At 39.5% G+C, this 967,725-nt stretch overlaps 12 protein-coding genes and 3 long non-coding RNA genes across 56 annotated transcripts; 6 read left to right on the top strand and 9 right to left on the bottom strand.

Annotated features, from left to right (window-relative positions):
• Positions 1-37,021: 37,021 nt before the first annotated feature.
• SPZ1 (spermatogenic leucine zipper 1) lies at positions 37,022-38,297 on the bottom strand. The gene has a single exon (XM_010949247.3). It carries the CDS (start codon positions 38,274-38,276, stop codon positions 37,152-37,154), a length of 1,125 nt encoding a protein of 374 aa, XP_010947549.2. The 5' UTR covers positions 38,277-38,297; the 3' UTR covers positions 37,022-37,151.
• A 19,714-nt stretch (positions 38,298-58,011) lies between these two features.
• On the top strand, positions 58,012-145,721 carry SERINC5 (serine incorporator 5). Of its 3 annotated transcripts, none has more exons than XM_010949248.3 (12): positions 58,012-58,210; positions 98,669-98,836; positions 116,737-116,915; positions 117,396-117,478; positions 118,930-119,023; positions 124,300-124,511; positions 126,537-126,632; positions 128,918-129,044; positions 135,022-135,088; positions 138,238-138,277; positions 138,952-139,096; positions 141,159-145,721. In XM_010949248.3, the coding sequence occupies exons 1-12, from the start codon at positions 58,184-58,186 to the stop codon at positions 141,304-141,306; spliced, it is 1,386 nt and encodes a 461-aa protein (XP_010947550.1). In that variant the 5' UTR covers positions 58,012-58,183; the 3' UTR covers positions 141,307-145,721. The 3 variants fall into 3 exon arrangements, with proteins under 3 accessions (XP_010947550.1, XP_045368277.1, XP_074216413.1); XM_045512321.2 differs by lacking the exon at positions 58,012-58,210 and adding an exon at positions 58,214-58,328; XM_074360312.1 differs by lacking the exon at positions 58,012-58,210 and adding an exon at positions 81,795-81,942.
• An 18,163-nt stretch (positions 145,722-163,884) lies between these two features.
• Positions 163,885-180,451, top strand: LOC123615105 (uncharacterized). Its single transcript, XR_006722641.2, has 3 exons — positions 163,885-176,735; positions 179,019-179,162; positions 180,195-180,451. It is a non-coding gene; the product is annotated as an uncharacterized LOC123615105 (long non-coding RNA).
• Positions 180,452-180,458: 7 nt separating this feature from the next.
• THBS4 (thrombospondin 4) lies at positions 180,459-222,060 on the bottom strand. Its single transcript, XM_010949250.2, has 22 exons — positions 221,778-222,060; positions 216,038-216,241; positions 204,925-205,172; positions 202,639-202,747; positions 202,167-202,249; positions 201,769-201,820; positions 201,348-201,550; positions 199,784-199,921; positions 197,391-197,459; positions 195,404-195,556; positions 192,273-192,377; positions 191,481-191,588; positions 191,008-191,167; positions 189,595-189,713; positions 188,662-188,714; positions 186,121-186,314; positions 185,055-185,233; positions 184,362-184,410; positions 184,067-184,263; positions 183,285-183,457; positions 181,217-181,356; positions 180,459-180,680 (listed from the first exon to the last, which is right to left on the bottom strand). Exons 1-22 carry the CDS (start codon positions 221,863-221,865, stop codon positions 180,619-180,621), a joined length of 2,886 nt encoding a protein of 961 aa, XP_010947552.2. The 5' UTR covers positions 221,866-222,060; the 3' UTR covers positions 180,459-180,618.
• Positions 181,266-191,686, top strand: LOC105064343 (uncharacterized). Of its 5 annotated transcripts, none has more exons than XR_006722639.2 (6): positions 181,266-181,403; positions 181,565-181,670; positions 189,316-189,474; positions 189,718-189,829; positions 190,380-190,721; positions 191,417-191,686. It is a non-coding gene; the product is annotated as an uncharacterized LOC105064343 (long non-coding RNA). The 5 variants fall into 5 exon arrangements; XR_012505493.1 differs by having other exon boundaries at positions 181,269-181,403; positions 181,501-181,670; XR_012505492.1 differs by having other exon boundaries at positions 181,346-181,670; positions 189,319-189,474.
• Positions 222,061-256,061: 34,001 nt separating the features above from the next.
• Positions 256,062-271,077, top strand: MTX3 (metaxin 3). 5 transcript variants are annotated; one of them, XM_074360249.1, is made up of 9 exons: positions 256,062-256,167; positions 256,683-256,752; positions 257,123-257,199; positions 258,193-258,285; positions 258,694-258,876; positions 259,023-259,099; positions 259,761-259,918; positions 261,202-261,290; positions 264,040-271,077. In XM_074360249.1, exons 1-9 carry the CDS (start codon positions 256,087-256,089, stop codon positions 264,148-264,150), a joined length of 939 nt encoding a protein of 312 aa, XP_074216350.1. In that variant the 5' UTR covers positions 256,062-256,086; the 3' UTR covers positions 264,151-271,077. The 5 variants fall into 5 exon arrangements, with proteins under 5 accessions (XP_074216350.1, XP_074216380.1, XP_074216371.1 ...); XM_074360279.1 differs by lacking the exon at positions 261,202-261,290 and adding an exon at positions 260,294-260,390; XM_074360270.1 differs by lacking the exon at positions 264,040-271,077 and adding an exon at positions 260,294-260,390.
• An 18,914-nt stretch (positions 271,078-289,991) lies between these two features.
• CMYA5 (cardiomyopathy associated 5) lies at positions 289,992-487,832 on the bottom strand. 2 transcript variants are annotated; one of them, XM_074360286.1, is made up of 17 exons: positions 487,515-487,810; positions 446,319-456,789; positions 440,239-440,334; positions 438,640-438,873; positions 436,989-437,011; positions 432,595-432,713; positions 427,852-428,001; positions 425,224-425,370; positions 423,962-424,109; positions 410,595-410,728; positions 409,259-409,358; positions 406,704-406,877; positions 400,378-402,419; positions 388,737-388,778; positions 386,790-386,947; positions 313,095-313,181; positions 289,992-291,195 (listed from the first exon to the last, which is right to left on the bottom strand). In XM_074360286.1, the coding sequence occupies exons 1-13, from the start codon at positions 487,661-487,663 to the stop codon at positions 402,173-402,175; spliced, it is 12,192 nt and encodes a 4,063-aa protein (XP_074216387.1). In that variant the 5' UTR covers positions 487,664-487,810; the 3' UTR covers positions 289,992-291,195; positions 313,095-313,181; positions 386,790-386,947; positions 388,737-388,778; positions 400,378-402,172. The 2 variants fall into 2 exon arrangements, with proteins under 2 accessions (XP_074216387.1, XP_074216397.1); XM_074360296.1 differs by lacking the exons at positions 289,992-291,195; positions 313,095-313,181; positions 386,790-386,947; ... (6 more) ...; positions 425,224-425,370; positions 436,989-437,011 and having other exon boundaries at positions 427,862-428,001; positions 487,515-487,832.
• A 2,658-nt stretch (positions 487,833-490,490) lies between these two features.
• On the bottom strand, positions 490,491-545,858 carry TENT2 (terminal nucleotidyltransferase 2). Of its 4 annotated transcripts, XM_010949251.3 has the most exons (16): positions 545,518-545,858; positions 545,229-545,297; positions 540,301-540,474; positions 539,995-540,084; positions 537,817-538,054; positions 521,158-521,272; positions 520,974-521,065; positions 519,476-519,554; positions 517,629-517,698; positions 516,061-516,137; positions 515,551-515,679; positions 510,668-510,711; positions 503,789-503,925; positions 495,643-495,734; positions 493,528-493,607; positions 490,491-491,943 (listed from the first exon to the last, which is right to left on the bottom strand). In XM_010949251.3, exons 3-16 carry the CDS (start codon positions 540,435-540,437, stop codon positions 491,869-491,871), a joined length of 1,455 nt encoding a protein of 484 aa, XP_010947553.1. In that variant the 5' UTR covers positions 540,438-540,474; positions 545,229-545,297; positions 545,518-545,858; the 3' UTR covers positions 490,491-491,868. The 4 variants fall into 4 exon arrangements, with proteins under 4 accessions (XP_010947553.1, XP_045368279.1, XP_074216292.1 ...); XM_045512323.2 differs by having other exon boundaries at positions 545,229-545,858; XM_074360191.1 differs by having other exon boundaries at positions 519,476-519,542; positions 545,229-545,858.
• A 107-nt stretch (positions 545,859-545,965) lies between these two features.
• HOMER1 (homer scaffold protein 1) lies at positions 545,966-733,029 on the top strand. 14 transcript variants are annotated; one of them, XR_012505306.1, is made up of 15 exons: positions 545,966-546,215; positions 548,456-548,557; positions 578,096-578,234; positions 646,726-646,882; positions 651,089-651,220; positions 654,791-654,883; positions 663,462-663,601; positions 692,581-692,737; positions 696,463-696,573; positions 697,166-697,246; positions 722,002-722,186; positions 723,106-724,502; positions 727,667-730,141; positions 731,319-731,404; positions 732,900-733,029. XR_012505306.1 is itself a non-coding variant. In XM_045512325.2 (10 exons), the coding sequence occupies exons 1-10, from the start codon at positions 600,310-600,312 to the stop codon at positions 723,146-723,148; spliced, it is 1,104 nt and encodes a 367-aa protein (XP_045368281.1). In that variant the 5' UTR covers positions 599,764-600,309; the 3' UTR covers positions 723,149-725,653. The 14 variants fall into 14 exon arrangements, 4 of the variants coding, with proteins under 4 accessions (XP_045368281.1, XP_010947557.1, XP_045368283.1 ...); XR_012505296.1 differs by having other exon boundaries at positions 577,164-578,234; XR_012505302.1 differs by lacking the exon at positions 578,096-578,234.
• Positions 733,030-734,949: 1,920 nt separating this feature from the next.
• Positions 734,950-735,470, bottom strand: LOC105064443 (transmembrane protein 88-like). Its single transcript, XM_045512330.2, has one exon. The coding sequence runs from the start codon at positions 735,461-735,463 to the stop codon at positions 735,047-735,049; it is 417 nt and encodes a 138-aa protein (XP_045368286.2). The 5' UTR covers positions 735,464-735,470; the 3' UTR covers positions 734,950-735,046.
• A 1,118-nt stretch (positions 735,471-736,588) lies between these two features.
• JMY (junction mediating and regulatory protein, p53 cofactor) lies at positions 736,589-798,619 on the bottom strand. Of its 2 annotated transcripts, none has more exons than XM_074360173.1 (11): positions 796,988-798,619; positions 775,841-776,014; positions 763,847-763,997; positions 760,436-760,605; positions 757,922-758,087; positions 757,213-757,400; positions 755,210-755,296; positions 749,254-749,358; positions 747,452-748,037; positions 746,075-746,385; positions 736,589-741,867 (listed from the first exon to the last, which is right to left on the bottom strand). In XM_074360173.1, exons 1-10 carry the CDS (start codon positions 798,026-798,028, stop codon positions 746,078-746,080), a joined length of 2,976 nt encoding a protein of 991 aa, XP_074216274.1. In that variant the 5' UTR covers positions 798,029-798,619; the 3' UTR covers positions 736,589-741,867; positions 746,075-746,077. The 2 variants fall into 2 exon arrangements, with proteins under 2 accessions (XP_074216274.1, XP_010947558.2); XM_010949256.3 differs by having other exon boundaries at positions 749,263-749,358; positions 796,988-798,618.
• A 65,600-nt stretch (positions 798,620-864,219) lies between these two features.
• On the bottom strand, positions 864,220-881,029 carry BHMT (betaine--homocysteine S-methyltransferase). Of its 2 annotated transcripts, XM_010949257.3 has the most exons (8): positions 880,827-881,029; positions 876,814-876,946; positions 872,952-873,070; positions 872,194-872,385; positions 871,464-871,611; positions 868,292-868,474; positions 866,404-866,632; positions 864,220-864,907 (listed from the first exon to the last, which is right to left on the bottom strand). In XM_010949257.3, the coding sequence occupies exons 1-8, from the start codon at positions 880,857-880,859 to the stop codon at positions 864,721-864,723; spliced, it is 1,224 nt and encodes a 407-aa protein (XP_010947559.1). In that variant the 5' UTR covers positions 880,860-881,029; the 3' UTR covers positions 864,220-864,720. The 2 variants fall into 2 exon arrangements, with proteins under 2 accessions (XP_010947559.1, XP_045368287.1); XM_045512331.2 differs by lacking the exon at positions 876,814-876,946 and having other exon boundaries at positions 880,827-880,984.
• A 6,872-nt stretch (positions 881,030-887,901) lies between these two features.
• BHMT2 (betaine--homocysteine S-methyltransferase 2) lies at positions 887,902-907,001 on the bottom strand. The gene is given in 9 exon segments (XM_010949389.3): positions 887,902-899,316; positions 902,480-902,708; positions 902,969-903,031; positions 903,034-903,150; positions 903,402-903,551; positions 905,744-905,805; positions 905,807-905,859; positions 905,861-905,938; positions 906,910-907,001. Coding segments are annotated over 9 exon segments (912 nt in total). The 5' UTR covers positions 906,988-907,001; the 3' UTR covers positions 887,902-899,234.
• A 6-nt stretch (positions 907,002-907,007) lies between these two features.
• Positions 907,008-911,382, bottom strand: LOC141573314 (uncharacterized). The gene is made up of 3 exons (XR_012505196.1): positions 911,245-911,382; positions 908,626-908,757; positions 907,008-907,024 (listed from the first exon to the last, which is right to left on the bottom strand). It is a non-coding gene; the product is annotated as an uncharacterized LOC141573314 (long non-coding RNA).
• Positions 911,383-911,394: 12 nt separating this feature from the next.
• DMGDH (dimethylglycine dehydrogenase) lies at positions 911,395-964,904 on the top strand. 13 transcript variants are annotated; one of them, XR_012505136.1, is made up of 17 exons: positions 911,395-911,528; positions 911,695-911,826; positions 912,427-912,623; positions 914,589-914,683; positions 916,505-916,669; positions 919,395-919,599; positions 925,590-925,838; positions 927,759-927,957; positions 933,747-933,916; positions 934,718-934,871; positions 936,566-936,731; positions 937,196-937,326; positions 938,592-938,809; positions 940,133-940,290; positions 942,567-942,626; positions 944,142-944,317; positions 958,259-958,396. XR_012505136.1 is itself a non-coding variant. In XM_074360123.1 (17 exons), exons 1-17 carry the CDS (start codon positions 911,428-911,430, stop codon positions 963,966-963,968), a joined length of 2,718 nt encoding a protein of 905 aa, XP_074216224.1. In that variant the 5' UTR covers positions 911,395-911,427; the 3' UTR covers positions 963,969-964,904. The 13 variants fall into 13 exon arrangements, 11 of the variants coding, with proteins under 11 accessions (XP_074216224.1, XP_074216241.1, XP_074216220.1 ...); XR_012505131.1 differs by lacking the exon at positions 944,142-944,317 and adding an exon at positions 940,516-940,682 and having other exon boundaries at positions 958,259-958,335; XM_074360123.1 differs by lacking the exon at positions 944,142-944,317 and adding an exon at positions 963,753-964,904 and having other exon boundaries at positions 911,695-911,815; positions 912,427-912,601; positions 958,259-958,393.
• The last annotated feature ends 2,821 nt before the right edge of the window (positions 964,905-967,725 follow it).

The following is a 967,725-nucleotide window of genomic DNA, read 5'->3' as shown; positions in this document are numbered from 1 at the left end:
TTTTTTATGGATATTTCCTCTTTAGAGTGCATTAATACTAGGAGTTGTAAGGACTATAAAGATGGTTAAATTATGATTTTTTTTTCTGAAGAAGTTCACAACCCATTGTGTCATTCTTTTGCTTATTAACATAAATAGTTGAGAGATTGCTGCAGTATAATAAAATTACAGGACCTTTGTGTAGAATCTTGGTCAATTAAATTTTCTGTGATTTTCTTTGTTGATTGAAATGAATAAGAAAGCTACACATCAAATGCAATGTCAGATAAATATTAAGGAAAAAGAGTCTTTGGCATAATTCAAGTAATAATGAAGGAAATGTCCCATGCATCATCTTTGAACTAAAGATCCTAGTAAATGATTTCTTGACTTGAGGAAATCATCCTAGTTATAACATATTTGGCCAGTTTATCCTTAGACTAACTAGTCATTACTTGGATCATCAGTTTTTATTATTCTGAAAGGTAACTAGAATCTTGATAATTTTAAGAGGCTTAAATTCTTTTGTAATATGAACTTATGAAGGTGTCCCCTTTTCAAAAGTAAACTGGGTGGAGAAAATACCAGAAGTACATGAAAATAACTATTACAATTATTTATCTGTTTCATGGCTAGTCTTAGACCTACAGGCAATTTTAGAACTAGGGATTCATTGCTCCAGAATACAGAATGTGGCCTGGAACTGTTAGTTAACCATTAGTATTGAAGTGCTACATAACCATGTTCAAACACCCATGTCATAAGGAAAAGAGCCAAACCTCTTTTTAAAAAATTGTCTGCTGGTCCAGGGTCAGTTAGTTCAGCTATTTGGAACAATGTCACTAATGAAGAAATGGTTTTAATTTTGGTCACCATGAGAGCTAGTTTTTTAAAAAGCATAGAAAAAGTTTGGAAGGAAATCCACTAAAATATTAACTATGACTACCTTTGGAATGTGAAATTATGAGTGATTTCTCCCCCTTCTTTCTAGTGTTCCATATTTACCAGTGAGAACATATTATGTTAACAGTACAAGAGGAAAGGGGGTGGGGGGGTTGCCAAGAAAAAAAATCCAAAAGGAAAAATGGAATAATTCCTTTAAAAAATATTGCTGAATTTGTAATTGAGCCAACCAATTATCTTACATTCATTATGCAACCTCTATGTACAAAATATTGTATGACTGGGAGTCATAAGAGAGAAATAACCCAAAAGGTTGTATGAACACTTGTGTCTGGATACTGTCTTAGAAGTGTGCAAGGTACAGTCATTCCCAGAGCTCAACTTTAATACAATTTCAACATCATGACACAGGTTCTCCTGTTGAGGGAGTCAGAATTCTTTGTCAATTATTTCTAGTTATCTTTTCTGGGCGTGTGATGGCAATGTACCTCCTGGCCCCCTTTTGGTTGACTAGGGCCATGTGACTGATTTAGGGAAATGAACTGTGAGAAGTGACATGTGTCTTTCTAGACTGGACATTTTACTTATGAGTGTGAGGCATTCTAGAGCCTCCTTTCCCTCTGGCGCAGCAATAGGCGAGACTTGGTACTGTGACCACTTCATTAGTCTGAGTTCTTGAGGGATTCCAGAGCACTTCTAGAACAAGAAATAAACCTTGTTGTTGTATGCCACTGAGATGTTGGGGGTGATTTGTTACTGCAACATAGTTCAGCCTGTCAATGGCAGATAAACTTTGATCTAAGCCTCTGAGATTTGGGTGTGGCTATTCTGAATGACACAGAGAAAGTGTCTCAATGAGTCTATGTGCGGCAGCATTGTTTCCTAATGTTTTTCCTTTACAAGTGAATTATTCTGTACTTAATTATCATGACTTACCAGGTAAGTGTATTTTGTTGTAAATGCATGCTTAACCTCTGCTACAACTCAGAGTGACAGTGATTTTTTTTTTTTGATGAAAACTTTCAATCACATGTGAAAGTAGAGAGACTAGTGCAGTAGAACTCTCAGCTTCATCATCAATTCACAGTCACAGATCTTATTTTATCTATAAAATCACCCACTCTGCCCCTCCCCCCACACCTCAATTATTTTGAGGCAAATCTCATTTATCATACCTTTTCATCTATAAATTTTTCTACACAAAGATTTAAAGGATAAGCACGGTTACAAAGTAGGAATAATAATGCAATGAAATCCTTTTCTATTCAATATCTAACTTCCTTGCCAGAGAATAGGTTCTTGCCTTGCGCAGGAAAGAATTCAAGAGCAAGGCAAAGTGAAAGCAAGTTTATTTAGAGAGATACACACTCCATAGACAGAGTGTGGTCTGTCTCACTCAGAAGAGAAAGTGGCTTGGGAGATACACACTCCATAGGCAGGATGTGGGCCATCTAAAAAGGGTGAGAGGGAGAGAGGCTAAGAGGTGCAGAGTTGTTCTTTTTTATGGGCTTGGTAATTTCATATGCTAATGAGTAGGAGGATTATTTCAACTATGTTGGGGAAAGGATGAAGATTTCCAGGAAACGTGTCCCACTACTTTTTGACCTTTTATGGTTAGCCTAGGAACTGTCATGGCACCTGTGGGTGTGCTGTGGGGCTCAAAGTCTGCTGGAAGTTGAATCTTCGCCGTCTTGGTTGTAAACAGTCTGTCCTGTCCTCAGCTACTGTATCATTCCTTCAGTAGTTGTGCCCTGTCTCCTTCACTCCTGTCTCAACTTCAATATAGATAACCTTGTTTTATCTATACCCTATATCCACCCTTATTATTTTGAAGCAAATCTCACATGGCACATCATTTCATCCATAAATATTTCAGTATGTATTTCTAAAAAATAGCTTTTCACAAAAATGTATTAACAGTACCATTATCACACCTGAAAAATTTAACAGTAATTCTTCAGTAATGCCAAATATTTAAGCAAGGTCTATATTTTCAATTGTTTCATAAATGTCATCATTTTTAAATAGTTTGTGTGAATCAAAATCCAAATTAAGGTCAACATATTTAGATTGATTGATGTCTAATGAAGTTCCCTCGTTATTTTTTGTTCCTTGCAATTTGTTTTTTTGAAAAAGCCATGTCTTTTGACCTGTAAAATTTTAAGTATCTGGATTTTTCTGCACCTCCTTAACCATAATATCTTTTAATTCTCTTGCGTCTGTGTTTCCTATACACTTATAGCTAGGTCTAGAGGCTTGGTTTGATAGAGGTTCAGTTTTTTGGCAAGGCTATTCATGAGTGGTTTTGTGTACTTCCATTAGGAGACATATATCTTGCTGGCTCTCTTTCAGTGATCTTAGCAACCATTGATAAGCACTACTTGGATTCATCCTTTGATTTGGGGTTTGCAAAATGGTGACATTATAATCTATTATATCTTTTTTATTTGTTGGCTAGAATTCTTCTAGAGAAAAAAAATTTCCTCAACAGCAATTTAGTTTTCTTGAAATATAGTTTATGCAGGAAAGAGAAGTTAAATATTTGATCTTTTACTTTACTGACAGTTTTCAGAAGAATGAGTTGGTTCCCTTGTATCCTCTAAAGGAAACCAATGGTGTATGTGTGGGGGAGGGTGTTAAGATATATAGGTTGAATATATGTATATGTATGTATGATACTAAACCAATTCTCTAGGGTTTTTTTGGTAAAGAAATTTAAGCCTTTTCACCATTGTACATCCCAGTGTTTAATACTATAATAAACATATGTCATAGCCATTGCTAAAATCATGATACTAAAAAATTATGAAAGTGGTCAAAAGAATTATAATTAAATTTAAATCAGATTAGGATATACTTATAACTCTGTTAGATTTCTACTTTTTTCTAGCAAGTTATAAAACAGGTCAATAAGAAAAGGTTATCAAAATTATTCATTGCTCTTATAGTGTATCTAAGGTTAGTCACAAATGAAGTCATCTACAAAAATTTCAAAGATACAGTTGTATCATATCAGTACAGAGTTATACTAATTTTATGTTTAGGAAGCTGACATAGAGAAACTCAACCAAAGCTTAAATATGTTAAGATGGAATTGGTAATATCAGGCAATTTATAGAGAGCAGAAACAACTGTTAGTGATCTAATTCCACAGACAGCATATAAACCGGAGCCGGAAAGAGAAATGAAATTCAAATCAGAGAAGTAAAATTAATTATTCTACTTCTTAGTCCTTTGAATAATTATAATTCTTGAGGACAAGCTCAAAACAAAGGTTAATGTCCTTTCTGAGTCACATAAGCTTAACATTGTGCATAATTAAGAGAAAAGATGAACTGCATAATTAAGAAAAAAAATTATCATCTCCTTTCCTTATGTATATTCAAGAAAAGAGATCACGTTTCCAAACATTAGGAGAATTTTAGCTTTCTTCAGGTAAAGAGAAGACAAGGCACCTAGCACTGGGTGACAGAGACCAAGACCTGCAGGCATGCAGTGACCTTCTCAGGAACTTCACAGTGAGAGGCACAGTCTGAAGTCAATGGGAAGATCCCCTGTGAGATGCATCTCTGAGCCTACCTGATCTTCAGTGCCCAAGAGGCAGGCTCCAGGGCTTTATAGCAGCATCCTTCAGTCAGAGCAATGGCAAAGATGGCAACCATGGAGAATAAAGGACATCCCAGCTTCCTGATTTTGACATTACTAGGATTGTTGCAGGACCCCATCAAGAAAGAGAAGGGAGTCCCCAAAATGATTGACTGAATTTTCCCTCCAACCTTAGAATAGATTAAACCTGATTTAGGAAATAAGGAAATGTGATATATCTTATATCCGGACGTTGTGGAATAAAATCCATGCCTATTATATGTAGTTTTATAATGGTGATCTCTCAGTAAAAATAGAATGGAAATCCTGACCTTTATAATGAGAAATGATGATGTTTTTATTAGCTGGGTGTTTTATTTATTTTTTTATTTGTAACAGATATGATAGTTCAAAGGTGAATGTTCTCATATAAAATTTCTTAGACATACTCCTTCAAATCAAGAAAGGAAGATAACCAGAAGAACCTTTTCTGCACACCTTGCAATTTTCCTTAATATTAAAAAAGACAGTAGAAAAGCTAAATTAATCAGGTGTTTTTCTGTCATCTTCCTTGGCTTCTTAGCATCTGGCAAAGCTGACACTTCCTCTTTCTTGAAACTCCCTCTTCCGCTGGCTTTCATGACACATCCCTCTTCCCGAAACTCCACGTAAATCTCCTTCGTGAGCTTCTCCTCTAGCAGAACACAAAATGGTGGATCTTCTAAGAGCTCAGTTCTAAGTGCTCTTCTTCTCCATCAGTACTGCAGGCTTCAGTTATCACCATCTGCTGAGGAGTCCCAAAACTACGTCTATAATTTGATTTTCTGTTTTTCAGTATCTTCTTTTTCTTTCAGTGTCTGAGCAAGCAAGTAACTTGTCTTTGATTAGCTAAAGCTTCTTCTTTATTATCCATCTGAATGCACAAAAATTTTTTAAAATGTGTGAACTTGTCAGTAAACCATAAACTGTATAGCCATATTAAGAGAAAAAAAAACTTATCATTATACTGTTCAGTCTTTTGTTCCTTAAACTGTCAGTATAAATAATTATCTACTACTTCTCAGACACATTCCCTACATATTATTGAGGATTTAAGAATAGAAACTATAGACAGTGGGGAGGGTAATAGGTCAGTGGTAGAGTTCCTGCTTAGCGTGCACACGGTCCTGGGTTCAGTCCCCCATACCTCCGTCAAAATAAATGAGTAAACCTAATTACCTCCTCCTCAAAATAAGAAAAAAAATTAGAAAAAGAAACTAAAGACAATGTCTCTTTTATTGGGAATTTTAAAATATATTTCAGAACAAATATATGCATTATATATGAACATATACCTTCAGTATTAGCTAAATAGGTAGATATATTCAATTGTGGGTTTTATCAACATTATCAATATTATTTCTTTCTGGGGAATTCTCTTTAAATCATCTACCTCTTTTCTTAATGTTTTCCACTAAAGCTGGTATTGTTTACATGAGACAACAGAATATAAAGCAGTGATTCTGCTGTTAATTTGAAAAGATGATTTCATTATTACAATAGGTCATTGGCAGCTGTGACCTCCAATGTTATTCTCCTTTGTTACTCTATTCGTAGATGCTGCATTATTAAATGGATCACAAGTGTAAGTGAAACATAATTATAGCATTGCTTAAACTGAGCATGACTAAATATATTTATGTTTAATAATAAAAATATAAAAGTTATACTTGATCACTGTTATTAGAATGGTATTTTAACATTGCTTTAATTTATCTGTTCTGATTTTCTTTCTATACCTTTTGTCCATTTATGCCAATTTTAGTGTCTGGTTCTTTTTCCTGATCAAAAGGCAGTTTGGAGGACATCTGCCATTATAGCAGCTCCTCTTTACACTTTAAAATTTCCAAGCATTTTCTTTTTCAAAACTTTTTTTTGCATTCTTAGCCATTTTTAAGTTTACAGTTCCATGGTATTAAATACTACATTGTTGTGCAACCATCACCACCATCCATCCCCATAACACTTTCTTGTAAAACTGAAACTCTGTACCTACTAAGCCCTAATTCCCATTCTCCCCTACTTCTAGCCCTCAGCAACCACCATTATACTATCTGTCTTTATGATTTTGACTAATCTAAGTACCTTGTCTAAATGGAATCATACAATATTTGTCTTTTTGTGACTGGTTTATTTCACTTAACATAATATCTTCAAGGTTCATTCTTATTGTAGCGTATGTCAGCATATCCTTCTTCTTTAAGGCTGAATAATATTCCATTGTATGCATGTACCACATTTTGCTTATCCATTCACCCATCGATGGATACTGGGTTGCTTCCATGTTTTAGCTATTGTGAATAATGCTGCTGTGAGCATGGTTATACTGTAAGTGTTTTTGAAAGAATGTTTACCAGGTACTAGAGACAAACCTAGAATAATTCTTGCCTGAATTCTGAGACGATGAGCAGGTGATGAGCAGGGGTGGCCAACCGGCCTTGAGTCTCTCCCAGGGCCTAACGTTGTTCCTAGAGTAAGTCTGCTGACTTTGACTGTCCATTCATGTATAATGTGTTGAATTAACAACATGATGGAAGTGTGCATGGTCAGAACTTGAGGATTTGTGAGGAGTTGCTTTGGAATGATTGTGGACTCAGATATTCCTGTGGGAAATCCCTTATTATTGGTATCTGTAGGGATTTTCTCTTCAGCTAGCCAATTACCCCAAAGAGTATTATACCATACTCTTGGGGTTGGGGGACAAGGAGTGGGTAAATCTTGACTGGCAGCTTTCTCAGAATCAAAGGAGGAAGAATGATGGGGTTTCTTTTTTTTTTTTTTTTTAACATTTTTTATTGATTTATAATCATTTTACAATGTTGTGTCAAATTCCAGTGTTCAGCACAATTTTTCAGTTATTCATGGACATATACACACTCATTGTCACATTTTTTTCTCTGTGAGTTATCATAACATTTTGTGTATATTTCCCTGTGCTATACAGTGTAGTCTATTCTACAATTTTGAAATCCCAGTCTATCCCTTCCCACCCTCCACCCCCTGATGGGGTTTCATCATTAGATATATGACTTCCACTTAGTAATTTCCCTGGATTCAGTACAAAGACTCTTGTATTACGTAAAAAATTAGAAAAAGGGCAGTTTTAAAAAGGACTTTTTGAAAACAAAAAGTTCTGAAATTCAGCATATCAAAAACCAAACTCTTGCTATATTCCCCAAACCTTCTCTTCTCATAGTTTGTTTACCTTGCTAAATGGCAATTTTATCCTCCTGGTGACTCAGAATAAACTTGGGCACTCCCTTCACTCTTTTTTTTTTCCCCTCACACATTCATCAATCAACGAATCCTCTTGGCTCCACCCTCAAAATATATCCACTTCTCACCATCTGGTATGAGCCACCATGATCTCTAGTCTATTGCTTCACAGTTGCATCTATCTCCAGGCTTCCTCAGCTCTGGTTCTTCCTTACCTCGTCCATTTGTCCCACTGGCCATGGGAGAAATAACAATTTCCTGCCGTTGGTAAATTCAATGTTGCTTCACTGACCTCTGGATGACTTCTCAGTTCTCCCAACACTTTTGTGACTAGTTCCCCACATTAAATTTTCTATATTGGAATATCTTAATTCCGTTTTCCTACTTAGAACCTGACTGATAACTGCCCCTTTCAAAGTCCTGCCATGTGCTGCTAATACCTGCTCTAGTTTTATGTTTATAACCAGACTTCTCCTTTAGTGCATTGCTAATACTTGTTTGCTTTCACATCTATTCTGAAAGTTTAGAATAAAATAGTCCACCTTCTATAAAAGTAAAATATTTTTAGAATCATAGTATAAGTGTTTATTTCTCAAGACCAGAGAGAGCAGCTTCCAATTTGGCAAATCCCTATTAAGTTTTGGATACTGAGTGAGCTAGACATTTCGAAAATATTTTCTTGAATCCTCACAATAATGTGCAAGGTAGTTACCACTCTCTACTTAACAGAGGAGAAAACTGAGGCACAGAGAATTGAAGTGACTTGACCAGGATTACGTAGCTCATAGGTGGTAAGGCTTAACTTCACATGTATCTGTCTGATACGAGCGTTTTCCAGCGCCCCTTTCCACTTTCCTAATATGCCTATCTTCACGTTATTCAGTGTTTGCTCATCCTTGTGGTTTTAATAAGCACCAATAGGTTTTATTATATACTTTCATAATAATTTTAGGGCCACATGAAAAATATATGAATTTAGGAAATGTTAAGTGCCAGCATAAGAAACCGATTATGTCTTGATTAGGTCAACAATTGTACATGGCTTCAAATGTCATTCCAACTACTATTTGTACACTCAAACCATGGAAACAAAATCGAATTAATGAGTTTATTCTATTATATAAAACAAATAATATGTTTCAATACCATTGAGATCCACAATGAAGTTAACCCAGAACAGATTCTTCCATTTATTCTACAAAAAAGGGAGGAAAAAAACCAAAGCAGTTCTTTACCTAATTACTGAAACTGTTTTGAATGGAGAAAGCTGCCCCTTTTAGAAAGAAACAGGGCCCATAATAGAGGCAGTTCTCAAGCACCACAAGATTTCAGTCTGAAAAGCATCCTAGTACCTTATTCGCTCACAAACATGAGTGTGCACACACAAGTTTATATATTATTTTTCAAGCAACATGTCCACAGAGCTAGAAAAGAAAGTATGAACCAAAGTGTTGAGGCTAGGATTTCAAGTGGGAATTAACAACAAATGGGGAAAGAACAGAGTTCATTTGACATAGAAAGTGAAACATGATCCCTTTGTCTTTTTGCTGTAAACCCTTGAGCCCTGGAATTTGCCTTCATTAGTTACAAATCCTTAGAAGGAATTTGGCCTAATTTCACAGATAGCACTTGGGTATATCCACATGTAGATTTGTACTTTGTGGATGTTCCTGTGACAAAGCAACATTCCATACTGGTTTCTCAGGGCTGCCTGGCATTCACTGTTGCCAGTTCCTTCCAATATTGGCTGCTATATGTTGAGAAATGAAAAATGAATTATAATATATAGTTGAGTAAAACACAAGCACCCTACAATTCCAATCTCCTGGGGAAAAAAAAAAAAACTTCAGAATCTACAATCTCATCATACATTTTTAAGACAAATAAAAAAGATTTCTTGATTGATCTACTGCTCTGGAAATACCTGTACCCCTGATCACTTATATTAGCACAGATGATCAGGAGTTAATTCTGTATCATTATGTATCCCAGTGCAAGGTAAAAGTACATAGAGTTTAGTTCTGATTAACTCACCAAAGTGTGATAAAAATAAAAAATCCTTCATTTGATACTGATTTTAACAACAAATAATATATTTTTATTTTTCAAGAAAAATCTGATTTCTGCCATATTAATGGGAGCATTATGTTCACCATTTTAGGCTATGTCTTTATAGTTTCAAATGCTTTCATGTGGAACTTATTATAAAATTATTTTTCTAGACTTACACTGGCTATAAAATATGTTCATTACAAAACATATGGACTTATTTTATATCTTATTTTTAGAGACTTGTAGGGAAGACTTTTGTATAACCTCTCATGATTGAGTGCTGCCTCCAAGAGAATAGCTAATCCTGTTCTGTTTACTCAGGGACAGGTTTTGCTGAGATTTATTTTTATTTTCAAAAATACCATAATGCTAAGGTGTTTAGCATTCCAGGCAGGAGTTAACAATGCATCCTCTAAAGATCTAGCATTTAGTCATCAGTCAGCAGATCTGGGTTTAAGACCTATCTCTACCACTAACTAATCCACGTCACCTTAGGAAAGTGCTTCAACTTCTCTGAGTCTAAGTTTCATATCAATACAATGGGATAATAATTACAGCTACCTGTCATTCACAGGGTTCAGGTGAAATAATCAAAAGTATATGAGAGTAAGTAGGGAATTTGTCCATTCTCTAAAGCTTGAGAACTTTATGCATGGCCGACATGGTGCCAGCAAAGTGGGAAGTACTCACCTATTTTCTCAGTCCCAAATTTGTGAAGTTTCCTACACTTCAACAATTTGACAAAAGAGTCGAAAGAGGAAGAACAAGAAAATTAAAAAAAAATTTTTTTTTATCTAACTTTTGGATACTTCAAGATCCATTACCTCTGCAAAGGCAATCTTACAAACATCTATGTGTCTCCTGAGCATTCTCTTCCTCTTCCTTCTCTCCCTCCTTTTTAAATCAACCATTTAAAAATGAAACTCCAAATGCTTCTGATTCAAAACCAAGAAAGGGAAGATTAGAAAGAATTTGTTAAGAAGTTCTAACTGATGTTACCTAGCCTATTTGCTCTAACAAGAATAATTTCTTATAAGCAATGTATACAACATTCATCATCAACGAGACCTGATTCCCCAGAATTCCATCTTAAAAGTTGTATCAAATGAAATAAGTGCAATTCTGGACAATGTAATTATTTTGTCTTGCTGTATGAAAATATCCTAACTACCCCTAGTCCTGTTACTTTTTTCCTTATTGACAATTTAGAGAACTTAAAAAGTAAAAGTGGGACTACTCAAAGGCAAATTATCTAGAGAATTTCAGGATGGTGAAAACTAGTAACTAGAAATTTTATAGAGGTTCTTTAACCCAAGCATTTAGTTCTTGAGGTAAGTTTCTATCTTTTGGATAGTAAAAATAATAATAAAAAAAAAACAGTCCTCTCCACCCCCTTTTTACACAGAATAAGAAAGTAGACAAAGAGAGAGAGGATTGATGCTCAAAGCTTCTGAAATGCAGTATGAGGGACCAGATTTACTCTCCCATCAGAAACTACTAAAATATCATGCAGAAATATATGACAAATAGTTTTCAAAACATCGGACATCAAAAGCTGATGATGCTGGATAGATGTGAAATGACAAAGTGAGCCTTTTGTTTTTCCAGCTTACTGCCTCGAGAGTTTCCTGGCCATGGTGTAGAGAGAAAGCACCCAGGGGAAAGCCTCGTGGACTCCCCAAGTTGAAGAGACAGAGCTGGGTGCAGGGAGCACAAGGCAGCCAGAGTTTATAGATCAGAGTACCAGAGAGGAAACAGCTGCACAAAAAGAGACCCCCAGAGTTGGGCAGAGGGTCACCCTCAAAGATTCGGCTAAGTACTGATAAGAGCACATTCATGATGGAACTACCCATGACTGGTTAGGATTAGACAGAATAGAAGCCAGAGCAGACACAGGGCCAGGACTAGAAAGCCTCACAGTTTACTGGGCATTGGAAAGAGTGCTTGCCTCAGTAGTGGGGACTAATTAGCCCTTGACTAATGCTGATTTGGTCCATATTTTTCTCAAATATTAATTTCTGCGCCATTTAGCTTTACATTTTATATAAAATTAAATGATACATTTTCATCTTCTATTATTTTACTTTACTACAAAATTCTAGCACTTTCTTTGTTGGTACAAGTTCTCAACATCTAAAAGATGTATCTATTTCATTGTAACACTACATATAAAACCAATTTTTAAAATACTATTATTTTTTAAGTGATTCTATATATTCTTTCTGCTTACTTGCGTTTTCAGAATTTAGCACTTTAGAATTTCAAGTTGCTTTAAAGATAATTCATTCATAGTACATTATTTTTTAAAGATTTTTGCATATAAATACATGTATATGGTTCAAAACAAAACAACAAAAAAGTTATACCATGAAAAATTCCACTCCCACCGATCCTCATCTCCCAGGGTTTCCACCTGTCACATACAAATAACCACTTTTAGGAGTCTTGTGTATTCTTCTGTTGCTTATTTATACACATATAAGCAATCACACTTTTCAATTCTCATACTAAAGTTAGCATACCGTATACACATTGTATCATGCTCTTTTTACTTTATAATTGATTTTGAAGATCTTTCTATCTCAATATACAAAGAGATTCTTTATTCTTTTCTACATTTGAATAATATTCCTTTCTATAGATTTGAAACCCGTATTTAATCAATCCCTACTATTGGATTTTTTAATTGTTCGCAGTGCTTTCTCTTAAATATTTCCACAATGAAAAACTTCATACGTACTTCATTTCTTATATGTATATATATGTAGTATAAATTCTCAGAAATGAAGTCACTGGGTCAAAGGGTAAAATGCATTGATAATTTTGGCTTTCATGAGGATCACACTGACTTTTACTTCTGCCAGTAATATATGAGAGAGCCTGTTTTTCCACAGACTTGCCAATAGAGTGTGTCCACTCTATATTTTTTAAATAGAAAATTCTCTTTTTCACTAATCCTCTGATACATTCTGATTGAATAAGAATATTTTCTTCTCTATCATTAAAATACAAGGTGTAACTTTTCATATTTTTAAGTATTCTTAGAAGGAGTGGGATACTAAAATTTAAAAAATAGTATCTAAATACACTTTTATACCATCATATATGCTTATTTACTTTCTTTGAGAAAAAACTAGTATCAGAAATGAGGTCTGTGAATATGTTATGTGCCTATTCTTTTCATTGATGTTTTAATTAAATTTAATGATTATTGATATGTACTGGTCCAAAACCAAAAAACTTGCTTAAAAAGTCATATTTTAAAAATTTAGCCCTGTTTTTAGAAACATTCGTTTGAATAAAAATTAGTATGAATCTCAAAACTTCTCAAGTTGTCTAGTATAAATGGCTTAAAAAATGTAAAAATAAAAACATAAGAAACCAGCAATCACTAGCTCATTACTTAAATGTATAGTTTAAAATGTAAATGCCTAAGTAATTTTATGGTGCATACTTGTGGAAAGTGTTACATTCACCAGTCTGGATTAGTCTTGGACCCTCTAAACAGTGGCTGATATCTACCATCATTCATTAACTTGAGACTTTTCAATTCAAGGTGTTATATAAGTATAAGTCATTGATTTTTTACTAAAAAACATACCACAATCAGACATGAGACAGACCTTGTGTGTGAAACCTGAGACCCAAGTGACAAATACAGATTTTTTGCCCAGTGGTTTGAGTATTCTAGGTCTCTGCTTCTCAAATTGGGTTCTGTAGAATCCCGAGACTCTAAAGACATTCTTTAGGGGCTTACAAATATTTGATTATAATTTCACATTGAAATGATGACTGTGATTTAAAAAAACCAACCTGAAATACTGTGGCTGCTATATAAAACAGTATAGCAGTTCCTTAAAAAATTAAAAATAGAATTACCATATGATCCAGTAATTACACTTCTAGGTGTATACCCAAAAGAATTGAAAGCAGGGTAAGAGATATTTTTATATCCATGTTTGTAACAGCATTGTTCACAGTAGCCAAGAGGTGGGATCAACTGACGTATCCATCAAGGGATAAATGGATAAACAAAATGTGGTATATACACACACAGTGGAATATTATTCATCCTTTTTAAAAAGGAGGAAAATTCTAACAAATACTACATCATGGGTCAACCTTGAAGGTGTTATGCTAAGTGAGATAAGTCAGTCACAACAAGACAAATACTGCATGATTCCATTTTTATGAGATAGTGGAGTAGTCAAATTCATAGGTACTGAGAACAGAAGGGTGGTCATCAGGTACTTGTGGGAGAGGGAGATGGAGAGTTGTTGTTTAATGTGTACAGAGTTTCAGTTTTGCAAGATGAAAAGAGTTCTGGAGATTGGTTGCACAACATTATGCATACACTTAGCACTCCTAAGCGGTATGCTTAAAAATGGTTAGGTTTTATGTTATATGTATTTTACCACAATTTTTTAAAAATCCGAACTTTCAAATGTGTTATATTGGAATATCTGGAGGTCATAAACAAACTGATACTTGCACTGCCAAATAATTCATTTTTGCTCAGACTTCAGAATAAATCTTCCTTTGCCCTTTGTTTAGTTTAAAAGTATCCAGAAAGTCAGGCTATTAAATATCTGTCAGAATGTGGATGAATCAGAATATTCTCCACACTTTACAGCCAAAACAAATATAGATATAAATCATATGCTAAGGTGATCTACAAACCCTGATTTCATATTTGGGCTGATTGAAACAAACTTCTTGTTCTTGCTGATTGATTTGCTAAAAGTAAATGCTATAATTTGACGTCATTAGTTAAATTCACAGTATAAAACAGCTAATTGTGAGATATTGTTTGGGAACACAGTGAATAGAGTCATGGCTAAAAGTGAATGGAGAGTGCTTCTCTTAGATGAACTGTAGAGGTGTGTTTAAAATTGAAAGACAGGGAGGTCTGATCTATAGGTAGAGATTTTTTCATAGAGAGAAAAAAAAAAGCTTGAAAATAAGTACTAACAGGAAAACATGAGTTGATAAAATGGAGAAAAATAACAAGTTAATAAAATTTACAGTTAGGTGATGTTAAGACAAATGTCTACAGGTATAGCTGAATATATATCTGTGTGTGTGTATATGAAATAGATCTACAGTGGGTAGGGTATAGCTCAGTGTTAGTGCACATACCTAGCAAGCACAAGGTCCTGGGTTCAATCCCTAGAACCTCCATTAAAAATAGATAAATAAGCCGGAATACCTCCCCACACCAAAAGGAAGGAAGGAAGGAAGGAAGGAAGGAAGGAAGGAAGGAAGGAAGGAAGGAAGAAAAAGAAAGAAAGAAAGAAAGAAAGAAAGAAAGAAAGAAAGAAAGAAAGAAAGAAAGAAAGAAAGAAAGAAAGAGAGGGAGGAAGGAAGGAAGGAAGGAAGGAAGGAAGGAAGGAAGGAAGGAAGGAAGGAAGATCTACAAATAAAACAGCGTGGAATGGTATGATATACTTACTCCTCACTCCTATAATATCTTTTTTTGAAGTCTATTGACTAGATGAACAATTTAGTGGCATGAAAAATTAAACATTTAAGATTATTCTTTACATATTTGGGATCTTGGTGAGGTATTAACCTCAGACATAAGGATTTTTCTTAAAAGCTAGACAAGCAGAGGGGACAGGGAAATGATCCAGAATTCCTGGGCCATGAAACAAGACAGCTTTATGATGTGGTTTTAGCACACTAGGACCTCTCTGTTTTACTTAATCTAAGAACAGAAATGGACTGCAGAGTCAGAACAATAATAGAGGAAGCATGTACCTTCAAATATGAATTGTACCTTCTTTTGCTTATCTACAGAGAAGAAATTTATTTGTACCTCTTGATTTTAAGTAAAACATCAAACACAACCATCAGAAAAAGTCAGCATTCTATAACTTTCCACCCACATATATAAAAATATCCTGTTCTTTGAGGAAAATTCTGCAATGGATTGAAATCAAGTCATACACTACCATCCTTTGTATATCCTTTAAGTCACAAATAACTAGATACATATGATAAAACCAGAAACCAAGTGTTATACTGAAAAGTGCCTGGAAGAAAGGCCTGCATAACAGGATTAATTAACACTAAAAAGGAGATTTTAGAAGAAATAATGTTTAAAGCTTAATTGCATTAAACAAGACTACATACAAAAATCTGCTTAAAATATGAAAATGCATATATGTATATATATGCATGACTGGGACATGCTGTACACCAGAAACTGACACATTGTTGACTATACTTTAATTTAAAAAAAAAATCTGCTTTAAAACCTATATGCACAGAGTTATATATACTACTATAGAAAGATATCTGAAATATATTGCCCATAATAAGGGCAGGATACAAAGTGGATTGTGTTCCTTTATAAAATACACAAATAAAATAATACTTAGCCCTCAATTAATGACTTTTATTTATTCCTGAAGATCCTGCCGTTAAATGAAAAGATATTTTCATTAATTTTGATGGGGGCAGTTGATGATACAGTCTATCCCATCTCAAAACACCCAAACAATTTTCACAAATAGAAAAAATCTATCAACAGAACAATGAAAACAAGATGATATAAGTAATATAAGTAATAAAAATTATTTAAAAGTAAAATAATACAGCATTGTAATAAATGAAATTGTATTATATCATCAAAGGAGAAAGATCCCTATTTTTATGGAAGAAGGATGCGTGGAAATTTTTCTTTGGAGGATGGTGGAGAACAGATGGTTGATTTTCAGGCAGACAACTCTCTTCCCTATCAAATTGGAAAATATATATTTTAAATGTGTTAACATCTAATGTTTAATTGGTTGTTAAAATGGGTATCTCTTACACTCCTAGTGAGGTTCTAAACTGAAATAATCAATCTGGAAAACAATTTGATGCTATGTATCAGGAAGTATCAAAAATTATTATACCCTTTGAATAAGTAGTTCTCCTTTTGGAAATTTAAGAGAATAACAAAATAAATACAAAAGTCTATGGATAAAGAAGATACTTTCAACAGAGCAGTGGAAGTGCAACATTAAAACCATACAGTAGATTTTTATTTAAGCTTTAACAATGTCTATTATAATTAAATAATTTTCTTATCTTATAACCCAGAAATTCCATTTCTACTTTTTTTTACCCTGAGAGAACATTAATCAAAGATATGTCAAAGAATGTTCATTGTTCAATGTTTGAATAGGAAAATAATGGAAATAACTCAGGACGATGACTAAATACACTGGTTTTGTCATATGAGGAATACTCTAATCAATACTGGTATTCAAAATTCAGTTGAAGAATTAAAAATTTCTGCTCTACAAAAGACAATGTCAAGAGAATGAGAAGACAGGCCACAGACCGGAAGAAAATATTTGCAAAAGACACATCTGATAAAGGACTATTAGCCAAAATGTACAAAGAACGCTTAAAATTCAACAATAAGAAAACAAACAACCCAATTAAAAAATGGGCCAAAGACCTTAACAGACACCTCTCCAAAGAAGGTATACGGATGGCAAATAAGCATATAAAAAGACACTCCACTTTATGTGTCATCGGGTAAATGCAAATTAAAACGAGATACACCCATATTAGAATGGCTAAAACTGGAACACTGACAACACCAAATGCTGACAAGGTTTTGGAGTGACAGGAACACCTATTCGTTGCTAGTGGAATGCAAAATGGTACAGCCACTTTGGAAGAAAGTTTGGTGGTTTATTACAAAGCTAAATGTACTCTTACCATCTGATCCAGCAATCTTACTCCTTGACGTTTACCCAAAGAAGCGGAAAACTTATGTTCACACAAAACCCACACACAGATGTTTACAGCAGTTTTATTCATAATTGCCAAAACTTGGAAGCAACCAAGATGTTCTTCAGTAGGTGAATAGATAAATAAACTGTGATACATCCAGATGATGGAATATTATTCAGCATCAAAAAGATATGAGCTATCAAGCCATCAAAAGACATGGAGGAATCTTAAATTCACATTACTAAGTGAAAAAAGGCAATCTGGAAAGACTATATGATTGAAACTATATGACATTCTGGAAAAGACAACTATGGAAACAATAAAAAGGTCAGTGGTTGTCAGGAGTTGAGAGGGCAGGAGAGGGAGGGGAGAAGAATGACGAGGCAGTACAGATAGAATTTTTAGGGTAGTGAAAGTACTCTGTGTGATACTATGATGGTGGATACATGCCATTATACATAAATCCAGACCAACAGAATGTACAACACCATGAGTGAACCCTAACATAAACTATGGACTTTGGGCGATTATGACGTTTCAATATTAACTTCACCAATTACAAATATACCACTCTGGTGGGGGATGTTGGTAACAGGGAAACTATGCATGTGTAAAGGCAGGGTGTATATAGGAACTCTCTGTATTTTACTTTCAATTTTGTCATAAACTTAAAACTGCTCTAAGAAAAAAATCTTTAAAAAATTAAATTGATACATATTCTTACACCTAAATATTTTATTTGAAAAAGGAGATAGTTTATTCATGTGTTACATGCACATTTAAATTGAATCATTATGTTTACATTTTTTAAAGATGGAAATGCTTGTAGTGTGATGTTGTGTGGGAAAAAAGCAGAGAACTCAACTGTAGGTACATTACAATGCCAAATGTGTAGAAAAACACCTAGAAGGACTCAACCCAAAATGTTAGTAACTGATTATCTGTAGATGGGAGGATTATGGCTTATTTTTCTTCTTTGTACTTTGTACCTTGCTTACTTTGTACTTTTCAATTTTTTAAACCTAAACATATATTGTAACAGAAACAAAAATGCATCTTCTCTTACCACCCCCGCAAAAAACTCCAGGCTACAATATGTATGAATCTTCTAGATCAGATCTTTAAACCCGATCTTGATGCATTAGCAATGCATGATTGAGCAAAAGGATGAAACACATTAAGCTAATAAGTGTTATTTTTAATAAAAAGAGATTATCGTAGGATTATTACATTGATGAGTCTAGTTTCAAGGCAGAATAACATAAAACACTAACACATTTCTAATCTGTCTTAACTGTAGAATTCACAGTTCTAGAAATAAAAATAAGTAAATAATATAAAATTCTGATCATCTTTCAGATTTTTTTTTCTAGGAAAAAGAGGTGGGAAAGGACCCCTCAGTTTTTAGCACATTACATCATTTGGTCTAAATGATGAGAAAAATACCAGTAGGGAAATGGGTACTGCATCAGCATGGAAGATGATAGTAGCACAAATCTAACAACTCTTGGGAATGAGAGTTGGGGGCAGGAGAGAGAGAGAGAGAGATGTCAGGAAATTAGGAGGCTCCTGAAGGAAGATGAGGGGCCGACAGAGTCTGGCTAGTCCAGTGTTTTCCAAATGACCAGTGACTACCACATAAGGCTATTGTGAAGGTTTCATGAATTAATTCATGTCATATACTTACCATAGTAGGCAGTCAATAAGAATTAACTACTATCACTATTGATGGTTATATCTTTCATTGTAAATTAATGCATTAGCATGGTTGTAGATATGTCAGTCTTCTGTAATTTTGGTTATATGCACATATGTGCCCTAGAGCCCAACCTAACCTGCATATCCTAATACACTGAATTTCCAAGTCTATAAAACTAAAGACAAGACACTGGACGCACTGATGTTCCACTGGATTACCACCTTATGCAGATCAAAACTTTTTAAAGTGAGAAATAAAAAAATTAGCAAATATGAAATGTATATTCCTTGATTCTTAAGTTTAGTGCCAAAAAATTTAATGATAAGGATTTAACTCTGAAATTGACCAAATAATTGTAACAGTTTTGTAGATCTTTAGAGGTATAGTGATGTCTGTGTCATATTTGGAGTGGGTAGTATATTTGAATTTCATTAACCATGTGTAATATTGGAAAACAACCTTTGAAGTCAGTGATTATTACGTTAGCCAACTAATGACCTAAGAGTTGAGAAAGAGAGAAGCAGCCCCCAACATCTGGGAGATGGCCTGGCACTCACCATTAGGCCATGGTAATATATCACAGAATATTAATATTATATAAGACCATGATAGATCAAGACAAAGTAAGACCTCCCCGTAATCATGTCTGAATACAGACAATATGTGAAACAGTCCAAGCTTCAAAAATACCAAATATCTTCCTGTCCTGGCTAATGTGAGTGCTGCCTCTATTAATTAAAGCTTTAGTGTGGGTCTGGTCTTCCCTTTTTCTAAATAAGATATATTAAGATATCTAATCATAGAATTGTTCCCACTTCCTAACAGTCTTCAATCCAGAGCAAATTCCTGCTTCCTTAACTCCCATCCTCCCAAAATCACCTAACAGAAGTCTAAATCCAATAAGTTTTTTTCTAACATCCCTTTCCTGCAGCCTCTCATAGTTCCCTGTGGCGTTGCCTCTCCCTTCCTGCAATGAGTAATCAGCCCAACTCTAAGTGTATTTCTGATGGTTTTTGGCTGAAGGGCACTGATATAATTATATATGAAATATATTTACCGATTTCTAATAAGCAGTTCACTCTGGCCTTGACAAAACAGGCAAAAAATTTTATGTTCGTGAACTCAGTTTTCAACTTTTAGTCCCTGCGTAGGAATAAAACAATAATCTTATGTGAACTCAAATAGGCCTTTCTTCCAAGTTATTTCACATAAACTTTAACCACAAAATGTTAATCTCTGATGGCAAGTTCTTAAAGCAGCAATATTCCAAAAGAGAACTAAAGCAGTTACTATGCATTGATTATTGTCATCAACTTTATATGCAAAATTGCTCATAGCAGTAGCCAAGTCATTGCCCCTTTTTACAAAGCCCTGATTGTGAATAATTTTGATCTTTAGCTCTGAGCCAGACTTACATATCAGTAGTTCTTCCTGGTGTTAAGATAATTGTTGATTAAATAAGAAAACTCAAGAACACATAATTGATGGCCTACCATCCTTTCGTGCCAAACAGTATTATTTAGTATTGGTTCTTATAAGAGCTTTTTCAGTGCTCTAAGGATAGTCACATTTGTAATGTCCACATTGCAATCACTGAAGGTACTTTGAAAGAGTGACAGAGTGTGTACCATTCCAAATATCAAAAAGTGCAAATGAGTAGGTTTTGGGGGGTTGGAGGAGTTGGGATCAGTAAACAAGATAACATAAGACAAGCTAATTATTTTATTGGCTTCCTGGTAGTCATAGCTCTAGACGAATTAATGCAAAACGTTTATACTTTCTACATCTTTAGTGAAATGTGGACATGCCTGTTATTCAAGTCAACAAATATCTGTTGTTCAATTGTTCCTGTTGATAATCTTGGTGCACTCATTGCAAAGTCCTGAAGTGCCTTGTAAATCAAAAAAAAAAAAAAACCACAAAGAAATAGATTTATGAAGGTATGTGTAATTTTAAGGACAAAGGTATTTTATTACTTTTTTGGGAATTAATAATCCATACAAATTACACAGTGTGACTCACTCCTCAGCTGTTGCGGATAAATGGAAACTTTCTCTAAATCCATGAGAGTATTCAGTTACAATGTTCTACCCAAACTCTGAGTTTTCCTTAGTTTATTGAAACTGAAACAGAAGCCTGTTACTAATCTATAGTCAGAAAGGCATGCATGTTGAACTGTTTTCCAAACGTAAATGATTAAAGTGTGGGCTGTGCATAGTGGCTTCCTTCCAAAGAGTACAGACTGGAAAGGTGGGGGTGGGGGGAAATGGGGAGCAGAGGAAAGTTACTTTCCAGAGGAGAAACCTGAGAAATGCTACTTCAGCCAGGTGATCAAGGTCAACAGCTACAGAATTATGCTGATGATATATACCCTTGATATGATGTGATGAAAATAGCACTTTACCTCTGTGGTCTTCCTCTCATAAACCCATAATTCAGTCTAATCATGAGAAAAATAGCAGATGAAGTTCAATAGTGGGGCATCCTGCAGCATAACAGACCACTCAGTACTCCTCGAGACTGTCAAGGTCATCAAAAATGTGGAGGAGTGGAGGGTATAGCTTAGTGGTAGAGCACGTGCTTAGCACACACAGGGTCCTGGGTTCATTTCCAAGTACCTCCATTAAAATATATATGTGTGTATATTTTTTGAAAGACTGAGAAACTGTCATATCAAGATGAGCCCAAGGAGACCTGAGAACTAAAAATAATGTGGGATCCTGGAACAGAAAAAAGATAGGTTAAAAACTAAGAAAATCTGAATAAAGTATGGACTTTAGTTAATGATAAGATAGATAGACAGTGGTTTTCAATCATCTTGTATCTGTAAAATACTTGTTTCAGAAAATGTATTAGAGTTAACAGTCTGTGGCTGTGGGACTGAGTAAAGGTAACTAAATTTCTTCTAGTCCTCAGAACAATGGCTATTTTTTCTGCATATCACTGTTTTAACCAATAGAACTAGCCCAGGATGAGACAATTATTTGTAACAAGGGTGCTTTCTTCTGAGAAAATGATTTTAGCTGTTTTTCCAGAAATACAATTGTTTTAAAAGAAACACATGCTGCTCACAAAAAACACTATCAACTCCAATGGCCAACTACAAATCTAAGAATTACAGATCACATTCTATTTTTGAGAGCATTGAGTTCCTTGTTTTAAAATGTTTATTATAGTAAGGCCAATTAAGAAACAATAAACATTGAGGGAAAAACTACAAATAGTTCAATGTTACACGCTCCTGGTATTTTCTCCATCCAGGTTATACACAAATGGGAAATAGCTTGTTTACAAATAATATGGTTTTCAGCGTAAAACATTTGGAAATTTGGAAGAATTTACTACTATGCTATGTGCTACTATGTAATTTAAGCTTCCTAGAATCATCAACAAGATTTGAACCATCAAAGACCTAGAATTGCCAAAGCATTACTGAAGAGAAAGAAAGAGGCTGGAGGAATAACTCTCCCAGACTTCAGACAATACTACAGAGCTACAGTCATCAAGACAGCATGGTATTGGTACCAAAACAGACATATAGACCAATGGAACAGAATAGAGAGCCCAGAAACGAACCCACAAACTTTTGGTCAACTCATCTTCGACAAAGGAGGCAAGAATATACATTGGAATAAAGACAGTCTCTTCAGCAAATGGTGTTGGGAAAACTGGACAGCAGCATGTAAAACAATGAAGCTAGAACACTCCCTTACACCATATACAAAAATCAACTCAAAATGGATTAAAGACTTAAACATAAGACAAGATACAATAAACCTCCTAGAGGAAAACATAGGCAAAACATTATCTGACATACATTTTAAAAATTTTCTCCTAGAAGAAATAAAAGCAAGAATAAACAAATGGGACCTAATGAAACTTACAAGCTTCTGCACAGCAAAGGAAACCAGAAATAAAACAAGAAGAAAACCTACGGAATGGGAGAAAATTTTTGCAAGTGAAACCGACAAAGGCTTGATCTCCAGAATATATAAGCAGCTCATACGACTCAATAAGAAAAAAATAAACAACCCAATCCAAAAATGGGCAGAAGACCTAAACAAGCAATTCTCCAAGGAAGACATACAAATGATCAAAAGGCACATGAAAAAATGCTCAATATCACTAATTATCAGAGAAATGCAAATCAAAACTACAATGAGGTATCACCTCACACCAGTCAGAATGGCCGTCATTCAAAAATCCACAAATGACAAATGCTGGAGAGGCTGTGGAGAAAGGGGAACCCTCCTACACTGCTGGTGGGAATGCAGTTTGGTGCAGCTACTATGGAAAACAGTGTGGAGATTCCTCAAAAGACTAGGAATAGACTTACCATATGACCCAGGAATCCCACTCCTGGGCTTGTATCCAGAAGGAAATCTACTTCAGTATGACACCTGTACCCCAATGTTCATAGCAGCACTATTTACAATAGCCAAAACATGGAAACAGCCTAAATGTCCATCAACAGGTGACTGGATAAAGAAGAGGTGGTATATTTATACAATGGAATACTACTCAGCCATAAAAACTGACAACATAATGCCATTTGCAGCAACATGGATGCTCCTGGAGAATGTCATTCTAAGTGAAGTAAGCCAGAAAGAGAAAGAAAAATACCATATGAGATCACTCATATGTGGAATCTAAAAAACAAAACCAAAAACAAACAAACAAACAAAAACAAAGCGTAAATAAAGGACAGAAATAGACTCACAGACAGAGAATACAGACTTGTGGTTACCAGGGGGGTGGAGGGTGGGAAGGGATAGACTGGGATTTCAAAATTGTAGAATAGACTACACTGTATAGCACAGGGAAATATACACAAAATGTTATGATAACTCACAGAGGAAAAATTGTGACAATGAGTGTGTATATGTCCATGAATAACTGAAAAATTGTGCTGAACACTGGAATTTGACACAACATTGTAAAATGATTATAAATCAATAAAAAAATGTTAAAAAAACAAAAAACCAAAAAAACAAGATTTGATTACCATTCAAAATAATGAAGCTGTTGATGATTAAAGTGATGACTAGTTTTGAGAGGGAATAATTTGGCCAAATACTTCAAAATTGGCATGAATTCCTCAAGTGCTCCAAATGCTCAGTCAAAATAATGAGATCTTCCCTAGAGTGAATCTTAGCAGTTATTTCTCAAATTACACTAAGGAATTCTTTTTCATTAATATTTGATTTAGTACTACACCTGAAGTACAATTTTCTTCATTTCAATCATCATATGAAATAATAGAATATTTAATTGGTCAAATCTGAAAACAATCTGCAATAATTTCCCAATCTATGCATGTTGGTGAGAAAAATAATCATTAACTCCAAATAGTTGTCACAATGTTATAATTCACTGAATCCTTCACGCCTCTAGGACAAAGACATCTGTTACATTTCTGATTCTCAGTGACTGTAGCACAGTGCCTTTCTTATAGTACGTACTCATGAAATAGTGATATAATAAATCAATAATTTAATGAACAATTTGATTTGTTTGTGAAAGATACTTGAATTTTTGGCAGCCCGGTTACATTCTTCATATTAAATATTTCTATCTTTTGACAAACACTAATTAATGGTAGAAGCTAAGACCTTGGGTTGTTATGAAAGAAAAACTAAACTGTGATAAAAAATTTTCTGTATGTAATCCATAAAATATATAAATCATGCATAGGTAATCAAAAGTTGAATATATAGTGCGACCATACCATGTAAAATAAAATTAATAGCCAAAAGGTAGGGATGAAATATATTAAATTATTAACTATGGCTATCTTTGTTTTTTTGTTTATTTTTTTATTGAAGTATAGTTGATTTGCAATGTTGTGTTAGTTTCAGTGATTTAGTTTTATATATATATGTATATATTCTTTTCATATTCTTTTTCATTATAGGTTATTAGAAGCTGTACAGAGTAGGACCTTGTTGTTTATCTATTCTGTATATAGTAATTTGTATCTGCTAACCTCAAACTCCCAATTTATCCCTCCCCTCATTCCCTTTTGGTAACCATAAGTTTGTTTTCTATGGCTGTGAGTCTGTTTCTGTTTTGCATATACATGCATTTGTATTATTTTTAGATTCCACATATAAATGATATTGTATCATATTTGTGTTTCTCTGTCTGACTTCACATGCTATGATAATCTGATAATCTCCAGGTCCATCCATGTGGCTGCAAATGGCATTATTTCATTCTTTTTATGGCTAAGTAGTATTCCACTATATTATTTTTACACACACACACACACACACACCCCACAACTTCTTTATCTGGCCATCTGTTGATGGATAGTTAGGTTGTTTCCATGTCTTGACTATTGTAAATAGTGCTGCTATGAACATTAGGGTGCATGTATCTTTTCAAATTGGAGTATTTTCCAGATATATGCCCAGGTGTGGGATTGCAGGATCATATAGTAAGGCTAGTTTTAGTTTTTAAAAAAAAAATCTCCATACTATTTTCCATGGTAGCTGCACCAAATTACATTCTCACCAACAGTGTAAAAGGGTTCCCTTTTCTCCACACTCTCTAGCATTTATCATCTGTAGACTTTTTAATGATGGCCATTCTTACTGGCGTGAGGTGATAGATATCTCACTGTAGTTTTGATTTGCATTTCTTTGATGATTAGCGATGGTGAAAATTTTTTCATGTACCTATTAGCCATCTGTATGTCTTCAATGTAGAATCGTTTGTTTAGGTCTTCTGCCCATTTTTGTATTAGGTTTTTTGGTTTTTTGTTATTGAGTTATATGAGCTGTTTTTATATTCTTACCAGTTGCATCATTTGCAAATATCTCAGTCCATTGGTTTTTTTCCCTTTCGTTTTTGGTTTCCTTTGTTGTGCAAAAGCTTATAAATTTAATTAGTTCCCATTTGTTTATTTTTACTTTTATTTCTATTATAACTATGGCTGTCTTTGAATGATGGATTTGTTGGGCTTATGTTCATAATATCTAGAATGAGGGATAACTATATATTTAGTAGATTTTTAGTACATACTACTTCAACATCATTACATAAGATCTCTGAATCACCCAAAATATATTTCAAGTGACATGATGCAATAGGGTTTCCCCCTCATTTTCTTTCTCTAAGGCATGTTTTGCCTTCATAAGCAAATTATCCTATATTTACACCTGTTACAGTTTTTTAGGTAAGTATATTTTACATAAATTTCCCCTCATAGTACCATTTTTTTAGGGTCATATTGAATTCTAATTCAGTTCCCCAGGGTATCAGACATCCCACCTAATTTTGTACCTTTAATACATCCAAGCATTTTCACAATTCTTCATCCAAATATCTAATGCATATAATAATCACAAGTAGTATCCATTATCATAATCCCAATTCAAAACCATAATTACCATAAGTAGGTAATGCAGTCAGTAAAATTTAGATCTGAATAGGGTCTAGTTATGAATCTGTCAGATTTCTATTTTTTCCATTCACTTACACGAAGTGCTCAATATAAAAACTTTTTTCAAAAATGTAATCTTGTTTTCACGTCTAAGCTTAGGTGCAAAACATACACATCTTCAAAGCTATGTACATATACATTTTCATATCCAAATACATATATTTAATACATATACTATACTTAATACATGTACAAATACATATACAAGTGTATATGTATTTCCTTTATATTTAATGTCATGTATATATGTATTATGTATTATACTTAGTATGTCATATTTGTTAAAAATAATATATATAAATACATACACTATCAAGCAAATATGTACTATTTTATAGAGCATCTGAATTGAATGCTTGAACACTGAGCACCAAGAAATTCATACTAGGGCTTAAAATGACACAGCACAGGCTTAGAACAAATCTATAGAGAGAACAGCCAGCTGCTGGTGAACTCATTCTCCTGCCAGTCACTTCTTAACACTGAAGCCAGGAAAAGTAGTGAAATTCTAATCAGTTGTTTTTTTCTTCAATAAAGAAATTTTGTGAGAGAGAAGGATGAAACAAATGACTAAGATAATCTTTGAGTTATATGAATTAAACTAGATAAGTTATTTTAAAAAGTCAAGGGGAGTTAGACTATTGTTAACTCATCCCCACCACTACAAAGATGGATCAGGTTTCTCAAGACTGAGAAAGAGTTTTTAGTGTCTTTCAGGCCTTGGACAGCAACAGAAACTAAAGGGACCACCCAGTGGTGGAGAAACAGAGAACAAGGGCATGTTCTGAAGTCAGTTGGAAAAGTCAGGTGAGACTCATACCTGAAGCCACCTGGGCTCAAAAGACTGCAGCCGGGACCAGGCTCCGCAGCAACACTAGGGGAGGGTCTTCAAACAATGACAACCATGCAACCACTGAGGACAAAAGGCCAGCTCCAACCTGTTTTCTGAGCCAGGAGCCCAGAATTCTTGTGTAATCCCAGGGAGGGAAAGAGGGAGTTCTCAAATCACTGAGGTTGACTTTCTCCCTTCTCAAAGCAGATTACATTTGTCTTAGGGAAATAAGGGTCTGTGACTTTTTGTACCCTATCATTTAGTGCTCATTAAGTATGGTTTTTAATCTCTCAATAGAGAAGTTTGGAATAGCATAGGAATAATTCCCTCTTTAAGAGCATTCCCAATGACCTTTATTAATATTTTCTACTCCTGGGATGTGGTAGCCAGTCACCTTTAATTTATTCCTTCAGATTAAGAATAGACTCTAAGGGAAACTAGCTGTATTTTTTCTCCATATGGTATAATTATTTTAATACTGATTTCATCCTACCTTCCTCAGATAAATAAATCTCAATATAAACACATAGATTTTCAGGCCCTTATAATATATATTAAACAAAAATATCCGATAAACATCTATTTTGTGCGTTTTTTCGGATTATGACACTTTAAAAAGTTTTCCTAGAATTCTATCTGCAATACGGTGTAAGAAGACTTAGTAGCTTTCATGTGAGGATTATTCTTGCTATATTCTTGTATTCACACAATCCTGCCCTACAGATATTTTTTACTGAATCATGTTGATAAAAATAGGTAATAGGATAATAATCTCAAGTAGAATATTAAATATAATAAAATTATTATGTAATAACATTTCCTAATATTCTTTAAATACTAGAAAATCATTCTGAAAAATAATGTTAACACTTAAAGAGAAAAGTTTACCAATTGCTATATAGCAGTCATGTATTTTGGCTATGATTCTGGTATTACAGGCAATTTTCAAATCAATAATTTAAGCTCCCACCTCAAAAAGCTAGAAAAGAGAGAGAAAGAATAAACCCAAAGCAAGCAGAAGGAAGGAAATAATGTGGAGCAGAAATCAAAGAAATTGAAAAGAGAAAAAATAGTCAATGAAACAAAAAACTAGTTCTTTGAAAATATCAATAAAATTGACAAACCTCTACCAAGACCAACAGGGACAAAAACAGAGAAGACACAAATTTTCAATATCAGGGATGATACAAATGATATCACTACAAACCTCAGAGATATCAAAAGGATAATAAAAGGGATACTACAGACAACTCTATGCATGTAAGTTTGACAGCTTAGATGAGATAGATAAATTCCTTGAAAAACACGAACTACAACAACTCACCCAATATGAAACAGATCATATGAATAGCATTATAACAATTAAGGAAATTGAGTTCATAGTTTTAAATCTCCAAAAACAGACAAACAAGCAAAACCCCCCAAAAACCTCTAGACCCAAATAATTTTGCTGGAGAATTCTACCAAATGTTTAAAGCAGAATTAACATCAATTGTACACAATCTCTTCTAGAAATTTGAAGAGAAAGGAACACTTCCCAATTCATTTTATAAAGCTAGTATTACCTTAATACTGAAACCAGACAAAGACAGTACAAAAAAACAAACTACAGACCAGTATCCCTTATGAATATAGACATAAAAATTCTTATCAAAATATTAGCAAATATAATTCAGCAATATAAAATAATGCTGTGACCAAGTGAGTTTACTTCAGGGATGCAAGGCTGATTCAGTATTCAAAAATCAGTCTATGTAATCCACCATATTAACAGACTAATTTTTTTTTAAATCACATAATTATTTCTATTGATACAGAAAAAAGCCTTTAACAAAATTTAACATTTGTTCTGGTAAAAACTCTCAAAAACCTGGGAACAGAGGGAAACTTCCCTTCTTGATAAAGAATACCTACAAAATCTACAGCTGACCTCATATTCAAGGGCAAAAGGCGGAATGCTTTCCCACTACTTTTGTGTCTTCCAAGACACAGTTGCCCAAGTGGAAACCTTTAAGGAGGAGCCAAACTCAGCTTGCCAACACAATAAAGGTTTTTAAAAAGCCTTATAACATAGCAGAACTCCTATGTTGATAATAAGTGTATGAACTCAGAGGACTTCTAGGCTGAAGCAGAACTAATGACTGGAAGTCAGAGAAGATCATTGTCTACCAGTTGCTTTTCATAATTAAGAATTGCACTAAGGAAGGAGAAGATGCCAGCCTAGGTATAATGCTTCCCTTGAAAACATCCTCACCCTAATTTTAAAAGGTTATAGGCGTATTTGAGTTTGTGATTTTAGAGGTGCTAAATGTCCTCTTTTTAAAAATAATTTTTAAAAATATTTAAAAAATAATAAACGTGGTGTTTAAAAGACATTACTGGAAAATCTAAATATGGCCATGAGTGACAACAGTATATTTGGAAATACAATAACTGGTTAAAGTTGCCATTCTCTTTTCTTCCTCAGAGGATTGTCCCTTTTTAAAAACTAGCTTTAAAATGTTAGAACACTAGATAGTATTTTACTGTTGACAGAAATATATAGTAAGAAAAACACTGAAAAATGATAATGTTATAAAGATGATTGTATAAACACTAAGATATGTAAAACTTTAGATGATTAGTTTCAATAAAGTCCTTAAAGTTCTTAATAAAAAATATGCTTCTTTTGATTAGGTGTCATAATTGGTATCAGCCCAGAGTTTTGATCAGAGATGTCAAAAAACATCTCTCCATGCTGATATGTGTAAATTTGGTTCATTTTAGTTTCTGTATTATTATTTTTTATAATATTTTTTATATATCCCAATTTAGCTGTTCTTTATTGATAAATAAGGGTTTATTTCCCACAGTATTGCAATGTTGCAAAGAATATTATTATACAGTCTACTTTTGCAAGAGTTTCTTTAGAGTTTATAAGTAGAAGTAAAATTGCTGGGCTGTAAGATAAGTGTATTTTCTTTCTTTCCTTGTAATTATTTTCCTATGTAATACATTAAACACAAACACTTAAAGGATATCATATAATGTCTATATATAATTTAAAATACAATACTTAAAGTCATACCAGTGTATCTACTAGATTGCTTAGTAATGTTTGGGTTATAAAGGAAACAACAGAAAGATATTTCTAAAAACTTAAAAATAATAATAATGAAAATATTTCCTATGAACATTTGTGATTCACATTCACAGTATATACAGGGAAATTTATAGCTCTTAATAAGTTTTTGAGGAAACAAGAAAAACTAAAAATGCACACAATAAACATTCATCTCAAGAAATTGAAAAAGAACAACAAAACACTAAAAAAAAATTAAAATAAGGACAGAAATAATTGAAATGGAATAATAAAAATAATAAAGAAAGTTAACAAACCCAAATCCATTTTTTGGAAAAGATTAATGTGGTAGACCAAGAGAAAAAGTAAAGATACAAGTAAGCAAAATAGGATATTTCTCCCAGAAAAGTGTGACTTGCTAAATGGTACTTTTCTCTTAAATTAAAAAAAAAAAAAACCCTTAAGATCAAAACAGAATATAAATATCAGTGCCTACTTCCTCGTAAAATGAAGCTTACAACAGACGAGTGCCAACCAAACTGACAAACAATATGCTTCCCTGTGAGAGAAGATTTAATTAAACATGGATTAGTGGTTTCCTTGAAAAGTGTAATTGTCAGAAAAGAAAAACATTCAGCTGACTGTGACACTCCTATGATGAATCTTTGTCTGAGGCCTTTGCCTGTGTTAAGAAATATTTAAAAAATTACTTTCTACATCAATCAGGTTTGTGGGAGAACATTTTAAAAATAGTGACATAATTATATGATAATGATAAATCCACTTCTCTACTTCACTTTGATCTGGTATACCTTTCTCCTTTATGTAACACTATCTTTCTTTTTCACTTTCAAAATATCAAGGAACCCAACTTCAGGACATCTTGTATACCTGTATTATTTGCTATTGTTCCCTTCCTTTTTGGCCGTGCTTGCTTCTGGTTAGTTTCTAATTCTCTCGTCCAATCTATTCTTACTCCACAGAGAGCAATAAGATCTTAGCTGAGAGAGAGCCAGAGAATCTTTGACCACTGGTCCTTGGTCCAAAAGAAAATTATGATCTCCCCTTTGTAAAAGGAACAATTAGGACCTACACAAGTTATGACTCAGAATCTTCCCTTCTTGGTGCAGTGCTTCTTTTCATTATACATCCTTATGTTCTTTAATATAAAGCTTCTTATGGTTTTCTTATTGAAAAGATTAAAAAGTGCTCCCAAAGCATGGACATGCTAAAAGAACATGAAAATATCCATAATTGCAGTACCCTTAGACAACCAACCTAAGTACCTTGATGAGTCCCTCTGGATCCAATCCAGGGAGATTAAAGAAATAAATGTGAAAGATAAGAAATTAAAAGACTTTAGAAAACTTTTATCCATGATATAGGTAAGGGTTTCTTAAACAAAACAATGAAAATTAAAAGGGAGAAGTTTAATAAATTGCACTACATTGAAGTTAAGAACTTCTGTTCATCAAAAGAAACCACAAAAAAAGTAAAAAAGCCAAACCACAGTGGGAGAGAATGTTTACTACTCAACTGTCACAGGACTAGTGTTCAGAATACATAAAGAACTCCTATAAATCAATAATTTGAAGCAAAAATACAAGCACTTCATGAAAAACAAAACTCAAATGGTCAACAAACATAAAAAGTTGACTAAACTTAGTAACTGAAGAAGTGCAAATTAAAACTACCATGAGGTACTATTACATAACCATTGAATTAAAAAGTCTGGTAATACTAAATTTTACTGAGACTGTGGAGCAATGGAAGCACTTTTACAGTGATGGATGGCACATCAATTGGTACAATCACTTTAGAAAACAGTATGACAAAACCCAAGGGGTGGTTAAATAGATTTTTAATTTTTAATCATTTTTTAAATTGTGTATGTATATATATATATATATATATAAATTTCATGCATTTTTCTGTGCATTTGTCATGTTGCATATTTTTTAAACAGTTAAAAGGTAGTAAATAAACCCTTACTTTGATCTGAATGGAAACCAAATTTTAAAAATGAAATTTTGGCTCATGGAATATATTTAAAGGGAAACAAAGTGCTTATTCTTACTAAAATATTACTATTACCAAGAATTTTTTTTCCCTGTGGAACTGCTATGGCTTGATGGGGAAAAGTTTATAGGGATCCAAGTACTTTGAAATAAAAAATCTAATACATTACTATGAAGAATTTACTAGGAAAAATGTCACAAGTGTGTATGGATTTTTCCTTCTTCCTAAGAGGATTATCCAAAAATATATATCTTAAAAGTTACTCTTGCTATTGGACAAAGTATACTGATGATAGGACTGGACATCCACAAGTTTCAAAAACACTGATTTTTATTGGTATTTGACCCTTAGGTGTGAGAATATACAGTGTTAAAGAACTCTGGACTAGGTCAATACTGATTCTTGTTCCAGATTTTCACTGATTTCACACCTTGGCTTTTCACTGTCAACAAGTGATGGCCTAAAGATCCTTCCACATATAAAATGCCATGATACTTCTCCAATAAATTTTACATTAATTGAAGGAACATAATAGATTATTATCCACTGAAACCCACATGAAAAACCTTTAAAAATGTCTTGTTTCAGAAATTTTCATTTACATGTTTAGGAATTATATGTGTGTGTGTATATATATATCCTTATGGTAGAAGAACAATTTTATAACACATATAAAATGGTAAAGTCAATACCAAATCCAGACAGTCTGATATAGCAGAGATTTCTTGCTGTACTTGATGCTTAATTAAAAAGCTGTAATTTATTTTAGCAATAATTTTTTTTCCTGGTAACATGCACCACATATACAGTAAAGTATAGAATGAATTGCACAATGTTTTGTTCACCAGTAGCATAGATGGTAGTTTCCATTAGAGGGAAAGGCAAATGGAAAAATATGATTCTTTTAGTACCCCCAGTACTGTTTAATTGGAAGTCTTTTTCCTTTACTAAGGACTGTAATAGGAAAATTTTGTCTCTTAGATTATTTATAAAATGATACATATTCCAGACATGAAAAAGAAATGTTTATGGTGTAGGGAGCAATACTTCAAATTGTATGTTCCGTACTTGCAGCATAGTAAAATTTCTTATGCTCTATGTTTCATTCATAACAGAACCTGTGGTGGAGATTGTGATCAACTTTGTTGGGTTTTTTTAATTCACCTTTATTTTATCCTGAACTCACACATGAGATTTTTGGATCAGAGACAGATTATTATTACTTACATAATAGTAATTGTGCTAGTTAGTTCCCTTTGCTCCAGTTCTTATCTCAGGAGAGGTATGATGAGAACCAGATGTCACCCTACATGCAATGGAGCCTGTAACATAAGGGAGGAAAGCTGAGAAAAGGAATCTAGGCATTTATGTAGAAAAGAAAGGCAGCTGTCCTTCTCCCCCTTCAAAAGGAGGGAGAAAAAAAAACCCTCTGCTCCCTGAAGACAAAAAGGATCTGGGGTTCTCACTCTAACACTTTTATAATGTAAATAAATCTCTCAGGGGTTAGATAAGTCCAGTTCTGCAGCTTTACAACCCAGAGATACCTTGATATCCCAGGCCTTACCCCAATTTAAAATGTAAACACCCATCTCTAAATTTAGGTAACTCTTTTGAGTTCCTATTATCTATACAGTTGTAAAATATCTTTCAGAGCTTACTTTTCATCCAGTATCTCAAGTTTCCATAAAATTTGCTTAGAAAGCCCTAACTCTGGGGGAAGACAAAAATATTTTCTCTCCACTTCACAGTGTTCCAGGATTAATTTTTCCTCTGCCTGGACAACATGGTTACCGAGCCCTCATTTCCCAGTTGCTTCCAGATAGATGTGGCCTTGTGACTGAGTTCTCACCAATGGAAATTTCACTTTTGGGTATGGTGCTACATACAGTCTAAGGTTCAAACTGTGACTACCTCGAGTTTGTGTTGTGTGCAACAGATGTTAAATATCGTGGTGCTTCTCTCAAAAATTTGAAAATCCTGCAGTTCTCTTGTGAGTTGGTTGTGGTACCAATGGAGCTTCAGTGCACAGATTAGAAACTGGAGAGTTGGCCCCTTAACATTTGGCAGATAAATGACACTGACAGAATTCGTTCAGGTAATGCATATGAACAAGGGAAATGCAAGAAGTGATTCTTTGGTTCCGTGATAATGTAGTTTCTCATTTCGTTCATTTAGCACCTCCTATGTGAAATCCCTGTTTGGAAATGGAATAAGACAAAGTCTGAGGCTAAAAGGATCACTCATTTTCTTGAATGTGAAGAAATGAAGATTAGGTGTTTAAACAAATGGGTTCTCCCAACAAATAGTGACAAATACAGTTTTCTTCTGAGGGTATATTGACTTCACCTCCATTCCCAAAGGGTATTTTCACTGGGTAAATAATCCTGGGTTGATATTTCTTTCAGTTCTTGAAAAACATTTGTTTCTTCCTAGCTGCCGAGGTTTCTGATGAGAAAGTCGCTGTCATTTGGATCATTGTTCCCCTACATCGAATGAGTCTTTTTTCTGTAAATGATTTTTACTTTGTCTTTAGTTTTCAGAAATTTGATTGAGTGCCTTGAACTTCTTTGAGTTTATACTATTTGGAGTTCACTCAGTTTCTTGAATCTATAGGTTTATGCCTTTCACTAAATTTGGAGAATTTTCAGCCATTTTTTCGTTGAATACTTTTCCAGCCCACATTCTGCCTTTTTTTGTTGTTGGGGGAGTCTGATGACACCCATGTTAGATTTTTTCCATTCCGAGGTTCTTGGTATCATTTTTTCCAGCCTATTTTATCTGGAATCTTTCCTCTGATACCAACATTCTACTACTGAGTGCTTTCAGTGAGTTTATTTTACTTAATATATTTTTCATTTCTACAATTTCCATTTGTCTCTTCTTTATATTTTGTATCTTTGCTGAGACTTTCTGTTATTTTCATTTTTTCGAGTGTTTGTAATTGTTCAATGAAACTTTTTTTTAATGACTTCTTTAAAATTCTTTTCAGATAATTCCAACATCTGTGTCATCCCCCTGTTGGCATTTGTTAATTGTCTATCCTCATTCAAATTGAGATTTTTCTATTTCTTGATATGGTGAGTGATTTTTCTATGTATTTTGGACATTTGGGGCATTGTGTGTTGAGACCCTGGATCTTGTTTTAAATCTTCTGTTTTAGCAGGCTTCTTCTTATGCTCTGCCAGCAGGGTAAGGGTGTAGAAATCTAGGCTCCCCATGTGGCCTCCACTGACGGTTTACTATGCTGGGAGAAGGAGATCAGGGAGGAGCACCTTGTTACCATCAGGTGGAAGTAGAACTTCAGGGTCCCTCCTCTGCCACCTCTGTGCCAACCCAGAAGAAAGAAAGAGTGCCTCATTACTGCCAGACAAGGGTAAAAGTCTAGAGTCTATGCTCAGTATTTGCTGATGGGGGTGAGGGTGAAGGCATGGCATCTTTTTTTACAGTTTGGCCAGAGTAGGGCAGTTTTTGACAAAATGTTTCATTTTGCCAGACTGTTTCCTCATCCCTTGGCAAGAGAAAGCAGGCTTGGGGGTGCAGAGTGCACTTTTTGTCTAAATGCATTGGCATTTCTGGGTTATTGGCTCCTTAGTTCAGCATACATAATGGACAAAAAGAAAACCAAGGGAACTCAACACTATGCTGTTTCTTAAGTCTCAGGGTCCCTGGCCAGTACATCTCCTTCTGTCCACCTTTCAGAGTCTTCTTACATTCATTTTATACATAATGCCCAGGATTTTTAGCTTACTTAATAGGAGGAATAGGGAGAAATAATTCCGCTCCACTTTTCTGGAACCAAAAGTTCAACTCTCTTAACAGAAAATAATTGCTTTTCCCCTGAGTTCTGCCTCTACTTGGAGTAATGAGAGGAATTTTTTCAGCACAGAACTAAAATCTAGATACACATCTGTTCTAAACAAGCCAAGGTGTCCTTCCCCAAGGGTCTCTACTGCCTCGTATGCCCACCATTTACTAGTTGAAGAGCAAGGGAGAACTATTAGTGACAGCAGATCCAGAGGCTAGGGAGATTTATAAGAGAAAAATTGTTTAGAACATGGTTTATCAGCATTTTTTAAATTCCACTACTGCCCACACTTCAGTGGATAATAAATCGGAAAAAGAATACGCATTTGGAAAAATGAGCTTTAAAAGTTCACAGTTAAAGTGTTATATACTTTTTTCCCCAGAGCTTTCCCCCCAAGGGTAGTAAATAAATAAGAAAAAATATTTTCCTTTGTTTGTTCTGTTTTTTTATTTAGATCTTTATCTAGAGAATTTAAATTCTCACTTTTGTTTAAAGTGTCATAGAATCTCAATCTAATAACTACAAAAACAAATCATAAAGATGACAAATGTGACCAAAAGTTGACATTAATGGTCATTAAAGACCAAACTTACGTAACTACTCAGGTAATGAATAAAGTTAAGTGTTAATCTTCCTACTCTATAGCTCGTTCTTGGTTGAACCAACAGGTCTAACCTAGGTTTGATGATTGATTGTGCCTGGAGCTGGATGTACTATAGTTTTGTTTTATTTTATTTTTTATTTTTGAAGAATTGCCTTTTCTTCTACTTTTGGTATTTTCTAACTTAGGCTGCTGGCTGGCCTCTTTTTTCCTATAAGAGCTCTTCTTGCAACATGAGTATTGAACTGGTTATTACGAGCTTTCTTTTTATGACAAGCATCCAGGCTTCTATAGAATTGATCTCCTTCTTGAAATGTACCTTCCATTTCTTGCATGTTTTGCTGTTGTATTCTGACCTTCTCTGCCTCTGATAACTTCTGTTCTTTCTTTTTCTGCTTGTGGTTTGTCTGGATTGGCTTCTCCTGTAGAGGTCTCTCTTTCTGATTATGGAGTTCCTTGAGAAGCTCTACTCTCTGCTCCAAGATTTGGCATTCATTCTCCAGCAAAGCTGCAATCAAATGCATTGAATATGTGTCTTGTTTCAGTTTCCTCACTTGTTCTTCCAGCTCATGCTTAGCTGACATCTCGTTATTTGGTTGAGTTTGGGAATGGGCTCCATTATGTTCAAGAGTTTTCATGTCTTTCTGAGACTTCTGATAGGATTTTATTAGTTCACTAAGCTCAGTCTGTTGCACACTCCAGTGTTCTGCTTCCTGTAGTAACTGCTCCATGTTGTTCCTCAGTTTGGTATTTTCTTCTTGAACGTGAAGGAATCCATAATTTGCTTTTTCCTTACTTAGCTGAGTTTCATGAAGGGCTGTTTTTACTTCTGAACAATTTACCAAATCCCTTGCAAAACCTTGTATTGTGTCGTTGGAGTTCTGGTTTTCCAACATCATCTCCTGTTTCTTTGTATTCTGTTCTTTTTCTAGGTCCAAACTACCAACCAGTTTTTTCAAGAGTACTTCATTTATTTTATCAAGTCCTCTGATTTTTTCTTTAAGTTCTGACACATCCTCAGAGATGTTGTTTTCCTCAAAAGATTCTTTTGTTTCTGTGGTCTTCTCTTCATAACTTGTCATATTTTTAATAATATCTTTAAGTTCTTTTAAGAGATTTTCAAACTTCTTTGCAATCCGTTGTTCAGTTGCTTCATGGTCACTAGTTTTTAGGGGAGGAGGAGAATCACAGGAGGCAGGGGGAAGGGATCCAGTTTTAAATAAGGCAATGATAATCCTAGGGTCCAAAGACTCTTCATTGACATCAGGAGGCTTAAGCGTTTTGGAGGGGGTGGGCCCTTCCATCTCAGCTGACTTGGTAGGACTGGTGACCAGGGCACAAGCAAAGCAGAAACTTAGAGATTCCAGGAAGGGAAGGTAGTGGTCCTCTGTGCAAATGGGTAGAGAATGTGGAACTAAGCAGACATCAGAGACCAGAGTTAAGGTCTGAAACCAGGAAGATGATGTTTATGTGGAAGGTAACATCTCAGACAACCTAGGGGGAAGGAGGGTGGGAAAGGGGACCGGGAGCTAGGGCTCCATCTCTCCTCCTTCAGGGTTCTGATGTTTACTTCCCTGACCCTGGCAACTGGGTCTTTATTCTGTCACTGCACCAGTGTGGCCTGACCCCAGATTCTTTTTCCTTTGGGTCACAATAGAAGCCTCTTAAACTCCCACCCAGGGACTCAAAATCAACCTAGAGCTACTCCTAATCTCTGCTCCAGAAAGATCTCTATGCCAATCCTTCCTTTCTTTACTTTTCTAGGTTTTTATTCATCTCATTCAGTGACTTTCCTCTCATCCCCACCATACACAACCCATTCTCAGCTGTGACGTGTCTTCCTGCCCCGTAAGTGTGTGGCTGAGAGCACTTCTTTCATCGCATCTGGAGCACTTGTTGCTGTCATTCTAGGAGAGATGCTATTTCAAAATAAAGTTATCCTTACAAAATAGAACCCCAAGAGTGCTGGGATCTTTCTGTGCTTTTAGGAAAATAATGTCAGAAATCACTCCATTAAAAAATATTCTACTGCGGTAAGGAGAGAATATCTGAATAGTTTCTTAACAACCTAATTACAGATTGAGACTTTTCTTGGCTTGGAATGCAGGCACCCTTTAGGATAGGCTTAGTAAGCTTGCTCCTGAATCATTTACATCAGGGGATATAAAACTTTCATTACTTTTCCCAAGAACTTGTTCAAAATGGCATAATTTATCTAAAATATTTAAAACAGTTAAATCCTATAGTGGCTTACAGAAAGGTAACTGAAGGCTATTAAACCTAGTGCACTCTTGTCTCTGTCCTTAGGTGTCAGGACCTTGAGAATATTACATTCAATGAAAGAAAACGTGAGTGGGACTTTTTTTTTTTAAGTGAGGCTTTTTCTTGGCCTTCAAAATCTTGCTAGCAAGCACTTTACTGACCAGAAATATGCTTGCAGTCTTAAGGGAAAACTCATTATCTAGCAGGTTTGGGGTTTTTTTGGTTGTTGTTAGAGAAATTTATGGGTTCTTTTTCTTTCACAGCTCCCAACTCACTTGACTTTAGTTTCCCTGTTATGCTCATCTTCCAGCCAACTGGGCTCAGAGCCGTTGCCTCATGACCAGCCACAGATGCAGTGGTGTTGGTCTCTTTTTTACTTGAAGAAGGAGCACTTTTCTAACCCACACAATGATACTGCAGAGGCTAGAGGTTGCCCTTATGCTTTTAATCTGTCTCATAAGGTCCAACTTTGGTTGGTATTTTCCCTTGGACTCAAGCTCTCATTTAAGATACTTTTATAATCTCCAGGACAAGAAGACATTTTTTCCCTCTGATTTGGTAATTAACTCCTAGCTTTAGTGTATTGTAATCAAAACATATAATATTTCTACTTTTGAAATTTTCTCTTTGCCCTAATAGATTATCAATGTTCATGTATATTTTACGGATGCTTGAAAGAAACTGTAGTCTCTATTTTCTTCTTGTGGCTTGCAGCTTTTTTATGCTTTTGGACATAAACCTGATATTACCCTCGTCTTTGATTTTTCTAGAAACTGGTTTGAAGGTAGCTTGGTCAAGATACCAAGAGAACTCTCCTTTTATAAAAAGGGGACTTAAGTATTTCCTTCCTCCCTACAAATATAATGAATTTCAAATAACATTTCTGTTAATTTTACTGAAATTTGAGTTGCTGTAGATGCTGAAAGATATCCAGAGTGGTCTTTTTTCTTTATTGACCCGCAATCCCAGTGGATTGCCTTACAATTGCTATCTACTAAGTTTCCTATAGCGTAATGACTTTTCAAAAAAGAAACACAAAAAGAAGAGTAAAAAGCTATTAGAGAAAAAACTTGCATAGAATTATCTCTCTCTTTAAAACCAGTTTGCCTTAACAAAAACATAAACCATATCAAAGCGTAGATGATGTCAACATGTCTTATTTCCAGTGATGTTAACCTTGGTCACATCATTAAGTGATATCTGCTGAACTAATCTAATATAAAGTTATAATCTTTACCTTTGTAAGTAACAAATGTCCTGGGGAGGATGTTTGAGATTAGGAAGTTATCCTATTTCTCCTCAAACTTTTGCCTCTACAATGTAATTTTAGTATACAGAGGTGAATCTTGCCTGCAACAATTTTTACAGTGGTGATCTAATGATGATTTTCTATTTCTTTTATTCCTTTTATATTTGTTGATTGGAATTATTTTGTAAAGAAAAGCTGTCTCTTTTCCTGTATTTATTTAACCATTTTTTTTTTAAACAATTTCTTTTATTTGTCAATAGTAAAAATAGTAACTGTTTTCTTTTCTTTAAAAAAAAAATACCTTTATTGTGGTATGATTCCTGTACAATAAACTGCACATATTTCAGATGTATAATTGGAAGAATTTTGATAGATATATACACCAATGAAACCAGTACCACAATTTCTGTCACTCCCCAAGAGGTGCAAATTTTGAATTCCAAATGTATCCCTTTCCACACCCTTTACTGCCTGGTAACCATAGTTTGTCCTCTATGTCTGTGAGTCTTTCTGTTTTGTAGATAAGTTCAATTGTGTCCTTTTTTAAGATTCCACAGATAAGCAATATCATAGGGTATTTTTCTTTCTCTTTCTGGCTTATTTCACTTAGAATGACAATCTCCATCCATGTTGCTGCAAATGGCATTATTTTATTCTTTTTTATGACTGAATATTATTCCTTTGTGTGTGTATGTATGTATGTATGTATGTATGTATGTATGTATGTATATACACCACAACTTCTTTATCCAGTCATCTGTTGATAGACATTTGGGCTGTTTCTATGTCTTGGCTATTGTAAATAGTGCTGCTATAAACATTGGGGTGCATGTGTCTTTTTGTATTATATTTGCCTCCAGATATATGCTCAGGAGTGGGATTGCTGGATCATATGGTAAGTTTATTTTTAGTTTTTTCAGGAACCTCCTTACTGTCTTCCACAGTGGCTGTGCCAATTTACATTCCCACCAGCAGTGTAGGAGGGTTCCATTTTCTCCACACCTTCTCCAGCATTTATCATTTGTGGACTTTTTAATGATGGTCATTCTGACTGGTGTGAGGTGATACCTCATTGTAGTCTTGATTTGCATTTCTCTAACAAGTAGTCATGTCAAGCATCTTTTCATGCGCTTGTTGGACATTTTCCTTAACCATTTTATCCATTCATTCATTTACCTATGTGTTTATATAAGTATGGACTCAGATATTTATTTCATTTGGGATGATTATAATTGAATATGATCACTTTCCTACTCAAATACAAGTGAATAATTTAGTAGGATGAAATTTTTGGTATAATGAAGTATATTTTTATTTTGTGTAATTGTTCTACTTGCTCAATAGTAGTAGTAGTAGTAGTAGTAGTAGTAGTAGTAGTAGTAGTAGTAGTAGTAGTAGTAGTAGTAGTAGTAGTAGTTGTTGTTGTTGTTGTTGTTGTTACTGCTGTTTTTTAACCGAAGTGTAATAGCTGAGTAATGATGGCTATTCAAGGGTTAGAGTCTTTATATTTACAAGGCATGCTATGCATGGTGTGATTTTAAACATAATGACCTATAGGATTGCTTTTATAGGTAGTAGCACACTTGCATGTAGCCATTTTGGAGGAGAAATTGTCTGAAATGTGAAATTTTATTCAAACAAGCAAAATACAGATGTGGCTGGACATGTGTATTAACCCTTTTCCTCAGCCATCCTCTCCCCTTTGACCACCAGGTGGTGCTGTGGGCTCTTAAAATTTCTAAACAACCACACCCTCCCCCTGACTTTTTTTTTTTTTTTTTTTTTAATTATGGAACTCTAGAATGAGTGGAACTGTGGGGATATTCTCATCCACGGCCTAATTTTTTTTAGAGTTTGAGAGTGGGGATTCTACTTGACTTCCCCAAAGTTACAGCTGGTTATGATGAGGGCTGGAATTAGAGTATAAGCCTTAACCTCACTTGCCTGGGCCAGAGGGTTGGCTATGGAAGAATTTTAAAATTTCTCCTCAGTGTTATATAGGAAAAAGGTTATGTGGAAGAGCAGGTTTTCAAAGCTGCCGAGATTGGCTTGTTTTACAAGGACACTGGCAAACAAACCTATACACGCAAATGGCATTTTGACTGACATAACTATGACCAGAGACTCGCAAGAATCTAACCTTGTCCACATTTCCCTTAGAAGCAGGATTTCAGTATTGGCTAAGTCAATATTTGCAGCAACTTTATAGGACACAACTGCTATAAATAACGAGAGTGGCTGTATGGAGGGAAAAATTGAATAAAAAAAATTGCAAAACTTACACTCTGCAAACTACAAAGTACTGTTGAAAGAAATTAAATAACTAAATCAGTGAAAAAGCAACTCATGTTTATGGATTTGAAGACTTGATACTGTTAAGATAGAAATACTCCCCAAATTGATCTACAGACTCGACACAATTTCTATCAAAATCCCAGCTGACTCTTTTGCAGAAATCAATAAGCTGATCTTAAAATTCACACAAAAATTCAAGGAATCCAGAATAGGCAGAAAAGGAATTTTTCTTTTTCTTGAAAAAGAAAAACAAAGTGGGAAGACTCACATGACCTGATATCAAGACTTACTCTAAAGATATATGGATCAGAACAGTGTGGTATTGGTGAAAGGATAGATCAATGGAACAAAATGGAAAGCTCAGACATAAACCCACACAATTATAGTCAACTGACTTTTTTCAAAGACACAAAGGCAATTCAACAAATGGTGCTGGACAAATTGGACATTCATATGCCAGAAAACCAATAAATCTCGACATATACTCACACCTTCACTCTGCTTAGTTGTTCCTTATAGCCTGTATCCCTGTCTGGCATTATATTATCAATTTCTTTATTAACCACCTGTTTTCTGTGTTAGAATGTAAGCACTACAAGGACAAGATTTTTGTCTTGTTCTCTGTTGTATTTCTAACATTTATAAAATCCCTGACTCATGAAAGACATTTAATAAATGTTTGTGGAATGAATGAATACATGTGAGATCTTGGCGAGTTTCCCTGGTAAGATTTACTGATGAGGCTATACCAAGATGCAGATAATAAAAAGATACTATTTCAGATACCTGAAGTGGCCTCCTAGGATCAACGGTAGGACCACTGACAGACACAGGTTCACTTTAACAGATCTATCCATTAAGACAAGCATAAGAAATTCCAGGTGGGTGTAGTATCAATAAAATAGAGGCTTTCACTGGTTTCAGAAAGGGGACCAGAAGACTGATCTTGGATTAGTGAATCTCCCTTTGAAAGTTTCTGTTTTTATGGTCTTCCTGAAGTTGGCTGGACGTTCACTGGCTTTGAAAAATTATTCTCCTTTGATACACACATACTAATATCTGTTTTGGGCTAGCAACTTGCCTTTTCTCGCTAGACCTCCTTCTGCAGTACGTGCAGTCAGCCAGCTGTTGTGACCTTTCTTATCATGAAGGGAAATCTGGGTTTCACAAGATCTTTGTTTTCTGTACTTCATTTTCCACTTCTTGAATTTTCCACTAATGAAATTTCACTGACTCTCAGCTGATATTTCTGCTCTTCTCTTCTTATTCTTATTCTTCCTGAAACAGCTTCTTTGGAAAAATACTGCCTTTCTGCCCAAGAGTTTATTAAGAATATCAGCTTTCTGATGCAAAGGTTTGTGTTCATTTTCCAGTAGCGCTTTGGCTTAAATAAGTGAGCAAGATTTGTGTTCCAACTATTCTGTTTTCCAGCCCTTGCTGAGCTAGCAACTCAGCATTTAGTTTAGATTGGAAATGGCCTTTGTCTTTTTCAACTATTGTTAACAAAGATTCCTTTTTTGAGCCATCTATCATCTTTTTTAACTTCTTAGCTTGGTCACCTGCCAGCTTTCAGCTGCACAATGTCATTACTCAAAACCTGAATTTCTTTGTGTGTGTGTGTGTGAGCAAAAGCACTTGCTCTGTCTTTTGGAAATTTCTGAGCATGTTTTATTAGATCACTGAGCTTATTTCAGTTTTCTGCTTCCAGTTGTAAGTGTCCAAATTTCCTAAGTCCAGGATATTCTTTTTTAACCCTCAGGAATCCAGGTTTTGTCTCTTTACTAAAATTAACTTCATTAAATGCTCTTTTCAACTCAAAGTTTGCTAAAGTCCTTGTAAAAACTAGTAACATTTCCACTGAGTTCTTGCAATCTAATACTTTCTCCTGGTTCTTTACATTCCTGTTCTTGGGGCCTAAAATAACAAGTGGATTTACCACTGGCATTTGATTTGTTCCTTCAAGCCCTTTGATTACATCTTTAAGACCATTTTTTCGAAGAGATTCTTATTCTTATTTGTATCTTGAATTCCTCCAAAAACTTCTTTGTAGCTTTGATCTGTTTATAATCTGACAACTCTTTAAGAATTTCTTTTTTCCCCCAAGAAGCTTTTAAATTTCTGCACAGCATGCTGCCAGTCATGTCATATCTTTTTTTCTTATGGACAGAAGCATTCCCCCTGGAAAATGCCAAAGTAATTACTTCCTAGTAAGGCAGTTATGCTTATAGATTCCAAAGGCACTTAGTGAAAATCAGGCTGTGGAGACTGCAGTTGGGGGCGGTGATGTGGCAGAGAAGAGAGAAGGCTGAGGCCAGCAGGCACCAGAGATAGAAGCCTGGATGCAGAACAGACGGTGGGTGTCCAGCTGACTCCTGGCAGAGCTGATTGAAAAGAAAAGTCCAGGAAGAGCTGGAGCTCAGGATCCACTGGCCCCTCAGGACTTCCTGCTATACAGCATCTGCCCTGGCACCCAGATCTCAATTCCAGAATCAGGCAAGGCTGGTCCATCTCCAGATCTTATTCTAGCCCTGCTACAGTCGGACCCTTTCCTCAGCAGTACAGGTAGCCCAGTGGCCCCTATGTAAGAATTGGAAACAGACACAATTTCCAGAATACTGTCCTGCCATCTGCCTGAGGATGGCTGTAATGAATGCACAAACCCACAGTGAGTATGGTGGGACTGGTGCCATCTACACCCGCACAGTCAGACACAGTGGGCACAGTGGGCTGTCCCTCTTGCCCCCTGTGGTGGGATCTCCTTCTCCAGAGCCCACTCGGGCTTCTCTAACTCTCTATGCTAGAATGATCCTAAAGGTAGGCATTGCTTTCCTCCTGGGAATGTCCCCAGTTCATTTAATCCCATCTGCCATCCACCCTTCTTTCAGTCCCTGACACTATTGCTACTTGAGCTAGAAGGTAAATCACACATGAATGTCCATAGGGGCCCAAAATATTTAAAGGAGAGAGTTAAACTGCATAAGAAAGTAAGAAAAATTTGTTTTTGCTCTTAAGAGGCAAGTTAAAGAGCACGGGACTGAGTGTCACAAGGCCTAGGTCCCAGTTCCAGGTATGCCATTTTAGCTGAGCCAGGTGATCACTGACATTTTACTTTGGGCATTTTACTCTGGATCTGTGAGGTGTCACTGTAAGATCAGTGAATTGAACTAGATGATCATGAGGGCTGCTCTTACATTTGCCAATCTTTGGCTGTCCAGTGGTGATGGTTAGTGACCAGACTGAAGGAACAGTGAGAAACCTGGGAAAAGGCTCCCTGCTTTTCTGGGATGACGTGACTTGGGAGAAATTGCTTCCTTGGGAGGAATAAATATGTCATACCACCTAGACCTGGACAAGCAGCCTGACACTTTCCTGGTGTTTCTTTCATATCAAAGGCAGGGCCACTTCTAGCTTCTAATTGTGCAGATTTTGACCACAGTGCAAATGAGTGTTAAGGGTCTTAGGTAGAGTGCATCAGTTAAGGAAGTTTCTCTTCTAATTCTAGTCTGTCAAGAATAAGGGTTGACATTTATCAATTGTGTTTTCTGCATGAGCTGAAAGGATCACGTGGTTTTCTCCTTAAATCTGTTAATCTGGTGAATCACACTGATAGATTTTCTAACATTGAATCATCCTTCAATTATTTTGGAATAATTTTCTTTTAAAATACACTATTGGACTGGATTTGCTTATATTTTATTTAGGACTTTTCCATCTATGTTTATAAACAATGTTTTAAGCACAAAAGAGAGTTTATGGGCTCATTTAACTGAAAATTCCAGTGGTAATTCCATGTGTTTCTAAGTGAGAGTGATTTTTAAATTTCTCTTTCTGTGCTGACTTTGTCTGGCTTTGGTGTCACGAATAAACAAGTCTTGTAAAATAAGTTGTGTGTAACTTTCCTTCTTTTCTGTTCTCTTAAATAGTTTGTATAAGATGAAGATCAGCTTTCCTTTGAAGTTTTATTAAACAAACCTCTAAAAATATCAGCGTGAACTTGCACTTGGGCAGGATGGTGTCTGGATACCCTGGATGAACTTCCCAGTAAAACAACTATGACTGCTGGAGTAAATATTTTTAAAATTATATAACTGTATTACTGAGATGGTCAAACAAATATCAAAAGAGAAAGGAAAGTAGGAATTTAGAAGCAACAGACCATAGTCTTCCCTTGGGGCATCCCCAAATCCTCATAAACTTAAACTTCAGTTTTGACAGTTGAGTCTAATACAGGAGGATAGGTGACAAAACCCATCTCAGAGTCTACTAGAAGACTTCTCTATAAAGCTGGGTCTGCAAAATGCTAGGCCCTTTGTGTAAGGATAAAGTAGAAATGAAGGCACATCACAGAAGGGACCAGTAAGAAAATTGCTTATCTTGATCTTGTTGCTGAGTGGAGAGAGGGGGAAGTGACTGTCTTGAGAATTTAAAACCAATGATTATTTGGGCACAAGGCTGCCTGGAGTAAAGAGTATATTTTCCAGTCTTCTTGGCAACTAGATGTAGTCTTTCGACTGTTGTTCCTGCCCATGGAATGTAAGTGGAAGTGATGCTTGTGTTTCATTCAGGACTTTTCCAGGTATGTTCATAAATGAGACTGATTTTTAATGTTCTTTTCTGATGCTGACCTTGTCTGGTTTGAGAGTTCTCAGAAAGGGAGAAAGGCACTGGAGCAGACAACTAGCAGTCTGCCTCCGTGGTGTAAGAGGTGAATGAGGCATGGAAAGGGGGGCCACGGAAACAGAATTTTCACATCAGCCAAGGAAGATCCCAGCCCTGGGATCCTCTAAGCTTCAGCTACAATAGCTGCCGTAAAAAAGAAAAACTGCTATAATTACTTATGGAATGTGGAGGGGATGAAATGAATTATTTTCATCTTCATTCCAAAGTAATCTGGGGCATTTCATGGGCTAGAAGTGGGAGGAGTTTTGAGTTGAGTTACTCAAAAGGGAGAAAAAAAGGTATGTGTTTGTGTGTGTGTTTAGGAGAGAGGTCCAATATAGTTTAAATATTTCTTGAATGATCCTTTTCCTGGATGTGCTTGTCAGAGCTTTTATTTTAAACAGACCTGAATTCAACCTAAACCCAGCCTTCTGCCTTCCTCAGTTCCTCTTCTCATCTGTCCTAACCTGCCTTTCTGTGGCCCTCAAAGGAGTTTCATAGTAACTGCAAATCAATGCCTTGTCCTTGAGCAAGCTGGGCCTCCCCTGTTCCCGCTCACAGAGCCCTGGACTTAAAGCCACAGTGCTGGTCTGAACCAGGGTGGGACACGTTAAGGAGTTCTTTCATCTGGGATGAACTGCCGACTTAAGGACTCTATTCCAGTCTCAGCAAAAAGTAAAAGATAAAATACATGTAACCCCATCTTCCAATCCCACTGAATTCCAACTGGTCCAGATCTACACCTTATTTCCCTATCACTAGATTGAATCCTGTGAGCACCTGTGTGTCTGTCAGTGCTCTACATTAGCAGTTCTCAATCGTTTTACTAGTATACTCCACGTAAAAGTTTTTAAAGTATGTACTTCCTCACACATTTCTAAATTGACAACTAAAATTTCTCATCACGTTTCATGTAGGTACATAGGATATAACTCCTGCATATTAAAATATTGACACAGATTTAACTGTTAATCATTCTTTCAAATATATTGAATAGAATCTAAATGCTATAGTGATTCTGATATGCACCACCATTCATATTAAAAATACACAGACAAGCTTCTCTTTGGCAATAGGAAATTCTATCTCACTCCTCCTTCTTGAATTTGTATTTCCAATACAGATCCCATCTCCAAATTTTATCCTAATGTAGCATATATTTATGCTTGCAAGTTTTTTATATCAACTCTGATAGTTATTTGCAATGAAAAAATATGTATATAAGTTGAAATTTTCTTTTTGTTTAATTTCTTGTGACCATAAGGCTTTAAGTCTTACAGGTTACAATTATTAGTGATATAAAATTGAAATATTATACTAATTGAAAGAACTTTAAAAATTATTGATAATCTTTTTTTTAATCTTGTAAAATAAATAACCATGTCAGGGTGGCTGTTCCACTCAGAGTCAATGTCCTTTTTGTCCCATACGACAGGTCTCAGGAGCATCAGGAGCATTGGTAAAGCAGCATTTCCTAAAAAACGATTCCTCTCTGGTCACAGGGTTTTCTTTTAAGTTGTTGACATCTATTCTTTGGGTATTGAGGCTGGCATTTTTTGTTTTGACCAGAAGGTGTCAGGCAAAGACAACTATGGCAACACTGTCACTTGTGAAGGGGGAGGTAGGAAAGGAGGATTATATGAAGCTAGAACAGAGCACAGGTGGATGTTAGGGATCTGGAAATAGACTCTTTAAACTATGTACCTTGTGTACACCTCGAATATTGCACCCAAATTGAAGACCATGCCCTGCAAGAACAGTTCTCGAATTCAGGACCCTTTTGCACTCTTAAAGACTGTGGAGGACATCAAATAGCATTTATTTATTTGGGTTCTAGCTATTTACTTTATCAATAATTAAAATAGAAGAATTTTAAATATTTATGTAATTTACTTTTAAAAATAATAAACCCATTGCATGTTAGCAAAAATAACAAACTTTTCTGTAAAAAAACCATATTCTACAAAACAATTACTATTTACATTTTTATGAAATAAATCTGACAGAAAAAGACAAATTCTGTGTGATCTCATTTATATGTGGCATCTAATAAAACTGAGCTTGCAGAAAAGTTAAAGGTAGATATTGAGAAAGAGAGATGAATGCAGTCACTAAATCTGCCATTCTGAACCCCAAACCTCTTCTTCTTTATTTTAGAATGATTTGCCGGTACAAAAATATAAGACAAGCTTCACTGTATGAGCTGTCCTCATCCTAAGGTGCCCTTATGACCCCTTGTCCTGATTTGGACAAAAAAGCTGAAATAAGACAAGATATTTAAGTTTGGAAATCAATGGGACATGATGGGGCCCTTTTGCTCCCAGCTCCCATCACATAAGAGCTGGTAGTTCTTGGCTCAGGCTCTTCCCTGAAAGCCAGGAGCCCCAGTGTCAACTACGGTAAAATCGAAAACCAGGAGTTCATATTCTAATATTTTGATCCCATCTGAACTAACAGCTGTTCCAAGACCTGTTTGCCCTCAAGCACTTCCTGAGTAACTGACTCCCAGAGTTAACTGGGATTAGGTTAAGGTACTGCTCTCTTGGGGACCCCCACGGAGCAGGGCCTGAGGGATGATGGAGACAGACATCACCTATTGACCAGGGCCCAGGTTGTTCGCCACTCCGAATCTGGTTGCAGTGGACATTTACGTAGAGTCAGCACTTGACATTCTTAAAGACCAAAAACCCAACAAGGCTTTACATCTACTGGTGTTTCTTCCTCCCAAGTGCTGAACCTCACACTTATTCTTAGTGTAGAAACTATAACATTCTACTCTGTCTCCTACTTTTCCAAAAGCCTCTGTGTTCCAAAGGAATGTAAAAATAACAGCAGCAGGAAATCTAGTACTTCTCAAAGGGAAATCTCAGGAGCTTAGCTCAGGAGGAGGGTGTAAAGTCATCACCATTAACCTTTCAGGGGCTAGAAGGTACCTTTGGAGACTGACGACCTACAGCACAGGCCTTTCACAAATTGGTGTCTAAGGCTTTCCTTGGGGGAGATTTTAGTCGAGACTTTTCTCTGCTAAATGGTTCGTCTTCTGTTTCCTCCTTCCCTTGTCTCTACCCCTTCACCCTCAAGTCTATAATGTGGTCTTAACTCTGCATTTTCCACTAATTGGTCTTATGTCCCAGCAAAAAAATTTTGGTGCTTGTTCCTTGCCTCAGTTTCCTGTGGCTCAAGTCACACGCCTCCATTTTGGGTTTCCTACTTTGAGGGGTGGGTCAGAAACAAATGTGCCTCCGACTCCATTTGCTTCTTCAGGAGAATGTAGTCCAGTTATGGAATAGAAGCCCACTGTTTTTAAGTAAAACAGAGGAAAAAGAGTGTTTAATCTTGCTTTCAACCTGCTAGAATCAGCATGGGAAAAGACATAGAAAAGTATCAAAAATTATTGATTGATGTCAGTTCAATAAATGCAGCCTTTTTTTTTTCCCTTAAAGCAGCTGTTTCTGTTTAACTTTTCATTTGGATTTCAGACTTATTAACTTCCTTGTGTGTGTATCCCACTTCCTTTTGTGTTAAAGAGAGAAACAAAAATGAAATGGTCTTTGAAATTTTTCTTATGATCTTTCTCAGCCATTGAAAGTTCTCCTACTGTTGAATCTAAAATGCTCTTCCCTTGCTGAAATCCTATTTTGAATAAATAAGCTGGATTGTCTTTCTGTGAAACCTCAGGAAGCTCCTTCCACTTTTCCAGTCTTCATCGAACAATGTAAACACCTTTCAAGTGAAACCCTCAATGAAAGCCTTTTATTGATTTTCATGAAACTATGGTTTCACAGGCAGTTAACTGACTGTGGGTCTTTTAACACCTATCACCTCCAAAGGGTGCTTACTTCAAAGGATGCATCATGTAAAGTGAATTTAAAACAAACCAGCAGGAGTAGTCTCTTTAAATACGCATAAAAAAGATAAGACGACACAAAGTGCTCTTGTTTGAAGAAATGGGCTCACCTCTTGTTCGTCCTCTTAGGAAATTAATTAGAACTGACCAACCAGGAAAACTGAAGAGGACCCCTGCTCTCTTTTTTGTCCCCCTGCCTCCTACCCTCCCAGCCCAACCTCAAGCCTTTTCTCAATGTGTTTCAGGGAGTTTTTTTGAATTGAGTTTTAAAACCAAAGAAGTAAGACTAATTTTCCTTAGTATCCAGAAGAACATAAATGAGTTGTTTTCAGGAATATTTTCTTAAAGTTCATAATGAAGTTGAATAATGATTGTACTGATTATTTGCCTGATTTGCCCAAATATTTATTTCTGTGAGAAGTAATTGGAAACTTTCAAAGATCTACTTAAAGGCTACTACGTATTTTAATTAAATTAGAGCGGCCAAGCCTATCTAAACATTCCCACTGAGTTTTCTTAACAGAAAGATTAACTCAAAATCTGAGTGTACATGATACATCTCAGAGATGATGGTGAAGAATATGTACATATTATATAATAAGAATATATATATAAAATAAGAAAATATAAATATTTTATATTTATATATTATATATAATTTCCATTGATATGAAGACTATGCCCTTAACCCTAGAGGACTTAAAAAAAATTAATTTGTTCCCAGAAGTGTTGAGCAATTCTGAAAAACCTGTTGAACAACCCTCAGCCCACTTGATTAACTTGGAATTTGGGTTCCCTGGGGTGTTATATAGGAGTATTTTCCTTTGTATTATTTATACCCAAAGGGCTTGCCAAGCAAATTAATAATGTGAAATGGATTAAGGGGAGAATCTTTTGAATACTGAGGTGAAAGTTTTCAAAAGCACCCATTTGAGTGCTGAAGAATCATTAGTTTTCTCTACATGCAAGATAACAGGATAACTACAAAAGATTTCTCTGGTTGCCCCAAAGCATCTCCCCTAAAAATCCTGACCAGGCAACATAGTGTTAGCTTATTTGTTGTCACTACTTGAATTTGGAAAAATAAAAGCACATTTCTTTAAAAAAAAAAAAATTCCTCTAAGTGGGATTGGCAGAATTATATTCAATTTTCTTTCTACCTTTGGATAAAGAGATATGAAGAAAATTATCTTAAGGAGAAGTTATTTCTCTTGTCCCAAGCAAGCAGGAGGCTGGGCGGGAGGTGGGGGGGGGAGCAGGGGGCTGTGGGGAACAATGACCTTAGAAGCTGCAGAGTGGGTTCAGGAGAGTGGAGCACCAAACTTTGTTTTCTAGAAGCTTTAAGACAGAGAAAAGAGTAAAGGGTGGTCGTTGAGTCAAAATGAGATTTTTGTTTGTTGTTTAATTTGGAAGAAATCTGACCATGTTTGCAGCTTGAGAATGATTCAATAGAAAGGAAAGACTGAAAATGCTTGGATGAGAGAAATCGAGGAGACAGGAGGTAATGGAATTAAGGTAGGATGAAGGTACAATGGAACCACTGGTGTTTAAAAGGAAGATGAATAACTTTTAAGTTGGGCAGCTCACGGAAGGTCAATACAGGGTTAAAAGCAATGGATTGGAGTCCCAAAGCTGCTGAGGTGCTCACCAGAACAAGGGAGTAAATCAAGAAAGAGGACTCCAGAAAGCCAGACATTCAACAGAAGACAGGAGGAAGGGGGTGGGCCAGGGTGGCAGTGATGCAATGGCAGCCTTGAGGGCTGCAGATTGCAGTAATCTGGAGAGCTCTGAGAGAAAGAAAACGCTCTTGGGAAAAATGGAATTGATACATTGTCCGACTTGGTGGATTATCTGGGAAAAATCAATTCTGGCAGATCAGATGGACAAATGGAGAAAAAATCAAGCGAGTCAAACGTAACACCAGATACTTGGTTCATGCTAGGTACTGCTTAAGTGCTTTAATGTGTATACATTTATGAATTTTTCTGATTTATTTTTTAAGTATTTTATTTATTATTGGATTTTTAAATTTTATTTTATTTTGTTTTGTTTAATTTGAGGGGAGGAGGTAATTAGGTTTATTTATTTTTTTAGAAGAGGTGCTGGGGATTGAACCCAGGGTCTTGTGCCATGCTAAGTAAGCATGCATTCTACCACTTGAACTATACCCTCCCCCTGAATCTTCCTCATTTAAAGAGGAAGAAACTGAAGTGCAGAGAGATGAAATCACTTCTTCAGAATCACAGACCTAGTAAGTAGCAAATTGATCCCAGGGTCTGGCTCCAAAGTTTCTACTCCTAACTACTAGAATATCCTGCCTCTCCAGGAAAGGGGGATTCAATTGAAAAATTCAAGTGACAAGAAAGAAATGCTATTATTATACACTATGTGGCTATGCAATGAATAATTTTTACTAGGCACAATTACATAATTGTTGATTAATTTTATGAAAACTGTGATATCATTAGATTGGCAAGATAGGAGATGGAAGTGCTCAGTGGGTTAAGCTTTCAGATCACATGGAACATAAAAGATAATACACAATATAGTCAACAGATCAGGAAATTACGGCATAAGAATATTATTTTAAAATATGGAGGTAATAAGGAAAAACTGCAAAAATAGTTGAAAGTGGTTGTCTCTGGGGAGGGGACTGAAAGGTAGGATGTGGAGAAGGAGATGCTACTTTTCATTTTATGTTTTGAAATACTTGTGACATTTAAAAAACATTGTACGTATATTAATTTCACAGAAATAAAGGAGAATGCAATTATTATAAGATGGGGGGGCACTACAGTGCTCCAGTTGTTTTTTTGTTGGTTTTTTTTTTTTTTTTTTTTGGCCTGGGCCCCAAATTTTTAGGTTTTTGTTTCTAAATGAATACTTTGTTGTTTACTTGTCATTGAAATTAATTGAACTTTCACTACTAGATTGAGGTTCCTAGAGACTTTGTAAGTGACAACTAGAGAAATTTATTCTTTTATATTTAAAAACCTACAGAACACATCACTCAGTTTTTTTTCCAAAGTTGGGAAAGTTTTGTGGAATTAGAATAATAAATTTTTGTTTTTAAGCCATTCTTGAGCTGGAAATTAAATTTGCAATGAAGTTTTCCAAATTCAAAGACTAAAAAAAGCAAGTGTGTGGTTATGCTTTTGTTCTTTATACGTACTTAATTTTTTTCTATTTATTTATTTATTTTTAATGTAGGTACAGGAGATTGAACCCAAAACCTCATGCATTCTAAGCTTGTGCTCTACCACTGAGCTATACCCCACCTACTATGCTTTTTTCTTTACTAACATACATATATCACTATAGTTTTCAGTTCAGGGAGTGGTGTTTTTAAACTCAGCATTGGCTTCTCCTTCCTAAAAAGGGAAAACCAGAAAACTCTTCGAATTCAAGAGGGGAAAAAAGCAAATTATAAGCTGACTATTTATAATATGTCGTATATATAAACATGTATGATTAAATTGTATACAAGGAGTGAATTTAGTTAATTTTAGAACATTTTTGTGGGGGAAATATTTCACACAGTCTGCCAAGAGCTACAGTCTTTTTGAAGCAGGTCTGTTACTGCTTGTTCCTAAAAAATCCACATCAAAAGAAATGGTCTGTAAAATTACCTACATGTTAGGAATACCTTGTACAACTATCTTTCTTGAAAAGGCCTGCAGAGTACTTAAAATAAAATTAAGGTGCCACTGTTTTATGTTATGTCTGCTGACATGAACTCTATTCTTGTTAATGACCACAGATGCAAGGGATGCTACTTACCAGACCTTAAACAGTAACCTCAGAGCCAGGAAAGGAGTAAACCTTCAGACCTGGTGTAAAGAAAAGAGTGTTGCCAACTATTTTAGTTCTACAGGGAACAAGCCATCAGCCACTGATGCAGCCCAGTGACAGTGCGCCCTGAAAGGACATCAGGCTGGAAGAAAACAGGAAGCATTCTTCTTTTTGTCCCTGGATAGTTAAGATGCATATCTAAGGAATAATTTCATGATTCTTCCATCTTCCCATTCACAGAAAAGTCTTAAAACAATTAACTTGAGATGTCTGTTCTTTGTGATTAGCAGTAATCTTTTTATGTTTGACTACATGTTTGTTTTTTTTTTCCAGTAAAAATTTCATATATATCCTGGCTCTTCCCTAATCTCTTTGCAGAAGTTCCTCAGAGCTCCCTGAGAGGCTGTCTCCTGGGATATGCTTCACAGTAATGTCCCCTAATAAAACTTAGTTCACAACTTTTACGTTGTGCGTTTTTCTTTCAGTTGACAATCCCCACATTCCTTTGAGTTATTCCAGCAGGGAGAAGGAATCAGCCTGTATAGATTATTTCTTAACATCTTTTTAATCCGTTTATTAATACTCCTCAGGGCAACTATTTAGTCAGTGCTTATGAAGGCCAGTCCCTGTACTGCATGGTCTGTAGGAGTGAGTTTAACGCACCATTGGTCCTAGTTTTGCAGATGATAAAACTGAGGCCCAGAGGTCACCCAGCCAGTTCTTGGTGGAGTTAAAATTTACAACTTTATGGCTCTAGAAGCTCAGGCTTTTTGGGTACTGTGGGCAAAGTCTACAAATCTTCCGGTTATTAAGTCATGTTCTCTCTTTTCAAGGCTAATGTTAATATAGTCACTGAGTCCTCCCACACTGACAGTGATTTGGCAAAAAGAGCACAGGTTTCAGGAGACGTGGATCCTACTACCAGCCTGTAATCCAGTGGCACCTGGTGAGGGTTCTCATCTTCCTAAGCCTCAATTTCCCTAAAAGATGAGGAGACCTCATGGTCCCACCTGGCTCAAACTTGTGTAGGAGTCACATCTTCCCTTTCCCCAGAAGCTGCCTGGCTCTTCCCAGCGGGTTGAAAACTCTTGGCACCCAAGTAGTCTCCCACGGCGAGAAGTGAGGCCAGAGTGACCACTTGAATGAACCTCACTAGACAGTCTTTGTGAGATCCTCGGCTTCTGATGAGTCACAGGCCGCCACCGAGCAGGTGGCTGTAGTGGTCTGGCACTGTTTATGCTGGGGTTTTTTTATTATTATTATTTTATTACTATTTTAAAAATTTTAGTTAGCACCAACTATCATTACTTTCCATGGCTTGAGTAGGGCCTGCTCCATTATTTCTCTTCCTCTAAATGCTTGCACCTGAGATTCTAGGAGATTTTTTTTTTGTTACCGACCTGGCCCTTGGACTCTTTAATCAATAGAAATTGATAACAGGCAAGGTGAGAATTCAGACAAGGCTTAATTGGGGCTTAGCTGCAGCACCAGGGAGCAAAGGCGAGAAATAGGTATCCTTGCTTGCTTTGGAGGGAAGTTGTCTGGGTCCTTAAATGGGGTAACAATGAGGGTGGATCTGTGGGTTTGGCAGGAATTTCTTAGGTGGTCTCTCCACCCCCTTGGTGTACAGGGATCATGTGCAGTACCCTGCTTTTGCTCAGGGCATTTCAAACACTTGTAGTTTGTTTGTGGCCTTTTTGTATCCTGTTGCTCAAAATTGCCCCAACTGTTTGTGCATGCTTCCAGTTACTTTTAGTCACTTAGGATTTCTTTGTATCCTGTTGCTCAAGGAGCCATTTGTCCACGTGCAAGCACTGTGGTAAGGGATCCCAGGGGCCAGCCTGTCTCGATTATAGGAGATTCTGTGCAGCTCATAACCCAAGGACTGGTTCCCACGTGACTTTCCTCTTAGTGTCCACCTCCTAAACTGCTCCCAAAGACACTGCTTTGCCAAAAGCTCAAGGTCAAGTCAACCCCAGTATTGCTTCTTCAGCTTTGCTGTTAAGCTTTGGGCAAGTTATTTAACGTGTCTTGGCTTCATATGCCTCATTTCTAAAATATGTACAGGAATGTTTACTTTAAGGAGTAAAAGGATCTGGAGCAACGTCTGCGCTTGCGTAAATTCCGCTTACTGGGGAAGTGGCCGTGATGAGAGCAGATTTGGGTAGGGAGAAAAACTATGGGCGCCCTCTGCCTTCCGCATGGAACAAATATTGGGGACCCTTTTGTAGCGGAGTCGGATGAGGGGAAACAGAAATGCAAACTGAGTCCTTGGGCCGGAATCCGTCTTCAGGGTTGGAGAGGAGAGGTTGGAACATAGACCAATATCCAGGAAAGTACAGAAAGGGCTTCCCCGGGACCTCCCAAAATGCTGGGGTAACGTCAGGCAGAACATGTCTGGCAGAATATCCCAAGTGCCCAGGAATTCGAAGAAGTGTGGGCAGAGGGAATTTTTCCAAAAGTTAAGTTTATTTTGGCAAATGAGGGAGATTAAGGGATTTCGGAAAACAGGGATCCCGTGGATACCACAGTTTGGCGAGAGGCAGAGCGCAGAGCACAGACTAGCACCCGGAGGTCCCCACTGCGCCGGTTCAGTGCAGGGCACTCGGAACAGCTCACTAATGACTCCAAGCTTCTCTGGAGTCGGTAACCAGCTCTTTCGCCAGAGCCGGGGATGAGGGGCGCCGCGCCCTCCTCGGCCTGGGACCTCCGGCTAAGGAATCCGGCACTGCCGGGCCAAGCCGGGCCGGGCCGGGCCGGCCCATCGACGGGCGGACTTCGCAGTCCAGCGCAGCACCGGGAAGTTATCACCACCGCCAGCCGCCTGACGCCAGCGGAAGTGAGAGCCCAGGAGGAGCCTGCTCCCCGGCGCGGCGCCCGGGAAGGGGCGGGCGCGGCTCGAGGGGGCGGGCGGGGCGGGGCCGCGGCGGGGCGGGGTTTGGCCGCGGTTGTTTTCACCCAGGCCGCGGTGCCTCGCGCTCAGCTGGGGCTACGCAGTGTGGAGGCGTGAGTGAGTTCGGAGAGGGACGCTCGAGGCCGGAGGGAGCCAGGAGGGCCGGAGGGAAGCTGGGAGCAGGCGAACGCGCCCGTGGTGGTCGGCTGTCGTGATGTCGGCGCAGTGCTGTGCGGGCCAGGTGAGCGAGGGGGAGACAGATAGGAGAGCCGGCCAGGAGCCTAGGCACCGCAGGCTGCCCGGGGTGCGCTCCACAGCGCCGCCGCCGAAACTGGGGCGAGTGACTACGGGCCGCCCGGGTGAGTGACTCAGGCCCCAGCGCAGCGCTCAGCCGTCGGGGAAACCCTGTGCCGCGGGCAGGCGGAGGGACACGGGGAAGCCCTAGAGGCGTTAGGTCTTAGGAACGTCACTTAGGGAGAGGCATGCAGGGCTTGAGCAGAGGATCTCGACTGCTTTCTGGAGCGTGTCGGCTCCTCCGGAGTATGAGTGTGCGTTGCTGAGCTCCGTAGCCCCCCGGCTTTGCCATCCCGATGTACCCAGGAAAAGACGTGGGTTTGGGCAATGTCTCCTCTTCCTGAACGAAACTCGGGTCGTATGGCCCAGGCAGGTTGCGCTTGACATCTCGCAAGGCTCTAGAGCATTGGCTCTGTTCCTTCGAAAACGTCTAGAAGCCTGTTTTCCAAATCACAGTGCTCAGGTCTGGGCGCGGGGAAATCTCAGCTCCGCTTCCTGAGTTTCCCGACCCAACCCTGGCTGGACAGATACTTGGCTGCCTGGGTAGAGCGTGAGCCTTCCTGTCCCTCCTTTCACCTAAACTTGCCTGAACCTGTTTTGTAACTCTCGCCTGTTAAACTCTTGATATTTGAAAGCACACGTCCGCTTGCGATAGGCGGCGTCTACTGGTTAGTAGTGCATCAGGGCAGAATTAGTAGGTTTTAACCCTTTAATGCTGATTTCACTCCTTCCTGGACAGTTAGAAAAAAAGTAGGTAAAACCTTGCGGACGTCGCGCTCCCTCTTTCCTAGCCATATTAATGATCAGCATTTCTGTACTGAGTTTCAGTGGTGCGTTTTCGCAAATGAGTCTAACTCCGGAGGGCGTTCAGGTACCGGGCTGTTCTTGCTTCCTAATACATTTCAGCTTTGCTACAATCGAGGCCAGTCTGTAAGTGATGCAGGGGTTAAGCTGTGGGTTTCTGTAACCCGCCAATTATACTAGAAGATAATCTGTCCTCTTTTGAGTGGCCATGTGAAGTTATTACTTGGTTTTTGAGGTCTAATACTGTACTTGGCATACATTCAAGCTGGCCTTTTCAGAGATGAGGAAATTGAGGTTTTTAACTTTGAGGTAGAATGACTTGCCCAGAGTTAAGCAGGGCGATAGAGAGGGCGCTTAACACTTTCTCAAGGCTTTGGAGACCAGGGTGGACCTGAAAAGGCTATTTTCAGAATGTTAGGAATCTCAAGAAAGCTTTGCAAATCCTTTATTGTTGTTTTGAGAGAGTTCCAATTTGATGTGACGCTTCATTGTATAGTGATAACATTACGGATAGTTCGGGGCACCTGTCCTCCAGTCCCTTGAAAGCCCCTGGAGGGTTTTTGTGGCTCCTAGCAGCTAATTTAGAGCTCTGAAAATATTGCCAGTACTCAAGTGGGTCTTGTAAAAGAATTATTGGTATGGTTGATATCTTGGCAGGATTTAATGACTTGTTTCTAAAATCCCCTTCTCAGGACTTTGGAAAGAACCAAATCCTGGCTGTTCATCACAGGAAAGTTAACTTCTGCTTTCTTCTGGACTGCTTGAGGCTTCACTGTGGTGGGTCTCAACCCAGGGAGGGGGTGATGACCATATGCTTTCAAGTGGATGGGGCTGTTAAGAAATTTACATTTTAAAAAACACAGCACTGTCAGAAGCTATCTGAGTCTAGGAAACCTTAAGAAAAAATTTTTTTCAGCACCTGTGAATTTTTACTTACAGCACTTCTGACATAAATGTATGGGGGTTTGATTTTTTTGTTTTTTGGGTTTTTTTTTCCCCTCCCACCAATCAATTTCCCAACTCTCCAGATACTAATTGGATATACAGCAATTTGATTTAATTCTCACACTACTTGGAGTTAGTATCCCACAGGTTGAGTGTATAATCCCACAAAACTGCCCCGGCCCCCCACTCCCCAGTCTTCAGCTGCCAATCACCAGACTCCTGGGCCTCCTATACCTGGGACAAAGACCAAGTATATATTTCTGATTATATTGCAATATCACAGCACCTACTTACTATGTGCCAAGAGCTGGAGATGTGGCAGTGAACTGGACAAGCATCTCCTCTGCCCTCAGTGGTCAGTTTAGTTGTTGGGCTGGTGGAGGAGGGCAGCATTTCATAGCATGTAAACAGTGAAACAGTGAGTACTGGTACTGTAACAGGTCCTGGTGGCACAGCTGCTTTGGATAGGGTTGTTGGGGAAGTCTGGGAAGATGCTTGTGGAACTGAGACTGATCTAGGAGGAGAGGTGCCCCTGTCAGGGGTAGGATAAGGAGCTTTCCAGGGTGTTTGAGGAATAGAAGTGAGTCCAGGGTGGCTAGAGTGTCATAGATGAGGTAAGAGAAGTGGGAAATTTGACCAGGGACTGTCAGTCACCGTGGGAGTTAGGGTTTTTATTCCTGTTTCATTGAGAGGCTGTTGGAGGATTTTAAGCTGGTGAAAACTGTGGTTTGACTTACAGGCAGCAGATCACTTTGGGTGCTCTGACTTGACTGTATCAGGGACTAGAGTGGAGGCAGGGAGAACAGTCAGAGCTGTCCATTCAGTGAACTTTTTTTCAATTAAAAAATTTTATTAATTTTTTTGGAGGGGAAGTAATTAAATTTACTTACTTATTTTTAGAGGGAGGCACTGAGGATTGAACCCAAGACCTTGTGTATGTTAAGCATGCTCTCTACCACTTGAGCCAAACACCATCCCCCACCCCGATCAGTGAATATTTCTGACTGCCTCCTCCTGGGCTAGAGCAGTGTTGCAGGCTTCAGCAGTGAACCAAAGTCCTTTCTGATGGTGCTGGAATCCTGGCAGTCTGCTGTTGCCGTCAGCCAGGAAGGAGTGTGGTACCTTAATTTAGGCCGTGGTAGTGCTTACAGTGGGATGTTGTTGGCTTCTGGGCATATTTTAGAGGTAGAGCTGGACTTGTGCATGGGTTAGTAGTGGGGTGTGAGAATGAGGGAGATTCTGTTTATGGCCTGAGCAACTGGATACATGGTGGTGCCATTTACTGAGGTGAGGTGGGGGGCTTGACGGGAGGAGGACATTTGGCAAGGGAAACCCATAGTTTTCTTTTGGCTTTGTTACATATGAGATGCCTATTATAAATTAAATGGAGATGGCAAATAACTGGTTGGATATTTAAGCCGGGAGAAGTTTAATGTTGGAGATAGAAATTTTGGAGACTTTAACTGAGAACATTAGAAGCAATGTGTAACCGAGAAAAGAGCCTGGGCTCAGGTCTGGGTTCAAATTGGGAAATCGGGACACTGAGGGCTGGTGTGACTGTGCACATGTTACTTAGCCTCTGTCAACCTCAGTTTTTCCTCATCTGTTGAATGGGTGTTGATAATGTTGATAATCCTTCCTGGAGTTATTATGAGGATTACATGTGATAACAGACAAAAAGTCTCTAGTACAGGGTTTGGCACAGAATAAGGAACCCCCAAAATCTTAGAGGCTATTACCTACCTGCACTTGGATAGTTTCCAGGTCATTTTATCTTTGCAGTGACTGTGATATACACTTAGACTTTGCTTGGGCTGTTGGCTAATGGATGCCAATGGAAGCAGAGATTACAGGAGAGTGGTCACTGAACACCTGGGAACCCAGCACTGTTCCCAGGCCCCTGGGCACGGGGTGATAAACACAGAGCCTCCTTGCTCTCCTGCAACTTAAAGGCTAGTTGGGTCTGGAAGTGTGGGGAAAGCTACAGAAAATGACAGGACACCCTGTATAGGTGAAATGAGATGTGTGATTAGAAAATCTAGACACCCCTTTCAAGGCAGCTTGAGAATAAGGCTTGTCAGGGTTTATTCCGGGCAAGTGTAAGCATTAATGATAATAATGACAATAGTTGAAGTTTATTTCATGCCCACAAGTGTGCTGTTTTTAACATACATTGTATCATGCATTCTTCACAACAACCCTATGGGGTAGGTAATGTCCTAATTGGCCTCCTTTCACAGGTGAGGCCACTGATGTGCAGAGAAGTAAATTAACTTGATTAATGTTACATGGTGGTGGAGCCGGGCCTTCAACTTTTGTCCTCCTGACTCGAGTTGGAGCTCTGAGAGACTGCGATTCCTTATTATTCTTGTTACAGTATAAATACAGGATGCAGGACTGTTGCTCATTGTTGTTGCAATGGCCCTAAGGCAGTTTTGGGATACACAGCTGTGAGGCTGTCTTGGTAGATGTTGGTGGTTGCCAGGACTTATGGGTGGGTGAGGCTTAGCTTCTTCCCCACAGCCTGGTCCAGGTTATAAAGACAGCATGTCTCAGGCCAGATTCAGCCACTTGTGTGGCCACTCATCTGCAGGCGGGCAGTCAGGCACGGAAGAGTCCTGCAGCCTGATTTATGGCTTCACAAATTTGCCCTCGGTGCTCCGACACACAGCTGGAATGTTCACGTGAGGCAGCTGTGACAACCTTCTAGAAGGCAGAACTTGACCAAGACTGCAGGAACAGCAGGACCTAGGGGATGGATCAAGCCCACTTCACCTCTCTCAGGCAGACGACCCACTCTGTCCTTGTAGCCAGTTCATGAAATGGCAGGAATGCCCAGCCCAGGGTGTTTCCAGCCAGATTGTATTACTTGATCCCTGAGTTTTTCCCCAGTGGAAGCCCATTTCTAACATTTGTTCAATGACAAAGCCACAGAATGCCACCAGGGACAATCCGTTGTCGAAGATAATAAAGCCAGACATTAGTTAAAGCAATGAAAACAGATTTTATTCCATAACCACTCACTAACAATAGAAAAGAGCCAAGCTTCGTTCTGATGTGCACAGGTCACTGGGAGTTTTAAAGGGTAGAGGAGGGAGGGAGCCCAAGTAGAGTGAGGGAAATGAGGTGTAATGGTACAGAGGGGTGTTCGGCTCGGGTGTATGTGATGAAGCCAGCTGGGTCTGCTAGCTAGAGAGTTAGACTCTGTCCTGATGATTACATTGCAAAGAAATGGCATTTCCATCCTTGAGAAAGGCACTCCAGAGTTGTAGGAAACCTGTATATCTGTCCCTCTTCTCAGGGGCAGAAGGAGTCACAGTTGTAAGCCTTAGTAAATGCTCTTAAGAAAGGATGGTCTGGGCCCATCTTAGGTCTTGGCTCCAACAAACACATTTCTTTTTACAGCCTGGAGCTTTTCCAGAAAACTCAAAAGGCAGAAGGCAGTGGGGTCATCCAGGCATGCAGCCTTAGGCTGCTTAGAAGCCATGATAAAGTTTGGTCAGATCTCCTCACATGGGCGTTTGGGCAGAATTGCTACGTGCTGAGAGTTCTTGGAGTTTTCACCATTTCTCGTCATTATGCTGATTAACAAAACCTGGGGTCATCAGTGTCAGAGGTAACCAAAGCCTAAGCAGGATGCTTTTAGAGTGTAGCCTCTGTTAAGTAGTGTTGGTTGGAATGGGACTTCGTCATCAGGGCATCTGATCATCTCTAGATGGTAGCTTAAAACAGACACACAGACAGACACACACTGTCCACAAAGACTTCTTTAGAAAGTAAATTACACACCACATAAAGGTACTGATTTCCCTGAGATGTCCTTCCTTTTTCTTTATACAACTCAATTTTCTGCTTTCAAGTCCAAGCTCAAGAAGTATTTTCCTCAGTAATGACCTTCCCTTTACTTTGAGAGTTCACGTAGATCTTGCACCCAGACCTGTCTGCACCACCTAGTACTTGGTCATATGATGTACTAGAATCGTCTCCTGGTTGCTGCATGAATGCGTCTTCTCTCTCCTCCTAGACAGAGTACATAGTATGACCTAGCTGAACCCCCTGTTGAGTGTTTTTTGGTTACAAAACTCTCCCTCCCCACCCCCAGCAGCTCTTTGTTTATAGTGATTAGGAATGTTAAGTCCTTATTACATCACTTGTTGCTTCCACCCTTGGAAGGGATCCAGGCACAAAGGTTCATTCTTTCCATGACTGATGCTTTTTTGGACAGTTTGGGGGTATTTGTGAAATACATGTCATCACCCAGAGAGAACCATATATTGATATTTTATAACAGTCACTCACACTTAATATATGTGATTTTACTTTGCAGAGTTGGGATTATGTTGTAAGTGCTATGTTTGATTCTACTCTTTTTGCTGAATTATGGGGTGGCCAAGCGGGTTTTTCAAGGGCATCAGCCACTCATTTGCAGCTGTGTTTTCTGGGCTTACACTCAGATGTAGGTAGTCCTCTCCCTTTAAACATGGCAGTTTTTCCAGAGGTGTTAAGTAAAAGTAAATATGTGAAAGTCAGTTAATAGGCTTATGTGTTAATAGTGTGTGTGTGTGTGTGTGTGTGTTTCAATTCCCAAAAGACTGAAAATAATGAAGGAAATCCTAACTTCACTCCCTTTAGATGCCATTGACAATATAGTTCAACCATTTTCAGCATCTTTAACTTGGGCCTTTTTTTTTTTTTTACAGTCACTTACACGAATGGATGGTATCTGAGTCACCATTTTCCTGCTGTATGAAGGTGCTCGTCTGTGTTTCAGTTGCATTAAGTTTGAGTCCTGTGCTTGTCACTAGTATTGGCGGTTTTATTTTTCTATTCATTTTACAAAATGCTGGCAAGATGCAGTCAAATGGCTACATCATTGCTCTGCCTACTGACAAAGGTGGTGATTCGGCTGATGTTGAATTGTTGGCTCATGAGGCTCCCTGGGGAGCTGCAAGAGAGAGAGTGGTTTGGAGTATCTCTGTGTAGTTAGCCAAGTTCAGGTTGTTGGAAAGATGTCTGTCAGTGATCTTGAACAGTAAAGAGAGTGAAGGTTGCCACTGTAGGTAGAGAATCAACTTGAAGTTTGCTTAGGCAGATTTGTTTTCTTGGGCAGCTTTATAGCTGACCTGGGCGAGCTGACAAATAGCTTTGGGCTGTGGCAAGTCTGAATGGGATTTGCTCTGCTGGGAGGGCTGCGTGCGGGAGGGCCTGTCTGTAGGGAGTAGAAGGCAACCTCTGACTCATCTCTCTGCTGATGAGATAAAAGGTAACACCTCCTTCCCCAGTGCTTGCTTCCCACCCCTGTTTTCTGTATGAACATTGCCTCTAGATTTCCCAGAGATATTGAATATCTGGGAGTGAGTCAGCTGTGAGACTTGGAAGCTTACTTTTCAGTTTCCCAGGTGTTTTAATGTCGAGTGCCATTTAGAAGCCCTAGAAAGGATAGAGCAGTAATGATGGCATCGGCTGTTTGTATTTCACAGCAGAATGTGGCCAGTTCATCTATGATAATTTGACGTTAAAAAGGAAGTCCTCATATAACACGGTATGTCTGCAGAACTAGCCATTGGACACAACTGCATTTTATCCTTTGACTAAGCTTCTTTCCGTGTCTTTCATCGTAATTGTTCTCTCAGTGTCCTAAGTTAAGCAGCATTGCTAGCGAATTGTCATTCTGTATTGCTCTTGTTAGTTGAATTTAGGATTGAGATTGGATGCTGGGGGCAGTATCGATCAAGTTACTCACCTAAACCACCTTGATTGTCCCTAATGATCAGGTTTTCCAAAGTACATCAGCTTTTGCAACCCTTGTTAAAATGCATTTTAAAACCTTTCCACTGGGGATGTCTTCTTTTCTCACTTGTGTATTAATGATATTTTAAAAGATTTTAGAACATAATCTGGGGGTCAGTGTAGCGTGTGGGTAGGAAATTCAAATAGTGGGTTGGTTTGATTACATCAAACATCTGTTTGAATTTTAAAGGAAACAGGATTTTACTTTTGGCTTTTCTTCTGTAGTTTGCCTTGGGAGATTAAAGTTGAGCTGATGTGTAAGGAAAACAGCTGTTATGGAAAAACTTATTTAGGGTGAGTTTTTATCACAGAATAAATTCTGAAACAATTTGTGGGTCTGAAGTAAGGTTAAAGTATATAGTGATTAGACAGCATTTTCCCCCTCATGAAAACTGTCTAGTCAAAACAAAAGTAGGAAAAACACATAACACAACCCCTTAAATCTTATTTATGCAAAGATAACTGGGAGAGATGGAAAACCAGATTAATGTTTGTTTAAGTATAGTTTTTTTATAAACTGGCCAACTGTACTTTGAAACAAAGCCCACGAGGTCCTTTTGGGATTTATTTTCCAGTTTCTGTTCTCAGTAATTTAACGGAGGGCTGAGTCACCTAATGCTCTGATCCTTAGCATGTGCAGTTCACCAAAACTGGGGAAGAGTTCAGTCTTTTGTTCGTGACTCCCTGCTTATTGAACTCCTCCGGTGGTGATCTCAAACGACAGTATTTTGTAACCATAGTAATGAAACTGTTCTCTGTAATAAGACTCTATGTCATCATGAATTTTTTTCGGCTTTGGTAGCATTATTCCTAAGGACCCTAGGGTGTTGTTGACTTATTTCATTTGCTATTTTAAAAAAAAAAGCTAACAACCCTTAAAGCAATATGTCAATTGATAGATCTTCACTGAGTACCTAGTGTAATATAGACCAAAGGCAGCAACTAGGCTTGACATTAAAGCTTGGGAACAACTGGAGGATTGATGTTGGATGTCGTTGAGTATAAGATTTCTGCGGGGGGCTGATGGAGGTTGGTGTACCTCAGCTTCAGACCTTTCATGCCTGAGAAAGGGAAGGAAGCGGGGGGGGGGGGCGGGGGGGGTTGGTGGGGGATGGGCCTACCCAGGGGAGCATGTGGAGAGCTGGGTCCCCGGGAATGGGCTCTAGGGGTTCCAGGCAGCCCTGCAGTCATACACTTGTCCGTGTGTATTCTGAATGCTTTTCCTAGAAGAGGGTCCTTACCATTTCTCAGCTTCTCAAAGGAATCTTCTGATCTGGGAAAAAGCCCAGATGTAGCCTCAGAAGGGAAAGACCAACAGTGGAGACATCTACATTTAAAAGGCAGACATTTCCTGTAGCAAACAGGAAAGAAAGAAAATTAACTGAGGATTAAGTGAGGGTACCTCCTGCCTGGAGGAGAAAGAGCCTAGGGGTGGGAGGGCCTAGGAGCTGGGGGAAACTGCTGGCTTGGTCAAGTTCTTCTTACTAAAGTTAGTGAGAGGGAAACTAAGAATTCTAGGGTGAGGGGTTTGACAGCCTTGGTTTCCAGGGAGCAGAAGCTCCAGCACTGTGAGTTGGGGAGTAGAGGGGAGCTGACAAAGTGAAACCAGGAAGGGTTGGTTATTAGGTTTGAAGAACCGTGGCAATGGAAGGGGAGGTCCAGTAACTAGTGGGGGATCTGGGGATTTCAGTGCAATGTGGTTTGGAGTTAATTTTAGGGAGGTATCTGAACAGGTTACCAAGGTGAAGGAGGAGCAGGTTATACCTGAGCAGATTTGAAGCTGGCCTGTGATGGGTGGTGAAGTTTGGACACTTCCTGTCTCCAAACTGCAGGATGCTAAAGTTCTTTCACTCTAAGTTGCTGTGACCTACCAAAATTTATTGCAGAGGTAACCCCCATACCCTTGATGTTTCTCTTCCTTCTCCTTCAACCCCACCTCCCCTCTTTTTTCTGTTTCAGTTTGTTGAATCTAATCTGTGATTTTATTCTTTGGAAGATTCTGGAGAGGCAGGTCTAGTTCTGGAGAGATCCAGATTTTGCTGTTTATGTGGTGATTTATGAGACAAATTGTGGAATCAGAGAAACTTTTGGAAGAGACTTTAAAAGGCGTCCCTTGTACTCCCCCATTTGAACCTTACGTGTCTTTTTAAAATGCCCCTCTTAATTGTACATCTGATATGTTTGAGCCTCTCCACTGTTGGGAAGTTCACTAGTTTTTAAGTTCCCAGTTTTTAAGTTTTCTGAGCCTTGGTTTCTTTGTTCATCAAATGGGGGAAGTCTGTGTCTTGCCTCCTTATGATTGTTGAGAGGGATGATGACAGACAATATTAAGACTCTGTTATCTGTAAATTGGTGATGCAGGTGTGTCAGGGTTCAGTGCAGGAAACTGAGACCACACTAGGTATTTTTAAGCTGAACGGCGTTTTTTGTTGTTGTTTTTTATACATTTTTAAATTGATTTATAATCATTTTACAATGTTGTGTCAAATTCCATTGTAGAGCACAATTTTTCAGTTATACATGAACATATATATATTCATTGTCACATTTTTTTCTCTGTGAGCTACCATAAGATCTTGTGTATATTTCCCTGTGCTATACAGTATAATCTTGTTTATCTATTTTACAATTTTGAAATCCCGGTCTATCCCTTCCCACCCTGAACGGGGTTTAATGTAGGGAATTAGTTGTTTAAGAAATGAAAGAACTAGAAGAGCAAGAATCAGGGGGCCACCTTTTGAACTCTTGGATTTAAGAACACACCACTGAAGCAGTAATCTAAAAATCTGGAAGCTCAGGCTGCTGCCACCACCATGACTGCCTCTTGACAGCCACACAGCTGGTGGCTTAACACTGAGATTCCAAGTCTGGCCACTGCAATTGCCAGTCCTGTCCTAGGACCTTGCTTGGCAGACACTGCAGCCGGAGGCTGGCCCCTACCTTGTTTTCATCTTCCAAATATTGTGAGTGTTGCTAAATTGTCAGCTCCCCAACAGTAAAGGACTCTGAGAAATGTGGTTTCATTTTCCAGATTCTTCAGTGCTGGAAGGCCCATAGAAAAAGATGGGAATGAAAGCTGAATGAGATCATTGTCCACGTGGGGCACAAGCTATGAGGAACTAGTATAATAAACTCTACTAGTGAGCGCTGTACTTCCTGCCCATCGTGGCTTGATCAAACAGCAGCCTCAGAAGTAAAGCCAGAGTGTTGAGGGGTTGACTTAGAGATAGGAAGATGGAAGTGCCTTACAAACTGATTTCCCTTCCCTAGTCTCTTCACCACTTGCTCATTTTTCCATACTACCAGCAGGTTGATCCTTCTACTAAACGGTAGTCCTAATAATGTCATCCACAGCCTGATTTTTCAACCCTATTGGGGTTAATGTAATGGATTTTCCAAGTACAGGTCTTTCGTAGAAATCTGTTAGTGGTTTGTATCAAGGTAACTTACATTCTGAATTATAGTGTGCTTAATACGTGTCTCCTCAGTCATTCCTCATATTGGTAATTTGTGTTCTTTTTTCCATGACTCTAGCTAAGAATTTATCAATTTGATTACTCTTGGGAAAGGTACAATTTTTTGTCAGTTATTTGTTTTCTGTTACATTGATTTCTGCTCTTTATTTTCCTCTGAATTTAATCTACCTTTTCATTGATTTTTTTTCTTAAGGCAAAAACTTAGACTATAATTTTAAATCTTTTTGTTTCTCTAAAGTAAATATTTAAAGTCATATTTTATGTTGCACATTTTGATATACTGTTTTCGTTATCATTAACTTCAAAATATTTTCTTATTTCTCTTGTCATTTCTTCTGTGACCTATGGGTTACTTAGAAGTGTGTTCTAAACATTTTCCAAATATTTGAGGATTTCCAGGAGTATTTTTGGTATTTATTCAGAAATACCATCTTGTGATGATCAGAAAACACATTCTGTATATATTCATTCCTTTTTAACTTACTGTTTTATGGCCCAGAATGTGATATATCTTGATGACTGTTCCGTGTTCTCTTGAGAAGAACATATATTCCACATTTATTGGGTATGGTGTTCAGGTTGGTTGCTAGTGTGCAAATCTTCCCTATCTTTACTGATTTTTGCAGGGAGAGGAGGGGTCTAATTCATTTACTGGGAGAAGGGTGTTAAATTTTCCAAAAATGATTGTGTTTTTGTCTTTCCCCCCTTTAGTTCTGTCAATTTTTGTTTAATATATTTTTAAACTCTATTAGGTGTGTACACATTTGGGATTGTTATGTCTCCTTAATGAATTGATCCTTTTATAAAATGATCCTCTTTATCTCTGGTAACACTCTGTCTTCAAGTCTTTGGATATACTACCCTTTTAACTTTCAACCCATTTGTGTCTTATATTTACAGATGTGTCTCATAAACAGCATATCATTGAGACCTGCTTTTTCATTTAACCTAACAATCTCTGTCTTTTAATTGGTAGTTTAAATCATTTACATTTAATGTGATTATTCATGTTTGAATTTCAGGCTATATATTGTTGGTCATTTCCATTTCCCCATCTATTCTTTGTTCTTTCTTACCTTTTTTTTTGTGTGGGGGGGGCATTAATTGAATATTTTCCAGTTTTCTAACTTCTTGATTGTCTTTTTATTCCTTAAAATGTTGTAAAGATTTTAAGATATAGCACCTTGAAGAAGGATAAGAATCAGAATTGCACTATTAGTAATGGAAACTCTTATGGGTAGATCATCTACTAGACGCTGATTCAGTCTTTATCGCAAATGATGAAATAAATAACATTATATGAAAGCCAATTTTATAACAGTATTTACTGCTTTATAAAAATAATATAGTTATTATGGAAAATTTAGGAAATACAGAAAAGTATAAAGAAGAAAATAAATATCATTTGTAATCCCAGATAGAACAAACCCTGTTAGTATTTTGTTTTATTTCATTCTAATATTAAAATGAAATAGATCATGCTTTATGTTTTATATCCTAAGTTATTTTCACATAACATGAGAATTTTCACATAAGAATGAGAACATTTTAATGGCAATATTGCATTTAATTGATTGTATCAACATTTATTTCACTATTTTCTTTTTATTAGATGTTTAACATATTTCTTAAAACACACACACACACACACACAAAAGTATTGTAAGTAACTCTTATATAATTGTTTTTATGCCTATGCCTCTTACTTTAGGCTAGAGTCCTAGAAATAGTCCTATAACACAACGTGAATACGTATTTTTAAAAATCACACTGTGCAAGATGACACAGTAAAAAATGAGGTTGGGGCACAGCATTCAAAAGGTTTGACCAGGACACATTGAAAAAGCAGGGGGAACCCAGTAAAAATAGTATTACAGTTTTACAGATGTTAAATAGTTAAGAGATGCATAATTATTATGAAAAATTTAGCACTTGACCTTTAAAAAGACCTGAAATTTACTTGTAGAAGCAGGTGTTGGAATAGTTGCAGCTTGTGAGTTGTTGTGAAGTGGTGGACGGAGGGTTATCTGAAACTGGGTAGGAAGTTGTAACATCAGATGCGCTTTAGGAGTGACTCATACTGCACGTGGATCAGGGGAGTGTGCATTTCATGTGTTCCGCTGCGGCTCAGTTCTTGGGCACAGTGTTCTGCCTTCAGTTAATGTTTCTCACAAACAAAATTGCACGTCCTGTTATGCTCATATTGTTCCCTAACTTGGTAGGTGGGGAGAAAGTTTTCCTTGACCCTCTTAGGGTTTCTGGCTGGGTCTGAAAATTAAACTGACAAAGACAGATTAACAGCATACAAATATGAGTTTTATGTGACTTGGGAGTCTTCATAAGGAAATGAAGACCCAAGAAATGGTGAAAACTACTTGCTTTTATATTAGATTGAACAGAGAGAGGTAGTTGTGGAAAAGTCACTAAACTATGTGGGGAAGGGGAAAGGAAGATAAGAATTATTTTCACAAGGTCTGTTTGTATAGAAATCTCTCAATCTCAGCTTCTTGTCCTTGATAAAATTGTTTTCCTCCTGCCTCAGGGAAGGCACTCTCCTTTGGGAGTTTTATCTCCTGCTTTCAGAAAGAAAACTGAAGGTCAGAGTGTTCTTGCACCTGTTGTTTCTCAAGTGCACATAACTCAAAAAAATAATCCATAGGCCAAAGTGGGATATTTTGGGGGTGAGATGCTTTGAACTCCTTCAGTATCAATCCTGTTGGAACAAATTTGTATTTTCAGAGCAAGTATAGCGGAACCAACTGTCAAATGCATAACTCAGAAGCCGTAGACGGGGCAGACCTCCTTCAGAAAGGCTGACCGATTCGCGTGCCTGTTAGCTGTGTGAAGGAGGAGCTGCCCCACCGCCCCCCACTGCCCCACCTCTCTTTGGACCAGCTCCCAGCGAGTGGCCGGAAGTGGCCAGAAGGGTCTTCTGCTCTCCTACCCAATTGTGCTCAGATTTATTGTCCTGTGTAGTAAGCGAACAACGCCACAGACAGCAACTTCCTATCTTCGAAAACAGCTCTCCTTCATTAGGGAGCTGTGGTTTAAAGTTGTCTTCCTGTCAGCCTCCCAAAGCTGAAATGACTTACTGGCCTGGATCTTAGAGAGGAATACGGTCATTTTGTACAGTGGAAGAGGCAGCGTAGAAGGTGGAAGTGGGTTCTGGCTCTGGGGCATAGAGGACCACAGTTGGGTTGATGCAGCTGCTCCTGGTTGTGAGAATCCTCAGTGTCTACCCAAACCGTAAACTGAAAATTGGGACATGCTGACAAAGGGGAATTGTACCTCTGGGTATGAGAAGTTTCAGTTGGAAGCCAAATTATTGAAACTTCTAGCACATCCAAATAGTTTTTAAGGCTAATAGTCAGACAGTTTGAAATTAGACCCATTTTGGGAAGTCTCAGGTTGGCAGCAAGCTAGAGAAAGTCTCGCTGCTGGCCGTGAGGTTTCTGATGGGAGTGATGCCTGTCGCTGCTGGTGGTGGGTTACCATTCTCAGATACTTTATGGGCTGGGAGAATCTGGTTAGTCACATGGTCATCTTCGGGAGCTAAATGAATTCTTAAGGGAGTGGCATGTCCACCCTCTCATGTTATTGAGGAAGAGGCAGATTCCCAGAGCTCAGCCCCCCTTCCAGGTTCACACAGCTAATCAGTGTGCAGCAAGGCTGCCACCCTGGCCTTTGCTACGCCCCCGTGCCCAGTACACGGGAGACGTTTGGTAACTGACAAGAGAGAGAATGGCTGAATATTGGGCACTTTCTGAAGGCAACTGCTGTCTTTGCAGAGCAGTTCAACAAAGAGTTCAACAAAGGGCTATAGATTTTAAACATAAAACTTATGATTGAAATCTCACTTTGGTTTTTTTCACACTGTATTTTGCTGTAATAAAATCAGTTTAAATCTTTTGTCCTCTCTCTTCTCTTAAACTCCTAGGCAGTTGTTTGAATTTTTTTACAGGAAGCTCTGCTCTATCTATGGGTCACAGGATTTAATAGGAAGCAGTTTTTAAGAATGTGCTTTCTTATTTCTCACCAAGCGATGTAGTTTGTGAAAGTTGCAGGTTGCTGAGTGAGGGGTATTAGGCCATTTAGATACAGAAGCCTAACCAATGAGGTGCTCTATGCAAATTGCTATGCCCAGCAGTGGCTCCTGGCTGCGTGCAGGCTTTGAAAAGCATGAAGCAGTAAATTATTTCCTTATGATGCGGGGGAGGGTTGTTGTGGAATTATATTTACTTGGAAGTAAGAGGTTTAGCAGAGCTGAGTCTCTGACTTCATCTTCCTGCTGTGGCGTGGCAGAGAGAAAGCAGGGCGCAGGCAGAGTGTGGAAGAGGCTGAGGCTTATTCCGTTTGCCCTCCTTGTGAGTCTGACTGTATCCCAGATTTCAGGGAGACGCCCCCTCCTCCCTTCAACTCAGCACTGTCCTTTCATTCCCCCTTCTGATCTAAGACTTTGAGAATAATAAAAATCAGGTACCATAAGCAAAGTAGGGAGCTCCTAATCAAAAAATAAAGGATCTATTCTCTAAGGCTGTTATTGGAAGAGATAAAGACAAAGCTGTAACTAGCTAAGTGAGTTACAGCATTTAGGAGCAATGGTCTTAACTAGTGTATGTGTCCCAGGGGCAATGCTGTTTGTATTTGAGCAGTTCTTTTCTCTTGAGTCCTATGCTGAGCTGGTACTTAGTATGCTTGATAACATTAAGATTTAGTGTCTAAGCTAAGCTAGTCAGATGTCAGTAGCACTCAGCAGTCTTTGTGAAAACACTGCCCTCACCTTAATAAGCAAGGCCACCGGGGATGGGATGGTGCTGCCTAGATAAGAACCACCGAGTGCTTGGGGCTTGATAATTTTTTCATACAGTTTCGAACTGCTACAAAACAGATTGAATCCTACTTGCAGAAGTGCACAGCTGTAGAGATGAAAAAGGACACAAATTAGAAAGGTAGATGATTCTACCACAGCACCGCCTTGACTGATGTGCACTCAAAACTTGACAGAAAGGTGGCAGGTGGTATTTTAGATGTAGTTTAAGTGCTGCTCAGAAGTATCACATTAAGTGCTTAAGCTAATCTAGTTAGATGAAGTTATGTGTTTGATGGGAGACGGAAAAGCATATTTTGTGGTGAGAGAATTCATTTAGACATACTCCTGGTGTGTATTTTTAGGCTTTTTTTTTTGTCCTTAGCCCAGAGGCGGTACAGTTGAATAGTTAAGAGCCGATTCTGGGGACAGGCAGCCTGAGTTGAGATGTAGTCTCTGCTCCTTGCCAGTGGTGTGCCCTTGCTCTGTCCTTTAGTTTTCTTATGTGTAAAATGTGGTAATCACTAGCATCTTCTTAGGATCTTCCATATGGGGCAGTAACTGGCCCAGAATGTGGTGGTTCATAAATGTTCTTTGCAATAGGGAGGGCAGGGGCTCTTCCTTGGAACAGCAGGACTCAGAGTGTAAGCAGTGAATACCTTCTTTTGAGGTTTGATCCATGCTCTTTATTAACATCAGAATAAGTAATATGTAGCTCTAATGTTTAATCATATTAAACTGGGTAAAAAAAATTGCATCCATAAAAAGTACTGGAACAGAAAGAAGAGATGAATAAAATTTTAAAATAATAATCTTGGAATGGTCAAGGCTTTTCTAATTGTGGCAGAAGATACATAAGCCAAATTGATGAATTTGATACATGAAAATTAAAAACTTGTCCATAGCAGAATATAAACAAAGTCAAAACAAATAACACAGTGATTCATAGGACAGAGCTCTGTTTTCCTTTATTTATAAAAAGTGTTATTATGAAACAACAGAAAAGACACGCAATAGAAAAATGGACAAAAGTTAGAGATAGTTTATGAAAAAGATGCAAATGGCTAATAACCCTGTGAGAAAGATACTCAGTCTTTCCCTTAATTTAAAAATATAATTCATGATGAAGGTATTTTTTACTAATCAGACTGGCAAAGTTAAATAATATAACAAGGATGACAAGGTGAAAGAAAAACATACCATCATAGGTTCATATTCATTCACCTTTGTAGGAATATTTAAATTAGCATAATCTCTTTGAATCATAATTAAATATGCCCATGTTTTTGGATCTAGCAATTCTACTATTTTTCCTACTATTTTTGTATTAGAAGTAAACATAGAACATCTTAATCATTGATACTGTAGACAAATTTAAAATAAAAATTGCTAGCCTTCTGTATGATGGAATACTATGTTGCCGTTAAAAAGAATGAGGTGAATTTGTGTGTGCAGGCAGGGGAGATGTCCAAGGCAAAAGTGTTCAGTAGGGGTTAAAGAACAGTATGTGTATGATGAACCCATGTATATGGTTTTCAGAAGGAAAAGGCACATATGTATTGATGTCTGTAGATGCTTGTATATACATAGGGATTTCTGGGAGTTTTTAAGATATACTAGAAACAGTCAACAGTGGTTACTGCACTGGAGTAGGAACAGGAGGTTGGGGATATTTCTTTTTCATTTGACACCTTGCTCTGTGCTGTTTGAACTTATGAGCGTGTGTTAGTTGCTTTAAAATTTTTCAAGCTTGTTTTAGCAAGCTTTAGGTTTTAACAAACTTAAATGTGTGAAGTTCAACATGTATGCATTTCCTGGCACTGGTTTCATTTTGATATTACTCTTGGGTGTGTGTGTGTGTGTGTGTGTGTGTGTGTGTGTGTGATGTATATTTAGAAAGTGGGTTTAGAGATAGCAAATTTAACTCATTTTTGCGTTAAGACGGAAACTGAAATTAGCAGCTGGGTTGCACAGTTGGTAAGGATATGTTATGTAATTTATTTTTATCTGCGCTCCTTACAGTTTACATATGTAAATGTAGACTCTTCTTGACTAAAGTGTACTGAGGTGAATAGAACTAGGGAAAAAAAAGTGTGCCACCCATAAAGGTGGGTGCCAAGGTTATAGTTAGGCTGTCAAGTCAGTCTTTGTCAGAGTGCTGCAGCTGGCTGTGGCTTACTAGGAAGTATTGAAAGGGCTGTTTTTGGTACAAGACAAGAAAACTGTTAGTGAAATGGCAGCACCAGGACTAAGAAACAGCCATTTCCAATGTGCAGTCTGTTAAGAAAACTCAACGTTGAAAGATCGTGAAATACTTGATGTAAACTTTACAAAGCATTTTACAGCTGACCAGTAATTTAAGCATCACATGGAACAGTTTCAGCTCATAAGTGCTGGGAATTTGCCCTTGGGGACGCTTTATTCCTGTTGAAATTAACAGGTGTTCAATAAACTTCGTATTTTTATTTTTATTCTTAAAGTGGAGTTGGAGAAATGCCGAAGAGTTTACTTCTCTGTTGAGCAGAAATGTCCAACCTTTGAAAATTGCTATTTGAGGTTTCCTGATTTGTTGGGTACTTCTTAATTTGTCTAAAAATGACTATATTAGATTATTTTTTAATGAAAGAAATTATGAAATTTTAAAAAATCGTTTTGAGAGACAGTTCGCATACCATGTAGGGTACCCATTTAAAGTGTACAGTTAAATGGTTTTTAGTGTATTCAGAGTTGTGTGACCATCACTGCGATCTAATATTAGGACATTTTTGTCACCTCTGGCCGTTAACAGTTGTTCCTCATCTCGCCCCAAACTTCCTCAGAGCCCTGACAACTACTAATTTACTTACTCTATGGGTTTGTCTATTCTGGACATTTTATATGAATGTATGAACCATACAATATGTGATCTTTTACGACTGGTTTCCGTCACTGGGCACGTTTTCATCGTTCATCTGTAGTCTAGTATGTGTCAGTACTTCATTCTTTTTCTGTACAGTACCACATTTTACTCACCCACTTGTCAGTTGATGGTTGTTTGTGTTGTTTCCACTTTATGGCTGTTTTAAGTAATGCTGTCATCAACATTTGTGTATGAGTTTTTTACTCCTATATCTAGGAGTAAAAATGTTTGATCATAGGGTAAGTATTTTTAACTTTTTGAGGAACTGCCACATAATTTTCCAAAAAGGCTGCTGCATCTTATTTTCCCACCAGGAGTGTATGAAGGTTCTAATTTCTCCACATCCTCACCGACTCTTACTGTCTTCTTTTTTTTTTTTTTTTCTTTAATTTTAAATTAAAGCTATCCTAGTGTGTGAAGTGGTATTTCATTTTGGTTTTGATTTGCATTTTCCTAATAACTAATGACATGGAACATCTTTTCAGGTGCTGATTGTCCATTTCTTCTTTGGAGAAATCTCTTCAGATCCTTTGCTCATTTCTAAATTGTTTTTTTTTTTTTTTTCAAATTGAATTTTAACAGGTCTTTATCTATTCTAGGTATCAGCTCTTTATAAGATGTGATTTGCAAATATTTTCTCTCATTCTGTGAGTTGTCTTTTCACTTTCTTGATGGTATCATTTGCAGCATAAAAATTTTTAATTTTGATATAGTCCAATGTATCTATTTTTTCTTTTGTTGCTTATATCTAAAAATACTCATGAAGATTTAGTCCTGTGTTTAAGGGTTTCATAGTCTTAGCTCATGTTTTAATTTTTCTGTATGGTGTAAGGAAGGGTCCAGCTTTATTATTTTGATTTGGATATCCAGTTCCAGCACCATTTACTGTTTTTTTCCTCCAATGAATTATCTTGGCCCACTTATCAGAAATTAATTGACCCTAAATGTTAGGGTTTATTTCTGGGCTCTCAATTCTGTTAATTTTTTAAAAAAGTAACTCTGCATTGGAGCAGTTTTTCATCTTGGGGTTTAAATCCAGTAGGACTATGGGTCAGTGGACTGGAGATTACAGTTTGGGGACTGGTGTCTAGTCATTCTTAGACGGTTGACTCATTTCTTTGTGTGATCATGAGATTAAATATTTACAGAGGTCTAATTGTAAGTTACACAGGACCTTAGTGTAGATGTTGTTGAAGGCATGAGACATTATTTTGTTTATACAAATCACAAAATATAAATACTGTGGCAGTAGAAACTGGAGTCATCCATGTATCAGTTAAGCTGGGCTCCTGAGTAATGATCTTGTCAGGACTAAAATACACTTCCTCGCTATTTGGAGGACTAGCCAGTTCTTTTTGCAGTATTTTCATTCATTAAGCAATGACTTAATTGGGAAATGAATTTTGATTGGATATTCTAAAACAATTACTGTTTTTTAAAAGTGCCGATACCATTTTTTTTTTTTTCTTTTCCACATTTAGTTTGGTGAGGCAGTTAAGAATGCTGACTTTAAATCACGCCTGGATTTGGGCCCTCTCCTCACCCTTAATGAGCTGTGACCTTGAGCAATTTATTTCCTTGAACCCCAGTCTCTAGTTGCTTACAATGCCAATAATAGCAGAAGTAAGTATCTCACAGGTTACAGAGAAGTTGTCCACACCTTATGAGTCCATCATAGTATTTTTAAGTGAGTGCTGCATACATGGGGGAGTGGTTGTCTTTGTTACTATTATTTTATTTAGGTAATTATAAGTCACCCTCCCCCAGTAACTTTTTGGATAAATGTAATGTTTGGGTGATGGAGCTTGTGCGTGAAAAAATATTGCCTACCATACCAGTAAACAAAGGATGCTGCGGCCATCAAGTCATCAGCCACTACTGCTGCCCATCCCCCCACCCCTCTAGGTGGGGAGGATCCGGAGGGAACTCAAGGTGGAGATAAGTAGGAGCACGGCCTCTGCCACCACCCGCAATGGTGTATCCCGAGGGGACTCAGGTGGGAAAGAACAGGACGCTGGCTCTAGATAGCTAGGTTCATGTCAAAGGAGTGATTTCAGTGAGCCCCAGATTTTTGTACCTTCCCACACATAGAAAAGTGCTAAATTCCTTAACTTGAGATATCTGATTTTCTTTAATTAACAGTAATCTTTTGATATAAAACTCCTATATATCCTGGATCCTCCCCTACCTCTCCAGAGCAGTCTCTCAAGAGTGATCTGAGAGGTGCCTCCTGGATTTGAGTTCTCAAAAAGTCCACCGAATAAAACATAATTCTCAACTTTTAGGTTGTGCTTTTTTTTTTTCCTTTTTTTTTCCCCTCAGTCGACAGGTTGAGGATGCTAAAGCTGCAAGTTCCTGGAGCAGGTTGAGCCTCCAAGAAGGGAGTCCTTAGGTTCCTTGTCCTCTGGGAGAAGGTTCATTGGTTCCTTGTGCAATGGGAAGAGAGCTGGCAGCCACATAAATCTCCCTAAGCATCAGGTTTGAGTTTGAGAAAATGAGATGCTGGTTGCTTTGGAGCAACTGGGTTCAGATCCCAGCCCTGTAAGCCTCCGAGTTTCCTTTTTGTGGGCACTGAGAATAATATTGGTAACCAGCGTTGTTGTTCTAAGTGCTTTACTACGTTTTTCATCCTGATAATCCTACGATGTAGAAACTACTGTTTGTAGATGAAGTGACAGAGGCGCAGAGCTGTAAGTAACTTTGTATTGAGTGGAATGAACATTTGATACAAGCTAATGTTGAACATGGCACAGGTGTCAGGTTGACATGGCTGATCTCAGGTGCTCTTTACCCATGTTATTATCGCCTTGATACAGGGAACAAGTCTGTTTGAACTGCTTCAGTGGCCAAGGGATTCCTTCCTAGGGAGCAAGTTTCTGTTATTTGTTTGTTTTTACCCTTGCCTGGTGTTGACTTGAACTATAAATGTTTAATGTAGGAGAGTTCACATTCTTGTTTCTTAATATTGATCACTTTTTAGTTATTTGGTAACTTCAAAGGTTGGTTGAAAAACTTTTGTTTTATGCAGACTGTGAAGAGATGATCCCAAGAAGTTAAATTAGCAAAAAAAAAAAAAGAAAAAAGAAAAAAGAAAGCTTCTATGTGTGTTAAGTATTGAGGTGATACTCAGGGAAAGGGAGTTTTCTGAACTTACCACTAAATTTGCTTTAAGCCTAAGTATAATTTTGGTTTTCTCGCTTTGGCTTTGGTATCTTGTTATATAATTCACTTGAAGGAGTTTGGAATGATCTTTTTATTTATATTAGAGAGAGTGGGAGGTATTCTAATGTTAGCCATAGGAAAAAAGCAAGTCATGGGACATTTTAGAAATAGACATTCTGTGCAGAATCATAATGAATGAGAATGTAGGCAACTTAAGAGTTTTTTTACCTAATATACTAGTTGAAAGAAGGCGGCTAATGATAAAAGGAGATTTGGATTGTAGTTCAGATTTCATGCTTGCTATGAGGGCCAAACTCATTTTCACTCTTGGTGTCTATTTTTAAAACTAGAGTCCAGAATAATTGCTGGAAGCTTTTAAACACCATCCCCCTCCGTAGGACATAATTTTACCTCAGTGTGTGTCAGCAACTCTTGATGGCTGCTCCATCCTGGAGATGAACTGGGGAGGTGTGGGCGGGAGTGTTAGATCTGGCTGGCTGAGTTCACATCTCACGACCTTAGGAAGGTCGCCTCATCTCCATCCACCTCATTTTTCTCCTTTGTGAAAAGATGGAATCGACGTTCTTCCTCCCGTTTTCTCTTCTCTACTTTTTCTCTTGTCTTTCCATCACTCTTTCAAAGTCTCTGTAGCTTATAAACATTTTTCTTCTGATTCTAAAAGTAGTGCATTTTCATGCCAAAAAGTTAAGTAATATTTTCTCATTTGTGGAGAGATGGCAAAAATATCAGTTAAAAAAAATCGTCAGTGAGTATCGTCTGCCTCTCAGGGTTGTGAGGATGAAAGGAATCTTTGTCAAGAATTTAGGATCGTACCTGGCACCTAGAAAATACACAATACAACTTTCTGTTATTCAGAAACTCATTATTTCTACCACTGCTATGACTTGCAAGGAGAATGAAGACTGCCGAGTGCCTTTCAGAATGATACTTGGATGTTGAAGGCTGTGGCTGTTTACTTATAGCTGCCTTTGGAACAGTGTTTGGTGAGGGTTGGTGAGGACGATGAGGATCTAATTTGCTCTTCTGATGGCCTCAGGTCTTATGTGCACATACCTGCTTTAGGGGCTCTCGATTTTGTTTTTTGTAAGGGGTGTGGGGCAGGTAGAGGAGGCTTCCAAACAGTGTGCCCTAGGTCTCCTGGAGATGTGGTGATGTAAAAACAGTTTCTGGACTCCTGATGGGCTTTGCAGTCAGAGACTCTGGTTTCCTCATCTGTAAAATGGGGATTGTGATCATAGGGCTCATTTGAAGATGGGAAAAGGATGTCTTGTTTGGAAAAAAAAAAAAAAAGGATGTCTTAGAAGCAGTTTTGGTGTACTGCCTGGATACAGAGGAAGTGTTTAAGGAATGGCAGGTAACTAGTATTTATAATGAGTACTGAGCAGAAGGATCTCCCTGGTTACCTGAGACACTCTCTGCTTTAATTTTTGGTGTTTTGATGGCAGCACAGCTTGTAATTTTGTCTTAAGCTGTGGAACTTGCTGCAGTTTGACACTTTGAAGTGGGTCTGGGGCTCTGGGGCTTTTTTCTGACTCTGGAGTATTGTTTGCTTTTGTTGGTGCACATGTGCGAGCACACACACGTGCAGGTGCATATCACACATGCGCACGGAATCGCCCTGTGCTTTCAAGGCAGTGTTGAGGTAGCAAAGCTGCTGCCTTTGTTTTCCCTGTGTTACAAGTCTCCTGTCCTTGCACATTCAAGGTCGTGATGCTCACGACTCTCAACCTTGCGCGGTTCTGCTAGAAAGAACGAGAATGAGCTCCAAAAGTAAGGTAACTTCTGTAGATCTTACGTTCATCTCTGTAGTGGGAATAAAGCTACTCTCCCTGCCTGTCACATAGGGTGGTTATCAGGATAGAATGAGAAGTTTCTGAAGGCGTGAATATATTAAATAGTAGAAAGAAATGGAGCTGGGAGGCCCCCAACTAAGACAGAATTCCCAGTTTTTCCACTTATTATGTGTGCCTTTGTTATTTGATCTCAAGTTTCCCATTTATAATAAAGGTTCATGTCAGCAGACCTATGAAGAACTTTAAATTCTATGATGTATATAAAGAATCTAGTAAGGTATATGTTGCTCATAATAGGTGCTCAATAAATTGTGTTTGTACACACTTGTCAGTAGCTGTTGCTTCTGTTAATTTTGTTTCTGCTGCCTGTTTTACCCTATTTTCTCACTTTTCCCCAGTTTCTCCCTTGCCTTCTTTGGGAAAACCAAACATTGGCTAAAATTCCTGTCAGTGAAGCCCTTAATTTCCAGTTGGTAAGTGGGAGGTTGTATCATCAAAGGTTAACTCTTTGAGTTTCTGTTCATTCCTAATAGCTCTTTTTAGGGGGTTTTGTTTTTCGTGCTCTGGAATGCTTCATTTCAAGTTATTCTGAATGCCAAAGGGTACCAGGAATTTAGTCTGTAAAATGAGTTTTAATCTTGATGAGAACATTGACTCTCAAACTTGTTCTTGGGTGAGATACTGTTTGTAAAGCATGGTGTTCCTTACTGGGTACCATGAGAAAGTTAGTGATATGAAATCAATATGATTTTATAGCAGAATATGATTATTATATATGTCCTATAAAATCCCAGGCATATTTGTCTGTGAAAAAGCAAGCTAAGTATCATCTTCTGATTCCTAGTTTTTAATTAATATTTATGATGTATTCTTTCTGTTTGCCATCTGCCCGTACATAATTGGGAACATGTGGTGAAGGCTTAAGGAAAATATATGAGATTAAGAAATGAAACTTGAGAAAATGAAGCTATTTTGGGGGTGTCTTTTAAAATGTAGGTTTTATTATTATTCAGGTGTGGTGAAGCCAACAGATCAAGAGACAGCTGCCTGGAAAAGATAGTTTGTTAAAGGGATACCCATGCCATGCAGGGCTACACAGAGAAGCACCAGGAGCTTGCAGAAGGAGTGAGGGGAAGGCACAGATAGGGGCCTTTTTTGTGGCTTCCTTGAAAAAGTCAAGGCAAGGCAGGGTAAGCAGGTTTAGGATTGGCTGATTTGAATAATTTCAGTGGACTCTAGGGCATAGATGTGGTTTGCAGTTGTCTGGTTCCTGACTCTGGGATGGTCAGGGCATCCTGGTCAGAGAACTGTTACTTCCTTGAGTCTAAGAGCCCGATTGAAGGGGTGGTCCAGAATGTAGCCCTGGGTTGGTTGTGTATAGGAGAGCCTTACTCACAGCGGGAAATTTGCTATCCCTTGGAATTTACTAGCCCTGGGAGGGGCAATCCTTCCTGGGTCAATAAGGCCCCAGAAGCCAGAGCATCAAGAATGCAGAAAATAAGGGAAAATTGCTGCATTATATTTTGTTCCTGCAAGTTGGGAAAAAAACTGTGATTTAATTTCAGTGACAGACCCTTTGGTCCAGCATGTGGCACAGGAGTGGGAAAAGGAACAGGGTGTAAGAAAGAACTCTGGGGTTGGAGCAGAGGAGGCCACAGTTTGGGATCTGGTCCCCATGTGGCCCAGCTGTGTTCTTACAGAGTAAATTTCTATTCAGGGACCACTGTATCACAGATTCTCATTGTCTTGTATATACTGAACTGCTGGTGTTGGTGGGAGGTAATGGCTGGAGACAGTGGGTCAGCAACACTTTTCCCTGCCACTGAGAAATCACCTCGAAGCTGTGGTCCCTCTGTGGTTGCTTGGTGGGGTGATTCTTCTTCAGGGAGGACAGTAGGATGTTCCCCACGTCAAAGCAGAGTCATAGGGGGGCTTATATCAGAGCATGAAGTTGGACTATTTTTATTAAAGCTATCCTTGAAACTTTTTTTATGGTATTTCTTCTCTTCTGGTATTCTTTGATTTTTGCCAAGATTGTCTTGTTCTTTAATGTACCCCCAAGAGAATGAATTTTATAAATAAAATAGACAGTAAGTCATAGCATATGTGGAAGGTAGTAAATCAATGGACTTTTTACTTTTTTCCAAGTCAGAAGACTTCTGCTGTTTGATTCTTCACCTTTTAATATTTGCATAATTTTCCTTTAATGAAAAAAAAACTTACTATGAAATTCATGCTAATGTTGAAAACCTGGAAAACGCAGGATAAGGTAAAGAAAACAAAGATCATTTAACATCACAGCTCTGGTTAATATTTTAGTGTGTTTACTCTGTCTTTTCCCAGTGATGTGTCCATGACCATTTCTCCGTATTAAATTATTTAAGGACATCTTTTTCAGGACTGCTTATTTGTCTGTCATAAGTCCCTCATCTTGTTGTATTGAAGCAGTGTTGATCCCATTGGAAACTTTTGTCGCCTGTTTGCCATCCATGGAGAGTCCTCCCGAGTGGAGAGCTAGGGGACTTGCTGTCAGGGTGTGGTGCGGCTGCCTTAAACACACATCTGTGCCTGCCCTTGGGCATGTTCCAGATCTGCACATTGGGATGCCCTGTCACTGCAGAAGGAAAGCTCTCATCTTTGTTCCCTGAGCCTGAGTAGGACTTTGAAGGAGCCACAGATCACCTGGGGAGCTTATTAAAAACGCAGGTTCCAAATCTGAGCGACTAAGTGTGGGGTGGGACCAGACAGGCTCCCCACGATGCCCCTGCTGCTGGCCTCATGGCCACACTCAGCACCACTGAGCAAAGGCACTTAAGAATTTTCTGGGCACACTGCACCCTCCTTTTGCTGGGAAGCAGTCTGCCCTGGGCTGGTCTTTTTGGTCTGCATTTCCTTTGTCCCCCTTGTCCAAGCTGCTCAAGACTCCAGCTCTTGTCCATGGTCCTGTGCTCACAGCTGCATCCCCACCAGACCTGCTGTCCTCACTCCAGCACTCTCTGCAGTTTCCCAGGCCCCCACCCCCTACTGCCACCAAGTTAGGGTCCAGGAAAGTTTTTCAGTTACTTCCAACTTTATTGCTGCCCCCTCCCCCACCCAGCTTCCTGTCCAGGGATTCAGGCCTAGTGCTGTCTGATTCTTCTCTCTCCTGGAGGGTGGGGGCTCCCACTTCAGAGGCTCCTCTGTCAGCCCTGGCCCAGCTCCCAGCCTGGCACCTCACTGCCTTGGGGCTTCCTAATCCCCAGGCTGTGGATTTCCCTGGGGGAAGGAAGGAGGGGCGAGACAGATCCAGAGTCTTCCCAGAAGCCATCTTCTCAATCCAACATCCAAACGACTCCACCCAGCTAGCTTGAGAAATGCTAGGTTTGATGGAACAAACAGCAATAATTAAGGTCCATTTCCTGAACTGCCTACCCCTTGGGCCTGTTGGCCTTGCAGCCCAATAGCAGTCCACTTGGTATGTGCATCAGCCTAGCTTTGTGGTCCGTGGTGTTTGGTTTTGATGCCGGGGTGCTGGATAGAAGTGCTCCATCTTGGTAGTTTTACATGTCAGAGGCAGCACCACTCCCAAAACACGTGAATGACGTCTTTCATTAAAGAGTGACCCCGGGGAAACCTCCCTCAGAGTCCCCTCTGCCCCACTTGCTCAAAAAGCCAGTGCTCTGTGAATTCAAATGAATTAAAAACACGAAGGTGAAGGTCGGGGCAAGGGACCCCCTGTATAAGAATATTTTCATTTCTTTTGATAAACGTTGATGGAAAAAATGTGATTCATGGACTCCGTCATGTGGCCCTGGTTCCTCTGGCAAATGTACTTTAATAACAGTGACAGGGAGCTTCCCAGGTCGGGGGCGAGTTGCCCGTGTGTGAGAGTTCACTGCCAACTGGTGCCATCGAGGCAGTCTGTCCCTGAATACAAGCGTTTTCACAAGTGCCACCTGGGGTTTGGGGCCAGCTGGCCTTGTCATAAGCCCCCAATTCAGAAGAGGGTCGAAGCTGCTGATAAAAACCAGGCCTCTTGGCAGCACTTCAACTGAAAAAGGCAGTTAACTGCAGGTATTTGCCTGCAGGAAAGACACACACCTAATCATTCCTCATCTTCGAGCTAGAAGTGGGAGGAGGAGATAAACTTTTGGGGATGAAAGGAGAGAAGAACCGGGAAGAAGGCTTCCTGAGGCTTTGAGGGACTGAGGGATGGTGAAATTAACTGTGAGAAAGTGTTTTCTCAGCTGTAGGAAAAACACAGCTGTGAACTTCAGCTCTGAGAAAAGGCTGTTAAACCCAGCCCTTTCATGTGGCCCCAGGCTTTCGTCTAGAGAGCTGGGTGAGAGCGACCCTGTAGAAGGGCCCCCATGAGAATCAAGACATTGCTGTTTCCAGTTTTTCTACTCATTTATGTGAAAATAGATTTGAAATGTCACCTTTTACCAGGAGTTTTGTGAATCATCAAGAGTTAGGATTATATGAAGTCCTGACTGCTAGAAAATCTAGGGTGGGTGGAGGTGGTGTGTGCAGGTTTGTCTTTGCACAGAGCCAGTGCAGCTAGACTCGCCTTCAGAGAGAGGCATCTTGTCACCTGCCATGGGTCCGAGGTGTCTTGAGTAGTGGCCCCTTTTTGTGGTGGGGAGGAAGAGTGGCCAACAGTTGACCCTACATGTGGGTTGTGTGTGAGATGCAGGGAGGGACTTTTCCAGCTGTGTGCTTCTCAGAAGTGGGCAGGAAGGTACATCAGGGGCTTAGGCACTTAGCAGCCATAGCCTGTAGCTTAAAGAGCATTCAGTTTTGTGGCCATCCCAGGGTTAACTCATCCTGTGCCATAAAGTGCCGTCACTTAAACTTTGTTGTGATGGAAACCTTTCAAATTGTACTGGACACTTTAACACTTACTGCCTTCTTGCTAGGGTCAACAGCATCATTTAAACCATTTAAACTATTTATGGTCTTTTAGTGATTTCCCATGTCTGAGTTGATTGCACTATAGATAAAAAAGCGAGGGCTCAAAGGCTAATAGCTCATCCTGCCTCCAGTCCGCTGAGTTGTCTCAGCTGGTGTGTGTTTTGCTGGTCCACTGATGTCTATCACTAGATTTGTCCTTGAGTCAAATCGCCTAATCTTTCTGGGCCTCAGATTTCACATCAGGAAAATGAGAGGACTGGACTGGATCAGAGACTTGCAGCCTAGGTGCTGCGACATGTCCCAGGTTGAGTAGAATTTTGGGGGTGCTGAGTTTGGTGTAAATCCACTAGAATGTAAGCTCCATGAGGGTGGGGGCTATACTTCTAGCTCCTAGAACAGTGCCCAGTCAGTAGTAAGCATTTGATAAATACGTGTTTATGAATATGTAAGAATGTTTGTAGTGTCACAGTGCACCCATGTTTTTTATACATCAGAGTTGCACATAGGATCTCACTTGGTGAGGAAAGATGTGTACCGTCAACCCCTTGAAACTGCTGTCCCGCCTGAGCTCTGAGGTCATGCCCGCTGGAACCGTCTGTGAAGCGAGCTCATTTCTGTTCTCTATCCCAGAGTATGCTTGGATTTAGTTGGCTCTGTGGCCCCCATCACCAGCAGTCTGTGGCTTGGCAGGGTCTGGGGACTGGGCTGGCGTAAAGCACCTCTTAGAAAGGGCTTAGCAGATTTCTTCATTGCAGTATAATCTCCATGACACAATCAGGCAAATTTGGGGTTTTGTGTTCCATTAACTGCTTGTTGATAAGCTATTATGAAGTAGAACAAGCAGGATTTTTCCCCCTCTTTCTTTGATGAGAAGACTTTAAAATGGTTTAAACCTAAAAAGGACTCTTCTTCCCATCATCCTACACTTTTCCATTTTGAATTTCAAAGTTTCGTTTTTTTACACTTTCTCCCCACTAGAACTTACTTTTAACTCATCTTTCTCAGCTCTGTTCTGCTGCAGGTGTTTGTGGCTTCAGTGGGTACGAATGACCATTCTGATTGCCGTGCTTGTTCCTTAGGGGAAATAAAGAGGGCCCGTGGGAGGTGCTTCGGCGCACGTGGAGCAGCTTCTTCCAAGTTGCCAGGATGCTCTCCTGGGTTCAAATCTGAGGAGTTTCATTTCTAAAAGTGTTTTCTTTCAACAGATGAGCAGGAAATGACAATACTGTTTTTAATCATCAGTCCCCCTGCCTTCCGTATCGACCTGATGGGCTAAGGATAGTGGGCATCTCTGGGAGGAGGGACATGACTGTGATGATATAGATGGTGAGAACAGGTGGCTTTGGGGTGGGGGGTGGGGTGCTCTGTGCCAGGCTCTGTGCTAAGAACTTCTCCTGAACTGTCTCATTTAACCCTCATGACAACCTTGTGAAGTAGATATTTTTATTCCCATTTTACAGTGAGGTAACTGAGACCTGAGAAGTAAGAACTGATCCGAGTCCTCATGACCAGGCTGCATTCGAGCTTGGGTGTGAGCCCAGACAGCCTGGCTCCGGCACTCTTGCTCTTAATCCAGAAATCAGGGATTCTCAACGGGAGGGGGAGGGCAGTTGTCTGAGACATTTCTGATTGTCTCCACTTATGAGGGAGAAGGAGGGGTGCTGCTGCCATGTAGTGGGTAGAGGCCAAAGATGCTGCTAAACACCCACAGTGCACAGAACAGCCCCCCAGCCGAGAGTGATGCAGCCCCCAGTGGGGCTGAGTTTGACAGTTTGCTGTAAATGATGTCTCCCCAGGAGTGTTTGTTTGCTGTTGAACTGCTGGAAAGTGGAGTCAGCTTACCTTTTAACCTTAAACCTTATAGGTTCTTTCCACCAACCTAGTAAAATATATTAAGTGGTATTTTTTAGAACATATGTAAGCAGAGGGTGGTGTGATGGAATGATTTAAAGAATCCAACTGCTGTCTGAGAACAGAGAACTTGATCTACATCCTTTTGGTGCTGAAAGTAACCCTAACCCTGTGAGAAAGAGACTCCCAACAAGGGAGCAATTTTGTCCAGGATCCAGCGTGACCCCAAAGCCAGTGCTTCACCGGTGTTCACAGCCTGTCCTTGCCCGTTTCAGATTCGCCCCTAGTGGCAGTGGGTACTGAGTGCCAGCTAAGGAGGGACTCGGACCCTTGACAGTGCTTTTCATGGAAGTGCTCTTGAAACCAGCATGTGCTCGTATGTTGAAACTCGCGTGAGAAACCACCCACCCCCAACTCCTTTCTGACAGACCTCCGGAGTAGTGTAGTAGGAGTCTTCTAGTTTTATGCCTCAATTCCAGTGATTGGCAGAAAACAGCCAGAGTGAACACATAGCTGAAGTAGATCTCATTTACTCACTGGCTGATTCATTTTTCAGATATTTTGAGTGTGTACCTCATAGGTAGTCATTTTGTTTTCTTCCAAAATAGAAACTTGTAATGTTTATCTAATTATAAGATGTGTGCTTGTGCAAAGTGTTCGGAAAATACAGAAAAGCATAGTCACTCACAATCTTACAACTTTCTTAACTGCTGTTGGCATACTGGTATGTACTTCAAGACTGTTTGTTGTTATTGCAGATCTGTGTCTTTGTTACAATTTTACCCCAAATATTATCACACCCTATACCATTCTTTTGTTAACTATTTTCGGTTAATACAGTGTGGGCATCTTTCCATGGTGGTAGCTTTTTCTGTATAATCTGTATAATCTTCTCAGTGGGTGCATTGGGTTCAACAATACGAACCTGCCAGGTGGAGATGGTATAGCTCAGTGGCAGAGCGCATGCTCAGCATGCATGAGGTCCTGGGTCCAATCCCCAGAACCTTCTCTAAATATAAGTAAATAAACCTAATTGCCTCCCTCTAAAAATAAAAATAAATTGTATAAAATTTTTTTAAAAAATTTAAAAATGAATGTACTGTAATTTCAGTGATCAGTACTCTTTCTGATGCAGAAAGGAACATCTAGGTTTCCTTTCTTCTAAACAACACATAGGTGGTCATGCTTGTGTATATGTCTTTGTATTCGTGCTTAGTGAGGGTAGAAACAAGGGCCCTTGTTTATTGTTGCCTTCCCAGGAGCTAACATTGCACAAGCAGGAATGTAGTATAAGAACTATTGAGTGAATGAATGGCCTGGTTATTTTCATAGGACTAGGAATAGGGCTTTTTAAGTGGGGTAGGACTTGTAGGTGAGGTGGGGAGCTTGGTGATGGGAGGGGGTGAGCTGCTCAGGGCCGAGTTTTACTAGAGGTCATCCAGGTCCACTGAGGCCAGAGGTTGCCTGGGAGAGAGGAGGGAGCTCACCAAGGGAGATGCCCCCTTCAGATACTTGTTGAATGCTTTCTGTACCCCTGAGGGCAGGAGAGAAGAGCTGCTTCTTTGCTTGCCTCCTTCTTCCCACAGTTTCCCTGCTGTCGGAAACCAAGGTTTCAGGCCGGTGTTGTCTTTCTGTCTGGGACACCCTCTTTATATGCCAGCAGTAGGCAGAGCAGAGTAGCAGAGAGCCTACCAGATGCAAATCCTGGCTCTACCCGCTCTCTCACCAGCTCTGTAGGGCTGGGGTGATACAGTAGCTCATGGTAATAGTTGTTGGTTTGCTCTGTATTCTTCTGTGTGGGAGAAATCCACTGTCAGCCCCAAACAAACCAGCTTACTAACACATGGTAATATGTGCTGAATTTCCTAAAACACATTCATTTTGTGAATTAGCAACTACCTGCCAGCTCTTATTTTTTGTGCAGTAAGATACTCCTTCACTGAGCAGAGGAATTGCGTGTTCTTGTCCTCCTAGCTTTCAGGTCACGTCATTTCCTTGCAAGCTACCGGGAAAAGGCAGCACCTGGCACCGTGGTGGCAAGAATTGTTATTTACGACTCCCTCCATCTTCTGGTTGTGGTGGACAAAAGGTCTGTCTAAGCTCAGTGGGCAGCTATTTTCTGAGAATAGAGTGGGGAGAATAAGCTGCAAAATGTTGGTTAAGTTTTTCTCTTGTGAGTTCAGAGAAATCCCTTAAAGCTCCAAACACTGCTATCAAAGTAGAATCAGTTGTTCATTCCCTCTCTGCTGACCACCGGTGAGTCACAGCTAATCCTAAAACCTCAAAAGAAAGGGAAGAAAACTGGGCTATGACATCACCTGAGTAGTATCATGTGCTACCCCAAAAGGTGGAAATCTAAATATCGTTCAAGGATAGAGAGCACTATTTACTTTAATAAAATATTTTGAACCCAGTTTTATCTTTCCTGGTTTTTTTTTTTTTTTTCTGTTTTCCTTGGTATTATAACTCCCCGCATGCACAGAAACATCTGGGTTCTGCTTCTAACAGATTCAACAACTTCATTTTTTTAGGAACTTCCCTGCTGCTGCCCCACCTCCTCACCATTTATGAAGGGACAGTATTATAATTATTATAGTTAACAGAAATCTCTTAAGTCTTTCCTCTGTTCTGCTAGAGCTTCTGGGTTTCCAAGTCGGGAAAAGGGACTGAATGTAGGGTGGTGTCAGATTTGAAGCTTTCTTTCCTGTTGCATTTTGGACTTAGTTTAGACGCACTAAGCCAACGGGGCTGTCCAGAACTCTCAAGGAATAAGTCTGAATGAATGAATGAATGTTTTCCATGTCATTGGGGGATTTACACGCCCCAGAGCTAAAGCAGTGAAACTGAAGAATGTGGCCCACGTTTGGGGTGATTCTTGTGTCCTTACACACTTGCTTGCCTTCCTAAGTGGAAGGAAGGGAACACGAGTTACGGTGATGAACATGAGTCACTGCCCCACCGCAGCTGTACCTCGGAGAGCATAGACGGGGAAGCATCGAGCCATGCTCATAGAACCCGTCGGCTGCCTGAAGAGCTTTTGACTGCTCCACTTTTTAGTTCTTCTCTATTTTTGATTGATTTTTCTCTCTTCCCTCTTGCTTTGGGTTTAACACAACGTGCTTGCTGTTGTGGGCCCAGCAGGTAGCCGGTCGGTGAGCCAGTGACACATGGGTTGGTAAAAGAATTTACCAGAGATTAAGTATAAGAATAGAAAAGAGTTTATCAGGGTACACTGTCATAGAAAACAGCAGGCCACACAGAAAGAGGTGTCTGTGTTAGCCCCGAGGTGAAGAACAGGGGAAAGTTTAATAGTTACGCTGCCGTAAGCACTAGCAGGCCACACCGGCGAGGGGTGCCTGCATGAGCACCGAGGCCTGGCTACTGAGGTCTTTTCTAAGGGAGGGTCACGAGGTGCCTGATTGGCTTGTGCACAAGTCTCTGGTTGCAGGTGAGGTAAGAGATGTAGGGTCCATGAAGGGCGGTGGGGGTTTGTGACAGATAAGTTGGGCTGAAACAAGCCAGCCTGAGCATTACCTAGGGCTGTTGGTTTGTTAGGGGAAACACACCCAGTAAAGAATATACTTTATCTGTTGAGGGATCACAGGCAGAAATGGGGGTCGTTGGACATTGAAGGACATCATTTGGCCCAGCACTTGTCTCTTGCAGGTCATTTTTCAACACTAAGAGTTTATGGATGGTAGGGACCAGATCACTGCTTGTGGGGATGACCAGACCATAGCATGGATGCCACCACGCCTCTGGTCCTTGCGTTTTCACTGCTGAAACATTCAGCCTTGGAGCCACCCTCCACACGGTGTTCTAGACCGCCACCGATGAGCTGAACGGGAGATGAAACCTGTTTACCTCCCATCCACAGCCTACCTAGGCCCCTTCAATGTACAAGTGAGGAAGACGAAGACCCGGAGGCTCAGAGTTAGATCCTGGCCCCCTGCTTCTCCGACGTGTGCTGTTACACCAGTTGTCCTTCCTGTGCGCTTAAGCGAGCCTGTTGGAACTGTGAAAATAGGACTTGAGGGAGGGAGAGAGGAACTGTATAAGATCCATGTTGTATGTGTTTTTACGCCAATTCTATGACATCTCTTTTGCTTTCTTCCTGATTCTTTGCTATTTCCAATTGGTGCTGTTGTCAGCTGTGAATTCTAGGTAATAAAGGAATTGTGCTTTTTAATTTAACAAAAAAAGAATCTGGAAGTTACTGCCAGCCCTAGCTCATGTTCTGCTTCTGTGGTCACTTTCTCAAGTGCCTGGCATCAGTCCTTAGAAGAACTGTCCTTAGAAGAGCTGGCCCAGGGGGCCAGCCCAAGGCCAGCGGGGGAGGACGGAGAGGGAGACTGGTATTTATTTATTGTGTTGTGTTGGGGGTATGTGTGTACAGCTAAGATTGGAGAAGAAAACTAACACTGAGGGGAGGCCCAACTCCAGGTAGCCGCAAGCAGCCTGCTGATCCTTTCTTTCATCTGGATTCTGCCCTGGGAAGCACAAAGCACCTTCTGTTTAGCAAAGCCTTTGCTATTCATGCTGCTGCTATTTCCAAGGAAGTTGGAGAGGGTGTGGACGGCTCTTTGAAATTTTTCTTTTTCAGTATGTTTGGGGGAGGGGAGGGTTCTTCAGAAAGAAAAAAAATCACAAAAGTCAGTGCCACAGTTGCAAATACTTTTTACATCCATATCTTCAAACTTCCCTTAAACTTTCTTTTTTTTAGTCATGAGAGTAATACACGCACACGGTGAGAACCTAGGCAGGAGAGCAGAGCAGCGAGATGTAGCTGTCTCATTCTCCTCCCCACTCTACAGATAATCTTTGCATCTACACCCCCACCCCCCACCCCAGACATGGCAACTGAAATGAAAGCACACGACACAAGAGTTGTGAGTTAAGTTTTAGTTGGGGCAAACTGAAGACAATAGCCCAGGCGATAGCGTCTCAGATAGCTCTGAGGAACTACTCTGAAGAGGTAGGCAGAAGGTCAGTATTACAGATGATTTTAGTGAAAGGGAAATACGTACAGTCAGGCACACGTATTGGCAGAGGCTGCTGCTAGTCATGAGGAGCAGATGTCACCATTAATGATCTTGTGTCTAGATATGAGCAGCTGCAAGATTCTGGGCTTGTAAAATCTCCTAAAATTAACTATCTAAAGGCCTATTCTGCCAGTTTTCCCAGAGCCCAGAGCACCTCGTTCCTGATGGCCACCCTGAACGCCTTTCAGGGTGTGTTGAAGGTCAGCGGCTGCAGCGGCTCATGGTTCAATCCATGTACAGGCAGGTGGGAAGGGCCAGTTTTTAATTAGTGCACAGATACGCATGCATATGAAACATCAGGACTTACTGACTGTGTCAGTTTGCTGAGCTCTCATAACAGAGTACCACAGACCGAGTGGTTTAGACCACAGAAATTTAATTGTCATAGATCAGGGCGGCTAGAAATCTGAGATCAAGCAGTTGGAAGGGTTGGTCTCTTTTGAAGCTTCTTTCCTGAGCTTGTAGCTGGCTGTCTTCTCCCTCTGTCTTCATGTGGTCTTCTTTCTGTGTGTGTCTGTGTCCTGGCTCTTCTTACAAGGGCACCAGTCATGTTGGATTAGGGCCCGCCCCAATGACCTTATTTAACCTTAACTACCCCTTTAATGGCCTCCTGTTCAAATTTAATCACATTCTGAGGTACAGGGGGGTTAGGACTTCAACATATGAATGACGGAGGTGGGGGTGGGGGTGGGTAGGGATATAATTTAGCCCCTAAGGCTGACTTCTTTTAAACTATATCCTATTGTATAGATCATCCATAATTCATTTATCCAGCCCCTTTGTAGCTGGAGAATAAGATTGTTTTTATGCTTTTAACAAACAACCATATATCTAAATCTCTGTGCCCTTGTGCAAGTGTATCTGCAGAAGGAACTTATAGAATTGCAAACATCACCCTCCAAAGAGATTGTCTTGGGTTCCTCTTGAATGTGTGATAATTTCTTATGGAAAAAGAGCGTGTGCGGTATCTACCAGTTAAAGTCCCTAATAATGAGCTCTCTGTGATACAATGCTGGTGGCAGAAAGTCAGAGTGCAGCACATGACTTGTGCCCTTGGCCCTGTGGAGTGGGCTGGCCAGCCCTTTGGCTTGAGGAGTGTTGCTCTTATGACTTTCCCGTATATCATTCACACAGCATCCATTTAGTCCTTTCAGCCATTGATGGGCACTGTTTTGTTCATGTTACTGTTTATTTTTCGGTAGACTTTATTTTTAAGAGATGTTTTAATTGCTTCTTGGCCTTTTGGCTAGGATCAAGTGAAGAGATACTTTCAATTTGCAGCAAAACTGAGAGGAAGGTACAGAGATTTCCCTTAGACCCTCTGCCCGCACACATGCACAGCTTCCCCTGTTATCCACACCCCCCGCCAGACTGGTACATTCAACTTCACCAAATTTCACCTCAACTCATAAATACAATTCAAATGTTAAAATTGTATTCGTAACAGTGGTCATAGTGTGAATGAAAAATATTGCCTGTCATATCAGTAAACAAAGGATGTTGCAGCCACTGTAGCCGCCCCCCCCCACCCCCCGCAGTGGTGCACCCTGAGGGGCTAAGGATGAGAAAGAACAGGACACTGGCTGAGGATAGCTAACGTGTGTATCAAAGGGATGATTTCAGTGAGCCCAGATTCTTGCATCTTCCCATACATAGAAAAGCACTAAATTCCTTAACTTGAGATACCTGGTTTTCTTTAACACTCATCTTTTGATGTTTGGACTACCTGGTCTTTGTTGCAAAACCCCTATGTATCCTGGGTTCCTCCCTTACCTCTTTGGAGCAGTCCCGGGCTTGAAGTCCTCAGAATGTCCGTCAAGTAAAACATAATTCTCAACTTTTAGGTTGTACTTTTTTTTTCAGTTGACAATTACAACCAATGAACCTGCACTGACACATCATTATCATCCCAAGTCCATAGTTTACGCTTGGTGTTGTATATTCTACATTTGTTTTTTTATACCTTGACTTGTTCAGTAAAAGGTTTAGGGTTGTCTGGAGCCAGAGGTAACAGGACACAGGCACTTCTCTCCAAGCTTGGGACAGCCCCAGAGGTTAGGCTGGCCAGGAGTTGATTTTTCCAGTTTTGAAGGAAGATTAGGGGAGTAACATGCTCAGAGTAATAAAGCTGTAAGTGGCAGGGAATCGAATGTAAACCCATTTTATTCTAAATTATGCTCCTCCAGAAAGAAGTGGTAGGTCAGCAGGCCTGAGATGTTCTCGCTGCGAACATAACATTTCTTTTATGGATGCTGCTTTGAATTTCCACTTCTCATATCAATGTTTAGCTTAAGAAACACACTTGTACCCTTGGTTACTGGCATCATTTGCTTTGATAAATAACTCTTAGGCTAGTAGAGAACTGCTGTTTGATGCTAACATTAGGCATGTGTGTATATATGTGCACACGCCTGTATATACATAAACATACATGAATACCATAGTACTATGTAGAATGAAAGTGAAAAATAAGGAGAGTTTAAAAAATTAGATCCACACAGTGATACATGACTTTAATGACAGAATAGGATTAAATCAGTTTGATTTTTCTCTTCACATTTTCCGTAATCACATTACTGTGTCACTGTTTGTCTTTTAATGACTGATTAGGCTCACATTATGTATATATCTGTTCATTGTTCCCCTCTGCAGAAATAGTAAGTGTAAAGGTTGCTTCTGCTGTGGGTAAATCCTATCATGGGATGATACCATCAACTGCTTCTGAATTTTTCTTTTTCCAAGTCGGATAAATGTTTTGTTTATCACACTTGAATTTGAAATACAGTAAAACTCTTTATCTACGATCCTAGAGCTTAAGGAGTTAGCAACCAGTGAATGAGGCAGTTGTAAAGAATTTGGGAGGCAGAGGAGGAGGGAGGCAGGGCTGGGGAGAAGCCAGCTAAGCCAGTGGGTGGGGAGAAGGGGGAGCAGGGGAGGGAGAGAGAAGAAGATTCGGGGCATAGGAGTGAAAGGGATCAGCAGAATCAGGGACAGAGAATATGAATGTGTGCATGGAAAGGAAGGTGCCTGTGACAGCACCACACAGGCAGCAGTGTCAGGATCCCACTCGTGTGATCTGTTAGCTCAGCCCAATAGAATAGCTTATCTTACAGAGCAGTGGCCAAGCCTTAAGAGGTAAGAAAAGTCGTGAGGAAAATGGCTTAGAAGACTGAACTTAAGATGGAGAGATTACATCAACAGAATTTTTAGGTTATGAGATGGTACACAATGACAAAGGGCTCGAACAACGGTAGCTTCATGAAGTAAATGAAATAACTTGGGAAATGTGTAGGTTTTCAAGATCCGTTGTAACGTCATTATGATCACAGCCTGTGGTCTTACACCTCTGATCTCTTCTCTTCGTAAGTGATGTTTATAGTCTAGCCTCCTAATTGATGTTTGTTTTGAAGCCGTGCAAAGCTCTGGGCTTCCTGCTAAGTCATTACTGAGAGACTAAATTGTTAGGTTTTAGGTTTTATATATATATTGTGTTAATACATGTAGGCTTGGTTGTCTTTGTAGTTCATGGGAATCTCTTGTAGAATTCCCTGTTTGCTAAACAACAACAACAACAACAACAACAACAACAAAATCCCTCCCTAACCCCAGGTGTGTCTGATTAGGTTGTGCAAGAGACCACTGCGTATGCCAAGTACTGTTGCCACCATCACTGTAATAAACAAGGGGTTCTGAGTCTTCAAAAATAATTTGCTCCTGGTTCACAGCAAGTAGGTGGGCAGAGCCAGGCCCTAAACCCAGGCAGGCTGAACACACTGAGCTTTTAACAGCACTGTGTTCTGTTGCCCTGTGCTTTATTAAAGATCCAGTTTCTTTTTAGGGCTGTGAAAACACCTGATACTCTGTTGATGAGTATATGTCACCGTACATTTACTTAAACCCATTGAATATGCTACATTAAGACCAAACCCTTAGGTGAACCGTGGACTTGGGGTGATTATGATGTGCCAGTGCAGGTTCATCCTTGGGAAAAAATGTACCATTCTGATGACTGATGTTGATGATGGGAAGGCTATACGTGTGTGGGAGTCGGGGGCATAAGGGGAATCTCCATGCCTTCTTCTCATTTTTGTTGTAAAACCTAAAACTTCTAAAAACAAAAAACAAACTTTTTTTTTAACTGAAGTACAGTCAATTACAATGTGTCAGTTTCTGATGTTCAGCACAGAGTCCCAGTCATGCATATACATACATATATTCATAAAAAAAACCCAACTCTTAAAGAAGAAAAAATAGGTTAACACCAGACCCAAACCTGAAAACTCAATTCCTATTTTATTTAATATTCCCAAATTATGTCCAGTTGTGTTGACTGGTAAAGCCCAGTCATGCTCCACTCCTGAGCCTAAAGCCTACCATGAGGAGCTTGAAGCCCAGTTTAAGGATGCTCGGAAGAGGCACCTATGTTTTTTGTGCTTCAAGTTACTGCCCCTCCTCTCCCCACCCTCCCATTACTTCCTGCAAAGGAGGATGGATGCAAGGGCACCTAACCTTTCCCTCCCGACATGTCCCCAGGTGTTCATGCAGTTCATTCTTTGGCTCATGAGTTTTGCAGGTCCATTTCTTAGGCCCAGCTTCTTGGTTTTCACATCCTTCTCGCTTCACTTAGTCCTTTTGCTAGTTCTTGGCTTCTTCTCTTGCTCTTGGCTGGCTTCTTTGAGAGTGATTGCAGTGCTTTGGGTGAAGGTTGCCTTTTCTGTGTAATGGTTGGACGTCTCCCAGGCCCTCACGTTTGTTGAAGACGATGTTAGACCTTCTGGTGAAGGCCCTGTTCACACACTCAACAGTTCGCTCACCCTCTGTGGGCCAGGTGCCTCAGAAGGGTGGTCTCCCCACCGACAGCTGTCTAGGGCAATAGGTTTGTAAAGTCGTGGCTCTGAGACTTTTTTGTGTTCTTTTCCTAGTTGGCCTGCTGCTGTGGAAGTGCTGGCTGCTCCTTCTGCTGCGGCTGCTGCCCCAAGATTCGCCAGTCCCGGAGCACCCGCTTCATGTACGCGCTCTACTTCATCCTGGTCGTTGTCCTCTGCTACGTCATGATGTCCAACACCGTGGCCAACGAGATGAGAGAGCACGTGAGTCAGCTGCCTCAGCTCTCCCCATTTCTGACAGCTGAGGAGGGTGCTTGGGAAACACTCAGTTTAGAGGGTGGTGCCCGCCCACCCCAGTGTGGTTTGGGGTTGTACCTGCTCTCCCGCACCTTCCTGAAGCCTCCAGTGCTTCCCTGCCAAGCGGGCAAGCCCTCGCCGTCTTGGTCTTTGATAGTAGGACCGATGCCGTCTGATGCTTTTGGTGGAGAGGATTGTGCGTGTTGGCTTAGCCTTGTTGACAGCTGTTCCTGATGAGATGTGTGGTCTTTTCTTACAGACTTCGGTACTTTTCCCTTGTCCTAAGGATGGCTGCCAGTATCTCAAGCAGCAGCTGTCACGTACTTAACGTGGCCTGTATGGGAAGTGTGGTAAAGCCTAGATAGTCCCACCAATAACGAGGAGTGGGCTCTAGGGCGACTTGTACTTTTCAGGACATGTCACTTGTAGGGTGGTTGTCTCCAGGGATGGGGGTGGATTTCCATCCATTTCTGGGGCAAAGGTAGGCCAGGTATATGTGATGCTAAGAGACACATATGGGACCTTTTTCTGGAATTTCCCCACAGTAGGCCTGATTACGAGAGGATGTGTTGGGGGTTCTAAGGGAGCCAAATACATAACACCATACTTCCCCTCCCAGGTTCTGAACAAAAGGGCAGAAAAGACTCCAGTGTCAGCTAGTAGATGCCAGATATCCCCCATAAAGCTCATGTAAGACAGTGTGACTTGTATCTGTAAGGAGGTGGGCTTCCTGCTGGTGAACCCCAAAATGAGTCAAACTTAACCCACCTGGGGAGCCCATCTGGGCCAGGGAACAACTGCCTCTGAGGGGGCACAGTTTACAGGGAAGAGCTGCAGGTGTGTTCTCTGGGGGCCGCGCCTGCTTGGAGGGAGCGGGGGAGAAGAAAGGCTCACCAGCCAAGCCCCACTTACCCTGCAGACCTATTGCTCGGCGCTGAATCTTCCCGGGGTCCAGCAGAGCGAGGACGGGAGAGGCTGGGCCAGTGCCTGTCTGGAACCATGGAGGTGGCATCACAGGGAGCAGCTCCCGAGGAAGTGTTTATTCTCCCCAACCTTATGCCAAAACTGCAGATAATTTTAATTACATTCAAGGGCTTCAGAACAACCCTTTTCTTAGAAGCATTTGTTATATTCTTATCCCTAGTTAAAGTAGGTCCTTTGACGCTTTCTGCTGGATAATGCTTTTATAACTGCAGTTGTATCGTCTGGAATGTACTGGAACTACTGTCAAAAGTTGTGAAAATTAGATTCTCCTCTGATTGCTTTAAATAGTGGGTCTCTGCTCAGTAAGGCCCTGCAGTGGGAGCTTTGGGGCTTTCAAACTTGTGAGAAAAGGAGCTTATAACCTCAGGAGTCAGTTGTAAAATCTTCCAAGGCATAAAACCAGGTGGAAATTCAGTGCCACGTGAGAGGACACATGAAGTGCTGTGGAAATAGAGTCAGGGAGAGCAAGAGTGGAGGCTGCCTCATTCATCTGCACCAGGCTCTAGTCCCTCTCTGTGGCGTTTCCCACCCGTTCTCTTCCTCTTGCAATGGTTTAATCTCGAGTGTTTGTGACATACAAGTGCCATACAATCTTGGGACATACAGTCTTGTATGTTTGTCACAAGAAGTTTGAGAGGAGAGATACTGAAAGGGTAGATTTTAACTCTTATTCTGAAGGTCTGCTTAATCTCCCATTTACTATCTTAGCTTTTCAGGCAACTTTATGTTCTCTTTTTAAATTCAGGAGGCATTGGCATAAGGACCCAGTGTGTCCTTGTGATAGGAACTGCCAGTGTGTCCAGGTGTCTGTGGTGCTCTTGAGAAACTGTCAGTCTCCGTAGAATTAGGCCTTGGATCCCAGAAACGCAGTCTAAACTACAAATAGATAGTATCTTTTAGAGGTGAATATATTAGAAACATTACTGGCGTAAAGATAATTTGGGAATTGCAGGACATATTTTAGGATATGACTTTTAGGAAAAGTAATAATTTTTGTAACTATTAGTAATAATAATAATTTTAACATTTGAATACCATCCAAGTAACCTGCCTCATGAAATAGTCCCTTACAACTCCAGCCAGTGTCTATGATTTCTGATTGTTCATAGAATATTTAAGAAACAAAATATGTTTAAAAATACAAAGAAAGAAAAACAGAAGGTGTTGACTGGTATTGGTAGAGAAGGCTTCATGGAAGAAGTGACTTGTGTGATAATAATGAGTATTTCAGTTGCTAAGATCTGTTGAATGATACCCTGTGCCAGGTTTTATGCTGAGCATTTTACCTGTATCATCTCAGTTCATCACTGCTGTGCTCACCTGAGCAAAAGTTACTGCCATTATCTCTGCTCTACAGATGAGGAAACCAAGACACTGTCATTTAAGTCATTCAGACCCTTGCCCAGGTCTCCAGCTGTAAGTGGTGGAGCTGGGATTTGAATCCAGGCTGATTGTGTTCTTTGTGGCTAGGCTCTGTAGGTAGAGAAAAGGGAGAAGAACCAGGACAATGCAGGTGTAGGACAGAGAGGACACGCGGGTAACTAAAGTGCTCGTATCTTGCAGGAGTTGCAGTGCTAAGATGAAGTGTATGGCCATGGTTGATGGCAAACGGGGAGCCTTGATAGAGTCTTGAGTAGGAGGAGGAGGCTGTTGTCACAGAAACAGGCAGAGATGTGTAGGGAGCTGAGCCCAGCAGTGGTGCGTGTGCAGTGTGATTTGGGGTCAGAGCAGAGGGAGGGAGGAGTGGGGAGGGGCAACCTTGATGCCTCACAGAGGCTCTTCTGAGTGTTTCTATGCCTGTCTCCTGAACGTACTTATTTGAAAATGGTTTGGCTGGACTTCCTGCATAGGGAACAAGGCCCCTGTGGGTGAAACCAATCCTTTTCCATCTCTGGGACCTCTGAGGGGGCCAGCCAGCTGGTCACAAAGTCAGCTTGTTTCACAGCCTATAGAATAGAGGCTGACATCACCCTCAGGCCATGCTGGAGGGTGGGCGCTGAAAGGTCCCCTTGTGGGGAGCACACTGGGCTTCTGCTGTGGTCCCCTCCTCTTTCTTGGCCTGTGGAAATGTCTGAGGCTGTGATGGGGAGAGGAGGAAGCAGGCCTCGTTGTAATGACCGGGAAGGGAGTGTGTGATTGCCTGCCCGCCGCATTCTCGCCTTCGGCGCAGCGGGCTGGGCTCTGTGCAGAGCACGCGGGCTTTGGTGTGTGGCCGAGAACACAAGGGCAGCCCCTTTCAGTTATTTTCGGTTTTGGCCTTGGCCTCAGAGTGTGGCCTGTGTTTAAGTTTGAGCGAGAGGGAACCGCAAAGAGCTGCCGGGCCAGGCTTCGTCCTGCCTCTCTCACTGGGGAGACCGCTCTCCCGGGGGGACTTGGGCTCTGCTGTGCTGGCTGAATGGGGTGTGCTTTCTGTCTTCTCCCCCGGAGCATTTTCCCGTTCCAGCCATTTTGTTACAGGTCATTCTCTGTCAGTCACTGTGTAATTCATGCAGGAACAGTCTTGAGATGTTTAATGCCTGCGGAGATTAAAAATCCATTTTAGAATGTATAACAACAACTAAAAAATTGGGGGAGAGAGTTAAGCTTCCTGCTGGCACCTCTGAATCAAGATGTAACGTCTGTTTGGAGGCTGATTACGACACTTGGGGTTTGTGCACCTTGGGAAGCTGCATGGGCATTTTGGGAGAGAGGAGAAAGGAAGGTTCTTGTCCCTGTGGAATAGGGGGGTCCCCTTAGACTAATCGTTCATTGGAAAAGGGAGGACCCGTGACCTACGTGACCCTCAGGCCTTCCCTGCCAGCCGTGTGCCAAACCAAGGGAGGATGAGCCCTAAAGGTTCCTAAGCTGGAGTATCTTAGATCCATTTTCCTCACCCCGTGTTCCACTTGGTCCCCAGGCTGCTCTGATTCATTGACACGAGAGGTAGGTAGTGCCGGAGATGACTGGATCTTTGCATTTTACTTTCTTTCCGAATTAAAACATATCTTCCACATTGTAGAAGACTAATGTTTGTGGTGGTGTTGTAGTGTGTTTATTTGTTTGAAATTTAAATTTTGAAGAATTATGTCTTGTATGGAGATGAGAATCTACTACGGTTTTTATTCCTTCGTTTGTTTTGCTTTATACGTTATTTTCTGCTGATGGGTTTGGGTCATTTTTCCTTTGAGTTAGTAGTAATGCGGAAATGGCACTGCTCCTATGATTGGATGAAAAGAGCTTTTCGGTTCTTTTCAGCACAGGGTGATACTATCGCAGGGCAGAGCAGGCTTCAAAGGAACGTTGGCTGAGATCTGACATGACCCAGACATCAGCAGGGCTCAGGACTGTAGTTTTCTCAGTGTCTTAAAAGCAGCTCCTGATTTCACTTCATTCTCTGCCTCTATGTGATGAAAGCCAGCGCTTGATGGTTAGAACCCCTGACCGTGCCTCCCACCCCACCCATTAGCCAGTGCCACACCCAGAGATTTCAGGTGTGCCTGGAAATCTCCTAGCCCAGGAATTGTTATGTTGGCTTATAGGCTCTTGTTTGGCCAGCAGATTTTTGTTTGTTTGTTTAGTGTGGATCTGGCTGCCTTTAGAAGGGGCTAGCATGCTGCACCTCTCCACAGGCCCCATCACTGGACATTTACTTACATCACGTCTCATACATGCACCCTTCTTGTCCCCAGGAAAGGCATTTGGATTTGCAACTCCTGAAGTAGCCTAAACTCTTTGAGTTCACGAGTTTCTGAAAAGGCTGTAAATGTTGAAATGGACGCCAGGCTTCTCTGCCTGCAGCCATTACGGTGGGCAGTGTGGAGGTGACCCTGTGTGCTAGATTGATCTCCATGCAAATCTACATGCACAGTGCCAGGCAGGGACCCAAGAAGCCCTTCCCTGCCATAACTAGTCTACCCTTTGCATGCTGGAATCTGGCATCTTTATCCAAGTAACTGTTTAGAAATTGTCCTGATGAGGTTGATCCGCTGAGCTCAGTGCATGACCACTCAGTTTCAGGACTAATGTGGGGTGGAGGTAGGACACTGAATGGGACCTTCGTCCGGCCCCTCCAGTTACAGTCCCAAGTTACAGTCATCACCTCCCCATTTTAAAAAAATCATAAGTATGTATTCAAATCATGATTTCTACAGTTATGGTGAAGTCCGGAATTTGCCAGGGAAGGGGAGTGGGGTTGGATGCTGAGGCTGCCAACTGGATTTAAGCCCTTGGAACAGAAGTAGCAGGATAGACTTAAAGGATTTTCTCTATTGATTCAGAAAATCCAGTCTCTCTCAACACATTCCCTAGAGGTGATACATATTGTCTTTGGTCTGTACTTCTCAGCCATTTTCACTGTTCATTAGAAGGAGAAGGAGATGTGGTAAAGGGAAATTCACGTATATTAGTGGTATTAACATAAGATTACATGGAAGTAGATGGATGAACATGAAATAAAGGAAGGACTATTTATAGCCGGCTCACTGGGAGACCACATCCACATCTCGTTATCCTTCCCAGGAATGAGGTGGTCGTCTCTTGACCTGAGCCCTCCTTCGCCAGCTTTCCCCCGGCAGAGCATTCATTTCTGGCCTTGGTTGTTCCTAAATGTGTGTCTGCTGGTTGGGGGACACTTTTCTCAGGACAGCACCAGGGACCCAGACAGATCCATTCTCCCACTTTTTTCTAGACCCAGTGCTGACCACATAATTTCCGCAGGCAGGTCATAAAAGGATTGGGTTTCCACTCTGCATTCCAGGCAGTCCTGATTCAACCCCACCAGGCTCCCTGATGTCATGTTCCAGTTGTCATGTTTGGACTTAGATGGTCCCAGTGTCACCAGCTTCATATGTTCACTTCCCTCGGACTTCTTTCTCCAGGTAACTAATCCCACGGGTGACTTGAGGATGCTGTTTGCTACTTGTATTTCTCCCAGACGATACTCCATTTTCAAATTCTGGAGTCACCAAAGTGCAGCACTATAGATAAACACAGAAGATAACTTTCCTTAGAAACAACTTAGATTTCAAAACGCTCTCCTGAGTACACCCTGCAGTCAGTTCACAGTGATGTTTAACCGTGCTTCAGTAGTTCCTGGAGTTGCCAGAGCTTTGATCCAGTATGTTAAGAGGTGCTGAAATTTGGTAGATGAGCTACTTTACTTTTTGTTTTTAACCTTCAGTGTTAGGAATTTGAAAGCATTAGAGTAAGTTTTGTTTTGGGGAAAGCTGTCCCATTCCTGTGCTAGTCATGGGGGATTAAAAAAAAAAAGAAGAAACGGTTACTAGTTAAAGGATCTGGTTAAACAGATAAGAAATGGAAAAAAGGATGCAGACCCCGTTGATGATAAGTGTTCCGCCCAGTGAAGAGACGGTAGATACCGTGAGGTGTGAAGTGTTAGGCAGAGAAAATATTGCTCTTTTTAGAGTATAATTTGAATAAAATGATTTTAAGGGGAAGAATCTTAAGTCTAATTCTAACCAACCCACTCATTTGACAGATGAGAGGATGTGGCCCAGGGCAGTGAGGTGGCTTGTCCAAGGCCGTGACACCAGGTGGAGCTGGGACTAGGACCTAGGACTGCTGGCGCCCTGGCCAGTGGGTGCCTCTCCTGCCTGTCCGCTGGGTTTGGTTGTTGCTCAGATGTTTATGGAAGTAACAGGAGAAGCCTTAGCAAAACCCTCCCTCTTGATTCCTGCTCTTTGCCTGGACTAGGTGGTGAGGGAGAAGTAGTCCTTCTGGAAACAGTACCGCCTCGGGCCCTCAGAGGCTGTCTTAGCTTATCTTCCTCACCTGCCTCCTTCCTGCTGTGAAAGCCAGAAGCTGGGCCCCAGGGATGGCGGTTAGTCTGAGGTAGAAAATAGGGGCAACCGCAAATTTCGTCTTAATTTATTTGGTGGTTTTGCATGTGGAATAGAACCCACCCTTCAAGTTGTGTTTGGTGTGACCATCTTTTCAAAGTAAACAAATAGCAGCAACAAAAAATATTCCACTTTGATCCCAAACACCATGTAGTTCGTCCCAGCATAGATGGCAGGTATTCCTGCTGAAGCTGGAAAGTCTGGCTCTGGTTTGGATTTAGGTTTTTGCTGCTTGAATGTTAGGAGAACTGTGGACCTGAGACCTGCCTCAGGTGTTGCTACAGGGCACTGAAGTTCTGTAGAGTAGAACTCCCCATCCTTAGCTGGCGTTGTATGTTTTTGTGTTAGAACAAGTGTCGAATTATAAAAATTCCTGACCCAGTTCTTTGATTCTGGAGTGTTGTTTTTAATCCAGCTGAGACAGAATGCTTTTCAAAAGTTCTCTTTCTGAGCAGCAGATGGTTTGTATTGTTGTTGTACATTTTATGTGTCAGTGTATCAGTGAGCACCTCTCTGAGGTTAAAGGTGGGTCTGGGCCATTGAACTTCAAGTTCTCTGTAGAACACAGAGGGAAAAGTCTCACTGTGGCCTAATCAGAGTTTCCCTGGGGGGAGCCGGCAGTGAGATTTTACCTCTTAAATCTTCTGGGTCCCCTCCTCTCCAAGTTGGGATGACTCTGGGGCCACAGGTTTCCAAACAGTTCTATCTTAGATCTAAATTTCATCCTATACTCCAGACGTAATACCATGTGGGAAAAACACAGTCCCTGCAGCTGTCCCTTGTCCCATGGCTTCTCTTCTCGCTCAGGCCTCCGCTTCCTACACACAGTGAATGCGGGGGAAAATGACAGTGGGAAATACTTTTGTTCTGCAGGCAGTGATTTGAACTAATGTAAACCCTGCTGAGAGCCTTTCTGAGTCTGAACCAGAGACAAAGAGGTTTGATCCTCGTCCAGTAGTAATGAGCTTGCCAGGAGCCAGAAAACAAGAAACAATAGTTATTGTCCTGGGTCTGGAGGATCTGCGACCCAGAAGCTTTTGTGGGGCGTCAGATGTTAATGGGATCTCCGTTTCAGAATCCCTCCGACTGTAGGAGGGGGACAGTGATAAGATGCGAGAACTGAAGTTCTCCTAACCCTTTTTTCTGTCATCATCGAAAGCGTCTGTTAAGCAACTATCCGTAGACGGGGCCTTGGAGCACTCCGCAGATAAAAGGGACAGTTGGAAACAGTTCTGTCGCTGTAAAAACGGGGCAGGAGGGCACAGACAAGTGGCACAACAACAGTAGCCTCCAGTTGCTGGGAGCAGGAAACATAAATACCGTGAATAGTTGAGTCTTGATACTTGATAATAGAGTTTAAAAGGGTGATCGTGATACTTGGTTAGACTGTAGTCATGTAACTTACCCCTCCCTCCTTTCCTGCCTGTGCAAGGGCCCAGCACTGTGCGAGGTGCAGGGGATGTGGATGTGAGTAACATGTGGTTGTCCTTAGAGACCCGGGCCCCAGGCAGTGAGTGGATACAGAAGGAGCCGCCAGCATTAGGCTGCTGTGCTTGTGGTTGTGTTTGAAAGTTAAAAATATGTGAAGTCCATTAGCAACTCTCAGACAGTGGTGTCCGCGTAGCTTTGCCTTCTGTTAACCTTTGGGGTCACACTGGAGCTCAGGAATGCCTTCTCCCCTCCCTTATCAGAGGCCTGGGAGCTGAGGTGAGGTAGGAGGTTTGTAAGAGGGAATGAGTGCCTTGCCCTCTACAGCAGCGTTGAGCTTAATCACAAAGGGGCTTGGGTATTTTAGGGGTGTGGTTTTTAATTTTCAGTGTGACTGTTTCTACAGCCTTAAAATTAAGTCTAAAATTATCCCTTGACATGCTGACTTTCATCTGTGTGGGCTTTATTTTTGGCTCTGGGGACTGTGTTTGCATAACAGATGTGAAGACTTTTCTATGATGAGGGCTTCTGACCCACAGAGAAAAGCATTGAACTCACAGACACGTCCTTCTCCAGCCCTCTGCCACCTCCTCCGCAAAGCTTTTTTTTTTCCTTGCAGGCAGATAAATTAAAATACTTAATCTGCAGCTCTAACACTGACATATGGGAGATGGGCGATTTAATTCACTTAAAGCACAAGTTCCATTTTGGGACAGTGCACTGGAGAAGGCAGGAAACTCAGAAGAGTCCAAATGAGCTGGTTGGGTCTCCATTGTCCTTTGGCTTTTGATCTGTAGAGTAGGTCATCACCAGCTGAGGCGGTTCTGCACAGCCCCCTCGGCTCTCCTTCCTGGTAGTCCTGGAGCAGGCGAACTGTCCCTGTGAAGCGCCAGCTAGTAAACACTTTGCACTTTGAGGGCCGTGTTGGTCTGTAGCAGCTACTCATCTCTGCGGCCAAAACAACATGCCGACAAAAGAGTATGGCTATGTCACAATAAAACTTTATTTACACAAACAGGAGCTAGCTGGATTTGACCCACAGGCTGTCGTTTGCTCTGCTGGCACTTGTTAGACCTTGGTGGCCCAATGCATGTCGTAGGCAGTTACTGTCCCCTTATCTCTACAGGGGAAACTTCAGTGGCCTAAACTTTGTGCTGAGGGTGTCGGAGCTCCTGATGGAGCTGCAGATAGCTGGACTGTGGGAGCCACATACTGGATTGACCAAGCAAGAACAATGGAGCAGTAAATTTAGTGTGACACCTTTAGCACTATTATGTCTTACTCTTTCTGGCCTTTTGAAATGCGTCATAAATCATCACAGGTAAAAATAATTTGCATTTGCATATAATATGTCACCTCTATATTCCAGGTTCACACATTCAAGAAGTTGGCTGATTGAGGGCTCACTTAGGCCATAAACACATTTTCCCACTGTTAAGTGGTCTGACTAGAAAGCTCTGCCTGTTTAGACATTTAGTCCACTTTATAGAATCTCCAGCATCTCTGTGTTCCAGAGAGAACTTTCAGTGGCCCCTGTTCCTCTCAGGGCAGCATGGACTCCTCCATCGGACCTGTGTTCTGGGGAAGTGGGGTGTGTTGGGGGGTTGTGGGGCAACAACCATATTTCCCATTTGAAACAAAGTCCAGATCTCCAGAGCTGCGGTTTTTCTCTCTGGGGTTAGACATGGATTTGTTTTCTGGACTCAGAGGGCCCCCTCCCCACTCCACCCCCCTCGATTATGGGGGCCAGTATTTACCGTTTAAGACCCTCAGAAGCGGGGATGCTCACCCTGGAGGCGGGGCAGCAGAGACTTCCTGGCCTGGGTGGGTGTGTGGCAGCTCTGTCGGTACCGCTCTTCCTCTTTTCTCTCCCTGTTAACCCCAACCCTAGAGTTTTCAGAAGCTCTCCCTGGGGAGAGTCAGGCATGATATGTCTATTAAAATTGAAAACGTATCAATTTTTATGACCCAATACTGCACCTTCTGGGTATCTATTCTCCTTAATGCTCTGCATGTGGATAGATGCACAATTTGGACGCCATCCATTGCACATTGTTTATAATAGTGAAAACTCAGAAACAATGTAATTGTCACTAGTGTCACAGAAACTAAGTTATGATTGGTCTGGGTTGTGGATTTCTGTCTAGTAGTTAAAAAGGATGCAAACAGATTTATGTGTTGAACATACAATAATCTGTACAACATAATGAGTGGGGAGTAACACAGCAAAGGGTCAGGAAGGTTACACAAGAAACTGCAATGGTGGTTCCCTCTGGGAAGCAGCCAGGTTAGGGCTGAAGTAATGATGGTCAAGGGGATTCAGTTATCTGCATCTTTTTTTTTCTTAAGTGAAGTGTAGTTGATTTACAATGTCATGTTAGTTTCTGGTGTACAGCAAAGTGTGTGTGTCTGTATATGTATATACACATATACATAATACTTTTTCATATTCTTTTCTGTTATAGTTTATTACAAAATTCAAGATATTGAATATAGTTCACTGTGCTATACAGTAGGACCTTGTTGTTTATCTATTTTATATATAGTAGTTAGTATCTACTAATCCCAAACTCCTCTAATTTATCCCTCCCAATCCCCATTTCTCCTTTGGTAATAACTAAGTTTGTTTTCAACATCTGTGTGTTTGTTTCTTTGTTGTAATTTACATTTTCTTGGGTAAGAAGAATATAATTATATATTGCTTGTATAACTGTAAGTAAATACATTTTGGAATGATCCTTGGACTCTTCTGTTTGCAGTTAGATTTCTTGCAAATGGAGGCAAAAGGCCTGCTGGGTTCACTTCCTGCCCCATACCCAGCCCCCCTGACTGTCTCCTCTCCTCGCCTGCCTACAGCCATCTGTTTGGCTTCTGCCCCTAACCCTGCTCCAGAGAATATTCTGATCTCTGCCTCCAATGACTCTTTATTGCCAAATCCAATGTTATTTCTGAATCCTCATCACTTTGGTGGTATTTGACACTGCTGACCACACTCTGCTTCTTGAAAGCCCTCCTCAGCTCTTCTCTGGTTCTGTACCTTTTCAGTGTCTTCCTCCCCTTCCCCCTTCTTCCCAGCCCCTGGGAAGTGTCCTGGGCACCTCTGTCTCCTTCTCCCTCCTTCACCCACATTCCTCTCCACATGAGTTTATTTACTCTACTGAAAGCCTCCTTCCATCTCTGCTGGTCACTTACCTTATCTCTAGACCTGCTGTCTTTCTGGAGCACCGCACCCTTGCCTGGCCATCTGCCCACACTTCCCTGTGATAATGGCAACCTAGCATTAAGTGAATTACTCCCCACCCTGAAACTGCTCTCCTGTGATCCCTACCCACTGCTGGGCCGCCATCTTACCAGCTGCCAAGCTGGAAACTGGGAATCTTAGTCCTGGGTTCCTCTGCCTTTACTCATAGGCCACATCAGCACACAGGTCCTGCCTGCTCCCTGGCCCCCAAGCCCCACTGCTTTTGCCTCTTTGAAGAGTTCTATGAGTTTTTGCTGGAATTCTTATTTCTCCTTCAAGATCAGTAACTCTTGTGGTTCTTGTTTGTACATTCTGCCTCTGTTATTACCTAATTCTCTAAGCAGATTGACGTTAGCTGGTCCTGTTGCCTCAAAACCATCCTCTGTACCCAGAAAACAGATTGAGGCTCGGAGGCAGAGTTTGGGGAAGAGTAGAAAAGAACAGCTTCATTGCTATGCCAGACGAAGGGGAGTCACAGCAGACTCGTGCCTTAGAGACTGTGAGTCTGTCTTGGGGTTGAGGTCTTGAGGTTTATAGAAAGACTGGAAGGAACAGAAAAGGTGACCACAATCAGGGCCTTCTACAGGGCGCTGCTACATTCCTCTGAACCTCGATGACTCATGGAGAAACTGTCCATGGAGGGTCTGTCTGCTCTTCTGAGATTATTGGCCCATTACCTCCTTCCTGGTTAAAGCTGTTGGATGTAAGGGGAAAGTTTGGCGGGGGGGGGGGGTGTTTAGCACAAAAGCAGTAAGAGAGAGAAAACAAACTGCAGGATTTCTTAGAAAGAATCAGCAGTTCTAGCCTCAGGGAAGGTAGTTCCATTCCTGCTCCTTCCGTCCCTGTTCCCTTCTGTGGAACAGCCCTTCAAACCATCATTAGTCAGTTCTCTGACAGTATCTTGTTCTCAGATTGAAAGGTTATTACTTAAAGTTTGACTGGAGTTCTTTTCTAACTGTCTAATCATATTTGTGGCGGTTTGATCCTGATGAAATGCTCGTGGTGGAGGAGGAGCTGTGAGCACTAGTGTCCAAGATTCTGAGGAGTTACTATTTGGGGACGTTTAGTTCCTGATTGCAGAGGTGGCGGGGTCAAATGAAACCAGGCTCGGTGGAATTTTTGTCCCCCTTAAGGCTTTTAATAATGACACAATACAGACTTTTCTCTTAAAAATCCTTAGAAACTTGGACAAAAAGAAAGTGAGTACTGATTGATACTGTTTTTTAAAATAGCCCCCACATCCCAAAAAGGGCCTCAAAGGTTACAATTGACTGAAAATGAGCCTTGGTTGCCTGGAGACTGATTCTAGGGGAGGATGGAACTGATTTTAGCTTTCCTTCTCCATTTCTCAGCTCCTGTCCATTGGTGGGTAACATAGACATCCCTGCCGTGGACACTGGAATTATTCCACAGAGGAAAATAATTGTCTTAGAAAGCTTGAAAATAATTGGAATATTAGAAAAGGGAGAGGCTCTCAATTCTGAAACTGGAATTTGTTTCAAGTAAGAGGTATTAAACAGAACCTGCAGATCTGGTTCTTCTAGTTTGATATTACTCATGCTGAGCTGCCCAAAGCCTTCTTGGCTGCTGGGTTTCATTCAGTGCCCTCAAAATTTGATGCAATGAAATGTAAGATTCATTATCTTTGCTAATATGCCATTTTCTCATTTCTCCCAAATAATACTTTAATATTATAGGGGCACGACTCTCCTTTTCCTCTTCTGCATTTATTTCTGTAAGAACCACACCCGAAAGTCTGTACTTTATTTCTAAGTTTACAGCATCTGGGCCCCAGGCCATCTAGACCTGTTGACTTTTCATTAACTCTTCTGTTGTTTCTTTACATTTATTTGCCTGGGAATGAAATTATTTTGGTGGGTGGTATAGCTAGCATCTCTCTTTTATAGGGAAAATTGTATGGATTTTCTAGCTTCCACCTCTTTGAGCTTAATACTGGTGTTGATAGTTTGAAATGTCTTCCCTGGTTTGGAAGTTCAGATGTATTTTCTCTCAGGTGGTGACTAGGTCTCTGAAAGACAGGTAGTGGGTACTGTTTTTTTAGAACTCAGTTCTTAAACAGGCATACCTGGTTTTATTGCACTTTGCAGATACTACATTTTTTACAAATTGAAGGTTTGTGATAGCCCTGCACTGACCAAGTCTATCCGTACCATTTTCTGAACAGTATTTGCTTACTTCACGTCTCTGTCACATTTTGGTAATTCTTGCAATATTTCACCCTTTTTCATTCATACTATAGTTGTTATGTCATTTGTGATCAGTGATCTTTGATGTTATTAACGTGACTCACTGAAGGCTCAGATGATGGTTAGACTTTTTGAGCAATACAGTATTTTTAAATTAAGGTATTTACAGTGTTTCCTACACATAATGCTGATGCACCCTTAATAGACTGCAGTATAGTGTGAACATGAGTTTTATGTGCACCGGGAAACCAAAAAATTGGTGTGACTTGCTATATTGTTATACTTGCTTTATTGTGGTGGTCTGGAACCAAACCTGCGATATCTCTGAAGTCTGCCTATATGATGTGCCAGGTAAGGATTCACCTTATTGAAAGTTACCTGGTACAGTTGTCCCTTGGTATCCATGGGAGATTGGTTCCAGGACCCTCTCAGATACCAAAATCCACCAGCACTCAATTCCCATATATAAAATGGTGTTGTGTATAATTTACACACCTACTCTTACATGCTTTAAATCATCTCTAGATTACTTATACCTAATACAGTATAAATGCTATGTAAATACTTGCTGGTGCGTGGCAAGTTCAGGTTTCACTTTTTGGAACTAAATGAAAAAAATTTTTAAAATATTTTCCATCTGTGGTTGGTTAAATCTGGGAATGTGAAACTGGCAGATATGGAGGTCTGACTGTATCTTTCAATATGAATCCTTTGGTAAAGTGAATAGAGCATCTACTGAATTCTAAGATGTTCATCTCTCCTCATGTTTAAACCAGAATGTATCAGCCAGTCAAGGGTTCATGAAATGTGCCTGGCTTCTCCCCCAAGAGTTCTTTTTATAAACTAGGTAGTACCTTAGAACTAAGGAAGCTTAATGGCTACTTTGGATTTAGGAGCTCTGATGAGCACTTTGTACAAGGAGTAACTGATGTAATTCTCAGGACAACTTCATGAGGTGGAAGGCAGTATTATTTCGTTGTACAGATAGGGAAATCGAGGCTCAGGAAGGGTGTATAATTTGCCCAAGTTGTTAGTGGAGTTAAGATTGGAAGTCCAATGAGCTGTTTCTTCTTCCTGATAACTTGTGGCTTTGAGTTTGGTTGCTTGAGGAATGGGAGGAAACCCTTTGCCCTCAGGTCTGTACAGAACCAACACAGATGCTGTGTCCTTGGATGCCCAGAGCCAGACTTAGAGGCAACACCCTTAGCAAGCCCGTCCCCTTCACCCCACAGTGTGGAATCTGTGTGTGATGTCTGTTTTCTTTTTCCAAAGCTGGGATGGAGCTTGGAACAGCAAATATTTAATCAGAGCAAATTCCACTTGCTAAATCCTGCCAGCTTGTTCAACTCAGAGGCTCTTTGCCTAAAAATATTCACCACTTACTGAAGGTTTTAAATGAGTAAGTCACCCACAGAGCATAAAGCAGGTCTTAGTATTTGAAGCAGGAGTTGTTTGCCTACTTTTATTTTGAATTAAAGATGCAATGCCACCTACTCACCTTTCCATGAGCCTAAGGGCCTCTGGCAGTAGACAGGTTGGAGGGGATTTGTGGGGGTGTCGGGGGAGGGGTGCAGGCCTGCTGGCATCAGCATTCTCCCTGAGCTGGATTTGAGAAGAAGGCGGGGAGAGAAGTGGGTGTGGGGTAGGGAGGCAGAAAAGAGCCTGACCTTGAAAGATGGGCCAGTGTAGATGAAAAGGTGCTGATGTGCATGTGTTATAGTAGGGTGTTGGGGACGTTGGGGGCAATGTGCGTCGTGAATTAGCTTTGCTGATAGAATGGAAGAGAGAAGAGAGGGAAGAAAAGAGTTGAATGAGTTTTATAGAGCAATAAACCCCAGGTGAACAGAACAGAGTAAGTGAGGTGGCCTGGTGCCTCCATGAATATGGCTTGGACAGTAAAGCAATATTACCTCCTTGTTACTGATACCACTCATACAGGTGCAGCTTTTGTTTCCCACTAGAGGCTCTGAAATGTTCACTTTGTGTGGGGTCCCTCTTTACTTCAGTATATGAAGATTTTAACCATGTGAGTTTGCTCACTCACTGTGAAACACAGCGAAAAATTCAGACTCCTTCAGAAAGAAAGCCCTTGCTGGCTTCTCTCATTACCTGTGGCGTGGGGGTGGGGGAAGGGCGCTTCCTGTATCCTGTATCCTAATTGCTGTTCTGAAGCAATTTCCAGACCAGACATTCTCACTGGGATGCTCCGGTGCTTCCAGTCCTGTATGTTAAAAACAAGCTCCTGATCTGTTCTTTCACTTCCACCCTTTGTCCTCTGCTAGCTCTACTCCCCCTCCACCCCAAACAGCTTTTTAAAAAGCAGTTAAGTGCAGAAGAGAACAACCCCCGCCTCCCCAGTCCTTCACTTTCTCATCATCCCTGCAGTCCTACCAATTATGATCTCTACCCACAGAATTTCTGTTTTTCTCTGCCACTGCTTTACCTTCTTCATCTATAATCTGGACTAATAATCCAGTAGCCTTCTAATTTATCCTCCTGCCTCAAACCTGTCCCCTTTCTGGTATGGCCTCCACTTCGCAGCCAGAGGCATTCCAACTTAAAGAGTGGTTTCCCCTTGCTTACAGGATGGGAGCCAGACTTTAGCATGCCATATACCTGGCCCTTCCCAACAAGACCCTGCCTTTTAAGCTTCATCTCTTGCCAAGGAATACTTTTTTAGCATAAGTATGTCCCATGCAATATTAGTGCAAGTATGTCCCAAACATTGTATGGGACATAGTTATATTAAAAAATTAGTTATTATTTATACAAAATTAAATTTTAAGAAGACACTCTGTGCTTTATCTGGCTTGGTATTTTATCTACTTGGTCAAAAAGATAGCAGTATGTCTCTTTATGCAACTACATCTTGTTCTAATGTGAAAAAATGGCAGTTGCACAAACTTGCTGAATGCAAAATGTATGGTGTTTCTTTATGAAATCTTTTATACCTGTTCTTGAAAATGGAGGCGTTGTAATACAGTCTCAGTATTAATGCATTTTTGCCTGAGACGCTAATTTGGAAAAACGTGTTTGAGATTCAGGTGCAGTAATCATTGCGGATCTTTTCTGAGGGAAGGAAATCCTCATCGAGGAAGATGGACTCCAATTAAATTTAGTCTTCTATGTATGGAAATCTTAACCTCAGTTATTATTGTTTCTTTAGAATCTTTTCTGGAGAAGAAACTAAATGCTTCAATTTTAACTCTAGCTTTGTGTCATTTTTCTCTAAGTGTTTTTTGTTTTTGTCTTGTAAATAATGGCTATAATACGATTTTAAACTTATTTTCTGTTCTGAAGAGTGTTCAACTTTGATATTGATAAGCAGCAAGTTTTATTTTTTTAACCACTGACTAAATCTTTATTTTTCTGACATTAATAGAAATGTGCTGTTTATTCTCATTCTGTAAGATTTTAATTATTCTGATGATGTAAATAGGTTTTGCATTGAAACCTTCTAATTGGACTAGAATAAACCGTTATCAACATTTATCAGAAAATTAAGATGCATAAATAAAGAGCTCCAGTGGATCAAGAAAAAATCCAATTAACAACTAGTTTACAGAGAAAAATAAAATGGCTGTAACTTTAAGAAAAGATATGGACCTTACTAGTAGTTAGGAAGATGGGCATTGAAACAAGATAGGTTTTTTTATCTTTAAATCTTGGGTGGTTCAGGTTGGAAATGTGAGCTGTCTCAGATGTTACTGGTGGGATATAAACACAGCCTTTAAGAGTATAATTTAACTTTATCTCTTGAAATTTTAAAATGTAGATACTACTTTGACCCATTGATTTCATTTCTAAGGTCAGGAGTTTTTCGTATTTAAATAATAGCTTATGTGCAACTATTCTATATATTTATGCATTTCAAGAAAAATATACTTGTGTATTATAAGTATACTTTTAAAAAATTCTGATGCTGGATTTCAGAATTCATTAGGGGTAAGTGAAAGTGGAGTGTGGTATATTATGAGCGCTGCATCTTTTAAAAAGATTCAGAAAAAATTAAGAGAAAGGTCTTTGGAAGGGAGACTTTTTTCTCAGTCTTTGTTGGCCTCTGCATGTGGTGTATTTCGCATTGGGTTTTGACTTGTGGGCTGAAAGAACACTCCATGGCAGCCGCTCTTTATCCAGTTTTAACAGATGACTTTGTCTCTTTTTCCTCAGATCCCTTTCTTCGAAGACATTTGTAAAGGCATTAAAGCTGGCGACACCTGTGAGAAGCTGGTGGGGTATTCGGCAGTGTATAGAGTCTGTTTTGGGATGGCCTGTTTCTTCTTTCTCTTCTGCCTCCTGACCTTAAAAGTCAACAACAGTAAAAGTTGTAGGGCCTACATTCACAACGGGTAAGTCTTCGTGGGGACTGTTGCTCCTTTCCTTATGTTCAGAGCAGCATTCAAGGACCCTTCCTACTCGTCAGACCCTCTGACTGCTTCCTCTCTTTGAAAGTGTTGACCCTGATTTTAGGGAAGGTGGAACTTACACTTGTCACTGCACAGTGGCCTGAGAACTGGACTCCTATTTTAGCACCTGGTGCCATCGTGAGAAATGCAGGGGAGATAAGAGCTTTCGTGTACCAAGACCTTTTACCAGGTCACTTCCACCCCTGCAATGAAATGAAATAGTTTTGCACAATCAGAGGCCAGGCTGAGTCTGTCTAATTATGGGAAAAGGCAGCCTCCAGTCAGTTAATTACTTCCCCTCCATTTGGAGAGAACAGAATCGCAGATTGGCACGCTTACCTTCTAAGAGGTCTTTTGTCCTTCTTTGAATATCATTTAAATACATTTCCTCTTTTTTTTTTTTTTTTTTTTGTCTTTCTCCAGCTTTTGGTTCTTTAAACTTCTGCTGTTGGGGGCCATGTGCTCAGGAGCCTTCTTCATTCCAGATCAGGAGACCTTTCTGAATGGTACAAATTGGGTATTTGGGGGTATATCTATTTGGTTTTTACCCACTTTGTAAAATTGTTCAAAAGTGTAGTCCAAGGTACTTTTGATATTTAGAATTGCTGATCTTCTTGTGGCTTAAAAAAAATATGCCTCACCTGCCCTCACTTCACCCACCCCCTCTCCTCCCTGTCCCCCTCTCCCGCCTCTAACTCCTTCCCTCCCTGGCAAGGGGTGAGAAGACCTTTAGTTACTCTGCTGGCTGAACAGTTGAAATGATAAAGTTAAGGTTATTGGTTTAAAGGGGAAATGAGGCACTTAAAACTTGTTTGAAAACCAGTTTAGCACGTCAGCATCACCCAGGGAGACTTTATTCTTTCCGAGCTCCACATACAAACCCAGCGACACGGAACGCAGGGCTTCTTAGCAGCTTTAAATCTGCTGCAGCTCCAATGGGATCAGAAAGGCATGCTTCAGGCTATTTCTAAACTTACCTCACATCACATTTTGTAACACTGAATTATATGCCTTATTGATAGAACCTACCAGAATTATTGGATATGAAGCATTCCATCATAGCTGAAACAAGGGGCCCTTCTTCATATGAGCTAGAGAGGAAGAAAAAGCCTGAGTTTCACAGGTTTAAAACCCTGTTCAAACCCAAATGGATTCACTTTCCTAATTAAGATAGTGAAAATACTCACATTGTGAGTAAGGAGCAGCCCTAGTCCTCAAACATTCACATATCAGGGTCCAGCTAGTCTCTTAGGGTCATACTGGTTTTATATACTCCTTAAGAAAGTTGTATGCAAGTTGTCTTTTTACCTAAAATACTGTTAACTAGCCTTCTATTCCCCTCAGAGGTCCTTTTATGCATTAGAATCATATATTTAGAATGGGGCAGGACCTAGCAGTCAGCCCGCCAGCACAGCCCAGGCATTTTATAGACAGGCTGTAATCCAGAGAAGCAACGTGCTCATCCAAGGTTAGAGCATCTTTGTGGCTGAGCCAGAAGTAGAACCTGAGTCATTGGCCCCCAGTTTGAACCTCGTTTCCTCACTGGTGGGTCTCTACCCAATAAAATTTGAATCCTTGGTTTTTCTGGCAGTGTGTGTTTTTGCTTTAAAATTGTAGGTTGCTGTTGATTTTATGAATTACTGCATCTATTAAGATATCTGGCATTTATTTACAGCATGGAGGTGAAGCTTGGATGCTGTGGCATCAGACTGCTTGTGTTCACATCCTAGCCACACCCCTTTACTGTCTCTGGGACCTTGTCAACTTTTGTAGACTCTGTTTTTCTCATCTGTAAAGTGGGTATGATAGTAGCGCCACTTTGTCTGGTTGTGTGGGGATGAAATGTGTTACCAGTACCGTGAGCATGCGGTAATAATTACCTGTAGTCATTGCTCTTTTTTGAATTAAACACTGGGAATGATCACCTCATCTCCTTTTGAATGGTCTTCTTTTGCAGCCTGGCGCTATGTGGGAGCCGTCGGAGGCTTCCTCTTTCTAGGCATCCAGCTCCTCTTGCTTGTGGAGTTTGCGCATAAATGGAACAAGAACTGGTATGTGCCTTTATGGAAAGCTTCCCTGTGAACTCGCTCTCTGACTCAGAGAAAGTGCCTGCCTCGCAGACAGAGGCTCTGCTCCGAGTTGTACTGACAGGGGTTAGCAGCCTGCTTACACCAAAAACAATTTTGATGGCTCTCTCCCGTAATGCCTGCTCTTTGGGCCTCTGTGTTGACTCCTCTCTCATACTGTTTTTCTCTCCTTTCTGCCTTTGCTTCTTCCACTTGATTTCTTTTCACTTTTTGGCTCTTTTCCCCCCACACTCTCTCACTAGGGCTCTTTGTCAACCGGGGGTGTGACTTAACCACACTCAGCCCCCTCGCTGGCACCTTGCAGCCCCGGCTCTGTGCTTGTGTTAGTGGCTGAAAACTTGGTTAGACTTTCTCCTAAGCGCCCATCCTTAGGAGACTGAAAAAAGTGCTTTGAAGCTGAAGGTTCTCTTTCTGCAGAGAATGTGTGATGGAATAGTTCTCTCCTCTTTTCAAAAAATTTTTTATTCTTTTTCAACTGCCTAAGAGGGGAAGGACCCCTTCATTAGGAAGACCTGTTGTATTACCTTAGAAAGCCATCCAGACTTTTAGAAAAAATGTAGACTCGTTCTGAGTCTTTGAAAATAGAATTCATATCCCAGGATAAGTGGGAAATGCCAAACTATTAGTGGCTTGTCTTATTTCTTGCTGAGCCACCTTAAGGAAATGACGACTAGACAAGGGTCCAGTCACTTCAGTGCTAAGGCCAAATTGACTCTCTTTGTAATTCTGGGCAAAGCACTTAGCTGCTCTGTCTTACTATACTTATAAAATAGAAATGAAAATAACTGCCTGCTGTACCCAGTAAGGCTTTTGTTATTTTGTAGACCTTGTAGACATCATGTTTTTTTATACTGTCTGGGGGGGTAAATCAGAAAGTTCTATATGAATATGACTCATTTATTTTGGACAAAACAAAATATATTGTCCGCATTCTCTCAAAACACTTCTCATTCTGACTACATTCCTCAGCTTGGTAGTAGTAGTTGTCTTGGTTTGGTTTTTTTAAAGATCAAAGTATAAGATACATGAGTGAAAAGATAGCATCACTCATTTTATTATTTGGTAAATATTGGAGTAAGCACCCCAATGCTTACAGCCAGTTTTTAAAATATTTACAGTACATTGAATAGTCATACAGATAGCACTACAGGAGTGTTTTGATGTTTTTTTTTTCAAGTCTTAATCTCTACAATAATACAGATTTCTAAATCTGAGTTGTGCTCATGTATAAGCTATGGCATGCTGTCCTGCTTTTTGAGTCATCCTTGAAACCTAGTGATTTGTTTGGAGTTTCTACTAGATCTTGTTTTGAGGCAGCAAAGTTTTCCTAAAGATAAGCAAGATGGGTGACTGTAGTTTTATGTGACCATGTTTTCTCAGTCGTGCAGAAGAAATATGCACAGTAAGTTGGAGGTGCATTTTAATTAGATATCACTTTCCATTGGCAATTCTTAATGTTCTTGCACTCTGAAATTTTTACTAGACAAAAGAAATACGTCACCCTAAATCTTTTTCTAAAATTTTCACAAATCAACTTCGCATAAGGAACTTCATGGTAAAATATTAATATCTTTGATACTGCGTGCCTGATTTCCCATCAAATACTGTGTTCTCTTGAGAATTCTTGTGCTTCTTTATTCTGACCCTAATGTTTTGATTGATTCTGAAGCCATTTTCTGGGACTAATTATTGATGCCAACTTTTAACGGGCATTTTGGAAGAGTTTGGTTGCTTTAAAGACTTTCAGAAACCACCCACTAGGAATGACTCAAGAGCTTTGCAACAGTTGATTTTGCTGCTGTCTTGGCTTTGAGGCCAGTATCCCAACAAAATCCCTTTTGTCCACATACTCACAGTTGGTTGGTCTGCCTAAAATTAGGACTAAGCTAGGAAATGTACTAATATTGTTATTTTCATGTAAGTTCATCTGATTTAGTTTTTTTTGGTGTGCTTTGTGACAGAGATTATTACTTACAAGGTTAGTTTGAAAATGCAATATTCATCTCACTCTGCACGAAGCAACCAAAGTCTTCCTTCTCTTTTCCTTTCTTTTTTCTCTTTTTGTAAAGATCTTGAAAAGGAGGAGATCTCAAAGGCAGTAGGATAGAAAGGCCGTGAGCCTGGACACCAGGAGGCTGAAAGTTTTAATGCCTCTCACTGGCTGGCTGCTGTTTTACTTTAGGCATATGATTTGGCCGGTTGGAGCAAAAATTGATTCAAATTGGGTACCTTCCAATCTAGCAGATAGAAAGGAGCTCCAGGGAGCTGTGCAAAATAAAAAGACTTACAGGCAGAAGGGAGTGGGAGCAAGGAAGTTACACCATGCAAAAAGGTGGGCTGGATATTGTAAGATTACTTTCTTTTTCTTTAGTGGGTGGCAGAGGTCCATCAGTCAGATTACCTGACTAGTGCTGATCAGGAGATTCCTGAATGACTGGTTTAAGATTCAATTTCTGGGAGAGGTGAAGCTCTGAGTTGTGTTGGTTTAGTGACATGGGGCATAAGTGACTCCGTTTTGAACCTGTTGTCTGTTTTTTAACACTTTCTAGGTCAAATTTTGTGATTTGAAGTGTCAATTCTATATCAAAACTGAAATAACAAAAAGTAGATAGTATATTCAGGTGTTTCTAATGAAGACCCATTTTCTAGATTTTCTGGATTTTTACATTCACATTGTCGTTGGGCTTTGTTTACTCCTAACCCTCACCCCAAACCTGAGCCCAGCCACCTCTCCTAACCTGATAACCTGGTTGCTCCTGTGTCCATACACTCCACCCTGCTGCCTGGTCGTTTTCTAATCGTTCTAATCTCCATCCAAGTGATTCTCATTGAGCATCGATTCAGAATTTTTGGACTATTAACTGTGTGCCAGGCACGGAGAGTAGAAGGGTGAATAGTTCACAGCACTTATTTGGGATGTCTGTACAAGAAAGATGTCATCAGGAGGACCAGCTGAGTCTGGAGCAGCAGGAATAGCAGCCACTCTGCTAACACTGCTGCATCAGGTTACTTTCTTACACAGTTGACAGTTCTCCTCTAGTGTTCATTAAGCACCTGTTTTTTGCCAGGCACTCAGCAGTAGGAGAGCAGCAGTGAATGCAGCAATGTCCTGCCCTGTGGAGCTTACATTCTCCTGGGGAAGCGGGAGTGGGGTGGGGGATCAACTTATAATCAGGCAAGTAAGTTATAGGTTCAGTGGTGGAAAATGCTCTGGAGAAAAAGGAAGTGGGGTGTGGGAGCTGGGGAGAGCAGGGCAGGAAAAGGCTTTCATGGTAAGGTGTGAGGGAAACGAAGGAAGCTGGGCAGAGCCCGAGGCAGGACTGTGCTGGGCTTGTTTAAGGAGCAGAGGGACATCCACTACGGCTTGACCCCAGTGGTGAGAGAAGGGCACAGAGACAAAATCAGAGATGGCCCTGGGGCCATTGTGTGGGATGGAGGGGTGCTAAAGGGACAGAACCTGATGTGTATTTTAAGTTGCACAAGAGATTAGAAGGGGTCAGAGGTGCAAGTAGGGAGACCAGCGGGAGATGATCCAGTTGAGGGACGAGGTAGCTTGGAGCCAGATGGTCACAGCGGTAAGATTCTGATACAATCTGAAGTTGGAACCAGTGGAATCCTCTGCTGGTGATAGCATGGCGGTGAGGGATGTGAGCAGGGACAGAAACGTGGCAATCTCTGCAGTTCTTTTCTTATTTCCCCCCTCTCCCCAAACCCACTCCCAGTGAGAAGAGTAGAACTGCCATTTTCTGAGGTTGGGAAGATCATGGAAGAGCAGGTTTGGGGAGTGGAGGACTGACTTGGGAAGCTCATCTGGACCTGCACAGTTTGACATGCCAATTAAACCTCCAAGTGGGGATGTTAACAGCTGGATAATATGAGCCTGGAGTTGAGGGGAGAGATTAGGGTTGAAGATTTAACTTTGGCAATCTAAGCATAAATTGAATGGAAGAAAGACCTTCTCATACTAACAATTTGACCCAAAAGACGAGTGAAGAAACAGCTGGACCCCACCTACACACCGCTCAGCAGTGTTCACCTCTTTCTACTTAATTCATCCTCTCTCCCTGTCATCGATTACTGTCTGGCTCTTTCCTTTCTCTGTTCTCATTTTCTCTTTGTTTGTTTTCTGTACCTTCTTTGTTAGAATAACTCTGGTCATTGGAGCATCTGGCTTGGTTTCAGGAATATGATGGTCATTATCATTTTGGCCTTTCCTCCCTGTTTTGTTTGTCTCTGGCTACAGTAGCTTTTTCATCATTGAAACATTTTAGCTGGGTTGCTTGAACACTTTCCAGCTTTGTAAAGACATTAAGCAAGTTGCTGTCTCTGTGAAAGTTTGTGAGAATGTGGTTACAAAGGACAATTTAATCCTAAGGCAGATGGTGGTGATTCAGTCCACTCACCCTGTTGTTGTTCTGTCCTCTTCATTTAGCGTCGACAAGAACTCTTTTCTTTGTTCTGAACAGTTTCTATAGATTGTTAAACCACCACTTGCTTCTGCCATCCCTTTATTAATATTTATGTAAAGCACATTAACCTCATCTTTTAGATTCTTTATTGTAAATCCCATTAAAATTTTTACTCTTTTCCTGGCTGATTTTATTCTCCACTTCTTTTTAATGTCACATTCTCCTTAATCATACTCAGCATTGTTTGGGAGACAGATTCTCCTTTTCAGTGCAGGGATAAAAGAGCTGAGGTCAGCCAGCCTTTCTCTCAGTGAAGTTCATTGGCTTCTCTCTCCCTAAAGAGAAGATGGGCATCAGCAAAAGCTGCTGGTGGTACTTGGAGAAAGAGACTGGCACCTCCAGGCCTTGTGTTTATGGGGACACTCCTTATATAGAGAACTCCAGCAAAGAGCCACTTTCTGATCCTGCCAAAGCCTGTCCCGGGGTAACTGACATTCAGAAAGGGGAAGCTGGAATAGTCCATGGATATTCGTTTTAGTTGATGAGTACACTTAAGTCAAAAATGGAATTCTTTCAGTGTTTAGAGACAATTCCAAGCTTGAGCCAAGAAGTTTTTGTTTTTGTTTTTGTGTGTTTTTTTTTTGTTTGGTTTTGGCATATTTGTCTATATCTCCTAGTTGGTAAAATAGTGGCTCTTCTAGATAACTCAGTCATGATGGCGTGGGGCCTGATAGCATTAGCTAGTAATGGCTGAGGGATGATAAATGTCGCCGGAGAATCAACTGACCTGTCTTCTCTCCCCTTCCTCTCGTCCACTTCCTGGAGAAACAGGACTGCAGGCACAGCTATCAACAAGCTGTGGTATGCCTCTCTGTCCCTGGTGACCCTCATCACGTACTCCATCGCCACGGGAGGCTTGATTTTGATGGCAGTGTTTTATACACAGAAAGATGGCTGCATGGATAACAAAATTCTCCTGGGGGTAAACGGAGGCCTGTGTCTGCTTATTTCAGTGGTAGCCATCTCACCCCCTGTCCAAGATCGTAAGCACAGTGTTGTTTTGTTTTGTTTTGTTTTGTTTTTTCTCCTATGCTTATTTATAAGTGTCTTTGAGCAAACCCACTTTTTTCCCTCATTTTAATTGTGGTCATTCCTTAATTTATCACGGGTGGGTCAGCAATAGGAAAGGTGGGACTCCAGTGTCCTCTTCATATCACATGCCTTATGTCAAGAAAAATTTGAATGTGATAGAGTCAGTAAATAAGGAGATAGATGCTGCCATTATTAAATAATGTACTAAATTAAATAAAGGATCCTTTAAGTGGAAAATGCTCCTTAGTGGATATTTAGCTCTTCCCTAAAATCTCTGTGTAAAACTTGAATGAATGAGAAGGCTCTGGAAGGAGCTGTTTGTGGGCTCATCTTTCACTCGAGATCCCTGTGGACCAGAAATCGGGGACAGCACGGTCCCAGAGTCAGGAAGCAGGAAATCCGATCCCTGCTTGGCCAGCAGCTGGCCCCGGGAGCTAACCTTCCTCACCCCAAGTCCTTCCTCAGCAAAGCCAACAGAAACGTGCGAGCCCAACCGTGCTCACGGTTGTTTCAAAGCCAAGAGGAAGAGACGATGGGATTTGAAAGTGCTTTAGAAAATATAGGTGTGATTTGTCTTTTATATACAATTTCTGATATCTTAAGACAGTATGCTGTCTTTGATTATAGAAAGAAGCGTCCCTGGTCTAATGTCTCTTGTATGTTTCTTACATACCAGTGATGAAAGTGCACTGGACATTCAGGTCTCTAGACAGGAAAAGCACAATAAGGGCAACAAATGAATAGCTCTTGAATCCTTTCTAAAGTGGTGATTTAAAAAGGCAGCTAGTATAGGATAAAGGTTTTCTGTACTAAAAATTTCAAGTTCATTACTGAAAATGATATTTTTATTCCCCCAGTTCCTTTAACTGCTCAGTTAAGAATTTCCTAAAACATTATTAGTATTCAGATTAAAATTGCCTTTGGATTAAATCCTACCTTTTGAAATAGTTACAATATTTTGAAATATTTGGTTTAATGCCATTAGTTGTTAAGGTTCAGTCTTACTCCCATGCCAAAGAGCAACATTATAAAAGGGTCTATTTCTGTACCTATATTGGTCATTAGAATTTAATAATTATAATTCTGGAAATAAATTTAATCGTGGGTTGAGGAGGATATAGCCCAGTGGTAGAGCTAGTGCCTAGCATGCTCAAGGTCCTGGGTTCAATCCCTATTACCTCCACTATAAGAAAATAAATAAATCTAATTACCTCCCACTCCAAAAAAAAAAAAAAAAAACCCACTTAAAAATGTTTTAAAATTTAATCAGAGTGGAGACCAGGTAAAATTAAATTTTTTCATGTCAGCAGGTGATTGAAAATTTCACCAAAAAAAAAGGATAGATCCCTTTTATCACATCTTGGTTACTCTCAACCATCCAAGCAGTTTAATTTAAATATTGTAACATTAAAGCCCTTCTCCCCATGAATGATGAGTCCCCCATAGCTTTCCTCTTTGGCTTGGACCAGCTCTAGTATTCCCAAAAGTTTTTGTCCATTGACAGATAAGAGCTTTTTCCCACTGTCATGGACTGTGGGTGTCTGATGGCCTTGTAGAATGTGGAATCCAGACCCTACAGAATCCATTACTTACCCACTAAGCTATGTGATCTCACAAATAATGATGGTAAGTTTTCTTTGGAAAGCTTGTGATTTAAGAACTAACGTTATGAACCTTAGGGAGCCCAGGCAGTATGTTTAAGTACAGTTGTAGTTATTATCAAAATAAGGTGTTGGAGAGAGCTCGGCAGAACATGGTATCTCTACAGTGGCAGTTAGGCTCAGTAGGTCACTCCCTTCCCCCCAGATCTTTTCCAAGAAATCTGAGAAACACATCCTGTACCTCTTCTTTCCTGTAAGAGTAGGGCTCCAAGTTGGAGGAATATCATTTGAGGGAGACCTTTTTTGGGGGGCACGTATGCATTCTTATCATTGACATTAAAAACAACGTCTTCAAATCTGCCCCTCGTTCTCCAGGACAGCCGCACTCCGGGTTACTGCAGTCGGGCCTCATAAGCTGCTACGTCACATACCTCACGTTCTCAGCTCTGTCCAGCAAACCTGTAGAAGTAGGTAAGCCGGCTTGCGCTTGCAGGATGAATATTTTCATTTGTGGAGTCAGGACTGTTGTCTCCATGAGCTATTGTTTAAATATCAGGGATGTGATATATTAAAACAGGGAGAAGGTCCAGACTTTCTTATTAAACAAAGTCCTTAACATGAGATAGGAACATGGAAATTCCTTCTCTCAAGTTTTCCTGCTGTGCAGGAAAGACCTGGACTGAGGATGGCTGTTGAGTTTGCTTTTATGCCAAATCTGCATTTTCCTACTCAGAAATACTCAAATATTTAAGAAATATTTTTAAATATTCAAGAAATATTTTTGTTTTGCTCCATTTATTTTTTTATTTCTATGATTTTTAGATGGTTATTAATTTACTTTTCTCTGGGTGGTCATTTCTCTGTAACAGAGTGTGGAAAGAGTAGGCAGCAGGAGACAGGATTGGAGCCCAGCTCAGCCCTTTCCTGGCTGTGTGACTGAATCGTTCATCTTAAATAGCATTTATTTATAGAGACAACAGAACCTGCCTGAGCTTTGGAGCTGGACTCCCTGGTTCTGCCACTTAAGTAACTCATGTTAAAGTTACTGACTTTTCTCTGCCTAGACACCGTGCCTTTAAAATAAGAATTTTAATTCTTTAATTTTAATTCTTATTTTAACAAGATAATTAAATAAGATTCCTCTCTTCCAGAGTGGTTTTTAAGAATTTAGTGAGTATGTGTGTATATGTAGGTATACGAACAGTTCCTGGCACATAGTAGGTGCTTAGAAAGGGTAGCTGTTATTCTTGTAGAGTAGTTGCAATGATTGTTTGAGAACTATAAAACCACTATTGTAAGTTGTTATATATGAGCCTCTGAACTTTGTCAGTAAAGGACTAGATTTTCTTATTTTGATTTCCAAACTTGTTATATTTCATCACCTTTATCACTTTTGTGATATATAAATGTGTATGTAAAGGTATACATCTACACCTAAGTGTATATAGACGTGTGTATGTTTGGGTACATTTGATCTCATATAAATCAGGTTAAATACATATACTCCCTTTCTCTAGAATAGAAAATTGAAGTTGTTTTCCGTTTTCAAATTTAAAAAGCAAATGCAAAGATGATTGGAAAGTTTTAGCATATACGTGTACTATGTATGGGTCTTGCCTTTACAGCTATTTATAGTACAATGTGGATATAATTGTAGGTCTTACGTTAAGTATAGTCTATCCTGGATATAGTTTTGTTTTTTTTTTTTTAAACTCTATCTTGACTCTAAGTTATTTAAATCTGGTCTCTTTAAGACTTTCTTTTATGGCTGTTTTGACTTTTTATGTATTAATCTCTGATTTTAACTTAATGGGGTTTTTGGTTACAACATTTTTCATTTTAATGGTAGGTATCACTTAAATACAGAAAAAAAAACTTTTATTTTTAATTTCGGGTGGTACTACTTAAATAGCAAAGTTCATATTTTGGTCAATTAAAAATTTTTGTTCATTGGCCTAAGAATAAAGATTCCTCAAACCACAGCATAAACAGTTAAGTTTACTGTTTCAAGTGTGAATACCAGTAATAATTTTAGTCCAACTTCAAACTCTTAGAATGTGTATGTTTGTAAAGTGGTTTCTAGCCTGTTATTTTATGTTTATGTTCCTTATTTTTGGGCAGAGTTGGCAAACAGACCCAGCTTGGGTGTTCAAAATTGAAGACTCTGTGTTAGATTAAAAAGTAAACTACTTACTACTGATGGCATTGTGATAGAAATCTTTGGTATGTAGCCTCTCAAAATTTTTTAGAACTCTAGACCACTTGAAGAGGTTCCCAGGTTACAGCCTGAAAGATGTCACAACCATCCTGTTACCAATAGTAAAGTGGTTCCTATTTGGTTGTTGAATAGTCTGGACACTTCTCCAAAGAGGATGGACACAGGGGACCCGCTCAGTTACTTGCACGCTGCCTCTGTTCAGAGGCTGCCCAGTCAACTGAAAAATGGGTCTAAGCGTACTTTTTACTATTGCTTCAATAGTACTGAAAAGAGCAAGACTCTTAGAGGCTCCTGGAACTGAGGAACCCTTTAGCACTGAGTTGGAACCCAAGGGTCGTGCTCTGAGAAGCTGCCTAGGTGGCAGGGGGCGCTTTGCAGTAGCAGCCGTCTAGTCTGAGTCGGACGGTGGAGTAGAAGTTCCCGGTGATGAGGCTTCATTATTCTGAGCTACCTGAATTTTCCCAGAGTGAGTGCTTCCGTGAGGTACAGCAGGCTTTTCTAATTTGGCTGTTTCTTTTCTCTCTTCTCTCTTCACAAGTTCTAGACGAACACGGGAAGAATGTCACCATCTGTGTGCCTGACTTCGGTCAGGACCTGTACAGAGACAAAAACTTGGTGGCCAGACTGGGTACTGCTCTCTCGTGTGGGTGCATCTTATATTCGTGGTAAGTTTTAGGAGCTATTTGAGGCCATCTTTAAAAGGCAGACTTTAAAAGTACAAGAGGAGAATTTAAATAAGTTTTAGCAGTGTGGGGCAGCCAAACAAGTACCATCTGAGGACAAGGGAAAATAGAGCCCAAAGGAAAAAGGAAGTATTACAGCACGAAATCTAGGTAGACTTCGTTTGCCTGACTTGTATTTATATGCGGTAAATAAAAGGACTCTATGGTGTGTTGCAACCCTTTAAAAGACAGTTGAATATTACTTGCTGAAGCATTTTTGGCGGACACGGGAGCACAAAGTGAGGAAGAGATGGTATGTGCCAGAATGTTTTGGCAACTTTCTAATCCAAGGGAAATACCATTTGTTCTCCTGTTGATGGAAAGAGTACAAAGCACTACATACACAGTCATTTTGTGCCTGGTCCAGGAAAGACAAGTAACGTCCCTTTTCTTTCATGCTAAAACCCAGGGTGCTGTTAAGGAGGTGAGGTCGCTCCTCACAAATGTGATAAGTAAGAAGGCTGTGTTTCAGATGGCGGGGGTGGGGTTTAGCCCACCTTTAAAATGTGTAAAAGATGCCAGAGGGAGAAAAGCAAGGGACAGATATGATAAGTTTCTTACTCTGGGTACATATTTCACTGATGATTAAGCTTCCCTTTGACAGTAACCCTTTCATGTTTAGGTTTTACCTCCGTGTTTTACGTTATGTTTGTTATGTTTCAGCGGATAAAAATTTCAACCAATCACAGGCACATGATAGTCTTCCTCTGGCTGAAACTGAACAGCCCACGGTGGTGATAGCTTGTATAAATAGAACATCTTTCTGAGCAGGTTGGCTTTTTCTCTTACAGCTTCTAACTGTAATGCTTGAAAGGGACAACAGACATAGACGGGAGAGCTGAGTTTTGTAAAGCACACGCTCACAGTCGTGCATGAAGTCATCACGTGCATGCCTGTGCTGCAGGTGGTCCCACCAGTGAAGGCTGTGTCACAGCGACTCTCAGCCTGTCCCTGACGTAGCGACAGCCTCTCCTTACAGCAGAAGGGACCACGGTGACCACTTTCTGGCCTTTTGTTTTTATTAATTCCATAACTGTTCACTGACTCAGACCCACTTCAATGAATGTTTTCAGGAGGACCGTGAAGCACCCACATTTTACTCCTGATTCTCAGCCCTTCCTCTTAAGTAAGTTTTTCCTTCCTGAGCCCGTTATTTTATTGTTGGGCTTTGAGGAGAAATGGCAGCGACACAACTAATTTTATGCTTTGTCACTCACTTTTTTTCTGTATTGGCATGTAAAAAATACTGGTAGGAGAGCGAGGAGAAAGTAAGTTACTAGGCTGTAAACAATAGAATATTCCATTTTTTACTTTTTAAAAAATTGGGGGGGTGGATAATTAGGTTATTTATTTATTTTTTAATGGAGGTACCAGAGATTGAACCCGAGACCTGGTGCATGCTAAGCATGTGCTCTGCCACTGGGCTATACCCTCCCCCACCATTTTTAAAATAAAATATAGTTGTGTTTACATAGGCAGAAAAAGCCCTGGAAGGAGATTTGCCAAGCTTGTAATAGTGGTGGTATTAGGGATAACATTTTTTTTCTCTTGCTTTCCTGTTTTTTCTAAAAAAAAGTTTTACAGTGAGCTAGTGTTTCTTCTGTTTGTATTATCAGTAAAAAAAAAAAACTATGAAGATATTTAACAGAGTAAAATTGTAAGTTTTTTTGAGTGGCAGAATGCCTAATCCCACATGGAAAGAAAAAGGTTTGCCCTTTAGATAAAATAGAGTTTAGATTTGCTGTCACCCCATCAATGGAAAAGATGGCAAAAATGCTATTTAGTGTGCTGATGTAACTGCCACCAACGGTGTTAGTTTGTAGGATGCAACATCCACCCTATCACATTTCTACTGCCGCCCTTGGGTGAGAGATGATCATTAAAACGTTGCCCCCATTGAAATTTAGAGGCACCTTAGTGGAGGTTATAAGTTCTGGTCTGATATTCCCAAAAGATGACAACTTTCAAAGCTGTCAGCTGCTACTTCAAGTCTGTCTACATGCCAGTAACAGACGTTATTGGATGCTAGTGATCGGACTGCAAAACTGCAGTGCCCAGTGGAACAAGGATGCAGAAAACACAGCTGCATCGAGTGGAGATGAGGAGTAACCAGGCAGCTCCGGGCTGGGGGCGTAATGGACAGGCTTCCTGGTGACGGCAGCTGATTCCTCCCAGGAGCCAGTGAAGCTGAGCACCCTGGGTCAGGGTGACTGGTATTTGCTCTAATTACCTACTGCAGCTCTAGGCAGAGTCAGCTTCGAGAACTTGATAACCAAGTGTCTTGGAGCTCATGAGGGAGTGAGTTCAGGCCTGGGAAAGCCTTGAAAAAGGGAATGCTGCGAGGTGTGGGAGGCACCCGATTAGGAGGGTTTCAAATCTTGACTTCCTAGACTCAGGAATGAAAGCTTGGAAGATGTTACAAATGGAGACTGCATTGCCTGGGTGAAAACCGTCCTTTGAAGTTGATTGCAGGAATATCTAGAATTCTTGATAGAAATTGTAGGAAGCCAGAAGACAGAGTGATGTATAATGAAAGGGAGAAGAAATCACCCATTTTCAGTGAAAGGCCAGGGTTGCCTGGGATTGGGGTTAACTTTTTTGGTAAGTTCTTAGAGGCTCACTGTGCTATGGTCTCACTCATCTGGAGTCTCCTCACCCCCAGCACACACCAACACCACACACACACAAATACACAAATACTCACATACTCACACACATCTTTAGGGGACTCTCACAATGACCTTCAATCTCAAGCCCTGCAGAAGCAGGGGCACTCACTGTGAGCATGTTTTACTCTTGGCTGTCTTAGCTTGGAAGAAGGGCTCAGTCAAAACCCATTCCCTGGCTTTCCAACTGAGGCCATCTTTACTCCTGAAGCCCCTTTTCTTGTACCTAGGCATTGTTGCTGTGAAGAAGTGTCACAGCTTGCACCCCGTCAGGAGTTCCCTGGTGACTCTTTCTATAGGTCAATGCCCCTACTGCCTCTCAGGTCTGGATCCTTGCTGTGATAGACCCTGGCCTCCCCCAGCTATTCCTTAAGTCCCTCCTTTGTCTCTTCATTTTGACTGAAATTGTTATTCTGTTGGCCTAAGTTAACAAACTGTCAGATTGGACAGGATCATGAAGTCAGTCAAGTTCAATTCCCTTGTTGTACATAAAAGGCAACGGAAGCATGAATCCTGCTCCTGCAAATTCTCCCCCCAGTTTCAGGAAACTTACTTGAGTCTCCTTTGCCGGGAGTGTTGAGAGAGACGAGTTCATAGTCATTTTTCAGCCCCCTGGGTGGCGTGGAGTGAAGTCTTCACGGAGGTAGAATGAGCCGCTGGATGGCTTACATAACTGCATTATTAGGAGGCATTTGTGCTGTAAAATGTTCCCTGGCTGTTTCAGTTTTAGCTATGCGTAAGAAACAAAAGTGTGTATTTTTTCAGCTGTCCACGAATTTGAATACAAAATAGGAAAAACTAAGACTCTTTATTAGGGTCAAACAACTTGCTAGTTCAAAATGGGACATTCACAGCAGTACGGCAGACCATGTGAGACGGCAAATCGACGAGGGATATCTATTCTTTTGGTGTGTTCTGGACCTGCTACTTTTATTTAAGAAGGAGAGTATCTTTATTTTGGGAATCCTGCCACTTCCGAATCTGCCAGCTAGAGATCTTCATGTCTCTGCATCAAGGGGCACGTTGAGGGCCCCTTCCCACCAGCTCCAGTCTCCTTTGAGAACTGTGAGTCACCAGTTGTATGGTACAGTGGGAACATCATTGAACCTTGATTATACTAAGGCTGGGGAAAGTCGTGGGATCTCTCAAGGGCCCTGTAAGTTTGTTGGGGGCAGAATCTGTGGTCTCCAATAGGAAAGTCTGGACAAGTTCTTTGGAGATTCTCTGTGACCCTGGGAAGTTTGGCCAGTTCCAAAATCACACTGAAGCAGGTGTGTAGGGGCATCTGCATAGCAAATCATTCTTCTAGTATGAAAGAGGTTCTGGGCACCGCAGTGATTGAGGGTAAAAGGAGGCATTTTTTTGGTTGTCACAATGACTGCAAGGTATTGCTGGCTTTTTGTGAGCGAAGGTTCGAGACAAGTAAGGTGATTAGACATTCTCTGTCCAGTGAAGCATTGTCCCAACCAAGTGCTGTTGGTCTCCTCCCACCCCCACAGGAAGGCCTGAGTTAAAATCACTCAGGCCTTAGCCCTGGAAGGGAAGAGGTTATGGATAATCCGGGAATTGTTTTGTGCAGACCAGATGGGTCTTAGTAATAGCCAGAGTATAGACAATAAGAATTTCCTAGGCTCTTAAAGAGTTTGTAAAAACAGCATTTTCTTGATAATTCCAAAAAGAGTGTTTTGTGCTTGAAGGCCATGACTGAATAAGGGCCTTATTTCACAGCAATATCTACTTGTAGAAGTCACACGTCACTAACGATGAGCTGATTACAGGTATTTCTAGAAGTGAGAACCACAGCTTCCCCATTTAGTGCTGTCTGCTGATGGAAGTGAAGTGGCAAAGATGCTAGGATCAAAAGCTTTGCTTTTCTGAAACACATTTTGTGCCCCAGAATTTTTATTCGAACTCTTTTAAAGAAGAACCATCATCTTTCAGATGAAAATTCCAGATATTGATCTCTTCCTAAAGTTTAGTCTCATTTTCCTCCATGGAAACAATACACTGTATTAAAGCATAATCCATATGCACAAAATGTGACACGCCCTTGAATGCAGGAGCAAGGTCTATGTTTTCTTGGGTGCACAGCCGTTGGGAAATGTTTCTGTCATTCCCTTGGCCAGGCTCAGGGTCAGAAAGTGGGGGTGGAGTGGGCCTCCATTAGTATCCATCTGTTCGAAGCAGAAATGAAAGTGATGCTGCTGGACTTGCGTGGACCACAAAAGAAGCAATAGTCTTGGATCCCAGAGGACTTTTCTATGAGGAAAGCTTTTTATTATTTATTTGCATCTCATTGATCTTTCTCTCCTTGCAAAAGAGGATGAGAATGAGCAGAGAAGGCAGCATTGCCTCTTGAGGTCTGTTTGGCTGAAATGAGCCTGCTGGGTCCTGCCTTTTCACCAACCCCTCCCAGCCCCCCACCCCCACCCCCTTGCCCCCACCCTGCTAGTGCAGGGGCTGCAGGACGGCAGGGATTGCTGTGTGTTTCGCTGAGACCCCAGTGCGTAGAACGGGGCCTGGCATGTGGCACACCTTCAGTAAATATTTGCTGAATAACTCTATACAGTTAGCTGGAACTCTAAGTATTGTATATTTTTCTATTTGCTTAAAATGGTCCTTTCTCCCCCCCAGGAAAATTAAATACCTTTTTAACCCCTGTAAGCCAGATTTTGTAGTATTTTACCTCTATGTGGAAAGTGGCAGGAGGAATTTTTTTTCTAATCACATTGATAGTTACTCTATGCTGAATTTCTAAATAAGAAAACCTTGTGTGGCAAAAGGTGTGATTATCACAGAAAATAGTGATGACCTTTGCTTTTCATGCCCTTGCGTTTCATTGCCATTTCTGGCTTCTTTCATTGGTTTTGATCTTTTCTAAGTGGGACTAATCAAAGGGAGAAGAAAGATAAAAGTGCAATCTGAAAATTATGTTGGCATTTGAGGGAAGAAGAGGCCAGAGCCAACAGTGAAAACCAAGATAATAGGACCAAAAAAGTTTTTTTTTTTTTTCACCTATAAGCTTGTCTTTGCATAAAATAATCTAATGCAATCCATGTGAAAAGACACCAGCTCTCGAATCGGTCAGCCAGTTTGGGAACGAAGTGGGATGTTAGAATAGACAGCTTCCATTTAAGCAGAACGGTGGGTTAGAGTGAGCCTTGTTGGCGCCTGGCTCTGCCAGGCGTCTCTGCCCTCCTTCACTGTGATGTAACACGTTAACATGCTCTGCTGACCTTTTGCTTGTCTCTTAGTCTGACCTCGACGACAAGGTGGAGTTCTGATGCTCTGCAGGGGCGATACGGGGCTCCTGAACTGGAAGTAAGTTCGTTTCCTTTTCTTGCCCTGCTTTGTCTCAGAAGACCCTTCTTTCAGCAACGTTTTTTCTGTGTTCACTTGCATCTTTATTGGTCTGCAGTCCATGATCCCATTTTTCTCCTGAGGAAGGAACTCAGTTTTTGTACAGAAGAAATGTCCTGAATATACTATGGGATTGAAAAGAAATCCTCGATTTTCCTCCCACACATTTGGCCTCTGGTGTGGCATCTGGCTGCCCAGCTTCCACCAGCGGCCTGGGCGGCTTGTCAGGCTTTGTCAGGCTTCTCTCTGCTCTTTTCCTGTCGGAACAGAAGGGAGGAGGGTGGTTTCTTAATTTCCAGTCCATTCCCCTAGTCTATACCTGTCTTTGCTCTCCATCCACTGCATGACCACGAGGTTACATGGTAGCTTTCGAAGGAGGAGAGAAAGGTGGAGAAGGGGAGGAGCGAGCCTCTGTTCTGGGCCGCACTGGGTCTGTGCGGGAGCTTGCTGACTGCATCAGCTCCAGCCGGTGGGCATTTCACTGGGTGAAGAACTGTGAACAGTAGGCATCCAAAGAGCCAGGGCGGCAACAGATGCCTTTCAGTCAGCAAAACATCCGTTATTTTCTTTCTTGTGCAAAAGTTTTTCGGGGGGCCCTCAATGAAAGTCCACCAAGGTCAAAAAATAGACTCAGAGACATAGAAATAAGCTATGGTTACCAAAGGGGAAAGAGTGGGGGAAGATAAATTGGGAGTTTGGGATTAACATACACACAAACAACAAGGACCTACTGTATAGCACAGGGAACTATGGTCAATGTCTTTTAATGACCTATAATGGAAAAGAATCTGAAAAAGTTTATATATATATATAATGTATGTATAACTGAATCACTTTACTGTACACCGGAAACTAACACAACATGGTAAATCAACTATACTTCAGTTAAAAAAAAAGGTCTAATCACATGGAAGCAGCCAGGAGACCCAGCCCTGACCCCAAGAATGGAAAGAACAAGAGGTCCCGGGGGTGGCCGAGACTTTGAGCCCTTGATGTGTGCCAGGCACGGTTCTGAGTGCTACAGCTGTGATTTCATTTAATCCTCAAAAAAAAAAAAAAAACCCCAAAAAACAAAAAACCCAAGGGAGGGTTTTAATCTCCATTTTACAGAGGTAGAAAAACAGAAAAGTTAAGTCATTTAAACTTTTGATTTGCCAGCATGTGAGAATCTGTGTTCCTAACCACCGCTGCCCAAGAGCTCATTCTCCTGTCTGGCCCTGAGTGGAGGGAGAGCCCTGGTGTCTGTCCAGTTACGGGCACTTTGTTCTGCAGCTGGGTCTCAGGGGATGGTCCTTCCTGCACCTGACCTGGAGATAGTGGGCCATTATGAGGGGCTGTCAATCTGCCAGTATCAATCACCAGCTCTTTCTGTCACTTAAAGAAGGAGAAAACTGTGCCGAGTTTGAATAGATTACTGCCTGCTACACAGAAGAGAATGGTCTCTAGAAGGCAGGCGTTTGTTCTCCCCACTGACTGGGTGACCCCCTGCTGAGGTTGTACTGCCGTGGTTTCAATATCCCTATTGTGTACAGAGTTAAAGTGCAGAGAACAGCAAGTCTCCAAGTTAGGTTTAAGAGAGATGTTTTTCTTCTCATTCCAACGAAAGAGCCCCAGTGTTTCCCTCTGAACTGGAGAACACGCAGGCTGGAAGTTGGTTTGCTAACTCCTTGCACCACGTTTCACAGGATGCACCTTTGAAAGAGAGCTAGTCATGCCTTGTGGTAACTTAAGCTTCAGAAGAACTGGGACCCCAGCACACTGTGTCTTGGGCCCACTGAATGAATTAGTGAATCTTAGACTATGTCACTTGATCCAAGATTCTGTCAAGGCCAGTCCCTCTAGGACAGGTTTTCTTGATACAGAAAGGAAGCAAGGGCTGGGCTTTGAGGAGTGTAAGTGGGACGAAGCCTCCAGCTCCCCAGCCCCTCCCCATGGCTCTCTGGAGTAAAAATACCGTCTGCCGGAAGGTGCCAAGGACCCAGCGCTTCCCAGACTGTAATGTTTCTTATTCTGTTTACCAGAGTCCTTCTGTGGTAATTTTTCATAACCTGATTTTTTTAAATTAAGTTGATTGTTTTGAGTAGGTAAGAAAGGGTACAAAATTTGGAAGGTACCAAAGGGTCTTCAGAGAAAAGCATCCCATTCATCACTGTCCCCAGCACCGCTGCCTCCATAGGCAGCCAGTTCAGAGCCTGATTTTAAGAGGAAGTGTGGGTAGGCCTCCTGGCCCCAAATCCCTTAGTTTTACCCTTGCTAATTCTGTTGGCTCCATCATCTCTTAGATGCCGCATGCTACTTACTGCCTCTTGTGAATCACGGACTTTGGAGTCCCCATCCTGCGTACCTGTCCCAGCTCTGTTACTAAGCTAGTTTTGTGGCTTCAGGCTGGTTACTTAACCTGCCTGACCCCTATTTCCTCAACTATAAACAGGATAATGACCCCAGCCACAGAGTTGGAAGAGGAGTTAATGAATAGCAAGGAGAATGAAGCACCAGGAGTGAGCTCCATGAGCGCAGGGACCTTGTCTGGTTCACTGTGTTTCAGGTCGAGTTTCCCAGAAGCAGCTACTGAGGCAGAGCTGATGTGCAGGATATTTATTAGGGATCAACACATGTGGAAGGAGGGGAAGGGGGCAGAATTGGGCAGAGGGTGAAGTCCAGGGCACTGCAGGCTGGACAAAGCTGCTGCTCATCTCATGGGTGCTTGGAGCAGATATGGCTGATCAGAGCTGTCCCCCAGGGTCAGCGGCTGCACCTTTACACCAGGGCAGAGCAACTCTGCAGCTGGGGCAAAGCCTGGGAGCTGCCGTCCAGAGACTGTCCACTCAGGGCACTCGCAGGAGCTGAGCGAGCACTAAGGGAGCGCCTTTGAAGGAGGTCTGGGTGTCTTACCCCCAAGTCTTTGTATTTCCTGTCACCAGTGCCCCGAGCATCTGGGAAGGACAGATACTTTGTCAGAACCTTTCGAAGGACAAAATATGCAGTCTGGGGCTTGGGATGTAGTTCGGATGGGGAGGGGCTGGCATGTAGGTGGCCTTTAGTGCTTCATTGATGTGGAGATGGAAAAGCAGGAAGCCCGCCTCCTGACTTTGTTGGTTTTGCCCTCCCAGGTAGCTCGGTGTTGCTTCTGCTTCGGCCCTGGTGGAGAGGGTAAGTAAGTAGGCAGCTTTCCTCCTGTGCCTCCATGCTGCCCTGTAGACGTGCAGCTCTGGTCTGCATCTGTAGGCATTTGGGATACAGACACAAGGAACTTGAATGGTGAGGGGAAATTTTGACTCCAAAGCTTGTTTATTGTTTATATACTTTATACATTCTTCTCGGAGGGTTGCTGGGTTTTGTTTGTTTGTACTGGTATTCTGGCAGGTGAGGGCCAGTCTGTATCTTGGCTCATGTTTATACAAATTAAGTTACACAGTGAGATACACAGGAGCAGGAAGTACATTTTTTTAAAGGAATGAAAATTCAGAAAATTTCTTCTGTTCAGTTTACTTTTCTTCTTGGATTGGAGGTCCTGGGGCTTGAGAACTCTTGGTCTGCTCTCTCACTTCCTTCTGAGCTTAAAAGAAATATTATGTTTTTAAGGGCTCTCTCCTGTTTAAAAAAGAAATGTGATGTTGGGTAACTCATCCTGTTGCAGAAGGTTCTGGGGTGAGTTGGGGGTTTGGGGCTTATGGCATAGATGACATTGCCTGAAGATACAAATGGTTGTGACATCTTTTCCACACACCAGTGCCTGGGATTAAAACAAGCAAGGGTGGCTTTGTGAAAACGGTAAGTGTGCATGTGTTCACTCACTGAGCTTTTGCTCATCTTGTGGTTCACAGACGCTGAAGGGCAGCAGAACGTCAAAGAGGGCTCACGGGTCATTTATGATGAGAAGAAAAGCACCGTCTATAACTACGCCTACTTCCATTTCGTGTTCTTCTTGGCCTCCCTCTATGTGATGATGACCCTCACCGACTGGTTCAAGTGAGTGGTCCGTTGACTTAGATGTTTTATAAGTTGTTTAAAAAAAAAGTCCTATTCTTTACATCCTGGAGATCAAATCTCTTGGAGTCAACGTAACTCTTCTCCAAGTCCTGCTTTACTCATCTTCAGAGAAACATTCTGAGTTCTTGGCAGTCTGTCGGCATGCTTTTAACATTGGAAACTGGTATGGTTACTGCAGCTTTAAGAAAATGGGAGGTTAACAGCATATGGGCAATCTTGAGAACGTTGTAATAGTAATAGGGGAAGAACTTAAGCAATCATCTGCTTTTAAGGAAGAGAAAATACCTCTTTTTCTACTTTGTCCTTTTTTATTTTTTTTAACACTTTCACTGCAAAAGTTTGAAACATCTTTTTATTTTGTTTTTATATATGTATATATATTTTTTTTTGTGGGGGGAGGTAATTAGGCTTACTTATTTATTTTTAGAGGAGGTACTGGGGATTGAACCCAGGACCTTGTGTATGCTAAGCATGCACTCTACCACTTGAGCTATGCTGCACCCCCAACCCCGCCTCTGAAACATTTAAAAAAAAAAAACTAATGTGGAAGTATGAAAAGTAATAGTGACTCCCCCCCCGCCCCCAACACCACCCTGTCCGGTAACCACTGTTGACGATATGGTGTGTATCCTTTCATTCCTTTTCTATGCATTTCTAAGGCTATATAATTTTTTAAAACATGAATGTGATTATACATATTTTTCTCCTTGAGGTTTTTTGGTTTTTGGTTTGTTTTTTTTAAAACTTGGCAATAAGTGATGGGCCTGACTTTCCCTGTTACTGCATGGAGATTCTTTTTGGATGTCCTTTGACTGATCTAAAGTTTCTATTGGATCATAATTTGTTATAACATAGGATATACCTACGATAGACATTTAGGCATTAGAATAACCTAGGATAGACATTTAGGCTCATTGTGCAACAGACATGTGGAGGGTGACTCCTGCCACACTGCTGTAGATGGCCTGTATTCTGGGGGAGACAGACCATGATCCAAGTCAAATACAGTGTGTCAGATAGAGATGACTTTTGGGGATGAAAATAACAAGGAGGAAGAGGAATGAGAAGTACTTGGCAGGGCTGGGAATGGTGGGGGCAGCAATTTCAAATGGGGTTATCGGGAAGGCTGCTCCGAGGAGATTCTTCTCAAACATCCTGAGGGAGAAGAGGGGTGGGAGCTTCTAATGCTTCCTAGTGATGCTTTGAGAATTCCTGGAAAATTCTGCCTTGGGAAGCTTAAGAACGGATGGAGGCAGCTATAAATCAATGCAGAAAATAACATATTGTCAAGGATGTGGAGAAATTGGAACTCTCTCACACTCCTAGTAGGTAAAATGGTACAGCCACTTTGGAAAACGGTTTGGCAGTTCCTCAGAATGTTAAACATAGAGTTATTATACCATCCCGCAGTTCCACTCCTAATTATATACCCAAGAAAAAAAATAAAAGACATATGTCCACGCAAAAACTTGTACACAGATGTTCATAGCAGCATCACTCTTAATAGCCAAAAAGTGGAAAGAACCAAATGTCCATCAACTGACAAATGGATAAACAAAAGTGTGGTATCCACACAATGAAATATTACTCAGCACCAAAGGAAATACTGTTACATGCTGCAGCATGGGTACTCCCTTAGAAACAATATGCTGAGTGAAAAAAAACAGTCACAAGCGGCCCCATGATTCTATGCATGGTGATGTGCTCAGAATAGGCAAAGCTGTATGGACAGAAAGTAGGTAAGTGAATGCCAGGGGCTGGGAGGAGGGGGGAAATGGGAGGGCTGCTAAAAGGTGCAGGGTTTCTATATGGGGTGAAGAGAATGTTCTAAAATTGATTGTGGCTGTGGTTACACAACTCTCTGAACATAATAAAAGCCATTGAATTGTATACTTTAAATGGGTGTGATTAGATCTGAATTGAGTTACAAGGGAAAGTAGAAAGGCTGGAGGGGGTGGAAGCAGGGAGAGATGCTCACTGCCTCCCCCCTCCCCACCCGCCCTTCCTGCTCTGACCACAGCCTGGTCTCTTGTTTCCCCAGCTATGAAAGTGCCAACATTGAAACCTTATTCAGCGGGAGCTGGTCCATCTTCTGGGTCAAGATGGCTTCCTGCTGGATCTGTGTGCTGTTGTATCTGGGTACGCTGGTCGCGCCCCTCTGTCGTCCCTCTCCGCACTTCTCCGTGTGAGGAGCTGAGCAGTCCCCTTGGTCCTGCAGGCTGGAAGTGACGTCCTTTGAACAAATGTCCCAGGAGTCTGAGCAGTGACTGGTACTTTGTGAAAAGCTGGTAGCCCCTAGCTGTCTTGAGTGGGTCTAACAAAAACTTTGAGGGGAAAAAAAAAAATCATCCGATTAGCTTTTTCATTCTAAAATTCAAAAAGAAACTACCATTTTGTCCCAAAAGAATTGAAATTTTCACCCAAGCTGATGCTGAGTGATGATCTATTTTGTATGTGTCTTACCCCTAAAATCTGGGATAGTAGTTAGGCTACTGTTTTCCTTCTGCATGTTTTTTTTTTTTTTTAACCAAAACAGAGTTTGGGGCGCAACATCTTATCACAGGGATAAAAGCTTACCTTGTGTGGCCTGTTATTCCCATCCTTGAAATAGAAAAAAAAATATGCCAAAATCTTGAGCCCTTAGCCCCCGCCAGAGTGCAGACTCCTCTCCACACCTCGGCCTGCAGGACCCCTGCTCGCTATTCCCTGGTCTTTATCAGGTACAAGAAGGAAGCCCCTGCTTTTAACTCCACCCTTGTGCTGTTTCCCTTTGAAGTTGTGATGCTGGGAATCACAGACTTCGCTCTGCCCTTGTCCTCCCCAGAGGTCCCCTCATCCCTTCTGGGTTCAGCATTTTTTGTTATAATGTGAAAAAGCACAATTTGCCACCACCCCCCATGTCATCCCCCCACCAGATTCTCACTACCTGATCCGAGTTACTGCAATAACATGACTCGTGCTCGTGGTGTTATTCACATAACTATAGAAAAATACCGTGTTGTTTTCTTCACCTGAACGGTGGAGGGCTGTGCTTCTTCTTGTCTGTGTCAGTAACAGCACTCTAGGACCTCACCTGGGAAGCTGCTTCTTGACCGAAGCCCACTGCACCCCTCTTCCGGTGACTAAAGTCAGCCAGTTTCTCTTCCACTTGAGGCCTTTGAAACTGTAAAAGCAAAAGGACTTTTCTCCCCCCAGATCTGTAATGTGACTATGCCATTTAATGTCTCTTATTATTTTGGGGGGTAGATTTGCTAAGGTAAGAATCACACGCAACACCTCAAACAGAGCTGACCAGGTAAGGCCTCCTATTATACGGGGTGCAGAAGTGACCAAATATACTTAGAAGAAATGCTGGGTGGGTGGGGGCAGTATTAAGCCATAAGCAAAAGCCACAGAAATTTCCGCAATACATACATCTAAGGTGATACTGAAGGGAAATTTGACTCTAGGCAGTGGCCCAAGAAGACGTCCATTTTCAGTGTTGATGCACTCAGCCAGGGAAGAATTTACTCAGCAGAAAGTCCATTAGAAACTCCACTGGAGAGGCGGTGGGGATCCTCCTCTTAGTATTTTCATGCAGGATGGAAGGAATCCTCTCAGCACCTTGGCAGACAGGGGCTGAGAATGAGAAGACTTGACGTTCTTTTTGTGCCCCGCGGTGTGCATTGGGCAGAATTGGGTCCCGCCTTGGCTGGGCTCCTGTGGGCCAAATGCTGGCCTGGGATGTGAGTCCAGTTCTTTATTTCCACTCACTCCTTTGCCCTCCACCCAGGAAAACCAGGGTTGGGAGTGTGGGAGACATACAACAGATGAACTCCTCCAGGAACTTGCCTTTTTCACAGTCCTGGAGGTTCAGTTTTTAAAGCCACTCACGTGTGTGTGTGAGAGAGAGAGCCTTGATTTGTAAACTTGATGAAATTTTGTTCAGACCAGGTGTTCTTTGAGCCCGGTGGTCCAAAAGTCTTCTGGAGGCGCCCAGTGAGTGGCTGCCACGTGCAGCCCATGGTTAAGCCAGCGGGAGTGGGAGCTGTGTGGGTCGGACAGGTGGAGGGAGTGGTGTGTGTCACAGCTGCAGCAGTGACACGGGCTCCGGGTGAGCCAGGATCAGCTTTAGCAAAGACCGAGAGGAGAGGCAGATCAAGAGCCAGCGTGCTCCCAGTAACTGGTTTCCTTGTGTTTCCTTCCTGCTTGGGTCTAGTGGGGTCTGGTGGCCAGCTGTGTGACTGCAGAACTGGCCCCTGTGGCAGGTCAAGGTCAGGCTGACCAGGCCCTGAGTTCCTTGTCTGGCCTGGAGAAGGAAGCTCAGGGACACACAAAGGAAGGGACATTGTCAGTAGCCCGGCCCTCGGAGCTTCCTTCTTTAGCCCCCTTCCCCCCCGACAACCAACCCACATTTTACAGGTGCTTAAGACTTGGTTTGTGGCTGAATAATGTTTCTTTCTGAAGGTTGGTCTGACATAAGAGGAAGAGTTACAGTCACTGATTTTTATTCTCCACTAAAAATTTAAGCAAGTTTATCTGAATGATTGAGAGAGACGTGGATGTACTCTGAGGACTGAGGGCATGTAAAAAGTTGACTTCAATGATTCTTAATTGTGATAAACAGTACTCAGGTGATAAGTCAACATTCATGGGTTTAAAGAACCTACATTTTTGTGCTATTGTATTTTAAGAAACTGGAAAAATTATGCCAGTCTCTCTGAGTTGCTGTAAGAATGATGTTCATTTGATAAACTCACTGATAATCTTTTTAAAATGATAGACTTTTGCTTCCTAGAACTTTTTGTACGTGATTTTAAAAGTGCATTCCCAGAAGCTGCTGGTCAGACTCCTTCAAGCGATGAGAGCCGAAGATTTTTTAAAACTGCGTGTGATTTCTCTGTGCTGTTCTCCATGTGGGAATTCCCCCCTCCTGATTTTGTGAGTAAGAACACTTGAGTAGGGCAGGGGCTCTTCTGGGAGTGTGGCTTTGTGTATCTAGACATGTCACCTGACTGATGACCAAATGCTTTTGGAAACCCTACTTTGTCCTTCCTGGTTTGAATTTTTTAATACTGGTTAGTTGGTTTTGCCTTTGTCCTCACAGTTTCCTGGGAAATAGCTTGAAAGAATTGTTCACCAGAGGTGTTTGGAGCCCCTTGTAGAGTCAATGGGCTGTGTGCCTGTGGGGTTACTGGGGACTTGAGGTTCTGATGTTCATCAGGAGTGGCCTGCAGGGGGGTTCCCGTGCCCTGTTGTTCATTTCCAAGTGCTCAAAGGCGCCTTCATTAGGGATGACCTACATGCAGTGCTAATTCCCCACCCCCCCACCCCCCAACTGTCACCTTCTGCCTTTTTAAAAATATGTGCTTATTTAATTTCGGCCAGAAGTTTACTTACCATTGGTGCTTCCTGCTCCCCTGCAGGGGGAGTTTCAGGGCCTGTGTGCATTTAAGCTGCCCAGGCCTTTTTCTCCCTTGACTGCCTTTCTAAAGAGTATGTTATTTTGATATATACTCGTGTCCCCAACCCCTCTTGTCAATGAAAGAGGGTTTGAGCTATAACTAAGAAGCGTGTGACCTTGGACCGAGGCCCCGCATGTCCAGACAGAAGGCTGGACCCTCCTTAACTAAGAACGGTGCCATAGCCCCTGGGTTCATGGAATTCTGTGTGGTATTCTCCTTAATTTGCTAAATCCCTATGGCTTTGTTCTTAGCCATGTTTCCTGCCGTCTTTAATATATTTGTAGAGCCTCAGACATTTTAATCTAGTGCTGCATTTCAGGCAGAGATGGACTCTAATGTTGGACCCATTTCACAGGAGTGAAGAGACGTTTACACTAATCTTTTGAACTAATGCTAGCCAGTCTAAAGTTCTAAAGATCTTTCTCTCTTTCTTTCTTCCTCAGTAAATCATTAGCAGATGCATTCATTTTGAAAGGGGGAAATATTTGGCTTTTACCAAAGAGGTTTTTTTTTTTTTTTTTTTTTTAAGGCAAAATCCTTTCAACAGAAACTTAATTGGGGAAGGGTAAATTAAGAATGCCTATGTCCAAATCCACTTCTATAGGTGATTAATCGTATTTATGTGAGTAAAATGTTGAAAGAATCCTTTGTGGTGAAGGATCCTGGGAAATTCAGGTAAAGAAAGCTTGCAGTAGATGGGTAATATATGTCTTGAGAGCTATTTATAAGAAATTTAAGGATTGTTTTGTTTTCCTTTATTAAAGAGCTAAGTTTTTTGTGTTCTTTTTTTTTTTTTTACTTGGTGAAAAAAAACTACGGAAGTTTTATAGTCATAACTTGGTTAATTTTTAAAATTTTTCTGAAACAGTTAACTGTAGCCAAGTTACATGGATGTTTTGCAGTATTAGAATTTGAAAATGTAATATGTATGGTAAATCTACTGTCTGAAATTTATAATGGTCTCAGATATGGTTGGAGTTTTTGTAACTTTTAAAATAGTTATTTTTTCCTTTTAGTCACAAAGGCAACTATGGATTTATATTTGTTTTTTTGAATGCTAATTTTTCTATGAAGAGTCTGAAGTTGACCAGTCTTTTCCTATGTAGAAAACTCAAAACTTGTTAACGCTGTACTTTAATAAAATTGAAAACTGAAAATCATGTTGGTGTTTTTTTCTCCCTTCCTTTGAATAAAGTTCTCCAGGTAATGTTTTCTAAAGATGTTGCCTTCAAATGTTAATCAGGTCTCTCTCAAGCTTCGTAGAGTCTGTTCTGAGTCTAGAGAATGAAGATACAAACAGGAAAACCTAAGCTTTTTGCCTTCTTTGCTGAACGCCCCTGCAGCCTGCTTCCTTTTTCTTATTCTTATGATAATGACACACTGTCTTAAATATGAAAATTAGAGTAGGTCTTTAAAGAAGGTAGTGTAAGTTCTCCAGCATGGTTCTTATTTTTCAAGATTTGGCTATCCTGGGTCTTGTGCGTTTCCCTTTGAAGTTTAGAATTAACTTGCCATTTCCCTCGATTTGGATGGTATGGAGTCCATTAGATCAGTTTAGGAAGAACTGACATCATAATGACATTGTCATCTGACCTATGATTGTATCTTTCATTTATATAGGTCTTTCAAATGTCTTTAGTAGTATTGAATAATACTTTTGTTTTTAATAAAATATCTTTGTGTGGGATTTAATCTTGATACTTCTGATTCTCATTTGTATGTGAGATTAGTATCCTGAATTTTTTATGTGTCACATAATATAAAATTTACCATTGTATTTGTTTTTAAGTGTACAGTCAGCTGTGTTGAGTACATCTACGCTGTTGTGCAGCCAGTCTCCAGAATTGTTTTCGGCTTGGAAAGGTGTCACTCTCTACCTTGAACAGCAGCTCCCCCACCAGACCCTGGCAACCACCATTCTACTTTCCATCTCTATGAATTTGTCATTTGTGCCATTTCCCCTCCCTCTGCTCTTTCCCACATAAATGCTGATACCGTTCAGGTCTTCTGACTTCTGTGCTTTGACATTCACCACTCCTGTTGTAAATGTTGCCCGTAGCTATGCTGTCTTATTGCTCTGTTTTTGTGTGGAAATTCAGGAAGATCCAAAAACTATGCTTTGACCATTGCTATCATTTCTTCTATTCGGTCTAAAATTGAACCCTCTGCAATAAAGCTTTCCACACACACCTTTCCTGGGAACCTGCTTTTCAAAGTTGTTGGTAACCTTCCTGTTGTTGAATCCATTGTCCTCATCTTACTTGACCTACCAGCACTTTACGCTCTTAACTGTCAACTAAATTACAAACCTTGTTTAGATTTCATTGGTCTTTATATACACTCATTCCTACCTTTTGAAAGGGATTATGTATTGTAATTATCCTGTCCCTGTTATCATTGCCCTTAAGATCATGGGAGGCAAATAACTTGTCTTTATGATTCTCGAGTCTGTGCACAGGATGACCTCCAAGGAACCACCCCCGGAAGAATCATCGCTACAGGACCTGACTTAGTTCTTAGCTCCACCTTCTGGGTCATCTTTTGTTTTCCTTGAGAAAAGGCCTGATTTGCAGCTGAATAGTTTACTCAGCCTGCGGCCTGCCTGGAAGTGGTCCGGAGGCCAGTGGCTTCGGTTTGAGCTGTCTCTGTTCCAGTCCCTTTTAGTACAAGCTGGTAGTGCTTTTGTTAGTTCAATTCTCTTAAAAACATTGTGTGACTGTTACTGGGATTCACTGCATTAGATAAAAACCATCCCCACCAATCCTTTCCAGAAACATCCCTGTCTTCTTTGGGCTACAGATCAGAGTGCTATGTGACAGTACCCTGATTCTTGCAGAAGCCCTTTTATCCCACTGAGATTAGGACACACTTAGGCATAGAAACCTGTTGTCTAGGTCAGAGGATTTAAGTACTTCCTTAAATATTTCTGAGATCTTAACAAGGGGCTTTATCTTAACCCTGAGGCCACATTTTACTTGCATCTTAGACATGGTAAGTAGCTAATAAAATAGTGTTGATAAGTATTTCATTGAATTTATGTTGATGCATGGTTAAATGAGAAATAATTTAGAAAACCACATAAACAGTATGATCCAAATCCTGTGTGTGTGAACTCTTAAAAAATTATTCTGAGACTTGTTAAAAAAGAGAGATTTTATTCAAGACAATTCAGTAGGGGTTTTGCAATAGAGCAGAGAGATCAGTTTCGACTCCATGTAAGGACAAATGGGGACTGATAGCCGACGAGCATAGCAAGGGGGTCCCGTGGGTGGAAAATGACTAGAGGAGACATCGAGGGAAGAGCGATTCTTGCTAAAGGTGGGCCGAGTATAAGCAGATAGGGTAGGAGGTCCTCGGAGGAAGAGAACCAGACAGAACTTTCTTAACATGAGAGAAGCCATTTTTGCCCTAGCCATTCTGTGATCTAAGCACAGCAGAATAGGTCTCAGGAGTTAATGATATTAAGGGAACAAAAGAAGACGAAAACAGTTATTAATGGGACAAGGAGATACCCCTGTCAGAGATAATATATCAGTTGTAAAGACTCCCAGTTCTGTTTTAAAGGTAAAGATTAGCCTGAAGCACAATCTTGAGTTGTTTTGCAGAATTCAGAGCCTGCCTTCTGATTTGGCTTGGTTGTGTCTTTTGGCTTGACACCCACCAAGAGATGAACTCAGTGTTGGGTAACATGATGCCTTATATGTTGAAGGTAGGAGGTGAAGAACTTGGATCAGATATCAAGGGTGGGGAGAGTTTTGCTAAGACTGGGTTGTGCAGCCCTGGCAGGGACAGGATGGATGTGGAAGGCTAAGGTTGAGACCTAGTCAAGAAGAGTGCTCAGGAGGCGCCTGACAAATGTTTGGTCATGGCTGCTGTACCCCGATTGCTGAACTGAGAGTAGGAGGCAGTTTTGGGGAGAATTAGGAAAAAAAAAAAAAAAAAACCCAGCTTTATTGCTTTGCCAGGCAAAGGGAGTCACAGCAGGCTAATGCCTTAAAGACTGAGAGCCTCCCTTGGGGTAAGGGTCCTGGGGTTTTATAGGAAAATGGGAACAGAAGAGTGATGACAGTCAGGGTGTGAGCAGGGGATACTTACCTTTCATCTTGATAAGAACTTGCTGCTGTTATGGGGGAATTTAGGAGAGTCTGCCCATTTTCTTGAGCTTCAGTCCATGACCTTTGAAGACCTCTAGGGTAAAAGGGTAAGTTATTGTAAGAAAAGTGTGCACAGGGAGGGGAGCGTGTCAGTCATAAGGTCAGCTTAGCAAGAAGCACAGGCCTGAACAACTCAGAAGCCATCTTGTTAGTTCTCTGCTCTTTCAGTCAAGAAGAGGCGTGGTCAGGACACGCAAGCATGCTTGCGCACTCGGAGAAAATACACCCAACATGTTCACCAAATGTTCTGTCTTCGCAGCCACACCCCCTGCTTTTCCCTCTCCATATTTTGGGAACTGTTCTCATGCTTGTAGCAGGAACAGCCATTTTCTTTCCATGCACTTGTCATACCTACAGTTAATTGACCCAGGAGTGGACTTTCCATCTAAGCTGGGCAATCAGCCTCTCTGGAAATTTGGACTGGGAACTGAAAGTTCAGCTTTAGACTGGGTGCTGTCCTGAACCGAGGAGTTGGGAAACTTAAAAGATGTTGTTGGTGACTGGTTGAGATGTTATGGACACAGGGAGAAGCCAATTTGCAGGAAGATCTAGGATTAAAGCGGATGTGCAGAGGAGCAGTTGTGAACAAGGGGGGGGGTGCCAGAGAGAGAAAGAATGGACTCCTGGGTTTCTTAGGGTGTCCCTAATGTTCCCCACTTCCATTCCATTCTGGATCTCCAGCTGGAAATAACAATGATGGCTGACGTTCACTGAGCACTTGATATATTGGCACATCACCTGGCACAATTCTCACAATGATCCTGAGGAGGTGACTGTTTCAATCTTCATTTTACGCATGGGGGGAAAAGGTGAATTTGTCTTAAAATCCTTACTAAATGCAGTTGTTTTTACAGAGGTTGCCAAATCTCACCTCTCCCCACCCCTCTTTCCCATCTCCTTTTCCTTACCACCCCCCACCCCCAAGATTTTCCCCTTTAGGTCAATTCTTCCTTTTCATATTTAGAGCTTTCTCTTAGTTTCTCTGTTGGTATAAGAATTGTATCAGTAAGGAATTGCATTTGAGTAACAGAGACTGAACCTCAGTGGCTTAAACATCTGGGATTTTGGTTTAGCCTCTCAAGGATGTCAGGTCAAATGTTACTGTGAATTCAGAAATTCGTTTGTGGACTCTAGGGGCTGCTTTGCAGGTTCGTCTTATCTGTATTCCAGGTAGAAGACTAAAGGGCACCGGGCTTCCTGAAGAGGAGCACGTTGTGTTTTAGGGCAGGAAACATGAAGGTCTGGGATATCTTGTTATTGCTAGAAAACAAGAATGCTTTCAAAGACCCTCTGATGACAAGCTAAGTTATGTCTAGCAAGGAATATTATCTAGAAATAAGTTTTGTTATAGTATGTTGTGTATGTTTTTCTGCCTTTTAATGTGAGAAGTTGAGTGAAGAGATTGATGAATTGGACTTACAGTATTAATAAAATTCACAAGAAGATACAGATAGTTAAGTTTGAAGCCAATGTTTAAATGTTTAATTATTATAATATATTAGGTTTATAAGGTTAATCTTTTTAGATTTAGTGAGTTTTAAAAGTTGAGAAAGCTTCATCTATACTAATGTGAGTCATCTTTGTTGGGTTTTTGAAGGGCTTGAGAAAGTGAAATGTATCAAAATTAGATTGTACTTTGAAATTTCTAAAACTTAATTTTTTTAATGTGATAAACATTTGGGTATAGTTATTAAATTTACAAGTCAATGAGACATTAATCAAAAACAAAATTGGCTAATATTAACAAAATTAATCAATTTATAAAAATGATATGAAGTTAAAAGCTTAAACATTGTTTTAAATATATATAATTTAAATATATAAAATGTAAGTTGAAACTCAGCTAATTTATTTCAGTGCATAAAAACACTCTTCAGACAAGGAAAACTCAATTGACACTTTGGGTGTATCAGTCAGTATAGGCTAAGGTATGCTGTGGTAACAAGCAACTCTGAAAGTCTCATTGGTTTACTGTGACTAAATTCAGTTCTTGCTCAAATGACATGTCAATTACAGGCTGTCAGCAGCTCTGCTCCAAGTTCTTGTCATTCTGAGAGCCAGACTGATAGAGCAGCCTCTATTTTGGGACATTGCTGATAAAGGGTGACCAAATATGCCACTCCAAAATATGCCACTTTGGAAAAAGGATTCTTTTGAGCTGAAAGCAATTGAGAAGAAGATACAAGAAAAGTTTTTTGCCCTCTCCCTGTTTGCCTAAAAGCAGAACGTAAATTTAGAAAAGTGTTTCTTCTCCCCTGTCTACCAGGAAAGACAAACATTAATCCCTGGAGACAACTTTGGACCCTTATCAATGGAAAAGGCATTGACTTAAATCTGCATAATGAACCTTACTCTGGTTCATCATGCCTTTCCTGGTCACCTCTTCATACTTAGCCTCCTCCACACCTTTCTTTTGTCTTTAGCTAAAGATTGTATTTAAGCCTGAGTTCTAAGCCACTTCTGAGAGTTACTCATTTTCCCCTGTATATCTCCATGTATACATGAGGTATAGAATGAAGGATAGCAAAATATGCCATTTTGGCATATTGATTATTTTGAGCTACAGCAAGGAGGGAGCAATGCAAGAGAGAGGCTTTCTCTGAACACCCTTTATCTGTCTGCAATTAGGGCCTCTAGAAGGAACTCAATTGTCATAGATCCCCCTCCCTGGGAATTTTATCAACCAAGGAAGAGTGACTCATCACAGGAGAGGAGATTAGAAGTTGACACCACACCCAGACAAACTTCAGCATAAACTCTATCTGTTCCTCTAAGTGTCCATTCATCTTTCTTAAAAATCACTTACTCTCCCTTAAGAGGCCTACATCCCCCTTCTCCTTTCCCTATTAAGATGGTATTTAAGTGAATTCTAAGCCATTTTGGAGACTTAATGATTTTTCCCCTGGGTATCTCTCATGTATACATGAGTTACACATGTTAATAAATTTCTTTGTTTTTCTTTTGTTAATCTGTCTTTTATTACAGCTAAGAACTTAGAAGAGGGGAAGGAAAATTATTTTTCCTCCCCTACACTAGTCTCATGGAAGAAAGGAAAAACATGGTAGAATCACATGATAACTCCAAAAACTTCTGCCTGACGGTGATGCATATCACTTCTGTTATCACTGCATTGATCAGAGCAAGCCCTGTGGCCACTCTTGAGGTCAACAGAGCTGTGCAGATAGAGAATCTTCCCACAAGGAGGGCTACCTCACGTCGCATGCCCAAGGCAATGGGCAATGATGCAGGGAAGTGTCACCCTCCCCCAGGGTGGGGCTGCTAATATTTTGAGCAATAATACTGTCTTCTATAATGAGACATAAGATTTTTAAAAATTCTTACAATTTACTTTTTCCCCTGTCACACATGTAGTCAATGTGTCCTGACTTACAGAAGTGATTGTTACAATGTGTCCTGACTCACAGAAGTGATTGGGTATTGGAATTATGATTTTAATTTTCTTCTCTGAAAATTTCTGTAATGAACGTATATTTCTTTTGAGACAGAATTCAAATTTTAATTTAAACATTTCAATTAATTTCTTTTGTAGACAGATTAAAATTTATTAATTTTATTTGGACAAAAATGACAGTGGGTAACTAATTTGTCTTTATCACAAAAAGGATGATGTGTTTAAAGCAGGGTTTTAATACCTCACAACATAGAAGGAAAAAATGTATTTTGGAGAGGTATGTAGGTATCTCTCTATCCACCCTGTCTGCTTAGAAAGAGTGTGGCTATGAAATGGAATGTGTTTGTTAAATACATCAGTAAATAATGAATGTTGGTTAGTTGGGTGGGGGGAACATAGTCTCATGAGGGCTCAGAGGCATTTTGTATTACAAGACACATTCTTTTGTGGTTATCTGCCTGATGTCATGAAATTCTGACTTTGCCACCAGGGAAGATGATATTTCTCCTTGGCAGGAAACTTATACTTAGTACAGTTTGGATCTCATTGCATATGATCACAGTGAAACTTCCGTGCTTAATTGACTCTTCATTTGCTTCTGCTTTTACAGTCAGTACCGAGCCTACTGATGAACTGGTTTTTTGGAATCCAAATTGGATCTCTGCCTAATTGGTTGTTTCTGTCCCAATTCTGCTTGGTTGAGAGACTCAATCAGATTTTCAGTTCTCCCTCCACACCCACCATTTTGGCTTTTCCATCTATTTCATTGAATTTTCATAATGATAACCCCAATATGTGCTTCTCGTCCTCTTTGTCTCTTGGAGACAAGAAAGCCCACAAGATCACACTGACAGGTGACTCCTAAGCTCCTCCTTGTTCAGATAGAATCTCTGAACTGAACAAACGAGATTAGGCTTGCAGAAAGGTTCATGATTTAGCCTGTGATCCTACTGAATAAACGGTGATAGAATCAATCTCACTCTCAATCTTTCTTCCTTTATTTCAAGTACTAACTTTATTTATGTATCTTCCTTCCACCATCCCATCCACTGCATGGCCTTTTCTTGACCCATGTGATGACATCTCTTGACATACCCAAGCCTGCCATCTTAGTTCACTTGAGAACCCCAGGGTTACTGTAACAACTTACCTGACTGGGTCCCTCCATTTTCAGATACCCTCAATCCTTTACCAGCATGGTGACCTTTCAAGAATGTAAATCTAGTCACCTAGGTCACTCCTGTGTAGGGAGCCCACTACCTTTATCATGTATTTATGGTTTTTCAAGCTGCCTGGGTCGCCTGTCCAGCCATTCACCCTGTCTTCACTGAGGGTGGACTGCTTGCAGACTTATGGTAGAAGGACCCTTGAAGGAAGCACAGTAAGATGCTGCCTGCTCTTGAGAGCTTGCAGCCTAGAAGGGTAGACCTGCCGTTTGTGAGAGCTACCATTTACACAGGGAGTGTACGTATTCGCTTATTTATTTCTCGGAAACAACCCTGAGGGATTGGCATTGTCGGCAGTTCCCCCAAATGGAGGCTCAAAGATGTTAAGTAATTTAATCAAGATGACCCAACTAACTAGCAGTGGTGGAGCTGGTTTTTGAAGCCAGGTCAGTCTGATTCTAAAACTTATATTCTTCTCTGCCCTGAGCAGTGGGCTGAAAGGATATGTCCACATGCTAATCCCCCAAAACCTGTGAATATCACTTTGGCAAAAGTAATAAAGGTATAGATCCTGAGATGAGGAGACCATCCTGGACTATCCAGGTGAGTAACAAGTGTCCTTAGACACACAGAGGAGAAAACAGACACAGAGGAGGAGATGGGATGACTAGGCAGAGATTGGAGTGATGCAGCTGCAAGCCAAGGACTGCTGATAGTCACCAGAAGCTGGAAGATGCAAGGAATGGGTTATTCCTGAGAGTCTGGAGGGCCCTGACCGTATCTTGATTTCAGACTTCTGGCTTTCAGAACCGCAGGAAAATATGTTTCTGTGTTGAAAGTCACCAGTCTGTGGTTTTTTGTTTTTGTATTTTTAAACAGCAGTCACAGGAAAATAATACGGACTATTTGCTTTTAGTAAAAGCATCAGGGAGCATATAATTCAAGGCTAAATCATGTTGTGTATTGACAGGTTGAAAAAAACCTTGAAAATCAGAGATCACTGAAACTGGGGATCAGTTGGCCCCATGTAATTATCTGTTAGTGCCTGTCCCTTCCTCTGTGTCAGACTTACATCATCATCACCATCACCTTCATCATTTCTAATAGTGGGGTTTTTTGTGTGTATATATATATTTTTATTGAAGTATAGTCAGTTTACAATGTGTCAATTTCTGGTGTACAGCATAATGCTTCAGTCATACATGAACATATATTTTCATATTTTTTTCACCTTAAGTTACTACAAGATACTGAATATAGTTCCCTGTGCTACACGGTATTAACTTGTTGTTTATTCTAATAGTGGTGAGTGCTTGAATCTGCTAGGTACCAGACTAAGTGCTTTACCTGCATCCCCTCAGCTAAAACTCCCACCGGTTCTATGAGGTAGGTACTAGTATTAGCCTGTTTTACAAATGAGAAAACTGAGGCTCAGAGAGGTGGTTTCCTACCTCTGGTTGTACAGTGAGTATGTGACAGTGGGAGGACTGGAACTCAGGTCTGTCTTACTCCTGAGTCTTGGCTTAAGCAGATCCTGACACCATCTTCCTTGCTAGTAAATTCTTACACACATGCTTAGTCACTGTAGTTAAGGGCACCACCATTTAGGGTGGCCATGGCCAGAGCAGGGGAGCGAGCGATGGTCTCCATGAACCCGAGTCCTCTGGTCAACAGCACGCCTCCCAGGCCAGACCAGGCCTGGCTCCACAGATGGGTGTCACTGAGTGAGTGACTGATGGGACGGGATGCCAGCTGAGCTCTGACTGTTTCAGGGCCATTGGAAGACTGTGTGACATTGTCCTGGAGGTAAGCCACCAGTTTCTGAAATTCTGTTCCTGGGCTGCTGTCTCCAGTAGGGGAAAAAGCAGGTGAGCACTGCCTCTCCCTGCCTCAGCCACAGGGCGTGGAGACATGGCACGCAAATCCCAGCGAAGGAAAGGGGGAATATGGACTGAAGTTCCCTGTGAGGTTCGTAGTTATCTGGACGGATGGGCCTGTGCCACCCTCTGTGTGGCTGGAGGAGCGGGACACAAGGCTGGATTTTCATTTCTGTTCCCTTCCCAGAAATTATCAATATTGTGGAACTAAGACCCAGGCCAGATATCCTCAGTGCAAGAAGAATGGAAAGTCTCTGGCCCTGATTCTGACAGGAAAGCCTGGTTTTAGAATTTGAAAAGGTGATTGAATACAGTTTGCTTTTCTCTAAGTAGGGGAGAAACAAGACGGAGTGCTGGCGTGCTGGAGGGGCCGAAGGTAAGGGGCCTGGTTTTGCATTTTGCTGCAGCCAAGAGGAGGCATTCCACTCTGAACCACATCCTCACCCATTGCTCCCCACTTCCCCCACGGCCTTCCCCAGCATGTTTCCATGAGGCCAGATTGTTGATTTTTTTTACGCTTCTGTGGAATTAATACCTTCTATCCTTTCTAACTTTATGACCAATCTGTTAGGTACCCCAATCAAGGATTTCCCTCCTTTCTAGAATTTTCCCCGTTTAATTAGCACAGGTAGGAATCCTACCGAAGATTTGTTAAAAGAGCCGGGGAAGATTTCTAGCTGGCCCTGCTTGCAGAGGGTAAGTGCCTTGACCTCTGTTGTTTTCGTAATACTTGTACCTAGCCTTCAGATTTCAAAAGGGGTGGAAGTTACGTTTACCAAATTTCTGCAGACTGATACCTTAAAAGAAGTAAGTGTAATACAGCAAAAAGTGTACAGACTTTTATGCAATAAATGGTAAACTCAGGAAAGTTTTATTTATTCAACAAAATTGTGTTGCACACCTACTGTTTACCAAATTCTAGGGAAATGAAAAGGAACAAGTCTGCCTTCAACTTGCTGAAAGTCTATTTGGGGAAACCATTCTGCAGCTATTGAAAATCATGTTTTCTGGGGCTCTGGAGAAGCCCCAGAATTTCATAACATAAGCATGTATTGAAAAGAATTCAGGAAGCCCTCCATGGAACTGGGCTGATGACACTTAAGCACATACAAGATTGGAAGGACATTTTTCAAAATGTGAAAATGGATTATTTCAGAGTCGTAAAATTGTAGGATTATTTCCTTTATATTTTGCAACATTTCTGAGTTTTCTAAAGTGAGTTGCACGATTTTGATAATTAAAGGGAAAAAGATATCATTAAAAAATGGTTGCACCTGATTAGCTGCAGCCACGCTGTCTGTTGCCAGCTGATCCTCTGCCTTTGGCAAGAGATGAATTTCATGAGCCTGGAAGCCTGGCCAGGAAAAGTGCAATTACCCAGAACGAATCCACCCTGGGGCCCGGCCAGCCCCCGCTGGAGCGGGGGATGTTGTGGAGAAGCCCATCTGGAGAGGGGCTGTGTTGTTTCTCAGGGACACCCCCAAACTGAGCTGTGCCCGCCTATGGATTCCCTGGGCCCTCACTTAAAAATGAATTGCTGGTGCCGGACTGGCAGCCAGCTAAATGCTGCCTTGACTCAGGGACTGGTGCCTGCCTTGAAGTGCAAGGAAAACGTGTCTGGGCAGAAGCTCAGGTGGAACTGCATCCTCCACTGAGCTCCAGGGAGAGCATCACACTTCCCTCCAGTCTTCACGCTGCTTTACTGGGAGTCCAGGCTTCTGCCACAAGGCGTCTGAGCCTATGGTTCCCTCCTACTGTACCATCTAGCACTGCTCCACTGTGACCGGTGACATCTGCATCACCAGGGGGAAAGGCAGAAGCTCAGGGCCTCCAGGCAGATTTGCTGAATCTGCATTCTAACAAATCCCCAGATGACTCAAGAGCACAGCTGACTTTGCATAGCTCTGCCAAACTGCCGCCTCAGGGGGCTGAACCTCAGACAGGCTGCAGGGGAAGCGGGGCGGGCAGGAGGAGGACTGCCTGGAGGAGCAGGAGCCCATGGGAAGCTGAGCCTTCAATCTGGTGGGCTGGGGAGGCCAGGCCAGGGCAGCTGGAGAGCACAGTGATCAGCATCTTACTTCTGCTATTGAGGGCAATGGAAGCTGGACAGTAGCCCATTCCAGGGCAACCTTCTCTAGGAACGTGGGGGTGCTTAGTGGCTAATCTCTCTCCTTGTTCGTCACAGGGTCCCTGGAGCCTGATGGGAAGCAGAGGCATTATCTTCATTTTCCAGATGGTTTTAGAGGGGCTGGGAGGAGGGAGGCTGGGATGTTGCCAGCCTAGTGAGAAAGCTCAGAGCTCCCGCCTCAGCCTAATGATGCCAGCTGGCTCTCAGGCCAGATAGGAAGGCTGTGTCCAGACACACCATCATTCCAGATCTCCGGAGAGTTGCCATTTGGGCTGTTGGATTCTCTCACTCAGCTGAGGCCCTGCATGGGGGCTCCTCGGAGGTACAGACTCCTGGGCCACTTTCATTTTTTGAGGTGGGGGTGGCGGTGGCGGTGGCAGTGGCAGTGGTTTCTGATACATTAAAAATGCAGAAATGCCAAAACAGGTTAAATGTTACAGCATTTAAACATTTTTTAATTAAAAAAATTAATGTTTAAAAACACATACAATGTGAAATACAGATTTTAAATTGTATTAGTTTTTTAGGGCTGCCCTAACAAAGTCCCACAGACTTGGTGGCTGACATCAGAAATGGTTTCCTAGCTTTAGAGGCCGGAAGTCTGAGTTCAAGGTGTCTGCACGGTTGCCGCCTCTGAGGCCTCTCTCTCTGGCTCGACAGTGGCTGTCTGCTCCCCAGGTTGTTACGTGGTCCTCTCTCTCTGTGTCTGTGTCCAGTCGTGCTCTTATAAGAACACCAGTCATATTGGATTAGGTCCCAGCCTAATGGCCTCATTTTAACGCAGCTACCACTTTAAAGACCTAGTGCAGTGCCCGCTGGCTAGGGCCCAGCCAGCCCCACTCCTGGGCTCTCAAATGTCTGCCTCCAGCCCCTCAAGAAGAACAGAGTACACCCTTTTCCTTGACTTGTGCCTGCCCTGGGAGAAATAACTGCCCTAAGAAATGGCTAATCTCAGAATACTCGAGGCGTACAGGCCTCACTACACATCCTGCCCTTATCAGAGTCAGAAATCCTTTTACTCAGAATAACCTGACAAGTCTCACCTCACTGGTAACCACTCAGGTACCTGTTCACGAGCTGATCACACAGCCCCCTGTCCCTTGGGTGCACAAACCCTTCCCCAATAAAAGACCCTGCACGTTCACCCTCGGGGCTCACACAGGCACCTCTCGTCAGTGTGGCCTGCCATTGTCTATGACAGAGTGCCTGGTAACCTCCTATCCTATTTTCACCCTTTGTCTTTGATAAATTCTTTTACTGCCCACGACACCAGCCCCCAACACCTGTCTCCAAATACAGTTGCATTCTGAAGTCCTGGGGGTTAGGAATATTTGGAGGACACAACTCAGCCCATTACAAGCATCATTTGGAGAGAACATCAAAAGCCTAAAATAAAACCTCCTCATGAATGTGAGACCCAGGCCCAGTGGCCATCTTCCTTCACCCTGTCTGTGTCCTGGACCCACAAGCCATCCAAGTGGGCAGCAGGAGGTGTCTGAGTTTTCCTGTGTTTGTACATGGGGGTGGAAACAGGGAGAAGAAAATCTCCCTCCCCCCAGCCTGCTCTGGCCTCTTGCTGTCCACTAAACCAGTCTCCACTGTGGTCCTCATGTGGAGGCCAGATTCCTCCTTTAGGGGGAAAATCTAAAGGCTTGGCTTCAGTCAGTGCCTGCGGTTGGTCACAGCCTCCCCAGGGGCCAGGACTCTGTTACCCCCATGCTTGGGGCATGCATGAAGAAAGTCTGCCCAACATTGGTGTCTTCTGGCCCTGAAGATGATCCTACAGTTCCAAATCCTGAAAGTACTTTCCTGGGGAATTATTCAGTAATCCTAAAATGCCTCTCTGTGCCTGAGGACCTGCCCCTTCAAATGGGCAAATTTCAATCTTTCAAGTCTTCCTTTCTCCCTGAAGCCACCTGTTAGGTGTTGAATTGTGTCCTCTAAAAAAATACATTGGAGACCTAACCTCCACTACATCAGAATGGGACCCTCTTAGGGATGGAGTCTTTACAGAGGTAATCATGTTAAAATTGTTGCTGGAGGTTCTTGCCTCCCACAGGAAAGAATTCAAGAGTGAGGCATAGTAAAGTGAAAGCACGTTTATTTAGAGATACACACTCCATAGACAAGAGTGCGTGCGGTCTGGCTCACTCAGAAGGGAGAGCGGCTTAGGAGATACACACGCCATAGGCAGAATGTGGGCCTCAAAAGGTGACAGGGAGAGAGGCCGCGAGGTGTGGGTGTTAAAAGTAAGTACACGCTCCATAGAGTGCGAGTGGTCTCAGAAGGCAAGAGAGAGATGACCACGAGGTGCGGGGTGGTTAGTTTTTGTGGGCCCGGTAATTTCCTGTGTTAACAAGTAGGGGGATTAATCCAGCTATGTTGGGGAAAGGGCAAGGATTTCCAGGAATTGGGCCCTGCCTACTTTTGGGCCTTTCATGGTCAGCCTAGGACCTGTCATGGCGCCTGTGGGTGTGCATGAGGCTCAAGGTCTACTGGAAGTCGAATCTTCCCCCATCTTGGCTGTAACCGGTTTATCCCGTCCTCAACTGCTGTGTCAGTCCTTCACTGGTCGTGCCCCGCCCCCTTCCCTCTGGTCTCAAAATGAAGTTATTACAGTGGGTCCTAATCCAATATGACTGGCATCCTTATAAGAAGTGGAAATTTGGATATAGATATGCATAAAGGGAAGATGATGTGAGGAGACACAGGAAGAAGGTGGCCATCAACAAGCCAAGGAGAGAGGTCTGGAATAGGTCCTTCCCTCACAGCCCTTGTGATTTCCCAGACTGATTCTCCAGAACTGGGAGGCATTATATTGCTGTTGTTTAAGCCACGCAGTTTACAGTACTTTGTTACAGGAGTCCCAGCAAACTGACGCATCACCTGTGGTAACTCCTACCCCCCATCCCCCCTCTCTCCTTGTTTGCCTGGCTCACTTTCCATTACACACAGACTTGACTTGTGCAAGGCTTGCTTGGCTCTCTTCAATGATCATAAGCCTCCTGAGGGCAAGGACCAGGATTACATTTCTTTAAAAAATTCCACTGGCCCTTGTCCAGTGCCTACCAGGAGGTCAATGAAATCATGTTGATCTGAAGGATTTTCCTCCCTTCCTGTTGCACTTCTGCCCAGAGACTTTCTGGAGTGGTTAGGATGGGAGGCTGAGTCTAATGTGGTCCTTCTGGGTGGGCCTGTACACAGCAGTGCGTTCATCCAGGCCACAGGTTCTCGTGACTTGGTGTCTCCCTTTCCAGTCTGATCCTGAGAATGAGCCCTCTCAAGTGGTGAAGTTGTCACCATGACCTTGAAAGGACATTCAAGAAGCCCTGGGCTCTGGAGGAGGGCTCTGTTGGTGTTGGGTGTGGTAGGGGAAAAGGGTGGCCTTGTTGGATTCAAGGGTCTTCTGCCTGTTCCCTCCTGGAAACCTTCTCTGGGTCTTCGAGCCTGAGCTGTCACAGAAGCCCACCTGTTCTCCAGGGTCCGTGGGCACCCTTGGCCTCCCTGCAGGCCCTTCTCAGAGTATGTCTGATTTGAACTTTGATGGTGGCATTGTCGAAGTCTGGAGTGCCAGCCTCTGCTCGATCCTAGCAGGCAGCCCTTGCCGCTGTGCGTGTGTTGGTGGGAGCTGAGTGGGACAGCCAGGAGCCTGGGGAGGACAGGGGACCAGAGCGAGGATGAGAAGCTCGAAGAGGGAGCGGTGGTGGTGCTTCTGAGGCAGGGAGGGGCTGAGCGCTGTAATCCCAGCCTAGGGAGTCAGCTCCGAGGTGGTGGTTAGTTTTGATTTAATCCGGGCCCAGCCCTCTGGCTTGTGATCAGTGCAATAAGGAGAGGAAGAGCTCTGGGAGCCCAGAGGGAGTGATTTCAGTTACCTGAAGGGCAGGAGAGGCTGCACAAGAGAGGTGACCTCTGAATCGGGCTCTGAAGAGGGAACAAAAAAGACTGACAAGGAGGTGCAGGCCTCAGGGCTGCCCACAGCCCCTCCTTGCCCGACCCTTGAAGGCAACCCTTGGGGCCAGGGTGTTTCCAACTTAATCACCAAGGCTGGACTCCTGGGATGGGCTGACTGCTGAGGGCATTTTAAAGAGCAGACCAGGTCAGGAGAGTGTCAGGAAAATATGTTTGAAATATTAACTCAAGTATTTCCCCACCTTGCCGCCCCCACTCCCCCTGCACCTGTCTTGAACTTTCTAGCAGCTGTCTTCCCGGTCCTTTGCCTCAGGTGAGGAACGTGACAGAGAGGAAAGCAGACCTCAGGTTCTAAAAGCCTAAAGACACTCCAGAATGGGCAGGACCCTGGAGCTAGCCCAAGTGCTTGGGACTTGGCGGGGTTTGATGAGAGGGTGATTTCACCTGGACATGAAAAAAGAGTCCTCCCGGGTGGAAGAAGGAAAGCAAGGACGGAACAGAGGAAATGGAGGTTCCTACAGTGAGGGGATGTCCTGTGCCCTGGGGACTAGAAAGCTCCCCGGGAGACCCCAGAGAGGAAGTGGCTTGTGTGGTGTGTTCAGGCAGAGGTGACATCTTGGTCCCCAGAGGGTCCTATCCCAGTGTGGTTCACAGCAGAGCGAGTTCCTTCGCAAGATAGCCGTAGCTGCAGTGGCAAAGCTTCAGCTTTGAGGACCGTGACCTTGGTCGACTAAAAAAATTGCACAACATAAAAAAGTTGAGATGTTTTATTCAGTGGACTTTCTGAGGACTTGAACCCAGGAGGCGGCCTCTCAGATCTAAGAGACTGCTCCAAAGAGGCAGGGGAGGAGCCAGGATATAAAGGAGTTTTTGCAACAAATACCAGGCAGTCAGAACATTAAAGGATTACTGTGGAAAAAACAAACAAACAAACAAACAAAAAACCCCTCAAGTTAAGGAATTTAGCTCTTTTCTGTGTATGGGAAGGTGAAAAATCTGGGCTCATTGAAATCATTCCCTTGATGCGCACCTAGCTACCTAGGGCCAGCGTCCTGTTCTTTCCCATCCTGAGTCCCCTCAGGGGGCATCGCTGTGGGCAGCAGCAGAGGCCAGGCTCCTGCTTGTCTGCATCCTGAGTTTCCTTTGCTCACTGTCTGGGGTTAGGGGGTGGGTGGTAGCGACCGATGACTTGACATCACAGCATCCTTTGTGTACTGACGTGGCAGGCAATATTTTTCACTCACACCTTGAAAGGAGGTCTCGTGTTTCAGTGACTGTGGGCTGAGGGAGCGATGATGTCTCAGTGGGCACGCAGGGCACCCGGGCTGCACCCCTCCTGGGGGTGCCTTCTCACCTTGGTCTATGTGGTAGTTGGAATTTCAAAGTTTCCCCCCCCACCTCCCTGAGCCATCCTTCCATCCTCTCGTTATTCAATCAAACACCAATTTAGCACAGCTGGGAAGGGACTTTGCAGCTAGAATTAAGGTAACCAATCAGCGGACCTAAAATAGTGACGTCAGCCTGGATCACCCAGGTGGGCCCAATGGAATCAAGCAGAAGAGGAAGGCAGAAGGTGAGTCAGACATCTTCCAAGCGTGAGGAGGATTTGCTGCCTCCTTGCTGGTGCTGAGGGGCCCTTGTGCAAGGCCCAGATAGAGAGACTTCTAGGAGCTAGGGGTGACTCCGGCTGACAGCCAGCGAGGGAATGGGGACCTCAGTCTCTTGACTACAAAGAGCTGAACTGGGCCAAAACCTGGATGCACTCAGAAGACAATTCATCCCTAAGGTCTCTGATAGAAACCCCGCTTGGCCAAGACCTGATTTTAGCCATGTGAAGCCGGTGTTGGACTTCCGACCTACAGAAACTGTGAGTGGCTGTTTTTGTGTTGTTTTAAGGCACTAAGTTTGATAAGTTGTAGCAGCTATAGCAAATGTTTGGATGGTGCACCTGTAGTTGTGCAGAGCACAAAGTGACAACATGTGACAACATACAGACACACAGACAACCAGAAGACATTGAAGATCTCCACCTTTGAAGCTTGGGGGGAGCTTTGACAAGATCCTGGGTTCAGGGGGTGGGTAACTTTCAAACGGAGATCACGTTTCTGCTGTGCTGGTGGGATGAGGATTCAAAACAAATTCAGTGATATTCGGCACTGTGTGTGTGTATTCGGCACACCTGAGTTTGTGGCCTGAGCTCGGGACCCAGTTCTGGAACTTTTATAGAGATCTCACATTTGATGGAGTTAGAATTAATGTTTCCTAAATGCTAAGAGTTTCTCTGTCCAGGTCAGCACTTTAAAGGCAAGGAAGAGATAGAGGCAAGTGTCCCAAGGCGGGTCTCTACCCGGCCCCCAGCCTGTGCCCATGGGACCTTCCCGGGCTAGGGCTTGGGCTAGGACTCGGGCAGGAACGGCATTGTTCTCTTCTCTCACCCTGCTCTCCAGCTCCGGAAGCACTGGGGCCTTGCGTGTTGCTGCTGGGGAGGAAGTGTCAGCTGCTTGGGGGCTCTCAAAACCGCCCAAGCTTCTGCTTTGTCTGGCTTCCCAGCTGGGAAGGAGCTGGCGCTCCTGTAACATGCGGGAGCAAACCTGAGGGCAGCCCCTGAGCGAGCTGTGAGAAGAGAAGGGGGGTGGATTTGGTGGTTTCCAGGGCGGAGGAGGGGTGGGCGAATTGGTGAAGGGGGTCAAAAGGCACAAACTTCCAGTTAGAAAATAAATAATTTAAGGGGATGTGAAGTACAGCATCTTGACTAGAGTTCTTTTTCTTCCTGTTTTATGGAGATGTAGTTGACATACAGCACTGTGTAAGTTTAAGGTGTACAGTGTAATGATTTGATTTACGTACACCATGAAGTGATTATCACAGTAAGTTTAGGGAACCATCTGTCATCTCACACAGATGCAAAACTAAAGAAATAGAAAAAAAATTTTTTGTTACTGTGATTGAAAACGCTTAGGGATTGACTCTTAACAACTTTCATATATAATATACAGCAGTGTTAATTATATTTATCATGCTGTACATTACATCCCTAGTACTGTTGCCGGTGGATGCAACTGGTGTTCCAGGTTCTTGTCCCACCCCAGAAAGAATTCAGAGATAAGAGGTGGTGGTTAAAAAAAGTAAAGTGAGAATTTATTAAAGGATGGTTAGTACACTCTCAAGGGGAGAACGGTCAGACTCAGGTGAGCAGCTGCCCTGTGTTTCTTTGGCAAGTTAGTTACGTAGGGTGTAAAAATGAATGGGCGGAATATTCACTGGGAAAGGAAGGGTTGGGTTCATATTCCCTGATTATTATTCCAACTCCACCTTCCCAAAGGGAGGAGGGATTTTTGTCCTTATTTAGTCTGGATCAGGAGTGTCATGGCGTCGTTGCATGATGGGTACTTGTAATCTGCAAGGCTAATGTTATTGAAATGAGGGCAGAATGAGCAAAAGGTTACATTCGGACACTGGAAATTCCTGCCTTTTCTCACCTTTCTTTGTCTGTCTCCAGGCCACTCATCACCCCAAAAGTTGTGGTCCCTTATCAGCCCAAAGGTTCCTGCTTTTCTTTCTCTGCCCAGGGATCCGTGGTGCTTACGTGATGTATGGTTTCCTGCATTTGGCTTGTGCCCCTCCTTTCTGCCCAATTCCTGCCATTTGGTCTGTGTCCCCCTTTCTCTGCTCATATCTAGCTATCTGCCTGCTCTAAAACTTTAAAACTGGGAGTTTGTACATTTGACTGCCTTCATCCAATTCTCCCTACCTCCACCCCACCCCACGAATCTGATTTCTTTTTCCTGTGAGTTCATTTGTTTGTTTTGAAGTATAATTGACCTGCAACACTGTTAGTTCCTGTTACACAACACAGTGATTTGATATTTCTATACATTTCAAACTGATCACCATGCTAAGTTTAGTTATGCTGTGTTGTTGTACAGAGATATTACACAGTTGTTGACTGTATTCCCTGGAGGCTGCCAAGCCCAAGATCAAGGTGCCATTCTGGTTGCCTTCTGGCGAGGACCCTCTTCCTGGCTCACAGCCGGCACCTTCTCGCTGGGTCCTCATGTAGTGATAGAGGCTGGGCTCTCCCTGGAGCCCTTTCTTAGGCACTAATCGTGTTGATGAGAGCCCACTCTCAGGACACAAACACTTTCCAAGCCCTGCCTCCTGATACTATCACCTTTGGGGGTGAGAATTTCAACATATGCATTTAGAGGCAGGGAAAGAAATATTTATTTTATTTTATTTTATTTTCCTTTTAAGTGTTCCTCTGATCCCTTTATGGCCTCTCTCACCTCTCTGAACTGCTTTTATTCTCCCAGTTTGGTATCTCACCTTTTAGAGTGGGGCGCTAAAAAGCTAATGGAGACCTCCCTGGGCATTCCTGCCCCATCACTCCATAATTAACAACAATCATGATGATCTTTGTTGCACTTTTTTCTCTGAATATTATTATAACACTTCCCATTGTTCGATATGCACCGTTATGTTCATGACTGTACTTCTAATTTCCCCGTTGTTTTGTTGGGCATTACGTTTTTCCTTTTTTCTCTTAGAGATGAGTTTGCTCTAAATATCTTTCCACATAGGGCTTTTATTGCCACCTAAATCATTGTCTTCGAATAGATCCTGGGATTGGAATTGTCAGGTCAAAAGCTTGTGGGCATTTTCATCACTCTTTCCTGTGTGTTGCCAAATTTCTTTCTAAAGGTAGTGGATACAGGTCCGATGTTAGCAGCAGCAAATGAGTAAAACCCTCAAGTGCATGATTTTCAAGTCTTTCTTGACTGCTGTTTGTCTTAAAAGTACGTAATAGGACTCATTATTGTTTAAACGTCATTATTGTTTAATTTTGTCTTTGGTTACTAGGGAGGTTGAACATTCTTTCCTAGGGAACTGGGCTAATTTAGGAGAAACATGAGGAATACCAATGGATATAGAAAAGCTCCTCAGAGGACTTTCAAATAGTTGCAAAAGCAAAATATTCTGTGTTGAAGTGTTGGCAGTGGTTCTTAACCTGCAGGCCACGGGCTGGGGTGGGTTGCGTCTCTGAAATTGTATGCAGAATTTTGTGTCTTTACGCATGTTAGCAGGTGGGGAGGGCCCTTGGCTTTCATCACAATTTCACAAGGGTCTAGACCTAAAATGCTAGGTTAATTGGTGGGAGATTTCTACCCCAAATAAGAAAAAGGCAATACAGGAAGACACTGCGGTGAGGCTTCCCTTGGTTTAAAATCTCCTTCTGCTAAATTGCCAGCTCTGTGACTTTGGGCAAATGATTAACTTCTCTGTGCTATGAAGTGGGGATGATAACAACAGCAGCTATTTCATGGGGTCGTGGTGGTGATTACATGAGTTCATGTAGGTAAAGCACTTTTAATAGTGCCTGGAAAATAGTGAGTGTTTAACAAATGTCGATTGTTCAAAACTGTTATAATTAGAACCTTCCAACAATAGGGTAAAGACTGCCTCATGTGCCTAACAGGTCAAAAGCTTGGAGGAGCTAGTGAGTTCCCTGTCGCTTGATGGATTCATGACATAGATGGCGACTGTCAGGGAGACTGTTGAGAGGATTCCTGAATTGGGAGGAACTCTAAGTTTCTGTGAATTAAATTTTCCCTCTGGGCAGGTGGCAAGGGTGAGACCAGCAGCCCTCCAGCAGGAGCGACAGCTGCGCTTGCTAAAATGGAAATGTACTTATGAACAAGCAGGCTGTTTCGAGAGTGTGTTCCTGGCACAGGCTCCTGAGGATGTAGAAGAATAGTTGGAAAAAAACAAGTGCCATTTCTCCACCATTAGAGAAGAGAGACTCAGCCCTGGTGCCCAGGAAGATGATGTAGTAGCAACTGGGGGCGGGTGCTGTGGAGCAGGGGCTGCCTGCTTCTAATTACTTCTCTGATGAACAGATACTTAATGAGCATTCACCAAGGTCTGTGGGCTGGGTGTGATGGTGGAATATGGGTGGGGTTAAAAAGATGAATAATAATAATGAAAAAATAAGGTGCTATGGTACAAACTTCTGGAGCTCAGGGTACAAAAACATTTATTGAGCCCTTGCTGTATTCATAGCACAGACTCCGTAACTCTGGACTTGTATTCAAATTTAATAAGAGAATATTTATTCCATAAGAAAAAAAGAAGATGAATGAGATCCAGTACCACTATTCCTTCATCATTCTAGTTTGCATTTTAATTATTGGACCTCTGGGCTATTCATGGAGGGGCCGTGAAGCCCAGCTAAGAGGCTGAGGCGTATGGATGTCTTTGGGATGAGTGATGCAGAGAGAAGTTGGACATTTCTGCATAAGTATGTATGTGGGTTTTCATGAGCACAGGGTATCCATTCAAGCTTCAGATTCCGTAGCTCTGGATCAAGTGAAATCTGAGTGGGCTGGTTTGGAGGGAGGTCTGCTTCTGGTTGGTTTATCCAGAAGCAGACACTGAGTTAAGGATTTAGTAAAACTTGTTGACTTGGGAGGTGAAGAAACCCCAGGCAGGGATGGAAAGGTGATTACCACTGAGGCAACTGGAGCTTCATCTTGTTAGGGGTGACACAGAACACATGCCTCCAGGGCATGCCCCCCCAAGGTGAGGGGCTGGTTGGAGTCTGTTCCTGGGGGCTCTTAATCCGCCTGCACATCTAGCCTGCTACATAAATAGACAAAGTGGTCTCAGCCCCAGAGGACGCTCTGAAACAAAGAGCTGCAGGTGCTGGCAGCCTGACTTCAGTGAGTGAGGAGTGTTAAGGCAGATGGACGCCAAAAGCATCAGCCACAGTTTTTTTCAGTAGGAGTAAAAAGTTCCCTTGATGTCAGCAAGGCCAAGTGTGCTTTGGGAAGCAAGATGGATCCCAGTGAGCTTTTTGTCAAGCCTGAGGTTGACCAGGGCCTCTGTACCTTTGACCCTTGAACAGCACAGGAATTAGGGGTGCTCACCCTCTCTCACAGTGGAAAATCCAGCGTAACATTATAGTTGTCCCTGCATATCGTGTGGTTCTTCATCTGTGGATTCAACCAACCGCAGATCATGTAGTCCTGTGGGACATATTTATTGAAAACATCCACATACAAGTGGACCTGCACAGTTTAATCCTGTTTTTTTCTTTTAAAAATATTTTATTTATTTATATTTTTACTGTATTATTTTATTTTTTTGGCAGGGGGGAGGGCAATTAGGTTTATTTATTTCTTTTAATGGAGGTACTGGAGATTGAACCCAGGACCCTGTGCATGCTAAGCATGTGCTCTACCACTTGAGCTATATCCTCTGGTATAGATTGCTGGGTCTTCATCAAAACAGGAAGTGGGGATGGCATCCAGGAGACCGCAGGAATTTTGTCACATACTTTCTACGAGCACTTCCTGTTTGAGTGCTTTCAGACTTCCCATCTGGCCTGGCCTGGCCTGGCCTAACTGGGGTGGTTCTCAGCAGGAGAAGGAGAAGCCTGATCTGCAGGTCCCCAAACCTGAGATCTCGTCCAAGCTCTGCCCCTAACAGACAAATCCCAGGGGTGACTGGACCTCAGCTTCTCCAACTGTAAAATGAGGAGGTTGAAAAAGGTGGTCTCTAATGATCATTCAGGTATAAAATCTGGTGATCCTATGGTTTTGGATACATAACTTCATAAACACTTGCTAATCCTGAATATCTTCTGTATTAGGGAGAATTAAATTCAACTGGAAGTAACAGAAAAGCCCCAAATAAACTGATAAAATTGTCTCTTATTTTCAAAAAGTCCGGATGTAGAAGTTTTAGGGCCAGTGTGCTGTCGGTCCCATCCTGTTCTCTGCTGTGACACTTCCATTCCCAGAGTTTTCTCCTCAGTTGAGGATGGCTTCTGGAGCTCTGGCTGTTACATCCACATTCCAGACTAGGAGAGAGAATAAAGAGGAAATATCAGCTGTCTTTAAAAGAAGGTTCCCAGGGCTACCATGATTTTTTTGTTTTTGCTTACATGCCATTTGCCAGAACTTAGTCATATGACCACACCCAACTATAAGGAAATCTGGGAGATGTAGTTTTATCCTGGGCATCTATGTTCCAGATAAAATTGTGGGCTCTATGCCTGTGAAAGTAGGATAGAGCAGACATTGGGAGTCTTAGCCTCGACCTTTAGTTTCTCCAGGTACAGGACTAGCCAAATAAACCACCCATTTAGTCTCTGCCCCTCGCCCCTATGTGTCCAATCTCAGTGGGCTCCACTTTGAGTTGGCTTCTCTGGCTCTACAGGCAATTTGTGGTTATTAGCCTCAGCTTTTACTGTTGGGGCCCTCTTTCCTGTTATTTCCTCACTAATGGTGCAAAAATAGCGCTTCCTTTAGTATTTGTATTTTACAAGCTCCATGGCCTCACTCAGCTGCTGGTGAGAGGTGCCTGATGTTGCAGAGGTGCCCAAGACCACACCCCATTTAGTGACCTGCTGGGGGACTCACAGGACTCAGCATACAGTTGAGCTACAGTGGTGATTTATTATAGCCACAGATACAAAGCAGAATCAGCAAAGGAAAAATGTGCACGGGGCAAAATCTTGGGGAAACCGGCATAAGCTTCCAAGATTCCTCCCCATGAATTGTCACCCAGGCTGTTTAATTCCCTCCGCAAGAACTTGCCACAACACACGTGGAATGTCCACCAGGGAAGCTCATTAGAGGTTCAGCACCCAGGTTTTTACTGGGGGCTGGGCCTGTAAGCACTCTGCCTAGCATGTACCAAAGTTCCAGACGCCCAGAAGAAAAGCAGCTGTTCAGTATAAGCCACATTGTACAATATGTACCACATTTATCAGTTCCGAGAATGGAGGCAGCCTTCCCCAAACCCAGGCTCTCAGGTGCCAGCCACTGGCCAACTTGGTAAACAGGCTTTTTTTTTAAGGTATAATTTAATATTAAGAGATACCTAAAAATATAATTCACCATATAAACAGAATAAAACAATAAACAAATAGTCCTTGTAGGAGATGCAGACAAAACAATTTTATCATTTAGCATAGATAGTCATCAAAACTACAAGCAGGCTTTTAGGACAGTAATCTCAGGCCTGCTATGTTAACTCTTTTCTGCACAATTGAGGATTATTTTCTATAACTATATAATCATTTCAGGTTATGGACCCAATGACACCGGATTTGGTTCTTGCCTCTGCCATTTATAAAGTAGGTGTCCTTTGGCAAGTCCTTGTGCCATTCTGTGCCTCGGTTTCCTCAGTTACAGAAAGAATCCTCCCTCGCGTCCCCCTCCTCCCTCTCTCCCCACCCCCCTTGCAGGGTTGTTGTCAGGATCAGAGTTAATGTGTACGAGGAGTCTGGGATGCTCTCAAATCAACCTATTACTGTTATTGTTAGTCTTTTTCCTCCCTGTCTTTGTTGGTGGTATGTTGTTTTGGTCCGATGCCTGGGGCAGAAGGCTGTGTGGTGGAGCTTAAAGTCGGGTAGGAGTGTACTGGGGTCTTCTCTTTGTCCTGGGGCAAAAGTGGGCCCTATTCCCCACCTGCCAACAGCAGTGTGTATCTGGAGGGACTGGCATGAGCATTCTGTTCTGCATCAGCGGACCCCCTGGCACAGCAGCTCTGGCTGAGTTTGAGTAATCAGTCAGGGAGATTGTTTCCTTGGCCCTCCTGCGGGGTTTTGCAGGGCTGTGCCCCTCTACCCCAGGCCGCAGCTCCTGCGGGCCACCGGCCCTCACTGCACCCCTGCCCTCCTTGGGAATGGTGACTGTTCTTTCCTCTTGTTCAGCCAACGGTGGTGGCAGGGAAGAACAGCTCCCCTCTTTTGGAGATGGGGCAGGGAACATAGGAAGGGATACTGTATCTCTTGATTTCCCCAAACCTGCCCCCACCTTCTTAAATAGCCCCTTTGTTAAACTCTTCTCAATTGTGAATTTGGGCGCCTTCTGTTTCTTGCGGGGCCCTGGTTGGGCAAGTTGCTAGGACACCTGGATTAGAGTCCAGGCTGTGTTGTTCACTGGCTGTGGGACTGTTGACAAGTTCCCTAACAGGTTGTCAGCCTGAGGGGTGGAGTCTGACCCTTCCCTACTCCCGCAGGCCTCGCAGAGTGCCTCGGACGTGGCAAGTCCAGGGTCTCAGGCTGTCACCTGTAGGGCCGGGCAGGAGCCTACTGAATAAGAGAGGGCTGAGCAGCACCTGGGGCGCATGGAGGACGTGGCCATCTCTGAGGTTCCTGTGCAGGAATGCAGATGGTGCGTCCAGAGCTTTTGACTTTCTTTTTTTAAGCAACACTGTAAATCCAGATTTTTATGTGAGCTTTTCCAAGTTTTAAATGTTTTTTCAAGTTAACAAAACACCAAGCAAAAAATCCAACAATGACAATAACGTGCAAGCCCAGTTTTGACTCAGTCAACTTCTGTCAAGCCCTTGTTGTGGCCTGGGACATACTGCCCTCTGCTCCCTGGAAAATCATTCTTCCTGGTGGGATCTTTAGGACAAGGCTCTTTTGGACCCAGCTAGGAAGTCTCAGGGTTAAGTGAGTAGGGGGTTCTTCCAATAGACCAATGCTTTATAAATAGAGTCCAAGGGCAAGGGAATCTGGAGATTAGCTTTAAGGTTCATCCAATTCTAAACTAAATTTCACTTTTGCAATTATGATCAGTATTCAAATGAAAATGGCTTTCACTCATACAGAGGCCTGGATTGAAGCCAGCTGGATTTGTATACTTTTTTGTATCCCTGACAGTGCTTAGCACAGTGCCTGATACATGGTAATTGCTCATTGGGTGTTTGATTAATGAATGAGCGAGTGAATGATGAATGAATAATGAACAGACGGATGAATGGCTCTTTGCTTGGCTCACGGAGAAGACTATCATGTGAATTTAGGTTGAGGGATGTAGAAAAAAGTCTTTTCTACGCATTTCCTGAAAAAAAAAAAAAAACCCAAAGAAAATGAGGCATCAGTATTCATTCAGAGCCTAATTTGCAATAATTCAAATTTCGGTTGTTTGAAATATGGTGCTTGTTTTTTGTTTAGTTGTATGTTTTGGTAAATAAGAATTCTTAAGCACTGAACTATTAGTAGCATAGTTCTAGGAGTATAATAAATTTTCAATAAGTTGTAGTAGTTGTAATTTTCCTTTTAATGAACTTTGGGAGTCTTAATCAAAGAGCAGCTTGTTCAGAATAGGGGTATTTTTAGAGGATTGCTGCCGCCTAATGGATTCTATGGAGAAAGACAGAAATTTGAAGCTAACTGCTATTAGGCTTGATGTGGTGAGTTTTTCCAATTCAGCCCTTCTTGGAGGGCCCCCTAGTAGGGTGTGGAGATGAATAGTGCACAGTCCTCATATTCTAGGAGCTCATCATAGAAACCACAGGGCTGGAAGGGACTTACGAGACATTCGTTCTTAAACCCTGATCCTCAGAATTCTGGTGGGAGAGGGGTGGGAACATGATGGACTTGGGAAGATAAATCATTAAAAATAAACTAATGAACATTTTCCACGAAAACTTTCCTTCTGTAAGTTTTCCTTAGACATTAGATGTCTGCTACTGTTTATTCTAGCAGCTGCTATATAAAACAAGCAATTAATGAAAAACTATTTAGACAGAAACACGAAACGTGGCAACAGATGTGCACACTCAGTTGGACATGTCTTTTTTTGTGGGCACATGTGGTCCCAGCAGTGATTCCTGTTGTGCTTTATAGTGTATAAATCTGATAGTACTCAGCAAGTTAAACTTTGTGGAGGGGAAACCATGTGTGCTAGTTCACAGCTTGGATAAAAGATTGAAATGAATCCCTTTTTCAGAGTACTTTGAGCTGGCGCTGTGACTTCCAAGGGCTACCCTCCAGGGCAGGGTTGGCACCAGGCTCCACCACCCAGCCACCCATCTGGAGCCCTCTGCTCAGCGGGCTATTAGTGGAATTTCTAGCATGAAGGATGTGGCCTGGTCTGAACACAGGCATCTTTTAATTTTAAGAACCAGTTGAAACCGTAGGAGCTGACTAATCCAAGTCCAATCTGTAGTGGCTCAAGAAACTGAGTTGAGGCCCAGACTTGGTGGTGTGAGTTGGGAGTTAAAATCAAGGCTGTTTGTTTTGTTTCTATTTCAGTTGCTCCTATTTATATTGTTTAATCATCCATACTTCTCTTAGCCAATATTCTCAGAATGCATTTAAATTGCTCATTGGCTTGCTTGACGCTTCCGTAACTTCTATTCTTTTTCTTCTTGTAGAAACAACAAACATGCAGGAGTTTTAGGTTAGAATGGTATCTGCGCTTTGCGGACTCCCCATTTCTGCACATGGGTCTGGGGCTGCCTGCTTCTGCCTCTGGTGAATGGAGTGGGATGGACAGTGTCACCAGAAATACCTTCTGGAGTTGGGACTGCAGGTCCTGGAGGTGGTCCTGCTCTCCCTGTGACCCAGTTCTCTCTGAGTGTAGATCCCTCTGGCCCTGCCCCTCATGTCCGTCCGTCCTTCCTTCCTTCCTTCCTTCCTTCCTTCCTTCCTTCCTTGACTTTTCTTCTGTCTGCTCCCCTTTGTTGGGGCTTAGCAGATGCCCCTGCTCTCACTCTGTCCCCCTGCCCTCTCACTCGGCCGACCTCCACTGTCAGTTCTGATTGGGGCTCCTTCCTCACCTCCATCCCCTCCATTCAGGGCCCCGGGGGTTATATGGCTTCAGAACAGCAGGTCGGTAGCCTTATCTTTGGTGGTCATCCTCTCTGTTTCTCTTCAGCCACTGGTGGCGATCTGGTCCTCCACCACGTGGGGGCGCTATTTTCAGGGTGGCTGCAGTGATGCTCCTTATGGGTCTCTGCGCCAGCGTAGGCTCGGCTACCCAGAGCCCGCCCCTCTGCCCCTCTGAACACAGTCACCAACGGGTGCCCCTCCACCTTCTCGTGCTGTGTGGGCGTGGGGCAGACGCAGCCACTCTGGACCCACCAACCCTCGGGAATCCCCTTCTCTCTTCCTCTGCACCCCTCCTCCAGCTTCCTCTCTATCCCCCGCCTGCCGCCAGCAACTCAAGCTTCATTCCTTGACTAAGTCAGACTTTTCCAGTGTCCCTGGTGGCTATTTGTTTTTTTCAGGTAGCCCCAGAAACCCAAAGATGAACCTACACTAGGGGTCACCAGCAGACGAGGTCATGCAGAACGGGGCGGGGGAGCTCCCCGAGACGCTGGCCGCCCCCTGCTCGTGCGCCCCTCCCCACGGCCCTTCATTCAGGCAGAGCGTGGACTCCGGCTTCTCACCTCAGAGGGGTTGTCAGGGCTGGCCTGCACCTGAGCTCTTAGAGGAAGTTTGGGGTTTGGGGGAGCAAGTAAAGGAAGACAGGAAACAGACAAGATTTCTTGGTCAGAAGAAGGGGGCTGGGGGGAGGATGAGGGAGCGGGAAGAGGGGAGGGGCGGTAGGGCTTCCTGCGGCCCCACAGGTGGGCGCCTGGGAGGAGGCGGCTGCCCAGTTCAAACAGACCTGGGGTCCCCTTCGTGGTCTTGTAGCCTCGGGGAGTGGGGGTGGGTGCTGAGCACGGTCAGGTCAGGAGGGGTTTGTGCGGACAGATGCCCCACCCCCCGCACTTTGGGCCTGAGTCGGTCCTGAGAGATGAGTGGGAACCGCAGGAAAGACTGAAGCTATGTTTCTTCCGAGTTTGGCAGAAAGAGCTCTCAGAGTACAAGCGCACTGAAATGTGGGAATTAAAGTTGTTTTCCTCACAAACCTGAGTTCAGCGTGTGAGTCATGACTACTCTGTAGCTGAGGAGGTGGGCGACGTGAGGAAAGGGCTTTTCGTTCTTTCTTGATAAGCTAAGGAAGAGGCCGCAGTTACTTCTCAGTCCGGTGTCTCCCCTCAGAGAGGGGAGCTCTCATTCGTGCATCCCCAGCGTCCCTGAAGCAGACATGCTTAGTCATCCTTATAAGGTTTAATGTTGAGGGATGGTAAGGAGAGAGGGGTGCTCCAGGCCACATCCCCACACGGGGTCCCAAGTTGGGGCTAGTGCATCCCCCTCCATCCAGTGACAGTCCCCTCCGTCCGATGACAGTCTCCTCTGTAGCGTGACAGTACCCCATCCGATGACAGTCCCCTCTGTACATTGACAGTCCTCTCCATACACTGACAGTCCCATCCCGTGACAGTCCTTTCTGTCTGGTGACAGTCCCCTCCATATGGTGACAGTCCCCATTGTAGAAGTGGGCTGTGCTCTAGAACAATTGTGAGCCACTTATTTGTAATTGAGGATGCATTTCCCCAGACTCCTCCAAAATAAAAAAAAAATCCTGTTAGTGTTGTCACTGGGCTGTTTTTTGTTGGTTTTGTTTTTTACCTATGAGGGCAGCTTTTGTACACAGAAAACACAATTTATGGCTACCTTGGATTCTTGCACCAAAAAATCTGGTCTAGAGGTGAAGAAACTTGAGAACTGGGTCGTACATGAACTAGGGGAGTGGGATATGAGGCACCCTGTTTGGAGGGTGTACACTTGGGGTCCCTAATAACACTGGGACTGTAGATGGGCTCAACCCTCCCTCCTGAGTCAGGAGAAAAATCCCTTTCCATGTCCGCAGCTCCAGATCTTACATCCTCGCCCAAATCTTTGGCTAATAAACAACCTCAGTTCACCCCAAATTTCTTGAACAGTGTAGTTTCCTTAGTGGGTAAGGGTCTTTTATTCCTGAGAAAACTTCAAATTAAGTATAGAGATGCTGAACCCATTGTCCTAATATTTCTGTGTGGTGTTTCGGAATTATCTTTGACTATGTGATATTTAAAGTACTTGATATATTTAAGAGAATTTGGCATTTTAGAGAATGGAATTAACTTGTGATTTGAATGACAAATGTAAAGTTGAGTGTTTGATTTTAGACCTGTAATTTTAAGTTAAAAGGTATGGGAATCTTTGGTTGAATATATAAATAACAGTGAAGTGGTTAAGATAACTTATAATTCACAGTATTTGTAAGTTTGTTACATTTATAAGAGTTACTGAAGTATGTAGGTAGGTTTTTCAGTGAGATGAGAGAAAAATTTATATGTAGAACTTAAACATACTCAATTTATAATACATTACAAATTAATGTAGTATTTTATTATGTTACAGATTAATGTATTAAATTTATAAATTCAATTTTAAATGCTTAAGTAAATTTAATTAAGTTTGCCAATGAGATTAGATAATCAAAAACTTAGACGTGGTTATAAATTGTGCTGTAGAGTAATGAGTAGATATTTCTAGAGTATAGTAGGGTAATAAGATTTTTAAGTTGAATTTATAAACTTAAGATTTTGCAGTTTGTATCTTTAATTCATTCTGAGTTACAGGAGTAATAACCTGGGAGGGGAGAGGGAAGAGCTTCATGTTCCCTTTTTGGGGAGGTGAAATGAGTCTGACCTCCCTTTCTGCACCTGCTCCTGTGCCCCAGGGCTGTCTCCTGATGCTCTCAGAGCCCTCCTCCTGCGCCAAGAGCTCTCCGCTCATCCGGTGGGATTCTACTCAGGCACGGTCTTTTTCCCACAGTGACATGCCTCTTCTCTTTCCCGCTCACACCTCTGATGCCCTCAAGACCCTTGATCTCAGTGCGAAGTAAGGAGGTGAGTAGGCTCCTAGTTGGTGGGATCAATTTATCCTAGTTGGTGAGTGAGTGATGTTTGCTCAGACTCCTAGGATCAATTTATCCTAGTTGGTGAGTGAGTGATGTTTGCTCAGACTCCTAAAGGTGTTAATAAAATTCAAGTAAGGACTCTACTAACCTGAATGAAACTCTAATAGGAATTCAAGTCACTGTGCTAAAGTTGAGTATAAACATTCAAAAATCCCACGTTGCAACTTGGGGAAGAGGGTACCATTCCCACAGTGTACATCTAGCACTTGGCCAGCCTCTCTCAAGGGCTTCCTGATTTTCACAACTTTCCCTACTTCTCCACTTTTAAAAAATTGAATCTATTTGACATATAATGTGTGAATTTAAGGTGTGCAGTGTGTTAATTTGACACACTTGCATGTTGTGATTGCCGTTGCAGAGATATTTGGTACTTCTGTCACATTACATAATTATTTCTTTTTAGTGGTTGGGATAATTTTTAGTCTCTTGGCAAGTTTGATGATGGTAGTGCAATATTGTGTATATTCACTGTACTGTGCATTAGATCTCTATGATTTATTTACTACTCATTGAAAGTTTGTACCCTTAAACCATAATAATCTTATCTCCTCACTCCCCATCCTCTGGTAACTTTTTTCAAAAGTTTAACTTTTTAGATTCCACATATAAGTGATACTGTACAGTATTTGTCTTTCTCTGTCTGACTTTATCTCAGCATAATATGCTCAAGGTCCACTCATGTTATTGCAAAAGGCAGGATGTCCTTTCTCATGCTGCAATAATATTCTATTGTGTATGTGTGCCACATCTTTTTTTTCTTTTAATTTTTTTATTGAATTATAGTCTATGCCACATCTTTTTTATCCACTCATCTGTTGGGCATTTAGGTTGTTTGTGTATCTTAGCTATTGTGAATATAATGCTGCAATAAACATAGGAGTGCATATATTGCTTTGAAATCCTCTTTTCATTTCCTTTGAATATATACTTTGAGGTGAATTGCTGGGTCTTGTGGTAGTTCTATTTTTAATTTTTTGAGGAAATGCCATGTTTTCCATAGTGGCTGCGTAAATTTACATTCCTACAGGGTATAATGGTTCCCTTTTCATCACATCCTTGTCAGCACCTCTTGTCTCTTGTCTTCTTGATTATAGTCATTCTAATCAGCAAGGTGAATCTCATTGTGGTTTTGATTTGTGTTTCCCTGATGCTTAGTAACGTTGAGCATCTTTTCACATGCCTGTTGGCCACTGTGATGTGTCCTCTTTGGAAAAATGTCTGTTTAGTTCTCTGCCCATCTAAAAATTGGATTGTTTTTGGTTATTGAGTTGTATGGAGTTTTAAAAATATATTTTGGATATTGATCCTTTATCTAATGTATGGTTTGCAAAAATTTTCTTTCATTCCGCAGGTTGTCTTTTCCACTTTGTTAATTGTTTCTTTTGCTGTGAAGAAGCTTTTGAGCTTGATATAGTCCCCCCATTTGTTGATTTTTTTGCTTCTGTTGTTTGTGCTTTTGGTATATCCAAAAAATCATTGCCCAGATCAATATCAAAGAGCGTCTTTCCTAAGCTTTCTTCTAGGGGTACTTCTCTACTTTTTAAAAGTTTTCTGAAAGTTGCAAGCTTTCTACACTCGCTTCCAAGATACTGATGAGGGATGACTAGGAATAAGATAAGTACACCCAGTTGTGTGTTGGTAGATGTTTGACAATCAGTTCTCTAGAGCTCTGATGTATAGTATTTGTCAATCTCTGTGGTATAAATACTCCCACCATGGCCAATTTCATATTTTCAACAGTGTAACAACTGGCTCACAACTTTCCTAAACATTTAATGGTTGGCTGGCATGAACTGGCATGCGCTGGTTTAAGTACATCACTGGTTCTATCTACCCTCTTATTGCCAGGAAGATGAGTTTATTATATATAATGTAACAAGCTCTCTAAGGTGTGGAATTATGTCCTAGAGCTCCCGTGGGCCCATGGTACTAGCATGGTCATGGACATGAAAGTATTGATTATCTCCTGCTTTGGGGGGAGCAACTGCACAGCTAATAGCAGATCATAGCAGAGGGAATTGTGTGGGTTGGGGGTGGCGCAGGGAGGTTGCCTCCTCTTTCCACCAGCCTCAGGGAGGCAGTGTCGGGGAGAATCTAGGAGCATAGAATAGTTTTGTTAAGTATACCAGACTCACTGAAAGTCAGATCAAGATACTGTAAGACTTTAGTTGATCAGATCTGGATGTGAATCTAACACACTTTCCCTTTATAGCTTAGTGTACTTCATGTATGGATTTGCTGCATACTTCAGTGATTAGAATGAACTTCCTCAAGAAGAGGATCTGTAGCCTTCATGACGGACTGCCTCGTAAAGTGCCAAGGACTCCAGAGAAGGGACACCAAAATAGCTATAAAGGTAAAACCTCACTGTGCCGTAGAACGGGAGGGGGCCCAGGAGGGCCGGAGTTCCTGGAGGCCCTAAGGGCTCAGGAAATGACCTTTCGGGGGATATAAAAAGCAAGGGAGGTGGGAGAGGAGAGATGACAGCCTCCAACCAAATGGGTTTACTTCTCCTCCCTGGGCTTTCTAGAATTGGAGATTTGCAGTTGTGGAACCGCAGGTCCCATGACACCAATATGACCCATAACTCCTAGGAGGGCAGCTCCTGTAGCAGGATTCTCCTGGGAGACTAGATAGTAGCAGTAGAGGGAACAACTGGTAGACAAGCTCGAGTTCTGGCTGCTCACTAAAGACCTTCATTGAAGAGCTAATGTCCTGAATTAGAGGCAACATACACCTGCAGGCTTTACATGTGGCCTGAAATCCTACACCTCTCATGCTGGTCATGCGTATGCCATTGTATTTTCTGACTACTGAAATCATAGTAAAACACTGGTGACAGTGTTTATTCTTTATGATTTAAGATATTTCCAGGAATTCTGGAACAGGAAAATGTATTACTACCCAGCAGTATTCCTTGAAACAAAATCCTTAGGGAATTTATAAACATTTGCCTAGAATCTTTGCCTGACCAATAGAATGGGAGACAGGCTAGTGCAAAAATCAGGCAAGTTTCTGTCCTGTACGGACAGTGATGCTACTGATACCACTGTAGGTTGAGTCTAGGTTGTAAGCAGCTTCTTGAGTTGTAGGAGGGCTTTATGATCCATCTACACTATTGTCCCCGTCACTTAAGAGGCACTCAGCCAGCCAGCAAATATTTACTGGAAACCTACTACATGCCAGGTGCTATGTTAGGCCATTAGGGATACTGACTAGTGAGACATGGTCTTTTGCTCGCAATAAGCAGACATTCCACTAGGGGGAGCCAAATATATAAATAAGCTTAATAATTGTACTGAAGGTGCTGGGATAGTTGTCTGTGGGGAGGAGATCAGAAGGAATTGGACAAATCTGCCACAGGATTGATTAGGAAATGTCTTCACAGGGAAGGCGTCCTCAGGGCAGCGTTTCTGAGGCTCCTTACCCAGAACAAGGAGGCTGCTGAAGCGAGCGTGGGGCTGTTGGGCTTCTGTGTGAAGCGAGCTGGAGAGATGGAAGATGAGACCTTGTGACTGATGCACACACTCAGCCTCAATGACCCGGTCTGAGGATAAAAGATCCCTGAGCAAGTGGAACATGGACATTGCAGGGAACAGCAAACACACCATCAAAGTCTGAGCCCCGTGGAAGCGATGTCTGAGTAACACGGTATTTAGAAATTATCTCCTCTTTATTGCCACATTCATACAAAAAGTCTGATATATCTGGGTGGGCAAAAGAAAGCCACAGTGTATACAAAGAAAGTTGGAGGAGGTTAAAAAATATATGGCTTTACTGTTTGAAGAGCAGTGACGGATCGTTTCCTCGGTTTAACTATCCAGGCGATCGAAATTCTGGGTTTGAAACTCTTGGAAGTCCTCTGGGATGGTATCTGTAAACAAGAACAGGGGTGGGGGTGCGATTAGGAAGGCTCCCTCCTTCCTGCATCCTGGTGCAGCTCGTTCTGCGAGGCCGCCTGCAGGGGGCGCCGTCAGCCTGCGCAGCAGCCTCCAAAAGACCCTGCAGCCATTTTCTACCTCAGACTGCTTTGTGAATTGCTGGCTTAAAGCCCAGGAGAACTCATTCACAGGCCTAAAGCAAATTAGCCGGCAGAGTGGATTTTGAGCTTGTGATGATGTTGGAACTGTATGAAAATAAAGGCTGCCTGTAAATTAAGCCTGACTCGATCTGTCAGTGAAACCCCCAATCAAAAGCCAAGCAGTTTAATTCCACAAGTCTGAATTTCCTCATCTACCAAATAGGAAAAATGAGATCTAACTTTTACTGGATTACACTGGGACTATCAGGTCTCAGTGAGTAAGTGGCATGAGCTTTGGGCTTCTGGGAGGGAAAGGTGCTATAAAGTAAGCTGGCATTATTTGAGTTTTCCTGGCAGTAATATTGTGCAGTGACAAGAATGTATGTTACCATTGCAGCGATACTTGAGGTTAGACCAAATGATGTTTTCCTGGGAGAAGCAGAACACGCCAAGCCTGCCTCCACGCATGGTGGTGTCTATGGTGACCCCGGAGTCAGCCACCAGCTCGGAGCCTTCATAGAATCGCACCCTGCAAACAACACAGCCGGAGGGGGTCTCCGTGAAACTCAAACCAAGGTCAGGGTGAAGTGCCCATTGTGAGACCCCGGGGCCCCACTTCTTACACACCTGTGTACTCCTGAACTGTGCTCTCCTGTTCCCCCTTCCCTACTAGACTGGAAACTCCATGAGGTCAGGGACCATGTGTCCATGTCCTCCCATTTTCTGTCTCTCCAAAGACCTTGCACGATGTTGGGCACTGAGTCCAACTTGATGGATACTCACTGAGTTAGAGAGAAATCAAGTACGACCCAGGACCAGGAGGCTTTGTGACTTCACTGTCCGGTGAGTTATCTTGTCTAGACATTTTATCTAGTTATCTTGCTTTAAAATTGTGGCTTTTCCTTAGGTCTGATTGGTATCATTTGGTAGAATCCCAGAGCAATGATTCTCATCAGGAGTGACAGCACTCCCTAAGCGGGGTTTTAAAAATGTGTGGGGGCATTTTTGACTGTCACCGTGGCATTTAGTAATGACAGAAGCCAGGGATGCTGGGTGGCTCACAAGGCCCTGGAGTGAACAATCAAAACTTGTCCTGCACCCACTTTTGAGGTGCACCTCTACGCCCTTGGGCAGGTGACAAGCCTGCTTATAATTATCTGGGCCTAGAACCTAACTTTCTTACTTGTGAACATCAGGCATTTTTTTTGCACTAATATAAAGTGATTTACCAGGGTAAACTGAGAAACTGTTGGGTACAGTTGACCCCAAAACAACACAGGTTTGAACCGCATGGGTCCACCTATATGCAGACTTTTTCCCATAAATACTACCCTACTACAAGATTTGTGGGTGAGGCCACAGATAAGGAGGCCGAATATGGGACTTGTGCATCTGCAGATCAGGGCGGGTCCTGGGACCAAGCCCCTGTGTTGTTCAAAGGGCAACTGTACTTCGTTTTGTTTGAAAATGAAGAGCTGTTCACCATGTTAGGAATTCACATCACTGCTGGCAACCCCACTGCTGTAGGTTAAGTCCCCAGCACAGTGCTCTGTGGTAGAACATCACCTTCACAGTGGTTCTAGGGGGTGCAAATGTCTATTTCATTTCGTGTTTTGGTGTGGTTGTGTCCCAGCCATGATTTTGGTGTAATTTTAGACAATCAATCTGATCCCTCATTAAGAAGTAAGAATAATTTATGTGTGAGTAGGTTATATTTTCTATGGTTTCATTTCAAAATATTTGTTATTTAAAAGGGGCAGTAAAATTAACAGGGCTGAGAACATGATCATCTTACTGTGAGACAGATTACATTTGATATAATGTCTCAAAGAGGAACAAAATATAAATTAATCCTCAGGGTTTCCTTTTTTCCTACTAGGCAGTTTTCCTGCCCTGGTCAAGAGAATGCACTCAGTACCCATTCCTAAAAGCACTACATAAAGCTGGAGTGGGTACTGATCTGCAATTCTGAGAAGTGAGAAAGTATACTGACGAAATGTCACAGATGTAGCCCTAAGGAATCCTAGCTTCTGAGAACAGCCTTTTAAAGTCGTCCTGCAGGGAAATAAGGCAGGTGACACTGGCTCACAGGAGGATGGGTTCATGCCGAAGGTGGCACGCTGTCAGGCACTGGGGAGCGCTGCCCTCGTGGAGATTATCAGACTGTAAGGGGCTCAGTGCAGCTGAAATATTCTCAGATAACTGATCACACAGGGCCCGGGGGCCCACACGGGAGCGCTGATGGGAGGCTCAGTGCACGTCTCACCTCACACAGGTCAGCGTGGTTCAAGAGCCCCAGTCTGGCCCTCATGTCCAGGCGGTCAGTCTGAGCTGGGGTGTCATCCTCCCACCTCTTTTCTGGGAACCTGGGGTCCCGGTGCGCCTTCGGGGACCATCTGCTCTGGGATGCAGAAGGAGGGTGGGCTTTGCTTCAAGTGCGGGGGGTGCGCCGCCTACCTGATGTAGCCCACCTGGGGCCTGTGCTGCAGGAACCAGCGGTAGGACACCTTGTCTTTCCAGCCCACGTTCCTGGAATCCTTCCACAGCAGCCTGACCTGGTCGCTGGTGTCCCCAGTGTGCCACAGGGAGTTGCGGAGATGCTCCCCAGGACCTGTCTTAGACTTAACAGCCTGGACAACAACACAAGCGAGGTCTTAGCACAGAACACACAGACCCTCTTCCTGCACCCCTCATCCCTGGGATGATGAAGGGGTGGGAGGTCATGGTTACCACCTGGCTGCCTTGGATCCAGACATAAAGCATAAATACTTCAGTGCCATTTCTACTGAGGTGACCCCCAACCTTGTAGTAATCAGCACTGGCTAGTAATCCACAAACCCCTCCCATGTTTTTCCGGCCATAAATCCATTGCTCCCACATTTGTCCAATGAGGACTCTGAATTGCTGCCTTTCCTCCCAGCAGAAGTGACAGAGGTAGCCTCTCAGTCCTCCTGTACGATGTCGGCCCCATTGAGGAAACTGATTAGCCAGTTTCCAAAAGAGTGGCCTGAAGGTGTCCCCCCAAGTCTCCCCCACCTCTTGGGCGCTATTCCTGCTGCTGTCCTCACCGTCAGCTGCCCAGAGGTGAGCATGTAGCTCGTGTGCAGGAAAGAAGGCCGGGCCCCAGACGGGCTCCAGTGTTCCTCGACTTGAATGCTGGCACAGAGGCATCAATTTCTTAGGTGAATCACAGAATTTAACAGGAGAATAAAGGGCCCGGAAGCAAAGGAGACAAATACCTTGAGCTGAATGCCAGGTTCTGCAACAGCTCGGAACGGGGTGGCCTGCCAGTACGTCTGCTCTGTCTGTTTCCACATGACCACATAGAAACTGGAGCTGTCTTGGTAACCAAAGATAAAGCCGGCGTAGTCATCATCCGTCTGCGTGTTGACGTGGAAGGTCCCTTCGAAGTCAACTCCATTAAAAGCCGTGTACCCTGCAGAGATGAGAGTAAGATTTGAAAGCCAGACAAGCCACATGAGTAGCTGGAAAAAGCGGATTCTACACAAGTGGTGACAGAGGCCCTGGACATACCCACTGCCAGGCCGGGATCGCTGTTCATGGTCTGCACGATCTCCATGCCCTGTGGAGAGAGTGGAAGGAGTTAGAGGGATGGAATAAGCTCAAGGAGGCCTGGAACCTCAGGCATCACCAGTAAGTGGACAGTGACGTCTGAGCTCTGTGTAAAGATTTCATTCTCTGAGGAACTACTCTAGCTTGTCATGTACTCAAAGACAGCACACACTTGCCAAAAAAAAAAAAAAAAAAAAAAAGCTCAATAGAAATAATTTTGCTAAAACTGTCACTTAAGCTGATTCAATAAGCCCTTAATTGGAGAATAAACACTTCAAATGAATGTGACCTGCTGGGTGACACTGGAAAATTTACTTTTAGTTACATGATGAAGAAGACACATGGGAGGCAGGCTGCTGCAGAGATTAAGAGCATGGCTCTTGGGTCAGACTGCTTTGGTCCCAAATCCAGCAATCTTAGCCGCTTACCTGCGGTGCTACCATGAGTAATCATTGCAGCTCTATGAGATGAGATCCCACCATCGGTAAAACAAGGCTCATGAAAGTGCTCTGTCACAGGGTGACTGTGAGGAGTAAATGTGATGTGGAACAGTGCCTGACTTGCAGTCAGCACCGTCTAAATGTTGCCTACTCCCCTCAGGAGGGCCTGGGCTGAGAGACAAAGCTGAACCGCCACCAGCCCTGGGACACTCACCTGGTTCAGGACCACCCAGTTGGGATCGATCTGGGCATCCCCTTCAGGGTCCAGGACCACGGTCTGATAGGCCCTGAAGTCGGTCAGGGTGACCTCCGCGTTCTCCGGGCACACGTCGATCCGATCGATGACCTGGTCCTGGTCAAAGTCCGCCTCACAGATGTCTCCCACGCCATCGCCTGAGGGGGTGGAGGAGGAAGAGGGGGGCTCGATAACCGATAACCGTACTAGCCCCAACCCCCTGCCCCGGCTCCACGACGGGGAGGAGGCTGGGTAAGGGGCAGAGAGCGCCCAAGCCCTGCTCCAAGCGAGGCTTTCAACCCGTGTCAGGAGAGGCATCTTGGAGTTGGCTGTGTCCAGGCCCCACCCTGGAGCCTGAGAGGTGGGCGGCTGAAGCCCACTGTATGTGAGCAAAAGGACTTTCTGGGGACAGAGGGGAGGCCAACTGTTCCAAATCGACCTGACAAGAAACCCTAGGTGTCCTCTGAGGATGCGGGTTTCACCAGCTGGTGGATCTTAAACCTGACCTTATGTAAGCAAATGACTATTGTACTTTCTAGACTGTAACATATAAAAAGCCGGGAAATTACGGTCACCAGATTCTAATAATAATTTACGGTGCTCCTTAGGCTGAACCTAGCTCAGAGTGTTTTATCCAGCAGACCTGATGGTATTAAAACTTGAATTTGCATAGCTGGGGCTGGGCGTGCCCTCGCCGGATCACCACCGTCCTCACCACGCTGCTGGTGCAGCCCTGGCTCTGTGCACAAGGTTATCAGCTTGGCCCCTGTGGACCTCAGAATTTGCGAATCCACCTATGCTGGGGCTGCTGTGCCCGTGTCTATCTGGCTCCTGCCCTGGGACTCCTGGTGAAAGGCACGAGCAAGGTGGCAGAGCAGCTCTCCAAGCCCCTGGCGGGAGCATGTGGCTGCTTCCCTGCCCCGCTGTGATCTCATCCTAGGGCTGCTCAGAAGCAGCTCTTCCCTGACCTGGCGTCTCCTAGTCATCTACTGTCCCCACAAGCTGTGGCTGCTCAGAGGTGGCGCCCCGGGCTGAGCCCACTCACTGTTGCTGTCCTCCTGGGCGGGGTTGGGGACCAGCCGGCAGTTGTCTGGTCCAGGGGGCACCAGGTCTGGGATGCCGTCATTGTCATCGTCATCATCACACTCATCACCAATTCCATCCTTATCAGTGTCCAGCTGGGCACTGTTAATGACCGTGGGGCAGTTGTCTGTGCTGTCCTGGTGCCCATCTCCATCACTGTGGGAGGAAGGAGAGGTGTTTGCGTCACAGTTCAGCAGAGGACACGGAGAGTCCAGGTTTCTGGAGAGAGGGTTTGAGGTCTTAACCAGGCTTAGTCTTTTATCTTAGATGAGGCTGTCTTATGGGCCTCAGAGACTATTTCCCACTTCCTCAAACTAATTTCTGTAATTACGTGATCAGATGCTCCTATAAGTCCCTGGGCACAACTCTGACCCCTGACAGAGAGAATGTGTGAGGGGCGGGGGCCAAGGTGCTCCCAGGGAGTCCCAGCTCAGCCGCTCATCAGCAGGTGGCCCTTCGGGCTCAGCATCCTCATCTGTTCAATGGGAGTAACAGCCTATCTCACAGGGTGGTTAGGAAGATTAAATGATTAGAATGTTGTGTATTACATTTTAATACATGCAAATACCCTCCTGATTACCTGGCTCTTAGGAAGCCCTCCGGTGTTTCCTTTTCTGTGACTTGTCACCATTTCTGGCCGTAGACCAGGAGGATCAGATGTGGATGCCACAGGGAGGGGGTCAGGGACAGCAGGGCCTTCCTTCCCTACAACACTTCTCAGAACCCTCGTTCTCCACCCATCTGGTGTTTCTTTCCAGGCCATGCAGTCCCCTGAGGGTGAGTCTGCCCTGCCCCAGGTTTCCCTGAGTTGATGGAGACCTCCCCTGGCTACTCAGGACTAGAGCAGATACTCCTTTCACCGGCTCCACCCCCGGCCCTTCCTGGCTCAGCACCTGCCCCCACACACGAGATTCAGGAGGGAAGCCAGGGGCCAGTCCATGCCCTTCAGGCCACGCTTCCCAGGGGTCCCAGAGCCCAGAGAAAGTGAGGTCTCCCTGGACCAGCAGATGACGACAGGGCTCCAACAGTGGGATTCCTGGGCATGTGGCAGGGCTGCTTTCTAAGTCATAAGATGGAGCTATTTCCATGAGCAGCCATTCCATATAGCCCTGTATACTTTTATGCAAAAACAAGCAGTTTCTGTCCTCAAGTTTGTGGGAATTAAAATGTAGCGGAATGACTCATTTTAGGCAAATATCTAGAGGCCGGTGGGACAGGATATTTTAGAAATCACTTGGAGGGCAATCAGTGCAAGATGACCTGCACCAGGGAACATTCTTGACATACACCATTGAGGGAAGTTGTCAGCGTGCTATTCCCACCTTCCACTCAAAAACAGACATCCTATGTCACACTGGCACTGACCTGCCTCCCCGCCTTGCTGTGATAACAGTAATACCACAGCTGCCATTTTCTGCAGGTCACCTGAGGGCGAGCACTATGCTGGGATTACCTATATTATCTTTCATTTTTACCATCACTCGTGAGATGTGAATTATCTCTAATTATCTCTACTTCGCAGATGAAGAAATTGGCACTCAGAGACTGAAGTATGTTTAAGTTCACGTAGCTAACATGTACTTTGCAGCAAGGACACAGCACAAGGACAGAGGTGGGACTTTACAGGAGCTGTCCTTGAGCAAAGTTGGGCTGGAAAGCTGCTGTCTGGAGGGCAACCTCTGAGAAGAGGTTGAGAAGGGAAGCTACATTGCCCCCTGCTTTGCCTTGTAGGGTCCTTTCCCTGTCTCATCCCTGTCCCGCTGCCCCTATGATTCCCTACGGAGATGAAAGGGTTTAGAGGCTTGGACAGCAGGTGCCTCTAGGGAGAACTGTCCGTGCCTCTGTTCTTGGTGATGTTCCTATAGCATGTGGTCCAGCCCTGTGTCTTAACGTGGGACTCCATCCATATGAGGCTAGAAGGGTTGACACAATTCATCAACATAGAACAATTTCACTCAAATAAGGGGAAATGAATGAAAAAAACATTCCAAGGACAATGAAATAACAGTGATCCTTCCACAAACTGTCAGCTTTCCATTTTGGGACAATGGTGAAGCTTTCCTGAGCTGAAAGAATCTAACAGCAAAGGAGTTAATATCTACTGAGTGCTCTCTATGGTACAGAAACTAGTTCTAAGAGCTCCATTCCACTGTCACCCCCATTTTACAGATGAGAAAATGGAGGCACAGAGATTCGGTCACTTGCCTCAGGTTAGCTGATTTGTAAGGGAAGCTGCGTCACTCCAGAGCCCATCTCTAAAGCGTTATGCTACACGGCCTCTCCTGTAATAGAATCTCAGTGGCTCAAGTGCCTAGTGACCCCTCCTGATACTGTCACCTCCCCCATGCACAGAGGTGCAGTGACCCTGACCAGAGGGCAGGGCTGTAGTCCCGCTAGCACCTCCATCTACCCAGAGAGATGTCAAAGCAGCAAAAAGCTCCGAAAGAGAAACCTTCCTTTGGGGTTTTCACCTGGCCCTGCGTAGCTGCGAGCGGTGCCGTACCTGTCCTGATTGGTGTCACAGGAGTCCCCAACCAGATCGTTATCCACGTCAGACTGCAAAGAGAACAGAATGTGTTATCCATCCCTGGGCCTGTGTGCACAACAGAATGTTCCAGAGAAGGCAGACCTGGCCCATCATCACGGGATCTCAGGAATCACTTCTCTGGAATTGGGGTGGTGTAGACTGTAAAAGGACAACACCATATTGGTGTAGGCACGAGGCTGCATTTTCAAAAAAGCCTTCCAAAATGCCACGCTCCGTGGCTGGGCTGCCTACACACCAGATGAGCCGACTGGAGAAGGGCGCCGGGGCAGCACGCGGCAGGGGGAGATGGGGAGCTCGGGCACGGGTCGGAAGGGAGCCAGCCACGGGCAGGGGACGAGGCAAGCAGATTCTGCTTTGCCTCTGCTTTTGGGAATCGAGCCCGAATGGCAGTGAGTCAGAGGGCAACAATGACTCCCCGCTCCCAGGGCTTTAAAAATACGTGACACATCATACCCAGTTATCCACAGGAAGGAGGAGAGAGAAGGGCAACCACTCATCACTGACTGAACCTAATCTGAAATGTCCATACACAGGCTGTGCTGGGGTTTCGGGGACAAAAGGGACACACAGTGCCCAGTGGTGAATTTCCATGTTACATTTTCCTTTCAGCAGAAAAAACTTGTTTTGGGCATCGTTAAACTCCTATTACTAACCTCAGAGGGACTTCGCAGCATGTGAGATTAATCCAGAGGCCCTCAGATCTCCTGCAAGGTGCTTCCCATCACCTCCAAGCCCAAGCCTGCAACCTCCCCTCCTCTGCTGTCAGGGGTAAGGAACAGCAAACAACTGAGCCGGTGGGCTCTGCGGGTTCTTCTAGACACTGGTCTCAACCAGTCTTTGCAGAGGGGAGTTCAGCCTCGAGTTTGAATCCCCTTGGATCCTACTAACCTGGTTAGGGTTGCTGACATCAGGACAGCTGTCACAGGCGTCCCCCACACCATCTCCATCTCTGTCCCGCTGGTCACGATTGGAAACTTTTGGGCAGTTGTCTAGGATATTCTTTATTCCTAGGAGAAAAGGAACGCTTCCCTGAGTCAGGCGAACATCACAGACTGGTGTGGAACACAGACTTCTAGATGCTGCAGACATCAGGGCTACCACCTTTGTCAGCAGTTACCTGGAGGTAATGTCAAAGGTTGGACTCTGGGAGAATTAAAAATGCACAGTGACCTCAGGCACTTAACCCCCGAGTTAGAATTTGTCCAAGGTAACCAGGGCTATCACTGCAACCAGATGAAGGGGGTCATGAGGGCCAGGTGGCTGACCCTGCAGAAGGAGGACCTTGTGGGTGTGTGAACTGTAACCGGGGCCTCGGGGCAAGGGGGCGCTGTGCTGGAGCCAGGCCCAGCGTGCCCATCTCTTCCCAGCTTTCTGTTCAATCGTGTCATCTGGTACTGGTAGCCTAAAATCAGTGGTGGCTGGCGGAGCATTTATAGCCTGGAAATTGTCAAATGCTACAACTTGGGGCAGTTTTTGTTTTGTTGAGCTGATTTACCAGCACACCGCTGGATCGGGGTCATCAGTCAGGCTTGTAGAAGGTGAGGCTGTGTTTTAGAGAAGTGTGGATATTCTAGAGTGGTGTGTGTGTGTGTTGGTTGGTGGGGCGGCGGCGGGGGGAGTGTTTTTCTAAAAGGATCTTCCTCTAAGGCCCTGTGATGTGATATGTTTTGCAGAAATCATGGGATGCAACCTGTACTTTGATGACAGTCGTGTATGTATCATGGAAGCTATACAGGAACACGTGTCTTTCCTCAAGTCCTGGGAGGCTCCAGAGTTGTGCTCCAGGGGTGCCACTCACACAGATCACAAGACGAGGCCCTGCAGTGGACCCTCAAGCTGGGCAATACAGCTGCCCCGCCCAACAGCTCTTCCCAGAATGGGAGGGGCTGTCCGGTCTCCTGGGAAATGCCCGATTCTCTGCAGGAGGAGCCTAACCGGGGGCTGCAGACTGTGACCCTGCTCAGTCCCTGTCGCTCAGTCCTCCCCTTCCAGGACTCTCACACTTGAGAAGGATGGTAAGGAGAGGGGCAGGTGCAGTCTGGGAAGAGAGCTGCCCTACAAAGACACACCCCTGACAAGGCACTGCTTGACAGGATTCCTCCAGTTTCTGGCAATGGTGTTCCAGAAACACCAGGGTTATTAAATAGGAGAGGGGGCCGTGGAGTCTCCTTCCACAGGAACAAGTGGAGCCATCCAGAGCGGGAAGGCCCTGAGTCAGTAATTCTATTCCTGCCCCTAAGAGAGAACAAGGGGAAAAGGACAAATGGGTCCCAAGTAAAAGACAAAGCAAGACAAACCCACCATCTCCATCCATGTCATCATCGCAGGCATCTCCTTTTCCATCCCCATCAGTGTCCTTCTGGTCATTATTTAGGACATTCCGGCAGTTATCACAGGCATCCCCAAAGATGTCCTTGTCACTGTTCCTCTGGTCCACATTGTGGGTCAGGACACAGTTATCCTAAGGGACCAGGAAATCAACATTAACCCTGTCTTTTACTGAATCCCTGCTGTGTGCCTGGTCCTGCCGTGGATGCCAGCCACCCTCCACCCCCAACTGTCATGAGATGACAGAACTCAGGAGGCCCAAGTTTATCAACTTTACATTTTAAACATATGAGAATCTTAGAATAAAGTGTTGTAGTGCTCTGGGAGCGCAGGCATGGAAACTAACATTCGGGCTGACTCATAGAAATGGTTGACTTCACAGGCTCTCTTCCGCCAGCCCTGGTATGTGGCAGTTCACAGGCGCTCCCAGCAAAGCAGGAACCTACCTGCTCGTTCAGGATCCCATCTCCATCAGCATCGTCATCACAGGCGTCTCCAATGCCATCTCCATCGGCATCCTCTTGGCCAGAATTTGGCACGTACTTGCAGTTGTCCTAAGTCGGAGGAACACAGCTCAGAGAGACACCTACATCTGTCTTGTCTTTCAGCTTACTGAGGTATAACTGACAAATAAAATTGTAAGATATTTAAAGTGCATAATGTGATGATTTGATATACATATATAATGTGAAAGGACTCAACCATCGAATTAATTGACACACCCATCACCTCACGTATTTATTCTCCCCCCCCTTTTTTTTTGCTGAGAACATTTAAGTTCTACTCTCTTAGCAAATTTCCATTATACAGTACAGTGTTATCAGCTAGTCACCACGTTCTACATTAGATACTCAGATCTTACTCATCTTATAACTGAAGGTTTGTACCCTTTTACCAACTTCTCCCCATTTCCCCCCACCCCATCTGTCTTAAGTCAAAAACTATTTCTGAACTTGAGACTGACTGTGGCCGCCTGGCGTTATTGTGATGGCTGTTTTGCTACATTTGAGCAAAGCTACAGAGTACGTGTGTGTGTATGTGTGTTTATATGGGTATGTGTGTATGTGTGTCTGTATCTGTGAGTTATGTGTTGTCTGTATCTCTATGTGTGTGTGTTGTGTTTATATGTATGTGTATGTATGTATATCTGTGAGTGTATGTGTGTATACGTATCTGTGAGTCTATGTGTGCCTGTGTGCGTGTGTGCGTGCGTGTCTTCCCCTTCTTGTTCCCCGTACCTTTTTGCAGTTCCTGGCAGAGCATGGCAGTTCTTCGTCAGGGTAACTGTCAATGTCCACGTCCTTTCCGCAGATGAAGCCGTCACCAGCCCAGCCGACTCCACACTGTGAAGGTAAAGCCCATCAGAGGCCCAGGAGCTGGCGCTGGTGGCTGACAAGGGGCCCTGGGCCTGTGTGCGCATGCCCAGAGGGAGGGCCCAGAGCCAGAAAGCTTTGTTGGGTAGGATTTTAAAACTATTAAGTTGTACTCTGAATAGGCCAATGGTTCAAAACTCAAAAGGTACAAAGGAAGATAGAGTGAAAACTTTCCCTGTCCTGGTTGTTGGCTCAGCAGTCCAGGCAGTCAGCTGTCAGAGACATGCTGGGCAGAGACCAGCACACACACATACGTTCTTTTTCTCTCTCTGTCCTTCAGCACCATTGGTAGTACACATATATCCACTGCTAGGCAACTTGATTTAAAAAAATTAACATTGTATCTTGGAGCTCCTTCCACCTCACTGCCTGTAGATCGTGTCATTCCTTTTAAGGCGCACAGATGCATCAAACAGAAGGTGGTGTGCATGCACCTCAGCTAATTCAACCCATCCTCTACTGGTGGGTGTCGAGTCATTAAAACCCTTTTCTCCTGCAGATAGTGCTGCCACAAATAATTCTATACATTTGTCATTCTGCACATGTACTGGTTTCTTAGTGTGAAATTCCTGGTTCAGAGGGTATTTGTAATTTTGAGTTATTGTCAAAATGTTCCCCATGTGATTATCCAGCTGCTTCTCCCAGTGGGAATTAACGCACACGTGGGTGGTGGGTGGGGTGGCCGCTGTGGCACTCTCCTTACCATTCCTGAATCTAATGGTCTTCTAGGTCAGCTTCCACCACAGGGAGAACCTTCCAAGGTGCTTCACCTCTATTCATAGCTTAAGGTTCCTGCAAGTGCACTGCTGGGTCTGCGTGTTCTCTAATTTCTTAGAAAAGTCTACCCAAGCTCCCTGCTACCACCAGCTGCCGACAGCAAGCCTTCGCTGTCGGCAGACTAGGCGTTAAGACAACAGTTATTCTATCCCAGACTCTGTAGCCATTTTCTCCAGTCTTTACGGTGCTGCTGCAAGGTCCTTATTATCTCCTTTTACAAAAGTGTCAGCTCAGCTCAGAGTGCCAAGTCTCTTGGCTCAAGGTCTTAGAGCTGGGACTTGAACTAAAGACTGTCCCAGTTCAGTATTTTTTGCCATTAATATTTGGTTAACGCACACTTAGAGTTCTCCCTCTGATATTCCATATCCTAGCTGGCCTAGGATGAATGACAAACCCAAGAGAAAGGAAATCCTTCCATAAGTGGCATCCTGGGTGGGAGCTCGTACCTGGGAGCTCAGCCCAGGAGCAGGATGGGTGCCTGCAGGAGGGGCAAGCAGAACAGCAGGGGGAACACAGGGAGGGGGCCCTGGAAAATGATAGGGAACCAGCAAGGGGCAGGGGAGGGAAGAGTCTGGGGAACAGGGTCAAGGCCAAGGGAAGAGAAACTTGACACGAGTAAATGTTAGATTTCCTGCCCTCGACGATCAAAATAAAGTGATTTAAGACCAGTGACTTTGTAAGTCTGTTTCCAATCGTCTGCACTCTCCCGCAACCAGAGATTTAGAAGGCAGGATTCCAAAGCGATCCTTCCCATAACTACCCCCATTTCCGCTCAATTGCTTCAGCAGGGCCTTGAGAAGGCCTGGAAAGCGCAGCCATGGGGTACAGTCCTTGACTCATTTGAATGAAGAAAAAATTTCCTTTAGGAACAAATACGTTTTTAATGAGCCATTTTCTGGCAGATTAAATTATTTTAGTACTCACACCAAGTGTATTCATCCTTTACCATCTGTCCTTGTACCTTATTACAAATTCAAAAACATATCAAGAGCCCCATCACCCACCATCCCAGGGGCGCTGTTAATTTGTTCACAGAAAATGAGGATTTAAACGTAGATATACACCTGCCTCTCGAGGGTAATCAACATGTCCAGTCAATAGGAATTAAGAGAATTGGTTGATTTTTTTCTCCCCCTTTGACCCAGATTGTTCCTTCATCAGCACCTCGGTTACAGATTATCCGTATTGTTGGAGAGAGCTGACATCATTACAGTTAATTCTTTAGCTGAGTTTTGATTCTTCTCATTTTCCTATTTCAAAGTGATATGCTCACTGTAGGAAATTTTGCGAACAGAAAGGTAAAGAAGTCTGAATTTGAGGACTAAAGAAGAGGGAGAAAGTCTCCCAGCATCCATCCAGCCGCTCAGGGTGATCACTGTGAACCCGTGAATACCAGACCCCAAAGGGCCTGGCTCCCTGGGGAGGAAGGAGGCGGTGAGGCAGTGAGGCAGTGAAGATGGCTGATTTAGCAGTGTATCTAGAATCCCCGAGGACTCTGGAGCCTGGGATTTGTGGATGGATGGCAAGACCGAGCCTCCTTCCTTACCAAGGGCCCACTACACACCTGCCTGGCAAGAGACCCATGAGAGGCTGCAACTGACCCGCCCTCTTCCCGGCCTCCTCCTCCCCAGGCTGGATCCTGGCTGAGAACCTGGGAACCAAACAGGAAGGAGCGTGGGCACCCACGGAGCTAGTCCTGAACCTGGCGCAGGTGGACGAGCACTGCAAGAAACAGGAGGTTTTTCTGCCAGGATTTATGACAGCAGCCCACCACCCATCACTGTGGCTCACCTCTGGGAGTATTAAGCCAGACTGTGAAACTGGACATCTTCAGGGTGAGGACAGTTAGAAACGGCAGCAGTGTGCTGATACCAACAATGAGCTAGGGCAGCGGCAGGAAGGGAGGGGAGGAGGCTCTTTCCCCTCCGACCGCTCACAGAGGGTGCTTGGGAGCTGGGGCTCCATGGGGGACTCCACCCTGAGGCCCCCAAGGGGATGGTGTCAACCCTCAGCCAAGAGGGAGAGAAAAGGCAGCCGATGGTTAGGGGGCCTTCAGATTGCTCCCTACAAACTCAGTTGACTTCCACTACATCCTTTGTTTATTTTGATGGAAATGTTTTCATTGTTGGGTATTTTTACTCTGATGCAAGCAGAAACTGGAGAGGGTTGGTGTTTCAAACGGAGAGAGAAAATGACAAAGCAAGTAACAAGTGACTCACCACGCAGGTCACATCCCCCTGCCTCTCCTCGATGCACTGTGCGTTCACACTGCAAGGGTTCAGTTCTGGGTTTCTGCAGTTTCTTTCCATTTTGCATCCCCTCATCTGATCCCCGATGTACCCTGGTTTACAAGGCCCACAGCGATAAGATCCCTGCAGGGAGCAAAGCGAGACAGTGAGCCAGGAGCTCAGACCTGTGAGCAAAGGTACTGTGACTGTATGTATTTTTATATGTAGTTGATGAGGCCAGGATGAAGTGAGCCCCCTGCCTGCCTGTGCTTCCCTACGTCTTATGAGATCGTTTGAATACTGGGGAAGACACCACCAGGCTGGAAGCTGCAGCAGTCCACAGAGGCATGCAGGAATAGAACCGAAGGCAGAAGAAGGCTGCTGGGCGAGCCAGCATCACTTTGACTTGCCCGCTGCACTGTGGAGGGCTGAAGGCTCCAATGAAGTCCTGGGAGGTGGCGTGAGAGAATTCACTTTGGGCACAAGGGACAGTGGTTTGATTAAAGAGCAAGTTAGAAAGTTTTGGGTTTTTTTTTAAAGTGACAAAGGTACAGAGAAATGTCAGTGGCCTTGCCCTGAAATTCTGCTGAGGCAGAAACCTGGCAAATGAGCTATCAGCTTCATTGCGATGGCACTTTCAGCACAAGCCTGACTTTTTTTAAAGTTAGTTTTACTGAGAATTTACATATCATGAAAGAAACCCACGTAAAGCATACAATCCAATGATTTCAGTTACTAACTACCCCTTTATCCCCAAGTCCAAAGGATGCCCCCTCAGTGATCTTTCTGGATCTGTCAGCCTCACTGGGCCACCCACTCTGGTCAGTCCTCTCCTTTCCTTTGTTCCTGTGATCTTTTTCCTTTGCCTGCTTCTTCACTTTTGAGGTTGTCTGGAGTTCTACTTTCTAGACAGTTTCACTGTCGACATTTCTCCTCCCTATGGGGGCTTTAGTTATTCCCTTCATATCAGTGTCTTGCAAATCTATTTCTGCAGACTAGCTTTGTCCCGGTAAAAATCTAAAAAGCAGTAAGTCCCGGTGTATTCCTCGGCAGTACAGCGTTGCGGACACAAAAAAGGGATCTGCAGCCAGACTGGACATCTTATGAGATGTGTGGCTTTAGCCTAATTACTGAACTCTCCTGTGCCTCAGTTTCTTCAGCTGTAAAATGGGGATAATAATCGTGCCTATTGACAAGGTTGTTGTGAGGATGAAAATTAAAAACCTTTCCCAGGAACATATAGCAAGTGAGAAGCAGTCCTATAGAGAATCAGAGCATCTTCCACAGACTGTCGACTGGGCTACACCTACCATCTGGGAAACAGTCAACAGGAATGTGCAGAAATAAAACCCATATCTGAATGGTTAAATTTTAGACCTCATCCCACCCAAGTGCTAAGCATTTTAATTTAATACGAATGACTTTGAAAACTTCTATGAAAATGATAAATACCATTTGGGAATTATGTTGTTACCAATAAAATGCATATTGTGGAATACTGAACTATTAATACATACTAAGAAGCTCTTCAATATTTTTTTTCAGGGTTGGAAGTAGTTAGGTTTATTTATTTATTTTTAGTGGAGGTACTGGGGATTGGACCCGGGACCTTGTGCATGCTAACACACTAACATACGCTCTACCACTTGAGCTATATCCTCCCCCAAGAAGCTCTTCAAATTAAAAAATACAAGAATGATAATATTTTATTCACTAAATATTCATCTAAAAGCCCAATACTGCCACTTTGGTGGAAGATAAAGAACAAATTTGGCATTTATAAAATTATTCTTATATTAAAAATTACTTAAGAAATTACTCATGTTAAAAATTGTTTTCAGCACAAACTTTTATCCTCATTTGCTAATCAAATATATTATGTCCATGTGTTCTCTGTGTATTTGGGGGTTATGATTTACAAACATGCACTTCTTTTAGCAACTGGTCTTTGAAAACAAGAGCCATGAAAAATACTTACCAAAGTGTTGATACAGATAGAATTGAGAACACACGCTCCATTTCGACACTCATCAATATCAGTGCAGACCTAGTGCAGAAACATTTAAAAAGACACCCTGTTTAAGTAGAAACGCAAAGAAGTTTTGCTTTGTTTTGCTATCTTGGTGCGAAGTGATGACACGGAATTTCAGGTAGGGTGGGAACCAGAGCATCACTTTCACCATCTCCCTGTGTTTGTACCAGTCTGTACGCAACCTACTTTCAAGTGATAGTTGATGACCTGGTGTTTAAAGTTGTTCAGAAAAGACAACTTACATGATTAATCTTTTCCACAACCTTTTAGTGAGGAAGGTTCTTCTTTATCTTGCTTGGGACTTGACGCACTTCTGTCTGACGGTTCCCATCTTTCTTCAATTCTGAAAAATCCTTAGCTTCCCTCTGCTATTTTTTTTTTTTTTAATGAAGGTCCTGGGGATTGAATGCAGGACCTTGTGCATGCTAAGCACACGCTCTACCACTGAGCTGTACCCTCCCCCCCCCCATTCTTTCCATTCTTTCTTTGTAACTATAACTTTAAAATATTTTATTTTCTCAATCTTTTTTTTTGACTCAACCTCTCGTCCCTATTTTCCATATCTTTATTTCTCTGTACTGCATTCTGGATGATTTCTTAGATCCACCTTCCAATTTATAAATTCTCTGCTAGCTGTCTTGCCCATCTATTAAATTTTTAATGTCAATGGTTATATTTTTCATTGAATAAACTTTACTTGGCTGTTTTTCAAACCTGCCTGTTTTTTTTTCCCCACATTGCCCTATTACTTTATATTGTCATGTTTCCTCATGGTAGCTTCTTCATAGAAGTTGCTTTTTTTTTTTTTTAATGAGCACATCCTTGGTGGCCCCACTTTTGCTGTGGGCATCCCACTGGCCTGAACTGCGGAGTCTCTTTACAAAGTGATTTGGCTTTGACATTAGCTGGGGCCCTGGGGATCTGGGGATTTTACTGCTCCAGGGCTGGTTTTTACATCAATTTTTTGGCTTGTGCATGGAATACACTGTGCATTCTATATGGAAGATAGATTTGGAGCTCCTGACTGTATTTTGTACAAGCTTGGAGCTTTGCTTTGTTGTGGGCAATTTTCTTTTTCATCAAACCATGCCCAAAGCTGGTATCAAGCTTCCTGTTGATTTGGGGGCTAGAAAAGTTTTCTCATCTCCTTGTAATAAGTGGTAGCTCTTTGAGGCTCCTGGCTTTTCTTCAGGGGTGTTAGGTCTTTCTAAAGGTTCAAGACTACACCTGCTATTCCCACTAGTGCTGGAACCCCAGTTCCCCAACTTGGAGGATTTACAACTAGCTCCCACCTCCCATGAGCTGCCGTGGCATCAGCTTCCATCCACAGCTCTGACTCTGAGCTCCCTCTTGGTTTCCAGAACCTGCACATTTCCTTTTACTTCTTTTGATACTGGTGATGCACTAACACTTGTTAAATTTCTGCAAGTTGGCTCCCTTCTACTTGAGTTCTGTCTACCACATCGCTAGAAACCCACTAAAGCACCTTCTATTTCGTTCTGTCTAGTTTCCTTGGTTTAGTCTTGGAGATTTTGTCTTTAGAGAAGGGGAAGAAAAACTTGAGGTCATTACTCTAATGGCTTCTTGCCACTCCCATGTGTCTAGCTTGCTTCCTTTATCTAGTCTAAAAAAGGGTGCCCCCTAGAATCTTGTGATAGGCAGCTAGGAGATAATGAACCCTGCCCTTCTTCAAAGCTAGTAATTTCCCTAAGGTAGTAAAATATATTTATAGACCAACCATTTTTGAGGGCTGAAAACATCAAAAAGAATTTCACAGTCAGGCAGTTAAATAAGGACCAAGATCTAGTAGAACATTTGGAAATAAATGGAGACTGTCACGAAGTGCGTAAGTGCTTTATGGCAATTTACAGCTTATGTAAGAAGAAAGGGGGTTTTCCTCGGGGGATTATTTCTACTCTTGAAATCCTCTCATCTCTGAAACAGCTTCTGATCAGCAACACTGACTCTATAAAAATGACCTAATTTTTCAAAGCTTGTATTTGTTTCGCCTGTTCTCAAGTCGTTCTGTGGGACAAAATGTTCAAATGGCTACCAAGGAAATAAGCCTGAAATCACACCATGTGTTCAGTATCTGCACCCCATTCACTGTTATTCTAAGGATACTGAATTATCCCAACTTACTAGCTTCCTCCCACCAGCCACGATGAACATAAATATTCAGAAATGAGCTAGAAAACTTCCTAATGTGCCCACCTGCACATGACACTCCAGATGGCATTGGTGGCTCAAGGAGCAAAGGGTCATATGGAAAGAGGTAGGAACCAACCAAAGGTTTTCAGTTGAGAATTAAAGATTAAAAGACTCTAACTTCAGCTCACCTGCTTGTTTGTCTTGGCAAAACTGATCCCCACCCCCTGCACCGTGGGTCCTGTGAAGCCCACCGGGCAGGAGTCACATCTGAAGCCGGGAGCCAGGTTCACGCAGCGCACGCCTGGGTAGCAGGGATGGTATTTGCACTAGAGAGAAACAAAAATCTTGTCTTTGGCCACATGGAGAAATACTCTCAAACTTTCATTCATCTCTTTGCACATGCTTGTTTACTCTTTTAACTATCCACTTTTTGGTGGTCGAAGTGATAAAAGGAAATAAAGGCTTCCAATTTCATAGTTCCCTGTGGACTCCCTGACCCTCACTGTCCGGGGGTTGCCTTGTCGTGAGCTTTGCTGTATTACAGAGTAACGCACAGCCAAGTGCAAAGGGTCCGTCATGTCAACCAGTCTACTCCCAGTGTAAATTCCTTGGGAGTAAAAAATCTCTGTAAGAGGACGGTGCTCCTGGACCACTTGTCAGCTGGCTCTTACCTGAGTCCAAGGGCATCATCAAACCAACTACTCAAACAAAAAGACCTTGACAAGACAAAGCCAGGGCAACTGTTTCTTCAGTAGGATGGGCTTGGCCAGGGTCTGTGTCCGCCTTCACACCCTATCAAGTCCACGGCCATTCCAAGGCTCTCAGAGTCCCAGAGATTCATTCTGATTTTTTTTTTCCTTACCACTTCAACTAATGTAAAAAACATGACCACTTCCTGCCCTTTCAAATGGAGGAAAATTCCAGCTCACAGATAAAAACCAGATGCAGTTCTGAGAAACATGTGCAGATGTTTCTCCAATCGAGGGCGTACTGGAGGCCCCTGGGACTGCTCACTACCTGCCGAGCTAATGAGCCACCTCAAGCCTGCAGGTTCAATGCATGTGATGAGCTAAGCTCCTCCAGCCCTCCTCTGGCCTGATGGGAGGAGAAAGGCACATTCTGGGGGCAACCTTGCCACCTACTGTGAACACTGCTTTGGGGCTGGAGCAGTGACTGGCTAACCGTGGTCCTGAAACAGTCTCCTTCCGAGGCTTGGCCAGCCGGCCAAACAGCCTGTATTTGCTGTGTGTGTCTTTCTGGCTCCATCTCTGGGCACCTTTGGTTACCATAGGCCACAGGGCCACCTCAAAAGGTCCTGATGGTTTGAAATTCCTCTCTGCTCCCCTATTTAAGGAAGCCTGGAGAAATCAGTTGCAAGCCCTGAAATACACCCTTACACGGATCTTTCCCCTCCCATTATTTGCAACTGTGTGGCAAAATCACAATGGTAACAGAGCCTGCTTAAGAGAAATAATCGTTAGCGTTGAAGGCTGAAATATCAGCACCGTAGCAACAGGAACCAAAAGAGTGGGAAACGCAGAGAGGCGGTATCATGAACATGGCCACGACCAAGTGTCCTGCCCCCTCCTTCGCACTATGCACCGTATCTCTTAGGCTTCCTGAGGGAGCAGTTCTTATGTAGCCTGGAGGACAGCCCAGATCATCCTTTGGTCACAGACCTGGCTCCTTTTTCCGTAAGCGGTAGGGTGTGCAAGGCACCGAGGGAGCCCACCCCACCTAGCTCAACTGTACCTCATCAACATCAGAACAGGTGACTCCATTCCCTGCGTAGCCCTCGGGGCAGGGCCCACACTGAAAGCCATCTCTGGTGTCAGTACAGCGGACGCCGCGGAAACACGGGTTGGAATCACACCGGCGCACCGGGGGTGTCGGGGATGCCGGGGGTGCGGGGGGCACCAAGGTGTTTGGCGTTGGAGACTGAAAGCTGAGAGGACCTAGAGAAAAACAACCACCCACAGGTTTATTCACCGTCAGAAAAAGAGCTGATACAGAATGAAGTTTAGTTTCCCAATGAACTTCTTTTCCCTTCCCTCCATCTCTGTGCCAAACCTCCAGAAACCACAGCCAACGGAGCCTCACCCACCCAGGCCCTTCATCAGTTGGCATGTGCTGGTCCAACTCAGAATGCTCCAGTTACTAGAAAAGTACTTACCACAAGCCTGGCATTCAGCTATGGTGTTTCGCAAAAATGATGTTTCCTTGACCTTTAGAAATGGGAAGGGGGAAAAAAAAGCTGGAGAAGGAGTATCTGATGTATAATCCAGGGATGGAAGAATCCATGTGTAGCAAGCTATTAAACATTTCTCAAAGGAGTGCTGAAGTAGCCCTCGGTGGCTCCCACTCCGCTTGGAGCCCTGGTGCGTGTATTACATGCCAGTCCCCCCTTTGCAGAGCCCTTCTGGCAGAGCCCCGGGGCAGCGGGCTGCGTGGGGCCACCTGAGGTCTGGCCCCAGGTCCGCCTCCCTGCCTCTGCGGGCCTGCAGTCCACTAGCTCCAACAGAGAGCTTCTCTAAGACTGGGGCTTTCTGGACTGTGTGTCTTGCTTGTTACCTGCTGTCTCAGAAGATCCTTCACTTCTCCCAGTAGCTGGTTTAGTTGTGACATTTGCCCCAAGAACTGCCGATTAAAGTCTCCTGTAGGAATAGCAGAAGGTAAGGAGCGTTCAGCCAGTCACAACCACTTCTATGGCGACTCAAAAACAAATGATTTCCCAGAGAATCAGCATGACAAAAACCTCGGGTATAGGAATTTACCTTGAGGTCATTCATCTAATTCAACCCCCAAAATAATGATGATCATGCCCCTGACGAGTTAGTCCAAATTCCTATGAGTTACAAAAATAAAAGTGCAGGGAAAATATTTCTTGCCCTCGACTTTGGCACAAGAGCCTGGTTTCTGTAGGTAAGTCCTGTGGGACTGCTCTGCTAACAGCCCCCCTTGCAATGAGGGGACCCAGCTCATCCAGGGGCCTGGGGGTTTGTCTGTGTTGACGGAGGGGTGCAAACAGCCCAAGAGCCCACACCTGTGCCTGTGGTGGCCAGTGGCTCACTCTGCTGCAGGAAGCAGTCCTGCAGGCTGGCCACCTGGAACAGCGAGCCTCTCACCACCAGCTTCAGCTCTTCCAGGGAGTCCTGGAAGAAATGAGATTCATACCACACATTGCTGATGCCATTCAAAAGCCAATGAGCGTGCAGACTCACACAATCTTCATAACCAAGGAGGCCTGTATACTTGGACTCTGACGTCTTACATAATTTTGTGGGTTTGCATTTTTCCCGAAGACTGCCAGCCCTATCCTTTTGACTGAAGCAAATACAGAAGTAGCCAGGAGCCTAGAAAAATGCTGGCATCGAACGAGGCCTGAGAGTTCAAGGTGACTAAGAGAAAAGGCTGTTTTCCTTCATGGTAAATAAGTTATTTTGTGGCCGGGGCCTCTTAAGAATTGTCTGTTTATGGAGTTCTGACTGTAATGAATAAGATATTGATCTCAATTTTAAACACTTATTGTTTTTAGGGCGTCTTGGCTCCAGGTTTTCAGAAAGTCCCTGGTTTCCTTGGATTATGAGAATGCATAAACAGTGGACTCTAGGATATAAATTTCATGTATTTTCACATTACTGATTGATATCAATCGTTCATTGTTAGCCAGGAGGTCAATTTCCTCACCTTTATTTTGTAGTTTTTACTTGTACCCATTATTTTATACATATATGATGGAAAAAGTTTATGTTAACTGTTGACATAAAGTTATCATCCTTAGTTTAGAAATGAGCATGCTAAGGAATTTCAGAGGAACTTTTTTTCTGATTTTCAATTTCGCTAAATTAAGATGCACGCAGCCCCTGCTACATCACAGAGACCGTGTTGGAAGCAGACCGTAAACTCTTTGGAGGCTGGGCCATAACGGTTTTGCCCACTGTGGTGACCCTAATGCCTAGAATGGCCTGTTAATTGACTGACTGACTGACTGAGAAGGTGAATAGAAGACAGGGCACTGTGGTCTTGTTGATAGTCAAAGAAGGTAGAAATTTTGAAGAAAATTGCAAAAAGTTCCATCCATTTCCGATAATCTTGTCACGGCTGACTCCTGGCTCTGACTTACTGGATGGTGGATACTAATTTCTGAAATGGCCAGTGACACGATTTCTGTCATTCTGATTACTCGGGCTACTTTGGGGATTCAGAAATGAAGTTCAGCATCTCTCTCCATCATTTTTTCTCTATATGTAAGTCCACACTAAATACATATACATCTCTTTCTCCCTCTCTCCAAACTTGGATTTTACCTATCTTGAAATTTCTGCTTGAAAATGCTCCCTATTTTTCAGGCACAAAGTCTAGTATCAGATTCATAGTTTTTATATTAGTATCTAAAACTTCTCAGCATTCCTGGTTGTCATGGAAATTACCATTTACACTCTGCTTCTTTGTACAAAGGGGTCAGAACAACTTGGTAAAAGCACATATAATTTAGTTAAAACACATACAATAATGAAACAGAAATGGAAAATGCTGACTGAGATACAGAAGACAACAGTATGAGGCAGAAAAGATGAATATAGTGACTGATTTTGGCACTCACTTCCACATCAGATGAAATTCAGGAACTATAACCAGTTAGAGTAATGATTAATAGAGAAGAAAGAATGCTATTTATTTCTTAGAAACAAAGTATTTCCTATCACAAAATTCTAAAAGAAGTATGTGTGGCAATTTCTACAGTAGGGGCAATGATGTAATGAAAAAAATACCATCAACATGGCATAAACAGAAAACAGAGGTGATGAGACTTTTAAGGCCTCATGGAACTCAGCTGGCCGTAAGGTCCTTTTTGTCAGCAGGGATGTTCTAGAGGGACCTGTGAAAAATATGGTTCCTGGTGCTGGCCAATTTCCAGTCATTCTTTTTCACTTTCATTAAAAAATAATAAATAGCAACATTAGAGAAAGATTAAAAATAGATCATCCTATTGCCCTAAGATAGTTGAAAAATCTTTGCTATTCCTTTCCAGCTTTACCATTATATCCCCAAACGATCCACTTATCATCTAAAGCAGCAGTGCTCGATTTTGACTTCACGTTAGAATCAGTATTTTGAAGAACACTAATGCCTAGGCATCATCCCTGTAGATTCTGGTTTAATCCGTCTTGAGGGTGGGCCCTCTACTATCAGTTTTTCAAGTCCCATAGTGATTGATTCTAATATGCAGCCAGAATTAGACCCACTCTCGACCTCAGCCCATCCTCTGCCTTCCCTGGGCCTCAGCAAGCCAGCTTTCCACTGCGGAGGATGGCTTGTGGGTTCCTACCTGTGCCCTCCTCTGGAAAGTCCTCAGTTCAACAGACCCCGGACTCTGGGAGAGGCCAGAAAAGGCCCTGGGGAGATTCTGAATGGCGTCCACCTGCGAGCAGTCCACGTAGAGCTCTACAGAGCCAGCCCCTCGGTGCAGGTTGGTCAGTCTCAGGAGGACCCTGTGCCGCCTGCCGTCAGCCAGCTGCAGGTTGTTGAAAACCACCAAATGGATCTTCCCATCATTCTTCAGGTAACGGAGGATGGCTGGAACCAAGCACATAGACCAGTGAATGATGGGCTAAGGGAAACGGGGGTGATGCTGTGCTGAACAGCCTCCAGGTGACAATGACAAGGCTGGGTCAGTGGGAAAGAAAATGCAAGCAAGTCTGGATCAGAAACGTCTTGTGTGCCAGGCATTGCTCTGGGCACTGCCAACCCACTCGGTCACTGAGGATGTTTTGTCCTCATGAAAAGACAGACAATAAGTACTAAATGTGAAAATAAAATGATATAATTCCAGACAGTGATAAGTACAATGACCGAGCAGAACCCGTCAAAAGTCAACTAACATCCAAGCAAGCTCCCGATGACACAAATTCATTAGTTCACCGAACATCTACCGAGCACTCCTACCGAGCGCTGCCCTCACTCACTGCAACGACAGGTGAGGAACGTGAAGCTCAGGGAAGCGAAGGAACTTGCTCAAGGATGTAGCAAGTGACAAGACTAGACTGAAACAGTGCGGTTTATTCTACAATTAAAAGCATGGTAGGCACGCCGAGGCCTTTGTAAGCATATGGTGAGTCGAGTGTCATCTGTCATATCGGCCCTCAGCAACTCACTGTCAGACTTTGTTATAACAAAGCTCAGTCAGAAAACCAGAGGTACGCATGGTTGCAAAGGAGGGATTCGGTGGGAGATCCACTGTCTAAAACAAAAAAGAGCTCCCAGTATTTGGTTGAATGGAAAAAAGGTTATGAATCAGTATAGTTCCATTCTGAAAAAAAGAATTCGTAAGACCTGGAAGACAGACTGGCTAGACGGCCCTTCTATGACTATAGTACAACACGACGCTTCCAGGAGGAAAGGATTGGTTAGACTTAAATAAATGTGGTATGAAGAGAAAGAAAGCAGATGTGAGTAGAAATTCTTGAGGTATTTTAAGTATGGGATACAACAGGAGTTTTACCCCTTTATTGAATATTGTTGAGAATTTATAATAGTAATTGCACGGCTGGAAATTGGAGGCATGGGGTAACCAACAGGGGGGGAAAGTTGAGCCCAAACATATGTGCTAATTCAAGTTTTTAAAACGTCTATTTCTTTCCTTTTTAAAAAGAGTTTTGCAAGTCTCTGGAGTTTTTAGAGGCCAATGAAAACAGCGCCTGGTCCACCAGACTTCAATCAGGTCACAGACACACATACGCAGGACCTTACTTTCACTACGGCCATAACCTCTGTTCCTCAGTAACAGTTTAAGAGGATACACACAGTAGCTTCAAACAAATACCCTTGGTTTTTCTCCCCAGACTGAGATTTCTGTGGAATTCAAAGGAAACCTATTTTCATGGGCTTCTTGCCTGCTTTTAGCAGGCCTTCCAGGGCCTGTGGGCCATGATTTATTTTCATAAGTGAATCGCTAAGTTTAATTTTATAAATAGTACCTAGTGGAGTGCTTTACACCCAACAGGTGCACCTTAAAGGCTGCGAACATGAACTTCCAACGAATAATTAAACGATTGCAGTGAAACCTTTTCACATATAAATTAGAAAGTTTAGAGAGTGTTTAGAGCAATTCAACATCTACCGCAGGCAGCAAAACCTACTCTTGTGTTCAGCTGTTATTTAAGGGCATTCTATACTTCTGCCTTGCTTTGTGTTCAGTGCAACACTGAAATGACAGAGTCCTCACGCTCTTAGATCTTGTGACAATAGCAGGAGGAAAAAAAGGAAAAGAATTATGGAAACTTCCATCTTCCCAACGTCTGTTACAGAACAATTATCAGGTGCTTTGACATTTACTATTCTTCACACCTGATCCAGTAATTCTCATTTCTCTTATGGCTTCCATTTTTCATCTGTATTGTGAATTCCTTACTTCAGTGCTTCTGTATTTATTTTATCTTCAGAGCAGTAAGACTATCCCAGAGGGTAGACAGGCACCTGCTCAGAAAACTCAACACCTTCACATCAGTCACACTGAGTCTAGGAAAACAGCCTAAAGCTCTGATCCCAGGAGCCTGCAGCCAGGGAGTTTCGCTGACTTTCTCCAGAAGCAGCATCATCAGAGGGAAAAGAACAGACATGGTTCCCTTGCTTTCTCCGATCCCCCTTTCCCAACTCACCTCACCCAGTCTTAGCCCAACACACACACATAGCAGAGGGGAGCAAGACAGAGGGGAAAATACTAGCCAGTAGGACTGTCACTTCCCCCTCCAGGAAGAGTGAAAAGCCCGGCTGGAAGCTGGAAGGAGCGGTCTTCTGGTCCACCCCACCTCTGCCCCTCACTGCCCAGGGAGCACCGCACACAGGACAACAAGGCTGCGTACAGCTCTGCGTCTTCAGCTGAGGCACATTCAGTTCTCTTGCTCACATCTCACTGAAACAAGCTGGCTTGGTGATTTCCACCTGGTTCTCTCGCAGTGTGAGTACCAAGAACGCATCTGATGAGATCTGAAGGTTGCAGGTCTTCAAATGGCATTTCTGCCTCTACTCTGTTGCATCTCTGGGTTCCTCTGCCAGATTCCTGACTCACCTTCCTGCTGGGGGTCTCTTTCTGTGCAATCTTTCCAGATTGACAGCTTGAGCTTCTTATAGGACTGCTCTGACCAAGTTATTGCCTTCTCAATGCAACACACAACGAACCAATGAAATCCTTCACTAGCTCCCAAGTGCTTCCTCATTAATGTCTATCCCAGGGCTGGCTCAGCCTTCCCGCCACCTTCCACGCTGCTGACAACCAGCCAAGCTGAACAACCTGTTCTAACAGCCCGCTGTCACTCCTCTCTAGCATTTCCCAGCCTCCCTCATCCTTTTCTTTCTGTGCAGAATGTTCTCTTCTCCATTGCTCTCCCTCCTGCTCCACCACTGTTAGAAACCTGAAGCCAAATCTAGCTCAAACGCACCGAACTCCCTCTAGCCTTCCTTCTTCTTCCGCACGGCTGGAAGTCACCTGCCTCACTCCCTTTCTCGGGGCTTTTCTAGGTGTACTTCTGCGGGACTTGATTCCAGGCATGGCTCGGATACTTACTACCCATGTGACTCTGGGCCCGACATGTCCATTTCTGAAACTATCAAAAGGAGTTAATAAAAGCTGCCCTTCTTACTTCATTTTGTTTTCAGTGGTTGTCAAATAAAAACATGCAAAACTATGAACTGCTGTACAAATGTGGGAATTGGTATGTTTATTTGCATTTATTTCTTATCTTCTCTACTAGAACATAAATCTTTGGGACCAGGAATCTATTTCTTCCTAGTTTTCCCATATGCCAGAGCCTCTGAGAACAGCAAATACAACTATTTATTGAATGAAAAAAATGGATAAAATATTCATGTGTCCACTCTGATTTTTTACTTTTTAAAATATTTTTAAACTCTTGTTATTTAAAAAAAATGTATTTAAAAACTTTTTGGTGGGGGTAATTAGGTTTGTTTATTTATTTATTCAATAGAGGTACTAGGGATTGAACCCAGGACCTTGTGCATGCTAAGCAGGCACTCTACCACTGAGCTATATTCTGCCCCTCAACATTCTGATTTTTTAAAATCCACAATCTTTTAAAAATGTGGGGAGCAGTTTCACTTGGTTTCTTTATATAAATCCTTTCCTTCCAAATTACCATCTTTGTGTACTTGAGAATTTGGAGCCTGTTTTTATGGCTACATTTCCATGCCTGGGGACCAGCCTGACAGGAAGCACGTAGCCTTGCCTGACTAAATGCCATCTCCATGACTGGTAGGAGATGAGGCAGCAAACCCAAGCAGTGAAGATATGAAATATTGCTATCTTGGGAAAGAATTTTCAAAAGGTGCTTTTTGAAAAGTGGACTGGGTAGTCAGAAATATGATGATGTGTTGAATGTCAAAGCAATGAAGCAGGGTGCCAGCTTTAAAGAACTGGAAATGATAATATTTTGTCTGCTTGGGCAAAGGAGTTCAGAGTAACCCGGCCTGCAAGCAGCAAACTCGGAAACATCATCCGGGGCTTTCTGCTTTGCTTGGCAAATGGCTTTGCTCTTTGGCACTTTTAACTATATGATGAAAGCCACTGCTGTCAACCTTTCCTCCCCTTCGTAAATAACTGTACATTAAAAAAAAAGCCTTCTTGCCAGTAATGTCCCCTGTGAGGGACATTCTTCTTTGTCTTCACTCATCTTCATGCTCTATACACTCGGTCTTTGTAACTTTAGTGCTTTGGAAATACACATAAAAGGTAAATCATCAAACTGCTTTTCCTGTAAGTACTCTAGGTGACTCCCAGGTGTGGCAAATGCAGTCTGTGTGTTTTGAAATTTTCTTACAGTCGTTTAAACCAATGTAAAATTTACAGAAAACACACACGCACAAACACATGCATACATGGAGCAAAGAAAACACCCAGTGAAAGGAAGCGCAGCAATTACACTGAACACCTGCAAAGGGCTTCATGTTTTGATAAGTTATGAGACATCACTGTACACAACTATCTGGTAGGCGACAGAGCTGTAAGTACACACAGAATCCCAAGGTCATGGCACAGGAGAGAGTTGCAAAGAAATTTAAACGTCCATGGAACGCTCTCTAGCCTTAGTAGAGCCACAGAATACCAGCATTATATAAGTCATCCAGCTTAATATCTCCCCTCACAAATCCCTTCAATAAAAGTGCAGCCTCTACCAGCCCATTTCCAGTAACAAAGAACTCATTACTTTGCAGAAAAACCCATTTCACTTTTGGATTGCTCCCCAAGATTTTCCTAATTCAGGGCCAGTATCTATTTCCTCTGACTTCTACCAGTGTGTCCTAATTTTACTCTTCAGAACTATAGACAGAAATAATCTTATCCTCAATCAAAATGATATTCTTCAAATATTTTAAGGCAACTTTCATCTCTCTATGTCTTCTGACTCCTTTATTTCTCCAGTTCCTTTTAACTTTTCGACTTTTGAGGTGGTTAAAAAAAAAAAAAAAAAGGGAACCAGAGGCGTGCTGGTTTGGTGACTCCCAAGGTAATCTCTGACTTGACAGGGTCCCTGTGAAACATGTCCACAACCAGACACAGTACTCTAAGATGTGGCGGGACAATTAAGAGTACATTGGGACTGTTAGCTCCCTTAATCTGCCCACATGCACATGTTAATGAAGCCTAAAATGTATGAAGCTTAAAGTTTATGAAGCTTTTTTAAAAAGTTGCATCCGTATATCTGTTCATTCATTCATTCAACAAACATTTTTGAGCAACTAAGTGTCAGGCACTGAGCTCAACACTGGCTGGTTCTTCATGTTGTTGACTAGAGCACTTAGGATAGGGTCTCCCACGTCCTCTATGTCTGCAATTTACTTTCCACTCCTAGAGGATGGGTTGACATTTATTGTTGTTCAATTTCATCTGATTGTGACATACTGTGTCAGCCTGGTAGGATCTTGTAAATCTTGATGATGGCATCTGACATATTCAACTGTCTTTTCCAGCTTTGTGCCAATTGCAAATATAATAAAATATTGTCTATGTTTTCACCTAAGTCACGTATGTATTGAAAAGTTCAATGCCTGGGGTAGAGCCTTGTAGGAAACCACCAGATATTTTGCTCTAAGGCAATTTACCAACCCCTAACAGTACTATTTATCTAGCTCACTTTTTAAAAAAAATACTCAGAAAGGTATAATGGGTGACTTCATTAAAGTCATTAAAAAGTGCGTCATGATTTATTTTTAGTAAACCCATTTGTCTTCAAATAATCCTAGCTTTCTTTTCCAGGCAATTCCAAAATGTGTGAATAATAATACAACCCTCTGGGGGCTTGTCCGAAAGTTTACTAAAATTCTTTCCACTTTCTGCATATGACCACTTTATAACTGAGCTCGTTCAAGGGTACCTCTTAAGAATACTGTGAAAGTTTGAAAGGAAAATGAGTGTTAAGCCTTTAGCACAGCCCTGGTTCCTTGTAAGGGCTCCATAAACATATATATTATTATTAGTGTTTGAGGCATCTCATTTTTTCCCCTTCATTATTTGGTTCAGAATTCTAGTCTTTAAGCTCCTTCATCCCTCTCAAGCTGTATCTCTCTTTAACCTGCAGGCTTCAGAACAACTACTCTGAACTATTTGACATCTCCTATCATAGGCTTGACTGGTTCTATTCTATTCTCCAGAATTCCAGCTAATTCTTGGGGTTCCCTTCATTTCCACAGCACCAAGTTCCTTCCACGTGGCTATCAAATCAAGACTAAAGATGCAAGGTAGGTGGGTATAGCTCAGTGGTAAAGTGCATGCCACACATGCATGAGGTCCTGTGTTCAATCCGAGGTACCTCCATTAAAAATAAATAAATAAACCTAATCCCACCCCCCAGAGTTTTTTTTTTTAAAAGACTAAAGAAGCAGTCTTCTTATGCTTTTTCTGAAAGATGAAGCTTCGTTAAGGTAAGCCAAGAATTCACCAAATCATCACTTTTGGAAGACAGTTGCCTAAATAGTAGAGGTGTCTGTCTCTCATCCAGCCATCCATCCATCTATCCATCTATCCATCTAGTACAAGAACCTGAGATTTTACTGAGCTTCACAATCTAAGCAATGTTATACTTCATATAAGTCAGTTCTTGCAATCAACGTGGGAAGTAGCTATTATCATTCCCACTTTAATGATAGTAAATCGAGGCTAAGAGTGATTCAGAGCTGTATTCATGGTGACATAGTTGTTAAGATTTTTAACTGTAACAAACTCGGGATACTAACTGGAAAGTTGCCTCTATGCCAGATTCAAGAAAATCATCAACTATATCTTCTACCAAGCCAGGTGGTTTTTGTAGAAAGCTTATTTCTACCAAGATCGCACCACCTGCTTTACTAGTAGTCTGATAGAGCATGTCTATCAGAAATACTACCTGTATTTCTTTTACAACCTCATTTAAATGATCTTCACCATGCATCCATTCAAAAAATGATTCTGAGCCAGAACTACTATGTGACAGATATCGTGCACCTCTAGAGTTGCCACAATAATGTATGTCTTTTTTTTTTGTTCGTTTTAAACAAAGCTACTCTTCTCAGCCTTCATCTATCCTATCCTATCTGTTCACGAATCACTTCTTTGTACAGGGCACAAAGGAGCTACAGGCTGCAGTAAACACACAGATGAGTTAAGAGATGCTCAGTTCCTGCCTTAAGGGAGCTTATACCTCCTGGAGTAAAGATCTGTAAGTCATTCACACAAGGCAAACTAAGAGCAGCGCCTCCTCTAGAGGTACAAAGTCATAGAAGGGAAGGTGTCACAAGGAGTGTGATTTCAGTATCTGGAGATGGTGCAGGGCATGTCCTGTGGGGAGCAAAGGGCAAGAGGAAAAGAACAGACAAGGAGAGACAGCATGAGTGGGCCCGGGGAACGGCAGTTAGTCCACCCAGCTGAAGCACAGGCGGCACAGTGGCTGGAAGGATGGACAAGTTGTCAAGGCTGGCTGGGAGTCAGGCAGCGGAAAGCCCTGAATGCCCAGCAGGGGCGTATGCACTTTATTCTGTTTGGGATGGGAAGCCACTACATGTCTCTGGGGTCAGGCCTACCTTGACCAAGTGACGAGGTGGCCATGGTAGGCTGACTTGGCAGAGCGTGAGAGTAGAAAGAGATCAGTGGCAAACTCATTCCTTGTGGTCGTTATGAGACACACTTTAGTTTCTTGTAGGAGCTCATCTAGGGCCCAGACAACCAAATCCTGCTCTTTGAAACTGTACAGTCATCGTCTCCCAAATTATGGCCTTTAATAGACGGAAAGTTCTGTCCTATTTCCTACTCTGGGATTTTAAGTCGCTAGAGATACATCTTGATTTTCTCTGTTTCAGTCTTTTCTATGCAAAGCAACAGCAGAGGAGGTCAGCTGAGCCTTGCCAGTTGAATGATGGGGGCTCAAATTCCAGGCAGATGATTCTCCCACCACCGTCCACAATCACGGCAGGGGTGCACGGCCACATGTATGGGCAGGCCACTCAAGAGGGCTGCTCTCTTGCTCTTCGTCCATCCCCTGCTGGACCAGTCCCTGCTTCACCTGCACCCCACTCACACAAACGTGCTCACTCCCTGCCGCAGCCAGTGTGTCCTAACCCTTAGGCCAGAACGGCTCCGCCTGCTAGTTTATTAAAAGGAGACATCTGCTCTCATGATGGTCATTCACCTGAGGGACTGTGAAGGCTGTGCCCCAGCTGCTGGTTTCCCTGGTAACTGATGAGCCAACCTGACATCAATTTCCCCATAAAAGATAGCCTCCTCCTCCCTAGCATAGGAAAGACCACTGCCTTGTCCTGCCTGCCGGGGTGGGGTGTCCCTCCAGGACTTTTTGTTTCAGACATGTAAGATCCCCTACCCAATAAACCGCTGATGTCTCTGTTGCTGTTTCTGGGCTCCTTCTTCAGATTCAAGGCTGGGCAACCACAAGGCATGTAGGCCTGTGGGGTGCAGCTCCAGACCACCACTGAACACGTCAATGGGGAGGCACAACCACATGCCACGCCTTTTCCTTGGACCTGGCGGACCCAGCGACCACCCTTTCTTGTTCCAGTCAGAATGGGCTGCTGATCCTTTTTTTTTTTTTTTTTTTAGAACTTTCAGACTCACCAGTGATGGCAAATCTGTACTTTTTCCTATTGCTCCAGTGAAATTTCTGTGTCAAATTCTTCAACTCTCCGAACTCTAATACAAGTATAAATTCCTCTTTGTTGTCTGAGAATTGTTATTTCTGGATTCTCTAAGACTCCCTTTAAGAAATATTTTTCCTAAGGCTACTTATGTTTCCTAGTAGGTTGGCGGGTGGAGAGGTGTTCACAATCCTTTCCCCGTCCTTCCCCTTTGACGTGGAGATCAGCTGGTATTCACAGCTGACTCCAATGACTGGTGAGTCTTCAAAAGAAATGCACCAACAACCCCCTTACCCACCCATCTACCTGCCCACATGGCCGGCACTACCCCAGCCTATCCAGAGTGAGCACAAAGAATCAGCTCAAGGGGTAGGGGAGAGTGGAGTGGTAGAGCACATGCTTAGCATGCACAAGGTCCCGGGTTCAATCCCCATCACCTCCATTAAAAAAAATAAACCTAATTATCTCCCCTCACCCCCCCCCCAAAAAAGGAACTAGGCTAGACTCAAAGACCAACAACAAAAAAACCCAAAAAAACCCCAAACCCCGCAAGAATCAGCTCAGGGGAAGTTGCTTTTTTTTTTTTCCAGGCAACAGATTTTCCACAATGGCCAACTTAGAAATAGAGGGTGAGATCTGGTGAGAGTGAATGGCTAGAAGCAGAGTTTTTCACTCTACAGAGGGCCTTTCGGCTACTAAGCTGAGTGAGCTAAAAGGAAAGGCTTTCAGTGCATCTAAAATAGACAGCTGAATGAGAAGCTACTGCTCTTGAGATAAAGCAGGATGGCTTTTATAGATCACAAGCTGAGTAGCTGGCTTGTTGGAGGATAAGCCATTCCTTCAGTAGATGGGAGGAAAGATGGGGCTGTCTGAACCAAGGCCAAGAGACGGGCGAGGTTATGCCCCATCAGGGCTGAAAGTGGGGCGCAGGGAGCAGGAGTGGCTGGACCACCTGCTGAATCACAAAGCAGGTCCCTGACTCCTTCTATAATTTGAAACCTCACCACAGCCCCGGAGAGCCCGTGAGGAACAGACAGAGAAAGCAGACTCACGCGTGAGATGGGAGGAGGGAAGGAGGATACTGGAACTTGACATCAAAGCGCCCCTTTCCTTTTTGCTTTTAACTCTGTAGTCCTATGACAGCTAAGAAGTAGGAACTTCTTTGAGCTTCTAACACTTGCAGATTTGAGTGTTCAATCACAATTAGACTCAGAGTCGGAAGCACTCGAAGTGTCTACTTTAAACAAGTAAAGCAAACTGAAGAAAATGGAATATCTAGCCAGTCCTTTTTTTCTTTTTTATTAAAAGCATGAGGCAGCACGAACGTGTATCTGTCACATTCCTCAGTAAGCAGGAACAGGTGTTGTCCCCAGGGCACGGGTGGAAGAGGAGATGAAAAAACAGCGACCTTTCTCTTTGGAAGGCATTTCTTAGCACATGTAGGAACTCACTTTGACAGTCAAACATCTGACAGCAGAAGGTCCAAACAGGTGACAGTCCTGTGTCTACTGGCACAAAACGGGCAGAAAAGTGAGCAGCTCAATATAGTTCTACTGCTGAGATGTACTGTCTCCACCAATCCAGGAAGGTGCTTACAGAGCCAGGAGTTAGGTCTGCTAAGCCACATGCTTCCAAGGGAGCACAGGAATGGTGTGGGTGGCTGTTCTGGGCTGAATGTTTGTGCACCTCCTAAATTCATGTATCAAAGCCCTAGCATCCAACATGATGGTATTAGGAGTGGGACTTTGGGAGGGAATTAGGTTTAGATGGGGTCATGAGGGTGGGACCCCCATGATGGCATTAGTGTCCTTATAAGAATAGGAAGACGGAGCTCCCTCTTTCTCTCCACAGGCACACACTGAACAAAGGCTATGTGAGGACACAGTGAGAAGGTGGCTGTCTACAAGCCAGGACCTGGGCTCTTACCAAGAACCAAATATGCTGGCACCTTCATCCTGGACTTACCCATCCCCAGGACTATGAGAAGTAAATGTCTGCTGCTTTAGTCACCTAGCCTATGGTATTTATTACAGCAGATCAAGCTGACTATGACAGTGGCCTAATGTTCCTAGGTCCGGAAGGACACGAGGAAGGGAGGATGTCAAAGGTTATTTTGGGTACAAGCAATTCTTTATTTTTTCCCCCAGTATCAACTCACCCTCACTATATAAGTAAAAGAACAATCAGAAGAATTTGGTGTTGAAAACAGAAATGAATGGTGGATGGAACCATCTTAAGGAGAGGAGACCCCAAATCTTGGAATAGGAGGAGAGGATTTTTAAGAAAATGATTTCTGTAAATTTGCTCACCTTTGTTTAAGCGTCCCATCACAGTAAATTCAAAATATTTGCTGTTGTCAGTTGAAGAGTAAAGGCCAAAGATGGTGGCTGTGCTTTTAGTTTGCAGCTTGAAGGTGGAGATCACATAGAGCTCGTTCAAGGTGGGGTCTGCCAGGATCGGCTGCAGAACACTTGGGTTCAGTCTCTGGCTGGCGGATGGGAGAAGGTCAAAGACTGGGGAGAAGGAGGAGAAAGGGATCATTAGTGGAAGATTTAACTTTGGGGCATATTTTTTGGAGGGGGACAATTTGACAGTAAGCTATGAAGTAAATGAATATTGTCATCGTTTTTCCACATTGCCAAACTTGCCAGGTCTTCTTTATCACTCTTACAGTGGCTGGACATTTGAACCAGAGAAACAGCACAATATTCATCACTAGGTTACAGCCCCCAAGAGAAGAGGAAATCTGTAAACCCAGAATTGCATTTGGCTGAAGAAGTGGCTCTGAAAATGCCCACTAGGACAAGCAGATGAGAGCATCCAAGTCATTGTTTCTCTCTCTCCCTTTTTTTTTTAAATTGAAGTACAGTCAGTTACAGTATGTCAATTTCTGGTATACATATATATACATATATTCGTTTTCATTATAGGGTTCTACAAGACATTGAATTTAGTTTCCTACGCTATACAGAAGAAATTTGTTCTTTTAATCCATTTTACATATAGTAGTTAATATTTGCAAATCTCGAACTCCCAGTTTATCCCTTCTGTCCCCTGGTAGTGAATTTCCGCCTTGGGGTCCCTCATGTGCCTCCTGGACCAGAGCCAACTGTCTTTTCCTCGTCAGGGATAAATGACACGGGGAACACAGCAGAAAGCATCGATGTGGTGGGATACAGTGTCAGCAAAACAATCTGCCACCTTTGTGAGACTGAAGTGTTCCCTCTGTGCATTTACAGTTCCCCAATATTTCTCTGTTAAGGAATCCCGATGTAGAAACAAAAACAAAACAAAACAAAAAAAGTGGCTTCAATTTCCTGACTGTACCCTGACTGACAGAGTTGGTCTACAAAAACTAGATGTTGCATTTGTGTTTGTCTAAGTTACTTTTGATGATGCCAGCAGCACTTTCTCTCAAACTTTATGAAAGCTATGAGAGTATGTCCAGTTAATTTAAAAGGCAAAGGCCAAATTTGGGTAGTACTCACTAGAAGTTACTTAGTATTTCTCTTGATTTATGTAAATATTGTTTAAACAACTCCACAGTCTGTGGGAACCTCAGCCTCCAGAGCTGTCTCCTGGATACAATAATCTGGTTACTGAAAAGGGTCATAGTATCCATAATTAATAAAGAGCTCTTACAAATCAATAAAATAAGCATCCCAATAGAAAAATGGGCAAAGAACATGAGAAAACAATTTGCAGAAAAGGACAAAGATAAACAAGCATATATATAAGTGTTCATATGCTGAACTAATGATGAAGGAATTGCTAACTTAAACAATAAGATATTATTTTTACCATCAAATTGGAAAAACAATAAATACAATGATACCCCACTGTTGGTGAGGATTCAGGGAAACGGATACCTATATACTGGTGGGTAAGATATAGACTAGTATAAACATTTTGAAGCCAGTTTAAACAACAGTATCAAAGGCCTAAGACATTCATGCTCTTTCATTTACTGATTCTACTACAGGAATTCATCTTTAAGGAATAATGGATTACATGATGATTTATTTAGGTACAAGGAGAGTCAGCACCAGTGGTAATTCTAGAATTTCTATTTAGGAAGGAATTAGGCAAAAACCTAATTGGGAGAGGTGGGAGACCTGAAGCTGCGCCGGCTTCGCACTTTGTTGCAAAAACATAAACTGTCCTTGGCAGAGACAGGAGGACTTGGGAGCAATTATGGGGATTTCAGCCATCCCAACCATCCTGGGGCACTGCAAATGTTCAAAAAGTTCTTCAGAATATCAAAACCCTGGAAACTGAGTGTCCTATATTAGAGCAGGATAAATGAATTTTGGTCCACCCGAAAAGAGGAATACTATCCATTAAAAAGGGTAAGGCAGCTGAATAAAACTGAGATATGGAAAGATGTTCATGAGCTATTAAATGGAAAAAGATTATAACACTGTATATATATACATATATATATAAAACATGATTCCATTTGAAATACAGATTTGCATAGAAATAGAGATGAAAGATAATACAATAAAAGGCTAACATGAATAGTAGTTATCTCTGGGTTGTATAATTATACATTTTTAATTTCCTTTTCTTTTGCTTATTCAATTTTCTATTTTTTAAAAACAATAAATGGGTACAGCTTTTGCAAGAAAAAAATAAAAGTTATAAAATAAACAGGGAAAAACCTAGTTACTAAAGAGTGTCTACTCTTTCTAAAGAAAATCTATCTTCAGATGGGGTCTGTGCTGTTCCTTTCATGTGTACCAAGGACCTTATACAATAACAAATTTAATACTAGGAGTGTTATAAAGCAGAATTATGATCTTTCTAGCATCCCACATTCTCTAAACATGAAGACTGCTGCCTACTGTACTTCAAAAGGCGCACAGAATTTTTAAGTTTCCAAAGAACTGGAAACTTGACATTCCCACTAGTGAGGGCAAAGAGAAATAAAGCAGTATGTTTAAAAGTTCTATTCATGACAAGGCATCTTCAGAAGAGAAATATGTGTTTAAGGAATGGGAGCTGCACGCAGAGCTAAACTCTTGGTATTCCTGATTCTTGCTCTGACCACGATTACTTCATAATTCAGCTCAGACTAAATTTACCACATTCAATCTGGATGGCTTGTCTAATTCACTGGCTTCTCTCTCAAGAGGCAGAGTTGGGATTAGTTAGTAATGAGTTGGGAGAGTATTTTGAGAAGGAAATGAGACACCACAGTTTTCTATTAATGTCATTACACTTGAGTAATAGTGCCAGGATCGAAGCACAAAGTTCTAGTGTGAGAGGTGAATCACTGCTGCCAATACCGTACTACTGTATGGAAGTCAAACTCATGGTACTAAGAGCAGCAACACAGCTCAGAGGAAAAAGGAGATAAGCAAATTACTCAGCTGAGTTGATAAACACAAGACTAATTAACTCAATAAAAGAATCTATCAGAAACTTGACTTAATCAGATTACCTATGGCAACTAAATTAGCTGAGTAATTTGGATGGTATAGCCTTATTTCATATTTCCATAAAACAGGCATCTCTAAGAAGCAAAATCCACACCTGCAACACACCATGAAACTGCGTTCAAATGTCAGGAACTTATATAACACAAAAATACTATACCCATGAGGTCAAACCTGTCTAATAATGTCTGCAATAAGAAAACTTATCAATTGTGTTTAAAAAGCTTCCCTTCTGACACCAAAAGCAAAGGCAACAAAGGCTAAAACCAACAAGTGGGACTAATATCAAATGAAAGCACTTCTGCACAGCAAAGGAAGCCGTCAACAAAATGAAAAGGCAACATACGGAATGGAAGAAGATGCTTGCAAATCAAATATCTGATAATAGGCCAATATCCAGAATACATAAAGAATTCATACAACTCAATAGCAAAAAACCCAAACAATTAGACTTAAAAGTGACAGGAAATCTGAATCAACATTTGCCCAAAGATATACAGATGACCAACAAGTATATGAAAATATGCCAATACCACTAATCATGAGGGAAAATGCACATCAAAACCACAAGATATCACCTCACACCTGTTAGAATGGCTATTACCAAAAGGACAAGAAACAGCAAGTGTTGGTGAGGATGTGGAGAAAAGGGAAGCTTTGTACATTTTTAGTGGGAATGTAAGTTGATGTATGGAAAATACTATGAAGGTTCCTCAAAAAATTAAAACTAGAACTACCATATAATCCAGCAATTCCCCTTCTGGGTATTTACCTGAAGAAAACAAAACCATTAACCTGAAACAATCTATGTACCCCCATATTCCTCTAAGCACTATTTACAGTAGCCAAGACATGGAAACAACCTAACTGTCCATCAATAGATGAATGCATAAAGAAAATGTGGTGTATGTATATGTATATATGTGTGTGATATACACACACACAGTATTATTCAGTCATAAAAAATAATGAAACTTTGTCATTTACGACAATATGGCTGGACTTTGAGGCATTATGCCAGGTGTAATTAAATCAGACAGAAAGACAAATACTGTAAAATCTCACTTATATGTGGCATCTTAAAAACAGAAGCAAAAACAAACAAAAAAGAACAATCTCATAGACACAGAAAATGGATTGGTGGTTGCTGGATGCGGGGCATGGGGGAATGAGGGGGTGTGAAATGGGTGAACAAGGTCAAAAGATACAAACTTCCAGTTATAAAATAAACAGGTAATCAGGATGTCAGGTACAGGATGGTGACTATAGTTAATAATACTGTACTGCATATTTGAAAGTTGCTAAGAGAGTAAATCTTAAAAGTTCTCATCACAGGGAAAAAACTTGTGGCTCTGCACAGTGGTGGATGTTAACTAGATTTAATATGGTGATAATCTGCAACGAATACAATTATCAAACAATTACGTTGTACACCTGAAACTGATATAACATTATCTGTCAATTATGCTTCAGTTCTTTAAAAAGGCATTGCATACTTTCTTATCTCTCTAGAAGCAAAGTCACAATGAATAAATACTGTAAGGTACAACATTTAAAACATTTCAACCCAAACTAAAAGCAGTACAGTATGCTCTGAAATTACAATTCTGGTTGCCTGGTCTGGCATCAAAATCAGTTATTTGGTAAAATGCAAAGTTTAAGGGCAATTACTGCAACGGGTGGGGAAGGGACCTGAGAATACCCCGCACAGGCATTCTTCATTCTGGCCTCCTAGAAATAACAGTTTTCACCTTAAGTGGTGCGTCTCGTCCAGCTTTCCTTAGTCAGTAATTAATCAATCTCGGGCATCAATTTCAATCAGATAAAGGTCGTCACTGGATAGCCAGTTAGAGCCTTAAAATCTTTTCTTGCTAAGAAAAGCTTCCCTTTTGTCTTTCCAAAGTTCTGTTTAAGCTTAAGTGCTTTCTGTCCAACGGTTATTTTCACCCCATTTCACAAAGGGGGGTTGAAAATTGATTATCCAGGGTTATTTATTGAATTTTTACCTCTTTATAGACAAAGACTCATATCTCAGTCTTTCCGGTTCAATTTACCTCAAGAATCAAGAAATCAAGCCAACTCCCAAAGGAGGCTTTGGGGTCCGAGCAAAGTTGGAGCAGAAAAAGGCGAGCGGCAGGGACGGTAGAGTAATATCGCACCTTTCTTGGGGATGTGAGCCTCAGACTGAGCGAACATCTCTCCCGCCTCATCGAAGGATTAAGGTTGCAAGGGCTGAGGAGAGGGCCTGCCAGAGAGAGCCTCAGAGGACAGAATCCGCATTTCACCCTTCTCCTGACAGGACGCGTTCGAGGTCTAGGGCCTCCCCTAGGCTTGGAAGAAAACCCCAAGCCTTTGCATAAACTGAAAATAAGGTTTTCATCCCCCAAATTATTTATCTCCGAAAACTCTAATCTCTAATTACTCCAATCACAATATGCTTTGACTCGGGCCCCAGACGGACAGAATGGTGCACAGCGAGGCCCCAAGAGCCAAAGGCCGAGCAGGGCGCAGAGCTGGTCTCTCCGTTCGCCCAAGGGGACGGCGGGCTCCGCGACCGTGACCGAGGGACCAGAGCTCGTGGCCCCCGCCCCGGCTCGCGCCCACTTACCCTGCGGGGTGGCCTGAGCGCCGGCCCCCAGCCACGGCTGCAGGGCCAGGTGCAGCAGGAGCAAGGCGGCTCCTCGCGGAGCCAGCATGTTGGCTTTTCCTGCTCCCCGCGGGCGCCCGCGAGTCACACAGCAGCGGGGGTCCCGCCTGGGTGTGCGGGCGGCGCGCGGCCTCTGGGTCGGGCTCCCGCGCGCGGCGCAGGTGAGCGGAGCGCGGCGTGCGGGCTGCCGTCGGGGGCGGCTCTCGCGTCCTGGCGCCGCAGGGATGGGTGCGCCGGCGGCTGGGCTGGGCTCTTTATGGTCTGGCCGGCCCGGGGAGGGGGAGGGCCCAGGCGGGGGCGGCCCCCTTGGCTGTGATCTCCTCCCACCGGGAAGCGTGGGGGCGGCCGGAGCTGGGAGCGCGGGCGGCGGACAGAAAGGCGTGAGCGTTGGGACTGGGGACTCGAAAGATACCCCGGCAAGCCGGTCTCGGGGTGGGTGGGCGTAGTCGCCGGCCCGGGACCGGCGGGGGGGTTTAGGAGGATGGGAAGAGCGAGGGTGGGCAGCAGGGGGCTGGTGGGAAAGTGAGGACGCGCAGGACAGGGTAGAGATGAAGAAGAAAGGGGCAAAGGAGGAAGGAAGTAACACTGACCCGCTAGCGCTAGGCACCATCAGTCTCCTACCTCTGGTACTCCTTTTGTTTTCCAAACAGAAGAACGTCCTTTGGACAGGCTTTTAAGGCCCATCTTGGGTTCTTTTCCCCAAGGAACCCTGAAGGATCTCCAGGAACGTCGCCCCCTAAGATGGTCCAGAGAACAATTGGATTCTTTTATTTCTTCAAGCTTGTCTTGAATACTTCAGATGTTGACTTTTTCCCATCAAGTTTTGAGACATGAACAGTGAATGTTTCAAAGTTTTTGAGTTTTTAGCAGAAGTAAAACACATCTTTAAAGAATCCATCCAGACAGAACCATTTACAGGATGGTAGCGTTTTATGGAGAATTTATTTTCAGTCCAGTTTCCGAACACTCTGCCCACTTCTGTTTCGCCTTCCCAAAAGGTTCCATGTGACAGTTTAAAGCTATGGTAGTAGGACCTAAAAGAGACAGAAGAAGCATAAGGAATTAGTCTTCCTCCTAGGCAAAGCTCCCTAAAAATAATGTGGATTAACGAGAGGAAAAAATATTTCAGAACAATGGCAAACTTTTCCCTCTTAAACAATCTTGACTAATGGAGAAAATCCAGCAAAGTATTTATATCCCTATTTTTATGTCTCAGAGAATCCCACTTCAAAGTTTAAGAAGCTGTCTGCCACAAGCTGGAAGATTAACTCATTTTACTCCCAAACTCTGCTGGAATGACCCTTCGCTAATTATGATTCCATTTACAGCTAATGACCTGGAAATTTGTGAGCTAAATTCAGAGCTCATTTCTATTTGAGGTCTAAGCTAAATTCAGAGCTCATTTCTATTTGAGGTCTAACATAGTTCTAATCCAGGCTTCATTTAATGCCACATTACACTAAAGTCACTGTATGGTGTGGACTGCCATATGCCTATGTTGTGAGAGAGCCCCGAAGAGACAAAGGGTGCATGTTTCCAGCAATGTGACTACACTAATGAGATGGATTAGACTAGAGACTCTTCACATCTCCAAACAGTGTCCTCCGGAGTGGCCTGGGTTGGAGGGGGCTCCAGGCTCCCAACTTCTACTTTAAGCACAATAGCTTTCCTTGTATAAGTTTTATACAATGGATTTTAGAGTAAGTTATTGGAAGGCAGATGCCATTTTTTAAGTCATCTTTGTTTAGTCATCTTTGCCAGGCATCCTCTAATCTAGAAAATTCCCATCAAAATGGCTTAAACAAGTAGGCACATAACGAATTTTGGTTGAAACTGGATGACTACTAAGTGTAATTGAGCAACAGAAGGATCAGATGACTTTCTGCTAGCCTAAGGGAACTTACAATTTAGTTTTGCTTCTAAAAGAGACTGCATTTTTAATGAAGCCATTCTTTGGGGATTCTCAATCAGCTTTTTCTTCCTATCCTCAGAATCAGGAGGAATTTTGAATACAATAAAATGCATTAAATTGGCCGTGAAATATGTGGTAAAGGAAGAGAAAGGGTTAATCAGTTTATTTTCTGTGCCACCTCATTAAAATATCTGATGTTAACACTTAACAGACTGAATTTTAATTTAAGAATGTATTAATTTACTTAACTTCTCCCCAGTATCAGACTGTGAGCTCTTTGGCACGCTCTCATTTATTTTTGTAGTCCTAATTCTGAGTACAATGCTGGCACCTGATAATGAGTAGCTCATTGAACTGGCTTTCCTTCTCTGAGTACTGTAAAGCAGGATAAGAGGCTGTGATATGTTGCCATCCATTTGTACCGTGGATTGCAAAAGCAGTCACAGCGCTTCTATACAGATCCTTTGCTTTCCTGTTGTAAGCCTAGGCTTAGCCATGTAGCTTTCTTGGTCAACAGGAATTTAGCAAAAGTCCTACAAGCAGAAGCTTTAAACGTACTTGTGTGATGGGACTTGCTTACTCTTTCACACTTGGCTTTGCTGTGATAGCGTGGCCGTGCTAGCCCGCTGGAGGATGAGACACGGTGCAGAGCTAATTCGCCACAGTCATCATAGGCAAAGCCACCTGAGAGCAGGCGACAGCTGCTGACTCACACAGGTGGGTAGATTCAGGCAAGATCAGCAGAGCCCTGTTGTTGACTCCAGACATGAGAGCAACAAATGTTTATTTCTGTATGCCATTAAGATTTGGGGGTTGTTTGTTATGTAACATAATTATAGCAGTATGATGTTACTGTAGCAAATGATAGACTAGGTTTCATTCATTTTTAACTGTTGTAACACAGAGTATTACCCCATTTTTGATGATTGCTGACAGCTCTCAAGCTTCACCATTCCCTTTCCTCTTGGTCCATGTCTGAGCAAGTTGATAAGAAAGCCTGGGGGCTCCTTCCTTTGGTGCTGGTAGGGAGTTCAAACTGTGCAAGCCCTAGACCCTGCACGGGAACTCCCTCCCCAGCCCCACCCCCCTGCCATCCTGAAAACCCCAAAGCCAGTCTCCTTTCCCTGCTCTCTCAAGCCATCCTCAGACCAGCTGGGGAATCCATCCTGCTCTCACCAGAAAGCCTCTCTGTGGGAGTAATATACCTTTTGAAACCATTTTGCTGCTGGGAGTAGGGCTATCTCCTCGTGCTCCTGTTCTTCAGGAGTGGGAGTAGGTCCTCCTATTACAGACTGCTATTTGGCACAGCTGAGTAGAAGCTTTATACATATTTGTTAATTGATATTTGAATAAAGTTAGTTATCATTAGTTATGTCAAGTTTTCCAGTTGAATTCTTGAAGGGAATCGACATGGAGGATAATTCTTACCATTTAAAGATGGTTTAAAGGGAATATGGTTTACACTCTAGTGTGTGAGGACATTTACCCCACAGCACTGGAGAATGTGGACTTCGGGCTACTATTTAGTTTAGTGTTGATAACAAAGGAAGGTTCTTGACTAAGTGACAGGAAAATAGCTTCTCTAGAAACTAGTTAACACACAGAAGGGCCTAGTAAATGAAGCAGGGGGTTTTTGATTAGTGTGCAATTAAAATTAAAAACTTTTGTTCAGAACTCAAAAAAAGATACTTTAGCAATTAGGCACTGAAGATCAGTGAAGCAAGAAAAGAAGTATGTAAAATCACTCATTTTCAATCTCACTAAGGGTCTAAGTAGACTATTAAAAAATTCTCATTAAGCCTCTTTAATATACTTTACTAAATACTGTGTAAAAATTCCTTAGGAAAATAGCCAAAAATGCAACGGTGAGGACATTAATTACAGATAACTGTGTCTACCCAACTTGAAGGCCAGAGAGAGTTTTGACAACTGGCATTTCTTAAAGTAACTGCTCTGCTTCATTAAAAAATACATTAATCCATCCAAATGGTGGTTTCTGCAATGTCTAGTGGTAACAGTGACTACTGTGCCAGGAGAAACCCAAACTTAGTGTCGGATGTCTAAATGTATTCGCCAAGAGAGTATGAAGCAAAGTGCAATGAAATAATAGGGCATGATGCAAACTTGCAAACTATGCTAAAATTCTATTCATTTGTGTATGAGGAGTTTAGAATTGGAGATAATTTGATGGGAATTGGATTGAAATTCATCTATGGGAAACAAACAGTTGTAGGCAAATGAATAGTATTACTTAAATTCCTGAGGGCATATTTAACTTTACTAAAAGAAATAACACATGAAGGATTTTAGTAGTTAACTGTCCTCAGTTAATTATAAATGGGCCCTAACAAGTTCGTAGAGGAGCTGGAGAGTATATATATATATATTTTTTCCAACTTTAATTCTAAAATTATGTGCGTACTGCCATCAAGTCATTGACAGAAGTGTTGAGTTAGAAAGAGTATTTGCTGACCAATCATAAAATCTTAGAGTTTCTTCTCATTAATATAATCAGTTATCCAACAAATAATTATCATGTGTCTGTTCATTAATTCACTCAACAAACATTTCTGGACAGTTTTCTAGAATGCGCCGCGCACTGTGTTAAACAGTGGCCCTACAACAAGGAATGAAACACAGTTCTTGTTCTCCAGCTCAGAGTCTGCTCCAAAAAACAGAGAGATAAATAATATGATAAAGGCTCTAACAGACATATGTCCTAAGAAATAAGGAAATGCTGAGGAGAGAGCAACTTGTAGTTAAAGAGAATTAGGAGTTACTTGCTAGAAGAGCTGGCTTTTCATTGGGGTTATGAAGGATGAGGAGGCATTCTCCACGCAGCAAAGGGAAGAACACTGCAAGCAGAGGGGATGCTTGCTATGTGCAAGACTGTGGAGGGAGATGTTAAGATTATGTCTGGGGTCCTGACCTGGGCTGCCTGGCAGATCATAGTGCCATTCACTGAGACTTGATGATTTGGCTCAGCTATGTTGAAGGTGAGGCACCTTCAGGACATTCAAGTGGAGCTGTCCATGAGGTGTGTAGTTACGTGGGTCTGTAACTCAGGAGAGAGGCTTAGCGGTGTGGGTATCATTCATTTACAGGTAGCAACTAAAGCTGCAGGTGTAGATGAGGCCGCCTAAGAAGCATGTGTAAGATGAGGAAAGAACACTGAGGGACACTAATGTTCAGAGCTGGTAGAGAAGGAGGAGGCAGCAGAAAGATGTAAACGAAAATTGGCAAAGCGTGGTATCTGGGAGGCATGGTGAACAGTAGCAATACTGTGGAAAAGTCAAGCAAGATAAGAACTAAAAACTGTGCTTGGGCTTATCAACACGGAAGTCATTGGTGACTCTGTTGAAAGCAGCTGGATGGAGTAGTGTGGGTGAAAGAAAACCAGAGTACTGCCATTTGAAGCGTGGGAATGACACACTACGAAGTGGAGATAATAAGGGTAATAATAAAAGTAAGATAACTTTCAGGAAGCTTGCCTGTGGTCTGAAAAGTGGAGATAGGGCAGTAACTATTGGGGGAGATAGGGACATATTTTGATGTAGACAGAATAGAGCTGCCAGGGAGGGAGTTGCTGATGCGTGAGTTTTCTTAATCTAGGGGCATTGAAAGTTTAACTAGCATCATGTAGTGGTCTATTAAATTTGATATTTTGTTTTCTTATAATAGTTTTTGTTTTCTGCGTCACATCAATCCTCTAAGAGCATGACCTTCACAAGAATGAAGGCTGTCTTACTATGGATAACACTAAGGAAATTCCTTAAAAAAACTAAAAATAGATATACTGTATGACACGGCAATCCCACTCCTGGGCATATATCTGGAGGAAACACTGATTTGAAACAATACAAGCACTTCAATGTTCACAGTAGCACTATTTACAACAGCCAAGCCATGAAAGCAGCCTAAGTGTCCATCAAGAGATGACTGGATAAAGAAGTTTGGTGTGTGTGTGTGTGTGTGTATATATATATATATATATATATATATATATATATATATATATATATATATATATATATATATAATGGAATACTACTCAGCCATAAAAAGAACGAAATAATGCCATTTGCAGCAACATGGATGGACCTAAAGATTATCATATTAAGTGAAGTAAGTCAGACAGAGAAAGACAAATATTTTATGATATCACTTATATGTAGAATCTAAAAAGAATGACACAAATGAACTTATTTACAAAACAGAAAGAGACTCACAGACATAGAAAACAAACTATGGTTACTATAGGGGAAGAGGGGAAAGAGAGAAAGTGGGAGTCTGGGATTTGCAGATACTACTATATATAAAACAGATTAACAAAAAGGTCCTATTGTCCAGCACAGGTAACTATAATAAATATCTTATAGTAACACCTAATGATAAAGAATATGTATGTATAACTGAATCACTATGCTGCACACCAGAAACTAACACACATTGTAAATTAACTACACTTCAATTAAAAAAAATGAAGACTGTCTGTGTTAAGACAGTAACAAATTTCCCATCCCCGGGGTTCATTATCTCCTATAATGTGAAGTCCAGAGGAAGAGAGTTGCAGGGGTAGTGGTGGTTCCGTGAAGTAACACTGTGGTGCCTCTGGATCAGCTCTTGGACCTCTCTCATGGTTGCTGCAGCTCCAAACATCCTATCTTTACATGACATCGTACAATGGTAGGAAGCAAGGAGAGGGTGAGGTTTCTGCTTTTGTATCTCTCAACCGCCAAAGCCCTCTTCCCCCTTTTTTCCAGTGAGGAAAACCTTTCCCAGAAGCAGTCACACAGACATCTTTCTCCTCAGGTCTTATTGTCCAGGAGGGGGTCATAGACATACCCATGTCTCGTCTGCCAGCAAAGGTGGGAAAGTGATGTTTCCAGCTTCTACTGTGGGAGTGGGCTGGACCAGGAAGGACTTGGAAAAGGAAGGTGGCTAACTGACCCCTCCACTGTGGTCACCACAGGCTCTGTGCCTGCCACTCTGAGAGCGCCCCCTGCAGGGCTGGGTGTTTACAAGGGAGTCTTTGGCAAATAGTCCTTAGTCTCCTTTGAGGATCATGGCGCGAAAAAGACAAGTAGGTGAAGTGAGAAGCGAAGTGATAAACTGGTAAATCAGAATAGGAGGCAGAGCATGGGGGAAAAAGAATAGACTTAAGGAAAAAAGTAGATGGGCAAAAAGAGATGAAATAAATTCCATTTCAGTGGGTTTAATATGAAGAATATTTTTCATATAAAAAAAGTTCTTGACCAGGGATTTAGCAAACTGTGACCCACAGGCCAAATCTGGCCCACCACCTGTTTTTATAGGGTCAACAAGCTGAGGGAAATTTTGATGTTTTTAAGTGGTTGAGGAAAAAAATTTTAAAAAAAGAAGAGTATTATTTATGACATGGAAAAATTATGTAAAATTCAAATTTCAAGGTCTATAAATAAAACTTTACTGGAACATATCCATGTTCACTTGTCCACAGCTGCTTCTGTGGCACAGTCACAAAGTAGAGGAGTTGCAACCAAGTCTGTATTGCCTTTACTCTCTGGCCCTTTATGGGAAGTTACTGTCCGCTGTTCTAGGCCATACATTTTCTGAAATCCTATCCATTATGTTAGACTTAATTACTAAGCAGAAGAAAGGATGGGAAGGCAGAGAAAGCAAGTGTGAGTGGATTCCTGTGGCTGGTTCCATCCCTTACTCTCCTACTTTCTATTGAGACCTGTGAGTTGAGGGGCTCAGGGCATGACAGTCACCTCGTGTTTCCTAGTAGCACCAGCTAATAAATATTAAATCTACTGTTCCTCTCCTTCCTCTCTCTAGGTACAGTTTCCTGCCAGTGGTATTAAAATGGTCCAGCTTTTTATCAGTCTCAGGAGAAACGGGAGAGAGTTGGTCATTGACTTGAAAAATCTGTCTAATGAAAATGTGCTTCCTCTTCTAGGGAAATGTGGACTGCAAAGGTATTTTATTAGGCCATTTGAGCATTGCATTTCGTTGGTATATAGCATGTGTTTCATCATGCATGCCAGTTAAAAATGGGATTCCGCCTTACAAAACTCTCAGAAAGAGATTTCCGTATGGTGTTCTGGCATGTCCTTTCACAGAAACAATGCTGAGGATGGGCGTGATTGCTCGGGATGTTGATGATCTTGGCTGCTGTGTTTGAAAATTGACCAGAGGAAAGGAACACAGACATGACAAATCCAATAAAGTAAAAGTTTCAGCAGAGAAACCAGAGGTGAGCAAAGGTGGCAGAAGAATTGGGAACAAGGAGAGAGAAGGTGGAAGGAAAGGTGAGAAGGCAGCCACGGGTCCCTCTGGGACGAGCTTCTTATGTCCAGGGGTGTTGAGTGCTGATTCCTTTTAAAGTATCCATCAGAGTCCCATGCCCCATCTGATACCTTCATTTTTCTTTATTGCATGCACGCACACGCACGCATGCACACACTCTCCCCAGAATGTAAGCCCCTTTCTCAGTGCCCTCTGGGTGGGGCCAGGATGTTCCAATGCAGCATCTTGAAGTCACCAGTGGGGACATGGACTTTGGTGCCAGTCCTTTGAGGACTACTGTCCCTCTTATCTTGGTCATGACAGCAATCTTTCAACATTATCTGCACACCAGATAGTTAATCAGCTAAAATCAAGGCCTGCGGGCTTGCCCCAGCACACTTTAACAGGACTTTTCCTGTGACATTATGACTTGTTTTTTTAATCTTCATTTGCCTATACAACTTATGTATGTACTTGCATGCATATTCATGCATGCATATATATGCATGTGTATGTATAAGTACACACCCCCCCCATCTTTTCCTCTTTTCTGTGGCAGAGTCTTAGTAACCCACATAATCAATCAACTTTATCTCATTTAGATATGAGATATTTGATCTCATTTAACCTCCACCACACTGAGGTAAGATAGATGGGATGGTTATAATTCCCATTGTACAGACTAGAAAACTAGGGAGGTGGAACAGCCTTCCCAAGGGAATGCTGGAGCCTGGACTCAAACTCAGGTCTCTGACCCTGGGCCCAGCGCCTTTTCTACTCTGCTGCACTGCCTTGGGGAAAAAATCAATGTCTGATCAATGCAGAAAACTCTGCTTCCTGGGAAGGCTAAGTGAAGTGAAGGCTTTAGAAGGAATTTCTTGTTGTTAATTTATTTCTTTCTAATATATTATGTGAAATCCAGAACTCAGTTTTCCAGTATTTGCTTTTTCTTTCTCTACACTTTTTAAAGACCATTGCCAAAATGGTGGTGGCCACTGACACAGTGTGTCATGACCTAGCCCTGTCTGTGAACAAATGAGCAGGACATGTGGCAAGTGGAGCCGCACCTGGGTGTACGGCCTTGGGGAAGTCCCTTCAACCCTGGCTGGCTGAGGGGGTGCCTCTGTTGCCTCAATGGGATATGGGCATGACGCCTACCTTGAGAATTGAATGGGAACTAGCTCCAGGATGGTGCCTGATATATTATGGCTTTCAATGAACAGGGGTTGCTTATTCGTGTGTTGAGGCTCTGAGTTCAGAAACCTGGAGCCAACTCCCAGGATGTGTGAAACATTTCTGAGAAGGGCCAGTGAAAACAAGCAGGGATGGAAGCCTGGTTAGGATTGCAGCCATACTGGCTTTGATCCCGGCTCCGTACTGTGTGCCCTCGGGGAGGCATTTAATGGCTCTGTTCCTTACACTGGAGTGTCATTCATAAGGTGGAGATGCTAATGGTACTCACTGTAAGCTGAGTGGAGATGCCGACAGCACGTTTTAGGTGAGAGAATAAGTATGAACATTTAACCCGGTGCCTGGACGAAGGTGCTTCATTGTTAGTATCATTTTTTCATGGGGTTCAGGTATTTCCATTTTAACTGAGTTTGTTAATCTGTTATTGTCCAGTGCCTAATGCGAGGAAATGGGGAGGCAGTAGGTTGCCTTGACCATCTTTAAACAAGTAGAATATATTCTCTTCGAAAAAGGGCACCCAACCCTCTGGTAAAACAAGGGAGGGACAGCAGGACTTAGAGGAAATTTTAATTACCTGGACTACAAGCAGAATTAATGCTTTTGCTGCCTTGGTAACCTAGGGCAAAAACTGAGCTCCCAAATCAAGGGGGAGGCTGTGCTATTACATATAGAAGCACTGTAATCTCACTCCTGGATAACTGTGTGTGTGCAGGTATAGCTAGATACACGGGCCAACTTATAGATCAGAAAACAGAGAGTTTGGGGCACTGGTAAAGGCTAAGGAAAGTCCCAGGATAGAAATATCCTCCATGTACCACCGTAATTGACACTGGGGAGTAATTACCTATAATCAGGGACTGTGGGACATCATGGAATTTTATGATTCTGAGATTTGCTTGTTGCAGAATAGATAATGTTTGTTTATTTTTCTTTTATTTCTTTTTTAAGATGAAAAAGATTTAAGAGATTTTAAGAGAATTCTTTTTTTTTTTTTTTTTTTTGATGGAGATACTGGGGCTTGAACCCAGGACTGTGCATGTTAAGTACATGACGTACCACTGAGCGATTACCCCGTCCTCCTTTTTTCCTTTGATACATACTCCTGTTCATCATTTGAGGCTGATGTTCATCCAGCTGAGGAAACTGATGGTAACCTACTCAGCTATGTAAGGGAAAGGTTTGCCCTGTTCTTAAATGGAGGCTTGTGTTAAGAGAATTGTGACATCCTCACAGAGTGGTTTGGTCCAGAGTATCCCAAATCCGTTATGATAAAAAAGAAAATGTGAGAGATGTGGGCTTTGTAGTTTGATCCTTATATAAGTGAATAAATAAAGCATGAAAAAAGGATGTATCTTACTTGTGGCTGTGAAATGTATTCATGACTTACTGAGAAGGTGTTCTTTCATGATCTAGCCTCTCTTTATGTATGTTTTTGGTACATAATGTAGAATTATGACTTTACAATGATTTGAAGCTCATTAGTAAATGAGCTTCATAAATCAGGAGAAAAGTTGGCTTGATAGAGTACTTTTTTCGTGTTGAGACAACTATATTTTCACCTGGGTAGCTGAAATGTAAATATACTGGATTTATGCATTAAGGCCAGGGGCTTTTTAATAATGATATGATAAGGAATATTTTTTTTTGAAACCTGCTTGTGGTTATAACTGTTATTTAAATCTCTATGGGAATTGGGAGAAAAATAATTGTAACTGAACTTGTATTTGAAATGTCGTTGCATGAAGACTTCTGTTTTCAGGAATGTAATAGAACAAGATGCCCTGAATGAAATTAAAATTTGGGGGTAGAAAATATTTTAAAAGTTAGATGAATTACTGAGCTGTATGAAAGCAAGAAGTTCACAGAGGCCAAATATAAAGTTAAAGCATGAATCTTGGGAGGCAGATGGGCACCAAAGTCAGCTTTTACACTGACAGCATCTGCCAAACCCTGGGACACTCAACTTCTGTTTTAGCAGCTTCATAGGTTGAAGGGACAAAAAAAAGCCCAAGGGCCTCCTAGAGTGAAGGGACTGATGGGAGGACCCCCTTCCCCATATAAAGCTGAGAGCAGAAGGAGTCACATCCTCAGTGTAAGAGTAGATTAGAAATAAACCTCCTGTTCAGGTGGGCTAAGAAGGAAACTCGACTGTCTGGATCTTGGCTCTGGTACAGGGGAGAAAAATCTACCCCCTATGAATTTATAATTATAGCTATCCCTCATGTGTTTTTGTTTTGTTTGTTTGTTTTTGCCTTTTCCCTCAAAATTAAAAACTTTGAATGTTTTAGAACCTACAAAGAAATCAAGAGAAAAGTACGATGAACAGTTCTAGGGTCACTAATTTCTCTGTGCATATATTTTACATGTGTCTGTCTGTTCATATAGATAAATATCTGGGGTTTTTTGTTTGAACCAGTGGAAATTAACTTATATTCCCTGGACACTTTACCCTTAAATACTTCAGCAGGCATCTCCTAGAAAATGACATCATTCCATGTAATCGCAGTATGATTACCTCACCTCAGAAAAGTAATGGTAATTCCATAGTATCGTTTAATATATGTTCTGGATTCAATTATTCTTGATGGTCCTGCAAATATATTTTATGACTTAAAAAGAAAAACAGAAGCTGCTCAAGTGCATTGCATTTGATCATTCTGTTTCTTTTCATTAAGAAGACTATCCTGCTTTTCGTGAGTATGGCAATGATTGTTCTGAAGAATTCAGGCCAACTGTCATGTAGAATGTCCTATCACGTGGATTTGACCAATTGTTTCTCATGTTTAGATTCAAGTTAAATATTTTTGTCAAGAATACTTCATAGTTGGTTTTACTTCTTGTGGTTTTCTAATCCCAAATTCATGCTACTGGACTGTGTGAAAAAATACCAGATAGTGGTAGTGCCTCCTGGCAACTGAAGCTGAAGAAAATCCCCTTGGAGGACAGCACCTTGAACTCAATTCTCAAATAGTTCCTACAGATAATGTTCCAAAAAATATAAGCCACAAAAAATGACAAAACAGTCAAGGAAAGAAGGCACCAGAGGTGAGAGCCAATACAAACAACAGATGCAGAATCACACTTTCACAGACTTTCAAACTTTACGGTAAATATACTTAATACGCTTCAAGAAATAAAAGAGAAGTCTGAAAAAAAAAGGACAAGAAACAAACAAAAAAATTATTAAAAAGCAATTATATTTGAAATAGAACCTCTAGAAATGGAAAATTGAATTGAAGTTAAAAACAATGTATGAATTAAACAGCAGATTGGATGAAATTAAGAGAGAATTGGTGAAGTGGATGATGCATCTAAAGAACTTACACATAACATGGCTGAGAAACAAGGTTAAAAAGAGATATGAGGAGTAAAAAATAAAGGAGGAGAGAGTGAGAAAGGCCATATGTCAAACTGGAGTTCCAGAAGGAGATAATAGAAAGAATGGAAAAGAGACAGTATTTAAAGAGATAATGGCTGAGAATTTTCCAGAATTGTAGAAAGACAGAATCCCTCTCAACACCCAAACAGGATAAATAATAATTAATGGAAGCCAGAAGATATGGAATATTATTTTTAATGTGCTGAGAAAAAATAACTATCAATCCTGGAGTCTACAATTAATGAAAAGAATAATAGTAAAATAAAGACATTTAAATACAAATAAAACTGAGTATAGATCCTCACAAAATGAAATGCTAAGGAATATACTTTAGACTCAGAGAAAATGAACTCAAATTAGAAGTCTGAAATGTAAGAAGAAATGGTGAGCAAAGCTTTCATAAATAAAGAAATTTAAATACTATATAAAATAATAAAAATAATGTTTAATTTATAGAATTAAAAGGCAAGATATAACTAAAGTACCATAAACTATAAAGTTGGGAAGGAAACAATTCGATTTGTTCTTAGAAATGTCCCTGTATTTTTCAGGAGCAGGTAAAAAGACTAAGCTTATATTTTATTAAATATTAAATATCTATGCTAACCTCTAGAAGAATAGGAGATGTATTGCTCAGAAACTAGTAGAAGGAAGAAACTGAACAAGGAAAAAAAATACCCCCAAACACAAAATTCTTTTGATTTTCATGATGCTAAACTATATCATGGGATTCTGTCATCCACATCACTGAGTTTTTCTTATATAAAGATATAAATAAGAAATTTCTTTCTGCTCCAAGTATCAAAAAAAGCTTGTTTATTTTAGGAGGTTTCTTTATGGGTAATAGGTAATTTTGTAACTATCATGTTTTCATTTTTGCTTTTGTCACCTGGAAGCCCAGCCCTAACGTTGACCTTCACTTTAATAATTACATAGAAACTACTATCTTATCTATCTTTTAATTCTCCCTCCCGTGTTGATTATCTAACATGTATTCTTTTTCTGATCCTGATTTTCATCTCACGTTCTTGTCCGAAATGCTCTGTAGAACAAATTAGGTAGGAATAAATAAATATACAGTTGAGTGGATCAATAAGTAAAAATAAAATTATTAAAGCAAATGAAAGATTGAAATCTGGAAAGTGGTAACTATTGCTCTTTAGTCTTCTTCACTAGTGACAGCACAGGCAGAGTGAGATGGATTAATCTACCCTGTTTGAATGAGCGCATCCAACGTTGGAATTCCAAGCAGTCTGCCTATGCTTGGGGTCTTTAGCAGCTGCTAGTGGTGCAAACCACCACCAAGATGAGCAAAATCTACTATGAGAAAGAGAAATGAAAACTTACTACTGGCCAACTTTTAGAACCAGTAGTGTTCTAAACATGATAATATACGTATACATGTTTCATCATAGATGAACAGTTTTGACTCTCAAGTAGAAAGGTGATGGAGAAAGAACCTGCCCTCCTTTGATATAATGAAGCTGATTATGGCAGTTGAGTTTGTTAGAAGGTTTCTTCTCACTTGATTCAATTTATGCTAAAAATATCCTTTCTCTGAGCAATCCCACTCAGAAAATCAGTGGAGACATTCAAAAGAACACAGAAAATAAAAATGAAATGAAATAAAACAAAATGACATTTTAAGACTGCAGTGTAGGTGTTATATGGGAGGAGGGCAACCGTGGGGTCACCTCAAGAATTAGGCTATGCAAAGAAATAGCCTTTTGTCAGCTGAGCACGCATAATGGGTAAATCCAGTATGCAGCCCCAACTTGTAGAATAGAGACTTGACTTTAACCTGTCCTCATGAAAGATTTTAACACATTTAAGGAAAGACTGGGACAGTCAGAAAGGAAACTGGTCAGCACTGAAGTTTGGGGATGGGTGGCATGGGAAGAGTCAGTGAGGCAAAAGTTGGCAGTGGACTCATACGTTGTCCTGGCCCCAGACACAACGCTTCTGGTCCAAGGGGCAGACAGGCCACATGGTGGAAAGGGATGCGTCAGGTAATCATAGGCTGACCCCATTCAACCTCATCCTCATTGCTTGCCAAGCAACTTTTTTGTTAAATTGGCTGCCTCGCAGTTTGTCTAAGAACGTACTTGCCAGGCTGAAGCTAACGTCAACCTTATAAAAGACACCTTGCCATTTAATGACAATACAGGCAGTCTTCAGCCTCCCTGCCACAATGACAAGAGATGGTGGCTTTTATGTTAGGTTCCAACCCCTGGGCCAGTCAGTAGCAGGAACTGGTCAGGCTACTTTGTTCAGGTTGAGGGGGAGCAGGCGGAGTTTTCTTAGTCTCTTTCCTCTCCACACACTGTTATTATGTAAGAAGTCCAATTACCTCTCATAGAAAGTGATACATTTGTATAAGTGCTATCTGCTTTGTGCCTGATTTGGGTGAATATAATTACTGTTTTTTGTTTTTTTTTTGTAGGAACAATCATATTTCAGTATTTTTATCCTCTACATTAAGCGACTTGTTCTGAAATGTAACAGGTCTTAGACAAGCATCTAATCCCAGAGGTGGACACAGACAGAGCTCAAAGTAGGGCCCTTCATGGAGATGCTGCTTTATTCGGTTCCTCTAGTGGCTTGGGGTTTTGGGCAGCAGATTGGAAGTGTGCTCCTGGGAACTTCTTCCTGCAGAGCTCTGGGAAGCCAGTCCTGGGCTCATTCTGAAATCTAACTAAATTTGGTGTCATCATCACTACTCAAGGGACATCACTGGATGTGAGCAAACTCTCTGCTGTTCTTGCCCCACTTTTACCTCTCTTCTTAGCTCTGTGCTTTGTGGGTAGCTTCCTTGATGTAATAGTTTTTGATCTCAAATAGTCAACAAGCTTCACAAATGCAAGCAATGATTTTCCTTCCCTCTTGTAATTGTTCCCCAATTTCCATCCACCTTTCTTCCCTTTAGGCAAGGATATGGATATGGCCTCTTAGCCAAAGACTGTATTTTCCGGCCTCTTTTGCAGCCATGGTGGCCATTGTAGACATTCTTGATAAGGAGATACAAGGACAAGGGGCTCGTGCAATTTCTGGGTCACATATTGTCATGGGTGCTGTGTTGAGCTGCCATCTAGCCATCTGGGGGTTGTTGGCGGATGGCCCTCTGAGAATTGCCTGAGCTGGAAAAAGCCATCTCATCCAAGGTCATGCCCCCTTTCCTGGAGCAGCTAACTCACAGCCACTAATTGGTCAAGGGATACAGAGGCCAACTTCCCGTTTCAACTCTGAAGGGCTAACTACAGGGTCATTTGAGGCCTGATTGTGACTGTCCTGCAGCCTACTTCTCCCTCTGCCCAATTCTGCTTCCTTCCATCCCCCACACAGAGGCTGATCCCAGGAGCACTCCCTAACGAACCTCCTACATGCTAATCCCCATCTCAGATTTCCCAGGAAACCCACATCTTTAAAAGAAAGCTATTTGCCTGCATCTCTGCCTACCTTCCTACAGGTTGGAACACAGAGGGGTGGTGGTGAGCAAGTTTTGACCGTATGAATGAGGAAAATGCCTTACAGGGTGGAGAAGCAACAAGATAGAAAGTACATGGGCCCCTGATGACGTCATGGGTCAAATTCCCAGTGAACATCGGACCACTGACCACCTACATGACTCTGGTCTGTTATGTGAGAAAATGATCAACTTTAATCTTATTTGATCCACTCTATTGTGGAGTCTCTATGTTAGAGCAGCTTAGCCTGTATCCTAGGAATTGGAGAAAGTGTGATCAATTCTAGTCACATAATTTAAGACCTTATAGACCTCAGTGAGGACTCCGGACTTAATCTTAAGGGCATCAGGTCTTTGCTGCATCCTTAGGCATTGCGTATATTGTTTGTCTAAGACAAAACTGTGGACCAGAACTGAGTTGCTTTGCCCTTACAGCAGAATTGGCTTGACATACGTTTTTTGAAAAGTAACTTTAGTGGAGTATTTGCCTAAATTTAGTTAGAATGACACAGTTATTAGGACTGTTTTGCATTATCCTCACAAAATACAAATTTGTAGATTTCAAATTAATAAAGGCAGAAGAAGAAGTTCATGTGTTCTTTTTGGCATTTTGTTTGAACCACTGTTCTTTTGAGTCTCTTTTTACTGGAAGTAGATTTGATTTTTTCACTCCCTGGTCTGGCAGCCCTGTAGAACTTGAGTGGAAAATAGGATTATGCTGAAAATTCCTTGGAGGAAGGAATGATTAGTGACTCTATACGATTAAAGAACAGTAATTAGAGCCACCAAGACTTGAAAGGTCAAGTCTTTAAAAACGTCTCCATAATATGTGTAACCACATTACTTTCTTGGGTTAAGACAGCAAACTAAAGTCATATGTTTTCCTGGGGAAAACAGAAGCAACAACAATGGTAGCAAAATTCCCCATCAAATTGTTTTCTGAAAATCAAATAGTAAACAGTTTCCCCACTCTGGTTTGTAACACAACTCTTGGCAATTTGTTTGTTTTGGACACACACACACATGATTATTCATCTAGGTGGTCTAGGTTGGAATTTCAGTTATTGCTATCCAAATAAAACACTCCTTTTCCAGAAATCAGCAGCCTCTGGACTAACTGTTCCCTCAGAGCCCAGAGGAAGGCTATGCTGGGAACCTGAGCCTCCTCACAAGTACATTCTACCATCCTTTTCTCTCGAAGAGGAAACAGAAGCTTCTCTACGAGACCCTCAGAGTGCAAAACAACCCCACGTCCACCAGCTCTTCAACTCCTCAACCATTTCCCATCAGTTCTCCATTCGTATCTCTCCCAAGATGCTATAAAATGAAAACTGCATAAAATATGGCTTCTCCTTCTTTCTTCAAGACCCAGACAGGCCAGTTTTCTCCCAAGATACCACATACCCTACTTGCTTATAAATAAGCTTCTTTCCTCATAAGAGTGGTCCTCAACCAGGGACAATTTTGCCCACACCCCAGGGGACATTTGGCAATGTCTAGAAACATTTCTGGTTGTTACAACTAGGAGATGTTACTTGAATCTACTGAGTAGAGGCCAGGACTGCTGCCAGCCTCTCACAACGCACAGGACAGTCCCACAACAAAGAACTGTCCAGTCCAAGGTGTCGGTAATGCCGATGTGGAGAGACCTTGCCTTGGTACGGTTTGAAATTTTATTTCATCATTTTCCGAATTAATCAGCAATCACATACTCTGGATTTTTTTCAGGAGCAGTACTTGGAAACAAAATTTGCCCCGTAGATTATAGTTACCATATTTAGCAAATAAAAAATACAGGAAGCTGAGTTAAATTTGATGTTTTTACTTATATGAAAAACCTATCCATTATTCATATGAAATTCAAATTTAACTGGGCATCTGGTATTTTATCTGGCAACTTTACCTTCGATGGAGATATTTGCCTTAGTTTTCACTGGTAGAACCACTTTCATATCTTAATTTAAACTACTGATTTTAGCTAGAAGATGCTCACTGTTTAAAAAAAATTTTTTTTATGTTAATGTGGTACATAAACAAACTAATTATTTTTCAGAAAGACCACATTACTATGAACACAGCTTGAAAGTATCTTTAGTTTCTTCTCTGAAAATTATATCAATCTGATTTCTGTTAAATTGCCGAGATGTGATAATAAACTTTCTACTGTCTGTATGCTCTGCTAGGAATGTCCACGTTTATTCTGGACCTGGACCTTGTTTTTCCTAAGATCTTACCCCAAATATACAAATCAGGGTCTTTCATTTTCTTTTCTCACAGGAGCATCTATTGCCTTCTTCACCCTCAAAATAAAACTAAGTGATTACAATTTAAGAAGAATATGAATAATTAATATTGATAATCTCAGACAAAATCCAACATGCCATCCACATCACCAGAAAAAAAGTGACTATAAGATCCAAACCAGTAATATTTCTCTTTCATAAAAATGTGCAGTATGTGTGTGAGCCCAACGCTGGGGTCAGAAGACTAAAATGCTGGTTGAGGTTCTGCTGCTGGCTCACTTTAGGCCTCTCCCACATTCTCTGGGCTTCAGTTTCATTCACAGACAAGTTGGGTCTCTGGAGAGAGTGTGGAGAAAAGGGACCCCTCCTACACTGTTGGTGGAATGTAGTTTGGTACTGCTAGTATGGAAAACAGTATGGAGATTCCTTAGAAAATGAAAAATAGACTTACCCAATGATCTAGCAATCCTACTCCTGAGCATGTATCCAGAGGGAACTCTAATTCGAAAAGATACATGAACCCCAATGTTCATAGAAACACTAAATACAATAGCCAAGACATGGAAACAACTAAATGGCCATTTTCAGATGACTGGACAAATAAGTTGACTACAATGGTATATTTGTACAATGGAATACTACTCAGCAGTAAAGTGGTATTTGCTGCAACATGGATGGGACCTAGAGATCATCATTCTAAGTGAAGTAAGCCAGAAGGAGAAAGAAAAATACCAATTGATACCACTTACATGTGGAATCTAAAAAAATGACACAAATGAACTTATTTATAAAATAGAAACAGACTTACAGACATAGAGAACAAACTTATGGTTACCAGAGGGAAAAGGGGGTGGGAAGGAATAAATTGGGAGTTCAAGATTTGCAGATACAAACTACTATATATACAATAGATAAACAACAAGTTTCTTCCGTGTAGCACAGGGAACTATATCCAATATCTTGTAGTATCCTATCATGAAAAATAATATGAAAACAAATATACGTATGTATATGTATCCCTGAACTATTATGCTGTACACCAGAAATTGATACAACATTGTAAACTGACTATACTTCAATTAAAAAAAAAAAAAGAATACCGAGAGATGTCCGTCACCAGTACCTGAAAGCACCTGCCCAGAAGGCATAGTCCTGACTTCCCCAGGCCTGTCGAATGCCATGCTGATCTCACTTGCAGAATTTGAACAGAATCATTTACACATCTTAGTCATCACGCTAAAATGGATAATCTAAAACCTTTCCATTTTCTCCATTTGGGGCAAAAAGTAAAACCTTAAGGCAACCCTGAATGACACTTCAAAAAACCTAGCTTCTAATTTCAGCTCAGCCACTGTGGCTAGGCTTCCTGTGACAGCTACCTGCCGTGTGTAGAGTATCAGGATGCTGAACTGGGAGGGTTTTAAAGTCCTTTCAGCTGTAAAAATTTAGTCCCCTTTATGTTCACCTCTCTGGCCCTGATTCATTTACTCCACATTAGGAGAGTCCCAAGTATGAATGACTCGTCCCCCTACTTTCTATCTGCCTTGTGCTCAGCTGCACTTTTTAACTTTGAAAGACACAGACTTGTAGAGGAGTAAAGGAATGTTTAAACCCCACAATATATGAAGAGCTTCTCCAGAATCTCTCACCAATCTGTTTCTGATGATAAATACCAGATGCTATAGAGGAAGATTAACTATGCAGACAACTTGAATGTAAATTATACAGTAATGGCAAGAAGGGGGGCTAGGGGAATATGGGATTTCATTTTGAACTTGGCTAAGGCATCTGCTTCTGCCCCCAAAGAGGAGTAATTTTCAGTTGCTGTAGGTTCATTCATACATACATGTTCATCGTTTTTTCTTTTCTTCTTGAGGGAATTGCATTTGCCCTACCCCCCCCCCCACCCCCCGCCTTTTTCCTTTGGAAGAACTGCTTTTATGTCTGGGTTGCAGAGGTCAGAATGCTGCAGGCAGTTGCTTGAGCCTTGTGTGTGGTGAGAAGTGGTTAGAGAGCTTACTCACCCAGGGCAACAGTCCACAGGACAGCTCGCTAGTAAACAGCATGGTGTGAACACTCTTCTTTTTGCTCTCTCTCTACTCATTTCTCCTCTTTGTCTCATCCCCTTCCCCTCTGATCTCTTTTTTGCCCCCTCAATTCTTTCTCTAAATGTTTCCTGCATCTCCAATTTGCTTTTTAAAAGTGTATGAAATACTTCAGGTATCTATAAAGGAATAAGGAATCCTACAACAGACATTCATTCATTCCTGCTACTCAGCTAAGTTTGCTGTTGCAAATTATTGAAACCCATTCTATACCCCTTGCCTGATGTATCCACCCTCCATTCTCCATCCCAGGAGTTAAACACAAGGCTTAACTTGCTACTCAATCACCTGTAACAGGTGTAATATGGAGCTCAAAAAAAAATCTTGTTCTAACTGAAAAAAAAATGCATTATTTCTTATGATGAAAATCAGGGTATTAATTAAATTTAAAAAAAGAAAGATAAAACAAGGTTTTTCAGATGAACTTTCACTGGAATAAAGGTTCCTCCAGCTGCCTCCTGCTGCACAGGCCTGCACTAGTTAAAGTGTCCCAGCACCATCAATGCAATTGTGTTCAGAAGTCTTTTTTCTGAATCTGTGTAATTCTAATGCTTGTTCCTTTAGTTCTCAGTCTTTCCTTTTTTTTTTTTTTTTTTTTTTTTTTTATCCCTCTGGAGTTTCCTCAACTTCCAATGTTTCTCTCCTGTCTTGTGACAGGATTCACTCCGATGAGATTTACTGCTTGGACAATTTATTCTTGAACATAAAATGTTCTCTCTCTGCTCTGCACCAAGTGAATATAGTTGACTTTCTCTGCACCTTTTCTATTTAAATGATTTGGTGAAAAAGGATGAAGACCATTCACATTAGGATGGAGCATGAGGTCACTGAGAGGGATGCTTGCAGCCCTTCTGAGGCTGGGTGACTGTTACACATGGCAGAGGGCATGGTCTTTGGGCCTCTGTTCCCCTTTGGGAAATGCTAATGGTTTGGGAGCAGCAGAGTCACCCTTAGCAACCAGGCCTTCCTGACATCCATTGAGAGGATGTCAGTCCCCGATGCCAGGACTATGAGGGACTTCTGCTCCCATTAGGCCCAGCAGGTATGCCTTGGTAGAGGTGCCCTTGATGTGAAGGTCTGGTGTCAGATCCACATCCATGACAGGCAGCTGTCGAAGGCAGGGGCTGGATACCCAAAGAGCAGAGGGCTTGCTGTGGAGTACCCACCAAGTGCAAGCCCAGAATTAGATGCTGGTCAGTTTGCTCTTTTAGTATTGATGACAGTTAACAAAAACAGAGTGCACGGTATGGTATAAAATATGAAAGTAATAGATGTCTAATCAATATACCCAAAGTACAAAGGATACTGGAAGAAAGGTCATATAATACTGACTTTTTCCAAATAATGCTATTTAAATGTTTTCAAAATTGTTTTTCCCATTCTTGCAATATGATTTATTTCCATCTTTGGTAAATAGTTAATGGCAAGAATGTCTATGAAGTAAATATGACTTAGTGTAAAAAGCTCGGGCTTTGGAGATCAGCAGAACTGGGTAAAAATCTTCATGTAATCACTTTTCGGGACAAGATTATTTACCCATGGTGTCCAAATTCCATAGCGGGACTTCATAGGCTTCTGAGGGTACCTGTAGTCTTATTTCTCATCATTATCTACTGCTCACTTTATCCTCATGAAATGTGGAATTACATGTAGTTGCCAGACCACAGAATATTATTTTTCTACTCCTTGTCTTTACCGGAGTTGTTGTCTCTGCTGGGAACTCCTCCTTGGTCAACTGCCTAAGGGGTGCTTGCCTGACACTGCCTCATCTCCAAGCCCTCTGCAGATGGGTGAATTATCCCTCCCGTGTAACTTCATGATCCCTTAAACTTATCCCCATTAGCACGAACCACACAGAATGGATATTATATGTTTATCTCCTCCAGTGCAAGACATTCAGAAACAAGAACCACATCTTATTCGTCCTGGTGTCAGCATTTAGTAAACGCAATAAATGTTTGCTGGACTGAGAGGGATATATCTGTGAAATGAGTATAATACTATCCTAGGATTGGTGTGAAGAGGAATTCTAAAATGCTGCTGCTCATTCTGCCACCCAAACTTCTAATATATTCCTAAAACACAGAAACAGATATATTGCACGTGCAAAGAAAATATATATTGACAGTCACCTCTAGATGTCGTTTTTGTACTCATAACATTTTCCATAGAAAAATATGTTCATCTGAAATGCAACTGTATTTGCCAATTTTAAGATACCACTTGGCTTATGAAATCCAAATAACAGGAATAGATTTATGGACCAGAAGAGCAGTTTGAGAGTCAACTGGTCTCTCTTAGTTTTTATAAACTGTTGGCCATATCTGCAAGTAGAAATTATCTTGAAGAAGAATAAATGTAAAAATACACTGGTTTTCAAATAGGTCAACATACAAAATGAATATAGCTACACCTAAAAAGATCAGAGAGAAGAGATTTTTTTTTCCTTCAGAATGGAGACCCTGGGGTATATTTCTTTTGCCTGAGGAAGTTTCTTCAACAATTCCAGCCTTGTAACCCTTCTTCCACCCCCACTGCACACACACACAAGTTCTTGGAGCATGACCCCTGGGTATTCATACTGAATCACTGTTCAACACTGGAAAAATACACCCGAGAGAACTCCTTCTGAACTCGCCTTGCTCACTCTCTTTATCCTGTTGGTTTTCAGTATTGAGTTAGTCTTGGATGAGAGTTCGAGGTCACTGAATTACCTCCTCCAACAAAGAGGGGAAAGGGCACATAAATTGTGTTTACACACAATAGTCTTATCATCCATCCTTTTGATGGGAATCAGAGGTACAAATGGAAGGCTATGGTGGCAGTAACAGAAGATATGAAGTATTTGGGAGCCAAAGGATGGATATGCCTTATAGAGGCAGGGGTCAGCAAAAGGAGGAACTTTCCAGAAGCAGGGAGAAGATGTAATGGAGAGATAGAACATAGACAACAGAGGAAATCACTATAAAGAGGAGTAGACATTGTGATGAGAAGCAAAGGGTAAGTCTGAGACACTGGAAATTGAGGGGAAATAAAAATTCTGCTCTTTTAATAGTTGAACATATGCTTTGTCCATCCCTCTGCGTTGAGGGAACCCTCACCTATTAGGAGCATCTATTATGTCCTTGTTGGCTGCTGTGGGGGATATACGACTTAGCCCCTGCATTTGGAGTAGAAAACCAGGATGCAGCTTCATGTGTGGGCAACCAGATGGTGTGACTAGATACTGTAATACAAAATTAATAATATTAACAAGTATTTACATACAAAGACATTTTTTCAAGTAATCAACACATATTCCAGTCTCCCATATACCTACTCAATAAACCTTTTAGCTTGATTTTAGTGTTGTTGCCCTAGCACATCCATGAATATGGGAAGCAAGATGTCAAAAGCTGTGAATAATACACAAGTGTAAAACTGTCCTGTGACACCATTTCAAACTCATTAGACCCTGTCTTTTCATCTTCCTAACTCACATCCATTACTTAAAATATATACTAATTCCATTTAGTCTGCTAAGATAACATTTAAAACCTTGATATGAGTAATAATTGACATATATTTTTTATTTGGCAGATATCTCTTTATTTCTTTTTTTAAATTTTATTTTTTTTGAAGTGTAGTTGATTTATGATGTTTGTTTCAGGTGTACAGCAAAGCAATTCAGTTATATATTTATATATATATTTTTTCAGATTATTTTCCATTATATGTTATTACAAGAAACTGAATATAGTTTCCTGTGCTACACAGTATATCTTTGTTGCTTGTCTATTGTATATATAGTAATGTGTATCTGTTAATCCAAAACTCCTAATTTATCCATCCCCTGCCCTTTCCTCTTTGGTAACCATAGTTTGTTTTCTATGTCCAAGATTCTATTTTTGGTTTGTAAATAAAATTTGTATCCTTTTTTAATATTCCACATATAAGTGATATCATATGATATTTGACTTTCTCTGTCTGACTTACTTCACTTAATATGATAATCTCTAGGTCCACCCATGTTGCTGCAAATAACATTATTTCATTCTTTTTTATGGCCGAGTAGTATTCCATCATATATCATTCCATCATATACACACACACACACACACACACACACACACACACATATGTATATGTATATATTTATATAGTGCTGCTGTGAACATTGGGGTGCATGTATCTTTTTGAATTAGAGTTTTCCCTAAAGCTAAAGATTTTTATACATTGCTTTTTTTTCCTTAGAGAAAACTCTGAAGTATATCTGTAGCCAAAATAGAGTATGCTGGGTTATCTGTAAGTCATACAGAAGATTCCAATGATTTCCAAGGTTGACTCAATCTGAGTGGTATTGGGAACTTTATCCAGTGATGAGATGGTATCTCCAAGAGCTTCTTAATCCCAGCTATCTATCCTTATTCATTGTTATCAATTATGGAAAGCCACATGGTCATCTGAATGTAGCTCAGCACCATTTGTGGGAAAATATTTAATGGCATGGCCCTGCTGATGAAAAGATATCCTGAATACAAAGGTCCACATTTTTAATTGCCATCTGACAATTAAAGGGTCCTGAATATTTTGTGTACTTATTTTTTGTATCACACACCATTATATCACATTTAATTCTTTTAAAAAACTCTTTATTTAGCTATTTATTTTCAAATAAATAAGACTCATAGGAAGTTTCAAAACAAATGTACAGGGAGGCTCTATATACCGTTTGTACTATTTCCCCCAGAGTTAACATCTTGCATAACTACAATACACTATCAAAGCCAGGAAATTGACATTGGTACAATTCACAGAGTTTTTTCAGATTTCACTAGTTTCACATGCACTTGTTTGCATGTGTGTGTGTATACAGTTCTATGTAACTTTATCACATGTAGATTCGTGTAACTACCACCACAATCAAGATACAAAATCATTTCTTCACTGCAAGGCTCAAGCTATCCCTGGTAGCCACACCCACTCCATGACCTTTGGCAGCCACTGATCTGTTTTCTGTCTCCTGTTATTTCAAGAATATCATCTAAATGGAATCATACAGTATGAAACCCTCTGAGATAGTTTTTTTTTCCAGCTCAGCATAATTCCTTTAAGATTCATCCCAATTACTGTGTATATTAATAATTACTTAGCTAATTAATAGTTAATTAATCTCTTTTTGTTGCTGAAGAGTACTCCATGGTTAAGGATGAACCAATGTTTGTTTAACCATTCACCTATTAAAGGACACTTGGTATTTTTCTAGTTTTTGATAATCATGAATAAACTGCTATGAACATTTGTGTACAGTTTTTTTGTATTAACATAGGCTTTCATTTCTCTGGATAAATGCCCAGCATTGCAATTGGTGGTTGTATGCCAGCACAATAATGCAATGCCTTTCAGTGAAATGTCTGTTCGTGTCTTTTTGCCATTTCTAATTGGTTTGTGTATTTATTTTACTGTTGAGTTTTGAGAGTTCTTTACATATTTTAGATATACGTCCTTTGTTAGAGATGTGTTTTAATCCAAGTCTATGTCTCCTTCTAATAGGGACACCAGTCATTCTATTCAGAGTCCATCCTAATTCAGTATGATCTCATCTTAACTTGATTACATCTGCAAAGCCCCTGTTTCCAAATAAGGTCTTGTCACAGGTACTAGGTGTTAAGACTTCAACACACTTTTTCTTTTCTTTTCTTTTCTTTTTTTTGCAGGGGTGTGGGGGAGAGCAGAAACAATTCAACCCACAATATATGATAAGATAATGTTTAGCTTTGGGAGAAACTGCCAAACTGTCTTGCAAAGTTTTTGCATTCCCATCAGCAATGAGTGAGAGTTCCTGTTGCTCTACCACCTTGCACAGCAGCTGGGATTGTCAGGCTTTTGAAGTTTATCTATTCTAACAGGTGTGCCATGACATCTCATTGTTGCTTTAATTGCAGTTCCCTATTGACAAATGATGTTGAGCATCTTTCTAGATGATTATTTCCAACTGTGTATCCTCTCTGATGAGGTGTCTGTTCATACCTTTTCTGTTTTTAAATTGGGTTGTTTGTTTTCTTGTTGAATTTTAAGAGTTCTTTGTATATTTTGGATAACATGTCCTTTAACAGGTATGTGTTCTGAAAATATTTTCTCTTCAGTCTGTGGCTTATCTTGTTATTCTCCTAACAGGATATTTTGTATTTCATTATTCAGTTGAATGTATTTTTTTCCTCTGACACCTCCTCTTTGACTCAATGATTATTTAGGAGTGTGTTGTTTAATTTCAAAGAGTTTGGAGATTTTACTATTGTCTGTCTGTTACTGATTTCCAGCTTGATTCTAGTATGGTCAAAAAATATATTCTGTATGATTTCATTAAAAATTTTTTGTTGCAGTTTGCTTTATGAATCAGGATATGGTCTACCCTGGTCAATATTCCATGCGCTTTTGGAAGCATGTGCGTTCTGTTGTTGTTAACTAGAGCATCCTGTAAATGTCAATTAGATCCTGTTTAGTTCATCTAGGTGTTTGCTTATTTTCTGTCCAGTAGTTCTATCAATTGCTGAGAATGGGTGGGGGGTAACTATAATTATGGATTTGTCTATTTTTCCTTCACATCTATCAGCTTTTGCTTCATGTATTTTGAAACACTGTTGTTTGGTGCACTTATTTAAGATTGGTATGTCTTCTTGGTGGCTTGGCCCATTTGTTGTTACGTAGTATCCCTCTTGTCCTTAGCAGTTTTCTTTGCTCTGAAGCCTAATTTATCTGATATTAATATATCAACTCTTACTTTTTTTGTCCAAGTATTTTTTTTACTTTTAATTTTCGGGGGGAGGGTGATTAGGTTTATGTATTTATTTATTTTAATGGAGGTACTGGGGATTGAACCCAGGACCTCATGCATGCTAAGCATGTGCTCTACAGCTGAGCTATACCCTCCCCCACAACTCTTATGTTTTTGTCTGATCAGTCTTTGCCTGGTATAGCTTTCTTCATCCCTATATGTTCAACCTACCTACATCATTATGTTTAAAGTTCCTTGTAGACAGCATTTACCTGGGTTGTGTTTTTTTATTCATCCTGCCAAACTCTGTCTTTCAATTGGTGTATTTAGACCTTTACATTTAGAGTAATAATTGATTTTATAGGGTTTAAGTCTATCATTTTATTCCTTGTTCTCTATTTGTTCCTTGCTAATCATTCCTCTGTTTCTCTCTCTCTCCTTCTTGTGAGTTACTTGAACATTCCTTAAAATTCTATTTCAATTTATTTAATGTTTTTGAGTACATCACTTTGTATAATTTTCTTATTGGTTGTTCTAGGTATTACAATATACACATATAATTTATCACAGTCTACTGGTATGTGATGTTTTATCACTGAGTAAAGTATAGAAACCTTATTTCCTTTTAGGATCCTTCAACACCTTCACTTTTAAAATATAATTCTCCTATTTCTACATAACTGATCACTATGTCAAATGACTATTTCATTTAATTCTTTTTAATACAAGCATACATTGTTTTATTGCACTTCACTTTATTGTGCTTCACAGGTACTGCATTTTTTTTTTTTAAACAAATTGAAGGTTTGTGGCAATCCTGTGGCAAGACTTGCTTCGCAATTGAGAAAGTCTATTGGAACTATTTTTCCAAGAGCATATGCTCACTGTGCATCTCTGTGTCACATTTCTCAAAGTATCTCAAACTTTTTCATTATTATTTTGTTATGGTGATCTGTGGCCAGTGATCTTTGATATTACTATCACAAAAAGATTTTGACTCATAGGCTCAGATAATGGTTAACATTTTTTGACAATAAAGTATTTCTAATTAAGGGATGTACATTGGTTTTTTAAAGATATAGTGCCATTGTACACACCAAACGGCCTACAGTATAGTGTGAATGTTAACTTTTGTATGCACTGAGAAACCAAAATATTTGTTCAGCTTGCTTTACTGTGTTATTTGCTCAACTGTGGTGGTCTGGAACCGAACCTACAATATCTGTACAAAGTATGGAGAACAGGTCACTATGCTGGAGGAGCAAAATGTATCCCTTTCAATGTGTATCACTAATAGCCTTGATACCAAATGAATAAATAAACCTGCTCCCCATTTAAATTTCTAGGCAATAAGGTACCATTGGAGGAATTCACCACAACTGTGCTAACTTGGCTAGGCTTCAAGATGGCTGAGCCCCGCTGCTGAAGCTTTAGATTCCACCTTCCTTCACTTCGCAGGGTAATTCCTAGGATCCCTTCCCTATTCTGTCATCATCCTCAGGACCGAGCTTTAAAGGGTACTAAAGCCCAGGTCTCCACATAGGACTTCTAACAGATGGAATTGGTAAAATGTAAATTGATCCTGCTACATTCTCTAGCTAACTTCATTTCCATGAAAAAAGGAGTTGAATAACTATTTAAAGAATATCTCTTCAAAAGGGCATCTAGTTATTAGCCTACCCATGGCTCTCACTTGATTTGTCTCCTTCATAGTAATTAAAATTTGACCTTTGCCAACTGTCAGCAATGCTTCCATTCACTTATTACTAATTCCCTGTTTACATTTTCTAAGTTGTTCTCTATTTAAACTCCAGCCTCTTTCTCTCAGGCTCTTTTGATTTGTTTTCTAATGTAACAAGGAAATTTGAAGGTGACTGATTTGAGCTAACTCAGCATCCCATGCTCCCCTTGAAACTTCCTCCAGTGTCAGAAAGAAAGCATGTCTCTCAGTTTCAATGCCAGCTCCACCGCTCAAGCTCCTGATCTCAGCCTCTCAACTCTTAGCGTAACTCATAGGACCCCAGCTCTCTGCCATCCTCGGGCTTTTGCCCACTGGTAGCCAATTTTGTCTTCATGTGTATGTACAGCCACCCTGTCATCTCCTTTAAGAACTTTATCTTGAGTCCTCTACTCCTGTCCCAGTCCTTTCCTTCCTTTATCTGTCATATTTCTCATGATATTATATCTGCCCTATTCCTAATACCATTTTTCTTCAGGAATCATATGCAATTTGATTTCTAACAAATTATTCAATGAAAAAATGCTCAGTGCAAGGGTGTCAGGTGCTTTTCTTCTAATAATATTCAGAAGCATTTCCTCTCTTCATTTCCCGCATTTTAATTCATATCATACAATTTATGTATTCATAAAACCCTTCCTTCTCTGATGTCCACGAAACAACAGCATTCCAACTCCCATCCATGACTATGTGAATCCATTCATGTTGTACTAAGACTTTTACTCTTCTTTTCTACTTCCTCAAAACTACGTATCCTTATGCCTTCTAATATCACCACTAATATCACCACTCTTTCTGATCAGTCTCCAGCTCATTATCAAATCCAGCATCCAGTTACTTATCTTCAGATTCTTTGCCACCTTCATATGCCTTGACTTGTGTAGCACAGCCCAGTGGAGTGCCCTCCGCTGTGCCAATCTAAACTCACTGTAGCCATCCTTCAAGGTTAGCTAAGGTCCTACTTCTCCCAACAGGCCTTTGCCAAGCATTGCAGCACACTAAAGCCTTCGTCTAAATCCACGTTAGACTTGTGGTCTGCCTGACAGAATGGTGCCTGCTAATCATCTCTAGCTACCTCAGATATGTAGGCCTTGTTTTATTAAGCATGAATCCCCCTGACAGCCCAGCAGGGTGCTGAGCATATAGAAGTTGCCTAATGAGCTTGTTTAATGGCTTAATCCTAAAAAAAATTATTAAACAAGTAATGATAGTAATATGGCACTGATAATTCTACTGAGTGAAACTAGGATTTTTAATGGACCTCTTATAGGGCTACAGGCAGAATGACATAGTGGTTAAGAGTATGAGCCCAAATTATCAGAGAAATGCAAATCCTAACTACGATGAGGTATCACCTCACACCAGTCAGAATGGCCATCATTAAAAAGTCCACAAATGATAAAATGCTGGAGAGGGTGTGGCGAAAAGGGAACCCTCCTACACTCCTGGTGGGAACGTAGTCTGCTGCAGCCATTATGGAAAACAGTATGGAGATTCCTTAAAAAACTAAAAATAGACTTACCATATGATCCAGCAATCCCACTCCTGGGCATATATCCAGAAGGAACTCTAATTCAAAAAGATACATGCACCCTAATGTTCATAGCAGGACTGTCTACAATAATGTAGCCAAGACATGGAAACAACCTAAATATCCATTGACAAGTTACTGGATAAAGAAGCGGTGATATATTTATACAATGGAATACTACTCAGCCATAAAAAAGAATAAAATAATGTCATTTGCTGCAACATGGATGGACCTAGAGATTGTCATTCGAAGTGAAGTAAGCCAGAAAGAGAAAAAGAAAAATATCACATGATATCACTCGTATGTGGAATCCAAAACAAAATAAAACAAAAAGACACAAATGAACTTATTTACAAAACATAAACACCCACAGACATAGAAAACAAACTTATGGTTACCAGTGGGGAAAGGGGTGGGAAGGGATAAATTGGGAGTTTGAGATTTGCAGATACTAACTACTATATACAAAATAGATCAACAGTAAGTTTCTTCTGTATAGCACAGAAAATGATATTCAATACCTTGTAGTAACCTATAATGAAAAATAATTTGAAACCAAATACATGTATGTATACGTATGCTTGAACTGTTAGGCTGTACACCAGAAATTGACACAACATTTTAAACTGACTATACCTCAAAAAAATAAAAAAAGTATGAGCCCAGAATGTCTGGGTCAAATCCTGCTTCTATCACCTATTGGCTAGGAGGCCATGGGAAAGTTAGTTAACATCTTTGTGCCTTTATTTTCCTCTCTGAAAATTGGGGAACATTACAGCACCTACTTCATGGATTCACTATGAATATCAAATAAGTTATATAGGATACTTTAAACAATTTCTGGTTGTGTAGAAATTGCTCCATGAATGTCAACTATCAATGTTATATCTCAGAGGTAAAATGATAGTGTCTCAGAGGTAAAAGAACCTTCATTTTATAAGTGAATGAGTTGAGGAGTAAAGGTAAGATGATTGGCTCAAGGTCACATGGCTAATTAGAAACAAAGTCAGGAAACCAGCTCTCTGATTTCTAATTGGTGTTTGTTATTTTCCTCCCTTGGGTTTTCATATTTGAACACGGAGCTGAATTATAGAACTTTAGAGTTGAAAGTGACATTCAAGGCTCTCTCGTTCATAACGCATGATCACTTGTCACAAACCTTTCATCTTTGCTAACAGCACCACTTCACAGGTTCTTAACCACCCAGACAAAAGATCCTAATAGAACCTGCACCGTAGCTCCTAAGTTAAGAAACACATGAGGGATAGGAATGAATGCCAAGATCAGGTCCTCTGAGTTCAGATGACTATCATTAGATGAAGCCATTTTTAATGTCTATATTTTGAAAAATAAGGTTTCTTTTTCTGGCAAAACATTGTCTGGAATACTCATCACAAAGCTGTGATTCAGGTCATCCCACACATACGTGAATGTTTTGCAGACAGTATGCTTCCTGGTAGGAAACTGAAATTATGATTCTGATGAATGCTGAACAATACTCTTCAGCAGCCAGAAAAAGGCACAGGGGCCAACTACCCATACCAGGCATAATTCCTTGAGGTTTCAGCTTTCTGTGTGGTTCTCTGGAACAATATTCAGCCTGGTTGTGCAATCAACTGCACTAGGGTTTTAAAATTGAATCTAGCAAATACCGACTCTCAAGAGGAATTGCAGCAATAAAAGTTTGCTATAAAGTAGGCACAAGTAAACCTGTGTGTAAGGATTCTCTCATCAGAAGCAACAGCTTGCTTTGTCTCAATTCAGTGCTAACAGATTTCATTTCTCTTTAATGCAAATGAAACTGTCGTAAGTAACAGCAGCAGTAAGGGAGGAGGCTGAACTGAGTAATTCTACTGTGTGTCCACGAAGAATGTACATCCACTTTCACCCTCACCTTCATCTTATAAACATAACTCAAGTAATCTACATTCTCTGTGTATGATTCTTACAAATGTTTGATTGTAGTGTATGGGCTCTGAGCTTTACGGCTTGAGACTTTAATCCTCTAAACAGGGAAGTCCAATTACTTGAGTCTGAAAGTTGAATTACCTTCTTTATACTGAAGACTGAACAGACAGCCTCCACTAATCCCACAGAGGATGCATCATTCCTGCTTTGTGCTTCCATACTATTTTATTTTTATCTCTAACTTTACTCATGGTAATCTGATTTCTTATACTTAATTCTTTGTCTCCTTCATAAGCTACAAACTCCTGAGGACAGAAATCATGTCTTATTTATCTCTGTATTCTCCCAGAGCCTTCCAGTGTTTTGGACATAGTAGCTACTCAATAAATATTTTGACATTTAATTTTAATGGTATGTATATTACATATTTCACAGTTTAAAGCACTGTGAATGGAATCTCACCTTCGACATACCTTTCCTTCCCACTTCTGAGAACTCTTGCCTTTGAAACATGAAAAAGGATTTTAGCAGATTGAGACCAGGATTTGAGCAGATTGGATGGCTATGTAAACAGTAAGGGAGTGCTTAGCAATTATTTGTTGAATTGTAATTTTATGAAAATATGTACAGGTTTCTTTCCAGTTCTCAGTTGTTTAAAGGGACCCAACCATCTCAGTGGGGTGGAAGAAAGGAAAGAATACAAAGTTAATAACTGGGAGGGTATCCCAGAAAGACTACCATAACTCTAGAAAAAAACCTGGCACCCAAATCCTAATTCCAAGACCCAGTAAGCATGTTAGGATCATGGCATTCCTCTTTTTCCTCAGTTTTTCTGGGAAATTGTCAGTTTGATGGTCAAGAAACATTTAGTTCATGCCGATTTGGCCCACAGACACGACTGGTGATGTGAATTGCAGGGTGCAGTCTAAATTAAAAGTGCAGGGCCTGTTGTTCAAACATTATTAAGAATTTCAAGACAATGGCACCATAACATGAAGGCAAGTGTGGGCTCTTTGAAGTACAGGGCCCTGTGTGACTATAGAGGTCTCACAGCTGTGAAGCCAGTCCTGTTCATTCTTCAAAGAACTTCCAGTACGTCGAAAGACAAAAGGCCTATATTCAATACAAGTTACAGTTCAAGTATGTACAGAAGCTGCAGGAACCCGGAAATTCTTAACTTTGGAAACTCGTCCCAGGGAGGTGACAGTTAAGCTCATTTTTTGAAGGAACAGTGGCAGGGGAAACAGCTATTCCAGACTGAAGGAAAGTAGAGCTCACTTGACAAACTTCAGGAATAGGGTTCCTTTTAAGGAGCGTCGAGCAAGTGAACACAAAGATGACACGATTGAGAGTGGAAAGAGGAAAAAGCCAAATATTTGAGGGAAAGGAGTCAATTACAAAGAACCTACTGTATGCCAAGTTCTTCACCTCCGCATCATAATTTTAAACACAACAATCTTGTGAATAAACTGTCATGCCTGGTTTACAAATGGATTAGTTTAGGCCCAGGGTAGTAATGTTCAAAGGGCTTGGGACATATTAGGCATCCAGTAAATATTTAAGGAATGAGTTTGTCTGACTTATGGCCCAGAAACCTTAACCCCTGGCCAAGCTGATGGTAAGGGTGCTGTTGTTCACCCCTTCAGGGGTCCTTGACATCTCTCTCCCAATCCCCAAAGTACCCTTCCCTCCCCCTCGCCCCGCCCCCGTGATTCCACGTGCCGGAAATTAGGCGGCAAAAGTACTTCCGGGATAGGAAAGGCCGGCGCCGGCAAGATGGCGGCCCCCTTGGAGCTCAGTTGCTGGGGAGGCGGCTGGGGGCTCCCGTCGGTGCACAGCGAGTCCCTGGTGGTGATGGTGAGGCCGCGTCGCGGGCCCGGGCGCGGGAAAGAAGGGGAGGGGCCAGAGGCGCGAGGCCGGCCGGGCCGGGCCCCCGGCGGCTAGCTGTGGTTCCCCGCGGCGCTCCCGGGCCCAGGCCAGCCGGGGCGCTGCTTGCTGCACGGCCCTGGGCTCCCTCCCATCCAACGAGTTACAGCCTAGCCTGTGACCCCGCCAAAGCCTGGCGGGGTAATCGTGGCTTCTCCGCTTTGCTCAGAGTTTTCTCAGCCTTGCAAAGCTGTCTGGGCGGTGGAGTGAAAGCCCGAAGCAGGAGGCGCGCGCTCCCCTCTCTGCATCTCCCGAACCTTTTGGGGGAGCAAAGTCCCCGAAAGCCTCGTAGCTGGCGCGCAATCCCCGGCTAGAGGTTGGGGAGGGACGCAGTCACTGAATCAGGCGTTTCTGCCTTCGGGGGACCGGGCTTTGAAGTAAAGCTGCTCGGAAAATTGCAATACGTACTCACAGTCTAAAATGTTTTATTGCAAATTCTCTTTCAGGCTTACGCCAAATTTTCTGGTGCACCCCTGAAAGTCAATGTCATAGATAACACCTGGAGAGGTTCAAGAGGTACAGTGTAAACTTTTAAACACTCCTTTCTGCCCTCTCTATGCACCCCTACCCCCCACCCCCGTTTAAAGCTTTGAGGCATGTAGTCATGGAGTGCCTTGGGGTTTTAGTTCTCACCATATGACCTTGGCTGTGTGTTGCTTATGTTTTGATCATTCTGAGTAATACTTCAAAGGACAACCAAATGAGTGGAAATTATGAGAAATGAAAATGCTCTCCAGAACTGTTTTTTTGTGAAATGGCAAAAACCTAAAATGACTTACTCATTTTTTCCTCCTCCAAATGTGATTGGTATAGTTTTTAGGATACTGGAATATCATCAGAGGAAATCGAAATGCTTCCTTGTATGTAAACTGTTTTTTGATTATAGGAGATGTACCAGTTTTGACAAGTGAAGACAATATTGTTTCTCAGCCAGCAAAAATACTAAACTTTTTAAGAAAACAGGTGGGTGGTTCTGTTTGAAGAGTTAGCTTCTTGATCTCTGCATGTTACTTTCTAAAAGAATTTTTTTTAATAAAAATTTTTTTTTAATTTAGAATTATTTTTTGGAGATACATGGGGTTTGATATAAAAATAGACTTCAGAGTCAGTGCTCTAAATCACTAGTTGTACTGTGATTTGAAAGCCATATAGTTACAGTCAGTTTATATTTTATATTATTTTATATATTTATATATATTTATATATTATATTATTATATTTTATAATATTGGCTTTTATTGAAGTTTAGATATAAGCAGATTCAATTTAGCCATCTTCACTATTACACTTATTGATATGATTGTGAATTTAGTCACATAATTGCTACACATTTTGTGCTGGGTCTGAGATCTGAGTTCCCATCTACTAGCAACTATTTGTTTTTTAAAAGCATAAGCTAATAGTTGCAGTTAAATGTTTCATGAAATAATGTATCCAAAATGTCTAAACATTCAAAGATTTATATAATGTATCCAAAATGTTTAAACATGTAAAGATTTATGTAAATGCAAAAATTACTGGTTTTGCCAATACTTAAAAAAAATCTTGTATCAACACAATTTAGAACTTTCCTAAATTTGAAGGCTTTCTCTTTTCATGGTGAAATGCAACTAATTAGAACTTTCTCCTTATTGTTAACAAAAATAATAATAGCTTCTATGTATTAAGTTTGTATTACATGCCATGCACTAAACTAAACCAGGTCATTGACAGTCATTGAAATAATAGTTAATTTAAAAAACCTCTAAAACTAAAGCGTATTCTCCTTACTGTGTGCATGATGCAATGCCAAGAATTTTATTTGTATTAAGCAGCATTTGTCACTGAATTTGTGTTTCTTCCCCTTTTAATATGGTAGCCAGTTTTGAGGAAGAATAGGAATCCTAATTTATTTAGCTTCACCATTTTGGGATGCTGTTGACTTAGGAGATTTTTGGGTTTTCTATTTTCTAATAGAAATATAATGCTGATTATGAGCTCTCAGCAAAACAAGGGGCAGATACACTGGCTTACATTGCTCTCCTTGAAGAGAAGCTTCTTCCTGCAATGGTGAGCATTGGTGAATATTATAGTATTTTAGTGAGCTATTGAAAATATACTTAGTCTGTTTAGAAGAAAAATAATGAAAAAGGCTTAAGAGAAAATTTCATTTACATATTAATCCTGATTCTTTCATGTAATTGGATTCTTTTAGACATCCAACTAGTGAAACAACACGAATAATCTACTGTGTTCCTTATTCTGGCTGCTTGGAGCACTCAGAGCAGTCAGCAAAACTCACACGTTTAAAAATCTTGATTTAAAAAAAAATCATGATTTATTCTTGAGTCATTCTAACGGGACAATTTGTATGAAGTCATTTTATTCAGAGATATTTATGAAAAACTTTCACATTGATTGAGTAATCTTGCTTTTAAAGGAATATTTTTGTAGTGTTTTTCTTCCTCCTTTTTGCAGCTTCACACATTCTGGGTTGAGAGTGACAATTACTTTTCTGTGACAAAGCCATGGTTTGCATCACAAATTCCTTTTCCCTTGAGTTTGATCCTACCTGGAAGAATGTCTAAGGGAGCACTGAACAGGATTCTCCTGACCAGAGGAGAGCCCCCGCTCTACCACCTCCGAGAAGTAGAAGCTCAGGTATGGTTGAGATCACCTTCAGAGCAAGGGCCCTCCTGAGGAGGGACAAGAGAGAGAGTGGAGATGAACGTACCTATAGATGCCTGCCTGAAAAGGAGTTTTGAGCATCTTTCCAAGTTTTGAGATGTAATTTCATCCTTATTTAGATATACAGAGATGCCAAGGAGTGCCTAAATCTTCTGTCAAACAGATTGGGAACATCTCAGTTTTTCTTTGGAGATACGTGAGTGCATCCCCTTAAAAACCATTTGATGTTTTGTGTGCATATATTCAGTGAGCAGTTATTTAAAGCAAGTTCCCTTGTCCTCCCTCCTTCCTCCCCCTCAATGAATTTTTCACTTAAAAAAAATATTTAATGAACTTTTACTATAGGAAACTTTTTCTGTTGGTGGTAATCTAACATTGATTTAATGTGCTGCGTATGTGAATTTAAAACATCTAAGGCTATTCCCACCCTGTCTCCAGTTTCTGTATAACACTTGTGAATAAAAATGAACCTTAAATTTACAACTTAATTTTCTTCTAAATAAAATACATGGTAGAGTATTTAAAAAAAAAAAAAAACTACTAACGAGTAAAACCCTAGTTGTATCACTTTTATAAGCCGGAATGGGTAGTAAACCTTTAACTATATTCAATACCTTGCAATAACCTTTAGTGAAAAAGAATATGAAAACGAATATATGTATGTATATGCATGACTGGGACATTATGCTGTACACCAGAAATTGACACATTGTAACTGACTCTATTTCAATTTAAAAAAAAAGACTATATTGTATACTTCAGAACTGACAAATGTATTTGAGAAAAAAAAATTTTAAACATAATCCCAAATTAGTATTTTCTTACATGCTTTAAAAAAATCCTTAATTTATTTTTAGGCCTTCAACCTTGGATGCCTACGTGTTTGGTTTCCTGGCACCTCTTTATAAAGTACCCTTTCCTAAAGTTCAGTTACAAGAACACTTGAAACAGCTCTCCAACCTGTGTCGCTTTTGTGATGACATCCTAAACAGTTATTTTAGGCTTAGTCTTGAAGGTAGGCTGGTTTCTCTTCAGCTAATTTTTGTTTGCATAGAATATTTGCATATTCTCCTCAGGATGTATAAGCCAAATTCATTACTTGTTAAAGAAGTTTGTGTATTGTCTTTAAATGCTGGTTTATAGAACATTAAAAAGTTCCAACTTTAGTTTTATTCTCATGTGTTAGTTCTTATTTAAATAGAGAAATAAATATTTGCCTTGTCTGTTCTTAGGGATTTTATACATTTCTTGCTTCTTGTTCTTTAACTATTGCCCCTTTGAAGTGGGTCATTTTCTTCTAAAAGTTAGCTACACATATTTATTGAGTCCCTGCTGAAAGATGGCATTTATCCTAATGCAAATGGGCAATTACTTTAAATGTTGCTTCTAGCATTTTCCTGCGTGAACAGAAATCAGCAGCAGATTGCTTTTGGTGAGGTACACTCCCATGATTCCACTACTTGAAAACTGATTGCATCAGACTGGAGGTATAGTAAATAGAGGGCACCTGTCACTTAGCATCTGACTCTGGGAGTGTGGGGCTTTGCGCTTAGTGATTGTAATACTGAATTTGTATTGGGAGATCTGGCAAAAATTGTCCTTTTAAGAAATGGAAGTTATAAGGATAGTTGGCTTAGGGACAGTTTGTTGTTTATAGTGGGTGATGTGTTTTGTATATGATACACTTGGGAAGTGTATAACAAGGGAAGGGTTAGTTGTTTGGAAGTCATGAAACTGAGTAACTTTCAACCCCGTTACTTTGGAGCAGTGGTTAGCAAACCTGACTAGAGAACAAATAGAAAATCTTGGATCCTATACCAGATATACTGAATTTGGATCTCTTAGGGATACATCCCAGGAATCTGTATTTTTTTTTCTTTTTTTTAAGTTCTTCCAAATGCTTCGGATGCCTGGTGGATGGCTGTTTGGACCTTAGAAAGCTGTTCAAATAGTTGTAACTGAAGACCCGTTTGAATGGGTGGGGAAAGGTACAACTCAGAATTGAGAAGGAAATGAGGACTGCTGGGCTCTTACTAATTACTTTGGCTGTCTGCATAACACTTGGCTGGCAGGGTCTCCCTAAGGACACATGTAGTCCTTTTGCGTAAGGTTTGATTTTGGAGCATTACTATCCCTCTTAACTTTCCCTTTGAACCTAGAATGGTTTGTCACTTTTTTAGGGGGTGGGGTGGGGGATGGGGCACTTAGCAGGGTGGATAGACTCAAAATTCTTTCAATCTAAACAGCTTGTAAGGCTTTCAAAATTTCCTCTTTCTGATTTCTGTCCTGGCTTCTTAGGCATCTCTCCTGCTGGACAAGAAACGGTAGATGCAAATCTGCAGAAACTCACACAGCTTGTAAATAAGGAGTCCAACTTGATTGAAAAGGTCAAGTTTACTTCAATCATTATTTTGTATTAGTTGAGTATCTTCCTTTCTGCATTTAATGTTGTAATTTGGGTTATGCATTAACTTTACCCTTTTAGTTTTTTTTTAAGTTTTTTTTCCAGGAAGCTATTTAATATATATTTACTAAAGTTGTACAAAGTAACTGTTTTGAAGCCAGTAATGGCTTGATTGCTTCAGGGGAAAATCTGATGATAAATGGTATTGTGTTTACTTCTACCACACTTTTCAAGGTAGGAGATCTAAAAGCCTGGCTTAAAAAAAAAAAAAAAAAAAGAGAGAGAGAGAGAGAGAGAGACAAACAGAAAACACTTCTTGCTTGCTTGTCTGCCTCTCTGCCTCTGAGGGTTAAAATTTCTTGAGACTGTAAGTGCCTGTGCTTCTCCTTTCTTGCTAATAGCACTGTGAGGTTTTTTTCTTTTTCTACATAAATGGTTTTATTTGTCTCCTTCCTATCCTCTCTGTTCTAAATGATGTCTACAGTTTTTTCCCCCAGTGTGGATATTTTTCCACCTTGGGAGTATGCATTTGGTGTGAGAGATTTTGAGGAACTGGGTAAGAGAGAGAGCCAACGATGAAATTTCAAGGGTGATTCTAATTGGAAAAATACGAGAGTTATGCATTTTTTCCCCAAGTGTCTAATAAACTTACTTTTTTTTCTTTATACGATGCGGCCTGATAACACTGATTAGCAGTTCTTGAGGACTGATTTATGTGAGTTATCTCATTTAATCCTCGCAACAGGTGAGGTGTTGTGCAGGTACTGTTATCCCCATTTTACAGATGAGAGCCTGAAGCTTCAAGAGTAGCTTACAGTATCTCCTGCCTGAGGTCATTCCGCTGGCAAGAGCTGGAGGGGGAATTTGGACCCTGGAAATTGGATTCCAGCATGGGTTTTGCAGTTAGCCATTTAACTCATGAATAAAATTACGTATTTACTACTAATAGCCTGGTTTATAACTGCCACTCTCTGGAATGACCATTCTGTTTCTTTGTATGGTATTTCACATATCTCTTATTAAAGTTTGAGTAAATTGAATGAAAGCCAAGCTTGTCTTAATTCTTAGCCTAACTCAGGAAATCTCATGAGAGGAAATACATTGAAAGTTAAGTGTGGAGAATGGAAAGATTTCTCAGACTGTTTTAGACACTTCTCTGCTAGTTGAAGGCTATCCAGTGTAGTTTCTATTTCTATCTGTGGCAGATTCATTACAGACAAGTGAAGGGAACCATGAAATCCCTACATATGTAGAAAGTGAAACCAAGAGTCCCCATTAGCACTTTGCACTCTTCCATCTTGCCATCAACAATTACCGGAAGTTTCCTGACCTCTGTCTGCCACTGCCCCCTCCCATCCCACTTCCTTTCTGATCTTCAGTACACTTCACTGTTTGCTACAGCATATTAGAACAACAAATTCTATTGGCTACCACTGTTCACCATTTGGACAGAAAAACTAAACTTTAAAAAAAGAAAGAGTTATGTTTGAGGAACTTAGTTTTTGCAAGGAAAAAAAGCCATCGAACACAATTGATTCAAATAGTTCACTGGGAATACTTTTTTCCTATTGGAAAATTAAGAGTTAATTTTTTATTCTCTTTCCTTTCCTATAAATCCCCTGTACCTCTGCTGAAATATTTCCTCTCTGCTTTATGAAAGCATCTTGAGAAGATAAGGGAGAGTTTTGCTCTGCATGTATTCAGAACTCTCAAAAAGCCTGCCTATCAAGTGGCTGATAAGATTCTCTATCTTGCTGGTTTTTTTTTTTTTTTTTTTTTAAAGCACCTGTGTATATCTTGCTGGTTTGTGGTCATTGATGGCAGCTGCTTTCAAGTCTTTTATGAGGCAGCTGAACCCCAGGACCTGAATCTTGCACTCAAGATGTGCGGTACGCTGGTTAAAGGTAGTTTTCTAAGGTCTGACTCAGTTCTAAATAACCCCTCTTCTAGCATGTCCAGGGATGCTAGTGCCCTCCTTAGGGTAAGTCTGAAACTCTTGGGTACTTTCTCAGTATGCTTCTTATTACTTTGTTTCTCTGGAGCAGACTTAGAACTGACCCAATGTTTGCAGTGTCTAGGTCTAATAATTTGTCCTCCTTTCTGTCTTTTTCTAGCTTCCCTTGGAAGCCTAAAAGAGGTGATCTTTTGGAGTGGAGTTAGGTCATTTTTATTGAGGCAATGAGGAAAGAACAATACTGTTAGAAGACCCAGGTTCAGATTTCAGCTCTGATAGTAGCTTTGCAACCTAATGCAAATTTGGTAACCTTTCTGAGCTTCATTTTTCTAATCTGTAAAATGGAGAATGATTGTGCCTTTTTTTCCTTTATAATTGTGTTGGGAAGATCAAGTGAGGTATTGTACATGAACATACTATGTAAACCGTGGAGCTTAGTGTAACAGAAATTTTGCTTTTATATTTCTATTAGAAGATCTCTTAAACCAGGTTGTGCTATGGCTGAGTTCAGTAGACTGTTCACTTTGTGGAATTACTATAATTTTGTGAAGGCATCAAGAATGAGCCATACTGCCTTTATACATATAGTGAGTCAGCTAGTATTTAGATACGACGTTTAGAATTTTTAAGAGATTATTTGCAAGAAAAAGGTCTCTCTAGCAGTCCTGGGAATGTAAGGTTCTGCACTCGTCAAGACTGTAGTCTGGATGGGGAGGCCACAGTCCATGTAAGTGGAGCCACAGCCATTAGTCAGATGTACCTTTTGTATTTTCCACAGATGGATGACAATCTTCGCCAAAGCCCTCAGCTTCCTCCTCGGAAACTGCCAACACTTAAACTGACTCCAGCAGATGAAGAAAGTAATTCCTTACAACGACTGTCACCCTGACAGTCATCATGCTTTGTATCCAAAGTTGTATAATTGTTGCAGTAATCTCACTAAGTGTGCGAGGGCAAACAAGAAAATGTCATAAATGGGTATAAGGAAGACTCTAAAACAAAAGGAACTTTCTATGACAGCAATTTCTTTTTAGCTAGGAAGCTTGTGTTTTAGCTTGGCAATGCACTTTAACTAACATCAACGTGAATGTTAAATGAACTTGGGGAAAAAAGAAAACACATTGTACTGTATATAAAAAATCTGCCTTAACCTCGGCAGATTTTTGTCTTTGGTTCACATTTGCTGGCCAAAAGCTCCACTTCTGTTCTGAATGTGCACTCTTAATTTATTCAAGTTAATTTATTAATTTAGTTTCCTTAGCCCAGTTTGAATATCTAATCTGTGGCTCTTGGGCTGAGGCCTTTTTCTTCTGGTTAGAAATCTGATGCCTATTTTAGACATTAGGAAAAGTATATTATTCTAATATTCTATTTACTTCAATAGAAAAGCCTGTATTTAACTTTAAAAAGCAACAAGGAATGTGTTTTTAAATTACGCTCTCATAAGTCTAATCTTTTGGGGAAATATATAAATATTAAAGGTGGTTACATACACTATTTGTCTGACTATATGCACTTCAATATAGCAGTATTTGCTGATGAGTTCAATATAGGTGAGCAAGGGCTCTTTTAATTTATTGGAGCTTTACACCTGTGTATTCGTAGTACATCTTTAACTCTAGTCATCTCTTTCTTGGACTGATTTCAGGAGAGCTGAATGTGTTGGTCATTGTCACTATGCCAGGCTGTAAAGTCTCACTGAAACTTGCCCAGGTGTTAGATACCTCGCAGGAGGGGCCCACCGACAGAGTAATAGATGTACCTACTGTGCGCCTGGTCCGAGTTCACCGTGCTTGGGTCAGACCAGTGTTCTTTCATAAGAAACATATCATGTGGTCAAAAGCTTTATGACAACTAATTATTTTCCATATAATTTAACTACAGTGGAAGGATCCAATGGAATAATTGGAAATAGCAGTTGATTTTTAAGAACATTTTCTATGTATTGGTTGCTGAATGGTTAAAGGATTTGCTGTGCAGGTAATTTTTACTTATAATAGAATCTTACTTATTTTAGTGGCTGAGGTGCTGCTATTGTCCTAAAACCACTTCTGGGTTTTTTTAAATACAGGACCATGTTTTTGATTAGTGTCTTAAAAGACAACTATGGTGCTCAGCAAATCTTATCACATCCTGCAGAAACCCCCAGGTTAAGAAAACAGCTTTGTAGTCAAGAGATTTGTCTAATTTGAGCTAAGTTGAGCTCAGCTTTGACCTGTATCCTCTCAATTTGTTCCGTATCTAGGTAGCTATTTATACAAGAGTCTTTAAGTCACTGTAAATATTTTTTCTTGAAGGTTTTAATTAAATGTGAAACGTGGTAGTGTTCAAAATCTTGTTCATCTGTTTGGATGCATTGAGGGAAAGTAACTCATGAGTTTCACATTACTTCTGCAACAGGTGGGAAAGGGTGTGTGTTACGTGTTAGACTTCTATTGGATTCCAGCAATTGGAAATCTGTATGAATATTCTATGTTGGAAATTATGACCGCAGGACTTTATTGTCCTCTTGGAATTGATGTATCTTGGAGAAGGGTGGTTAGCACGTTAATCAGACATCTGTTTATGCTTTAGTCAGGGTTAGTTGTTTTCAATTATGATTTCTATTAAAACTTCCAAAAAGCATTTGAAGTGGCTTATGATTGTCAAACACGTGTAAAACAGGATGACTAAAATTATTTTTTGAAAAAATAAAAAATGTGTTGGAGAGAGAACTATAATAGACCTAGCAGGTTCTAAAATCAAGTGGTAAATTTAACTCCGAGTTTCTCCATGGGCAAAGTCAAAAGATTATACTGGGTTATGTAAATTTTTCTGTCCGCAAAACTACTAATACCCATGAGTAAGAAAACTGTTTTTACATTTTTATAAGAATATGGGAGATTGTGTTCTTGTGACAGAAAGATGCAGCCAATTAAGCATACTGTCATGTTTGCTGTGTTGGAAGTTTAATCAAAAGATGCCATTTTAGGATAACAAGTATTTGTCATTTTTTTAGTAGAGAAGACAACTGTAAGTATGATTTATTTCCTTTTGGTCATTCCTGCTTTGAACTGCCTTTAGATGTATACTGTATGGGCCATGATGCTTCCAGACTACCTTTCCTAAGATGCAAAATATGATTTAGATAAGTAAGACCTGATATGTTGGGTTACTTAGTTGACCTTGGTATAAGCCAACGAGATGCCCAGAAGCTATCATCGCACACACCACTCCAGGGACCAGCCACACATATAGGAAGCTCTTGGAAAGAAACAGCTTTCTAGATAGGGCAGAGAGCTTGTGATCAACCTGTCAGGATCTGCTATGGATAATTTGCTGAGATAAATGGTCCACAGTCTTTAAAGACTGTGAGCAACTTTCTTTTGGACGTGATGGTGGAGAATAATATGATAAAAGGGACTATGTTTGTGTTTATATTTCTTGGCATTATAGGATTAGAAAATAGGTCAGATAAAGTAAAGATCTTCCATCCACAAACTCATCGGTCATCCATAAGCCTGACCATTCTCGTAATACCAAAGAAACTATAAAGAATATTGAGGATAGTCATTCCTACACACTGTTTTTTTTTCCTCTAAAAGGTTGGCATTAACAAATGAATCAAATTTCAACCTAGGTATATTTGTATTATTTTTTGAGTGCTAGAGGATTGGTGATTCCACATTAAATCCAAAGCATTTTGATTTCCATTTGTAACTTCTGTTCATTTAATATTGCTTGATATATTAACATGAAAGAACAGGGAAGCTTATTTCAGAGTGCTAAGTTACAATTTTCAGAAGCCTGCAAGATGGAAAACTAGACATCGAAAGAGGCAGAAATTGGTTAACAGTGATAGTATCTGAGAAAACCAAGTTTTAAAGGCAGCATCTTGTGAAAAAAGTGGTAAAGTTGGTAGTATGTTTTCTTAGAGCCTCTTCCAGGAATAGACATTTACGAGGTCTATCAGATTTTTTGACAGTTTTTCATAAACTGTCAAAAATTTTCTCTCTCTCAAACCAGAATATAAATGCTTAAATGTAAAGATAAGAAGCTGAATGATGGTTACATAGGACCACTCTGTACTATTTTTGGAACTTCTTGTGAGTCTGTAATTATTTCAAAATAAAAGGGTTTTAAAAATAAATTCATTAGAGTAAATTTATCACTATCTACATAAGTTATGATTTAAAATTTAATGCTTCAAATATAGTATTCAGTTCCAGATGAATAAATACATAATATAACTTAAATATAATTTATTTCATTTTTGAGTTTAAAGGAAAAAGAAACTCAGGTTTGTAACAAATGATTATGTAAAGATCTATTTTGCCTTGTCAGCAAAGAAAAAACAAGCTAGAACCAAGAACCCCTTTACCCTAGGATATAAAAAAATTCTATGATTTTATGTTTGTAATTACGTCTTTTTCTTCCTGCGGTACCTGGGTTTACTTTTGAGGATAAATGTTTTGAGAAGAGCCCTTCTGTGTCTCTGTGTGGCAGTCCCTCTTTGCTGTGCACGTGTTCTCCAACTACATAGCGCACGAAATGCACTCTAGGACCACGCTTTAATGAAGAAGGCTAGGCATGTCTGCATGCTTTTTATTTTAAGCTCATAGGGATTCAGTGATTGACTTTGTCTTGGTTGTTTATATAATTAAAGTCCTGAGCAGAGCCACATAGTGTATTTTGGGTTGTGATGGTGGTCTTTTGTGTATGTTGTTCGCATTAGTAATTATCTTTTGCCTTTTTTCTTATTCAGCTCTGTGGAATTTACATCTACTTTTCACTGTTTTTGTATTTCTTAAACAGATTGTTAGGAAATTTGCTAGTTACATGAATCAAAGATCAGTAATCCTAGCCTCAAAGGTTTTATTGAAATTTCATGAGATCTTCAAAATGTTGATTTTCACAGAGATATAAAGATGGAGTTTTTTGTTTTTAAAGGATTTGCAAAATAATTTAGCCCCAAACTCTTGTTGGGAAATAATATTTGTTAGAAACCTGAGTTACCTGCCCTAGGCTTAAAATTCTTGTGATTGAGGTGGAGAGGTACTCTCAGAATAAAAAAGCATACAAAAATTGTTTGTTGCAGATGAGGAGTCCAGTGATTACTGATGAGAATTAACATTTTTGAGCAATGATGTAAGAAAGGGTAACTTTGAGTTGGATGTTTGTAAATAGAGGGTGAGTGTTACAATAGAAGACTATTCAGAGCAAAACAAAGTAGCTTCTATAGAAAAAAAAATACAGGAAAGTAAGTCTTTTTGTATGCTCATTATTAATTTGAAATTATATTGTAAGATTTTTTAAAATTATCTTTTCGTTTCGTGGAGAAGCAGTTCAAGATATATCTTGGCAAAATATATTTTGTATTATTATGTAGAGGGTTATGTGGTCAGGTAAGTTTGGGAAATGCTGGGTTGGACAAAGTTAAGTTACTGTGGGCTTTTCAGGACCTTGGATATGCTGTGGTGTGGTTTCAAACTCTAAGAAGGGCCTGTATTTTATATGCCATTTCCCTAATTTATTTTTATGTGGATTTTTTTTTTTAAGTAGGTGTCATGTGAGATTTTTGTCCTGGGAAATACACTTAGGGAAATGCTGCCCTAGAGTGTTTTTGCTTGTTTGTGCTCATTGCAAAGGTTTCCTGTTGTTGGCTGCCCCTCTAGTGAGTGGTGATAAAATGGGAAGAGACAGGTTAGGAATCCCTTAGACCATGGAGTTGATGGAGGAGTCACTGAGGTTTAATTAAGTTGCTTGTTTAGGCACATGAGGTCACATGTTGGTCAGTCCAGCCTCTTTCCCTAGAATCCCAGGTGGCTTGGAAGAGCTGTACAGAGGTGTGGACCGCTGGTTTCAGAGAACTAACCACTTCTTAGGCATCTATCAAACAGAGGGAACCAACTTGGAATTCTAGAACAATTTTCCAAACTGTTTTTGGTTATACTTTAAAAGTGACAAAAAGATTTCATGTATAACTGAAAAATTGTGCTTCACAATGGAATTTGATACAACATTGTGAAATGACTATAACTCAATTAAAAAAAGTTAAAAAAAAGAAAATTCACTCATCAAACTAATCACAGTTCCCTATAAATATTATATCCGACAAAACTCTAGGGATACATACGGTTTTGCAACCTTCGCTGCACAAGGTCGTAGATAACACTGTGTTAAATATATAGTTCATAGCTGCATTCACTTTGTACTCTTTGTGACATTTTATTGGCTCTCATGCTGTTATTGGTAATAGGGTAATGTCCACAGAACCAAAAATGGCAAAAGAGTTTTTCTTCCATTACCTGTGCTTTTTCCTTTTTTAAAATAAGAAAATCATAAGAAGAGCACAGTAGGAAGGTGTCTCCAGTTCAAATTAAGAATCAAATATTGTAGCCAACAAAGGAGAGTTTTTAAAAAACAGTTCTGTGTTTTTATATAGAAAACTGTTGTATTTTTTGAAACTTGTAATTATGTGAAGTGATGGATATTAAGTAAGCATTATGGCAATCATTTTGCTATAGACACATATATTGAATAATTATGTTGTATAACTTAAACTATTACAATGTTACATATCAATTATATATGAATAAAACGGGAAAATATTTAAAAAAATAAAAGTGACAAAAGGCAATGGTATTTGTAGCACTAACGTCACATACAAGCTGGTCATTATATACACACAGTGTCATAGAAAGTTACAGTTGCTTTGGTGACAAAAGCAAAGGAAATTTAATATTTTCAAGATCTGTTACTGAAGATATGGCCTAAATGAGGATTGTATGTTTATGTGTGCATTTTCTAAGATGAGGGTTTAGAGTTTTTTTTATTAAATTCTCAGCTGTTTTTATATCCTAAAAAACTTAAACCTCACTAGACCTCCAAATTTTAGAAGACTAAATATGTCTGATTTCATTTCAAAGTATGAAACCAGTTCACAAATCAAGTGTAAGGATGCTCTTTGTTTTCTGCAATGTATACTGTTGCATATTTGGAAATGCATGCTTTGAATGTGTATTTGATAGAAAGCTTGCCTTTGGGTTTGAGTTGTGGTGTAATGGTGAACATCTCGCCATGTGAAAAGCAGTTGGATCTTTGTTCTGATCCTTTAGATTTCCTCATGCAAATTCGGAGAAATGCCTTTTAATCATTGAGTTTACATATTGCAGATCCTTGAAGGCAGGAAAAAAAGACTTGCTGGAGTTTGCATCAGTCCTGAGCGAGTCATGCAGTATAGAGAAGGCTATGCCGTCCATTTGTTCTTGAGACTGTTGGCTGCCTCTCCTGCAGTGCTGGCATCTTTATTTCTTGGAGAAGGACGGGTGTACTCAAGCTTTTATGTTAATTGCATAAAGATGAGCTTTATTCTTCTTCTGACTTGATGTTTTATTTTGTAAACTGAGAAATAATGCCTTTCCATTTTTTCTGTTCATTCCTGAAGTGGAAATCTGAGGTGTCTGTAATGTAACTTTAGCTTTCTGGAAGACTGATAGCAAAGAGGACAATAGGAAATATATGTATACTCATACTGGTTTTGTTCCATCAAGCTCATCTTTGAATGATAAACATTTCAAACATCTGTTCTAGTGTACAAATACTATAGTTCTGTTATAAAGTAAACAGTCTTAAAATAAGCAATGTTGATCACAATTTCAATATTCTAGCCTTGCCTAGTGCGAATATATTTTACTGAGAGACTATGTATAAATAACAGAAGTGGTGATGATGATCATTGTTGTAAAGAATTTATTCTCATAAATGAGAAACTGGATACAATGTTGAAATTGCTATTTTTCACAATAAAATCTCAAATTGCTTGAATGTTTATTAACTCCTGGTTTAATGTTATTTATTTCCGGAGGTGAATATTTCATTGGAGAGAATTTTTGGGTGGTTGAAAATAGTTCTGTACTAGGACTAGGCTAGGTAGAGGGTTGTTCTTTTTAAAATATCCATTCTTTGGAAAGATACCACATGCTCCTGGATTGGAAGGGCCAATATTGTTAAAATGTCCATACTGCCCAAGGCAATCTTCAGATTTAATGCCATCCCTATCAGATTACCCAGGACATTTTTCACAGAACTAGAACAAATCACATTAAAATTTATATGGAATCACAAAAGACCCAGAATTGCCAAAGCATCACTGAAGAAAAAGAATGAGGCTGGAGGAATAACCCTCCTAGACTTCAGACAATACTACAACACTACAGTAATCCAAACAGCATGGTATTGGTACAAAAACAGATGTATGGATCAATGGAACAGAACAGAGAGCCCAGAAATGAACCCACAAACTTTTGGTCAATTAATCCTTGCCAAAGGAAGCAAAAACATACAGTGGAATAAAGACAGTCTCTTCAGCAAATGGTATTAGGAAAACTGGACAGCTGCATGTAAATCAATGAAGTTAGAATATTCCCTCAAACCATACACAAAAATAAACTCAAAATGGCTTAAAGACTTAAACATAAGACAAGACACAATAAATCTCCTAGAAGAAAACATAGGCAAAACATTGTCTCACATACATCTTAGCAATGTTCTCCTAGAGCAGTCTACCCAAGCAATAGAAATAAAAGCAAGGATAAACAAATGGGACCTAATTAAACTTGCAAGCTTCTGCACAGCAAAGGAAACCATAAGTAAAACAAAATGACAACCTACGGAATGGGAGAAAATTTTTGCAAACAAAACTGACAAAGGATTATCTCCAGGATATATAAGCAGCTCATATGACTTAAGAAAAAAACACAACCCAATCCAAAAATGGGCAGAAGACCTAAACAAGCAATTCTCCAAGGAAAAAATACAAATGATCAATAGGCACATGAAAAAATGCTCAATATCACTAATTATCAGAGAAATGCAAATCAAAACTACAATGAGGTATCACCTCACACCTGTCAGAATGGCCATCATAAAAAAGTCCACAAATGACAAATGCTGGAAAGGCTGTGGAGAAAAGGGTACCCTCCCACACTGCTGGTGGGAATGCTGGTTAGTGCAGCCACTGTGGAAAACAGTATGGAGATTCCTCAAAAAACTAGGAATAGACTTACCATTGACCCAGTAATCCCGCTCCTGGGCATATATCCAGAAGGAACCCAACTTCAAAAAGACACTTGCACCCCAATGTTCATAGCAGCATTATTTACAATAGCCAAGACATGGAAGCAGCCTTAATGTCCATCAAGAGATGACTGGATAAAGAAGAGGTGGTATATTTATACAATGGAATACTATTCAGCCATAAAAACCATCAACATAACGTCATTTGCAGCAACATGGATGTTCCTGGAGAATGTCATTCTAAGTGAAGTAAACCAGAAAGAGAAAGAAAAATACCCTATGAGATTGCTCATATGTGGAATCTAAAAAAAACCAAAAAACAAAAAACATAAATACAAAACAGAAATAGACTCATAAACATAGAATACAAACTCGTGGTTGCCAAGGGGCGGGGGGTGGGAAGGGATAGACCGGGAGTTTCAAAATTAGTAGATACTGACTGGCATATGTAGAATAGATAAACAAGATTATATGGTATAGCACAGGGAAATATATACAAGATCTTGTGGTAGCTCACAGTGAAAAAAAAAAAGTGACAATATATGTATGTTCATGTATAACTGAAAAATTGTGCTCTGCACTGGAATTTGACACAACATTGTAAAATGACTATAACTCAATAAAAAAAAGTTTAAAAAAAGTTGGACAACCAATTAAATTGAAATTTTAAACAAACAAACAAAAAAAGAAAACATAGGCAAAACATTATCTCACGTACATCTTAGCAATGTTCTCCTAGAGCAGTCTACCGAAGCAATAGAAATAAAAGCAAAAATAAACAAATGGGACCTAATTAAACTTAAAAGCTTTGCACAGCAAAGCAAACCATAAGCAAAACGACAACTTACAGAATGGGAAAGAATATTTGCAAAAGATGAGACTGACAAGGGTTTGATTTCCATAATATATAAACAGCTCATAATGACTTAATAAAACAAACAACCCAATCCAAAAGTGGGCAGAAGACCTAAACAAGCAATTCTCCAATGAAGACATATGAATGACCAATAGGCAAATGAAAAAATGCTCAATATCACTAATTATCAGAGAAATGCAAATCAAAACTACAATGAGGTATCACCTCACACCCGCCAGAATGGCCATCATTCAAAAGTCCACAAATGATAAAATGCTGGAAAGGTTGTGGAGAAAAGGGAACCCTCCTACACCACTGGTGGGAATGCAGTTTGGTGCAGCCATTGTGGAAAACAGTATGGAGATTCCTCAAAAGACTAAAAATAGACTTACCATATGATCCAGCAATCCCACTCCTGGGCATATATCCAAAGGGAACCTTAATTCAAAAAGACACCTGTACCCTAATATTCATAGCAGCACTATTTACAATAGCCAAGACATGGAAACAACCTAAATGCCCATCAACAGATGACTGGATAAAGAAGAGGTGGTATATTTATACAATGGAATACTACTCAGCTATAAAAAATGATAAAATAATGCCATTTGCAGCAACATAGATGGCCCTGGAGAATGTCATTCTAAGTGAAGTAAGCCAGAGAGAGAAAGAAAAATACCATATGATATCACTCATAAGTGGAATCTTAAAAAAAAGCCAAATGAACTTATATATAAAACAGAAAAAGACTCACAGACAGAATATAGACTTGTGGTTACCAGGGGGGAATGGAGTGGGAAGGGATAAACTGGGAGTTCCAGATTTGCAGATGCGGACTGGTATATATAAAATAGATAAACAAGTTTATACTGTATAGCACAGGGAAATATATTCAGTATCTTGTAGTAGCTTACATTGAAAAAGAATATGAAAATGAATATACGTATATTCAAGTATGGCTGAAGCATTGTGCTGTACACCAGAAATTGACACAACAGTATAAACTGATTACACCTCAATAAAAAAAATAAAATGTCCTTTCTGTGATGCATGGAGATCATGTGTACTCTTTCCACTCTGTACTCAAGGAGGTTACAGACCTGCTCCCTAGGCCATGGTATGCGTATGACCTCAGACAGCTCACACAACTTCTCAGAGCTACAGTTATCTCATCCCTCTGGCCTTACATGTTTCTTTAAAATTTTCGCTTTTGCTCACCTAGACAGTCCAGTGACGTTCCATGTAATTGCGTGACGTCATACACTGAGAAAAATAATGCAATTCCAGTTGGAGGGGAGATATTCATATTTTTTGCTTCCTTTCTTTTTTTTAATGGAGTAGGATTTAGGGGTATATAGACTCCTGTTAGAGCTGTTAGTCAAGTAAGGGCAGGTTCCCTGAGGGGATGAATCTTTGTTAGTAGAGTTTATTTTTTACACTGAGGTATAATTTACATATGGTAAAATGCCTCAACCTTCCACATGTATTTCTCTCACATGAGGAGCCAGCTACATCTTCATTGATACTTCTATCCCCAAAGAACACAAACCTTAACTGCATACGAACTTTGGATTCAGATAAAGTTTCTCTGGGCGGATTGATCACCTGCTTTCTGCAAGAGAGCAGGAAAGGTGAATTGGTAGAGGTGGGATAATAATTTTTTTGAGGAAAGACAACTGTTTGGAGTCACAAAGCTGAGAACCTTTCAACAAAGATCTCTGGAAATTTTGGTTCTTAATTGCTCAGCTCCGAGGCTTGACTTGGGTCTGGGGCTGTTGGGGGCGCTCCTGGATGACTGCTGAGTAGGAGATCCTCAGTGCACAGTAGGCTACAGCATGAACAGTGCTCTGTTTCCCCTTTGCCACAAATAGCAGCTACTGTTAGGAAGACATTTAAGTTCTACCGTTTGGGGATCTTTTCTGAAGTGAATCTCCATAGGAGAAAGACTGAGATGTAGGAGAACCACTAAGATCACTGAGTGCTGCCCGTATGTTTGAGATGAGTGTATATGAGAACAAGAGGGAAACGGTGGCGGACAGTGTAAGGATTTGTCTTACTCAAGGTCATCTTGTAATTAAGTTCCTAGTTGTAACGCAAAGGGATGCTCATCCCTTCTCGATCTGACAGGAGAAAGGATGAGAAGCCATGGTGCATTTCTCCAGGTACCTTCATCAGCCTCCTGGAATGCTCGAGGCATCTGTGGTTAAGAAATGAAGATGGCTGTGCATCATCAAAGGCGGTTCTAATTTCTAACACAGCCAACTGGAGGCTCCAAAAGTTGTATTTTTCCAAAAGAGGGAGGCTCTTATATTTATCCTACTTTTTGAGTAAGCGAGTGAAAATAAGGACATTTTGACGTTTATAAGTAAAATTAGGGATTGGTTTCTCAGATCCTAGTTTGGGGCAGGTGGTCTTTTCAAGAATTCACATTTTGAAAAAGTTAAGAAATCTTTTAGTGTAGTAGGAAGCATGATGCTTCCCAGATATCACAGTTAAGACCAAACAGATTTCAGTTTTATTTTAAACGCACAAAGCAAACGGACTTATCTGAAGGCTGTCAGATCATGCCTCTCCTGATATGTGTTGTCCCAGGTTTCCCCATAAAGGGGGAGATTGCCTTTTTCATCTAATGGACATAGTTTACATTTTGTATTACATGTAACATCCAATTCACAGGGTGACTGCTGCTAAAATGGTTTAGAAGAAGGTGGGAAGGGATAGAGTAGATGAAGAAATTAAGAGGAGAAAGGACCAAAGAGAAAGGAACTCTAAATATGATGGGATTGGGGCTGTGGGGATGAATAGAGAAAGAGAATGGATTTTAGAGTTAGAAAGCCTGGCTGAAGACAGCACACCAAACTGATGATTTTAAGCAAGCTGCTTGAGGCTTAGTCTGCGTTACTATTTATTGCAATGCAGTGGAGTAAGTGAACCTGACACCAATTCTCTTCCTTCCTTTTGAGGCCCCACAGCTCTGGGGTACTTTAGCTTATTACCAATTTTAAATATGATTACATTGTTATTACGTGTTTACTCCTAGTCTAGGCAAATCTTTTTTATGTATTTGATTTTTGGAAAAAAATTATTAAAATTTAGAAGCTATCAACAGAAAGAGCCCCATCCCACCTCATGAATAACCTCTGTTAACCTGTTGGTATCTAATCTTTTGGTCTTTTATTTTCTATACACACACATACACAATTCTGTATGGGCTATAATCCCATAGTATATACTGTTCTGTAATACGCTTTTTCACTTAATATTCAGAAAATCTTGTAGGTCATTACATATTCTACATGATTTTTAAAGGTTGTGTGGAATTTCACTGTATGGGTGTAACACTGTTCATTTCATTCCCTTGTGATGGACATTAGGTTCCTCTCGTGATGGTCCTTGTTGCGCATTATTAAGTTGTTTCTCAGGAAGATTGCTCCACTTTGTGTTCTCTGAGGCCCCGTGGAGGGGAGCCTGTTTTATTGCAACCCCACCAACTTTGAGTATTCTTTATCTTGTTACTAATCTGGGAGGTAAAAAATAGTATATTTATTTCTTTAATATGTATTTCTTTGATAACTAGTAAGGTTGAATATTTTCCGTCTGTCTACAATCATCTATATTTCTTCTGTAAGTTGTCTATTCATATTCTGCATAAAAGGAAAATTACTTAACTTCTCTGAAACCCTGTTTTCTCAGCTGTAAATTGGGGTTTCCATGTGGTCTAAATTCAATGACACATTGTGGATCCAGAACATGGCAGGTGTGTAAGAGTATTATTTCCTGGATTAAGAGCTCTCAGACGGTAGAGACATCTTTCTTTATTGTATCCCAGCACCTAGCACAAGGCTTGGAACATAGGAGGAACTCAGAAAGGTTTTGAGATGGGACGAGTAGATGGGGTTTGAAAACATTTTGAGTATATCAGGAAAAGGAATGAGAAAAGCTGAAGCCAAGACCCAGTGAATCAGCAGTGAGAAAACTGGTGGGTTCCTCAGAAGCTTACTATTAAAATGAAAGAATTTAAATTCTCTTCTCAAAGCTCTACAAGAAACAATTTCTTATAGATTAAATGGCTAAAGGACATTAAATACCCATATTTAGGCTGTAATTAGCCTTGACAAGTTGAGTGATATTTTTTTTGGTAAGCTAAGGCGTACATATTTTAAGTACACTAAAGTACACTAAGGTGAATAGTTAAAGGAATTAATAATTAAAGTTTTTGTAAAGTGAATAATAACTTAATTTTAAAATGATTAATCCTAATTTTCACATATTAGATTTGCCTAGACTAGGAGTAAACACGTAATAACTATATAATATTTAAAATCGGCGATAAGCTAAAGTACCCCAGAGCTGTGGGGCCTCAAAAGGAAGGAAGAGAATTGGTGTCAGGTCTTATATTATCCAACATGCCCTGCAATCATGGAGGAGGGAGTCAGTGGTTTGTTAATGAGATTTGCAGATGGTTTTAAATTGAGAGGTATTGTAAACAGCAGGAATGACTGAGAAATGATACAAAAGGAGCTGGAAAGGTTAGGAACATGGACAGGAAATAAAATGATTCAGCCTGGAGTAATCCAAGCCATGTGACATCTGGGGCCAAATAAGAAGAAATACCGATATGCCATGAAAGAGACAAATATGGAAAATAGTCATCTCAAAGGAGGTTGTGGGGGGCAGGGGGCGGGGAGCGGGGGTGTGGGGGGAACTGGAGGAAAACAAGAGAGGTAGGACGCAGGAGCTATGGTGCTGAATGCCTACTCTGTGCCCAGTACTTTGATTTGGCACTTTCCATGTTGATTTCTTTTTGATCAAGGTTAAGCAACTCAGTGCTAGTAAGAAATAGAGGCTGTGAGGATTAATTATGCATGAGAGCTCAGTACTTAACGAAACAAAAGCTCAGCCTCCTTCTGCTTGATCCTAATGGTTGTTAATGGTATAGGGAGCATTGTGGAAATGGCCTGGAATCTTCAGGAAGGCAGGGAAAAAGTAGGAAGATCATTTGCCACATTTCTACCTGGGCATTTCTTGTTGAGAGAGTGTTCCAAGAATTCTTAGGGCGGCTTCCTCCAGGCTATTCTAGTTGCCAGCAGCATGAGGGAACCTTATAAAACCTTTGGTAAATTAGTACTGGAGTCCAGCGGAAGCAAAAATCAGACATGTCTCAGAATGGCTGCTCCATGAGGCGGTCTGTTCCTTCCAGCCATGCCCCTCGCTCTCTTCCGGGGCCCTGATGTTAACCTCTAGTAACACAGAGCTTCCATCCCAGCCCCTTGCCTGTGTTTCCTACTACCCCTTATCCTTCTCTCTTCCTATAAAAGTCTAGTGATCATTTGTATTTCCTCTAGATATCAAACTAAATCAGATTTATTGGTGATATTGGCCTACTTGAGCAGTCTCCAACATTTTTTTTTTTTTAATGCAGCCACCACTTCTCATTTTTTCAGTTATAAGGGTATTTTTCTTTCTCTTTCTGGCTCACTTCACTTGGAATGACGATCCCCAGATCCATTCAGCTGCTGCAAATGGCATTATTTTATCCTTTTTTATTGACTGAGGAGTAGTCTATTATATGAATATACCACAGCCTCTTTATCTAGTCCTCTGTTGATGGACATTTAGGTTGCTTCCATGTCTTGGCTATTGTATATTCACTGATCACTTTTTAAAAGGACTTACTTGAGCTGTGGTGCTGAGGCCTGACAAGGCTGCAAGCGGGAAGACCAACTGGGAGCATATTATAGTAATCTAGCCAAGAGATGGTGGTGGCTCAGATGGATTAGGATGGGAGCAGTGGAAATGGCAAGAAGAGATTGCTTTCTGGATATACTTTGTGGGTACCATCAATAAAATTTCTTGACTGATTAGATGTGAATTGTGAAAGAAAGAGAAAAGTCAAGGGTGACTTCAAGATTTTTGATATGAGCACTGAGTTGCAGCTTTTCAGGGAAGATAGGGAGTTCCACTTTTGATATGCTGAGTTTGTGATGTCTGTTTCACATCCAAGTGGAGATGTTGAGAAAGAACTTGGGTAGATTTAAGTTTGGAGTTCAGCAGATAAAACTGAACAGCCATGAGGATAAGGATGTTATTTAAAACCATGAGATTGAATGATCATCAAGGGTTTAAGTTATAGAGATGAGAAGAGGACTAAGAACTGAGACCATGGACACTCTGAACATGAAGATCATGGAGAGAGGCAGCAAGGAAGCCTGAGACCAAGGAGGTTGGAGGAAAAACCAAAAGAAGGTGATGTCCTTGAAGCTAAATGAAGAATGTGTGTTAAGGAAGAGGGAGTGATTAAGTGCAGTCAATAGAGCTGAGGGTCATGTAAGATGGGGACTGAGACTTGACTATTGGATTTAGCAAAACGGAGGTCATTGGTGACTTTGATGAGCAGTTTCCATGGAGTAGTGGATAGGAATAAGTTCAAGAGAGACTAGGAGGAGAGGAATTGGGAAGAATGAGAAGAAAAAAAATGATGACTATGATCATTGTAAACAGCGTGACAGAGCTGGGAAAGATATCCGGAGGTAAAAATGCCTTCCCCTGGGTCTTTGGGCTCCCACCAAGGAGGCAGCCACCTACTTATTTATGTATATATATGTATAGCTGTAAAGCAAGTCAGCATGCAGCCATCAGTGTTGAGCTAGGTCACTAGGAAATCTTCCCCATTAACAGAGATTCAAGTAGGGTTTAATAGAGTCTGTTAGGGGACTTCTGATTTATTACAAAATTATTGCTGTTTGAAACATGGGTTCTTTCTTGTAATGATGAGCTAAATTATTTCCTTTTGTGAATAAGTTCTGGCATATTAATACTTTTATACTCAGTTAAGCCAGACGATGCAGAGACCAAGTCAATCACTGGAGTCTTGTCTTCTTTGTCTAGAGGATTTCAGCTTCTGTGGTTTAGGTAATAGAATTTGTTTCCTCTACCCAGGACTGGGGCCAAGAGAACTGAGCCCAAATGAAGTAAATCTGCATCTTTATTTTCCATTTGAGCTACTTAATGACTGTGTGCATTCATTAGGGGACGGAATGAGAACACAATTTAAAATTAAAGAGTTACCACTATAGAAAGCATTGGGAATGGAGTGTCAGGCGTTAAGTACGTTTTAGGGAAAAAGTAATGTCTTAAAAACACCGACTTTGTTCTGAAAACAAACCAGAAGCCTTGGTGTCATCTTATGTCCATCCCTGCCTATTGAGTCAAGCCACTGGTCGACTTGAGGGCAGTCTGCTTTGCATGGGCCATAGCGAACCAAAACACGAGTTTATCAGTGCAGCACTGCCCAGGGAGAGTAACCCTGCTTAATACCTCTCAATGGCTTCTTCTTATGATCAAGTTGAAACTCCTTAAAACAGCTTGTAAGACATTTCATCAGCTGGTTCAAGTTTAACTATGTCTCACCTTCTGTCCTCACCATTGACTATCCAGCCACCAAACCACCTAAGTATAACCCTATACTTTCTTTTAAATCTTTGGATGAAGAGGTTCCAATGAGTAGGAGAGAAGCCACAAAATCAGCTTAACAAGACTAAACAGAGAATTAGATTTTTAGGCTCCATTAAAACAGAAATGGAAGGGAGTTTGTATGGTCAAGCCACTCAAGATGGCAGCCCTCTTGCTCTTTGTCCATCCCCTGCTGGACCCAGTCCCTGCTACGCCTGCACCCCACTCACATGAACATGCTCCCCGCCAGCCCTAGCTAGTGCCTGTACTAACCCTGAGGCCAGAAGGGCTCTGCCTGCTAGTTTACTAAAGGGAAACATCTGCTCTTGTGATGGTCGTTAACCTGAGGGACTCTAAGGGATGTGCCCCAGCTGCTGGTCTCCCTGGTAACTGATGAGCCAACCTGATGTCAACTTCCCCATAAATGGTAGCCTCCCTCCCCCCTGAGTAGTAGTGATCGCTGTCCTGTCTTCCTGCCGGGGTGGTGGGGTGTCCCTCCAGGACCTCAGGTTTCAGACATGTAAGATCCCCTATCCAATAAACCATTCATGTCTCTGTCTCTGTCTCCAGGCTCTTTCTTTGGTCTGGAGGCTGGGCAACTATAAGGCTTGCAGGCCTGTGGGGTGCAGCCCAACAGAGGTTCTTTGTTTTCGTGTTCCTTATATTCAAATCACACTTGATGAAGGTTTTTGTTTCCGCCTGGCTCATGCGTGTGTGTAACAGCATGCACATAAATCATGTTTGGCTTCTTCTCTGCTCGGCTTTGAGAACTCTCATGGCTTAGCGCTTGGCCCTGTTTTTACATTTTACTCACTCACTTCACACACCCACTATAGACACTTTCTCTTGTTTGTCTTCTCCATTCCCCGGTCTTTAAATGCTGCCTGTAACTTGACATCTCACAGACTGACATCTCCAGCCCAGGCATCTTGTGTGAGGTCAGACTCCTATTCAAAGGAGATACGTAAATGGTCTGAAGCAACCTCAAACTTCTAAAATGGAAGAAGATTATGCTTCCCCTTTGCTTAATACCTTTGAATGGCTCCTTGTTATCAAGTCTAAGCTCCTTAACACATTAAGATGTTTCAAGATCTGGTGCGAGTTTAACCATGCCCCACCCCGTTCAACACAAAGCTGAACTCTGATCTTCACTCTGCCAAAGTCTCTTCCTCTGCTAGTGTTTCCTATCTCAATAAATGTCATTGGCATTACTCCACTGCTAAAGTCAGAGACCTCAAAATTTATCTCTTTCTTAGTTTGTAAGAAAACCTACTCACATGCCAGGCAATGTCTGAAATGTTTTATCTATTAACAACTTGTCTAATCCTTTTAACAAATCTGTAAAGTAGCTACTATTTTTATCACTCACTTTATAGTGAGGAAACTAAGGCACAGAGAGGTTAAGTAATTTGCCCAAGGTCACACAGCTTACTAATGGTGCAACTGGGATTTAAACTTAGATGATGTGGCTTCAGAGTCCATGTGCTTAACCTCGACACCAACTATTATTCTAGGACTCTCTTTATGATTCACCCCTGATGAGTTCACATCCAGCTTATCAGAAGTGCAAACAGTACCACCTCCAAAAATGCCCTGAACCCACCTGCCTCTGTCCATCACAGTTGCTACCACCCTAGCCTTTTGCTGAGACTGTCATACTTCCTTGGAGATCTCCAGTTCTACACTTGTCCTTCCCACCTTCCTCAACTCAGCATCCCCAGTCATTCTTCCCAAAGAAGCCAGGTCTTAGCTTGAAGGTAATTTTTTTTTTTCTGAGAAGTCTTCCTTAACCCTCCAAAATGAATCACAGTCCCCTAGTGATTCTTTCTCCTATCACCCTATTATTTTCTTTCGTAGTAAACTTCATAACTGATAATTACTCATTTGTGTGTTTATTTTCTAAAGCTCCATGAGAAGGGTTTTATTTCCCACTACCTTCCCAGCGCCTAGCCCAGAGCTTAGCCCATAGTAAGCACTTAGTAATGTTTGTGAATGGATGGCTGAATGAGTGACTAACATTGAGCAAGAAGCGACTATATAATTTTTATTTAATGTGTTATAATGAAAGTACAGTCTCACTTCTTTATGATGGTCTAATGGGAGGCAGCTGTATGAAGCAGTGAAAAATACACAATGTATGATTTTTAAAACAAAGTGCAGTTTTACAGCTCCAGTGAAGGACGTTGTATAATTCTAGTAAGCATGCCACCCACTGCTTTCACCCAACATTCCTTTCTAAGAACTTCCATCACGACCATCGCTCCCCGAACTCAGCTCTTTGGACCAGGGATAGAAACTGCTTCAAGCTGGGCTAATTAGATTCCCCCCGCCCCCCCGTCAGAATTTAGAGTCAGGAAACTGAGAAACAGATCTCTAAGGCAACTGCATCCATTCATCCTTTGAATATTTCAAATATTGAGCATCTAGAATGTACTTATTATTGGGGAAGTAACAAACAAGGCAGGTCTCTCCTTGAAGGCAGTTACAGCTCAGAGGAGAAAACCTGCTATTGGAATTCAGCGTGTTAAGTGCTGTGACATGGGAATTACCAAGGAGTACACGGGGACACCTAAGAGAGATATTTAATACAGTCTTATGAAGGCACAGAAAGCTTCCCAGCAAGGGTGATGTCTTAGCCAAAAGAAAGTTCAATAGGTCCAGGGGAGAGCAGGCACGAGAGGAAAGGGTATTCATTCCAAGCAGAGGCAACAGAAAATGCCAAAACAGCACACTCAGTCTGGCGTGCGGTGATAGGGAGATGAGACTGAGAGGGGAACATGGTCTCCATCACGAAGCCCTTGTCAGCCTTCATAGAGGACTTTATCCTGAGGGCCATGAGAGGCCTGAACAAGGGATTTTAGCAGAGGAGTGACAAGCTCAGATTTGTACTCTAGAAAGATCCCTGCAGTCTCTGTGCAGAGGAATGTATTGGAAGCAAATGGATCAGTTAGATTGTTGTAGAAATCCAGGCACGAAATGATGTCGGCAGGACAAAGTTGGTGACCATGGAAGAGACAGAGTGAATGGCTAACGTGTATTTAGGATGGTGATGGGTGAAGGCAAGAGGAATTAAGGACGATGTCCAGGCTGATGGCTTAGGCTCAAAGGAGATCGTAAGGCCCTGAGACAGGAGGCACGTGAGAGACCTCAAGGAAGAGATCAGGGCTGGAGACATAAATGGGAGCATAGTCTCCCCCAAATTAAATAAAGCCTTTAGGGCTGACTTTATCCAGTGAGTTTGTGGAGATGGGGAAAAGAAGAGGTCCACGGGTGGAGTCCTGAGGAACTCCACCATTTAAGAAGGTAAGCGAAGTAACCCAGAATGAAAAAGAATATGAAAACGAATATACGTATGTATATGTATGATTGAAACATTATGTTGTACATCAGAAATTGACACACTGTAACTAACTATGCTTCAAAAAAAAAAAAAAGGTGAGCAAGGAGGGAGTGAATACAAAAGAATTTGAGAAAGTGTGTCCCGAGAGCTGGTTGGAAACACAAGGAAGAGTGATGTCAAGGAAACCAGTGGATGAGACCCTCTCCAGAAGAGCCTCCCGAATGTCTGTGCTCTAACAAAAAGACCTCAACAAGGAAAACTTCACGGGAACTAACTGCTCAGGGACATCTTACATACATGACCATTGCTCTTAATTAAGTCAGCATCACTCTTAACCATCTTACAACAGCATTCATCTGTTTGTTCCTAAGGATGCTAAAAAGCTTCCTGACAGTCCCTTTGCCCTAACACCTTGCAGATTCTCTAAGGGTGGTGCCTGGATTCAAGAGGGTTGTCTGAATTTGGTTTTCAAATGTTATTACATGTCAGTTCGTGAAGCACACTTGAATGTCAGAGTTGAGAATGTGGAAGAAACTAGACATAAGGAACGCTTATTTTAAAAATGTTTTTCAATGTTAAGCATCTAACAACCCACTAAATTAAGCATTTCGTTTGTGTTTATGACCTGTCAAACACTGCCAGAACTTGGGAGCAAGAAGGAAAAGATGTTGCCTGTTTGTCATCTCTCAGAGCGTCCAACTTCTGAAGGCCACTCTGAAACCAAAAAAGAACTTTCCTTCATCAGTGGACATTTGTCGAAGGAGAGAAGCACTAGTAATAGGATCCAGGCCATGTAATGTTCGTTAAACAATGAGCTGCTGATGCCAGTCGGTAATCGCTTTTTTCCATTTTACTTTCAGTGTGCGTGTTCCTCAGAGGCTTGCATGGGGTTGGATCTGGTATTTTCATCAGAATTTTAGTATATTTTCAGTATCGGTAACATCTCCCTCCCTCCAGCTTACACTGAGCAATAGATGCCCCTGGGTCTGATTTGTGTGCCTTCTTCTGAATGCTTAGTCAATTTAATACACATGGCGGATGTATTCTGGGGGGAGGGGGGAACAAAACCGCTAGGCTTCTCGGCAGAGTCATTTTAAAGATGAGGTGTTGTTTAAAAACAAAGCCATACCATTCATCACAATTATAAGGCAGGGAATACAGCACTCTGCAATGTTTTATAAGAACCTTTCTTTAAAGACACTTGTTTTCTTGGCCTTACAGGCACTCAGCTTGTCTGAAGATGATTTGGTGACATTCCTCTGAAGCTTCAGGTCCTGGAAAAACTCAATCCTGTTTACTGAATGCTTTCTGCTTAAAACTGTTTCAGTGAATGATTAATGAAATGGAAAAGAAAGCATGATAGGAAGGCAGTTGTGGTGCCACTCTCGGGTCCAGGACTGACGGTCTGGCCAAGCGCTGGGGCCAGACCACAAGCACAGCCTTTTCTCTCCTGGGTTAATACAAGAGGTGCGAAGACGGGCGAGAGGGCTCCAATCCCAGTCCACACACTCAAGGTTTAACAAAAACTTTTCATTTTTTTATAACAACTTAGTTTCTAATGCCAGGCTCTTATTTCTCCTGGCCAACAGAAAAAAAGAAAGAAACAAAAAACGCATAACCTCAGTCCTTCCCGGGGTCCCCTCCCTACAGCTATTTACGCCAGTGTCTCTGGAGCTCATGTAGTGCTAGGACCCCTGGGGTGGGGCCCACCTGGTCCTCGTCTACACAGTTCATCTCTGAGCCAGCTCTGCCCTTTCCCGGCCTGCGTGGGTGGCAGACCAAGCCACTGTCTGTGCTGCTGGCGACCGGTGACACCCTCTCCACCTTCCACACTGCCCCCAAGCATCTCTGCCAGGCTGCCTTTATACCCCGCTGACGGTACTTTTCCAGGAAACAGGGCTTGCAAATCTTCCTCTGTGTCCCCTCCATCTCCCTTCCTCTTAGCTGAACAGAATATCTATTTTGGGGAAATCGCTTCTTTCTTTCTCTATTTCTTCAGGACAATCTGCCCCCACCCCCAGCTGAATCCTCTTCTGCTAAGGGCTTACTTAGGCTTTTGTTTGCAGTGCTTGGAAGGAGAGTCTTTGACTTGTGCCCTGCCGTGAACCTCCTGTGAGCACAGAGTCAGCTATTATCTGCTTAAATGGGAAAGAAGGAAAAGAGAACAAACAGGGATACAATCATGAGAGACAGCTCAGAAGAGCATCCTGGCTGAACACACACCTCCCCTGACTTCCTCTCCTGACACTGGGACACCAGTGTTTGTTAGAAAATACTGCCTCACTCCCTCCAGCTGCATTTCCTGATGTCCATGGGCCCGGGGCCCTCTGGGTTCACACACGGACAGGTGCACCACATGGCAGGGAAGGGGGTGCCCGGGAGAAAGACAGTCCTTCAGCTGAGCAAGAAGCCCTGACCCAGTCCACTGAGCACAGCACCTGCTCTGTGAACCATTCTGACCCAGCGCCGGGATGCTTCTACGCCCTGGATGGGAAGATGGTATGGAGAAACAGAAAGCACCATAACCCCAGAGTGGGTCCAGGCATGGCTGCTTCTGGTCTGCACCTTCCCACCCTGTCTATGCACGCGAAATGAAACACAGGAGAGCAGAACACAGAAGGCAGAGTCCTTTCCCCTCCAGCCAGAGAGAGGCCTTGGGGGTGAGGAGAGAAATGGAGGGCCCTGGAAGAAGCTGGAGAAGGAGCCTGGACGGCCCAAGGTCTCTGAGAGGTACAAGAGGGTTTCTCCCCCCCAGGAGTTCTGGCAGGTGGTTGGGAGTTGGAGACCGCACCAGGTGGCTGATCATGAGGCCAGCAGAGAGAAAAGAGGGAGGGGCAAGCAATGGCCTGAGTTCTGGTGCCACCACCAGCATCTTCCCAGAGGCACAGAGGAACCTGCGACGGGAGGAAGTTCTGTCATTATGCAGGTGGGAACCTGCTGGGGAGGTGGTTGTTATTTTAGCGGATCTGTGGACAAGCTGCTAGAGAACCTTTACAAGGATCTGTCAGCTAGAAGGAGCCAGGAGTTACAGATATCCACACCCACGTTTCTCTACATACATCAGTATTTTAATCCATGCACCATAGTGGAATAAGATGAACCTTTCCCCCGGGGGAACCTGGGTATAAATTCCAGGCCCATTATTTCTAATGATATTAAAATTTTTTTCTTTTTTATTGAAGTAGAGTTGATTTACAATGTTGTGTTAGTTTCTGGTGTGCAGCAAAGTGATTCAATTTTACATATATATATTCTTTTTCAGATTCTTTTTTCATTAGAGGTTATTACAAGATACTGAATGTATTTCCCTGTGCTATACAGTAGGTCCTTATTGTTTATCTATTTTATATGTAGGAGTGTGTATATGTTACTCCCAAACTCCTAATTTATCCCTCCCCTGCTTTCTCCTTTGGTAACTGAAAGTTTATTTTCTATGTGTCTGAGTCTCCTTCTGTTTTGTAGATAAGTTCATTTGTATCCTTTTTTTTATATTCCACATATGAGTGATACCATATGATATTTGTCTTTCTCTGACTTACTTCTCTTAGTATGATAATCTCGAGGTCCATCCATGTTGCTGCAAATGCAGGCCTGTTAGTTTTTAGCTGTCAAGTTCTTGGGCAAATTGCATGATCTCTTTTCATTTTATGCAAATGGCATAATAGTTTTATAAAGTACACCCAGCAAATTACCTACCATATAGTGAGGACCAAATAAATGAGAGTTGCTACTGTGATTGTTGTTGTTATGATTACTGTCACTGTCATCTGATCCCTTGATTTCACTAGTGAAAAACCAGAGCAGGAACCTCCAGGGTTTTAGCCTCTCTTTGAGTTCTTCCCTTTAAGAGGCTGCAGTTGGCTAGCTAAGTGAAGAGAGCATATAATCAAATGTCCAGTGGTTGATGTCTGGGAGACCCCAGAATCACTCTGTCCTCATTAAAGTCACACACTTGGGTCATCACAATTCTCTGGGTGTACTGGGGCTGAGTCTACAAAAATGATGGCATTTGCTGAACCTAAGCCGTGAACAGCTGTGCTGGGCTAGAAATAGTTTCCCAAACGCTGACTTTCTTTGCCAAGTCAAAGGCACAGCTCACAGAGCCACAGAAGCAGCTAATAGGAGAGGTGTCTCTTTTTCAGGGTGACACCCAGCAATCTTTCACCTTAAGAAAAAGAGAAATGGCCAATTTCTAGAGTACAGTTGTTGGCCTGTTTTGGTACCACGACACAAGAAGAGATTCAGAGGGAAAGAGAAGCCTCAGTAATTTATTAAGGGGAAGCAGGTTCATTAAATCAAAATCCCAGCAGGAACTAAAAGATAGAGAACTTCCAAGGCTTCTGGCTCCCACATCCTCTGTCGCCTGTTGTCAAGAGCATTTGTGGACTACGTAGCCAAGTCTATGTCCCCGAAACCCAAGCCAGCGAAAGAAAGCAATGCATTTGGTGGAAAAGTCATAAAAATAAAGACATCCTAATAAAGTAGTTGGACTAGTCTCACTGCATTTTGACCAGGAAAGGGAGCTATGGAAACATTCTGTCACCATCAGTGATCTCCTTGCCATGAAGTCATAAATCACAGAATGCTGGTGTAGGAAGGACTTCAGAGGTAGAGCACAGTCGCTCGCCTGTGCCCAGGGGCTTAAACCTACTGTGAGGCAGCTTCAGAGCTAGACCCCAGGGCTTCTCACTCTCAGCCAGGGCCCTTTCCACCAGCCAGGCAGCTGTCCCAGAGATGGCAAGGGCACACATTTTCGGAAAGTACTCCAAGCTCAGTAATGAAGAGGTGCCTCTTCAACACTAACTCATACTTGCAGCTGGGGATCAGGGACAAGAATAACTCTGCATGATGAATCTGAAGGAACCAGGAGGCCAGCAAGAACACAGCCTGCCTCTAACTTCTGATCGGATTGTGCGCCAAGTTCATTTTCAAGCCATCTGTTTGGACACCACAATATACTTCCAGATAGAAACAATGGTATAAATGGTTACATTCACAGGTCCATCTAGAGAAGCTTATTTAATATATAACTTTACCTGGAGCACCTGACTATTCCTGATACTCCAACTGTAATGAGCCACTATTTGTGTCTGTTTCATTAACAGAAAAACAAAATCCAGGCTCCAGCTTGGAAGGCAGCAACAGAGCTCCCGTTTTCCTCTAGTGGGAGTGGTTTCCCTTGCAGTTGCCTGAGACTCCAGGCTCTTGGGGTCAAGGAAAGAGGCAGGAACTCTTCCCCAGGCTCTGGGGACTTGCTCTTCCTCTGCTGGCTCTTAAACCTGACCCTTGGAGGGTGCTGGTAACCAGCAAACGTCTCACTGGTCTAAGGTGAAATATAATGTTGAAGTTCTAGGGCAAAAAGTTTCTCACAAAGCAAAGTGTATTCACCTTAAAGAACCACTCTATTCTTGAGATGACTTTTCTCAATTTAGGGTGTTGAATTATCTTTTTAGAAATGATTGGAGTCAATGGTACTTGTTTTCTTAATATCCTTTCTTGGAAAAATAACAGGGGCAATCCTATGTTGTTGGTCGCCAGAACTGCATTCCAAAATTTGGCGAACTCCAGTTCTGAGAAGCACTGCTCACTACCTCCCATTACTTGGGTCTGTTGGGGAAGGTTTTGGCTGTTGTGTCCATCCCTCGGGGCTCTGGGAGGGGTGAGCCAAGGTGAAGTGAGGGAGAGATGGAATAGGAGGGGTCCCTCATCCTTTTCTATTGGTGCATGGGACCATATGGCTCCTCACAAGTTAAATGCCCCAAAAGAGGGTCTGATCACTCCATCATTCATTCATGCAATAGATATTAATTGAAATCCACTGGCCCAGTCTACCAATTTCATTTCCTGATGGGGCTTCCTGGCTCTAGTCACTACCAGGTCCTGTCCATCTCGGTAGTAGAAATAGTTTTCTAATCTTATCACTACCCTTTTCGGAAACTTTCAATTGTGTCCTTACTGTGTGTGAGGCCTTGAACTTATGGTATCCGCTGTATCTGAGTCTTTACCGAGAAAAAGGCGCCAGAGAGAAGCTGAAAGTTGGTTTTATTAAAGGCTCAGTGAGACACAGGGGTACACGTGGAGGTACTTTGGTGCAGGGAGCAGAGTGAGACACACAGTCGGGGAGCAGGCTCACCACCTGGTCCTGGGAAGAACCAGCACTGCTGGGTCCCGGGCAGGGCCTGGGCTGGGTGTATAGAAATATGCATCCCCAGCAGACTCAGCAGGGGACCACTGATGCCCAGTGGCCCCAGGAGAATGTGTGTGAGTGGGTGTGCCCACAGCAGAGGGGGCTCGATTCCTGGCTGACGTAGTGGCTGCACCAGTGGTAGAAGAGGTCTTGTTTGGGAGCACGAGGGAGCCGCCTCCAGGGAACACCGGTGCTGTTTGCGGGACACTCACTCTGAGCGAGTCAGGAGCGGACAGAGCCTGTGGAACCCCAGTTAGTCCTGTTACTTTAAAACTTTTATCCTTCTGTTCTGATGAGCTCTGAGGTTGTCGCGGGTCATACAGGCTTTGGGAACACAGTTCCTGAGAAAGACAGTTGATGAGAAATAGTTGCAGGGCTAAAACGTATCCTTCCACTGTTGTTTTGAGAAAAGAATGCTGTCAAACAGAAGATGTTCTGCACTGGGGACATGTTGATGAGAGCAGCTAATTACAGAATCCAACCTGACACAGAGAACTGGAGCCCTGGGCCTGTCACAGTCTCCCCAGGGCCTCTGTTGTGGTGTCTGCAGATTTGTGCTTTGTAGGCAGTCTGCTTCCTCATTTGGTTTGCAGCCAGGGGATGGGGTGAAGATGAACGGATCATCTGACAGTGGTGACTTCTGGAATGGAATATGGTTTGGGGCTCCTTGGGTGATGGGGGGTGACCTATGTTTAGACCTTGTGGGCCTGAGTCGGGTGTGGCCCGCAGCATCTGCCATGTCACCCAGCTCCGAGCTGTTTGCCCTCTGAGACAATGATGGCTTCAGAGCACCCTGGATGGGTCAGAGCAGAACTAGCATTGCCGTAACTGGGAGACAGGCCTGCAGTTTAACCCGCTGCTCCTCGGGGTCCTTCCCTGACTTAAGCACCAAGGTGATCAGGGCCTCCCAGCTGCCCAGGGGGCGTGCCCTGGCTTCCTCCTTCAGTTTTTCACAGGCAGAAGTTCCGTTCCTCCCAGGTCTGCTTGTGGAACCCCGATGGCGAACCATCTGTTCTCAGTGTTTTCCCAGGTTGCAAACTTACTGCAGGGAAGACGGAGTGTTTTACAAACTCTGCAGCTATTAGCTTCCCTGCTAATCATACTTCGGGGTAGTGGGGCGCTTTTCTGACGGTAAACTCTCTTTAAGCTTGAATCACTGAAAATGTACACTATCAGCAATGTTGGGAGGAAGCAAATTCCAGCTGACCGAGCAGAGAGGGCTCTGGAAATCTCTTGGCCTCTGCTCTGTTTCTGTTGTCTAAGTCTCCTTTCACGAGGAAAGATTTTAGCCTTCAGGAAGGACGCTCCGGAAATAATATTCATGACCAACGGGCCTGCCCAGATCACAAGCCCATCCCTACCCCGACCCCCGCCCTGGGCTCGCTGACTGACATTTCTTCCAAGCCACACGTTACAGGGGAAAGGCAGCTCCTTAAAGAAAATGTGGTGGTTATGACCCCAAGAAAGGAAAATGGATGGCGACTGGCCACAGGTACTTTGCAAGTTCAGGACTTCCATGGAGCTCTAAAATTCAACAACCCTAGCATGCGGTAGGGCATGGGTCATGGGTGGAACCTTAGAAATGTGGGACCATAGACCATTCCCTCTCTCCAGAGGGAAGAGGGGTGATGGGTGGTGAGGGGGAGGTAGGGGTGGGTAGAGGGGCCTCAGGAGGAATGGCCATGCTGGAGGGGTGGTTCTGGGAGCTCTTCCTTGCCTTTCTTGAGGACACCTTTCTTTAATCAAGGGCTGCAGCTTTCCCAGAGGCATTGTGAAACTGCTGCTGGATCCTTCTTCCGAGATCAGAGGATTAGAAGTAATTCCCACAAAGTTTCCTTGGAGTCCATGCATCTGACAGCTCAGATTAGGCTTAATGGGGAAAGGCAGCCAAGGAGCTAAAATTTTCAGAGGACTCTGGGGAGGATCCCCCGGAAAATGTTTTCAAATTCTGGACAATGAACGTTTTTGTTTTTGTTTTTTTTTTTAATGACTAAAATTGGAGCCTATGACATATCGGCAAATGGAAGCTGAGTTCTTGTGAGGACAACCATAAAATCAGAAATTATTCAGAGTAAAGGCAAGAACCATTGTAGGTTTCCACAGAAGCTTCAAGCCCAGGACTGAAAGGCAGGTTCTGGTGCCAGGCATGGCTGGGGACATGGGGAAGGCCATTCTAATCATGACACGTCACTCAATCCAGGGCTACAGTTCCCAGGTCAGGAGGCAGGGCAGCATCATAACCTGAGTCCCACCAGATTCTGTTTCTGATGGAGCCTCTGAGGGCTACAGATGGTGCAGCATGGCTCAAACCTAAACACAGACTTAAGAGAAGGCATGAGTTGGGAAATATGGGCAAGAGGGCACATGGTTGGTGGTGACTTCAAGTGCAGCTAAAAAGGAGGGGGGCAAGGATTGGATGGAGGAGTTCCAGTGTGTCCACCCTTGGCCACCCCTACTCACCAGAGGAGCTAAATGTGAAGCTGCCATGTGACATTATCAGAGCAGAAAAGGCTCCATTTGCCAATTCTCATCAGGAAAGAGGTAGATCTCTGCTCTTAGCTGATAACCCTTAATCCGCATCTTTGTCTAGCAAGCAATCCAACTTGGTCTACAGATATGACAATTTGACCTAATACCTACAAATGGACTTTGGCTGCCTAAGATCAGTCAGGATGAAGAGAGAGAATAAAACAGGTAGGGCTTGATATTTGATCCAGAGGAGAGAAGCAGAAGGAAGCCAGAAGGTTGGGTTAATGTGGAAAGAGTGAATACACCTTGCATGTGGAAGAGCTTGGCCAGCAGAGAGCAAGCACCCCATACTGTTAGTGGTACTCCTACAAGAACTCTGCCAAGTAAGTATATTCCTGGGAAAGCATTTTGCCAAGTGGTAGGCTGATTGGAAGCCTTTTTTTTTTTCCTTTCTTTTTTCTGCTGGTATGTGTGTAGTTAACATTCACTGTGTCATTCCACCCGTATTAGAGTCAATCTGTTTTGCATCTATCTGGGTCACGACATTGTATGCTCCTTGAGGTTAAGGATGGCGTCTCATTCATCTTGGCATCCCAGAATCTGGCACAATCCTTCACATGTCATCAGACCTCAGTCGTTGTGGTTGTGTTGAATGGAAAGCAGCATGGATGGGGATACTTGCAAAAGTCTCCTCATGCTAATTACAGCCAGCTCCTTACCCAGTTCCCCAGTCATCAGGTCCTCAGAAGTGTGGCTCTTCCTGAACGCACTCACTCGGATCTGTGACCCTCTGGGAGGTTTGCTGTCCTTCTGAGGAGGAGGGAGAGGTGCCTGCCCTAAGGATAGGCTAGCCAGGCCGCTTCATTGCCTGCTGTGATCCTGAACATCCCAGCAACTGCCCATCGTCCTCCTAAGCTACTGCACATATTTATCTCCTGTTGACAAGCATCAAACCAAGAAAGGCTTACGAGTTACCAATGGGAATAAAGCAAAACACTTTCTTATCCAAGCATTTCCAACACAGCTGCCTTTGTTCTATTATTGGTCATCACCTTGGGGATGGCTTTGAGGACAGGGAGCCCTGGGCTTTTAACCTTCTGGGAAACAATGTCTACAGGGATTTTTCAGGTGGTCTTTTGCTGACTGGCAATATGTGCTGGACATGTTAATGGGGGGTAAAATGTAGTTTTGAGAAATAGGTATTTCTTCTTTTTTTAAAGAAAGAAACAGTGTTTATCCTTGTCCAGAAGATGCTCATACCCATTCCACTTTCATCACCAGCCCTGTGAATTCTCAGGCTGCTCCTTTCTCCATGGGGCCTAATTTAAGGATGTGAATGAAAACACCTGCACCTCAACCTGGGCGAGTTCCTAGGGCTGTGCAGGGTGAGAGGCATTAGCTGATGGGCACTGTTGTGCTTGGCTGCTGAGGGAGTGCAGTCAAGCGAAGTGTGTACGCCCAAACAGTCACGGTGGTTATCTCCAGAAGGTGGAATAGCGGGTGATATTTAGTTCTTTCTTGTATTTTTCTGAATTAATTGGATTTGGGGGCAATTAGCATGGGCTATTTTATAATCAGAAAAATTAATACAGCCATTTTTAGAACGGTCCAGTGAATCAGGGCTCTTGTGTGTTCTCCAAACACAGCCTGCTTAAGGCAGCCCACTCCGCATCCTGTTCCTTCTTGCCTTGCTGGGAGTGCTCCCATGTACACTTATTCCAAGTGACCGCCCCAGCCCTACATCTCAAGGCCCACCCCTCCACAGACTATCCCCCTGACAAGGCCCCAGCGATGTCCCCACCCCTTTATGAAGCTCTGTAATGCCCTGGAGCTAAAACTTCCTCATATTCCAGTATCGCTCTCTTCACAATTTTTATAATTGATTTCAGTATATTTGTATAACTGATTTTGAAATACTCAATCAATGTATGAATTCATTCTCCTTGTAAAGATAAAATCACCCCTGGTCTTCTCCCTCCATCCCCAGGGTTAAATTGCTATTATCAATTGGTGTGTTTCCTCCCCAATTTTTCTGTTATGTACATACTTAAATGCAAACATAGATACTATATAGACATGTATTTTTGTTTGTTTTCCTTTCTATTTTCATAAATAGTGTATTTTAAGGCACTGCAATTTTATTTTTTGCTCAATAATGTATCTTGAAGCTCTATCCATTCAATAACTCTCTAAGTGCTACAGAGTATTCTAAAGTATAGCTAGTAATTCCTCAGTCTTGGATATTTAGATTGTTTCCAGCTTTTCATCATTACAAGCAATGACCATCCTGGGGATGCCGCTGTGCATAAGGATGGTGTATCTTGGCGAGAGTTACTGAGAAGTGAAATTGCTGAGTCAGAGAATATGTGAATTAAAAAAAATTTTTTTCAGTAGATTCTACCAGATTGCTCTCCAAAGTGGTTGCGCTAATTGTATTTCCAGTGGGATTGTGTGAACATACCTGCTTCCCCACACCCTTGCCAAATCCGAGTAGCATCAAATATTTCAATTATTGTCAATCTGGTGAGTATGATACATTATTGTTCAAAATTTTCCCTGATTATCAGTGAGATTGAGCAGATTTTCTTAAGTTTATTTGTACTTTCTTGTATATAAATTGCTTGTTCATTTAAAAAAATTTTTCTTGTTTTTGGAGAGAGGGAAAATCTTTTTGGGAGAGGGAGTTTGTATGGGCTGTTGATGTGTTCTAGATAATAATCCCTTGTGATTCACATGTGTTGCAAATATTTTCCCTCAGACTTTGCCTTTTTTTTTTTTTAACTTTATGAATGATTGTCTTTTGTACAGAAGGTTTGTTTTTTTAAGAGTCAAATTTATCCATCATTTCTCTATGTTTTACTTTCTACTGGCTCAATAATATCTGTGGCTTTGCATTATATATTTTATCTTTCTTTTCTCAACTTCCTCGTGCCTGCTCCATCTCACAAAGCTTGGCGTGTGTGTGCAGTGAAGACTTGGAAGGACTATTTGAGCCCATTGCTGTCCTACTGCACATTCCTTATCTGTACTGACACCAACTCCAGTGACTGCAACCAATTCCTCCCTTCCTAGGGAATTATGAAAAATCAACTCGTTGGAAAGTAGGCCTTTGGCTGGGGTTGTGGAATCATTTATGGCTGTAGACATTTGTCTTTGTAAGGTCTTAGTTATCTTTAATTCCCACTCCAGAAAAATAAATCTTATTATTAGACAATCAAGCACACATGGAGTCCAGGAGAGAGAGAAAAAATAGAAAGAAAAGAAAAGCTCTTTCTGTTTCGTTCATTCATGCATCTATTCATTCATTTATTCAGTCAGTCAGTCAGTCAACACATATTTATTAAATGCCTGTGATGTGTCAGGTACTTGGCTCTGAATTTGGAACCCAACAAAATATCCCTGCTCTTGTGGAGCTGACATTCTAGCTACACGTTTCTCTAACTTGTCACAATGAATGGGTATCAAACCCCCCTTGAAGAGACATTTGGGACCCTCCTCTGCTCACATGATGGCAGTTGGAGAGAAATCCCATTGTGCCATAACTGTGTTTCTTTAAACCCTGTGTGATTCAGAGTCTGAACTTGGGGCAGATTTGTGGATATCAGAATAAAGGTATCGCAAAGTACAGAAACCTCCAGGCTAGTCACTTGAACTGTCTTTAAACATGTCTCTATATCATTCTGAGCTCTTACATCTACAGACAAAGTTGAAGCCACTTCTATTTTCAACACAAATGCATTGAGCCCAGGGTTCTACTGGGGTCACCAGAACTGCAGTGGGCCTGGCATCTTGTTGTGGTTCAGCCACCAATCAGTAAGGGACCACACTGATTTTCACCTTTGCCTCTATTTTGGTTTCCTACCACTTCTTTCTTTTCCAAAGGCTTTTGGAATATTCTGAGAAAAGAGAGAAAATGATTTAAAGAAAAGAACAAGTTTTGTTTTGACTTCAGTTTTCTCTAGCAGTATCTAGACAGACACTGGCCGTATCTAATAGTAGATTCTTTGGGGTACAGCCATGCACAGCAATACTGAGCAGTGGTTACAGATATAAGATACATATATATACAGACATAAGCTCTATATACTGACCCAGGAAGAACTCACGAAAAACACATTCAAAAGAAGAGGGATGGTGTAACTCCATTTGGTAGGAAAAAGAAACACCCCTGAGTCAGTGTGTGTGCGTGCACGTGGGCACAGGTGCCTAAGAACCACCTCCAAGGATAAATGCCAAACTGTAGCAAAGTTACTGTTACGGTTTTCAGGGTTTGGGGAGGAGCGGGTCATGGGGGATATCTTACCTATTGTTGAAAACATTTCCATAATATTCGAATGCTTTATTATGAGAACATGCTATTCTATAATTGTAAAAAATAAAGATAACTAAAAATATTTTCTGTAGCTTTGGACAGTCACTTTTTTTGGTGATGCCCGGGATCTAGAAACACTTGGCCCCTTGGGTACTTCTGTCTGATCTCAGACCTGTCCATTCTCACACTTTCTGTCATTTCACAGGATATGAATGAAAGGCTTCTACTATGAGATTAAATTAATATTTTGTAGTGTTGTATAGTTCACAAAAAGGTATTTCTCTTTTAGTAATATATTGATATTCAATTTTCACAATAGTTCAAAGAGGTGAGGTCTTACATCTCCTTTTTGCAGATAAGAAAACAGGCTCTGAGAGGCGGGATGACTTGCCCAGTGTTGTAGTGGACTTGGGGTCTCTGCCCTGCTGATGGTGAAGCACTCTTCCTTGGAAACAGCAGCCCTGTGTGTCCCATGTCGCTGCCTTGGGGAGCAGGAGCAGAAACCTGACCTGGGCTCAGCCAATCAGATGCCCCAGGAACCTGAACGTGGGACTGAGAGTCACGATCCACACTGGCAGGACCTATAAGGTGTAAACCCAGGAGTTGTCTGCCTTGTGGGCAGGCAACCCCTCCCGAGCGGGCCCTGTCCCCTCTGTGCTGTCACCTCCACCATTGCAGTCATATCTCCATTCACAAACACTGTCACTGAGCTGCAACACTTCTATTGAAGGCGGCGTGGAATTAGGGGAGGAAAACTGTTTTGCTATAATAACACAGCTGTGGGAGACATGACAGATGTGCTGCATGAATCAGATTTCTTTGGCTGTAAACACTCCGCAAATTTGGGTGTGTGAGTAGGGGATGTACACCTTCGTTTCACACAAATAGTAACTCCAGGCTGCATCCCTGCTCCATATCTGGGGGAATCCCAGACAGGCAATTGTCATTATTTATTGATAATTATCCTCAAGTACACCCAGTGCCTTATGTAAGTTTCGTGGGTGCGCCTATGCGGGGGCACAGGTAGGGAAAGAAAGGAAGAAAAGATGCCGTTTTTCTCTGCTTTCTCCATGTTCACCCTTAACAGAAACCTAAAAATTACAGTGTGGGAGGCCAGCTGCTTTAATAGTCACAATCCTTCACTCCTCCCTGTGTCCACAACCTTCACCAGGTAACTTTGCAGAACCTTCCCCCAACTCCGGTTCTGGGCTGGGTTACGTGGTTTGCTTTAGCGAATGGAATGTTGGCAGATGTGAGATCAGCTGAGGCTTGAAAAAGCGTCTGAGCCTTTCCACTCTCTTGCTTCTCTGCAGTCACTGTGAGAACATGCCTACACTAGCCTACAGGAAGACAGTGAGGGGCAGCAGGGCTGAGTGACCTCAGTCCAAGCCATCCTGGAACAACGTCCAGCTCAGCCCCAGACACATGAGTCAGCTCAGCTGAGACCAGAACTGTCCACCTGAGCCCAGCTTACATCACCGACCTGCAGACTCTGAGCTAAAGAAATGCTTACTATTACACGTTTGCTGAGGTTTTGTGCTTGCTTTTTATGCGGTATTACTGGGGCAATTGATAACTGATTCATATTACAGGAGGTGTATCTGCATAGGTCACTGTGGTACATTCCTTGGACAATTATCTGGTTAACTTTTAGAACTTTTTAGGTGACCCAAAGCAATCCCCCTATAAACCTGTCCCCACCATCATTGCTTAAGAAAGAGAAATTGCTAAATCCTCACTTTTCTCTGATACTGTGTGTGCAGCAGAAGCCTTCAGCTGTGGCTTTGTGGTTGAGTTCTGTTCACTTCTCTAGAGCTCAGTTAATCTTTTCATAAACTCCAGTTTCAAAGAAGGTCAAATGGCTACCCTCTCACAAAAGAAAGATAAAGATCACACGGCCTTCGGATGAATGAGTTTACAATTATGTGGTGAAAACTGAAGTACACATTTGGGGTTGATATAGAGCTCTCTTGAGGGCATGATCATTGTGAACAGTCCTGTCCGTCATCCCACAGCGACCTGGCAGAGGCCAGGCCAATCCCACCAGGCCTGGTTGTAAACAGAGTGAACCGTGTAGCCTCCTAGAGGGGCAGCTATTGAGAGAAAGGGGAAGGGGGGGACAACTCTCCCAATATGCACACTGCCATGTCCCCAGGGCAGGGGTTCCTAACCCAGACTATACAGTGTCAGCCTAAGGGGGAGGCTGGAGCATGGAAGCATCTCCTGCCCAGAAAGGATCTCCTTGACTCTGTAATGCTGCCTCCAAATTGGGAGGAGACCCTGCAAGAGTTAGGACCCAAAAGAAGAGGATGAAACCATAAATGAAACAAAATGACAAAACTATGGAATGGCAGAAAATATTTGCAAATAATATGACTGACAAAGGTTTAATTTCCAGAATATATAAACAGCTTATACAACTTAATAACAATAAAACAACAACCAATCCAAAAATGGGTAGAAGACCTAAACAAGCAATTCTCCAATGAAGACATACAAATAACCAATAGGCACATGAAAAAGTGCTCAATATCACTAATTACCAGAGAAATGCAAATCAAAACTACAAAGAGGTATCACCTCACACCTGTCTGAATGACCATCATTCAAAAGTCCACAAATGATAAATGCTGGAGAGGCTGTGGAGAAAAGGGAACCCTCCTACACTGTTGGTGGGAATGCAATTTGGTGCAGTCATGGAAAACAGTATGGAGATTCCTCAAAAGTCTAAAAATAGACTTACCACATGATCCAGCAATCCCACTCCTGGGCATATATCCAGAGGGAACTTTAATTCACAAAGATACATGCACCCCAATGTTCACAGCAGCACTATTTACAATAGTGAAGACATGGAAGCAATCTAAATGTCCATCGATGGATGACTGAACAAAGAAGCTGTGGTATATTTACTCAATGAAATACTACTCAGTGTTAAGAATAAAATAATGCCATTTGCAGCAACATGGATGGACCTGGAGATCATCATTCTAAGTGAAGTAAGCCAGAAAGAAAGAAAAATACCATGTGATATCATTCATATGTGGAATCTTAAAAAAAAAAAAAAAAGAAAGAAAGAAAAAGAGAGGACACCAATGAACCTGTCTACAAAACAGAAACACACTTGCAGACATAGTAAACAATCTTATAGTTACCTGGGTAACAGGGTGGGAAGGGATATATTTGGGAGTTTGAGATTTGCAAATGTTAACCACTATCTATAAAAAAAGATAAACAACATGTTTCTACTGTATAGCACAGGGAACTATATTCAATATCTTGTAATAACCTTTAATGAAAAAGAGTCTGAAAACAAATATATGTATGTATATGCATGACTGGAACATTATGCTGTACACCAGAGACTGACACATTATAACGAAATATACTTCAATAAAAACAAATGAGAAAACAAACGAAAGAAGAGGTTCATGTGAAGCGAGAAAAGCAAAGAGGGGAAGGGGCACTAGACTCCATCCCACACTAGTCTGGTCTTGGCCTTGAACTCAAGGGAGTTTGAGCTTGAAGGCCCTGGGGAGACCTACATAGGTCAGTCAACTTGTAATTCTGCCAAATGACAGATTATCCAAAAACAAAACCCCAAGTCATCTTCCATTATACTTTTTTAGAGCAGGACTTTTGGACCCCAAATAAGTGATAAAAGCATAATCGCAGTATGAAGAGTGGCCTTCCCCCTCCCCCAAAACAACTTAGTAATCTTATACCTTCTCATATATAAAATTTTTTATATTTATAATTATATATGATTATGATTATAGATATAATATTACAAATTTGTATATAATTATCCTTATTTTTCCTATTTCACTTTTCTTATTTCACTTAGTAATGAAAATGTCATCATGAATGAGTCAGTGCTCCTGGCCTCCCTCTTTGCCGGGTGCACATTCCTGCAGGACTAGTGTTGGAAGGCATGCTATTTCATGCCTCCTGGAAGACCCAGAAGACAGAGTATCCTCCACCCCAAAGGAAGTCTGAACTCTATGTGGTGGGGGGCGAGGTGGTGGGGGGCACGGGGAAGACGGAGATGCTCTAAACTCTCCTCCCTGTGCTGAAGGACCAGGGTGGGAGGAGAGGCCCTCCATCCCAGGTGCTTGCCTGAACCAGCCCACACGTTCCTCTTTTTCTCCCACCTACTTCCCAGTTTTCTCTTATCCATCTCCCCTCTTCTTCCTGCTCCTACTTGCACCGTGGTTCATAGAGTGATACTTATACTAAGTATGTTAAGTCTTTACAAAATGCTCCACCATCTTGGTCTCTGCTTTTAACATTCAGATCTTAAAAAAATGTATAACCTCTTTGGAGAGAAGGATAAGCCCAAATTATTTTCTGTGGTTGCAAAGCAGGCAACGTCTAGTCATCGTCTTTATGCTTCTGTTGTGGCCGTGGTCTGGGGCCATAATCCCGGAATGGCAACTGCACGCACAAAACAGTTTAGCTTCCGAAGGGATTACCTCAACCCTCAGCTCTGCTGTTAGCAGACGGGAGAAGATGAAAATGCTGGTGGAGAGATAATTGGAATAGATGGGGGCTGTCTCGGGTGTTTGCAGGTGTTGGAACGTGAGCAACGTAATCACTTAAATGTAAAGAAACTGCTAAATAACTTCCACCCCAAATTAGAGAGACAAAGAGGTTGACGCTGGGGAGGGCTGCTGGAAGGAAAGGTGGAGCAGGAGGAAGCCTGTGGTTGGCGCACTGAGCTTGGCAGCCAGGGAGCAGTTTGGAGTCCGCTGTGAACCAGAAAACACCCACCCGGCCCCTTAGAGGGCTGGATTTAACACAATGCTTGGGATTGAAATCATAATAGGAAGCCATCTCTTTTCTTTGTCTTTTTTTTTTTTTTTTTTTAGGTCAAATTTAACATTAAAGATTCACTTTGTTTAAAAATGGAAAAGTCTTTTTACTAGCAACCTTGAATTAAGAGATCGACCCTGGTAGCCTTTCCCACTCCTGTTCAAGCCTAGTGTGTCTTATTTTAAAAGCCTAGTTTGCTTCTTTGGAGGCCAGGGGTCATGAAATGCAATGACTTGTTGATGCTCAGTTTTCCCAGCTGTGTCTCTAGGTAGACAATGACGTGAGGCAGACAAGGGCAAGTGCAGGCGCTGGGGCTGGGGCTGGGGCTGGGGCTGGTGGGAGGGGGCTGCACGGCCAGGGAGGGTCAGCAGCAGTGGATGCTGAGCTGTTTGAGATGAGATCTGGGTTATGGGTCATGGCAGCAATTTATAAGGAATACTAAAACATTCCTGGGAATGGAGCAAGATGGAAAAATTGTGTTTACCGGAACTGTTTTCAGGAAGATAATTGGAAAGAATCATTTGAGAAGCTGTTAAGGGTAAAGAGGAGGCACTGAGACTGCTATGGGACCTGTTCTTGCCCGAGCAGAGGATGCAAGCTGGGGCCAGAGCTGAACTGCCTAAACCAACAGAGGAGAGTGGAATGCTGCGACCAGGAAGCCTCCGTATTAATCCTTCAGCCACATGGAGCCTATCATTTAACCTCCCACTGTTCAGAATGGACTTCCAGCTGCTCAGGACACCCCCCAGGCCTGAGAGGGCTGGGCCTGAGGCTCTGTGCTGGTGGAGGGAGAACAGAGGCCCGGGTCTGTGGGGAGGGGATTTGACCGTGCCAGGTCCAAATGAGCTCTACGGGACAGAGCAAAGTCACATGCCCCTGGCCAGACCGCATGGGCCTGAGAACTGCCCTCTTTCTAGAGGGGAGAAGCATCCCACCACTGGGCAGCCCAGCAGCCTCTCTGAGAGCGTGATACTCACGTCAGCTCAGGCAAACAATGGCTGCATTAGTCAGGGCTCTCCCGAGAAACAAAACCAACAGGAGATTAGACACAGATCGCTACAGCTGCAGACGTATGGCTATGCTGAGGAGATCAGTACAGGAATCGGCTCATGCAGCTCTGGAGGGGGAGTCCCATGACCTGCTGACTGCACGTTGCAGAACCAGGAAAGCTGGTGGTATAATTCCATCCGAGTCCAAAGCCTGGGGACCAGGGGCACTGATGTCCAAGGGCAAGAGGAGAAGGATGTCTCAGCTCAAGCTGAGAGAGCACATTTGCCCTTCTTCTGTGTTTTTGTTCTATTCAGGTCCTCGGTGAATTGGATAACTCCCACGTGCATCAGTAAAGGTGATCTTTGTTTGCTCGGTCTACTGATTTTTCAAATGCTCATCTTCTCCAGAAATATCCTTACAGACACACCCACAGCTGATGTTTTACCAGCTCTCTGGACTTTGCTGAGCTCGGTCAAGTTGCCACATAAAATTAACCATCACAATGATGAAGTGAACTTAAAACTGTTATTTCTCCTGTGTGCTTGTCGGGACTCTCAGGGGCGATGCTGAGAATGGGGAGCCACGTAAAGATAGTCTACATTCCCTGCAATGACGAGCCCTAGGAAATAAGCCCTAGGAAATTGTTCTACCTGTCCAGCACAAAGTCTGGGTGCCGGGGCCTGGCTAGGGGCTGGGAACATGACGGAGAAGACAGACTTGGGCCCTGGCTGAATTTCCAACTGGGCAACAGGGCAGACAAAGAGAAGGACAATGCAGCCCAGGAAATGTCATGGCAGGGAAGACACTCTGACAACAGAAGACACTGTGCCACCCTGTCCCTCACCCTCACCAGCATCCAGGGTCATGAGTTCACAACTCTGTACACAATCTGATGGAATAAACGTTTAAAGGAATTAATTTGAATTTGGACATGGTTCTTAATGGCAGAGTGTGGCAAAGCTCCATTTGGCAGGAGCACATGGGAAGGAAGGGGAATTTTTGGCAAAAGAGGTGACAGCCAGAGTTGTGGTAAGTCTTAAGTGTCTGCCTAGAAGTCTTCACCCTATACATGAATCATTATTGGTTAAACTTGGAGGACAAAATCTGTGCAGACTTTGTATCCCTTATCATCCAGCATACTGTGGGTGAGGCTGTCAGTTGTCCTCTGACACCCACTTCCTCCCATTCTGCAGGTGCTAGACACATGTAGGGACTCCATCTCCCAGCATCCTTCACAGCTAGCTGTGGCCATGTGGCCAAGTTCCGGCCAGGTGTAAGATAAAGTGACACGTACAACTTCCAGACCACACCCTTGGAAGGGAAGCTTCTCCTCCTTCCTGCGGTCACAAAAATACAGACAGGGCAGGGCTGAGCCAGCTTGTTTCCTGTGCACCCCAGGGGATAGTAGAGCAACAAGGAAAAGGGAATCGGGGTCCTGAGTGGCCTCAAGTTGCCTACCCACCCTCAACCACCCCCTACTCCAGGCAGATATGTGGGAGAGAAATAAACTTCTGTTATATTTGGGCCCTACTATTTTGGGGTCTGTTATAACAGGTAATTTGTACCCTTCCTATTACACTGGGGCCAAATGCACTATTAAATCATTTTTAGAAATTCATAAAGGAAAAGTCAATAAATGGCTTTGGAAATAAATAAATACCAACCAAATGAGACAAGCAAAAGCTATGTATTGAGAGCTTACTATATAGGTGGGGAGTCAGCCACAGTCACTTGCATTTGGCTAGACTTAAAGGCAGGCAGAAGAGAGGGGAAGCGTGATAGTGGAAAGAAAGGGAAGGCTTCAGATGTGCCCTGATTGGAGGCTGGTGGCCTGGGGAAGCCGGAGGCAGGCTAACCAGAAGCAGGCATCTTAGGTGATGGTTGGCGGGGGTGGCGGGGGCACATATTTGATTTTTTTTCTGGTTGGTTTTGAGTTGGAAGCAGGAACAAAAATTAGGGAAGCTGGAAGTTGTTAATCAAGTCCTGGCCATTTGGGGCTGATCATTAGAGAAGTCTTGTTGAGCTTCCTGGATTGTCACCAGAGACGGCAATCTGGCTTCCTACGAGTCTGACTTACAGCAGGCTGGCTTCCTGGGCTGTTGCTGGTAGATGAGTGGTTGGTTTCCTGGGCAGGTTGCTGCAGGTTGTGGTGGTGTTGGGGGAGTGTTTTAAAATCATCTTGCTGACACAGAACAATGCAAGAAAAGAGAAGATTTCCTTTATTCCTCATGGATAGAGAGAGCATTGTTGGGTTGCACTGAGAACTGGTCCAGTTAGTGGCAAAAAAGGGAGGCCCCCGGGGCTGAGGAACGGGAGCTCTGTGACCCAGCAAAGGGATTTCTGTGGTGCTCACAGCCAAAGGGCATAGGGACTTGAATTGCTCCTGACACTTGCCTAGAAGAAAAAAGTGGCCTGCAGCTCCATGTTGTCACATCTCTCTTGGACTTGGGCTGGAGGACAAGGCTCCAGGCCACCCTCCTCCTCCATCCTAGACCCCCACAAGCCCAATGAGTCCTGAAGCACACTTTGTGAATTTGACAGACCAGTGGTCACAGAAGAAATTGGCTTTTTTAGCGAGAAGCCAGTTGTCAGCAGGACCCAACACACCAGGAGGCCCTGATTGCCCGCAGATGTCTGGACGGCACCCAGCTGGCAGGTCCACGCTCCCTTTCAGATCTGGTGTCCATTCGCGTGGTGTGTGGGACACGGGGACCCTTCTTCATGAAACCGAGGGCAGCGTGCCAGGTGCTCGCCCGAGCTGCTTTCTGGATTGGGGAACACCTCTCCCGGTCATGAGCTGCAGAGCTCAACCTCGTGCACTTCCGTTTCCAAGAACATGGAGTGTTGATCTTTGCTGGAGACAGATGCGGCTTTATGCTTTGTTCTCTCCACGGTTACGCACCCCCAGCCCTGCAGGCCCCGTCTCCTGCAGGCTCTCCAGGGGCCCCGGGAACTTCAGGCAGTCCCGACAGAGTCTGGGCTCTGTTCTTGTTGGGGGCACACCCAGGGAGGGGGATGGCCACAGCTGGCCGTCTGGAGGAGGCAGGCTCCTGAGTTTCCAAACTGAGCATCGGCTGTCTCCTAAAATCCTGCCCTCTTGCCTTGGTCTTCCTCATTTCTGTAACTGGCATCACCATCCACTGTGCAGATCAAGCCCCAAACCTAAGAGCTACGTGGGACTCCTTTCCCTTACCTCCCACTTCAGTCAGTCCTATCACCGCTCCCTTCAAAGCATGTTTGGAAGAGATTTACTTTTCTCCATCTCCACTTTCCATTTCTTGCAACAGCCTCTACCCTGTTTCTCCTACCACACACTCAATCCCGAATGATTCATTCTCTTGGAACCAAGAATGATTCTCTCAAACTGGGCTCTGCAGGAACCCTACCCGCTGCACTCCGCTCCCTTCACACTAGTTTCTCTCCTTTCCTCGGCACATCCACCTCCTTCCCCCTTTGAGGATCTTTCTTGGTCTGAAGTAGTCCTACCTTTCCACAACTAGCTTCTGCTCATTTTTTCAGGCACTTGATAAATAATTTTTGAGTTGATGGATTGGTAGATGGATAATCTTGGGGCTGCAAAGGACCAGACCAAATTCCTCCTGAAGGTCACTCGGGTCTATAATTCCCAGAGCTGAGCCAAACTGAGCCAGGCCTCAGTCCATGAGTCCAGACAGGTGTCAATTCAATTCAGAAAATATTTATGGAGTGCCTACAACGTGCTAGTCCTGGAGATGTGATCATGAACAAGACAGACACAGAGCTTATAGGAAAGAGGGGTGGGAGAAAATTAAATATGCAATTATGATACAGACTTGTGCAATCTGTAATTATAATATGAGAAGGGGGGTGAACTGTCAGAGTACACAAAAGAAGCATCTGAATGTCGTGTGGGGAGTTGAGGGAGAAGACAGACCGCCTTCCTGAGCACTATGTTGGCTCAGGTGGCTCACTGTTCTAGGTGCTTCACACGTAACGTCGCATCTCCCTACAACCATCCTGCCAGGTAGTAATGATCACCGTATTACAAATGCGGATACTGTAAAAGTAAGAGCTGTGCCCAAAGCCACTGCTTTAGGATAGAGTCGCTGGGAAATTGACTGAGATGGAGATTTGCACAAAGGAGAGCTCTTAGAAACACCACCTCGAAGGCGTGCAGGCAATGGGGTTAGGCAGAGGGAGAAGCAGGGGCCACAGTGGCCTCAGATGATATCACAGGCTCTCAGGAGCTGGAAGGCTACTCTGAACTGAGGCAAGGGGGCAGGCTTTGAACCCCCCTGAACTGAGCAGTCATTGAACCCAGGTTGTGTCTGGGATGAGGGTGTAGCCCCGGGTGTGGTAGCCCCCTTCATCTGATGGCAGTTCCTGGAAGGTGGCGGGTAAATTGTTAACTGTCAGCCTTTGGGAGAACGAGAGCCTTGGTCCTAACCCAGGTGCCCCAGCAGCCACCCAGCTCCTGCATGGGTAGCTGGCACTTGTAATGTTGATGCATAATGTTGAGGAGATGCTTTAAATATGATGCCACGTTGACAGCTTTGGTCCCGTCTCTTCCCTGTCTACCATCACTCTTTGGTGATATCATTAGTTTTCACAATTTTAAATGCCATTTATATGATCCCACATTTATATCCCTAGTTTAGGCCTCACTCATGCCCTTCAGACTCATATGTCACTGTTTTTTGTCATCTTCACTTAACATTTCCAAAAGTAACTCCTGATTCTTACCCTCCTTGCAATCAGTTCCTCCCACCCTTCCCATCCCAGTGAAGCACCCCTCCTCTCTTCCAGCTGCTCAGGCTAACCACCTTGGATCACACTTGACTGTTTTTTTCCGCTGAGTCCTCATTCAATCCATTAGGAAACTCTTCAGAACATACCCCACAGCATCTCCCCATTTCACTCAAGGTAACTGCTTGTAATGGCCTCGTCATCCCTCACCATCTCCATCAACTTATTTCCTAGCCTCCCATCCCACCCCATTTCATCCAGACAGGCTTGTTCCTGGAACAATCCATGCATGCTCCGACCTCAGGGCCTTTGCATCGACCCCCACTCCCATACATCTTTATAGCTCACTCCTTCACCCCCTTTAAGTCTTTGTTCAGATGTCACCTGCTCAGGGAAGCTTCTCTGAACACATGATTTAAATCACACTCTCCACTCTCTGTCTCAACTTAATTTTTCCCCCAAGCATCCATTACCTCCTAAGATAACTTAATTATTTATTTTTATTTATTGCCAATCTCCCATCCCCTGGCAACCACGTAAATGTAAGCTTCATGAAGGCAGAGACTTTCCTGCTTTGTTCACCATAATCTGGGGACCTGGAATGGGACCTGGCACATAGTGGGCATTCAGGAAGTGTTTGTTGACTGACTGCATGAAGCAGTGGAGAGGGTATTCAAATGGGTCTGTCTGGTTTCAAATGCATGTTCTTGCCCACACACCACCCTCTGCACGTTTCCTACACAAACTCCTTCAAGACAGACATAATGCCACTGAAGGGCCTGAAGCAAATCCTGGCCTTGCCCAAGGTCTCACAGTGGAGCTGGCTGAGGTCCACATGTCAGAAGGGATTCCAGCTGGGCTTCATTTGCTGGGCCAAAAGAATTTCTCAGGGTGCTTCATAGATGAAAATCTGGCCCCCAGCCCCCTAGTGACTGGCATGCCTTGGTGTCCAGGCTTCTGGAGCCCTCTCTGAGTAAGACAGGGCAGATTCTGACCTGCCCAGTGACTGGTGAGGTTTCCTATGGTTGTTCAGGTTCATGGCTGGGATGCGGAAACCTGAGCTGTGTGTTGACACAGTCCTCCAGCCTTTTCATTAAAGTAGCCCGGGCCTGCCTGTCTGCTCAGGCTGTTGACAACTGTCCATATTCTGATGTCATTCAGAATTTGTTGTTACAGGAAGTCTGGAGACAAGGGGTTTGGCCACATTAATTTAATCTGAGCCACATGTAAGTGGGCCCTTCTTCATTTTTAAAAGCGTGTTTTAAGAACTAGAGCCTGCATGGGGCAGGGGAAAGGGCTCCAATCTTGGAATTAGAAACCCGAGACCAGACTAACCTTGACTTTTCACTGAGTAGTTACGTGATCTTGAGCAAATTACTTATTCTGTCTAAATTTCATTGCCTGCTACACAATTATTTTTGCTGCGCAAAAGCTTTTAAGTTTGATTAGGTTCCATTTGTTATTTTTGCTTTTATTTCTTTTGTCTTGGGAGACTGATCTAAGAAAATATTGCTACGATTTATGTCAGAGAATGTTTTGTCTATGTTCTCTTCTAGGAGTTTCACGGCATCATGTCTTTTATATTAGCTCTTTAAACTATTTTGAGTTTATTTTTGTATATGGTTCTGGTTTCACTGATTTACATGTAGCCTGGACATCAGTAGTTTTTCAGAATGGAAACTGACTACCTCTAGGTGGCGCTCGAGGGTTCCATTTTACCACAGTCTGCACCACTCCCTGTTGTCTTTCACCAGAGTCACTCATCTGTGTTACATGCCTGGCCTTGAAGTAGCTGAGTTTTCCTTCCAGTGATAAAAATCTAATGATTCTAAGAAATACAATTCTTCCTGTAAGTAGTGGTACTCAATGGGTGAAGGTGGGGAAGGGAAGCAATAGCCTTTGAATTCTAGAATGAAGGGACAGTTCACATGCTGATTGTATAACCTCATTCTGTTATACTCCAAGCTCCATTAATTTTGTCACACTTCTTTCCTCAAAGATCGGACATTACTCTTACAAGATCTCTGACTGTCATAGAGTATAGTTCCACAATGCAAAGGAGAGGGAAGAAACTTTCTGCAACAAGGAGGCCCTGAGCAGATGCAGATGTGCCCCCTCCCACAACACATCTGTAGATACACTAAAGTCTAAACATTAAGAAAAATGATTTTGGAGGAAAAAAAGTATAATTCCCTCTGGGGGTGCCAGAGATAGAGAAATAAAAACCAGTGTATGAGTATAGGAAAAAGAATGTATATACAAATATATGTATAACTGAATCACTATGCTGTACACCAGAAACTAACACACTTTGTAAATCAACTATACTTCAGTAAAAAGTCAAAACAAAAAAAACAGTGCATGAGCTGGTGTGGAGGTGGCCCAAGGGAGCTCTGGACCCAGACATGGATTTAGGGGTGGGAGACAAGGTCTGGGGTCTGTGCAGAGCAGGGGTGATATGGAGCCTTCTAGGCAAGCCTCAGAGAGGAGCTCTTCTGTTCAAATGATTAGTGCAATACAAGGAGAAATAGAAGCCATTAAAAAAAGAAAAGAAAAAAACCCCACTATGTTTGAAACAAGCATGTTTGAAAAAGAACAGAGCTTCACTTACCTTAAATGACCTCCTCTCTCCATGAATACTCAAGCTCTCACACTTCTCTGAGCCAGTGCGTGAAGTGATGGGTCAGTTTTTATAGCCAATGAAGTGCATTTTGAACATTCAGATCTTGAGATTTCAGATCCTAAGGTGCTTATCTCAACATCTAACATTTACTGACCACCTGCCTCATGGCAAACACTGGTGGTCCCTGCCCTCGAAATCTTTCATGACCTTCTGGCCTTGGGAAGTAACGTGGTCAGGCCTCTCTGTGAGTCCCTAACACCAGCCAGATGCCCAAACTGGTGCTGCCAGGTCTGGCCCACGAGCATCTGCCCCATCGTGAGAAAGGTTGACCACACTTCCCACTTTCAGCCCAGGGCATCTGTGGCCAAGTCCAAATGGAAACACTATTGTCTTATTTAATGAGAGAATTAAAAAAAAAAAAGACTCAGTATAAAAAGCTACTCTGTTGGTGTCAGGGGAAGGGGTTTCAGGAAGTATTCTTAGTATCACTGGACTCAGTGAGTCTACGTTGTATTACACTGTAACTCAGTGTCGGTGCCATCCTCTCTCTGCTGAGCTATACCAAGATCTTCTAAGACATTTGGGATAAGAAGAGGCTTGGCAGGAACCGAGGCATTTATAATGGGAAAAAACAGAACATTTTCTTTCATGAAAGGTAAAACTTCATCACATATTCTCCAACTCAGATTTTCTGACGCGTGCCCTTTAATTGTATTCCAGTTCTTTTTTAAGGGGGAGGTGAGGGGAGGGTTAGGGATGAGGGTTAATATATTTCCTAGTTCTAGTCTTAGCAAAGGTGACAGTCCCCTTGGAATCAACAACTTTAGTACTTCGGACCTTAACAAGACCACTGTCCTTCACAAGATACAGTCCATTTAACAATACGATCATGGAAGTTTCACCTCTCCAAGGGTTTTTGCTTTGTGAAATCCAGGCAGCTCCTGGATTCCTCCTTTTTTCTTAGAGGAAAGTAAGGGTGGATGGGTGGGTCCTACAGCCTGGAAAGCCCAGAGTCTTCTGGGAATCCCTTGCACAGGTATCCAGGAATTCAGGATGAAGCTGCCTTATTCATTACCGCTGCCTCTGTGACCAGTGCCAACTGCCCCCAGTCTACAGGATCTGTGTGGGGAAGGTTAGGGGCTGCAAAGGGAGGGTCAGGGGGTTGAAGTCTGTTTCTCTGGCTGGCCCAGGTGTTCTTTTTCAAGCAGGGGAAGGGGCTATCTTATTTTTGAGCACCCTTCATGGTGTGATCATTTTAATTTTCTGATGTGCGCAAATGATGTACGTCATCACATATTAGTTTCTGAAGTCAGTGTTAGTTTTCTGATGCAGTTAAGACAACTGGACTTCACATCACTCACTCTAGCCTTTGAGACATGGAAAACACATCATCACCATCTTTTATGAAGCAGATGAGCGCTAACCTCCGTCCCCCAAACCCACGACCCTGTCTCCCTCCACTCTCTCACTCAGCTCCCCCTGTCCTGTCACTGCTGGGAACAGAGGTTAGGCCTCGTGAAATGCATTCCTCTCACCAACTCACAGAGTGTTCAAATAGAGTTTCCTTTGCTCCTTGGGCCATTTTCAAAGGGGAGACTTTTTAAATAGTCTTTCTACGGAAGTCACCAAAAAGACAGAAAACAGGAAATTAACTGAATTACCAAGAAAGACTGCATATGACTCTAATTTTGTCCTTTCAGCTAATGAAGGTAATATACCCTGCATACACCACAACATCACTAAAACAGTAAAATAACAGGGAAACAAACAGTCACGTTTTTGCCTGTAACTGATTTAGTCTCTGGATTCATATTGTAAATTTTTTTTTCCTCAACACTTGGGAGGAAATGATATTTTTTTCTCTTATAAAAAGAAACTAGGAATTTATATTTTGTTTCTATCACAGGAAGAAGCTTTAAAAAAGCTTCTTGTGGCCTTGTTGAATAGATTCTAAGTATCTTTGATTTTTAGAGTAAAATGTACAAAACAGCAAAAAACAAACAGATTGGTTTCAACCAAATTTACGTTGATCCCAATGCTGCTATTTGATCCAAACACACTGTGCATTTCAAAGCTACAGGAAACACACACACACACACTAATAACAAAAGCCCAATCCCAACATAGTTCTCAGTTGGAGGAGATTTGATTTCTGGTAAATGGAAGCTCCCAAAAGGAACAGGAGAGGATAAAACCAGCATGCCAGACAAAGGTAACTGATCAGCTCTGAGACCCCCGCTCCCAAGTGCAATTTCAGGGGCTGCTGAGGGCACTGCAGATACCACCGTGGGATCAGGGCTCTTTGGACACTGGTATCTCTGTCCACATAGGGAGTCCTTCTTTCAGAAGTCCAGGGCAGTCTCCCCACGTCCTTCCAGCAGGCTCATTTATTCCTTTCTGTTTATAGGCTAAGGGAAGCTCAGCACCAGCCCGCAGCCAGAAGGCACACCCCTACCTCACAGCCACGGGCTGCATGAGCACAGAGGTCGGGGTGGGCAAACAGCTGGGTTTTGCTGTTACTTAAGACATACATTAGGGAGAATCCCTGAGCCCACTGCCCTCCATTCCCAGAGCTCTCCTTGCAAGGAGTTGAATCACTGTGGCCATAGAATGGCCACCCAGAATTAAACATGACTGACTTCATTAGAGGGTTTCAGAAAGAGAAGCTAACTTGGTTTTGTTGACTCTGGTCATTAGATCTTGACTACAGTTGTTTGTTGAGATCCACCCAGTCTAGGATTCTTTCCAATAAGGAGATATTCTTTTAACTGAAGACTTAATACCTAAAATAATTGAGACTATGCCTACCAGTTGAAAGGAAAAACGTGCAGAGTTTTTCTAAATTCATTAAAGTAGCTCATGCAGTAGAATGCTACGTAGCAATGAAGAATCATATTTTAGAACAGCTATCTGTTGGCCTATAGAGATGTTCACTCCATATTACTGAGTGCAATATGCAATAGTAAGCACAGTACGATCCAGTTTTTGTAAAAAGTAAATTACTTACATTCTGTAGCTCAGACCTCTTCTTAGTGCCGTCCAGCTTCCAAGGTCTTTGGCTTCCCTCTGACTCTCTCCTCCTCTTCAAGCTAATCTGGGGGAGGAAGTCAAGAGAAATAATTTATCATCACTGAGCACTATTCTTCCAGCTCTTTCGCTGATGGCACACTTCTCTAACTGTTAAAAAAAACATAATTTCCATACATACAGATGGCAAACTCATGCCAAAGTTTTATTAACCTATTAATGAAGGAACCAGCAGCAAGACGAGAGCTGGTGTGAAGGAAATTTGAGACATGGGGATTACATAGTTAGTGGGGAAAGGAAGACTGACATAATATTACTGCATAGATACTAAATAAGTTAATGTGCTTTAGGCATGTTCTGGGGTTAACTTCTTTACCAGCCCTCCACCCCAATATATCATCACACCTTATCATTTTTCTTAAAGTTCATCTCTTATTTACCAGGGTTGTAAAATGTCTGGGTCACAACCAAAGGGACAATTCCTGGGTGGGTCAGATGATCCTTCACAGACTTTTTAGAAGGTCATGCAGCCATCATTTTTGCCTTAATTTCAAGTTTTAGATAGTTTTTCTTGCACAATGACAAAAACTTTATGTCCTGGGTCCTTTGGAGTTTAGAGTTTGGAAATGTCAAAGCTAAGAACTGCTTCTTGTTCTCAACTTTCCTGCCATATGACCCTTCCTTTCTAGACCTAGGAGAGAACAATCCTAAACCAGTGTGGGGTTAGCAAAGATCCAAACCCAAAGTCTCAGTGTCAGCTTCTTCTGGAACTGGGGCTGTTGATGGACTGACAGGCACAGTGAATACCTCCCTCAGTTCCAGAACAATGACATCCAGGCCTCGACCCTCTTGGAAGGAGAGAGGAAGAAATTTCTTGTTTATTTGGCCAGTCCAAAGAAAAGACTTAAACACAAGTCTTCCCCCATAAATGAGCTACCCAGATCCCCCTACAGTAAAGCCTTAGGATTGTCAAGCCTGACCTATATATTCAGAGCTTCCAAGCAGCATATTAGTCCCCAGCTCTTAATCATAAGCAGTCAGCCAAAGAATACCAGACAGCTGAGGGAAGTCAATTTGGAAGAAAGAGATGCAAAGAAAAAGCAACTTGCAGAAAATAGTGAGAAGCATGCTTTTTAAGAAAGAAACCAATTATGAGTAATATGTTGGAGAGCTAAGAAAAGATACTGTAGCCATGAAATGAGAACAGGACATTATATATCCCTCCCTCCATCATACACAAAGGAACATTCAGGGGTAAAAAATGCTCCTGAAATTAAAAATATGATAGCAAAGGAAGAAGGGATGGAAGATAAAGTTGAATCCTTAACTTTAGAAAGTAAAGCAGAAATATAAAGAAATGGGAGACAAGTAGGCTTCATCTAAGAGGTCCAAAAGCCAAATAACAGGAATTCCAGAAAGAGAAAACAGAGAAAATAGAAGGAAGAAATTACTGATGAAATGACTGAAAAAAAATTCCCGAAGTGAAGACTAGCGAGACAGGTGAACACAGGGAGCCATGGCTCACTGGAGCAGAGTTTCCTGAGTGGAAACCATGGTGGGAATTGACGCCAGGATAGGAAAATCTGCACTATAATGGACGCTTTGCTGGAAGCTCTGTGGGGACAAGCATGAATGTTAAAAACTCCAGGTGGACCCAGTTATAGAGTGGCCTCCACAATTTTGTGAAATTACCTCCAGGAGCTTGACCAGGTTCTCACAGTAAATATTAGAGACAAATCCCTTTGTGCTTCCAGCAGGGTCAGAGACAAAAGAGCCATTCTGAAATACACCAGAGCACTCAGTTCTATTTACCAAGGTCTGCCCTCAGGAAAGACTAACCAGAGCCTAACCGGCTGCGATATTATCAGAGCCTAACTGACCTAGATGAAGGGAAATACCCAACTCCAGCCCACTGTAGCCATTCTTTCTCACCGAAGGGGGAAGGAAAAAAACCTGAGCAAACCTTTAAAGTTCCCATCCATTCACTAAGAGACTGAGACCGAGTCCAGGGACTACAGAATGCTTCCCCTCCCTCACACTCATCACATTACTAAAGTCCTGTTTACAACAGTCGCTTTTACCTTGTACACCACATCTAGCTATTAAGAAAAAAATTACAAAGCATATCAGAAGGCAAAACACACAACTTGAAGGGACAGAGAAAGCATCAGAATCAAACATGGCAAGGATGTTGGAATGATCAGATCAGGAATTTAAAACAACTGTGATTAATTGCTAAGGTCTCCAACAGAAAGTAGATGGCATGCAAGAGCAGAGGGCAATAAAAGCAGATAAGCAAATCCTAAAAAAGAACCAAAAAGAAATGCTAGAGGTAAAAAATGCTATAACAGAAATAAAGAATGCTTTTGACAGGCTTACTAGTAGCTTAGCAGATGAACATGGCTGAGGAAAGAATCTCTGAGCCTGAGGATATCTCAACAGAAACTTCCCAAACCGAAAAGCAAAGAGAATAATATTTTGTAGTTTGGGACAACTACAGAAGAGTGTAACATACACATAACAGAAATACCAGAAGGAGAAGGAAGGTAGAAGAACAGAAGAAATATTTGAAAGACAATGATTAAGAATTTCATATTAATGTCAGACATCAAACCACAGATTGAAGAAGCTCAGAAAACACCAAGAAGCATAAATGAAAAAAAACAAAAACTGAAACATATCATTTGCAAACTACAGAAAATCAAAGATAAAGGAAAAACCCTGAAAGAAGCTAGAGGGAAATTTTTTTTTATCTATAGATGAACAAAGATAAGAATTACATCTGACTTCTCCTCAAAAACCATGCAAGCAAGAAGAGAGTGAAGTGAAACCTTTACAGTATTGAGAGGAAAAAACCCCATCAACCTAGAATTCTGTACCCAGCAAAATTAGCCTTCAAAACTGAGGGAGAAATAGAGACTTTCTCAGACAAACAAAAATTGAAGGAATATGTTGCCAGGAGGCCTGCCTTGCAAGAAATTTTAAAAGAAATTCTTTACAGAGACAGAAAATCAGAAACTCAGATTTACATAAAGAAGAGTATTGAAGAAGGAAAAAGTATAGGTAAAAATAAAAACTTTTATTTTCTTATTCTTAATTGATCTAACAGGAAACAGTTTGTTCAAAATAATAAAGCAAAAATCTGTTCAATTATGTACACTTATATATATAATTGAAATGAATAACAGCAATTCACGGGACAGGAGGGATAAATTAGAACTATTTTGTTATTAAAAGGTATTTACACTACCTATGAGGTGGTATAGTGTTTTTTAAAAGTGGACTTGGATTAGTTGTAAATATGTATTGTAAACACTAAGACCACCACTAAAAATAGTAAAAAAAAAAAAAAAAAAAAAAAAAAAAAAGAATTATAGTGGATATATTAAGAAAGGAGAGAAAATGGAGTTGTATAAAATGCTCCTAAACTACAAAAGGCAGAAAAAGAATAGAAGAAAAAATAGGAACAAAGAACAAGAGCAATAAGTAGAAAACAGAACACATATGGTAGATTTTAATCCAAATATATCAATAATCACTTTGAATGTCAGTGGTCTAAATGCACCAATTAAAAAGCAGTCTGAATAAGCCTATATCTACTAAAGAAACTGAATAACAATTAATGACCTACAAACCAGAGAGTACCAGGCCCAGAGGGTTCACTGGTGAATTCTACCAAAAATTTAAGAAAGAAGTTATACCAATTCTCTATAATCTCTTTCAGGGTGTAGAAGCAGAGGGAATACCTCCTAATTCAGTCAAAAAGGACAGCATTACCTTCATACCAAAACCAGATGAACACATCATAAGAAAAGGAAACTACAGGACCAGTACCTCTCATGAACACAGAAGCCAAAGTCCTCAACAAAATATTAGCAAATCAAATCCCAAAACATGTAAAATAAATTATACACAACAACCAAGCTGGATTTATCCCAGGTATGCCAGGCTGGTTCAACATTCAAAAATCAGCTAATGTAATTTATCACATCAATAGGCTAAAGAAGAAAAATTATATGATCACATTAATAGATGCAAAAAGACATTTAACAAAATCCAACACCTACTCATGACAAAAACTCTTCAGTAAACTAGGAATAGAGGGGAACTTACTCAATTTGATAGAACACAAAAAACCCACAGCTAACATTAGACTTAATGATGAGAAACTCAAAGCTTTCTCACTAAGATCTGGGACAAGGCAAGGATATATCCTTTTATCACTTTTCAACATTATACTGGAAGTACTAGCAAAGCACTAAGACAAAAATAAGAAAGTTATACAAATAGGGAAGGAAGAAATAAAACTGTTTTTGTTTGTAGATGACACAACTTTTTATGCAGAAAATCTGAAAGAATCAACAAAAACCTCCTAGAACTAATCGCTGAGTACAGCAAGGTTGTAGGATACAAAGTTAATACATAAAAGTTAATGGTTTTCCTATATACTACCAATGGACAAGGGAATTTGAAATTAAAAACACAATACCATTTATATTAGAGCTCCAAAAATGAAATACTTACATACAAATCTAACAAAATGTGTACATACAGATTTATATCGGGAAAAGCACAAATCTCTGATGAATGAATTCAAAGAAGAACTAAATAAACAGAGAGATATTTCATACTGATGGATAGGAAGAATATTGTCAAGATGTTAGTTCTTCCCAACTTAATCTATAGTCAATGCAATTTCAACGAAAATGCCAGCAAGTTATTTTGTGGGTACTGACATACCAGTTTTAAAGTTTATTTGTAGAGGCAAAAGACCCAGAAAAATCCATAAAACATTTAAGAAGAACAAAGTTGGAAGACTGATACCACTAGACTTCAAGACTTACTATAAAGCTACAGTAATCAAGACAGTGTGGTATTGGTGAAAAAACAGACAAAAAGATTAACAGAACAGAAAAGAGAGTCCCCAAACAGAACTACATAAACATGGCCAACTGATCTTCGACAAAGGAGCAGAGGTAACACAATGGAGCAAAGACAGTCTCTTCAACAAATGGTGTTGAAACAACTGGACATCCACATGCAAAAAAAAAAAAGAATCACAGCCCATTAACTCAAAATGATCATAGACTTAAATATAAAACAAAGCTATAAAACTCCTGGAAGGTAAAATGGGAAAAGACCTATACAGCTTTGAATATGGTGATGACTTTTTAAATATAAAAAAGGTGTGATCTATGAAAGAAATAATTGATAAACTGGACTTCATTAAAATAGAAAACTTATGCTCTGGAAGAGATAATGTCAAAAGAATGAGAAGACAAGCCACTGACTGGGAAAAACGTTTGCAAAAGACATGTCTGATAAAGGACTGTCATTCAAAATATATTAAGAACTCCTAAAGCTCAACAATAAGAAAGTGAACAATCCAGTTAAAAAATGGGCCAAAGATTTGAACAGACACCTCACCAATGAATCTTCTACAGATGGCAAATTGTATGTAGAAAAGATGCTCTACATCATGTGTCATTAAAACAACGAGATACCACCACACACCTATTAGAATAGCCCAAATCTGGAACCATGACAACCAAGTGTAAGCAACAACTCATTGCAGTGGAGATGCAAGATGGTACAGTCACTTTGGAGGACAGTTTGACAGTTTATTACAAAGCTAAACATACTCTTATTGTATGATCCAGTAATCACACTCTTTGGTATTTATTCAAAGGAAGTGAACTTTATGTTCACACAAAAACCTGCATTTATTCATAACTGCCAAAACTCGAAAGCAGCCAAGATGTCCTTCAGCAGGTGAATGGATAAATAAACTGTAATATATCCAGGCAGTGGAATATTATTCAGCATTAAAAAGAAATGAGCTCTCAAGTCATGATAAGATATGGAGGAAACTCAAAAGCATATTAATAAGGGAAAGAAGTCAATCTGAAAAGGCTACATACTCTATGATTTCAACTATATGACATCCTGGAAAAGGCAAAACCATGGAAATAGTAAAAGATCAGTGGTTGCCAGAGGCTGGTGAGGGGTGGTGGAGAGGGATAAACAGAGGATTTTATTTGTCTCTATGCAGACCACAGAGGAATTTTAGGGCAGTGAAAATACTCTGTGTACTATAATGGTAGATGCATGTCATTATACATTTGTGCATAGAATGTACAACACCAAGAGTGAACCCTAAGGTAAACTACAAACTTCGAGTGATTAAGGTAAGTCAACATAGGTTTAACACTTGTAATGAATGTTCTACTTTGGTGGGGGATGTTGGTAATGGAAGAGGCTATGCATGTGTGGAGGCTGGGGTATATGGGAAATTTTACACCTTCCTCTTAATCTTGCTGTGAACCTAAAACTGCTGTAAAAAAAATAGTCTAAAAAGTTCAAACAACAAAAAGTGAAAAATCACCTATAATTCCACCTCACACATAGAATAATTGCTAGTATTTGTACACACACAATTAAAACAGGAATATGCTACACATACATTTTTGCTACTTGCTTTCTTACTCTACAGTGTGTTGTAGCCACAAATAATATGGGATTGACCTTAATTTTTAATGGTTGCATATTATACCATATGTGGGGAATATACCACCATCTGTTTTAACTACCTAATAGAATATATTTCATCTATGTATGTGTATCTGTGTGACTATGTGTATATGCACATAGGTATACTTGTCTGGTTATCACCATATTATAAATTTCTAGGAACGGAATGAATGACTGAAAGAGAATGCTCATTTACCATTTTGATACATAATGCCAAATTTCACACCAGAAAGGTGGTACCAATTTATGCAGCCATCGCTGCTAATAAGAGTTCGCTTTTCCAATGCTAGGTGTTGGAAATCTTTTTTCTCTTTGCCAATTTTAGGCAAAGAAATGATATCTCATTATTTTTAATTGGCATTTTTTGGTGTCCAGAAATGTTGCACATATTTCCACGTGTATATTGGCCATTTGTGTTACCTCTTTTAAAGTTTGCTTACCTATGTGCTCATCCATTTTTTCTATAGGGATGTTAGTCTTTTCTCATTGATTTATTAGAACTCTTCGTATTGGGAATATTGATTCTTTGTCCTGAATAATGCACAATGATCATTTAAATATGGTTTTCATGAAGCTGGTTTCCAATTTTATTTTTTCTCTTCCCACTAGATTTGTTCAATCCTGGATTTGTTCCATCTTTTTTTTTCCCCCAAGGTTTTTTTTTTTTTTTTATTGAAGTATAGTCAGTTTACAATGCTGCGTCAGTTCCTGGTGTACAGCATAATAATTCAGTAATCCTGGAACATTCTGTGCAAGCTCTGTAAAAGGCCTATTGCTTGTTACCCTGGGCATATTTCTTTCTGTGTATAGCACTGTGTTCTGTCTGTATCTTTAAGTTTCCTTACATCCTGAGGGACTCCTCAGTGATGAGAAGGATTTCGACTTTTTGGTGAAAAGAGAACATCTTCCAGTTTTATAACTATCTGGAAAAAAAAATTCTATTCCTCACCTGTGCTCGAAGTCCTACCTGCTAATCACATGATGAGTCTTTTTGGCATAGCCAGACTCCTTCCTGAGTCATCTCGTTAGTGAAAATTTAGTTATGGTCTGAGGGGCCCACCATGAAAATCAAAGACATTTCTATCCCTTGGGAAATTCCAAAGATTTAGAGGTTACCTTCCAGGAATGAGAGAGAAAGGCCAGCCACTATTATTATTATTATTATTAATTAGTGATTATGACAATGATATAATTTCTAGTGTCTCCCACCTCTTCCACTTCAGAAGCAAAATGCCCTATCTCAGTGAAACTCCTATCTTTTCAGAGAGTGCTGAAGAAGTCAGTCTCATGGGGAAATCTGAGAAACAGCTGTGGACCTGCATTTCAATTCTGCTTTGGTGTGGAAGAGATCCTTGGCCTCAGCTTCAGGTAAGAGGGTTTCTGTTGGTTGATCCTCCCTGGCACACACTCTGAAACCTCATCAAACTGTTAATTTCCTTTCCTGTGAACACTCCCTTGTTAACCAGCCCCTGGGCATTTTCCAGCAGAAAATGGAATTGCTGGCTTTCCCTGGCTCCTGTTTATAGTCCAGTGAGTTGAAAGCTGAATCAAGTAATCACCATGTTCCATACTGATAGAATGCAGGTGGAGGACCGAAAGCAGGAGAATGTCAAGTAGTCCATTTGGGTCCATTGGGACCAGCGGAGGGAAAGAAAACTGAAAAGGAGAAATATGCAGAGACTGAGACAGCAGAAGACACAACATTTAAATAGGAGCTGTTTTAATGAGACTGTGTCACCTCAGAGCCAACAGATGTCAGCAGATGGGATGCACCTGTCCCTAGAGAGCCTCACAAAGCAAAATCAAGCACCAGAGCCCAAAATGGAAACAGGAAAACCAAAACACACTCCCAGATACATGTTAGCAAATAAAGTCTCAGCTCCCAAAACAACAGGTGTTGCTCAGAGGAGGTGCACCTATCATCCCCCCACACCTCTACATCTTCTGAAAGAAGACCACTACTCAGGCAATTTTAGAGCCTGCCTCTTCGGTCATTGTTAGTGTGATCGATTTGCACCACCAACACTCACTCATCTGTTTAAATTAAGTCAGATGGCTTTGGCTATAAAGAACCTGTGGAGTTAGTGCAGCCCAAGTCTCTGGGGTCTGTTTTGCAAGAGGATATTTTAACTCAGGTGATGAATTCACTAGGATTTTGGAGGATGGAGAGAGGAAATCTGGTAGAGCCTTTTTTTCTTGCTATTGTTAAGGGCAGCTCTTGGAACAAAGGAGAATCAGGAGATGAGTTGGCTGGTGTATGTATGTTAACCTAACTTAACCCCCAGTACGCAGTGCAAAAATCTACTGAGCTTTTGCTAAGTGAGGAGGGCAGCTGGTGGAGGAGGGGTCTCTACATGAGGCTACTAATCTGATCGGTCAGACCTCCCCTTCCTTCCCAGGATGTTTGTGTTAATTCTCCACTTGTATCAGGGAAGGGCATTTTGGAAGCCTCGGGTAGTGTCCTCACTCTCCACTCCCCTCCTGCAGAATTGCTGCTCCTGGGGCTGTGTACAGACATGAGGGGAAAGGTTATTCCAGAAATACTCCATTTCAGTCTCTAAGGATGACGTTCCAGGGACAGGTTTACGCTTTCTGAGTTGCTGCTCATCAAGACAGACGCCAATGGTGACTTAAGGAGAGAAGAAGCTGAACTGTAATAATAAACAGTGGCCAAAATCAGAGTGTAGGGTTTCGGGCAGGCTTCCCACCCAGGCTCCAGCTGGGCAAGGACCCTGCCTTTGTTAATATCTTTGTTGCCACAACAAAGGCTCACCTTTCCCCACCATGCCCCCATCTCTACATTCCTCTCCCTGCAAAAATGGGACACCTCTTGTAAACCCTGGGATCCTACTTGAGTCCCCTGAGAGGTTTCAGAATTACTGTTGGGGGAGGCACACTGTTCCTTTCCAAGCTGCTGCTTAGTCACAAAGATCAATGCTGTGAAGAAACCACAAAAAAATAAGTGGAGGGGGTGGGTGGCCTTCAGACTCTGTTGCTATCCCCTGGGGTAGGGTGGGCTGGTGGGAGGGGGTGGCATGGCAGAAACACATTTGAAAGCAAGTCATGGGAAGGATGGGAAGGACATTTTGGTATCTTTAAGGGTGCCCTAGGTGGAGGGCCTCAGGCCTCCAAGACCAGATCAGCCCCAGGAAAAGATGTGACGGAAGCAGCCTGACCTCCGTGGCTCCCTCGCTCCTCTCCATCCCTCCCACTTTCCCCATACTTGTTCCTTCTCCTTTTTAGCAAAAATTAGTCCACTGGGGACTTGTGTGACTCACAGTGGCTGCTGATTACCCTTCCAGAAGCACGTGGGGATGATCCTTTAAGTTAAAAAAAATACTCTGCATTTTTACTTTCAATGGGTGACGAGGACATATTTGAGGGTAGGCTAGGGGGAACGGGGATATTTAACCATTTGTTCATTCCACAAATAATCATCGAGTCCTTGGTACATTCTGGACCCTGGTGGGGGCAAGATGGAAGGCCCTTCATGTCCTTTGGTCTTTCCACATCAATTGCTATGGCCGGTTTCCTCCTAAATTACCCAAGGGCAATACTCACCACCATGATTGGTGATTTTCTTTCAAAGTCAACATGTTCTATTCTCAACAAGGAAAGCATTAAGGTACTAAGGAACATTTGACCTTTCCTGGGTCAAGTTATATTACAAGAGTCCCAAACTTAGCAGAGATTGGCTCTACATGAGTCATGTGTGGTTGGCTCCAAGTTTAAGTGTCTAGGTCTCTCTCTTCAGTTCCATACACAAACCTCCATTTATTTGTCTGTTAATCAGCTCTGTCCATTTCTCCTGCAGGCACCTCAACTTCCACGTGTCCAGAGTCAAACACACTACCTTCCTGTGAGACCTACTCTCCTCGTCCAGAGTCAAACACACTACCTTCCTGTGAGACCTACTCTCCTCCTCCTGTGTGCTGTGTATCACTGAACGGTGTCTGTACCCAGCCCCAAGAGCAGCAATTCTTCCCCTATTAGTTAGCCAAGCAGGCAGCCCCCATGGGCATCACTCTTGAAGACTCCTTCTTGCCCAATCTTTCAAACCAGTCACCAAGTCCTGACTATCCTACTACTTACAGAAGAACAAATTTTGTCATGTCTTTAGGTCAGAATTGGCCAAAGGCATGCTTTAATTTCAAACACTTTGCCAGGAGAAAACTAAGCAGTCAGGTGCTTTCTGTCTAATCTAATCCATTGAGTGATGGATTAATTAATACAATTATTGAGTTCACTTACAACTTAAGCAAGGAAATTCACTTTCCCACAACAAACACATTTATGATTTAAATAAACAATTTCTTAAAAGAATGCATTTTCTATCCTCTGAGGTTATCACAAAACTTTAATGGTTATTCTGAGAGAATCCATAAGTGCTTTGTAAAAGTTGTGAATCTTGGCAAAACCCTTTCTCACTGAAAATCTTAACCATAGAAAGGAATCAGCATCGTGATTCAAGATGCAGAACGTGTACATTTTTTTTTCTCAAACATGTCCTGACAGTGGGCTGCTAAGAGCACACCTTACAGACTGAACATGTACATTTTAATCCCATTTGAGATCTCTGCCTCATGTGGATTATTGTTAAATTATACTCCTGTCGTCATTAGAATGTAAATGTGGATTTTTCCTTCCTTATTTTGCAGAGAAGGGCAGTAAATGACACAGCACTTAATTTTTGAAGTACTTATGTCAATAATATGATTTATTTGTGTCTTAGTCCGATGGGCTGCTATAACAGAATCCCATAGACTTGGTGGCTTAAACAACATTTGTTCCTCACAGTTCTGAGAAGTCCAAGCTCAAGGCACTGGCAGATTCTATGTCTGGTGAGGGTCTACCTCCTGGTTCATAGACAGCCACCTTTTCACTGTTTCCTTACATAGTGGAAGTGGGGAGGAAGCTCTCTGGGGTCTCTTATAAGGGCATCAATTCCATTCATGAGGGCTCCACCCTCATGACCTGATCACTTCCCAATGACCCCACTTCCAAATACCATCACATTGAGGGTTAGGTTTCAACATATGAACATCAGAGGAGACACAATTAGCCTAAAACACTTCTCTTTATAGAGCTTCTCATAAAATATCATGGTGACCTAAGTCTTCAATTTTAACTGAGGTTAATTAGTGTTGAGATAACAATTTTCATTTCATATTCCTAAAATTCTCTTGTATCTATCTTCTTTTTCATCATCTCTACTGTCATAGCCCAAGTTTAGGCTCCATCACAATTTGCCTGGAGAACTGACCGACAGTCTTTTACATGCGCTCTCTTTCCAGGCTCGATATCTTCCCAACCATTCCCAAGACTGAATGACGCTTGCAATATGTGCAGATATGTTCTTGCAATTTGTCTGCTTTAAAGCATTTATGGGCTTCCCTTTGCTCATAGATTAAACAGAAACTCTTTAGAGTGGCATAATAGGCCCTGTGTAGAAAATGAGTAAAGATCTGTGATATTGTGATTTATAATAAGAAATATGTATTTGGTCTTTGTCCCTGTTTCTGGCATAGAGTTCCTAAAACGTTTGTAATTTCCTAAGTGATAATAGCAATAAAAGTGTCTTGATGTTCATAACAAACTCCTTTCAACCACAGCTGAGTTTATGGTAATGACGTGACTTTTGGAAAGCAAGGATAGGGGATGGTTGCCAGGGGAACCAACCCTCTGATTGGAAGGTTGGAACCTTCAGTCCCACCCCCAACCTCTGAAAGGAGGGGAAAGGGGGTGGAGGCTGAATCAATCGCCAATGGCCAATGATTTGATCCATCATGCCTAGGTAATGAAGCCTCCATGAAAACCCAAAAGGTTGGATTCAGAGAGCTTCTGGATTGCTGAACACTTGGGGGTTTCACATTTGGGGCCTTGGGGAGAGAGGCACGCTCAGAGAGGGCATGGAAGGAAGCTCTGTGCTCCTTCTTACATACTTGCCCTGTGCATCGCTGCCAGCTGGCTATTCCTGAGTCATATTCTCCTACAACAAACTGGTAAACCTAAGTAAAGTGTTGGGGTTCTGTGAGCTGATCTAGCAAATTAATTGAACCTGAGGCAGGGGTCTTGGGAACCTGTGATCTATAAGAGTCGGTCAGAGGCCCAGTAACAACCTGAATTTGTGACTGATGTCTGAAGTGTGGGGTAGGGGAGACAGTCTCCTAGGACTGAGCCCTTAAACTGTGAGATTTGATGCTGTCTTCATGTAGACAGTATCAGAATTGAATTGAGTTCACTGCTTGGTGGTGTGAAAAAACACACACACACAGGACTCCTCCCTGAAATTTTCCTTTCATTCAGTCAGGATTCAAAAAGAATCAAAGAAATCACTCTAGATATTTTAAGAAGAGGATTAGTACAGAAACTAGGTGTTCATTAAAGTTTTGGGAGAGCTTGGGATGTAGCTGGATCTCCAAGAATGCCATCACAACTGGCCTGCCAGGGGAGATGGTACCTTTGCCAAAATTAAGAAGGTAGGGAATTAGGACACACTTCTATGGCTAGAACTTCGGTGTTAGCAAGCTGCTGCCACCACCATGACACTGACCAACTATGAACCACCAACTAGACACTGGAACACTGCCGCAGGACAGCTCCACAGCTTCAGCAGAAATCAGCCAAGGCCATCAGGACTACATAGCCTCTGTCTCAGCTCTGAACCCTCTAAATCTTGAGTCGTATATGCAATTGCTGGGACCTGCTTTGCATCCAGACCTCTGGTTGCAAGGGAATCTTGGAAAAGTAGTCTCTAGCCATCCAGGAAGACAAATAGAACAGAAGGTAGGAATGGGCACCAAAAGTGCCTATCGGCCATACCCAACACATTTTTTCTCTTGCCTTCTGTTATGACACAATATTCTGGTACCATAACCCTGTGGCACCTCTTCTTCTACATGTTTCGTACATATTGCTGTTACTCAGGATTCAGATCTATCTTTTTCTCACTCTGTAGACTCTTTCTGGGCAATTTTATGTACTCAATACACAAAGATTCCAAAATCATCATCTCCAGCCAGGTTTCTTTCACACATGGTACCCACATCTCCAGCTGCCTACTGGATCTCTGCCTAGACATGTCATAGGCACCCCAAGCTGAACATATCCAAAAATTAAACTGATCATGTCCCCTCCCCTCAGACCTGCTCTCTCTCCTGATGTTCCCATCTCAGTAAATGGTGAGATAAACCATCTCATTTCCCAAACAAGACACCTAGGAGTCATCCTTGACTCCTCCTCTTTACCTTCCACGTCTAATTAATCCCCAAGTGTTAGGGAATTGTACATATTAAACATCTCTCACAGACACCCATTTCCACTATCATCTCCAGTGTGAACTCCTGCAAGGGCATCTCAGATGGTTTCCTTGTCTCGAGTCTTGCCTTCCTTCAACCTGTCCTCCATATTGTATACAGGAAGCTTTGTCAAAATCATACATCTGATCTCCTAAAATCCTTGTAGCTCTCCATACCCTTAGGATGGAGTCCAGAGCCATTCATATGGCTTCCCAGGTCCCAAGGCTAATATCCAACTTGTGTTCATCTGTAGAGCTAGTTATCCTGGCTGTTCAAATATTGAAATTCTCCCATACTTTAGAACTTCCACCTCACTAGCCATTAACTAAAGAGTTAATGCTGAATCTGTTCTGATTGGTTGATGCTTATGCCAGTCAGTACTCCCAAAGTATAGACTACTGGGGGCTGCCATTGGCTTCCACCATGAGAAGGTTGACACATTGGTACTCCCCTCCCCTTAACCCCAGGTAGGTGTTGCTTAGAGATCATTCTGGTTTTCTTCAGCACACCAAGCCGATATGCTTCCCAAGCTCCATTCCTTGTCTCAGTGAAGTCCTCTACCCAGAGTGTTCCCAAGAACACTCCATGGTTGGGGGGATGATATGGACCCTGGCGGACAGGCTGGCACCCCAGGGCCCTCTGAGACTATGATCAACTACCACAGGCCAGTGCTCACTCAGAGTCACACTCACCTGGCCACATGCGGGAACTTCAGCTGCTGTTGGACTTGAGCTTCCAGAGTGTAGGAAGAAAAGATGGGAGAGCAGATGAGTGGATGGTTTAAGGTCCCTACAGGTCCTAGTTAGTTACCAGGCAGGGTTTCTCAAGAATGATGGATGCTCCTGAGAAAGATGGGCACCCACAGGGATGGTTTGGAGACTAGTGTGAAATTCAACTCTGTTGAATTCCTCCTTTATTTATTGGAAGGGCTTGGTTAAAACCCACCCAATACCCTCCTGTCTTGGGCATTTACAATGTTAATTTTATTACTAGATGTAAGAACTAATGAGTATAGAGTGCTGGCTCTGTTCACTCTAAATGTACATTAATTCAGTGGAGGACTATGGATGTCACAATGTCCACTTTCTGGATGAGAAAACTAAAGTACAGAGAAGTTATCTGAAACTTAAGTGGCTGAGCCAGGATTCTCAACTTGTGGTTCAGTACTTATCTGCCAACTGGAGCCTCTTATCTAGTCTGAAGGATTAGGTTAGACCAAGGTATGCCACTCCAGTATACACTTTTAATAATTTAGTCAATATAGAAAATATTGAATAGATAAAAATCTAAGACAGTATTGTATGAGCTAAGAAATTTTGTTAACCTAATTGCTGTTAGTTCTACAAATGCCGAAAGAAAATTCAGCATCTTGAAAAATATCACCAAAATTAAGTGAATTCTCTTCTCACTGAGTCTACGCATTACTTAATGTCCTGCAATTTAATGGGAAAATCTTTGGAAAAGTTTTATCCTGACTCAAGGGCATTGTTTATCTAGTGGTAGGTACATCAAACACAGAAATTACATCTTTGAACAATTTGTACTATTAGTCTAATCTCTTAGTAAGCAAGAAATTGAATAATATCTATAATTTATTCTATTTAGAGGATAAAATGGGATACATTTTAAAAATTGGAGTTTATGTAATTAGTAATTTATATTCATGTCTCAGTTGTTAAACTCTTTTATTTCACTCTTGCAAGGCCTGCACAGTCTAGCCCCTGCCTGTCTCCCAAGCCTTCTTTCACAACTAACTCTTCCTCTCACTCTGTGTTCCAGCAGTTCTGGAAGTTTCAGCTCCTGGGAGTCCTCTCTTCTCCCTGGAACATTCTTCTCCCTATGACCTCAATTCTGAGCAACAGCTTAAGAATCACTTCCTCTCGGAGCTCTTCCCTGCTCTCTGGAGTACCCTGACTATACATTAGCAGAACCTTCTAGAATTCCCTCAGTGAAACCTCATCAGCCGTTACTGTGACCCCTTATCCTGGCTCATCCTTCTTGCCAGACTATCAGCCCAGTGAGGGCGGGGCAGCCTCAGTCCTGCTGCATTCCAGGGTCTAGCAGGTGGCCTAAATAGAATACCTGCTTGGCAGCCATTTGCTGAATGAATGAACATCTGTCTGTGGTCCCTCAAAGCAGTTTGCACTTACCTTTAAGTTAATAGATCATAGGGATATTTGTTTTTAAATTGACCACTGAAATTTTGCAGAAAGTTAAATTCAAATTATTTTCTAAGGTGGTTAAAATTGGGTGGAACCCAAGGTTTCTGACTGCCAGGAGTCTTTGTCTAGGGCTGGCTGTTTAATTGACTGAGCAAGACCACTTGTTATTTTTAGATTTTCCTTTGTAGTCCAGGGTACCTGCTCTCCTTCCTCTCCCCACAACTCACCACCCTGATGACCTCTGTATTTGAGCTTGGCCAGGCCCCTCGTGTTGTTTGACTTGGACAGCATTTTGACCACTAGACATTTGCTTGCTGGATTTTGTTTTGGTTTGGGTTTTTTTTTTTTTTTTTGACATGCAAATGTTACATTTGGTTGATTTGTGGTTAAACCCTTCTTGAAAGTTTCAGACCTCAGCTTCTTGGTGATCTCATAAAGTTTCCAGAGACTGTGTGTCATTCATAAGCTAAATATCTGGAAGGAAACCCAACTTTAAAATGCAGTTCCCAGTGATTTCAGCCTGAAAGGTGATATGTCTGTTTTTCTAACATCTCCAAGTCACTGGAATGTGCATTGGCAATACTTCTAGACCAGATTTCTGGGGAACTGGCTCATTTGTCTAAGAGACACAGTTAAGTTAAAGACACTGAAATCTCAACAAGCCTCTTGGCGACTCCACTGCAACTACACAGATGGCTGATTTGGAGACTAGCATATATATTAGCTGAGACAAACAGCCACATGTCCTGAAAGAAGAGTAGTACTGCCCAACTGATATCAGAACAAAGCTTCTGAGAATGCCCATTAAGAACATCATAAATGCTGTACATGGTCAGACTACTGGTTGACATAGCTCAACATTCATTCATTCATTCATTCATCCATTCATTTGACATGCACTTCCTGCACAGGTGCAATGGGCCAGGCTCTGTGCTAAGCCCACATGAATTAGAAACAATATCTGTCCAGTTGGGCAAACAATTACAGTGCCCCGTGGAGGTGTCCCACTGGTGGAAGAGTGACCACCCTTGCCTTGGAGGAACTGGGGGGACTTCCTAGAAGAGGCTCCATTTGAATTGGGTCTGGAAAATAAGTGGTAGTAACTGGTCTTAGAAGAAAGTGGCAAGGGAACCTCAAGGACGTAAGTGTGGCAAAGGCACGGCGCTGGGAAGGAGCCTTCTGTGTTCTCAAGACATTAGGAATTTGGTGTGCCTAGAGCACAGGTCCCTCTAGAGAGCCACCGGGAACATTGCTGTGGGAACATGGTGACTTGGTCTTCATAGCTTGATTTTCACAACTATTGTATCTAATATCGATGAACTTATGTGGCCTCTTCTTGGACCTATGTTTAATTTTCATCTTGAACACGTTTGGGGGTAACAAGTTCCATTCATAGGCCACAGGCTGTAGAAAGATGCACTTCCTTTTATTTGTCCTAACATACTTCCCTAAATGATCACCAGCAGGGTCATTTTTTCCCCCTCTTTTTATAATTACAGTGTTTTGGTACTCCTACCTAATCCCCAGGGGTCACATAGATAAAGAATGAATTTGAAAGGCGCCGTTGAAATCCTGACCAGGGTAACAATGCCCACCTAAGAGCCAAAATCCACGTCCCTCCCCTTCCACCTCACACCTACAGGCTGCATGTGGCTTTTTTGTAACTCTTTCCCTCTTTGATGACCTCCCTTGATGTTAATGTTCTTATTTGTTTTTAGAATAAAAGCAGAAAACCAATTTATTAATGGCAATGAGAACTAGATCTGCTCAGTGAGTCACGGTAGCCAGAGCCAGGTGTCCTTCTTGTGCAGCTGGAAGGAACCTGAACCTGGGCTGCTGGTTAAAAGGATCCAGGTGTTGAATGGCACCAGGCGCTGAGAGCTGGTGGTGTCCATCTCCACAAGAAGGACTCACCTGGCACCTGGGCCGGAGTGGCCAAGCCTAAGAGGGACGGGCCTTCGCAAGGTGAGACTCCAGACAGTCACCTGCTTCTGATACCATAAGGATAAAAATGTTCCCAAAAAGGAAAAGTCCCTGTAAGTAGAATAAGAGCTGGCTTTGTGAACAATGTCCCTCAAACCCCAGCACCCTTTGGGATGCTGTTCTGAAACAGGAAGCAAGAGTCATTCTGGAATTTTTAAAGGAAGGGACAGATTTCTAGTCTGGAAACATCCCTGGAGTAAACTGTTCCCTCGTCATGCGTGACTTTTCCTCCTCCCCTTTCCTGAGGGCACTGAACTTGTATGGCTCTGCCCTGGGCTCTTTCCCGCAGCTTCTCCTTGCTTCTTGGTTCACCTCACCTCAGCCTTTATTCTCTCTGTGCAAGGCCACTCACTCACAGAGGCAGGCAGTAGGAAGGAGCAACTGAACTTGGAGGTCCGTGGGGTCCCATGCTCGTGGCTGCCATACCTGGCATCCTCCCCCATCATCCCCATCCATCAGCTTCTATCGTTCAGGTCTTAGTGTGAACATTGCTTCCTCAGGGAAGCCATCGCAAACCTTAGGACTGACCATACTTCCCTGCTCTCTGCTCCCACAACATGTCGCTTTCAGTTCCCACTCAATTATCTGACTCTCCCGACGCGCTCTGAACTCAGGAGGGCTAGAACTGTCTCTATGCTGTTCCTCACTGAACCAACCCTAGCTGGTAGCACCTGGCCTCTGGAAGACAGCAGGTATTTGTTGAATGAATGGATGACTGATGAAGGAGTGATCGCTCAAACTGTGTGACAATCTTGGTTTCAGGAAACAGGCTTCTTCTGAAATGGATCGTTCTAGACGGAAGCTTCACCTTTATGGGATATTTTCAACTTTCAAGCTGAGCTTTCAGAACAATTTAAGAAACCCCTTGAGGGAAACATTTCGAGTTAGAGCAAGGCTCCTGAGTCACGGTGGCTATTTCCCAATTCCACCTTGGAGCAGAGTCTGGAGCAAAGGAGAGGGAGATAACAGGATGCAGCAGAAGCCTAGTTCCTAGTCCAGCTTTGGTCACTAACAGGATCTTAAATTTCTTCTCCAAAAACCTGTGTTCATATGTCTTTCCCTCCTTGGGTTACTAAGAACCCTAAAAGATGTAACAGATGTGAGAATGTGTTGACTAATGCTGGTGCTGGCCCGAACCTGACTGTGTTACCACTGCCATTGTTGACGGATGACAGGTCAGGGTGAGGGGATGCAGGGCAAGTGAATGAAGGGAAGGGAAGCTGTCGGCTGGGATAGCAAGACTCCCCAAGATGTTCTGGGAGAAAGTTGTGCCTTGGAGAACAGCATAGGGGTTCAGAGAAGATGGGGTTGCCTAGAAGGACGTCAGACCTTTTTGAAAAGTAAGGAGGGACAGATAAGCCATGGAGACCCACTCATTCACTGATTTGTATTGGGTGTAAAAATGGACCTTGGGGTTGCCAGAGTCTGAAACGATCCCTTAGTTCCAACTAATACTCTTCACCGGGAAAAAAGTGGGCAGGTCTGCGGTATGAAGCAGCACTTCCTGACAAAGAAGTCTGCCGATCTGTTTAAGATGTTCAGAACAGTGTCCCTCAAGATGTCTGAAATGCCTCAGCCAAGTTGGCCAAGGCCCTAGGAAACATTACGTGCTACTGAGAACCATGTGGCTTGGCGGAGGCTGCTCTGCTGCTCTGTGCACAGACCAGTTCAACCTCAGCGCACTGGGAACGACCTGCTAGGGCCCCTCTCTGCTCCCTGAGCTCCCACAGGGAGCACCCATGGATGAGAGCCCCCTCCCGGTTTCTGAAGGTTCATGGTGTGCTTGGAATCAATCCTGGCATCAGAGAACCCAGAGAGATCTGGGTTCAAGCCTTGGTTTCACCAAGTCAGCTCTGTGACCTTGGGCTATTTCCTTAACTAGGACTTCTCCGTCTATAAAATGGAGCAAAAGCAGCAGCCTTTCTCATAGATTTGGTGTAAGAATTTCAGATAATGCATGTCAGGTTTCTGGCACACAGTAAATGTTCAGTGAATGAGAATTATTATTGTTTAACTTAGTTGAGAGTGGAAAACAGACCTCGATTTGGACCCTGGTTTTGCCACTAATTAGCTGTGTGATCTTGGGCAGGTTACTTAGCCTCTCTGAACCTCATTATTTTCCTTATTTGTAAACTGAGGAAATACTATGTAACCTTCAGTGGTATTATAAGAACTAGAGTTTATTTAGGAGAGGTGCCTAGTTAGAGGCCTGGCATGTAGTGGTACTCAGTGGAAGTTATCTGCTAAGATTATCTGTAGATCAAAGAAGGAATGAAAATTCTTGATTTGGTTTGTACAGAGCAAGTATATGTAAGGATAACAAGCCACTTGGAATTGGTCTGCGGGAAACAAATTGTCTTCTACAACAGGCTGCTTTATTTCCCCAGGTTAGACCAGTTCTGAACCTGGGGGAGCCGAGGCAGAGGCTGGGGACTGGCCCAGGGCCTGGAAGGGTCAGACCCTGCCCCCCCGCCCCCTCCTAAGGGGGCCTCCTTCAGCTGTCCATTTTCCAGGAGACATTTTCGCCTCCAGGCTCAGGTCCCCTGAGGAGAGCTGGAGCAATAGGTCACCATTATTTATACCGCCACAGAATTTTCAGACCATGAGACTCCCGTCTCTCCCCAAGCTGGGCTGGCCCATCCCCAAGAAGGAAGGAAGCCAGGAAGTGGAGGACATTACAAAACCATTTTCTATCTGTCCTGTTTTTAATTGATTTCACAGTAGGGGAAGAAAAATCGGAATCGTTCCTACCTAACCTTTCAACGCGGGAGGGAGTCCGCCTCTGGTCAGGAAGCCCACCTGGAAGGAGCTGGAGTTGCTCTGGGTGATCTCAGCTTTCCTCCCTGCAGCCTGCAAGCCCTGGCAGCACCCACCCGAGGGCTGCTTCTCTGGGGCCTCTACGTGCCACCCTCTTTACGCACTGGCTTGGGAAGAGGGGAGTCCTGCCTCTGCCCTGGGCTCCAAAAGGGCCAACTCTTCCACTCAGTGTAGCCCTCCTGTTAGCTGGGCTCCCCAGTCTCTTAGATCAGGCACCCCAGGCCACATGGCAGCTCAGAGTCCTCCCGGGATTTGTGTGGATTCCCGGGTGGGGGGAGTAGGGGTGGCTAACGTTGCACAGTTATCTGTGGTCTCACAAATTCTCTGCACCTTGTGGCAGGATTGTGGCCACCCAGATGGTGTGTGAGTAGTCTTTGTCACATCTGGTGTTTGTAGAGTGGTCATGGAATGGGCTACAGAGAAAACAATAAAGATGTGCACATTTGAGACCTGTTCTCAGAAGGCGGTTCAGCCATCCAGCCACGGATGTTGGGTGAGGGGGTGGGTAAGGGGGCGTATCTGCATTTACTAAGTATTTTTTATATAAACTGTGCCTCCCAGGAGGGAAATCTGACTGAGGAACAAGGAGGCAGGAGACTCTGCACATCTTTTTAACTTTCTGAATTTTGCATCATTTATATGTATAACTATTATGTGCCTATATGTGCACACACATACACACCATACCATGTGTGTATATATATATATACATATATATGTATACACACACACACACACACCCCTCGTGCTCTCTCCCCTCACCATCTAAAATGCTCCAGCCCCTTCTCTCTGCAGAGCCAATCCTTCAAGAGCTGATTTCAAAAAGGCTTCTTTTTCCCAACTACTCAAGTCCTCAGCAGTCCCTTTTACCCTCTCTGAACGCCGACAGGATTTCCAATCAGTCTTGCTAAGGTTTGTGGGACCTACCCACAAACCATCTCACAGTGTACCAGAGTGTAACACTGTGTCTGTTTCCAGAGAGCCACCCTTGTCCCTACTCAGGTCCTTGAGCACAGAGACTGACCATAGCTCCGTTTCTCTGGATTTCTGACAGCACAAAGCTGAATGAATAAATGAGAGACAAAGGCCAAACTAGACAATTCTGAAGGAAAAGGGCATGGCTAAAACAAAATGCCCTTTAGAACCTCTATCAAGTACCTGGTAGGAGCTCCTGCTGCTCCCAGAACCAGCTGGAATGATGGAAGAGACAAGTTGCTCTCATTGGACCTATTACCTCTCTTCTGTTGCAATGAGAATAGCTGGGTCTTCTCCAGGGGATGTGTTTTAGACGAATATCCTGATGTAGGAACATATATCCCCATGCAACATATACTTCAGCAAGTTGTAATCTCTTTGCTGGTGGAGGGTCTTGCCTTGATGTTGACAGCTGCTAACTGATCAGGGGGGTGGTTGCTGAAGTCTAGGGCAGATGTGGCAATTTCTTAAAATAAGGCAACAATATTGACTCCTTTCTTCCAAGAATGATTTCTCTGTAGAACGCAATGTTGTTTGACAGCATTTTACCCAGAGTTGAACTTCTTTCAAAATGGAGTCAGTCCTCTCAAACTCTGCCACAGTTGTACCGACAAAGTTTATGTAATACTCTAAATCCTTTGTTGTCATTTCAATAACCTTCACCAGGAGTAGATTCCATCTCAAGAAACCACTTTTTTTGCTCATCCATAGACAGCAACTCCTGGCCTGTTCAATTTTTATCATGAGATTTCAGTCATTCAGTCACATCTTCAGGCTCCATTTCTAATTCTAGTTCTCTTGCTGTTTCCAACACATCTGCAGTGACTTCCTCCACTGAAGACTTGAGCCCCTCAAAGTCATCCATGAGGGTTGGAATCAACTTCTTCAAAACCCTTGTTAACGTTGATATTTTGACATCTACTCATGAATCATGAATATTCTTAATGGCATCTAGAATGGTGAGTCCTTTCCAGAAAGTCTTCAATTGACTTTTCCCAGATCCATCAGAAAAATCACTATCCATGGCAGCTTTAGCTTTACAAAATGTATTTCTTAAATAATAAGACTTGAAAGTCAAGATGACTCCTTGATCACTGGGCTGCAGAATGGATGCTGTGTTAACAGGCATGAAAACAACATGAATCTCATTGCACATCTCCATCAGAGCTCTTAGGTGACCAGGTGCCTTCTCAGTGATCAGTGCTATTTTGAATGGAATCTTTTTTTCTGAACAATAGATCTCAACAGCAAGCTTAAAATAGTCAGTAAACCATGTTGTCAACAGATGTGCTGTCATTCAGGCTTTGTTGTTCCATTTTTAGAGTATGGGCAGTATAGGCAGAGTAGATTTAGCCTAATTCTTAAGGGGCTTAGGATTTTCAGAATGGCAAATGAGCACTGGCTTCAACTTCAGGTTACCAGCTAGCTACATTAGCCCCTAACAAGAGAGTGAGCCCATCCTTTGAAGTTTTGAAGCCAGGCATTGACTTCTCCTCCTAAGCTGTGAAAGTCCTAGATGGCATCTACTTCCAATAAAAGGTTGTTTTTTCTACACTGAAAATCTGCTGTGCAGTGTAGCCCCTTCATCAGTGATCTCGGCTGGGTCTTCTGCACAACCTGCTGCGCTGCTACCTCAGCACTTGCTGCTTCCCTTTGCACTTCGATGTTACGGAGACAGCTTCTTTTCTTCAATCTCATGAACCAACCTCTGCCAGCTTCAGATTTTTCTTCTGCAGCTTCTTCATCTCTCTTGTCTTCACCTCTCTCCATCTTCAAAGAACTGAAGAGCTAGGGCTTTGCTCTGGATCAGGCTTTGGCTTTGGGGACTGTTGTGGCTGGTTTGATCTTCAATCCAAACCACTAAAACTTTTTCCACAACAGCAAGAAGTCTATTTCGCTTTCTTATCTTTCATGTGTTTCCTGGAGTGGCACGCTTCATTTCCTTCAAGAGCTTTTCCTTTGCATTCATAGCATGGCTACCTGTTTGGTGCAGGAAGCCTAGATTTCAGCCCATCTCAGCTTTTGACATGCTTTTCTCACCAAGCTTAATTATTCCTAGCTTTTGATTTAAAATGAGAGATGTGAGGCTCTTCCTTTCACTTGAACACCTAGAGGCTGCTACAGGGTTATTAATTGGCCTAATTTCAACAGTGTTTTGTCTTGGGGAAGAGGGAGGCCTGAGGAGAGGGAGAGAGATGGGGGAAGAGCCGATCTGTGGAGCAGTCAGAACACACACATTTATTGATTAAGTTTGCTATCTTATCTGGGTGGAGTTTGTGGTACTCCAAAACGATTTACAATAACCTCAAAGATCACAGATCATCATAACAAATTATAAAAGTTTGAAATATTGTGAGAATTATCAAAAATGTGATGCAGAGACACAGAGTGAGCAAAATACTGTTGGAAAAATGGTGCTGATATACTTAACACAGTGTTACCACAAACATTCAATTTGTAAAACAACATAGTATCTGTGAAGAACCATAAGTGTCATAAAATGAGGTATGCCTACATATATTATGTTTTTACTATTTTTATGTACATACCTATGGTAAAGTTTAATTTAGAAATTAGGCACAGTAAGAGAATTTCTGAATTGTCAGCATGACTCCTCTTGTCCTTAGAGGTCACTGGTAAGTAAAATAAGGGTGACTTGAACACGAGCACTGTGATACCGTGACAGTGGCTCTCGTAACCCAGGTGGGCTGCTAAGTGACTAACGGGCTGGATACCCTGACAAAGGGATGATTCCCTTCCCGGGCTGGGTGGGGTGGGTTGGCGCAAAATTTCATTCTCAATTTCAAAATTTTCCATTTCAAATCATTCCTCAGAATGGCCCACAATTGAAAACTTATGGATTATTTCTGCAATTTTCCATTTAATATTTTTGGACCAGCTGACCGTGAGTAGCTGAAATCTTGAATCAGGGGGGCTACCGTACTCCTCGCTTTTGAAAATGGAACCCAAACAGAAGCACGCTTCCCTCCCACAGCTGGCCCGACCTCTCCAGCAGGGGCTGGGGTCAGGGGGCAGGCCCCATCACCCAAAGGCCAAGAGGCTCTCCCAGCGCTCAGGCCCCTCCTCTGCGTGGCGGGAAGAGCGATGACCTTCGGCTGCTGTGCTTTCAGGGAGCCCCAGTCCCAAAGGCCCAGGCCTGCTGGCCCTGCCGAGGTTCTTCCCCGTCAGCCGTGGCTCTGAGGAACTACCAGCATGAAAGGCAAATGGCTTCATCCTTCCTACCTCCGGCCTCCCAGAAATGCACCCCCAGGGAACAAGAATCCGCCCCACTCGGCTCTGCAGCTGATCCGGAATCAGCCAGATTCCTCCTCCGCTATCACCTCCCACAGCCCCTTCGTCTCTAAATCCTGAAGCCCGGACGTCTGCTTTGGGAGCCCAAAATAAAGTCTCATCTCTTTTGATGTTCAAACCGCATCAGCCTGGTATGAGCAGAACAGCCAGTCTGCCACGTGGGGTCTCCCTACATTTCTGGGAATCCCCAAATGATACAGCCCGGTGGGCGCTGGTCACTCCATCTGCCCCATGTGGTTCCATCGCTGCAGTCCGAGCCCCGGGCTCACCTCACGCTCCTGTAACTCATTTCTCCGGGATGTGCTTGTATAAACGAACAGACTCACTGCAAGGAGGCCGGTGACACTTCCCCCACCCCATCCTTGATCCCACACAATTTAACTCCCCAGGCTAGGACAAGGGGGCAGTGCTTCCAGAATGTTTGGGGACTAAGAAAAGCAGATCACTGTGTTCCTCCTGGGGCTCGAAGTCCCCAAAACCCCAACCTCAAGGCCATGGATAACTTCCAACAGGCTCCCCGATCTCAACAAGAATCTTTAGATTAACATTGCATCTAGATCCCCCAGCACCCCTTTCCAGAAAGCGGGAGTGCTGTCCCCTTCTCCTGGCTTATGCAGCCCCGGACCAACTGGCCCTGGGAACCTCCATTTCCTTCAAGATAAACCCAATCTCTGATTCCCCAGGGCCCAGATAAGGCAACTGCACTACTCAACCCTGCACTGCCTGTGTTACACTAATTCAAGCACCCCCAGGGTGTGGTAGGCAGAAGAGTGCTGTACTCCCCACAAAGACATACACATTTTAATCCCCAGAATTTGGTTACATGGCAAAGGGGAATTAAGATTTCAGTTGGAATTGTTTGCCAATCAGCTGACCTTGAGATAGGGAGATTATCTGGCACTGACAATGGAGGAAGGGCCACCAGCCAAGGAATGTGGGTGGCCTTAGAAGCAGAGAAAAGAGCTGTACGGCCTCCAGGAAGGAACACAGCCCTGCCAGCAACTTGATTTCAGCCACGTGAGAACCGTGAAGAGTTCTGACTTAAAGTGCTGTAGAATCATAAATTTGTGTCATTGAGAGTCACTAAGCTTGTGGTAGTTCATTATAGCAGCAAACAGGAAACCAACACATAGAGGATACCAAGAATGCCATCTAAATTCTAACTTCAAGAAAAAATTACTCTTCACCACTTAGCATCAAAACCTGCAGATGTCACATCCGGATTTATGAAGCCTTCACCATCTGTTTCAAGAACAACGTGCTTTACTTTGGTGTAGACAGTTTATCCTGGTGGTTCCCTTGAAAACAAGAGAGACTATTCCAAAGTTTAAAGTGTCCATCTCCAGATACCCAAATGGCAGTTCTCTTTGACAACAATCCCCAGATGACAAGTCCCTTTCTAAAATAATACATACTTTAAGTTCCTCTTCTCCAGGCGCCTGGATCATAGATCACAGATATCTCTCCAAGTCATCCTCCATTTCAACTGCTGTGAGTGAGTCTGAGGCCAGCTCTATCACTTGCTTGAAAAACTGTAACAGCCCCGGACCCCCCATTCCATTTCTCAGCACTGTGATGGAGGGATCTTTCTAGAGTCTGATCATCCTCCTGTTTCTGAACAGTCAATGGCTCCCCATTGCTCTCAGGATAAAGCACACGGTCTCCAAGCACATGATCAGCCCCTGCCCGTTTCTGGCCTGATTTCCAGCACATGTTGAACTAGCACCAGGGTGGCTCTATCAAATATGTAGTCACAGAGCACTGAGTGTCAAGCTATGGAACAGACAGAGCCATAGTTTTGTGCAGTCAAGCCTGTAGGACATAGCTGTGGCTGTTATGGTTTGAATTGCGTCTTCCCCAGATTCATATCTTGAAGTCCCAGCTTCCAGTACCTCAGAATGTGATTTTAGTTGGAAATAGGGTTTTTGCAGCTGTAATTAGTTAAGATGAGGTCATACTGGGGAAGGGTGGGCCCCTGTTTCAACATGACTGGTATTCTTATATAAAAGGGAAATTGGCTGTGAGCACACTCAGAGGGAGCCCGCCATGTGAAGACTGGAGGTACATGGCCAGGAGCCAAGGAACCACGAGCAGCTAGGACACAGATCTGGAGCAGACTCTTCCATGGCACCATCAAGGGAAGTGTGGCCCGGATGACACCTTGACTGGGAATTCTAACCTCTAGAATTACGAGGCAATGAACTTCTGTTGTTCGAAGCCACTCAGGTGGTGACATTTTATCATAACCGCCCTAGGAAGCTAACACAGGGCCCCATCGTTTTCTCAGCCACCAGTGCTCAGGGTTCTCTGCGTGGAAATGTGTACACACAGCAGGGCTCTGAGAGGGGAGAAGCTCACATTTTCAAAGGTCCACGAAGTTCATTGCAGTGAAAACCGAGAGGTCCCTGCCCTTTACTCTCTCACTGCTTCTCAGCCTCGTGGAAACCAGTGGCTAAGAAGAACTCATTAGAGAGCGTTAGTCAGCTGGCCTTCAGTGGGTTGGTTTTGTTCTCTTCCTTAGAGATAATGAGGACTCAAGAGCAACTCAGTATTCTTAAAACATCAAACGTTCCAGTGAGATCAAAGCAGAGCTTTAATCTCTTTCCTTTGCCCCCATTTCTTACTTCCACATGGCTTCCCCCAATCCTCGTGTTCTCTTAATTAAAACCAAAATGGACGTGACTCTTCAGCCCCAGTTAATAAGAGGCAAAGCCAACTTGGTGAGTCTGGGCTCCGGAAACTTCCCCAAGCAGGATGTACACGTGAGAAAAGATCGTGTGGGTGGTGGGGGTGGGAATGGGTCAACACAAGCAGCCACCATCCCTTCCTGGCAGGTTAACTGGCTTCTGTGTGGGACCCTAGAGACTCATTCTCAGGTAGGCTCCACCATCCCTGGGCAGGAATGAGACCAACTGGGCACCGAGGCCCTACTCTCAGGGGGCAAGGCTGCAACAAGGGGCCAGGAAGTGGGTTGGGGACTCGTGTCAGATCTGCTCCTGGGGCCCAAGCCCTGAGGATCATCTCTAGGTGGAGAAGTGCCCATAGGCGAGGGTAAGGAGGTGGAAGTCAGGCTTGGGGAAAAGAAGGAGGAAAGGGAGAAAGGAGAAAAAGAAAGGGGAGGGAAGGATTAAAAGGAGGGAGGGAGAGACGAAAGAAAATGGCACCAGAGATGATGGAGGAAGAGCCTTTGTCCTGTGACCAGGCCTTGTAGGAGCTTCAGTCCAGTCCTTGTCAGCTTGGCCACCCAGAGGTGGGCTTGTGCCCCACGCAAGGCTGGTTTCAATGTAGGAGACCCAGGCAGTAAAGGCTTCTGTAAAAACCAACCTACCTCCCAAATGTCTTCCCCATAAATGTGATGTTTGCCTCAACTGCCTTTGCCATTTGTCCCTTTGGATGAAATCTCTGTCTTGGAGCAAATAATTAAAGCTAAGACTTCTTTTGGTGGGGGGGCGGAATTAGGTTTATTAATTTTTTTAATGGAACTACTGGGGATTGAACCTGGGACCTAATTCATGCTAAGGATATGCTCTACTGCTGAGCTATACCCTGCCCTCAAAGCTAAGACTTCTCGAATGTCTACATGTTCTAGGCACTGTTCTAAGTGTTGTTTGTGTATTAGCTGATTTAATCTGTATAATAGCTTCCTGAGTTAAGTACCATTATGGTCGTCATCATCTCCACATTTCAGATGAGGAGACTGAGGCACAAAGTGGTGGAGCAACCCACACAATGTCATCCAGCTGGTAAGTGGCAGAGCCAGGATTTGAACCCAGTCTGGCCGGCTCCAGAGTCCACACTTTTCCCATGGAGCTACACTGATTCTCAAAATGAAAACCACCAGGAGCCCTACCACCATGGCTTTCAAAGCCATGTGTTGCTCCCTACTTGGAGTTTTTTTTAGGATGAGAGGTTATTTTGAAGATAATTAATGAGAAACATTTGGAACCATGGCCTCTGAGCACCCCTCTGTAGTCCACCAGCTGGGGTCACTAACAATGACTGTCCACACTCTCGTGCCTACCCGCCTCCCCCACCACTCCTGAGCTGTGACTGGAAAGCAACAGGCAGATACCACAATTGTAAAACTCGGTCTCATCACCTTGTAATACGGTGTGTAAAAGCAGGTCACCAGGCCGGCAAAGCTGTTCCATCAAGGACCATTACTTAATTTTTTGGAAGCCAAATAACAACACTGGATGATACAAAAACAAGTCTGCCTGTCTTTTGAGTTTACTGACACTTTCCTCTCAAGAAAAACACAAGCTAAGCCTCTAAAGGCAGTGAGATTATGTAACAGTATTATTACCCAAAACAACGACAACCATCACAAAAATAGTCCTCTCTTGGGCAACTTTTATGCATCAGAATAGCAGGCTAGATCTGGAAATTACCTGTTTCATTTTACAGTTGAGATCACTGAGGCACAGAAGGAACACGGGTTTAAATGAGTTACTCAAGGTCAGATATATCAGTAGTTTTTAATCCTAACCATACGTCAAAATCATCTAAGAAGCTTCTAAGTACATAGCTACTTGGGAACCACTCCAGACCTGCTTAGTCAGGACCTCAGGCAGGTGGCGTCAAAGGGCAGCTGTACAGGCTGACTAGCGACAAGAAAGAGTAGACAAGTGTCCTGACCCCACATGACACTCTCTCCCCTACCCGCTGTTGTCTACTTGCCCACTCTTCTTTGTTATTCCCAGGATGTGTAAAAGAAAAAGACAGACAGGCAGTCATCTCTGTTTCATACACACACACAAAACCTGTAAACGACGTTTCCCATTACATGCATGGCCCCTACCTCTATTTTGGTACTTAGTGTGTTAAAAGTATTCCCTGACCCTGGGCCATAGAGAGTGATGTTTGACAAGGAAGTGACTTCACTTTTTAAAGTTTTATATATCCAGATAATAAGCTCAGTTCCCAGTACAAAATAGATGTTCAATAAATGCTTTTATACTAAGGAGTAGAAAGGAGGATGTGGGGGAAATTGCTTAGTATGGAAGTTAATAGGAATAATTAGAATCTTTTACTTCCAGAGGCCCAAGATACCTTGAGAATAAGTATTTCTCTCTGTGACAGAAAAGGACATGCGTCAGAATTACACAGAGGACCATAAGGAAATCTTGGTCAACGGCACAGATTGAACCAAGGTGGGAAGTTTCTCATTATGCTCCAAGCTCATATTAATTCTGGATAAAATGAAGCAACAACAAAATGTTATTGTTGTTGTCATCATTATTGCCATCATTTCATAGCCAAACTCACAACTAAGCAAGGAAAATTCCCAGGTCCCAGGAAAGAAGTCGAAATTCAAATCCATAAAGTCGAGCAGGTGCTAAAAGCAAATTGTCCATGGGGACATCAGAACCAAGTGCTGGCAGAGAAGATGCATTTTAAGATCCATGGGAACAGAATGAGGCTTCATGCCAGCAGGTGGTGAGAAGAAGAAACTGACCTCTTTGAATAAAGCTAAAAGCCAGAAAGAGCTGTTCCTTCCATGAAATGAGGACTCGAAAACTCTGCCCACTGGTCTAAGGAACAGCAGGAAGCTGACCATCTGCCCAATGTCGTGGGTGGTGAGAGAGGAGACCTCTAGAAATCAAACTTCCAAAACTGTACCATGTGTAGGTGTTAGTCAGAATTTCTCCAAAGTATAACTAAAGGAAGTTATAGTCAAAAAATAAACATGAAAAGTCTCTAGGGATGAGCCCCACAAGGCAAATGTGAACCAAGTGACACAGATGCCTGCAGAATACAGGTTCAAAGAGTCCACAGCAGACTCCACCTGCTGAAGATGAGCGCGTGGTAAATAGGTCTAACTTCATGACAAAAGCAACTATCTTGAAATGTAGTCAACGGATGAAACAGTTGTGAAAATTTGTACCCTATAAACTATAGATAATGGAATAATATTAAAAAGTTTTAAAATAAGTATGTTTAAACTATTCAAAAAGAGGAAAGGCAAAAGACATAAAGCAATATCAGAGCATTGTAAAAAAGGAACATGCAGTCAAGAAAGCAGCATTTTCTGATATTACTATATACACCTGAAAAATATAAGCAAGTAAATGGGAGACAGTAAGGGAATATAGGAAGGTGGTTAGGACAAGATCAATAGAGAAATCAATGGTCTTCCCATATAAAAGCAATAACCTCTGAGAACAGGATAACAAAAAGACCTCATCTGTAATAACCACAACATCAAAATATAAAATACCTAGAAATAAATATGAAATATTTAAGATCTATATGAAGAAAATTTTAGAACTACTGAGATATGCAAAAGATGATGATAAAATGTAACGACAAACCCTATTCATGCATAGAAGATGTGATATCAAAAAATGTGAATTACCCCTAAGTTAATCTATTCTTGCTTATTTATTTTTCAGAAATACAACTTGAAGGAATAATGGCCAAATTTTTTCCAAACTTCATGAAAACTATTCACCCACAGATCCAAGAAGTTCAGCAAAACCCAAGCAAGTTAAAGGCAAATCACACAAAAATGCATTATAATCAAATTTCTGGAAACAAAAACAAAGATAAAATCTTACAGGCAGTTAGAACAAAATAAAACAAAACATATTACATATTGGGAAACAAAAATTTTGAATTCTACTGACTGGTCATTAGAAACAATGGACGCCAAAAGCAAATAAAATGACATCTTTAAAATGCTGAAAGAAAAACTATTAATCTAGAATCTATATCCAGCAAAAATATTCTTTAAAAGTAAAGACAAAAATAAAAACATTTTCTGGCAAACAAAAGCTATGTGAATTTACTGCCAGCAGACTTGCACTAAAAGAAATCAAAGAGGCTATTTTTCAAGCTGAAAGAAATACCAGATAGAAATTTGGATCTGTGCGCAAAGGAATAATGGAAACTAAAATGGTAAATACTTAATATAAAGTAATTAAATATAAAATACTTATTCCTAATTTTTAAAATTTCTTTAAAAAGATGTTTGATTGTTTAAAGCAAAATAACATCAATGTATTGTGGGATTTACAACATATGTAGAGGCAAAATATATGGCAAGGATAATATAAAGTTTGGAAGAGAGAAGTAGAAATATACAGGTGTCATATGATATAAAATTTGAAGACAGGTTGTGATAAGGAGAAGGTGGGTATTGCAAATTCTAGGATAACCACTTGGAAAATAAGTTAATTAAAGAAAGAGCTATAGTCAAGCCATTGGAGGAGATAAAATGGAATAAAAAAAATAATAAATCCAGAAGAGGAAAGGACAAAGATGAAAAGAAAGAACAGGGATCAACTGGGACAAGTAGAAAACAACAGCAAACTATTGTATTTAAACCCAAGTACATCAATAATTACATTAAATATAAATTGTCAAGTGCACAAAATAAAAGTCAGAAATCAACAAACTAGATAGAGCCAACAAGTATTATCTTCAAGAAAACCCATTGTAAATACAAAAACTCAGAAAAGTTAGGCTGGGATGGGAAAAGATACACTGGGGAAATAATCCTAAGAAACTGGAATGGCTATATTTATAGCAGATGAAATGGATTTCAAAATAGTGATTACCGACAAAGATAACAGACATCTGGCAATAATAAAGTGGTCAAATGCTCAAGAAGACATAATCCTACACGTGCATACATCCAAAAATAGAGCTTAAAAAAATACAAAAAGCAAAAGCTAACAAAACGGAAAGAAACAAAATTTGAACACTTCATTTTTAGTAATTGATAGGACATGCAAATAGAAAATCAGAACCACACTTGGCCTAATTAACATTTACAGTTGATCCTTTAACAACATGGGTTTGAATGCATGGGTCCACTTAATGCGTGAATTTTTTTTCCCAGTAAATACCTACTACAGCATCATACGATCTACAGAAGCCTCAGATGTGCAACTGGGGATAAGGAGGGCCAACTTTAAAGTTATCCACAGATTTTTGACTGCTTGGAGGGTTGGCGTCCCTAACCTTTGTGCTGTTCAAGGGTCAACTGTCTAGACCATCATGCCCCAAAACAGCAAAGTAACATCTTTTCAAATACACAGAAAAATTCAATTTATAGTCAATGGCACTAGGCAGTAAAACAAGACTCAAGGCTTTTTAACAGGATTAAAACTATACTTAATATGTTCCATGATGATATCGGAACTAAATTAGAAATCAATAACAAAAAAGATACGGAGAACCTCTAAATATTTATAAATTAAATAGTGTGCTTCTAATTGGCCTATGGGTCAAACAGGAATCACAAGGAAAATTAGAAAATACTTTGAACCAAAGGACTATGAAGATACAACATATTAAAATTCATGGGATGCAACTAAAGCAGTGCTCAGAGGGAAATCTATAGCTCTACATGGTCACATTAGAAAAGAAAAAAGTCCCAAATCAATTATCTAAGCTTTCATCTAAAGAAGCTAAAAAAGAAGAGAAAATTCAACCATAGACAGGAGAAAACAGGCTGGGGCCAGATGGAATAATTACACTGATTAGAGCTAAAATAGTGGACAAAATACAAAGGCAACTGCTTGAGTGCTCTGAAAAGAAAAGCAGCAGGTTGAGAAGAGGAGTCCAAATTCGAATAAGCAACCAGCATAGGGGGACGTTTCCAGGGTGCCCCCACCCTATTTTGCTTGTGCCTTTCACCCAAGGGTGGGCTCTGGTCATGGTCCCCAGGGAGTCTCCAGTCATGAAGGAAAATCAGAAGAGTTTATTGCAGACGACCTGCTCGAAAAGAAATGCTAAAGGAAGTTCTTCAGGCAGAAGGAAGATGGTATCAAAGGAAAACTTGGAACTTCGGGAATGAGGAAGACCAAGAGATATGGTAAATATCTGCATTAATAACAACAATTTTTTCCCTTTCATTTACTCAATATGTACGGCTATTAAAAGCAAAAATCGTAAGATTGGTCACATTCTCGTGTACATAGATGTACTACATTTGACAGCTATAACATAAAGAAGGGAAAGAAAAAATCAACGGGGTAGCAAGACTTCTACATTTTATTTGAAAATAAACATCTTACAGTAAAATATCACCTCTAAGTAGATTGAAAGTATCTATGTGTATACACACACATATATATAGTAACCTCTAAAGCACCACTAAAACTAAAAAGAAAAAAGTTTAAGTCAAAAAGCCAATAGATAAATTGAAATGGAATACTAATAATTCAAATATAAATTAATCAGTAGTAATTAAATGTTCAAATAATCTAAAAGGAGGTATGAAATAGAAAACAGAAGACAAAAATTGAGTGGAAAACAGAATTCAAGAAATCCACTTTAAACATAAAACTAGAGCTAGGTTACAAGTACAAGGATGGAGAAACATACACCGTGTTGGTGTGACTATACTCTTATCAGACGAAGTCGATTTCAGAGCAAGGACTATTTCAGAGATAAAGGGGGACATTTCAGAATAAAGAGCTCAATTCACCACGAAGATAAAACAGTCTTAACTGTGTATGCCCCTCACAAGAGGGTTTCAAAATATATGAAGGAAAAACTCAAAGGATTGAAAGGAAAAGTAGACAAATCCACAATGTAGTTGGAGATTTCAATATTCTTCTCTCAGTAACTGATGGAACAAGCAGACTGAAGACGCAAACAGTACTATCAACAAACTTGACCTGAACGCTATTTACGTGGAACTTCACCCAACAGCAGAATACGCATTCCTTTCAAGTGCACGTGGAACATTCACCACAATTGATCACATTCTGTGCGGAAAACCAACCTTAGCAAACGTAAAACAATTGGAAGTGAGCTCTACTCTCTGAACCGAACAGAATTAATCCAGCAATCAGTAACAGAAAGATATTTGGAAAATGCTAATAGCCCTCATTAGTAATCTGTATGTTTATATGTCACTTTTCTGTTTTGTATACTTAAAAAGTCAGTGAAAATATAAACTATAACTTTAAACGTTTAAACTAGTCCAGAATGAAAGCTTGCTGAGAATTAAAATAATCATGGCACCTTCTTATTACTAGATTGTTCTCAGTCTCTAGTAAAACTCAAAGGAGAGAGTGGGTGGTTGGGAGGGAAGTGAAGACCCCCTCAAACTTCCAGGAGAAAAAAATCTACAACAATCAAGAACACAGCAAATCTGTCAACAGCAAATGAAAATTGCAATGTAAATTGTTAAATTGTGAAATGTAAGCCTTGGTGCTGTTTTGTTCTGTGACACTTGGTAAATAGAGAAAATAAGGGAAAATTCTGAGAACTTGCTGTCCCTCCAACAGCCTCTACTTGCCCCTTCTCCCCTTGTGGCCTCCCTTCTCAGGGAGACTGGACAGTCACCAGGGTCCCCGTTTCACGAGCAATGTCGATTCAGACCATGGAGAGCATCACCTGTTTCTGCTCACAGCTCTGCCCGCTCCTCTCCCCTCAGCATAAAACACTGTGGTCAAGCTTCACCTAAACTTTGAAGCCACCACAGTGTCCAGGATGCAACTGTAAGAAGATACTCAGTCCCAGCTATGGGAACTTGGGCATGCCACCTGACTGCTCAACCTTGGTTTCCTTACCTTGGAAATAAAGGTAATTAACCCACTTCCCAGGAGTTGTGAGGATGAAATAAGATAATAGGTGTGAAAGTGCTTTGCAGGAAAAGCACCTCACAAATGATTTCTTGTTAAGGACACCAGTCTCAGGATCTCGAGCTTGTGCTTACTGAGGGTAGTGATCAGTTTCTTTCATCTTCCTTTAAACGGTGTGACCTGAGCCAGTGAATCATTTTATCATACTTATTAGAAGCGGGGCAGAGATGACCAGCTGACCATCCAAATCCCAGCTCCCCCTCACATGGTTTAGAGTTGGTGCTGGAATAGTAGCTGACCAGAAAGAAACTACATTCCAAGCCCCCCTGACATCCTTGTGTGGCCAAGGGTCAAGTTCTTGCCACTGGAATTTGAGTTACAACTTTCAAGAAGAAATGCTTTCTTCTTGTTCTTTTCTCCTCTTCTAGCTGGCTCAACATGTATGAAAATGACCAGACCCAGTTCATAGGGAACCACAAGCCAGCAAGGGTCTGAGTCCCTGATCAGCCCATAAGAGAGGCACCCATCACAAGAAATGTCTGCATGGAGCTGTTACATGAGCATGAAATAAACACCTATGATGTCTGAGCAATTATACATTTCTGGTATCTTTGATAAAGCAGTTGGCATCACCTTAACAAGGAGGGTACATAGTGGTTCTAGGTTTAATTCCTTGCTCTGCGAAGATTTTGTGACCTTGCTCCTGGTACCTATACTTTTATACCTCAGTTACCTCACCAGTAAAAATGTGGATGATAATAATTCTTGCCTCATTGGGTTGTGAAAGTTAATTGATGGAATGCATACAAGGTGCCAGTAATGATAAACGCTCAATAAATGTTGGCCACTACTATTATTAACAGTGTAGGATTACCAAACCTTTTTTGAAAGTTCATTCATTCATTCCCAGGAAAAACGACTACCCATGCAGCTTGTCTCCAGGTGACTGTAGCCATTATATGCGTATCAAATGTCTTCCAAAGAAACATCTCTAGGGCCTTAGCGTTTCCTCTGGACAGTTTGTATCCTTATTGAACATAGTTAACTAGCAAGTCTCCAAGCCTAAAGTTTAAGGCTAAGCTGATACCTGAAGAGTCATGTATATGGATTTAATGATAGTTCATGACTTGACCAACTATTATTTAGAAGCCCCACTCACCTCCCCTCTCCAGGGTGCGGTCAAGGATGCTACTGCCATACAGCTGCAGGTCCGACTACAACCAGCAGAGGGCAGTGCTGCACACAGACTGCTGTAACTTAAGAAGATGCCCAGAGTCTTTCCATCATCAATAGTTCTTTTTTCCCCTCCCCATTTTCATTCCTTGCCTTTAGAGGAATGACTGTGATATTTCAGAAAAGTCTGCTTATCCTCGGTTGTACTCAGTTTTCACAGATTTTAGTCTCTTGTGTGGCTACTGGCACTCGTGTGGTTGGACGAAGCATATCCGCAGAATGTAAGGAGGCCCCTCGCTCTACCGGATCTGCTGGTCTCGCTACCTGCGCTCCTGTCCTCCTTCCCTGAGTCACTGGACACCCACCCAGTTTCTGCCAGCGACGCCACCCCATCTTCTCCCACCCATCCATCGCAGATTCCGGGGTTCAGTCCTACTACGTCAGTGATTCTCAACTGTGTGCGGGGTATGATGCATTTCAGAATCTCCTACATGAAGTGTTCCGAAGACACTGTGCCGGCTCCCACTCCAGAGCTCCTGAATCGGATGCTGGGGCGGGCCAGAGTATGAAGCAGCTCCCGGGGTGATCAAGGTCTGACAGGCACTCCCACCGCCACCCTGTGCACCGCTGGTGTAGTTAATGAAGACCCAGATGAGGTAAATGGCAGGAGACGGAGAGGACAGCCCAGGTGGGGGTGGAGCTGGCATGACTCAGTAATGGATCGGTTCCCTTCCTATCCCCATTTTCCACCAAGGGAAATCTGAAACCCACTCACTCCCAACAGGTGAGTCACTTCTCTCTTAACTGACAAAATTACAGCCCTCCAACCATTCTGTCCTCCTCAGTTACACTCTGGGTTTTTATCCACATTCTTTCTCCATCTTTCCTCCCCACTCAGTGTGCAGCCTGTCTCTGCCTCCATCTGTGTCTGGAGCCTGCCTCCCTCCCCGGCTCTCTGGGGACCCCTCTCCTCCCATTATCTGTTTCCCACTTGCACCTCTGGGGTCTCCCTCTCCAGGACTCGTGTCCTCTCTCCACAGCCCCATCGCCTGTCCTCAAAGCTTCCCTCTTACCCACTCCCTCCTCCAGCTGTCACCAGTTCTATGAGTTCTCCCTGCCCCTGATGACCCTTCCACTCCGCCCCCTTTTCCTTGTCCTCTGTCCTTCCTTTTTCACTCCTCCCCATGGCTCCCAGCACATCCTCTGAGCTGGCTCGTCTCCACGAAGCTCACTCCTCAGACTGACTCCAGAGAGGCTCTGCTGACATGCTCATCTGACACGTCGTGCCCTGAGTGAAAACTTTCATGGCCTCCTCACCCAAAACCGCTGGGCAAAGCCCCAGCCCTCAAGCATAGTATCCAGCCCTCCTCCACTTGCCTTTCCTTCCCTGCCCCTGCACTTCTCACTCCAGCATTTTGCACCCACGAGCCTCCTAAACAATCATTACCTGTGCCTGGCACTCCTTTCCCCAGTTTGCTTCCTAAAGTAAACTTCCGTTCATCCCACAAAACCCAGCTTGGGCACCACCTCACGTGAAGAGCCTTCCCTGACTCCCTTGGAGATTCTGTCCTTCTCTCTTGCAAGATAACTCTGCTCTAAAATCAGGCTCTTCCTGATGCACCTTCCCACTCATCAACCTTCGAGTCATTAAGCATTGCTGCTCTGCACACTTCTTTCATTCACAGTTCTCTCTTCCTTTCCAAGCTGTGAGCTTCTTGAGGGTGCAGACCAGGACTCACTCATTTCAGCCCTCCTGGTGCCTCGCTCAGCAATTGTGGGAATGGGTCAGAGCCTGACTCTCTGCTTCCTTTCACGGTCTTTAAAGGTCTTTAAAATACCAAATCCCTGCCTTTACTTTGTTCCCACTCCCACTCTCCCCTTCACCCCCTAAAATCTGTTCTCCGCCCGTGTTTCTGATCTTTTAAAGAAGCAGATGAGTCAGCCACATGTCTAAAGTATGCTGTGCCCATTCGCTTCCCATCTTCAACCTCTGGGTCACTGGACACTGGTGACTACCACCTGCCTTGATGCTCTTCCCTCTTCTCTTGGCCTCTGTAGTGGAGAGGCACTGTTTTTGCCGTGCCCATTCCCCGTTCTCCTGGGGACAGCACCCCAGTCTGCCTCTAGGACCTATCCCTCCCTCACTCTCAGTCCATGTGGTTTGGATGCCTCCCTCTGTAACTCGAGATGGGTGTTGACTTAATTCTAAGCAACAGAGCATGACAACCCATTGGCTTAGAAATGGATATACAGTGGGCTACCCCAGAGTCAGGCTCATTCAGAGCCCTAGACTGAAACTGCCTGGAGGAGAACTGCTCTTCCTGGTGGAGAAGGTGGAATGGAGCTCCTGAAAACTGTTTTGTCATCATAAGGAGAAGGTTCCTGGGCCAACACAGTGAGGCAGGATAAGGCGAAAGGAGTGAAAACAAGTCCCCAGATCACTGAGCCCCTGAATGCATCTGAGCCTGGACTATCCCAGACTCACCTGTTATGTGAGTCAAGATCCTCTTTTATCATTAAACTGATTTGAATTGAGTTCCCTATCACTTGTAAACAAAGATCCTGACTAATTATGGTTATTATGATCTGCAGTATATTGGGTATCCCCCTCCATTCTCTTTCTCCTTCCCTGGTTTCTCGTTTTCCTCCCATCTCACACATGTAATCCTGATGCTAACAGAAACGTTCATTTGCAGAATGTTTTACAGCTCAGAAGCCACCTGGCGAGAGCCCTCTCCAGCTCACAACACTCTCCCTACTGAGCACAACCAATTCTGTCGCTCCAATTCTCCCATCTATAGAGTGACCCAAGCTCTCACATCCATTGCGTCTTCTCCACAAAACCCCCACCCTCACTTTTCTAACCACCTGCCATTCTTTCGAATCCCACCAATACCTCTGACTTGTCTGAAACTCAGTTCTTCCTTTCGATTTCTCTTTTTTCAAAACAGTTCTCTTTCTGATTATCTTCATTTTGGCCAAGGTATTAGCATTTTGTAAGTTACCTGATCGGAAACCCTGGAGTTATCCCTAATTAAAGATATAATGAGTCCTTCCCTCTTGGTTTGGGAATCAGCCCTGATTCAAGCTGGGCTACAGGGAGTGCCAGAGCCTAGTAGGAAAGGGGTGTGCTCTTCTTCCTGGGTGGCGGGGCTGGGAGGAGCCGTGACCTGCGGTGGTCATCTGCCTGCCTGAGAGTGAAGCCAAGCCTGAGGGAAGCAGAGCTGAGGGAGAGAGGGTGGAAGACTCCCGAGGGTGCCGTCTGCACCCCTACACCCAGCCGTGCTGAAGCCAGACCTAAGCCCTGGACATTTCAGTTAAATTGCCATTTTTGTTTCAGCCAGGCTGTTTTCTTTTATAATCCTCTTATAATACTGACACAGACTTTGTCTGTTGCTTGGCACAAGGATTCCAGATCTGATTGCGGATACTTAAGAAAGGTCACACAACCACCGACTGGCCACAGGTCCCCTGAGGAGTCTGGATGGGATGGCCTGAGATGTCCTTTCAGACTCTGAGAACAGGGCTGGGTTTATCTACGAACCGCCTCCTCCCTTTCCCAACTTCTTCCTGTGGGCACATCTCACCACTGCCCTGGTGGGAGCCGCTCCCCTTTCCTATCTTCCCTGTCAACACGGGGCCTCTCGGAGGGGACATGGAGGCTGGGAGCTTGTCTTCTTAGCTCAGTCAGTGTTTATGAGAAGGAAGGGAGGGAGGGAAGAGAGAGAGAAAGGAACAAAGGGAAGGGAAAGGAAGGCAAGAAATCTACCATTCATGGTATTTTAAGAACTTAATTGTGAAGCTCCATCTTGACTCTTAATTATCAATTCAAAAGCCCCTACTTGTATTGGCTACTTTTTAAAACCTGAAATGCTCCTCTGTGCTTTTAGCTCTATTTTAAGAATAATCCATAGACGACAGTGCTGTGCAACAAACATGCCTATAGTGGAGGCTTCCATTCTGGGGTCACCCTCTCTTGACCTCGTCTTCTTGCTCACCCCTCCACTTTCCCGCGATTTTCTTAGTTTCCTTCTTTATTAGAACGGAGTGCTCAGACACACAGCTGATACGTCGAATCATAAAGGTGTATCAGGGCGTAACTGCAGAGGATCCTTCCAGGCGTGTTTAGACAAGTGACACCATTGTCTAAGTTCTCTAAGAAAAACTCGATAAGGAGACAATCCTCCCTGGCAAGTTACAGAAACAAATAATCTAAGATATGCCTTCTCTGTCTTCATTATGAGAAAGGAAAGAAAGAAAGAAAAGGAAGGAAGAAAGACAGACCCTAGACATCGTCTGGTAAGTTTTTCCATCTAGATGTTTCTTAAGTGGTTAGAATGGTGCTGAGTGTAATTGTGGTGGCGGGTCCAGCTGGCCTGGACTCCTTACAAGGGCCTCTGCATTGCGGCGTGTTTAAAATAGTAGTCACTGCCTCCAGCGGACGAGGTTTCTAAGGGAGTGATACTGTTTGTCTGTGCATCCAGCAATTCATATTTAAAATACGTGTTGAGAACTCACTGGGTACTGCACTCTATTAAACTCTGAGGGAGGAGATGCCAAAACATGCGGGCACTGTCCTCGCTCTCTAAGCATTTATAAGCTAATTAGAGAGAGAGGCTACACCCACAGCTCCAGATTTCCCTTCAGCAGAGAGCCAGAAGCCAGTTCTCAGCCCTGGCCTCACATTGCTGTCACCTGAGAAGCTGTAGGACACTGCTGATGCTTGAGCCTCATGCCAAACAATTAAATGAGAAATATCTAGGGAGAGCTTAGGTATGAATATTTTTAACCCTCACCTTGTCGCCCCGCCTTCCCCACCTCCAGGCAAGTCTAAGGTGCAGTCAGATTTGAGACACTTTGGTCTAAATGCTGACTTTCCTTGAACACGGAGACCAGCTTGCTCTCCCTGGTTTCCTTACCCTGAAGGAATAAGTATTATTGACTCTAGAAGGTCCAAATGTTTCCATCAAAGAAACACCTAGGAAACTTCAGACCAAGTTCTCTTTCCCAGAGAGCACAAGGTGGAGGAGGTGGCAGGAGGGGTGTCTCACTGTAGCCCCTGCCCTCACCTGGAAGGTGTCTTGACTCAGGATTGACAAAAGGCAGGGCCAGCCGGCCAGCCCGGGAGATGGTGGAGTCAATCCCCATACACCCCAGCTCTTAGGCTGACCACTTATTTCTCCACAGTCACTGGACTTGCTGGAAGGTGCCTACATTCATGGACTTGGGGTCTGGACTGAATGAGAAATACATTTCAAATCACAGCACTGGAATCTTCAGAGGCAATGGAGGCTGACCTAGATTTTCTCCTCCCAGGCCTCCATCTCTGACCACATTCCTGGCCGGTACAGGTGCAGAGACCGGTCTAACAGAGGCAAGCCGGCCCCAAGTGTCCCCGGACAGACATTCCGAGGCCCTGACTGCAGCTGCCTGGCGGGGAGATGCAGCCTAGCCTTGATTAAAGGAGTCTTTCATTTCCCTTTGTCTGAGTGAGCCCTTTCAGCCAACGTGAATCCATCCGTTCAGCTGATTCTAACCTAATTGCCAGCACTGGCAGCCAAAACCTCTACCGCCCTGACCTACCTCTGTAACTGCCCTGACCGACATATCTGTGTCCTCTCACTGACAGTTCACACTGGCCAGGCTCCAAGCTCTACCTCAGAATATGATTCATCGAGAACACCAGAGCATGGGAGACGCAGACTGGAAACTTCTTATATGTTACAGGCAAAAAAAAAAAAAAAGTGAGACTGAGCAATGGAGAAACAAGCTTCCAATTCACTGTCTCCTAAGGGTGAGGGCAGGCTGCTTTGTCCAGAAGGTAGTACGTTTTCCAAGGCTCCAGAGGGGCTTTGAGAGCTTACTCAGGCCTACTGCTGAGGAGGGAACAAGAGTTTTTTCACCAATAGAAAAATCCAGGCCTGAAAGCCCACTTTACCCAGTGTCAGCGTGGTCTGGGCCTTCCAGAAGGGCTTTGGCATCATAAAATCTCACTTGCTCACAAGCTGTGTTTTTTGGGAATCAGTGACACCTAGGGCTGTGGTCCCTCAATTGCCTCCCCTAAATGTTGGCCCTGCCCTGAAGGGTGAGATCAGGCCATCTGACCCCCTTTTGTCCCTAGCCCTCCTGTCCCCCGAGTCTCAAAGTGTCACAATCTTAAATGTCATCTCTAGACCATCTTTAGTCAATTCTCTTCTTCCCAGCCCTCATTTTGAATGAGCTTGGAAGGAGTGAGAATGCCTGCCTCAAGCCTGTGTTCACAGAAGACATTTCCGCTTGCCCGAGGAGGTGGAACCTGCTTGTCTGGGGGAGCAGGGAATTTAGCCCACGAAGTCTCCACACGGCGCCAGCTGCATTCTAACAGTTCATCCCACCAACATGCACTCTGTTTCTACTACATGCCAGGTGAGGGCCAGGCTGCACACTATACAGGATACAAAACTGAGTAAGGAGCAGCCCTTCAGAACAGAGAGTAGGGAGGGCAGTGATGCCCAGGATTCCTGGGGAGGGGGAGCAATTTCAAGTGCTGTGTTACTGATATTGATCTAAAATGGTATCTCATAGCTTCGTTCAGGCCATTTGCAAAATGGGAAATTCCCCATCCTGACTCTGTCCCAGAAGGAATTTGTAAACTTACCCCATGTTGTCCCAGAGCCCCTCACTGAGCCACCATTGCCAATTTTCTGCTGTCTTGGCGGGGCACCTCCACTGGTGATTGGTATGGCTTCCTGTGTGGCTATCCTATCCATCACTGGGCGTTCTCCTCCTTAAGACAAGAGCAGCCTTAGGGGTCCTACATAAAAGTATGTGTGTTCCCTTCCAAACTCATTCTATGAGGCCAGCATCACCCTGATATCAAAACCAGACAAAGATATCACAAAAAAAGAAGACTGTAAGGCAATATCACTGATGAACATAGATGAAAAATCTCAACAAAATAGTAATTATTAATTAATATTAGTTATTAAACCAAATCCAATAATACATTAAAAAGAACATACACCATGATCAAGTTGGATTTATCCCAGGGATGCAAGGATATTTCAATGTCAACAAATCAATCAGTATATTACACCCCATTAACAAACTGAAGAATGAAAACCATATGAACATCTCAATAGATGCAAAAAAAAGCTTTGACAAAATACATTCTTTTTATGATAAAAACTCTCTAGAAAGTGGGCTTAGAGGAAACATACCTCAGCATAATAAAGGCCATATATGACAAGCCCACAGCTAACATCATACTCAATGGTGAGAAGCAGAAAGGTTTTTCTCCAACATCAGGATGGAGACAATGATGCCCACTCTTGCCACTGCTTTCAACATAGTTTTGGGAATTCTAGCCACAGCAGTCAGATTAGAAAAAGAAATAAAAGGAATCCAAACTGGAAAGGAGGAAGTAAAACTGTCACTGTTGGCAGATGACATACTATATATAGAAGATCCTAAAGATGCCACCAGAAAACTACTAGAGTTCATCAATGAATGTAGTCAAGTTATAGGATACAAAATTAACACACAGAAGTCTGTTGCATTTCTATACACTAACAACAAACTATCAGAAAGAGGAATTAAGAAAACAATCCCATTTACCATTGCTTAAAAAAAAAAAAACCTAAGAATAAACCTACCTAAGGAGGTAAAAGACTTGTACTTGGAAAACTGTAAGACACTGATTAAAGACATTGAAGATGACACAAACTGATGGAAAGATATACCATGGCCTTGAATTGCAAGAATTAATATTGTTAAAATGATCATACTACCCGAGGCAATCTACAGATTCAATGCAATCCCTATTAAAATGCCAATGGCATTTTTCACAGAACTAGAACAAATAATTTTAAAATTTGTGTGGAAACACAAAAGACCCTGAATAGCCAAAACAATCTTGAGAAAGAAGAACGGAGCTGGGGGAATCACACTCTCTGACTTCAGACTATACTACAAAGCTGCAGCAATCAAAAACAGTATGGTATTGGCATAAAAACAGACACACAGATCAACAGAACAGGAGAGCCCAGAAATAAACCCATGCGCTTATGGTCAATCAAGCTACAACAAAAGAGGCAAGAATAAACAATGGAGAAAAGACAGTGATTTCAATAAGTATTGTTGGGAAAATGGGACAACTACATGTAAAAGAATGAAATTAGAACATTATTACCATATAAAAAATAAAATCAAAATGGATTAAAGACCTAAATGTAAGACCAGATACCATAAAACTCTTAGAGGAAAACATAGGTAGAACACTCTTTGACATAAATTACAGCAATTTTTTTTTAAATTCATCTCCTAAAACAAGGGAAATAAAAGCAAAAACAAACAAATGGGGCCAAATTAAACTCAAAAGCTTTTGCACAGCAAAGGAAACCATCAACAAAAGAAAAAGACAACCTTCTGAATGGGAGAAAATATTTGCAAATGATATCACAGATAAGGGGTTAATACCCAACATATATAAACAACTCAACATCAAGAAACAATTCAAGATTAAAAAATGGGCAGAAGACAGGGAACTGTATTCATTATCTTGTAATAACCTATAAGAATATGAAAACAAATATATATGTATATATATGACTGAATTATGCTGTACACCAGAAATTGACAAAACTGATTATATTTCAATAAAATAAATACAGATAAAAATAAGAAGTTTAAAAAAATGGGCAGAATAACTCAATAGACAATTTTCCAAATAAGAAATGCAAATGGCCAATAGGCACATGAAAAGATGCTCAACATCACTAATTAGGGACATGCAAATCAAATCCACAATGAGCTATTACCCCATACCTGTCAGAATGGCTATCACCAAAAAGAACACAAATAACAAGAGTTGGCGAGGACGTGGAGAAATGTGGAGAAACCCCTTGTACACTGTTGGTGGGAATGTAAACTGGTGCACCCACATGGAAAACAGTACGGAGTTTTGTCAAAAAACATAAATTGAACTACCATGTGACCAAGCAATTCCACTACTGGGTATACATCCAAAAAAAAAAAAACAACACTAATTTGAAAAGATACATGGACCCCAATGTTCACAGCAGCATACTTACAATTGCCAAAATATGGAAGCAACTTAAGTGTCCATCAACAGATAACTAGATAAAGAAGATGTGGTATAGATATACAGTGAAATACTACTTAGCCATAAAAAAGAAGGAAATGTTGCCATTTGCAGCAATATGGATGGATTTGGAGGGCATTATGTTAAGTGAAATATGTCAGAGGAAGACAAATACTGTTATGATGTCACTTACATGTGGAATCTAAAAATACAGCAAACTAGTGAACATACCAAAAAAAGAAGCAGGCTCATACATATAGAGAACTAGTGGTTATCAGTGGGGAGAGGGAACAGGGGAGGGGCAGGATTGGGTGGGGAATTAAGAGGTACAAACTATTAGGTATAAAATAAGCTACAAGATATATTGTATAACACAGGGAACAAAGCAAATATTTAAGAGAACCATAAATGGAGTATAATCTTTAAAAATTGTATATCACTATACTATATACCTGTAACTTATATAATATTATAAATCAACTACACTCCAATTAAAAAACAAACTAAAAACCAACTTTTAAAAATGGCGACCATTTGCAACAACACGGACTTACCCTGAGGGCATTACGCTAAGTGAAGTAAGCCAGACAGAGAGAGACAAATCCTGCACGTTCACAACAGATACATGTTTCAAATCATATTGTATACCTAAAACTAACACAATTTTATGTGTCAATTATATCTCAATAAAAAAATAATTTTAAAAATTTAAACGAAAGAAACAAAAAGAGAGTGTCTGTGTTCCCTCAGTTGAGAACTCCCCCCCCCACTGCTGCTGCCGAAGGCAGAGCGGGGCCACGAACCTCATGAACTGGGAGATCAAGCACCCTTCTCTCAGCCCTCAAAAGGGTTCATTTGGAATAAAGACTAATTTAGGCAAAAGCAGGGAAAGTGTTCTTACCTTAAACTTTCCAGAGAGGCCCAAGGAAGTGCAACCCGAGAGAGCGCGGCGTCTTCAACCCCCACACGCCCTGCCCTGCGTTCTGTCCTCTGGAGTCACCTTCAGCTTTCGTTCTCAACTCTCTTTTCTGGGAGAAGTTTTTGGAGGGCCATCCCCCATCTCACTTCAGTTATTTCGGTGAATCTTTCTTTCCTGAGTCAGCCCTTTTGCGACACATTTCTGAAGCGGAAGCCCTTAACCTCGGCGCCGGGCTTTAAGCACTGATACCTGGGTTCCGCCCGAGGGTTCTGATTCAGGTGGTTTGGGGCGGGGCCCAACCATCACGAGTTTCGGTTTCGGTTTCGGTTTCGAGCTTCCCAGGTGATCCTCATGTGCTGTTGAAGGGCTGCGACTTAGCTTTTCTCTGGGCAGGCTTTCTTTTACACTCTGTTTTCTATGTGCTCTCATTATAGAAAAAAAGAGCTGAAGCCAGGACAATAGCTTAGTTCTGAAAGTTCACCTAGCCCTCCCCTCCCCCCAAAGTGATGTATCTTTCTTGTTTTCAGCCAGGGTTCAGAGACCTCTGGTTCTGGGTCCAAATGTCACCCTCGGTGTTACCAGATTTCAGAAGTGTATTGCCCTATTTCTGCTTATATTTGTGAAAACCTAACCACACCATTATATCCAAAAAGCCACACCAGGAGGCTGTTACTCCATATGTCATGGCCGTGTGTGGCCCTCTGGGTGTGTCTTTTTCCATTTCTTTTTGTCTCTGCTTTCCTCTGCCCCTCAGTTTTTTCACCTTTAAAATATCTTTGGGTGTATTATAAAATATAACTAAACTACTTAATTTTTGTCCATGTTTTTTGCAAATAATTTTTGATCTTCATTTTTTACTTTTTTAAAGATACAGTTCTCTCTGAAAGAAAAATGAATGGATGGCTACTTAGGGGCCTCCCTTCAGTTTGTCAAGACAGGATGGGGTGGGGAGAGCACTGTCCAGGGGTAACCAGAGTCCTGCCTCCATCCTTCACTAGCCATGTGCCCAGGGATGCGAGCCACCAACACCTCCCTCTCTTCTCTCAACTAGAAAATGGAGGATAACATCTTCACCGCCCAGATCCACAGCCCACGTCCACAGGTTCTTATGAGAATCAACTAATCCAGTGTTTGTGAATATAGCTTAAGGGGGAAATATGATTCCTTTTCATTGGGCATACGTCAGCTTCAATCTTTCCACAGAAGAAAATTTCCGTGCTCATTCTCTAAGCTCGCATTTCGATTTCTTTGAAAACCTTGCACTCTTTGTGTGATCAGAGCTCTTGCTGGTCTAGAGGAGACTTTTCTTGGGGGGGTCAGTGGGGGGAAGGCTGTTCTGTGGTCCTTCTGCTGCTTTCTGTAAGTTTCATTTCAGAAGGCAGCTCTGGTGAGGTTCCATCCCTACATCTGCAAATCACATCCACAGGGAAAATGTGACTCACTGCAGTTACTGTGCTAAGTTTTCATGGATATTGTTCAGGGAGTAGGTGTTGTCTTTGGGCCAATCACTTGAAATCCTCATGACATCAGCCCCATCACTGAAAATCTGACTACTGTGCCCCGACAGGAAGCAGGGAGAAGGGTGGGCACTGGGACACACGTCTCGCTAAGAAAGATGCCCTTCCTAACCCTCCTGAAGGATCAGAGGTAAGACGGTCAACAAACACAGATCACCCAGCGTACAGTAGGAGAGCAGTCAAGGGCGACCCACCAGTTATAGCAGGCTCGTAAGTAACCTAACACAACATGACACAGCTAAGGTGACAACTCCTGTGAATGGGGAGAGACACAAACACACCAAATTTTAAGCTGCACGGATAAGTATATGAAATTCTCGCTTCCCGCTTTCTTTTTTGGCTACACCTGACGTCACTAATTGGTCATCACACGGTCTGCAGGTGATCCTGGATGCAACCTCTCCACTCAGTTTTAACAGCCACTACCACTCAGTCCGGGATGCCAATTGCTGTGAAACCATTGGACATTCCCAGTTTAAAAGGTTTCAGTAACCAAATCAGTTCATCCATGGCACTTGGTGAAACACTCAGATCACATGGGCACATTTGGCCTCCTCCTCGTTCTCATCTTCATCATCAGTGGCATCATTGTACTTGTCATCATAAAGCTACTTTGAGCAATTTTCATTGAAAAGCACATGAGTCTTGAAGTGGCATTCTTTCAGGGTTGTGGGGGCCTCCGGTCTACCCTGTCATGCTTTAGTCTTGGTGGCTAAGCCTGTTTCCTGGTGATCTCCGCATACACTTTCCGTTTATTGTCCCTCCATTTCCAATCATTGCTGACTATATTTCAAAAAGAGAAAAGAAGCTGTATGTGTTGTTCTTTTTGGTCTAGGGTTTTCTCTCCCTTATGGTAGTAGGATGGTTCCATGAACCCACATCAGAATATTAATGAATTATTGAATCCAAGAGAGCAGACTGCTGACAGTGAGGTGGACTCTAGGAGAAAAATCTGGGAAGAAGGGAAGACACTCTACAATAAATTGCAAAGGAGCTCGGACAAAGAGAAAAGTTAAAAGGGAGAGAAACATCCTCTGCTGAAGGAGGAACATATTCAATATAGAAAGTTCATTACCTTTTGATTTCTCCTTGGCACCTTTGCACAGTCGCTTGAAAAGGAGTGCTTACCCAGGTCCAAGCACCCTCCTCCTTTTGGTTTGGTGACCTCAGTCCTGGGAAGCTGTGCTGCTCCAGAAAGTCAGCAGTTAGGTGAGAACAGACTCTGAGAGGCCTGCAGAGTTTCTGACCTGCAAACAAACAGGCGACCCAGCCCCCACCTCCTGCAGTGTGGACCCCCCTAAGGCAGCTTAGCAGGCCCTGATAAAGCAGCTGTCAAAGCTAGTGGGCCAGAGACATGGGACTCCCTCCCGAGATTCACGGGACTCTCTCTCCATCTCAGCCAGATGAAGACCTCTACCCCAGGCTCATTCCAGTGCGAGGTGGAAGAGAGGAAGTTGTTAAGGTGTAGGTGGAGCATGGAAGTGGGACAAGATGAAGCTCAAAAAAAAAAAAAAAAATTAGTTTTAAATGAATAGAATAAAAACCCTAAGTTGATGAATAGAATAAAAACCCAAAGTCACCACTTCTAATTATCCCTGAATTCAGAGCTGGAGAGAGATAATGGACCCAGTCAAATGAGAGAAACCCAAGAAGCCTTGATCCATTGGTAAACACAGACTCCTCTATGGAAATGAGTGAACTCCCCACTGGACAGCCAAGCCAATGTGGAGCTGAAGCGTCAGGAGTGCCGACTGCATGTGCTGTGGATGGGTGTGCACATGGCGGGCAGTGTGGTCCAACACAAACCTGAGGGAACATTACAAGGCTGTGATTCAGATGCACCTGTCATCACCTGGTCTCAGCAACCCCTGTGGCCAGCAAAGATTCCCAGGGCAGTGAGTCACTAAGGCAAGAAAAATCAGAGAGACCAGAAGGTACTGAATTTCAAGACTGACCAAGAAGCAGGTCAGTGAATAGACTCTTACTGAATATCTTAGGTTCTGCCCCTACAATCTGAAAGATGGATGTGAAGGAGGGGTTGGAAGCCCTGAGCCTGCTCATGAACTGCCCAGTGGGGGTGTGGACCTCAGACTCTGAAATCCTAGGCCGAAAGGCACAAGGACCCCCTGACTCCAGCTTCACTGGGCTCTGTATTCTAGACATGGTGGAAATGAAGGCTGGAGGTGTGATAAGAAAAATGTTGAAATAAACACCTATCTTGTGACCGGGTCAAGATCCTTACTATTTCTGTTTTGGATGTGGGGCAGAGGGATGTAGGAGACAGAAGGGAGGGATGAAGCTGAGAAGAAGGGAGTGGAAGTGCAATAAACATTTCCTCATTCCAGACCAAAGGGAGTTTGGCTCTGTAACTAGCTCTTGTAAATTAGCCCAAGTAAAACCAGTCAGCACATCCTGCCACAGCCCGGGCCTGTACCTCCCAGGAATGTGTTACACCGCATCTGACATCATCATCTGTAATGCCTCTGATTGCTCAGTAGCACCACAGCACCCAGGTAGGTACACACTCCTACCTTCTAAGGAAATGCTTGTCTCAGTCTCCCTGACCAGGACTGGGTGCATTTGACTCATCAGATTTTCTGATTCTGATGCTCTTGGATGCTCTGTCTGGAAGGAAGTCTTCCCTAACTTCACCACATCCTCCCTCTCGCCCCCTCAGCTGATATGCCTCCCGTTGGTACTCTAGCCCACTGTGTCTCCATCTCATTGGACTGTGAGATCCCCAAGGGCAGAAGCTTTATCTTATTTGTGAAAAATCCGCAGGATCATATGATGGTCCATTCAATGTTTCTGTAAGGAAAGAGGGGAATCCAATGACCAAATTACCCAGGTCTGCTGGGACTTGCCTGATGTTAGCATTGGAAGTCCTGTGCCCCGAGAAACCCCTCAGACCTGGGAAAACTGGACAACTGGTCACCATGCCAGAGGCAAAAGAGAGAGAGAAGGAAGCAAGCCAAGAAAGAGGAGGGAAGGAGTGAATTAAGTTAGATCCAGTGGGCCTGGGGCAGAACCCTGTGTGCTCTGACTTGCTGGCATGCAAGCAGCCCGCCTTCCCGCCGAGGTGGTGGCAGCTGAGTAACAGGTGAGCTGTTGGAGACTGTGGGGACATTCATGGAGCTCATCCCTATAGAGGAGTAGAGACAGTGGGCCAGATGTGATCCAGTCATAACTGAATTCTGAAAACAGACTTATTATATTCCTTTAGGGAGCATCGGTTGAGCACCTACCCTTTGTCGGGTTGTGGGCTAGATGCTGAGAATATGGAAGCTGTGAGGACAGGCCCCGCCCTCTGGGAGCCAGAGGAAGCAGGATGTGCTGAGGGAGCCGCCCTGGGCTTCCTGTTCAGCCCATGGGTGGAGCTCTCTGCATAGAGTTGATGCCCACAGTCAGTGGGCGGTGTGTCTACCAGGTCTACCTTGGGAATCCCAGCGGACGGAGTCCCACCTCTAGAACAGGCCTTCACCACACAGTCCCTGGTCTGTAAAACCCATAGTGTAAGAGGGCTGTTGCCCGGTTGATTTTTAAGCAACATATAGGCCTTCTCTGAGGGCTGTTAAGAGGATCACCATGCTTCTAGCTTAAATCAGACTTGATGTACAGCCAGGCAGACATGAGCTGTCAGGGCCTGCTAGGGGCTAGGCACCGGGATGAGGCCCGGGAAAGAAAAGGATGCGGGATTTCCGCTGAGCTCAGGGCAGTCGGAGCTAATCCCCCAAATATCAGCCCTGCCTGCTCCTTCCACAGCCCTCCAACCAGCAGTGCCAGGGCCAGAGGCCAGGCAGCTGTCTCCTAGCCCAGAGACGTGGCACAACCAAGCCTGTGCAACCAGACACATGACCAGTGTCCTGCCCTCTTTTGCTTTACTCCTAATTTTCCATTCTCAGCCACAGGTTGTGGCCCAACAGGACTGTTTTGGTGACTTTCTTTCATGACACACAGAATGGACACTTGGCAAATGTTGAGTGGAGGGGACCATCTACCTCTTGGTGGAGATTCAACCTCCACAGATCTGGCGCTGTGTCTCTTTGGCTCTTAACAATTGCCGGCTGATTTTCTTCCCTAAACTCCCACCCTGCTCTGATCCCCTACCGTGTTTTCAGAGAAAGGACTGGTTTGCGGAAAGAGGAATACCTCTCTGAGTTGTCTGAGAACTAGAAACTTTGTAGGAGGCACTTTGTTTTGCAGACCAGAGGGAAACAGACATTAAATGAGTCTCAGAATTAAGAGAAAGTCACCAAGCTTATAAATGATTTCTGTCCTTTTCCTCTTATCTGTTTATAGAAGTTTTCTTTCTTCCTTCCCTCCCCTCCCTTGTTTCTGGCCACAAGCTGGGGTGTATAACAGGAAAACTAGACTTGTTTTCTGCCTTCTGGGAATTCACCAGTAATTGGAGTTTATTACCATCACAAGGCAAAGACTGGGAGTTCAGCTCCTTAACAAGCAGGGTCCTAATGAAGCCCTCAATCTCCTGCCCATTGCATCCCATGCTAACAAAACACAGTATGCTAAACAAAGAGGGGAGTTACTGGGAGGGCCTGAGGGGAGAGAGGAAGGAGTAATCAGAAAGGCTTCACAGAGGAGGTGATGTTCAAGTTGAGATTTGAAGGATGTGTAGGAGCGTACCATGCAGTTAAACTTGAACACAAATTCTTAGCAATCCATGATTAAGATAAGTCAAAAACACACAAAAAGCGCATTTATATCAGAGATTCCACTTTCAGGATAAACACAGGGGTTCTGCATAAATTTCACTAAGGATGGGCCACTTCCTTCCCCAGAGTCCCTGGTGTGTAATGGATGTTCATGTCCAGACTGCTGCCCCTTCAGATGCTGTGAGATCCCATGTTCCCTATCTGTAATGGAGATAAGAAAGTGAGCTAACACTCTGTAGAAAGCTTTTCTAAATTAATGGTTAAGACAGAAAGATTCTGGCTCTGTTCACACTTAACTAGAAACTTCCATGAACCAAAATGCCCCGTTCCCCAGGCCGGCTGGCTAATGGAAGTCTTGTGGCATCTGTCTCCTTGTTTTGCTGTCTTCCTCCTGTTGGCTCCAGGGCCCTTCCTTTCACGCTGGGTTCCTGTGCCCGTGTCTCTGCAGCCGCATCTCCTTCCCCCACCTCTCCTCTCCGCCCTCTCACTTGTCAGTGCCTGACTCAGCCGGAGCTGTGTGGGATCGGTGGGAGTGAATCAGTGAGGTGGGACTCACAGGGAGGTTCACCGTCCATTTACTGTCCCCTTGCTAGGGTCCGCCTCGAGCCTCCTTAGCCGACCACTCTTGGAACATCTATTTTGGTGGGTGAGGCCACAATCCCAGACTCCAGACCGAGCAGAAAAAGCCACACTCACGGGGTAGATGGTCAGAGAGATTTGTTTCTGAGGGAGGAGACTGGAAGTCTGACAGGACACAGCTGGCTGAGGGAGGGAGCTGGAAGATTCCGCCCTGGGGTGAGGAAGAAGAGGAGGAGGGGGTCTTTAAATAGCAGGTGGCTTCACTGTTTCTATAAATGAAAACGGTACGTTTTCACTGAACACTGATTACGAAAATGGTCTTTTATTAGATAGCTGCATCAACCAGAGGACAGCCCTTGAGGCGCTGGCTGGGGAGCTTCTGTGCAGTTCATAAGCATGGTTGACTGCACCTCCCCATGGCGCCACGAGTGTTTATTTCCTTCTGCTCAAGGACTCTGCATGGGCCAGGAATGAGAGACCCATGGGGGTGGAAGGACAGCAATAGGCCAGGGCTTTGCTTCAGACGCTGCCAGATTCAATTATTCTTGCCATTTGTGTATTTATCTGAGAGTCATTCATCCTTCTTCTGAGGAGACTGAAAAAGAGACACACATGTTCTGCCCTGGGGCACTGGGGAGGGGAGGGAGGAGGATGCAGGGAAGAACAGGGCTTGTAAAGACCTCAGCAAGTGTTCCCTCCATACAGCCGCGCTGAATGGAATTGCTCTCTCCTCCCTTTAATTACCTGAAATATCCCTTCTGAAATCGCAGAGTGAAGAGCTTTCCGCCTCTGAGTAAATCACCTGCCTTCCAGCCCCTTGCTTTCAGGAAGCTGACGCCAACATCTCATGGCACGTTGGAGGAGTCCAATCCACCTGCCAGCTTCCCAGGGAAAACATGGTAGCCCAAGGGGTTAGGAGACCACAGTCAGGGATGGATCAAAACCTCACTGGCCAAGTCCCCATGCTAAGCCAAGGGCCCGCTATTATTTCCCCAGGAGGGGTGAATAATAACAGTTGACATTTACTGAGCACATACTATGTGCCAGGCACAGAGCTAGACTTTTTTTTTTAATCGACGTATAGTCAGTTTGCAATGTTGGGTTAATTTCTGGCGTTTCAGTCATACATATACATCTATAAATTCCTTTTCATATTCTTTTTCATCATAGGTTGCTATAAGATATTGAATATAGTTCCCTGTGCTACACAGAATAAACTTGTCTATCTATTTTATATATAGTAGTTAGCATTTGCAAATCTTGAACTCCCAGTTTATCCCTTCCCACCCCCGTCCCCCTCCAGTAACCATAAGTTTGTCTTCTATGTCTGTGAGTTTGTTTGTTTTGTAAATAAGTTAATTCATGCCTTTTTTTTAAGATTCCACATGTAAATGATATCATATGGTATTTTTCTTTCTCTTTCTGGCTTACTTCACTTAGAATGACTATCTCTAGTTCCATCTGTGTCACTGCAAATGGCATTATTTTATTCTTCTTTATGGCTGAGTATTATTCCATTGTATAAATATACCACAACTTCTTTATCCAGTCATCTGTCAATGAACATTTAGGTTGTTTCTATGTCTTGGCTATTATGCTGCTATGAACATTGGGGTACATATATCTTTCTGAATTAGAGTTCCCTCTGGATATACGCTCAGGAGTGGGATTGCTGTATTACATGGTAAATCTTGCTAGACATTTTATATCCACAAACTCATTTTGTTCTAACAATTCCATGAAGTAAGTTCTACATTCAGATGAAGCTGCCAAGAAGAGAAGAAAGAACTAGCTCACAGAGACACAGCTGGTTGGTGGCAGAGCCAGGATTCAAACCCAGGTTGGTCAGAAGCCTAAGGCTCTAAACTGCCCCCTCCCTTGCCTCCCTTCATGCTGTGTTGGGAAGGAGTTCAGAACATGTCACCCCCAAATATACCACTCGGGCATACTGACTGTTTTGAGGTAAAGGCACTTGAAAAACAGCAGGTACAAGAAAAACACTCTGACCTTCCCTCTTTTTCTTAAAAGTAGGAGATGAAATTCCCACATGAAAGATGTCTTCCCCCCACCAGCAGGAAAGTCACATTCCTATCATCAGGAGAATTTGAGATGGAGAGATTTTTCTACAATCAGACCTCGATAAAAGAATTCTTATCTTCCTTTCGCTTCCCCACATAGTTTTTAGTCACTTTTCCACAACTGCCTCTCTTTGTTCAACCTAACGTAAAAGCAAGTAGGTTTCGCCATTTCTTGGGTCTTCATTTCCCTATGAGGACTCCTGTGTCACAGAAAACCTGTGTGAAACAAATATGTATGTTGCTCTCCCATTGTTCTGTTTTCTGTCCATTTAATTCACAGGCCTAGCCCAAGAGAACCCTAAGAGCGCGGAGGTCAGGGTCTGGCTCCCTTAGAACTGTTCCCTTCCAAGCTCAGTTCTCCTGCCCGCGCTTTATCTTTTCTTCTATCTTCCCAGCCTTTCCTACAGCCTGGGGGGGGGTGGGGGGGTGGGGGGGTGGGGGTGGGTTGCTGGGCAGCCTCTCTGTAAAGATCAGATGTCCTCGGGCAGGTCTGCCTGGTGTGGGACTTTCTGCTGAGCTATGTCACGGATATCACCACCGTGAAAAATCCAAGCAGAATGTGTGCGATCGATGTCCTAGGTAATGAAAAGAGATGCTTAAAGGCTTTCTGGAAGAATCGCCTTCTTTAGAAACCTGGGAGGCCCAGGAGGCCACACGTGGAATCAAGTTACCACCCACTCCAAGTCCCCCGAGAGAGAGCATGCACCCAGAGGCACATCGTTCGAGACTCTCCTGCAGAATGAAGGCCTCTCCTGAACGTACATTTTGTAAAACCGTTTCAGTCAAGTGAGGAAAACTGACTTCTCAACATGGAAAGATAGTTTTGACAGCAGTCCTGGAAAAAACACTGGGTCTTGGATACTCAATCAAATAAATTAACTTGGAGGCCTAGCTGGATTCCCCAAGCAAAGAGCGTGCAGCTTCTAAACACTTCTCCTCGTCAGAGGGACGGTACGCATACAGACACGGAACATTCCAGGAGCGGCCTCACAGGCATCTTGCGGTGTATCCATTCCCCAGGGGGAGCAGCGGGCAGCTCATCCACTTCCCAGATGGTGGGTTTTGGAAGACAGAGGCTGGCTACTCTCCAAGCCCTTTCCTGATTGCCTGACTTTGGCTTGGGGACCAGGGTGGAGACCGCTGCTCTGAGAAATGCATTTGCTGTTCAGTTGCAAAACTTCTCCAAGTGATTGATGAACCAGCCCCAGGGAAGAAGTAAGTCACCAGCACCTGAAATATAGCCACCTCTAGGAGGAAATATTTCACCCTTTCAGGAAGCCCCAAGCCACATGGACATTAATTAGAACAGGAATGAAAGAGGATCAGATTCTGCTGCGGTTGTAGGGACCCCAGGCGGGCTAACAGAGGAGCCGTGGTCTCCATAAGGAGATGAGAAATTTACTCCCAGTAAACCTGACCTTTGTCTTCCCCTTTGGCTAAATGTCCCTAGTATCTGATCCAGCCCCCCCGCGGGGGCCATAACTCTTTCACAGCAGATGCTGTTGGCCAGCCTTAGGAAATCAGGCGGCTGCCCTCCAGCCTGCAGGTGGAAAGGTCACCGGGCGCGTTGGCCCAGGGCAGGCTTCTGGCTCCGGGAAGAGCTAAGTTCAGAGCCGGCCTTTTGGGGAAGCCACCAGCCTTGTTCAGGCCAGATCGCCAAACTTTAGGTCCCCATCTTGTGACCTTGTCACAATAAGGTCACCTCTCTGGGCCTTTGCTGCTTCTTGTACATAAGGTAGGGATCAGACCAGATATGTATCCTCACGCCTTTATTAGCAGTGACACCCATTTTATAGACTAAATACTACAAGATACCCCAGAACACATCAAACAAATTCATGTGGAGCTTCTTCAAGGTTGGTGTAATGTGATGGAAAGGAGTTTCATCATTCACATTCCAGTGCTGTCACTTAGTATTTATGCCCTTGAACGAGTTATCTATCTGTCAAGCCTTAGTGTTCTCATCCATAAAATGGGAATTATAATAATACCCACTGCATTGAGTGATTGTAAGAACTGAGGGGATAATGCATGGCGAGCACTCGGTATACTAGGGCTGGATAAGCACCTGTGACTGCTATCTGTTATTCACCACTAACAGATTGTAGCCAGTGCGGAGTTTCATACATTCAATCCTTCCCCCTCATTCAACTGCATCCTTCTGCAGCTGTAAAGAAGCGGTGAGAGAACTCAGGGCTCTATGGAGCCCAGCCTGAAAACCCCTGGATAGATAGATGAGTGTTTGCCAGACTTTCTGAGATCATAATCTCCTGAGGAGTTTACCAGACACCCAGGTGTCTGGTTGTCACCGAACTCCAGCTGTGGTGAGAGTCCCACGGCATTGTGCTTCGCAGGTACACAAGGTACTTCTTATCTTCGAGCTCTCTGGGGCGACACCAGGAGAGGATCTCAACAGTCCCTTCAGCTCTAGTATGCCAGGATACCAACTCTTTCTCTGCTTCGATCAGGGCCAGGACCCCCATCCAGATAACCCTGTGGGCTCCAGGTCACCCCTACCATGCTGGTGGGGATGCGGCCGGTGCCAGGCTCTGACACGCCTGTGGGCGCAGCTGGGGCTCGCCCTCTCACTGACCTCCCGGACTCTGGCCTCTCAGTCTAAATCCATGGCCCTTGCCCATCCTCTCTGCCTCAGCTGACTTTCCTGGCTCTCACAAGTGCCTGCCCAGAACCAAGGTCTCTGCCTGATCTCCCCCTGGCCTGCTGTGTTCTGTTATTGCCAGTATCCTGGTGGGACAATTTCACGGATGAAATCAGAACGCATTAGAGTAAGAAATCTAAAGAGATGCTATTTTCTGCCTAATCTGTTTTCTCCCCATGGGTCAATTTGGCTGCACTTTTATTTTGAAATAAAAGAATCTAGAAACAAATGAGCAAACACCTTATTATTGAGAACCATCTGCAGAAAATCCCACTTAGCAACTCCAAGGTCAAAGCTTATCTGTTCTGCCTCATACACAAAACAGCCAGCGGGCAGGCAGGATGGGAAATCACAGGATCAGAAAAAAGTATGGGTAAAAGCAAGCATCTTCTTTTCAATTGAGTGTAAAAGTAAGAGTTCTCTCTGCCACCCAAAATCCTGAAACTAAGAACATTTGTGTATTTTACAGAAACAACAACGATCCTGTTGAGTTGGCTGGGGCGGTCAGGAAAAATCCACAGCAGCCCTGAGACTCATGCTTGGCTCTTTCCTTCTCTTTGATCCCAGATTTTCATTTTTTTTTAAAGTGCCATCTGTTCTTCCTATAACTTTCATGTTGGAGAGAAATAATTTCAATTCTTGAAATTATGTATTTTCTTTCTTTCCCTCAGTCTGGTTCCCTCTTTCAGCATAGGTGAAGGTGAGAGAGGGAGTCAGAACTGAGTTTCTATTAACACCGTGTGTGACTAACTCCCACCAGGAAAGGACGAGCCCTGTGATGCCAGGCTAGTAAGCAGTGTTACAAGTAGACACACAGTAGGATTTGTTCAGGTTGCCTACAGACCTTTGCATGATAATGGAAACGTTCTATATCTGCCTTGCTCAGTAGAGTAGCCACTAGCCACACCTGGCTTGTGAGCTCTTAAAATGTGGCTCATGCAAGTAAGGAACTAAATTTTTACATTTATTTCACTTAAATTAATTTAAATCTAAAGTTAAGTATTTTTATTGACGTATAGTTGGTTTACAACGTTGTGTTAATTTCTGCTGTACAGCATAGTGATTTAGTTATACATGTATATATATTCCTTTTCATATTCTTTTTCCTCATAGTCTATTACAAGGTATTGAATATAGTTCCCTGTGCTATACAGTAGAACCTCGTTCATCTGTTTTATATATAGTAGTTAGTATTTAGATATATGACACAGTTTAGGGGATTTGTTGTGTGTGTGTGTGTGTGTGTGTGTGTGTTAGGGGAGACTTTAGGGAAGGTAAGCATAGCTAGGATCCTGCAGCAGCAGGCTTTGAGCCCGCCTGCCTCCTCCCTTGGTCTTTTCTTGGTCTATGGCTCCCTCCATGCACCACCACTAATGGCCCAAACATCTCATGAATCAGGGTCCTCCAGCGTAGGGCCACATAACTTTTTTTTTTCTTTTCTTCAATGATTGTAGTTTCCAGCTACTGTTGTCATTATGTGGGCTCTCCTGATATAACTCTACTCTTTAAGATTTCTAGCATAAAAATTAGTTTCATCTAGGAGGCTAACTCCAATCCACACCCTTAAGTACTTTTGTGAGAAGGAATGTGAGGTCAAGCCTGTTCAGCCCAGAGAGCACAGCAGAAGCCATTAGAAATGTCTGCCGTGGCTGCAGGCACTGGGGAGATGGTGGAACTGCTTCTCGTGTCTGCCAGCCTCACAGTCAAGCCTTGTTGTTGCTTTGCTTCATAAACTAGTGAACCAATCAACTTGCACACATCCAGTACATTCTGTAAAGGTGCTGTCAGGCCGATGCAATTTGATTTCTTTTACAACCGACAGCCTCTTGTTTTCTTTCTCTCTCTCTCTTTCCCCGCTAATGCTTGCCTACCTTTCCAACCCACCATTGTACCTCCAACCCCAATACCTGTGACACTTTAAAGTCTCTTGGCAAGACACTACTAAAATACATAAATAATTCATATAAAGTTAATCTGTTCTTTAAAAAGACACAACTAGGCGAGCCAGGTTGAATTAAGGGAAGGAAACCAACCCTTCCCACAAGTCTGCCATTCTGGGCTAAAAGAAAAAGCCGGTGGGGAGAGTATAGTTCAGTGGTAGAGTGCATGCCTAGCATACACAAGGTCCTGGACTAGATCCCAGCATCTCCATCAATAAATAAATAAGTAAGTACACCTAATTACTTCCCTCTCAACAAAAAAATTAAAAAAAAAAAAAAAACCCAAAGCCATTGACTCCTGGTTTTCTCCGACTCAGGATTGTATAGGGCTCTTTTACAGTCCTGGGTCATCGATGATGTCACCTAATTCCCATAACCAACATGAAAAGGGCAGGTCCCACGCTACAGATGAAGAAACAAGAGGTCCAGGGTGGACAAATGCCTGGCTGATAGTCACGGGGTAATTTTCTGCTGGAAGCAGGGACCCCAGACTGAGACTGAGGGGGACCTGGGCATTCCTAGGTGGGATGGTATGAGCTGCTGTGGGCATACCCTCTCCTCCCCTCCAAAATATGAATAACTTGGAGGTGCATTGATTAGGCTATTATTGGGTTCTAGGACTTCTCTGTTTCCAGCAGGCTACAGAGGCTTGGAGAAACCAAGTTATACAATAATAAACAGAAACATGAAAGTCTAAGTTAATTTCAAAATGTGATCCGACAGCAGAGGATCCTACCTGCTCAGGCAGTGCGGTCAGAGCTGCAGTAGAAGCTGAGGCAGAAGGAAGGCAGTGTAGGAAGTAAAACAGAGCCCAGCACTTTTAGTAAATGCTCACTTGTTTGCAGAAATAATATCTTCAAAGAGAAGGGAATAAAAAAAAAAAAAAAAACACTTGGTTGTCTTAGTAGTGGGCCAAAAAGAGATCCTGGAGGAGCAAGTATGGCTATCGGACTGATGAAAAGTAGGGCACAGCTATGAAAACTAGCCTGGGCTCTGCCTCATGCCCTTCGGGTGCACAGCAAGGCCGGGAAGTCTGGCCTCCTGCTTCCGGGGAGCCTTGCAGGCCTCTGAACACAGGCGCCTCAGCAAATATGTGCTAGCTGATTACCTAATTTTAAACTCTCATGCATGTACATTTTTCAAGGAAATTTGGCAAGGGAAACCAAGTAACTATTTTTGGTTTCGCTTTAGGTTACACTTTATCCTGCACAATTTTGAGCCAATACAGTGAGAATATATCATTACATACGGGGTAGTTTTAGCAACTTTGCAGGAGATGAACTTCCTGCCACTGGTATTTATGTTCTGATGCAGAAGACATCAAAAGGAGGTGTTAGTGAACAGCTCACAGTTCTAGACGTTTTAACGTCAATCTGTATTTGATTTTATTTTCACCCATTTCCATGTCTCCTCTTCCTGTGAGAGTATGGCCGGGGACGAGGGGGCACAGCTCAGCAAGATCTAGGGCTGTGAGTCCTGACCACAGCTGAAGTAGCTTTGAAAAATTCCTTTCCATCACGCCTCTCGTATAGGGAGGGTGAACTAAGGAGTAAGGAGAAATACTGTCAGGGTCAGACCAAGCCAAGCCTGCTGGGGACTGTGTAGGACAAGGAGGGGAAGAGGAGCTCGACTTTCCACCATCTGGCTCTTCACCCCCCAATAAATGGCACCCCTTGAAGTGGAGGCCACTGCCGGGGAGAAGGGGAGAAGCAGAGAAGCAGGAATAGCGTCCGGAACCCATTGCCTGATCTGTTTCCTCCTCACCCTCTTTTTCTTTCACCCAACTCAAAATTTTAAAACTCTTCATTTTCACTTTATCCTACATATTAAAAATTTTTTCTATAGTGTTTACAAATCCCATGTTATCGTTAGCTTCACTTACTAACATGTTTTTAAGTTCTCACCTCATTGTTTTTGGGTTTTATTTTAATAACATATCACTTCTTTTTTCATGTTTTTAATCTCCTATTGGAGTTCAGCCATTTATCCTATTTTAAACCTCATCTAGCTTCTCTTTTGAAAAAAACTCTTAATATTCTTTTATTAGAATGGTAACTTTTCTTCCAACTTCCTAGATACAAACTTTCTTAAATATTATTTTTTGAATTTGAAGATTTTTATTCCTCTCATTTTAAAACTCAGTTTACTTTAGTTATTTTTTCTTCCTTTATTTAGTTTGAAATTTCAAAGTGCTTATTTTAAAAATTATTTTGAGATAACTTTTTGTGTTTAAAATGTTTGATTTTAAGCCCATCTTAATATTTTAGTCTTCTTTTACTTAGGAAATTAAATCTTCAGGAAGTGATAACCTTTCTGTTCTTCATATATATATTATTTTCCATGATTTGTTTACCAAATGGTGAGCAGAAGTGTAGCCCCTGGAGTGTTCAGAGTAGGAAACACCCCATAGACAGGTTGGAGGTCACTTTCCCTCCTGCTGCCCCTGTAGGCTCCCCTATCTTCTCTTAGCAGAGACACCACCCCAGTTAAGTGCTGTTTGACAAAAACCATCTCCTCATCTGGCTGGAGAGATCTAAGAGTTAAAGCCCACCCTGCCCCCAGGCAGGAAACCTCATGGTACAGATGGAGCCTTAGGAAAAATAACCCCGTGGACTCCCTTTCTGTCTCTCCTGTGCTCTGAGGATCTTTGGGGCCTGGCTAAGATCTGTGCGTCTGAGTCTAAGCTTCCCCATTCTTCTCTGCTCTGCCACGGGGAACAGGATGCCACTGAGGGGAGATTAATGAAGATTTGTGGGCCCAGGATGCCCGGCTCAACTCTCAGAGCCCCTCTGGAGTGATGAGAGCCGATTCTATGCAGTGTGCCTCCGGATCTCCTTTGAGTCCCTTTGGAGAAACCCCCAAGGGGGCTGTCTTCTTGAAGATGGCATCTGCCTCACTGCCACATACTCCAGCGCTCTGCACTCCTGCCTATTTAGAGAAGGGTATCTTCCGTACACCTTTCCTGACACAGAGACTGGCTGTTCCAACTGCCTTTCTCGCTGGTCCACATCCACTATCCCCTTGGGAATGTTCCACTGGCTCCGTTACCCCGGTGCAGACAACATGGTTCAGAAAGCCTGTGAGCCCCTTAATTCTAGAAAGTGTCTAAACAAAAATTGTTGTAGCTCAGAGGAACTTGGCCTGCCAGATCTTGTGAGCCAGCCTACCAGGAAAAGCCCAACCAAATTCCACTCTGAAAAGCTTGACCTAAAGCCCAGTGTTACCTGAGTGTCAAATAAGAGACACCCCCGAGGAGAAGCAGGTAAAGAAGCAGGTGAGATTTGGGCATATTTAGGCACAAATTTAGGCCTTGGAATTATCTACTTAACCTGGGTAAAAATCTTCCCGTTGAGGAATGTTCATAGGATCCACTTTGTTTGGGTACATTCTTCTCTGGGGAACCAAGAGCTGAAAAAGGTTTTTTCCCAGGAAACATGCCAGGTTTGCATTCACCACAGTCCAATCTGCTTCTTCCTGTAGTTCTGTACCCAGAAAAGTCTCCTGCCTGTACCCAAGGAATGAGCAGATGGGTCGGGGTGGGGTGGGGATCCGTGGAACTGTTGCCATAAAAAGCTCTCAACAGAAATAACACCTTGTCCTTTCTGCAGCACTTAATACTGCCCTCCCCGGGGCTGATGCTCATGAAAATGTGTTGCATGGCATCGAACCCAGGCCACAGGCTTCCCTTGCTGCCTCAGGGATGGCTAGATGGAGACCACCCCATCAGTCGTGCTTCCTCACGGAGGAAGTTCAAGGTTCCTCCAGTCTGAGTCCTGGGGTAGAGAGAGGTACAGGGAGGAGCCTCAACCAGCGGCATGCTACAGCTTCGAGACAGCATTCAATTTGTCAGCTCCCTGGGCAGTGCTTGGCCATGGTGCCACCTTGCCACCACAGCCTTGAGTGTGGACAGAGGGGAAAGGAGCTGGGGATGCCCAAGGCCACTCAGGGTGCTTCTCTTCCCCATCATCAGCCTAAGGGGCAAAGTATTGTTCTCCTCCTCCCAGGAGACTCTGGGCTGGACTGAGAGGGAGGGAGGAAGAGAGGGAGGACAAGGAGTTGCAAGATAGGTATTGAAGACAGACAATCTTCAAATTCAGAAAAAGACTACCCACCTGATAACAGTGTCCTGTAATATTCAATGCTACTGACTGTGCTGAAAGAGGGTTGCTCATTTTGAAGGACAATATAGTCACATGAAACCAGCACTTTAAAAAAAGTTAATATCCTGAATTTGAGGACCAACCCTTCGAGGGGTGAAAAATCATATTTGAACCAAAGACTTAGATACAAGGAAGTTTATCACAGCATTATCTACAATCCAAAACCACCACCAACAACAAAGCAAAAACAAACCAAAAAAAAACCAAAAAACAAAAAAAAAAAAACACAAAAAACCCCACAACTTAAATGCCAAGGGGCAGTACATTCAGATGGTGGACCATTTTTCAATCATTATACATCAGATTTTCACTACCTATTGACACAGCGAGATGCTCTAGTATAATCCCTATCTTTGAAAAAATGATCAAAATTTGCCAAATTTCCTCATTTCTAAGATACTAACAACTGAACAAGGTACCAGAGGCTTAACAAAAGTCTTTTAAGGAACATTAGAAAGCGAGCAATATGTGCCTTAGAACAGAAGAAATGTAGTACCTCTTTGGCATTACTAGTGACTTTTATTTTCTTCTTTATACTTTTTTGTATTTTCCAAATCTTTAACAGTGAACATAATTGGCTTGTAGGATTGCTGGGATCTGTGTCTGTTTCCTGCTGAATGAAGGCAAGTACCACTGCGGTTTCTCCCTGCCCCTGATGCCCTCCGCTCAGGGAGGCTGACGGAATCACCAGATTGGTGGATTTAGAGGTGACGTTGGACTTTCCCAGCTCGTGCCACTCCCTGTTCTTCAGGAAGCCCACCTACCAGCCCAGAGCACATCCTCTAGATTGCCCAGCTCATGGGAGGAAGGTTGGAGGGGCTATCATTTGGGGGGTTTAGTTCAGCTCTGGGATTCAGTATTAGGAAGCCCACTTGCCTGCTGATATAGTCCGATTTTCTAATATCAACTTTATCAGTGAACTGGTCATAATTGGTTTCCCAAGTGCCTACTTTTTTGTCTTATTTCTCAGTTCAAAACACAGGCATGGAAGAGGGGTGCTCTACTGAACCCTCTCAAAGCCTCTAACAAATAGGTTAAATATCATAGTCAGAAAAGAATCACTGCACAGAGAAAAAACCTAGTTAAGCATAGCCAAGCCCCCTGGGGAATGATGCTTCCCACACAGTGAGCTCTGTGTAGGGTCTGGGGAGGGGACAGGGACCAGGGCATTCAGGACGGGCCTCTATGGAGACCAGAGAGCCAGTGGGAACCCTAGGTCAGAGCTGTCTTCTCTCTCCTCTTTGTGCTTCAGCATCTCAGTTACAAGATGCCACTGAGAGAAGAATCTGCTTCTCCTCTGCTTGCAGCATCTCTTGGTTGCTAAGCAGATCCCTTGGGTAACTATGTGGGCATAAAACCTTTGCAGAACTGCCAGGAATCTGCTTCATCCAATTGTCAAAATGAAAAATGAAATCATTCCTCTCACCTGTCACTACTTTGCACAAAGCTTCCATTATTGAATGGTGATGGCCCAGAATGTTATTCTCACCTACTTGCAGGAATATAAATGAGTTTTGCATATTTTACCCCCAAGAGAGTGGGAGGGGAGGAAGAGGGTGCTGGGATCTCTCAAGATGATACTCTTGTGAGTCAATGATCGGGAAGAAGCAGGTGGAACAAATCAGCAGTGTCTTCTGCCCTTGAAAAAATGGTGCTTCAGGCAGGTGAAGACTTCCTGACTCAGAGCAGGCTCAGAGATGTCTGTGAACCCCTCTGATGACTTCCTGAACTGGATAACCTGTGATCACCTCCTTAATTAGAGTCAGAATCTCTGAAGGTGAGGCCAAGAAACGTCTACGTTTTAAAGAAACTCCTTAGATGATTCTTCTGTGCACGTTAAAGTTTGAAAACCACTGCTTTCTCTAACATAGATATGTATACAAACAAGTGCATTAAGATATCATAGGTGTTACGATAAAAGTATGTCCAGGAAGGAATGAGACAATCTCAGCAGGATGGTGCATTTTAATTGCATGTAAGGAAAATGCTGCTTTCAGTCTTGGAAAATGAGTAGAGGTTGTCCAGGAAGAGGAGGAAGGGGAGAAGGACATCTTAGGCAGAGGAGAACTGCTAGCAAAGATACAGCCACCGGAAGTTGGCCTGATGAGCTACGAGTAATAAGAGCTTGAGCACACCATGTTAGGAGGGGAACCACAAATCAGGGGACAAGGGGAGGGAGGACCTAGAGGTTAAGAAGTCTCGAATCCAACCTGTGGTCCATGAGTTGTACCGAGAGCAGCATGATCAGATTTGCGTTTTAGAAAGGTCGCTCTGAGAGCTGCCGCAGAAGGTGGGTTGGAAGGAGCAAGACAGGAGGTGGAGGACCCACCAGAGGCTGTCCTCGCAGCCCAAGCTGGGCCCCGGCTGGTATGAGGGTGGCGGAAATGAAGTCCCTTGTCTTCCTTGGCCCTGATCCACTCAGCCGCCAGGTATATAGCACTAAACTTGAACCACAACACTGTTCAGATATCCTACCGTCTTTATTGAAATGATCAAGAAGTATGGAACTATTGCTTAAGCATCAAATATGATGGTGACACATCTCTCCAAATACTTAAAAATAAAATTTTAAATCATCTCATGAAACAAGCTGTGGTTCTTGGGCAAGTCAATTAATCTGGTGCTTCTTAAACCAGGACATGATGGTGCTAAGTGTTACAAAAAGCCCCACGATAAAAAGAGTGTATCTTCTAGTAGTATACAGCTTCTTTGAAGATCAGGGGGCACTGTTTTGTATTAGTTCAAATGCAAACATATTCTACTGTCACGGGCCAGTCTGGACTCTGACGGCTCTTTCTTCTCGGCTGTTAGCCCATCTGTAAAATGCACGGTTTGGTTTCCGTGACCTCTAAAGTCTTTTCACACTCCAATGTGCAATGATTTTTTTTTTCCTAACTAGTTGACATCCTCATCTTTTCCCTCTAGATCTCAGAGAGAGGTCATTTTCCCTATTTCTGTAAGGTCACCTTCTTTAATTCATATTCCGGCTGTTGGCAGCTCTTCACCCAGTTCTCAGATCCCTTTAAGCATGAGGTGGGGCCTCTCACCCTCCGCCCCTGCAGCGCTCGCTCAGCCAGAGTTTCTTCTGTTCTCCCTCCATCCATCTTTTCTAGTTTGTCACCTTCCTCATCCTTAATTTTAAAAAGGAAGAGTGAGGGAGGCAATAAAGACAGAGTAGCCCTTTCTTCTGGGAAGGGAGACTTCCATCCTCCATTTGACTTTTCCCTCAATTACTGCTGGTTTGACAGTTTTTTTCTTTTATTCTGAGAAGTCCTCATTTTGAGTTTGAATTATTTTGCATTCAGTGACTTTTCAGCTTTTGATTTAACCTTTAACCACTTTGCCTGTCAGCCTCCCATCCTTTTCCTCCAAAATGCTGTAGGAGCGCAGAAAGGAGTCCTCCCCGCTTAAAGTCATAACATCACTTAGAGTGGAATTTTGCTGAAACTTGAACCAAAATTTGATTGGTTTCATCAAGCAAGGAGGCAGCGATATAAGCCTGATGTTGCTAAGTGAGTTCATGATCTGCATTTTTCCCAACTTCTGATGAAATCAATATACACACACGTACATGCACACATACACGCATTCCTAAAAACTGTATGTTTAGGGATTTGGCTGGAGATTGGAAAATTCTGCCATGAATGGAACACTGGTTTAAGACAGGAAACAAAGGATAGGGATAAGTAAATTGATCTCTCAATGGAAAAGGAACCACGGTGGAGTTTCTAGGAATCATTGCAAGAGAATTCTTATTTAAATTTTAAAAATTAAATGTAGAGTAAGAAACACTCATGAAACCTCCAGTTTTTGGAAGTCTTTTCAGGTTACTAAATGGTAATCTGATCAGGGCAAACCACAGAATGGTGTCTCAATGATAGGCGAATGGGCAAGAACCTGGAGAAAAGTGCAGTGTGGAAAAGTATTCCGTTACATATTTAGGGAGGAAGAATTAAAATTATACTTATAAAATAATAATATCTGAATTTTCTACTACATCCCACTAAGTATACAACATCGTAAGGAAATGCAAATTAAAGCCACAATGAGATAACTCAGTACATGCACTACCCTAGTCAAAGTGGAACCTAGGAGTCATCGTAAGTTTATTAAAGAAATTAACCTGCTTCAATTGCTGGGGCCAAAGCTAGAATGAATGGTTTTGTATATTCAATGAGGATGTTGGAAGCCGAAGTGTGCGCACAATAATGACAATACCAGTAAGGGGGAGACAAGCTGCTCTTTATATGCCTCCTCATGTGCCAAGCACAGATAGATGCCAAAGAAAGCACACTAGGAACTGAAACAATGGGATTAAAAAACACCAATTATTTGAAGTTTCTGGATAGGGGAGAAAAACAGAAAAACCAAGACTTCTGGGTTTAGAGAGAAAGGCTAAATGGAGTTTGGTTAAAGTTTGTAAAACTCTGATAGCACTAACTCCAACTAACTCCAGTTGATCTAATAGTATACTTACCAAGCAACCTTCCCACATGGGCTTGTTTATAGAAATAAAAGCATTGCTCCTGTAACACAACCGCTCCGGACGCTTGCCCTGTTCCAGCTTTGGGACTGACCAATTGCAGGAACAAGTTCAATCACTGATTTTTTTTCAGCGATGCTGCCCCATCATCTATAAAATGGGTGCAGTCTGAGAGGAGGAAATAGTTCTTTAAGTGCTTTGAACTCTTGAGAAGGAATGTGCCATATACATGCAGGTAGAACTTAATGTAATTTATCCTCCAAACAGGAGCACTTTTGAAAGCACTATTAATAATTAGGCTGGACAACAGGTATACATAGACCTATCATTCTGCACCATCATTGTGAGCTAGGGCATGGACTTCAAATGCTAGCTCAAAGTCCAGAAGAAACATTTCCATTAGCCCACTGCAAAGTCAGAAAAACGAGGGTCAGAAATAAAAGAGTTTTTTTTTCAATTGTGAAATATTTCATGTACACCAAGGAAAATTTGCAATTTACGTATAAAGTATAAAGAATAAAATAACAGATGAAGTCACCGTAAATTCCTTCCCAATCACAGTCCTCTCCCTCTTTGCTAGATTTTATCATTATCCTGAATTTGTTTATCATTATCTTGAATCTGTGTTTATCATTCCCTTGCTTTTCTTTATAGAATTACTAGATATGTATGTGTCTCTAAAAATATATTATTTAGTTTTGTAGGTTTTTTAAACATTATGTAAACGGAATAATCATTTGGTAGGTATTCTTACAGGATCATTTTTTTTTTTGGCCTAACATTTTATGCATCTGGAAAAATACAGCATCACTTCTGCAATATTCTTACCAAAAAAGAACCACCTGAATACAATCATAAGGAAACATCAAGGAGACCCAAATTGAGGAATATTCTACAAAATAACTTGCCCATAATTTTCCAAAAGGTCAAGATTATGAAAGCCAAGAAACGACTAAGAAATTGTTCTAGACTGATGAAGACTAAAGAGACATAACTAAATGCAATGTGAGATTCGGAACTGTATACTTTTGCTATAGAGGACATTTTGGGGACAATTAATGAAACTTGAACCGGGGTCTGAGAATTAGTTGATAGCAATGTATCAATACTAATTTTCTGATTTTGGTAGTTGTACCATGATTATACAGGTTATTGTTCTTACTTGTAGAAAGTATAAGTAAGAAATTTATAGGATCTAATCTTTTTTCTAGCAGATAGATAAATATCCCAGTACCATTTATTGAATAGGCCATCCTTTCCACACCGACATCATAGCTACTATACAAAAAATTAAAATCTGTTTACATTCAATTTGTATCATGATGGGGCCACCAGTCTCTGAATTGCTTCCCCCGGCCCCTCCCCTTCCTTATATTCCACGTGCCAACCATCAAGAAACCACTTGCTTTCTGTTTCTCACACACACACCAAGCCTATGAACCTGGGCTCCATTTTGGGAGGAGCAGCCCTGAGCCCTTGTCTTCTCCACACACCCGGGCTCCTGCCTGTAGCATTTTTAATTGTGATATCCCCATTGCTAGGTTCTGGGCCCCCTCCAGGGCATTCCGTGCTTGTAAATAAAACACCAGAGATTTCTTTTCTCGGCATCTTTGGAAAGCACGACTCCTTTGGAAAGAAGAAGCCCTCAGCTAAAATAGTGCTCACCGATGAGGGAAGCATGTGAGCAAGGAAAACAGATCATGAAGGCCTCTCCCACGTGGGAGCTGTTATGCCCCAGTGCACAAACGAGGTGCTTCCTTTTGGAGCCCTCTAACAGCCAAAGGCAGTGGCTCTCAAAGTGTGGTCTCCTGGTCAGCAGCAGCAGCACCACCTGGGAACGTCTTAAAAATGCATCTTCTCAGGACACACCCCTGACCCAACTGAATCAGAAACTTTAGGAAGCCCCAGTAATACTGATGCACTCAAGCCTGAGAACCACTAGCCTAAGGGACCTTCAGCCTGGGAATAGTCTCTTCCCCCAGCTCTTCGGGGTACAAAGATGTGCTCAAAGGTATAAACTTATTTTCTGCAGCAAAGCCCCCAGAAGTCATCTGTCCACACAAGCATTAAATGACTCATTGTAGACGTCCTATCTTTTGAGCCAAGCTCAGATTTCTAAGCACCTGCTGGGAACCTTCTCCACAGATATCTGCCTGGAACCTCAGACTCAGTGTTTCTTCTCCCTCAACCATTGTCAGCTCCTGTATACATGAATGGCATTACCATTCCCCAGCTTAGAAACTTTGATACGTTCTTCAAATCCTCCCTCATCCTCACTGTTCACATGCAGTTACCAAATCCTAGTGATTCTAAATCTCCAGTGTCTCTGCTTCTCCACGTCTAAGGACTTGCTAGGTGTACTGCTTTTTGCTAAGCATTTTACATGTTACTTTATTTAGTTCCCCCAACAAACTATGAAAGGCAATTCTATTACTATCATCCCCATGTTACAGAGAGGAAACTGAGGTTTAGAGAGATAGGGAAACTTCTCCAGAATCACCCAGCTGTATTTCAAAGGTAGTTCTTAAATTTATCTGAAACTGAAATCAAATTCTGGATTTAAACACCCATATCTCCTTTTCCTCAAAGGAGCTCTAAAATCATCATTACTCTCCTAGTGATAGTTTCTAACTGGTACCTGGCCTTGAATTAATCCTCAGTAATGCCTTTGGGAGTCTTCCTAGGAAGAGTATGCATTCCAACACTCTAAAATCCTCCATGGGATTTCACTGCCTAAAGAATAATTCTAAACCCCCTAGTTCTGAAGACCTCCTACTCCACACCCAGGCTCCACCTTCCTCCTTAAGCTTGCCTCCCACTCTGTTCCTCCAACCTAAATCACACACTGCACTTTGCATCTGTTATTGCTCAACTCCTTACCCAACCTGAAAGACCTTCAACCACCTGAGCAGCAGTGCCTACCACTCAGATTCTCCCACTGTTTCAAGAGATGGCAAATACAGGTCCCATCAGTGTGTAAGTTAAGGTGATAATTTTACAATAAAATTGAGAAGTAACTCCTTTGATGAGCACGTCGGGTACATTGTATTATTTTCCACAAATATTCCATACTACTCCCCAGGGGAGGATTATCATTTCCCGATACCGCTGACAGCAGACGTGGCCATATGACTGACTTTGGTGGCTAGAAATGGAGCAGAAGAACTCTGGATAACTTCCAAGCGGCAGTTTTAAGAGCTAATGGGTGGTTCACGTAACTCCTCCCCAGCAGGAAATAGCAATGTTCTAGTTAGAGCCTGCTGTATCCGCCTGCGCCCCGGAGTAAAGATAAGCTGGGACTGAGCCACACTCAACCCACAATGGACATTCAGCAAAAGCAAGAAATAAAACTTTGGCTTATAAGCTGCAGAGCTTTCCAGGGTTTTGTTGTTGAGGCACTATCTCGACTAAAGAAAGAGGGCTTTTTTTCCAATCTTCTTTGAATGGAACCAGTTAACCCTAGCCTGTATCCCTGACATCAGAAGCATTAGAACCTAGCCAACAGGGTGGGTGTGTTCTGTGTAATGAAAAGATGCCCCTCCCTGGGGCAAGTGCCTAGATACGACCTCAGGCTACCCAGACCACAATGTAGACCAGTAACCACTAGCCCACTCACCAGTGCCACAACCGGGAGATGACCACCATCTATGAAAATGTCCTAACAGAGGGGAGGGTGGAAGAAAGTGCTGCGTCTGTGCTCCCTGCTTCTAAGAGGCTTCTGCTTGAGAAGCCTCAGGGTCAAGAACTCAAAGCAGCTGGCTCAGGGGGCTCGCAGGTGGGAAGAAGTTGGTATGTATCCCTTCTTCAACCTGAGCCAGTACATCCCAGAGAGGTCAGGCACAGAATACTGAGCAAGATGAAAGCCAGGGGACCAAGAGGAACCCCACACACACCTGTCTTGGTTGATGAGGGCACACAGACTGGGGTGAAGCTCAAGATAGACTGGAAGACTCCTCCTGGCTTATGTGCTGGCTTCCTCAGGATGCCCACCGTGCTCCTCACCTCTGACCCAGATCTCCTCTGCACTTTCTGTAATAACTAACTCAGGGCTGCCTGTGACAACACTGGACTTGTTCCTGAAGGTCACTTCTGATGACACTTCCTCCACAAAGCCTCTCTTCTTCCGAATGTCAGCTTTCTCCTCATTCTGTAAAGTGGTGGGCACTGTGCCAGACTGACTGAATTCTACATCCCAGTGTCCACAGCAGTACCCTTGAGTAGTCACATTTATCACAATAGAGCAAGAACATCCCCCACACTCTCTCTTACTGTTTAAACCTAGCACTGAGTGACCAAAGCCAATTTAACAAAGAATTCCAAATGAAGCATGACATTAGCTTTAAGCTTAGTTGCTAAGAGATGACCTCTTTATAATTTCAAAATCCAAAACCTCATATTAACCTGCTTGGCTCAGTGTAAACTTTGTACCCTTAAGAGAGAGAATCAGTACCAAGACTCAAGCTTGTAATCAATAATTAGCAAGTGATGAATAAGAATAATTGTATGTTAATCACTTTTTAAAAGTATATATCTTCTGATTCTAAACAAGTTTAGGTCCCACAATGCTGTGAATACAGTAGCCTCGCCCCCCTTATCTGAGGGAAACACAGCCCAAGATCCCCAGTGGATGCCTGAACCGCAGACAGTGCTGAACCCTACGTATACCCTGCTTTTTCCTATACAGACATCCCTAAGGTAATATTCAGTTTACAAATTAGGCACAGTAGAATATCTGGCTTGCCAGCGTCACTGCTCTTGCACTTTGGGCCGTTATTAAGTAGAATAAATGTTACCTTGACTGTCGAGCTGCTCATTGTCACGGGAGGGATGGTTCAGGACGGGACTAGATTTCATCATACTATGCAGGACGGCACTCAGTTAAAAATTTATGGATTGCTTATTTCTGGAATTTTCCATTTAGTATTTTCAGACTGCAGTTGACCGTGGGTAACTGTAATGGAAGAGAGCAAAACCGAGGATAAGGGGGAGACCACTATATCCTTATCCCTAAACCACATACTTAAAAATGGTCAAGATTGTAAATATATATTATGTGCTTTTAAACCAGAATTTTGAAAAAGTTAAAGTCCAGTTAGATCTATACAATATGCTTGTAAGGTCTCAGCGCCTCTGAATCCCCATAGGTGACTGGGGTAAGCCAGGCTGTAAGGAACTGCTATAGGCTAGAACCATACTGTAACTAAATGCAGTTCTGGATTTGCTTCCCCTATGTATTTGCTCAGATCTCCTCAGTTACTCAACACAGCAAGGGTGCTCTAAGCCTCAGCCTGTGCATGAGGTCCCGGAGCTGCCGTAACAAATTAAAATAATGGAGATTTATTCTCTCACAGTCTAGAGGCCAGAAGTTTGAAATCAAGGTGTTGGCAGGACCATGCTTCTCCCTAAACCTCTAGGGGAGAATTTCTCCTTGCCTCTTCCTAGCTCCTGACGGTTGCTGGTTGCCAGCAATCCTTGGCGTTCCTTGACTTACAGATGCTCCACTCCAGCCTCTGCCTGCATCCTCACGTGGGCATCTTCCCTGGGAGTGACTCTCTTGTCTCCAAATCTCTCTCTCCACCCACTGGATTTAGGACCCACCCTATTCCAAAGACTCTATTCCCAAATAAGGTCGTGTTCATAGGTACCAGGCCTAGGACTTCAATATACTATTTTTGTGAGGCACAATTCAACCTACAATCGTCTGAAACTTCTTTTTTCCTTCAAGTTTCTTTGGCCAAGAGAAAAATCAGAGATTTTTAAAAGGGACATGATGAAGAAAGTAAGTACAAACAAACAACAGCGACAATAGCAACACAACGGAAAGTACAATACCATGAAAACGGAGATGCTTATTCAAAGACAGCCGAAGTCTGGCCACAGTCTGACTGGTCTGCCAGAGCACAGGAGGCTCCTCTGGGGACCCCTCCTCAGAGCATCCATTTCCATCTCTTTTAGGGCTCCATCCCTCACAGGCCTAGGTGCTTTCCTAGACCATCAGTGGTGGTGGGTGAGCCCCTCTTGGGAGGTACACACACCTCCTTGCCCCTCCAGGAACACACAAGCTGCCCTAATGCCTTCCTCAGTCAGAAAAGTAAGTTTCCTCCCCTGTGCTTGTAATTACTCCCCAAGGACCACTGTTTTAGATCCAGCACACGCCATACACGGCCCTTCCTCTGGGGCAGACTTCTCTGGGCGGGCTCAGGAGGCAACCGCAGACCGACAAGTGCTGGGGGACTGCAGTGCTGGCGCTGCGGCTTAGGTTCCAGCCAGCCCTTCTCAGCCTTTCAAATCTGCTCGCAGAGACCCTGCTCCCGAACCTTAACGGATACAGTTTTTTGACTTGGTTCTGAAGAATAAATCCCCGCCTTTGTGAAGGTAAGTCAGAGCCCTCCCACTAAGCCTTGCATCACCATGGCAACTGAAAGCTCCTTCACTAACTCAGAAGGTTCTCTTTTCTGAAACTCTGCAGAAATAGCCACCGTGGCATCTTTGGCTCAGTCTGCTCTGGCCAAAGAGAGATGACGACAATTACTCTGTAGTCTTTCTAAGTCTTTCATAATCCCCTTAGGTGGGACTTCCACCTCCCCCGACTCTGCTTGTCCTTTCCTCCATCTCTCCATGCCTTCCTCAGCTGTGAAGACAACACATGAACAGTTGTGGGGTGGAGTACTTAGGAGCAGTTTTCTACCACCATCTCCCCCTCTCCTCCACCAGTCAAGTCCTACATCCCTCCAAAGCACCTTATCATCTCCATTCCATTCCATTCCTGGGTCCTTCACAGCCTGTAGAAAAGAAAATGGCGACAGTGAAATAAAGGAAAAAAAGACTCTATGAATTGAAAAAGAAAGCAGGAATACTATGTTGAATATGAGATCTACCTGCCCCCATTACCTGCATTCTTAGCTGTGAGTACTAGAAATAAGCAGGCAGGCTTTTATGTTGACATCTTTTATTGTATTCCCAGACAACCAATCTCACATTAGGGCAAGTAATTTCCAATCTGCTGAGTTCTATTGTTATTAGGAAGGTAAATAGTAGAAAAAAATCAGTGAAGATTATAAGAGAAAAGTTAAATAAATATATTTGTATTTTGAAAGCAGTATTATCAGCTTCCCCACTGCAGAATTGTGGTACTTTAAAAGTGCATTCTCTACACATTTTTTCAGGTTGTGTTTAACTCTATGTTGATTTTGCAGTATCTATCCAAAGGCTTTAAAAATTTGTACATTTTAACCCTTAATTCCACTTCTAGGAACTTACTTAAAGAAAATAATGAGATGTATGTGCAAATATTTATGGACAAGGATATTCATTTTAGAATCATTTATAATAACCAAAAGTTAGAAGCAAATGTCCAGCATCCAAGTATTGGTTAAATAGATGATGCTGCATCATTATAACAGAATATTTAGCACATATGAAAAACTATATTCTTAATGAGTATTTACGGTATGAAGGAAAATATGTATACACACTCACATACATATACATACATCAGATGTGATTCTCTGGCTGCTGGTAACAAAAAAGAACAATTTGAAATGGCTTAAGCATTTGTGACAAAGGGGACATTGCAGTGCACTGGGGAAGGGATGATCTTTCATGAAAGGGACTTGATCAATTTTTTTTCCATGAGGGAAAAACTGCGTTTTGAATTCTACCTTACGCCATACACAAAAAAGTCTATATATATATATATATATACACACACATATAAAATACATATATATATTACATATATAATACATATGTGTGAATCTATACATACATATACGTATATATATGTAATCTAAATGTAAAAGCTAAAATAAAACAATAAAACTTTAAAAAAGAAACATATAAAAATATCTCCATAGGGGCAGGGTAGACAAAGCTTTCTTAAATTGAACACAAAAACTAACCATAAAGAAAAAAGATAAATTGAATTTTATTAAAATAAAAACTTCTGATTATCAAAAATCATTAAGAGAGTGAAAAATTAAGCTACAAAATGGGAGGGAAGATGTTTGCAAAATATATACCCAACAAAGAACTCATATTCAGAATACATACAGAAATTACGTAAACAAGTTCATACTATATAGCACAGGGAACTATATTCAATATCTTATAGTAACTTATGGTGAAAAAGAATATGAAAATGAGTATACGTGTGTTCATGTATGACTGAAGCATTATGCTGTACACCAGAAATTGACACAACATTGTAAACTGACTATACTTCAATAAAATATATATATATATCTACAAAAAAAAGAATACATACAGAAATTGAACAACAACAAAAGACAAACAACACAATAGAAAAGTGGGCAAAATGTCTGAACAGAAACTTAAAAAAAAGATGTCCAAATGGCCCATAAATCAATAAATACATACAAAAGTGTTCAACTTCTATAACCATCAGGGAAATGCAAATTTAAACCACAATGTGGTATCACTATATACTCAACAGAATGGTTAAAGAGAAATAGACAAATATTACCAAATGGTATCAAAGATATGAAACAACTGAAATGCTCACATAGTGCTGGTTGGAATGTAAACTAGAACTTAACTTTGGGAACACTTTGTCAGTATCTACTGAAGCTGAACATAGGCGAGCCACAGTCCAACAATTCTGTTCATAGGTATTTACCAACAGAAACTGTATACACATTTACTAAAAATAGGTACAAGAATGTTTATAGCAGTACCATTTGTAATAGCCCCAAACTGAAAACAATTCAAATGTCCACCAACAGCAGCATAAGCAAATAAATTGCAGTATATTTATAAGTTATACTACCATAAAGCAAAGAGAATGAACAAATGATGCTACACACAACAGCATGGATAAATCTCACAAATACAACGTTGAGCAGAAGAAGCCAGAAACAAACAAACAAAATACTGTGATTTCATTCTTAGGAAGTTGCAAACCACACAAAACCAATCTATGGTTACTTGCAGACACTGGTTACCTAAGGAAGTGGGAGCAACTGGGAATCACTTATTGTAACGTTCTTTTTCTTGATATACAAATATTACATAGCTACCCATGTATTAATAACATACATATCTATATGTATATCAGCTTTGAAAAAATTCATCATGCTGTAAACCTGTGGTGCGTTTTTCTGAATGTATGTTAAACTCAAAAGAAAGGCTAGTGGCTTAAAGGCATAAAGGTTTATTTAACTCAGGCCACAAAAAGTTTAGAGGTAGGCACTAGAGAGCTGGAACGTCGCCTCAACCATTTCGTTGAGGATCCAGGCTCCCATCTCGTGCTCCTTCATGCTCAGCATGTGAATTTCATCCTCAAGGTTGCAAGATGCCTGTGACACCTCTAGGCATTACATCTGCTATTGGGAAGGCAGAGGGCAAAAGGCCCAAAGCTAAAGAGCATACCAACTGGGTCTAGGTCTATGGTATCATGGATAGTGTTTATGTTAGTCATCATTTTCCATAGTTTCCAAAGTTCCACAGTGATATGTATTAAGGTTATTTTTAAAAAGCTCTGTTCACTGAATGGGAATAAAGCAAAATCATTTTCTGATTTTGAACTTCAAGCCCCACAGAGGTAACTCACAAGGTTTCCCATTGGGCTGAATAATTGGAGATGCATGTCTATGCCTATAGGGGCAAAAAAGTAGCCCTGAACTTAGTCTCGGGAGGGTGCAGAACAATGCACTGCTCCCTGATTCGCACGTTATACGGTGCCTGTAAAGACCTTGAGTGGGGGCCCATAAATGCTATTCTTTGGGAGCAGAGGTGTTTTTGACCTGAAATGACTTGGGGAAAATGGCAGCGTCCCACACAGCCAGGGTTTGGTGTGTAGGTGTCTGCCGCTGCTGTTCAACACTCAGATGCATATTTTATCCATTTTCTGGAGCTCTGCAGGGGAGAACTTAGCTCAGAATAATTAAGGAGAAATGCAAATCAAGAAATAAGCTTGGTTATAGTTTAATTCACTGAAAGAAGACAAAGTAAAAAGCAGTATAAATTATATTTCAACAGAGTTGATTTCCTGAAAAATACCATTGATCAACATTTTTTCTTAGGAAAATGACCTCTGAAATGCTTGTGTTTTAAACGAGTCAAATTTATTCACCTTATCTGAGTGATCACTCTTGACCCTGAGGCTTCAACCCTTCACTCACCTCCAGTCACTGAGAAAACCTGGTGACCAGCAAATAAGCTCCATTTGGAGCTTCTGCTTCAAGGACCCAAATATTATCCTCCCCCTGACTTATAATGCAAAGACCATTTGGAGAGAGCTCTCAAATTTTCCAGTGGAGAGAAGTGGGAAGTTGACACATAGTAGTTTGGAATGGTGAGAAAAGAATAAAAAATCTCTATGATTTTCAGATTTGACTTTCAATGATATTTATTTACTGCTCAATTTGTATGAAGACCTAAGCTAAAACCTGGGGTATACAGAGAAAATCTTTCCCACCACAGGAGCCCTCCACAGCCGTGCCCTAGAGTCACCCCAACAGCCACTCCTCCCCCTACCCACTACACCCCCTATACTGACCTTTGAGTCCCTCTCAGGCATCAGACTGTTTCTCACCTCCTCACCTTTACTCTATGTCAGGAATACTCTTCTCTTCCCTCCTCCTGCCTCCATAACCCACTCCCCTCCATCTGGCCAACTTCCACTCAGCCATCAGGTCTCAGTGCAGACATTTCTTCTAAGAAAGGTCACTTAAGTCCTCCCAAGTTACCCTGCCTATGTTTTCATTTAGAACTTCCTTCCACTGCAGAAACTTAAAGGGCACAAGGAGACAAAAATAAAATGTCTTTTATAACTATATCTCAGGAGTCTTGCTTATTCAACATGCTAGTGACATAAAACTAACATGATTTGGTCACAGCGAACAGACATGTCCTCCCCCTGGTCTGTAACCTCATGATTCTTCTCCCTATATGCTGATCAGATACTTGCGCTCCCATCTGGGCTTCCCTGAAGGGAAGGATTGCACCTTACTCATCTTGGTTCCTAGCAGGAATCAGTAAGGTATCTCAACATAGTAGATGTTTAAAAAATATATTTTAATTGAATATAGTTAAATATGTTATATTGAATTGACTCTAAACAAAACTGGGCACCAAGCTTACTCCATGAGGGAGTTTCTATTCAGTCTTCCCAACTGGGTTTATAAAAACTGGTTCAAGGTCACAGTAAATGTGGAAACAGTATACACTTCCCCATGACAAATTCAAGAAAAACTCTAGGCCAAATAGTGAAGCTGGTGCCTTTAAAACCAAAGCATTTTTATAGACATGAAAACTTGGAAGTCAATTGAATATCTATCAATAATGGACTGGTTGCATAACCTAAGACTCATCCTTCCAGTGGACTACAGTTAAGCATCAAAGTAGTGACACAAATCAGTTTGTTAATGTGAGAAGATGTTCATGACATAGCTATAAGTAACAAAAGCAGATTATGTAATAGTGGTTTTATTTACATTGTTTTAAAGAGAGAGAGAGAGTGTGTGTGTATATATATATTCAAAAAAAAAAAAAAGAGAAGAGCCTGGGAGGAACACATACCAGATGTTAACATTGCTTTCCTGTAAGTGGTGAAATTAAGGATAATTTATCTTTTGTTCTAAGTACCTTTCCTGACTGCTTGCAATAAGTAAAACAGGAAAATATTAAACTTTCAGTGGAGATACAATGGCCATGGAAAACATAACTGCATGCCAAGGTGTGTGTAAGGACACTGTGCTATTCTGAGGGGTACGCCAGGCTCTTTGGTTGTAAGAAGTTCCTGCATTATAGCTGAAGTAATAACAGCTAAAGTTTTTGCTATTGTTATATGGCAGGCACTCTGCTAAGAATTTTACATACATTAATTCTTTCATTTACATGTCACAACAATGCTTCCCTGCTTTATTTTTCTTTATGGAACTCAACACCTTCTGATACTAAACAATTCACTTATTTACCTCCTTTATTGTATGCTATTCCTCTCGCTAGAATGTGAACTTCTTGAGGGCAGGGCTATTTGTTAGTTTTGATCAGCACTGGATCCCTAGAATGTATGACAATGCCTGGCATCTTAGTTATCACTCGAATGGATGAATGAACAGCCTTGTGCTGTAACAGCTGGTACTATTTCTGTGTTACACTGAAGACTCTGAAAGAGGCTACACAATTTGCCCAACGTCACACAGCTATGAAGGAGCAGAGTCATTGCTCTCTCAATCCAGAATCACCTGATGACCTGTGTTCTGATCACTCTAATCATTTACAACAAATCCTTGAATGAAAGTGTCCTCCCCTCCTACTACATGCAGTCAATCCATGGGAGAGACAGAGATGTCACATAACAAGTTCCAAGTATGGTTTACTTCTGACTATTAAGTAAGTAAGATCGTCACATAATAGATGATGTTCTATGATCTGCGATGGTCATCATAACAGGTATGATATTTTTTTCAGATCAAAAGCAGTTGGAATAGGGCCTAGAAATCTAATCAAGCATTCACTAAATAAAGAAGAAGAAAAAAAACGTAGAACCTAGAAAATGGACTTAAGGCATCTTTTCCTTTTTTTAAATTGTGAGTGTAAGCATTTGGACTGAACAGATAAAACCCCCAAAGGACAAGGATTTTCTCAGGGAAAAATTCTCACCCTGATGCAGGGAGAAAGTATAGCAAACCCAAATATTTGGGCCCAAGGCTGGTCATAGCAGTTTCATATACAGGCCATTAAGATCTACACATAACTTTCCTTGATCACCAAACAATCTTTTTACTGTCACCGGACTCCCCATGTGAAAATACGGCAGTTCACCTGAGCACGTTGGATTTGTGAGGTGAACAGATGCTGTAGTGTGTGCAGCTTAACCCTGACCATGGTGGGTGCCCACAGGTCTTGGAGTTCAGGGGCCTAGAAAGAGAATCCTCTGACTGGCAGGTATGTGCTCTCCAACCCCTTTGGCAATTTGATTTCTCACTATAGATTAAGCAATTAGCATTCTAAGTTATTAATGAGTCTTTTGTGGGCTTGATTAATGTAGGTGAGTCCCTGTGGACCTGATAAACTTTGAGAGCTCTTACGAATCCAGTTTCTAGATCTTCACTGGGAAAACCAGCCCTGAATCATAATGACAATTCTAACCTCCTTCCCCCATATACACACATGCCCACACATGCATACACTCACATGCCGCATACACACAGTCACACATGTGAAATACACACAACACACAGATGCACACACAAACACTCACACACACACACACACACATATACACACCTATGAGGCCTCGTTCGGCCAGGCAGCCTCCCTGGATAACATTATCATCTCATCTTCCCTGTAACTGCAAAATCACACAGCTGGAAAGATATGAAACATTTCTTTCACATACGCTTGTATTTCTCCGTCTTTAGTGGTTGCCAACTTTCCATCGAGGGTAAGATCAGTTCAACACAAAAGTCCACCCAGGTACAGCAGCAGATCCCCCCCGAAGTTCTGCCCGAGGATGGTCCTAAAGGCAACCAGTCATAGGGCTGCTCCCCTGGAAGCAGGAAGCGAACAGAGCCACAGGGCTCTGGGATGGAGCTGGGAGGGAGAAAACAGCTTTTCTTCTTTCCCACCTACACCAGGCCCCTTCTTCGCGGGAGCCAAGAGCTGGCAAAGGTCAGCCCAGGCGGCTTTTATAAAATACCGTGTTTAATACTGAAAAACATAATACCCAAACATGTGAAAGGGCAATTCTTTGAGACTAAAATTGCATTAATTCTCATGCCTGTTACTTCTTGTTAACTCACCCAGAATATAGCCTAAAATCCTTACTTGGCCTTTAGCACCATTATAAACTGGCCCCCAGTTACTATCTGTCTGCATCCATGACATTCTCTCCTTCCTGCTTGTTCTACTCCAGCCCTCAGCCTCCTCACTGTCCTCCTCCACACCCCTGTGCTGCTGCCTCAGGACCTCTACACTTGCTGCTGCTTCTTCGGGAGGGAACACTGTTCCTCTGCAGACATCCACATGTCTGTCCTGTTCCCTGGCTTCATTTAGGTCTTTATTCAGATATCATCTTACCAGAGACACTTTCCCCTAGTTCCTACCTCTTCCTCCTCTTCATTCTCTTATCTAGATTTATTAATTTTTTCCTGGTTCTTATTCCCCATTGGCATACTGTGTATGTGTTTATTGCCTATCTTCCTCCACTAGAATATCCGCTCCTTGTAAGCAGGGCTTTTGTCTGATTTGAGGACTGCCATTTCCCCAGGGCCTAGAATAGTGCTCAGTCCAGAGTAAGACCTCACTAAATGAGTGCTGAATGAATGAATGGTGTGTTTCCTTCCCCATTTTCCTAATTATTTCACCCCTGTCTCTGAAGTTACAAAATCCTCAAATAACATGTTGACTCTAGAAGGGTGTCATTCTCCCTGAAGTGCCTCGCATGCAGGAGAGTCCCCTGCTGAGACAGGGCAGCCCAACATGAAGCCTGGGAGCTTGGGTCTAGTTGAGAAACAATTTTCCTTCATTAGCTAGTTGTACAGAAATGCATGAAAGGGAAGATATTAAGGGGATTCTAAAACCATTCTAAGGGGTAATGGCCAGTCATCTTTGGAAGAAAAATGTTCTTTGGTTTAGGGAATTGCTTTTAACAGGCCTTTTAGGTCTACAAAGAAAGGCCTAAAGTCTGGGCAGGGCAGAAGAGGCTGAGATAGGAGGGCATAATTTTGCTCTCATTCTATTATAAAAGATGTCTATATTGGTAAGAGAGGTGTTTGTATTTTGATGTTTTCTAGTTCTGCTGGCTGATTGAAAAAACAAAGACTGAGCAGAAGTTAGAAACTTCTATCTTCTTCTAAAGAGTAAAGTAGAATGGCAGGGTTAGTCTGTTCAGCATGTCTGGACGACGGGGCTGAAGAAGAAATCAGAAGGGGCTCCTGGCAAATGGGATGCTTCACATTCAGTTTTATTTTTGCCTCATGATCTATGAAGAAATTTCCCTCATTAACCCCAAGTCTTCAACAAAAATCTGTGTTAACTGCTACCAGTGTCAGCCTTGTGTTAGCACTGCCTTAAGGAATCAATGGAGACTCTGTCAATGTTTTCAGACAGTTAAGGTCAAATGGGGCTGGGGAAGCATGAAGAAGCAGTGGTGAGGTGGCTAGAGGTGGTGGAGAATTTGGAAGCAGGAGGGCAGAGATGTCAACCAAGAGCATGTAATCATTTAGAGAAATTCTTAGAAGTTTGGCATAGGAATCAAAATTTCTTGCCATCAGTAGTACATCAGTATTTGGATAGTAAAGGAAAAGGTGACTCAGAAAGAATGGAAGACTTAGGGACTTTGGGGGTCCCTGAAGTGAATTCTGCATCACAGAATTCAGACTGGAACCTCAGTGGTTATCTCCTTTTAAAACTTTATTTAACCATAGAAAACTTTTCATCAAATAAATTATTATGTGGAACCCAATGTGTCAAACAATCAAAACTGAGCTGATGTGAGGGAAGGGATAGGGGTTTGAATTTATGCCCACTGGCTTTCCCATTGGATCTCATGTTGGCCCTCAGGCACATCTATGAAATCCCAGTGCCCGAGGAGCACAGTTTAGAAACCAGTGGTCTGGACTCAAAGCAAGAAAGCTCTTTAATATTCCAGACGGTTGACCCTTCAGCTTGACTGTGAAAGCTTATTACCTGCTAAGCAGCATGTCTCTCAGTCAACTGTCACTGTGGAGTGTTCTCCTTTCTCTTGAACCCAAATCCTCAACCCCGGACTTACACTCACCAGTCCTGGTGTAAAAATCAAAATAAGCCCAATTCTTCCCATAGAAAAGCCTTTCAAATCTTTGAAGACCTCTTATACCCTTCTGTAACTTGTCTTTGTTCCAAGTTAAACATTCTCAACCCTCCAGCTATTCTCAAGCTGTTCTTACAGTTCACATACTATTTGGACGTCTAAAATTACTGATATCAATCAGAAAAAACAGACTCAGCACAGACAGAGAGTTCAGTTAAGACCAAAACAGGGACACATAAAAAAGGGGCACAATCACACACACTCTGAGGGCAGTAAAGGAAAATGAGAGACACTGATCTTCTGCTCTGAAAACAGTACAAATGATGTGCTCCTCCCGAGCACTGTGAAGTGGGCTGGAATCAGGTCCAAATTCATTCAGCTCAGGGATGTGCCTTGGATCATTCCCCACCAAATCAGGGACATAGGGGACACAGGGGGATGGCTATCGGCGGCAGAGATACTCAGCTCTTATTATTACTACTTTTGAAACATCCCCCAGCAGCTGGGCTCTGCAATTCAGGACAGAAAGTGCCTAGCATGGGTTCAGTCCCACTAGTCTTAATTGACCACATGTGTATCCACACAGCTACCAATCCTTGCCTTAAGCCATGGAAGCTATTACCTAAAAATAAGTGACATTCTGTAACCAAGAATCGATCAGTTGTGCTGGAGGAGGATGTATGTCCGTCAGCATCATTTAGTAATAATCATTGGATTTACCTTATGCACTGGTTTGGTGGAGCCTGTAAGGGGCAGGGAGGTGAGTTTCAATGCTTAGGGCTAGTTGCATAACTATAAAGTACCTATGTGACCAGCTCAGTATGGGAGCCTCCCACCACCACGCTCCCTGAAATAAACCTTGGGCTTCCTGGTACCAAGGTGCTTCACACACACACTGAGGCCTGGAGGCATGTGCATGTTGTGCAGCCCAACAGTGGGAAGACCAGGAAGCCTGCACTTGACATAGTAGGATCATTTCAACACCCATCCTTCCTCTGTGTGGCTGTACCGTATCTTTGCCTGTGGTAAACCTCTTCAGGGAGTAGAAACTGTTTGAGTCCTTTGAGTTCCTTCTGCAACTGAACAGCTGAGATGACTAATGGGTAATTCATGCAACAAGGGTGAGAAGGGACTTAAGATACAAGCCATTCTGAAGCCTGAAGGATGCTTCTTATGGGAGAGTGTTGGCGTTTGGTGCTTAAAGCACATAGTGGGTGTGGTGAAGTACAATACTTAGTCCAGTGTTAGGTAAGCACTTCCAGAAAAACAATGGGAACATGTTTTGGTTTGCTCCATTGGAAAGATATTGCTAACTTTGACAAAGAATATATCCATCCAGAGTTGCTAGGTATGCATGCAGACAAACAAGGACTACGGTGCTAATCCTCATTGTTAAAAAATGTTTTCCCACATACTCCTTCACTTTAGCCCCACACCTCTTAGAAGCAACATTGTAGTTTCATGTAGGTGGTTTCCTGTCTTTTCTCCACAAATGGAATATTATAGATGCTTCTGAATCCTAAATAAGGTCATTGGTATCAAAGAAAGAATCAAAGGACCCCATGTCAGCCAGGAGGATGATGGCACCGATCACAAAACAGAGGCTGGGGAGGAAGTCAGTTCGGGAGGGGAGAGAACGTCTAGGTGAGAGTGAATGCATGTGTGCCAATGTGTATATTCCTATGTGGATGTGTGGTGTGTGGGAGTGTATACACATATGTAATTTCCACACACCACATGTAGGTAGGAAAAAAAAGCCTGCAATAAACAAATGAAACAAAATATAATTCCTTTATTCTCTTAGCTCAGAATCTGAGCTGTATCTAAATCCATGCTCTGCCACCTGCCGGCTGTGACTAAGAACAAGTTGTTTAATTGCTCTGAGACTGGTTTCCTCATCTATAAAATGGCAGTTTTTATCATTCAAGGTTCTGATGGGGATTAAAAGAGACAACATATGGGCTATATATGTTATTAATCTAATAAACACCGTCAACAGATTTCCAGAGGAGTAATTTTGACCAAAAAATTTGCTGACTTCCTTTGCTGTCTCTGAGGATCTGTGTTGTGTGAAGAGGAAGGACAAGAAGGGAAAATGGAACTCAGAGAAGAAGGGCCAAGGAGGAAAGAATTCCGACGATGTGGGGAAAGAGCATTCACTTCGCTCTGCTTGTCTGCACGGGAATCATCCCCCAGGAACCAACCAGGAACTCTCCGATCAGTCAGTAGACAATGGCAGCTAAAATGTGGGTCTCCTGACCAGACAGCCCTACCTTCCTCCATCCACTCGCTACAGAGTCGTGACAAGACAGGAGGGCCACTTACCAGGGATGCGGTGGAGCACTGTCACAGAGGGCCTCTGGAGTCCCTTGTCAGGATGTCTTATAAGCTATCAAATGCTGTGCCATTTCATGTGCTTATAATTTAATCTGATGTTTACAATTATGCTGAGAAAAAGGCGGCACTAAAGCATCTGAGTTGCCCAGAGGGATGACCTAGATGGGCTGACAGGATTTGAACCTAGTTCTTTCCATTACTGTGGCTTTCTCCTCAATACCAGAGCTGCTTCCAGCTTGGTGGTAGACACTGCTGGCACCCTGCGCCATTTGCCCCCAGCTCACCTGAGACCAGCAGCTGCATTAGACGGTTGTCAGCCCACTGTCAACTCTGGGTCAGGCACCTCAGTTTCTTGTGGCCTTTGAAGGTTTTCTTGTGACCACAGGAGCTTGCAAGGAACACAACCTGGAAAGGTGGCAGAAGGGCATTTAATGTCCCCTGGGGTCCCCTGTGCAATGCCCAACCAACTAGGTTTGGACAGGAGCACTTAAATGTCAGCATCTGGCGTGTTCTGCATGGTTTCCAGGGGTGCCCCCAGCACGAGCGAGCCCTGGGGGTTCACAGTGTAATAACCCACCCATAAAACATGCCCCTTATCAGCTCTTGTCCCCGACAGCCTCACCTTCCCCACTTTCTCACGTGTGCTTCCTGGAATCACCCCTGGTATCAACAACCAGCACTAAACCTTAATGTCGAGGTCTAGTCCTGGAGGAACCCAAACTGAGACAAATTCTGAAGTTCCTGTGCTTGCTGCTACTGTTGTTGTTTTTAACTATACTACGTTCCCACCCAAGAAAGTAATAATGATCAGCCTGGGTTGCTGATCAGTCAGGATCTGATAACACTTTTAAGGCTTTTACAAAAAATAAAGATAGTGTTTCCCACAAAGCAGCAAGTTATTCCTCCTTTTTCACTAAGTATCCTTCTTGCCAGCAGCTGCTCTAATTTCAAAGCAGGGTGGTGATGGCTTTGAAGGGGCTCCGTTAACACAGTGACAGATCCTGGGTTTTCTAGCTGTTAAACAATGGACTTTTTAGGATCCATCCCAAAAGTAGGACATTATTTCTCGATACAAGAAAACAACTGAATTTGTAATGTTAAAAAAAAAACCCTATAAATACAACCAGAAGATTTATATTATGGAGAATAAGAGCAATCCTCCCCACATGCATTCTAGATTTATCAACTTTGCACACATATTTTAGGAAGATTTTGAGACATTTCAGTATAATATCTAAAAATGACCAACCATTTTATTTTTAGCAAAAAGAGATTCTCAGCTTCTGGTAGTTGTCTGTAACTATAGGCTGAAAATGTTCAGATTCTAAAACATGTATGTGTAAAATTCTCACATGAAAATGAGCAGCAGCACAACCTATGCAGCGTGACAGCCATTTATCTGCAGTTTGTCCCGTCCAGAAATGCCGCACACGTAAGACACGTGTAATAAGTTCACATAACGTTTCGTTTTAGAGACTCTAACCGTTTATTTAACAAAATGGACATTTCTAATACCTAGCACTTTTCTACATTTAATATTTCAGGGAAAAGAGACTCGCGTTCTACAGTATATATGATTACAAAAGAGTTCATTGTCAACTTAGAATGCTTAAAACACTTCCTCTGCTGATTAGGATTCAGCATCCTTTAGTGAAATGAGGTGACATTTTTCTGGTGGAAAAAGTCCGTGTTTCTTGTCAGAGGAGATGTATTAATAGCACAGCCTTCCCTTCACTCAGACCTGTCCATCTGAGGATTTCTTTTACCAAAGAAACAGGTGGAAATCCATTTCTCTAGTTTGGTTCCCAAATCAGGTATAGATCCTTTTGAGTTAGGGAAGAACTCAAACACACATAAACTGAAGGCAGGAGGTTGTTTTTTCCCGTCCTCTTTACTCACACGCCGTTCTAGACAGTCAACGTTTTCTTGGTTTTGTTCATGTGCTGATCACTGTGCGTGGAGCTGTCACTAGTGCAACTGTGCAGAGGATGTTTTGAATAATGTCTAGCACCCACGGAAAAGAACAACAGAGCCCCCCAAATCTGAATTATTGCTCTTGCAACCTTTGAAAGCCAATGATCACTTGTGCCTTGCAGAATCCGGGGGCTCTATTCCCAGGTGCAAAGTACATTTTCCGGGTTTCTCCAGGGCAAAGGCCGGGTGGACGCTCTCATTAAACCTGTGCCTAATGATGAAGAGAAACTGTCCAGTCTCCGCATTTATAAACAGGAGCCTCTGGTTGGTGTAGTCCAGCAGGATGCCCACTCTGGCGGGACGCTCAGTCACGTGGACATCACTCACAATGCCGCTGTAGAAAAACGTGTATCTGAAATGGAAGAGAGTGGGGGATTGAAAACTTAGGAAATTACTTGCAGATAACCAACTTTTCAGTTACTCACTTCAATTCACAATAATGAGTTGCAATAACGTTGTCCCAAATACTTTACCCAGATCCCTCCTAGATACTAAAATGCGTAGTTCTTGCCAACAGATGAGCATTTTTAATAATTTTGCTCCTTCTACATCAAGAGGCAGTCCCAGAATAGCCAACATATGCCTCCCTTGTGATTTTTCTCAACGTTTTAATTCTTTCCCAGCTGCCCACATGTTTTAACTACCGCATTCATGGTGTGTCATTCTTTTGAATAAAGCTCCTTTGAGGCTGCCATGTACTTTAAAAAGTACCGCAGGCTTGCCTTCCATAAAATGTATTAATTTTACAGTTTAAAGAATTTGTAAGTAACTTACATAAGGGCCTTTATGAAGTTTAAGAAATATTTCAGTATTTTTGCCCAACTTCATCCTTTCTATAGACTCCCCCTGCCCCAGACCAACTTTCCTTTTCATCTTCTCAATGTCTTCTGCAGCCTTGTGCCAAGGAGGGCTGCCTTTGATTTCTTTCTTCAGTTCAAATAAAATCAATTCAACAAGTATTCATTGGGCATATCTGTGTGCTCAGCTCTTTGCTGGGCCCTCTGGGAGGTATGAGGGACCCTAGCATACTGTCCTTGCCCCCAGGGAACCCCTACTCCGCTGAGCAGAAAGGAAAAAATTGCTGATGACTTAAATATGGGCTAGGGCTGAGACTCCAGGTCAGGGCACGGATTAGTAAAGTGTTTACTAAACACATTTAATGGACTGGTTTGGTTGTGAAAGGAAAGGGTCACGGCCAGGCTGGGAAGGAGAAATTGCTGAACAGAAGAAGCTAAATTGCTCTATGCAAAAAAGTGACACAAGTTGGGAGTTTTCTCCTGGCAATCTTAGTAACAGAGGGTGGGGCCCTGAAAGCATAGGAAGAGAAGAAATGAGATGAGGGACAGGTCTGGGGACATGATAGGTCTGAGGGTGGGAGTGACACTGGGCAGACTAGGGCTGGAGAATCTGGGTGTGGCAGAAAAAGACCAGGACTTTGAAGACCTGTGATGTCTGTCTTAAAGGCCCAGAAGCTTGAGTGAAGGTATATTTAAGGAATGGCAAGTTGACAACTTCCTTGCAGAATGAAGTGCATGTGAAAGGGCTGAGGTTCATAGGGGTGGAAGGTAACCAGACTTCCACAGTGATACAGGACCTTTTCAGTGCCTTGCTAATGTGAAATATGGCAGAACACTATGAAGTTTTAGAACCTGTAAAGCACACAGAGGCTGCAGGTGGCAATGATGGGGGGCAGCAGTGTAGGCTGGGGCTCTTACAGAAGGACTGGGAAGCAGATGGGCTCACACTCAGCCAAAGAAGAATGTTCAGGACTGGACAGCTGGAAAAAAGGAATAAGGTGGTCCAAGCCGTGGGGGTAGCAGAAGCATTGATAAGGTGGCAGAATGAACATGTATGTCATAGAGAACATCACCATCTGCTTGATGGGTTAGGAGGGGATATGTGAATGACTCTGAGGACATTACAAGGATAAGTGACTCAGGGGCCAGGCCCTAGACTTGCCCTGTCCAACACAGTAGCCACTAGCCATATATAGCCACTTAAACTAAAATTAATTAAAATTAAATAAAATTCAAAATTCAGTTCATCAGCCCTACTAACTACATTTCAAGTGCTCAATAGCCACAGATGACATCATTTTTCTATTTTCCCAGAATGTGTAATTGCACAGCACTGGTCTAGAGGGTTTTGAATGCCCAGATGAGCCATTTTCCTACCCTGCATGGAAGGTCCCCAGTGCCTACAGGCCCAGCCTGGGTCATACCCTGAGATAATCACTACTATAGAGGTAAAGGAAGGAAAAATATCTCTTGAAGCCTTGGCCCCACCAGTTCCACAGGGCCTGGAATTCATCCTGCCCTGTTTCTGCCCCCTTTTCCTACTGAGCACATCAGTTCCTTTCCCTGTCTGCCTGGGGCCCGACTCTCTGCCCAGCTTTTGCCTTTCCTTGGGACTGCTGGTCCCTATTCAAACAAGGGTCATCCAGAAGCCTGATTCTGGACACCTGCATGGCCCTGGAACTGCCTGCACTGGGGCCCCACCTGAGTGGACCCACCCCCAAGAATCTCACTGATGGCCCAGAATGAGCCCAGACTCCTTTCCACCCTGGTGGCCAATCCCCTCAGGGCTCCTCGTCCCCCAGCCTGGTCACATATTCTTCCTCGCTTCCCCTCTTCACTGGGGCCCCACCTGAGTGTTGACACCACTGTGGATGTTTGTAGACTTTTGAGCAGAAAAGGAAGAGACATGATGCAAATGATGTTTTAGAAACACCTGCCACTTGTGAGACAAGGACGGCCTGGAGTGGGTGGAGACTAGGAGAAGAGCACAGGCATGGTGGCTGTGGGTGAAACGGATGAAGGAATTGAAGAGGCCTGAACTAAAGCAGCTAGGTTAGGGGCGGACAGGAAGAAATGCAGTTGATTCCTTCTCCTTAGACTCTCTTCATTTCTCCTTTCCAATTGTGACATCCTAAAGCTTAGATTCGATGCAAGTAGAATCCAGAGTATTACTGCCTGGTTTAAATCAGGCCAGGGTGCTCTATTTGAAATATGATATGAGGCACTTAAGACCTGACTTCTCTGTGCTGTGACCACACAGGCAGGCACACTCCTCCTTCAGAATGTCTAGCACCTACCCTGGGCCTGGAAGAGCTGAAGACCAAAGTTGTTGAACATGTTGAACAAAATTAACACTTCTGTTTTCTAGAGTCCAGAACTTTGTTATTGGAGGCTAGTTTCTGGTTTGGGTTCTTAAGGGCCTAAGTGTCTGAGGGAACTTTCATGAAATCAATACCTAGTTCCAGCTCGAAATTTACTGATTATAATAAACTCTAGGTTTGAATGATTTTCAACTCTGGGTGAGGGCTGGGTCCTTAAGCATTTCACAGGACTGAATATCAATTAATCATAATTCCTCTGACTTGATAAAATGTGACTTTAAATGGCTCTTGGAGATGGTGTCCTTATGAACCATGTCAGAGAATCAAACTCTGTCAAGTAGGATGTAGGGAGAAATGTACAGCCAGATATATGTAAAGTCCCAATCTGTGGGCTTTTTTCTCGGAACTTGCAAGCACTGCTTCCTTTTTAAAGCATTACATTTAAATAATTGCCTCACTTTTGCTTGATTCTTTACAATTTCAAAGCCCTTCCTTGTCCTGACTTCATGTGATCCTCACAATCCCAAAAGGTAGCAGACCAGGCATCACTGTCCCTGACAAGACAGATGAGGCACATCAGATCTGCACACAGGTGAGCAGCCAATAGGAGGCCAGTCAAGGATGGAGCCAGGACTAAAATCAGGTTTCTGGCTCCAGTCCAGCATTCTTTAATTAGACCATCCTGTGCACATATTTAGTTCATAACATGCTTGCTTTATCTCTCTGAGACTAACACAGGTTAACAGCTTTTTCACATCAATCAATTAAATAATACTAATAATACAGACTAGAGGTTAGTTAACTTTATCTATAAAGGACCAGATAGTAAATATCTTAGGCCTGGGGTGCCATTCAGTCTCTGTTATAACTAGTCAACTCTGCCATTATAGCCCCAAAGCAGCCAAAGGCAATATGTAAACAAATAAGCTTGACTGTGTTCCAATAAAACTTAATTTACAAAAAAGGCAGCGGGTTATATTTGGCCTGCGGGCTGCAGTTTGCCAGCCCCTAATATTGACCAATGGCGGGGCGTATGGGGGGAGCCCCTTCTTCCTTAGTCCTGTTGACTCCTTCTCTGTGGAGGGAGCCCTTTCGGCAGTACCTTGTGGTCTCTCCCAACCCTGGGGCAAGCATAGAAGGAAAAGCTGGCCATGCGTGCACTTCCCTAACTCTTTCTTATAAGCTCCCTGAGGAGACACACCTCTTCCTCCAGGAACCTACTCTGCCCTGCAGGCTGGGGAAGCTGGCCTTGCCAAGGCTCTGGGTGTGTGCAAATCTATTAATATGAGAGGCTAAGGTGCAATATAAGAAAAATTTTTGCTCACATGTGAACCACATTCTCTAAACTTGGCTTCCTCTGTAATCAGAGTAATAGTTCAGTCTCCATATGCTTGACTCTTCCGTTTCTTTCTTAGTTGACTCAGAACTTGGGAGATATTATTTACTAGGCCCCTTGGAGACCTCTGCCTAGACATCAGCTCAGGACACACAGATTAAATTGCGAGGGGCAGGGCTTACCTCTGCGGCTCAGAGCAGTGCATGTACCACGAGGTCTCTCCTTGTCCCAGGGCACCGGCCTGCACAGCCGAGCTGGAGCAGATGCCAAGTCGATAAGCTGGGCAGTCTGTGACTGTGGCTTCCCAGTAATGCTGGCCACAGGCAGGCAGCTCCTCACCCAGCACTGATGGGATTCTGCAGGCAAAGTTGATCAGGAATTGCCAGCCTCTCTTTCGTAAACATCAACATTCACAAACTCATACACAGTGTAAGCAGGATTCTATCCTTGGAAACTGCTGGAATTTGACTAAAGACATGCATTGTTCACTGTGCCCCCAAACTTGACCTGATCGCCACAGAATTCCCCAAACCCTCAATATGCATACTTCCACCGCCACAGGCAACACCCATGTATTGCACATTGCATCTCTTGGAGGAGCTGGGAACCAGGAAATAACTAGAATCACAGCAGGACAAAAACAAATGGCACAATGTCTGCTTTCAAAGAGAGTGAGAAAATATAAGGGAGGCAGGTGGGGAGTTCCAAGAGAACATGACTTGCAAAGTTTCCTTCCAAAACTTGCACACACACACACACAGAGGAGTCTCCAAACCTTCTTTAACAATGAGTTCCAGTGTTTGCTGACTTTCCTGGGCACAGAGACCAAATGAGGCGCTGCTCTTGAACAGCAAGGCGGCTGGCGAGGCCAGAGCAGAGCGGAGTGTGGATTAACCAGGTGGGATGCGTGTGCTTAGCAGAGGCTTGTGGTCAGCCGCCTTTGGGACTCTGGCCTCTTTAGATTGTACCAGGGATGCCTGAGAGGTTGTCGAAAGGTCGCTTTTTGTCTCACCTCAGCTGTTTTTGTAAGAGGCACAGTGAACTGAACCAAAGCACTTTCAACTGCTGATGGGTGACCTTGTTTGCATGAATTGCTCAATTTTGCTTTGAAATGGCTGAGACAGCAAGGAAGCATTTTTAATTTAAGCAGCGTTAATATTCAGTCAGCACCCTCTCCCTCTCCCCTTTAACAGATGAGAAAATGATTAATGCAAGGGAATGTATTTCACTTTCTCGTGTCTGTACCAAACCACTCACTTCAGAGAGGTGGCTACTGACGGGCCCTTACTCTCTGGAGCAAAGCCTGGCTGCCTGATATTTATGAACTAATTTTCAGGTTAATAATAAATAAATAAAAGTCTGTAAAATACATTACAGTTATCATCAGTTTTTATCTATGAACTCTTACCAACCTCCAGTCTACTTTTCTTTTTGATTTTTTTTTTGAGAAATCCAAAAGAGATAGAAAAGCCCAATCTATTTCTTTTCTCTTTCTTCCTTTCTTCCTTTCTTCCTTCCTTCCTTCCTTTCTTTCTTTCTTTCTTTCTTTCTTTCTTTCTTTCTTTCTTTCTTTCTTTCTTCCTTTCTTCCTTTCTTCCTTTCTTCTTTCTTTCTCTTTCTTTCTTTCTTTCTTTCTTTCTTTCTTTCTTTCTTTCTTTCTTTCTTTCTTTCTCTCTCTCTCTCTCTCTCTCTCTCTCTCTCTCTCTCTCTCTCTCTTCTTTCTCTTTCTTCCTTCCTTCCTTCCTACCCTCCTTTCTTTTTTTTTTTTTTCCTGAATTCACTCATTTGTATATGCTTAGCATCTCCAGTGTTCTGGCCCCAGGCTGGGAGTCAAAGATGAGGAAGACAGGGCTGCTGCTTGAAGACTAGACAAGACAGGGCAGCTGACGAATGACTCTACAGTTGCTCAGCCCTTTCTGCAAAGACGATCAAAGGGCACCAGGGCCCAGAGAAGGCTGGGCCATTTCTGGGAGCAGGTAACACCTGAGCTGAGCCCCAGACAGAAGAACAGCAGACTGAGAGGAAAACAGTGCAAGTCACCATTGGTGGGCGCAGGGCCAGGTTGTGAGAACTCACTGGCAGCCCACACTGGGCTCACCGGTGCCAACAGCAGCTTGTGTTTCACATGGGTCACAGTTTTCAAAAGCCTTTCATGTACTTTCTCCCCTTTGACCATTCTCTCCCTCAAAATAACCATGAGAGGAGGCAGGCAAATTGCACAGCAGCCTCCCCACTGTGCTCTCAGCTTTTGTCTCTTCTTTATTCTGATGCTTCTTTTCGTGGGAGGTACTGGAGGGTGAGGGGACAAGATCCTGAAAGCCCCACAGGTGGCCAGAAGCAGAAACTCAACAAAAAGTCATCCTCCTCTATTTTTTTTTTCAAGTGGATCGATACAAAATCTGGTTTGGTATTGCAAATAATAGAAGAATTAACCCAGACTCTTTTTCCCCCGAGCCAGAGATAATGCCTTAAAACAGCCTATGTGTTAAACAAAACCATCTGTGCTTATAGTTCCAATAAAAATATTGACACTTGCTCCCAAGTTATGAACTAGATCTGTCACTTTCCCCCTAGTAACAAACCATAACCGAATTGCACGGGTGTGTACCAATTTACGCTGGATACCACACATCCAGGTATGTGCATCAAACCAAGAATGTGCTCAGGTGAGGCCATGCCAAGGCGACACCCTCAGAAGACTCTACTGCTGAGACATCTCGTGCTTGCTTCTACTTACTCTGTCAGCCGTCTCCTCTCCGTGAAGCTGATCACTGTCCCGTTTAAAGAAATCTGCAGAGCAGGATGAGCTGTTTCTCTCAACAAGAGAAATCGGGTTCCTATTGCAGTTAGGAAAATAGGATTATAACGTTACCACAATGTCAAGTGCTGTCCCTGGGCCAAGCCCCACATCTCAGATTTAGTTTTTCTTTTGACATCAAAGTTCCCCGCTGAATGTTTTCAGATCCACAGCAAAATTTTATCCATGAGAAGGACTACTGAATGCCAGGGGCTGATCGCCTTTCCTTGGTGCCCCAGGTATGGTCACTCTGTTGTGCAAAGTATGCTCCCTGCAGCAGCAGCATCTACACCACCTGGATACTAGTTACACATGCAGAATCTTGGGCTTGCCCCGGACCTCCTGGATCACAATCTGTATTTTGACAAGCTCCTTGGGAGATTCACGTGTACATTAAAGTTTGAAGATGCACTGGTATAATCTACAGGAGTGGTTCTAACAGTGGAAGGTACAGGCAACCTATTGGGACTGCAGGGAACACACTTCTGAACAGGCGGCCCTCAAGCCTTCTCTTTACAAACATCAGGCTGGCCCTAACCACATCACACACAAGGCACATGCACAGGTTTTTGCTGGTTAAGCCAGTCACTGAAAGTGCCACACTCAATCTTCTGCCATTTTGGGGTCTAGAATAAGATAATAAAGTGGTCACTTTTCCATTCCTTATTTCTTTTCACAATAATTGAGAACAGCCAAGCACTTTTTGTTGGCATCATCTAGGTACCTGCCCCAAAATGCCACTGAAAGCTTTTATCACTTTCTTGAGTTATTCACTCATTCATTCGACAAACATTAATTGGCAGAAACATGTACTAGCCGTGAAAAATAAGCAGAACAGAACTGGAAGCTTGTTCATAGAGTTCACAGTATAATAAAATAAGAATATCTTCATCCCACTCTTTCCTCAAAACATACCCACAAGTTATAGCACTTTGTAAGCCAAACAAGAATCCTCTGGGGAAATTAAAAACACATGTCAGAGCCCAGATCCAGGTAAATTAGATCAGGATCTCCAGGAATTGGCCCCTGGCATCAGCATTTTTTAAGCACCCTGACATTGCTAATGGGTAGCCAAGGTTGAGAACCTCTTAAACTAGAAAAATAAAAAGAAACACCTTGACCTTTGGCCAATCTTGGGTCCTCATACCAAAAACCTAGCACTGCCAGCAAGCTGGGGGCTTAAAGAAGTTTCCCTCCAGGATGTCTTCTCTGGATGGTAGAACGGAAGGAACAGGAATGCTTGGAAATAGTCCTCTGTGTACAAAGGGGAAAGTACCTCTGGTGGAAATGAGGGCAGCTTCACTCTGTTCGCTTGTCCCAAATGCATTGATGGCTCGCACATAGAAAAAGTAATTGTCATTAGGTTGGAGGTTAACTTTCAGCTGAAATCCTTTAATTCCAGAGAAAGATCTAAATATGAAAGGAAAATAATAATTTTATATATCGTGCTAAACAACTCATATTTCAATCTCATAGTGAATGAACACCTTTTACTGACAACAAATCACTTATTTTTCCCTTTTTATGACCACAGAGTTAGCAAGCCAGATTCTACAAAATGGTCATTGTCCACTAAGCCTACTTTATCAGATCATTTCTACATTTGTCAACATTTGTCCAATAGCGTGTCTTTCAGAATGTTTTTTTGGAACAGAACCAGACAAACTTTTTTTTTTTTTTTAAATTCAGAAAACAGACTGTGTGGTTAACGAGTCTCCAAGCATATATTATTTTGTTTATCAATTTTTGGCTAAGGAAGTACTTCTGGATTAAGATGTTAAACACCAACCTATGATGCAAAAGACACTAATTATCTCCTCAACAGATCCTGAAGAGTGGAAAACTTAAGGTGAGTGATGATTTTCTACATGGCCATCAAGCCAAAGCTAGTAAGGTTATGGAAACTGGAGCTCTCTCAAGAAGACAATATTCTTTAAAGCAAGCTTAATCCTGGCAAGAAAAGAGAATTCTAATTGCCAGATAAAATCCCCAAGGTTGCTGTTCCTAAATCTTTCATTTACATTAAAAGAAAAGTGCTGGTAATTAGCGATATTGAACATCTTTTCCTGTGTCTATTGGCCATCTTCTTTGGAGAATGTCTATTTAGGCCTTCTGCCCATTTTTTGATTGGGCTGGGGTTTTTTGTTATTCAAATGAACTTATTTACAAAACAGAAAGAGACTCACGGACAGAGACAACAAGCTATGGGTTACCAAAGGGGAAAGGGGGTGGGGGAGGGATAAATTAGGAGTTTGGGATTAGCAGATACAAACAACTTTATATAAAATAGATAAGTAAAAGGTCCTACTATATAGCCCAGGGAACTACATTCAATATCTTGTAATAACCTATAATGAAAAACAATATGAAAAAAGATATATATGTACAATTAAATCACTAAACTGTATAAAAGAAACTAACACAACACTGTAAATCAACTATACTTCAATAAATAAATAAAACACTTTTTAAAAGAAAATGAGAAGTGCTGGTTGTGGTATCTAAATGGCAGCATCCTTGGCAAGTACACTGTAACAGCCCAACCATTCAAGCACAAATGGACTTGCTGGATTTGAAAATGGAGCTCTCTGAACTTGCCAATGAGCTGGAATAGTTTTGTGCTTCTTTTCCATTCTCTTTAATCTGCTTGATATCAGGTCCTAGAGCATTTATACAAATGCTCTTTTAGCCTCCATTTGGAGAGGCTTTGGAGAGGGTTACAAATTAGGCTCCTTGTTAATAAAATAATTCCTAATCTGAGTGCTAAAGAATCAGAGTCCTGTCCCCAGGAGATGTGTGTTGGATACTAGTCTTTGAAAACAATAGTACTGTAGCCTTCAAGCTATAGAGAGATAGGGTTTTTGTTTTTCTTTTTAACTGTTTGTTTGCTTTGTTTGTTTTTTATTTTCTTTGTGTTTGTTTTATTATTAATGAATTGTACCATTGCATTAAAATCAAAGAGTGGCCACTTCATTCTCAGATTTTTTTTTCAGGTTATTTCTATTCCTGTTGACTCATTTCTCTCTCAGGATCTGCCTTAAAGAATTCTGTGGAGAACCAGGAAAAGGAAAAAGTATCATCGACCCAGAAAACAAATTAATTTAGATGTTTTTAAAAGCAGAAAATCTGTACAGAGTAAAATGGAAGAGATACACAGATGACTACAATTAAAGTAACTCGTTGATAATTACATGAAATTCAAATTTTAATGTTTACAAAGTTTTATTATAACAGTCATGCTACTGTGTTTACATATTGTATATGGTTCCTTGAGTTGAAGCAAAATTGAATTGTGACAGAGATCTTTCGGCCGACAAAGCCAAAATTATTTATATATCTGTCCCTATACAGAAATAATTTATTTATTCCTGTTTTATTATATAAGCATTTAAGGCCAATAGTTTTATTTTGTATACCACTTTTGCTATATTCCATCTATTTTTATGTATATCAATGTCATTCTTTTTCAGATATATTTCAAAATTTTATTATGGTTTCTTTGATTTATGAGTAATATAGAAATCCGTATTTTACTTCCAAAAAAAGAAAGAAAATCTGTACAGAATAGCAATCCCTCCCCCATCAATGCCCCATGTCTAAAAGCACAAAAACTCATGGTTTGTTCCTCAGAAGGAAGGGGCAGGGGAGGGGAGGAGCCTGGGTCTATTTGTGTATTTGCTATTTAGTGCCTGTGTCTGGAAAAGGTCAATGCAAACTTTATCGGTTGTTACTTCAGAACCTACCACCTGACCAGGCCCTTGAGAGTACTATCTTTAGATGCAATGGAAATGGATGGATGAAATTGAGCCATATGTCCACTGACAACTAATTATGCTTTGGTTAATGAATGAAAAACTAGGTCCTGTGATTGAGAATGCAATTCCCAACTAATATCTAGATTGTTATTCTGGGGTAGATATATTGCTGATCTTATTTGAATTGATGACTGAAGAGATGTTTCAAATGTACATTAATTTTTTTGTTGAAGTATACTCAGTTATAATGTGTCAATTAATTATAACAAGCTCATAGTCTCAATAAGCACACTCAGATCTGAACTGGGTTTCAGACTTCATGCACTCATTAAGTAAATATTTACTGATCACTTATCATGTGCCCAGACCCTGTCTTTGCCTGAGGGGGGAAGTGGCAAGGACAGATGAGGAAATTTCATCTCTAGAAACTGGATAGAACATATGAGCTTTGTTTTGTAATAATGCAGTTGTTAAATGCCAAGGATGCTATTTTTTGGGTAAGTGTTCGCTCTTAAATTTTATGAAGTCTGTCAAGAAGGAAATTCCATATACACTGTCGACTGCATGCTATGTCTTATTACTCATTTAAAGAATAAAAGTTTATATGGTACTGAAGCTAACATATGGGATCAGATCTGCTCTCATTGTGCAAACAGGTCAAACAGACGTGACAAATATGCACAATGCCCTCACTGAATCTATAAAAGCACCAGGTATGAAAATGAAAGTAATATGAAATATAGAAGGGTTTTATTGTTTATAAGTTTATATCTTATGCTCAAGCACCAAGAACAAAGCAAAAAAAAAAAAAAAAACAAAAACAAAAACAAAAAAACCAAAAAGCTCAGATACAAATGCTTCATTTCCCTATTTATTCTATCTGACCTCATTTAATGTCACAGAAGTCTTCAAGTCAGTTATCCCTGCTTTTTAGCCTAATGAAAACTTCAAAAATTTTGGAATTTGAAATCTGAAGAGTGGTACTCTTCCATAGATTAGGATGTTTTTCATTTCAAAAACAAAAATTTGTCATAATTGCCACTGAGTCCACATGAGTTACAATGAGCTTTGCATACTTTGCAGTAGAATTCAAATTCACAGATGATGCAAACTGAGGTAAGTGATTAGACAGCAAATAGAACCACAGCAAGTTGTTGGTGCTTCGATAAAAAGAGATTTTAGCCTTATCAATAATGTGACTAATCTGACTATATTAGAAGTCTAGAACAAATAATGAAATTCAAAAGACAAGAAATATGACTCAAAGAGTCTCACTTTGGGTCTTGAGTGTGGGATTCCCCCTGTAAGTACCATAGTGCAGAGGACAGGGAAGGCTTTATATGCAGAGGTTTCAAGAATGTGAGGGCAAGGAAGCATCTAGAAACCCTAACACATCAGCACATTAGCTGCTTGCTGGTGGAGCATAAGCATGCTGTTGACACTGAGTTCCGTACCCAGCAGGTCTTCAAAGGACTCTCAGCTGCCTCACTGGTAGGACAAAGGACATTTGTTAAACTCCAGTGCTGTAAGGCTGAGAGAACTGATTTAAAGGAGACCCACTGTCTCCTCGGAAGTCTGAAGGGCTGCCATGTGAATGAGACCAGGCTTGTCTTCTGCTGTCTCTGAAGGAAAATCACCAGGAGGCTGATGTCTGACCAATATAACAAAGGCCCTTCTAGTGTAAGCCCTTTCATTCTTTAGTTTTTGCAAGGAATGAAAAGTTTGCCACAACTAGCTGTGGATAATGGGGCAAGAATTATTTTACATGGGAACTGAAAAGGATCTTAATGAAGTAAAAAGACCAATAGGGACTTAATGCTTAATGGGAAAATACTAAAAGCATTCCCATTTAGTCAGAGGGACAGATATAAGGTTAAAAAAATTGGGAAGTAGGAGGTAAAATTATTAGCATTTGCATGTGATATGACTATTACCTAGAAAACTCAAGAAAATCAGCTGGAAAAACTCAGAATTTAGTAAGATAGCTAAATATGAAACTAATATGAGAAATCAAAATTCTTCATACACAAATAACAACTAGCTAGAAGATAAAGCAAAAGAAAGACCTTATTTAGAAAAATGGCAAACATAACAAAAATGTTTAACATTTATATGAAAAATATTTTTGAAAATGGTACTGAAGGAAAACACACAAAAGACTTAACTAAAAGGAAAGGTATATTGGTTTTTGGAGAGGAAAATGCAACATTACAAAAATTTCGAAGCTCCCTAAATTAATCTCTCAATTTAACATGATCTCTAAAAATACCAAATTGTCAGGGGCAGGGGAGTGGAGGTGACTATACAATCTGATTCTAAAGATCATATAAAAATAAACTAGCAAACAGAAAAAAAAAAGGTCATGAAGGAGCAACCTAACCTACTATGAATTCTAAAATTATAAAGCTATAATAATAAAAACTCATGGTACCAGGGCATAAATAGATGGGACAATGGAACAGATCATAAAGGTCAGGAACAGAGCCAAACACACAGGTTCTTGAGTATGTAATAATGGAAATATTTCAAATCAGAAGGGAAAGTGATGGGTTTTCTTTTTGGCACAGCTAGGCAGCCATACTAGGAAAAATTAAGTTGGATTCCCTACTCCATACTTCCTCCTGAAAGTAAAACTAAACTAACACTAACATTTAAAAATATGCATGGCAAAAAAATTACCAAAAAAATTGCAACTCATATGTAAAATAGGTAAACAACAAGGTCCTACAGTATAATACAGGGAACTATATTCAATACCTTGTAATAACCTATAATGAAAAAGAATATGAAAAAAAGTATATATATGTATGACCAAATCACTATGCTGTATACCAGAAACTAACACAACATTGTAAATCAACTATACCTCAATTAAAAAAAATAAATAAATAAATTATAAATTGCAACTCATATCATAGATGAGGGCTAATGTTCTTTGAAAAACAAAGAGCTTCTACAACTCAATAAGAAAAAATTCTAAAATCTAACAGGAAAAATGGGTAAAGGAAATGAACAGTTCATAGAAAAGGAAGTACACGGCTCTGAAACATACAAAAAGATGTTCAACCTAATAATAGAAATGCACAATTCAACTATAATAAGATTTCATTTTCTACTTATCATTCTGTCAAAGATGAAGTTTTATTACAGATGTGTAGGCAAGGGTATGAAGAACCAAGTACTCTTACATGCTGCCTGACAGCGTGTAAACAGCTACAGCCTTTATGGAGACAGTTTGGTACTGTCTATCAAAATTTTAAATGTACATACTTTTTAACCAGTTATTGTACTTCTAGGAATTTATCTTACAGATATTCTTGCATATGTGTGAAATGATACATGCGTAAGTGTTTTTCGGCAGCACTCTGTGAGAGTGGAAACAACTTAAGTGCCTCTCGATTGGTCAAATAATTTAATTATATTCTTAGAATATAATGGAATGGTTTTTTAAAATAGATACAGTTCCATTGATCTATGGAACTGACTGATATGAGACATCAAGAAATATTTTTAAACAAGAAAAGTAAGGTGGTAGAAATATATATAGTATGCTACCATTTGTGAAAAAATATAGATGCTATATACGCACAGACTACCTAAAAAGATAAGTATGAATCAGGTAACAATAATTGCCTCTGGGGAGAAGAGTTGAGTAGGTGAAGTAGATAGGTAGAAAGGAGATTTTATTTTCACTGTATTCCCTTTTGTGTCTTTTGAATTTGTACCCTATGTCTATATTATCTATCCAAGATTAATTAAACAGTTTACTTTTAAAGCTATATTACAAGTTCAGGAGTTGGTTGAATGTGTTTGCCAAATGCACATGAGTTTGAACTTTGTAAAGTAGCTTCTCTAGAAATTTGATAATTCGCCAGTTTGTGTTGGATGGAAGGAAGGGGTGTCCAGGTGCTCAAGGTAGACTGAGGAGCTGGTAACCATGATAAGTGGCTGTCCTCCGCACTGCTGTGTCTAATACCTGGATCTAAGCATGTGTTCTAACAGGAAAAGGAGGCGGCATGTGTACAAACAATATGGAGGAATCCAGTGCCATGACTCCTGGAAGCAGCCTACGGATGGTGCTGTCACTGCAGTGCACAACAGATGGCTAAGTATGAATTGTTTTTTAAAAACACAGTGGGCTCTTACTGTTGGCAGCACCAACATTCAGCCAGTCAGTCAGCACCATTTAACCAGAACACACTGCTGGGCCCTCTGGGGACCAGCCAGTAAAGTAGTATTTACCATCCCTGCCTGGGCACATTGGATCTTCTGAATTGGAAACTCTTAAGAGGGGCCTGTAAATCTAAACTTGAACGAGCAACCCAGTTGTTTTTTTTAATGATCTGTTAGGTTCGAAAAACAATCATAAGATAGCCTGGGGTGAGGTGAGGTGGCAAGGAGAAACAGGAAAAAGAAGAAAAATCATGAGAACATAACAACATTAAATATAAGAACAACTAACTAAATAGTTCTAGCTGTTAGAAGCCTTGAAAACTTTAACCGTAAACATGGAACTTTTTGTTTAAAATGAAATTTTTTTGTTAAATCAGGATTAAGAAGAAAATTCTTTATATATTGACTTTTGTTGTTTAAAAAACTTGGTAAATAAAATTTTTTGAACAGGACTATTTTTCTTTTGATAAATAAGGATATTATGAGAGTCAGGGCTAACCAAACATCACTATTAGTTCACAATAGTGTAGAAACATCGCATGAGGACTGAATCCTACTGACCAGGGAACTTGGGTTTTCCTGTAATTAGAATCTCTCACAAAATCAAAGAGAGCCAAAGGATTCCAGCAGAAGGATCCTGGATTTTTGTTTTCTCTATAGTTACCCTCCAAAGCCTGAATGATACCATTTATACTTCAGGCAGAGAATCCCAGGAGCCTAGTAACATTCATTCTTGTGGATTCTCTAAGCTCTCCTTTTCCACTCCAAGGTCACATAGGTGGACAATTACTTGAGGGCCCATAGAACTGCCCAAAGAGAATGGTGATTTAACATTTAACATAAGCTTTCAGATCCCATTTTAAAACCAGTTACATAGGAAATGTTTTTGCATCTGCTGTAAAACTGCTCTTAAAGACAATCACTATTATCTTGTTCAATAGCCCTTATATAAAGATCTACATGAAAAATTCATCTTAGAACTGAATGTCAAGAAATATAATTGTCTCTCTTAGTGAAATGCTGTGCTTCCTTTTAAAAAAAAAGATGAGTTATGTAATCTCTTTTTTTCTCCCTCTTGGTCTCTCCCCCTCTCCTGTTTTCACCTTAGTTGCCAGGAAGTTCAGATTCAAATTTTATGTTCCATTGAGGTACTGTTCTTAACCCGTGATTTCTGATATAATCTCCTCACCCCTACATTGTCTGCCTCTTGCTCTTACAAGGCTGTTTTGGGTAGTTCTATTATGCCTGGGTCTTCTATTGTGAACAACTTGAATACTTTTGGAAATTGACAGAACATAAGTTAGAAGTGAAGGAACAGATTGGTTTTCCATTGACTGAGGTTTTACTACACAGTCAGGAGGTGTATAGGATTTTTAAATGATCAAATTTAAATCAGATTCATCTGGGAAGAAAGATTTCATTTAGGAAAAGCTAAATGCCAAGAATTCTGGGGCGGGGGCTGGGGGTGGATTATCTTCTCAGCACTCACTCTCCCAAAGGCTCCCTGCAGAGGGAGGGGTATTACAACCTAGGTCAGGAAAACAATACCATATAAAGATTGGCTCTTAGCTCTTAATTACTCAATGAACTTTGGCCCAATCATGTCAGTGAGTGGCCCTCCTGTCATCCTGTAAAGCAAGCATGAGGCAGGAATGACTGCCTCCTTTACCTACGGGTGTGGAGAAGGTCAAATCAGTTGCCCTTGACTGTGTGATTAGCCATCATCAATCCAGTGGAAAAGCTTAGTAAAAACTTTTTTAAAAAGAAAAAAAAATGCTGCGATTCTTCATTTCCTGCTCAGGCACTAAATTCGTGAGGAAATTCACCCTTATTTGTCTTTATTATATAGACAAAGAGGGAGGTGTCCCCAGCTGGAATATCCAGCTGTGACAGACAATTCTGGTCCTGGCCCCCTCCCCACGTGTGGCCCCAAAGCTAGAAGCAGGAGGAACATGAGCTCGTAGGTCCAGCACCCAGAGCCCAACCCTTCCCGGGGATGTTCCCAGAGCTGGCGCCCCGGAAGCAGGGGCTGGGGAGCAGGAAGTTCACCACCAACTAATTCTGCGGCATTGAGTCTCACAGATTTGTCACTCAGCACACAGCTTCTTTCTGCACAGCCCACACAGCTAATCCCTGTACTATATTTCTCTCAGTTTTCCCTCCTCCACCCACAATTCTGCTGACTTCTCTCCACACAGGAGAGGCAGAACAGCTGAGGAAACAGCGAGCGGTGGAAAATTTTTGCAAGTGTTTTGAGCCCACCCAACCTGAGGAGAGCATTCAAAGAAAAACAGGAAAGGGTGAGTAGGAGCTCCCTCAGCCCCCGCACACAAGCCGGGGATTGTCACTCCCGCCCACCCCCAGTCCCAACAGGGGCCGACTGCTGGGACACAGCCGCTGTGCCCACACACGAAAATATGCAAATGTGCTTTCTGTGAGGATTATGGGGAGTGGAGGCAATTGCTCTGCTATTTCAGACACCACGTCAGGGAACGCAGGAGCACAGTAGGCTCATTCCATTCAAACACCTACTCTAAGAGTTCAACCAGCACCTCTGGTCTTAAATTGGAATTTCTATAAGTCATCACACTGGGAGAATGAATGCAATAGTGAAGATGGATGTGTTTCTGTTCTGGCAACCAAACTTAGATTCCCTAATCTAAAGGGTAATCAATGCCCTCCGTGTTGTGTGTGTGTGCGCGTGCGCGTGCGCGCATGTGTGTGCGCGCGCGATTTCATATTACTCATCCTTTTCTCCCTTTTCATTTCCTTTCAACTTCTCTTCCTACTCTAGACCAGAGCTTTTAAGGCTGTCTGTCTTTTCAGGGATTGGGGGTGAGAAAGAAACGTAAATTCATTTAGTTCTTAGTTCTGTTTATTTCTCCACCTCTCCTTTGCTGGAGACTCCAGCCAGTTAAATGACTTGCAGTTGGCAAGGGTGAAAGGAGATTGGCTAACGCCGTCATTCATCCATTCATTCACTCATTAAACAGACCTCTAATAAACAGCTGCAGAGATAAGGTTCCTGTCTTTACCCAGTTTTCTGTTGGGTTTTCTTGTTTTGTTTTGTTTTTGTTTTTTTGCATCTGGCTTAGCATAGGGGTTTTGCATAAAACCTAGAACGTATGTAAAGGTTATGTAACCAATGGATAAACAAGATTACAAGTGTCCTTCTCCATAAGTGATTCGTGAAAAGATTTCCATCCCACAGGTTGGACTAGTCCTATCTCCTAGTTAAGTATCTAAGCACTAAAATTAACCCATTCACCATTCTTCTTTACTTTGTTGGCACTGTTTATTTTTTTCCCATTTTGAATAACAGATTATCCTCAAAGCTGGCCTAACTTTTCTTCTTCGTATCAGTATTATATGTTCACTGCTAATGGTATGTACCCATTCAGGTAACACATACATATTGAGTAGCTACAATATGCCAGACACTGTTTCAGACACTGAGGCTGCAACTTTACATAATAATCTCTTCATGGAGCCAGCAAGTGAGTGGGATCAGACAATCCTTGGCTTGCTGTTGTTTCCAAGAAACAAAATAACTTTAATTATTCACTGGTATGCAGAAAACCAAGGTGAAGGATGTGGCTCTAATAAAATGGAAAAGTAGGGATCCTTTGCCTTTGTTGACTAGAGGGGATCAAGTTTTGAGGTTCTTTGTTTATCAGTTCTACTGTCTGACTCACTGTCTCCAGTTGGCATCTTAGAGATTGGGCAACATAGATTATAGTTAAACAGTTAATTTTTTTTTTTGTTTGTTTTAGCATTTTGAACCACCAGACACTGTAAGGAATGTTTTAAAGTTGGTTGTAAGAAGCAGATGGTCAAAAAACTTAAGACACATGGCAACTCCAGAAGAGGAGAATTTTCCTTTCCTCCCGAACTCTTCAACTGGAGAACCAAAAGAGATACAAATGAGTTTTGCAGCTCTGGGCCTCTGAAATTAAGGATGAATTATTTCACAGGCTGTTGATGCCAACCTGAGGTACAAAGTATTGAGGCTTCTTGTACTGACGAGGGATGACTCTGATGTGGTGCATCAACAGTAGACTTTTCACATGAACAGGGTAGTGATTTGTGGCCAGCAACATTGTGCTTGCTTCAAAAAGTCATCTATTGTGAGATTCAGCAGGGATCCAGAGAGCCTAGAATCATCCCTGGGCTGTGGACTGAACATACCATTCTACCTCCTGGCACTGAGGGGTCTTTTAGCACTTAATTGGAAAAGAGCTCCGTCTCCAACACAGCCCCAAACTATCAACAAGGCTCTGCATGTGGAATTTCTCTTCACTTCTAAATTTGCTGGACCCTATCCATTCAATAACAAAGGATTCTTATATTGTTCCATAACTACTATCAACTTTCTCCTTATCCAGACTCTCAGATGCTCTCCTTTGGCAAGAAAAATAAAAATGAACCCACTGGCAAAGTCTCAAATGGAACAAACTAATGACAAGTCTTATATTTTAAATCAGCTCAACTTTTGTTTTAATGAAATTGGTGGATGGCCATTTTTCCCCTACAAATGAAACTGTCATTGATTTCTCTGGCTTTGATGAAGGATTCGCTTGGAATGTGTTGTTCATTGTTGATATCAAACAGACTTTTTTTGAGGGCCCCAGGATGACGAGAGAAAGGAACAACATTAATGAAAGGGAGTTTGAATGGTATTGCATTCTCTCTTTACATCGATGTTTCTCACATGACAAAGGAAGGTAAGATACACAATAACTCCCAGTTGCCAGGCTGTTAAGGTATGCTAACTCAGACTATGTAATGACACACATTTTAGAACTAGTGGAAAGAATAAGACAAACCTGAGTTTGCATCCTGACTCCAAACTCTCACTCCATCATTTAATACCTTGGCCGAATTATTTAACCTGCCTGAGTCTCATTTAATGGAGATCATGACTTCTCTCCTAGAATTGCTGAGAGGTTTAGATGAGATTTAGTGTAGGTCCTGGCGTGCCGAAGGCCCTCAAAGGATACCCTTCCCCCGTCCATCCCCACTTTCCCTTCTCCCTGTAGCTACATTTATGAGATGACATCACAGTTCCTGCAGTGAGACGGCTATTAGCTCTCAGGGTTTCCAGCTTTCTGCTGATTTAAGAATCCAGCTGTGTTGATATTATTCATGCAAATGCCAGCTGGAGACCGATGCCACGACAAGGATGAGTCATTACCGAGCACCCCTTAACAGTCTGATCTTGCCCCAGAAAGAACTGGGCTTTCCTCACTGATGGTGGAGAGTGATGGGAGAGACTGGCCTGGGACTCAGGCACTCCTGACAAAATGCTCTCAAAGCATCAAGAGGTTTTTATAGAGAAGGTCCCCGACTCCCATAAGTGATATTAAATAGCGGTTAGCAGCTTGGACTTCAAAATCAAACAAAACAAGGATTGAATCCTGATTGCCACTCACTCGCTGAGTAGCCTCTCCAAGCGTCTGTTTTCTCCCAGACTTTGTGTGAGGATTTAACAAGGCCACGCATACAAGGCATTTAGGACTGTGACTTGGCATAGAGTAAATGCTCAACAGAAGCCAGTTATAATCTCTCTCTGTGTATCTCCATCTTAGTCCCCCTCCCTCTCCCTCTTCCTTTCATCTCTTTTCCTCCGTCTGTCTCTAAGTTAACCTCTCAGCTACCTGCTAATCATTGAAGCCTGCCTTCCAGCACTTAACAGAGCATTGTTTCTTGTACATTTACCACATTTCCACTTCTGCTGGAATGCCTACATCCCAACCATACATACCCCACTCAACATTAATTCCTTCTTTGATCATTATTTTGTGAAGCCTGTCTTCACATGCTTGAAAGAGACTATAATTATCGCTCAGTCGTATGAAACTTCACATCATAACTAAATAAATAGCTGTTGATTGATCATGAAGATAATCAAGAGCTTAAATAATACACTTTATTAAAAAGCTGTCTCATTTCATACCATTATTTCCAAGTTCCATATCCTGCCAAAACAGTTTATCTCAGTAAATTTGGTTTAAAAAAGTCTTTATCAAAATATGAATATTAATAATAATGATCTGAATATTCATCATGGGACATGAAGTTGCCCCATTGCCATAAATTGGAGGTTAAGAAAATACCACAGTAAAGGAATTAACATTTACCAAATGCCCCCTGGATATATAGCCCTTTATTGACAAATTTGAAGTTCGTAATTTTAGTGGGAGAGCTTTACATTTCTTTTTTCCTGGAAAAGTCTCTAGATCCTTCATGTTCCTGAAGAGGCAAGCATGTCTCTGTGACAATATATATGTAATTAGCTCCTTTATATTACCAATACATCACAGAGACTTTCAAATTTACATTACATACAAGCTCACTATTAGTTTTCTGAGTTAGGTGTTACCCATTCTGATGTAATTACTAAAAGCACATAAAATATGCATATATGCTGTCTAATGACTCAAGTTAAATATACCTCAAAGAATGTTCTTTCTTATTAAAATTCACATACATTTTTCTTACAAGGGAGTTATGATTCTGCATTGTAGCATGTGTTTTATTACAAATTTGGAGTTCATTGATGAATAATGATGGAATTGCAAATCAACAGCTTAATTAGCTCAGCAGGATTTTAAGAAGATTTTCTCCCTCTGTGAGCATAAGCTTAGAGGTTAGTGTAGAGCCCAGAGCTGGGTTTTTGGCACCCCAGGCTCTCCCCACAGAGAGGGATCCTTACCTGAGGCCCTCGCCCTCGGGAGAGTGTTGTCTGCAGTACTCCAAAGTGTAGGTCTCAGTGGCCTCGGGGTTGGCAGGCCGCCATCTGATGGTGGCCGTGTTCCAACACACAGTACAGTCCTCCGCATGGATCACAGGGGTGGAGGGCGCTGCAGAGAGAGAAAGAACCAAGTGAACTATGGAGCAATCGGTGCCAGTTCTGCTTCCCTGGTATGCTAGAAAGGATGCTTGGGCATGATTTTGTCTTAATTTTTGATGAAAAAATACATTCTGGGTTGAAAACCCAAAAGGTATAAAAATGTATATAGTGAAAAGTCTCCCTCTCATCCTGCCTTCCAAATTGCCCAGTTTTCACCCATCCCCAAATCACCTCTAATATTAGCATCCTGTAAATCTTACCAGTTTCTTTACACATATACAAGCAAATAAAAATGAAGATTCTTGTCCCCCTCCCTTTACACAAAAGCTAGCCATGATCTTGCCTTCCATAAGTGCTCAATAAATATTTGTTTTAAAAGGCAAGAAGAAAGGGTAAAATGATGGGATAGTAATTTCTTCCCCTAAGATAGTTATGATTATCTTAAAGGCAATGCAGACTTGGCTCATGCTATACCTGCTTCAGCTCCTGTGAAAAGATTCCATTGTGGGAATGCATTCCCAGCTGAACAGCCTCGCTGAAAAGCCTTTCTGGGGCTCCTAACACCCATGCGAGGAAGACTGAGCTTCTTACCTTAGCAAATATGAACTCTATGTACTAGCCTTTCTCACCTCATGTCTTTCCTCTCCTTGTTTTTAAGTCAAAAAATAATACCAAAATTCTTGTTATGTCCTGCACCTCCACACTCTCTTACCTTGATGCCTGTGCACATGTGTCTTCTTGAAGTGGAATGCACTCCTTTAACACGTTACTTCCTACCAATCCTTCAAAGAATTTCGTTCAGACATCAGTTCTCAGGAGGCATTTCTGATCCTGCCCCTACCCCCACCTGTCTCAGGCACCCCTCTGGAGTGTTCTCATAATAACCTATGCATAACTGAATCACAGTTCTTACCCCAATTTTTAATAGTCTTCTCTTCAGTATTTCCCCTACTTGAATATGAGCTTTTTGAGAACAGGAACCCAGTCATTCATTGTTGTAGACTTAGCACTGCACACCACCCAGCATGCAATAGGTGCTTAACAAATGCTTATTCATTGATCTTAATAAATAGTCTGTGAAAAATTGAGTATTGCCTCCTAATACCCCCTTAACATCTCCTTACCTGTTCTAAAAATTGCCCTTTCGCTGGGCAGGCTACATCCAGTGAAATTCACAGCCATTACCCACACTTGATAGCATCGGTCAGGTTCTAAATCTTCAAAAATGCAGTAGCTTTCCTTCACTGTCACTCTGTATTCTTCCACCAAGTCTAGCATAAAACACAACTGTAAACTCAAGGGTATCTTCCTAAGTTTACTGTAAGTTACAGTTATTGCAAAAACTTGTCTATGACTTTTTTCAGTGGGAAACCCAAAATGACAGACTTACAGCTATCACTAAGTGACAGGAGCACTTCAGAATACTTAAGAAAGCAAAGGCATTCTGAAGAGAGATATTCAGAATGACTTAGTATTACTTCAGATTCTAAGCTTCATATATCACAGTTAATTTATTTCAATAGCAAATACTAAAATTGCATAGTTTATATTAGCTTAAATATCAGTACTACATTCTCAAGAAAATTCTTAAGAAGCAATGCCAATATTTCAGGAAAGTGTGTAATAAAATGAGGACAACTTATGATATTATAAAACATCTTTACAGATTAGTAAACCATTTTAGTATTCAGTAGGATTTTCAGAGTTTCAAATTCTGGTTCCTTCTCATAAATTCCATAATTCTTTGAAATAGAGATTTCCATAATTTATAGAAGTACTTAAACACTTTTGATAGGTCATAAACTATTCTAAGAAATAACTTTGTTCAGCCAAGACATTTCCTAAAATTACTTGTTATTTTACTTTCAATATTTTAGTAGTAAATATTACTCAATAACATTCTAAATAACTGCTCCCTTGGGCCAATTTGATTATTCTTACTGAAATTTTCTCTCCTTTTAAAAGAACAATTTTCTTTTCTAAATTAGCCTATGGTAATTCCAGTTATCCTCTCTTATTACTCTAGGATGTCACATCTTCAGAACCCCTCCAGTTAAGAAATCAGATTGCTTCCTTTAAAAGTAAATTTAGGAGATCTTCAACACAGCATGTTCTTTCAATTTTATCTCTCTTTCCCAATGAGCTATACTTCCTGGACAAAAAGTTTGGTTTAAATAATGTCATAAAGACATTAACTGAAAAACACTTCCCGCAGAGCCTAGAAACTGTGACTGAAGTTTTCAATGGAATCACCCTTTTAGGCTAAGTCCTGCTACCCTGGTACTCCTTTTAACAATAGACATAACATATGTTAACCGGAGTCCTATTACACACAGCATGGTGTCACAGTCTAGATCATCAGATTTACTAACTGGCATCAGCAGAGTTCAAGGCATTGAATGAAAGAGACAAGGACAGGTAAGTGTTTGAGGGATGAAAGGCGGAAGTGAAGCACTTAAAAAAAGTACTCCAGGAAATAAACAGTTGTTAAGAGGAATGTTGGAGAGCCATGAAGTTCCATGATACAATTGGATATACAAGGAGGTGAAGTGTGGTATAACAAAATAAATACAGAGTCAAGCAAATAAAAACATAAGCTTTGGAGTCTGAAGGATCTATATTTAAAATCTGCCCCAGTCACATGTACATTGCGTGGCCTTGGGCAAATTACTTAACCTCACATCAGTTTTCTCATTTGCAAATGAGGATAATACCACTTTCCTTGTGTTGTGACAGGTATATGATAATAGGTCCCCAATAAGATAGGAGTTCTTATAGACAAACTTAGCCAAATTTACAATACGCCAATGGTTACTTTCTCAGTTTTTTCCAATTTAAATAGGTATCACATGACCCCTCAAAAGACTTAACTATTGGTAACAGTGAAATACATTATAATTCATTCCTTGTTACACATTGGGTTCCTATGGCATGTCAATCCTGTCACATGCTCATCTGGTTTCCAAAATATATGCATTTGTCTTCAACAAGCAACACAGAATGCCAGCAGTCCCAGCTGTTTTATCAGAAAGTACAACCTCAGACTGCCTGGCTTCTAGGTCCTATCAGAGGTCCTAGTGAACATGTAGAGAGATGTTTACTGAGGCTCAACTATAAGACGTGCCATCCATTTAGCCTCCTAAACACATTCACCTCTATCTTTGTGTTATTTGGGACACCAGAACACCATACCATAAAGTCTTCTCATGCCTTGAGAAGTATGAACTCTGAATGTACCTTTATAGTTTGTTCATAGCTTTTATCAAAGGTGAATCTGAGAAAATGCCAACCATGGCATCCATTGCTGCATTTGCCTTAAAATTACCGTAGAGGACACTGTCCTGTATACAGCTCATTTCTCCTCTACAAAGAGGTACACTTTATACTTGTCTTTTAGACTTCAGTTCTGATTGAAACTTTGTTTTTGAAATTTTGGTATATTAGCTCCCTTCTAAAAATGAGAATCACTTAATTGCTCCTGTCATCCTGACAGCTCCAAGCCAAATCTGAATTTCAATGACAGTATTCATGTTGACCATTAGGATGATATTTATGCATTTTTGTTTTCCTTGATCTTGATTTCCAAATTTTGCTTATATGCTATTTCATTATATAATTGTTGGTTTGTTGTTGTTTTTTTATAAGTGGCTAAAATGCTTTGTGGGAAGAATCAGAATATCTATATGTTTAAATACTACACATTAAGTTGTAGAAATGTACATATGCATCCATATTTGTGTTGGCAATCCTACCGTTTACTTCTTGGTCATCTTGTGGCTCCTCCATGCAGTAAACCTGGAATGAGTCAATGACATCTTCCTTGTTCATGCTCCAGTAAACTGCAATTGTTGTGCTAGTAGCAGAATTTGGTTCCTGAGGCTCTAATCTAGGAGGCTGTGGAACTGGAATATAAGCAAGATTTATTATAACTAATGCTGTTTTATTGATTGATTTCTTTTCTTTTTTGCAAAAGTCACTTGTGCTTTTTGAAAATTATGCAAACAATACAGAATTGCATGGAGTAAAACTGGGAGGGACACCTTGTTCCCAATACCCCCAGCCCCAGGGCTATTTCTTGTAGGCAACCACTGTTACAGTCGACTGTGTATCCCTCAAAAATGTTTTCTCTGCATATATACATAATGCGCATAATATACATGGAAATAAACAACTATGGACCTCCAGATGGGATCACTTGATAATATTCTTCTGTAGTCCTCTATTTAGAACAATAAACTCACACAGGTTAGAGGATACATCAAATGATTTGGTTTTCCTTCTAAACAAAAATTTTAGTATGCATTGATAGATAACCAATGTTGTATCCTTCTACATCAGTATAGACTCTATATTGAAATAGAGACAAATGAAACCCTTTTAGCTATAGTTGCTATATCATCAAGCTGAAAAAGACTTTCGTGAATAAAATATCAAAATACACTATCTGAAACTACTATCCCATTTTCTCTTTCCAACATAACTATACCTATGTATTTTTTTAAACAGAATGTATAAATTACATAGGGGAAAGTACTCTACTAACTGATTAATATATAAGATTTGTTCTGAATTTTAAAGGCATTATAAATCCACTGATTTTTAAAGACAACAATATTCTCAAGTGTTTTACTAGAGATTTTTTAAATTTACAATTGTGCGTATTGAACACTAATGGTATATATGACACCATAAATCTAGCTCCTATGCAATTCTCCTCCAAAATTTTTGAGATTTAAAAGCATTAAACATATTTTACAAATTAGAGGAAAAGGTTATTCCCATAGTTGAAATGATGTCCTGTTTTTAAATTTATTTCTGTGGCTATTATCTTCCAGTCAACAATTTCCTGAGAGATGAGCTTGCTGGATAATCTAGGCCAAACTTTATGAGATTACATTATTAAAAGTCAACACTGAAGGGGAAGAAGACAAAGGTTAATTCAATAGGAAAGTGGAAATCAGAAGAAACAAATGGATCTAAAGAAAGGAGCAAAAAGAGACACACTGAGATTCAATAAAGAGATAAAGAGATGAGGAAATACACAGTTATGAAAAATGAGAAGCAGGATAAGTGGTCAAGTTCATGGACTCTGGAGCAGAGAGGCTGGCCTAGGGTGGCTAGATCCCCCACTGTGTTATCCCACCCTCAGTTCCCCCATCTTTGAAATGGGAAAACAACAATAATAATATCATTTCCTCCCAGGGCTGTTGTGAGAAGCAAGAGAATGTATATTAAGTGTTCAGCAAAGTCTCTGGCACATAGTCAGTGTTAATATTCAGAAAGCAAACTGGCCTTTGTAGGAGCACAGAAAATGGAGGGAGGAAGGTGGAAGCCCCTGAAATGGGAGTTGAACTATGGGTGCAACATCTGGTAAATCACAGAGGGACTGCAGAGGGAGGAGATGCTCAGCAGACTGCATCATAAGGCAGGAAGACTGCCTGTTAGAGCACCTCCCCCAGGACTGAGAATGGTTCAGAGACTCGTATACTATCTTTGACTTTTCTGTTTGTCTTCCCAGCAGGAAATCACTGTCACATTCTAAAGGAGTCCATCCAGATAAATGTAGTTCAGTAAGTTTTCACATGGCCCAGGTTTACTGAAGAGCCAAGCAGACTGACTATTGTCAATCATCTTTGAAGCAGTGTTGGAGAACTCTTTGAGGCACGAACAACAAAAATGCTCCTTTTTTCTCTATGAATTATACATTGAGCTATATCTGCTTTAAAAAAAAAAAGGTAACATCATTTCAAGAATCTCTCTCTCTCAGGTAACATAACTTAAAATCATTAATTGACCCCCCCCAAATCAACAAATTTTAAGGAAGAAGCAGTTGCAGGGAATTAAGCAAAGCATGCAGGCTAGAAATAATTTTGTATCAAATAGACTCCTTCCCCCCAAAACATTAAAATTAAAACATCTTTTTTCAAAAACAAGAGCCACTTTTATTTTTCAGAGTATTCTAAAATTAAAAACGGAGTATGAATATTCCATAGATGTAATCTATTAACAGCAGCTAGATTTACAATTCCTGTGTGACAGAAGAACATCAGAGGCCCTGATTTTACACGTTAACAACGCTATTTACACTTCTGTGGTAATAAACTTGAGTAGGAGTAATGCCAATAAACAGAAAATGACTGTAAGCCTTCTTTGCCAGAGGCTAAGGAATTGGGTAGAGGAATCACCCATGGATTCCCTCTGCCTGACAGAGCGTGCCCATAAAGAGCTCTCATGCTCAGCGAGCTAAGCATTAGATCAACTTGCTCTTCAGTACCTGTGGCGGGACACAGATTCCCACTCAACCTAGCTTTCAAAAGAGCTCTCAGGAGAGCAGCTTTATTCGCAGTAGCCAAAAGGTGAAAGGAACCCAAAGCACATCAGTGGGTGAATGGATAAGCAAAATGGTACAGCCATACAATGGAATATTATCCAGCTTTACTAAGGAAGGTCTGACAGATGCTACAACACAGGTGAACCTTGAGGACATTATGCTAAGTGAGATAAGCCAGTCAGTCACGAAAAGACAAATACTGCACGATTCCACTTGTAGGAGGTACCTAGAGTAGTTAAATTCATAGAGACAGAAAGTAGAATGGTAGTTACCAAAGGCTGGGGGTGGAAGGAATGAGGAGTTGTTATTTAATAGATACGGAGTTTCAGTTATGCAAGATGAAAAGAATTCTGGAGATGGATTAGTGGTGATAGTTGTACAAGGATGGCGGCTTCACAATGGTTAGAGTGGTAAATTTTATGGTATGCATATTTTACCACAGTTTTCTAAAAAGTTCTCAGGATCCAGAATCAAGGGATTAGTGACCATGGATGTCATCCTTCCTTCCACAGCGATGTACCTCACCTCTAGTGTAGCATGCAAAGACTGAAGCCAGACTCCTCCTGCCGCACGCACCCCAAATAGCTGTGTATGTAGGGCAATTTGAGAGAGATTACTCTGCTCCCTCTCTTTCCTCACCTGGCAGATGGGGATAACAACAGAACCTACCTCCTGGAGTTGTGGGATTAGATGACAGTCTAATTAGGTAACAGTCTCTATCGTGCCTGGCATCACGCAAGCATGGAAGAACTGCTGGGGGTTGCTGTGTTTCTCACTAGAAAACTCACATCCTTTCCTTATTATATCTGTTTATTTACAGAGTGATCAGATTAACTTTTCAGGTACCAGGTGAGAACTTTATCTCTGACAGGTGTCACTGGTTGCAAAATGAACAAGAAATATTTAGCAGCAAGTCAACACCCCTGGGCTCCAATTCTGTGAAGCAGATGCACAATGCATGGCATTTATACCTCAGAGATCCGTCCCCCCATAGTGGCCTGGAACTATTGGGGCTGCCACACACACTGTTTATGAATGAATCATTAACACTTTGTGACAGTTTAACTCTGCGACCTCTAAATATATAAAATGTCCTCTCATTGTCTATCAGGTACTCAAAAGAATACCCTTCCAAATGAACAACAGCATATAATAAATCCCTTTAAAGCAAAAAAGCTACTCTGTTAATCAGAAGTTCCTGGTTTGCATTCACTTCTCTATTTAAATGCTTCTTAAAGACATTACAAGAAAATACCCTTTTGTTCTGAGACATTTCTAGAGAAAATCCATTAGGATAAGTGACTGAATTTTTCATTTTATGTAGGATTGGTGGGGTCTGGGGGGTTTTTTTGTTTTGCTTTTTTTTTTTTTTTTTTGTATTTTTAAAGAACAGTAGCTTTTACTAGTTACTAAATTAAAACTTCCTATAAGAATGACAGTTGTCAATTTAAAAACGGAAGTTGTCTTTAAGGTGGCTTTGAAAGACTAAAGCATCTTTTAAGGAGAGCATCTCAGTACATTTTACAGTATTACTTGGTTACTTCACTGAAATACAGCAGCTTTGAAAAAATCTAAATGAATCTCATTGTCTTGTTTGTTAAAATAGCACATTAAAAAATATTTTGAAGAGCCGGCAGGATGCTTTTGACAGCTGAGTAGGAGGCTCCTGGCCACAGAGCATGATGCTGCGCTGTTAGTTCTCTAAGTTAATCTGTTTAGTTTGAAAAAAGGAAAAAGAGCTCAACTGAAGAGGGGAAAAAACACTCATAAGGAAAAATCTGTTCAACACATATGAAAATATTTTATTTCTTTTTCCTTCTATACCTAGCTGCTGGCATGAAGCAAATAATCTCTAGAAGACAGAGAGAGAAAAATCCTATTTTAAAAGGAAAAAAAGAGGAGACCCTTTGATTCTATTGCTACTTCCTCCCACCTCCTCAATATCCCAGCACAGTCATAAAGCTTCAAATGGAGATGCAGTTTATAACTGAAATGGTATACTAGTCTCACTCTTTATTTCAGAATCTAGCTTTCTAGCTTTCAATTCTTACAACTGAGATTTTTCTTTTTCCAGTTATAGCTCCTTACATTCAGAAACTTTACAAAACAAAGAAGGAAAAACTGCCAAATCTCATCAAGGCAATTAATATATTAAAGTTCCTACCAGCCACTTGTTTTAACATCTGGTCACTTCTTGCTGAGCTGTCATCATAATGTTCAAAAAGTGAAAACGCAGCAGGCATTTTCTCTAGAGAAGCAGTGCTCTCCATTGCAGAAAGCAACCTATCGAGGGAAAATACGTCTATATAAGTCAAGAAATTATTAACATACAAAATGAAAGCTAAAACATTGTTCAAAATGAAGGTGGTGGTGCTGGTAGTTTTTGTGAGGCAATGTATCCAAAAAGTTTCAAATTTGTTTCAAAATCTGGATATATATGTCTAAAGTCTATTCTTAGGCTTCTTTAGTGCAACTGGTAATATGAGAAACTCCATTCCTAGATCCTTAAATCTGAATCAATTCCCTCGAATTATACAGCCTTAATTTTGCATCTATAAAGTTAGTCCTAAAAATGATTACATTTTAATGATCATTTTTATTTCCTAAAAATATAAAGGTTCTGCAAATCACTGTGTGACGTCTTCGCTGTTTTCAACCCTCACTATTATACATTTAGCTGTTAGAAAATAAGTTCACCTACTATGTGCCAAATACTGTTCTGGGTACTGAGGATACAGCAGTGAAGGAGGATAAAGTCTATCCATTCTTAAAAGACTAAACAAGCCACAGTACATAAATGAATAGCTTTTGATACTCAAGACCCTCTTGGGAGGGATGCCAATAAACATTAACTCTTAGCATTGGTATCCAGGTAAAACCTGGACTTAAAAAACCAGATTGAATCTGAAGACGGAAAGGGGGAAGGAGAGATCACAAAAGCATTTATCTTTAGCATGAAGAGCCTAAAATTTGGTTAGGAGCTCTCCTCTGTGCACTTCGCTCACAGAGGACTGGAATCTTCCAGCCATAAGTCAACCACTCAGAGCTCCATTGGCTCTGTAATCATGGACTTTTCGACTTGGGCAGTACAGACCCACCCCTAAGCCTATGCATCTGCTGTTGGAATTTTCTTCTCCTGGATACTTACATAGACCCTTCTTTACTTAATTTAGGTCTCTCTTCAAACATCAGCTCCTCAGAGAAGCTGTATGGTACTAACACAGCAATGTGGTTCCCCTCTATTCTTTACTCTGTTGCAATTTTTTCCTCAAACTTATCACAACCTATTTGTTTTGGTCTGTCTATTTTACCTGAACATAATCTACATGCAAAAAAAAAAGGACTTTGCTGGGTTCACTACTGTATTGGCACATAGTAGGCTTTTAATAAATATATTTTGAATGAATAAGAGGACAAGGTTTTATTTGGGTGAAAAATGTCAGGATCTTAGGTCTGGGAAATTTTTTTTATCACTGTGAGGGAGAAAGACTATAAAATATAACTGAAATATTTAAAGAGTGTCTTTAAATATTTACTTGTGCTAGGAATAATAAAATTCACTAATCATCTGATTTGGGAGAGATGGTTCCAGTAGGGGCTTTGAAGAGGAAGGGACATTGAGGCTGAGTCTTAAAGAATGAGTAGGAGTTTCCTGGGAAGAAAAGAAGAGTATGGGTGTTGCAGAGAGAAAAACAGCATGAACAAAGTCACAGAGTTGTGAAAGAGTATGACACACTCAAGGGCCAGAGGGGACAGTGGGCCTCCTTGAGAACTGGGAAATGGAGACAGAGATGAAATAGAAAGGTGATTTTTGGCTTGACTGAGAAGAGCCTGCCAAGAGTTTACATTTTATTTCTTAAGGCAGGGAGAGCCACAGAATTGTTTACACAAGGGAAGCTTAAAAAAGAATGCCCTGGCACAAGTCTGGGTGAGGATGAGAGCCAGTAGTCTACAGAGGTAGTGAGGTCGGTTGGGAGGACTCCAGGATGCTATAGGTGAGGGAAGACAACAGGAGCCCTAATTAAAGCTTTGGGGGTGCAGAGGGTGGAAAAATAGACTCAAAATGGACACACAGGGGTCATTAGTGCACATTTTAAGCCCTCTCAATACTTGTCACTGACTAAATGGAGGACTTTTTGTAGCACAGAAGCTCTGGCTGTAGACAGAACACGTGATATGTTTGAGTTTTCCTTTATGCCCTGACCTGCTCAACTTTAACATCAGCGTGTGTAGGGGCAAGTGGACATCTTTTTATGAATAAGTTCCACAATGATTGTGACTCTCTTCTTCATTATTATAACACAAAAGAACAAAACAGAGGGGGAAAAATGCATCCTCTTAACAGAACAGCATTTTCTAAGCAAATATGTTTTTCAAAATATGCAAATTTTGAGTCTAAATATGCTTGACAGCATTCTTTAATTTAAGCATTTTCAGTGTCAAGAAAAATCATTTAATATACAAGCACTGCCTTTAGAGATATAATATGATGGGAGGGAGAAAAAGCGGCAAGGAAAAAAACGTAGGTAATTAGCACCTCTCATAGAAAGGAACACCAAGAACACTGAGACTTGGAGGCAGAAATTGTCTTGAGGACATAAAAGACTTCTTTTTAATGAAAAAAATCAAGCTTCATCAAATGTGTGCATGTTTAACAGGATTTTCTTTAATTGCTCGTATTTCTTCGCCAAATCCTGAATTTTGTTGTCCTTTTTCTTTACAGAAAAATAAAGTTATCCCAAGTGTACTCTCCTTTAGGCAACATGCAGCTTAAGCAAAGATTAATTCATTGCTAATTGGATAATTAATTAAAAATTAATTAAAATGACATGCAGATGAACAAGTTCAAGTACAAAACCAAGGAAATGGTATTTAGAATTAAATGGATGCCAATTCATATTAGCAAGTTAATATTCTAATGTTTAGAAAAGCAAAAATCTGAAACTATAGCGTTTTTAAGGGTAAACACATTTGCAAATTTTCATTCACCAAATTTTCCTGCCAATCAGTATCTTCCACGAGTGGATAAAAATATAATAAATAAGCAAATATGCCTCTACACTGTCTCGTGCATATGGAATGGCACTATATATCCATATACTTTTGTGGTGAGATAAACATCAATAGTACTTAGAAGAAATGTTGAATTTTTTTAAAACATAAAGAAAACTAAGAGCAAGGCCTGGGTATCAGTTTCCAGACCTGCCAGGTGTGCCTCTGACTCCTGTGTGAGAACTGGTAAACATGCAGTTGCCTGGTCCCATCCTGGATTCTCATGTAGCAGATCTAGGGTGGGGCTTTGGTTTAATAAATGGCACAGGTACTTCAGGTGCGACCAACTGGGGGCACCACCGGGCCAGGGGACAGGTTGTTATAAACCAGAAGTACTCAACCCTGCCTGCACATTAAAATCACCTAGCAAGCTTAAAAAATGCCCTGGCCACACCCCACACCAATTAAACTAGAATCTCAGGATGTCAGATTCAGGCATCAGCGTTTTTTAAAGCTCCCTAGGTAATTCTATTTATAACAGAGTCACTGTAATAAAATCCTTATTGATCAAAGCCAATATTAATATACAAATTATTTTCTTAAAGCCTATTGGCAATATTCTGTTGAACAGATTTTTTTTAAAGGTAAACAGGATTCATCTGTGCAATTTTCACTACCTACAAAAAAAAAATCAGGTTTCTAATGTAAATCCATTTTTCTATATTTTAATACAAATCTCTGATTTTACTTTATGCTATTTCACAATTTGGCATTGAATGAAATAAACTGAAGATAATATTTACAATTTTAGCAACTTACATTAAAGGGGTAAAAATGATTTTAAAAAAAATCAGGCTCAATCAGTAGGAAAGACCTCAAGGGCAGAAGGGAACCAGATCAGATCAGAAGGAGCATTTCACTATCAGATGCTCCAGAAGATAAACATAGGTCTGCTGTTATGTGTTTTTATAGACAACATTTCCCAATTTCTTGTTGAATGTTTTGCCTTTTAAATGAATGAAGACTTTCTCTTAGACTGAGTGTGAAAAACAACAAAAACAAAACAAAATCAAAAGAGGAAGATTCATTTGGGTGTACTGAGCAGAAAGAGAGGATAAATGCATACCTGTCTTTTGAAGAGATAATGAGAGAACATTCCATTAAGATTACATAAGTTATCAAATTACTCAAGGCAGACATGAATGAGTCTTTCAAATACTCATATTTAACCAATAAGTCTAAGTATCCACAAATGTTCTGTATGCAGTGACAGGAAAGATGGTCTGGTCTAGATTGGGTTGGAAATACAGAACACATCTCAAGGAAGCAGTTAAAAATCTACATTATGGTAATTGCTATTTAACTAAAGCACATGCAATTTTCTTTCAAAGCTGTCATTTAGTTTTTAAAAGCACTGTGTCTAAAAGTGCAAATCCAGTAGCTCACTAAATGTATGTATTTTTTTTAACCAGCAGCTCATTTTCTATAAAGCATGAAAATATTAAAAATAAAGCATACAGTCATGCTATTCTCAGTCACCACTACATTGTGCCATGTTTTATATACCTTTCATTGATTTCCTCAAACGACTTATGGGGGATTGAGAGAGAGAATGAGAGAAAGAGGGAGAGAGGGAGAGAGGGAGAGAGAGGGAGGGAGAGAGAGAGAGAGAAAGAGAGAGAGAGAGAGACTAATTAGCAAAAAAAAAAAAAAGAAAAACCAACCTAGACGGTTAAGATTATATATGTTCTAAACTCATGACTCCTCAGCTACCCCTAAGGCTGTTTCTCTTTGGGGGCTTCAGCTCAGGCAGCAAAGAAATTAGTGCTCAGAAGGGGTGGGGGCCAGGGAGTCTGGGATGGTGGCTTCAGTTTCCGGTTCTGCTCTGCTCTCTATCCTCAACCAGGCCAGAAACAAGTTGCTTATGCTCTGCTGCTTTATTCATTAAAAAATGCCTTAGCTTCCAGAATAGAATTCTCTGAAGCAAGAAAAATAACTTAAAATTGTTCAATGTGAGAGATACAGCAAAAATATAATCAGTAGTTATCTCTGGGTGATACCTTCTCTACGCTTTTCTGTATGTTACAAATTTTCTAAAATGGATATATATTATTCTTAGAATCAGGGAAAAAATGTTTTCTTTTTTGCAACTTATTCTAGAGAGAAGAAAACATTCTTATCAGACAAAGGTAAGGTTTTTAGGGAACACAAAGCACTTCATTAATGTTATACTTCACATAAGGTGCCTAGTTTTAAAATATTAAAGCCTCGCCTTAGTTAAGCATAAACAACAGAATGATTTTCATCCTCCTTTGAGGATGCCATGCCCACCTCACCCAAACTGCCCCTGAATGGAGGCATCCCTAAAGGCAAATCAAAAACCTAACATTGCCCCATCTTGCCTTGCTCTCTCTACAGACTTTATTTGAGGGCTAGGAGGACTGAGGGGCTTGGAAAGGGAGGTTACCACTTAACATAGAACAGTGTTTTCCTCTGGTTTGACAATTAGATTTGGAATTGCCCTCAGGGAAAACATCTCCATTACTCCTGGTTAATCCTGGCTTCCTGGAGATCCAGTATTCTAGGGACGGTTCTAGGGGATTAGAAAAGCAAAGAGCTGCTTCTGTGTGCCATCTGAGGAGCACCCAAGGGAATCTCTGTCCTCAAGGTACTTGTTTGATTTAAGGAATCTGGTCCCTAGGAAGACTCTTGTAAAAAAACCAACACGTCACCCGAGAGAGGTATCATATCACGTCATCCTTCTGCAAGCTGAATGTGAATGTTACTCTCCACTTGGTGAGGCTGAGTGAATGGTCCCTCTGAGAGGTCATTTCAGATTAGGGAGTGGAGTGGAAGGGACAGGCTCTGGAGATCAGGCCACTCAGAGGGAGCATGGTATGAATAAAGTTTTCAGGCTGCTCTCCCTCCCTCTTAGAAGGTGACCAATCCACTGTGACAGAATGGGCAGGTGATGCTGTGGCCTGGCTTCTCTGTATCCTTCAGCTGGATCTGGGTATTATGGCTTTAAGGATTTGCTGGGCCTTTAGTTGCTGCCAATAGCATGAGATATGCCCTAATGGTTTTTTGAAATCAGAATTATAGAAACTCTACGCAGAGATAGATGTGATCTTAGGGAATATTATAAGATGAATTTTTTAAGGAAGATTTGGGCCAGAGTGGGTTTAAGGTGACTTGGTGTGTTTTAAGTGGTGCTTACAGTCAGGAAAACGGTCTCGTCAAGCTCCTCGGCTTCCCTCACGATGGTCTCCAGGGTGTCCTTGGCAGTATCCATGCTCTGCAGAAAGTGGACCATCTGGTCGTGCAGGAACTCCATCTTCTTTTTTTTCACTTCTTCAAAGCTCTGGGCTTTCTCGTCATATTGTGCTAAAACCTTCTTCATCATTTCCTCATTCTGTTCTTCTAGCTTTTTCTCATTTTTACTACAGTTTTCCTAAAAAAACCCCAACCAACCAAGAAAAAACAAGCAAAAAAACCCACTTCTTAATGAAACAAAAAGTGTGTGTGTTTAAGAGAAATACCTTTTAGAGAATTAACCTCTGGCATCCTAAAAGAACCACAGATTACATGCAGTCTAAATGCCCAGCCCACCAACTCCCTTTACCATAGCTAGCTTTGCAGTAAAATTCACTATAAGTTGACTATCAAGAAGGATTTCGTTAATGAAACACATGCACAAAAATTTGTACGGCAGTCTTGCCCACCCGCATTACCACATAAAATGTGAAAGTGTCATGATGATGAATGAAGATCCATGACCATCAGGTAGTAGAGAGGGTTTAATGCCATTTTCACACCTCACTAAAATCACAGAGCAAGGGAGGGAACAGCCAGGATAATGGACAGGGTGCTTCCTTCATAAGTGATCTGCAGGGAAGGGGCAGCTTCCCCCAGAGCAAGAGAAACTTTATTGCCCACATGGACAAACTTAGATGCTTAGCTGTCCTCAAGAGAGGACTAGTGATAAGGTGATCATATTATTTACTGTGTAAAAGGAACACTTTGGTGGGGCTGGGGAATGACACTAAAAATAATCAGCAGTTGTTAACTGATCTTCTACAGGAGTTAAACAGACTCTCACAAGCAAAGTAGGATATGGAGTCACCCTAGTGGTGGGGAAGCAGTCTAACAGCCTTCTGCAGGGGCCCGCTGCCAGTTGTGATTGATAAGTAAGGATGCCTGGGCTGTGTCTGTATGGATGGAGCATTGCTACCTGCTTCCTTCACTGCAGAGGGAGCAGAGGCCAGCAGGAACTCATCAGAGACAGCTGGTACCATGAGAGACATTCATCTGTCCTGGGCATGGAACACTGGGCAGTGCGTTAGAGCACCTCTACAGAGCTAACCCAGTGACAGGCAAGTCAGAACTCAGACCTGAATTCATATCTTGGCTCTCAACTTTCTATCAACTTACTATGACCATGGGTAATATACTTAACTCTTAAGTCTCAGTTTCTTATCTATAAAATGGGAACAATAAAACAATAGCTCCTATTTCATATGGTTATTGTGAGGATTAAATTGAATAAAATATGTAAATCATTTGCCCTATCACAGTAAATGCCCAATAAATGTGTATGTGTTTCCAAGGGCAAGTCATTTTTCCTTAATCAGAAAGTAGTCTCACTGATGACACACTGAGAGAAGACTTAAGGACTTTACTTTTAATGGAACAAAACCAACAATGGCAAACCACATATGCACACACAAACCCCAAGTCAGGTCCTTTTAGCTTAGAATCATTTACTTCTGATGCCATGAGCAAACCAGGTCAAAGTAAAAATGATAAGGTAACTTACCTCAATGGTATTAAAAAAGGATTCTATCTCACTAACAAAAGCCTCAATCCTCAAGGACTTTTCTTGTAAATCTTCTAGAAATTCTGCTAACTGAACCTGAAGAAAAGAATTAAGATATTCTTAGTATATGATATTTGAGAAAAGAACTTCAAGCAGTGAGTTCCAATTTCCTTATGAATTTAGTATGATTGGTAGAGATTCATTATACTATGTTCACTAGCAAATCAATCTTCAAATTTTCTTTGAGCTTCATTTAAGTTGACTATAGGATAATGTATGATAAGCAATTAGGAGACTTGTGTGTGAAAGCAATAGACAGTTTATTTTTTTATGCAAGAGAAAGGACTTCTTAGTAAGTTGTTAAGTTCAAAGCATACTTGTTTTAGTAAACTATGAATTTAATTCTTTCTCCTTAGTAAGTCCTCGATTTTCATATATTGTCTTTCCTCTAAGAGAGCAGACTTTTTGCTGAACTGGTCCAACATATCTGAGTAGCCTCCTCATATTTGCACCAAAAGGTTTCAGGTGTGCCTGCAGCGCCTGACTCTCAAAAGGTGAAGAGTGTCACCAGGCCAGAAGTCTAGCATACCAAATGATGAAAACTATCTACTAAAGAGAACTTGAGGTTCTAATGACCCTTCAAGGGTTAAAAAAACTCAAGGAGTGACAGTCAACTAGAAAATGTCTGGGTGATGTGGGAAGATGGTAGCTATTAGTTATAAATCTAGCTATAATCTATGCTGTGAAGCTTAACAAGTAACAGAATAAAAGAGCTTCCATCTGCCTGATTCTATCCACTAGCCACAGAATGAGAGAGAAATTACCTTGAGAGAAGTCCCTTGAGGATTTAGCCTCTGCTTCCCTCTACAGCCCCTGCCTCTTGTCCCCAAGTCTCCAGGCTCCTCTCACACAAGCCCCACCTTTCCTTGGACTCTCTCACCTATGTGCCTTTTCATTTGGCATTCTCCATCTCTAGACTGTCCTCCTTGCCCTTGTTTGCTGGAAGAAGTCCATCTAATTTAATCACCCAAGCTTCACCTTTTCGATATACCTTCCAGACCTTCTCCACCTTTTCATTCCCTCCCAAAAGGCTTGTTTCTCAGAACACTGTGCTCCCGCAATGCTATATTATTTTGGAGAACTATAAGTCCATCTTTTATTTTTGTTTTCATTCCCAATGATAAGTACAGTTCCTGACATGGAATGGGAGGTCAATTAATATTAAGAAAGAAGGAAGGGAGAGAATGAAGGGAGAAAATAAGTGACAGATAAAAGATAAGCCACCACATTGGGGATGGGATTGCGGGAGAAGCCAGGACCTGGATAATCTGCAGATGCAGCCATCAGTTCCAGAATAGTCACAACTGGCCCACTCACAAGATGCCAGAGAATTCTCAAGTGACAACTTTTAAAATTTATTTTTAATTTTCAAAAATTGCCAACCAACTCAATCTTCACAGTTGATTTAATGAAATGAAGCAAGCCTCTTTGGCTTAGTCAAATAGTTACCCACTTCTCTTCCTCATATTATGGAGATCTGGGGGGAGAAAAACCTTTAAAATGGTTTTAAAGGCAGAGACATCATATCTCCAAGCTTTTGAAATTTGTTTTAAATTAAGAGTATTTAGACAGCATTTTTTTTAATTTCTAAAACTCAGAGAGATAAACAAAACATAATTAAGAAGGCTGAAAAAAATCTAGTCTTTCTGCTGACAGTGCTCAGTAGTTATGTTAACAAAACCAAGTGTTATCAAAGAATAGAGCACATTTGACTGGTGCTAATACATCCTAATGCCTGAGATTTCATAAAAGAAATTGACTCATGCCCTACCTCCAAACTTTATCAGGTAAAGTCTGAACAAAATTTCACCCTGGAGGACGATGGTCAAGATGGTGGAGTGGTAGGACCACGAGCTTGCCTCTCCTCGCGACTACAAAGAAACCACAACTGAATGCTAAACAACCATCGAGAAAAGACTGGAACCTAGCAAAAAAGATCTTCTGCAACTGGAAACATAAAGAGGGAATCATAGCAAGATGGCAGGAGGGCCATGCTCACGATATAATTGGGCCCCAAACCCCTCATGTGGGCAACCCACAAGCTGAAGATTTGTTAAGTCACAGAGGCCCTCCCATAGAAGTGAGAGCTCTAAGCTCCAAGTCAGGCTCCCCAGCTCAGGTCCCGGCATTGGGAAGAGAAGGAGACTCCAGGATATCTGGTTTTGAAGGCCAGGAGGCTTGGCTCTGGGAGCCTCACAGGACTAGGGTAAACAGAAACTCCATTCACTTGAGAAGCGTACACGGAAACTCACGTGCACCAGGTCTAAAGACAGAGGCAGTGATTTCATAGGAACCTGGGCCAGACCTGCCTGCTGGATTTGGAGAGTCTCCTGGGGACGTAGAGGACTGCTGCGGCTCACGCAGGGGACATAAAAACTGGTGGTGGACATTCCAGGAGTGTTAATCTGCATGAGCTTTCCTGGAGGCTGACACTTTGATTGGATCACTAGCACCAAGACCTAGCCCCAACCGACAGCCTGTAGGGAAGCCTCAGGCCAAACAACATACAGGGTGGGTACAAAGCCACACCCATCATCAGACTTCCTAAGCCACAAAGATCTCTAGACACTGCCCTAACCACCACAGGTCCAGGACCAAGCTTCATCCAGCAGTGGGCAGGCACTGGCTCCTACTGCCAGGAAACCTGCATAAGCCTCTAGTCCAGCCTCATCCACCAGGGGCAGATACTAGAAATAAGAAAACAATAATCCCAAAGCTTGTGGAAGGAATCCACAAACATATAGAAAGATAGACAATATGAGGTGGCAAAGGAATATCTTCCAGGCCAAGGTACAAGATAAAATCCCAGAAGGAGAAATAAGTGATGATGAGATAGGTAATTTATTGAGAAAGAGTTTCAAGTAATGATGGCCAAGATGTTCAGAGAACTCAAGAGGAATATAGATGTACAGAGTGAAGTTTTTAGCAAAGAGTTGGAAAATATAAAGAATACCCAAACAGAGTTGAAGAATAAAATCACTGAGATGAACAATACACTAGAAGGAACCAAGAATAGACTAAATGAGGCAGAAGAACAGATCAGTGAGCTAGAAGACAGATTAGCAGAAATCACTACTTTAGAACAGAAAAAAGAATGAAAAGAAATGAGGCTAGTTTAAGAGAACTCTGGGACAACATGAAGTGCTCTAATATTTGCATTATAGGGGTCCCAGAAAGAGAAGAGCGGGAGAAAGGACCTGAGAAAACTTTTGGAGAAATAATAACTGAAAACTTGCCCAACTTGGTAAAGGAAACAGTCATCCAAGTCTTGGAAACACTGGGAGTACCACACAGAATCAACCCAAAGAGGAACACACCAAAGCACATTGTCATCTAATTGACAACAATTAAGGATAAGGAGAAAATATTAAAATTAGCAAGAGAACAGCAACGAATAACATACAAGGGAACTCCCATAAGGTTATCAGCTGATTTTTCAGCAGAAACCTTACAGGCCAGAAGGGAGTGGCTCGATATATTTAAAGTGATGAAAGGGGGAACTTACAACCAAGAATACTCTATCCAGCAAGGCTCTCATTCAGACTTGATGGAGCAATCAAAAGCTTCACAGATAAACAAAAGCTAAAAGATTTCAGCAACACCAAACCAGCTTTACAACAAATGTTAAAGGACCTTCTCTAGTCATCAAATCATATGAAAAGAGAACAAAAAGAAGAAAGAAAAAAAAAGAGAGAGAGACCTACAGAAGATTGTTTTGGCTGTTCAGGGTCTTTTGTGGTTCCTTATAAATTTTGGAACTGTTTGTTCTAGTTCTGTGAGGAATGTCGTGAGTATTTTGATGGGGGTTGCATTGGCTCTGTGGATTTCTTTGGGTAGTGTGGCCATTTTGATAGTGTTGATTCTTCCAATCGAAGAGCACAAGAAATCTTTCCATTTCTCTGTGTCATTTCGGTTTTCAGAGTATAGGTAGCCTCCTTGGTTAAATTTATTTCTAGGTATTTTGTTGTTCTTGATGTAATGAAAATGTCTCTGCCAGTTATAAAATTCTGGTTTTTGAAGTGGAAAAAAAAGTGAATGAAGGGCTGCAAATGGTAAAATAGCCTTTTTTATGGGTGAGTTGTATTCCATTACATATACTGCATCTCCATTATCTATTCAACTACTGATGTGCACTTAGGATTCTTCTATATCTTGGCAATTATAAATAATGTTGCTGTTAATAGCAGGGTGTATGTATCTTTTTGAGTTAATTCTTATTTTGTGGTTGGCTTTATTCCTTTGATAACTATGTAAGTTTAAACAGCTAAAGCTCTAAACATTCTTAGAAGCAATGAACAGTACATATATGTAAATTTAAAAACACATGTGCAGTAAAAGAAAATTTATCAAGCCATGAAAGACATAGAAGAAACTTAAAAGACATATTACTAAATGAAAGAAGCCACTCTGAAAAGGCTACAAATCATACCTGTATGATTCCAACCAAATGACATTTTGGAAAAGGCACAGCTATAGAAACAATAAAAAGATCGTGGTTGCCAGGAGTTTGGGGAGAGGGTGGGAGGGAGGAATGAATAGATGGAGCACAAGGGATTTTTAGGGCAATGAAATTATTCTGTATGATACTGTAGTGGTGGCTACATGTCATTATGCATTTGTCAAAACCCATAGAATGTACAACATCAAGAGTGAACCCTATTGTAAACCATGGACTTTGGTTGATAATAATGTGCCCATGTTGGTTCATCGATTGTACCAAATATGCCACACTGATGAGGGATGCTGAGAATAGGGGAGGATATATATGTGAGTGGGGAGGGCTATGTGGGAACTCTGCATTTTCTGCTCAATTCTGTTGTGAACCTGAAACCACTCTAAAAGAATAAAGTCTATTAAAAAAAATTTTCACCCTGGAGAAACAGAACCAAGTTGAGAAGGATTACTTTTCTAGAAAAAAAAAATTAAAAGCCAAGGTTCTAATAAGTTATCTTATTGAATCAAAATGAGCCTGACAATTAGTTAACAGTGACCTAACTGAATAATTATATTGAAAATTGCTACCATTAGGAAGGCACTGAGCAGAGTAACATGGATATACAGTCAAGAGCATGAGCTTTGGCATCAGGCAGATCTGGGTACCAATCCTAGTTCTGTTTTCTATGACCTTGGACTTAAACTCTCTGAGCCCATTTTGTAATCTGCAAATTGATGACCATGGCATGGTTGTTGTGAGGATTAAAAGATATCTTGAATATAAAGAATTTAACACCTTGCCTGGCCCATAGTAAGGGCTCAATTGTTATTACTGGCAATTTTAGATCATTCTGGCTACTGTATGGCCAAGAGACTGATGAGATAAGAGTTGGGGTCCTGGTTAGAAGGCCACTGAAAGGTAGATGAGAATCTTAAAGACTAAATGCTAGATTTCCAATAGTATCCCTGGGGAAGTGGAGTATTTATAATCACATACATAAGGATATATGTTGTGACTAACTTTCTGACGTTGGGAATCTATAGATAAAGCCAGAAAGAATGCAAAGGTTTTCCATTTCTAGCATCAGTTTTATAAATAAAGACGAAATGCAGAGAAAATCAAAATTTAAAATGTCTTACTGTCTTGAGTATTTTATAAAACTTGCAATAAAATGGTCAATGTAATATAAGTGTGTATTTTTAAAGGATGATATTGCAGATAACAGAAAATAAATTGTGTTTATGCTCAAATGCCTATGTTTTAATTTAAAATTACTTGCCTTTTTGGGACAATGTTAAGGGCCACTGACATAAGATAAGATACCTCAAAGGCAGTGCCCCTGTGTTATTTTTTCTTTTATCCCCAGAATCTAGAAGAATACCTGGCACATAGTAGGCATCCAATAAGTGTTTGTCACACTGATCTTAACTAAGTAACTAGGGAAATATTCTTAGGGTTTTTTTTAAACTATTATATCTAAAGATGAATATATCAAATATTGGTCATTTTTAAAATTTAGAAAATGAGAAAACAAATTAAATGTCTATATATTATTATGCACTCACATGCTTTAAAATCTATTTACCTTTACAGCACTTATAGCTGTATCAAGTGTTGAAACCTCATGGTCTTTGTGGGTGCCAAACATCTTGTCAACGGCAGAAATTGGGCTTTTACAAGTGTAGCAATATGTGTCAATCTGGGACTTTTTCAGTTCCTTCTGGTCCTTCTCGATTACCAACTCTGACAATAACTGGTCTTGTTCTGTCATCTCTCTGCCCAACTCTCTCTGTTCAGCAGACATACTTTGTTCCACCTCACTCACAAATTCATTTTCACTGACATGTTCAAACGATTCCTTTCCTTGAGATAACACATCTTCAGGGGTGGATTCTGAATACAGGTCTTCTGATAAAGTATCTTGAGTAACCACCTCATAATTCAGGGATTCAGCAAATTCATACTCATCCTGAACAGGGCTATTGCGGAGCATGTCTTCTCTTGGCTCAGGTGGGACTATTACTGGAGGTTCTTCTTGCAGTGTTTCTTGAACACAAGTTGCACCAGATGCAAATTCTTCCTCTGGGAAGGACACTTGTACTGGGACATTCAGACTGACCTCTAGATTTGCATTTGCTGCTTCATTACTCTGACCACTAGTTTCATCTACTCTCTCTAGGACGTGATGGGTGTCTTCAAAGGGAATAGCATAGCTTATTTTCTGGGTAACCATCCTGACTTCCTCGGTGATGGGAGCTTTCCTCTGCATAGATGCATTGTCAAGGGTCTCCATGTGGCCTACTGATTCTCTCTCCCTGTACGCAGCTTTCTGATCCTCTTCTAGACTCTTCTTCCCCAAAGTCATTCCAAACCTCTCCCAAATTTCCCCTTCTGCAATTATTGGTTGCTGTGAATCATCCTTACCAACTGGTTTTTCTTCTAGACCTTGGCTTTGGTCCTTTTCAGTTACAGATATATCATGGAGGATGTCATCTCTGAGTACGTACTTCTCAAAATATATTCCTGTTTCATCATCAGTGTCAGAACTTCTGCTTGGGAATGATGCCTCAGAATTCACACTGTCACCTTCAGAAGCTGTCTCCCCTTCTTTCTTTTCCTCTCCAACTGCTTCTTCATACAGATCTTTGTATAAAAATGAAAGTGCAGGTGGCTCCTCCAGAAGTTCAGGATTAATGGCTTTAGCAGTGGTAGGAAATATCTGAGTTCGTGACAAAACTCCTTCTGCATCAAATAGAGGCATCCCAGGTGACTTGGAGTCTGTATCTCTGTTTATGGTCTTTGGAGCATCTCTGTCAGCTGATGTTTGAATAACCAGAGACTTTTGGGTCTCTGGGTCAGATAATTTGTTGTAGTCCTTTTCTAGTCCATAAAAACTTTCATCTAATTTCACCAAGTCATATTCATGATCTAGGGCACTTTCCTCTGAACGTTCTGGGAAAGAGGCAGTTTCTTCTGGAACTTCCTTTGACAGTTCTGCTTCAACATTTAATTTCCATGGAGCTTTCTGTTTCTCTGGGTCTGGGGAGATGTTATAATCAATCAATGTATACTTTTCAAAATAATCCTCTTCACTGGGAATTGTGGGCTGATTAAAGGCTAAATTACTAGTCTCTAAATCTGTGGCTATCTCCTCTTTTGTTGTATGAGTTTCCTTTTGTTTGTTTTCTTTCAATGGTGTAACTTTTTTATCAGAATCTTCTAACATGCTCTTCAATGTTTTATGGAAATCAACCACCTCACTCTTGTCATGGAGGGATATAGGTTTAAATGAGGACTTCTCTTCCAAATATTCTAACTTATCTTGCATTTGTTCACTTTCTTCCTGATCAACTGAAGAAATAAATGCAGGAGCATGAATATTCAATATCTCACAACCTTCAGAAATGATACTGAAGGCACTCTTTTGATCTTCTGAAAGCCCAGCTGGCTTGCTAGTCATTGTAAACTTTTCATCTTTTACATATGTGTCTTCAGGCTCCTTGGAAACCATCTTATCAGTGCTGATTGTTGATGCATTAGTTATAAATTGAGCATAGTTGCTGCTTGCTGGAGAGTGTGGTTTATTTACATGGGCATCTTCCACAGCCTCCAAGTGGTGCTTTGAAACAAGAACAGATTGTTCAGACATTTCAGATGTTTGATCTTTAGATGTTTGAGTAGTATGGACTGTATGCCTATCTGGAGTCAGTTCTGACCATGGTATTTCTTGTTTTTTCACTGTACTAATTTCTGGAGACACTCCTGAAACAAGTGTTTGTGGTTTCACAGATGACAGCAAGTACAGTGGTGTTTCTAAGCTCTTTGTTTCACTAAAAGGCCTATCTAAAGTCTTTTGAGAGTCTTCAGATGGAGATCCTTTTTTCACACTTTCTTTTGTGGTATCTACTGAAGAATCTTGTGGCATATCTGACACTGTGACCTGTCCCTTTTCTTCATTGTGTCTCACCACATCCCTGCTTGACTTTTCCAATGCCAGATTCTCTTCCTTGGGTAAAGAGTGATCATCTGTTTCATCACAAGGAAGCTCCACTGGAAGGAAAGTCTTGGTCTTCTCCACTGAAACTTTACGTTCTTCTAATGGATGTGATTGGGTTCCTACTGCCTTTATTTCCCTTATTTCTGGGTAAGCCTCTGGGAGCATGCCTTCTGATTTTTCAGTAACTGCTGTAGTCTTAACTAATGAAAATGGTCGAGTTTCACCCAAAGAAAGACTGAAAGAGATATCTGATTCTTCAGGCACATGCCCGGCTATATTCACAGAATGAGGCTGAATTTCCTGCTGTTTCTTTCCTTCCAAAAGTACATGTGACTGCTTTTCTTTTTCTTCTTCTTTCTCCTCCTCAGTAATCTTGTATCTTTCTTTGTGGTCTTCATTTTGATAGACCTCCTGAAGCACAGCAGGAGCTTTTGATTCTTCCAATTGAACAGGGCTAGATCCACATGTAACGTGAGCCTTCTCTATTTCATTATTATCTCTAAGCTCTAATGGGGCTACAGTTTCTCGTTTTTCTGCCAGCATCTTCTTTTCTGCCAAGGTATGTGATCTGGTTTCCAAGTTATCTTTCTCCTCAGTTGGGCTAACAGACCTGAGTTTTATTTCCTCTTCAGACATTTTCAAAGAAGTAGGTCTTGGTATTTCTTTCTTTAGTCTGTCTTCACCAAGATCAATTAAACTGCCTTTAGATTCTTCTACTGGCAAAATTATTGGCTCTGGCCTCTCTGATGCCTTCATGATATTTTGACTTGCAAAGCTAGATGAAGCTGATTTTGGCTGTTGTGGCACCTTGTCTACTGCATCAAATGAAGAGAGTGATTTTTCTTTTTGATCACTTCTTGGCTCTTTCTTAAAAATAGAAATATTCCACTTAGATGGAGGGGAGATTTCTGGCTTCTGGGCTCTCTTACTATCAGTGACATGAAGAGGAATAGCATTTTTGGCTTCTTCCGTAATGGATTTCTCAGCCATCGGAGAATAAGATGGAATTCCAAGATGTCCCTCACCATCAGTGGAAGTAACTACTGAGTTTAGGTCCATTTCCTCTGGGTAGTCTAGGACTTCTTCCTTCCCATAAGATTTAACTAAAGTACCCCTGGATTCTTCAGCAGTTTTAGGTTTGGCCTCTGGTACTAGCTGATCAGCTGGTTTCACAGTTGCATGAACGTCAGCTGGAACTGTATCTCTTGGCTTGATCACAGTCACTGCTTTTTCTACAGGTGGACTTGGCTGAGCTTCCACATCTTCTTTTTCAGCAACTTTGTTATCTGGAGTGCTTGATCGAGAAAACAAACTGGACACCCACGATGTGAAAGCTGAAATTCCCTTCTTTCCCTTTTCCTCAGAAAGGCCTGGCTCCCCTGCCTTCTGCTGCTTGGGCAGCTTTTGTGTCACCTCAGGTGACTCTGGGGGTTGAGCAGCTTCATCTTGGGTTGAGGAGAGGGGTTTTATTTGTGTGGGCACCTGAACTTCAGCTGCTGGTTTCCCTCCCTCATTAGCATCATCTACAACCTTGGACTGAACCACTTTTGGTTCTTCTAATGGCTTCTCCACAGATAAAGGAGATGGACTCCTGTGTGCCTCTTTTTCATTGCCCAATGCAGGTTCTGCACCTTCTGCCAGGAAATGGGCTGCTTTGGCAAGAGAGGGAATCGTTTCTGATTTGACCTGTTCCATTGATGGACCAGACACTGGTTTCTGGAGGATTCTTTCAGGTGGCTGTTTCATTTCTTCCAGGCTGTCTTCTTTGCAAGGCCTGGAAAATTCTGTGTTTGCTTTCTCTGATAAAATTTCATTCCCCACAGAAGAAAGGATCTGCTTCCCCTCTGCTTCATTCCCCTCCACATTTCCGGCTGGAACTAAAGATTTTGCTGTGGGGGCCAGCTTTATGTCTTCAGAAGAATACGTTTTAGTTGATAAGGTCTCTACATTATCACTGGAGCTATTGAGAGTAGACACTGGTTCTTCCAACGATAAAGGAGAGTCTTTCGCAGAATGTGGCAGAACGTGCTTTCTGATTTCAGTTGCATGGCCTTTATCCAAAAGAGCAGCCTTGAGCTGCTCTGTCACCAGATCACTGCTGCCAGAGGAACCCAGCTCTGCAGGTCCTTGGGCTATTTCTTCATGATGACTTACCAAATCTCTTTCTGGCTTTTTTAGCATCCAGTTTTCATCCTCTGGAGAAATAAGGTCCTTTTTCATGTGTGTTTCTTTAATATCTGTAGGCTCAGTTGTCATAAATGATTTTGATTCTTCCAATGGCAAATTTTCATTCTTAAATGAAAATTGTTTCATACTCAGATCTTGTTTATCTGCAAAAGACCTGGCTACATCAGGTAATTTAACAGCTTGATCTGAATGAAGTGTTTTTTCAGGCTTCTCTTGTTCCACAAGGAGGTCAGAAGAAGTGATCTCTGATGGTTCTGTTGTGCTCTGGGGTACATGAAGTGATTTTGATTGGTCAGTTTCTTCATTTGGTTTAGTTACAGTATCTCCTGTCACTTGTGCCTTCAAATTTCCTGTTGGCAGTAATGGGCTTATTTCTTCTTGTTTTTCCCCCTTTTTAAAGTCAGCTGAGTGGCTCAACTCCTCTGATAGTCCTTTTAAAGAAAAAGTATATGACTGAAGTTCTTCTGGGTTGTCTCCTTCAACTAGAGAGGAAAATAATTCTTTTGACCCTAAGCTGACTACCTTAGGAGAGAAAGATTTAACTTCTTGAATGTGAGGTTCTTTACTAAGGCATGATGGAACCTCTAAAATTTCAGGCACTGTAGTTGTCACGTGAAGTTCCCTGTTTTCTTCTTCACCTTCTCCTCTGCTCCTAAGCTCAGCTAGGCCCTTTTCTAAGACAGAATCCACTGTTTCAGTTATGGGAGGTTTTATTTGTTTTGTATCTACAGATCCCCTTTCCCTACCACTAGTGAATTCTGAGCCAGTATTTGGTAATTCTAATACTTGATGTAGCTTGTCTTCCTTCTCAGTTTCCAAAGAGAGAACTGTCAGAGCAAGATCTTGTTTTTCTGATAGGAAATCTTCTTGAACTATGGAAGATGTCTCTCTTGCCTGTTTGTTCTTATCATCACTGAGGGTTGGTAATGCTGGAACTAAAGCTTCTGATGCTAAATGTTCCAGCTCAGGAGAAGAACTTGCCATGTCCTCATTTTTGCCTTTTGGAACTATACATTTGGGTTCAGGTGACACGTTCTCTGAGGAAGTAAGTTCAGTTTCTCTTTTCTTTATCTCACCACCTAGGTTGAGTGAAAGCACGTGTTCAGGTCTTGACACCTCTGAGGGAGACACAGACCTTTTTTCCTGTGATAAATCCAAACATTCAGAGTCGAGGACTGTAGAAAATGAAAGACCTTGTTCATTTTCCACCCTTGCTTCCTTAGATACATCTGAGTGCTGAGAAGACACTGTTTTGGTTATTGGCAACTCAGGTTTAACTTCTTCAGCTTCTACCTTTGACAAAGTAGAATGCTCTGACATGGAACATATGTTTTGAGGTAAATCAAATTTAATTTCTTTCTCTACTTCTGACCAAGCCAGACGTTTGGAGGCAGCAGTTTCAGTGGGAGAAGAACTAGCTTTAATTGCTATCTTTCCTTCTTCTTTAAGAAGTGAATCCTCATCTGTGGATATTACCAGTGGTGGCAAGCCACTTCCTAATTCACTCTTTCCTACTTTTGCTAAGACTGGATGTTCAGTAGGGGTGGTAAGAGATAAGTCTGTTGGGATTTCTTCTTTTGATAATTTGGGTAAGTTTGAATCATGCTTAGTTACAGATGCTGTGGTTATTGAAGAACTGAGTTCAATTTCTTTCTTTATTTCTTCTGACAAAGCTGGAAATTCTGTTATGGGGGGTCCATGCTTAGCTTCCTTTTCCACTCCTGGTGAAGCTGAATGTAGTACACTAGGTGTACCAGTTATTTTAGAATCATGTTTCACTTCCATTTTCACTGCTGACAAAATCTCAGGTCCAGATAAAAGTGTTTCTTTTAAAGCCGAATATGGTTTTATTACTTCAGCCTCATTCTCTGACATTCTCTGCTCTAGTTCAGATGCCACAGTTGGAGCTAAGTTGGGTTTGACAGTCTTCTTTGGCTCATCTACCAAGTCAAACAGAACTGAATATTTCATCCCAGACTCTAGAACATTTGGAGGCCAAGGCTCCATTTCTTGATCCCGTGATACATGTGCTGTAGCTTCTTGAGAATCCGGCACAATTTCTTCCTTACTTTTAATGTTTAATAAAGCCATCTGTTCATTGGCAGCTTTTAGAGTGAGTGATGCTTTGGGTTCTTGTTCTTTCTTAATTGTGTGATCTGAATCAGGTGAAACTGAACACTGAGATGCAGGCAAAAGTGGTTTGATTTCTTCCTTTCTCACAGATGATTGTTCAGGTGAAGAAACAGGTGTTGCAGCTACTGATGAACTAGTCTTAATTTCCCCTTTCTCTGATTCACTGTTTAAATATGACAGAATCAAGTCTTCAGACTCAGGTTCTACATATTCTCGAGTTCTCTGCTTCTGTGACAAAATGAGATATTCAGATACAGATGTTGAGATTGTTTGAGCGTCTGGCTTAATTTCTGCTTTCTCTGATTCATTTGTTGAAGGTAGCCAACTCAAATCTTCAGGTGAAGACATCAAAGGAGAAGGTTCAGCTTTCTGCTCCTGTGATGAACTTAGATACTCAGGTACAGGTGTAGAAGCTGTTAATGGAATTTCTTCCTCATCTGCTTCTGAGAAGCCGGAATATCCTGAAGCAGACATTGCAGTTAACAATGAATCAGGCTCAATTTCATTTTTGTTTGTTTCTTGGATCCTGTATGGTGGGATTGAAGCTTGTGATGCTGAGTCTGGAGAAAAAAGTTCAGCTTCTTCAGTGTCTTCATCTGACAAAATAGTGTGTTCAGATGGTGATGTTAAACATATTGGAGAGTCACACTCAAATTCTCTTTTCTCTGTTTCCTGAGTTGCATAGGGTGGAAATGAGAATTCTGACACAAAAGCAGAGTCTGGAGAAAAAGGTCCAATGTCTTCTTGCTCTTCTTCTGAGAAATTCATGGGTGAGGAGGCGCCTTCTAGATTTAAAGGGGATCTACAGACAATTTCTTCCTCCTGTGATTCTGGTGTTGCATATGGTGGTACTGAAAATTCAGAAGCAGTGATGGAAGAGGGTGTGTACCGCTCCATTTCTACTGTGTCTTCTTCTGACAGGACCACATGTTCAGATGGGGTGGCTGAAAGTGGTGGGGCCTGGCATTCAGAAGTCACCTCAGCTGGGTATGGTGGGAGAGAGTGTTCAGATACAGGGGCCACTTCTGGGAAATACAATCCAGTGTCTTCCTTCTCTTCTTCTGACAGAATCTTGTGCTCAGAAACGCCTTTTGATTTTAATGCAGAGACATCATCAATTAGTTTCGTTGGTGATTCCTGGGTTACATTTGGTGGAACTCCATATTGGGAGGTCAGTGTTGATTCTGGTGTGAAATTCTCATTCCCTAGGTTCTCTTCTTCTGACAGGACCGCGTGTTCAGATGGGGTGGCTGGAAGTGGTGGGGCCTGGCATTCAGAAGTCACCTCAGCTGGGTATGGTGGGAGAGAGTATTCAGATACAGGGGCCACTTCTAGGAAATACAATCCAGTGTCTTCCTTCTCTTCTTCTGACAGAATCTTGTGCTCAGAAATGCCTTTTGATTTTAATGCAGAGACGTCATCAGTTAGTTTCGTTGGAGATTCCTGGGTTACATTTGGTGGAACTGCGTATTGGGAGGTCAGTGTTGATGCTGGTGTGAAATTCTCATTCCCTAGGTTCTCTTCTTCTGACAGGACCGCGTGTTCAGATGGGGTGGCTGGAAGTGGTGGGGCCTGGCATTCAGAAGTCACCTCAGCTGGGTATGGTGGGAGAGAGTGTTCAGATACAGGGGCCTCACCTGGGGAATATGGTCCAGTGTCTTCCTTCTCTTCTTCTGGCAGAATCATGGGCTCAGAAACAATTTCTGATTTTACTGGGGTCTTATGGTCAGTTTTCTTCAGTGACTCTTTTGTTGCCTGTGATGAAATTGAAAATTCAGCAGCAGATGTGGAATCCAGTGTGTCACGCCCACTTTCTGAGGCCTCTTCTCCGGATAGGACCGTGTGTTCCGATGTAACTGTTGAAAACAGGGGGGACTGGCATTCAGGAGTCATCTCAGTTGTGGATGGTGAGAAAGAGTGTTCAAATACAGAGGCTGAAGCTGGGGAATAAGGCTCAAGTTCATCATTCTCTTCAGATAAAACTGCATGTTCAGATAGAGCTTTTACATTGGATGGAGAAACTGACTCAACCTCCTGCTTCTCTAGTTCATAGTTCAAATCCTGTGGAACTGAATACTCTGATACAAAAGCAGAATCAGTAGAGACAGACTCATTTTCCTCCCTTTCTTCTTCAGACAAAGCAACATGTTCAGGGTTTGATGTTGTCAGTAATGGTAGAATGGTCTCCTCTTCCTGCTCCACTTCAGGGGCCAAGCGTGGTAGGAAGGGCTCCTCAGAAGCTGATGGACTTTCTGGGTAATCAAGTTCTATGATCTCTTCTTCCACTAAATTAGAATCTTCAGGTTCAGGGGTAGCAGCCATTGGTAGAGATGTTTCTGTGTCTTCTTTCTCTGGTTCCTCTAACACTAGAGGTTCAGAAAGAGAAATGGATGGCTCTGGCACGTTTTCTTCCTTCTCTCCTTTGACACTGAGATGAGGAAGGGTCAGCTCTTCAGAGACTGGTTCTGCCCTTTCTAGTGAAGTCACATCCAGCTCTTCTCTCTCTGGGGCAAAATCTTCCTGGATAGATGCTGCCAGACCTGGTGTACCTGTTTCCAGAGAATCCTTCTCTGCCTCCAGTGAAATGGAATGGTCAGCAGAAAACACAGCTTCCTTCTTTACTTCATCCACTAAAGACGGTGAGACTGAAGAGTCATACTCTGCAGTTGTTGTCTCTTGTGTATTGGCCTCAGATTCTTCCTTTGCTGTTTCCAGGAACGCAGCTGCAGATGTATCTGGTGTTGAAGAGAAAGGCTCCATTTCTCGGGGTTTTGTTTCATCAGTTGGCGGTTGCGGCACTGACTGTGGAGGGCTGAGCTGTGTTTCTTGTTCCACTGTGTCATTACTTGTATAGGACGAAGGTGTGTGCTTGGCGGCAGATGCAGCCCTTAGAGGAGAATCAATGTAAGTTTTCTTTTGATCTTCACGACTGAAGAAGGAGGTCAGGGACTTTGATCCTTCAGAGAGTGCACCTCTCCAGGGTGATGCAAGCTCTTTTACTTTATCAACTTCTATGCTTTTGACTACTAATTTGCCTGTTTTGGAAACTACATTAGAATCACGATTGCCCACATCTGGCTCTAGACTAATGGATGCATCTTTCCCCTTCCTATAATGTATTTCTTTGATAACATAACCCTTTGGCAATGTCCCATAAAATTGTAGAGGAATTAATTCTTCTTTAACCGAATTAAACATCTTGATTTTATATTGTACTGTTCCTATGTATACGGGCCTTAACACTAATGGCTTGTACTCTTTGTATATTGCCCCCGTAATAGGAGCTGTATTTGAGGCGGTCTTCTTTTTTCTCATTGTTTCATAAATGCCAGTAGATGACTTTTCTTTTTGGGTGTTTAGCACCTTGCTTTCTGAAATTAAAGGATTACTTTTTTTGTTTGCTGGGATATCTTGGGAGTCAAAAGAGCCTCTTTTCTTGTTGCCTTTCCGACGTAACAATGGAGAGCCATGCTTTGACTTAGGCTTTCTTTTCCGAACCCTTTTAACTCCATCCACAATAAAGGAAACACTCCCTGGAGGGGAATTCACGGTTGACCCTTCCAGACTACACACACCAGAAGTCTGACTTTCTTCCGAGGCCCAAGGAGTGGAAGACCTACTTGAATTGGTCTCCCAGGTTATTCCACTATCTTCACGTTGAACTGTTACCATGGAAAAGGAGGGGTCAGATATGATACACTTCTGCTTGGTCTTGCCCTCTTCATCCTGGTCTGATAACCTGTAGTAAATAACAACACGATTAATAAGTATATGGGTATGAATAATAAAAACATTATATTAATTACATATTATAACAATAAGTAAATATCCCATTTTTACAAGGTAAAGGATTAACATGACATTAAAATATACAGATAAATTGGGCCATCCATATCAAAAATAGGGAACTATACAAAATAAAGTTTAAAAATTGAAGTTAGGATACCAAATACAGTAACACACCCCAGGCTGGAATGAATCAATATCCTGAAAAGTTAATAAAAAGGGCTGAAGTTCATAATCTTTCCCTATCAGGCTTGCCCCCCAGACCCCCATGGCTCACCCAGTCACTCAGGGCCACTGTCTAGTCACTAGGACCTTCCTAATGGCTCTTGTACCTGTGCCATCTCTGTAACTACTATCACCATCCTGACCTACCTTTTTATCACATCGCCCTAGATCATTTCATTAGCTTCTTAACAGGTTAGCTGGTATCATGTTTACCTCCTATTCTCTCCCACCCTCAATCCATCCTGCTTATCTTTCCAGATCAGCTTTACTAAAAAATTTTATCATGCCACCTCCTGCTCAAAAATGTCAGGAAATTCCTCATACCTGTAGAAAAATAAGTTCAAAATACGTAACTCTCTGATCCCTAGCTGATCTTATTTCCAAGTACCACTTCTACTCTACCCTCACATGGTACATTTCTAATTTAACTACATAATTCACTGTCTAGTCAACATATCATGGGAACTCTGTGCCAGGGCCATGAAGGAAAAATAATGAATACAGAGATTTCACAAAAAACATCAGCCTGCTGTGTCTGTAGTTTCCTCATCTGTAAACCAGGGATCATAATAGAACCTACCTCCTGGGGTTGCTGTGAGGATTAAATTAGTTAACACACATGAAGTGCTTAGAAAAGGTGCCTGGCATGTGGTCAGCTCACCATAAACATTATCTGTAATCAGGCCTTCTGTATGATCATTGAACTAGAGATCAAAGGAGCCTGTGCATGGTCATTTTCAACTGCTAGAGGGGTTTGGAAAGGTGGTCTCCTTGGACTGCTCTCATATCCCCTCAAGCAATGGCTGGCTTTGGCTGTCCCTTTCAATTGCCATTGGGCCTCTGTCTCAGACGCCAAGCATTCTTCTCCAGAATTTCCTTACACTTTCTCCTCCCCTGCACTCATGCTGTTCCTCCATTTACAGTTCTTATCCCCCACCTTAATCTACTCTTTCTTTATTTTTAAATTCTATGTACTCTTCAAGGCTTGTTTAAAAACCTCCACTGTTACCATTCCTGACCAATTCAGCAGTCATATTTGCTATGAAGTTTAAGATTGAGGTAAGTACAACACTGGCTTATATACTTTTCTACAATATTAAAAATAAAAACAAAAAACTCTCTGCTAAAAAACCACTAAGCGTAAGTATTAAATTAAGGTACTTTTTAAAAAAAACATACATAGTTAGAAGTTAGCTTCCTTACCAATAGTTTATTTTATTTATTTATTTATTTATTTATTTATTTATTTATTTATTTAGTCATCAGTCACTGATTATATTAGTGGCTCTTAATTCTGGACATACATTTTAGAATCACCTATAGGGAATTTTTTTTAAAATACTGATGCCACCCTCTACCCTTTTTCACAGACTCTGGTTTAATTGTACTAGGGTAGGAAGTTTTAAAAGTTTCCAGGTGACTCCAATATGCAACCAGACTTGGAAATCACTGGCCTAGACAATCCTAGCTATGAAACTTAACTAGTACATGCCTTTCTTGCTTACTCTGAACACTTCTTAGTTTAATAGGTTAGGCTGAGAGCCAAGACCATAAATCCTTGAAGGTACATGCTACTCCCCTTTCTTAAACTTCAGAGTTTCCCCAGCAGTTGGCTATAGAGGGGTTATGGACGGCTGAGATCCTGATCTCTTCAGCTCTCTCCCACAGCCAGGTGGAGCCCGGGGCAGCCAGAAGCCCTGGGCCACTGGTCTTCCGTAGCAAGCAGCCTCATCCATTCACCCAGTGTGCTATAAACAATTTCACTTTCTGTACAGGCAGTGAGTGAAAAGGGCTGGAAAGCAGTGGGAAGAACTAGTTTCTCCATTTTCCTGGTAACTCTGCTCTCATTTATTTGCTTTGGTATTCAACTACTAAACTTAATTAGCAATTAATACGCTATCTTGGTTCTCAACTGAATCTTACTTTTAAATATTTTTTTCAGGCTCTTTTACATATCTACTTAAACATTCCTCAGATTTTTCAATTCCTTCTACCCCTCCTCCCTTCTGTTCCCTTAACAGAAGCAGGATGAAATTAAAAATTAAGGTTATGACATGCAATTGGGAAGTAAGCATTTTGAATGCCCATGATTGTAGTAGTCTTACAAAAACAATTATAAATTTAATTTAGAGTTAATTATTGATTGTAAATTCAATGTACTCAACCAGAGAAGTTTTCATTACTAGCTACAATGAGTTCATGAGTTCTTAGCAGAATACCCAAATGGTGGTCATAAAAAGATAGAAGTCTACTGAGATGGGTTCACTCAATCATTTACTTATTTACTAATTCATTTATGTCTTCATTTAGTAAACTTTTATTGAGTTTAAATACTACAAATACAAAGACAGAATCTTCTGTTAAGAAAATCAGATTTAACATGGAGACAGAACTGAACATTTTAGTACAGTGTGACAAGTTCGACTACAGAAGAGAGGCAAGATCCAGCGAGAACATAAAGAAGGGAGGAATTTACAGAGGAAAGATACTTGTTGGATTTTGAAGAAGAAATAAAAGTTTGCCAGATGGATGAGGAGTGGAGGTGGTGTGAGGATGAGACGGTCATTCCAGGAAAATGTCACAGGACATGCAAACCATAGATACGAATAAATTAGTCTCGCTCACTGAGAAACCCAAAGTATTTTGGGATGTCTGGATTACTGGAGAGGAGCAAAGGCACAGAAGAATAACAGAGCCAACATGAATCAGAGAATGACTACATTAGCATGTGTAAAGTCATAGTCCAAGTATTCAAATTACACTCAGTCTAAAGAAACCATTTCCTTTAACAGAAGGCCAACAGTCCCCACAGAGTTCAGAAGTGTGTTTCTTACTCAGGAACACAAGTGTTCTCATCGATGCAAAGATGTATACATCAGCTTTCCATGATTAATGGATATTGGCTATGAACATCATCTTATTCATTCTCTGAGTCTCACAAAGCAACCTTCTGATTATTACTTGGCTTCCCAAGTAGATTTATCTGTAAGAGTGAGGAGAGACACCACTTGATGACCTGGGTAGCTCACTTTCTTCCTCCTTTCCGAGTTGGGCAAGGAGAAATTGCAGCAGGTCTGAGTTAGAATCAGGAAAGAATAGACTGATACCAGAGCTGAGTGCCAAAGCCTCCTCCTTCCTTTTGAGGACACCCTTTATCTCATCTCCTATTCCCATTTGCTTAGAGATATTTTTAACAAGGAATGAATGTTAAATTTTATTATACAATTTTTATACAACCATGGAGATGACCATATCCATTATTCTGTTGATGTGGTGAATGACAATGATTGATTTCCAGATGTCAAGCCAACTCTGAACTCCTGAAATGACCTCAATATGGCTGTGATGTATTATATTTTTTATATTAAAAAGCTGGGCTTTGTTTAGGAATTTTGCTCCTGTGTTCATGAATAATTGGGCTGTAATCTCCTTTCTTACAGTGGGATTGTTGGGTTTTTGTATCAAGATTGTGCTGCCTCAAAGAACAAACTGGGAAGTGTTCTCTCCTTTACTAGTCTCTGGAAGAGTTTGTGGAAGATTGTATTCTCCCTTGTTTGATAGACTTTATTGGTGAAGTCATGTGGACCTGTAGTTTTCTCTGTAGTAAGATTTAAATTAGCCATTTATTTAATAGTTACGACTACTTGGAATTTCTAATTCTTTTTGTGACAGTTTTGGTATGTTGTATTTTTCTAAGAATTGACATATTTAACCTAAATTCTAAAAAGTCATTGGATTAACTTGTTTATACTATCTTTTCAGGATGTTTTAAGTTGTTTTAAGATCTAAAATTGTGTCCATTGTTTCATTTCTGATATTGGTTATTTGTGTCTTCTCCTTTTTTTGTCTTTATAAAAATTGCCAGAGGTTATCATTTGGTGATCTTTTCAAATAACCTTTGGCTTTATTGATGTTTCCTATCTGATACACGCTTTTTATTATTTCCTTTTCAACTTTGACTTTAATTAGCAAGTATTTTCCTACCTAATGAGATACAGTCTTACCTCATTATTTTCTACCTTTCTCCTTTTCTAATATTAACTTAATTCTAGGTATTTCTCTTTAAGCAAAGATTTTGATGGTATAGTAAAAGTTGGTATATAGTATTTTCATTATTATTATCATTCATCTCAAAATATTTCCTTCCAGTTTTATTGAAATATAACTAACATACAGCACTGTATAAGCTTAAGGTGTGCATATGGTCTGACTTACATACATCATGAAATGATTACCACAATAGGTTTAATGAACATCCATTATTTCATACAGATAAAAATAAAAGGAAAAGAAAAAATTTTTTTCCTTGTGATGAGAACTCTTAGGATTTACTCTTCTAACAACTTTCATATATAACGTACAGCAGAATCAATTATATTTATCATGTTGTACACTACATCCCTAGCACTTATGTATCTTATAGCTGGGAGTTTGTACCTTTTGGCTAACTTCATCAAATTCCTCCACACTCTGCCTCTGGTAACAACAAATCTGGTCTCTTTTTTTTTAAGAGTTTGTTTGTTTGTTGTTGAAGTGTAACTGACCTACAACACTACATTAGTTCCTGGTGTATAATGTAGTGATTTAATATTTCTATACATTTTGCTACATTACATGTGATGATCTCCATAGTAACTCTGGTTACCATCTGTCACCATACAAAGATATTATATCATTATTGACTATATTCTCCACACTGAACACTTCATACCTGTGACTCATTTATTTTGCAGCTGGAAGCTTGTGTTTCTTAATCTCCCTTACCTATTTCTCTCTTCCCACCAACCCCCTCTCCTCTGGCAACCAATTCTTTGTTCTCTGTATCTGTAACTCTGTTTTTGTTTTGTTTGGTCATTTGTTTAATTTTTGGATTCCACATATAAGTAAAATTATACAGTATCAGTCTTTTCTCTGTCTGACTTATTTCATTTAGCATAATACCCTCTAAGTCCATTCACAGTGTCACAAATGGCAATATTTCATTCTTTTTATGGCTGAGTAGTATTCCATTATATATATATACACCATATCTTCTTTATCCATTCATCTATTAATAGGCACTTAGGTTACTTCCATATCCTGGCTATTGTAAACAATGCTATAATGAACATAGGGGTGCAGATATCTTTTCAAATTAGTGTTTCATTTTCTTCAGATAAATACACAGAAGTGAAATTGCTGGATCATGTAATAATTCTATTTTTAATTTTTTGAGGAACCTCCATACTGTTTTCCATAGTGGTTGCACCAATTTACATCCCCACCAACAGTGTACAAGTGTTCCCTTCCCTCCACATCCTTACCAATGCTTGTCATTTGTTGGCTTTTTGATACTAGCTATTCTGACAGGTGTGAGGTGATATGTCATTGTGGTTTTGATTTGCATTTCCCTGATGATGAGTGATGTTGAGCATCTTTCATGTGCCTGTTGGCCATCTGAATGTCTTCTTTGGAAAAAATGTCTATTCAGATACTCTGCCCACTTTTTAAGTAAGTTCTTCTGATGTTGAGTTGTGTGAGTTCTTTGTATAGTTTGAACATTAACCCCTTATTGGATATAGCATTAGCAGATATCTTCTCCCATTTCATTTTGTTGATAGTTTCCCTTGCTGTGTGTTTTAGTTTGATGTAGTCTCATTTGTCTATTTTTGCTTTTGTTTCTCTTGCCTGAGGAGATATATCCAAAAAATACTGCTAAGATTGATATCAAAGAGCATACTGCCTATGTTTTCTTCTAGAAGATTTGTGGTGTCACATAAGATTTATGGTTCTTTAATCCATTTTGAGTTTATTTTTTTATATGGTGAGAAAGTAGTCCAATTTTTTTTTTGCATTTTTGTCCAGTTTTCCCAACACCATTTATCGAAGAGGTTGTCTTTCCCAATTGTATATTTTTGCCTATTGTGTCATAGATTAATTGACCATAAAAGTGTTGGTTCATTTCTGAGCTCTCAATTGTGTTCCATTGATCTGTGTGTCTGTTTTTATGCCAGGACCATACTATTTTGATTACTGAAGCTTTGTAGTACAGCTTGAAATCAGTGCACATGATGCCTCCAGTTTTGTTATTATTTCTTAGGATTGCTTTGGCTATTCAGGGTCTTTTGTGCTTCCATACAAACTTCAGAATTATTTTTCCTAGTTCTGTGAAAAATGCCACTGGTATTTTCATAGGGATTGCATTCAATGTGTAGATTGCCTTGGGTAGTATGGTCATTTTAACAATATTAATTCTTCCAGTCAAGAACACAGCATATCTTTCCATCTGTTTGTGTTGTTTTCAATTTCTTTCATCAGTGTCTTAGAGTTTCTGAGTACAGGTCTTTCACCTCCTTAGTTAAGATTCATTTGTAGGTATTTTATTCTTTTGGATATGATTGTAAATGGGATTATTTCTTAATTTTCCTTTCTGATAGTTCATTGTTCATGTATAGAAAAGCAACAGATTTTTCTATATTAAATTTTTATCTTTAATAATATGTTGTGTCTGCTTGCTCTATCAGCTACTGAGAGGGATCTGTTAAAATTTCATATTATAATTATGAATTTGTCTTTCTTCATAGTTCTATTAATAATTGATTTATATATTTCAAAGCTATGTTATTTGGTATAAATAAATTTAGAATAAATATATTGTCCTGTAAATTTTAACTTTTAATCATAATGAAATGTCTCTTTTATCTGTAAGTAATTGTTTCTGCCTAAGTATACTTTGATACCAATAAAGCTTTGCTTTGATATTAATAAAGCAATACCACCTCGCCTTTGACTAGTGTTTGCATGTTATATCTTTTTGCATTTTTACTTTTAGGCTTTCTGTACCCTCATATTTTAGATGTATCTCTTAGAAGCAGCATAAAGATTTTTTTAAGTCAACTCTGACAATTTAAATGGAGCACATAGTCCATTTAAACTTAATATAATTACCAATACAACTACCATATATTTGGGGTTAAATCTTCCATCTTATTATGTGCTTTCTATTTGCACTACCTATTCTATGTTCATTTTTCTCTCCTTTCTTGATTTATTTTAGATTGAATATTTATTATTATTCTGTTTTCCCCCTCTACTAGCTTGGTATTTATATTCTCCTATTCTTTTTTTTAATTGAAGTATAGTCAGTTACAATGTGTCAATTTCTGGTGTACAGCACGTCTCAGTCATGCATATATATACATATATTCATTTTCATATTTTTTCATTAAAGGTTATTACAAGATATTGAATATAGTTCCCTGAGCTATACAGCACAAATTTGGTTTTTGTCTATAGTAGTTAACATTTGCAAATCTCAAACTCCCAAATTTATCCCTTCCCACCCCTCTCCCCAATAACCATAAGATTGTTTACTATGTCTGCGAGTCTGTCTCTTTTAGTGATTATCCTAGAGATTACAGCATGCATCCTTGAGTAATTAATGTCTAACATAAATTGGTATTTTTATCTCTTCCAAGACAACACAAGGACCATAAATCATTTTAATTTCAACTTACATGCTATTGTAATTGTATATTTTAATTCTATGAATGTTTTAAAATCCCATAGCCATAATTTTATTATAGTTTCAAACTGTCACAATTCATTTAGATTCATCTAGATATTGATTTTTTTATTATTATTGTGCTTCATTCCCACCTCCAACCCCAACATTCCATCTGGAATCACTTTCCTTCTCCCTGAAAAATTTCTTTTAGTATTTCCTTTAGTGTAAGTTTTCTGGTGGCAAATTCACCCTACTTTTTTCTTAAAAAGTCTTTTATATATCCATTCTTAAATAATATTTTTTCAGAGTATGAAATTTTAGATTGGCAGGTATTTTCTCTCAACACAAAAAATATCATTCCACTGTTTTCTGTTGTCCATTGTTTCAGCTAAATCAGCTATTGGTGCAATGTTGCTTTTCTAAAGGTAATCTGGATTGTTTCCCACCAGCAACCTCAGCTGTCTTTAGGATATTGTTATTCTCTCTAGTTTTCAGAATTTTTACCCACATGTGCTTGGGAGTCTTAACCTCATTGGAATCTGTGTGGCTTCTTCAATCTACACATTGATGTCTTTCGTCATTTTTGAGAAATTCTCAGCCATACTCTGTTCAAATATTACTTCTGTCCATGGTCTCTCTTCTATTCTTCTGAGATTCTAAGTTTTCATGAATTAGAACTTTTCTTTGTGTCCTATCTGTGCTTCTTTTGGATATTTCTTCCAATCTATCATTTAGTACGCTAATCCTGTTTTCAACTATGACTAAACTGCTACTAAAATCATCAAATGTATTATTTTTGTTATTGTAGTTTTCACTTCTAGAATTTCCATTCTACTAATTGTTCCTAATTTCCTGGCAGAGTTCTCAGTCTTGCCTTTTATTCCCATGTCTCCCTCTCCCCACAAACAACTTACACATTACATAAGCACGACCCCCCTCCAGAAGCCCTTCCCCATAACAGTCCAGCTATGCCCTAATAAGTATGACTCTTTGTGGGATAAGGGCTTAAAGGATTTGTGTGCTCTGCTACTTCTCCATTTCTAAATTTTCCCCCTGATAAATCCTAGTTTATATTTGCATTGTGTGAACTGTAGTGTGTATATATGTTCATACCCCTTTGTATAGCAAGGATGGAATATGATAACCCCTTGGTGTTTTGATATGCTTGCTAGTAAAATTACTATATCCTAGCATTAAACTGACATTATATTTTCTAAAACTTTTTGTGAGTTGTATTAGTATACATAATTTCTCAAACTGATTTTCATTAAATGTGCTGAAAATAAAATCTAACTTCTGAAGTTCCAAAATGAAGAATAATGTCCTGGAAAATGACCATATCAAAAAAAAAAAAAAATCCCTGTTTTCTGTTTAAGCAGTTTCACTTTAGCTGAAACAGAGACTAGCAACTAACTGAAAATTAAATTGTTAACCATTAATGGAAAGAGCCTTGGGGTTTTATAATGTTTCTCATTTTATAAGTGAGGAAACCAATGAAAGGGAATACACATATATATCCAAATTGAGATTTTTAAAGAGGATAAAGGCCACCTATCAAAGAGGTGCTACCAAAATAATAATTTCCTTTATTTCACCATCATCTTTGTTTTGAACTGGTACTTTCACTTTTCACTTAAAGGGAAAAAAAACTACACTTTTGAAGAAGTGAAGCAGGTCCTCAAACTAGTTTTATCTGAAGGCTAAGATTTATAACTATTAAATTTTGTTTCTCTTAGGCTAAAGATTTTTATTTTAGGAACTGGTAGTCCCTTTTTCTGACAAGCAGTTAAAGTGACATTTAAGTTCCTTATAGGAATATAATTATGAATAATATCTTAGATTTTTATGATGTCTTACTCTACTCTCAAGCAGTCACAGTGCACTAACAGGAAGTGTATCAAACAAATGAAGGCAATGGGTAGAATTTTTTTCCTACTAAATCTGAATACATTAAGTATCAATTGTTATAACACAGCTGTGAAGTCACATATGATTTTGCTTATGTTGCAAACTTTGAAAACATGTTTTTGAAGCATAAAGTGGTAAGCAAGTTTGTGACCTTATAATACAATTTGTTAGTATTTTATGTGGTCCTTAAAAAAAGAACCAAGAGGTCTTTAAAACATAATCACTAATTATACAATATTTCACCAAGAATTAATTGAATAGCTATGTCCTTAGCAGAAAATTAATGGTATGCATTGCTAAACAAAAGTAATATAAAATAGCTCAGGTTAAAAGGAGCTTATAAGCCATTAGAGAGTTAAGAAACAAACCCTGAAACCATGAATTTAAAAATTATACAGATTATAATACCCTAATATAAAGTTCTCATTTTGTAGGTAAAATAGAGACCACTTAAGTTCATTGTTTTGGGGGTTTTTTTGTTTGTTTGTTTTGTTTTTTGTTTTTTTGTTTGTTTGTTTTTTACTTTTTTAGGGGGAAAGTAGTTAGGTTTATTTATTTATTTTCAGAGGAGGTACTGGGGATTGAACCCAGGACCTTGCGTATGCTAAGCATGCACAATACCACTTGAGCTATACCCTCCCCCCAAGTTTGTTGTTGATGAGAAGAATAAATCTTATTTTCACAGTGACCAGACATTTCATAAGCCTGAAGGTTAGGGCCCCATCCTATTTGAAACCCAGTTATCTTTTAGCTTTACCTTCCTCTCTTCCCCTTCATGAACCCGGTACTCCAGCCAACACTGTCCTTACCCCTCATCCTTTTTTTCACTAGGAATGAATGATCTCTGCACATCCTAACTTTACAGTCTTCAGAGACTAACTCATATGTCACCTTCTCCATGTAGCTGTCAATGATTCTGTGAGCCAAAAGTAATTTTCTTCCTCTGAAATTCTAGGATCTTCATGTAATCTTGTCCTATGGCATTTACCACCCTACATTAGTTATTTTGTTATATATCTCAGCTACTCTACAAGGCTGTAAACTACCTGTGAGCAGGGATCATACTTTCTAGTGATTCTTTTAGGGGCTCTCCTCTTGTGAAGTCTTCCCTAAACATTCACCTTTATTTTCAGAGGAACAGGTCTTTTACTTTTGCACTCATTTCATCAGCTTTGGTAATATTTAATTATGTCATATAATAAGTGCAACTAGGATAAAAAGGTTTGTGAATAATTACAACTGACCCTTAGTAAAAATGCAATTCAAAATGATGGGTATCATTAGACAGCCAGCTATGAGAAGTGGTTAATTTGCCTTAGGCATCAGTCTGTTTTACAGAGAAAACGAGGAGCTTTGGGTACTCCAGCCAATTAGGTTTAGTGGAAAGTAATTTTTAAAAGCTTACATTCCCCTCTCTGTCATTTCTAGTTTGCATTCATTAGCATTTATAACCATGAAATTTCTATTTCAGATGAATTTCAAAATTATAAAACTTCAACCATCATTGACTTTCAGCTGATTTCACACTGAAGTTCAAAGTCAGGGTTCATTCATCCAACACGTATTTATTGAGTTCCAGTTATGTACTAGGCACTATGTTAGACATGATTTTCTACAGCAAGACAGCTATTTGGTGCAAATTTTCTAAAAGATCTTTATAGTTCATTTTAGATTAACCAATTTGGTCTGAGATACAGATTTATGGTAGAACTATAAATTAATTTTTCTTAATTTTGTTCTTCTGAAATCTAAGGTGTATTTGGATGCTGCTACTGGGGGCAACTCAACAGTAAAGCATATTAGGTGCTTGCCTCAGCCCTCACCTGTGTAAGAGCATCACCAGACACAATCAACATTCTCCCAGCCTAGCTTGCGAACACTCAGTGTGTGAACATTTTCCTGCTTTATCTATACAAGGGTATATGAATAAACTTTACTATATAAAGAATCACATCTTTTTAGCTTTTTAAGAGTTTTTATCTGTAAAGTATCTTAAAATACATGATAGCAATTTATTTAAAATTCTTAGCTGGGGCACTAATTTCTCATTCCAGGTGTTTCTTTCCATATGGAAGGACATCTATTAGTGTAACACTCCTTTCTGGCTAGCTTCCCTCTATTGCTCTTCCCTGTTCTACTATTTTCCCTCTATTGCTAAGTATACAAGGTAGGTTCTCACATAGTTAGTTCTTCAGAGATCATGACTGGGTATACAAATCTGTCTATTTCTGAGATTTGGTATTAGAAAGCACATTGCTGTCCTCTAACTAAGCCACATTCTCTGATATTAGCTTTATCTTGATCTCTATCTGCCATTCCTTTGATTATCTATCAAATGTTTTGGAATTTAGGCAAGGAAAACAGGGTGTTTTCTAGTAATTATACTTGCCAAAGCCCAATATAAATAAATGACCACAGGTACAGCAGTTGGTAAAGCCTAAAGGACATCGCTTGACAGCAAGAACAGGTAAGACAGCTCACCTACATGCTTGTGAGTATTGACCATAAACTGATATGTGGATCAACCAGACAGAGAGAAATTAGCCAGTCAGAACTCAGCAGTGCCCTGATCACGTATGGGTCTCCTTTACAAGTGCACAGGCATGTGTCTCTTTATTTGCACAATCTTTAAGAACTCCAGAACTACAATAGTTAACATGATGTTTTACAAGCAACATAGACCAATTTTAAAAGTGCATTACCCATGGTCAGTGATAAATATTATATCCATGACAAAAGTGTCCATGAGCTAGAAAGAATAAGGATTGACAATCTGAGTTGGATTACGCAAAAAAGATAAAAGTTGGTATTCTTAAATGCCTCAGGTTACTTTAGTTTAGGGCCATGCTAGCTCTAAGGCTGATTTGCTGCCATCTACTAACAGGAAGATGGAAACCTGGATTCTAATGCATGCTTTGACACTTACCCAGTGTCTGGTTTTTGGCAAGAAAACAAAGTCTCTGCTCTCACGTTGCTTAAATTCTATTAGAATAGAGGAGAAGACAGGAAATGAACAGATGTTAAGTGGTGATAAGTGCTATAAAGAAAATAAAACAGGATAAATGGGATAGAGGGCAATGGTTATGATTAGGGGTGCTATATTACATAAGGTGGTCAAGAAAGACATTGCAATTAAAGAGATATTTGAGCAGAGTTTTGAAGAGACTGAGAGAGTGAGCATGCAAATATTAGGGGAAAGAGCAGAACAAACAATAGTATTAAAGTTGCTGAGATGAGACTGCTTGGCAAACACAATGAGCAAAGATGGGAGTTTTGGAGCAGAACGAGAGAGAGAGAGAGAGGGAGATAGGAGACGGGTCAGACAGGTAGCTGAAAGTCATAGTAGTGGTTTGGATTTCATTCTGAAAGAGATGGTAAAAACCACTGGACCGTCAGCCCTGCCACTGTCTGGTAGCTCAGAGATGGGTAGCTTCTCGGGCTAATCTGGTTGGGGCTCATCTACCCCTCTGTCCTACCCCAACCAGGAATTGGAATCTTACCCAGAGTGACTAGAAGGCTGACAATTCACGGCACCTAGGCCAGATAATTGGTCTTTCTTGTTCCCTGGACCCCACCCAGCACTGTCATGGTTCCTGCTAATTCTCTGGTCTACATTCATTCTGTGAGCTCTTTCAAGTTCTTCTAATAGATTCCATTTTCTGTTTGGTATTTAAAGAGTTGTTTCTTTGCTCACTGTTAGAGATGGCTAGCTTACTACCATTTCTTTCTTTTCTTCCTGGGAGTACTCTATATTTCCCAGCCTCCCATGAGTTAGGTGTGGCCAGGTGGCAGCCAAGTGATGGAGTTCTAGTCAACTGAAGGTGAGCCCTAGTAATGTATGCCATTTCTAGGCATGGATCGCTAAAAATCTCCCACATGTGATCCTCTGTACTTTCTCCCACACATAGCTTGAGGGATGGCAACCTTGAATGCCACATACTAAAGAGGCAGAGCTACAACAGGTAAGGTGCCTCAGTCCCTGAGTCACTACTTGGAGGAGAGCTGCCTAACCAGGAATATCTGCACTAGACTTTCAATCAAGCTCAAGAGAAACTTTTATTACACTAAGTCACTGAGATTCGGTTTGTTAAGCAGCTAGGGCTATCTTAGCTAATACCTCTTATCTAAACTCCAACTACACCTCTTAGTCATCATTAAACATCTCACTCCAACATTAAACACCTATACTCCTCGGCATAGAAAAATTTTTGAGATATACATGTAATTTTAATTTTGATTACACAAGTAAATGAAAATATTCTTTTGTAAAAAAAAATCTAACATTGATAAGCAAAGTCTCCCTTAACTATCATAACCCCTATTTCAGTCCCATAACCAGAGACAAGGCAGTTAATCAATGACATTTTGCAAATTTAAAAGAACAAATAAAAAACTGAGCCTAGCAAAATAAATAATGAAAATTCTGTTTTTAAATTCTAACAGGAACTCAGTGTACAAAGTAATGGGGATCTAAGAAGGATAACAGAGTGCCTGCCTTCTGGGAGCTTACGGGCTAGCCTGTAGGAATACCTGCAAACAGATCATTACAATACAATGTAACACAGTGGTGGTAACAAAAAGAATGTGCAAAAGGCATCAGACTTGGATGGACAGAGAATTAAATTTTTAAATTTTGGAGTGGATTCGGTCAGGCTGTGTGAATACATGTGTGAGAGGAGAGATCTGGAGCAAAATCAGAGTGTAAAAGGCTGATGCAAGGTTTTACAAGATGAAAGTGAGTTTTGCAGCAGGACCAGGTTAGGGGTGGTTGGTTTTGGGAGCAATTCAAGTAAAAGCAACAACGTGTACAAAAGGAGGGAGGTGTGAAACTATAAGGTATCTGGGGGTGCTTGAGGCATCTTTGAAAAGGTATGTAATCTTAAAAATCAAGACCCAGTGGAATACATGTTAGTATTATGCAGATGCTTCCCAATGCTACTCCAACCTCCAGGCAGATTGGGAAATACCCATCACACTCTCTTTCCCAGGACTTTAGAACAGTCCTAATAATTAGTTAATGATGAGGTACACATTTGTTGTTGACAGCTGAAATAAGTCATTGAGTGCCTAAGACATGTCCTTAACCTTCCAACCAAGACTAGATGAAGAGGTGATCCATTTGAAAGTACAAAGTTTCAAAACAGGGACTCTTCTTTCCTACTCCCACCCGTACTCCCAACCGAACTATTACATGTGGACCACATGCCTAAGCATCTCCATTTACTTCAAGGAGGAAATGTCTACCTACTAGTGGGTAAAGATGTTATATGATCCATCAGAACAATGAAATTATAGGAGCCACTTATCTGCCAAGAGTTTAAAACAGTAATTTGGGTTTTGAAATGAGCAATCAATTTATAAATATTTAGGGAGTATCTATCTATTCAGGGGGCTATGTCTCAACTGAATAAACTGCAGGCAGACATCTGAATCCATCAAAAAGAAGTATAAAAACTCAACCACTAAATTCTCCAGTATTACAGAAAGCTAAGAAATATGCTAGGTCTAGAGAACGAAAATAAATGAACTATGGCTCAGAACGAAACGGGTAAGTCAATTATTTGTGGTCCTGGGATCTCATCACTGGCGGGAGTTCCTACATGGCACTGTGGGCATTTGGGGTTACATAAATTCTTTGTTGTGTGGGCTATCCCGCGTGTTGAGGATGTTTAGTGGTATCCCTGGCGTCTATCTACTAGATACCAATAGTACCCTGCCCTAGTTTTGACAACCAAAATGTCTTCAGAATTATACTAGTTGAGAACCACTGGTACAGGCAGACCCAAGAGAGAAAGAGAAAATAAATAAATAATCAACCACAGGCAACATTAACCTTGGCTGAGGATATAAACGAAAAACCACGGAGGATAAGAACATTCCATGTTCTGCGATTCCTAGCTAAGGAGTTAAAATACAGGCTTAGCTCTTTAGCACTGGAATTCTTCAACAGCTACTAAGTATTAGCAGAGAACAGAAGCTGTACCCCACCAGTCACTGCTGTCAAATTCCTGTGAAGGTTGAGTGCTGGTTACTAAGAGACAGAGCACTTTATCTGAATAGAACGTGCCAGGCTGGGATCTTTTTAAAATAAATCAGTGAGTCAGGACAGACTTCTCCCCTGCTGTTACACAGACTTTTTTTATTTTTTAAACTACAAGTATAACTCCATAACAGCACAGAGGATTAGGGCTAATTGGTCCAAAAAGTAGGAAAAATCTGACCGAGTTTCCTCATTTCCTTAGTGACCCTTCAGCAATTTTTCTTAAGTTTGCAACAGAGAAAAGCCCTTAAATTGTGGCCTTGAGAACAACAGTAATACATTTTAAAATAAAACAACTCCCCTATTAGATGAAATGCAGGTTTGTCCATATGCCCAGTGTATAATGGCAATATTTTTCTTTCTCTGTTATTTTTTTAAATGTAATAATAGTAATAAAACACACCAAGACATCACCCCAGTAGATGCTACTGAGATGAGCAGGGATGGGTGAAAACTCCCCCCAGCCCTGAAGCTTCCAGGGGGAGAGCACGTCTGCCTGCTCCAGGAGAGGCTTTGGGGTCAGTGGTTTGGCTCTCCTAGGGCTGTCTGGATCAACCCCACGGAGATATACCACTGGAGGCACAGAGAGGGCGGCCTCCAGCTATGGAAAGAACATCCGTGAGAATCTTGTGTGTTTCCATCGAGGAGCACAATATGCAACGGGGAGAGGAGTTGGACCAGAAGGTTCTGACTGAGCAACAACGACACACCTTCTCTTTAATCTCCAAGTGCTCCTCCATTACTTTTGATCTAGTCCCCCAAACTAATGCTGCCAGTAATCCCTCAAGAAAAATTAATCATGATGTTACAGTTCCTGACAAATCCTCAGACATTTTCTGCTGGATCAGCTCTGGACAGTAACTCATTAACACCATCAACTTTATGATTTCTGCAAGTGCTGTATTAGGAGGTATGTTCTTTTCTACATACATAAAATGTTTAAAGAATTTCCCAATCTTCATTTTTTTATTTATTCTCAAACCAATGATCTATAAAGGTTGTGTGGGAAACTTTATCTTTTTTTTTTTAATGCAGTTTTTATTTCCCTCTCCAATGCAGCCTTAAAACTGGAGAATTCCAACCTGAAAGATCCATCTCGCAAGAACACAATTTACCAAATCTGGCAATAAAGTCTACATTGATAATTAAACTTTGTATCCCTCCTTTTCAACTTCCCAAACAATTGTCTGGGTATTTTACATTCTTGTACTTGTTGTATCTTTAGTGGTTATTACACTTTAATCAAAGGCTGTTGTGTTAGGCTGGTGGCACGGTGCCTGGTTCCTACTAGAGCCAGAGTGACTGACTAGGCGAGAAACATCAGAAGGCTATCTGATGGGCTGCTCTTCAGGCTCAAATACCACTGCTAGAAAGAAACAAAGAAGCTTTTCCCCACAACATCATGTGGACAGTAAAACCAGCACCATAAAAGGAAGTCCCTCAAATTCCAGAGGGAAAAAAGAATCGAAGACATGAAATAAAATTCCAGTTGATACACAAGGAAATAACTTGCCAGTAGCCTCCTCTCGCCTTTTTGTTTCTGACTGTAAAATCTCAAAATCGAAAATCAGCAAAACAGATTCAATAATTTAATTCGTTCTTATGGGGGACTATGTTGGGATAAATAGGATTAATGTAAAACTCTGCATCACCAAATCATTCTACTTATCCCTTAGTTGAATTTGGGTGAAAATTCAAAATTAATAGGTCCTATCTTTTAAAATGAATATTTTTCCCAATTGCCAAATATAAATTTACTGTTGAATATGTAGGCAAACAGTAAAGCACAAAAAAGAAAATTAAAATAATCAGTAATGACAACACTCAAAAGTTACTTTTTAATACATTGATATACTTCTTTCATTCTAATTCTTTCCTGATAGTGGTCTTTTTTTTTTTTTTAACACAAATGGTATGTTTTGTAATGTGCTTGAACTTAAAAATATATTCTGAACATTTTTTCATGCTATTAAGTATTCTTTCTCAACAGCTATTCTCAAGTTTTTGGTCTCAGAACCACTTTATAGTTTTAAAAATTACTGAGACCCTCAAAACTCCTTTATTTTTATGGGTTATATTCATTGATATTTATAGTATTAGCTATTAAAACAGAAATTTTTAAAATTTTCTAGTAATTCATGTAAAAATAAAGTAACTCATTACATGTCAACATCAATAACATATTTTACAGAAATGAATTCTATTTTCCAAAATAAACACACAAAAATATCTAGTGACATTATTCTAAAATTTTACAGATTCAACGTTTGGCTTAACAGGAGACAGCTGACTTCTCATATCCAGTTCTGTATTCAAAATGTAGATATATATGTAAATGAAGTACAAGTATGTGAAGAAAATCTAGCCTCAGACAGATACGCAGTTGAAAAAGAGGAATAATTTTCATATTATTGTGGATATTCTTTATAACACATCAAAACTTGACAGCTGTAGTGTTTTAAAGATTAGTTGTAACGTGGAGTCTAATATAAAAACAAAAACAACAATAACCATTCTATACTTTCATGAGACAATAAAAGGGAAAAATGCAAATGTCTTAGTATTACAATGAAAACAGTTTTGACCTTGAGGACACCCTGAGAGGGGACCACACTTTGAGAACCACTCTCCTACAACCTCACATTTAACGGTTAACATAGCATTCTATCACAGTATATGACACTTAACCCAACACCACGTTGTCATTTAGATTGTTTCCAAGGTTTTGCTATTACAAAAAACGCTATGACAACATCCTTATAGATACCTCTTTCTGCATATTTGTTTCCTTTGAATTAACACCTTAGGAAGTAGAATTTGAGGGCCATAAACAAAGTTATTTTTTCAGGCTTTTTATATGTATTGCCATATTTCCCTCCAGAAAGGTTTATTAATTTGCATTCCTATCAGTAGCCTGTACAAGTGCCTTCCATCCTTACTCACACTCTTATCAACACTAGGTACCATGTGAGCCCTGTCTGGAGAATTGTTTTTAGAAAATCAAAATGTGACTGAGCTGGCTGTTAGTGAGCTCAGTCTCTAAATGATTTACAATACTTGAGATTTACTGGAATTCTCTGCTCACAGAGTACTTCTCTGATAATTCTACCACAATGTTTATTTACTGCTACTTCGAATTATTTCAGTTAGTATTACCATGTGTCTTCCACTTGACAATCAGTTTCTTGAAACAGAAACCACTGCTCATTATCATAGAATATACCACAGTGCTAAGCCCCTGAGAGAGAGACCTGCACAGGGTAATGTGGAAAGAGCATTTTCACCTCAGAGAGATCTGGGCTTAAATTGCGGGTTTCCCAGTTACAAGCTGTGCAAACTTAGGTGAATTACTTCCCCTTCCTTTCCTGCACTTGAAGGTCATCATGTCAGCAGGGAGACTAATATGTACATCATAAGGCAGCTGTGTTGAGATGCGATGTGTAAAATACATCGTACAACACTAGGCAAATAACAAATGTTCCAGGTGTTGGTTTTCTCCCTTTTCTTTTCCAATGTTTGAATTAACCTCGTGAAGTCCCAACTTTGAGGATCTACACATTCTAATTTACTAATAAGGCTATAATTAAGACAGAAGGAATCTCTTTAACAATGATTACCTCTGGAAAGTATAACTAAGCAAAACTGACCCATTTTCTAATTACACTTCCCTGCATCACTCAGTCAGTCAGTAACATCTATGAGCATATGCTATGCGTTCCAAAGATGAATTACACCCAGTCCCTAAACAAAGCAGAAATGTAAAATAAAATCATTCTTAGTGCCAGAATGCTACTTTTCTGATCACACTGAAACCTGAATTTAGAGAAAAACCATTTATGGTTATGCTGAGAGAGCTGTTCCCATTGTCCCTCTCTGTGGCCGCAGGGACATCACCCCAGGCCCTATGCTGGTTCAAAGCTGATACTTATTGCAGTGGGGCTTTAGGAGTAGACCATTGTAATATGACCCTGAAATGTATTCACACACACTAACGAGAAAGCTTTGGCATTTCTGATACCCGACCAAGGAAATGAAAGAAGAGACACTGGTGAGATATGCGCAGTCCAGGTTGAAGTTCACTCCTGGGCTTACCTCAAAATTTAAACAAAGCACAAATCAAGGAGAGTTATGTGTGCTTCTGGGAGTATATCCCAGCTACGGATGTGGGGTCAAATGGTTCTCAGCAGTATCTTCTGGAGAACTGTGCGTGCTAAGGCCTTAACAACTCCAGGAGAGATGCCAAGTCTGGGACTCTAATTCCTGAAGTCAAACTGAGATTGATCAAGAATTTTTTTGCTGCCAGCACCTGAAAGGTATATGCTAAAGTTGGTGCTACTTCATCTCAAACCTCTCCTGGGGTCTGTAACTCTATGTTCAACAGCACTTCAAATATTTGCAATGCAGAGGCATGTGGATGAGGATTAGTCCTTTCAGATCTGAAGTAGGTTTTTAAAAATTTCCTGGCAGCATATTGTGGTCATGAAGCATATGGCAGCTCTGGGTTTCAATACTGTGGCTAGGGTAAGTTTATCCTATTGTGATTCTAAACTCTTAAACTATGCAAACTCAATCCAAGGAAATTTACGGGATTGACAAATGGAAACTTTGGCAGCAAAGATGAACTAGAGCAGAGAGAAACAGAAAACTCTTAAGAAGTGGTTGTCACTTCTTGCCATTTTCCTCTAAGATAAAGTAGGTCATTGATTCTTGTCATTTATTCAGATGATAAGGTCCTGATTTTCTGATGCTGGCAGTCCTCTCTCTGCCTTGGTCCTACAGCCACAGAGGCTGCATTACCCTGCACCTCCTTGCCAGCCGAGGTTGCTATCCAAGGACTCCACAAGGCTTTTCTTCCAAAGGGTCAAATATATAAATGAAGTAGGAGTCTTAACTCTATCAGCCAGTTAAACTACACATTTAGTTATCAGGCAATTTTAGTTCATATATCAACACTATATGCTTTCTCCCTATCCCCATGCCTCTTTTGTGTCCTGGATTTTCTCAGGAAAATAAGAACATCACTCCTTCCCAGAGCTATTAGTGATCTGACGCTGAGGGTTTGGAGAAAGATGTTTTCTGCAGTTTCCTAGGTAATATCCTTAGCTTCCTCCTCTGAGCAGGACAGACTGGGGCACAGCTGTAGGGCCATTCTGCCTTTAGTGCCCTCTCACTCCCCTTCTAAGCACCCACTTTCCCCTTCCTGGTCCCCCTTTCTTCCAGGAGAGTCTCTTAGAGCCTGTATTTGAAGGAATTTGTTCCAAAGGAAATCTAATCTAAAACAGATGCTGATAGGTTTAAGCTAATAACTCTCTCAAAGGTGTTTGCATTTCTATGTCATTAATCTCTCTCCCTTGACTTGCATTTTCCAACTTCAAAGACACTCTCAGCTCTCATTCTCCATGCCCTTGTTTTGACAACTAACAAGGTGATTCCTTAAAAGCCTGATGAACAGGGGTGTTGACCTGAGAGAAGGAAACTTGAGATCCTGGGATGAAACATTTTGTGGTGCAATCCAGCCACTTACTCACTTAACCACCATTTCTTAAGCATCTGCTGTGTGCCAGACACTGTGTGCTAGCTGCTGGGGATGCAGCAAAGAAGAGAAGCAAGGCCCTTGCCCTCACGGGGCTTCCACTCTGGTGGAATAGCACTAAACAATAAACAAACATAAAGATGCCATTTCAAACAGTGGTAGGTGCCATGAAAAGTGAAATACTGAACAGCGTGATACTGAAAGACATCAAGGGAGCCCCTCAGGCAGGGTGGTTGAGGAAAGCCTCCTTAAGAAAGTGGCATTTACACTGAATCTGAAGAGTGGATTTGGGAAAGAAGTGTTCCAGGGAGAGAAAACAGCAAGTGTGAAGACTTGGCTGCAGGAACAGGGCAGGAGATTCAGAAAGAAGCCAGCATGGCTGGAATGTAGTGAACACAGAGGGAGGGAGGGAGCTGAGCTGAGGGAGGAACGCAGTCAGGTAGGGCCCTGAGAGCCATGGTAGAGATGCAGAGAGGTGATCCTGCCCCAAGTCACACAACTAGTAAGTGGCAGAGCCAGGATGTCATCCATGTCCTCTCAGTCCTATCAAGTGTTTCTGCACTGTCATCTGGCTTATGCCCAAAACGGTGCTGGATGAAGAGAGGATTTACTGAAGTCCTTCTTGGAGATCCTAAAACTTGAAGAGACAGACTGCTGCCTCATTCTCTTTTCCTCATTCTCTCTTGGGGAAAAAAAAATCCCAGATATGAAAACGTCAAACTGTAGCACGCTAAATCCAACACAAATTCTGTCTTTTAAACAGAGGATCTGAATTTCATAGATATTATGAGTAAATACCTATTGAACATTTAGCATATGATCCCACAGAGCACGCAAAGAAGTTATTTTGGTGTTGCTACTTCTGACCTTATGAAAATTCAATCACACTGGATTGCCTAACAACTATTTTTAAACATAAGACCTACTCTCCCTATTACACATTAGGAAACTTAATATAGCTAAGGTGTTGGTCAGGATTAGCTACTACATAGATTTTCTGGGTCTTCTATGCTTTGCTTTTGAAATTAGAAATAACTTGAAATAATTATTTTTTAAGTAAATGTAGTCTCAAATAAAAAAAGAAAGAAGTTGGCTAATAAAGACCAGCTGTGTGTAAAATCTTGAGCACTGAACTCATGAGCATTCCAGCACTGTCCCTACCATTAGACTAGGGTTAGCATCCTAGTATACCTACTAGCCGTCTGATGTTAGGTAAATTACTCAAGATTGCGAGATCCATTTTCTCTTCCATAAAATGCAGGTGAAAATAATGCCTGTATCAGAGCTATTGTGAAAATAACTCAACAAGCGATTGTGCTTGGAATAGACTGGTTATTCCTTGAGTTGGTGCTGGCTTCCCTTACTTCTCTGGGTCTTTGTTCATCCATCAGAAACATAAACGGGTCTGGAAGATGATGCTAAAGTCTCATTTAAGATAAGTGTCATCAGCAGCCAGGCTTTCCGGCCGTACTTGGACCACAGGACAGTGAAACCTTCTGCTGAAGGCAGATGGAGAAGTTGCTAGCACGATGACCTGGAGGCTGACAGAAAACTCCCAGGGGAATGAGCAAGGAGTCTTCAGAAACTGGGACTAGAAGGACCAGGGTCTTAGTAGAACCCTAGGCCTCCATTCATTTTACCAATGCGTTGGCTTCAACTAGTTACTTGTGAGATTACTTGTTTAATGTCTGCCCTCTCCAGAGAGTAAATGCTAAAGATTAGAAACCCTGTTTTGTTCACTCATTCTAGGTTTAATTTACATTGTTTCACACACAGTAGGTCCTCAATAAATATCTGTTGAGTGAATGAGCCTCTTTTCTTACAGTTATATACATTTCTGAAATTGGAAGTGTCTCAATTTTAGCTAAGCTACACCATGGCATTGTTGCTTTGGCATCCATTTTGTTGGATGAAGTGGCCTGCAGGGGCCTTAAACTGACACCAACCCCCTCATGCAAGGACACACCCTGGATCAGAGTAGTCCCTGATATGACTTCCCCAACAGTCCTTGTGATCAGTAGTCTCCCCGACCTTTCTACTCCTTTCCCTTGTGCTCGCTTTAGATAAGACCCCTGTGAAGTTTACCAAAGTCCCAATCTCATTTTGAGTTGACTGATCCAGATTTAGGCCAGGAACCCCAAAGCATTCTACCCAAAGGCCCTCTTAAAGGCATCTGTCCCAGGTTCTGCCTTTCCCTCTGTCTGTACTCTGCGCTGACGTCCCCAATGGCCCCTCGAGGTATGCCCCATACATCCTCCAGGACTTGTCAGCAGTAAACTTCTCTATTTCAGTTTCTCTTGAGGTCTTCCATCAAACTGCTGCTCACCATCCAGCACCCTATGTTCCACTTAATAAATGTTAATTTAACAAATTTATTATAGGAGGAAATTCATTTTATTTACAAATCAATAATTTTAAATGACCTAGTAAACTCAGCCATTAAGAGGAAATTTGTGGTCAATGTAAATTTCTGCTTAGCATGTGGATTTATTTTTTTTAAGAGAAGTGTACCTAAACTAAGACAACATGGTAATGGCTCCATGAGAGGGCTTTAAGCATTTAGAGTTTGGTAGCATCAATTAATCATCCCACATATCTTGGACTTTATCAGATTAGGATGTGGAATTTTGGAACTGAATACACCCCAGTTGCCTTAATAGAGGATTTTTCTCTGGGCAAAAAGCAAAGCCTACTCTTATCCTTCCATCTATGATGTGGCTCAAGGGTCAGTTTAGGGGAGGCTTCCCAGTGAGTCATAGAAGGTGGGAATGATAATTGTAGACATCCTAATTGAACAATCCCTCAGTACTTATCACTGTCCCCTCCAAGCTACTGTGTTTCCACAGTCCCTGGCTATTGTCAATTCCTGGAAAACCAATAGTAAGCAACTAATGAAATTCTACCTGATCTGACAAGTTCAACATTCCAACTCAGTTTGCTTCTCAAGGGAGTCTGGATGACTTGATGTTCACTTGCTCATACATTCACACATTTATTCAAGCCATTCACTTATGATTCAACAAATATTCCCAGTCCTGGAAATCCTGAGTGATTCTGGATGAGAAAAACAAAGATTAGACAGAGCAGTAATTAGCACAAGAGCTGAAATCAGGAACTAAAGGAATATGTAATATCTGTCTGGAATATCTTTCTGCCCAGCTGCAATACCATCTCTGCAAAACCTTTCTAAATTTTATTTTAAGAAGAATATATGTCTTTTTTCTATTCTTTATTAACATCTGTAGTGTAGTGCTTATGACATTATTTTGGAGTTAACTGCTTCCCCTCACTTGGCTGTGAGTGCCTTTAAGAAGGAACTGTGTCATCCAATCACCTTTATGTCCCTAGTGCCTACCATAGGGCCAGGAATATAGAACTCACTACCAATGGAGTTCTCTGGATTCCAGTGAAGCTAATGGACTTCTAGGTATCATCAGGCCTGTACTGTCCACACGGCAGCCACTAGCCACATGTGGCTATTGAGCACTTAAAACATAGCCAGGTGGGGGTTATTGAGATGTGCTGCAAATGTAAAACACATACCACATTTCAAAGACTTAACACAAAAAAATCCCATTAATAGCTTTTATATTGATTACATGTTGAAATGATATTTTGAATATTGAGTTAAATAAAATATATTATTGAAATTAATTTCACCTGTTTCTTTTTATTTTTTTATGTGGCTATTAGAAAATATAAAATTACATATGTAGTTCACATTGTAATTATTTTATTATCCATAATTTCTATTGGATAATACGGACTAAATTAAAGATCACTATTTCAGATACAAACCACATCCAGTCTCTTGTACTTGATTCTCTAAGGTTTGGGGGGTTTTATTTTTTTGTTTTTTCTGTAGGAAGGAAGGGGATTTTGGCTATGTTGTCTGAACTGAGTCAAGGCTTTCATTGAGCCTATGGTCAGAATATCCAGGGAATATAAGACACTTTTTTTTTTTGCAAAACTCTATCAGTTAATATGCCCTACACTTTAGTAGTTTTGCTGTTTTAAGAGGAAAAAAATCCAACTCTTGTTGTAGTCCCCTACATTGAGTCAAAGTCTCACCAAGGGCATGTAATCCCCATGCAGCCAACACTTAAATAGCTCTTCAAATCCTGGCTCCAACCACCTCTGTTTTATCTTCTCTCCTCCCTCAGTCTCTGGCATCCTAAACTGTCACCCCTCCCATCTCAGCTCTTTCCACTGACCTCAAAAGAGGGCTGGCTCAAATAACATCCTTGTCAAAACACCTAGGTAAGCACAGCAGCGGGAGACATCATATAAATAGATACACAGCAACAGAATGCTCCATACTGATAACAAAAACCATTTACAAACTCCCCTCACCTTCCAAAAGGTTTGTTTCTTAGAATGATTAGTCAAACATAAATGTCACTAATAATTTTAATTCTATCAGCTTAGGCAGACCTTTTTAACACAGGTACTGGCAAAGTTGCCATTGAAGGTAATTTTTAAGTTTTGGGTACTACTGTAGCAAAAATCCTCTGTGCTTGAATAGAGAAATTAAAATTGACCAACAGATAATGATCCAAGACAGAAATTCTGAAAATTTTCTTAAGTGGTCTGTGGGAAAGAGTTGGGCTTTTTTGGACTACCATCAGAAAAATACAAAAATCATGTGTCTATTTACATATCTCCCTCTGTACAGGATGCCATATGTTTGAAACATTTAGTACAGTGTTTGGCACATAGTAGGTGTTCAATGAATACATGAATGTATAGGTGCTTACTATTTAATGGGATAATGTAATCATCATGTTTTTTTGTTTTGTTTATTTTTTTAAACTCTGAGTAGTATGGAAGGCAGAACCCAGCCTCCTATTTTACTTAGAATAAAATCTGAAGTTCTTACTACAGCCTACAAAGTCCTACATTATCTGCAACCCAACCATCTCTTAGACTCATCTCCCACCAGTCCCTCCCTTATCCACTCGGTTCCAGCAACCTGACCTCCTTGTGTTTCTCAAACAAGCCACACACATTCCTGCCTTAGTGCCCTTGTGCCAGCTCTCCTCTGCCTAGAACACTCAATTCCTTCAGTCTCTGCTCAAATGTCACCTCATCACAGAGACTTTCTCCACCAAAACAACAAAACTCTTAACCTGCTGTATTTGTTCTCATGTTGTCACTTGACACATTACACATTTATTTGTTTATTTGTCTCTTCAAACTGGAAAGTCACTCAAAGAGGGGCAGGGATAATTTGTTCACTTTATTCACTGCAGTATCCTTTGTGCCTAGAAAATGACTGGCACATAGTAAGGGTTCAATAAATAGCTGTTGAATGAATAAACTAATGAACATTAGATTGGAGTCCAGACACCTGGACTTAGTCCTAATTCTACAGCTAAACAGTCATGACTTTGAACAAACGTCCCCTGACGCTCAGTTTCTGAATCTGTAAAAGGACTGGTTGGGAAAAGATGTTTCTATAGCCTCTCCCAGCTCTCAAATCCTGTGTGTTTTATTGAGCTGCATTTTATGTACAACTTTTGTATGAAGTTTTAGCACCATGAAAATCTTTTCTTGATATCCACAAACTACTAGCCCCCTGGGCACTTCAGTATGATTGAAGACCCTGCTCCAAAGGCCCCTGATGAGGCCTACCCCAATCCTTCCAGGAAGGATGGATCCTGGGACTTTCTCCCTATTTTGAGGTGCTTCATACAGATATTTTCTTCCTTAAATCTCTTATAGCAGTTGATGACATAATTATGTTTTTCTGTTTTTCCACGTAGATCATAAATATCTTGAGGACAGTAACGGAGTCTTTAATTTCTATATTGCTAGCATGGTCCAAGGCAATTAGTAGGCATTCCATGAGTGTTCAATGACTGAATGAATACAGGAAAGCCAAAGTGGAATAGAACCATTCCTCATATAGAAAATGGAGCTATCACTCTCCCCTCATTGAGGAATGGTGGGCAGAAGGTAGGTCTGCTGCCACTAATGGTCCATCTGAAGGGATGTGAGAAACTAAAGCTTATTGGGGACCTACCAAAGGCTAAGCACTCTAACACATGTTCACACAATTTACTTTATCCTATGACAACCTTATGAATTAGGTATTATTACTGATCATCCTTTTTTACGAATCTGTAAAATTACCCCATTTTACAGATGAGAAAATTGGAGCTCAGAGAGGATAGGGAATTTGCCCGAGATGGAATGGCAAACGGGTTCCCACTCAGGCCTCTTCATGCCATATATCATATTCATATCACTGAATGACCTATCAGAAGGGAAGGGTAGTTCTCTGATCCAATGTAAGTATTGGCATTGTAATGGTGAGCTTTCCTGCACCAAAAAAACATTTTACAATTAAAGGTGATTTTTTTTTCCTTGATTCAGAAAGGTGGCTATAGATAATTCTATACATTATTCCTGGAAGGACAAAGAAAAGATTCACAAGCAGATTACACTTTGTACCTTTTGAATTTTTAAAAGTAAATTTTCTGATAATAAAGTGCACTATCTGTTCATTACAGAAAAACCAAAAAATATAGATAAATACAAAGTAAAAATTTTAGTCGACCATTGTCCCATCATCACTCAGATACAATCACAATTAATCTTTTTTAAACTTAAGGTTAACAAAAGTTACTATAACCTTTATTATGTTATTTATTATGTTAACCTTTATTAACCTTTTAAGCCCTTTTCCAATATATACTTTATTTCATAATGAAATCATTCTAAATTAAACAATAAACTTTTTTCAAATTCAATATATGCATTTTCCATATTGTTAGAAATCTTCATAAATAACATTTTAATGCCTTATTAATACTACATTAAATAGATACCCCAATCATTTTGTTATTATTACTTAAGCTGTTTCCATTCATTTACTTTTATTTGCCTCTCAATTCAAAAAAAAAAAAATCAGTTTGTAATCCAACTTCTGCAAATGGTTCTTATCTCTGAGAAAATGCAAAGACAACTTTTCCATCCAAGAAGGCAAAAACTCCCACTATTATTCAAAAACATGAGGTCTTCTAGTAACCTTTCACTGTAGAACCTCCCTGTAGCAGGTTGGAGCCATTTGAGTTTCCCCTACAGTAAGGAAGGGTCTCTCCTCTGAAAGAAGCGGGGTGCTGGAAGTCTAGCAGTGGCGTGGAGTAAACAGACCCAGGCTCACATCTTGGTTCTAATGTTTTCTTGCCTTATACCCTCAGTAAATTACATAAAGCCTCAGTTTCCTCCTATAAAACAGGATAGTTAAAATGAGAAAACAAATGGAAACACTTAGCAACGGGACTGGCACAGAGTGAGTGGTTCCTCTCTTAATTGTAAAACTTTGGTGGAGGAGCTGGGAGGAAGAATGTCCCATCATTCTTACTTTCCATCCATTAGAGAATATTTCAAGTTCTCACCTCTAGGCTCAGAAGAACTTTAGGCCACGTTTGTAAACTCACACCCACAAAATGGTGTGGTTTCTGACGCTTTAAAGTAGAAGAAATTCGAGGAGTCCCAGTTCCTATAGGAGTTCCTCCCAACTGACATCTCTGTAGTGAAAGGAGTTACAGCTGCCACCTCTTTTCCCCTTGCTCCCACCATGGACCAAATCCTTAGACTTTTTTCTTTCTACTACAGCCTCTCTGATCTCTGATCTGAGGCCTCCCCAAACCCAAGTTTCCAATCTGCCCAGCAGATTTATTTCCCAACAACACCAGTCTGTTCTCCTAAATCTTGTTCAGAAGTTTACTGATTTCTTGTTACCCATGTTATCAAATCCAAAATTTTTAAATGTGATGGTTTTCAAGGCCTCCACCACCATCTCCTTCTTCTCTCACGTTTTCCTGTTTTCACGTTTCACTCATTCTGACCCTTGGCCTGGTGTCCACCTTACCATCTGTAGTTAAAGCAGGCTGAAGTTTACTGTATATAAACCACAGCTTTACCTGAAGATCTTGACTTTGTCAAAGGGCAATGCAACCCCAAAGTGGTACTTTGAATCACTGTCAGCTGCTCACACTTTAGAGTTAAGTGAGTTTTCAGATTCTCTGGAGGGCAAATTTTGGTTGGGCAAGGGTATGAGGACCCTGGACACCATTAAGGGAAAAGGTTATAAAGGCTAGGATTGACAGGCTTCCCCTTCTCATCGCCAAGAAATCACAGGTCCCTTGTTCCATCTCCTACAAGGGACTTCTCTTATGCTTCTCCTTCTTGGCTCTCTTGGCCAATCTCCAGGGCCCAGGTTATGTCTACTACTTCTGAAGGCAGCCACAGATTTATACACTCTTCTCACCTTCCACAGTACCATGGTCTGGCCTTCTCCACTCCCTCATGTATTCAGCACATAGGCTCATAGTCCCCATATTGCTTCCTAACTTCTTCCATAAAGGGCAGGGACTATGCCTGCTTCCTACTTGGTAGTTGCTTGGTCAATATGTGACTGATATTCCAGACTTCTCATCTGACTGACAATTCACCCTAATCAAAGCCACTCTGTGGGCTATTTTAGCTTCAGCTCTGTTGGTTTTGGTTGGGCAGCACTTACTTTGGCTAAGACGGGCACTTCCATCTGTCACCTACAAAGCCTTTCTACTGAGATTAATAGATTTAGAAAGGGCCACAACAGACTGACACACCAAAAACCAAACAAACAAGAAACCTAAAACTAAAAACAAACCAACCCCCTCTTCCCAATACTCAAAGAGAACAAGTGAAAGCGGTAACAAATTCAAATAGAGAGGCAGTGATTACTACTGTTCGCATTTTAGGGCTTACATGAAAGGAGGGAGGCAGGGAGATGGAAATGGAGGGAGATCTATATTTTTATATAGTATTACCTAATTGTATTCACTGAAACGTTGATATTTTGAGACAAAAAAAAAAAAAAAAAAGCACCAGAATTTTAACAGGGGTGACTGAAATTCATGCTTATTTTCTCCTAAGAATTTATGGGTCTTTGTACGAAAATTAAGTCTTCTTCTAGCAACCTAGTCCAGTGCTGGGTAGCCAAGAGACTTCCAGGCAATTCACGTTTCCAGAACAACCTTCTCCACTTCCACCCCCAATCTAAACCCTCTTCTCCTCTAGCTCAGGCTTTCAAAATTGTTCCTAGGCTTTGGGCCAAACGTAAGCGTTTCAGCACATATCTGCCGTGAGGCAGGACGCGAAGTAAATCCCCAGGAATAAACAGCGCAGCAAGTCACAAGGAGCCGGTGGGGTCAGGTGGGCAGTAATGAAGGAGGAAGGGGGAGGGGGACGAATTTTGCGGCTGCAGGCGGGCCTGTCACTCCAGCTGACAGCAAGCACCTTCACCTTCAAGTTCTTCACCAAGGCAGCGCCCCCAGAGAGAAAGTGCTTAGCTCGAGAGAAAGGAACCCTAGGGCTTAAAGAGGGAAAGGGAGGGGACGGCGTCCGCCTGCGAAGCACCTGCCCTCCCTCGGCGGCCGCACTCCGGGCCCGGGCGCGGCGGGCTGCAGGCCTAGAGCGAGGGGCCCACGCTACCTGGCGTCCGGCTCCGACTCCGACTCCGCGGCCGTCTCGTCCTCTTCGCCCTCCGACTCCTCCTCGGTGTCCAGCTCCCGGGTCGCCTCCTCGTCCCCGTCGGAGCCGAGGGCGCTCTCCGCGGCGTGGTGCCTGTCGCTGCTCGCCATCGCGCCTCTCCCGGGCCGGAGCTGGAGCCGGAACCGCCCGCGCCGCGCCTGGTGTTCTCCCTCTGACGGCCCCTGTGGCGCGGCCCGGCCCTACCCTGCCCTGTCCCCGCGGGGCGGCTCGGGTTCCCGCCCGGGGGCGGGCGAGCCCTGCGACTTTAAATAGAAGGCGTCAAAAAGTTTCGCCACGGAGCTTCTGAGGCCCCGGCTCTGCTTCTCCTCTTCCCGCGCGTCTGCCAACTGCCCCCGCCCCCACCAGCCACACACACACCCCCTCCCCCGAGCCCTCCCCTCCCCCATGCAGGCAGATCCCTGCGGGCCCTTTGGGCAACTGGAGAGCACCATCCGAGGGGCGCAGGCTCCCGCTGCGCCGGGAGTTGAAAGGAGTGAAGGCACCCAACTCCTGCCTCTCCTCTAGGGTGGGTTTGGTAGGCTTTAGTCTTGGAGCCCAGCTGAGCTCCTCCATGGGCCCTTATCCCAACCAAGGAATGACTTACTCCTTACTGAGCAGAACACTTACTACTAGTTCAGACACCCGGCTAAGGGTCTCACTTTCATTATCCTCTCACAACTCTGCTGTGGAAATTTAAACTGCAATGCTCGTTTTATAGATGAGAAAACAGGCTCAGAAGAGTTTGGGTCCCTAGCTTGCTCAAGGTCTCCTTACTAGTCAAGTGACCCAGTGGGAAACATCAGTTTTGAAGCACTGTTTATATTGGCTCCCTTTATATTTGCAAATCAATGAATTGTGTATTCTCTTCCTCAGTGACCCCTGTATTCAGCCAGGAAACTTTAATATCCACAAATTTTAAACTTTGAAGAGGAGTAATTTCCCCAACATTGACCAAAGGCCAATTCAACCTTTCTGTCTGAAATTCAACCCAAAGGCCGAGATCTTTGGTTGGATCATGTTATGCCTACTCTTAAAAGCCCCCAGTGGCTTCCCATTGCTCAAAGACTAAAAAGCCCAAGGTCCTTGGGAAGATAAATGCTGACTAACAACCTACATCTTAACGTGTCTGGTCTCATCTTTAGAAGTCAGGAGTTCCTAACATTTATCAAGTCACATCACTGTACCTTTTTTTTACACAATTCCTTCTGCCTGAAAGGTTCTATCCATCTTTATTTACCTGGTTACTCATCATTCAAGATCACACCTTTCTCTGAAATCCCCAGCTTAAGCCCACTGTTTCAGGTTTCCAGTGTCGTACATTCAAATTATGTTTGTGTCTCTTTCCCCTAGTAAACTTTGTAAGTTTGTTACTCATCTTTGTCCCACTATTCCCATATCTCTTCTAAGCACAGAAGCCTAGCAAAGTACTTAGCCCACAGTAGGTGCTTAATTAATGTTCCCTGCACTGAAAAGAACAGGACCAGACCTGCTAACTAGGTACAACAGGTAGAGATATCTTTACAATACATATTCTTTTTACTCATAAGCATGACTTTGTGGCTAGAAGAGCTAACACTGATTTTTAAATGCAGCAAATTCTATTTAAAGAGTTGTTAAATATAATAAACATAAACTGGGTAGTATTCAGCAGTTACACTAGCTTGTATGCATGTATTAGGTCTGGGAGCAAAGAACTGCAGGTAGCTTAGGTACAACACAGAAGCATCAGCTAGGAGGCATGAGATGGAAAACAGCAGAGTCCAGCCTTCCAGGGTTCACTAAACCCGGTTAAACATCAGCAACATGCATTCTCTTACACGAGCTAGGCTTTTCCATTAGTAATCCCAAACGTGTCTGCTCACTAGGACAAAAAGGAACTAACTGCAGCTGTGGGAATCCATTAAACACTAAACCAAACTACAGGCAACCATTGTATATTCCCTCCGTTTAACTCAAAATTTCTTAGGAACACGAACCAAAGTCAACAAAGATTTATCTGTGAAGATACTAGCTCAAACCAATCCAAAATTTAGAACTGCGATACAGAATGCACACTTTAAACTTTCAAACACTACTTTCTTGAGTGGTAACACATGCAAATATACAGAAATGGCCAAATGAATATAAATAGAAAATAAAAGAATGTATTATTCACGACACAAATAAGTAATTCATACTGAAAATAATTTAAAAGTCTAAAAAATTCTCTCATATATTAACAGCCCACTTATCTGACATACTTGGCTGTCACAAAGTGCATAATCTTAGGCTTCAGTCTATTGTTTCACAATTGGGTTTAAGTTTACTTCTTGATCTATTTGTTACAGTGATGTAGCTGAAAAGCAGCAGCATTAAGATGGGGAGGGTGGGGGTCGTCACTGAAAGCTGAGAAAACAGTGACCGTGAAGAAGTCCATGGTAAATTCTGGGCTTTACTAGGAAATGTCATAATACTGTAGGGGCAGAAGGCCTCACACACTTACCCAAACCTGAGAGCTGCACAAGAATACTATGGAGTACTATGGCTACTGTTTATTGTTTATAATTATTACTCAGAGTCATCATTAAAATATTAATTATACTCAACACATTCTGATAAAGAATTAGAGTCACACAGCATAAAACACATTTTAGGAAAATTTCCAAGAAAAAGAATTAGTTTATAAAGCAATTTTAATTGCTTCAAAAGCATTAAACATCAGTAAAATGAAAAGTTCACCTGTGTGGAAAGCTTTAATCTTAATAATGCTAGAGAAATAGGGTGTTGATGTGGCTAGTTGGCTTAACCAAGAATGAACTTGATTCCAAGATTCTTTCTGTAAAATCGAAATAAACACACACAATAATTGGATTCAGTTCAGTTCCAGATAGTAACTACAGCCTTAATCTCATCTCAAAAGTAAAGACTTCCATAGAAAACACAAAAAAACCACATCAACAATTTCCATATAGAAACTTTATTCCATTTGATCATACAAAAATTTAAACTTAAAGAAAAAATGAAAATATGCACCTTTTACAAGTCAAAGAAAAGCAAAAGTCTTATAGCATTTGAATTGGTCTGCAAAAACCCCAAAAACATTAGAGGTACAAACTGTGCTACAGCAGGTCTAAAAGAGGTTGTACACAGTTTTTTTGAAAAAGTTTAAATTGTTTTTAAGATTATTTATATTTAAATTTACAGGCACTGACCAATTTACAAATATTTACATAAACCAAAAATGATCTTAATAAACACTGTAGCTTTTTTAGCAGCCACCACTATTTCTTTATGTGGAAAAGAAATACTAAAAAAGATATCTTTACAAACATTAAGCTTTTATTTATAATAATTTTGTTATGTCTTACCTAAAACATTTTATAGTGGCTTACTGTCTTAAAATTCCAGTTTAGATTATAAGCCTATGATTGTATGCAGAAAAAACTCTGATACCATCAATAGGACATAATCTCAACTTTGATCTTTCAGTTTCTGCTGCTTCATGTCACAGGGAAAATAGAAGCAGGAAAATGGGAAGTAAAGCAAAAGTGCATATTGCACTAAGCTATCATAAAGCACAGAGCACTTAATCTTTTCAAAATGCCTACACTGGACTGAGTTTTTAAAACAAATCCCTAACTGCTGTACAACACAGAGTTAGTGCTCATGTTACTACAGTGCAAAATGTACTATTGATTCAACACAAAATATAAAGCAATCTTGAGTACACCAAAAGCATGTGAGGTACTAATGAAATTCCAATACAGACATGACCAAAGCCTCATTCTATCCTGATGAGTCAAGTGAAGACTTAAGGCAATTGTCCGGTATTTCTCTGATTTCACTGAAATAAAAGATTTCATTTTGTTTCAAGTAACTGAATAACTGACTTGAATCTTCACTTTACTAGAACAAACTTAGGCAACAAACTATCTACTGTAAGTTATACTTTCAGTATGTATGAATCAGACTCTTTTTAAAAAAGTCTGCATTATTTCTTCAGGATTAGCATATGGTACAAGGTACAATTAATTAAAGTTATATCAAAAACCTTTTATTTGTTTAGATAATTCCCCCAAAAATATTTTATCTGATCTCCTGAAAAATTCATGCTATAATATTACTAATCGTCAATGTAAACATTTTCAAAAATACATCTTTAAATCAAAAGCTTTTATTAGGAACTGTCATAATAAAATATGCACTCTTTATATAAGTATGTCCTCTTAAGAATAAAACATGAAAACAAGAAGAACAATTAAAAAGAAACCATGATGAAGGTAAACAAAATGCTTTATGATGTTACCACTGTTCTTTATTAAGAAATAGAGGCCAGTTATCTTTTCAGGATAGCAGCTCTTAAAGGTAGTATACTGTTCAAATCTCGTTTGTTTTTCAATCTTTGCCATGACTAGAAAAGAAAGAAAAGTCATTCTTAAAACCTAAAATATATGTGAACAAAAGACTGAAAGGAGAGTTACTAGAATGTTAATAGTACTTCTTTCTATGCAGTAAAACTTTGGGTGATTTTTTTTTTCTTTGTGTTTTTATTTCCCAAGTTTTTAATACAGTACAACTATTGTTTCTATCATCAGAAAGAAAATGTTATTTAAAAACTTTATACCTGTGGCGTTCTAATTCATTAATAAAGAAATGGGCATACAGATGGTACAAAAAGATACAACTGACAATATTAACATTTATTCATAGATTTAAATAATTTCATCTAAAATAGCAAGGTAATTAATACAAAACCTTTGAGAGGGTAAGTAAAGATTACTTCAATTATCTGGTTGACTATTTGCATCTAGAAAGCTCTTCCAATTAAAAACTGTATTTATGAAGGAGAGAATAAATCCATAAAAAAGCACCTTATATTACGTATCTAGAAAAAAAGAGTGAATAGAATTAGTAAGAAAAAAAAGAAAGAAACTGAAATTCTTGTTCACAAGCTAAAAACCTGACCCACTACCTGGTGGCTGCAGATCTTTGCAGTATGTTCTCACTTCAGTTGTTCAACTGACTAAAAGTATTGGTTTCATAGTTAGAAAATCATAAATGAAAGCTCACCCATCAATAAGAACAGCAGTGTAGCAATGCTCTTTTTGCGTTCTTAATTTAATTTGATAGACATAATTATTCCCTCCTGGATACTTGTTTTTGCCCTGGAGAATTCCATTTCACTTTAAATTTCCTATTCTGGTTGACAAACTGTCAGGGCCTAATTTGAAGGACAGCTTGTAATATGATACACTTGCATTTTTAATTATCATCAAAATAAAGTCTACTTGTATTGCTCAACAGTGAAAAAATATGCCTCCCAAATGATCTTCACAAATTCCCTGATCTTTTTCTTCTCTTCTCTTCTATATGTCTCATAGTATGTATCTCTATCAATGTGTTTCTATACTGTACTGTTGAATTACTTGAAGATAGGAACCACAAAATTACTGATGAATAAATGCATGCTGTGGACTAGAAAGCTGAAGAATAAACTACAGTTTACATATATATGACTGAAGTTTATATATATAAAATATGTGTGTCGTACACAAACACACATGCCTTTTGTTTTAACTTCTCAGAATATAAACAGTGATGAAATGGAGCTCTAGTTACTTGTTACAGTGGGGTATGCAGAAGAAAAGTTATGGAACAGACATGGCTTTATTCTAAGGCTATAAATTCCCTGATATTTTAAGGAGGGAAAGGAGTCCTTTAGGTTTTATCCACTCATTTTGAGAGTTTAATAAGCTCACTGTGAAAATACTTATTTCCACAGAAGTGAATACCATGTGAGTAAATACAGAGCCAGATCTTTGAAGGAAAAGTACTTATTTAAAAAATGCAAGTAATAAATTCCCTATTATGCCACATTAATTGCTTCATAACTTAGGAACCAGAGCTGTTCTTTTCTATTACAAATATATATTTTTTATTTTCAAAGCACATTACTGCACTAATGTTTCTAGAGTTAATCTGATACATTGTTTACCTTTAAAAATTGATCCTTGATCATGTCAAACTTCTGCTTTTCATGCACAGCTCTGGCTGTATTTGTTCCATCAAAAGGTTCTGCAATGTTAAATGTACATATAAACAAGAAATAATTAAAACGAGAACTTCAGCTTTTTATTTGATTGATTTATATGAATTTGCCAATATTTGATAATTTCTGACCTACAAAATAGCAATTACATATGATTCAGACTAATATCTTATTAGATTTATGCATTCAGAAAATAGTTTTATAATAGCTATGAGCTGTCTAGTAAGATAGAATTCAAGTGAGAAGATGTCTAAAAATGAAGTCATCAGCATAGGTATGTTAGGTCTAAATCATAAAAATGGATAAGATTTCTGAAGAATTACAGTCATGAACCTACCCTAAGAATAAAAATAAGTTAAAGAATAAAGAGTTATCAAAAAGAATAAAGCATTATACCAAAAGAGGAGGTCAATGTCAAATATCACAGAATGGTAATTTTAAATTTAATTTAAATTTAAAGGATCACTTATGTGACCTTTCAAAGTAGAGCTTTAATACTGGTGAGGATGGAAGACAGTGCAGAGAATTATGGTGTGAGTAAATGGTTTAAAAAGATGCAGTGAGAACATTAACTTGTATTAGAAATTTGGCAGTGAAAGAGAGAAAAACAGGATAGCAAGTAGAGAAGACAGGACATAACAAAGGGAGAGTTCTTGTGTGTGTCTCCAACACTGCCTTCTATGTATTCTCCCTCACCCCATTCACACTTCACTCACAAAATAGAAGAGTTCAATATGTAGAGACAAAGAAAATGATTCTATACCAGAGAACAAGGAAACTGAATAGTGAAAAAAAGGAGGCTAACTAAAAGCATTAGAAGATGGGGCCTGAAATAATGACAGCAGTAGGTTAAAATTACTAGAGTAGAAGAATTTTTTTTTTCTTAGAGTTAAAGAATTTTGACACTAAAAAATAGGAAAAAGAAGTACTTAGAAGATCCAGTAGGATCAAGTCAAGAGTATTTTTCAAGGATGAGAAGACCTACGTATGCTGTAAAGCTGAAAGAGAGGGACCAGAGGGAAACAGAATGAAGTTGCTAGAAAGGGGAAAGGTAAAAGAGGGGAAAGACCTGAAAAAATTGAAAGAATAGGATATCTGACAGAGAGGTTAACTTTAGATCTATCATATAATCTAAGCAGGCCTATAATTTTAACAACTCCTTTTATTTATCTTTTTATTGCTTTAGAAAGGCTATTTTGAAAAAGAGTTTATTGTCAGGGTACTGCTTTTTTTTTTTTTAACATAGAATAATGCCATATGCCAAACTATCAGATTGCATAATGTATATAGCACTTTATAAATTATTTAATATTCAAAAGAGCACAAGTAACTAAAATAATATACACCCATTGTGCAATTTAGCAAACCAAACACCAAAGCAGGAGATTCAATTTCACATTTACAAACTCTTAAGATGTTCAATTATAATAATATCCAAAACTAAATTATTCTAAATTTGATGTTTTCCTATAAATGCCAAAACCCTTCATTCTTCTTAACCTCAGTTTACAGAGGTCATCAACTTGGCACCTGTGAGAACAATTCTGCCTCCAGAAGTCAGTTTTCACTGACTCAAAGAAATATTCAACAACATGTAAATTGATTTGAGAGAACAGAGTATCTTCAGAGCATTTAATCTTTTAAAGTAAAATCAATTTACATTCATAAAAATATAGCTTGCATTAATTATCAATGTTTGAAGTATAAAAGAACTAATTTTATTTCAATAAAAGAATCATCACATGAAGATAGTATTTTCTTCCACCTTTAAGTCATGAAACTAAATTTCAGTCAACAACAAGCATGAGGGAATGCATAAAGACTGCTCATATCTTACCAACTGGAAAGATTCAACACTTATATTCATGTTTATTATTTTTTTACAACTAAAGAATTTCAATTATTTTTAAAAATTAAAATTTATAACTAAAAGACTTCCAAACCAGTTCAGAACATAAATATACTACTTTTAACTGATACACAAGCTGAAATTATTCAAGTAATTCTTTCAGTACCATGATGACAGTTGGACGGTAAACAGAGTAGTTGTGGGAAAGCTACCTTCTACACAGATGTATTTATTTCTCCATTCAATACCATCAGGCCTGGGAATGGCTTTGGCTTCACGAACTGAAATCATTTGACTATTCCAGCTATAAAAAGAAAAACATTAATCATGTTAAGAATCTTCTTAACTTCCCTTTTATTATTTTCATTCTATCAGTAGTTAGGCCTAGTCCAATTTTCTCATAGAACTGAAATCTGCCTCAGCCTTCTGCACCTCAATCCCCATTTCCCCTTCCTTACTTCTTTTGTCTCTGTAATACTTATATTCTAATAATTTGCTGATTTATTGTGTTATTTATTGTTTCCCCCAAGCAGAATGAAAGCTCCAAGATGCTGTTATTTATGTATTTTTCTCACTGTTCAACTACTTACTATAAACCAGGTATTCAACACATATTTACTGAATAAATGAAGTAATATGAAAATAGTCAAGTGTAAGTAAACAAAAAACCATGTTCCTTGCTAACATCCCAGTAAGAACTTTTTTATTTTTTAAGAAAGAGGTAATCTTGTGTTGTTTTCTGGTATCATTAAATAATTTTTGTTCAGGTGCACCTCTATTGATTGACTTATGATAAAAAAACTTTTTTTTGGAGATTTTTCCAATAGAAGCAAGTGGATGTTGCTTAAGAAAAACAAAATTCATATTCTATGAAAACATACTGTTGTCTACAGCCATACCACCCTGAATGCGCCCAATCTCAGCTGAAAACATACTGTTATTGCTATATATCAGATGTGTCTGTTAATAGCGAAGTTTTAGTCAAGTAAACAATTTTCTCAGCATGCCTAAAGATAGATTGTCCAGTCTTTAGTATGTCCTAACCTTACACTATTTTTTAAATTTCTTTACAATTATAATAATTTTGTAAAAGTATAATTTTCTTTAAAAAAACATTTTAAAACATGACCACTTAGCTTGCATTAAAAGAAAAATGAGTTTGGGAATAGCTGATATCTTTATTTCAGCCGTATTTAGCTTTCTCCATCATTTGAGTAAGAAGAGAAAGACCATGGTTTGGGACCCTTCAAATTCAACACTGGTCCTACTCTTCCTCTATTTATCAGATAGAGAATCCATAAAGATATAACCATGGGTACAGTATGGCATTTGTTTCTGGAAAACTGATTAATTTCTACATTAAACATGCAATAAAATATTACATCTTGTGAAGTTTTGTAATTTAAAAGGATCCTCAAAGTATGATCTTCTATTTTCTCTTTCTAAGAGTACAGTTTAGAAATAGTTTGCAGAGACAGCTTTAAGTGCTTTAAAAATATATATCAGAATTTATGGTTTTAAAGGGTGTGGGTTGTCAAAAAGCAATACTTAGTATCGGTTACAGTAAGATGTTTTAGATCCTTCATGTACAGCAGCTCCATTAGTATGGACTCCAAAGAGAAAAGAAGTACACTGTTCTACTGGTCCAAGTGTGTTTCCAAAATTTTCTTTAAAAATAACAATGTAAAAGGGGAGAGTTATATAACCACATGCCTGAACTAAACAAGATTACAGTATTACACTTTGGACTACTTCACTTTAGACCACTTAAGACAAATTTCACTAATAAAGTGAAATTTTTCCTAAGACTACTTGTTTCTAATGTCAACTGACAGGACAGCTAAATCTGCAGTAGAATTAAAACTGCAACTATTACGTTAAAAAGTACTGGATTGATTTTTTTTCTCTCAGACAAGTTTAAAATATTGAAATACTGTATCCTGTTGTTAAAACTTTTACTTCCTTAAATCAAAGGAACTATCCTCACCACTATACTTCTATTAAATCCAATCCTAAATTTATATTACATGACAGAACGTGGCTGTAAACTGGTTCATAGTAACATATGTGACATAGCTATATTCACTTCTTCATCCCTAACCAGATATTGCTTAATCTTCAACCTATAATCAACCCAAACAATTCAGTTATTTAAATGACTGTATCACTTGAAGAACTTTATAGAGGGGAAAATAAAGAATATTTGACTCACTACTACTTAGACCAATTCAATCTACTGCATTTTCAAAGAACTTTTAAATACATTTAAATTATTAAAAATTTCAAATCATAAAACATGTTTGTAACTTGTATACTATTTTTACCCTTAGAGGTGAATATAAATGCAGAATTTAAATGGTAATTTAGAAATGCTTTCCCTACACATTTCCTTCTTTAAAACAGGCTCTAAACTAAGCCCTTTATCATACCATATTTCTCTACCATAATTTGCTTGCCATGTGAAAATCTGTTGTCACCCAATAATTAAAGTGTAAAATAAGATACAGACTATAAAAGAAGGATGTTTCAGAAAAGAACAGAAGAACAGATACGGGGCTTAATTTAATCTAAAATAGATTTGATAATCTATGATAATCTTTTGAATACAGAACTGAGATTACTGGCTCTATATTGGTAAGAAGCTTGTTTTTTTTCTTCAGTACTGATAATGGACTGGTACTCATCTATTATTTCTTCTCTAGCCATTCTTTTTGTGACAAATAGCATTTTGAGATGATTGTAAATTGGAAATTTAGTCTTCAACAATGTAACAGAGAAAAATTTAAGTCTGACAAAGTCAAAATTAATAGGTCTGATACCATTAGGCTGCATATATGCTAATACTAGTCAAATTAAGTGAACAAATGTATATTTTTGTTCTATTACTAAGGGCTGGGAAGCAAACAAACAAAAAAAAAACACACTTTGTTAGGGATTTCAAACCCTGGAAACAGAGGAAAAGTTAACTCTAATCCTTGAGTTTTGTTTTATTTTGACTGGCTCTTCTTCTGCCTGACCCTTTAAATGCTGGTGTCCATCTGAACTTTGCCTCTTTCAATCTTCAAATGCTAGAGCACCCATCCCCGACTTCAATACTCTGATGCTTCTTTCCCAGATCTTTTTCTCCAGCTCTCACCTTTCTACTAAGCCCCAGGCCAAAATTTACAACTAACTATTGGACACTGCCACCTAGATGTCCTACAGGCAACACTGTCCCACATTTTCAAGACTGAATTTAATATATCTTGCCCATGGTCAATTATTAAAATCACTCCTTTGCATATCACTCAACTCTCTTACCTGCTCTTGCTGCACTGAAGCTATTAGGCTGAAAAAACAACTATAATTTAATCTTTGTTTACTCCAATCCCTTCCCAAGCAGCTAAAAAGGGCTAGAGAAAAATATGCAACCATGCTGACCTTTCAATTCATGATCAGTTTAAATTCACTTTAAATTTATGATGACTTAGCTTAAAAGGATCCTAAATGCTGCCACCCACCAATTATACTGTATTTCCACAGTTAATTCACTCCTTTATTTTTCTCCATGACAGTTCATACCTCACTTCTCAAATCTCCCCTTCTCAATCATTCCCACCTGATGTCCATGCTTCATTTCACTAAAAACACTAAAACAATCAAAAGATCATTTCCATTAGCTCCTACCACATCAACCTGCATCTGTCTGTATATGTTTTTTCCCATTATTAATAATGAACTGTTTATGCTTCTACTCCACCTGTGCTCTAGATTCCAATCCTCTACTCAAACAAGTAGACCGTTCAATATTTACTATAATTTTCCTCGTCTCATCAATTTTGCCATCAAGATGGGTTATTTCTCCTTTCTAAAAACAAGAACTCAACCCCACTTAATCCTTCAATTTCTACCCCATTTTTCCTGCTCCCTTAACAAGTATGTAAATTCCTCTAGAGAATTAACTACATCATCTGTACCTAAATCTTCCCCTCCTGTTCTCTCTTTAGCCCACACCAGTGATGCTTTTTATCCACATTATGCCACAGAAACTGCTCCTGTCAAGGGTCCAGTGGACTTCATGTGGACCAATGCTCCAGTGGTCAGCTTCCAGTTCTCATTTTACACTTGATCTATCAGAAAATGTGACACAGATAATCACTCCCTCCTCAAAACATTTTCCCCCTTGGATTCCAAGATACCATATTATATTGGCTTTCCTTTTTTCTCGAAGATTCTTCCTTTTTTAGACTGCTACATAATAGTTCCTTCTCATACCTAATCTCATTTTTATTTCATCTTTGTATTATGAAATTCTTCAAAGAGAAAAAATGAAAAGCATAAAACTCAAAAACAATTCAACAGTTGTTAATATTTTGCCACGTTTGCTTGCATCTGCACATATATGTGTGTGTTTTGAACTGAACCTTTTATTAAGCTATAGATAGCGTGAAACTTCATTTCTTTATCCTTTGGCATATGTCTAAGAATAAAGCTATTCTCCTTTATAACACCAACAGCATCTAGAAATTAACAGTAACTCAAATGCCTTGTAACAATTTCTCCACCTCAATCAGATTATAATCAAGGTTCACCTATCGTATTTGATTGCTTCATCTCTTTAATCTGGAAACGTTCCCTCCACTAAAATGACATTGATTTTTTAAGAGATTAGGCCAGTTGTTTCACAGAATACCTACATTCTGAATTTGTCTGTCTTCATTGTGTCATTTAAAGTATTCCTGTACCTTCTGTATTTCCTGTACTCCTCTTAATATCAGAGTATCTAAGGGTTTAGTCTTTGGGCCTTTTCTCTTTTCTATCTATATTCCCTTGGTTTTCTCAAAAAAGTTTTCAAGCTTTAAATACCATCTTTTTGCTGACAACTCCCACATATATAGCTCTAACTGTGACCTCTCTCCTGAATCCCAGACTTGTATATCCAACTCTCTACTCAGTATCTCTACCTGAATATTTTGTGGGTATCTCAATCTTAAAATATTCATTCAAGATCAATAATGTTCCTCCCTTGTCTTCTGCATCACACCTAATGGCAACACTATCCTTTCAATCTGTTGCAAATCAAAATTTACATGGAATTTGGCCACTTCTCATCCATTTCCACAGCAATCATCTTTATGCAAGCCACTTGATTTCTCTCAGATGATTACAGTATCTAAGCAGTTTTCTTGCTTCTGCCCTTAGATCGCCCTTTGGTCTATTCTTATCCAGCAACCAAGGTGAGCGTATTATAAACTAAATCAGATTAGTTTCTATTGAAACTATTGAAACCCCTCCAGTAGTTTCCCATTTTACCCAGAGGAAAAGTCAAAGTCATCAAAATTAACTATAAGACCCTACATGACGTGGACTTCCTTAACTCTCTGGCATTATTAACTTCCACTCTCTCCCAGTTCTCCCAGCTCTCTTTGCTGTTCCCTGAACATGTTAGGCAAACCTCTACCTCACGATCTTGCAGTTGCTTTTCCTTCTGTTTGGAAAGCTCTTTTCTCGTACAGATACATATAGACCTTCCTCTCCATCGGGTCTTTCTTTCAAAGGTCAACTTTTCTGTGACATTTTCCCTCACCATGCTAGGTACTAAACTGCAATATAGGTATTAAAATTGCAACAACTACACACACCAGAATCTCCTTTTTCACGTTTGCTTTATTTTTCTCCACTTACCACCATCTAACATAGTACACGTTTTATTTGTTTACTGTCTCTCTCTTCATACTACAATGCATAGAAAATAGCTTTGTATAGAACACTCAATGATTAAATAAAATAAGGAAAAAATAAGAATAAGAAAAGATATAGAAAAATTGGGCCTTTGTAAGGTTCCTTTAAAAAAAAAAAGTATCTAAGTATATAAGCATATACTTTCAATTCAACAGATAAACTAGCAGTAATGACATGTGATTAGGCATCCAGAAAATAAAGAGTATAAAGTAGGTACCTTTTAAGGTTCCTAGAATCTCTAGTATCTATGAGTCTATAAGATATTTAAAACAAATTTTTCTTTTTTTTTTTTGCTATACAAAAAAATTCAAAATGATTAAATTCTGATTGTATTTTCCTAGATTTCATAAGCCATCTGATCCCTTTTTCCCCTAATTCCCTGTTCTTAGGTGCATTTCTAGGAACCTGGCTTCCTTTTAAGAATTTTCAGCAGCAAGGTTTAAGGAGAAAGCTGTAAGTGAAGTACGTAAATAAATCTTAGTAATTTTTAAATGGCCATATAAAATTTCTGCAATAGTCATACTATATACTGAAGCATCCTTTAACAGGTACTTAATTCTTTGTCTCTAAGTAAAGGGAATTTTTAAATTAATTATCTCAAAGTTCAGAAGAAATTCTTAAAAAAACCTCTAATGGCCAGAATTCTTTTGCACAGCACCTAGTTCATTACCACGACTACATTCTTGGCTATGCTCCTTACAGTCAAATTTCTGAAATATCTGGTATGAATCAACAATGCACTTGACAAATAAACTATATGATAAAACAGTAGGTGAAGATGTCACCTAAATAAAGCGTCACAGAAATTGCCACAACATTGCATTGTAAACTGACTATACTTCAATTAAAAAAAAAATGATAATACTGCATCATGACAACAAATGCATCCAAAAGTTCAAAACCTCTTCCCAAGCATCAGAATCCTAGCCAGTATTATTTGATGCAGCAAGTTAGTTTCTGTTAATATGATACTAACACACAAACCTGCGCATCTACCATTTTGTTTCAGTCCAACGAAGTAGGTGATTTTCAAGGTATTTCTCTAGATGCTCTAATCCTGAACTAAACCTAGCAGAAAAATACCTTTCTTCTATGAATCCTTTCCCTCTCTACAAACTTCTGTCAGTGTCTAATTTATGACTCCACAGATGATGCCAACAGAGTTTAACAATTAAGAATACAGTTTTAGAGTCACTAGAATTTGAATCCCAGTTCTCTGCCTATCTAACTGTATCATCCTGGGCAAGTTTCAAGTACACAAATTCCTTAAGCTTGACAGGGTGTTATTGTGAGAATTAAATGAGATAATACGTGGGAATCACTCAGCATACTGCAGGGCACTAGGTAACCATTCACTAAACATTAGGTATTATCGTTGCTACATCTTTAACATCTTATCTCTAGAATAACCTTTATAGACTATTATGTCCCATGTCTCTTATAATTGTAAATCTTTCCTCATCTTTATATAAATGAAGGCTCCTTCTTTTTTATCTTTGTTGCCTAGACTTACACATGGGTTCTGGTCATTTTTAACCTGGATTATTATAACTTCATTCTTACCGAACTACCTTTCTTCAGCACTCTTCTCATTTCTTTTCTTAGCCTAATTCAGTAATTTTTAAGTCACCTTAAGGGTCTTTGACTCATATCCATAATCTTACTTTCTGCTTTAAAATTATTTATCTATAGTAACTATGTTTCAAGTACCCACTATCTGGCATTGGGCTGGGTACTAGAAGCACAACTGTACACAAAACAGACACAGTCTGATAGAAGCTTCACTTGGAGGAATTTAAAGAACACTTCTTCTTTCAGGTCCTATGAGTCAAGTCATCTTACACAAGTCAGGTTTCTTTAGAATCACTGTATCATAGCAGATAAGGTAATACGAACACTGCAGTAAAGTACCATATTTGTAGTCAAAACTATCTGAGGTATTCCCCTTACTAGCTGTATGATCTTTGGGCTAGTTTCCTCACCTCTATAGGCTCACTAGTAAAACGGGCATAAAATAATACCAACCTATTTGGCTAATCTATAAACTGAACGAGATAATACATATAATGTGCTTAAAACAGTTTTTCCCACCAAATAACAGCAATTTATTACTCTTACTATTATTGCTCCCCTCTTCAAATCTCTTCAAAGTGGTAACCTTTGGTCACTGTACCCTCCTCCTCTAACTCTGTACAACTCCTAAGTCCTCTCATTCACTCCTTCAAGCTTTTCCAAATTGATAAGAAGAGCTGTGAACAACCCCTAACCCCACTCTATCTGGACTAAGAACTCCCAAAAGAACTTTGAGGTATGGCCAGCCTGATTAAACACTTCACTGTTACAATGTCTACATATTACCCTCACAAAAAATAAAAAAAGTTAAAAAGGCAGCTAAATGTAAAATGAAATCACTACTGAAATCAACTAAAACTGGGCTTTTTGAGCTGTCATTTTTTTATTAGCTAGAAACAGTAAATCTATTTAGTTTCTAAAAATTAATCATTAGATATAAAATTTTATAAACTACACATTTCTGATATAGTTTACAACACTGAAATTAACAAATATAGCTTCTGACCCAATTTGTAGCATTCACTTATATATAAATGAATAAACACAATTTGAAGTTTCACTTACTCAAATTCTGTAGCATAATATTTAAGAAAGCCCAGTAAGAGGTCCCCAAGATTTGATTCATTCTTTGAGAGGTAAGGAGGAACATTACATGGAGCTTGATGTACGAGGTGCAGCTGTATAGCAGGACTAAAAGATTCCTGTCAAAAAGAAAGAGGGAAAAATGTGAGCCCATTTAAACACACACCCAAAAACTTTATAAATTCTAACATAAGGCTTTCTGAAGAAGATAAAATTTTCTTTATGTTGGCAATTTAGAAATTTGAAGATTTTCTTCCAGTAAAGATTTCACCAATGACTGGAGTAGGCCAGAAAATACCTAAAAAACTAAGATATTCTAATCCTTGGCTGAAATATATCACTCAGTTAACAAATGAATTCCTATGGCAACAAAAGATTTTCTAATTCATAAATAAAATCTTACTGTGGATATCAAGATTCCATCCAATAATACATAATTTCTTTATAAATGTATTTCCTTAATTATTTCTATAAAGAACAGCTGTACTTTCTGAAGTGTATCAAGGACTAGATGATAGCTTTTTCTGACTGCCACATAAAATTTCTCTCAAATGTTATGAAAGTAAGTTAAATATATAAATAGTTCTTACACTGATTTTAAGATTTTTAAAATTCTGTTGTATTTCATTTTTGTATTTTGTATCTTAGAAGGAAAAGAAATAATGTTCAACATGAGTTGAACTTGAAAAGACAAAGAAAGCAGGGAAAAGAACAAAGATAGGAAACATACCAGTAAGCAATTCACTTTTAGCACAGTATTGATAAAGAAGGATATCATTTGCTTGCAACCCAGGCCCAAAAAAGACACCTGTTAGAACACTATGAGTACTTATTCTTTTTGCCTGTGGTATGCCATTCATTTTCCTATCTGATGGTTCTACTAGCAGCAAGTTGTGGCTCTTAAACAAATGAACTACAGAAATTCTCAAGTAATATATATCCATATGTAAGAAAATACTCTTTCTCACGTAATTTCAGTGTCCTCAAGAGAGATTTTCTATATTCCCCTTTGCCACCAAAGTAGAAATAGATTTAAAAAACAAACAGAAAAATCCAACTGGTTAAGATAGCAGAATGATAACTACATTTAAGGCTCTCAACTACCCAACAGATGAACCTTGGATTTACAGATATTAATTCAATTAGTAATACCTAAATAACTGCAATATTAAAAAATACCGACTCCCCAAATAAGTAAGTAGTTAAAATGGAGAAATAGGGTAGTGCATCTATTTAATAGCAGTCCTCAAAAATCATCAGTAAAAACAAGGAACAGGAAAATAAAAATAACCTCTCCCCCTGCCCCATTACCTTTAATTCTATCCACAATTTTTAACTACCAAGAAGTGATTTACCTTTCTGTCAGAAGAAAAATTCTACTCCAATCACAATTCACAAAGTTGGAATTCCTAAACATGGGACTTCCTGGTATACTTCTAACAGACTTAGTATTACATTATATGACTCAAGTAGAAATCTTATTTGTCTCTAAGACTAGGGAGAGTAGGAGAGAAGCATCAATTTGTAATAAAGAGTAAAGGCAGAGGGGAAGAGCAGGTATACTGCCTCTACCACCCTTTGTCTCTTACTTGTTAAGTGTAAATTAGGACTTCAGACGACATTATTTAAAATTTATAATTTTAAATAATATTTTCTGGGAAATTAAACAAAAAGGTATAACATAAGTTCAAATGACAAAGAAAAAAGTGGGTCACTGTTTAATAGTTTCTGTTCTGAAAGCTTCTTACTAATTTTGATTTCTAGCACGATAAGCATTCAATTTATGAAATAATACTGAAACAGAACAGCCATTTTCTTAACTGAAGTTTGAAACTGTCTGAATCACCTTAAGATGTTTTACTTTCTTCAATAATTTAAAGAAACAGATAAGTAACTGTAAGATTACAACTGAAGAGTTGTGAGACCTACTATACTAAAATGCTGAATGACCCTGGACCAACAGTTTGGCCAGTGTTCTCTTAGCTCCACTGTTCTTTTTCAAGGTCATATACAAAAATTGGTCTTGTCAAACCTACTGAGGAAAAAGTGAAGGAGCAATCCAAACAAACAAACTAATTAACTAACAAACAAACAGGATCCAACTAAAAGAAGCTATAAGTAAAAAGAAATTCTATTTAACCTTAAGTAATCCCCATTTTTGGTTATCATTCACATTACAAGAGTCTCTGCTTTAAGAAAAATTTTAAAAAAGAATTTTTTTCAAGGAGCTCCCTAACTGCATTATATACTGAAGAACAATATATGTTACTTCAGATAGGATGGGTGTGGGCAGAGCATATGCTAATATGTTAGAAAGCACATAAAGAGCAATCCAAAAGCCAAAGAAATAAAAGCAGCCTTAAAATTACAATCTAAATCCATGGAAAGACAATTTAACTGATACTATATAACATCTATCTCTCAAAGCATTTTTTTCTTTAGATTACCAATATTTACTGGTTTAATTTTTTTAATGTAGGGAAGATATTTTATTATTATTTTTTAAGATTGTATCTTATTTTGGGCTTCTAATGTCCAAATATGTAATGACTTAATTCCTGAAAAAATTTTCCAAATGATATTTAAACGCTGGTATTTTTGAAGACATATCTTCCATTTCTCTTCAATTAATGCCGAGTTAAGAAAATTTTAAATAGGTAATCTCTTACCTATTTAAAATCTGGAAAGTTTCATCATTTTTGCCCATACAACTGCCTAGCAAAACATACAACTGCCCATACAACTGCCTAGCAAAAACATCTTTTGCCAAATTCCATCATTTTTTGAGGTTGTGTCATAATATCTTACTCGTATATGACCTTCAAAGTCTGAAATTTGGACAATTAAGCACTTTCTGAACTAAATTAGACTGGCTAAGAGTACTTGGTAACTGTTCTTTAAAACGATGGATAGCTTAAATGAAAGATGACTATTTTTCATCTCTAGGCAAAAAAATTTAATATGCACAATTTTCTAACAATATGAATTGTTAAAGCCTAGAAATAATGTTGAGGAAGATCTCAAAGAAAAGGATAACTGATACACAGCATTTAAGTGGAGTTCTACCTTAACAGAGAAAGAACTAAATGATATATTGAAGTTCTACAAAGATTTCTTAATTGAAGGCAGATCCTTACCACTAATCAGTGGTACATTAAAGTGGTACACTAAACCAGTGATGTACATTAAAGACTGAAAATTAAACTGCCTTTAAAATAAACCTTACATGAGTGATACCTTTAAAGTTTTGAAATCAATGTTAAGTATTTAACATAAAATGGAAGTACTATAATAAAGAGGTTAAGAGCATGAGCTCTGGAGTCAGACATAGGTTTGAAATCTGGTCCTTCTATTAGCTATAAGAACTTAACCAAGCTCCCTAGCTTTCCAAAGGTTAAGCTCCTTTATCCATAATATAAGGAAAACAATAGTATTTTTTGTTATAAGGTTGTTATAAGGGTTAAATGATAAAATGTATGGAAAGCATAGCAGCAATAGTATTATCTATTATTAATTATTCAGTATACACCAGGCATCATTATTATTGTAACTGTACATTTATACAGTAACACAGTATAGTTACCTTCTGCAACTTTCAATGTATTATTTTGAAAACTACATAACCAATGACTCCATCATATTGTATGAATTTTAAACCTGAAAAAAAGTTGCTATGTGAAGATATGTATAATTTAATGTATTTTCAAACTATAAACACACAGAGCACTCTACATTCACAGAATTCTTCATCTCATAACTACGAAAAGGAGGGTTATTTTCTTACATCTCTGTTTGGTTAACATAAATGGCTTCTGAGAATATGAAAATACCATGAGGGAATGAAACAAATGTAAGTTGTCTTGATAAATCTACCTATCACAAATCTACATAAATTTCATGCTAGCATTAAAATAAAGACCCCTTCAGATGTTTAATCTGAGTTTATACTTAAATTTTCTTAACCTCATTTTAACTCAAAGGTAAACACTCTGTCCTCAATCATTTATGTTGTTTTCTTAGTTGATAATCAAGTAATAATAATCAACAATGCTATATACTATGATATAGTTTTCAAAATAAAGATGTTTATAATCTTTCATCCTTTCCTTTCAAAATTCAATATCACAACTGAATTGACACACCATACCAATTTTTAATAAATATTTTATAAATTTTGAGAAAACATGAAAAAGACAAAAAGAGCATAATATACTAAACAAACTTTATTCCATTACAAAATTATCTTATTTTTTTAATTCTATTTTAACTATATTAGAAAAACTCAAAATTTTAAATTTTGTTTCCTTTGTTACTTTTTTGTTACTATAGTTTTAAGTCATTCTCAAACTTATTTATACAAGCTGAAATTTCGTCATATCTGCTTTTCTTAGAGAAAGGTATATAAGGTATATAACATCTACATAGGAACAGTCAGATAATATACAAATACAATGTAGTAAGCAACACACATTAGATAAAATGATACGTTACTGACTACTACTATCATTTTGCCTTTCCTCAGGCAGCAAGCATAGTATAATGGAAAAAATACCAGTTTCTGCATTCATAATTTGGGGTCAATCAAGCTTGGATCAATCATGTAATCTTTCTAAGATTCATCTGTGAAACAAGAACACCTTACAAGTTTATTTGCTTAGGATTAAAAATATTGTACGTAAAATTTGTATGTGCTGATATAAAATAGATACTAAAAAACTAATAGTTACTACTAGTAATAAGAAACAAGTTGATTTGCTTTTCCATCAGATGGACCACTGATCAGCTTACAGGTCTCACATAAAACAAAAAATCCTGCTAAAAGGGAGTAGTAAGTCCTTATCCATGTTAAGCATCAATCTTACGGTAAAAATAATGTTTAAATATTTATGGTAATGTAACCACCCATGAAACTAAATTAAGACATTCTTAAATCTAGCAGGGCTTGCTATTAGTACTACTTTTTTTTTTTAAAGCTTTGGAGCTGGGGTTGCATTAAATCTATTTCCTGGTTACAGGTATAGAAATAAGATTAGTAAAACAGAGAGGAGAGTACAGGGTCAGAGGTAGTGCAAGTGAACAGAAATCAGGACCCTGCCATGGGAGAGAGCAAGGTGATTAAAAAATGAAACACACAGAAGTAAAAATGAGGCTCTTCAAACTAGTAATATATAATACTAAGAATCTGAGTGTCTTATAAAAGCAATACTTCTGTCCCCCAGGACAGTGCTATTAAACTGAAATTTCATCAGTATTTTATATTAGTAAAAAGAGTTCCATGTAGTGCAGGGTTTTAAGCGAAATTCTGTAGAAGCATCTTTTTAATACACAATAATGGATTTTTTTATAAGATACATTTAACTATTAGACCTTCTGTATGCTGAAAAATACATATAGCTCTTGCTACACTAAAACCTAGGCCTTGAAGAAAAATAAAGCTGGGACAATAAAATGAAATAGTAAACACCCAGTCATTATCTTTGACCTTTCAGTATGAGCTAAAGAATTAATACTTTACAGAGGAAGGAAAACATTCAACAATAAGGCCCAAAAGGTCACGTTATTTTTATTTCTATACTTTCTGATGTTTTATTTTTCATAGTGTTTAAGATAGCATAAATACTGATACTGAGTTATACTGTAAACTCATTATAATAGTTCTTCACAGCAGAAATTCATTTTTAAAAGTAAGAATATAAGATAGCCAGATTCCAAAAGGTTTTTGTATTAAATGGTCTCTTCCAATAAACAACTCACCACAAACTGGGAGGCCCTCACATTACACCAAGACTCCATTTACAGTGAATCCTCTATTATCCAGCACCTCACGTGTGCATTACAAGAGTAACTGATGTTCAAAAACAAGAACATCAGTTCTCAATCATCAAGAGTAAATCACATGTAACTGAGGTTTCACATCAAGCATATTTATTATATTTGGGTGATCCATATAAAATAAATACATTCTTCGAAAACTGATCACTCAAGGTAGAATTATTATAAGTTTATGAATTACTAGGTTAAAAATTATGTGGTTTCAGAAGGCTGGTCAAACATTCTAAACAAGTAACCTAAATATTATTTCCAAAAAAAAAACAAGAACAAGATTGACTATGGAGGAAAACAGAAATGACAGGACTATAAAACAAAGAAACAGCAAATTCTGGAAAAAAGAATACAAAAACTGGAAAAGAAACAAAAATATGCATATAGATTATGAATATGTACGTTACCTAGGTTTCTATAGGTACCCAGTTTGAGTACATACTTAACTTTTTCTAGTAGGCACACTATATTTCTTGAATGTTTCTAATTAACTTCAGACTCTTAATAGTGTACACACACAAGGATAGTGTACTAATATTACCTCTTAGTATATTATTTGATAAAATCAAATGGAAGATAAAAAGATTATCCAATTGTTCAACTTCTTAATTTTTTTCCCTGATTTCAAAGTATACACATGTTAGTCTATAAAAATTCTCAGTTACTAACTAAAGAAATGTTCTAAAACTCTATTTAAAAGTAGCATGAAAAAAACTGGTATGAGTCCAAATGGACCTTCACTAACTGAGTATATTTAATTCTTATTAGTGATAATCATGAGCATCATGCAAAAAGTTTCACCATTAACATAAATGACCAGATTGTCTGCCAATAAACAAATAAAAAATCAGTCTTTGGAAAAAGTATATGAAATATTTTTAACATTCTAGCGGTCAATGCCTCAGCCTATGTAGAAAATGTTATCATATACTTAGAAGGTTAACTAGTACTACTTTTATATTCACATTAACGCTGCATATAATAGTTCCACATATACTTGTCATAATATTATTATAATAATTTATAAGAAACACTTACTGGGTAAATTTTTTGGATGGATGGAAGGATGGGTTCAGGTAGGGCTATAAAAAGAAAAAGTTAAGCTTCCGTGATTCACGTAATTAATTTTACAAAGCAATAATTTGTCAGCTATACCCCAGGTATGAAACTACATGGGTTTATGCTAAAATTCAACAGTTTTTCTATATTTTGTGAAATCAATCTTGATCCCTAAAAATTTTAAATCAAAATATATCTAAACTCATCATTTAAGGTCTGTTAATAAATTATGTTATATTTCTATGTAAACAAATGTTCCTTATATGATTTTAGAATAATAGGTCATCAATAAATGGACATACATCATTTGGTCCAACATCAGACATACACACAAAATAAGCAAGACAAGGATTGTGCTACAGATATTGAAAGGACATTGTTAAGATGGATGTAGCTATCAAAAAAAAGTGTTTTTAAGTACAGTCCAATGGTACAGTATCATAAGAATAACAGCTCTATCATCACTGTCCCTTTATTAAATTTCTTCAAACAATAATACCAAAACTGAGATAGTTTCAGGAAATTGATCTACTGTGAAAAGAAAAACTGAAAAAGATCTTCAATCTCATTAATACATTTTAAAAAAGAAAACCTCAGCAAAGTTTAGAAATCTAAATCAGGAGATCTGTAGAAATATGCTATGAAATAAAATTTCATGCAAAAAAATCACTATCTTCATATGTTATTGTATTTTTAACTGCCATTTTTCACCCTTCAATAGCTTTACCTAAATCCAACCTCATTAAATGCATTAACAGTAATTTCACATCATTATAATGTAGATGGAATAACATGAAAGGCAAAGTGCCTAATAGTCACAATGTAAGAAATAAATGTAAAATGCAATGTCTTGAATATGGTAAGATACAAATAATACATTTTCAAGATTTCTTTAAGATTAAAGACCAAATATAGACCACACTATAAACTATGCATTTAAGAATTAGAAATACACTATGTATACAGTTGACCCTTGCACAATGCAGGAGTTGGGGGTACCAATCCCTGTGCAGTTGAAAATTTGCGTCTAACTGTATAGTTGGCTCTCCACATCTGAGGTTTCAAATCTGCGGATGCAACCAACTGCAGATTGCGTAGTAAGTACTGCAATATGTATATAATGGAAGAAATCTGCATAAAAGTAGACTTGCACAGTACCAATCTGTGTTGTTCAAGGGTCAACTGTAATTAAATAAACTCAGTAACAAAGAATCATTAATTCACTTTTAATTCCTTATTTAGCAAAAAAAATTTTAAATGACTTCTGGAATACATTAAGGAACATACAATCAACCATTATGAGCAACTTATATGGTCTTCAACTATGATTATAAATGTATAAATTTCTACCACATATACAAAGTAGGATGCATTACTTAAATTTTTCTGTATCATGCTTCATTCCCAAGTTGAAAATTAGAATAAAATAAAATTCCATGATAGTATGGAATGTTCACAGTATAAAATTAAGAATATGAGGGTAAAAAAAACTCACTCATTACTTACCAGAATCACTCTTAGGAAGTAAAGATATATATTTTTTCCCCTCAAAGGCATTCAAATGCTCAAAATTCTAGAAGTCCCTACAAATAAACTCAAGCCCCAGTCACTTAACTCTAAAAGTCTTCATATTTGTATAACATTTTTAATGGCTTTTTAATAATTTTCATTATAATACAGAAGTCAAATTGGAAACTCTTACTAGAAATTAGTTGCTAAAAACTTGAATTCTATTCACATTTAAAAACACTCCCAGTAAATTAAAATTATAATTTAAAAAAGGATTAAGAAAAGATTGCAGGAAATTAGAAAAAAATATTATCTCATTCTAGATTCATAACTAGAATGCTAGGAAAGAAAAACACTGTATAGGGTCTTTTATTAGATAAAGTGCCTTTAGAACTATGCAATTTGGGAGCTTTCAGTAGCAGGGTTATCATTCAATAAATCCCTTGCCTTATAACCTTAAAGATTTAAAACACTAGTCATTAGAGAAGCAATTAGTATACTATGGTAGTTATTTATCAACACTATCCTGATAGCAACCTCAAAGTATTTAGCAGTTTTTTCAAATGTTTACTTTATTCCAAAGCAACATACATTTCGGAAGGACCTCTCTGTAACGTCTATTTTGACTTCAAAATTTTTGACTTCAATCTGTTTTTTTTGTTTTGGACTTCAATCTTTTAAATTTCTCTTCAAAAGTAAAACAAGACAAAAGTTTATTATTGCAGGATATGATCAATAGATAATGTCTTAATATATATTTAATCTATAAGATTATATTTAATCTATAAGATTTTACTTTGCCTGTAGTTCAGATAAGAGCTGTCTGGTCAGGCCTCTACAAATTCATACACATAAACATTCCATACTGATTCATCAAAAAATTAAACTAAAAAAAAAATGCAGATCTTCCAACAACGCTAAGCAACCACTAATTTTGAAAATCCAAGAACAATTTTAAAATGCCTAAGAGATAGTTCTATACCTAGTAATATGGTAAACATTCCATGAATATTCTTTCATATTATTGTTTCTAATCAATTGACACTTTTGCCTTTATTATTATTAAGTCTTAATCTTAGATTGCTGTTAAAATCTCTTCTCAATGGAGTCTTCCCATGCTTTCATCAATCATCTTTTCAAGTATACACAGCTTGTAACTGTCTATAGAAATTCATTCTAGGAAGTTTTAATTAATCTTTTCAACCTTCTTATGTAGAGAGGACTGGTTTCCTTTCTCTGTTCATGGCAGAAAAGATATTAAAGCATTTAAAGTTAAATGAAACTTAAAAGTCATCTAATCCAATTATTAACGTCACAGATGAGAGCATTAAGGTCAGAGAAGTAGAATACCTTGGCCAAAATCACAAAAACTAGTTCACTGTGGCAGAGCTGGAACTTCTCAGCACATCTTGCAGATTCTTGTGTAACAAGAAAAGTAACTACTCATTTCAATCTCTCTAATTTCTTCTAGGGGAGAGCAGCTTAAATTTGTCAAAGTACAGAGTTACACATTAGGTCTGGGTAGCTGATATTTTTTAACAAACACCTAGAAATGGTTGGGGATAGTGCCATTAATTACAAACCACCTCAGTAATATGTAGGACCACTCTGTCAAGAATAAAGTATGTTTAACAAAATCTAAACCCAATTTTAACATGATTTCATTGCACTGGTAAAATACTAGTATTTGAATTTTTTAACTTGCTTGCAAAACTACCATGGAGCATCTGTGATTAAAGAACATTTTTCTAAAAAAAGTAATCAAATTAAAATTTCTAATAACCCAAAAGGGAGGGATAGGGTACATGTTATCAGTCTTCATGAATGTTACATGCTTTAGTCAAATCTAATGCTTAAATCACAACTAAAACTAAAAAATGAATAGACACTAGGTGGTAGCACATGAGTGTTTGTCACATTATTCTTTACATATTTTATATGTATTTTACAAAAAATATTTCTAACCTATTCAATTTTTAATAAAAGTGAACTGCAATTCACAAGAGAACAGAGTTCACTAAAAGAGCATCAAAAGTAGTATGTTTCAGACTGAACTGTAAAATTGGACAAAAATGGTTAGTGATATATAAAGTAGTATCCTAAAATAGCCAACATGATGTTTCAAATCCTTTTGGAGGGGCAAATTAATCATCAAACTAGTATATATCCAAGACTGGTCAGCAACAAAAGTACATGTATTATAATTAGCTTGAAAATTTTCAACAACAAAGGGGAAGTTTATCTAATCTCTCTGATGATTACTGATTCACAAAATTGCAGCCATTTAAATTACTTTAAGTCTTCTTACTACCTCAAAAAAATTCACCTGATCCCATTGTTCAAATAAAAATATACTTTTTTATTTAATATGTACTATAAAACATCTATGAAGTATAGTAACATATAAAGAAAACAAATCCTACTGTCCATAAATAATACCCCCCATAAGTTTTTGGCACATACCCTTTCAATATTTGCATACATATGAATATATACACAAACTGAAATATAGCTATTCTTTTTAAAATAAAATTGAAGTGATGTTGTATATGACAGCATATCATGAATATTTTCTTATATCAATAAATATCTTTAAAACATGATTCTTAGTGTCTGCATAAATTTCATATTACGATATCATAATTAATTTGACCAATCTTCTACTCTTAAAAACTTAGATTATATCTAGTTTTTTATTATTTCAACAAATACCATGAAAAATACAGCCTTATATGAATTTATGTATGCATCCCTGACTATTTACCTAAGTATAAATTCCAAGCAATGGAATCACTGAGTCGAAGGGTATAAACATAAATATTACAACATTGCTTTCTTAACTGTAGAAATAGTCACCCAGAACAGATCACACCCTAGACATTCTGGTAAATGGTCTTACATTAACATCAAGTCTTTCCACTCAATGTCCGTGCAGCTCACAGGAAAAAAAACTTTTTTTTCTTTAAATCAACAAAAAAATCAGTTAATTCCAGAAAATAAAAAACGTAATGAATGGTGCTTGAGTTTATTTTTACAGGCCTCTGAACATTCTTCTGCCCCGAGATTATGAGTTCACAATACAGTGGTAAAAGTTTTTTAAATACAAAAGTGAATATAGGAAACTGTCAAAAAATAAAAACACAATGAAACTTCTTTATAATGTTTTCCAAGGGTAACATTACTAAAATATTTGTTCAAAGCAACAAAATAGGAAATGTGGTTTTATGGGCCTTAGAAAAAACTTTTTAAAACAATGATATTTGAATAGAAGGTCAACAGGGAAGAAAGATCCCATAATGAAGTTAAAAATGCATTTCCATTTTAAGAATTGGGAAAAACTTCATAATACTTACTTTGTAAATAGTGCAAAACCATCAATACAAGACTATAGCTGCTTAAAGTACCACGACTGGCATCATTTATTTCATGGTGACTCGCCCACTTCTTAATCACCAGTACTAACGGACGAACTCGATTTTCAACTGAAAGTAAAATTAAAACTTAAAAAGGGTAAGAAGATACCACAGTTTCTTTGAAATTGCATTAGTTTTATTTTTTTATTTCCCAACTACATGCCAATAGAAAAAGCAATGCCTCCTGTTATTAAACACTGTGTTCACCATAAGTGTGTCTTACTTCTGAAGCAAACTTTAGTTACCTTTTAAAAATTACCAATTATTAAACTTCATTTTATTGACTTATAACTCTGGTAGTATATGATTTTAGTGCAGCAACATATTATACATATCAGAAAATGAGACCCAATGTACATAAACACAATTAAAGAGGTGTCAATATTTACTATACACATCTTTATAAAGGAATAAAGAATGTGATAATTTGGAAATAAACACAAAACTTACGGTATGCATAAGTTCTGAGAAGGAATGTGTTTCTTATTCCAACAACATTGTTTACATTCAAGTCGAACTCCACACAACTATTTTAAAAAAAGAAATAAACTTCAGCTCAAGTACAAATTAAAGTAACTCCCTAGTAACTAAATTCATACCCATCCATCCATCCAATGATGCAAAATAGCACAGGCCCAAAGACTTTAAAGGAGGCACTAAAGAAATAAGAATGAACATACTTTTAGCATGATTTAGTGTCTATTAAAGATATAAATCAAGATTATTGTTGAAAGATCAGTAATGTACCAGAAAGGCTCCAATTATTCCTTACCGAAGTTTTAATTTTACAATCCTTTTCAGATAAAATTATGCGACCAAACACACTTCTGGACAAGTTACCCCACTAAGTCATACATTCTCAATCAATTTTGAACTAGAGCATCATTTGCTTTAAAATAATAGGAATGAAAAGCCAAATTAAGTACATGTGAAAAAATAAAAGCTCTGTCTACATTTTATATTCCCTCCAAAAGGGTTGGTAAATTATAATATCATGCCAAATTTAGCTACTGATATCTAGGAAGAACTATTACAGTCAAACACATAACAGAAGGGATACTTCTTTGAAAGCAAAGAGATTATGCAATTCACAATTTAGAGAATACGGCAATAATGATGGGATCTATAAAGAATAGCTAAACTCAAAATAAAAAGATTACTTAATATATAAGTAACAAGCCTATGTACTATCATGTCCAACTTCTGAACAATGAATTGTTCTGTGAAAAGTACCCAAAATAAAAACTTAATCAAATCTTTTAAATGTAAAATTTGAAATTTACCACTTCAGATTTTCTTGTTATGAGGAAAGAAATTATTACCTTTCAATTATCCATGCACATTAATAAAAATGGACAGTGGTATTAAGACTTCAGATGTCAATGTATCTTTGGCTTTGGGAAGCCAAAGAGTTATATTCTTTAACTGTGTTTGTACAAATCTAACACTGAAACCAGTTTGCACTTCCTCTATATAACTCAACAAAGAAGAAAAAACACTTAGATGGGAACTAGCCTGCAATTAAAATATTCTCCAAAAATATTAATTCAGAGCTTTAAAAATATCCACAGTACTTGCTTCAAATTCTACTTCTGGAAATACTAAAAAATCTTTAATATGGCAAAGAAATTTACGCACAACATGCTTATTTGAACACAGAACGGTTAAGTGAATGACAATAAATTCACTCAATGAAATACTGTAAAGCAACTAAAAATGAAGACAGAAGATATTCAATGATAGAAGCAAGTATACATGTTATATGGTTAAGTAAAGAAGTATAATCTCAATTTTAACTTAAAAAGCTCTTATGCATTCATATTCATAAAAATTGCCTTTCCAAGCATGAAGAATTGCTCAGGCTACTTTAGAAAATCATTTCAAAGACCAAATCATTTCTAAAAACTGATGAACATAAGCTATTAGGCTACAGCCTAAATGTCTTAATTATCTACCTCAGAAGAATACCTAAAAATTATCTAAAGCAACTGAAAAAAGAGAACTCAATAATTATTTACCTGACTTTATCCCTGAACTTCACAATTGGCACTTTAGCTCGAATCAGCTGAGGTCTCTCAATGTAACCAGCTGAAGGATAAAAGATATTATGGACATCTGTAAATGCTTCTCAAATTCAGTGGTTCAATGCACATTTCTTAAAAGTAGTATTTTAGTTAGCTAAAACAATTTAAGAAAGCACCGTCTTTGAGAGAGAAAGCAAAGACAAAAGGATATTACCAAATTCTTCTAAGACTGGAGACTCCAATACCATGTAGAGGATCTTACATATTAAAGGGTTATTTTCAGAAATGTGGTCTAATATCTAATAACATCTATAAAGAAGTTCACCAGAGCATTATGAGTGAGAAATATCTAGGCCAGTAGCAGGAGGATAGCTAAATTCTGGGACAGCACATGGCAAGATATTATGGCTGCCACAGAAATCATATTTACGAAGAATCTTAAATGTGGAAATGCTGGCAACATGATACATGGGGCAGTAATACATTCAAATAAGTATGATCTCTAAGAAGAACACGTATATACATACTTTTTATTCCACTGAACTTAAAAAACAAATTTTTTTCTGAGTCAAAATACACGTTTATTGTAGAAATTTAAGTAAAATACAGAAATGTGTAAGAGAGAAACTGCAAAGTTTTCCCAAATGAACAATTTCCTACTGTTTTAACTAAAGAAAAACATAACACCACATTTTAAAACTAAAAATTCTCTGTTATGATGCTTTTTAACACCAAAATCATAAAATGTATCAAGTTTCAAATAGAATTATTTGCAGGAATTCAGTGAAGTTAGATGAAAAATAAGATTAAGAATTAAAAGTTTTGAGTTCCAAGTACAGGTTCAGACACCAACAAATTATAATCCTCAGGCAAGTTACTAAACCCACTGATTACCAGTTTCCTTAACTATTAAAAATAACAACACCCCCCCCGTGCAAAAAAAACCCCAACACTTTCATTTGAATTACATGATCTCTAAGGTCCCTTTTACTTTTAATATTTTATGACTCTAATAATAGTTATTACAAATTCACTTAAGGTACAAATTACTCCTTTATTTTACAGATGTGAAAATTCAAGTCTACAGAAATAAATTTCTTGACTTACTTCTTTCCTACAACTGATATAAGTTGTTCAAGGGCAATAACTTGCTAAGTAACTTTGTATTTTCCAGCTCAAAAGCCTGACACATAAGAATATTTGTTAAGTAAATGGACAAAATGTCTTTCCAACATCTGAAAGTGTGACTTCAAAAAAACAAAAAAGTGTGATTTCAACTGTCGACAATATTCTTGGAAATGGCTGGCTTAACATGTGGATTAAAATCTGCTTAGTCAGCTTATTCAAAGAATAAAATCTTCCAATAAAATGGCCTAAATCAGTAATTTTGCTTTCTGTTAGATTAATATACTTGGGCTTCGTGTTTTTAAAACAATGCAAAACAGATGAAATTCTCTCTTCCTCACGTGAATATCTGTAAGATTTTATCCGTACAATTCTTTTGGCTTCTCACAGATACTCTGCATTATAGCTATGTACATTCATGCTTTAGCTTCCCTCACAGTCTACAACCTTTTGAGAGAAATAACTGAAGCTTACATATCTTTGAATTCCCCACTACTTTCAGTTGGAAAGCTTGCAAATAAACTCAATAAGGAATTGTTGAATAAATGGTTAATCTTCTTAATCAAAAGTTAAAAGGAGTTTATTTGGGGAAAAGGATCCACATTATACCTAATCTAACCAGAAAACAAACGATTCTAACCAGAAAATAAAGTGAGAGACATTTTAAATAAATAGTTATGTCAATGACATATGAACATGAGGCATGTGAGACTTACAAAGTCTAGTACAGAAGTGTTTATGGACTAAGGTGAGTATATGCCGTGCTTCAGTCTTCTGATTTACCTGAAAAAAATACTGAAAAGTTAAAAATAAAGTGTTTTTTCATTATCTTTCTAAACTTAGTGTTTATTTTCTTAATGTATCTCACCTAAAAGGAAACATACAAAGTATACTTTTCTTTGGAGTTATTTTTCAATATACACTAAATTATATTATTTAAAAAGTCAACCTTTACACTTTTACATCAGTATTTCTAAATCAATTTCTGATTTTAAACTTAAAAGCACAGTTTTAAAAGAAATACTGAAACATCCATATGTCATTTCTTCCTTTAGTATAAAAAGCAATCATCTCCAAAAAAAAAAAAAAACAGAATTTTAACTTTCTGTAACCTATTTTATTTCCCTATCTAAATTGTGAGTTGCTTAAAGAAGGTTCAAATCCATGGTGTTTCAGTATAAGTTGTGATAACATGATTCAGACATATGAATAAGACTAGAGGATCAGTGGGATGTACCTAAGTATAATCTAATTGCATAAGAGAAAGTTTTAATTAAAACTCTAGTATTCTCCACTGTGTTTATTATTTCTGAGGTTTCCTTTCTTTTCTTTTTCCATTTTCCTTTATATGATTTCAAAGCCTAGAAAAATACTGAGTTTCTTTCCTAGAATAATCTCTTTCTGATTTGCAGTAACTAGAAACCAATTTTGTTAGTGGACTAATAAGAACAGTAAAAATACGTATTATCATTCAATAGAGTTCTTATATTCTTTAAGAGGTGGAATATAAGGCATAATAAAATTATGCTGAAATTAATTTAATCTTTGGTAATTCAGAGACCTCAGCATATTAAACAGCCTGCTCAGGTCAGCTTAATGAACATCAATTATTGTAGAATTAAGGACACACAAAAATATCCGTTAATAGGAAATTCAAGTAGACATAATACTAAATAACAAAATTTGGTTGCTAAATAAGAAGAAACAAAGTCAAAATATCAGAGAAAATTACTTCAAATCACAATAGGCTTATTTTAACTTCAGCGAACTCTCTTTCTGAATTCCCCAAACAAGTACTCCAAATCCTATTGTATTTTCAAGAGGGAAATAATAACGCTTAAAAATAGAATCACTTACAACTCAAATGGAAGAATATATATTAAGAAGATAAAGACATGCTCTTCCTCATTACTGCCCCTGGTAACATATCATACCCAATGACATTTCACAGAGGCAGAGTTCTTTAAAAACACATAGTGAAGCCATCTCATTTTAACAACTTTGAAATAAATTAATGCCAGAATTTGTTATGCTTATTGTGTACATGCCTTAAAAGAAAAAGAAGCATTTCCTGGCTTTCCTTGAATTACTATAAACAGAGAATCCAAAGAAGCAATTAAAACAAAACAGGTTTTTCCTCAATGACTTTTATATGAAATTTCTTAAATGACTTAACATGATAAACACACTTAGAATAAATGTTTCATTACTTACTGGTTCTTCTTTAACAACTAGGCATAAATCACCATCACTGCTCCGAGTACCAAATCCATTTAAAGAGGACCCAACTAAAAAAAGCCTGCTTTCTAGAGAAACAGAAGAGAATTATAAGGTATTATTTAAAATTTAAAAATAGGGATGCATGTACTTAAAGGGCATGCAAAACAGGGAAACATACGTGGAAATAACAGCTGAATTTCTCTCTGCAGCTCTGTTCGACAGAGTTCTTTCTTCTTTAAATCACTTACTTGCTGCTGACAGGATTCAAATAACTCCAGTATCTGCTGACTCAACTTGAATGCACCAAAAAAAAAAAAAAAAAGGTGAAAATTCTGTTCAGAAATGTAAGTTATTACTATATTGAAAAGGGTAAAATTACTGACAGTATTTCAAAAATATGTATTATCTCCTTAACACTTTCTAATATAAAACTACTGTTACTCAAGTAACAGTAATTATTTAGTAACCGAAATAATTACCAACTTCTACAAAGTAAAGTATCACTTACAAGTCACAGATAATTTATAATGAATATAATCCACGGGTCAGCAAATTACAACCTTCGGTTGCTGCATCTGGGACAGGAGCTAGGAATGGTTTTTACATTTTTAAAGGATTATAAAAACAAACAAAAAGATGCAACAGAAACCATATGTGAGTGGCAAAGTCTAAAATATTTACTATCTGGCTCTTTAAAGAAGTTTACCCAACCCCTGGTATTCATACAACGAATACCAAACACTACAGAATTTAAAAGTAAAGTCCCTGGTTGTCTATGCTCAGGCAAGCCACTCTCTTCTCCATTCTTAAAACATTCCCTGAACCCTGCCTTCTTGTTGCCATCTACAGACAGATGTCCCCGCTTATCTACCCATCTGGTTCACACTTTTCCCTCCAACTCGCCTCTTGCCATCACCACAGGTGACTTCTCTATCTATAATAGGCTAAGTATCATAACATATTCCCCACCATTTCTGAACTTTTTTTACTCCAATATTTTTCATCAGTGTTACACTCCCACAGCCGTAATAAATGTCTTTACAATAAAATGGAACTTCTCTAGCTCTGAAATTTTAAATTTCAGTGTACTATCTTGGCTTTAATTTCCTGTCCAATTCTCACTTTCTTACTCCCCTCATACCTGCTCTAGAGCCATACAGACGAGGATTCTCTTGAATCCTCCCTTTTCTCCCAACCCAACAGCACCTGAAATAGCACCATTTCCTTCCCTACCAAGTCTATACCCACAATGCATCCCTTGAACCACTCTCTTTTATCATGCCTTAACAACTTTATACCCTTGTCATACTCTTAACACCTGTCCTACAAAATCCTAATTTTAACTTCAATACAAACAACCACCTTCTCTGCTCTTATATCTGAATTACTAACAGAAAAAAATAAAAAATCATAAAATTGGTATCTTTCAAATTTAGAGTTTAAGAACTAACCTAAAGGTTGGCCCTTAACATCTTGTCTATAGGTACTACTACCCACCCTCTTCCTTAAACTGAGGGGTTCAATTCAGTGTGGAACAGCAACCAAAACTGGGAGGGACCTTCACAAACTACAATTCACAGGTAAATGCAAGAGGATCACACAAAGATCAGAAATCTCAACACTAAATGAAACTCCCTACTGAGACAAAGCAACACAGCAAGCAGAAACTGCGAGGAAAAGAAATCTAAAACAAGCAGTACAGAGCTATTTAGGGGTAAAGGAAAGACAGTCTAGAACTGGAATGATTCTGACTCCCAGAGAACATCTGACAATGTCTGGAAACAGTTTTGTTTATAATTGGGTGAGTAGGGATTACAGGGTGGTCACTGGCATCCAGGAGGTAAAGGCCAGGATGCCAGCTAACATCCTACAATGCACAGGACAATCCCCTAAAGCAAAGATAATCTGACCAAAAACGCTAATATTGCAGAAGGTGAAAAACCCTGGTCTAGATAAAAGTAGGGAAGGAGAAGAGAAAAGGTCTCAGAAAGTATGTTTCTGAACACTATATAACAACAGAAGAAGAATCCTAGAGCCACAAACCTAAGAAAGCTAGTTTGTCCAACCCTACTCATCTTAAGAGTGGTATAGAAAAAGCCATCTCATCTTAAACACAAGTAACATAAAAGAACTGGAATCTCAAAAAGAGAGGCAAGAATGGGAGGACAGAAAAAAAAGTTGAAGAAATAACACCACAAAAGAATTCTAGTCAATTCACATACAAACTTATTAAGAAAAATGACAGGAGTAACATTACTACAGATAATGAAGCACACCAGAAAGACATGTCCACAAAACTAATGAAAATTTTAATATAATACATAGAACCAAGGCTTTTTCTCTCATGTCTTAATTTTCTAAAAAGATCACTGATTATAAAGTATACATACTAGCAAAAAAAATAGAATTTATATTTTTAAAACTATCAAAAGTAGCAAAAAAACAAGAAATATTTAGAAATACATTTTACAACAGATATACAAAACCTATACTCTGAAAATTACTAAATACTGATGAAAGAAATTAAACACCAAAAGAGATACACCATGTTCATGGATCAGAAAACTATTGTTAAAATGCTAATTCTCCTGAAATTGATCCACAGAGTCAACACAATCAAAAAAATTTTTTTAAATTTTAAATCAAAGCCCAGCAAGCTTGTTCCTAAAATTGAAAAAATAATTTTAAATTCTTTTTGGGAAGGCAAAAGACCAAAATTCAAGAACAAGAAGAAATAAATTGGAGGATTTACCACACCTAACTTCTAGACTTAACCATACAGCTACAGTAATCAAAACAGTATGGCAGTGGGAAAAGGAGATAAAAAATAGTTTTAAAAAACCCCACAATATTGAAATATTCATGAATGAAATGATATGATACCTGATATTTGCTCCAAACTAATAAGGTAGGGAGGTACAGACGAAATAAGATTGGTCCTATGTTGGTAATTGTTAAAATTTGGTGTCATGAAAATTTATGATACTATATCCTCTATTTTTATATATATTTGACATTTTCCATAATAAAAAGCTTTTTTAAAAACATCCATCTTTACAAAAAGATGCGAAAAAGGTTTAAATGTTAAATGGTTAATATAAAATTTTAAACAGTACTTGAATAAGTAAGTTTTATTCACCTAGAGTAGGGTTGGCGAACTATGGCCTGGAGGCCAAATACTGCCTCTGGCCTGTTTTAGAGGGTAAGTAAACTAAAAATGATTTTTATATTTTTAAAGCACTGTTTAAAACAGAAAAAAAAAAAATATGTGACAGAGGGCCCATGCAGCCCACACATGTCTAAAATATTTACTATTTGGCCCTTTACAAGAAAGGTTTTGCCAACCCCCTGATCTAGAGACTCAGTTAAGCAGATCAAGATTGCTAAAAGTCAGAGTAGATACTTAACATCTGCTGAATAACAAAAAGAAATTTCTTTACAACAATTCTCAAATGAAATTTCATTATATTTAACTTTTTTCATCTGAATGACTAGGCTCATATAGAAATACTCATAATGAAAAAATGTATGATTATGAAGAAAATAACAAAATTCCACATATTTGCTCCTCTCCCTTTTCTACATTCATGGGAACATTTCTTCTCTTTCAGTTACTACTATAAAGGAGGTCTAATAGGTTTTATACAAATAAATTTTCCTATTATCTAGTCACATTGTTGATTCACATTATCAAATTATGTTACTGTATCCTAGAAAGAATATAGAGTCCAGATGAGACAAAAACTCAAAAGAAATGCACATATATGCTGAAACAAGACTACTCTTACTTAAATTTACAGAACTATTTCAGAAGATGGCTTAATGGTCTTATAATTCTGGGGGAAAAAAGGAAATGTATGATATGAAATCTCTTTGGCTGAATATCAGGCATCAAATATTTATATCATATACGTAATAACAGGCTGACTATGCATAATATCATTTCAAGAACTTTAATTATTTTTGTTTCATTCTAAAGCAAAAATTTCCTTATCATTAGTTTAAAAAAAAAACTATTGCAACAAAGCATCTGTAAAGCAGATTATTCTTAAAGTTGTTTAAATTTCTACAATACTACCAGTTTAATCTGCCTGTCAAGCTCTATTACTTTAATTTAAATTAATTCTGTAAGAGATCTATTTCTCACCATATATAAAAATTATATTTGCTCAAAATTGTATAAAAAGTAAGATTTACCTAGTATAGTTTAAAATATTAAAATCAGTATTTCTTCCAAATATCAAAGTTCACTTTCCATAAAAAATATAACCTATCCTCAAAGTCAGGCTCAAACCAAACTACTAGTAAAGTTATCATTGTCTAAGGTCAACACAAGCCATTAAAGACAAGTATGAATGTGGATTCAGAAAAGTTTTAAAATGTGTCAGTAAATAAAGCTTAAGGTATAACTCCTGCATGGTATTCTCAGCAGATTTTCCATTTGTCCCTGTTAGCTGGGTCCCCATGTAAAAGAAAGTGAAAAAACCTTTCAGCTGGGAATACCAAGATCTGATCATTTACTACAACATATGAAAAATGGTAACAGGGTTTTGGCTAAATATAAGTGCAATCTACAAACAACAAACACAAATTAATAATGAGCTTTCAAGACAGGAGAAATAAAATTAAATATGGTACAGAAAACATTAGTTCATTAGGTCATTAGTTCATAAACATTTCAACAAAAACTGGCAAGTCCTCAGGCTCTCTCATTGCCATAATCTTTGTTACACACCTAACTGTAGAAAAAGCTGGTATCAATTACTGAGTAATATAAAACTAGATATGTAATAAAAGTTTAAATTCATTCTTGATGTTGAATTTCCTTTCTCTTCACATTAAATAAAATAAAATAGAATCAGGAAAATGTCATGCTGAAAATAATGTGCTGTCATCCTTATTAGCACGTTAAATTACTATGCTTTTGTGTATGGTCATAACGTATAGCCTTCTTAATTTATAAATTGTTACATTCCTTAGGCAGTATGAATTACTGATTTCTCTCCCTGAACCCTGACTGCTTTTAGGCACATATTATTACCTGAACATAGTCAAAAAAGAATTGCCTAAATAAAGGAGGGTGGAAAAAAACAAAAGCTTTCACCTGAGGATCTCTTGGGCTAAGTCCTGGCCTAGATTTTCCACATGAATTTACATCTCAGTAGCTTTTAAAACTTTTCTGACAGACACATACATTATAAAAGATAGAGCCCTAGGAATAAATTTAACTAAGGAGGCAAAAGATCTGTACAACAAAAACTATAAAATATTGATGAAAGAAACTGAAGACTACAAAAGATATCCCACTCATGGATCAGAAGAATTAAAACTGTTAAAATATCCATAGTACTCAAAGCAATCTATAGATGTAATGCAATCCCTATCAAACTTCCAATGATATTTTTCACAGAAATAAAAAAAGCAATTCTAAAATTCATATGGAACCACCAATGATCCAGAATAACTATAGCAATCTTGAGCAAGAAGAACAAAGATAGAGGCATGACCCTTCCTGATTTCAAATTCTATTACAAAGCTATCGTAATCAAAACAGTATGATACGGGCATAAAAACACACACACAGAGACCAATGAACATAATAGAGAGCCCCCCCAAAACCACACACATATATGGTTAACTAAAAGGTGCCAATATTATACAATACAAAAAGGATAGTCTTCAACAGTGTTGAGAAAACTGGATATCTACATGCAAAAGAATGAAATTGGACCCTTATCTTACACCATACATAAAAATCAACTCAAAATGGATTAAAGACTTAATTGTAAAACCTGAAACTGTAAAACTCCTATAAGAAAACATAGGGGAAAGCTCCTTGGCCTTGATCTTGACAATGAGTTTTTTTGTATTTGACACCAAAAGCACAAACAAAAGTAAAAAATCAACAAATGGAATGACATCAAACTAAAAAGTTTCTGTACAGCAAAAGAGTCAACAAAATGAAAAAGCAACATACAGAATGGGAGAAAATATCTGCAAACCATATATCTGAGAAAGGGTTAATATTCAAAATATGTAAGAATCTCTCACAACTCAATAGCAAAACTACAAATGATCCAATTTAAAAAGGACCCAAAGAGAAGCACGATGGCAGAGTAGAAGGACACTTGTAGCTCACCCTCTCCCACAAATACACCAAAACTCACATCTACGGACCCATGCAGCCAACCAGAGCACCTGTGGAATGCCGACGGAACATTGCCCTCTTCGAAAAACAAAGACGCCAAAAATCTGGTAGGAGAAAAGGAAAAAAGAAAGAAGAGAAAGCAAAACAGTGCAGGATCGGTCCCGCAGGTAGGGAGTGGCAAAGGAGGAATAGTGCTCGTTCGCTGAGTCTCCCCCCTCCAGCAGAGAGGCCAGTGGGATGGAGGGGGAGCCTCAGAGGCTTAGATCTGCCCCGAGCACCCCCTGACCAACAGAACTAAGTTAAACGGGCACAAAGGGTCCCCGCAACACCCAGCCCAAGACATGAGCCGGCAGCTGGGGGTTGGGACAGGCTGCCCGAGCAGGGCGGAGGACTGGGGCGGCTGCACTGAGTCAGCCCCAGGGGACTGCAGGGGCTGAGCACTGTGGCTGGGAGGGGATACGGAGCAGAACAACCTCGGTCCCCCATAAATTGCGAAAAAAGCAAAGCAACACAGCTGGTGTGCCCTGGGGGGAGAGACGCCATAGCCTTTGTCTCCTCAGACCCACGGTGCCATTACTGGAGCTTCTCAGGAGAAGAGAGGCGGGGCGAAGGCACAGCCACCATATCCTCCTGTGCGCCATATCCTCCTGTGTGCAGAGCCTGGGCAGGGGGCGGGGCCGAAACCTGAATCAGCACGGGGGGGGGGGGTGCTCCGCAACCTCCTAGGCAGGACTGAGACTTGTTTACAGCCGGAGGCAGACAGGATCTTTCTGCCCCCGCACCTCAGAGAACTTGCAGCACCAAGACAAACAAGGAGCTGAGATTTGGCCCCTAGCAGGGGTGGGGCTGTTTCACGGTCTTCCCCAAGCCCACCTACAGAGCGCCAACCCGAGGCAGAGAGGAGAGCTGCACAGAGCAGCGGAGGGACCAGTGCAGGGAGAGGGCGGGCGGCCACCTGCCTTCCTGGCAGGAACGCAGCACCTGACCATTGTGCTGGGAGGGGGCACGATCCGCCCACCTGCCTCACCCGAGCACAGCAACTGAGTGCAGCATCGGAAGGGGGAGTGACCTGCCTGCCCACTGGTGCCAGAGAGATATGAGCAATATGAAGAAGCAGAGGAACCACTCCCAATTAAAAGATCAAGAGAAATCCCCTGAAAGCACAATCAAGGAAATAGACACTGATGGCCTACTAGATCAAGATTTCAAAAAAGGAGTGATCAAAGTACTGAAGAAACTAAAAGAAATAGTGTTTAGAGATATAAAATATGTCAAAAATGAAATAGAAGCTATAAAGAAGAACCAAGTAGAATTAGTAAACTCATTTGCTGAGATCAGAGCTGACCTAAAGGATGTACAAAGCAGGTCCTATGGGATAATATAAAGCATGCCAATCTTCGCATAATAAGGGTTCCAGAAGGGGAAGAAAGAACAAAGGGGATTGAAATCATGACTGAAAACTTCCCAAACCTAAAGAAGGAATCAGATATCCAAGTACAGAAGGCTCAGAGGGTCCCAAACACGAAGAACTCAAACAGACCCACTCCAAGACATATCATAATCAAGATGGCCAGGGTCAAGAATAAAGAAGTGATCCTAAAGGCAGCAAGAGAAAAACAAAGAGTGAGTTACAAAGGAACAAGGCTCAGAGCTGATTTCTCTACACAAACACTACAGGTCAGAATGGAGTGGCAAGATATATTCAAAGTCCTGAATGAAAAAAAGATGCTGCCTAGGATACTCTATCCAGCAAGGCTACCCTTTAGAATAGAAGGAGAGATAAAGAACTTCACAGACAAGCAAAAACCAGAAGAGTTTAGCAACACTAAACCCATGGTAAAAGAAATATTGACAGGTCTACTCTAAATAGAAAAGAAGCAGGATGCTACAAAAATGAGAAACTCATAACTGGAAAGGTGATAACTACCATGAATTACAAATAGAATAAACACAAAATTGTAAAAGAAGACATCTAAATCATTAAGAGTGGGAGAGGGAAGCGAGGAAAGCCACTGTGGAAAACAGTATGGAGATTCCTCAAAAGACTAGGAATAGACTTATGACCCAGAAATCCCACTCCTGGGCATATATCCAGAAGGAACCCGACTTCAAAATGACACCTGCACCCCAAGGCTCATAGCAGCACTATTTACAATAGCCAAGACATGGAAACAGCCTAAATGTCCATCAACAGATGACTGGATAAAGTAGTAATATTTATATAATGGAATATTATTCAGCCACAAAAACCAACAACATAACGCCATTTGCAGCAACATGGATGTTCCTGGAGAATGTCATTCTAAGTGAAGTAAGCCAGAAAGAGAAAGAAAAATACCACATGAGATCACTTGTATGTGGAATCTTTAAAAAAAAAAAAAAAAGAATAAGAACATAAATACAAAACGGAAACAGACTTACAGACATAGAATACAAACTTGTGGTTGCCAAGGGGGCAGGGGGTGAGAAGGGACAGACTGGGATTTTAAAATGTAGAACAGATAAACAAGATTATATTGTATAGCACAGGGAAATATATACAAGATCTTGTGGTAGCTCACAGTGAAAAAAAATGTGACAATGAATATATGTATGTTCATGTGTAACTGAAAAATTGTGCTCTACACTGGAATTTGACACAACATTGTAAAATGACTATTACCCAATAAAAAAATGTTAAAAAAAAAAAAAAAAGGATCCAAAGAGACATTGTTTCAAAGAAGACATACAAATGGCCAAGTACATGAAAAGCTGTTCAGCATTACTAAGCATCAGGAAAATGCAAATCAAATCCACAATGAGATACTACCCACAATTGTTAAGATGGCTATTACCAAAGAGTCAAAAGATATGTGTTAGCAAGAGTTTGGAGAGGAAAAAAAACCCTTATACACTGTTGGTAGGAATGTAAATTGGTACAACCATATTGGAAAGCAGCATGAAGCCTCCTTAAAAAATTAAAAATGTAACTACCATATGTTCCAGCAATCCCACTTCTGGGTATAAATACCAAAGGAAAAAATTTCTATCTCAACAAGGTATCTGCACTCCCATTTCCCATTGCAGCATTATTCACAGTAGCCAAGAGATGGAAACAACCTAACTGTCCACTGACAGATGAATGGATAAAGAAAATGTGGGGGTTTTGTGCGTGTGTGTGTGTGTGTGTGTGTGTGTGTGTGTGTGTACACATATACAATGGAATATTATTTGGCTTTAAAAAAGGAAATCCTGCCATTTGTGACATGGATGAAGCTAGAAAACATTATGCTAAATGAAATAAGCTAGACACAGAAAGACAAATACTACATAATCCCACTTACATGTGGAATCTAAAAAAGTAAGATTCATAGTAGTAGAGTGTGGAACGGTAGTTACTAAGTGCTGGGAACAGAATGAGGGAAATGGGGGAATGCTAAAGGGTACAAACTTTCAATAAGATGAATATGTTCTGGACACATAATGTATAATATGGTGAATACAGTTAATGTATTGTATACTTGAAATTTGCTAAGAGAATTTTCATCACAAAAAAACATGATAACCATGTGAGGTGATGAATATGTTAATTATCTTGATTATGGTACTCATTTCACAACATATATATACATCAAAACATCACACTGTATGCCTTAAATATATGCAGTTTTTGTCACTCATATCAATAAAACTAGAAGAAAAAAATTAGTAGGGAATGTGGGCATATACATATTTTAACTACTTGAAATTCAGTGAGCTAATAATTTATGAATATTTTATCCACCTTTTCAATTTCTTCTTTGTTCCTAAATAAGGTGGAATGTTGAAATTTTTAAAGACAGAGCCTCTGAGAAATCTGTAAGATAACTGTCCCCAAATTGTTCCTCCTAGGTGCCAAGAGGCTCCATAATTTGCTCCTTTTGTAAATTAAACATTACATAAGAAATCTTGAACAATTCATTCATAATCATCTTTTGATTTTATAACCAGTACCATGAAAACCTTAGCCTATCCTCATCTCAACTCAAAATTCAAAATCAATTACTTCAGTTCTCATAAATCTTCAAACTACCCAGAATTTCCACAGAATAGTTATAACAGGTGGAATTCAGGAGCCTGGAAAACTCTGATTCCCCTACAGCCTCTTTTTTGTCCAGGCAACCATGTATTCACCTAAAAGCCAGAGTGAAATAAAAGTTAAAATTCAGAGAAGTACTTCAGATTTTTGACATAAAGAGCTCTGTTTGTTAATATAGCAACTTGAAAAAACAGAGAAAATACTTTTAAATGGGGGAAAAACACTCAGAAGGGACTCATTTTCAAAAATTTAATTTTTCAGATTTCAAAACACAGAATTAATTTTCAAACTAATTAAAACTTTTACTAACAAAATATTTCCCTGGAACTTACTAAAGCAGCTGACTGATTTATTATTAAAAATAATTTATTATTAAAATAATAAATTCATTATTACCAATCTTAAGTGAGCCTTGCACACTACCCAGCAAATACTATTTCAGATCTTCCTCCACTCTGTTTCCCTGGGCAGCTTGATTTCCTGCACTCAGCGAACACTACGTCAAACTTTACCCACTATTCTTAAATCTCTGACATCTCACGTCAACCTCTCTACTCTCAGTGGATGACCCTCTGCATAGTAATTCAGAGAGAAAACAGGAAGAAGCCACTCAACTCTGGAAACACCATTAACCTTTCTACACCACATCTACAAACTTCCTTGTATCTACACCTATCCTCTCCTCCTACCCTTCAGTTCTGTAAAGCTTTCCCCTTACCTAAAGCCAGTCACTCCACTTACAGGCAGGATCCCCACACCCTTTCCATCTTCTAAGGAATCTTATTCATATTAGTACTTTTCTTTCCAGAGTAGTCAATCTCCTCTCTCTCTACTCAATCCTTCCCCTAAACATTTATAGGTTGTTAAAGTTTCTTCCACCTTAAAAACAAAAACAAAAACCCCTTTGTTCCAACTTCCCATCTCTGGCTCCCATCTTTCATAGCCAAACTTCCCAAAACAATCGTTCATATGCTTAGTTTCCATTTCTGTTTTCCCACTCCCTCCTCAACCTATTTCAGTCAGTCTTGGATCCAGGCTCTCCTCTCTCCCTGGACAATCACATCCATACTGTTGACTTCAGTTGTGATCTATATGCCAATGATTACCAAATGCATACTTCAGGCCAATACCTTTCCTCTGAATTCCAAATCTATATACATTAAACTATCAACTTTAGGTATCTAATTTGATGTTACAAATGCATGTTTAAGGCAACATGTCCACAGAACTCATGAGACCCTTGTTCACCCTCCAATTCCTATTAAACACACATACTCATAAATCTTTTTCTGTCTCAGTGAATGGTACCACTATGCATCCAGCTGTAGAAGCCAGAAACTTGGGAATAATCTTCAATATCTTCTCTATCTAGTCCAGTGGTTCTCAACTAGAGGCAGTTCTGCCCCCCAGGGAACATCTGGCAATGTCTGTAGACATTTTTGGTTGTCATGACTGGAGACTAGTGGCATCCAGTGGGTTGAAGCCAGGAATACAGCCAGACATCCTAGGATGCAGAGGACAACCCCTCCACACCAAAGAAAGTTGGCCCAAAATGTCAATGGTGTAGAGGCTTAGATGACCTAATCTAATCCATCATCAAATCTTACAAATTCCACTTCCCCAATACAGCTTAACTCCATCAATTTTTCTTCATTTTAACTATCAGTGCTTCTTAATTCAAAGCACTATTATCTTTCATCTAGAATACAATAACTTTCCTACATCCATATTTGCCCAACTGCATAAAATGAAGTCAGAATAATTTAAACTCATCTTTCCTGCTTAAAAAGAAAAAAACCTGAATAGCTTGCCGTTGTTCTTAGGCTGAAGACCAAAATGACACAGAAGTCCTTGCATGATCTGCTGGCTGTCCCCACTGCTCCCACCACACTTCAGCCATTCTCCCCCTAATCAACCAAACTTTAACTGCCTTGGCCTCCTTTCAGTTCTTTGCACACACCATGCTTCTTTCTACATTAGGACCTTCAAACATGCTGTTCTTTCTAAGGCATTCTCTCCAGCCCAACCACGCTTTCACTAGTTAACTCCTACTTATCCTTCAGATCACAGCCCAAACATTATCTTGTCTAGACCATCCCTGAAACCTCAAACAAATTCTCCCAGCACTCTGCAATTTTCCTCTATGACATATATAAAACTGTGATTTGCCATGATTATTTTTAATGGCTCTTCCTCTGTATGTACACGGTAAAGAGACCATGTATATTTAGCACAACATTGTAGTAGCTAGCACTCACAAGTATTTGTTGGGGAAAAAAAAAAAACAGAATCTAATCTACTACAGGAGTTTCAATTGTCACTTTTATTGCAGGTGACTTCAGAATTCATATCTCTGGCTCCAGCCTTGCTTCTGAAATATACAACCAGTTCAGCTACAACACGTTTTTCTACAATATCAATTAGCTTACAGATGATTGGTAAATAGAGGAACAGTATCATCTGAATGTATTAGTTGGGTTTATTTGTATGTGGAGCTGAAATTATAGAAATGTAACTTTTACAAGGAAGAAAAAAAGCCCTCAGCTTAGCTGCTCACAGGCAGGAGTCCTTATAGATCTAAGACAATTAAAAATGAGCATCTGCATCCAGAGTTTCCACTCAATAACACACCCACAGCCTCACACAGCTCTCTGCTGGTGTATTTCCTTCTGAGTCTACCTTAACAGCAGCCTCACCGACTCAGAACTCCACTTTTAAGTGTCTTGTCTCAGTACCCTCCACAAGCCAGCATATCTCAACTCTGTATTATATACTTTTAATATCCCCTGCAGCAGCATCCAACCACGCTAAGCCATTTACCTGTTCTGTCCAAGACACTTCCTAAGGTATCGATTATTATTCTTGACAGTATTCCATTACAGAATTGTTTAGGTTCTGAGTACTATGCTCCAGCCCTGTTTTCCCAAAGTCCTATATTCTCAGCAAGTAATTTTCAGAACATGAGGTCTTTCAAGAGCACAAACGTTAGAGCAGTTTCCCACAGTTCCAAGTAACTCTTGACTAGTTCTTCAATATGCTTATATGCCCCAAATCTGAGTTCCTTATCTCTGTTAACAGTCCAGAATCAAATCATTAGTCATTGATGTCTGTCTGTCTCTCTCCCCTCTATATTCTGTCATTTCACACATCTATTAATTTTCCTTATGCATGGTCTCTCACATCTTTTCCACCACCATCCACCATAAGCTTCAGCACCTCTCATCTGAAAGAACTTAATAATTACTAGCCTTTAAGGTAATCACCCATCTTCCAGGCCCTCCTTATTCCACACCAAACTCCACTATACTGCAAGAACTATCTTCCCCAAAATGCAAATCTAATTATGCTAGTCCTCTATTCAAAAACCTTCAATGGCATTCTTCTGTGCTTTCAAGGACTCAAACTACGGCTCCACTTTTATTTCATACTGAAACTCATTTTACAATGCGGCAGAGATAAACAGAGAGAAGTAAACCATACAAACCGCCAAGCACACTGCTGACAAAGAAAGACACTCAATAAATACTAGTTACTACTGTCACAGATTATCTGCAGTCTTAGTCAGTTCTAAGAATGTCATCTCCCTACCCTTGATTTTAAGCATGTTAAGTTCCTCCTCTTTATATTACTAGAGATAAGGGTCAAATCTTGGCTGTGTCACTTACTAGCTGTGACCTTGAGCAAGACATTTAGCTTTCTGAGCCTCAGTAAAATTAAGATAATATCCATGTCATGGGGTTGTTGAAAAGACTAAATGACATAGCATAGGTAGAATGCCTAGAAGAGAAGAGACATCAATAAATGTTAGTTTTCTTAAAAAGTGTTCACTTAAAGAATGAACACAGAACTAACTGCTTGCCTTCTTTCTCCCGCAACTAGATAAGTAGACAGCAGCACTCAAAGAAATTGGTTTAACAACAAAATTTTACCTTTATCCCTTGAGATAAGTGCTTTTGCCACAAACATAAGGTTTAGGAGAATCTTTCCCTATGCAACTAAGCAAAGAGAAAGTTACTGATATGGAACCATACTTTACTAGATGATTTACATGACTAATATAAATCCTGTTATTAAATTTACTGAGACTCAATATATACCTAATCCATATGCAGAACTAGTATTTAGTTAGTTCTAACAGTTAACTATTACATCCATATAAATACATGCAAAAGCAGAGCTTCAATACTCATGCATAATCTTTTCCATAAAAAATGGTCCTACCTGCATACATATATCAAAAACCCCTCGTATAACAAAAGGTTGTTATATATTCATTCAAAGAATTAGCCTGATTTGATTTATACCGTGGGCTTTCACAATATAGTATTACTACCGTTTTTCTAAACTGATAAAGCAAAGAAAGCACAAAGAATTCAGCAGAAGGGGGAGGGGGAGAGCAATACCAAAACATCCCAAGTTAGTCTTTTTCCATTTACTTTGCTTTTTCCTCCCTCCCACTGATTTTGCCTAAATGCTTTCCTACTTGATAGTAAGAAGAAAATGACAATCTTTTTCATAAATAGTGCTGGGACAATTGAAAAAAGAGCAAAAACTGAAGCTGGAAATTAACTCAAAATGGATCAAAGACCTAAAACTATAAAGCTCTTAGAATCACATAAAGGCATTAATTTTTGTGACTCTGGATTAGGTAATGGTTTCTTAGATACAACACCAAAAGCTCAAGCAACCAAAGAAAAACAAATAAACTGGACTTTTTTTTCATCAAAATGAAAAGCTTTTGTGCTTCAATGGACACCATCAAGAAAGTAAAAAGACAAACCACAGAATGAAAGAATATATTTGCGAATTATATATCTGACAGTCTAATATTCAGAACATATAAAGAACTCTCAGACTATAACAATAAAAAATAATAACATAATTTAAAAATGAGCAAAGGATCTGAATAGACAATTCACCAAAAAAGATACACAAATGGCTAACACACCAAATCAACATCATTAGTCATCAGAGAAATAAAAACCAAAATTACAATGAGATACCATTTGCAACCACCAGGATGGCTATAATCAAAAAGACAAACAATAACAAGTGTTGGTAAGGATGCAGAGAAATTAGAACACTCATACACTGCTGGCAGGAATGCAAAGTGGTGCAGCCACTTGGGCAATTCCTCAAAAAGTTATACAGAGAGCTACCACATAACCCAGCAATTTCACCACTAGGTATAGACCCAAGAGAAATGAAAACATGTCCACACAAAAACTTGTACACAGATATTCACAGCAGCATTATTCAGAATAGTCAAAAAAGTGGAAACAGCCCCAAAAAATCCATCAACTGCATAAATAAATCTGTAAGTAAAATGTTATATCTATACAATGGAATTCTATTCAGCAATAAAAAGGAATAAAGGACTGAGAAATGCTATGACATCAAAGAATTTTGAAAACATGCTAAGTGAAAGAAGCAAGACCACATATTGTACGATTCCATTTATATGAAATTCCAGAATAGGCAAATCCGTAAGATAATAAACGATTAATGGTTTTTAGGGGCTGGGGAGAGGGGCAGGGATGAGAAAGGAACTGTTACTGAGTACAAGGTATCTTTTGGGGAAATAAAAATGTTCTGAAAGTGGGTAGTGGTAATTGCTGCACAATCTTGTGAATACAATAAAAACCACTAAATCATACACTTTAGAAGAGTGAATTTTATGATCCAGTTACGTGTCAATTAAAGAAAAATAGAATGACAGCAGAATAAATGGCACAACTAAGGAATAAAGTAAGTGTTCCTTTCTGATCCAACATTTTCTGTACACTTACTATGCTCCAGACCTACGCTGGTTGCCAGAAACCCGAAGATGAATAAAACAAAGTCACTAAACTCTCTTCAGGCTCATTCTCCTTAGCCTACACATGTCATATTTCTTGAGATAGAGCAGCCTTGAAAATGCAAAAACAGCAAATATAAGCCACAGACAATCCAAGAGAATGCAGATATTTACATGATAAACCCTGCGAATTACCTAGATTTTTTTTTTTTAGGTTTCACTAAATTTGGGGAGGGGGAAGAGCTATGCTTCTAGTACTGGTATTAAATAACTCATTGTTCCCCAAAGCTGATGTCATTTTCCAAGAATTACTATTTAAATAGCTTCATTTCATTTACTTGAAACTTTCTGTAAAAATAATGTTTCTGATAAATCTTTCTTGATCATATCACCTTGAAAGTATTATTTTCTCAGTGACTCCTGGGTTCTCTAGTTTTGATATTCAAAAACCTCATGACAAATACAAATATTCCCCCAAAAGATGATTTTTAACACTTTATCACAATATCCATATGAAAATTTGTTTTCTGTAATAAGAATAGATAATAACAGAATTCTCTAAACTAAGAAATCAAATGTTTTACACTCTAATTTCAGATTTTTATGAATCAGAGAAAATCTGATTTCCTGATATGAAAGCTGTATTTCCATAAAAGAACAGCTAACAAAAATCAAAGAATCAAATTAAGACAGAAAACTGTTGGACAGTACTTTAAACAGTGCAAAAAAGGTCATGGTCTACTTAATCCAAGGCATGAAGATATTTCTGATACTTTAAATACACTACTTATATTAACTTCTCAAAAGATAAAACTAAAATCTATATTATAATTACCTTATCTTTGGCCTCAGGCAGTGTGATTTCTCGAGGTTCTAAAAATGGTATTTCTTGAAAAGGTGGAACACATCTGACTACATCTGGTACATAGTGTGTATGAAACAATGGCGGCATTGAGTATCTTCTATCACCTGATAAAGGCACTATGTGGTTAACTATAGTTGGCTCTTGGTGGGGTGAGTGAAAACGTTGCCGTTTACCATCAAGTGGAAGATTTTTTTCATCACTTAATCTCCTGAAAACAAGCAAAATACCTTAGTGACTAAAGGTTAAATTTTCTGATAATAAATAGAAAACAATTTAAAACAGATGAAATATTGATCTTCTCAGCAAGGCCACATTATTAGCTCTAAATGAATCTTAAAATATTCATTTTCAGCACACAAGATGCCTTAGAAAACACCTTAGAAAAAAATGCGTAATAATAATGCATATTTTTAAAAAAACAAACCACATATATACATTAGGGTTGCTCTCCTGCATTTGAACTACCACAGTATTTCACATTGGCAGCAAAAACTTGATAGGAAAATTTCTATTGATAGAATCACTAACAATAAAAGATCCAAACTCTTAACATAAGGAGGGTAAGATTAGGTTAACTGAGTGCTATATATAAAAAAAGGTTCTTTGAGTCCACCTAAGTCAGTAGGTTTATCAGTAGGATAATTTTTTTTAACTCTACAATTTTATGGGTCATAGCCACCTGAAAGTTTTTTTTAAATACTCCTTTGGATTATATCAATTCCTCTCTCCATGACAGACCCACAAAATGACTGGAACTCCTACTCACAGGTAAAGGTAAATAGAGCTAAAAATGTAAGCATACATTTAACATTTTTAAACATAAAATTTAAAGCTTTATATGCTGGATATCTTCTACTGAGAATGTCAAATTTAGTTTTTAAAATACATATGTATAATTATGAACTAATGAAATTTATTTTCATTTGCGATTCACAAATGGATTATCAAGGCAATTTCTAAAAAAAATGAAAGTTTGAATAAAGTCAATACTTTAAGCATCATTATATAGTTTTCCACAATGACACTTTGAAGAACAATTCACAGTGTTCTAAGTGAGGGATCTTCTAAGAGGGGATCCAGAACCAGACCACTAGGGTTCACATCCCAGCTATGCTACTTTTACCTCAATAACCAGGTCATTACTTCTGTGATCTTCAGCTTTCTCCTCAACAGAAGAGGGGCAACAGTACTTACCTCACAAAGTGTTGTGAGACTTAGTCAAACCAATACTTAAAACAATGCCTACTACACAGTGAGTGATCAATAATTCTCACTAATGTTATTTTTAATTGGACATAAAAGTTATGGAGTATTTGTACAGGCTTTAAATATCAATATCTTGAAAATATTGCCAAATCTTATTTTAATAATCACCCCCTAAAGTTCTATCATAATTATCCTGTGACACATCAATTTCTTTAAATTGGTTAAAATGAATTGGCTCCCAACTTCTCTACAGAAAGCTTTACATCATGTAGAAATTTTCACTATAATAATATTTATCATGGAGCCTTACCTGTGTAAGATAAATAAAATACGAAACTTTGCTAGAAAGGTGTTATAGACTGAATCATGTCCTCTCAAATACATGTTTAAGCCGTAAGCCCCAATGTGACTATATTTGGACACAGGGCATTTTAAAAAGTAATTAAATTACAATGGGATCATTAGGGTGGGCCCTAATCCAATATGACTAGTGTCCGCAGAAGAACAAATTGGGACACAGAAAACATAGAAGGATGACCATAAGAGGACACAGAGAGAAGGCAGCTAAAGAGGGAGGCCTCAGAGGAAACCAAATCTGCCAACACCTTGATCTTGGACTTACAGCCTCCAGAATTGTGAGAAAATAAATTTCTGTTGTTTAAGTCACTCAATCTGTTGTACTTCATTATGGCAGCCCTAGTAAACGGATACAGAAACCCATCTGATTTAGCTGAGAATCTCAATTAAAAAGTAGTTATCTAAAGAGCTATCCCTAAAATTTTTTAAACATTTATAAGTTTTAAAATTCTGTTACAGTACTGATCACACAGGTCCCAGAAAACAAAGTTTAGTGCATAGTATCCATTCAACTTTAATAAGATACACTGTTAAACAGTTCCCAGAAATCAAATTTTTCTTTCAAACTAAGTAAGAAATACTTACTTCCTTCCTCGAAATAACGGGGAAGTTGAGGTCTGTATTGGACTGACATTTCCATATGTCAACTGCTGTAATGACACAGCTCTGGACAAGCTATCAAAAACAAAGAAAGAACAGCAGTAGTATACATTCTTTTTCCTTAAAAACAAAAGAAACTAATTTCAGAAAAACTAAATAGTTCACTGACCAAAAGAAAACAATACATGACGACATTTTCTCTAACTCCATATGTTTCATATAAAAAGGATTTGTGTCAAGCAGAAAATGAAACTTAAACAATGATATGGGCCAAAGTAACACCATACTTACTCTGTATTCTGAAAGTTGAACTGTGCATCTATAAGCTGCTGGTGTGAATAAAGGCTTGGTGACAGGGTGAAGAAGTTATTATGTTGTTGATGGTTCGGAGTGAAAGGCGGGCGACCCAAAATTGAGTTTGGGAACATGCTCTTGTTCACTAAAAGTGAACATGTATTCTTCTACCTAGAATAGTTTTAAAAGACAATTTATTATAGCTTAAAGACATTGAACTCTTTGGTAACCAGCATCTGTTATTTAATAAAGTTATCCAGTTATGAATTTCATTTGCAAAGTTATTTTTTAAAGTTTAAATAGTTCTTCTAAATCACACTATAGGTAACAAAAAAAACTTAATAATGAATTTTAAATCTACATTAACCATTTTATTCAAATGATAGTAAAATCTATGCAAGTTTCTAATTTTATGATAAATTTACCCTAATATCAATGAATCTTTTAGAAATCAAGTTAATACCTCTATACTCTGAAAATAAAAACAATCCACTTGAGAGACATTTAATTAAATCCCACAATTTCTTTATTCTCAGTCTAATTTATTATCAGTCTAATTTATTCAAAGGTATAAGCCATCATGACAACCTGATTTCCAGGATTTAGATGTCATAGACATGATCAAACAAGGTAAGGAATCTGTGTTGCCTAATAACTACTTATAAAAAATTCTGAGATTCCCCTCAAAGTCTAAACAACTTATAAAAAGAACTTCCAAAAAAAGAAGTCTTATTCCACAGGAATGGGGAAAATCTGTGTACAAAGCAATCAGAATCATTCACTGCCCTGGGCAGGAGACTAGATTCTTTGCAACAGCTGACCCCTAAAAGGCTAAATAGGGTAAGAAAACAAGTATTATGTATACAAAGTGAAAATAGGATCCCCAGCCTACAATCCCACTTTAGGCAATTTGAAAACTAACCTATGGAATAACGGAAGGAGAAACCATATAATACAGTAACCAAAGAACCTATAACATAGTAACAGTTTTTCAACCCCCCAAAAAGTTAAGCCTGCTAGCAATCTACAATGATGCCTTCTACTGAACTGCCACTCATGCATACAAGAAGCTTCCAAGTTAGATTTCTAGTTAGAAAACAGACATCCATGGATCACCAGAATTTTAAAAAGGCTTAGGAATAAATAGGAACAACACCTGGAACAAATGAAAACTGGAAAGAAAAAAAAATCCTCCATAATTAAGATAAGAAATGTGTTGTTTAAAAAGTAGAAAGGGCTGAAAGGACCCAAGGAGTATTAAGCACAGTTTAAAAATAGATATATATATATACACATACACACACACACACACACAAATACATCAAGGCATATTACAGTGAAATTTCAGAATATCAGGTAAAAGAAGCTTATAAATATTACAGACAAAGAAAATGTTACAAACAAAGGGGTGGTAGTCAAAATGGCTTTGGACCTCTCAATAGCAACAGTAAAAACAAGAAGACAAGGAAGTCAATGCCTTTAAGGCTGTGAAGGAAATGCTTTCAAGCTAGAATTCTATACCCAGCTATACTATTGATGCAAAAGGAGATTAAAAACAGTTTTAGACATGTTAAGGTATCAAACAGAAAGAGAAAACCTGCAATCTAAGAAAAGGGAGCTCCAATACACAGCAGAAACAAAGTAACTTCCCCAAGATGATGATGAAGAGAAGCTGACAGCTTAAATTAGAGCACATAGATAGAGGGCTTCAAGAAGATATACAAGGAGGAAAAAAAATTAACTGGTAGAGGAATTCTGCTAACAGACCAGACATAAGTATAGAAACAGAAACACAGAAAGTTAAAAATAAATTACTAAACTACATAGGATTCATGAGACAATGACCTTAAATACAATTCATTATAATGAATTTTGCTTGATATTTAATTTTCTTGTAATACAGATACTATAGATCTGATCAAACAAGAGAAGGAATTTGTATTCATAAAAACTAGAATTAAAATACTCTACATTCAGATTTTAATTCATAGTTAAAATTCAAGATATTTTGTTTACACCTGTAAGTAATATGCTTGTGTCTTTTTCTGGACCCAAATAAAGTTCTATACACATGCATTCAGAGACCCAAAATGACTTAATAGCCCAGACCTCGCCTTATTTCCATTCCATTATGTGGACAGATTCAAACTTAAGAATAAGTCAAAAGATGTCTTGTGGCCCAGAGGTACTCTTCAAAGCGAAAGACCAAATACCCACAGCTTAAAAGCTGAGAGATTCCATACTCAAAAATTTTCTTTAGGGCAGGTATCTAGATCAGCCTATCTTAAATTCCAGATAAGCATAGATTTTGAAGTCCTTCCAAAACAATGTATCTATCACATTCTGTTCAGGATGAACCTTGGCCCTCAACTCTGGCTCTTAAGCAAGCCAGGCTTCTAAGTGGAGTGGATCATTCCCAAAGAGTTTAATGAAAAATGAGGTATCACCTCATGCCAGTCAGAATAGCCATCATTCAAAAGTCCACAAACAATAAATACTGGAGAGGCTGTGGAGAGAAGAGAACTCTCCTACATTGTTGGTGGGAATGTAGTTTGGTGCAGCCGTTATGGAAAACAGTATGGAAATTCCTCAAAAGACTAAAAATACACTTACCATATGATCCAGCAATCCCATTTTTGGGCATATATCCAGAGGAACCTTAGTTCAAAAAGATACATGCACCCCAATGTTCTTAGCAGCACTATGACAATAGCCAAGACATGGAAGCAACCTAAATGTCCATCAACAGATGACTAGATAAAAAAGCTGTGGTATATTTATACAATGGAATACTATTCAGCCACAAAAAATAATAAAATGCCATTTGCAGCAACATGGATGGACCTGGAGAATGTCATTCTAAGTGAAGTAAGCCAGAAAGAGAAAGAAAAATACCTTATGATATCACTTACATGTGGAATCTAAAAAAAAAAAAATGAATTTACTTACAAAACAGAAAGAGCCTTACAGACATAGAAGACAAACTTAGGTTATCAGGAGGGGAAGGGAGTGGGAAGCGATAAATTGGGAGTTCAAGATTTGCAGATACTAACTAATATATAGAAAATAGATAAACAACAAGTTCATACTGTATAGCACAGGGAATATATTCAGTATCTTGTAGTAACTTACAGTGAAAAAGAATGTGAAAATGAATATATCTATGTTCATGTATGACTGAAGCATTATGCTGTACATCAGAAATTGACACATTATAAACTGACTATGCTTCAATAAAATATATATATATGAAAAAAGAGTTTAACCAATGACATGCAATACTCTCCAACATAGGTATCCTGCATGACCTTCTAGGGATAAGGAACTAAACCAAAAGCCCATGAATTTCAATTCCTCTTTCTAATACTTTTCCTAATACATTCCAACACTAATTCTGATGAAGATAAAAATGACACCAAAATAATAAACTATTATAAACAATATAAGGAATCACTTTTTAAACATAACAGAGTTTCCGAGAATAAAATCCAGGAAACCTTTACCACACCAGGTACAAGGAGACCTCACAAAATTTTAAATCTTTTTGTTTATATTCTGAATGAAAGGCTTCTTCACTAAGTAGAGAATGATCTATAAAAAAAACATTACTTCACATTAACCATGGTAGCAAGTCCAAGAAATTTTATGATAAATAAAATTCAGATATTGGTGCTATCCTATTTGTCTCAGTTTGAAAGTTATCAATTTCTCAACCTGTACCTGACTACAAAACAGAATAATCTACGTAAATTTTGAACTGTTTTAAAACTGTTGCATTGGTTCTTGCCTTAAGGAGAGGAATCTTCAGGACCACTTCTTGACTAAGGTTGCCCAGTGGGAAATTATACAGGTTTATTTGTAAATAAACATACATAAGACGAAGCTGTAATGGAGTAGTTTTACAAAGTTAATTCCTGGTGATATAGCATTTGGTCCTGAAACTTACAACCTGGAGTTTCTGTTCTCTCCTCCAAGGAATTAGAGAACACTCCAGGTTACATAATTCCTTCATCAGGATTCCCTGGAAAGTGGAATCTATCTAGTATAAAAAACCAGAACTGTAGTGGCTAAATTGACTTATCTGTCCACTTTGTTCAAATGCCTTTGATCCCCTAAGCTCACTTCTTTTCTCCACAATGAAAAAATCCAGCTCCTAAATCCTGCTCACCCCCTGTCAAATTATCCATAAATTTGGAAAAGACATTCTTTTTAATTAAGGATTAGAGGCTATGCAAGTGTTAAAAAATAATCTAGCCACATGATTCCAAACGGACATTTCTCAAATAACTGATAAATGGCCTATTTCACATGGAGCCTGTTAGGGGACATTTTCTGATCAGACAAAAATTGGGACTATCCACACCAACAAAGTAATGTTACTATTATTGGCTATTAATCAGTACATATTAAGAGACTTCTGTCTATTAATGACATGTTAAAAGCCTTGCGGTAATAAACCATACAATATGAGGGTATTTACAAAAGTAGTATGTTACCTGTAATACAAACACACAGACTTAGTGTTCAGTTATGATCTTTCCCCACAAAACCATATGCCACACATCTGTTAAGTTGCTAATTTAGCCTGAGTTTCAGTTTCTCTTCTTTGTTCGCCCTACTGGTATACTAATATAAACAAACAACTACTATTTAAAATAGTTGTTTAAAACCAAGAGCTGAGAGAGATCAAACAAGGCAGGAAACTTGGATAATCCAGAGTTGTGAGACACAAGCCCCTGTGTTCTGGCCTAGAAAGAAATGCAGAGCCTATCTACAAAGACTGAAAGCAGCAAAAACAAAGGGAGTTAACAATAACCGGAAAGAGTCCTAACCTGTGCATTTGCCTGTAAAGCGAAGAACTGAGGCAATTTCACAACGATTCAGTGAAAAGTCTTAAGTCGTAAATTGTTAATCCAGGTATTTACCTTAGTTCTTCACTACCCTTTGAAACACCATGCAGGGTCCCAAGACAATCTTCCTCTTTGGGTCCTAGACTGAGGACCGGGCGCGAGGAAGAGAAACGAGTGAAAAAGAGTTCCTAAGATTCTTCAGAAAGTACAGCAGCTTGGGGGGCTCCCATAAGTCTCGGGTGTTTAAGAGATACTGCTGGCACCTCCCACCCAAAAACAGTGCAGTTTCAGTAAAAGTTCTCGGCGCCCCGTCCCCGACCCGCGCCTATGCGGTTGCTTCCCTCTCCAAAACCCCCTAACTCACAAGTGTCCTCGGGGACAGGCTGAGCAGGGCCTATCGGCACCGCCCGCCCAGGAGCTCCAAGGGCCGGGGCAGCGACGGCCCGGCGTGCTCGGTCCTAGCTTTCGCTCAAGCCAAAGGAGACAGTGGCTAGCGGAATGGCTAGGCCCGGGTCCGGATCCGGATTGTGAGCTAAGTCCCGGGCTCGGCGGCCAGGGAGGAGCGACACAAGAAAAGGCTGGGCCAGCAAGGGTGTGGGAGCTCGGGGGCGGTGGCAAGAGACGGAAGACCAAAAAGTCGCCGGAAAAAAAAGCGGCGTAGAAAGCCCTGTCAGAAACACCCGGAAGAACGACGTGACCCCGGATGGAAACAGCGAGTAGGGAGAGAGAGAGAGGTCACACTTCCGGCAGCCGCCTCGCTCTCTCCTGCGAGCGCTTTGCTCGAGTGCGCAGGCGCGCGACTAGTTGGGGCTTGGTTTGGTCGGAGTAGGTCGTTTGGCAGCTGCGAGCGCGAGTAGGGAAAGGGCTGGGACTTCTCTGAGGAAGGTGGCGTGGGCAGTCACGGACTGTCGGCAGCAAAGCGCTGCTCAGGGCCCCTGCCCAAACTCACATTCTCTTAAACATTTTTTACTGGTCCTTCCTGTCTAAGCCGGGTGACTCCTACCCAGAGAAGCTTCTCCTGGCCAAGTTTTCTCTCACCCTTTTGCTCCAATCAGTATTAAGGTTTGTTTTTCCCGTTAATGAACTGAGAGCTACTTGGGAGGAAAAATGCCTTATTTATCTATAAAGCCTGGGCTCAGCTCCCTGTCTGTAATAGCTAACATTCACTAATTCAACAACTATTTAACATTTCTTGAGTGAGCTTTAATAGTTGTGACAATAGTTGTTTTTGAATTTATTCATGTAAATTTGTTAAAAATATTTTTTTATTGTCCTTCTTAAATGTGCAGCATCTCATTCCCTCGTTCCTGAAATTGGAAATTTGGTTCTTTTTTCTTTTCGTGACTAATCTGGCAGGAGGCATATTAACTTTACTGATTTCAAATCTCAATGTTAGCTTTTGTTTTCATAGATTTTCTCTGTTTTCTCTTTCTTTGATTTCGCTGTTATGTTTATTATTTCCTTCTTTCTGCTTTTTTTTGATTTTTGAAGTTTTTAAAATTTTCCAGTTTGTTGGAAACTGAGAGCACTGATTTGAGATGTTTGTTCCTTTGTAATATAGGCATCTATTGGTATAATTTTCCCTCAAAGTACTGCATTAGTTGCATACCAGACATTTTAATATATTGTGTTTTCATTTTACTTCATTTCAAAATACTTTCTAATTTCCCTATAGGTTTTTTTTTTATTATTTGTGTATTATTTAGTCTCCACATATCAGATTTTGCACTGTTATTAATTGCATAAATGTTTTGAGTTGTTTTGTTATTTAAGTGAATATATCCTTCTTGAAATTATATCTTCAGTTATGTTAGATATATACCTAGGAGTGAAATTGCTAAGTCACAAGAGAACTCTGTGTTTAATTTTTTGAGGAACTGCCAACTCTTTTCCAAAGTGGCTGCTCCAATTACATTCCCACTAGCAGTGCTTGTATGTTCCAGTTTCTCCACGTACTTGTTAACACTTACTATCATATGTCTTTTTGATTATAGCCATCTTAATGGATGTGAAGTGGTATCCCATGGTCTGCAATAATTTGCTTTTGAACCATCAGAACAAATGTTAAAACAATGATAAACAGAAATAAATTCTTAGTGTTGCTATGTAGATAATTGTAACCTCATGACTCCTGAGAATGTCTGTGGATCATATTTTGAAAATAGCTAGAGCAGGGTATTGCAGAAGTCCTAACAAGAATGTGAATAGAAATATTTATTGGGAGCTAACTATATGCCAGGCACTTTTCTAAGCACTCAGTATAAATTATGTCTTATAACCTGATTGACAGTCCTCTAATGATTATTAATTTCATTATTCTCACTGGACAGGGGAGAAAACTGAGTCTCAGTGAGGTCAAGCAACTTGCTCAATGTCCCACAAATAATGCCAAAGACAAGCTTTGAATCTAAATAACCTGACTCCAGCACTCTATGCCTCCTCCTCTAGCACAGCATTGGCCCCTGCTGCACTTAAACCCCAGCTTTGGGGCAGGGTCAGGGAAGAAGGATAGCAGAAAGGTACTTGGGGTTTTTTTTGATGATGTGGTATTTTGTGATTGTTAATTTTATATTTGGTATGTGATTGGCATCATGAGCTCTTCTGTAATGCAGAGTCATCTACAGACTTTTAGGTTTGGATGTGGTAATGTGAAATAGAATGGAGATAATGGATAAAAATAAGGACTACTATTGTATTTTATAAGTATTATATACCATCTCATCTGATGTACCTTGTACATGTTGGGAATGCAGTGTTGAACCAGATTAACTCAGTCTCTACTCTCATGTAGCTTACAGTTCAGAGAGAATAACCTTTAGAAATTTAGAAAACAGACATTTAAATGTAATGGTAATAATTGAGAAAAGGAAAATACATGTTTCTATAAAAGCAAATAACCAGGGGATATAATCTATCGTGGAAGGCATGATGGCTAAATGATGTGTGCCACTCAGATCTCCTTTGTGGGGAGCATTGTTGACTGTCAACCTCAGCTGCTGCCTCTCTCAGTCTACCACCACATTTGGAACAGAGGCCATGCCCTTCCTGAACTACCACCAGCCAGTGACTGAGCACAGCAGAGATGCTAGAGCCAGCCTATCGCTGCTGAACACAGGACCCTTGTGATGGGAAATTCTGGCTTGGAAACTCCCCATTTGGCATAGCCAAAATTTTCTTAGAAGAGTGTTGCAGTCTTTTTCTACCCAATTCTCCCTTCTCCTTAAATAGATGTCAGTCAGACTTTTATTAGAGTCTCAGGCTTTCCCTGCTTACCTTTTCCTCCTCTGTTTTATCTTCCACAGGGAATCTCCTCTAACAAATCTCTTGCACGTCTAATCCTACCTTGGCATTCGCTTTTTGGAGGACCTAACACAGAAGCTTTCCCTGCAAAAGCAGCATTTAAGGTGAGACTTAAAGGGGTAGAAGTTGGAAGAAAATTTTAAGGAAGAAAGAGAACGGCCCTGAGTTAGACAGGAGTTTGGCACAGTGCCTGGCACATGGTTAGAGCTCAGTAAGTATTGCTTGACTAAATGGAATGCAAAGTGCTTTTATATAGAGAGTGTAATTATTCCTCATAAACAATTTTACAAAGAGAGTTATAATATTATCCCTGTTTTACAAATAATAAAACTGAGGATCAGAGCTGTAAACTAACTTGCCCAAGGTCAGGCAGTAGTTGAAAAGTATGGCTAGGATACAAACAGGTTTGTTTCCAAGCCCGTTATTTTTAACTGCTTAACTATCAAGTTATACTGGCTCCCTTCAGGGGAGTTGAAAATGGGCTTTGAAAAGAAAATGCCTGTAATATAGTTTTTTGTAGTCATAATCCATCCAAAAGTCACTGCCTATTCTAAAAACAGGGCAAGAGACATTCTGAATCACCCTGGTGATATTCATGAAAGTCATGAACTGGATAGAATTTCATTAATGGAGTCCATGTTATAAGCAGGGTTCAATAATTAGAGAAACAGAAGGTTGAAAGAAATCCTAGGAAGTTCCTCTTCTAAAAGTAATGCTATGTGGAGATACACAGATGTCTTCCTAAAGAGGAAGGAGTGCCTGCACCCAGAATTACAAGATAGAGATAAATAATTATAGTATTGAAACTCTTCAGACTTACCAACTTTCACTATCCAATGTGATCCTTTACATATCATGGATACACTTTCAAAAGGCATTCTTTGGTATGCAACTTAACATATACCATCTATTGAGTTGAACATTGATCTTGGGAATATAAAATGCAGTACTCCATAATTCTATCTCTAATGAATTTATTGTAGAACAATCTCAGTGAGTGATTATAGGGTATCAGAATGAAAATGAAGTTTAGCAGTTATTCCTGCTCCTCATTTTACATGTAAGAAAACAGCAAATGTATTAAAGATAGACAAGGAAATAGATTAATATGTACTAAGTCATTTTAAGTGTAACAACATGTAATTTCAACTTAGATACTGCCTGAAAACAGACAGAACAACCAGAGAAGGCATTGCAAATTCTACACGAATACACTGTGAATGAAGTTCTCTATTCATTCACCTGGATAGAGTCCTTGGAAATTTCAAGTTGAAATTACTGCCATAGGTTCTCATGTCTTCAGAAATTACTATAGTAAAATATAAATTTGAGTAGCCATTTGCTCAGAGTGATAAACAGCTGACCTAGTGAGGAGGGGAGTTAACAGAATTTACCATTTTCTATGACCATAAAAGTAATTAAAGCTTACTGGAGAAATTTTAGAAAATACAGAATGTACTAAGGAAGTAAAAAATTAAAATTGATGGGACACAATGTAACTAAAGTCTAAGACCTAAAAGCCTGTTTTTGAAAGGCTAATTTTATGCAGACAAAAATAGAAATTAAAATAAAATGCCAATAAAAATCTCAATTTTTGTCATCATGAATGTTTCTGTAACAAAGATACAATTCAGTATGGTCCAGATTAATGTCACAGTCTTTAACTTCTATTACTTTGAAAACTAAAGAACGGAACAACCTAAAATAATATTCTGAGATTCAAAGTAAAATAAATTCTGTGAATAAGAAGAGTAATTTACTAGGCAATGATGATCTAAAAATTTTCTTAGTGGAAGGTTCCAAATAACTTATTAGAATGACTGTAATTAAATGAGCCAATAAGACCCCCCCAAAAAAAACCCTACTTTTTTTTCATTGACTCAATAGTCATTTTTAAAATTGTATTTGATTTTTCTAAACTGAGTCCTGAAATTACATGGATATGTAGACTTCTTAAGGTTATATAACGGTTGACAAATTCTAGGGACACGTAGAAGAATAAGATCAATGTGACAAACACTTCTTTACATAGTTCATTACTAAGGATTTATTTCACATTTATTCTCTTGATCTTGCTTCTTTTCCTCCTTGGAAGATTTCACTCACTCATTTGTTCATTTATTTAATTAGTCATTCAGTCAATCAGCAAATATTTATTGAGTACCCATTATTTGCTAGATTCTCAGCTAGGCAAATTGTTACTATTGTAACAATAGAATGTCACTATTTGGGAGGTGGTAGAAACCCTGAATAGAAGAGACAGCTAATTAGAAAAAGAACCAAACTTCAAGACCAAACCAGCATTATGTGAACAAGATTAAGTCGCAAAAATAGCTAGAAAAGTGTTATTGAGAAACAGGGTTTCATTCAAAAGAATCTTTCTCAAAAGGAAAAGCAAACGGGGGGGGGGGGAGGCATAGCTCAAATGGTAAATGGCATGCTCAGCATGCATGATCCTGGGTTCAATCCCCAGTACCTCCTCTAAAATAAATATATAAATAAACAAACCTAATTACCTCCCCCCACCCAAAAATATTTTTTTGAAAAGCTTCCTCAGAGCTGTGGGAAGAGCCTTACCATGGATTTGTAATTGGGTACAAGTAGGTGGCCTTGGTCTGAATCTAAAAAAAGCCACTCTTAAAAAAAAAAAAAAAAGGATAAGGAAAGAAAAGGGCTGAAAGAAAAGTGAGCTTATTGTACAAAAAGGTAAATTCTCCTAAGTATCAGAATGGTAATGCTTCAGTTTCTACATTTCTTTATTTGCATTCCACATAGCTTTATACCACACTCTCTTCACTCATAATTTCTTCTTAGGAAGCTCCACTCAGAGAAGAATTTTTCAAGGAAATGTTAACCAGATGGCTTTTTCTAATCTTCCTCAGGGAAAAAAAAAAAAAATCAAAGTAGGTTTTGAAAGTAACACTGCCACCTACAAGTAAGTACTTTGAAAAGTAAAATGACTGAAATTCCATCATTTGGGTAGATGTCCAAGCTGCCAGAAATCTTAAGAATAAAGCTTTGGAGTGGGGCTTCTGGTTTACAGAAAATAGAAAGGTGATTAAAATAAAATGAAAAGAAAAATCACTTAAAAGTCTTGGCATCCTTCAAAAACAAAAAGTCTGTTTGCCTATGTGTTTTGTCTCCACATTGGCTGTATCTTTCCAGGCATCCTTGGCCAAGTTACTTTAAACATCTCCACATCTCAGTTTCCTTATCTGCCTAAAGATATTATAATAGCCTCTGCCTCTTTGTTGTGAGGATTAGATTCTTAGTATTTATTAGGAATGGTTAAATTTCAACTCAGATACCTGTCCATTTCATCTTTTCTTGAGTATCATCATGTTTAACCTTGACTAATACTAATAGCCAGGACTCCTTTCCTCTCACCATCACTTGCCCCTAAACAAAGTTACCAGACGCTTTGTTTTTTAGGTGAAACAACATGCATAGGATCCCTGAGTAAGAGAGACTGATTCACCCTGCAGTGTATACCTATACACCTTGGTTGCTGTCGTAAGGAGAGAACCCTAAGTTGAACTCCAGCATTAATAATAATAAAATGGGGCTATAAGAAATTTTTATTGAATTGAATTTTTAGATTTTAGTTTTAGCAGTCACAGAATTCAGCAAGTAGCTCCAAATTCCAAACACATAATGGAGGTATGTATCTCAGTATTAAAATTACAGTCAAGAATTTTAGCGGCCAGCATCAAAATCACAGGAGCTTGATCCCCCAGACCATGACTTGATGTTCTGGGGAGGTGGTTGGATGGAACTGAGGGAAAGGGGATAGGAAGGATGCTGAATATATCAAATTGTGCCAATGCACTACCCAGATGGTGCCACTCTGATAAATAATCAGTATCATTTACTAAATCAATCTGAATGTCATCAAGCTCTTTATTCAGCATCTAGAAAGTAGGTTTATTTAAAATGATAGCTAAGAAATATAAGTGATGCAAGAAGGAAATGAAAAGATACCTTCCAAGCAAGGTTAAATTTAACTCAAAATGAAAACTATAAAGATAAAAATGCAAAGATATGTTCAGCCATCTGTAGAATGACTTCCCTGGCAAAAATTTTAAAATATGCCAATACCAATTATTGATAAGGATGTGAAACAATGAGAAATCTTAAATACTCCTTGTATTTAAAACTACTTCGTTTAAAACCATCTTGGAAAACACTATGGCATATCAAATAAAGTTGAATAAGTATATGTCTTGCAATCCAGCAATTCCTCTACTAAGTATATACCCTAAAGAAATTCTTACCCAAGAGACAGTTACAATTATGTTGATATCATCATTGTTTCAAATAGAAAAAACTGGTCATTGAAATATCTATTGACAAGAAAATGAATGAATAAATTATAGTTCATTCATAAAATGAATATAGCAGTGGCAATAAATTACAGCTATATACATCAACATGGATGAACTTCACAAAAATCTGTATGTTCAGGAAAAATAAAAAGAGCAAGTTGCAAGAGAAAAGAGCTATATGATTTCATTTATATAAAGCTCAAAAACATGCAAAACTAAACAATTAGTTATTTAGTGATACATTCATATGTCGAAAAGCTATAAATAAATGCAAGGGAAAGATAAATACAAAATTCAGGGGGAAAGGGAGGAAAGAAGAGGGATGAAATAATGGAAAGAGAGAATACATAGACATAGAGTGGTAATATTCTATTTCTTAAACTAGGTGATGGGTACCTGGGTGCTCACTTTTTATTAGTAATAAAAATTATGTATTTTTCCCATGAGATTATCTCTATACCGAGACAGCATCAGATGGGTGCCAGGGTCTCTTTTCGCTCTCATCTGCTTCTCTCTGCCATTTCTTCCCTTCTGTCCTTTCCCCAGGATCTTCTCCATCCATCAGTGCCTTATGTGGTCAAGTCCATGCAAATTCCTATCCCTAATGCAGTCCCAGGAAGGCAATTGTAATACCTCCCAAATCATCAATTTAATTGACTCAGGCTTTTCAGGGTCTTCAGAGTAAAACACCGACAAAATAAACATACAAACACATTTTTAACACGATTTTTTTTCATGAAAATTTTGCTCTCCTCTTATAGTACAAAGAATCAGGGGAGAGAGGTGGAGTGCGAGAGGGCGGGGAAGACAAGGAAAGGATGGAGTGGTAGCTGGAGATGCAAGTCATGTCCAGGGAGGAGGAGGAAAAAAAGAGCATTTCAGGATGGAAACAGAATGTTGAAGGCCTGCAACCTAGGAAGCAGGAACATCTGTGGAACTAAAATAAGGCCAGTGTAACTGGAGCTTTGTTAGCAAGGCAGAATGGTTTGTGAGATAGAGATGGGACTCATAGAAAGCAAAGCATTATGGGCACATTAAGGAGCTCGACCTTTAGTCTAAGTAAAGAAAGGGTGGGTGGTTGGGTTAAACCTGGTAGAAGGCAAGTTAAGTAAATTTTACAAAAGTTTGGTTGAGAAAGATTGAGAAGCTGGCCTATGTGAGCTATTGTATATCACTCTATTTCTTGGCTTTCTTGTACCTACATTTTTTAAAATTTAAATTACCCAAATAATACGTGAACATATTCTTAATGTAAAAATTTTCAAGAATACAAACTGAAAAATTCCCCTGCTTTATCACCCTTAACAATTATTGAAACTTCCTCTCAGTTAATAATTATGTACTAGAAATACTTACATCTACAAATGACAAAAAAAAATTTGACTGTCAGTGACCTAAACTAATTGGAATTTATTTGACAGCCAGCTGTTGGCATTGGTTCAGTGATGTCAAGATGGCTGCCATAACTCCAGGCACTGTATCTGTCATTCACAGATCAGTGTGCAGCTAGAGATAATTAATTTTCAACATTGTGTGGAATCCCAGTGTATGAATATACTACAGTGTATCCATTCTCCTGTTAGTGGACATGGGTTATTTCTAGTTTAAGGGGTTTTGTTTTGTTTACATTTTCTGTTTTTGCTATTAAAAACACGTGCTATTAATAGTCTTGTCTTCTGGTGCACAAATTGCACAAATTTATCTAGATTATATCCCTAGGAGTGGAACTGCTGAGTAATAGAGTTTTCACATCTCAATTTTATTTTATTATGCCCCTTATATAAATGGTATCATATAGTACATATTCTGCATCTGACTTTAATTTATTGCATAAGCTCAAAGATTTTGTCTGTTTTTCTCACTACTCTTTCCCTAGCATTATTTATTCATTTAACAAATATTTATTAAATATCTACCATGTACCAAGCTCATGTTGGAAACATTTACTTGAGTTTTCCTCCAAAGTCCCTTCCTTCCCTGTTCTCCATAATAGCCCTCAGTTCTGTTCCTTCAGTTTGCTAGTTTACAAGCCAGTATTATTCCAAGAACAGGGCCACTGCTAGTCCACAAGGTGCTTCTATATTAGTTGACAAAAGGCTTATCCCTCTCCCGACACCCAATCACGTGCCAGGGCCACACACAGCCAGCACTCACTCCCTCAGCAGACGCTCTTATGCAGTACAGCCTGTTCATCCTGTTCATCTGCACAGAGCAGCCCTGCCCAAGAAAGCTAGCTGATAGGCATGCCTACTTCTCTTTAACTGTCTCTGAACCTGTCTAGACTCAGAGGTGTTCTTCCTTTACTTCTGCTATTCTCACCTTTACCTGTCGCACTAAACAGACTGTAGGAGGAGTCCATAATATTTGCCATGAAGAAAAGCAGCCCAATCAGTTCTTTAAAATATAAGTTCTGTGACTCAAAAAAGCACACTCTGTCAGTAAAATGAACGCAGATCCCCAAGCCACGACGGTTTGGCATGGCTTGGACTGAGAACTGGTGCATGAAACAGAAATGACCTCTGTAAGCTACGAATGAAGATACCAGGTGCCTCTGGGGTAGCTTTACCCAGTTTATGACAAGTAGCCCAATTTCTGTGGCTGCCAAGGGACACCAGATAAGCCAACTGGATTCTCTCTTTAAGAACTACACATGAGAGATGAATAAAGGACAGATTACTCCAGTTTGATAAGCCCAAGTGATACTGAGAAATTTATTTTTAGTGATACTCAAGAGTTGCACAAGGTCCCAATGTAGGGAAATTGGAGACCTGAGGCAACTTCCCTTGTACAAAACTTCCAACAGAGAATGAAATCTGTGTGACTCTTTCTTACATTAATTGGCCATTTCCCCCACAATTAAGTATAAACTGTCTTGTATCATTTTCTAAGTTCTGCTTTTCTCTCCGACCAGATGCTAACTTCCTCAAGAGAACTTCCTTGTGAATTCTCTAACCCATGGCAGAGTGCTGAACACACACATAAGAAGAATTCAGTAAATATTTGAGAGGCTGAGTAACTTTTTAAAGAAGTGTTAATAATTTAACCTAAAATGTTTCAGTATAAAGTAACATAACCATGATAAAAATGTAAACAACGTAAGTTAGAGTTCATGGACTTTTTCCCTCCCCTACTCTAAACTATCTCTGCTGAAGGATTATCATTTATTAACTTTTTTTTATGTGGGTTCCCAGAACTTTTTATATGCACAGACATATTAATTTGTAAGGTTTTTTCCTTACATAAAAATGGAATCATTGATTGTTCTGCAACTTGCTTTTTTAATTAAACAAATTTTTTATCTAATCTTCATGTCACTGTGTCTGTGGTATATATCTCATTATTTTAGATGGTCGCTTAGTGTCCCTTCCATAGGATGGATATGTTAATTTTTTTAAATAACCATCTACAGTTGAATAGTTAGGTAGTCTCCAAGTTCTCACTATTATGAATAATGCTACAGTGAACACCTTTGTACGTATTTTCTTGCACACTTTGGTGGTATTTTTGGAGGCTACAGACCCAAATGTGGGAAACTTATAGTGATGGTTTGAAAAGGACATTCAGTTAGGAAAGTCTGAATTCTAGACTTTGCCACTTCTAATCTGTGTTACTCTGAGCAAGTCACTTTGACTCCCTAACATTCTGTTACTTCCTCTGTAAGAGAAGGAAAAATCTCAGCATGTTTCATAAGATTATTGTGAAATCAAATGACAAAACTAAAGCATCATGGTTGATTAATATTAGGTTTCAGTTTAGTTTTAGCAAGACAGTCTTATTTCTTCAGGCTTTTTGTAATCTGCTGAATTTCATTAGACGACTTGCCAATTTTTAGTAGTCTGCTGAAATCTTCCTCTTTTGAGTATAGTACAGGGAACCAAGGAGAAGAATATTATTAAAATCAAATAGACAAATTGTTGCATCCTGCAGAAACAGGTCTTGTTCTTTAAAAAGACTAATTCAAATCCCATTTTTGATCATCCTTTAGGAAAGCATGTAAGTGACCCATAATAACAAAAGAAAGAAAGAAAGAAAGAAAGAAAGAAAGAAAGAAAGAAAGAAAGAAAGAAAGAAAGAAAGAAAGAAAGGAAGGAAGGAAGGAAGGAAAGAAAGGAAGAAAGGAAGGAAGAAAGGAAGGAAAGAAAGAGAAAAAGAAAGAGAAAGAGAAAAAGAAAGAGAAAGAGAAAAAGAAAAAAAAGAAAGAAAAGAAGATACAAAGAAAATGCTCTAGAATCCTATAGGGTCATAGGCAGAGAAGTCTATAAGACCTTTATAATCAAAAAATTCAATTGTGAACTGTAACTGGTTAAGAAAGTGCTTGTTCCACTCCTCTCGTTTTCATAAGACCTGAGCTTGAATTCCGGCTTTACCACTAACTGGTCTGTGAGCAAGAACGTACATTTTCCTCACTTGAAAAATGAAGGGATTGAATTAGATCATCTTTAAGGTCCTGTTTACTCAAAACAATAATAAAAATTATAATAGTTACATATATAAATTGCTTACTGTATTGGAACAAGCAGTGTTCTGATTGCTTTAGGTATGTTGATTCATTTAATCTTCATCGCAAACCTATGAGGCAGGTACTGCTGTTATCATTTCCATTTTGCAGATGGGGAAACTGAGGGACAGAGAGGTTAGGTTGACTTGCCTAAGGTCACAAAGCTAGCAAGGGACAGAGGCAGGGCTTTGGGCCTAAGTTGTCTGGCTCCAGAGTTCATGCTCTTAACCTTCATCCTGTGACTCACTGATCTCTTCAAACACTTGAGTTCTTTGCTTTATGTTGATATTGGAAGGAAACTTCTTTTCTAGTAGTTTCTTTCCACTTTGTTTTGTTTCAAACATCTATTGACTTACAAATTTATTTAGAAGTGCATTTTCCTTTTTTGAGAAAAAAATTTGAACACAGAGAACTTAATATTGGTTATTATAAAATTATTCCAAAACTTTGTAGTTTAAACAATAAACATTGATTATCTCAATTTCAGCTTAGCTGTGTGGCTCTGAGTCCAAGCCTCTCATGAGCTTGTAGTCAGGTGTTGGTGAGGACTGCAGTCTTGCGAAGGTGCTGACAGTCTGCTTCTGAGTTCATGCATGGCTGTTGGTAGATTTCAGCTTCTCTGCACATGGGCCTCTTCATGAGGCTGTTCATATAACCTGGTAGTGGTTTCCCTAGAACAAGAAATTTGAGACAGAGACAGAGAAGCCAAGACGAAGCTGAAATTTTCTGTCTCAGCCTTTCTCCTAATCTTGGAGATGACATTCCATTATTTCAGCCATGTTATTTGCTAGAAGCAAGTCACTAAGGCCAACCCAAATTCAAGGGGAGGGAAAGAAAGCTTCATCTCTCGAGGGGAGGAATATCAAAGAATGTATAAATAACTGTGTTCAAAACCACAGTGAGTATAAGAAAAATATAACAAGCAGTGTTATACTCACTACCCCAAATTGGCAATTATTACCTTATCACATTTTTCTCAAAAACATTTTCAAACAAACAAAAAACACATTAGGAATAAAATCTTCTTTGTTCCTATGTCCAGTCTCAACCCTTTTCCTTCTTTCCAGAGGCAACAACTCTTAAGATTGCATGGCGTATCTTTCCAGTCTTTTTATTCTTTTATATGCATACATAGGATTGTTTGGTGGGGTTTTTAGTTTTTCATAAATGGTCTCATACTTACATATTCAGCAACTTGCTGTTTTTCACTCAATGCTGTTTTGGAATTTATGTACCCTGATATATTTAGACCTAGTTCAATATTGCATTGCATGATGACACCATGTTCAATTCATCCATTGATAGAAATTGCTTCCTAAATTGTAAATCAGTCTTATAATCAAGGTTGCAAGGAATTGCTGTATTTGTTTCCTTGTGCATATGTGCAAGAGTCTCTCTAGACCAGTGTTTCCACATATTTTGACCCCACCCCACAGTGAGAAATTTCTTATTATGACCAGCCTATGTCTCATTGTGACCACATAAAACTGAAGCCAAAGTTTCATAAGAAATAGTACTTATTCTTTCTATGAATAATGACCTCTAATATTACCTATTTTAAATCTATGTTCTTTTAAATTGTTTGCTGAGAGTCACTAAGTTGATTTCTGGACCCATTATTGGGTCTCCATCTGCAGCTTCAAAAACAATCTTCTAGGACTATATCTAGCTATTATGACATACACTGTTTATGGCAGCTTAAACTTTACAAAACATTGCAAACTTACTTTTCATAGTAGTTGTACCAATTCACACTCCCCCCAGCAGCGTATGAGAATTCCTTTCTGCCCACATTGACACCCACATTCAGTACTGTTAGATTCTTTATTTTTGCCCATCTCATGATTGGGTCTCGTTTAAGGGTTGGATGAAAGCAGGCCTGCATCACTGTATTCTTTCTTTTGTTTGGGAGGCACAGGTGTGATGGGGAAGTCTCCCAGGCTTGGCCTCTTGGTTGCTATATGTCATTACTGAGTCCCTTGGAAGGTGTAATAGTTAATGGGAGCATCCCTCCCAGGAATCACAGAAGCCTCTGAAACAGAGCTCGATCCATCTGCCATGGTTCCCTCTGGTTTTACAAGGAAGCTATTCCAGTCCTTTTATCTCATTCCCCAAGCCCTGTGCTCTACAAGCGTTCCCTGATATTCCGCAACCAGTTCTCCTACTGCACAGAGAACATGAGACCATCACAGGAACACTCTGCTGTATTCTATCCTTCATCTATATACTTACCAGTATCTGCTTCCGTCCTTTCCCAGAGGGAGTGTGACTTTCTTCCTGCCCAGGCTAGTTCTTCTACCCCAGCACTGAGGTCTACCCCCTCCCATCCTCTGAGGGCTCTTGCTCCATAAATGGGCCCTTCTTTTGCTCTGCCTGCTAACTGCTCCCCGACCCCCACCTCATCCTTTCTGCGCATAGTTTGCGGAAGTCTCCCCTTCCTGAATAAGGTCTTCCCTTGAGTCCTTGTTCCTCTGTCTGACTTACCCTTATTTATTCTTGGGCCCAAACATCACTTCCTCAGAGAAGCATTTCCTTTCATCCATTGTGCCTATTCTTTGCCTTCAGAATTTTCACCAAAGTACATATTTATTTACTTATTTGTGGGTCTGACTCCCCTACTGTGTGGTCAGCCTCAAGAGGTCAGGGACTTTGCCCTGACATAGAATGGCACTCAGCGCATATTTGTTGACTAAATCAATAATTTCTAGCCTACAGCCTCACTCTTCTACTCTGCTCCTATACCAGGTGGGTATTTTGAAATGAAAAGCCTGTCACATTCCTCCCCAGCTGGAAAAATACTATTAGCCCCCCTGCCTGTGGAATCAAGTCCACTCTGCTTTGTGCAGGATGAAAAGGCTCTGTGAGAGCCACTCTCCCTCCCCCAAGGCAGAACAAGCCCCACTTCTTCTAGCAGAGGAAGCAGAAGAAGAAAAACTCAAATCGGCTAATACTATTATTAGCTGACAGCCCTGATAAAAGAAGTCCTGGACAAAGAGTTTCAAATCCATAGATGAAGGAGGTTATGTAATTATTTATTGATTTCATCCTCTTGTTGGTTTTGTTTCTTCCTCATGCTTTTTTTCTTTCACAAGAAAACTCGGACCTATTGTTTAAAGGAAAGGGAATTGAACATTTCATTGAACACTTACAATATGCCAGGCTTTAGGCTAAACACTGTGTTTACTTTATCCTATTTAAATGTAATTCTCTTCAAAACCCAGAATAGGTATCACCTCCCCTTTCAAAAATAACATGACGGTGGCCAAAAACATCAAATACACCAAGGAAAATAAAACAGTCTGGTGATTTCTATGGCACAAGAAAGTCCAAAAGGCTTGTATGCTTCTTATTAGTTAAAGTTAGGTCACGGGTCATCTCTGGTCACACATGAGACATGTGATACTCTTAATGTGCCAGTCTTCCTCATAATCTCCTCTCCCACCTATATCTCTCTCTTCCTTCTCTCTCTTGAGCTCCTCTCTTCCTCTTGGCTGCCCCCTCTTTCCTTTGCTCTCTCTTAATCCCATGACTTTTTGTTTTTTCATTTTTCTCCCTATCTACCTCTTAAGCCCATCAACAGCTTCACTGTTGCCTTCTAGGCCAAAAAGATTACCGACGGCTTGTCTAAGCAGAAGTGAAAGCAAACAGAAAGAAAGCCTTCTTTTCATTCCTGAATTAGAACTGCAACAAAGTATAATGATGTTGCGGGTCAACAGGGGACCCAAAGAGATAAACATAAACTCTAGACAGGCTTTCAGCTTCCGACACGCAGGGGATAGTTGCCCACTGAGCTCTTGGTCAGGCTGTCAGTCATTACCATTCTCAATTTCCATTTTGAAAAAGAGAACCTGTAACCAGAAGACGTTAGCATTTTATCAGTGCATAGAAGTTGTAGAGGGAAGTTTCCCGAGACTTGGAAAGTAATAGAAGCAGATGAAATATTTTAAAGTACAGAAACTTAGGAATTGGAAACTGAAGGTAGCACCATTTGGAAAATTTAAGATGAAGCTGGTGGTCCTAAAATTCCTCCCATTCTTTAGGTTCTGATAGTGCAGAGGCTACTTTGGAAAACAAACACTAGATCACTAATGCAGGAGGTTTTATACTGTTTGAGTGTTTATATCAAGGTTGCCCTCCATTTTTATGCTTTCTAAATCTCCACTTTTAGGCAAACAAGAAGACACCAAGGGGATAAATCATTCTTTTGGCTCACTTTCAAGACAACGGTATTCATTTATTTGCAAAACTTTTCTAGTGCTTTCTGAATAGCAGACTCCATATTTAAACAAGCCAAATCTTAGAGATCAAGCAGATGCTATAAATCATCAAAATAGCTCCCCATTCCCCCACCTCCCGGACAAACAAACAAGCATTAAAAGAAAATTAGTGTTGAAGAACAGAGCTACTGGGTAGGTGGTTTATAGCTTGTGGGTTGATGATCTGACAACATTTTAGCAGAGAACTTTGCTGACTGGCAAAAAGCAGTGAGTTGCTAAACACTGAGAGATTGTTATGAAGACTTAAGGGTGAAGGTATTGTTTTCTGGAAAAGGGGGCAGTATTTGAAGGTTATAGACCTTCATGATCAGCATGTCATGAGGAGGTATCTTTCTTGATAAAAAAGCAATTATATTCCAGCCAGGAACCACCCCCTCCCTCTTCAACAGACTCCTACCACCCTGAATTAATCACACACCTTGTTGGCTCATTAAGCCTTGGTGTCATTTTGATGCATATATTATTACAACAATACGTGCAAAGCTACAATATTCAATCGGGTTAAAAGGATTTTAAGGCCATACTTTGGAGATGAGAAACTCTGAATCATCCAATTGATTTGGGAAATGAGTTCACTGGCCTATTGCACAGTCACTGGAAGAATGAAAAAGAGAGAGTGAATCCCCTGGGGCTTAAATCTGAAGGGAACTCTTAGCTCTCCACTGCACTTTTAGGAATAAAATAGTAATGGTAGTCATAAGGAAGTTTTATAAATTGGCATGTCAAGAATTTCCTTTTTGGCTAACTGCATATAAGTGGGTTGTTGAATGAGCTGAACTCAGTCAGGTACAAAAGAAAGCAACTTGACTCTATTTCTCCACTGCTCTTTCAAACCTCCTCTGTCAAATTATTCTTCTCCATTCTTGGATGAAATTTGAGGCAAAGATCCTAGTGTTTCTGATCATGTTTGTGTATTAAAAAACTCAGTATCATCTAATATTAAAATGTTATGCTCTCTCTTCATATTCTTTTGCTTTTCAACTAAAAAAAATTTTAAAATGAAGCAAAAAAGAAACATCTTTAAAGTTTTAAAGTACTGAAAGGAAGATAAAGGAAAGAACAAAAACTATCTGGTCAGAGTTTTATAATCATAAAAATATCTTTGAAAAATAAATCAAGTAAAGACTTTTTCAAACAAACAAACAGAAACATTATATTCTCATTTGACTCAAAGTTCCTCTTTATGTCCCCATCCCACCCCATACTGCCACCCCCACCACCCCCATCCTCAGGCCTGAATCAAACTTGCAAGCCCCAAATGGGAAAAGCCAGGGTGGGTCTGTATGGCATGGTGGGGAGGAGGGGGACGGTGTTCTTTCTTCCCAGATCCACTGACTTCTACACTTTATGGCTACTCTTTGTGGCTCTTCTATGGTCTGATCAATGCAGGAGGTGGATTAGAGGACAAAGGCAGTGTTCTCTGGCTGATGCAGTCAACTGTGTTCTCACTACTGAGGAGCTCCAACCTCCAGTTTCCTTTCATAGAAAATGACTCCAGGCTGCTTTCTCCACCACTTCCCACTCCAACTACCACACCTCAGTTTACAGCTTTGGATGGCCCACTACCACCCTTTAGAAAGATCATTTTGATGGAGTCCCTTTGAAGATGACCAAAAAACCCAGTTCTTTTTAACATAATCCACATGCAGCCCATGGAAAACCTGTATATTTGTCCCCCTCAGACTCTCATTTCCAATTGCATTCATCAGAGAAACAGAACCAATAGGAGATAGAGATAGATATAGATAGATGAAGAAACGTATGAAAAGGAATTGGCTCACATGATTATGAAGGCTGACAAATCCCAGATTTACTTTCAACAAGCTGGAGACCCAGGAGAGCTGATTGTGTAGTTCTAGTCTGAAGGCCAGTAAGTTGAGACCCAGGAAGAATGGATATTTCATTTCAGAGTCTGAAGGCAGGAAAAAAGATTCAAGGCCATCCAGCAAGAGAAATTCCCCTTTCCTCATGGGAGGGTCAGCCTTTTTGTTCTTTTCAGGCTTTCTTCTTCAGCTGACTGTAGGATCCTCCCACACTGAGAAGGGCTATCTGGTTAACTCAGTCTCCAACTCAAATGTTAATCTCGTTCCAGAAACACCCTCACAGACATACCCAGAATAATGTTTGGCCCAAGGTCTGGGCAACCCATGGCCCAGTCAAGTGAACACAGAAAACTCACCATCACACCAACTCTCTTTTCACCCTCCCAGCCCACAGTTCCCTTCACCAAGCCTCTTGCCACTCAGATGTTTTCACTTGTGGGACAGGTACTAGTTCTCCTTTCCTCCCAACCACACGCCAGACTCTCCTGGTGGTTCTCTGGAGCCTCCCTCATCTACCTGAGATGTGGGGGTGAAGTGCTCCCTCCTCTGGTTGGAGGGATACACAAGACATTCTCCCCTCCCACCTTACAGGGGCAGGGGAAGGTACAAGATGACTCCACGGAGAACTCTGTCTAGCCCCAGACTTATGTGAAACCCCACATCCGTGGTAGGGTAAACCAAACCAAAATGCCTGAGAGGGCCTGAAATCAACCCAATCTCTTCAATGTCTTTAGGTCCAGGTATCACCCAAGGTGATACTCCTACTCCTCTCCCCACCTCCTACTCCTCTCCCCACCTCCAGTTCTGCCATTACGAATAGACCTCCTTAAGTTCAAGTCTGAACCCCTTGATCTGGCGAGAATGAAAGCAGCTCCAGAATCCCACTGCTGTCAGTGAACCCGAATGCTCCATGTGCAGACTTTCAGCCATCAGTACTACAGGAAGTGCTGTTTTCTGTTCTTTATGGATCTCATGGTCTTTCATTTATTCAACAACTGTTTGTTAAGAGTTAAATATGTTCAATGCTGGGGATATACAGGTTAAAAAACTATGTTGTCTGTCTTCAAGGAGTCATATTCGTGTGGGTTACATAGATGATCATACTACAAGTGTTCTGTGGGGTATGAATGTAAGTTCCAAATGGCCAGGATTACTCTGCAAAAACCCTCGAACATGTAACAACTGGACAGCTAGGATGGTCCTGACAGGCTGCTTGTTCCCATAAGCCTGGGCAGCCAGGGATGGATCAGGTTTTCTGGGGCCATGAGCTTGCATAAAGTGGGAGCCTACATGAAGAAAATGAACATAAAAATTAGGCCTTCACATTTTACAAAATCATGAGACCATGGGAGCACATTGCCAGAGCCTTGGGGCCTTGGAAAGGACCCAGCAAGTGAGAGGCCCTGAAGCTGAAGTTTCAGTGTCTTCTCATAAATCCGTCTTAAGACTCGGTCCATTTATGAAAGCATTAGGATGGTTCTAGATTGTACCATGGTATGTTGGGGCTCTACAATCAGATTGGCAGATGTATACCAGACTGATTTAGATAACCTCTGCCAGATACTTCCTGAGTATCTCAGGGAAAGTTATTTAAATTCTCTAAGCCTCAATTTCCTATATTAGTAGACCCACTTCATATGATAGTTGCAAAGATTAAACTATATAAGCATGTAAAACATTTTAGCATGGCTCATAATTAGTGCCTATTAAGTGTTAGCTATTATTAATTATCAGTATTAAAATCTGAAGTAGCTGAACTCTGCCCTGAATTTGCCTTTTCAGAACTCACAGATCTTTGGTTCCTCACAACACAAAATTCCAGGGAGCATCTGTAAGGAAACATAATTTGTAAGGAGTGTCTGTAAAGAATTAAAATCCAGAATCTCCAAATCTAGAGTTTCCTGGTTAGAAGGAGATGCTGGACTCTCCTACTCTCTCCCCCATAACTTTCTCCTCCCAGTGGATCATCTGGCCACCATCCTGGCTGGATGAGAAGGAGCTGCTCCTCCTTGAGTACACTGAGACCAATCTGGACTATGAAAAAAGAATTAACTAAAATCTAGGAGATAGTTTTAAAACAGAATAAATCGAAATAGTATCCAAGGTAAAGTTTGCTTTCTCACAGATACCTCTCATTCCACATGAGGCCTTCGGGGGAAAAATGTTGCTTGGATTCCTCCTAGCTTCCAGACTTCCTCATCATGGTCAGTACCATAGACAAGTACCTACCACATAGTTGTACAATCCCAGGCATAGAACTAACATACAGTTATGCAGGTTGGGCACTGCATAAAGCTATCACATCTAAGAAGGCACCATTGAAACTGAAGACATCATAGATATCTATGTTTACCAAAATAATTTTCTGGCAAATGGCAGCTAAATGTTTTGTTACATAGTCAGTACATTATGATACTTTTATAGTCATTGAAAGTAGAATGTCTTAAGGAAGTATTGGGGAGGTGGTGACTTTTTCCACTTTGTACAGATTTATGATGTGGGCATGTCTGGGCAGGTAGAATATTCAAAGTCTAGGAAGAGGAAGATAGATCCAGCATCCTGGCCTGTTGCCCCAAAACTACAGCCTGCCCTCTCAGTTTCCATTTCCGATTTAAGGCCCTACCTCTTCCTCTAGCAATTGACGTAGAGAATCGCTCCACCCTTCAGCCAAGAGATTTTGACTTTACTGCTGCAAAGCTTAACAATATAACTAGATATGCATATAATACAATAATCTACAACAATAAATACAGCTAGTAATAGAGACCAATTTCCTTATTCATGTTCTAAAATACACACACACATAGTTTTTGTTTATTTTAAGGCCATGTTAATTTCAGTAAAAACAAATTTCAGTTACCCGAATGGCGAAGCATGTATTAAATTGGGTAATAGACTGTATCTGCTGTTCTTTTTGACAACTTCAGCTTTTATAACATCACATCTAAGACAAAAGGAAAATATTACTAAGTTGATTTGGTTTTCAATGTAATACTTATCAGATCTGATGTCATAGTTCCTGAAACATCAATGAAAAGAGAACGTTCAGTTTTTCAAATGTGTTGGCCCAATATAAATATAGCTGTATCCAACAACATAAGACCTAACCATATTTAGCCTTCCTATCTTTAGGGTAAGTATATTCCTTGAAACATGGTCCTTATTGCAATATTTTGTACCATGTTTAATTCTCAGCATGTTCTGAGATTTAAGTTAAAACAAAGCTTTAAATAAAAAAGAAAACAGTTTTTAAGATTATCTTTTAACTGCAATGTAGAATTTCCAAGTTAATTCAAAAAATAGTAACTTTTTATTATTTAAAAAATTTTTTGTGAAATATACCATACCTCCACAATAGTGTATATATTTTTATGTGCTCTTTAAAGAATAGAAGAATAGCTCTATACATACTATCCATCTTAAGACATAGAACATTACTAGTACCTTAGAAGTTGCCTTTCTATCTCTCCCTGAGTATGCCTGTTTCCCTGTCCACCATAAGTAATCATATGTAGAAACTTTGTTAACCATTCCATGCTTCTAGTAATTGTTTTATCATGTATGTATCTCTAAGCAATATATTGTCTAATTTTGTCTGCTTGCATAATTAATGTAAATAAAAACATACATATTTAGGCTTGTATGTTTTGCTTTTCTGTTCAACATATTTTTGAGATTTATCATCCATTGATATACAAAGCTGTATTCATTCAGTTTTGCTGCTCTGTAATGTTCCTTTGTATAAGTAGACCACAATTTAGTTATCCATTCTACTACTAATGGATATTTGGGCTATTTCCCATTGTTTGTCTTTTTATGAACAATGGTGCTGTGAACCTTTTTATTCACGTCTCCTGTGCAAATGTGCACAAGCTTCTCTAGAATTTAAGCCTAGAAGTGGAGTTTTAGTATTCATCAAAATAGTTAGATTAAGAAATCAAAGCAGTGTCAAACCACAGTATTCACAGAACATATATATGATGATGATGATGATAATTTCCTTCCTGGATAATGACAAAATAGGGAAATCTCATGCTTTGCTTACTAGTTCTGGCTTCAGAACATTATTTAGTATCACCAGTCTCACAGGAGGAAATTCCAGGAAACCTAACACAAGTCCCCAGGTTTTTCCAAACAGAAGACAAGAGCTAAGAGGATAAAGACTCAATGAAGGGGTTTACTAATTGATGGTAGTTTTGCCAGGTGATCTAGAAAGAACTGAAGTCTGACTGTTATCAGAAAACTTGGGGCTGGATAGGAGAAAGAAAGCTTGACTTCTAAGCTTCTTCCTATGTATACATGGCTGTATGGTCTTGAGCAAATCAGGCAATCTCAATGGTTCTGTTTTCATGTCCAGAAAATACTAAGTTTGGATTCAGTGACCCTTGGGTCACTTTCTGCTCTAAAATTCTTGATTCAGTGGTTTTTAAGTTCCTTTAGAAATAACAGCTTTGCTCGCCCCCTAGTGGTGTCCTCTGGCATTGCAACTGGGATAACCGGTTTAAAATGGTGGTTATTGCCCCTCAAAAACTTCCCTGCACAATGTATTTTAGGCATTATAATTAAAGGGCAAGAAAATTAAAGGAAGCTCTTTGTGAAGTTATTAAATTTTTTGAAATAACACAGAAATAAAAAGGTATTTTTCACTGACAAGAACTAACATTTGGTTATTCTAATAACAATAGTGTCCTTGAGTGGTACACTTAAAATTTTTGCATTTATTTTAATAAATTTAACTACAAAATGAGAAAAAAGGTTCTATTTTCTTCCTCCACGATGTAAAAAGAAATCAATTAATGCATCTCCTTTATACTAAATTAATGCTAGTAATCATTATTTAAGTTGATAAAAGACTAGAGAGTTCCTGAGGAATAAACAAAATAATTTACATAGTACACAGCCCATAGTAGGCATTCAATACAGGTTATATGCATGTGAATCTTAATCTGGAAAAAAAAAAACAACAACACTTTTTTCAGCTGGAGCCTAAGTCGTCTAGTGGATTGAAAGTAAAAGAGAATGGTGTTGATCTGCTTTGTAAAACTCTTGGGAACAGACTTAAACACTTTAAGACTGAGTTTCTCTATTTGCAAGGAGAGGGTAAAATTCCTGATGCTCGTTGAAATGACAGGGACATCATAAAGATTAGTGAGTTGAATGTTGGTAAAGAATATCATATTCCTTATAAGAGCAATGTTATGTAAAGACTTAGTTCAGTATCATCAGAAATTGGCTACAAAGCCACTATGAAATGCATTACCTGTCATTTTTGAAATAGAGTATAAAATCCTAACAAGAAAAATAACCCTGCTCACAAAACTATAAAATGTCATTTTTCTTCAAAGAGAGGAAAATAAGAAAAACGAAGACTTCTACCTTTGAATTTAAACACAAAATCAATATATAAAGGAGAAGAATCGGGCTCTGAGTCCTGAATGTTTTTGTTCTTTCAGCATTTTAATGAATAAATGAAAAATAGGTTTAATTATTTAAAAATTCTTTGACAGAAGTTTAACTTTTTTGTCTTTCTGTTGTCTTCTTAACAGTAGAGTTAACTTGAGAAATCTTTTTCTAGGCTCTTATCTGTTCACCTGACTCTCACAGAGACAGCCCAATTGAAGGGGAAAAAAATGAGCTTCAAATCAGAGAAGCTAAATTTTAGTTCTGGCTCAGAGACCTTGAGGTCTCTGAGACTTATCTTTTTCTATAAAATGGAGGTTTTGAAAATAGCAGTAGCTTCTCCCCCCCCCCCCCCAGTGCTGTTCTGATGATTGAGTGTGTTAATTCTCCTTAGTGGCTACAAAGTTATTTCCAAATGTTAATAATTGTTTTTCATATCTTTAGTCTTTATCTATACAGACTTACCAATCTCATCTTTATCAAGTAGCAAGTTTTGATGATTTTACCCCCAAACTCTCAAATCCAGCTCGCTCTTTGTAAGTTCCATCTCTTCTGCCCTGGATTCCACAAGGACTATTCTATGGCCCCACCTCTCCCTAAACCCCACCCCTGACTCTCTTCCAGCTCCAATTAAATGACTCCACCACCAGGGTGAAATTTCTCACCTGAAAATGTAGTCACGCATCCCTGGTGCTCGGTGTTCTTTATGGCAGCTAATAACCCACAGAATAAAATCTCGATTCCTTCACCATCTACCCCTGCCTACCTGTCCAGCTGGATCTTATGCTGGTCCTCTCTTGCCCTTCACAGACTCATGAGTCCATGATTATCTTTTTTTCCTGCCTCCATGTATTAGCATATTTATTCCTCCTGCCTAAAATGTCCTCCTTCTCCTGCTCAGCAACTCGAGTACAATTTTTCTGCAAAATCTTCTCACCTATTCAGGCCAAATTCTACTTACTCTTCACATCTTAGTTCAAAATGTCTCCCTTTCACGTGCTCCCTTTGCGCTTTGTTGCGATCTTTGCAGCTTTCACTGTACATGCTGTTCCTCTTCTAGAATGTCGATTCCTAAAGAGGGTTGATCATGTCTTTCCATGTTGCACAATGCCTGTACCTAGCAAACGTCTAACTTTTTTTGGTGCATGAATGATTATTTTCTGGTATCCTTGACCCTGGACCAGTTTCATTTTGTAAATTTAATTTTTTAATTTTTATGTTTTAATCATTTCTGTATACCAGTTTAGCCTCCTTCTTTTACTATCATGTAAGTAGTTATAACAGCCTTCTCTTGGGATAGCTTTACTGCATCAAATACAACATTCTGGCTTAAGTTAGGGTTTTCATAATGATAAGGAACAAAGAATTACTCAAGCTAACTCAGGGAAGGGGTGGTGGTGGGGTTGTTCTGAAGACTGCAGAGATATTGCAGGGATCTCACAGGAAGCCCAAGGGAAATGTGGCTTGTATGGAGCAGTTTCTTGGTCTCCTGTCACGTCTTCACATCATTCTATGTATGTCATCTACTCACTCTCTCCCAGCTCCATCTGTTTTCAATTTCCTGATAACTTGCCTATGAATTTTGGCTACCAGTCAAGTCCCTGGCATCCTTTCACCCTTTGCCCCCACTACTTCCTCTCTTTTTCTCAAATTTCAGATCCACAAGAGAGGACTCTAACTAACACAGCTCAACTACTTGGGCCAAGCCACATTCATTCATTCATTCATTCATTCAATATTGATGGAATAAGTAATGTATGCTTGGCACTCTTCTAGTTGTTGGGGTAAAAGCAGTGGAAGAGACAGATGAAAATGTCTGCTGTTACAGAGCTTCCATCCTATTAGCCACAGACAGGTTCCTGAAGTGGCTATCCCTAGATCAGAGGCCACTCTTCAGCACCAGCATCTACGGTTGGAGGTGGAGAGGCAGAGGCATGTGGTAAAAAATGTGGACACCTGGTCAGCCAAAAAATAAGCAGGGCAGATTCCCCCAAAGAGGTGTATTCAGGCACAGAGGGACTTCAGGGCAATTTTAGTTGGAATCTTTCCTTTATTACTCAAATTTCCTGAGTTTATTCTCCTTCACTTCTTAAATACCTCATATATTGTTTTAAAAACAATCTTTTAATCTTTTCTTTGATTCGTTCAAGGCTACCATCATATCTGAGAGCATTCTTACATCTACTAAGTATGTGTCATCTTGAAAGTAATTTGGAAAGAAATTACTTAAAGAAAATCTAGGGTTTGTAATTTTTTTAATACATAAAGAGTGTATCCCGAGGCAGGATGGATAACTTTTTATTCTTGACTTAAGTGTATCACCTCACTTTGCAACTAATAAATACTGTTATTCCCATTTATATCTATAGTTAGAGAAAAAAGAAAACTTTAGAAACCTTTAGTACCAGGCCCTAAACTCCACTAAATTCCATCTTTCTTTGTGAGTCTGCCTGTCTTTGTGGGATCACTATGTGCGCATGCACAGGTGGGTTTGTCTGTGCACAGGTCTATGTGGCTTAGAATTCTCACTGTCCCTTGGCAGCTCCATCTCTACTTCTTTGTTGTTCATCTTTCTCTCTGTCTTCCTCTCCTGCCTCTCTGTCTTGTTCTCACTCCTCTTCCACACCCCCTGAGTCTGTTGTCTCCCTTAATTAAGTAGGACATTGAGCTGAGGGCAATGTTTTTTCCTGGTGCCACCACTTCATTGGGCTGGAACTGGAGATGAGTCCCTCAGGACTGGATTACCATTTGGTAGCAGGCTGAAAATTCAGTTAGCTGTCAACAGGTGAGAAGTAATGACCCAGCCAGAGGCCCAAATTGGAAGACGTTTTTTCTTATTAGCCTTTAACGTAACTATAGCTAAGTATCCTGTTCTACAATCCTCTGCTTAAACTAGTCCAGGTTCACTTAGGCCCACACAGATTAAATTTGCCATAAATCTTCTCTTAGAATCAGCAGTCTACAGGGATATCCTGGTTCCAGAACTGTAGACTTCAGAGCAACTTTTTATAAAGAAATTCTTATAAGCAGTTTCCACTCTATTTTTAAGCCCTAAGTGGATCTGTAACTATTTGCTTAGGACTTCTAGAAAGAAAACATTCAGTTAATTTCTTGAAACTTCCCTGTTTCTGTTTCTGACCTCATATTTTGGGCCTCATAGCAAAAGAGAGAGACAGAGAGAGAGAGAGAAAACAATTTTTAGCATAACCTAGACCTGAATGGAAATCCTAAGAAGATACTCTTTCAGGCAACAGGCAATTCTACCACTGCGGACTAACTTCTTCCAATTTCTTCCAGCCTCGTATTGATTTTTATACCTTCACTTGCCATCTATCTGTTATTGTTTCCAACAGCTTTAGCAGAATTTCAAAATCTTTTTTTAACTTGCTTTTTTTTTAATTTTGTTTTTTAATTGAAGTGTAATTGACTTACAATATTAGTTTCAGGTGTACAGCAAACGTTTTAGTTATACAAATAAATATTCTTTTTCAGATTCTTTCCCACTATAAGGTATTACAAGATATTGAATGTAGTTCCCTGTGCTATGCAGAAGGCCCTTATTGTTTATCTACTTTATCTATTGTACTGTGTATCTGTTAGTCCCAAACTCTTAATTTATCCCTCCCCTGTCCTTTTCCCTTTGGTAACCATAGTTTGTTTTCTACGTCTGTGAGCCTGTTTTTGGTTTGTAAATAAGATGTATCATTTTTTTAAGATTCTGCATATAGTTGGTGTCATATGGTATTTGTCTCTGTCTGACTTACTTCATTTAATGTGATAATCTCTAAGTCCATCCATGTTGCTTTAAAGAAACTCGCTTTGAGAGTGATATCAGACCTTCCCTCTCTTGTTCTAAAACATTTTTCGTTATGTCAAAATAACCAGAGTTTTCAAATAATTTGTTTGCTTTTTCAACAAACATTTAGCCAACTAGGGCTGGATACTGGGAAGCTAAGTAAAACAGACAACTATCCTGGCATTCATGGAGTTTATGTCCTAGTGAAGATGGGGGAGACAATAAACAAAGTAACTAACAGTTATGTACTATGGAGAAAGGTGAAGTTCTGTGGGAAAAATAGAGGAAGGCAGGTGGATAGGCAGTGGGAATTGCAATATTTAAGTAGCCAGGTAGGCTGAGTCTTTTGAAACAGTTTCATGTTTTCTACTCTTAGCTTAAAGGAAAGAAATGTCCATTTATAATCCTCCCAACTATAAAAAGGTGAAATAGTATTTCTAATTGCTTTTGTACTTCTACACCCTTGATTAAGTATTTGCTGTGGCTCTATCTTCTGCCAGGGGGAAAAAATACTAAACCAGAGTTTATGGTTTGCTGGTTGTCTGCAGCTGCTTTACTTGATTGCCTTATAGGAACATTCTACTTTCTGAAGTGAATGGCAATCTTGGGCATCAGAAGACCTATCTCTTAGAGTTGATGATCCCACAAAAAGAGAGTACAGTACTCTAGAATCTCTGGGACCAAAAACCTCTGGCGAAGCCCCCTGATTTTAGTTATTTCAGACTAATGCAGAAAAATCTTACATGCATTCACATCAAATGACAGTACTAAGCGACTATAAATATTTGTGGATTAATGTAGCATGTAATTTTCATTGTTTTCCCACATATGAATATGGGCTTGAATTCCCTTGAGCATGATTCTTACCAGCCAGGTTAGTCATAGGGCATCTGACCAGCTTGCAGTCAGCCAAACCAGCGCTTCTTCACCCTGGCTGAGACTAGAATCATCTCTTAAAATTACCAACACATGGGCCCTTGATTCCAATTAAATCAGAATTAATTTGGAGGGTGCAGCCCAGGCATCAGTATTTTTTCTTTAATTCCAATTACACAAGGGATTCTAATGCATAGTCAGGGCCAGGAACCTCTGCACCTCGTCTGTCAGCCTCCTGGTCAGCACTGCTGAGGTTCTCCGATGGTCATTAGCGATCTACTACCTCCAGAGAGACCTGCGCTTTCACCTCACTTGCTTTTTCTTTTAACTACTTTCCTCCCTTCCCTTTACTTCTTGCCCACTTCTTTTCTGCTTCTGCCTCAGGCCTGCCAGCAGTACCTGGTAAGGTTGTTTGGCCCTGGTGGGCCAGCGCTGGGCTAGGTTTTCAGCTCTCTGATGCAAAACACACTGATCTAATTACCTGCAGATCGCCCAGTCATCAGTTCTGCAGCTGTCTCTGTGCTTCTCTGGGGCCCCTCCACCCCCTGCCAGCCTGGCTGCCCTCCATGGCTGGTGCTACACTCGGGGCCGGCCCCCAAGATGGCATGCTTTGGCCTTCAGAATTCCTGTTGAATTCCTGTTGAATATGCACTATCGTAGCATCTGAATATGCTCTTGGTGTACATAAGGCATGTCATCATCTGGCTCTCTGACCTTACTCCCCACCACCGCTACCACAGTTCTCCACACACACCCACACCCACACATCCCCTTACATTATCACATTTTCCTACATATACCTGTTTGTTTCTTTCTTCAATCTGGAAACTTCCTCATTCTTCCAGTTTCTAACTCAATTGTTGCTCCCGTAAGAAGTCATCCTAACTCCTCAATTATAGTGTTGTTCCCAGTGTATCATGACAGCTTATGTGCTTATGTTCCTGGCTCCTCATCTAGACTCAAGGCAGAGGCTGGGTCTTTATCATACATATTTTAATTTTAATTTTTAAAAATATTTTTATTTATTTATTAATACTTTACTTATTATATTATTTAATTATTTTATTTTGTCAGGGGAAGGTAATTTGATTCGTTTATTTTTAGAGGAGATACTGGGGATTGAACCCAGGACCTCGTGCATGCTAAGCATAGGCTCTACCACTTGGGTTATACCCTCCCCCCACTTTACAGTACAAATTTTAAAAGAGATAATAGCTTCTCGGTAAATACTGAATGGAAGAAAGACTGAATGGACCCATAGTCTCTGGATGGCAAACTACAGCTTGCCTGTGGACCACATCCAGCCCATCGCCTGTTTTTGTAACTTAAGTTTTATTGAAACACAGCTACATCTTTTGGTGTATGTATTGTATGAATACACCCATTTGGATGTAAGAATAAAGTTTTATCGAAACATAACCATGCTCACATGTGTTGTCCGTGGTTGCTTTAGTGCTGCCCAGGCAGACTTGAGCAGTTGCCATAGAGCCCACATAGTCCCCAGAGCCTAAAATATTTACCATCTGGCCTTTTGCAAAAAAAAAAACAATGTGCAGACCCCTCACTTAAAAGAAACCTGAGAAATCTTGTATTGTGTCCAGTAGAAAGATAATGCAAACCATATAGGAAATTTTAAATTTCCTAGTAGCCACATTAAAAAGAAGAAAAGAACATAGAAAACAAACTTATGGTTACCAAAGGGGAAAGGGGTGGAAGGGGTAAATTGGGAGTTGGAGATTAGCAGATACAAACTACTACATACAGAAAAGATAAATAACAAGCACCTACTGTATAGCACAAGGAACTATATTCGATAGCTTGTAATAACCTATAAGGAAAAATATGAAAAAAAATGTATAATGGAATCACTATGCTGTACACCAGCAACTAACACAACATTGTAAACCAACTACATACTTCAATTTAAAAAAAGGGAAAAGAAACATAAAAATAATTTGAGTAATATGTTTATTTAGCCCCAGATATCCAAAATGTTATCATTTCAACATTAATTAATATAAAAATTATATAATGAGATACTTTACACTTTTTGTAGTACTAAGTCTTTGAAATTGTATAGATATTTTATACTTACAGATCACCTTAATTTGGACTGGTGCTCAATAGCCTTGTCTGTAACTAATGATTATCTTATTGGACAGTCCTAGGACAAATCCATCTGTTTATAGTTGAAGAAATTGGTCCAGAGAGTTTAAGAGTTTAAAGTCACATAGTGGAAAAATCAGGCACTAGACCTATCTGTCTATTCCTTGACCCTCGATCCTTCCACATTATATTGCCCTTTAGTCTTGTTATCTGTTGATTAGAAAAGATAATGATAAGAAGACATGGTTTCTAATTCTGTACAAGCATAAGTTGTGTGACTTTGGGATAGTTCTTAGCTTCCCAGGATTTTCATTTTCTCGTCTCTAAATGCATTGGATTGAATGATCTTTAAGCTCTAATGTTATATGAACAATCAAACATATTGATTTGAAAACCAGTATACACGGCGGTCATTTTGCCCAATAATTCTGTTCTTGAGAAGCTGTGTGTAAATATGAATTCAAGACCACGTAGGTTGTCACCATAACTGAAAACTTTTAGAGGCCAGAATTTTAAATAATTCATTCATTCAAATTTGCATTTCAGTAATCAGAACCAAGCCTAAAGCCTGATACACTTGTCACAGAACCTCTCACAACATCAGTGTTAGGTTCTTAAGAGATTTTGGAAGTGGTCAGAGAAGACAATTGCTGAACATTGAAAAAGCAAAGAAGGGACTGGTGTTAGGCCCCATCTTGGGCAGCAGAATAGTTTCCTTTCTCTGCTAACCAGCATCAGGGCTGTCATAAATGACAGATAGAGTAGGACAGTCAGAAAATGAATCTGTCATAATATCTACAGGAAATTAGGGGATAGAGAACTGTGCCCATGATTAGATAGTCAAATTTTATTTTGCAATACCAAATTTTATAACAGAATCAATACCTTTATTAAACTTGTACACCAAATCACAAAAGAAACATAACAATGTAGAAGAAAGATTCAGAAATGGAAGTGAGCAGGCACCAGAGATGCATCTTTTTTCCAAGTTTGCCTAAGACCAGCTGTGTTCACTTTTAAACTTACTCACATCTTGCCCCTCCCTCACAACAGAAAAACATTTTTTTTCCTTCCAGAGACAGAAGATTACAGCAGAGGGCAAAAGGTATGTGCTTTGGAGTTAGACAGACCATGATATGAGCCCCAGATCCTCATTTTTAAAATTATATGGACTTAAAAAAATTATATGGCCTTGGCACAAGTTTGTGTGTCAGTTTCCTCCTCTGTAAAATATGCATGAAAATAGTACTTGCCACATGGGACTGAAGATTAAATGAGGCAATATGGAAAAAGGTTTTAGTACAGTGAGTATCACATTTTAAGTTCCAAATTAATCTTTGATATTATTCTTTTTTTAAAAAAATTTTGTTGAAGTAAAAGTTTACAATGTTGTGTTAATTTCTGGTGTACAGCATAATGTTTCAGTTATACATATATGTACATATATTTGTTTTCATATTCTTTTCCATTATAGGTTACTACAAGATATTGAATATAATTACCTATGCTAATACAGTAGAAACTTGTTGTTTATTTTATATATAGCAGTTAGTATGTGCAAATCTCAGACTCCCAATTTATCTCTTCCCACCCCCTTTCTCTCCTTTAGATATTATTCTCATTCTGAAAATAGGATTCAAGAAGCAGGAGAGGAACTACCAGTGTGCTATACCTGCAACTGGTTGTCCGTGTCTCATGACTGGTCCACCACGTTTATGGAAATATTGGTGATATACATTCAATTGTGTACATATAAATTAGTGTAACTAAAGCATTTCACAGGGAACCTGATTGTGCCATTGAATTCTCTGTCCTTAATGCCTCAAAATCAGTGACTGGGCAGCTGGACATGATGGTGTGGAATCCCTGAGGGAAACTCACTGCACATTTTGCTGTTATTACTTGATAAGTAAATTCTTCAGAATTCTAAAACTGAGTTTTGCTTCTTTATGGCAGTATTTCATCTTGATAAGCTTGTGCATTGATAGTTGACTACAGAATGGTTTTGTTAATCTTCCTTTTTTCTGGGAAAAATGACATGGGAGGTTAAGTGCCTTCAGGTTTACATCCCATATTGGGAAACTTGCCCTCAGGCACCAAGAGATTTTGTAAAACAATCTTCAGCATTTGTTCAGCCAGCAGAGAAGAGGTAGTTTCCCTTCCCAGCTGACTCATTGTTCAGAATGGATTTCCTGCAGAATGGATTCAACTCACTCAGCATATTTGGAACTATTGGCCAGAGATCAAGATGACAGCCCCAGGGATTCCTTCCTGGGACATTTATCAAGGAAAACTCAGCCCCTTAGATAGAACAGCAGGTTGGTTTTCAACTAGTCATCAGCTCCTGTTGAGCTAGGAAACTACCATTTACTTTATAATTTAGAGTACTTAAAAGAAATGTACTATAATAAAAATAACTAACATTTATATAACACTTACTAGGCGCCACAGTTCTGGATGTTTTATTTTAATTAACTCATTTAATCTTAACAACAACCCTATGAAGCAAGCACTGCTATAATTATCATCCCTATTTTACAGATAAGGAAACTGAAGGACAATAGGGTTAAATAACTTGCCCAAGATGACACAGCATGTAAGAAGCAGAGCCTGAGATCAAACCTAGGCAGTCTGGCACCAGAGTCTGTGCCTTTACTTTCCTCTCCCACCTGCCTGCAAGGTAGGGGTACCTTTTTATTTTTGACCAATTTTTTCAATGGAGCTGTAAATATATAGTTTTAAAAGTCTATTTAATCAAAACAATTTACAATAATTGATTTTGATACTAAGCAATTTGTACTCTTAAGAACTTTAATGATTAGTTCCTTCCAAAAATGATTATAGAATTATAATATGTTTTATTTTGTAGATAAAAACTGAGACAGACAATAGGAAGTAGATTCCTACCTTCCTTCTCTTCCTGTTGTACTCCTATTCATTCCTCAAAACCCAGGGGTTCATTACTTCTTTCTCTGCTACTCCTACAACTATACACATATGTACAATTGCATTCATTGCATTGCATGGTGATTATTTGTGTGTTTCACTTATGATCCCTGCTTAACAGGACTGGATCTGTATTTTTCTTCACATTTGCATTTGTGCAATAAAGTCAACAGACAACAAAGGCTTACTGAACTGTGTTTGAAGAAAAATGCTTAAATTTAAATAGATTTCTTTTATTAAAAGTGTCCTTTTTCAGCTGATTAAGCAGATTTAATATCAGAGAAAGTTTGGAGATACGTGATCACTAATAGCTACTCTTAAAAAAATTTTTCTTATTTGAAATACTGGGTGTGAAAAAAAAATGGAATAACTTAACTGCATTCATTCTAAAGAACTGTAGTCTTTACATCATGAAGTGCTTATAACCCATTCTCCCAACATTTATAACTATGTGGCTATTCATATTTATCTACCATTTATTCTCAAATCTTTTGGGGTCAAAGTCATTGTGATTTGATTTTTTCTTACTATTTCACTATTGTATCTCAAGTATTACATCTAATTATATATTATATAATTATATATATAATACTTAGGTATTATAATTAGAAAATGGATCCTTGCTTTTTCATATGTTTTCTACATGCTGTCACTTATCATGATTCTATGAAGCAAATGTTACTGTGTACAGTATAAATTTTTTTGCAAATATACAAACACCAGATTTTAGCTGAAAAAAACAAAGAGCATGGTATTGCAGGTCAATCATACACAAACACATTTATGTTACAGCTTAATTTTCACCTATTTTTACAAGAATAAAAGTAAAGTAATTATGTTACTTAATCTTTGATTAAAATTAGTTGAAAACCAATATAGCTCTAACATGTTCTGTTGTAACTCACCTAGTGGTCAATCTTACCAGCTTTTTAAACTCCTCAATTAATGTAATTTCTGCTGTTAAACATATTATTTATTTAAAATTAAAGCAAAACTGAAGTGTATGCTATCTTCTGACTGGTTTCTTAAGTTTATTATAGTTTTTTTATTAAAGTTTGGAGTTTGCTTATGACCTTCTAAGATGATTAAATGTGATTTCATATGTTTAAATTACAAACATATTGGTATTTACAGTATTTTTATTATAAGCAGTATGGATCCTGGACCTCAGATTTCCTAAGGAGTTTTTAGGAACTTGTGATAAATATTTAATAGAGGATGTGAGCTTTCTTTTTTTATTTTAAATCTTTATTGTTTTAGAAAGGGATATTATTTAATTCATTTGTATTTCCTCTATATTCTCATATGATAATGCCAGAGGGGACAGAGTGAGCTTGTGGAACCTAACTTCCAAATCCCAAAAGGCTTTTTACATTGATAATGTTTGCTTATAATGGAAGTGTATTGAAGAAGCTGAAACAATTAGACAGTCGTAGAATACCAAAAGAATGATTTCCTCTCTTACCCTATGTTTGCAACTCGTTTTGAAGAGTTCTAAGGGTCAGTCTAGAACCAAACTATTTTTGCAAATATGGTATTGAATGATTTTTTTCCTTCATGTGCATCCTTTGATGTGTAAAAGGAAGCCATAATTTTTGTGAAATCATCATTTAAAAAAAACATTTTGTATTTAAATGTGTGGCTTACCCAATTTTAAAGCAATAATGGAAAAAATTTTAAATCACCTACAACCCCACCAACTTCACAAGTTGAGATTTTCTTATTTTATTTGTCTGTATCAGATTTGTTTCATGTATTGCTAAATAGCCTGTAACATGAGAATTTTAAAAAAATTTTATTAATGAAAGTACCAAGAATTGAACCCAGGACCTCATGCATGCTAAGCATGTGCTCTACCATCGAGCTATACCCTCCCCTCTGTAACATGAGAATTTTAAGAACATAGTTTCCTCTATGTTCAGCCATCAACTGGGCATTTTAACTGATTTGGGGAGGGACAAATAAAGGAAAAGGGATCATTCATCTCTGAAATGGCAGAATCTTTTAAATATCTCCCTTCACAAACAGTCCACACTCTTATTGCTTTGCTCCCAATGGCAAGCAGCAAAACTAACTTTGGTCATTACCAGAATTTTCTTTTGCACAAATCCAAGTTGACCTTGTTCAACTTATGTTCAAGGTATTTTTGTTGATTTCTCTCTGGGGCTTAGAGTGCATTCAACAAACATGTGGACCTTTGATTTATTGGTCACAAACAAAAGCTAAAAATCTTATAAGAGGGTAAAACTCATCTTTGTTTCAGCTTATGTTAGCAGGAAAAGTTGTTTTAGCTCCATGGAGACTCTGAACCTTATTTTGAACTTATTGCCTGGTGCCTTAGAGCAGTGAGATCAAAATTTTGAGGCATTTTTTTCAAGCTCCACAATTCCAAATTGTCCTCAGCAAGTTGAACTAACTCTATTTGGCTTTAGCAATTCAAACCTTCAATATATCTTTCAATATATGATTGAATGTCAATCATATCTGCTGATAAATGCATTTAGGTTTTGTTTGAAGCCTAGGTGTTTTATTCATGTGTAAAAGCCTTGACTTTTTATGCTCATGAAAAGAGTATAAGCTCATTATTTTAAATAATCCAAACATTACAAAATTATTGTAGAAAGTTAAGCTTTTGTGATATGGAGAGCCATTATTAATAAAGGAGTAGCAATATTTTGCAAGAATATTTTCCTGCTTAGTAGCATGCATTACTATATAGAGACTTTTTTCAGTAATTCCTTGACAATTATTTAGCTCTTAGAAACATATAAATCATACAATACATACTGCTTTGCACGTTATGTTTCTCATTAATATCTCTTAGGTATCTTTCCATGTTAGTACTTGTAAAGTCTACTGCATTCTTTTCTTTGGCTATATAGCAGTCCATGATACAAATGTACCATAATTTATTTAAATAAATATATAATCATGGACACATGGGTTGTTTCCAGGTTGGATTTGTTGGTTTGTTTTTGTTTTGTTTTGCCGTACCAATGTTGCAGTGAATATCCTTTTAAAACTACCTATATACATTTGGAACACAATATTTTAAAGCATTAAAAAGAGGTAATGGAATAATACTGTTTTAATGTATGTATTTCATTCTTGTTAGCACTCCAGATTATTGTTGCCAGCATACCAAACTTGTAACAAATAACATTTCAAAAATGTAATTCAATACCTTTACTTCTAAAGAATAGGTACATTTTCCTAGAACTTGAAAATATTGACTTACAAGTGGCCTTCCAACACATTCTTTTATGATTCATTGAATAATACTGATTCCTTGACCATTATATAACCCTTCGGTTTACAAAGCATCTTCACATAATTATCTCATCTGACTTCACATCAATGTGATGATCAATGTGATGTATGCAGCACTGGTTTATAGGGAAAAAAGGTGCTGACTCGGAAATTCTCTCTGCCTGAAATAGTTATATAGAGCATAAGTCCTTTGTTCTGCTAACTCAAGGAGTAAGGCCACTGTCATGATAAGAGTGTTATATCATACTGTTACCTTAATGTGAAAAAAACACTTACGAGTCACTTCAATAACTGGTTTTCAAGCGTTTTTATTTAATTGTCTGATATCCAGAGGTTAGACTCACAAGGCATTTATTAGCTAAGTGCTCCAATAATTGCTACTCTAGAACCAAGTATTTCAAAGACATTTATGCAGCAGTTGTTAATGATGGATGAGTTTCAGCACCACTTTACCTCATTTGGAGTTGGGAGAACTGAGAGTAAAGGCAGAACAGAAAAGTTCATAGAGTGCAGCACCCAACAGAACAGTGCTTGCTAAAGCCTTGGAAATTCCTCTCTCCACCTGTTATTATTTTTGTATTCTTATGACCCTTCCTTTACTCAGTGCCTGTCATGGTGGGGCTGGCAATAAATGGTGAAGCTTTGTTTCTCACACTCCTGGTAGAAAGCAGGCTCCTGTGCAGGGAAAGGAAATCTTTCTATGTTTCCTCCTGCTTTGGGAAAGGAAGCAACTTGAATGACTATTGTTGCAGTAGCTGCAAATCTATGTTGCCTCATGAGTGGCTCTATCCCCACCCTCAGTTTAGTTGAGAATGCACTTCTGAACTTCCCCTCTTCCTACATCTACTGTAAAATGCACAGGACCTCAAAATCAGCTTCCAGATCTGGAATCTTACCAATTCAAGCCCCTCTTGCTGAATACGAAGCATTTCTAACCAACCGTGATTCTACAGGGTGGCTACATCAATACTGAAAAGCAAAGTACACTACTTAAAGACCAACACGTTGCTGATAATACTTTGAAATTCTGGTGTTCTGTTCTTTCCCATCAGCACAATTACAGAAAGTTGATTTGCCCCTCATTCCATCTGTCCAATATTACTTTGTACTTCTCAAAGTATACTTGACTGTCAAATCAAGCTGGTCTTTTCATTGTCCTATGTGTAATACCTACCTCTTTGCCACCTTTCTTCCTAACCTTATATTTTTCTCTCCCCTACCAGTCCTTCTCCTCTCTTGTCTAACTGAATTCTAAACAAGTTTGAGAACCAGCCCCCACGTCCTGATAAAGCCTTTCCTGCTATGACAGAGAACCCACTGACATCTGTACACAGGCAGAGAAACCCAACACCTTTCTGCACATTCTGTCTTTCCCCTCCCAACCTGTGGTTGAAATATCAAACTTGTACTCCTGACATTCAAGCTCTTAAAATAGTGTCTTGTTTATTGGATTGCAATAATCATATTAGGCACCAGAGTGTAGTGTATGCCTCTCCGATTCTCCCACCCCTGGGGCCTTCTCTCTGAACCAAGTAGGGAGCAAGGTTGAGTTTTAGTGTACATCTCTGGACCTATCAGAGGACCCCCATTGAAGTTCCAGAGTCAGCAACAATTTCTTACTCACACAGTGTATGGGAATGATGGATGGTTTCAAACTGATGAAAGGCAAATGCCCTACCTCTCTTCTTATTTGGCTAACAAATTCCCCTTACATACACAAGAATGGCCTCTTGACCCTCATGGTGTTTGTACAGCAGGTACCTTTGGACACATTTCACTCACTCAGGATATTTCCAACATGAGTGAGATTCCATGGTGGTTAAAATTTCACTAATACTCTCTTATTCAGAATAATATATTTTATAAGCCTAATAAATAAAAATGTTTCCAATTCAGAAAATTAAAAAATATAAGGAGTATGGACTATCTGGAGGGTGAGCATTTCCTATGATAATTTTATCTCGTGTCTTCCTGACCACTCCTATGAACTACCTAATTTAAGACTTAAAGTCCTGTGTTACATGTGAATTGTTTAATATATTGACCATGGACTTTTAAACTAGATTATAAACTTCTCAGGGACAAGACTTATGATCCTGAGTGTATTAAGATGTTCAATACATACTCACTGATTGAAATCAATGTCATCTTTAGATTGAAGTGCTTAAATTCCAGTCCAACAGGTTTTAGTTAAGAGATGGTGAATCATAAACCTAATTACCACCCCCCCCAAATAAATAAAATAAAATATAGGAAAAAAATGAGGGCAGGGGTACAAGGAGGGGCTGGATGGAGGAATTACAAAGTGGCATGAGAAAACATTTAAAGGTGCTGAATATAATATATTCATTATCTTGACTTTGGTAATGCTTTCACAGGTGTATACATATTTCAAAACTTACATTGTATACTTCAAATTATGAGCAGTTTATTGTATGTCAATAATATCTCAAAAAAATCTGGGGTTCTAGGGGAGAAACAAAATTCACTCTAGGTGGTACAAATGAAAACAGTTTCATGAAAAGACTACTCAGAGATATACAGGCAAGGTGAAGAAAAGAGACAAAGTAGGGTGACGCAGCCAGCAATCAGCTACAGAGGGAGGGCCATTTTTCCCCTGGGGATGAAGGAACAAACGAAATAGAGTTAGCAGAACCCAGTGAGAGCTGGAGCTGGGGAAAAAAAAAAGATTGATCTGGAGAAAAATGTGGTTGAAGAGTCACGAGCAAGAGCTGAAATATCCTAGTAGGGGGCAGGGGAAAAATACCCAACTTTCCACCCTCAGATCTCCTGTGTGTTCCAGCTCACAGGGAATCATGGAGTCAGCAAATTTCAGTCTTCTGAGGCATGGAACAGGGCAGAGAAGGGTGGAGAAAGATTGCGGTGGAGAGAACTTGGGCAGGATTGAAGGGGTGGGAAGGGAGGCACACAAAATAACCAGCAGGGAAGGCTTCTCCATTATAAATGGAAACAAGAAAAGGTTGAATTATTAGGTACAGAATAAGAGAAGCCTAGAAATCAAAAAAATTATCTGGCAAAAACTAAGTCTGACTTAACTAAATTTAAGCCCTGACTCTATTCATTTTCTTCATGAGATCACTCTGAATACAATCTGAGTAATGAGAATAAATACTCTGTTACATTGAAACTTTCAATTATTGTAATTTACAGTCAAGCAGTGAACATGTATAGCCATCATTCAGAGCAATGAATAAAATTCATTTGCAAATATAACTGCCATCACACTCAACAGTGGGATCTGTACTGCTTAATGAGCCCTTTGATGGTTTGTTTTGTTCTGTTTTGTTTTGGGGGGGGTTTTGGCTATGATGTAAAATAATAGAACACATACATTCCTCCTGTGTGGAGAAATTGTTATGAATAATATCAAACTGTTCTCTTTAAATTCAAAAGAGAAGCACATTTTAACATTTTAAACTTTTGTTTGGTGCCTATCCATGACCATGTAAGATTAGTTAATATTTACATAAATAGAATGACAGAACATTAAGGGTCGTGTAATCTGCCATCACATTTAACAGATAAAGAAACAGGCTCCCACAAGTCACCTGCCCTTGGTCAAATAAATGGTTGTGGCAAAATCAGCCCAGGATGCAGACTGTCAACATCCAAATCTGGCCACTCTGGTTCTAGAAATGCTTGATTTAGTGCCAATTAAATGGCAAATAGAGGTTAAGGGCAAAAGTTTGGAATTAGGCAGATTAGTGTTTAAATTCAGCTGGTCCGTAGGCAAGCAAAAAATAAATTCCTGCAGAGCTTCCATTTCCTCTTCTATAAAGCTGGGGTAAATACCCACCTCATTAGAGTTGTGGGTTGACTAAAAAAATACACTTAACATATTTAGCACAATGGTTGGCAATAGCAGAGGTCCAATAAATAAAAGCTATTATAGAGTAGTTTTCTTTGAAAATCAACCAATAATTTAGTTATTGATGATGGTCAATAAGAATTTGAGAAGCAATATGCAGGGAACTCTAAAGACTAAGAAAAGAACCTTTAAGTAAATCAGAAGAGGTAAGCAGAGAATAAAGGAAATTACTTAATTGGTGGGGAAAGGAATACAACAGACAGTCCTAACAGTAAATGAATTGATTTTATGTTTTTCTCCTCCATCTTTACTAAGGAAACATTACCAAGAGTCCTAGTTTTCAATTTTTTTTTGATTAATTAGGCTTTATTTTTTAGAGTAGTTTATCCTTTGATTCACAGAGCTTAACACTACTGGACCCATTGAAATGCTGAAAATAATTGAAAAGCATAAAGCACCGTACTAGACGCAAGGTGGTATTATTCTCATGAATGAGTACTGAGAAGTGCCCAAGACCTAATTAACATGCCGGAAAGAGATGAATTGACAGAACTTGATCTATGTAGGTTTTTAAAGAACATCAAGTGTAAAATGGTGCAGCTGCTGGCAAGTTGTGTACCCTGTTACGGCAAACTTTCCCAGGGACTGATGGATTGCCTATCTGAATTCTATCTAAATGAAGAATTGCAGGCATAGCTGTGGAAACTTACAGATAGTGAGTATCACACTGTACTGGATAAACCAGTTGAATATGTAATTAAATCGTAGGACCATCGGAAAAAATGTATAAAAACCTACTGGGGAAAAGGCATCATAGCTTGTAAGGGAAATTCAAATCGAAATATTATGAAGTCTTTAGAGAAATAAAGACTGTCGTGCCAAAGGGAAAACTAATGGGTAAAATTTATACTTGTAAGACTTCTCCAAAATCCTTATATGAAAAGGCATTTCCTACTATTTAGTAAGAAATTTTGATGAGGTCATCATTGGATTGGCAATACTTAAAAATTAATAAATAAATAAGGATAGGAACCTGACTTAAAATGAGGAAACAGAGTATACAAATCAGTAAGCATGTCTTAATTTGGAGAAGCATAAACAGCAGGGTCTCAGAGATCCTTCTGTGCTGAGACAAATATATTTAAAATCTGTGTAAGTAATCTGGAAGACAGAATATCAGGTTCATAGGTGATATTGAGTTCCTCCAAGTATATCCATAATAGCAATGGGAGAAATGATAGGAAAAATCTGAGAGTTGGGTAAGTAGGCAGAAAGGTAGCAGTTCTCATTCCTCTACACTTAATGCCCAGAAGTGTTGATCCTCTTTCTAGATGAGAGGGTCCCGCGGAGATGCTGTTAGTTAAGGGAATGCCGTGGACTGGAGGGAAGTTCCGTGGAGCTGAAGCCTCAGTGTGCACTCTAAAGGAGGTTCTGGATGAAGGATAGAGGTGGACCACTTTCTCTCTGGGTCCAAACTGTGGGAGGTTCTGTCTTTCAGAGAAGCCTGGAAGGAGTGGGAGGGGCAGAAAAATTATGAAGAGAAGAATTATTATTTAAGGAAAAATGTTTTGTGGAGGTTTAGCTAAAAATTGTAGTAGGTACCCTCATGTACTCTTAAGGGCTCAGTTAATTCATAGGGCGAGCTTTGAGGCCAACTTTGACCGAGGATCTCCAAAGGCCTTTAAAGGGTGATATGAGCCTTTGTCCAAGGATAGGCGTTCTTTAAAGATGAGGAGTTGACTCTAGCACCTATGTAATAAATCCACGCTCAATGATAATCTGCAGTCTAGTTCAGAGATGGAAGAGACCACAATGCAGTGATTCAGGATTCAGAGACTATTGGTCATGAAGTAGAAAAGATTTTGTATTTGAATGCTAGATTCTCTGTTTTTGCTTTCCTTTTACACTTGATAAGATCACAGTTGGTATGGTATGCCTCTGTGTAAAACTCTCACAGGTTTTGGATGCTTTAAAGCAAAGGATTGCATTTTAGTAACAACTTTGAAGTCCATTTCTCTAATTCTTACATAGTCTAATATTGCTTTTCCATTTGCATAGTGCCTCTTATACAGCTGATTATAAAAGGAGGAGGAAGAATACAATTAATTTTTACGTCAGTAAAAGTAACAAAAAACTGATAGTTGCCTTTCATATATAAAGATTGCATTTGCTAAGCATTTGCAATGTACCAGGATTTTATACTTTGTTTAATTATTACAGCAAGCCCTTCAGGTACTATTATTATTCACCCTTTAGAGACAGGGAAACTGAGGCTCAGAGTATTCAATAACTTACCCAGTACTACCTGGCAGGGCCAAGAGGACTCAAGTCAAAGTCTGTCTGATTCCAAAGTCTATGTTCTTAATATCTATCTATCTATCTATCTATCTATCTATCTATCTATCTATCCATCTATCTATCTATCATCTATCTATCTATCTAAACTTGCTGATGTTCTTTAAGTTCATGTATGTATTTGATTATAGTTGGTATAAAAAACAACAAAAGGAAATTTCATTAAAATACTTGCTCATCTTTAATATTTTTCATCTCTACTTTAAAAGTCTTTTCATTTTATTCAACATGCAGCTTACCCTATTAGTAGAGCATCCACCATTACAGATTATAGAAACTATTTTTCAACAGGGACATGCCACTGGATGTTATGACTATTCATGTGCTGGTTCTAATGCTTTCAAACAGATTTGTTTTGTAGTGCTCACTCTATTGCATTTTTTGAATAGGTTGTAAATCTTGTTAAAACCAATAAAAATATAATTTCAGAATGTTTCAAAAGCAATCTCTCATGTCACTAGAATCTCAAATGTTTTCTGTTTCTACTTTCTTCTATGTGTAGTGCAAAAATGATTCTAAAAGTAACTTTATTGTTAGGTATAATTTTTTTTCTAATTACAAAAAGTAACACATGATGACTCAACAATTTAGAACATGTAAAAAGGTATAAAGGGAAAAAAGTATCCAAAATTCCAGTACTCAGAGGTAAAATATGATAAATATTCTAATGTACTTCCTTTGACAACAAAAAATTCCTATGACAACAAAATATTAACTATGGATTATTTTGGAGGATGGTTGAAGAATTTCAAGTAATTTAAAATTATATACATGTACATTTTAAATATATATCTATTTTATATATGTATATATTCATTTAAGATATTCATCTAAGTTTTCAAATACTTTCTCTAAAGTTAATTCCATTTCTCTGTAGGGTGACTATGAGATGTTATGATGATAACCAAAATTTTGGCCAATTTGTCTAGATGAGAATTGAGAAAAATTAATGTGATTTATGTATAACAGAATATTTGAATTTTTGCAAGTTTTAACTTTTTTCTGTTTACAAAGATAATATGTGGTCATTATATACAAATCAAATAACACATAAAAGCATTAAAAATAGCTAACATTTGTGGAGTGCTTTCTACATGCCAGGCATTGTTCTAAGGATTTTGTTTCTATTCAGTCATTTAATCCTCACAAGAATTTTATGAAGTAGGGACATTATTTTATTATTTTTTATTTTACAAATGAGAAAACTTAGGAATCAAGAGGCTAAATAATTTGCTTGAAGTCTTGGTTTACTAGGGAAACAAGTAGGTCGAACAGCATGGTTTTTTTGTTCATTGAGATGTTTTCATGAGAAAGCAAAGATGATGAATTAGAGCCTTGCCATGGACAAATTGTACCTTCTTTTTAGGAAAGAAAATGATCAAGTTCCACACGATGTTCTCATAGATGAAGGTGGTAAATTGAGGGGGGATGGACACCTAGGAGGATCTGGAGCTGGCTGAGCCCTTGGACTCAGAGGACAGGTAGTGGAGCCCTGTCAAGGACATGTCACTACAAAATGACAGAGTTGAGATTCAGACCTAGGCAGGATGCCCCAGAGCCTACACTTAACCACTCCCTAATTTGCCTCTAGGAAGTATACAGAAAAAGAGGCATCAAGAAGAAAGCCAAAAGTCCTCTGATTTCACAACTCATGGACAACAACGGTCATCATTTTGGTAAACATATTTCCAGACCCTTTTTGATCCAAAGCTTACCTGCAGCTGATCTAAGTTTTCCTTCCTCTTCAATTTTTTGGAAAAGCTTCAGAAGGATAGGTGTTAACGCTTCTCTAAATGTTTGGTAGCATTCATCTGTGAAGCTGTCTGGCCCTGGACTTTTGCTTGTTGGGAGTTTTTAAATTACTGATTCAATTTCAGTACCGGTAACTGGTCTGTTCGTATTTCCTATTTCTTCCTGGTTCAGTCTTGGGAGATTGTACCTTTCTAAGAATTTGTCCATTTCTTCTAGATTGTCCATTTTATCGGCATATAGTTTCTCATAATAGCCTCTTATGGTCTTTTGTATTTCTGTGGTTCAGCTGATCTGATTTTTGGCAGAATGTCCTGTGATGCTGTTGGAACATGAGGAACCACTGCAAAGCCATTTCTCACTTGCCTACACCTCTTTCCGGAAGGGTACCATGAGACTGTTTCTCATCATTTCTTAGGTTCTGAGGAGGTATGAGGTTTTTCTGTCTTACCCTCTGCAATGCAATTATGATGCTAACCACCCAGAGTTAGGTCAGATTCCACAGGTTAAGAACACAGTCCCCACAAGACTGTTCTCACTTCAGACACTAGCCATTAGCTCAGGGATTCTCAGCCATCCACACTTCTGACCAACTAACTACAAATTCTTGTGTTGCCATTGTCCCCTCAAGTTTGGTAATTCACTAGAACAACTCATAGAACTCAGGAAAGCACTAGACTTATGATTACAATTTTATTATAAAGGATAAATCAGGACTAGAAAACTGAAGAGACACAAAGGGCAAGTTCTGGGAAGGTCCCAAATATGAAGCTTCCATATTTTTAGGCTGTGTAACCCTTCCACACATCCATGTATGATTACCAATAGGGAAGCTCACCTAAGCCCCACCTAAATTTTTATTGGGGTTTCTTTATGCAGGAAGGATTGATTTACTTACTAGCCAAATGGTTGACTCAATCTCTAGTCCCACTATCCTTCCCAGAGGTTGGGGCTGATATTACCTGGCTCAAAGCCCCAATCCACTACTTAGTGGTTGGTTTTTCTGGCATGACTAGCCCCCATCCTGAGTCATCTCATTAGCAAAAAAAACCCAGGTAAGGTCGAAGGTACCCTCCATGAATAACAGACACTGTTCCCTGGGGAAATTCCAAGGATTTAGCGGTTACCTCCTAGGAACCAGGAATACATGTCAGCTGTAGTCTTTATTATATAACACCACTCGTCCTTAGCACACCACTGCAGGCTATAAAGCTACTTAGCAGCAGCATGTAATCAGCTCCTCAGCAACAAGGTATCCCACAACTTACGTTGCATTGTCATCCAGTCCCTTTTGTTTCTGTGTTGTCCTCTGGGGCCAGGGACATCAGGACCTGGCACCTTTGCTGTTCTTGCTTTTGCTATCTGTATAAGTAATCAACTATCTGAATTTTAAAAGGGCTTGTTGTTTCTTTACCAGCCAAGTATGTTAGCCTTGCTTAATGTATCATGTATCGAGGTAAGAAAATCCCAAGAGGACACGTATGGGGAATTAAGGTGTTTAATTTGCTATAGCCATTTTGATTTTTAAGGACACTCCAATGGAGCTGTTCAGTAGGCTGGATGTGAGATCAGAGCATGGAGGGTAGAGGAGAAAGTAGGCTGTGCAATGGCAATGACTGACACCAGAGAAGAGGATGAGTCCTCTGAAGGAGACAGCTAATGGGAAGGATGACTTTGATGTGAGCTCAGGCTTGAGTAGTCATGAGATCTTTGAATAAAAGAATAACTTTAAGGGTCTTATATCCAATCTCTTACTTGATACAGGCATCTCTTCTACATCATCCCAACAATTGGTCATATAGCCAGTTTATACTTTAATAGACATAATGAGGAAGCAATAGGCCAGTTATTCTTAGGGCAACCAGTTCTACTGATGTAGATCTGATTATTGTTGCATTCTGTCTCATATTGAGCTGACACTTGCCTTTTAACAAATTTTACCCTTGATCTTTTACTATCTCATGGAGCACATATTCACACAGTTATTACCTATTCTTTGGGACAGACATGCTGTGAAGACAGCCATCATGTCTCCCCTTGGTTTTGTCTTCAGCAAGTTAAACATGTGCCTTCATTCACATCTCACATGGCCTTGTCTTGGTCTTCACCACCTTGGTTATCTTGCTGTTTCATCCGCATCTTTCTTAAAATAGAATATCCAGATATTGTTGCATCAGTGAAGAGTACAGTGAAATTACTATTTCCTATAAAATATTACTTCAATTTCTTCTCTTTCTGTAAATGTATTTTTAAACTTAGAGTCTTACTCAAAAAAGGATATGATGGAGATAGGAAAATAAAGTTTATATTAATGTCTGATCCTGTCCTCCTACAATTAAGTTTTAACATATTTGTGTGTTTTTTTTTAAATAATTGATTTGTATTATCAAAATAATACGTGTTTGTGGGGGAAAAAAGTCAAACAATATAAGTGGTATTAGGGAAAAATTTTTTTAAATGCCCCTAATTCTCAAATTTATAATCCCACTCCTTAAAGGTAACCACAATTTAGTTTACTGTATTTACACAGAATTGTTTTTATATTGGGCATCTTTCCTTATCAGCACTATGGATCTATCTCATTCTTTTAAAAAGCTGCATAGTATTTTATTATACTATTATACTATCTTTTATTTACCAGTCCCCTATTGATGGACATAGATGCTGCTTCCTCTCCTTTTTTCATTTTATAGCAATACTATCAATTTTTGTATGTGTTCCTTTGAATACTTGAGAAAGCATATGTGTAGGATAATTTCTTTGAAGTAGAACTCCTGTGTCAAAATTTACATACATCTTCAAGGGTACAGCGATTTACACTCCTGCTAGCAATGTAAGGTAGTACCACGGCCCCTTGAACAATGCTGGCTTGAACTGCAAGGTCCACTACACCAGGATTTTATAGCACTATGTGATTGGTGGTTGGTTGAATGGGAGAAGCAGGGGCGGGGACGTAAAGTTATACTCCGATTTTTTTGTGTTTCCCACTGGGCTGAGAATCAGTGCCCCGACCCCCATGTTGCTCAAGGACCAACTGTACTTGTTTTTCCATATGCCAAACTTTAAAATAATTGTTCATCTAACAGCTGATAAATAGAACCTGATTTGGGCTGGATACCTTCAGTTTGCCCCCACCCCATGCACCCTGCACTCTTCTCCCTGCCCTTTGCATAGACTACATCACTGGACTCCTGTGCCCTCTAGCTTCCCATATGTCAGGTTTAGAAGGAGGGACACCAGTAGAAGATGGGGTGGGGCAGGGAGGGAATAGGTATTATTGATGAAGTTGAGATATTTATTTCTTGGGCTCTCTCTTTGTGGGGACTCTGGGGGCTGGCTGTGACCCTAAAGCCAAGGACCCAGCTCCTGTCCACACAATCTTCTCTGTCTCCAGTTTCTAGCCACTGCTTTCTACTCGTCTTTCAGGCATAGAAGGGTAGTCTCCCCTGCTAAGCCAGATACTGTCCTCTCTCTTAGAGCTTCCTGTACCCTGCCCCACCTTTGTAAGTAGTATCTTTATTAAGCATGCCTCAGGGTATCTAATTTGAATGTTCTGTTTCCTGCCAGTTCTTTTTTCTGGGAGTTCAGCCAGGAGAGATTCCCCAGAATGTTCAGGAGGTATCTCTCAAGAGATGCAATCTGAGCATAGGCCTGAATGACGAGGAGCAGTGTGAAGATCTTAGGCATGTGTGTTCCAGGTGGCAAAGGCCCTGCATTTAGAACAAGCTGATCACAGTTGAAGAGCAGCAGGAATACCAGAGTGGCTTTGGGCCATGTGGCAAATATGTGGTTTGCTAGCCCAAGAGCTATTGCCTCTTATTCCTCGCTGAGAGGGCTCTAATTTTGTTCAGGCCCAATATGAAGACTCAAGAAATGAACCACCATTAGTCTAAGCAGATCATGAAACTTCTGTTCCAAAGTGTCAGTGATTGATTTAGGGATGGGCATGTCACCCAGTTCTGGCCAATGAGACATGAGAGAGAATTTTCTGGGGGCCTCTTCAGTTTTTCTTCCTGATAAGAAACAGGCATGGAGGAGAAAATTCCTGTTTCTTTCCCTCTCTTCCTGCTTTGGATGCTCTTTGTGAGAATATGATGCCTGGAAATGTAACAGTCTTTTAACAACCATGAGACAAAGGGCCAGATATTAAAAAAACAACATATGAAGATTGCAAAGTGAAAAGCTGGAAACAGCCTGGACCCTAATGATACCTTGGACCTTGCAATCCAACTGTAGGGCCACTTACCTTCAGACTTCTTGTTAAGTAGGCAAATAAAAAAAAATCTTATAACTTAAGTTACCATAAGGTGGCGGTTTCTGTTCCTTGTAGTTGACACATCAACTCACACCGTGGCAAGAGAGGGAGTGAGGAATGGTAACCAAGGTAAGAGAAGTGGGCAGGGGCCTACCATGCAGTGCCTATTAGCCAATGCATGGAGCTTGAATTTTATTCTGAGAATAGAGATTTTAGCAGATGATCCAGTCAATACAGGCATATAATACAGATCGATTGATCGAGCGATCTGTCTGTCTATCTATCTATCTATCTATCTATCTATCTATCTATATCTATATACATATTTATCATGTATATGGTAAGAATATAATCCATTATTAGAAAAACAGATACTGAGTAAAGGTAGATTTACCATTTCCATTTTAATTTTTAGAGAAATTATTATTTAGAACCAGGTAAAAAGAAATAAAATTCTCATGGATAATTCATGAACTATCTTGGCTGAAACTCCCAAATGTGAGAATCTTTATGAATGTCTGACCTCTTATGCTTGGAAGAACCCTTAACACGGTTTCTAGAAGGTGTTTGCCTGCTTTAGTCATGTCAGAGTCTTTACTAATTATGTTCTGCTTCAGAGAGTTTGCAATTGTCACCTCAAACCCTTATCTCTCTTTGAAAGAGCCCCCAGTTTTTGCCTCAGTCTTTTCTCTTTGAAAAGAAGGCAACTTCCTTTAAGCATGGCTGTCCTAAATAGCCTGGATGGTGTTTTTCTCCGAGCTGGCACCAAGCGCATCACAAAATAAGGTAGAACATTTAAAACATTTTCCTCATGGTTGTCCTGTTTCCCCATTCAGGAGAAAGATTATTGGTTACCATGGCAATCAGCTTCCACAGCATTCCATTCTAAGGAACTGCACAGGTAGAGGGAAAGCTAAACTTTGCGTTCTTGACTCTAGCTTTCTGCAGATCTGCATATTTGTCCAGCCTGTTCTCTGTAACTGCTGTTTAGAACAATCAACCAACCAAGCAAAGAAAGTGCAGTTAAGCCAGATCATTTTTTTCAAAAGCACTATCACCCCTTCGCTTCTGAATGTTTTTCAAATTTACACAGTTGTACAACGATTTTCTCACAGCACCAATGGAAAACTTTCTGGTATGTTCTTTCACACGTCTGGGATTCTATCTGTATCTCTTTATTTAGAAAACAAATAATGAATTTACAGTAAAAATCAGAGCCAGAGATAGTTCTATGAGATCATTTCCCATGGGCTCTATATTGTATCTTTCCTGAGGATAATTCTCTAACTTCCCTTCCTCCACCATTCCCAAACCCTCTGATAAATACTGCAGATACTCAGAAGAGTAAAAAATCCTCAAGCCATTGCCTTGGAGATGCCAAACACTTATACTCCCGCCCTTGAGACTGTTAACTACCCTGTTTCTGTTCAGAACATTAGTGATAATAGTAAAAGAGAGTTTTAAACAGACCAAACAATTTACTGCCACCAGTAACTGTTAGTGTGGAGGAGATGGAATAAATTTGGAGACTCAATTGGATAAATTCTATTTCCCTACAACTCTTTTGTTTCCTTCTTTTCATTACTTTTAGTCTTTGCTGATTATTTAGTTTCTTTGTAATTATGTGGCATCAATGAGGAATCTAGAGATTTTTACAGTATGGAGAGATATTTTAATCTATTATTTCTACTTATGACTTTATTTGAAGCACTGGTGATATTTTGGTAATTAAAAAGAGGGTACATAAAAAGGAAGTTGCTATTACCTAATGTTAAGCAATTTAAAATAATATCTGGCTTTAGCCCTCTTTCCCTAAAAGTGTTTCTATCTCCTAGATGCCTTTTCATTGAAAAGGTATCGCATGACCAATCTATGAACACCCCATTGAATATTACCATCTCCTATTAAGGGCATGGAAGTAAACTCTGTTAACTAAAACAGATGCCTTCGCCCACAGATTCTAAAATCAGTGGGTATTCATAAACCTTGCCACAAATTTTCAGAGCATAGTGGGAAAAGGGAACTGTTAAAAATTTGAAACTCTACTAAAGTACTTTCTGCCTCTTCCGGTAAAAGAAAATATATTACTTTCTAGGAAGCTCACTACTTTAAAAAACAAAGCAATCAGGATTGGAAATTCATGGCTAGCATTTGGGTTGCATCAGCTCAGTTTTAGAAGAAAAGATTTTAGATGAAAAGTCGTGTAGAATGATTCTCTGACTCCTTTGAAAATTGTATTGGAATCGTTTCAAGGGAAGAGAAAGGCACTTTATTATTATTTTTTTTCTGAGCAGACATTCCATGATATATAAAATGTTACAAAGTTTTATTTATTCCTTGGGGTACGTAAACATATGTATTCCCTTATATACTAATCCCACATAAGCTAGAAAAAAATTGACCAATAACTGGCAGAATTTTCTAGATTAAGTGCAGAGGCTGAAACTAAATAATCACAGAAACTTTGGGTAATTATATCACAGTGCACCATTCTATTTATATAGAAAAAAAAGTTGCTCTCAATTGTCAGTTGACAAAAGAGCAGTCAAGAAGAGACCATGTAGTTTTGAAAAGCAGAAATGCTAACGAAGGGTCAGCATTCTCAAAGCAGGGAGGTAGCTAACACGCTGTTTTGACAGTTGGGTAAAGATGAGGAGAAAAAACCATTGTGAACCAGAGAAAGTCATGATGAAAGGGTAGGACAAAGTGTTTGAAAATAGTGAAGTGGGAGCTTTCATTAACATGGATAGGAAGAGCAGGAAAGAGAGAAAAGTGATTTCCTTTAGATAGGAAATGGTTTGTACAGCAATTTTAGTTGAGTAATAATTTGTATTTTAATTTTCAAGGGCCAAGGGATGACTTTATTTGAAGAATGATAATTTTATTGGTTTAATATTTTATACATATGTAAGAAGCTCCAATTATCTGAAATATAAGTTAGTACAAGTGTCTATTAATATAATAATATATATTAGACAAATTGGCAAGCAGGGGTTTGCTTTTGATCAACCTTTGTTATAACCTTAATAAAAACTACTATTAATACTTCAAACTGTAAGCAAGATCATGATTTTATAATGCGAAGATAACAGAAAGCCTGATTTAGTTGCAACTTGGCTGATTTCCTTTAGTCTTGGGATCCTAACTTTATCATGAAAGTGTAAATGCAGAAAGCAGTAAAAACAATGTTCCTTAATTAGGACTCATGTGAGTAGTTTAATACTAAACATGTTTTTTTAAAAAACTACACGTGGTATAAATTCTGTAGAGTTTTCACTTCCTTTATTTAAACTGCATTGATATCTATTTATAGCTCTCCTAACAATTACAGTATAGGTTGACGATCCTACGTCCTGGATTTTCCAGGTCACTTCAGATTCCAAATATTTTGTCTATTGTTACATGATGTGTTTGGATTTCAGTTTGGAAAACATGGTCACTGAATTTATAGACTAACTCTGAAATAGCAATAGCCTTTGGCATTTTGTAGTAGTTCTATTTCTGGGCCATGATTATCAAGTTAAATCAGATCAAATCAAAGTTCATTATTTGAGTCTACCTAATAATAAACTATGAAATAATGAGGACATTTAAAAAACTTTGTAGTAACTGGCAATTTGAAGAACATTCATAGTATGACTTACACACACACAAAACCGTATCTAGTAAACCTATAGATAGACGGCTACCCCTCCCTGCCATATAGGAAATGAATAACAATATACGTAAGAGATACTGTGTTATATGTTATACAGTCAAAACTAAGGAAGACAAAAATAGTCTTAATGCGCTTGTATTAATATTAAGAAAAAGAATTTGGTAGTCATTCTTATTTTCAATTTCCATAGACTGGAACTCATAGTCTTGATAAACCAGAAGTGAGAGGAGGATACCCTGGGATTTGCTGGCATATGACGATAACTATGGGGGATCTAAGTCAAGACTGACTCATTATTCCATGCCAAAACATGCTGTTTTGCAACTGAAAACATTTAGATCATTTGATACCCACCATTACTATCCTTTATGTCATTATAACATTGCTCATGGCTCCACTTAAAATTCATGATTTAGGTGCCACACACCAAAAAAAAGTTTTAGCGACTACTAAGTGCAGAATGGCATTTAATAACTTTCAAAAATTAAGGTGATTTTCCCCCCGTCTTGTTGGAAACATATCTACCACAGTGATCAGTCTCTCCTCCCACATTTCCGCGCTAGTGGGGACTTGAGAAGCCCGGGAAAGCTGCTGCAACAGGGTTGGGAGTGGGAGATAGGATATCACCCGCTTGACACTTCGGCACTGTTGCTATGAATGATTCACTTGTGTTTGGCACATTTGTTGCAAGGAAATCTCCTCCTGCCGCTCCTCTCGGGCTGTCTCCTGCGCTTTGGCCTTTAAGGAGAAGCGAGAGCAGGTGGGCACAGAGGAGCTCGCCGAGTCCTCCTCCCCCTTCTCCTTCCCTAATTTAGCAGTACTTCCGGCCGCGTGACATCATCCCCCGCACCCCGGTGACGTGAACGGCGGGTGACGTGTGTGCGGAGAGGAGCGCGCTGACGTTGCTATTTAAAGATCCTCCTGCGGGGAGGATGGAGACACAGCGCAGGCACCTGGTGTGGGGCGCGGAGGAGGCTGTGGCGGCCGGGAGCGGGGCCAGGAGCCAGCAGAGGAGCAGAGCGCACGGCCTGCCCGCCGCCGGCCACTAGGGGAGGGGGGAAAGACAGGAAGGACGGACCGCCGGACCCGCCGGTCGGCCTAGCTCCCCACGAAGGCCAGCTCGACCCCCGACCACCAGCCTCCCCGCCGCCCTCTCGGCTGCCGCCTCCTCCCGCTGTCCGCAGGGCCCCATCGGGCCCTCGGGACCGGCCTGCGCCCCAGCCCCCGGCGCCCGGCCGCGTCCCCGCGGCAGCAGCCGCCTCACGCCCCCTCCCGTGAGCAGGGGGAGGGACCGCTCTGCTCCCCGTTCTCCCCGCCCCCTCCCCCGCCCCCCGCAGCCCACTCTGCTGCCGCGCTTGCCTCTCACGGGCGGCGCTCACCCGGGAAGCGGCGCCCTCCGCTCTGCTAGCGGCCGGTGGAGGCGGAGGCAGCGGCGGGCTTCGGGCCGCCCCGGCCGGCGCTGCTCTGCCGAGTGGGAGCTGGAGGCCGGCGGAGGCGGGCGGTGATGGAAGTGTGAGGAGGAGGCGGCGCGTGGCGGCGGCGCGGAGCGGGAGAGGCGAGGAGCAGGGGTGGGGGCACTGGAGCAGCGGCTCTTCCGCGGCTTCGAGCCCCGTTCCCCTGCCCCTGACGCGGGATTAGCCGCCCGCCTTGCCTCGAGCGGGCGCCCGTCGACCCTTGATTCCCGTCCTCTGCCGCTGCTCGGCTGGCTCCGGAGCTAGGGGCACCGTGGGGCTCGGTTCTCTGATTCATTCATTCTCCGCCGCCGGGAGCCTCAGACCTGCGGTGCTCCGAAGAGCGGAGGGAAGAGGGGCAGCTGCGAATGAAGGGCCGTGCGCGAGCCGGGCTCCATTGTGCTCGGCAGCGGGGGGCGGGCAGGGGGTGAGGGAGGTGGGATCCGGCCCCCTCCCCCTGCTCCCTGGCGTGCGCTGCGCCCCCAGCCTGCTGCCAGCCTGGAAATGGCTCCGTGTATTCTCTTTGGGAGAATGAATCGATCCTGCCCAGCCTGCTCTTCCTCCTCCCCGCCTCCTCTCTGCTCCCTGTCTTAGGAGGGGAAAAAAAATTAAAAGACAGATTCCCATGTGGAGTGCCGTGCACGTCGCGAGCTGCCGGGTTTGCACTTCGAGGAGATTTTTCTACATAGCTTTTTCTAATGTAAGCGCAGGGAAGCACTGGCAGTACTGCTTTTAGGATTTTTCTTTTCTCGCAGGGATCTGTCAAGTGCACGTCGCATTGGGTTGCACGCTCCACCCCCGGGGACCTGGTGTGGTGGAGAAATTTGAACCTGCAGCCTTAGTAGCACCGAAGAGGCCGAGTTACCTGGCTCTCCGAGTGTCGAGAAGGACATGAGCGAAATGACCACCGAACTCATTTTTTATAGGACTCGGTGAAGCTGGATTCTGCGTTTCCAGGCACGTAGACTCATTTTGTGGAATAGAGTCGACCGCTATCTCCTCCGCGCAGCATTTTCACCCTAATAAGCAAATGCCACCTCTGCTTGAGCATTTTGGTGTTTACCAGAGAGAAATCATTTTAACTAAGGGAACTAACTGAATTTTCAGCATCACTGAAATACCTCCAGAAAAGGATCTCGGGAGGTGGAAAAGCAACTGCGAAATAGCAGACGGGGAAATTCCTTTGGAAGTTATTCCGTAGCATAAGAGCAGAAACTTCAGAGCAAGTTTTCACTGGGCAAAATGGGGTAAGGATTTTTGTGCTTAACACCTCTTACAGTCTGTTTATGTATGTATGTTATTGAGCGGTGGTGGTGAATTGTCTGTGTTTTATGTTTTCAAACAATTTTGCCACCTTGCTAAGCTGGTCGTACTTTAAAAATATAGGTGAGATGTGTTAACCTTTTGACAAGTTATTTTTGTAGAGTGACGCCGGAGGCCATAATTAAGGAACATGCGTATATTGCTTGTAATGAGAATATAGTTTTACTAGCAGTATTTAAGAAGACAATACATTCTGCCCTTTCCAGGTCAAAGTGCTGCATCAGCGTGTAGTGAAAGTCATGTTGTCTTAGGTTTTGTTGTTCGTATCTTTCAAAGAGAAGTCCTGCATTCTCTCAGTACTTTGAGAATAATCAGGTGCACAAAGGAACATTTGTAAAGTAGTGAGTGGTTAGACTACAGTCCTTGAAAATGAGCCAATGTAAATTGTTGCCCTCACTGTGCCCTCTGTTTTGCCCTTGAATAGACAAACCTGAAACCTATAAAATTGATTAATTGGAGGCATTAAAGCGAACATCTGGAAGTCTTACTAATGAGGGCTCTACAGTGCCCCACACTTCGTTGAAGATCAGAGCCTGAATAGGAAAAAGCTTTTTGTTGAATGAACTCGTTCACTTATTCTGGTTTTTTTGTTTTTATGATAAAGTCTTTCGTTTGTGTTAACAATGTCAAATCTACAGCTTCTTTCAGATTCATGGTCAACCAAGAGTGCATTTTCCAACCTTTTGTTAACTCTTCACACAGTAACTTGATAAAATGGTACTGATTCTTCCTAATTTAAGCCAGGAATCCATAATAGATTAATGGAGCAATGATGTCGTTTCATTGATGGATTGTCAATGTTTTTTGTCGAAGAGGAACTTCTAGAATTTTCTTTGTCTCTTGGTGGTTGAATAAATACCTCTAAAGTGTAATTAAGGGACAGAGATTGAAAGGATAGACACTGAAATTCATTGTGACAGTTTAGGGGTGTACACACCTAAACTTTTCTTGAAACGTTCAGAGGAAAGTTGTTAATAGTACTGCCCTTTTCGTTGGAGGTAGAATTTGAAGTTTATTAACTTGAACAAGTGTGAAAATGTAGAACGTACATTGTAGGAGTCCTTCATCGAATTGATGAGAAGGAGCGGTACTTGTTTGTAAAGCTTAAAGGACAAAGTGATGAGAATATATATAACGAATAATTTTCGGGTACTGCTAAGAGCAATTAAAATACTTCATTCTATTTCTAGTGCTGCTATTAGTAGCGTGGTGATCTGAGGCAAATTGCTTGACCTTTGTGGACTCTATCTGTAAAATGAAAGTCTTAGGTGAGTTCTAAAATTTTTTCCAGTCTGTAAAAGTGAATTACTTTTTTTCCTCCTCCTCCTATTTTCATGATTGCTCGTTGATTTCTTGAAGTAAATCTCTCAGATGGAGAGACTGTCTTCTCTAAGCAGTTTCTAAGTGTGTAGGCTGGAAAATTATGGCATTTGGAAATATTTTGGATGAATTTTACCAGTTTTAATAAGAGAAAATACTGAAAAAGACTACCATTCAAAACCTTTGAAATATGGCTTCCCTTGAGAGTCTGCATCTCTTCTGTTTAAAACGTGTCAGAGAAAAAAATCAAGTGGCAATTTTTCATGTTAAAGGCTGCGTTCTCTCTAGTCTGTGAACTGGTAGCATCATGAAAGAAAACTGATTTTCCACAACCTTTAAGCTGTATGACTGTTCATCGTTTTACCAACAGCAGCTTGGGAAGAACTTAATATGCAGGGGACTGATATTTAATGCATGAAAATAAGCCCCCTGACACAGCACACATTTTAGATACTTCAGTGTAAATGTGTTGATAAACTAATTTATTTGTCCTTAATAAAGTCTTAAAGGTGGGCTGCAGAGGCAAAGGAGCAAATGTTCACGGCACAATTTTTCTGCAAGTCTGTCTTTGGGGCTAGGACTCTTTCTCCTTGATAGTGACTTGTTTCATCTGAGTTGTCAAGAGAGGATGGGCAGGTGGAAGTGGAAGAGAACAGCATACAGAGAAGGCATTGTGGAAGTTTACACACTTGATAGGTGTTTGTACCTGATAAGTGTGGAATAAGCAAGCCTCTTGTACCTACTTACAGGAAACAGAGCTTTAAATGGTCCTTAAAGTTTTACCCAGGCAATCCTAAATTACCTTACTCTGACCAGTATATAAAATTTAATGTGGATGAAGTTTCACATTTTATGAATATATTTTTGACTGATTTTAGGTTTTAATCAGAATTTATCTTTGCCTTAATTATGGATATAATTGCAAGTCCGGGGCAAAGTTGAAGCAAAAGGAATTTTTTTTCAAAGAAAATAAGTGATTAGTTCAGGCAGAAAACAAATCTAAGGTTCCTGTAATAGTAGTTTATAAACTATGGTGGGAGTGGAAAAGAACAGCTGAAACTGACAGTTGGCAGAGTCTGTCAAAGTATCTTGGATGCAGCCTGAACTGCATTTATTTTATTTTTTTAAAATTTTTTTGGGGGTAGGTAATTAGGTTTATTTATTTATTGATGGAGGTACTGGGTATCAAACCCAGGACCTCGTGAATGCTAAGCATGCGCTCTACCACTGAGCTATTCCCTGCCCCCGAACTATTTTTAATTACAGTGGAGGCAGTGGAAGTACTGATTTGTGAAATCGGTGTATCAGACCCCCCTAAAAATGAGAGCATTCATATATGTAAGGTTAAAGTCTAGGAAAAGCTTCCAAGCCCCAGCGAGGAGTCTCTGTTAAGGTTTGACCCCAGTCCTCCAAGTACTATCTCCTAATGAGAGCAGTGAGTCAGGAGCTATTTTGAAATGATTAGAGTAGGCAACAGAAATCACATAACTTCAAGGAGGTATTTCATGCTACCGTTTGTTTTGCTTAGCTCATATTGGCAACTTAGTGCCCTCAACAAGGGAATAGAAAATATCCCCTCCCCCCTTCTCATTAAGAGTTATTTTTCAGCTGTGATTTTTTCCTGCTACTGGTTTTGATAATGCTGTTTCTGATTTATCTCACCTGCCTGTGGGTGCCTCTGGAAATCCTCTTCTCCACCTTTCCCCAGATAACTTCCTGAAGTGTGGAAGTGGGTGCTGCTACATTGCAACCTGAACCAGTCCCTTCTGAGAGTGGAAGCTGACACCTCTTTCTGCCTCAGACTACTGTCCGGGGACTTTAGCTAAAATGCGGAAATCTTGATCTAGCACTGCAACCTGAATGGGCTTTGTCGCAAAGGCACCCACCAGGTCATTTCTAACATCAGAGAAATTAGATAGGCGTCTTAATTCTTCATTTGTTCATTTTACCGATTTTGAACCCCTCCCCTGTGGCATGTCCAGCAGCTCAGTGCTTCTGATACAGAGACTAATAAAATGTGCTACTTCCCTTAGGGAGTTTATAGTTTAGAAGTTGGGAAGACAGTCAAGCCTAAAATTACAAAGTACAGTGAAATGTCTAAGGGACTGTAATGTAGGCATCACAGAGGGACAGAGTGTGTGTGTGTGTATGTGTGATACTGGCTGCTGAGGGAGGGATAAAAAAGCTTTTGTGGAGGCGGTAATTGGTATTAAATAATGGAAGATGGGTACAGGTGGGCCTTGTAGACAAATGAGAGAGTATTCAAGGCAGAGGTAACAGTGTGATTGACAGCACTTAGACAAGGAACTGTAAAAAAGTTTGGCATGATGGACGTGGCTTTGTGGAGTCTGAACAAGAGATGGGCCTAGAGCCTTATGCAGGGAGCAGGTTAGAGGGCCTTGAGGAACGAACAAAGCTGGTGTATTTCAAGCTTTTTTTTTTTTAAAGCAGTTATCCATTATAGTAAGATAGATATTTTTATTTCACAACTTAGTGCACACATATATAAATGATAAAAATGTCACAAAATAATATCCTTTGTGTGAGATACTCTGATATTTTCTATTCTCTTCTATTTTTAAGAGTGATGGCTGGGACCTAATACATTGATTTAACAACCCAGTAATTTGAAAAACACTACTCTTAGCTGTGGGAGCCACTGAAGTGTTTTAAGCAAAACAGTTACATGAAGGATCAGGGAAGTAGCATGAGAAAAGAGTTTTAAATATTTAAATTTTGGTTGTGTATGTTGCATCCTGTGGAAACACCGAGCCAGAACAGTGAACCATGGCTGGATAGGGGAAGTGGACAGCTGGGCAGGCCCTGGAAAACTCCATGGTTAGGGGAAAGGAAGAATAGTGTTGAGTTGTGTGTGGCTGTCTGAGTGGGACATTCTCAGAATCAGGGCATTTTGTGTGGAGAGGTAAAAATGTGGGAAACAGCATGCAGTGTTCTAGCAGAACCACTCTCTCAGATGGGCCATGAAATAGTGAGTTTGGGAGTTGAAAAAGTACTTTCTAGCTGGTATACAAACTGAATAGTAAGAGTGAGAACATGTTTGAAATTACCCCATGAAGTAATTAAAGAGTATTTGGAAGAACAGGAGAAGGAATAGATAGATCGATCAATTGATCTGAAGCACTATGCTGTACACTAGAAACTAATACAGCACTTTAAATCAACTGTACTTTTATAATAAAATAGTGATTAGGGGTAGCATATTAGGATGTGATTATGTAATTCTTAAAAACAAACAATAAGGACCTACTGTATGGCACAGGGAACTATAGTCAATATCTTGTAATAACCTACAATTGAAAAGACTCTGAAAAGCAATATATGTATATATATGCACACACATATATGTATAATTGAATCACTTTGCTGTACACCTAAAACTAACACAACATTGTAAATCAACTATACTTCAACTAAAAAAAAGAATCCAAGACACCACACACACAGAAAAAGATGTCATTTTGATTGGTAACATTATGTGGAAATCAATCCTTTTTTAAAAATCCTTATTGATTCTGTTTTTATTTCTTTCACTTATAGTTCTCCTTATTTTGTTTTCTTGGCTCTAGAATAGAATTACTGAACTTTCACAATAAACTTGCAGACCTATCATGAGCAAATAAATAGGCACACTAAAAAATCCTTTTCAAAATATAAATACATAAAGGATGCGTTTAGGGAAATCTCTTAATTTTGGTTCGGTACACTAATTTGTTTAATAATTTTGAAGTGGAGTTGCAGTATAAACCTGAGTGTTGTGACTTCTCTTTTTGGAGATTAGAGAATCACGAAAGTGATCTAGGACAGTTACCTAATCTTATTCATGGCAGTTAAGGGACTGACGAAAGTGTCTTTATACATAGTTTGTAAATTCAGTTTAGTTTCAAGTGATTAAGTGTCTCAGATGAAAAGGTGGTTAAATTTCAAAGGTACACCCTCCCTACTGCCATGTGTTTGTTTTTCTTCCCCCAGATCTCTGGTGTTTAGCTGAAATATTTATTTTTAGTTACTCAATTGTTTTGTTGTTTAAGAGTAATCCGACTCACTGGATGGAAGAGTAGGGAAAATGAGTTCCAAATATTTAAATGTTTCCTGATACAATTTTTAAATGACTGAATATAAGACATTTTAAATAGCTTTATTTCTCAACTGTTTAGTTGAGTGGAATGTGCAGTTTCTTGTTTGTGTATTTGACCTGTGACTTATACAATAAAGAGTGACCATATAGTTTATGAGATTCATTATGTTTGTGGAATAAATCGAGATTTTCCTAGAGATCAGAAAGAATTCTCTTAAGGTTTGAAAAGTTGAGTGCTTTTTGAGACAATGTAAGGTTTTAGGTTCATTAAGTATCTTCATTTCAAAAGGCTCTCCATGTGATTAGCTGTATTTATTTATGTACATTTTAGCCCATGTACAAGAATTGAGATAAACTTTTCAAATCTTACTGAATGGGCATTGCAAGAGTAGGTAAAACTTTTTAAAGGCTAATCATTCAGTGGTCGTCAACATGTGAATAAAATCATGTTGTTAGTCTGACTTTCAGGTAAAAAAAAATCTTAATTTTTACAACATAACCTTCTGTATACTGTAAAATTAGGATACCCATTATCACTGCTAAAAGAGGCAGACTTATCAGTGAACTTGTGCTCTTAATTGTAGCTTGATTCTCCTTCATCTGTCATTTGAGTCTAATGCGTTGGTCATTTCTGTGCTCTCTAATAAAATATCTGATAAAAAGATGAAATTGTTTAGAATCAACACTGCTTGTTTTAAGCAAGATTTTTTAGGGAAGAGGCTGAAATTAATCATACGTATATATTATCTTTTTTGTGCTTTGTTTTTACCTTCCACTTATATTTTGTTTATTTCTCAAATTGTTTTTAAAAGTTTTTTTTTTTGTTTTGTTTTTGTTTTTTTGCTGGAAGCATTTTTTTTTATTTAATCAGATTTATTCACCATTAAGTAAACTATGTGTCACCAACCTTGTCCTGCAAAGAGTTCACATTTACCACAAATGGTGAGTAAGCTCAGTATTACTCAACTGGGGGCATCTCTCATTTACATGGAGTTCAACTTTTTTTCTAACTAAATTAAAAGTTTTTTAAAAATCTCACTTTTCTGGTAAGTATAATTTAGAATTACTTTTACAGGGGCAAAACTAAATTACTTTTTAGTGACCCTGCAAAGGGGAAAAAAAACAACAAACTATTCCTTCTTAGTTTTTTTTTCCCCCCCCAAAATTAATTGGGAACCCAGTATGGCTCTTGTGTAGCTAACAGAATTTTAAATATGTAAAATGAATATATGACTTACTTAAGATCAGAATTTCATTTACACATAACTTTTTTTTCTGTTGTAAGGTGGGATACTGGAAGAAGGCAAAAAGGCATTGTTTTCTTTTTTTTTTTTTGTATCAGGATATAAAATTATTTATAAAATCCAAAGAATTAGCAGTCTAGTCAGTATTTGCTCTTCATAGTACAGTTTACCTTTGCACTTTCTCTAGCTTTTGAAAAATCACTTTAATCCCTTAGCACCTAATAGTAGTTTTTTTTGTTTTGTTTTTTGTTTTGTTTTTGCTTTGCTTTGTGGACCTTTTCTTTTAATGTTCTCCCATAAAACATGAAGCATTTCCATGTTGTCTTTGAAAAGGTTTGGCACCAGTTCCTCAAGGCAGAGCCATTTCAAGAGTTGACGGCTTTTTGTAAAATTACCAAACGAGAGTTAGACAGAAATTAAACACACACACAAAAAAACTGTGCTGAGGGATCACAGATCCCAAAGCAACTATCATTTCTTTATAAGGTCATTTTAAGTCATGTTTTTCATGTCATATCTATTGGCACATCTGGATCCACGTGTGCACATGCCTGCAGGTCCAGAGGGCTGTAGAAGAGAGTATGCTTGACCTCCAGCCCACCCACAGGAGGGCTTGCTCCTAATTTGTCCCTATCCTTAGTAGGGGGGCCATAATAGACACAGAGCCACAGCCTTGGAATGGATATTGGTGGGTACTATACATAGAGGTTCCTAACCACCTAGTTCTTAGCAGAGCACATGTGTACAGCGTAAGTTGAAAGGATCTGGGGAATTAGACCTCATTTGCAGTGTACAGAAAATCGTGATTCCTAGCAATTGGGTAGAAGTTGGGTGTACCAATTATTTTTCTGATAATTTTTCTTGATAAATTGTTGGATCCTTTCATCTTTACATTTAAGCATGTCTCGATCTTAAAGTGTTGCCTTCCTTCTGTTTCATTTAAGAAATTTAAGAGGGTTATTCTGAATAAGACTTTTTTTGTGTGAGTTGGAATTTTCTGCCCTAGTTACTTTCAGTTTCCCCCATTAGGCTCTTAATAACAGTCTCTAGGAAATTATCTTAAGTGGATTTGACTATCAGAGAGCTCGAAGTCCTCACATTAGAAAATTTCTGTCAGCCAGTGTTCCTTCATGGAAGGTAAGTCTGAACATGAGTAAACTTATATGGGACAATTATTTTGAACCAACTGTAATATTTGAGTGTGCTTAGCCTATCCCTTTACCTTTCTGTGCTTCTTTTTTGCTTATTTGGTTTGTAAAACTACCGTTTGCTGTCCTACTCTGTAGTCATGAATCTCTGTCATGTGGCTTTTAACATTAAAATTCATTACTTTGCTTAATCACCCTGCCAGCTCCCAAGATGTTTATGGAATGAGGATTCCACCTACTCTTGTTTACTCAGTATTGCCAGGGATCTGTGTACATTCAGCTGAATGGGAAGACTCCCAAATCACCCTAAACTCGTCTTTCTTGAGGTTCTGTTGATTAAAAAGAATAATTTTTAGATCTTGCAGGATGACTTTTTCCCTACTTAACTGATAATGTATAGAATTTTAGTTTTCTATTTTCATTGTTGCTTTCATTGATTATTAAATGCTAAATTGATATTTATGGCTATGCATGTATTCATGTGGGGGGAAATAAGACATTAGTGACAGTATTGCTATTTAGTTTCACTTGGTGGCATATTAGTATATTTGAAGTAACTAGCATCATGATCTGTGAGTAAATTATAGGCTAGTCATATTGTAGGAAGCTACCGTGAAAAATATTTTCAAAGATGGTGCAGTGGTCAGTTAGAAACCAGGATACAAAATTGTATATTCTCAACTATATAAAACACATTCTGTATAAGCATAAAAAGATTTGAAGGAAATTCCTTAAAGTGCTACCATGCTTATTTCTGGAAGGTATGACTGTGAAATTCTGTTTTTTTGAGTCTTTCTGAATCTTTAAGTTTCTCTATGATGAATATATTAAGTTTTAAAACTTGGGTTTTAAGGGTGAGGGTATAAAAAAAAAAGCTAATACCTACAATACCAAGTTAACAGATCAATCACCGTTCCTACGTATAGATACTTAACGTGTTTATATCAATTTTAGCTTGCTTATCTCAAATTTTATTTTTCAAAACTGGCTTAAAAAAGTAGTTGCTCTAATGACAGCAAAAATGGTTTCTTGTTTAAGTGTAAGGGTTAGTTCTGCTGTCAGCTATCAGAGTGTTGGCACTAATCCCCACTTTTTATGCAGGAAGAGCCAGAACTCAAAGGGAAAATGTGACTTAGGGGAGGTTATGCAGCTATCAAGTGGCTGAGCATGTACTGGGTCCTCCAGCTCCTCGGGGCTCTTACCATTAGGTCAGGGGATCCTAAAGGGTTGCTCACATACACAGAGACTCATTTAGAGAGGGACTCTTACCCTCATAGTTAAAAAACAAATTCTAATTTAGTGTAAGCTTAGTATCTTGGTAGTGAGTTTTAATTAAATGTATTTTGTTTTCCATTTAGATGGTACTGAAACAAACTGCATTCTAATTTTAGTGTAATCAAATCTCTGTTCAGTGCCTTCTATTTTGAATTCTCATAAATGATTTGAAATGTTATTACATGTGTTTGGTGTAGAATTTCCAAAGTTGATTCTAAATTGTAGATTCCATCAGTCAAAGCCCTGTTAAGTGCCCTTGTCGTTATTGGACACATGGGCTTAAGGAATACATAAGTAGAGTCTCCTTCTCTGAAGACTTCAGAACAGAAAAAGAAAACTTGAGATGCTATCCTGAAACACTTTTCTTAGGGCTTAATGCTGGAGCAGGAGACACACAAGTGGAAGGATCACTTGTAGCATATTGTACAATTTCTGCATCATCATGAGATAGCTGTAAGTTACTAGAATTTGTAAGAGAAGGCTGGGCCATATTGTATCCAGATTTAAAATTGTTATTCTTTCTGAATCATTTTTCTCCGAGGTCCCAAACTCTAATGCTGTCATTGGCTGGGTAGAAAAATGTGTCTAATGTGGAAGTCAATAAGATGGTGGGGACTGTGGAAAAGTGAAGAGAACATGTCTTGCCTAAAGGCGTTCATATCCGGTGTGTTCTAAAAACCCTCTGGTGAAAGAAACACACCTGAAGCCCGATCCCTTATTTGTTTAGCAAACATATTGTGAGCTCCTACTATGTGCCAGTCACTGTGGTATTTTAATCTAGGTGGGATACAGTATGTTTGGAAATGCTTTAACTCTTGACTCAGGAAGGAAGACCAGAGCATAACAGAGCAGTGGCATTATCACTAGGTTAGTGGCTTTCAATTTTGAACTTGCATCAGAATCACTTAGAGAGCTTGTTAAAAATATAGATTGCTGGGCTTCAACCTGAGTTTTGATTCAGTAGTTCTGGGAGTGGAGCCCATGAATTTGCTGTTCTAACAAATTCCCAAGTGATGCTCATGTTGCTTATCCAAGGACTTTACTTAGAGAGTCATTGGATTTGTAAAATGAAGCTTACACATGAAAAACTTTTGTCCATTCAGAAGCTTCAAGGATTCTTGAAGCCTTTTTTTTTTTTTCTCTGCTCGCAAATTGCGAAAAAATTATGATTTTGAACTGCGGGGGAAAAACCCTGTTTGAGCCTTGTATCTATTTTTCATAAGCTAAAAGATCCAGGGCAACTTGAAACTGATTTCTATCTCTTTAAACCTGATTACTTCCAGCAGTACTTACCTGTTACACCCATTTCTTCAGAGTGACTTCTGCTTTCTGGCATTTCTGAATATATTATTTTTGAAACTACCTGAGACTGCTTTGACTCCTGAAGTTTTATGCTTTTGGAGGAAGTATGATGATTTCTTTCTAAGTTGTTTATCCTGTTTAGCTATCCTTAAGTTTGCCTACATGCCATAATATTAGTTTTCTATTGCTGTGTGACAAATCACCACAATTTTAGGGGCTTGAAAACAACACCCATTTATCTAAGTTTCTGTGAGTCAGGAATCTGGGCACTCTAACAGGGTCTTCTGCTCAGGGTCTCACAAGGCAGTAGTCAAGGTGGCAGCTGGGACTCAAGTCTTATCCGTGGATCAGCATCTTCTCAAAAGCTTATGTGGTTGTTGGCTGAATTCATTTCCTTGCAGTTATAGAACTCAACAAGGCTATGTCTTCAAAGCCAGCAGGTGGAGCCCCTCTCTGGTGCTTCGTCATCTTTTAAGGACTCCTCTAAATAAGTCAGAGCCACCGAGGAAAACTTCCTTTGTAATTAATTGAAAGTCAACTGATGAGTGATCTAATCACCTGTGTCATATCCCGTTCTGTTGAACCTTACTACCCACACTCAGGGTGAAAGTTTTATGCAGAAAATGTCCACCAGGGGCAGTAATCTCAGGGCTGTCTTAGAATTCTGCCTGCTACACTGCATCAAATACCTATGGATATTTTTATTTTCTTGGTAGCTTTTAAAACTCTATAGCCCTCTGCATTCCTGCTCCTATATGGACTGGTTACACTTTATGCATATTATGTGGTTCTCATACTAGACTTTCCCTTAAGTTTTTTTGGCAGGGTGAGGTGGGGTGGAGGACAACATATTTCTGTTTCCTGGACACTGTGTTTTCTTTTTTTCTTTCTTGGTTTATCCCTTTGTTTTACTGAAGCTCCTTTTCTTGTAGTTACCTGAAAATGACTAGGTAGGAGAGAACTTTTTTGAGGCATATGTGAAAGTGCCCTTCCCCTGGATCTCTAGGCAGGAAATAATTTTCTCTCATTATTGTGAAGGCACTGATCTGTTGTTTTCTAGTTTCCAGTTTTCTTGTTGAGGCCGGCTTGTTTCTGATTCCTATTCCTTCATGTGTTACTTTCCCCCCTACTTTGGAAGGTCTTAGGATTTTCTTTTTCCTTTCTTTCTTTTTTTCCCTGCTTTTCAAAAATTTCATGATATGGTATGGGGATTTTTGTTTGTGTGTTTTGTTTTGTTTTTTACCACTTTTTTTTTAAATCACTGATGGACCCTTTCAATCTGTCAACTTCTCTAAATTTGGAAGATTTTCTTCTATTTTTAAAAAATGGTTTCTTACACATTTTCTCTCTTTATGAACTGTTAATTGGATGGTAACCTTTTTGCCTTATCTGCTAGGTTTTTTTCTTCCTTTTATTCTGCCTTCTAAGGCAATTTTCTTGACTTGATCTTCTAAAACTTCTATTGGATTTTTAATTTTCCCATAATTTCCAAGTCTTCTTTCTCAGTATGTCATCAATTTGAGGACATTTATCATGTTTTGAGTTCTGTTTTCTATTCCCTAAATGTTCTTTGTGTTCCCTTTTCGTTTGTTTAGTTTCTTCTTTCATGTTGGAAACTTTCCTGGAATATCTGGTGATTCTCAGCTGTGTATAAGAGTGAGACACTAAAAATCCAGTTAGAAGCTCTGTGTGACTCAGTGAGGCCTGTCATTGATGAGGTTCATGTTAGGCATTTAGGTGGGGAACAGCCTTTTTCTTGGGGTGTTTCCAGGTGTCAGTAAGTAGGGATCTATTCTCTGAGATTGTAGGTCTTCTATCTGAGGCTGTCCAATTTCTCTAGAGAACAGTCTTCCATATGTATATTTCTTGGCATTCTGAGAACAAGGTAAGTATATTCTTCCATGGTATACCTCAGAGGCATAGCACCTGCTGTAAACTGAAAACCATAAAGGGAAGGGTTTTTGAGGGGCATGATTTGGTTTGCAGCCTTTTTCTTAATGCTCCACCATTGTTTTCTGCTGTTGGGAAAGGAAGTGGCTTGACTGCGTAGGGTGGAAAGGGGGCTTTCATTGCTCTTTTCCTTAAACTTTAGATCAGCCCCCCAGGTTCAGTCCCATACCTCACACCTACTCCTGCAGTTCCCTTGCCTCTAAATTCTGGCCAGCAAGTTGTTCACTTATCCCTTCACTCTTGGTAAGCACTGTACAGTTTCCTTGGCTTTGCCAAGTGAAGTATTATTCCTTCTTTCAAAATTATTTCTTTCAAAGTTGTATTAAAAATTTTTTTTAAAGTTGTATTAAAATTACTTATGCACTAGTGTCACTTCTATTCTTTGGTGTTATGGGTTTACACATTTTCTTCCCCTTCACTTTCATTTTAATGTAATTTCAGAAAAGGAAGATAAATGTATGCAATTAACTTGCCATGTTTGACCAGAATCACTGAGCCTCAGCTTTCGAATTTATACAAGGCATCTTTCAGAATGTGTTGACACTGTTGACGGTTAATTGATTAGAATTTGGTGGATGATGAAGTGTTGGCTTTCTAAAAGTCTCTCCCTGTTACCAACATCTGAAAACTCAATGCATAATATAAGCACAGGCTAAAATTTAAAAGTTAAAGTTGATCATCAGCCCAAATCTCAGCAAAGCAGAGCACTTAACTCTCTCAACTGTGTCAGGTAACTAAGGTGTTGCTATGGTTTATCCCCTAACACTGTGCCTCTTGAGCACTTACAACAAACATTAAGCACTTAATTTGTGTCATGAGTCATGCTAGGCGCTGGCAATGCAAAGATGAGTAGACAGTCATGTAAACAAGAAATTAGATTACTGTGATTTAAGTGGTGTGATGGAGATGTGTGTTGTGTTTGAGAGCACAGAGCAGGAAGTGCCCGCCTCCGCCTGGGAAGGTCAGAGAAAGCTCCACACAGCCAGTCATGTTTGTTCTGAACCATCAAAAACAAGGTAGAGTTGATGAGGGGTGGGGGGCAGTGGGAGAGGGAAAATACAGTGCAGGTTGCTAGAGAAGTATTTTGGGTAGGAAAGTGGTATCAGTACAGCTTCAAAGGTGATGTGCGAGTTAGAAAGTTAAGGTAGTTTGGCAAAACTCAGAATATAAAAGTAGATTTGACCAGGAGGTTAATCCAGGGCTAGATGTGATGACTGTGAGAGGGTTGTATTTTCTCTAGATGATAAGTGGCCTCCACGTATTTTTGGTATGGTGCCCATATCAATGAAAGGTTTTGAGCATATTCCTTCATTTGTGTATATTTTTAAGTTGCATATCCTACTATGTGTGTGTATATATACACACATACATGTATGTTATAAAACATATAAAGGTAGAAATGAAAGAGGAGAAAATAGCTTATTCCTGTACGCCACTTTAGAGGCCATTGCTTTAGGTAATGGTGAGGAAAGGAACAATTTTAAGCTAGTAGAGTTATTATCATGCTTGTGTTTTAGAGTAACTACTCAGGCGGTAATATAGAGGAAGTTTTAGACTTGAGGGGAAGGGTGTGTGTGTGTGTGTGTGTGTGTGTGTGTGTGTGTGTGTGTGAGAGAGAGAGAGAGAGAGAGAGAGAGAAGTGGGTTGGAGTCTTGGAGATCCTCAGATTTAATTGTATAATAGGTTAATTGAGGCAGTTTAATCAAGATTCATGGCTTGAATTAGGATAGAGTAGAACAGGGGCTGGATTCAAAAGCGGTCTAAGTAGCGGTGGCTACAGGAGTTGACAGTGAGCTCTGTGGACGTAGAGGGTAAGGAAACTCGCTTGGTTACCCCTCAGGTGAGCTAGGGAACCAGGAGAAGAGAAGCAAGTTTGCAGTGAGACGAGAGTGCGGAGTGAGTAAAAATGGATGTATTTATGGCCATCTACGTGGGAAAGTCTTATAGCCGGATATCCAGGCCTGCTATTCAGGAAAAGAGAACTGGGCTAAGGATAGAGTTTGGGGAATCGTTAGAAAAATAAGTATTGGTTGAAACCTTGAATGTGGATGAGCTCATGAAGGATATTTCTAGAAAACAGCAGACAGGCTTCTCTGGGGGAGTAGTCATTTAAGGGGCAGCAGAGAAGCTAAGAGGACTGTCGGCCTCAAACAGTGAGAGAACAGTGTCAAAAAGCCAGGACGAGGGGTCTTCCAGAAATGAGTAGCCAGGATGCCATGCAGCAGAAGCATCAAATGAGGCAAAAAGTGCTTGTTAGATTGGGTGAGCAGTGGTCCTTTAACAGCGGTGCTGAGAAGTTTGAGCAGCCTGGGATGGAAGCCAGATGGCCACAGGGTGATGGTGCTAATGAAGGACATGCAGGCTTCTCCTGGGACTACGCTTCTCCGAAACAGTGTAGCTTCAGCAAGCTCTAGGGTTCAGGAGATTGTTTTGATTTTGTTTTCAAAATGGGACTAAGCATTCTTTTTAGGCCCTGGGAAGGGAGTCTATAGCTAAGCAGCATTTAAAAATTACAGTGCATAGGGATAATTACCGAGGAGAGAGATGGGAGGGAATGCCATCCAGGGCACAGGAGGAGTGGTTAACCTTAGATAGGAGGCATGTCTTCCTCCTGGACTGGAGGGAAGGATGTGATTGGGTTAAGCTTGTAGGTTAAAGGGCACGAGACTGGGAGGGACTCCGTTTCCTCAATTCATTCCCTGATTCATTCAATAAACAAATCTTCATTCTAAGTAGCTGCTATGTGACAGGCAGTATTCTAAGTGCATGAGATACATCCGTGAACAGAGCTCTGCCTTCTTGGGCATGTGTTCTAGAAAGTGGTAAAAGACAAGGCCACCTTCTGAGAGTGTAGAGAATGAAGGTCGGTCAGAGCCTTGGGCAGAGAGGTGAGGAGTGGGAGAGATGACCCACCTTGAACAGTGAGGCGCTTGGAGGGCCCACCTGAGGTTAAAGCCACCGGTATTGGTGCTCCTGTTGTGGAAACAGTCTAAATCCAGGTTGCTGCTGCACCTGAGGAGCAGAGAACTGTGTTTTAGAAGGGTTTTCTTGGCCTCCATTGTGGTAAAAATGAAGCAGGAAAGAGGTATGTCCAATTTGTGGAGTGTTCTATTCAGAGTTGTTTTCATAGGCCACTTTCCCCCACCCCAGTGGCCAGTTTCCTTCTATAGAGGACGTTCTTATCTTAGGAAACCAACCTAGTAAGCATTAAGTTTGCCAGAATGCCGCCACTTTCTTAACATGGAAGTCTTTTCTTTGGGAAACATCCTGGAACCTAGTCCTGTGGAAAATCTTGGAGCTCTTCTGAGGTCTGGGACTCCATTTAATATTTATCTTCTCATCCCTCACTTGTGCCTGTACACATTGCCACACACAACACACATGCACTTCTGGGGGAACCAGTGCAGGGGAATTCTTCAATGAGTTTTTTTCTTCTTCTCTCGTACCTGGGAAAGTCACTGAAGTTAATTGTTGGGCTTAAGCACTTGAACATTGCTGATTCTTATTGAGAACTCAGCATATTGTTACTATTTTGGAAGCAGTTTTGCAACTATAACTTATCCTTTCTTACTCTTGATAAATGTAAATATTTGTAGTCTTTTTTGAATGGGTGGGTTTTGTTTTCTTTCTAGTCATTCAAAGTACCTGTGCTCATTGACCTATTCTAATTTTACTATCATGACAGCCTGGATAGCACTTTATTTTTTATGGGAACTTTCATGCTGAAGGAATATGTCTTAACTAGAAAATTGAGCAGCATTTTTCTTTTTTGCAATAAAATCAGTTAAGAGACAGAGGCTTCAAAATGAAATAAATTTTACTTTATCTTTTGTTCTATAAAATGTAATTTCATCATCAAACTCTAAATTGATGGGACTTGCACTGCTTTTTTTTTTTTTTTTTTTTTTAAGGTTTTTGTTGTTGTGGTGGTGGTGGTGGTGGTTTTTAACCTTGAGAGATGACTTTAGGCTGCAGAAGCTATGGCTGTGGTAGAGAGTAGCATAGCACAGTCCAGGCAGTGATTTAGAAATCAAGTGAGGTCTCTTGAGCCAGCTATTGGCTGTATTAAATTACTGATCCTCTTAGCTCTGTGATCCTGGGCAGGTTACTGTATATCTCAGTTTCCTCATCTGTAAAATGGGGATAAAATTATGAAAGTTAAAGGATAAAATACAAACAAGGTCATTAAAATATTGTGGCACATAGGAACTACTTAATAAGTCACAGCTGTTAGTACTATAGTTTTTATACAGATAAAATTTCTGATACTAAACTAAATTTTATCTTCTTAACTTCTAAATAAAGAACGTGAAAAAAAAGTTTTAAGCTTTGGTACCACTGAAAGTCAAAAATAAGTTTGTGGACATTATCCCCTCGAATAAAATACCCATTAAAATCCCCCTTCCTCCTACATTTTATGTCCAAAGAATTTAATCTGCTTAATGCTCTAATTCGTTGATTATCTTGAAATATCCTGATTTGGGAGGCCTTGATGGAATCATGAATATACTAATTCTGAATAAGGAAGTTGAGGTTTAAATATCATATATGATAGGGACAATCACCTATTCTACTGTAATTAATTTTATAAGCTACATATAAATAAATAATACTGTTTTTATGAAAATTCTTTATAGTTAAGCTGTCCTACTGGTCATTTTATTAAGTCTACAGAAGAATATTTAAATATCTGATTTGGTCTTTTATATTAAACATGCTCATTAAAGTCAAATTACTCAGATTGGAGTTTAATATATGGAAAGTTAAGTAAAATAAATACATACATACAAACAAACATACCTATACTTATTACCTGAAAATGATTCCAAATTCTTAAGGTAGTATTAGTTTGGACCATAAGTGTCACGAGGGTGGGGGCTCCCTTGTTTATTAATTCATTTAACAGATGTTTACTGAGCTACCACTGTGCGCTCGGGACTCTTTAAAGTGCTGGAAATATTGCAGTGAACATAATTGACAAAAATTCCTGTCCTCATGAGACAGGTAATGTAAATTGTATCTGCACTCCTTGGCACATGAAGAGTTTTCAAGAATATTTTCTTCCATACCCTTTAGCTGCCCCGGGGCCTGAGTGCAGAGGTGTACTCTAGCTGGTTACTGTTTTAGGGGCTACAGGGCAGTTATGCTAGGGGGCTTCATGTGTCCCTTCTATGGGTCTGAGTGTGGAGGTCATGGGAGTCCCTGGAGGATTTTAAGCAGCAGAGTGAAATTTCAGTTCACCTAAAAGTGTTGCATCCGTGCAGTAGAAATACTGTTTTGACCCCAGAGGGCCTGTTCTTCCTCTTTTTAGTAATTTTGAATCTAACTTGAATATAAGTTAAAAGTTGAAAAGTAGTATATTAAACCTACTTTTTCCAAGTAGATTTTTCATGTAGAAGGAGGAAAGAACCTTAGAGATAATTATTCTGTCTGGTTATTTATTTATTTTTACATTTTTTTATTGAGTAATAGTCATTTTACAATGTTGTGTCAAATTCTAGTGTAGAGCACAATTTTTCAGTTATACGTGAATATATATATATTCATTGTCACATTTTTCTTTTTTTTGCTATGAGCTACCACAAGATCTTGTATATATTTCCCTGTGCTATACAGTATAATCTTGTTTATCTATTCTGCATTTTAAAATCCCAGTCTGTCCCTTCCCACCGCCCACCCCTTTGGCAACCACAAGTTTGTATCCTATGTCTATGAGTTTTGTATTTATGTTTTGTTTTGTTTTTTTGATTCCTCATATAAGCGATCTCATATGGTATTTCCTTCTTTCTCTTTCTGGCTTACTTCACTTAGAATGACATTCTCCAGGAACATCCATGTTGCTGCAAATGGCGTTATGTTGTTGGTTTTTGTGGCTGAATAGTATTCCATCGTATAAATATACCACATCTTCTTTATTCAGTCATCTGTTGATGGACATTTAGGCTGCTTCCATGTCTTGGCTATTGTAAATAGTGCTGCTATGAACATTGGGGTGCAGGTGTCATTTTGAAGTCGGGTTCCTTCTGGATATATGCCCAGGAGCGGGATTCCTGGGTCATATCATAAGTCTATTCCTAGTCTTTTGAGGAATCTCCATACTGTTTTCCACAGTGGCTTTCCTTGCTTCCCTCTCCTACTCTTAATGATTTAGATGTCTTCTTTTACAATTTTGTGTTTATTCTTTTTGTAATTAATGGCAGTTATCTCCTTTCCACTTATGAGTTTCTCATTTTTGTAGCATCCTGCTTCTTTTCTATTTAAAGTAGACCTGTCAATATTTCTTTTAGCATGGGTTTAGTGTTGCTAAACTCCTTTAGTTTTTGCTTGTCTCTCCTTCTATTCTAAAGGATAGCCTTGCTGGATAGAGTATCCTAGGCAGCATCTTTTTTTCATTCAGGACTTTGAATATATCTTGCCACTCCATTCTGACCTGTAGTGTTTGTGTAGAGAAATCAGCTCTGAGCCTTGTTCCTTTGTAACTCACTCTTTGTTTTTCTCTTGCTGCCTTTAGGATCATTTCTTTATCCTTGACTCTGGCCATCTTGATTATGATATGTCTTGGTGTGGGTCTGTTTGGGTTCTTCCTGTTTGGGACACTCTGAGCTTCCTGTACTTGGATATCTGATTCCTTTAGGTTTGGGAAGTTTTCAGTCATGATTTCTTCAAATACCTTTTCAATCCCCTTTGTTCTTTCTTCCCCTTCTGGAACCCCAATTATGTGTAGATTGGCATGCTTTATATTATCCCATAGGTCCCTTATATTGTTTTCATTGTTATTTGTTTTTCTCTCAGCTGTTCTGATTGGGTGCTTTCTGTTGTCCTGTCTTCTAGGTCACTTATTCGTTCCTCTGCATTATCTAGCCTGCTTTGTACAGCCTTTAGGTCAGCTCTCATCTCAGCAAATGAGTTTACTAATTCTACCTGGTTCTTCTTTATAGCTTCAGTTTCATTTTTGATATATTTTATATTGCTAAACACTATTTCTTTTAGTTCCTTCAGTACTTTGATCACTCCTTTTTTGAAATCTTGATCTAGTAGGCCATCAGTGTCTGGTTCCTTGATTGTGCTTTCAGGGGATTTCTCTTGATCTTTTAATTGGGAGTGATTCCTCTGCTTCATATTGCTCATATCTCTCTGGCACTGTGGCTTAAGGAGTATCAGTTATCTAGTTCTCCTGGAGACGGTGTGCTCTTAATGATTTTATCGAGAGGTCTTTGTGTCTTCACCCTGTTTCGCGAACTCAGCTAGCTGTTTCCAGTCTGTCTGGTTTTTAAAAAAATTAATGTTTTGTTCCCTTTGGTTTTCAGATGCAGAAATGACCTTGTAAATCAGTGCCTGTGTTATTTTTAAGTGAGAACACTGAGGGCTTTGCCCAAAGTCCCAGTGCTTGCTGGTGGTACAGCCTAGCCTTCTGTGGCTTAGCCTTGCATTTGTTCCTCTAGAAAGAAATATCCATCACTTAGTACACCATCCATGAGTGCAAGCCAGCCTAAAAATCAGCTGTGTAAGAAGTTTATATGTTTATCATATTTTTAAATTTTTAAATTGCTCCCTTTTCTGAATTGTTTTAGCTCTTTATATTGCTTCTCCTATGGCATTTATCACTTTCCACTCTTCATAATTATCTTCTATTAAAAATTTTTTTTTCTAGGTGAAACCTCTTTGAGAATAGGATGTGTATGGTTCCTCTTTGTGTATTCCCCACGGCTCTTAATGGGATGCCTGGCATTTCCTGGGTATCCCTGGGTACTCAGATGATTAAACACATACTCACAGAGGTTACATTTTGGGTTTAATAACCATGAAAACCCACAAGAATCTAGTCTACAACAATTTAAGAGGCTCTTTGGCTTAGTCTCAAATTTAGGTTGAATTCTGGCTCCATCCTGAACTTGGTTGTGTGATTTGGAATAGATCACTTATGTCCTTTTCCTCATTTGTAAAATGGAAATAGTATGTGCCCCCTCCAGGTTTAAGATTTAGGTGAAGTGTATACAAGAGATCTAATGCCTGATATACTAATAGCCACTTAATAAATGGTACATTTGAAATTTATTTTCTATTTGTTTTAAATGTGCATATTTTAGTAACAGCTCTATTACTATATGAAGGATGTGTCATAGCACAGAGAAGATTCTGTGGTGAAAAGCTGACAGTATTTTGATGTGGTTATCAGCTTGTAAAGTCTGGGCTTTTTGGCTTCTAGTTATTTATTTAGGACGTTTGATTTTGGGCTCAATGGACTGATTTACCCTGTGAATACTTTAATAGAGACTGATATATAAACTGGAATGGCAGTTTATTAGTAAGTCATTAGAAATACATCCTCTTCCATAGAAAAAATGCCACATGGAATCCAAACTGCAGTCAGAAGTTTGCTTGATGAGTAAGGATAGTGGATTGGATGTTTAGTGCTACAGTAGTCTCATTCATCAGTCTGTACCTGCCACTGGGATATGTCAGGACCCTCTCTCCCCCAGAGAGTGCTGGGGGCGCTGCCTAATCACCTGTCATAAATCGCCTGTTTTGTCATGTTTATCTGCTTTTGTGTTGCATGTTCTTGAAGGGGAAAGAAAGCACTTGTAGACTTTGTATTTGATCATTCCTCCCTGAGTTTACAGCCTCACCTTGGTTGCATTTGGGGAGCTTAGATAAACTCCTACATTTTTAAAATTTAAACTTTGTATTAAGAAAAGTTTTAAGCATTTAGAAATCCAAAGAAAATTGTACATTAACCCCTATGCATCCATCACCTGGCTTCAACAGTTATTAACATATGGTACATATTGTTTCATCTATACTGCTTGTCCCTCTCCACATTATTTTAAAGCAAATTCTAGACATGATATGATTTTACCTGTAAATACTAAGTATGTGTCACTAAGAAATAGGACTATTTAAAAAAAAATGTATGATACCATTATCATTCCAAAAATAAAGCCAATAATAATTTCTTAACATCTAATCAGTGATCAGAGCTCCCGGTTGCCTCATCAGTGTCTTTTTTAATCATTACATTGTTCAAATCAGCTTCCATACATGGTTCACACATTGTGTTTGGTTGATTTGATTTCTTGAGTCTCTTGTAATCAATAACAGCACCCCCCTTCCCTGCTGTTTATTTATCAAATTTGTCATGTAGAATTTTCCACATTCTGGATTTGGCAGGCTCTGTCCTCATGGTGTTGTTTAGCCTGTTCCTCTGTCCTGTCTCTGGTAAACTTGTAGTTAGATCTAGCCTCGATTGGATTCAAGTTTGAATTTCTTCCCCCCAAGAACACATGATAGGCGGTTGTGATGTACTTCCTGTCTGTTGCATTATACCAGAAAGCACATAGCAGTGTCTTGGCACTTCTCTTTTTCTGTGTTAAAGTTGATCATGGGGCTCAATGTTATCAGCCTGATCCATACGTTATATTTTTTCAGTGAAACCATTATATTTTAGTTATTCCTAATTTTATTCTCATGGAGTACCTTGCTGTCAAACATTATTGCCTTCTAATTTATTCTTCATATGCAGCCAGAATGATCTTTTAAATATTAATTAGATCACATGCTTCTCTCCTTAAAACTGTTCAGTAATGTCCTGTTACAAACTAATACCTAAACTTCCAACCATGGTCTATAAAGATCTGCATAACCTGAGCTTGATCTGCCTTTCTACACCTTGTTTTGTGCTATTCTGTTCTTTGAGAGGAAGTATGGCTTTATTCATAGCATAGGCTTTTGTATTAGACTGCCTGAGTTTGTGATCTTGGGCAAATCAATTAACTGTTCTGTGCCTTGGTTTCCCCATATTTAAAATCAGTGTTTTAGGAGTATCTACTAACAGGATTTTAATGATTAAATGATACATATAAATCACTTAGAACAATGCCATATAACATAGTAAGTACTGAATGTTAGCTGTTGGTTGTTGCTGGTGTTGGTGTTGTCATTTTTTAATCTCTGTGTTCCAGCCACACCGTATTTTTCAGTTTCTGAAACTGCCAAGCTCTTGCCAGCCTCAAATCTTGGCACATTGTTTTGATTATCTCTTGCTACATAATGAACCACTCAATTTAGTGACCTAAAACAACAGTATCATTTATGTAGCTCACGACTTTGTAACTTGGGCAGGGATGACTCATCTCTGCTGTGTGGCACTGGCTAGGGTGGCTTAACTGGGGGCTGCAGGATCTACTTTTAAGTGAGTCATTCATATGGTTGGCAAGACAGTGTTGGCTCTTGGCTGAGAACTCAGCCCAGCCTGGGGCTTTGGTTCTTCTCTGTAGGCTGTTTAGCTTTCCTTACTGCATGGTGGCCAGGTTCTAAGAATGAGTGCCTTAAGAGAACAAGGCTGAAAGCTGGATGGCCTATTACAAACTGGTCTCAGAAGTCACACAGTGTAACTTTTGCCTCATTATTTTGGTCCAGGCAATCACAAAGGTCCATTCAAATTTAAGGGAAATTGATGTAAACTCCACCTCCTGGTAGGGGGATGGCAAGGTTCTAGGAGAGGAACAGGAGATGTTGCAGCTGTCTTTGGAGAATGCATTTTGCCACACACACACTGCTATGAAACACTATTATCTCCCTAATTCTCACTCCTTAGCTAACTATCCAATCTAAATCTCCTCTGTCCCCATTATGCACTCTCTTTCTCATAGCTCTTTATTTTATTTGGCAGCACCGATCAGTTTGTAATTATCTCTAAGTCCATGAAGGCTGGTGCCTGTTACACACCCAGTACCTTGCATAGAATTTGTTGAAATGTTAAAATGTGTTGTTTGTAACTTAAATATATACACACCATGCATCACATGTTCATTAAACAGGGAAAGCATATTCCAAACGTTGTGGGAAGAAAGCAACAGAAATACAGAAACACCAGCAATCAGTCCTTTAACTCCTCAGAATTCGTATCCTACTGTTGGCTTAGGGTAGGGATGGGGTAGAGAAAAGAAACATGCATATATATAAATTTTGTGAGGGAGACAAGATAGGAGGCGTAAGCAGTTTGAGTAGCTGAATTCCTACTGTTCTTCCTGTACTTTTAAACCTAAATCCACAAGTCCATTTCATGTTCCCCTATTCCTCTGGTATCCAGTTCATGTAAAAAAATTTCTAGCTGACCTAACAAAGAAATACTCAGTAATCTCAAAGAGCAGCCAAGTAGACGTACTTCACTGAAGCAAAGCTAACCAGACCCTCACTCAGAAACGGTTCTTTACTTTTGGCACAGAACTACCAAGATTGGTTACCAGATTTCTCAGCCCCAGGAGCCTGGGTAGGGGGAGAGAATAGACTTTCAGAAGTGAGTTACAGATAACAGCAAGAAAAACAGCAGTTTATACCTCAGATGTTGTAGCCACGTGGGGTAGAAGTTTCCACAAATTTTAAAGGTTTTTATTAGTAAATAAATATAGCGTGCCAGTTGCTGGCTGTTGGAGACATAAGAGTGAACAAGCTCCTCATGGAGCTTGCAGTCTGGGGATGGGAGTTGACTTTATGATCACTTTTACTTTTAACCTACATGTGTCTTTATATTTTAAATGATTTTAAAATGATTTTCTTAAAATGTATAGTTGGGTATTGTTTTATATCCAAGTGTGACAATCTCTGCCTTTTATCTGAGGTGTTTAGACCATATAAATTTAATAAGATTATTGGTATGATTGGGTTTAAGTCTATCATCTTGTTTTCAGTTTGTCCCATCTGTTCTTTGTTCCCCTCCCGTCTCTCTGTTTTGCCTTATTTTGGCATACTTATTTGAGTATATTTTATGTCTCCTTTTATTTACTATGTTGACTTGCTATACTCTAAAAATGTCTAGTTGTTGTAGTTTAATGGTTCTTTAGTGTTTATAGTATGTATCTTTAACTCACCACAGTCTTCCTTCAGGTGACATTATATCACTTCACATATAGTAAGAACCTTAATATAGTGTTTGTGCTATTGTTAGACATTTAACTTCTACTAATAATATAAGCCCCACAGTACATTGTTGTTATTTTTAAGAGATTTTTAAAATAAGGAAAAAATGTTATACTTACTCACATATATACCATTTTTGGTGCTCTTCATTGCTTTGAGTAGATCTGGATATCCACATGGTATAATTTTTTCCTACCTAAAATTTCCCCTTTTACATTGTTTCACAGTACAGGTCCACTGATAATGAATTGTTTCAGCTTTTGTGAGTCTTTAGAAAATAATTTCACTCTCATTTTTTAAAGTTTTTTTTTTTTTTTAGTTAAAATTCATGTTACGTGTAACCACTAACCATTTTAAAGTGTATAGCATTTAGCACATTCACAATGTTATGTAAACATCGCCTCTGTCTAGTTCCAAAACATTTTCATCACCCTAAATTCACTTTCATTTTGAAATATATTTTTACTATATTTTGATGAGTTTTTTCTTTCTATGCTTTTAAGATGTTTCACTGTCTTCTGACTTGTGTTGTTTCCAGTGAGAAGTTTGCTGTCACTCTCTTTGTTCCTCTGTATGCAATGTGCCCCACAGCCCTGAGATTGTGTTTAAGATTTTCTCTTTATCATTGGTTTTAAGTAATTTAATCATGATGTTCCTGGGTGTAGTATTTTTCAAGTTTTCTTTGTGCTTCAGATTTGTCAGGCTTCTTGGGTTTGTGGCTTTAGGATATTATCCAATTTATAAATTTTCCAACCATCATTTCTTCAAATTTTTTCCCATATTCTTCCTATCTTTGAGGACTTCAGTTGCATGTATGTTGGATTACTTTAAGTTGTTCCATAACAATTATATTCATGCTCTATTTTTTTCCAGTGTTTTTTCTCTGGGCTTCGTTTTGAGTAGTTTCTATTTCTGTATCTTCAAAGTAGCTAGTTTTCTTTTCTTCCACAATGTTTACTTTGCTGTTAATTTTATCTAGTTTATTTTACATCTCCAGAAAATTGATTTGGGGCTTTTATATATCTTCCAGTCTCTCCTTAACATACCCAGGCTTTCCTCTGCCTTCTTGAACATGCAGACAGTCATTATAATAACTATTGTAATGTCCTTGTCTACTAGCCCTATCATCTGTGTCATTTCTGGGTCTGTTTCTGTTGATTGGTTTTTCTGCTCATTATGGATTTTACTTCTGAATGTTAGATACTTAGAATTTTAGTTTATTCAGTGCTAAATATTTTTGTATTCTTTTGAATATTCTTGTAGAAGGGCCTAAGGAAAGAATTAGGATATTTCATAATATTTATAAGGAAATAATAACTTGTATAGTTACAATGCTCCTCTCAGAGGGAATGAGGAAATAAGAATGTGTTTTAGCATGACAGTAATAAAGATTTATAACTTAGATTTTGATTTGGTCACTGAGCAATTGAAAAATAAAGAAAAAAAATTTAAGTCTAGTTTTCATTGCCAGACACCATTTTCTTCTTTGGTAGTAGTAAAAAGTCATGGGCTTGGAGTTAGCCTTGGATTTGAATTCTAGAAATACTAGTACTAGCTGTGACCTTTGGCCAGTTATTTGAACTATTTCCTCCTCCAAGTCTTTCTTTGTTGTTTTTGTTTTTTAAATCTAACTTCTTTTATCTCCTAGAGTTGTTTTGAGATGGAAATTAGAATATATGTAAGGTATTCACATGTAATAGGAATTCAACAAAATGTTACTTTCTTGCCCCACCTTTTCTCCTACCTTTTAGCTGTTTCATTTTGCAACAGTGCTACTTTTGGATCACATGTTGGTTTGATGTTTAGTGAAATGGGGAGGAAAATAGTCACTACTCAGCTACTCTTGTTACTCTTGAACAATTGCTGTAACTCTTCCAATAGCAATAATTTGTTATTCTTGAGCTTTAATTTTTATCGCATTACATGGTAGTTGAAGATACCCAATTGGCAAATAAGTTGCCAAAAATTGCTTTACTAAATTCAAAGTTGCTTCTATCATGATTCTGTGATTTTTTTCAGTAATTCTATCCCTATCAAGTAAACATATTATTTGAAATATGTGATTAGAAACTTATTTCTAACAGAGTTTAGAATAAATTAATTCTATAAATGGTGGAAGGTTCATAGATTTTAGCCAGATGAAGAGCTGTGTCATCTGTTAGTGTATTTGTTTCCTATGTCTGCCATAACAAATTACCACAACATTAGCACTTAAGACAGCAAACATTTATTGTCTTACAGTTCTAGGTGCCAGAAGTCCAAAATCAATTTCACAGAGGTGAAACCAGGGTATCAGCAGGGCCACAGTCCCTCAGAAGGCTCTGGGGAGAATGGTTCCCTGGCCTTTTCCAGCTTCTAGAGCTACATTCCTTGTGTTCATGGTTCATGGCCTCTTTCTGTTTCAAAGCCAGCAGTGTAGCTTCTTCCAGTCGCTCTCACTCTTCTCCCTTCATACATAACCTTCTTCTTCACTTAAATCTCCCTCTGCCACTTTGCTTTAAGGACATTTGTGATCACAGTTAGGATCCAGTAGGATAATCTAGAAGAATCTCTCCATCTCAGGAGTCTTAGCCTAATCACAGCTACAAAGTCCCTTTTGCCAACAAGGTAACATTCACAGGTTCTAGGTATTAGGACCTGGATCTCTTTGGGGGCCATTATTCAACCTTCCATAATCACTTAAAGGAGATATCAACAAATGCTATTTTTCAAATTTTATGTTTTTTATGCAGTTCCACATTAAAAAAATCTATCAGTTTACTGAAGTCTTCTGTATTTTCCATGGACTGTTTATAATTTCATCTAGTGAAGTATGTTTTTTCTCCTAACTGTCATGTCACAAGTACTTAGTTGTGATGATTGACAAGAAAAAGATTGTTTTAAAAGTCACATCATTTTCAAAGAATTAGTAAGTACTTTCTAAAGTAGTTCACACAACCCATTTTATAAAACTTGTTTTTATGGAATCTAGCCTTTCTGCCTGTGTGTGTGTTTGTGTGTGTGTCTATGTGTACGTGTGTATGTAGGAGTCCTGTAATGGTTCAGACAGCTTTTCAAAAAGTGTACGCAGCTTATCCACAAGTACAACTAGTTAGGAAATTACATTTTTTAAACTGAAGGGAAACATTTTCCTGAAAAAAATCCTTTATCACAGGTGAAGTGTTCCATAAAATGCTGGAAGTATTAAATTCATAAATGTTTTTGCCAGAAAGAAACCAAATCAAGATAGGAAAAACAGCAGGGAGAAAGCAGAAAGTATTTTCACAAGTACCCGGCTCCTATTTTATCACATTACGTGTATTATTACTATCATGTCATCCTTTTCACAAATGCCGTGTGTGATGAAATCTAGCCAGTGTCTGAAGCAGACATGAGATACAATGAAATTAATAACTTCCATTCTCAAAGACCAGTGTTTTCACCTCAGACAGGCTAACAATATTATTACTATTGTTATTACTATTACTGTCATTATTATTACTGTGTTTTGTACAAAGATGAAATCATTGTATCAAAATCCAGATCAGAGAGTTAACTTCCCTTGCAGAGGAAAGCTCAAGAACTACAATAATTGGCATGACTGAAAATAAGTGTTTGGGTTTTTCCAAACCACACTATCATTCCAATGAAGTGTTGCAATACAAATTGTTTTCAAAATACAGATAAAAGGTAAGTGGTACCAGTGCGCATAATATACTTCCCATGAGAACACTTACACACCCTTAACAGTGCTTAACGTGCGTAGTACCCATAGTTGTGTAGCTGTACTTTCTTGCTTCTGTCAACAAAATTTCAGGCCCAGGGGCCAGGCAAGAGTTTGGTTACAGCAGTGAACTCAGATTTACCTGACAGAAGTGTTCTTTTCCCATCCAAAGAGTCAGTGTGGGATAAAGATGTGGGCTCTGGAGCCAGGCTGTATTTATTTGCCTGCTCTACCATGTGTCATCTGAGCAAATTATACACCCTCTCTTTGCTCCAGGTTCCTCATCTTCAGAAGAGGGGTAATAGTAACTACCTCACAAAGCTTGAGAGGATTAAATTACACAGGCAGAGTGCTTATATCAGTGTCTGACCATATGGTAAGCTCTCAAAAATGTTAATTATAACCAATGAATTTACTACATACCCATTTTATAAGTTTAGCCTTTTGTTTTCAGGTTTAAGAGCAGCATATTTGAATTTCTTAGTTAGAATTATCCAAGCTGTGGATTTCCTCCTTTGGCACGAATGATGGAAGCTGTTGCTAATTTGTGTGCTCATTGATTTATAAGAAGGAAATGGTAAGATTTTATATCATTGGAACTACAAAAGGTTAAAAGCTGCCAACTTTTTTCTGTCAGTATTACTTTTTAAAATTCAATAACTAGCATTTAAGCTATTGAGTTTTTATTATATTAGTTCTGTAATCTTTCAGTTACTACAGAGAATTTCCAGTAATTAATCAGGAACAAGGTAGAATAGAATGGTTAAAAACGCAGTGTTAAAAAAAAAACACATGAATAGGTACAGCAGACAACTGAGATAAGATCATTATTAGTGGAAAACAGAACATGGCCGAGTTCCTTGACACCTGAGTGGGAAGTGTGTTGAGTTGCAGTCTTGTTAGGGTGTAACAGCAAGCAGATACACTTTTTCCTAGCACTGTCATGTAGAATACTGAATAATACAGGGATCCAATGAGAGTTTTGTTTTGTCAGTCTGTTAACAGATTCAAGGAAGAACTTTAAATCTTAATTCAGTGAAGGCTTTCTTCCAAGGAATTGCGATAAGCAGAATTAGTCATAAGCAGAAATCAGGGGGATTAATTAGTCTTAGAGAATTTGTAATAGTTAATGGGTTCCTTAAACAAATACTTTTGATATTTCTGCCAAAGTACTTTAATAGTGGAAAAGAGTGAATGCATTTAAGATACTGGGGATAGGAAGGTGTCAGGTTTTAAGTGTTATGGCTTAGCTTATAAATTTATATAAACTTTGCATCCATAGTCTTGTCATGTTTATTTTTGATACAATTTTTTTTATTACCATGATGTAAAATTATTGTAGGATGATGTGCTGTGCTCACGTGCTGTTTGTAGTACCTTGTCGTTAATACCACTGCTCTCTTCTTGAGAAATAGGACTAACTTGTTTTTCTCAGATGTCTCAAAAGAGCATTCAGTTGAGACTCTAGAGCTCTTCAGCGCATGATGAGAGGCAGTTTTTAAGTAGGAAAGACTTAAGAGTAGGCTTTACCACTTGGTCCAGAATCTAGAGTATGACTTCTGTAGATGAAATGAAGAGAACCGTTTCCTGAAGAATTTGGTCACCAGATAGTTGGCTGAGGCAGCCTTAATTGGAGTTCTGATATTATCCACATAGATAATGTGGAATATCTCCCAAACACAAAGGCTTTAGTAGAATCTGTACTTTCTCTATTTATGAAATGGTTCAGCTAATATTTGTATTTAATGTTTGTTTGATTAATCCATCATCATCTTCTGTGCTGCCTTAGCTGGAGAACCAGTTAGGGGACTTTCTCCCCCTTTAGATGACTGGCTGTCTTAGAGTCAATATTTCATAGGATTTCTTAGGACAAGCTTGCTGGTTCACAGTTAAAGGCACACAAGTAGTTCTAGGTTACTTGTTGAGCAGGATAACTCTAGGTATTGTTACATACCATAAAGAGAGTTCTGAGCAGACCTAGTTGATGGAAAAATTTGCATCAGTGGAGACTTGTGGCTAATTTGTAGAAAGTATTCTACAGGTTAGAGTGTCCCCAAATCTCTGTTTGCTAGATGAATTCATTATCACCTGGGCTACAGTGTTTTTAACTGTCGTTCAGTTTTTTGAAAAAATTTAAGACATGTACTCAGTAAAGTGCACAAATCTATAGCTCAATGAATATTTACCTACATATTTATTTGTGTAATCCCCAACGTAACATTCCACTAGCTGTGTTTTTTTAAAACAAGGAAATACATTGCATTAAAATTGTTTGCTTACTTTTTTTTCTTATTATAAATACAGTGCATGCTCACATATTGAAAAATTGAGATAAGAGAAAATAAGTCACTTGTACTCCTACCACCAAGAACTCTAAATGTCTTGGTATGTAATCATTTATTCATTTATTTATTAAGTATTTTCTGAGTGCCTAATACGTGCTAGGTATTTGAGTTGCTAGGAACACAGCTATGATTAAAAACAGCAAAATCCTTGCCCTTGAGGAGATAACACTTGAGCTGGGGGACAGGAATAATAAATAAGAATATAGATTGTGTGTCAGATGGTGGTAAGTGCCAGGGGGAAAAGTAAAAGAAGGGGAATAGGGAGTCCTGGGAGAGGAGAGGAAGGGGCTGTGATTTTCAGATAGAGCAACCAGGAAGGCCTCCCTGAGAAAGTCTTGTTTGAGCAAACACCTGAAGGAGGCAAAGGAAGATGCTAGACAGATCTGAGGGGAAAGAGGACTTTAGGCAAAGGCCCTGAGCTCAGGAGGTGCTTGGCATTGTTGGAGAAACAAGGAGGGCCATTGTGGCTGGAGTTAAAAACAGTCAGCTACAGGTGAGGTTGGAGAGAGAGCAGGGGCCATATCCTACAGTGGTTTTCCCTCCTGAGAGGTGATTGATGGCATAGGAGAATCACCTTGCAAGCAGGGCTGCCCACCAGACCACTGATTCTGGGCTTGAGGCCTGGTGTCTATAATGCAGGCAGGGTTGAGAAGCACTGATGGATTGAACACCTTTAGACCATTTTAAGGACTTTGACTTTTACTGTGAGCCAGATGGAAAGCCATTGGAGGGTTTTGAGGAATGATCCACCTTATTTAGGTTTTATTACTTTAAAACTCTGTATTATGAAATTTTCTAGAGATACAAAAAAGAAGAGTATACAGTCTCCCATGCTACCATTATTCCACCCACTTCAGTAGCCATCTGCATTTTGCCATACATGATTTATCCTGACCTCTCAACTCTGTTTTCCAGGAATATTTTAATGCTAGCTTGGGTTTTTAGAAGAATCATTCTAGTTTCTTTGTTGAGAGAAGAGGAGGCAGGACAAGGGCAGAATATAAGTATATCTTCCATGTATTTTTTTTTTTCTGTGCATATACAGTTGATGCTTGAACAACATGGGTTTGAACTTTAAGGATCCACTTACATGCAGATTTTTTGCACTAAATACATATTATAATACTGCACTGTCTAAGGTTGGTTGAATGCATGGAGGGCTAATTGTGAAGCTGTACTCAGATTTTTGACTGCCTAGAGGATCACTGCCCCTAATCCCTGCTTGTTCAAGTTTCAAATGTAGATATACTTTTTAAACAGACAATTGAATTATACTGTACTCACCATTTTACATAAACTTTTTATTTACTATATTGGACATCCTATGTCACTGAATATTCTACAACTTCATTTTTGAATGGTTACGTAGGATTCCATTATATGGCTCTACCATAATTTATATGATCTTACATTATTGGACTTTGTAATTTACAATCTTTGGTTACCATAAACAGTGTGGTGATGCATCCCTCTAGCTAAATCTCTGCAGATATATGTCCATGATTGTTTCCGTAAGGAAAGTTCCTAGAATGGAATTGCTGTGTTAAAGGATAGGCACAAAAATTTAAAGGTTTTTAGTAGACATTTTTCAAAGTGTTTTCAGAAAGACTTTACTAATTCTCCCGCCAGCTGCTTCTGAAAGTGTCAGATTTCCTTAAGCTCTAACATTGAATTTTTTCATTAAAAAAAAAAAGATTTCTTATTTTGACAGGTGAAAAAAATAACTCATGGTTTTAATTTGCAGTTCTTTGATTTCTAATGAGGTTGAATTCCATTTCTGTTTGCATTTTAAAAATATGCTTAGTCATATAATTTGCTAGCTCTGTGACTTTGGATAAGTCACTTAGGACCTCTGCTTTTGTACTATGAGATAGATGTTGTATATACCACTTTGCAAGCTTTTCATGAATATTAAAAGCATTTTTCATGAACATTAAATAAAAGCATTTTGTATGCCAGGTTTTTGAACTTTTTGACCATGATCCACAGTAGAAACAAAACAAAACAAAACTGCATCCTACTTTGTGACAAGTGTATATAAATATGTAGCCAAAAGTTTTATGGAACGGTACAAATACTCTTACCAAGTATGATGCATTCTGGTAATTTACATTCTCAGTCAATTTTTAGAATACCCATCAAATTGATTATAACGCTCTGGGTTGTGACCCAGTATTTGAAAAACACTGCTATAGGCTCTAAAGGACTCCATCTTGTTAGGTGCTCTTTTATCTACAGTGATGATCTCTTCCAGGTACCTCAGAAGTCAACCTCCCTTTACCTCTACTAAAACTCATTTTCAGAAAAGCTTAAATAGGAAAAAGACCCAAATTTAGCTTATTGTATTGCTGTATCAAATATTTGGTCAGTGAAAAATGTTAAATACATTCACAGTCAGAAAATGTATTTGTTTGGGGCTTTTGTGATACCATAATGACTGAATTGGTAACACCATTGTGAAATCCATCTAATACATTTGAGCCAAAAACCACATCATTACAGGGATTATATTTGCAAAACTCCAAATTGGGACATAGCATCTGACAGAGTTTTGCCTATAATTTTTGTTACCTGAAAAGCTGACGAAAATGGAAAACATAAATCACATTTAGTTATACTTAATACAGCCTTTTTTCAGTAGAAAAATAAAATAATATGAAAGCTAGATAATTCTGAGAGCCTGGGAACACGTGGCTACCATGAGTAAAACACCAGATGCTGTTCATTGGTAGACTTATGGCGAAACTAACCTGAGGACCACTCAGAAAGGAGTTAGCCAGACCTAATGATTAGCTGTGACTCCGGAAGCTTAATCAGATGAAAGTGAGAATCACTTCCAAGTCTGAGGGATGCTGGAATGAGAATTGCAGAGAGAAATAAAGTGGGGATGGGCTGGTGGTGTTTAGTATTTGGAAAGCACCCAGAGGTTTAACATATTTGATAAGAGAACTGTGTTGTTACTTTGGACCTCTAGTTTAACATGACATATGTTTTATCTGTTAAAATTATCTTTTGATGCTAAGCCAGGAAGTTTTTTAATGACTCTAAGTTAAAAGTTTAACTAATAAGCATGTACCGTTCACCCCTTCACAAAGGAAAGCAATTTGAGAAATGCCAGAAACAATTTGGTACATAAAAATAAAACCTAAATTTTATACCAAAGAACTGTAATTTACGTTTGAAAAAGAGCAGAATATTTATGTTGTATCTATACTATATTGATTTTTAAACATTAAATGTCATCAGATTTAGAAAAATAAGCAACCTTGTCTTTCTCTACTTTAGTGGGTATTCACCTTAATTAAGTTTATACATGTGGTTAGAATTGTATATTTGAGATGTTTCCATGCGTCTAGTTTGCATGCTGATTCTGGATTCTGGTCTTTTCAATGTCTGAAGCTAAAATAAGGTTTTAAACAAGCTTAGGAATAAGGGTAGAAATCTGCTGGGCTCAAATATGTGAAGAGCCCAGAAATATGTGAAGAGATCCTCAGCCTCACTAGTAATCAGGGATGTACAGATTGAAGCAACAGTGAAATACCATTTCATGCCCATCAAGTGGACGCAAATTAAAGATGTTACTTGGACATTATCAAGTGTTGGGAGGAAATAATACAAGACTTTTAAAGTACAAGCTGGTACATGAGTTGTGATGAGCAATTTGGAAATATGCTATGGTGCATATCCCATGACCCAGAATCTGGTTTCTAGTATATCTCTTGCATGTGTACACAAGTAAACATACAGGGGCATGGTTTGTAATAGAGCAAAAGTTGAAACAACCTGTATGTCTACCAGTAAGGAAATGGCTACATAAAATAGTCCAGTATTTTCCACTTGAAATACAATATAACATATGTAATTTTAAATTTACTTTTAAAGTTTTAAAATGGTGAAATGCATTTTAAAATATTTTGATAATACAGTTGACCCTTGAACAATGCAGAGGTTGGGGCACCAGCCTCCCATGCTTAATGTCGAAAATTTGCTTTATAGCTTCTGACTCCCACAGTACTTAACTACTGATAGCCTGCTGTTGACTAGTACTGTTACCAATAATGTTAACAGTTGGTTAACATGTATTTTGTATGTTATATGTATATTATATACTATATTCTTAGAATAAAATAAGCTAGAGAAAATAAAATGTTATTAGGAAAATCATAATGAAGTGAAAATGTAATTATAGTGCTGTACTGTATTTATCAGAACCGTTAAGTTTACATCATCAGTTTACAAGATGATTGTCCATCAGTGCTTATATCAATATTGTTTTGTATGATAAAAACACCATAGATGTTATATGTATTGCTAACACTAGACCTCAAAAATGAAAGGATAATGTGAAAAAGAAATTCGTTTTTATTTACAGGTGTAACAATTGCTAACGAAGAGGCAGCAGAGTGATGGCTTTATGGTAGCCTAGTGTCATAGTATGATTGCTTCACAGCAGCTTAGCCTGTACACTAATGACATACAGTGTTAACCGGTTTCATGGCATACAGTATTACAGTCATTCATACTACAGTATTGGAGGCACTGTTGCTTAAAAAAAAAAAAAGCCTGTAATGATAGACTGATATGCAGTTTCTCCAATTTCAAGAGAGAGGCACACTGTACAGTAATGCAGTTCTTTGAAAGCAAAGTTACAAAACAAAACTAGCACATATTTAATTTTAAATATTAAATATCACTCACCTTATGCCTATGTAAGGATAGACCAGTATCTACATATATTTTAGGCATTCGTGACATACTTAACCTTTTCGTAATTTTTTCATTATTTCTAAGCTTTAATGGTTTGTAAGTTTTTTCAAATTGTTGCATAATCTACAAAAAATGTTCTAATACATTAGGGAAAAAATCGATGAATAAGTAGACCTGTACAGTTCAAACCCATGTTCAAGAGTCAACTATATACCCAAGATATTTTTAACATGTGTATTGAGATTGAGATTTTACATTCTTTTTTTTATACTATCCTTTGTGTATTTTGCACTTGGAGCACATCTGCATTTAGATGTGAAACTTTTTATCAAAAATACTTGATCTAAATTCAAGTGTCATAAAATTTACATTTGAAACAGTAGACTCACATATCCAAGTTGTTCCATATATGCTTAAAAGTATTTCAGTAATGACTTGAGAATTATATAAACTAATTCACTTTCTCAGTTGCACTAACCACATTTTACATGCTCAGTAGTCACCGACTGGATAGTGCAGTTCTCATCAGACTTGCACCACAGTTAAAAGAAATGATCTTATATATAAAATAAAATCTGGCTGATTTATTCAAATTTCACAGTGTCATTAAGAGTTCTAGAGTTATGGTGTGAGGCTTTATTGTTTGTTTTGAGCAATTAAAAATATTCAGAATAATACAGGGAATAATGTAACATCCATGCAACCACTGTTCAAATGTAGCAAGTGTTCATATTTTGCCAAAATACCTTCAGCTCTTTCTCTTCAACCTTGGGTTTACTTTATTTTTTAGAGTATTTACTTGTTCAGATAGTATATGGATTGCATGTTCACTTGGTTAGTTTGTACTAAGTGTAAAGGAGAAGAGTACTTAAGAGTGTTATTGTTTCTTGAAATATTGTTGGTATTAGAACTTAAATAATCTTTTGCCATTTAATTCACTTTAAAAGTTTTTAGGAACTGGATGTCTACTAGAAGAGTACTTATTTTTGGTTTTTATGTGCCACATACGTTAACAAGAATTAAATTCTCATTAACAGGAGGCTATTTTCCTTAGATTTCCCTAGTGTATACTGTGAGTTCTCAGAATTTAGCTGTATTTAGTGGAAATCATCTGGGAAAAGAAGAATGTTTAAAGTCTAGTGTAATTGAAAGTATAATACTGATTTTAAGTGTAATTGAGTTACCAGGCATACCTCTCGATGTATTTTAAAACACCATGTATTTTGTCTGAAATGAATAGGGTTTTAAATGGGGAAGTGGGGCAGAGATGATGTCACTTGGAAGTTGTTTAATAAATAGCAAGCCAGATTCTTTATGTATTGAAGGTATTGCTTAAATATGTACATTGAGTGGGTTTGCTTGCTCTTTACTATGAATTTCAGCATATTCCTTTGATCTGTTAATTGTTGCTACTGATTAAGCGCCCAATGTAAATAAGTACTATAACCCCTTTTAATAACTAGTGCTATGGCCTAATGAAAGGATTGAGATTGATTTTTAAAAAAAACAAAAAACACCTCATAAAGTGAGGGCTGGTATGTAAAGAATGTAAAAAGTGTTATTACTGTTTTAGTTTTATAATTTAATCACGATAGATTCCAAACTGAAAACGTTAACTTATTTGATTACATTTTCTTCAGATATACTAATTAATTCAAATACTTGACATCATGAAAGTATTTCTGATGAGCAGTTGTGGAACAATGATTTTCTAAAAGTTTTTTGTTTGAATGTGCAAGTAATTAAAAGACCAGGGAATTCAGATGACACACTTTTAAAAAAATTCTTCCAGAAAAGACGTTTTGTAATTAGTGGTTTCACATTTTAAGTCTTTATACCTATGTTATAACAATGTCGTTTACAATTTTGTTATTTGCTGTATTGGTAACCTAGAAGTTTAAAAGGACATACACCGGCTATGTTTTTGGTTCATCACTAGATGGCGTTCTTGCAGTACAACTATGTGGGGTAGTCAGTAGACTAAGCCTTGCTTTTCTCACAGTCAGTATGTGGGTTTGTTTTAAAGAACATTAAACATGGATAAGTAATCACCAGTTAAATACATAAGATGGTAATGGGAATGCAGTTATAATCTTTGAGCAGCATCAATACAGCTATTACAGTCAATAAGATTTTTCTTACAAGCATGTATTGGGGGGAGTAGAACTTGGGGGTGGGGTGGGAGAGGATTTGAACCAGTCAGTGATAATCCAGTGGAATTACAATTTGTATTATTAACTAGTGCGAGACAATTCTTTTGAGGAAATTCCAGTAATTGAGCTCCAGCTTGTCTGAAGACGTCTGTGCCAGCTCACAATGGCACCAAAACTAAATTCTTCAAGCATTACGTCTGAAGTTAAATGTCCATTAATGTCTATCCCCACCCCTTATCTTATCCTTGCTTATGTCCTTTTGGCCTTAACAAGTATTGTCCAGCTTCTCTTGCCACCTCAAACCCCAGAAACCAAGCTAAAGGTAGACTTTTTTTGGTCTTACTTCCTGTGTATTTACTTCTAACAAAGGAGGGTATTTTCTCCAGGAAGTAGACATACCTTCAGCCCTTCGAGTCCCATAGTTGGGCATGTTTGGATTCCTGGTCCTCTCCTGCTTTCCCTTTATTCCTCTTTATGAACAATAAGAATGCTTTCATCCATGTACTGTTACGTTAGTTGAGTTCCAAGCTATTAGAAATTGTCACTTACTGTATGGTTCTTTGGCAGGCTTCAAAAGTGACCTCTAAAGCATTCTTTTCCCAGCATTAATTGTAATGTAAGTGTAGCTTCCTCCACAGCGCCACTTAAGATAATCTTTTAGTACTGGTACAAGTTAAAAAAAAATTAAATATTACTTAAAGCTTTGTAAAGACAAGTCCTAGTTTCCCATCTCATTTCTTCCTTCATCTAGACCCATCCCCACAGGCAACTGCTTTTAAAAATTCTAATTTTTATTTCTTTTGGTAGTTGCCTGCATATCTCTACTATGCTGTTACACCACTATTTCTTGATGAAAAGCTTTGGATATTAAATCCTTTTAGCCAAAAAGTCAATTGATAGTGAACTTTCACCATTTCCACATTTCTTCCTCCCACCCATCTCATTCACTTAGTCTTACAAGTTTTTCCCTTGATTACCTCTGCAATATTAAATGAGGCCATAAAAATCTAATTGTGTATACTTTGGGTCTATGCTACGAAGTTGATGAATGACCAGTTCTGGAAGACCACCAGTCACATTTTATTGGGGAGCATGTTATTGCAGAGTTTATTATATGTAGATCTCTTTCTCCAGTTATTATTTGGGTAACTTTTAAAAATGACAACTTCCTGGAACAATTAGGAAACATATCACATTAAAAGCCTAGAGGCTGATTCACTGATTCAATGACATAATCAAGGAACCAGATTCTTGGTCTTTCCATATCTTGTCTTCACAATGTTGGCTTTGTTTTTAGGTTAGTTGCCCTCGCAGTACTAAGGTGACTCTTCAGGGCCAATGTCACTGCAAACAACATTATTTAAGAGAACATCCCTTTTTATGTGTGTATCTTTTTGTGAGTGTACCCAGAAGCTTCTGGCAAACTTTGCCTCATTATCTCATTAACCAGAATTGCTTCAGAGATCCATTCCTAAACAGATTTCCAGCAAGGAGAATGGGATTGCTTTGATTATCTTAGTGAAGCTCACAGTCATGTGGAGGAGGGTAGAGCCGCAGAACACTATCTGAGGTGTGTTAGGAAGGAGCGAGGAGCAATAGTTGGTGGATAGTCAGCCAGTAGTGTCTGTAACAGAGTCAAACTCTCAGTGGGAGCTGTTATCCACCTTGTTTCTTATACCTCTGTCAGGCTGCTTTCTTTTGGAAAATTAAGTAGAAAGGGAATTATTTGAAACCATAACTTTCTTCATATCCCCATTTGCTGCAATATCTAATTGTATTTACATATGTGAAAAGGGTATTGGTAAGCTAGGCATTAAAAGAAGAGTAGGAATGTATAATTATTCTTTATTCCCTTGGGCTTGGTTGTATGTATTGGACCCATACTTTTGCATTTCCTTAGAAGAAAAGTTTATTGAGTAATCACGTAATGTTTTCAAAAATACAGACTTCAGTAGTAATTTTTAAAAATTATTGTCATTGATTTTTTTTTTAATCCAAGCTATCCAAATGACAAATGTTACCTTTTTGATTGTTTCCTTAGATCTAGAACTTACATATCTTTTGGCAAATAGTCTTCTTGTTTTGCTTCAGTTTTTCATGATCTTCATTTCTTGCTTATTACACAAATGCCTGAGAGTTAAATATAGTAATTCTTTATGTCAATTTTTATGAGTTTGAATAAACTTTATTTCTAAAACAAAATTCTGATTTTTACTGGATTTTCCTCAGGGTCATCTTATACTTACATTCTTCCAATTTTCTGCATCCATATTAAGTTGGAGAGTCCATCACGGAGTATAGTTCTTTTACAGAGTATTTGCCCATGATTAAGACCTTCAGAATTATTTTTATACCAGTCTTTCTAGAATTATTTTATGAACCTTCTGGAAAATACTTCAGTAACCTTTACTTTTAACAGTGAGGTCATTTGAACCACTCATTGTCTTGATTATTGATATAAGAAATTACAAAGTAGATTATTCTCTAGGATTAAAGTGTGTGTGTGGGTTTAGTTTTGTTTTTCTAAACTGGCTTAAAGCATTTCATGCCAAAATCTCTTTGCTTTTAAAATTAATTTTTAGATTAATGTTTAATTTCTTAGGAGAGTTTGTGTTGTTATATCTATTTATGAAATAACTTTACAGTCATTACTAAATAAGCCTCAATTTTCTATTATGTCTTTTGTATATGTTTTCTAGTGACAGTAATGTCAATAAATATAGTAGAATACACAGATCAGCTTTTGGTGGGATGTATTTACCTCAAAATTTATCTTTTGATTCTCATACTGTGATTGTAAATATAAGTTATGAGATGTTGCTGTATTAATGAAAAAGAATTCTGGAGTCAGATCGTTTTGTTGCATGCTGGGTTATTCAGGGTGAAATGAGTTTCTTTACAGCAGGATTTCATAGAACCTTTAACATATTAACGTGCATTATAAATATTTCAAAATGGGACATAACACAGTGTTTGCAGAACTTATTTAAACACAGAACACTCAATTCTAGGGCTATTTTCCATAGAACATACTTTGGAAAATGCTGGTATTTGATGCAGTTAATATTTGTGTGACTTGTTATAAAGGAAGTAGTGTGTCTAACCTTTTTTTATGAGTGCTATCCAGTTTATTTGAAAAAGTATTAACTTTAACATTTGGACACTTGGAATAATCGGTGTCAGATGCTTTTAGAGATCCTTTTAAGATAAGAGCTTTAAGGTTTCAGGTATAGCTTCTCTACTGCTGCTTCTATAGCTTTTCTCTAAAATGAAATTTATCCACATGTTTAGTGATGAAATTTACCTTAAACAGACTAGTTGTAAGATCTCTTGATGATTTTCACTCCACCCTGGTTTTCTCTGCTGAGCTCCAAACTACCATTTTAAGTTCCTGACAGTTTTACATGCATACCCTGTAGGCATCTGAACTTGGTCAAAACTGAGCTCATCCTCACCCCTGCTATCCCCCAAATTCCAGACTTTATTTTCTGTTTACCATCTTGCCTAGTGGCACTGTCTTCTTTTCAGTCATTCAAACTGGAACCCCAGGAGACTCAGGTTCCTCCTTCATCTCCTACATCATTATTTCTTAACCTTGGCACTGTAGGTATTTTTGGCTGGATAATTCTTTGTTATGGGGGGCTGTCCTGTGCATTGTAGATGTTTAGCAACATTCCTGGTCTCTTGCCACTAGAAGCTCGTAGCAGTCTCCCTCAGTTGGGACCACCAACTGTGCCTCTGGATTTTGTGAAATGTCTCCTGGAAGACAACTCACGTTTGATGAACCACTGTCCTACATCCAAACTGTTACTTAATCTTATTGATTCTACTTTCTAAATTTACCTTTAATCCCTCCTCATGTCTTCATTTTACTCCATAACCTCCTGTCCTCTTTATTTTTTTTAATATTTGGAATTCTTCGTAAGGGTCTGACTAGCATCCCTGTGTCCCATATTGTTTCCCTCAAGTCCACCCTCTTCAGTGCTACCAAATTTATCTTGCTAAAGTGCAAAGCTGTTCCCTTCTTACATCTCTCAGTACCTTCCAGTGGGTACCCTCATGAACTAGCTTCTCTCTTTATCCCTAGACTCATCCTTCAAAGGCCCTCATACTCACTAACGTTCTTGCTACACATGCTGTTGTACTGTGTCCTCTCACTGCTGTGCCATACTTTGTTTCAGACTCTCCTGAGGCATCAGTTTCTCCACAGTAGCTCTTACCCACTTATTTTCAGAGAATTTATCATGGTGAAGAGCATTTTATTTATTTATTTTTTAATATTTGAGAGTAGTTTTTTTAAATTCAAGAATAGTCAGTTTACAGTGTTGTGTCAATTTCTGGTGTACAGCATAATGCTTCAGTCATACATGAACATACATATATTTGTTTTCATATTCTTTTTCACCATAAAGTACTACAAGATATTAAATATAGTTCCCAGTGTTACATAGTATGAACTTGTTGTTTATCTACTTTATATGTATTAGTTAGTATCTGCAAATCTCGAACTCCCAATTTATCCCTTCCCACCTCCTTCCCCTCCTGGTAACCATAAATTTGCTTTCTACGTGAGTCTCTTTCTGTTTTGTAAATAAGTTCATTTGTCTTTTTTTTTCTTTCTCAGATTCCACATATAAGTGATATCATGTGGTGTTTTTCTCTTTATGGTTTATTTCACTTAAAATGACAACCTCCAGGTCCATCCATGTTGCAGCAAATGGCATTATTTTACTATTTTTTATGGCTGAGTAGTATTCCATTGTATAAATATACCAAACTTCTTTATCCATTCATCTGTTGATAGACATTTGGGTTGTTTCCATGTCTTGGCTATTGTAAATAGTGCTGCTGAGAACATTGGGGTGCATGTACCTTTCTGAATTAAAGTTCCCTCTGGATATATGCCCAGGTAAGACAAGACACTATAAACCTCTTAGAAGAAAACATAGGCAGAACATTTTCTGACATAAATCTTAGCAATGTTCTCCTCGGGCAGTCTACTCAGGCAATAGAAATAAAAGTAAAAATAAACAAATGGGACCTAATTAAACTTACAAGCTTTTGCACAGCAAAGGAAACCATAAGCAAAACAAAAAGACAACCTATGGAATGGGAGAAAATATTCTCAAAAGATGAGACTGACAAGGGCTTAATTTCCAGAATAGATAAACAGCTCATACAACTTAATAATAAACAATGTAATCCAAAAATGGGCAGAAGACCTCAACAAGAAATTCTCCAATGAAGACATACAAATAACTCATGAAAAACTGCTCAATATCGCTAATTATCAGAGAAATACACATCAAAACTACAATGAGGTATAACCTCACACCAGTCAGAATGGCCATCATTAAGAAGTCCACAAACAATAAATGTTGGAGAGGCTGTGGAGAAAAGGGAGCCCTCCTACACTGTTGGTGGGAATGTTGTTTGGTGCAGCCGTTATGGAAAACAGTATGGAGATTCCTCAGAAGAGCATTTTATTTTTCAACACATCTGTCTTCCCTCACCAAACTGAACTTTTCAAGGGCAAAGACCAATTCTGTCTGTTTTTGGCATATAGAGATACTCAATAAAAGTTTGAATCGCTTATTTGTATGCCCTGATAAATGTAGTAACATCTTTGTTACTTCTAGGAATTCTGTTCCCTGTATCAGCGATACAATTGTTTTCCTAGTCTTTGTCACCCAGATCTTGATGGTAAGGCTTTTGACCACCAAAATCTTGAACTATAACTTTCTTTAAGAAATCAGCTTTTCAGAAAAGAATTGAAGAAAGCAGTGTATTTAGTTGATGGCAAATGTCATTTGCTTGTAAAATAGCTAGTTTACCCTAAAGATTTTTATTCAGAAGGGAATTGTGTGGGATAATTGTGCAGATTAATTACATTGTGTAAATTAATAATGGTGTGGGAAGTATTTATTGGACTCAAAACATTGCAATTCTGTTGAGTAAGGATTTGATGATTGGTCATGTAAGTCTTCCGAAACCAGTATCATTGTCTTAACAAATTTAATTTTTTGGAAAATATGTTTATTAGCACACATTCTTATAATTATCAGCCTACACTATCTAGAAATTTACCCCCTGTCAAATGAAAAAAAAAAGTATCAAGTCAATAAAGTCTAGAGTGGCCCACTTACCCTTCCTTACATATCTTAATAAGTAGAATTTTGTGTGAATGAATTGCCCTGTGCATTAGGACTAGCCACAGTCACTGAAGCTTAGAACTTTTAAATTAAAAGGTGAAAAAAAGAATTGCAGAGGTCGCAGGGCTTCAGGAAGGTCACGTACATGTAGCAACAGCCTTGCCATGAAAGGCCAGGGGAGGAGAGTGAATAAGACCTAATTGGGAAGAATTCTCTATCCCCGGCGTAGTGCCTGCCAAATTATTCATAATTATTTGTTAAATGATCCCCTGCTTAATGGCAGTTAAGCCAGAAGTGATGACTTTCTGCTTTAGGGAGGGACATAAAATGTACACTTCCTTTCGAAAGAGATTCTTGAGTAGGAACAGTTGTTATGGAGGTTTCCAGAAATAAAACTGCAGAGAGCCAGGTTACACACAGGGAAGGTACCTCCCTTTCCTAACAGCTCTCCCAGGACTGAAGTAAATCGTAGGAGACGTGTGACACCCAGCCCATCATTATTAACCTGAAGGGTCATTTTGCTAAAGACCAAGATTTGCCTTGATTGTTTTCTAATTTCTCTCCTTTCTATATTCTCCTTTCCCTTTAAATTTAAAGTTGAAAAAAATTTTAATTCTTTAAAATTAAAAAAAATAATTTGTTTAATTTTAACATTAAATAATAACAGTTAAAATTCTCATTAGGACCTTAAGCTGCTTTAGGAAAAAAGTGTTATGTAAATGAAAGAAACAAGCTTTATTTGGGCTCAAAAAAAGAAAAGTAAATGCTCTTAGAGAATTTTTACTGAAAACTCGGAAAATTTTGCATTGTAATGCTTCTATTACATACAGATTACCTCATGCTTGTTTTTCAGACTAAAAAAACTAATGATCATATTTTGAATATATATTTTTGAATCATTTTGGTAACTGAAGTTATACTTTTAAAAAAATCTCTATTGTTTGTCTTTAAGGCCTTACTTGATCTAAGTAAAACGGACTGTAATGATGGGCTACTTTGTTTACCTTACACTTTTCAGTGTCATAGGGATTATATTGAACATAAACTTTTCCAGTAATTTACTTACCTGCTACCAGAATAATGTAGGTTTTTTTTAATACCTTTATTGTGGTATAATTCCTGTACAGTAAACTACACATATTTCAGATGTACAATTTGATGCATTTTGATGGATATATATACCTATTAAACCACCATTACAGTCAGGATAGCTAACGTTTCCATCACTCCCCAAGGGGTGCAATTTTTCTACTCCTGATTTATCTCTTCCCACCTCATTTACCCCCTGATAACTATAAGTTTGTTCTCTATGTTTCTGAGTCTGTTTTTGTTTTGTAGATAAGTTCATTTGTGGGGGTTTTTTGTTTGTTTGTTTGTTTTAGTTTCCACATTTAAATGATATTGTATGCTGTTTTTCTTTCTCTTTCTGCTTACTTCATTTAGAATGACAATCTCCAGGTCCATCCATGTTGCTGCAGATGGCATTGTTTTATTCTTTTTATGGCTGAGTAGTATTCCATTGTATGTATGTATACACCACATCTTCTTTATCCATTCATCTGTTGATGGACATTTAGGTTGTTTCCATGTCTTGGCTATTGTAAATAGTGCTGCTATGCACCTTGGGGGTACATATGTCTTTTGAATTATATTTTTCTCCTGATATATGCCCAGGAGTGGGATTGCTGGATCATATGGTAACTATATTTCTAGTTTTTTAAGGAACCTCCATACTGCCCTCCATAGTGGCTTCACCAATTTACATTCCCACTAACAATTTAAGAGGGTTCCCTTTTCTTCACACCTTCTCCAGCATTTATTAGGGACTTTCTAATAATAAGCATTCTGAATGGTGTGAGGTGATACCTCATTGTAGTTTTGATTTGCATTTCTCTAACAATTAGTAATGTTGTGCATTTTTTCATGTGCTCGTTGGCTATCTGGATGTCGTCTTTGGAGAGATATCTGTTTAGATCTTCTGCCCATTTTTTGATTGGGTTGCTTGTTTTGTTTTTGTTTTTGGTATTAAGCTGTATGAGCTTTTGGAAATTAGTCCCTTGTTGGTCGCATCATTTGCAAATATTTTCTCCCATTCTGTAGGTTGTCTTTTCATTTTGTTGATGGTATCCTTAACTGTGGAAAAAATGTAGTTTTAAATGGGTAAAAACTTTTAATTTAGTAAGAATCACATATATATAAGATACTTGTATTTTAGCAGGGCATAGTCAATTCTAATTATTTGCAGTGGTTTTGTTCTATAAAGACACCACAAACATTGAATTAGTGAATATTGAACCATTGTCCTAGGGGAAATGCAGGGTTGGATTCCTGTGAGCTTCTGGCCACAACATTTTCATCAACCAATCAATACATAACCTTGTTTGATGTGTGTTTCCATTTAAAGACACCTTATTTAATGTATATTGTTGATTAATTACCATTGAACTCACGGCCAAAAGCACCGTAACGCATGACTGAACAGAGCTTATGTAACATTTTTTCTCCATGAGGCACATCACAGCCTTCTAGCACCTAGGAACAGGCAGCACTTCAGCACTGCTTGGGGGCCATTTGAAACAGTGAAAGCACCAACAAAAAGCACAAGAATGCAAAACTCATGGCGCTAAATAGATTGCAAAAGGGACACTTGTTCATAGTGTGAGAACGGAAACAAGAAGGCAGAGTATTGCCTTGATCAACCTCAGGTGGAAACATGCATGTCAGGTCACTGAAAGAGACTAAGAAAGTACTTCAAGTATGGACTTTGGGGTTACAAATGCATTTTATTGAGTAGGCAAATTCACAAATACAGAATTTTCAAATAATAAAGATTGTAATTGTTTTAAAGAAACTTAGGATTGAATACTTAGAATATTCAAATATAAGAGAAAGTTTCTCTTATTTTCAAAGATGTGGGAGTTTTTGTTTAAGTGGTATGAATCATCCTCCCACTTTCCATGTTCTGTTGTCCAGTGGAATAAAATCGACTGCTTTCAATCTATCATTTTGTTTTCTCCCCAATAGGGAACAACCTATCTTCAGCACCCGAGCTCATGTCTTCCAGATCGACCCAAACACAAAGAAGAACTGGGTACCCACCAGCAAGCACGCAGTTACTGTGTCTTATTTCTATGACAGCACAAGAAATGTGTATAGGATAATCAGTTTAGACGGCTCAAAGGTAAGTTACATTTGCTTTAAATAACCTTGCTGTTTTGCTTTATACAGTATACACTTCAGTTTTATTCAGAAGATTTTTATCTTCATTATTTTCTTTTGAGTTTTAAAAAGTTACCTCTTGAAAAACAAAATTGATCGTTCTTAGGGTATCAACTTTTTCACCCAGTAAACTACTTGGATTAACCACCATGTATACAGAGAGAGTTGTATGCCAAAATATTCTACAGATTTGAGGTCAGTTTGATGAATATTCATTGTGTGTCTGTTATGTCAGGCATTATGCTAGGTGATGGGAATATAGTGCAAACAGAATGGACACAGTTTCTACTCTTGGAGCATGCAAGCCAGGAAGGAACAAGAATTCTTTTCAGATGTGCTTCCATAGCCTAGTAGACAGTTCAGTATCCCTAATTTATATGAAGTCTTTAATATTAAATTCAATAATAAAGCTGACATCCATTATTCAGAAGAGAAGCAAATGGATAAGACCTGTTTCTATCTTTTAGGAGAGGCAGATAGTAAAATGTTTGAGAGCATGGACTGCCTGAGTTTACATCTCAACTCTATCATCTGCTAAGTTTTTGACTTTGGGCAAATTATGGGTTTACTTCTCTCAGCCTCATTGTTCTCACCTCAGTGCTGGTAGTTGTAAGCACTGAGTTAATATCTACAAAGCACCTACTTAGCTCAGTGCCTGATGGAGAGTATGCCCTCAATGAATTCTGAATAACACACATAGGTAAATACCAAACATTAACTTCTGGAGATAGTGTGTAGGAAGATGAGGCTTCCATTCTTCTCCTTCTAGCTTCCCTGATGCCATGAGACCTTTTCACCCCCAGGAAAATTTCCCAGTTCAGTGTAGGGCTAAGAGCACAGACTCTAGAGCTGGACTGTCTGGTTTGAAGATTTACTTTGCTACTTACTAGCCATGTGACCTAGAGCGAGATAGTTAATTTCTTCATGCCTTAGTTTTCTCATCTGTAAAAAAGAATTCATATGAATACCTACATCATTACGTCATGGGATTATCATGAAGATTAAATAAATTATTTTGAACACAAGCACTTAAAGTATGTATAGTAATCACTGTACAAACACTGATAATAATTGTTATTATTAATAATAGGCTTTTAATTATGTATTGTATGAGGGACTAAAAGATAATTTAATGTTCAACTTCCTGTCTGTTTTTTCTGTATGCTCATTCCTTTTCTCCTTAACTAGATTATAGGCCCAAGGTGCTATTTGCACTTTGTCTTGCATGTAAGTGACTAAGGTGTATTTATTTGAATAATTGATCCTCTTTTCATTTTTACTCAGGATTTAAAGGACTTGGAGAATAGCAGTAGTTAATTTCTATGAAGCTTTATTTAATAAAGAATAATTTTGTCACATTTTGTAACTGTTCATGAAATTGACAGATATTAATTATTATAATCTCAGACCCTAGAGTGTTTATATTTTTCCCCTGACTCAAACTTTCAGTTCTCTATAATCTGTATTTCTCTCTTGGCCCAAACCACAGATAAGATGTGGTTTTTATTAGAGACGACAGTCACATGACATATAAAAGTAAATTAGTCCCATGTCCATTGTGATGAAATAATCCTCGTGTATTCTTCCTTCTGAAGCAGTATGAACTATTGCTTCTGTCTATCCCATTTTTGAATATACTTTGCAGCTTGTAATTATTAGGCTCTTATATAACTCTTGTGAAAAGTTGTTGTTTTTTTGTTTCTTTGAACAAAATCTACCGTCTGTACCAGAGTTAAATTTTCTTACACATTTTCTATTTTCTAGTTACTTTTCTAAACCAGTGCTATTAACTACTGCAGTTTCCCACAGGAGTAGTTTTCTGGTAAGCAGTAGTGGTTTATTTGATGCAGCTAAATGAGTGTTTTTCTCCTCCCCACCCCCACTTCTATTCCTGCACAACATGATGGACTGGAAGAACCTTAGGTGCCCTTGATTAGAAAGCGTCCATTTGTTCTCACTTAGGGCCTCTACAGTGCATGTAGTTTGCTTGAAGGTTTTCTAATCATGCTGCAGAGACACCAGCAAGGCCGAGGGCCGGAATCAGGGCACTATATGGTCGGTAATGACACAGCATTTCTGTCTCTTTTCCTTGAAAAGACAAGAGCTCTAAGATTGAGAGATATATTTTAAAGAACTAAATTCCAGAACAAGTCATATGTAGGCAAGGAAAGTTTCAAAATGGGGATTAAAGTGGAACTCTTAAAAGCAGAAGAAGTTCATTTAAAATAGCTAAAACAGACGGCTGGTAACCAGCAGCACATGGGTCCCTTTTTATATGCCTTATAAAGCCTGTGACTGCCTGCTGTGTGAGAGTTACTAGGATCACCTGTAAAACACCCTTATCTCCTTAGACATACTCAGAGCTCCGCTCAGAGGGAACACTCAAGGACCATCCAAATCCAAAGCAGTGCTTGAGTGGAGAGGGGATAGCTCAGTGGTAGAGCACGTGCTTAGCATGTACGAGGTCCTGGGTTCAATCTGCAGTACCTCTGTTAATAAATGAATAAATATAGCTAATTAGCTTCCTCCTCTTCCCCCAAAATAGGCCAGAAAAGGACAAATCCTTGCAACTTCAGAGAAATAATAAAAAAGAAATAATAAAGTAGTGCTTGCCAGCCCTTACCTTCTTGCCTCTCAGTCTTTATCCCATCCTGGTCTGTGGTCTTCACAGCACTTAACACTCTGAAATTTCACTGGTCAGCTACTTGTTTACCTGTTCATTGACTGACTATTCTTGTGCTGGAATGTAATCCACAATTATATTGCCTCTCATCGTTGTATCTCAAGTTCCTAGAATTGTGCTAGGCATTTAATAGGTACTCACACACACACAAAAAGTTCAATATCCAAATGATTCCTTGCCATTTGTTAATATATTCTGTCCCTCTTAGTCTTTCATTCTATGACAACCCTACGAGTTAGAGCAGTTGTTAACCACACTTTACAGGATCAAAAATGACATGCTAGGGAAAACAGCTTTTGAACTGAAGGGTAAAGCAGTATATTAGTATATAAATTTTGTCAGAGATAAAAGTGCTTATCAAGAATAAAGGCTCTCATGTAACAACAGAGACTATGTCTACTGTCTGTGAGATTGAAAGCAAGGAACCACTTTTATATCTACTTTAGTAGGACAAGTGTCATACATTCATTATTATAACTTCATCAATACCTGCATAGCTCATAAATATTTACATTTATACTGTTGTTTATGTGGTAAACAGATTTAGCCTTGTTCTGAAAATGATTGATTTTTTTGTTTCACATTTAATAGTTCACCAAATAACTGCTTATGGATTTGATAACATGTTTATTTTTATTATTATTAGAACCATTTTGTAACCTCGATCTCAGTTACAAAGTCATTATGCTACTTAACTAAAACCGATTCTACACTTCTGTAGTGCTGGCACAGGGATGAATGAACTTAAGTTAATATGTTATAAGAATAGTTGAAATTTATTATAGTGGTCACCAAAGTTAATATTTAATATAGTTAAGTACTAGTTTTCTAAGAAACTATGTGTTAAACAGAAATGATAGTGATTCTCACTGCCGTGATTTTATACCACTTTGTATGTGAAGAAGTAAAGCATATATTTAAGAGTTTGTTTTTCCCTTGAATAAAGGAAAATGTATTAAATGATTGAAAGTCTTTTTTGTATCATAATGTATTTTGGATAAGTTGGCTTTAAGAAAATTCTTAATTATGGATTTTAGAAAAGTGTCCAAATAGAAAATTTGTTCTGTTGCTGTATTCATTTTTGGAAGACTCTTTGGAGAGGGAAAACTTGCTTTCAAATAAACAACTATTAAAACCTACTGGCTTTCAGTGAATATCATCCAAAATTAATAGATATTGATCCTAAGTGTTCAAAGGGAAGAACTGACCACATTAAAAACTCTTTAAAATTTCTTGCATCACAGGAAAACTTACTTTGATTGTGAAGTGTTGAAATTTGTGATAGAGTGCCATTATACTTATAGTTCTATTATTACCATATGTCCACCCTGTCGCTTATAATGTTAAGAACTATTTCTCTGTCTTTATGTATTTAACATTGTGTCTCAATAGGAATCTTAAGTTCATATGTAACTAAAAAGTCCTGTGCTTAAATGCCTGTTTGCTAATTTTTTGCTGGTTGCTCATACTTGTTTTATTTTTCAGGCAATAATTAACAGCACCATCACCCCAAACATGACATTTACTAAAACATCTCAGAAGTTTGGCCAATGGGCCGATAGCCGAGCAAATACTGTTTATGGACTGGGGTTCTCCTCTGAGCATCATCTTTCAAAAGTAAGTTAAATCATAAGATCTGAGAGGAAATCTGCATTTTCAAGTCAGATGTCTTAAATATATAACAGAAAATGGAGAGTGTAAAATGCAAGAGAAATTTTTTTGATATTCTCAGAACAACTTTAGTGACTTTAGAGGAAAAAGTAAGAGATCATTGGATTCCTCGTCAATTGAAAAATTTATTGTATACATTAAAAATGGTCACCGTGGATTGAGAAGGATTTGTGTGGTTAACTCTCTATGTGATAGGAAATAAAAGAAAGGGATTATCACTTCAGAATGGACTTTGCTGAGGAGTTAACACCGTTGGTTGAAGATGTTATGCAAGATAGGTAGACACTAAGTTCTTCTGGATTATGAAAACTCAAGCTGATAGTGATTTTAGATTTCTGCCTTTTGGCATCATAGCAGGCACATATAGAATTCCTGTGTTTAGGAAAGTGGTGCGTTATCTGGGTGAGAATTACTCTGAGCAATCTGATGCAATACAGCATACAGTCTAATAGACACCATGAAGAGTTCTCAGAACTGACCAAGTGAATTACTGTGGTCAGAGGGGCTGGTGAAATACAGAGCATCACCAGGCTAGATATTGGAAGTAAAACAGTTGTCTGCATATAAGCAAAAGCCATGCAGTGTTCTTACCAGCAGCACCTTGAATTCTTGTGAATGTCACACAGAAAAAGTTTATAAGGAAAAGGAAACAATCTCAGGATAATAAGATCAGGGGGGTGAGGATTACTCACTTTTGCTCTTCAGATTTTATGCTTACCAGACCTAAAGATTTATGGTTAAAACTGCTGTGTTTAAAGCGTTTTGTTAAAAGGATGACCCTACATTTGAAACATGTTACCTATGATTTGGTATACATAGAATCTGATGGCTTGAGAGTTGAAATTGCTCAAGTGTAGGGTATTTAGGCTCTTGTTAGATGCACTCTGTTAATACTTAAGTTAAACCTAAGCTATTTATTACAGAAATCACTCAGTCTTAAAAATCAGTTATTTAAAAAAAAAACTTACCCTTTTGTGAATATTTATTGACTTGAGTTTATAAGATAGTTCAATAATTAAAATAATCTTTGTTTGCTTTTGTTTTAGTTGTAAACTTTCCTTAACACTGTTGTTTTCAAGTGCTTTTGTTAAATTTTTGATATAAATTACACTTTAATGCTCAATTTTATGACTTTTAAGTTTTGCCTTGGTGATTATAAGTCATTCTCTGTAAGATGATTAAAACAAACAAGTGTTACCTGATTTCATTTCTCTAACACCCATCATATTCTCTAAATACATTTCCTGAACTGTGGTAAAGGAATAAGTTCTAGACTCAAAGTATTTCAACATAACAGGGACACAGTCATCTAGTTAAGCATTGCCCCTCCATAAACAGTTCCCTTAGGAAATTACAGTTATTCTAATATTTTTGCTCTTACTCAGAACCTTTTTGGAGCTTTTCTTTTGAAATAATCTATTAAAGCCTATAGCAAATAAATTAAAACTGTAATTATATTACATTTGCTGAATTTCTTGACAACAAAGGAACTAAATTGTGGATTAATTTCTGAAACCTGCATGAAATGATTTTTAAGCCTAAGTAATTCTGACTATAAATTAAGTTTTTTTTTTCACCGTGTCTTTCAAGTTACTGGGCAGATAGCTAATGTGGTAAAGAAATAGTTTATTAAATTCTGTCAGTCATATTGGCTCCTCTCATCCCATCTTTTCTCTGAGAATGGGTTTTATATATAAACAATTTTATTTTTCCTCTTTAAAGTTAACAAACATTTGCTTTTTGACCAAACTTACTGCTAGTGAATCCTAGTGTTCTGAGGGTGAAATGACTATTAGGAGACAACTCTAGTTTATTTATTCACTAGACTTGGTCCAAGTCTATGATCAGTCTCTTCAGAATGTTTTGGCCCAGCGATGACAAAATCATGACTTACTTTCCAAGCCACCTTGAAGGCTAATGTTGGTGCTTTGTAGGCTGTAAGGGACCCAAAGGAGTATGTAATCTTTTATAGTTGAAGCAAGCATGTAAATATTCTGGCTTGTTTTATCATTAAAAACTGTACGTGAAACAGTTATACGTCAAACATCATAAAGGTTTGAAGAAGGCTGTGAAGGCAGTTCTAGACAAGAGCCTCTCAAAATCAGGGAGAGCAGCAGCACGGAAGGAAATGTGTGGTCTCCTGAGGTTGATGTATGAGGAAAATTCCAGCTGTGCTTGGATTGACAGAGTGCTTACCAAGTTGTATTTTGTTATCATGGGGACCTAAGCCTATAAAAATTAGTAGTAGCTTGGGTCTTCATGAAGTTGAGAAGAGTTGTAAAAATTAACTTCTATAGAATGCCAAATTAGTGTAAGAAAAACTATGTGCACTTCTTCAAATTATATAAAGGGAAATTAACTAGTTTTGATTTTATTTCATCTCCAGCAATATGAGTGAGACCTTTGTAGCTCTGTATTCAGATTTTTTTTTTAACAATAAGGAGATGCTCTCTTCACTTAGAGAAGTATATTTATGCAGATTCAGTTCCCTGATGTACCAGTTGTAGGTAGGGGTAATAAGGTTTAAAGTAGGAAAGAACTTTGTGATAACAACTCCAGTTTGACCTTCCTCCATCTCCCTGTGGCAGGTCGGAGTATCATGGGCCTTTCCTTCCTAAGCTTTCCTTCCCGAAATGGAAATGAAATCAGGGGGTTTGAGGAGGGAACTATAATTTCATATCTTTATTGTCAGCTCTAACAGATATTTTAAGTTGCACAGAGATTTTGGATTTTTTAATTTGGGTATTTTGTAGCCCTAACTTGGTCTCTCTGAGAACAGTGGTAGACTCGTTTCCACTTCTAGTGCATAAATAGATACTGTTTGTGGCCATGATGTTTATTAGATTCTTATGGATTCCTAAGAATTAACATTTCATGTACAGTAATTTTTTTTGATTGTTACCAATCGTGAAGACCTTTGTGGGGTCATGCTTCTCCTTTCTGCTGCTGTGCATTAGCTGTTTAGGAATCTTTGGAAATGAAGTTTTAGTGATGTCAGTTAGGGACAGTAGTAAATGTTGCTATTTGTATTGTTAAAAATAAAATGCATTATATAATACACAGCTTATATTCTAGTAAAAGTTAAAAACATGCTCCAAACACAGAGATGTTTAGGAGTGGATACTTAAAAGATTTAATTTTCTCCATGATACACAAACATAGTATCCTTGCTGATTACACTCCCAAACTGTACCCTCACCCCTTGGTCTTATTAAATATATATGAGCAACCAAGGAGGGACATGTGTAAGCTATCTGAGACCAAACTCTAGCTTCGTTGTATCATGATGTTTTTAAATGAGATTTGTCAGAGTACTCTATGGTGCACAAGCAAATGTTTGATATTAGGCTTATTTTCCCGTCATTTTCATATTACACCTGTAATTGATTTGAGGGCTTATTGGCTTGTGTAAGAGTCAGCTATTCGGTAAAATGGAAGAAAACGAAGATAAAAGTGGGCAAAATTGAAATCGACCCGTTTTTATTTGGTTAATGTCTATAGTCTTTATACATTTAGTTTGCAGAAAAGTTTCAGGAATTTAAAGAAGCTGCTCGACTAGCCAAGGAGAAATCACAAGAAAAGATGGAACTTACCAGTACACCTTCACAGGTGGGTATCTAATTTCTATTCTTATTTATAAGTCTTGTTCATTTTCAGTGGTATCCTTTAAGCCAGAGATAAGTTTGGGGGGAAAATGGCAAAATTAAGGTGATTTCCAAAGCGGACATAAAAATGCACCCTTCAGTTAATCTGTACTCATAGGAGAAGGATTTTTTTTCTTTTTTTCTTTTTTTTTCTTTTCAATATGCCAGTGTCTTCAAGAATCTCAGGGGGAAAAATCAGCTTAATAATTAAAACTCAGGTTTTTTAATGTGCATACAACTTAAAAACAATTGTACATAAAGAGCATAGATTGGCTTATTGTTTGTTTTCTGTGTTCAATGATGGTCAGTTGGGTGCAGCCACAAGAGGAGACACAGGAGAGGCTTGGGAAAACAAAAGTTTGTTATACTCACAGGTCCTAGAAACTGGAGGCATGGCATACCTCTGAGGGGCACCAGGGATGCCTCAAGGTGGTCAGGAGGCAGAAAGCAGAGCTCTGTACTGGGCTTTCTCTGGGAATGGCAGGGCAGGGTGAACAGTTTAGGATTGGCTAGTCTGAGTAATTTCACTGAGCTCTAAACTACAGGGGTGGTCCCTGGTTGCCTGCTACTGGGCTCTTAGATGACTAAGGCAGAGGAATATTGCCTCCTGGGATGCAGGGGCCAGAAAGAGGATGTGTGGTGCCGCTGGGGTTGGGGGGGTTAATTTGCATATCAAAGGCATGTTCCCACCTTACCCCTGCTATCTCTAAGAACTGGCTTGCCAGAAAGGTTTTTAAGATGTCAGAACATCACAATATACAGAAAATGTATATAAACAGTATAGTTTGTTCTACCTGATTTCAAGGTATACTTAAATCTGACAGTTGGAACATTTACATCTTAGCACTGAAACCCAAAAGGTTATAGGTTTTATAAAAGTATCACTTTTTCCTTTAACAAATGAGTTAATACCTGTTATTTGTCCATCATAGTCTTTCCTTAGCTGGAAATTAATTATACCTCCAAATAAAATTCATTAAATAGTTACATTTCAGTACTTTTTCAAATGTTTTAATGTATATAATATGACTCATAGAATGCCAATTATTTTCAGTTTTCTTAATAATAGACTTCTAAAATTAATCTTTATTTCAGTTGTCATTTTAAGAATAAGGTTCAGCTTTTTGCTGAGTTCTTCTCTGTAGTAATTATTGGTTTTTGAAGTATAGTTAAGAAATTTTATAAAAGTAAGTATTGGATGTTACAAATGTTTCTCTGGAAAAATAGCAGTTGTAGCTGATTTACCTAAAACTTTCTTGAGGAAGTTAATAGGAATTGCCTTGGAATTTTGTGACTGGCCAAATGACTGGCACATTTTAGAAAATGGTTTGCTCTTCACCTTCCTTCCCATCCCTGGCACCCAACTCTGTTTGGTAAACCCTACTGGTGTAAAGAGTTTTGGGTTTTCCAGAGGAAAGGAGAGCTCTATTAACAATGCTTAGAGTACATCTAGATGTACTCCGGATTGAAGCCAAAGCTCTGTTATACCTCCTTTATACTCGCAGTGACCTGGAATGACGTGAATGATCATTTTGAAACTTCCCTTGAATCTGTCTTCCCTGAGTGTTATGGTAGTGTAGTTACGCCTTTAAGCATAAAACCCTATTTAAAATTTAGTACCAGTACACGTTGGGAGCTCCCAGTTCCTCGGGTGAATGATTCTAGTATCACGAGAGGATGCTACAACACATTCAATAAGAGCATACTCAAAAGACTCCAATAAAATTGTAGTAGATTACACTTTGCCATTGTACTTAGTTCCTGTTTCTCTAATCATAACTTTTTTTTGTTTAATTGACCGTGAACCGTTACAAGTTGCTGCTAAGATACCTGCTCCTCTTTGGTGGAAGGAATGTCTTTAAGCCTTTACTTTCGTCAAAGGACTATTTCAAAGATGTTTACATTTGGAAAGTGCTGTGAAGTGTAAGGCACAAAGAAATGTCTTAAGTTCATTTGTATTTGAAAGCAAAAATATACTAACCTTAATTTATCCTTTCAAAATATTTGAAATCTGATTGTTAATTTACAGAAGCCAGAGAAATAGGGGGGGAAGTATTTTCATTTCTCTTTCCTCCCCTTCCTCTTTTTCATGCCAGTCCCTTATAGAGGTCATTAATATTTCTATTTCAGCTTGACTTGTATGACCTCTGGCTACCCTAACCCTACTCAGCTAGAAAGCAGAGCTTGATTCTCATGGGTTTAACCCAATCTACTAAATTAATGGTCTGCCTGGAGAATAGAATATTATTCAGGAATTCAGCAAGGGGATCAAGAAATTAAATGGGATAATTGATAACAATAGACATTCAGTTGGTCATAGCTTTTGCCTTTTTTTTTTTTTTTTTGAGGTGGTGTAACAAACTGGTAAAGTGTATAGATTTTCAGGTCAAAGAGACTTAAATATAAATCCTTTTTCTGTCACTATGTGATCTTGGGAAAATTGCTTAACCCAAATCTATCTATACACTTGTAACATGAGTTTTATGTTGCTTACCGTATAAGATTATTGAGTGGAGTAAATATGATAATGGCAGTGTCCGTTAGGCAGTGTTACACAGTAATGGCAATAATGTAGACTCTAGAGCTGGGCTTTGAATCTGGGCTCTAACCCTTATTAGTTTTCTGAACTTAAGCAAGTTACTATTTTTTTAATCTATAAAATGGGAATAAGGACAATATTTCCTTACAGAGTTATTATGAGAATTAAATGAGGATTGTAAAGTGCTCAGTGTACAATAAAGGTTTAATAAACATTAACAACTGAGTTGGTGATGTGGCTGTAATGGTAAAGACGATGATGTAAAGCCTTGACATAACAGTTTTTTAGAAAAATAGAGGTGCCTTAATTGAATAAAGTTTCCATTAGAAGCCCCTGGAAGAGTTGTTGAAACACAATTGCTGTATCCCAAACTTAGGGTTTCTTATTTAGAAGGGCTGAGATAGGGCTTGAATTTCTGTTTCTTACAAGTTTCCAGGAGATGCTGATGGCTGTTGATCTGGGGACCGCACTTTGAGATGCAGCGCTATAGACAAATCAGTCTGTCTCTCTAAAAGCTTGTGATGAAAGGAGTCTGGCATGTAGAGCAAAGTTGGTCACTTCTCTCTTCTTAGACTCTATTCATTTTAGTGATAAAATTGTATTTACCCAAATAGCACAGGTTTATTGTAACTGATTTTTTTGGGAGGGAGTAGGGAGTTAATTAGGTTTATTTATTTATTTATTTCTTAATTAAGGCACTCTACCACTGAGCTATACCTTCCCTCTATTGTAACTGATTGTTAGGATCTCTGTGACTGGCTGTATCCTCTAGAGAGGATCAACTGATAGTTCTTGAATCTATCAGATCAGAAGTTTGAACTGTATCATATCTTAGAACATTTCAAGTGCAATAAATCTCAAATGTTTTAGGTTTTCTTTAACAAAGGTGTCACTTGCTATAAATGTATTTTTTGAAAGGTAGTCTGCATTAGCCAAGTATTACTTCCCTAAACTATAATATTTATATATCTAGTCCACAAATACACCATTAGAATTAGTAAATGCCTATAAATTAACATGATACCCTGTTACTATCATTAGACAAGTATGGTTTTACGGAACCAAATGCCACAAGAACAACTTTTACAACCTCAGGAAAGGTTCACTAGAATTCTCTGGTATTATTATTTGCCCTCCAAAGTAAGGACAGTGTAGATAAGATATGTGTCTTTAATCATGTTACTTGTCTCAGTGGAGTATTTTTCTACTTCTGTATTGTTTATGTCCTAGGTGTTGGCAGTGAAAATAGAGAAGGAGGAAATTAGACGTAATGGTGAAATTGACTGAACTGGGAGGAAATGCAGGAATTGAGGGAGTGATGAAGGCAAGAGAGAATAGTAAAGTAAGATGTTAAGTTAGATGTTCTTGAAACTTCTATTCTTGGTTTGTAGCATCAACTTCAAAGGAGCATTCCTACTTCAGACAGTGAATTTGAATCCTGTTGGGAGATACAGGTGAATAGTGGGTAGTTAGAAATTTGGAATTGGAGCTAAGTCTCAGGAGTCATCAACAAATGAATAATAGTTAAAGCTGTAGGTGAGAATGATATCCAGGAAAAAAATAGGATGGAAAGATAGGAGAAACGGGGGTCAAAATTTGTCACTTAAGATTGTCACTTAAGAAATTTGAGGGAGGTACAGGGGAAGACACAGAAGTAGGAAATGAAATAGCAGAGAATGTTAGCACAGAAGTCAAGAGAATTGCATTTTAAATTGGAGACAGTGATTTGGTACTTCAGGGGCAGAATTCCAATAGGTTGAGACTTAAGGGTGCAACAGCAAACTGGAGTTCACTGGTAATTAAAGGTGGACTGTTGGTGAAGGAAGGGCAATGTGAAGTAGCTTCTAGAATGAAAGGAGATAGAGTTAGTGACTTTGGGCTGTTCTTGAGGCCAGAAGGTTTGGTAGTAAGAATAAGGTAAGATATTTGGTTCTCCTGTATGAGGAGAAAAAGGGTTAGCATGATAATCTCAGGAGGATGTGGAGTTAAGAATTTTTTCCTAGAATGTGTGTGTAGGAGTAATGTGAGTGTGTTTTTAAATGGAAGGAAGGAGTTAGGGAAGGAAAAAGAGAATAGAAGGAAGGGATCATTGATGCAGCGTTGTGCAGAAGAATGTAATGTTTTGAGAGGGGAGGGTGGAAACAAATTAGCAACTTCATCTGAGACAGGAGGGAAAGATAAAAATGGATTTAGATGCAAATAGGTGGGAAACTGAGAAAGTCTATGCCAGTTTATTTCTATTTTTTTCTGTGAAGAAAGAGATCATTCTCTAAGAGGAAGTACAACTGAAGAAAGAGAAGCCTTGAGCAGAGGTTTGGAACTGCAGTTAGGTAAAGAAAAAGAAGAATCAAGTGTAAGTAAACTAAGGAATCCTCTGCACTTCAAGAGCATAACTGAAATTGGAGCTCAAAATTATTTTCATGACATGACCCACTGTATTTAATGTATTTTCTCCCATAGCATTTGGTAGCTTGGGCACATGAAAATAGGGAATGATGATATGAAATTGGAAATTGTCAAGATGGATGTTGTGGAAGGTAAGGAAGCCTGAAAATTGGGATGATGCTGGTGAGGGTATAATTAAGGTGATTGCCTTTCTGCTGTAGGCTGACTGTGGAGAGAAGCAAAGCTGGATTGAGCCGGACAACGTAGCAAAATAGCAGATGGCCAAGAGATCTATGTCTTGATGAGGCTGAAGAACAGATGGAAAGGGAGTGGGAGAGGTTGGGAGGATAGGAGGTTGTACAGCACAAGCCTTCCATGTCTGTTGGAATCAAAACCAGCAGTTGATGAATTAATCTGAAAAGTCAGTTAATGTAAAGACTTTTTTTTAAGATTCTTTTAAATTTATAAATTAAAATTCAGCAGTATTACATTTCATTTGTTCACCAATATTTTTATTTAAAGCTTAAGTCTTTTCTTTAAATATAAATCTGTTCATTGGAATTCATGTTCTCTTTCTTACATAAATCACCAATAATTGATTGTAATTGCATGAGTTTGTTTTCATTAAGTAGAGCTAACCCTTGGCCCTGCACACTCCTACTGCAGCACATACACCTGAGAGTAGGCTGATGCTACCACTCTGAAGGTCTGGCCTGGAGTGAGGGCCAACATCATTTCCTTCCATGTGATTTAAGATATTTCTAGGGCTTTTTGCTTTTTTTGGGGGGGGGGGGGTAGGAGTGCTTTCTTGCCACTCTATAAATAGAGTAGAGGGAACAAATTCTTAAGCACTTTCTGAATCTTACATCGGTGCTGAGGCTCCTTTTATGTAATGGGGACATGTGTTAGTTTTGGCTTCCTTGATACGCTCAGATTTTAATATGCAAATTTTTTTTCCCAGTTTGCCTATTGTTATAGATTATATGTGTAGGTGTAGGGTGTAGGGAGAATTTCTCAGAAACAGTGAGATGTGAGTTTTATTTTCTCAAAATAAGGATGTAGAGGTGAAAGAAATTCATTAAATCTCAGTTTTTATTTATATTTTACACTTTTTATTTTTATCAACTATGATCAAAGAATATAGTATTTGATAATTTTTTCCTTAAATGATTACTATAGAAGTGACTAGCCTCTCTGTTTCTAAGGAGAAGTTATCCTAGTTTTTCAAAAGTTTGTAGTCTAATAAATATACTTCCATGTTTTTTATTTTAATATTTGATTTAAAGATGTAAAATGTTGGCTTTATGAAAGTTAAGGTTTTTAAGGAATAACTAAAGTTAGATGTTTAGAAAATTACACAAAGTTTATATTAAAAAAACAACTAGATGTTTGGAATATGTTAAGTAAAACAAGTTTCACAGTGCTATTTTTAGCATATGTTAAATTTCTGAAAGGTTTCACCCAATACTTTTGGCTACCTCTAGGGTAGTTGGAGAAGCTAGAGAGCAAAGAAGATTGATTTCCCTTATTTCTGTTGGAATTCTTTCTTATTTTCATGAGCAAATATTAATTTTTTTAAACCTCCTTAAAAATAAAACATGTTCTGAGCTTTTTTGTTTTCATTTTAGATATAATGTTTAGGATAACTTAAATATGCCTTTTGTTAAACACAGCTAATGTTCGAGCTTTTGGAAGAAAAGCTTGCTGCAGTGAGATACTGGCATCATTGCAACCTCTATCGCTTTCTTCCTTCTCTCCTTCTTAGTTGCTTCAGCAGCATCACCATTTCTAGCCTCCCCAACACCCATGCCTCATAATCTTTCTTATTTTCCCCCAGAATGTAGTAAGAACCAGAAATCAAATGACTATTCCTCTTCCTCTCTCTTTTAGTCCTAATCTATTTTTGTCCCTCATACTCTTATCATCCAGTTCTAGCAAATCCGTAGTTGCTAATACTGGTTATGCCTTTTCAGGATAACAAGGTAATTTGCCTCTGTTATCATTTCCACTGAATCAGGTCCTGGCCAACTTACTGTTTAGTTCATTGGACAGTGAACCTTGATTATTTTAGTTTGGTTTGGCCTTTCTTGGAGAAAAATTTTCCTGATTTATTGAAACCAAATGTGAATACCTCATGGTTTCTTAGTGGCTGCTTGAAGTTTTTCTAGCTAATTGATATGGTCCATAACTGATCTAGAAATAGTCATTTTGGATATTGTTCCCATTATTCACTTAGTGAGATTTGACTTTGTTGTTGAACAATTTCATGTTGTCATATTATCCTACAAACTATTCATGCATTGACTATCAGTTAATAGGAACAATAGATTTAGGAGAAAGATTTAAAAATAATGAAATTGAAGATCAAACTAGAGGTTCCATTAATAATTGAAAAATAGTTAAGTGATAATGTGAAATCAAGAAAGTAGCCTTTTGATCTTTGATGGCTTGTACAATTTATAACATTATGGAACTATTAGTTAAAATATTTAAATGTGAAATAAAACACATACAACAATATAAAACCAGAAGCCCCAGAAAAGAAAGTTGGTCTTACTACATTAATATTTTCTATATTTCTTCCTAGTCCTTCTTCATATGCAATACTTTTTCTGTGATCTAAATATCTCCTTATATCATCCTTTTTTTTCTAGTTATAAGCATTTTCCTATATTACACATATTCTTCTTGTTTTTATTTGAGGAAATAGTATATTCTTTCAAGCTGACAAATTATGACCCATATCCCTTTTGGACGCTGGTGTTTTAATTTTCTTCCCCAACATAACCTCGTATTTCAGTTGTTAAGTTTTATTGCCCAGAGATTGCAAGGGGTCCACCAAGCTGCTCTTTAACAATCTGGTGCTAGTACCTTCCCTGGTTAATGGGTTTATCAAATGACCTCTCATTCTGATTTCTAGTATCACATTTAGGTAGTCTGATGATGGCAGTCACGAACGTGTCAGCATGAGCTTCATTTTAAATTCCATTTATTTTCCAGTGGGATAAGTTTAATTTACATCCATAGAAATAAGACAGGAAATTTTGCAAAGAAAAATATTTTCATTATGAGTAGCAGGCAAGAAAAGCTAAAATACACTAACATCATTATATATAATATGGTATAGAAATATTTCTGGTTACTTTTCTAAATGACTGTTGGAATTGAAAACAATGGCAGATAAGAAAAATTAAGACTTGTTGAAGATTCATTCTCTTCGCCTTCCTACCCTCCCAAATAAAAAATAAAATCTTGCATTTTTGTCCCATCTTTTTCTTCTCAAGTAATTATTGAATATTTTTTATTCTAATCAATTAATTGATTATATAAATGCAGAAGTTTTTTTGGTTCTTTGAAATTACACTTCTAAATTGTGTTATGTTTACATCTTTTTTTAATGTTTACATTTTTAAATTGTATTCTTTCAATTTTCTTGTGTGTTAAAAAATTGTTTCTCCTTCACAGTTCATTTTTTAAGTCTTTGACTCAAATGTCAATTGAAATATAACCATACTTCATAAGTAAACATACACCAGAGTCTTTTTTAATTTTTAGATGATCTTGTGTATTTTAACATATATAACTCTTTTTTATTTCCACTCCCTTTTTTTTTTTAAAGGAGTCAGCAGGCGGGGATCTTCAGTCTCCTTTAACACCAGAAAGTATCAATGGGACAGATGATGAGAGAACACCTGATGTGACACAGAACTCGGAGCCAAGGCCTGAACCGACTCAGAATGCATTGTCATTTTCACATAGGTACAGTTTCAATTCAACCATCATGATTAAGTAAAATATGTAGATATGGAAACTTACTCAGTTTCAGATAAATCTTGCAAAGTTACAACCCTGAGTGAAAATTCCAGGACAGACTTTTCTTTTTAACTGTTAACCTCAGACCGGTTTTAATAATTTATAGTTTATAGTTGCCTAGATGAACTGGAGTGAGCATTTCCATTACCCTTGTAGAAAAAGGGCTACTGAGCTGATTATAGTACAAATCGTTTTTCAGTGAAACAATATATTATTGCAAATCTCTTCTACTTATTTCTTTTCACAGCCTGTAAAAGGCCCTCTGTTAACCTAGTTTCTATTCTCTTGTATGTTCTTATTCTTACAAAATTTTAAAAATAGATTTCCTACTCTGAAATTAAACTTTACCATCGTCTTAGAGGTGACCTCACTGTATGATTTTGAAGAAGGGAACAAGTTATTGGGGTGACTTTTAGCATGGACCTATTAATTTTAATATCAGATTTATTTTGCATACCAAATAATAGTAAATAAATCTTCATATGCTTCTGAATTTTAAAGAATTTGATACTTTAAAAAGGTGCAATTTATCCTAAATGTGTTCCAAGCTAGTTACATTAATTATTGGCCATACTGTGGGATTTTGGAGGTGTAAGGAGATCTTTGAAACTGAAGTATTGCTAAACAAATACCTATCAGTCATTATCTTAAAACTAATTTTTTTCCTTCTTTGGAAACTTTTGACTAGGCAGTTTTAGTTAACATTAAGAAAACACTTTTCCTTTGTTGTGTTCTTTGGACCAATTAAAAAAATCAACTTCTTGAGCATATTCAGAAGAATTGTGAAATGAGATATTCCAAACTCTTTTTTACGAGAATTTAAATTTTGATTGAATTTGTTGAATATTAGGGACATAGGATTAAACTTACTGAAGACTAACATTGTGGGACCTCAATGGCTGAGGAAGAAGAAATTAGGGTCTTTTTAGGAATGAACGTAGAAAAACTATTTGACTATGAGACTATTCTAATTTGTTCCTAAAATTGCTAACAATTTTGCATAAAAGAGTAGGCACATTTTGGAATTCTCATAGAGCTCATGCTTCAAGTATTGCAGTATAAACATATTCTCTTTTCTATAGCTATAAAAATGAGTGAATCACATGAAAATTTTTGGTTCCACCAACCTGAAGACTGTATGTTTACACTGATTTGTAAATCATACAGGTTTTTAAAATACGCAATTACAATTAAAGAGCAACGTGATTCATACACAGTTTAAAAAAATACTAATGTTGAGGGAAGGAAAAATTTCTTTCCTGTTAAACATATCCATTTAATAAATAAATATGACTGCACTGAACATAATTATAAACTTGATTTCTTTGGCTAACACTTGAACGAGACATGGATTGAATACTGTAGCATTAAGGAGGAAATATGAACTTTTGTATTTATCATTTGTAAAAGCTATTTCTAGTTTATGCACCTAAAAATTTCTAAATGTTTATTATTTTGCTGGCCCTTGGTATTTGGAGTTACTGTGATTGGTCATCTATTGATTTTCTCTGCTCTTGGGAGTCAAATAGAAGTTACTTACTTTGATGTGAAGATATAACTTCTTTGACAACTGGAATATGTAGATTAGCAAAGGAGATATTTGAGTTCTGAAAATAAAACTTAACAGGTCAATTTAAGCTTTTAATTTTGTTAAAGGTATTACATAATCTTACAGTTTTCTTATTATTTAAAAAATATCTTACTTACAGGATTTTAGAAGACTTATTCTCTGAACTTATTTTGATTTTACATCAGTCAATATTAAAGACTATTCACCTCATTACTTGACTGAAATCAAGATTTCTAGCTGAGATAGAAGATTGAGTATTTTATAACTAATGTCAGAATCTCAAAATGTCAGATAGAGAACTCAGAGACATGTAATCTAGGATTTTCCAAACTATGGTAGCCTGAAATCAACTTGGGTTATATAACATATTCTTAAAAATAAAATGTAATAAAATTAAATGGGAAACACCAGAATAAAACCCACGTTAAAAGAAGAAACTGTATGTCACTAACATACATATTTATGTGTGTGCTGTATTATAGGGTAAGATGTCAAAGTTTGAAAGCATGTGCCTTTGGCATATAAAGAGATTAAATCTCTGAAGTTAGGTGATTTGTCCTAGGTCACATAGTTCATTAATAACAACTTTAGGACTACAGCTCAGCTCTTTTGATACTAGTGTGTACTGCCAGTTAATAGTGCGTCTTAATAGAATCCCAGGACCCAAAACAAGTACATTGTTGTATCAGGAAGTTAATAACTGTTCCTATTTTATGAGAACTATAGAGAGATAAGATCAGTGTTTCATGAATTAGAGACACAAAGAATATTAAAATAATTTTTGTTTAAATCTGAAACTCATAAATGTTTAAACTTGATGTATTATCCTTTTTTTTCCCCCATGGCAAAGAACGTTTAAAAATCTGTATTTTTAAGTCTTATTTATACTATTTATTTTTGCCTTTCTTCCTTAGCACTTATTTCAGCAGAAAAGAATGAATGGCAAAAGAGATATTTTGCCAACATTCCTTTGTTCTGGTTGATACCATTTTGCTGCTAAATAAGGAGCAAAATCACTAGAATATCTGTGCAGTTCTTGTTTTTTTTTCTTTTAAAGATGGAAGAATATAGGGAACAGTGACCCAGTCAGTCAAGTTAACTAAGAGTTGATTGTAGTAATAGCTACTTAGCAAGCAATTCAAATCTTATACCTAAATCTTATTAATTCATTAATTAACACACCAAAAGAAGGCCCTGATTTTCATTTAGCTCTGAAAATTTTAGTAATGTGTTTATAGTTTGTCGACTCTCTGTAAGCTTTGTATTACTTGCTTTAAAGAGAAAAGCAAGACTTTTGTTAGCCTTTAAATTTACACAAATTTCCAAGTATCTTTGAAAGAGAGAGTACTATAATGAACTCCCATGAACACATCTCCCAGCTTCAACAGTTAGGGGAAAATGGCCAGTCTTGTTTCATTTCTAATCCTATCCACCCTTCCAGTTTTGTGTTATTTTTAAAGCAAATCCTAGACATACAATTTTATCCACAAGTATTTTTTTTTAATTACTTTTGAACTTAAAAAAAACGTATTTACCAAGCTACTAAATTTTTTTTTATATTTTAATTCATTGGCATTGTAGGGGTACCTTTATTTACTCTTTTCTTTGTTTTTTTAAAAATTACACTGCTGAACTCAGTTTTAAAATGTATGGGCTGCTCAATACTCTTTAGTCAAGTGCTGTAGTCATGTTTTGTGTCTTTGTCATAGCTATGCAGAAACATTCTTATTGAATAAGTTTCAGTAAATTAACAATGTTTTGGTATAGTCTAGGGATGTATAAAATAGGGAGATTATGAGGATGAAAATGTTTAATTTCTTTGGGGAAATGGTATTAAATTTTATCTAAATCACTATTTTTCCTTAAAAAATAATTTTTTAACCTAAATGATAATATCCTTTGGGGACTTAGCAGGTATACACTCTGACCCACTGAAGTGTTGAGGGCATCTTTTGAGACCTTAGTCTTAGAATAGTTATACAGTCGACCCTTAACACAGGTTTGAACTGCGAGGGTCCACTCATATGTGGATTTCCTTCAGTAGTAAATATTACAGTACTACATGATTCACGGTTGAATCTGTGGATGTGGAACCTGTATATGGAGGACCAACTGTAAAGCTATGCATCAATTTTGACTGCATGGAGGGTTGGCACTCCTAATCCCTTGCATTGTTCAAGGGTCAACTGTATACTAAATAAAATAACTTCTTCGTGCTAATAGACCAGCATATATTTATATGGGGAAAGTGTTTGTTCTCTCACTCCAGGGAGGACTTGTTTGCTTCATAACATCAGCTGTATGGAATTGTGGAATTTACTTGTTATTTCTTAATAAAATCTAGGCTTTTTAAAAAAAGATTTAAAGCTATCTAAAATTCTCTTAGAAATAGTTAATTTTATACTATCCCAGTGCTATTAGAGTATAGTGCTGAAATATAATACTGAAAACTAAAACTTTTAATTTTGTTTATTGTAAATTTATGATCCTCAAATATTCAGTAATACATTGATAAATAACTGCTGTCATATTTTTGAGAGTTGAGAGCAGGTATGTATATACAGTAGTAGCTCATGAAGCTATTTTTGTACTGATAAATTTTAAAAACAGTTTGATTATCTTAATGGAAAGTAAGCTTTTTTGAGCACCAATTGTATTTAAATTCTTTTGATATTTAGATAATGTATTCTTACGGTGCTGCTAGATTTTATGCATTTTGGGAGTACTGCATCTATCTTCTATTCAGTTAAAAGAGATTTTTTCTGCCACTTTATGTGTTTCCAGCAGATATTCATTAAAGGATGTAGGCAGAACATTACTGTTTAGTATATTGATTTTGCTTTAAATCATGACTACAATTTCACCCAAATTTATGAAATCTGGGCACATTCATTCCATTTGTATTTAGTAAATTAATTTTTTCATTTATTATCAGAATTTCCAAAAGCTACTACTTTAAAACTGTCACTAGGGATTTTTGTACAATTTCAGAAACTAAATTTCATAGGAAAATGTACATACCAGTTTAGTTACATGTTAAAAAAAAACAATGTTTTATCTTGAATGAAATACATTTTGTACTTAGTTTGAAGATGATACAAACAGGAAAAAATTGAATGACTGTTAAACACTCGGGGGTACTGTATTCTCCACAGCTGTGCCATTTGTCTCTTTCTCATGGATAATAAGCAAAACTCCTAAGATTATAGTTATGAACTAAAATAGAAGTAATTTCTGTGGATCACTCTTGCTTAAATAAAACCATGTATAAAGCTAGGGCTTGATTTCACAAAAAGTGCTTTATCATTGCTAAAAGTGCAGATGAAAAATTTGACTTGTAGTCTTCCCCTTATTGTTACAGTTACAATTGACTTAAATATTGTTATTCTTCCACCATCAAACCTAGAAAATTAGAATTCGTTTTGAAAAATTAATTTGAAGACCAAGACAATTTGTGAGAGATTGCAGTTCAGCAATTTGGAGATGTCAGAACTTCTTTTACCATAATTGTGAACAGATAGCATTTTATAAGAGATGTTATGGTAATTTGGCAGTATGTATAGGTCTGCATTGCTGGGAACTAAGAAGTAATTCATATTTTAAAAAATAAGATGCAGTAAAAAATACAGTTTAGTGACCAAGAATTTTCACTTTATTAGCTTTTTACATATGTATACTTAAATTTCCTATCTTAAATTTTTTGAGAACTTTTATTCTATTTTAATGTCTTCTAAAAATTTTTAAAGACAATGTAAAAATTTGCTAAAGCATTTTGTCAGGCATTATCGCTTAATATGGGTTATTTGCAAGGAGAAAAATACTATTCATATGAGATAATGACATTACTAACACATCTCCAGTAGGGATTAATCCCTTCCCCTCCTTCCCTTCTGCCTTACCATTGTAATTAACTGGAAGAATTTTCGCCAATCCATCCTTAGTGATTATGAGTTTCTATTTTCAGGAAGATAGGTTTGTAGTTAGAGGTGTGGTCATTCACAATGGAACAGATTGACCTTAGATTAATTATGATCTCTTCCCTGTGGCAGGCTTTTAAAAATCCCTTTTCCCCTCTTTCTCTTCTTAAAGACCATAGTGGGGATTCCATTGGAAGGGAGGTGTGTGATATGGACAGTTCTGTTCTAAGACTCAGAGGAAAGTGTTCCTGCTTTGGATTTGGCTTTCCGTCTTTCCTCTTACTAGAATAGTAAGGGATAAGAGTAAGGGGTGAACGTAGGCAGAGACCAAGCAAGCCACATAAATGTGTGAAATTTGTTGTGTACATGACAGTATGGAATTGTGAAGTAAGGTGGAATGTGCAAGGTTCATCCAAAGATACTAAATTAAAAAAAAATAAGACCAGAGAGATGATTATATGACCCATCTGGTTTCTAGTCTGGGCTTTCAAAAGGGATCTTTGTGATTTACATATGGTTTAGCCCAAGGTAAGGATCTTAAGCAAATTCCCAGCTAGTAATATTCATTGCCTTTTAATTCTTGGTGGTGGTATTTGGGAGGATATGATCTGCAGATTTGGAATCCTGAGTATTTGGTGACATACTATTCTGATAGGTGTTATTCTCTCAAACACAAAAATCTGACCATGTCACTTCTCTCCTTAAAATATTTCAGAGGCGTGATGTATGTAGACCAGTCCATAGTCATCAGATGAGGCTTCCCCAGCCTCATCATTTTGTGCTTCTGTAGCATTTACTCCCAATTGCTTGTAGTCCTCCACTTACAACCAAGCAGCCATGCTATTGCTCCTCTGCAAGTCTTTGCTCCCTTGTTTTTGGAATGTTCTCCCTTCTCTTTGGAGTGGCTACGCACACAAACATATAGTACTTTATACTTCCTTGCCCCCAATCTCTGCCTCTAACTTGATCACCAACTGATGAACCCCTATATATCCTTATAAACTCCAGCATCACCTCCTCCAGTAAGCTCTCTCTCATGTCCTCAGACTGAATTATGTGTCTCCTTTGTTAAATTCCTATTGTCTCCAAGCTGACATATGGAAGTTAACATTAGCTTCTCAGTCTCTACTGGGGCAAGGACTGTGCTTTATTCATTAGGGTCACTGGTGCTTAGTACAGTAGGCATTCATTAAACATACGAAGGAAACAGTTTCCCTCACAGAAACTGAGTACATGCTCTGAATGCCCTTTGTACGGTGCTTCAGTCAGCTGAAGTTACACTGGTTCATAAGACCTTGAAGCTAAGATATAAAACTAGTTCTATTTTTGAAAAGCAGTCAGTCTTACCAAACTTGAGATTTGAGTTTAACTGACTTAGTTTAAATTGTCTTCAAAGTTTCATAGTTTGTGTAAAGAAATTTTAAAGATAGTTTTATTAATAATGTTACTAAATACCTAAATAATGTGAAGAATGCTAAAATGTGCATTTTCATTGTAATAGAATCATTTTCATTCTTTTCTTGAGAATAATTGTTCTTTTTATTTCAAAAGAAGTGCAGAGAACAATGATGTATTTTCTGTGAAATGAAGCAATATTTGTATTCTGTGGTTTTAAAACCGGTTATAACCACAGTGTTTTTAAAATTTTGATCTCTTATAAAGGCCAGAATAAGTACTTATTATTTGACTCGAAGAAGTGAATTTAGGGAATATAGAATTTTTTTAATTGAGAATTTTACTATGTACATTTGGCAAAAGTAAAGATGAGGGCCAACTTGTGCTTTGTGGGGTAACACATTAGCCTCACATTTATGCAAATAAGCTGACAATTCACTGAAATGTATTGAAAGTAGTCATGTTTCAGGGCCTACTTTCCTTGTAGAGTGTGTAAAATGTAAATGTGACTAAACAGTTGAAATCCATGTAAATTTTACTTTTATTTGTTTTTTATCAGTTTGCCATTTTCCTTTGACAGTTTAGATTAGCCATATATCCAGTGTAGACAAAATAGTTTGATTTTTTTTTTTAATGACTCTGTCCTAAATTGAAGTCTAAATGTTGATTTTAGAACTTTGGAGATAGAAGGAACTTGCACTACTAAATAGTCCAGACACTTCATTTTACAGGAACGGAAGCAAGTCCAGGGAAGAGGTGTTCAGCGTCACTATTTGCTCATGGCTAAATTAGACCAGAGAGGACTCCTGAGTCGTTGATCATTAGGGTCCATCCTAGTTGAGGCAGCCCTCCTTCTACTAAACTTCAAGAGGATTTATTTTCTGTATCACATTTCCAGATACTCATTGTCTCATTTTTTATCATCGTTCAACACACATTTATCATCACTTACTAAATTCCCCTGCTAGATTCTTAGCTTCTGGCTAAGCCTGATTGACTTGCATTTCTTGGTAGCCCATATTGTTGTTTCTAGTCATTTAGGCATGTAATAGATAGGAAATAAATGTGTTGTGTGAAAAAAGAATGTACATGCTTTTATTGTTACTGAGATGACAGAAAGGGGTCTATAAGTTGGTGCAACTTGATTATTAGCATCAGAAAACATACATATACTAGGAGTGGCTAACAAATATACCAATATGAAGAATAATTAGTTTACCTTTTTAATTCTAATGGGGTCTACTTACCAATTAACATTCCCATATCATTCATAGTTTTATTGAGATATAATTTGCATACTAGACAAGTCATCTATTTTAAGTGTATAATTCAGTGCTTTTTGGTATTTTCAGAGTTGTGCAGCCATCACCACAGTTAATTTTAGAAAACTTTCATTACATCCCTCAAAGCTTTTTACCCATTAGCAGCCACTTCCTTCTTCCCCTTCCTCCTAGAAGACATCCCCTGCCTCTCCCAATCCTAGGCAACTGCTAATCTGCTTTCTGTCTTTGTAGATTTGTCTGTTCTGGACATTTTGTATAAATGGAATCATATAATATGTGGTCTTTTATAGCTGGATTCTTTTATTTAGTGTGTTTACAAGGTTTATCCAAGTTGTAGGATGTGTCAGTACTTCACTTCCTTTTATTGCTGAATAATACTCTGTTAAACCAATCATCAGTTGATAGACACTTGGATTGTTTCCGCTTTCTGGAAGTTCCACCATTGTTATGGATAATGCTGCTATGAACATTTGTGTATGAGTTTTTGTGTGAACATATGTTTTCAATTCTCCAAGTGTATACTTAGAAATGGAGTAACTGTCATATGGTAATTCTGTGTTTAACCTTTGAGAGGAACTGCCTGATTGTTTTGCAAAGCAGCTGCACCATTTTAAATTCCTACGATCAGTATGTAAGGGTTCCAGTTTTTCCACATCATCATCAACACTTGTTATTATCTGTCTTTTTTATTATAGCCATCCTAATAGCTGTGAAGTAGTATCTCTTTATGGTTTTGATTTATATTTCCTTGATGGCTAATGTCAAAAATTTTTTCATGTGCTTATTGGCTACTTGTGTATCTTCTTTGGAGAAATAGCTACTCAGACCATTCGTCCATTTTTAATTGGGTTCTTTGCTGTTGAGTTGTAATTGTTTATATATTCTGATGTTAACTCCTTATCAAATAAATGATTTGCACCTATTTTCTCCAGTTCTGTGGGTTGTCTTTTCACTTTCTTGATGGTGTCCTTTGCAACACAAATGTTGTTAATTTTAGTTAAGTCGCATTTACCTTTTCTTTCCCCCTATGTTGCTTGTGCTTTTGGTGTCATATCTAAGAAACCATTGCCTACTCCATGGTCACAAAGAGTTACACCTATGTTTTCTTCTGAGAGTTCTATAGTTTTAACTCTTACATTTTGATCTTGTTCATTTTGAATATTTTTGTATATGATGTTGGATAGAAGCCCACTTTATTCTTTTGCATGTGGATATCGAGTTATCCCAGTGCCATTTGTTGAAAAGACTGTTATTTTCCTATTGAGTTGTTTTGACATCCTTGTGAAAAGTCAGTTGACCATAAATGTGAGGGTTTATTCTGAACACTCAGTTCCATCCCACTGGTCTATCCTCATGCTATTCTTCTGTATGGTAGCTTTGTAGTACATTTTGAAATTTGAAGATGTGAGTTCTCTAATTTTATTCTTTGTTTTTAAGATTGTTCTGTTTTGAGTCCCGAGAATTTCCATGTAAATTTTTGGATCAGCTTGTGAATTGTTGCAAAGAAGTCATTTGGGATCCTGATAGCAATTGCTTCGAATCTATAGAACAATTTGGATGGCCATCTTAATAATGCTGAGTTATCCATCCATGACCTGTGATGTTGTTTAGTGTTGTTTAATTTTCAGAGTATGAGTTTTTCCCTTCTTTTGTTAAATTTATTCCTAACTATTCTTTCTAATGCTGTTATTAGTGGAGTTGTTTTCTTAACTTTATTTTCTAACTGTTCATTGCTGAATATAGAAATACAATTGATTTTTGTATAGTGATATTGTATCCCATAAACTTCCTAAACTCATTTATTAGTTTCATTAGTTTTTTAGAAGCTTCCTCAGGATTTTGTATAGTGATACTGTATCCTATAAACTTGCTAAAATTCATTTATTAGTTTTAACAGTTTTTTAGTAGCTTCCTTAGGATTTTCTATATACAAAATCATGTCATCTACAAATAGAGGTAATTTTAACTTCTTCCTTTCCATTCTTGATGCCTTTGCTTTCATTTGCTTGACAACTGCCCAGTCTAGAACCTTTGGTACAATGCCGAATAGAAGTGACAAGAAGGGACATCTTTGTCTTTTTCCTGACCTAAAGGGGAAAGCTTTCAGTCTTGCATCCTTACATATAATATTAGCTGAGGCTTTTCATGGATGCTCTTTATGAGATTGAGGAAGTTCCCCTGTATTCCTAGTATTTTAGTGTTTTATATTTAATATTTATTCTGGCTGGTTAGTGATTTCTTCCCCCTCAGTGGAAGCCCCGACAGTTATATAGAGAGATTTCCTTCATAGGTGCTTTGGCATCTGTAATATGAGGTTAATGAAAAAGCATGTTGGCAAAAGTGACTTTAGAAAGTATATTCAATCCTTTGGCTTAATAGTTTTTTGTAATTGGATCATTTTAGGGTATGCTTTACTCACAGGCTAAGTTACTATTGAAGAGACAACCTAAAGCCTCTCTGCTCTATGAAATAATAGATTTTTTTCCTCTAGATATATAGAGAATAGGTATTAGTAATTTGTTAAATTATATGAAGAAGCACGTAATTGGGTGTTACCTGAGTCCAAAACACTGCTATTGTATGGTAGTCATACCTTTTCAGCTTCTTTTAAAAGGCATAGCTAAGCCATCCTGTCATTATTATATATTGTCACAAAGTCTTAGTTTCCGTAGCAAGGAAGATGTACTTTATCTTAGAGGTCTCACAGCCCACAGGACCTACTAGGTGTCAAGCCCTGAACTAGACGTGTATCACATTTTAGTTTTTTGGAGAGAAATAGGTGTCTTGGGCAGAAACAATAAAGAAGAAATTGGACTCACTTCCCTTTCCCGACTTCCCACTTCTGTGACCACATCTAGTTTTGGAACATAGTGGAGTCACCATTTCTCATGGAAGAAGAAGATCTGCAGTTTAGCCTAATTGAAAAGATGCAAATAGTCCCTGACTGAGAGACTAACTAACATGGAAGAAACATGACACTTTAAAAAGACCCAATCATCACAGATTTAACTTTGAAGAGTCAAAAGAACTGTACTTAACTGTAAGAATTCCTGAGTATGCCTAGATAGCATTTAAGATATCTCTGAGTAGCAAAAGGAAAAAATGACTTGGCGTGGCATCCTGTGTTTTGTTCCTTTGGCAAAATGCTATTATACCTGCTCCACATAATTTTCAGAAGTCTTAAAAGCTCTTGATGGAGAAAATTTTCTGTTTCTTAAAAATCAAAATAGCTATTATTCCTGATAAAGATAGTGAAAAAATAAGCAACCTGATTTTTCTGGACTTCAAAGTAGAACTCGTTCATAGATGCTGTTTCTTTTAAGACTTTAATGTAGCTATTTTCCTATGTAATCTGATACTCATATCTTGGTCCATTTCTTTTCTCGTCACCTCAGAGGGATGTTGTGAGGCAAATTTTAAATGTTCCTAAGAAAAGTGTAGAATTAATAACTCTTGACTGTCTCTGTTGATAGTTTCTACAATCGTAAGATTTTTATCTTAAAATTTACAAGTGCTTTCCTATAGTTATAAATGGATTTTAGGTGTAATAAAATGGAAGTAGAGAATGAAGTTGTATTTGATTTATCACTGAGCATCCTTGTAAATAATTTAACTGCATTAATTGTTGCATTGTTTTTTTTTCCAACCAAAAGCTTTTATACAATTATAATTAAAGAAAAGTAAAAGTGTCTGGTTTCCCCTTTTATTTAGTTGAGATTTAATTATTCATATCTCTTAGATAAAAGGTAATCCAACTCATCAATTTCTAACGAAGAGAAAATGAAAACTACAATGAAATAGATATAATTTAAAGGAAAAAAACCATAGAGATGCCCAGAATTCAGGCTTTGAATAAAACTCTGTATTATTAGGTAGAGGTGACATTTTAGTAATATTTTCATTAAAAATAAGAATAGAGATGATAAGCACTTGCTTTACCTCACAGTAAAAAGAGTTAGAAAAATTACGTTACTAAATAAAGGAAACAGGTTTAAGTATTAGTTAAAATTCATGTATAGAAAATTTTTGATAGCCTGCAGAATTTGATTTCATTTGTACAATTTCATTTTTATAACATATTTTGGAAAGTAATTGTATAACATTTCTCCTCCGCATAAATCAACCAACCCAATTTTTGCAAATCAAACAGAGATAGCACATGAATTATCTGATAATGGCTCCCAGAGCAAGGTTTTTAAATTGCTGTCAAATGTCTATTTTCTACTGCTTTACTCTCACTGTGTATAGTATCAAAAGAGAAATCAATTCAAAGTTAACTTATGGATTCAGGCATATAACCTGGCATTTATAAACAACTAATTTATAAAATCTTTTCTAAATTACCATATTATTTAAATACTTGTTTTATAACTTACTCTATATGCTATAAAAATGGGAATGGATATAGTCTTAGGTTAAGTGTGTTGGCATCAAGAAAGCACTTGAAATTAGAATGTTGTATTTTTTGTATGCCTCACTTAAAAAAAATTTAATACCTTTAGATGAACCTTGTACACTTCACTTCACCAGAGATCCTGCTACTCCCTACTGTCATATATACCTCAGTTCACTCACTTATGTTGTTTAAGTTGTTAATTTACTTGATTTGTTTGGGGGGAGTAACTATAGAAGGGGCCTTTCTTTGGCTAACTCAGTTTATCCCTCTTTTCAACATTTTCATAGTTTGCCTTCATTTAAGCATTGTATGCATACATTCATACCTACTACTGATATGAATGATATAAATTGGCTCATAGTGTATTATTCTTCCGGTTTAATGCTGGTATGTTTGAATACTGCAGCTAGAGTAACAATTTGGAAATTCTAACCTCATAATAATGAGGAAAGCACCATGTAAACAGTGAGCTAGTTTGAGGATAATTATGAAATTAGTGATAAAATTTATGTATAAGCATTAATAAAAATAAGGCTCCTTTTAAAATAATTCTGAACCTGGTTCCTTTTGCCCATACTGATACTTTTTTAACATTAAAAATGATATCTAATTGAGATAAGTTATTTTTTATTAAAAAAATTAGAATGTTTTTCTTTTCCCCTCAAATATGATAGCATCTAATACAATATGTGTATTCTTCTAACCAATCTATCATAGAAAGCAAATATTAAAGTTGGTAAACATGTGCTTCAGAAATAATGAAGAAATACTGCCACATTAGTCATTACCTTAACAATATGCCCTGTCTGATCTTTAAAACTTAGAAGGGCTATCTTGTGTCAGTGCCCATTTTATTATGGGAGCAGTTTATCAAATACATCCTGAGCCTGATGTAATTCTAGAAAGAATAATTTTCTGGGAGGAAATGTGAATAATATAATGGTTTTGTGATCGTTTTGTCAGTCTCTAAAAATAAAACACGTTCTTACCATCATATACCTCTCAAAAGGTGAACTTGGGTTCTTCTGGCTGTGCTGCTTGTAATATTCTTTTAGGTAAATCACTTCATCCCTCTGAGCTGGTTTCCTCATCTATCAAGTAAAAGCAGGGGGTGGGGGGCAGTGAGTAATGATTTATAAGGCCCTTTCTCTTGATCATCTTAAAGTGATCTTGCCTTTAGTCCAAGAAATGAGTAAGATGTCCTCTTGTGGTCTTTTGTGGCTGGGCATGAGATTTAGCACCGAGTTTATAATCATTAAAAACACTGATATGTTACTGTGCTACATAAAAAATTAAATAAGTTAAATTCACCATCTCTGTCTTTAAATAGAACATTAGGCAGAAGAAGTTGTGCCCTATGCTTTTCCATGATATGTACACATAATTAAAATTATTTAAATTCCTTCCAGATGGCACTGTGAATTCAAAATATGTGATCCATCAGTTATTACTGTTGAACGATAAACTCATTTAAAGTTAGAACACTAGCACAGAAGACAGCATAGCATTGTAATGTCCTGGAATGGATTAATATAATGGGATGAACTTTTGAACAATAATACCATCTAATAACTAGACTTACAGATTGAAACCCATAATGACAATTAAGTCTTCTATACTTGGGAATGAATTTTAGCAGCATTAAATCATAAACAGCAAATTGAAACCTGCTTTATGTACTGGTTCACTTTGAAACATGGTATTAACCAGTGGAAAATGGTGAGATCTGAGAGGCTGTCCTTGGGGAAAGGAAGATGTAAGAATTTAAAAAGTAATTTATTGCTATACCTGGAAATAATAGTGTAGGCATTTACACTTCAAATAGTGTTGTTGGATATCTTGTCTGTGGGTCATGCCTCACAGTTTAACACAAGCTCCAGACTAATTTATAGAAAGCGTCATGCCCCAAAAGGCCGGGGAGGAATACTTGCTTTTAACTCACTAAATTTCAGTGATGCCAACTGAGAGAAAGATCATCTTTGTTCTTCTTCTTCCTTTATTTTCTTCCTCAAGAGATCATCTTTTAATAGTTTATTTCAGTTCAGAACTCTGAAGGCTAGGCTATGCACTATCCTTAGTGCTTCTGAAGATTAGATGGTATGGTGTATATAGAAATCTATTTATTAAAGGGCCTTAGAGGGGTTTGTATTTAAACCTATATTTTTATACCATTTAATTTTTTTACAGTTTTATCTCCACTCATTTTATTTTACAATTGTCTCATGAGAAGTAGAATTTACCCATTTTCAAAGAAAAAAAGAACCTGAGGTATAAGGAGGCTAGGGAGTTTTTCTAAAATCTGTAGATCTCAGAATTAGAATTTGACTCTAATCTTCTGCTTCTCTGCCCCAGTCTTTGCCAGATTTATCCTGAAGAAATTTTAAGCCCATATGGAGACCAAACTTGAAAAAGATGATAATTAACAAAATTCATTCGTTGTTTGGCACAATAGGTCACAAGTCACCAATAAGTAGTAGGTCTGTAGGCATTTAATTCACTTCAGAATATATTATGTACTTAGGCTAAGTCAACATGGTCATGTTGATTTATAGTTATTTACACTGACAAATATGTTAATAGGGTTTATTGTGTATACTTGTATCTGTGTATAGTCATAGTATTCTTGATTATATACTGCAGGAAAGGAAAATCATTAGGAAATCTTAGATTTGGGTAATATATATGAGTATAGGGCACAATAAATTTACATATAATGTGTTTTCTGTGCTCTTTAGTCTATTAATCTAGTAATATAGTTAAGAGTACAATCTGAGCGTTTACCAAGTAGCTGGTTAACTGTTTCAATACTGCTTAGAGCTACTCTTTATGTTTCCAAAACCATCATGGCATGAGCAAACGTTTGGAACCCTTGTAAGGATATGGCAACTTACCAGCATCTCATTTCTTGGGAGCAGCAAGTTAAAACTTGCACATAGTTTATGCAGAATATGGTCGTAGTCCCTGAATAGTTCAAAAGTAAATTCTAGATTTTATTTGAAAGTAAAGAGGTTAAAATTAGCTCTGCTATGAACCAGTGATTCTAAAAACATGTCCAGAGGTTGGGGTCACCTGGAAAGCACAATTGCGGTTATGGAGTGCTTTTTTATGTATGTATATATATGTGGGTAATCACATGGATTAGAAAGCATTTAGCTAACGTGTTATATGTGTAAAAATTACCATGAGCCACATTCAAAAGTATGGCCAAACTAAGCATAACCAGCTGTTTCTGGAAGTTATCCATGTATAGGTCCTCTTTTCATATTCATTCGTTCAAAATCATTAATTGAGCGTGTCTGTGTGCCAGGACAGAGTGACTAAGGCTGCCCTTAAGGAGCTTTGTGAGGCAGTAGGACATATATTTGGTGGTGATCCATGATTATGCAGAGGTGGTGATTCAGAGAGCCCTGGAAGCCCCAGAGAGCCCAGCTATCTTCCCGTATACCTCAGCTCTCTGATCTCATGCTTCCCTTTACACTCTTGACATATTTGAGTGCCAGGTACTGTGGATACATCAGTGCACAAGGCACACAGCTCTGTTCTCGTGGTGTTTAGACTTAAGTGTGGGGAGTAAGAAAAATAAATAAATGCATAATTACTGCTGTGAAGAGTGTCATGGAAGAAGAGGTCACAGGGAGTGGGAGAGGGCAGGTAGTGTTATGTCTGAGTCAGAAGAGGACGCCCCCCTGAGGAGTCACACGTCAGTCAACCTACCAGAGAACAGAAGCCACCTAGAAGAGTGGAGGAGGAGCATTCCAGGCAGAGGGAGGGGCACCTGAAGCCCTTACGTGTTTAGTGCCGTCAGCCCAGGTCACAGTAGTGATGGTGGAAAGAATCTGTAGAGAAAAACCAGGATGGAAGAAATGAGAGAATTTTTTCACTCGGTAGCATTGAGAGGAACGGAATAGGAAAAGATAAAAATGTCTCTACTCCATGAGCTTGTAAGCCTTTGGAGAACAATAGCCATGCTTATTATTTATTCTTGAATTCATCTTGTCTGGTAGAATGCAGTGAACATTTGTTAACTCAGGTGACTGGTCACTTGTTCGCTATATATTAGAATTTTTTTTTCTGCCTTAGGGTGAGAAATGCCTTTGAGGATGAGAAAAATGTCATATACATCTAATCCCCCAAATATTAAGTGCAGTACTGTTGATTTATCACTGATTGCTTGAATTAAGTTCAGAAATTACACAAACCGATAGCCTTTTTAGTTATCCAGAAACCATGAAAATGTTAGCATCACATGACTAAATAAATCAGAAATGTAATCTTAGTGCATCGATAGAAAACAAACACTTCTTTGTCTTTCTTCTCCAGGAGAACCCAAGAGGTAAAATATATAAATTCCCACATTTTATAGGATTTGTCATATGGTTCTCAATTGCTAAAAATTTTAAGGAAGAGGTACTCCTGACTGTATTATAAATCATTATATATTATTTAGCATTGTCTGTTAAGATCATCTATGAATATAGTGTTAAGTGGTATCAGTAAATGGAATCTAAAATAAGTTTGTCTTCTTTCTTGAATTTCTTTGTTCACTTTTACAAAAATGCATCTGAAAGAGTAGTTAAGTATACTCTCAAAAGATTAACATTTCTAAGTTGCCTGAAGTTAGTTGCCACAGGTCATGTCATTTTAATGTAATTCTTGAAAAAACTCAGCATGGAAGCTAGCTTTCTAGATCTGTATTTACATAGAGTTTCTCCTAAGTCTTTATTTTTTCCTAGCTTTATTAAGGTATAATTGACATATAACATTGTGTAAGTTTAAGGTATACAGTGTGTTGATTTGGTACATTTATATATTGCAAAATAATTTCATCAGGCAACACCTGTGTCAGGTCACATAATTACCATTTCTTTTTTGGGATAAGAACATTTAAGATGTTACTCTTAGCAACTTTCCTTTTCTTTTTCTTTATATATATATTTTTAAATTGAAGTATGGTCAGTTTACAATGTTGTGTTAATTTCTGTTGTATAGCATAATGCTTCAGTCATATATGAACATACATGTATTTATTTTCATATTCTTTTTTCACCATAAGTTACAAGATATTGAATATAGTTCCCTGTACATAACTTTCAAGTATATAATACAGTATTCTTAACTATAATCACTATACTGTACATTAGATCCCCAGAACTTTTTCATCTAGTAGCTGGAAGTTTATACTCTTTGACCAATATCTGGATCCTTTTTCTCCCACCCCCTCTTCCCTGGTAACTGCCATTGTAGTCTGTTTGTATGCATTTGGCTTTTTTTTAGATTCTGCATATAAAAGACAGTATACAGTATTTCTCCTTCTCTGACTTATTTCACGTAGCATAATGCCCTCAGGGTCCATCTATGTGGTCACAAATGGCAGGATGTACTTCTTTCTCATGGCTGAATAATATTCCATTGTGTATATATACCAGATCTTTGTTTTCCGTTGATGGACACTTAGATTGTCTCCATATCTTGTCTATTATGAATAATGCTGCAGTGAACATGGGATCATAAGTCTTTAATTTGTTTTTTATAAATCAGTAAGTCATAGAGATGTAACTTAAGTAGTTAAAAGGCAAAAAAATCAGTCATTACAAGTGCCTAAGATATTTACATAAGGAGTCACTAATACGGGTAAACACAATGTATATGATAAAAGCTCCTCTGAAGCTTGGGATATGTAGTTATTTGGGGTGTTTTCTGAAAGCTGTTAATAAACCAAGTAAACCTCAAAGCATATTTTAATGCTAAGAGCCTAGTTTTAGTTTCTGCATTCATTTGTAGAAAACAGCATAGCAAATAGTAATAGTAGTTCCTTGAAGTAATTACACAGGTAATCACATGTACACGTTTTATAAAATTTTTACTTTTACATGTAAATTTAGGTAAAACATCCATCTCTATAATGCAAAGTCTTTTGATTTTGAGTAATTTAGTGACATGGATGTCTGTTGTTTTCATATCCTCAAAAAGAAATAAAGAGATCCTACTTTATTAGTCAATCCATGCTTGTAACCATTCTCCACTTCAAAACATGTTTCAAAATATGTTTTGCAAATTTTACTGTGATGTCAAAGGCCTTTGGAACAACATCTTAAATCTGTTTAATCCATACTTTACCAGACTCTCCAAGGATTTGAACCCAACTTTCACATTTTCATTTCACTTCTGATTTGTATAATCTCATCATGATTGATTTTTATTAATCTACATTCTAAGCTAGTTGAAAAGTAGTCCCCTTCATGGCATTCTCAACACAATTATATGACGGCATCTAGCCTATTGTAGATAACAAAGCACCGGAATAGCTCATGTGGGAAAAGACATGGTTTAGTTGGAAAAACCTTGAGGCAGGAATCTTGATTCAAGTTTTAGCTCTGTTGCTGTTATATAGAAGGTGGAAAGTCCCCATCCATTACAGCATTTGGATTTAATAGTCTGGATTAATTCAGTTGCTTAAGCTTGGCATAAATGAAGCCCATGTCACTGTCTTGATATCATATGTGATAGCTTTACACAAACAAAAACTCTTTTAAAGTCACAGATTACAAAAGAGGTGTTAAGCAAGGGAAATTTAAGTTAATGGAATGGACATGTTCAAATCTGCCACTGCTACTAGAAAAACAACACAAAGCAAATATCCCACTGACAGTGATTTTAGTTATATCATCTTTCTATTGCTTAAGTGATGACTGTTGCTGAACTAATCTGGAGATGGAGCACAGCCAGTCTTCATCAGCTTGGCCAGTAAAGTTGGTCCTTGGAGTTACTTTGGCTTCTATCCAGGCTGACTACGCAGGCTTTAAAGGAAAAACAACAAAAAAAAAACCCTCTTGGTAATAGCCAATCAATCAGTAGTAGACTAAACTGTTATTAATTCTGAACTATATTCACTTATCAGCAGTTCCCCTTTTTAAAAGTTCGTTTGCATAATACTTTTGATCAGGGCCCTTACTTTTGCATAATATTTACATTGCTCACATATACATTAAATAAATGAAGTTACTAATGATGATCTGCCTCAACTAAAAGACAATAATAGTTGCAAGTAAAATTTTGTTCATAGTATAACTCAAACTTTTAAGTAATTTGAAGTTATAGCTTTTGACTCTGGCCTTATCGTTAAAAACAAATTTAAACTGAAATGCAAAACTTCTCTGATTCTGAGTACCAAATAATGGTCAATTGAATTATTGATTATAATTGGTTTCTAAAAAAATGAAAAGTTTTCATGACAAAAAAATTGGAAAACAGATTTTACTATAAAATTAGCCATATATTTCCACTCAGTTTTAGCTTTGGCAAAATCTCTATTAATAGCATTTTTTTCTTTTTGCCAGTACTGAGAGTGACTTCTATTTTATTTATAATGTTTTCCCCCAACAATACTAATATTGTGCTAAACAATTTTTAGGATGGCTTTTTCCTTAAATGACCTACTTTGCAAGGAAACAGAGGCATCTTAGCCTCTAAAACTAAATCAAATTATGGCTAGATAGATAAAAATATTTGTTTCTGTCTTGAATAAAGTATAATGATTATAATGCTATTAACCTGCAAATGACAGGCTTAAAATTAATCGATCTCTTTGTAAAAGATAGATGTATATTCATGAGATACATAATTCTTAAGATAAGAGAAACATAATTCTTTACTTAGTATGTAAGGCTATTTCCCTGAAGATATCTCCCCAATAGGATGATCTAACATCATACTCTGAATGAATTTCCAAAGAAAGTTTTTAGTTACTGATCAGTTTTTATAAGAAGGAAACCAACACAAATACTGACTTGTATGAAGACAGTAAATGCATAATTCACAGTAGCACCTTGAGTGAGTTCTTTTCTCATTTATGAACTAGCAATAGGCGCATTAAATAGCTCTTTATTCCCTTCCCTTACATCCAGCACCCAACCCCGTAAATTCACTGATGACAGGGAAAGTATGTTTTTTACTAAAATATTTGAAACACCTGAAAAGGAGTTTGAGCCTTTCACTTCAAGCAAGAAGTTGTTATCCACACCTTTTACTTTAAATAGGCTGCTTTAAATTTTCAAAGGGAATCTCTTTACAGGTTTTAGAGGTAGGGAGTTGCAGCGAGAGTGAAAAGTGAAAATGAAGTTGGGACCTCCTTGACCCCTTCACCTTGTATCTCCTTTCCTTGACCACAGCTACCTTAAGGCGTGTGGCAGAGACCACAGAAGGTACTGTGCCAGGCAGGCAGTGCGCAGATGTTAGAGTTCAAAGCCATCTCCAAAGCCACGAATGCTACTCCAGCACATAGGTACACTTCTCTTACTGCTAGGAGCACAGTTATGGGAGCTAGGGGATTTCTGAGGGCCTCTTTTTAGTGGGTTTATGTCTCCCTCAATTTTAGTGAATAAAAATGGGGGTAGGGGTAGAATTTTGTGTCCTCTAAAGTCAAATGGGAAACTGCACCAAAGTGCAGTATATTTTTATAAATGTAACATAGTTCAGATTCAGATTTCATCTTCTCACTGCTCACAATCAGAAATCAACATTACCACTTTATGAGAATCCTTTTGGTTAACTTATTTTCTCACTTCTTCATTAACTTGATAAACTTACTCGGAGGTCTGTACCCACCAGAGGTTAAACTTATACATAATGGAGTGCGCACCTGATGTTGTTTCATTTAAATTATGTCTAAGTTATTTACATCACTAATCAAAAATATCTCCCTTAAAATACTTAATGTTATGTATTTTTAACCTTATAGTTCACTGAAGATTCTTTGAAGATTGTTGCTTGTGCAAATACAGAAGGTGCTAACATTTGAGTGTCTGTTACGTTCCTTCTTCAGAGATACTTTTATTTGAGCTGTTTATTCCTTGGAGTCGATGAGAAGAGTTATTAGTGCTGGTTTTACAGATGAGGAAACTGAGAGCCAATGAGCTAGACAAGCTGCCCAGGGTCATAAAATCAGCAAGTGGCTGGAGCCGTGAGTTGAACCACGTGAACAGACTCCTAAGCCTTTGCCTTTTTAAAGTGAGCTGTAATAGACATGTAACATTGTGTTAGTTTTTGGTGTACGTGAGCCTGTACTTTTAATCGTTGTTTCACAGCTGGTTCTTGCTTCATGTGTTCTTTTAACAAAATTCTTTACAACTCAGATACTTCTATTTATAGACTCATACAGTCATGCATTACATATTTTGAAATAATTTGTTTCAGATCAATTTTATAACTTCCTCAGAAAAGTCAATGGTATTTCAGTTTCTTCACCAGAACTAAGTGAAATTCTGTTTTAGAATCTAATTTCAGATGCCTTTGTTAAGACACACTATTACTTACATACTACCAAGAAAAAACATCGTCAATTAAACTGATGGTAACAGTGCTTTCAGATGTATTTAGACATAGATGTTAATGTATCTGTGTAACACTTTTGTATGCATGTAACATAAAATAAACAGTTTAAGATATTCCTATAATTTCATCAGATTCAGAGTCGACCTCTTCTGCTTCACTCATTGACTTTTTTGACTCTAATCTATGTCCAGTTTTTAAACCCAATATCATTTTTGGGGGCTACCAGTAACATTGGTGATACGGTGCTTCTTTAAAAACTAGTTCACTCTTGTCTCTGAGACTTTCTTCCGAGCCACTGTTTATTGAAAGCTTTAATACTTAAATTCCAATTCAGTTCTAAAAACTGTGTTTCCCAGAGTATGACCATGTGATTTCCAGTTCATTACAGGGCTTTCTTTAAACCTTTATTGGCAAATTTATCTTTATCTGTTTATCAGTAGCCATCGGTTTCTATATTGTATGTTAATCTGGACACACCAGGCTATGTGCAAAGATAATAGAGTGTGAGGCAGGGGAGGAATCTGAGCTGGAAAGTAAGACTTGGGAGAGTATCAAGGCAAACAGTGAAAGCAAATGGTCAGAGGAGGCAGCGTTTAGAAGCAGATGCCAACAAGAGGGTAAGGAACGGAGCAGTGGGAACAGATGATAAGATGACCCCAAGGATAAGGAAGTTAATGGGTTGCCAAAACTACAGTAAGCTTTTTTTTTTCTTTTTAGTGGAGGTACTGGAGATTGAACCCAGGACCTTATGCATGCCAAGCATGCACTCTACCACTGAGCTATACCCACCCCCCTGCAATAAGCTCTGAGAGACACCTTGTTAATATAGCATTTAGGCAAACTGAGGCTTGCACCTATACCTAGTAGAAAAGTCCTTTCATATACTAGGCTCTTTAAATACTGTTTATAAACAATGCAAAATTACTCTGTTTTCATTTAAGAGGTATTTCTTTCCTTTGAAAGGATAACTTACACTGTATTAAGAAACACCTTTACACCCTAAACTGTTTCTTCAGAAAGCATTAATTTCTAAGTGGAACTAGCTTAGGGCCAGTAGTCCACCATGAGCACCTACCCCAGAAAGCGGCTCGCAGACAGGTGAAAGTCCATGGTGACTGCTTCTGCGTTCACAGGTGTGGAGGGGGAGTGAGGAGGGAAGCTGACAACAGGCAGATCCTGAGATAAGGCAGTATTATGGGGTGCTCAGGTCAGCTCTCTTTCATAGTTAGGGAGTAACCTCACTACCAGTGCTGAAATTAATGTGGAGAAGTAAGCCTGTTGCAACCTATTCTTAAATCCTCTATTAAAAGTTTATCAGGATATTTCACACAGTTCTACGTATTAACATGCTTAGGAAGTATATGCAAGGAGCTGCCATTCCAGAGACTCTGATGGTGGATCCTGAGGCCTGGAGGTGTGCAAGAGAGGCAGCTCTCTTCAATTCTGTTAGTGACCATTCACGTGTAGGATTCACTCCGCAGGGTAAATAAGTGCATTGCTCATGCATGAGACTCTTATTTTGGTAGATAGTCTATTTGTTAGATAGTACTTTTGAAGTACTTTTTCTTGTAGATTTTATATAACTTAATGAAGTTTACCAATCTCTTACTGAAAGAACTTTGACTTTAAAGGAAAACAATAAAATTCGAGTTTAAAGAATCTTTCCAATGATGTTTTTGCAGTGTTTTGAACTCTCTCATCTGACTTCTAGATCTGAAGCCAACAGGAAACCAGCTGGTCCTTTTAGTAGGGAAACGTTACCAAATAGTCACAAGAATAAAGAATTATTTTGCCCTTATTCCAGCATTCAGACATGAGATCATAGTGGTATTTCAGTATCTCTTCTGACTCACTGGTGTCTCCAGCTAAACAATTTCTTTGTGAACAGTTTATATTTTTACTTACCGTGAAACTATCAACACTATACTTGTAAAAAAAAAAAAAAAGGGGGGGGGTGCAGATTAGCAGCCAGAGAACCACCCCCCCTTTTTTAAACAATGCTGACTTAAAATTTTGGTATCAGAATTAATCCCAAGGTATTAATTACTGCTAAAAATTAGTCTGTTGGGGAGGAATATGTTATCTTAGAGTTGTGGATTAAATCAAGGAACATTGTTTTTGCAAAATTGCAAAAGTGTGCCAAGTATTTTAAATTATATGTAAAGACTGAACAAGTCTAAGATAACAGATAGCTCACATGTAGAACTTCGTTCAGGACACTCCAGAGTTCATTGTCAGCTGAAATTGTGGAGGGTGTTCTGATGTACTAGATGGTGAAAGGAATATATGAAGAAACTGTAAAGAGAAGACAGAGCAGATTGACAAAAATCAAAAGCATTGTATTTCCTCCACTCTATTTCACACGGTGCTCTAGAAAGACAGATTATTAAAGAAATAGCTCATAAAGCAGAAGCAGCAAGAATGTTCTGAAAGTTTCAGATTTACCAACAGAGATGAAATTTTGGTTGATAATTGTAAAATAACCTTGAAAACATGTATTTCTTTACCTTGGAAACAAATACTAAGAAAAATGCAGAAACAAAAACTTAGCGTTGAACTGCCTGCCTTTAGTACTTATTTCAGGACCATTAAATCTCAAATTGTTATTGTTTACTGTACTCTTATTCAGTATGCATAAAAGCATTTGATATGACAGTCTTCTTCAATATTTATTTTCTTCTTTAAGTGCAATCAGCAGTACTTTGGAGCTCTGCAGAGGAAAGAAAAGAAAGGTTAATGGGAATCCATTGAACAGCTTAACTGTGGCGAGACATCACTACTTAATATATTAGAGGCTCAAGACACGTTCTTGGATGTGAAGTAAACAAGTTATAGTATACGAAGACTTTGTATGTTCATCTTTTTCTATCCCTTCCAGAGGCGTCGTTTCAAATTTTTCTTGCCCAAAGCAGTTTTAACTGCACCTTGTCTATGTCCTGTTCCTTTCCTTTTCGTATCCCTGCCTCTATAATTCTACTTCTCCTATCTGCTTCTTATCACTATCTCCAGATGCCCTCACCTCCTTCCTTTTATTTTCACCTCTTTTATTACGTGTCACAGCTATTCTGTTTCCTGCCCACCCAGTCTCTTCTCTGCCAACAAATACAGACATGAATGGAGCAGCTTAGAGATCATTCTACCCCTTTTAAGAAGACCTGAGTTTTCAGCTCTTTATTATTTGTAGTCCTACAGTCACAGAAAGCGTTATCTGGGAGTTCTTAGAAAGAATTTTTTTTTTCTTTTAGTTGTGTGATAATTTTTTTTTTTAATTTCACATATTGCTTGTTTTGGTTTTTGTGTGTGTGTGATAATATTTTTTAATTGAAGTACAATTTATGTATAGTAAAATTCACTTTTTCTACTATATAGTTTTATGATTTTTGACAGATTTGTACAATTATGTACACATCAACACAATCCAGGTAAAGAAGGATTCAATCACCCCCCAAAATTCTCTCCTGCTCTTTTGTAGTTAGCCTCTCTCCCTACCCCCAGCTGCAAGCAACCAGTAATCTGTTTTCTGTCCCTATAGCTTTTCCCTAATGTCATATAAATGAAATCATATAGTAGTAGATAGGCTTTTTTCCCTTCTTTAAAAAAATTGTGGTAAAATATGTATAACATAATATTTATCATCTTAACCATTTTTAATGGTTCAGTAGTGTTTAGTATATTCATATTGTTGTGGAACTAATCTGTAGAATTCTTTTTCTCTTCCAAAACTGAAACTCTTTGCCCATTAAACAAGTCTCCATTTCTCTCTCTGCCCCCACCCCTCCAACACCTGGCAGCTATCCTTCTACTTTCTCTCTCCATGAATTTGACTACTCTAGGTAACTTACATAGGTGGAATCACATAGTATTTGTCTTTTTGTGACTCATTTATTTCACTTAGCATCATGCCCCCAAGGTTCTGCCGCGTTATAGTATGTGTAAGAATTTTCTTCCATTTGAAATCTCAGTAATATTCCATTATATGTGCAATGTAGGCACCATGTACTGTTTATCCATCTATCAGTGGACACTTGGGTTGCTTCTACCTTTTGATTATTGTGGCTAATACTGCTATGAACATTGTTGTACAGCTACCTTAGATGTATACCAAGGAGTGAAATTACTTGATCATATGATTATTCTAGTCTAATTTTTTGAGGCACTGCCATACTGTTTCCCATAGCAGCTCCACCATTCCCAGCAGTGCACAGGAGTTCTAGTTTCTCCTTATCCTCACCAACACGTGCTGTTTTCTGGTTTTGTGATAGTAGTCATGCCAATGGTTATGAAGTAGTACCTCATTGTGAATTTGATTTGCATTTCCCTAATGATCAGTGATATTTAACCTCGTTTCAGGTACAGGTGCTTACTGGCCGTTTGTGTATCTTCTTTGGAGAATCTTTTCAAGTCCTTTGCCCATGTCTTAATCAGTTGCTTGTTTTTTGTTGTTGAGTTGTAGGAGTTTTTCATATGTTCTGAATAACCCCTTCTCAGGTTGCTTGTTTTTTGTTGTTGATTTGTAGGAGTTGTTCATATGTTCTGAATAACCCCTTCTCAGGTATATAATTTGCAAATATATTTTCCCATTCATGGGTTGTTATTTCACTCTGTTGATTGTATCCTTTGATGCACAGACGTTTTTAATTTTGCTGTGGTGCAAATTTATTTTTGCTTTTATTGCCTGTGCTTTTCGTGTTATATCCAAGAAATCATTGCAAGTCCAATGCCGTGAAGCTTTTCCCTGTGTTTTCTTTTTAAGAGTTTTATTGTTTTAGCTCTCATGTTTAGGTCTTTGATCTATTTTTAGTTAATTTTTATTTATGAACAAAACTTTACTCTTTTGTATGTGGATAGTCAGTTTTCCTAGCACCGTTTGTTGAAAAGATTTTCTTTTCCCCATTGAATGGATATGGTAACCATATATGTGAAAATGATTTGACCACATAATTGAGGGTTTATTTCTGAACTCTGTTCTTTTTATATTATGCCCATCTTTTGGGGGGCATAATAATTAGTCTTATTATCCAGCTTTATGCCAATATCAGACAAATGATTGAAATAATTATGCAGTAGGCTGAGTTCTCAAATTTTTAATGGACTTTGCAACCTGTAGACTACAAAATAAAACCTACAGAAATAAAATACAAAATGCCCTCATTTTTGTCCCCTTTTGTTTTATACAAATATGGGTAATCTTACTTTATAATTGTGAAACTTTCAACAAATGGATTTTTTTAAATATTCAAATTCATTTCTTCTCTTTAATTTTTAAGGGGTTTGATATTTGCATATATCAAGTGTTTACATTAGTTCAGTAAGATTTTCATTGTCGAATTGAAGAGTCCATTTAAATAAAATTCATCCCTGTAGAGGAAAAGTTGGTTAGTGTTTTTTTAAAAAAATCTGTAATTCAGTTAGAGCAAGTGAGTTGGTACATCCTTTACTCAGAAAATCTGAATCTGGAAAGTCATTCCACAGAACAGGAAATAGAGAGCTTTCTTTTTAAGCTTAACTTATTGTTTGATTCTGTCCATTTCAGATTTGATAAAATTTTCTCAGTAAACTTTAGAAGAATTTTTAACTTTTCATTTTAAACTAATTTTAGACTTAAAAATTACAAAAACTGACAGAGAATCCTTGTATACCTCTCACTCATCTTCCCTTAATGTTAACATCTGACATAACCACAATATAATGATTGAAACCAGGAAATTAACCTTGATGCAATACTACCAACTAAACTACAAGTCTTAGTTGATATCAGTGTCCCTCTTCTGATCCCGGAACCTATGCAGGATCTACATTGCATTTAATTATTTCTTCTTAGTTTCCTCCATTCTGTTTCTTAGTCTTACCTTTCCTTGACACTTTTGAAGAGTACCAATCAATTACTTTATAGAATGTCTCTCAGTTTGGGCTTATATGATGTTTACTCATAGGTGGAATGAAAGCTACACGTTTTTGGCAAAAATACCACAGAAATTATCTTGTGCTTAATATGTCTTATTACTAGTGATGTGCTTTAAAAATCTTGATGATAGAAACTATGCTTTCTTTTATATAATGTATATATTAAAATTACTATAAAATATCAGTCCAGCAAAACATTTGGTCTGTGATGCAAATGACTTACCAAAAACCAAAATGCTTATTAAAGAAAGCTATTATCATTAGTTAGTTAATTGGATGTGGTTAGTAGAATTTCACTAATAGGAATAAACTTTCAATAATGAGAAAGAGAAGCCACCTTTTTCTTTGAAATAAGGCAGTTCTTTCTTCATTGGAAAATTAAGAAAGGAGTTATCAAGAGAGGGGTCTTCTCACTTAATAGAATTGTCTTCATAATAGAAAATTGTCTTTGTTGAGGTACTTAACTCTGGACAAATTTTCAAGTAGAACATTAAATGAGGAAAAAAGTGATTGCTTTAGTTTTGTTCTATAAGTGATAACTGGAATTCTATCAGAACTTAAGTCAGAACCAATTTATAGGTCTAGCCTATCATGCGAAATCAATTTATTGCAGCAAACTTTGGTATTTTTCACATTTTAAAATTCTGAGTAAAATGAAATAAATCAACAATTTCAAAAGAAATACTACATTACATGTTCCAAACCTTATTGACATTGAAGCATCTTCATATGTTTCATATGAAGGAATGAAATTGTACTTCAGGCTTTGATACTCTTTAAAAAAAATAGAGTATATTGTTAGGTTTTGTTTGTAGGTATTTTTCAAGATACAATTTCATGTTTATTCCTCAAAAAAAATAGGTAGAAACTCTTTTGTGGATACTTATATCTGTCATAATGATGGAAAGTCTTCCACGTTAAGCCTTCTACTTCGGCAATTTTTATATTTCTTTAGTTGGTAGGTTTTATTCACTAGGAACATCTCAGTGAAGTGTATGTGTTTTTATTTTTGAGCGGTTGTCTTTGAAACATTCATGGATTACAAACCACATAACAGAACTGAGTACTGTTTTCTCTTCAAATGACAATATTCAGTGGAATGGGTAGAATTTTATTTTCTTTTATTTTAGTTCAGCAATCAGCAAACATTGGGAGGCTGAACTGGCTACCCTCAAAGGAAATAACGCCAAACTCACTGCAGCTCTGTTGGAGTCCACTGCCAACGTGAAACAATGGAAACAGCAACTTGCTGCGTATCAAGAGGAAGCAGAACGTCTGCACAAGCGGGTAAGTTCAGGGCTGCTGTCGATAAGGATTTATGGCTAACGTATTTCCTCGATCAGAGGAAATTTACATATAGATTCAGCACAGGGATATCTTCTGGAGGTTTTTGTTGGTTATCAAAACATGTATATGGTTGTATTACACATGGGTTTATTAGTTAAGAAAAACATTTTCTGCAGTTTAATGAGAATGAAGAATATACGGCTTTTGGAGTCAAAAGACCTGATTTCCAATTCCTGGTCCACCATTTATTAGCTGTATGACCTTCGGTAAGTTATTCCCCTCTTTCTGCTCAGTATTCTCATCTACGAAATTGAAATAATAATATAGACTCTGTATAATTTCTGTGAAAATTGGGATACTGAATTGACATGTAATTACACTGAGTTAATGATAATGCTTTTGTTATTTTATTTTATTGTTGTTTCTTGAAGAAAGAACAATTCGAAAAATACAGGTAGAAAATTCTTTATAAAAGTTGGTAATAATAGAAATATATGGGGCAGCAAAACAAAAATCCCAATACCATTTATATCAGACCAAACAATTACTCACAAAGAATTTTTTAAATTCAAAACATATGCATTCACTAAGTTGGAAGCAGATGTCACTAGTTTCTGTTTTTAAAAAGGATGCCAAAGAAGTGAACTCCCTAGACAATAGGAATTGGGCTTAGTATCCCATTTCACAATTTGAGGAGTACAATAGGACCAGGATGACAGGGGAAGTAAGACAGGAGTTGAATAGAGACAGGACGGCGAGTAAGAACCCCGAGTAAACAACATTCCGTGCAAAGTATAAAGTTAAGGCGAGGAGGGAAGTTGTTTGATGAGTATAGAGTTTCCATTTCACAATATGAAAAGTTGGAGATCTGTTTCACAACAATGTGAATATACTTAACACTACTGAACTATACATTTAAAAATGGTTAGGATGATAAACTTTGTGTTTTTACCATAATTAAAAAAATTAACGTATGACAATTAACTCGTAACCCAAAAACATTCATTGGGGAGCTATCCTTTTTATGTATTCCCTGCCCTTGAGGAATTTTTGCTTTAAATAGTTAATTGAATTTTAAAGAATTTTAGAAACTAAGTATTTTTATTTACTCACATGTTTATAATATCCAGTGCTCTTCTTTCCTTCCTGTAGGTCTGAATTTTCATCAGGTATCATTTCCCTTCAGCCTGAATAACTTCCTTTAGCATTTTTTGTACTTCAAGTGTACTGGCAACAAATTCTCTCAGCCTTCATATATGTGTGTGTATATATAGAGATGTGTGTCTTTACTGTAGATTGCATTTTCCTATTTCTTCACATGTCTAGTCATTTTCAGTTGTATATTGGACATTGTAAACGGTATCATGTAGAGCCCTTAGATTCAGTTATCTTCCTCTGAATATTCAATGTTGATTTTGTTTCAGCAAGCAGTTAAATTACCTGTAGAGTACAGTCATCTCTTGGTATCCAAAAGGGATTGGTTCCAGGATGCACCCCCCCACCCCACAGATACCAAAATCCACAAATGCCCAAGTCCCTTATATAAAATGGCATAGTATAGTCAGCCCTTTGTAATCCAGATTCTGCACCCACAGTGGGTAAGGAGGGCCAAGTGTACTTTGAATTTGTGGAGGTGTGGACTTACACTTCTTCAGTAGTTTATGTATTTCAGTTCTGCCCTTAATCCTAGGGTGAATCGATGAGTCCTGGGAAATCTACATCTCTGGGGCATGACCCTTCTAGGATTTCAGTGGAAAGCTGGAGGTGTTTAACAAGACCCTCTAATTTGGCAGGACCCAAACCTCAGAGTCTTCTCTGTAGTGAGCACTACCACAGCTTAGCTCTTTCAGCTGTCTAACTTTTCTCCCATGCCCCTGACTCCTTGGACTCCTACTTTTACATGCTCAGTTCAGAGATCACCCAAAGATCTGATGGGTGCCTATGCTTATTAGAGCCCTTCCTTTCATACATTTCCCTGAATTTCTAGTCATTTTAGCTATTCTGAGGCATTTCAAAATCCTCAGGCTCCTCAGGAGAATAAGATAACAGGTTATTGCTTGAGTTCTAGTCAAGCAATGCATCCAGGCTGCTCAGTGTCTTCAGGCCAAAAATTGTGTCAATTTGTATCTCACCCAACATGGTGCTTTCTTTCAGTCTTTTGCCCAATTTGGTCACTCACCAGGGCCTTCAAACAGTTGATTTCTACATTTTGCCCATGATTTGCAATTATTTTCTGTGGAAAAGTTAATCCAATAGAAACTACTCCATCATTTTCAAAACTGGAACTCCTCATAAGAAATTTATTACCTAATCAGACAAAGAAAACCAATATATATTAAGAATAAGGAAATAATTCCTGAGATTTTTGAACAGATGCTCGGTGTTGTGGACCAAAGGACAAGAGAGCCTTGAGCACTTGAGTAGATAGAGCTGGCTTTCTAGACAAGTGCATTCTGAGCTGAGAGTTGAGGCTTGGTAAGTTCTGAATGGTTTTAAGAAGTAAGAGAAGGCATTCTAGTTAAGTCAACAAGATGGGTACGAGCGTGGTTTGTTCTTAGGACAAGGAGATTTACCTGCTTTTAGTTCAGTGTACATATTAGAGTGTTGGACAATGAGATGGTTAAGTAGTTTGGGGCTAGCTTATGGAGGACCTGAGAATTTAGGTTTGATGCTGTAAAAAAAAAAAAAAAGATGAGCCGTTGAAAGGCTTTTAATGGAGGAGTCACACAATGAATGATGAACGCTAGCAGTTTGCAGAAGAGAGAAAAATAGACAACAGATGTAATTAAGTACACTGGCAAGCCATTGCTTTTGTTTACACCTGGATGAGAAGGGTCTGCACATGTCTACTAGAGCACGAATAGAAAAAGTGATATGAGAGGTAGACTGACAGAATGCGGAGGTTAATTCAATATTTGGAAAATGGGAGGGAAAGAGATTTTCTGTTTTCTTAGTAGTCTACAATTTATTATATTCTAGTCAATCAAAATGTATGAGATCTGGACATGTGTAGAGAGATTTGATAAGGTGTGTGTGTGCTTATGTTGACTTCTGTCTATTTAGACTGGTTTTGGATGGTATAACTTTTAGTGACAATGTCCTCTGTTCTCTCAAAAAATAGCAAGTGTTCATTAACAGTTATGTTGCTCTCCGGGCCCTCAGTAAATCCATATTAAGTAGAAAATTGTTATCTTTTGCCATAAGAGACACTACTAATGTGAAGATATTCTAGTATCAAATGATCGAAGTTGTATTTTAAGCATATCTTTTCTTCCAGATTCTTTTACATTTTAGAAATATATTTGAAAAATTTCTCACTTCTGTAAGGCCAGTTTTCAGAACCCATATTTAATTTGAAGGCTACAGATGGAGGGCAGATGGCTGATTTTGAATTTGCTCTCAGAAATAATTTTTAAAGAAGACTTTAATGATAGGGGTTCTCTACTGTCAATTAATCTCTACTGTCATTCATTTAAATTTTCCTAACCTTTTCATGACCAAGCCATGCAAATGATTATTTCCTTTACTTCTTTTTCTTTTGTCCTAAGTTCACATTTTTAAAGAGTCTCTTCTGTTCATTCTACTCTGTCTTAATATTTCTCAAAATTTATTTTCATATGTTAATTTCAGAATTCATTATTCACCTATCAGGGGCTTATATGTCTTCAGCAAGAAAGCCTTTGGAATTGTCATACAATTTAATCTACATTCTCATCTAATTTTAGGTGACCGAGCTTGAATGTGTTAGTAGCCAAGCAAATGCAGTACACACCCATAAGACGGAATTAAATCAGACAATACAGGAACTGGAAGAGACGCTGAAAGTGAAGGAAGAGGTATTTGCTATTCTCACTCGTTTATAATCACACTAAAATATGTGTACAAATATTAGAGCCTGTGTCAGATTTAAAGGTACTTTATGCAATAGGGTAAAGTTGTGGGATGTTTGTAGAATAAAATTTTTCTTGAGTGATACTAAGCTTGTTTCTGTTGTTGTGAAATTATGGTGAGACACTCAGACCAAGATACTGCCTCTTGCCTTCCATATGAAGAGTTGCATTCATGTAATCAACAGAAAACCATTAGAAGTTAAATGAATTTTACAAGTTGGTTTCTCTGGTTTCCAGTCAGGAGGTTTAATATCCCAGGAAAGAATTATATCTTCATTCTTGAAGCAACCTTAAAAGGTTCAGATTGCTGTTTCTAAGCAGTGCTGTACCAAAGCCACCAAGTTGACTTGCTGCTTAAGATTATTCTGTAATAGACAACATACTTGTAAAGGTGAATTTACCTCTTGAAAAACAAAGGAATGTTTTTTAAATCATCTTTTTTTTAAGGACTAGGACATTAATTTCAGGGAAAAATAAGGTTCTCTTTCCTTGATATAGTTAAATATTGTTGTTAAAGACATTGCTCTTCTTTTTCTAGGAAATAGAAAGATTAAAACAAGAAATTGATAATGCCAGAGAGCTACAAGAACAGAGGGACTCTTTGACTCAGAAACTACAGGTGAGCAATAATAAGATTTTTATTCCTTTTTGCATAGAGAGGCATCAGTCATTCTTTCATATTGCAATGACCTTTTTCCCGCAACTCCATTTTGTAGGTTGTTGGTCATTTTTCCTTTCTAGGACCTGTGCTTCATGCATAATCTTTGATTTTTCAAAAATTACTTGATAACTTCATTTGGGAGGCTTATGATCATCATAGATGGTCATTTATAAATTGTCTTTAGTAAATTATTTTAGAAATTCTAGTAAATTATTTTAGAAATTCTAGTAAATTATTTTAGAAAATATTTTAGTACTTTTATTTACACTGAGCTAATGTAGGAATTACAACAGTAATTGTGCCCTAATGGAAATCAGGTTAGTGTTCTTTTTCTTTCTTTGGTCTAATTAATTTTACTAATTTTTTTCTCCATACATAGTATTCTTCCTGACTCTAATTTACATGCATAGATCTTGTGTCAGTGGTAGTCAACCATGTTTAGGGAAGATCTTTCAAAATTACAAATTCTCCTCCTGCCAGCTTGGGCACTTTTCTTATGCCCCTGTGGGCTCAAGAAGGGTTAGGTCCACTTCAGGATTTGGAGTAGAAACAAGTGCATGTAGAAAGTGAGGAATTTGGGGCAAGGGGAGATCAGTAGGACCTGAAAGCCTAGGACTGTAAAGAGTAGCTAGATTTTAGTAGGACTGACCAACATTTGTTGAGTGCTTACTGTGACCAGACTCTGCACTTTACTTATATTATGCATTTAATCCCTGTAACATTCCAAAAGGAAACTAAATCTTGAATAGGTTGACTTGTCCAGTGGGCACAAATTCTATGAGAATAGAGACCCTTCCTAAAGAAAACAGGTTCTTTTTATGAAATGAGATATTTCCCTCTTCCTCTGCCATCACTGACTTCCAGCAGTCTGGGAAAAATGAAGTTGCTTGTTGTGATTTGCCCCATTAAATATTGTTTCTACATTTCAACCATCTGTGTAGATTAGTGGTTCTCAGCTGGGGGCAGTATTGTGCCCTGGGGTACATTCAGCAGTGTGTGGAGACATTTTTGATTTTCACAAGTAGGGTGGTGGAACTGACATCTAGTAAGGCTGCTGCTAAACATTGAATTATCCAGCCCAAAATGTCAGATTGAGAAAACCCTGGTGTACAACTAAAGTATGCAGCAAGTAATCAGGGCTGGAAGGAATGGGGTAAATGCAGGCTAGTTCTGTCTTTTGTTTTGGTTTGGCTACCATTGTTTAAGTACTTGCTGTGATTCAGGCCGTTGCTAAGCACTTACGTGTATTAGCTCCAACGCTCACAGTAGTAGGTGTGGTATCCGCATGTTCAGAGAGAAAGCAGTTCAGAGGCGTTAACAAGTGTAACTAAGGCACTTAGCTGAAAAGTAGTGAAGCCTGGATTTGTTTTGATTCCCAAGTCTCTGTTCGTTCTCCATTACCACACTGTTTCAGCAGTCAAGCATCCAAGCCATCCCCAGCAATTCTTTAGAAAAGCTTTTACAATGTAAATGTGTACATTTACGTTGTCCTGGAGAAACCAAGAGATGGTTTATTCATATCAAACTTCTAAATGTATTTCATCATTGATTGAGGAATAATTGAATTTTACAGCTAGCACCTGGAACTGTGAATATCATTTGTTACCTGTTCTTTCACTGAATATCAAAAATACTGGGCAAGATAGCCTACCTGGAACAGGACAGGAAAGCTTTCAGAAAAGCTAAGAATGAATTTTAAATGGCCAAGCCACAGAAATAACCCGTATTTTTTTTTCCAGTTTGAAGAAAATTCCTCCTTATAGCCTGCTCCCTCCCACCTAACATCTGTTTATCACAAGTCCCAACGCCCTTAAACCTCCATTCATAAATTCAGTCCAAAAAATTGGGATCATTAAATTTCTGGAATGGTAGAGGACTTCTGAAATTGTACTCCATGAAGTTGGATTGTAGGTATGATTATGGATTAAAAAATATTCATAGTTATATTAAGAATAGTAAATTAAGTAAGTAAATTAAGAATAGTATGATATAATTTTTCTAATTTGCAGGTTGATTTTTCCCCCAATATCAATGAAACATGTTCATCATATAAAGTTAAGAAAGATGTAACTTAGGGCAAGGAAAAAAAAAATTTAAAAAGGAGATACAATCTCATCATCCTAAGGCAAAGTATTTAGTTTCCTTCCCCCAATGTTTGTTTGGATAACTTTTTCTTTATGTAAGACATATAGATACCAATTTTTGTCTTGCCTTCCTAACTTAACATTATGTCATAGGCTGCATATGTCATGGAGATGTGTAGATGTACCATAGTTTTCTTCCAGCATTCTTACAGGGATGGTGATTTGTTTTCAGTGTTAGCTATAATAATGTCATAATGAATCTTTTTAACATAATCCTGTCTTTCTCATTATTTCTTTAAGATGAACTTGTAAAAAAGAATTACTTGGCATCATTGTTTTCAAGTTTCTTATGCTGAGAAATTGATGTCTGGAAAGGCAGGATATCCTCTGATATTGATCTCCTCCCATTTTTGCTGTCTGATAGAGAAGAAAGAGTAGCTCACTATTTTTTTTAAGTATTGTCATTTTTTGATTACGAGTAAAACTGAGTAGTTTCCTATATGTTTATTGCTGTCTTTCTATATCTTGAAGGCATCAAGTACATTTTCACCTTAGAGTACATGGCATATCCTTGCCTGCAGTTCTAAGCCCCCAGATCTTCAAATAATCTGGTTTCTAATGTAACTGAGGTCTTGGCTTGCATGTTAATTTCTTTGACTTCTCAAGTTAAGCACGACTCTGCAGGTCCCCCCCTGCCCACAGCCCTGGGAACTCTTTGTAATATTACCATGTCTCACTTTCTTTGTAGCACTTACCACTGTGTGAAATGATCTTATTTGTTTAATTTATTTTTAAATTTTTTTATTTTGAAATAATTTCACCCTCAACAGAAAAGTTTCAAGACTGAAATAAAGACTTTTCATGTATCTTTCACCCACATCCCCACCAAATATTAACATTTTTGCCATATTTGTTTTGTTTTATCATTATGGAACTCTTTCTGTATATATTCATTTTATTTTTTCCTGAAATGTTTGAGAATAAGTCACAAATATGATACCCCTCTACCTCTAAAGACTTTGGTGTGTATTTTCTAAGAGTAAGAACAGTCTCTATATAACCATCAAAATCTAGAAATTATCTAAATACTTTATTCAAATTCCCATAATTGTCCTAATAATCTTTTTTATAACAGAATTTTTAAGATTGCTTTTCTGGTCCCAGATTCATTCCAGGATCACAAGTTGCATTTAGTTGTCATGTCTATTTTGATGTTCGAATTGTCCCAGATTTGGCAGGCGGGAAACCCTTCAATGCTGCCTCTGCCTCTGTGTCCTTTTGATGTAAACCCTGTCATTCTTTAAAGAACTTCATGTTTTAGCTCAACTAGATATTCCAGGTTCATCTTGTATTTCTCAGCTCCAGCTTTGAAATTAGCAATTTTTCAAAGACAAATTTTTTTTTTTTTTTTTTTTTTTTTTTTTTGCAAAGACTGGTATTTAGAAACCAAGATCTGGGCACTAGATAGACTCTTGCTGTTCTAATAGAGATTCAGAAGTTGGTTACATTAGTTCTTCCTCTCCCCCTCTTCAATTGGTTAGGTTATTCATTTGAAATACCTTTATGTTCATTTGTATCATATTGTATTCCATTTGATTTTTTTCTTCCTCATTCTTCTTTATTTTATATTTGTATGCATTTACTGAGTATATGAAACATTAACATTGAGAACCTGAAATGTTTGAGAATACTCATACCTAAAAGTCTGAACTGTTCAGAAAGATATCTTCAGAGAAGTGTCATCCTGTCCAGTTCAGTCCGCCCCTATTCTTGCCCCCATTCTCATCTGCCCCCTGCAGGTAACCAGTCTCAGTAGTTTCTGGTTTATGCTTTCTGTGTTTATTACACAATGAACAGATACATATTTTTAAAATTTCCTCCCCTTTTTTTTCTTATGCAAGTGGTAACATACTCTAGATTACTCTTCTGCATTTTGCTTTTTTCATCTAAGATGTGTCCTGGAAATCACTGTTAGTTCATAGTGATCTTGTTCATTCTTTTTTATAGCTGTATAGTATTTGTGCGTACAATAGTTCATTCAACCACACTCCTTTATATGGGTATTTAGGTTGTTTCCAGTATCCTGTGACAGTACTGCAATGAGTTATCTTGTGCATAGGTATTTTGTTATTGTTGGAGGTGTATCTTCAGGATAGACACTTACAAGTGAGATTTCTAAGCAAGAAGGTCATACTGTCAAATTCCTCTCCATAATAGATTGTGCTAGTTTTCCCTTGTACCATCAGTGTGAGTAACTGTTTCTCCACAAGCCTTGCCAACAAAATGTGTTCTCATACTTTTTAACATTTGTCAATGTGTGATAGGTGAGAAATGATCGTTTTAATTTGTGTGTCTCATGTTATGAGTGAGATTAAATATCTTTCATAAGTTTAAAGGCCATTTTGGCATATTTTTGTATGTATATGGATTGTGTTTCTCCCAGTTTGTCATTGGGACTTTGCTAAACACAGTGATGTTGTTTTATGGAGCAGTCAAATATATCATTCTTTTCTTTCGTTGTTTCTGGCTTGTCAATCATAGTTAAATAGCTTTTTTCCAAACTCAGATTATATAGGAATCTATCCATATTTCCCTCTAGTACTTATACAGTTTCCTTTTTTTTTTTTACATTTAGATCTCTTATTCATTTGGGGTTTCTCCTTTTGTATGTGGTATGAGATATGGATCTAATTTTATGTTTTTCCAAATGTCTATCTAATTATTCATTGCCATTTTTAAAACTCTATCCTTTTTTTTTTCCAGAGATTTGAGATATTCAATTTCTAGTTGTATTTTGGTTTCTCTCTGGACTTCCTTTTCTGTTCTACTAGTAACTCTTATTTATTCATGCATCCTAATACCACCCTGCTTTAATGGTAGAGGCTTTGCAAGATATTTTAATAAGTGATAAGGCCAGTCACTCCTCATAGCTTTTCATTTTCATTGTTTTTTACATATTCTTACATGTTTATTTTTCCATATGAATTTTAGTATTAACGTTAGTACCAGTTTTAGTGCCAGCAGAAGTTTAGCTCTATGAAAAGGTTTCATTGGGATTACTTAAAATTTATAATTCTACTTTAGCCAAAGTGATATCTTCATGAGGTTTCCATCCTCTTCAGGAACAAGAGATGTCTTCCTATTTGTTCACATCTACTTTTATATTTTTCAGAAGTGTTTTAGGGTTTTCATTATGTGAGTTTGGAACGTTTCTTGTTTATTTGTAAATATTTTATCTTCTTTTTTACTATTGCAAATGGGGTTTACTCTACCATTGTATCTTTTTCAATTTTTTATTTTATTTGTTTATTTACAGGTGTGAGGTAATTAGGTTTACTTATTTATTTTGGTGGAGGTTCTGGGGATTGAACCCAGGACCTCATGCGTGCTAGGTGTGCTCTCTGCCACTGAGCTATGTCCTCTCCCTGGGCCATTGTATCTTTTAATTGATTATTATTTGTATATATGAAAGCTGTTGAGTTGTGTTTGCTAATTTTATATCCTGTTACCTTACTAAATTATTTTATTGTTTGAGCCAGTTTTGTCATTTGTCCTATTTATTCTCTATTGGTAGTATAACATGTAGTCTGAAAATAGATCATTTAATTTTTTTCCAATTCATATGTTTCTATTGATTGTTCTTGTCAAATACATCCATTAAAAACACCAGTACAGTGTTAAATAGTAGTGGAGATGACAGACTTACCTTGTTCCTGATCTTAGTGGAAATGCCTCTAATATTTTTTCATTAATTGAAATGCTGGCTTTACCACTAAAATATATATATCTTATCATGTTATGAGAGGGCTTATTCCTATTTTCTTGTTTTTACCAACAAGGACTGTTGAATTTTGTTAATAGTTTCTTTAGTATCTATGGAGATAATCATGATTTTTCTCCCAGATCAATTAATATGGTTAATTTTATTAATGATTTTTTAATAATGAACCATACCACTTAGCTGTGGTGTATTATTTTCTTAATATGGTGTCAGATTTTTGTTCCCTGTTACTTACAGTTTTTACATGACGTTCATTTGTAATGTCTTGTAATTTTCCTCTTTTTTTCAAGTAGGGGCTGGATTTTTTAAGATTTAGATATCTAGGCCAAACTAGCTTCATAAAATAATTTGGAAGATTTTTTTCATTTTTCATGCTCTGGAATAATTTATGTCGTATTGGAACTATCTGGTCTTGGAAGGTTTAATAGAAATCCCCCTTGAAACCATCCAGGCCTGGTCCTTTTCTGTGGAGTAATCGCTTGATTACTGTCGTTTCTTCTACAGATACTGGGCTATTTGAGCTCTCCATTTGGGTTTTCAAATATTCAATGGAAAGTCTTATAATCTCTTGTTTTATGTAGTTGCTCTTTATCCTTTTCTTTCTTGATGAAGTAAAGTAATGATATGTGTAAGTTTTTAAAAAAATAAGATTATGACTTATTAATCATTGTCAATATTTTTCTATTCTCTACCCAGTGAATTTTTACTTTTATCTTTATTATTCTTGCCTTATGCTTTGTTTTGGTTTACTTTTAAAATTCTTTTTCTAGCATTTTGAGAGGGAAATTTAATTCCTTTATTTTCTTTTTTAAATTTTTATTTATGTGTTTAAAGCTATAGATTTTCCTCTAATCATTGCTTTGTGTCCCATCAATTGTGACAGTGTTTTCATTATCATTATTTCTTAAAATTCTATAGTTTTGGTTTTATTTCCCTTTCACACAAAAAATGTTTAGAAGTATGTGCTTTAATTTCCTGGTGGAAGGGCCTTTTAGTTTTTGATTAAGTTATTTATTTCTAGTTTTCCTGCATTGTGATCACAAGCGTTTGTATAATTTCTGCTTTACATAATTTACTGCTTTTTGTGTAGTTTAATTTATGCTCAGTTTTTGTGAATGCTGTTTATTGATTTTGTAATTTAAGCCTCTGTAGCCTTACCTTTTTTTTCCCTCTTGATCTATCCTATACTAAGAGTGACATATTAAAATCTCTTATAAGTGTATTTTTATCTGTCTCTCCTTTCATCTCCTGTAATTTCTACTTCATAAAAGTGGCTGCTGTGTTCTTGGCACATAAATATAATTGTTATATCTTCATTGTGAGTTGTGGCATTTAGCATTAAAGGTGTCTTTCTTTGCCACTTTTTCTACCACTGTCACAAACCCTGCCTAGTATACCTTTGCCCATGTCATTATTTTTGGATTTTCTAAATGAATTTCCAAGTGGAAAGACCGTTTTATTTTGTGATTTAGCTATCAATTCCTAGTCTTATTACATTGTGATCACAGAGTATTTTTAAGTTACATTAAGTGATTTTTATATGTATTTATATGTTATGTAACTTACCTGGTTTTCTTGCATGTGACCTAATACATGATAAGTTTTTGAGAATGTTCTTTGTGTGTTATTTGAGCCAATCTGAGAAATTTTTTTATACTAAGTAATTCATTCATATTTGCTGATATGATTTTTATGTTTGGTCTCAACTTGTCATTATTTTATGTATAAATTATTTATATATTATATTAACTTGACTTTTTCTTTCTCTATATGATATTCTTTTCTCATTGTTTATCTTTTTAAATTTAAGATAGTCTTAAATTTGTTGTAGTGGTCACCTTTGAACTTACATCTTTTCTAAATGCCCCTCGTCAACTGTGTTCACATATAAACTTTGTCTGGTTTGTTAGTTTTTAATGATGTCCTTTGACTCTCAACTACTACATATTCAATAATAATGAATCAGCTTATCTGCTTTTCTGTTTCCCTTCCCTTTTCTCCCTGTTTTCAGTTGCATTATTATTACTTTGTCAGAATAAGTGACACTTTTATATTACTTTTTAACCATCATCCACCTTTATTCTAATCTTTGATATACATTAAATATAGCAAATGCTCACCATCAGTCCTTTTTCTGAAGTTTTCACAGTAGTCTGTTAGTTGGATGAAGCCTGTCTGCTGGTAGGTGGTTCCAGAAGAGCTCATAGGTACACCTGTCCTCCGTTCTTTCATGTTTAAGCTGTTTTTTAACAGGCTTAGTATTTGGATGACAGCTTGGCTAGGTGTAAAATCCTCGGTTCGTAATTTTCTTTCTTTGAGTTTCTTGAAAATGTTACTCCATTATTACGTTATTTTTAATATTGCTTTTGAGAAGTCTGATTCCAGTCTGATTTTCTGGCCTTGGAAGTTTTGAACTAATTCTGCTCGTTTACCCTGAGGAATTTTTCCTTTGTTTTTTAAAGTCTAATCATTTTACTAGGGTATTTCTCAGAATGGATTATTGAGGATCAGTTTTCCTAGGTAGGCTGTTTAATTAGTAGATTCAGGTCTTTCCTTGTTCAGGAAATTTTCTTGTATAAAAGTTTTAAATGTTATTTCTGTCCTGTTGTATTTCTCTCCCTCAGGAGCTCCAGTGATATGTAATTGGATTGTCTTGTCTTCTGTTTCAATCACTTTCTATCTGACCATTTTCCCTACTTTATCTTTATTTCTTTCATTCCTTTGGATTTTTTTCAAATAATAATTGACTAAAATAAATTTTATTCAAATCTGTTTTTCCTTGGACATCGTATAATTCAGTCTTCATTTCTATTATGATTTTGCATTTTTCTTCTATTTCTATCATTGGTTTAATCAACTTTTCCTGTTTTTCAGGGTTTTGACTCATATCTGATTTAGTGTTTGAATATCTGATTCAAGCTCTTTTTTTAAATGCTTGTTTGAGAATATTTAATTTAGAGTGGAGGGTTCTATCAGAATTTTCTTGTGCTTCATCGTTGGATTTTTGAGGTATTTTAATTTTTATCCACTGAAGTGTTTTTAGCATATTTTCTACTTTTATGTTTTAACAGTTCATGAAGATGAAGATTGCTTGTACCTTGGTATGTGGTACACAGAGTGGCAGTTTTGGGTGGTTTACAAATTTTTGGTTAAAAAACATTGCTTTTGAGGAGATAGTAGGGGAGAGGTTTGTGTCCTTTGATATTTTAATTTTCTTTTGTCTTAAAAGATTCTAAACTTCCCCATGTTGCTTTTTTATCCCTTTGCATACTATTGCAAAAAGTCCCTTTCTCTTCTTTTTACTGTCTTCTCTCAAAAGTATTGCCTCTCCAGGGTTGCCTCCTTGTGTCTCATGTCTCTTCTTGTAGGTTGCTCTGGTCTTCCAAGACCTTTATCTTCCCCTGACCAGTATTTTGGCACTTTCAGTGCTCTTTCCTCTTTCTTTGGATTATTGGAGCTCAGTCAGTCTCCTCTTCCCTCTTCTGTGTGACCCCACAGCCCTGCCTTGCGCTCTGCGAGGGGTTAGAGTGAGAACATGAACATTATCTTTGCTGAAAACCGGGGCTTCTATTTCCTTATTATAGGTGACTTGAAGTTTGTATTGGTCTCTTTCTTCTAGTTCCATTGAAGTCATGGAATTTGTGTGGTTTTATTTGCTCTTATTATTGGTTTGTATAGTGTGGGAAGGTAATTGGAAGATTTCAGTGTATACAGTCACCATTTCCTCGGTAACCCAAACCGTCCATTCTGTTCACTCCTTTGTTGCCTGTTCCTTCTAGAATGCATGCTCTATTAAAACAGGGACCATTTTTTTGTTTATTTACTAGTTTATCCTCAGTGCCTAGTTTGTAGAGGGCACTGTAAATAATTGTTAACTAACTCTTATTCACAGTGTGGTGTGTGTCTTATACCCATTTTTCTGTTGAATTATTAATATGTGTTTTGATTATTTATGTCCTGTTACATATGAAGGTTAATAATCTAATAGGACGGTAATACATGTAAGAAGAGTTTAAGATGCAAATTGGCTGTTAATAAAGAGGTTTTTTTGTAGCTTTTATTTAGATTCAATGGTGCAGAATTTAATTTTATAGAAAATGAACCTGACCTCATCCCATTGATATGGTGGTAAAAATTGTCTAAATTTTTTTCATCTCTCTAGTTTTGTAGGCTCCATATCTAACAAACACAGAGCACGACCTGCTGCCTGCTAGGATGTTACACTTTCAGTGCTTGCCCTTTAAAGCCCTCAAAAGGGAGTTAGCAAATTGTGGCCTCACTGCTTTATCAGGACTGCACCAGGCCTCTTGGTGCACCTGGCATATGCGCACATATCAGTGAAGGAGAAAGGGAAATAGTTGCACAAAAATGATAGTAAACAGAAAGATAAGTTGTAGGGGTCGGGGGTGGGGGAGAATAAAAGGCAAAGAGAGGGTTGGAAAGTGTGGACAGAAGGTAGAAAACTGCAAAGTGCCACCAACCAGGCTGCTTCGTACTGGCCCTGGGCTGTCTGTCTCTTCTTGCTCTGGGATCACACCCTCTGCCTTAGAATAGACCAGCGCTGACAGCACTGTACTGGATCCCTTTTGTCATCTGCCTAGTAAAACTCCTCCAATCAGGGAAATGGCTTAGAGCACAAGACTTCTATGGAGAACAGCGCAATTTTAATAGCTGAGGGGATTTGGTGTTTTGCTTGCTTCCATTGAAAATGTTTGGATGTTTCATTGATTGTCAGGGAGAACAAGGAAGCCTTTCATTCTTAGGGAAGGCTTTAGAGGGCAAACTGGGTGGTGCCTGGTGAAGTGGGTGTTTGCTAGTGAATGACATTTGGTCTATTTTTATGTTGGAAACTTTCTACTCTTAAGCTTATTGTTTAAACAGGCAAGAAAGCATGCTGTGTAATCACGAGTGGAATTTTTACATTTAATCCCAGGGTCTGTTTTCTCCCTCATAGTTTAGAGCCTCCATGAACTTGGCTTCTGAATTTATAAATATTTTATTGGTTTCATAATCTGCTCTCAGTTTACTTATCTTCACTTTGTAGATTATTCAAAAGAAAAAGATTAGAAACGTACCTGGTTAACATCTAGCAGTAAATACTTTAAGATTAGATTGGGATTCCCTAAATTCTTCATTTATAAATCATTATAGGTGCTTTATTTCTATTTTATATTTTCCCAGGCTCTTGTGACTCATCTGTGCTGTCTTTTTGCTGGAGCCTTGCTCTCAATTCTGTCTGTCAGAACGTGAATATTCGTGTTGAGAATTCTAAATCAATAGTTACTTTCTTCTATGTATTCAAGTCAATTTTCCAATTATTTTTCTCAGAAGTTTAATTTTGCACATATTATAGGACAAATAAATTTTGGAAAGAAGTGCCCATAATCCCAACAACCAGAACGGTTTCCTGTTTCTTCTGTGTACATTAATTCCCATTGTTCTCAATTTGCATACAAATTTTTGCCTAGTTGCAGTGTGCTGCTTCATCTTTGGTTCTTTTCATTTAACATTTACCAAATTGTCTTTCACTATTTTTTTTTAATCCACTATCCTTTAGACTTCATGGAATTTTCTTAAAGATTTGTATTTAACATTTGAAACATCGTATTTTCTGAGGCTGATTCATAATTGTGTTACTAACAAAAATGTCTTCATTGTTCCATATTATTTACATATATGAATGTAATTTTTATCAGTCACTTAATTCTTCTCAGATATAAAAGTGAGCTTTCCATAAAGGATATGTAACTTTCAATTCATCGCTTTTCTGAAGTTTATTTAAAGTGTAAAAATAGGTTTTTCTGTTATTTTTTCTTAATTCTCTTTTTTAACCGAATTTGAATCTCTAGCTTATGTCATTTTATTTTTTAGAATCACTTTATTATATTCATCATGCTTAGAAACTTTCTTTTAGAGCAATAATAACTTCTAAATAAATTTAAGTAAGCTAGAATTTATTCTTTTAAAAAACTAACCATTTTTTATTCCCATGAACTTTTACTTCCCTTTTGTCATTTTTTCTTTCTTTATTCTGCAGTATGTTGGAACTGTTAGTTGTATAATTCTCTTATATGTACAGTTATTATATATCCCTACAGATTTTAGCAGGTGAGTTTTATTCTCAACCATATGCATTTATTTAATATTGAGGCAAAATGAAAAATATTGAACATATTCAGAGGATCCTAAAACCTCATTTAAGAGTTATTTTCTTCTCTAAATCTTCCTTCAGAATTGCCCATAAGGAGAAAAAATTAATTTCTCTTTCTCTCTTCCTGCTTTCACCTGAGATTGCTAACGGTTGTGCATGAGGAAAAGGCAGTAGGCAGAAGTAGAAATGAGATGTAGATAATCCGCAGAGTGGGTCTTTGGTCCTGTCTCGGTACCTGAAGTGCTGGGGTGTCGCGGGGCGTGAAGGAAGCAGTCAGAAGATTCGTGTTCAGGGGAGAGAATGGATTTATGAACAAGCCAGTCAGTAAAACCACATGAATTTCTCATGTGGTAAAATCTAAAAATCTCCTTAAACTGTGTTAATTTGCGATTCAGAAGCTCATCCTGACTGTCAAACTGCATGAACTACAACAATATTACTAATAAGTTATGTTGATTTCTAAGTCTCGAACTGATGCACATGTATATATCACACTTTTGTTTCTAAAGGAAGTAGAAATTCGGAACAAAGACCTGGAGGGACAACTGTCTGACTTAGAGCAACGTCTGGAGAAAAGTCAGAATGAACAAGAAGCTTTTCGCAATAACCTGAAGACACTCTTAGAAATTCTTGATGGGAAAATATTTGAACTAACAGAATTACGAGATAACTTGGCCAAGCTACTAGAACGCAGCTAAGGAAAGTTAAATTTCAGTGCCAATTGATTAAAAAATACACTGTCTCTCTTCATAGGACTGTTGGGGCTCTGCATCAAGATTGCACAAAAAAATTTGAATATCACTCCTCCAGGAGGAGGGTCTTTTGAAAATTGGAATTGTATATTTCAGTGTAAATTTTAGACTTCAGCTTATAGCTAGTTGGGGAAAAAAAGAGATGAAAAACTTGAACTACAAATTACCTCCATGTATATTATTGGCCATAGTTAACTAGAAAGTTACAATAGATACTTAATGCAATCTTTTTTTCTGGTATAAGCCAATGGGAGAATTAACAATGTCTGGGTCACATCCCCTTTTTTGTGTTCAACACAGTGAAGGTTATCTGCTTTTTAAATCAATTTATTTCTGATATCTCAAGCTGTGTTTTGTGCAAAATCTTAGTGATGAAAGCCCTGTCTTTTGTTGTAATCTGAATAATTTCTCAGGATATTTTTGCACTGCTGAGAAGCAGTGCCGTTACCAATTAATTCTTGCCAGGAGTGAGAGAGAGCTGTATCTTTAACTGAAACATAACTGGGTGTATAGAGTTCTTCCCTTTTTTTATACTGGAAGATAAATCACTCTGGTGACCACTCTGGTACACTCTGGTGTTCTCTAATCTTGTCTGCTGAATAGTTTACTTTCCATATTGATTCCATGTATTTATGAGAAAATACTGTCTCCCATTTTATTACATATTTTAAAAGCCAACTAATGAAGGCAGCTGAGTCCCTCTGAAATTTTTCTTTTTAAATTTCTAATAAATTTGACACACAGTACTGAAATACAGCAGCCGTCACCGACGGTCTGGTCTAGCAATGCTAAGTATATTTACAGAATATGCAGTTACATTTATTTATATATTTTGCAAGAAATCTTTTCTGAGTGATCGATGCATTTCAATTTACAAATAATAATGGTTATTGGGGAACTGTTTAATATAGATCATTTTAAGGTGTACAGCTATTTTAAAGGGAATCCATTTCCATCAAGCAGCCGAGCAGAGGACTATTAGGATTGGAGCCGTGTACTCTCTCTGGGTCTTCACATCAACCACGTCTCTAGTCAAACCTCACAAGGCAATATTCTGAACTGTTAACTAGGCATTTCCAAACAGGAATTCAATTCAGTGGGCACTTCTCAGTGAACAGGTTTTAATGTTGTTTGGATGTAATTTTAAAAGACTTTTAGCAAACATGCATTTCTTTATATATTTCTTTTAAGAAGCTATTTTAAAAATAAGTCAAGTGCTGTCTAGTTTGCTTGTGGAGTAGGAATTGCATCAGAGTCCATATGTTCTTGCTGTGTAATGCCTGTGACATTGAGGAGGGTTCTTTTATAAAGTGTATGCTTGAGTATCTGACTCTTTGGAGTCTACAAATGCACTGACTTTTTGTTTGTATCCCAAAACGACTGAATTGTTAAGTACAAAATTAAGCTGATTGATCAATTTGTAACCATTTTTTCACTCACAAACAGCTACTCAACACTAGACAATTTTGTTTTCTTTATGTATGTGTATGTATGTAAATACATACATATTAATTTATATTAGAGTGAAAAATAAATGGTTTGTTTCTAAAGTTAGTTTCTAAAAGTGAGTTTCCAGGTGTCTCTGAAAAGTTTATATCAGACACAGTCATCATGTATTATATGTGCTATTTTATCGTGTAAGTTCCCTCCATCTATTTTAGGGTGTTTTCCTCACCTGTTCATTATAGGGAGGGTTATTTAGGCACACAAGCTCAGAGTTGAGATATTTCTCTGGTAAATCAGGTAATAAAATGTATTTGATTGATGGAATTTTGAAGTAGATGTGATTTTTATCCATCAGTTTCTGAGTAACAGAGCACCAGATTTTAATTTAAATAGAAGATTTAACACTAGGGATCAGGGAATTTAGTTATGAAGAGTTAAACATTTAAAAAAGTGTAAGCTATTGAAATGCTAAGTGAATTATTTTAATGATGTAAAAAGATATTTTTAAATTTTGACATAGTTGTCATTTAATGGGAAAATAGCTCACCAAAATGTCTCCGCTTTAATTGTATTGATACATGAGACATGTGTGCAATTCAATATATACATATACTCATATGTATATACAGAAAATTATTTTTAATATTTTCCTACTGATATGAAATTTGAAATTGGAAATTTTGTGAGTTTTTTCTTTGTCCAAAAGAGCCTAATTTGTTCTTTTTTTAGTGATTCAACAATTTCTTGAGGGCTGCACCTTTAAGTTCCCAGCTTGTCATCCGACGTGTACAGTGTAGGGATAAGGTGGACACAAGTGCACATATAAATAAAACCTTCTCCGTAAGACTATTTTAAACATTCATTTACAGTAGGAGAGTATCTAGAAACCATTCATCTATACGTCATAATTAGGTTGTGTGCCTACGGTAGCTTTCTCCATTTCTGTATTATATAAATAAAAGTTTGCATATTAAAATCTGATTTTTCCCAGAGACAAGTATTATATAATGTATCTATATTTAGATCAAACTGTGGTAATATATTTATCAGAAAATAATGTTGGGGGCTATAGCCTGAACACGTGGACTTGAAGTGACACGGAAAAGGAGAGCAGAGATCGATCCCATTGTGTGTAAGTTATTATATGATAACTATGAATTCTTGTACAAAAAAAAAAAACAACTGAAAAAAAGAAAAGCAAAAATACAGTTTTTATTTTGAAATACACTTGTTGTTCTCTGGAGAATGTACTTTATCTTTTTCCCCTTCAGTCTTTTACAGATATTTTTTAAAAAGCATTTAAGTGATGGCAGCATTTACTTAAATCTTACAGGTGCTACTGGATTTTGCATTAGTGTGTTATGTTGTGAAATCCTAACTTTGACATAAAAGGTTTTATAAGTATTTCCCTGGCTGGAAAATTAGTTTTTGTTCCTCCTCTCTCTCTTTCTCTCTCCCTCTCTCTCTCTCTGTCTCCCTTTTTTGTCCCCCTTTCTTTCTGCAGATTAAAAAAAGGTTGATGAAGTTGCAGCCCTCCTTGTCCCTATAGAAGAGCTCCAGCACCACCATAGATTTAATGTTTTGCTGTCATATAACTGTTGAGAAGCAGTTAGAGGAAAAACTTACACCTTTTTCTCGAATGGGACCAAAAGAGACACTCAAAATGAATCCTCCACCACCTTTTAAAACACCTGTCTTTGCCCTGTTAAAATTAAATGTATTCTTTCCCACGTGTGCTGTGGGCTCCCATGTTTGTACTTAACTCTGGAGTGTGCAGCTCGGCTGCTGTCTCCTTGCAGGCCTGAGTTTCTGTCAGCTCTGGAGGGAGAGACAGGCCAGAGGGAAACTGGTTTGGTGGCAGTGTTTTGTTCTGTTTTGTTTTAAAGAAATCTTTTTGTTTATTTGATAGCAAGTGATTTTAACATGATGCTTGAAATCATGAAATAATCTTTATTGAATTTTTTTCTTCTGGATATTTAGCTCTGTTCCTTTTTCATTCACAAAGTAAATTAATTTATATAAATCTTTTTTTTCAATTTTTTGAGTTTTTTTGGGGGGGTGGTAATTAGGTTTATTTTTTTTTTTTAATGGAGGTACTGGGGATTGAACCCAGGACCTTGTGCATGCTAAGCATGTGCTCTACCACTGAGCTATACCCTCCCCCCTAATTTATATAAATCTTAAAGAGGAAAACTTTCAGGTAAGAAGTAGTTGAGAATGACACATTTTAAAAAATTTCTCAAGTAGGATACTATGCCATAAAAATTATTTGTTGAGAAGGTAATTTTCATGTGAGAAAATATTTTTAGAATTGCTAGAAAACAATCATTTTAGAATGGAAACAGATGTGTCATTCACCTTACTCTAAATTGTAAAAGTGTATTTTTTACTAATATTCTTATTAAATTGGACCTTAAGTTTTTATGGCAGTTTCTATGGGAAACTAATATATAGATGTCACACAAATAAGCATAGTTAATGAATTAAAGAAATGAATTTTTTTCTCTTTTTGTTCATGTATTACCTGGTAAAATATACCTAAAAATAGCTAACAGTTTTATCCAAGAAAAAACTCAAACTCAATCAGCACTACACTGCCTGGTGATTTCTGCTTAGTTTACCAGATGAAAAAGAATTGAGTTATTTTTACCAAAAACAGATGACCCAGGGAGAGAAATCGCATCTAGACTAGAATAGGGGACAGGGCACAAGCTCCCAGTGGATGTCTAGTCAATTCTCTGATCTCTTTAAGTATTCCCTGTATCTCTCAGATTAAAGGACACATTCCAGAGGATGCCAGGAGTGTACGTGGTGAGGAGAGGGTTTTGTGTGTGTGTGTGTGAAAACAGAGCCAGCAAAAAAAGTAGGAGCAAAATGACTTCAGTTTTTATCTAAGATACATCAGGATAGCCAGACTCGTAAAGTGCTACTTCCTATCTTGCTGCTGCTTTTAACTAAACAGGTTGGAATTGCCCTAATGAATTTCAGGCTTTCAGAAGATCCTGTCGTATTTGTCCTATCAGGATTTATAACCTAATATAAAACACCTAGCATTCAGAACTCACCATTCTGTGGGATTCTGACGTACTTTTGTCAGTTATTTTCACATCTTGTCTACCCAGGGACAGAAATATTACTCTGCTTTCTCCTAATAACACCAAATTAAGGTGGTAATGGGTGCCTAATAGATGCAAAATTAAGCCCATTTCTGTAATACAGAAAAATTTCTTTTGTGGATATTTTTTTCTAACTAGACTCATCTTTTTATCTTGTTATCTGTGCTCTGTAACTGTGTTACCATATATGCATATATATAGTAAGTCATATCCATATGACTTGAGCGTATGACTTACTTGATTGTTATACCTTAGGTAGAATGACTGTTTCAGAAAACAGGGCTGGAAAGCAGATGTACTTGAAGTAAAAGCTTCCTCAACAACTCCAGTATGAAACAGAACAGAAAGGGCTGTTTGTTGAATATCTGCTGTGTGACAGGCACTGTGCTAACTGACATTTCATTTCTATGCGTAGGGTCCCTGCCAAGGGTGTTCCTTTGGAGGGAGGATGAGGGAAAAAAGCTCAAATGTCTGCATCAGCTGTGTTCCCACAGCAGTCAGTCTGGTCCTCCAATCTACTGTCAAAAGGTAGAGATCTGCTCATGTTGCTGGTACAGTTTTCCCCTTGAGCTTGCCTGCCTTGCCTCTCTGGAATATCTCTGTTAGGACACTTCTTAACTATATATTTTACATTTGCTCCTCTTGAACTTCTTCCTTTGGCCTCCTTTGGTGTTTAAATTGTTTGTTATCATTCAGTTGCAAATCATATTTGTTTGCAGTTGTCATAGTTATGCAGTATGTTTTAGTCCTTGGTTTAAAAAAAAAAAAAAAACTTACAGGCTTCAGATAACCCAAGCAAAGTATGTTTCATATGCAGAATTTCAGTCTATAAAGTTTAAATAGCAAACAATTTATAAGGGCCTTGGGAAGACAATTCATCTCATGAGTTCCCTAGTGAAATATGTTGTTAACCTGTAAAACTCATCCCCTAACACTAAATAGTAGTTCAGCAGGATGTGGGTTTTGTAGTCAGTGCTGGGTGACTTTGTGGTCAATTCTGGTTCCACGGAAGTCAAGGCCTCTCCAGGTTGATCACGCTATTAGATCAGCCACAGAAGTAACTCATGGCCCTAGGTTCTTTAGATGGGTGATACCCCTCATATAAATGGAATCATGTAATATTTGTCTTTTTGTGTATGGCTTATTTCACTTAGCATAATGTTTTCGAGGTTTATCCATATTGTGGCATGTATCAGAATTTACTTCCCTTTCAGTGCTGAATAATATTCCATTATATGGATATACCACATTAAGTTTATCCATTTATCTATTGATAAACACTTGGATCAGTTCCACCTTTTGGCTATTGTGAATAATTCTACAATTAACGTTCATATACAAGTATTTGTTTGAGTCCTGCTTTCATTTCTTTGGGTATGTATCTAGCAGCAGAATTGCTGTATCATATGGTAATTCTATGTTTAACTTTTTGAGGAAGGATTGGGTTTGAATTGGATTAATTTAAAAGACTCAGAGCAAGATGCTACCTCATTGGGAAATCACCATCTTGGGGTTAGTATTTTGTTTACAGACCTTTAAGTGATCATTGGCCTCCTAAGTCATGCCTTTTACTCTCTTGCCTAAAACATTTGTTGTTACCACTTATGTCCCAGGCCCCATTTTGGAATACTCAAGAGAGCAGCTCATACTTTGGTGCAGGACACAGACAGGTAGTCTACAGTGTGTAAGTGCTGTGACAGGGGGAACACTAGCACAAGCGAGCCCAGGGGTAAGAAGAGTCAAGAAATCTCTCTCAGAAGAGATGATACCCAGCTGAGTTTTGATGGAGGAGTAGGCTAGCTAGTTGAAGAAGAGGTGAAAGAGAATTGCAGAGAGAGTGTCATGTGCAAAGGCTCAAAGGTATGAAAGCTTTGGGACACTTAGAAGGTTAGAATGGATTAGTACCCTGAAACATAGATATCAGGGAAGGGTGTATGGCAAAAGATGGTGGTGGCGAAGTGGCAAAAAGTAGATCAGGAAGGACTTTGTAAGTCATATGAAAGGTTTGGGTTTTATTCTGAAGGTAATGTAGAGAAATGGAAGGATTTTTTTGTAAAGAAGTGATATTTTAAAATAAATGTTTCAAAAGTCTAGGTAGTCATGCAGATCACAATAATCCCTGTTGAGAGGCTGTATTATGATAGTCGTACTGGGAAAGAGAAGATGGACTATTTGGGACATAGAATCAATAGGGCTTCTTGCTAGAATCAATAGATGACAAAGAGAAGAATGTAGGGTGACTCCTAGATCTCTTCAGTTGGACAGCCAGGTGAACGATCCCATTTACTAAGATAGGGAATTCAAGATGAGAAAGGGCTTGGTTTTGGTGGAGGCAGGACAAAACAAGATGAATGATAGGTTAGTTCTGTTTTGAGTTTAAGATACCTATGGAATATCCAAGTGGAAATGTGAGTCTGGTTGAAACTTAGGAGAAAAATACGAGCTGGAGATAAATATTTTGGGATTGTCGGCATACGTAATAGTAATTGAGGGCATGGAAAATCGGGAGGATGCAAGATGAAAATGTCACTTTGTGCCAGGTGCAGGACAAGAGCTTATGAAAGAGACAAAGGAATGACCAAGAATGATGAGTAGACCCCAAAGAATGGGGACCCATAGAAGCCTAGAGTAGAGTTTCAGAAAGCCAGATTGCACATGAGAATAAATAACAAATCAACCCATATCTTGAGGCAGTGATGTTCCAACTGTGTTCTGTTAAGACCCTTCATTAATATTTGATTCATAAATATATTTTAACATAAAAATTAGATATGCAGACCATAACAAACTCAGATATGCAGTTTATAACATTTTAAAACATTGAAATCCAGCAAACATCAATACCAGGTTAACTGTTTTTGTGCAGATGCCAGAATAAAGCCATCTCTGGTAAATTGAGGAGCCCCTTGGTATTTCAAGGTGAGCTGTTAAAGAACTGCTACTGTTTCTTAGTGTGAATCAGGACTTGCTCAATACTGTGCAGCTGAAATGAAATACAGAAATCGGGTCTACCTAAGATAACATCTGTCTTCCGTAAACCCAGCCTCAAATGTTGTTAATGAAAGTAACTTCGCTTTTCTTGACTCATTATTAAATTAAGTGTTACGTACCATTCTTTCTGTTAATGTATTGGTTTTCCATGTAGCTGTCATTTCTAAAAGGTTGCAGAGGTGGAGGGCCACAGACAAAACTTAGCTGATGCTTTCCCGGTAGAACTTGGCTTACTATCTTTCTGTGGTTCACCTGCCTCTCCTCAAAGTCAAGTTCTAGAGGCATAAGTGTATTACATGTATCTCTCAGAATGTGTTATTTTGATACTGAATTCGCCACTAGGACCAGATGATGTTTGTGTTTGCATTGCCATAGAAAGTCTAGAGTTAATATTCTGTTATCTTAAATAAGATCCTTACTCCTTTTTTTCATATTGGTTCAAAAATAGATAACTGTATACAAATTATCTCTGGTAGAAATGATCTTGGCAACGGCGACAACACCACAGTGCTCTTTGTATTTGGTTTTAGAATGCTGTATGGTATGTTTGATTTTTATTTCTAGTTTAAGTTAAAATTAGCTTGAATTCCTTGAGTAGACACGACTTGCACTACTTGGGCAACAAATTAGAGCATGTTAGACATTCCAGGAAGAAAAGAGGAGCTACTGGTTTTCAAATTTGGCTCCAAATAATCCATAAAATTTGCAGATCACTTGTGAATTGTCAAATAAACTCTAACTTTTAAACCACTTTTGTTCATATTTTTCTATATAGTGATTAATCTTGGTCTCCTTTAGCAGAGCCTTTGTTTGGAATCGACTCTGTGCGTTAAAATCCCACGTTATGTGTAACAGTATGAAACAGAACGTCACTGTCCGTGGCACGTGGCCATCTCACAGCAGCTCACAGCAAGTTTTCACAGCAGTGCTGTGACTTAAATGCTATTGTTATCCCCATTTTATAGATTTTGTAGAGTCTGAGATTCAGCAAGATTAAGTGACGGTTCAAGTAAGAGGCGAAGGAGGCGTAGAGCGCAGGTCCTCTGCCTGCTAATCCTGTTCCCTTCCCTCTCCATCGGCCCACACCATGAACTGCACACCTTTTTTAAGAAGGCAGGTACAAAATTTACCAATTCACAATATTTAACAACCTATCACTTAATGAGAAAAATCGTTCATTCTCTGTTTCACAAAGGTATTATGTCTTTGAATACTTATCTCCCTGCTTCTCTCCGTTTTTAGGACAAAAAAAAACCCTTTATTTTCATTTTAATTATGGAAGTGGTTCATATGTGCTTTCCTTTTGCAGATGTTTTTAATAGTACAGATAAAGCAAAAGTCACCTGGAGCTTTCAGTTCTATCCCTAGAAATCACTACTCTAATCTGTTTAACGTATGTTCTCCCAGCATTTGTATATGCATTTATGTACAACATATATGTGCTTATAGAAATAATTAGTTTTGGGGGGAGGGAGTACATAAATTTTATCAAATGTTGTGTCTTTTCTACAATTTGCTATTGTTTGACTTAATCTCTTTGAAAGATCTGTCCCAGTTGGTAGACATAGACCTACTTCGTGCTTTTTAACTTCTTTGGTATTCCATTTTATGGATAGGTCATGGTTTATTTAAGCATTTCCATATTTTCTCCTTGCTTTTTCATTCTACCCCCTTCTTCCTGAACTTGATGGTACTTTGTTAAGTATTAGAGGTATTCAAGATTGGTTAATACCCAGTTACCAAATGTCCCACAGTCCCTCTCACATGCCCAGTCAGGATGAACTCTGGATGAATCAATTTAACTGAAAACTAAAACTCAAAAAAGTTTTTTTACCTGGTCTTGATGAAAATCTAAATGACACTACACACAGGCAAAACCTTGTGTTGTGGACATAGTGGTCGTTCAATAAATATGTTGAGTGATGCAACACACTTACTGCCTTAGAAAAGAGAAGGCATTTGATGTAAGTGTTTACCTTTGCTTAGTGACTTGGCCCACCAACCATTTTACAGGGCCTCCATCTGGGATGCCCAGAGGACCCCCAGGGGTGTGTAGGACAGTTTAAAACACCAAGTGCTGTGCTTTACAGCCTTCAAAGTGGGGAAGAAGGATGCAGAATTAGAAAGAAAGGGAGAAATGGGAGTGGCTTACACTGTGGTGTATCCAGACAGTGTCTCCCTCCTATGCCAGGAGCCTTTTGTCACTTCATTGGTAGTTTTGCTTCTGGTACATCCCCTGCCATTTGGCTGTTCACTCAGTCAAACGTTTTGTGAGCACCTACAGTGTCACAAGGGACTGTGCCAGCCACCGGTAATACAAAGGTGATAAGACAGCCCTGACCCTCAAGAAGCTTATGCTCTAGTGAAGGAAGAGTGTTAACCATTGAGTGCAATAAGACATTAACCTTATCACGAGAGGGGTCATAGCTTCTAGTGAATATACAGACAGGGAGATAGTCATTGTCATTGAGGAGGTGGCATTTGAACCAAGCTGTAAAAGATGAAAAGCCGACCACTTTGAGGATCCAGGTGGAGGGGTAGAGAGCTGAGGGGAAGGGGCGTATCACCAGAACAGAGCCACAAATTCACCCTAATGTCCCATGGCTTAGCCTGGACACCAGAGCAGACAAGGTAGACAGATTCCACATGGAACCTTGTCTTGTATCCTTGGCAATTCTGACTTTTCCTAAAGGGAGTGGAAAGCCACTGACCCCTTGGAGGAGGGAAGTAATGTGATTGTATTTACATTTTAGAGAAAGTGAGTGAATTCAAGACTATATGAGGTGATGGAGATGTTAACTGTCCTTATTGTGATGATCATTTGGCAATACATAGACATATATCAAATCACCGTGTAACTTATATAGTATTATGTGTCAGTTATATCTCAGTAATGCTGGGAGAAAGAAAGGGTTAAGGAAAGGTTCTGTAAGACCAGATTCAGGATTCAGGAGGACTTTTTTTCCCCCAATGGTAACAATCTAGGTAAGAGATTAAAAAAAGAAAGAAAGAAAGAAAAAACTGGAAATGACGGGAAAGCAGCTAAACTAAATATGAGAAATGTTCAAGAGATATGTGTTGGGGTGATATTTTGAAAATTTTAGTTTCTGCTTCTTTCCTGGTATTTATTGCTCCTTTCCCTTCCTTGCACCCCCCAGTTCAGGCCAACAGCAAAAACATCCTCTTTTCTGGCCCTCAGGATTCGGTTTTTTCCTACAGGACTGAAAGAGTCAATTCTCTCCTTTTGAATTTCTCCCCTCAAATGAGATTTTTTAATAAAATACCCCTCCCCCGCCCCATGTGATAAGGAAGAAAAATTGAAGGGAAACAAGATGATGAGAGGGTGGCAATGTCACTAAGAGGAGGCCCTGAGCACTGCCCCTCCCGCCAATGCACCAGTCTTAAATCTGAGCTTAGGGGGCATGAGCCCCAGAGACAGTGGAGGGTCAAAGAGCTGAAGACACCCATGCCTCAACTTCCAGGTTTTGCCTGGGAGTCTTGGGGCCCCAGAGCGGCCCCAGGAAGCATCTGAGAAGTTTCCCTGCCTCACCCTCTGCAGCAGGCACAGAAGCTATTGGCAAAGGAGCCAGGGAATTGTGACAGAGGGTCACCTGCATGGATCTGGCACCAAAGACCGGATGGATATCTCAGAGGCTGTTGGTGCAGAAAAGTGCCAGAGGGGACCCAGCTATGTAAGCAAATGCAGCCTCAATGGAAGTAGATTAAGAACAAGGCCCCCTGCCACAACCCCCACCCCAGGTCCCCAGGTGCTCAACACTAGATGGAACTTAACTGTGACCACAGGGAGGAGGTGGGAAACTCTGTTTGGCTGAGCTTATCTTGAATTGACAAAATGTTTCTGCAGCTGGGCAGAATGTATTTTAGAACAAAACTATATTCTTTGCCCACCTAGTTTTGGCCTGAGAAAATATATCCACTACCCCACTACCAGTAGACGCTGCAGGACTCGGTAACTGTCTGGAGGACTTAGTAGGTTTCCAGATTTGGTTTGAAGAAATGAGGTCGGTTTGGACGTGTTTAGTTTGAGGTACTTCTCCAGGAGCCTTAGGGATCTGAAGCTTGGGAGAGAAGTGTAGGCTGCAGAAATGAATTTGGAAGTTACCAGAAAACAGGCTGTAGGTGAAGCCGTGAGTGGATGAAATCGAACATAGGGTGAAGAGGACAGGACCGGAGCCCTGGAAAACCCCAACATGGAAAAGGGTGTGCAGAGAAAAGTCCAAAGTAAACTTGAGAGGAACTGGCAGGTGACACCAGATAATCAAACTGATAGCTGTCATTTAATGTTATACCAAGTCAGTAGGATGCAGCCCCGGGACAGATCATAGTTACAAACTCAAATTCTTTGTGACATCTCTTCTCCTTATTATCCAGGAAAATATCTTCCTCACGTCCAAACGTGAGGCCACGTTCTGGTTGCCTGAGGATGCCAGGATTCCGACTCCCGGCAGGGCCAAATCTGTGCTCCCCTGTGAAGCCTGGACCATTCCACAGAGTCCCTGCAGGGCAGGTCGCAGCTCGTGTTCGCAGGCAGCACCTCTGTGTGCTGTGCCCAGGAGGTATCAGGGGCTTTCTTTTTTCACTCTCTTACTCAATTTTCCCTTTAAAGAGAAGATCTCTATCACATTGTCTTCAGAGATTAAGACTGAACAAATGTGTTCTTTTGGCCTGTGCTGCTTATTTCTAGGCACTGACAACTATATAAATCCATCATTCCCTTATCGCCCTGGCTGCTAGGAAGTTCAAGACCAGGTTTTGGGTATAATTGTTGTAGTGTTCCCCAGATAGGAGTTCTTAGAATTCTATTTTTTTTTTCTTCCTTTCAGCCCTTATTTATTTGTTCCTGTTCCTTTTTTTGTTTTGTTTTGTTTTTGATCGGTAGTTTGGCTTTTTTATACTAGTCTGATGATACTTAAATTTTTATAACAAGCTACTTCAAATATTTTTGAGTTTAGAATAGCTGCTAAAAAAATAAAGGATATGTCATCATAATTTTGCAGGATTTTTTAAACCTGTATCTCTAAGGCTGACCATTGGTCTATGTTAGGAACTGCTGTCTTCATTTATTAGTTACAAAGTTCATTCTGATGAATAATTCAGAGAACTTTTTTCTCCATAGTCAACTCATATATTAATAATAGTGAAACTTAAACATGTGATTGCCTGATCACATAGAGCATTTAAGGACATAAAGTAACCCCAGTGAAGAGATATCAGGAAGCCTTCCTCTTTGGTCTGTTAGCTCTGCTTCTCTCATGGCCATATTGGTTAGAAGGGTGCCACTAATCTTGGTCATTCACATAAAATTTTACTTCTCCATATCCCATGTCAGAACTGATAGCAAGATTCTTGTTCTGACTGTTGATCTATCACGAATAAGAACTCAACAAAAATAAGTAATAGCAAACGTTCCCCTGTACTGTGCTGGGTTCATGACTTTGGGCATGTTTTCATTCATCACATCTTTTGGACTGTCAGATCTTTTTTAGGTGCCAGGATCTACTTTTACCATCACAAGTGAGGAAGATAAAAGGCTCCTTCCAAGGCAAAGACTCAACTATTAAAAGAGACCTTGTCAAGACCAAATTTTTCCCCAAGAGTCCTGCCAAAGATTGCCCTTGGGCAGGATGCAGCCTCCTTCAGAGAGGGAAGAACACATCATGCAATTCTCCTTTTCCTCGATTGCCTACTAAATTAATCATTAAGCCACATGTGCCAGGTTAGAATGCAGTTACCAATCACCATTGCTTTAATTCTCCCAACTTAGATGGCCTTGAGCCACCTGAACTGAGATTTGGGTGAAACTCTCCTTGGAATAGAGCTCATCGCAGGGCATAATGTGGCCTGGGTCCTCGGCCAATGCCTGCTAAATACTAGTGCGGGTCCTGATAAAAAGAAAAACGGTCCAAACTCTCCTTTTGGCTAATTATTTGATCATCAAACCAAGATGTTTGAAACCCATGGTTCTAGTTTTAATTGATTGCATTCTATTTCAAAGAGCAATAGCTTCAAGGGAGGAGGGTAAGAAGTTTTATTAACCCCACAGCATGCTTTGGGCCCTCCACGTTAGGTCATTTGGTCCTTACAACAGCCCTGGAGGAGCCGTGGAGAGGGCAGTGGTGGCTCAGCTTCACAAAGTAGCACCCAAGGACGCCAGGAAACCAGTGGTCACCCAACACCATATAACCAGCAAAGGATGGAATCTACTTTGAAGGCAGATGGGCTTCTTAACTCCTACTATTTTTCTCTACAAGACCTACTTTTCTTAGCCAGCTTCAGCAATGAGAGAAAAAGAGGCAGGAAGACAATCCAGAAAATGGAGTTGACTGCTCACTTAGGAAGCTGTAGCAAGACGAGCCTGGTGGCTATTGCTCGAGTCTCTAGGGAAGTCTCCTTAAGAAGACTTCTGAATTGGTGACCTTGACGCATTCAGTCCTCTCAATTCAAACCAGTTACTTGGTTCAGTAACTGATCTCAAGACTGTGCTGCAACTTTAGGGTGAGAAAACGGAGCCCAGAGTCCATGCAGTAGTCACACCTCCCACCTAATGCCTTGATTCCTGAGATGCCTGCTTTAAACATAAAGGGGGAAATAGGTGCAAGAAGGCCGCAGGCAATGATTGAACTACACTCCAAACACAGCTGCCCACTTGTGCCAGGACAGACTAATTCACGTGAACTCAGAGGAACCTCAGGGACAAGTTTTTGGAAAACCAGACCCAGGGGTTCTGGAAGCTAAAAAATGCTGGCAGTGACGCCGATAGCACTCAGTACTCCGCCTACAGAGCACTCTCATTCCTGTCTCCTCATCCCTCTGGAAAGAATCCTGGGTTGTTGGAATCCAGATCAAATAAAGAAGGGGCAGTAGTAACCAAGGTGATGACACCCCCCCACCCCGCAACCCGGAGAACCTCTTAGCCTTTCCCCAGCCACACCCTCCAGTAGAGAACTCCTTCCACTTCAGCCCTGCTGGGATCCTCAGATTTCACAGTGAAGTTTTTGGTTCCACCTTCTCTAAATCCTGAGACAGTTTTTGTTGCAGACTGGGAGCCGGCAGGCTATCTTCAGAGCCAGGAGATGTAGGGTTCTTTAAAAACATGCAGCGGGGAGCATGAAAACCTCAGAAATGCTTTAGATTCAATTTCATCTTCAAGCTGCAAAACCAACTGTGTGATGATGGGGGCTTTGTTTTCTTTGCAGAGCCTCGGCTTCCTTTGAGAAAACTGACAAGTGTGTAAATGTGAAAAAGGTGACACATTTCAATAAGCTCTTATTTCTTCCTCTTTATTATCTGGTTCAAAGAATTTTTGAATTTCATTCCAATTCTTTTCACTTTGTGTGTCAAGAGAGAGTCATACCAAGAAAGACTTGACCAATATATTCTTTCAGTTCACAAATTCTCTTCTCAAAGTTGGTTTTTTTTTTTTTGCAAAAAAAATGAAAGTAATTTTATTTGTTGTTGAGTCAAGTACTTACAAGTGACATTTTTTTTCCTGATCTCCCTGACTGCAGTACTGAAAATGTCATGCGTCCAGTGGCGTCCCATCTAAAATAAGATTCGTTGTTACTGCTAAAGATGATTTTACAAATATCCCTCCTAGAAACATGCTTAGTATTGACAACAGAAAGCAAACATGAATTGATTTTTTTTTTAAGGTCAGGCACTTTCTTTTTTCTTTTTTTAATTTAACATCTTTATTGTGGTATGGTTCCTGTAGACCACACTTATTTCAAATGTACACTTTGATGAACTTTGATAGATGTATACACCAATGAAACCACTACCACAATCAAGGAGGCTAACATTTTGATCACTCCCCAAGAGGAAGAATTTTCAAATTCCCAATTTATCCCTTCCCACACCCTTTAACCACTGGTAACCATAAGTTTGTTCTCTGTCTGTGAGTCTGTGTTTTGTAGATAAGTTCATTTGTTTCTTTTTTTTTTTTTTTTTTAAGATTCCACATATAAATGATACCGTATGGTATTTTTCTTTCTCTTTCTGGCATACTTCGCCAGATGTTCTCCAGGCCCATCCATGTTGCTGCAAATGGCATTATTTTATTTTTTATGGCTGAGTAGTATTCCATTGTATACATATACCACAACTTCTTTATCTAGTCATCTTGTCAATGGACATTTAGGTTGTTTCCATGTCTTGGCTATTGTAAATAGTGCTGCTATGGACACTGGGGTGCATGTGTCTTTTTGAATTATATTTTTCTCTGGATATATGCTCAGGAGTGGGATTGCTGGATCATATGGTAAGTCTGTTTTTAATTTTTTAAGAAACCTCCATACTGTCCTCCATAGTCGCTGTACCAATTTACATTCCCACCAAAAGTGTAGGAAGGTTCCTTTTTCTCCACACCCTCTCCAGCATTTATCTTTTGAAGACTTTTGAATGATGGCCATTCTGACTGGTGTGAGGTGATATCTCATTGTAGTTTTGATATGCAATTATCTAACAATTAGTGATGTTGAGCATCTTTTCATGTGCTTGTTGGCTATCTGTATGTCCTCCTTGGAGAGATGACTGTTTAGGTCTTCTGCTCATTTTTTGAATGAATTGATTTTTTTTAATTAGAATTTTGTTAGCCTTATGATTCGGACTAAGTAAGAAATCTAGTCAATTAATGATTTTATTCCATTTTTATTGCAAACAAGAATGAAAAAGTGAACAAATATTTCCACACTGGATTCCTCTTGAATGAATTCAAACAAAGCTCATTACTAGTGGTTTTGCATTTGGCAAAGGTGTGAAATTGTCCTCATAGAGGTGTTGATTTACTCCACCTCAGCAGGGCCTGGCCCTTTGAGTAGGCAGCGCTGGCCCAGGGGAAGTGGCTGTCTCTGCACATCTGTTAGGTCCCATGGGCTTCTGGGGTTTGATCAGAAGCTCCTGCTAAAAACCATTTTTTCCCACCAGATTCTAGGTAGAGAAGATATGTCATCCAGTGTAAAAGATGACTTGATCATTTTTAACTGTGATAGTGTGAACCGGGTTCTTTCTGACATTTTTTTTTCCATGAACAACTCCACACACTGGTGTTTGCCATTCAGTGTTCTTCACACACGTGGGGCCTGCCAACATTGTCACTTGCCCTGCAACTCTGCTTTTGGCAGATCCCTCATGTCCCCAGGCCCCTCCCGAAAATAGTCTATAAAATTCTTCCAACCTCTTCTTCCATCTCTAAAATACTCAACACAGTAAGAGAAGGACAGGGTTAAGAACCATTGCCTCTAAAGAAACTCCAAGGTTTCTATCATCTGAGGGCAAAGGCAGACCTGTAAATCATTTACTGTCTCAAAAATTTGAGAACACTTTTTTAACACACATCTAGCATATGATCCAGCCTCCTAGCTACCTACTTAAGAGAAATAAAAGCACGTCCAAACCAAAACTTGTATCTGAAGCTTTATTCACAATAACCCCAAACTGGAAACAACCCAAATGCCCTTTAACAGGTGAATGAATAAACAAAAGATAGTTCATCCAGACAATGGATTACCATTGCACAATAAAAAAGGAAAAAACTTTTCCATGCAATAGCATAAATGAATCTCATTGTGCTGAATGACAGGACTACATGCTGTCTATTCTAGTTACCTGAATTTCTGGAGAATGCAAACTAATCTATTATGGGGACAAAAGGCAGGTCAATGGGTGCTTGTGGACTGCGCAAGGGCACAAGGAATCTGGGTAGAGGGATGTTCTGTAGCATGATTGTGATGGTAGTTCTGTCACAGGTGCATGCAACTGTCAACACTCATGAAATTGGAGACCTTAAATTAATACAACTTAGGTAAATTGTTTCTCAAAGTTATCAGGGAAAATTTTTTGGTAAGCTCTTGCCTGTTAAATCTGAGACTTGAAGAAATACATAATGGGCAGCAGATAAGTTTTGTGGGGCCATGATATTAAAAAAAAAAAAAGGATTGATGAACCAAAAATATTCTTAAACATTCTGGAAAGACCCTTTTAGTTTCTGGGCAACCTATGGGAATTTGTAGGAAAAGAATTTGTCTTCTGGTTTCAGGTAACCGCTAGAACAAAGAACTGCTTTGGGGGCTGAGCAAGGTCCTGGGCTGGGTGAGCCTTACTCGCAGCCCGTCTCCCCTCTGGATTCCTGAGAGCCAGCTGGCTCCACCAAGGCAAGTACAGGGTGGCAGGAAGCTTCCTGTCTTTGCCAAGTCAGGTTCCTTCATACCGATTTCTTTCGTTCTGCCTGAGGCAGTAGTGTCTACTCAGGGCTGGATTCCATTCTACTTTTTGAATGTCTGTTCACAAACTAGAAAACCGTAGGGCACATTCTTCCTTTCTAGGCCACATGGAGCGACCAATTTTAGCTGGCACCACTTGTAGGATCACAGGATGTGGGATTTGGAAGGAACGTCAGAGATTCTCCTGTCCAACTTCCCAGAGGAGGAAGCTGAGGCCCAGAGAAGGTAAGTGACTAACCTAAACTCACACAGCCCAAGCAGGACTACGAATCACTGCCCTCCAGGAGTCTCTCCGCTTTATTATGCTTACTCATCACTTGTTGAAAAAAGTGCAGCCTAAGATCTCTAGCAGGATCCTAAATCCAAGTTTAATTAGTCTGCTGCACCTTCCTCCCCCTCCCTAATGAAAGCTGTTGGAAAATGGCTGGATTCTAGCTGAGAGAAAAGCAGTGAATTCTTAGTTCTGGCCCACTGTGTGGAACCGTAAGAGCCAACCTCAGCATGGAAATGAATGTGAGGCATTTATGATTATTGTAGAACTTGGCAGCAATTACAAAAGCCTGTTCCATGGTAGAAATGACCATGTTAAATTTCCATTCTTATTTGCATTCGTAAAAATAGAATAAAATGATTTCTTGGGTAGACGCATTCTCTGGGACTGGGAAATGCTTCTTGGTCATTACTGCTCCTTTCACTCTTCATATATTTTCCCTTGATGGCTACTGAAATAGCAGATACTTCACACAGAGAGAACATTCATCACAGCAGATTCTTGATTGAAGTTGAATCAGATTCTTCCAGTGAAGCAGCCACTGCCAGGGAATAAATCAGGCCCTTCTGGAAGCTCCACTCACACTCAATCTCACAGGACTTTAATTTCCAAACTACCTCTTGGCAGGCCCGGGTCTCACCAGCGTCCCCAACTGCCTCCTCTCGCATCTGGCCCCTTGGTCCTGGACCAAGGGAGTGGGGCTTCACGACACTGAGTTGTCCCCTCGGGGTCGGGAGGCTCCCTCCCAGCAGTATCCGGATAGAGCCCACGATGCTGGCGCCGGTGCCGGGGAGACGAAGAGGTGAGAAGCGGCCTTGGCCCTTTGGTTTGCCTGCTGTGCTGGTAACATGCTTTGCTCTTCACACAGATCCCCCAGAATGTCAGTTGTCGAGGCTGGATGACTAGGACAGTCTCTTCAGGAAGAAGACTTCAGATCGTGAAAATCACCCTAAGCTGAAGCAGCAGCGTCGGCAGTCACTACTTCTGTGCGGGGATTCCTAGATGACCAAATGACAGCATTTCTTGGAGGTGGCAGTGGCGGTGGGGCCCCGTGCTTCCCAGTGGTACTGTTTCCTCTGCCACTTTTGTCTTGTCCTGAGAGTCCTGCTGTACCGTGTCTGCAGCCAACACGTTTCATGTCTCAGAAATCATGGGCACCAAGGATGGGTCCAACACTGTGTCCATCACTTCCCTCCACTGAGCATCATGGTCTTTTTGGCAACCTGCTGGGCATACTGTCAGTGCCCAGGACATCATGTTGAATGATTAGCTCAGTTGTTGAGCAAGAGGATAATGATAGTTCTGACCTTAAATGTAGACTCATCAAATCACTGTAGCAGTGATACAAAAACTCACTGAAAAACTGTGGGAGAAGAAATGAAACTTTCTCTAGAAAATCCATTAATGACCAGAATAAATGATATCATCTATATACAATCATGGAGAACTGATATAGGTACTTGAAAAGCACATTCTCCCTACCTCTTCTAATCCTTTGAATTTAAATCATTCCCATCACTAAGATCAAAGGGCAACACCTGACCTGGATAATTTTCTTCTCTATTTCCTATTGATTTATTACTTTTAAATGTAGTCTTTTGCTTATCTAAGAAACAGGAATACAATTGCTATTTCAAGTCACTTTTCCTTTTTCCTTTTTTTTTATTGGCACACAAGCATGCTCTGGCATCTCTTACCTTTAAAAAATATCTGCCCTTAGTCCTTAGAGCTGTCAGTTGATTTCTCCCCTCTCCACTAAAAGATGTCCGAGAACTGTGGACTCATGAATTACCTCCAATCCTGACTTTCCATTTATTTGTCCTTCAGACTTCTCTCCTCTGGCTTCTGCCCCCCCCCCCTTGCTCTGCCAAAAGTGCTCTCTCCAGTAACCTCCACTTGGTCCATTCCAGGAGCACTTCCTGAGTCCCCGTCCTACTGGAATGCTCCTTGGACGACCACCTAAGAATCCTTCTACTGCACATGAATGAAGAACCAGCGGAAATGGTGGCAAACAAAAACAGTAAGTTTCTTGTATGGTTTAACAACTTTCTCCCCTCCAGTTTTCTCTTCATCCTGGCATTCATCAGATATTAAATGAGGCGGATTAATCCCCTATCTTTTCTACCTCCTTAGCTGTTTATTCAGCTTGAAGAGTTCATTCCCTCTCTTTTAAACCTTGTGTTGAATCTGTAACATCAGCTATCATAGTTTTTGTTTCTCAGGGTCATCCCCTGTTGTCAGATTATTCCTTTTTATGGCAACACATTCTTGTTTCATAGCTGCAGAATTTCTGGCAAAACTAATTTTAATTTTTTCCTCCTACTCCCTGAATTGTTTTCTGAGTTACTTTGTTTAGGTCTCTGTCCACTGTACGGAGACTTTCTGAGAATGTCTGTGATTGGAAGCAGTCTGTTCATATTCTACAGGGAGACCTGGGAGCTCTGGCGGGCAGGGAAGGTGGAGCCAGTTGACCAGGGGTAGGTTGAGTGGGTGGGAGTCCAGCTTTGTCATTTGATAAATCTCCATCTCTCCTCAGACACAAATATCACCATGTGATGGTCTTTCCTCTTGGACAATTTAGTTTCTTCAGAAAGGAATCTTCCAGACTCCTCTGGGGTGGGGGTGGGCTGGGGTGGTGGTGTGGGTGCCTCAGATGTACTCAGACGGCAGCTGAAGGCTGTCTCAGAACCAGCCAGGCAGAAGGTGGCCAGGGGCCTGGCTCCTTCAGTGTTCAGCAATGCCTCTGCCCTCCTCTTGAACCTGCTATTTGAGTCCAGCTCTTCTCTGGCTCACTTTATTCGGGGTAGAGTCTTGCTGTAGGAAAGGAAGGTGTGGGAGGTGCCTCTTGCTCCTATGGGACTTTCAACCGCTCTCCTTTTCTCCGATACCTTATCCTCGCCTTTCAAAGAGCACAGTACCTCCCAGCGCAGGCCCCTCAGGACTTGTGGGCTCCTCAGTGTCTCCCTGCCCTCTCTCAGATCAGCTCCCTCCACTCAGTTAAGCCATTTACCACCCATGCGTCTTTCAAATACTTCCTGACATTTCTTGTCCATAATTTTCTCCTCTTTTGCTCTTCATTCCATTACTGTCATGTTAGGGCTTTAGGAAGGAGTATCAATAAATGTATGTTTCAAGCCACCATATTTAACTGGAAATGTGTTGACATTATAATTTTGGATTGTATTTTGATTCTTTAGGACTGCACTTCTACAGAAAATCAGAAAGTAAGAATTCTGACTTTTTCAGTTGCACCCAATTCTTTCTCCAAAGAGTAAACATGAAGGTAAGTTTTTTGTTGTTAATTTAAAATGCTGCCTTTTGCATAATACTCCTTTTGTGTCATGTAAGTGAAATTATATTCTACTGAGGAAGAAAATGTGTATGGTTATTGCTGACTTTTCAGATTATCCAGGAGCACCTGCTCTCAGGTGTTCTTGCTTCTACTCAAATCTTTGTAGTTCTTTGTGATAGATTTTGGTATCATATCTTCAGAATAACAGCGAACAGTCTTCTATGTGCCATTCTTCTATGCACTCATTTAATCCACAGAACAGCCATACGAAGTCAGTATCATTATTGTCTCTATTTTGGAAATGAACATGCTGAAGCACAGAGAGTAATTTATCCAAATTCACACAGCTACTGAGTGTTGCAGGAGTGCTTGCAGTTAACCACTGGGCCATGCTCTGTTATAATATCTTCTTCTTTTTATTTGATGAAAATTTTAAAGATTTTCTCACCTACTTCCCCAAAGGAAACTTACAATATTAAAACACCTAGAGACAGAGAGTTTAAAGCACACACACAGCCAATTAAAAGCAGCAGAGGACTGTGCAGACCAGCAGTCTGAGATGAGTTGGCTTTTCCACTGAAGTGCTAAATTTGGCTCTGATTTCCTGCCAACTAATGGGAAAAAGTGAAATGTTAGATTATATGCTTCTCATTGTTTTGTAGAGCAAGCATGCAAATTACTTTGCAGAGAAAAAAGTTTTTGGCAACCAAACTCTAGAAGCAATTTCTAGAATTCTAATAAAAGAACTCCATGTTAGGGTTTTTTTTTTTTTTTTGAAACTTTTTTATTGGAAATGTAACACTTACTCAGAAAAATACATACACATAAATGTACAGCTTATTGAATTATCATAAAGTGAACTCCCACCTCATCACCACCCTGGCCAAGAAATAAAAGCTTAGCCCCCCAAAGGCTCTCTGACTGCACCTTTCTACTCATAAAGCTCTCCTTTCCCCCAAATGTAATCATATTATGACTTCTGTTCCAATCTTTTTTTTTTAATTTTAGTTTTTTACCACCTAAATAATATCCTAAATAAACACTGTAGTTTAATTTTGCCTGTTTTTTTTTTTTTAACTTTGACTGGAATCATGTACTAGGTATTTTTGCTTTTTGCTCAACTTCATGTTAGTGAGGTTCATCCACACTGTTTTGTGTGTATGTATGCACTTTTATTCTACGGCACTCCATCATGTGACTATACCACAATTTGTCCTTTCATCAGTTATGGACATTTGGGGTATCTGGTTGTTCGCTATTAGGAAGAATGCTGCTAGAAGCACGCCTGCATATATATGCCTCCTGATTCTGGGATACGCATATTTCAGCTGGGCAACCATCTTTTCCTTGTGTCTCTTCACTTCATTTTCCTATCTTCCCTCTATACATGTCTATCTCCAAATTTCCCCACTTTATAAAGATACCAGTCATAATGGAATAGGGCTCCTCCTAATAACCTTATTTTAATTTGATTACCTCTGTAAAGACCCAAGCTCCAAAAAAGGACACAGACTGAGGGTCAGGACTTCAGCATATTTTGAGGAACACAAACAAGTTGGTCACAGTAAAACAAGGAGCAACTCTGGGAAGAGGACAGTTTGTGCACAGGCATTAAGGTAAGAGACTACACACAGTGCTAGAGTTCAGCAAGCCATGGGGCTGATAGCAGGGGCCAAATTACATTCAGCTCTGTCATCCATAGGAAGATTTCAGATTTTATTCTAAGTGCAATGGAAAGTAACTAGAGGCTTTTATGCAGGGGAGAGACATGATCTCACCACTTTTGGGGCAGAGAATAAGCTGGAAGGAGACAAGAGTGGCAGTGAAAGGATCAGTTAGGAGACTAGTGTAGTGGAGATGAACACGGTCTGGACTGGGGTGGTGGTGGGAGTGGGTAAAGGACAGGGAAAGCAGTGGATGTACGCCAGATGTAAACTGGAGTTCGGCTTGATAAGACTTGTTGGATATGGAGGATGAGGGTAAGAAAGGCAGCAAGGGTAAATTTCAGGTTCTGAATTGCAGAACTGCATGAATTGCTTACAAAAAGGGGGATGGGGGACTGAGGATTGGGTCCAGGTTTTGACTGAGCAGGAGTCAAGGAAGGGAACCATTTTGGATATATCTGAAATTGTATGAAGCATCCAAAAGAAGAGATCACTGGGCAGTTGAATACATACAGATCTAGTGCTCTGAGAAGAGGGATAAGCCAGATAAAACAAAATTGGGAATCACCATGACAAATGTCATTTAGAGCTAGGGGGAAAGGTAAGACGAAGAAGATAGAGAAAAGAGTTATGAAGAAAGTCTAGCAGTATTTATAAGTAGGTATCTCTTCATCTCAACCACCTATGAAAATTGAAGACTAGAATCACGGTGCTTATAGATAATGCAGGGAAAGCACGCTGGAGTTGGTGAGGTAACGTGTCTAGGTGTCACCTTCCAATGACGCACCTTAATGTAACACCAAAGCTTGAGTAATATTTGAGAAATGCATAACTGAAATTTAAAAACCTTTCAGCAGGTACTGGTCACAGTGAACTGACTGTTGCATTTTCTGGTGGTTGCTAGAAGAGTTAACTTTGTTTCAGAAACTTGGCACTGACCTATATACTTGCCCAGGTAAGTCATCCTATTTCTGAAAAGAGATGGGTCACTAAGTGGCCTGGAAGTAAGACCAAATAATTTTTAAATTGAGATTTGAGCCACTGGAACGCTTGAGCGTTTACCCAAAGAAGATCTCAGAGGTTTGGGTCTTTAAGCATGAAAAAGATCATTTTGGCCTAAAACATTTATGGGATGTTTTTGCTAAGTGGACTGTTTCTACTAAAGAACCATAGTACAGCTTTTGCATAATGTAATTCAGAGTAATATATCACAAAATGCCCATGTTGGCTACTTTCTTTCACTTACCTTACTCCTCTCCCAAGTCAATAGTGTTAATTTACTGTTCTAGCTTAAATATATAGAATATTTTTAATATTCTATAGAATATTTTCAAAATAAAATTAATTCAGAGTAGGGCTTCTTATCCTAAATCTTTCATAAGAAGTTTTAGGAATAACTAGGACTACTCCCGCTAGACTTCATTTTCTTTCCATTGGAAAATGGTTACAAACGTAAGGTTTCTCTGTAGTTTGCCAATCTATCGTCTTTTTTTCCCCCCCCCCGCTTTCAGCTTATTAGTTTTTTACTGATCACGCTTTCTCCTGCAACCTCACCCCCCACCCCCGGCGCGTAAATACTAGGAGCTGCACGAGCTGCACCGGAAGAGGGCACCAACGCAGTTTAGTGTCCTGTTCACAGGGGACTTGGGGGGTGGGTGCAGGGTCCAGCCCACATGTTCAGGATTCAAATATGGGTAGTGAGGGGAAAGTGGGATTTCTGGGGGTGTGGTGAAGTTTCACCAGTTTTGGTTTCACAAATGCTGCTGTTTTGTTCCCCAAGGGGTTGCTAGGACCCGTTTGGGGCAGAAGTCGGGACAGGGTAGGTCGGGAGACCTCCGGGCTTCAAGTTCTTGGGCCGACAGGCAGTTGTAAGAGTTGTTCTTGCTTTGCTCGAGGGTCCTCAGACCCAGACCTTTCCTGAGGTTGGAACGGCCCGGGTTTGCCGGGGCTGCGGGGAGCGCCGGCGCCACTAGAGGGCTCGGCTATAAGGCACGAGGCAGTCGGCCAGGCGTAGGCCCAAGCAGAGGCGGCGGTAGCTGGCCAGGGGAAGGACGAGCAGCGGCAGGAGCAGGAATCCGGTGACCAGCAGGGCTGTGAAGCCCGGGTCCCGCAGGTGCGCGGTACGCGGTGCGCACGGGGGTACCTGGGAGCGCAGGAACTGGGAGCGGCAGAGGAAGCCAAAGCCTAGCATGGTGACAGCGGGTAGCAGGATGGTCCCCAGCACCAGCGCCAGCAGAAGATTGAAGGCAGCCACCAGCAGATTCTGGGCCGTGACCAGCACAGCGCAGGCCCAGCAGTCCAAGGGATCCCGGGAACGGGCCGCTGAGCCCCGGGGACATCCACTATGGCCCGTCTCCCATCTATCGTCTTTGATTACACAAAGCATCTGTTGGCAAAGGGTGTTCGATGCCCTTGGGGATAAATAACTTTTTAATTGTTCCTGGTAGTATTCTGACAGAAATTGGCCAGTAAGTTTAATTGCTTAAGGCTTTTCCTCAAAAACCATTATTGTACTCACAAACTTGTAATGACTTGATAAAAAGGGCTTTTAACTATTACGCCAATATAAAGGGGCTCCACATGACCAAGGAAGTGCACCAAGATACTTAGGGTTGAAATAACTCAAACGGCTGCAGTCATAGGGAATTTTCTAGCTCTAGAAACACGAGAATACAGGTAAGCTGCTGAGGCTGACGTGAGTGACAGAGCACCCCAGCACCTGCAACTGTGAGACGTCACTGGAAGTGAAACAAGTTAACAGCCTAGGAATTTGTGTGCGGCCATATATGTCCCCATGACTCTCCTTGCAGGCACTACGTTCTGCGGAACAAGGTTCCTAAATCCACACAGCATATTAGCCCTATGTTGCACCCAAAGCACTTCAAAGGGATCTGCTATATAATTTATTCGTATCTTAAGTTGCCTCTGAAGAGATTTGAACTTAATTACTTTTTTTGGACTGAATTTATTTGAATTTTATTTGAAGTCACATCTTTTGATGTCTTTGATACTTGTTTTTAATCCTTGAAAATTTTTATGGATCAAGAATTTCTCTAGCACATCTCAACACAAGAGACTCAAGGCCTAGTTTCAGCCTTGGGCAGCATCTGGGACCTAAGTCCCTTAAAGAAGGCCTGTCCTGAGACGTGTGCCCCTTGTGTGTTGGGGCAGCATCAGGTCAGCATCAGGCCAGCGAATCTGAAGGCTCTAATTAAGCTAGCCCTACTTTCAAATGTAATGACAATAATCTTCTCCCAATTCAGATGATCCCAAATTGCTAAAATGAAAGGCATTTAAGGACCTTCCAATTTTGGAAGTTGACATTTCTAAACCATATTGAAAAAAAAAAAAAAAACAGTCGGGAAGAGGCAGAAGTACAGGGGTGGTGTAGTCTCTCAATCCTGCTTATCACGTTACAACAAAAACAAATGCACAACTTGCTGTGCTCCTTCTTTGAGGAGTGAAGTGACGTTATAAACCACCAATGCTATTTTAAACAAACCAAATGAGCTTAACTCAATAAATATCTTTTATTAAAGAAAAGAAGGAATATTGTTAAGCACCAAAACTGTATGTTGTTACATTGCATGTACAAGAAGAGAAAGGTGATTGCAATACTTGGTGTACAAGTACTTAACTCTGAAGTCATGGGTGTAAAAAACATGAAATACAAAGCAATACAATAATTACAATGCAGAAAAGCTGCACTAAAGAGCAAAAGGCAACAGTCAAAACAATTATTGGAGATTTCAGAGTATTACTCTAAATGCTTGCTTAGTTTTTTTTCTTTGTACTTTTAATACTTCAGAATGTTAATTGAGCATATTTAAGTACTGTAAATTTGCAAGAGTTGCCATTTACAATACACTTCACTGCACACTGTCCATTTAGTGTAACCGGTTTTAAAGCCATCCTGAAAAGCCAAGCACAATGTGCTAGTGTTTCACTTCTACCATTATAATATTGCACAAAGCTAGTAAATTGGTTTGCCATTAAAATTTTCATTTAACCAGAAAGGCTAAAAAACATGTCAGTTTCATCAGCCCTAACGGACTTTTTTTCATGCAAAAGGATCTGTAGCCTTCGATTTTTCATAAACTATAATATATATTATGGTTTCACACATGGCAAGACATACAGTACAATAAGAAATTCAGTAAAACTGTGGGGATTCTGTCCAAGTCAGAAGTCACTGCATGGGTTGTAATGTCTACCCCTCTTGGTTCACAAATGAATGGAAAGTGTCGTCTTGTGATTATGGAGAATTCTTAAAACCAATGTAATTAGTACTAGGAGAAGCTAGAATAATTTGCTGCACTCTTTGACAGTTAACCATAGAACATTCAAGTTAAAAAAACCCAAACTTCCCTTGTTAAAATTGAACTCTACCCAACACCCATACCTTTGTATACATCTGAAAATCACTTTCCACGGACTTTCCTTAACTCATCAATTTGAGCCTCTCTTAGTCATACCTGACCCCTCCCTCCAAAAAAACTTTCCCCTAACCCTTAAAACAAATGACTGCTTTGAAATTTGGTGTGAGAGAACATTGATGAAATATTGAATATGGCAACCTCAGAGTATTTTCTGTACATGCACCTTACAGTGACTTAAATGTGTTTGGAGAAGGGGAGAGACATTTATGAATTTGGAATTCAGTCAATTAAATTCTTCAAATACAAGTGGTACATTTACTGTTGGTAAAACAGAAAATTTCAGAATGAACAGATCTTTGAAATAATTCACCTGGCAAACATTTAAAACACACACACACACACACACACACAGAATCCAGACTCCCTCTCACCTTTTAAAAATCCTGTTTATATAGATGAGTTTAGGCAGCAATATAAACTCGTTTTGTAGGAAAAACTTAAATTAGACTATACTTATAGGATAAAAAATACTACTGCTTCATTTTACAAAGCAATTAAGCAGAGACTTTATGTGCTTTAAATAAAGAGCACTTTGCAGCAAAGTTCAGAAATAACTACTGAATTGTTCAGTAGCACTAAATGCAACATGCTCCAAATAGTAAGGTGCTTCTATGTTCTTACCTCTCTTCCATCTGATATCAATCTTGTGGTCAATCCTCTAGCATTAGGCATAGATGTCCTTCTATGCTAAGCAATAAATGGGAAGTAAAATTTGTTTAAAATGCACATTTATCTTTAGATTATTTAAATTCAGTGCAAGAATTAGGTAAAACTTAAAGTTTCTGCTTTCACTATCAAACAGATGCATGTTAACATATGCCATGAGTTTTAAATGTTTCACAGCTGTTCAAAAAGACTTTGCAAATAACCTGGTAAAGTATATAAAATTTCAACTCCCTGATCAGGACCCATGAGCACTTTATAAGTTGGTATCTGATGCTGAGTATTAAGTAAATAATAATTAAATTAAAAGCATTTTTTAAAAGAGATTATATTTAGTGAAAGAAAAATTTTCCTTATACATACACGCAACAATTGCAATTTAAAAATGGAGTTTTAGGGATTGTGTAAAATTAAACAGTATTAATTGTATACTGGTCCCATTCCAAACAGAGAGGGTTCTGCCCACTAATTTTTGTCCCACTGATACAAGAGTTTTAATTCTTAGTGGCTGCTATGGCCAAAATATGCTTTACGGTTTAACACATTTTATAACACAAAGAGGTCATGCCATATGTTACCAAATACTGCTACACAGTTCAGCTTTGGAGAAACAAGGTTCCCCCCGCCCTATCCCCTCTTTATACAGAATTTTAAAATTTTAATAGGTTCATGTAATGAAAAAGCCCCATATTCCCACTGTGGAAATACTATACCTGATAAACTGTTACAGCTGTCTAACAGTCTATTTAAAAATGAATTTTATAGAAACATCTCATTCCACAATGAAGAACCAAGGAATGATTGTTTTTATGCTGCTTACAAACTCAATAAGCCTATAAAATATACATTAAGTGAGCAGTTCTCATCTTTTAAGAATCTTCTTTAGCCAGGTATTTCCTCATACTGCTACACTACAGTACCATTAAGATTTTAAATCACTAGGAATACCTTTTCTATACATGCCACATTGGTTATACATACATAATTTTAGTCATATTAGTAGAGGAAATATTTAAATTGACATTCAAGTGAGCAGTAACTAACTTCCAAACATCCAAGCCATCATCTACTTGTTTCCCTATTTTAAGTATACTGCAGTTGAGACTAGATTGGTAAATTAACTTCTAAACTGATTCAGCATAAGCAAGCAGCTGTTTGTGGATTCGTGATACAAAATGATACATTAACAGTCAAATATTTTAAACCACATAAATAGTACAGGTAAGTTTGGAATTGGAAACATGATCATATATAAGTACCATCATAACTATATACAAAATTTTATACTAAGGACAAAGATGCTCATTTTATTAGGGGAAAGGAAAAAAAGGAAACTGTGCTTATATAATTTTCGTTGGGTTCTGAAATTGCCTATTAATTAAAATGAGGAATCAACTGGAGAAATGGACTGGAGTTTATTATCTGTGAGAACTCCAGAGGTTGATGGCCTCTAGTAACGTGATTTGCAGGAAGCGGAACCTGAATCTGGAGGAAGGGAAGTGGATGTGTTGGAGAAAGTTATTTACCAGAGCACGAGCACAGCTGGCTGCTCCTCACCTTCAGGTGTAAGACAGCTTGCAGAGTGCTACAGCGGGCGTGCTGACTGCAGCGGACACGCTCCTCAAGGGTGCGCAGGGGTCTGAGCACCCTGCGTTACCTGCTAGAAACTTAGTACACATGGCTTGGGAAAACAGATTATGAAGTGAGTGTTGTCTTTTAAGGGAACCCCAGCTGTTAACACTAAGAGCAATTCCCTCTCGATATATTCAAGTTCCAGTGCTTCTGCTGTGATGACACTACATCTTCCTGTATTTTTGTAAATATCAATAAATAAAACCGAAAAAAAGTGTTATGAACAAGCATCCAAAGGCATAAAATTGATACATGGTTTTTTTAAGGTTTACAAATCTCCTTTAAAACTTTTTTTCAGATATGTCAATCAAATCAGTCATTCTTTAGGTTAAAATGCATGTTTCAATGCTTTGCTGAAGGGGTGTTAAAAAAATCTACAACCTTCCCACTGTAATTAGGGGGTGAAGATTAACTTTATATTAGATCTGTACTTCCAATATTCCCAAAGTGTGAGAATAATGCTAGAATAAAACCAATGTATTATGAAAATGCTCAGTCTCATCAAAAAATATATTTCCAACATTTAAGCAGATTTTGGTTTTTTTTTTAATATAACCTGTTGCCAGAAAATTTTCAGAAAATTATTTGAGAGGAAGTAACATTTTTCCAGTGGCAAACGTGAGCATTTCTTTTTTCCTTCAGGAACACCAATTCGGGCACACTGGAGGGCTTCTACCCCAGGACTGCTTTCTCGGTCTAGGCCAGAGAACTGCCTCACAAGAAATAAAGTTCTTTTTGGTACTTCAGCCCTTAACTCCATTCATATAAAGGTCAAGACCTGTCCTACGCAGAATTACACTCTCCAGAGTACTGTAAACTGTGTCCAACATATCCATCTTAATTCAAACCCACAACAGTCCTGCTGAGAATTCATAACAGCTCCATTCAGATAGATGCATTCCTCAGGACATTGCAGCAAAATCAACACTAGAGTTACATACCTATGTTTAAAAACTGAGTGACAATAACAAAGGCTCTCTCCCAAAATTTAACTCAAAGCGTGAGAAGACAGTGAAACGCCAGCCAGAGGCTTTTCTTCCTGTCCACTTTCTGCATATCTGTAGAGCACTTTTTTTTGCACTGTGGAGCATGAAAATAAAAACTTAAATGGTGCATGTTAAAAATACCTGTATCCCTATTACTGAATCCTGAATTTTGATTCTCAATAGGAAAGTCATGTTGAGTTATAGTAATCAAGCAATAGTTCAAACAAAAAGACTAAAAATAATTTGAAACATCAAATTACAAAGTATTGCTTTCCATAAACAAAGCTGCACATAAAATTCAAACTATTATAAATTCACAATTATGAAGAGCTATTTAAAAGCATGGACATTTTTACTTTGAAACCTTACAAACTGTAGTGTGTGGTCTTCTAAAAATATGCCATGTTAAGTGTATCACATTGTGGTAAACACAGTAATAAGTGTATCTCCATGGTTATGTATTTTTTCAGATGTTGCTGAACATCTTTATGAAAATTCCTTTGGAGATATTAATGTGGGAATTATCAGTGCATTTCCATCGGATTTCTTCCAACTCCTGTCCTACAGCTATCATGATTAACTTCTTTTTCAGAGTGTCACACGATTTATTTAAGCTGACATGGAAGAAGCTCTGTATTTTGAGCAGATGACTGACTATTCAGTGCACTGAACGATGGATTTCACCAAAGCAGTCTCAGTACAGCTCACAGTAGATCTGTCAACCCAGTGTTCTTCCAACTTGTAGCAACCCCTAGCTTTACTGGCCACTGCAAGAAAATGTAAATGGGTGGACAGGTGGGGAAGGTGCTTATAAAACAGGAATCTTCAGAAGGCCTTTTCTTCATAGCAGTCAGGAACATTGCACATCTAAACTCATATTAACCACCCATGTATTGCAATGACTGGGAAAGTGATAACTTGCCAATTGTGCTTCCTTTTTACACCACTGAGCCAATACACTTTGAATCTAATGGAATCCAAATGTGGAACCAAATGTTTAAAATTTTGCTCTCCAAAAGAATATAAGCCGATGTTCAACTGTAGGCATTTTTTTCATTCTGTTGAGTCACCTGTTTATAAACAAAGTAATACAGTGTATTAAAAAGGATGGCCTATTAAAGAGTACGTATTTATGTTCCCTCACACCATTTGCAATATCCAGTATGCACACTGGTGATTTTTCCTTTAAATGATTTTTCATACAGATGATGTACAGGAGGCACCTTTTTTTTTTTTTAAGGATGTTTGTATTAAAGTAATAAAAATAAAAACCAAATAATTTGAACACAAATTATGATCACTGTTAAAAGATCACATGTTATGGTTACTCTAGTTATTATTGCTGTGTAATATATAGAAAAGTTGTAAAGAGGGTAAATCCTAAGAGTTCTCATCACATGGAGAATTTTTTTTCTTTGTTTTCTCCTGTTTCTTTTGTTTAAGATAGAAGTTGGCTAAACCTAACGTGATAATCATTTCACAATATACATAAAGCAAACCATTACGCCATATGCCTTAAACTTACACAGTGATGTATGCCAATTATTTCTCAATAAAGCTAGGGAAAAGAATTTTTTTTAAAGGTTGTATGTTACATTAACTTTCACTTTTCTTCCTTTTACTCTTACCATTGTATGCCAAAACTATACACTAAAAAGAAAAATACAATCTAAAATCTTTGCCTCATAAACTTCCAATACGACAAGAACTACCAAATGGCACCTTTAAATATACTAGAAAGTGACTTTTGTTTTATTGAGATTTAGAGGACAGGGTTAGTACTGGTCTTTAAATGGAGGTTTTTACCAGGACCTTTTAAAATTCAAACTAGTTATGTCTGAGATCCATGAATTGACCCACAGCACAAGAGAATATATATAAAAGACCTACTTGTCAGATAAAAGCAGATTTGCACATGAATAAAGTAGGAACTTACTTTATTACAGTTCCGCATTACTGCATACTGCAGCACTGCAGCTACATGTGGCTTTTGAGCACTTGAAGTCAGTCTAGTGTGACTGAGAAACTAAATTTTTAATTTAAGTTAAAATCTGAAATTTTGTATAAAGTATTTTTCCACTAAGCACAACTTTGTTGTTTTGGTTGGATGATTCCCTTTAATATGGAATACTTGGCATCCAAATTGAGATGGTACTACTAGAAGTGTAAAACCTGGACTTTGAAGACTCAGTATCAAAAAATATGTATACTACGTTGTGGAATTTGATCTGATACTCTTTTGGATACAACATGTAAAATAAAACATTACTAAAAATCAGTTTCATGTGAAAATTTTTAAAATGTAAAACTATTACAACATCCTTGGCTTACATTATATTTCTGTTGGATACCATCATTATAGTTACTTCATAAGTTTAGGAAGGAACCCATAGGAAACAAATAAGAAACAATAAAAAGGTCTATACAATTATACATATATATATATTTCCTTAGGTTTAGAAATCCCTTCAAGGGACACTACCACCTATGGCTACATCTGAGATGAGTTTTTAGAAGAGGGTGAGGCTGAACACCTCCAGCACCTTCATTTTTTACTTCATGAAGTTTTAAGAAACTAGTTTGTAATTAATGATTTTAAATCTGTAAGAAAGAAACCATTTAATAGGAAATTAAAATTTATATAGCCTTTTAGCCATCTGTAGAAAAGTATCTAAAAGTTCAGAGTCTTTAAAATGAGTTCCTAACACCACACACAGGCAGTGTACACAGCTCTTTATCAATGGCTGCTTTATCGGTGGGGATTACAACTAGTCCTTGGCTTGCTTCTGGTGTTGGATATACTTGGTCTTTTAAAAGTGTGCTGGCTGGGCTCTGGGGGGATGGGAGAAGATAAACACAGGTGGGCTGGCCTGTGCTGCTGCTGCTGGGCCATGTACCCTGACTGTGCCACTGCAGGCGGTGACAAAAGGACTAAACACAAGTTTATGTGTAGGTCCAGCTTCCAAGATGATCATTTTTGGCATCGCTGTAGCAGTTTACTGAGAAGCTACACGCTGAAGGGGACAAGGCAATAGGTAACAAGTACTGTGAAATGAGCAACAATCTAAAAATAACAAGTGTGGAAAAGATTCCCAGTCAGGCACAACTGAGTCTCTAGACAAACTCACATGGTGAGTAGACACACTGATGTGCAGCCATATATGTGTGTGTGTATATATATTTATATACATATATTCATATTCCTCTACAAAGCATAGGGTACAAATGTACAAGCACAAATGGTTTGAAATTATTTTGGGATCCAACAATTTGGAGGAACAGTAAGTGACTGATAATTAAGACCTCTAAAAGTAACAGTAAAATAGGATGCCAAGAGTCCAAGACTCGTAGCAGGACAGTGTTACTATCAAATATTGGTTAGAGTACATTAAAGGTGACAGAAAACCACTTATCAAGATTTTTCATCCTTTTGGCTAAGCAACTGATTGGTACAGGTGCTGGAGGGGAGGGACAGGGCTGGGAGTGTGGCAGTGGATCACTTTCCTGATGTGCCCCATGCCCAAAAGGAATGGGTAAAATTGTTTTCAGTAATATTTTGATATATCTAGAATAGTATCTTTCAACATTTTATCAACATTTTAAAAACGAATGACAGTTTTTGGGGTGTTTTGTAGTTAAGTCTTCAAAATCCACCATGTATGCCTACATATACTTCAGTTAGTTCTACTCTGCCAAAATCTTTGGTCATGAAGACCATGAATCTGCATTTTTAATAAGCTGCCCCTTCCCATCCTGTAATTCTTAAGATCAGGCATGTTTAAGAATCACTATGCCAGTTTCCCTGATATTGGTGATGCTGAGCAGCTTTTCATGTTCCTGTTGGCCATCTGCATTTCCTCCTTTGGAAAAATGTCTGTTCAGTTCTCCTGCCCATATTTAAATGGGTTGTTTGTTTTTTTTGTTGTTGTTGCTTACTTTTTAATTGAAGTACAGTTGATGTAAAACGTTATATTAGTTTCTGATGTACAGCATGGATGGATTTGGAGGGTATTATGTTAAGTGAAATAAGTCAGAGAAAAACAAATTCCTTAAGATATTACTTACATGTGGAATCTAAAAAAAAATACAGCAAACTAGTGAATATAACAGAAAAGAAACAGACTCACAGATGTAGAGAAGGAGCTAGTGGTTACCAGTGTGGAGAGGAAGGGGGGAAAGGCAAGATGGAGGTGGAGATTAAGAGGTACAAACCATCAGGTATAAAATAAGCTACAAGGGCGTATTGTACAACGTGAGGAATATAGCCAGTATTTTATAACTATAAATGGAGTATAACCTTTAAAAATTGTGAATCACTATATTGTATACCTGTAACATAATACTGTACATCAACTATACTTCAACTTAAAAAACATATTGTAAAATAAATACATAAATAAAGTTAAAAAAATAAAAAAAGAATCACTATGCCAAGGATTAAATTTATTATTCCTTTATCTACTCCCACCAGGACTATGAGTCTTCCTGCTTTTTGTGAAGCCCACAGAAATATACTCCATCAAGCGAGCATGATGATTAACAGAATATATTTGCATAGTTTATATTTTGCACAAATTACATTTCAGTTATGGTCATTAGCAATCCTATATACTAGGATTGTTCTATCTTTACCAATTCTACATACAGAATAATTTGTGCCACATTACTACAGAATCAACTATTAAAGTGTATTGGGGACAACTCTCTACTACCCTGGGACAATGCCAGAAGTGTTATCAATACCAGAGAGATACTCAATAAAATATGTATACAATTTTATAAATTTATTCTGTTAGCTGCAATTTTATCTAGATAATGTTGAGTAACTATGATAAACCGTAAATGAATGATAAACCTCAATTTTAAAGGTTTAGAAAGCAAAATAATCAGACAATACAATCAATGACTTTTATAGAGTCCTTTGTGCGCAGCTAACAAAACAACAAAATTCAACATGCATAACAGAGTTTGCAATCAAAATACATTAGAAAAGGACTTCTCTGCTCTTTAAAGCCAGAATAACACTGCCACTTTACTAAATTAAGAATATCCTCTTTACTTTAATGAGCAGGATGTAAGAAACACAGCATTTACATAGGAATATCTTTGAAAAGTACTTTTTTGTTATGTTTCTAGAAACCACAGTAGTAAAACCTGTTTACAAATTAATGATCCACGCTGTATCTGAACCTCAGACTCGATGAAATATAACAAGATTCATCATTCAGTATAAAAGCTGTATTACTGAATGCTACTGAAGAAAGTAAGATCATTTACCTGTTAGTTCTCCCAGTCTGTGCAAGGCAAAGCTTCCTCTTCATCCTCTGATTCAGGGGATGCTTCTTTGATTCTTCTAAGAGCTTCATGGATGCTCCGTGTTAGTGGGTCTGTGTCGGGCAGCAGCGTGAAGGATTCTCTCAAGACTTCCTTCTGTACCTTCTTCAATTTTACTCCCTTCCTTATTTGTGCCAGGATATTATTACTATCATCTTCATCAGGAAAAGGAGGCAGAGTTCGCTGTTCAACCTTTTTCAGATGAAAACTACCACGCTTCAAGGAAGCTAGCACCTCATCCATGGGTGAGCTCACTTTAGAAAATGAAAGAGAACAATTACAGTTAGGGTTGCACTTAGAATCAAACTGCATAACCTCCAGATTTTAGGGCTGTGATAGCCCCAGATGCCAAAAACACCAACTACACAAGGGACGGTGAAGCGTGGACAGAATGTTTCCAAAACACAGAGGATCCTAATTATGCTTGTTCAAAAAAAAAAAATTCCAGACTCACATTCCGTGTCAGTATTACTGATAGTCCTATCATTTCCTGTGTGAGAAGTGAGCAGACTGGGGGCTGGGGAGTGATCTTTAATATTATGGGTGAGACTCCCAAAGGGTTTCCATAATGTAAAAAGTTCAATCTAAATTCAGACAGTGATTGTATAGTACATTTAATTAAAAAAAAAATCTGATTCATTATGGTGATTGTGCTTTTTTTCATTTAGTTGTGTTACATAATATTCTACTTGGGTTATGATAAGAAATATTTCACAGGATGGTCTCTCAGATTAAAATGTAATATGCAAATAAAATATTCTCTCCATGGAAGCTAAAGCTTGTTAAAAGGCCAGAATTATTCACTGTTCTTTTCAAAAATAGCTTTATTAAAGCATATCTGATGTGCAATTAATTGTATGTATTACTACTCCCTATTCTTCTTTGCTTCTTTATACAAAGAGTATGCCAAGGTCCTCTAAAACTATATTACATGGCTCTGCCACTGTTGTCCTAGTGTGACAGTCCTCCCCAGGTAGCTTCCCTTTGCTGATGTGAATACCTTTCTTGTTCTTCTGAAACTTAGAATCAGTTCAGCACAGAAGGAGCCATCTAATATATGTTACCAAATAGACTCAGTCAGAAGATACATAATTTTAAAAACTAAGAGCACAAGAAGGTACACATTTCTGTGTCTTCACACATTTGAAAATGGGTTGGTAAGAATTCTGCTGCGCTGAGACCCTGAAAACCTGTCTGCTATCAAATAAAGTCCAAAAACGAAATGTTTAAATCTTCGTAATATCGTAGGAAACAAACAGTCCTTTGATTATATGCCTCACTTAGTCAACAGATGAGCACAAAAATATCTTTTTAACTTACTTCTCCTCCTCTGCAAACCTTCAGCAGTCTTTTTGAGCTTCTTCCTGGCGCTGACCAGCTGGCTGCTGTCAAAGAGGTGTGCTGAGGGGGCGCTAGCTGACTTTGGGATCCTCTTCTCGGTCCCCTCCATTCTAGGCAGATCTTTCTCCAGTGTCTCTGGGGTGCTGTCCTTGCCAACAGGCAGAGGTGGTGGCGGTGGGGGAGGTGGAGGGGGAGGTGGAGGGGGAGGCGTTGGAGGGAGAGGCGGTGGGAGTGGATCTACTATAACACAACCAGGCCTAAGGTCAGTATTATTTAAAAGTGGAAGAGATACAGTGGGAGGCAGTTCAGAGGTAACACCACTGAGAGGTAATGATGTGGCTTCAAGTTGTGCTAATGACTTATCTTCAAGTTGTGTGAGGCTTTGGGCTTCTGGTGCCTGGGGTGACCGGAGTGTGCCTCGTCCTTCCTCCACCTCCTTGTTTTTCTCTCCTACCTGTAGAGAGTCGCACTGGCCTTCACAGGGCACTGGACTGGCTGCACTTCTTCTTCTTGCATGAGCCAGTCGCAGTCTGGTTGATTTAAGTATCACCTGACCAGGGTACCTCTAAAAAAATCAGAAGTTATTTTAACTGGTTAGATTATATTAAAACCATTTATTAACAAATGGCTGTTTATTTTCTCCCTCCAATATAACGTTATTTTAGAGCTTTTGTGATTTTTTAGGGAAAATATGCAGAAAACCAAACTGTAACACCTTTTAAAATAATTATGACCAAACTTTTTATTACCTGTTTATCATCAAATCCTTGTCCCCTTGTATCCAGTTAAAAGGTCAACTGTTCAGAATTACTACATGCTTTTCTGAAATATCTTTAGTCAACAAAATTACTAATTTAAATGGAAAAATAATACCAATGTAAAATATAAAATAGCATGTGATGTCAAATATATATGCTATTGGTATGCAGAAAGCTAACAAAAAACTATTCTTAATTTCTTACATGTATTTTCAAATGCTTACAGATAAAAATTAAAACATTACTGTTCTCTTTAAAAGGTTTACATGGCTTTTTTTAAAGCTCTGAAAATAATATATGCATTTTATGATAGAATAGAAGGAATAAAATTTCTTGGAGTACTGATACACAGAACTCTCATTTTTTACTATGTAAAACCTAGCATTAAAGCATTGGTAGGCAATATTTTCTTAACACAAGGCTTATCCTTGTGTTAAGGACCCCATTCCCACTCAGTCCAACCCTTTTCACTTGATTAAAAGCGTCCTTAAAAAAAAACCAAAAAAACCTTCCTTCACCTATAAGGTGATCCCTCAGAACACAGGGTGGAAGTAAGACTCCTGAATACACCAAGAACTAGAACTACCTGGTTTAAGCCCATTCCAAGAAAACGTTTAGCTGCTGCAATATCAATGTCCAGAGTCATGGATTAGCCTTGCAAGAGAACTGCTCAAGTTCTTCTCATGTGTGCTGATCCATCTTCTAATTCTGCCATTGCTCATTTCCACAAATTACCAAAGGCTGACGTATATGGAATTAATAACAAGTGGATGCGTGAAATGGATTCTCGGTTGTGAACTAACTCACAACTCAAGAGGAATCCAGGCTTCTCAGAGGTCCTGACCATTCCTCTTACTACGGAAAAGGTAAGCCAAGGTTCAATTTAAAAGGTCTACCATGACTATAATTATTTACCAAATAACAAAGGGAAAATCAAGTCTTTCTAATACAAAGAAATCTTACAATAGGAATGTGTATACAGTTCTGTTTAAACAGCAATGAAAAATAATAAATTGACCATACTTTTACTACCTGTTTAAAGGTTCGAAGTCTATCCAGTGTTCTCTGTCTTTCTTGGCTAACCCAGGCACTTTTTCTTTCTTCTTCATCATGCAATTTTTCTCTTTTCTGGTAAAAAATCAACAGTAATTCCATTATGATGTGTCCATAATTTTATCATTTATAGGAAAAAAGAAGAGAGTTCTCCCAATACACAAAACAATGCAGATAAAGAATGACGCATTAAGCAAAATGTTTTATGGCATGAAATGGTTTTTAACAGAAATGATATTGCTGTTTCACTTTTTGTATGTATTCCCAATTAAAGATGTTTACTCTGTAAAGTAACATAGTATCTTCTCTTAACTGAAAAATGTTTCATCTTTGGGGTTCTCACTTAAACAACTTCAGTATGCAATGCTTACAGCTGCTATATATTCGGCTAACTCAAATAGTTTACCTTAAAAATAAAAAACCACTTGGTCAGTAATTTAGATATTATATATAGGTTAAGCCTGGTGTTCTGCAGATAATACCTACTATTACTGAATCTGTTCTTCTTGTGATCAGTTTCATTTTTTCCTTCCCATTCTCCAATCCCAAACCTCTTTTATTCTGTATTTCCAGTCTGGATTAACAGTGCAACTACCCCTCCATGTTGGCAAAGTTAAACCCAAATTCCTTTCTAAAGGAAAGAAAGTAGAATTCTTGGCAGAAGGATAAAGAATGAAAATAGTGTTTTTGACAACCTCACTATTGAAGGACAGGTAACTGGTATGCAGTTACCAATTAGGGAATGCACCGAAGAGTGCCATGATGTCCAACCAGTTCCCTAGAGGGATGTAACTACCACACACAATACAGATCATTTCCACTTTTACCTCTTGGTGAGGTGCGCTGGATCCTTTGTGTGTAATCAGCCCCTTTGGACTGATGGTCAGGGTGGGGCAAGGGTGAGTAAAGATGAACTTTCTTCCATCTCTTTGCCTTCTGACAGGTCAAAAAGACGTTTCCCATTTAGAGAACTCTCACTGGGAGGGTCTTAAGAGTTCACAAAGACCATTAACAAATTAGTAGATACAAAGTAAGGCATCTCTCAGTAACAGTCCCAGAATGCTACATAATCGTAAAGGCTTCTGGATGGGAAATTAAAGAGAAGACATGGTCTCAGTTCTTCATTAAAAGCAGACATAAGGTCCCATGTAGGTTCTGTCCTTTAGAGAGGAAAGCCCAGAATGGCTCAAGGACACAGTGAGGCAAGAACTTACCCCAACTCCTCACCCCTAATCCTTATTCACTTCCATTCACGTAGCTGAGTCAGCAAAACAAAGGAAAACTACATCTGGTAACCACCTGGAGTTGGGAGTGAACTTGTGCCTTCCCACACTGGCATACTCAGGGACAAAGGGTATTTCTAAGGCTTGTAGTGTAGCCCAGGATCAGAGATGAAAAGATTTTTCTATACTTAAGAGTATGTTATTCAATGGATATAGTGCTTAGTACTTGAGAAAAAATCAGTTATCTAAGAGATGATTGGTGTTTTCAAACTGTGAATCTCTAACAAATACATAAAGAATTGAATGTGAAGTTCAGAAATAAAACTGATTAATCATACTGCTGGTCTGACAGCTGGTCTATCTAGAGTCAGATCTCACTATAATCTAAAGCAGGGGGATACTGTATCTCAGTGGCAGAGTATGTGCTTAGCATGCACAAGGTCCTGGTTCAATCCCAGTACCTCCATTAAAAGATAAATAAATAAACCTAATTACTCCCTCAACCCTAAACAAAACTAAAAATAGAAGATCCCAAATGGAAAGATAAGAAGAAAGTTTCAGACTCGAGGCATTAACTGATGAGCTTATATGGGCTCTTCATAAAACATACTGTGTTTAAGGGCACAGGGAGTAACAGACAGCCTGGGTGGAGTACCAAGTACCCCCCTTCCCCACCCTCACTCCCCTCTGCTAGCTGAGAGACTTTGGGAAAGTCATTTAATGCAGATAATTTACCCGTTGGTGGGTAGAGGGTACTAACTCGGTGGTGACACAAGGGGCTTTGAGGTTTCTGTTGACATTCTGTTTATCAGCCTGGGTACTGGTAGCATACATATGTTCATCTTGTGAAAGTTAAACAGTTATGAATTATATACTTTTCTGTGTATGTGTGTATAAATAGTTGTATAGTGCTTCAATAAAAGCAATAATAGAAGGTTTTCATAGCAGAATATTGTTTTAATAAAATGAGAACAGACAACAGGTAGAGCACATTACCAGAGCATGAAGGCAGTGAGTAGTTTTAAAGAAGCCACATCATGTGCAAGACCTTAAAAGTTCTCATCAGTCCATAAATGGCAGCTTAAAAGTACTCCATGTCTATTTTATGAATGCTGTTACATAAAATAACACCACATTCTTTTTAATGGGGGAAACTGACTTGCTTCCTGACCACCATTTCCTTATTGTACTCAATTTGTCTCTAAGCTTTAAAAAAAAATGATGAGCAAGTAATATTACATTTTCTTCATTCTGTAGAGTTTACTATCAAATATTAAACTAAACTTCCTGAGTTCCTGAATCCCAAGGATTTCCAAAAGAAATTTTGGAACAGTAAGGTTAAAAATCCAGGGATCAACATTTTAAATAATCTACAACCCAACAGATTGATAAAGGTGGTTTCAAACTAGATTTGAAAAACAAGCTTTGATCTAACTTTCATTTTCCGCTGGGTATGCATGTTAAAGAATAGATGATTAATGGATTGATTCTGCTACAATTAGGTATTCTATCCAAAGCTGGTATTAGATAAAATTATAAGACACTGATCTTTGAGATTCCCTGAAGTATCAATTTCCTCATTTTTATTCATCTTTGCCCCCCCCATAAAACTCTTTGAGAAAGGATTTGACCCTTATTTGTTCTAAAAAGCTAATTAGTTACCCCATCCACAAAAGTATTGGCATTTCACCAGAATCCAAAATCTTCATGCAATAAGAACAAATTCTAAGTGTGGAATCTCAATAACAAGCTGATAGTACAGGTACTGATGGTGATAGTAGGAGACACTCTTATTCATCTAACTAAGCTGGCCCCTAGTCTAATCTTCCTTACAAAGCAGTTCTGAGCCCTGAAGACAGTAATGAACAATAAAAGTACAATAATTTTGCTATTAATTTAAGATGAATCCTACAGTTTATGGGTAAACTAATACTATAATAATAATAATAATAATAATAATAATAATAATAATAATAATACAGACTAATTTAACTTAACGTGCCACTGAAGAAAGAAATATTTTAAACATGCAAATTGAGTAGCATTCTCATGTCAACATTTTTGGTGTTGACTAATCTAAGACATAAATGTCTAAAAAGACTACTATAATAATATACTGCAGGCATGATGAGATACAGCAATACTGGGAGTGGGAGATTTTAATGTGACTTTTTTTTTTTTTAAAGTGAACTAATGATCTCAGCAAATTATAACTAGAGGGGAACTTGCTCAACAGCAGCTAACATAACTTCATCACAAACTAGAAAATCTAGAAAAGACGAAGTCCCCTCTCACCACTCCTTTCCAACACTACACTGGAAGTCCTACTTAATGCAACAAGAACAGTAAATAAAAGGTATACTGATTGGGACAAAAGAACTAAACTGCTTTTATTTGCATAAGACATAATTGTCTATATAGAGAAAAATCATGGTTGACATATTACAAGTCAATTGCTTTCTAATATACAGCAAGGAACCACTGGAATTAGAAATTAAAAACCTTTTATATTACCACTACAATACTATTAACATTCCCACCCCTCAAAAAAGATCAACAGATTAAGAGCGTAAATCTAATAAAATGTGCACACAGTCTATATAAGGCATATAAAAGAAAATCAAAGAATCAAATAAATGAAGAGATATTCCTTGTTCAAGTACACAAAGACTCAGTATCATTAAGGTGTCAATTATTCCCAGCTTGACTTACAGATTCAATGCAGTCTTAATCAAAATACTAGTTGTTTATTTTGTAGTTACTGTTAAGCTGATTTCAAAGTTTACTTAAAGAGGTAGAAGACCCAGATCAATGGAACAGAAGAGAGAGCCTACACAAATATAATCAACTGGTCTTTAACAAAGGAGCAAAGGAAATTTAATGACAAAATGGCCATCTTTTCAGCAAATGGTGCTAGAGTAACTGGACACCTACATTTAAAGCAGAAGATCAGGTTAAAAAAAAAAAAAGTTTAGCCTTACACCCTTCACAAAGATTAACTCAGAATGGATCACAGACCTAAACGTAAAATGCAAGAGTATAAAGCTCCAAGAATATAACACAAGAGAAAATCTAGATGACCTTGGATTTGGTGATGACTTTTAAAATACACCAAAGGTAGATGAAAGAAAGAACGGATAAGCTGGACATTAAAATGAAAAACTTTGTTCTGCAGATGAAAAGGTAAGCTACAGATTGGAAGAAAACATTTGTAATAGACATGTCTGAAAGGGGCTATTATCCAGAACATACAAAGATTTTTCAAAACAATTAAGTAAACCCATAACCCAATTAAAAAGGGAACAAAAGATCTAACCTAACTAAAGAAGAGGTACAGATGGTAGATAAGCATTGTGAGAACATGCCCAACAAAATACACCAATAGAGAACTGCAAACTAAAACAACTATGAGATACCAATATACACTTACTAGAATGGCTAAAATCCAAAACACTGACAACACTAAATGCTGGTGTGGATGTGGAGCAAAATCAGCTCACTGCTCGTGGGAATGCAAAATGGTGCAGCCACTTTGGAAGACAGCTGGGCAGTTTTCTACAAGTAAGCATACTCTTCCCGTAAGATCCAGCAATCATGTTCTTTGGTATATACCCAAAAGAGCTGAATACTTTATGTGTACACAAAAACTTCCACAAGTTATCAGCTTTATTCATAATTGTCAAAACCCAGAAGCAACGAAGATGTCCTTCACTAGGTGAATGGATAAATAAACTGTGGCACACCCAGAAAATTAATCACTGCTAAAAAGAAATAAGCTACCATGCCATGAATATACACGGAGGAAGTGCATATTACAATTTAAATATGCCATTATGAAAAGGCAACATACTGTATGATTCCAATTAAACATTCTGGGAAATGGCAAACAAAAGATCAGTGGTTGCCAGGATTCTGTGGAGAGAGGGATGTGAATAGGTGGAGTGCAGGGGATTTTTAGGGCAGTGAAAATATTCTGTATAGTACTATAATGGTGGATTCGTGTCATTATATATTTGGCAAAACCAGAAGAATGTACAGCACTAAGGATAAACTATGGCCTCTGGGTGATAATGACGTGTCAATGTTGGCTCAGACTGTACTGTAATAAATGTACCACTCCTGTGCAGGTTTCACTGGTGGGGAGAGCTGTCCGTGTGTGGAGGTATATGGTTATTCCTTCTATTTCTACTCATTTTTGCCTTAAAAAACTGCTTTAAATAATGAAGTATATTATAAATCAATAAAAAATGTTAAAAAAAATAAATAAATAAATAATGAAGTATATACACAGTTGGCCCTCTGTGTCTGAAGGTTCCAAATCACTGGAATGAAAATACTTGGGGGGAAAAACACAGAAGGTTCCAAAAAGCAAAAATTTGTTGAACTAGTCACATAATATAAGGTACCATAAGTAATTGAGAGATGCCTTAGAAAATATAGGAGGGTGTGTGTAGGTTATACCCAAGTACTATGCCATTTTATACTAGGGGCTGGAGCACTCACAGATTTTGGTATTTGGTGGGGGAGAGTGGGGACAGGGTGTCCTGGAACCAGTTTCTCCCATGGATACTGAGGGATGGCTGTATAGTGACATAAGGCTAGTATCTATTTATAACATTTTTCTTATTCTCTATAGATGTCATTCACTTTGAAATATGTAAAAATCGAAGTTTTACTGTAAGTTTTCAAGAGTACAAACTTACTAGTTGTACTGTGTGGTGGGTCCTATATTCATCTTCACTCTGAAGGCGCTGTTGGAATTTTTCATTGTGTTTTGCGATACAAATTTCCTATAAATACATGAAATGTATTTTAATTTAAGTGAAACGACTTATTTGATAAATTAAATTTTAATATTGACATATACCTACATAGCAAAATATCAAGTTAAGTCATCTCTGGTTTCTCATCTGGAATACTGAAGCTACATAAATCCAAAATAATTTATTAAACTCTTCTATTAAACTTAACATCTCCGGAATTCCTGACTTCTCCCTTTTTCAGAAGGGCATGGTAGAGTGGAAGAAGGGCATACCTAATTTCAAAAGTCTCTCTCAACTCTGAAGACTGTGATCAGAAGATTCTAAGTATTACTGTACTCTTTAAACTAGTATGAAGAAAAAAGGATACATAATTCCTGATTAAAAGCCTGTTTCTTGAGCACTCTGTGATGAATGTGATCTTGCCTGCACTGGTTTCAACAGTAGCATAAAATCTGAATATTCTGGTCAGAGACTTTGGAGCTAAAGGAGACCTTAAAGACTAGAAAGTATGATAATAGTATGTGACAGGTATGCTGATTCTGATCACATGAAAATAGTATTAAATAGGACTCAAGCTTCTACATCACATAAATCTAGGGTAGAATCCTATCTTTGATCCATACTAGCTGCTTTTCCTTGGGAGGTTCATTTAACTGCTGGAAACCTTAGTTCCCTTGGTTATAAAATGAGGATACAAGTCTACAATTCCTAATTTAGAGCAGAGTTTTATAATTTTGAATCTTTTTATTTTAGCAAGGTGATATGTTGCATATGCCACCTATTACCCAGTAACTCCAGCAGGATCTGAAGTAGAGTAAGAAGTATTTTGAGTGAAATATAAGAATAGTCAAAGTAAGCAGGACAAAGAAATGAGTACTTATATATTCGTTCAGGTCTGAGTTTGCCACCAAATCAAGTATGAGAATGCTTTTTGGCTACTAGGAGTGTTAAAGAAGGTAATATACAAAAAGAAGGATGTTATTCTTCTTGAAAATTTAATTTAATAAAAGTTAACAAAGTATAGACCAAGTCTTCATGGCACAGCAAGAGACCATCTTTGTTCTTTCAAGAAGAAAGGTGGGGCATGATTCACTTATCATCAGAACTACCCCTGGGTATTAAATTCTGTTGCAGCTGCCAGATTAACCAGGGAGCCTGTGACCCCAGGCACGTAGGCATGTAGACAATAAGGAATGTACGATGTCACATAGAGAGTCTATTTTTATCTATTTGTATCACATGGTTGATCTTCTCATTATCCTTCTTTTTGGAAAAGTTTCTAATTTCCTCTCTTTCCAGCCTTCTGTCACTCCTCTGTCCCTCTGCAGTTGTCACCTCAGTTGTTGGACCTGGGGGTCTGGGGACATGGAGAGGGGAGGGCAGAAGGGCAAAACCATTCAGAGACCCCTGACTGTGTGATATGATGAGCTGCAGCAGACCAGAGGCTTCCAGTGTAAATGGGCAGAATCTCTGGCAGTAAGTTCCCCTACTTCAAGATTTAGACTAATGTAAGAATGAAGAGTGAAAAACATGGATTAAATTGGTAAGTGTTTTTACATAAAAATTAAAATGTCCCTGAAGACTGAGGTCAGAACCAGTCTACTTAATTGTAGAGCATCCCTGGCCTCCTAAAGTAAGAAGGAGCCAGGAATTGCATTACATGGAGTCCTGCTGTCATGCCCAAGCAGAGTCAGCTTTGGGGTGGCTGGGGCAAACAGCACATCACCGCTGGCTATTCTAATGTGTTTAAGAGGGTAATTCTTAGATAACTACGTAATGTCAATATAATGGGCCAAGTATTGAGAAGAGGTAACTCTTACTTAGTTTTAAAAGATAAGTATTAGTGACAAACTGGGCTAGAATTATTAGATATGGGTCAAGGATTAAGTAATAAATAAAAGCAAGACGTAGCATTACGGTTATAAATTCAATAAATACATAACCTTTTTATTTCTGAGGTATGCTTTCTTGGCTGAAACCCGTCCACGTCTTGCCTCCAGCTGGCGTGCTTTCTGCTGAAGTTTCTGTAGCTCTTCTCTCTGTAAGTGCACAGATGATGCCATCTCCTCCTTCTCCAGCATGGCCTCCATACTTTCATAAGTGTCATAGTATACCACTTCATCTCTCTTTTCTGTTACAAAACAGCAACAAGGGATAGTAGTAGGTAAAAGCATGGGCTTTAGAGCCAGAGAGACGAGGGTTCTGATCCACTCACTGACTCCGTAACCTCAGGCAAAGCCATTACATCTTGAGTTTCTTTGTAAAATAGTGATTATTGGGAAATACACCTCATAGGAGGAATGTGTCTGCAAAGGGCTTAGCAATGGCCAGCACACAGTTAAGTGCTCAGTGTAAGATGCCGTGACCCTTGCTCCCCAAATTCGAAATCTGAGAATACAAATTTTGGCTGAAGCAACAAAGTAAGTTACTTACCAAATAAGTATTTTACAAAGGTAATAACATATTTGCACTCTACTTCTACTAAACCATTTGTTTGACTTTACATTAAGACATTTTTTTCAGTTTCAGCAGAAAAAATATAGCTGGAGTCCATGTATACTTTCCCTAGGTGTGCAAACAAATGCATGGTGAAATTCCATCATTCATTCAAATACATTTTTGTGGATTTAAGTGGTTAGATGTACATCATACCTGATACAAGTCTTTTGATGCTTTCCAGCTGTGCTGTCAATAGTAACTCTTCACACTTTAAGATTTCAAACTGCACTTCATACAACTGAAGTTGTAGATCATAATAATCGGCTTCTAACTGATCCAATCTAGCTATGGCTTCTGTACCACCCTGCAAACTCTGCATCTGCATTGAAAATAAAAATAAGAACATATCTAGTTGGAGAGATACCAACACCACCAGACAACCTGGGATCAGATGATTTAAGAACCTACTAAATTTGTGTACAAAGCTGTATATGTGTATATTTTTCTCTGAGTACAGCGTTCCTAGCTGTAGGGGTGAGAATGACTATAATCAAGACTCAGTTAAAAAGGAGATAGATGAAAAGGAACAGTACTTACTCCTAAGTCAAATAAAATTTTACTTGCCTGGGTGGTATTTAATATTTCAGCATTAGTTTAAAAATTGTTTGAAGTTAAGCATTATACCCATGGTCACTGTCACATCACGAAGAAGTTTTTTGTTTTTAAAATAACCTAAGGAGATGCAACATATCAACATTTTTTAAAAGAACATAAGTCTTCTCATAATTTAAACCACAGGGTAGTGCTGTATTATAAAGTACTCACTGGCAAAATATTTGTTTGGGATGGGCTTAATAAATCACATTTGGTCTGTTTCTTATGAGTCATGTGGTCACCTTAAATTAATGCTAATTAAAATAGGGCAGTCATCAACAGAGAATTATATATATATCACAATATGTATATTATATCACTCAACAAGCATAAACCTGGCAAAAATGACTAACTTATAATCTTACTAAATCCTTTGAAGAATTCAAACACAATTCAGAACACTAAAAAACAGACTATTAAGGTACTGGGATGACCCCAGGGAAAATGACCCCATACTCTCTGGCCCATTTCAGCCTCACCCTTCCTCTTCCAGCAGAGATCAATTCCAGCAAGGATGATGTTCTTGCAACAGCAAACAGTCAGAAATCTTACCCCTCAGAAGCTCTTTTAGATGCCCTATGCTGTCAGTACAATTCATCCTGGTTACAATAAAGCCAACCAATGTGACATTCTACCTCAGAAGAAATAAAATGCTGGCATTTTAAGTTTTAAAGTTCTAGAACTTAAGAAAATTCTGGACAGCTAGTCACACAAAGGAGAAAGCTAGGAACATAAAGGAGATGGAACTGAAATCTGTGAAGAGAGTCTAAATGAAGTGTGGAAAATTCCAGAACAAGTTCCAGTTTTACCTTTAACAACAGCAGCAAATAAGAAAATGTAAGAGAAAAAGAAGTTCATAATTTAAAATTCATTAACAGAAAGATCTTTCTAGATCATAGCCATGATATATTATAAGTTACCTCATATACTAGTTAAACATGCATACATACATAGAGCAAAGTATTTTACATAAAGCTGTATTAATAAAAGCAATGATGATGTTTTATTCTTCTCTAGAGACTAAAATGTACAACATTCACAAATATAAATTCAATGTTATTAAAAGCCAATATGGTCAATCCAGAAAACGGGAGCAAATATTTGCATATCGTATATCTGACAAAAGACATACCTGGAATATGCAATTCTTTCAACTCAGTAATTTTAAAAATCCAATTTCAAAACAGGTAAAATATATGAATAGACATTTCTCTAAAGACACATAAGGGGCCAATAAGCACACAAAAAGATAACATCAATGTCATCAGAGAAATGCAAATCAAAATCACAATGAGATACCACTTCACACCCACCAGATTGGTTATAACAATTAAAAAAAAACAGTATTAGTGATAATATAAGAAAGATGTGGAGAATTCTATCGAGTGCACACTGCTAGTGGGAATGTAAATGGTACAGCTGCTTGGGAAAACATTCTGGCAGTTACTCAACAGTTTAAATAGCATTTCACGCCTAGGTTTACACCAATATAAATGAAAACCTTAAATAGAAATATTCATAGAAGCTTTATTCATAAAGCTCCCAAAGTAGAAAGAACCCAACTGTTCATCAACTGATAGATGCATAAAGTGTGTTGTAACTATACAGTAGTATATCATTTGGCAAAAAAAGTAAATTAAGAATGATACATGTGACAGCATGGTTGAACCCTGAAAACATTATGCTACAGGAAAGAAAAGCAGTCAAAAAAGTCACATCTTCTGATTCCATTTATATGAAATGTCCAGAATAACTAATCTATAGAAATAAAAAACGGATTGGTGGGTGCCTAGGTGTGGGGAGATAGGAAATGAATGCTCCTTTTTTACAGTACATTGTTGCTGACTACAGTCACACAGGGATGCTGTGAAAAAGTCACATACGTCTAACTCTTCTATCACAGGCCCTGTTGTGAAAGTTACCATCTCGTGGAGATAGTGTGCAAAGTTAACCCTGGACTGAAGAGCCAGAAAAATATCAATCTTGTATCCATCCCCTCCCCACCCAAAATAGTCAAATAGCACATCTTAATTTAAAAAAAATTTAAATATACTTTCTCATGGTTTTTGTTACCTCTTCTTTTAGTGCATGTTTCCTCTGTTCCAAACATATCTCTTTAGCCCTCATCATCTGCAGAGTCTCCTTAGAAACTGCATACTGGAGTTTTTCCATGCGTTCAGCGGCTGCTGCCCATGACGCTTTACCAAATTTCTTTTGATCTGCTCGCATTCGGTCATACACAGCTATTGATAATTTTTAAAGAGACACTGAAGCATTAAGACATGAAACAACTTGAAAATAAAGAATCAGAAAGTCTTAGATTCCACTGATCACACACTCAAAGATAAACACACAAATCCTACCACCATGATAAATTACCTGTAACAGTTCTAAAAATTCAACAGTATCTTAGATTCTAATGCCTTAAATAAGAATTTTAAGTAATCATCCTCAGAAATAACTTTTGGGGGGGTTAATTTTAAAACTTAAAAAAAATACTCTTCACATTGTTGAGTGATATTAAGGTTTCTATAAAACTTTATTTTATGAAGGTTTATATTTTTCCCTAGGTATGTAAGTTAAAATCAGAACCATAACTATTCAAGGTTTTAAAAAAACTATTTAAATCTATGTACTTCTGAGTTCGTCAAGAAGTCTGTAACGATGTGATGTAGGACAAAATAAATCCTAAACATTATTAGCACAGAGCTTACACTGCAAAGGTTAGTGTTGAAGGACAACCAAGTCCCAGAGAAGACACCCAACTTCTCCTCGCCACCACGGTGCGGGGGGGGGGGGGGTGGGGGGGGACACTTTTTAGTATGCCACAAATAATAAGCTTTGTTCAAGAAACATTTTGACAATCAAACAGCTAATATCTTACAGTTAAAGAAGCTTATCACTGATAGTAGTATGGTACTGGCTCATCTTGTGTCCTTAAACAATTAACCCAACTATCCATATGCCCAACCACTTTAAAAGGTCAGGGACACACTTTAACTACCATAAAGAGGCAGGAAATCTGATTACATAGTACTTGATGTAGTCTTTAAGTCAGTATACATTCTCTAGTAGTTTCTTGTATATGTTCAGAGGTTAAGTGATTGGTATTTTGGTACTGCTACTACAGCATTACCCTCTTTTCAAGGAAGTATCTCAGTAACCTTTGCCTCAGAATTTTATGAAATCTTAGTTTTTTTTTTTACAAGAATACAAGTACATACTTAAAAATTAAACTGTACAGAAAGGCTTACAGTGGAAAAGAACAGTTTTTCATGCTCAATTCTACCCCACCCTTAGTCTCAATGCCTTAATATAACCAACTTGCAACTCCCTCCATTCATGAACATTATTTATTGGTTTAGTCTTTTAGTTCCTATTATGACAAATGAGCAATCTGCTTACTCAGAATCTCCTCTCAATACAGTTCTTTTGGTTTCTCTGTTTTTCTATGGCCTTTAAACACTAACATATTTGAGCATCAATCTAATCCTTAATTTTAGGGTTTTTAACAAATAATATCTACTTATGTTGTTTGAATATCAAATAATTCTGCCATTTTAAATCTCTATCTTTAAAAAATATTTATGCAACCATAACATCAATACAGTTGTGCACGGAGGGGAGAAAAACAACAGCAAGGGGTTTGGAGTTAGACAGCTTTGACTTAAATTCCCACTTCTACCCATCAGCATGTAACTTAGGGCAGAAACTTAACTGTCTGTGGGCTCAATTCCCCTGAGTGATGAAATTAGGGAAATACAGTACCTACTCGGACTTTTGTGGGAATTAAATGAGAGAAATTCAAATGTTCCTCTCACTTCAATGGCAATATTAAACAAAGAGATGGTCTGTTTTGTTTCTTCTCTGTCATGCACACATCACCACAATCACTCATATTTATATGATGTTAAAGCACTTTTTCCATGTGTTATCTCTATCTGTCCAACAATCCTAAAGAATAAGCATGGTATTCACTATCAACACCTTCAACATAGATATGTGAAACTGGGAGGAGTTTTGGTGATTTAAAACCAAGGTTACTCGTCTATAAAAGCAGGGTTAAACTAGTATTTCAACTTGCTTAAAGACCTAATCTGCTACTTCTGCCATTTTCACTTGTAATCACAGCATACATCAAATATTCTGCACAAATAGTCAGGAGCATTTCCTCTTGTTTCCCACTTAAGGACTATGTCTGTAGCACGGCTCTCTGTCCCAAGTTGTCGTCTACCACAACACTCAGTCAATACTTTGTCCTCCAACAACTGATAGAATGTATTCTTCCATCTAACTGCCACTCACTTCACCTGGAATTATTTTCCAACAGTTTAGGAATATGAAGGTAATGGGAACATTGTTTGTGAATACAGAATGCTTGGAATACCCCTAGAACAGTATTGCAATATTTCTAAAACAGATTCTTCTCTCCCTCTGCTGGCAAGAATAAATATTTTTGCTAATATGACTGTCAACATTATCAGGATAACAACCATGTAATAATACCCTATGGTGATATGGTGATCATTATATGTATAAAAACATATAAGGCAAAACAGTCCTGGTGTTTAAAGGAATCATGTTCTAATATATGTATACTTGTCAGAAATGACTCATTTAAGATGTTTTTAAAAGTTAAGCAGTAAAATTAGGCTACACCTGGCTTCATGTAAGGAAGGAAGTAAAAGAGGGGCCTGTTTTACTCGCCTTCTGAAAACTATATATAAGGAACTCTTATAGATCAATGGGGGAAAAATCACCCATCATCAGAAAAATAGGCAGAAGGTAATAACTGGGGAAAAAAGGAAGGATATACAAATATCAATTATTACACAAAAACAAAAAAGATAAACACTCAGTAATAACCAAAGGAATGCAAATTTTAAAAACATAGTACTGTATATATTTTTCTAAATGACAATGCCAAATGATGCTGAGGAATCAAGGAAGGTATTCTTACTCAGCACCGGCATTCTGAAGGAATAAACTGTTTTCAGTGACACTTAAGGAAAAGTAGATTTGCTGAAAGAATATCCAGAATAACTATTTTAATGCCAGGTAAATTTTAAGTATGTGTTTTCGTGAGTTCTGTGAGTCACTGTAGTGAATTTTCGAACCTAAAAGGACTGCAGGAATCCCCATATCTGCAGCCAGTTGGTTAGAAATACAAATGGCCTGAGGACACCCCAAATCTGCAAATAGTGTCTGAAGGAAAAGCAGTCATGTTGGGGACTGTGCTTTTAAGCTGTAAGGTCTGTAACTGTGAATGAGTACCGTCAGTATTGAATTATGCTACACATTACCATTATTTTTTTAAAGGTGAGGTACATGTTAACATATATGCCTAGAAAAGACTGAAAGGATATACCTTAACTTGTTAGCAGTGGTCTTTATATACTTTTCCATACAACTACTGCAAACAAAATACTTAAACCGCTCATTTTCGAAAATACCTAACGAGGATAATTTTACTGGGAAACTCACCCTTTTGAGCTTTAGCTGTTATTTCAAAATATTTGACAGTAAGATCCTGAATGGACAGTACAGCCATATGAGCTTTCCGCTGCCAATCAGCATCTTCTTTTCGTAGACTTTCAATTCTTCGGGGACCCAGGTAATCATTCTCCATAGAAATCTTTAGAGAGAAAAAAAAATTTAAAAGATCATTTCTTTCTTTTACTCATTCTTTAAACATTTACTGAATGTTTATATATCAGGCATTGTGCTTGGTACTAAAACAAAGAATACTTGTTTTCTCCCTACTCTGGAGAAGCTATTAATTTACAAAACAATTAAATTGACAAAAATGTTGAAGATATTTGACATAGAAATTTGTTCCCCCTTCCTCTTCCTCTGTCTTCTTCATCTTTCCCTCTTCCATTTATAAACAAAAGACATACAACAAAATATCACATAATAAAATCAAGACATTAATTTTGGGTGCTGAGATGAGAAATTTATTTCCTCCTTTATGATAATTAGATTTTCAGGTTAAGAATTATTTGTGTCAATAAAATATTTTTAATCACTGACATAAATAAGATAAAAATTAACAATATATAGAAATCAGTCTATCTGCCAACTGAAGGACTCTGGATAAAAGTAACAGAGAAAAACTGGCTATGTATCATAAGAGTCACAAAGAATGTTAATTTTGGTATGCAGCACAGTGATTCATTTATACATATATTTGTATTCTTTTTCATATTCTTTTTCATTGTATGCCATTACAAGATATTGAATATAGTTCCCTGTGCTATACAGTAGGACCTTGTTGTTTATCTGTTTTATATATAGTACTTAGTATCTACAAATCCCAAACTCCCAATTTATCCTTCCCCACCCCGTTTCCCCTGGTAATCATAAGTTTGTTTTGTGTATCTTACACAGGTATGTTAAAATGGAAGGTATAATCCAGGAAAAGCAGCAACAGACCCTTTGTAGACCCCATCTTGCTTTACTACATACTGAGAAAAAGACTTAAAAATTAAACAAGAAGTTAATAACATCACATTAGGATGATGGGGAAAAACCATTATGGAGAAAAATGTTAATCCACTCCTCATACACTTTTAAAACAACTGACCAAGCTACAGTAATCAAAACCGTGTGATATTGGCACAAAAACAGACACACAGATGAATAGAACACAAAAGAGAACCCAGAAATAAACCCACAGACCTATGGTCAACTAATCCTTGACAAAGGAGGCAAGACTATACAACGGAGAAAAGACACTCTCTTCAGCAAGAGGTGTTGGGAAAACTGGACAGCAACATGTAAATCAATAAAGTTAGAACACTCCCTCACTCCACTCACAAAAATAAACTCAAATGACAAGACAATATAAATCTAGAAGAAAACACAAGCAAAACATTCTCTGACATAAATCTTAGCAATGTTCTCCTAGGGCAGTCTACCCCAGCAATAAAAATAAAAGCAAAAATAAATAGGATCTAATTAAACTTACAAGCTTTTGCACAGCAAAGGAAACCATAAACAAAACACAAAGCCCACCTATGGAATGAGAGAAAATATTTGCAAATGATATGACTGACAAAGGCTTAATTTCCAGAATATATAAATAGCTCATACAATTTAATAACAAAAAAATAAACTCAATCCAAAAATGGGCAGAAGACCTCAACAAGAAATTCTCCAATGAAGACATACAAATGACCAACGGGCACGTGAAAAAATGCTTAATATTGCTAATTATCAGAGAAATGCAAATCAAAACTACAATGAGGTATCACCTCACACCAATCAGAATGGTCACCATTAAAAAGTCCACAAATGATAAATGCTGGAGAGGCTGTGGAGAAAAGGGAACCCTCCTACTCTGCTGGTGGGAATGTATTTTGGTGTAGCCATTATGGAAAACAGTATGGAGATTCCTCAAAAGACTAAAAATAGACTTACCCTATGATCTAGCAATCCCACTCCTGGGCATGTATCTGGAGGGAACTCTAATTCGAAAAGATACCCAATATTCACAGCAGCACTATTTACAATAGCCAAGACATGGAAACAACCTAAATGTACACTGACAAGATGACTGGATAAAGAAGTAGTGTTATGTTTACCCAATGGAAACTACTCAGCCATAAATAAAGAACAAAATAATGCCATTTGCAGCAACATGGATGGACCTGGATATCATCATTCTAAGTGAAATAAGCCAGGGAGAGAAAGAAAAATATCATGATTATCACTCATACGTGGAATCTAAAAAAAAAAAAAAAAAAGGAAAAAAAAAGAAAAAAGAAGACACTAATGAACTCATCTACGAATGAAACACACAGTAAACAATCCTACGGTTACCAGGGAAAGGGCGTAGGAAGGGATAAATTTGGGAGTCTGAGATTTGCAAATGTTAACCACTATATATAAAAATAGATAAAAAATAAATTTCTTCTGTATAGCACAAGGAACTATATTCAATATCTTATAATAACCTTTAATGAAAAAGAATATGGAAACAAACATATGTATATATATGCATGACTGGGACATTATGCTGTAAACCAGAAACTGACACACTGCAACTGACTATACTTCAATCAAAACACAAAACAAAACAAAACAAAACAAAAAAACCAAAAAAACACTAGGGGAGGGTGTAGCTTAGTGGTGGAGCACCTGCTTAGCATGCACAACGCCGTGGGTTCAATCCCCAGTCCCTCCATTAAGTAATAAACAAACAAACCGAATTATCTCCCTCCTAAAAAAAAAATTTAAAAAAACCAACTGATCAAGTTAGTTATCACACTCAATAAATAGAATTAAGCAACAAATGAAGCAACACTATACTTCTCCTTAAGCAAATGAAGAGTCTTCAAATGGAGGAAAAAACATACGAGCATTTAGCATAGTGCTCAGCACACAGGGAGCAATTTATCAGCAATATTAAGGGAGATAATGGTGAAGCAGGAGAAGTCAAGAATGATTCCAGGGTTACTGGGAAAAAAATATGTGCATGGAATTGTCAAGGATTTCATTCTGCCTATGTTAAGTTTGACTTTGCAAGGCATGTCCAGAGATACAAGCTTGGGTATCTTTGACACACAGAAGACAATTAAAATAACAAGAGTGGATGAGTTCATGTAAGGAATCAGAATCCTAAGTAGCAAGATTCAATGGACAAGAAATCAACCCTATCAAACACTGCTTAGGTCAAGTAGATATACAACCAGCACCCATGGACCTACCAGCATGAAGATTACTGAACTTGGCAAAAACAGTTCTGGAGTATAGGCAAACTCCTTTTGTTTATTAATCCCCATCGTATCTTCAGATCTCAGCTCAATTACTGGTTCATGGACGTCTTTCTTGACTCACCACTGTAAGCTCTTCAGTGTAACAAACACCTTTCCTTCTTAGCACTTATCACAATCATACTTTATATTACCTTATGAACTTACAAACATTACCTGCTTCCCACTGTGAATGTTTTATGAGGGCAGAGAAGGCATAGGTGGTTTCTATCTTTGCTTGCTTTCTTTTCACTAGCACACTGCCTGGCATGAACTAGGTAATCTAAAATATTTCCTGAATGATTGAGTGAATAAAAAATTCATGTCCATACAGGTTTTTTAATGAGAGAAATGTAGACACATGTATAATTATTCTTTTGAGAAATTGAGTGAGTAGAGGGGAAAAGCATGGGGAAGAGGGTAGGCCCTGCTTTGTTTTAATGGGAGATCTGGAGCAGGTTTGAGAGGGAGAACTGTTTTTCCCCCTGTAAAGAAAAGCATCCAGATAGGAATAAATTGGTATAGGAGAGAGGAGGAGAAGACAGAAAACAGCTATTTTTAGATGGTAGGATGACAAATCATTTAGAAAGACTCATTAAGCAAATATTAAAAACAAGACTAACCAGGGTTAGTGAGGTCACAATGAAACAGGCACACATAATATACTTCCGGGTGGAACTAAAAATTGATTAAAATTTCCTGTAACGTATTTTATGACACCATAATCTCTGAAGATATTTAACAAAATGACTTCAGAGAATAACAACCAAAGATGTTCACTGCAATGTTGTTTGAAATAAAGGTAAAAAGGGATCCCAGATAGCTAATAATAAAGTTGTATTTAATACTCCCATAAAATACAGTTCTAAGTAAAAATGCTTATGAAGAGTTTGTAAAATACATTATTATTGATGTCATCTTTTGGTGGTGAATTATGAGTGAGTTTTCTTCCCATTTGAAATATGTACTTTCCAAATCTTTTGTATTGTACATACACTGCTTTTATAATCATGAACAACAAAAAATGCTTTTATCTCTCCTTGGGTTCACAAGCCATACGAACTAGACAGGCTGAAGACACATTACCCTAAGTTTCCTGTTCCTAGTTAAGCAAACAATGAGCTCATGTTTTCATATGTGAGGCCCAGAAAGAGGCATAATTAAGAGACTTAACCTCTTTTTTCCAGTGTGGGGGAGGGACAGGATGTGGATGAATGATCAAAACCTAAATATCTTTATAGTTGGAAAAATTATTTGCACTCCATTTCTGGGGCTATAAAAATAGTGCCAAGCAAAGACAATTAAACACAAGGAACACTACCTGTGGAGGCTGGGGTGGGAGGTCTGGGCAGACTTTCTAAAAGGAAAAATGAGTAGATGAGTTCTTAAAGAACAAGCAGAATTGTGCCAGGTAATGAAGATGGTGAAGAATGTATGTATAAACAGAATTAAGGTATTTTAAGAAACATGAAAGACGTGGGGGTAAAGAATACATTTAGCTGACATACTTTATTGAGGCTCATGAACTGCAGAAAGCTTTGAAGGAAGGGTAGGATTTTGACAGTTATATGGGGAGTTTATGGGAAAAGAGCACCACGCAAAAGGCATGCTGTAGATAAGAGTTCATCTGAGCCAAAGCCTAGAGGCAAGTAAGTTCAACGTATGGTAAAGGACAGAGCAGTCCAGCCTAGCAGAGTTTACGTAAAACAGATGAAAGTAGTGGGAGGAAGGACTAGAAAAGTAGGTTATGATCACTATGAGGAGGCTGTGGAGTTGGTACTTAGTATGACAGGCAAATGGAAACCACTATGGGATTCTCAGCAGTAATAAGCGGTAGACTTGAGTTTATATTTAAAGGTTCTAAAAGACTTGTCTTCTGTAACAAAACCATCAAGGTATGCGCTTTCTTTTGCGGTGATTACCTCTGATTTTAAAGTTAAAAAGCAAAAGATTAGTATTCACGAGTATGAAAAAGAAACTTAACGAACTGATCACTACAGTAAAAAATTTAATTCTTACTCAGCATGTTATGCATGATTGAAGCCCTTTTCAATGACATGATTAAACTTTGTACCCTTTAAAGAACTTGTATGTTTATTGTACCTAAGACCATAAGCTAGGTCACTTAGGTTTTTTTCCTGAAGTCTAAAAATATATGTAGATTCTACCAGCTCCAAGTTTAACCTTCTGCCTTGTGATTCTAGGGTTCAGGCCCTGAAAACCCTATTTAGCCTTTGCCAATAGGAAGGGTTGGAGGAGCTTTCAGAGTTGAAGGAGAAGATCTAAATCATTGTACTTTCCTGACTTTCCTGTTTGCTGTTCCTGTGACCATCATCCCAGATTTGCTTCTTCATCCAGGCATCTGCAATGCCTTCTTGAAGGAGCTAACAGAATCCAGTTTGCAGTTTTCAACCTTTGCAGAATTGGCCTCATCATGTGTCCAAGACAAACCAGCACCAGGGTACCAGTGCCCTATGCTCAGAGATCTGGTTCTCTCCATTGAGATCTGACATACCAGCACTAGGAGAGCAATGTCCTCTCTCTCAGAGGTCAGCTCCACAGGACCTATCCTTTAATAATTACCACCTCTTCTTTTTGTAACCTCCAATCCTAGGAGTGGTGGCTGCTTTTGCAATTAACTCTGATGCCTTCTTATCTATCTCATTAACGTTATATCTACTTCTTTGTATTGAATTTCCTCTGCTGAAATAGCTGGTTTGATTTTCCAATCAGACCCAACAGACACAATCGTTGAACAGAAATGTAATAAACAGAACAAGCAGTGCTCAAAATTAAAACATCTAAACTCAGATGATGAAGACAGAAATCCTCTTCACTCACACAGTTAAACACTAAAGTGAGAAAACTTGCATTATGGCTTTTTTGAGGAGAAAAAAATATAAAAACCTGGTGGTAATTATCTGGAGATAATGTGTACTGTGTTGGATTATCTTTACCTTCATTGTATGTGTATTCAAATATACGCAAACATTCTATGCTCTTTAAATGCTGTTTTTTAACTGACTTCTGAAACTCAGTAACTAATGCCGCTTGAAAACGTGATTATAGTTTATTGCACCTAAGACATTAAGCTAGGATACTAAGTTCTTTTCCTAACTTGGCAAATCTGAAGATGTACAGCCTTGGTCAGCTGGATCATGTGCTAAAAACAATGACACCTCTGTTTTCAATTTCAAGGCTAGAAAGAAAACAGTGCCTGTTTTTAATATGGAAAAAAGTATGTGTCAGTTTAGGTAGCTAGGATAGTGAGACTAGTTTATAAACAAATTTCTTGGCATGGAATTACTTATTATAAAGCACATCACTAGCTTGGATACTTAGTTTTATATGAGAAGCTTAAATGTTACTTCTGAGTATTGTTAAGATAGTACTGAAGAGAAAAAAATAAACAATTCCTATTTTTAGGTAGAACAAAAGCCATGAAGACTATCAGCAGGCCAATTCACTACCTAACCCTGACTCACTGAGAAACCAGGTTTAAAAATCTAGAAAGGACCATCTAGTTAAAATCTCATTTAACTGGGGCCCAAGGAGAATGTAACTGAATTCAGTGTGCTCCATCCCTTAGCTGTTTCAAATTTTATTAGATATGTGGTTCTCAAACTTTTGTGTATATCACAATTACTTGAAGACTTGTTAAAATACAGATTGCTGAGCTCCCTGGTTTCAATAAAGGAGATCTGAGGTTAGGCTTAAGAATCTGTATTTCCAACAAGGTTCTAGGCAATACCGATGCTACTCATCTGGGGGTCACATTTTTAAGAATCAGCATATTAGACTTAGAGCCTGGGAGCTCCCTAAAGGGATGCATATTTCAGGAAGACCTCTAGGCCTAAAATAATGCTGGTTATGGAGGAGCTACTTAATGCTTATACATGAGGCAGAGGGTTAATAAAAAATCTTTATTCCATTTGTATAAAGATAATGAGGCTATATTAAGAAATATTTAATATAAAATATGTAATAAATGTATTGAGCATTGTTATTATAAAATGTTACACACTTGAGATGCCAGGTTAACTTCTTTCCTACTATACTTTAGTATCTAGGTTAAATGAAACCACTGGAAATTAAATTCTTTTTTAAGAGTCTAAAGAATAAAAGTCAGATTCCATAGAATGATATAGCATTCTAGTCCCTGACCATCATTTCCCTTCATCTCCTACAAATCCTTAGACCCAAGCCATACTAAACCAACAGCAGGCTTTACAGTCAAGTAACATGTCTTTCAATCCCAGCCATGCTGGTTATTGGCCTCCATGATGATGCTGGGTTGATGATTCAGTGATGTTTAAATAATTAACTGTGACTAAAAGCCCAACTGTTATGCCTGTTCACTATACTATTCCTTTTTTTAATATATATATATCTGGAATAAATCCATTCTCTAACACAGACATACATACTCACTTCCTACTGAATTCTTAATTCTTCAATGGTGAAACTCAATTAATCCCTTTTTCCATGTATCTTCAGGCAATGTTGATCACCTCACTTTGCTTGTCTCTACATAAACTTACACATACTTATTTATTTTTCTTTAAAAAAAGAACATCTGAGTCATAATTTACATACAATATAATGTACCTGTTTAAGAGCAAATTTTGACAAATTTATATACCCATGTTAACAGCCACTATAATCAAGATTTGGAGCATATCAATCTCCCCCCAAAAGATTCTGTTACACCTGCTTCCTCTGAACCAATCTCCCCGGTCCCACCCCAGGCAACAACTGTTTAAAACAATCATTTCTAGAATTTCATGTAAATGGAGGCACACAGTTTACACTCTGGAATCTTTTACTCAGGGCAAAGTTTTGTAAGCTATTTATTAGGGTTTAATTTACATATATCATCAAGTGAATCTATCTGAAGTGCTAGATTTGATGATTTCTGAAAGCTGTGTATGTCCAAAAAACCCACCACTACAATCAAGATACAAAAAATTTGTCACCTCCAAAACATTCCTCGCCCTCCTTTGCCATCCACCTCTTCACACAGTACATACTCTCCTGTATGTGGCTTCTTCAGCTTAGCTTGACTTTGAGATGTGTCTGTTGTTGTTCCTTTGCATTGTTGAATATTATTCTATTATACGGAAATACCGTGTTTAGTTTATCCATTCACTTGTTGAAGTTATTTGGGTTGTTCCAGTTTGGGGCTACCGTGAATAATGCTGGAGCAAATACTGGTATATAAGTCTTTTTTGTGAATAGATGTTTTTGCTTCTCTTGTGTAAAGAATGAGGGGTCAAAGAGCTGAGTTTGTGAGGTTGTAAAGTTGACCCTTCAACAACTTGGGTTTGAACTTCAGGGGTCCACTTACAGGCAGATTTTTTTTCTATAAATACTACAATGCTACACGATCCACTGTTGGCTCAATCCATGGATGTGGAACCATGGATTTGGAAAGCCTCTTTGGGACTCAAGCATCTGAGGATTTGGGTATCTATAGTGGGTCCTGGAACCAATGCCTCAGGCTGTTCAAAGGTCAACTGTGTATGTTTAACTTTTGAAGAAACTGCAAAACTATTTCCCAAAATGGCTGTACCACTTTAAAATCCTGTAAGGAATGTATGTGAGATTTCCAGTTACTTTACAACCTCACTAGCCCTTGTGAGGGCCAGAATTGTTTTTATACTCACTCTAATGGGTATGTGATAGTATCTCATTATGTTATCAATTTGGATTTCCCAGATGACTATGTTGAGCATCTCTGCATGTACTTATCAATTTTTTTTTTGTCTTTCTAAATATTTAGCTCATTTTTTTTAAATTTTGAGGTTTTATCTTACTGAGTTGTCCAGTTCCTTTTTCAAATGTATTACAAGTTACTTTCTTTCAGTCTCTGGCTTGCCTTCTCATTTTCTTAATATTTCAAAGAGCAAAAGTATTCATTTTAGCAAGGTCCAATTTATCAAAATTTTTTAAGTTTATGGCTCAAGTATTCTGCATCCTATTAAAAAATTATTTTTTGCCTTTCCTTCCTAAAGACTGTAAAAACCTTCTCCTATGTTTTCATATAAAAGTTTTATAGTATGAGCTTTATTGTTTAGGTCAAAGATGCATTTCAAATTAACTGTCTATGGTATAAGATAAGAAAGACTGAGGTTCACTTTTTCTCTGTGGATATCCAGTTCTAGTACCATTTGTTGTAAAGACTTCTTTTCCCCCACTGAACTGCCCTGTCACCTATGTGGAAAGCTAACTGACTATATAATCAGATCTATTTCTGGGTCATTCATTTACATGTCTATCCTATACTATTACCACATCACCTGGCTTTCTCTAGCTATTTTACAGCCAGCTGGTCAGTTTAAAAACAAAAACAAAAACACACAAATCCTACTGGACTTTAATTTGAATCTACAGATCAAATGAGAACTGACATCTGAACATTAAATCTTCTAATCTATTAACACAGTCTGTTTCTCCATTTATTTAGATATGTTTTAATTTCTCTCAGTGAAGTTTTCCAATTTCTCAGTATACAGGACTTACATATATTTTGTAAAATGTATCCCTAAACATTTCATGTTGATGCAAATGTTAATGGCATTCTTTAAAATTTTGATTTTCATTTATAGAAGACAGAAAACACAACTACTTTTTAATACTGACCTTGTAGCTAAACTTGGATTATTCCCACTAGCTTTTTTAGATTCTTTTTTTAAACATGTGTGCTCACGTGATCTACAAATACAGAAAGCTTCAGTTTGTTTTTTCTAATTTATATATGCATTTTTTCTTGTCTTATTGGACTGGCTACAAACTCCAGAGAAACACTGAATTAAAAAGTGTTGAGAACAGACAATCTTGCCTTGTTACCAATCTTAGTAGGGGAAGAATTCAGTCGTTCACCATCATGTATGATGTTAGATAGGCTTTCCATATACACACTTTATCAGGTCAAGGAAATTCCCCGCTCTTCCTAGTTTACTGAGGTTTTATCATGGATGGGGACTGAACTTTTTATCAAATGCATTATTGGACCCACAGATACATACTGATTTTTTCCTTTATTGATAATACAGTGAGTTACATTGATTGGTTTTTGTAATGTTAAACAAACCTTCCCTTTCTGAGATAAACCCTAATCACAGTATACTACTGAATCCTATTTTTTCAGTATTATGTTAAGGATTATTTCATCTACATTCATGAGGGATATTTATCAGTAGTTTTCTTTTTTCCTGTAATGTCTTTGATTTGAATAATGCTAGCCTCAAAAGTGAGTTGCAAAGTGTTTCCTCCTTTAAATCTTCCTGTTATCCTTCATCTGGCCTTGTAGTTTTCTCTGTGAGAAGGTTTTAAATTACGAATTCAACTTTGTTAATATGTAGCTATCAACATTTTTCTGTTTTTTTCCTTGAATCTATTTCGACAATTTGTATTTCTAAGGAATGTGACCATTTCATCTAAGTTGTAGAATTTTTTGTCACAAACTTGTTCATTTTCTCTTACTAGTTCATCATCATAGTTGATGGGCACTTGAGGGGCAATGCAGTAAAATACCATTTTTACCATTGAAAATGTTATTTAAAAAACATGCTGTCTTTTCCCCCTCCCCTATACTTTACTTCCCAGGGAAAAATGGAGTAATAAGTGATGCTAGTGGCTAATACAGCCTGACAGGGAGGTTCAAATGCTCAATACAAACCAAGATGTTAATTAATATGAAAGCAAAAATGCACACAATACTGAGCTGTATAGATTATGTCTGCTAAACAGTACAGCCTAGAAGTAGATGGGGCCTCCATGTCATCCAGTTCATCCCCAGCCTTCCAGTCAAGTTTTCAATGGACAAACATATATACTTCATTTTTAAAAATTGGAGGAAACTATAGTGTCTAAAAATTCTTAGTTACTAGTTACCATTTAAACCAAAATGCCAATATTATAAAATTGACTTAACAAATCAGTATTTTTCAAAACTATTAATAAAGGAGAGTATGTCAATTATGTGACAGTCTGTGTTGCTCTATATCTTGATTCATTAGTAAAGGGGAAAAAGACACAGAGACATGCTTTACCATGTCATAATTTTTCAAATATACTACTCATCCTTGCCCCCAAGTATAAAGTTCTCAGAATAATTACTAATGATCCAACCTAACCCATTATGCAAAAACAATTTTTTTAAATATCCTAGTTCAGCAATGTTTCCACGTGAATTAAACCTAGCAACACTGATTTGAGAGGTCAGCTATAAAATCAAACCCTTTAACACTCACCTCAAAAATTGTAATACATACTTTACACATGAAAATTAAATGTCATGAAAATTTTAAAGCTCTACCATTAAAGCCTTGTAACTTTCAAAACAAGGTCTTCCCAAAACAAATGTTCCCAAAACTCTGCTAAAGAAGTCTAAGATTAGACAGTACCCAAAACATTAAAAGAGAGACAGGAGTGGGGGGGGGGGAAGTACAGGAAAAGGGGAAACTAGGGGATCTCAACATATTTACAAACTTTTTTTCTAGGCTGTTCTCAACCCTCCCTACTCAGCAGAGTCACCTTTTCAGATGCTTTTAAAATGAGGTGTTCAGGCTCCACATAACCCAAAACTACCAAACTAGAGTCTTTAGGGACAATGGACCATATATCTATATTTTTCAAAAGCTCCTTTACTAATTAAAATGCACAGCCATCCTGAGAACTGTGAAACAGGAAGGTTACTATTTAGATTTTAAACAAATACCTTGATCTGCTGTCTCCGTAGCATGGCAAGTTCTCGCATGTCTCGGAATGGCTGTAGTAAATACTGATAGAGTTCGGTTGTGGCTTCTGCAAGACTGCTGTAGGCTTCATCCTCCATCTGATACAAGTCCAGAAGCTCTACCATGCTCTCTGTATTCTTGTGCTTATCCAAGAGCTGTGGAACAAGAAAGTTTCACTACAAAGAAATCCAATTGTAATAGCCTATAAATACTTGCTAACTGCCTAGCATCTCATCAGGACCTTGGAACCCTAAAACACAGAATTAAGAGAGAATGAGAAGCACCAATTGCTTTCATCACTCATCTCCATGCCTTAGATCTTTTACTACAAGACCACTGTCTGGAATATCCTTTTCTAACTACTACTGTTACCATACTATTCCAGGTTCTCTGTAATTTTCTGGAACTCAGTACTATCTGCCTTTCCTTAACTCTAAAAATTTTTCCTCAGCATCTAATAGCTTTCTCCATATTTATATAAAAAAATTTTCACTGCTAATCTACAAAGTAGTTATCAACTCTTGCCTTTATTATTTTATTAGTAATTTATTTGTTAGTAATTTATTTTATTTATTAGTAATTTCCCCAAACCTTCTTGCCATTCCTTTCCCCCTCCAAGTTTGGAACATCTGACTTATGACTTCAAAAATCTAGGTGAAAACACTCTCAACATACCGAAGAGTTTAAGACTGACTATAATTGATGTTTATAACTTTCTTACTTGACATTCCTTGGTACTCATGTGTGTATGTTTATATATAGATATCATTCATTTCTCAACAAACATAGACTGTGCATTTTAATACATGTTAGGCACTGGGCATACAAAAATATGCTTCCTTTCTTCATGGAGTTTACCATGTAGTAAATAAACACACTAAATAAAGTTTTAAAAAAATTACAAACTATGATAAATGTTATGAAAATTATTAAATTTTAAAAAGTAAAGAATAAAAGTAACACACCGAAACAATGGATCCCATGATTTCTCAGGAATATGAGGTGAGGAGATGGTGAGAAACCATGACCTAGTTGTTCAGGGTAGGTTAGAGAGAAAAGGCTATCCATGGAAACTTAAGATAAATTTCAAAGAACCTCTCAATGAATCATGTAGCAAAGCACTATTTTATGTACTTCTTGGTGTCCACTGACTTGGTCATACTTTCATCTCCTCAAAGACAGAAAATTCTGCTATTCTTTCTCAGACATAAAGTTTCCACTACTTGGGGAGGGTACAGCTCAGTGGTAGAGCACATGCTTAGCATACATGAGGTCCTGGGTTTGATCCCCAGAACCTCCATTAAAATAAACAAACCTAATTACCTCACCGTCCAAAAAAATTAAAAATTAAAATAAATTTAAAAATGTTTAAAGAAGGAAAAAAACAAAATAAATAATAAAAAATAAAGTTTCCACTAATAACTTCCCTCCCAACTTCTTGCTTTACCATATTGTTGTACATATTACAACTGACCTTTGAACAACTATAATATGCGGTTAGGGGCCCTGCCTAGTCAAAAATCAGAATATAACTTTACAGACTACCCTCCTTCCCAATCTACAGTTCTGCATACAAGTATTCAAAAACTGAAATACATAGGTATAAATCTAATTATGCACAGGATCTAAAGGAAAAGTACACAACTGTGATGAAAGAAATCAAAGACCTAAATTAAATGGAGATACATGGAGTGGAAAACTCACTACTGTCAAGATGTCAGTTCTTCCCACCTTGATCTATAGAATCAATGCAATGCCGTTTAAAATCTGAGCAAGTTATTTTGTGGATATCAACAGATTCTAAAATTTGTATGGAAAGGCAAAAGACCCAGAATAGCCAACACAATATTGAAGAACGAAGTCAGAAGACTGACACTCCCCATTCAATTTCATTAGTTACTATAAAGCTACAGTAATCAAGACAGTGTGGTATTGGATAAAAGAACAGATTAATGGAATAGAGTCCAAAAATAAACCCACACAAATAGTCAAGGAATCTTTTGACAAAAGAGCAAAGGCAATTCAATGCAGAAATCACTTTTCAACATATGGTGCTGGAACAAATGGAGAAGGAAGGAAGGGAGAAAGGAAGGGAGGGAAGGAGGGAGGAAGGAAGGGAAATCTACAGAGACCTTAAACCTTTCACAAAAATAAACTCAAAATGGATCATAGATCTAAATGTAAGATACAAAGCTATAAAACTATAAGATAAAAATATAGAAGAAAATCTACATAACTGTGCTTTTGGTAAAGTGGACTTTGTTAAAATTAATAACCTCTGATCTACAAAGGATACTATATCAAGAGAATGAAAAGACAAGAGTAGGAGAAAATACTTGCAAAACAGTTTTTATAAAGCACTATTTTGCAAAATACACAAACTCCTAAAACTCAGTAAGAAAACACAATTTTAAAATGGGCAAAAAAAAAAAAAAAAGCCTGGAAAAGACCACTCAGAAAAAGATATACAGATAGCAAGTAAGCATAGAAGGAGATGCTCAACATCCTACCGTCATTTGGGAACTGCAATTAAAATGATGAGCTACCACTACACACAACACCAAATACTCATGAGGATGTGGAACCACCAGAACTCCCACTGCTGCTGGTGGAAATGTATTCTGACACACTGTTGTAAGGCACATACAAATTAAGGATTAGACATCTCTTCAGAGAATTAACCTTTTTATTATGTAATGCTCCTCTTTATGCCTGATACATTTCCTTGCTCAAAAGTCTGCTTTGTCTGAAATTAATATAGCTACTCCAACTTTCTTTTGATTTGTATTAGTAACGTGTATCTTTCTTATAAAACTAAATATATTCTTAACATATAATCCAGAAATCACACTTTTTCATATTTACTCAAATGAGTTGAAAATCTTATGTCCAAACAAAAACCTGCACATGAGTATTACAGGAGCTTTATTCATAACTGCCAAAACCTGAAAGCAACCAAGATGTCCTTCAATAGGTAAATGGATAAACAAACTATGGTACATTCATACAATGGACTATTTAGCAATTAAGAAAAGTGAGAAGTGAAACCAATCTGAAAAAACTATGTACTCTATGGTTCCAACTATGACATTTTGGAAAAGGCAAAATATGGACACTAATAAAAATCAGTGGTTGCAGCAACTGGAGAGAGGTGTCACACTCTAATGAATATATGGAATATAGGGGATTTCTAAAGCAGTGAAATTGTTCTGCATGATACTGTAATGGTGGATATATGACATCCATTTGTTAAAGTCTAGAAAACTGTACAACACAAAGAGTGAATTCTAGTGTAGCCTATGGACTCTAAATGATCATAATATATCAACACTGGATTATCAACTGTACCAAATGTACCACACCAATACAAGATGTTAACAACAGGGGAGACTCTGGACAAGAGAGAAAGAGTAAATGGGAACTCTGTATTTTCTGCTCAATTTCTCTGTAAACCTGAAAGTGATAAGACAGTTATTAATTTTTAAAGTGAAGATACAAACCTATTTAAAGACACAGTTTTGTATTTCACTGTGTTTTTAAAATATAACCAAAAATGATTAAAAATAAATTCACAGTAACCAATTAACACTGATTTTCATCCCTGCTAAGCCCTATTGTTTTAAGGGGATCAGACCAATGTCTTTCTGCTTTGTTAACAAGTATTTTTTGGTAGGTTGGTTTTGTTTTTTTGTTTTTCGTTTTTAATAGAGGTCAACTTGAACAAAAAAGAATCAATTCAGACATCAGTCATATTAACAACTGATAACACATAAATTATTTACAGATGTGGACAGAAGTCCAGACCAAGTGGAATCTTGCTTTATGCTAAAAGCAAAGAGATGCCATTAAAGGTTTTTTTGTTTTGTTTTTCCTTCAAAGACCTCACTGGTTCCAGGGAGGAATATAGTCTCCCAAGGAAGAGAATCTTGACCAGTACTCTGAAGGATAAAAAGGGATAAACTAGGCAAGGTGTAAAGGGAAGATTGGGTCAGAAAGAATGGCATGTCCCTAGCTACCATAAAATAAGGTTAACAAACTGGAGTAGAGAGAGCATGGGAACATAATGAAAGACAATTCTAGAGACACTAACAGACATGGTGGCCCTAACTTATACTACAATGTCTGAGAACCGATTGGAAGGGGCACCAGAGTGGATGCATATATCAGTTCATAGTCTCCTGTGTCAGTCCATGACAAGTTGGTGGTAAGCTTAGACTGGAGGAAGAGAAAAGCACACATTCAAGAAATGCTTTGGAGATAAAATCAACAGGACTTGGTGAACGACTGGATTTTTCCCTTTACCCTAAAGTTTTTGGTATTCATTTATACAAAGAACACAAGAATAGAAACAGGTTTTTAGAAGCAAAGATCACGGATTCAGAGACACTGCATCCAAACTGCATTTTAGATATCCATGAAGAGAGGTCATGTAGGGAATGCAAAATGTCCAAGATAGATCCTACCTTTAAGTCTACAATCTAACTAGGGAAACAAACCAACAGACATATAAGTAAAATACTGATTGTAAAAGTTTAGAGAAAAGTTGGTTCAGAGTGGGCTAAAGCACTTGAAAAAGATGTTCTAAAGCTAGGATTTGAGCTGGGTCTTAAAAGGATGGGAAGTGCTAGACAGGTGAAGGAGAGCAACCCAATCTTGAGAAATCACATGAATAAAAGCATCACAGATAAGCAATCTGGATGGGAGGAAGGGGGTGGCAATTTCCATCATGCCCCCTGAAGTAGAGGGTATGCCCTAGTGAGCAGGGTATCACATTGGTTCTGTAACTGCAGCACATTCTAATGAGTGAAACCATCTATGGAGCAGAAAGAAAGATGCATTTGATCAATGTGACCAGTTTAATTTTCAGTTCACAAAGTTCAACTTATCTAAATAACCGTATCAAAGTGATGGTCATTTGTGTATCCAGTTACTTGAAGTATGGTCTCAGCAAATGTTAGAAATACAGAACCTCAGGGCCCCACTCCATACCTACAGAATCAGAATCTGAGTGCATAATGAATACGCACAGCCAAGTTTGAGAGGTACTGCTTCAACAGACACATTGTATAGCCATATTAACTATACTGTGAGGCAAAAGTCTGTAAGTTATACAAGATATGGTCAATTTTCAAACTTTCAAATTGAAATCTGTAGAATTATGGTATGTAACTTTTTTCCTTGGCTCTAAAATCGCTTTCCCCTCTCACTCTCTCACTACATCTATTATTTTATAATAGCTCAATTAGTGCTATTCAGACTAAAATTAAGCCAAAAGTCCCATTTCTCGTGGTTCTGTTCCCTATTAAAGCATTTTTAGCTATTTTAAGAAAAAAAAGTTATTACTGAAGCCAACACAGAATGATCATCTTTAGAAGACAGGTACAAAGAGACAGAGTCAGCCTGGCCTTATCTCCAGCACTGGTCAGAATCTTATCTCTGGACATGGGCCATTCAATGAAGTTGGATGTTTAAAAGCAGTGGCGGCCATTAAAATCATCAAATTAACTCTCTTCATTCTGAAGATTTGTTTACTTGTTTTTTTTAAATTGTATTTTGGCCTTTCACCATTATAAAGAAAATACTGAAATGATCATTAGATATTTCAGTTCTTTTGACAAAATTCTATTAATTTAAAAACTGGCAATTTAGAATAAACTGAAAAATCACAATAGAACTAGAATTCAATAAGCTGTTAGAATATACATGCAGAAACCAACAGCCCTTTCATAGTAAATACAGAACAACCAGCAAGGATTCTATTTACAACAAAACAGAAATACCTAGGAATAAACTTAAATCTATTAGGAGCCATGTAAATAAAATGTTAAGGCACCAAAAGACTGTATAAATGGAAAAATAAAAATAAAAATATCAATTCTCACTAACCTACACATTTCACATGGTAATAAAACAACCTTTTGACATTTTCACGGCACAAGAAAAGACAAAATTTTAAATTCTCATGAAAAAATAAGATGATAAAAATAGCAAAAACAAAAAATTTATAAAGAGTAGTTGTGGAGAGGGGCAACAGCCTACCAGGTAGTATAAATATCTGATACAAGCATGAAGTACAATGAAGTATTTCAGATATATGAAAGTTCACTGCATGAATCATAAGCATGAATCATTCAAGAAATGTTTGTGATAACTGTCATTTCATCAGAGAAAAAACAGTTGGACTCCCTACGTTATTCCTTACACCAAAATAAATTCCAGTAGGATCAACAATTTAAATCCAAACAAAATCATAAAAGTAGAAGAAATGAGGGTCTTTTTGTTTTTTGCTTTAAATAATCTCAACATAAGGGACTTTTACAGCATAACTCAAAATGTAGAAACTATCAAAAAAAGGACTAATAAATTTTGCAGCAAAAATTTTAAACTGGCTACAGACATAAAAAATTAAATCAAGAAATAAATGACAAAGGGAAAAAAACTTGCAATATAGACAATTTCCAAGGTCAAAAACCACGAACAAAAAATAGGTAAATAATGGAATGAATGAGTTCATAGAAATGACTCCTGAACAAATGAAGACTCATTTATACTGCAAAATAAATCACTAAAACTTTTCACAGATCAAAAAGTTTTTAAAATACACTCCTACTTAAAAGGATATAGAAACAAATCACAACCTCCTCCATTTGTTTCAAAAAATGTAAACTGATACATCCTCTACAGAAAGCAATTTAAACAAAACATGTATTTCTCTTCCACCCAGCAACTCCTCTTATAGAATTTGTCCTATAGATACAAATGCATGTGTGGAAAGGAGTGCTGTTTCAATAGCAAGAGGTCAGGAAAAACCTATGTGTCAAAACAAATCCATTCAATGGAGCATTATTTAGCCATTAGAATAAATACAGCTTGTTAAGAGAAAAGAAAGCAAGACAGAGATAACAGAGTATATAGTATGCTACCATTTGGGCTGTTAAAAAGGTGAAGAATATATATGTCCTATGTCTTTGTACATTTCTCTTCACTTTCCCATCCCAAAGGTATCCTGGCTTACACACCAAAAAAGGAAAATTAAATTTTCCTCTTTGCCACAATATCCAAAACTACAGATACACTTTCCTAAAAATGAAGTATGAGAAGTATGAAAATGACACATGCTTCTCTTCCTTTGCTCACCTATTATTTCATGCATAACTAAATCATGTGTTGAATCATCTATTTTAAGCTACAATTGAAAAAAAGGATTATGAAAGCAGCTGTGTACATAATCAACTTCTTTATCACAGGACTCTTCTCAAGTCTCAGAAATCAGTTCTAACAAGTGGCAATGGTGCTCACTTCCGCCATGGCTTAGCACCAAAACTGCAGCAAATCAGAAATAAAATAACCAGAATAAGGAAGGACCAGGGGGAGGGGGTTACTGTATAATAGCAATAAAACAATGGTAGTGTTCACAATGCATTACAAACTATTTTTATAGTTTTAATAAAGGCAATAATTCTCTCCTTGCAAGATAATGTACATTCAAAGAAGCCCTTTATCTTTATTCCACTTGAAAATGGAACGCTTTCATTGAGATAATGATTTTCTATTAAGTCCTAGGAATTGCAAACCTATTGAAAGAATGAGAAAAAACCCAACATGGTAGCAAAATCTCTAAATAATAAATTCCCCATAGCCATTGACAAGCAATCAAATGCCAGGATTCAGCAATAAGACAATCCTCAGATACTAGGCTTTTCTGAGCTGTTTTTTAGAGACACTAAAGTAAATGTAATGCACCAGTTTAGATACTATTTTCTACCAACACAAAAACATCAAGTCACTATATGCTTATTAATAAAATCACAATAGCGCTCTACACAGATAAATGCAACCTCAAAAGAGAAAATCAGTTATTCTATTCAAGTATTAACATATTTATATATTACTTCCCACATGCCTTTGATCCACAAATAGAGCAGTCCTTTACAAAGCTATTATGCACCAACTAAACTTAATACTCTTGCAGAGAAGCCCAAGGCATCTCACCTAACACTGCTAATTTATTAATTTGTCTTCTTTGCTATAAAGTTTCATGTTTTCCCAACATTAGATTACTGTAAAACCAATTAGAGCTTCAACTGGCAATCCATTTTAATCTAAGTATCCGAAAATAATCTTAAAGGAAATGCACTTTAAAACTTCAAAGATGCGACTTACTAAGCATTAGACTTTTTAGTCTAAACCATTTCCTATAATCCATGATAGAAGAATACAACTGTAAAATATAATCACTAACTTGCTATAATAACATACTTAATTTTCAATTTTGCTAACCAAAGCTGACTAAATCCAGGAATAAATAAACTTGACTGTGGATATTTGCAGGTTATGAACTGTGAAACATGAAAGGTGCTATAAATAATACATATACAAAAAAAAAAAGAGTAGAAAGAAATTGGACACAGAGTTAGCTGACTTAGGATTAAGGGTGTTTGGGATGTACAGGGAAGGCCCGAATTTAAAATGGGGGAAAAAAAGAAAGAAAGAAGGAAATATAGTAAATGGAGAAATGCGGGTTTGCTAAATTTAAGAAGATTCACTGATGGACACAAACTGAGTCAGAATGTAGATAGATCTGAGTGAGAATACAACATGCCTCCAAAGGATGATTTCAGAAGGGCTCAAGAGCAACCAACGTAATACAGGTGCTCACTGCAAATGCAGAGGAAAAGAGGACAGGTAGAAAAGGGGGCTAGAAAGTAAAGAGTTGTATTTGTTTCAAAATCTGAAACAAACTCATAGACATAAAATACTAACTTGTGGTTGCCAGAGGGGAGAGGGGTGGGAAGGGACAGACTGGCAGTTCAAAATTTGTAGATACTGACAGAGATAGAGATAGAGATAGAGATAGAGATAGAGAGAGAGAGAGAGAGAGAGAGAGAGAGAGAGAGAGAGAGAGAAAGAAAGAAAGAAAGAAAGAAAGAAAGAAAGAAAGAAAGAAAGAAAGAAAGAAAGAAAGAAAGAAAGAAAGAAAGAAAGAAAGAAAGAAAGAAAGAATAGATAAACAAGTTTATACTGTATAGCACAGGGAAATATATACAAGATCTTGTGGTAGCTCGTGGTGAAAAAGAATGTGAAAATGAATATATATATATTCACATATGACTGAAAAATTGTGCTCTACACTGGAAATTGACACAACATTGTAAACTGACTATAATTCAATAAAAAATAAAAAACAAAACAAAAATCTAACATATCTCTTGTGCAATCTGAGAAAGTTATTTTGCTCCACTGATTCACGTAAAAGAAATTAAGCAGAATTAATTATATAAAGCATTAATTAAATACATTAGCCTAATAAATAGAACACTTCTCCCTTTCCCTTCTTTCTAGCTTCCCTAATGGTCACCTTTTTTTGCCTCCCCTGATCTAGACCTGATAAAAACTAGGCTCTTAACCTAGTCTCAGTTATCTGATATTTGTTTCAAATATCAGATTTGAAACAAAGCTCTGCTTACTGCAAAAGTTGTCTAGGGCAAGAACCCACAACTTAAACTTAGGTTCTTAAAGATGCCAGTGACAACAGCTTAAAAATTTTTTTTCTTTCAAGACTCCCTATGACCCCTGCACAGAGAAAGTGTACAACAACCCTGTGCCACTTACTCCTTTACCTAATCCTATTCAACTTGGCTTCTAATCCAGTGACCAGTTATAAGGAGAAGAGAGAGAGAAGGAATCTCCTGGGCTTAATTATGTAGTCCCCATACTGTACCTTGCCAATCAGAGACAGTTCTAGAGTCCTCACTCTGACTTTAGGATTACAGGGCTACCACTATCTTTGAAGATCTTAGAATAATTTTTGAAGTCCTAGATATAAAATTTAGAAGCTAAACTCTCCTGTGCAGTTTCATAACTTTCTTCCTACTCTAATGTGTCAAACTCAACAGTGCCCCGTTTTTTTTCCCCAATTAAGAAGATGTAAGAAGCAACTTACGTTAATCTACAAACATATCCATCATTAAATGATTAAGACATGCAAAAAATTATGTGTGTGAAAAAGGGTGACTCAAGACTAGCATTGAGGTGCTCAGATGGGAGAAGCCTATTACAGCAATAAAACTGGATCCATGGCCCCAGGATCTTCCCTTAGGTCTAGGTGATGCTTCCCCTACTGACAAGTAAGGCCCAATACCACACGTTATTTTCCATTCACAAAGCGGGCTGCTCAACTCAGTTCTTGTTTTGTAAAACTGTTGAATCATTTTTGTTATTTCTATATTAACCACTGATTATTTGCTAACAACTGTTAATGCTGAAATCCAATTTTAGAAAATGTAAGGGCTACTGACAGAAATGACCCATTTTGACATCTTAAAAATTGGCTTTCAAATTTTTTACTTCATAGATGAGAGGTAAATTTGATTTTGTTTTACTCCTAGGTGAAAACCTTTAATTAAAATGTTAGAAACATGCATCCATGTCATGTATAGAAACCAGCTTTGTAACATATCAAAAAACACCCACTGAGCACTGACTGCATACAGAAGCACTGGGAAATTGAGGCATTAGAAAACCTTAACAACAAAGCCTATCTTTGTCTCCTGGGCCTTACAATGTATTTTAAAGGGCAGGAGGGACCCATAAAGAGAAAAACCAAGGCAGCAGTTATGGATGATATGAACCGTATGTAACGTTAAGTTCTCTCTGATCTGTGAATTTCTGAAAGAAATTCCTCTGGTTTCTGACAGTGGACAGAAACAACTTTCTTTAGGAGGCGCACCTTACCTGGCCCTGGAAAGAGGGTGGAACTTAGACAAAAAAAGGACTACAAGGGGGCGGGGTAGGGAGGATCCTATACAATGGAGCATGGTGTATGGTTGAGTTCAGTGAATAATCGGTAAAAGCTTGGCTAGAATAATGAAAGGTTCATGCTGAGAAGAGAAAAAGATAAGACTGGCAAAATGTGAATGAATCTAATTGCCAGGAATTTGGGCTCTGTCTGCAGGATGACAGTAAACAATGGAAGAGTTCAGTTTGGTGTGTGTATGTTAAGAGCTGGAAAGGTGGGTATGAAGATCTGCAAAGTAATGTTTTAAAATAGTTTGGGAGCAAGGTATACAAAGGCTACACTGCAAGGAAGACAATGAAGGAGAGCTAAAATCAGTCCAAGGGTGAAATAGCGAGCGATTAAGCTAAAGTGCGTATAGGAACAACATGGGAAAGGAAATAACTAATGCATGAATGATTTCATAGTATTTCAGTTCTAAAATTCTTATTTAACATCTCTGAATCAGTACGCATTCAGAGATCAACAGGTACTTACAACACAGTGATGTACGTGTAACTATTATGCTACTTTACAGAAAAAGAACCAGAGGCACAGGCTCAATAAATTGCCTAAAATTAGGTAGCTGGTGAAAGGTAGAAGGTGTGAATCTTCCACAGCCTAACTTAATCTCTTAACCACTGCCCTTTATGTCCGACTCATAACTATTAGTCGATTATTTTTTTCTTATGGGAATGATATCAATCTTTTGAGTCTAGCAAGACTGAAAATATGATGAAATATATACAGTGGAATACTACTCAAACATACAAAACTGAATTTTTGACGTTGGCAACAACATGGATGGACCTGAAGGGTATTATGCTTAGCAAAACAACTCAGAGAAAGACAAACACCATGGAGTCTAAAAAATAAAACAAATCAATGAACATAACAAAAAAAGAAACAGACTCACAGATACAGAGAACAAACTAGTAGTTAACATTGGAGAGGGAAGGGGGAGGGGCAAGACAGGGGTAGGAGGTTAAAAGGTAAAAACTACTCTGTATAAACTAAATAAGCTACAAGGATATACTGTACAGCACAGGAAATATAGCCAGTACTTTATAATAATCTTAAGTGGAGTATAATCTATAAAAATATTGAATATCTATGATGTACACCTGAAAATAACAACTCTGAAAAACAATTATACCTCAATAAAAATAGTCTTTATTTGAAGTTTTAGGTCTCGTAAGACTCAATGTGTATAGTAAAACCTGCTGAAGGGCCAACTCCAAAGCCCTTCAGGGAGCCAGAGACCTTTCAACAACACTGTTTACAAAAGCAAGCCATCTAGACAGGCTTCACTGTGAGCTGGCATATAATTTCCTTTTAGTAAAAAGATGAACCTTTTTCAAGTTCAAATATTGCTAAAGTTAATTCTCGTCTCTTTCTCTTTTAATCCTCCACTTCTTTAACCCTACTTGTCATAATCTTCTCATTTTCATTTAGCAACCACAATACCCAAATTCACATCACCTAATACAAAAGGGAAAAAGAGGAGGTAGGATTTCCAGCTAAAAATAGAGTTCACATCCTTAACTGCCCTCTTCCCCTGCCTAGCCAGAAAAATAAGATTATTATTCAGTATAGTTATGAGGGGAAGGGAGTACAATATTAGCAATTCAAAGTTATGAACCAAGTTTTTGAAATGGGAATAAATAGAGGGAGAAAGGAGGCAGATTTCAGGTCTTATTATTTCTACTGTAGGGGGAAGTACTAGAAAATGTTTTGGGGAGAAAATAAAATTTCTTTAAAGTAAAACATATCTGTGAAATCTTAAGGAAAATTATCACACCATCTAAACCAATCACCCTTAGCAAGCTCAATAAAGAACAGAATTTACAAAATAAGCATCAGTATCACATTTATTTTTCCTGTGGTTACAGAAAAATTTTATAAGTCTGTATAAAAAAGATATGCATTCTGTTTCCCATTAGAGTTTAATGTATCATGCACACAACACAGTTTTCTGTATCAGACATACAATTCGCCTCCTTTGGGATTACAATGTTCTCCAATGACAGACAACATTGACAGTGCATGTACATAATGAAGGTTTTCCAAAAAGTGATCAGTGAGACACTGCTAGTATTTTTGTCCGTGATGAGACATTGACTATGTATTTCAATTTGACAAGGGCTATATTTATCAGTTAGCTTCACTCCCTTTCTATAGGAATGAAGATAGTCCAGTTGTTAAGAAAACCAGCTGAAATCAGGCATGGATTTGAATCTGGTTCTCTTATATAGATATGTTATCTTAGGTAAATTTATCTAATCTTCCTGAACCTGTTTCCTCTATTGTAAAATCTTCGCCTCTTAGGTTAATATGAAGATTAATATTGGTAAGTGTAGGGGGGTGGGTATAGCTCAGTGGTAGAACACATGCTTAGCATGTGTGAGGTCTCAGGTTCAATCCCCAGTACCTTACAATAAAAAAATTTAAGAAGTGTTAACATTTATCAAGTGCTTACTGATAAATGGCACTACTCTAAGTAGTCTACATAAAAACTACTTTTAAATCACTTTATAAGGCAGTAGTAGTATTCTCCTGCCTTTACAGATGAGGAAGCTATAGCACTGAGAGAATTAGGTGAGCCCAAATTCACGAAGCTATTAAGTGGAGGAGCCAGGACTCAAACTCACTTGAACCCTTCCTTCTCTACTCCTATCTACATGGTAACTAAGTTAATATATTTAAAGACCTCCCACGACTGCTTGATCCACAGGAAGCATTTAATAACCGTCAGACATTTATCATTCCAAACTAGAGCCTTGGGTGTAGGGTGTAGCTCAGGGGTAGAGATGTGCTTGGAGCGCACGAGGTCCTGGGTTCAAACCACAATGCCTCTGTTCAGGGGAAACATTTTTTTTAAATAAAATAAAGTAAAAAATTATCTACACACTTAAAAACAAAAAAACTAGACCCTCACATAAGTCTCTACATATCAGTCACTACAGTTATGACCCCGTTAGGGTCAATAAATAGTACAGAAACTCACCTAGATAGGGAGGTGAAGGGGAAGAAAGGCTTTCAGAAAGAATTTTAGCAATTAAATATTGGTTTTGTAAGTGTAACTTCAGCAAGTTATCAAAAACTGAGGGGGAAGCAGTTTGAACAATAAAGTCCATAGAGAAAAGGCATACACACAAAAAACCCTCAAGTACAGGTAATGAACAAAGTGATAACCAGTAAATACCAAAAAAAACAAACAAAAAAAAACCAGGCAGAAACGCTACTCCTGCCTGCTTCAATGCCCTCATGTACTCAAAAATGAATTAGAGCTTTTTCAAAGCATAAATATAACTCTAGCAACATTAGAAGTGCTATGTCTAGAACAGTCACCTTACTTCAGAGAGACCCAAACCTGGATACAAGCACATAAAACGAGTGGCTCAGGTCCCAACCCTTGTTACCTTGCACCTGTGAGCTACTGTGAATCCTTATGGAAAGAACATTATAATCTCATTTTACAAACATGAAATTAAGGCACCAAAAGGGTAAGTAACAATTGAGGTCAAGCAACTAGTATCAGAATTAGGACAAAAACACACATTATCCTGAGCCATGTCCAGTAAATTTTCTTTCCACTAAGCACTAATTAAGATAGTGTAGTGAGACATTTCTTAAAAAGTACCCTGCCTCAACTAATTCTAATCAGCAGGATGACCTGGTAACCAATTTTAATTAAATTTTTTTCCTGAAGAAAATGACCATTCTTATTTATTACTGTATTCCCCCTGTGCCTGTATTACTAGAACAAACTAGTATTTGTTGAATAAACAAACTTGTTGAATAAATAAAGCTCCAAACCATCACCCTCAAGCCTTAAAAGTTAGTTACAATCAAACCCTAAATCATTAAAGAAATTTCATTTAACCTTAGTATCATTCTCTACAAAATGTCTAGCCTATAAGGCCTATTTTTGAGCCTATTATATAAAACCCTCACTACAGTCTGAAAAATCTATCATATGCAATTATAACTACATAAAATTTAAAATGCAAGGACAAGCATAAAGGCAATTCCCCACACTTAAGAAAACAACTCACAAAAATTTCCAGTTTTTTAAAATAAGTCCTTCTCTGCCCTATGCAGTTTTAATGACTTAGATACTGTGTTAAGGCTCCTTGGTATGCATTAACAGTCCCCCCTACAACTCGAAAAGCCAAATGAACTTCACCACTTTTACCAAAAAACAAATAGCACCAACAACTATTGTTTAGACTTCACTGCCTATGTCTCTTACCACTTAATTTTTCTCCTGTAACAACTAAAGAAACCAGGTAGATTTAGAGGGAGCAGATCGTGGCCTATTAATGGGTAAAAAGAGCCATGGGAAACTTTCCATTACAAGAAAAGAAGCACAAGTACATCTAACCATCAATGGAAGGCCACCTCGTGCTTTCAAGTCTCACTTCCAACAATATTCTACAGTCAATGAAAGGCCAAATAAAGCAGCAATGGAGAACAGTGAAACTAAAGTTATGTGTGAAGATGCTGGGAGTGAAGATTGCTAATTCAACCATAACTGTTATTGACAAACCAAACCTCCCACTTGCCTTCTTCCTTCAACACATATGCACACACACACACACACCCTTGTACTCACATTACTGAAGTATTTGTTCAAGTTTTGGCCTTGTTTTAGCAAGGAGTTAACATGTCTGTGAAATATCTGGTGGGCCTGGCATCATGTGATATTTAAACAGCAAGCAGAGAAACTACCATATAAATTATTTATCAGAAAGGCTGCCAGCCTGCCACCAGCTTCCATGTTTTTGTCTTACAGACACACTAACCCAGAAGCATATATTTCAACTCTTTTCCTACACCTATCTATTTCTTCAGTGATATGAAAAACGACCAAAAGTTTATTGGGGCACAGGACTGAAGAAAATGATTGATTTCTAAGTCACTATTTTAACAGCCTCTAGCTTTCAAGTCTTTCATCATAACTTTCAATAATTTCACAAAATACACTTAGCTTCATTATTCCTCTACTGTGTTTTACAGTAAAAGAGCAGTTTGCACTATGTTTATGGAAATATTCAGACAGAAAGCTCTCTCCACGACAATTCAGTACATTATGTCCCTTCCAAGCCTGCTTCTACTATTCATACCTAATCATGGGCTGTGGCTGACCGGTGCAAAGGCCAGCATCCTAGAGCTCATAAAAGACTGTCATTTTGATGGGAGGGTAACTGCTCAGTGGTAGAGCGTGTGCTTAGCATGCACAACATCCTGGGTTAAATCTCCAGTACCTCCACTGAAAAAAAAAAAAAAGACTGTCATTTCTCTAATGCATATAGAGATTTTCCTTGACTTACACTGGGGTTATTGCCCAAGATAAACTCATAGTAAGCTGAAAATATTCTAAGTCAGAACTGCATTTAATACATCTAACCACTGAACATTATAGCTTAGCTTAGCCTACCTTAAATGTGCTCAGAACACTCACATTAGCCTACAGTTGGGCAAAAATCATCTAACACAAAGTCTATTTTATAATAAAGTGTGATGAATATCTCATGTAATTGAATACTGTACTGAAAATGAAAATGGAAGGGTTGTATGGGCACAGAATCATGATCGCGTGGCTGACTGGGAGCTGTGGCTTGCTGCCCAGCATCACGAGAGAGTATGGTACCCTGGAAAAGATCAAAAGTTCAAGTATGGCTCCTACTGAAGGCGGATCACTTTCACATCATCATAAAGCTCAATCACCTTAAGTTGGGACTGTAGTTGGTGTTTCAGCAGTGCTCCAGAGCTTTATACCTAAATTTAATTTTCCAGGAAAATTAGTAAAGTCATAATTGGGAGGGGTGATAAGTAAACAAACTTCATAGAGCTCCTTGCCCCTTCTGTAAAAAACAACTCAAGTCAGGAGTTGTTTATAGCCAAGTCATTTTAAACTACAAAGGAAAACAGTGATTAGGCACTCCTGTCTAACATAAACCCATCCTTGCACCTAAGCAACCTATTTCTTCTAAAACACAAGGTGTGGACTCTGCCCTGCACTATGCCTATCATTATTAATTTGAAATAAAACAAACGAGTTACCTTAAATTTAAAAGTTCATTACGGAACTGACTAGATTTTTAAATACTGATGCCACCCTCCCAATCTCAGGAGTGGAGAATGACATCCTTTCTAATGTTATCAGGGAAACAAGGCATGGCAGAAAAAAACACATGCTTGGATTAGGACAAATTAAGTTTGACTCTGAGTTTAGTTACTCCTTAGCTGTTTAATGTTGGCCAAATTCACATAACATCTTTTTCTAGGGAGGAGGTAACTAGATTTATTTATTTTTAATTGGAGGTACTGTGAATTGAACCCAGGACCTCCTGCATGTTAGGCATGCACTCTACCACCGAGCTATACCCTCCCCCCTCACATAACATCTTTAAGTCTCAACTTCTGCTTCAGTAAAATATGTATAAAACACTACTTGTCTCAAAAGATAGTGTGGAGGATGAAAGGATAGAGGTACTGTGAAGCGCCCAATACCTAAGTAGTGCCAATATTTACATTCCCTTGAAACAACACTTCCTGAAAGCCTCCCTTTTAAATGCCAAACACTTTGTTAGGTATTTTCATAATGTCTTACTTAACCCTTCAGACATCCTTTTAAGTATTTTCCCCATTTCTCTACTTTAAAGAGGTTAAATAACTAAACAAGTCACAGAAGTGGTGAGTGCTAATTCAAACCCCGGTCTTTCCGACTCCAAATACAAGGTAAGCTCTGTCTACTGTGTGCCTTACAAGGTTACTTTTGAAAACACATACTTCTGAGTGGTTTCAACTGGAAAGCAGTTAGAATTGGGCAGTTTTATAAACATAATAAATTTCAAAGTGAACACTGATTTTTAGATTTTAATCAAGCTTATCATCACAGTTAAGGTTTACCATCGAAAGGCCCACAGCCATTTCAATAGCTGTCCATATACTGAAACCATTATTTACAAAATCCAGGTCATCAAAGGAAAGCCACAGTATGGGCCACCCATACACACACACTGTAATACAATCCTCAGTTCTGACCAACAACCAAGGCTACTGCTGAAACCGTTCCAATAGGCCTTGGTGGCACTTGATTCATTCAGGCATTGAGCGCTTGCTATATAAATAGCACTACTTACAGTAAACCCTTGTGAAAGTCCAAGACAAGCCTACCATGTAATAAGTTTTAGATTTCCCTTGTACTCAGATTGAGACCCTAAGTAGTATACGATCTACAATTCTTATGTCACCTAAAAATAATTTCTCATTAGTATTGTATAAATGGTAGTTCCTCACAAACTAATCAATTGACCAAATTTGTGAACCATTAACAAAAACTTTTAGCAGAAAACTTAAGGTTTAATTCTTCAATACTCCACAAGACAGATATAGGAGTACTTTTTATAGCCCTCTATTAAATCATAAAGGTATCCCAAAAATCAAACTCCAATAGAGGTTACATGCTAAACTTACAAAGCAGGTCATTTATAATTGTGGTTTTAGGGCTCTTTTTGAAGAACATCTTTAAGCCTTTCTTTCCAAAACTGCAAATATGCCTATGCTATAAAACTATGCATGCTACTTAAGGTACTCTGTTAAACGCCATCTATAGCTCCCCTCAATTTACAGGAAATTCACCCAAAACTCCAGATAACAACTCCTTATTATGAAGTTAAGCATTTTAAACAGCACAGTCCCTTGAGGAATTTACATTTAGCAACTTACAAATTTTTATTTACTCACAATTTTACATTAAAATGGCACTTTCCCCATATTTTTAAATTCCTGCAATACTAAACAAACAAACAAACAAACACACCAGTGTTCTTTGTCCACTATTAGTAAGAGTGCTCACATGATGTGTGGCCCTGAACTAGGGTAGCAAAGAATAAAACTCCAAGATACTGTCAAGGCCAGGGACCTTGAGAAGTTTACAATTTAGCTGTACAGTTTGTTCTATTAAAAAAAAAAATCCTTCAACAATTTACTGACCATTCTGAATACCAATTAGGTGTGGTGTTTAAATCGAAAACTTTACATTAATAGGAAAAGGAATACTGTAGGAAAAAGAACCAGAAAAAAGATTCAGAGAAATTAAAAGGAAAAATATGACCAAAGGATTAGATTTTCTGCATTTACCAGACATACCTAGCTTTAAAACCTATAGCCAATTCCACAAGTCAAGTTGAGAACTAGGAATTGAAAGAAAAAAAACACTGAATTAGACATAATTACTAACAATAGAATCAATTATGCAAAAATTCTTCTACAAAGACTACGTAAAAAAAAGTTACTGTAAACTATTAAGGTAGCAAAAAATTAAGCAGAGGAGGAAGGAAAACAAATAGAGCTGGTGTGCTATACACTCTCATTGTCACACCCATGGCAGACATCACTAATTAATCATGCAATCCTTCCCCCCTGAGCCTCGTAATTTCTTTCAAAATAACCTTCCAGTAGAAACGAGGGTGGGCATTATAACTAAACCTATTTGTTGTCCTTGATAGCTTTTTCAAATACTGCTCAAGCCAACTAAGTGAAGCACCAAAAAGTTACGTATTTAACGTTCAATGAGTTTATAATAAACTTCATTTATTGAGCTGTTTCCCAAACAAAGTACACTTTAAAAGTTCAAATTTTTCTCTGTTAAAGAGAATAAAACATTATGGTCACTCTTACCTTAATTAGGAAAAATATATATATATTTTAAATGTACATGAGTTCAAGAAAACTATAATTATACGTTTCAGCAGCCCTTTGACCCAATTTGAATTTTAAAAAATCAGATAAAATTATTTTTTCTGAGTATCAGTAAAATCAAAACCAGACATGCCTATATCACTTAGGGACTAAAAAACAGAAAGTGAATAAAAGAAAAAAAAAGGGATAATACATATCTGTAAAATGAAGAGAAAGAAGTACAAACTTTGTCTTTTCAGTTTAAAAGACATGCAGGTCGCTATTAACAAAACTCTAAAGAGAATGTGACCATTTAAGATTTGTCACTTCCTTCCAAAAAGGATTTAAGGTAGAACACAGACTCCAGAAGTGAAATGATGAAAAGGGAAATAAAAACAGACCCCAGGAACTCTAGGATCACATTATGATGGATGATGTTTAGTTAGCATAAAGTAAACTAACAGGAAGGAGTGAAAACCTGGAATCAGTTAAGTTGTAAAAGAGCACAGTGGGATAAGTGAACAAGAATTATTTCCTAAATCCTGACGTCTCACAAAGAAAAATATATACTATTCCAAGAAGCAACCAGGAGGTTCCAGCTTCTTAGCATTAATAGTAGGATTCAAGTATTACATAAACATAGGCAAGGTTGACAGATCACAACACAATGTCAGGAATACAAACACCATAAAAAGGGGCATTTCCCACCAACTCCAACTTCAGTACTAACACTAAAGATTATAAATTGCTTTGAGAAAGTTATCTGTTAGTGTCCCATTAAGGGAAACTAAGTATATTTTAAAATGCTTTTTAGTAGTTCTTTCCGCAGAAGCTGTTCAATAGGCATGGACCTCAAATTATACACACGTAGGGCTCCCTATGTATAATCATTCAGACCTTTTCCCGATGTTTCCTGCAATTTTAAGGATTCCTTTGAAAAAGCTTTTGCACTGCTTTTACTCCTAAAGTACAAAGTACAATAAACATTCCTAACCAGGGCCTTTTTTCTCCCTAAAACAGGAGTTGAACATGAGCCCTCCTTAAAGACTTAAGGTATTCCTAAACTGCGTATAAAACCTTTCAGTCTATTTGCATCCAATTGTCAGGAGGGACTTTTTTCTTTGGACAGGTCACTAATCTGCAGAAAAATGATTTTAAAATTTGCCTAAGTTGCCAAATTACATAAGGAGTTAAAAAACTGACCAACTTTCCTCCATAAGACAAACCATTCTGAATAACTGAACATGATATCAAGAAAGTAAGGTTAATAATCTGGGCAATTATTGCTAGAAAGAGCTTTAGGAGGGATAACGAGAAAGCTCACTCAGTTTTTATTTATTTACAGGATATCTTTCTGCTAAGTGGCTTTAATCTTATCAGTACTTAGTAGTAAACAAAGCACTACACTGTATAGAATCTATGTGATAAGTGGGGTGCCGAAATCTAAAGACTGAAAGTTCCTTCAGAGGGCAGATTAATAAGGAAAGCCACGGTTTTCCTACCAAAGAGGAATGAAAGGGGAGACAGGTCAGGAACCCATCGTCTTACTTTTCTCTTGTCTAGAAAAACAAGTGCCCCAAAAGCGCGCAGCCTAGACCGAGGCTCCAGCCTTTGGCAGTTGAGTAACCAAAAGCGATGACTGGAGCCCAGAGTAGGTCCTTACCTCCTGGATGCGCTTCCTGGCCCGCTGAAGCACTTCTTCATAGCCCTTCTGCCGCAGCTCGCTAAGGCTTTCGTAATACTCCTCTGGGTCGTCGGTCTCGGTGAAGAGTACCTGGGAGAGGATCTTCCAGCCGCAGGTGTCCAGGCCGTGGCCCAGGTAGACCTGGAGCTGGTAACACAGAGTGTCAATCTCCTGCTCGGTCATCTCTGGTGCGCCCCCGAACAGCACTGTCCACATGCCCGAGGGCTCCTCTGGGAATACCGGCAGGCATGGCTCCAGCTGCGAGTTCACCGAGCACAGCTGCTGGTGCACCGCGCGCAGATCCTGGAAGGAAAAGAGCCCGGCCCAGCTGCACTCCTCGGCCGGGGACTCCAGCTCAGCGGCGGGCGGCGGTTGCTCCGCGTCCGAGAGCCCCAGCGACGCCGGGTCCGCCTCGTCCTCCCTCACCATTTCCAGCACCTCGATCTCCTCGGCGACCGTCCCGCAGGCGCTGACTACCCTTACCGACGACACCTGGGCCTCCTTGGGCGCTGTTGGGGCTGCCGCAGCGGCGGCACCCGTCACATCTCTGCCTCCCGATGCACTACGGACCGGGCTGGACTTGCCCCGCACTGGGCTCCGGAGAGGGCTCTCCGCCTCTTTTCCGGCCAAACTCCGCGGCAGGGGGTCCCCTCGAAGGCTGCACGCGCTCCGTAGAGAGCCGCCCTCCGCCCAGGCCGGGCGCCTCCGGGGCCCAGGGCTCCTGCTCGGAGTAGCCGAGGCAGTGGCCTCGGGCCGACCCCTGCCCGCCGGGCTGCCCGGCCTGCGGGTCCCGTCGGACGTGGGTGCGCCAGCCTCGGCGCCCCCTCGCGCCCCCGCCTGCTCCCGGGTGCCGCTCCTCTGCCTCTGGGCCGTCCGGTTGTGGCAGGTTATGGCAAACTTGCCCTCAATCTCGTTCCAGGCGACGATAAAGACAAACTTGTGCTTCTCGCGCTCGTCGAATACATGCGGTCGCACGGCCACCCAATCCGACTCGAGCGTCTCCTCGAGCGCGAACGACATGGTGGCTCCGGCGCCAGGCCGCGCGGAAGGCGCCGCCGGCCCTGCCCGCCAGAAAACTCACCGGCTGGCTGCGCCGCGCCCCCCGCTCACCGTCGCCGGACGCCTTCAGCCATCTTTGCACGCCAGCCGGCTCTCCCCGCTCGCTCGCCCGCCTCTCCGCGCTCGGACCCGCTGCGCTCCTTTGTGGCGCTGCTCGCGGAAAGACAATACGCGTCCCAGGAGCAGGTAGTTCACATGGTCACGTGTGGCGGGATCTGTTTACAAGCCCCGCGCTGCGGCAGCGCCTGGTGCCCGCCCCAGCCGCCCCCTGAGCGAGGCCGCGGTGCTGCGTCTGTGGCGCTCCGGAGATGAGGTGCGGGTTCCGTGAGGTCGGGTAGGTGGTCGGGGCGGGCGTGTGCTTCTCCGCAGCTCGCCCGGGCTGATTTCCCCGCCCCTCCTCCTCCTCCTCCTCCTCCTCCCCCTCCCGACCGCCTGGAGCCGGCCTGACGGAGGGATGCGACTCCTAAACTCTGCGCCTCAGTATCGCCACAACGTTGCCATTTGGCTGCTGACGTCGGCGGCTCCACGAGGGACGTAAACACGGGCACGTGCCGCACGCTGGTGACGCGACGGCGGCGGCGCGCACACCCCGCCCGCGCGCGTCGGCCCCGCCCCTCAGCGTCTCCCGCCCACGCCCGCTGGTTGCTGCGAGCCCGACTCTTCTTCCTTCCGCGAAGCCTCCTCCTCCTGCGAGCTGCAGCAGGCGATTCGCCGGCGGGAAGAGTGGCAGGTGTTCACTGAGGCACAGGTGGCTTCCGAACCCAGGAGAGGAGGAATAGAAACGGAGGAACTGAGTTTTCAAGTCCATTTATTCAAAGGGACCCTCAAGCGTAAATTTTCCTCCATTCACCCGGAGGGATAACGTTATGCGATCTATGTGCTATATTTTATTGAGACCCCCCCCCCGCAGGCTGTTGAATTCTCTCCTAACACCCTTGTGATACAATTTTAAGATATGAAATGAAGTGTCTGTTTTGGAGTATAACCCCAAAACAAAATAAAATTAAGTGAAAATTCAGTCACGTCCTAATAGTATGAATGCTTACATTTCTGTTCATCAGCGTTCTGTTGCATTATTGTGTACTGTGCTGTGAATCTAGTTTTGAGGTCACTGGCTTGAGCGCTTTTTTTTTTTCTTAGAGCCCTTTGAAATTGTATTCAATTATCAGAGTTCCCAGAACGCACATACAAAAAAAAAAAAAAAAAACCATGTAAATCTGAAGAATTCTGCTATTCATACTCAGCTATGATGAAACACATTCTTAAAATTACCTAGTGGATTTTATAATCCAATTTATATTATTGCATTCTCTTTCCTGCTAGTGTTCAATTCATATTGCAGGTATTCTGCATTCTCAGTAAAGTAACATGGGAATTGTTACTTTTATCTATGTTTCTGAAATATATGCGAAGCCGTTTGGCTTAACCTTGCGTTGTTACCACACTTAATTCAGTATTGTTCCGACATCTAAATAAACAGCCTAAAATTTTAACCCTGTAGCTCAGCCGACGTTTTAGATCTTACAGATCTGCTTTGACCACCCCCACCCCAAAAAAAAGGAGAGGAGGGAAGGGGGCACTTTCGACTTTCAGCAGGGCAGAATGAGCAAAAAGGGAAACGGTTTTTAAACCTTCTTACAGTTCTTTATGTGAACTACAAATTTTCAAAGCTAGTAACTGAACTTGTGGAAATTCTCAAATGCAAATCAGAGATATAACTTGTGAAAGGCAGGAAGAAAGAAAACCTATTACAAACCTGTATCACTAGTTAAGCAAACAATAGCACACTATAGAAAAATTTTCCTGATAAAAAAGTGATGAGATAATTACCAGCTCTATTCTTCTAATATGTTATAGATAAGTATAAATCCTAGGAATGAATGTAAAAACAAAAACAAAAAAAGAAGAAAAAGAATGAATGCAAAAAGAATATGTTTATGGGATATATTTTAATTTACACGTATATTAAAATTGCAATATTTATCCACATACATAAAAGTATGTCTTATCACGAGGGTGCTAGAGAAAATTGGTTCGTGGCCACACAGGTGTTAAGTATGTTCCCCCAATACCCTGGCAATGGTGTTTTGTCAAAAGGATTGTTTCAATGTTTCTCATTTCCTCTGTCTTAGTAATTGTTATCCTAGAAATGTAAAGAAACAAACCAAAATTCCCATGGCAGGTTACTGTAGTACTTTACAATTCTTTCTTTAGGTCTGTATCTGATTGTCAAGTGAAATCTCTGACTGTATAAATTATTCCCTGGGAATAAGTAAAGCTACAGAAAGCGACATTGTGACCTTGTTCCATAACCCCAGGAGCATGGGTTGTGATTCTTCCACTGGGACTTGCGGTGAACACCACACCTTATCTTTTACTACTAACATCTCAAATACCACAGGGTGTGCCGGGATTTATGTTCTAAGCAGCAGAGCTGCTTCCTCTGCAGTGAAGACCTTCTGCAGCAGAGCCAGTCTCTATTCTGAGCCCTACTTAAAGCTGGAACCTTCCATATCCCCCGATATATGAGCTGCAGCAGTTTTCCTAGGTGTTGAATGTGTTGCCTCCAAAGCCCAAGGAGGCTTAACAGTCACTGTATTTCCTCATTGTAGTGGTGGCTGCATGTGCAGCAATCTGTCCTTCACTTTGAAGGGAATGTCCTGGCTTGCACCTGACCATGGGATGTGCAGAAACTTTACTAAGTTGGCAAGTACCTGAAATTTTGTAGTTTGTCTCCCCTCCTCTGAAGTGCATGTGTCTTCCCAAGGTCTCCAGCAGGCCAACACCCTCTTACTCCTCCTGCCAGATCATCAATGTAACAAATCAATATGATATTCTGCGATATGTCTAGGCAGTCCAGATGTCTTCAGGCTAAATTATGACAAAGAGAGGGAGAGCTAACATGGCCCTGGAGCAAAGTGTTTCTGATCTTCTTTCCTGCCTGGGATAGAAAAATACACATTCGCCAAATCAATGGCTGCATATTGTGAATCAGAGACCATGTTATCTGCTCTAACAAAGAAACTAAATCTGGCTGGGCAGCTGTGATCAGGGCTATTTCTTGGTTGACCTAGCAAGAGGCTTTAGAATCCATCTGGTTTCTACAAGGACTAGACCATCAAATAAACAGAGATATTCTAGGGACCACCATGCCTACATTTTTAAGAGTGGCTCTCATCTCTGCTATCCCTCTCCAGGGTTATACTGTTTTTGTTTCACTATCTTGGTGCAAGATGGGAAGTTTCAGAGACTTCCACTTGACTTTCTACTATCATAGCTCTCATCAGCAGGACAAACATGTGGCTTACTCCAACTGCCACATGTCAATCCCAATTACATATTTGGGGATGAGAGAGATAAGTACTAGGTGAGTTCACAGACCTGATGGACCCAGATGTTGGTCCAGATTCCATTTATTACCTAGCCCCAGTATTCCTTTGCTGTAACACAGAGCTCATGATAAAGCTTCTTGTTGTTGGGTATAGGAATCAACTTAGACTCTGTCTCCAACAGTCCTTGAAAACATCTGGGAATTTCCCTTTCCCCAGGTAACAGTCACTCAAGTACATGGCCTAGATCCCTTTGGGGAAGCACTGGGGAAAGCATTATATATTGCAGAGTTCTTTGCACTGGGAGTCAGTCATCTCGTTAGTCAGTGGGTACCAGGTCTGAAAACTGAAAACTGGGCAAGAGTACTACTTTGAGTACTTCCCTCAACCTCTGCTCATCCACTCCTGCTCTATTTTGACTGTGTATATTAAGCAGTGTCTTTTGGCTGCTCAGCTTTTTGGCCCGTAGGGATGCTGTGTTCTATTAATGATCCCATACTGTGGACACTGTGACCCTCTGACTGCTGGTGGTGAAATGCCAGAAATGGCCTCTATTACTCCAGTTCCTTCTCATCCCTGTTGCTATCACCGAGCCAAATTCTGTGACCACTTCTCCTGCCTTTAACCCTGGTCTTCAGAGGAGAGCCACAGTGATCTCCATGGGGGTGCTGGGGCCCCTCTCACCAGCACATTTCTATGAACGACCTTGATGAATGGCATATCCTTTGGACCTTCCTGGGAAACATACTTTGTTCTGACCTCACATAGCATATCCATCCCAGCATTCCTACTTCCCTGAGTCTTTTATTTGTTTCTCCTTTTGTATACCATGGCAATTCAGACATTTCAGTTCAGGCTCTGTGAAGCTCATTGCTTTTTGCAGGTTTCCAGGAGTCACCCTCATAGCATGTTTTCAACATCCCCTAAGGGCCTAGCTTGGATGTTAAATTCTCTTGTCCTGAGAGAATGACCTTCAGGTCTGTAAGCAATGTTAGTTACCCACAGCTTTTTCATTATCAGTCTGTAGGATGACAACACAATCAGATAACAACCCTCCAATTTCATTATCCTTGTATTTATCATTCCCCTTACATTTCAAATGCCTAAATCACTGCACCAACCATGGCAGTCATCTCCACTGGTACATATTCCCAACTCACCACCAGTGGAAATTTTAGAAACAGGACTCTCAGCTTTTTCCAGGGGCTCTCTGTGTTCTGCCCATCACTCAGAATATAGTGCTTGTGACTAGCCAGGTTGTGAATGATTCAGCCCCCAAACCCCATCTTACTACTGCTTACTGCTTCTAACTTACTGCTTCTCAGACTAATTCTGGTACCAACCATGCCAGCTGGGCTCTCTGGGAAGCAGACAGTGAAAGGGAGTGAGGAGTGTACAAGGTTTATGGAGAGGGACATCTGTGAAGGAGGCAGGATAAGTGGGGATGGGGATGGGATCATCGTCAGCCTGTGATGCCAACCTGACAATCTCTGCCAGCCCAGTGAGGAACTGGAGCAATGATTATTAAAGAAGGTGTGAGTTGGGTGGAAATGGCTATGCCCTGCTACCACTGCTTGCTCTGTCACTGGGTGGGGGCCAGCAATGAGAATGTGATCTTGGCTACCATCATCACAATCAGTCACGGGCCAGGAGCCACCTGGAGAAGTATGTGACCTTAGCTCAAAAGCTGAGGTGAATCCTGTAGGTGCTGTCAGCCAGAGGGCTGTCAGCTAAGCCCAGTCCTTGCAGCTGGATAACACGTACTTTCTTGAAGGGCGAATCTGAGTGGTGCATATCTATGTCTGCCATGACTACTTTGTTTAGTATTTTATTATGGCCAAGTATCCTTACTTTACAGCTTTAAAGTGGTGAGAATGAGGGCAAAAAGGAAGAAATGAGGTAAGGAAAGATGTGTAGCTTTGCAAAGTGTTGGTGACCATACTGGCCCTGCTTCCTACGACCCAGTAAGTAGGTCACACAGAGCATGTTCTTCATCAGCAGGAGGGTCTTCTCCAGAAGGGATGGGAGAGAAAACTGCTCTCCCATCTTAGGAAGTCATAGGAATGGAGAGAGAAGGAGGATTGTGTCTTCCTGGCTCCTTCCCATCTCTCATTTCCCAAAGTCAAGTTTCCCACTATGGGGGGCTCACACTTCCACGTTGCATCATCCACCCCTTCAGGAAGCCAGGGTCTCTGCCCTGCAATGTTTCAACCAAGCTTGGAAATGGAGGGTAACTCAGCACCAAAAAGATCAACAACCACCAACAGAAGCCTTGCAGGTCTGCAAAGGCAGCAGCGGTGGATGGTGTGGGATACAGGAAGTGCCTGCAGAAAGGTGGTTGAGGGGAACTGAGAAGGTGAACAAAGTTTACATCTAACAAACCTGCTTTTAATGTTTGACAGTACCTAAGAATAGCATGCTTCAATAAGGATTTCAATATTTCTTTAAAGCTTTAAAGATTAAGAAAAACTTTCTTAAGTATTATTACAAAAGCAACGCTTGTTCATTGAAGACAAATTTAAAATTACAGATATATTGAAACAAGACACTTTAAATGCTACCTAGAGATACTGCTGTTAAAACCTTCCTGTGTATCTGTATATACTTTCTTTCTGTACCTATTTATAAAACAAGATACCACTATCAATACTATTTTGTAAACTATGTTTTTCACTTAATATTGTGTCTTCAAGATGTTAATAAATATACAGCTTTACTATCTTTTTTTTTTTTTAAGAATTCCATTGTACAAGGACCTGTCAGCTCAGTTCTGAACAGATTTTTTTCTCCAGTTGTAACCTGAAGTCTTATATTTGTCTTCCTGTCCCTGTGGAATTATACCACTAAATGTATCAGAGTATACAGATACCCATATTCTTCAATTGTTTAGTATTTTCTACAATATCTAATATATCATATCCTTTAAGACATCTATCCATTTATCTGCAATTTCAAAAATTTGGACATAAAGTGAGCGTACACTTATGTTTAGTACTTAATGGTCCATGTACCCACCTAGTCCACACACAAGTCAGTGTTCCATACTTTTCCATCTTGATAATGCCCTACAGTTTTACTTAGCCTTACCACTATTGTTGAACTTTTGAGATTTTTCCAACTTTCCAGGATTATAAATAACATTTCTATAACCATCTTTGTGCAAACTACTTCTTTTCATTCTAGTCATTTCCTTGAGGTATAATCCTAAAGTGGAATTTGGCCAAAAGGTATGAATAGTTTTATGACTCTACGTTCATAATCCAGTATTATGTAAATTTACATTAGAGTCAACAATGTTGGGTTTATACATTTAATATATTTTTAAATTTTAATAGGTATATAATGATTGTTAAAAGTTACTTAATTAAAAATTCTCTCAGCTGCTTTTTAAATTTTTCTGTGTGTGTGTGTGAAAGTAATAGTCTCACCATGGAAAAAAAAATCAAGTAAGTGAAAATACCGTCTAAACCTCCACTCTTAAAAGATTCCATGTTCCAATTTGACTTTACACTCTTTCACATTATGCTATATGCATGCAATGGTTTTATTCTTGACACTCTAAAGGCCCAGGCCTGTGACCAGCAGGGTGCCATTTTTGCCACATTCTATTGGTCAGCGTATGTCACAGGCCAGCCTGATTCAAGGGGAGAGGAAATAAGACTCTCCTCTGAATGGAGAGGAATGGCGTATGTGAACAGGGAGGGAGGTTTCAAGCTTGGGAAATATGCAGGGTATGTGGTAAACAAATCATATCAGTTGGAATCATTGAGTGACTGAACAAACAAATGAATAAATTGAATAAGAAACATAGGACAGAAGATATTTAAAAATATACAGACAGAGAGGGGAGGGGAAAGGTCAGGGGAAGGGGATAGCTCAGTGGTAGAGTGCGTGCTTAGCATGCATGAAGTCCTGGGTTCAATCCCTAGTACCTCCACTTAAAATATAAATAAATAAATCTAGTTACCTCCCCACCTCTGGAAAGAAATTTTAAAAAAATGTACAGACACTACATAGACAACAAAATATTTAACCCTTTTATATAAAGGGAATGGATTTAATGATAGAGACTGACTGCTTTCAATTTCACACCAGCAGGGAGGCTGGGAGAAGCAGTAGATGTTTTACATCAAGACAGATGGTGTCAGGCCAGGCCAGAGTGCATGCAGTGAGGGAGGCTTCAGCTAGACCTGGAGGAAGTCTACACAGCCGGTGCCTTAGGCAGGCAGGGCAGAGGCCAGGTCCAGAGAAGTCTGTTCTGGGTGTGGAGAGCAGGAGTGAGAAGTTACAGAGGTTCTGCAGGTCAAGGCAGCAAGTCCATATCAGTAAAGTCAGACCTCCATCGCGCAGACTCAGGACGGGAAAATGAGAGACAAGATGGGCCCAGCCGACAGGAGCTCAGACACCAGGCGTCAGCATCAAGCCTGGCCCTTGACCCTGGGCACACTGCTCAGCCCGCCTGATCTGTAGCGCCTGGAGTCTAGGTCCACAGGGGCTGGCCTGGTGCTGGGTTGCTTTTCTTTCTCCTTACTGGATCAGCTGTTCTATCTGAATGTGCAGAAAGAAGCAGCTCTTAATATGAGCTGATATTGATCGTTTTTGCCAGAATTACCCCAAATGTAGTGTGGTGGGCAGCTTTCAAGACGGTCAACCCCACTTCCTGGAATTCACAGCCATGACTATTTTCTTCTGACATGATATGAGGATTGGTCTGTGTGACCCATAGAACAAGCAAAAATAATGGTATGCCACCTCCAAGATTAGGTTATTGAAGACTGAGGGTCCATCTTGGGCTATCTCTCTTTCTCTGGTCTCTCACTCTGCCAGAAGGATGTTGTCAGGGTGCGAGCAGCCCTGTGGAGAGGCCCACATGGTGGGGAACTGAAGTCTCTGGCTGACAACCATATGAGTGAACCTGGAAGTCAGATTCTTCCACCTAGTTGAAACTTGAAATGACTGGAGTCCCTGAGGCAGTAGCATCCAGCTAGGTCACTCCAGAGTTCCTGATCCTCAGACACTGTGTCAGATAATAAACTTGTGTAGTTTCGAGTTGCTAAATTTGGGCAATCTGTTATGCAGTAATACATACCATAAAATAGCAACCTAATGCATTCAGTTTGTGTTAAATTTCTCTGGAGAGCTTATTGGACATGCAATTTCTAGGTTACATCTGAAAGAAAAATGCCCTTTTTGGAGTAGGGGGCAGCCATCTATTTTTTTCAACAAGCTTCTGAGGTGATTCTTAGGTACTCTTAAATTTGAGAACAATTGCCTTATGCCTTTAATCCATCAGTGTTTCTTCTTCCAAATGAATTTGCATTTTAATCCTAATTTCTAAGACCTTATTAAGCAGTAAGCATTATCCAAGGCTTAAACACTAAACCCAGAGATTCTTGATGTTTTTGAGTTCCAGGCACTATTTCAAATATTATAACTTTTCGAGATATGTTTGATACAATTAGAAGACGAAATGAATGCTAAGCAAGCTAACAATGGTCATAACCAATCACCTGGACACAGTACAGCCTTGTCCATAAAAGTGTTCATACTAAATATGCTCTCCTCTGGTTACCCTACAGCCTTGAGCGGCACAACTTATTACTCTCTATGTTCTCACTCATAAACTCAAGTGGCCAAGTTTTTCCACATTCCAGCAAGAGTATGTCAAGCTTTGTGATAGACATGTATTAGGTCTCACCCTTATTTTTGTACTCTCTTCTATGCCCTATCATACGTCCAGCTCAATGCCCACTGGTAAAAGATTCAAGCAATTGAGAACCATAGCCTAAACTCTAGATGATGCTCAGCAATGGAGATGGGTATTATTAGTTAGGTTCTGACATGAAAAAGACTGCATATTTTGGGTTGAGGGTATAGCTCAAGTGATAGAGCTTAGCATGCACGAGGTCCTGGGTTTAATTCCCAGTACCTCCTCTGAAAATAAATAAACCTAATTACCTCTCCCTCACCCCCTGCCAAAATAAAATAATTAAGTAATACAATAAAGTATTTAAAAAATAAAATAAAATAAAAACAACCCCCCTCAAAAAAAAGAAAGAAAAAGACTGCATATTTAAGTTGTGATAATTCAAGGAGTGTTTAATGAAAGGAGGAGGAACAAAAGTGTAAGATGGGTGTAGGGAAACACAAGACATAGAGGTTAATAGCAGAGCCACCCTTCATGGCACGGGGAGTGATTGGTTCCTGGAACTGGAGGCTGTATGGAGAATACCACTCTACAGGAACAGAGATCTTTGGCGGAGGGAGACACCTACCCTCTAGTGACTCCCATGTAGAGGGTGCAGGAGAATAATACCCCAACAGTACTTTCCCCCTTTCCTCTTATCTTTTGCCATGCTCTCCATTGGTCAAACCCAACAGGAAGCCAAAGGGTAAGAGTTCAAGGAGGCAGTTCATAGAGGTTAATCTAGAGAAGGGGAGACAGTGGATCTAGGGGTAGAGGGAAGGGCGAGAAACAGAAGACATCTGGCACACTCATCCATCCATCTTTGCATAGAGCTATCCTGAGGAATTTTCTTCTCTTTCCTTTTTTTTTTTTTAAATAGAGGTACTGGGGATTGAACCCATGACCTTGTGCATGCTAAGCACACACTCTGCCACTGAGTTCTAACCCCACCCCTTAACCTGAGGATTTTTTAGACCTAAAATGAACTACTTCAAGCTCAATGAGGCACAGCTTATTTAATAATTTGGAATTTGATAAATGCTTTTTTTCCCCCAAAACTTCATGACTACAAACATGATAGTCATATCTGCTTTAAGCCTTCCTATTTCTCAGCTGAATCTTAACAATCTTTATTCTATTTTACTATGTGACCCTATCTTCTTGGTGATTTTAATTAAAAGATGTAGAGGAAATGGTCTGTCTGAAGTTGTGTTGTTATTAGGTGGCCAAGTTAGGGGAAGATAAAAGTGAAGTAGATGTGTAGTAGAATGTTGGAGAAGGTTGAGAGATGGAAGTGGACAACTGGAGTAAGTGGTCCTTGAGCATATAGGCATGAGGTGAGTGGAAGGAAAGAATGAACCAGGAGGATAGGAAGAGTTAAACAGTCCAAAGTGTGCTTCCCAATGCTTTTGAACATAAACAAATGGCTAGAATGACTAAATGACTCAACCAAATCTTTACAGTTGACAGGCATGGTCTATAAATGCTCCTCTTTTCCCCAGTTTAGAAGGTAAGCAGGGGCTTTCTGGGTAAAAGTTCAGTACCCAGTAATTCTTTATTTTTGTGGGCTTTGAGCCCCTGAAATGTGGTATGGGTGGAGAGGCAGTACCTCAGTAATACTGGATCATAAAACCTGCGATTTGGAAGGGATCTTCTACCACTATGAATCTAATGTACAACTTTCTTATTATGTGATTTTTTCAGTCACTTTAAGGTGGCCAGTGATAAGGAGCTCAGTGTTTTATTAAGCAGCTTTTCCACTCTTTGCCTGCTCAATCATAAAACACTTTTTCCTAAGGACAGAGATATGCTTTCTTACAACTTCTGCCCTTTGATTCTTTTTCTGCCATCCAGACAAGTTAATAATAGTTTATTCCCCTTCTACATGAAAAAGTCTCCAAATGCTTTTTTCCAGCTTCCTTTCATGCTGGTGAAGTGATTAACAATAAACAGGTATGCATAACATTTTACTGCCTGTTATGTACCAGACACTGGCCTAGATGTTTCATGCGCTGTATTGCTAATCTTTACAAAAACACGAGATCAGTATTTTCATACCCATTTTACAGGTGAGAAAGTCATGGAAGTTCTATGTGGCTGAGATGGGATTAGAAAGCAGGCCTGTGTGAGTTCCAGTTCCACCTCTTTCCCCAGTTTCAGTTTCTTCATTTCCCAGACATCTCAGCATCCTGGTCACTCTCCAGATAAGTGCTTCCCAAAGCAATGTTTTTTGAAAATCTGATTGAGCAGAATAGTCATTGTTGTTACAATGGAAGAAAAAGAAAAAACACATTTGGAAAACACTGTGCTAAACAAAATGAAAAAATAGGTTCTATACTTTAGGACTTACAGCCTTGAGTACACTAAGTATATTGTGTAGCTTAAAGTGAAATACAGAGTATTCAGGGTTTTCTAATCTTACTTGAGTCTGGGACTCTTGTGGGTGGAAGATTTTGCAGAATGATGTTCACCAGTATTCACTGGTTCACTGGTGAACACTGCTTTAGGGACATCTTTATTAGTATTATTTTGAAGATGTGAGTATACCAAATAGAATGTTATCTTTCATGTAACCGACCAGTTTTTTACAAATCCTGTTATAATTTTAGCTTTATTAAAACAAAACGTTCTTTCAACACACTGATAACTGAGATCATTCTTTAATTCAATAGAATAGAATAGAATAGAATAGAATAGAATAGAATAGAATAGAATAGAATAGAACTGAATTTATTTTTTGATACCAGGAACCTCTATATGTAGCCAGCCTCTATTCTAACACTGGGAAAAATCCCACATGACATAATAGACACTAACATTTCTTGAGCACCGAAAGTTTTTAGGAAAATACCTTGAACAAAAAAAAAACATTCCTTTTAAAAAGCACACTTTGTAGTTGGTAGGAATAGTAGGGGTGTGATTAATTTAAAAAATGCTGAATCAAGTTTTTGTGGCATGAGGCCAGGAAATTCCCTCTCCCTTTGTTTTAATTCTGAACAAAGTTGCAAGATTTTATCACTTAGCTTCTCACTGATTTAGATTCAATTTGTTTAGATTTCACATAGCCCTGTCCTTGTGGTTAGGTTTAACATAAACACTGAACCAAGATCTCCTAATAATAGACTACAGCTCTCAACTTCCTGAAAATTATGCTCCTTTATTTATACGTGTTATTTTTTTCTTACTCATTCTTTGCCTTGTATTTAAATCTTAAAGTGTTGATCAGAAAATCCCACTTTGGGATATTTTTTAAATTAACAGCCCAAAATTGAATCTGAGGGGTTCAGAAGTTTTTAGTATTACATGTTTTTGAAGGAAGAACAATAGATTTTATTTCCAAATCTGTCATGTTAGAGACATTAGAGTAAACTTGTAATATAATTGATGACAATAAGCCCATCTCATAACATCAAGGACTCAATTCTTAGAAGAAAGTGGATGTTTTAATACTTTCCACAATTATGTTTTCTTTATTCCTCCTTTCCCATTTAGAGACTACATTGACATTGCTTGCACTGAGATAATAGAAAATATATGTACTGGTCTCTGCCCCTGGTTCCCAGCATAGAGCTCCTGACACTCGTGTAATTTCCGGAGTGAAAAGAATACTTGGAACATCTCTTGTTCTAATATTTGTCTTTGACCCCATCCCTGTCACAGGGCCCCTGAAACCCTTGTAAATTCCTAAGTGGTACGAGCACTAGGGCCACTTTTTGTTCTATTGAGACAACTCTGAGCAGGCTCCTGGATGGCACCTGGATGGGGGATGGTCATCAGAAAGACCAAGCCATGATTAGAAGCTTGGAATTTCCAGTCCTACCCCTCATCCTCTCGGCAGGGGAGAGGGCTGGAAATGGAGTTAATAATTGATCATGCCTGCATGAGGAGGTCTTCATAAAATCTCAACAATACTGGGCTCAGGGAGCTTCCAGGTTGACAAACACATCCACAGTAGGAAAGTGACTCACCACAACTCCATGGGGATAGGAGCTCCTGTGCTTGCTTGGGACCCTCCCAGACCTCCTATGTATCTGTTCATCTGGCTGCTCATCTGTATCCTTTACCATGTCCTTTAGTAATCTGGTAAACCTAAGTATTTCCCTGAGTTCTATGAGCCACTCTAGCAAATTAATGAAACCTAAGGAGGGTGTCATGGGGACTTCCAATTTGTAGCAAAATTGGACAGAAGTTATGAGTAACCTGGAGACCTACTGCTTGCAATTAGTATCCGAAGTGGGGTTGGAGCAGTTTTGTGCGACTGAGCCCTTAACCTGTGGGACTTGACATTAGTGTTAGAATTAAGTTAAATTGTAGCTGGTGTTGCAGAGAATTGTTTGGTGTGGGGAAAATCCACACACACATTTGGTCACCAGAAGTGTCAGAAGTAAAGGAGACACACAGAAGACACAGATGGGAGGGAAAACGGAGGTTTTAATTTCTAAGGTGAATCAACAAAGTTAGGACTAGAAAGAAACAAAAAAATTAGGTTCAATTGATTTTCAAATTAATAAAACAAACTACGCTATAAAAGGATATATAACGACTATATAACTACCATACAAAAAGGATGAAATGAAATGGAGAACTTATGAATTGAGTTTTAAAAAACTGTTACTTAGACAAAATAGATATACAAAGAAAGTCTTTTTAAAGGATTGCAACCATAGATAATAACCCACTCAACCAACTGCAACCCTATTCAAGCTGAAAAAATTGCACTGCTACAATTTTAAGCACAATATTATTTTAATACAGTCAGTCATCACATCAAAAACTATAGAGATTATCTCAACATAAACTGGGTGATTGCATAAAATTGGAGAATGACAATTCTTTAAGATTTCAAACTTCTCTTATCATTTGATTTAAAATATATTTATATGTTAGAAAGTTGGTGAGGAAAAACGGACACCATTCATAACTGAAAATATAAATGTATATGTATATTTTAAAAATAAATGTATATATTTATATATATTTTCTCTAATTGTATTTGCCAGTGGGTAGTGCTTTTCACAATTTTTCATTATGAAAAATTTCAAAATAATTTAAAGAATAGTACAATTGAGACAGGAGGGAAGGGGGCAGGGCATAGCCACCCAAGGAATGACAGCAATTTAACACCAAAATGGTGGAATACTCACCAAAATGGCAGAAGATTCAACTCCTAGTTGGCCTTGAGGATTAAGAGGTTTGACTTCTAGGAGACCTTGAGCTTCATTATAGGCTCATTGTAACAGCTTGTGATAAGTAACATGCCTGCAGGCACCAAGGATAACCGCAAAAGGCCAAAGAATGGGCGGTGGCCCAATTCCTGGGAATCCCAGCCCCTTCCCCAGGGAAGTTGGAATGGTCCCACCTGTAGGCCTGTGAAGCTACTGAGCGCATAAAAACTGACAACACCACGCCTAGCGGCCTTTTTCTGTTCCTTCCTGTTTGGAGATGGCCCTCACTCTGTCTATGGAGTGTGTACCTACTTTTACTTTAACCCGAGCACCCAATTAACACACCTCTTTCCTTGCCTTTCTCTTGCCTTACACTCTATGCAGTATGTATCTCTTTAAATAAATCTACATTTACTCGACTGTGGCTGGCACTTGAATCCTTTCCTGAGCAAAGCCAAGGACCCACACCTGGCGGGGCACGTCCCAGGGGCTCATCTGAGACCTGGGACACAGCCCTCCTCATGCCCCACATCCATTTTCCTGCATCACAATGATCATTACCTATATTAAATAAGTGTTAACATTTAACAATGTCTTCATCATCATTATCTCTATCTATGTGCTGTGTATCTTAGCCATTTGAAATTAAGTTGTAGACATTGTTAAACTCCATCTTTAGATACTTCAGCGTGTAGAATCCAAGAATAAGGGCATTCATATACCAGTATCTTAATCATATATACTCAATCATATATCAGTTTCACCCTAAGACTGAGGAAGTGTAAGTGGTAATGTTGGAGTGTATTGTCTGCAAAGAATGAAAAAACAGTAATAAAAATCGGCCATGCACTGGCAATTCTAAACAATGTCAGTGATAAAATACTTCTCCCTAAAAAAAGGTTTTATTTATTTGTAAACAACTGCTGCATAGTGTTGAATAATATATATAAACTTCAAATTAGCATTTTTATTATTTACTTTAAAAATGAACATTGTATCCTAATGGCAGTTAGAGAATTCCCAGTTACACAATTGGCCCCTGGCTTTTTGGGGCTGAACTACAAGAATTCATTTTGAAAATAAATTCCTATGGTTTGGAATTGTTGAGCTATATTGGGGGGAGGGTGGTTGGGGGCAAGGGAGACACAGTTCATGTCTGAGACCCCAGTGGTACTAATATTCCTGCATCTAAACAATAGATGAACAATGATGGCATAATGCCTGTAAAGATAAAGAAAACCTGAATTACTTCGATTTTGTTATTCTATGTGACTGCTTGGAGCTGTTATTTGGATTTAAAATTTAAAACAGTGAAACAGTTTGAACTAGGAGGTGAAATATTTTTGTTTGGTAACGTTACATTTTCTAATATCTAAACAGCTTTTAGTTTTGTGGACAGAATTCAGATAGGGGCTAGGCCTGATCTCATAAAGGGTTTGGGGCAAACACTGAAACTCATGATTTGGAGCAGGCTGGAACTCCTAAGCAGAAAGCTAACAAGTTTTAGTTCATACTTAAAATATCTTAGTTAACTTAAATGATATCTTAATTTTAGTTGGAATTCTTCTTATTTAATTGCAATTAACCTCTTAATTGTAAGCAGATAAGAGAGAGGGTCCCCAAAGAAAGAAAACCAGGCAGAGCTTTCTTGACATGAGATATCATTTTTGGCCTAAGCCATTTTGTGATTTAAGCCTGGCCACAATGCTTACCCTTGAACTGGGATCAGTAATTAATGATCTTAGAGGGACAAAAAAAAAAAAAAATGCAGAAACAAATGACTGTTATCAGGCAAGAGAAGTAAAAAAAGTAAAGGTAATGTATCAGTTGTAAAGACTCCAAATTCTATTTAGATGGTAAAGGTTAGGCAGAAGAGCTTAACCACCAGATCAACTGGAACCTAAGGGATGATGTTGACTGTTGACTGTGACTTTTAATCAGCTAAAACTTGGAATCTGTGGCCCCTTCATGAATATGCATGTATCTTTAGCTTAAAACTTCCCTAGTTTTTCTGTTCTGGGAGACACTGACTTGGGAAAGATGTCCCCTGTTCTCCTTACTTACTGCAAGTAATAAATCTTTCCTTCTCCTGATCCTTTGTTGGGTTGCACCTTTTCGCTTGACACTCACCAAGAGGCAAACCCAGTTTTGGTGAACCCAATTTTTGGGTAACATAATATCATTCATTACTGTGGAAGATCAATATGTTCGTATAATATTTTCCCTTAAAATTAATGTAATTAAACAAGATTAATACATTACATTTTTTTTGGTATGGAATCTTTGTTTTGTTATTTATTTTACTGTCATGTTTTATACATACAAATTTCAATAAATTAAAAAACATACTGTCGATTTTTCTGGCCATTACTATTATCAATTTGATTTCATGGTTATTACTGAAAAAAATTGTTGTATAGAGCATTAGGAGTTTAAAAATGACCAGCTCCAGATATCAAAAAATAAAATGTGTGCTAATTAGTGATCATGCTTAAAAACTTAGCCAACATTACCCATTGTTATCAATATCCAACCAAGTGGTGCATTTTAGCCTCCAGATTTTCCAGAGCTTGGTCAGATCCAGGAGGAGGGAGAAGAATATTAGATACTTCGACTAAATTATTCCTCTTAGAAAATAAGGTAGAGCAAGTGAGAAGAAATAAAATCACTAACAGTTAGTAGTAGAATAACAACAAAACAACAACCCCTATGATAAAGTATGTCAAGAGCTCTTGCCAATTGGTCTAGCAGAAATTAAGTCATAACAGTTTTGCAGAATTTTACAGCCTTATTCCATCTAGAAATACAGGCACGCCCCACATAGAATGGGGGTATTCTGGAGGGCTTGATAACTTGGGGGGGGGGGCTCTTGGCTGCAGCCCCAGGGCCAGCCTGGAGTGATCACAGACTCTGCTAACAGCATGATAATAACTCTAGGACGTAAGAAATTTTTTTTTTTCTGCTACCCCCTCAAAATCCCTCAGCTTAGAGAAATACAAAAAAAAGTGATTCTGTTTCCTTCTTTTTTCTCAAATTGTAGACAGTAACTCTGGAAAATTGATCATAACTCTGTCTAAAATTTCTCCGACCTTATCTTTTTTTTTCCCCACTTGGGGAGTGCAGTAGAGAAGAGAGGATAAAAGTGTGCAATCTGGGAGGGATTTAATTACTTACTCGGATAAATTACTTACCCCAATAGTTAATATGGTACAGTGAACACTCACTCTGCACCAGAAGCTGCTTGTAAACATCTCTGTGTGTATTACTTTGTTTAGCCCTCACAGAACCCTGTGGGGTCAGAACTGTTATTAATCCTCTTTTACAGAGAGGAAACTGAAGTAACTTGCCTAAATTTATTGGCACCCTCTTAACCACCCTACTACATACTTAACAAGTAGAGATGTTGAGAGGATTAGATAGAGAATGCATATAAAACTCTTAAATTGGTGCTGACATTGTTGGATTTTACCTTGAGCTTTGTGAGCCTGGAAAATAGCTATCGTTAAAGAGTCTGAGATTTGTAAATGTTAGCCACTATGTATAAAAATAGATTTAAAAAAACAAGTTTCCTCTGTATAGCACAGGGAACTAACTATATTCAATATCTTGTAATAACCTTTAATGAAAAAGAGTATGAAAACAAATATATGTATGTATATGCATGACTGAGACATTGTGTTGTGCACCAGAAATTGACACACTGTAACTGACTGTACTTCAATTAAAAAAAAAAAAAGACAGAAAGAAATGCCCCTACCCATTGTGTTCTGGAAAATGGTTTATTGCAAAGAGACATCCTTCCCCATACGACCTACATACATCTCAGGTGCTCCCTTGTTTACCTATCATAATGGCCAGACAGGGACCCTCTAAATTCCCATTCTTGCCTCATAAATAATTAGCTGAACTGTTCAGTCCCCACTGAGTAGTCAAAACGAAATGTTAATTAAACTTTGGTTAGGATTCTCTCCTTCCCTCAGACCCCTGAACTTTGACGCATCTACAAGTTAGCATGCAGCTCCTCCCTTAACGTCTTCTCCTGAAAATAGGTTGACTTCAGGGTAAACATTCTCTAAACTACTCTCAAATCAGCCACGCAGCTGCACTTTCATCCCACTCTCCCGCTTCACATTCTTTCCAGCCTTGTTTACTCTGCTCCATAAAAGAAAACCCCATCTTACCTAACCCTAGAGATCCTTGCAGACTAGACCCCTCCTACTGCCATCGCCCCTTCCTCAGCCACCTCCCATCCTGGCAATAATCCTTTCAAATGAAGTCTCTCCTTAACTAAATCTGGTTTTATTTTTTATTTGAAGGTTCCTGGCACTTAGTTAGGACTCGGTAAATATTAGCTACTATTATTGTTATTTCCTTGAATCCTCTTCCTTCCTGTGCTAAAACTTTGCAAAAAGCAATGAGGGGAATCCAGCTTGCTGCATACACCTGATGAGTATATAAATTAATCTTAGGCCACAGAGGAAATAGAACAGTCATACCTGGATAATTTGAGGAGGATTTATTTATAAGGGAGACTAGTTAAAAAGGTATGGCAGGTGGAAAACCACAAGTGATAATAGTAATAGAATTTTTACCTTCTCTAGGTTGAGGGGACAAAAGAGACAGATACTGCCAGAATATGGAAGGACAGTCACGTAGAGCAAGCCAATCTGATCAGTCAAATGGCCCACCAAACCTCCATCAGGGAATAAACATCCAACCCTACCTCCTCTCTCCCTTGGATCTTCAATGGTGGCACTCCACTGACTAAATCCAACAGGAAGCCAGGGCTCAGGAGCCCTGTTACTGTAATTGACACAAGTAAGCCTCAAGGGGCAGAAAGCCAGGTGGGAGGGAGTGGCGATCTGGAGGGACAAGTGGAAAATATCTATCACAAAGGGGCTCACAGCCTTCTGTGTGTCTTAGATTGGGTCCCTAGAAACAGACACTGAAACAAAGAGTCATATACAGAAGGTTTAATAAGGATTTCTCTCTGGAGATACAGATTTAAGGAAGTGAAGGAGGCAGGACCGCAACAGAGGGAGAAGCTGACTCATAACGCAGGTGCAAAGCCTCAGCCTGTTCTATCAGGAGTTCTGGAACTGGGATGGTTTTTCAGAGTCACCCCCAAACTGGGGCTATGGTGCAGCCGCCCTTTGTACACACGCATCAGCCAGATAGGTACAACCTTGGGCTAAGGCTGAGCAGAGTCTGTGACCTAAAGGAATTCCCAGGGAAGGATGTAGGTAGGAGCTTTTAGCACCTGCAGTGAAGCGGGAGGGATCTGAGTGGAACATCACAGTATCCACTACCACGTGTACCAGGATGGAGGCCACTGCTGATTGGATGGCCAAGGACAAGTAAAGGGCTGAACACGGACTGATCGAATACACGGCTGAGTTGGTGAGAAGGGTTGAAAAGCATGAACTTAGATGTTGAGAGACATTTGAAAAACTTCAAGCTTCATTCTTGGTAAAATATATAAATAATAATAAACCTCTTAATAACAGAAATAAATGGATACCTCCTTAACATGGCAATACGCCTACATCTCAACCCAGGTGCTCAAATCATGCTTAATGGGCAACCTCAGGCTCCTTCCCATGAAAGGCAGGGACAAGCCAAGGCTATCCATCCTCATCATGATTATTTAATACTGTTCTGGAGGTAGTAGCCCATGCAACACAAGAAAAGATACAAGAGGTATAAAAGCAGGAAAGGAGGAGTATATTTTTCATTAGAATTATAAAGATAAAAGTTTCACCTATCAAATTAGCAAAGATAACAAAGTTGGATAATGCACTTGGTTGGTCAAAGTGTGGAGAAACAGGCACTCTGAGACATTGGTAGGGGGACAGTAAATGACTACACTCCTCTTTGGGAGACAATCTGACAACAGTTATTAAAATTAAACACATGCAGACCCTTTCACTAGTGAGTTCACTTCAAGGAAAGTACCTTATGGATATACTCACCTGTGCAGACAAAACAAATGTGTGAGGATGTTATTTTTAGCTTGGTTTATCACAGCAAATGAAACAACCTAACTGTCCACTGGTGGGGACAAGTTAAACTGTAGCCCAACCATGGGATGAAATGCTATGTTGCTTTTAAAATGAATGAAGCACATTTGTTTGTATTAATATGTAAAGTGATTGTCAAGATATATTGTTGAGTAAAAAGAATCAAGATGCAGAAAAACGTGCTAATAACTAATATGGTATTTTTATTGTTTTAAAAAAACAACATATGCATAGAAAAATCTTAAGATAGACAAGAAAACTAGTAATGACAGCTACAACTGGAGATCAGAACTGGATATTTGGGAGAGCTGGATAAGAAGAAAACTTTTTATTACTATTTTTGTACTTTTGAATTTTGTGCCTATTCAAAAATTAATGTAAATAAATAAATAGACAAAAGAAATGGACCCAAAGCAGGCAAGTATTAGAAACAACATACTGACAGCAAATTTTTATAATAACAACTATAGGAACAACAAAACAATCAATTCTCTTTCCCCAAAAAAGAGGCAGGGGAGAAGTAAGGAAAATTGGATTAAAGTTAATAATGAGTCAGAGATGAACTACAGAGATTTATCCCCCTCTAGCCTACAGCCCTGGGGAAGAGCAGGAGATTCCTTCTGTGTTTTGGCTAAGAAAATGACTGTTACAGCATTCTCTGATATCTATTCAATGTTTGATTTCATGGATAAAATTCAGATAGGAGCCAGGCTTGTAAAGCCTTGTCTTATAATAGGCTTGAGGCAAACACTAAGGAGCACCATTCCTGAGCAGGGCATCCCGTGTAACTGTCTCCCAGTCTCTCAGCATTTGCAGAAAGGCATATTTGGACTGGGATGTGGCAGAGCTCCCCGGGAGACTGTACACCAGCTGAGGGACAATGACCCCAGTTACTCTCTTGTTTTATGTGGCCAGCATGGAAGTTTCTTGTATGGCTCATAACACAGGTGCTTTGAGACAAAGCAGTTGAATATAGGTGATAGCTGCCCAGAACCTGGAATCTTGGGGATCACGACTGAAAAAAAAGAGGGAAATCTCATTGCCCTGCAAAGAAGTTTGAACTGCTTCACTCACTGGACAATCCTTATGTTGGTCCTCACATGGCTTAACATAGATCCCTAACTGTTGAAGGCTTTGAATACCCTTCTTTTGATGATGGCCTTTAAAAATTTAAGGGACCCAAGAAAGTTGATGAAATCAAACAACACTCTCAAGGAAGCCATTTTTTATTACCAGAATGCAAGACTTTTTGCCATAGCAAATCATACTGATAAGCCTCTGTGCTTATGATATAGTTTTAATAGCATGTATTATGCTTTTAAAATTTTTTCAACAAATTTTTATTGAAGTATACTTGATTTACAATGTTGTGTTAGTTTATGGTGTACAGCAAGTGATTCAGTTATATATATATATATGTATGTATATTCTTTCTCATATTCTTTTCCATTACAACTTATTACAGGATAATGACTCTAGTTCCCTGTGCTATACTGTAGGACCTTGCTGTTGTTCTGTTTTATATACAGTAAGTTTGTATCTGCTAATCATTGGGGGAGAGTCTTTATAAGCAATTTTTTCCTTCTATCTAACTTCTACCAGAAAGAATGGCTGAAGTTCCAGTTGCTACACTCATGGTCATTGAGCAGAATTCAAATAGTTCCATGCAGCGGATTATGTTATGCAGGTGCCTGGCTGTACATTTTGTAGCTAATTCATTCTGGCAGGCATGTCAGGAAATTATGCTGTTCAGAATCAAATGTTCCACAGGAACATTACTAGACTTTTTCTATGGCTAAGCGGCAAAAGTGATGATACCTACTCTGAAAATTTTCCAGGTCAAGCTCATGTATCCCAGGCTCTGCTCAAGCATGATTGCCAGGAAGATGAGTCCCAGGCAATTCTGCGGATTTGTATATTTCTTCAGGGACCTCAGCTGGGTACTAGAATGGAGACAAAGGTGTTTTGTGAGGGAAATTTCTGGCTTTGGCTCAAGTATTCTGCAGTCCATCTTCCCTCACAGTAGACAGTTTGGGGCAAGGTTTTCAAGTTGATAGAATGTCAGCCTTGCTACCTCCTTACTTGATGTACAAGATTTATGTCTTTTCTATCAGTTAGCCACATAAAATCCCAATACTACATTCCAGTTGGAGAATAACCTTGAGTTGTCAATTATTTTACTCCTTTCAAAAGCTAAGCAGAGAAAAGTGGCATTTAGCCAAGATTAAGGGACATATTATCCATCCAATTTTGGTGATTTTAAGACCTGTCCTGGTATCACATGAGATCACTCTGATAGTAGAGCTGTATATTTATGTGACATTAACTTAGTCCTCTCCAGAATCTCCATTATTGAGTTTAACTTTTAGAGAGCGCAAGGGCAAGATTTGCTATAAAACTTTTGAATTTATTGGCTGAAATATCTAACAATGTCTCCTACATAAGGCATCTCATGATGGATTTATTTTATTTTAGAACTTAGTACTACGGGAAAAATCTCTTCTAAAAAACTGACTTCCAAATTTGCCATTCTAAGAACAACACGTTGGATTGCTCTCTCTCTGGCAAAAATAGAATTACTAATCATGCACAGTTACTACGTTAGCTTTTGGGGCTAGCTATATGCTTCCTCCTCCTTTTTATGACTTTCTTTTTTTATTATTTATTCATTTTATTTTACTTTTTAAATATTTTTTAAATGAAGGTACTAGTGATTGAACCCATGACCTTGTGTATGCTAAGCACTGAGCTATACCTACCCCCTTCATGACTTTTGTATTACATTTCTTTCCCAATAAATGTGTCATATATGCATCTCTTATTGGAAATTTCTGTATTGCCTAAATTTATTTTTAGAAAAAAGTAGGGCTTTGAATTTGTACTATTATCAAATACTTCCCAAAACCCCCTACTATGTTCATTTAAAAAACAATAAAACCCCAACAACAAAAGACTACACCCAGATAAGGAGCAAGATTTTTATTTAAATTATTTTTTTGTTTGTTTTTTTAGGAGTGTAATTAGGCTTATTTGTTTATTTATTTATGCATTTAGTTATGTATTTATTTAATAGAGGTGCTGGGGGTTGAAGGGAGCAAGAGTTTGAAAATAAAAAAGTCTGAGAGAGAAAGAATAAAAGTACCCATTATTTGTTTCTCATGTAAGTCTTAAATTCATTCACAGCAGTTGAAGTTCAGATAAATTCATTGATTCTCTAAATGCAGTAGTAAACATTAGGTTTGCCAAACTCCATGTTGGAGGCTGGCATCTACTCCCTTTGGGAGATCCCAGGAAAGGCTAAGAGTGGGGAAAAGGATGACCGTGGGGAGAGCAGTGCTGTCCCACATGCACTGATCATGCATGCCTTCCAGTTTAAGCTGTATTGGTGGGTCAGTCCTGACTCCTCCTGGCCTGGTTCAGAAACGATGTAAACTCTGCGAGGGCAAGGGTTTTGACCAGGCACAAATGAGCTCAGGTTTTCTATTAAATATTTGGAGGATGAATGAACAAATAAATGAAAAAAATGAGTCAGCATGATAGGTACCCCATGACGATGATGGTGGTCCAAGTGTCCCTGAGCTGATGCCTGAGCTCCCGCCCTTACCTCCAAGCTTCTTCTGCCAGGAGTTGGTAGTCCCATGAGAAGCTGATGCCAGAGAGCCTTTGTCACAGTGGGTGGTAGGTCTTGGAAAGGGGATTCATGTCTTTTTTCCTTCTCTACCCAAACTCCATGCCATAAATGTAAAGTTGACTTTGTTTTAAAATATTGTGCACTTTAGACTGCTCATAAATCTTTAATATTCGTTTCCCTAGTTTGTCATAGCCATATACGTGACAATGTAATGTGACCATCATCTTGGGTCTTTTGAAGCTCTGTGATAAAATCAACATACACATTTCTAAAAAAATCATGACACTGAGGAATCACTCTAATCTTTTGATCACATTTTGAGATCCGCAACCCTAAACTAACTTCTTTACCCCACCGCCTGCCTATTGTGACCCCACAGTGCCTTCTGCTCTGAATGCAGTCGGCAAAGTTGCAGAATGTCCTCAGGAGTCAGTCTGACTAATCTGCGGACTGTGACCTGCATTATCTGCAGCTGGTAGCTGGTTGTAAAATGGAGCAATTAAGGATTAAGACATAAACCACAGGAAATTAATATGAAGCACCACTGAGAATAAAACCCATACAATTGCTCTGCTTTGGTCATACACGTGCATCCTGCTTTGCTTTGCTGTTCTGCCCAACATGTATGAGACCACACCCAGAACAAATAAAAGACTCTCTTTGCCATTCAAGAATGATAAGGTCACAGGCCAGCAAGAGAATGGAAGTAAAGTCAATGAAATAAGATTCTGGTGCTGATCATAAAGGAAAATGCCATTATACTAATTAATCAGTTAATATACAACCTCAGTCTGTAACTGCGGCATAGCGGATGTTTGAATTTCTGTTGCCTTCAAAGAATAGTTTCTTTAAGCCAAAATAATTTCTCCCTGAATGTTTTCTATAATTCAGAACTTCATATGACTATTTCATAAGAATTCATTATTGATTTTGATGATATGGCTTCTTAGAATACAAACCTGAAGCATACTATAAGATAAATATGAATTTGAAATACAGGTTGATGAGGTGGAAGCAAATTGAAATTTTATAATGCTGATTAATAATTCATTTCACTTCTTTAGAAATTTATATTTGGATTCCTTCTTATATAACCTCATTTAAAAGATTTAAGTTGATTAGCACCAAGTAAAATGAATCGATATAAAGTCTGGCAAATCTGGTTGGGTGGATTGGACAAAAATGAGTTTGAAAGCTTTCTTCCTATCATGTCCCTTCCATGAGGTCACAAAGTCACTTTTCATATCACAGACATCCCCAAATGGTTACTTATTCCTTAATGTTTCATTTAACTAAATTAGAACAAGAAGACAGTTTCTTTTTTATTCATCTTACCCATCTCTAAGTGTTATTTATCTAAATCTGCTCCATCTACTATTCACAATGATTGCATTGATGCACATAATTTAGGATGGAATTGATTTAAATATAATTTATTTAAATTTAAATTACTACCCAGGAAGATGGAATGTAATAACTTCAACTGCAGCTTCATATCTCTTATTTGATTTAACCATAATATGGTTCTCAACTGGTAAATAGATACAGTTTCATTTTTAGAAGGTCTATGCTATCCATTTCAAGTGTTTACTGATTTTGATAATTTCTCAAATTATTTTTACTGTCTAATTAGGAAAATGAAGCCTTTGAAACAAACAGATGTGAATTCATTGAGAGGGTTAAATGCCTCTGAGTCAATAGGTTTATCATGATTTTGTTTGACATATTTTACGATATGTCAATATATCAAATAAAACACAAAAACAATATACATGTCTGTAAATGTTCCATTTGATTAAAACAAAACATGCTGGAAAATTTCTAAAGATACACAAAAATGTTGAAATTAACAACACTTGAAGAACAAATCTTTCACCCTCACTCCCTGACTCCTTGGGGACTGACTATAGCACAGGGAGTTATGCAAACTCAGGTTTGCAATCATTCCTTTGCAGAAATTAACACAGGGAATGAGGGATGTCTTGCTGCAGAATCTAATCTTGCTTAATGAAGAAAAAAAAAAAAGGCAGCAATTTCAGAGTCTTGGCCTGGTTTGTGTTCAGGGTAATGAGCTAGGTGAGTTTAGAATCTTAGAACCAGCCCCCAAAGTGTGTTAATGTGGCTAAGCAGTAGTGTGGCCTGCTGTCTCCACTGTGGATCTAGGTCTCTGTGCTGATCATCTGATAGAGAGAGGGCTGTTTTGTCCTCTTAATATACTTTAATATGCTTTATTACCTTTGAAATTTATTGTTTTTCCTTAGAAAGTATCGTGTGTGTGTGTGTGTGTGTGTGTGTGTGTGATTTAATACTCACCTCCAGGATGCTCTAGAATAATGAAGGATATATTTTCAGGTTACACCAGGAAAGAATGGAGTCCAGGTCTTAGAATACTGAAGCTCGCTCCGGGCTGTCCTGGGCTAAGTCAAACATATAATTGCCACACATCAATTGGACTTAAAAGATTATTCAAGTTTCCTTAGTAAGAGATTTAAAAATAATCTTTCAGGGTCGGTTGATTGTTTAGAACTAATGTTACCCAGACAGCTGACAAATGCTCAAGTATTACTCCCAGCAGGTCCTCACAATGCCCTTGTGAGGCTTATTAGCTTCATTTCTCAGAGGTAGAAGCTGAGTTCCCCAGTGGTAAGTGAGTGGTAGAACTGGATTAGGGCCTTGTCAGTCTGGTTCAAGAGTCTGCACTGTGTGTGTGTGTGTTTGATACTTTGAAAAAAGAAAACCTCCAAAGTTGGGGTGTGTTCTGCTCAGAGTGTCAGTTGTCCTTGATGATGAATGTTCTTTTTGGTAAAAAGTGGGTAAACTTGAAACCAAGGGCAGTCATCAGTTAGATACCTTAAACCAAAACTTGCTTCATAAAAACTTCCCTGTAACCTGCATTCACCGATCAAGCTCGCCTTAATTGTGCTTGCAAACCACATCTTCTCCAAGCTTCATGAAGCTGAGACAATATATCACACGATTCCTTTAAACACCCCCTATAGATAACACCTGGGAAGTGTGGGTTGCTATAGTAACAGTTACTAAGCTGTTTTTCAGGAACCTGGAGCTAGTCATGCCTAGTTCAAACTGCCCAAGACTGCCAACCATTCAACTGGGTCTGCCCGAGTGTCCGATGGATGACCTTCTGACGTCAGAAGGTCCAAACTCCACCCTCAGCTCATGCTAACGCCACCATTTTCTCAAGGTACATCCCATGAAGAAGCATATAACTCAAATAGGCCTGCACAGAACACCAATTATGTCACCTTTTCTTGTCTCCAGTCATATTTCCCCACACCTCAGACCTCCTCACCTCCTTATCCCCTAAATATTCCGAGCCTCTCACCTTCAGGGAGGCAGATTTGAGACTTCCTCTCCTGTCTCCTTGCTTGGCTGTCTTGTGAGTAAGCCTTTAGCCTGCTGCAAACCTTGGCGTCTCAGCATTTGGCTTGCTGTGTGTTGGGCACACCTGGTTTGGAAACAAACTGCCTTACGAAGGGCAGTGGGCCTTTGCTGATGGAGATACTCAATCCGAGTATGTTTTGGGGTGCCACATCTCAGAAAAGCCAGAACCTCTCAGAGGAGAACAACAAAGCTAGCAAGGACGTGGAACAGCATCTATGTGAAGCAAGAATAAGAAACTTGAGATACTTCCCTCTTGTGTCTTCAGCTCCCAAACCCATCAGAGTCAGCAAAAGATAGGCAAGCTGCTGTTCTGGAAGATGGGAGTTTTAGGGTTTTCTTGGCTAGTCCTTTAACTAGCTATGTGGATTTGAGCAAGTCTCACTGATCTTGGCTTCCTTATTTATGAGATAGATTCTGGGTTTCCTTGGCACACTTTCTACACCAAAGCAGCACAGGGTGTCAGTTAGGAGCACTGATTCTGGAATCAGACCATCTGAGTTTGTAATACAGCTCTTATTTCACTTCTCAGTGCCTAGATTTTTCATCTGTAAAACAGGGACAATAATTTCCATTTCAGAGCTAGAGTAACAATGGGTGAGTATGTACAAGTCTTTTAAGGTAGTGCTCGTCATTTAGTAAGCTCTTAGTAAATGTTAGCTATTAACCCGATGGGTTTTTAGTGCAGTTTCAGGGTCCAACTTTATGCAACTGAGAATATTTAGACGTGTTATCATCTTGGATCCTTTTGCTTGGTCTTTCCTAACTTCAGAGGCTCAAGAAATCAGGATTCTTTTTGTAGCTCAATTCTGTCCCCACTCCTGCCCAAGCAGGCATCCCCTCAACTCTAAGTTATTGTCTAGGCAGGGATTCAAGCAGGTGGAGATAAGAACTGGAGCAAGAGAAGAAGGAGGAAGGGGGGCATTAAGGCCAGAAGAAGGGCTGAGTGTGTTAGTACCAGTTGTGCATAACTTGGCAACCACTTACATACTAATATGCATGAAGCTTCTTTTCCTTATACAAAGTCAGCACTGACGATGAGCTTGGACACCTGCAGGTGTTACTCTGCCAGGCAGGCAGCACCATCTCCTCTGCCACCACCTGTCTTTCTCCCACCTTCCTGCATTCCAGTATTCTCCATTTACCATCAACATTGGCCATCACCACTACCAACACGTCATAACGTCTGGTGAGGTGTTCAGATGCCACTGCAGAAAGTGCCTGTCTCTACTGAACCTCAGGAGAGGAGCTCCAGCAGTCAGGGCATTGCCAGAGCTGGACTTACTCTCTTGAAAAAGGTGAATGAAATGAGATCATTTTCAGATTGAGATTTTATCAGAATACAATGTGTTTAAAAATTCCTCTCCCCCCCCCCTCAAAATACAGTGTTTTAAAGATCTTCACAAAACAAAACTTCTACAGGGTTTTTTTTAAGGTACACTCAAGTGCAAACATGTCATTATAGGCTAAAACTTTAAATTGTGACATACACCTTAGTTTAAAATCCCTGATTTAGAATGTATTGTCTCCTAAAACTTTGAATTTTAGGGATGAAAAAGACTTTTGAGACCATTCAGTGCCATGTTAGTATTTTTTAGTTGAAGGAACTGAGAGGTAAGGAGGTGAGGACACTGGCCCTTGTTCACAGGGCTAATTAGGAAAGTTGGAGCAAGAGCAGAACTCTCAGGCAAGAATTATTTTCTTTATATCACAGAGGACTCCTACACCAAAATAATTATGGTTGTTACATTGCAAAGAGTTCCAGAATGGGAAGACAAGTGAAATTAGTTGCATCAACAGCTCACGCAGAAGGGTGGCTAAGGGCATGGGGCCCGGGGCCAGACAAACAGGGTTGGAATCCTGTCTTCCCCTCAGACCAGCAGAGTGATCATAGGCAAGTTATCCCACCTCTCTGTGGAGTCACAAGTAACCTGACTGCAAATGTTTCAATGTGTTTGTAGAGTGTTCTGTTCCATATTAGGGATAGAACCAGTATCAGATACATGTAAATCAGGAACCATTTATGTATTTATGTGTTCAATTATTGCTAAAGATTGTTTCTGAGAGGCACACTATGAGGATCTAATGCAGTTATAGGTTTTAGCTTTGCTAAATTGAGAATATTTAGGGATGTCTACACCTTGCATCCTTTCTATATCTTTTCCAGCTTACAAGTCTTAAGAAATCAGAATTCTCTTTCTGACTCCATTCTGTTCCTTCCTTAGCCCAAGCAGACACTCCCCCGACTCTATAATCCTGAGGATGGAGACCTGGGCAGAGCATGGTCTCAGCCATATCACCAGTGCCAGCCCAGCACTTAAAAAATAAATGTTAGTGAAAGTTTAATGCAGTGGGATCTCTAGGATTTGGACATAGAAATGGTTTAGGGGTACAAAATGTGAGTGAGTGAAAGTGTGTAGCTAATGGCCCCTCATGCCACTGCTTAAAATCAGCAGTCAATGACTGTATGCATGAATGAATAAAGGATTAGTGAATGAAAGAAGATAGTTGAGCTACAGCTTTGTTGTGGTCGACACCACCACTGGGATACAACTGCCAAGTGATACTGGGGAGGAAGGAACCTCGACATGGAAGCTGAGGTGGACTAATCAAATGTAAAATGGGTATTAATGTGTCTTAACCCATCATCCATTCCTAGGCTGGAGAATCTTCATGATAATAATTACACAAGAGATGCATTCAATGTCTTTGTAGGAAGACAAGCAACTTGAACTTGGCCTTTGACCTAGCACCTGTGGCCCAGTTTAGAAAATAATATTCTAGCCTGTGTATACTCACTGATGAGACTATCATGACTTTTTCAATTTTCCTCTCAGTGGTATACCTTTAATGAGCTAACCATTTCCCATCTTCCTGTGAAAGAAATTCATATGTATAAGCTATTATTGTCGTGTTTATAATCCAGAATGATCTGATGAGGTAGTATATTTAGATACCTAAATGATAATGAAGACTTTGTGTTGAGTTTTTAATTTATTTGGTTGATTTGTTGAATTTTAAATTAATTTGAGTTTTTAATTGGACTGTGGGTGTTTAATTCCCATGGGACCAAGAATTATACGTCTTCTCTTTCTTGACAAACCCTATCTTCTCCATGTAATCTTGGTCTCTATTTTTTTTGCATTTATTTTTATTTCTATTTGGAAAACTTGTCTGACTGGTCTTTGCCACTGAAGACATCAGGTTGTGCGAAAGTCTTAGCATTCCTTGCTTGATGACTGCACAAATGAAAAATTAAGTGCGAGCAAATTCTTGTTAGATAACTTCATCGCATAGTTCTAGAGAATCACCAGCACACATCAGTCATTAAAGCGTTTCTTTTTCTACTTTTACAGTGACTACACTACTTATTAAAATAGCAAATTGCTTTATTCTCTTTCCTTCCCAGAGGTTCTAATTTTTCTTATTTTGTCTTCATGGCTAGACTTCTTTTAGAAGATTGAAAATCATTTCTCCCTTGTTATTAGGGCCTTTTTGGCTGACACTGCTTTTTTCACTGGAGCTGAAATATGGCTTGATTTATTTTTATTGTTTCTGAGTTTGTTTAGCAACATAATTAATATTATCAAAATTGTTCTTGGATCAGAGCTTAATTCCTCAGCTTTTGTTTTTGATGCAAGGATGATTAGGTCTGGAGAAATAAATTAAAAAAAATTGTATGCCAGGCATAACAGCAATGGTAGTATTCCTTAACCTTCCTGCTTCCGCCCACGTTTTGTTTACATGCACATCCACCTGTAATGTCTCAGAATTAATCACTGTTCTTCAGTCTAGAGAAAATTGAGAAGCCTCTTTTCTGAGCCTTGATAAATGAACTTCTTCCTACAAATGGACCATAAGATCCACTCACTGACACAAATTCCCTTTTCTAAGAAAAAGTCACTGCTCTTAACAAGGCACTCCTTAGCCTCTCTCAGCCAAAATATTTAATTGAAATATCCCCATTTTAAAAGCTTGTATTCTTTAATACAAATAAATTTCATCAATGCCATTTTCATTCCTTATGTCTCTTCCTTCCTTTTAATCCCATGCTTAACCCTTTGTGATCCAGTGGGATTTTCAAGTCCCTTAGTAAAAACATTCTCACAGTCTCTGATGCTGGAATCCTGGACTAACAGGACCTCAGGTGTAGAATGTTCCATCAGAACTTTGGACTGATCGTGCAGTAAATAGTGCAATAGTGAGTTGTTGGGTTTTTTTGTTTTGTTTTGTTTTTGTTTTAACCAAAAGGGAACATTTCTTTTCTCTCTTTAAGAGCAATTAATTTTGAGTTGCTAAGGAACTACAATTTCATCTATAAGGGTTACTCTACTAATTTGGCTCTTTCCTTAATGTTCCTACATTTTGTTTATTTCACTGTTCTTTCCTGCCACAAAAATTACTGCTTTATCCCTAAGACCCTTATCTTCACACGCCCCTCTCTAATCTCTAAAGAAGACCTGACAGAATTAATGACAGAGGTCCATGCCAAGAGACTGAAGGGAAGAAACAGAGAAGAGGAGGAGACTGAGGAGGGCGAAAGGCTGGGGAGTGGGTGGGGTAGACCTGCTTTTGGTCAATACTTTGGGGCCCCTCCTTCCTCATCTTTCTAACCCGAGCCCCGGACTTGGCCACTGTAGCTTCCTTTGGCTTCTGCTTGGGGATTGAAGACCATCCTCAGAGCTGACTGCCTTCGAAGGCAGTCGGCTATCTTCCTTGTTGGCCGACAGGGTGATTCTGCCACTGTACCCGCTGGCCCTGCCTCATGGAAATCTGACAAGCCTGCCTTGCAGAGACATAACAGATTGGCTTCTTTCTCTTCTTTCCTTTATTACAGTCAGATAGAGGCCCAGAGGAGGAGGAAGTCACCCTCTACAAGGGAGCTCTTGTGAAATTCGCTCTGCAGGGAAAACAATACTGTGGGGGTGTCATTTTCAGTTGTGCTGTTGCTGGCATGACAATTTAAACAGTACTGGTTCCCTGATCTGTTTGGGCTTGGTTTCCATTCTTGCATAATGCACATGCCGGGTTCTTTGTACTGTGGATCGCAGAGAGCCCACAGATAACCAAGGCTTGGAGAGCGGCAGGGTTCTCTCATTTTATGAATTAAGCAGAGTCCAAGATAATACATTTTTAGAATCTCATATTTATATTGCTAAAACATATCAACATTGAAGATCAGTTTTAATCATTATTATATATTTTAGCTCTACAAAAAAAAAATTTGTTCTCATCTCTCACTGAGTAGGTGAGAACTGGATACTCAGAATCATCTGGGAGCTTTTTAAATTACTGAGGCCCAGGCCTTACTTTAAACCAGCTGAATGTCAATCCTTAGTGGTGGGGCCCTGACATCCCTATTTTTAACAAACTCCTCGGGCGAGTAGAGAATCAGGGGTAGAAGGTATATTGTTAAATAACCAGTTTACTCCCTGTTGGTAGCCTTAAGAGAGTAGGCCGTGGGACCCAGGGCAAAGGTCACAACAACTCGCCTATGTAATAGGTAAACAGTAAATGTACGCACGCACCAGTTATATAAGCCTTATGAACCGAAAAAGCAAAGGCGCGCATGCGCTAGTAGTAGTACGTAAGCAGTACGAACAAAGACGTGAACAACGCGCATGTGCGGGCAGAACAAGTGCGCCTCGCAGGCTCACGCCATCATGTTTTAGAATGAAGTGCTGTTTCGCTCCACGTCGGCTTCTCCCGGCGCATTCTGTTTTGCAGTCTCCTCAAATCTCTCTTCAGTCCCCCTCGGCTGCCACTCCCCATCCAACTTAAGAAGCAGTCTCTTCCTGGGAATCTCTTCCTGGTCATTTTTTATTCCCAAGCCTCAGAGGTAATCACTAGCCTAAATTTGGTGTTTATTGTTCCTATCCAAATATTAAAACTTTTACCACAGGTGTATGTATGTTTGTAACCCAAAATAATATATGGTTTGGTATTTATCAGTTTTAAAAACTTTGTAAGGGGGAGGGTATAGCTCAGTGGTAAAGTGCATGCCTAGCACGCACAAGGTCCTGGGTTTAATTCCCAGTACCTCTGTTTAAAAAAACCAAACTAATAAAGAAACCTAAAATTACCTCACCCCATTAAAAAAAAGAAGAAAAAATTAAAAATAAATAAATAAATAAAAACTATAAATGGTACTATGTCCTATATATCTTTCTGAAACTATTTTCTTCAAGATTTATTCATATTGATACATGTAGTTTTAGTATATTTTCACTACTGTATAGTATTGTATAAATATTTTTAAAAACTTTTTTTGAAGTGAGCCAGTGGTCATATCATTTTACCAGAATTACTTCCTTTTTGGGGCTATTTTCCCCCAATTGTATATTCAAGAGTACATATTTTAATACCGATAATTCTGTTATAACTCAGTTTTGGGTTTTTCTTTTTCCATTTAATTCTTAAAAAATTTAAAAAAATTTTTGGGGAGAGGTAATTAGGTTTACTTACTTCTTTTCAGAGGATGTACTGGGGATTGAACCCAGGACCTTGTGTATGCTAAGCATGCACTCTACCATTTGAACTGTACCCTCCCCACCATTTAATATTATATCATAAACTTCTTTCCATGTTATATGTTATAATGATTCTTTAATTAGCTACAGAACTTTCCTTCATGTTTATTTATCATAATTTACCTAACTATACCCCTAATATTTACCCCTAATATCGTTTCAGGACATGGAGCTGGTAACGCTGTGAGAAAGACTTGAGGGTAAGCAGCTTATTTGTTTTGTTGAATTATTTCCCTGGAATAACTTTCCAGGAGTAGAATTATTGAATCCAAGTCTTTGAATGATTTTATGATTCTTGATACTTTTTTTTTATAATATCATCTTCCAAAAACACTCTTACCATCTCTCAGTTAACACTGGATGGCTTTGTTTCATGGAAGAACATAGTATTAGGAATGTCTCTTTTAGAGAAACCATACTCTTGGTTCCAAACTCTTAGAACAAGTCAAACACTGAAAAGAGTTCCCAGAGTTGAATCTATTTAACAATAGACTAATATGCAAAGCTAAATGGAATAGCAAACACATGAGCAGTAGCAAAAACGTTGGATAATAAACTGATTGCAGATGTGATTTCACAATGGTAATTGTTACTTAAGTTGCCTAAGCTCTTTACTAAAGTTCAGCGTCCTCAGCTGTAAAATGGGATTATAATATTAATAACAATAGCAACAAGCAGGACAACATTTTTACTGTCTTTATCATGTGCCAGGCATGGTTCCAAACACTTTAGGTGCACTAACATTTAGTTTTCCTAACAGCCCTATCATGTAGGCCTTGTTTTCATTATCCCTATTTTATAGCTGAGGAACCAAAGCACAGAGGGTTAAGTGACTTTTCTAATGGCTTACAGTTAGTAGATGGCAGAGCCAGAATTCTAACTCAGTCTGGCTCCAGAGTTTACACTCATATTCACTAAATAGATAAGAGAGTTCATATGAAATACCTGGTCCAAAGACTGGCACATAGTGAGTACTCAATAAATGCTTGCTATTATTATTATTATTATTATTATTATTATTATTATTATTATTATTATTATTATTATTATTATTATTATTATCACTACTACTACTACTACTACTACTACTATTATCAGTATGTATTTTAAAAGCCAACTAATTAGGTCGTATAGAAAATGGCAGAATTGAATTAAAAGCTCTAGGAAACAGAATTAATGACTGGAAGTTTCAGCAAGGCAAATCCTGACTCAGTAGCAATGGTGCACTCTTGAAGGGGAGGCTTTAGCTCAGTGGTAGGGTTAGTGCTTAGCATGCATGAGGTCATGGGTTCAATCCCCAGTACCTCCACTAAAAAAAAACAAAAACAAAAACAACTCTAATAATAAATAAACAAACCTAATTATCTCCCCCCTCCAAAACAAACAAACAAAAGTAGTGCACTCTCGGGCATTGCACATGAGCCAGGAGAGGCTGAATGGCCCCTTGTTAAGAAGGTTGTAGAAAAAATTTCTGTATCAGGTGGGTGGCTGAACTAGATGACCTCTATGGCACTTTCCAACTGTAGGAGTCTATGATTCTAGGCTGGAATCCTATATTCTTTTTCTACACACTAAAGCTTCATTTGTTTTCTTTAGTATTAGTTTCAGTTTCTGAACCTTGTTGATACTATTTTCATTGTAATTATCTGAATCATTCACCAACAAGAGTATAGCTTTGTAGTTTGGGTGAGCCTTTGACAGTCTCTCATGTTGTAATGTTTGATGTGTTACAAAACCTGAACATTATAATGATGGGTGCTGGGGAAACTGACATATAAACACATGAGTTACTGTGCTGTAATGGTCATCCCTTCTAGGTAGGCATCTACAGGGTTACTGTCACTGGGCTAAATACCATTTGGGGCCTGTCGTCTTTAACCATCAAGAGAATGTGCAGGCCCATGAAATCGTCATACGGGGCTTTTAATGTTTACATTGAAAAATCATGGAACTATGATTGTGGATATGAGTTGATGTCACATCTGTAACAACACTGTTCACAGGTGACTCAAGGGAGTTCCAATGAGTTTCCTGCTGAAAGGACAATTATTCCCTTGATGGAAGTAATAGTTTTGCTCAACTCATAGAGAAGCCACACCTGACCTCATAATTTGCCTTCCCTTTGGATTTCAATCTAGGCAATTATTTTGTCTTTACCATTACATCTTAAGCAATCCTTCAGGATAATGAACAATTTTGTATATCAACTTCATGTCATTTCTCCAAAAAGGGTGATTTAAAAAGCCCAGTTAATTCCCTTACAAAGATGTTGAGGATGGAATCCATAGCAAGCATACAGGGCTGGTTCAGAGAGTCAGTACTTAGAAATCAGTTTCTTCTTGGCTATATATTTTTGTCTTTGGTCTGATGTTTTACATTGTGCTGGATGTGTAGTTACCATGGAGATATGATGAAAATGGGCATAGAGTTTTGGGTATCAAATTGTCCACAAATTTACTATATAAAAATAGGATGTGGAGTCAGAAAGAGGACAGACAAAAGTTTTCAAAACAATGTTGTGAGATTTAATCTACAATATGAGGAGGATGAGAAAACCAGAGAGCAGGTAGGATTTTAGATATTAGATTCTCCAAAATCTTAAGATAAGCAATTTGAAGTGATCATTTTTGAATCATCATCACTGAAACACACAGTATATTCACCTTGTAAGAAAAATAATCTGATTTTACTTAGTGGGATTTGACCATTTTCAACAGTAGTAATAATTCTTGTAAAACAGAGGTTTGTTGCAGGTTGTCTTCTATTTATGATGGCACCTTCATGCAAACAGCTCATGTACTGATGGATATGAGTATTTATACTCTGTGTTTAATTTAGACACATTGTAACTCAGGTTAAATAATGAAAAAAGTGCCAGTTTGTTTTGAGTAAGCTAAGGTTTGCTTTGTAATCTGATCAACTAATAAACAATTATGAACATACATTTGGGGCATCTTGCTTTGGGGAACTTCAAAGAGGGTGACAAGCTGTCTGGCAGTAATCACACGTGTCATTATCCTTGTGTTATTCATAATGAATCCAATAAGATGAGGGTGGTGTCTCCAGTCACCCAGAAACTCGAATTAGAACACTTAAGACTCAAATGACAGCAGTGGGCAATCAGATTCAAAGCTTTTTTGGAATGTAAGTAGCATTTCTAAAAGGAACATGTGTTATTTACATACGTAAAGTAAATATTGAAAGATTGGCTCTGGGTAAAAATACTCAAGGTAAGGTTGCAGGACTGGATAGTAAAAGAATGAGCTGATATTGTAGACTTTTCAAAACAGAACTTGTTTTTTTGTCATGTCTGTTTAGGATGAAAGTGAATTTTTGATTCAAATAAAACAGAAGGGAGTTGACCAAAACTGTTTGTCCAAGAAGTGACATATGTATAGTGTACCCAGGAACAAATCTCAATTTACAGTATTGTTCTTAAGCAAGTTATACTTGGACAACATCTTGCTACATTTCAGATTGTACGGTTAGAAGAATCAAACTTGAAAATTCTTTTGACCTGTTCTCTTTTGGGTAACATTTTGAAAAACGTGTCCTAAACAAGGCAGTATATTTATCATCTATAAAACAAGACAAAGAGATTGAACTTAGACTCTTCTTCTGGTAGGTTAGTTGGACAAACAAAACTTTCCTATAGATTGAGAAGCTGGCATTGGTCTTCTTGCCTATGGAAAAGCCTTGAATAGGGACAAGCCTCTCAATTCGGGGGGAAAAAAGGAATGTCTCTCTTCTCTGCTGAGGACAGAAGCACAAAGTGATTGAAGTAGTTTGAATTTATCCCTTCTATTTGAAAAAGTCCTTTTTGTACAGAAATTTCTCTTTGCCTCAGACCTTCTGTTGTGGCAAACCCTGCCAGAGGGTTACTGGAGAGAATGGTTTTTTGTTTGGTTTTGTTTAAGATTCAGGGAGAGCTGCTTAATGAACATGACAAATAGGGCATGGAAGTCTTGATATTCTTTGGTTGAGTCCTGTGAGTCACAGCTGCAGAAGGGGAGGCCTGGGAGGCCAGTGGCCTGCCTGCTGACATGAGAGCAGTGGTTAAGGAAAATCTGGCCAGTGCCACTTGAGGGCAAAACTGCCTCTTCACCATCATAGCATCCTTGCCCTGTCTGCCGCTCTCTCCTACCCCACCCCTTCATCAGCCCATCGTGGAGGCTGCTCATGCCCCTTGTGAGGAAAGAACAGGTTTCTCCTCTACTCGCTTTCCGGCAGTGGTATATATTCCTCCTACGAACCAGCACTTCCGAAGAGCTGGGAGCCTCTGTAATGCTTCTGCAACTCTGAAGACCAAGTCAGTTGACTTAATACTCCTATCGACTGACAGAGATTCAGGCATGAATCAAAGAATTTAGAACTGGAAGGGACTTTAAAGACTTAAAAAACACAACCTTCTCATTTTATATGTTGGAACTGAGCCTGTGTGAGAGCCACAGAGCTCATTAGAGCCAGAGGAATGGGACGAGAACCCAAGCATCTTGAGTAGGATTCTTGTAAGTGGAAGAGGGTGTCGTTATTTCAGGAGATCTGTGGGTGCTGCCTCCAGGCCAGCGTTCATTCCTCTGTGTAGTTACTAAGCAATGTTGGTAGGAAACTTAATTTTAGATGGGGTGATTTGGGGCTTCATATTTAAAGAAATGAATTATTGTGAGTCTGTCACGTGCAAATGAATGTCGAACAATTCCCTTCACACTGTTTAACAAAACAATCATAAGCCCCACAGCTTTTCCTTATTGGGACGTGTCCTTAACTGAACTCACAGAGACGCTTCATCTTCTGTCACTCTGAGTGTCTCACTCGCACACTGAGGAAGCCAAACTTGAAATCTTGAATTCTCTGGCCCATATTTAGAGATGATTCTCTTTCTAGTAGCTATTCTTTATCTGAGTCTTAAGACTAGGCATCTGGGTATCCATTTAATGGGAAGAATTAAATTTCGTCCCTTCCAGGCATTCTGCCCAACTTGCAAAGTGGAAATCCTTGGAACTTTTTCTTTCATTTGGCCTGATATGTCTTGTGTAGTCCCAGTAAATGTACACAAAGCAAATCATGTTCAGGAAACAGAAACAGGTTAAAAACACTTCATTATTAGCATCCTGGAGACAAACCGCATTGCATTGGTCCCGCTCTCCATCAATACATAGAGGAACAGAATGCAGACAGTGGCTCTATGAAAGTTTTATAGTAGGTGAAGTTTTATAAAATTGTGTACCTACTATGTGCCAGGCATCTTTTCCACCTATTTGTTCTTTCATTCATGGAAATGCTTTATTCTTCTAGTTTGTATCTCTCAATAAAGCTTACTCTTGGGAAAGGATTAGATGTTGCTTATTTCTATTTTAGTTTATGCATTTATTTACCCAGTAACTATTTCATGAGCAACTATGTACCAGACACTATGCTAGGTGTTTGGATACAATAGGGAGAAAAAATTAGACAAACCCATGTCTTTATGGGTTAGACTAGTGAAGGGCACAATATCATAACACAAATAAATGTGTGCTGACAACTTGAGGAGCCTGCAAAGATGAACAAAGTGCCAGGAGATGGGGGAAGGTGACCTGGTCATAAAAGCCAAGGGAAGCTTCCCTGTAAAATGATGCTTAACAGAAATGGGAAGGGACTGGAGTTATCAAAGAGGGAAGAGTGATTTAAGTCAAGAAGATAGTATGTTTAAAGGCTCTGTAATAGTGAAGAGTCCAAGGGTAGAGCATGTATTACACTTTTTGCTTTTGCTGTACTATGGTGAATAGGTTTGATGGGGTTAGAAGAGATACAGGTAGACTGGTTAGGAGGGTATTAAGATCAACAAAGAAAGTGGAGAAGATGAAGATGAGCAGACAGTTTTTCTTTTTGACAGACCACCTCTTACAACATTTTGAATTGGATATATTACTTTGCCGAATGCTCTCTAAACCAAACCAGATGCTATCTCCATAGGACATGAGAAATTTGAGCAACAAAGAGGTTATTTGCTCCAAGTCACAGAGCTAGTAAGCAGCAGAATCAGAATTTGAGTCCAAGTATTTTTGACCCCAAATGGCTGGCTTGGCTAATGATGCAGTGCCTTGAAGGGTTATGTTTTTATTTAGTGGAGGAGACTCTTTCAGTTCCTGGAGACCAAAACAAACAATCCCTCATGTTCTGGCTGCACTGAGGTGTTCTCAGTGAAGGGCAGTAACTCCAGGAATATTTGCAGATCTCTCCTTTATCTCTAAAGATAGCTGAGCCATGACACCCTGAATTCTGTGGCTGCCTCATCTGCATACTGCCCAGGAACTCAGGGAAGTCTTTGCAGGCACGTTGAGGCTTGGGCCCCTGGGAAAGATGAAGAGAAGGACATCCAGGCAGGCATGGAGTCCTTACACTAGGGCCAGGAGGCTCCTGAAAGATGTACCCCTACTCCTTGGTGGATGCCTTTTGGCATCATTATTATAGGTGGGGATCATTGGGTTGCATGGAACCCAATCCATGTGAGCCAGCTTCTGAACTGGGGGTGGGGCAGGGCATGGTTATTGGAGCAGTACAGAGTTGTTTAGGTGGAAAGTGAGGCCAGCCAGCTCATGGGAACCGGATCTGGGAGGCCACCAGAAAGTGAGGCAGCTTGTCTCTCTGTCTCCAGTTTCTCATCTCTCTTGGGCTGTGTGGTCTTTGCCTCTCTCTGAGCCTCCTGGGGAACAGATCATTTTGACAGAATTGGGGGATGGCTTGGGTGTGGAGGTGAGGGAGAGGGAGGTATCATGGATGACTTCTCAGGTTTGTTCCACTGGATGACTAAATCATTGAGAACGGAACCATGGAAGGAAACCAGGTTAGTAGTATTGGTGGGTATGGGGAATGGTGAGAGCACGAATTCATTAAGCTTGGGCACCTTTGGGACTCCCAAGAGGACAAAGTAAGTTGCCAGTTGTATAATCAGTTTTGAAGCCTGAGGAGACAGATGCTTAGGCTGGGGGTATAAATTTGTGAGTCATTTCTGTATGGATAGTAATGAAGAAATTGATTACAGATAACAGCACTTGCAAAGAGAGTATTTTAGAGTGGATTGAAATAAATGCTTTGCTTTCCTCTGGGGATGTGCCTTTTAAGCCTTGTCTAAGTACAAAATATATCACTTTGCTTCCTCACCTAGGTCTTTCTGGTTTTAGAGCAGGTAGGCAAGCTTATGAATTGGGCAGAAGTGTCCCTAAAATTATGCCCCATAGGTGGATCCTACTGGGCTTGTTGAAAAGTCAACCAAAAAGACTTGGAAGATTTTTTAAAAATCTTTATGAAAAAATCAACATTTAGCTATCTTCTTGGGAACAAGTGCAGATGGAGAGGACAGGTAAAATGCAGACGTCTACAGAGCAGATTAAATATTGCATTGGCAAACAAATTGATTTATATGATCAAAGATGTCCTTTCAAGCTAAGATAGTTTGAAGATGTTTTTGGTGTGAAGACTGAAATTAACCTGAAGCATCCCTACTGGGTTTTGGTGAGTTGTTCTGTGTTGATGTGTTCACATCTGTAATACTAATAATGTTCAAGATTTTTAATGTTTTTCAGCCACTTTTATTTTTATTTCAATAATTTAATTCTTAGCTTTTACCTATTTTTCTATTTTTATAGGACTTTACAAATTAATAGATACTTTTTCAGAGTAGTTTTACATTTACAGAAAAATTGAGCAAAAAGTACAGACATTTCCCATATGTCACCCCAGCCACTCTCCTCTCTCAGTTCCCCCTATTATTAATATCATTTTTTTTTTGATGGGGGAAGGAAATTAGATTTATTTATTTATTTTTGATTGAGGTACTGGGAATTTAACCCAGGACCTTGTGCATGCTAAGTAGGCACTCTATCACTGAGCTATAACCTTCCCATTCCCCTATTATTAATATCTTGCATTCATATGGTACATTTGTTATGATTGATGAGCCAGTGTTGATACATTATTACTGACTAAAGTCTATAGTGGGTTCACTGTTTGTGTTGTACATTCTATGGGTTTTGGCAAACGTACTACATACATCCACCATTACAGTGTCATACAGAATAGTTTCACTGCCCTAAAAAATCCTCTGTGTTAATCTATTCATCCCTCCGTGCCCCATAACCCCTGGCAACCAGTGATCCCTTTATTGTCTGTATAGTTTGCCTTTTCCATGATTTCACATAGCTGGAATCATACAGCATATTGTCTTTTCAGACTGGCTTCTCTGACTTAGCAATATGCATTTAAGTTTCCTCCGTGTCTTTTTGTGGCTTGAGAACTCATTTCTTTTTATGATCGAATAATACTGAATCATATAAATGTGTTCTGCTTTGTTTATTTATTCACCCACTGAAGAGCATCTTAGTTATTTCCAAGTTTTGGCAATTATGAATAAACGTTCATGTATAGGTTTTTGTGTGGGCATAATTTTCAACTAATCTGGGAAATACCAAGGAGTGTGACTGCTGGATCATATGGTTAAGAGCAAGTTTAGTTTTATAAGAAACTGCTAAACGCTCTTCCAAAGCGGCTGTACCATTTTGCATTCCCATCAGCAATGAATGAGAATTGTTACTTATAGTGCTTTAAAAATCTGTTAACAGCAACAACAATTTTAAAAAAAACTATGCATAAGCTGTCTATCAAGAAGAACCATTTGTTTGCTATATATGGAGCAGAACTCCCCTCCACCACTCCTCCAATTACTGACTGTATTTTAATTGTCTTTTTTTAGTGTGTGGAGTTTCTCTTGACTGTGAAGGATCTGCCTGTGGACAGATTCCTCCAGAATTCTATTTTTGATGTTGGATACTTTGAATTCCTGATTGTAACAGTGATTAGGAATTATTTTCTAAGTTTAAATAAATTCATATACTGCACTCAACACCACCACATAGGACACAACGTCGCATTCTGCTGCATTTGTTACACAACAGTAAAATCTTTCACCAGGCAATTTTGCATGTAGACATAATTAACTTCAGTGTGTAAAGCTACCACAAAGAGTTTGAGTGTGCTCAGCTGAGTTATTTTTAGATGCATGCAAAATATTTTGTTAATGTAATTTTCTGATGACTTATCTAAACATTTGAAAGAAAGACAATGAGCCCTTAAGCATTGTCAGTGCTGAGCTCACCAAGCCCCTCCGCACACCTGTACCCAGGAACTCCTAGGATTGTACCACAGAAATGAATTCCTTTAATCATAGACTCGTGAGCCACAGAATCTCTCAGTCATAAGCCTGACCCACTTAAGTTCATAGCCAACATAGGATGTTTGCCCTAATCTTCCAGAATTCCAGAATATTCTATTATACCAACACAGAAACGTTTACAAGTTTTTCCTTTTCAATACATTCTTTCTTAGGCCAAACCAAAATTCTTTACCTGCAGTTACAAAATCATTTCTTTGTGTTGTTTTGTTTCAAAAACATCCATGAACATTTCTCCTGAACGTTCCAAGAGAGTAGATTTTAAACATTCTCACCACCATAACAACAAAAAGGTAGTTAAGTAAGGTGCAGGGTGGATTAACCTAACCTTATTGTGGTAAACATTTTGCAATACATACATAAATCAAATCATTACAGTGTACACCTTAAACTTATAAAATGGAGAGCGTCAATTATATCTCAATAAAGCTAGGAAAATGTAAATGCCTTACATACATCAAGACAGCGCCCCCTTTTCCCCTGGCTTTTGTGTCATTATTCTTAAATATGCCTTTCCTTTTATTTCTGGCTTTCTCTCTTATTCTTGACACTACATATTTATTATCTTTCTAGATAATTCAATTAACATTTTCCAGTATTTAACATACTATGTGCAAAGTATTAGGTTAAGTTCTAGGAATCCCTTTACATCAAGGACAGGAGTTGGCAGACTTTTTTTCAGGTCCTGGAAAGGACCAGACAGCAAATATCTTAGGTTTTGAGGGGAGCTATCCAGTTTTCATCACATTACTCAACTCTGGTGATGTGTGCCCAAGCAGCCGCAGGAAGCCGTAAAAGAATGAGTATGGCTGTGTGCCAACACAACTTTTCTTTTTTTACAAAAACAGGTGCTGGACCCCTGATCAAGGGGATCACTGATCCTGCTAAAATAAATGCGAATACATTACAGAGAGTGCCCCTGCATCAGCAGTATAAGCACAGTAAGTGTACTCTAAAGGCAGTCTGAACAACTTGCGGTTGGAATACAGCAGAGGGAATGATTCATTTCTACCTGACTTGGCTGAACAGGTTTTCATTTAGAAGGTGACTTTTAGAATTTAAAGGATGCCAGGAGGGAAAAAGGATTTCAGAAAGAGAATTCCAACTAGTGTGAACAAAGAACGTGAGCATGAAAGAACATGTCATGTTTGGGAAATTTCAAGTTCTCCTTTTGTGGCTAAAACATTGTATTTATAGGAAGATGTGAGGAAAAGGTATGCTGGAGGCAGGCTGTCAAAGGCCCTGAGGCTGCCCTTTGGGAACTGGATTTTAGCTGTAGGCCAACTGAGACACATTCAACTCTGTTTTAAAATGAATTCTGGAGGTCTGCACTGTGTGTAGGATGTTGTTTTGGAGCAGGAGAGAGCATAGGCAGAGAAACAAGTTATAAATCTATTTCTTTTGTCCAGGTGAAAGAAGAAGACTTGAACTGGGGGAGTGGCTTTGGTAGAGAAGAAGGACTTTCGGAGGTTGAATTGACAGGTCATAAAGACAGAATGATTGTTTCCAGAATTGTCAGATGGTCAACTGGTTGTGCCAGCTGTTTAGTACTCACATTTGCTCTCAGACCCCTTCCCTGCCCTTTCTTTGTCTGGCATCGCAGGAAGCTGATCCCCTCAAACTACAGCTCCCGGCTCCCTTGCCTACTGGCTTCTGGATGGGCAGAGCCACATGGGAGCAAGCAGGCAGAGAGAAACCAGAGTATTTCTCCCCTCTCCCCCTGTCCCTGTGGCATCAGCAGCAGTGACTGAGTCTCCTTTGTACATCTAGCTCCTTCTGTGGTCCAAGGTTCCAACTCCCACTTGGTGGCCCTGGCTCTTGGGCTCCCTAACATCGCCTCTTCTGTGCTTTCAGCCCGAGGGGTGACGGAGGCTTCCTGTCGTTCTCCGCTCTCTCTGGGTTGCCTCACCTTCCTTTGTTTTCTCTTTCAGCTTTTCTGACTTCTTTGTAACTATTTCTCTCAGCTGAACTCCCTAGTGTAGGTTCTGTTCTTCTGGCCGGATCATGACTGATAGAGGTGTAATGATTAAAACAATTGGGCAGTGCAGGAGAGTAAGGTAGGGAAGGAAGATAATTCAATTTTCAATCTGTTTCGTAGTCTGAAACAAGGTGCCTACTGTACCTATAATGTTTTTCATTCCTGCTCCCACTAGACCATTGATCACAAAGCTAGTTAGAACAGTTTTTAAAAAACCTAAGTATATCATATCCTTCCCTACTTAAAACCTTCCAATGGCTTTCTGTTGTACTTAGAATAAAAGCTGAACTCCTTAGATAAGCCTCTACCTGCACCTGCTCGTCTTTCCCTCCTCACTTACCCTGTCCAGCCACACTGATCCTCTTGCTGTTCTGCAAAATTGCCAAGTTAATTTATGCCTCAGGGCCTTTGCACTTGTGCTCCTACTGCTGGAAATGCTGTTTCTTCAGCTCTCCATGCAGGTCTCTGTTTCTGTGTCATCTCTTTAGAGATACCACCAACACTTACCTCCTTATCCTGGTCTGTGTTCTCTGTCACATGTATGAAATTATATCATTTATCTCTTTCTATTTCCTTAAAGCTTGAGGGCACAATTGTTTGCCTCGTTCACCTTCCTATTCTTAGCACTTGGCCTCTATTAAGAACAGCATAAATATTTGCTGATGAATACGTGAATAATTATTTCACTTTTACAAAGTGTTGTATAGCAAAAGTGCTTTATTTTTTTTTATTACTTTACTTATTTATTTTTATTATTTTACTTTCATGCTGTCTCATCTCAACATGCCATCTCCTAACCCGTCTTCACTATTCTGCTCTCAAAACAGTTGGAATCCTTTCCTCTATGAAACTTTCTCTCCCTACTCCACACAGGGACTTGACTTCTCCCTCCTTTGGGGTCCTTTGTACCCTAGCAAGAATGACATTTTATTGCAGATGTTCAATATTTTCCTCCTTTTCCTAGATAGTAACCTCTTTTTTGGGAGGGGAGAGGTAATTAGATTTATTTATTCATTTATTTAAATGAAGGCGCTAGGGATTGAACCCAGGACCTTGTGCATGCTAAGCACGTGCTCTACCACTATAGCTATACCCTCTCCCGCCAATAGTAACCTCTTAAAGGGCAGTAGGGATCATGGATTTTTACCTCTATAGCTTCAGTCTGTAGAATAGTGCCCAACACTTATTGTTACATTTAGTAAATATTTGTTGAATGAATAATGAATGAAATAGCAGATTCAGGAAATTTTCCAGCTTCACATTTCTATTTGTTTCCATACACAATGGATTGCTGGGAAGGAAAATGGTTCCCTACCTGTAAAATGGGGATGACAGTACCAAACTCACACTGTTTGTGGACAAGATTGAGGTAGTGGAATAAAAACGCTTAGCAAATTGTAAGAATAATTTGAGGAAAACTTGCCATTCCTGTATTATGGGGAAATGGCTTTTCCCACTGACAAGGATGCATCCTGATGTGAATATCAGTTTTATCCGAGACTTGTCTATAAAAAATCTTAAACTTTCTCAAATTTTCATGATGATTTGGAAAGAAGTTGTCCTGATGGAGGTATGGTTAAGGTAGATTTCACAGAAAAAGAGGAAGATGTCCTTAGGAGTATGTGCTTGGCTTTTTCAGAGGTTTGGTTAATCCTGGGAGGAAAGCCTTATAGTATGTTTTCTAGAGACGAGGGTTCACTGCCCATAGGTAAGAAATACATGCTCAGGGAGGCCCTGACTCCACACGTACAGTCCCCAGCCCAACACCAGGAAGGATGATTGTCACTGAGCCCTGGAGTGTTGGGTCTCAGTAGCCACCCTCTTGCTCTGGTGCCTTTAACTCCTCAGCTCCTGTTAGCTGTAACACAGAGAAACAAAGGGAGGGGTGAAAACGTATTAACTACTCTTTCTGCCAGCATCTTTATCCTTTGCCTCTCTGCTGTGCCATTTGGAAGCTGAGAGGCTGTTTTGTGTCCAGCCCTATTTTGCACTGAGTATCACTAAGTGCCTAATTTACTATTAAGTGAAGATCAGAGGGAAGAAACAGATTTTAAAACATTTAAAAGTATTGAAGTGCCAAAGTGCTTTTTCTGAGGATAAAACTAATGACAGAATGTTGGTTTTCATCTAAGAGTTCCTTGAAGATAAAAGTAATCCATTAGAACACAGCTTGATTGACCCGGGTAGGTTGTGGGGAGCATGGTGGGTGGGGACATTGGGTTGAACTGGGGGCCTTTATGTAAAATTGATTGTGGCCTCAGATTTTAAAATGAAGCCACAGTGTGGTGAGACACCTCCCCCTTTGTGTCATCCATATTCCATTTCCATGAAGGGGATCTTAACCATAATTTCAGTTTTAGTTAAAACACTTAAAAAATCCCAGTTCTATTAAAACAATTATGGATATTTTTGCTAATGCAGAGAGGCAAGTTGTAAAAGAAACCCAAGGTCTTAAAAAAATTAAAAAGAATAAATTATCTGCTTCCACCAACTCTCTGCCTTTTAAAAATTAAGTATTCTAAGAAAATATGTGTGAGTGGCTGGCAGATAAGCATTAGTTGCTCTTCTCTGAGCTCCCATATTTTTGTGTTCCTTCCTTTTTAAAAAAAATAGCATATTGCATTTAATTGTATGTTTCCACATCTATCTCCCTCATTAGACTTGAGCTCATCTGGGGCAGGATCAAGTCTCACCCATCTTTGATTCATCAGTGCCTATGATATGAGTGTGCCCAGTGCAGAGCTGTTTTTCAGAAACTATTGAATGAATGGAACATCATTTTAAGCTCTAGGCATCTGTTTGGCTCTTAGCCTAATTAGATAATTTTTAATTCATCACAAGCACTAGCTCTTAATCAGATCAAAAGATTCTCAAGCTCACTTTTAATAAAAGAAGTACAAATTAAAACCGTACTGAGACACCACTTTTTCATGTCTCATATCCCTGTGTATGTTGTACATACAGGATCAGCACTTTGTTAGTTGTATACACTAACATTCTAGGGAAGGCATTTTGGCAATGCCTATCAAAATTCCAAATGAACATACTCTTTTGTTTTGGAGGAGGTAATTAGATTTACGTAATTAATTTAATTTTTAAAAGAGGTACTGGGGATTGAACCCAGGACTTCGTGCATGCTAAGCAGGCACTCTACCATAGGACTATACCCTCCCCCTCCAAATGAACATTGTCTTTAACCCAGGAATTCCACTTCTAGGAATTTGTCTGACAGATATTCTTCTACAGGTGGCAATGATGTATAGGTCGAAACACTTACTGTGTATTGTTTGCACTAGCAATAGCCTTGAAATGACCTAAATGTCCACCAATAGGGAATTAGTTAAACAAATAATAGTACATGCATGCAATAGGCAGTCTAGTCCAGAGAAGAAAAAGAATGAGGCAGCTCTGTATCTCCTGATAGGGGATGATTGCTAAGCTGTGTTAAGTTAGAAAAACAAGATTTAAGGATGCAGCGTGCTACCATGAATTATTTAAGTGATGATAAGAGAATTTGTGTGCACATGCATGGCTATTCCTGAATGGACTTATAAAACCCTAGTAAATATTGGCCATCTCTGGTTCAAGGAGCTAGGTGGATCGGTAACAGTGAGTTACGGTTTGTGTCCCTGGCCACACAAAAAGTCCTCTTTGACTCACTTACCCTTTAACTCTTTACCATGTTCCCATTGTTGTTAGGATTAAGTCCCAAATTCTTCTCATGACCTGCAAGGTGCTTTGTCACAGGACCCTTCCCTCCTTCCCCTGCCTCATCTGCAGCCCCTCTCCCTCTTGGCTTGGTCTTTCTGTTCCTCAAACACTATTCTCCTTCCCATCTCATGGCCTTTGCTGATGCTGTCCCCCTGCCTGGAACACTCCTCCCCTCCACCCTCACCTGCCTAATTCCTAGCGCTCCTTGAGGAATCAACTTCGAGGTTACTTCATCAGAGTGACCTGTGCTACCTACCTCACCAGCCTAGGGTAGTCCCCTACAGATGCTCCCATGGCATCACAAACTCCTCTTTCAGTAGTAAGCAGTAGAGATGCAGTTAAATTAACTACTGTATATAAAAATAGATAAAAAAAAATTTCTTCTGTATAGCACAGGGAACTATGTTCAATATCTTTAATAACCTATAATGAAAAAGAATATGAAAACAAGTATATGTATACGTATGACTGAAGCATTACGCTATGTACCAGAAATTGACATATTGTACCTGACTATACATCAATAAAAAATCTTATTTGCTTGATGTCTGTTTTCTTTTCTAAGCAGCAAGCTGATATCTGTCTCGGTTACCTCTGTACACGTGTCCGGCACAAAGCCAGTGCTCATAGACTGTTGTGGAAGGAAGAAAAGAAGGATGGAAGGAATGAAGATGGGGGGAGGGAGGGAGGGAGGAAGTGAGGAAGGTCAGTCATGAAGGAGAGATGAAGGAAGAAAGAAACAACCAAGACATTAAAGCCCATTGTAAAGCATTATCCCTATGTGTATTCTTCATTAGTAGTTAGTTTGTGAGCCTAGTATTCTCATATTTACCTGAAAATTACATTGTTAACTCTCTGGCCTTAGAATTCGTATTTCATAAAAATTGGATATTTTGGTTTATTGTTCAATGAAAAAAAATTATCACCACTGATGAATTTTACTTTAGCCCAGAAATCATGTTATTCTGAAGATTTCTTCTTTTACCACAGAGGGGCAGTAGCTTTTCACATGGAAGGTAATGATGTCTATCTTTTATGGGTGAGAAGATGTTTTAATATACACATGTTAGGCCTTTAGGCTCTTTAAAAAAATCCACATATTTTTACATTGATGCTACTGTGTTTAAATATGAATCAGATGGTCATCTGGTTTGTTTAGAATGAATCAAGATTGTTCCCCAGCCTCCAAGGTTCTGAATGAGCTGGCTGCTGTCCCCTTCCTGCCCAGGCACACTAGTTTTCTCAAGGCAACATCATCTCCTTTCAAGGCCTTGTCACTTGTTATTTCTTCCTGGAATGCTGTCCTCATCCAGGTTTCTGCTCCAATGTCAGTCACTTAGAAAGGGCTTTGCAGATCCTTCCATCTGAAGTAGTTCTACCCAGGAACCAGACAGGTTTTGTGAGATTTTAATTTGAGATAGAGAACACAAAATTATAGATATAAAAATTCACATGAAAGTGAACACTTAGAAAAAAATTACAACAAAGGACAAAACAAAAAAGCGGACACATGTCGCAACCATCAGAAAAGCCAGAAAAAGAATGCATATTTTTATTAATTAGCTGCCTGACATACTTTTTTATCCTACAATTTTGGCTACATACTCTTTGGTCACCTCCTCATATGATGATGATGTGATATTATTTTCTAGACAGTGAATAAAAATATAATTTTATAGTAGTAAAAAATTATACTACTACAATAGAGTAATATCGGTATAGCATATTGAATTGAAACGTGTTTTTACGATGGGTAGTAAATTTCCTTTGGTTTCCCTACTCATTGGTAATGTCATGTAAATTTTTAGGATTGCTGCCAAAATTTGATAAATCTCTATTAGGTTTTTTCTTACATGGTCACTAAGACTTTAGGGCATTTCAAGTGTTTCGTTTTTGTGCTGGAGAGTGTGTGGTGTATGCATGTGTGTGGTGTGTGCATGCTCACGCGTGCCTTCACACTAGCCTAGAGCCACGGTCCCTCCAGAGGGCTCTTGGATAGACGGCGCCTACGCAGATGAAAAGCTCTGCTACAAGTTTCTTTAGCGTCAGGGTTATTGTCTCCAAACTCCAGTCCCCAATTACTTATTATCACTCCCCTTGGTTTTCATTTTCTTCAGCGTTAACCACAACCGTTGCGCGCTTGCTTTTTTACATATGGTGTTCTCCCCCTGCCCTGTGAACGGGCGGGGAACGGGCGGGGAACAGGGTCCCTGACTGTTCCGCTCGGGTTGTGCTCCCAGAGCCTCCCACAGGCTTGGTTTAGGAGAGGGGCTCAGTAATTTCTTGAATGAATGAGAAAGTGAATGTTAAATGGGCTTTAATATCAATCTCTCGAATTTGTTCTTGGAATTTATGAATGTTGATTTGTCAGAAGAGCTATTTTAATTTCGCTTGACGGCATAGACATTGTTACGAGCACTAATTGTGTTAATAGGATCCTTTTTGAAATGGCAGCTTTTACTTGATATCACAAAGTGCTCATTTCTTTAACTAGAAGGTTTGAAATAGTAAAGCCACAGATTCTTTAGGGTTTGTATGGGCCTCAGATCCTTGATATATAGCAGCTTCCAAACTTTCCTACTGCGTTAGCCTCCCAAATAATTTTGAAACAAGAGGGTTGACACCCTCATACATTTTCAAGTTACTAATTAAAAAGAAATTGTAAGTTTAAATATTTGCAAAGCATGTCATTACTAACTTAGTGTAAACTGACACTTTAAAAAGTCAGTTGTATTAATTGCAGGCGAAATACCCAATTTGATTCCTGACTTTATCCCTTTTAAAAAATACATGAATGAACTCTTTTTTAACAGTGGAAAATATTATAGTGTTCATTTTTCTCCCTTGAATCTGTATTTTCATACTTCTCATCCTCCACCTTTCAATGTCTTTGTTTTTTTGTCTGAAAATCTTCTGTGGGTAGATCCACCAAACTTTTCTACCACAAAAATTTGTATATACATTTAAATTTACATTTGGAAAGTTTTTTTTGTAACAAGCTCAAAATGTTTAACATTTCTTCTAGACGGAGTTCTTACAATTATTATTATACAGATTATTAAAAATTGATAAATTTTGATATGTAACTGAAAAGTAAAATGTTATTAGAAATACATTTCTTAATTAGATGGGTTGAACTGTTTTTTCAATTAGTTTATGTATGCATGTTTAAATATCATTTATTGCTAGGACAAGGCAGAGTTTAGCATTACTTCTCTGCCTGCTTATTGTAAGTTCCGAGAAACCTTATTCAAATAAATAAGCAGATGAGAGAGAAGAATATTTTGTTATAGCACTATCACTCAGTTCTCACAACTCCTTCCAGGTTTTACATCAGAAATTTTATAGTGATATATCACCAAGAATTATTATTAATGCACTATTAGCTAAAATGTCCTAATTCAGCTATATTGATAGCAAAGAATTAGGAACTACCTGACTTGTAAAAAGATTAATCAGTCATTAAAGTAACTTACCTTCTCAATACCAGTATTTAGGAATCTCCCTATGTTTGGTGCTTCAGACATTTTAACTTCTCAGGACAATTTCAGGTCTTACAATACAGTGTAGAAAGATTTGGAATGACTGAAATGTGTGCTTTAAAAGTTTTTTTTGATGAGGGAAGCAGTTATTAGATGAAAAGTGGGAGGAGAACCCACACAGACAACTGGACCATTGGTGTGTTTTTAGGAAGAGTAGTTGTATAAAACAGGTCTTTTCAAATGTAAGTTGAGGATTTGAAACTGATTTCCTTTAAAGGACCTCTGTCTGTGTACAGAAGAGGGAAGTCTTGGAGTCACATCACAGCTGGAAGACCATTCATTCTGAACCTATTTCAGAAATTAGGTTCAGAGGTGTACTTTTCAAAGGTCATACCACTAGCCCATACCACGCTTAGGATGAGACTCAGGTGTCCTTACCCTGTATCTTCTCCCCAGTCCTTATCTCTTACAGTAATTGGCGTTTTTCTTTTTTAAAAAATGCTCAATTTAAATTAGCTTGTAAAGTCCCAACAAATTCAATCAAGACCAAAATGTGAATAACCTGTAGGGGTGTAAGGAATATTTGGCTCTGGAATTAACCCACATAAACTTCTAAAATCTGCAGTGTATTCTTGGGTGCTGTTTATCTAGGAGCTTCACAACTGACAACTGTAGTGAGAGCATTAAGGGTGACCAACACAATATTTACAAGCAACTGGTAAGATTATGATTATTTATAATCACATCTACCAGAGTAAGTAGGTAACACACTCTTATAAAAAGAAACTGAAATTAAAACACAAATTTGATGATTCATTTTCAATTTATTTAGAAAATATTTATTAAGCGTCTACCCTGTGCCAAGAATGTACTGACTGCTAGAAATTTTAAAATTAATTTTAAACTAATTAGCTTACTGCAGGAAGAGCAAGAGTTGTTTTATTTACAATATATAGTCCATTCTAATGCTAAATGTCTTTTAAAATGTTTCTTTCTCCATTCTACTGTTCAGTGAAGTCATAAATCTCAGTTTCGGAAAGCTTTCTGTGTATTCATTTTCCCATCATTTTTTTTTCTGCAGAATCGTCGGTTGAGAATTATAGTAGGCTCCTTTTTTTTTTTTTTTTTTTTTTTTTTATGGTAGGCTCCTTTTAAATTACACAACATAGTTCCAGGAACTCCAAAAATTCCCTGGAGATATGTGGATCCGGTGGGAAAAGCATTTTCCAATTTTGAGAATTCCCAAGTGGGATTGGGAAACCAGTGACGTAGTGTCTTGCTGAGGTGAGAGTTTAAAGGACCACGGAGACTATATTACTGTCAGAGCATTTTTCTGGTGCCATTTTGGGGGCTGGTATGGCAGTGCTCAGGGGGCAATTCTTCCCCTTTCTGAGGTGAATAGTCTTAAGTTCCAGCTCCAAGGTCTCATCTAGGATCTGTTCCTGTTTGCTCTCCTCTCTCTGCCTCTACTTTCACTGCTCTGATTATTCTCTCCAGGGACAACACCTACAGTGTGTTGGTGGGAGTGTCTGAAGTAAGAGAAGAAATGATGTCGGGATTGTGGGCCTTATTGCAAAACAGCATTGCTGGGATCCCACATCCTGTTTTGCTTAAGCTTTGGTTATTTTAACATACTCATTGCATTGACCTGGATCCTAGTCCTTGCTCTTAATCGTTAAATAGGGTATTGGGTTATTAAAATTTGCAAATGTAAATAAAGCCTACAAACTGGAGATCAGGCTTGTTAATTAATCACTCTACCTGGTTCCATTAATCCAGTCCTGAGTGTGCTCGAGGAAATATATTTTAAAGTTTCCCTTAAAATAAATGTCATTATTTCTAATTACACTTCCTTTCACATGCAAAATTTCTTTTAAACCATTCAGTCTGTTAAGTTAGCACTTGAGGTGATGTTGGTACTTCCTATCTCTCGTCCTGTTTGAAAACTTTAGCGCAGCTACTGAATTGTACAAGAGAAGAATTAGGAATTTGTTTTGTTCTCTTTCCTAGCTCTGTTTTTCATTCTCAGCACGCCTACTCCTACCCACAAATCCAAGGCTAGTCTCTCTAAAACATATTTCTGCCTACAGTGTACCTACTGGTTAATTTACACAGCTTTGATTCATCATGACAGTCACATGCTTCTGACAGGGGAATACCTCCAGGCAGTCACCTGGAGACACTTTTCTGTAATAACACGTATGTTTCATGATAGTGCTGTGTCTCACCTTTTTCCAGGCGTAAAAAATGACAGACAGAATTCTAGTTTCTTGTCTTATCCTTTTAAGATAGTTGTACTTTTTTTCATGTTTCTTTTCATGTGTCTTAGCAACCTTGTTTTGTTTTCCTAATCTCAACGTTCCTCCAGATATTTTTATTGTCCCCATGGTCTTTTTTTTTCTCTTCTAGTTTGTAGTACAGTAATATGTTGTTCCGGTAATATATTAGTCAAAGATGATTTCTGTTGGGCCAGATAAAAATAAATAATGAATCATGAAACCTGCAGTGAAAAATGTGGAGGTTATAGGAAGAAAACTAACCAAGCAAGAATAAGCTGGCTCAAGGCTGGGTTCAGGGCTGGCTATATTTAGATCAGGGGAGTGTGTCTTTTAGTTTCCTTTCCCTGTTGCATGTTTATTCCTTCCTCCCTACCTGCAGCATCCCTTAGCCTCTCAGAAGCTCAGTATTTTCACGTCTCCCAGTTTCCAGTCAGGAAGAAAAGCACCCATGGAGAGCAGCCTCTCAGGAGTCAGCCACACTCACAGTTCCTCTCTCATCCTCAGGGTGGCCACCTGGGAGCCATTACTGTATTAGATGACTCACCCCCAGCCATGGTTGATTGGAGCAGGAGAAAACGTTGAATCCAAACTACTCATCAGATTCTTTCTCCACAAATCTAGATTGGTTTCAAAACTTCCAGTTTGATCCAAAGCTCTCCCCTTCCTCTCAGCACACACAAGTCTCATGGCCCCAGGGATGTGCATGTGAATTGGTGTGTTTGTGCATGTGAGTGATGGAGGGGAGGGCAATGTTCTCTCATAAAAGCCCACCTTTTTCCATGATGGACCCCTCTAGTATGGGGAGAGGGGGGAGGGGAAGGGAAGATATGTCTCGAGGTGAAGGCGTGGTCTGCACTCCAGGTGGAGCTCATTGTCTCTAAGAGACACAGGTGGAGGCACTTAAGAGATTCAAACCCAAGCAATTCCAGGAAGAAGCCTTTGAGAGGTCTGGTGATTCCAGGCCTGAAGCCTCCCACCACATTCCTCTGCACCGGAGCCTCTCTGCTTCATGCCTCGATGGTCCTTGACAAGTCGGCCACCTCCAGTCTTACACTCTTTCCGTGGTCCCAACCCTGGGCTCTAGAGAGAGGTGAGCAGGCTCATGCTTTACCTGTGAGGAGCTGGGAAGCTGAGGGGGTGTCCACTGGCTCCTCTCCTGATCGCACCATCACACTTTTGGCTTCAGTGCTCATTCTCTTACTGGTACTTGGGGTAGATGGGCAAAACCAATGCTTACCAGCCATGCCACCAGGGACCGAGATGTCAGGCTTCTCTTTCTCCCAGACACCCACCAACTTGCAGTGGTTCTGTTGAGTTCCCCTCCCTCAGCTTTGGAGAGGAGGCTGAGCTTTCAGGGAGCATGTAGTAGAGAAGAGAATGGGGAGGTGAAGATGCTGGTGGGAAAGTAGTGAAAGTGATGAACCACGAGACGCAGGTTGTAGAACACTGAGTGCTTCAACCCTTGGCTGCATGTTGGATCAGTTGGGGAATTTCTCAAAATAATAATGGTTGAGTCCCTCCTCCAGAGCATCTGATGTCATTGATTAAGGCAGCTTAGTCATCCTGAACCACAAAAACTCCCCAGGTGATTCTCATATTTAGCCGAGGTTGCAAAACACCAGCTGTATGTAAGGAAAAGAAGTGAAGTTAGCTGGATTCCGATAGATTGAAATGAAAATGAAAGTTCATGGTACTGGAGATGTAGTTGGATGTCGTTGGATTGACAGAGACAGATTCAGGAGGGAGGCTGCAGGAAGTCAGGTAAAGGTAAAAAGGGGTTTCAGGCATGGCTTAGAGTGGTTGTGCTGAAGTGAAGGGTGAGGGAGGTGAGGTGGCTGGTAAGATGGGGCTGTGGGCTGGGTCACCCTCATGGATGGTTGTTATTTTCTGGGATACTGACTAGAGGCTGAAGTTGCAGAAAAAGACCTGTAAGTGTGAAGGAAAAGCCCAGCTGGGCTAACGAGCTAAGTCACAAATCTAAGTATGATAAGTGTTGGTTTACTGATCTAAGTTCTGCTGGGCTAACTCATAAATCTGAAGTTTAGTGTCAGTTTACTGGGCTAACAAGCTAACTCATAAATCCAAGCTCAACAAGTGTCAGTAACGTGATCTGTTCCAAATTGATAAGCTCCAGTGTACTGATTCCTTGCTTTTTGTTGTTTGAACCTTATTGGCTAATAGCCCCATACTTGTAATTAACCCTATAAAACCTCATGTGCACATCTTGGAGGTGCTCAGAGCTTCGGAGCAGAAGCCCCTCTGAGCCCGCTGGCATAATAAATCTGAGTACTCCAACCCTCCGAGTGGTGCTTGTTTCTTGGCTGGCCTGTCATTTCCGTAACATAAGGAGGTGTTCAAGCCCTTGCTGACCACGGTGGAGGGACCTGGGATTGACACAACAAGGATGGGAAGAGGGTGGATGTTTGGATGATGTGAACCTCAAGAGAAGATGCTTTTCAGGGGTTGGGAGAGTGACGGTTGGAAGTTGCAATGGGGAGCTTAAAAGAGCTGTAATTACCCCCTTCCCCTGCAGGGAGTCGTGGAGAAGGCAGGTGCACAGGAAAACTCTGTTTTCCACCTGTGAGTCTTTCTTTCCTGTGTGTCTCCTTTACTCCTCACACAAAACGCTTCACTTCTGGTCACCAAATGTGTGGAAGCATTTCTCCACACCAGGGAATTCTCTGTGGCACCAGCCGGAGGTCCTACAATTTAATTCAGTCCTGACTCTATCCACCTGGAGATTGAGTCCCATCCCCCAGGGGGAGCGTTCAGTCCTACAAGACTGACTGCACCCCCGCCTTCAGATGCCAGTCGTGAGTCCCGGTTTTCACCCTTGCTTCTGATGGATCAGCTACCAATCAGAGGTTCCCATGACCCCCTCCTCAGGTTTGATTAATTTGCTAGTGCAGCTCACAGAAACCTGTTTACCGGTTTATTAGAGGCTATGGTAAAGGATACAGATGAATAGCCAGATGAAGAGATACAAAGGGTGAGGTCTGGAAGGTCCTGAGCATAGGCGCTTCTTTCCCCCAGAGTTGGGGTGAGTCACCCTCCCAGTGTGGAAATACTCACCAGCTTGAAAGCTCTCTGACCCCCCTTCTATTGGGATTTTATGGAGGCTTCCTCACGTAGGCATGATTAGTTACTAACTCCACATAGAGCCCTCTCCTCTCTCTGGAGAATGTGGGGGTGGGGCTGAAAATTCCAAGCTTCTAATCATGGCTTGGTCTTTCTGGTGGCCAGTCCCTATCCAGGAACCCATCCAGAGTTGCCTCAATAGAATCAAGGATGTTCCTCATGCTCTTTTCACTTAGGAAATGATGGGGTTTTGGGAGCTCTGTGCCAGGAGCTGGGGGCAGAGACCAATATGTATTTTCCAGTATCTCCCTGTAGGGAAATGAGCCGTTTACACTAGACAAAGCTGTAGCACAAGTGAGGTCTTGGAAAAGAGCCCAATTCTTCAATATGGTTGAGGTTTGGTCTCCAGATGGTTGGATATTTCTTGTAAAATTTTTTAGAATCGACTGATGAGATTGTGTAGTATCCATGACTCAGCCTGTGTGATGCTGGGCCAGAGACTGGCTGCATTCTGGCTCATTTTGTTCTGGTCCTGAATATCTTTGTGTGGAGCTTGCTGTCTCTAGTTTACTCCAGGTCCCCTTTGGGCTTAAAATGGAGCTGCTTCGTACATTTATTTTGCCTACTCAGCCCCAAGACTTTTGTTTCCTTAATTTTTTAAAATTATGAAATATTCCAGAAAAAAAAGGTAAAGAGAGTGGTATAATGAATCCCCATATACCATTAGCCAGATGTGAGGGTTTTTGATGTTGGGAACCCTTGGGGAGATAAAAAAAGCAGCACAACCCACTTCTCTTAGCTTTTCCCTGGGTGCTACTCCACTCCCACCCCACCCTGACCTACTAGTTATTCTCTGTGTCTCTGTTGAAGCATCAGCTTTTTATACACTTTTCCACATGATCACTCAAGACATACTTGTTGAGCTCCTTATGTGTACTAGGCCCCTTTGAAGGCACTGAAGCTAGAGCAGAGAGTGAAACAAATAAGGTCCCTGTCCTCAAAGGACTTACAGCATGGGATGGAGGAGACAGACAGGACACGTTCAATCAAACAACAGGTTATGTGAAGTGTTATGAAGGACAAAGGCAAGGCCATTTGAGCTGTCTAGTCAAGATGCAGGGATGGGGTGACTGGGGTGGGTGGAGCACATTAGAGATTCAGGAGGGCCTCCCTGAGGGGGTGGCATTTGATCCAAGATGTCAGTGACAAGAAGGTGTCATCATGTGAAAATCTGGAAGGGTACCACACTCAAGGCAGGGAGAACAGCTAGTGCAAAGGCCCTGAGGTAGGAACGAGCGTAGGGGCTTTTTGAAGGACAGAAAGGTGAACAGAACGGAGATGTTTCTCAGGCCTTCCTTTGGGCACCTTAGCCCCCACTAATGCTGGGTTAAGTGGCTTTTCTCTGTGCCTCACAACACCAACTGTGGCATGTAGTATAACACTTAATTCCTTTAGTGAGAACTTGTCTGTCTCCCTTATTGGTCCAGGGACTGAAGAAAGGCAGGGTGGTATCATTCTCACCTTCATATCTCCTAGCCCTTAGCCCAGTGTCTGGCTCACAGACAGAGCTCAATAAATATTCAAAGCAGCATAAATGTGTACATGAAGGGAAAGAGAAGATGCAGATCTGGGCATCTGGGTTCTAGACTCAAATTTGGAAGTAACAGCAACTCACAAAAAAGTTCAGCTCCTAAAATTTTCTCTACGTGTCTGAGAGAAGGAAATGAAGTATTTTTGCAGCTATTCAAGTATTTCTTTTTTTCTAGCAGGGGTCTCCCAATTGTGTATGTGTTCTTTTATATTCATCAAATATTTACTGAGCTCTTACTACACCCAAGGCATTATTTTAGGCACACAGATATGAAAGGGAACAAAGCCAAGTCTCTGCCCTCAAGAAGCTTATGTTCTAGTTTGTGGGGGAGAAGATGAAAAATCAAAATAAAGATTTTTGTTTGACAAAAAATGTATAGCAAGTGGTGACAATTGCTATTGAGTAAAGGAAGCAGAGGAAAGGGGCTAGAGAGTGTAGGGGAGGGTGCATTGCTATTGTACATGGGGTGCTGAGGGAAAATGAGTGATTTTTTTGATCCTCTGAGAATTGGATGCCAACGAGGATGTGGAAGTGCAAGATTTGGGGCCAGGGGAGGGTGGAAATGTGTGTGGAAGATGAAGGAAGAGGGAGCAGGAATGACAGGCAGAACCTTCAGATGGCCACACAGGTCTGACACCTGTGAAAAGGGAGGAGGAGATAGGATTGGGCAGAGGTGGAAACTGAATTGTGATGAAGATGCAAGCATGCCTTGGTCCACCTGGGGGTGAGTTCTGGAGACAATATTGTCCCTTGTGGTCTTTTATCCAGAGTTGTCCTTGTCAGACCAACATACCAGGCTTTTATACCCTTGCACCAAGTGCAGGCTGACCTAGAAAAGTTGTGACTCCAAACAAAGAGGTCCTCTGCAGCTTTGACCTTGAAGATGCTGGGCGCTGTGGTTATTTAACCCACAGTTGGGCCGCCCATCCTCCCAGGAAAGGGCATCTGAGAGGCAAAGGCAGTGTCTGTGACTGGAAGCAATTGGAAAGTTTTGAATTGAGGAGGGATGTGACCCACTTAGTTTTTAAAAGAATCATTTAGGGTACCCTATGGAGAATAGGTCTAAGGGAGCCTACAGAGGAAGCAGAGAGGTAAAGAAACTTACTCTGTGGTCATCTAACTTAGTCCGTGATAATCTAAGTGAGGGATGATGGTGGTTTGGCCCAGGGAGGTAATGGTAGCAAGGAAGTGAAAAGTGGATGTGTTTTGAAGGTAGATCCAACAGGCTTTGTTGATGGACTGAAAGTGGGTGTGAGAGAAAGAGGAGAGTCGAGGATGACTCGATGATTTGAGCTTGAGCAAAATCTTAAGAATATGGAGCCACTGTGGGAGGGGCATGTTTGGGGGGTCAAGGGAAGATCAAGACCTTGTCTTCAGACAAGGGCTGTTCCTGGGACATGGAGGGCGCTGGGGGATCTTTTTAAGGGATACCTGTCTATATAAGCAATTTTATTTAAAAAACGTTTTTGATTAAAAACGTATTTAAAAATTCTTGGACCCAGGGGGAGTGTAGCCATCTGCCATGTGACTTAGAATCATGCACTGAGAAGTGGTAATTCTGCATTTGCTCCTCGTCTAATTAGTGCACGTGAAGGTAACCATCTCCCCATCCCGAGGGCTAGGAACCGTCTCTTTATTGGAAAATGTACAACTTTCATGTCTTCCACTGGGAGAAAAAGATAACAATGCTGTTCTTACTGTCAATGCCATGGTTTTTTGGAAACTGTAGGGGAACAATGAGATCTTATTTCTGTGGCTCCCTAATACCGCTTATTTCATGCTGGTTACATCAGTGCTTCCGACATTACATCATCTGTGGTGCGGTTTGTGAATACTGGCTTCAGTGACTCTCAGAGGTGACCGCTGGGCTTCGAGGATGATGACTACAAGTGCGTGTCTTATGTGGGAACATTGAATGATAATTCCTTTTGTTTTTTTTTGTTTTTGTTTTTTTAACATTTTTTATTGATTTATAATCATTTTACAATGTTGTGTCAAATTCCAGTGCTCAGCACAATTTTTCAGTCATACATGGACATATACACACTCATTGTCACATTTTTTTTCTCTGTGAGCTACCATAACGTTTTGTGTATATTTCCCTGTGCTATACAGTATAATCTTGTTTTATCTAGATAATTCCTTTTGTAATACGTTCACTGTTGGGAATTTTACAGTGTAAGTGTGGCATCTTCTTGCCACGTCATTAGGCCCCGCGCACAGTGCCTTCACAGAACATGCTCATTCGGTGTTGACCCCGCCGTCTGCACATGGGAGGCAGTGCTAGGAGAGGCCCTTCACTCAGGAATGTCTTACATACCAACCGGGGGGATCATGATGGCACCATATCCTTCAGAGGCCATAGGTTGCGGATGGGCATAGCCTGTTGGTTGACATTGTGGAGCAACACCTGGCAATTCCCCCAGGATGAGGCCTGGCTACTGCTAGGGGATGCCTGATATGTGTGTAGGAGCCTGTGGAGGGATAGGGTGACCACTGGGTGGCAGTGATGAGGCACATCTGGGGAAGGATACTCAGGATGGAAAAACACCTGTTGGTACCCCTGCTGCCCTCTGGTGCTGTGGACCATGGGCACCACTGAGACTGGAACCCCTGCAAGTGAGAACCAACCTGAGTCCCCACAGGCTGCTCAAAGCCAGGGCTGACAGTGGACTTTCGGTGGCCCAGAGCCCTGACCTTGTCCTGTGTCTGATATGAGTCACACGGAGAACTTTATAAGGCAGCCCAGTCTCTCCTGATTCTGGGACAGAGACACTGTACCTGCCAGTGGGAGCCCTCCTGTCACCAGGGTCCCCTCCTGGAACAGAGACCACCAAGAGTTCCAGGGCTTCTTGGGGGCACTTGGGGGGCACCAGGAGTAAGGTGGAAGTGGGGGAAGTGGGAAGGAGGTTAGAGGGTCATTGAGTGCCTAGAAAGGAAGAAATCAGGACTTGGTCCCATGATGACATATCCCCACCCCCACCTCGGATGTCACAGCTGGCCCCGAGCAGTCCTTGCCACTACAGAGGGACTTAGAAAAATTAGAAGAAGGCATCTCTGGTGACCAGAACCCACGCAGACCAGGTCCAAATTTGGGGCACTCTGCCTGGGCAACCACGGGAAAGGGCACAGGGCTTGAGGCTTGGGGTCCAGGGCAGGGACTGGCTTGGGTCTAAAGGTCAGACTGATGTCAAGTGCATGTTCTTGAGGGTGGTCCAGGCTAGAGATATAAATCTGGGGGGTCACCAAGCTTCTGAGAATGGCTTTATGGAAGGAAAGTTTGAGGCTTCTAGGTCCCAAATTCCACCACCTTATTATAAAATGTGAGAAGACAGTCCTCTCCTTCCTAGGTAGATGAAGAACTCTAAACAAGAATTACCCACTTGAGGGGTGTGTGTGGTGGAGCTCAGTGGTAGAGCACATGCTTAGCATGCACAGCATGCACAAGGTTCTGGGTTCAATCACCAGTACCTCCACTAAAGAAAGAAAAAAAAGTATTATCCACTTGACGATTTCTAGAACTTCCATAGCTTATGTAAACCTGCAAAGAACTCTGGGTCTTGAAAACAGGAATAGTTCATAATATGCAAAACCACAAGCCCGCATCTCCCTAGAAAGCAGTACCTGTTGAGGGAATGACATTTTCATTCCCAGCTGGGCTGAGTCTAGGCTAATAACATTTTCCCTGCCCTCTGAACAATGTTATTTGTTTGAGTCTGCCATCTGCTTAGACAAGGGAATAATTAATTAACAACCAGGTCTGCTGGAAGCATACCACCAGTGGCACTCAGCAAATATTTGTTGACAATGATGAGCCTATTGCTTATGTATACTATCAACTGAGGGGTTTTTCAGCAAGGTATTAGAGATTTGTCATCTTACAGATGAGAAAATTGAAGCTCAGAGAAGCTGAGTGATTTATCCAATGGTGCAAAGTGAGGTAGGGGCAAAGCTCGGACTTGCACCCCAAATTCTTGATTCTGAATTTATTTGTTGTTCTTTTTCTCCTACATTGCACTAGTGCTGGGGTGGGGGGCGGGGATGGCCAAATTCTACTATGTCAATTCATGTTCTGGGACATGAACCTTTCCAAAGAACAGTAAAATCTCAATAAGTCCAAATAATTGGAAGGATGGCCTAGGCTGAATTGGGAGAAAAGTCTAAACTATTTGCAAAAATATTTCAGCCTTTTCCTTTCAAGGCCGTAAAGTAAGTTGGAACAAGTAACTGCAAAGTGGGCCCAAAGAGAGCTCTCACTGAACCTGCTTGAAGGAACAAAGGAATACTTTCTAAATGATCCATCAGCAGTTTGCATATAAGGGATGACTGCTAAAAATATTTTAGGCATTTGGGGAAATGAATTTTTGTGAAAAATACACGAGATGTTTCCCTTGAAAATGCACTTCATGTAAAAGTTTACGTAGGGAGCGTTCACAGATATGTCAGTCCCACCGTGTGGTACAGTGATTGTGCATTTGACTTAGTGGCATATACATTAACCTCCTCTGTTCTGCTGTGCTTGAGTTGTTTGGCATTATTTGTGTAGCTCACAGCAGCACAGATGATGGCATCGGCCTCCCTCACTTTCCATCCCCTTAACTTTTCAATTCTCCAAGGCCAACAGAATGCCTCCAGCTGCTTGAAAATTGGAAGCAGTTTCTGGCTATTCCTTTCCTCACCACGCTCCCACCAGTGGTTGCCAGATGACCCTGCCCTTCCTGTCACCATCTGTGAGAAGTCTTTGTATTTGGCTCCCTTTCAGTCATTTTCTGCTCAAACACTAAACATTCATTTGTTCCTAAAGATGTTTAGAAGCACTGGGTCTGCTTATCTCGAACTCTGCGGTTTAACAGACCATACTACTCTTGCAGCACTTCGTAGGGCTCCTCTATTTTTCTCTCTTCAAATTGACCCTTTCCTCCTGGATTGTATGAGAATCAGGATCGCCTCCCTGGCAGGTAACACACAGAAGGTTCCAGACTGGCTGAGGGGATGTTATTGACTAACAGGGAGGCTATATGGGCAAACAGTCTGTGTTATGCTCTCAGTCAGCCAATGGGCTCAGCACTGAGAAAAAATGATCTTTGGGAAAAAAAAAATAAAAGAGGATCTGGTTGGAGACAGATAAGGTTTTCCTTGCTGGGTGCGTTGTCCAGGATGTGATTCAAAGATCCATGTATCTGAGGGAAAAACTGATCAAAACAAATGGAAAGCGACATATATTTCTGCCATTTAATGTTAAAAGTTTGTTCTGATAAGTACAAAGCAAAATAGAGCTACTCTGGCATTCCCAGCTGGTGATTTGCTGCCCCCCTCTGGAGAAATTGGGAACTGAAGCTTTTGATCCCTGTCCTGCTTTGTCTCTACTTGAGGTCTGCATTGGCATGGCTCCCTTACTCAAAGGCGCTTTGCTACATTGTGAATAAAGTATCAGACCATAAACTGCAAACGGTTTATCCAGTGAGTTTACATTGACTGAGTAATGCAGGGTTCTTTATTTCCTGGCAGGAGGAGGAACTCCTTGTTCTTTGAACTGTCTGTCCTGGTTCCAACTCTTTCTACCAAGAATCCAAACTAAAGCCATCTTTCTTGGCATCCTTGCACTAGCAAGAAGTCCGCCTGACTTGGCACCCTGCCTTAGGAATCTTATCCTTAAAAGGAAGAGTTTAGACTTGATCTCTGTGGTCCCTCAGGCTGTGATTCCATAAAAATATCTTTACGTGTGAGAAATTTAACATAAAGAAACTCATAGGTATTTAAGGAGCCTTCCCTTTGAGTGAACAAGATTTCTGGAAATAAAATGAATGCATTTAATGGGATGAATATAAATTTTTTTTCCAAAATATGAAATGTGCCACTAGGAGGCAGTGTTGACATAGATTTCCATTCCTGCGTATCTTCAATGTATTTCTTTTTGAGGGAAGTCTTTTTTAAATCAAAGGATGTAAGAATAATTAGAGATTACAACATTTTGTGTGGCAATAAAGTTCTGAAAAGAATATTAGAAGAGCATGTATTTTACACAGTAATAGAACAGTAGGTCAAATAAAAGTTTCTGTCATCTATGTATGAAAATATTAAATATTGAACCTGATTTGTAAGAAATAGTAGATAGCAACTTCATTTAAAAAAAAAAGTAATATTCACTCTCCTCTTATTTCACCTCAGCCATATGCAAGCTCTGAACGTTGTACTTCTTTGGTTCTATTTCTGTGCTTTGGAGGATAAGAGGTGGATTTCTAATTCTCTTAGTAAGAAAATTCTGCAAGTTTCCTTTCCCTTTAAATACTGCTGCCTTTTCCTTTAAAACTCTAGCATACTTGTGAAGCAAAAAGGTAGTCTTACTTTTTAAAAATAGAAACTGAGGTATAGAAATTTCACTTAGGACTGAGCAAATTATAGAACAGAAATCAGAATCAAATATAACCAAGATAATCTCATTGCTCTTTTTTTAATAGCTGAAGAAATTATTTCAAAACAGCTACACCAATCCAAGAATGTTTAGAAAGAAGCATAAACTCTTTCAGAATACGTTAAGAACAGCCATGTTTATCCTAATGATCTTGCATCTTCAGGCTTGAGCTTTCAGAGTAGATACTACTAGGTAAAAATATAGTTCTCAATCTAGGAGCCCTGGGTAGAGTCTGGAGAATCTCTTTTTCTTATTATACTTTTCCTTAAAGCTACCAAAGTGACACAAGCCCCAGTACTCCCCATCCTTACTGACTGGAGGCTTTTAGGTGGATCTAGCCTAGGGCAGGAAGGAGAGACAGGGTACCAATTCCTTCTCACTCCTTCTCATTGATCTGAATGCGTCTTTGTGTCATGAAAGCGAGGGAAGAGCTCTGGAACTCTGACTGCAGGACTCTGAACTTCGGGTGCTTACTGATCAAGGCCTGATTTCCTAGGAAGAAACTTAAAAGGAATAGCGAAGTTCCCATATCTGAAGTGTCCCATAGCACTGTTTTCCAATCTGTGTGTCAAAATAACCCATTAATGGGTCATAAAATCAATTTGATCGGACTCAACCAGCATATTTTATTAATGAAATAGGACAGAAAGGAATGGGATAGAAAATACACATTTTATTTCAATGGTTGTAGGATACATGCTTTACTAGTTCATTATGTAAGTTGTGTTTCTTATGAAGGGTCTTGTTCAAAAGACCTTGGAAGTCACTTTCCTATATCACTTTGTCCCTGTCTGGTTGCTGAACCATTTATGACAGCTCACATCTCCTCCTCCTTACTAGCCTGCAAACTTCTTGAAGTGGAATTAACATCCAGATTACTTTTCCATGGGTACGGTGAATTCTTTAATACCATATTCATGGTGGATGTTTAGTCAACCTGTTTAAGATTCGCTTCTTACTTTTTTGCTCCCAAGTTCTAAATATATACTTTTAAAAACGGTTGCTTGCTGTATGTAATTGTTTTGTTCAGCTAGTATCAGTTTTAATGTGTAGGCTGGCATTCAGATAAGCATTGCCTTGAAACCATCCTCTCCTTATTTTTGGAACTCCGGCCTGAAAATACAGGAAGTCACTAAAAATGGGTTCTGCTGAGGCTACTGGGCAGATTTGAATTTCTGTTTTTCAAGGAGCTCTCTCAGCTGCTGTTCTGTTGTGGCTTCTTTCTGCTGCATCAGCTCAGCTGTTCCTCGGGTCACTCCCCAGGCATCTGGCTTTGACATTGAAGGGCTGTATGGCCGGCCTGAGGCTATCCGAAGATTCTCCCAGTATTCCTTCCTGGCCCTGGGCAAACAAAACACACAGCGGTAGATTTCTCCCTAAGTGTCTAGTTCTGTGAGCTAGGACACTGCCATGAGCCATCTCTGGACTCTTGAGAGTGTGTCCACCCAAACACAGTTATCCTTTTTTTTTTTTTTTTTTTGGTTTTCCCAGAATCTGTAGGTCTAAAATTACTTTGAATTTCTTATTTTAATAACCCCATTGGTTCAAAAGCTAAGGCTTTGGAACAGGGGCATTTTCTATCCAGCTAACCCTGCCTCCCCAGCCTCATTTGCCCGCACTCTGCCTCTGGACCCAGCTGAGCCCACGCCTGCAGATGGTCCCAAAGACCGGAATTACTTCCGCACCTCACCCTGCGGGTCCTGCCTCCACCTCCTTTCATTTTTCAGAATCCGATATTCTCAAGCTCCTAGTTTCTCAGCAACTGTTCTCTTTCCACCTCTCAGTGCTTCCCTCTAGGCTGTTCCCTTGTCTGGCAATGCAATTCGTCCTTTAAAATTCAGCTCAGGCGTCAGCGCTCTGAAAGATGCTGCACCAGCACCCCTGCCTTCAGCCCCCGTGGGCCATTCGCGGAGACCCCACAGCGCCTACACGTACCTTCATCCTACACTTAGGCAACCAGTTTGAACTTAGCTGTTTATTGCTGCCTGCCAGACTGTTACCTCCTCGCCGACAGGCCTGTGCCTTGCCCAGCTTGCTACCTCACCGTCCACAACAGTGTCTCACATAGTTGTGCTCCATTAATGTTGGCTGAACAGAGCAGAACGGCTCCCTCTGCTTGGGGTACATCCCCCCATACCCACCTTCTTGATCTTGCAGGAGCCAATTTAGCACTTCAAAGTCCAGCCAAAATGTCCCTTCTTCTAAAATATCTCTTCGGCAGAGAGAGTTATTCTCTTCCTTTCATTGTTACTTTTGTGCCCACGCCTCTGCTCAGGCAGTTAACTACAGTGCAATCCATTGCTTTCTCCTCCATTTTCCCCAGTAGACTGAGGTTCTCCGAGCCAGGGACCACAGCCTTTCGCTTCTGTATTCCTAGTGCCCTGCACATCGCCTGCTGTGAAAAATCTGTTTGTTTATTGTTCATCTTCCCCACTGGAATGTAAGCTCTGAGAGCACAGACCTTTCCTGTCTTACTCACCACTGTCTTCCCAGCTCCAAGAATTGTGCCTGGCACAGGACAGGCAAGTGATACTTGCTATACTTCAACCTCAACAACGAAGCCAGTGTCAGTGGCCACTGCATGGCTGCTGCTTTCCTAGAGTGTGAAATCACATTGTATCGCAACCTACATTATTTACATTCTGTATTCTTAAAGACTTCTCCAGAAATCACTCCATAAAGCTATGCTATAAACATCTCTGTGGGAGAATTTAAAGAGGGTAACTGATTCTTTATCATTACACAGCAAATCGGCTACATTCTTTGTAATGACCTCACTTGGATGAATTCATAATCTAAATGAGTTTGTTTGGGCACATGTAATTGAAGGTTATTACCTGGCTCTAATCCAGGGTTTGGTGTGCATGTCCAAACCACTTCCCCAGCTGCCATGTTTTTCTGAAGCTGGTGGCAAAAATCCCCTTTCTGGGGCCAGTTCCTCTGCAATCGCTCTGATGTGGTAGGGCTCAAATCCGCAGCATCCGCCTATGTACCTGACCCCCAGGTTGTAGGCCTCTCTGGCGTATTTTTGAATATCCCATCTGGTTGCAACTCTGGGCTCCAGTCCTGTAATAAATGACATTATGCTTAAATTAAGAAAAAAAAAAAAGGATTTAAAATGAACAGCTATAATAAGTTGGTAATTTTCAATGAATTAAATAAGTTACAATATTTCAGTTCTCAACTCTTAAAAACTATTAGCTACTTTGCGTTTACATCTCCAGTTTACATGCCGTGATAGCCAGCCTTCAAGATGGTTTGCAGTGACCTCTGCCCTCTGATGTTCTCTCACCCTTGTGTAGACCCTCCTGTATTACATCAGGTTGGTCTATGAGACCAGAAGATGGCAGAAGGGGATGATATGTGACTTCTGAGGCTAGGTGATAAGAGACATTGTGGTTTCTGCCTTGTTCTCTCCTGGAACACTCACCCCAGGGGAAGCCAGCTGCTGTGTTGTGAGAAAGCTCAGGTATCACAATGGAAAGGCCCATGAGCCAAGGGGGCTGAGGCCTCCAGCCAACAGGCAGCAAAAAACTGACACTGACTCCCAGCAGCCATCTAAGGGAGCTTGGAAGTAGACCTCCCAGCTCCTATCAGGCCTTCAGGTGACTGTAACCCTGGCCAAGGTCTGGACTGCAACCTATTAAGAGACTCTGAGCAAAAACCACCCAGCTAAGTGGCTCCCAAATTCACGATCCAGAGCAACTATGAGATGTAATAAGTGTTTATAGTTTAAAGCTACTAAGTTTGCAGTAATTTGTCCTTGAGCAATAAATACCACAATGCCTTGCCATCCTTCTCCCAAGGTTCTTCTAGACCAGTTTCTTTACAATAGCTTACTTCTCCAAGAGTCCCTCTAGAAGATGGTTTAAGAACCTTAGAATGAAATAGGAGGCTGATCAGGCTCTGGCCCTGCTCACCTGTGGCTTAATTCTCCAGAGAGACTCACCCCCACTTCCCACACATGCTTTGTCCCTCTTCCCAGACTGCAAGTATTTCCTCACTTCACCTGCTTGGGCTCTTCATTCCAGTCTGTTACATAGTAACCCTCTGATGGCAACTTCCCTCTGCCCCTCAAACTCAGATATTGCTAGAATATCTGAGCAACATTCAAAATAGAAGAAAAGTATCTTGGAGATAACCTGGTCCAACCTTGTTATTTTTTGATAATATATTTTCTAATGAGAAAATTAAGATCTAGACAAATGAAGGAATTTTGCTAAGGTTATGCAATTTAGCAAAAGAGCTGGAACCAGAACCAAAATCTTCACTGATCTCATCCAGGAGGACATCCTTGGTACCACTGTAGAAGTGTGACCCATCAGTTGCCTTTTGAGGAGTTGATTTACTTTTGATTTTACATTTAAGTTCAAAGGTCTTTTTTTTGCTTGCTGGTCATGTCTTTTCCTAAAGTCTAATTTAAAAATTTTTAGGCAGGGGGAGGGTATAGCTCAGCAGTAGAGTAGGGTGCATGTTCTGGGTTCAAACCCCAGTACCTCCTTTAAAGAAAAATAATTAATTAAACCTAATCACACCCCCCCCAAAAGAAACCAAAGAAATTAAGGGAGAAAATAACAAAAAATTAATAAAAGTTTTTGGCTGCAAGGACAGAAGCTGGGGGCAAGAGATGAGATACGAAGCCATTACTTTACCATGACAAAGCTCTATGGCTAGAGATGTATTTGGAATTTGTCAAACATAAAGACACTGAGGTCTGTGTCTTACCAAAGGGGAATTCTGGCAGATCGATAAATCCCTGTTTGCCGCAGTCGGGGGTGTGGAAGGCCAAGGGCTGACTCATCAGGTGGGCTTTCAGTCCGGCAGCCTCCAAGCCTTCTTTCATGAGCTTCACTGTTTGTAAACTGATGGTGGGGTCGAAATGGCAGTTCACGCCAACGACAGAAGCGCCTGCAAGTGGGAAGCACATCTAAGCTGTAGGGATTGAGCCAGGTGCCGGTGGGCCCTACCCTCCTCTCAGTCACCAGTGTTTACTGGCGCGGTGACCTTGGAAGTACAGCCGTTGGTCCCTGCGAACTTACCCTACCCTTGGGCAAGAATGATTCCTAACAGGCAGCATGTGCTTTCTGTGAAAAGTGCTTTGAAGAGTCTGATATAATTGAAGTGTCATTTATGCACACTTGGCTGTCCATTTTTTTTGGAAAAAAATCATGATTAGAGGGTTTTTTTAAACTTCAAATTTTAGTAATCATTTTCTCCCTCTTTGACACTGTATTACATAACATGATAATTTTTCAAAACTCCCAGCTGCTCCGTTGCACATGTGGTTACTGTACCACTCACCTGAGAAATAAATCAATGTTCCCTTTCATCAGGTCCATTTAGTAATATCATTAAGTTTCTTGGGCATAACAGCACAATGTAATTTAGAAAAAAGTTTTTCTGAAACTTTCATATAAGTGAGATCATACAATATGTGTCCTTTTGTGACTGGCTTCATTCACTTAGTATAACGTTTTCAAGGTTCAACCCTGTTGTAGCATGTGTCAGAATTTCATTCCATTTTATGACCAAATAATATCCCACTGTATGTTTATACCACATTTTGTTTATCCATTCATTAGTTAGATACTTGGGTTGCTTCCATCTCCAAAAAGGACTTTTTGGATGAACTCATGGCCTAGGATTTTGTATGTTGGATATAGATATACCAAGAACAAGGAAAGGAAAGATTCTGGCTACAAAGAGAGTGAGGCCAACGTCCAGATTATAGGAGCAGCAGGGCTGATGCTGGAAGCTGTGGTATCCAGTGTTCACTGGCAGGTGTCTCAGTGGTCTTCACTGGGCTGGGTCTGCAGTTGGCTCTTCACTCTTGTTCCCATCAGGCCTCATTCCCCATCGTTCCTCTGAATCAGCTTTTGCTAAGGGCACCGATGGTCTCAGTCTTGCCAAGTCCAAATCGCTTCTCCGTTCTCATCTTACTCAACGTCTCAGCAACATTCAGCCTAGTGGCTCTCTCTCCTTCATCAGTATTCTCCTTCCCTTGGCTTCTGAGAACTTCCCACACTCTCTAGGTGTTGCTTCTACCTTCTCAGCTGCTTTTTTTTTTTTTTTTTTTTGAGAGTTCTGTGCTGATCCCTCCTCAAGGCTGAACCTTTCAATCCTGCTGGGTCCCAGGATCCCACTGAGCCATCTTCTCTTCTGCATCTACAATTCCTTTCAGCCCCAGGGCTTTCAATATCTTCTATGTCCAGAATTCTCCCACGTTTCTCTCTCTAACCCTGACCTTTCCCTTGGGTTCCAGACTGATACAGTCACTTGGATCATGACTACCTTGTTTTGGATAGTCTGCTGCCAGGATTTCTCTTTCCTTGCTTGACTTTATTACACGAATGAATTAATCTATTGGTTATTTACTGGATTCTATTAGATATAAAGGTCCTTGGTAGGGGTGATGGAGAAATGTAAATATAGGACACCGAGGATTTTATAACTTAGCACAGGGCTTCCCAAGGTTTGCTCTATGAGAATGAGGTTCTATGATCAATTACGTTAGGCAGTAGCTATTTACTATACCCTTCCTAGAGACTGCCAGTATACATGAACACATCAAAAGCTCTGAGAAGTTCTGCAGTAAAGAGATCTGCTTAACTTGGTTTAACCCAGCATTTTCTAACTGTGTGTAATTGCAGAACTCTGTCAGCATTCTCACAAATGAGAAAATGTCATCTGAGGATACTCCAAGTGTGTGGTATAAATAGAAAGTGTCCTGGTTGCTGAGAGGGTAGGGATGACTATGTAAGGGTACATGGAGGGTGAGCTAACAGTGGAAGATGGACTGGATTTATTAAATGGATATTGATAAAGGACCTGTTCTGTGCCAGGTGCCATGCTAGGCACAGGGTACTCAGTGCTCAGCCAAGCAGAGGTAGTCTCTGCCCTCTGGGATCTTATAGTCTAGGGAGAGAACCAGGCATTGAAGACATAAATATGATAACCAGGAAGTTCTGTGAAGGATATAAACAGGGCACAGTGATATCAAGCTGGGTGGCCACTTCCTGTGAACAGATTGGCAGGCGAAGGATTGGATGCAGGCCAGGAATCCCTGCCAATTAACTGGGGTGATGAGGGCCTCCTGATCTTTCTGAACACATTAACTTGGCTTCTCCCCTCATTTTTTAATATCTGCAATAAAAAATTAGGATTCTACAATTTTGTTTCTAACTCTAATAATTGTTAATGATGAGTAGGAAGTGACTTTCATGAATCACATCAAGAGCTGGATCCAGATCAGAAATTAAACAACTAGCCAATCCAAATCTTTCTACTCCAGAGAGTCAATCAGACTCTTCCACGGACACTGAGCTATTAGTCCTCAATTTTAAAATAAGGCATCTTTGAAAACAGTCTGTGAATTTTCCCTAATTGAAATGAAACCCAGTATTAGGAATGGAAATCACATAAAAAGATCAATTAGGTGGTCAGTATTTCATATTGAAGGATTTTTTGATTTATTATACCAATTACAAAAAGTAAAGCAGACCAGTAATTTATGAGAATGGAAACACTTTGGCAAAGAGGGTAACTGACTTCAAAGTTATTAATGTTGAAAGACCTTGACTTGAGATAAGGTTAAAATAAAATAAAATTTTTCCTAATGCTCCTTTTGGTGTACCAAAATCCTTCTCATTTCTAGGTGTTAAACCTTCAGCATAGGTCTAGTTGCCCCTTTGAAAAGACTGGTGTGTGTGTGTGTATTTTTTTTTTTTTAACATTTTTCACTTTGGGACTCAATAACGATATTATCAATATTCCTAAAAAAGCAAATGAGTGGTTTTCCTGTGACAAAAGTAGTATACAGTGATTCATAGATGGACCTGAATTTGTATGTCCTTTTAAAAGACTCACTAATTGCAAACCAATCAAAATCCATCATCACCTGCTTTTACGAGGCGCACCGCACACATGCCAGGGGTCACACCGTGCAAATCTCCCTCTGGGCCGATGCACATGGTCGCTGCCACTGGCTTCCCAGATGCTTTCAAGGCTTCAACCGCCCATACAGCCTCTTCAACGTGTTCAAAATACTGAAATAAGTTCAAGTCAAGGGACTTTTATTCTTGTTTTTCCCCAGATAATCTGAAAACTTATCCTACTGGGCATTAACTCAATTATCCATAGATGAGTGTTTTTCAAACTCTGGGTTGTGACCCAGTAGCATTTTTTAAGCAAAACAGAACAGGTCATTTCTTACTATGAACTGCAGTCCAAAGGTTTGAAGAACACTATATTGGATTAATTCAATCACATATAGTAGAAGCCCTAAATTGGAAAAAGATTCCAAAACTAAATATCACTACTATGGGTCGTGACTGGCACCTGATCTCACAGGGTCCTCATGAGCAAAAGGAAGAGAAAATGTACTAAGTGCATTTGTCTCATCTTCTTTTTTTTTTCTCATTTACTTCATTAAAAATTTTTTGTTGTTGTTGTTATTGTTGTTTTGCTTTTTGGGGGAGGAAGGGAGGAAGTAATTGAGTTTATTTATCTATTTATTTAATGGAGGCACTGGGGATTGAACCCAGGACCTCGTGCATACTAAACATGCGCTCTACCACTGAACTATACCCTCCCTTCAACTTGTCTCATCTTTGATCGTATCTGTTTACCTCTGCAATCAAGAAGTCCACTTTCTTCTTCATGAAGACCTCTAACTGTTGCTGAAAGACTTTTTTGACTTCAGTTTCGCTCTTGCAGCTAAGGTACGAAGGTGTCTGGCTCACGCCTCCGGCCACCAAAGCGTCTCCCTCGTCAGCTACTTGCCGGGCAATGTCACAAGCAGCTTCATTGACTTTCTGCCCCTAAAATGGGTGAATATATGATACATCTACGTTTTCATGTGAAATTGAAGCAAAATTGCTAGTCAGATGCCTACATCTCAGTTGTCTGTTACAAGAGTGATATTATTCCAGAAAATGACAGTGATGGACTAGTTCAATGCTTTACCATGTTGAGCAATCTGCAGTAATAGCACCACCAATAACAGTGACGAAAAATAAATCTAATGATAGTATCTAAGACGTTACATTATCCCAAAGATCTGTGAGAGGACAAAAGTCTTGACATAAAAGGAGCCGGTATCTTTTAATACCTAAGCTCTGGGAATTTCTAAGGGTACTCACTCAGCAACTTAGTCGAGACTGGGAGAATCACTAATAGTGAAATATTTCTTTGATCTACTTCCTTAAATGCCTTTCTGTTCATCTGGGGGACTCCAGCTGAAAACGTAAGAATGTTATTCACACATACCTAATTTCTGTGGTGTTTAAAACAAAACTCTAAAGAGGCTCAACAATTTTCTCTACGAGAGCTTTGGTGATGACATGTGGGTACTCTGTCGTGAGCGTGCTAGTGCGATGTTACTCACCGATATTTTCTCTGCAACATAGTTTCCCCTGTTCTCCAGCTTGTCTTCACTGGCATAAAAGGTGAAGGTCTGCATGACATTGGATCCAGCTCTGAGGAACTCTCGATGAAGCTGGCGAACTGAGAGATTGAATGAGGAAAGAAAGATATTAACTGCTATCAGTTGAAGAGCCCATAATGTTTTTGGAAGGCTCTTGGATTAAAAAATATGAAAATATCTGCTTATATTCCTGGTTGCCTGGCATTTGCACACCCTGGGAGCCAGTGAGAGGTGGATCTAGGCCCTCTTGCCAGGAAGAGATTATCTCTGCCATGGACTTTGGATGAAAGAAGAGGGAGGTCCCACAGAGAGGGAACCATCTCAGCGTTTTTGCCAGGCAGAGAAGGTGGGGAAGAGTATTCCCTACAGAGGGAACAGCCTGAGCAAAGACTAGGAGGCAGGAACAGGGTTGGCTTTGGGGGGAATGACAAGCTGCCCGAGCAGCTGGAGTTGAAGACATGCTGGAGAAGTTGGGGGAGATGCAGCTGGAAAGGTGGGCTGGCAGACAGTACACACGGCCTCGCATGGCATCCCAAGGAGTCTAGACTCTAGACCATAGGTGCTGGGGAAACATCAACAGTTTTTAACCAACTGATTAATGTGATTAGCTCAGTGTTTCCGAAAGATAATTCTGGTAGCAGAGTGGAATAAGAGTTGGAGCAAGGTTCTCAAGCATAGGTCCATGGATGAATACCACGTGGCAAAGCTTTCATTGGCTCAAGGAAATATGGTGGGAATTTTTTTTCCCATATAATCGAATGTATTCAATTTAAAGAGTTATCCTTTGCTTGGAAATAGTGGCCCTAAACCCTGGGAAACCATTAAATATCCTGCAAGCTTTTAAAAAATTATGAATGTTAGTGTCAAATCCACATATATTCTAGTTTAATTGGTTTCGGGTAGGGCACGGGCAATTTTTTTAGATTCCTCTACTGATTTTTATTTTCAGTTTTCTTGGGAATCACCATTGTAAGAGAGCAGAAGAATGTTCTTTTTATAAGTTGATAGTGAGGCTTAGATGGTGTTTTGTTTTTGTCAAGAGAAGTAATTGGGCAAAGCAAGAAATCAGCAGTCCTATACTGGACCTCTAAAATTTATTTTGAAGTTTCAGAGGCCCTTTAATAAAAAAGAAGAGAAAAATGAAATTTCAGAGGCCCATAAAATCCAAAGGTCTGAGAGCAACTAAATTAGAGGCTAGGAAATCATTAGGACATGGGTGTGTTTCTGGCGATCCTTTCCATTTCTATTTTTGGTTTCCTCTCATCACAAAACTCTGAGTCTTCATCTTTTAACCAGTAATATGCTGTGACCCGTCCCTATGACAATGACAAAACCTATACTAATTAATTATATTTATGACTTTAAACTCTCCATTATACTAGTTTTATTTTAGCATCATAGAAGCTAAGTGGTACCAAGTTATTTGTGTATGTATGTCCATACCGCAGATATATATGTACAGAGCATAGTTAGATATTATAGATATTGCCCATGTACAGTTACTTGAGAAATGCAAGTGTTTGGAATTCCACAGTAAATTCTAAAAGATCAAGTGAAATTTTGCAGTATTTCTTCAGTGGGATAACTTGCAAGAAAATCATTTGGTTACAAAATATGATCTGAACTAATGTGGAGATATTTATAATTGAACCCCATTTAGTGTGGGTAGTCATATATTTTGATGCAAAAAGGGTATTCATGTGTTTGATGGGGGTGGTAAGGGAGCACTTCAGACCCTAACGAGTGTTATGTAATATTATGTAATATGTATATATTAACTTTCTAAAATTCCCTCAAATTCTGGATTCTAAGACACATTTGGTCCCAAAAGGGCTTAGACAAGGGATTGTAGACCTGTAGCATGACCCCTCCCCCCTTCTTCACTGCTTTCAGCATTAAAAAATGAAGTCCAGACACAAGTCCTCCAAAAAAGTTTTGGGGTACAATCCAGCTTGCAGGGAAACTTTAGGGTCTGTATTAGTGCTAGTTTTTCTGCAGAAAAGCACCTGCAGAAACAAGTTCATTTGCAAAAAATAGCATGTAACTGACCACTGCTCTTTTAGAGCATAAATGTTTTAAAACCCCTTTCACCCCCGAAAAAGACTAACTCCATCCGCGGTCCTATGAGATGGTTCTATGAAGATGCATTACAGGCAGGAGCTTTGTCTTTCCTGATGCATCCTGTAGTCCACTGTGGTTGACAGAGTTTGAACTAGGCGCTGGTAGAGCTGAATGGATGGGATTTCAGTCTGCAGCAGCAAGAATTAAATCTAATGACTCAGCGTCATGGAGTTTTCATTAATTCTTGACAAGCATGGAGCTCCCAGAAGAAAAAGGAGAGCAAATGCTCAATACATCTAAGTAAGCTTGAAATATTTGAGACACAGATGGCCAAGAGTTCAAACGTGCTGTTTCTGCATCAATAAATATCAAAGAAAAATCAGTATCAGAGCAGTTTCTCTTGAGCTCCTCTAATGTATAACTTTAAAAAAGAAAATGAAAAAAAAAAAAGAAAATGGAAAAAAAAAAAAGGAAATATGACTAACAAAATTGAAACTGGCAGTTAAACAAGTCGTATCTTGTCTCCATGTCAGAGTTTGGGCAAAGGTAGATTATTGTCAATATCAAGTTGGCCCCAGAAATATTTTATTCTGAATTTAACCCAGCAAGCAGATGTATTTGATACAAATATAGATATATTTGAAACAAACCATAGATATATTTGAAGTCTTTGCTCTTAGGTCTTATTTATTCTATTGTATTCCTTCCACCGCTTTAATGCAATGCATCTGAAAGTGGGGTTCCCCTTGCCATCAGTTGAGGACGATTATTATAATATGCAGATCCCTGGACCCCCTCACAAACTTAATGAAACCACATCTCAGTCAGTGGAGCCTGAGAGTCTATAATTTTTAATTAGCTCCAATGGTGAAACTAAAACTTGAGAACATTGTTGGTTTAGCTTCCCAAGCCTACTAATTTCATTTTTAAGGGTAGAACACAGTATTATCTCTCCTTTTGTTCAGAGACATAAAGTTGTGTACATTTGCTGGGCTTCACAGTGTGACTACAGCTCTTTTACTTTGAGTACATTTTAGAGATGGTGTGATTTGAACACATGTCTGTATTTCTCTAACAGAAATTAAGTAATACAACCAAGAATATTATTGAAAGAAGAAATAACTCAGCCACGTTAATAATAACAATAGTTAATACTTTGTAGTGTTTAACATATGCCAGGCACTATTTTAAACACTTTACATATAATTTATTTAGTCCTCATAACAGCTTTATGAGGTAGATGTCAGTATTACCTTAGTTTTATAGATGAGGAAATGGAGTCCCAGAGAAACTAAGTAACTTCCCCTAGGCCACACAACCTAGTGACTTCGGAGGTGGGCAGCTGCTGGTGATGGCAAGGTCTGGGCGTGGGTTGCTGAGGTGGGAATGGAGGAGTTTGCTGGAGATGAGGAGGAGATCAAGGCACTAGTAGGATGAGTGCTGGATGGATCATGTGTATGGATGTTGAAGCTACTGAGAGGTGAAGGAGGGAGGAAGGGGCAGAGAAGCAGCAGCGATCCAGGTTCTAGACTCCTCGAGTGAGGGGCAGGGAACAAGAGGTAGATATAGGTGACAGCAACAAGGAGGGCCACTGTGCTCACCCAACATGTGCATCTATACTGACATCCCTAGCAGTGCCCAGCAAGCAATAATAAATATTTGGAAACCGTGGCATGAATGTATGTATTTGACGGCATGATCCTAGACTTGGGTCAACATAATGGTCTTTTTACAAGAGCTTAGAATAGAGCTATGCACCAACCTGCTTCTGGGTGTTCCACTACAGCTTCTGGCGTCCAGGGCCCTGCCTTCACATAGCCCCTTTTCTCCAGTGCAAACACAAACCCTCCATCCCCGATCACAACCTCTCCGGAGTTTAATCGTTCTAAGATGCCCTAAAATTACAGACGAGGCAGGAAGAAAACGAGTTACTTGAGTATTTAATACAGTTTTCTACTTAGTACTTTTGCTGTCATATTCTTGAGAAATATGATTTCAGAATTCTCAGAAAATACGGATATATATTATACCGAAGTTCATGACTATCGATAAGGCAAACCACAAACATGCTCATAGAATGAAAATCTGTGTATGTGTGTATGTGTCAATTGTGGGAGTCTTTCAGAAATAGACTCACAGACATAAAACACAAACTGTGGTTATCAGGGGGAAAGATGTGGGAGGATAGTTTAGGAGTCTGGGATTAACAGATACACACTACTATATACAAAATAGATAAACAGCAAGGACCTACTGTATAGCACAGGGAACTATATTCAGTTTCTTGTAATGAGCTGTAATGGAAAAGAATCTGAACATGTGTGTGTGTGTGTGTGTGTGTATATATATATATATATATATATATATATATATATATGTAATAAAAAGAGAAGATTTTGTTGTAAAGCCTCAAGTGAATGCTTAAGCACATACACTGAAAATGATGAATGATAGTTTTTCTTCTTATTCTATCAATAAACTAAAGAGGATTAAATTTTATAGAGAAGTTGAAGTGGCATATAACGCTATTAAGGCATTTTGGAGACTGAAAAGTCAAAAGATACTTGGTGAAGACAGAAGAGAGAAAAGATGCTACCACGAAGAGGTCAGATCACTTAAAGACTTCCATCTTTTGAGTTAAAATTCAGTTTCCACAATAGCAGCTGTGTTATGCTGTCCAGGAAGTCATGAGTATACACAGCCATGACACAGCCTGTCACCTTCTGTGTCCTTTCTCAGGAAAAAAAAAAAGTGAGAGAGGACCAGAACAGTGAAGATATAGGTAAATAATTTATTTAAATGTTTGTAAACTGATTTCCAGCCCAATCCCCATACCTATTCCTTTCACAGTACTATGCAATAATTACCCTGGTATTAATAGATAAATTTTGAACTTAATATTTTTAAAGGGCTTTGTGAATTAGAAATTACTAGTGTAACCATTTATTTTATTTAAAAAAATTTTTTTTGAAGTGTAGTTGATTTACAATGTTGTGTTAGTTTCAGGTGTATAGCAAAGTGGTTCAGTTATACATATATATTAACCTTTTATTTTTTAATTTCAAAGAATAGAATTTAAAAAGAAAAGGTACCCTACATTCAATTTAGGTCACTTCCTATTTATAAATAAAGAATTAAGGCCCAGAGTCTCTGGGTAATTTACACAAGGTCTCCCAGATTTGGTGTATAGGGCCTCCTGATTCTTTTATCCTTAAATGGTGTCTAGAGTTGATTTTAAATGGGAATGGGGAGAGTGGGACAGCCCTGAAAAGACCATGTGCAGTAATAACTTGGAATGTACTTATCCAGTTTGTTCCATTTATTGCCAATAATGGTTGATAAAACAAATGCTTACATAACAACAAGGATTACAACATTTGTAAGAGGCATTCATAGGTTTTGCATCTTAAGTCCTGACCACTTTCTGTTCCTCCCCATGCCATTTTGACAGCTGGTGCTCAAGAGAAAAAAAAACTGACATTTTTACTTTAAAGCAGCAGAATAGGAGGCTTATGATGTATGTTCTTGAATAGCCCTTCCAGGTAGCAAAACATTCAGGCATAGAAGTCCATGAGATGATAACTACAAAAATATAGAATTGATCACATGTAATTTTGAAATCCACATAACTGTCATGATTACTTACAATGTGTCAAAATGCCACATCTTAAAACTACAACTTTGATTTATTATGACCTAATTGACAAGAAAAAGAGCTATATTGCTGGTCAGTGCAGCTGGATAAAAAACATGAGCAACAGTCAAGTAAATGGGGTATGACTTGCTGCTCACTTTCCCTTGGGTGAAATAATTCATGACATTTTGTTCAGTCACTTAGCAACTCTCATTGGACTTTTGTGTGTTTTTTTTCAAACTTTAGTACCACAACATTTTAATGTACAGCATAGCTAAGAATCTGATACTTGGTGGCAGAGTAGTAAGTGGTGATTCAATTACCATGCTGTACATTAATTTATTGAACAAGTACATCTGGAAAAACACTTAGATTATACTGCAGTTTTAAATTACCTGAACTTCAGACTTTTCTGTTCCTAGCTAAGTGGCTTTTTAAAAAGTGGAATGTGCTATGAAAAAATGATCAAGATATTATTTGTGGAAAAGTATTACAAAGCAACATGTATAATATCACACCATTTTTTGTTTAAAAAGCACATATTTGCCTAGACAATAAACTAGAATATACGTCAAAATGTAGCAGATATTATTATTAGTGTTTTTTCCTAATTGTTAACAATGAACATGTATTCATTTTGTAACACATTTTAATTTTAAACTCAAAAGTACAGAATATTATTGTCCAAATTTTATTAATGACATAGGCATGGAAACAAGGTTACTGAAGAAACTCCCCCCCCCCGTCTTATGTCCACCTGTTGCTAAAATAATTCTTAAAAATGTTTCATTTTCTAAGTTTGAGTATGGGGAGTGGATTAGAATCCATGACTATGTGAATGGAGCCAAATAAAAAAATTTAAATGTCTACAGGAATCATCCTTTCCAATCTACATCAGCTGATCTTTTAGTAGACTTATGGATTGGCCAAAATTCTCAACCTAATTGAGCAGCTTGTAACTGATTGCCTTCTCAACATCGTAAGGCCATGGAATGCGTAGCATTTAAAAAATTGAATTTAATTAATATTTTGTTGTATCGAGGTCTTTTTTAAACTGACACGCGGGAATCCCTTTAGAAACCAGGTGCAGTCTATTTCTAAAGGCAATGAATTTGGGAGGTGGACCGGCCTTCCAGGTCCTTACAGCCGCAGGGACACAGTTGGCCTGGCTCGGGCTCCTTTCCTGCCATTCTCTGGGCCTCCGTCCGTCAGGCCCGAGGCTGGGCGCCTGACACCCAAGGGTCAAGCATATTATTTCCTCCCTCCATCCGTCTCTTCCCTCCTTCCTAACCGTAGTCCTACTGTCAGTCAACCCCTACATCGCCCCACCCTCCACCCCTACCCCGACCCCCACCACTAGACGAGGGCCCAATGTCTGGAATGAAACACTTGTCCTAAGGGGAGGGTGGGCTTGTTACTGGACTTTAGTTTTTAAAACGTATTAACAGCCCTTCCTCAATATCTTACAGCCATTGTGCTTATTTTTTCTTAAACTGTCTTTTCGAGGCCTGCACAGTGCGTTTTTCTGTGATCGCGGAAACCAAACTGCGGGTGAAAACTTACCATCGGACAACCAATGCCAGAGTCTTAGGGCTGCGGCGGGGCGGGCTGGCGGGCGCAACCAGAACCCTGCAGGGAGGCGACCCCGAGACCCCGGGCACCCGGCAAGGCGCGGGCGGAAACGGTTGGAACCTTGGCGCGTGCCGGACGCCGAGGGGCGCGCGCGGCGGCGCGGGCACAGACCCGGAGGAGCTTGGGCACACCACACCGCAGGGCGACCCTGGGTCCCACCGCGTCGGGAGGGAAGTCGCATCTGTGGGTCTAGGAGCTGCATCTTGGGGGAGTGCTCTTGGAGTTCAGGACTCAGAAAATGATTGGAGTCCCGGAGTTTTGGGGACGCCCTGGAGTCGGGGGTCACACAGCTTCAGGGGGCGCTCTGGTAAGGGGACTCTCTGGACCTGGGGCAGGAGTGGGAACTTAGAGGCGCCTTGGGGTCCTGCAGCAGAAGTTCTAGGGGCCCTCTGGTCACAGCCGGGCTCCAAGGGCCTCTGAGCTCTCGGAGGCTGGTATGTGGGCTGGTAGGTCGAAACCCAGAGCCTCAGCCGGGATGGAGAGTGCCATTGGGTCCCCTGCAGACTCACCTTCTTGGCCTTTTTGCCCCCAATCGGTACCATCTTCGTGGCGTCCGGACGGTACTTAACAAGGATGCGGACTGACGAGGCGAGCGTTTCCCCCTGTGCAGCTCGTAGTTGCCCGGCCGAAGTAGCCGGGCCCTTTATACCCAGTGCTAGCGCGGGGTAGGTTTCCCCATCCTCGGCGCGGTCCAACGCGGGCCTCTGTCGGGGAGCACGCCCACCAGCCCTTTATCCCGGCATGCAGCTCTTGGGAACCTGCCTGCAGAGGACGAGATCGAAATAGTTCTCCCAAATGGGTGAAACTATCCGGGAGTAAAATTAAAATAATAATGATGTTGCACTCGCTCAGGTTTCAGACCTACCTGTGCCCGGCCCCTCTTTTCCTCTCGCGGGTCGCTGACCCTGATTCACTTCTCTCATGCCTGGGGTCATGTACCATTACCTGCTTAAGTCGGCAGGCCAGGTCCCTGAGAATTTTATCCAATGGGCAAATATTTGTCAAAAGCCAAAGATACAAGAGTGTTGAATGAGGAGCTGGTGCCCTGGAAGAACTTCAGCCTAAAGTGTGATCTCCTGTGTGATATACAGCCACTGGTTATGTATCTGAACAAAATATGGCGTTTACGAAAGGGTCCATCCAATACTAACCTCACATTAGAGCGTACGTTCAAAATAAACTTCTTCCCTTATATCCAAACGTGCCTTGCAGTTTCTAGTATCTTTGCAATATCCAACAAGGATAAACATTTAACATTTATATATGACAGTGAAGATGTATTTTAGAGACTTCAAAATTCAGCGTGAAAACTATGTATAAAAACGCATAGGTAAACAAGTTTCTACTGTATAGCACAGGGAACTATATTCAATATCTTGTAGTAACCTATAATGAAAAAGAATGTGAAAAGGAATAAATGTATGTATACGGAAGACTAAAACATTATGCTGCACACCAGAAATTGACACATTGTAAACTAACTATACTTCAATTAAAAAAAAAAACAAACCCCCCCACCACCAAATAGGCATTAGAGAAACTGGAAGGAAATAGAAATGTTAATGGTCGTTATCTGTCAATAGTAGAGTTAGGTCTTGCTTTTATTTTATTCATGATGTTTTACCGTATTTTCCAGAATACCTTTATGAGAACAGATTGACTTTAAAATAATGAAAACATTACTTTACAAAATGTAAAACATGACAGTAAATAGCCGAAGAACAACTAAGAGGTCTGCAATAGAGTTCAGAATCTTTTAACCAAATACATAAAAGCACACTAGGAAATTTTGTATGCATAACAATAGCCTCTATTTCAACAAATGCAAAGAAGAAAATTACTGCAGCAAGTGATGAATTAATACAAATTGAATTGCTAAAATTATATACACGAGATAAAACTGAGAGAATAGAAAAGTCCCTTTGCTTCAGATAATTGTCAAGTTTGAAATGGAAAAAAAAAAAAAAAGGAAGGATGATGGGTGCATATATTAATTAAAATGATTATTTCACCTGTCCAGCAAGAATGAGGCATGAGGTACTGTAGGCATGCTTCACAGTGCTTAGATTTTTGACCATGAAAGCGTTGGAGTATCTTGAGTAGGCAACAGTTCAGTTACTTAATGCGTTAACTGCTTATAGTATTAACCTGGTAAGTCATAGTGAGAACAGGTTCAAACTGAGCCCTGCTATTGCTGCAGACAGCAGTTGCAGTGGTGGGTGCCAAGCGCTAGGGGGCGGTATCAGGGCTCCGACAGTAAGAACTGAAAGCAGACATTATCGATTTCACAGTTTGTCCGAATTCAGCAAAACTTAGGAGAGAATTTAAACTAGCAGCATTTAATTTAAAAATGAATTGCTAATTTTTAGTAGATTATATAGACACATGGCAAGCATTTAAAAAGTCTTTCCCCAGCTGTTGTTGCCAGGTCAAATACTCCCTGGTGGGTAACCCCGACTGTTAACGGTTCTTCCAGAACGCCATGCATATTTAAGTGTATACATGTATAAATAACGATTTGTATTTAAATATGTGGAATTTAATTTATTTAGACATTTATCCACCTCCACCTTTTCTAAGATGATTAATAGGCAGCTGTTGAAATAATTTTGTTTTTCCTCAGCTTCTCAGTTTGTGCTCCCTCTCCCCCACCTCAATTAGGTCCCTTAAAAAATTCCTGCACCTCCTAGTCCCATAATAAACGATAATATCCACAGCTCACTGAGCGCTTACTGTGTGCCAGGTGCTACAGTAAGCCTTTTACATTCACAATATTATTTACTCCTCACAATTCTCTGAGGTAGACACCCCCTCTTTGTCCTCAAGAACCATGAAGTCAGGGAGATAGAAGAGTCATCAGCATGACCTTGAAGCTCCTGTGTCCCAGTCACAAAGTCCAAAGTAACCGTTCTTGGGAGTCTGCCCATGTTCTCTGCCCTCTGCTAGAGCAATGAGATGAGGGTCATCATGCTGAAGTCTTTGGCCTCCTACAAAGATGATTGGGGTTAAAAATAAATCCTGAAGGGAAAGAGGAGTGTTAGAGCTGGAAGTCCACTCCTTCAGTTTTCTAACCTCAAAAAGAGAGGATATGGTTCTGTCTCCAGCTAGTGCTCAGTCTGCTTAAACCCCATTTATTCATTCAGCAAACACTTAAGGCCCACTCATGCAATGTTCAAACACCATGCTTGTTGCTGGAGGTCTAGGGTATTTCCTTTTTCCCAAGGGTGAAATAGACACCACCTCATGAAGAATTTAAATGTCCCCTTTATCAATACATTGATAAAAAAAATGTCAGGACTTTATGTTTTCTGTTCAATTGATCATCTTTAAAATGAAAGTGGCTTTCCATAGATCTTTTTAGACTAAAAATGTTTCATTTAGCCTTTAAACCATTGAACACGTTTTATGTTCTATGTTTTAACATCATGTAGAAGAGAGTTTGCAAACTGATGACATGCAAATGGGGCCAACTTTTGTGTTTCCTTTGGCAAGGCCAGTGTTTTTAAAAAATTGAACGTGAATTCCTTTATGTGGTGCCTTCCTGTTTGTCTGCCCCACACCCAGTTATTGTACACTTGTTTGGTTCATGTGAGTTTTCAACCTCTGTTGTAAATAGAAGTTATATTTGGGATTATCAAATATATGTGAGATGTCCTTTGGTCTGAGTTCTCCCCAAAAGCCCCCAAACTGAAAGTTTCACTTTCCTTATATTTTTCTGTTGCCACTAATCCATTATTTTTTGTTGCCACTGCGTGGGATCGTAATAAGGGAATGGTAGGGATGGGCTTCCCACCTAAAACCCTGTTGCCTGAGTGTGCAGACTTTCCTCATTTTATCTCTTCTGGTAGTGCAGCCAACCCTAGAATAACTCGGGGGTTGGGGGAGCCAACCCTCTGCACAGTTGAATATCCACCTGTCATTTATAATCAGTCCTCCTTATCAGCAGTTCCTCTACATTCAGGGTTCAGCATCCTCAGATTCAACCATCTGGGAATCCCGTATTACTGCAATATTTACTATGGGAAAAAATCTGGGTATAAGTGGGCATTTCAGACCCACGTTGCTGAAGGGTCAACTGTACTTCCTTCTCTCTGTACCCTGCAATTGCCTTCTTCAACGCTATCGCAACACACCAGGCACACCACACAATTACTCCCCTTTTAAGGGCCTTGGTTACTTACGTAAAATTCAAGTTGAAGCCAGCTGACTTTTTTTTTTTTTTTTTTTTTTTTTTTGCCATTGGCTTAGCATACACTTAGAGCAAAACCCAGCCTTTTTTGCCTTCTGCTTGCAGTCAGCAAGCCCTTCCTTAGGCTGGCTGGAAGGGTGCCTCTGGCTCCATTTCCTGCCTTCAACTTCTGCCCACTCCGTGTTCCTGGATAAATAGCAAGTTTAAATGTTGGCTGGACTGTTCAGAGCTTCTTTCTACCACAGGAAAAATGCTCCTCTTAGAGCTCTCAGATCTGCCAATTTGTACAGTCTCCTGGCTTCCCCAGAAAAGTCCCCTAGCCAAGGTTCCTGGGAATTCTGGACACACCCAGCTTTCCAGACCATCCGCCCTGCGTGGTAATTGTTTCCCAAGTTCTCTTTCTAGCTCTGAAATTTTCTCTCCTCTCTTGCCTCTCCTTTAATGCTTTCTAACAGGATAATTAGCCTGCCTCCTTCAGACACATGCCTTTTTGCTGCTTTTCTTTAAAAACAAAAACAAAAACAAACTCTATGAGCACTTACTGTGTGGAATTAGCTGTGCTAAGTGCTTCACAGGCATTATGTAATCTTCACAGTAGCCCTAGGACGCATCTGCTTTGCCATCCCCATTTTACTTATGACAACACTGAGGTGCACAGATTAAAGGGGAACTTTCCCAAGATGCCGTTAACAGTAAGCACAGAGCTGAGAGGAGGACTCAGCTCAGCCTGAATGTCACTTTTTAGAAGAATAGAGTAGATTGACTCTATTCTCTCTAGTCTTCCTTTGCAGTAAACTACTTTTCTAAAAAAACTTCCCAAACTTTTTACAACCTCATTCAACTCGTGGCCTCTCCCACTTACCTGGCCCAACACAAAGGACCCTTCTCCTGCTCAGAAGTTCAGATTCACTGGACATACAATTTGTTACTGATGGAAAATGGTCTGCCCCGTCCTGGGCATCATCCACGTGATGGCTCTTGGATTGCATGTAACCCCTGGGTTGTCCGGTCATGCTGAAGCTTTGTTGTTTTAAATGGGTACTGGAAACAAAAGCCCTAATCTCCTGGGATCACCAGTCAAACCATGGTTTCCTTTGTCTTTGTGAGCTGCTGAAAGATGACTAAGACATCGTTTGCTTCTTTGAGTGGGAAAAGGTGGAGTAGAGGCTAAAGATACCCCTTCCCGGGGGGCTGGCGTGTGACATCTGTGTGGTCCATCAGCTCCCACACGCAGCTCCTGATTTGGGGAGCTGTACCCCAGGGGTGACCCCATGTCCTGGTCTAGAACCTTCAGGGGAAATACATACCAGGTTGGTTGGTATGCGGTGCAAGAAGGGAGAAGTGGAGACATAAAGAAAATATCAGTGGCAGCTCAGAGAAAATCTGGTCATGGTGGTGTCAGCCCTGGAAGGATTGGACACGAGTGCCCTGCTGAGTGGCTTCCATTTGATGGGACACTCAGTACTGGACTGGAACCAAAGATTCCCCTCCTTTCTGTTTTTCTTCCCTCACAAAAAAGCCATTTTTCCATTTTCTCATTTCTGTTTCCTATTGGTCTGCACATCATTGTTTTACTAGCCAGCTGCATCCAAAGATGACTTGGTAAGGGCTTTTACCTGGGTGATAATGGTAGAAATCTGTCCATATAAAGCATTTCTCTGGGGTGTGCTGGCACATGACTTCAGTCTACTTTAAGATCATTACCAGTGCACAGCCCTCAGTTAATTTAGAAAAGTAATAACACATTTCTAAGTAGTAAAATTGTCATCACCCACCAGCTTTGGAACCTCAGGAATATAGGGACATACATGGTTTTCAAGTTAATATGTGCAGATGATGATAACCACAAAGAGTAAAACAAAGGATACATAAAAAATAAGGTTCCCTCTAACTTCCAGTTCCCCAGTTTCAGCTGTTTTTGGTATTTATAACTACCCAACTTAAAGAATTTCTTAAAGAAGTGGACACCCTCAGAAACCAGCTTCCAGTGACATCACTACATATCTACCAGAATGATTAAAATTAAAAGCATAAAATATTGGGGAAGATGGGGGATTAACCAGAGCTCTCATCTTTGCTGATAGGAGTATAAGTTGGTACAACTGTTTAGGAAAAAAAATGTTTGGCAGTATCTTTCAGAGCTGCACATATCTGTATCAAGCAATTTAGCTCATGGGTGGAAATGTGCCTAAATGTTCCTCAAAAGACATGTACAAGAAAGTTCGTAGCAGCCCATTCATAAATGGCCCTGTCTGGAAACTGCCCATCAACAATAGCATGGGTAAGTGAGTGGTGAAATAGTTACACGATAGAATTCAATAGGTAATGTGAATGATTCATTACATGCAACAATGTGAGTGAATCTCACAGCGCTGAGTAAAAGAAGCCAGACACAAAAGGGAAACACTGTACGATTACATTTATAAAATGTACAAAAACCAGGCAAAACTAAGCTATGCTCTTGGAAGTCACAGTATTGATTACCCCAGGGGAAGGGAGTGACGAGAAAGACATGGAGTGCTTCTGCGTTGCTGGTAATGTTCTAGTTGTTTGATCTTTGTGCTGTGTACATGGAGTGTGATGAATAGTTTGTGAATATTCACCAAGCTGTGCGTTTACAACAGATCTATTTTTGTATATATCTTATACTCCAATGAAGAAATTAAAAACAAGAATAAAAATGACATAAAACAGCTTCTTGGCCCTTTTGTGCATCCCACAAAAGGCCCAATAAACTAAATAAACTAAAAAAACTAAAATAAGCCAGCCTAGATTTTTGAATACATTCATTTCACTGGTGGTAGGGAATGATTTAGGCAGACAGTATTAACTCCAATAGTTCTTTGTTATAAAAGGAATCCATTTTAAAAAATAAATTCAGTACTTAATATATAGAAGGTACCCAAAATCCAAAAGGTCATTAATTATTAATGAGATTAACTATACACTGATAATCTAGAATAAACTATAAAAAGGAAAAATTAACTCCCTATTTTGACCTTCCCCCATTTCCTGGCAACCAGCATTCTATTTTCAGTCTCTGAATTTGACTAGTCTGGGAACCCCATATAAGTGAGATCACACAGTATTTTTCCTTTTATGATTGGCTTATTTCACTTAGCATAATGTCTTCAAGGTTCATTCATGTTGTAGTCTGTCAGAATTTCCTTCCTTTTTAAGGCTAAGTTATATTTCATTGTATGTATATACTATATTTTGTTCATCCATCTATCTATTGATTTACACTTGGGTTACTTCTACTTTTTGGCTATTGTGTATAATGCTGCTATGAACATAGGTATATAGAAATTTAGGTTCTGTTTCAAATTTTGGGTATACCTCCACAAGTGGAATCATATAATTCTGTTGACAAAAAAATTAGTCAATAGTCAATCTAAAGGAGAAACAGAAAACTTTATTCAAGCTAACCTGAAGATTGTAACCCAGGAGACAGTCTTTAGAAAACTCTGTAGACTGTTCCTTTTGTTACAAGTTGAAGGCACAGTCATACACATTTTCAAGACAAAGGATCATACATCAGAATGACACACTGACATTTTGCATGAAGTTCACCAAATATACATAGTCCAGATAAACTTGTACTAAGCAAGCAATAGGTCACCATGACCCCTTAAAGGATCGAGAAAGGAAAAATTAATCTTCTAAGGACTTACATTACTGTTGTCAGAAGAAGGAAAAAAATATTGGTCTTTATGGTCAAACAGGCATTCCCACCTTTGAGGAGGTCTGGTTAATATATAATGCAGATGCATATCACACATAAGGGAGGACCCAATACAGATGGGGAATATGTTATGCTAATTTTTCTTGTCCTGCCTTAAGCCAAATTTTATTCTAATTTAAACCAATTCTATTTCTAATTTTGTAAGGAACAGCCATACTCTTTGTGTGTCGGGGGGAGGTACTTATTTTTATATTTATTTATTCTTACATTTATTTATTTTTATATTCATTTATTTTTATATTTATTTATTCATTTTTAATGGAGGTCCTGGGGACTGAACCCAGGACCTCATGCTTCCTAAGCTCACGCTCTACCAGTGAGCTATACCCTCCCCCCTCAGAACTGCCAAACTCTTTTTCCATAGCAGCTATACCATTCCTGCCAAGAGTGCACATGCATTCCAATTTAACCACATCCTCACTGACACTTGCTATTTTTAATAGGTGTGAATTGATACCTCATTGTGGCTTTGATTTGCTTTTTCCTAAAAGTTAGTGGTGTTGCACCTCTTCCCATATGTTGTTGGCCATTTTTATATCTTCTTTGGAGAAATGTCTATTCAAGTCCTTTGTCCATTTTTTAATCAGAATTTCTTGAAATTGTTGAGTTGTAGGAGTTGTTCTTATGTTCTGGATATTAACCCTATTCAGGTATTTGATTTGCAAAATTTTTTTCATTCCATAGTTTGTCTTTTTTTGGTGATTCTTTTGTTTGTTTGTTTTTAAGATGTTTGGGCTTAGAGTGATTTGGTGACTTGTGAAGATCACACATATCTTTATTGGACCCTTTACTGGACTTGAATATGGGTCTCTGCTCTTTACCTAATATTTTTTCCCCACTATTTCCACTCTGTGACATCCGGTCACATCAACATAAAAAGTAGTTTGTCCTATGGCAGTTGATTCTGGATAGGCAAAGTACCAAGCAAGAATTGTAACTGGTCCTTCAGGTGACCCAGCCTCTTGCTACTATCTCCTCTTCATCATCCTCTCCCATTATCCAGCGAGGATGCTTATAGAGATACAGAACACACCTGGGTGCTGGTAATGATATCAATTAGCTACTTAATGAATTAAATTTAGTTTCATTATCATATCCTCCTTAAAATGTTCTATTCTGTTCCTTAAAATGTTTTTAAGAATCAGAACATGTTTTCCAAAGGCTATTTGTTTACTTTAACAACTGCTCACTATTTCACAGTGATGCCAGTTGATGGGTTTTTCTACCACATTTTAAAGAAGAGACTAATTTGATGGAGCAAGCTTCCACGCTCTCCAGATTTATCCCAATGATGCTAATAGATGCAGGCCACTGCCTTGTATGGTGCCTGACACAGAGCAGGCCTCCAATAAATATTTGTCAAATAAATGTCTTGATGCTACAACGAAGGGAGAGGATTTGTAGGTAAAGTGGGCTTAACTGCTTCTTGACTTAGCAGGGGAAATTGAGCTGTGTTTTCTACATTATAGCCTCTGTGGAAATGGATTTTATTGCTCTCATTCTTCATGTGTGAGACTTCGGGATACAGCATCCTTGGGAGGAGGCAGGAATAAATCTTTCCAGGAGAACACAGCCAGCAAGCAGCCTTTCTGGCTGGATGTTGAAGGGAGACAAGATTTGGGCCCTTTTGATCAAAGCAACTTGCTTCCCCATTGAATTGTGAGAAGCTTTGAAAAGGGATTCTTGAAAAAACAATAACACTATTCGGCCTTTCGACATAAGTTCTTTTCAACAATGACCCTTGAGTAAATCCCTGGACTTTCCTGGGCCTCAGTTTGTTTTCATCAACAATGACAGAGTTGAATCAGAAGAGCTGTCCTACTTGGGCTCCGAAAGGCTCTATTTCTATTTCGGTATTCAATTGGAAAGAAAATCTGGAAAAAGAAATTGAACGGGTCTAAGAGTTATATGTAAATACTCTATTTTAAATCAGATCCTCCCAGTCACTAAAGTGTATGAAAAACTTAAGATTCTTCCCCTCTTTAGTTTTCATTTCAATCATTATCTCTAACTTGTAATCTCTATGTATAACCTCAGTTACACTCTCAATATGATATACATCTCTTACATATGATTAGATTCTAATGTGAGAGCATCATAAGGGTATTTCAAATCAACTGAATATTTGATTTTTATTGGTTAATGTGGTCGTGTTGTCAGACTGCCTACCAACCAGATTATCTTTCCTATGTTTAGAGGTAATTTCCCATTTTAAGAGTCTTGCTTTCCCAAGGTACAGTTCCCAAAACTCACTTTCCCAGCTTTTCTGACAGCTAAAATGTAGCAAGCCTGTGACCGAGGCCCTGCTAATCAGATACACCGATTTGAGATTTGGAGTGACAAGCAACGGGTGTGATAAAGCAGGCATCAGGTGAAGCCCCTCTTCTAGAATGGGTGTGGCCAGGGCAGCGGTGATGCACGGGGGTCCACGTATCCAGGGTCAGCCATGAGGTCACCCAGGGACTGGTTTGAATGTTGTTTATTCAGATCAGTCTGACTCTGGCCCTCCTGGAGGTTCTTTGAACTTGTAACTAACCTTTAATAAATCCTTTCCTGCTTACATTTGATTGAGTGGATTCTGTTGCTGGCAAACAAGAACATCAACTAACAGAATTTATTCCAAAATAATCTCTTTAAGAGTCCAGGATCTAAGTATTTCCTTTCTAAGACAAAAAACTAATCTTCGAATTATCTGTCCTTAATTTTTTTTTAGTCCATAAAATAATATGACTGATGCTTTAGTAATGGTTATTTATTCATTTGGCAAATTTTGTGCTCAGAGCTGAAAAGGATATGGTGATTAGTAAGTCACAAGCCCTGTCTTGGAAAACTCACATCTGTCTTAAAGCTGAACATCTATTACTGGATGACTTAATAATTACAATAGTGCCTAACGCTAATGAGTACTCACGCTGCTCCAGGCACATGTGTCAACTCACTGAATCATCCCAGCGACTCTTAACAGTAGATACAGCTCTTACTCCTACAGATGAGGAAAGCAAGGAGCTTCCCCATGCTAAGCCACTTACTCATGGCCACATAGCTAGTGAGCAGCAGAGCTGAGATTCAAACTCAGGTGGTCTGGCCCCAAACTACACATCCTTAACACAACTCTATGGCAGTAAGTTTGTGTCACTGTGAGAGTTTCAGTTGAGGTAAAGTTATTTATATTTGTCATGTTTGAAACTGCTTCCCTCTCGTAAAATTGAGAAACAATCACAAGGAAAGAGTAAATTCTTCTCTCCCCTTTTATTTCTTTATTTTTGGGGTGGGGGTGATAGTTAGATTGAGCAATTGATTGATTTTTTAAATGGAGGTACTGGGGATTGAACCCAGGACCTCATGCATGCTAAGCACGCACTCTACCAATTGAACTATATCCTCCCTCTTCCCCCTCCCTGCTTTTATTTAAAAGGTAAAATTGAGCGCCCAGATGGACCGTAATCTTTCCCTCAGTTTCCTTGGGCACAGCTGAGAGGGACTAGAACTTTCAAAAAGAAGATTTAAATCCTACACCTCTCTGTCCTTGCTTTTACCTCTTTGTGGCTTTTTCTCACCACAACAGTCAAAGTACTCCTGTCCCTTCTCTGTTCAAAACCCTCCTGTGTCCTCTCCTATGACTCAGAATAAGAGCCAAAATCCTTGTGAAGACTGCCAACTCCTGACATAACCTCACTTCCCTAACTTCTCAGGTCTCAGCTCCTGTGACCTCTCCTCTCTCACTGTGTCCCCAGGAAACTGAGGGAAAAATTACGGTTCCTTGGCTCTTTCTTGAACATGCGGGGCAATTTGGCTTTGACCTTTCTGGACTGCTCTTCTCCAAGATATCCATGTGTTATTGTCCTTATCTACTCCAGGTTTTTTCTTGACAGTAACCTTTTTAGTAGGAACCCTCTCTAACATTTCAGCCTTATCTCACTGACATAGAGAAACAGTTAAAATGGCCATATTGGCTTTCCTTTTTTTCAGATTTCAAAATGGATGGTTTCCATATTTTAAATGGCAATGATGCATTTTTATTTTATTTTTTTAATGAAATATAGTTCATTTACAATGTTGTGGTAGTTTCTGGTATATAGCAAAGTGATTAAATTATATATATTCTTTTTCAGAATCTTTTCCATTATAGTATATTATAAGATATTATATATAGTTCCCTGTGCCATACAGTAGGACCTTCTAATTTATTTGATATACAGTAGTTTGTATCTGCTAATCCCGAACTCTTCCTTTGTTCCTCCCCCATCCCTTTCCTGTTTGGTAACTGTAAGTTTGTTTTCTGTGTCTGTGAGCCTGTTTCTGTTTTGTAAATAAGTTCATTTGTGTCATTTCTTTAGATTCCACATATAATTGATGTATGATATTTTTCTTTCTCTTTTCTGTCTTACTTCACTTAGAATGGTAATCTCTAGATCTATCCATGTTTGTGCAAATGGTATTATTTCATTCTTTTTTATGGCTGAGTAGTATTCCATTATATGCATATACCACAGCTTCTTTATTCAGTCATCTGTTGATGGACATTTAGGTTGCTTCCATGTCTTGGTTGTCATAAATAGTGACATTGCTATGAACATTGGAGTGCATGTATCTTTTTGAATTAGAATTTTCTCTGGAAATATGCCCAGGAGTGGGATTGTTGGATCATATGGTAACTCTATTTTTAGTTTTTTAAGAAATCCTCATACTGTTTTCCACAGTGTCTGTACCAATTTACATTCCTACCAACAGTATAGGAGGTTCTCCTTTCTTTACACCCTCTCCAGCATTTATTATTTGTAGACTTTTTGACGGTGGCCATTCTGGCCAGTGTGAGGTGATACCTCATTGTAGTTTTGATTTACTTTTCTCTAATAATTAGCAATGTTGAGTATCTTTTCATGTGCCTATTGGCCATCAGTATTTCTTCTTTGGAGAAATGGGTCTTCTGCCCATTTTTTGATTTTGTTGTTGTTGTTGTTGTTGTTGTTGAGTTGTATGAGCTGTTTGTATATTTTGGTAATTAAACCCTTGTTTATTGCATTATTTGCAGATATTTTCTCCTATTCTGTGCATTTTCATTTTGTTTATGGTTTCCTTTGCTGTTCAAAAGCTTATAAGTTTGATTAGGTCCTATTTGGATTTTTTTGCCTTTGTTTCTATTGTCTTGGGAGGCTGACCTAGGAAAACATTGCTATAATTCATGTCTGAGAATATTTTGCCCATGTTCTCTTCTGGGAGTTTTATGGCATCATGTCTTATATTTAAGTCTTTAAGCCATCTTGAGTTAATTTTTTGTATGATGTGAAGGAGTGTTCTAACTTCACTGATTCACATGCAGCTGTCCAACTTTCCCAACAGCCCTCGTTGAAGAGACCGTCTGTTCTCCACTGTATATTCTATGATGCATTTTTAAAATTGCACTTTTTTCCAGTGCTCATGATCTTGAGTGTGAACCCCCTCCTCTACCCTAATGCTTCCTGCATCGCCTCCAGTCAGGACCTATATTCTGCTTGTGCAGCCTGCCATTCCACTTCCTGATGGACTTTCCTGCACCAGTTTCCCCAGCTTCAGCTTCTTTAAGCCAACACAATCTGATGCTAGTCTGTCATACATCATGCATTGATTCCTCAAAATATTTCTGGCAAGGAAATTCAACAAGGCAGCATAAGACAGTGGCTTATTCATCTTTGCATCCCTTGACCCTAGCATGGTTGGTACATTCATTCACCCACTCATTCATTCATTCAGCACATCTTTTTTTGAATTCTATAATGTGCCAGGTACTGGGAACACAACGATTAACAAGATATTTTTTCTGCCCCTCCTAGTAGGAAACAGGCTAGTAAATAGGAGTTGTCAACAGCATATTAAAACTTGGTTGTAGTTATTCAAGATGAATGTGGGGTACTATGGGAGGGGTGCAGTGACTGTCAGAGGCCAAGCACTAGGAATATGTTATTTGGATAGTGTAAGAATGAGTGAGTGAATAAATGCATGAATGAGTGAGTATAGTTAGTATGAAAGCACAGAACCTTCAAGGTGAGTAGTCACCATCACATGGAAAGATGCTTCTCCAATTTCACTATTTTGAAGAGGTCAGCTCGTATGAATCCATATCATACAAAATACAACTTTTATTCCCCTCTCCCTCCTCTTCTCTGCTTTCTCTTCAGCCCAAATAGCAGGATGAAAAGAAATGTGATTTCCAGAGTACCAGCAATGCCTTAGCCAGCCTGGCCCACCTACTTGATTAAGACTCTATTAAAATAACTCTGATGTCAGGCAAAATTGCACCCTTCTGAAATCCTTTTCAGCGTTTTCATTATTGATTAAACAAGATATCTGCTTATCTTCAAGGCAGCTGGCTGTACAGCCAAAGTGTGTTGCTTAACTTTGCTTACAATTTTGCTTAAGGTTATCAAATTATGGCTGTGTTTGTGGGGAAGCAGGAGTTGTTTTCCCAGCTGAACTTCACCCCTTAGTTTCAGCACATCTCTTCGATCCCTTCCGATGGTTTCTATGCCAGCTGTTTGCAGGTTTGTGTTGCGGATTTTACACACGGCACAGCAGGGTTTATCAGAGGGCCATCTCCTCTTCTTGAAACTCCCTAGTACAGTAAACATCTGCTGTGGGACTGGAAAGAGCTCGTTCAAGCTTGTTTTCCTTAGTTTCACTGATCTTTAACTTTTTACAGACAATTACTTTTTCTTTAATTTCCCTATACCAAATCAGAGCCCGTAGAAATTTCACTTTTTAAGAAAATCCTCATTTTTATATGTTAAAATATTTAATGTAAATTACAAGTAGTAATTTAATATTTTAGTATGCATCTCTCAAAAGGACAAAATTAATTCTGATTCCTTAATACTCAGTCCATAGTAAATGTTCCCAATTTGCACCCCAAAGGCCTTTTATAACAGGTTTGTCAAAAGTAGGATCCAATCTAGGACCATGCATTGCGTGGGTTTGTTCTATACAGATGAGCACTCCCAACACACTGACCTGTGGAATGGCAGGCCAGCTGCCCTGTAGAATATATGATCCACCTGATTGCTTCCTTGTGGCGTTGTTTGCCTTGTTCCTAGATTGCCTGTATTTCCCTTAAATTGGGAGTGAAATCCAAAGGCTAGATTGGATTCCACTCAAGCACTTCTGGCTGATGCGTCATTGGTGATGGAGTGTTTCTCATTCTGTATCACAGCAGGAAATTCATGATACCTGATTTTACCACTTTTATCAGAAATCTCAATAAAAATTTTAAAACTATAAAAATTTAAAAATTTTGTATTTCATTGAAAAAGTAATAACTACCCACATTAACACATTTAAACACTAAAAAAGATATCAGAGAAAAGGAAGTCATCCTTCTACACCATACTTTCAATCACTAGTCTCCCTCTTTTAAAAGGGAAGCATTCCTCTCAGAAATATTCTGCACACATGACAGGAGCATATTTTCATTTCAAGCATTATCTGGGAGATCCTCCCATTTCAATACATGTTAATCTCATGCATTATTTTTTTGGGGTGGGGGGTAATTAGCTTTATTTATTTTAATGGAGGCACTGGGGATTGAACCCAGGACCTCGTGCTTGCTAGGCATGCGCTCTACCACTGAGCTATACCCTCTGCCCACTCATGCATTGTTTTTAATGGTTCCATGACTTATCATCCTGTAGATGTTCCATAACTAGTTCACTTAACTAGTATTTCACAGATGGATATTTTGGTAGCTTCCAGACATAGGCTTTTGTACAAATATGAAAATAATTGTAGGTTGCATTCCTAGAAATAACATTGTTTGTCTCAGGGTGTGTGAATTCTAAATTTGAATAGATATGGCCAGATTGCTTTCTAAATAGTTGTACAAGTTTCCACGTCTATAAAAAGCATATGTGTGATAGTGTCTTTTCCCTTACACCGTTGTCAGCGTAAGGTATTATCAGTTTTTTTGGGTTTTGTCAATACAGGTGAAGAAAGGTATCTTGTCTTCATGTATATTTATCTAATTTTGAATATGTTGCATATCTTTTCCTACATTTAATGGGTTAAGGAAATCTATTTCCTGTAGTTTAAGGAAAGTCTCCCTTAGTATATCGAACTTTTTTTTTATAACAACAGAACAAGAGGGAAAGAGGTTTTTCAGAAAAACTTAAATGGTTATGGACACTGGGGGAGGTGGGGAGGAGATAGTATGAGGTGCATGTAGGGGACACAGGAGCTGAGAGTTGATCCGCAGAAGTTTCCTAAGAAGGGAGAGGATCTTCTTTCTTGGAAGGGAAGATTCAAGTTACCACATTAAGAGATAATGTGTTCAGAATGTTCAGAAGCTGCCTGAACTCATTGTCAGTGCCAGCAGCACCTCACATCATCCTTACTAGGTGCACTGTGGTTCCTGGGGTCCCTCACTCACTGCATCATATCCTACAGTGGAAGAGTGACCAGCAGGCAAGGGTGGTGATGCTAGTACTGACCCAAGGCTTTGCTTGGTCCCTAGCTGGGTACATCTCCCTCTCACAACACCTGTAAGCCAATAAAATGGGGTGGAGTGGCATTCTGAATGCCAACCACATGGGTGAGTCCCCCTCACAACATCTGCATAGGTGGGAAGACAGTTGAACTAGGGCAGCTCAAGACTCCCTTACTGGAGAAGTGGCTACTAACCCTCATTACACATTATTCCTGTTTGACTTCACCTTTGTTTAATTAATGCATACATTTAAAATTTTCTTATATGGTGAAATGTGTGAGTTTTTTCTTTTATGGATTTATGTTTAAAATTTTTATTATCTCTGCACTTGTTCTAAGAGATCCAACTTTTTCTTCCCAGATGTGATGAAATGTCCAACATCATTAAACAATCCAGCTTTTCCTCAGACCTGAAATACCCCTTTATCAGACATTAACATATATGTTTTATATATGTATATAATAATCTGATCTTTTTTTATGCAAGCATCTGGTAACTTTAATTACTGAGTTATGTATAGTGATCATATGGTAAGGCCACACTTTCCTCACTACATCTGTTTCTAATTTTCCCATTGCTCCTGTAATCCCACCCTCCACCCTTGCAATATGAACTTGAGAGTTTGCATGTGTATTTCCCCTCAGTCTTGATGATTTTTTTCCACTGGGATTATATTGCATTTGTTAATCAATTTAGAACAACTTTGCTTCTTAAAGTACTGTCTTTGTTCTTTATAAGTATGTGTATAGATGTATTCATCTTAGTTTGCACCCTTAAATTGATTTCAACAGCTCTTATACCTTTCTTGTTAATATTATTCCTAGACAGTTAGTCATTTTGCTGAAAACGTAAAATAGATCTTCTACTATACTTTCAAAATAGTTGTCGTGTGTATAAAAAGGCAGTGCTTTTGTATATAAAAATTTTTTTGGTATATAAAATTTTTAACCAGCCACTTTACTGAATTTTCCTATTATTTGTAAGAGCTTTCTAGATGACCTTCTTGAGATTTCTAGCAATGTAACTATTTCATCTGCATAAAATATAATTTTGTCTTCACTTTTCCAATATTTTAAATGGTAATGTGTTGTCTAGTATTGTCAGACCATGGTAACAAGAGTAGGGTATTAAGTATACTTTCTTTACTTTATTTGGGGGCACAATTATTAAGTTGGAGTTAGAACCACATGACTGAAATACTTTTCTTCAATATGTTTTTATTATTACCTAAGCTGTGATCCCATTACTATATAAATTTTGAATCTCCCAGTGTAGGAAATCTGTTTTTTAAAGACTTTATTGGTTACCTCTTTGTCCCTGGGAAGTTTTACCAACTTCTATCTCATCAACATTCTGCTCCAAGTTGAGTGTACTACACTCAAAATGAAAACTATGTGTTTCATAAATCAAGGATGGCTTTTGTCATATATATATATATATGTTTATATATATAAATGTATAATAGAGAGGGGAGAAAGAGAGGGAGAGAGGGGAAAGAGAAAGAGAAGAAAGAGCCTGGAATATGATAAGTAATACATGTTTGTTATTATTATTCCAAAGAATGGTCAAAAATTTTCAAATATTCAAACACTATAAAAGGTAAATTATTTTTAATTGTATTAATTGTTGCAAATTGATAACAGTATTTTTGAAAAAACAGGGAGAAATCAGCACATAGCAAATAGCTCAATGTAAATCAAGAAAATGTTAGACCAAGATAGATTTGAACTCTAACTTTAAAAACGTTCTCCTAAAACTGTTTATCTATTTTTATTTATTTTAAACAACCAACAGTAAGTATTTCATGGAGTATCTATTAGTATGCTTGGCACAATGCTAAACACTTCAAAGAAAAATATATGAAGCATATTGCATGATTCTTGTCCTTAAGTAGTTTGTAATCTAGCTATTTGTGATTATAGAGACACATTAAAAAAATTCTAGGACTTAACATCTTTAAGTAAAACTGTTTTTTGAAAGTAATCACTTTGGATGGTTATATGATTACTTCAATAATCCTGCCATTGCTCAGAATATTTTTTGCTTCTTTTCATTTGGGATTGCCTTTGGAGTCATTATAGAAATCATTTAAGAAAGGCAGACTCACTGATTTAGTTTTAATTTAGAATGCCACCCCATCTTCCTCCTATGCCTAGTTTAGTCACCGAATTAATTACTGGGTTTGGTGCTCAGTGACTTCTGGTTATTTTTAAATCTCACACTCACTCTACAAGACAAGTTTCGCTATTCATGATGACCTTCAAGGCATGCCCTGTAGCATTACTGCACAGGAACTATCTGGAGGACCAGGAGCCTTTCTCATCATCTTTGCATCTCCTCCAGCATCCTGCTTGGCACTCAACCACAGCAGGAGTGCAGTACGCATCCTGTGTTAAATTGACAACATATTAGCTGTTCAGCAGCTGGAGACATCAAGGTGGCATGAGGATAGAGGCGAGGAAGGGTTCCAAGTGGCACTTGAGGGGGATTGCTTTCCGTCCTGTTATTTCAGTGTTTTCTTTCACTATTCCTTAGACGTCTGGCTTTAACAGTGAAGGACAGAAAGGTCTGCCTGAAGCTGGCAGCAGATTGTCCCAATACTCTCTTCTAGCCCTGTGTTTTAAAAAATGCATAGTTAATTAATGGAAAGATTCATACCTGTTTTATAAGCTCAATATGTTATGTACATATTTGCTAAATACACATAATTTTAGTGGATGATCAGGCTCAAGTTGAATTTCAGTCTCAACATACAGACAAAAAATATGCCCATATCCATTAATGCCAGGAGTCTACATTTCTGTCCTCAATAATAGTCACTGGGTTTCACACTACCTTTCAGAAAAAGGCAATGTGTTTGAATTTACATGGTTCTGTGAATTACATTCATTCTGAAATTTCTATAGCAGGGTCCTTCTAGGTCTACTTAATAACATAATGGCAAATATATGAAGCCAGTTTTTAATGTACTGAGAAAGTAAAGTTCTTCAAAAAGTAACTAAGGACAGAATACAAATTACTTTGTCAGTATTCATTCCTTGTTTTTAGACAAAGAAGAGTACAAAGTTTCCTGGTCACAGACCTCTATGTTAAATATATATATATATGTGTGTGTGTGTGTGTGTGTGTGTGTGTGTGTGTGTGTGTGTGTGTTTGTGTGTGTGTGTATATATATATATTTTTTTTTACAGTTTTTTCCACTTTACTTAATGAAATAATGAATAAATCAATATTTTTGGATGATGGAAATGTCAGAAATCTGGGGTGTCTACAGGTTTCTGTGTAATCACAAATTTTTGCGAACATCAGTATGTTTGGGAGTTTAGGGTGTAAGAAATTTCTGGCTTTATTCTACAGAATAATGTTTCATCTTTAATTGTTAATGAGTTTTAAGGATCCCTAGACAATGCATATTAAAATAAGCCATTTCTCACTTATATGAACTATTTTAATCATCACCAAAGTATGATTTCCTCACCTTTTAATTATATTTCTATTTAGTACTTTTTTTTCTAAGCCTGAGACCTATAAAAAACATCTTGAATAAATATCCCTATCTCCCGGAAGAAGTGTTTGCCTAAATGATCTCTTGCCTACTTTTACAATCCAAATTAATTTACATTAGGAAAGTTGTTCCAGTGCAAAAATAAAGACTGTTCTAAGTCCCACTGAAATAAAGTACAAAATGGACTGAAGACATAACAGCACTAATTCAAGAAGATAGCCAAGATTGTGGCTGGTTTCTAGAAGATGGAAAAGGTGTGGCATTGTATTGACAGATGAGAAAGAAAGAGATAGAGAAATTCAAGGGGACCCCAGAAAAATGTCTTCCGTAATAAAGTGATTGATTATAACAAATAGCATAAATTAGATATTGGAAGACCTTCGAGAAGGTGAAGGCCTTTTATTCTTCTTTCAACAATAAAAAAGAAAGTTAATTAGAAATTCCTAGAAAACCAAATGCTGTACAAAGAAAGACACAGTCCAAGGAGGAAACAGATTAATATATGGCCTGAATTTGGACTACGGATGAAATGTAAGAAAAGAGAACCAATTTGACCTTGGAACCTTCTCCTACAAGGGCTCGAGTTTTGTAAAAATAGGTTTATTTCTCTTTCTCCATAGTTTCATGCTTACCGCTTGGTTCTGCAGTGAATGATGTTTAGAAAATCATGACCAGGATATTAGATTGGAAATTTTACTGGAGGCACCAAGATATGGTAGATATCAGGTATTAAAGCAAGACAGAAACTCTGCAGAAATTCCAAAGTAGGTGGCTAAGAACCAGACAGATGACTCACCTGACTCTACACTGGAAAATCTAGATTCCAGAGACCAGCAGGTTGGCTGGTGAGTGAAGAGGGTGTGGTTAAATTGAGATCAGACCACACTCTCCAAGTTTGTTTCAATAAAGGAAGGATGAAAAGTCTTCTAGCCAGTTTAAGCCTTCTTGGAGAGGCAGGGCCAGCCTAGGGGTATTTAAAATCAAACCCAAAAGAGTCACCAGGAAGGAAAATGAGACTCCCAAAATAGAATGGGAGCATATTTGTAGTGACCTGCTGATAAAAATCAGGATCTGAGGGTGAAGCAGAGAAAAAGTTTTTAGAGAAAAAATGCAATGCCTGTGACATGAGAAATATACACAGAAGTTTCCGGGGGAAGCGTCTAAAGAACCATAAATGCACTCATGAAGATCTGCCAGGCCCAGAGAACGTGGCCTTCCTTTTAGGTTGCTGGTCTTTGAATCTGAAGAGGTCAGAAACCATGATGAACAAGATGAGAAGGGAAGGTTGGAAGCATAAGACAGAGAAGGAGAAGGCTCAGACTGGCTTTCCCTGGTTTCCTGCATATTGAAAGATTCTGCTGGAAAAGAGAAGTTTTAAGTTTGAAACTTGTTCCAGGTTTTAAGTTTGAAACTTGTTCTAGTAAACTAAATGCTTAATTACTGCATTGACACTGTGTTTGCTAAGTCAAATGGTCATGGGCTTTCTATTGCCTAAGAGTATTCAAAGAAGTTCTGGGGCATGCCAGTGTTTTCAAACAGGAACACAGGAAAAGAGTTCACCCATGGAGCAGGTTTAAAGAGACAAAAGGAAACAAAAATAAAGTTGTATTCTGATTATATTTTATAAGCCCTCCTTTTTTAACATGACAATTTTAATAATTCTGTAAATGTTATTTACTAGCTTTATATCTTTATAATAAATCTACAAACAAAGCTTGGAAAACTTAATTATAATTACAAAGCAGAACACAATGGTTATAAACCTTGATGATTTGAAAGAAATGGTATACCTTCAAGAAGCCACGAGGTAGATGAGGGAGGAAAGGTAGAGGGAAGCAGAGTCAATTCTTATTTTACAGAGAGTGGAATCAAGAGATACTGCCTCATATTGATGAATTTAATAATAACTGGTTAAATATGAAATTCAAACTTATAAAGATAACCAACAGAACAAGCAAAAATGTAATAAGTCAGAATTGGGGGAAAGTGAACAGGGAAAGGGAAGATTATGTGATTTAAATTTCTTAACTTTCATAAAGGGTAATTACCACTTAAAATTGATAAAACAAAAATAGAGAAATAAGACTTCAAAACAAATGGCAAACAGGTGACCCTTAGAAGTAGGACTGGTGTCAGGAACGGGATGGCTTCTATTGTCATTTTATACACTTCTGTGCTTTGAATTTTTATCACCATGTGCATGAATAATTATTTACAACAATAAATAAAAGAGATGAGAGGAAATAGTAATGTTAATTTAAAAATTCCTACCTGGCTCTAATTCAAGGTTTGATGTGCATACTGAGACCACTTCCCCAGCTGCCATGTTTTTCTGAAGCTGGTGGCAAAAATCCCCTTTCTGGGGCCAGCTCCTCTGCCATCGCCCTGATGTGGTAGGGCTCAAATCCGCAGCACCCGCCTATGTACCTGACCCCCAGGTTGCAGGCCTCTCTGGCATATTTTTGAATATCCCATCTGGTTGCAACTCTGGGCTCCAGTCCTGTAATACAATAGCTAGGGCACTCCTGTTACCATCTTGGTTTTCAAAGGATCGATGTTCTGATGGGTGTTATTTTTTCAATTAAAAAACTATTCATTTTAGAGGGTGGGTTCTTCAGATAGCTCACTTTTGGTTAACATTCAGTGTCTTCATCTTAGGTAGCCTCGTATTTTAGGTCTGTTCTGTCGTTGTTCATTATAGCCATGTCCATTTTGTCACAACAAGAAATCACAAGGACTCTAACGTGCACCTGAGCTTACCAAAGGGCTATTCTGGGAGATCCATAAACCCTCCTTGGCCGCAGTCGGGCGTGTGAAACCCCAGGGCTGCACCATCAGGTGCGCTTTCAACCCTGCAGCCTGCAGGCCTTCCTTCATGAGCCTAATGGTCTTCAGGCTGGTCCTGGGCCCAAATCTGAAATTCACGCCAACCATCGAAGCCCCTAGTCCAAGAAGTAAATCTATTTACTTGTTTCACAATTTATTCACTTGTTTTTTTAAATTTTCTTTTCTAATAGTTGGAAGGTTGCTTAGAGATTAGCTACCCTCTTCCACTTCCCAATGTTACAGATAAAGAGACCGATTCCAATTAATGCTTTTATTTTCAAACTGCTCTCGTGATATTAAAAAACGCTGTTAAATTTCATACATAGACAATAACTGAAATACTTCTCACATCATGGGTCCAAATTACCTGCCTTCACCAGCTCCACAGCACACTGTCCAGGTGTTATACCCTGCGCATCTCCCTCTGGGCCTATGCACATGGTGGCTGCCACGGGTTTTCCAGATTCTTTTAAGACTTCCACAGCTCACACAGCTTCTTCAGTGTGTTCAAAATATTAAGAGAAATTTTTTTTTTTCTATTGGTCCAAACATAAAGCTGATTTTGGAAGGTAGAATGCAAATTTTGCAAAAACAGTTGTAACATTTACGAAATGTATGTGATAAATCGTACTAAGGAACATGTCTCTATCAGACTGACTGAAGAATACCTTTCTAAGTCAATCTTCTAATTCTTTTACCAATAACAAATTTTTTCATTCAGAGCTCAGACTAAAAAGGCTTTAATGTAACTAAGTATTTAAAAATTGTAGTTTTGAAGGAACAGGAGTTTTACTAATAAATTTTGAATTCCTTCTTTATGAAACTGGGGCAATCTCTGCAGGATGATGACTAGTTTATCATGCTTTACACTTCAAAGTGTTTTTATATTCGCTTCTAGTTGGATATTCGTAAGTGGTCCAGAAAGTAGGAAGGGAAATGTGATCATTTCCGCATATGAAAACCCTGGGGCACAGAGAGGGAAGCAATAGCTACCGGGTGTCTCTGCGGATGGTGGACAGGACTCCGTGTCCGGTAAGCCCAGGCCATCTGCAGGGGTAAGCTTCCCAGGAACTCCCTTAAGCGCCACAATTGAAAAGCTGACCTTAATTTAAGTGGAGAAAAGCCAACAGACATTTTCCCATTTCTTCCTTCTTGACTTAGAAACAGATTCTGCAGAAGCAGTGTGTGAGGACTGGCAGAGAAAATCAAAAGAGAGGTTCTTAAAAAACAAACTTCTGTTCTCATCCATCTGGAGAACACATAGGCTGGCGTTTGTGCTTGTTCCTGCAGATGATTTTTCCTGGTGGGTTAGCCAGGCTGGGGTGGCCCTGAGCCTTGGGAAGGTTGACGAAGCAAGGTTTTCAGTAGGTTCAGTGAAGTGATTGGGGAGCTAGCAGTTGGGAGGTTATTGTCCTTTTTGGGGGCAAAGACCTAGGTTGAGGGCTTGATTCCAGAAGGTAGCAACTGTGATGGGAAATAGGGAATGAGGGCTTTTTATATTCTGGACATGGAAGGAAGAGAGTATTCTTTTTTTTTCCTTTTTTTAATCAAAGTGTAGTTAATTTACAATATTGTATTAGTTTCTGGTGGATAGCATAGTGATTCAATTATACATGTATATACATAAGTTTGTTTTCTATGTCTGTGAGTTTGTTTCTGTTTTGTAAATAAGTTCATTTATGTCATTTTTTTTTAAAGATTCCACGTATAAATGATGTCATGTGGTATTTGTCTTTCTCTGTCTAACTTACTTCACTTGATATGATAATCTCCAGGTCCATCCATGTTGCTGCAAGTGGCATTATCTCATTCTTTTTCATGGCCGAGAAGTATTCCATTGTATAGATATACCATATCTTTATTCATTCATCTGTCAATGGACATTTAGGTTCCTTCCATGTCTTAGCTATGTAAATGATGCTGCTATGAGCATGGGGTGCAATTATCTTGTCAAATTAGAGTTTCCTCCAGATATATCCCCAGGAGTGGGATTGCTAGATCATAATGTAAATCCATTTATAGTTTTTAAACAAATCTTCATGCTGTTTTCCACAGTGGCTGCACCAATTTACATTCCCACCAACAGTGTGGGAGGGTTCCCTTTTCTCCATACCCAGGAAGAGAATATTCTGGGCCTTCATGTCCAGTCAGTGACAATTCTTATGGATTCTAACTTCACAATACCACTCACTCACATGTTACATCTTTAGTGAAACAGAGAGATGGGAGTGAGCAAGGTGTGGGCGGAGGTGGGCAAGGAAACTGCCCCTGGGCCCTGAGCGCTATCATCGGTGGGGCCCGGATGAGCCCGAGTAGCTGCCTGCCCTCTGGGCTTTGCTCCCTCACAGCCTCTCACCCCCACACAGCTCCTTCCAGCCCTGCCCGCCCACAGGAGAGGATGCTCCCTAAATCGCTGTCCCCTTCCTCTCACGCCATGTTGTAGGGCCCCCAGGAATCAGCTGCTGCGGCCACCCAGAGGGAAACCAACGGCTGCAGCAAGGCCCTTCTCAGCCTGTCCTTTGGCTTCACTGAGAAGCTGGCCTTCAAGCGAAAGGATGCTGCCTTGACCACAGTGCATTCACATAAGTCTTCGACTGTTTATATGGAGGAAGCGAGGGCACGCGACAGTCCAAAACCCTCACGAAAGTTGAAGGCTATGCAGTTTTGCCAAAATAGAGTAATCCTTTCCCTGTGACTCTAGGCTTAACTCTGTGATCAAGAAGTCCACGTTTTTCCTGGCAAAACTCTCTAGCTGGAGTCGAAAAAGTTTTAATCCTTGCTTCATCCTTGGAGTGTTTGTACAGTGATGTCTGGCACACCTCCCCCCCCCCCCGCTATCAAAGCATCACCTTTGCCGGCTACTTCTCTGGCGAGGTCACAGGCAGCAAGGTTGACAGCTTCCCACTGAGGTTGGAGAGCAAGAGCTCCGATGGTGAGCTTGGCATTTTAAAAGTGAACTTTCATAGATAACAGAGCGGGTATTGAGCAGGCAGTATGAGTACAAGTCACTGGTTTAAACTGCAATTTGAGAAGACCAGCAGAGTTGGGTACTGTGTCCTCTGCTACCAGGGAGCTTGCATTTCCATTATTGTGCTGACCACACTGGACATTAGTAAATGCTCATTTGTTTGCCTTCCACCCTTTACCTGTGAGCCACTTCAGAATAGGGTCTATGCCTTTGGATCATCTTTGTATCTGCCATAGAGCACAGACTTAGCAGGTATTCATTAAACGTTGGTTGGTTGAATGAATAAATGGACATTAATATTTACAAGTAATAACACTCTACACTTGCAGAATATCTCACAATAATTCCATATCCTTCACCTTATCCGCTTTCCTCAACAACTCTATGCATATAAGCATAAGTTATCTCCATTTTGCAGAGAAAATCCATGCTTCATGCAGTTAAGTGTCTTGCACAAAGTCACACAGCCAGTTGGTGGCAAAGTTGGGTATTAAACCCCATTCTCCTTCCTAGGCCAGTGCTGGGTTCCCTAGGCCCACCCTGTCTCTAGATGGAAAAGTCAGAAGAGAAGAAAGTGAAATGAGAAAGTAAAAAGAGCCTCTATAAAGTGTTCTTTCTCTATAAGAAAATAGCACAGAAGGACGGCCATGCCCTTCCAATGGCCTCTTTTCTCCCAATTCTATCCCCTCTCCCTCCCCTAGATAAAGAGACAGAAAAAGCTCGTTTATTTAGTACGTGTATGTTTACATAATGATGAATTACTTAATAGATATTTTATGTGGTGGAGTCTGTAATGAAGTGTAGTAACACATCTGGTCAGTTCCATGGATGCCCCAAAAGAGGTGGTTTTATTGTAGACGAGCCCTGGCTCCCTCCCCCACCACCCACCTTCCACATTACAGTTTACCTGATGGTCCATATTTTCTTCACTGGCAGAAAAGGTGAAAGTCTGCATAACATTTGATCCCACTCTCAAGAGGTCCATGTGAAGGTGACGAACTACGAAGGAGTTGTTTTTTTCACTGAAATTAAAAAAATGAAAAGTCACAGAAGCTATCATTTTCAGCAGCAGCTTGCCCACCCACATCTCTTTCAATCATACACAAATCTAAACCTAATACTTGTAAAGAAATTCCGATTCAGGTCAGTAAAATTTAGGGACAGGACAAGGCAGAGACCCTGTGAAGTGGGGGCTGTTTAGAGTAGCCTCGTATTGACCTGCTGATGGGCTGCGTCGCCTGGTGTGGTCACGTGCAGGTATTAAGGCCTGGGTGGCCAGCTGTCCCTTGGGTCTCTTGGTCTAGAGAGGGTTTATTCATTTGCCAGTGTCACGAAGGATGTAGCTGGTCTACTTACAGTCGGCACTGGGGAGCCCCCCAAGAAGCACGAGGGCGTTCTCACAGTGGGCAGACCGTATGTGGGTGGCGCCCCATCTAATGGATTTAACGGCAAGTAGCTGGGTAGACGCAGTCAGGGAGCTTTCCTTGGCCCATCATAAAACCCCTCCTCTCTCTCTTCATCTCCCCGCACCCCCACCTTAGTCTTTATCCTTGCTATTTCAACTTTCTTCCTGGTTTAGCAAAAAAGATCTTCTAAAATTAAGAACACGTTCTTCTTGGGCCAGATGAAAACTTCCTGCTAGGTACTAGAGAGACAGAACTTTGCCCTACCATCTAACTGGGTGTCTGATGAAACAGTAACCAGGGCCATTGGGTACTCATGATATGCGGGGCATTTCACGTGGGTTAACTTGCGAGTCCTCACAACCAGCCCCTGTCATGCCCCCATGTGACAGATGAAGAAACTGATCCTCAGAGTTCAAATGACTTGTTCACGGTCACTCAGCTGATCAGAAGGACCAAGACATGACCCCACGTTTGTCTGATACACTGTGCATCTATGAATAAAATCAGAGCAAATCAGAAGTTCCATTCCCAGCTTGTATCCTGTTTCACCCCTTTCTTCTCTGGCTTTATTTTCCACTCTAATTTAGGAGAACAAATATAAAAAAGAGCAAAAAGAGAATTTAAGTTCCAATTTGATGTTACTAACCAATCCAATTAGTTTCTATCTCTAACTCTTTTTTTTCAGCCAGGAGGATGAGACAAAACTGTGTTTATTTCTTTGCTCCCTCCGTTCCCCCAACAGAACCTGGCTGTCTACTGTCTATGCTAAGCTGGTGATTACCACCATTAATCATCCCTACCAAACATACTGTTTTAATATTGTATGCAAATTAGCAAGAAGGGTGCATCTGAAGCAATAACAATTTTGCTATGTTAAGGAAACTCTTGAGTATACAGGAGGGACATATTCGTGGAACAAATATTAAGATGTATATTTTAGTACCCCCTATATGTGAATATGCAAGTGTGTGTGGGGTGTGTGTGTGTGTGTGTGTGTGTGTGTGTGTGTGAGGGGGGAGGAAGGATGGGGAGAGAGAGAGAGAGAGAGAGGTCATTTTCTTCTATTTGGTTTGACGTATGTATTGTCACTGTCTTGACATCTTGGACATTTTGGCAAATGAAATAGTCCTTAGAAAACACTCGCTATTCCTTACTTTCAGTCAGAGTTAAGCAAAATGTCACCCAGATAAACCCTCTGGGGCGATGCTGGCACCGACCTGCATTAGGGCGCTCTGCTACTGCTTCTGGAGTCCAGAGCCCAGGCTTCACGTAGCCCCTCTTCTCCAGACTGAAGAGAAAGCTGCCATCTCCAACCACAACCTCTCCACTATCCCGATGTTCCAAAATACCTGGAAGAAGAGAAGAAAAATCACCTAAGACCCCTCTTTTTTTCTCTAAAAGCAGTTTCTAAATTTAGGAAAGGTGGTACAATCCTCTCGCAGCCCCCATTCTGTTAAAATCATCAGTGCCTAACTGTGTTTCAGAAAGACTGAGTAGACTCTATTTCTTGGACAATCCAGGTCCTTACTTTGTGCAAAATTCTGTGACTATTTTTGCTCAAATGCCATTTAACCCGAGTCAGATATAGTGAAAGTACTGATCTCATGATCGTTATTTTGGTTTTTCAACATGTTTGCGGCAATAAGTAAAAAAGCAGACTTCAGATCTTTTAAGTCCCTCATCTAGTCTCTTTCTATTTTACTACCTTTCTACAGAGTCAGCCCACCTGTAGCCTGAATAAAAGGTTGCATCCAGAGCAGTTTTCCAAGACTTCTGGTTTCCACTGTCTACAAAGTGCTTCCCCAGACGCCTGCACAGCTCGCCCTCTCACTTCCTTCAGGTCTTCGCTTAAGGGTCATTTTTTCAGAAAGGCCTTCCCTGTGATTGATTAAAACAGAAAACACCCCTCCTCACCCCTCCTTGGGGATCCCTATCCTTCTGGTGTAGATGGCAAGAGTTGAGACACAACCTTTTATTGAAAATACAGGCCAGTTCATCTCAGCCCTGCCTACAGCAGCACCCACAGACCAGAGCATGAATGGGGGAGGAAAGGCTCCAACTGCCCCTTCTAACCAGTCACATCTGCCACCCAGGAAGGTACATTAGAAGCAGCTGGACTGAGACTGAGCACCAGGCCACCATCCCAGCACATCTCTGTTCTCCTGTGGAGGGCAGTATGTTAGCTGTGTTAGCCATAAACACTCTTCTGACAGAGAGAGCTCCTGACTCTGTTTCTTTTTCTATACTTTATATCTAAAGATGAATTTTAGCTGAATATAGAAGAAATGTTAATATATTCTGTGATTCTCACCTCTCTCTCTAGTCCTTACATAAAATGAAATCTGTTCTTTTCGTTTTGTGCTTTTGAAACAAAAAAAAAAGACTTAAAACTTCAACTTTGCATTGAGACCTTCCCACATGCCAGGTCTAGTTCTAGGCAAGAGAGATAAACGTTGGAATAAGACCTGGTCCCTGCCCTCAAGAAGCTCGAAGCCTGGCTACGCTGGGGAAGGCCATCAGAGCAACAGGTCATCACGGCCCAGCATAATAAATAAAGGCTGCAGAGGGACATGGGGGGAGAGAATCAGAGGTGTAGTCCTCTGCGTAAAATCTTGTCTTGAAAAATCTAACCCATTTCAATGAAGCTAACCATGTTAAGAATCAAATTTAATCTTACACATCAAACAAAACACTGGTCCACAATTTGGGTGTTATGGGTTAGTTTCTCAACTCCCACATCCCATTTGTCATAGGGTTACACCACATGTATCCATTTAACACATCTCACATATGTCCCCCCAACCTTACTGCCCCCTGGACGACTGAAATGGTCTCTAGTTCACTCCAGCTCACTCTAAACTATCTTCCATTGCTGCCAGAGCAACGCCTTGCCTGCCCTTCTCTTATCTGTGATGACATCCTCCTTTGTATCCTGCTTACCTTCATACAACCTCTGTTCCTGCATCCACCACCTGTACCGCAGCACCTGGTTACTTACCTGCTGCCTCCGTTTGGCTGTAAGATGCTTGAGGCTCAGGTGACATCTTGTCTCTGTCCCTACCACCTCATAAACACCTAACAGCCGGGCTCTTCATAAACTACACCACGAGTTAGCAGACAGGACTGTTTTGAAAATGTCACATAGCTCACATATGCTACAAGTTTGGTCCTGATGAGGAGGAAAATAATGATACTCTTTAACAGAAAATTAGCTAGGGTTTCAAGACAATTATAGTGTAAATTTTGACTGTGCCCTCATGATGCCAAGTAAAGGTAAAACATTTTGATCTGTCATCTAGATGTTTGTCTGACATTTTAATTTTTGCCAGTTTTCTAAACAGCCATTAGCATGCATGAGGTCCTGGGTTCAGTCCTCAGTACCTTCGTTAATAAAAAAAAAAACTAATTTCCTCCCCTCCCCCCAAAAAGTTAAAAAAATAAAATTCATAAAATACAGACAATTAAAATAAAATTATAAAATTTATAAAATAAACATAAAAAATATAGACAGTCCTAGAATGACAGAGGACTGTGTCAAATAAAAAGCACTGTAAATTATTTGCAGTATTTTCATATTTTCATTCCACCCTCTCTTTCAGTTTGGCAGTGACTCCGCCTCAGATCTGATCGTGAGCTCTGAGAGGTATTTATGCCCCCTTTTTGTAGATAGCAGTATCTACACCTCTTGGATTGAAGATCTGGCTTCAGGGCACCTCTTCATACACAGCGAAGACCAACTTTACCCTGTTGCAAGAAGCTGCAGAGGCTGGCTAGGGTCAGAGTTGGAGCCCCGCGGCCAGGAGGGCTGAGTAACTCCCGGGATCTCCCAAACTCACCTTCTTAGCGCCGGGGCCTCTGACCGGTGCCATCGGGCCACGGCTGTGCGGGCGCGCGGTGGAGGGGAGCGCGCGGGGCCAGGAGCCCGCCCCTCGCCCGGGGGGAGGCTCCCACCGCCGCGGCCGGCCGACTGCTGCCCTCAGAGCAGGGGCCCGGCCCTCGCCCTTGGCCCGGGTCTCGCCATGTTGCGCTCAGGCGGGCAGTGGCTGCGGGGCCTCCGGCTGCCCCGCTTCCCGCCGCGGGGCACCCCCGGCCGCCCGCGCTCCGTCTGCAGCCGCGAAGGGTGAGTGGGGCCGGGTCTGCTCGGAGACCTGCGGCTGGGCGGCTGCGGGGTGCGAGAGCGGGGCCAAAGCGGTCCCCAGGTTAGGGGCGCCTCAGACCCCCAGAAATGGGCATTGGGATTTCTTCTTGAATTACTTATGTTTTCTTTTCCATGCCCAACCGTCCAGAGTGAGAATATCAAAGGGTTTCCGGTGCCAAGACTCTCCTATCCCAATCCCCTTACGCAGTCGACTGCTGGCAGTGTCTTCTGTATCTATCCGGAGATGGTCTGTGGGGAGGCAAACACAGGTGTATATACGGTCTGTGGTTTACTTATACCTTGATTTTTACAGTATGTCTTGGAGAAGCTCATGATCTAGCTAGGAAGACCCTTATACAAATAAACATATCAAGCCACTGAGCAATAATTATAATTAGAGAAGTAGGTACACAGTGAGAGGAAGTTACACGAGGAAGAGCATCGTATTCCATCTGGCTCTCTTCAGCCTGGGACACATTGGAGGGAGGAGGTGATCCAAGATTTATAGATAATGAACTTCATGATGAGTATGGTTTTTTATGGGATAAAATGATTATAAGTGCTTTTAAAGTAAACTGAGAAAAATATTCTCTAGATTATTTGAGGAAAGTCATCTGTTCACAATTATTTAGCTCTGTTAGTTATTTACAATGGGTGGGGATTACGTGGAATGGGGTTCAAATGCCTCCCCCCACAACTGGGTTGCCTAAGTTAAGTTTAGGCTCCTCAAATGATTAAATCAGTACATGGAAATCTCACAGGAACTAGATGTTAAGCACTAGAGGAATAAGTAAGGAGAAGTGCACTAGTCAGGAAAACAAACAAAAAAACTGTAACTATCACAGCCTAGTAAAGCCACCATTAAAAAAATGTCTTCCAGAGAGGGAAACCCACCCTCATCTGCAGAAACACAATGGAAAGACAGAGCAGAAACAGTGATAATTGGAGGTGGCTGTGTTGGTGTGAGTCTGGCTTATCACTTGGCCAAAGCCGGCATGAAAGATGTGGTCCTCCTGGAAAAATCGGAGCTCACTGCTGGATCTACCTGGCACGCAGTAAGAAAGACACCCCAAAACTGTACGGGCACTGAATCATGCACTAGTGAAATTGATTTCTTTCCCATTCATGGCTTCCCACTGTGACTTCTTTAGACTGAGCCCCCTTTCCATAGTGTGTTGCCGTTGGTGTACTTCAAGGGGGGGTGTGGTGATCAACATTTATGATATTGATAATCTTAAGAAGATAATCTTGAACATATGGCTTCTGGATTCAAATCCTAGCTCTGTCATTTTCTACTTATGTGACTTCTGGCAAGTTACTTAAGTTTCCATTTCCCGATGTGTAAAATGGGAATATTAATAGTACCCACCTCATAAGGTTGTGATGAAGATTAAATTAGTATGTGTAGAGTTACTATGGTAAGTGTTTAGTAAATGTTGGCTTTTGTATTAAAGGATAGTGGCTGTGTGATCCTGAATACAGGCCTGAGACCTTTACCTCTGTTCCGCTCACCTGGCTTTAGTGGTCCTTCTATATTTATTGATTTATGATTTTAATTTAGTGCTGATGGACAAGAGACCATGAAATATTAATAGGATGTTGGGCTAAATGTTTTGAATGAGAGTTTTATAAAAACAAACCCACGTGACCCTCTCAGATGAGAAATCATCATCTCATTCTATGAAAATAGCTTTCTAGGGTGGGGACGAAGAGGATTGTTACAATTCTGATAGTCTGGCTTAACCTTGGTTAGTCTTGAGGATCTTGAGGAGTGGATGGTGAACAGAACCCTGGGCCCGGGCTCGTGAATATTGATTTTCTCAACTGACTCAAGATAGATGGAAGACAAAATTGGGGGTTCTCTAGGAGACACCTGAAGGTCAGAGGGTCTCTATTATTGAACTAGAAAAGTTCATATCACACTAGATACCAAGATGTAAAGAAGGATGGGATGTTTGGCTGAAAGTTAGGGAGCCCCACTCACAGTTGCATCTTATGGGGCTGTGCAATGAGAGCCAGCATTTTTCTCCAAAAAAGTAACCATGCATATGTCCACATACTTGAACAAGCACTTGATGCACAGCTGAGGATTCTGGTCCATAAAGGATGACTGATGAACTTTAAGAGGAGTGTTTTTAAGTTCAGGAGAACCAAATGCCCACCAATGCCCACCACTACCACAGAGGAACCTTATAAATACTCCTAAACCAATTTTATTTTAAACAGATTGTGTTCAGATGTGCTTTCCAGGATAAATTAGCTGCAGAATGAGGGGGCCAGACACTTGACTGAGAGAACCTGCTTCATATAATTGCTTAGAATTCTTTGTCTGGATACCACATTGCATCTGCCAGAGTTGATAAAAAGGGTTTTGGCATACAAAAGCTAGATATTTTCCTGAGAGTGATTATTCAGTATTTATTCAGCAAATATTTGTGGGGTACAATCTACATGCTCATTCATCAAATGGATTATAAGCTATGACAAATGTCTGTTCACCCATTCACCAGGCTCTAATTCCCAGGAATTTTCCAATTCTTGGATTTTGGAAATTTCAAGAAAGGGAACAGGAGGGCTGCTCCACTCAAGGAAATAGTGGGGACTGGGAGAAGGAAAAGTCTTTGCTTGTTCACAGTCCTTATCCTTAGAGGAACACACATGTTTTTCTAGTTTGAGTCCACATTGTACACCATCCCTTCATATTCTTTCCAATGGCATATATTCCTAAAGTCATTTAAGTCATCCCGTTTCTTCACCTGTTGTCGCATTTCTGAATCTGCAAACATCCCTTGCCCGAATAACTTTTAGGGACTTAATGTATATTATGTTTGTTTCCTGGCTCTCGCATTACTTACGTGGTTCAGATGGGTTTTTAGAACGGTCACAAGCCTTGTGCAATGTGTGTTCTCATCCCAAAGGACTGGTTGATGATTCTCAGTTTCTTGCCAGCAGTAAATTACTTCTTAACAGATAAACCATCAACATTTTGAGAATGTTCTCTTTTTTTCCCGGTATTTCCTTTCCTCCCCACTTTTAAGGCAGGTTTAACAACTTACTTTCATCCTGGAATAAACTTGAAGAAAATACATTATTATAGCATCAAACTTTATGAGAAACTGGAAGAAGAAACTGGACAGGTAAAGGCATTTAACTTGAAATTGTCTTTTAGGTCAGTTTCTCAAAGATACGTTAGATTTCTGAAGGATTTTGATACCATCATGTAGAGCTGTGTGCCCTGACATCAGTGGCATGTGTTGTGTTTAATGTGGTGGAGGATTCTAATGAGCATTTAAGATAAGAACCTCTGGAGACTGCTTCACAATCAATTTGACTTCTTAAAGTGTTATCTATGTAATTACCTGCTTTCTTGATTTTTTTAATGAAGAAGAGAATGAAAAGCAGCTTTCAAAAATATCTTTAGTCAGCTGCTGTATCTAGACACTAAGAAATCAGAGCCTTCCAGCACTGGATTGCCAGGGATCTGACAAAAGTACGTGACGTATTGTCAAATGGCTTTGAAAAATACTTCACCAAAAGCCCCTCACTTTTATTTTTGTCTCTTCTCATATATAATGGGACTCTCAAAGTGGCAGGCAAGGAGTACCCCTAGACTAAGACTAAAGTCTACTTAAATTAAAAAAAAATATTTGTTTATTTATTTTTTGAGCTGTCTAATTTATTTTGCACACTTTTTAAATTCCTCTTTTTTGGGTTTCCTTTTTTTGGGGGGGGGGTAATTAGGTTTATTTATTTATTTTTTAATGGAGGTACTCGGGATTGAATCCAGGACCTCATGCAGGCTAAGCATGTGCTCTACCATTGAGCTGTATCCTCTCCCCCTCTACTTAAATTTTTCATGCTATTTCTCTTGCCTAAAACCATCACATGGCTCCTCACAGTCTACAGGACAGCAGCCAAAGATGAAGGGCCTTCATCAGCTGCGCCCTGCCTGCCTCTCCAACATATTCTCTTGCCAGTCTTTGCCCTCCTCAGATGCTTCAGCTCTTCTTAATGATGTACAGTTCTGGAATGTACTGGGCTCTCTGCCTGAAACAGCATTCCCTCTGGCCCTCATTTCAGCGTTCACTCTCCACCCTTCCTAAGGGTCATCCCCTTTGAGAGGCTGTCCTTGATTCCCCCCACCCAGTGGTCAGGCAGTGCTGGGGGCACATCTCTGGGTTCTAAGACCATGTGTGCACACCCTCTTATAACACAAATCTTTCTTAATCATGGTTGTTACTTTACTAATTGGTCTTCCCTACAAACCATGGGCAAGTTGAGGCGAAGGACTGCATCTTATTTTGGGGGGAGGGAGATAATTAGGTTTATTTATTTATTTATTCATTTATTTATTTTTATGGAGGTACTGGGGATTGAACCCAGGACCCTGTGCATGCTAAGCACACACTCTTCTGAGCTATACCCTCCCATCCAAGGACTGCATCTTTGATCTGTGTCCCCGACGGCCTCGCTGAGTGCTTGGCCAACTAAAGGACTTCCATACCTGCCAAATGAGTGTTTATTTCAATTCACACTTAATTTCATCACTACAACATTCTGATTCTTCACGTCCCTCCGCAAATCCTTTGTTTTCCTTTTTTTTCTACATAATTGTCTTTCACTCTGTGCGTGAACACTATCTCATGTTTCTGTAATTATGCATTTAGCTGTGTGCCTTCAGCTGCAGACTATAAGCTCCATCCAGGCAGGGTCTTTGCTTCTCTTGTTCACACCAGCATCTCTGGGGCTTAGCGTAGTGACTGGCATAGAAGAAGCATCTGGTAAATAGTTGCTGAATAAATTTGTCTTTTTATAAGATGCAAATAAGTTATATAATTGCCTCCTTCACTGCATAGTAAATCTCTTTTCTTGACATTTGCGTTTTCATTGTGCTGGAGAAGAACCATGTTGGAGTGCCAGATAATGATTGATTTATTTTGTTGGCATCATTATCACAGGCGGTGGGATTCCATCAGCCAGGTAGTATCAGAATTGCTACAACTCCTGTAAGAGTGGATGAATTTAAATATCAGATGACTCGGACTGGCTGGCATGCAACAGAACAGTATATTATTGAACCTGAAAAAATTCAAGAAATGTTCCCTTTACTCAACATGAATAAGGTATTTATCTTAAGGGCATTTTCACCATTTGTTGACTTTAATTAAGATTAGAAAATGTTATTTAAAAATTTAATTAAAAATAGAAAAACTTTGTGCACACATATTGAATGGCAAAATCAGATGACTCATGCTGAAATTTGGGTAAATTACAAGGTGGGTAATTATGTATGCTAAATAAAACAAAGGTAGTGAACAATCTTATTAGCTTTCTATCTATGACAACTGAGGAAACACTTTCAATACCTCTCTGTGACTGTATCCCCCAGATCTAGAGGTTTCTATACACAAACCTTCTGTTTGAGAAATGCAGAGAAAACAATAACCTGATGTAGTAAATGTGTGAATAGAAGGCCTGTGTTACTAAAATTGTTTTTTACGAAGTCAAAGGTAGAAGTACATGTTATATTGCTACACAAATGTCACCTGACTCATGGCTGTACTACCCTGACAGGCTCTGTGTCAGGTATTGACCTAGTTTTAACCAAATCTGGCTGGAAAAATCCACTTGGGAATTTAGTGTCTTTTTGCTGGGTGATAATCCCATTTGAATAATAACAACGACTAATACTACACTACCTCACAGGACAGCACATGCTTCTGTACTAGGCGTGATGCTAAGCCCTTTACATGTATAATCTCATTTAATCTTCACAATCATAATAGAAGCTGTATATTATTACTAAACAGGAAGCTGCAGTTACATAGCGAGCCCAAGCACATCCAGCTAGAAAGAGCTGGAGCAGAGATTTGAAGCCAGGCTCTCTGACTCCTTTGTACGTACTACCTAAGGGTACAAGGTGGGGCTGTTCAGGGAAACAGAGGCTTGTGTTCCTCCCTGGTGACTCCTGCAGTGTCGCTGATCCCTGAGGGTTCATCGCATTGATCTGGGACTTGGGTCTGTCTGCCCTGGTGAGTCTTTACAGGCTACTGGCCCTCCCTTGTCTATAGTTTTGTGTGATGTCAGCATGGTGGCCGATTGGTGTTGGATTGCATTGTCTGCATTGAAATTCTGCCACTACTAGTAGGTAGAATATTCTTAGATCTGTTTGTATGTCAATCTTGGAATGCTTTGCTGGAAGTCCTCACCATCAGAGATTTTTCTGAAGGACATTAGTCAATGAAATGTGTGAGAAGAGTATTCTCTGAATCTAGGCAGGGTGTCAAATCAAACAGATGGTCACTGCAGGCGGTCACATGGTCACTGTGTGAGGACATATCCATTATAAAACACCAATGTGACATTTGGAAATCTACTGTAAATAGCAAATTCCATTAAACTCAAAAGTCTGTTGCACTAAACCTATGATAAGAGATTGGATTAGTAATCCAAAACTTCCCACAAAGAAAAGCTGGGGCCCAGATGCCTTCAGCGGTGAATACTACCAGACATTTAAAAAAGAATTAAGATAATTCTTTACAAATTCTTCCAAAAATAGAAGAGAAGTGAACCCTTCCCAATTTATTCTAGGAAGCCAGAATGTATTGCTATGCTACCAAAACTTGACAAAGACATCACGAGAAAAGAAAGACCTGTATATCTTATGAACATAGATGCAAAAATTCTCCACAGAATACTAGCAAACTGAATTCAGCACATATAAAGAGTATTATTTAGCATAGCCAAGTGGAATTTGTCCTGGTTCTGCAGGGTTGGTTTAACACCTGAAAACCAATCAGTGTAATACATCATATGACTAGAGTAAAGGACAAAAACACATGATCATCTCAATAGATGCAGAAAAAAATTTGCAAAAGCCTCTTGCTTGTAGTTGGTGTTGGAACAGATCTTTGTTGATGGATGAGACCGAACTATACTACTTCAGTGCTCACTCCTTGTTTCATCTGAGTTTAATTCTTTGTTTCCCCCACAATGCCTACCCTCAAGCCCATGCACAAAGTAGGTATTTAAGAACTAGTTGTGGAATGACTAAATCAAGTATACATTTTCTTGACACCAGATATATACTTAACATGTGTATTTATTAATAATATTAAATAATTAAATATAAATAATTGATCAACTAGTATTAAATTTGACAGCAAATTTCAGAAACCAAAATAGTAATGCCTAAACAAGAAAGACTTTTATTTCTTTCATTCAGGCAGTCCAGGGCTTGAATGCAGACTCTTTTCCATGAAGATTTCAGGCCTTCTGGATCATTGCTCTGTTATTCGTAGCGTGTGACTCTTTTGTTCTTATTTCAAGATGGCAGCTAGAGTGCTAGCCATCATGTCTGCGTTCCAGACAGCAGGATGGAGGAAGGAACAAAGAAGAAGGGGCAGAGGGCATATGCCATTGTCTTTTCTAAATGGTTCATGGAATCTGCCATGTGACACTTTTATTTGCATTTCATTGACCAGAACTTAGTAGTAGTTTTAGCTATCAGGTAGAACTAATAGTTGCCAACTATTGGAAACTTTTTGTTCTTAGTGGTCATGTGTCTAAATAAATATTTGTTTTCTATTGCTATGCTGGGGAGAGGAAAATGGATCTTGGAGACAATTGCAAGCCTCTTTCAAATAGCCTGTCTACTTAACTCTCAGTGTGAGTCCTACCTAGGTCTGAGCTTGGAAATGAGGGGAAAAACAGTGGAGACTCAGCAATCTGATGCCATGATGCATTTTTAAAGTCCAGTTTTATTAAACATTTGCTGGAAGGATATATTTACACTGAATGGATATATATTCATTCATTTGAATATTGCCTCCTTTATGATCAATTTAGATTTTAGCTGGACTGTATAATCCTGGAGACGGTCACATTGATCCTTACTCTCTAACTATGGCCCTGGCTGCTGGGGCTAGGAAATATGGTGCTCTTTTAAAATACCCTGCCCTGGTGACTTCTTTGAAACCCAGGTCAGATGGAACATGGGATGTTGAAACACCACAGGGATCTGTGAGAGCCAATAGAATTGTGAATGCTGCAGGTAAGTGTCATATTTTCTTTAAGTAGTGAGTTCTTTTCCTAGTGGCAAAGAAATAAGATATCTAGGCATGAAGTAATGTCTTATACTATGAATGTTGTTATGAAACACTGTGATGCTCCCCTGGTGAACATTTTGTCTGTTTCTAAGCTACAGAGCTCTCCCTCTATCACTTTGCTCTTGGTATGTGAGATACGACTTTGTCCTTGGTTTTCCATAGCAAGTTGGTATTGTTCTCTGTGAGACATTTTATTCTGCTCCAGATCATGTTTTGCCAAATTATGCTGCTTTTTCTTTCCTATGTTCACTGTTTCAGTAATAACCAAATTCTAATGTTCAAATTCATGAGCAACCTCTTTGCTCTCAATTTGCTTTTTAGAGCAGATTTGATCATTTGTGTTCTTTCTCATCCATTTTGATTACTTGACTTTATTCAAAAAACTTTTTAATCCTTTTCCTTTCAGTGTATTTTTAAATATATTTCATAATCTTTTCTTTGGGTTGCTCTGTTACAATTTAGACTCAGAGTAGTGGAGGCAAAAGGGATATTTGAGAGAATCTAACAACTCACTCATTTTCCATTTGTGGAGACCAAGGTCCAAAAAGGTTCTGCTAATTGGCAAAGTGACCGTTACGTCAGAGCCAGGACTTGGATCTGGGTCTTTTGATCCTTGAGTTAACACGCTTTCTAACAGGTCATTTTGCCTGTAAAATAATTTTCAAATATCACACATAAAAAATAAATTTTGTGCAAATGAAAATGCTTGCATAGTCTAAATTGGCCTAATAATTTATATTTATCTACAGTTCGTAATGGTCAATTTAGAGCCTCATAAACATGAGGCAGCTACTGACTTTCTCGTGGTCTGCTCTTTGAGTCATTGCTTAAATTTATAAAATAAAAACTGTCTTTATTATTTATAAAATCAGATGATATGCTACGAGGACATGGCAGAAACACGTACCCTTAAGATTCTTTCTTCTAAATCATAACTTCTGATTGGTGTTATTTTTTTTTAACAAGGCATTTTTAATGGTCCTGGAAAAAGTCATATGTCTTCAATATTTAAGAGTTTAAGTTAATATTTCTGAATCTTTCTAACCCATGACCCACATTTAAAAACCATAAAAATATTTGCCTTCTTTTATATAATTTGAAATTCAAAATAATGTAAAATGACTTGCCTAAAAAATAAAAGGGCATAAAACATTGCTTTGTTTTTGAACTTTAGTTGTCCCCCCACCCCAAGGGAATCCCCATCAATTACCCCCTACTGTCCTTGGGCACCCCAGTCTCAATTCTGCTAGAAGACCTAAGGCAATGAAATAATTCATCCTTTTTTTCCAGGTAGTAAGATTTCTTTGTATTCTTGCAACTTTCTTTACGGCCTTATGAATTCAGCCTCTAAAAACATTTGACAGTTTTCACAGTGATAGTAAATACTAAAGAAACATGCCCTGACTTCATATCCAGCAGCCATGGCAGACATTGCTAATTGATCACTGCACTCATTTCAGAGAGTCTTGGACAAATCCTACATTTTTGTTGACACAGTGCTTTGGGCAGCTACATACTCCCAACTGATATTTGGAGAAATAACATAGAAGACTTTAATTTAACACATTTATTTATTGTTTTCCTAAAACGGATAAATATTTATTTGCACAATACATTGCCATTGTAATACATTTTTCCCCCCAAACCATAATCTGTGAGGAATAAGGAATCCCTGAAGAGAAAAAATGATTTCCAAAGAGATCTGACCTAAATCCAGTACACTGGTTACCAGATGAAGTCTTCTGTGCAGCTGTGTAATCTCGTGGGGTGATCGGAGCACGGGAGGACAATACGAGGGGATCCTGCTTCCTTCTTTGCTTGTGATGCCTTTAACTCAGCCACGTCCGAGTTCCCGTCTTTGGGTCTCAATAACTCCAGGCAGCTCCTTATTCAAAGCTGTGTAAAGAACTGGGCTGTCTCAATTCTCAGTTCTTTCTGCATTCAGATCGTATCTCTGGCCCATATCTTTTTTTCCTTTTTCTCTTCCATCTCTTCTTTTCCACTGGACATAAGTTTTTGGAGAAAATCTAACTGATCACGTATTAGTAGTCCATGGAAGGTGTGGAAGGGTATGTGTTTATTTATTTATAAGTCTGTTTTCAAAAAAATCTTAGGAGTTCCCTAAGAAGTAAGCCTCTGTAATTGGGGGTGAAGTTTTGGATATGGCCTCTTCTAGAATTAAAGCTAACAACAATTAATTTTATGAATAGAAGCAACCATCTGCAGACTGCATCATGCTAACACGATTTGGAATTTGTGTCTGATGGAGTGTTCCCCAGAGTTACTCAGTGAGACCAAGTTGTCTCACAAATTCTGTTGAGCCCCTCAAGCAGCTCTGAAACCTAATTACAATAACCAGGATATAGACTTGAAAATATAACCAAAAGATGAAAGATGTGAAGGTTGCTGGTATCTACTCAATTGTACCATAACCTGCTAAAAGTTTCTTTATGTGGAGTCATGACAGAAGGCTGCTGAGTCTTCAGGATATCTGTGAAAAAGAAAGTCTAAAAGTAAAAATTTGTCAGTTTGCTGATGTGTCTCCAGCACTGTCCAGGTCAGTGGGGATCTTTTGACCAGAAACACATTATTGCTGATGGTATGACCTGGGCAAATTACTCATTTGTAAGACGGAGCTAATAATTCCTATCTCAATGAGTTATTATGATCAGTAAATGAGCTAATAATGTAAAGTACCCAGAAAAGTCTTACCACATAGAAAGCACTAAACAAATTAAGCACAATAATGATGATAATTATTGTGATTATTATAATTATTTTCTTGAAGGTCTATGCCCTGGTCTGGGAAACACTAGCATCAGATGTCTCAGCTTCTTGGTACCAGCCTTAGGATTCCCCGCTCCTTTCACTTGCTGTGTAGACATCCAGCATCCATTATGCTGGTAAATTGGCTTCCCAAAGAGCTTTGTTCTCAGTGTAGGTGCCTAAGAGTCACAGTGGGAATTTTCCCAGGTGGTCTGGCTGGGAAGCTGTATTTTAAATAATTACTGCAGGTACTATACTGTCTGCACCAGATGGTCTATAAAATATCTTTTGAGAAACACTGCTGTGTAGGTGTTCCTACAGGAGAGAGAATGTAGGAACCTTATTCTTGAGCAAACAGAGCTGAGGAGCAGTTTCTGGTACTTCTGCCTTCTTGGTGTGCAGTAGGCTACCGTGCCTTTAGTACTGCTTAAACACAGTTTCACTCTACCTTCATTCTGCCCCTACCATCAGGGGCAGCTCAGGGGCAAGGGCAGTAGCTATTTATTATGATGCAAGCTCTTCCTTTGCACAGTGATGAATATCTCTCTTGACCTCATTTTCAATTGACTCATTAAGCCTGAGATAACTTTGTAAACTTTACTTAAGAATTTTCCTAATGTAGTAAAGTCAGAAATGTGATTGGGTCATGCCAACATGAAGCCCAGGGTTCAGCCAAAAACAATTGCTTAACTTTGCCAATACTTTGCATCAGAGAATGTCACTGCATAAACCATCATTGTCCCTGCACCCTTCATTTTAACTCCACTTCTATTAATCACTGCATTTTAAAAAATAGTACCTATTTTCAGTGCTCATTTTTGTTGACTCTTCTTTTCAGTGTTTTTCAGGTGATAACAGTAGATGATAGAGGATTCCTCCACATTTGTCTCTCTCCTCTTTGAACTTAGGCGGGTGGGTGATCTGGCAAGGGTTGAAGTGTAATCCTGGCAAGATTTGGGTTAACTTGCTTGACATATAGAGGAAGAGAATGCTGCCAAACATCACCATCATAGGGGAAAACAGTGTAGAGCTATGGGGTTTGGAACAATGTAGTTATGTGATACTTATGCATACATTTCCACTTTATTTTAATGATTAAATGCATTAATAAGCAGGCAATTAGGCTCAGAAATGTATAAATATGTTTGACTAGGACAAAACTTATTTTCTTCAATTTATGTTTTTAATTGAAACGTATATAGTAAGGATACTGCAGTGATCTGAACTGCTAGTCATAATATTTTGGCTATTTATATTTTAAACTGCGCCAGTGCGTGTAACTAGAACATGTGGCTTTACCATGTTTTCCTACGAAGTCCTGACATTGGTAATTGATATATTCCTACCAGCAAGAATAAACTAAGTCTTTATTAAAAGACCACCAAACAGCCCTAATGCCCACAGGTAAGATTTCTGGTTTGCAAATGGGCACCCATTTCTGGGACTGTTATCCAAGTGTGACCAACTTAGCTGTTAGACCAAAACAAAACAACAGAACACAAGAAACACAGTAGTGATGTTTAGTTGGCACATGAAAGCACATAATCTGGGTTCCTAGGCTCTTTTTTTTTTTTAACATTTTTTATTGATTTATAATCATTTTACAATGCTGTGTCAAATTCCAGTGTAGAGCACAATTTTTCAGTTATACCTGAACATATATATATTCATTGTCACATTTTTTTCTCTGTGAGCTACCATAAGATCTTGTGCATATTTCCCTGTGCTGTACAGTATAATCTTGTTTATCTATTCTACAATTTTGAAATCCTGTCTATCCCTTCCCACCATCCACCCCCTTGGCAACCACAAGTTTGTATTCTATGTCTGTGAGTCTATTTCTGTTTTGTATTTATGCTTTGTTTTTCTGTCCTAGGCTATTAATTGGTGATTTGCATCTAGTGCTGAACTTTATAATGACAGAAACTTCAGAACTCCTTATTAGTTTGAAAAAAAAAAAAAAAAAGCAGAGACAGAAATGGTTAAAAATCTAGAGAATGCAACCTCTTAAAGAAATAACTTAAGATTCTCTAGTCATTTGAATGATTATTCAAAATTATTATGAAATAAACAAGAAAGTAGAATCCCTTCTCCCCAAATAATTCATTGATGGGTCAGGTGACCCCACATCCCTGCCAAACAATTATTTTTTATCATTTTAGATTTTCAAATATCCTTATACAAGTGAAGGAGTCTTGGATTTTTAAAATAGTTTTTCTGTAGCAAGAAAGCCAATAAGACATAGCAATTCCAGGGTCTTCCAGTGTAAACTTGAGCCCATCTCTTTCTCTCGCTGGACTTCAGTTCCACCTCTGTAGACGGAAGACCAGCGGGGAGAATCAAGGGTCCTTTCAGCCACAAGCTATCTGGTTCCATCTTTTGCAAAGTAAAAAAATAACATTTATTTCTGCCAAGAACACGGTCCCCATAACACTGTGAAGGATGAAGCATAGATTGTGGAATGACCCCTGCCCCCATTTGTGAGCCCTCCCCACTTCGCTGTGACACCTCCTACCTCGTGCTCTGGACTCCCAGGGCTTTTGTGCCTTTGCAAGAAAGGATCTTACTAACATACTCAAACTAAACTTTTAAAATAACATAGAAAACTTAATGTGCTATCTCTCTCCAAGCATATACATTTCGAAGTTTAAGTTAACAGAACAATTCTGTATTTGTAGAATTTAGTTGGGTGGGTAGAGGGCCTGACCAGCAGGGCTTTATTACGCATGATTATTATGTTGGTCACATCAATACGGGGCCTCTTCCATTGCTTGACCATCCCTGTTCTGCAAGTAAGGTCAGTCCATTACTGTTTTTCTTATCAACATTTGTACATTTTATATATTTGGGTTGTAAATTTTTTCCCTTCAAATAATTTTTTTTTTCTGCCCACCTTTGCTTCTGGGCAAAATACTTTTTCAGGAATGGAGTTCCCTTAGATTACAGTGTCTTCAAAACTCTGGGGTAGCATAAAAGATTGTCTTGTCCTCTCTTCCTCCATTCAGTTTTACAATGACAAAAAAATTTAAAGTTGTTACGACATTCTTTGGACTTTGCCATGAGTACTGAATTCTTCTAAATATTTTCTTTTAATTTAAATCACTGTATCAGTGTCAGATGTGGTACATTTATATATGTGGTGGCACTGCAAAATGACTTTTTGTTTTAGGATTTTGGGCTCGTGAAGTAGGCAAGATGATTGGCCTGGAACATCCTCTCATTCCAGTGCAGCATCAATATGTTGTTACATCAAGTATACCTGAAGTGAAAGCTTTAAAGCGAGAGCTCCCTGTGCTCCGTGACCTGGAAGGATCGTTTTACCTCCGACAGGAAAGGGATGGACTTTTGTTTGGTCCGTATGAAAGTCAGGAGAAAATGAAAGTTCAGGACACGTGGGTCACCAATGGAGTCCCTCCAGGTGGGTTCAGCAAACAGAAGTGTGTGCAGGTCTCACACATGTATTTTGTCCTCCCTGTAGCTCTGGGCTGGCTGCAGAATAAGATGACACTATTAATACTAGACCATCAGATACCTGGGACATTGGATGTGAGGAATTTGAGGTGAATTCTGTTCTCATATCCCTTTGAACTATCACCACAGGGAGTGAGGGAGGAGAGTTGGTGGTGGAAAAGCTGATAAAAGATGCTCCCTGCTGCTTTGGGAGGCCCCAGGTGATTTTTACCTGCCCACACCAGCCTCCAGCCTTCCCCTTTTTCCCTCACTCCCCCTCCTACTTGGTCTAGTGTCTAGATTTGGATATAGCTGCTTTTGTGCTTTGACAGTTGGAAACACGACAGGTATCAGAGATAGGACATCCAGCCTGGTAAGAATGAAAGCTTCCAAGTCTCTAGCAGAGCAGGGTAGGTGGGTCTTCTAAACCGAAGCCCTCCCTGATTGCATCAGTGGATGTGAAGGAGCCTCAGGGCTCTAGGCTAAAGCAGGATGTACCATAGTTACTCTTTCAGGTTCTGTAAGGGAGAGAAGAACCTTTTTTTTGTTTTTCATGAAACATTTCTGCAGAGGCAGATGAAGGATTGGGTCACCTAGGGAAGTATCTCAGGTTTTAATCTATAAAAGAAGTTAAAATGTCATGGGGACACACTTATTATAGGGAATATAAAGAAATGGAGGAAACTGTGCTTTCTAGAGTTACACTTTGATAAGCTAGTTGGGCTAGGGAATGACTCCCGCCTCCTGCTCTTCAAAGAACACCTGGGTCCCGGTCACTACAACTGATTGCTAAATCGCCTTTTGCAGGAGCTGGGCCAGTGAGCTGAGGGCTTTGGTTTTGCTGAGTGGGCTTGGCATGTGTTTGGGCCTGCATGGAACAGCTCTGGATCCCAAAGGGATAGCTGATCTGCCACCTGGGAGCCTCCTTCTCTGCCCCTCCCCGACGCTGACAGCCTTTCCTCCAAATAAATGTTGAACAAATATTTAAATAATTCCAGTTGGAGGGAGAACCTCAGTGTGGGCTGGCCCTGGGCACCCACACGTCCTAGTCTAGGTGAATCTGCAGGCCTCCATGCCACTGACCCAACCCACAGTCCAGAGGAAGAATGAGAAGCTGGCTGCCACGTGGGAACATCACCAGTATGGGTGGAGGCCTTTGAGAAGCTGCTCTGTGGCCCTGCCTTCAATCCCAGTGCCAATTATGGCTGAGAAGATGATTGTCTTCCAAGACCCTGACTCTTTTCCCAGCATTCTAGCCCTCAGATATGTGTGGAATGGGGTTGAGGCATGAGGCCTCCATTCCATTCCTTCCCTCCTGAGAGTTAAAAGGTGTCTAGAATCCTAGAGTAGTTTAATCCTTATCCCCAGGGTCCTGACATGACTGTGTAAACTCCCATTGCCCTCACCTGGGAGGATGGAGCACTTTGATGGTTAATTGAAGGCTAAAAGCTCTCTTTTATTTATTAATTTTTTTTTTAGTGGAGGTACTGGGGATTGAACCCAGGACCTTGTGCATGCTAAGCACGCGCTCTATCACTGAGCTATACCCTCCCGCCTAAAAGCTCTCTCTTGACAAACCAAGTTATTGTTTGTTTTTTTAAATTGTGATTGTATTAAATGCTAATATGCATAAATTAAAATTTTCTAAAAAGGTTAACTTTCATGATTTATTGTTTCAAGAAATAACATTATTATTCTCAGGAATATAATATAGTAGTATAATAGTATTCATCTACTGATAGTGAATATTAAGTTTAGATTTAAAAAGAAAGAAAATACTTTCCTAACAGGCTATCTTTAAATGTTAGCTGATTAAGAGATTTAAATCCCTTTAGAGCACATGTCAGGGCAGCCGTGGCATCTTGATCACAGTAGCATGTCTTTTCAGGTTTTGGAAAGGAGCTCTTTGAGTCTGATCTAGACCGAATCATGGAACACATCGAAATTGCCATGGAAATGGTTCCAGTCTTAAAAAAGGCTGACATCATCAATGTGGTCAATGGTCCTATCACCTATTCTCCTGACATTCTCCCTATGGTGGGGCCCCATCAAGGGGTCAGAAACTACTGGGTGGCTGTAGGCTTTGGGTGAGTATCTCCATGTCAGTCAACTTTTATGAGAGAGTCATATATTTTAGATAAGTCTTGTCCTATAATCTCAGGCCAAAAATGGAAAATGGGGGAGAGGCAGAGAATTTTCTCCCTTTCATGACTAATGAAACACAAGGAATAAAAAATTTCAGTCTTAAAACGTTGACTTGAATAGGTTTTAAAGATCTATACACAGAAAGGCAATAATTTCCTGGAATTTTCTCTTTGCATATTTCCTGCCATTTCCATTATTTGTGTCTCCTTTCATGCTGTGAATATGCAGATAGGTCCATTTGCCCCAGTTTTACAAGGATGTTTTCATAACACAGTGTGACAAAGATAATTCAAAATATCAAATATATAATGTATCTGATACCATTTTCATTGTAATTCATGTTTGTTCAACATGATTTGCTTCTTTTTGATTCCTCAGATTCCTTACTATTTATGATTCCATTACCCATTTGATGTTTCATCTCTAATATTTGTCTCATTAATTTGGTGACTATTAATGTCAAGCCTACTTTACTGTCATATCAGAGTTTCTAATATTCTATTTTTCTTCCCCATTTTATTTGGCCATTTATTCAACTGATAGTTGATGATGCCAGCTGTGTGCCAGGTGGAGTACTAGTTGCTGGGCTACAGCTGAGGACACGGCAGTAAGTCTGGCCAGAGGCCCAAGGCTGGTTGGGGTGCTGTTCTTCCAGTACAAGAGAGAGGCTGGGTCTGAACTAAGGGAACAGCAGTGGGAACTGAGAGACAGGAGACAAAATTGTTTAGATTTGGTGATCGATTGCATTAGGTCTTAAGGGAGAGACAAAAATAGCAAATGACAGCCATCTTTCTAACTTGACTCCTGGTTGAATGCTGGGGCCAAAGGGAGAAAGCACCAGGAAAATAATGAGTTCCATTTTTGACAGGTTGGGTTTGACGTATTGAGTTCAGGTCCTTGTAATATCCAGAGGGAGAAAATCAGATGGAGCTATGAGGCTGGAAGATCTCATGTAACTGAGGGCTTGGATAATCACCTATGGAGTCCATATGTAGGTGTGTGCATGTGGGAGTGTTGCTCTTGTACATCATTTGTGTATGTTCTTTGAAGAAATGTCTCTTTGTATACCTCGCCCATTTAAGAAATTGGATTATTTGTCTTTTTATTGCTGAGTTGTTGTTCTTTATATATTCTAGATGTAAGACCTTTTTCCAATACATGACCTGCACATTTTTTTCCCATTCTGTGGGTTTCTTCTTGGTGGTATCCATTGAAGCACAAAAGTTTTTAATTTTGATGAAGTCCAGAATGTGTTTTTTCTTTTTTTTGAATGTAATTTTGATATCATATATAAGAAACCATTTTTTAATACAAATTAATGTTAAGATTTATACCTGTGTTTTCTTCTAAGAGTTTTAGTTTTAACTCTTACATTTAGGTCTTTAATCAATTCTGAGTTAATTTTTGTATATTATATGAGGTAGGTTCCCAATTTCATTCTTTTGGGGATAGCCAGTTTTCCTAGCACCAATTGCTGAAAGGACTATTCTTTACTCATTGAATTGTGTTGGCATCTGTGATGTCTTTTTTTGTGATGCCACTTCTGAGTGTCCGGAAATTCAGTGCAGTTTTGATACTAACTGACAGAGTTAGTGCAGACCCCACTAATTAAGGACTCAGTTCCACAAAACTGTTCCCACTTCAGAAGCCAGTTTCAACTTCCAGGGATCACCTGTACTTCTGACTGACAGGCTACAGACTTCAAGGTTCCTACAACCCCCTCCTCAGGTTTGATAATTCACTAAATGACTCACAGAACTCAGCAAAACCCTACTTACTTTTAGCTGTTTGTTATATAGAATACAACTCAGGAACAGCCAAATGGAAGAGATGCACGGGACAAGATATGGGAGGGAAGCTTCCATGGTGCTGAGCTTCCATGCCCCCTCTGGTGGACAATCTTCCTAGCACACCAATGCGTTCACCAATCCAAAGGCTCTTTGAACCCTGTTGTTTAAGAGTTTTTTTATGGAAGTTTCATTACATTTGCACAATTGATTAAGTTATTGACCATTGGTGATTGAACTTCTGGTGACCAGCCTCTATTCTGAAGCTGTCTAGCCCCACTGCTCCCCTCTCCACTGAGTGGTATCATTAGCATACAAAAGAACATAAATTCCAAAAGGTTTTAGGAGCTCTGTGCCAGGAACTGGGGACAAAGGCCAAATATTTATTTATTTTTTTATTATACCACAAAATCCTTGTCAAAAATCAATTCACCATATATGTATGGATTTATTTCTGGACTTCCAATTTTATTCCATTGATCTACATGTTAATCGTTATGCCAGTACCACAGTATCTTGATTACTACAGTTTTGTAGTAAATTCTGAAACTGGGAAGTGTGAATCCTCCAACTTTGTCCTTTTTCAGTATTGTTTTGGCTATTCTGGGCCTCTTACATTTTCATGTAAAATTTAGGACCAGTTTGTTAATTTCTGCAAAAAAACAAGCTAGGATTTTGGTAGGGATTACATTAAATCTATAGATCAACTTGGGGAGTATTACCATCTTAACAATATTGAGTCTTCTGATTTATGAATATGGGATGTCTTTCCATTTATTTAGGACTTCTAAAATTTCTTTCAACAGTGATTTCTAGTTTTCAGGGTATGAGTTTTGCACTTTTTCTTTTTGCTTAATTTATTCCTGAGTATTTTATTCTTTTTGATTCTGTAATCAATCACTACATTTTTTATTTAGTCAGCAAATATTTGCAGATCATTGATTGTAAGCCGTGCTCTTTATCTGTGAACAAGCAGACAGCATCCCTGGCCTCATATTTATACCTCAATGAAACACCTATTACTAAGGAAATTAGAAAGTTGCTTTTTTTGGAATACCAGTTACTTATCACCTGGGAATTGTATCTACTTGTGTGGGGCTGTTGTCGGACTCCTGCTGTCATTTCTCTGGGTAATTCTCCCAGGTTGCAGACATTGCAAGGTGAATGGGGAAGGTTAACAGGTCGGGGCAGGCAAAGTGCTTCAGTCTCTTTGAGCAATTTGGCCTGACCCAAAAAGGCCTTCTTAGTATTTAAAAGTTGAGATTGTTAAGATATTTCTCATGTAACATGATGGAAAGCGCACATTGCTGCCCCTCCCAGCTAATATCAGAGTCCATTCCATGGTTCTGAAGGCCAGTGGTTTCCGTATCTGGCTGAGCACCAGAATCGTCTGAGGGCTTGTTAAAGGGCAGAATCTCTACTTTGTGGTTAGTTACTTACATGTGTTTCATCCTCCTTTGCAGCTTATCTATGAAATTCCTATTATTTGTCACTAGAATCTGTGAAGGATGTGTTGAACTGGAGAACCCACAGGCAGAGTCCCAGGCACCCCTCTTATAGACTCTGATTCAGGAATCTGGAGAGGGGCCCAGGGGTCAGCATTTCAGTGTCATCTGTTTTTCTATTGCAACCAGTCCAGAGAGTAGGTCATTGCAAACTCTACCTATATGCCAGCACTCGTTTACCTTACAGATTACCCTCAGTCAAAGCTGTTTTACTTTTATCCCACATCTAACAAGTTATCCTGGTTCTAGGTGACTAACACAATGTACGCCAAAATGTTTAATGAGTTATAGTGAATTGAATCTAGCTTTCCTGGCTTAGAACAGATTATAAACAGCAAACTTAATGAGAGGGGAGTGCTGTAAGGTGTAATACCAGGCAGTTTAACAGAGGAATCATAAAAAGGCAGATACCAACACTCAAAATGCATAGCAGCTGGGCCACGTGGAAGACGCGGGTTCTGCAGATTAATGCTGGACATAGAAAAAGAGCCTAACTCTCCTCTCGTCGTCAAGTTCCCTTTCACTTCCACTTCACACATTACTGCCTTCTGAAAATCTCATCAGTTGGGCAGCCACCCTCTGTTGTTGGTTATGTAAGAGCCCAGAAGCTGCCATGTCTCGCTTGCCTACTATGTGCCCTTAAATGCCAAGTCAGCTCTCCACCAGCACCCTAAAGAAAGCGTGCACATGAGGAGACTAAAGCTCAGGGTGAGTCACCACTCGCTCAAGGTCACACAGCTAGTAGTGGCAAAACAAAAATCATACCCAGGTCTCTCTTACTCTATGCTTTTATACTTTCCACCACTAAACCAAGGGCTCTCAATAGATGTTTCACAGCACTCAGTTGAGTGGGATTTTACAGATAACTTGTTAATGGTTAGAAAGCTGACGTATGCCTTGTGAAAAGGGCAAGAACGTGCTGGTGTAGCAGTGAGCCACAAGAAACCGAAGCACAACCCTGGCTATGCCCAAGGAGTCTGCCAAGGATGTGGATTCTCTCTGTTATGTGTGTCTTGGCTGGAAAAAGATTGAGAATTATTGAAGAGAAAATAAAGTCCAATAACAGGGAGTGTACCCGGGAGTAGGATGACTGAGTTTGTATCCTGAATCTGCACTTTTTTGCTGTGTAACCTTTTTTAACCCCTGTGTGCAGGTTGGTTTTCTCATTGGTGCAACAGAGTTGCCAAAGAGTAAATCAGTAAATACATGTTAGGTGGAAACAATGTCTACTAAATGGTAAGCCCTCAAATTCAGTGGAACTTTATATAGTTTCAAGTCTTGTAAACAGGATCTCTAGCTCTCAAAAATGGCAACTGTTGGATATCATACATGGGGACTGGTTAAATGGGTAAACATTTTAAGCATATAGTTCATATATATATATATATTTTTTTTTGGTTTCTTGAAACTTAATGAGGTAGTTTTTGGGTAATTTAGATGAGCCATGTATCTTTTTAAAACTATCCAGAGACATATAAATTGCTGCCTTTTTACTCTGCTTGAGCAATATCCTTATAACAAATACAGACATTCGTTTTTATAAAAGGGCAAAACTGGTATCTTGTTGTGGGAAAAGTTAGTTAACATTTTCAGTCTTCACTAAGGTCCTCCCATGCTCTTAGACAAGCATGTGATTCTGGCTAAGTAACTGTTTTCTGGGATACTGGAATTTCTTGCATTTTGAGGTCCACTCGTGTGGCTCCTTTTCTTGGTCGTCTCCCCATGATTCTCTGCTCATCCATTTCCTCAGAGGCTTCTCTTGACTTAACCTGCAGATGAACTCACAGTGGAGTCTTTCCTCAGACAAGAGTGAGAGGATAGAACTGCTCGTGGGCAATGTCAAGCTGTGATCCCCCCATCTGACGTTAAAGTCTTTGCCATAGTCATGCTCTTGGTTTTATAGCATCTTCATGTGGAAATAGAAAACAAGCCCACTCTTCCCATCAAGTCTGTAGATGATGCTGCTTTTTCCGAATGCTTCTAGGATGATGGCCCAAGATCCTTGCACAGAGGCCATCACTAAGGGGACCTGAAATAAACAGAGACTAAGAGATGGGCATACCGCTCTACAGTGTACATATTTCTCCTGCCAGGTTCCTATCAGTCAGGATAATCATAGCTCAAGAGGGCTGATGAAGTACCAACCACATCTGCCTGTTTGCTTCCTTTCCTCCAATTTCCTAAAGTAAGCATCCTTACTGGCTAAGACTCAGGCTGTTTTGCTCTTGAAACTGGAAACTAACTATCAAGTCAGGCACATTTAGACACCTAATTTTTTTTTTTTGAGGAAAAAAATGATAGTATAAAGATTATGTTGACTTTGTGTTCTGAATAGCACAGAACACTCCAACTCTGAGGCCTTATAAAGTATTTGGACATGTTTCATTATTGGAAAACAACATGTGTTAGTAACAGGGTATTTATTTCTGTATTTGAAAGATATGGCATAATCCATGCTGGTGGGGTAGGGAAATATCTCAGTGACTGGATCCTGCACGGAGAACCTCCTTTTGATCTGATAGAATTGGATCCCAATCGTTATGGCAAATGGACAACAACTCAGTACACCGAGGCCAAAGCAAGAGAGTCATATGGATTCAACAATATTGGTAAAGAGCAAATTTATTGTTGTTAAATTTCAGAATTGACTTGAGATGCTTTTTATTCTGAGCATTGTGGAGGGGTGGTTAGGGATTCTAAAAATCATGTGCCACTATGACGCAACAAGAAATCTATGTGGATGTTTGTATCTAATAAGAGGAATGCATCAGTGATTTTAACTTTTAAATCTATTTTTACTTTACCCTTTGATGATCAGTATAAATGACAGTTTTGTTTTTTGGTTTTTTGGTTTTTTTTTTTTTTTTTTAGTTTTCCTATCGAAGTATGGTTGATTTACAATGTGTTACTTTCTGGTGTACAACATAGTGATTCAGTTATACGTACATATATTCTTTTTCACTATAGGTTATTCAAAGATATTGCATATAGTTCCCTGTGCTATGCAGTAGGACCTTGTTGTTTATCTATTTTATCTCTAGTAGTTAGTGTGTACAAATTCCAAATTCCCAATTTATCCCTACCCTAGCTTTCCTCACTGGTAACCATAAGTTTGTTTTCTGTGAGTCTGTTTCTGTTCTGTAAATAAGTTCTTTTGTGTCATATTTTAGATTCCACATATACATACTATCATATGGTATTTGTCTTTGACTTACTTCATTTAGTATGATAATACAACTTTTGTTTTTTTTAATGTCAATATATATATGTGTATGTATATATGTATATATACATACATGCACATATATATGCTTCTGGACTTTAAGTACTATGTTTTCCATTTTCTGAATCCCTTGAAAGTATTTTAGTTTGGGTTATACACTATTTAGAGGATCGGTTTTCCTTTTCAGTTGGTTACCCTAAAGAAGAACGGTTTGCCGGGAGACCAACTCAGCGAGTCAGTGGGCTTTATAAAACCCTGGAATCTAAGTGTTCCATGGGCTTCCATGCAGGCTGGGAGCAGCCACACTGGTTCTATAAACCAGGCCAGGACACTGGGTACAGGTAAGTAAGTGACTTAACCTGCCTGTGGCTTAACTGCCAAATGAAATTTGGGGGTAGAATGGAAGGACACCAGAGAAATGCCATGTCCCCATCCCATCCCATCCCATCCCATCCCATCCCATCCCATCCCTCCACCCCATTCCAAAGACCACTGAGCCTTTTCCCACAAAAATTCTTTTCTGGCAGTGGAGGCATTAGTTTATCCCACATGACACTGGCCCGCATCCAGGACCCATGTGGCCTTAAGAGTCCTACAACCAGCCCAGGTTAAGCCTCTGCTTGGCATTTTCCAGTTGCTCAGAGGAACTCTCCCCACCCTCTCCAAATCCCCACATGGCTTCAGGTGGCTCCTGAAGGTTTGTCCTGGTTTAGGATGCCTGGTCGAATCACATGGTATGGAAGCAGTATGGAAATACAGATTTTCTATTTGTCAAGGGATATCTCAAAGCAGCTGCTTTCTAGTGTATGTGCACTGAATCATGCAAATTATATGCACTGCTGATAAATTACAGGAAAATTAGCATAAAACATAAAACATGTCACTAAAACAATTCTTTGAATTCCCCTAAAATTGTTACCATTGTTGTACTCGGATTACATGTCATTGTTGTACTTGGGATTAATAGTGATCATATATTTTTTCTCATGAGAATCCACAAACCTAGGGAAAACAAATAGCAAACCTAGAAATTATGTTACCTTTTAAAAAACGTGTCATTTTGTTTAAACAGGTTTTGCTGCCTACTTTCAGACCAGATCTGAATGGTCCAAAGTGTGGTAGAGGCCCAGTTGTTGATTAATGAATGTGGACTCTGTAGGCAGCCAGTAGAGATTACCTGGGGGCAAAATGCTAGTTTGGTTTTTCCTAAATGACCCAGATAAATGCGAGGTCTGTTCTTCAGCTTGTGCTGTTTGGACCTAGCCTGTTTCTTTTACTATTTTAATAATTAAACCACTGAAAACTCATTTTGCAGACTTAGCATCCTGCTCTAAAGTTAAAATACCACATTAAAAGTCTGCCCTGTGGAGTAGAAAGGACCCTGCATGATGAGTCAGGAAACCTTTGTTTCAGGCCCAACTCTGTCATTAACTAATAGAAAGGTCTTAGAAGTCACTTTGTGCCTTTTCTCCAAAAAGTGAAGATGTTGGACCAGATCTTTACTCAGTCCAGGTGTGGACCAACAGCATGACCATGTAACCTGGGAGTCTGTTAGGGTGCAGAACCTAGGGCCCCACCCCAGACCTGCTGCATCAGAATCTGCACCTTAACAAGTGTGAGTGATGTTGTATTTGCATAAATGTTTGAGAAGCACCAGACAAGGTAGCTCTACCTCCCCTGCCCCCATATTCTGATTCAATTAGGCCCCCCAAATTAGTATTTTTAAAATGCTCCCCTAGGTGATTATAATATGTATAACAGGACTGGTTGACTTCTAGGCTCTTTTCCAGATCTGAGAGCCCACGTGTCCTATCTTACTGTCTAATTAAGTACTACTTCATTCACTATGAAGTGAGTCAGCGAATCGGTAATAACTTAAAAAAATCAGATTCCAATATATGTGTGATTTGCAGAACAGGTTGCATTTTTCCCCCAAATGAGATTTTCTAGATGTATAGGCCTTATTAAAATATCCTGATTCTGTAATTTTCTGAAAATGAATGACTGTTGTTTTATGACAAACATTGTATTTTAGGCCAAGTTTTCGTCGCACAAACTGGTTTGAGCCTGTAGGCTCTGAGTATAAACAGGTTATGCAAAGAGTAGGGGTGATTGACCTGTCACCGTTTGGCAAGTTTAACATCAAAGGCCAAGACTCCATCAGATTGTTGGACCATCTCTTTGCAAATGTCATTCCCAAGGTAAATAACCTTATAGGGGTGCAAGGTCCAGGATTCTGGCCTGCCTAATTCTCTATCCCCTCATTTTCAAAAAAACCAATGTGTTATTTCAGTCCACGTAATGATTTCTGTATGAACATCAGAACTCTTCAACTGATCAGGGGTATTCTAGCTAATTTTCAAATTTAAATTTTTGTTGAATGAATTATCATCTATGGACCTCATGACTTTGCTTAATTGTATCCATAGGAACTGCAAAATTGGCTGAAGTGTAATTACTATGACAAGCAATTATCATGATCATTGAAACTGAAAATTTCTAAATTAATCTTGGGTTTAGGTTTGTAGATAGTTCACATAATTGATAGACAAAAGATTCAGCTGTTTCTCATTGTTAACACCTACATTTTTATTTTCATGTGGTGTTAAAAGGATACGTAAGATATCTATTTCATCCTGAGGTAATTTAAAATTCTTTTGTGTAGGTGGGTTTTACAAATATAAGTCACATGTTAACACCAAAAGGCCGGGTATACGCTGAGCTGACTGTTTCTCACCAATCTCCTGGGGAGTTTCTACTAGTAACTGGTTCTGGATCAGAACTTCATGATCTTAGGTAAGTGTACGACTGGTTAGAAAATGTTCTATGAATTATATATTGACTCAATCTTGCACTAAGATTTTCTTCTACCGGTAATTGAAAGTACAACTTTAATTCTTAAGCCTCTTTGTTTTAAATAAATTTAATATCTTTTATAGGAGATTATTTGAAGTGAGGGCCCCTGTCCTATTTCCCTCCAATGGATAATCCATCCATAGGGTTTATTGGTTCTAAATAATATTAACTCCCATTTAGTAGCATCACCAATATGTCAGAACTCTTTCTACATATTATCTCAGTAAAGTCCCTTAACGGGCAAGGTATATGTTTGTCCTATTTTCAGATGAAGAAACTGAAATTTGGGTTAAAGTAACTTGCTCAAGCCAGTCTTTTTGATTCTGATGCCCACATTCAGTCCCCATCAGTGAACTGCACTCCCCTGCCAGGTTACCTCCTTCCTTTTTCATGCTTCGTGCTCTGTAGTCCACAGCTGCATCTAAATGGTTGACCTGCCAAATCAATCCTTCACATGAATCTTTAGTCTACTCTCAAATCTGTAGTCTTCAGTATTCCAAGAACATTTGGAATACTGTTTTATGAACATCTTACTCTGACAGATTCTCACACCAGTTGTAAAATGATGCAAATTATATCCTCCAACCCAAGATGTGTTGGGAGCCATCTTCGTAGCTTAGCTTTGTGTAAATCCAGATGATCATTTTATGGTAGTCTTGTGTGTTTCCAGGGTCTGCTCAATAAATTATAAACAGACCCTACAACTGGGTTCCCATAACTCACCAAGGCTTAGAAATTGAAACTAGTCTCTAGAGTTTTTGTCTTTCCTTTGTGATTGTCAAAGCAAGTGTGTGTCTGGTGGCAGGCACATTGTTAACCTTTAGCAGCACAAGTGTGCCTCCTGTGTACAGGTATTAGAGAAAATCTGGGTTTAAATCCCATTTGCAAGATTGAATCATTAGTTTAAATGCAATAGGGCTGTTACTATTTAAAAGAACTGGATGGCAGAGCTCTTTAAATTGAAGGCTCCTTCTGTACTGTGAAAAATTACCCACAAATTTATAAGAGAGTGGTTTAAAGAGAATCATTTAACATCTCTGGGACTCAGTTTCCTCAACTTTAAAAATTAGGTGATTATGTGAAATGACACTCTAGGGACCTTCTGGTAATTCTAGACATGGAGCTTATCTTCAGAGAAATAATCTGTTACCAACATGCATTATTCAAGCAAGATTTAACACAATGTTTATGAATCTCAAATGCAGATGGATTGAAGAAGAGGCAGTCAGAGGTAGATATGATGTTGAAATTAAAAACGTAACTGATGAGTTTGGCGTCCTTGGAGTCGCGGGGCCACATGCAAGAAAGGTCCTTCAGAAACTTACCTCTGAAGATCTTAGTGATGATGCTTTCAAGTTTCTTCAAACCAAGTCTTTAAAGTTTTCCAACATTCCTGTCACTGCTATAAGGATATCTTACACTGGTAAGAATTGGAAAACAACCTAGAGTAATTCTCTAAAATTTAAAACAAACTACTACAAATGCATGCTCACACACACCACTTTTATCAGTGTAACTTTGGAGGAAGATTTCCCCTGCCCAACTCTGATGACAATCCTGTTTATTCACTCCTAGTCTGAGAGAGTCGTTCCACAGATTTCCGGTTGTTGTTCCAGTCCCATAGCTAGCTGCCTACATTTAGAAAGGTAGCCAGGAAAGTGGGAAGAGGATGGCTGTTGGGATAGTCGGAAGGGCTGACAGAATATGCAGGCCAGCTGATTCCATCTGGGAACATTCAAAATGGCCTCCCATAGAGTCTCCCATGGAGGATCATCTTGAATGTGTCAGGCACTGCACTTAAAGCATTACCATTATCCATCTTTCTGACTCTAAGTGCATTAGGGAAGTCTTCATATGCACCTAACCTTGCACATAGTAGGTATGGAAACAGGGATGAATGAATGGTCTTCAGTTCCCCATTGGTCCTACTTCTAACTTCCTCTGGACACCTTGTCCCATCACAGTAGGAGTGCTTCATGCCCAGGCAGTCACTCAGTTACACGTTGCCCATGTTCTGCTGGTGTCCTGGGAAAACACCTCACCATCAGCCCTCAACACGGGGGAGCCAGGTGAATGCACAGTATAAAGGCCACAGCTCTTCCCTGGGCTTCCACTGTCCCTTTTCCCCATCCTTCTTCCACCCAAGCTTGGTAAATGGTGACCAGAATAAAACATAAACAGAATAAAAAAGAAGCAGACTGTTTGGGCTGGGCTTCATTTTCCTCTTTTTTTGCCCACAGCTCTAATGGTGAATGAAATGATCAAGTGGGGAAGGAGCGGGGAATAGGGGGCATTAGAGACTATGGCTATCCTACCATGAAGACCATTTGATTAATCATCATCAATTGCCTATTTTTAAGCCTTGTGATTTGGGGGAAAGGAGTTGGGAGTTGAGGTGTCTAAACCTTGAACCCTTATCTTGATAAATTCTTCACTTAACATTATGAAGCTGAGGTCAGAGGGCAAGATTAACTCCCGCATTGCAGTCTTTCTGTGTCATGAGGTGTCCTAGATGCTGCTCTCCGCATGGGGGACAGGATTGGGCACAAACGCATCTGTGATACGGCACGCTTCTTTGCAGTGGGGTTTTGCTGCAATGTTTCTGTGGACTGGTCTTTTTAAAACTCAACAAATGCCTATATTGCATAAATGGAATCTCTCCATTTATTGATGTGTTGTAGCTAATGCTTGTTAGACCTACGATCATCACTCTAACTCTGGTGTGGCACTTGTGGCTGTACTTCAGGTGAGCTGGGTTGGGAGCTGTACCACAGACGAGAAGACTCTGCAGCACTTTATGACGTCATCATGAATGCAGGCCAGGAGGAGGGAATTGACAATTTTGGAACATATGCCATGAATGCCTTAAGACTGGAGAAAGCTTTCCGAGCCTGGGGGTCAGAGGTTTGAAATGTGAACGTCTTCATTAAAATTTTATGTGTATTGTATCTGACTTTTATATAAGGGCAAGTTTTAACTGTGTTAACATTGGCTCTGGCTATAAGGAAAATTGTGTATTATAATTTTATTTAATTAGGGAAAGAGATTTTTCTCGTGAATTTCCCAGTTGCAAGTTCTATGGAATTATGACATAATGTTTATTCTGCCTTAATTTCTCCTGCTTGGCAGAGCCCTGGACATCTGTCTTTGACTGTGTGCAGAGTTGTGGCTGTCCCCAAGGAGCCTGCCTACCCCACGGGATTTGAGGACCACCTTTCAAATCCTTCCTTCTCCTCTGTCACATTGCACATCCTCATTTCCTTATCATGCACTTTTTGGGAAAAGAACTACAAAAGGTGTCTTCCTGAGGGGCAGGGTTGGTGGTCTGGGGTGTGTTGGTTGGCAGAACCTCGCACCATTAATAATGGGATCTAAAGGCTTCTCTTTGTGCAGTTACACACCATTTTCATAGGCATGACTTAATTTACCTCCTCAACTCTCCCTGAAGAAGGTATTATTGGTGGTTCTTAGGCAGGAGATTGAGAGTTCCAAACACAATCCCTGTTGGACACACACTCACCCTAAGAAACAATGAACAACTATGTCTAGATTACACAGAAGTGGCCCAACTGGGGTTCAAACTCTGTTCTCCTATTTTATCTGCAATATGGCCAGCTATTTTTAGACCCCTTAATTGTTTCAGATTGGCTGGCTGTTTCCTTGGAAGACATTGTGGTTTTAGGGCTGAGAGGTGGGATAAGGGACAATGATAAAGGATGTACTTCAGAGTGGGGTCTCTTAGGTTTGCATTTATCCTCTACCACGTAGTAACTATGTAGCCTTAACCCTCCAAAGCCGCTGTTTACTTCTCTAGATAAAGGCAATCTTTATCCTACAGAGTTATCGTAAGTTTTAAAGTCTGCAACGTGTTTAGGACATAATAGAATGATTTAATTTGGGGGCAAAGTGGTTTGGAAAGCACAGGCAGGGCCCCTTGGACATTTAGACCAGGGACAGAAGCAAGTGGGCTTTGAGGTGGAGATGGCAGCCTTCAGAGCCACTGAAAGAACAAGAGCCCTGGGGCAAGTTCTTGTTTTGCAAAAGAGATGCTCTGTTAGGCGATTTTCAGCCTGCAATGGGGGCCATAGAGGAGGCTGCTGCAGGGAGAGAATTAGAGGATAGCTCTGTCTCCACACTCTGCAAGGAAGGAAGCAGCAGAAGCCACCTCTGGGAGTCAGGCATTTCTCCACCCTCCTACCTTTCATCTTCTGCCTTTTTCCTGAGAGCCCTCTGCTGAATAGCCTTCTCCGTCTCCGGTCCCTCCGATTTTCCAGCAGTGCCAGCACGCCCCCTAGTGTTACTACAGCAATCCATCTTCTGGACTTAAAATTTTTCCCTCTGGAATTCTAAAACTTTGAGCAATAATTTTAAAATTACTTGGAAAATTAATAAAATAATTTTAGGTGAAAAATAATTTCAGAGTTGCTCAAATTGATTAGGAAATAGGAGGCCAAATTTCATATCATGTAAAGCAAGTTCATATTACTCATCTAGGTATATGAGGGTGGTGGTATCCTTTTCTTTAAGATGGCTACTTTTCATGGGATTTAGGCGAGTTCTCTTGGAGCAAAAGAGACAAATGACAACAAAAATAAACGAACAAACAAAAACCATTAACTTCAGGTCTAATCTCAAATAGTGGCTTTAGCTTGCCTTGAAGTATATTGTAATAACTCAACCAATTTGAAAAGATTGAGATTCAACCTCTTTTTTTCCCCTTTGCCCTCTTCTGAACTCTGTAGAAGGCATTTGCCTATCATCTGATTTCTCCTCAACTTTTCCTGATTCCTGGCAAATTATAAGACACGTAAATTAGTTAATAACTTTTCACAACCTATTAATGTAAAATTATTACATAAGAGCATGAGAAAAATCTTGTTTCTGGAAAGAAGCATGTTGCGGTATCCCTCAGATGTCTATTATACTAAAAAGGCCTTGGGAAACCAACTGTGAAGTTTAGTTTCTAATTTTCTATTCAAATAACAGTATTTGCTGAAAGGCTCCATTTGATTTTTAGATTTAAAAATTTACTGTAGAGACCAGTTCACAATTTTCTTCTTTTAGAACCTATATTCAAAATAAAAAAGTGTTTTCTCCCCTAAAAAAAATGATATATGAAAGTGATGTTAGTGAAACGATTTGCACTCATCTAAGATTTAAAATGCCTGTTTCCCTTTTAGATGAACTGTGATACAAATCCCTTGGAAGCTGGACTGGAATATTTCGTAAAGCTAAATAAGGTATGTTTACATTTCAAAGAGTACTTAAAGTAAATCTTAAAATTATGCTGTTTCATGACAGAGCCATGCTTTAAAATTTAACCAAGTGTGATGATAGGACAAATGAGTTGAACATAACTAGTCAGCATTGCTCAAGTGCTTCCTATTAAGCTTCGTCAAAGTTTGATACCAGTTTAAACAATTGCAACGTGCTTGTAGACAGAAGATAGCAGAATCCAGCAACTTTAAAGACTGCATCTAAATTTTAAGGTAAAAATTAGTAGTAAGATAGCAGACATTCTTGTAAATCCTGGTGACTAGTGAAGTTGTACACTAGCTAATGAGACACTCTGCGTTAATTGACTCCCTGGGTGCTCACAGCACGAGGCAGCTGTACCTCAGCGGATCTGTCCACCTGCTTACTGGGCATCTTTGTATGTAACTGCAACATCTGTGTATAAGCAACTGACATATTTCAGTTGTGTTCAGCATAAAATAGGTATTACTGAGAAGCCAATACAGACCCACAGAATCATAACTGATATTAACATTCCGAAGGGAACCCCTGTATCAGTGGTCCCCAGACAGAGAACAGCAGCATCACCTGGGAGCTTGTTAGAAATGCAAATTTTCAGGTCCCAGCACAGGCCTATTAAATCAGAATCCCTGGGCGTCAGGCCAAAAAATCCGTGTTTTAACAAGCTTCAGGGATTCTGATGCACCTAAAGTTTGAGAAGCACCACCCTTAATAATTATTGTGGAAAAGCATAATATGAGGTCAGTTTATTACAGCCTAGCTCATCTATACAAACTCTACAATATAAGTGAGGTTATCCCATTGTTATGGACTCAGTGTTTGTGTCCCTCCAAAATTCATATGCCGAAGCCCTAACTCGAGGCTAGTTGGAGGCGGGGCCTTTGGGAGGTAATTAGGTTTAGATGAGATCATGCAGTGGGGCCCCCATGTTGGGATTAGTGTTCCTGCCAGGAGAGGAAGAGAGACCAGAGCTTGCTCTCTGTCCGCCACGTGAGGGTGTAGTGAGAAGGAAGCCATCTGCAGGCCAAGAAGAGGCGACTCACAGGGGAACCAGACTGACCAGCACCGTGATCTTGGACTCAACCAGCCTCCAGAACTGTGAGAAGTAAATTCCTGTTGTTTAAGCCACCCAGTCTGTGCTACAGCAGCCTGAGCTAATTCAGACCTCTGTGGTGTCAGTTTCCATGAGAGCTTAGTCAAGGCACAGCTAGAGGTAATACCGAAGGGTAAGTTCCACAGCTGCTGCTGTTCAAGAGATCCTGCCTTAGGTGCCAGTGAGCTAACAGAAAAGCTGTCTTCCCATTCTATGGAAATATGTGGACACATGAATATGAATCAGGCTAAGGAAACTTTTTTAATGCCCCTGAATCAGTTCCCAAGTTCTAAGCTAAGATATTAACACAAACATGTTTATTTATAGTATTCAATTTTAGGGAAAAGAACCTCCTAAAGGGTTTTAAAGGGAATATCTTTCTGTACATTTTCCCCATGACTTTCAGTTTTACGATGTACCATCTGTCTCCAGACCAGAGAAAGCAGGTGCCTGGAGTTCGGGCAGACCCTAGCAGCAGATTGCACCTTCTGATGACAGAAGCCTTGACTTAGCTGTGTAAAATAAGGATAAAAATGGCCCGACTCCTGAAAACACTAAAGTTCTGTTGTTGGTCATCAATTGGTAAATAGATAACTGATTTTTTTGCTTCAGTGTTTGGGTATTATTGTTGAGGAATAAGGCATAAACAAACAATCTCTTTGTATTGAAAAATGACTTGTTAAAATTCTCTGTGATTATAAACAGGTGTGGTGTGGATTGGCTATTATTAGTTGTTTTAAATTATTTCAATAACCAAAGCTCAGCTCGGAGCTAAGCTAGTTGTTTAATAGATAGTGATTTTGATTTATGCTGTTTTTATGGTTTCTGAGTTGTTGGTTCTCATTCTGGTGTCATAAAGTTTATACCTAACGCTTTCACTGGGGGAAGATCCATGTAGCACGAGGACCTGGACTCAATTGAGCCAGTCTTTTTCAATTAACTTGACTCAGGTGGTTGGTGGGCCTCAACCTAACCATAGCAATGCTGAATAATTTCCAAGACAGGTGAATAAGCTGGATCAGCTTTGTTTAGAACCTATTTGGTGGTTCCACAATAACTTTGTCTTGGTTTCGAAGCAGTCTATAATGTGAATCAGGTTCCTGAAAAACTTATTAATATTATAAACTAAACTGTATCACTTGATAATTTGAATCCTATGCCTAAAAACAAAAATGTTATCCAGCCTGGCTTCAGACAACATTTTAAAGAATAATATAACGCAAGTCCAAATTGCTTTGGAAAATTGTTACATGAAAACCGGAGCAGCAGCTACTACAGAAGAATATATTTAATACCCATCAAAACAAAACAAAATCCCCAAAGCCTGGCATTTTACAATTGTTTAAAATCAATTCTTTCTTTTCTTATACTTCAAAGCAAATATGTAACATGTAGACTCCCTTTCTTGGCTCTTAAGCATTTCCACAATGATTGCATAAGTCATCATATGAAGAAAAGTATAGAGATGTAGGCGGTGTCAGAGCTAGGAGGACCCCTGGAGATCACTTGGTACCACCTCCTCATTTGAGGAAGCACAGAGAGATGAGGGGACCTAAGTGCTGTCATGTGTATTGGCCCAGGTTGAACTCTGACCTCCCTGCAGTGATTTCTCACCTATCCCTTTTTTCAGCCAGGTTCTTTCCCATAATGGGTTTATTGGTCTTGAAAAGCTGCCCAGCAATTTTCTGGCAAAATGTATCATAGAATTTGCATGGCTGCATTTTATAAATGAACACCTCCCAGAGTCATGTTTGTTTAATTCTGTGTTTTGTGGTAGGATCAGAATAGGTGCTCTGCCCATTTTAAAAAGGAACATGGGTAGGTGAGGAGATGGACCATCCTGCCTCTTCAGAGTGAATTGTGCTTTTATCAAAAAGCAGAAAAAAGAAAAATGAAATCTTAGACTATAAAGGCGGCATTTGTCTTCCTTAACCTTTGGAGTTGTCTGAGCTTTGGTCTCCCCGTGGGTGTTGGTTTATGTGAAGCAAATACACATGTGCACACATTCATTCATCTAGTCAACATTTATTAAATACCATTTATTAAACACTTGGCTAGGCCACAGATCTAAAAGTTAAAAATACGGCTCCTGAAACTTGAAACAAATAATTTCATGATCTCATGAAACTTGAAACAAATAGTACTTGAGGAGCTAAAGCTGTAGGATGCATTCTTCACATTAATTCTGAAAATGCTGTTCTGCATGAGAAGTGTTGCACAGCAGCACAAATCAGTGCCATCTTGTGAAGAGTGAGCACAGGGCCCCGATAGGAGGCGTTAACCACACCTGTGATACAGGTAGAAAGAACTGAAGTAAACAGCTCATACAACTTAATAATAATAAAAAAAAAAAACCCAATCCAAAAGTGGGCAGAAGACCTAAATAAGCAATTCTCCAATGAAGACATACAAATGGCCAACAGGCACATGAAAAAATGCTCAATTTTGCTAATTATCAGAGAAATGCAAATTAAAACTACAATGAGGTATCACTTCACACCAGTCAGAATGGCCATCATTCAAAAGTCCACAAACGATAAACACTGGAGAGGCTGTGGAGAAAAGGGAACCTTCCTACGCTGCTGGTGGGAATATAGTTTGATGCAACCATTATGGAAAACAGTATGGAGATTCCTCAAAAAACTAAAAATAGACTTACCATATGATCCAGCAGTCCCACTCCTAGGCATATATCCAGAGAGAACCTTACTTCAAAAAGATACATGCACTCCAATGTTCATAGCAGCACGGTTTACAATAGCCAAGACATGGAAACAACCTAAATGTCCATCGACAGATGACTGGATAAAGAAGCTGTGGTAGATTTATACAATGGAATACTACTCAGCCATGAAAAGGAATAAAATAATGCCATTTGCAGCAACATGGATGGACCTGGAGATTGTCATTCTAAGTGAAGTTAAGCCAGAAAAGAGAAAGAAAAATACCATATGATATCACTTATATGTGGAATCTAAAAAAAGACAAATGAACTTATTTACCAAACAGAAACAGACTCATAGACGTAGAAAACAAACTTATGGTTACCAAGGGGAAAGGGGGTGGGAGGGGATAAATTGGGAGTTTGAGATTTGCAGATACTGACTAATACATATAAAACAGATAAACAACAAGTTCATACTGTATAGCACAGGGAACCATATTCAATATCTTGTAGTAACTTAAGATGAAGAATATGAAAACAAATATATGTATTTTCATGTATGACTGAAGCATTATGCTGTACACCAGAAACTGACACAACATTGTAAACTGACTGTACTTCAATAAATAAATACATGCAGGAAAAAAAAAAAGAACTGCATAGTTCCTTTTAAGTCCTTTCAACTAAAGCCCCTTTACCTGAAGGCAATCATATCATTGTTCTTAATAGTATTATAATTTGTTCCAAAGGAAGTTACTTTTGGGAAAAAAATAGTGGGTTTTTTTTAAGTTGGAAATGAAAGAAATGCATTAATCAAGAGGAAGAGGAAAATCAGCTGTCTTTGGTTGGAGTCATAAGTATTCATGGAATTTTCCTCTTGGAATTACTCAATCTATCAATTTCCAGAGACCCCAGGAAAGAGCCACAGAGAATCAAATACTAAGTGTAATGTTAGAATCAGAAGAATTTTTTTCTATAAGATCCACCCTGCCCCTTCTCTCCCTCTCTCCGCTCCCTCCCCCCACATCTTGGGTTTCTAAACCCAAGAAACAGAATAAAATGTGATATATATTAATCCCAAATTAGAAGACAATGTTGATTTTAGAAATTACAAGCTCTCTCTTTGAGGAAAGATTATTTAAAGCATAACCATTCAGGAAGCAAAGCAAAACAAACAAATGGTAAACAGGCAAAGCCCTCACTACCAGGCCTTCAACATGCAAGTACTCACGAAGTATTAGCATTAGTAAAACATCAAAGTGGAAACAAGTCACTGTTCACAGACAAGAAGTTAGAAAGGAATTTCTAATATGTTATAATGGCAAAAGTACCCAGCTCTGGGGAAATTTTAGGTAAATGGTAGTAAGAATTGAGGAAGCAGAAAATTTTCAGCAACTCGCAGGCTTGGCTGCACATTAGAATCATCTGAATTGTGGTTCTTTTAAATCATGCAGTCCTTTAAAAAAAAATCCCAAGGCTCGGGCTGTGTCCCAGATCAATTTAAAAGAAAAAAAAGCATCTCTTGGGTAGGGAATCAGGCAGCAGTATTTTTTTTTCTAATTCCCCAGGTGATTCCAAAGAAGATTGAGAATGATTGTTTTTAGAACAATGATTTTCAACTGGCTGAATGTTACTATCTTGGGGAACTTAAAGTAAAAAAATCACCTAATTTCTTACCTCCGGTGGCTCTCAAAGTGTGGTTCACAGACCAGCAGCGTCAATGTGACCTCAGGATTTGTTAGAAATGTAAGTTACTGAGCACCGTTCCAACTCCTAAAATCAAACGCTGGCGGGTGGGGCCCACAATCTGTTTTAACAGGCTCCCCAGGTGATTCTGTGTCACGCTTTAGTTTGAGAACACTGTCCTGCCTAAACAAATTGGATCAACACTGGGGTAGGGGCTGGGGTTCTTGTTTTTATTATCCAATGAAGATTAAGAATCATTGTCTCAGTTCTTTTAAACCTCATGCCTGATGTGGTCCTGTGAATAAACAGGAAATCAGAAAAACTGGTGGCCTGGTCAGAGGATTGGCTACCAGTTAATGTATTCTGCCCCAAGTCTTTTTTTTTTTTTTTTTTTTGGAATTGAATTTTTAAAAATGTCACCAAATTGTTTATGTGTGGCCTTGGGAAAGCTATTTAACATCATTTTCCACCTGAGACTGCTGGTCCCATATCTAATATTCTATGAAATACCACTTTGCAGAGCAGGGGCATCTGATCAAAGACACTGGTGCCATGTTATCTATGTGAGCCACATGATTGTGTCATTTAGATTAAGCCACCCTTATTCTCTCATCCATTTCCATCGCTAAATGATAAAGAAAGAAAAAAGGAAGTAAAACCTCAGCTGAGATCTAGTTTATCATTCCTGAAACATCTGTCAGAGTGTATTAAACTAACAGTCATTGAATCATTATCCCTCTTATATCCAATTTCTGTTATGAAACAATACTCTGTTTTCCACCTAGAAGCTTAAGTGTGCTATTTAGCTGACTGCTTTCTAATCTGGAAGTCTGTGGAACCCTGGGCTGGGAATGAATTGAAGTAATTCTTTGGATTGCTTTTGTTTTATTTTTATTATTTTAATAGCTTAGCAATAAATTACATATTTAAAGTGTACCATTTGATAAGTTTTAATACATGTATATACTCGTGAAACCATCACAGCTACAGAGATGGTGAACATTTCCTTCACCCCTTGGCAATCCCTGCCTCCCAACCTTCCCTACACCTTGACATGCCCTCAAGGAAATTTTTGCCTCTTTTTTTGTAGGATTTCATTGTATGTATATAACACAATTTGTTTATATGCTCATTGACTAACTTCTGGGTTGTTTCCAGTTTAGAGTTATTACAAATAAAACGGCAATGAACATCCGTATATTTGTATGGACTATGGCTTTCTTTTCTGTTGAGTAAATATGGGGTAGAATGGCTGGATAAAATGGCAGGTATATGTCAACTTTTAAAGAAACTGTTTTACAAAGTGGTTTACCCCTTTTTATGTTTTACATTCCCACCAGCAGTATATGAGATTTCCTGTTTCTCTACATCCTCGCCAAGCGGTTGTTGTGGTCAGCCTTTTTAACTTTGGTCATTGTAAGAGATGTGTAGTGGTATCTTACCATGGTTTTTATTTATCTCCTAAATGACTTGATGCTGAACATCTTTTTATGTGCCTGTCTGCCATTCCTATCTCTTCTTTTGTAAGGTATCTGGTCACATTTTTACTCATTTTTAACTGGTTTCTTTTTTCGCCCTGTTTTTGAGTGTTGAAAGTTCTTTATATATTCTAGGTACAAGTCCTTATCAGGTACATGCTTTGGAAATATTTTTTTCCCAGTCTGTGTCTTAAATCTTCATTTGTCTAATAGTGACTTTCAAAGAGCCGAAGTTTTTAATTTTTGAAATTTTAAAGTCCTTGTGCTTTTATGGATCATGCTTTTCATGTTGTATCTGAGAAATCTTTTACTAACTCAAATTCACAAAGATTTTCTGCTGTTTTCTTTTAGAGGTTTTATCATCTTTTTACATTTAGATCTGTGATTCGTATTTAGTTAATTTTTGTAACTGGTACAAGATATCAATTGAAAGTTATTTTTTAGCATATAAATGTCCAATTGTGAGAGCACCATTTGTGAGAAAAGACTATACATTCGAATTGCACTGCCTTTGTACCTTTATCAAAAAACAGTTGTCCATATATGTTTGTTTCTGGACTCTATTGTGTTCTCTTGATCTATTTATCTTTCTTGATACCAATACCATAATGACTTGATTACTGTAGCTTAAATCAGGTTGTGATAGCCCTGCAACTTTGTTCTTCTTTCACAAAGTTGTTTTAGCTATTCTAGGTCCTTTGAATTTCCATGAATTAAAAAGCCTCCTGGGATTTTGATTGAAATTGCATTGTATCTATAGGTCAATTCAAATTTTCCAGCTCATGAATAAGGTATATCTCTCTGTTTATTTAGGTAATCTTTAATTCTAAGAAAGTTTTGTAGTTTGTAGGTCTTGCGTATCTTTTTACAGATCTATTCTTAAGTGTTTTATATTTTGATACTATTGTAAATGGCATTTTTAATTTCAATTTTCATTTGTTAATTTCAAACAATTATAGAAAACAGTGGGTTTTATATACAGATCTTACATTCTGCAGCTTTGTTAAACCCATTTAGTAGTTCTAGTACTTTCTGTGTAGTTCTTTCTTTTGTAGATCCCACTGGATTTTCTCCATGGATAATTGTTGTATTTAAAAAAAAAAAAAAGCTTTTTTTTGTCTTTCCTAATCTGGATGCCTTTCATTTCTTTTTCTTCCCTTATTGCACTGGCTAGAACCTCCACTGGTTGAAACTGCAACAAAGTTAAATAGAAATGTTAAGAGTAGATATGCTTATCTTCTTTCTTAATTTTAGATGGAAAATATTCATCATCATCAGTCTTTCATCATCAAGTATGATGTTAGCTGTCGGTTTTTATAGAGCAAGCTGTAGATTTTTCATAGATGCTCTTTATCAGGTTGAGGACATTCCTTTCTATTCTTAGTGCTGAAAGTTTTGTTTGTTTTTAAATTAGAAATGCAAGATTTTGGCAAGTGCTTTTTCTGCATCCATTGAGATAACATGATTTTTCCTTTTTACTTTGTTATACAGTGAATTACATTTATTCTCAAATGTTAACCCAATTTTAATTTTGGCATAAAACCCACTTAGTAATAATGTATTGCTTTTTTCTATATTATTGTATTTTATTCCGTAATTTTTAAAAGAAACTTTGCAGCTACATCCTTCTTATAGGATGTGTTACAGTTTGCAATTATTCTGTTCATTTTTCTTGATCTTTTTATGTAATCATCTCAAGTACAGGTTCTGGCAATACAAAATACATTTTGTTTACCAAATGTATTTTATCCCCAGCACCTATCAGATTTGGCATGTAGCAGATGCCCAGCAGATAATTTTTTGCTGAAAGCAGTGTCAAGAGATAATGCTAGAGAAGTACTGGGACTTCATCATGAAGGGTCTCCTCCGCAAGGCTAGGGAATTTGGAGTATATCTTGGAGATACTGAGAAGCCATTGAAGGATTTTGAGTAAGGAGTGACACTCCGGTGATGGAAAACAGGTTAAAAGGGAATTACCCTGGTGACTGGGAGATCACTTTCCCAATTACTAAGAAATCCAGGGGAGAGATGTTGAGGGCCTCAACTAAGGCAGTGGCCATAGGATGGACAAGAAAGAGGTGTCAGTGATAGCAAGAGGGAAGATGGAGACCACGTGGAGGACTATCTGTGAAGGGAGTGGAAAGGAGGATCTAGGATACTGTTAATGAACCAGGAAATACAGGAGGGGTGTGATTTGGAGGCTGGAAGGACTTGTGAGGGTGGGGTCTATGGGACAGCCAAGTGGAGTCTTGGGTGGCAGCTGAGCACATGGGTTTGGAAACCTCTGCTCTGAGAGTCTGGATTTGGATCATTCATATGTAGGTGGCAATTAAAGCCAGTGGTGTTGGGACCCCTCTTCTATACCACCCTGTACTTTACTGTGGTGTTTTCACACCTTGTAGTACTGGCTGCCTCCTCAGCTAGACTGTGAACTTCTTGGGGACTGAGGCCAAGAATCCCTCGGGCTAGCACTGTGTCTGATAATTCACAGGGGCTTGATAAGTGTTCAAAGGGTTTGAATCATGGCTCTGCCACTTACTGGTTCTAAAACTGAACAAGTTGCTTAACCTATAAGCAGTTCAGTTTTTATCATCTGTAAAATGAAGAAAATAGCCCCCTTAGAAGTTTTTGTGAGATAAAGCACATTTGATACCTCAGTAAATGTTAGTTCCCCTTCCATCTTAGTGAATTGAATCTAAAAAAATCTTTTAGGGAAAAACAATTATAGAGAAAGACCTTTCAGTTTTTTGAAGACCCCAGCAAGAAAGATGTTGGGCCCCTATTAAGGCCTCATTTATTTGTGTTTTTCTTATTTCCTTTAAAAATTCTTTACTTTGCATTTATGCTTGAGTGCTTAACTTAAAACACCAAATGAGCAGTTGTTCTTTGCTGTAGTCTAGGAAGATGAGAACTGTTACAAAAACTCTACATTCTAATTGTTGCTAATGCAGTTATGCATAAAAGTATATCTAGTCCATTAAAGCCACAGGTCCATTTCACCATTTTCCTGTGAATCCTCAGACTCAAAAACTAAAAAAATGCATATTTTCTTTTTTTTAAACATTTTTTATTGAGTTATAGTCATTTTACAATGTTGTGTCAAATTAAGACTTTTTTTATTGAGTTATAGTCATTTCACAATGTTGTGTCAAATTCCAGCATAGAGCACAATTTTTCAGTTATACATGGACATATATATATTCATTGTCACATTTTTTTCGCTGTGAGCTACCACAAGATCTTGTATATATTTCCCTGTGCTATACAGTATAATCTTGTTTATCTATTCTACAAAAAATGCATATTTTCTTTAATATTGAATCTAGTCAAAGTCATAAAACACACATAATGGGGGTTATTTTTGTTTTGAAACATCTAGTTGGGGTTGGATGCTAATTGACCTAATTATTGGTGTGGCTGAGGACTCATATTTTGAAGATTTTCTCCAGGTTTTGATGTATCCCCACCTTTATTTTGGTTAATAGTCCCTTTTCTAGTTATACTAAACGCTAATTTTGAGAAGGAATACTTAACTGATTCATAATTTTGGTTAGAAAAAGTGCTAGATGAATTGTTTCTTTTAAATTGCCAAGAACAGAGAATGAAAACTATGTGAATGTGGGAGTATTCTTTTCCTGCCAATAATAACAGACTGGAGTCGCTATGTTAATAATTTAATATTTTGCTAGTAAAGAGATACTGAAGTTGTGGTTATTATAAACTTACGTGGACTGTTTACAAAGCTCTGCATAGTGGAAAAGGAACTGAGAACTGGAAAGCCTAGGTTCAAGGTTTGGTGCTAACTCACTTTGTCACTTTGGGCAAGACCCTTAACTTCGAACATTAATTTTCTCATATGAAAAATGACATTTGATTAAGTTTTCTGCCTGCTTCAAAACTTCTGTGATTCTAATGGTATGACTATGAAATGAATGATGGCATAATTTGCCTTGATGGGGTGGTGGGCCGATCGGATCCATTCCCCAAAATGACTGAATCCACTATACAGCTTTAATAGTTGGACCGTGAGACAAACACAGGTGTACCTGGTATTTGACAACTGACCAGAGAAAGTTAAGGTTTACATGAACGGCATGGTTAGTAATGTCCAAGTGCTTTCCAAAGGGATTCCTATTGGAACTGTTTTTAAATGGTGACCCCTGAGTCCCATTTTAAATGAGGAACTTTTCAGAAATGTGTTGAGGGACCGTGGCAGAAGTCTGCCACCTGGATTTTCATCTCTGCTCTGCCACTTACAGTAACTGGTGACCAGTGGGTCTCTCTGCAGCTCTGTCCACATCTATAAATGTAGGGGCAGGATTCCACGAGCAGTACTGAGCCTGGCTTCTAAGGGGAGCTTGCTTGGGACCCAGGATGTTGCGCTGATTCTCTCATGCCTTTGGAAACTTTTGATATTTAGGTTGCAAAGGAATGTGGCCAAAAAATTCAATCAAACTGATGACTGCCTTGAATTTTCGGATGAGTTTTAACTCCAAACAAATGAACAGAAAAGGCCCAAGACTAGGTTTTCATAATCTCTGTTGGAATGTAAGAGCCCACTACCCTGACTTCATATCAAAACCTTGCTTCCACTGCTGCTGTCAGATTCAACTTCAGCTACACATGTGAAAACTCTCCATTGCTGTAAGAGGCACAATCAAAAATACACTGGTTGAATTTTTTTCATTTCTGTGTGCTTTTAGTTAATAAGTTTGCTTTTAAGAAAGCTAATAAGAGATGAGTGATTACATTTCACTTAAAATGTACTTAATGTTTTCATCTATGTGGGTGTTAAATTTAGGATGTATTACAGGTGGTTGTTTTAGTGGCTCTTACTGCTTTTTAAAATTTTAGGATAAAAAATACAAGCCCAAACTATTTTAAGGTATAATCTTAGTGTCCCAGAAACTTCTGTGTTTCTCAAAGATATTAACAGATATTTATATAGTTAATTTGGTAGTGACTCATTAAAGAAATTTATTTCTGTTCTCAGGTCATCCTGAAATCACCAATTTTAATCACAGCACTAACCCTTCAGATACATTTTCCTTTCTCATTTATAATTAATAACTATATAATAAAGTCTACAATCTTGGGAAGAAAGCCAAGTAAAATGAGAATGAAATGCTGTTACAGCACTTTAAATCTTCCCAAGTCAAGCTGAAGGTTAGCTTGAGAAGGGAGAATTGTCTTGGGGTAGGTGACACATCTTGTCTGTGTTAAGTATGTGTTCCTTACTTTTAATTAGGTTTTTGTTGTTTGTTAAAGTATTGTTTTCATTCATGTTTGAGGATGATATTGCTGACAAGATCACTTACTAATCCAGGGGCATACAGATAGAGATGTTAAATTTCATTAATACTGACTTCAGGGTGTTTTTAAAACCCTTTCAAGTAGTACAAAAAATAATGTGTAGTGAATGTCCTTCAAAACAGGTTCAAGCTACCTAGAAATAATTTAAAAGAAACATTCTTGAGAGTATTTACATCAACTGTGCCTGCCAATGATAGACTCCAGGCATAGTCATTTAAAAAATACATATGGATAAAATCTAAAGGTGCAGACTTACGTAACTGAGCTTTAAGAAGGACTTTGTTGGGCTGCCTCTTCATAAGCTGGGGATAAAATTCTCTGTCTTACAGGAATGTTACAAGGAGGAAATGAGCTCATGGTTTAAAGCCCTCAGCATAGCGTCTGGCACACAGCAAGGGCCAAATATACTGCAAATATGATTTATTAATAGTATTAATTTTTTACTGAATTTATTACTTTAATTTTTCCCTTCTAAAGGAAGTTTTCCTATTTCTTGTGATTAACTGATACCTTATGTTCCTGCCTAGACTTTGGTGAAATTGTGAGTTTGGCAGTTATGCTCCCCTTCCAGCACCTCTATTCCTCTCACCCGCCCCAGAGCCCACCCCAACTGGTTGTGGCCAGTTTCCCCACTGCCCCTCTGAGGTGTAGCAGATACTGACTTAAGTGGCTCAGTGAAGGCAGCCCAAAGTGAAAGGAGTGGGGCCGGGACTCCTGAGAGCTTGGTTCTTAACCAGTTTGTTGGTGTCTTGGGCTAAGTTACCTTATTTCTCTTAGACCCCAAATCCACCATCTATGGGTTATTGGCAAGGTCAAAGGACTTTGGGAGAAGGCTATGCAGACAATAGTTATCATGAAGCCTCATCTTGCAAACCCAGCTCACCACGCTTCCTCTATAAAACTGTTGCTGACAGATCGCTGCCCCAGCCCCACTCTCCCACTGCAGATGGAACTGATCATATGCCTTCTTGAGCCCCTACCCTTAACATAGCATCTGTTTGTTTGCATTTCTGCCTTACATGTGCATTAGACATTTTTTGTTTTAAATTAACAAAATGAGGTGATTTTTTATACTCCCATAAAACAAACAGAAGCCACATCAAGTCATGTCTCAAACTGGTATAGCAGATTTGTATGCTATCAACTGTCACGTTCTACCATGTTTCCAGTCATCTTAAACTATTGTTTTTTTTATCTCTAATACATTAAAACATTAAGGAGACAAAATAATTTCAGCACTGGGCATGTTGTGATGGGGAGGAAAGGGGTCACACCTCCTCAGGGGCCTCCCAGAAGCTATATGACCATGTTCTATTTAGTTTTGACTACCCTGTGTCTAGTATCTGATCCCATAGCAGGGGCATAACAAGAGTTGAGTATATAATTGAAAGAAAATTCCATAATAGGGACTCAGGAGGACTCAAAACCTTCAAGATTTCAATGAATCTCTAACAGCAAAGACTCAGATTCCATAACAGGCGGTGAGGAGACTGTTGAGGCTCTCCTGACACTCCACAAATCACACTGTGGAATGCATGGCCACTCAGGATTGTTCTAAGTGCTTTTCTACACAGTGAAGTGTGAGACTTTTTTCATTGCAGTCATTGACTTCCTATATAGACAAGAACTCTAAAAAGTACCCCTGGTCATCATGTATGCATGATAGCTTGTCTTCTTTTGAAAAGATAGCAAAAAAAAAAAAAAAATGTAGAGTTCTTTCTGTATTTACATATACATATTTTAACTATAATGAACTTTGGTTTGCTATGACTTGTGTGGTGACACTAAATTTATCCTGCATAAGAATTCAAATAAATCAAGCTCTTCCTGTGTATGTAGTTTTGCTTTTCCCCAGTAGTCCTGTCTTAAATAACACAGGTTCTAGTCTTTGAATCTTTATCTGGCTTCATAGTAAGGCTTGCAGTTGGTTCTCACTATCTGGATCACAGCAAAGAGGAGAGAATTGGACTTTGATTTTGCAGTGGTTTTAACCTTGGCCAGTAGAAACTTTCTTTAGCTCCCTGTGCAGTCAGCAATTTAATTGTGCTATTCATAGAAATCATACTTCTTTGTGGGCTTGTCTTAGAAGTTCTGAATCCATAAAGGAGTGAACTGGGGAGAGTCTCAGACAGAGAATGTGTGAGGATCCCTCCTGCTGCTCCACTGAGAGGTGAAGGGACTTATTGTACCCAATCCTTTCTTCCTGGAGCACTGAAGCAATTAAAATTGAGTCTTTTCTTTCAGAAAGTAGTCTATGAGAACTGTTTTGAGAATTTTGTCTTCCACATTATAATCTCGAATTAAATCTAACTCCCCAGAGATGTGGTTTAGAGATCACCAGTTCTTCCTTTTACTTGTAAGTTAAGAGATGGGCAAATACAGGTAGAAGCCTTTCCCCAACATCCCACCTGGGTCAGCTTTCCCTCCTTTGCACCCTCACTGCTCTTAGCATCTGCAGTTCCTCACACTTGTCACGTGTCCCTGACATTCTGGTTGGATAGAATTGTCTCCTGTAGTAGCTAAATGTCTCCACTGAGGAGTCATCTCTCACTTGCTTGTCCCATTCAATTGTAAAGCATGTTACTAATAAATGTGCAAATCCTGACGTTTGCATGATTCCTACTTTTGTAACGTGTAAGAATAGATTCAAGGTGATCTCTGTGGGAACAACCCTGAGTGTGCCCAGGAGAATACGTTAGGAACAGGAATGTCATCTCGCATGTGTTGCAGGGAAAGAGGAGGAAAAAAGGTTGAAAAGCACAGCATTAGAGAATAAGTTCTTTAATCAAAATGTCTCTGTCAGACTTAATTTCGCAACCCATACAGGGCCTAGCATGATGCCTCACATGCAGTAGGAGCTCAATAAATTGCCTGAATGAACTAATGATGCAACCCAGTAGGTTAATACATTCCTGGGACCATTATTCTGAAGAAGGAAAAAAAAATGTAGGCTTTTTGGAGTTGTTTTGGCATCACATTTCAAAAAAGTGAATTTCTTTCTTGTGAAAGGCTTACTTTAGGTAGAAATTTGAGTTGCACCCAGCTTGCTGCCTGCCAGTCCCACTGTCCAGAACCATTAGATACAAGGGTCACTTATAATCCACCATCGCAGTATCATGCCTTCTGCTTTTCTGCCTAGGTAGTTCTGGTAAAATTATCACAAGTTATTACCCTTAAGTGTAACCTATTCTGAAGGAATAGGTGGTGGATACTGTCATTTGAGGACTAAGAAATATTTGTCTAGACGTTTGATCCAATCTGTATTTTTATTTAATGTGTAATTGGCGAGAAAATAGCAAAGACAGATTTAAATGCTTGCATCTCTAACCTTGTCACACTGTCTGAGCGTTCATTCATCATCATTATCTTGGATTTCTGCAGCCCGCAGACTTCATAGGCAAGCAAGCACTGAAACAGATTAGAGCCAAGGGGCTGACACGGAGACTGGTCTGCCTCACCTTGGCAACGGACGATGTCGATCCAGAGGGAAATGAAAGTGTCTGGTGGAATGGCAAGGTGAGTGCTGAGGACCTCATGGCCACGGGCTCCTGCAGTGTTTCTACTGCAGAAACTCTCCTCATCTCTGTTTCCTCTTGCAGTTTTTGGCTAGTTATTTATCTCTTGGTGAGATGATACTCTTTGGATTTCTGAACTGACATTCAAGGAACAGACATTAATTAACTGAAAGGAAAATGAAATGCTGCTCATTTTTGCAAATGTGTTTATTTTATTTCATCAAACAAAACAAACCCAAGGACTTGAAATACATTGGATGATGAGAAAGGTGTGATTTAGAGGGTAAAATGATCTGTTTGCTCACGACACCTCCACATCTGTGAATGCAAGAGAGATTTTATAAAGATTTGGGGATTCTGACTTAGCTTCTCAAGGATCTTTCAGAAGAAGGCAATTCTTACCTTAGCGCATTAGCAGATAATAAATTTTCCGAAATGAAAGCATCTATGACAAGGGAGGGTAGAACCTTAGAAAGTAACATGGAAAGTGGAAATCTTTTGGTTCTTCAGGAGAAGATTACCTTCTTTTCATTTAGGAATGCTGCATTTCATTTTCTGTGTTGGCATTCAGTAAAGCCGGAGTTAGGTAACTTACCAACAGAGCTTCACTTCCTCTACTTCTTATGACTACTCATGCAACCCAATTTGGCTCAACATCTTGCTGTGTTTTGGCTGCTGTTACCAGGCAGGGACACTCAACTTGGAGCAGGTGGCAACCACAGGACCTTCAAGACTCATCTAAACAGCTGTTCTGTGTTGAACAGGGTCTGTGTGGTCAGTACCCGAAGACTCACAGATTCTATGCCCGGGTTTTTTTTTTTTTTTTCTTTATGCATTCCATCCTGCTTAATACTTGTTTCCATTTTCCCCATCACTTCAGTGACAAAATGAGCACTGGAGGTGGGGTGAGCCTGTGGCCCCAAATCTCAGCCTTTGGATTACTAAGAAAGTGGCCATTTGGGTTGAGGCATGGGTCACTTTTATGTGGAACTAATGTCTACAAAGTTCCTGTTGTGCTGGATATTTTTCATGTGCTCTTACTGACTTGTACAACACTATCCTAGATAAGTGTGATCATTCCCATTTAAAGATGAGGCTTTGGAGCTCAAAGAGGTTAAGTAACTTGCTTGAGGTTACACAGCTAGTGATTGATGGAGCTGATTTGTGACCCAGGTATAGTTGGACTTTGAATTACTTATCCTTTCTCCTAAGCTATAATGAATACCCCATTTGCTCTTCTATCTGTCTCTAATGCCTGCTGCATTCTCCTTAGCACTTCATTATATACCCACAGTTTCTACACATCCGAGTAACAGGCAGATGTTATTAGATATGATGAGCCAATAGATCTTTTCTCAGATCTCAAGCTCTTTCTTAAATGCCTTGTCTTTAATTATGTTGAGTTTGCTCATCTGTTTGAATGATTTCTACTCTTCCCTCTCTGGCTCCACTTCCTCTTTCTGTTCTAGATCTCTGGCTCAGCCCTCTTTTCTTAATATGTTCTTTCTCTGATTGCAAATTTGCCGTTGATTCCATTGATAACCCCCTCTGCTGTTAACTGCCTGCTTGACCTGATCTTAGCTTCTCTGGGTCTCAGTTTTCTCATCTGTATGAAGCTACTGGATAAGATAATGTCTAAGGTTCTTTCACCTCTAATTTTTACCCTGGTCATTATATTTCCCTCACCTCATCTTTGTTTGGTTTTATATTTTTCATTCTATCCTCATTCAACTTTCTTACTCTCCTAATATGGTCCATACCCATCCTTCTACTGACAGTCTGTTTTACTTGGCCATGGAATGAAAGAGAGATGTTGCTGTAACGTTCTGTAGCAACCCCACATCAACCACGATCAACCGACAGATTTTTAGTCATCCTAAATGTGGCCATACCTAAGTTAAAGTTAAAAACTGGAAACCTGTTCCTTAAACTTATACAATGTTATATGTCAGCTGTATCTCAACAAAGATGGAAAAAACCAGAAAAACCCTGGAAACCCACGTTCTATTTTTAGATGTTACTTCCTTTGCCGTATCTGTGTCCTGAGTTTACACAGTACAGTTTTCATCTTTCCTACTACATGCCATCTGTCCACAGAGCTGCTAACTCAATTGTAGTTTTAGTTATTAACACTGTTTCTTTTAAATTTCCTGATAACAGCTTGTCTGCTCTTTGATGCTTAGTCAGGTCATCATTTTACCAGGCAGATGACCCTCTTTGATCCTCTTTATACTCTGGAGCAATATGAAATGTTTTAAAACCTTTACTTCCTGACTTTGTCTGAACTTGTACTGCCTTTGGTATTTGGTATTCTACTCTTGCAAGTATTTCAGTGCTAGCGATAGGACACACATTTATTTGTTCAACAAATGTGAGTGCCTACCATGTGGCAGCAATTTTCTAGGCGCTAAGGGTACAGCAGTGAACAAAACAGGCAGGAATCTCTGCCCCCATGGAGCTTACATTCCAGGGGAGGGAAGCATAAACAATGAACATAATGAATTAAAAAACAGCATGTCAGAGGGTGATGAGTGCCTTGGGGAACAGGGGAGTCCAACTGGGAGACGGGCAGTGCTGGAGGGAGGGATTAAGATTTTAAGTAAAGTTTAATTTTTAAAAATCAAGGCATTAGGCTGGGCCTGAGGAGGGCTTTAATTAGTCATAAAAGCAGCTTTTCTGGGAAGTCAATTCTGAAGAAAAGGTTTTTGAGGAAGGAAGTTTGGAAGGTTTAGAAAATCTCCTTTTTCATCATTAATAAACTAAAACACACAGAGACACCAAAGAAACACAATATATCATCCAGTTTAAATTATGTTTCCTCTTTCAAAGGCTATTTACCGTGTTATCTTCTCTAAGTCAGTTACAGGCCTTAAGTCTCATCATTAAGAGAAGAATGAGACAAGGCTAAACATAAATGAGGCTTGTTTATATTGGTAAAAAGAAGGCCAGTGTTTGATTTCACAAAGAATCTGAGAATCTACTGTAAGGCAGAGGGAGAGAGTGTTCTTGTGATTCACTGAGCAAAAAGAAGCAGTGGATTTAATTGATCTGGACAATTATGAGGTAGAACCATACAGAATGTATGCTAAGGAAAACCTGACCCTAGAGACTTAGTAATAAGATAAAAGGAAAGGCCAAATTTCTAAAATACTGTAGGCTACTAACCCCTAAATTAGAGAGAAATTAAAGGAGAAATGAAAGTAATCTAGCAGAAAGCAAAGCATTCAATAAATATTTTAAGAATAGCGTTCACAAAATAAATGCACTATTTCTTTAAGTTACTAATGCAGAAGTAACTGCAGGACGAATCACTGCTGGGATTTTAAGAGATGGGAAGGCCCAAGGAAATGGGGCACACAGTCTCTGAAGAGCAGTTGTGGGCTTTTGATCCAGTGAGTTAGGGGATTTGGCTAAGAGACTTGTTCAGGATTCTTCCTGTTTTCTTAAGATGCCCAAGAAAATCAGGTTAACTTTTCCAGAGCTCCAAACACAGATCTCAGTTTTACAGATTGGAAGTGAAACCAAAGTTACCAAGAAAGTCTTTCCAAAAGCAATGATTAAAACTCTTAATTGGCCTGACCCAACTGCCTGCTTTCTATCACTGAACTCTGATCTAGAGGAAAAAAACCATTTTGAAACATACTTCTCAGCCATATCATGGCAGTTGAGAATCTGCCAGAGAGCAGCTTTTAGTAATGAATGCATTCACATCTTTTTAAATCACCATAATAAGCTTAGAAATTACATGGAGAGCTTCTGATACAGGGTTTCAACGGGATAATTAAATACTGGGACTACGGAGATAAGAGTCTGTATTTAATGTCATAAATGTGTTGGCATCTGAAAGACAAGAGGTGCTACAGTCTGACCGTTGACCGCAGTGGGCCCTGTGCTGAGGCAGCTGCAGCATCGCCAGGCTGATGCACATCCGTGGACGTTGTCAAGCGCCAGCTACCAGCAGAGCAGTGGCCGCGCTGGACCTGAGGCTGCAGGGCTCATGCACCGTCACGCAGCCAGGAGGAGCCGTTTAGAGTAGGGCCATGTATCATATTTTGCTTTTGTTGTCTTCCTTTTACCATTTATAAATGTGGTATTTTAACCTGTGTCATTTTTTTTCTTTGCATTTTACTGTTTTTTCTTCTCTTTCATTCTTTCCTTTAGACCTGGTTTCCACAACTCCTCTTACCTTCTAATCAAGCTTGTTATGTAGGGTTTTGTTTGTTTTTTTTTTTTTTGTAGCATAAAATCTTTGTTTTCATCTCCTAAATTTCAATTCCGTGTTCCCTATTTTTCTTCTGGTCTGCCATCCCAAGTTATCCTGTTTCATCCTCAATAATTTCTTTCTTTTTTTTTTTTTTAACGCCTACATCCTTTTGAGGGGGGAGGGCAGTAATTAGGTTTATTCATTAATTTTATTTTTGGAGGAGGTACTGGGGATTGAATTTAGGACTTCATGCATGCTAAGCATACATTCTACAACTTGAGCTATCCCCTCCCCAACATCCTCATTCATTTTGATCATTCAGGCCTAACTCCAGGTCTCCACTGATCTGGAAGTTTCATCTCCTATCTCTACCCACCTAATTCCACCCACCTTCAAAATACAGAACAAATCTTGGCTTACTTATGTTGCCTGTCTTGGCTTCCTGGTTATGGTTTCTTGTATCTGTATGTTAATTCCTCAACTAGGCCGGAAGCTCATGAGGGTAGGAAACAGGTCTCTACTCATTCTCTAGAATGTCTAGCAAGATGTTTTGTACATGGTAGAGCTAGAGAGGGTAAAGTTAATTATTTAAGTGCCTGGCAACTACCAGGACTTGTTAAAGGCTGTGTATATTCATATAGACTGTTCATTTCACATTGACTATTGATATATTAGTAGAGTTTATTTCAGCACTCTTTTGGCAGGCCATTTTCTAAATCCCAGTCAGAACAGTTGACTAGGTTGGCATTTGGGTTTTTAGATTTTTCTCCTTTGTGTCTATTATCATGCTAATCTGTTGATAGAAGAGAATTTTTTTAAGTTCAAAATGAAAATGTTTGATTCTTCCTCCTGTCTGATCTCTTGTTCTGTGACTGAGCAAAACAGTGCTAGGTATTAAGAAACTAGATGTTATTATTTGGAACTGAGGAATTTTGGAGTAACATAGATGCTTATCTTGAGAAGTCTTTTTCATAATTTTTCACCTTTCATTACTCATCTCAAAGTGAAGTTTTCCTTTTGGTGTCATCCTCACAGACAGCATATTGTACTACTTTCTGATTGTAAGTTGAATGTATATTTTAAGCATTTTCATCTAAAGAGGAAGCACGCAGAGCTGCGACCAAGATGCTGAGGATGGTGGGGTCTTGTGTTTCAGGTGGTTGGCAACACAACGTCTGGGAGCTACAGTTACAGCATCCAGAAGAGTCTGGCTTTTGCGTACGTCCCTATAGAGCTAAGTCAAGTGGGACAGCAAGTGGAAGTTGAACTATTAGGGAGAAACTACCCGGCAACCATCATACAAGAACCTTTGGTGTTGACAGAACAAACCAGAAACCAGCTTCAGAAAAATGGTGGAAAGGACAAAATGTGAAAAGATTTTCAGCAGGCAACTGAATTATGGTTGCAATATGACTGTACTCAAAATTATAATTGATTCACAGGGGAATAGGGGAAACCAAAAATTCATTTCAAAAGCATCAAAATTTAGATTCAGAATCTTAATAAATCCTTTCTCTTGTTGGTTAACAAGATAGAATAATGGATGACTGATCTATGTGGTTTTTTTCAAATGTAGAAATTTGAAATGAATGTCTTTATTACCCCATATTATTGTGTATGAAAGTCATTCAGCAAAACATTTAAGTGTTTGCTAACATATAATCATTATTATAACTGAATTAGAGGATATTATATAATTTTAGAAACAATGCATATGGTTCTTGTTAGCTGAAAATAAATTGTTTTACATAAAAACAAATGTAATCTTGTTGATGATTTACTTCATTGAGAAAGTTGAATAAGGGATGATTTTAATTTTTTGTAATACATCTATGATGAACATAGTAAAACTTGATATATGTAACGTTTTTATTCACTTCCCTGAAATATCTACTTTCTTAGTGACTTCTCTGAAAGCAGTTTTATGGGACATCGTTATTGTCCTTTCAAAGGTTGTTTTAGAAGAGAAATTGCGAAAAAGAACAGAGTGTTCCAAACCTTTCAGAGTACTTGTGAACCTTCTGAAATGAAGCTGAAACATAAACAGATTGCGCCAGTCCAAACACAGTTTGAATACTGAACACCTCTCTTTGGGAAAGAATTAATGAAACTTGACATCACATTGTGCCGTTTGGAGTATCGTTTAACAAGCATTTGACAGAGCAGGTCAAACCAGAGCTTAATAGCTGATGGAATTGCCCTTAACACTGTGTACGGCAAGAAAAAAATCCATTTGAAAATAATTCTTTGATATGCCTCTTGAAATTATTTGGATATAGCTGACTGAATAAATCAAAATTTTCTTAAAGGGTAGTTTGTCATTTACCATTTGTTATATACACATGCTTGTTACCTAGGAAAAGTTCAATTAATGTGTATTCAAGAAAACTAAACGTGAAGCATGATAAAATTCTGTAATTAGATAGATATTAAAATAATTTCTTAACTTGTAAGTTTTGAAGATGTGCCAAATTTACGTTTAAGTGGAAGTAGTAATCACGTATTGCAACTCTTCATGTTGCCATTCATTTCTCTTTGGTATCTCCTCTTACATAAGAAATGAAGGAAATCCCCTTGGTAACAAACATTTCCTAATTATCAAGAATATTCTCCAGACCCTCTCTCCCAGTTCTGGGATCGGGTATAGGTGCTGGTTAAAGCCTTTGGCTGGGAGTCAGGAGATTCTGCTTCTCATCCCCTGCCTCTCTGTAGCCTGATAACCTTAAGATATTTATTTACCATCTCTGGACTCCTCTTCTGCAAAATAGACTCTTCTAGTTTTTTCGGATACTATCATGACAAGAAGCAATAATGAAAGCACAACATTGAATTCTTGTCATACAGTTAAATATAGCACTAAAACAAATCAATGAAAAGAATGGAATATTTAGATAAATATTAAACATTTAAAGAAATCCTACTCACAATATTAAAAGAAGTCCACTTTCTGATTTCCTTAAGAAGTTGCTCTCGTTCCTTCTTTTGTGGCCACTAGGTCATAACAGCATCCCCACTGACCACCAGACCAGTGGTCCTGACTGAAGTACCACGTTTGGCAAAAGCCAATCCAGAGGCTGACCAATGACCTCTAGTCCAGCTTGGCCATGGAAAGATGAGCCAAATTGACCAAATTTCCTCCCATGGGAATTTGAACTCTGAACCATCAGAGAATAAACTTATCAGTGCTTAAAGCTAAAACTGAAACTATGCATAGAAGGAGGAACCTTGACACCTGGGGGTGATGGGAGCTCCTGACAAGGAAAGAGACCCTGAGAGAGATGGCAAGAGGGAAAGACCACTTCCTGAAGCTTTCAGCTCCTGCTAGTCTGTCAGCCTGTTCCTAGGTGTGAAACTTAACTCAAGAGAGCCCATCAACAGATGACTGGATAAAGAAGTTGTGGGTATATTTATACAATGGAATACTACTCAACCATAAAAAAGAATTAAATACTGTCATTTGCAGCAACATGGATGGACCTGGAGATTGTCATTCTAAGTGAAGTAAGCCAGAAAGAAAAAGAAAAATACCAAACAATATCACTTATATGTGGAATCTAAAAAAAACAAGAAACAAAACCACAAATGAACTCATTTACCAAACAGAAACAGACTCACAGACATAGAAAACAAACATATGGTTACCAGAGGGAAAGGGGTTGGGAAGGGATCAATTGGGAGTTTGAGATTTACAGATACTAACTACTACATATAAAACAGATAAACAACAAGTTTCTTCTATATAGCACAGGGAACTATATTCAATATCTCGTAGTAACCTATAATGAAAAAGAATATGAAAATGAATATATGTATGTATATGTATGACTGAAACATTGTACTGTACACCATATTGTAAACTGACTATACTTCAGTTAAAAAACAGAGAGAGAGCCTAACTGAAACCATTAACTTCTGGAAAGTGGATCATTCACTGAGTGAGGCCTCAAAGGAATGGACCCAGGATTAGTGTCAGCCATGTACAGCAGACACCATCAGGCTTGAAAGTACACTAGTGATGTCTGTGTCTACGGCAGAGAAAAAAGTTCTCAAGAAAGTGATGACGAATGATGGGCACTTTCTCCCTTCAGCTAAGAAAGCTTCTTGGAGCTGCAAATGCACTTTCCAGTCAACACATTGTCAAAACGTTAATGGATGGTGTGTTGCTAATGTTCACACCCTAACTAATCTATATCTTTCTCCTTTCCTACTGATAGGAAAAGTGACAAGAAAAAAATTTTTTTAAATATGCTGTGTGGGACATTAAATAGCTGATTAGACCCTGGAATTTTACTAAGAGGATTTTGTGCGTATTTGAATTGAACAAGAAGGTTGACATTTTTGGGAAACTTAGCAGCTGTGGAAGGAAAAAAGTTTCAACTACACAAGTAGCATCCTTTGGCCAAACTCTCCAGGTATAAATTTTGGAAGTATTAGCAAGGCATGAAGCACAGAGGTGATGGGGTGGTATAAAGAAGGCTACTGGACTAACAGCCAGAAGACTTGCTTTTCCCAGTTCTGCCGCCAACTGAGCACAGACTGCATAATCATCTACTAAAGCCTTTCCTGTGTTTAAAGTTCTATGAGTAATTGCTTTCCCTGGTACAGTATTCATTAGTCTACACATGTCCCTGGTGTACTGACCGCAGGCCATTCTATTTTATTTAGCTAATTTAGAGAACTTCTGGTTGTGTCTCAGACCCCTAGCACTCACAGAGTCAGCAACCTGCATTCATTTCGAGATTTAAGTTCCTTATTGCTGGACTCATTCAAGTTTACTTCATTCATAGTTTGGGTGTTCAATCCTGTGAAACTAGTTGATCTACATTTAAACAGTAGCTTGAAAATAAATAAGAAGGGCAGAGTGATTGTAAATACAAAGAAGCAAAAATAAAAACAAAAACAAAAAAAAAAGGGAGGGAGGAGGTATGTCTCAGTGATAAGAGTGTGTGCCTAGTGCTCACAAGGTCCTGGGTTCAATCCCCGGCACCTCCATGTATACATTGTGTGTGAGTTGTGGGATGGGCTAACACATTTACAAGGGCCACTTACATTATTATTTTTAAAAGGCTTGATGTATTACAATATGCAATATGGTCTTATTTAGATTCAAACAGGAAAGATTTAAATAT

Source organism: Camelus bactrianus, chromosome 3, assembly GCF_048773025.1.
Source record: "Camelus bactrianus isolate YW-2024 breed Bactrian camel chromosome 3, ASM4877302v1, whole genome shotgun sequence".
Classification (NCBI taxonomy): Eukaryota; Metazoa; Chordata; class Mammalia; order Artiodactyla; family Camelidae; genus Camelus; species Camelus bactrianus.
Note: the sequence above shows the minus strand (reverse complement) of the source record. Positions and strands in the feature narration are given on the sequence as shown.

What these genes read in the sequence shown, in the direction of transcription:
- DMGDH (XM_074360109.1), top strand. Translation starts at nt 911,428, where the DNA reads ATGTTGCGCTCAGGCGGGCAGTGGCTGCGGGGCCTCCGGCTGCCCCGC. An exon ending in TCCGTCTGCAGCCGCGAAGG is followed by an intron (nt 911,529 to 911,694) that starts GTGAGTGGGGCC and finishes CCAACCGTCCAG; the next exon opens with AGTGAGAATATCAAAGGGTT. An exon ending in CTTTACTCAACATGAATAAG is followed by an intron (nt 916,670 to 919,394) that starts GTATTTATCTTA and finishes TGATCAATTTAG; the next exon opens with ATTTTAGCTGGACTGTATAA.
- JMY (XM_074360173.1), bottom strand. Translation starts at nt 798,028, where the DNA reads ATGTCGTTCGCGCTCGAGGAGACGCTCGAGTCGGATTGGGTGGCCGTG. An exon ending in AACAGCTAAAGCTCAAAAGG is followed by an intron (nt 760,606 to 763,846) that starts GTGAGTTTCCCA and finishes AATTATCAATAG; the next exon opens with CTGTGTATGACCGAATGCGA. An exon ending in CATACCTCAGAAATAAAAAG is followed by an intron (nt 755,297 to 757,212) that starts GTTATGTATTTA and finishes ATGTATTTATAG; the next exon opens with GAAATTTGTATCGCAAAACA.
- SPZ1 (XM_010949247.3), bottom strand. Translation starts at nt 38,276, where the DNA reads ATGGAAGGGCCCACCCCCTCCAAAACGCTTAAGCCTCCTGATGTCAAT.
- CMYA5 (XM_074360286.1), bottom strand. Translation starts at nt 487,663, where the DNA reads ATGGCGAGCAGCGACAGGCACCACGCCGCGGAGAGCGCCCTCGGCTCC. An exon ending in CAGCTATAAGTGCTGTAAAG is followed by an intron (nt 440,335 to 446,318) that starts GTAAATAGATTT and finishes TCTTTTCTTCAG; the next exon opens with GTTCAGTTAGCAGAATTTCT. An exon ending in CCCGAGGGCGAGGGCCTCAG is followed by an intron (nt 410,729 to 423,961) that starts GTAAGGATCCCT and finishes TTTCATATTTAG; the next exon opens with ATCTTTCTCTGGAATTAAAG.
- THBS4 (XM_010949250.2), bottom strand. Translation starts at nt 221,865, where the DNA reads ATGCTGGCTCCGCGAGGAGCCGCCTTGCTCCTGCTGCACCTGGCCCTG. An exon ending in GATGGGACGCTTAAACAAAG is followed by an intron (nt 205,173 to 216,037) that starts GTGAGCAAATTT and finishes GCTTGGTTCCAG; the next exon opens with CCATCCTCCGTTACCTGAAG. An exon ending in CTTTCCAGAGGAGGGCACAG is followed by an intron (nt 202,748 to 204,924) that starts GTAGGAACCCAC and finishes CATTTCTTCCAG; the next exon opens with GACTCCCTGGAAGAGCTGAA.
- MTX3 (XM_074360249.1), top strand. Translation starts at nt 256,087, where the DNA reads ATGGCGGCCCCCTTGGAGCTCAGTTGCTGGGGAGGCGGCTGGGGGCTC. An exon ending in CAGTTTTTCTTTGGAGATAC is followed by an intron (nt 259,100 to 259,760) that starts GTGAGTGCATCC and finishes ATTTATTTTTAG; the next exon opens with GCCTTCAACCTTGGATGCCT. An exon ending in TTTTAGGCTTAGTCTTGAAG is followed by an intron (nt 259,919 to 261,201) that starts GTAGGCTGGTTT and finishes CTGGCTTCTTAG; the next exon opens with GCATCTCTCCTGCTGGACAA.
- LOC105064443 (XM_045512330.2), bottom strand. Translation starts at nt 735,463, where the DNA reads ATGCTTTGTGTAATCAAAGACGATAGATGGGAGACGGGCCATAGTGGA.
- SERINC5 (XM_010949248.3), top strand. Translation starts at nt 58,184, where the DNA reads ATGTCGGCGCAGTGCTGTGCGGGCCAG. An exon ending in AGGGCCTACATTCACAACGG is followed by an intron (nt 116,916 to 117,395) that starts GTAAGTCTTCGT and finishes GTCTTTCTCCAG; the next exon opens with CTTTTGGTTCTTTAAACTTC. An exon ending in CATAAATGGAACAAGAACTG is followed by an intron (nt 119,024 to 124,299) that starts GTATGTGCCTTT and finishes CTGGAGAAACAG; the next exon opens with GACTGCAGGCACAGCTATCA.
- TENT2 (XM_045512323.2), bottom strand. Translation starts at nt 540,437, where the DNA reads ATGTTCCCAAACTCAATTTTGGGTCGCCCGCCTTTCACTCCGAACCAT. An exon ending in AATTCAGCTGTTATTTCCAC is followed by an intron (nt 521,066 to 521,157) that starts GTATGTTTCCCT and finishes CTGTTTCTCTAG; the next exon opens with AAAGCAGGCTTTTTTTAGTT. An exon ending in TATTATGCTACAGAATTTGA is followed by an intron (nt 495,735 to 503,788) that starts GTAAGTGAAACT and finishes TTCTTTTTATAG; the next exon opens with CTGGAATAGTCAAATGATTT.
- HOMER1 (XM_045512325.2), top strand. An exon ending in TCAGTTTAGACGGCTCAAAG is followed by an intron (nt 646,883 to 651,088) that starts GTAAGTTACATT and finishes TTTATTTTTCAG; the next exon opens with GCAATAATTAACAGCACCAT. An exon ending in CAGAACGTCTGCACAAGCGG is followed by an intron (nt 692,738 to 696,462) that starts GTAAGTTCAGGG and finishes ATCTAATTTTAG; the next exon opens with GTGACCGAGCTTGAATGTGT.
- BHMT (XM_010949257.3), bottom strand. Translation starts at nt 880,859, where the DNA reads ATGGTACCGATTGGGGGCAAAAAGGCCAAGAAG. An exon ending in ATGTTGCAGAGAAAATATCG is followed by an intron (nt 872,386 to 872,951) that starts GTGAGTAACATC and finishes CACCCATTTTAG; the next exon opens with GGGCAGAAAGTCAATGAAGC. An exon ending in AAACCCTGGATTAGAGCCAG is followed by an intron (nt 864,908 to 866,403) that starts GTAATAACCTTC and finishes TTGTTTGCCCAG; the next exon opens with GGCCAGGAAGGAATACTGGG.